The sequence below is a fragment of the Australozyma saopauloensis genome, chromosome 1 (assembly GCF_035610405.1).
Source record: "Australozyma saopauloensis chromosome 1, complete sequence".
Lineage (NCBI taxonomy): Eukaryota > Fungi > Ascomycota > Pichiomycetes > Serinales > Metschnikowiaceae > Australozyma > Australozyma saopauloensis.
In genome coordinates this window covers 877,014-1,953,012 of record NC_086131.1, presented here as the reverse complement: position 1 = coordinate 1,953,012, position 1,075,999 = coordinate 877,014, and the positions used below count along the sequence as shown (strand labels likewise).

At 44.5% G+C, this 1,075,999-nt stretch overlaps 444 protein-coding genes and 14 non-coding genes across 458 annotated transcripts in view, besides 1 other annotated feature; 231 read left to right on the top strand and 227 right to left on the bottom strand.

Moving 5' to 3' along the window:
• Positions 1–1,758, top strand: part of PUMCH_000863 (uncharacterized protein) — a gene marked incomplete at both ends in the record, with an annotated part of 2,250 nt that extends 492 nt beyond the window's left edge. Inside the window, one exon of the mRNA XM_063019937.1 lies at positions 1–1,758. This exon is cut by the window's left edge and continues 492 nt beyond it. Within this exon, the coding sequence (XP_062876007.1) occupies positions 1–1,758 (1,758 nt within the window).
• A 939-nt stretch (positions 1,759–2,697) lies between these two features.
• Positions 2,698–5,985, bottom strand: PUMCH_000862 (uncharacterized protein; the record flags this gene model as incomplete). The annotated part of the gene is made up of 1 exon (XM_063019936.1): positions 2,698–5,985. The coding sequence occupies one exon, from the start codon at positions 5,983–5,985 to the stop codon at positions 2,698–2,700; it is 3,288 nt and encodes a 1,095-aa protein (XP_062876006.1).
• Positions 5,986–7,698: 1,713 nt separating this feature from the next.
• On the bottom strand, positions 7,699–9,318 carry PUMCH_000861 (uncharacterized protein; the record flags this gene model as incomplete). The annotated part of the gene is made up of 1 exon (XM_063019935.1): positions 7,699–9,318. One exon carries the CDS (start codon positions 9,316–9,318, stop codon positions 7,699–7,701), a length of 1,620 nt encoding a protein of 539 aa, XP_062876005.1.
• Positions 9,319–9,837: 519 nt separating this feature from the next.
• PUMCH_000860 lies at positions 9,838–9,928 on the bottom strand. Its single transcript has one exon. It is a non-coding gene; the product is annotated as a tRNA-Ser (tRNA).
• An 893-nt stretch (positions 9,929–10,821) lies between these two features.
• PUMCH_000859 (uncharacterized protein) lies at positions 10,822–11,568 on the top strand (the record flags this gene model as incomplete). The annotated part of the gene is made up of 1 exon (XM_063019934.1): positions 10,822–11,568. One exon carries the CDS (start codon positions 10,822–10,824, stop codon positions 11,566–11,568), a length of 747 nt encoding a protein of 248 aa, XP_062876004.1.
• A 412-nt stretch (positions 11,569–11,980) lies between these two features.
• Positions 11,981–13,687, top strand: PUMCH_000858 (uncharacterized protein; the record flags this gene model as incomplete). Its single annotated transcript, XM_063019933.1, has 1 exon — positions 11,981–13,687. The coding sequence occupies one exon, from the start codon at positions 11,981–11,983 to the stop codon at positions 13,685–13,687; it is 1,707 nt and encodes a 568-aa protein (XP_062876003.1).
• Positions 13,688–27,231: 13,544 nt separating this feature from the next.
• On the top strand, positions 27,232–31,050 carry PUMCH_000857 (uncharacterized protein; the record flags this gene model as incomplete). Its single annotated transcript, XM_063019932.1, has 1 exon — positions 27,232–31,050. One exon carries the CDS (start codon positions 27,232–27,234, stop codon positions 31,048–31,050), a length of 3,819 nt encoding a protein of 1,272 aa, XP_062876002.1.
• Positions 31,051–31,282: 232 nt separating this feature from the next.
• On the bottom strand, positions 31,283–31,621 carry PUMCH_000856 (uncharacterized protein; the record flags this gene model as incomplete). The annotated part of the gene is made up of 1 exon (XM_063019931.1): positions 31,283–31,621. One exon carries the CDS (start codon positions 31,619–31,621, stop codon positions 31,283–31,285), a length of 339 nt encoding a protein of 112 aa, XP_062876001.1.
• Positions 31,622–32,245: 624 nt separating this feature from the next.
• PUMCH_000855 (uncharacterized protein) lies at positions 32,246–33,271 on the top strand (the record flags this gene model as incomplete). The annotated part of the gene is made up of 1 exon (XM_063019930.1): positions 32,246–33,271. The coding sequence occupies one exon, from the start codon at positions 32,246–32,248 to the stop codon at positions 33,269–33,271; it is 1,026 nt and encodes a 341-aa protein (XP_062876000.1).
• Positions 33,272–34,469: 1,198 nt separating this feature from the next.
• PUMCH_000854 (uncharacterized protein) lies at positions 34,470–36,926 on the bottom strand (the record flags this gene model as incomplete). The annotated part of the gene is made up of 1 exon (XM_063019929.1): positions 34,470–36,926. One exon carries the CDS (start codon positions 36,924–36,926, stop codon positions 34,470–34,472), a length of 2,457 nt encoding a protein of 818 aa, XP_062875999.1.
• Positions 36,927–38,030: 1,104 nt separating this feature from the next.
• PUMCH_000853 (uncharacterized protein) lies at positions 38,031–39,305 on the top strand (the record flags this gene model as incomplete). The annotated part of the gene is made up of 1 exon (XM_063019928.1): positions 38,031–39,305. One exon carries the CDS (start codon positions 38,031–38,033, stop codon positions 39,303–39,305), a length of 1,275 nt encoding a protein of 424 aa, XP_062875998.1.
• Positions 39,306–39,607: 302 nt separating this feature from the next.
• PUMCH_000852 (uncharacterized protein) lies at positions 39,608–40,714 on the top strand (the record flags this gene model as incomplete). Its single annotated transcript, XM_063019927.1, has 1 exon — positions 39,608–40,714. One exon carries the CDS (start codon positions 39,608–39,610, stop codon positions 40,712–40,714), a length of 1,107 nt encoding a protein of 368 aa, XP_062875997.1.
• Positions 40,715–40,988: 274 nt separating this feature from the next.
• Positions 40,989–41,765, bottom strand: PUMCH_000851 (uncharacterized protein; the record flags this gene model as incomplete). The annotated part of the gene is made up of 1 exon (XM_063019926.1): positions 40,989–41,765. The coding sequence occupies one exon, from the start codon at positions 41,763–41,765 to the stop codon at positions 40,989–40,991; it is 777 nt and encodes a 258-aa protein (XP_062875996.1).
• Positions 41,766–42,888: 1,123 nt separating this feature from the next.
• Positions 42,889–44,886, top strand: PUMCH_000850 (uncharacterized protein; the record flags this gene model as incomplete). The annotated part of the gene is made up of 1 exon (XM_063019925.1): positions 42,889–44,886. The coding sequence occupies one exon, from the start codon at positions 42,889–42,891 to the stop codon at positions 44,884–44,886; it is 1,998 nt and encodes a 665-aa protein (XP_062875995.1).
• A 1,474-nt stretch (positions 44,887–46,360) lies between these two features.
• Positions 46,361–46,957, bottom strand: PUMCH_000849 (uncharacterized protein; the record flags this gene model as incomplete). Its single annotated transcript, XM_063019924.1, has 1 exon — positions 46,361–46,957. One exon carries the CDS (start codon positions 46,955–46,957, stop codon positions 46,361–46,363), a length of 597 nt encoding a protein of 198 aa, XP_062875994.1.
• Positions 46,958–47,566: 609 nt separating this feature from the next.
• PUMCH_000848 (uncharacterized protein) lies at positions 47,567–48,031 on the top strand (the record flags this gene model as incomplete). Its single annotated transcript, XM_063019923.1, has 1 exon — positions 47,567–48,031. One exon carries the CDS (start codon positions 47,567–47,569, stop codon positions 48,029–48,031), a length of 465 nt encoding a protein of 154 aa, XP_062875993.1.
• Positions 48,032–48,779: 748 nt separating this feature from the next.
• On the top strand, positions 48,780–49,160 carry PUMCH_000847 (uncharacterized protein; the record flags this gene model as incomplete). Its single annotated transcript, XM_063019922.1, has 1 exon — positions 48,780–49,160. The coding sequence occupies one exon, from the start codon at positions 48,780–48,782 to the stop codon at positions 49,158–49,160; it is 381 nt and encodes a 126-aa protein (XP_062875992.1).
• A 64-nt stretch (positions 49,161–49,224) lies between these two features.
• On the bottom strand, positions 49,225–49,791 carry PUMCH_000846 (uncharacterized protein; the record flags this gene model as incomplete). The annotated part of the gene is made up of 1 exon (XM_063019921.1): positions 49,225–49,791. One exon carries the CDS (start codon positions 49,789–49,791, stop codon positions 49,225–49,227), a length of 567 nt encoding a protein of 188 aa, XP_062875991.1.
• Positions 49,792–50,400: 609 nt separating this feature from the next.
• On the top strand, positions 50,401–52,821 carry PUMCH_000845 (uncharacterized protein; the record flags this gene model as incomplete). The annotated part of the gene is made up of 1 exon (XM_063019920.1): positions 50,401–52,821. The coding sequence occupies one exon, from the start codon at positions 50,401–50,403 to the stop codon at positions 52,819–52,821; it is 2,421 nt and encodes an 806-aa protein (XP_062875990.1).
• Positions 52,822–53,250: 429 nt separating this feature from the next.
• On the top strand, positions 53,251–56,133 carry PUMCH_000844 (uncharacterized protein; the record flags this gene model as incomplete). The annotated part of the gene is made up of 1 exon (XM_063019919.1): positions 53,251–56,133. One exon carries the CDS (start codon positions 53,251–53,253, stop codon positions 56,131–56,133), a length of 2,883 nt encoding a protein of 960 aa, XP_062875989.1.
• An 86-nt stretch (positions 56,134–56,219) lies between these two features.
• On the top strand, positions 56,220–58,400 carry PUMCH_000843 (uncharacterized protein; the record flags this gene model as incomplete). The annotated part of the gene is made up of 1 exon (XM_063019918.1): positions 56,220–58,400. The coding sequence occupies one exon, from the start codon at positions 56,220–56,222 to the stop codon at positions 58,398–58,400; it is 2,181 nt and encodes a 726-aa protein (XP_062875988.1).
• Positions 58,401–62,378: 3,978 nt separating this feature from the next.
• On the top strand, positions 62,379–63,953 carry PUMCH_000842 (uncharacterized protein; the record flags this gene model as incomplete). Its single annotated transcript, XM_063019917.1, has 1 exon — positions 62,379–63,953. One exon carries the CDS (start codon positions 62,379–62,381, stop codon positions 63,951–63,953), a length of 1,575 nt encoding a protein of 524 aa, XP_062875987.1.
• Positions 63,954–64,602: 649 nt separating this feature from the next.
• PUMCH_000841 (uncharacterized protein) lies at positions 64,603–66,039 on the top strand (the record flags this gene model as incomplete). The annotated part of the gene is made up of 1 exon (XM_063019916.1): positions 64,603–66,039. The coding sequence occupies one exon, from the start codon at positions 64,603–64,605 to the stop codon at positions 66,037–66,039; it is 1,437 nt and encodes a 478-aa protein (XP_062875986.1).
• Positions 66,040–66,296: 257 nt separating this feature from the next.
• Positions 66,297–66,872, bottom strand: PUMCH_000840 (uncharacterized protein; the record flags this gene model as incomplete). The annotated part of the gene is made up of 1 exon (XM_063019915.1): positions 66,297–66,872. The coding sequence occupies one exon, from the start codon at positions 66,870–66,872 to the stop codon at positions 66,297–66,299; it is 576 nt and encodes a 191-aa protein (XP_062875985.1).
• A 204-nt stretch (positions 66,873–67,076) lies between these two features.
• Positions 67,077–69,815, bottom strand: PUMCH_000839 (uncharacterized protein; the record flags this gene model as incomplete). Its single annotated transcript, XM_063019914.1, has 1 exon — positions 67,077–69,815. One exon carries the CDS (start codon positions 69,813–69,815, stop codon positions 67,077–67,079), a length of 2,739 nt encoding a protein of 912 aa, XP_062875984.1.
• Positions 69,816–70,256: 441 nt separating this feature from the next.
• On the bottom strand, positions 70,257–72,410 carry PUMCH_000838 (uncharacterized protein; the record flags this gene model as incomplete). Its single annotated transcript, XM_063019913.1, has 1 exon — positions 70,257–72,410. The coding sequence occupies one exon, from the start codon at positions 72,408–72,410 to the stop codon at positions 70,257–70,259; it is 2,154 nt and encodes a 717-aa protein (XP_062875983.1).
• A 354-nt stretch (positions 72,411–72,764) lies between these two features.
• PUMCH_000837 (uncharacterized protein) lies at positions 72,765–73,862 on the top strand (the record flags this gene model as incomplete). Its single annotated transcript, XM_063019912.1, has 1 exon — positions 72,765–73,862. One exon carries the CDS (start codon positions 72,765–72,767, stop codon positions 73,860–73,862), a length of 1,098 nt encoding a protein of 365 aa, XP_062875982.1.
• Positions 73,863–74,013: 151 nt separating this feature from the next.
• PUMCH_000836 (uncharacterized protein) lies at positions 74,014–75,315 on the bottom strand (the record flags this gene model as incomplete). Its single annotated transcript, XM_063019911.1, has 1 exon — positions 74,014–75,315. The coding sequence occupies one exon, from the start codon at positions 75,313–75,315 to the stop codon at positions 74,014–74,016; it is 1,302 nt and encodes a 433-aa protein (XP_062875981.1).
• Positions 75,316–75,924: 609 nt separating this feature from the next.
• Positions 75,925–76,995, top strand: PUMCH_000835 (uncharacterized protein; the record flags this gene model as incomplete). Its single annotated transcript, XM_063019910.1, has 1 exon — positions 75,925–76,995. The coding sequence occupies one exon, from the start codon at positions 75,925–75,927 to the stop codon at positions 76,993–76,995; it is 1,071 nt and encodes a 356-aa protein (XP_062875980.1).
• A 216-nt stretch (positions 76,996–77,211) lies between these two features.
• On the bottom strand, positions 77,212–78,426 carry PUMCH_000834 (uncharacterized protein; the record flags this gene model as incomplete). Its single annotated transcript, XM_063019909.1, has 1 exon — positions 77,212–78,426. The coding sequence occupies one exon, from the start codon at positions 78,424–78,426 to the stop codon at positions 77,212–77,214; it is 1,215 nt and encodes a 404-aa protein (XP_062875979.1).
• Positions 78,427–80,861: 2,435 nt separating this feature from the next.
• PUMCH_000833 (uncharacterized protein) lies at positions 80,862–82,304 on the top strand (the record flags this gene model as incomplete). Its single annotated transcript, XM_063019908.1, has 1 exon — positions 80,862–82,304. The coding sequence occupies one exon, from the start codon at positions 80,862–80,864 to the stop codon at positions 82,302–82,304; it is 1,443 nt and encodes a 480-aa protein (XP_062875978.1).
• Positions 82,305–83,829: 1,525 nt separating this feature from the next.
• Positions 83,830–85,410, bottom strand: PUMCH_000832 (uncharacterized protein; the record flags this gene model as incomplete). The annotated part of the gene is made up of 1 exon (XM_063019907.1): positions 83,830–85,410. The coding sequence occupies one exon, from the start codon at positions 85,408–85,410 to the stop codon at positions 83,830–83,832; it is 1,581 nt and encodes a 526-aa protein (XP_062875977.1).
• Positions 85,411–85,876: 466 nt separating this feature from the next.
• PUMCH_000831 (uncharacterized protein) lies at positions 85,877–90,778 on the bottom strand (the record flags this gene model as incomplete). The annotated part of the gene is made up of 1 exon (XM_063019906.1): positions 85,877–90,778. One exon carries the CDS (start codon positions 90,776–90,778, stop codon positions 85,877–85,879), a length of 4,902 nt encoding a protein of 1,633 aa, XP_062875976.1.
• Positions 90,779–90,887: 109 nt separating this feature from the next.
• On the bottom strand, positions 90,888–91,340 carry PUMCH_000830 (uncharacterized protein; the record flags this gene model as incomplete). The annotated part of the gene is made up of 1 exon (XM_063019905.1): positions 90,888–91,340. One exon carries the CDS (start codon positions 91,338–91,340, stop codon positions 90,888–90,890), a length of 453 nt encoding a protein of 150 aa, XP_062875975.1.
• A 2,373-nt stretch (positions 91,341–93,713) lies between these two features.
• On the bottom strand, positions 93,714–94,748 carry PUMCH_000829 (uncharacterized protein; the record flags this gene model as incomplete). The annotated part of the gene is made up of 1 exon (XM_063019904.1): positions 93,714–94,748. The coding sequence occupies one exon, from the start codon at positions 94,746–94,748 to the stop codon at positions 93,714–93,716; it is 1,035 nt and encodes a 344-aa protein (XP_062875974.1).
• Positions 94,749–95,410: 662 nt separating this feature from the next.
• On the bottom strand, positions 95,411–95,980 carry PUMCH_000828 (uncharacterized protein; the record flags this gene model as incomplete). The annotated part of the gene is made up of 1 exon (XM_063019903.1): positions 95,411–95,980. The coding sequence occupies one exon, from the start codon at positions 95,978–95,980 to the stop codon at positions 95,411–95,413; it is 570 nt and encodes a 189-aa protein (XP_062875973.1).
• Positions 95,981–98,285: 2,305 nt separating this feature from the next.
• PUMCH_000827 (uncharacterized protein) lies at positions 98,286–99,071 on the bottom strand (the record flags this gene model as incomplete). Its single annotated transcript, XM_063019902.1, has 1 exon — positions 98,286–99,071. The coding sequence occupies one exon, from the start codon at positions 99,069–99,071 to the stop codon at positions 98,286–98,288; it is 786 nt and encodes a 261-aa protein (XP_062875972.1).
• A 1,109-nt stretch (positions 99,072–100,180) lies between these two features.
• Positions 100,181–101,488, bottom strand: PUMCH_000826 (uncharacterized protein; the record flags this gene model as incomplete). The annotated part of the gene is made up of 1 exon (XM_063019901.1): positions 100,181–101,488. One exon carries the CDS (start codon positions 101,486–101,488, stop codon positions 100,181–100,183), a length of 1,308 nt encoding a protein of 435 aa, XP_062875971.1.
• Positions 101,489–103,423: 1,935 nt separating this feature from the next.
• On the bottom strand, positions 103,424–105,268 carry PUMCH_000825 (uncharacterized protein; the record flags this gene model as incomplete). The annotated part of the gene is made up of 1 exon (XM_063019900.1): positions 103,424–105,268. The coding sequence occupies one exon, from the start codon at positions 105,266–105,268 to the stop codon at positions 103,424–103,426; it is 1,845 nt and encodes a 614-aa protein (XP_062875970.1).
• Positions 105,269–106,273: 1,005 nt separating this feature from the next.
• On the bottom strand, positions 106,274–107,263 carry PUMCH_000824 (uncharacterized protein; the record flags this gene model as incomplete). Its single annotated transcript, XM_063019899.1, has 1 exon — positions 106,274–107,263. The coding sequence occupies one exon, from the start codon at positions 107,261–107,263 to the stop codon at positions 106,274–106,276; it is 990 nt and encodes a 329-aa protein (XP_062875969.1).
• Positions 107,264–107,983: 720 nt separating this feature from the next.
• PUMCH_000823 (uncharacterized protein) lies at positions 107,984–110,734 on the bottom strand (the record flags this gene model as incomplete). Its single annotated transcript, XM_063019898.1, has 1 exon — positions 107,984–110,734. The coding sequence occupies one exon, from the start codon at positions 110,732–110,734 to the stop codon at positions 107,984–107,986; it is 2,751 nt and encodes a 916-aa protein (XP_062875968.1).
• Positions 110,735–111,481: 747 nt separating this feature from the next.
• PUMCH_000822 (uncharacterized protein) lies at positions 111,482–112,624 on the bottom strand (the record flags this gene model as incomplete). Its single annotated transcript, XM_063019897.1, has 1 exon — positions 111,482–112,624. One exon carries the CDS (start codon positions 112,622–112,624, stop codon positions 111,482–111,484), a length of 1,143 nt encoding a protein of 380 aa, XP_062875967.1.
• Positions 112,625–112,986: 362 nt separating this feature from the next.
• Positions 112,987–114,618, bottom strand: PUMCH_000821 (uncharacterized protein; the record flags this gene model as incomplete). Its single annotated transcript, XM_063019896.1, has 1 exon — positions 112,987–114,618. The coding sequence occupies one exon, from the start codon at positions 114,616–114,618 to the stop codon at positions 112,987–112,989; it is 1,632 nt and encodes a 543-aa protein (XP_062875966.1).
• Positions 114,619–116,559: 1,941 nt separating this feature from the next.
• On the top strand, positions 116,560–119,520 carry PUMCH_000820 (uncharacterized protein; the record flags this gene model as incomplete). Its single annotated transcript, XM_063019895.1, has 1 exon — positions 116,560–119,520. The coding sequence occupies one exon, from the start codon at positions 116,560–116,562 to the stop codon at positions 119,518–119,520; it is 2,961 nt and encodes a 986-aa protein (XP_062875965.1).
• A 1,286-nt stretch (positions 119,521–120,806) lies between these two features.
• Positions 120,807–121,997, bottom strand: PUMCH_000819 (uncharacterized protein; the record flags this gene model as incomplete). The annotated part of the gene is made up of 1 exon (XM_063019894.1): positions 120,807–121,997. One exon carries the CDS (start codon positions 121,995–121,997, stop codon positions 120,807–120,809), a length of 1,191 nt encoding a protein of 396 aa, XP_062875964.1.
• A 2,119-nt stretch (positions 121,998–124,116) lies between these two features.
• PUMCH_000818 (uncharacterized protein) lies at positions 124,117–125,808 on the top strand (the record flags this gene model as incomplete). Its single annotated transcript, XM_063019893.1, has 1 exon — positions 124,117–125,808. One exon carries the CDS (start codon positions 124,117–124,119, stop codon positions 125,806–125,808), a length of 1,692 nt encoding a protein of 563 aa, XP_062875963.1.
• A 91-nt stretch (positions 125,809–125,899) lies between these two features.
• On the bottom strand, positions 125,900–127,570 carry PUMCH_000817 (uncharacterized protein; the record flags this gene model as incomplete). The annotated part of the gene is made up of 1 exon (XM_063019892.1): positions 125,900–127,570. One exon carries the CDS (start codon positions 127,568–127,570, stop codon positions 125,900–125,902), a length of 1,671 nt encoding a protein of 556 aa, XP_062875962.1.
• Positions 127,571–130,290: 2,720 nt separating this feature from the next.
• Positions 130,291–131,673, top strand: PUMCH_000816 (uncharacterized protein; the record flags this gene model as incomplete). Its single annotated transcript, XM_063019891.1, has 1 exon — positions 130,291–131,673. The coding sequence occupies one exon, from the start codon at positions 130,291–130,293 to the stop codon at positions 131,671–131,673; it is 1,383 nt and encodes a 460-aa protein (XP_062875961.1).
• A 6,620-nt stretch (positions 131,674–138,293) lies between these two features.
• On the bottom strand, positions 138,294–139,637 carry PUMCH_000815 (uncharacterized protein; the record flags this gene model as incomplete). Its single annotated transcript, XM_063019890.1, has 1 exon — positions 138,294–139,637. One exon carries the CDS (start codon positions 139,635–139,637, stop codon positions 138,294–138,296), a length of 1,344 nt encoding a protein of 447 aa, XP_062875960.1.
• Positions 139,638–142,554: 2,917 nt separating this feature from the next.
• PUMCH_000814 (uncharacterized protein) lies at positions 142,555–143,907 on the bottom strand (the record flags this gene model as incomplete). Its single annotated transcript, XM_063019889.1, has 1 exon — positions 142,555–143,907. The coding sequence occupies one exon, from the start codon at positions 143,905–143,907 to the stop codon at positions 142,555–142,557; it is 1,353 nt and encodes a 450-aa protein (XP_062875959.1).
• Positions 143,908–144,810: 903 nt separating this feature from the next.
• On the bottom strand, positions 144,811–145,566 carry PUMCH_000813 (uncharacterized protein; the record flags this gene model as incomplete). The annotated part of the gene is made up of 1 exon (XM_063019888.1): positions 144,811–145,566. The coding sequence occupies one exon, from the start codon at positions 145,564–145,566 to the stop codon at positions 144,811–144,813; it is 756 nt and encodes a 251-aa protein (XP_062875958.1).
• Positions 145,567–145,868: 302 nt separating this feature from the next.
• PUMCH_000812 (uncharacterized protein) lies at positions 145,869–147,254 on the bottom strand (the record flags this gene model as incomplete). Its single annotated transcript, XM_063019887.1, has 1 exon — positions 145,869–147,254. The coding sequence occupies one exon, from the start codon at positions 147,252–147,254 to the stop codon at positions 145,869–145,871; it is 1,386 nt and encodes a 461-aa protein (XP_062875957.1).
• Positions 147,255–148,361: 1,107 nt separating this feature from the next.
• On the bottom strand, positions 148,362–152,621 carry PUMCH_000811 (uncharacterized protein; the record flags this gene model as incomplete). The annotated part of the gene is made up of 1 exon (XM_063019886.1): positions 148,362–152,621. The coding sequence occupies one exon, from the start codon at positions 152,619–152,621 to the stop codon at positions 148,362–148,364; it is 4,260 nt and encodes a 1,419-aa protein (XP_062875956.1).
• A 5,248-nt stretch (positions 152,622–157,869) lies between these two features.
• PUMCH_000810 (uncharacterized protein) lies at positions 157,870–159,735 on the top strand (the record flags this gene model as incomplete). Its single annotated transcript, XM_063019885.1, has 1 exon — positions 157,870–159,735. The coding sequence occupies one exon, from the start codon at positions 157,870–157,872 to the stop codon at positions 159,733–159,735; it is 1,866 nt and encodes a 621-aa protein (XP_062875955.1).
• Positions 159,736–160,170: 435 nt separating this feature from the next.
• Positions 160,171–163,755, top strand: PUMCH_000809 (uncharacterized protein; the record flags this gene model as incomplete). Its single annotated transcript, XM_063019884.1, has 1 exon — positions 160,171–163,755. The coding sequence occupies one exon, from the start codon at positions 160,171–160,173 to the stop codon at positions 163,753–163,755; it is 3,585 nt and encodes a 1,194-aa protein (XP_062875954.1).
• Positions 163,756–163,799: 44 nt separating this feature from the next.
• PUMCH_000808 (uncharacterized protein) lies at positions 163,800–164,768 on the bottom strand (the record flags this gene model as incomplete). Its single annotated transcript, XM_063019883.1, has 1 exon — positions 163,800–164,768. The coding sequence occupies one exon, from the start codon at positions 164,766–164,768 to the stop codon at positions 163,800–163,802; it is 969 nt and encodes a 322-aa protein (XP_062875953.1).
• Positions 164,769–165,515: 747 nt separating this feature from the next.
• PUMCH_000807 (uncharacterized protein) lies at positions 165,516–168,416 on the top strand (the record flags this gene model as incomplete). The annotated part of the gene is made up of 1 exon (XM_063019882.1): positions 165,516–168,416. The coding sequence occupies one exon, from the start codon at positions 165,516–165,518 to the stop codon at positions 168,414–168,416; it is 2,901 nt and encodes a 966-aa protein (XP_062875952.1).
• A 214-nt stretch (positions 168,417–168,630) lies between these two features.
• On the bottom strand, positions 168,631–169,512 carry PUMCH_000806 (uncharacterized protein; the record flags this gene model as incomplete). Its single annotated transcript, XM_063019881.1, has 1 exon — positions 168,631–169,512. The coding sequence occupies one exon, from the start codon at positions 169,510–169,512 to the stop codon at positions 168,631–168,633; it is 882 nt and encodes a 293-aa protein (XP_062875951.1).
• A 611-nt stretch (positions 169,513–170,123) lies between these two features.
• Positions 170,124–171,113, bottom strand: PUMCH_000805 (uncharacterized protein; the record flags this gene model as incomplete). Its single annotated transcript, XM_063019880.1, has 1 exon — positions 170,124–171,113. One exon carries the CDS (start codon positions 171,111–171,113, stop codon positions 170,124–170,126), a length of 990 nt encoding a protein of 329 aa, XP_062875950.1.
• A 1,095-nt stretch (positions 171,114–172,208) lies between these two features.
• Positions 172,209–174,683, top strand: PUMCH_000804 (uncharacterized protein; the record flags this gene model as incomplete). The annotated part of the gene is made up of 1 exon (XM_063019879.1): positions 172,209–174,683. The coding sequence occupies one exon, from the start codon at positions 172,209–172,211 to the stop codon at positions 174,681–174,683; it is 2,475 nt and encodes an 824-aa protein (XP_062875949.1).
• A 157-nt stretch (positions 174,684–174,840) lies between these two features.
• PUMCH_000803 (uncharacterized protein) lies at positions 174,841–176,007 on the top strand (the record flags this gene model as incomplete). The annotated part of the gene is made up of 1 exon (XM_063019878.1): positions 174,841–176,007. The coding sequence occupies one exon, from the start codon at positions 174,841–174,843 to the stop codon at positions 176,005–176,007; it is 1,167 nt and encodes a 388-aa protein (XP_062875948.1).
• A 557-nt stretch (positions 176,008–176,564) lies between these two features.
• PUMCH_000802 (uncharacterized protein) lies at positions 176,565–177,272 on the top strand (the record flags this gene model as incomplete). The annotated part of the gene is made up of 1 exon (XM_063019877.1): positions 176,565–177,272. The coding sequence occupies one exon, from the start codon at positions 176,565–176,567 to the stop codon at positions 177,270–177,272; it is 708 nt and encodes a 235-aa protein (XP_062875947.1).
• Positions 177,273–177,777: 505 nt separating this feature from the next.
• On the top strand, positions 177,778–178,755 carry PUMCH_000801 (uncharacterized protein; the record flags this gene model as incomplete). Its single annotated transcript, XM_063019876.1, has 1 exon — positions 177,778–178,755. One exon carries the CDS (start codon positions 177,778–177,780, stop codon positions 178,753–178,755), a length of 978 nt encoding a protein of 325 aa, XP_062875946.1.
• A 292-nt stretch (positions 178,756–179,047) lies between these two features.
• Positions 179,048–180,292, bottom strand: PUMCH_000800 (uncharacterized protein; the record flags this gene model as incomplete). The annotated part of the gene is made up of 1 exon (XM_063019875.1): positions 179,048–180,292. The coding sequence occupies one exon, from the start codon at positions 180,290–180,292 to the stop codon at positions 179,048–179,050; it is 1,245 nt and encodes a 414-aa protein (XP_062875945.1).
• A 489-nt stretch (positions 180,293–180,781) lies between these two features.
• PUMCH_000799 (uncharacterized protein) lies at positions 180,782–182,197 on the top strand (the record flags this gene model as incomplete). The annotated part of the gene is made up of 1 exon (XM_063019874.1): positions 180,782–182,197. The coding sequence occupies one exon, from the start codon at positions 180,782–180,784 to the stop codon at positions 182,195–182,197; it is 1,416 nt and encodes a 471-aa protein (XP_062875944.1).
• A 479-nt stretch (positions 182,198–182,676) lies between these two features.
• On the top strand, positions 182,677–184,020 carry PUMCH_000798 (uncharacterized protein; the record flags this gene model as incomplete). The annotated part of the gene is made up of 1 exon (XM_063019873.1): positions 182,677–184,020. One exon carries the CDS (start codon positions 182,677–182,679, stop codon positions 184,018–184,020), a length of 1,344 nt encoding a protein of 447 aa, XP_062875943.1.
• Positions 184,021–184,087: 67 nt separating this feature from the next.
• On the bottom strand, positions 184,088–185,308 carry PUMCH_000797 (uncharacterized protein; the record flags this gene model as incomplete). The annotated part of the gene is made up of 1 exon (XM_063019872.1): positions 184,088–185,308. The coding sequence occupies one exon, from the start codon at positions 185,306–185,308 to the stop codon at positions 184,088–184,090; it is 1,221 nt and encodes a 406-aa protein (XP_062875942.1).
• Positions 185,309–185,712: 404 nt separating this feature from the next.
• Positions 185,713–185,982, bottom strand: PUMCH_000796 (uncharacterized protein; the record flags this gene model as incomplete). The annotated part of the gene is made up of 1 exon (XM_063019871.1): positions 185,713–185,982. One exon carries the CDS (start codon positions 185,980–185,982, stop codon positions 185,713–185,715), a length of 270 nt encoding a protein of 89 aa, XP_062875941.1.
• Positions 185,983–186,525: 543 nt separating this feature from the next.
• Positions 186,526–188,289, bottom strand: PUMCH_000795 (uncharacterized protein; the record flags this gene model as incomplete). Its single annotated transcript, XM_063019870.1, has 1 exon — positions 186,526–188,289. The coding sequence occupies one exon, from the start codon at positions 188,287–188,289 to the stop codon at positions 186,526–186,528; it is 1,764 nt and encodes a 587-aa protein (XP_062875940.1).
• A 641-nt stretch (positions 188,290–188,930) lies between these two features.
• On the bottom strand, positions 188,931–190,022 carry PUMCH_000794 (uncharacterized protein; the record flags this gene model as incomplete). Its single annotated transcript, XM_063019869.1, has 1 exon — positions 188,931–190,022. One exon carries the CDS (start codon positions 190,020–190,022, stop codon positions 188,931–188,933), a length of 1,092 nt encoding a protein of 363 aa, XP_062875939.1.
• A 1,557-nt stretch (positions 190,023–191,579) lies between these two features.
• Positions 191,580–193,220, top strand: PUMCH_000793 (uncharacterized protein; the record flags this gene model as incomplete). The annotated part of the gene is made up of 1 exon (XM_063019868.1): positions 191,580–193,220. The coding sequence occupies one exon, from the start codon at positions 191,580–191,582 to the stop codon at positions 193,218–193,220; it is 1,641 nt and encodes a 546-aa protein (XP_062875938.1).
• A 181-nt stretch (positions 193,221–193,401) lies between these two features.
• On the top strand, positions 193,402–194,025 carry PUMCH_000792 (uncharacterized protein; the record flags this gene model as incomplete). The annotated part of the gene is made up of 1 exon (XM_063019867.1): positions 193,402–194,025. The coding sequence occupies one exon, from the start codon at positions 193,402–193,404 to the stop codon at positions 194,023–194,025; it is 624 nt and encodes a 207-aa protein (XP_062875937.1).
• On the bottom strand, positions 193,984–196,461 carry PUMCH_000791 (uncharacterized protein; the record flags this gene model as incomplete). Its single annotated transcript, XM_063019866.1, has 1 exon — positions 193,984–196,461. The coding sequence occupies one exon, from the start codon at positions 196,459–196,461 to the stop codon at positions 193,984–193,986; it is 2,478 nt and encodes an 825-aa protein (XP_062875936.1).
• Positions 196,462–197,005: 544 nt separating this feature from the next.
• Positions 197,006–198,388, top strand: PUMCH_000790 (uncharacterized protein; the record flags this gene model as incomplete). The annotated part of the gene is made up of 1 exon (XM_063019865.1): positions 197,006–198,388. The coding sequence occupies one exon, from the start codon at positions 197,006–197,008 to the stop codon at positions 198,386–198,388; it is 1,383 nt and encodes a 460-aa protein (XP_062875935.1).
• Positions 198,389–198,391: 3 nt separating this feature from the next.
• PUMCH_000789 (uncharacterized protein) lies at positions 198,392–199,318 on the bottom strand (the record flags this gene model as incomplete). The annotated part of the gene is made up of 1 exon (XM_063019864.1): positions 198,392–199,318. The coding sequence occupies one exon, from the start codon at positions 199,316–199,318 to the stop codon at positions 198,392–198,394; it is 927 nt and encodes a 308-aa protein (XP_062875934.1).
• A 711-nt stretch (positions 199,319–200,029) lies between these two features.
• Positions 200,030–200,554, top strand: PUMCH_000788 (uncharacterized protein; the record flags this gene model as incomplete). The annotated part of the gene is made up of 1 exon (XM_063019863.1): positions 200,030–200,554. One exon carries the CDS (start codon positions 200,030–200,032, stop codon positions 200,552–200,554), a length of 525 nt encoding a protein of 174 aa, XP_062875933.1.
• A 738-nt stretch (positions 200,555–201,292) lies between these two features.
• Positions 201,293–203,524, top strand: PUMCH_000787 (uncharacterized protein; the record flags this gene model as incomplete). Its single annotated transcript, XM_063019862.1, has 1 exon — positions 201,293–203,524. The coding sequence occupies one exon, from the start codon at positions 201,293–201,295 to the stop codon at positions 203,522–203,524; it is 2,232 nt and encodes a 743-aa protein (XP_062875932.1).
• A 450-nt stretch (positions 203,525–203,974) lies between these two features.
• Positions 203,975–205,252, top strand: PUMCH_000786 (uncharacterized protein; the record flags this gene model as incomplete). The annotated part of the gene is made up of 1 exon (XM_063019861.1): positions 203,975–205,252. The coding sequence occupies one exon, from the start codon at positions 203,975–203,977 to the stop codon at positions 205,250–205,252; it is 1,278 nt and encodes a 425-aa protein (XP_062875931.1).
• Positions 205,253–205,564: 312 nt separating this feature from the next.
• Positions 205,565–206,047, bottom strand: PUMCH_000785 (uncharacterized protein; the record flags this gene model as incomplete). Its single annotated transcript, XM_063019860.1, has 1 exon — positions 205,565–206,047. The coding sequence occupies one exon, from the start codon at positions 206,045–206,047 to the stop codon at positions 205,565–205,567; it is 483 nt and encodes a 160-aa protein (XP_062875930.1).
• Positions 206,048–206,321: 274 nt separating this feature from the next.
• PUMCH_000784 (uncharacterized protein) lies at positions 206,322–206,966 on the top strand (the record flags this gene model as incomplete). Its single annotated transcript, XM_063019859.1, has 1 exon — positions 206,322–206,966. The coding sequence occupies one exon, from the start codon at positions 206,322–206,324 to the stop codon at positions 206,964–206,966; it is 645 nt and encodes a 214-aa protein (XP_062875929.1).
• Positions 206,967–207,100: 134 nt separating this feature from the next.
• PUMCH_000783 (uncharacterized protein) lies at positions 207,101–207,736 on the top strand (the record flags this gene model as incomplete). Its single annotated transcript, XM_063019858.1, has 1 exon — positions 207,101–207,736. The coding sequence occupies one exon, from the start codon at positions 207,101–207,103 to the stop codon at positions 207,734–207,736; it is 636 nt and encodes a 211-aa protein (XP_062875928.1).
• A 232-nt stretch (positions 207,737–207,968) lies between these two features.
• On the top strand, positions 207,969–212,474 carry PUMCH_000782 (uncharacterized protein; the record flags this gene model as incomplete). The annotated part of the gene is made up of 1 exon (XM_063019857.1): positions 207,969–212,474. The coding sequence occupies one exon, from the start codon at positions 207,969–207,971 to the stop codon at positions 212,472–212,474; it is 4,506 nt and encodes a 1,501-aa protein (XP_062875927.1).
• A 1,258-nt stretch (positions 212,475–213,732) lies between these two features.
• PUMCH_000781 (uncharacterized protein) lies at positions 213,733–213,921 on the bottom strand (the record flags this gene model as incomplete). Its single annotated transcript, XM_063019856.1, has 1 exon — positions 213,733–213,921. One exon carries the CDS (start codon positions 213,919–213,921, stop codon positions 213,733–213,735), a length of 189 nt encoding a protein of 62 aa, XP_062875926.1.
• A 991-nt stretch (positions 213,922–214,912) lies between these two features.
• Positions 214,913–217,195, top strand: PUMCH_000780 (uncharacterized protein; the record flags this gene model as incomplete). Its single annotated transcript, XM_063019855.1, has 1 exon — positions 214,913–217,195. One exon carries the CDS (start codon positions 214,913–214,915, stop codon positions 217,193–217,195), a length of 2,283 nt encoding a protein of 760 aa, XP_062875925.1.
• Positions 217,196–217,285: 90 nt separating this feature from the next.
• Positions 217,286–219,376, bottom strand: PUMCH_000779 (uncharacterized protein; the record flags this gene model as incomplete). Its single annotated transcript, XM_063019854.1, has 1 exon — positions 217,286–219,376. The coding sequence occupies one exon, from the start codon at positions 219,374–219,376 to the stop codon at positions 217,286–217,288; it is 2,091 nt and encodes a 696-aa protein (XP_062875924.1).
• A 175-nt stretch (positions 219,377–219,551) lies between these two features.
• Positions 219,552–220,637, bottom strand: PUMCH_000778 (uncharacterized protein; the record flags this gene model as incomplete). The annotated part of the gene is made up of 1 exon (XM_063019853.1): positions 219,552–220,637. The coding sequence occupies one exon, from the start codon at positions 220,635–220,637 to the stop codon at positions 219,552–219,554; it is 1,086 nt and encodes a 361-aa protein (XP_062875923.1).
• Positions 220,638–227,615: 6,978 nt separating this feature from the next.
• PUMCH_000777 (uncharacterized protein) lies at positions 227,616–229,760 on the bottom strand (the record flags this gene model as incomplete). The annotated part of the gene is made up of 1 exon (XM_063019852.1): positions 227,616–229,760. One exon carries the CDS (start codon positions 229,758–229,760, stop codon positions 227,616–227,618), a length of 2,145 nt encoding a protein of 714 aa, XP_062875922.1.
• A 68-nt stretch (positions 229,761–229,828) lies between these two features.
• On the top strand, positions 229,829–230,992 carry PUMCH_000776 (uncharacterized protein; the record flags this gene model as incomplete). The annotated part of the gene is made up of 1 exon (XM_063019851.1): positions 229,829–230,992. One exon carries the CDS (start codon positions 229,829–229,831, stop codon positions 230,990–230,992), a length of 1,164 nt encoding a protein of 387 aa, XP_062875921.1.
• An 11-nt stretch (positions 230,993–231,003) lies between these two features.
• PUMCH_000775 (uncharacterized protein) lies at positions 231,004–233,520 on the bottom strand (the record flags this gene model as incomplete). Its single annotated transcript, XM_063019850.1, has 1 exon — positions 231,004–233,520. One exon carries the CDS (start codon positions 233,518–233,520, stop codon positions 231,004–231,006), a length of 2,517 nt encoding a protein of 838 aa, XP_062875920.1.
• Positions 233,521–233,742: 222 nt separating this feature from the next.
• Positions 233,743–235,359, bottom strand: PUMCH_000774 (uncharacterized protein; the record flags this gene model as incomplete). Its single annotated transcript, XM_063019849.1, has 1 exon — positions 233,743–235,359. One exon carries the CDS (start codon positions 235,357–235,359, stop codon positions 233,743–233,745), a length of 1,617 nt encoding a protein of 538 aa, XP_062875919.1.
• On the bottom strand, positions 235,322–238,303 carry PUMCH_000773 (uncharacterized protein; the record flags this gene model as incomplete). Its single annotated transcript, XM_063019848.1, has 1 exon — positions 235,322–238,303. The coding sequence occupies one exon, from the start codon at positions 238,301–238,303 to the stop codon at positions 235,322–235,324; it is 2,982 nt and encodes a 993-aa protein (XP_062875918.1).
• Positions 238,304–238,813: 510 nt separating this feature from the next.
• On the top strand, positions 238,814–240,475 carry PUMCH_000772 (uncharacterized protein; the record flags this gene model as incomplete). The annotated part of the gene is made up of 1 exon (XM_063019847.1): positions 238,814–240,475. One exon carries the CDS (start codon positions 238,814–238,816, stop codon positions 240,473–240,475), a length of 1,662 nt encoding a protein of 553 aa, XP_062875917.1.
• Positions 240,476–240,683: 208 nt separating this feature from the next.
• On the top strand, positions 240,684–241,154 carry PUMCH_000771 (uncharacterized protein; the record flags this gene model as incomplete). The annotated part of the gene is made up of 1 exon (XM_063019846.1): positions 240,684–241,154. The coding sequence occupies one exon, from the start codon at positions 240,684–240,686 to the stop codon at positions 241,152–241,154; it is 471 nt and encodes a 156-aa protein (XP_062875916.1).
• A 109-nt stretch (positions 241,155–241,263) lies between these two features.
• PUMCH_000770 (uncharacterized protein) lies at positions 241,264–242,985 on the top strand (the record flags this gene model as incomplete). Its single annotated transcript, XM_063019845.1, has 1 exon — positions 241,264–242,985. The coding sequence occupies one exon, from the start codon at positions 241,264–241,266 to the stop codon at positions 242,983–242,985; it is 1,722 nt and encodes a 573-aa protein (XP_062875915.1).
• Positions 242,986–243,096: 111 nt separating this feature from the next.
• PUMCH_000769 (uncharacterized protein) lies at positions 243,097–244,038 on the top strand (the record flags this gene model as incomplete). The annotated part of the gene is made up of 1 exon (XM_063019844.1): positions 243,097–244,038. The coding sequence occupies one exon, from the start codon at positions 243,097–243,099 to the stop codon at positions 244,036–244,038; it is 942 nt and encodes a 313-aa protein (XP_062875914.1).
• Positions 244,039–244,114: 76 nt separating this feature from the next.
• On the top strand, positions 244,115–244,897 carry PUMCH_000768 (uncharacterized protein; the record flags this gene model as incomplete). Its single annotated transcript, XM_063019843.1, has 1 exon — positions 244,115–244,897. The coding sequence occupies one exon, from the start codon at positions 244,115–244,117 to the stop codon at positions 244,895–244,897; it is 783 nt and encodes a 260-aa protein (XP_062875913.1).
• A 99-nt stretch (positions 244,898–244,996) lies between these two features.
• Positions 244,997–246,100, bottom strand: PUMCH_000767 (uncharacterized protein; the record flags this gene model as incomplete). Its single annotated transcript, XM_063019842.1, has 1 exon — positions 244,997–246,100. The coding sequence occupies one exon, from the start codon at positions 246,098–246,100 to the stop codon at positions 244,997–244,999; it is 1,104 nt and encodes a 367-aa protein (XP_062875912.1).
• A 513-nt stretch (positions 246,101–246,613) lies between these two features.
• Positions 246,614–247,822, top strand: PUMCH_000766 (uncharacterized protein; the record flags this gene model as incomplete). The annotated part of the gene is made up of 1 exon (XM_063019841.1): positions 246,614–247,822. One exon carries the CDS (start codon positions 246,614–246,616, stop codon positions 247,820–247,822), a length of 1,209 nt encoding a protein of 402 aa, XP_062875911.1.
• Positions 247,823–248,323: 501 nt separating this feature from the next.
• PUMCH_000765 (uncharacterized protein) lies at positions 248,324–250,684 on the top strand (the record flags this gene model as incomplete). Its single annotated transcript, XM_063019840.1, has 1 exon — positions 248,324–250,684. One exon carries the CDS (start codon positions 248,324–248,326, stop codon positions 250,682–250,684), a length of 2,361 nt encoding a protein of 786 aa, XP_062875910.1.
• A 2,024-nt stretch (positions 250,685–252,708) lies between these two features.
• Positions 252,709–253,731, top strand: PUMCH_000764 (uncharacterized protein; the record flags this gene model as incomplete). The annotated part of the gene is made up of 1 exon (XM_063019839.1): positions 252,709–253,731. The coding sequence occupies one exon, from the start codon at positions 252,709–252,711 to the stop codon at positions 253,729–253,731; it is 1,023 nt and encodes a 340-aa protein (XP_062875909.1).
• Positions 253,732–254,076: 345 nt separating this feature from the next.
• PUMCH_000763 (uncharacterized protein) lies at positions 254,077–255,042 on the bottom strand (the record flags this gene model as incomplete). Its single annotated transcript, XM_063019838.1, has 1 exon — positions 254,077–255,042. One exon carries the CDS (start codon positions 255,040–255,042, stop codon positions 254,077–254,079), a length of 966 nt encoding a protein of 321 aa, XP_062875908.1.
• An 855-nt stretch (positions 255,043–255,897) lies between these two features.
• On the top strand, positions 255,898–256,815 carry PUMCH_000762 (uncharacterized protein; the record flags this gene model as incomplete). The annotated part of the gene is made up of 1 exon (XM_063019837.1): positions 255,898–256,815. The coding sequence occupies one exon, from the start codon at positions 255,898–255,900 to the stop codon at positions 256,813–256,815; it is 918 nt and encodes a 305-aa protein (XP_062875907.1).
• A 14-nt stretch (positions 256,816–256,829) lies between these two features.
• On the bottom strand, positions 256,830–257,777 carry PUMCH_000761 (uncharacterized protein; the record flags this gene model as incomplete). The annotated part of the gene is made up of 1 exon (XM_063019836.1): positions 256,830–257,777. The coding sequence occupies one exon, from the start codon at positions 257,775–257,777 to the stop codon at positions 256,830–256,832; it is 948 nt and encodes a 315-aa protein (XP_062875906.1).
• Positions 257,778–258,036: 259 nt separating this feature from the next.
• Positions 258,037–259,887, bottom strand: PUMCH_000760 (uncharacterized protein; the record flags this gene model as incomplete). Its single annotated transcript, XM_063019835.1, has 1 exon — positions 258,037–259,887. The coding sequence occupies one exon, from the start codon at positions 259,885–259,887 to the stop codon at positions 258,037–258,039; it is 1,851 nt and encodes a 616-aa protein (XP_062875905.1).
• Positions 259,888–260,901: 1,014 nt separating this feature from the next.
• On the top strand, positions 260,902–263,748 carry PUMCH_000759 (uncharacterized protein; the record flags this gene model as incomplete). The annotated part of the gene is made up of 1 exon (XM_063019834.1): positions 260,902–263,748. The coding sequence occupies one exon, from the start codon at positions 260,902–260,904 to the stop codon at positions 263,746–263,748; it is 2,847 nt and encodes a 948-aa protein (XP_062875904.1).
• Positions 263,749–265,326: 1,578 nt separating this feature from the next.
• On the bottom strand, positions 265,327–265,923 carry PUMCH_000758 (uncharacterized protein; the record flags this gene model as incomplete). The annotated part of the gene is made up of 1 exon (XM_063019833.1): positions 265,327–265,923. The coding sequence occupies one exon, from the start codon at positions 265,921–265,923 to the stop codon at positions 265,327–265,329; it is 597 nt and encodes a 198-aa protein (XP_062875903.1).
• An 875-nt stretch (positions 265,924–266,798) lies between these two features.
• Positions 266,799–267,827, bottom strand: PUMCH_000757 (uncharacterized protein; the record flags this gene model as incomplete). Its single annotated transcript, XM_063019832.1, has 1 exon — positions 266,799–267,827. The coding sequence occupies one exon, from the start codon at positions 267,825–267,827 to the stop codon at positions 266,799–266,801; it is 1,029 nt and encodes a 342-aa protein (XP_062875902.1).
• A 226-nt stretch (positions 267,828–268,053) lies between these two features.
• PUMCH_000756 (uncharacterized protein) lies at positions 268,054–268,965 on the bottom strand (the record flags this gene model as incomplete). Its single annotated transcript, XM_063019831.1, has 1 exon — positions 268,054–268,965. One exon carries the CDS (start codon positions 268,963–268,965, stop codon positions 268,054–268,056), a length of 912 nt encoding a protein of 303 aa, XP_062875901.1.
• A 1,411-nt stretch (positions 268,966–270,376) lies between these two features.
• Positions 270,377–271,729, top strand: PUMCH_000755 (uncharacterized protein; the record flags this gene model as incomplete). Its single annotated transcript, XM_063019830.1, has 1 exon — positions 270,377–271,729. The coding sequence occupies one exon, from the start codon at positions 270,377–270,379 to the stop codon at positions 271,727–271,729; it is 1,353 nt and encodes a 450-aa protein (XP_062875900.1).
• Positions 271,730–271,795: 66 nt separating this feature from the next.
• Positions 271,796–272,653, bottom strand: PUMCH_000754 (uncharacterized protein; the record flags this gene model as incomplete). Its single annotated transcript, XM_063019829.1, has 1 exon — positions 271,796–272,653. The coding sequence occupies one exon, from the start codon at positions 272,651–272,653 to the stop codon at positions 271,796–271,798; it is 858 nt and encodes a 285-aa protein (XP_062875899.1).
• A 377-nt stretch (positions 272,654–273,030) lies between these two features.
• Positions 273,031–274,434, top strand: PUMCH_000753 (uncharacterized protein; the record flags this gene model as incomplete). Its single annotated transcript, XM_063019828.1, has 1 exon — positions 273,031–274,434. One exon carries the CDS (start codon positions 273,031–273,033, stop codon positions 274,432–274,434), a length of 1,404 nt encoding a protein of 467 aa, XP_062875898.1.
• Positions 274,435–274,829: 395 nt separating this feature from the next.
• On the top strand, positions 274,830–276,479 carry PUMCH_000752 (uncharacterized protein; the record flags this gene model as incomplete). Its single annotated transcript, XM_063019827.1, has 1 exon — positions 274,830–276,479. One exon carries the CDS (start codon positions 274,830–274,832, stop codon positions 276,477–276,479), a length of 1,650 nt encoding a protein of 549 aa, XP_062875897.1.
• An 821-nt stretch (positions 276,480–277,300) lies between these two features.
• PUMCH_000751 (uncharacterized protein) lies at positions 277,301–279,445 on the bottom strand (the record flags this gene model as incomplete). Its single annotated transcript, XM_063019826.1, has 1 exon — positions 277,301–279,445. One exon carries the CDS (start codon positions 279,443–279,445, stop codon positions 277,301–277,303), a length of 2,145 nt encoding a protein of 714 aa, XP_062875896.1.
• Positions 279,446–279,972: 527 nt separating this feature from the next.
• PUMCH_000750 (uncharacterized protein) lies at positions 279,973–281,145 on the bottom strand (the record flags this gene model as incomplete). The annotated part of the gene is made up of 1 exon (XM_063019825.1): positions 279,973–281,145. The coding sequence occupies one exon, from the start codon at positions 281,143–281,145 to the stop codon at positions 279,973–279,975; it is 1,173 nt and encodes a 390-aa protein (XP_062875895.1).
• Positions 281,146–281,443: 298 nt separating this feature from the next.
• On the bottom strand, positions 281,444–281,962 carry PUMCH_000749 (uncharacterized protein; the record flags this gene model as incomplete). Its single annotated transcript, XM_063019824.1, has 1 exon — positions 281,444–281,962. One exon carries the CDS (start codon positions 281,960–281,962, stop codon positions 281,444–281,446), a length of 519 nt encoding a protein of 172 aa, XP_062875894.1.
• Positions 281,963–283,294: 1,332 nt separating this feature from the next.
• On the top strand, positions 283,295–283,891 carry PUMCH_000748 (uncharacterized protein; the record flags this gene model as incomplete). Its single annotated transcript, XM_063019823.1, has 1 exon — positions 283,295–283,891. One exon carries the CDS (start codon positions 283,295–283,297, stop codon positions 283,889–283,891), a length of 597 nt encoding a protein of 198 aa, XP_062875893.1.
• A 1,051-nt stretch (positions 283,892–284,942) lies between these two features.
• PUMCH_000747 (uncharacterized protein) lies at positions 284,943–286,178 on the top strand (the record flags this gene model as incomplete). Its single annotated transcript, XM_063019822.1, has 1 exon — positions 284,943–286,178. The coding sequence occupies one exon, from the start codon at positions 284,943–284,945 to the stop codon at positions 286,176–286,178; it is 1,236 nt and encodes a 411-aa protein (XP_062875892.1).
• Positions 286,179–286,453: 275 nt separating this feature from the next.
• PUMCH_000746 (uncharacterized protein) lies at positions 286,454–287,416 on the top strand (the record flags this gene model as incomplete). The annotated part of the gene is made up of 1 exon (XM_063019821.1): positions 286,454–287,416. The coding sequence occupies one exon, from the start codon at positions 286,454–286,456 to the stop codon at positions 287,414–287,416; it is 963 nt and encodes a 320-aa protein (XP_062875891.1).
• A 1,713-nt stretch (positions 287,417–289,129) lies between these two features.
• Positions 289,130–290,959, top strand: PUMCH_000745 (uncharacterized protein; the record flags this gene model as incomplete). Its single annotated transcript, XM_063019820.1, has 1 exon — positions 289,130–290,959. The coding sequence occupies one exon, from the start codon at positions 289,130–289,132 to the stop codon at positions 290,957–290,959; it is 1,830 nt and encodes a 609-aa protein (XP_062875890.1).
• Positions 290,960–291,420: 461 nt separating this feature from the next.
• On the top strand, positions 291,421–294,366 carry PUMCH_000744 (uncharacterized protein; the record flags this gene model as incomplete). Its single annotated transcript, XM_063019819.1, has 1 exon — positions 291,421–294,366. The coding sequence occupies one exon, from the start codon at positions 291,421–291,423 to the stop codon at positions 294,364–294,366; it is 2,946 nt and encodes a 981-aa protein (XP_062875889.1).
• A 234-nt stretch (positions 294,367–294,600) lies between these two features.
• On the top strand, positions 294,601–296,136 carry PUMCH_000743 (uncharacterized protein; the record flags this gene model as incomplete). Its single annotated transcript, XM_063019818.1, has 1 exon — positions 294,601–296,136. The coding sequence occupies one exon, from the start codon at positions 294,601–294,603 to the stop codon at positions 296,134–296,136; it is 1,536 nt and encodes a 511-aa protein (XP_062875888.1).
• Positions 296,137–296,200: 64 nt separating this feature from the next.
• On the bottom strand, positions 296,201–297,646 carry PUMCH_000742 (uncharacterized protein; the record flags this gene model as incomplete). Its single annotated transcript, XM_063019817.1, has 1 exon — positions 296,201–297,646. The coding sequence occupies one exon, from the start codon at positions 297,644–297,646 to the stop codon at positions 296,201–296,203; it is 1,446 nt and encodes a 481-aa protein (XP_062875887.1).
• Positions 297,647–298,560: 914 nt separating this feature from the next.
• Positions 298,561–300,876, bottom strand: PUMCH_000741 (uncharacterized protein; the record flags this gene model as incomplete). The annotated part of the gene is made up of 1 exon (XM_063019816.1): positions 298,561–300,876. The coding sequence occupies one exon, from the start codon at positions 300,874–300,876 to the stop codon at positions 298,561–298,563; it is 2,316 nt and encodes a 771-aa protein (XP_062875886.1).
• Positions 300,877–301,824: 948 nt separating this feature from the next.
• Positions 301,825–303,663, top strand: PUMCH_000740 (uncharacterized protein; the record flags this gene model as incomplete). The annotated part of the gene is made up of 1 exon (XM_063019815.1): positions 301,825–303,663. One exon carries the CDS (start codon positions 301,825–301,827, stop codon positions 303,661–303,663), a length of 1,839 nt encoding a protein of 612 aa, XP_062875885.1.
• Positions 303,664–304,213: 550 nt separating this feature from the next.
• Positions 304,214–304,780, top strand: PUMCH_000739 (uncharacterized protein; the record flags this gene model as incomplete). Its single annotated transcript, XM_063019814.1, has 1 exon — positions 304,214–304,780. One exon carries the CDS (start codon positions 304,214–304,216, stop codon positions 304,778–304,780), a length of 567 nt encoding a protein of 188 aa, XP_062875884.1.
• Positions 304,781–305,621: 841 nt separating this feature from the next.
• Positions 305,622–307,124, top strand: PUMCH_000738 (uncharacterized protein; the record flags this gene model as incomplete). The annotated part of the gene is made up of 1 exon (XM_063019813.1): positions 305,622–307,124. One exon carries the CDS (start codon positions 305,622–305,624, stop codon positions 307,122–307,124), a length of 1,503 nt encoding a protein of 500 aa, XP_062875883.1.
• A 713-nt stretch (positions 307,125–307,837) lies between these two features.
• On the top strand, positions 307,838–308,890 carry PUMCH_000737 (uncharacterized protein; the record flags this gene model as incomplete). The annotated part of the gene is made up of 1 exon (XM_063019812.1): positions 307,838–308,890. The coding sequence occupies one exon, from the start codon at positions 307,838–307,840 to the stop codon at positions 308,888–308,890; it is 1,053 nt and encodes a 350-aa protein (XP_062875882.1).
• Positions 308,891–309,426: 536 nt separating this feature from the next.
• Positions 309,427–310,269, top strand: PUMCH_000736 (uncharacterized protein; the record flags this gene model as incomplete). The annotated part of the gene is made up of 1 exon (XM_063019811.1): positions 309,427–310,269. The coding sequence occupies one exon, from the start codon at positions 309,427–309,429 to the stop codon at positions 310,267–310,269; it is 843 nt and encodes a 280-aa protein (XP_062875881.1).
• Positions 310,270–310,607: 338 nt separating this feature from the next.
• PUMCH_000735 (uncharacterized protein) lies at positions 310,608–311,465 on the bottom strand (the record flags this gene model as incomplete). Its single annotated transcript, XM_063019810.1, has 1 exon — positions 310,608–311,465. One exon carries the CDS (start codon positions 311,463–311,465, stop codon positions 310,608–310,610), a length of 858 nt encoding a protein of 285 aa, XP_062875880.1.
• Positions 311,466–313,204: 1,739 nt separating this feature from the next.
• PUMCH_000734 (uncharacterized protein) lies at positions 313,205–313,882 on the top strand (the record flags this gene model as incomplete). The annotated part of the gene is made up of 1 exon (XM_063019809.1): positions 313,205–313,882. One exon carries the CDS (start codon positions 313,205–313,207, stop codon positions 313,880–313,882), a length of 678 nt encoding a protein of 225 aa, XP_062875879.1.
• Positions 313,883–313,966: 84 nt separating this feature from the next.
• Positions 313,967–314,830, top strand: PUMCH_000733 (uncharacterized protein; the record flags this gene model as incomplete). The annotated part of the gene is made up of 1 exon (XM_063019808.1): positions 313,967–314,830. One exon carries the CDS (start codon positions 313,967–313,969, stop codon positions 314,828–314,830), a length of 864 nt encoding a protein of 287 aa, XP_062875878.1.
• A 231-nt stretch (positions 314,831–315,061) lies between these two features.
• Positions 315,062–315,796, top strand: PUMCH_000732 (uncharacterized protein; the record flags this gene model as incomplete). The annotated part of the gene is made up of 1 exon (XM_063019807.1): positions 315,062–315,796. One exon carries the CDS (start codon positions 315,062–315,064, stop codon positions 315,794–315,796), a length of 735 nt encoding a protein of 244 aa, XP_062875877.1.
• A 327-nt stretch (positions 315,797–316,123) lies between these two features.
• Positions 316,124–319,531, top strand: PUMCH_000731 (uncharacterized protein; the record flags this gene model as incomplete). Its single annotated transcript, XM_063019806.1, has 1 exon — positions 316,124–319,531. The coding sequence occupies one exon, from the start codon at positions 316,124–316,126 to the stop codon at positions 319,529–319,531; it is 3,408 nt and encodes a 1,135-aa protein (XP_062875876.1).
• A 1,020-nt stretch (positions 319,532–320,551) lies between these two features.
• On the top strand, positions 320,552–321,649 carry PUMCH_000730 (uncharacterized protein; the record flags this gene model as incomplete). The annotated part of the gene is made up of 1 exon (XM_063019805.1): positions 320,552–321,649. One exon carries the CDS (start codon positions 320,552–320,554, stop codon positions 321,647–321,649), a length of 1,098 nt encoding a protein of 365 aa, XP_062875875.1.
• A 274-nt stretch (positions 321,650–321,923) lies between these two features.
• PUMCH_000729 (uncharacterized protein) lies at positions 321,924–323,708 on the bottom strand (the record flags this gene model as incomplete). The annotated part of the gene is made up of 1 exon (XM_063019804.1): positions 321,924–323,708. One exon carries the CDS (start codon positions 323,706–323,708, stop codon positions 321,924–321,926), a length of 1,785 nt encoding a protein of 594 aa, XP_062875874.1.
• Positions 323,709–324,835: 1,127 nt separating this feature from the next.
• Positions 324,836–327,202, top strand: PUMCH_000728 (uncharacterized protein; the record flags this gene model as incomplete). Its single annotated transcript, XM_063019803.1, has 1 exon — positions 324,836–327,202. One exon carries the CDS (start codon positions 324,836–324,838, stop codon positions 327,200–327,202), a length of 2,367 nt encoding a protein of 788 aa, XP_062875873.1.
• Positions 327,203–327,408: 206 nt separating this feature from the next.
• On the bottom strand, positions 327,409–329,154 carry PUMCH_000727 (uncharacterized protein; the record flags this gene model as incomplete). The annotated part of the gene is made up of 1 exon (XM_063019802.1): positions 327,409–329,154. The coding sequence occupies one exon, from the start codon at positions 329,152–329,154 to the stop codon at positions 327,409–327,411; it is 1,746 nt and encodes a 581-aa protein (XP_062875872.1).
• A 6,970-nt stretch (positions 329,155–336,124) lies between these two features.
• On the top strand, positions 336,125–337,960 carry PUMCH_000726 (uncharacterized protein; the record flags this gene model as incomplete). Its single annotated transcript, XM_063019801.1, has 1 exon — positions 336,125–337,960. One exon carries the CDS (start codon positions 336,125–336,127, stop codon positions 337,958–337,960), a length of 1,836 nt encoding a protein of 611 aa, XP_062875871.1.
• A 774-nt stretch (positions 337,961–338,734) lies between these two features.
• Positions 338,735–339,598, top strand: PUMCH_000725 (uncharacterized protein; the record flags this gene model as incomplete). Its single annotated transcript, XM_063019800.1, has 1 exon — positions 338,735–339,598. One exon carries the CDS (start codon positions 338,735–338,737, stop codon positions 339,596–339,598), a length of 864 nt encoding a protein of 287 aa, XP_062875870.1.
• A 910-nt stretch (positions 339,599–340,508) lies between these two features.
• Positions 340,509–340,778, top strand: PUMCH_000724 (uncharacterized protein; the record flags this gene model as incomplete). Its single annotated transcript, XM_063019799.1, has 1 exon — positions 340,509–340,778. The coding sequence occupies one exon, from the start codon at positions 340,509–340,511 to the stop codon at positions 340,776–340,778; it is 270 nt and encodes an 89-aa protein (XP_062875869.1).
• Positions 340,779–341,488: 710 nt separating this feature from the next.
• PUMCH_000723 (uncharacterized protein) lies at positions 341,489–343,822 on the top strand (the record flags this gene model as incomplete). Its single annotated transcript, XM_063019798.1, has 1 exon — positions 341,489–343,822. The coding sequence occupies one exon, from the start codon at positions 341,489–341,491 to the stop codon at positions 343,820–343,822; it is 2,334 nt and encodes a 777-aa protein (XP_062875868.1).
• Positions 343,823–343,867: 45 nt separating this feature from the next.
• Positions 343,868–344,422, bottom strand: PUMCH_000722 (uncharacterized protein; the record flags this gene model as incomplete). Its single annotated transcript, XM_063019797.1, has 1 exon — positions 343,868–344,422. The coding sequence occupies one exon, from the start codon at positions 344,420–344,422 to the stop codon at positions 343,868–343,870; it is 555 nt and encodes a 184-aa protein (XP_062875867.1).
• A 1,028-nt stretch (positions 344,423–345,450) lies between these two features.
• On the bottom strand, positions 345,451–346,557 carry PUMCH_000721 (uncharacterized protein; the record flags this gene model as incomplete). Its single annotated transcript, XM_063019796.1, has 1 exon — positions 345,451–346,557. The coding sequence occupies one exon, from the start codon at positions 346,555–346,557 to the stop codon at positions 345,451–345,453; it is 1,107 nt and encodes a 368-aa protein (XP_062875866.1).
• A 1,355-nt stretch (positions 346,558–347,912) lies between these two features.
• Positions 347,913–348,710, top strand: PUMCH_000720 (uncharacterized protein; the record flags this gene model as incomplete). The annotated part of the gene is made up of 1 exon (XM_063019795.1): positions 347,913–348,710. The coding sequence occupies one exon, from the start codon at positions 347,913–347,915 to the stop codon at positions 348,708–348,710; it is 798 nt and encodes a 265-aa protein (XP_062875865.1).
• Positions 348,711–349,941: 1,231 nt separating this feature from the next.
• Positions 349,942–351,876, bottom strand: PUMCH_000719 (uncharacterized protein; the record flags this gene model as incomplete). Its single annotated transcript, XM_063019794.1, has 1 exon — positions 349,942–351,876. The coding sequence occupies one exon, from the start codon at positions 351,874–351,876 to the stop codon at positions 349,942–349,944; it is 1,935 nt and encodes a 644-aa protein (XP_062875864.1).
• A 970-nt stretch (positions 351,877–352,846) lies between these two features.
• Positions 352,847–353,488, bottom strand: PUMCH_000718 (uncharacterized protein; the record flags this gene model as incomplete). The annotated part of the gene is made up of 1 exon (XM_063019793.1): positions 352,847–353,488. The coding sequence occupies one exon, from the start codon at positions 353,486–353,488 to the stop codon at positions 352,847–352,849; it is 642 nt and encodes a 213-aa protein (XP_062875863.1).
• An 862-nt stretch (positions 353,489–354,350) lies between these two features.
• Positions 354,351–355,193, top strand: PUMCH_000717 (uncharacterized protein; the record flags this gene model as incomplete). The annotated part of the gene is made up of 1 exon (XM_063019792.1): positions 354,351–355,193. One exon carries the CDS (start codon positions 354,351–354,353, stop codon positions 355,191–355,193), a length of 843 nt encoding a protein of 280 aa, XP_062875862.1.
• Positions 355,190–357,922, bottom strand: PUMCH_000716 (uncharacterized protein; the record flags this gene model as incomplete). The annotated part of the gene is made up of 1 exon (XM_063019791.1): positions 355,190–357,922. The coding sequence occupies one exon, from the start codon at positions 357,920–357,922 to the stop codon at positions 355,190–355,192; it is 2,733 nt and encodes a 910-aa protein (XP_062875861.1).
• Positions 357,923–359,188: 1,266 nt separating this feature from the next.
• Positions 359,189–361,819, top strand: PUMCH_000715 (uncharacterized protein; the record flags this gene model as incomplete). The annotated part of the gene is made up of 1 exon (XM_063019790.1): positions 359,189–361,819. The coding sequence occupies one exon, from the start codon at positions 359,189–359,191 to the stop codon at positions 361,817–361,819; it is 2,631 nt and encodes an 876-aa protein (XP_062875860.1).
• Positions 361,820–362,148: 329 nt separating this feature from the next.
• PUMCH_000714 (uncharacterized protein) lies at positions 362,149–362,790 on the top strand (the record flags this gene model as incomplete). The annotated part of the gene is made up of 1 exon (XM_063019789.1): positions 362,149–362,790. One exon carries the CDS (start codon positions 362,149–362,151, stop codon positions 362,788–362,790), a length of 642 nt encoding a protein of 213 aa, XP_062875859.1.
• A 337-nt stretch (positions 362,791–363,127) lies between these two features.
• On the top strand, positions 363,128–363,817 carry PUMCH_000713 (uncharacterized protein; the record flags this gene model as incomplete). The annotated part of the gene is made up of 1 exon (XM_063019788.1): positions 363,128–363,817. One exon carries the CDS (start codon positions 363,128–363,130, stop codon positions 363,815–363,817), a length of 690 nt encoding a protein of 229 aa, XP_062875858.1.
• A 137-nt stretch (positions 363,818–363,954) lies between these two features.
• On the bottom strand, positions 363,955–365,058 carry PUMCH_000712 (uncharacterized protein; the record flags this gene model as incomplete). The annotated part of the gene is made up of 1 exon (XM_063019787.1): positions 363,955–365,058. The coding sequence occupies one exon, from the start codon at positions 365,056–365,058 to the stop codon at positions 363,955–363,957; it is 1,104 nt and encodes a 367-aa protein (XP_062875857.1).
• Positions 365,059–365,975: 917 nt separating this feature from the next.
• Positions 365,976–366,593, top strand: PUMCH_000711 (uncharacterized protein; the record flags this gene model as incomplete). The annotated part of the gene is made up of 1 exon (XM_063019786.1): positions 365,976–366,593. The coding sequence occupies one exon, from the start codon at positions 365,976–365,978 to the stop codon at positions 366,591–366,593; it is 618 nt and encodes a 205-aa protein (XP_062875856.1).
• A 650-nt stretch (positions 366,594–367,243) lies between these two features.
• PUMCH_000710 (uncharacterized protein) lies at positions 367,244–368,668 on the top strand (the record flags this gene model as incomplete). The annotated part of the gene is made up of 1 exon (XM_063019785.1): positions 367,244–368,668. The coding sequence occupies one exon, from the start codon at positions 367,244–367,246 to the stop codon at positions 368,666–368,668; it is 1,425 nt and encodes a 474-aa protein (XP_062875855.1).
• A 221-nt stretch (positions 368,669–368,889) lies between these two features.
• PUMCH_000709 (uncharacterized protein) lies at positions 368,890–369,555 on the bottom strand (the record flags this gene model as incomplete). The annotated part of the gene is made up of 1 exon (XM_063019784.1): positions 368,890–369,555. One exon carries the CDS (start codon positions 369,553–369,555, stop codon positions 368,890–368,892), a length of 666 nt encoding a protein of 221 aa, XP_062875854.1.
• Positions 369,556–370,555: 1,000 nt separating this feature from the next.
• On the top strand, positions 370,556–372,265 carry PUMCH_000708 (uncharacterized protein; the record flags this gene model as incomplete). The annotated part of the gene is made up of 1 exon (XM_063019783.1): positions 370,556–372,265. The coding sequence occupies one exon, from the start codon at positions 370,556–370,558 to the stop codon at positions 372,263–372,265; it is 1,710 nt and encodes a 569-aa protein (XP_062875853.1).
• A 183-nt stretch (positions 372,266–372,448) lies between these two features.
• PUMCH_000707 (uncharacterized protein) lies at positions 372,449–373,615 on the bottom strand (the record flags this gene model as incomplete). The annotated part of the gene is made up of 2 exons (XM_063019782.1): positions 372,449–373,346; positions 373,605–373,615. 2 exons carry the CDS (start codon positions 373,613–373,615, stop codon positions 372,449–372,451), a joined length of 909 nt encoding a protein of 302 aa, XP_062875852.1.
• A 2,494-nt stretch (positions 373,616–376,109) lies between these two features.
• Positions 376,110–379,847, top strand: PUMCH_000706 (uncharacterized protein; the record flags this gene model as incomplete). Its single annotated transcript, XM_063019781.1, has 1 exon — positions 376,110–379,847. One exon carries the CDS (start codon positions 376,110–376,112, stop codon positions 379,845–379,847), a length of 3,738 nt encoding a protein of 1,245 aa, XP_062875851.1.
• Positions 379,848–379,974: 127 nt separating this feature from the next.
• On the bottom strand, positions 379,975–382,284 carry PUMCH_000705 (uncharacterized protein; the record flags this gene model as incomplete). The annotated part of the gene is made up of 1 exon (XM_063019780.1): positions 379,975–382,284. One exon carries the CDS (start codon positions 382,282–382,284, stop codon positions 379,975–379,977), a length of 2,310 nt encoding a protein of 769 aa, XP_062875850.1.
• Positions 382,285–384,040: 1,756 nt separating this feature from the next.
• On the top strand, positions 384,041–384,490 carry PUMCH_000704 (uncharacterized protein; the record flags this gene model as incomplete). The annotated part of the gene is made up of 1 exon (XM_063019779.1): positions 384,041–384,490. One exon carries the CDS (start codon positions 384,041–384,043, stop codon positions 384,488–384,490), a length of 450 nt encoding a protein of 149 aa, XP_062875849.1.
• Positions 384,491–384,704: 214 nt separating this feature from the next.
• PUMCH_000703 (uncharacterized protein) lies at positions 384,705–386,096 on the bottom strand (the record flags this gene model as incomplete). The annotated part of the gene is made up of 1 exon (XM_063019778.1): positions 384,705–386,096. One exon carries the CDS (start codon positions 386,094–386,096, stop codon positions 384,705–384,707), a length of 1,392 nt encoding a protein of 463 aa, XP_062875848.1.
• An 897-nt stretch (positions 386,097–386,993) lies between these two features.
• On the top strand, positions 386,994–387,194 carry PUMCH_000702 (uncharacterized protein; the record flags this gene model as incomplete). Its single annotated transcript, XM_063019777.1, has 1 exon — positions 386,994–387,194. One exon carries the CDS (start codon positions 386,994–386,996, stop codon positions 387,192–387,194), a length of 201 nt encoding a protein of 66 aa, XP_062875847.1.
• Positions 387,195–387,916: 722 nt separating this feature from the next.
• On the bottom strand, positions 387,917–388,279 carry PUMCH_000701 (uncharacterized protein; the record flags this gene model as incomplete). The annotated part of the gene is made up of 1 exon (XM_063019776.1): positions 387,917–388,279. The coding sequence occupies one exon, from the start codon at positions 388,277–388,279 to the stop codon at positions 387,917–387,919; it is 363 nt and encodes a 120-aa protein (XP_062875846.1).
• A 454-nt stretch (positions 388,280–388,733) lies between these two features.
• Positions 388,734–389,393, top strand: PUMCH_000700 (uncharacterized protein; the record flags this gene model as incomplete). The annotated part of the gene is made up of 1 exon (XM_063019775.1): positions 388,734–389,393. The coding sequence occupies one exon, from the start codon at positions 388,734–388,736 to the stop codon at positions 389,391–389,393; it is 660 nt and encodes a 219-aa protein (XP_062875845.1).
• Positions 389,394–389,820: 427 nt separating this feature from the next.
• Positions 389,821–390,162, bottom strand: PUMCH_000699 (uncharacterized protein; the record flags this gene model as incomplete). The annotated part of the gene is made up of 1 exon (XM_063019774.1): positions 389,821–390,162. One exon carries the CDS (start codon positions 390,160–390,162, stop codon positions 389,821–389,823), a length of 342 nt encoding a protein of 113 aa, XP_062875844.1.
• A 676-nt stretch (positions 390,163–390,838) lies between these two features.
• On the bottom strand, positions 390,839–391,198 carry PUMCH_000698 (uncharacterized protein; the record flags this gene model as incomplete). The annotated part of the gene is made up of 1 exon (XM_063019773.1): positions 390,839–391,198. The coding sequence occupies one exon, from the start codon at positions 391,196–391,198 to the stop codon at positions 390,839–390,841; it is 360 nt and encodes a 119-aa protein (XP_062875843.1).
• A 127-nt stretch (positions 391,199–391,325) lies between these two features.
• On the bottom strand, positions 391,326–391,787 carry PUMCH_000697 (uncharacterized protein; the record flags this gene model as incomplete). The annotated part of the gene is made up of 1 exon (XM_063019772.1): positions 391,326–391,787. One exon carries the CDS (start codon positions 391,785–391,787, stop codon positions 391,326–391,328), a length of 462 nt encoding a protein of 153 aa, XP_062875842.1.
• Positions 391,788–394,584: 2,797 nt separating this feature from the next.
• Positions 394,585–395,619, top strand: PUMCH_000696 (uncharacterized protein; the record flags this gene model as incomplete). Its single annotated transcript, XM_063019771.1, has 1 exon — positions 394,585–395,619. The coding sequence occupies one exon, from the start codon at positions 394,585–394,587 to the stop codon at positions 395,617–395,619; it is 1,035 nt and encodes a 344-aa protein (XP_062875841.1).
• Positions 395,620–395,693: 74 nt separating this feature from the next.
• Positions 395,694–397,139, bottom strand: PUMCH_000695 (uncharacterized protein; the record flags this gene model as incomplete). Its single annotated transcript, XM_063019770.1, has 1 exon — positions 395,694–397,139. One exon carries the CDS (start codon positions 397,137–397,139, stop codon positions 395,694–395,696), a length of 1,446 nt encoding a protein of 481 aa, XP_062875840.1.
• A 427-nt stretch (positions 397,140–397,566) lies between these two features.
• Positions 397,567–399,360, bottom strand: PUMCH_000694 (uncharacterized protein; the record flags this gene model as incomplete). Its single annotated transcript, XM_063019769.1, has 1 exon — positions 397,567–399,360. The coding sequence occupies one exon, from the start codon at positions 399,358–399,360 to the stop codon at positions 397,567–397,569; it is 1,794 nt and encodes a 597-aa protein (XP_062875839.1).
• Positions 399,361–400,072: 712 nt separating this feature from the next.
• On the bottom strand, positions 400,073–401,317 carry PUMCH_000693 (uncharacterized protein; the record flags this gene model as incomplete). Its single annotated transcript, XM_063019768.1, has 1 exon — positions 400,073–401,317. One exon carries the CDS (start codon positions 401,315–401,317, stop codon positions 400,073–400,075), a length of 1,245 nt encoding a protein of 414 aa, XP_062875838.1.
• A 1,125-nt stretch (positions 401,318–402,442) lies between these two features.
• Positions 402,443–403,822, top strand: PUMCH_000692 (uncharacterized protein; the record flags this gene model as incomplete). The annotated part of the gene is made up of 1 exon (XM_063019767.1): positions 402,443–403,822. The coding sequence occupies one exon, from the start codon at positions 402,443–402,445 to the stop codon at positions 403,820–403,822; it is 1,380 nt and encodes a 459-aa protein (XP_062875837.1).
• A 523-nt stretch (positions 403,823–404,345) lies between these two features.
• On the top strand, positions 404,346–406,373 carry PUMCH_000691 (uncharacterized protein; the record flags this gene model as incomplete). Its single annotated transcript, XM_063019766.1, has 1 exon — positions 404,346–406,373. One exon carries the CDS (start codon positions 404,346–404,348, stop codon positions 406,371–406,373), a length of 2,028 nt encoding a protein of 675 aa, XP_062875836.1.
• A 1,345-nt stretch (positions 406,374–407,718) lies between these two features.
• PUMCH_000690 (uncharacterized protein) lies at positions 407,719–409,260 on the bottom strand (the record flags this gene model as incomplete). Its single annotated transcript, XM_063019765.1, has 1 exon — positions 407,719–409,260. The coding sequence occupies one exon, from the start codon at positions 409,258–409,260 to the stop codon at positions 407,719–407,721; it is 1,542 nt and encodes a 513-aa protein (XP_062875835.1).
• A 6,431-nt stretch (positions 409,261–415,691) lies between these two features.
• PUMCH_000689 (uncharacterized protein) lies at positions 415,692–416,675 on the top strand (the record flags this gene model as incomplete). The annotated part of the gene is made up of 1 exon (XM_063019764.1): positions 415,692–416,675. The coding sequence occupies one exon, from the start codon at positions 415,692–415,694 to the stop codon at positions 416,673–416,675; it is 984 nt and encodes a 327-aa protein (XP_062875834.1).
• A 7-nt stretch (positions 416,676–416,682) lies between these two features.
• Positions 416,683–418,116, bottom strand: PUMCH_000688 (uncharacterized protein; the record flags this gene model as incomplete). The annotated part of the gene is made up of 1 exon (XM_063019763.1): positions 416,683–418,116. One exon carries the CDS (start codon positions 418,114–418,116, stop codon positions 416,683–416,685), a length of 1,434 nt encoding a protein of 477 aa, XP_062875833.1.
• Positions 418,117–418,367: 251 nt separating this feature from the next.
• On the bottom strand, positions 418,368–420,701 carry PUMCH_000687 (uncharacterized protein; the record flags this gene model as incomplete). The annotated part of the gene is made up of 1 exon (XM_063019762.1): positions 418,368–420,701. One exon carries the CDS (start codon positions 420,699–420,701, stop codon positions 418,368–418,370), a length of 2,334 nt encoding a protein of 777 aa, XP_062875832.1.
• A 1,403-nt stretch (positions 420,702–422,104) lies between these two features.
• Positions 422,105–422,560, top strand: PUMCH_000686 (uncharacterized protein; the record flags this gene model as incomplete). Its single annotated transcript, XM_063019761.1, has 1 exon — positions 422,105–422,560. The coding sequence occupies one exon, from the start codon at positions 422,105–422,107 to the stop codon at positions 422,558–422,560; it is 456 nt and encodes a 151-aa protein (XP_062875831.1).
• Positions 422,561–422,788: 228 nt separating this feature from the next.
• On the bottom strand, positions 422,789–423,337 carry PUMCH_000685 (uncharacterized protein; the record flags this gene model as incomplete). Its single annotated transcript, XM_063019760.1, has 1 exon — positions 422,789–423,337. One exon carries the CDS (start codon positions 423,335–423,337, stop codon positions 422,789–422,791), a length of 549 nt encoding a protein of 182 aa, XP_062875830.1.
• A 583-nt stretch (positions 423,338–423,920) lies between these two features.
• PUMCH_000684 (uncharacterized protein) lies at positions 423,921–425,282 on the bottom strand (the record flags this gene model as incomplete). Its single annotated transcript, XM_063019759.1, has 1 exon — positions 423,921–425,282. One exon carries the CDS (start codon positions 425,280–425,282, stop codon positions 423,921–423,923), a length of 1,362 nt encoding a protein of 453 aa, XP_062875829.1.
• A 1,758-nt stretch (positions 425,283–427,040) lies between these two features.
• On the top strand, positions 427,041–428,714 carry PUMCH_000683 (uncharacterized protein; the record flags this gene model as incomplete). Its single annotated transcript, XM_063019758.1, has 1 exon — positions 427,041–428,714. One exon carries the CDS (start codon positions 427,041–427,043, stop codon positions 428,712–428,714), a length of 1,674 nt encoding a protein of 557 aa, XP_062875828.1.
• Positions 428,715–428,962: 248 nt separating this feature from the next.
• On the bottom strand, positions 428,963–429,706 carry PUMCH_000682 (uncharacterized protein; the record flags this gene model as incomplete). Its single annotated transcript, XM_063019757.1, has 1 exon — positions 428,963–429,706. One exon carries the CDS (start codon positions 429,704–429,706, stop codon positions 428,963–428,965), a length of 744 nt encoding a protein of 247 aa, XP_062875827.1.
• A 993-nt stretch (positions 429,707–430,699) lies between these two features.
• Positions 430,700–431,287, top strand: PUMCH_000681 (uncharacterized protein; the record flags this gene model as incomplete). The annotated part of the gene is made up of 1 exon (XM_063019756.1): positions 430,700–431,287. One exon carries the CDS (start codon positions 430,700–430,702, stop codon positions 431,285–431,287), a length of 588 nt encoding a protein of 195 aa, XP_062875826.1.
• Positions 431,288–431,586: 299 nt separating this feature from the next.
• PUMCH_000680 (uncharacterized protein) lies at positions 431,587–431,898 on the bottom strand (the record flags this gene model as incomplete). The annotated part of the gene is made up of 1 exon (XM_063019755.1): positions 431,587–431,898. One exon carries the CDS (start codon positions 431,896–431,898, stop codon positions 431,587–431,589), a length of 312 nt encoding a protein of 103 aa, XP_062875825.1.
• A 496-nt stretch (positions 431,899–432,394) lies between these two features.
• Positions 432,395–432,805, top strand: PUMCH_000679 (uncharacterized protein; the record flags this gene model as incomplete). Its single annotated transcript, XM_063019754.1, has 1 exon — positions 432,395–432,805. One exon carries the CDS (start codon positions 432,395–432,397, stop codon positions 432,803–432,805), a length of 411 nt encoding a protein of 136 aa, XP_062875824.1.
• A 420-nt stretch (positions 432,806–433,225) lies between these two features.
• Positions 433,226–434,413, bottom strand: PUMCH_000678 (uncharacterized protein; the record flags this gene model as incomplete). Its single annotated transcript, XM_063019753.1, has 1 exon — positions 433,226–434,413. One exon carries the CDS (start codon positions 434,411–434,413, stop codon positions 433,226–433,228), a length of 1,188 nt encoding a protein of 395 aa, XP_062875823.1.
• Positions 434,414–434,644: 231 nt separating this feature from the next.
• PUMCH_000677 (uncharacterized protein) lies at positions 434,645–436,003 on the bottom strand (the record flags this gene model as incomplete). The annotated part of the gene is made up of 1 exon (XM_063019752.1): positions 434,645–436,003. The coding sequence occupies one exon, from the start codon at positions 436,001–436,003 to the stop codon at positions 434,645–434,647; it is 1,359 nt and encodes a 452-aa protein (XP_062875822.1).
• A 440-nt stretch (positions 436,004–436,443) lies between these two features.
• On the bottom strand, positions 436,444–438,591 carry PUMCH_000676 (uncharacterized protein; the record flags this gene model as incomplete). The annotated part of the gene is made up of 1 exon (XM_063019751.1): positions 436,444–438,591. The coding sequence occupies one exon, from the start codon at positions 438,589–438,591 to the stop codon at positions 436,444–436,446; it is 2,148 nt and encodes a 715-aa protein (XP_062875821.1).
• Positions 438,592–441,231: 2,640 nt separating this feature from the next.
• Positions 441,232–443,184, bottom strand: PUMCH_000675 (uncharacterized protein; the record flags this gene model as incomplete). Its single annotated transcript, XM_063019750.1, has 1 exon — positions 441,232–443,184. One exon carries the CDS (start codon positions 443,182–443,184, stop codon positions 441,232–441,234), a length of 1,953 nt encoding a protein of 650 aa, XP_062875820.1.
• A 708-nt stretch (positions 443,185–443,892) lies between these two features.
• PUMCH_000674 (uncharacterized protein) lies at positions 443,893–447,222 on the bottom strand (the record flags this gene model as incomplete). Its single annotated transcript, XM_063019749.1, has 1 exon — positions 443,893–447,222. The coding sequence occupies one exon, from the start codon at positions 447,220–447,222 to the stop codon at positions 443,893–443,895; it is 3,330 nt and encodes a 1,109-aa protein (XP_062875819.1).
• Positions 447,223–447,814: 592 nt separating this feature from the next.
• Positions 447,815–447,902, bottom strand: PUMCH_000673. Its single transcript has one exon. It is a non-coding gene; the product is annotated as a tRNA-Lys (tRNA).
• A 170-nt stretch (positions 447,903–448,072) lies between these two features.
• Positions 448,073–448,870, bottom strand: PUMCH_000672 (uncharacterized protein; the record flags this gene model as incomplete). Its single annotated transcript, XM_063019748.1, has 1 exon — positions 448,073–448,870. The coding sequence occupies one exon, from the start codon at positions 448,868–448,870 to the stop codon at positions 448,073–448,075; it is 798 nt and encodes a 265-aa protein (XP_062875818.1).
• Positions 448,871–449,902: 1,032 nt separating this feature from the next.
• On the bottom strand, positions 449,903–451,159 carry PUMCH_000671 (uncharacterized protein; the record flags this gene model as incomplete). Its single annotated transcript, XM_063019747.1, has 1 exon — positions 449,903–451,159. One exon carries the CDS (start codon positions 451,157–451,159, stop codon positions 449,903–449,905), a length of 1,257 nt encoding a protein of 418 aa, XP_062875817.1.
• Positions 451,160–452,140: 981 nt separating this feature from the next.
• Positions 452,141–452,668, bottom strand: PUMCH_000670 (uncharacterized protein; the record flags this gene model as incomplete). The annotated part of the gene is made up of 1 exon (XM_063019746.1): positions 452,141–452,668. One exon carries the CDS (start codon positions 452,666–452,668, stop codon positions 452,141–452,143), a length of 528 nt encoding a protein of 175 aa, XP_062875816.1.
• Positions 452,669–453,450: 782 nt separating this feature from the next.
• On the top strand, positions 453,451–453,942 carry PUMCH_000669 (uncharacterized protein; the record flags this gene model as incomplete). Its single annotated transcript, XM_063019745.1, has 1 exon — positions 453,451–453,942. The coding sequence occupies one exon, from the start codon at positions 453,451–453,453 to the stop codon at positions 453,940–453,942; it is 492 nt and encodes a 163-aa protein (XP_062875815.1).
• A 202-nt stretch (positions 453,943–454,144) lies between these two features.
• On the top strand, positions 454,145–454,363 carry PUMCH_000668 (uncharacterized protein; the record flags this gene model as incomplete). Its single annotated transcript, XM_063019744.1, has 1 exon — positions 454,145–454,363. One exon carries the CDS (start codon positions 454,145–454,147, stop codon positions 454,361–454,363), a length of 219 nt encoding a protein of 72 aa, XP_062875814.1.
• A 931-nt stretch (positions 454,364–455,294) lies between these two features.
• PUMCH_000667 (uncharacterized protein) lies at positions 455,295–459,146 on the top strand (the record flags this gene model as incomplete). Its single annotated transcript, XM_063019743.1, has 1 exon — positions 455,295–459,146. One exon carries the CDS (start codon positions 455,295–455,297, stop codon positions 459,144–459,146), a length of 3,852 nt encoding a protein of 1,283 aa, XP_062875813.1.
• Positions 459,147–459,374: 228 nt separating this feature from the next.
• On the bottom strand, positions 459,375–461,954 carry PUMCH_000666 (uncharacterized protein; the record flags this gene model as incomplete). The annotated part of the gene is made up of 1 exon (XM_063019742.1): positions 459,375–461,954. One exon carries the CDS (start codon positions 461,952–461,954, stop codon positions 459,375–459,377), a length of 2,580 nt encoding a protein of 859 aa, XP_062875812.1.
• Positions 461,955–464,140: 2,186 nt separating this feature from the next.
• Positions 464,141–473,521, top strand: PUMCH_000665 (uncharacterized protein; the record flags this gene model as incomplete). The annotated part of the gene is made up of 1 exon (XM_063019741.1): positions 464,141–473,521. The coding sequence occupies one exon, from the start codon at positions 464,141–464,143 to the stop codon at positions 473,519–473,521; it is 9,381 nt and encodes a 3,126-aa protein (XP_062875811.1).
• A 91-nt stretch (positions 473,522–473,612) lies between these two features.
• PUMCH_000664 (uncharacterized protein) lies at positions 473,613–474,671 on the bottom strand (the record flags this gene model as incomplete). The annotated part of the gene is made up of 1 exon (XM_063019740.1): positions 473,613–474,671. The coding sequence occupies one exon, from the start codon at positions 474,669–474,671 to the stop codon at positions 473,613–473,615; it is 1,059 nt and encodes a 352-aa protein (XP_062875810.1).
• A 1,405-nt stretch (positions 474,672–476,076) lies between these two features.
• Positions 476,077–477,501, top strand: PUMCH_000663 (uncharacterized protein; the record flags this gene model as incomplete). The annotated part of the gene is made up of 1 exon (XM_063019739.1): positions 476,077–477,501. The coding sequence occupies one exon, from the start codon at positions 476,077–476,079 to the stop codon at positions 477,499–477,501; it is 1,425 nt and encodes a 474-aa protein (XP_062875809.1).
• A 3,214-nt stretch (positions 477,502–480,715) lies between these two features.
• Positions 480,716–482,821, top strand: PUMCH_000662 (uncharacterized protein; the record flags this gene model as incomplete). Its single annotated transcript, XM_063019738.1, has 1 exon — positions 480,716–482,821. The coding sequence occupies one exon, from the start codon at positions 480,716–480,718 to the stop codon at positions 482,819–482,821; it is 2,106 nt and encodes a 701-aa protein (XP_062875808.1).
• A 100-nt stretch (positions 482,822–482,921) lies between these two features.
• On the bottom strand, positions 482,922–485,504 carry PUMCH_000661 (uncharacterized protein; the record flags this gene model as incomplete). Its single annotated transcript, XM_063019737.1, has 1 exon — positions 482,922–485,504. The coding sequence occupies one exon, from the start codon at positions 485,502–485,504 to the stop codon at positions 482,922–482,924; it is 2,583 nt and encodes an 860-aa protein (XP_062875807.1).
• Positions 485,505–486,633: 1,129 nt separating this feature from the next.
• On the top strand, positions 486,634–489,300 carry PUMCH_000660 (uncharacterized protein; the record flags this gene model as incomplete). Its single annotated transcript, XM_063019736.1, has 1 exon — positions 486,634–489,300. One exon carries the CDS (start codon positions 486,634–486,636, stop codon positions 489,298–489,300), a length of 2,667 nt encoding a protein of 888 aa, XP_062875806.1.
• Positions 489,301–489,944: 644 nt separating this feature from the next.
• PUMCH_000659 (uncharacterized protein) lies at positions 489,945–493,673 on the top strand (the record flags this gene model as incomplete). Its single annotated transcript, XM_063019735.1, has 1 exon — positions 489,945–493,673. The coding sequence occupies one exon, from the start codon at positions 489,945–489,947 to the stop codon at positions 493,671–493,673; it is 3,729 nt and encodes a 1,242-aa protein (XP_062875805.1).
• A 154-nt stretch (positions 493,674–493,827) lies between these two features.
• PUMCH_000658 (uncharacterized protein) lies at positions 493,828–494,304 on the bottom strand (the record flags this gene model as incomplete). The annotated part of the gene is made up of 1 exon (XM_063019734.1): positions 493,828–494,304. One exon carries the CDS (start codon positions 494,302–494,304, stop codon positions 493,828–493,830), a length of 477 nt encoding a protein of 158 aa, XP_062875804.1.
• Positions 494,305–494,985: 681 nt separating this feature from the next.
• PUMCH_000657 (uncharacterized protein) lies at positions 494,986–495,612 on the bottom strand (the record flags this gene model as incomplete). The annotated part of the gene is made up of 1 exon (XM_063019733.1): positions 494,986–495,612. The coding sequence occupies one exon, from the start codon at positions 495,610–495,612 to the stop codon at positions 494,986–494,988; it is 627 nt and encodes a 208-aa protein (XP_062875803.1).
• A 544-nt stretch (positions 495,613–496,156) lies between these two features.
• On the top strand, positions 496,157–497,062 carry PUMCH_000656 (uncharacterized protein; the record flags this gene model as incomplete). Its single annotated transcript, XM_063019732.1, has 1 exon — positions 496,157–497,062. The coding sequence occupies one exon, from the start codon at positions 496,157–496,159 to the stop codon at positions 497,060–497,062; it is 906 nt and encodes a 301-aa protein (XP_062875802.1).
• A 404-nt stretch (positions 497,063–497,466) lies between these two features.
• Positions 497,467–501,246, bottom strand: PUMCH_000655 (uncharacterized protein; the record flags this gene model as incomplete). Its single annotated transcript, XM_063019731.1, has 1 exon — positions 497,467–501,246. One exon carries the CDS (start codon positions 501,244–501,246, stop codon positions 497,467–497,469), a length of 3,780 nt encoding a protein of 1,259 aa, XP_062875801.1.
• A 2,323-nt stretch (positions 501,247–503,569) lies between these two features.
• On the top strand, positions 503,570–504,457 carry PUMCH_000654 (uncharacterized protein; the record flags this gene model as incomplete). Its single annotated transcript, XM_063019730.1, has 1 exon — positions 503,570–504,457. The coding sequence occupies one exon, from the start codon at positions 503,570–503,572 to the stop codon at positions 504,455–504,457; it is 888 nt and encodes a 295-aa protein (XP_062875800.1).
• Positions 504,458–505,450: 993 nt separating this feature from the next.
• On the top strand, positions 505,451–506,827 carry PUMCH_000653 (uncharacterized protein; the record flags this gene model as incomplete). Its single annotated transcript, XM_063019729.1, has 1 exon — positions 505,451–506,827. The coding sequence occupies one exon, from the start codon at positions 505,451–505,453 to the stop codon at positions 506,825–506,827; it is 1,377 nt and encodes a 458-aa protein (XP_062875799.1).
• A 788-nt stretch (positions 506,828–507,615) lies between these two features.
• On the top strand, positions 507,616–508,314 carry PUMCH_000652 (uncharacterized protein; the record flags this gene model as incomplete). Its single annotated transcript, XM_063019728.1, has 1 exon — positions 507,616–508,314. One exon carries the CDS (start codon positions 507,616–507,618, stop codon positions 508,312–508,314), a length of 699 nt encoding a protein of 232 aa, XP_062875798.1.
• A 104-nt stretch (positions 508,315–508,418) lies between these two features.
• Positions 508,419–508,516, top strand: PUMCH_000651. The gene has a single exon. It is a non-coding gene; the product is annotated as a tRNA-Pro (tRNA).
• A 2,121-nt stretch (positions 508,517–510,637) lies between these two features.
• On the bottom strand, positions 510,638–512,689 carry PUMCH_000650 (uncharacterized protein; the record flags this gene model as incomplete). The annotated part of the gene is made up of 1 exon (XM_063019727.1): positions 510,638–512,689. One exon carries the CDS (start codon positions 512,687–512,689, stop codon positions 510,638–510,640), a length of 2,052 nt encoding a protein of 683 aa, XP_062875797.1.
• Positions 512,690–514,423: 1,734 nt separating this feature from the next.
• Positions 514,424–515,074, top strand: PUMCH_000649 (uncharacterized protein; the record flags this gene model as incomplete). The annotated part of the gene is made up of 1 exon (XM_063019726.1): positions 514,424–515,074. One exon carries the CDS (start codon positions 514,424–514,426, stop codon positions 515,072–515,074), a length of 651 nt encoding a protein of 216 aa, XP_062875796.1.
• A 1,196-nt stretch (positions 515,075–516,270) lies between these two features.
• PUMCH_000648 (uncharacterized protein) lies at positions 516,271–516,786 on the top strand (the record flags this gene model as incomplete). Its single annotated transcript, XM_063019725.1, has 1 exon — positions 516,271–516,786. The coding sequence occupies one exon, from the start codon at positions 516,271–516,273 to the stop codon at positions 516,784–516,786; it is 516 nt and encodes a 171-aa protein (XP_062875795.1).
• A 670-nt stretch (positions 516,787–517,456) lies between these two features.
• On the top strand, positions 517,457–519,358 carry PUMCH_000647 (uncharacterized protein; the record flags this gene model as incomplete). The annotated part of the gene is made up of 1 exon (XM_063019724.1): positions 517,457–519,358. The coding sequence occupies one exon, from the start codon at positions 517,457–517,459 to the stop codon at positions 519,356–519,358; it is 1,902 nt and encodes a 633-aa protein (XP_062875794.1).
• A 115-nt stretch (positions 519,359–519,473) lies between these two features.
• On the bottom strand, positions 519,474–520,781 carry PUMCH_000646 (uncharacterized protein; the record flags this gene model as incomplete). The annotated part of the gene is made up of 1 exon (XM_063019723.1): positions 519,474–520,781. One exon carries the CDS (start codon positions 520,779–520,781, stop codon positions 519,474–519,476), a length of 1,308 nt encoding a protein of 435 aa, XP_062875793.1.
• Positions 520,782–521,544: 763 nt separating this feature from the next.
• On the bottom strand, positions 521,545–521,994 carry PUMCH_000645 (uncharacterized protein; the record flags this gene model as incomplete). Its single annotated transcript, XM_063019722.1, has 1 exon — positions 521,545–521,994. One exon carries the CDS (start codon positions 521,992–521,994, stop codon positions 521,545–521,547), a length of 450 nt encoding a protein of 149 aa, XP_062875792.1.
• Positions 521,995–526,472: 4,478 nt separating this feature from the next.
• Positions 526,473–526,556: a sequence feature (Short protein (PUMCH_000644, WPK23405.1) was converted to a misc_feature.).
• A 1,266-nt stretch (positions 526,557–527,822) lies between these two features.
• On the bottom strand, positions 527,823–528,791 carry PUMCH_000643 (uncharacterized protein; the record flags this gene model as incomplete). Its single annotated transcript, XM_063019721.1, has 1 exon — positions 527,823–528,791. One exon carries the CDS (start codon positions 528,789–528,791, stop codon positions 527,823–527,825), a length of 969 nt encoding a protein of 322 aa, XP_062875791.1.
• Positions 528,792–529,182: 391 nt separating this feature from the next.
• Positions 529,183–530,199, bottom strand: PUMCH_000642 (uncharacterized protein; the record flags this gene model as incomplete). Its single annotated transcript, XM_063019720.1, has 1 exon — positions 529,183–530,199. One exon carries the CDS (start codon positions 530,197–530,199, stop codon positions 529,183–529,185), a length of 1,017 nt encoding a protein of 338 aa, XP_062875790.1.
• Positions 530,200–532,131: 1,932 nt separating this feature from the next.
• Positions 532,132–534,498, top strand: PUMCH_000641 (uncharacterized protein; the record flags this gene model as incomplete). The annotated part of the gene is made up of 1 exon (XM_063019719.1): positions 532,132–534,498. One exon carries the CDS (start codon positions 532,132–532,134, stop codon positions 534,496–534,498), a length of 2,367 nt encoding a protein of 788 aa, XP_062875789.1.
• A 1,665-nt stretch (positions 534,499–536,163) lies between these two features.
• PUMCH_000640 (uncharacterized protein) lies at positions 536,164–537,918 on the bottom strand (the record flags this gene model as incomplete). The annotated part of the gene is made up of 1 exon (XM_063019718.1): positions 536,164–537,918. One exon carries the CDS (start codon positions 537,916–537,918, stop codon positions 536,164–536,166), a length of 1,755 nt encoding a protein of 584 aa, XP_062875788.1.
• Positions 537,919–538,366: 448 nt separating this feature from the next.
• Positions 538,367–538,504, bottom strand: PUMCH_000639 (uncharacterized protein; the record flags this gene model as incomplete). Its single annotated transcript, XM_063019717.1, has 1 exon — positions 538,367–538,504. The coding sequence occupies one exon, from the start codon at positions 538,502–538,504 to the stop codon at positions 538,367–538,369; it is 138 nt and encodes a 45-aa protein (XP_062875787.1).
• A 1,385-nt stretch (positions 538,505–539,889) lies between these two features.
• On the bottom strand, positions 539,890–540,699 carry PUMCH_000638 (uncharacterized protein; the record flags this gene model as incomplete). The annotated part of the gene is made up of 1 exon (XM_063019716.1): positions 539,890–540,699. One exon carries the CDS (start codon positions 540,697–540,699, stop codon positions 539,890–539,892), a length of 810 nt encoding a protein of 269 aa, XP_062875786.1.
• Positions 540,700–542,007: 1,308 nt separating this feature from the next.
• On the top strand, positions 542,008–544,779 carry PUMCH_000637 (uncharacterized protein; the record flags this gene model as incomplete). Its single annotated transcript, XM_063019715.1, has 1 exon — positions 542,008–544,779. The coding sequence occupies one exon, from the start codon at positions 542,008–542,010 to the stop codon at positions 544,777–544,779; it is 2,772 nt and encodes a 923-aa protein (XP_062875785.1).
• Positions 544,780–544,868: 89 nt separating this feature from the next.
• Positions 544,869–546,962, bottom strand: PUMCH_000636 (uncharacterized protein; the record flags this gene model as incomplete). The annotated part of the gene is made up of 1 exon (XM_063019714.1): positions 544,869–546,962. One exon carries the CDS (start codon positions 546,960–546,962, stop codon positions 544,869–544,871), a length of 2,094 nt encoding a protein of 697 aa, XP_062875784.1.
• Positions 546,963–548,038: 1,076 nt separating this feature from the next.
• PUMCH_000635 (uncharacterized protein) lies at positions 548,039–549,727 on the bottom strand (the record flags this gene model as incomplete). Its single annotated transcript, XM_063019713.1, has 1 exon — positions 548,039–549,727. The coding sequence occupies one exon, from the start codon at positions 549,725–549,727 to the stop codon at positions 548,039–548,041; it is 1,689 nt and encodes a 562-aa protein (XP_062875783.1).
• A 2,472-nt stretch (positions 549,728–552,199) lies between these two features.
• On the top strand, positions 552,200–552,961 carry PUMCH_000634 (uncharacterized protein; the record flags this gene model as incomplete). The annotated part of the gene is made up of 1 exon (XM_063019712.1): positions 552,200–552,961. The coding sequence occupies one exon, from the start codon at positions 552,200–552,202 to the stop codon at positions 552,959–552,961; it is 762 nt and encodes a 253-aa protein (XP_062875782.1).
• Positions 552,962–553,841: 880 nt separating this feature from the next.
• Positions 553,842–554,498, top strand: PUMCH_000633 (uncharacterized protein; the record flags this gene model as incomplete). The annotated part of the gene is made up of 1 exon (XM_063019711.1): positions 553,842–554,498. The coding sequence occupies one exon, from the start codon at positions 553,842–553,844 to the stop codon at positions 554,496–554,498; it is 657 nt and encodes a 218-aa protein (XP_062875781.1).
• Positions 554,499–554,895: 397 nt separating this feature from the next.
• PUMCH_000632 (uncharacterized protein) lies at positions 554,896–555,945 on the top strand (the record flags this gene model as incomplete). The annotated part of the gene is made up of 1 exon (XM_063019710.1): positions 554,896–555,945. The coding sequence occupies one exon, from the start codon at positions 554,896–554,898 to the stop codon at positions 555,943–555,945; it is 1,050 nt and encodes a 349-aa protein (XP_062875780.1).
• Positions 555,946–556,090: 145 nt separating this feature from the next.
• On the bottom strand, positions 556,091–557,779 carry PUMCH_000631 (uncharacterized protein; the record flags this gene model as incomplete). The annotated part of the gene is made up of 1 exon (XM_063019709.1): positions 556,091–557,779. One exon carries the CDS (start codon positions 557,777–557,779, stop codon positions 556,091–556,093), a length of 1,689 nt encoding a protein of 562 aa, XP_062875779.1.
• Positions 557,780–558,654: 875 nt separating this feature from the next.
• PUMCH_000630 (uncharacterized protein) lies at positions 558,655–565,509 on the bottom strand (the record flags this gene model as incomplete). The annotated part of the gene is made up of 1 exon (XM_063019708.1): positions 558,655–565,509. The coding sequence occupies one exon, from the start codon at positions 565,507–565,509 to the stop codon at positions 558,655–558,657; it is 6,855 nt and encodes a 2,284-aa protein (XP_062875778.1).
• Positions 565,510–566,380: 871 nt separating this feature from the next.
• PUMCH_000629 lies at positions 566,381–566,453 on the top strand. Its single transcript has one exon. It is a non-coding gene; the product is annotated as a tRNA-Ala (tRNA).
• An 800-nt stretch (positions 566,454–567,253) lies between these two features.
• Positions 567,254–568,252, top strand: PUMCH_000628 (uncharacterized protein; the record flags this gene model as incomplete). The annotated part of the gene is made up of 1 exon (XM_063019707.1): positions 567,254–568,252. One exon carries the CDS (start codon positions 567,254–567,256, stop codon positions 568,250–568,252), a length of 999 nt encoding a protein of 332 aa, XP_062875777.1.
• Positions 568,253–568,333: 81 nt separating this feature from the next.
• Positions 568,334–569,371, bottom strand: PUMCH_000627 (uncharacterized protein; the record flags this gene model as incomplete). Its single annotated transcript, XM_063019706.1, has 1 exon — positions 568,334–569,371. The coding sequence occupies one exon, from the start codon at positions 569,369–569,371 to the stop codon at positions 568,334–568,336; it is 1,038 nt and encodes a 345-aa protein (XP_062875776.1).
• Positions 569,372–570,454: 1,083 nt separating this feature from the next.
• Positions 570,455–572,833, top strand: PUMCH_000626 (uncharacterized protein; the record flags this gene model as incomplete). Its single annotated transcript, XM_063019705.1, has 1 exon — positions 570,455–572,833. The coding sequence occupies one exon, from the start codon at positions 570,455–570,457 to the stop codon at positions 572,831–572,833; it is 2,379 nt and encodes a 792-aa protein (XP_062875775.1).
• An 896-nt stretch (positions 572,834–573,729) lies between these two features.
• PUMCH_000625 (uncharacterized protein) lies at positions 573,730–574,536 on the top strand (the record flags this gene model as incomplete). Its single annotated transcript, XM_063019704.1, has 1 exon — positions 573,730–574,536. The coding sequence occupies one exon, from the start codon at positions 573,730–573,732 to the stop codon at positions 574,534–574,536; it is 807 nt and encodes a 268-aa protein (XP_062875774.1).
• A 120-nt stretch (positions 574,537–574,656) lies between these two features.
• On the bottom strand, positions 574,657–576,354 carry PUMCH_000624 (uncharacterized protein; the record flags this gene model as incomplete). Its single annotated transcript, XM_063019703.1, has 1 exon — positions 574,657–576,354. One exon carries the CDS (start codon positions 576,352–576,354, stop codon positions 574,657–574,659), a length of 1,698 nt encoding a protein of 565 aa, XP_062875773.1.
• Positions 576,355–576,956: 602 nt separating this feature from the next.
• On the bottom strand, positions 576,957–578,798 carry PUMCH_000623 (uncharacterized protein; the record flags this gene model as incomplete). Its single annotated transcript, XM_063019702.1, has 1 exon — positions 576,957–578,798. One exon carries the CDS (start codon positions 578,796–578,798, stop codon positions 576,957–576,959), a length of 1,842 nt encoding a protein of 613 aa, XP_062875772.1.
• A 1,472-nt stretch (positions 578,799–580,270) lies between these two features.
• Positions 580,271–581,818, bottom strand: PUMCH_000622 (uncharacterized protein; the record flags this gene model as incomplete). The annotated part of the gene is made up of 1 exon (XM_063019701.1): positions 580,271–581,818. The coding sequence occupies one exon, from the start codon at positions 581,816–581,818 to the stop codon at positions 580,271–580,273; it is 1,548 nt and encodes a 515-aa protein (XP_062875771.1).
• Positions 581,819–583,217: 1,399 nt separating this feature from the next.
• PUMCH_000621 (uncharacterized protein) lies at positions 583,218–584,564 on the bottom strand (the record flags this gene model as incomplete). Its single annotated transcript, XM_063019700.1, has 1 exon — positions 583,218–584,564. The coding sequence occupies one exon, from the start codon at positions 584,562–584,564 to the stop codon at positions 583,218–583,220; it is 1,347 nt and encodes a 448-aa protein (XP_062875770.1).
• Positions 584,565–585,467: 903 nt separating this feature from the next.
• Positions 585,468–586,367, bottom strand: PUMCH_000620 (uncharacterized protein; the record flags this gene model as incomplete). The annotated part of the gene is made up of 1 exon (XM_063019699.1): positions 585,468–586,367. The coding sequence occupies one exon, from the start codon at positions 586,365–586,367 to the stop codon at positions 585,468–585,470; it is 900 nt and encodes a 299-aa protein (XP_062875769.1).
• A 382-nt stretch (positions 586,368–586,749) lies between these two features.
• PUMCH_000619 (uncharacterized protein) lies at positions 586,750–589,980 on the bottom strand (the record flags this gene model as incomplete). The annotated part of the gene is made up of 1 exon (XM_063019698.1): positions 586,750–589,980. One exon carries the CDS (start codon positions 589,978–589,980, stop codon positions 586,750–586,752), a length of 3,231 nt encoding a protein of 1,076 aa, XP_062875768.1.
• Positions 589,981–590,575: 595 nt separating this feature from the next.
• On the bottom strand, positions 590,576–592,636 carry PUMCH_000618 (uncharacterized protein; the record flags this gene model as incomplete). The annotated part of the gene is made up of 1 exon (XM_063019697.1): positions 590,576–592,636. One exon carries the CDS (start codon positions 592,634–592,636, stop codon positions 590,576–590,578), a length of 2,061 nt encoding a protein of 686 aa, XP_062875767.1.
• An 805-nt stretch (positions 592,637–593,441) lies between these two features.
• PUMCH_000617 (uncharacterized protein) lies at positions 593,442–593,804 on the top strand (the record flags this gene model as incomplete). Its single annotated transcript, XM_063019696.1, has 1 exon — positions 593,442–593,804. One exon carries the CDS (start codon positions 593,442–593,444, stop codon positions 593,802–593,804), a length of 363 nt encoding a protein of 120 aa, XP_062875766.1.
• Positions 593,805–593,937: 133 nt separating this feature from the next.
• On the bottom strand, positions 593,938–597,834 carry PUMCH_000616 (uncharacterized protein; the record flags this gene model as incomplete). Its single annotated transcript, XM_063019695.1, has 1 exon — positions 593,938–597,834. The coding sequence occupies one exon, from the start codon at positions 597,832–597,834 to the stop codon at positions 593,938–593,940; it is 3,897 nt and encodes a 1,298-aa protein (XP_062875765.1).
• Positions 597,835–598,234: 400 nt separating this feature from the next.
• Positions 598,235–602,068, bottom strand: PUMCH_000615 (uncharacterized protein; the record flags this gene model as incomplete). Its single annotated transcript, XM_063019694.1, has 1 exon — positions 598,235–602,068. The coding sequence occupies one exon, from the start codon at positions 602,066–602,068 to the stop codon at positions 598,235–598,237; it is 3,834 nt and encodes a 1,277-aa protein (XP_062875764.1).
• Positions 602,069–603,288: 1,220 nt separating this feature from the next.
• PUMCH_000614 (uncharacterized protein) lies at positions 603,289–603,957 on the top strand (the record flags this gene model as incomplete). The annotated part of the gene is made up of 1 exon (XM_063019693.1): positions 603,289–603,957. One exon carries the CDS (start codon positions 603,289–603,291, stop codon positions 603,955–603,957), a length of 669 nt encoding a protein of 222 aa, XP_062875763.1.
• Positions 603,958–604,229: 272 nt separating this feature from the next.
• Positions 604,230–604,934, bottom strand: PUMCH_000613 (uncharacterized protein; the record flags this gene model as incomplete). The annotated part of the gene is made up of 1 exon (XM_063019692.1): positions 604,230–604,934. The coding sequence occupies one exon, from the start codon at positions 604,932–604,934 to the stop codon at positions 604,230–604,232; it is 705 nt and encodes a 234-aa protein (XP_062875762.1).
• A 907-nt stretch (positions 604,935–605,841) lies between these two features.
• Positions 605,842–607,014, top strand: PUMCH_000612 (uncharacterized protein; the record flags this gene model as incomplete). Its single annotated transcript, XM_063019691.1, has 1 exon — positions 605,842–607,014. The coding sequence occupies one exon, from the start codon at positions 605,842–605,844 to the stop codon at positions 607,012–607,014; it is 1,173 nt and encodes a 390-aa protein (XP_062875761.1).
• Positions 607,015–607,117: 103 nt separating this feature from the next.
• PUMCH_000611 (uncharacterized protein) lies at positions 607,118–610,669 on the top strand (the record flags this gene model as incomplete). The annotated part of the gene is made up of 1 exon (XM_063019690.1): positions 607,118–610,669. The coding sequence occupies one exon, from the start codon at positions 607,118–607,120 to the stop codon at positions 610,667–610,669; it is 3,552 nt and encodes a 1,183-aa protein (XP_062875760.1).
• Positions 610,670–611,525: 856 nt separating this feature from the next.
• Positions 611,526–612,695, top strand: PUMCH_000610 (uncharacterized protein; the record flags this gene model as incomplete). The annotated part of the gene is made up of 1 exon (XM_063019689.1): positions 611,526–612,695. One exon carries the CDS (start codon positions 611,526–611,528, stop codon positions 612,693–612,695), a length of 1,170 nt encoding a protein of 389 aa, XP_062875759.1.
• A 74-nt stretch (positions 612,696–612,769) lies between these two features.
• Positions 612,770–614,374, bottom strand: PUMCH_000609 (uncharacterized protein; the record flags this gene model as incomplete). Its single annotated transcript, XM_063019688.1, has 1 exon — positions 612,770–614,374. One exon carries the CDS (start codon positions 614,372–614,374, stop codon positions 612,770–612,772), a length of 1,605 nt encoding a protein of 534 aa, XP_062875758.1.
• Positions 614,375–615,789: 1,415 nt separating this feature from the next.
• On the bottom strand, positions 615,790–616,929 carry PUMCH_000608 (uncharacterized protein; the record flags this gene model as incomplete). Its single annotated transcript, XM_063019687.1, has 1 exon — positions 615,790–616,929. The coding sequence occupies one exon, from the start codon at positions 616,927–616,929 to the stop codon at positions 615,790–615,792; it is 1,140 nt and encodes a 379-aa protein (XP_062875757.1).
• Positions 616,750–617,412, top strand: PUMCH_000607 (uncharacterized protein; the record flags this gene model as incomplete). The annotated part of the gene is made up of 1 exon (XM_063019686.1): positions 616,750–617,412. The coding sequence occupies one exon, from the start codon at positions 616,750–616,752 to the stop codon at positions 617,410–617,412; it is 663 nt and encodes a 220-aa protein (XP_062875756.1).
• A 1,650-nt stretch (positions 617,413–619,062) lies between these two features.
• On the top strand, positions 619,063–620,769 carry PUMCH_000606 (uncharacterized protein; the record flags this gene model as incomplete). The annotated part of the gene is made up of 1 exon (XM_063019685.1): positions 619,063–620,769. The coding sequence occupies one exon, from the start codon at positions 619,063–619,065 to the stop codon at positions 620,767–620,769; it is 1,707 nt and encodes a 568-aa protein (XP_062875755.1).
• Positions 620,770–620,943: 174 nt separating this feature from the next.
• Positions 620,944–621,654, bottom strand: PUMCH_000605 (uncharacterized protein; the record flags this gene model as incomplete). The annotated part of the gene is made up of 1 exon (XM_063019684.1): positions 620,944–621,654. The coding sequence occupies one exon, from the start codon at positions 621,652–621,654 to the stop codon at positions 620,944–620,946; it is 711 nt and encodes a 236-aa protein (XP_062875754.1).
• A 3,427-nt stretch (positions 621,655–625,081) lies between these two features.
• On the top strand, positions 625,082–626,776 carry PUMCH_000604 (uncharacterized protein; the record flags this gene model as incomplete). Its single annotated transcript, XM_063019683.1, has 1 exon — positions 625,082–626,776. One exon carries the CDS (start codon positions 625,082–625,084, stop codon positions 626,774–626,776), a length of 1,695 nt encoding a protein of 564 aa, XP_062875753.1.
• Positions 626,777–627,474: 698 nt separating this feature from the next.
• PUMCH_000603 (uncharacterized protein) lies at positions 627,475–628,350 on the top strand (the record flags this gene model as incomplete). The annotated part of the gene is made up of 1 exon (XM_063019682.1): positions 627,475–628,350. The coding sequence occupies one exon, from the start codon at positions 627,475–627,477 to the stop codon at positions 628,348–628,350; it is 876 nt and encodes a 291-aa protein (XP_062875752.1).
• A 136-nt stretch (positions 628,351–628,486) lies between these two features.
• On the bottom strand, positions 628,487–629,653 carry PUMCH_000602 (uncharacterized protein; the record flags this gene model as incomplete). The annotated part of the gene is made up of 1 exon (XM_063019681.1): positions 628,487–629,653. One exon carries the CDS (start codon positions 629,651–629,653, stop codon positions 628,487–628,489), a length of 1,167 nt encoding a protein of 388 aa, XP_062875751.1.
• A 518-nt stretch (positions 629,654–630,171) lies between these two features.
• PUMCH_000601 (uncharacterized protein) lies at positions 630,172–631,395 on the top strand (the record flags this gene model as incomplete). Its single annotated transcript, XM_063019680.1, has 1 exon — positions 630,172–631,395. The coding sequence occupies one exon, from the start codon at positions 630,172–630,174 to the stop codon at positions 631,393–631,395; it is 1,224 nt and encodes a 407-aa protein (XP_062875750.1).
• Positions 631,396–631,625: 230 nt separating this feature from the next.
• PUMCH_000600 (uncharacterized protein) lies at positions 631,626–632,288 on the bottom strand (the record flags this gene model as incomplete). Its single annotated transcript, XM_063019679.1, has 1 exon — positions 631,626–632,288. One exon carries the CDS (start codon positions 632,286–632,288, stop codon positions 631,626–631,628), a length of 663 nt encoding a protein of 220 aa, XP_062875749.1.
• A 412-nt stretch (positions 632,289–632,700) lies between these two features.
• Positions 632,701–635,109, bottom strand: PUMCH_000599 (uncharacterized protein; the record flags this gene model as incomplete). Its single annotated transcript, XM_063019678.1, has 1 exon — positions 632,701–635,109. One exon carries the CDS (start codon positions 635,107–635,109, stop codon positions 632,701–632,703), a length of 2,409 nt encoding a protein of 802 aa, XP_062875748.1.
• A 1,003-nt stretch (positions 635,110–636,112) lies between these two features.
• Positions 636,113–636,421, top strand: PUMCH_000598 (uncharacterized protein; the record flags this gene model as incomplete). Its single annotated transcript, XM_063019677.1, has 1 exon — positions 636,113–636,421. One exon carries the CDS (start codon positions 636,113–636,115, stop codon positions 636,419–636,421), a length of 309 nt encoding a protein of 102 aa, XP_062875747.1.
• A 211-nt stretch (positions 636,422–636,632) lies between these two features.
• On the top strand, positions 636,633–638,924 carry PUMCH_000597 (uncharacterized protein; the record flags this gene model as incomplete). The annotated part of the gene is made up of 1 exon (XM_063019676.1): positions 636,633–638,924. One exon carries the CDS (start codon positions 636,633–636,635, stop codon positions 638,922–638,924), a length of 2,292 nt encoding a protein of 763 aa, XP_062875746.1.
• An 89-nt stretch (positions 638,925–639,013) lies between these two features.
• On the bottom strand, positions 639,014–640,153 carry PUMCH_000596 (uncharacterized protein; the record flags this gene model as incomplete). Its single annotated transcript, XM_063019675.1, has 1 exon — positions 639,014–640,153. One exon carries the CDS (start codon positions 640,151–640,153, stop codon positions 639,014–639,016), a length of 1,140 nt encoding a protein of 379 aa, XP_062875745.1.
• An 896-nt stretch (positions 640,154–641,049) lies between these two features.
• Positions 641,050–642,717, top strand: PUMCH_000595 (uncharacterized protein; the record flags this gene model as incomplete). Its single annotated transcript, XM_063019674.1, has 1 exon — positions 641,050–642,717. One exon carries the CDS (start codon positions 641,050–641,052, stop codon positions 642,715–642,717), a length of 1,668 nt encoding a protein of 555 aa, XP_062875744.1.
• A 202-nt stretch (positions 642,718–642,919) lies between these two features.
• On the bottom strand, positions 642,920–644,518 carry PUMCH_000594 (uncharacterized protein; the record flags this gene model as incomplete). Its single annotated transcript, XM_063019673.1, has 1 exon — positions 642,920–644,518. The coding sequence occupies one exon, from the start codon at positions 644,516–644,518 to the stop codon at positions 642,920–642,922; it is 1,599 nt and encodes a 532-aa protein (XP_062875743.1).
• An 812-nt stretch (positions 644,519–645,330) lies between these two features.
• On the bottom strand, positions 645,331–645,864 carry PUMCH_000593 (uncharacterized protein; the record flags this gene model as incomplete). The annotated part of the gene is made up of 1 exon (XM_063019672.1): positions 645,331–645,864. One exon carries the CDS (start codon positions 645,862–645,864, stop codon positions 645,331–645,333), a length of 534 nt encoding a protein of 177 aa, XP_062875742.1.
• A 4,804-nt stretch (positions 645,865–650,668) lies between these two features.
• Positions 650,669–652,189, bottom strand: PUMCH_000592 (uncharacterized protein; the record flags this gene model as incomplete). Its single annotated transcript, XM_063019671.1, has 1 exon — positions 650,669–652,189. One exon carries the CDS (start codon positions 652,187–652,189, stop codon positions 650,669–650,671), a length of 1,521 nt encoding a protein of 506 aa, XP_062875741.1.
• Positions 652,190–655,885: 3,696 nt separating this feature from the next.
• On the top strand, positions 655,886–656,878 carry PUMCH_000591 (uncharacterized protein; the record flags this gene model as incomplete). The annotated part of the gene is made up of 1 exon (XM_063019670.1): positions 655,886–656,878. The coding sequence occupies one exon, from the start codon at positions 655,886–655,888 to the stop codon at positions 656,876–656,878; it is 993 nt and encodes a 330-aa protein (XP_062875740.1).
• Positions 656,879–657,543: 665 nt separating this feature from the next.
• PUMCH_000590 (uncharacterized protein) lies at positions 657,544–658,287 on the top strand (the record flags this gene model as incomplete). Its single annotated transcript, XM_063019669.1, has 1 exon — positions 657,544–658,287. One exon carries the CDS (start codon positions 657,544–657,546, stop codon positions 658,285–658,287), a length of 744 nt encoding a protein of 247 aa, XP_062875739.1.
• A 68-nt stretch (positions 658,288–658,355) lies between these two features.
• Positions 658,356–658,862, bottom strand: PUMCH_000589 (uncharacterized protein; the record flags this gene model as incomplete). The annotated part of the gene is made up of 1 exon (XM_063019668.1): positions 658,356–658,862. The coding sequence occupies one exon, from the start codon at positions 658,860–658,862 to the stop codon at positions 658,356–658,358; it is 507 nt and encodes a 168-aa protein (XP_062875738.1).
• Positions 658,863–659,440: 578 nt separating this feature from the next.
• On the top strand, positions 659,441–660,418 carry PUMCH_000588 (uncharacterized protein; the record flags this gene model as incomplete). Its single annotated transcript, XM_063019667.1, has 1 exon — positions 659,441–660,418. One exon carries the CDS (start codon positions 659,441–659,443, stop codon positions 660,416–660,418), a length of 978 nt encoding a protein of 325 aa, XP_062875737.1.
• Positions 660,419–660,528: 110 nt separating this feature from the next.
• PUMCH_000587 (uncharacterized protein) lies at positions 660,529–662,091 on the bottom strand (the record flags this gene model as incomplete). The annotated part of the gene is made up of 1 exon (XM_063019666.1): positions 660,529–662,091. The coding sequence occupies one exon, from the start codon at positions 662,089–662,091 to the stop codon at positions 660,529–660,531; it is 1,563 nt and encodes a 520-aa protein (XP_062875736.1).
• A 1,120-nt stretch (positions 662,092–663,211) lies between these two features.
• On the bottom strand, positions 663,212–664,279 carry PUMCH_000586 (uncharacterized protein; the record flags this gene model as incomplete). Its single annotated transcript, XM_063019665.1, has 1 exon — positions 663,212–664,279. One exon carries the CDS (start codon positions 664,277–664,279, stop codon positions 663,212–663,214), a length of 1,068 nt encoding a protein of 355 aa, XP_062875735.1.
• A 230-nt stretch (positions 664,280–664,509) lies between these two features.
• On the bottom strand, positions 664,510–665,394 carry PUMCH_000585 (uncharacterized protein; the record flags this gene model as incomplete). Its single annotated transcript, XM_063019664.1, has 1 exon — positions 664,510–665,394. The coding sequence occupies one exon, from the start codon at positions 665,392–665,394 to the stop codon at positions 664,510–664,512; it is 885 nt and encodes a 294-aa protein (XP_062875734.1).
• Positions 665,395–666,072: 678 nt separating this feature from the next.
• On the top strand, positions 666,073–666,504 carry PUMCH_000584 (uncharacterized protein; the record flags this gene model as incomplete). The annotated part of the gene is made up of 1 exon (XM_063019663.1): positions 666,073–666,504. One exon carries the CDS (start codon positions 666,073–666,075, stop codon positions 666,502–666,504), a length of 432 nt encoding a protein of 143 aa, XP_062875733.1.
• Positions 666,505–666,636: 132 nt separating this feature from the next.
• PUMCH_000583 (uncharacterized protein) lies at positions 666,637–667,362 on the bottom strand (the record flags this gene model as incomplete). The annotated part of the gene is made up of 1 exon (XM_063019662.1): positions 666,637–667,362. The coding sequence occupies one exon, from the start codon at positions 667,360–667,362 to the stop codon at positions 666,637–666,639; it is 726 nt and encodes a 241-aa protein (XP_062875732.1).
• Positions 667,363–667,836: 474 nt separating this feature from the next.
• On the bottom strand, positions 667,837–668,796 carry PUMCH_000582 (uncharacterized protein; the record flags this gene model as incomplete). Its single annotated transcript, XM_063019661.1, has 1 exon — positions 667,837–668,796. One exon carries the CDS (start codon positions 668,794–668,796, stop codon positions 667,837–667,839), a length of 960 nt encoding a protein of 319 aa, XP_062875731.1.
• Positions 668,797–669,210: 414 nt separating this feature from the next.
• On the bottom strand, positions 669,211–671,550 carry PUMCH_000581 (uncharacterized protein; the record flags this gene model as incomplete). The annotated part of the gene is made up of 1 exon (XM_063019660.1): positions 669,211–671,550. The coding sequence occupies one exon, from the start codon at positions 671,548–671,550 to the stop codon at positions 669,211–669,213; it is 2,340 nt and encodes a 779-aa protein (XP_062875730.1).
• Positions 671,551–672,046: 496 nt separating this feature from the next.
• On the bottom strand, positions 672,047–672,874 carry PUMCH_000580 (uncharacterized protein; the record flags this gene model as incomplete). The annotated part of the gene is made up of 1 exon (XM_063019659.1): positions 672,047–672,874. The coding sequence occupies one exon, from the start codon at positions 672,872–672,874 to the stop codon at positions 672,047–672,049; it is 828 nt and encodes a 275-aa protein (XP_062875729.1).
• Positions 672,875–674,383: 1,509 nt separating this feature from the next.
• Positions 674,384–675,883, top strand: PUMCH_000579 (uncharacterized protein; the record flags this gene model as incomplete). The annotated part of the gene is made up of 1 exon (XM_063019658.1): positions 674,384–675,883. The coding sequence occupies one exon, from the start codon at positions 674,384–674,386 to the stop codon at positions 675,881–675,883; it is 1,500 nt and encodes a 499-aa protein (XP_062875728.1).
• Positions 675,884–676,929: 1,046 nt separating this feature from the next.
• On the top strand, positions 676,930–688,278 carry PUMCH_000578 (uncharacterized protein; the record flags this gene model as incomplete). The annotated part of the gene is made up of 1 exon (XM_063019657.1): positions 676,930–688,278. One exon carries the CDS (start codon positions 676,930–676,932, stop codon positions 688,276–688,278), a length of 11,349 nt encoding a protein of 3,782 aa, XP_062875727.1.
• A 108-nt stretch (positions 688,279–688,386) lies between these two features.
• PUMCH_000577 (uncharacterized protein) lies at positions 688,387–688,518 on the bottom strand (the record flags this gene model as incomplete). Its single annotated transcript, XM_063019656.1, has 1 exon — positions 688,387–688,518. One exon carries the CDS (start codon positions 688,516–688,518, stop codon positions 688,387–688,389), a length of 132 nt encoding a protein of 43 aa, XP_062875726.1.
• Positions 688,519–694,026: 5,508 nt separating this feature from the next.
• On the bottom strand, positions 694,027–695,568 carry PUMCH_000576 (uncharacterized protein; the record flags this gene model as incomplete). Its single annotated transcript, XM_063019655.1, has 1 exon — positions 694,027–695,568. One exon carries the CDS (start codon positions 695,566–695,568, stop codon positions 694,027–694,029), a length of 1,542 nt encoding a protein of 513 aa, XP_062875725.1.
• Positions 695,569–696,462: 894 nt separating this feature from the next.
• On the bottom strand, positions 696,463–696,663 carry PUMCH_000575 (uncharacterized protein; the record flags this gene model as incomplete). The annotated part of the gene is made up of 1 exon (XM_063019654.1): positions 696,463–696,663. The coding sequence occupies one exon, from the start codon at positions 696,661–696,663 to the stop codon at positions 696,463–696,465; it is 201 nt and encodes a 66-aa protein (XP_062875724.1).
• A 1,484-nt stretch (positions 696,664–698,147) lies between these two features.
• On the top strand, positions 698,148–699,443 carry PUMCH_000574 (uncharacterized protein; the record flags this gene model as incomplete). The annotated part of the gene is made up of 1 exon (XM_063019653.1): positions 698,148–699,443. One exon carries the CDS (start codon positions 698,148–698,150, stop codon positions 699,441–699,443), a length of 1,296 nt encoding a protein of 431 aa, XP_062875723.1.
• A 1,082-nt stretch (positions 699,444–700,525) lies between these two features.
• PUMCH_000573 (uncharacterized protein) lies at positions 700,526–704,182 on the top strand (the record flags this gene model as incomplete). Its single annotated transcript, XM_063019652.1, has 1 exon — positions 700,526–704,182. One exon carries the CDS (start codon positions 700,526–700,528, stop codon positions 704,180–704,182), a length of 3,657 nt encoding a protein of 1,218 aa, XP_062875722.1.
• A 174-nt stretch (positions 704,183–704,356) lies between these two features.
• PUMCH_000572 (uncharacterized protein) lies at positions 704,357–705,433 on the top strand (the record flags this gene model as incomplete). Its single annotated transcript, XM_063019651.1, has 1 exon — positions 704,357–705,433. The coding sequence occupies one exon, from the start codon at positions 704,357–704,359 to the stop codon at positions 705,431–705,433; it is 1,077 nt and encodes a 358-aa protein (XP_062875721.1).
• PUMCH_000571 (uncharacterized protein) lies at positions 705,430–706,797 on the bottom strand (the record flags this gene model as incomplete). The annotated part of the gene is made up of 1 exon (XM_063019650.1): positions 705,430–706,797. One exon carries the CDS (start codon positions 706,795–706,797, stop codon positions 705,430–705,432), a length of 1,368 nt encoding a protein of 455 aa, XP_062875720.1.
• An 831-nt stretch (positions 706,798–707,628) lies between these two features.
• PUMCH_000570 (uncharacterized protein) lies at positions 707,629–708,330 on the top strand (the record flags this gene model as incomplete). The annotated part of the gene is made up of 1 exon (XM_063019649.1): positions 707,629–708,330. The coding sequence occupies one exon, from the start codon at positions 707,629–707,631 to the stop codon at positions 708,328–708,330; it is 702 nt and encodes a 233-aa protein (XP_062875719.1).
• A 488-nt stretch (positions 708,331–708,818) lies between these two features.
• On the top strand, positions 708,819–709,511 carry PUMCH_000569 (uncharacterized protein; the record flags this gene model as incomplete). Its single annotated transcript, XM_063019648.1, has 1 exon — positions 708,819–709,511. One exon carries the CDS (start codon positions 708,819–708,821, stop codon positions 709,509–709,511), a length of 693 nt encoding a protein of 230 aa, XP_062875718.1.
• A 355-nt stretch (positions 709,512–709,866) lies between these two features.
• On the top strand, positions 709,867–710,946 carry PUMCH_000568 (uncharacterized protein; the record flags this gene model as incomplete). The annotated part of the gene is made up of 1 exon (XM_063019647.1): positions 709,867–710,946. One exon carries the CDS (start codon positions 709,867–709,869, stop codon positions 710,944–710,946), a length of 1,080 nt encoding a protein of 359 aa, XP_062875717.1.
• A 281-nt stretch (positions 710,947–711,227) lies between these two features.
• On the bottom strand, positions 711,228–711,488 carry PUMCH_000567 (uncharacterized protein; the record flags this gene model as incomplete). Its single annotated transcript, XM_063019646.1, has 1 exon — positions 711,228–711,488. One exon carries the CDS (start codon positions 711,486–711,488, stop codon positions 711,228–711,230), a length of 261 nt encoding a protein of 86 aa, XP_062875716.1.
• Positions 711,489–713,154: 1,666 nt separating this feature from the next.
• PUMCH_000566 (uncharacterized protein) lies at positions 713,155–714,591 on the top strand (the record flags this gene model as incomplete). The annotated part of the gene is made up of 1 exon (XM_063019645.1): positions 713,155–714,591. One exon carries the CDS (start codon positions 713,155–713,157, stop codon positions 714,589–714,591), a length of 1,437 nt encoding a protein of 478 aa, XP_062875715.1.
• A 370-nt stretch (positions 714,592–714,961) lies between these two features.
• Positions 714,962–715,933, top strand: PUMCH_000565 (uncharacterized protein; the record flags this gene model as incomplete). Its single annotated transcript, XM_063019644.1, has 1 exon — positions 714,962–715,933. The coding sequence occupies one exon, from the start codon at positions 714,962–714,964 to the stop codon at positions 715,931–715,933; it is 972 nt and encodes a 323-aa protein (XP_062875714.1).
• Positions 715,934–716,011: 78 nt separating this feature from the next.
• On the top strand, positions 716,012–716,084 carry PUMCH_000564. The gene has a single exon. It is a non-coding gene; the product is annotated as a tRNA-Arg (tRNA).
• An 83-nt stretch (positions 716,085–716,167) lies between these two features.
• Positions 716,168–720,271, bottom strand: PUMCH_000563 (uncharacterized protein; the record flags this gene model as incomplete). The annotated part of the gene is made up of 1 exon (XM_063019643.1): positions 716,168–720,271. One exon carries the CDS (start codon positions 720,269–720,271, stop codon positions 716,168–716,170), a length of 4,104 nt encoding a protein of 1,367 aa, XP_062875713.1.
• Positions 720,272–720,624: 353 nt separating this feature from the next.
• On the bottom strand, positions 720,625–722,145 carry PUMCH_000562 (uncharacterized protein; the record flags this gene model as incomplete). Its single annotated transcript, XM_063019642.1, has 1 exon — positions 720,625–722,145. One exon carries the CDS (start codon positions 722,143–722,145, stop codon positions 720,625–720,627), a length of 1,521 nt encoding a protein of 506 aa, XP_062875712.1.
• Positions 722,146–726,417: 4,272 nt separating this feature from the next.
• On the bottom strand, positions 726,418–726,618 carry PUMCH_000561 (uncharacterized protein; the record flags this gene model as incomplete). Its single annotated transcript, XM_063019641.1, has 1 exon — positions 726,418–726,618. One exon carries the CDS (start codon positions 726,616–726,618, stop codon positions 726,418–726,420), a length of 201 nt encoding a protein of 66 aa, XP_062875711.1.
• Positions 726,619–727,467: 849 nt separating this feature from the next.
• Positions 727,468–731,091, top strand: PUMCH_000560 (uncharacterized protein; the record flags this gene model as incomplete). Its single annotated transcript, XM_063019640.1, has 1 exon — positions 727,468–731,091. The coding sequence occupies one exon, from the start codon at positions 727,468–727,470 to the stop codon at positions 731,089–731,091; it is 3,624 nt and encodes a 1,207-aa protein (XP_062875710.1).
• Positions 731,092–731,206: 115 nt separating this feature from the next.
• Positions 731,207–733,192, bottom strand: PUMCH_000559 (uncharacterized protein; the record flags this gene model as incomplete). Its single annotated transcript, XM_063019639.1, has 1 exon — positions 731,207–733,192. The coding sequence occupies one exon, from the start codon at positions 733,190–733,192 to the stop codon at positions 731,207–731,209; it is 1,986 nt and encodes a 661-aa protein (XP_062875709.1).
• Positions 733,193–734,580: 1,388 nt separating this feature from the next.
• PUMCH_000558 (uncharacterized protein) lies at positions 734,581–736,161 on the bottom strand (the record flags this gene model as incomplete). The annotated part of the gene is made up of 1 exon (XM_063019638.1): positions 734,581–736,161. The coding sequence occupies one exon, from the start codon at positions 736,159–736,161 to the stop codon at positions 734,581–734,583; it is 1,581 nt and encodes a 526-aa protein (XP_062875708.1).
• Positions 736,162–736,309: 148 nt separating this feature from the next.
• On the bottom strand, positions 736,310–737,638 carry PUMCH_000557 (uncharacterized protein; the record flags this gene model as incomplete). Its single annotated transcript, XM_063019637.1, has 1 exon — positions 736,310–737,638. The coding sequence occupies one exon, from the start codon at positions 737,636–737,638 to the stop codon at positions 736,310–736,312; it is 1,329 nt and encodes a 442-aa protein (XP_062875707.1).
• A 598-nt stretch (positions 737,639–738,236) lies between these two features.
• Positions 738,237–742,307, top strand: PUMCH_000556 (uncharacterized protein; the record flags this gene model as incomplete). Its single annotated transcript, XM_063019636.1, has 1 exon — positions 738,237–742,307. One exon carries the CDS (start codon positions 738,237–738,239, stop codon positions 742,305–742,307), a length of 4,071 nt encoding a protein of 1,356 aa, XP_062875706.1.
• A 651-nt stretch (positions 742,308–742,958) lies between these two features.
• PUMCH_000555 (uncharacterized protein) lies at positions 742,959–745,952 on the top strand (the record flags this gene model as incomplete). Its single annotated transcript, XM_063019635.1, has 1 exon — positions 742,959–745,952. The coding sequence occupies one exon, from the start codon at positions 742,959–742,961 to the stop codon at positions 745,950–745,952; it is 2,994 nt and encodes a 997-aa protein (XP_062875705.1).
• A 4,546-nt stretch (positions 745,953–750,498) lies between these two features.
• PUMCH_000554 (uncharacterized protein) lies at positions 750,499–753,555 on the top strand (the record flags this gene model as incomplete). The annotated part of the gene is made up of 1 exon (XM_063019634.1): positions 750,499–753,555. One exon carries the CDS (start codon positions 750,499–750,501, stop codon positions 753,553–753,555), a length of 3,057 nt encoding a protein of 1,018 aa, XP_062875704.1.
• Positions 753,556–753,879: 324 nt separating this feature from the next.
• Positions 753,880–753,953, bottom strand: PUMCH_000553. The gene has a single exon. It is a non-coding gene; the product is annotated as a tRNA-Val (tRNA).
• A 1,572-nt stretch (positions 753,954–755,525) lies between these two features.
• On the top strand, positions 755,526–757,682 carry PUMCH_000552 (uncharacterized protein; the record flags this gene model as incomplete). The annotated part of the gene is made up of 1 exon (XM_063019633.1): positions 755,526–757,682. The coding sequence occupies one exon, from the start codon at positions 755,526–755,528 to the stop codon at positions 757,680–757,682; it is 2,157 nt and encodes a 718-aa protein (XP_062875703.1).
• Positions 757,683–758,258: 576 nt separating this feature from the next.
• Positions 758,259–760,559, top strand: PUMCH_000551 (uncharacterized protein; the record flags this gene model as incomplete). Its single annotated transcript, XM_063019632.1, has 1 exon — positions 758,259–760,559. The coding sequence occupies one exon, from the start codon at positions 758,259–758,261 to the stop codon at positions 760,557–760,559; it is 2,301 nt and encodes a 766-aa protein (XP_062875702.1).
• Positions 760,560–761,305: 746 nt separating this feature from the next.
• PUMCH_000550 (uncharacterized protein) lies at positions 761,306–762,718 on the top strand (the record flags this gene model as incomplete). Its single annotated transcript, XM_063019631.1, has 1 exon — positions 761,306–762,718. The coding sequence occupies one exon, from the start codon at positions 761,306–761,308 to the stop codon at positions 762,716–762,718; it is 1,413 nt and encodes a 470-aa protein (XP_062875701.1).
• A 199-nt stretch (positions 762,719–762,917) lies between these two features.
• PUMCH_000549 (uncharacterized protein) lies at positions 762,918–763,442 on the bottom strand (the record flags this gene model as incomplete). The annotated part of the gene is made up of 1 exon (XM_063019630.1): positions 762,918–763,442. The coding sequence occupies one exon, from the start codon at positions 763,440–763,442 to the stop codon at positions 762,918–762,920; it is 525 nt and encodes a 174-aa protein (XP_062875700.1).
• Positions 763,443–764,919: 1,477 nt separating this feature from the next.
• On the top strand, positions 764,920–766,269 carry PUMCH_000548 (uncharacterized protein; the record flags this gene model as incomplete). The annotated part of the gene is made up of 1 exon (XM_063019629.1): positions 764,920–766,269. The coding sequence occupies one exon, from the start codon at positions 764,920–764,922 to the stop codon at positions 766,267–766,269; it is 1,350 nt and encodes a 449-aa protein (XP_062875699.1).
• Positions 766,270–766,595: 326 nt separating this feature from the next.
• Positions 766,596–768,917, top strand: PUMCH_000547 (uncharacterized protein; the record flags this gene model as incomplete). The annotated part of the gene is made up of 1 exon (XM_063019628.1): positions 766,596–768,917. The coding sequence occupies one exon, from the start codon at positions 766,596–766,598 to the stop codon at positions 768,915–768,917; it is 2,322 nt and encodes a 773-aa protein (XP_062875698.1).
• Positions 768,918–770,832: 1,915 nt separating this feature from the next.
• Positions 770,833–772,305, top strand: PUMCH_000546 (uncharacterized protein; the record flags this gene model as incomplete). Its single annotated transcript, XM_063019627.1, has 1 exon — positions 770,833–772,305. One exon carries the CDS (start codon positions 770,833–770,835, stop codon positions 772,303–772,305), a length of 1,473 nt encoding a protein of 490 aa, XP_062875697.1.
• Positions 772,306–772,604: 299 nt separating this feature from the next.
• PUMCH_000545 (uncharacterized protein) lies at positions 772,605–775,313 on the bottom strand (the record flags this gene model as incomplete). The annotated part of the gene is made up of 1 exon (XM_063019626.1): positions 772,605–775,313. One exon carries the CDS (start codon positions 775,311–775,313, stop codon positions 772,605–772,607), a length of 2,709 nt encoding a protein of 902 aa, XP_062875696.1.
• Positions 775,314–777,406: 2,093 nt separating this feature from the next.
• On the top strand, positions 777,407–779,713 carry PUMCH_000544 (uncharacterized protein; the record flags this gene model as incomplete). The annotated part of the gene is made up of 1 exon (XM_063019625.1): positions 777,407–779,713. One exon carries the CDS (start codon positions 777,407–777,409, stop codon positions 779,711–779,713), a length of 2,307 nt encoding a protein of 768 aa, XP_062875695.1.
• Positions 779,714–779,787: 74 nt separating this feature from the next.
• PUMCH_000543 (uncharacterized protein) lies at positions 779,788–782,049 on the bottom strand (the record flags this gene model as incomplete). The annotated part of the gene is made up of 1 exon (XM_063019624.1): positions 779,788–782,049. The coding sequence occupies one exon, from the start codon at positions 782,047–782,049 to the stop codon at positions 779,788–779,790; it is 2,262 nt and encodes a 753-aa protein (XP_062875694.1).
• An 819-nt stretch (positions 782,050–782,868) lies between these two features.
• PUMCH_000542 (uncharacterized protein) lies at positions 782,869–784,239 on the top strand (the record flags this gene model as incomplete). The annotated part of the gene is made up of 1 exon (XM_063019623.1): positions 782,869–784,239. The coding sequence occupies one exon, from the start codon at positions 782,869–782,871 to the stop codon at positions 784,237–784,239; it is 1,371 nt and encodes a 456-aa protein (XP_062875693.1).
• A 2,807-nt stretch (positions 784,240–787,046) lies between these two features.
• Positions 787,047–788,384, bottom strand: PUMCH_000541 (uncharacterized protein; the record flags this gene model as incomplete). Its single annotated transcript, XM_063019622.1, has 1 exon — positions 787,047–788,384. One exon carries the CDS (start codon positions 788,382–788,384, stop codon positions 787,047–787,049), a length of 1,338 nt encoding a protein of 445 aa, XP_062875692.1.
• A 1,161-nt stretch (positions 788,385–789,545) lies between these two features.
• Positions 789,546–789,642, top strand: PUMCH_000540. Its single transcript has one exon. It is a non-coding gene; the product is annotated as a tRNA-Pro (tRNA).
• A 1,435-nt stretch (positions 789,643–791,077) lies between these two features.
• Positions 791,078–793,087, top strand: PUMCH_000539 (uncharacterized protein; the record flags this gene model as incomplete). The annotated part of the gene is made up of 1 exon (XM_063019621.1): positions 791,078–793,087. The coding sequence occupies one exon, from the start codon at positions 791,078–791,080 to the stop codon at positions 793,085–793,087; it is 2,010 nt and encodes a 669-aa protein (XP_062875691.1).
• A 791-nt stretch (positions 793,088–793,878) lies between these two features.
• Positions 793,879–794,367, top strand: PUMCH_000538 (uncharacterized protein; the record flags this gene model as incomplete). The annotated part of the gene is made up of 1 exon (XM_063019620.1): positions 793,879–794,367. One exon carries the CDS (start codon positions 793,879–793,881, stop codon positions 794,365–794,367), a length of 489 nt encoding a protein of 162 aa, XP_062875690.1.
• Positions 794,368–794,478: 111 nt separating this feature from the next.
• Positions 794,479–795,570, bottom strand: PUMCH_000537 (uncharacterized protein; the record flags this gene model as incomplete). The annotated part of the gene is made up of 1 exon (XM_063019619.1): positions 794,479–795,570. One exon carries the CDS (start codon positions 795,568–795,570, stop codon positions 794,479–794,481), a length of 1,092 nt encoding a protein of 363 aa, XP_062875689.1.
• Positions 795,571–795,933: 363 nt separating this feature from the next.
• Positions 795,934–797,214, bottom strand: PUMCH_000536 (uncharacterized protein; the record flags this gene model as incomplete). Its single annotated transcript, XM_063019618.1, has 1 exon — positions 795,934–797,214. One exon carries the CDS (start codon positions 797,212–797,214, stop codon positions 795,934–795,936), a length of 1,281 nt encoding a protein of 426 aa, XP_062875688.1.
• A 413-nt stretch (positions 797,215–797,627) lies between these two features.
• On the top strand, positions 797,628–799,727 carry PUMCH_000535 (uncharacterized protein; the record flags this gene model as incomplete). The annotated part of the gene is made up of 1 exon (XM_063019617.1): positions 797,628–799,727. The coding sequence occupies one exon, from the start codon at positions 797,628–797,630 to the stop codon at positions 799,725–799,727; it is 2,100 nt and encodes a 699-aa protein (XP_062875687.1).
• A 452-nt stretch (positions 799,728–800,179) lies between these two features.
• Positions 800,180–801,214, top strand: PUMCH_000534 (uncharacterized protein; the record flags this gene model as incomplete). Its single annotated transcript, XM_063019616.1, has 1 exon — positions 800,180–801,214. One exon carries the CDS (start codon positions 800,180–800,182, stop codon positions 801,212–801,214), a length of 1,035 nt encoding a protein of 344 aa, XP_062875686.1.
• Positions 801,215–801,477: 263 nt separating this feature from the next.
• PUMCH_000533 (uncharacterized protein) lies at positions 801,478–801,840 on the top strand (the record flags this gene model as incomplete). The annotated part of the gene is made up of 1 exon (XM_063019615.1): positions 801,478–801,840. One exon carries the CDS (start codon positions 801,478–801,480, stop codon positions 801,838–801,840), a length of 363 nt encoding a protein of 120 aa, XP_062875685.1.
• A 745-nt stretch (positions 801,841–802,585) lies between these two features.
• On the top strand, positions 802,586–805,228 carry PUMCH_000532 (uncharacterized protein; the record flags this gene model as incomplete). The annotated part of the gene is made up of 1 exon (XM_063019614.1): positions 802,586–805,228. One exon carries the CDS (start codon positions 802,586–802,588, stop codon positions 805,226–805,228), a length of 2,643 nt encoding a protein of 880 aa, XP_062875684.1.
• Positions 805,229–805,631: 403 nt separating this feature from the next.
• Positions 805,632–806,213, top strand: PUMCH_000531 (uncharacterized protein; the record flags this gene model as incomplete). The annotated part of the gene is made up of 1 exon (XM_063019613.1): positions 805,632–806,213. The coding sequence occupies one exon, from the start codon at positions 805,632–805,634 to the stop codon at positions 806,211–806,213; it is 582 nt and encodes a 193-aa protein (XP_062875683.1).
• Positions 806,214–808,618: 2,405 nt separating this feature from the next.
• PUMCH_000530 (uncharacterized protein) lies at positions 808,619–810,556 on the top strand (the record flags this gene model as incomplete). Its single annotated transcript, XM_063019612.1, has 1 exon — positions 808,619–810,556. The coding sequence occupies one exon, from the start codon at positions 808,619–808,621 to the stop codon at positions 810,554–810,556; it is 1,938 nt and encodes a 645-aa protein (XP_062875682.1).
• Positions 810,557–811,678: 1,122 nt separating this feature from the next.
• PUMCH_000529 (uncharacterized protein) lies at positions 811,679–813,112 on the top strand (the record flags this gene model as incomplete). The annotated part of the gene is made up of 1 exon (XM_063019611.1): positions 811,679–813,112. The coding sequence occupies one exon, from the start codon at positions 811,679–811,681 to the stop codon at positions 813,110–813,112; it is 1,434 nt and encodes a 477-aa protein (XP_062875681.1).
• Positions 813,113–813,253: 141 nt separating this feature from the next.
• On the bottom strand, positions 813,254–814,792 carry PUMCH_000528 (uncharacterized protein; the record flags this gene model as incomplete). Its single annotated transcript, XM_063019610.1, has 1 exon — positions 813,254–814,792. The coding sequence occupies one exon, from the start codon at positions 814,790–814,792 to the stop codon at positions 813,254–813,256; it is 1,539 nt and encodes a 512-aa protein (XP_062875680.1).
• Positions 814,793–814,870: 78 nt separating this feature from the next.
• PUMCH_000527 (uncharacterized protein) lies at positions 814,871–816,097 on the top strand (the record flags this gene model as incomplete). The annotated part of the gene is made up of 1 exon (XM_063019609.1): positions 814,871–816,097. The coding sequence occupies one exon, from the start codon at positions 814,871–814,873 to the stop codon at positions 816,095–816,097; it is 1,227 nt and encodes a 408-aa protein (XP_062875679.1).
• Positions 816,098–816,131: 34 nt separating this feature from the next.
• On the bottom strand, positions 816,132–818,387 carry PUMCH_000526 (uncharacterized protein; the record flags this gene model as incomplete). Its single annotated transcript, XM_063019608.1, has 1 exon — positions 816,132–818,387. The coding sequence occupies one exon, from the start codon at positions 818,385–818,387 to the stop codon at positions 816,132–816,134; it is 2,256 nt and encodes a 751-aa protein (XP_062875678.1).
• A 351-nt stretch (positions 818,388–818,738) lies between these two features.
• Positions 818,739–820,016, bottom strand: PUMCH_000525 (uncharacterized protein; the record flags this gene model as incomplete). The annotated part of the gene is made up of 1 exon (XM_063019607.1): positions 818,739–820,016. The coding sequence occupies one exon, from the start codon at positions 820,014–820,016 to the stop codon at positions 818,739–818,741; it is 1,278 nt and encodes a 425-aa protein (XP_062875677.1).
• Positions 820,017–821,253: 1,237 nt separating this feature from the next.
• Positions 821,254–822,579, top strand: PUMCH_000524 (uncharacterized protein; the record flags this gene model as incomplete). Its single annotated transcript, XM_063019606.1, has 1 exon — positions 821,254–822,579. The coding sequence occupies one exon, from the start codon at positions 821,254–821,256 to the stop codon at positions 822,577–822,579; it is 1,326 nt and encodes a 441-aa protein (XP_062875676.1).
• Positions 822,580–823,329: 750 nt separating this feature from the next.
• Positions 823,330–823,566, bottom strand: PUMCH_000523 (uncharacterized protein; the record flags this gene model as incomplete). Its single annotated transcript, XM_063019605.1, has 1 exon — positions 823,330–823,566. The coding sequence occupies one exon, from the start codon at positions 823,564–823,566 to the stop codon at positions 823,330–823,332; it is 237 nt and encodes a 78-aa protein (XP_062875675.1).
• A 307-nt stretch (positions 823,567–823,873) lies between these two features.
• PUMCH_000522 (uncharacterized protein) lies at positions 823,874–824,059 on the top strand (the record flags this gene model as incomplete). The annotated part of the gene is made up of 1 exon (XM_063019604.1): positions 823,874–824,059. The coding sequence occupies one exon, from the start codon at positions 823,874–823,876 to the stop codon at positions 824,057–824,059; it is 186 nt and encodes a 61-aa protein (XP_062875674.1).
• A 939-nt stretch (positions 824,060–824,998) lies between these two features.
• Positions 824,999–827,119, bottom strand: PUMCH_000521 (uncharacterized protein; the record flags this gene model as incomplete). Its single annotated transcript, XM_063019603.1, has 1 exon — positions 824,999–827,119. The coding sequence occupies one exon, from the start codon at positions 827,117–827,119 to the stop codon at positions 824,999–825,001; it is 2,121 nt and encodes a 706-aa protein (XP_062875673.1).
• A 529-nt stretch (positions 827,120–827,648) lies between these two features.
• PUMCH_000520 (uncharacterized protein) lies at positions 827,649–828,674 on the bottom strand (the record flags this gene model as incomplete). The annotated part of the gene is made up of 1 exon (XM_063019602.1): positions 827,649–828,674. The coding sequence occupies one exon, from the start codon at positions 828,672–828,674 to the stop codon at positions 827,649–827,651; it is 1,026 nt and encodes a 341-aa protein (XP_062875672.1).
• A 2,214-nt stretch (positions 828,675–830,888) lies between these two features.
• Positions 830,889–832,007, bottom strand: PUMCH_000519 (uncharacterized protein; the record flags this gene model as incomplete). The annotated part of the gene is made up of 1 exon (XM_063019601.1): positions 830,889–832,007. The coding sequence occupies one exon, from the start codon at positions 832,005–832,007 to the stop codon at positions 830,889–830,891; it is 1,119 nt and encodes a 372-aa protein (XP_062875671.1).
• Positions 832,008–832,068: 61 nt separating this feature from the next.
• On the bottom strand, positions 832,069–833,727 carry PUMCH_000518 (uncharacterized protein; the record flags this gene model as incomplete). The annotated part of the gene is made up of 1 exon (XM_063019600.1): positions 832,069–833,727. The coding sequence occupies one exon, from the start codon at positions 833,725–833,727 to the stop codon at positions 832,069–832,071; it is 1,659 nt and encodes a 552-aa protein (XP_062875670.1).
• A 1,239-nt stretch (positions 833,728–834,966) lies between these two features.
• On the bottom strand, positions 834,967–836,052 carry PUMCH_000517 (uncharacterized protein; the record flags this gene model as incomplete). Its single annotated transcript, XM_063019599.1, has 1 exon — positions 834,967–836,052. The coding sequence occupies one exon, from the start codon at positions 836,050–836,052 to the stop codon at positions 834,967–834,969; it is 1,086 nt and encodes a 361-aa protein (XP_062875669.1).
• Positions 836,053–837,025: 973 nt separating this feature from the next.
• On the top strand, positions 837,026–840,682 carry PUMCH_000516 (uncharacterized protein; the record flags this gene model as incomplete). Its single annotated transcript, XM_063019598.1, has 1 exon — positions 837,026–840,682. The coding sequence occupies one exon, from the start codon at positions 837,026–837,028 to the stop codon at positions 840,680–840,682; it is 3,657 nt and encodes a 1,218-aa protein (XP_062875668.1).
• Positions 840,683–840,713: 31 nt separating this feature from the next.
• Positions 840,714–841,790, bottom strand: PUMCH_000515 (uncharacterized protein; the record flags this gene model as incomplete). The annotated part of the gene is made up of 1 exon (XM_063019597.1): positions 840,714–841,790. The coding sequence occupies one exon, from the start codon at positions 841,788–841,790 to the stop codon at positions 840,714–840,716; it is 1,077 nt and encodes a 358-aa protein (XP_062875667.1).
• A 313-nt stretch (positions 841,791–842,103) lies between these two features.
• PUMCH_000514 (uncharacterized protein) lies at positions 842,104–845,421 on the bottom strand (the record flags this gene model as incomplete). Its single annotated transcript, XM_063019596.1, has 1 exon — positions 842,104–845,421. The coding sequence occupies one exon, from the start codon at positions 845,419–845,421 to the stop codon at positions 842,104–842,106; it is 3,318 nt and encodes a 1,105-aa protein (XP_062875666.1).
• Positions 845,422–845,628: 207 nt separating this feature from the next.
• On the bottom strand, positions 845,629–847,077 carry PUMCH_000513 (uncharacterized protein; the record flags this gene model as incomplete). Its single annotated transcript, XM_063019595.1, has 1 exon — positions 845,629–847,077. One exon carries the CDS (start codon positions 847,075–847,077, stop codon positions 845,629–845,631), a length of 1,449 nt encoding a protein of 482 aa, XP_062875665.1.
• A 211-nt stretch (positions 847,078–847,288) lies between these two features.
• PUMCH_000512 (uncharacterized protein) lies at positions 847,289–848,005 on the top strand (the record flags this gene model as incomplete). The annotated part of the gene is made up of 1 exon (XM_063019594.1): positions 847,289–848,005. One exon carries the CDS (start codon positions 847,289–847,291, stop codon positions 848,003–848,005), a length of 717 nt encoding a protein of 238 aa, XP_062875664.1.
• An 89-nt stretch (positions 848,006–848,094) lies between these two features.
• Positions 848,095–850,140, bottom strand: PUMCH_000511 (uncharacterized protein; the record flags this gene model as incomplete). The annotated part of the gene is made up of 1 exon (XM_063019593.1): positions 848,095–850,140. One exon carries the CDS (start codon positions 850,138–850,140, stop codon positions 848,095–848,097), a length of 2,046 nt encoding a protein of 681 aa, XP_062875663.1.
• A 657-nt stretch (positions 850,141–850,797) lies between these two features.
• Positions 850,798–851,685, top strand: PUMCH_000510 (uncharacterized protein; the record flags this gene model as incomplete). The annotated part of the gene is made up of 1 exon (XM_063019592.1): positions 850,798–851,685. The coding sequence occupies one exon, from the start codon at positions 850,798–850,800 to the stop codon at positions 851,683–851,685; it is 888 nt and encodes a 295-aa protein (XP_062875662.1).
• Positions 851,686–853,685: 2,000 nt separating this feature from the next.
• PUMCH_000509 (uncharacterized protein) lies at positions 853,686–854,486 on the top strand (the record flags this gene model as incomplete). The annotated part of the gene is made up of 1 exon (XM_063019591.1): positions 853,686–854,486. One exon carries the CDS (start codon positions 853,686–853,688, stop codon positions 854,484–854,486), a length of 801 nt encoding a protein of 266 aa, XP_062875661.1.
• A 488-nt stretch (positions 854,487–854,974) lies between these two features.
• PUMCH_000508 (uncharacterized protein) lies at positions 854,975–858,334 on the top strand (the record flags this gene model as incomplete). The annotated part of the gene is made up of 1 exon (XM_063019590.1): positions 854,975–858,334. The coding sequence occupies one exon, from the start codon at positions 854,975–854,977 to the stop codon at positions 858,332–858,334; it is 3,360 nt and encodes a 1,119-aa protein (XP_062875660.1).
• A 286-nt stretch (positions 858,335–858,620) lies between these two features.
• PUMCH_000507 (uncharacterized protein) lies at positions 858,621–859,496 on the top strand (the record flags this gene model as incomplete). The annotated part of the gene is made up of 1 exon (XM_063019589.1): positions 858,621–859,496. One exon carries the CDS (start codon positions 858,621–858,623, stop codon positions 859,494–859,496), a length of 876 nt encoding a protein of 291 aa, XP_062875659.1.
• Positions 859,497–861,591: 2,095 nt separating this feature from the next.
• PUMCH_000506 (uncharacterized protein) lies at positions 861,592–862,131 on the top strand (the record flags this gene model as incomplete). The annotated part of the gene is made up of 1 exon (XM_063019588.1): positions 861,592–862,131. One exon carries the CDS (start codon positions 861,592–861,594, stop codon positions 862,129–862,131), a length of 540 nt encoding a protein of 179 aa, XP_062875658.1.
• Positions 862,132–862,734: 603 nt separating this feature from the next.
• Positions 862,735–864,603, top strand: PUMCH_000505 (uncharacterized protein; the record flags this gene model as incomplete). The annotated part of the gene is made up of 1 exon (XM_063019587.1): positions 862,735–864,603. The coding sequence occupies one exon, from the start codon at positions 862,735–862,737 to the stop codon at positions 864,601–864,603; it is 1,869 nt and encodes a 622-aa protein (XP_062875657.1).
• A 2,798-nt stretch (positions 864,604–867,401) lies between these two features.
• Positions 867,402–868,877, top strand: PUMCH_000504 (uncharacterized protein; the record flags this gene model as incomplete). The annotated part of the gene is made up of 1 exon (XM_063019586.1): positions 867,402–868,877. One exon carries the CDS (start codon positions 867,402–867,404, stop codon positions 868,875–868,877), a length of 1,476 nt encoding a protein of 491 aa, XP_062875656.1.
• A 614-nt stretch (positions 868,878–869,491) lies between these two features.
• Positions 869,492–871,435, top strand: PUMCH_000503 (uncharacterized protein; the record flags this gene model as incomplete). Its single annotated transcript, XM_063019585.1, has 1 exon — positions 869,492–871,435. One exon carries the CDS (start codon positions 869,492–869,494, stop codon positions 871,433–871,435), a length of 1,944 nt encoding a protein of 647 aa, XP_062875655.1.
• Positions 871,436–871,701: 266 nt separating this feature from the next.
• Positions 871,702–873,957, top strand: PUMCH_000502 (uncharacterized protein; the record flags this gene model as incomplete). Its single annotated transcript, XM_063019584.1, has 1 exon — positions 871,702–873,957. The coding sequence occupies one exon, from the start codon at positions 871,702–871,704 to the stop codon at positions 873,955–873,957; it is 2,256 nt and encodes a 751-aa protein (XP_062875654.1).
• A 252-nt stretch (positions 873,958–874,209) lies between these two features.
• On the top strand, positions 874,210–875,547 carry PUMCH_000501 (uncharacterized protein; the record flags this gene model as incomplete). The annotated part of the gene is made up of 1 exon (XM_063019583.1): positions 874,210–875,547. One exon carries the CDS (start codon positions 874,210–874,212, stop codon positions 875,545–875,547), a length of 1,338 nt encoding a protein of 445 aa, XP_062875653.1.
• A 249-nt stretch (positions 875,548–875,796) lies between these two features.
• Positions 875,797–876,099, bottom strand: PUMCH_000500 (uncharacterized protein; the record flags this gene model as incomplete). Its single annotated transcript, XM_063019582.1, has 1 exon — positions 875,797–876,099. One exon carries the CDS (start codon positions 876,097–876,099, stop codon positions 875,797–875,799), a length of 303 nt encoding a protein of 100 aa, XP_062875652.1.
• Positions 876,100–876,501: 402 nt separating this feature from the next.
• PUMCH_000499 (uncharacterized protein) lies at positions 876,502–876,948 on the top strand (the record flags this gene model as incomplete). Its single annotated transcript, XM_063019581.1, has 1 exon — positions 876,502–876,948. One exon carries the CDS (start codon positions 876,502–876,504, stop codon positions 876,946–876,948), a length of 447 nt encoding a protein of 148 aa, XP_062875651.1.
• Positions 876,949–877,232: 284 nt separating this feature from the next.
• PUMCH_000498 (uncharacterized protein) lies at positions 877,233–878,663 on the bottom strand (the record flags this gene model as incomplete). Its single annotated transcript, XM_063019580.1, has 1 exon — positions 877,233–878,663. The coding sequence occupies one exon, from the start codon at positions 878,661–878,663 to the stop codon at positions 877,233–877,235; it is 1,431 nt and encodes a 476-aa protein (XP_062875650.1).
• A 547-nt stretch (positions 878,664–879,210) lies between these two features.
• PUMCH_000497 (uncharacterized protein) lies at positions 879,211–880,851 on the bottom strand (the record flags this gene model as incomplete). Its single annotated transcript, XM_063019579.1, has 1 exon — positions 879,211–880,851. One exon carries the CDS (start codon positions 880,849–880,851, stop codon positions 879,211–879,213), a length of 1,641 nt encoding a protein of 546 aa, XP_062875649.1.
• A 1,776-nt stretch (positions 880,852–882,627) lies between these two features.
• Positions 882,628–883,644, top strand: PUMCH_000496 (uncharacterized protein; the record flags this gene model as incomplete). The annotated part of the gene is made up of 1 exon (XM_063019578.1): positions 882,628–883,644. The coding sequence occupies one exon, from the start codon at positions 882,628–882,630 to the stop codon at positions 883,642–883,644; it is 1,017 nt and encodes a 338-aa protein (XP_062875648.1).
• Positions 883,645–884,096: 452 nt separating this feature from the next.
• Positions 884,097–885,179, top strand: PUMCH_000495 (uncharacterized protein; the record flags this gene model as incomplete). The annotated part of the gene is made up of 1 exon (XM_063019577.1): positions 884,097–885,179. The coding sequence occupies one exon, from the start codon at positions 884,097–884,099 to the stop codon at positions 885,177–885,179; it is 1,083 nt and encodes a 360-aa protein (XP_062875647.1).
• Positions 885,180–885,633: 454 nt separating this feature from the next.
• Positions 885,634–887,361, top strand: PUMCH_000494 (uncharacterized protein; the record flags this gene model as incomplete). Its single annotated transcript, XM_063019576.1, has 1 exon — positions 885,634–887,361. One exon carries the CDS (start codon positions 885,634–885,636, stop codon positions 887,359–887,361), a length of 1,728 nt encoding a protein of 575 aa, XP_062875646.1.
• Positions 887,362–887,479: 118 nt separating this feature from the next.
• PUMCH_000493 lies at positions 887,480–887,576 on the bottom strand. The gene has a single exon. It is a non-coding gene; the product is annotated as a tRNA-Pro (tRNA).
• Positions 887,577–889,302: 1,726 nt separating this feature from the next.
• Positions 889,303–889,374, top strand: PUMCH_000492. Its single transcript has one exon. It is a non-coding gene; the product is annotated as a tRNA-Gly (tRNA).
• Positions 889,375–889,638: 264 nt separating this feature from the next.
• PUMCH_000491 (uncharacterized protein) lies at positions 889,639–890,514 on the top strand (the record flags this gene model as incomplete). Its single annotated transcript, XM_063019575.1, has 1 exon — positions 889,639–890,514. The coding sequence occupies one exon, from the start codon at positions 889,639–889,641 to the stop codon at positions 890,512–890,514; it is 876 nt and encodes a 291-aa protein (XP_062875645.1).
• Positions 890,515–891,460: 946 nt separating this feature from the next.
• On the top strand, positions 891,461–892,249 carry PUMCH_000490 (uncharacterized protein; the record flags this gene model as incomplete). The annotated part of the gene is made up of 1 exon (XM_063019574.1): positions 891,461–892,249. One exon carries the CDS (start codon positions 891,461–891,463, stop codon positions 892,247–892,249), a length of 789 nt encoding a protein of 262 aa, XP_062875644.1.
• A 388-nt stretch (positions 892,250–892,637) lies between these two features.
• PUMCH_000489 (uncharacterized protein) lies at positions 892,638–893,534 on the top strand (the record flags this gene model as incomplete). Its single annotated transcript, XM_063019573.1, has 1 exon — positions 892,638–893,534. The coding sequence occupies one exon, from the start codon at positions 892,638–892,640 to the stop codon at positions 893,532–893,534; it is 897 nt and encodes a 298-aa protein (XP_062875643.1).
• A 1,203-nt stretch (positions 893,535–894,737) lies between these two features.
• PUMCH_000488 (uncharacterized protein) lies at positions 894,738–897,152 on the top strand (the record flags this gene model as incomplete). The annotated part of the gene is made up of 1 exon (XM_063019572.1): positions 894,738–897,152. One exon carries the CDS (start codon positions 894,738–894,740, stop codon positions 897,150–897,152), a length of 2,415 nt encoding a protein of 804 aa, XP_062875642.1.
• Positions 897,153–897,207: 55 nt separating this feature from the next.
• On the bottom strand, positions 897,208–900,630 carry PUMCH_000487 (uncharacterized protein; the record flags this gene model as incomplete). Its single annotated transcript, XM_063019571.1, has 1 exon — positions 897,208–900,630. One exon carries the CDS (start codon positions 900,628–900,630, stop codon positions 897,208–897,210), a length of 3,423 nt encoding a protein of 1,140 aa, XP_062875641.1.
• Positions 900,631–901,604: 974 nt separating this feature from the next.
• Positions 901,605–903,278, top strand: PUMCH_000486 (uncharacterized protein; the record flags this gene model as incomplete). The annotated part of the gene is made up of 1 exon (XM_063019570.1): positions 901,605–903,278. One exon carries the CDS (start codon positions 901,605–901,607, stop codon positions 903,276–903,278), a length of 1,674 nt encoding a protein of 557 aa, XP_062875640.1.
• A 1,659-nt stretch (positions 903,279–904,937) lies between these two features.
• PUMCH_000485 (uncharacterized protein) lies at positions 904,938–909,926 on the top strand (the record flags this gene model as incomplete). Its single annotated transcript, XM_063019569.1, has 1 exon — positions 904,938–909,926. One exon carries the CDS (start codon positions 904,938–904,940, stop codon positions 909,924–909,926), a length of 4,989 nt encoding a protein of 1,662 aa, XP_062875639.1.
• A 559-nt stretch (positions 909,927–910,485) lies between these two features.
• Positions 910,486–911,493, bottom strand: PUMCH_000484 (uncharacterized protein; the record flags this gene model as incomplete). Its single annotated transcript, XM_063019568.1, has 1 exon — positions 910,486–911,493. One exon carries the CDS (start codon positions 911,491–911,493, stop codon positions 910,486–910,488), a length of 1,008 nt encoding a protein of 335 aa, XP_062875638.1.
• A 413-nt stretch (positions 911,494–911,906) lies between these two features.
• PUMCH_000483 (uncharacterized protein) lies at positions 911,907–912,791 on the bottom strand (the record flags this gene model as incomplete). Its single annotated transcript, XM_063019567.1, has 1 exon — positions 911,907–912,791. The coding sequence occupies one exon, from the start codon at positions 912,789–912,791 to the stop codon at positions 911,907–911,909; it is 885 nt and encodes a 294-aa protein (XP_062875637.1).
• Positions 912,792–915,405: 2,614 nt separating this feature from the next.
• Positions 915,406–916,650, top strand: PUMCH_000482 (uncharacterized protein; the record flags this gene model as incomplete). Its single annotated transcript, XM_063019566.1, has 1 exon — positions 915,406–916,650. One exon carries the CDS (start codon positions 915,406–915,408, stop codon positions 916,648–916,650), a length of 1,245 nt encoding a protein of 414 aa, XP_062875636.1.
• Positions 916,651–916,834: 184 nt separating this feature from the next.
• On the bottom strand, positions 916,835–917,293 carry PUMCH_000481 (uncharacterized protein; the record flags this gene model as incomplete). The annotated part of the gene is made up of 1 exon (XM_063019565.1): positions 916,835–917,293. The coding sequence occupies one exon, from the start codon at positions 917,291–917,293 to the stop codon at positions 916,835–916,837; it is 459 nt and encodes a 152-aa protein (XP_062875635.1).
• Positions 917,294–918,059: 766 nt separating this feature from the next.
• Positions 918,060–918,142, top strand: PUMCH_000480. Its single transcript has one exon. It is a non-coding gene; the product is annotated as a tRNA-Tyr (tRNA).
• An 8-nt stretch (positions 918,143–918,150) lies between these two features.
• On the top strand, positions 918,151–918,223 carry PUMCH_000479. The gene has a single exon. It is a non-coding gene; the product is annotated as a tRNA-Thr (tRNA).
• A 1,773-nt stretch (positions 918,224–919,996) lies between these two features.
• On the top strand, positions 919,997–921,736 carry PUMCH_000478 (uncharacterized protein; the record flags this gene model as incomplete). The annotated part of the gene is made up of 1 exon (XM_063019564.1): positions 919,997–921,736. The coding sequence occupies one exon, from the start codon at positions 919,997–919,999 to the stop codon at positions 921,734–921,736; it is 1,740 nt and encodes a 579-aa protein (XP_062875634.1).
• Positions 921,737–921,989: 253 nt separating this feature from the next.
• Positions 921,990–923,249, bottom strand: PUMCH_000477 (uncharacterized protein; the record flags this gene model as incomplete). The annotated part of the gene is made up of 1 exon (XM_063019563.1): positions 921,990–923,249. The coding sequence occupies one exon, from the start codon at positions 923,247–923,249 to the stop codon at positions 921,990–921,992; it is 1,260 nt and encodes a 419-aa protein (XP_062875633.1).
• Positions 923,250–923,838: 589 nt separating this feature from the next.
• On the bottom strand, positions 923,839–924,870 carry PUMCH_000476 (uncharacterized protein; the record flags this gene model as incomplete). Its single annotated transcript, XM_063019562.1, has 1 exon — positions 923,839–924,870. One exon carries the CDS (start codon positions 924,868–924,870, stop codon positions 923,839–923,841), a length of 1,032 nt encoding a protein of 343 aa, XP_062875632.1.
• A 99-nt stretch (positions 924,871–924,969) lies between these two features.
• PUMCH_000475 lies at positions 924,970–925,043 on the top strand. The gene has a single exon. It is a non-coding gene; the product is annotated as a tRNA-Asn (tRNA).
• Positions 925,044–925,379: 336 nt separating this feature from the next.
• Positions 925,380–927,155, top strand: PUMCH_000474 (uncharacterized protein; the record flags this gene model as incomplete). Its single annotated transcript, XM_063019561.1, has 1 exon — positions 925,380–927,155. One exon carries the CDS (start codon positions 925,380–925,382, stop codon positions 927,153–927,155), a length of 1,776 nt encoding a protein of 591 aa, XP_062875631.1.
• A 375-nt stretch (positions 927,156–927,530) lies between these two features.
• Positions 927,531–929,816, top strand: PUMCH_000473 (uncharacterized protein; the record flags this gene model as incomplete). The annotated part of the gene is made up of 1 exon (XM_063019560.1): positions 927,531–929,816. One exon carries the CDS (start codon positions 927,531–927,533, stop codon positions 929,814–929,816), a length of 2,286 nt encoding a protein of 761 aa, XP_062875630.1.
• A 470-nt stretch (positions 929,817–930,286) lies between these two features.
• PUMCH_000472 (uncharacterized protein) lies at positions 930,287–931,534 on the top strand (the record flags this gene model as incomplete). Its single annotated transcript, XM_063019559.1, has 1 exon — positions 930,287–931,534. The coding sequence occupies one exon, from the start codon at positions 930,287–930,289 to the stop codon at positions 931,532–931,534; it is 1,248 nt and encodes a 415-aa protein (XP_062875629.1).
• Positions 931,535–931,626: 92 nt separating this feature from the next.
• PUMCH_000471 lies at positions 931,627–931,719 on the top strand. The gene has a single exon. It is a non-coding gene; the product is annotated as a tRNA-Arg (tRNA).
• Positions 931,720–931,944: 225 nt separating this feature from the next.
• On the top strand, positions 931,945–932,484 carry PUMCH_000470 (uncharacterized protein; the record flags this gene model as incomplete). The annotated part of the gene is made up of 1 exon (XM_063019558.1): positions 931,945–932,484. The coding sequence occupies one exon, from the start codon at positions 931,945–931,947 to the stop codon at positions 932,482–932,484; it is 540 nt and encodes a 179-aa protein (XP_062875628.1).
• Positions 932,485–932,959: 475 nt separating this feature from the next.
• PUMCH_000469 (uncharacterized protein) lies at positions 932,960–934,018 on the top strand (the record flags this gene model as incomplete). The annotated part of the gene is made up of 1 exon (XM_063019557.1): positions 932,960–934,018. One exon carries the CDS (start codon positions 932,960–932,962, stop codon positions 934,016–934,018), a length of 1,059 nt encoding a protein of 352 aa, XP_062875627.1.
• A 20-nt stretch (positions 934,019–934,038) lies between these two features.
• On the bottom strand, positions 934,039–934,839 carry PUMCH_000468 (uncharacterized protein; the record flags this gene model as incomplete). Its single annotated transcript, XM_063019556.1, has 1 exon — positions 934,039–934,839. One exon carries the CDS (start codon positions 934,837–934,839, stop codon positions 934,039–934,041), a length of 801 nt encoding a protein of 266 aa, XP_062875626.1.
• A 798-nt stretch (positions 934,840–935,637) lies between these two features.
• Positions 935,638–937,095, top strand: PUMCH_000467 (uncharacterized protein; the record flags this gene model as incomplete). Its single annotated transcript, XM_063019555.1, has 1 exon — positions 935,638–937,095. One exon carries the CDS (start codon positions 935,638–935,640, stop codon positions 937,093–937,095), a length of 1,458 nt encoding a protein of 485 aa, XP_062875625.1.
• Positions 937,096–937,314: 219 nt separating this feature from the next.
• Positions 937,315–938,037, bottom strand: PUMCH_000466 (uncharacterized protein; the record flags this gene model as incomplete). Its single annotated transcript, XM_063019554.1, has 1 exon — positions 937,315–938,037. The coding sequence occupies one exon, from the start codon at positions 938,035–938,037 to the stop codon at positions 937,315–937,317; it is 723 nt and encodes a 240-aa protein (XP_062875624.1).
• A 1,459-nt stretch (positions 938,038–939,496) lies between these two features.
• PUMCH_000465 (uncharacterized protein) lies at positions 939,497–941,257 on the top strand (the record flags this gene model as incomplete). The annotated part of the gene is made up of 1 exon (XM_063019553.1): positions 939,497–941,257. The coding sequence occupies one exon, from the start codon at positions 939,497–939,499 to the stop codon at positions 941,255–941,257; it is 1,761 nt and encodes a 586-aa protein (XP_062875623.1).
• A 791-nt stretch (positions 941,258–942,048) lies between these two features.
• Positions 942,049–944,649, top strand: PUMCH_000464 (uncharacterized protein; the record flags this gene model as incomplete). The annotated part of the gene is made up of 1 exon (XM_063019552.1): positions 942,049–944,649. One exon carries the CDS (start codon positions 942,049–942,051, stop codon positions 944,647–944,649), a length of 2,601 nt encoding a protein of 866 aa, XP_062875622.1.
• Positions 944,650–945,436: 787 nt separating this feature from the next.
• Positions 945,437–946,096, top strand: PUMCH_000463 (uncharacterized protein; the record flags this gene model as incomplete). The annotated part of the gene is made up of 1 exon (XM_063019551.1): positions 945,437–946,096. The coding sequence occupies one exon, from the start codon at positions 945,437–945,439 to the stop codon at positions 946,094–946,096; it is 660 nt and encodes a 219-aa protein (XP_062875621.1).
• An 872-nt stretch (positions 946,097–946,968) lies between these two features.
• PUMCH_000462 (uncharacterized protein) lies at positions 946,969–947,496 on the top strand (the record flags this gene model as incomplete). Its single annotated transcript, XM_063019550.1, has 1 exon — positions 946,969–947,496. The coding sequence occupies one exon, from the start codon at positions 946,969–946,971 to the stop codon at positions 947,494–947,496; it is 528 nt and encodes a 175-aa protein (XP_062875620.1).
• A 296-nt stretch (positions 947,497–947,792) lies between these two features.
• PUMCH_000461 (uncharacterized protein) lies at positions 947,793–948,833 on the bottom strand (the record flags this gene model as incomplete). Its single annotated transcript, XM_063019549.1, has 1 exon — positions 947,793–948,833. One exon carries the CDS (start codon positions 948,831–948,833, stop codon positions 947,793–947,795), a length of 1,041 nt encoding a protein of 346 aa, XP_062875619.1.
• A 358-nt stretch (positions 948,834–949,191) lies between these two features.
• On the bottom strand, positions 949,192–950,058 carry PUMCH_000460 (uncharacterized protein; the record flags this gene model as incomplete). Its single annotated transcript, XM_063019548.1, has 1 exon — positions 949,192–950,058. One exon carries the CDS (start codon positions 950,056–950,058, stop codon positions 949,192–949,194), a length of 867 nt encoding a protein of 288 aa, XP_062875618.1.
• A 349-nt stretch (positions 950,059–950,407) lies between these two features.
• Positions 950,408–952,954, bottom strand: PUMCH_000459 (uncharacterized protein; the record flags this gene model as incomplete). Its single annotated transcript, XM_063019547.1, has 1 exon — positions 950,408–952,954. The coding sequence occupies one exon, from the start codon at positions 952,952–952,954 to the stop codon at positions 950,408–950,410; it is 2,547 nt and encodes an 848-aa protein (XP_062875617.1).
• An 883-nt stretch (positions 952,955–953,837) lies between these two features.
• Positions 953,838–954,857, bottom strand: PUMCH_000458 (uncharacterized protein; the record flags this gene model as incomplete). The annotated part of the gene is made up of 1 exon (XM_063019546.1): positions 953,838–954,857. The coding sequence occupies one exon, from the start codon at positions 954,855–954,857 to the stop codon at positions 953,838–953,840; it is 1,020 nt and encodes a 339-aa protein (XP_062875616.1).
• Positions 954,858–954,895: 38 nt separating this feature from the next.
• PUMCH_000457 (uncharacterized protein) lies at positions 954,896–955,402 on the top strand (the record flags this gene model as incomplete). The annotated part of the gene is made up of 1 exon (XM_063019545.1): positions 954,896–955,402. The coding sequence occupies one exon, from the start codon at positions 954,896–954,898 to the stop codon at positions 955,400–955,402; it is 507 nt and encodes a 168-aa protein (XP_062875615.1).
• A 453-nt stretch (positions 955,403–955,855) lies between these two features.
• Positions 955,856–956,179, bottom strand: PUMCH_000456 (uncharacterized protein; the record flags this gene model as incomplete). Its single annotated transcript, XM_063019544.1, has 1 exon — positions 955,856–956,179. One exon carries the CDS (start codon positions 956,177–956,179, stop codon positions 955,856–955,858), a length of 324 nt encoding a protein of 107 aa, XP_062875614.1.
• A 380-nt stretch (positions 956,180–956,559) lies between these two features.
• Positions 956,560–958,191, bottom strand: PUMCH_000455 (uncharacterized protein; the record flags this gene model as incomplete). The annotated part of the gene is made up of 1 exon (XM_063019543.1): positions 956,560–958,191. The coding sequence occupies one exon, from the start codon at positions 958,189–958,191 to the stop codon at positions 956,560–956,562; it is 1,632 nt and encodes a 543-aa protein (XP_062875613.1).
• Positions 958,192–959,602: 1,411 nt separating this feature from the next.
• PUMCH_000454 (uncharacterized protein) lies at positions 959,603–960,150 on the bottom strand (the record flags this gene model as incomplete). The annotated part of the gene is made up of 2 exons (XM_063019542.1): positions 959,603–959,967; positions 960,132–960,150. 2 exons carry the CDS (start codon positions 960,148–960,150, stop codon positions 959,603–959,605), a joined length of 384 nt encoding a protein of 127 aa, XP_062875612.1.
• Positions 960,151–960,446: 296 nt separating this feature from the next.
• On the bottom strand, positions 960,447–960,520 carry PUMCH_000453. Its single transcript has one exon. It is a non-coding gene; the product is annotated as a tRNA-Arg (tRNA).
• A 203-nt stretch (positions 960,521–960,723) lies between these two features.
• PUMCH_000452 (uncharacterized protein) lies at positions 960,724–961,479 on the top strand (the record flags this gene model as incomplete). Its single annotated transcript, XM_063019541.1, has 1 exon — positions 960,724–961,479. The coding sequence occupies one exon, from the start codon at positions 960,724–960,726 to the stop codon at positions 961,477–961,479; it is 756 nt and encodes a 251-aa protein (XP_062875611.1).
• A 25-nt stretch (positions 961,480–961,504) lies between these two features.
• On the bottom strand, positions 961,505–963,247 carry PUMCH_000451 (uncharacterized protein; the record flags this gene model as incomplete). The annotated part of the gene is made up of 1 exon (XM_063019540.1): positions 961,505–963,247. One exon carries the CDS (start codon positions 963,245–963,247, stop codon positions 961,505–961,507), a length of 1,743 nt encoding a protein of 580 aa, XP_062875610.1.
• A 243-nt stretch (positions 963,248–963,490) lies between these two features.
• PUMCH_000450 (uncharacterized protein) lies at positions 963,491–966,235 on the bottom strand (the record flags this gene model as incomplete). Its single annotated transcript, XM_063019539.1, has 1 exon — positions 963,491–966,235. One exon carries the CDS (start codon positions 966,233–966,235, stop codon positions 963,491–963,493), a length of 2,745 nt encoding a protein of 914 aa, XP_062875609.1.
• Positions 966,236–969,090: 2,855 nt separating this feature from the next.
• On the bottom strand, positions 969,091–969,651 carry PUMCH_000449 (uncharacterized protein; the record flags this gene model as incomplete). The annotated part of the gene is made up of 1 exon (XM_063019538.1): positions 969,091–969,651. One exon carries the CDS (start codon positions 969,649–969,651, stop codon positions 969,091–969,093), a length of 561 nt encoding a protein of 186 aa, XP_062875608.1.
• A 134-nt stretch (positions 969,652–969,785) lies between these two features.
• On the top strand, positions 969,786–971,726 carry PUMCH_000448 (uncharacterized protein; the record flags this gene model as incomplete). The annotated part of the gene is made up of 1 exon (XM_063019537.1): positions 969,786–971,726. One exon carries the CDS (start codon positions 969,786–969,788, stop codon positions 971,724–971,726), a length of 1,941 nt encoding a protein of 646 aa, XP_062875607.1.
• A 104-nt stretch (positions 971,727–971,830) lies between these two features.
• Positions 971,831–972,793, top strand: PUMCH_000447 (uncharacterized protein; the record flags this gene model as incomplete). Its single annotated transcript, XM_063019536.1, has 1 exon — positions 971,831–972,793. One exon carries the CDS (start codon positions 971,831–971,833, stop codon positions 972,791–972,793), a length of 963 nt encoding a protein of 320 aa, XP_062875606.1.
• Positions 972,794–972,923: 130 nt separating this feature from the next.
• On the bottom strand, positions 972,924–974,642 carry PUMCH_000446 (uncharacterized protein; the record flags this gene model as incomplete). The annotated part of the gene is made up of 1 exon (XM_063019535.1): positions 972,924–974,642. The coding sequence occupies one exon, from the start codon at positions 974,640–974,642 to the stop codon at positions 972,924–972,926; it is 1,719 nt and encodes a 572-aa protein (XP_062875605.1).
• A 1,790-nt stretch (positions 974,643–976,432) lies between these two features.
• On the top strand, positions 976,433–977,695 carry PUMCH_000445 (uncharacterized protein; the record flags this gene model as incomplete). The annotated part of the gene is made up of 1 exon (XM_063019534.1): positions 976,433–977,695. One exon carries the CDS (start codon positions 976,433–976,435, stop codon positions 977,693–977,695), a length of 1,263 nt encoding a protein of 420 aa, XP_062875604.1.
• Positions 977,696–977,824: 129 nt separating this feature from the next.
• On the bottom strand, positions 977,825–983,467 carry PUMCH_000444 (uncharacterized protein; the record flags this gene model as incomplete). Its single annotated transcript, XM_063019533.1, has 1 exon — positions 977,825–983,467. The coding sequence occupies one exon, from the start codon at positions 983,465–983,467 to the stop codon at positions 977,825–977,827; it is 5,643 nt and encodes a 1,880-aa protein (XP_062875603.1).
• Positions 983,468–986,309: 2,842 nt separating this feature from the next.
• On the bottom strand, positions 986,310–987,728 carry PUMCH_000443 (uncharacterized protein; the record flags this gene model as incomplete). The annotated part of the gene is made up of 1 exon (XM_063019532.1): positions 986,310–987,728. One exon carries the CDS (start codon positions 987,726–987,728, stop codon positions 986,310–986,312), a length of 1,419 nt encoding a protein of 472 aa, XP_062875602.1.
• Positions 987,729–988,905: 1,177 nt separating this feature from the next.
• Positions 988,906–991,857, bottom strand: PUMCH_000442 (uncharacterized protein; the record flags this gene model as incomplete). The annotated part of the gene is made up of 1 exon (XM_063019531.1): positions 988,906–991,857. One exon carries the CDS (start codon positions 991,855–991,857, stop codon positions 988,906–988,908), a length of 2,952 nt encoding a protein of 983 aa, XP_062875601.1.
• A 1,566-nt stretch (positions 991,858–993,423) lies between these two features.
• Positions 993,424–994,809, bottom strand: PUMCH_000441 (uncharacterized protein; the record flags this gene model as incomplete). The annotated part of the gene is made up of 1 exon (XM_063019530.1): positions 993,424–994,809. The coding sequence occupies one exon, from the start codon at positions 994,807–994,809 to the stop codon at positions 993,424–993,426; it is 1,386 nt and encodes a 461-aa protein (XP_062875600.1).
• Positions 994,810–996,622: 1,813 nt separating this feature from the next.
• Positions 996,623–996,892, top strand: PUMCH_000440 (uncharacterized protein; the record flags this gene model as incomplete). Its single annotated transcript, XM_063019529.1, has 1 exon — positions 996,623–996,892. One exon carries the CDS (start codon positions 996,623–996,625, stop codon positions 996,890–996,892), a length of 270 nt encoding a protein of 89 aa, XP_062875599.1.
• Positions 996,893–996,917: 25 nt separating this feature from the next.
• Positions 996,918–998,783, bottom strand: PUMCH_000439 (uncharacterized protein; the record flags this gene model as incomplete). Its single annotated transcript, XM_063019528.1, has 1 exon — positions 996,918–998,783. One exon carries the CDS (start codon positions 998,781–998,783, stop codon positions 996,918–996,920), a length of 1,866 nt encoding a protein of 621 aa, XP_062875598.1.
• A 185-nt stretch (positions 998,784–998,968) lies between these two features.
• Positions 998,969–1,002,667, bottom strand: PUMCH_000438 (uncharacterized protein; the record flags this gene model as incomplete). The annotated part of the gene is made up of 1 exon (XM_063019527.1): positions 998,969–1,002,667. One exon carries the CDS (start codon positions 1,002,665–1,002,667, stop codon positions 998,969–998,971), a length of 3,699 nt encoding a protein of 1,232 aa, XP_062875597.1.
• A 1,343-nt stretch (positions 1,002,668–1,004,010) lies between these two features.
• On the top strand, positions 1,004,011–1,005,069 carry PUMCH_000437 (uncharacterized protein; the record flags this gene model as incomplete). The annotated part of the gene is made up of 1 exon (XM_063019526.1): positions 1,004,011–1,005,069. The coding sequence occupies one exon, from the start codon at positions 1,004,011–1,004,013 to the stop codon at positions 1,005,067–1,005,069; it is 1,059 nt and encodes a 352-aa protein (XP_062875596.1).
• A 105-nt stretch (positions 1,005,070–1,005,174) lies between these two features.
• On the bottom strand, positions 1,005,175–1,005,855 carry PUMCH_000436 (uncharacterized protein; the record flags this gene model as incomplete). The annotated part of the gene is made up of 1 exon (XM_063019525.1): positions 1,005,175–1,005,855. The coding sequence occupies one exon, from the start codon at positions 1,005,853–1,005,855 to the stop codon at positions 1,005,175–1,005,177; it is 681 nt and encodes a 226-aa protein (XP_062875595.1).
• A 136-nt stretch (positions 1,005,856–1,005,991) lies between these two features.
• PUMCH_000435 (uncharacterized protein) lies at positions 1,005,992–1,007,008 on the bottom strand (the record flags this gene model as incomplete). The annotated part of the gene is made up of 1 exon (XM_063019524.1): positions 1,005,992–1,007,008. The coding sequence occupies one exon, from the start codon at positions 1,007,006–1,007,008 to the stop codon at positions 1,005,992–1,005,994; it is 1,017 nt and encodes a 338-aa protein (XP_062875594.1).
• Positions 1,007,009–1,007,324: 316 nt separating this feature from the next.
• PUMCH_000434 (uncharacterized protein) lies at positions 1,007,325–1,008,821 on the bottom strand (the record flags this gene model as incomplete). Its single annotated transcript, XM_063019523.1, has 1 exon — positions 1,007,325–1,008,821. One exon carries the CDS (start codon positions 1,008,819–1,008,821, stop codon positions 1,007,325–1,007,327), a length of 1,497 nt encoding a protein of 498 aa, XP_062875593.1.
• A 1,359-nt stretch (positions 1,008,822–1,010,180) lies between these two features.
• Positions 1,010,181–1,010,348, top strand: PUMCH_000433 (uncharacterized protein; the record flags this gene model as incomplete). The annotated part of the gene is made up of 1 exon (XM_063019522.1): positions 1,010,181–1,010,348. The coding sequence occupies one exon, from the start codon at positions 1,010,181–1,010,183 to the stop codon at positions 1,010,346–1,010,348; it is 168 nt and encodes a 55-aa protein (XP_062875592.1).
• A 227-nt stretch (positions 1,010,349–1,010,575) lies between these two features.
• On the bottom strand, positions 1,010,576–1,012,030 carry PUMCH_000432 (uncharacterized protein; the record flags this gene model as incomplete). The annotated part of the gene is made up of 1 exon (XM_063019521.1): positions 1,010,576–1,012,030. The coding sequence occupies one exon, from the start codon at positions 1,012,028–1,012,030 to the stop codon at positions 1,010,576–1,010,578; it is 1,455 nt and encodes a 484-aa protein (XP_062875591.1).
• An 841-nt stretch (positions 1,012,031–1,012,871) lies between these two features.
• PUMCH_000431 (uncharacterized protein) lies at positions 1,012,872–1,013,840 on the bottom strand (the record flags this gene model as incomplete). Its single annotated transcript, XM_063019520.1, has 1 exon — positions 1,012,872–1,013,840. The coding sequence occupies one exon, from the start codon at positions 1,013,838–1,013,840 to the stop codon at positions 1,012,872–1,012,874; it is 969 nt and encodes a 322-aa protein (XP_062875590.1).
• A 304-nt stretch (positions 1,013,841–1,014,144) lies between these two features.
• On the bottom strand, positions 1,014,145–1,015,716 carry PUMCH_000430 (uncharacterized protein; the record flags this gene model as incomplete). Its single annotated transcript, XM_063019519.1, has 1 exon — positions 1,014,145–1,015,716. One exon carries the CDS (start codon positions 1,015,714–1,015,716, stop codon positions 1,014,145–1,014,147), a length of 1,572 nt encoding a protein of 523 aa, XP_062875589.1.
• An 837-nt stretch (positions 1,015,717–1,016,553) lies between these two features.
• On the bottom strand, positions 1,016,554–1,017,789 carry PUMCH_000429 (uncharacterized protein; the record flags this gene model as incomplete). Its single annotated transcript, XM_063019518.1, has 1 exon — positions 1,016,554–1,017,789. One exon carries the CDS (start codon positions 1,017,787–1,017,789, stop codon positions 1,016,554–1,016,556), a length of 1,236 nt encoding a protein of 411 aa, XP_062875588.1.
• An 815-nt stretch (positions 1,017,790–1,018,604) lies between these two features.
• On the bottom strand, positions 1,018,605–1,019,708 carry PUMCH_000428 (uncharacterized protein; the record flags this gene model as incomplete). The annotated part of the gene is made up of 1 exon (XM_063019517.1): positions 1,018,605–1,019,708. The coding sequence occupies one exon, from the start codon at positions 1,019,706–1,019,708 to the stop codon at positions 1,018,605–1,018,607; it is 1,104 nt and encodes a 367-aa protein (XP_062875587.1).
• A 2,485-nt stretch (positions 1,019,709–1,022,193) lies between these two features.
• PUMCH_000427 (uncharacterized protein) lies at positions 1,022,194–1,025,475 on the top strand (the record flags this gene model as incomplete). Its single annotated transcript, XM_063019516.1, has 1 exon — positions 1,022,194–1,025,475. The coding sequence occupies one exon, from the start codon at positions 1,022,194–1,022,196 to the stop codon at positions 1,025,473–1,025,475; it is 3,282 nt and encodes a 1,093-aa protein (XP_062875586.1).
• A 236-nt stretch (positions 1,025,476–1,025,711) lies between these two features.
• PUMCH_000426 (uncharacterized protein) lies at positions 1,025,712–1,027,367 on the bottom strand (the record flags this gene model as incomplete). Its single annotated transcript, XM_063019515.1, has 1 exon — positions 1,025,712–1,027,367. One exon carries the CDS (start codon positions 1,027,365–1,027,367, stop codon positions 1,025,712–1,025,714), a length of 1,656 nt encoding a protein of 551 aa, XP_062875585.1.
• A 4,167-nt stretch (positions 1,027,368–1,031,534) lies between these two features.
• On the bottom strand, positions 1,031,535–1,032,860 carry PUMCH_000425 (uncharacterized protein; the record flags this gene model as incomplete). Its single annotated transcript, XM_063019514.1, has 1 exon — positions 1,031,535–1,032,860. The coding sequence occupies one exon, from the start codon at positions 1,032,858–1,032,860 to the stop codon at positions 1,031,535–1,031,537; it is 1,326 nt and encodes a 441-aa protein (XP_062875584.1).
• A 738-nt stretch (positions 1,032,861–1,033,598) lies between these two features.
• On the top strand, positions 1,033,599–1,034,609 carry PUMCH_000424 (uncharacterized protein; the record flags this gene model as incomplete). The annotated part of the gene is made up of 1 exon (XM_063019513.1): positions 1,033,599–1,034,609. The coding sequence occupies one exon, from the start codon at positions 1,033,599–1,033,601 to the stop codon at positions 1,034,607–1,034,609; it is 1,011 nt and encodes a 336-aa protein (XP_062875583.1).
• Positions 1,034,610–1,035,139: 530 nt separating this feature from the next.
• PUMCH_000423 (uncharacterized protein) lies at positions 1,035,140–1,036,540 on the top strand (the record flags this gene model as incomplete). Its single annotated transcript, XM_063019512.1, has 1 exon — positions 1,035,140–1,036,540. One exon carries the CDS (start codon positions 1,035,140–1,035,142, stop codon positions 1,036,538–1,036,540), a length of 1,401 nt encoding a protein of 466 aa, XP_062875582.1.
• Positions 1,036,541–1,037,259: 719 nt separating this feature from the next.
• PUMCH_000422 (uncharacterized protein) lies at positions 1,037,260–1,039,221 on the top strand (the record flags this gene model as incomplete). The annotated part of the gene is made up of 1 exon (XM_063019511.1): positions 1,037,260–1,039,221. The coding sequence occupies one exon, from the start codon at positions 1,037,260–1,037,262 to the stop codon at positions 1,039,219–1,039,221; it is 1,962 nt and encodes a 653-aa protein (XP_062875581.1).
• Positions 1,039,222–1,039,288: 67 nt separating this feature from the next.
• PUMCH_000421 (uncharacterized protein) lies at positions 1,039,289–1,040,725 on the bottom strand (the record flags this gene model as incomplete). The annotated part of the gene is made up of 1 exon (XM_063019510.1): positions 1,039,289–1,040,725. One exon carries the CDS (start codon positions 1,040,723–1,040,725, stop codon positions 1,039,289–1,039,291), a length of 1,437 nt encoding a protein of 478 aa, XP_062875580.1.
• A 298-nt stretch (positions 1,040,726–1,041,023) lies between these two features.
• Positions 1,041,024–1,041,557, bottom strand: PUMCH_000420 (uncharacterized protein; the record flags this gene model as incomplete). The annotated part of the gene is made up of 1 exon (XM_063019509.1): positions 1,041,024–1,041,557. One exon carries the CDS (start codon positions 1,041,555–1,041,557, stop codon positions 1,041,024–1,041,026), a length of 534 nt encoding a protein of 177 aa, XP_062875579.1.
• Positions 1,041,558–1,041,636: 79 nt separating this feature from the next.
• PUMCH_000419 (uncharacterized protein) lies at positions 1,041,637–1,043,082 on the bottom strand (the record flags this gene model as incomplete). The annotated part of the gene is made up of 1 exon (XM_063019508.1): positions 1,041,637–1,043,082. The coding sequence occupies one exon, from the start codon at positions 1,043,080–1,043,082 to the stop codon at positions 1,041,637–1,041,639; it is 1,446 nt and encodes a 481-aa protein (XP_062875578.1).
• A 406-nt stretch (positions 1,043,083–1,043,488) lies between these two features.
• Positions 1,043,489–1,044,433, top strand: PUMCH_000418 (uncharacterized protein; the record flags this gene model as incomplete). The annotated part of the gene is made up of 1 exon (XM_063019507.1): positions 1,043,489–1,044,433. The coding sequence occupies one exon, from the start codon at positions 1,043,489–1,043,491 to the stop codon at positions 1,044,431–1,044,433; it is 945 nt and encodes a 314-aa protein (XP_062875577.1).
• Positions 1,044,434–1,044,476: 43 nt separating this feature from the next.
• Positions 1,044,477–1,046,525, bottom strand: PUMCH_000417 (uncharacterized protein; the record flags this gene model as incomplete). Its single annotated transcript, XM_063019506.1, has 1 exon — positions 1,044,477–1,046,525. The coding sequence occupies one exon, from the start codon at positions 1,046,523–1,046,525 to the stop codon at positions 1,044,477–1,044,479; it is 2,049 nt and encodes a 682-aa protein (XP_062875576.1).
• A 1,171-nt stretch (positions 1,046,526–1,047,696) lies between these two features.
• Positions 1,047,697–1,048,404, top strand: PUMCH_000416 (uncharacterized protein; the record flags this gene model as incomplete). The annotated part of the gene is made up of 1 exon (XM_063019505.1): positions 1,047,697–1,048,404. One exon carries the CDS (start codon positions 1,047,697–1,047,699, stop codon positions 1,048,402–1,048,404), a length of 708 nt encoding a protein of 235 aa, XP_062875575.1.
• A 50-nt stretch (positions 1,048,405–1,048,454) lies between these two features.
• On the bottom strand, positions 1,048,455–1,050,560 carry PUMCH_000415 (uncharacterized protein; the record flags this gene model as incomplete). The annotated part of the gene is made up of 1 exon (XM_063019504.1): positions 1,048,455–1,050,560. The coding sequence occupies one exon, from the start codon at positions 1,050,558–1,050,560 to the stop codon at positions 1,048,455–1,048,457; it is 2,106 nt and encodes a 701-aa protein (XP_062875574.1).
• A 133-nt stretch (positions 1,050,561–1,050,693) lies between these two features.
• Positions 1,050,694–1,052,583, bottom strand: PUMCH_000414 (uncharacterized protein; the record flags this gene model as incomplete). The annotated part of the gene is made up of 1 exon (XM_063019503.1): positions 1,050,694–1,052,583. The coding sequence occupies one exon, from the start codon at positions 1,052,581–1,052,583 to the stop codon at positions 1,050,694–1,050,696; it is 1,890 nt and encodes a 629-aa protein (XP_062875573.1).
• Positions 1,052,584–1,054,346: 1,763 nt separating this feature from the next.
• Positions 1,054,347–1,055,750, bottom strand: PUMCH_000413 (uncharacterized protein; the record flags this gene model as incomplete). Its single annotated transcript, XM_063019502.1, has 1 exon — positions 1,054,347–1,055,750. One exon carries the CDS (start codon positions 1,055,748–1,055,750, stop codon positions 1,054,347–1,054,349), a length of 1,404 nt encoding a protein of 467 aa, XP_062875572.1.
• Positions 1,055,751–1,056,520: 770 nt separating this feature from the next.
• Positions 1,056,521–1,058,407, top strand: PUMCH_000412 (uncharacterized protein; the record flags this gene model as incomplete). The annotated part of the gene is made up of 1 exon (XM_063019501.1): positions 1,056,521–1,058,407. The coding sequence occupies one exon, from the start codon at positions 1,056,521–1,056,523 to the stop codon at positions 1,058,405–1,058,407; it is 1,887 nt and encodes a 628-aa protein (XP_062875571.1).
• Positions 1,058,408–1,059,375: 968 nt separating this feature from the next.
• PUMCH_000411 (uncharacterized protein) lies at positions 1,059,376–1,060,476 on the top strand (the record flags this gene model as incomplete). Its single annotated transcript, XM_063019500.1, has 1 exon — positions 1,059,376–1,060,476. The coding sequence occupies one exon, from the start codon at positions 1,059,376–1,059,378 to the stop codon at positions 1,060,474–1,060,476; it is 1,101 nt and encodes a 366-aa protein (XP_062875570.1).
• Positions 1,060,477–1,060,870: 394 nt separating this feature from the next.
• PUMCH_000410 (uncharacterized protein) lies at positions 1,060,871–1,062,877 on the top strand (the record flags this gene model as incomplete). Its single annotated transcript, XM_063019499.1, has 1 exon — positions 1,060,871–1,062,877. One exon carries the CDS (start codon positions 1,060,871–1,060,873, stop codon positions 1,062,875–1,062,877), a length of 2,007 nt encoding a protein of 668 aa, XP_062875569.1.
• A 286-nt stretch (positions 1,062,878–1,063,163) lies between these two features.
• Positions 1,063,164–1,066,691, top strand: PUMCH_000409 (uncharacterized protein; the record flags this gene model as incomplete). The annotated part of the gene is made up of 1 exon (XM_063019498.1): positions 1,063,164–1,066,691. The coding sequence occupies one exon, from the start codon at positions 1,063,164–1,063,166 to the stop codon at positions 1,066,689–1,066,691; it is 3,528 nt and encodes a 1,175-aa protein (XP_062875568.1).
• Positions 1,066,692–1,066,842: 151 nt separating this feature from the next.
• PUMCH_000408 (uncharacterized protein) lies at positions 1,066,843–1,068,282 on the bottom strand (the record flags this gene model as incomplete). The annotated part of the gene is made up of 1 exon (XM_063019497.1): positions 1,066,843–1,068,282. One exon carries the CDS (start codon positions 1,068,280–1,068,282, stop codon positions 1,066,843–1,066,845), a length of 1,440 nt encoding a protein of 479 aa, XP_062875567.1.
• Positions 1,068,283–1,069,538: 1,256 nt separating this feature from the next.
• Positions 1,069,539–1,071,194, top strand: PUMCH_000407 (uncharacterized protein; the record flags this gene model as incomplete). The annotated part of the gene is made up of 1 exon (XM_063019496.1): positions 1,069,539–1,071,194. The coding sequence occupies one exon, from the start codon at positions 1,069,539–1,069,541 to the stop codon at positions 1,071,192–1,071,194; it is 1,656 nt and encodes a 551-aa protein (XP_062875566.1).
• Positions 1,071,195–1,071,319: 125 nt separating this feature from the next.
• PUMCH_000406 (uncharacterized protein) lies at positions 1,071,320–1,072,879 on the bottom strand (the record flags this gene model as incomplete). The annotated part of the gene is made up of 1 exon (XM_063019495.1): positions 1,071,320–1,072,879. One exon carries the CDS (start codon positions 1,072,877–1,072,879, stop codon positions 1,071,320–1,071,322), a length of 1,560 nt encoding a protein of 519 aa, XP_062875565.1.
• Positions 1,072,880–1,073,504: 625 nt separating this feature from the next.
• PUMCH_000405 (uncharacterized protein) lies at positions 1,073,505–1,075,445 on the bottom strand (the record flags this gene model as incomplete). Its single annotated transcript, XM_063019494.1, has 1 exon — positions 1,073,505–1,075,445. The coding sequence occupies one exon, from the start codon at positions 1,075,443–1,075,445 to the stop codon at positions 1,073,505–1,073,507; it is 1,941 nt and encodes a 646-aa protein (XP_062875564.1).
• Between the last annotated feature and the right edge of the window lie 554 nt (positions 1,075,446–1,075,999).

Sequence of the window (1,075,999 nt, the reverse complement as noted above, 5' to 3'; positions counted from 1 at the left end):
ACTCATGTCAAGAGCGGCTTTTTAGTCAAGAAGACCGACGAGAGCATTCTTCCTAAGGAGAACGAGAGAAACATCTTGATCACCTCTGCTTTGCCTTACGTTAACAACGTCCCCCACTTGGGTAACATCATCGGTTCCGTTTTGTCCGCCGACATCTATGCCAGATACGCCAAGAACAGAAACTACAATGCTTTGTTTGTCTGTGGTACTGACGAGTACGGTACCGCCACCGAAACCAAGGCTTTGGAGGAGAAAGTCACTCCACAACAATTGTGTGACAAGTACCACAAAGTGCATAAGGAGGTTTACGACTGGTTTGGCATCGGCTTTGACTACTTCGGCAGAACCACCACTCCATTGCAGACCGAGATTGCTCAGGACATCTTCATGAAGTTGCACGACAACGGCTACTTGGAGGAGAAAACGACCGAGCAATTGTACTGTGAGGTTCACAATGCCTTCCTTGCCGACAGATTCGTCGAGGGTACCTGTCCAAAGTGTGCTTACGAGGATGCCAGAGGTGACCAGTGTGACAAGTGTGGTAACTTGTTGAACCCATTGGAGTTGATCAATCCTCGCTGTAAGCTCGACAACGCTAAGCCCGTGCCAAAGAACTCTACCCACGTCTACCTCAAGTTGAACGACTTGGAGCCAGAGTTGAAGGAGTGGGTCTTGAAGGCTTCTGAGGAAGGTAACTGGTCTAAAAACTCCAAGACCATCACTAACTCGTGGTTGAAGCAGGGCTTGGAGCCAAGAGGTATCACCAGAGACCTCGTGTGGGGTACCCCAGTTCCTTTGGAGAAATTCAAGGACAAGGTGTTGTACGTGTGGTTCGATGCTACCATTGGATATGTTTCTATTACTGCTAACTACTTCAAGGAGAGAGGCATCACTGATGCCTGGACCAAGTGGTGGAAGAACCCAGAGAACGTTGACTTGTACCAGTTCATGGGTAAGGACAATGTTCCATTCCACACTGTTGTGTTCCCAGCCACTCAGATTGGTACCAGATACGACTGGACCAAGTTGCATCACTTGAACACCACCGAGTACTTGCAGTACGAGGATGGTAAGTTCTCTAAGTCCAGAGGTGTCGGTGTGTTCGGTAACAATGCCAAAGACACCGGTATCTCTTCTTCTGTGTGGAGATACTACTTGGCTTCGGTCAGACCAGAGACCTCCGACTCCCACTTCTCATGGAAGGAGTTTGTCACCAAGAACAACTCTGAGCTTTTAGCCAACTTGGGTAACTTCGTCAACCGTTTGGTCAAGTTTGCCATTGCCAAATACAACGGTGTCGTGCCACAATATGTTGCTTCCAACATCCCAGCCTACGAGAGCTTCGAGCAGGATGTCAACGCTTTGTTGAAGTCCTACATCGAGGCCATGGAGGCTGTCAACTTGAGAAAGGGTTTGGAGATCGCCATGGCTATTTCTTCCAGAGGTAACCAATTCTTGCAAGACAACAAGTTGGACAACTCTCTTTTCACCAACAGCCCAGACGTTTCCGATGCTGTTGTGGGTGTGGGTCTCAACTTGATCTACTTGGTTTCGGCCGTGATTTCTCCCTTCATGCCCGAGACCCGTGACCAGATCTCCGAGATCTTGAACGCTCCCGCCTTGTCTATCACTGACAAGTTTGAGCTTGTTTTGGAGCCCGGCCACAACATTGGCAAGGCACAATACTTGTTCAAGAGAATTGACGAGAAGAAGATCGATGAGTGGAAGGCATTGTACGGTGGTAAACAGCAAAAGTAGATAGAGTCTTTAGAAGCACAATAATATAGGCGTTTTAGGTTGTTAAAAGCGAATCCAATTACAAAAGCCCTAATTCCATGGAACAAAAGCGCAGTGCATATATCGATATATGTGCATTTCCGGGTTTTTTGATGTTTTGGACCTGTAGGACTGTAATTATGCCAGATTCCCGGGACACTTACAGTGCCGTACAATGCACACTGACCCAGGATATCCGCGGCAAAATGAGATATGAAAAAGATAGAACAAAAAAAGATACGTTTTAAAAAAGGCCGCTTTTCCAATAGTCCAACATCGCCGACAATTTTCATCCTTTTTGCTTTCCCCCCGCCATGTCACAGCCATCACACTTCCATTTTCAGGCATATAAGAGTGGCTGCAAATCACTCGGGGTCGGAGTGGCCTGCAGACACTTCCGTTCCCCTCCGGGGGAGGGGTCGTAGTAATAGGGTATAAAAAGGGTTGTTTTTTCTCCAAATTGTTGCGGTTGGTAATTTTTCAGTTCTTATCACTCATTCATCTTTAGCTGTAAAAAAAATGTCCGCTCCTAGAATCGCTCGTGGCTTCTTGTTGGGATTGACCCTTCCGCCTATAGTCACAATGGCAGTATTAAAGCCATACTTCGTTCCTTCGCACATTGGAGAAATCGATCTGATTAAGCAGGAGATGGAATTTGTGGGCTGGAACATTCGTGCATTGGAAGAGAGATTGGGCGTCGCTGCAGATGCTCTCTATGTTCCAACAGGACTCCACCAAACGTAGTCATAGCCATTGCTCTAAACAGTACCATGGCAATTTCAATTCGCATCCCAATAACATAGATTGTTGTTGGTCATTTAATAAAAGATTTTTAATCACGATATTTTGTAGATTGGTGGGCAACTCTTTTCATTAGTGGACTGCTAGTAGGTATATAGGTTCTGAGTTTACTCTCACATCTTAGGCATCTTCTTTTTTTGACTCCAGGGGAATGTCATCGATATCATCAGGGTCATTATCCTCCTCGGAATCGATTTCTGAGTCTCCCAAGGTGGCATTGTGAAGCAGATCAACATCATCCACAGTGATCTTGATGTTCTGGCTCTCCCAGGAACTGAGCTTGGTCTTTCCGTCGATATCTCCACCCGTAAGCACTCTGATCAACTTGAGTCTGAAATTCTTTGACTGATCGTCGAAATTGATCTTGGCTCGTTTAAGCTCTGCCACTTCAGGACTGTGGCCAATACTTTGTCCGACCCTAACCAAGGTCTCAACGCATTGTTTGGAATTACTAAGAAGGTCCGAGTCAAAAGAAAATTTGTCCTTCTGGAACAAGAGCAACACCGTTGAGCCGCCAAACTTGAAGTATCCCACTTCGTCTCCTCTCTTAACATGGTCTCCCTCCTTCACAGTAAGAATGGTAGATCCTACCATCATAGCTCCAATTCCTACGAATATCACTGTTCCAAACTCCTTGGTCTCGATCGGAACTATCACTCTCACGTTCTCACCGTAAACATCAAGATCGGACCTAATGGCCATTGGATTGACTGTATAATACTCTCCCTCAATATACTTGATGGGACCAATTGTGCCCGTTACAGGCGAATGGAATCTATGGTAGTCTTGAGGTGCTAAACGGAAGATACCAACACTGCACTTCTCAGCTTTGTAGAGGTCTGTCTTCTCCATGTTGTTGAAATTTCCGTTGAATAGCTTTGCAACAGAAAAATTTCTGCCTTTAATCCAAAGATTTGTCGCATCGTTCACCGTTGCAAATGTAGTGGTACGACAATCTGCGGGAGATACCACGACTCTATCATCATCCGGTGCCTCGATTGGACGCACTCCGGGTTTGAGCTTTCTGTAGAAAAAGTCATTGAAGGAAGTGAACTTTGTATAATCGTCAATAAGACATTCACTCAAGTCCAATTTGTGGAACTGAATGAACGATGCAATGTCTCTTGTCAGCTGAGGGTGGTCAAATTTAATACCCTGCTTCAAGCTTAGTTTTCGCAAAAGCGCCCGCACTCTCTTGGACTTTGCCTTATCTAGGCCCTTGTATAGAAGTCTTATGCCCAATCTCACAGTAACGCTCATCTTTTCCTCAAGCACGAGGCCTGTTGAACGATCCTGAACCAAGATATTGGCGGAGTTGCCTCCTAATTGATACTTACCGTAAGAAAGTTTGATCAAAACTTTTGAGAACCAGCGTCTGGCGGCAACTTGTGGTGACACGTAAGATGAGACAAGAAGTTTGTTGACAATACTCCAATCTTTGGAGGCGCAGATGGCAAAATGGGTGATTATGTCCAAATCGTACTTCTTCGAGAGTCTGCTCTTGGAGCAAATGGGACATTGTTCAATCTCGAAAATCTTCTCCTCGTGGTTTTTGTTCTCCTTGCTGACATGTTGTTCCAAAGAATCAACAATCTCATCGAAAGTCATCGTATCTCCTCCCCATGTTGAGCGTCCTAACGAGGTGTAAAACTCGCCCACGATTTCATCACTACTGGCACATCCAAGGGTGTCTAAGAACGAGATAATCTCGATGTAGTCCATTGATGTTTGTGACTCGTCGCCACTATATTGCTCTATCAAAGCTCTCCAGAAGTCCCTTCTTAGTCTTTCGTATGTAAGATACCTGGCCCGAACCTTGAGGGTAGAGCTGTGCTTTTCGCTCATCTTCTCATTTTTAAGTTTCAATTTAAGATTCAAAGTCCTAAAGTGAGATGTGTCAACATACAGAACATTTGTGTGTTTACGAATAAGACGCTTCCTCCGGGTTTTAACAAGATTCGAGTCTTCGGCAAAAGAGATAGACGGGTTGCTGTGAGTGTACTCAGAGCCCGATGCTATCGAGGATGATGATTGATTGGCTTCCTTTAGGAAGGGAAACTGCAAAGTGGAGTCTTCTGACTGTTCTCTTTGCATATCGGAGCCCTTATCTGGCATTTCCTTAGAAACGTCCATCATATCTCTGATTGGAATTTCTACATCACCGACTGGATCATGGAATGAGAAGTGCTCTTTATCCAAAACAGAGAAGTGGATGTTGTATTTGAGTTCGTGTTCCTGGATCTCGAAGGCTAATCTTTCGTTATAGATTGGATTGAGGTTGTGGCGTTTCCAACTTGTACGGAAAGTCGTTTTTCCGAAAGTTACCACTACAAAAGGATCCATATCAAAAGTAGTCCTTGAGAAGTTCTTTATGGGCGGGAGATCAGAACAGGAAACAATCTCTAAGAATAAAACACCTTCCACCTTTCTATTTCTGAATTCGTAACTCGATTCCGACTTGTGTTTGCGTCTAAACAAACGTCTTTTCTTCTTCCGTTCAGCCTTAGCAGCTATGGCCTCTGCTCCTGCTAAACCATCCATACCACTGGAAGACTCAATGGACAGCACTTCTGATGCGGATGTGTTGTCACTGCGCGTGAATTCAGAATCAGAGGCACCACTATATGAACCGTCGTAGATAAATTTCGCCTGCAGTGGCGCCAAAGACGAGAGATGTTGGAAATGCAGCTTCGATGGCTCCTCCACAGCTTCACCGACAGAGTCGAGATCTGAAACATCTGAAGTTCCAACGATATTTGCAGGCAACTCAGCATAGAAGCCTTGCTCATTTGCATCAACAGGTGTGTCCTCGGGCATGAGAAGCGAATCGAGCCAAGTCTTGTACTTTCCATGCAAAGAGGGACCGGAAAATGAAAGCTTCTCGAGCAAATCTTCAACCGGTTGAAGACGCAGTGGTACTTTTCCGGCATCTACGTTGGAGCTGGACGATGTTTCTTCAGCTGCCATTGAATCCATATTCTTCAGTCTATCGAAGATCTCAAACAGGACCAACACAGATCCTGTGATATACTCGTGACGCTGTGCACTCAGATAAAGTTTGTACCATTGCGCCTCCGTTTTCAAAGTTTCATTCTTTTGAAAAATCTCCGAGATCTTTAATCTGACTTCTCCCAAGTATACCCGATCTCTCTTACTCCAATTCCATACTGCCAACACGAGAAAGTCACTACAATCACCGTGCGACAATGGGAGGACAATTTCGTCATCCCAGCTGGGATTTGGAGTATTTAGCTTTCTTTTACATCTTTTTTTGTGTGAATTTAACAGAGCCACCAAACAGGCGCTAACGCTACGCAGACCGGCCTTTGAGTCAGGAAGAAAGAGATCTGCTGCTCTAAAGGCATTGATACGGAGATATATGGGAGCGGATTTTCTTTTTATGCGCATTGGGATGAGAAATAAGGGCTGTAGTTTAAGATATCTGGGGTAGAGAGTCCTGCAGAATGATGGCTGTTGGCTTGTGCAAGGACCAGAAATAGCAACAGAGGGCGCAGCAGAAGCGGATGATTTTTTTGTTATCACTTTAAATTTTTCATTTTCTTCAATTAAGTATCACTTTTTGTTCTCCCCGCCTTCTTCTAACATGCTGGCTTGTTGGACAAAAGAGCGGTCGTGGCTTAGAAGAGCAGACTCTCTGAGCTGCAAACTAATTAATGAGGTGAACTAAATGAAAAATTTTGGGTATTTGAATTGTTGTAATTGAGTATCCAGAGATAAGCCCATCAATTTGAAAAGCGCTCACAAACTCAATTGAGATTGTTCCTGGAGAGAAGGGTAGAACGTAATTCTCCTGAACAAAGGGAAGTGTCTTGAGGTTTGGCGGAAAAGGCTTCTTATTGTTATCATATCTCATTGATTTCTTCATATCGATTGTGAAAATTGAATTATTGTTATATGCCGAGGACAGATAGGCTCCAGCACCCGGATTGTCTCGAGAGAGTTAGCAAAGGGATTTGTCTCAAAAGATATGAGGTTATTGAAATTTTTTCATGTTGGCAAATTTTGCATTGATCTAGCATTGTTCGCCAAAGGTATGTCTATTTGGAAATTGCTATGATTTATCTGTTCACAACTCACATTGTGGTCAACCAACCAGCTCAGTGTCCCACCTGCTATATGTCTTCATCAAAGTGAAATAAAAACTGTAACTCCTTGTTAAAGACTTAGTCAAATGAAGCAGTTCTGTTGTGCAAAGACAAGAACTTCTAAACATGTACCTAATTCTCACCAGGCAATGTTAGCAGTTGCCAAATCACAAGTAAGGTGCCGCCGGAAATAGTTTAGAGCAAATGCCAACATCATTTTCTAAAAGTGACAATTGATATCAAGATTGCGTCTACCATTCCGATTGAACTCCTGTCGCACGTTGGTGTTTTTACTTTGACAAACTTCAGAGGACAGATTCAGCTGTATTTGAGTGATAAAGTAGGACATCAGAAGACACTAACGATGCAACTCATCGCAGATTCCCACCAAATCATTGTGCATGGATCATGGATATGCTCAATTCGTTTTCACTTTCGATGGTGCTATCACGCCATGAGTGCGCTCCTTTGAATCCACAAAAAATCTTGAGAAACATATTTTCTAGGAAGTTGCTTATGTCGTCATTAAATTGCTTACGATCTCACCGGAGTGATCTCAAGAGTGGCCTGCAGTTGGAATTGTCAAACTGCACCTCACCGTATTTATGCATAAAATACGAGATGCGTAATGTGTGCACTATCAATCCCTACAACAGAAAAAGTTCTAACAAACTAGGCAGAAAGGCTTAAATAACGTTTCTAGGTTCATTCAGTTTCTATTTTAATTCATTTGTGATTCTGCAAGTTTTAAGGAAAAATTTTTGAAAAGCGTTTCATCGCAACCCCCTCACAAATTATCTTCTTTGTCATCAGGTTCGACTGTTACAGAAGCATACAGCTAATTTTGACGTCGGAGGTTAGACGCATATATGACCTCACGTGTTGTAACCTCAAAATAATCTACTCAAAACTTGCAGAATACGGAAGCATTGTATTAATCAGGATGTATTAGGGAGTATTATAGTCAATTGATAAGAAGTCTCAGAGAGTAAAGTTTGAGATCCATTGTCTGCAATCATGACGTAAGCATATCAACAACTCTCTTCACACTTAATTTGTTAATATCAGTGTATGTCTGGCCAGTTCCAACAAAAAGGATTGGTACCTTAGTGGCCATGACCATGTTGATCATTGCACCAACTAGATCGCCCACGGTATCGACCTTCGAAATAATGAAGAAATCAAGGCCTCTGCGATTTCCAAAAGCATTGTCAAAATTAGTTGCTTGCTCTACAGAGTCAGTTCCAACAAGAGCCTCTCCCACCATAATGATCTTATCGGGATTAGCGGCATCACCAAACTTCTTAAGAGGAGCCATAAGCTTGGCGTTCGAATGAGTTCTTCCAGCAGTATCAATCAATACAATGTCATAGTTTTCAGCAGCTCCGTAGGCAATTGCCAGCTTGGCAGTATTGACGACGTGGTCACCTCCACCATAACCTTTCTCGAAAAGGTCAATGCGAGCAGAACCAGAATTAAGGTTTTTCAAGCTGTTGACATGAACTTTCAATTGCTCCACAGCTCCAGATCTGAAGGTGTCACAGGCGCAGATAAGCACACTCATGTTGTTCTGGAGGAACCAGTAAGCGAGCTTGGCCAAATTTGTTGACTTACCCACACCGTTAACACCAACAACAGAGATGACATAAGGCCTACCCAGTGGACGTTTTTTGATGTCATGAAGCAAGTCTGTAGATACATTAGGAGTCAAGATCTTAGTGAGTTCATCTGTGAGGGCCTGTTTAAAAACGGGAACAGTGACGGTTTTAGACGAGAGACGGGCCTTGATTTTTTCAATGATGGCAGCGGCAGTAGCAGGCGCAATGTTCTTAGAGATGAGTTGTTCGATAAACTTCTTTGACACCTCGTTGATGTCTACAGAGGCGCCAAAGTAAGACGAGATCTTGGAGAAGAAGCCGGAAGTTACCCCGGAGGCGGAGCCATCTTTATCACCTTCATCGTCCTCGTCATCCTCAGCATCGCCCAAGACATCGTTCAATTCTCTTAGAAGGACCAAATTGTCTTGTTTCTCGAATGCAGCTTGGTTAAGTTGAACCTTGGCAGCCCCAGTTCCCTCAGCTGCAGACAGCAGATCTGCAGCATTAGAGTAGTCAAGAGCACCATCATCGACTGCGTCTACAAGTTCACCGTTGACCCACTTACGCATTTTCTTCGAAGGTGTAGATTTCTTTCCCTTCACAGGTGTAGATGTTCCCAGATTTGGCACTGGAGTCGACGCTTTTGAAACTGGCCTCTCGCCCGAACCTTCCGCATCTGTAAGTGTAAGTCGAAGCTGGACCAAAGTCTGGAATTGGAACTCTATCAACTTCGCCATCTTTGCATGGTCATCTTCACATAACTTGGAATACGTTTTGAGAACTCCGTCAAGACACAGCCGCACCTTCTCACTATCTAGCGTCGAGACCACATCGAAGTACAATGCAGCATACAATGTGTCATTTTGAAGACAGTAAAATCTTTTTTGGGCAACAGCGGCCGTGGAGAAGGCACTATCGAGTTCTGTGCATGTTTGGTTGACGAGGGAGTAAATGAAGTCATTAAAGGGCGAGATCTTGTTGTTGAATTGGTAGATGACCTTTCCCGAAGGTTCGAAGATTATAAGGGATTGTGACATGGTTCACAACAATGTCTCCGGGAGTTTTAGTGTGGTTTGTAGAGGAGGTTGTTCGTTCTGGTAGTGGGTTGGGGTGAAAATGCGGAGGAAATGTCAAATGAATGAAATTGAGGTGCAGCTTTTGGAGAGCAAACTCAGAAAATGTTCAATTATAAATTCAAGGAATGGAGAGTGCCCCTTTTTTATTTTTGATTTTGTTCTTGTTTCTGGGGTCCCGAAATATGTTAGGTCATAGTTTTATGCCTTAGCACATATCATCGAAGATCTAAATTTCCAAAGGAGTTAAATCCGAGCTTTTGGAAAATATTCCCCAAAATACTGATCCTCTACTATTTTGTAGTCTCCTGCGGTTTGAGCTCATAAGGATGTGTGAACTTCTTGTAGGGACATCTGATTCCGATACGTACTACTTGCAATTAACGAAGAAAAATAGTGAAACTAATATTGAAATTGCAAAACTTATCATCAGAACAATGTATAAAAAATGAACCTGAGAAAAGAAAATAGGTCAAAAAATATCGTCACAGACAGGATTCGAACCTGCGCAGGCAATGCCCAACACCTGACCGCTAATAGCAGGGTGTCGCCTTAACCACTCGGCCACTGTAACGCGCTTAAGATTTAAAAAATTATAGACTAATATAACAAACAATATTTTGAGAAATTTGTGTTTGTTGATCTAATCCAAGTCATTGATATAAACAGTATGAACAAATTTTTGATTTTTCGGAATAGATCGCAATACACTGAAGTCTATTCTTATATGCAATTGTATTTACAAGGGAATTACAATTACTTAAATCCTGATTTGGCAAAAAGTATCGTTTCCACTACCATAAGATCGCATCAGTGAATTTGCAGTGATTTCGATTAGTTTTTGAGCAGAAAATTATTTAATTTTGGCGATTGGTTTTTTAATAATTGCCACTTTTTCACCGCTGCAATTATCACAATTTCTCCAGTTTGCCCTTTTCCCAAGAAACGAAAAAACAAAAAACTTCAGATAATAAAGGAAAGGGGAATTTGAAGATAATCCCAATCATAGTTCTTCGATTCAAGTATTGAGTAATCGCTTGTGTCAACAGCAACTAGATCCTGTAAGTAGCTCCTTGCTTTCGTTTGACAAAGCCTAAAAACCCGAATGAACTATCGTGAAACCAAAAACAACAACATCAAATGTTTCTTGAAATTTTAAATTTTATGTTTTGAAACGAATTGCAATCTTCATTATACTTCTGTCCACTCCACATACAGTTTCTTTCCAACAAACACAAGCACCTACACCACTGAGCACACAATGACACTCTTCGCAAATATATAAAAATCAGCCTGATAACGCCCCGATTTCTATTCTTTTAAATTCTCACCTATCTTCCTAGCTTTTCTTCTTCTGAATCACGTGAGTCTCCCCATATTCTGCCTTGCAGATACATACCACCCAAACCACTTCAACATAACACCAACTCAAATAACCAGTAGCCTCACGAATACAATTCCTTGGCAATGGCGTATGCTCAACAAGATCCCAGCATGCAGTTTTACTCTGCAAACTACGGCAACGCATACCAGCTGCCCGCAATGGACACGTCTAATCTTGGATCAATGAACACAGGTTTTGGAGCCAATTACGATGTATCGGGTGATATGGGCGGTGGAGAACTCACGCCTGGTATCATGGCTGCATTCGGCACATCTGGGTACCCACTGGAACCTCCTTTATTGCAGGAGTTGGGCATCAATTTCGAACATATCAAGGGTAAAACATTGACTGTCTTGAATCCGCTCAAGAGAGACGTAAATCCTGACATTATGAACGATCTGGATTTGGCTGGCCCCATAATTTTTGTGTTACTTTTCGGTACATTGCTACTATTGGCAGGAAAAGTCCAGTTTGGATATGTTTATGGTGTAGGACTCTTTGGAGTGATCAGCTTACATTATTTGTTCAAACTCATGAGCCATGAAATCCAAATTGATTTGACACGGTCTGCGCTGATCATCGGCTACTGCTTGTTGCCTCTCGTGCTTGTGTGTGCTTTGGGACTAGTGGTGTCATTGGATCTGATGTTCGGCTACATTTTGAGTGGATTAGCTGTGTCATGGTGTACGTACGCTGCATCTGGGTTGTTCGTGACTGTCTTGAAACTCCATAATGTTCGTCCGTTGATTGCATATCCGCTAGGACTATTCTACTTCGTGTTTGCCTTGATGGCCATTTTTGTGGAGAACAAGCCTCTAGTGAAGAAATAGAGGCAAAAAAATGGATCAACTGGATCGTTTTTGCTTTGGCTCAAACCTGATTGTCTCTAATTGGGTATGCAGATAAATTCCAGCCATACTTGGGTCACTGCTCTCATAAACTTGGGTGTTTCTAAAGTTCTCAACCGCAAAGATTGAGAAAATTGGGATGATACTTGTCGCGCAACATTGATTTTCATATGTAAATGATTAGTTTGTTAGCCTCCTCGAAGCCCCTGAGTCTAAGAATTAAACCTAGCCAAATAGACAGAGTAAATACGCAATAAAAGAGAGAAATGTCACATATTGAACATCACTATAAGTTAAGATATGTCTCATTTTTAAATGGTCGAAAAATCGTCTACCTCTTATACTCTCAAATCTAGTTCTTCATTTCCCCAGATTTCACATATACCACTCTCTAATGCTACGAACACAACAAAAACTCCTCTCATGCAGTGCAAGGTTACGGAAGCCAATCTATATCACCACTCCAATCTTTTATGTTAATGCGAAACCTCATTTGGGCCATATCTACTCTATGCTTTTGGCTGATACCAGGATCCGATGGGAGCAATTAACGCCAGGGAAAAAGACGTTTTTTCTTACGGGAACCGATGAACATGGGCTTAAAATACAGGGTGTTGCTGAAAAAGAGGGGATCTCTCCAAAGGAATTGGTCGATAGAGTTTCTCAGAACTTCAAAGTTTTGGCAGAAACATATAATGTGAAGGAAGACCGATTTATCCGAACTACTGATACGGATCACGTAGAAGCAGTACAGTATTTTTGGAAACTCATGGAATCCAAGAATTTAATCTACAAAAGTTCACATAGTGGCTGGTACAGTGTGAGCGATGAGGCTTTCTATCCGGAATCCCAAGTAAAAGAGATTGTTGACGAAAAAACAGGCTTGACCAAGCGAGTGAGTATTGAGACAAACAACGAGGTTTTTTTCCACGAGGAGGAGAATTATTTCTTTCGACTCTCTGCGTTCCAAGATCGGATTATCGAACATATCCTGCTGAACAAAGACTTTGTATTTCCACCACAGAAGTCATCAGAACTCTTGAGGCTGTTGAAGGATGAAAAACTCGATGACTTATCTGTTCTGCGTCCTTCTTCTCGACTCACTTGGGGAATCGAAGTTCCGAATGATCCCTCTCAAAAGATATATGTGTGGTTTGATGCATTAATCAATTACATTACTGCTGCAGGTTACCCAAGACTTCCAAAAAATCCCGAGTTAAACATTTGGCCCGCACTGACCCATATTGTCGGTAAGGATATCATCCGGTTTCACTGCATCTACTGGCCAGCATTCTTGATGGCTGCTGAACTACCTTTGCCTCAACAAATCCTAGTCCACTCTCATTGGCTTAGCAATGGTGTTAAAATGAGTAAGTCTTTGGGAAATGTTGTGGATCCAATAGACTTATCTACCCATTATGGAGCTGACCCATCCAGACTTTACCTCATGGAACAAGCAAACATCGCAACTGACTGTAGATTCAGCGAGGAGGCAATGTATCAGCGTAGAGCTCTTCTTTTGAATAAATGGGCGAACATTGGCTCAAGAATCCAGGGTGGTAAGTTCCTGCTTACGCGTGCACTTGAGAAGAAAAGGTTAGGTGTATTTGACAATTTCGAACTGCTCTACTCAGAACATGGAGTCCCAAAAAACAAAAAAGAAGTACTCCAGCTCGTGAATAAATTGACAGAAAGCGTCAACAATTTGCATTCGGATATGGATGCTCACATGGCTCGTTTTGGCCAGATGTATGCTACGCAACGTTGGTGGGAGACTGTGGAGCTTGGAAATTTGTTGTTTGCGGCAGCGGAGCCTTGGGTCTATAGTAAAACCTTGAATGATGATACTATTTCGGAGGTTGTTCGGCAAAAACATGAGGATATTATGGACTTTATAGTCTATGCGACAAGTGAGGTTGGCCGCGTCCTGTCAATTTGTATCTCTCCTTTCATGCCTGAACTTTCTAAGAATTTCTTAGACCACCTTGATGTTGAGCAAGACAAACGTGACTCCAGGTTCTGCAAGTTTGGCGAGGACTCATCCTATGGACGGGAACTTGTTCCCGGCAAGCTCATGGGTAAAGTAACAAAAAGACATTAAATTGAAAAAGCATGTACATAGAAGAAATAGAATTTGATGGCATTGACACATGAAGACTATTTGATATGATCTAATCAGACGTCAAAGAACAATTGGTAAACAGTTGGATACACATCTTCTTTTGTTACTCAGTTAAGCTCACTGACAGAAACAATCCAGCACGCTTGTAAATGGAGAACAAAGTATCAATTGGGGAATCAATTTTTTAACTCGTTGTCGCTCAACATGCATCATCAGTCATCTGGAATTTTGTAAAGAGCCATCTTCATATGTCGTACTCCATCAGGAGGGTATAGATGTCAACAAATCAACAATTTGTGTAGTTTAACATTCGGAACGAATACGAATACTCAAGAGGAAGGAAAGACACCATTATTTATGTTAGTGAATTGACTCAGACGAGTATCTTTTATCAGTCTGGATGAATATATCGGCTGCAATGCTAAAGTTCGATGAAAAGTATTTTAGACCATACTGAAAGATGATAAATATTTCTCAAAAATTGTTCCTGGTCAAAATGAAAGTTATGGTAGTGCTTTTCCTCATGTATGAATCTCTTCATGAGCTTGTATCAATGGAATTGCAATAAAACCGGTATGATTTTTATATCAATCGAAAGCTTATCAAATTTTAGGTCAAATTTGCTCTGAATTTAGGGGGGGTCAAAATGACCAGAAGGGCCTCAAATTCACCGATAAAGTTTGCCGGAGACAGAGGGATCATCATATAACCCGACCCCACATTCTCAACGAAAATTCTCTAAAAAGAAAAATTCAATGAAAAAAACAAAGATCTATTCAAACATACATCAATTTTAAATTGGCAGTTCAACCTCTGTAGCACAAGGTACGGAGCAACACGATCTGAAATGCATTCCTAACTTCTTAATACAAAAAACACAAACAAACGATGGAAATCTCTAAAATTGTTCATCTGTCTCATGATAAATTAAACTATGACCATTGTTCAATCTTCTATAATATCTGTTTTATACAATATGGGGAGGAAATGACAATTGTAGTGAATTGAATACCTCGAAATGATTGAGAAGAGAGCATCCATACCAAAACTGATAGGACTTAAAAATATAATTTCCACCAGTAAAATGTTCTTCACGAAGTTAAACATATATAACAGATGAAACAAGCACACCCGTACATCTCGGAGGCTCATGCCCAATGGTAGATATCCTGTGCTCGAATCTATAAACACGGCTTTCTTTTTTATAATTGTGGGCGAGTGAGCAGGCGGCAGGGGCCGGAAAGTATATTTTCCGAAGGCCAGAAAGCAGAGCTACAGCTTGCACCCTAAGGCGCCGCAGGAAGCCGTAATTTGAGAGGTCCGGCACTGTTTTTGTTGTTGACCATCTCGAGCACATTGGTGGATTTAGTCAAATAACTTGAAACGGCGCGCCACACTTGGGTGCGCGTATATAATCATACAAAACAAGTTGATGGTGCCCGTTTTTTCTACTCAAAGACGCCCTCCCAATTCCAGAATCCCAGCGGCTGCGCCCAAAAGAGCCGTTGGGTTCTAGGGGTGGGTCGCAGGGTCGCGGCGGCCTTTTTGGGCGCGCAGGTGCACACAGTGGTTGTATTGGAATGATTCTGGTATCAATTTAATCCTTGAAGAACCGCCCGTTTCGCACGCCCTAAGGCGCCGCAATATATGGATATCTGAATCTTCTGTTCTGTGTTGAGTTGAGGAGCGGCCTTTTAGGGCGCACAAGCTTCAGATTGGACTTTATGGGAATACCTCAAAGACAAATTAATAGCTTACTATGGTCATTTGTACATCCTGCTACATCGTGCTGTTAGGTATTTGCTTCTTCGGTGTGTCGGTCGCAAAGTTAATTTTCTGTTCGATGATGTAGCCACTGCCTGCCCCACTCAAATCTAGCCTAGAAACTTGATAATCTTCTCTCTCATGTATATAAATTCACTGCAATTCGTTGGCTAGAATTAAATTAATTTCAGCAATGCTGTCAATCGTTTCTTCATTGACAACATTCTGGTTATTATACACAGGACATTTTAGGTCCGAAACGGCCTTTTTTGATGTGTAGAGCGTAATTCGGGCAATAAAAAAGCAAGATTCACCGTAGATGAAAATAATGGGGTGAATTGTTCCATTGGTGCCTGAGGCGCCGCTCGAAGGTTTGAATCGAAAGAGTTTTTGAGTCTCCATTCATGCTGGATAAAACGTTGACGACAATTGCGCGCCAAGTTTGTGAGGGAAGAGGGTGCGCGGTCATAAATTTTGGAAACCTCACTCGAAGTTTCATGAAACTCTAGCTAATAATTAATAAAATATTGGTATGTGAAAGTGCTGCGCCCAAAAGAGCCGTTCGGTAGCAGAGGAGGTCAGGGGGTCACATCGGCCTTTTTTGGAATCAAGGCCTGCTTAGTGTGATTTCTGAGAAAACATTTGTTTTAGTTCAGTTATTGGATTCATGCCCGCCTCTTAGAACACAAGGCGCCATGAGATTCTCAATTCTCATAGAGCTTCTTTGGATTTTGTCAAAGGGGCCTTTTAGGGCGCAGGAGTCGAAATCGGACTTCAAATATATTGCCGTCACTAGAAAAACACGAAATAAGTCATCAGCTTTCTGTCAAATATAATGATAGTGATTGAAAACGGCATCTAGTCTCTAAGAGTCGAATTTTCTTCCCAGAAAATACGCATTCTTTTGTGACGTACAATATGACGGTGGAAAAGCATTGAATCCACAAAGAAAACAATTTTGGATACTTTGAGAGGATTTAATATATTTGGCTGTTCGAGTTAGATGTAAGCCTTTTGTGCATCCGGCAGGATGAGTTCTTCTATTTAGGTTAAAATAGAACGCACTGCAGAGCATCGATGAGGTATATTACGTGATGCTTTTCGAGACAAACTAGTTTCCTGAAAATGAAAAATTTCAGATTCACCAAGCCCAAGATATTATCTTGCCGTATCGGCTCGTAGCTTGCAACAAGGGTTTTTGACAATTGATTCAAACTCATGCAGACTCTCAGCAAAAAATCAGCAAAATTCAAAAGATAGCCTCATGTAAAAAGAATATTTTTCTCAGTCTTTGGAATACATTCTTTGGCCGTAATTGAAAAATAATTTACATTGAAATCGACCAATGTATGTAAAAAACGTAGATGTCACCGGATGCACGGGTGCGTTTATCGCCCAGTTGCTAACAAACTCTGAGTCGCCCCTAAGAAAGTGGTCCTGATAGGTGTAAATTCTGGTCTAGAAGATGTTGAAGGCGCCTGATTGCTATCAAAATGTCTTGTAAAAAATTTTCAAGTCTCAATGTAATGGGGAATATCGTTCTCCTATGATTGAATTCAAGTTTGGGTGCTTAAAGCTGAGCTTGGTTTTCAGCACTTATTATTGGCGCATATAACTGGCCCAGTTTTGGCATTCGATCTTAAAATTTTGTGTCTCATAGCTTTCTTCTCCGTAAGTTTCAACAGAACATACTTGCTTGTCAAAAATAAGGACTGATTCTGAGTTAAAGTGGCCTATGAGTTGTGTCTAAATGGGCCATTCTAACCTCCACAGGCGCGTAAAACCTTGCCAAAAATGTATATCAATAGTGCAATTCTAATCTTCATTGGTTTAGCCTCAATTTCAGCCAGTTCATTGGGACCTGAAGCCTTGTAATGACATCTGTTTAGACCCGGTAAACAAAAAGATACATTCCCGAACGAATAAAGCTCCAATTCTTTGTAGACTTGGGTACGTAGACAAAAATGCTGGGGTTTTTGGAAATAATCTGTCCGACAGTTAATATCTTCGAAATTGGACAAGCTTGATTTTCACAGGCAGAAAAAAAACGGATAAACCCGCGAAGAATGAGAGCTATTCGAACTCTAAGAAAGCGTAGACATGTTTCACTAGATAATTGAGCAGAAAATCATGGAAAATTGAGTTTTCCTTGTCTCTCGAATCAGCTTGTGTTCGCATTTTTTGCGGTTTTAGTTCATTCTTGCCTGTACCCCACTCGGCCGGATCTGACAATTTCGAGGATCATTCTCACTTTTTTGGTATGCAAGCCCCAAACTCACACGTACTCAGCAGAAAAATTGGAATTTCCACAATCTAACTGTTCGAATGAATTATTTGGGGTCTATTGTGTCATAAATTGAATCTTCCTTTAACAAATCTTGTTGGTTGGTTGCATATTCCACTGCATAAATGAGAGGTTCAACCAGTACTATGGCATTCACCTAGGATTTGAGCGGCCTCTTTTGGATTCACGCGCGCAGTCAGTAGAAATTATAAGATTTTATAATCCTCAATGTTTCTTGAGGGGTGCGGCTTCATTTTGCACCGCAAGGCGCCCAAGTTCAGACGCTAAGGCAGTCGTCACCTCACGTCCCTGTTTACCTTCTTCAGGTCAAAGTCACATCAGCTCCGAAAAGTAACGAAGATTCGTAAGCACTAGGGTGCGCGATAGGTTCAAAATTAACATACCGTGGTTTGCCCTAGTATTCCACCATAACGCGCCGCATCGATTTGAAAAATAGATTGGCTACGCCCAAAAGCGCCCTTGAGTTGTAGGGGCGCGTCGCTGGGTCGCATCGGCCTTTTTGGGCGCACAAGCTCAGGCATGCCGATTATTGGGGATATTCTGATATGATTCCATAACTGTCAACAAGGCTTGTGTCACATGCCCCTGGGCGGTTTAATATTCTATACTTGGAGGGTCACTCTTTGAGTTTTGTTTCTAAGCGGCCTTTTAGGGCGCACGACATTCAGTTTTGCATTTATCTCAATTTTTGAAGCCAATACTTTATGAAATCATCTTCTGTTTCGAGAATCCTGCGATAACATGCTCAAAACTCCATACTGTCTCGCTTTACAGGTTTTTTCTCAATTTCTGTTACGACCCAATTAAGCACTGAATCACTTATTTATCGCAACCAAGGAGCAGCGAGATTCAATATGACATAGTTTCGGATATTCTAGACTTATTTTTTCCATTATTGCAAGAACTTTGGTGATCTACAACTCTATCTTGTCTCTTGCCAGTCCAAATCGCTTATATACAGGATCATAAGAGTTCCAAACGGCCTTTTTTGTCTTACAGTCTTCAATAGGAGACTTTTTTAGAAAATCAAACTTCTAATCGGCTCAGTTTATACACTCAACTTCTAACGATACTAAGGAATTGAAATAAGATCGATTCTCGCTCAGTTTGGTGGTCTTCAATGAATTGCAACTTGGAGCTGAGCACAGCTTAAACGTAGTTTCCGGGACAATTTTGGCAGTGAGGTGGGCGCTCACAATCAATTTTTCAAAACTTTGGTTAAATCCCCATCCTCTTCACTCCAAGGCGCCGCTCAAAATTCAACTTGACGACTACTGCGCCCAAAAAAGCCGTTGGGTACTGGGGGTGGATCGCAGGGTCGCGGCGGCCTTTTTGGGCGCACATGTACGCTCAGAGACTTTATTGGAGGCACTTTGGTACCAAACGAATCTTCAAAGTGGCGCCAGTTTCGTGCGCCCTAAGGCACCTCCAGTTTTTGATGAAAGAATCTTCTGTCTTGTGTTTAGTTGTAGAGCGGCCTTTTAGGGCGCACAAGCTTCAGATGAGAACACATGAGAACAAATCAAACGAAAATCAATTTGAAACTCCAGTCTCTTGCACATCCGGCTCTATCGTGCTGTTTGGACTTTGCTTCCTCGGTGAGTCGGCCGCAAAGTGAATTCCCTGTTGGATGATGCAGCCACTGCCTGTCCCACCCAAATCTAGCTTAACAACTTGATGTTGCTCTATCTCATGGATATCAATTCACTGTGATTCTTTGGCTAGCAATAGATTACTTTTGGCTATGCTCTCAATCGATTCTTCATTGACAACGTTCGTGTTACTATACACAGGACATTTAAGGACCGAAACGGCCTTTTTTGTTATGTAGACCGGAATTCGGGCGTTAGTGGAGCCAAATTTGTCGCAATTGGATCAAATTGAGTAAAATATTCCACTGGTGCCGGAGGCGCCTCTCGAAGCTTCGATTCAAAAGAGTTTTTGAGTCTCCATTAATGCTGGATAAAACGTTGAGGACAATTGTGCACCAATTTTGTTGGGGAAGAGGGTTCGTGATCATACGCTTAGATAACTCCGGTTTGAAGTTCACTACATAATAGCTCGTTATCTATGATATATTGATATTTGAAAGCGCTGCGCCCAAAAGAGCCGTTTGGTCGGGGAGGGGGTCGCTGGGTCACATCGGCCTTTTTTGAATTTAAGGCCTACTTGCGGTGATTTCTAAGAAAGAAATTATAATTGTTAAATGATCGAATTCACGCCCACCTTCTTGATCACAAAGCGCCATGAGACACTCAATTCTGATGGAGCTTCATTTGATTTTGTCAATTCGGCCTTTTAGGGCACAGAAGTGGGAATCGGGCTCCAAATATATTGTCGTCACTGAAAAGAATACGGAAGCAATCATTGGAGTTCTATAGAATATAATTATCGTGATTTAAAACAGCTTCTTGTCTCATAGAGTCCTGTTTCTACTCAGCAAATATTCGTTATTTTGTGATGTATAGTATGACCGTGAGAGATTATTAAATCCACACAGAAACTAGCTTTTGATACTTCAAGTAGCAATAGACAATATTTACTGTTTGAATTACAAGTAAGCCTTCTGTGCATCCGGCAGGGCGAGTTCTTCTTAATAGGCCAAGATAGGAAACGCCGCAGAGCTTCGATGGGGTATATTGCGGGATGCGTATAGACATCAACTAGTTTTCTGAAATAAACTGTATTCATATTCACCAATCTCAACATAATTTCTCTTCGTATTTGCTCGTAACTTGCAGCAAAGGTTTTTGACAGGTGATTCAAACTCATGCAGACTCTCAGCAAAAAATCAGCAAAATTCTAAAGATAGCCTCATATAAATGAAACAGTTTTCTCAGTCTTTTGAATACATTTTTGGCCCTAAGATTAAAAGTGGTATTCATCGAAAATGATCAATGTGTGTAAAAATCGTGAATGTCACCGGATGCACGGGTGCATTAATCGCCCAGTTGCTAACAAACTCCGAGTTGCCCCTAACAAAGTGGCCCTGATGTGTGTAAATTCTGTGCTAAAAGATGTTGTAGGTGCCTGATTGCAATCAGAATAGTTCGAAAAAATTCTTAATAGCTTATTGTATCGAGAGATATTACTCCCGTATGATTTCATTCAAATCTGATTGCTTCAAACCGAGCATGGTTTTGAGCGCTTATTTGCGGCGCACATAACTGGCCCAGTTCTGGCATTCAATCTTATAAATTTGCATCTCATAGCTATTTTGTCTAAAATTTTCAACCGAACATACCCGCATGTTAAGAACATACACCAATTCTGAGTTATAGGGACCAGTGAGTTTCGTCCAAGTGGTCCATTACATACTCGACAAGCGTACAAAGCCTTACCGTAAATCTGTAGCAGTAATGTGATTGTGAATTCCAAAAGATCAGCCTCAATTTTAGCCAATTTTTTGGAACAACAAACCTCGTAATGGCATCAAACTAGGTGGTGCAAACCAAAAGATGCATTCCCAAACGAATAGAAATCCAAATCTTAGCAAACTTGCGTGCGTAAGCCAAAGTATAAGGATTGTTGAGATTAACCTAATTGGAAGTTGGTATCTTCAATATTGACCAAGTTCGTTTTTCACGGCCCAAAAAAAAACGGATAAAACCACGAAAAATGAAAGCTATTTGATCTCTGAGAAAGAGTGGTTGTGCTTTCTTAGATAAGTGAGCATATATTTATGGGAAAATGATCTTTTTTTGTCTCACATGTCATCTTGTGTTCGCATATTTTCAGGTTTAGCTCTTTCCAGCCAGTGCCCCAATTGGCCAGATCTGACAATTATGAGAATCATGTTCACTTTTCTGGTATGCTAGCTCCAAACTCACAAACACTCAACATGAAAGGAGGAATTTCCACAATTTGATTGTTCAAACGAAATATTTGAGATCTATTATGTCATAAATCGAATCTCTCTTCAATAAATCTTTCTTGCGTGTTTTGGTATTTCGCTGCAAATGAGAGATATGGCATTTACCTAGGATGTGAGCGGCCTCTTCTTAGTTCACGAGCGCGACAAGTGAAATATATTACATTCAATGGTTCCCATTATTTCTTTAGGATTGTGGCTATGTTTTGCACGTAAAGGCGCCCTCGTATAGACGCTTTGGCGGTCTTCACCTCATATGACTGCTTGGCTTCCCCAGGCCAAAGACACATCAGCACCGAGAACTGATGAAACTCCTAAAGCACTAGGGTGCGCGATAGGTTCAAAATTGATTTACTATACTTTGACCTACGTCTCCACCATAAGGCGCCGCATTAAATTGAAGAACAGATTGGCTACGCCCAAAAGCGCCCTTGACTTCTAGGGCGCGTCGCAGGGTCGCATCGGCCTTTTTGGGCGTGCAAGCTCAATCATGCCTGTTATTAAACATGTAACGTCATCTATTGATTACTGTGGACCACACTTGTGTCGCACACCCTAAGGCGCCACAATATTTCATATTTGAAGTGCCTTTATCTGAGTTTTAGAACTCAAGGCCTTTTTAGGCGCACAGCATTCTATTTTGCATTTAACCTAAAATTTAGAGTCAAAATTATTTGAAAAAATCTTCTATTTTTAGACTTCTGTGATATTATCCGAAATAAATACTGCTGTTCCATTTTACAGGCGTTCTTTGAGTTCCTATTCCAACTCTGTTAAACAGCTTAACACGTATGTAACGCGAGCAATGAAAAGCGATATAGAATTTGACGAATTTTTTAATAGATTTGATTTCCTTTTTTCCCGATTTGCAACAATTTTGGGTGATTTACAACTTGATTTTGTCCATGTCAGCTCAAATCGGTTATACGCAGGACCATTTGGGTCCCTAACGGCCTTTTTTCGCCTCCAGTCTTCATTTTGAGACCATTTTGCCTAAAACAAATTCTAATCGTCTCTATTTGTACTTTTCATTTTGATGAATACTAAGGCACTGCGTCAATGTGGATCACAATTCGGTTTAGTGACCTTCAATGAGCTGCGTCCTAGACCTTCGCATAGCTTGAACGAAGTTTACGAATCAATCTTGGTAGTGATGAGGATGTGCAAAATGAATTTTCAAGAATTTAGTCAAATCTTTATATTTGCCACTCATATATACCTTCTTAAACTCAACTAGACGAGTACTGCGCCCAAAAGAGCCGTTGGCTTCAGAGGGCGCCTCTGAGGGTCGCATCGGCGTTTTTGGGCGCAGTGGTATGATTAGCAATTAGTTTGAGAACTGGGTGGCAGATTTTGATTTATTCAATTCATGCGCATTTGGGAAGTCCAAATGCGCTATGGTAATCTCGCGTTCAAGGTTTACCTTTTTCGGTTTGCTAGGCAACGGCTCTTTTGGGCGCATAGGTCGGAGATTTACTATTAGCGAAAGAGCATTTAACAATTCTGAAATTTTGAGTTTTGACCTCGATGAAGGGTTCGTGAATTACCGATAAACCTATTCTCAATATAGTGATTTGATCTCCGATGTAATTCTGTTAAATACGAAAGGTGTCGCAAGAATAGACATCTGAGAATCATTAGAAGGCTGATTGAGTTCTTCAAAGCTACCTAAACTCTTTAATTATTTCTTACATCCAATTGATTAAGATTTGCTTCTTATGTACGTGATTCTATGTTGAGATTACTATACACAGGATCCACAGTGAAAAAATCAGCCTTTTTCTATCTCTGGGGTTGGAAGCCGGTATTAATGACGAAATTATGATATGAGTCGATTTAGTATGGTTACAGGAATGCTCTGGATTTATCATAGTCACGGAAAGTCAATCGTTCTATGCTTAGGTCTTGCGGTCAAAACCTCCACGAAACAAAATCAAATCCAAGCCTTGAGACTGGGATACAGTAGAAAGCGTCTCTATCATCATTCAAATTCTCTGGTTGTAAATCATCTTTTGAGTGCATTAGTGTCTCTTCATAAAATGATTGAAAGTGGCTGCACTCAAAAGTGCTGTTTGGCTTGAAGTTGCATGGGCTCCTTCTTGGGCACAACTGTATGCCCTGTGGGCAGGGTAAAACAAATGTACCGTCATTCCATTGCTTGAATTATGCTCGTGTAATAAACCCTAAGATACCACTAGATCTTCACATTTGGAGGTTTTATCTTGTTCCTTATTGAGGTCTGCCTTTTAGGGTACACATCCTTGACAAGAAGATTTATGACTAATCCAATGGGGGAAATGACATTCATGAAATTCGATATCATCTATAATTAGGGCTGTGCCCCAATACATTGCTTGCACTCTCTAGAATGAGCTAACTTCGTGTGGCATCTCGCCCGGGGTAACCTGCGCAAGCCTCCTATTTCTGGATTTTCTATAAAGTTGTGGTAAATATTAGAGCCTTTACAACATATTTGGAGACAAAACAATTTCATGCGCGTGTTCTCTGTTAAATTAAAGCTATCTTGTTTCCACGGAGCAGTTATTTTGACTATACACAGGAGATGACAGGTGCCAGGCGGCCCTTTTTGGCTTTAAGCCGTCGATACATATGACTTTGGTAAACAATTGCCTCCATCGAATTCTTCAGATGTGCAGGTACGTGAAACTTGTTTTCGTACTGCTTCCATTCGATATAGGATAAGTTCCATACAAAGTATGACTTGAGATTTGAAGCTCCACAACAGTATTCCGGAAACAGTGCCCCACTTTTTCTATAATAGAAGACTTTCGGTTGAAGCTTAGTATACTTCAGCAAATTATCCATCTTTTTTAGCATGCCATGTCGCATATCCTCCAATAGGTCGCCGGCGGCGCCTAAAAGAGCCGTTGATCTAGTGGGGTGTGTAGCAGAGTTGCATCTGTCTTTTTGGGTGCAGAGATCTTCACTTTCATTCTTTTGGGCAGAGAGTAGAATGCTACAAGTTAATGGCATCAGGGTTGTCTCCTGTGGTCTAATTTACACCAAAATATTGAATCCCTAACACTGGGTACTTAGTTTTGCAGAAACAAGCTTTTGTGGGCGCACAAGTCTCGGATTTTCCTTTCTCTTGACATTATTCTATGGAACTACCAGATTGTTTTAAAAATTTTTAAAAAATGACACAAGCTTCGGGTGGATTTTGCCACAAGTCTCGTAGTTGTCTGGTTCTTAAGTCACCACAAAACCGATTTTCGCATAAACTAGGCATCTACCTCACCAATTTGGATTTGTAGGATCATTCTTTATGACTCGTCATATCAATTTTGAATATTTCTTCCCATTTTCGCCTTGGTTTTGAATGCAAAGATGCAAAACTTCGTAAGATCTTGCGTTCGTGGTTATATGCAAGAATTCCGAGGGACTTAACGGCCTTTTTTAGTATCATGTCCTTACCACGAATCAATTTCCGTTGAAAGCGGCAGCAAGTGAGTCATTTCTAATATTTATCATTGCTTATATCATATTAGCCCTGATAGCTTACTTTTTTGCATCTAGTTCATTCCATACTTTGCTCAGGCTGTAACTCTTGCTGGTCGAGATTCTTCTCAAATGTGCGAACACAGGAACTTCACTAGAGCTTCTCAATCTAGCATTGGATTGAAACCCCTAGTTGTTATCCAAAGTTTGTTTAAGCTGGTAGGGTATAGTGTATTGAGCCTGAAGCTAAATAGAGCCATGCAGTAAGTTTAGGCGTATCGCAGGGTCTGCGCGGCCCATTCAGTATAGCATCGCATCCTGAATCTATGCCAGCAAGAGAAACCCAATCAATATTTTTTGAGTCGATGTATTCCTATGAGGCTCCTGACAAATCAGATTTGTCCCATGTAGTGTTTCATTTCTGCACCCGTAACATGATGTAGGTCACACTTCCTCTGTACTATCAATGATCTTCTATTGCAAACTCAAAAATATCATCTCCTCTTATTTCACATATATGTAAATTGATGTTTGCTACTCCGAACATTCAATCTCACTTCCATATCAAGGCAGCTTCGCAAAAAACATACAGAATGTGAGGTGCGAGTTGCTTGTAATCAATTATAATAATTGGAAGTATGTCTCTGTGTCATGAGCAATTTCTTTACAGATTATTCTGTTATTTGGATTTTTGCAGTAGTATTTAAGTTTCGCAAATGTTGTTCCTTGTTGCCAAGAAAGTTAAAACACAGATCATCAACGGATTATTCGAAATGAATGATATTTTGAAACCAAAAAAAAGTAGAATCTTTAGTTTGAAAATCTCTCATGAAAGCCTTCCAATCTGCTTTTGATGGTAGGTACTTGTTTCTACTCGATTGCGCCTCTCCACAAGGTGCCCCTTGCCTTCAAACCCTTAACAACCCGGCTTTCAAATTTAATCATTGGAAGGATGGGTGATTTGGAACACAAGTATTGAGATTTTCCATTTAGTGCATATTCAATGAGATTGTTCCCAACTGTCACATCTATCTCCTAAGAACTCTCTGAAGATAATGGGGATAGACATTTGGAGACACATTATTGTCACACAAAGAGAAAACTTTGCATCAAAAAGCAAAGAATTGAACAGGATTCTCATTCTTTAGTCTCATTCTCCGAATTTACGATCTCGTATGCATCGAAATCATACTTCCAGAACAATTGATGATAAGATAAATTTATGAAAAATAGTATTTTGAATTGTCAGAGGACAGGGAAGGAAAATAAAAGTAAGCCTATTATCTGAAGTTACTAGTGTACCTCCTCAAAGTCTTTCCCACTAGTAGACAAAGGAAAGCTCCAAACACAAATATTCAATTCCAAAAAAAGATTTCAATAGGCTATCGCACGAATAATCGACATAAAATTCCATGCTAAATAGTAATGATTTGTATTAAACGTGATTTTGCTGAAGTTGCGTACATCTACAGACCGAATGTTAAGCTGGCAAGTCTCAGCCTTTTAGGACACGATAAATACACCAAGATAGACTGCTTCCAAATCCAAGCAACCTGGATCAAAATGTCTATTCTATGGCACTGGTAGCAAAATCATCTTACTATGAGCCTCTTGACCAGTTCTGGGAGCATTTGGTAACGGCTCCGGCCAGAACATCCGTTTACAAATATGTCATTTCTCTGTCCCCATATAATTCCAAATCGGGTAATGACCTTTAATTTTGAATTATGTCGAAATCTTGCCTACGAGTGATAGAAGAGAGAATGAAAATAATACCAAAGCAACAAGAATAGCATGAAATATGAAGTTCTGTCCATTTGAATCAATTTGATGTTGCTGCACCGCTCATTCCGCGTCTTCTTGTCTCATGAAAAAATCCCTTGTGAAGCACAGAGAGACGAAGAAAATCAAATGAAAAGCCCATGAATTGCAAAACACATACATCAAATCCCCGACCAATACTTATTTTCTGCATTATCACGTATTCGAACACCGATTCCATACCACTGTCTTCTCCGTACCACGTCACGTGACACATCTTACCTATCTTCACCTACATACCAGCTAGTGGCTACAACCACTGCAACTTCCCATTAATACATCGCCATTCCCAATTGAAAAGCAATGGGTAGACGTTCCAGGAGCCCAGACAGTGGCGACGATCTGTTTTCACGCAGCGCGTCTAAACGTCGAGCCCGCGCCAAAGTCTCGTATGTTGAAGACTCAGACGACTACGATTCGAGCGGCGAGAAAAAGCCAAAAACAAATTTGGATGGCGTAGATACAATTCAACAGGATGGAGAATACGAATATGGTGAGTTTGTTCCGGAAAAACCAGCTGATATCGGAGGTTTGGACGACGAGTATACAGATTCTGAGCAACAACCCGTAAGACTGCAAAGAACAAGACAGAAGGAGAAGACACGCGCCGGCCGTTCAGATGACTCCGATTTTAAAGACGAGAGTCCACTGGAGCAAGAAGAGGAAGAACTTTCTGAAGAGTATGATGATCAAGGATACTTGGATAGACTACGAGAGAAACAGTTCATTGCTACAGATGACGAGAATGACGGTGACGACGTGTACTACAAGAAGAAAAAGCTGCGGCTGCGGAAAAAGTCGCGTTCCCGTTCTGCAGAGCCTCGGGCCCGTAAGAGAGCCATCGGAAGCGATAGTGAAGATGACTTCGGTGCCAATGACGACGTAGGCGACGATGCTATCCAACAAGAAATCCAAGATCTATACGATTCATCTCCAGAAGCCAGCCCAATGAAGCACAAGCTCCGGGAGAAGAAGAAACGTGTGGACTACACAATTCCATCCCTTCTAACTGTGGACAACGAGGCAGAATTGTACGCACAGGCACCTACACCACAGCCACTGTTCCTGAGTAGAAGCAAGCGGCCCATTGGTGCTAAGAATGCCTTCAGAAAGTTGTTGTATCCCACCGCTGGCCCATTTGGAGGTAGTGATGTTCAATCTATCTTGGGCCAGAATATACCACCTGGAGGTATTCCAATTGTCAGCAATGTACCCGGTGGTGCAACCACAGTTGCCTCAGATGGTGATTCTGACTCTTCCGATGAAGACTTGGTACACATGCCTCTGACTATTCCTGGCCTTACCAATTCCCTTAAGCCTGCGCCAATTGCTGCCGGGGGCTCTTCTACAGTCATTGGTCACACAAACGTAGTGGGTGCGCAAGCAGTCAACAAAACGAAAAATAATCTAAGCGATACAGATCCGCTCGGAGTTGACATGAACATCGATTTCTCCGCTGTTGGTGGTTTGGATAATTACATTGATCAGCTCAAAGAGATGGTGGCCCTTCCACTTTTATATCCAGAACTCTACCAGAATTTCCTGATCACTCCGCCTCGTGGAGTTTTGTTCCATGGTCCCCCAGGAACAGGTAAGACTTTGATGGCCAGAGCCTTGGCTGCCAGTTGTTCCACGCCAACACAGAAAATCACATTCTTCATGAGAAAAGGTGCTGATTGTTTGAGTAAATGGGTTGGTGAGGCCGAAAGACAGCTCAGGCTCTTGTTTGAAGAGGCTAAAAACCAACAGCCATCTATTATCTTCTTTGATGAAATTGACGGTTTGGCCCCTGTGAGATCTTCCAAGCAGGAACAAATTCATGCCAGTATAGTCTCCACTTTACTTGCCTTAATGGATGGTATGGATAACCGTGGACAAGTCATTGTTATTGGAGCCACGAATAGACCAGACTCTGTTGATCCTGCCCTTCGAAGACCCGGAAGATTTGACAGAGAATTCTACTTTCCTTTGCCTGATATGAATGCTCGTAAACAAATTCTCAAAATTCATACGAAAAAATGGACGCCTCCTCTCTCTCCAATATTTATCGATAAAATTGCTGCTTTGACAAAGGGTTATGGTGGTGCAGACTTGAGGGCACTTTGCACAGAAGCAGCCTTGAACTCCATCCAGCGAAAGTATCCACAAATCTACCTGTCGACTGACAAATTGATGGTAAATCCAAGTAAAGTGCACGTTGTTGCGAAGGACTTCATTCGAGCTGTGGAAAAGATCATTCCATCCAGTGCGAGATCCACATCCACAGGCTCGTCTCCACTTCCCCAAAGGCTTCAGCCACTTTTGCAAGACTCCCTTGATAAAATACAAAATAGACTCAGCGAGCTTCTACCCGGATCCGTTGGAATTAATGGCAGGGCTAAAATGACAAATCTCGAAGAAGCACTATATCTAGACCCCACCATTAATGATGAGGATGGTGGGTTCCACAAGCACGAACTCTTACGAAACCTTGAGAGTTCACGTGTTTGCAAGCCACATCTATTGATTTGTGGTGAACAGGGTGCGGGTCAACAATATTTGGGTGCTGCGATCCTCAACTTGCTTGAGGGATTCCAGGTTCAGAATCTCGATTTAGCCTCTGCATTCTCAGATACAACACGCACACCTGAGCTGTTCATAGTGCAGACTTTTATTGAGGCCAGACGTCACCAACCCTCCATCATTTTCATTTCTAATATTGATACGTGGTTTGAAGTTATGCCACACTCTGCGAAAGCAATTCTCGCTGGTCTTTTGAGAAACCTTCGGAGTAATGAGAAAATTTTACTTCTAGGCATTGCTGACCGCAATATCGATGAGCTAGACTCTGAAGTCAAAAGCGTTTTGGGTTACTCTGACGGGTTCAACAACATCAAGCTTGATAATCCAAGTAGACAATCCAGAGCAAAGTTTTTTGCGTCCGTCGAGAAAGCTTTGTTCATGAAGCCATACGAGTTCTTGAATGATTTGGAAAATAGGCCAAAGAGAAAGCTCAAGCAGTTGAAAATTGCTCCTAAGAAAGAAGATTCAGACGGCTCATTGACTAAGCGTCAAATTAAAGAACAAGAATACCAAGATAAAAAACTTAAGAACGTACTCAAGATCAAATTGGCTGGAATGTTGGATTTGTTCAAAAACAGATACAAGAGATTCAAGAAACCAATCATCGACGAAGGCCTTCTCTACCACTTGTTTGAGCCAGCTGTGCTTGAGAACCCTGTCATTACATACGAGGTATTCTACACCAAATCTACCGATCCGAGCCATCCAAATATGATACAGGAGCTCTCAACAGGAAACTTCTTCTATAACATGGATTTGGATACCATCGAGGAGCGCGTGTGGAATGGATATTACTCGGAAGCATCGCAGTTCCTCAAAGATCTCAATATGATTGTCAAGGACTCCAAGACTTCCGGAGATCGAGACCGTATTGTTAAGGCGAAAGAAATGTTGACCAACGCACAGTTTGCAATTGAAGAGATCAACAATCCAGACTTTGCCAAAGCATGCAGAGAGGTAAGACAGCGTGAGATCAAGAAGCAGGAGAAGTTGGTGGCCCAGTACAAAAAGCTCAAGGAACAGATGGAAGCAAATGCGGAGGCTGAATCTATCGTTGTTGAAGAAAACGGAATCGAAAAAAACCAAATTGCGGAAGTAGGTGATGCGGCAGATTCAAAAGAGAATGGCGCTTTGGTTGCAAATGGAGTTTCGGAGCCCAAAAACTCTGAAGTAACCACCGAAGTCGAACCTGTGGCTGCGCCGCAGCCAGAACCAGAAGCCATGGCAGTCGACACAAACCCAGTGGCTGATCCATCTCTATCTACCGAAGCTAGCGCAACACAGATCATTGAAATAGCACCTAAGGTTGATGAAGAGGACTCTGAATCAGAGGCAGAAGAGCCATTGGCTGTGGACACAGCCAGACAACTTGTTGTTCCCGAGGACGCATACACGCTATTCGAGAAGAGCATTGTCGATGCCACCGATGGATTCACTGTGGAAGCGCTCGAGCATGTCTCGGCCAAGCTCATGGAGGTGATCTGGGAGGACCGCAGCAAGTGGGATAAAACACAGACGGTCGAAAGAATTAGGCAAGTGGTTGCCGAAGCACGTTTATAGGTATTCTTAGGTATTGTTGATTAATATACACAGTGAAGAGAGAAACCGTAGGCCACCAGAAGAACCAGGAAAGCAGTCAGGTTGTGTGGATGAGGTAGATTCACTCTTCTATAATGTTTCTATTGAATTTACTGAGACACGCCTCTCAATTAGGCTCCCTATCTTCTCTTAATTCTTTTTCGATCCTCCTTCTTTCTACGCCTAGACTATACACACGGACCACGCAGCACGATCAGTCTTGCGCGCTTCCGTCTCTCGGCCTATAGCTAATATTCTGTTCCTCCAAGTCGCTGATGATCTGCGGAGGGAGTTTTCCGTTGACTTTGACCGCATAGAGCCCAGCCACGAAGGACTCAATACGGAGCCATCTGGCCACCCACGACGCCTTGTTATCGTCACCCAACGCGACCAAACCTTCGTACGAGGGCGACGTGCAGTTCTGGATCTGGCCATCTTCATTGTCGGCGTAATGGAGGACGGACTCACAGTTTGGACATCCAGCTTCGAGAAACATACGGTAGCTTTGAATTATGCCACAGAGCATGCATGCACGTTCGGTACGAGACGACATTGTTTATTTTGTGGATTGGGATGTGGTGGTGGTGTATGAAGTGAAATTAGTACCGGTGGTGGTAGACTGTGGAAGAAATAGTACAGTGGTGGTGGTAGTATGGTAGAGGTAGTAGGATCAGTGGTATAGAGGGATGTGGGGTAAGAAAAATGGGAACTGGGGCAATTTTTTTTGGAAAAGGAGAAGAGGGGTGATAAGCGGAACGTGTGAATTTTGTGAAATTGTGATTGGTGGAAATTGAATAATTCTCTGTGGTGGATTTTTCACTGCGGTTGTGTGTCTCATCTGGATCGCAGTAAGTCGGTGATTGTACCAGGTAATGATATAAATATATGAATTGAACAGAAAACCTTCATAATTTCATGTTTCCATTTTCGATTTGAGCCCATAAATTTTCTTCATCTCCATTAATCACATCAGAATTCACACCCACTAGCTCACCTGCTACTACCATATACTACCATATACTACCATATACTACTACATACTACCATATACTACTACATACTACTACATACTACTGTCATATACTACCACACATACACTACTAGATCCAATCCCCATTGCTCAATCCCATAATTACTCCACACAAACACCCCCTGGCCACAAATAGAACACAAAAAAATGCTACGTCTCAGTAGAAGCCCCCGTCTCATCGGCCGAAATCTCCGAAATCCCCTTCTCGCCTCCCAGAAACGATCCTTCGCCCTAGACCCAGCCTCCATCGTAGACACCCTCACAACATCGCTCCAGCTGCTCCATGCTGCCTCGGGCATCCCGTGGTGGGCGCTAATTCCCCTCACGACGTTCGGGCTCCGTGGCGTCTGGACGTTCCCGCTAGCGGTGCTCCAACGTCTTCGTGTGCAGAAACAGACGGCGTTGCGGCCGATCGTGTCGGCCACAGCACCCGTGGTGCGGCTCAATTTGGCGAAGAAAGCGCTGGAGGCTGCGCAGAAGATGGCGCTGGGGTCGGAGCCCGCCGTGACCCGCCTTCTTCTGCCGTTGAACCAGATGCGGTACGAGGAAATCATGGTGCTCTCTGCCAAGGAGGTGCGCAAGAGACAGAAGAAGTTGTTTCGCGACCATGGCGTGCAGCTCTACAAAAACATGTTTCTTCCGGCGGCGCAGATCCCGCTCTGGGTGTGTATGTCCATCACCTTCCGTAATTTGAGTGGGTGGTCTTCGTGGGACGTCTTGTCCAATAAACCGCTTGATCCGTCGTTGTATACCGAGGGTATTCTCTGGTTCGGCGATCTCACCGTGCTTGACTCGCTCCACATCTTTCCCCTTGCATTGGGCGCCGTAGCACTCATCAATGCCGAGTGGACGTTCAAGACCCTCGACTTGATGAAAGAATATACCCCGAAACGTGCCATCCGGACCACGTTCACCGACTCGCTTGCCAACGTGTCGCGAATGACCGTGGTGTTTCTCATGGCCATCTCGCTCCACGCACCCAGCGCGCTTACTTTGTACTGGCTCAGCTCGCAACTCTTCTCCTTGGTGCAGAACGTGTTCTTGGACCTTGTTTTTCCTGCTAGCTTCACGCCGAAGCGGAGATTGGATCTTCGCAAGCTGACATCGGTGGAGGCCAAAGACGTGATGTCCGAGAATGCGATGCCCAAGGAGCCCACTGTAAATAACCCATAGCCGCTGCGAATAGCCGGCAGTAGCTACATTCAATGAATAGAAACGAAAGACAAATACTTTCAATGAATAGAAACGAGAGACAAATGTACTTGGTCTGAGATCTTTCTTGCCTGTGGTTAACTAAATCTGTGTAGCACTTAGGCAACCTTGTAGCCCGTCTTAACAGCAAAATAATGGATTCATAAAATTCATTGAAGCACAATTTTTGATTAATTTGGAACACATAATTCATTTAATCATTGTTGAGCCCAATTATTCGTTATCTCTCAACTACACTCTATGACTGATAAACTAGACGGAGACGCCCTACTTGAGCAGGCAGGAAAGCAATTGTCTCCCTTGGTGTCACAAGAACTCCTATCTGCATCCACCAAAAAGTTCAACGACGAAAAATGGTCGCTTTTGGACCTCAACTCGTGGAAACAGAATGATCTTCCTCAACTACTCAAAAAACGCCATGACGAGGATCATGCGTATTTGACCAAAGACGAATTGGTGCTCTTGATGCAGTGGAAGCTTTCCGTGGGGAAATTTCGCCCAACTTTGCCGAAACTCATTGATTCAAACGATTCGGCCAAAGTCGAAGAGGCTACGATGGACGGATTCAAGTATTTCTTGGAATTTATCGATAAGAATACACCTCTGCTTCCAGAGTTTCAGGCAGTGCTTCGAGAAACCTTGAAAAAAATCTGTGTTCTTAGAGGAGTTGGTCCCGCTACTGCCAGTCTTATATTGAGTCTTTTGGTCGAAATAACTAACTATGCGCCGCCCTTTTTCAGCGACGAATGCTTCATGTATATGGTTCGTGACTCTTTGAGACCCGGAAGCCCCATAAAATACAACGTCAAGGAGTATGTTGACGAACTCATCCCTGTGCTATACCATGTCTCCGAAAGTATGAAAACTCCGATGGAAATCTTGCAAAGGGGTGCTTGGTCGCTCAAACAATATCAGATTTTTCGCATTAGCACGCTCGCGGATCTCAAATTGCCCTTTGAGGTTTCGGAGACTCAATTGGAGTGCTACAAAGATACCAAAGACATCTTAGAAAGTATTGCACCTACAACCGCGAAGAAAGCAGGGTCCGTTAAAAGAAAAGCAGAGTCTACAGATTTAAAGAAGGCTGCCAAGAAAGTATCGAAAAAGTAGACGGTGCATTATGTTCATTCAAGTCATGGTATACCTCAAGGCCAGGTAATTAATTGAGATACTCTCTGTCGAAATTCAACAATTTAAAAAAGTCGTCTTTCAGCTCGGCCAATTCGCTGATGTTCTTTCTGGTCTCGTTGACCATGGACTCTAAGCGTGGGTCTCTTTCCACTTTATCTTGGCCAAGAATCATACTGTTGATGAACTCGGCGAGCTTGAGAGCATCTTCTAGCCTGGTTTGCATGATTTTGGTATCTTCATCCCACGTAGCTTCGTCGCGTTGCTCAGCGAAAACCGCGCTTAAAAGAGTCTCGAGACTGTGCATTATGTGCGACGAGCACATCCTATCATTTTTCAAAGCACGGTACTCCTTGATAATAGCTATTTTATCAGGCTTTGGCTCTTCAGATGGTTGCGTTTGCGTAAATTTGGACACTGTTTCAAGAAAGGATAGTAGCGCAAGTTCGAAGCGGCACTCTTCAAAATGTGGAAGAGAACTGAAGCGCTCTTGCAATAGGGAGCATGCTCCATCATAGTCACCCTTGAGGATCTGGGATCTGATCTCGTAGTGCTGGTGTATCTGAGATCTCATCAGGACGTCGCTTTTAGTCTTGTGAAGCGGTCCTGCTCCGTTAGAGTCACCATTCTTGTACACATGCGACGCCAAGTCTGCGAGATCTAGCTTATATGCATCTAAAGTGTCGAGATACCCTTTTTGGGATAAATAGCTTTCTATCAAATACTGAAGAAATACATGTTCTTCTGCGCTCTCACCCATGAGCGATTTTGGGTTGGATATAGGTGAATCACTTGTGATTTGAGATTCAATAGCATCGCCAATACTTTGCTGATACTCCTTGTCTTGAGAAGCCTTGAAACTTTGCACATAGTTGTCGATGTCAAACTTGAAGTTGCGCTGGCCAAAGTTTGTGCGCACAGAGGTCTCAGAAAAGCCATGGTTCTTGTTCAGAATAAGAGAGCGAGATAGCTGGAAGCCAATTGTTGGATACAAGGATGTGGGGTCTGTACCATGCGAGAAGAGGGAGTCCTTGTATGGTGATCCAGATTTCATTTCTTCGTCAGTTATGACTTTCACAATAATACCATTCACAGTAATAAAGAGGGTCTTGGCGATGAAGTTGACTCCAAATCCCACCACGTCGGATGTGTATAGTTTATCTGTATCGGGCATGATTTTACAGGTCGTGCTGAATGGAATGTCAATCCCCAAGTCGCTGATCTCCGGCTCACCTGGATGATGGCGAGCACCGTGACTTAAGCGACGGCCCCATCCACCATTAGACAAGTCACGATTTTGTTTAATCGGAGCGTAGGAACATGAGTTGTTGAAACTAACAGCCACACTACCGTCTAAAGTAACACCAGGCTCCCCAGAGAGGAATTTGGCCAATTCAGGATCTAGAGGAGACGATCTAGAGGTACAATCATACTTCAGGAGTTTCTGCAGTATGTTTTGCAAGTCAATATATGGACACAGAGGTGTTGAAGTAGAGCTTTCTGGAGGAGTGAACCGAGTGGCGCGCTTGGAGTAGCCCGCAGAAAATACTATACATGAGCCGGAAGAAACAGACTCATCGTTAATTTGTATGATTGTAGTGTCTCCTATCGACTTGGTGGTCTTTTGCTCTACAGTGACCTCATAATAAAAAATACCCGTGCGCTCCTTGACTTCCTTATCCGAAATAAAGTTGAAGTATTGCCTTGCCTGCAAAGCCAGATGGGAGTCAAGTTCATCATCAAGTGGAGCTACTGTGCTGAAGTTGAGGACGGAGTATCCGTCTTCAAAGCCCACGGACATGTTGAGTTTTTTCTCCAATGTCCACTGACGCTCGCTCACAGATAGAGATGTCCAGTACATGGGAAGAGGCGAAAGAAACGATTTGTGGTTATCGATCATCAAGTATGGGAAGAAGAAGAACTTGTTCTCTTCCTGCTGGTTGGCGATAGCTAGAAGTTCCTCCAAAGGCCGGCGTTCTACCTCCGAATCTTCCTTTCCGAATCCCGGTTCGAAGCGGAATTCGCCAAGCCCCTTTTGGTTAAAGATGCTTTTCACAGGTACGCCTTTCGTGGCTTTCAGTGCCACCTCTAGGTCCTCAGCGTCGACGTACTCGGCACCAGAACCCACTTTGGCAGCCGCAGTATCGTATGCACCAATCAATCGTTTCCCGAGCTGTTCGTACAATTCATAGAGCTCCTTATTGGACAACTTTTGGCCCGGAGTTGAGCCCAACAACCCAAAAGCCGTGAAACGAGCATGGAGTTTCTCCATGATGATTCTGTTAATCTCCGGGTCCTCGCTGATAGCATACGGCGTACGGACGATGTCTGTGGGTGTTCTGAAGCGATACTTGGAGCTTTGGACCGGGAAAAAGTTGTACTGGGCCAAAGTTGGGTCTACCAACGCAAGCTCACGCTCCAATTCCAGCCCGAGGCACGTGTGGAGGAGATAGGGCGGGATGACATGGATGATGTCGGGCTCCAGCATTCTGGGGCGGGACAATTGGAAATAAGAGGTGTAGTATGGGGGATGGACTGTGGAGACATCAGGGGAGTCCTGTGTAGGACGATAAGAAAGAAGATAAGCGGAAAATACCTGCGGGGACAAAATTTATGAAATGGGGGAAATGGGCTCTATTTATATTTTTGCGGGATTTAATTTCAGCCCGGACTTGATCTTTCTGGGTGGTGGTTTGGTTGTCGATAGTGACTACAGAGTCAGAACATAGGTCTGGGGGAGTACATGTTGCAGAAAGGTACAATTATGTACGAGACGGAATTTTTATTCAATTGAGAAGAGAGGAGGATTATTTTAAGTGATAGATTGATTAGGGCTTTTCATTCTCAAAAGTGCTCTAATGGGTGACGAGGATGAACAGATTAGATATTCGAATTATTACGGAAAATAGACATCGTCCTTTTTGAACGTTTTCTGAATTGTTTGTTCTGACCGTGATTTTGTTGCTTGGAGCGAATTACGCTGGCTTGCTTTGAGGCAGTGCAGAATCACAGTCTAGCAACCAAAGAAAAGACAATCAATTGATGAGTTCGGCGATATTATCTCGTAATTTCTTTCAAAAATATCTGCAATTGGCGGACCGGAACAATTGTGGACAGTTCATCTCCTAGTAGATGTTCATCTCTTGGTAGATATGGCAGAAGAGAAGTTCTAGTAAAGTCCTCAATACACAATCAACAGAATAGTTAGCAGTACAAGAGTGACCAACTGAATAGATTGAAAAAATAGCCGACGAATTTTGACACCAAAATTGTTCCTTCCTTCCAGATCACCACCCACTACTCTAAACGACCACACTGAACCTACTCTCAACACTACACTCCAAAGCAGATGGAAACAGATTCAAAAGAGGCCAAAATTTAATCGAGCCACGCACCCGTGCACCAGGGATATATAAGGAGCAGCAAATCCGGGTCAATTTCCCCTACTTTTTTTTGCAGCCACTAATAATCGCACGTGACAGCCCGATCCACCCATTTTCCAATCCCCCTACGCTCACCACTCACACCTCCAAGAACCGCCGTTTCCACGCCGTTTCCCCCCAAAAAACACCGCTCAAACGGCAATTGCACCATGGCCAAGCCGTCTCTCACAGAGCTCCCCGAGGAAAAGCCGTCGGGCCTCCACAGAACGCTCTCGGTCGAAATGATCGGGCCAACCTTGACTCTGTTTTTCCGCAAACGAAAGAGAGAAGAGTCGCCGCTGGAGTCTGCCGACCAATCAGAGGACGCCAACGACGACGACTCCGCCGCCGAAAGCGGGCTGGACCCCCAAGGCAAGCGCCGCCGCATCAAGACGCAACAACAGGAAGAGTTCGATGCGCGCGAAAAGGAGCTAGATGCGGAGCTTCCCGAGGAGTACCGGAAGTTCCGGCCCAAGGGGTTCAAGTTCAACATTCCGCCCACAGACCGGCCGATCCGCATCTATGCCGACGGTGTGTTTGACTTGTTCCATTTGGGCCACATGCGGCAGTTGGAGCAGGCCAAGAAGTCGTTTCCCAACGTCGAGTTGGTGTGCGGTGTGCCGGCCGATACGGAAACGCAGGCACGCAAGGGTTTGACCGTTTTGTCCGATAAACAACGTGTGGAGACGCTTAAACATTGCAGATGGGTGGACGAGGTGATCCCCAATGCGCCGTGGTGCGTCACCACGGAGTTCTTGTTGGAGCACCGCATCGACTACGTGGCCCACGACGATTTGCCTTACGCCTCTGCTGGCTCAGATGACATCTACAAGCCCATCAAGGAGAATGGGATGTTTCTCACCACACAACGGACAGAGGGCATTTCCACGTCCGACATCATCACCAAGATCATTCGCGATTACGACAAGTACTTGATGCGCAACCTTGCGCGTGGTGCCACCCGGAAGGAGTTGAATGTCAGCTGGCTCAAGAAGAACGAGCTCGAGTTCAAGAAGCATATGAGCGGGTTCCGCGGCTACTGGATGAAAAACAGGAACAACTTCAACAACGTGTCCAAGGACTTGTACTTCGAGATCCGCGAATACTTGCGCGGCAAGAAGAACGAGCTCAATGCCAACAGCAGCAGTAACAGTAGTCTTGTCAACGATAGCGACACCGATGGAAGCTCCCGCGCGGCCAGTCCTTTGACGGACTTTGCGTCGCGGTATATCATCAACAAGAACGACCGGCCCAACAACCGGTCCATTTTCGGCAACTTCAAGGACTGGATAGGAATTGACGACTCACACGACGAAGAGTCTGCCAGCGAGGACGTGCTGAGCGTGCGTCTGGACTCTGGATTGCTGCTCAATTCCAAGGGATCCAGAGGCAAAGTGGAACTCAAGGCTCTGAGCGCCAAGAAGTCGAAGCGGAAGGCCGAGTAATGTGTAGTGAACAGAAGACATGAACCTCTCAACGTTTTGGGTGAGACAAAGATGGGGAATTGTGGCCGAGGGTCAAACTCAGGTACAGGCGATGTTCTCTAGTGGACGAGCACATCATATTCATTACATTATGTGGTCCTTTCGAGATCTCCCATCATCGTACCTCCATGGCCTGAATCCCCTAAGCTCTACATCCTTTTTTCACACTCTCTTTATCTCTTTCTCACTCATTTTTTTCACCATTCAATTTTTTCCACCCTCTTATGCATCTGTTTTAAATTCCTCTCCATTTTTTTAGCCTAATGTGTTTCATGGTTTACCCCGGATTTTACCTACTCCCATCTTATCTCCGCCACACACAACCAAACGCCGCCACCACCATGGCAGAACAACTAAACACAGAAAACATAATCCCCCAAGCTGGAAAATCATCACTAGAACCTATTTATGTGGCCTCTTCCCCTCAATCGGTCTGGAGCTTCACACAGGGCCTAATATGTGGGCAGCTCAGTGTGATCGCTGTTTTGATCGTGTTCATTAAATTTTTCGTATTCGCAGACTCGCCGCCTTCGTCTCTGCGTGCCGGCGGAAAAACGGCGAAAAAAGACGGTCTGGGGGTGATTGTCAAGCGGAAACAGACGTCCGAAACAGAAAAGGACGCTGCCGAGTCGGAAAACCCACAATTGGCCTCCATCTTGGAGAAAACATACTATGACGTCACGAACCACAAGCCGGAAACGTTGGACTGGTTCAATGTGCTCGTAGCGCAGACCATTCTGCAGTTTCGAGGCGAGGCATTAGTAGCAGATAACATATACCACTCACTTAATGAGTACTTGGAGAAACTGTCGCTTCCCGACTACTTGGGCGAGATCCGCTTGACCGAAATCGATGTAGGCGACGATTTCCCGATCTTCTCCAACTGTAGGATAATGCACAATGCGGATCTGGGCCGTCTCGAGGCCAAGATCGATGTGGATCTCTCCGATACGCTCACGCTCGGAATCGAGACAAAGCTTGTACTTAACCATCCTCGGCCCGCTTCTGCGGTGTTGCCAGTGCTGTTGACGGTGTCGATGGTGCGGTTTCTGAGCTGCCTAACGCTCTCCTTGGTCAACACCAACGATGAGATTTTCGGAGCTGCCAAAGATGAGCCGGGTGCAGCTCGCGGGACAGCGCTCATGTTCCTGTTTTCTCCTGATTTCAGGCTCGAATTCTCGATTAAGTCGCTTATCGGGTCTCGCGCCAAGCTCCAAGACGTGCCCAAATTGTCCGATCTAATCGAGAACAAGCTTCGGTCATGGTTCACGGACCGCTGCATCGAGCCCCGTTTCCAGATCGTGAAGTTGCCGTCGATATGGCCCAAGAAGGAGAACACAAGGGAACCTGGCAATGCTCCTGCGGAGTAAGCCAGCAGGTATATCAGAGACCTAAATTTGAGAACAATGGTCTACTTGTAGACATCTAGACGCCGCCTTGAAGCTTCGATTGTGAATCTCGAAGACTATGAGATGTACATCGATATACATTCATTGGTTGTAGTGAACTCTGTTTCACGGTAATAGTGCGGATGTTACAGACTGCTCCACTTCTTATTACTAGCCTCCTAGAGCTTCTATCTTATACATATCATCCTTGATCTTCTATCATATACATCATCCTTGATCTTCTATCTTATACATATCATCCTAACATGGACCGTTTACGGCCTCTCAACCGTACATCTTCTAGTTTCTTAAGCGTCTCGCTGTACTTCTTCTTGCCGCCCACCGAGGCATACGCACCACACTGTTCATCCTTATAACCCGCCAAGAGCCACCCGTTGTACTTCTCGGCATGCACCGAATGGGTGCTCAACACCGCTCTCTCCAACACATACAAGTCTACAGCCTTATCCTCGGCCAAAGCCGAATACGAAGAAAGCCCAAAGTCGATGAGGTACGCCTCGCCCTCCTGCAAGAGCATATTCGACGTAGTCAAGTCGCCATGCACCATATCGTTCATGTGAAGTTTGGCAATGACGGCGCCGGTGTGACGGCACGCCAGCTCGAGCTGCGACTGCACCAGCAGACCCGCGGCTTCGCTGCCTTGTTCCAAGTACCATAGTAGGTTCTTGAGCGAAGAAACGGCGCCGTTGGGCAAGATTTCGCCTACACTTTCCATCCAGATGAGTCCTCCGTTCGGATCCACCGACACGAGGTTCGGAGCCCTGATCCCGGCCCGCCGAAGCTTCGCCATGAACTTGGCCTCTCCCGCCGTGCGCGAGCGAGTGATTTGAGCGTCGATTTTCGGGTGCCGGTACGGTTTTGGCGGCCTATACTTTATGATGAACGTCCCACTCTTCTGCGCGTACGGATGCGTTTGCGTGCTGAGCACCAAGGCCTCTGCGCCCTGCGAGACCACCTGGAGCGGGATATTGGGCACCAAGCGGTCCAATTGGGCGAGAATGGCGTCGGTCATGGAGAAGAGAGTGGTCGATAAGGAGATGAGGTTGGGGTGGGGGAATGTGGGGGAAGATGGGACACAGAGATTTTTGTTAAGACGATTTAAAGAGTTTGAAATATTTAGAGAATGATTTTCGGTTCCTTTGTGTGATTTGGTTGATATTGATGGAGAACTGGTTGGGTTTGGTGACCGATGAGGTGACGCAAGATCTGGGATGGAAATTGGTGAGATGGGATGATTGGAGCGAAGAGATTGATAGAAAAAGAGCTGGAAAAATTTGAGTTTGTTTTTTGGTCTAAATGGTGGCCTTGTAAATGGCGTTTGTTGCGTTCTGGTATTCCATCTATGGTAGTGGGTCCATTGAACTGAGCGATTGAACGGAAATTCTTTTAAAATTTGGGCAATTGGACTTAATTGGAGTCAAATGAAATTATATGGAGTTGTTTGGAGTCAATTGAAGTCGGTTTAGCGACAATTGATCTGGCTGGAGTGAGCCAAAGCACGATCCGGCTTGACTACCTGAGCTCAATATGATATTGGGCCAATTTAGAGCCACAAATGATTAACCAGAAATTTTTCCAAATAAATTGACGCCATTTGGGAATTGGACATCCACAAATTCGATGCTTGACTATTAATAACTACACGCTGTAACCGCTCCAATGGGCGCCAGCACAACGGCCACCGAAAAAGAGAGCAAAATTTCCAAATTAAATTCACCCTTTCTTTCTTATTTCCAGCTTTTCCCGCCAAATTTCTGTTCCTGGCTGCAAAATAGAGCAATAAGCGCTAGCCAACGAGAAACGAACACACATGCACGCAACGAGCCGCCAAACGAAACCATTTTACAAAAATAACAATCCACAATAAAATCACAATTCCCAAAAATCACCCCCGCCCATTTTCCCCCAATTTTTCCACCACCCTCTGCCAAACCTCCTATCTCCCATTCCTGTACCCAGACCACCTATCAACACCTACCTACCACTCTTCCAAATACTATAAAAGGAGCAATTCCCCCCGGATCCTGTTACAGTTTTTTCCAATTCTCTGCCCAGTACCCGACCTCGCCCCACCCGGTACCGCCAACCAATTGCCGCCCTCCGAACCGCCGCCGTAGCCGCTCCAACCTCCGCCAATGACAACGTACGAGAAAATCGTCAAGGGCGCCACCAAAATCAAGGTGGCGGCGCCGAAACCAAAGTACATCGAGCCCATCTTGATGGCCACGCTGGCCTCGCACGAAGTTGCCGCCGAAAACCTCGCCACGATCATGAAGTGCTTGGACCGCCGTCTCCAGGATGCCCTGTGGCTGGTGGTGTACAAGGCGCTCATTGTGGTGCACATCATGATCCGCGAGGGCGACCGGGACGTGGCGTTGCGCTACTTGAGCGAAAAAGCGCCGGGCATGCTTAGTTTGGGCCATTCGCCCATTGTAAAGAACACAGGGTTCAACTCTGATGTGAGATATATCGTAAAGTACAGCCGCTATTTGCAGGCGCGCGTCAAGCATTTCGCAGACACGCATGTAGACTATGTTCGGGACGAGCGCCTCAACAACTCCGTGAGCCAGGGCGGCGGAAGACTACGCAACTTGGCTGTGGAGAAGGGCTTGCTTCGCGAGTGCGAGAGCGTGCAGAAACAGATCGACTCGCTCTTGAAAAACTCGTTTTTGGAGAGCGACATCAAGAACGACATCGTGTTGACCGCGTTCCGGCTCCTTGTCAACGATCTTTTGGCCTTGTTCCAGGAGTTGAACGAGGGCGTCATCAACCTTTTGGAGCACTACTTCGAGATGTTCCACGATGACGCGGCGCGCGCGTTGGACGTCTATAAGAAATTCGTGGACCAGACCAAGTACGTCATCGACTACTTGCGTGTAGCCAAGCACCTTGAGTATGCCACCAAATTGCATGTGCCCACCATCAAACACGCGCCTACTGCATTGACGTCGTCCTTGGAGGAGTACTTGAACGATCCCCAGTTTGAGCGTCATCGTGAGGAGTATTTGAGGAAGAAATCTTCTGGAAAGGGCTCGGATGCCAAACCGACTTTGCCTGTATCTTTGGCCCCTGCTGCTACACCCAATGCACAACAGCCTGATTTGAATCGCTCGAACACCCTTTTGGTATCGCAGAGTACCTACAATCCATGGGGCTCGGCCATTCCTGCGCCCGTAGTTCAAACGATGCCCCAACCTGGAGCCAGTGTGGTTCCAAGCTTCACTGGGGCTGGATTTGGTGGCTACGGCCAGCAATACCCCCAGGCTCAGGACCCAGCTCAACAGCAACAGCTTCTTCTCCAACAACAACAACAACAGCAGCTCCAACAACAACAGCTCCAACAACAGCAGCTTCAACAACAACAGATGCTCCAACAACAACAGACCTTTCAAGCTCAGCAGCAGCAACAACAACAACAACAACAACAACAACAGTTCTTCCAGCAACAGCAGCCGCAACAACAGCAGATTACGGCTTCGGCAACGGGCTCAAATCCATTCTTGTCGACACAGCCCACCTATACATCCAGTAGTACTCCATTCCAAGCACCAACGTACCCCGTGGGCTCGTTTAATTCTACTCCATCCACCCCTGGTGGCCCTCCTGCATTACAGAGAAACAACACCAATCCATTTGCCGGCTTACTGCCTTCTCGGACAGGAAGCGGTGTCAATGTAAACCCTTCCAATCCCTTTGGAGCGACTAGATTCGCCAACAGTGGCACTACTGCATTAACATTTTCCCAACCAAACGGCGTACAGAAATTGGATGTCACAGCTACTGGTAGCAATCCTTTTAAGGTATCGCAAACTACGACTGATGTTTTCAATTCCGTACAGCAGCCTACCACACAGCCTGCTCTTAAACTGCAGCCTACCGCAGGCGGGTTAGAGAATTTGCCAACAATCGCAGTGTTTCCACAGACACAGCAGGCACAAATCCACAACGCGTATGTTGCCAATGCCAATGCCAACTTGATAAGTCAAGCTACTGGCCAAATGCAACAACAACAGCAACAACAATACATGCAACAGCAGCAGCAGCAGCAGCAGCAGCAACAACAACAACAGCAGTACTTTCAACAGCAGCAACAGCCCCAATTTGCAGCATATAATGGTCCTAGTTTAATCTAAGGAGCCACCCAAGTGCAGTGACGGCATCGTGTGACTGGAGACTGAACTCCACAATTGCATTTATCCTCTTAAGATTTTCGATTGCATTTGTTTTTCTATCATTGTCGTTGAAAATTTATGTTGTGATTCATCTGATGGTTTAACTACGAGCAAAAGTACTAATACAGCGGTTGACCAGAAATGGATGAATGGACAAGGAGAAAAAAGAGAAAAATAAAAAAGTTGAAACAAATCAAAGAACAAAGAAATTCGCAAATTTGATCCAACTTTTTTTGATCACTTCCCCAGATTTCCTTATCGCATCTCATCTCGCGTCCAGACGCGCACCTATCTAATTACCACTCCGACAATTGACCACAAGAGTCACATTCAGACAGTCATTTTAGTTGAAAACCTTTCAATTCATACACCATATCATCGGTCCAATCGAGCTTGCCATTGCTGTCATGTACCTCCTGTCGGATCCTCCCAGCTCGCCATTCAATACGTCACTGCCCAATCAAAAACGAAGTAGAGACGAATATGAGCCCTGCTCGTCGCCCGTTAAAAGATCACAGTACCTGAGGATCTTTTCCGAGGCCCATATCTCGACGGTGGCCATGATGATGCTGGCGCTGCGGCAATTGAGTTCGGAAGATATGCACGGGAAAGCGGAAGTACAAGAAGACGTGCAGCAGGAACAAACGGCGGGGAAGATGCAAAAGCCTTTTTGGCCAGAGCTCAATCGTGTCCGAAGCTGAGTCTGCGGCTGATTCGGTAGCTGATTCGGTAACTGATTCAGCAGAATTGTCAGCAATCGTAGAATCGGTAGCTGCAACAGAATAGGCGATTCTCTTTGAACTGTTTTGGGATAAAAGAAAGAAGGGCTTTTATTCCCACTGTCAATTCAATGAATGCGATGACATTCTATTGCATCTAAGGTTAATGGTTGATACTAAGTTGTGCTCGGCGCCAGGTTTTGCTCAAACATTGGGGTTTTTTGCACGGAGATTGCTTCTAGTACATCCGTTAGATATTTGCGGGTTTAGCTACTCAGGAGGCCCGCGGGTACTAATTCAATTCTACGTCACATTGCTATTCAGGTTGAATCAGATTGACAGAGTCAGATAGGACTTCATAACGGGAGCCGCGGGTTCAAAAAACTCAAGACCGAATAGCCCCTCTCTTGCTGATCTACAGTTCGTAAGTCCCAATTCTGCAAAGTGATGACTTCTAGTTTATCGTTTGAAACAAACTGGACAACCAATCGACGAGATAGTTGACAAAGAGCAATAACCCCAGCCCACACATAACGTACATACTTTTCAATACATTCTGGAGTCATTATAATATACAAACAAACTCTTACACTTATAGTTCTACATCCACTCTCCCGTGAAGTATATATTGAATCCTATTCTCGGTCGACGACCGCAGATGCTATGATGCACGCCGGATGCTCCAGTCATCAGCATTATGACAGATATTGTACAAGTTAGGCGCGAGTCTTTCTTCTGGCCCTCAAGAGCACCTTCTGTTTGACCTTCTCGTCCTCGCTCTCGTCCTCGCTCTCGGACTCCACATCCATCTCGTCTTCGTCGTCCTCTTCCTCGGCAGCCTCCTCGCCCTCTCTGGCAGCCTTTCTGGCAGCACGCTCGGCGGCCTTTCTCAACTCGACGTCTCTCATTCTCAACAACTCTGGGTTCTCGTCCACCAACTTACGGTCAGCCTCAAGCTGTCTCTCCTTGTTGCCTCTCATTCTGTTCTTGTAGAATGCACGCTCTCTCTTGACTCTGATCTCCTCGATTCTGGACATGGCCTTCAACGTCGTGGCAACCAACTCTCTGTTGTATCTGACAGGGACGTTTCTTCTGGCGGCAAACGTCAAGGTGGAGTCAACGACCAACTCCTTACCAGCAGCCTTTCTGAAGGCCTTGGTCCATCTCAACTTTCTAGGGTTTCTTCTCTGTTTGAAGTTTTTGTGGCACTTGGAACGGCAGAAACGGAACTCTTTGGCGTCGTTTCTGACGAACATAATACCTTTACTCGGGTAAACCGGAGAGGAGCAGAAATGACACAGGTAGATCCGCATGGTGTGGTTTTATGTAGATGATGGAGATGAGAGATGGTCATCGGGATGTGCGATGAGATGGGCGATGAGCGGGATGAGCGTGGTGCACGGGTGCGGATATGGGATCGGAATTATGGAGGCAGAACAGTGGACTGTTATCGGGGTATGGTTGTGAAATGTTTGCAAATTGAGGTTTAATTTTGTCAATTGACTCTCGACAATAGTGGAACTTTGTTTGTCTGAGGTGTGTTCTTCGAAGTTGTACTTGTAGATAACGAGGCGAAAGTGTCATGATTGCCTTAGAATAGATCGGTCATCAAAGCTAGATGTAGAAAAATTTATAATATACAAAATGATTCAGAATAAAATCCGGTTCCCTTCTTTCTGAGGATAGTCTCTCAATCAGATCTCTCTGGAGACCCCAGCAAAAGAAGCAATGCCTTCGAAATCAGATACAAAAATGCCCCCTACACAAATACCCGCAATCAAAAAGAAAATACATAATTCTTTTATCCCCTTCTTCCCCTAACAAAATTGAGATTCGTTCATTTTTCACTTGTCACGTGACCCGTCACCCCCATATTCCGCCCAGATCATATTTTCCACCTCCCTCCAACACCAAACAAGAATATGGAAGCCCCCACGCTCAGTATCCCCGGAGAAACACCACAGCAGCAACAGCAGCAACAACAGAACCAATACACAGGCCATCTCCAGCGTCGTCTGGCGCCCGAAGGCTCCGCAGAGTGGTACTTTGACCAAGGCACAGAATGGATGTCCCAGCATCCGTGGATGACCGGATTTGGAGCCTTTGGAGTGGTGTACTTCCTCTCCGGGTTTGTGAAGACGCGCCAGCCAAACTTGAACGGAAAGGCGTTCGTGAAAGGTACATTTGGCGCCAAAATGAGTGCCCTGGAAGCATTGCAGATTTTGAGCTTGAAGGAGAGTACGCTTTCGAAGGCGCGGTTGAAGGAGCACCACAGAAAGCTCATGATGGCCAACCATCCGGATAAGGGCGGTTCGTCGTTCTTGGCCACCAAGGTGAATGAGGCAAAGGACTTTTTGGAGAAGAGAGGAGGAATGAAGGATAAGTAGGGATTTTAAATTTGAGGAAGTGATGTGAAGAGACGTTTCGCTTTCGAAATGAATTATATTGCGAGATGACCTATTGTGGAGTGCTTGAAGAGGTTTCAGGTGGCGGAGAAAGTGGCGAGAAGCGACGAGTGGACGGAACTTGGTGTTTAAACAAGTTTCGTTATAGGAAGTTTGGCAAGCGTAGAAATGTCTGAGATTAGCTCTGATTTGTCCGCATTTGCGGATCGATCCATGATGGAGATGTACGTGTATTCCGACGTATATGAAGTTGTATATAGTAAACAAGAGCGAATAATGAAGAGTTGCAGGTTTTGAATCTTAGAATTGAGTTGAGATTTAGTTAAGAGAAGGAGTTGCCTTTTTTGTTTGTATTGGTCGAAAATTTCACTAGCTTTGGTTCTAGAACAGAACATAAAATGACAAAAGGATTTAAGAAACATATCATGTGCAAAAGATAAAATATTTTGAATTTCGAATTTTTTTAGCTTTAGTTAACATCATCTGCAATCTCCACACTATAATTTTCAGTTCATATTGCCACTTGTGAAGCTCCCTACCATCAGGATCGCTTTTAAACGCACGATATTTCCAAGAGAGGCCATCGCCATCCTAAACACATCTCATCTCATCTCATCGCATCTCATCTCATCGCATCGCATCTCATCGCATCGCACCATATCGTATCGAATTGCCCCATTGAAACTCATCTCCTCAACTCCCATCCATTTCCCTCATTCACGGAGCCAAAATGCATCCCGATAGACCACTCCTTATCAAGTCTACAACACCGTTCATATCGGCACTTAAACATATCGACCGTAGCCTCGAAAAACTCGATCCTCTGCTTCGACGCATCACAAACCCTGCCAGACCTTCCTACAATGAATTCAAAGACTACAAATATGTCCTGGTGAAGGGAATGGGCAAGTGTATCCCCAAGACCATCTCCATAGCGCTCTACTATCGTACGAAAAGGGGATACAGAGTGGATATCTCGACAGGCACAGATCAAGTGCTAGACACTGTAGAAACAGGCGAAGTGATTGAGACTAGAGAGGGTCCTGAGAAACAGATGAAGCACCAGAAACGAGACGCAAGTTATGTCGTGGCGAAAATCTGGTTTAAATAGTGTGTTTATGTGTATAAATACTATAGAATATGTTAATATCCCCTCTATGTAATGAGGCTCGACACTACGAACTCTGCATTCGTTTTAAACAGGCTTCTTTGATGTGTAGAAGCTCAACCACATGCCGCTCAACTTTGCTGCTTTTCTTTGTTTTGCGGCCTGCGCTGGAAAAGCTCTGTTTGATGTCTTCATTGTCTGAAGCGTTGTCGAGATCCACACCGTAAAGTGTTTCTGCTCTTTTTATGTACTCAAGGCACTGCTCATAATTGCGTTCGAAATATGCCTTTTCACAGACATGTAGCATGTGCACACGGTCGAACTTCAAGCTGTTGTCCAAATTGTTTAGGATTTGATCTTGGAATAGCCAGTTCTGTGCGTTGATCTGAGGTCCAGCAGCCTCGAATTGGGATTTCTGTGCGAGGAACTCTTCTTCTGTTTGTGCTTTACGCTGTTTCGGCTTTTTTTCGATCGCTAGCAGTGCGACTGCTTCATTTACCTTATCAACGGCTTGATCTTGACTCATATGGGCAGAAAGAGAGTGTTTAATGGTTCTTGAAAAGGGAGCGGAGTATATGTATTTGTGTGAAGTGGAGATGTATCGGCTGAGGATGAGACTTCCACAAGGTTTCATAGGTTTTTCCAGATGATCCGATGAGATGCAATGGGATGCGATGAGGGTGAGATGAGGATGAGATGAGAATGAGATGAGGACGAGATGAGGACGAGATGAGGATTAGATGAGGGTTAAGTAACTGTTACAGACTCTAACCAACTACCAATTTCTAATGAATTTAAGCATGTGAACTCGCGTAAAATCAAAATTTAGTGTTTGGGTTATTTTGATATGGACCCACACAAAGAATCTCTTGACTTGATAGGAATAGACCAAAACTCATACAAAGAGACATCTAAAATTGAGAAAAAAAATTGCAACAGAATTGAATAAAAAGATGAACTTTTGAAACTCGTCATTCCATAGACCAAACTCCCGCCCTTATCTGTATCCTTATCGCTTATCAGTAAACTTCCCTCCACCAAAACCATCCATGCACAGTCCAGAATCAGACCCAGGACAAAAAGAAAAACCAGATCGATTTCCAAAATCCCCAAATCACTAAACTAGGCCAATTCCGGACCCCAATTTCCGAATCAACGTTTCTCATAACCACCACCGCCGCACATATATATGACCCATACGGTTACACCCCACTAATCTGAAATTTTCACATACTACAGCAAAATGTCTGCCAGCACTCCTCTTCTCGCACATTTGGAGAGTGAGCCAGATATCTCAAACGCACAGTATGTTGGCCGTACCACCTGTACCCGGAAAAATTGGCGCTGGCGCTTTCTATTGCTAGCTTTGTTCGGAACAGTAGTGACGGTGATTCTCGGCAGAAACATCTATGTGGCGACCACAAGCTATACGGCGCAGTACGTCCTCTTTGGCCGCACAAAACTGTCGCTCTCTTTGGCGGACGCGGAGGCGGTGGTGCACGATACGTTGGCAAAACTGAATTTGGCTCGGAACTGGTCGTACGAATATACACAAGATCTGCATCGCACAGGCGAAAGTCGTCGTTTGGTCGACTGGACGCTTGAAAAATTCAAGGAATATGGTTTGTCCGATACAAAAGTGGAAACTTACTACGTTTACACCAACAAACCGGTCGACAATGCGCTCAAACTCGTAGAGGATGGGAAGGTGACTTTTGAGGCCTCTCTCAAGGAAGACTCTATTGCAGAAGATCCTTCCACTTTAAATAATACTATTCCGGTGTACCACGCCTACTCTGCGAGCGGAAATGTGTCGTCGTCGTACTTCTACGCCAACTATGGCAGAAGAGAGGATTACCAGGCGCTTGTGGCCCGGGGATACAATTTGACGGGGAAAATTGCCATTGTTCGTTACCAAGGCTTGTTGCGTGGACTTAAAGTGAAATTCGCCGAGGAGGTGGGCGCTGCCGGCGTGGTTATGTACTCGGATCCCAGTGAGGATGGCGACCACACCACGCAGAATGGGTACAAAATGTACCCCGAAGGACCTGCAAAGCAGGATTCTAGTGTGCAACGGGGCTCGGTCATGTTTTTGACCGAGGGCGCTGGCGATCCCACCACACCGGGGTACGCCTCCAGAAAAAACGCTAAAAGAGAGGATCCCCTGAAGTTTATTCCTAAGATTCCTAGTCTCCCCGTCAGCCAACGTGATATTACGCCAATCTTGAAGAAATTGAATGGTATAGGCCCGAAAGCTTCTTCATTTGGTAAAGACTGGACTGGAAAATTGGAGGGCTATGACTACAGCATTGGTCTCACTTTGAAGGACAAGCACGTCTCGCCCGTATTGAATCTCTACAACGAGCAGAACTACGAGATCGTGCCAATCCACAATGTCTTGGGTACTATCCCTGGCCAAGTTTCCGAAGAAGTGATTGTTTTCGGAAACCACAGAGACGCATGGATCCGTGGTGGAGCAGGCGACCCCAACTCAGGCTCTGCAATCATGTTGGAGGTCATGAGAGCCTTACAGGTGGCGATAGCAAAGGGATACAAGCCATACAGAACCATTGTCTTCGCTTCTTGGGACGGTGAAGAGTATGGTTTGCTTGGCTCAACAGAATGGGCTGAAGACCATTCGGCTTGGATCCAGAAGAAGGTGGTTGCCTATGTTAATATCGATACTGGCGTTTCAGGCTCTTCTTTGTTGATGGGAGCCTCTCCCTTGGTAAAAGAAGTGATGCTCAATGCAACCAAACAAGTGAATTACCCTAAGGGCGGCACCATGTATGACCACTATGTCGACGGCCCATTGAAGGGCGAGGTTCCATACTTGGGAAGTGGCTCTGATTTCGCCGTGTTCGTGTCGCATTTGGGTGTTCCAGCCTTCGAAGCTGACTTCTTCAATGACCCTAGTACGGATCCAGTGTATCACTATCATTCCATCTATGATTCTTTCCACTGGATGGACAAGTACTGTGACCCTGGCTTCATTTACCACAACACCATGGCTCAATATTACAGTAAGAACCTACTCCAATTGAGTGGCCGCGAGTTCCTGCCACTTAGTCCAGATTTCTATGCCGACGAGATCGACCGGTACATTTCTGAATCTCTCAAGCAAGTGCCCACCGATTGGTATCACTATGAGAACGATGAATTCTCGTTTGAGATCGAAAACGGAAGAACGTTCCACGAGGCCATTTCCGACCATAGACCCGCCCACGACAAGCCCTTGAGACACCGCAAGCCTCCACACCGCAAAATCAAGGACTTCACCGATGCCGTCAAGGCCACAAAGGAAGCAGTCAAGTATTTGCAGCGCCAGGCTCGACTCGCCGTGGCCGAGAGAAACCAGTGTCAAACGAAGCTCAACGCGAAGCCCGGCCATTTGTGGGATCGAGTCAAGCTTATGTCCAGGCTCAGCGTCATCAATGCCAAGTTCAACTTGTTGGAGAGAGTCTTCTTGCACTCCGGAGGTCTCGATGACAGACCTTGGTTCAAACACATCATGTTTGCCAGTGGGCGCTATACTGGGTATGACGGACAGGCAATTCCCGGGTTCCAGGAGGCAGTCGAAGACAACGACAAGAAGAAAGGCCTCAAGTGGCTCAACATTCTCTGGACGAAGATCATGTTGGCTGGATTCATGCTTAGTGCATGATCACAGATAAGTTCACACCAACACCACGATACCATACTGGTGGATCTTTCAAAAGATTTTTGAAATATCCGAAGGTCTTAATCTTTCGGTTTGGCCGTATATATACGACACGCTACAATACGAGTTGTCGCTTCGTCTTTTCTATATTCTAATCAACTAACAAGTTCTTACCGAAATAGACGCCGATAAATAAAATATATCACAGAATAAATAACAAACTATTGCTTATTTTCATTTCAATTCCAATTTTCCTTAAATATCGCTACTTTTCACTCTACCCCATATTCCAGATAGTACCTGATAAGACAGGACTAAAAATAGTCTCCAGCCTTGTCAATTGCTATAAAAAGGCTCAAGTATATCAAGTCAACCTCGTACTACATACAAATTATCTCCAAAACTATATAAACCCCCTGTTTCCTCCCGAAAATGTTCAATTTCACTGGGTCGACCAATCGTAGAAATGTCAACCTCGGAGAGCGCAGAAGAAGCCGCGGCGGCTCTTTTTTGCAACAGACCCATCGCGAGCAACAGAAACGTGAAGAACTGCGGCTGAAAGAGCGTGCTTCGGCCGTTATTCAGGGATATGTGAGGCAGTTTCTTGCACTTCGGCAAATCGGCAACGGAATGGTCCGAGAATGGAACGAAATGGCAGGAGCCGATGTCAATTGGCTGCGGTGGTGCTCAATGTTTGCGTTTATTGCAAAAAATGCAGACAAAGAGGTCGTGGAGAAGCTTTTTCCTCGATTCACTGCCGGAATCGAACACCTGCAAAACCAGCTAGATGGCTATAGTGTGGCTGTTCTGGCCCGGGCTATACGTGATGCTTTTCAACGTCACATTGATCCTGTAGTGCTCTTGCGGTGTCTAGCGACACTTCTAGATCGATACACACTCCCTACAGAATACACCAAGGCGGTTGCGGGTCTTTCCAAGAGTGTTACTGCTTGTATGGATCCGGAAAACTATCGCGATGTGGTCCGGTTGATTTTCAAGATCAATGCAGTTGAATCCCCGCTGGAATTCCCTCTCTTTTTAGCATCTATACCGCCAGAATATGTATTCAGTGAACCTTCCATGGTCCATTTGGCCAGGGAGTGCCTCAGCACATCGAAGGCCATAACCGAAATAGTACAATTGAGCGCTGAGCAGAAAATCTCGCTCGTGGCAAACATAGTCCGGATTCTCGGTGCCTCTTTTGTGGCCGATGATTGCAGACCCTTGGGTTTGATCTTGGCTCAAATGGACTTCACAATCCGCTTCGCCGAAGATACCAAAAAAGCTCTTAAACACGGGGACAAGCAAGAATTCAGCGCGGGTGGAGCCATGGCTACTTCCTTGCGTCTACTTGGTGAGAATCCCCTTGTCTCTAAAGCCATTGACCAGCTTCTGATGAGAGATCCATCGCCGCTCTTACCCCATGTCATGCGAGTATTTCCTGATCTTAGGCTCAAGTTGTGTATGGTATGCACGATACGTTCTGGCTTATTGAGATCTGTCTACGACCAGTTGACCTCTTGTCCTGAATATGCCGCATTATTCCAATTTGAACTCGATTCCAACATAGCACTGTCCACAGGGATAACATTCTCGAATGATGAGAATTTCACCAATCTCCTCTTCTTTTACTGCAATCTTCTTTCATACTGGCTTACTGTAACGACTGATACTGAGAGCTTCGACCCATCAAGCTTCCTGGCTCAAGCCGCCGAAAATTTCACGCGATTTCTCAAGATCGAGGTGCTTCTCTTGGTTTTGAGACTGAATTTATTCCCATGGACACCCAGCACAATTCTGCAACAACGAGAAATATCTATAATGGTACTCAATCAGCTTTACATGAAGAACCTCCGAGTCAAATTTCTCCCTGAAAACTTCTGGATTGTGAAGAACCTCGGCTTGAATACAAAAACCATGATTGCCCTTTTGGAGGCCGAACAGAAACGTATTGAGGATGAAGAGGACCTACTGTCTGATGATGAGGGGGAAGCAAAGGAAAATGCGAAGCCAAGCCTCAAATTCAGGAAAATTTCGCCTACAAAAACAGCGCCTGTGGTAGAGATTCTAAAAACACTTCCATTTTTTGTTAATTTCACCGAGAGAGTGGAGGTTTTTCGAGGTCTTGTCGCCAATGAAAAGGAAAGAATCCAGCAGAATCCAGAAATGCCACTCTTCACACACGATCCACATTTCAATAACTTGAGTGCTGATATACGCCGTGAGTTTCTACTTGAAGATGCATTCGATGCATTCCATAACGTGGGAGATAAGTTCAAGCATCAGTTGAGAGTCACCTTTTTCAACGAATTTGGCGTGGAGGCGGGCATTGACGGAGGAGGAATCACAAAAGAGTTTTTGACTGCCCTTGTTATGAATGCGTTCGATCCTGAAAACGAATTGGCTCTTTTCAAACAGACCGACCAATACAATCTATACCCAAATCCAGACATCTACCTTAAGTTAATCAAGTCAATTGACAAGCAGGAACAGGCGAAGAGATTGGCATATATGCGGTTCATGGGCATGGCGATTGGGAAATGCTTGTTCGAGGGGATTTTGATCGAGTTTCGGTTCGCCCATTTTTTCTTATCCAAATGGCGTATAGCCCAAAGTGGGACCAAAAGCTCTGTTGATGACTTGGCATATCTCGACGGCAATTTTTCGCGAAACCTTATGAAGCTCATGGACATGAGTGCTGAGCAAATTTCGACTCTAGACCTCAACTTCGAGATCGACGAGAAAATCGATGGAGATGTGTACAAATTCCCATTGGGAACCCCGACGGAAGCTGAGCAAACAGTAACGGCTGGCAATAGACTTCGGTACATACACCAGGTGGCAAACTTCAAGCTCAATCAGTGTATCCAAGTCCAAACTGGTCAGTTTCTCAAAGGTCTCTTCCACCTAATCAAGCCGAACTGGCTCAATATGTTCGACCCCTTTGAACTTCAGATGCTTATCAGTGGCACTAGCGACATCAATCTCCAAGATTGGAAAGAGCACGTCAACTACGGAGGATACTGGGAAACAGACCTCACCATCCGGCTCTTCTGGGAGGTCGTGGAAGAAATGAGCGCCGAGGATCAACAAGCGCTAGTTAGATTTGTCACCTCTGCATCTAGAGCGCCGCTCTTGGGTTTTGCAGCTCTTGACCCCAAATTCGGCATTTCTCGAGTTCCAGACCACACACGTCTCCCCACCGCCTCCACCTGCGCCAATCTCCTCAAATTACCGCAATACCAGCTGAAATCCGAACTCCGCGAAAAATTGCTCTATTCAATTCACGCCAATAGTGGCTTCGACTTATCTTAGAGAAGGTACTGCAGACAAGGCCTCCTCCATAGATCATATAGATAACTCGATCTACTTCTCCTCAGTGGAAAATCTGAAACATCAGGATGTTTCAGCGCCGAATACTCGCGGAATTGCAATTCCGCGCATCGATCCGAAATCATCGGCACCCAAAATTCACATCCCCAGCGCGTGCCTTCCGCATTTCTGCCGTCAATCGCATAAATCCGTTATTTCCGTTTGACGTTGCGGAGGGATTGGAAAACGAAGAAGTCGAAGACAAAAACGAAAAACTCAAGAAACAGAAAAAGCAGCTCATACACGAGAAGAAGATCATGAAACGCAAACTAGAGCAGGAACGCGAGGGCCAGCCCGACGATCTGAATTCTGAAACACATCTGAAACAACCAATCAAGGAGAAAGTTACAACCGAGGTCCAGAACGTCGGGGTGATGGCCAATGCCGTCCAGGTCGAGTATCGGGGTGGCATTGATGGAAACGGAGGAGATGGTGGAAATGGAGAGGGCCCGCCGGGAGCAAAGGACGATTCCAGTAAAAGACGAGAAGAGAACGAGCCAATTGAGGAAGAAGAGCCCGAGCCCGAAGAAGAAGAGAAGACAAAATTTCAGGATCTCCTCGAAAAGTTCACCAAGTTCATCTTCAAATGCTTAGAAACCATAGGTATCACCCTCAGTTCTGTAGGAGTGCTAGGACTCTCCGGATTCTTGTATCACAAGTTCTACAACCAGCACGTATTGGACAAAATGGATCACGCGTTTCAAAAGGGCGATCCGGCGTACACTCTAGCAATACACAATAAAACTAATCGGCACAGCGACCTGCTGCTGGGAAAGGTATCTGGCGAAGATCTTTCCGAGCACTGGGTCACGCGCCCACAACAGAAGCTCCTTGATGACATTGTAAGCGGCAAGATTAGAGGGCGCTACTTCTTGTTGGTGGGTGAAAAGGGTACTGGAAAAACGACTTTGATCATGGAGGCCATGAAGAAGATTGAGGGAAGCAATGTGGCAATTTTCGATGCCCACGCAGACCCAGAAATCTTCCGGATCAGATTGGGCAAAGCCCTCAACTTTGCCTACAACGAGGACTACATCGGTTCTCTTTTTAGCATTCGTGGGCCTCGTGACACCACGGCGTTGTTAGATATCGAACGTGCATTCAATAAGCTCGAGGAACTCGCCGTGAAACGCCGCGTCTCTGGTATCAGCGACAGTCCTTTCATTATCATCATCAATCATTCGCATCTTATTAAGGAGAACGAGGAAGGAGTCAAATTGTTGGAGCTTTTGCAACAAAAGGCGGAAACGTTGAGCGGCAGTCTGTTGGTCACCATTATCTTTAACAGTGACGATTATTGGATCTATGAGAAGTTGAAGCGACTTGGAACCAGACTAGAACTCATCAATGTTAGAGACTTTAACCGGGGAGAAACCGTCAGTGTCTTGAAGTTTATTCGAGGCAAGTTTTACCCGCCTACCAAGAGACCAGATTTGGAGTTGGATGACAGCATGTGCAACAAAATTTACGACTTGATCGGTGGACGTCCTCAGCATATCAGCCAGGTTGCTCGACATGAAAATGTGATCAAGGCATGTCATGAGATCATCGACCGCGAGAAAACATGGTTCTTGAGTCAGTGCGGCTTATTAGGTGAAGAAATGGACGACGACGTGATGGAGTTTGGCAAATTTTCTCTGAGTGCGATGCTTTTGATGAGGGAATTTGTGGAAATGGACCGTGAGCATATGAACACCTTAATCTCTGCCGCTCCAGATGCCAAGGATCAATGCAAAGACCACCATCTACCAGAGTTGCCTTTATGGAGGTCGCGCCAAATAATGACTCGACCAGATTACATTCAGCAGTACGATAATCTTAACATTTTCACCGTGGACTCAGACTCAAGGGTGAGAGCGGACTCTGTCCCTATGATGCGGGCCTTCCACGAAATTGCCTCTCAGCCTCATTTTGATGAGTTGTTGAATGACACAGTGGAAAGAGTCAGCGCGATCGAGTCTCTAGGCAGAACAAGAGAATTAGTAATGAAAGATTTGACGAACGGCGCTACCTACGATGTCGATCCAAAAGATGGCCGCTTCGTGTTAGCCATGACGAAGAAAAAAGACGATGACGAGGAACACGAAGACGAATTATTGATGGAGGAACTCAGCAAATCCGAACAGAAGAAAAAATGGTGGACCAAGCGAATGGGCCGATTTGACCAATCCTACCTACCACCAAACACACCTGACGGAGTCAATAAGTAAACACGTACCATGAATGAATTTACGAAGACAATGCTGAAGCCAAACTTTCAGCCTATTGAGACGGAAAGATGCATCCATGCATGATTAGTCGAGGCACATCAAATCCCAAAAACAGTTCACGTCTAGCCGTTTCGGGAACAAATGGCCCCTAAGGGTGTCGCGCCCAGAGCTGGCGCCTGACGAAATCTCGCGTACGATGCAACAGTCTCGGCCAGGTTGTGTTTGAGGACCGAGGACAATGGGTTAGAGCTTCCACTTTTTGGAGTGTATTCTTTCAAAAAAAGAATCCGGAAAAGCGCACTGGCAAGACGTACTTGAAGCTCTGCTATTCCAAAAGTATCAGAGGTTTATATATCTTTCTTATCACGGAAACTCTTTCTCTTTTCTGTAACTTTTCTGTAGGGTTAGGAGGTTCTAACGGCCGAGACTGTATTTAAGCATAGCACATGTTTACTTGCAGGACCGATCGCTTATAATTGACCCATTATGTTGACAAATTATCTGAATGCGTATGAGTTGGAGGACTGCATATGAAGCACATATACAGGAGAGCCTGACGACCAAAAGCCTGCAGATATCAAAGGTGAAACTGGGGGTAGGTGAGCAAATCGATGATTGGAGCTAAAAGATTCGAAGTTGATTTCAACTATGGGTATTCTGAAACCTGAATCTTAATGCATAGACCTTTTTTCTGGAGAAAAGCCGGAATTTTGGATGGTTTATCGCTGAAAACAATCAAAAACTACTGTATCGCGGCTAAATGCGACGAAAAAGTAAACGTTTATCCGCTGCACACACTGTGCAGTACAAAGGATCTGGATTTCTCGTAATTCACAGGTCTGCCTTACCGAAAAGGTGCACAAATCCAATGGGGAAAAACCGGCAAACCCAAAATGAGATCTATGCAAGAGTCTGTTGTGTCGACCAATAACATCAAATCTGCTCATCCCCCGCCGCACGGCGGCTTAAACAGCTCCGCTCCAAATTAACTATCTGAATATGAAGTTTGATACATCTCACAACGCCAAGGGGTAGCCAAGGGTAGCCAAGAGACGCAATTTCATGACAGGCTCGAAACATTTGTCGTGGATGATGTATCTCTCATATAGAAAATATCGCTAGCAGGAAAAACAGGAATAGAGACGAAATCAGAAATGCAAAGATGAATACCGATTTCCATGCGACCCTACTTTCGGAATGAGAGAAATTCAAATTACTGTCCACTGTCGTGGGACCTTGCTATGGTCACCCAAACGGCTTTCGGCAAACAGGGCAGCATTCCAGCAAATAGAGAGAAAAAAATAGAGTGCACCATTTTCGATTGATCCACTCCGTACGTACATTTTTCGCTGGCTAGATGCGCTACAATTACGTTTTTGGTATCGCTAAGCGTTGGAATTGAGACATGGGAAATGCAGGTGACGAATCAGGGAGTCCAGGAAGTATACTAATGCCTGAAACAGGACTTCTCAAAGCCGCCTTGCATACCATGACCCTTCTGTTGGCGGGTTTGCGCCACGTTACAATATCGATGTGGTGACGGGAGGAGCTGTTTCGATGGAAATGAGGCAAATAAAAACAAGTCCTCGGCATAGGTACATGATGAGGCGTTCCTGTTCCGTCTCTATGTGAATTTCTCCCAATACAGACAAACGGAATTTATAGATAGAATGGAATTCTGGAAGGTCATTCTTTGGGTGGAGCGTGGCCGGAAATAGCCTAAATATAATATCTTATGTCCGGTATCTTCCATCAAGGATGAACACTGCCCCCACAAGGGTTCCATTCAAAGAAATCAATAATTTGTTGCAAAGATCAACAGATCTGGAGCCTGTTGAGTCAGATCTCCGTCTTTTTCGCATCATCTACCAATCTGAATAAATGGCATTTCCCCGAAAAGGTGGCGAGTATTTTAGGCAGCAATGCCGCTTTGGGCCCAAAGTGGCATATGCTATTCTGCACAACGAAATGGCGTGCACACACAAGGCGCATGGGCCATAGAATGGCTTTCCCTGCAGCGGTTATTGAGCACAGGGCTCCCAACAAAGAGTCTATTTGCAGGAAGAATGCTCAGTCCAGAGGTGGCGCATTTGCATTGTCCACAGGCTGTGCGCCTCATGGACGGCTGGACATAATTCCGCACTACATTCAGAAGGTCGTAAATTTCTTGGATGGTTTCGTATAAACCTTTCTGTTTCCCCAGTTCGGCTTTCGCCGCCAAGGATCAAATGCTGCTGTTTTTCTCTTGTCATTCCCGATGCCTCTGTTCTAGCCTGAAACATTTGTAGTTCACATCCTTAATGCATTTGTGAGAGCGGCAACTATGCTCCACCGAAGATAACATATTTCCAACCGCACCCTCTGCGTCGCTACATCCAGGCGGCAGTCGTATATTGACCAGCACACTGTATCAGAATGGCTCGGAGTAATTTGCGGCCAGGACAACCAAACAATTCTCAAATTTGCAGATCTTCTCGTGGCATTTGCCGCCATGCACAGCGGCTAAGTGGAGGAAGTGGGTCACAGCATTGCAGGGAACTTTGGGTGAATGACATCGATTCGGGCTTGGAAAGAGGTGGCAGATATCCTCGGGATCATGGATTCTGGCCAAGATTTCTTGTGTTCCTACAAGCGCTTTTGTGAGGCCTGGCAGAGATTATGGTTTTGGAGCAGGTCGTAATTGCGCGACAGGGCACTTGACGTGTGCAGTAAATGCGGCTTCTTTGAGAGCTTGGGCACGTATTTGCTGTGGCATTGGCCCAGGGCTCGTGGTATTCATAGCCGACTTCTGGCTAGATGGCTCGCAGCCAAGCCTGACAAGGAACCTGAGCAGAAGCCCAAACAGAATACTTCGGGTTCGTTTATGAATCGACCTTTAGTCTACATTCAACGTCCAAAATCAAACGTTGTCGAACACCGAGGATGAGGTCATGATAAGCTGAGTTAAATATATGCGCCTGCATAGAACCGCATCCCACCCGCACAATCATTCGCTTTTTGGTAGTATCCAGTGGGACCTCTGCAGGTGCGCTAAATATGCAGACGTCGCACAATAACAGAAAAGGGCCCACACGCAGTCCCCATCGGCCCGGCGCGGCGGCAATACCGCGGCGGATGCTCTGCACTACTAACCATAATCCATGCAACCTCCACGCTGCTTGCACCCATGTCTGACCTTGTGCATATGCGGCCGCTTAAATGAGTGTCTTGCAGGCATTCCTGCAGCTAATCCCCGTTCGATATAAAGCTATCCAGATATATATTTCAATTCCTCTCTCCCCTCGCCGCCGTTACTTTTCCAAAGAGGACCCTGGAACTTCCCGCCGACCTCTGGATCTCCTCCAATACCAAACCTCTCCGTTCGAAGCCCCCACAGCCCCAGGATCCTTCCACCGTTTGCCCTGGCGCCTCCACGCACACCTCGTATCTTGCTGCACCTGCCCTGTCTTTCTCGTATTGCGGCAGCCAAAAAAAAACACACTGTACACCTAGTCACGGCACTGGATCTCAGCTGACGGTGAGTGTTTTTCCACCATCTTTGTACTACCACTTTTTTTATTAGAGACCGCCTGTAGATCTACTTTCAGTTGCGCATCATCTTCTGAAGCCCCTCGCACGTCCTTCTTGCGTTTAGTTTCCTATTTCGGTTTCCTTTTGGTGCTGGAATCCGATACTCTTTTTCGTCACTTGTTCGGTGTTGCTATTGCTGACGTCGGCCCTTTTTTTTTGCCGTGGCCGTTCGTACCGCTGGAATTGTCCGCGTGTTCGGCTTTCTCCGTGTGTTCTGTGACCCTCGTGGCGTGTTCCCCGAGTTTCTGACGTTTCCGTACCTTTCAGTTTGAAAACCGGTAATCTAGCCCGCAAACAAGGCAGCGCGAACCGAATTTCAGGCTCTGCTCCGTTCAGCTCGAAGCCCTGCCAATTTCCATTCGATTTCCATCAATTTGCACCCAATCTTGGTCTATTCCAAGCGACAACATGCACGATAGCGGCTCCGCAACCTCCGAGACCCTGGTCTCACCCAGCACTCGCTCTCCCGGCACCGCTTCTGCTTCGACGCCGGCCGTCAAGCAGGAACCGTCCGATGTGTCTGTATCTGGATCGTCGCCCAAGCAAAACAAGTCCGAAGCGACACTGCCCTCCGAGCCGAACGAGGCCAAGAGCAGCGAGAAAGGCGCTTCCGCCGACGAAAACGGGCGCAAACGTAAAAACTTCCGCCGCAAACACCGCAACTCGCACTTGGGCTGCGGCACCTGTAAGAAACGTAGAATCAAGTGCGACGAGATGCTCCCGCAATGCTTCAACTGTGTCAAGGGCAAGCTCCATTGTGCGTACCTCAATCTCGATGCGCCCGCACGCAACGCGTTGCGCATGGCTCAGTTCAACCAGAATCTCCGCGGCGACGCTTCCGAAGAAGCCACCGCTTCCTACTACAAGGAGTTCCACAACGATCTGCAACAGCCGGCGGCCGCTGCTCCTATCCACTCCATTCCTCATGTAGCCATGCAGCAGCAGGTATCGCCTGTTGGCAGTGTTCTGAACGGTGCTGCTTCTGTGCCGATCCAGGTGCCTGTAGGTCAGCCTCAAGAATACTACTCAGCAGGATACATTCCATATCAGATCGTGCCGCAGATGGTAAATGGAGCTTCTCCTACCGCTGCTGCGCCCTCCGGCAGCATTGTTCCCTCTGTGTACCACCCCATGGTTCAGATACAGCAGCAGCTCTCGTCGTCTGGTAAACCAACGATGGTGTACTCGCAGGTGCCCCTTCAGGTGGTTCCAGCGGGCCAGATTCCTCATGTAGTCTACCAGCCGCAAGATCCGCAGTTGGCCATTCATGGCCCTCCTGGTCCTCGCAAATCAAGCCTTGTCCACATCGCGCCCTCCGGTTCCTCAATGGAGGGGCTGCCAGTGATGGTCCTAAATAACCATCCAGACAGCATCTATGAGAGCTCGCCCAACATGCAATCCAGCGGCATCCCCATGGGCGTGGCTCCAATATCTGCAGCGCAACACATCGCTGCACCGGCCGTGGCCCAAGTGCCTCGCTCATATCCACCAGGCGTCAGCATGATGTCCTTGGGAATGGCGCCCAGCCCGATTATCCACCAAGTGCCACAGCCCGGTCCTTATCAGCCGGTGGGCACACTCCAGCAACTCAGCCCAGTGCCTCAAATTGCTGCCACTCCTCAACTAACACAGCTCCATCAAATCCCACAGTCTGCACAAATGATCCCTCACCATGCAAGTGTCGCTGCTGCTGCTGGATCTCCGACTGCCAAACCCGTGATCTCGCCCTCTGGCGTGCTTTATACGTCGCCGCTTCCGCTGGCAGAGACATTGATCGGGAGATCCTCCCATGGTTCGATGGCCGCGCTTCGGCGTGACCTGAATCCTGTCAAGGTGAAAAGCGAGTTTGTCAAGAGCGAGTTCAGCAATGATTTTGAGAAGAGGGCGCAAGCGGGCTCCAACGAAAGAAAGTACTCTACCGAGTCTCCTCTGTCTTTGAACGAGACAGAGAAGATCCCCTCGATCAAAATGCTTCTTTCCTAGGACCACGCGGCACTATATATGATGGGACGGGTTGGTTGCAGTACAGGTTATGGTTTATTTTTGTCAACGGGGTACTCTTATTAATTTATTTCGACTGTTGGCATCCCTTGGGGGATGTTATGTATATTAGTTCTATTTTCATACGGGCCAGAGCTTTTTGAAGAATAAAGTGTTTCCTTTTTAATAAAGTGTAGGGCTATAGTTTGGTGCATTTCGATATGGTTTGAATGTGTGTTTTTGAACAGGACAACAAAGTGAAATCGCTCCAATTGAAGTTAGCGACCCAAGCCGCTCAAGAAATTTCCCTAAATAGCAAAAGTATTGCAGTATAACCTTTTTTTGAATTCATTAACTGATCACTAAAAATAGCATCACCTCATTCAAGAACCGAATACAAACAAGAACTGGACCTCCTCAGACAATTTCAGTTGCATCCAATTATGTCCAAAATTCTCCATCAAACTTTGAGTTTCCTTTAAAATCATATCGTTCATTTTTCATTCCGCATCCGATCTGTCATCCTGCAGACAGAGGGCCTACTTGATCCTACCAAAACTAAACCTGCCAAAAATACCCACCCCTCTTCCAGAAATATTCAATTCAACCCCGCCCATCTCCGGCAACGCTCTGACATGATCCTGTAGATACAATGAATAACCTGTCTCTGTACTATTCGAGCTCGCTTTTGAACGCTTATCTCACGGAGAATAGTGACTCTAACTTGGAATTGGATAAGCCGAGACGCGAAAATGCGGTGCCGGTGCTTATAACCACCGACGAGGCGTCGTTTGTTTCTGTTCCGACGGCGCTGCTGCTTCTGTCGGCTGCGCTAGGGCTGAAAAACGACCTGGGTGCAAACGTGCTTGATTTGGATGCAATCAGCGAGAAAAATCCGGCGGCAGACCGTCTGGTGGTGGCACTGCTTGCGCCGGGTTCCAGTAAAAGCGCTTCCGCGCGGCGCTCGGTGATGTCGGCGGCGTCCACGTACAATTCGTTGTATTCGTCCTTGACCGACGATCTGGCCGATTTGGACTTGGAAAGTGTGAAACTTCCGATCGACGAGATGTCGCTTGAGCAGCCGAAAACCTCGCGGCTTAAGCGCATGAAGCAGTTCTTGACGGGCGAGCAGCACAGACCCAAAGTCATGGATGAGAACGACAAGTATATTGCCTATGTAGACGCCAAAATGCGCACAGACTACTACTCATGCGAAAATTCGGCGACGCTCGATGTGAACTTTGTGGAGGCTGCGGAGGTGCTCTTCTTTGGTGAAACTTTGAGCAAGCTTTTCGCCTCCGAGCAGTCCATGTTGCACTATTTAATGTTGAGCTCGTATGAGCTCGGGGAAGTGCGCTTTTCGAACCTCAACCGGTTCCATGTCGAGGCCAGCTACGACGTCCAAAAGTTGTTGATGGATTTGCAGCCCCAGTTGGCCACTTTCAATGATATTCTCGACTTGTACGCCGTCTCCGACGAGAACATCAACCGGCAAGAACTCTTCGAAACGTTTTCGCAGTTTGCCAACGAGGCGCACGGGCTCTGTATCCCGCTCGCCATCTCGATGTTTGGCAACTGGCTCCTCACGTTCAATCGCGATAGCGCATTGGAGAGCAACTACCAGAACGACCTCATTCTTGACTACTTCCGCAAGTCCATCCGTCTTGCGCTCGTGATCCGACGCTTGGCGCCCTTTTTCGATGCCCATCTGCAGCAGCTCTCCAAGAAAGACCGCTTGGACGTGACTCGATACTGGAAAAAGGACAATACCAATGCCCTTTCCACGAGTTTGCATAGCTTGGGCGAGTACCATCAGTTCATTCACGAACACGACAAGGCAGTGACGATCTGGGAGATCAACTGCCATTTGACCGAAGATGCCGAGCTGGGCAACTTGGCGGTGTTGGGTCTCACCAACGGCTATGGGTTCGGGAACCTCGCCAAGAAGCAGAACCGTTTTGGCCACCATTCAAAGAAGCACAGGTACAACACCAAGCGGCGGATTGCACACATCTATCGGATTTTGATGAAGAAGCCTGGCTTTGACGAGTTTGGAGTATCCTGGGCTACCAAAGAGAAGTACGACTGAACAAAGTAAGATATTCATGTACAGAAAGAGCTATTTATATATTTGCATTTCAATTAGGAACAATTATTCAAAAACAGAACCAATTTTTCGTAGATCGTTACAAATCTCGATGTTTTCAAACTTGAAAAATAGATCAACTATCGATGTAGATCACAGAAGAAACAGACAAACAGAATACGTTTCGCTCTTTGGAATCAAATCTGGCGACAATTACACCATCCCTCTCACAATATCCATTATACATTCAATCCTAGTACTTACGCAGCAGGAGCATCGGCCTTCTTCTTCTTCTTCTCGTCGATCTGCTCCACCTTGACCTCGTTCAAACCCTGCTCCTCCAACAACTTCTCGATCAACACCCGTGCCTCGTCACTCACATCGCCCTGCACCAACACCTCGTCCTTCTTCTCGGCGTTCTTGGTCACCGAAGCGCCCGTCGCGAACTTCAGCGCAAACGTCTTGGCCAACTTCTTGATGTCTACGTTGAGCACCTCCAACCCGTTGATGGAAATGATGTGCTTTCTGCGGTTCCGCTCGATCCGCTTGATGACGATCTTGGACGCGAGCTTCTTCTGCAACTCTCGCTCCAACTTCTTCTCTTCTTTGGCCTGTTTTTTCTCCAAGTCCTTGTGGATCTGTTCCTCCTTTTCGATCGACAATGTCGAAGTTGCATTGGCTAGGGCCTCTTCCGAGTAGAGTTTGTCGAAGAGCTCTTGTTCGTTTTCGGCGAGCCATTCCTTGCATCTCTTGAGCGAAACACCAAATTCGCAGTATTCGGGCGGGAACGTGCACACGCCGCAGTAGGTGAGTTGTCTTGGAGCCACTTCTGCCATGTTGTGTGGGTTTTTGAGTGGTTGGAGTGAGTAGTCGATGCGAGTAGAGTGTGAAATTTGGGGTGTGGGGTGTGCGAAAAAAAAGCAGCGGAAAAAGGGAAGTTTGGGCGAAAAAAAGTTGGCCAATAGTGAGACGTCCCTATTTTAGTCCCAATCGTTCGTCAATATTTTTTTTTTTTGGCCCCGGGTGCGAGCAATGCTTCATCAGAACCGAAGACCCTCGCAGACGTCAAACGAACGAACAGGCCGCCAGTCCTCAAGCTCAACGCACCGCCAAAGCGCATCCTTGTACAAGATCTTGTCGTCGAACTTCTGGTAGAGCCCACTCAAGTAGTACCAGAGCTCCGAGTTGTTGTAGCCATATGGCCAACAGTGGCTGAACTCCTCCAAGTAGTTCTTCAACCGCACCAATCCCGCGTTGTGGTCCTTGCTGGAGATGAAGAGCGAGTTGCTCTTGTCGTCGTCCACGATGAAAAGCTTGCACAAGCCAAGAAGCGTGAGCGCGTAGCCGACTTTGTTGTATTGTTCTTCGGGCAAGTGGTACACCTCCAACGATCTCTCGAACTCCTGGAGCGCCAAGAACTTGCGGCTGCGCGACGTCAAGAGGCCAAGATACGTGAACGTGAGCACGTTGGGCTTGTCGGCCGTTTCGGCTTCCACGATGCACTGTTCTGCCTCTTCGGGCAAATCGAGCTTGAGGTAAATCGATGCCGTCCACAACCACAACTGCTGGAGAATGCGCAGCTCTTTCTCGTAGTGTTTGTCCTTGGGCTCTTTGCCCTCGTTTTGGACCTCCTCGATCTTGGCGGGCTTTTTGAGGCTATCCTTGGGCACCATGTTCAGTTTCCGCAGCGACATGGTCCGTTGAAGCGCTTGTGCTCTTTCCGAGGGATCAATCACGCTGGGACGATGCGACCACACCCCAACTGATCTGCTCTCAAATTTGCTGTGCATGTTGTCGGCCTCGTGGGAAAGGGTCAGGTCCAGGAAGAGTTCCTTGTAGAGTACAAAAACCTCTGAAACGTGATGGAGCATGTGCTCAATACCGCGGTTGCGCTCCAAAATTGCAAGCTGAGTCATTTTAAGTTGGAGAATGTCATAGCACGTTTCAATTGGAGTGGCGATTCCATTTTCCTGGTTCTTTGTGATGTAGAGACTGGCCACATTCAAGGCGTCGTCGGAAAACTTCTCCAGGTTGCTTTGCGACACACTTTGGACGTCCGAGAGAATGTCGTCCGATGGCGCGGTCTCGTCGTTTGATCTGTCCTTAGTCTCCAAGCCAGAGAGCGCCAAAATGAGCAAGTTCCAAGTCTTGAACAGCTCAGGGTGACCCTTCAAAATGAACTTACACAACCTTGCAGCTGACTGCAATTTTTGGGAATAGGCAAGCTTCAACGCGTACTCAAACAAGTGAGTCACGTTGCGTCTGCAATTCACGATAAGCCCTTTTTTGAATAGCTCAAGGATCTTCTCGTTGTTAGTTTTCATGTCTGCAATCGAGTTGGTCTCGTAGGTCGACAAGTAGGAATGGAACTGGCCAACAGCGTACCATCCATTGCAGAGAGATTTTGCCAAGGGAGATTTGTCACCAATAAACGAATTTGGATTGAAACGGAAGTATAAGAAGGCGAGATTCCGGTCGATAGACTCGTCTAGCTGACTGCTGACATACAGCAAGCCAGCAATAGTGGAGGCTCTTTCTAAGTATTGCACCAAGCACTCAGATTCTTTCTTGAGTCTCAGCACCACCTCGTCGGTGCATCTATACTTGAATCTAGGAGACGGCAGCTTAGCGTCGGGAATAAAGGAATTAGCAGGATTAAAGGCCGTGATACATGTGGTGTATACATCAATAACAGCAAGGATATCGTCCAAAGAGCCCTTGTTTCGAGTCTGCTGCTGTTGGATGTACTCAACGTAGGTAGCGAACGCAGCGAAGGCCTCGTCGTACTCCTTCATATCAATGAGCGTCTGGATGAGAAACATGAGCACCTTGTGATCCTGGAATGAGCGCTCGGCCATGTGAACGAGGTATCTCTTGGAGACCTTGCGTTTGAGAATGCTCGTGATGTATTCTCTACTGGAAGTGATATCGCTGACGCTGCTAAAGATGGCATCCATCAACAACAACTCCGGCGCTCTCAACTGAGTAGCATTGGGAAAGTCAGCCTTGGCTTTGGTGGCCTCTTCAAGCAAACCGGTAAGGTACTGGCTGAACTCAGCAGCGAAGGCAGGATGCAACTGGCTCGTGCCGCGGCTCTGGAGGCAGAAGCTGGCAAACAACACCACGGCACAAACATTGCCGCCAAATCTTTGCGTGTGTAAGTCCAGAAACTTGAGCGGTCTCGGAGCCTGAGCCAGGAATGTTCTAAATACGTTCTCTAAGATGGCACGGGTCCAGATACGGGCCGCGACCTCGCTTTTCGGCAATACCGTGCGCATTTCCGCCAAGTACATGATCCAGTGCGTAAACAGCTCCGCCAGAGTGGCTCCGATCAAGCAGCAGAGTCTTATCTTCAAGTATTCAAGGAACGAGTCCTCGGTCGCAGAGCTGGATTTCGCAATTCTGCCGCGCAGATGTTTTTCTAAAACGGTATAGGCACCATTTACATCGCCCTCCAAGAGCCGTAAGTGCCCCTGGAGCACGGCTTGGTAGAGAGCTTCTGTAGCACCAAAGTCGGCGCCAGACGACGAGTTTACGACCGATTCGAGCACTTTTTTCAACTCGTCCACATCGTCGCGCGCCTCGGCACCCAATTTCACCGTCTGATGTGCATAAAGCTCGCCCTGGAAGTGTTTCTGGAGCAAAAAGTGGATCTGGTAGTCAACAAAGATAAGTTGGCAGAAAACGTCCGGCGACGTCTCAAACGAAGCCACGCCGCGTGGGAACGAGCCCATGCAGAGCGTGGCCATGTTTTGAAGCGATGGATCTTCGATGGGCATCGCAATTGGTGTATACGCCGTTTCTATAAGTAGTTACTATGGGGAAGTGGAAATGTGGAGTCGGATCGACGAGACGGCGGGCTTTTTTCTTTCTGTAAAGCGGGAAATAATCTGCACTGAATAGGATGTACAAAAAAAAGTGGTCGCTTTTTTTTTCCGGGAAAATCCGACTGGTTTCGTTCCTAGTTCTTGTACCTCTCCTAAGTCCCAAAAGGGAAATTCTCGAAGTCACATGTACCTCGGACAGAATGAAGGAAGCGACACATGGAAGATGGGAAAGTGACATAATCTGTGGTTTCTTTTTCAACATAGGCCAATACCGGTGTCGCTGATTTTTGTTTCGGACGTCTTGTGAGCATCTCTTCTGTAGACCTAGACTAAATTCCACATGCTGTAGGATGTAGAAGTAGACTGTAAAAGTAATACACAAGGAAAGGTGTTTTAGCATCGCTCAAAGACTCGGTAGAGGCCGGGGAGATCGGCGACCTGGACTACATCGGGCACAAGCGCTTCTGGCGCAACAAAGTTTCGTCTCAAAGAAGGAAACACCGTGTGCTCGAGCGTCGCGTTGAGCTTGTTGCGTTCTTGTAGAGCCAACAGTTTATTTTCGTTTTCGTCGCCAGTTCCGCTGCTCTCAATGCGGTCGGGAACATATAGCAAGGCGATCTGACGGGATACATCTCGGAGACATTCTTTCTCACTACTGAAGTTCACCTTCGTTCCCAAACGGTAGAGAAAGAAGGGAAGTTTCATTTTGGAGGGCTCGACCTCCTTCATGAGCATCGGCAAAATGTGAAGCTTCTCGTTGGAAAAGTCGAGCTGGAAGTACTCTTTGAACATATCCTCCATGGCCATCAATCTCTCGACCACCACGTCCTCAGGCTCCAAGCCACTGTGTTGCTGATAGAGAGGACGCAAAATGTCTCGAAGCGCAAGCGGCTCTGGCAAGACGAGCTCTCCAAAGTTGGCGAATTCTGCTAATGCCACTTGATAGTAGAACTCGGCTAAAACAGCACCGTAGTCACAGAGGAAGAGCTTCACATCATACTGAAAACAGCAAAGACGCTTTTCGGCATCGACAATACCAACATAGATCAAGTTGTTGAACACGTTGGAGAGCGGTCTATTGATGGAGGCGGCTACCTCGTTCCGTAGTTCTGTAACACTATCAAGCTTCACCTCTTGCTTCTTTCTACTGCTTGTAGAGATCACAAGCGGCTGTGAGTAGACACTTTCTTTTCTTTGGGTAGGCCGCGGGTCTTCGATCTGTGACGATTCAACTGCAACCTCTTCCATGAAAGTACTGTCTGGGTTCTCGACCTGCCAGCCAGAACTTTGGCTGGAACTCGCAAGGATCTGTGATTGCTTAGGATCGGAAGGCTTGATGAAAGCGCTGATTTTCAGCTGATTGGCATCCACTCGCACCATTTTGTTCTCTTGGCGCGTCTTTTTAGTGGTGACGGTCAAGGAGTCCACGACCGAGTTTTCTCCGGTTCTTTTGAGGACACTCTGCTTGAATGTTCGTGAATTATCCCGCTCCGAGAGCACGTCGTGGATCTTGCCGCAGATCCATTCCAGAATCTCGTCTTCAAAGAGAAAGCGCACTTCTTGCTTCGTCGGATGGACGTTCACATCCACATTCTGTGGCTCAATGAGCAAACTCAAATATACAAATGGATGGTTACCCTTTGGGAGAAATACCTGGAATACGGAATTGATGGCTCTTTTGAGCGGATCGCACATCACAAGTCGATTATTGATGAATAGAACAGGCTGGATTTTCCGCTTATTGTTGTAGTTGAAGCCCGAAACGGCGCCCTTAATACTGCTTAATCCAAACTCCTCGCACGGGAAATCAAACTCGATGAGCTCGCTGGCGACAGAGGTTCCAAACACGGTTCTGATTCGTTCCTTCAACGAGGCGTTGGGCCTGGTAGAGATGCTGGGATGCGGCTCGCCCATTTTCTTACATGAAAAGCCTACCCCTTCGCTGTGAACGGCATATCTGCCCAAAACCTCCAATATTTTGATCCATTCGTCGTTCTTCGAGCGGAGAGAATGCAAACGCGACGGCAGGTTGTAAAAGAGATCCTCGACGGTGATTTGAGTGCCGCCATTGCCAGCGACGGGCTGTGGCTTACAATTGGGGTCCTGCTTAAACTTCAAGGTCGCTGTTTGTCCGTTTGTGTAGTAACATTTGTACGCCAACGGCGATTCTGCGATCTTGGACACCACAGAAAGACGCGCGATGTGCGAGATAGATGCGAGTGCTTCTCCTCGAAAGCCGTATGTTGAAATCAGCGACAAATCCTCGAACCTCAGTAGTTTAGAGGTAGTAAACCGCTCACAGAGTAAAGGCATATCCTCGCGAGCAATACCACATCCATTATCATTCAACTGCAACAATTTAAGCCCTCCGTCCTTTACCAATACATCAATCATTGTAGAACCTGCATCAATGGCATTTTCAAGAAGTTCTTTGAGTGCATTGGCAGGCTGAACAATGATTTCGCCAGCGGCGATCCTTTTCACGACCGTGGGATCCAATTTTCGGATCCGAGGGACATTCGGCTGTGAAGAATCCGTTTGTGACATTAGTTCTCGCGAAATTCCACGTTGAACAGCTATTCTGAGCCAAGTTTAACCAATACAGAACTTGACGCGTTGATCCTGGCGCAACAAGAACCAAAACAAAAAAATCAGTAGTGTAGCGTGTTAGATACAGCCAATTAGAATCCAATGAGACCAATTTTTCAGTCCAATTCGTCCGTTCGAGCGTTTTATCTTATTTGATCTTCAGAAAAAGACCCACTATAGTAAAGAGACAGTTCAGAAGCAACAAAACACCGCCCAAATCCTGGAAATGGAGCCTAAAGTAGCCAAAATGCCAAAATCCAAAATGAACAAATATTACTCTTCAACAAAAAATTCTTCCCGCCCTCAAAATACATGCCGCTACCCAGCTTTCTTTGTTTTTACCCCAGGTTTCTACTACAACAACAAAAACAACCGGGAAACCACATAATTTACGCCATGGAGGAGCTCTCGCAACAGGAAATCTCCCAGCGCATCGCGTCCATCAACTCGCACTACCAAAACTTCGGCATCCTGGGGCTTTCCCAGGCATACGAAGATTTCAAAAAAGAAGTCGAGCGTGCAGAGGCTGCAGCATACAAGGGAGAGGCCGGCAAAGTCGTTTTGCAGCGGATCAAGGACTTGGAGAATCTCTTCTCGACGGTCACGGGCAATGACGTCAAGGATCTATCGATGTTCATGAAGGATTCGGAAGCACTCCGGTCCACATCGCACTTTGCGTCGGTCAATGCGGAACATATCAAGTTCGGCGATCTCTCGGACGCGTTGACGGTGCTGGATTTCGTCAAATTTGCGCGGCAGTACATGAACCCGGACTTGGAGATGGTGGAAACACAACCCAAGGTTCCAGAAACACAGGACGAGGTCAATGAGACGTTTGCTGCGCACGACTGGCGCAAGCTCGGCGACGTTTTCTGGCTGTTGGGCGCGGCGCCGGTCCCGCTGACGTTTTTGAACGGCCCATTGGCGACCCAGAGACGCCGCGTAGCACCTAGAACTAGAACTGTAGACGATACTCTGTCGCGAGACAAGACGACGGCGCGGAACGTGTCTGCGGCGGAGCTTCAGGATAATCCAGAGAATAGCACTGCCAACATGGTGAAGCTTGTGTATGCGGTGCTTAGCCAGACCAGTCCCGAAGAGCCGGTGAACCTATACCGTTTTTTCATCAATCCGCAGCTGTTTTCGCAGTCCGTCGAGAATCTTTTCTACACCAGCTTCCTCGTGCGAGACGCCAAGTTGCAGCTCAGTTTGGGTGCCGACGGTGTTCCCTACATCCAGATTGCAAGCTCCGACGAGATTGACGAAAATGCCCATATAGCCCACCAGGTGGCCACGTTCACCTATCTGGCGTGGCAGAATCTCATCCAGCAGTACGAAATCGAAGAAAGCTACATTCCACATCGGACCACTGCCGAAGATAATGCAGTGGACTCTTCAGAAGAGAGCTAATCCTGGCTTTCTACCATTAGAAGAACTCTACTTATGCAAACTCTACTTATGCAAATGTTTTCAAGGCTTTGCTTGCTGAAGGTGATTTCTTAAACTGATTTGTTTTAGTTGTTCATGGGTATATTGGCTGGTTATTATTATGCCTCAATTACTACTTCCGCTGATACTTGGTAACTTCTCGATACTCTTTGTCGTCGACATCCTGCCACCCCCCGACAGACAACAAGTCGTTCATGGGCCACTTCTTTATGGCCAAGATCTCCAAGTCAGACTTGAGCCGAAGCTTCTCAAAGATCTCGATCCCGGCATTTCCTATCATGGAAGCATTGTCGGTACAAAGCGCCAAGTCTGGAAAATGGAATCTCAATGGCTGGCTACTCTTGAGCTCTGTCTGCAACTTGTGCCGTAAAACCTTATTGGCAGCCACACCGCCAGAGCATACAAAGTCCTTCACCCCCTCGAACTTGCCGCCCGAGCCCTGCGGTCCACCATACTTCGTGAAAGCTATGTTGATGCGATGGATAATGTGATCAAAAAGTACTTCCTGGATCTTGTAGGCTGTGAAGTCTTTGAGATCTGAATCCATCTCTCTGCTCTTAACAAACGAGTCCACGCAACTCGGAAACGACGAAAAGCTAAACTCAACCTTTTCGGGGATCCTCAAGTGCTTCGGCGATGTCATGGGTTTGGTTAATTTCATAGGATACCGACTATTCTTACCATCAGTCCTTATTGTCTTGTAAAGCGCCCTTCTCTCGGGAGCGATTTCTTCCACTAGACGCTCTAGTTCTGGCCCAATCATGTTTCCAGTCAACCCCAAGCAACGGGCGCTCTTATCAAGCGCGTCTCCCGCCGCGATGTCAATAGTATTGATGATCACCTCATGGTTCTCCAAAGACGTCAGAAGCACAATCATAGTATGTCCGCCGCTGCACAAAAGACTCAAAAATGGATACTCGGGCCTGCCGAATTCGTTCTGTGTTCTACTGGGATCTTTGGAAGGGAGTGTTGCCGCTAGAAGATGCCCCAACATATGATGTACCCCCACCAACGGCCTATCCCAAGCCACAGCCAAGCCCTTTGCAAATTGCAAAGTAGAGCTCAAACACCCAACCATGCCAGGTCCCCGAGTGGCACATATTAGGTCCGGAGGATTGGATGCGCCGAAATTGTGTTCTGCGCCAAGACGCCTCACCACGCCTGCAACGGTTTTTTGATGGAAATGGACCGCATCGAGCGGAATAACTCCTCCGGCGTTAGCCGAATTGAGCGTCTCTTTGATTTCTGCAATCACTCGCACCTCCGATTGTGGTGTTTCTTTTTCCAAAAGAGCTACACATGTATCATCACACGAAGACTCGAAAGCCAACACTCGGTATCGTCTAACGAAGGTTCCATATCTCCATGAGCACAATTTCGAGCTCCGGAGCGTTTTGCCTGCTGAAGCATACATGGCTGCAAATACTGAAAATCGGAAAACATAACCTGGGGTAAGATGTCGTCACGTGAGCCCAACCCCCTACACTATATTCCATAATTTTGAATTCGAAAAAAGTTGGCGGACATTATGCAGTTACGTATTTCGGGCTTTTTGAGCCAATCATTCCAGTTGTTTCAGACTGGACCCGGGGATCATCGGATGTGTTTCAGGTTTGGGTTCAGGCTGATTCGAGCCAGAATCGTGCAATTCCAAATGGGAAAATCGAGTTGACTATATTCGAGAGACTTTTTTCAAACCCGATATTACAAATTTCTACCAAATTTCTCCTCTTTTCTTCATTATCGCCGACAAATCGGTGGAAATTTCAGGAGGCACGGGTTTTTCACCCTGACTCCAACCGAAAATCTTCACTTTAGTGAATCTCTCAAGCCTACAACACCGTCTGGCAACGCCCACGCACAACCAACGGTGAATCTGACCCCATATTCTGATAGCTTGGCTTCTACACTACCGGCCCGTGAAAATCCGACGTTTCCTGAGCCACTAGAAGCATAGAAACAGTCAACCTCTTCATTTTGCAGAACAAAAGCAAACAATTATATCATAATTCGCCAAATTTGAATGTCGCAATCTTACACGGCATCGGCGATACCGACAGGGTTCCCTCCGCATCGAGATTCGCATCATGGTGATCCGCATGCCGCTTGCAGAAACCAAAACACGGCCAATGATGATACGACACTGGGCGCCTCTCCAATTCTAAGCTGTATGTTGGCCGGAGGGTTCGGAGGCTCTGTCGGAGACACGGCCATGCACTCGCTAGATACTGTCAAGACCAGACAGCAGGGTCTACTGTTCAATCCCAAGTACCAAAACATGGTTCGTGCGTATGCGACGATCTTTAGAGAAGAGGGCTTTTTCCGCGGTCTATATGGAGGGTATACGCCTGCGATTTTGGGCTCGTTCCCATCCACAGCTGCGTTTTTTGGTGCGTACGAGCTCAGTAAGCGTTTTATGATCAACGATTTGCACATGAACGACACCATTTCTTATCTTATTGCAGGAACCGTTGGTGACTTGGCACTGAGTGTCTTTTACGTCCCTTCGGAGGTTCTCAAAACGAGATTACAGCTCCAGGGCAGATACAATAATCCATACACAAAAGGGTGTGGATACAACTATAATGGTCTTCGAGATGCCGTCAGGTCTATTGCGGCCAAGGAGGGAATCTCGACTTTGACATATGGCTATAAAGAGACGCTTTTCAGAGACTTGCCCTTCAGCGCGTTACAGTTGGCCTTCTACGAGAAGTTTCGTCAACTTGCCATTCTCTACAACAAAAATTCCGATGACTTGGATCTCCCGACAGAACTCTTGACTGGTGCGGCTGCTGGTGGTCTTGCTGGTGTAATGACTACTCCTCTCGATGTCATCAAAACCAGAATTCAGACTGCCACCCTAGATACTGCCGGTTCTCACAAGAAAAGTGTCGCGGCCTCAACGCATTTCTTCAAAAGATTCTCCACTCTTAATGCATTGCACTCTATTTATAAACTTGAAGGTGTTGTGGGCATGTTCTCCGGTGTGGGACCACGGTTCATTTGGACAGGAGTGCAAAGCTCCATTATGTTGTTACTATACCAAGTCTCGTTGAAAAAGCTTGACGCAATGATGACCAACAAAGACTTCTAGATGAACTACTACTCTGTCATTTGGCACAAACAACATTGTTCAATTGAATATTATTTGAAGTGGAGAGAAACTCACTGTACTTTTCGGCGCACACACGCACGCACACGCAGACAAACTAACGCAAACACGCACACAAACTAACGCAAACACGCACACATACACACAAATTAGATCACATAGACTTCCCCAATCATTCATTTCAAAGTTTTCACGAGGTCACATGATGGGAAAAAGACCGGCCAGATTTTCAACGTCTAAGACCTCTTGCTCTTCGGGAGATATATCTGCCCACATATTTTCAAACCTCTCCAAAAATGGACCAAAATTGGTGAGGTCAGGCTTGAAGTCTGCCAAAACGATCTCTAGGAGACGAGCATCAAAATCGCATATAGGAAGCTCTCTGCTGGTGAACCACTGGATGTAATGAAGCCAGAGATTACTAGTTTTTATAAGAAAAAACCCCGAATACAAGCTGAGACTTGCAAAAGCTAAAAGAATCCGTAGAGCGAACTCATTGTGCTGGCGCGCCAATTGCACGAAGTTTTTGCTGACCGTGAACGGCCACTCGAAGATGGGAACAGGTATTCCGAGTCTTCTGGCTTCGGTGACGACGAATTCCAAATAATTTAGGTGCTCATCAAACACAGCGTATTCGTAGCAACTACGCGAGGTGATCTCGAGAAACGCGGTATCGCCGTAGTAGAATTTTGTGAGCTGATAGCGCAACTTCTGAACAAAGTTACTCTTCTTGGTCCGCCGCTCGAAATTCACAAACTGCTTTACTCTATAGTGCACCAACGGATCTCCCATATGCGGCAAAAGCGGATTATCTCGGATTGCACCGGCAAAGAGCTGGGTGTAGTTAACAGCATACTGCAAAAGATCCATGGGCGTCTCGGAGTACGGGTCAAAGAACGGCATGACGATGTTCGGATTGAGACCCACATACACATATGTCAAGCTACCGTTGTAAAATAGCGGGTTGACCTGCGTCGCAGTATAGAACGGCTGCAGGTGAATCTCCTGGATATGAGCCTGGGTACAAGTTAGGTTTTGATCGAAGTATCGCACCGTGGTCGCGAGCAAGTTCTCTTCTGGATGGTCGCCCTCGCCCACTGGCCGATAGACGTGCGCAAAGTCTTTTTTGTCATGTCTTTTTGACAAAAATGTCGGCGGCTTTTCCATCGTAAGCGATTTCTGCACATTCTGCCGCGGCCAGAGCATGAGGCATGCCACGGCGAAAACGCCATTTCGAACGCATCCAGACGATACAAAGTGCGGCCGAATCCCCACATCCCAGATCTCGTGCGATTCTTTGTCTACATTGAATGAAAAAAGTGGCACGCATGCTGCATGGAAAAAATTCAACAATTTCAACTCAAATGAATTGATTCGAAGATGAGTGGTGGCAGCGTTGATCAGCTGCGGCATTAGAGCCGAATCCAATTCTTCCGGTGAGCCACTGACCGAAGAGCTAGACGCCGAGTCGGCATAAATGCATTCTCTGTTTGTCGATACACAGTATTCACAACTTGGTTTTGCTTCGTTGCACTTTGTTGTTAGTAACGGGCGATTGTGGGGCTCCGAACGAGCGGAAAAAGAATTAGAGCAATCTTTTTGAGGATATGGATCGTACGTACCTTTATTTTGAGCTTTTTACAGCTCAAACAGCCATTCCGAGAGTATTTTCTTCTTGTCATAGGGGTTTGGAGATCTCTGCATGCAGGTCAGCGATATCTGAGGAAAGCAACAAAAAAACAAAGAATATGACAAATTTTGCGGAATTGGCTTTTTTCTGATTCAAGGTTTGTTTAGTGAGTGTTTTCTTTTTTTTTTCTCTCTTCTTTTGACGAAACGAGTGCCTCATAGTGTCACCAAACCAAAGATCGCTTGGAAACATTTTGATGATTTTTGACGGCAATTTCAAAAGCAAATTGTAGAGGGACAGATTTGGAAATGAATTGAATCATCTCTCTTATCAGTTGATATCAATCTCGTGGGCTTTCGATGATTTGAAATTTCCTATTTCCACCTGTAGCCGCCGTTCAGCCATTTAGGATCGGATTTTGAGGCTCCCAATACATACTCATTGATTTTTTCCAGCATCTCGTACTGCTCAAATTCAAAATCCTGCAAAGGGCTGCTTCATTTGCCACGGCGCACATTGGAGGTGAGAACCAGAACTCAACTAGGTTCCTCGACCCAAGCACTCACCAAGAACGCATCAATGCTTATGCATTCCATATACATATACTCACTCTAGACTTCTGTTGGTTATGCTATGCACGGACGGATGATCAATGCGGCTCAATCAAGTGGAATGGAAATGGCGCGATCCACCCGCAGCTAATGGAACTTGAGACCACATTTTGGAGACTTCGAGGTTTTGGAATCAAACCAAAATACTTAGACAAAATGACAATGAAACTTTCTTTGGCTCATTCAGTTGCTTTCATCAATGGAGCATAGCCTCTATTGTTTTGCAGCCAAGGCTAAAGAGGCCCCCACTCCCGATTATGAACTCCAACCCAGACTTACGGTCATCAAGCAGAGTCGCCAAAACTAGCGCTCTGCTGCATTGGCGCTAAAATCTACGTATCTGCGACCCTGGTGAGATCTTACATTGGACCGAGTCGCATCTAAACATAACCTCTGCACCCTTGATGCATTCAAACTTGACTCTTCCATATCTGCTCGAATGCAAAGATCGAAAGCTTCTAATTTGTTTCAAAGGTTTTCTAGAAATCGCACACGATAAGCCCATCTGGATGGCATTACAACTCTTCAATCCTATCGTATGCAACCGAATACATGCTCGATTCTTTATTTATTTTTGCGTCACCTATATCTTTTCACTTGCTGCAGAATCTTTGGAAGAAGCTTGTTTGGATGCAGCTTGATACCTTTTACGGCGTTTAAAAGACCTGATTGCCGCCTTCGAGCATGATTCAAAGCCCGGAACTTAACCCTGCTTCATGCAGCCTATACTTCCAGTTACGTCATCTTCTTTTTTGGGTAATGTGTGGCTCAAGTTCCATGCTGGTATCGAAATGTTTTGTACATAAGCGCGTTGCAGATACACGACGCATCTGTATCCTCATTCAACCTTAACGCCTCCCATTTCGGAGATACGCACAGCGGCTTTCCCTATGACGACAAAGCCTTATCCGCTTTTAAGGCTCGACGTAGATTTCTTGATGCAAAAAAGGGTATTTTTCTGTTGATGCTATGTCATACCTCATATTCGCAGCTTCTCAATATCACAAGAGAATTTTTGGACTGGGTTCGGGCACCTCGTAAGGCCTGATTGTCTGCAGGCCTATATCAGCATAAAACCTAAATTCTCGTAAACTTTAATGCATAATTCTGCGACTTAATTGGACTGGACAGAGTATCTCAGCTGCGCTCTAAGTATAGAAAGAAACTTTTGCAGGAAAAAGCGAACTTTAAACTTTCATTTTCAAGTTTGGAGCACTAGACTGTGAGTGTATTGTCGCCATCTTATGCCACCGACAGAAAAGGGCATCTTTTTCTCAAAGCCGCTCGGAACTTTAACGCGCATTGAGTGCATAACACTGTGATTCTTAGAATGAATTAAGTTTCTCATGGTTTTAGCCCCTCATGCTGCGATGTATGGTTACATGCGGGACGGGCTGAACAATACGAGAAAAAGGGTTTTGATTCCACAGATCCGGACAAACATCCGAAAGTCTAATTTTTTATGCTCTTCTAGAAGGGAGAATGTTGGGGTGATTATTTGGTGTTGCAAAGTTATGGCAGAGACTTTAGACTGTTGGCGCTGAGTCCAAACTACCTCACACATAAAGTAGCTATGATGGGACTTGAAGTTTGATCCATCATCAGTTATGCGGCTAAACTTATTTTTTGCTATTGTCTGGGTGCTTTTGTCACCAGTTTGCGGTTTTCCAGTGGAGCCAGAGCTTCCTTCGAATGATCCGTTCTACATTGTGCCTAAGGACATAGAAAAGTACTCTGAGGGCGAAATTATCCGCTCTAGACCAAGTCCAGCAAAACTACGGGGTGTGTTTCAGCCAATAAATATCCAAGACTCATGGCAGTATTTGGTTCGGACCACCAATTCCAGAGGTAAACCGACAGCCGTAGTGACGTCTGTATTAAAACCTTACAATGCAGATAAAACTAAGGTTTTGTCGTACCAATTCGCCCAGGACTCGCCGTCCATAGACTGCTCCCCTTCTTACTCTATTTTGCATGGTGCAAGCATGAATACCCTCATTTTGCAGCTTGAGATGTATGTCATTTCTTTAGCGCTAGCCCGAGGCTGGTATGTTGTCACTCCTGACCACGAAGGACCTAATTCGGCGTTTGCAATTGCAAAAATAGCAGGCAAAATCACTTTGGATTCGATTCGGGCAGTTTTGAAGACCGAGGATACTACTGGTATAGATCCAAAGGCCAAAGTAGCTCTATGGGGGTACTCTGGTGGTACAGTTCCCACCAGTTGGGCGGCTATTCTTCAACCAGAATATGCACCAGAACTCAGTCAGAACCTTGTTGGTGCTGCTTGTGGAGGCTGGCTCACCAATTTGACCAACGCCGCTTTGGCCATGGATGGGAAATATTCTGCGGGACTCATCCCGCTTGCTATCCATGGCTTGATGAACGAGTACCCCGAATTGTCCGAGAAAATCGCGTCAGTTATTACGAACGAGGACCAGCACAACGAGTTTCTACGTGCATCCAATTATTGTCTTCTTGAATCATTTCCAAAATTTGCGTTCAAGGAGTTTTTTAAAGGCAACAACCCAATCTTTTCCATTGGTACGCAGATTTTCGAAATTCCAGAGATCAAAAGAATCCTCACAGATAATGTGGTAGGTCTTAATGCCAGCAATGGCGTTCCAAAAATCCCATTGTTCGTGTACCAAGGAATGCAAGATGAAATCATTCCGTACGTTCAAGCAGAGCGAGGCTTCGAGAGACTTTGTGCTTTGGGAGTTGAATCCTTTGAGTTGGCATTGTCTAAAAACACCGGCCATATTGGTGAGATGCTCCAAGGTGTTGGCGCCGCTTTGAAGTGGGTGGAGGACCGATTCGCTGGACTTCCACCAAAGAAAGGATGTGTTAAAGAAATCCGAGAGACTAACCTTGCGTATGAAGGCGCAGACTTAAGCTTTTACAAGCTTTTCCGTGCTTCTTGGGAAAGTATCTTAGGTTGGGAGGTGGGACGATTCGCCTCTGTAGCCAAAATTCCGCTGGCTGCGCAATTTGTCTTCGACGCGTTGCGCGGTGTTTTGGAAGCCTTGGGGCCAGTTCCCATGCGTTGATATGAATTTTGTCATTTGGCATATTTAGAAATAGATAGATTGATTTAGAGATATACACTTTGTAAGAACACAACATACACAATTTGGAGCCAATCAACAATTACCCATATTTTCTTTAGCGTCTCATTTTCAGAATCCTCCACTAGTACATTTGTATTTGTTACTGTACCAAAAGGTATCTTCTTTATTTCGAATCCTTATCTCCTGCATGTGGCGATAACGATCTGATCTGATAAACACTACTTCAAATTCCTCAACCACTCGTAATTGCAATGGTTGAAACTGTAGAATTCTCGATCTCTCGTGCTTCGCTGCTCACTTGCCCCAATAAGGATTGGACCCATTTTCGGCTGGGCTTGAGGCTTCGTTGTACCAACAATAGTGCAGGAGTCGCTTTGAAAATACTTTCCCAGGGAAAACCAATAGTACGTGGTTTGCTTCGAAACGCCAATACATATATTTAAGGGTACTAATTTGCAGGACCAGGGATTCATCACTTCTGACAACGTGAGGTTTCTATGTAAAGAACCAATAGTTGGATTGAAAATCTTCAATGGAGACAGCTTGAAGAAGAGGTTGCAGATGACGTTTGTTTCGGAAGGCCATTATAATCTTTTCTGCAATAAGCTCTCGCAATGGCTTGGAATGGCAGTTAATTCCAAATATCCTATTGAATTGCAGGTTTCCGATAGTCAGACCGGCTTCAACCAGGCAATTTGTAGTTCGCAGTCGCAGAGCTCACAGGTTCAATTCTCGCAATTTCAGAGCTCGCAACTTCAATTTTCACAGCCTTTCAGGAGCGGCTCACAGGTGGTTCATGTGAACCCTAAGGATGACAGCCCAATCAGCACCCAGTATCAGACATCCCAGATGAGTGCGGTTGATGATAAAAGGGGATCACACGTGAAGCGAGAGAGCTGGGATGGGAGAAATGAAGTCATTTGCGCGTCACGGCCAAAGACTAATGCAAAGTATGGTGAAAGCTCCGTGGCTCCAGACGACTCGGTCTACACACACAATCCCCAGGTGAAACAAGAACCACTTTTTGGTGAGCCATCATTTGCTCACATCAACTCCGATTTCCAGGTTGCTTTGTCGCAAGCGGAAACACTGATCAACACCACCTACTTTGATTCATCAATACAACATGGCTCCCATAATCTGACAGCAAACACCGATGTGACAGAACAGAATGAGAAGACTCGTCCTACTACAATTACTCAAAAAGACATCGACGCTGTCCTCACGGGAAATAAGTCTTCCCGAAAGCTGAGAAGCCGCAAGAGGAGCATCAATGAACTGGATCCCCTCGAAGATGCTTTAGTGCAAACCGTTTCCCAAGTCTCACGTCGTGGTCTGGATTGTGTTGTAGACCTATCAGATGAGCAGTTGTGTCTCAAAATCGCTCGCAAGCTTAGCAGTAAGTCATTTTTACTGGTATTGAAAAGGGTAGAGGCGGTGATCGCTCCCGAATTTAACGAGTATAGAGCAAACTCATGAACGATTAGTCGTCTTGATTTTAAATTTACAAATGTCTATATACCTTGTACCAATGCTTCACCAGGAGTCCATCCGCTTGCTCCTTGATCTCCAACTGTAGGGTATAGTCTCCATAGTAAGGGCCAACAACAAACATGCATAGCCAATAGAGAAAACTTACAAATAATGTGAGAAGTCCCAAGTAAGTGTATGGGATCCAGTTTTGCATGCTTTTGGGGTTGGGGTTTCCTCCAACCAAAGGCAATATAATCAAATACCCTGTGATGGCCAATAGTAGGATGGTACCAAATAAAGAAGCTCTGACTGGCGCAACCACATCAGGATACTTGCGCCTGAGAATGAACACACCTATAGCACATAGGCCAATAAATATCTGCTGAGGGTAGCTTTCCAAACTCACCACATAGCTGTACATGTCTCCACCAGGGGATGCAACAATGACAATGGTTGATAGAAAGCAGCTAAGCAGTAAAGCGGGAAGTGGAGCGTTTGCTGGCCAGTTCGAGGCCATGAATTCGGAGTAGGGAAGAAATCCCTCGCGGAACACTTCCTGACTTACTCTGGAGATTGAGTAGAGAACAACAAACACATTACCTCCAGTGCAAAGCGCGGAGGATAAAGTAAGAAATTGTCTTCCGAAATGGTATCCGAAAACCTTTTCGAATAATACCGCGCCGATCAACTCGCCGCTCCCAGCAATTTCGTCGCTTGGAATGACCACCAAGTAGGTAACATTGATGGCTATGAATGTTACTGTGATGGCCGCCAACGACGCCAAACCAGCGACCTTAAGGGTACGGACCGGATCCTTAATCTCGTTGGTTACAGTAAGGGCAGAGTTCCAACCCGCATATGCGAACGTGCCCTTGATGACAGCGCCGGCAAAAGAGGCTAGGGTAAGTTGTGTTTTCACTGGGTAGAACAGGGCCCAATGCAAGTGCTTTTCGAGGCCCGTCACCAGTGTGGGCAAGAAAATCGACCAGAAACCTGTGAGGATGATGATTCCAGCAAGCGCCAACTTCAAAAGCCCCAAAAAGTCCTGGATCATTACTCCATGGCGCATGTTCACTCCATGGAAGAAGCACACCGTGAACAACAAAATGAGACCAACAAGCCGCGTACGGAACAAAGTGGGCTCTATGCTCAACGCATGCAAAAAATACTCGCCAAATACCAAAATGTTCAGGAGCGAAAACCCAAAGATCACCAGGTAGAGTGAGATGATCACACTGGTCATCATGTACGGCGAATCATAGATGAACTCTAGAAATACCTTGGTTCCACCAGACCGAGGTATCAACGACCCCAATTCCAAGTACACATAGAGCCCCGAGAACGCTAGCACCGATGCTATCGTCCACGATAACAAAAAGTAGAACGGTGACTGGCCACAGTCATTATACATCCCCGAGGAGATGGCTAGAAAGCCCGAACCCAAGATCCGGCTCACAAACATGATTATTGTGGAAAAGAGTCCCAAATGGCGTCCTTGCGGCGCATCTTCCGGCGGCTGAAGGTACTGATTCACAGAGGTTTCTGTGGACAGTGATTCTTCATCTAGCACTGTGAGACGGACGTCGTCGGACGCGATCTTGTGATAGGACATACGGACGGCCTTTCTTGACAGCTGAGGAGCGTTATTTGTCTACAAAACGGTATTTGTATTGGATATCTATAGAGTATGTAGTAATTCAGATGGAAAACTGTGGCTCACTGATAAGCGTGCATGATAATGCCATTGAAAAAAAAAATAGTGAATGTATTTTATTTGAAAGGTTGGGAATATTATGGGTTTATATTTTCATTTTGGAATACATGTGTTGTTTCTACACTTTTCAGAACTTTAAGTGATTCGATTAGTACAGCTAAAATTAGTGAAACTGGAATTCCGAATAAAACAGATAATTAAGCGCAAGATTTATAGAACATTAATCCAGAACAATGAGAGAGGCAAAATCTTACCTAACGCAGGGAATTTTTGAATTCATTCAAGGGAATTCTGATCTACTATAGGGAACCGATTCAAGTGTCAACAACTCTTTCAATAGTAGATTTACTCATCTAGTAGTAATCTAGCTAGATGCATTCTTCTTCTCCACAAAAGAAGCCTTAGCAAGCTTGGTGAGGGTGTCAAGTTCTCCACTATTTTCACACATACTGTGGAATAGACTATCCTTGTCGGCGATCAACACATATGGATCATCATATTCCACAACGCGACCAGCATCCATGACGAGAATTTTATCGTAGTCGATGATGGATCTCAATCTGTGCGCAATCGTCAAAATGGTGGAGTTAGAGAACTCACCACGAATGGTTTGCTGGATCAAGGCATCGGACTCGTAATCAATGGATGCGGTAGCCTCATCTAGCAAAATCACCTTTGGACTCTTAAGCAAAGACCGGGCAAGACACATGAGCTGTCTCTGACCCTGAGACAAGTTACTTCCACCCTCAGAGATAGAGGTCTCGATATCCAAGAACTTATTTTGGTTATCGGTGGTAGTGACTTGCTTGGAAGCCTCACGCTCACCACGAGCAATCAAGTTGACTCTGGTCAAAGCCTCAAAAATCTGCTCATCAGTGTATTGGTCGTATGGGTCCAAATTGCTGCGGATTGTTCCTGTGAACAAGGTTGGGTCTTGTGGGATGATCGTGATAGCTTGACGCAAGTCATCTAAACCAATCTTGGAGATATCGACACCGTCAATGGCAATTTTACCTGTTTCCAAGTCCATGAATCTGAAAAATGCAGTGATGATAGTAGATTTACCAGCTCCAGTACGGCCAACAATACCGATCTTGTTGCAAGGCTTCACATGGAACGAAACATTCTTGATGACTCTTGGCAACTCGGGTGCGTATCTCAAGGACACATCCTGGACGTGAATTTCACCCGCAGTTGGCCAACTGGCATCTGGCTTGGTGTCTGGAATCTCAGCTGGTGCCTCTTGGTCGACTCTTTCATATTCCTGTAATCTTTCCACTGAGTTCATGTTCATTTCAATGTTGGAGTAGAGTCTAACGATCCACAAAGCATCCTCGGAGAAAGCAATGGCATAAGACAAAGACAAACCAGCAAGACCGGCGTCGATGTGGCCAATGGAGAGCAAAACAAAAACACCAGCAAAAAACATAACCAAAGATCCCACGACATCCACACGGAGACACAACCATCTGTTAGCGACCCACATATAGAAAAATGGTCTGTTGTTGGTGTCAACGGCAGCCAAGTTTTGCTTCATGAAACGGTTTTCAACACCATAAGCTCTGATCGTGGCAACACCTGTCAAGGATTCAGAGAAGTGTTGATGAATTGGAGACTTTGTGATGGAGTCAAATCTCTTCAATTCTCTAGAAAGAGTGAGATAGAACAAACCCACAAAATAGTACAAATATGCGATGATGAAGGCAAAGATCAAAAAGCCTGGAGTGATACATGCGATGATGATCAAAGTAGAAAGACAACTGACGAGACATGCAAAAGTACCTTCGGCGTAAGGCATCAATTCTTGGTCAACGGACTCGATATCCTTGGAGAATCTGTTCATGATACGACCAAGGGGTGTTTTGTCAAAGAATCTCAATTTAGCTCTCAAAACCTTTGTCAAGACATGCATAAAGATGTTGTTGGAAGCCTTGACGGCGGAGAGGTAAACCCACAATGACTTCAAGCATGCGAATAGAGCATAGGTGACACCGATAACTGCATAGACAATGATATAGTAAATTGTTGAGTGAGCCTCTTTTTGAGCATTCAAAAGAGAATACATCTCACCGGATTTCTCAGATACGATATTGTACACGAGCATTGGAGCAGAGAACAATGGAATTGGAGACTTGCCGCTTTTAGAGCTAGCAGAGCTAACACCAAAGATAGAAGCAGCGGCGGCAGAGGCTTTCTGTGACCAATCTCTCAACCACCACGATTGAGCGAAGTGGATGATCTCAGGAACAATAAATACTGCAAGGAAAATAAGCCAGACAAAGAGACCACCAAACTCCTTAGAGAAATTGATGTAAACATCCAATCCGACAACACCTTCGGCCTTTCCTTCTTCCTCCACCAATTTACCGTCGGTATTAACGTTCTCGTCCTCTTCACCTTGAGCCTTCTTCAATTTAGCTTCGATGATAGCGGCTTTAGCCTTCATCTCGGAGTTCTTGGATTCAAGGGCTTTCAAGTTGGTAGAAGATTGGTTTCTCGAATTCATAGAGGAGGTCAAAATCATCTCGTCGCTTCCCAAGTCTCCGGTCTGAGCAAGGTCCTCTGGAAGACCTTGAGTCTTAACACGGCCATTGTTCATGACCACAACCCAGTCAGCATTAGTAATAGACAAGGCAACGTTATGAGAGACCAAAAGACAGGTTCTGTTGGCCATCAAAGGTCCAGTGATACAGTTGTCGTAAATCCATGCGGCAGTATGAGAGTCAACAGCAGACAAGCAGTCATCCAACAAGACATGTCTGGAATTGGAGTACAAAGCTCTGGCTAATGAGACACGCTGCTTTTGACCACCCGACAATGCAATACCCTTTTCACCGATTTCGGTCAGGTCACCAGCTGCCAAGATCTCAAAGTCTCTGGTCAAACTACAAGCCTCAACGACCTTGTCATATCTCTCTTGGTTGAATGGAGTTGCAAAAGTGATGTTGTTGCGAATGGAATCGTTCAACAACCAAGCAGACTGGGAGCAGTATGCCACAGACTCGGTCAAACCAGTTCTTGGATCAATGACCAAATCGTCCCTAGGAATGATACCCGGCAAGAAAACCTTACCAGAGTCAAGCTCCATTTCACCAAGAAGCGCCAAAAGAAGAGATGTCTTACCGGAACCAGTAGGACCAACAATGACGTTCAATTTTCCAGGGTGGAATTTAATGTCAATGTCTCTCAACTTGAAATCCTTGTCAGACTTAGAGTTCCAGGAAAAGTTAGCCTTCTCAAATCCGATCAAAGGAGAGTCAACAGTGCGCTCTTGCTCCAATTGTTCATACTTGGTGGTTTCATCTTCGGACAAGAATTTACTGATTCTATCCAACGAAACCTTAGACTGAATAACAATAGCAGTCATCTGAGTCAATTGGTCGAGAGGTGATCTTAATAAGGTGAACAATGACAAGGCAGTGAATGCAATTGGAGCAGTCAATGTCTTGCCCTCAACAATGGTAAAACAGTAGAATGAAATGACGGTGATAAGAGTTGGAACAACGTACCAGAGGAATCCTTGGGCTGCCCAGATAATGCATCTGAGTTTCAAATACTTCATTTCCTCGTTTCTGATGGTCATAATATCGTTGTAGAACTTGTTCTCCCAAGCGAAAAACTTGATGATTCTAATACTCGAAAATGTCTCGTTCATTTTCTGGATTCTGCGATCAGTGACCTTCAACATCTTCTCTTGTGCTTGTCCAATCCATTTCGAGAATTGGTAGTACAAAGGCAGCATGATAATAATGACACTTCCACCAGCCAAGGCACTCCAGCCCAACAAATTATACAACAACGCAATACAGACAAACAACATGATAAATGCGCTCACAAAAAAGTGAAGATATCCACAGATCTCGGAAACTTTGAATGCGTCGATGGACATAAGATTGATGATGGCACCCAACTCCAGAGACTTTTCCTCCTCCTTCGACTCGGCATTTGATTTGGAATCAGAGGGTTCTTCGGAGTTTTGCTTCTCGTCATCCTTTTCGGATTCGCTCTTTTCGGAAGAAGTGAGTCTTCTTCTCAAGGCCTTAGCGTATACCTCACCGATGATAATGGATCTCATACGCACACAGACTCTTCTGCCAAGGAACAAAGAGAATCCCGACGTCAAAGAGTCGGTGATTTTACTGAGAGACATCAAGATAACAAGACACCAAGCCACACTCTTTGTGGAGGTAGATGGGTCAGCCACATACTCCAAAACCTTCTTCAAGAGAATGGTGGGAACGAAAATGATTAAAGGTTGAATGATAGCCCACATACCTTGGAGCAAGAACAAGCCCTTGAAGTGAAGAAACAATCTGACGGTGAAGCTAGCAAGCAGCTTGTTCTTTTTGAACTCCTTCAAGACATGCAAGGAATGGTCATCCTCTCTCAAGCCCCAAATGTCGTCCATGGACAATGGTTTTTTGTAAGCATTCCAGATCATGCTGTCAATCCAGGAGTAAGTGGAGAAAGACCATAGACTGACGACATTCTCGGGAGACGGAGTGGCACCGTCGGAAGTCAAGTAGAGTTTACCGGGCTTGTCACCTACCTTCGCGGTCAAGTTCAAAAACACAAGAATGGCCACGATCGCAAAGTTTGCAATGTAGTACTTTGCTACCAAGTCATGCTTGATAGAACCAGTCAATGCTGACCGGAAAAACACCGTGGATGGAAAAATGTACAAAAGATACAACGCAGTCGAGTGGGCCCATAACGAGGGTAAACGTACATGCACGCGCGAGATATTGACGACTCGGATGGTTGACAAGACGAAGGCATACGCCCAGAATGCTACGAGGCCCCATGACACGGGGAGACCTTTCCACTCTTTGTAGAAAGAATGCAAGAACAACGTTGCTACCGCAGCAGCCAATTGTACAATTACTAGAAGATATTCCAACGCGACACGTGTGCTGTCTGCGATTCCTTTGGTCACCTCCTTGGTGATACCGTGGGGTGTACCATCTTCGTTGGTATCAGAAAGTTGAGTTAGGTCGAAATGACGGTCTTTCACGGAACGATATGGCTGGCTTGCCGGAAGCTCGGCGTTGTTTACGGCGCCGTACGCATCGGGAGAGGCCAATAGAGGTCTATTTTCTTCAGCCAATGAGAGCTCGCCCTCTTTCGGCTTGTGACTGTACGACTGTACTGTTTTCGCAAGAAGAACCAAAAGAGATGTTCCGCCAACGACTACAGGCACATAGAACATGATTCGTGTGCGGGCACAGTGTGTGATATCATCGAAATCCCACAATTGGCACGACATGGTGGTGTTACTACTAGGTGTCGATGACAATGGCAGAGTCGATGATTTGGGTAAATGATCCCTGGTCTATATAGAGACAATAAACGATTGGATAACGAGTTATGAGCGCTTACTCTGGGTCTGCACGAACAATGAGTTTTCGCTCTGGTTGGCTCGTTTTCCGAAGATTTATGGCTAAAGATTGAAAACCGGATTGATAACGGGAAACGATAGAACGGATCCGGGGCAGCGTCTGCAGTATGCTCCAAATATGAATATACGAAAGAATGTGTATACAGCAGGAAGTCACCGGCACGATATTCCGCAACGAAAACTTTTTTTTTTTTGCCAATAGTAGTGACAGTACAATTTCGATAGGAATTCGCGCAGGGTAATATATGAGAGCCCGGTTAGGAGCCCTGCGCGGAGGATGGGTTTTTCTGCAGGCTGCAATGAACGGCACCGAAAGACGATGAGCGAAGCGACCATAAACGGAGAGAAGAGATTTTCTGAAAACTTGTGATTGGATGTAATTGGCCCGAGTTTTATCCTGGCCCCCGAGTTTGTCGATTCCAGCGCTCATAACCTCACGTTTACTATGCCCTGGCTGGGATCTCAAACGCTACCTTGCAGGACTTGATAGGATATTTGCAGCCACACACTGTAGACGCCACCAAGCCCCACCAAACTGCGAGACGATGAGTCAGAACATAATTTTAATTCGAATCTGTGAACGCGATGATTGGCCGAATTGGTATAGGTGGCGACTGACGTTTTTGGAGGATGGTGGGGGGAATGGAAGCGATGAGCCGCACAGAAGAAATCACATTGATAAGGCTGCGTGATAGCGGGCGGTGTTCGCACAGAGAGAAATGAATCATGATTTGGTGGGAAAAGGGTTTTCTTTTAGTTTTGGACGAGCGGGAGGAAATTTCCGGTGGATTTGTATGGCAGAGAGGATTTAGTAGTGCCAGTTGGAACCGGTTAGAGATGCGTAGGGTGCAGTGAATGAAACGTGAAAGCGGTGATTGGGGAAGGAGTGAAGAAGCAAAAGGTTGGAATTGAAATTAGAGATTTGATTAAGAGCAGGACGTTGATTGAAAGAGAGCATTGTACATGTTTTCAGAGATATTGGGAGCATTGATGGAAAGGATTTACTAATAACAGGAATTAAGGCACGAGATGAGGAGAGGTATGCATTCAGAGCGAGAGTGCCAGTGTTTCTATAAGCACAATCAAACATAAAGGGTTGACTTAAAAGACTAAGACTGAGGACACAAGAGACTGAGATTAAGGACTTAAGAGACTGAAAGACTAAGAAGCATCTGTCTAGAAGAACAGTTTCAATCTTGTATGAAACAATATATCAATAAGTGGTAAGATCACAGAGTAAGAACCGAATAATGATAAACAGAAAATTCTAAAACAAACCAGCTTCACCAGATCTCTACAGTTTTCACGTATAAGTATGTATTAATGCATAACTAGTCAGAGGTCTTCTGGGTACCTCTCAACAAACCGGTTCTTCTGGCAGCAATCAAACCAGCCTTTTGACCAGGAACGGCACCTCTAGAAATGGTAGAAGCCTTACCAATATGTTGATGGTTACCACCACCATGAGGGTGATCAACTGGGTTCATGGCCACACCTCTGGTTCTTGGCCACGAGTTTCTCTTGACCTTGTACTTGTGGAAAGCTCTACCAGCCTTCAACAATGGCTTGTCGATTCTACCACCACCGGCAACGACACCGATGACACCTCTGGCGTTGGAAGAGATGACCTTCTTGGCACCAGATGGCAACTTGACTCTGGTCTTACCCTCGTCTGGGTTGTGTCCGATGATGATGACGTAGTTACCGGAGGTTCTACCCAAAGCACCCTTGTCACCAGCGTGCTCCTCGACGTTGGAGACGATGGTACCCTCAGGGCAGGCACCCAATGGCAAAACGTTACCGACGTTCAAGGAAGCCTTGGCACCACAGTAGATGAATTGGCCGGTGTAGACACCCTCGTTGGCAATGAAGGTCTCCTCTCTCATCTTGTACTTGTATGGGTCTCTGAAAGCGACCTTGGCCAAAGGAGCACCTCTACCTGGGTCGTGGATGATTTGCTTGACGACACCACGGATGTAACCGTTACGTTCAGCATAGTCCAAGGATCTCAACTTGGCAGCACCCTTTCTCAATCTGGTGTTGGCCGTGAAGATGGAGCCAGCACCCTTTCTTTGGTTACGAATGACTCTACCTGGTTGTTAGTATTGGTGAAGGGTAGGGGAGAGCTGTTTGCGTGATTTGTGGAGTATGGAATCTGTTGGCTTGATGAATCTAGACGTTTTTCATGTGTCTAGACGTATTTCATGGATGTATATGTTCTGTAAGGATACACATCTGCCGCCAAACTACGGGGCATTACAGGGGATTTTCTGTGTTGAAAAGTTGGTGCACACGCCGGCTATATAAGATTCATTTCATGTTTTCTGTTTTCTGGTCCGTTTCTGTGTCTTTTTCTGATTTGTGGCGGTTCATTCTTTTGATCTCTCAAAACTCGACCAGGAGATCGTTTGAGCACGCACAAAATTGGCCTTGAGGTGCTTCGGGGCCGCAGATTCCATTTTCCAACTTAAAAGCACGCTAACACACGTTGAACATACCCATTTTGTCTCGGTGTTAAAGGCAGTTTTTGGTATAGGAGAGAAATTTTCGCAGGCAGTAGGGGAGGTGCGGGTCACGTGACTTTAACTGTGGAAAAATATGTAGCGCACAATAGTGCGTACTGTACCTAGTCTGTGTCACGTGTGAGCGTCTAGGGCTACTAGGGCACCGCTACTGCTTTTTCTGCGCTCAGAATCCGGGGTAAGATGGGGATTATTACATTAATACATAATCTACAAATGCATGATGCATCAACTTTTTTTTGTTTTCGAGTCAGAATGCATATCCTGCTTTTCACCCACGCTTAGATCACACTGGCTGCAGCAGCGACGTCCGCAGGAACGTCTCCAGCAGCAGCAGTGACAGAGGCGGCAGAAGGCTCCTGAGCCTCTGGTTGATCCTGAGCCTCTGGTTGATCCTTGGCCTCTGCATCTGGTGTGGTGATGTGCTCCTTGTCAATCGCAACCTCGAGCACGATGTTCTTTCCATTGACCTCGTGGCCGTTGAACTCCTCAATGGCCTTCAATTGGACGCTCTCGTCTGCGAACTTGACAAATGCAATACCCTTGTTGTAGATGGGGGTCTTCTTAGCCTTGGCGAGCTTCAAGATATGATATGGAACCTTTCTGACAGGAACATGGACCCATACAGGCTTGAGATCCTTGAACAAGGCTGAAAGGGTTTTGGAGGTGGCGGTGTGGTCCAAGTTGGTGACAAAGACTGTTGTTTTAGACTTGACTCCCTCGGGGGCAACCTTCACGGCTGCGGTCTCGGAACCGTTTGTGTGGGCAACACCAGCATGCGCAGTCTTAGGAGCCTTGGAACCCTTTGGAGCTCTGGGCTTCTTTGCGGTCTTTTCCTTTGGCTCTGCCTGGATCAGATTTTGAGTAGCCTCTGTCGTAGAAGCCGTAGATGTAGCAGTAGGCGTATCTTCAGCACCAGCGGCAGTAGCGGCAGCCGCAGCAGCAACATTCTTTTGCTGTTTCTGCTGCTCCTTTTGTTTCTTCAACAACTTCTTCTTGGCAACAAACGCAGCAGACTTCTCCCGCTTCTCCTCCTCTGTGGCCGGAGGCAACGCCTTCTTGGCGTAAATCTGCCTCAGCTTGAACTCCAGGCCATTGAGCTTCTCGATGGCGTTGTCGGCGTCCGATTCCGATGCAAACTGCACGAAACCAAACCCTAGACGTTTATTGAACGATTTCTTGCCACGGGTGATGGTCTTGGCCGGGATCTCGACAGACTCCACGGCAAACTCGCTGAAGTAATCCTTGAGTTCATCTTCGGTGGCGTTGAAATTGATGTTTCCAACGTAGATACGGGAGGCGATTGGAGACGACATAATTGGATGCTTTTGGGTGGGAAAGACAGCTGGAAAAACGGAATCGATATCTAACGGATATGAGAAAGGCTGGTTGCGTTGATCTTCTTCGATCTTTTCGTTATTGATCTACAACAGAAGATTCCTTGGAGGATCAGAGGTAGGGGGGAAGTACACGTGATAAAGAGCCTTGCACGGGAGTAAACGGGCGTGCGGGGAACAACTATGGTGGAGATGCTAAATGCGCAGTGTTTGGAAGGTCAAAACCGGAAATTGTGTGGTTTTTGGTGGTGCGACGGTGGCGATATTTGTAGTTTCGAGGAGGCACTTCAGCAAAGTAATGTGGAGGGACGGAGGGGTGGTGTCATTCTGCAGGAGTGTGGTCACGTGCCGCGATCTCTTGTTTCAGAACACGAAAAGGGAAGAAATCTGGGGTCAATTTTGGGGAAATTAGAAAAAAACACTTGAGTTCGTTGCGGGGCAGATATGGCTGTTTATATATTTTTATGAGTTCCTTTCTGTATGGTGGTTTGGAGCACTGAGGTTAAACATGGTGTTCTACCACTGAGTTCTAACAACGGGCTCAGAACAGAACCAACCAATTGAATACAACTACATTCAATAATTCACAGAGGCTGGCTCTTTCTCGTAATATTCCAGTCTATATATAGATGACATGCAGTTTATTTTAATTTGTAGAACAACTTTGGTGCAACACAGTCGTTGATACAATGCTGCAAGTGGAAGAACTCCTCCACACAGTCCTCTTTGTACTCCTTGTCGTTGTAGCCTGGCTCCTCCATTTCCTGGGTGACTCTGTCAACACAGTCTTGGAAGTGGTGGGCGACGTGGGCGCAGGCTGGGGCCTTGGCGCACTCTTCTCTCAATTCCTCAAGAGGGTCTGACAATTCCTCCTCCTCTTCTTCCTCTTCCTCCTCTTCTTCAGCGTCCTCGGTCTCCTCTTCCTCGGCCTCCTCGGCCTCTTCGGTTACATCGACGGCGGCATCAACATCCTCGACCTCTTCGGGCTGTGGGTTAGTATTATATATAAAATGGAAAGAGAAAGTGTAGAGGATGAGTTCGAGTAGTGGTTGGGTTGACGTGAACGTTTTGGTAGGGTGTTGGGCAAAAGGTAGGGGCAATAAATGATATGATTTGATCTCGATTGGATCTATGGTGAGGTTCAACATGACACAGTAGGCGCACAGGATGCACAATTGAAGAATATTATTGAAGCTCACGAGAGTCATCATCCTTCAGTCAAAGTGTCTAGTGCCCGCTTCCAGTGACCACAGATTAGTAGATAGGCATGATTGCAGTAAAGCACAATGACTTAGTAAAGTCAGAAGAGCTGATTCAGATCACAACTGTTCATACATGAGCTTCATAAGGTAGTGCTTCTCGAGAGATGTCCAATATTCGAATCGCCATACTCTCACTCGAAATCAGAGTTTAAACAGCAGATATCCTTTCAATAACTGTAACAGATGAATAGAATTTCACACAGATTTCACAGTTTCCACGGAGTTCATAACTGTCGTTCATTCACCGTTCATCGTCTATCGTGTAACCGTTCATTCGAGTACAGGCTCTATTCTTTAATTCATCTCCAGTTCATATCTCATATTATGGCCTCACCATCCAATATCAAATACCTGGACTGATTCGCCTAGTATTATATACTCAGTCAAGTACAACTTTCTTTTCTAAAGCCTTTCTTTTCCACGATACCCCAGGTATTCCGATGGACTTTCGATATCCACTACAATTTCATATTTCTCTAACACACGGACGCTCCAACGTCGCATGGCTCGTAATACATACCTCTTCTGCATATGCGACAAAGGTCGACTCAATAAGATCTCTGAAGAAGGACATTGTGGGTAAATACAGAATATTTGATGTGGTGATAGTTGAAGGATAGTATCAATCGTGCGCTTGGTAATTGGTCGAGAGGCACGGGCCCAGGGTTACCCGGTGCAGGTCGGAGAAGAGACAGTTGGTGGGATGATCGAGAAAAGAAGTGGGAATTGGATTTATTTTTTTATGATTGTAATTATTTTAGAGTCTCTTTTACTGCTGTTTGGTTGTGGTTGGTTGTGGTTGGTTGTGGTTGGTTGTAGTTGGTGGTAGTTGCTTGTTGTTGGTGTTAGGCGGTGTGATGAGAGATCTATATGGATCAGTGTTTTTCAAGATTGGACTAAAGGAGAAAGATTATTTTCATTTTTGAATTTCGAATCTGTATCATTTGTTTTTTGAAACTTTTCAGTTTTGAGATGAACCTTAGTGCCGGTGCTAGGTGGAAATGCCTTGTATTAAATACGCTGAAAAGTTGGGCCCAGATATTCATCTCGTACAAAATTTAAGCACTTCATGGGAAATGCAGTATAGTAAACCACGCATTTTCATGGATTGGCGGTTCGCAGATACTATGATTGTGTTCTATGTCTGAAGTGCTATTCTAATTAGATATGCTATGTGTGTAACTCTCTGAGTTCACAGAGTCGTATAAGTAGTTAATCTGTCATATATTCAAGTGTTTGTCCGAAGAAAAGAGCCGATACCGAAAAGCTGGCTGTGAAAGAAGACTGAGTCGATGTTGGAGGTCTATTGATTCTTTCTCGGCGCTCACCTATTAAATTTGTGCATCGAAAGCCAAAAATTGTTTAAACAAACATTCACATTTGAAACGTCATGCAGACTCGTGTATGACAAAGACGATGTTCTCTCATTACAGAGAGTCATAATTTCAGGTTCTCTACAATGAGTATCGAGACAATTTTGTAAATTGACTGTGCAAAATGAGTGATTCCGGAACCCTCTGAAATTGATTTTGGAATTCAGTTAGCTGTTGTAAGTGTTTGCCATTAAAATATTGACTTAGTGTGTTTCATCAAAACCTTAACCAAACTCAAGATCTCGTAGGATACACAGCTAAGCGATGATAGCATTCGGATTCTTTTTCCTAAGCATCTTTAATATTAGTTATGATTCACCACATATATTTGTGCTCAATGGCTATAATCTTCTAAAGGCCCTCTACTATTCAGTCGAAGACTCAAAATATATATGAGGCGGTAAAAGCCAGTTCTCATTTTCGTGGCAGAACCTATCTACTGCTAGTTCAAAAGCTGTCTTAGTTTATTCAATTCACTTTTGAATCTTACTATTGATTCGTACATCGGAACATGTCCGATACCCAGTTCAACAATCGCATCCAAAACACACCATTTTTACAAAATATCACAAACAATACCGCAAATTGTGTAGCTTCACGACGCTTGTTTTGTAGAAGTCAAATGCATGTCTGAATTCAGTCTAGTGAGAAAATCCCTGTAGTCATCTAAAAATTGAGTTCTTCCCACAAATTTGTCTTTCAAGGAAATATCTATCTCTTGCATATCAACACCATGTCGAGTATATCAAAAGTTGTTACCTCTCATCACATCCAAATTACTTGAAACTCTCAGTAGCCTCCTGAATACTGAAAACCCATTCTTACACCGCTCTCTACAAATCTACAACTTCGACTCTTCCCGATAGCTTATATTAATACATTTAAGCGGAAACAACAGTGGCAGCAGCCAATTTCTTAGCTTGCTTGGCCTTCTTGTCGTTGTGTCTGGCGCTCATGATACCACCACCCCAGTGCTTTCTGTTCTCCTCGTACTTCTCAACGAAGTTAGCGTTGACAGTGGAAACCAAAGAGGCCAACTCAGCCTCGTCCTCAGCAGAAATGTCAACCAAAGCAGCGACAGAAGAGGTCTTCTTGTGAACCAAGGTACCCAATCTAGCCTTACCCTTGACAATGGCGTATGGAACACCCATCTTTCTGCACAAAGCTGGCAAGAAGATGACCAACTCAATTGGGTCAACATCGTTGGCAATCAAAACCAACTTTGGCTTCTTGTTCTCAATAAGAGAAACAACGTGGTTCAAACCGTACTTGACAACCAATGGCTTGGAAGAGACATCGAAAGCCTTCTTGCCCTCAGCGATGGCAGCAGCCTCCTTCTCCAATCTCTCCTTCTTTTGCTCAGCAGTCTCTGGTCTGTACTTGTTGAACAACTTGAAAGCTTGGGTAGCAGTGTTCTTGTCCAAGGTCTTCTGGAATTGGGCAATAGCAGGAGGAACCTTCAATCTCAAGTTCAAGATCTTCTTTTGTCTTTGCAATTGAATGTACTTTGGCCATTTGACGAAAGAGGTCAAGTCTCTCTTTGGTTGGACGGCTTGACCAATACCGAAGTTTCTCTTGGTCTTCTCGAACAATGGGTTAGCTGGGGCCTTGGTAGCAGTCTTGCTGGCCAATGGGGCTGGTGCGACCTTCTTTCCTTTTGGAGCCATTTTGTGTACGGGTAGGGAGGTGAAAACGGTTGGCGGTTTTTTTTTTTTCACTACCTCTCTGCGAATGGTAGGGGAGGTACGGGTGCGCGCTATGCGATGGCTCTCATATAGTAGGCCTCAATTGTATGAGGAGATACTAAAGCGGTTAGTCACGTGATGTAGTGACTGCTTTTAGCCATATTAGTTGGAATGTGATTAGGCAGTGTTTCGAGCTCAATTCAATCGGGGGATTTGCGTAAATGATTTAAATTTCGATTTATTTCATGTATTTGTGGTCTAGAGTGTTCCTTCCTTCAGCTTCAGGTATAAAGACCGGTGGGCATCTTCACCCAACGTAAGCAAAGAGATGGATACTGTTCTGGACTGGATCAGATGTGATTAGCATTTAATTTATAACTCAAAGTTATTTGACAATTATGGTTTTAACAAGTGAATGTGAAATCGATAATAGGCCAGTAGAGCTCAAACCTTCTCCAAACCACAATCTGCATTCTATGTAATTAGCTCAGTTAATATAGTTAGAAATGAAGTGAATTTAGGTGCTTGTATGTGAATGCGATGGTTCAATTGTAGTCATCGTGGATAGTGAACTTAGGAGACCCAACGTTCATCTCCGCCGATCACTCAATTGATAAGAATGTGACAGATTTCATATCTTTTTAGGCTGCAACCACCAGATACTGTCTTCCTGTTCGATTCTTGAAATTGAATGGTATGATGATCAGAACCTTTTTAATTGATGAATGTTACTCAGATGAGTCCATGGAGCACACTTGTACCTCTAAACTATTGAATTGATTATGGTGCTCTCATAATTGAAAATTAACCGCCATCATATCGCACATTATCAGATCAATCGCATTTCAACCAATTGCACTCAAGAAAGCAATATAGCCAACTCTTTCATATCTGAACATACCACCTAAAATTAATTCACTTCGCGTTCAAACACAAACCATATTTTTTTAATCTTCTAAAATAATTTCAATTAGTATTTATTAACTTGATGCTCTATGTATATGAACAGCCGTAACAAATAGAAGCCATTTCCCAAACAAAAAAAAGAAATAAATAGGTACTCTCCGGATGAGAGCTCACTCGATATAAAATCACTGGGCGCTAATATCACTCCAACGCTCGTTGCACCAGCCTTTAATGGTGTACTGGGCAACGGTTTTACCCAACGTGGGAGAACTGGTACTTCTGAGACTCTTGCTGCCACGGAGGACGCCTGCGGGCTTGAGACCTGTCTTGTGGGCAGCCCAAGGAATGTACTTGCCCTTTTTGACAACAATGCTCTTGTACCTGCTCTCAGCCTCGCCATCTAACACAAAGTTGTCGGAATCGATGCACTGCGCCGGAAAAGCGTCGCCACGAGGCAGCAACACCACCAGATTCCAGAGCTTCTCACGCGACATATCGGAGATCCGTGCTAAGCCGTACTTAGTATCAAATCGACTCAAGTTTCCCTTGTGAACCATGATGTCTACATCTTCAATAGTTGAAGGTAAGAGGAAGTTGGCGCGTGCGGAATAGTCGAGCGCGTAGCGCTTGAGAAAGTCGCAGTTAATACGATACTCTCTATTGCGTGCCCTACTGCCATTGTAAGAGGATACGTCAGGGCTGTCAGAGCTATATTCAGAGTAGGTAATGAGCTCCTCCTCCACGGTCAAGTTCTTAGAGGGCTCGTCAAAGAGGTCGTTGTGCACGCTTGGATCGGAGTGCTCGGGACCCACGGACGATAATGCCAGAAGGCCCAGCATGGAGTAATTCATGAAGAGGGCCAGGAACAGTTTCCGGGCCGAGAACAGCGAATTATCGCTGGAGCCATTGGTAGACCCATTGGCCGATCCATTCCGCAATAATTTCCAATGAAGCCATTTGGAGTTGGGTGAATTCCCTTCGCCAGACTCACTGGCCAGTGTGGCTGTATTAACAGAAGACGCTAATGAAGACAAGCTCCGCTTGAGCTCCGGGAGAGGGTCTGCCAGCAGACTCTCCTTCAGGCGAAACAACTTCAGAAGCTTACTTTGCGTGGGTCGCACACTCACTGCGTACGGGGTCGCCTTGGCATTTGCCAAAGTGGTAAACACCGATGGAGACGTAGTTGGCAGCCGTAGTGCCGTCTGCTTCAACAGCGAGCATGCCAGAAGCGACGTCGACATGAACGAATACTCAGTCAGCGCCGTCGACACTATGGACTCGTTATATGAGCTATCTACACTATTGTCCGAGTCGGAGCACACCGACATAGACTCTTCAACCGACGATTCCCCAAACGAGATCGAGGGCGACATTTCGAGGGGATGCGCAGTACACATGCATTCCTGTTTCTTCAAACATTTCCGGAACGAATTTATTCTAGGCCTCCGCGGCGTCAAGATGTGTAATGGCTCCGCTACTGCCATTGCCGCCATAGATAAGACGATAACGCGATAACGCTAGACAGAGAAAACCACGAGGCGAGAAATCAAAAGGGAGTTTTCCTCGTTTAGATGCAGCACCTGCAAACGATTATATGACCCGAAATTAAGTGGATCTGATGGATCGCCGGCTTCTCTGCAACAATTATGTTCTTCGGGTTTCACGCTTAGATAGGGTGTGCAAATCTTGGGTTGGCAACCACAACATATACTCGGAAGAAACGAAGCTCCGGTCCGGGAAAATTGAAAAGCGCTAGGCAGAGGGTTGTTTCGAGAAGAAAAGTGCTTGTAGTAGAAACGCTATACAAAAAGCGCCTGGGTTATATTTGTAGTTGGGTCAAGTACCGCAACGGCTCCCCCATATAGGGCGCCTATACGCAGTAAGCTCCGTAAGCAAAAAGAGAGCCGGGTGGAGACTGGGCAGTAACCGTGCGCCATGCGGGCGTGTACCGCAGAACGGGCTGTGTGTAGGGACGGGTGCTTGTGTGGCAGAATATCGTCTTTCTGCAGTAACACGCGCCATGCGTGAGGAGCCAAATGTCTTGTCTACAGGCCAGCATCGTCAACAGAGTGATCTTCATGTCACCAACATTTGGATGGTGGGTTGGTAGACCAAGCAAACGAGTGTGTTGAAGGTGAGCGACGCGACAGTTGCGCCGCAAGAGGAGATAGATGGCTTCGAAGTGAAGATTGTCGCGGCAAAATTGCGACGTAATTGCTGCTGTGTCGCTGTCCTGAAAAATGTAATGTAAAAATAGGCGATTGTTCCTTCCACCAGGACCATCTACTATAGTATTGGCGCCGGCAAGATCCATGGACATCTCCGATTCATAGGCTTTTTCTAGAAAAGTTAATTTTTTTTGGGAGGAGACCACTAAGAATTCTGGATTGTGTCGAACGCCGTCACTCGTTTTCAAAGAAGCTTCTTTTTGTCGGTGTCAATTACTGAACAGACCATGGTCGTGACTACTGTTTCGCCGCCGAAGACGCATTCGCGCCTATCCACCCAACCATACAACCTACCATGTTTATGCCCGAATGTGCGAAATAGCATAATTGGACTAACGCCCCAAGGCGTCCAGAAGCATGCAATGGAACATCGGATACTCACACGATAGCTTTAGGTAATCTTTGTTCATCTTTGTTAGTATTTGGTATTCTGAGGTGTTCATCGTTGTTAATTTCCCAAACAGCCTTCAAGGCTTGCTTGCAACCATTCGCCGGTTGTATGGTGGCATGTATTTGCCAGATTTCTTGATCGACGTAACGATGCCTCGGATACATTTACCCGTTTAGGGGCCAAATGCCCATTGGGTGTGCGTTCGATGGTCTGGGGAAGGAGCGCGGTCTAGACCGCGAGATAGCTTAATGGGTGGAGATATGGCGTAGGATGTCTCACCTCCAGCAGTGAATATAGAATTTTGAGAATTTGCGAATAGTCAATATTGTGCGGTCCAACTATTTTTTGATAATTTAGTCCCCGCATTTTCTCCCTATGCTGGCTTTTGCGTTTGTTTGGTGCTCTTGGTCCTTGCTCGGCAATTAACGAGACTAAGGCATTTTTTCGCCGAGCATACGCGCGGCTACTTGACATAATAACGGTGAGTGCGTGATGGGATTTCGCCAGCCAGAGGAGGTGGAAATCTCTTCCGCTTGTGTGCTCATCTGAAGATGCGCTAAATTTCTTTTGTTCTCCGAATCGGGCTCGAATTTTTTGGTGCCTGACTCCGATCGTTGTAGATGTCTCGCTGCTGGAAAACGGAGGATCGTAGATCTAACTGGAAACAATGAAGTGGCCGAAATCTGCATCATATGAGATTTTCCAGCTCGATCTTCTTTGCTAGTGCTTTTCTTTTTTTTTTGCATTGTTCCCATGTATTTGTTATCGTAGAGGGGCTCCGTGTAGGAGGATGGCCCTTTTGAATCGAATCACCGGCGCGGCCCGGGCTCAGGCTCCGTTTCCAAATCTTCTAGCTCAAAAGCTCCAAAATTGGAATTGGAATCATCGATTTTAGTGTACTTGCCATTTCTGCTCTCGAATAATCGGTCGATATCCTCAAGTTCCACTCCCATGGTTTCAGGGTAAATCCAATACACTGTAAATACAGAGAGAACGCAACTCGTTGCAGGAATCAAGTACATGGCCCAGCCAATACTTTCTTGCAAAATGGGGGTGAGTTGTCCCACAACGTAATTGGCAAACCAATTTGAAGCCGTTGATAGCGAAACACCTTTTGATCTCACCGCTAAGGGATAAACCTCTGGTGGAATCAAAAATCCAATAGGACCCCAACTGTAGCCAAACGAAGCATTGTAGATAATAACCAAGACTGCTACCAACAGTGGAGTGGCCGCAATATCTAGACGCATTACTCCAGCTATTGCAACGAGACATACGCCCATCGAAATGCCACCGCTGATCAAGATTGGTTTTCGACCCCAACGGTCTACCAAAAACCACGGTGGCACGGTACTGGCCAAATAGACTAGCCCATTGATGCCTGTCATCAAAAGAGCCTTGGAGTCGTTGAAGCCAGCTTGCTCGAAGACCATTGGCGCATAATATGAAATGATATTAATTCCATTGAACTGAGCGTAGGCCAAGGCCAGACACGCGATGAATACTCTTAGTCTGTAATTGCGGAATAAATGACCCCATGTACGTTGCAGCTTTGGTGTGGTGCGTCTTTCCTCCAAGATCGAATTCTTAATCAAGAAAAATTCATTGAGGGCTTTATTTGGGTCCGGATCGTCGCTATAGAGCAAGCACAATACATGGAAGCCCCGTGAGTCCATATCAACGTCCAAGAGCCATCTGGGACTTTCCACAATGAAAACTCCTCCGACCAAGAGAACTATCGCTAGAGCGACCTGTATAAATAATGGGAGTCTCCAGGAGACCTGAGCCCAGAAGGATTGCGGGTCGCTTCTTGCATCACCAATGTCTTGCAAGAAGTAAGAGAAGTAATCGACCCACACACTCAAACAATACCCAGCAATGTTTCCTGTGAATTCACCGCAAACAAGCTTTCCGCGCTCTTCTACAGGCGATATTTCACACTGGTACAGAGGAACCATTGTGGATAGAAACCCAACGCCAAACCCACTAAAAACTCTGCCTACGCCAAATATCCATAAATTGGGGGCAAAGGATTGGAGAGTACCTCCCACAATGAAAATCGCAGTTCCCAGAAGAATTGTCTTTTTTCTACCTATCTGATCTGACACTCGCGAAACGAGTAAAGAAGCAACCATGGCGCCAATTTCCAAGATTGAAATCACAAGTCCTATTTCGGTCGCCGTAGGATAATTGAAGTATTTGTTGAATGTCACAAAGGTAAGGATTCCCAGACAAACGCCCTGTTCATAGCCAAACAACGATACAAAAAGCGAAACAAATGCAGATGTGAAATACACCAATTTCTGTCCCTTGAACTTGCGAGACGCGGTATATTTTCCCAGGTCAAAGTCTACATGAGGATACGCGCTCAAGTCGTGATCATTTGCAGCTTTCAGCTCTTTTTTGACACTTGATACTGGTTCGATTTCGTGAATCGAGAATGAGTCACTTTCTTCCCATTGATCGGATGAATGATCAAAAGAGGACCGGGGTTTGTGTATCTCGTTCATAAGATTAAAGTTGTCAATGCTTTTACCGGTAGATCCGCCAATCTGAGGGCTCTGGGCCTTGTTCGATTCGACAGATTGTTCGATCTCGCTATTGATTGGCGCATCAAGCGGTTTATACAGATTCAGAGTGTTTTGATTGAACATTATGTGTTCAAAGATGAGGAAAAGACCAATTTCGTTGCTGAATTGCACGAAATAAGAAGATGGTGGTAATTATTAGATAAGTCTAGGGTCTGTAGTACATGCAAGCCGATAAAGGTCCTGCAGCCAGCGCTGGCTTCTGGGGTTCTTACGTCAGAGACACCCGAGAGGAAAGAATAAGATAAAGACGTGAATATGAGTGTAAATTGGTGTGGTAAGTTTGGTCGTTAAATTATAGTTCTTTGAATTTTTTGTCTTTTTTTTTTCGAGTGTTTAGTATCGACTATCATGAGATTCTTGGGCCTTTACCCCTGTTCAATAAAGCCAACTGCCGATTCAAACTGATCAAATTAAATCACGAGAATACAGTTTTGACGTGTTGGAATTGGAATTGGAGTTGAAGATATGTATCGGGTGTAGTTTAGAGAAGGTGGCTGAGAGTGGGAGTATTGCTGAACCCTCTTAGCCCTTGAAAAAATGAGATGGGACAGATTGCGTTTGCTCTATATTCTTCTTCACAGCCATTGTTTATTGTTTATTGTTTTAGTTTTGTATTCAAGATTTTGAGATCTGCCAAATTCCTCAATTATTGGCAAAACTCATGAGTTCCTACATTCTCATCAGTATGCTTGAAACTAAGCAAAAAACTCACATAATAGAAAAAAACGAGGAGCCCAAAGTTCAAGCATCAAACAAAACTCGGTTTCACTGAATAGAAGAGTAGCATACTTGTCCCTTGACTGGACCTGATATCCTCTTTTCATTTCTCTACTTGGTCGCTTCTCGTCCTAGAACAGACATTAAACAAAACATCGTCGATGGAATATAGTTTAGTTTTAAAAGAAAAACAAAACAAAATTCTTTAAACAAACGATAAGTTCTCAAGTACACACACACTATTTCTACAACGACCGTTCGTTTAAATATTGTCTAATGAATCTTGGCCTATATACCATATGCGGCCACGCATACTAAATGACTTATTTTTTGTCTAATAATTGTCTCAGTTTAGGCAGTCTTGCGCTTCAAATAGTTTTCAGCATAGAATGCAGCAAAGAGAGCAGTCAATGGCGCCAAGTAGACGACATTGATGATCAAGGGCAAAGCCTGAGCTGATGTGTCAATACATCTGATGCCACTTCCATTGTAGTCATACAACCAAATGAAGGCGTGGAGAATAGCCAAACTGCCACCCACAATGAACTGACAAATCTGCATGGAAGTCAAGACCCTCTTCAAGATGGCAGGAACCCGGATCTTCAAGCAGGCCAATGTGAAATAGAAGTACATTAACGAATGAATAAAGGAATTGAACACCACGAAAATCCAGATTGGCGGACTCTGGTAACGAATACCACTCCACATACACATCATAGCACCAGCATGATGGTAGCTCTGTAACAAACTGGATGGTCTACCACGAAGAATGATGATTACTGTGTCAAGCACCTCGTAGAACTTCGAAACATAAAACCACCATCCGAAAAAGGTCAAGGATAAATCCTTCACATCCTGCTGGAAAACACCACTCTCGACATCACACACAGCATGTACGAAATTGACCAAAGCACTCTCAGAGAGAGTCTTTGATTGCATCTGCACCAATGAATGAGAGAACACGCTCAACATACCAATGAACGTCCACACCGAGTACAAGCACAAGAAGATATTGTGCAAGAGCACGAACAATTTGAAAATGGATGTGCGAGCAATGGCAAACGGAGCCGGCTTCAACCGCTTCAACTCCTTCTCCGACAACTTCTCTGCCTGCTTTTCGGAGATCTGCGCCTGCTTCAATTGACGGCGAGTGATCATGGGATTGACGAAATGAACCGCAGAAAAGTACACCACGGCAATTGTCAAAGGTGTCGACACCTGAAGCGATTTTTCAAACACTTTGGTCAACCATGGCCATTCGAAAGGAGATGGTGGAGGAGTGGTTTCCAACAGGGAAAGGCTCCAGGACTGCCAGTCAAGAGAACCAAACGAAAAAGACATGATGGTATGGACAACAATTAAGAAGCTAGTGCAGAGGCTGAAAGAAAAGTAGTCGAATTTCAAGTTCCGAATGTTGGGTCGTGTGCATAAAGCTCATCATGTATACGGGGTTAATATGGGTCCTACCCCGGATAGTCTTTTCCACCTTTCTTCTCGAATAGGCAGGTATGGTGCAGGAAAACGAGAGTCATCTACAAGACGTCATATACACAGCGCCGATAGTCATCGTATTCAGGGGCTATGTGCAGAGTGAATCATCTACCGAATTAGGTATACCTTTCTGAGTACACCTTTTGAGTCCTAATGGATCTCAAAACTAAGGGGGTTCTGACCCTTTAGACTATGTGATTTTTTTTGGTGATATCGGTTATGTGGCTTCATTCAGGGGGATGCAAAGTGGCGGTACCTTGCGGAAGCGGAACTAAACATACGCCCGATAGCTCCGTGCCGATAACACCTAGAGTATACGTTAACAGTGTTTTGCCCGGAGATAACGAAGCAACCCTGAGTATTTATAGAATAAATCTTCCTATAGTAAAGAATTGTCTTTATGATTGGTATCAATGTATTAGTTTATTGGTATTTTAGTGCATTGGTGTACTAGGGTAATAAAGTGACGAGGTAACGAGGTAATTAATGTGTAGTCTATAATCATACTTACATAGAATATAGGGTACGTTAGAATTCAGAATTGTTTATGTAAAAGTGCTCGTTAAAAAGTTAGAACCTAGAGGCATTGGTCACGTACGGAAGCCCGTGCATTGGGACCATAGCATGCGGCTTTGCAGAGGTATTGAATAATGGTTGATTCGTAATAGGCTGAAGCGGTGGAGTGCTCGATTTGCGACCGAGATGTTTCCTTGGCGATGTATCGAAGGGCACTGGAACGAGGTTAAGTTCGTCCCTGCGGTTTGAAGAACTGAAGTTGGGTGAATAGCGGGGCTTCCCGTGCGACTTTTCTGGCGACAGATTTCTCGACGACGATTTGTGCGAGTATGAGTGCTTTCTTGGAGAGGTACATTCCTCAATGGAGAGAATAGGATTGAAGCTTACATCGATAGTCTCCACCAACGAGAGTCCGCAACTGGTAAGATATTGTGAGAGTTGGAGAGAACCATTCTCAAGATTTGCTCGAGAATAGGAGCTCAATCCTAATTTATGACATGGCCTCATCATATCGTTTGCTTCCCGGCTAATTACGATTTCTGAATCGAGAATAATCCGGAAAGGAATGATGATATTGCTTCTGAACTCATGGTTGTTTTCATTGATTAAATCATTGAATACTTTAGGATTGTACTCCACAATGAAGTCCTTCGTGTGAGGCAAGAGCCTTTGGAGATCATGCGCGCACAAACGGGCTTTCAGATCATTACCTTTAATCATAACAGAGAGACTAGCTTCTCCTTTGAAAGCTTCAATGGACTTCGGGAACGCAACATAAGTACCATGCTCTTTCTCTAAGTTGTTGATGAAGCTAAGATCATAGTCCTTGCTTCTTATAAGCAACTGGTAATGACTCCTGAGTAGTTTGAATTGGACCGTGTTATAGACCACAGAAGTTCCATACGTAGTCATGACGTTATTTTGGCAGCATTGTTCAACCAAAGTATCAATCTCGCACTTTGCTCTCTCGATATTGCTTTGATTCTTCATGGGACACTTGATAATAACATTCTCGCCTCTTTGAAGCGAATAAAGGTTTTTTCCGCGGTCGGTCTTAAGACCATCTGATTTTTTATTGTCTTGCGTGAAGCTGACAAATTTAATGAAGACATTGTACTTTTTCATGATAGACTGAATCACTTGTCCTCCGTTTCCAATTATGCTCTTATGGAACACCTCTGGAATGTTAAATTTACGCTCAGCGGGAAGCTCTAGCTCCAAAAGCTTGACAGTTTGAGACAACAAATTGAATTTGAAGGATGCTGACTTCTCTTCATTGGCACTGTGGAAGATGCTCAGTCGAATGATAAAATTGAGAGCACTGTGAGGCTCGAACAACACAGAGGGGATCTGATTAACTTGATTCAAAATCTTGATGATCTTACCATTTTTCTTGCCGCTTATGAAATCTTTTTGGTCATTTGCAAGTTCCATTGAAAGCAGCACTCTGAAGTCTGTCCCCATTATTAGCCGAGCAAAAAGAGAATTGCGATTTATGTCAGCTGTGAGTTCGTTAATCAAGGAGTGGATTTCTGCTTGGCCACCGACGAAACGCAATCCATTTCCATTGAATGATAAGATACAATTTCTCTTAAGACTTACAAGACTTATCAAGAAATACTCCAAATCAGCAGGGAAAGAAGAAATTTGCAGAAACGATAATTCGAGGGTGTAGAGTTTGGTGCATAGGGCAGCGAAATCCAGCACAGTGTCTTCGACCGCGTCAATGTTTGACCCTTGGATCACAGCAATATCGTCCTGAAGCTCTCCTAGTTCGGGAACCTGAATGAAAGTTCCGTGTTTGAACATTATCGCCAATATCTCGGGTCGGAAGTATAGCGACAAGAGATCCATCTTCTCCTTAGATATACGAATCTCTTGAGTGTACAATCTGACACTACTGTTGTGTCTCGGGTCAACACCATTGCGCAAGTCGCAAAGAATTTTCTTGCCCAAGATCACTTCGGATATTTGCTTCGACGAGAACCAAATAGCCATATCTTCCTTGCTTTTCAATAAGGTCTGTGCTTTCAATGAAGGAATCATATATGGAAGATACACATTGACATTAGATTCTCTGGTCAATTCAGCGAAATTGGCCATGTTGACTCCACCAAGTGTAGGTACCATTGAGAGGGGAATTGAAATCTTGTCTACGAAGAAACCAGCAAGGATTGTGTCGACCAATACTCGGACGTCTGTCTCAGCAAAGCACAATTTCTCTGTGCTACCAAGAATGTAGATGTAGTTGGATCTGCAAGGCTTTGCACTGCTTTTGAAGTCAGTGTCATAGGGTCCAATTACGATCTCTACTTCGTATCTGGCAGCAATGCAATTTAATGTCAGCATGAAATTGGGACCAATAGCTCTGAAGCTTGCGTCGCTCAAGGCAATCTTCTTGTAGTTCACATGGTCGTAGCTCCTCAAAATCTCCGACCTGCAGTTATTGATGAAGTTCTCGTTTCCGCTAATACTCACTGTGATGAGTTGATTGTTGAGTTGAGGCTCAATGAGCTTGATGTGGTTTGTCTCACTGACACCGTTGTAGTTCAAAGTTGACACAGTGTCTCGAAGGACACCAATGTTGTCAATGATCCTGATGCTATCCATTTGATGTCTGCTGAGCACCGCATATGGTACCAACGCCTTGGACCATTCAAATTGGCCCTGCCAGAGTCCAGTGTTCGTCTCATAGATCCATTGGGTTGACTCGATGAGAAATGAGTATGGAAGTGATAAGATCACCAAATGCAAGTCAGCTTGCAGCCCATTTGAGGCTAATTTTTGTGAAGACGTTTCCGACATTCACGATCAGAGAAGCAACGAAAACACAATTCACAGAGAATCCCCGGGCCAAGAGGAAATGTGACTGGATATGTATGGCATCTCTTCTCCGTTTGCACAATTCATAATATTTGCCCTGCGTTATCCGATTTCCCTTTTGGGACGATGTCATAACAAAGGGGTCAATTACCCTTCCCGATTAGGCCATGGCCTCATCAGGTCAACAAACCAGGAGAATCAAACCTTCACTGGGAATGAAATGTTTTTATTCTAAACGTCTCCTGTTTTTAGGTTCATCAAATGAAACATGTCTGATCGTGTCTATGGGTCAAGCATGGATTCTTACAAAAGGGTCGTTAACATTATGTGACATCACTCAGTAGTGTATCAAGTTGTTAAATGTCATTAATATGCAAGTTTGTCTAGTCATGGCATGTCCTAGATCTACATATAGGGGAAGACCAAATTTGTAGTCTGTTTCAGGGTCAGGAAAGACACATACAAGCAGGACAATATCCCCTTGAATCCGATGGATGCAGTTACCTCTAGACATCGATATGATGGAGAGGGGCCTTTTGCCGGAATAATGTAGAAAATCTGTAAAATCATACAGTGTTGAATGCTATATGAGACTCGCCAAGTGTAGAATTGTTGTAGATTGCGCTGTTCCTCAAACTTCGAGTTGGAGTTGATATGCCGCTAATGAATTCTTCTTGAATGTGGTCAAAAGCGCTCCTATGGCCAGCCAGAATAGGAGCGGATTCAATCTTAGCGCTGCAATCTCTTGCTATCCCACACATAGACCATCTCATCCCAACCTGTAGTTGCAGCCCAGCCGGGATCTCCCCAAAGACTATAATCACAACCAATCACAAACTCTCTGTGGTTTCTCATGACACCCCGGCAGCCACTGGTAGCATTGTTGAGAAATCTAGCTCTCTCATCAGACTGGTCGATCCATACCCTTGCAGTCATATCGTAAGAAACGCTCATGAGTTCCTTGCCGCTGTGTGGCGACCATGTGACCTTCCGCACAGCAAAGTCATGGCCCAAAAATTCATTTAACGGAGTCGGTCCTCTAGTATGATAGGCTGGCAGAAGTGAATTCGGCGTAGGCAGATCAATCAGAGCAATCATTCGCAAGTCCCAAACACGTACAGACTTATCTGTGCCACCTGTAGCAATAATTGTAGGTTTGTATTTGTTCCAGTCGCACGACAAGCACTCTAGACCGCCGTGGGCAACAAAATCGAGCTGAAGCGGCTTGGGAGCACGAATATCCCAGACATTCACATGCGAAGCACCCGAACAACTAATGATGGTCAGAGGAGAGTGCGGCGAAAACGAAGCATTGTATATGCAATGGGCGGTGCTGACTCCTGGCTGTTGGTTCTTGTGGGACATTGGAGGTGCCAGGTTTCGACCTCCAGCCGCAGCTACAGCATCAACACTCGAACTTGACTGTGCAGCATGATCTGGGCTCAAAGTCACCAATGAATCTTGACGATTGGGACTCCATACCTTTATGGTGCCATCCCACGACAGTGTGACGAAATTAACTTTATCTACAAGATTCCAGCTCACAGAAAAAACCTCTCTCTGATGCTCTTTGAAGTTCATTACAGGAAATTGACCCACCTTGAGATCAAACATTTTAACCAGACCATCTCCAGAGGCCACCACTACTTGGTTTTCGTTAAGTTCACTCCACGCAACGTCGAAAAGCCCGTCCTGCGTCTCCCAAGAGTTTTCTTGGTGGATATTTCCAGCATTGTCAATGCCCAATATAAATAATTTGCCGTTTCCGACCAATCCGTAGTTTGCAGCTGTAGCGACTGCCAATTTGTTGTCGAAAAAGGGCGAGTATTTGACGCCATAGCCGTTGTAGCCTCTTGTTCTGAATGAGAGCATATTCGGTAAGGGTTGCTTGCCGGTGGTGTATTTTATTTTTGCAGGCGAGTGTGTTTAGAAAAAGAAAGCTTACGATTTGATAGAGATCAGGTGTGCGGTCGATCTCCACAATAGGTCAATAGATCCGCACTGTGAAAAATGCTGTTTGGAATTGAGATATTTGAAAAATACAATTTTTTATGTTTAAAGGTTTGGAGAAAGATGACTACCGGTCTATATTTAATTATTGTTGAAAGAATTGTGGTGTGACAATTGAGACGTTTCTTCTAATCTTGTCACTGAGTGTAGAAGTAGCCATGCAGAAATGAAATTAGGGCTCTAAAACAGTTGAAGTTTTTGACTTCTTTTTTAATTTTGTCAGCTCAAATCTTGAACACTTGCGTATCCAAAAATTTGATCTTGTTGTGGTGGTTGGCGGGAACGTCAGAAATGCTGAGAAGGCCAAAGGAGATCATATCACCCACAATGAGTGCAGCCTTTTGCTGTGAATACTTCAAGTAGTCGAAATCATCATCTGTCGAGGTGATGAGATCTTCTTCGATGGCTGATTCGTTAGAAATCTTCAAGTTGTTCATTCCAGTAGAAAACTCGTACGTGCTTGAGACACCCCTAGACTCACTGGTGGAGCCGAGCGCATCAGCAGGATCCTGCTCAGGTTCGTGTTGGATGAGACCCCAAATCAACCAGAAAAATTGAACCGTTGACCGCCAGTAGATGATTTCATTGTACAATTTCTTGACCTCGAAGTCGATCAAGGCAGTAGGATCCTCTGGAGCCTTCGTCTCCGTTTTGAAATTGGATGAAGATACCTCAAACTTGTACTCCACATATGAACGAAGTAAGTTGAGTTGCTCCTGGTTCGTTGGGTACTTGTTGTCGTGAATGAAGTAGGGCTTATCTAAGTCATGGTAATCAGACATCCACTCTGAGAAATGGTCAGCGATGTCATAAGCAGGGAAGTTGGGGCCTGAGTACTCAAAATCAATGACCGCCAAGTTGCTATCACCCTTGTTGGAAGTAGTGATGGTGGATGATCCGGCGTCAGTCTGAATAACGGACAGGGGATCGAACAGATCTTTCAAAAGCAAATTTCCGTATTGGGTGTCATTGTGACAGAACTTGTAATTGTCACTGAGTCTTTCGGTATCATACTTGCCGAAAAGCCAGTCACGATAAGTGAACACCAAGTTTCTAAAGGTCTCGAAGGGCATCAAAAGAGTCTCCTCGATCTGAGCTTTCGAGAACGAGGGGAGATAGTCTTTCTCAAAAAGCAGAAGCCACTTCAAAATCTGCAACCATGCCACGGGAAACTCCAACCCACGCTCATTCTCGTCTAACTCCACTTGGTAGTGCAAGTCCTTCATTCTACGACCCAAGATCTGCGAAATGACCGTGTCTCTAATCTCTAGCTTCGACATGGTCACAAATCCCTCCAAAAACTGTTCAAAGCGGCCATTGGTGAAAATACCTAACAACTTTGGACCGATCCTTTTTGCAGAGAGCTTGATCAAAATGTTTAACTCCAGATCTCTGTCAATAAGATTATCTACGTTTTTACCATACACACGCAAAAGCAACAGTGGAGGTTGAACGAGCGTCAGCGGATCGTTGTACTCAATCTTGTAGATGGAGTTAGTCAAGGCACCCAGGATTCTGTTGACCTCCAAATTGTCGACTGTCAATTGGCGTTTGTGCCATTTTGAAATCTTCAAAGCCTTGATGAGGCCAAGAAGCTCCTGCTTGAAGAAGTCTCGGGGCAAAGAATTGTCTAAGTGAACATTGATACTGTTGATTGGTTTTTCACCTGAAAATTCCACTGACGGATTGATGTTCAATCTGCTCAACAGCGAGCTGGACAAAGATCTTCTGGATCCACTGAAAGAAGGTCTACGCGACGAAGAAGCGGACCGCGAGTTGGCAGCAGTGGATGTTCTTGTTTTCGACCTAGATCTAGATACCCTGTGGGAAGACGGGGTGATATCTGCGCTCAGCATGGTGTATAAAAGAGGCTCGCACTGTATATAAAGACCGCTTTTGCTCAAAACCGCTAAATTATAGGCGAATGATGTGTGTCCGCTTGTTTGTTGGTGTTTGAGTATCCACTTGGGTTAGCAGAGTGGACACTGGGGAGGGCTGCGGTCTTGTGACTTTTTACGATTGGGACTGCACATGGACTACAATAAGGGTGAATAAAAAAATGACAGAAACTTAATTTATCTCTGGATTGGCATTCCAGACCATGGAATCATTGTGGTGATAGATTTTTCACTTTTTTTCCACGCTTGTGTCTTGGACTATTATGTCTAGGTGAGAAACAAGTAGAGGCCACAAACAATAGGTCGAGGAAGCAAAGGAGAAAACATATTTGACAGTTCTATAGTATCAATAGTCTTGATCCTTGTGGGTTGATGTCGTCAAATGTAATGCAAGGACTCCCAGACCAAGCACCGACAGGGGTATAGTTGAAGAGTTGAAGAGCTCGGCAGTAGACACCTGGGAATTCTTCCAACGCAAACCAGGTACTTGGAATGAGACACAACCGCAGTGAGATTTGTGTATAACATAGGCGAAGTTGTTGTAGCAGGGAGACACACAGGCAGATGCTAGCACGAGAAACCTTGTCAAAACTGGACGCACTGCGTCCTTCTCTGAGCCTAATTGAGTTTCATACTTAATTATTCGGTAGTCTCGCTTAAAACTGGATCGTAAACGATCAGATTTCTCCCCCTCTCTCCCCCGAGTCACTCCAGAATAAAAACCAGCAGGAACATGTAGTAGCTCTCCATTCATCCTCTTCAAACTGAATAACTCAAGTTTCGAATACGACACCATTTTTAATGAGTCGATTTACCCAGAACTACATGAGTAGAATTCATTAACTGGGACTATCTACCTAGTGACCTTTATGTGGAATCCATAACTGAAGAAATTCAACACTAAATCGAGCTCTAACGAATATTCAACACAAACCAACACACCCCAGCACCAGCCAAACCATCCTTTACATTTTCATAAGTCATCTCCATCAAAACAGACCTTCTATGTGATCTCCTGAAACCCTCTTCGAAATTGTCTCATCTTCATGCACCAGCGGCTATCACACATACAGGACCGCATCTCTCTCTCGACTCTCTACATTCAACATACTCATCTAAAAAAAGCGTAATTGTTGTCTGAATTTGCTATCGTTCCGTCAATTGAGCATCTTGACCGCCAGCTAACTAAAAGTCACACATTCCACCGTCCAATTCCATCGCCAGCAGAAAATATCTCCCATTGCCCGATTCGGTCGCCAGGCAACCTATTCCCAATATGGCGCACATTTAGCCCTTCGTACATCGACTTTTGGTCTGGGTCCTGTGGAAGCTTTCGGCACTAATTCTTGCGGTGCTTGTAGGAACTACCGAACCCTAAATTCTTTTACTCTGGCCAGTGCTTCTCGGGTTTTGTGTATTACATTTTTACTCTTTCCGTTCTATTCTTAACTGAAACCACCTAGAAAATCTGCCGCTACTCACAGTAGTTCATACACTTTCCCCCCTCTACTATTCTATTCGAATCCTCGCTTATCTATTGTGTTCCTACTCTAAGGACATCGGCCTTCTGTCTACCAATTCTTCGAGAATCGTCGTTGTGTCTCACTTGCATTTGAAGTCAACGGCTAGTGGTTTCTGCTCAGACTTTCCTTCTTTGGTGTGGACATTTCTTTCCCCCCACGTTGTTCTTTCCTCTGTTTATGCCAATATCAATATAGAGTGCACCCACAAGAGTCCAGTGTTTCTCGGAGCTAGTTAATCCGTTTGTGTTTCCGTCGTTTTTCATTTTCAAGGTTCGCTCGTGGTGTTTTATTTGCGTGTCTTGCTGCTGTGTCTGTCGTTCCTTGGTCTGTTCACAATTGATGCATCACTCGTTATCGTATACTTGCAGCAGAAACTATGTCCAAGGTGTCTACAATAAAGCCGCAGTCATCGCTGGGTAGGTTTTATTTGGCTCTGGTTCCATCGCCTCCCCGGTCACCACCGCCGTCTGCTATGCCATCCTACAACAATGAAGAAACAGATGCTCTCGAGCACGAACGTTTGGTCAAGTCTCTCCTTAAACAATTTAAACGCCTAGAATTTGCTCTCGGCAAGTTCACTCTGAAACTGAACGGCATCATGAAGACAAATATGCTCCGCACGGTGGTGCTTCCCTTTTTGCGCCTGCTGCCGCCATTAGAGGCCATTTTCGATGGTAGTCCCTCCATATATTCCAGCTTCGTGAGTGTATCCATCACCATCTTGGGCCGCTGGTGGCGGCTGCTTCTCTCGGCCCTCTCGGCTCCGAATCCAGCTCAGCAGGTCTCTGCCACCGATCGTAACGCCTACTTAGAATGTATCTCACGCATCTTGTGTCGCCGTGAGTGGTTTCTGGCTGGCCCAGAAGCCATGCTCACGTATACGAGTTGTTTGTGTGAGACTCTTGAATACGCGGTAAACAAAATCTCCACCTTGAAGGTGATACCTGTATCCATGAGTGCATTCGTCGGCAAGATCTTTGCCTATGCATTTTTCTTCATCCCTGGCTTTGCAAATGCGCTTCTTTTCTTGCTCAATGTCAAGCAGGCCTCCATAGAGTCGTATCTCAACAAGATGCCTCCTCTCTCCGAGGGAGCCATCAAATCTGCTCGATTTGCATTCCCCTCTCATTTGAGTGGGTTGGTTGACTATAGAGGCTTTCCTGGCCTCGATTCCTATAAGAAAAAGGTCTTCAACTGTCTTCCGCCGCCCAAGCATCCAGTCCGAGGCATCTGTGACCCCAATGGTCCGTGGGTCCGATGTTGGAGCTCCTGCGATAGCGATATGCTCAATTCTTTTTTCCGTCATTATGTCAATGTTTCGGCCACTTTTGTTGAAAACGATCTTGGCATCCCTTTGGAAGCTTTCCCTGGTATTCATGTCATCATGGCAAGTTTCTATCAAATCTTTAGCATCTGTGTCAGCAGAATTCTGCTTGACACGGCCTCAAGTGGCTCTATCAAAAAACTATCTGCTACAAAGTCTGCTCCCAATACTTCTAACACCGGCACCTTCTCTGGCACGACTGTTCTCAAACCAATGGACATCAATTATGCGCCTTTGATCAAGTTATTCAAGACTGTGCGTGACATCGGCTACTCAGAAGTGATTTTTTCTCCGGAGATTGTTCGGTGCTTTGACAATATTTTGAGGAACTTAGCTGTCTCAACTAGCGTTTATGATTTTGGTCGTAGCGCTACGATTTTGAATTTGATTTGCGAGTACTCAAACTATGTCTCCGATGCCTCGGACATTGACTGGGAGTTCTGGCTTGGATGCACTTATTTAACTTTGAGCCATACGGATCTTATTCAGAGTATGATCATGGGATTTGCATTTCTCTTTAACGTCTGGAGAATAATTCCTAGTCAACTCCCAAACAGCCGTGGATATGAATCAGAGAGCAATTCTACCGAGTGGCTTACTAACTTCAGTGAGAGTTACAAGGAGAATTTCGCACGTTGGCTCTCTTCAAATGACACCTGGCTGTTTTACTTCACCCATTGGAATCCATTGGTTCGCTCATACTACATGCGTTTAATATCTTGGAGAATTGTTGGATTCAATAACTTTGATAGCTCGTTGTCTATCCTGACAACACGAAGAATAAAAGCCAAGGTAGATGCGATTCACGCATTCGTCAACACCACGGTAAAGTCTAGCAATCTGCCAGAAGGGTTCCAGCATCTTGATTTCTCTGCTGACCTGCCAATGGTGAATCGGAAGATGGGGATAGTTCCTGTAAATCCATTCAAGTCCTCTTCCGATAACATACCCTCATTGGCATCTGTCACAAACACAAACAAGTTTAGTGACTTGCGAAAATCCCACCCGTATGAGATATTAGACGAAGCAGTTTACACTTGTAATCTGTTGTCAAATCCAAGTATAAGCGATTCAAAAGGCGGAAGAAGTCACAAGTCATCAGGAAACCATTCGATCATTAGTTCCTTCGGGAAATTCTTCAAGCTTTTATCTGCCGACGACTCTGATGATAGCATCTTATCAATAGCGCCTCCCAGCATCGGTGGCGGCCCACAAAACTCCATTGCCAGTGGACGTAAATCAAAGTCGTTTAATTCGTTTCTTTCTGGCTCGTTCAGAATGAACAGTTCCTCGTGCTCCACTGCGAAGTCATCTCAACAATCCTGGAACGACAGTGCTGACTCGCCAGCGACCTCAGACTCAGAGACCTCGAGCACTATATCGAGCTATTTGGGCAGCTCATCCGCTTCCACACTTTCTTCGCAAACAAGTATGAACAAGCATCCTCCAGAGTTAGTAAAGCATACTCCAGACATTATTCGTCCTGACAACAAATTCGAAATAGTTCTTGACAAGGAGTTGATGCAGCGTAAAATGGACCAGATGCTGACAGCTAACTACAGGCCCGGATCAAAGTTCTTCGGAAGTAGAATCTGTCAAGGTGCTTCGTTGAGAACAATGCCGGTAGAGGCCAGGATTCCGAGTATCTCGATTGTCCCTTCCTCAAATAGATTCCACAAGTTTCAAATAACGAAGGAAGCATATGATTGCACAGAATCAACCTCGTATGATGACGAAGACTTGCTGTCAGGGTACGATTTGTCCATCGAAGCAACGAGCTCTGAAAGTTTGTTGGCAATGGGCCGCTCGCTTAACGAATGGAACAGAGTAGTGGACGAGTTCGACACTTTTTTGGTACGCTCTGTTGAATTGGAGCAAGCCTCAAATCTCGCTCAAAGTACAGAAATTTCAGGCATGCTAGACGACTACAACGAAGAGGACTATTTTAAAAGATTAGTTCCGTTCATGCCTATTGACAACTTCATCGAGCTGAAGCTCTTGAATGCGATGTAAGCTCACCCGATTTAGTTCATTTATTACCAGATATTTTCAATGCATTATTCTTTTTTGACTTTGACTGTCTGCTCTGGTGCAAAGTAAACCAGCGTGGCTATTGCTGTAAGAATACAGAACCACGAACTCATCACCCAGATACAGCCAGCACCTAGAATTAAGCTTGTCCAGTAGTACTTGACAAGATAGTAGCGAATTCCATCCCATTCTATCACGAAATCTAGAGACAGTTTTTTGGAGTCTAGTAGCACAACACGAGTATCCTCAAAGACTAAGGCAGAGTCATCAGAACGATTCTGAATTAACAGAATAAGATCTCTGCCGGGAAGAGTGACGATTTTCTCGTCTATCGTGACTAATTTAAGGATATCAACTAGAATTGGGGGAGTCCAGTATCGAAGATTATAAGGAATCCAATTGTTCTTAGCCACATAGATGTATCTAGAGTCGCAATTGACCAAAATCTCGTCACTGAAAGAATTCCCACTATCAAAATTCAACTGATATCGCAAAACTTGGAACAGCTTCTCTACCTTGCAAATAGCATGTAGGTTGAGTCTAACCGAGAACTCTAGATCCTGATTCTGGCGGAGAAATGGCAACACCAGATCAAAGCTAATTTGACTTTGGGTTTCCAGCGTCCCAGCAACACCCATAAATTTGGTGGGCACGCCAACACGTTCTGTAGGAATTATGTTTTTGTAAAAACTGAAGTACGTCAAAGTTGACGCCGGAAGGAGAACAAAAAAGATTGCCGTGAAGATGATTACTCCATACAAGGCCTGCCGTGTGAAGAAAAGTGGCAATTTAATTACCAAACCCGTTGGAATGAGCTTCATTCTAAGTAGAAAGCTGAGCTTCGGCGTGGGAGAGGCCAATTAAGCCCGGAAAAGACGTGGTATTGAAAGCTTTATCAGAGAAGCTTCACTATGGGCTGATGAACCCTTTTGAAATCAATACTGCTCGTCAATTGAGAGATTTGCCTAGGTACGATAAGAGAAGCTGGGGTAATTATCTCATGCAGAATAGAAATTGTGTTGAAAAAAGAATAGTGTCAAAATAAAACAAAAAAATAGGAGTTCTAGAACAAAGACAATTCATCAATGGCCTGAACCGATTATTGCAGGTGGCTTAATCAGCCTACAGATACGTTCCCAAAGGTCTGTTAGAGTATAAAAATGAAAAAACGATACAAAAAAAGCGAACAAGAAATGAGAGGCATAATCAATGATTGAAGCAACCACGGAGCAATGCCCAATGAGAGACTGATCTTACAACTAGTGTGCTCAGTGAGTGGTGTGACCTCTATGGTACTTCAAACCATTCAAATTCTTGTACCGCTTACCACAAACCTCACACCTGTAAGGCTTGTCCTTCTCCATGCCCGCGCCATCGAGGTACGGGGTGTTTGACTCGGGGTCTATGATGGAGAACGTTCCGTCGTCGTTCTCCTTTAATGTCTGATTCTGGTGTCCATGCAATCTATGATATTTCAAGCCATTCTGGTTCTTGTATGTCTTCTCACAACCGATGACTGGACACTTGAAAGGCTTGTACTCCTCATTCTCCACGTATAAGTGACGTGCAGGGTCATCGATGTACATTCTATCCTGATCATTAACGTTACCTTGATCGGCCTTGGCCCTGTTGAGGGCCAGCTGTCTATTCAGAGCCATCAGCGAGTTACTAGCACCACCGCCAGGCCTGCTCATGGACACTGCCTGTGCATCGCCATCCGCACCATGTGCTCCGCCCGCAAGAGTCAGGCTGGGCAGGATGGTTTGCGTCATGGACGTTTGAGAGATGGTCTGCTGTTGGATGTTGAAATGCGCTGGAGGTAGATGCAAAGTGCCGCCCATAGGCTGCTGTTGGTGGGCGTGGTTGTTGAGGAAGACGTCATTGGTAGAGACTGTCTCCATCACATTGTGGATATTGTTCATGTTGTTGCGCGAGCGGTGAGCCTCGAGCATGTGAGAATTCGTCTCATGTGCTGGAGGCGACGTGGAAATGTGCGCTTCCTCATAGTGTCGAAGCAAATCGTGTAGCGTCGGAAGAAGCTGTCCACAGCACGAGTAGTCTTTACAGTAGTCTGCTTCCAACCGAGGAAGGTAACTAGTGGTATTAGGAGGCAGCATCAGCATGTTATTATGCAGCGCCTGGGCCGTGCTGCCCAAACGGAGCGACCCGCGCCGCGGATTTATGAGGTTCAGATGATGGCCTCCATTGTGGCCAGTGCTATGTTGCATCATCACCTCATCCTTCAACCACAGGCCAATGGTGACAGAGCCCCACAGCACTCCGCCCATACCCTGCGAGTGGGCAATGGATTCTCTGCGAAAACGCAGGTTGTTGAAGATGGATGCTTGTCGCTGATAGGCGATGTCTATGGGTTGCGGAGCATTAAGGAAACCATCTCCGCCAGCGCCCGAGTCCTGCGCGGCAGCGTTATCAAAGATGCTGGTATTAAACATGTTCATGTAGAGACAGGAATGCTCGTTCGTTTCTTGCAGTTTTGTCTTACTAAGCTTCTAGTACTAGGGGAATTACTACGTCACAAGCAGGCAACCAGAAAGCAAATCAAGCAAAGAAAAAATTGCGAATCTCCAAAGCTTGGTGGTCCGCCTGGAATAGTATAGAAGCGAAATATCCGGATTCCAGGTCGGAAATGGCTCGTATGTCTACTGATTCAAGTCACTCAGAAAGTCACCCAAAGTTAGGAGCTGGAAAGGTCGTCTGCAGTCCGACGGTTTTTGGAGCAGCGATACACTTCAAAGTCAAAAAATTCCCAAGCACTGGCTTGCAATGTGAATCCTCCAGACGTAGTGTCAGATGGGAAATCAAGGGCGTGGGTGATAGGGTGGAGACTTGGGGGCGGAGGGAGGTACTGGTGTCGACGGTAGGTCTTATCTGCAGTACCAGCTAAAAAGGTATAAAAAAACACTTCTCCGGCGAGGTTGCAAACGTCGTTTCTGCTGTGAAAAGGGCCACAACTCTTGGGATCTGAAAGAGGGAAAGAGGTGTGAACTGAAGGACGGCGGTGCGGGTCCTGCAGGTAGGACCCCTCCCGATACGACTGCCGGAAATCCAGGAAGCCAGGGGATTTTGATTTTTAGCGGGCAGATGGCGAGATGTACGGATTTATTGAAGAAATTTTCATGCGTTGGTGTATGAGCTCTCTTGCCCTACTTGCAGCATTTCCCTGTCAATCTCTCCCAGCAGAATTGGTGTGTTTATGCGGCCCAATTCCTCCACAGCACTATCACCTACCATACCCAATTGGCAGCACCTGCAGATGCGCCGGTATTTTGGGCTCGGCACGCCTCCATCATGTAATGTGCATGTTAATAGGCTCGGACCACGGCCTGTAGGCAGTAGGCGGCACTGCAGGATGCCATCCTGACCGGTACAAGTGCTATACGCTAATGCCGGTTGCTTAAATGCAACAAGATAAAGATGAATGGAAAACGAGGGCATTTCTGGGATTAGGGTCGAAAATAAATGTTTGAGTATCCTGGAAGTTTGCATCTTGATTTTTGGAAACATTTTCTCTATCCTGATTGGCCAGATTGCCATTTAAACTATGCTGTCGGATGGTTAGGAACAGCGCTCCACGAGACCTACGCAACGAAGGGACAGGACAATGGAATTTTGATTTTTGTGTGAACTTTTGGCTATGGATACTGGCGAATTTTCTATGGTTTCTATTGCTTGCTTGAGGCTCTCTAGCAAAAATTAACTACAGCTCCTTTGAGGAATGCGGTGATAGTGGGCCACTAGGTTGACGGCTCCAATTTATCTTGCCGAATGCACTTTGGCGCCCAAAGTCGAATTCCCGGCGAAAGTCCTGGATTTGGGGTCATCATATGCGGTGTTTCACCTGTAGCTGGTGACGTCAATCGTTAGGTTTTCCGTCCAACAGAGCTTTATGGATCCTCTTGGTTGACATGAGTTTTGATTTTACACTTCGAGCTGCAGGGCGATCTTGTGTCTTTATTTGGATAGATAAGGCAAGGCGAGGCTTCAATCGAGTTCTCAGATATGAGATCACATGCAGTTAGGATACTGTCTGAGGCTGTACACATTCTTAGAGCATTGTTTGTGGAGATCTACTAACCTGTTGGTAAAATTTTTGACGTGTTACACTGCACAGTTTGCCAACTGTTGGTCGACGGTCAATTTGGCTCGTGTGTGATTCCACCGACTATCTCGAAGTCTGCCGTTTTCGCATGCCCGCCATTCCTAACTAATCAATTTTACTATTTTCTCCAAAATGAAAAATGTCCAATTATTTGTTCAATCAGTGTCGTTAACTCTTCAAAAGAGTATCAGTCAGCAAACCCGACCTCCGTGACTAACAGACAAAAGCGAGAATCCAAAAGCTTCCCAATCAATTTGGAGTCCCCTCCAAACCATCCGCAATATTAGATTCCGAAAAATATACTCCCTGGCGATGGTCTTTCAACCCCGATTCCCTACACATGTGAGACCTGCAGGCAACCGGCCGAACAACGGATTTGACACTGAATTTTGCAGCCAAGCTCCCCAAAATATAAACCCCCCTGTTCGCAGAGTTGCGATCCACACCTCATCTCGCAGATGTCGTTGCTGGATTTTCCCGATGAATTGTTGTTAAAGGTGGCTAGTCTTCTTCCTCAAAAATCGCTTTTGAACCTCAGTTTCACCTGCCGTTCGATCCATACAATCGTAACACCAGATCTCTATCTGAATGTTCTCATCAACTCGTCAAAGCGGGTCTTTGACGAAGAATTTGATATTAAAACTAAGAGCTTCGGTTGTGATCTCAGACCGCCCGTGGTGATCCGCTCGCTCTTTGCTCTCTCTCGTTTCTTTAAAAACCTAGCTTTGAACTCAAGATATGCTAGTGCCTTGCGGCGTTTGGAGGTCCAGGGATCATTTCCAGACGTGCCTCAACACGATCTTGACTGTTCTTTACAGGCCGTTTTTCCTTTGCTCGTTAACCTTGTGGTGTTGAGATGGTACTGCGAGAACTCTCCTTTGGATGCGTCTCTTTTGAACCTATTGCCAAGTGCTGAAAGCCTCCAGGTTCTTGGTGGTAATTTCATGTTCAATTCTTTTTCTTCAGTTCCCTCAGAGTCGCGCATTCGAATTCTTGATGTGTCAAATTTCGGAACCTCTGATGTTGTTGCTGGGATCCATCTTGCTCACTGTCCACGATTGACATCCTTAAAAATCGCTCGCCTACCTTCCAAACCAAACAACGCTTTGTCGGAAAAATCTTCTTCTCCGAATGTGGTGAATTTATCGGACTCTTATTCTGGTGGAAATAAGGGTTTGTCGTATGTTTCTGCCTTATTTCTGCCTAAACCTTCTTTTGCTCTACAATTAGAAGAGCTCACACTCGCTGACATATCGATCTCTGCGATGGATGCAGAGCTTTTATCCAACTCCATCAATCTTACACTCCTTAAAAGCTTCGCTATATATAATTGCGTTGAGATGGTAGACCTGGAACACCAAACTTCTCATCGTGTCATAAGACGGACGCTGCCAACGAACACATTTTTCAAGAAAATTGTATCCTATCTCGCAAACTTGAAGCTGTTGGTTTATGATGTGAAGAACAACTACTGCGAAGATTCCAGCATCTTCGGTTCAATTGCGCAGATCCATGCCTTAGAAGAATTGTCTATGAGAATGCATCTTTACCGCCAAAATGGAAAGGTGGATTTGACGCCATTCATCAATAAACTTCAGAAACATTCAGCTTCTTTGGAACGGCTTGAGTTGTTCTGTGACTTCTCGGAGATGCCAAACGGTCCCCTGTGTTCAGTGTTCAGTCAACCGGTGCACATTCGGTCCCTTGTATCATTATCAAATTTTACAAAGTTGCGAATTCTCGCCATTCCGATTGTTCAGGAACAGCTTCTGGTTTTGTTTGAGTCATTGCCTTGTGAGTCTGCCACCATTCTTCGACTCGCTGTCACTGATCAGCAGTCTTTCAGTTCCTTCAGTTCTTGTAATAGTTGCACCAATGGTGCTATGTACGAAGTTTACAACTCTGTTTGTCTCGTGTCCCAGGAATTCTTCTCGTGTCCCAGCACGTTCGGTAGCAAGATCGTAGAAACAGGCGAACAGATATACATGGATCATGCTAATCGTTACAAAGAAGTTGCGAAGCGGTTGGAATATGTCCGTTTTGATTTCAAATCGCAATCTTTGCTTTTTGATTGTCGCTTTCCTAACAAAGTTATAACCAAGGATGCCATATACCTAGACCACTACGATAACCTTACCCACAAATATTGAAATTATAGATCCATATAAAAGTACACAGAATTGATTTTAACATTGGCGAGATTTCATAAAGCTAAACTAGTTCCATTCTCCGTGAGAGCCCTCAAATTTCTTTTAAGAGCTCCTTTCCCTCTGCCATTGCGGCCTTATATCTTTCCAACGCTCTCTCGCGACACTTTTTATGGTCAACGATAGGCTTTGGATAATTGTTTTGCTCTGCAACTGCCGAAGAGTCTGGGTGCAGATATGGGTCATGGATTTGCTTGCCCTTTACATCCTTCAACTCAGGTACCCATTTTCTGATGAAGTTGCCTTCGGGATCGAATCTCTCGGACTGGGTGTATGGGTTAAAGATTCTGAAATATGGTTGTGGGTCGACGCCTGTGCTGGCAGCGAAACCCCATCCTCCATTGTTTGAAGCAAAATCACCGTCGATCAAACGCAGCATGAAGTAGCGCTCACCATTTCTCCAGTCTATAAGAAGATCCTTAGCGAAAAATGAGGCCACTATTAATCTACCCCTGTTGTTCATGTACCCAATCTCGTTAAGACTTCTCATACATGCATCGACGATAGGAAAGCCTGTCTTACCTTCGCACCAAGAGAGGAAAATGTGCCTGTCATACTCCCACTCGATATGAGAAAGCTCTAGGTGGAAAGGCTTGTGCATGCATATGTAAGGCCAGTTGCACATGATATGTTTATAGAAATCTCTCCAGGAGACCTGGCGTACCCACTCGGCTATACCTGGAGCTTCAGCCTTGTTGGCCTTTGATAATTTATTGGCAGCAAATAATTCCTCAAGAATAGTACGAGTAGAAATTGTACCAGACGAGATGTGAACACTCAAATGCGACACTGTATCGTCATCAAGAGAGTCACGAGTCTCATCGTAGTACTTTATTTTCGTGGACATGATGTACTGCTTCAAAGCCTCATCAGCGCCTTCTTCACCTATTAGCTTGTGATACTTGTGGAACCTTTTCTTGTCGACATCTCCTTCGGGGAAGTATGCCTTTTCATCAAGGTCTATCAGGTTTTCGACCTTTTGAGGAGTAGGGTACACTAGAGTCTTCTTTTGAGAACGCATGTCGTTGACGTATGCCACCCATGCCCTATACCACGGCGTGAACACGGCATACTGGGTACCCAGGCTCTTCGTTTTAAGTTCACCAGGTTGGACGATGCACAGGTCATGACATGGATAGAAGGCAATATCCTGCTCCACGGATTCCTCTAGGAGTTTGATGGCGATACGTAGTTCATCTACCTCATACTCCAAATTCGAGTATAAGTGTGCGATGTCATATTTCTTCAAAAACTTCAACACCAGTGGCACTATGTCTTTACGTTTAGGTGCATCGATGGTCACGATGGAGATATTGAGCTTCTCGAGCTTCTCCTGGAGTTTCTGCAAACTCAACATACGATAGTAATGTTTGAAGGGACTGTCTCCATGCGCCTCACGCTGTTCGGGACAATTGACCCAGAAACAAACCAACGGAAGATTATGCTCAGAACTTTTACCATATGCTCTGGATAACCCGAAGTTATCTTTGAGTCGGAAGTCACGAACAAGCCAATGTGCTACGGCCTTGCGAGGCTTCACGGCATCACGCTTCGTGCGTGTTTCTTCGTCCTTCTGTAGGAGAATGTTGAACGGCTTATTCTCATCCTTTTTGTAGATTTCTGCGGCCCGTTTGGTATCGATCTCCTCCGGATACTTCTCGCTGCGGAAACTCGCAAGCGAGTGCATTTTTTGTTTCTTGGTCATGATGGCAAAAGAATTCGGTCTCTGGAAGCAGAGAAGACGGATGGTCCGAAGTATTTTTTTAATGAACAGGGAATACGGGGTAGTTCAAATGGAATGAATGAACGGGAGAAATAGGCTCGAATACGGGGAGGAAATTGAAATGAGTTCGTACAAATCAAGAAAATGAGACCGGAATCAATTCGAATCTATTCGGTTTTTTTTGACGTTCTATGTTCTAATCACAATAGTGGCTGACGTTTTGGTATCCGCAGTGTTGTTCAATAGATGTCCAACAGGAACGGTATTCTCACAAAATAGTAGGGTGTGGCTAGTATGGACAATTCGCCGCTTTTCTGTTCAAATAATGACGGGCAATGTGGCGCTATATATCTAGTGATGGCGAAATTATCGATGTTCGTGGAGAATGGTAAATCTTGCTATGATGTCAGGTGAGAAGATGCACGGCCTGCATGTAGAGCATCGGGAAACAGGAGAGAAATCCATAGTGACGGAGTTGAGCGGAGGAACAGGAGGAATGAAAATAATCCAAAGCGAGTGTCTGGAAGCTGGAGATTGTGGGTATAATTTTGTGAGCTTTTCTTATTCAAATTCCTGTTTTTTGTCGCCAGCTCGTTCAAATTCCGCGTCTGGGGCGATAGCAATGCATTGCCTATGTGCCCTCGTACATGGACGCTTCTTTTGCTTGTCTGCAAGCGATGGGATTCATTTTTTTTTTTGCTGGTATTTTTTTTTTGGCTGATAGTTTGGGCATGCGCCACTAAGTTTTTAGGCGTGGCTAGGTTTTGCTTGTTGCTGTTGCCAGAATCGCAAGTTTGTTTGTGGCACATTTGCACCCATAGAAGCTTTGGTGTTGCTGGATGATGACATAGAACAATGTTGTGATAAAGAATTTGATCTGCAGCAGAGGTCGTTTCCTTTAGAATTTCTATCGGAATTCCGGCCTGGGTCGAATTTGAAACTGGAATTCTAGTTTTAGAGCACTGGCGTTTGTGCTAGATTAGCAGTGAGAAACATCCTGAGGCAGAAGTTTTCAAAAAGAGACGGTTTGCCGTGGATTTCTTTCTTTTTTTTTAATTTTGTTCTTGTCTTGTATTTGGTTCCGTATCCCTCGTTTTTTCAGAATGTTCTCCGAGTCTTAATTTTGTTCCGCTATTCTATGTTCTGTTCAAAGCATATATGGGCCTTGCAGTTTGTGATCCCTCGCTACTAATTCTTTAGCTACGTCATGAAATTCAGAGAAAAACTAAAGGACAGAATCTATTTTCTCGATCGCGTGGTTTCACGCCTTTGGGCTTTGAATAGAGTCCTGGACTTCCAACAACCCTTCCATGGCCCGGCTCCTGATTCAGCACTGGATACCCAGAGTATTAATAGTGACGAAAGTTTGTCACGAGTCTCGTCAAATCTAAGTCTTCTGAGCGTGTACGATGTTTATGAGTGCTTCAAGGCCGAGAATCAACAACTCTTTGTCCTGGAGAATATTGCACTAGGTAACATCCTAGCTCTACCATCGCCTAAGCAAAACGTGCAACAAATTTCGCACCAAGCTCAACCACGGGCGCATCTGACGTTCCAAGAGAGCGACAGTACCATAGTTGATCTGGCATTGATGAGTGTGTCTACTTCAGTTGCAAGTCGTCCTTTTGTGCCTCGTCAATTCCGGCTCAGACCTACTCTACAAACTCAAGATAGTGCCACACATCTACTCATAAAAGACCCTCATTTATGCTCTCTAGCTCCTACAGTTTCGATGGACCGATCCAGCATCCGAGAAGCTGTGATAGGAACCGTTGGAACGGACTCGGGAATCCCGGCTGTCACTGGAAATCTATCGCTTGTGGTCGAAATTCCGGTGCCGTCTTTTGGATTGAAATCTTCCTTTTGAGCCGTTTGCTTTTTGACAAGCGAGTTTGAATATCCCATTCCTCTCGGCTCCAGTCAACACAAAGTTTTGAGTTCTTCTATGAACTTTATGTATATTAAAATCCACATCTTTTAATTGAATTTATTCATAATGTTTCCAGTCCTTTCTCGATTTCCTGATTAACGTGCTTTGACGTCCTACGAAACAAATCCTAAATTACACCGGTCACGCATGCTATTCTCTTATCCACCACTGCCACAATTGTATTTCTATCAAAATTTTCCTCTTGAATGTCTAAGTATTGCACTGATAATACTCAAAATATAAGCATGAAGTACCATCACTCATTTAGCACCAACCATCACACAAGAGTAATTCAAAAACTAGGTTTTTACACAGAAGCATAGGTTTCGAAATCTCCGAACGAATGACTATAAAAAGGTTATTCAAATATCGTATAAGACTCATCTAGAAGTAGTCACAAATTGCAACAGTTGACTATGTGCAAGATAACTCATTAGAGTGATTCTACCCCGGATTTAATGCGCGGGGCGGCTATTTGTGTGAACCGAACCGAAGCCAACATAAAGCAAGTTCTTGTAGAGTGCGGTATCCAATTAAGTTTCCGCTTCTCAGTTTGAGATTTCTTCAAAAACGGAAGTATTTGCGAAGTTCGGACATTTCTTTTTCTGTTGCAATATTCCTCCAAGACCTTTTCGGCAAGGGTTCCTAATCTGGAAATTGATCCGGCACTGCCCCGCAAAACCATCACATATATAAACCTCCCATTCCCTTCAAAGACTTAGTACATCAGACTAAACTGCACTAAATATAAATGACTACTTCAATTCTTTCAATGGCGAAGATGACCACATGCGACGTCAGCGCTGCCAAAGCCAGGGCCGCCGGAGACATTTCCTCTGCATTCGGATCTTTTACGAAAAGTAATCCCAATTTGGATAAAATCTATACCGAAATCAAAAAATCGTTGGTCAAAGATCCCGTGGCTCTCCAAGAGTCTTGGGTGAGACTCAAAAAGGCGCTTTCTGCTGGCATTGACGAAATCAAAGAGAAGGGAAACGCCATCATACCCACAATCCAATTCTCCAACTTGGACAATATCACTCAGGAACAGCATGATGAAATCTTAAAAAGGGGCTGCGTTGTCATTAAAAACACTATGTCTCGTGCTGATGCTATAGCATTGAAAGAGGATGTGAAGTCCTACATCGCAAGAAATCCACAGACAAAGGGCTTCCCCAGTGATAAAAAGGTGGTGTATGAACTCTACTGGTCCAAAGCTCAAGTCAAGGCCCGGTCCAATGCGAACGTGCGCAAAACTCAATTGTTCATGAACCAGATGTGGCATGCTGATGCTACAGCTAGGGTGTCATTGAATCAGAATGTAATGTACGCCGACAGAATGAGGATTCGTGAACCAGGGGATAACTTGTTTTCTCTTGGTCCACACGCAGATAGTGGCTCTTTGGAAAGATGGGAGGACCCTGAATACAGCAAATGCTATCAACCGATCTTTGAAGGAAATTGGGAAGCATTTGACCCATACGATGCTACTCATAGACTAAATGTGGATATGACAAAGTACGATAGCAGCGGAACTTCCAATGTTTTCCGGTCGTTCCAAGGATGGTTGGCGCTCTCAGAAATAGCTCCCAAGGAAGGAACTATTTTATTTGCACCCTTAATTAAGGAGGTCACAGCGTATTGGATTTTGAGACCTTTTTTCGATAGCAATGACTCCTTCAAATTAGATCCCGACTTTCCCGGTGCATTTCCTGGAACAAGTCAAGAATTTTCCAACGAGTTGCACCCAGAATTGCAACTTGATTCTTTAATGACTCCAATTCCTACAGTTGAACCCGGAGACATGGTTTATTGGCATTGTGACTGTATCCACTCTGTAGATCCAGTGCATGAGGGCAAATGGGACTCTTCTGTATTTTATATTCCTGCTCTGCCATTGTGTGATATTAATTTGAAGTACGCATGGCTTCAGAGAGAGCTGTTTATAAAAGGTTTAGCACCACCTGACTTCCCTGGTTTTCCTTTTGGAGAAGCTGAAACAACGCATGTTGGCCGGGCAAGTCCAAATGATGTTGAAGACGAGGGAGGAAAAGAAGCTTTGCAAGCTTTTGGACTTCACCCATTTAACGCAACCTCTGTTGCACCGGGAGAGAAGGAAATAGTGGATGAAGCCAATAAGCTCTTGTTTGTATAAATTTCTTTGAAGCTACTGGTACGACAGTTTCTTGTATGTCAATCATATAATTTTGAAGGTACGTACAGTAAGTAAATAAACCAGCTCAGCTCTGATTGCTTCCCCCGTGATCTTTCTTTTCGGCTTTTTTGGCTAATTGAGTCAAATATTTCCAGTTTGATCTTGTAAGACCAAAGAAGTACCGCTTAGTGGACTTGTCGTCTGAATTCTCTCTTTTCTCGACAGGAGGACAGTACAAAAACTTCACATCATAGCCACACAGCTCCAAATACCCTTTGAAATTTTCCAAAGTTGTGTGTTGCATTTCATTAATTCTTTGCCTCTTAATTTCGTCTTCTGATTTGCCGCAATAGTATGCACCGATGTCAACTCCCGACCCCCTGAAAAATCTTTGAAACTTTCTTGTCTTGTCAAGCAATAATCGAACGCTTTCGAAATAGCGATTCGGGATTGGGGTATCAATACTTGAACTTGGAAATTCCAGACTCTCTACGTTCTTGAAGTCAATTTCACGTATCTTCAATCCTGAAGCAGGAAACTGAATAGCTAAACTGGATACAAGAGAGATAATGAACGCTAAATTGATGAATTTCATTGTTTTTTAATCGTGGCTCTAAATTTGGAGGATAAATCTGGTGTTTAAATATTGTAAAATTGATCGACGCTCTTTACCTACACACGCAACAACACAGCTGACGAAAGCATTTTCTCATTATTCAATCACTGAAAGCAAATCTTTTGCTGACGATGATGTATTGTAGTTGAAATATTCTGAAACACTCTCTCATCACTGTCAGGGGATTTGATCTTCGGAAAACCTTGTCCTTCGAAATACCATTTGATGAACGGGAAGCTTCTCTTCCATTCTTTTCTCAGTGGAAATCGGAAGATTTTGTTTTCTGCTTGTTCATGGTATGTCTACATGAGAAATACACCTATTAACGTACAACAATTGTTGACCTTGAAGATCATTGTTACTAATTGCAAACAATATATACCCTACCGTCAAAATCACGATATGTCTCAAGAATACTTCATGTAGATTACAACGCGAAGATTCCGGCTCAAGAAGTGGCATGTCATATCGATTACAGGAACAATGATTATCTATATCCGACTGCTAGTTTGTATCTAATGTATCAGAAAGTTAATGTATACATGCGTTGAAAAGTTTATAAAGGTGAATCATATTAGTCCGTTATTTGTCTAAAGAGCAGAAAGAGCAAAAAGCTAAAGGCACTTTTGAGGAGAGACAGTGCCTTGGAACCAGCGCTGGTAAGGTAGAGGCGGTTGGTCTCGAAGTGGCCTCACTAGCAACCGAGCTGAAGTAGATCACACCAATGCCATAACGAGCTGCAGCCATTGGAAATGTGGCGATGTTTGATTCAGCAGGGCGAGAAGGCGGGCGGGAACAGAAGACGGTCCAAAGGGAAGACGGTCTAAAGTAAGAGCCGGAACCTGGAGAAAACGGAGTACCTGAAGTGCCTGAAGTACCGGAGTTACAACCGGGCCCTGGAGCACCTGGAGTATCGGAGCTAGAAACGGAACCTGGAGTACCTGGATTATCTGGAGTGCCTGGAATACCTGAGGTGTTTGAAATTGAATAGCTAAGGTAGATGAGAGAAAGAAACTAAATGCTTAAATGGTGAATTTCATTGTTTCCCAGTCGTGAGTACTTGTTTCGAGGATACATCTCGTGTATAAATAATATAGAATTGATCGACGCTTTTTAGCTAGCCACTCAACAACACAGCTGATGAACGCAAATCTAATATTGCTCAGTCCCTTGAAGCAAATCTTTTGCTGAGAATAGTTCATTGTCTTGCAATACTTCCTTATTTCTGTCAGAAGATTTGATCTTTGGAAAATCCTGTGCTTCGAGATATCAATTGATGAACGAGAGGCTTCTCATCTATTTTCTTCCCAGTCAAAATCGTGAAGTTCTTTTTCCTCTTGTTCATGTGTATATAAAGAATAATATCACCTACTGACATTTACCATATTTGAGCTCAGATATCGTTGTTCCTAATCACAAACAATGATCAGAAACCTGTTGGATATTTCGTGGAGTATTATCACTAGATACCCAAGATCGAGATCGCCGTTGATGCTGGGATAAGGCCTATCGGATGAAAATCTCTGCATGACGACGATAGGACAGCATAGAAGCTTCAGGCCGCCACGACAGCCCTTAGGTGGCCCACTGCTTGCCCGTGATCTGACTAGTAGGAAATTTCGGGATACCAATAAGACTAGCTACAGTCTATTTTATGGATTAACGAATACAGGACTTCTAACGAGAATACTATCTAAGCAAACAGATCGACAAAGAAGATTGATCAACCAAATGAAAGCCTAGGGTTGAAACCACAAATCATCTCAAGAATGCTTTTTGTAGACTACATCGCGTAGAGTTCGACTCGGTGGCTAGTCAGAGTATTCACAGGAACAATAAATATCTATATTGAACTACTAGTTTGTATCTAATGTATCGTAAAATTAATGTATACTTGCGTCGAAAAGTCTATAAAGGGGGGAATCATATTAGTCTTTAATCAGCCTAAAGAGCCAAAAGAGCCAAAGGCAAAAGGTATTTCAAAGAAGAGACAGTAGCCTTGGAACCAGCGCCTGCAAGGGTAGAGGCAGTTGGTCTCGAAGTGGCCTCAGCAGCAACAGAGCTGGAGTAAACCATACCAGTGCTAGAAGGAGCTGCAGCACCTGGGATGTTAGTGATGTTGGACTCAGCAGGGCCGGCGGTGGAAGGCGATCCAGAGTTAGAACCAGAACCTGGAGCACCTGCAGCGCCAGACTCAGAACCAGCACCTGGAGCACCTGGAGCGCCAGACTCAGAACCAGCACCTGGAGCACCAGAGTTAGAACCAGCACCTGGGGCACCTGGAGCACCAGAGTTAGAACCAGAACCTGGGGCACCTGGAGCGCCAGACTCAGAACCAGCACCTGGGGCACCTGGAGCACCAGAGTTAGAACCAGCACCTGGAGCACCTGGAGCACCAGAGTTAGAACCAGAACCTGGAGCATCTGGAGCGCCAGACTCAGAACCAGCACCTGGAGCACCTGGAGTACCTGGAGTACCTGGAGTACCTGGAGTACCTGGAGTGCCTGGATTGCCTGGAGTACCTGGAGTACCTGGAGTACCTGGAGTACCTGGAGCAGTGGAGGATGGAACGTCGCTGGAAGCAACTGGGGTACCAGAGTTAGAAGCGGAGCCTGTAGCACCTGGAACAGTGGCGGATGGAACATCGCTGGAAGCAACTGGGGTACCAGAGTTAGAAGCGGAACCTGTAGCACCTGGAACAGTGGCGGATGGAACATCGTTGGAAGCAGCTGGGCTAGAAGCAGCTGGGCTGGAAGCAGCTGGGCTGGAAGCAGCTGGGCTGGAAGCAGCTGGGCTGGAAGCAGCTGGGCTGGAAGCAGCTGGGCTGGAAGCAGCTGGGCTGGAAGCAGCTGGGCTGGAAGCAGCTGGGCTGGAAGCAGCTGGGCTGGAAGCAGCTGGGCTGGAAGCAGCTGGGCTGGAAGCAGCTGGGCTAGAAGCAGCTGGGCTAGAAGCAGCTGGGCTGGAAGCAGCTGGGCTGGAAGCAGCTGGGCTGGAAGCAGCTGGGCTGGAAGCAGCTGGGCTGGAAGCAGCTGGGCTGGAAGCAGGACCAGTTGGGATTGGTGTAGAAGAAATCTCCATTGTAGAAGATTGGGTCGAAATGAGAGACAGGTTCCAGTTAGAGTGGAAGGACAAAGTTGAAGAGCTAGAAATAACAGGGAACGAAGTGTGGGCCATTGAGGATGAACCTGAGCCGGGAAGAGCTGATCAATGAAGATGCAGAAGCTGGCTTGGAAGAAGAAGCAACTGGCTTAGATGAAGAAGCAACTGGCTTGGAAGAAGAAGCAACTGGCTTAGAAGAAGAAGCGACTGGCTTGGAAGAAGCTGGCTTGGAAGAAGAAGCAACTGGCTTAGACGAAGAAGCAACTGGCTTGGAAGAAGAAGCAACTGGCTTAGAAGAAGAAGCGACTGGCTTGGAGAAGCTGGCTTGGAAGAAGAAGCAACTGGCTTAGACGAAGAAGCAACTGGCTTAGACGAAGAAGCGACTGGCTTAGAAGAAGAAGCGACTGGCTTAGACGAAGAGAACTGGCTTAGAAGAAGCTGGCTTAGAAGAAGAAGCAACTGGCTTAGAAGAAGAAGCGACTGGCTTAGACGAAGCTGGCTTAGACGAAGAAGCAACTGGCTTAGAAGAAGAAGCGACTGGCTTAGACGAAGCTGGCTTAGACGAAGATGCAACTGGCTTAGAAGAAGAAGCAACTGGCTTGGAAGAAGCTGGCTTGGAGAAGAAGCAATGGCTTGAAGAAGAAGCAACTGGCTTAGAAGAAGATGCGACTGGCTTAGACGAAGCTGGCTTAGACGAAGAAGCAACTGGCTTAGAAGAAGAAGCGACTGGCTTAGAAGAAGCTGGCTTAGAAAAGAAGCAACTGGCTTAGAAGAAGAAGCGACTGGCTTAGAAAGCTGGCTTAGACGAAGATGCAACTTAGAAGAAGATTGGCTTAGAAGAAGAAAGAAGAAGCAACTGGCTTAGAAGAAGCTGGCTTAGAAGAAGAAGAAGAACTGGCTTAGAAGAAGAAGCGACTGGCTTGGAAGAAGCTGGCTTGGAAGAAGAAGCAACTGCTGGCTTAGAAGAAGAACTGGCTTAGAAGAAGCTGGCTTAGAAGAAGAAGCAATGGCTTGGAAGAAGAAGCAACTGGCTTAGAAGAAGCGACTGGCTTAGAAAGAAACTGGCTTAGACGAAGAAGCAAACGGCTTAGAAGAAGAAGCAATGGCTTGGAAGAAGAAGCAACTGGCTTAGAAGAAGAAGAGACGAAGCTGGCTTAGAAGAAGCAACTGGCTTAGAAGAAGAAGCTGGCTTAGAAGAAGCTGGCTTAGAAGAAGAAGCAACTGGCTTAGAAAGAAGCGAAGGCTTAGACGAAGGCTTAGAAGAAGAAGCAACTGGCTTAGAAGAAGAAGCGACTGGCTTAGAAGAAGCTGGCTTAGAAGAAGAAGCAACTGGCTTAGAAGAAGAAGCGACTGGCTTAGAAGAAGATGCAACTGGCTTAAGAAGAAGCAACTGGCTTAGAAGAAGAAGCTGGCTTAGAAGAAGCTGGCTTAGAAGAAGAAGCTGGCTTAGAAGAAGAAGCAACTGGCTTAGAAGAAGAAGCGACTGGCTTGAAGAAGCTGGCTTGGAAGAAGAAGCTTAGAAGAAGCTGGCTTAGAAAGAAGCAACTGGCTAGAAGAAGATGCGACTGGCTTAGACGAAGCTGGCTTAGACGAATGCAACTGGCTTAGAAGAAGAAGCGACTGGCTTAGAAGAAGAAGCGACTGGCTTAGAAGAAGATGCAACTGGCTTAGAAGAAGTCTTAGGAACTTGAATCACAACGGTGTTAGTACCGTCAGTACCAGTGGTAACAGTGGTAGTGCGGTAGTTGGCTTCTCCCAGTAAGAGGTAATGGTCTTAGTTGGAGTTGGGACATCAATCTCAACAGTGTCAGTAGCGGAACCAGTCATGGTGGTGGTCTTAGTGAAACCGTTAGACCAAGTAGAAGTCTTGGTGGTAGTGGTCTTTGGAACCTGGATCACAACAGTGTTAGTACCGTCAGTACCAGTGGTAACAGTGGTAGTAGCGGTGGTTGGCTTCTCCCAGTAAGAGGTAATGGTCTTAGTTGGAGTTGGGACATCAATCTCAACAGTGTCAGTAGCGGAACCAGTCATGGTGGTGGTCTTGGTGAAACCGTTAGACCAGTAGAAGTCTTGGTGGTAGTGGTCTTTGGAACCTGGATCACAACAGTGTTAGTACCGTCAGTACCAGTGGTAACAGTGGTAGTGGCGGTAGTTGGCTTCCCCAGTAAGAAGGTCTTAGTTGGAGTTGGGACGTCAATCTCAACAGTGTCAGTAGCAGAACCAGTCATGGTGGTGGTCTTGGTGAAACCGTTAGACCAAGTGGAAGTCTTGGTAGTGGTGGTCTTTGGAACCTGGATCACAACAGTGTTAGTACCGTCAGTACCAGTGGTAACAGTGGTAGTAGCGGGTTGGCTTCTCCCAGTAAGAGGTAATGGTCTTAGTTGGAGTTGGGACGTCAATCTCAACAGTGTCAGTAGCGGAACCAGTCATGGTGGTGGTCTTGGTGAAACCGTTAGACCAAGTAGAAGTCTTGGTAGTGGTGGTCTTTGGAACCTGGATCACAACGGTGTTAGTACCGTCAGTACCAGTGGTAACAGTGGTAGTGGCGGTAGTTGGCTTCTCCCAGTAAGAGGTAATGGTCTTAGTTGGAGTTGGGACATCAATCTCAACAGTGTCAGTAGCAGAAACCAGTCATGGTGGTGGTCTTGGTGAAACCGTTAGACCAAGTGAAGTCTTGGTGGTAGTGGTCTTTGGAACCTGGATCACAACAGTGTTAGTACCGTCAGTACCAGTGGTAACAGTGGTAGTGGCGGTAGTTGGCTCTCCCAGTAAGAGGTAATGGTCTTAGTTGGAGTTGGGACATCAATCTCAACAGTGTCAGTAGCGGAACCAGTCATGGTGGTGGTCTTGGTGAAACCGTTAGACCAAGTAGAAGTCTTGGTGGTAGTGGTCTTTGGAACCTGGATCACAACAGTGTGTTAGTACCGTCAGTACCAGTGGTAACAGTGGTAGTAGCGGTGGTTGGCTTCTCCCAGTAAGAGGTAATGGTCTTAGTTGGAGTTGGGACATCAATCTCAACAGTGTCAGTAGCGGAACCAGTCACAGTGTTAGTACCGTCAGTACCAGTGGTGATCGTAGTTGCACCAGTAGTAGTTTGAGTCCAGTAAGAAGTGACAGTCTTGGTTGGAGATGGAACATCAACAATAACAGTGTCAGTGACGGATCCAACAGCGGTAGAAGTGGAAGAGAAGTTGTTGGTCCAAGTAGAGGTCTTGGTGACAGTGGTCTTAGGGACCTGGACAATGACAGTGTTGGTACCATCCTTACCAGTAGTGACAGTGGTCAGAGAGGTCATTGGCTTGTTCCAGTAAGTGGTAGTAGTAACGGTAGCAGAAGGAACCTCGACGACAATAGTGTCAGTGATGGAACCAGTCTTGGTCACAGAAGAGGTAAAAGAGTTGCCCCAAGTGGTAGTGGTAGTGGTAGTCAAATGAGGAAGCTCAACAACAACAGTGTTTGTGCTCTTGCCAGTTCTAGTGGTAGTGGAAGTGTACTTGTTAGTCCAGTACTCGGTGGTAGAGGTAATACAGACACCATTGTCGAATTGAAGCTGAGAGATCTTGTTGGCGAAGTTCTTGACGGTGGTACCCTTAGGGTCGACGTAAGAAAGGTCGAGACCTGCGTTGGTGACCCAGTTGAAGTACACAAGCTTGACTGGGTAGTATCTACCCTCTTGAAGGTCAAAAGAGGCAGTGTATCTGTTGGTGTTAGCGTCAACATCACCACCACCACCACGAGGGCCCAAGGTGAAGATGTTGAAACCACCGCCGACAGATCCACCAGCGTCGTCACAACAAGATTGACCGGCACCAAGTTGAAGAGAAGCACCGTTGTCAGCCTTCAATGTGAAAGTGTAAGTACCAGTGTAGTCAGCCTTGAAGAAACCACTCAATTCCATAGCGAAGTTGGAAATGTTGACCTCGGTATCGTAAACGGTACCTCTGACAACACCCCATGGCACAGTTTGGTTGGAGAAGTAGATATCTTGAACACCCTTCTTAGTAGCAGTAATAGCGTTGTTCTTGTATCCACCTTCGAACCAACCAGGTTGCCATCCGTCATCTCTGTAGTATGGGTAGTCGTAGAAGACAACGTTGAAACCGGATCCCAACACACGGCTAGGTTGACAGTTTGCAGCGACGACACCGGCTTTAGAAGTGTCCTTATTGGGCTGGGGTGGCTTATTGTGAGGAGCAGCCTGTGCATACACTGCGAAGAGTGCAACGGCGTAGTACGCAAGATTAAGCATATCTAGCGGAGTCGTGATTTTTATTTGGCTGGAGAATTGAAAAACCAGGGGCGAACCCAGGGGTCTTAATATACTCGGCGATTTTTCCCATGCCTCTTTTCCATCCCGGTGGTCTTCTGCTAGTCCTCATCCATGGTGCATCTCATAACGGGGGTTCCATGCATGCGTAACGCTTTTCTTGCATACAAACCTTCTGGGAGGTGCGCATATGCGCGGTGGGCTTTACATGCATCGTAAACCGAAACGCCCATGCATGACAATACTCATTACGGCGAAATACTTCCCCGAAAAGGATGAATTTCACCTTGAGGTCAACTAAAATTTCAGGTACGAGATCCCCTGAGGCTCACTCTTCGCTACAGGTTGTCCGCATAGTCTATTCTCAGTTTAGATGAGTTTACATTATTATGTCTATACTTAAAGCCATAAGGATATGGTGTGGATACTGAGTTAGGCCAAGCTCTCGACACTTCGTAATCTAAACCACGTATGAGCTCTTACGACATAGTGTGGCAATGATGCGTGTGGCCACTGTTGTTCCTCAGCTCTGACGACATGAATCCGTGCCTTACTCATCTGGTTTTACATCTAGTCAGTCCCAACGTAGTTGCATATTGACGCCTAACGTTGGATCACGGTGCGGGCAAGTACATCCGCAAGCCAAGCCCAGGTACCGTACTAGTCAAATTAAGGTTAAATCGCAATAGATGCGATTCCTGCTATACCATACTCATCTTTAGATATCCAAAATTATATAATCAATATTGCAGATGTTTCTTCTATTATTGAGCCGAATTGTAAATTCATTAACTCAATTTCCATAGCTTTATAGGGGTGTGAATCCCTCTTAAGTCCGAGCGGTTAATATTTAAGGCCCGCATTGCGGTTTAGAGTACTGCAGATAGTGATGATTACACATACTTACGAAGCTTCCAAAGTCTATCCGAGGCGTCTTCTTCCGTTTGATGTCATGTTGATTACTGAGCAACGGGAGCCGAGAAGCCCAAGAGCTTCCATATCTTGCATGGTGTGTGTCATGTGGCAATACCCATGTTACTACCCCTGGGATCCGTACGGATTAAAAAATGCATTCCCAGTTTTGCCCTACATGTGCTTGACAAATCATAATGCGGTTTCATGAACTAAAGAGGGGCATCTTATTATTGATAAAAACGTTCTATTTTAACCGCGGCACATATGCAAAAGTTGTCCTTCGACCAAAGCTGTAGGTACAGCAATAAAACGTGCCTTGAGAAGCACCATAACCTCGCAATACAGAAACTCTGTGTTCACTCTCGTTGCTAGTTGTTGCCTGTTTGTTTTCAATAGTTTACGTAAAAAAGCTTAAGTTCAATCTTGTCCACTATTCACGAACCTTATTGTGTGTATCTGCAGGTCTCCTGTCTACAAGTCTGAAACTTGCCCGAACTATAGCGAGTAAACCCAAATATATGCAGGCATTGGTGTCCCAGATGACTACATGTATGAAACCGTTAGGTTGCAAGTTGTGTCTATCTTGGCATAGTCCCCGGCGAAAGTGAGTATTTACGAAAAAAAATAATTTCTAAAAGCAATATGTCAACGACAGCTTGCTTTTTATGAATTGAGGCGACAATTGTATGTCTGATTTAAGATATTTGAGTAGGATGAGGAATTTAACTTTCCATAAACGGTATGTACCTGTGTATAATAAACCGTTTGATTCGTAATCGTCCTGTCTAAAATAATTAAGCGTCAGGGTCGAATCTATTGCAGGTTTTCCATTAAACGAAGACGTATTGACTTGGAGATGACATCGTCAGTTGAATCATCTAACATTGAAGCTAGTCGAAGTGGTCAATTTTGCTTTTCCAGATAAAGTCAGCTCAGTTGGAGAAAATCCACTTGTAAAGAGTCAGATCGAGTATCACGCTGGAACAATAGTACCATCAAAACTAAAAGATCAGGTTCGCGAGTATCCTTGGCTTTTTGTTTGTTGTTGCTTCTTAAGCATCTGTATAGGACAATGATCTCTAATAGTCTTACAGTTGGCCGAGTAGTACATATTTGAGATTTTGGATGTGCATATGGCCTCAACGGCGAAGAACTCGCAGATGTGCAACAGTTTCGTGGACCTTATAGAAAAACAAACACAGATCTGTCATTTCATTCAAAATTGCTTTTCTATTTTCCGGCACCCCGATACCTTGCTAAACAACTCAATTGGCCATGTGGCCATGTCTTTCTGGGTCTGCTTTCAACGAGAAAACATAAAGAACACCAGAACGTTAGCATTCATTACATGCACAAGCATTTTTCTTAAATCTGCAAGAGACGACCACTTCATATCATAACCTGTATTTCTTTTGCCGTTTTTCCTAGTGAGCGTCATCAACGCAGATGAAATGATGAAACCCTGCATCAAAGATGATTGGAACTGGTGTACTTTCGTTGTACACACTACCGGGCATCCCCAAGGCACTTCAAGAGTGAGAGATGGTTAATTAGACTGCATGGTGTCACTTCATGTATGGTTTCATGCAACAATTTAATAGAAATCAGTTGCAAGTTGCAACGATGAGATCAGATTCACAATCAGTATGCTAATTGTGGGGTTACGTAACGCATTGGATCGGAATAACCTTTGTTTATTTACATGACGCTAAGGAGCCAAGAAGATGAATTTAATCATAAGAAAAATGTTCCTATATACTTGATCATCAACGTTGTCATAATGAATAAATTCCTTTATCTGGTAGTATTTCCAGGATTGCCACATAAGCCGTATCAGGGGATTGGGTGCTTCCATTGAATGTTCTTTATTTTTTACGAGGAGAGCAACTTTACTCGATAGTAGCAATTTCGATTTCATATTTAATCATTTGCATACACGATTTTATTTGCATCAATGCAAATCGTGTTCGTGCATGGTCTGGACTCAGATTGAAATATGCACAAGCTCCCCGTTTCGATCCAAGACGCCTCGTTGGCGAATATATGGGTCAATTAAGACATAATTCTCTGCCATGGCTCTTGAAAGCTTAATTTTCTCATTGAGATGCTTTCGTGATTCCGTTGGGGAGGAGGCCTCAACCCACCGGATAGTTGACTCTAGATATTTGATTGTTAAGTTTTCACGTTGCTTTGCGATGCGATCTAGCATCTCATCTGGCTCTTTGCATCTGTAATTTCCTTCGTCGGGCTCAACATACGGAGTAAAATTCAAGCCATCGCCACCTAGGCTTCTAGGAATATATCTGTCATCGATGAATGGTCTTAAATCATCAGGACCAAAGGTAAATATAATTTTCTCTCGGACTTCAGCTTTAATCCATCGTTTGATAACATTCCACATAATTGTAAAAACTTTTGGTGCGTTATGAATGAAGATTAGCTCGACAGAGTCAGGGTAGGATGTTTGAAAAGCCTTGATTATGAACCGGATGCCATTATAGTCAGCGTTTCTGAACGAAAAATCACTGACATCAAATAAATGGTAGCATTGGTCGATGCCGTTTTTGAACTCCAGTAGTCTTAGTCGACTCCACTCAATTGTCATGAGAACCAAGGTTTGAAAATCTTCATCAGAGCAATGTCCCCGAATATGCTCTTTAACTCGGATAATAATTAAAGGTTTCCCGTTTTTGCCTTCACCATGCATAAACATAATGTTCTTCTTTAATGCTTGGACCAACTCCGGTTTGTCCTTACGGAAGAAATAGAATGCATCGCCTCGATTCACTAAATCTTCTGTCAGATATTTGTTAATTCTTTTGTCTAAGGTATCTAGTAACCATTTGAAAGATGTTTCTACATCACATTTACTCATTCGAATGAATTTAAGAATGAAGTTATCGAGACTGTCGTTTCTGCACAAGGACCACATGCTTCTATGGATTTCCTCCGGAAGATAACCCATATGAGTAGCACTTTCATCCCTCGTAGATACGGAAAATGCGTCAAACGTCTCGTTATTCAAGCCTCCTGATTTGAGGTATACGTAATTAGACCTCACTTTCTCATTTAAAAGCTTCACATTAAACAATTCTTGCCACGATTGAGTACTCCCTGATCGCAGATGTGTAGAAGAATTTGCCATTGTAGGACTTGATGCTTCAGAGTGTAGATTTGATGAAGAGCAGAAGGTTCGGGGTGACTTGATTTCGCCTAGACTAAACTGAAGCTCATACCCGTAAAACTTGAGGAGCATAGCCCAGACCCGTTTAAGCGAGATTTCTTGTTCATGGCTCATCGACCAGATTCTTCCCGCAAGATTCTCTTGCCCAGTCATGGTTCTTTGGAAGAATGGTGGTCTGGTCCCTGATGCTGATGTGATAAAAATAGGACAGGAACTGGGGTAGCGCTGATTGAGAAGAGTGCGGGTCCAGTTTCACAGGATCAGAAAATATCGAACACAATCTGTTTCTTCGGGAGGTTTGGACTGGATGGATTTCCTTATAACTGCTTGCTTCTGCGATAGAAGTTGTTTTTTTGGAGATGCGCAGTAAGTCGGATAATTAACACCGCCTAAGAAAACGACAACTTTTATTACTATGAAATTTTACAGACATTTTGTTGAAGCTAGATTGTTGATTTGAAGATTTATGTTAAACTCTACAAGCCATTGACCGAATTTGTTTCTATTCATTGACTCAATGGAGATTGCAAAATCCTGTTTTGTCCTGCAGATTCTAGCCTACCCAGATCATTAGAGATAACAGTTCATCAATGCATTGAGTAACAATGGTATTTGTTCTAGTAGAATCTTTATCTGTTAGACTGATTCTCCTCACAGAATTAACCCAATTTAAGAGAATCTCTTGAATATGGTGGATGGATCGATTCCTTGGAAATTTAAGATGAAACTATCCTGTACACAGTGTTGCCAATCGAGGAATTCTCCTTAAAGATGCAGAATTTACCCGTGATGTGCGTTCTATCAATGCATCAATTCCAAAGTGCGTTGAAACTCCGGATGGCAGTCTAAGCCGTTTTGTAGGCGGTGCTCCAGGTGACGCGTATGATGCACATACAATCGAAGGTTATGAATCGATCTAGATCAAACGTAGATAAAGAAAAAAAGAATGCACGAGTGGGTCGACTGGAGTTTCGTTTGCCGTTCAAAAAATTACCATGCACAAAACTTGGAAACCGCGTCCTGTTCTCAGAAAGCTTATTCATGTATTGGTCTAATTTAGAGGTACAAACCAGCGTCGACGCCGACAGTAGTTCCTGTGGAGCTCGAAATTTGACAAAGGAATACGAAATGGGCCGCGGTTTCATCGACATCAGCCACGGTCTTAATTGGTGAAGATTCAATTGCCAGATCAACCACTTCCTGCGAGAACTTCTGTCCCCACTCAGTCAAAAGGAGACCTGGACAGACAGAGTGAACTCTGATTTTTGGACCCTGTGACTTAGCCAAAATCTCAACAAGATGAATTAATGCAGCCTTGCTCACTGCGTATGGCATACTCAGACCATATGGACGACGACCAGCCAATGAGGCCGATACAATAAATGTACCGCCATCTGCGCTTGCCTCGAGGTACTTCTTGGCTGCTCTAAACAAGTAGAAGTGGGTCTTTACATTGGCATTAAGACATCCGTCCCAGATCTCGTCATCTAATTGGTCGATATCCTTGAAGGGTACAAATTTTGTCCACCCAGCATTAGAAATGACGATGTCCAATTGACCCAATAAGGAGACACTTTTCTCCACCAATTGCACTAACGCATCATTGCCACCAAACACATCAGCTTGAACAACATGGACTTGCACGCTATATTGATCGCGAAGCTCTTTAGCCAATACCTCGGCTCTTTCTTTGGAATTGCTATAGTTGATAACCAAGTTCACGCCTTTTTCAGCCAATTGGCGGGCAACAGATGCTCCCAAACCTGCGGATCCTCCCGTTACAAGAGCGCACTTATTTCTGAGTTCGATCATATTTGAAAAAACCTACCGTATGAATGGAAATGTTGGTACTGGATTGGAACTTGACGTGCCCAACTTCCAGTGGCATTGTGCAGGACTGGCGCCTTGCATATGGGGCTGTTTCAGGTTTTCGAGTCCCATGTGACCAACAATAATTGAACAAAAACCACGTTTGAGTAGAAAGAAGTTCCTGGACTCTCGTCAAGATTTTGAATTGGACTTTGATATTGTTTCCCATCCCGTTTAATTTTATCGTCTATAAATGTCTCTAATGTCTATTCTAATAGCCGGATATCGCATCCGAAATGCACTTGTTAAAGCTCACTTGCGGAAAGATCTTTTTTAATCATGAAAGGCTTTCCTCTCCAATTGATAGTATGACCGCACATTGCAGCCACCCAAATCGGAAGGGCAAAAATTTCTCGCATGAGCCATATCTGGAGCCATTTCGATTTGGACCTTTCGTTTGGAGCTATGTTTTGCAACCAGTGCGGTTTGCAGCCAGTGCGGTTTATATTCTCAATCCATCTGTAGTATTGGTCATAGTCAGCAATGAGCCAACAAGTCAAGTGCAATAGAAACAATTTCATGCTAAACGTGGTACCCCAAAAAGTGGTACACATGCCAAACGTTCCCATTAGTCCACATATGATTGACTCTGTAGTCGGCTCAACTAGCGTGGCTGCGAGAACCATGTATTTCCGGACACGAAGCCATCTGACTCTTCTATTACAGTACTCAAAAACTGAGTTTTGCTGGTCCTGTGCCTCGAGAGGCTGGATTACGACGTCACCCGTAAGAGCCGTCCGGCCATAGCAATATTCCCAAAGCGCGATGGCTATCATGTTATCCTCTCCGATATACTTCGCAAAAAACTCAATGGAGTGTCCGGGGCCCTTGAAGGAGATTCTAGCAGCATCGTCTACGACAGAGCTCTCCAGGAAGAACGGCGACTTTTTCACGGGGATTTGGGACACCGCATAATCAAGATCAGACTTTCTATACATGTTCGATTTTCCGTTGACACACGGAGCAATGGAAGCGTTATTCAAACTAACGTAAAACTTCAGATGGGAGGTGAAGAGAAACATCTCGTCTAGTAGACTACCTTTCCCGTATCGCAGATCATCAAGAGACAATGCAAGTGGGACATGGTGGACTAGTTTCACCCGCCGACCGCCATCTTTGACTGGCTCGTTACAATTCAAATTCTCGTTCATGGTTTGAACCGAGCTCAAGAGTATATCAGCCAGAGCCCACACGTTCAGATCCATTATCCATAGAAGATCATACTTAGCAGCGAGGAAGCCCTTGGCCAAATTGTTCACCTTCGGGTTTGGTCCGTAATGGTCTGTGTCAGGTTCCGAAATCAAGATCTGCGCGTCAATGTGTGGATACTTCTGAACAAGTTGTTGGAGAATGGGAATGGCAGGATCGTTTCTGTCAGCCACACAAAACAAGATCTGTAGACGCTCGACAGGGTATTTTTGTAGAAAAGACAGTTCCAAGCAGGTCGTAAGTTCTGGATCAACACCTTTTATAGGACGAATGATCGTCACTGGTTCTACATCGTAGGGTGTCTGTTTTGGAGCCAGCGGAACAGCGAAATTACTCCGAATGCTGAGAAACCCTAGCGTCGCTACTGTGACTATGACCATGTACCATACGAGGCAGATGGAGCCGAAAACCTCCTGGATCATCAGACAAGCCTACCGATGCAAGGTGCGATTGACAGTGTTTTTTTCAAATAGATTAGGTGCGCAGCATGCAGGAGTACCGGATGGTAAGAGACATTGTCAAGTAAAGTTGCCTCTTTTCTTGAAATCGATGAATATATTTTTGAAAGTAGTGATTATCCAAGTAAAGGTTTGTTGACTGAACTCCAGCTTCTGTCAGGTCTCTCCGATCGTACGTATTGAGGAGAACAGGTGAGAAGTTTGTGATGGCTTCTTCCGTGTACAATATCGGAGATGGCAATTTCAATATATTATGGCCTTAAAGTTGGCACTAGTGATTCATGGATTCTCTTCGCACCGCCTATGTTTCACTGCGGATGATATCTTGAATCAGGAAAACGGAGGAGCTTTGTAGAGAAGGCAACAAGAAAACAAAGACCCGAAAAAACTATTGTTTAGATAATTTGAGTAGGAGATTCCCCGTGTGCTCAATTTTCTTTTTCTTTCTGAAGAAATGAATTTTTGTTAATCAATTTTAATAAATCCATATTCTCACCCTCCCTCTCCAATTGTACCAATTCAAGACCCATTCTGACTTTCTATTCAAAATATACAACAAAAGTTAATTGTATTCATTATCTTCCACATGAATAGCACGTATCATTTCATCCCTCTCTTGGCCAAATTACTTAGAGTCACAATTTTTGAAGTATAAATGTCATTTCCTGCTTTCGAAAGATCGAACCTGAGTCCAGGATTTTTCTACCTGTGAACCTTCACACGGATCAATTGAATTAGTTGACAAAGAGAAAGATCGTCGAAAAATCAGACGAAAATACAACCTATTCTCTAATGGTCAATTCCACGGATTATGCGCCAAACAAAGTTAATTTTCCCACATACATAGGTGCGCGATACAATGACTCTTCGACTTTTTATTACACTGATGGAGACGAAAATACACGGAGTAGAACAATCTGCAAAAAAAAATATGTCAGGCGAAAAGATGTAATTGTTAAGAAAGCTCTCGCTTCAGAAGAAGTGAAAGAGGAGATTGTCTACAATGCAGCTTTTGGTATCAATGATTGAATTAAAGTCTATGTTATGTAAAATTAAGAGTCGAAAATTAGCTTAAAGAGCCAAGAGAGCCAAAGGAAAGAGAATGTTGAAAGTCGAAACGAAAGATCTAGAACCAGATGCAGCGTATGTGGTGATTGCTGGACTAGAAGTTGGCGAGCCAGCGAGAGAGCTGGAGGAACTCGAAGCGGGAGCACCAGAACCGGAGCCAGGAGCACCAGAGCCAGAGCCAGGAGCACCAGAGCCAGAGCCAGGAGCACCAGAGCCAGAGCCAGGAGCACCAGAGCCAGAGCCAGGAGCACCAGAGCCAGAGCCAGGAGCACCAGAGCCAGAGCCAGGAGCACCAGAACCAGAGCCAGGAGCACCAGAGCCAGAGCCAGGAGCACCAGAACCAGAGCCAGAGCCAGAACCAGAACCAGAACCAGAGCCAGAGCCAGAACCAGAACCAGAACCTGGAGTACCTGGAGTACCTGGAGTACCTGGAGTACCTGGAGTACCTGGAGTACCTGGAGTACCTGGAGTACCTGGAGTACCTGGAGTACCTGGAACGACAGTGGTTGGAGTGGCATTGGTACTACATGGAACAGTCACGGTGGTGGCAGTCTTAATCGTAAATGTGGAAGTAACTGGGGTACATTTCTTGTCAGCACAAGAAGTGAGAGTCACAACAGTGGTGAAAGAAGTGAAGGATGTCACAACAGTTGAAGATGGGGCTGGACCTTGGGTAGTTGGAACTGGACCTTGAGTAGTTGGAACTGGACCTTCGGTAGTTGGGAATGGAATCTGGGTAGATGAGTCGCCACTACCGGTTGGTACAATCGTGGAAGAAGTGTTGTGGTATCCAGTGAAACTCAGAGAAGACCGGAAAGTTGGCTCAAGAGACGAGGAAAAGACCTCTGAAGTCGAGGATGGAACGAAAGAAGATCCTTCAGAAGTGGAGGATGGAACGATAGAAGATTGAGATGAAACAGAAGAGGATCCAGATGGAACACTAGAAGATCCAGATGGAACACTAGAAGATCCAGATGGAGCACTAGAAGATCCAGATGGAACACTAGAAGATCCAGATGGAACACTAGAAGATCCAGATGGAACAGAAGAGGATCCAGATGGAACACTAGAAGATCCAGATGGAACACTTGAAGATCCAGATGGCTTCACAGAGCTGGAAGATGGAACACTAGAAGATCCAGATGGCTTCACAGAGCTGGAAGATGGAACACTAGAAGATCCAGATGGCTTAGCAGAGCTGGAAGATGGAACACTAGAAGATCCAGATGGCTTAGCAGAGCTAGAAGAAGGCTTGACAGAACTGGAAGATGGCTTAGCAGAGCTAGAAGAAGGCTTGACAGAACTGGAAGATGGCTTAGCAGAGCTAGAAGATGGCTTCACAGAGCTAGAAGAAGGCTTAGCAGAGCTAGAAGATGGCTTCACGGAACTTGAAGAAGGCTTAGCAGAGCTAGAAGATGGCTTCACAGAGCTGGAAGATGGCTTCACAGAGCTGGAAGAAGGCTTGACAGAACTGGAAGATGGCTTAGCAGAGCTAGAAGAAGGCTTGACAGAACTGGAAGATGGCTTCACAGAGCTAGAAGAAGGCTTAGCAGAGCTGGAAGAAGGCTTGACAGAACTGGAAGATGGCTTCACAGAGCTAGAAGATGGCTTAGCAGAGCTGGAAGATGGCTTCACAGAGCTAGAAGAAGGCTTAGCAGAGCTAGAAGATGGCTTCACGGAACTTGAAGAAGGCTTCACAGAGCTAGAAGATGGCTTCACAGAGCTAGAAGAAGGCTTCACGGAACTGGAAGATGGCTTCACGGAACTGGAAGATGGCTTGACAGAGCTAGAAGAAGGCTTCACGGAACTGGAAGATGGCTTCACAGAGCTAGAAGATGGCTTCGCAGAGCTGGAAGATGGCTTAGCAGAGCTAGAAGAAGGCTTGACAGAACTTGAAGAAGGCTTCACAGAGCTAGAAGATGGCTTCACAGAGCTAGAAGAAGGCTTAGCAGAGCTAGAAGAAGGCTTAGCAGAGCTAGAAGATGGCTTCACGGAACTTGAAGATGGCTTCACAGAGCTAGAAGATGGCTTGACAGAGCTAGAAGAAGGCTTCACGGAACTGGAAGATGGCTTAGCAGAACTGGAAGATGGCTTAGCAGAGCTGGAAGATGGCTTCACAGAGCTGGAAGATGGCTTCACAGAACTTGAAGAAGGCTTCACAGAGCTAGAAGATGGCTTCACAGAGCTGGAAGAAGGCTTAGCAGAGCTAGAAGATGGCTTCACGGAACTGGAAGAAGGCTTCACAGAGCTAGAAGATGGCTTCACAGAGCTAGAAGAAGGCTTAGCAGAGCTGGAAGAAGGCTTCACGGAACTGGAAGATGGCTTAGCAGAACTGGAAGATGGCTTAGCAGAGCTGGAAGATGGCTTCACAGAGCTGGAAGATGGCTTCACAGAGCTAGAAGAAGGCTTGACAGAACTGGAAGATGGCTTCACAGAGCTAGAAGATGGCTTAGCAGAGCTGGAAGATGGCTTCACAGAGCTGGAAGAAGGCTTAGCAGAGCTAGAAGATGGCTTCACGGAACTTGAAGAAGGCTTCACAGAGCTAGAAGATGGCTTCACAGAGCTAGAAGAAGGCTTAGCAGAGCTGGAAGAAGGCTTCACGGAACTGGAAGATGGCTTCACGGAACTGGAAGATGGCTTGACAGAACTTGAAGAAGGCTTCACAGAGCTAGAAGATGGCTTCACAGAGCTAGAAGAAGGCTTAGCAGAGCTAGAAGAAGGCTTAGCAGAGCTGGAAGATGGCTTCACGGAACTGGAAGATGGCTTGACAGAGCTGGAAGATGGCTTAGCAGATGAACTTGGCTTGGTAGAAGTTACGTCAATTTCCACTGTATCGGTGATAGAACCGGTAAAGGTACGTGTGCTATCATAGGACTTGTCCCAAGTAAAAGTGGTGGTGGTAGTATTCTTTGGGACCTCAATCACAAGGGTGTGAGTGCCGTCCTTTCCTGTAGTGACAGTAGTAGAGCCAGTGGTCTTCTCAGTCCAGTAAGAAGTGGTGGTGACAGTTGGATGAGGGACCTCGATAATGACAGTGTCGGTGATCGAACCAGTAGCAGTGGTCCTCGAGGAGAAAGAGTTACCCCAAGTAGTAGTGGTGGTGGTAGTGTTCTTTGGGACCTCAATCACAAGGGTGTGAGTGCCGTCCTTTCCTGTAGTGACAGTAGTAGAGCCAGTGGTCTTCTCAGTCCAGTAAGAAGTGGTGGTGACAGTTGGAGTTGGAACCTCAACCACAACAGTGTTGGTGGTCTTACCAGTGCGGACAGTGGTAGAGGTGTAAGAGTTACCCCAAGTAGTAGTAGTGGTGGTGGTCATATGAGGAACCTCGACAATCACAGTGTTGGTGCTAACACCAGTGGCAGTAGTGGTTGAAGTGAAGGAGCTGTCCCAGTAGCTGGTGACAGAAGTGACACAAACACTGTTGTCGAATTTAAGCTGATTAATCATGCCAGCAAAGTTAGTGACATTGTTGTTGTTAGGATCGAGGTAAGAAAGGTAAAGACCAGCATTGGTGTACCAGTTGAAGTAGACAATCTTGACTGGGTAGTATCTGTTGGCTTCAAGCTGGAAAGAGGCAACGTGCAAATTAGTTGGAGCATTGACATCACCTCCACCACCGTATGGTCCCAATGTGTAAATGTTGAAGTTTCCACCAACAGATCCACCTGCATCATTACAACAAGATTGTCCAGCACCAAGTTGAAGAGATGCACCATTGTCAGCCTTCAATTCGAAAGTATAAGTACCAGTGACGTTGGCTTTGAAGAAACCACTCAATTCCATGGCGAAGTTAGAAATGTTCACAGTTTGTCCATACACTGTGCCAGGAATAATACCAACGGGAACATTTTGGTCTGAAAAGTTGATGTTGGTGACTCCAGAGGCATGTCCAGTGACCGGAAGAAGCTTGTAGTCACCCTCAAACCATCCTGTTTGCCAACCTTGGTCGGAGTTAGGATAGTCCTTGTATGGGTAGTCATAGAATGTGACGTTAAAACCAGGTCCTAGAACCTTAGAGGGAGTACAGTTGGTTGCATCGGTACCTCCGCCTGGAGTTGGTTTACCACTTGGAGATGGACCACTTGGACTTGGACCATTTGGAGTTGGACCTCCATTTGGAGTTGGACCATTTGGAGTTGGACCTCCATTTGGAGTTGGACCATTTGGGGTTGGACCTCCATTTGGAGGTTGAACTGGGACTACGATGGGGCTAGCATGCACTACCGCAGCGGTGAGTGCCAAAACAAGTACTGAGAAACGCATCGAGAGTCTTGAGTTGTTGAGCTGATTAAAAAAATTTATGAAATTCGGGCGGCAAAAGGGCCCTTATTATACTCGCAAATTTTTACCGGGCTATCCCTGGCGTATCTCTTGTCTACGGTGACATTGGTTCCATGCGTGTGTGTCTATGGTGGCAGACCTCATGCATGCACGGACGCCTAAAGACGCCCCGTTTCGTAAACCTTCGTATGTGCGATAGCTTAACCTTGTTCTCTGTTTTGTCGGGGAAATATCTCCCCTCTGGAAGCTCATATTTGTTGTTCTAAGCCGCAAAAAGAAATGCGGCGGCATTCGAAGGATGGGAAATTTTCTTTGGCTTTTGGTGTCGTGGTCATTTCAGGGTAATTTTCTTCCCTTCAGTATTGAGATTCAATCTACCATAACTGGTGCATGATAAGTCCGAGTGCCATGGCCAAGAGCACTGCCCTTCCCCAGCGCAAAATTTACGCCATCATGCACAGCCCCAGTTTCCATGCTTCTGTTTTAAAACTTGGGCTCCTGGCCTTGCATAGACCTATTAGAAGGAGGGATGACCGGGCAACACCATCTACATTCCTGGACTTAGCACCGAAATTCCAATTATCTAGTCCTTGATTAGTGTGCGGCTCCTGCGACGTTTTTGCGCTCATCAATTTTTCGTCGTCTTGCTCCCTCATTCCTCGGTTCAATGAGTAAGATGGTTATTCCCACCAGGATATCTTGTAACCAGCTTACTAATATTCACTTTGCTAATGCTCCAAATACTTAGAGGTGTAGCTGAATTTTGGTAACAATGCGCTTAAAATTTTAAGTCGCATCTTCGCCCACGCGATGCAGGTAGCCGTATTCCATCATGGACTTAGACCTGCAGGATGAGCGGGCGTCTCACTTAAAAAATGTCACAGGTATTACCGAACGGTCTCAATTTGACCGCTGATAGGCCAAGATAGAAAATGATGGCATTTCAGTTTTGCATACAGCTTTTGTCATTCGGCAGAGTCATGTGCCAAAATCTTAAAGGAGTTGTCAAGAGAAATTACCGCCTTCAAACTACAACCTGTAGCTATCGTTAGTTCAATTTACCACATTCCATGTTTTCATACGTGTATATAACAATAATGACACCCGACCGTAACATGAACTAAGGAATGTGAGACACATGCCATCAATTTGAAACTACAATAGAGTATAAATCATCTGATATTGCTTGTGTTAACTCCAGTATTGTGATTCAGTAAGGCACGGTCTAAGCTTCCAATGACAAGGTTGGTCCAAATCGAAACTACGACCATTCACTAATGAGACTACATTTAAGACACAATAGTGCATACCTCCCGCCTTAAAATCATTTTAGGTTGATTATCTGCAGTTTTACTAACTATTTGCGAAGCGAGTACAGGAAACCGTTTCAATAAACTCGCCTCCCCTGCAACGAGGTTTACAAGTGAAAGAGCTATAGGAAATGATGGTTGGAAAGAGAAAAAAATTGAATGTTTATGTAGATCAAAAAATGCTCAATCTGCTTGAATTTTCAAATAGGCAATCCTACAGGTGAATCACTTTTTTGTAGAATACGGGAACTACTTCCATTTTGAGACTGGGTGTGCACACAAAAGCCGTTTCCTCGTATTGACCCGCCTCAAACTCTCGGCGCCTTCCATAGTCACTTTTTAGGGATCTCTAAAACTGGTCTGTCAAGATATACGACGGCCTTTTCTGCACCCCGGCTTCAATTTTTATTTCGGGCAACAGTTGATTGCCCGTCAGCAACACAACGCCCGAATAGAAAAACAGGAATGTTTCAGTTTTAAAAACAAAAACAAAGCTGATTTGATGATTGTCCCTGTTTGGGTTAATTTTTTTCGAGGTTGCATTTCTTTACTGTACCTTTGCTTTTTTGTTATATCCGAGGCCTCGGGTATAGGCGTTTAATGGTTCCGAGGCACAGAGAAAAAAATGTTCCCTTCCAAAAAAAAGATCTGTATAGACCTAGATTAGTGCTGTATAATGCAAAGACTACTGCTGATTAGCTCATTAGAGTGTTGTTAGGTATACCCTCTTTTCTGTATTGTGTACATAAGCGAAGTGGCAAGGAAGCACCTTCCAACGCCCTAGACTAAAACTAAGGCGGGGAGATGTTTAAGCGCTGTGGATCTCTTTCCGAAATCAGCCACATAATGTTAGGGTTTATATTCTAGAAGGGGTTCATTTACCTGGAATTCGTCGTCGAAAAAAGAGACCAATACAATTAGAAGATGCTCGTGAGCAGAACAATCTATTAATGCATTTACATAAACTGTCATCTGTCAAGACTCCCTGTCACAATGTGACTGTTTTATGCATCAAATCTTCCTCTTGGCAGAATAGGCGAATATCTGCCGACAGCCGTTGAAGGACTTCGGTTGCTAGCTGTATCCGTAGTCTAAATTTTAGAGCGCCTCTCCAGCCCGAGAAGGTAAGTTGTGTGCAGGTTTACGCACTTTAATTCAAATCAAATAGTCCAATGTGCATGAAGTCATTAATTAGTAATATTCTTTAAGCCCTCTTAGTTGCACTGTACAACCATATTACGAATTTGGTGCTAAATGGTCCGTATTCAGATTTTATTTGTTAAGCTTTTTCTGGGCTCTGTAAAAAGTCAGGCAATGCGAGATGGGCGAGGGAAGGGCTACTGAACCTAATAAGAGGCTATTCGAGAATCCCTAAATAACTCAGGAACTTCAGTATACTCGAAAAGTCAATTGAAAGCTAAATATGATTAAATTGCGAACTTCGATTGGAGTTACTCCGTCTTGGAACTTTGGTCACTTTAAGGCGCAAAAGGTCTTCTTTCTTTCTCTACAAAAATCCTAGTAGTCCTCAATCCTGCCGCGAAATCTGTACGACGACAAAATATGTGGAGAATTGCACAGTACTAGAAGCAGGATGTCCGAACCCTGCAACTCGGCTAGATCGAAATAGGAAGGTAGTCCCATAATAGTGACACATAAGTAAGAGCGCATACGCCGTACACAAGAAAATAGGGATCCAATACGATCTAAAACTGCTCGCCTTTTGTTCATGTCAAAAAGTGGCTTGGAAATTGTCCTGTGTGTCATTCTGGAACTGACAAATGAGGATAATCATGCCGGTGCGCGGGACTAAAGAGACTCGAGATAATAAATGGCGCAATTATACCATAATGATATCGAGTTTGGTTTGGGCATGTTGCATGAGAGGTGTCTAGAATCGAGCTGGCGCCAAAAGATGCGGGCAACAGTGGACGCAGGGCCAGGTCAACGAATACAGAAACACTTCTCTACTTGATTCAGTCAAAAGCCGCGCGATATTTTAAGGTTCTATGTTTTATACTCTTAGACGATTCATTGCGCCTAGGCCACGGGAGTATGACCACCACGAATCTTCAAGAGGTGATGCGTGAGATCTAGATTGGAGATAATGGCTCCAAACGTATAGACTTGTGTGTGCTTGGGTTGCATTAAAGAAATGAAGGCCCTCCTTTGAGTTTAGGCACTAGTAGACGCATTAAATGAAATAGACTTTCTCCATTTTTGCAGTGCCCAGTCTATAGGATCGATCTATAAACACTGCAAACAAGTCAGGAATTCACTACCATCCACTTGTAATGATACGATATCTGCTCATAAATTCCGAAGGTTTTGGAGTCCTGCATTATTTTCTCATTTTCTCTCAATCCTCTTGAGTGTATACGATTTGGCAAGAGTGCAGAGGTCGAATAGAAGAGACATAGGTATTCTCCAATCAAAGGTCGAAATTCTTTGAACTCCTTCAGCTATGAAATTTTTGAGCCATTCATTCTATAACCTGAAAGCTGTCGCTTCCGAAGAGGTTTGTGATTTATCGAGGCAGTTTTTATTTTCGTAGGACTGATTAAAAGGCTCTCAAAATCTACAAAGTGCAAACCAACACTGGCATTAAGAGACACAGATAGGAAATATTCCCAAAAGAAGTATTTCGAAAAGATGTCGGTTTTTTCAATATGGAGCCAGAATGCGATGACAACAACGAGCTTTCATAGTATGACAGGACGGAACCTATAGACCTCAAAGACACCAAAATGGTCTATAGTCCGAAAACCTTATGATAAGAAATCCTGCCATTTCCAGTTCTATGAATCACGAGAAAATAGGATTTCCTTGATGATTTATTTGGGACTTTTCTGTCTAGAACCAAGGAACTATTCAACAACTGCACAGCTAATTTTCATATATTGCAAATTGTCGCTTTGCAAAACTAACTTATAATGACACTTCAAAACAATCCAAAAAGCCAACACTGGCGAATCTTGCAAACTCATGAAACTCCCGGCTTCATCTGTCCATTCCATGAGCAGGAAGTTCCGAATACCAAGAATACCACTACAAACTGAGGATTAGCAAGATCCAAGGATGAAAGGACAAACGACAAAGGACAAACGACAAAGGACAAAAGAAAACATCTACCAGGTTATGACTACAGCGTTCATTGACGTTTAGTCTCCTCAAGTATGAAGGAGCCAATGAAATTGAGACGAACCTCAATCCAAAGGGTTCAGTCAAGAAACCCTCAAAAGTAATGGAATAGAAGACATTGAACAAAGCGAAAAGAAAAATAGGACTCGAAAAGAAACTAGAAAGGAAAAAGGAGAAAAAAGAAAGAACGAAAAACAAGAAAAATAGGAGAAATATGCCATTTCTTTTCGCGTTCTTGTGAAGGAGTCTCACTGAAAAATTCCCATCTCCGGTGCCCCACTACCATCTGCAGTGTAGTGTGTGGTGCAGATCCCGCTCCGAGAGTGTGTCTCCATTGAGCCGAGGAACTCCGATATTGTGGAGAAAACCAGCACATTTTTTTTTTTGAGTTCGAATTTGTTCACTCCAAGTTTTAAATTCTCCATTCCCTTCACTTTTCCGGAACTCTCCCGCCAAATTCCCCCTAGAAACTCCCCTTTTCCAACTCCTCGGTTTACCCCAGAAACATGTTCATCAGAGCCACAAGTCCGAGCGGTGGTCCTGCAGACAGCGCCCGGCCCTCAACACTATATAAAGTGACATTTCCCCAGACTTTCACATTCCACCTCTCTGACGTTTTTTTCCCTCCAACTGACCAATTCCTGGCCCGCTGGTATCAAAACAATCGGAACCTGCTCGACACACTAACACCCGTGCCTTCTCCTTCCTCATTGGCATAAATACACAGTCGGTTTGCTCAGTTTCAGTGGTTTCCTATCCCACCTCCTTTTCTCTCCCAAATGCTCAAACAAGCATTGAATATGACCAGAAGCTTCGCGTCATCCACCCGCAAAGGTGACTTGTTCAAGTACCAATCGCAGCTCCCCAAATTGCCCGTCCCGGCCTTGTCAGAGACCTGCACCAAGTACTTGAGATCCGTGGAGCCATTCCTTTCCCCAGCGCAGTTGGCGTCGACGACAGCCATCGTTGAGGAGTTTGCTCGTCCTGGCGGAAAGGGTGAGACCTTGCAGAAACGCTTGCAGGAGTTCGCCGAGGGCAAGGACAACTGGTTGGCCGAGTACTGGGATGACTATGCTTACATGTCGTACCGGGATCCTGTGGTGCCATACGTGTCTTACTTCTTTAGTCACAAAGATGTCAACAATGCCATTGGCAAGAACCAGTTGTATAAGGCATCTTTGCTCGCATACTACACCACGCAATTCTTGATCGAGGTGGAGAACGAGACGTTGGACCCAGAAGTCATCAAGGGAAACCCATACTGTATGAATGCCTTCCACTACATGTTCAACAACTCCCGTGTTCCTGCTCCTGGCAGCGACATCACCAAGAAGTACATTAGTGCTGAGCACCGCTACTTTGTAGTGGCCCTCAACAATAACTTCTACAAGGTTTACCATCACGGTAAGGATGGCCAGCCTTTGTCCAAGGGCGAGATCTACAAACAATTGCAGTATTTGGTAAACGTAGTCAACCCATCTGTTCCTCGCGGCGAAGGTGTAGGTATCCTCACCTCGTTGAACAGAGACGAGTATTTGTCTACATACGAGAACATGTTGAAGTCGCCAGTCAACGCTGCCTCGCTAGAGTCGATTTTCGCAAGTTCGTTCGTGATTTGTCTCGATGACAACGCTCCAGTCACCATCGAGGAGAAGTCCAAGAACTGCTGGCACGGAGATGGCGAGAACAGATTCTTTGACAAGCCTTTGGAGTTCTTCATTTCCAAGAACGGTAACTCTGGTTTCTTGGGTGAGCACTCTAGAATGGACGCCACCCCAACTGTCCAATTGAACAACACTATCTTGCAGAAGATCTCCAAGGAGAACACCTCCGAGTTCTTGGCCGAAGTCTCTGCCTCCGCTACCACCTCCGCTGATGCCTCTGTCCCTGAACTCCCAAGCGTCTTGAACTTTGATCTTTCCGCCCAAGCTAAGCAAGATATTGCTTCCGCCAAGGTGAAGTTCACCAACACAATTGGTGCCCTTGACCAGGAGGTCTTCCAGTACTACGGCTACGGAAAGAACTTGATCAAGCAGTTCAAGGTATCTCCTGACGCATACGTTCAGATGTTGATGCAATTGGCATACTACAAGCTCACTGGCAAGGTGCGTCCTACCTACGAGTCTGCTGCTACCAGAAAATACTTGAAGGGAAGAACTGAGACCGGTAGATCTGCCTCCGTCGAGTCGAAGAAATTTGTGGAGACCTGGTCCGACTACAATGCCTCTAACGAGGACAAAATCGCCGCCTTCAATGCTGCATGCAAGCAACACGTCAAGTACTTGACTGAGGCTGCCGACGGCAGAGGCGTTGATCGTCACTTGTTTGGTTTGCTGCAAATGTTGAAGGAGGGCGAGGAAGTTCCTGAGATCTTCAAGGACCCAATCTTCAAGTACTCGTCCACCTGGTACATTTCGTCGTCGCAAGTTCCCTCTGAATACTTCCAGAGTTGGGGATGGTCGCAGGTCATCGACGAAGGCTTCGGTTTGGCGTACTTGGTCAACAGCGACTGGTTGCACGTCCACATTTCCAGCAAGAAGGGCTTTGGTTTGAACTCCGCATACTTGAAGCAGTATTTGGTGGAGGCTGCCAACGAGATGAAGACCGTTTTGTCGACCCAATTGCCAGCCAAGGCTAAGCTCTAGACGCGGCCCTCTTTTATTTATTTCTACATGATCCATCGATGATTTATATTTATCCTTAAATAAGTTCAACACTGAAAGATTCAATACATCATTATTTATCCCAAAAAACATGCCAGTTTTGGTACCTAATCTTCTCTCCATTATGTCGGAAAAACCGTTATGGCGGCCTGCAGACAACACGAGCACTCTTTACCTTCCCCAGACTTCCCGGAGGTACGGATGCAGCATCTACTTATCTGCTACTCTTTACAACGCCACAGTAAAAACCACCATTGCGTTTTTTTCTAGCGCCACTAGCTCTATAGTAGGATTATAACACCATAACAGTTCGCAGCAATCGAAAAAACTGCACACAAATACCCCAATTCCGTCATATTTCACCGCTCCTAATCATTGCCACCAGAACCACCCCCGAAATCCAGCCAAACCGCCAAAATGACGGCTCCAATTGCGCAGATCCTGGTGTACAATGCTCACAACGGTGACTGTGTTGAAATCCCGAAGCCCGTGCGGTTTCACAGCTTGAGCGCGCTCCGAGATTATCTTCTGGAAGCATTCACACACAGTTCTAGGACCGCCAACGAGAGCATATTTCTTCTAACGCCGTTTGGAATCAAGCTCAACTTCCAGATGATCAACGAGATGTCTGAGATTTACTACTATGATCGGCGCTTCTTCGATAAGGCCACAGATAAGGCCGAGGCGCTACAGTATCTTAGCTCACACGATGAAATGCCAGTTCCGAAACCAGATAAGTATATATTTGTAGAGACAGACAACGAGAGAGAAATAGTGAAAACTTTTGAGAGCTACGAGCAGTGGGCTCGCAATCTATTGCTGCAGACGACACGGACTCAGATGGTGTGTGATTCACTTACCAGAAAGATCAATTACATCTTCAAGTCGTTGAACATCATCTTCCAGTTCGTGTCAAACTTCGTGAAGACCACGGAGAAAGCCTTCTCCGGGTTCCACGAATCTGTCAAGCTTCTATGGACGAAATCGTTGAGCAACTCGTGGCAGTCGCATTATGCGGCGCTCAAGAGCTTTCCACCAATCCACTTCAAGAATTCCAGCGCCATCTACTTGTATCGTTTCCTAGATGAAGACGAGTTCCGCGCCTCTGCCACTCTAATTAACAGACACCTACCCAAACTAGTTTCCCGCTTCAATGCTTTCTCCGATGAGATAGATACTATAAACGATGGAACCCTTGAAATCGACAAGATGATTGAGGCATTGCGCTCACAGTCGGCCAAAAATTTCAAGGGCTACGATACTGAAAAGAAGAGTATGGGCACAGAGATCGACTCGTTCAGCACGGCATTTTCGGAGGACTCGCGGGTGTTTCATTCGCTCTCACGGCGCGAGCAGCGAGTCTTATACCAACAACATAAATTATTGTCTGTGCTGTTTCATGAAGTAGCAGACAAAGCTTATTCAATTCTGAACCGGCTATCGGAGTTTCATCGCATGTTAGTCACCGAGTCCGTTCCCATATTCCAGGAGATTGCTCTTCTTCAGTTAAAAGCGGTGACTTTGAGGAACGATTCCAAAGCCTTGATGGTTAAACAGGATTCGAAGACCAAGAGCATTGATCAGCTGGCACTGAGCTCTCTCACTTTCGAAATCGTCGAGATGGTCAGGAATGCAGAAAATAATTTGTCTATGACGATCGATCTCCCGCTTTTATTTGGGTTCACCCTTGTTGAACAGAGGAGACAGTTCGAATGGCACGATTTCTTCCTGAAGGGTTTGGTAAACGGCGTGTCAGAACAGCTCTCGGTGATTATCGAACATGAAAGCACATTCCAGAATCTATGGATCAAAAAATTTGGACAGTACATTAAAAAAATTGACCCTCAAATCGATCTCCTGTCCAACATTCCCTCAATTGATGTCACGTTGGTCAATTCAAACGCTAATTCAAACGAACATAATGTTTTTGGCTGGAATCATTCAAAAGATTTTGACAGGGAAGACATCATTGGATACATCGCAATCTTGAAGAAACAAAAACTCGAGAAGTTTAGCAGCATCTTGGAGAAAAACTTCAAGGACATGGTGCACTCGACTGACCAAATGAATAAAATGAGTAAGACAGTGTCAGCATTAAGTGCTCATGTATATTTGGATGAACAAGCTATCAATAAGAGCCAAACCAAGTTGGATGGCATTGGCACCTCCCAGCTTGACCAAAATCTTGTTGAGGGACTTAAAATGCGGATAAAGAAGCTTGAAAATTTGTTGCATCAAAACCAGTTCAGGAACATCAATAACTGGCCTGTAGTCAGAGCCGACCAGATCACTTCGGCGAACCAGATGAGTCTAATTATGAATGGTCCTGCCACTACCAACACCATTAATCAGAACCCACTCAAGTTTCTTCAAAGAGTCAACTCAACTCCAGAAAAGAGAACTACACCTTCAATAATGCCTCAAAAAGTACTCGATGCTTCAACTACAATTGACAAACATCTTGATAACATCAGGTTGCGGAGAGAATCTACAGAGCTTGTCAACCATAACCAGGAGTTGTTAAGGACAAATAATCAATTTGAGACCAGGGTCTTGGAGCTAGAGAATCAGCTCAGAGAGATAACTTCTAAACATGATGCTCTTGAAAATCAACTCCAAGACAAGGCAACGCGCTGCGAGGTACTTGAGAAAGAGCTTGAAGAGATATCAAAAAGTTACCAGAGTCTTGCTACGAAAGCTACAGAGTCCGAGAATAAGCTAGATGAAGCTTATACTGAAATCGAGAGCCAGAAAGCTCAGTTCGCGCAAGAGAAGGAGCGTAGCTCGAAAGAAAAGGAGAAAGCAGACGCAGAAATTGATAGTCACAAGATCGAATTGGCAGCGCTCAAATCAGAAGTACAAGATCACGCAAAGACCAAATCAGACCTTTTGACGACCATGCTGGAGAAAGAACAGGATTTCGCAAGTGAAAGATCTGACCTTCAGCGGGAAATCAACGAACTACAGGAACAGCTTTCTCAAAAAACTGAATCTTTGGATAAAATCACAGAGGTGCTGCGCAATAAACAGAAGAGAGCGCAGGTATTGCTTGTCTCACTCAATCAGATGCTTCGGGCGCTGTTCCACGCCATTGAAGATCTCAGTTCACTTAGCATCAACTATTTTCACGAGTTCTGTCTTGTGACACAATCAATGGGTCTCCTCTTGGTACGCGAGCCACGTAAAGAGGATGGTAAAATGGAGTATCGGATTAAAAGAGTCAAGGGTCTTCGTGAGCGCAATAACGAGGATTCAGAACAGGATCATTTGCCTTCCATGAAAACCGCTGCCATAAACGATGTAGAAAAAGCATTCAAATGGTTGGAGGTCACTAAAAACAGCTTGAAGACTCTCGACAAAACTGCTGAGCCAAAGACGCAGAGAGATCCAGATCCAAGCTCACAGCATATACCAACCGAAGAGGAATCTGAAACGATACTTCGGATTTTCGGAGACTTTTTGTTGCCTCAAAATAGCGAACCTTCCCTGCTAAATGTAGCCGTGAAGGCTCTCTCGTTCAAGGAAGATATCCAGCTCCAGGGTCACGACAAAAAGAACTACGTGGACGAAGGGTTTTTCTACAACGGTATTGCAAAGAGGTTTAGTGATGTAGAAGGCTATGCCAAAAAGTTGACCAAGGAGAACAAGGTCAAGACCGCTGAAGTGGCGAGACTATGCAAAGAACGGAACGAGAAAATTGCTATCAACAATTTCCAAGTAGGCGACCTTGTATTGTTTTTACCAACAATCACCAACGATGAGACCGATAGCCAGGAACAAACACCATGGACCGCATTCAACATTGACGCACCGCACTATTTCCTTGACTTAGAATCACAACCTCAAAAGTCCAGCAAGGAGTGGATAGTAGCGTTCATCAGCAAGATAGAGGTACACGAGGTGACGGATAGTACGGTGACGGATCGGACGAAAAATCCCTATTCTTTATCGGCAGGTGACCGATGGTATTCGGTTCTGACGCAGGCCACAAAAAACGAGTAGGATATTTGTACATTAATATATGGCGACTATGCAGAAAGGACAATCTATGGGACATTGTCGAATAAGTAGGAGACACTCTCTCCATTGTGAAGACGTTTGATAGCCTCAGCGAGGGTAGGACTGATGTCGAGTAGTTCTAGCTTAGGACAAGCAGCCAACTTATCCTCAAGCGGAATGGAGTTGGTGCAGATAATTCTGGATAATTTAGAGTTGTTAAGTCTCTCAATGGCGTTTCCGGAGAAAATACCATGGGTCACAATTGCAATGACCTTCTGAGCGCCATTGGCCAAGAGGACATCTGCTGCCTTGCATAGCGTGCCACAAGTGTCAGCCATATCGTCGATCAACAAACAGACCTTATTTGAGACGTCACCAACCAAGACCATTTTGGAGACCTCGTTGGCCTTCTGGCGCTCTTTATGGATCAACGCAAACTGCACGTCAAGTTTATCGGCAATAGAAGCCACACGTTTCGCACCACCAGCATCAGGCGACACAATGATCATCTGCTCGTGGGAAAAGTTCTCTTTGATGTATCTCAACACCGAGGGTTCAGCATACAAGTTATCTACGGGGACACGGAAAAAGCCCTGGATCTGCGACGCATGCAAATCCAAGGTGATCACATGGTTACAACCAGCCGTCTGCAACAAATTGGCTATCAACTTCGCCGTCACAGGAGCCCTGGACCGATCTTTCTTATCTTGTCTTGCGTATGGAAAGTTGGGAATAACCGCCGTGATACGACGTGCACCACCCGATCTACAGGCATTGAGGATAAGCAACAATTCCATGAGGAAGTCATTGACTTCGTTTTCGCCACATCCCGTCTGGATTACGTAGACGTCTTCGTCTCTGACGGATTCGCCTATAGCAACGGCAGTTTCGTTGTTCTGGTACTGGAACGCACCCACTTTGGCCACAGGAATGCCCACCAAGGCAGATATTAGGTCTGCAAGGTGTCTGTGGGAATTTCCAGTCACGAGTTTGATGGAATTGGGGGCGTCTAGCATTTGGGGTAGTTGGTAGTAGATGAGCCACGTGAGCTGAGATGAGATGGAGATGGAGATGGAGATGGAGATGAGATGGGGATGAGCATCGCTTCGAGGAAAATGAGGGATAATTCGATTGAAGCTTTTATTTGATCGAGACTAAGAATCAAAAATTCTCAGATTCATGCGTTGGCTCCATTGCTGTAGTGTTGGTGGGTGTAGAGTTCTTTGATTGGATAGGATTTAGGTGGTGATGCACTCAAACGAGTCAATTTGCTCTATACTGCCATTAAAGCGTGAAATATTTGTAATTTATTTGTGGTTTTGCATGGGTATCGCCTGGGTACCCTTCGCTGCTAGAATATGGACTGAACAGCTTCAACTGAGGTCCAGATAAAAGATCGCCTCTCATGAGAGTGAATTGTACCAGATGAATTAAAGTTCCTCTCACAATCAAAAAAACATTTTCCCAAAACCTCAATGAGTGTAGTTAAAAAACCCAGTACCATCTTTGGCGTAACATATCTATCTGTAGCCATAACCACATCAGATCCTTCAATCCAGACCCACCAAAAAAAAAACCGACAAACATTCAAACAATTCGGAGAGCATAAAAAATCATACTTGATTTACCCGCAAACCAATTCCCCGGGCCACTTTTCTCCTACCCATCTCTTATCCTGACTCCACAATTCACCCCTCTGAGCCAAAAAAAGGCTACTCATTATCCACCCTTCCGCCATAAAACCCTCGCTACTCTCCCCGGAGATGAACGAAAACATTGACCTGGATGTCAAGCCGGAGTTATCGGCAATCTCCTCCAATGACGGCTCCTCCGAACTCATCGCAGACAGAACTGGTTCTGAACATGAAGGAATCGAAGGAAACGACGGACCCGATCTGGCCGCGGGCCAGAAACGAACAACACGGGCCTGCGTGCGGTGTCGCTTTCGGCACACAAGATGTCCTGGCGGCCATCCGTGTCTGAAATGTCAGATGGCTAAGACTAAGTGTGAGTATGTAACCTATGAAAAGAGACTTGTAGTTTCCCGGAAATATCTATATAAGTTGCAGGAGGATATCACGCGGCTCAAGAAGGAAAACGCACAACTCCGGATCAGCTTGAAGGAGGAACAGGCGAGAAAAATGGGTCCTGGCGACTCCATTCTGTCGGTGTTGAGTCCCAAAGTCGATCCTTCGCTGCTTCTGAACCTGCCGTATGCAACACTGGACTCGATCCAGCCTCCTCCCGATGAGAACGAGGTTATCCGGCCGTCGCTCGATAAGTATGGCCGCTTGATTCATTCTAGAACTGGAGAGAAGCTCTATGTGGGAAGCTCCAGCATGACCCTCTTTGGCCTCGAAATCCAGAACATGGCGCCAAGCTTGCCTTCCTCGAACCTTCTCAGTTTGAATTCAACGGTGACCAGTCCAGCAGATAGCCCTGGTGGCCAGCCTCAAAGATACAACTCGCTAGGGTTTGACACCCACAAGAAGCGTGAAACAAAGATCTTGGAAAAGGAGGGCAACGCCTACAACATTACGCTAGCAAAGACAAATACGCGACCGGGCCTCTCGGTCAACTTCACGCTTCCGTCGTATTCATATGCCATCCTTCTCGTGGACACTTTCATTAATTACCACGATGGCTGCTTCTACTTCTTCAACGAGGGCCTCGTGAAGCGCTTCCTTGTCAATTTGTACTCGGGAAACACTGCAGAGAACAAGAAGATCATTAAACGTAATATTATTCCTGATATCGGCCCTGCTGACGACGAGAACACCATCAAAAAGGATACAGATGATGATACCATCCTCGAAACAATCTGGTTCTGCAAAATCCTACTTATATTTGCCATTGGTGAGATGTACTTGGGAACAGAGTCAGATACACACCTCAAGAATAATAAGAACCAGACCATAATAGCATACGCGAAGAAATCAAGCAAACGAAGGGCAGAGGCAAAAAAGAACACCCTTCCAGGATCTGGCTTCTTCTACCAAGCCTCAGAACTATTCACTGGCCTTTTCGCCTCTGGCGCCATTGATAATATCACTAAAGATGGAGGTATCGAGGTAATGCTTCTTTATGCCTTCTATCTACAAGTAGCGGATTGTACAATCGCTTCGTACTTCTACTTTGGCCTAGCGCTACGGTCAGCATTGATTCTTGGCTGGCATGTTGACGCCGACATGGAGAACCAAAATAGGTTTGAGCTCGAGCACAGACGTCGTATCTGGTGGACAGTCTACATGTACGAGCGGATGTTATCGTCCAAGGCTGGTCTTCCGTTGAGTTTTGCCGATGATAGTGTTTCCACAGAACTTCCGTATGACTTCAACGTTGATTTGCAAGACTTCCCACGCGATGAAAATGACGTCAGAGGCTACTACATCTTCCCATCATCCGACTACATCAATAACTGCGTGACCATTACCCAAATTAATGCTGTTATCCTATCTTCACTCTACACAAAGCAGCCGACGGCGAACATTCTCCCAGTGGTCTCGGACTTGGTCCAGCGTCTTTTCAGATGGAAAAATGCTCTCCCAGAATTCTTGAGAGTCGACTTTTCCACTGACGAAGTCAAAATTTCTCGTTTGGTAGTGAACCTTTTGACTGAATATTTCCAAGGTATAAACTTAGCAGTCAGACCCTTATTGTTTCACTTTGCCACAAAGAAATTGAAGGAACTTCAAACTCAAAACAACATCAACAAGTATGTGGATCTCTCGCAGTATTCTAAGAACGTCTTGTCTCTCCTCAATGCCTCTTTCCAGGCATCCATCAACACAATCAAATGCATTTGGGCACTTCTACCACAGAACATGGTGGCTTTATTCGGATGGATGGACCGTGAATATCTTTTCACATCAGCATCAACTCTCATTTTGTTCAATGCCTCATTTGGTGTCCATGATGCCACCAGAACACATCTAGACCACGCACTCACCATCTTCACCCGCATGAAGAAGCTTGGCAATTATCCAGCTGCATTACGTAGGGCGCAGTTGCTTAAGCTCATCAAGATGCTTGATTTCAACGGATTGATGATCGATTTATTGCAAAAACACGATGAAGAAACCGTGTCTAATACTTCTCTGAACGAGCAAATGAACTTCGATACCAATCTCCTGCAAAGCATGGGCCATGAAAACACAACTTTCCGCCAACCATCGCCTGCTTTCAGCGGACAACCGCTTGTCGCTCCAGAACCTCTTCATACTGATCTCGACTTTCTTCAGTTTAACAGTCCAGTACCTTCTGCAATGAGGCCCAGCTCCTTGCGTCACACACCATTAATCCCAGCCTCGGAGAATCTCACCAATGAAACAGCAGAAATGCAAAGAACAAGCACAAAGAGGCCGCACGACAGCGATTTCTATCCGAACGAGGACTTGGCTGGTATTGAAGGTTTGACCTATCTAGATGAAGAGCTGAAACTTTGGAACGAAATCACCAACGACGCCGTATGGTTGCAGCCCTCAGGTGTACAACCAGGTGTACAACCAGGAGTTCAACCAAGCGGCGCCAGACAGGGCGGATTCGATGAAGAAGAAACATTGAACCGCCCAGATAGCCTGGCATATCCTTTCAATCCATTTTCCAACGTGACTGGAGCTTACAGTGATCTCATCAGTCTGGAGTTTCAAGATGATATGTTTTGAAGAATTATACCCCCTAAATGCTACCAGTGACACTGTTCTTAATTACTACTATAGATGTAGGAATGCACAACAACGAATAGCCAGCAGGCTTGAACTGTAGAATATTAATGAACAAACTCATAAATTAAAGTAGATGTTGATTAGGTACAGTATACATTATATAGTTTCAACACAAAAGTTGATCTATGAACGAAAAAATTAAAATTACAAAGAACTAACTTGAACCATTGAATGAAAACTCCTTTTGGATATGGCTCGGGTTGTACATCTTCCCCTGGTTGCCCATTTGGCCCCGGCCCAGCTGCAGCACACCCATCATCCCCGTATCAAACGCCTGCGGCGAGTTCATCTGGCTCATGTCATAGTTGTACGGAGACGCCTGCAGCGGATATGGTTGCGATGGCTTTGGTTGTGGATTGCCCAGAATAGGCATCTGTTGTTGGAGCTGTTGCGCCTTCGACATCGCCATTGGGGGCTGCCCTCCCGCCAGCATGCCGGAATCCTGCTGTTGTTTCATGTGTTGCATCTTCAGCTTCAAAAACTGAATCGCCTCCGGATAGAGGTCCTGGAGTTTCTTGTACAAGTGTCGAAGTTCAGGCATCTCCGGCGGCGTTGACAAAATCACAGGGAACTGGAACCGTCCCGCCTGCTGCGCAGCAGCCTTGTTATGATACAGATCGCTGATGTACAGCAACACGCCCAAGTTACACTGTAGTCTTCTGTTGACGTTGTTGAACTGTTCGAGAATGGCCTGGCGGTTCTGCGGCAGCATCAGATGGAACGTCTGCTGGTTGCTGAGCACGCCGGCATAGATGCTGTAAGCTTTTTTGATGAGCAGAGCGTTGATTAGAAGGAGGACTGTGACTCTGTCTCTGTCTAGGGATAATTGGCGTCGATCGGACATTATTGGGTGCGGAGAGGCGGGAAAAAAAGCGGCGGGTGTGTTTTCTACAGTATCAGCAATGTATTTTAGTGAAATTTGCGGTTTAGTTCCCGAAATTGGGGCGATTAGGGTGTGTTTTGGTGATGTTTCAAGGAAGAATATGTAGTAGTGCTTGTTGATGTGCGGGTGTGCAGGATACAGTATCTGAAACATGTTTCAGGTTTTAAGATTACTGAAAAGTGGAGTGAATGGGTGAGAATAATGATGAAGTGACTTTTGAAAAAATGAAGAAAAAAAATTGACTAGAGAAGCATTGTTTCTTACTTGGTTCTTACTGGTCTTTGCACATACTAAAAGAGCTTTCTTCATTTGTAGATCTGAATGTGAGAACATGAATTCTTGGATGGAATCTGGAATTTCGAATTTGTAAAATTGAAGGATTCTGTTTTGCTTCAAAACATTGACCATTTTTGTATCAATTTGCTGTGACATATGTGTTAGTTTCGTCATGTACTAAGCTCAAACAGATTGCTAAACACAACCTCTGCTTTGGATCTACAAATTTTTCTAACAGTACTGATTTATTTGCATTTATTTTTCTCTCTTAGTCTCTCTGTTTGTCAAAATCGGGCTCCATTTGACGGAAGACTGGGTTCTAAAACCAAACTAGAGCTTCGAAGTTCCAAAACTCCGTACTTTTCAAACGTCATCCAAGTTTTAAACCACCTGAACTCAAGATCTTCTACAGATTTCCATAAATAATACCTGAAATTGTGTGAAAAATGAATGAGAACGTATATACATCTGGACCCCCAAAAGCATCCCTACAACTTCTCGGTAAGCTCCGGAAGAGCCTCGTTGAGGTCTGCAACCAACCCAATGTCGGCAACGTTGAAAATGGCAGCCTCTGGGTCCTTGTTGATGGCCACAATGGTCTTGGCGTCCTTCATACCAGCAAGATGCTGGATAGCACCGGAGATACCCACGGCCACATACAACTCTGGAGCAACAATCTTACCCGTCTGACCGACCTGCAACGAGTTGTCACAGTAGCCAGCATCGACAGCAGCTCTGGAGGCACCGATGGCGGCGTTCAACTTGCCAGCCAAAGGCTCCATCAAAGCGTCGAAAGTCTCCTTGTTCTTCAAACCACGGCCACCAGCAACAACACGTGCAGCGGAGCCCAACTCGGGTCTCTCGGACTTGACAAGCTGTTCGGAGACGAAGGTGGTTCTGTTTCCAGAGTCTACGCCAGAAACCTCTTCAATTGGGGCAGCGCTGCTGGCGTCGCCAACAGCAGGGAATGCCGAGGCTCTCACAGAGGCCAAAACAAGCTTATCGCTGGTCTTGACGGTTGCAAGCGCATTACCAGCATAGATAGGTCTGACGAACGTATCCTCGCCCAACACCTTGACGATATCGGAAACAGGCTGAACATCGAGCAATGCACCGAGACGAGGAACCACCGACTTGCCCACCGCACTGGCAGGCGCAACAAAGTGCGTGTAGCCGTTACCCTCAATTACGTTCTTGAACAAAGGGGCCAATTCTTCCGCGAGCAAATGGCTATAGCGGCCATCCGAGGCCACCAACACCTTCAGAACACCGTCCTTTTTGGAAACTTCAGCAGCGTTCTCTGCAGCATCCGGGCCCGCGAGAATAGCAGTGACTGGTTTCCCGAACTCTTTGGCAGCCGACAAAGCGGACCACGCAGCCGGGGAAACGGCGCCGTTGGCGGTTTCGACAAACGCAAGGGTGTCGCGTCTGGCGATTGTGGAGGAAAATAGTCTTTTGGCGAAATGTGTGCGGAGCATGGCTGGAGAACAGAGGGAGGTGTAATTTCGGAGTGAATTTTTCAGTCGCACTCCGAGCCGGAGCGAGGTCTGGAGGGAACTCGGAGAAGAACGGGGAAATGGGGAAATGGGGGAGAATTGTGGGGACGACGGAGAATTCGGGGAGAATATGCAGAGGTTTTTATTTGTGAAAGTGAATGTTTTTGGGCTGGATTTGGTATTGGTTTGGGTTAAGGTGTATGCCCTTTCTATCTATTGAAGACCAGGAAAGGTGATTGATGTGACAATATGAGTTTTTGGGGAGGGAAGGTGAGGCTATCTGAAAGAGCCGAAATCATTTGGGATTTTATTATTAAGTTTTCGTGAGTTTCGTTCAAATTCTGAATTCTGCTCAGCTTTGAGTATAGGTGTTGAGCTATGTCCTATGCTCTACACTCGATCTAATGTCTTCTGGGTCTACACTCAAAGGCACTCTAAAGGTCGAAGAGAATTTCAATAGCTTTTTCGAATCAATTTGAGACTTGGTCTCTAGATACCGTGGGTGTAGAATTAGAGACCTGCTTCTGGGACCAGTTGACCCAAATGAGGCGCCGAGTCAGAGCTCAACTCAACCCATCAAAGAACAATTCAAACAGATTGCAAAGTTTCAGGATCTATCAATTCCTATCACTACACCTGTATCTTTCAAAACGTCCAAATACCGGGTTTTGTTGAGTGCCAGAACCTCACCTCTCTACTGAAAACTGCAACACACCCAACAAGTCCGATCCCTTTATTCTCACATAACAAACAAACAAAAACAAAAAGCCGTTTTTCAAATTTCAATACTCTCCGTCCACCCTACTCACACCAACTTCCCATACATTCAATCCCAACCAGACCAGAATACATCAAGCCCCTCGCCATATCCAAACATTTCCAACAAATCCCTTTATTTTTTTCTGTCACTTTCCGTCCATCCATCCTCCCATTTCTCACCCTCTCCACAGTCCTAGGCCACAATTCCACCTCACGTGCGGCTAGGACCATTACTATTACCTACCATTTATTGGCAGAATCCGTATGTTACGCTAATTCCACACACAATCCAAAAATAAAAAAACCTGCCTATTCAAAATGTCGTCAAGCGGAAGAGGCAGACAGCTTGCCAAAGAGGCCCGCCGGCAGGATGCCGTCAACAGTCCAGCTCCAAGTGTACGTCAGATTTCGGGCCGAAGAGTGAACAACGAACGGAATTTGGAAAGAGAGCCGCTCTTGGCCAATCAGGATAAAGAGGCGGCTCGCGGCCACGGCTCGAGAGACTCTCCCTTGGCCAGCATGCAAACGTCCGATTCAGATGTGGAATCGGTGGTGTACCATAACCAAAGTGGGAACATGGGCCATTCAGAGAGTGTCAATATAGTGCTGCCCCATCGGTCACATGCGTCGGGCCATATGCCTTCTATTTCGGAGTATGTTCCGGGCGGAAACGCTTCGTCTTTGACGTGGATGCAGCTCCTTCCATACTACTTGCCCATGTTTTCGTGGGTGCGGGAATACTGTTTTGAATTTTTCGTAGGCGACTTAATTGGAGGTGTGTCCTTGGCCACTTTCCAGATCCCCATGGCCATTTCTTATGCTACTTCCTTGGCAAAAGTGCCCATCAGCTGTGGGTTGTATGCGTTGGGCGTGGCTCCCATAATTTATTTGCTATTTGGCTCGGTGCCTCAAATGATCACGGGCCCCGAAGCGCCCATTTCCTTGATCGTGGGCCAGGCCGTCGAGCCTCTCTTACACCATATGAAGAAGAAACACCTAGATCCGCGCGACTTCGTAGTAGCCATCACGTTTGTGAGTGGTGCGGCTCTCCTCGGCTTTGGCTTGGGCCGTTTCGGCTTTTTGGACAATGTTCTCTGTGACTCGCTTCTCAAGGGCTTCATTTGTGGTGTAGGTATAGTCATGGTGATCAATTCGCTAGTGGCCCTGCTTGGGCTTGGCCAGAAGCTTCAGGACGTCATCAACGACAAAAACGACGTGGACATCCACTCGCCTTTTGACAAATTGTGCTTCATCTACGATCATATGAGCGAATACAATGCCTTGACCCTCAAGGTGAGTCTCTGCGCATTTGTGATCATCATGGTCGTCCGTCACATCAAGAGCCATGCGGCCACCTCTAAAAATGTCTATTTCCGCCGAGTGATCTACTTCCCGGAGCTTTTGCTTGTGGTGGCTTCCACAACGTTTCTCTCTTATAAATTGGATTGGCACGCCAAGGGACTCGCCATCGTTGGAGCTGTTGCGGACGATTCTAGCACCGCTCTTCTTTTCAATCCATTTTCATCTATTCATCTCAAATTGATGAGACGCCTTGTGTCCTCGGGCTTGGTGTGCGCAATGCTTGGATTCTTCGAATCGACAACTGCTCTGAAGTCGTTAGGTTCAAGATACGACTTGCCCATCTCTTCTAACAGAGAATTGGTTGCGCTTGGTGCAATTAATATCGCTTGCTCTGTCTTCGGAGCGTTGCCCTCGTTTGGAGGATACGGAAGGTCCAAAATCAACGCCATGTCGGCCAAAACCACTACTTCTGGTGCTATCATGGGCATTATATCATTGATCACTGTAAAAACTGTCTTGCCTTATTTGCAATACATTCCACTTTGTGTTCTCAGTGTCATCACTGCGGTCATCGGTATCTCATTGATTAGCGAAGGTCCTCCAAACCTTCGCTTCCACTGGGCCAGTAGAGGTTACGATGAGATTGTCACCTTCTTCATGACGGTTGTCACCACGATCTTCTTCTCCATGGAGGCTGGTATTGCGGTTGGACTCATCTACTCGTTGATTCGAGTCATCAAGAACTCTGCCGATTCATGTATCCAGATCTTGGGCAGAGTGCCTGGAACAAACACTTTCTTGGACGCTGATCTCGCCAATGAAACGATTGAGGACCAAACTGAGCCCAACCTGAAATTGGCACTGCTGGGACAAATGTCCGAGTTGAACCTCTTTACAGATAATTTCAGGCCTTTGAACTACCAGGCTCTAGAAGAGATCGAAGGATGTCTCATCATCAAAATTCCAGAGCCCTTGACCTTCACCAATACCAGTGATTTGCGGGCGAGACTCAAAAGATTGGAGATGTATGGCTCTGCCAAAGCGCACCCAGCACTCAAAAGAACCAGAGATGCATCCATGACCAAATACCTCATTTTCGACATGGAGGGTATGGCCTCCATAGATTCTTCTGCAGCTCAGATCTTGCACATGATCATATTGACCTACCACAATCAGGGTATCAAGGCGTTCTTCATTCGGGTGCACAAGAGTAGAGCGCTCCGGAGCAGGCTCAGTAATACTGGAATCACCGAGATTCTCCGGTCCAACTTGAAGGCCATGAGATACAGACACTTCTGCGCCGCTTCTGCTGGAGACGCTGAAACCAACAACGGACGGTCGACCCGAGACTTGACGCAGCTTGGGTTGCACGATGACCAGCCATTGCCAGTGACGGAGTCGCCCACCTCGCCATATTTCGAACACATTCGAAGCGCGCTCCGGGTAATAGACAATTACGAAAATTGCGAACAGCCAAATTTCGAAGTCTAAGGGTGTGTGACGTTCAGACATTCAAACTACACAATTATGTTGTGTATCTTTTTGCAGCCAGTCACGTGCGAACAGATCACGTGACCGTGTCTCACCTCAGAAGCGCCAAAGCCAAACCCCCACCACCAAACAACTAATTCAACATAAAACCACAAAAATGGCCTCCGACGAGTCCGAACTCAACATCAAGGAAGAGTACCAGTTATGGCGCAAGAACTGTAAGTACATGTACGAGTACGTCAGCGAAACGGCGCTCACGTGGCCTTCTCTAACCGTGCAATGGCTTCCAACTTGCACCGTCGACGAGGTTGTCAACGCCAAATTGCTCTTAGGAACACACACGTCCGGCAACGATCAAGAATACTTGAAGTTGGCCGCGACCAAGTTGCCCATAGCGGAAGAAACCGCCGCTCAAACCGAGGATGTTCCCAAAACAAAGGTCTCCTCAATTATCAAGATCGCCAAGAAATACGAGGTCGACAGCGAAATCAACCGTGCCAGATACATGCCGCAAGACGCAGACGTGGTGGCGGCGTTGCTCAATTCCGGTAAAGTGGACTTGTTCAACTTGAGTAGTGGTAGTAAGTACTCTACATTCGACACCGGAATGGAGAGCAGCTATTGTCTCTCATGGAACCCACAACAACAGGGCCATCTTCTCAGTTCCGGTGCGGAAAACAAGCTTTCCATTCGGGATATCAACAAAGAGTCGGCTGTTCTCGGAGAAACGTCCTCGCACGGGGACATCGTCAACGACGTCAGCTGGCACGCGTTTGACGCGAACGTGTTCGCGTCTGCTACCGAGGATGATAAGATGATGTTGTTTGACGCGCGGACGCCGACGCAGGCCGTTTCGTCGTACCATAGCGTCGGCAGCAGCGGCCTCAACACGTTGGCATTTTCGCCGTTCTCGCATAACTTGGTGGCCTTGGGAGGCTCCAACTCCAACATCAACTTGGTAGACCTACGCACCAACAAATTGCTACATACAATGATGGGACATGGCGACGCCATCACGTGCATGGACTTTTCGCCGCACCTAGACGGTGTTTTGGCTTCTGGTTCGCAGGACAGACGGGTGTTTATCTGGGACTTGAGCAGGATCGGCGAGGAGCAGGCACAGGAGGACGCGGAGGATGGGTCGCCGGAGATCTTCATGATGCATGCTGGCCATACTGGAGCTATCAATGACCTCAGTTGGTGTCCATTTGCAGACTGGACGTTGGCCACTGTTGCAGACGACAACATCGTGCATCTCTGGCAGGTCAGTAAGAGTTTGACCGAGGGCGAGCTGAAGGTCGGGGAGGATGTTGTGTTGGAGTAGACTTGCGAGTAGATCTCCGTGTGACCAAATGCTACGGTAAAACCGATCCCACTTTCAAAACTATTCTAAGCACAAGGGACTATACAAAGTGAAAAGGCGTATGGAGCTCTTTGTGCCTTCGATAACGGTGGGGCAAAATTAAAAGGCGCTCCGTGCGGTTTCAAGAACTCTAAAACATTGCACCAGTTCCTGACTGGATGCAACACTTCAAAATACAATTTATTTAATAAACTGCGAGAAACGAGGAAAAACAACTACAACTTCTTTAATCTAAAATAAACCTGCTGAAGTTATTTCTATCATACATTCTATGTCTCCACAGTGCAATACAACCGTCCACCATATCACCTTGACACGGACGTTAATCAAGAAAACTCACCAAAACAAAAAAACCCACCTCAAAAAATAAGCCCACCTTCTCTCTTTCTCCCCTTTTTTTCCAAATTTCCCTCTTTCCATTCCTCTCCATATTCTCCAGTGTGACCTGCACCCAACCCCTACACTCACCACTCCAAACTTCCCTAACCAACAACTACCCCCCTAAACCACATCCCCCAATGGCCGACTTCCCGCCCAATTTATCCATCCGCCCGCTCACCATCGAAGACATCGACCAGTGCGTCTCGCTCGAGTCACGTGGCTTCCCCGAGTCCGAACGGTGTCTGGAGGAAAAGTTCCAATACAGATTGACCGTCTGTCCCGAGCTATGTTCCGGCCTCTTTGTGCGCGAGTACGGCTACAAGTACAACGCCGTCAACTTGCCCGAGGTCGTCGAGAAGTTGGAAAACGAAAAGGCCAGCAGCGGCGACGCCAACGACGAGACCGAGGGTTCTGCCTCCAAAGACGACGAGCCCGACTACGAAGAGGTGCCCGTGAAGCTGTCTGTGGTCAAGGAGACGCTTATTGGCCACATCATTGCCACCAAGTCGTACCTGGACCGGATCACCGAGCAGTCGATGGCACTTCCCCAAGAAGGCGACCCCACCAGCGGCCATGTGGAGCAGTCCAGACACATTGGCGTGCACAGTGTGGTGGTGGACGAGAAGTGGCAGGGGAAGAACTTGGGCACGTTGTTGATGCACGACTATATTCAGAAGTTGTCCAACCAGGACTTGGGCTCCAAGGTGATCATCATCGCCAAGGAGAGCTTGATTTCGTTCTACGAGAAGATTGGCTTTGTGAATCTTGGCCAGAGCGAGTGCACGCACGGCGGAGCTGTGTGGTACGACTTGTCGATTGATTTGGTGCCACAAGACGATGAATAGAGGCTGTTGCGGTGAGTGGTGGCAGGTGTATCTAGAGCGACCGTATTTTGCGCATTTCTGTTGACTGTTGGCTAGCGTTATGGCCTGTGAAGCCCGACGGGCGAATATTGATAATTTTACCCACGAAGGGTGTGCAGAGCTTGGTTGAACCCAGCATTGTTCACGGTTACTGTATTGCCAGGGACCTCACCCTGGCAGAAGTCACACTGACTTAGTTAAATTGTACTGATATCTATGAACTCGCCCTGGTGTAGGCTTAGCCGTACGGAATCACGATTGTTTTGTTCAAATTCAAACTGTTTGAAATTCATTTCTCGTTCGTTGTGCGTCCATATGAAGCTTCTTTCAATTGCAACACTCCATATAAACCCCTAAGTCAAAGCGATCCAATGGATTTTTAAAGACGAAAATTACAAATCACAAAATATTCTTTCACTAATAAATCTCTTTTCCCTCATAAACTTTTTGTACCAAGTAGTATCCTTCCCCATACGTACTACCACCAATGAAAGTACCAAAGCCATTGGAAGCGCTCTTCGACACCTTTCCTCTCCAGACGTTCCCCGTCAAGGCTCGTGACTATCTGGATAGTCTAGAAAAATATCCTTTCCTCAGCACCAAGGACCTGGCGTCCTCCAATGTACGCTTTCTTCTAGCGGTACATAACGTCCGAGAAACCGAGCTCCGGCCGGGTTTTTCCAGGTTTTTGGCAACAGACCCTCTCGGGCTCGCCGACGCTTTGATTTTGTGTCGCCGCCACGACTTGCGCTTGGCCGGAGGTGCAGAAAAGCTGCAGATGGTGCAATCCCAGCATTGCATGGTCCCGTTATCGTACCTTGCATCGCCAGACAACACGCTCCCGATCTTGGTGGAGACGCAGCGGAACACCACCAAATGCGTGACCACTTGTGCGAAGATTTCTGCTGCGGTGGCGGCAAAATCGTTTGCAACCGGTGCTATCGACTCTACGGTAAACCACTTCCTTGATACTTTACAAACGCTCTGGGTATTCACGCTTCTACACGAGGTGTTTTTCTCCAGCAACGAGGTCTTGGAGCTCGTCTTTGCGGCCTCGCCGACGGATTACTTGGGCACTGTCCAGCTTATAGAGAACATCCAGGGTTGGGGCCACTTCCGCGAGAAATACGGCAACTTGTATTCGGACTATGCTGATGTGGCCAAGGCGCCGCTCGCTGCTGCCAAACGTTTGCTTTCTGGGCCGCGTCCCACGGTCACCGATGAGGCATTCAAGAAGGCGTACGCTGCCGAGATTGCCGAGTTCTTCAAGACCTTACCTTTGGTTGCCGAACACATCCGGGGGAAACTGGACTCGGAGGCGAAGGCTGTGCTTGAGATCAAGCTCGCGGCGTTTTTGGTGTGCTGTGTGAACTTCTTGCCCTCCAGCTCGGTGTTGAGCAGTCTTTTGGTGAAAGACCATCTGAAGTTGGTCGAGGAGAGCATTTCCGTGGTGTTGAAGTACTAAATATAAAAGTGAAGTGATGCCAGGTGAAGATTAGAAACATTGTAGGCCGGGTTTGTCTTCAAAAGACAACCAAACTCGTATTCAATACGCACTCAACTAGCTGCAAAACATGAACCATTCCATTTGAATGCACATCATAATGATATCAATTCTATTTGTACTATTTGATTCTTCACTTGTTCTATCCTTGGTTTTACGCCCATTACAAAGACTTCCACAGTCACTCCTTTTAACGCATGTACGATTACTCCATAATATACATCTATTTGCAACCTTCCGCTCACTAAGAGCCTCACTGGATGGCTAGAGCATTGATATTGCTGGTCAACAAGGAGGTCACATTGTCCTCGATGATGGTCTCGGATGTCTCCGATAAATGCTTCTTTGGGTCCTGCTTTCCAACATATCTTGTCTTTAACTGCTCCTCCAGCAACACCTTCTCCTCGGCCACGCGCTCGTTGTACAATTTGGAGATCTTGACCAAGCTCTGGATGTTGGTCAAGCTCTCGTGCTCCTGATGATTATAGTCAGCAACCTTCAAGCCGCTCTGCCACGAGGTCTTGTGCAAGTTCATGAGCATATTGGTTTCGTGCAGTGTCTTGTGGTAGTCGATATTCAACGAGTAGTATTGCCTGTTCAAGCCATGGATCAAGGCCTGGATGGAGGGCTTGTTCAAGTGGCCCACGTTGGACGTCGATTGTCTGGGTTCCTGACCCCGCATCAAAACGCCCGAGTCGATGGTCCGGAACGCATCGATCACCACCTTACCCTTGACCGACTGGATCGGATCTATAACCACCGCCACGGCTCTTTTGTTCAATTGTTCGAAACTCTGTTGTGTGTTCACATCCACCGACGAAAGCCAACACCCGAAACCCGGATGCGAGTGATACCAGCCCACGACCATCTGGTCACGGCCCGTTTGTCGCAACATGTCCATCATTTTGGTCTGGAACACATCATCCACTGCCTCCACAGAAACACCTGTTCCCGATTGCGGCATGGCAAACACGTCAATGACATGGATGGTGAAGTCGTCAACGAACTCGCCGAGCATCAATCCCATGACCTCCATGGGCACACCCGCACGTCCATGTTTGAGCATTTTCAAAAGCGCCAACGAGGAAATGTAGACGGTTTCGGCGTCGTCGATGGCGGGGGAGTCAGATTGTTGGGCGCCGGCGGCACCGCCCATGCCGAGACCTGCGCTTCCGCCAAGGAGTCTTTGTAATCTGTCCATATTTGGGGGAGTGGCGATTAGTAGTAGTAGTGGTAGCAGTAGTGAGTAGTGGGTGCTAGTGTGTAGGTACAGTGTGGAGAACATGAGTGAGAAAAGGGAGGATTTGGTTTTTTTTTTGATTGATAAAAGGGAAACTTGGAAATTGCTGTTTGTTTTGTAGTTGTTTTTCTTGTTTTTACTTGGCTTTGATTGTTTGTAGACTGTGTTGAGTAGTGTGTTCGTTGGGTATATTGGATACGGTACATATTGTTGTAGACTCTTGCACATTTCTGGCACATATGAGAAATGAAGGTTCATTCTTTGAATAATGAATTATTATTCTGTGATTTTTTTTTTTTGATTTTGGTGGGTTCGGGGCTTAGAGACTTGAACCAGTTCGATTCCAAATGGCTTGGAGTGGAGTAAGATCCGTCTCGATCCATCTACGATCTATTCTAAAACGAATATTTGTTGAGATTTTAGAATTTTTTTCAATGTTTACATGTTTGATAACACCAATGTCACTGACCAGTTTCTCTTCATATATTCCACCAGCTATATCCAATATTCCTTGAAATCATAAACTGACCTGAAAAAAAGGAACTGCCGCAAAAAAACACAAAATTTAATATTTACGAAATGTCAAGAAACCCTCTCGAAACTTATGTCATAAAATTGCCATTTCAAAGTTTCATCCCCATCTTCTATACAATGCCGCTTATCAGTGTGGCTCTTATCTATATTCGTGTTACTGCCTGAAAAACTTCAAATATATATTTCGTAGCCCATCAATTGAACAAATATAGTATGTCTGCCTTAGCTGCCATCCATGGAAAGAAGTATCCTGCAAAGGATCATGCCAGAAGAGTATTTCACCATTACTCAAAGAATCTAAACCACGAATGTGCATTCTTTATTAGCGGCGAAAACTTGGAACTATATGATTACTGTGACCAGACAAAGCCTTTGCGCCAGAACCGTTACTTCTATTACTTGTCGGGCTGTGATATTCCTGGAAGTCATGTATTGTATGTTCCCAAAACCGACCAATTGACGCTTTTTCTCCCCGATTTGGATGAGGAGGATGTGATGTGGAGCGGACTTCCCCTCTCTCGGGAGGATGCTCTCGCCAAATTCGATGTGGATGACGTGCAATTCGCTTCCGACTTGAAGGCTTCAATCGAGGAAGTTTCCAAGAAAGTCGAGGTGATTGAGACCACAGACATCAACAAATGGAACGAGGACGTGAGGCTGTTGATCCGTGAAAACAATCCGGTGTTTTTCGAGGCTTTGGACGAATGTAGAATGATCAAGGACGACTACGAGATCGCTTTGATGAAGCATGCCGCTCATATCACCGACAACTGCCATTTGGCCGTCATGCGCGCCGTCCCCATCGAACACAACGAAACTCATATTCATGCTGAGTTCATGTACCATGCGCTCAGACAGCACTCCAAGCAACAACTGTACGATCCAATCTGCTGCGCAGGCCCAAACTGTTCCACATTGCACTACGTAAAGAATGACGATGAAATTGATCCTACAAGACGGTCTATTCTCATTGATGCTGGCGCGGAATGGAGCTGTTACGCCTCAGACGTGACCAGATGCTTCCCCATCAATGGAGACTGGACTAAAGAGCACTTGGAGATCTACAACATCGTCTTGAAAATGCAGCAAGTGACCATGTCCATGATTCGGCCCGGTGCAAGCTGGGATGAGATCCATTTAGAAGCACATCGGGTGTTGATCCGGGAGTTCATAAAGCTAGGTATTTTCAAAGAGTTTTCCGAAAAAGAGCTTTTCGAACTGAATATCTCTGCCGGCTTCTTTCCTCATGGCCTTGGCCATCTTTTGGGAATGGATACACATGACGTGGGTGGAAGGCCCAACTACGAGGACCCAGACCCCAAGTTGAGATACTTGCGGTTGAGAAGAGATTTGCAAGAAGGCATGGTGTTGACTGATGAGCCCGGTGTCTATTTTTCTCCATTCTTGTTGAAGGACATTTTGAAGAATCCAGCAACATCCAAGTACATTGACACTGACGTTCTTGATAGGTACTATTATGTGGGAGGTGTCAGAATTGAGGACGATTTGCTCATCACTACAGATGGATTCGAGAATTTCACGAAGATTACGTCTGATCCTAAGGAAATCTCGAGGATAGTGAACGAGGCCCTGAAGAAGGATGCCAGTGATTTCCACAATGTTGTGTGAGCTCAAACACATTTCAATGTAGAAATAAGGTAACTCAATTCTCGATCCAGTCTTTTTCAGTCTATTTCAGAAATTGTTTCTGCCAAATTTCGTTTAAGCTTTTGCCAGTGCAGCAGAGAAAGGTCGGCGCCAAGAGAGAGGAGACGCCTAAATTTATTGTGCACGATTCTGAACGATAAAAAAAGCCATTCTCGTCAACATATCCAGCCATTGACCCAAGGCAGCGTCAATCAACCACAATTGCCCTCCAATTACGCCCTATCGCTACAATACAGATAAGACACGAGCAATGACCAAAAGCAAATACAAAGAAACAACAAATTAAAAATTCTTTTCTAAAATATAATTTATCCAAGTACCTACTATTTTCTCCCCCAAAAATTACATTTACTCCACTACCCATATTCCCCAGTTCTTACCTCAACCTCATACCCAATACTCCATCTATCAACCACCCAATTTCACCACCCACATCCAAAATGGACGAAGACTTCGACTACATCGTTCTCGGCACGGGCCTCACCGAATGTGTCATTTCCGGCATCTTATCGTCGGAGGGCAAAAAAGTGCTCCACATCGACAAGCAGAACTTCTACGGCGGAGAATCTGCGTCGTTGAATCTTACCCAATTGTACGCCAAGTTCCGTCCAACGACGGGCGCTCCGCCCGAGTTGAAAGGTCACGCACGTGACTACATGATTGATTTGATCCCCAAGTTTTTGATGGCCAACGGTGAGTTGAGCAACATTTTGGTCAGAACGGATGTGACCAGGTATGTAGAGTTCAAGCAGATTAGCGGTAGTTATGTGTATCGTGGAGGAAGAATCTCGAAGGTCCCCGCCAACGAGGTGGAGGCACTCAAGAGTTCCTTGATGGGGATCTTCGAGAAGCGTAGAATGAAGCGGTTCTTGGAGTTTGTAGCTGCCTACGACGACGACGTGGCATCCACCCATTTGGGCTTTGATTTGGACAAAAACACGATGGACGAGATCTATACATACCATGGCTTGGAGCGCGGCACCAAGGATTTCATTGGCCATGCTATGGCTTTATGGCCCAACGATGACTATTTGACCCAGCCAGCCAGACCCACCATCGACCGTATCATTCTTTATGTCCAATCGGTGGCCAAATACGGAAAGTCGCCCTACATCTATCCTATGTATGGTTTGGGCGAGTTGCCGCAGGGTTTTGCCAGATTGTCTGCAATCTACGGTGGCACATTCATGTTAGACACCCCCATCGACGAGTTCTTGTATACTGATGACAAGAAGTTCGCGGGCGTGATCACCAAGGAGGGTAAGGCTAGAGCTCCCGTGGTCATTGCTGATCCTACGTACTTCCCTGAGAGAGTCAAGTCGACTGGCCAGAAGGTGATTAGAGCGCTCTGTTTCTTGGACCACCCAGTTCCAAACACCCACGACTCGGACTCGTTGCAAATCGTCATCCCACAGAACCAGGTGGGCCGTAAGAACGACATCTACGTCGCTGTGTTGTCCGACGTGCATGCCGTTGTGCCTAAGGGCTACTACCTCGCTATCATCTCCACCATCATCGAGACCACCACCCCTCACGTGGAGTTGGAGCCTGCGTTCAAGTTGCTTGGTCCAAGAGTTGACACCTTGATGGGCATTGCCGAGTTGTACGAGCCTCTTGATGAGGGTCACGAGTCCAACATCTTCATTTCCAAGAGTTACGACGCCACATCGCATTTCGAATCCGCAACCGATGACGTCAAAGACTTATACTTCAGAATTACCGGTAAGCAGTTGGATTTGAGCAAGACTGGCGCAGACGTGTTCGGCAAAGCTGACGACGAGTAATTGCTCTGTTTTGATATCTACATATAATTTACATGAATGAGTTTTTGATTTTCTGCGTAACCTGAAACTACTGGAACAAGTATCCAGCAGCCAATTCTACATTGCCGTTGGAGATTTGTAGAGCTTCTACAGCCTCTTGGCGCGAGAACCCTAATGAACAGAGCTGGGTAATGCTGTCTTCAGGAACAGAGGGCAGCGGATTCTGACCATGAGCAGCGGATGATGATGTCGTTGCTGATGATGCGGTTGGTGCTCTTTCTGGTATTGAAGGAGCACTCTGCGCTGCCGGCTTCTGAGCAACTTCGTTCGTTGCTATATTTCCCACAGCTCCAGTAGCATTTTTTGGGTCTTCATGCATCGCCAAGGACAACTTCTCTACCTCATGCTCCGGCATGAACGGGATTTCATATTGGCCAACCACAAGTGCGTTTTTGCTCAAGTCAATGATGCATCTATGGGCTTTAAGCATATCCAAACCAAGAAGAACGGGGAAGCCTATCTCTAAAACCTGAAACGCACACGGCAAGGCCAAGTTTGTATCACCCAACACAACTGGAACGCTGTGAATACGGCCGGGCGACTGCTGTTGGCCAACGCCTCGAGACATGCCAGCAAAAGCAGTGTCTATCAAGTCATGAAGCCCGAAGGACTCGGCCACCGGGGCCAGGATGACCGATTTCTGTGCTCCAGAGTCTACAAGAGCATGGGTATCGTGGCCATTGATGTTCAACTTGATGAGCAAGAGCGTCGTATTGACGAACGCTTCTGGAGTGATTTCGTACGCCAACTGGAGGTTCTGCTGGATCCGTTCCCGCCGGATCATGTCCATGAGCTTTTTCTGGCCCTGCTCCAGGAACTGGTCGTTCTGCAATGCTCTCATTTCGTCGGCATACCGCTGCTGAGCGGCGGTTTCGTTCTTCAGCATTGCCGAGGCAAATTCCCTCGCGCTACGTAGCACGGACTTCACTTCGGGGGCCAATTGGGCGCGAACTTGCGGATTGACGAGCGCTTGTTGTCTCAACTGTTCAAACGCGGAGAATCGAGGGTCCAACTCGGACTCCTTTGGTTTCACATGTAGCACCAACGAATCGTGGTCTTTGAGGCCTAGCAGGCCCAACGAGTCACTGTCACGCAAGAGCAGAGCGGACTCGTGCTCCAACAACTGCAGAAGTGGTGGAATGCCTGTTTCTGCCTCGAGATACGATTTGAACTCCTCTAGAGATAAATCGTCGGGGACCTCGGCATCCACGAACCGATTTTGGTCAGGAAAAGCAATGTTCAATTTCATAGCGGCAGATGAGTTTAAGAAAACGTACGGCTTTTATATAGTTGGGGGCGGTGGCGCTGGATTAGTCAGATGAGGTTCAAGAATGGAAGTTGTAGGATGTGGAAAGGAAAGGAACGGGAGTTGGCCGAAAACGAAGAAAAGGCAAAAAAGAAACGAAATATGCCACAGAAAATCTATCAAAAATGAGGGGCCAGAAGCTCCAAAGTCTCTATCTCCGTTGGTGCACTCGATGTCTATGAGTATCGGTTACAATAGTCTATCCACTGTGAAAATCCAGAATTCCAAAACCAATTATACAATTTTATCATCTTCACCATCTTTGCCAACTCTTCTACTCGCTCGATCTACAACCGAGGCGCTCTCCGCCCCCTCTTGCTCTATTCTGTGCTCATTATACTATACACTTACATAAAAGGACTGATCATGGCGATCAAGGTGCCGTTCAACAACATCTTCTTGATCGGAGCAGACTCAGACCCATCGCTACTAACCTCCACAACGCTCTCCAACACCATGTTGACGAAATCATCGAAGCCCACTAGCTTTCCCACAAACTCCTTGTTGTTTGTGAGGAGGATGCGGACTTGCGTGCCGATGGACCGGTCTAGAACCTCCAACGGCATGACCGAGGCGACGGCGTCTTTGGTTTCGGCCGGGGCGTTTTCCAATGACATTATGTTGTAGATGTAAGATGGAGAGTTGGTTAGTATAGGTACAGGTTGAGTGGAGGTGGGGGATGGAAATTGGAGGTGCGATTTTTGGGAGGAAATTTGAACAATGATGTTTTTTTTTTTTGAAGAGTGATTCTATTTCTTGGGAGACTCTTTTTTTTCGGCTTGGAATAGCTTTGGTGTGGTTGATTCTATGTTCATTGTATGTTCCGGTGAAGTTCTGGAATTGCGACAATAGCAAATTATCGTTGAAAAGACATTGAAATTTTTTTGTTTAACAATTTGTTAGAGATATTCTCCTCGATTTTGAGTTCATTGTTCTTGTTTCGGCAGTAGACATAGAACGTTCAGTGAAGTTGAAAGAGCTTCAAAAACCTTTCTGAACTGTAACTCACTTCATTTATCCACCAATGCTCTTTCCGAGACTGAACTACGCCAAAAAAATTGATATTGGTATACCCAATCACCTTCATTTCTAAATTAAATTCCGTGTATTCTGTACATCGCCTTATTATCCAGTGGTTGGCCTGAACCACCCCCATTCACTTACTTCCCTGCCTTGACGTCCTTCCCAGAGGATCCAAGGGTCAGGGTCCGTTTATCCTTCCACCCATCGAAATCAATTAATGCTTGCATGCATCCCCACTCGGTGATCTTATTCTGAAGCCACACAAGATTTACAGGCTTGGTTAAGAAGTCATTGCAGCCTGCTGTCAAAGCATTCTTCTTATCCACAGACGAGTTGGAAGACGCAGTGAGCGCCACGATGATCACTGGCGATCTGAAGAGATCAAGGTCGAGCTTTTGGTCATCGGTAAGCTCCTCTTGACCCTGACCGCCGACTGCACCCACTAGTTCATGCTGTGCGAAAACTCCGATTCGGTTGATTTTCTCAAGATTTCTGATCTCCTTGGTGGCCTCAATACCTGACTTGACAGGCAATTGAATATCCATAAGGACCAAATGGAATCCTCCCTTGCGCCATTTGTCAACGGCCTCCTGTCCATTCTTGGCTATATGATAGTGAATCTTGTGTTTCCGCAAGAATGCACCCAAAATGGCTTGATTAATGGAGTTATCTTCCACCACCAATACGGAGATCAGCGGCAACACTTTCTCGAACGTGGAAAGTGGTGTTTTATTCTTCAATTTCGACGACTTGGCATCAAGCGAACGTGTCACGCTTCCAGTAACATGGTTCTTGCTACTAGATGCACTGAGTGGTATTGCCTTGAGCAGTTGATCTTGTGGATGGCCGTCTGCAGAGGAGTTGGTGGATCCATTGCCTTCCGAGATGCGCTTTGACATCAGGGTCGACTTCTCCAAATCGTGTGGATGGGGTTTATGAGAGGTTTCATGAGAACTGCTACGGCTCTGTTTTATCCCGACATTAGACACATTACTCTTGTGCTCATCGAACGGAGCAGGTTTCTGGCCGTTCTGGTCCCCTAGAGAGAAATTCTTAGGTAGAAGAAGCACCGGCTGTGACGTCAATAACTTGTTAGGCTGGTTGTATGGACCAGGAGAGCTAGAAGGAATTATGGTCGAGTGTTTCCCAGGAACAGTAGAAGTGGAGAACACCAGCAGACCCATGCGGGTACCGAAATTAGGCGACGCCAGGAGCGTCTTGTTTTTTAGATGATTGTTGCCGGCGGGGTATTGTGGTCTCGGATGATGGTAGAGCTGCTCCGGCGCGCTCGAGGGAGAACGGGCATCGGTAAGTCGCAGCTGCAGCAACGGCAACTTCTCGGCCAGCTTGTTGGCATCCTGCTCGAAATACGGCGGATACGGGTCTTCAAGACCGCGCCGGATGGGCGGAACCGGAGGCATGGTCTCGTTCGCATCGGCATCTACAATAAACGCATCTTCTATAGACATGGCTCCTCCCCAGTACTCATTAATTACGTCCCACACAATCTGGTCTGGAGCCAACGCCACCACCGAGTCCTGGTCCTGCCACTCCTGCGAGCTCTTAGCTACGTCCTCGCTACTCAGGGCCGGATTTCGCGCGGGCTTTTTCTTATTAGTTCGTCTTCCGGAAGTGGTATTCTCTCTGCCACTCACACGCACCAATATCTGGATTTCTGCCGGATCAAAGTGTCTCGCCAAAGAGTTCGGGAACTTGTTCACGACGGCCTGCTTCAAATCGTCTATCAATTGGTCGGGCCCGACCATTATGGTGGTGGGTGTTCCGGTCAGTCTTTTCACCCAAACACGACGGAGGGAGTTTTTGAGCGACCGGGACAGACCAGGACGCTCGTGGGAGCCGCCCACGTGATCCTGATCGTACAGGGTATAGTGTTTGCCCATTAGCGGAGACTTGGGTATGGAAAAGAAAGAGTAGTACCGTTCAGGGTTCAGCCACCCATGTGCAGGCAGATAGATAGAGGCAGAGATATACGGGGATACATATGGGTAGATGAGGTGATGGGAGAATTAGTGAGATTTGGGGTAGAAGTGAATTTGGATGAGAATATGTTGGGATATTTTTGTAGTTCTGTTTTTTTCTCTTTTTTTTTGGTGGAGAGAAGAGTCAGGTATGTGTATTCAGAAGAATAGAGTATAGGATTGTCAAGTGTGTGCGATTAGAAGGAAGGTTTCATGGAAATGTTTCGTATGTGTATTTAGAGGGTGATTAAGGAATACTTTGGAATATACGAAGTGTACAGAAAAGTCACTTATGTGTATTGAGAAGATTCCAATAAGAACCACAAACGGCGTAAAGAAAAGTCGGGTATGTGTATACGGAGTATTGTGCGAATCCACACAGTGACGAATTCGGACGGCACATCTCAGAGACTACGCCCCCAGCTTCACAGAGAGGAAATGGCTTTCAGATACAACACTCAGCTGACTTCACTGAGATCTTCTTTTCGTATTGACATCAGTTCGGGCGGATAAAAATTGGTAGCATTATTGTTTGAAATCGATAAGAAACGCCAGTCCCCCATCTACGCCTCATCTTCGTCGTCGTCCCACGTGAAATCGTCATCATCTTCGTCGTCTTCTTGGGTCACCAGCGGCTTGGAGTTGGCATCACCTTTGGGAGCCTCGCGTCCCGAGGAAAGAAGCGACTTGCGCGCCTCCTCTTGTTGCTTCAACAATTGTTCCTGCTTGAAATAACGGTACCAGAAGAGCGAGTATGAGATCTGTACGGGCACCAACAGGTTCATGAGCGATTCGAGAGTCGCAGAGTACTTGGACAATAGCGCGGCAATGTCATCGGTGCGGTCATTTACATCGAATGCAGCCAATTCCTTCTCGTTATCCAAATCGCTACTCAAGTAGTAACTCTCAGTGGTGTGAAGCTTCCGGAGCTCCGTGTCGAAACGACTGTTACCGTAAGATGCAGCGAGCAAGCTAGAAAACGAGCCCGGAACCTCTTTTGGCTCTTCCTTGGGCGCATCGACTACAACCATGCTGGAGAAGAATGACGTCAACAGAGACACAAACTTCAGCGCCTGCTGCTCGACAATCTCCAACTTGGAGTCAAGCGTATCAAGCGCCTTGTTGGCCTGTGTGGACACAGTCTCGAAATTTAAGCCTACGTCTGTATTCTTTACTTTGTCTGTGAGTTCCTTCAACTTCGACTCGGCGAAGTGCACATTGGACTGGAGCGCCTGGTTGGTCACAAGCGACTCTTTGGCAGAAGCAAGCTGCAGCAAAATATCCTGCTTCACTTCGGCGAGACTTTCCCGGTCTGTTTTCTGTGCTGCCATGGTCCAGAGAGACGACACCTTGGCTTCCAATTGGGAGAGAAGATCCTCATGTTCCGGGTTAGTTTCGGGCTTCAGCTCTTCTGAAACCGGTAACGTGACCTCGCTCTTCTCAATTGAAGCTTGCGTTTCTGGTTGCGGTTCTTTTTCGAGTATTGGTTGATCTTGGGAGGTTGATTCTTCGGTGATTGGCTCGGATTCAGAGACCAAAGGGGCAACAGGTTCAACAGCCGGAACGTCGGAATGTTTGGGAACCTCTGTTTCTGCTGGAGCAGCCATTTTTGTTTCCGGCAAAGACATTTTGGGGGTTGAATGTGGAGATTGCATTTTGGCAGATACGGTAAATGGTATGTCACGTGATGCAGACGGGTGATAGCGGCAATCAGTAGATAATACAATAGAGGAGAGGAATTTGAAAAAAAAGGGGCGTATTGGGAATTTATGAATATGGTGTTTTTAGTAAATGTGTATTCATTGATTTGTTGAGTTTCGGTGTGAGCTGCAGGGGTTACAGGTTCAAAATCGGTACGGTTGTCGTAGAGAATAGTCAGGTGTGGTATTATTTTACGACTGAGTTTTAAGCAGTGGGATAAAGATTTTGATACTGCAAAAATGTTTTTGATTTCCGCAACTCATTACGTTTTAGCGGTGTACTCCAATTGATAGCAGAGCTAGTGGATCTAAGACAATCTTCGTACAAATTGACAACAGGTATGGACAGATAAGAAGTCTTATTTGATTAGGTGCATTTAAGTACAGCCTTCATGTCCGACCCCGTATTGCCTTGCTGAAACAATTGTTGAATAGTTGAATCACTATCAGTTGCAGCATCTTCCAATGCAACAGCCGGAAGTCATAGATGAATTTAATGCGATATTCAGAATTACCCGCAATTATCCCGTCTCAAATCTGAATCATCCGAGGAGCCATGTATTAATTGTCAGTTCAGACACCTGGAACCTGATCGACTAATACCAAACAAAGTCAATTAGTTTCTCACCCGAAAAGTCGGCCGAATAATCCAACCCCATAAAAATTTCAATCACATGAAAGTTCCAATCCACGTCTCTTCCTAAGCCCGTATGTACACATTACTAACCCCTATACTAAACCACCAATACCCGGCCAGACCACAAAACAGACCTATGAAATCAGCCGCACCACACAAAACATACCTCAAAGGTCCCAAATACGGTATCAAAATTTCCGAGAAATGCACCGCTGCCCCCTTTCGTCTAATCTACCTCTTATGGTGGTGAGACCCTCGGCTGGCGCAGCCGGATATAGCACCTATCACCGAACACAATGAGACACGTAGATAAATGACAGAAAACGAATTTAAAAACGCCCAAATAATCCAATCCTCCCGGAACTAAAAAAAATTTATGTTTATTTTGGCCAAAAATCTCCCGAAACCAAATCCGGATTTAGCCAGCTCGAGCCAGCTCTAGCCAGCTCTAGCCAGCGGAACACCATTCTAAATCCCACAAACGAAGCAGAAAACAAACAACAGATTAAAATTTCGCATCCCGTCTACATTCACAAAAAAAATTCAACTCTAAATCCTCTCTCCCCTGTGAATGGTCTGACTGCCAGCTCTACCCGGTCGTGCGCTCCCCATTATTCACCTACATATTCTCAACCGTGTTACCGTAACCCACTGCCTTCACGCATTAGAAAGCACATCCTCTATCCAGGGCTATTTCCACCACGAACGGCGCTACGCAATTTGAAATAGAAGAAACCAATACACCCAACCACAGGCTGTATCCAATCAGCAGTCGCACGCGCTCATAACCACGGCCTGGCAGTGTCTGTTCACTCGTTTCTTTTGGTCAAATCTCAAAACCCGAAAAACCCCAATTTCCCGCTCCGACGCTTCGAATGTCTACTCTCATCCCCAATGCTCCTCCAGACAATCGGTCTGACGAGGCAAAAATAGAGCTGGAGTACGGTTCCTTGCAGTCTCCCGAGTTCTTATACGTATCCAAACATCCGGCTGGCCAGCCCCTTCCCACGCCTGTAGACGACGAGCCTCCGTACTATGTCAATGTGGCGACGCTTCTTAGTTTCTTGTTTTTGATTATCATCGGCCATATCCGAGACTTTTTCGGGAAAATCTTCAAGCCCTACGATTACGCGGACCTTATCGAGAAAGATGGCTATGCTCCGTGGTACGACGGCTTCGAGAACTTCTACGTGCGTCGGTTGAAAACGCGTCTAGATGATTGTTTTGCCCGGCCTACCCACGGTGTGCCCGGCCGCTACATCAATTGTTTCCTGCGCCAGAGAGCTCCGCAGTTGAAGTATACATACAATGGAGAGTCGACCAAGTGTCTCAACCTCTCGTCTTATAACTATTTAGGCTTTGCGCAGTCACACGGTGTGTGTACCGATTATGCTTTGAAGACCGTCGAGAAGTACGGCACGTCTGCTTGTTCTCCTCGTAGTGCAGCTGGTACTCTCGATAAGCACAAGGAGTGTGAACAGGTGATTGCGGACTTTGTAGGTAAGGAGGACTCGCTCATTGTGAGTCAGGGTTATGGTACCAATGCTAGTGTTTTCGCGCTGATGGTGGACTCGCAGTGTCTCGTCCTCAGTGACTCGCTCAACCATGCCTCCATTCGTTTCGGTATCAGACTCTCCGGCGCGGTGGTCAAGCCCTTTGAACACAACGACATGAGAATCCTCGAGAAGATCATCCGTAATGAAATTGCCCAGGGCCAGCCCAGAACCCATCGTCCCTGGAAGAAAATCATCATTGCCGTGGAGGGTTTGTATTCCATGGAAGGTAACTTGGTCAACCTTCCAGAAATCGTCGCTCTCAAGGACAAGTACAAGTGTTACCTCTTCTTGGACGAGGCCCACTCCATCGGTGCCATGGGCCCCAACGGCCGTGGTGTGTGTGATTTCTTCCTGGTAGACCCTAAAAAGATCGACATCATGATGGGAACCTTCACCAAATCGTTCGGTGCTACTGGTGGATACATTGCCGCAGACAAATGGATCATCGACCGCTTGAGAATCTCCTACTTCAACAGCCATTTCGGTGAGAGTGTGCCTCCCGCAGTGTTGGGCCAGATCATCTCTTCCTTGAGCGTTATCAAGGGTACAATGAACCCCGGCGAGGGTCAAGAAAGATTACAGAGAATCGCCTTCAACTCGCGTTACTTGCGTCTAGGACTCAAGAGACTTGGCTTCATTGTGTATGGCGCTGACGACTCGCCCGTGATTCCTCTCCTCCTCTACTTACCAGCCAAAATGCCAGCCATTTCTCGTAAACTTTATGCCAAAAAGATTGCCGTGGTGGTGGTAGGATATCCTGCTACACCCATCACCACGTCCCGTGTGAGATTATGTGTCAGTTCGGCCTTGACCAAGGACGACCTAGATTACGTTTTGGAGCAATTCAGCGAGGTGGGCGACGAACTATTCATGAAATACCGAAAGGATGCACCTAGAATGAAACTCGAGGACGTGTTGAAGACTAATGCAGAGGACTGCAAACGCCCCGGTTTTGTCTAATCCGACCACAATTCCCGTCACCACCTCACTGCTAAATTATTGCTTCTGTTTCTTCATTTTGGGACGATTCTTCTTTTTTGACTGAACTATTTAACCCCGAATCCTGCATCCAACCACGTGTACAGTTTCCTTACCCCAAATCTATATCTAATATACATTATACATATGCCTGTTTCTCAGAATGGATCAACTTAACGTGCTTGTTCCTCCGCTTCGATTTGGCTGTATCCAGGAGAATCTCTACCGAGGAGGATATCCTCGAAAAGTCAACTTTCCGTTCTTGGAGAGCCTAAACCTAAAGACGATCATCTCTTTGACTCCCGAGCCAATTGACTCGACCACAGACGCAAATCTCGATGCTTTCGCTAAAGAACACTCAATCCGATTGGTTCACATTGAATGTGCCCAATCAGGAAAGGGAAAGAAACGTGGAGTTCCAATGGGATACACTGCTGTTCTAACAGCACTAGACCTCGTAATACATAACAAACATGCACCGGTATACATTCATTGTTTGAACGGAGGTCAGGTGACGAGCTTGATTGTGGCCTGTCTCCGTAAAGTCCAGTTTTGGTCGTCAATTGCGATCTTCAACGAGTTCATCAATTACACCACCAGCATTACCATCAACGATAGATCGTTCGTGGATGGATTTGAGGGGGAGATCGAGGTTGACGAGGATGACAGAGTGTGCTGGCTCTGGCAGGGCTTGGGCCGGGGCATCGCGAGCAGCCATCCGTCTATTAAATTCAAGGGCAAGAGCCTAAATTCTCTGGAAGAACAAACAGTAGGCGTTGGCGTTTAAGACTTTGTCGGGGCGGCAATTGGGCGTGACCCTTGCGTCGTCAAAATAGTACCAGCCTCGCTGACCAGCGCCATTCTTCTTTTGGACATAGGAAGTGTAGTGGCCGGTGGTGAGGTTTCCGTAATGATTAACCACTCCGTAGAGCTTGTATTTGAAAGGAGCCTCTTGTCCACGCGGTGGTAACTTTTGCAAGTACTCTTTTTCGGCGTTCACAGGTATGTTACTGGTTGCTGCAGTACTGCCAAAGTGAGAGCCAACCTTTGGCCAGTAGGAGGTCATGTCAAGAGTCTCTTCGACGGGATAATCGATAAATGTGTCGAGTTTTTGGAAACGCGCCCCGTTCATGCTAAACCTTTTGAAGTGTATGATGAGAATCAGAGGTAATCTCGTAATGACGATTTCCTTGGTCAGGCGGGTAAATTTCTTGCACGAGGGACAATGCCATTTGTTATTTCCATCTAGGAGTTCCTTTTCGGTGAAGAAATTCAAGCAGTCAAACAAATTGATACGTTTGCTATTGCTCAAAGGCACAGGAATAGGAAGTGAAAGTATCGAAAACGAGTTGAACGTCGTAGATGTGTGTTTACACACCAAGCACTGCAAGCGCGACAAGTATTGACCCTGGAAAGAATCGACAATTACTGAGAAGTTGAGCTTAAGATACCTCTCCCATTCTATGGTGGATGCAAGACGAATGGGGAGCAATTCTCTCGTTTTCTCTTCCTCCGCCGATAATTCCAACAGCGCGGCACGTTCCTCTGGGCTTTTGGCTTGTATCATGTTCAAGTCTTCGTGCAACGAGTCCAATATAAAGTTGAGAAATTCAATGCAATCTTGTTGATCTTTTGTTGCGAACTGTAGACCTGGCGAATACCCGCCAACAATTTTCTTGAAGCTCGAAGGAGTAAAATACTTTCCTTGGTTGCAAAACATGTCTTCTATCAATTTGACAAATGTAATGGTGACAGCTCCCTTGGTCCCTAGCCTATTTTCTTTATTGATGCGCTTTTTGAACGACGACAATTCCTCAAGCTTTCCTTCCGATGTTATAGCGAAGAAAAACTCTGTGAGCTGCGGCGTTGCCACCAAACACTGTAGGACGCAGTTCATGTAGCAAGAATTGCCCAAGTTTGTAAGCCCGGTCACTAGTTTTCCAAATTGATCCGACACTTTTGCTGTTGCTGAAGATTTTGAAGTGGCCATTGTGTAAGGATCTGGAACGTCTGGCACATCGAGTGACCGTTCTGGCAACTTTTGGCCCGTATTTGTTTGCTTCAGCATTTCCGAAAGGCCCTTCAGCAACGCCAGTTCCCTCACCGGCGCTTGATATGACGTCGAGGGCCTAGAAGAAGTGAATAAATTGTTCGAGTTAGCGATCTGAGGCAGATAATTTAATTGATGCTCCTTTGATCGAGGGGCTGAAAAGAAATCAGCGAAGTTGCGCAAATAATTGTCTTTTTTGGAGTCTACCGCCTGATCTGTGTTTTTTGTGGCATTTTTCGTGCTCTCGGAAGCCGAACTAACAATCGATTTATCCCCAAGCTTGTGGTGCCATTGACTCATGCCTCCATCAAGAATCAACGGGTACATCTTCAATCTGGAACTGATGTATTGGTTCTTCCAGATCAAAATGTCTATAAGATTTTTGAAAGGACTGTTCTTGGGGAGGCTGCTCTTATCCTCCAAGTACTTTAACGACCTGAACTTATCTATGCTAGGAAGGCCGTACCGCAAATTATATAAAACAACCACAGAATAAGTATGCCTATTTTTGAAGAGCTGGGACATTTCGTAGGGAAGGGCTTGGCTCAATTTCTGCTCCAAATCTGCGTCCGTGGCTTCAGGATTCTTTTTTAGGAGCTGACTGAGAAGCATCGGCGGTATATTCACCACATTCAGGAAATTCAAATGACTATAAGCAAATTCGTTTGGCGTGCGAAAGTCTAGAAGAAGACATTCCAGCGGATGCTCACGTACAAGAGAGTCGAGTTGCTCAACAGAGATAAAGTCCGAGTAACGGAGACCTACAGACCAGTTCTCACGACCATCCAACGTGGAAGACACAGAGTTCTCCTTCATACTGGAGAGAGATGCTTTGATTCGGGCAAGGGTCTCCTTTACACCCCTCAACGTAGCCAAGAGCTGTTGTGCCATGGCGACAGCCATCGTCGAATCCGAAGATGTCTCCAAGCAATACTGGGCCGACATTCCGGATGCCCGATAGCAGACATAGGCCATTGAGTAGTCGCAGTAGCCCAATTTGTCTAGTTTTCGAGTCTGGTGCTTGTACATTTCTAGTAGCGAGATGGCCACATTGATGATGTTGACCGGCTTTTTGTAGTATTCTATGATTTCGCCGGCAACGGCCTCGGCGGTGTGGTTGAGCGTTGCTATGTCTAGAAGACTTTCGAAGGACAATTGGTCTTCTGTGGTCATGGGAAGAGTTGATGAATCTATGTGGCGGTTGAAACCGGATCAGATGGAGAATGATAATATTTATAATTACAGGTATTGGAGTATAATGATGGTTTAAAGGAAGCACGTGATTTGCAATCTTTTTCGTGACGGTGTTGGTGTTTTAATGGATGATCTGTGGAATATGGGGTAGTACTTACTTGAAGGATTAGTGATAAGAGTAGATCAATAGGGAACATCGAGAATGTGCGAAGAGAACGGGAAATTTGTAAGCAATTTCGAGATTCGAGAGAATTTTAAGATTTCTTGTTTTGATCTTCTTTTTGTATTGAAAAACAGTCATTGCTTGAACGGTATCTCTATACTTTACTGAGTAACCCATATATTCCTCTATCTTCTTCTAGAAACACACAAAAGAACACTAAAAAATACAGTATACACGCTCCAAACAAGACAATTGCGTTAGTAAACCCCTCTTCTTCGAACTATACACACTTCTGCATCTCAAAACCGTCCGCTCCTTCCTTCAGTTGTGCTTTCATCGCATTCCCCACATTTCATACTTATGGAGACCAGAATCGTCATTTTGAGCGGTGGAACGGCCACAAATGATCTAGTCAACACCTTCAACGCGCTCTCGACGCAGATAAACTACGTCTTGCCCATTTCCGACAACGGAGGCTCGACGTCGGAGATCATCAGAGTCATCGGCGGGCCAGCAATAGGTGATATCCGTTCTAGACTCACACGACTCATTCCCGAACACCAGCTGGGCTTAAAAGATCTTCTCTCGTTCCGTCTCGACGCAGATCCGAAAATCGCACGGCTTCAATGGAACGAGATTGTCGAAGGGACCCATCAGTTGTGGTCCAACATCCCGCTCTCTACAAAGGAGATAGTGCGGTCGTTTTTGGTGCATGTCCATGTAGAATTGTTGAAACGGACTCGTATTTCTGTAGCTGCATCGATTAACAAAAGTTTCCGCTTCGAGTTGGCCAACGTCGGGAACCTCTTCTTGACCGCTGTGCGGCTCTTCATTGGGTCCTTGGACTCGGCCATCGAACTCTTTACCAAGGTGACCGACATCGACCACAAAATCGGCGTTTTGCCGTGTATAAACACCAACTTCACATACCACATCGGCGCGCTTTTGACCAATGGCGCCATCATCACGGGCCAGTCGCAGATCTCCCATCCCTCCTCTGTGAGCGACATATATCCGCCTCCAATCCATGAGACTCATCCACTGACACCCACGGATGTGCTTTCTGTCAACTCGGGAATCATCCTGACGCATCCGGTGTCGGAGGAATGGATCGAAAGCGATCTCGACATGTCACTATCGTCTGAAGAGGAAGGCAATGTTCCTCTGTACACGCATCCAGAGCTTAAGAAGTCACAATTGCACTTCACCAAAGATGAGAAAATCGAGCCTCTCAATTCGCCGATCTCTAGAGTGTTCTATATCTCTCCCTACGGCGAGGAGATCTGTCCTTCGGCGCAGACGAGAGTCACTACGGCTATTGCGAATGCTGATGTCGTTATTTATTCTATTGGTTCGTTGATGACAAGCATTGTGCCAATCATCATTCTTAAGGGTGTTGGCCGTGCCATTGCGCATCAACATGTGGGTTCCAAGAAGCTGATTTTGTTCTTGAACGGGTGCGAGGATCGGGAAACGCACGGCTTGGTCGCGTATGACTATATCCGGATTATTTGCGAGCTGGCACAATACTCGTTGGCAAAATCAGGCCACAAGAGAATTAAGGAGTGGAACAGATTTGTGACGCATTTGTTCTACATGGAAGATCCCAGGATCGAGGTGGACGTGCACAAGATCCTGAGCTTGGGGATTGAGTGCGTTCGGATCAAACGCCAAGCAACGAATGTGGACCGTTTCGATGCGCAAGATCTCCAGGAACATCTCAGAAACGTAGCATGTGTGTAGTCTCTAATCGTACCACATCTTGATAAGTTCTTCCGAGACCGCAGACGGAGTCAAAACACCCAAGTCTGTGATCAAAGCGGTGATGTACTCATGCGGAGTGAAGTCAATTAGCTGGATGTTGAGGAGACTGGTGTCGATTCCCAAATTTGTCTCTTCGTTTCCGCTTTGGATTTCTCTGGGCAAGTCATTGGGAGCTAGAGGGAACAAACGGACGAACTTATGCAGCTCGGTCACCACATAGAAAGGTTTGTTGTTTGCCTTGGCCAAGCATCCGATCTGGTACGAGCCAATATGATTGATGATGCCGCCGCTCTCGACCACACCTTCGGCACCTACAAGAATCTTATCTACTTTGTGCAACACATAGCCCACCGAGCTATCCACGATGACCTCCACGGGAATATCTGCCTGCTGGAGAATCTTGGCCATGTGGTAGCCCTTATTTGTGGGTCTAGCCTCCGTGACTATGACCTTGAATCTTTTTAGGTCTTCCTTTCTGGCCTTCACAAGAAGCTGCGAAACCACACGCGAGTACGAGTGGACCAAGATGGTATCGTCGTCCTTGACAAACGCCGCACCAAACTCGGCGGACTTCTCTCTCGACTCCTTGGCTCTCTGCACAAAGAGCTCACCGTTCTCCACCAAGTTGCGTTTGCACGACTCCCAGTCGCTGTACAAGTTGGTGTTACGCAACACGAAGCGCATGAACAAGTCGCAGCCTGCAGAAAGCGAGATGGCGTTGGAAATGGACAGCTTGAGCGTCTCGATGTTGGATCGGACGAGCTTGATGAGTTCCGATGAGGTGGCTGGCTGCTTCACGCGCAACATCGTCACGAGCGACTCGATGGCGGCCACGGGCATGGTCATGTCTTCGTCATCCTTCAAGAATTTGAGGTATGTTTCCTTGATATCGAAGTTGTCGTCGGCCATTGGGGAAGAAATGAGTATTGGTGGGATGAGTGGGAGTGTATGGAGAAGGCCTGAAAGCGAACAAAGGAGAGAGAGAATTGGGAGTTGAGAAAGGTCTCTGGAAAACAAAATTGAAAAAATTGAAAAATTGAAAACTTGAATGTGAGATTTCTGGGATCTCTCTACCGCAAATGATACAATCGTTGGGTTTCCAGTGGATCAGTGGATTCTCACTGGGTTATATAGAAGTACTGAAGAATGGAAGCACCCCGAAAAATAGGCGTTCCCAGAATTTTGTCAAACAAACCATTCCAGCTAAATTGTAGAACATACCAAAAACATTCACTTTTCATGTTCCTTTTCCCACAAAAATTTCTCCGTCCCAACCATTTTCCAACTTCCAAATCCCCAGATCCAATCCAACATATACCACTCCATAATGTCCCCCGTAGAACTCCTCCTCGACCACCAATTGAAATGGTGGATGCTCGTGCCCATCTCCGTGGCCATGGTGTTGGTCGGGTTGCTCCGTGAAAACCTCACCTTCCTCATGGCTCTGAAAGCGAAGCTTCCTTCGTTTCAGCTCGCCAGAGAACAGTATGTACAATCTTAGTCAATTCCCACCCGCGCGGCACTAACGAAAACAGAGACTTCTACAAGCGTTCGCAGAAGTTTAGGGAGAACCAGGCGGTTCTTTCCGCGGCCGAGTTCGAGGCCAGAAAAGCGACGTTGATGGCCGATCTCCAGGGCGACAGTTACCTCTCCGAACAGAGCAAGGCCACGGGCCCTGCGAACCCGTTCACCGACCCGGGAACAAATGACGCGCTTCTCGGAATGGTCAAGGGTAATCTCATGAACTTTGTGCCGCAGACGTTGATCTTGGCGTGGGTGAACTTCTTCTTCTCGGACTCCATAGTGATGAAGCTTCCATTCCCCTTGACCAGCGGATTTAAGGCGATGTTGCAGAGCGGCGTCAACACGCCGGACTTGGATGTGCGGTACGTGTCTGCCATTTCGTGGTACTTTGTCAATTTGGTCGGTCTTCGTCCCGTGTACTCGTTCATCATGAGCGACCCAGACAAGGCGCTGCAGCTAGTCAATAGCCAGCAGCAACAGACGCCAGTCATTTCTGGACCAGGCGCTCCTAAAATGGATAAGCTCTTCAAGGCTGAAGCCGAGAGCGTCCAGATCGTGCTCCACGAGCCCGTGTACACCAACATCGCCTCGAGGATGTTGAAGAAGTACGAGCGCAATTAGGTCAATCGTGGGTCTACAATACTACAATTTTTTATCTTTACTGATACGTGCAACCTACGGATGTTCACTCTTCCAACGGCGCCAACGGCGCCAACGGCCTCCTCGACAAGGCTTTTGTATGTATCGGCCCGAACGGAACCTTTCAACACAACAACGGGGCAACTAGATGCGATGCGATGCGATGCGGGCCAAGGGCCCCAGTGCCATTGTTATCGGTTCCAAAAAAAAAAACAAATGAATTTGCCGAGGAACTGTACAATCGGGTAAAGTCGATGGCGGATCTCCCCTCTTTTAGCGTCGCTTGGTAGCCGCCGCCGCCTCTGGATCCAGAACCTACCGAATGCGGTGCCGAGCGCGGGAACCTAAACATGTTACAATTTTTTTTTCCACAACACGAGCCACCGCTCCAACAACCAGTTTTTTTTTCTCTCCAAATTGATCCGTTTCGGATCGGCTCGTTCCATATTCATCCCTCACCCTTTATCATTGTTCCTCCAACTTCCGTCCTGCAGGGATGGGCCCTGGCCCGAGCATAGCACTTTGAAACATCACTCCCCACAGGAAACCCCACAGTCGGCACTAATTTGCGGTTGCAAATTCGGGTATATAAATGATGACAGCATCGCTAGCCCAGTTGATAGGCGGCACGAATATTTGTTCGATAAGGGTTTTTCGTTGAAAAATCGACTTTGTTACTCTTTTCCTCTTAGACACACTTAAACTAAAAGAAAGAATATAATGCCTATGAGTGTTTTGGCTCCGCCTGACGCGGACTACGTTTTCAACGCTCCGGAAGAAACGGGCGTTTCGTTCAAGGAAACGCTTCTCAAGCATTTACCCTTGAAGAACGTGGAGTTTGCAAGGCCGCTTGCGGGATCAGACGAGCAGGGCTACTCGCAGGTGTTCCGTAATTCGGCCACCAATGTCTTGAAAAAGAACCTCATGCCGCATTTGGATACGTACTATGCCTTGTGGAAGAACGCTGCGAAGGTGTTCCTGGACGATCCTGCGTTGGCCGCGCGCCCATATGACTATAAAACCGGTGTTTCGGAGCCTCGCTACGTTTCCGAGTCCTTTGCCGAGGTGGAGGCGAAGAAGACCGCGTTGGGTTCTGGTCTCCTCTATGTTCTTCGAAACAACCGGTTCAAGGATCCTGCTTGCGAGGTGCACCGCAAGATCGACACCCATGTAGAGGATGCGAAGCTGCACGATCAGAATAATCTCTCCTTCATATTGACTCTTTATCTGGAAAATCGTCCGGAGTGGGTGATCGCCGACTTGGCGTGTGTCTCCTACTCGATTACTAATACCGTATTGTATGACACCCTCGGTCCCTCGGCCTCGGAGTACATTTTGGCCTTGACAAAGTCTCCGGCCGTGGTGGCTTCGCACAAGAACGTGAAAACCCTCATTGATTTGAAGAAGAAGAGCGCGGGGAAGTTGGATGCTCTTATCTGTTTGATCAGCATGGATCCCTTGGATTGCCATTCCAGTGAGGAAGCTGCAAATATGAGGGCCGAGGCTGAAGAAGCTCAAATTGCCCTCTATGACTTGAACCAGATCTACAAGATCGGAGGCCTCTTCCCTGTTCCAGAGATCCCTCCTAAACCTGAAACCATCTACACAATCAGTTTCACCTCGGGCACAACTGGAAACTCACCCAAGGGTGTTGTTCTAAGCCACGAGAACGCATCCCTGGGCGTCACATTTGTCATGTGCATGGCTCCAGCGCTAGAGCACGATCTGGAGTACGCGTTTTTGCCTCTCGCTCACATCTTCCAGCGCCAGACCATCGCCTTCAATTTGTCAAAAGGAGGTATGTCGGGATTCCCGCAAATGAATGGAACTCCATTGACTCTTTTCGAGGACTTGAAGATTTTGAAGCCGAAACACATGGCAAATGTGCCTAGAGTCTACACCAAGTTAGAAGCAGCGCTTAAGAATGCCACTCTCTATTCTGACCTGACCATCAAAAGGAGTCTCTTCACCAAAATCATCAACGAGAAGTTGAGGCTCCAGAGCATTGCCGATAACAATCCAGGAAACCACTTCTTGTACGATAAATTGTTCTTGTCGAAAGTGAGACTGATGACTGGTTTCGACAACATGCACTTTTGTATCACAGGCCTGGCCCCCATTTCAACACTGACCCAGAAGTTCTTGCGTGCAGCTTTGAACGTGGGTTTCTGTCAAGGATATGGATTGACCGAGCTGTTTGCCGGTATGTGTTTTGGAATTCCGTACGAGGCTAATCCTGGAAGCTGCGGCGCTCCAGGTGTATGTTCAGACATCAGAGTTCGCGAGTTACCTGAGCTTGGGTACACTTTGGATAATCCTAATGGTCCAATGGGAGAATTGGAACTCCGGGGCCACCAGATTTTCCACTACTACTACAAGAACCAGGAAGAGACCGACAAAGCACTTCATGACGGGTGGTTTTCTACCGGTGACGTTGCAAGAATTGACCCCAAGACCGGCCGTCTCTACATTATTGATCGTGTGAAGAACTTCTTCAAGCTAGCACAGGGAGAGTACGTGACACCAGAAAAGGTCGAGAATGCATATCTTTCGGCAAACTCGATCCTCACGCAGTGTTTCGTACATGGAGAGTCGGTGCAGAACCATCTCGTGGCGGTTGTAGGAGTTGACCCAGAGAAAATCGTCCACTTTTTAACCAGCCAATGCAAAGCCAAGCGCTCAGACTTGAAGCTGGAGGAGGCCATCTTGAAGGTTGCCAACCAGAGAGAAAACCGCGCCAAACTCTTAAAGAAGCTCAATGCCAACATGAAGGGCCTCGCCGGGTTCGAATTGGTGCAAAACCTCTACTTGGAGTTTGAGCCTTTGCGTCTTGACAGAGACGTCATCACCCCCACCGTGAAGATCCGGAGACCCATTGCCGCCAAGTTCTTTGCCGAGCAAATCAAGAACATGTACGACGAGTCGAGATTGTTGCCTTCAACCAAATTATAAGTCCACCCATTCGGAACTGATCTAGCACCCATACATACAAGGTGCAGCTTACATAATAAACCACCATTTACAAGAACACCTTAGTAAAAAATAAAACTCCACTAGCCTAATCTCCACTTTATTTTTCATTTATTTCCCAACCATGTCAATTTTCCTCTTCCTTTCCCCAGATTTCCCTCTGTCGTGCGCGGCATCTATCCCTCTACTAAATACACATCCTTCATGTAACCAGACCATTTTGCAAGAAGTAACTATCAGCACAAATGGTATGTACCAATCAAAACTCGATATTCCCCGCCATTCCCCACCATTACTAACCCCCAGAGTACTATAGCGACATCTTCCACGCAGTCGAAAGATGCACAGGACCTCTCGCTTATCGCATCTCATTCTCACATCTCCGGATTGGGTTTGGACGATAACGGCGTGCCGAAGGAGTGTGCGCAGGGCATGGTCGGCCAGCTCAAGGCCAGAAAAGCCGCCGGGCTCATTTTGAAGCTCGTCCAGGCGGGCCGTATTGCAGGAAGAGCCGTATTGATTGCAGGCCCTCCATCCACAGGTAAAACGGCCATTGCGATGGGTTTGTCGCAGAGTTTGGGCCAGGACGTGCCCTTCACCACCATCACAGGCTCCGAGATCTACTCGTTGGACTTGTCCAAGACCGAGTCCTTGACGCAAGCGTTCAGAAAGTCCATCGGCATCAAGATCAAGGAGGAGACAGAAATCATCGAGGGTGAAGTCGTAGAAATCCAGATCGACCGCTCCATCACCGGCGGCCACAAGCAGGGTAAGCTCACAATCAAGACCACCGACATGGAGACCATCTACGAGTTGGGTAACAAGATGATCGAGGGCTTGACCAAGGAGAAGGTGTTGGCCGGTGATGTCATTCTGATTGACAAAGCTTCTGGAAAGATCACCAAGTTGGGTAAGTCGTTCACGAGGGCCAGAGACTACGACGCCATGGGGCCAGAGACGAAATTTGTCCAGTGTCCAGAGGGCGAGTTGCAGACCAGAAAGGAGGTGGTCCACACGGTGTCCTTGCACGAGATCGATGTCATCAACTCCAGACAACAGGGCTTCTTGGCCTTGTTCTCGGGAGACACCGGTGAGATCAGATCTGAGGTCCGTGATCAAATCAATACCAAGGTGGCCGAGTGGAAAGAAGAGGGCAAAGCCGAGATTGTTCCCGGTGTGCTTTTCATCGATGAGGTGCACATGTTGGATGTCGAGTGTTTCTCTTTCATAAATCGTGCCTTGGAAGACGACTTCGCTCCAATTGTGGTGATGGCTACCAACAGAGGTGTGTCCCAGGCCCGTGGTACCAACTACAAGTCTCCACACGGAATCTCGTTGGATTTGTTGGACAGATCCGTGATCATACACACAGCTGCCTACTCGCAAGATGAGCTCAGAACCATCTTGTCCATCAGAGCATCCGAGGAAGAGGTCGACTTGTCAGCAGACGCATTGGCATTGTTGACCAAAATTGGACAAGAAACGAGTTTGAGATACGCATCCAACTTGATTTCCGTGTCTCAGCAGATTGCTTTGAAGAGAAGAGCCGAGGAGGTGGACTTGGCTGACGTCAAGAGAGCGTACTCTCTTTTCTTGGACTCTGGTCGCTCTGTCAAGTTTGTCACAGAGTACTCGGGTAAGTTTATGGACGAAAATGGAGCCATGAACCTTACGCTTGTTGAAAACGATGATAAGATGCAAACTGATTAGAACTAATTGCGGTGTAAAAGGGAGGATTCCCCAACTAGAATGGCGCCCCGAACCCTTCTCGACTTGAATAGCTATAGGCTGAAAAACTGACTACTTTCCTGAAACTTTTATTTGTAGATTCTTTGCTTTTTCTCTTACTCAACGGTACTATTTCATTTTCTCGTGTGTTTGCTACCTCTACTCCTACTCGTGAATTTGAGACTTCAACTCTTACTCGTAGCTTCGATACTTTCACTCTTACTCGTAGATTTCTGTATTTCTTTATATCTGTGTTTCTTTCTTTTACTCTTCTTGCTCGATTCTAGTGGTGGGCTAGGCTCCCTTGGTGTTCAAGATCAAGGCAATAATCAAACCATACAACCCCAACACCTCGGCGAAAATAAGAATCAACACAATTCCCACAAACAATCTGGGCTGGTGCATGTACTGTCTCACACCCTCATCTCCAACGATTCCAATAGCGTACCCGGAAGCCATACATGCAAAGCCGACCGACAAACCGCATGCCAAATGCATAATTCCCTTGAACAACGAGTACTCCTCGGCAGGATTCAATCCTCCCGCAATGAGCACAGACACCACAAGGCCGTAAACGGAAAGAATACCCGACAACACCACGGGAATTAACGATTTCATGATGAGTTCAGGCTTGAACGAACCAATACCGGCAATACCGATACCGGACTTGGCCGAGCCAATGGCGGCTCCAACACACGATAATATCATGGACGATGCGCATCCTGCAAGACCTAGGAAAGGGGCGAAGAAGGGCGCTAAGTCTGTGCTTTCACTCATGGTTGATGGATGGAGGGTTATCAATTTATTAACGTGAGTTTATCGAGCGGGGTCGTGCGGGCCTCAGAAAGGTTGATTTGGGGGTGGAAAACAAAAATGGGCGGGGTGAATGTTTGAATTTGGTCTATGAGTGAACTGTGATTTTGCACAATTGTTTCGATTTTGCAGAAGCTTTTTGTTCCGTGTCTTTATCTCTATCTCTATCTCTACAGTATAATGTATAGAGTCTGGTTCCTGCAGTACCTCCAACAACATAAACAATACACTTCCACAAATGATAGCCAAAAACCATTATAGCAAGATCCTGCTCTCCAAACAGGAACTCACCAAAGTGTACAAGACCCTCAAACAAGAGGCTGAAACGAAATTGCTCCTACATCTCCCGAACTGCAGCACCGATGACCCATACAGAATAGACGTAGAAAATGTCCTCCAGGAACACCTATCCGAGGTTCTTGAGAGCGCAAAACTTGCCCTTATTGTAGACGGAGTAGATCTCGAGAAGGAGAACGTCTCGATCGAGGACTTTTTGGCCGTGGAGCCCCATATAGGAACCGTGCCCTATGATCCAAGCATCAACTTGCAATTGCGGTTGATTCTACAGAAGGTCGAGGCCAAAACACATCAGGTCACTCGGCTCCGGCGCGAGCTTCCGTTCCAGGCCAGAGACGCCTATGAGCAATTGGTAGCTTCCGCTGACCGTGAGTACTCTGCCATACTTGAGAAGGCAGACCTTGGGGCCGCGGATGAGGTTGATATTGTAGACGAAGCGCTGATTTTGAAAGACTATAGTTCAGCAATCGATAATTTGTGCGAGGTGAGGAAACTACTTCCGATGCAGCAACAACGGGTCAGCTCATATAACCAGGTGATCGACTTTCTAGCCAATCTCTACGAAGCACAGAAGACCGAGGTATGAGACTTTCTGCACTAACTAATTAAAGCAATTTTCAGTGGACTGATTGGGAGAAAAAAAAATCATATGTTTTTATGTGAGTTTTATGGTTGGGGATCTTTACCTGTGTACACCCATCCACCACTATCTACAAGCGGATGTCACGAAACAAAGAAAAGGCGCAGTCAGCGCTCAATCGCTACTACGAGGATAAAATCAAGGACAATGATCTCGTTGTCGATGTCAATAACCGGCCCTCGCGCACACAAGCTGTCACACTGCTAAGAGCTGCAGAGGCATACCGAAAGGCAGTCATCGGCGAGTTTCTGGCGAAACTCTCGGAGATAAACAATCCCCTCGCCGATGAGGACGAAATCAGAGCTCTAAACGCCGCAATCACAAAGCTTGATAAGGAGAAGATGGCATGGGAATATAGGATAGCTCTGCTCGGTGGGAATGGCCGTAGACAACAAGACCGTAGAGTTGGAATTAATGTCAATGGAACATGGTTCTATGGACGCGGTAAGGAGCTACCCGAGGCGCAGATTTCCAGCACACAAAGCGCCAAAAAAGAGGAGTCTTCTACGCTATATCCAATCACCTACTACGGCAACCAACCTCTGATACCAAGAACAAGCGCATCAGAAGTACTCGAAGAGATAGAACTACATCTCAAAAACGGAGGAAAGACTGAGCTGGTCCAGAAGGACAAATTCACCAACGCTGATGTCGAGAAATGGCTAGTGGAGAAACGAAAGAAAGAGCTTCTTTCCAAACTCAAGGGCATGATGTAAATGAATGAATAATAATTTTACGATTAACAATCAAAAATAAAGAATTAACTTTATAAATTCCATTCCACATTTCTCGATTTCTCAGTGTCTAATATTGACCTCGTATTTACAATTCAGCCCAAAGCGGTAATAGACAAACAGACATGTTTACTCTTGTCTCTCAGATCAATACACACAAACTCACCCATATTCACCAATTCAACCGCCGTGGCCTCCAAACACTTCCATAAACATGAGCATTCATTTGCGGTCGCCATTGGCCAACACCAACAAGACAAATACAGACCTCAGTCCATACAAGGACAAGAAAGGGTCATCAGATTTGGACCAACTCGCATGGGAACTCAAAATCGCCGAGCTTTCTCCCAAAAAAAACGCATTCCGCCCAACGTTCGAGACGGAATCGGCAATCATCTCAAGCTTCAAAAGCCCGAACTCCAGAAGATCGCCTTTTGTTTCTGGACTGGATCACACAGACAAAAGCGCCTCATCTCCCATTAAAGCAGACAAGTCGGCCGGATACGAATACCTCTGTCGAGTGCAGGCCATCAAACAATGGCTCGAGACTGTGCTACAGATAGAAATCAAGCAGAGCCCGCTAGAACTCATCAGTTACATCCGCAATGGAATCTACCTAGCCATGTTGGCTAACAAGTACTTGCCAAGTAAACGTAGCATATATACCAACGATTCGAAGCTAGATTTCCGCCACACTGAGAACATAAATAGCTTTTTCCGCCTTCTCAAGTATTTGGATGTGCCTCAGTTATTCTTCTTCGAGCTCACGGATCTTTTCGATGGTAAGGATATTCCCAAGGTGTGGTACTGTCTTCATGCATTGAGCTACAAAATCCACATGGTGAGTCCAGAGAGCGCACTCATACAGAATCTTGTCGGTGCTGTCGAGTTCCTGGCATCTGATGTGGCCACTGCTAATCGCATACTAATGGGCCGCCAGCTTCCCGGTTTTTCCAGCATCGACATCAGTTGCTTCAGCTCGCCCGTCAAAAATAGCTTCATGAACAAGGCGCTCAATTTGCATTCTCCCACGAAACCTTCACTCACTCCAATTCCTAAGGCGGACGATACCTTAAAGTTCGACACTAAAAAATGGAACCTGAATTTCGATAAAGATTCCAATTCTATTGATACCCCATCGAAGCCATCAAATCAGAAAGTCGCTCGTAAGCTATTCGACGAATACAGTAGCCTGCCTTCGCAAAATATCACTGTGAAGCCCCAATCCACAAGTTTGCAAACACACTCCAGCGATGTGGTCTACTTGCAAGCCTTGTCCAGAGGATCTTTGCTTAGATACAAAATGTTTGTTGACAAGATTATGTTAAGATCTTTCGCTCCAGAGCTCGAACAGTTCGTGTCAATAGTGAGGGGATACCTAGCGAGAAAAAGAACAGTTCACAAACATCGTGGAGATGTGGAGCTTTTCAAAACCGACATCATTTACTTGCAGGCTATTGCGAGAGGAGTTTTGTTACGGTCATCCTCAAGGTTTGATGACAACTCTCTGCGCATGAACCAATTCAAAGCCATAATTCGCGGCCAAAATCTCCGCCATGAAGTGGGCAAAATCGCTGCAGTTTGCAAGGCTGAGGAAAAGCAGATAGTTCTCTTGCAGAGCATCATTCGTAGGAAAACAAAGGAGCGCTTGGTTTCCCTTACTCTCAATAACATAGATATTGTGAACCTGATGGCCATCTCACTCCAGAGTTTGGCGCGTGGTGTGATCTCTCGCAGAGGAACCAATTGCTTCAAGGCTTTCGATCATGATCAAGCGCCGCTTATTTTCTTGCAAGCCATTTCAAGAGGAGCTCTTGCAAGAAATAGGGTTCGGAACATTCTCAGACAATCATACCATTCTTTCCGTGAGATTGTTGACTTCCAGGCAGTAGCTCGTGGTGCTATCTTGAGAACAAAGCTTTGTAATTCTGTCCTAGTTTCTCTTATTGATGAAGACCCAAAAATGAATTTGTTGTTTGCTAAGGTCAGGGGAAACAATGCCCGCAAAGAATACAATCAAACTCAAGTGGAATTGCTCCAATCAACAGATTCTTTTATAAAGGTTCAGGCACAGTTTAGAGGTGTTTTGCTCAGATTTATTGTTGAGGAAAGACTAGAATATCTCTACAATCCAGATTGCATATTTTCCATCATGTCTTTGCAGTCGGCTATACGAGCCAGTAAAGTGCGTAGATCCGTCCGGGCCATGACTGATTATTACCATGAGAACGAAGAGAAAGTCAGGATTGCACAGCGTTTGTTGCAAAGAGCTTTTGCCCGTAATGCTTACAAATCGTTGGTGAATACTAAAAACCCGCCCATTTCTGTGATCAGAAGATTTTCGCATCTTCTCTTCAATCAAAACTTCGACTTGGCCGAAGATTTGCGCTTGAATCAAGCCAAAGATCAAATGATCGACCTCTGCAAACAAAATGAAGATTTGGAGCATCAAATTGACAACCTAGACATCAAATTGGGACTTCTAGACAAGAATTTGATTTCAGCTGACGAGTTTGTCAAACAGGAACCAAAATTTTCTGTAATTAAGCCAGTGAGCAAAGCTGTCTCTACTCCTTACAAGACAGCGTCTCTTACCAATTCCTCAAAGCAGAGATTGGAAATATATCAATCCCTCTTTTACATTTTGCAAACAAATCCAATTTACTTCTCGAGATATTTGAAATCAATGCGCCTTCATGATGAAGATTTGAGTTCTGATTTTGTGAATCTTATCATGTGCCTCTTTCCGTCCAGAAATGATGCAAAGTCCGAATCCGTGCGCGAAGAGTATTACTTTGTGAAATTTATTTGCGCGGTAATGAAGGTAGACTTCACTTTTTGCTCTCATAATATTGCTGATATTACAAAGATCAAGTGCTCATACTGGATTAAATTCTTTCTCAAATATAACAACCACACTAAGAATAGGAAGCTCTTAGTTGGTATATTTGGCAAGCTCCTCAAACTGTTGTGGGAAGACAATGAGGTGTCATTCGAATCTGATCCATCTGTCATCTATTCCCAAATTCGGGAGAGAGAACTCAAAGTGCATGGCTCCTCTGAGAAGCATGAGAAAATAGTTGCAAGCGATGCAATTGCTGAAGACGATGTGTCTGACAAATTTGTGCAGAACTTGATGCAATTACGAGATGCAACCTCCGACTTCCTTGGTCTTTTCCAGAGTAGTATCCCAAATATGCCAAACTTTGTCAGATTGATTGCAAAAAACGTCTACAACTCTTCGAGGATGAACTTCCCTGAGCATCCAGAGCAAATGCATCTATCAGTGGCAGGTGTAGTCGTGGTGAAACACTACATCTCAACAGTTTTGCACTCGCCGCAACTTTACGGATTTCAAAAAAATTCTCATGAATCTAGCTTTGGCTCGGAGAACTTCATTCACTTGAGCAGAGTCTTACTTCAAATGTTCTCCATGAAACCCTTCAAAGATAACTTTTTGAAGCCATTGAATGACTTTGTCGTCTCTCATCAAAATACTATCAAGATGATTATTCGAGAAATCATTGATATTAATGATGCGGATACAGTCTATGCGGTAAACGATTTCAAAGATCTTGTGTCGACTGAGAAGCCAATGCTTAAATTCAGTGTGAGAGATATGATTACGATTGATAGAACTGTGACAGATAATCTCTCTATTTTTGCACCCAATCTGGATGACTTGTTGCATGAAGTGGTCGCCCGATTGAATGAGGTTTTGAATAGTACCAAAGACTTCGTCCAACTCGCCGAGTTGGGAGAGTATCCACTTACTCTTGTCCCAGCAAGTAATGTGGATACAATTGATGAGAGCAAGAAGAAGATGCTTTTATCCCAAGCCAAGTATTATTTGCTTTTCTTGATAAGTGCGCAAGATGGAGATAATCTCCTTGAAATGCTCATTCAAGGAATCACGCCTTCTCATGAGAAGAGATTCGAGGCTATTTGGGCGTCAGAGGCTGAGACAAGGATTCAAGTGAATTCACTGCTTGACAATGGACCTCTTGCCAGTGTTCCGGCTGAAATGACCTTAAGCGAACTCAAGCAAAAGCTCCTACAAATTTTGATTCAGCTCGAAAACATGGGAGAGATTTCCCGCAGAAACTCGTATCAAGATCTTATAAATCTTTTGGTTCTCGATATGAAAACAAGAAACCTCCAGCGTGAATTCACCAAAAACCAGCTACACTTTGCTAATGATACAATTGCAAAGCTACAAAAGAAAAACAAAGCTTTGGAGAAACAATTGTCTGACTACAACAGCCACATCGATAGCATGCTTGAGTCTCTACAGCTGAGACCAAAAGAGAAGAAGTTTCTCAACATAATCCCAGTGTTCAGCAAGCAGTACTTCTATTATCGTCAGCTAAAGAAGAATAATTGTCTTCCAAAATTCGGCTCATACAAAATCTCAGCAAAGAAATTGTTGGACCAAACTGTCATCACAAAGATTAGTCCAGAATTCTACAAAAAAGTTGCAGGATCAACAAAGTTGGAATTCAAGTTCAGTTGCCACAAGGTGGGTATTTTCACACTTGAAGCTGCGGTTTCGTCTGTAAACATTCCCGGAGCTTGTCAGATTGTCACATTAGACAACATTCTCGATAGACAACAAGAAAAGATCAAGGACTGGCCGTTATTCGACAAAATGGTTACTTTCCATACAGACAATTTGGCGACAATGATCTTTAAGCATTTCTACGAGGTTGGCTTGAAGTAGGCACTGTTTATATGCATCTAGAAATAAATTTAGTATGAACTTCAATCACTTGACTTCGAAGAGCTCTCGCATTTGCAGATTCTCTCCTCTAAATTCTGAATTTTAGCGTCTTTTTTGTCATTAAGTTCGATTAAGCGAGAAATCTGGGACTCGAGATTTGACACAAGACCAGCAAGTTTATCAACGGTCTCACGCAAAGTTGCCGGTTGAGCAGAGACTGGCTTCTCCAGCTTTTCAGTCTTTGTAGCAGGTGGCAGTATCTCGTTTTTTTTCTCAGGGATCTCAGCGCTCTTGGCTACTGATTCTTGTTTCGAGCTTTCGACAGGCTTCGTTACTACTGGTTCTGGTGTTCTCGACTTCTGTGACAGAGGAACTTCTTTTTCTGTTGCCTTTATCACGGGCTTTTTGACCTCTGTCCATTCCGATTCATCGTCATCGGATGGTTCCTTTGCTTGTTCGTCAGCCTCGTTATTGACTTTCTCAAGAAGTGACTCAACCTTCTGGGAGCTTTTGAAGGCATCATCAATTGACTTAGGGGGTTGGTAAACCTCTTTCTGTACTTCTGGAGTGACACTTTTTTTAGCAACTTCAGTTTTTACCTCAGGAGTCTTTTGCTCCGGGGTTTGCTTAGTGACGGTCTCCTTGCTTACTGGTTTGACATCGCTAGGTTTAGTGTACTCAGAAGCACTTCCTTCGAATAATTGTCTCATTTTAATCAAAACAGGGCTTGTCACTGTTTTTCCGGCAAACCATTCCTCAGCGGTGAGCGCAGGCTTATCAGAGGGGGCGTCAGGGTAAATATCCTCCTGGAACAATTCAGACTTACGTGGAACAATAAAAGAAATTGGCTCAACCGAATGGTCGTTGACTGTTTTAAACGACCTCAAAATTTCGTTCTCTCTCATGTTCACATACATTTTAGGAGTCGCAGCAAATCCTCTTTGCGCGTCAGTGGATGCGTATTGAGACAACTCAAAGAGATTGTCGTTGCCAAATTCATAATAACGAATGTTTCCGTCACCTTTGCCAGCAAGGTACAAAATTGAGGTGGATTCGTCGAAAATAGGGATCAAGACACCGGAAGATGAATCAATCACCAAGAAACCATCGATTGGACCTTTAGCCAAGTCATTCACGTCCCAAATACCAACTTGTCTGTCGGACAATCTGGAAAATCCAGTGGTACAGATTCGATCTGAGTCACCAAGCCACACAACACGAGAAGGTTTGGCGCCAGTGTGACCGGCGGCTTCTGAGATCACTTCTCTCGTGGTGAGGTCCCATATTCTGATTTTCTTGTCTCTCGAAGTTGTTGCAAGGAGCTGACCGTTGTAATTGAATGCGAACGAGGTGACCAAATCGGGGTGTTGCAAAGTAAACTCAGCTTCTCCAGTCTGAACGTTCCAGAATTTGACAGAGTAGTCAATTGAGCTCGAAACAAGAACATCCTTGGCACATGGGTGGAAGGCTACGTGTCCCACTTTTCTGGAGTGGCCCGTAAGGGTCTTGACCGGCTCCAAGATATCTTTAATGTTGTCGTTGTCATCTCTGTAATTGTGGAAAGAGTAATCCTCAGGAATCTCCCAAACGAAAATGTTACCATCGTCAGAGCAACTGGCTATGATTTGTGGGTTAAATGGATCGAACGCAGTATCCAAGACAGGACCCTTGTGTCCACGGAAGAGGGATACAGTATCCGGTGCTTTACCCACCTCGGTCAATGGGATGACGGCAAAGGCACCGCCTCCCGAAGAGTCCCAGTTGACAGAGAGATACTTGCCGTTTGTCTGGATGATATTGGAATCCCAGGCGTTTTTTGTGATCTTGAGGTTCTCAAAACATAACTCTTTCTTGCTGGCTTGGCCAAACACATGTCTGTATTTCGACGCTCTGACAAATTTTCCACTTCCGGTTAGTTGCGCGGGTTGGTTTTTGATGCAATTGGCTGAACATACCTCATTGTTTCTGTGATACTACAAGAAGTTGTGGTTGTTGATAGGCAAGATCATGTATATAGTTGATGAACCAGCGCCTAAAAATCCATATACCTTACTTAGTCTAAGAATAAAGAGGCAGACGTGAAAAGACGCGACAAGGATATTTTTTGAAAATAGGCTGCATCCGGGCAAGAATTGTGGTTTTGGTTGAAATTTGTCAAAAATTCTTTGGTTTGTTTGATTAGTCAAGTGGTATCAGTCAGAGCTAAGCTGTAGGAGAAGAAATCAGAACAGAGCACCATTAGTTACAATCCGTAATTTTTTTTTTAGTCTTCCCAAATGAAATATTGAAGCTTATTGGTTCAAAACATATGCTCCATCATTGAGTGTGGATCCTTGACCTTTTATCGCGACCCTCACTTAGAGTTACTTCTAATAGAAACACATTCCTCCTGGCTTATTCCCCCTCTACCCAAAAGTCGACTTGTTCACACATCCACAATGTTCGACACCATGTTCAAAACAGGCATAAAAAGTGCCTACAGCATATCGGACTCGGGATCTTTCACGGCCGGTGGTTGGAAGGTCTATCAAGCCAAGCATAGACAGTCGGGCAAGAGGGTCTCTGCATTTATCTTCGACAAGGCCAAGTTCGAGTCGCAGATCCGAGCGTTGTGCTCTCAATCTTCATCTGCTGGTAATTCGAAGCTCATTATTGAAGATACTTATCGTATACTCAAGACAGAAGTCTCACAATTGACTAGACTAAAGCATCCTCAGCTCTTGGCCGTTGTTGAAGCACTAGAAGAATCCAAGCTGAAATTCACTTTTGTAACTGAGCAAGTGAGTTCGACTTTACTCCACTCCGCTGTCTCCCATGAGGAGAAGGCTTATTTCGTAAAAGGGCTCTATGAAATCAGCAAGGGATTGCAATTTCTCCATGTTAACTGTCTGACTGTACACTTGGATTTGCAGCCAGCCTCGGTATTCATTAATGATGAGGGTGATTGGAAATTGGGTGGCTTTAAGTTTTTGCAACAATTAGAAGCTGGTGCTCTGACTGCCAGTTTTTACATAAACGCTAGTTCTATTGTTCACTTCGCTAATTACAATTTCGACTTCGTCGCCCCTGAACTCATTCTTGAAGGATTCAGTCAAAAGCTCTCGTTGGCGAACGATATGTGGTCCTTGGGAATGCTTGTTTTTTGGATCTATAATGGAGGTGAACAACTATTCAATTGTCTCGACAAAGTTAGTATCTCTGATTACAAGGCTGAATACAGAAGTTTCGAGCGGAAATTTCGTGGCGCCCAGATTGACAGCCTACAGTATTTGTTCAAGGAGGTACCAAAGTCAATGTACCACAACCTAGCTTCGCTCCTAGCCCTTGATCCGCGAGAGCGTATGTCAATTGACTCCTTCCTTAACCTGGACATATTCCAAGGGAGCTTTTTGAAAGTCATGGTCTCTTTTGATGAGTTTTCGGCCAAGCTGATACTTGAGAAGAACACATTCATCACAGAACTCCTCAACGACAAAACTCTTATTGAGGTTCTCCCAAGTGCAATAATTAACACAAAATTGATTCCAATCATTGTCAACACCATTATCAGTGAATTGGGCATTTTAAAAGATGGTACTAACGATTCTGAGCGAATTCAATTGATTGCTAGTGCATTGAACCTTGTTCTCACCTTAGGAAAAGTCCTCTCGGCAAAATCATTCCTGGATCGAATTTACACCCCTTTGTTGAAGTCTTCTAAGGATTCGACTAAGGGGGTTTTCGCAAAATTGATCAGTTGTTCAGCATCTGTTCGCTTGTCACTTGTTTCAAACTTTGATACTCTAATCGAGAAATTACCTGAGAAAAATGTGACTGCTATCTTCAAACAAATTGCTGAAAATTGTTTAGATGTGCCTTCAAATCAAAGGGAAATAGATGATGACCAGGTGCTGTTACAGAACGAATTTTTGCTGAAAATTCCTCGTGTTGCGGGCAACTTTGACTACACCTACACCAAAGGCACTTTGATCCCACTCGTGTGTAAGGTGTTCAAGACCACAACAGTCCTCTCGACAAAATTGAGTTCCATTAGTACATTCGAGGCACTTGTCAAGCAGAGTGTATTGGATCGAGAATTATGCATAGAATTGGTTTTGCCTCTCTTCGCAAATCTTAAAAGTCGAAACAAAAGCATTATTGATGCCGTTCTCTCGTTTTTCCAGACTCTTGTATTTCTGTCGAAGGTGAATTTGGATGTTGAGGGAACCATCAATAATATTCTCTGCGAGGTATTGCGATTGGTTTTCAGTTGTAACGATTGTAATCAAGCCGAATTCAAGGCATTTCTCAAAACAATTGATAAAATCCAATCGCATACTGTGGAGCGTAAGTTGAGCAGTTTGAAGGCCGCTGATCACCTGGTTTCAACTTCCACTACCGCTGGCAAATCTCTGGTTTCACCAACTCAGACCTCATACATTACTCCTTCCCAAGGAGGTCAAGCTAATTTATCTGGCAGTTCACTCAAGCCCAGTTCTAGAAATGATCAGATATCAAAACCTGTTCTAACGACTTCAAATACGGCGGTCCAACCACAGCAACAAAACAAATCTGACACAAGTATTGATTGGACACTGGCCCAAAAACCGCGCGTGGCTATGAAACTAGGCACAGAGAAACATGTACTGAGCCCTAGCTTTGTACCTCTCCAACCTCAAACTCAAAAGAAGAATCCTCCAGGATTTTCCACATATCTGGTCTTGACTCCCAAGAGAAACTAAGCTTGTTTTCAGGAAAAAACGAGCACACTTTCATTACATCATAGCATTTGCATACATTCTTTAAATATAATTTATTTACTTACAACTAGTTTAGTAGACACGCTTGGCAGGTGGAACTGGCTTACAGTCGTTCTCGTCCAAAGTAGTCGAAATAACCTTTCTGTAGTCCAAGGTGACTGGAGCACCAAACTCCTTTTGGTATGACAAACTGTGCTTCATCCAGTTGACATCGTCTCTCTCTGGGTAGTCATCTCTAGCATGTGCTCCTCTAGACTCTGTACGGACAGCAGCAGAAGCAGCAGTTTGGGTAGCACAAGTCAACAAGTTCTGCAACTCAAGGGTCTCAACCAAATCAGAGTTCCAAATCATGGATCTGTCGGTGGTCTTAACGTCCTTGAAAGTCTTGTCAATGGCATTGATCTTGTCAACACACTCGTCCAAAGTCTCTTGAGTTCTGAAGACAGCACATCCCTTTTGCATGGTAGTTTGCATCTCCATTCTGATGTCAGCGGTGGTCTTGGAACCATCGGCGTTTCTCAATTTGTCGAGGTTAGCGATGGACTCCAAACCAAGGTCCTTGGAGACAGGCTTGAGTGGAGTACCTGGGGTCAAAGAGTCTCTAATGGTGTGAGAAACAGCTCTTCCGAAGACAACCAAATCCAACAAGGAGTTAGCTCCAAGTCTGTTGGCACCATGGACAGAAGCACATGCTACCTCACCACAAGCCAACAAACCGGGAACAACTTCATCCTCACCCTTCTCGTTCTTCTTGACAACCTCACCGGTCCACTTAGTAGGAACACCACCCATATTGTAATGAACAGTTGGCAAAATTGGAATTGGCTCCTTAGTAACATCAACACCAGCGAAAATGTGAGCGGTCTCGGAAATACCTGGAAGTCTCTCCTTAAGGACAGATGCTGGAATGTGAGACAATTGCAAGTGCATGTGGTCCTTCAAAGGTCCCACACCTCTACCCTCGTTGATCTCCATGGTAATAGCTCTAGAGACAACATCTCTAGAAGCCAAATCCTTGGCAGATGGGGCATATCTTTCCATGAAACGTTCACCCTCAGAGTTAAGCAAGTAACCACCTTCACCTCTGGCACCCTCAGTGATCAAACAACCAGATCCATAGATACCGGATGGGTGGAATTGCACGAACTCCAAGTCTTGCAATGGCAATCCAGCTCTGGAAACCATGGCGTAACCATCACCAGTACAGGTGTGGGCAGAGGTACATGAGAAATAAGCTCTTCCATATCCACCAGTGGCAAGAACAGTCTTGTGAGCGCGGAATCTGTGCAAGGTACCGTCTTCCTGGTTGTAAGCAACAACACCGACACACTCGCCGTCTTCCATCATCAAGTCCATGGCGAAGAACTCGATGAAAAAGTGGGTGTCATGTCTCAAAGATTGACCGTACAAAGAATGCAACAATGCGTGACCGGTTCTGTCGGCAACGGCACAAGTTCTGTATGCTTGGCCACCTTTACCGTATTCCTTAGATTGACCACCGAAAGCTCTTTGGTAGATTCTTCCTTCCTCGTTTCTACTGAAAGGCACACCATAGTTCTCCAACTCGTAAATAGATTGAGGAGCCTCCTTGGTCATGTAGTGAATAGCATCTTGGTCACCCAACCAATCGGAACCCTTCACAGTGTCGTACATGTGCCAGTGCCAGTCATCTTTATGCATGTTTCCCAAAGCAGCATTGATACCACCCTGAGCAGCAACAGTGTGCGATCTGGTAGGAAACAACTTGGAAATACAAGCAGTCTTGAAGCCAGCTTCAGCCAAACCGAAGGCGGCTCTAAGTCCAGCTCCACCAGCACCTACAACCACACAGTCGTACTCATGATCAATGACGTGATATTTTTGCCCTAGGTATTTGGACGAGTTTACGGTCTCACCTTTGGCAGCACCGATAACCTGCCTCGTGACTTGTGAAGTCGAAAACTTTCTTAAGCTTCTCAACATGTCAAAAGTTAATGGAAGTAAAACTTTTCGTGGGGATGAAAAGGATCCTCGCTTATTATGTACGTCTGGGGTACAGGTCAGTAATATGCAATTTCGAGACTTCCTATTTGCTGAGAAGAGCCGGCACACATACAGTAGCCGAATAACGCCGGGTTGCCCAAATCGAAATATAATTCTACTATGGATAAATAGATCAACCATAAGAGAGTTGAAATTTCCTTTAAATGAAACAATACTTATCAATCAATATAAGCATCAGAAATTTTCCCAAAAGATCATTGAAATCGGAACTGAATGATATTTGCTCAACTGGAGAGACAATAATTCACAAATCAATTTATTGAAATTGAAGCAGAGTAGATCAGGACTTCTTCATTTAAAATTGCTTTAGAACATTTTCTAAAATGTCTGGATACCAACGTTTTGCAACATCCTGGTGAGCCTTTATGCGATTAAGAAACACTGCTTGGCCTACAGGCTCCTTGTCAACTTGTGGTGCGAATTGAAAGCCTACATCAGCGCCCCATTCGTTGATTATGTTGTCTCTCTCTTCCTTCATTGCAATGGTCTTATTGGAGAACCCCGTGATAGTAGTCTTGTAGGAGTCCAAGTTGATAGTCAGGAAAAACGGGATTGAAATACGGGTTCCTGATCCAGGCTGGGGTGAATTCACGCGATGAATCGATGCTTTGCATACACCGCTTGATATTGCTTCCAATGTTTGACCAGCGTTGACTACTAAGCTTCCTTTCACATGGCCGACCGATATCCAATCCCCTTTGTAGCTCTGTACCTGTAGAGTGTTTTGGTGTTCAGTTGCCTGATAAATGTAGGTCAAAAAGTCCGAGTCCCTATGTGGTCCAACGCCCTGGCCAGATTCAGCTTCTTCCAGACTTGCTGAGCGCTCAGGGTAGGACACCAATTTCATTTTACATTGCTGATTCTTCTTAAATAAAAACTCAAAAGCATTTTCGTCTAGTCCTAGTGCACAAGCAACAAGCTTCCGAATTGTTTCACTGAGAACTGTCATCTTTCGAATGTAGTCTTCTACAATGTGTCTGAACTGAGGGAGTACCTTTGCATCAGGCCATAAGTTAGGACCTTCGATTTGCCTGTAAGTAGGAAGGTGTTTATCTGGAGCAGGAAGTTCTGTTGCCAAATCGATTTGCTCCCTCCAATCTTTCTGTTTTGCTGTGATTTCGTTACCTAACCGAGTATATCCCAAGAAGTGTGGCGAATTTATCATTTCAATCTCTTCCTTCACATTTTTTGGAGACGAGAAAAACTTTAACGCTTCATTTGTGATGGCATCAAAGTCTGCTTGAGATGGTCCATACTGAGAGAAATTTGTCAAAATAAAGAATCCCAGTTCGATGAGAGCTCCGCGTAAATCATCTAAAAACACTTGTCTATGTTCCAGCTCAAATGCGTCCAGTAAATCTAAGGAGCGAATGAGAGCCATTGCCTATTTTAAAGATTATTCATTGAGCAGGCCACTGATATTACTGATAAGCCACACCTATCAGGTAATGGCACATGACTCAGCTACACTAACTCAGAAATGAGATATTTATTCATCAAATTTCGATATTTAACAGAATTTCATACAGTTAAGCCTCAAGAAATACATTCAATCGTGAATAGAGTGCTTGTTGATGTTAGCCGTCCGAACTTGAGATTCCAATGCTGAAGGGTTGTCATTATCTATGGGCAAACTATGCTGGATTGAAAACAAAAATTAGAACTCAATATGTTTTAGCTTAAGTCTGTTACTTATCTAACATTGTAATAGCAGCCTCATTTTGTATGTTTGCCTGTATTTTTGCAAAAGATTGCAAAATCGGGAACTAAAGTGGGAAATTAACTTAAACGGGATTTCAAACACAAAAATATTTAAAAAATAACATGTCCAGAAAGAATAATGAGTGCCATCTTACTCTCATGAGCATATGTGACTGCTTTTGCTCATACTTTGTCATATGTGCTTCCTGATATTGTGGTACACTACAAACAGAACATACACTGCGCATGGTGTTTTCTCCCTTTGAGGTTTGTCACAGAAATTCTAAAGATTAACAACAAATTCGCTAAACGGAATTAATGAAGTCGACATAGGCCATGTCTGACCTCTGAAAAGGTGCTTGATTCTGAATGTCTAAGTGTTAGGTAACTTATAAATTGCTACGACTAGATTACCAAATTAAGAATATCCAGATGAATTTTGACGCTAAGATAAGAGACATCAAATGAGAAACTTTGGATAACGATGATTTGGCATTACAGAAGCGTCGGGCCGCTAGAGGCCCATCGAAAAGCGTTAGATGAACCAATGATGCCCTGGGATATCCAGACCTGGCGTTCATTGGCTTGGACAAGATATGACTTACTGGCCAGATCTGGATATAAGTATGGCTAGCTATGGTCGATTACATAGAGCAACCAATACAGGTTTTCTAACTAAAGTAATAAATGAGTAAACAAATCATTCGACATGAATGATCGACCTAATGCTAAAAGAAATATACCACTTTCGCACGAAGAGATCATAAGAACATACAACGGGAAATACCAAACTTAAAATGAACAGTTCTTCCCAAAATTCAATTGATTCTCTAGAAAAGCTCTACCCTATCCTTCCGTTCAGGGAAAATTTGTGTTTGTTGAAAATCAAAAAAAAAGGTTCGAATAAATGTAGCTTTAACTTGAACTGAATTCCAGCAAGTCCCTACTTGAAGCGTCACAAGGACTTGAGTCTTCAAAGAGTCTTTCGTAATCAACTTTGGCTGGAGGGCAAGTTGCTAACAACGAGACATACCTATACCGAAAATTGAAGTCACTCAATAAAAAAAAGCTTCTGCTCTTCGAAATATTGTGATGAAAATCCATTACCGACTGTGATTATTCAAACCGCATGATCGACAAGAATTAGACTTTGAGAAAAACAAAAACAAACGCATAATTCATACGACGTGGATAAGAGTACCACTCAAAAAATAAGTTTAAACTCTTTTGTAAGAATGGCTGTATTTTATGTTTGTTTTCCTGAGTTCTCTCTGTATGTAATTAATTATTTTCGAATTCAATTGTATTAACGAGCAAATTACTTCCCTGAATTTAACACGCAATTTGAATTGAAATCTAATTAGGATAAAAGAAAAACGAATCTAGGTGAACATATTTCCTTTTCAACAAAAAGACAAAACAACAACCTTTTTTACGCTACGCTTTACTACAATTCATTGTAATTGCATCTTAATTCTGAGAATTTACATTTTACGCAATAGGGAATATCAGAAGTATGTAATTGCATTCCGCAATTGTTTACATACATACTGAAGAGCCGTTTCCCTGTAATAGAAGAACAAATGCGCGTTTTCTCCAAAACTATTTTAAACATAGGAAATAGATTTGTTTTGCAAAAACGTCTGAAAAAAACTATAGTCACCCAATACACAACACCGTCCAAACCAAAGCAATTTGGTGCTTACTCTCCGCAATTACATTAATTGTAGTATATTTCATTACTTAAAGTGTAAATATCAAATAGGATTGTATTTCTCTCTCCCGGCTGACGTTATCATCAGTCAAATGCAACTAACACTCCTGAGTCCACCATGGGTGAACAGGTTAGGAATTAATGAGCCAACCGAGGACAGCCTAAAACAACTTTGAGAAGAGTAATGGTTAAATCATAACCATACAACTATACCTAAAAGTAAATGGATAAGATCAATTGGCTCGCTCCCAAAAGGGAACTAAAAAGACAAAAACGTTTATAAAATATATAATAAATGCCATACTAACATAATAATTTATGCAAAATTAATTCTCTTTATGAGATTCAAACTCAAGTAATAAAATAAAATAATCATTTGTGAAAACAATGTCTAGATCGTATAAATCATTGTAATCCTTGTATATTTTAGTTCACTATTTCGAATTTATCCATAAAAGAATTATGAAAACTTGTGCAAGTCTTGAAAATATTACTAGAAAAATGCAGACACATCATAAATTCCAAGTCGATGAACAAAAATGATGGAGAAGATTGACGCTATACCATTACAAAGATGATCCAATAACCTACGTTAATTTCAAAACAATTAACCCACGGTCGCAAAAACGAAGAATTGATCAAACATGAATTTTACATCATCTGTCTATCTCTCATGTTTATTTACTCTCCCTAGTTGGACTTTCGAGCAACTCTATCTGTCTGATATAGAGCACAATTGAAATTGACAGAACAACACCATACATAGCATATCAATTATATAACAAAACTGAGACTACAAATCCTTTAAACAAATTGAATTTTATCAGCGTTGTATGTTCCATCAAAAGAAATGCAGAAGGGACAACGATAACAAATTCAAAGCGGGAAAGCATAATTTTGAGTAGAGGATTATAAGAATTTTGAACATTTCGGTGTTAGAGTGTACTTATATTGTTTAATAAACTGCACCATCAAGGTTCCTGAAAGATGAAATATGCAAATTTAAGCAAAGAAGACAGAAAATTCCGGATAAGGATCTTGAAAATAAACAAGTATTTCGGGACCCATTTTATGTTTTGGTATGTTTAAAAATTTGTACCCTGAATATTTAAAGACAATACCGAAGATGAATATTGCAAATATTTATTGTCCTGATAAAGCCTAGAGTATAAATTCCAGTTCATTAAAAGGACTACAGAGTGTGTCTTTGAATTAATTACATATATTTGTAAGAAGCAAAATAAAAATTAATCTCGCCAATACTAACTCGAAGTATTTTTATACTGCGGGTTTGGGGACCCCTGAATAAATTTTAATATTCAATTATTTTGATATAATACTGTTATATTATTGATTATTGGAAGGCAACGTGAGACGTTTTTAATTTTTTGTTTTCTACATGCTGATAGTTTGATGAACTAGATTGAAAAGACTTCCCAGATATTATTAAATATCACCTAGCTCTAGGTTACATATCCTGAGAGAATATCACTTGACACTACTTCGCGGTAGTATTCATTTTGAAATTTTAATACTGAAATTAATTTTATCATTCTCCATCTAACCATCGAAACTGGTCATCATGCCAGCGAAAAATTCACGAATATGTTTTGAAAATTCTTGATTTTGTAATGAAATTGAATTTGGTTGTTGTACTCAATTACTCACGGATGGCCATAAAACCTAGTGCTAAGAATGGAGATTGAATAGTAAATTAACATGTTCAAGCTAAAATGACCTCCTGCAATATTTATATTGTAATTCAACATGTCCCTCATTTAGAACTCAACACTTCAAGAATAAAATACCAAAAGATTGTCGATGTGAGTGAAGATTTGCTGGACTATGTTTTACGAAACAACAATCTATGATATCGAAGTTTTATAACGTATATCTTATTTGAAAGAATTCCTTTTTTATGCGAAATAGACATGCAGTTATCCGGACTAGTTGGTAAAGAATTGTTTTTTGGTTTTGTTTTAGGTATTGAAGAGGTTTTCTGTAGTTTACGGTTTTCCTTTTTTTAATGATTTCATAGGTATTGTGGCTTTGATAGAAAATGCTGTGAGACACTTCAGGCGTTTATGAAAATAGAAGCAGAATATTGAACATAGCTAAAGAACAGCTTTCTTGCAATTTTCTCTGATTTCTGACGAGAATATTTCAGTTTCATTTAAAACATTTATCCCATGAATTCGCAATACAATCTTACCTATTTCCAAGGAGGTTGCCTAGAACACGTATAGCAAGGATTATTAACAGCATTTCAGTGTGATTATTTACATGGTTAAAGAACAAATTTATCTGTGTCATGACTGAATTATTATACCACTTCTCGAAGCACCATCTTATTTGGATTTTATCTATTTAATTTTACATTCTTGATATAAAAGGTGTATCTGGAAAGGTAAAAAATGGGTACAGTTATAGGCCTTATTTTTGCTGTTCCTCTTGCCTGCTTTTGTTTTTATAAATTAATGAAAACAGTCATTTATCAGTTGAGTCATTAAGGTGTTTCGGGAAGCATGCAGAGGATAGGTGTGGGATTCGGAAAGATGTATTAAGTCAAAGTCACAAGACTTATAATGTAGGTGGTAGCTTAAATTCATACCTTGAAAACCATTTGCATCGTCTTTTGTTAAGCTAATGATATTTGGTAATTACTCTCTCTGTTATTCTTCACATCGACTACAGTAAATTAATCAATTTTGATTAATGAATCATGAACGAATTTTGTTCAATTGACATGTACTTGTTTATTGCAAAGTCATGAATATATTTGCTCCAATAACAAATTTCGAATTCATTTGATTAAATTGTTGTTCTTAAAAAATACATGATCTTTGGAAAGTATTTCTAATAATTCGCTTTAATTCCAGGCAATTGATAAATCAAAGTTGTCTTCGATAGTTTAAATGCCAGAGCTGGTTTTGTTTAATTTGGGTTTACTTGAATTAATACTTGGTAATTTTATCGGTTTGAAGTCAATCAATTCAATCTATTGAGCAAACACATTTTCAGTAGCCCAAAATTTGATGATTTATTTCCTGTCCCAGAGTTTTGTGATAGATTTTGAGCTTAGATGGTGATTTACACCACCCAAGCTGTGTAGTTTGCTCGTTTTCTGAGGATCTATTTTGCGAGAGCAAATTGTATAATATTAAATTTACTGATACTTATCAACTATAATTGAAAGATGTATTTGCAGAAGTATAACGCGGCCGAATCTCGTGTTTAGTAGTTGCTAATGGGTGTTTTGTAATACAAATTCTTCACTATCTTGCCAAGAAACCCTTTCTTCACCTTGCATATTAATGGAGCTCAAAATGCAATTCATGACTGTATTCGTTTATTTTAAATGGCGTTGGGAGTGTGTCTGACTGGCGCTAGGTGATGAAGTTGGCCATGATCTATTTCTGTCACTTTTTTAATTGATTCGCACAAGAACTATAGTCATTGGCACACACCTTCATTGATTATTTTTTTTGGCTAGTTTTAACAGATCCGTAATGATCGAGATATTTATTGTTCACTGTTACTCTGTTCATTTAAAACTTTTTCTCTCTTCTAAATTTAAGTCTTAATATCACTATTGAGTTTTGTTCAAATTAAGAACTTCAGTTGCCATTCAAGAGGTGCAATGATGAGACAAAACCTACAGAGGACCCTTTGATTCGAATCCGAGGTGAATATAGCTTCATTTAGTGATATTGTGAATTGACTCCCAAAAATAGAAACTACGCGACCATGTTAGCAGACAGACTCAAAAGGAGGATACTTAATGATTTGCCAATAAGCGGCATGATGAGCCTGGGGATTGAAATTTGAGGAGCGGAGGATTACTTAAGTGCTTGAGTGTCGTGAGGACACTGATGAGTGCTTTCAATACTCATAAAGAATTCAAACCGATATTCGCTGTCGTTCAAGAGTACTGCTACGCGATACACCAGGTTGGACTAATTGTAGATCTTCGGCAACGGGGGCGAATACTGCCTCTTGAATGAGAATATGAGCCTCCTCGTAGTCTCCACTTCAGAAATCACTATGTTATTGATTTTTGAAGTCATCCTTGTATACTTTTCTCCCAGTTTGGGAGACCAAACACTCATTTAACTTGATTTCTCACATTTGGGTTACCAGCGGATGATCGATATTTTCTGCTTTTCGCTACTCGGTTGACAAGGTGGTTTGTCTGAGATACAGTTCGAAATATACTTTAAATTCTTATGTTGTGAGGTCATGTTTCTGAGTTCCTTCCTCTTTGACAGAATGCATCAGAATTTGCGAACACTAACAACAAAAATAAAAGGACTAATTAACGACAAAATTTGTTTAACTATACGACACAACGTGATTGCATCCTTTCTTGATCTATCTTTAGTGTTATAGGGACGACTGAGTTCACACTCCATTGTCGAAGAGTAAAATCAGCCATATGCCTGTGTGATTTCAGATCATGCACAAGAAAAGCCAATCCGAAGCGACATTTTGTCATTGTCGTGAGCTTTTATTGCCTCTTGTCATAAAATCAGTCGCAACATTCCCAGATTGCCAAATGATACTATGATCCAGAAGGCTTAGACATGGTCTGAATCAAGAATTCTAGCTCTGAACAATGAATATCCGCAACGGCTAAGCGTTTGAGTTCTTGTGACTAACAATAAACTATTGAGCATTACCTGGTACAGATAGAAAGTAGACGGTAGCCTCTAGATTCTCAACTTGAGTCGGTATAATGATCAGAACATGGGAAAAGATTTGCAGAGACAATTGCAGTCCCAACAACCTTCCCACAAACTAATTTTGACGAAATTCTTTTCTTGAATAGTGTATATGATGCTATGTAAAACAATTGAATGGAGTGACTAAATGACTAAAAGCACGCAAAGAGGTAAACAGATGATTTCAAACTAAGAAATTTCGATTGTCGCAATCTTGTTTTTCTCATCTCTTACGGGAAAATGACGCAGACTTACCATTCTGAATAGCCTTTCTTCCTTTCGGTTTTGGCCCTGAAGTGGCTGCTTTGCTGAATGTATCGTAAGACTTTTGTTTTTTAGGCATATCATCTGGTTTGAGAATCGAATCTTGATTTTGTTCGTAGTTAAATACCGCTTCATCCTCGGTCGAGGCCTTTTTTTGTCGGTTGGTGTTGACCAAGCGTCGTTTAAGTGGGCGGATTGAATCGTTTGAACCATTTCTTTCGCCGAGATTAGATTCTTCTACCAACTCTCGCTTTCTAGAATTTTCCTCCAATTGCTTGTGTTGTTTAGGAGGATCGACAACCTCAGGCCGAGCTGCGAATTCTTCAAACGCGACAGCTATTGTTTGCTGATGAGAAACGATTGCATCAATATTTAAGTCTGGAACGATTTTTGAGCTTTCTACTAACAAGCTTTTGGATACTTGAACCAACGGAGAAGTACTCTCAATCTTGGAAAACAATTCGGCATAGTGGCGTGCTGTTGAAATCAGTGATCCGAGGGTCAACTTGGGAGAAGTGTCAACATCCTTAAGAGGGGTGTTGAGAATATTGAGAACCAAGTCAATTTTGTCTCCAAAGTTGTCGTATGACTTTCCAAGAACAAGCTTGAGAGATTCGAGAGTGACGGGTTGTTGCAATGAGCACAAGTTGACTAATGACATGTTTGACATGATGAACCTGGTAGACTCATCCTTTTCTCTGGCAAGCGTGTCTCTCAAGTCTAAAAGCTCTTTTGCCATAACCTTTCTATTTTCGGGGATATTATTTTGAGCAATGAGTCTGGAATCTGAATCACGATCCTCGAAGAAAGACAATTCTTCTTTTTGAATCCGATGCAGTTTGTACTCAAATTTTCTACAAGCAACCAACCTTGACAGATGTAAAACGTCCTGTAATTTCTCGGCACCTTTTTCAATAAGTAGATTGATCAACTTATCAAAAATACTCAAAAGAAAGTGAGTATCAGCCCTAGCATAGTCGACAAGGACCTCTGGCAAAGGACGAATTCTCCAGTCTGCCAACTGATATTTCTTCGAAGTCTTGAATTTAGCAAAAGTCTCCAAAAGATATGCCAACGAAAACTTTGGGAATCCAAGAACTTTGGATGCATGGTATGTGTCGAATAAGGAAACGACGTATAGACCCAAATCTCTTTGTAGCCAAATGATATCCATGTTAGCACCATGGAAAACCTTCACGATCTTTGGGTCTGCGAAAATTTCATTCAATGCAACGAGCTCGTCTCTCAAAGCAATTGTGTCGACAAGCCAGTCAGTGGATCGATTAGAGATCTGCATTAAACAAGTGATACCATAGTAGGAATGGAAATCATGGTGCTCCAAATCAACGGCGATTTCAGACAGTCCTTTCAATGCTGAGATCATCGATCGTAGTTGAGGTACCAGGTCAACCCAAACCGCTTTGGCCGAATCCCATTGGACTGGATCAGTGACGTCTCTCGACTTGGAAATTGAGTCAGGATACGGGCTTTCCATGATTTCTTGTTCGTATGGTTGTCTACAATGACCTTTGGGGAGGTTGTCTGATTGGAGTGAAGCATTCAAAGGCAGAATAGCGTGAGGTTTATGGGTCAACTTAGGTTGGAAAGGCCTGCTATCGCTATTGTCCACTTTTTCCTTGAAATACTTTTGCGGCTTTTCTATCTTTCCAAAATTCAAAGTTTCGCTGTGGTTCTGCTCCAAATATGTGAATTGGTTTGATTGACGACCCTTCTTCATCTTGTCAATAATGTACTCCACTTGTTCGAATGATGCATCCAAGGTACTCTCAATCTGTTTCCACGAGGCCAGAGATTCAATGAAGTCTTCATATTTTATTTCTTCAAAATCTCTGTTGCAGTGCCGAAGTAATCTGTTGGCTAGCAGGAGTAAGGAAGCAGAGGATGCTTTAAATCTTCGATTGAGATCCTGATCAACCGAGGAATGAAAAGAAACATCCTGACTAGCAAGGACTGCTGAGGCTTTGACGGTACTGACAGCCTTAGGGATAATTCCTTCTGTCAGACTCATTATTCGTGATTTACTTTTTTTCTGGTTGTGCTTCAGAGTAAACCATGGGGTGCAATATGCAAGATCGGGAGGCATCGCAGAGATGAGCCAAATCGAAGACCTTACAGGAAGTTCAGCAAAGACACCAATTTAAAATAAGAAAAATGTACACATGCGTAACTTGCGGCCTACAGTTTGATGGTCTGGAATCCCAGAAGAGCCATATGAAATCAGACTGGCACAGATACAATTTGAAGCGTAGAGTGGCCCAGTTGCCTGCCATCGATGAGGAGACATTCGTCAGCAAAATCGCAGCCTTGACCGCCAATAATACAGACACCGCCAGCAAGGCTTCAGACTCATCCCAAACAAACAAAAGAGAATTAAGACGTCAAAAAAAAGACGCTTTGGAAGCTCGCAAGAGAGAGCTTCTTGCAGCCAGAGATGCGCTCCAAGCAAAAGCAGCCTCATCTCAAGCTGTCTCTGAAGCAGCATCTGAACAAAGCACAGATGCCGAATCGCAGAAACCATCCGAAGAATCCCAAGTGGAGGAGGAGGAGCTGGAGGAAGCTTTGATTGCCAAGAGAATCGCCAATAAGACAGAAATTCCATCAACAACATGCTTGTTCTGCCCAATGAAAGCCAACAAGAGCTTTGAAACAGTAGAAGAAAATGTTGAGCATATGTTTAAACTGCACGGCCTCTACATACCTGAGAGAAAGTACCTCACAAGTTTAGACGGCCTTATAGGCTATCTCGGTGAGAAGATAGGACTCGGAAATTGCTGTCTTGTGTGCTCTTACCAAGGAAGAAATGTGGAAGCTGTCAGAGAGCATATGCTTCGTAAAAGACATATGAGAATTCCATATGAGCTTGAGGCTGAAAAGCTCGAAATCTCAGACTTTTATGACTTCACCACTACCTATGATAATGTCAATTCAAATGCTGAGGTTGATGGTGATGAATGGGAAGACGTTAGTGGAGAGGATGACGACGGAAATGACGAAGAGGAAGATTTCGAAGAAGATAATGGACATTACATGGAATCGGAGACTTCTTTGCATCTAGCCTCCGGCGCCGTTATCGGTCACAGACTGTTAGCAAAGTACTACCGTCAAAATATGAAACCCGAGAGAGTCTTGACCGAGGGCCAGGGTACTGTGACCGCAGCAGAGACAAGACACTTCATTTCAGCTACAAACAAGTTGTCTTTGGCAGAATCGAAGAGAGTATGGCTGCAAGAGAAGAAACATGAGGACAGAGATGATCGTCGTGCCGCTAAGTTCATCAACAACCAGCCACATTTCAGAGACCCACTTTTGCAATAGAGTCTATTTTCTTATATAATTACTAATAGAAGACTCGTGCACAACAATTCGGTGAGAACGTTCACAAAAATCGCCCACACGAAGAAATACAACAATTTTGGACTGAAAACGGACCATATGAATAAGTGATACCGCAAATTTATGCAAGACGCCACAAGACTGCCCATGGACAAAGCATAAAATGCAACTTTAAGACAGCTGAGCTCTAGAAACTTCCCGAGTCTAATTTTTTTGGAGCTAAGACAAATCAGTTGCGCTTGAGAAAGCAGCCAATAAATAACACCTGCAAAATTAGAAATGAACGTAAGGAGAGAAACATTCAAGATATCATATTCAGAAACACCATTGTAAGCATTGGACAAGTCAACAGTTGCCAACAGATTGGTGTTTCCCATAGAAAAGAATGTCAAATGTTGGAAACAGATGGTTATAAGCATTTGATTGAGTGTGTCATTTGCGGTGGCCATCTGAGACAAAGAAGAATTTGCGACAGCCAAAATCATGAAAATTGGAATACTTTCTGGTCTTGATTGATGGAGCAAGAACAAGGTTAAGACATTGAATATCGACCGTCTGGAAATGCTAGCACCCAACTTACTTGATACAGACGCCACGACAATATACCCTAAAGAGCCGTAAAAGAATTGTTTCGAAAGATCGATACTAATATCCTGATAAATCTTCTTGTCAAATGGCTGCTCCGAGTCGTGGTATAGATTGAACACTACGCTTAGCCATTCTGGCAAATTCCGCCCATCAACACGGAACTGAACCACTTTGAAAGTAAGAGAAAGCAAAGCTAGAATTAAAATCCACAATTGCAGGCTTGCACCCACGAATTGGAATGAAGACCCTGTGTTCATCAGGTCGTTTTCTCTGCGAGGCCAGAGCGTGACAATATATGTGACGATAATCAAAAGCCAATTAAGGCCCTCGTGTTCCAATAAATACGAAGAAAGGGTAAAAGGAGTTGAAAACTTTTGCCCAGAGTTGCTCCACGAGCGAATAACCCGAGCGGAAATCAATAGAAGAGCAAATTGAGCCACCGTGTATGCTCCATTGAAGTATTGGATGGCGAGGACGCAAATAGTTAAAAGCCACCACAATTGATACTCTTCTTCAATCAATGAAGATCCATGAAAATGTATAGCATACACGATTCCGAATGTAGCATATGCAAGCAACTGCTTGTATGATTTGTTCTTCAATGCTCCAAGGACTAGGTATCCTGAGAAAACCAAGCTCATGGCAATAAGGACAAAACCTGACCAAATTTCCCGATACAGATAGTTGGTGGAATTTTCAGCAAGTAGTCTTTGGGAGTTTTTTAAGAAAGATATGTATGAATCACAATTGTTCAATGAAGGATGTACCAACTTCGCAAAATCTTCATTGATGGCTTTGAGCTCAGATTGCTTGATGGTCGATTGAGTTTCCAAAAGAGACATGAATTGTCGGCAGTTTTCCAATAAAATGCTTTTGCGCTGCAACTCGTCAGGCCATAACTTCAAGATGTCAGGAATGACTACCCCTAGATTGTTGATAGGAATTGCGAAATTGAAGAGCGCAGATAAAGTTGGGACAAGATCAATCTGTGAAATTTGCGAGAAGTATTTGTAGTCTGGCGTGGGTTCCTGAGGACAAGTCAATTTGCGGCTCATGCCTTTAAATTTTGGAGATGCCAAAACAAGACCAGGACTGGTCTCACCATCTGAAGAGCCACCATGATTTCCTAGCTCATTCATTCCGTGATCGCCCATAATGACGAGCAAAGTGGAATTTGACGAGGCTACCCTCGATTCATAGAGATCTTTTAGAATAGAGTCCATTTCTACCTGCTTCGAACCCATGTAAACCGAATTTGGACCGCTTTTATGGCCGATATGGTCTAGTCCAAGGTAATGCAATATAAGACCATCCCAAGATTGATCCTTAATTTCTGAATTTAGATGACGCGTGACATTGTTGTCAACCTCTGTGAAGTCACTGACGAAGAAGGAATCAGTTCCCTCCGACTTAGCAAAGAATTCTTCTTCAGGGAAAAGCTTTAACCAAGTATCGTCGCCATAAAAATGTAATGTCTTATTCTTTGACTTGGTGAATTGAGAGAGCCACGAGTCTTGCTTACTGAGTCCTTGAGATGAATCATTGTCATCAGCAACATTGAACACAGCATCTATAAAACTGGGAGTTCCACCTGTAGTAATTCCTTTTAGTCTTGGTAAAGTGACTGTTGGTGGGTGAGCATGGGCTGTAAATGGAAGAGCAGCTCCATCGCGTATAAGAGAATGAAGGAAATGCATCAGCGAGGAATTGGAATACATGAAATCAGCCCGCAACGCGTCGACAACAATAAAAATTAATTTGTCAAATGCTGCGCCATCTCCATTTATGAATGGTGAGACACCTTCAGGGAGCGAATTGAACCCTGGCAAAACATTTTTTTGTGGAAAGAAACCCACAGCAAAAAGCACAAAGCCTACCACTTGCAAGAATAAGCAAACAAAGTACTTCAGCCAAAGGAACATGGTGTTCAATCGGTCAATTGGCTTTGGACCACTTCATAGATTACTTGTATCACGTGATACAAGGGAGTGGTTATTAGCAAAACGTTTAAGTAAGTAAGCATCGAATGGTGGAAAACTAATAAGCGCTAAAATAGTACATTGAATTGTTAGGTCGGTTGCTTTGTAGATGCAGCTTTATGCAATTTTTTTTTCATTCACTCAGTGATCTTCTAATACTAGATCCTAAACACCCATGTCCTCGTACTTATCGTTTCTGTCTTCTGCTTCGTCTTCATCCATTTTTTTACCAGCGCTGACAGAAAATTGTCCACCGGCTCCAATAATTTTGATGTCCTCGTATTTTGTTGCAGTGTTGAAGATACGCGTTGGCACATCAACGTCACCATCCAATGGCCCAAGACCGGGAGCGTAGGTATCTCCAAAACCCCAAGAGAATACAACACCATCTGTGGTTACAGCGAAAGAATGATGCGAGCCCGTTCCAATAGTTTTAAACTTAACAGAGTCGCTTCCGATAGTAAGCTTGGTTGGTACTGGAACAGATCTTGGTTTACCATGCGCATCCTTGAAAGTGCTCTCTGGTAATTTATCTTCTGGAATGCCGACCTCTTTCATGTCAAAACGTCCCCAAGAGTAAACATCGCCGCTTTCTGTCAAAGCCAACGAGTGGTGCTCACCTCCAACAATTTCTTTCACCTTCATGGCGCTGAGAGCAACAACCTCTTCTGGCTTTGAAATAACAGAGCCATCTTCGAGCTCTCCATGCTCATTAGTAACTCCACATTGTCCGTACTGGTTGAGACCCCACGTGAACACACGGTCGTTGTTGTCGATTGCGAAACAGTGGAAGTCACCACTTGCAATATATTTGATGTCATAGAGACCAAACTGTTGGGGCTCTAATGCTGAAAACTTATGTCTTTCTAAAATCTTGCGACCCAACTGAAATTGTTGGCCGTTACCCCAAGCGTACACAATTCCTTTGGCATCCAATGCTAACATATGATCTTTACCAGCGGCCAATTGCACGATATTTTTTAAGTTCTTCTGTTTAAGAGGTTTCTCTTGATACTCTGTTGTCTTGGAGAAGCCGAGCAAACCCTCATTACTTCTAAATGTACCCCATGTGTAGACATCACCATTTTGGTATAAAATGGCACTCAAGTTATCGGTAGCAGCCAATTGAACGATCTTGGAGTCGGTTTTAGGCAAGTTTTCTACACGACCTGGCGTGGACTCGAGTTCATTCAAGTCTCCATCTTCATCATCAGATGCAGCGCCATCATCAATAGCCTTGAGATTCTCCTTGGCCTTGCTAGTATTACGGCCAAGAACCTTGGAGTCGTTTGTTCCCCACGACCACACACTGTTATTAGAATCAAGAGAGAGAACATGCATACCTCCTACAGCAAAATCAACTATTCCCTCTGCTTTGATGACCTCCGGAGTCAAGAGAGGATTCAAACGAGGACGCTTAACTTCTTTTGTGTTAGCCTTTGGGCCCAAGCCCAACTCACACATCGAGCCCGTTCCCCAGACAAATAAATCTAAAGGTTCAGTTCTTCCTTGTGGTACTGCATTTATGTTTGGTAATTTGGAGTAGCGATGCAAAATGGAAGACGAAGTAAGTCTCGCCTTTTTTGGAGTCAGAGTGACGGAATCAGCGGATCTTTTTCTTGTGTCCTTGATTTCACTCATTGTGTTTGGTGTTGTTGTTTGTCTTGTCGCATTAGTCAAGATGATCTCAATGGCCTCACTGTATGCATTACTAGATAACAAACAAATTAATGTATTAGGAAAATTAATTAAGCGAATTGACTGCCGCAGCGGCATATCCATTTCTTTTGTGGGAAAACTTGCTGCTCGTTTCGACAATTTTCCGGGCCAAGTTTTGCAAGAGATATGCCATGGAACCAAGCGCTCTGATCAAAGCTAAGATGGCCACCAACCACAAAATGAACACCAAATAGTAGTTTCTGCTGGTTTCGCCGGGTTCGTAGACTTGTAACATTGTCATGATGAATACCAAGTTACTCAAGAGCCAAATGAACACGACCTTTGTTCTGACATTCTTTGCGTAGTCCTCTCCATCAAGGACTTGAGGAGCAGACTCTGTGGCTTTGACCTTTTTGTTTGACCTCTTTGCCCGAATGCTGTAGAGTGTCTCTAAGTAAACCTCGTCAATATTGTAGTCCATGACGATGGCCTCGAACTCACCCTCTTCATTCTTTTCAATGATGTACTGGTTGGTCTTATCTTCTTTGGGGTTGTTGTCACCCTTGGTACCCCAAGAAACATCGTGGGTATTACAGAATGCAAAAATTTGAAGAGTGCAGGTGTATGATGGGATCATCAAAAAGTATTGAATGGAGCATGTGATCATATGCCAGGGATCAAGATAGAGCACCGACATGAGAACGTAAAGCCCATATGTGGCAAGCAACGATACAACAATGCTCACAAACACATAAGTTGACACCTCGCTCTTACCAAAATCTTTAATAGCGTTGATGACGAAATAGAATCCTACCACCATAGCATACAAAGCACAGGCAGTAAGTAAGATCATTAGAGTCTTGAAAATGTTCTTAGACGCTTGTGGACGATTGCCAATAGATGCAACAAAAACAGAAGTCAAGACACATATGCATAGGTAGTTGAAGATTGTGAATATCCAGAATCCTCCGGCTCCAATATGTTTGTCACTGACCAAGGACCCGGTAAGGAAGTAGAACGTTAAATAGAAATGACTCAATGAGAAAAAGGAAAACACCAAATTGATGAACTGATAGAAGAACTCGAGACAGAAGAACATCTTTCGGGTGTATGAATGGTCTGTGTACCAAATTTTGTTGGCATGTCTCAAGGAGTACAATGCAGCAAAGAAGGCACCATTCATCCATCTTCTTCTCTGAGACAAAAACTCAGGAACAGACTCGGGAACATCAGTCTCACCCGTTGCCAGTTTGACAAATTTCAAAACCCAACTCTCGTTTTTCTTTGCAACTAACTCCCAGCACAAGATTCTATCTTCCGCCAAGTACATATTCGCTTCGAAGAAGTTTGTTTTGCAATTACGTTCGTGATGGTTTGTCAACAAGTCTTCACCCTTGAAGTATGAATTGAGCGGCCCCGTGCCATCATCATGATCCTTCAATGCGATGTATCTGTAAGCTGAAAGGGCACCGGGAAGCACTGAAATGTACCCAAACGCGGACTCCAACGGCTTATCCAAAATGTTAGACATTTTATATTCGAAATTTTGGGAGGCAACCAATGGGTTGATCAAATTAACCCATCCCTTACCCTTCATTGCAACAATTTCACCAGCAACTCCTGCAACGTTGGAATCTCTATCGAAGGCTTTCCACATGTTGTAAATGGCATGGTTGTCAGGCTTTGTTCCAACATCCAAAAGAACAACAACATTGGGGTCCAAGACAGGACAGAACGCATTGAAGAGCCATCTGTGCGAGTTGATCTTCTTTTGATTCAGCTCCTTCAAACAGAACATCACCTGAACTGGTGTCAAGTTCTTCTCATCACCTTTGAACTTGAGGTTTTCGTCAATGGAGATTTGTGTTGTATACTCGAAGATATGAGCCCGCACTTTCTTGTTGTTAACGTAAGGTCTTGTTAAATTGTCTTGGTAACATCCCGTCGCCGTCAATAGTTGAAGCACAGAGGCATTGACTTTGTTGCGTCCATCAGAGATGATTATAACTTGAACCTTTTTCCATGAGTCTTTACCCCAAGTAGACGATTTGGATCTGGAACATAAGTGGGAAATATTTTTCATAATTCCATGCATTGTACGAGCAAATGAGTTTTCATCTTCGTTGTACATTGTGACACAGATGATGAGTTCTGTTTCTCTGCCATACTTTGCGGCTCTCAAGGTAAAACCGTCTTTCACAAACTCATCCGGTTCCGAAGTACAAGCGGTATAGGTCATGTTGGTGAATTCGCCAAAGGGGGATTCCGTACGTGTAAGCACTTTCTTCAATTCATCTGGAATTCTATTTTCGAGAACAAGATTACCTGACTGGCCAACCACACGCACTTTCCGCTTGTGTAGTTCTTTTTGAAGTGGAGGCACATAGCCATTCTTCAAGTTCTTCATCATGTCATGGTCAATCGAAGCTCCGAAATACTCACTCTCAGGATTGCCAGAGTGACGCGATTCTCCAGAACGTATGGTCTCTTCGTCAGAGAAGCCCTCCATAGCCTCGAACTCTTTTTGGTATAATTTATGTGCATAGTTGTTGTTATTGTCTGAGTTCAAAGTACTCATATCAGATCCATCGTTCGTGTTGGAGTTAGCTTCATCGAACGTTTCTCGAGTAAAAATAGGTTTTGGTGGTTCCAAGATTCTCCCGCTTCTATGAGAGCTCCGTGCGGAAATTTCAAGTCGTGAAGGAGAAACTTGCTCCTCAGGATAATCATCAATGGTTATTCCTCTATGTGCGCCTCTTTTCGGACTTTCCCGAGATGTGTATTTTGCCCTTGGCGTCTTGGAATGTTCATATGGTAAGTGAGGAACTTCCGTTTCTGCGAATAGAGCAGGTCCTTGAGGAATATGGGCATTGCTTCTTGTGAATACATCAGGCGAGCGCCTCGAATACGGACTGTCAGTACCGTAATATGTCTTTTTTGGAGTTTGAAGTGGGGTTGGAGATGCTGACAATGGTTCTTCCTCAAAGGGACTCTGGGTATCATTTTTTTTCCTTTGAGGGTCGGCGCTCTCAAGAAATGGATTGAACTCCTCAAAAGGATTTACCATCTTGAGCAATGTTATTTAGAGAAGTTAATGTGTGAAAGTTGTATCAATATATCTTCCTGGGCTCCAACTTTATCGCAGGATTAGTGTTTGTTATTGTCTTTCCTAATCAGGCAAGGTCTGTGATCTACTCAACCACATACCAAATACATGTATTAATTGAGCTAGATTTTTGAATTCGATGAAAAATGAACATACAGAATTCTTAACTACATGATTGGAAAAAATGAGTACCCAAATAAATTCCTGGCTCGTGGCTACTTCTTGGAGTATTCTATTACATTCCTATCATATCATTTTCATGCATGAGGGGCAAAAGGTTGGGAGGAGATTCGAATAATTAAAGAATACAAATATCATCGAGCATGGAAGCGAGTAGTCATTGAAAAAACCTTTCATTGTAGGTAAATATGACTATCTATACGAATTGTGCCGTTATCACTATCGTGCAGCAGTGCATATAGTGCCCCATACTAGTATTAAGAACAGTAATACTAAAGGGAAAAAAAGCACATGGCCCAAGAGGAGGAGGCCGTGAAAGTCCTTGAAAGGACAGATAGTCTTGTCTCAAGCGTAGGGTTTCACACATTGAACAAGCAAATCAGCAGGGCTTCGAGCAATTCCTCAGACTCCTCAAGGTCCACATTTGGCAGACTATTCACTACCAAAGATCAGAATCAGTTATTGATTCATGACAATGGAAATGGCGGAAATGAAGATAAGAGTGTGAAGGGGTTATCTTCAAAGAGCCGATTTTTTTCGCCTCGTGGATTCTTGAAATCGAGACATAGACGAAACTCTGCCACTAGCTCCATCAGTTCGTCGCAATCGCTGGCAATTACAAACCTAACAATTGATCTGAAGCAGAGCAGGAAATTGGAGAGAAATGATAGCAATCTATTGCTGCCACAGCTTTCAGCACCTTTTCATCCCAGGTTTTCTGGGTTGGACAATGAGACTATGCCCGAAATGAAAAGCGCCCATCATAAAAGCGGGAAACAAACGGCGCTTAGTCTTTCATCTCAAAAGTCAAACTCTGTTGTTGTGGATGCACGTTTAGCGTCCATTTTTTACTGCGCTCAAGCCGAAGTTCCGGATGAAGTCTTGAGCCCGATACTGGATACTGGCAGGTTTCTGGAATTCCACAGAAAGTATCTGGAATCCACGGATCATTACATGCAAAGTAAGCTCCAGAGATCCATTTCGGATGAAGAGGGCAATAGGGTGAATTCAAAAGAGCTCTCGCACAAAGTAGACCTAGATCAGGTTTCACGGGAGTACGAGCTCATCTTCAATAGACTATTTGAAATTATCAGGCCGGTTCTCCTACCTTCGAAACAGGTTTCGTTATCAAATGGACTGAAGCATCCCGCTTTGAATCAAAGTATGGACCGTGTAATGCGATTCGTGCACGATGAAATCAGTAAGTCAGGAGTATTTCAATACTCCACGACAAAAGAACCGGACATACGTAAGACAATTAACAATAATGAGACCCGGACTGTCTCGCTCTTTTTCCCGCGCTCCAACTCAGAATCCACCCGGAAAGATGCAAGGGTTGAGGTACTACTCAAAAGCATCCTTGTCTTTTATCAAAAATCGGTCGAAGTGCTTGCAAACGAATTCATACCTTCTGCCGATCTCTCCGCCGGACTGTCCATCAAAGGACAAGCCATTTTTACGTCTCTGCCGGGGAACTTCGACAAACAGATCACTAAATATCTCCAACAATGGACGAAAATCGACAGCGCCTGGCGGTATTTCAACGAGAAAGTAAGATATTCCTTGTTGAACGCGTTGTTCTACGTGCAAAAGAGCCTCTACGATGTCCAGAAGCGCAGTTCCAAAAGCTACCACACCCTCGACTTTAACCTCGACAAACAGCTAAATACGATCTTCAGAAACGTATTTATAGTTTCACAATTGAAGCAAAGATACATATTTATCGAGAAGCAAAAAAAGGGTCAATTTCCAGACATAGTCGAGGCAGAGGCAAGATACCTCCAGAAAGATTCGTTCCTCATGGGCGACAAACTCACAAAATTGTTCGGGATTATCACCAATCGAACTCGAATAGATATTAATATTCTGGACGAATTACTTCCGAACGATTCTCTATTTTGTGACTATCAAACTTGGCTTAATCAATTAACGCGACTGAGACCTACATACTGATGTTTCACATACATCTACTCATTTCCAATGGTGCTTCCAGCCACGTTAAAAGAACGTCTAACGCCGTCGGAAATCCAATTTTTATGCGAAAATGAAAATGTTTCAATTCTCCCGAGATACTCAATGTCAAAAGTGGAGCTAGTAGGGGTATGTCCAGTCTTGAGCCACCTATCGACTTAAACAGCTACTAACTCAGGTTCAGAAATCCATGCCGTCACTCAAGCCGCTCAAAAGAACAGAGGTGCCTCTTTGGACAGCAATCATCTTGAAGGGCCAAGGAAAATGTAATATAATCGCTCCGGCTTGGTTGAGCTACAGCTATCTCAAGAAGATGTACGACCAAGAGAAGAAAAACCCGGAGATGTTTTCCAATCTACCCTGGAATTGGCTCGAACTATCCAAAATTCTCATTACAAAGGCTGCAGATGACCTTGCAGACTCAAGCACCCAGCTCTGTTCTATTATCAAAGACCTCAGAGAAATACGTCAGCTGAAATCCAAAAGAGGCCTACGAGAATTGAACGAGTCCAACATTCAATTGAACGGACTCTCGTTGATGGAGCTTAACGAACTCAGACCATTTGTTCTTCTGGTAATGGGCAAAATGCGTCAGCTCCACGACAGTGTCTCTACAACCGATGATAAGGCCAGTGACGATGAGTCTGACCACGAGTGGTAGGGTCACGAGCAGGGCAGTCACGTGACGTGATCCACTGGATAATTATGTATCTGAGATAGGGATTCCACCCCAAAATCTCCCCCTGACATAGATATTGCTATATTAATACATGACGACTTTCACTAATCTCAGTAAAAAGTTCGTTTCCAATTTGACCGTGAACCAGCTGATCACCAAGGCCAAGCGTGATTTAATCCTCTCTATTCTCAAGTCCACCACCACCAAACGTGAGGCTAGAGAGTATTTGAACAAATACCAGAGTCAATTCAACCCTGGTCAGTCGTATCTTCGAGGAACACTCGACAATGAGTCACTTTCACTCAAGGACAACCAGCTGAACCTATTCATCAACCGTTTTCTTGATGGCGAAAATCCATTCTTGAGAATCTACGAGGATGAAGACGAGAAAATCGCAAAAATTCCATTGAGACTAGCCATCTTCAAGCTATATATCCATGAAGCTTCCCCAGAGATTTTGAAAGGAACGGCTGAGACGTTTCGGAGACTAGTCAACTTGGGAATCTCTCCCGTCATTGTGTTGGATCCAGGCAATATATCTGGAAATTCATATAAACAAAGTTCTCTATATGTAAACGATCAGATTCAAACTCTCCTCAAGCATGTGTTTTCTCCAACGGGCGATGGCCTGCAACTCTTGGACTCGACCATTTTACGTTGTCCCTATTCACTCCATAAGGGAACCGTCAAATCTGTGCCGCTAGAACAGATCATGATTCCGTTATACCAGGGTATTATTCCAATTATACTTCCGGCCATATATGATACAGAAAATGGGTTCCAGCATTTTATCAATGCCGACAGCGCCGTCAAGTATCTCTGCGCAGATTTATTGAACACTTCGGAATTACTCACACTCGAAAAGGTCATCTTTGTCGACAAGCATGGAGGAGTTCCGTCGGTGGAGCGTAATCAAACCAGTCATGTATTCATCAACTTGTCACAGGAGTTTTCTGACATCTTATCGGAGCTATACATTGGATACTTGGACCCAAAGATTCGCGACATTCACATCGACAATTTGGTCCTGATGAATGACATATTGAACGATGCCACGTCAAAAGCTCATCATGAGACGACTGGAATCATCACCACTCCCGCAATGTTAGCTCTCAATGATGACCAACTTAATCCTATCATTTACAATGTTCTCACCGACCGCCCTGTTATTCTGTCTTCGCTTCCTTCCTCAACAAAAAGAACACCCCAATTATCTACCTCCATCATCAAACGCGGCTTCCCGGTCAGTGTTTTAGAAGAACATACCTACAATGGCGAGTTTACATTTAAAAATCTTGTACGTGACAAATTGGTCGACCAAGATAGACTTTTTAGTTTGCTTGAGGACTCTTTCGGCCGAAAATTGGCCGCAGAGGAGTTTTTGGAGCGGATCAACCTGTCAATAGCCACAATAATCATCGTGGGAGATTATGATGGTGCGGCAATAATCACCTGGGAGACGTTGAGCAGCGGCGAGAAAATTGCCTATCTCGACAAATTTGCCATTGCTAAAAAAAATCAAGGTCTTCCCAGTTTGGCCGATATCATCTTCAAGCTTATCTCCCAAGCCCATCAATCAGAACTCATTTGGAGGTCCAGAAACAATAATCCTGTCAATAAATGGTACTTTGAACGAAGCCGAGGCTCAGCCAACGTCCCAGATTCACAGTGGAAGCTCTACTTTACTGGTGAAATATATGACAAACGAATGGGCACCAAACTCGATGGAACAGAAAATGAATCGGTTGATATCACCCAAAAATTGAAAATATACTCCGAGGTTGTGTTGAGCATCCCTCCTTCATTCAAGTGATTCGACCCAACTTTTTTTTTCCAACTCGCACTACACATGTAAGTGCATGTTTAATTACCACATTCGGAGATAACAACAGCCTCCTTACAGAAGATACTCTTTACACCAACAATGACTATGAAAAATCGTGGTTCTAAACAGAGCCAAACGTCTGAACGAATTCCTTTACTAGCTACCCCAGATACCGATGGGCTCTATTTTTATAGTCAGCTTGACCCCTGGCAACAGGATAATCACTATATCCGATCCGGATATGTGAAAGAAACAAACAGCTACGCTGGAAGCATAAGGTCATTGCTATATCTACACAACGAAAGTGTTAACATATACACACACTTGGTGCCTGCCTTCTTTGCGTTCATCTTTTTCACAATCTTCATAGACAATGTGGTATTGCAGAATGAAGACCATTGGTGGGTGCGTCCCACATTCATGCTATTCGGCGTAGGACTCTCAGTATGTCTCTCACTGTCAGCGCTGTTCCATTTATTCAAGTCACACTCGCATCTGGTATGCAAGTTTGGCAATCAATGTGACTACTTTGGCATTGTGGTGATGATCACCTGCTCGCTTATTTCAGTGATGTCGTTTATTTTCTACGAGGAGCCCAAGTATAAGATCGGCTTCATTATTTTGTTTCTTATCCTCGGATCCATCTGCACTGTGGTGACCTTTGATTCGAAGTTCTCTACTCCACATTACAGACCATTCAGATCGGCGATGTTTATTTTATTTGGATTGTCTGGTATTCTTCCTGTTATTGGGGCCGTTCATCTTTACGGATATCAAAATGCTGTACAGAGATCTGGGGCTTACTGGCTTATCGGCGAGGGCTTCTTCTATATATTTGGAGCTTGTCTATATGCACTTAGAATTCCTGAGAAATGGGTCTACGAAGAAACGGACGGCGACTTCAAGAAGGGAAAATTCGATATTTTCGGCAGCCTGCACCAGATCTTCCATGTGATGGTCGTTATCGCAGCATACTGCCACTGGCGTGGGCTTTATGACAGTTATATTGACTGGACTGTACGCACCAGTGTTGTCTTTTAAGTACCTCTATTATAGAATTTTAAAACTACATTTCGTGCGTCATTAAGTACCTTATAGATAGAATTTTTCTTGGTTAATGAAGGGCTCAAATCATTTAGTCATACTACCTTGTCATTCGATTTGGAAAGGCGGTTCATCTTTGGGATTGGATCAGGACGAGTGGTGGTTGGCACCTTTCCAGTACGAAGGCCAAGACCACCTCTGTTTTCGCGAGCATATCGAAGAATGTGTTCGTCAATTGAAATCTAATCTGAACGCTATTTTGGTGTTATCAGGTGGCCGCACGAAGAAAGAAGCTGGCCCCATATCGGAGTCAGAATCATACTACAACCTTCTTAAATTACTAGCAGCTGATGATTTAGAGCTGATTGGAGATCGGATTGTTCTTGAAGAATATGCCAGAGACTCGTTCGAGAATGTCCTCTTCTCGCTATGTCGATTCAATGACCTTACCGAATCGTATCCACAGTACATATCAGTGGTAGGCTTCGAGTTTAAAAGAACACGATTTGTCGAACATCATTTATCAGAGGCACTCGGGTTTCCTAAGGAACGAGTATTCTACATCGGCAATGCACCATATCCTGGAAAAGAGAGTGATCATACCCAGTACTTCGAAGACTTAGACCAGGCAGAGAAAAAGCACGCCTTAGACCATTTCAAGAAAGACTTTTATGGGGTTCGCCATCCGCTTTCAACGAAGAAGAACGGACGCAATCCCTTTAACTCTACCCATCAGTATGCGTTGTCAAACCCGCAATTGGAAGTAGTACTTCGAGAAATCATCAAGTCCGAATCTACAATGGAAAACGACGATTTGCGCGAGTCAATTAGCTCATCATGGTACATCAGTCATTAAAAAATAAAGAAGAAAGGGAAGAATAACACACACTTTTTTATTCCAGTTTCAATTTTCAAATCTATATATAATTTTTAGGTCTCGACATGAATGTCTTGCTTAGTTGCCAGCGTTCTTGGCTCTTCTGGCTTGAACAGCCTTCGACAACTTGGTCAACATGTCAACGGTAGACTCCCAGGACACACAGCCGTCAGTGATGGAAACACCATACTTCAAGCTCTCCTTGCCCAGACCATCGGCTGGCATGCTCTGCTTGCCCTCGTTGATGTTGGACTCAATCATAACACCGATAAGAGTGTTCTCACCAGCAGAGATTTGCTGAGCAACAGAGTCCAACACAACAGGCTGGTTTCTGTAGTCCTTGCGGGAGTTGTCGTGGGAGCAATCAATCATCAACTTGATGCTTGGGTCAGTGCTCTTCTGGATGCTCTCCTTGGCAGCCTTAACAGCCTCCTCGTCGTAGTTGGTCAATTTCTTACCACCTCTCAAGATGATGAAACAGTTGTCGTTACCCTTGGTGGTGGTGATAGCAGCCAAACCGTCCTTGGTGACACCCAAGAAGTGGTGGCCCTTGGAGGAAGCCTGAACAGCATCCAAAGCAACGCCAATGTTACCGTCGGTACCGTTCTTGAAACCAATTGGGAAAGACAAACCAGAGGCCAACTCTCTGTGCAACTGGGACTCGGTGGTTCTGGCACCAACAGCACCGAAACTCAACAAGTCGGAAAAGTATTGTGGGGAGATGGTGTCCAACATCTCAGAACCAATAGGAACACCAATCTTACCGGTCAAGTCGCTGTACAATTGTCTGGAAACTCTCAAACCCTTGTTGATATCGTGGGTGTTGTCCACGTTAGGGTCATTGATGAGACCCTTCCAGCCAACGGTGGTTCTTGGCTTCTCCAAGTATGCTCTCATAACGATGAGAAGGTCGTCCTTCAATTCGTCAGACAACTTCTTCAAGCGGGCAGCGTACTCCAAAGCGGCCTCTGGGTCATGGATGGAACATGGGCCAACAATGACCAAACAACGGTCGGACTTTCCGGAGAAAATGTCGGCGGACTCTCTTCTGGCCTTAATAACCACATCCAAAGCTTCACGGGAAGCTCTGATGTCGGACTGCAACATGGCAGGTGACACCAATGGGTTGTAGCCCAAAATACGGGTATCGTCGTATTGTTCAACTTCTGGGGTTTGGCTCATGATAGTATTGGAAAAGGTTCCGTATGTAGATCCTCTTTCTAGTGGAGTATTCAGGCATCATATAGGTGTGCACAATAGTGAGTCAGCGCAAATTTTATGCGTGCTGCAATCAATTTTCACTCTGGACCGTGGTAAATTACATAAGATGTTTTCGCCAAGAAATGGGCGTGTATACTGCCGGGGCGAGGAATGGTGCGAAAATGCAGCCGAATTTTATGGATGTTCGTTTTCCGTTTTGGATAGACTCATCTGGGTGTTTAGGAATGGTGAGTGGTGTCAGCCGTGCTATTCCCTTACACTAGGCTTGCACATCCAATAAACATGATGCCGATTGTCTCTGCGTTGAGAAACGACAATTTTCTCGAATTCCTAATTTTTTTATTTTTATTTTTTCCCCTTTCCGGTTTCTTTCTTCTTAATCGTTTTTTTTTGCCTCTCGAGTAGTTCCTCAAAATGGATCATTATCTCTAACTTACCGGGCCTGTACTCAGAGATAACCCTACAATACCTACAATGAGGGTGATCTTCACAGATCCACAAAAGGTATTCGTAGCGTTTCTCATCTTCGGCCTCGTCAACAACGTCCTCTATGTAGTGATTTTGTCGGCGGCCATTGACTTGGTGGGGGCTGCAACCCCCAAGGCAATCGTATTGTTGGCAGATATAGTTCCTGCGCTCACAATTAAACTGGCATCGCCATTATTCATTCATTTGATTCCTTACACTCGGCGGATTCTTGCGTTGGTGGCACTTTCATCTGTAGGAATGCTTATCATCAGTTTGTCTGGCGCCAATGCCATAGGAACGAAAGTCATGGGAATAGCGTTTGCATCGTTGTCGTCTGGACTCGGCGAGGTATCTTTTCTTCAGCTCACGCATTATTACGACGAAAAGGATGCAATTGGAGGATTTTCGATGGGCACAGGTGCAGCAGGCATCCTAGGCAGCTTTGCGTTCTTGGTGTTGACCAGTTTGTTGGGAATATCTACAAGAACACTGCTTTTGGTGTTTGCCGTGGTTCCACTTTTGTTCCTTGTCTCGTTTTATATCATCCTTCCGGAGCTGGCCTCTGAAATTCAGTATGGTGCGCTTCCCACGGTCGACGGAGAGATCGTCCACACTGAAGCACCGCAAGATCTCAAGAAACACATACTCAACACCATTCTGAGAATAGTACCACTTATTCGGCCGTATATGTTGCCATTGTGCTCTGTGTACATTGCAGAGTATACCATCAACCAGGGAGTATCGCCTACCCTTCTATTCCCACTAGAACAAATGCCACAATGGCTAATCAAAACCTACAGAGATATCTACGTTGTATATGGATTTATGTATCAGCTCGGAGTGTTTGTTTCGCGGTCTTCCTCAACGTTCGGGTTTCGCTGTCGGGGGCTCTACAAGCTAAGCGTACTACAAGTTGCGAATGTTGCCATTGCAATAATTCAGTCCATGTACACCATCCCGTTTCCCGGATTGTGGCTGTTGTTAATTTTTGCCCTATATGAAGGCTTATTGGGAGGGCTTCTGTATGTCAACACGTTTCTTTCCGTGAGCGAAGAGGTACCTCGGAGCGAGAGGGAGTTTTCGATGGGATGCGTCGGAATCAGCGACTCGTTTGGAATCATGATAGCGGGCTGTATCAATTGGTGGTTGGAACAGCGGCTCTGCCAATTTCAAGTGGACCGCGGACGCAACTGGTGCAAGAACCCAAATCTATAGATCACATTGTGGGCACATGCACGGACTCTTAAGCTTGAAGGGACCAACAGGGCCACATGCGAGATGCATTCTTGATGGATGCGCGGCGATAGAAGGCATAATGCGAAGTCAAATGAGATCTGTTTCCATGTGATGTCTACCTTTAGCTCCTAATCTCCTAACCTTGACTTCATTATACACTGAAAAGATCAAAGGAGCGCGAAAAAAAAACGAATGTGCCAGGAGAATTTAATTCAAATCTACAGAAAGATTTTAAACATTAGAAAGATTAAAAAAAAGAAAACGATATCCCACAGACAATGGTCATAGATATGTCTCGCATCTAATCCGTTTCCCCGTGCACACCTTTGCAGCCTCTTTACCGAATCCGGTAGGAACGAGGATCCATGCATAAGGTGGGGTGCAGATTGTTGGGAACAAAGCACGAACACATATAAGAATAAGCACAAGTCCATCCTTTAGCCAGAAAAGTTCATTTTGTTACAGTGCAAGCATTCTACCATGGCCACCGCAGCGCTCACCAACTCGGACTTTGACATCAATATCCTCGAAAATGCTTTAACAAACCCCAACATCGAACTCACCTTCCCCTTGCCCACCGACAAGGAAACCTACATCCCATTGGAGACCAATGAACAGACGTCCAACAGTTTCCAGCTTTTGGAGCACTTCATCAACTTCTTTTCCAGCACCAATGTCTTTGAAATCTACAACAATGCCGAGTACAGGTACTCGGTCAAGAAAACATCAGCCAAGTTCAACCAGGCAGGAAATGAATACATGAAGAATCGCCTAGAGAATACCGACGAGTACTTGGATGAAATTGTGTACAAGTTGGTGGACCTGGAGTTGAAAATGAACCTCATCAAGGCTAAAGACTTCCCTACTAGACACAAGGAGGTCAAGGACTTCATGGTCAAATACTACATGGAGGAGAACAAAAAGAATCTTCCTGTTTTTGGCGACCAAAAGTTTGTGCGATTGTGCTACATTACCGTTATCAAAACCATCTCCAAGATGTTTCCCCTGGGAGTATGGGTCAACCGTGTTCAATTCAGTAACCTTTACCAGAAGTATTTGGAGGATCCAATGTCTATTGTGCTTCTCCCCAACCATCAGTCGCATATTGATTATGTGATTTTGCACTTAATTATGATCCGCTTCCAGATGTCTATCCCCATTGTCATTGCAGGTGACAACCTCAACGTCGCTGTCTTTGGATCCATTTTGAAGGGTCTTGGTGCAATCTTCATCAAACGTTCTTTTAACAATGAGCTCTATACCGAAAGAAATCTTAACAACTACATCGAGTTTGTCTTTGCAAACAAAATCCATTTCGAAGTGTTTATTGAGGGAACAAGATCGCGAGACGGAAAGCTTTTACTACCAAAGTATGGTATCTTGAAGAGCTTGGCATCTATTTACTTGAAACAGAGAAACCAGGAAAAGAAATCCGACTTTGACTTGTTGATCCAACCCATCTCCATCACATATGAGAGGGTCTACGAGGCAGATGGATACCTCAATGAATTAAATGGAATGGACAAGACTCAAGAAAGTTTCGTCAATATCCTTACAAACGGTCTTTCGAACATGTTTTCTTCTGCCGATAAAAGTGGCCTCAAGAAGCTGAAAGACGGATACGTGGACAACGCCGAAAAATCATTGAACGGCAAGATCTACGTCAAGTTGGCTGAAAACTTCAAGTTCTCTTCTTATGTCAATGATCCCGACAATTCTCTCGACATTAGCGATGACAAGGAGCAAATTGCCTCGGAGCAGAACTTGAATTTGAAGAAGCTCGGTTTCAAAATCCTCCATTCCGTCAACGAGGCTTCTTACCTTCCAGAAAGTGCATTGGTAGGAATGACAATTCAAACGTTCAACTATCACTACAGAAAGAAGGAATTTGCAACCGCAGAGCTTCTCCCCATGTTCAATTTTCTATTGAAGGTGTTGCTGCAGGGCGATCTAACGAAATCTAACGCAAAGATCATCAGCGACATTCAGTCCTTGAATGATGCGGAAAAAATCGATTTGATCCAGATGCAAATTGTCAAGTTCCTCAAATACACGAAGGTGAACCTCGAAAAGCAGCGCATCAAGATCATCAATTCGTTCGAGCTCCTCTACTACAAGAATCTTTGCATACACCTCATCATTCATCGGTGTCTCGTTTCGTTTATTTTGATGCGCACGCTGAACTTGTACAAGATCAACCGGCTCTACTACATCTTCACCGGATTTTTGAAGAATGAGTTCCTTTTCGATTACGACTACAATCCAGAACATAGCATTTCGAACATTTTGAGAAAGTACCAGGAGCTTGGAGTGATTGACGACTCGTACCTGATTGTGGATGAGGAGTACCACAGTATCTTGGCTACTATCATAGAACCCTTCATTCAGTCATACTTGGTATGCGTGGATCATATCAATGATGATGCTCGTCAATCTCGCGCCGAGGGCAGAAAGGAACTCACGGAACAACAACTCATTGATGACTCTGTTCTTCTGAAGGAGTATCCTACTACGAAGTCGCTCTTAAAGACCATCCAAAAGGACAACTCCAAGAATTTCAAGAACGAGTCTAGCAGTTACCGCATTGAGACGTACAACAAGCAATATTTGCTTTCATTTTTATTTTACCTTAACAATCTCAAGCTCATCAAGATCTTCAAGAACAAGGCCAAGACAAAGGCGTATGTGATTATCCGGAAGCCCAAGGATCTTCAATTCACGCTGAAGTTTTTCTCTGAGTTACTTGATAGGAAGGAGATTAGCGATTTTGATGTTGCGTACATGATCGATATTGTTGACAAGAACTTTGAAAGAAGTCAACAGATCACAAGCAAGCTTTAGTTTAGTTCATTCATGTATTATCGGATATCAGGACAATAGATTATACAGCGAAAGGAGATTGTAGGATTATTCACCTCTAACAACAGACATGAACGAAAAAAAAAAAAAAATTGAAGCTTGAACGTAATAGAAAAATATTTGCAAAATGAAAAGTAGGAAGGCTCTTATTGTGGGATCTTCTTCCACTGCCACAGTTAGCCAATGTATTCATACAAAGATCATGAACTCCACACAATTTGACGATCATCGCGCATAAAACGACGCACATGCCACAACACGCCCACTTACAACACGCCGCGAACACAACACTCGCATCTCAACACCAACATCAACATAAACACAGTCGGTCGATGTTCATAGCCGGCCCATTACGCAGGAGATAAGCGGCTTCCGGACATAAGGCGCCAGAAACCGAACCGGAGTCAAATATTCTTGAGGTCCACCGAGCGTGACGGGACGGGACATAAGAAAAAAAATTCGCCCCCCTAAACCACACCCATTTCCGATCATATTCAGTTATTAATAGGCGAGTGTGTATAGCTCGCAGTCAGTGCCAATGGTTTGTAAGCGAGGGTAGGGCTGGAGCTGGACAGGGGTCATAATGATACAAATATAGGGGCCTGTAAACAAAGAGAAACAATAAAGGACCAAAAGACCAAGAACAAAATCCGAAAACCCGAAAACAAACAAAACTAAATGATGCCAATTAGCTCGAATTATTAATAGCTACCGACAATCGGCCACTTTCCATCAATGTGTCTCATGTCCTACTAAAAACTATGGTGAGTGGTGCGGCTTAGGTACCCCTATTATGTCCGCACCGGCACTGCAGAAACTGCACAGAATATATCATTTCGGTAGGGTGCCACCAACCAGTGCCGAATCAGGCTAGCAAGAGAGTTAGATAGCTGTGAAACGTTCAGCAACAAGTGCAATATGAGCACTGTGAATAGGAGCTACACATCCAATTTACATATAGAATGAATGAATATTCAAGATGCAAGTACAAATAGAAATACATATTCCAGTACAATTGCAAGTAAAGTTCTCCCATGCTTCAATTTGTCATCTTATTTGTCACTGCGAGTGGCCGGAGAATCTTCGGCCCGCGAATGTGCCAGTCTCCTACGACATGGCTCCAAATAGGATATCAATGAATAGGGGACACTCAAAAACTGATATACCGTTACACATTCCGTCTCCTAAAATACCTGCCCAGTTCCTAACCGAGTGTGTAATCTCTCCCAATGTGTCTTTGTCTGATTCTTCTGGTACAATGACCTCACACTTTGGGATTAAGCTTTTTGCCTAGAGGAACAAGTGCAGGTTAGAGGACCACCAGCAGCATTCTTGCGTGTTTTCGGTCATGAGCCCGGTCTGGATTCTGCAGCCGTCCTGCAGCCGTCTTGCAGCCGTCCTGGAGGTGTAGCTGTGAAATGGTGGCAGGAATCTGACGATTAGACGATTGGCCGGAGGACTATCTCATGCGGGCCCTAACCATGTGGAGGGAAAGACCCGACAACGAACGAACATACAAAATGGACGCAACAGAATAAACAAAACAAAACTCAATCAAAGTTGCCAAAAACATGAATGCAAAACTCCTCTCTCCCCTTGCTTTTCCCCCTTTGCTTTCCCCCAATTGCTCACCTTCCACGTTTGGCCCGCCGGCGCCGTCTCAAATGCTTAGCCCCCAAACGGAGAGTGACGGCACGGACGAAATGTTGCTTAGTTCCGCGCTCGCATCTGCTGCAACCCGCGCACTGCCTGCAGGACATGCGTTCTACATCTGCTTGTCTTTTTTTCCCTGCTTCTTTCTTCCCTTATATACTACTGCGGTCCTTCATCCTTCCCGCCATCTTTTATCTATTGTAGTTGCCTCGTTGTGTTTGTTTTCCGTGCACCTCTCCACTCCTTGCCAAATAATATACAACAGCATTGTGCTTGCGGCTCAGACCTGACTGCTTATTTCTAGAAATTTATTTGTTTGATCTTTGATTGCCTTCTCTCGCCTTATAGCCGCCATGAGAAAGGAACTCAAATATATCCTCTGGGGCCACTTGGCCATCATTGCGTTTTTGACATACTGCAGCTTGGACTTGATCTGTCTTTTGTTCGATAGTCCCACTGCGGCTGCCTTTACTCCCGCCGAATTGGCTCAACCGGACTCGCCTACGTCTTCCCCTAGCGCCCAGCCCCTCATCCCTAAAATCATCCATCAAACATATAAGGACGAGAACATCCCAGAGAAGTGGCGCGCAGGCCAGCAGGCTTGCATCGACTTGCATCCAGACTACGAGTACATCTTATGGACCGACGACACTGCGCGCGACTTCATCGCCAAGGAGTATTCGTGGTTCCTTGAAACCTGGGACTCGTACCCTTATCCTATCGAGCGTGCGGACGCCATTCGTTACTTTGTGTTGGCTCATTATGGTGGTATCTACATCGACTTGGACGATGGCTGTAAGAGAAAGCTCGACCCCCTTTTGGTGGCCCCTGCCTTTGTTCGTGAGACTGTGCCAACAGGAGTTCTGAACGATGTCATGGGCTCCGTGCCAGGCCATCCATTCTTCGTCAAAGTCTTGGAGAGCTTGGAATGCTACAACCGCAATTGGTTGGTTCCATACATCACCATCATGTTCTCCACAGGCCCATTGTTTGTCTCCGTGATGCTCGTACAATACAAGAGACAAGTTTTGGCCCAGATGGACCAGGTCCGTGTCCTTCTCTCGAATGACTACAAGACCGCATCTTCTGCATTCTTCAGCATTGCTCCTGGCTCTTCGTGGCACTTGGACGACGCCAAGTTCATCAAGTCTTTGGCCAACCACATTGGCTTGGCCGTGTTCTGCGGCTTTGCTATTGCTGGTTTGGTATTCTTGTTGGAGTGGTATTTCTACCAATGGTGTATCCACACCAACTTTTCTGGCCTTGCCGAGAGATTGCTCCACAAGTTAAACTGGACAAGCTACCAAAGAAGAAGAACCAGAAAGGACTCCAACTTGCCATTTGCTTGTGACTATGAGAAGATTGAGGAGGCTTGAGCGTCAACCTGTCGTACACTGCCCCCTTCCCTTTCGCCCCTGATGATCCCATTCTAATTGCTCACTGTCAATCCTTTCCAACGTATTCAATTCGAGCTTTTAGTCATGACTCGAGATGTGCGCCTTCGCGTACATCTCCTAAGATTTTACCCGCATTTTCCATATAACGCGCTGGCTCTATCGTGCATTAATCACCTACGCTAATAGTTGCCACACTTTCATGTATCCTTGTATAATAATTAATATTTCTGAGTATTACTTACTGCTGCTTTATCTACAATGTGCCTTGGTCCTTTATACACATTTTTACTCTTATTTACAAGACAAAGTTATTCTGTTTTGGTTTTACTTCTTCTCGGCATCCACAGAAGCTTCAGTAGCAGACTTGCTGTTGTTCATTGACTTGAAAATACCCATACCAGCGGCCATCATGCTGCTCATGTCGCCCAAGTTGGACGGAAGCACAATGGTGTTGGTTTCCTTGGCAATATTTCCAAACTCCTTGATGTATTCTTGAGCGATCTGAAGGTTGATGGCATCCTTTCCTCCAGGGGTTTTCGAAATTGAATTGGCAATCTTCTCAATACTCATTGCTGTTGCCTCTGCCTTCAAAATCAATGACTGCTTCTCACCCTCCGCAATATTGATCTTGGATTGGCGAACACCCTCTGATTCCAAGATCTCGGCACGCTTCGATCTCTCTGCGCTGACTTGTCTGTGCATGGCCTCCAAGACGTTTTGTGGTGGGTGGATGTCTCTGATCTCATAACGCAAACATTCGACACCCCAATGTTCCTGGGCTGCATCGTTGATGATACGGTTGATGTTGGTGTTCAAGAGCTGTCTCTCCTTCAACACCGAGTCCAAAGTCATGGAACCAATCTCCGATCTCATGGTCGTCTGTGCCAATTGACTGATGGCAAACTTGAAGTCCTCCACACCATACGAAGCCTTATAAGGATCATGCACCTTGACGTAAAGTATACCGTCAAGCTCCAAAGAAACGTTGTCGGCGGTGATTGCATTCTGAGAGGGGATCTCAATAGCGTTTTCCTTCAAGGACTGAACATACGTGATCTTGTCAAGAACAGGGAGCAAAATGGCAATTCCGGGTTTCAAGATAGAATGGAACTTTCCCATTCTCTCAACCACGTATGCCGTTTGTTGAGGAACAAACTTGATGATGGTGTTTGCTGGCAAGCGTTCTTTCTGAAAGAAGTTCATGGCTCCTGGCGCCAGACGGCCGAAGTTGAGCGAAGAGTATCTTTTGGCAAGAACCTGTCCGACACGGGGCTTGGCTAGTGTGAGCATTGTTATTGGTAATGTAATTGGGAGGTGGTAGAGGCTAGGTGGTTGAATGAGGATTGCCTTCAGATACAGTGGAGTAGGTAGTGTGAGTAGAGACTATGGGGAAAAAATGGAGCTCGATTTTTACAGGAGGCAAAGGAATCGATTGACGACTTTATCTTTGTTCGTTTGATTTTTTTTCGTAAATTAAATTGATTTAGATCTGTTGTGGAATTGTTGTAATCTCGTACGTTTTGTGTGAATTGGAAAATGTCACTGGAAACCGCGTGAAAAGATAATCGGCTAATTTTTGAAATTAATACCTTTGAGTATCTTAATAAAACCAATGTATACTCGAGTTGCATTTCTTATAAATTAAACACTTCTTAAAGTTCCAGACGAAACAGCCTCCGTTTAATAGGTTTCAGTGACGAAGGTACTCAAGAAATTCCATAAATCTAACAATCATTAACTTGATACCGAAACATTGAAATTAATCGTTTCTTAGTCTTTTATTCTTTATCACCAGCTATGTGAAAGGAGCGACTAGTAACTGACTTGATACAGCGGCACCACCTCAACCAAAACTTCAGAAAGTGTCATAAAAGCGATGGAATTCTCGAAGGTTTCTGTGACTATCATTTCCTTTCCTCCAATTTCTTGTTGATAGCAGACGAAGATCCCTGGCCCTCTTGCAGCCTCCAAAACAAAGCGGCCCCCAAAAAAACACCTACGCGAATAAAAACAACAATAAACCAATCTTAATTCCATAATCACTTAAAAAGTCTCATCCTTCTTCACCCACAAGTGTCATTTTATTCCACGTGACCATCACCTTCTCCAGACCTGAACCATCTCAAGTTCCATACCGGCTCTAAAATGGGAAAGGACGCTGAAATCTCTCTCAATGAGCGCAATTTCGTGAAAGAAGGTCTCAAAAATGGGTTCCGTCTTAATGGACGCTCGCTTGACGAAATGCGCCGTCCAATCATCAACATCGACAAGAACGAGTATGGCTTTGTAGAGGTTGAGTTTGGCAAAACGAAGCTTGCAGTCAGGGTCAGTTGTGAAATCGTCAAACCTTACGAAGACCGTCCGTTCGAAGGTATCTTCACTATTTCCACAGAAATCAGTCCTATGGCTTCGCCCATGTTCGAGAACGGCAAGAACTCAGACGATGAGGTGCTCATCTCGAGATTCATCGAGAAGGCAGTCAGCAGATCCAACGCTTTGGATCTTGAGAGTTTATGTATAATCGCCGGAGAAAAAGTGTGGCATATTCGTGCGGATGTGAATTATCTCAGCTACGATGGTGGACTCATCGACGCTACTTGCATTGGAGTGATGACTGCGCTTCAACACTTCAAGAAACCAGATGTTACAATGAAGGGAACTGATATTATAGTACACGATTTTGACCAGCGACAGCCAGTTCCATTGATCATCCTTCATGTTCCCATTTGCATTACATACTCATTTTTCAACCCTGTGGACCGGGAAGAAAACATCAAAGGCGATGCCAACCTAGAAATAGCAATCATGGACGCCGACAGATCCGAAGAGCTTGTGAGAGATGGATTCCTTGTACTTACATTGAATAAGAACCGCGAGCTCATACAGATCTCCAAGAACGGTGGGCTTCCTATTGATGGTTTGGCCCTCATCGAATTAACACAAAGGGCACACGATAGATGTCAAGAGTTGACCGAACACATCAAGGCCTTGCTACAGGCAGATGAAAAAGAACGCTACAAGAACATGAACCTCCATCTTTTGGAAGTTGGCGCTTCTCGTTAAAATTACATGTACTTCTATTTTTTCCCAAAAAAACTGTCCAATGCACCTTTGCCAACAGCTACTTTGACGGCCTTTTTCTTTGAAGGCTTTGACTTGTCGCTCGCTTTGTTTGCGGTTCTCTTGTTCCCAGTGATGGCAGCCCTGTTCTCTTCCACTGCGACACGAGCCTTCTCTCGCAGGTTTCTCTCAGAGATGAACTTGTCGAGTTGGTCAAAATTGACCGTGCACGTCTCATAATACATATTTTTTAGATCCTGCGATAGATACGAATCAAAAACGTAGTCTATGCTGAACCGTAGAGTTTGTAATTCGACAATGTCTCTCGGAGCTATTGCCTCTACACCACCGAGACTCTCTTCTATAAACGCACCTAGTGCTGGTGCTTTGCCGGTCAGTAGAAGTGTCAGTAGAGCTTTCACTTTCTGATCTAGAACTGCCATGATTTTAGCTTGGCTTACACGATAGTACTTTTCGCCATTCTCGTCCAAAGTCTCGCAAATCTTGGCCAATGCTTGTACTATAGACGTTTGAATGGCGATGTGAAGCGACTCGCCACCCAAGCTTGCGGAAACATCGTCTAGAAGATCCTCCTCGGTCTTGAATCGCTCAGATTTGTTTGTCGAATGTGCTTCCAACGACAAAATGGTCGGGAATATGATGTCAAATTTGGAGAGCGTCAACACATTTGCACTCTGCTTAACAAAACCAGGCGAGCCGTCAGAAGATTCAAAGATAAATGATTTCACTGGCTCTCCAGATGGAAATTTCACCTCTGGTCTTGCATCAAAGGAACTGGACGGACCAACCTCACGGATTTCGAACAAGTCAGCGCCCGAAACGACAATTGTTTTCCTGGCGCCTCTGAAATTCAAATTGAAGAATTCATACTCGGTTTTGTCTGCCGGAAGAACGAAGATCTTCGATTCAGCCTCGATGGTCATGGGTGAAAAAGCCAAGGTCATAACGCGTCTGCCGGAAAGTAATCAAAAAGATAATGTGAGAAATTGTTTCTAGTTGGGGCTCTTCCAATTTCTCGCGAATAAATTAAAAGTTCTAATTTTCGGTTTAGTAGAGCTTCTTGTGACGAACTTCTTTTATTAGGTTATCTCTTATGCTTTCTGTCAATTTTGGAGACAACCTGAATACTTGAATTCACAGATTAACAAGAAAATAAATATATTAGAGTTTAATAAATAATCGCCAGAGAGTCTTTTATCCTTTTTACATTCCAACCCATCCCTGGATAAGCCCTTTGACGGCTCCTATGCTTGACATGATAACCATAATAGTACCGAAAACACTAAAACTCAACGAACTCATCGATGCGGCACGTGGATCAATATTCAAAAGATGTGCAGTGGCAATGGCACCGCAATTGATTCCTAGCGTTACACCTCTAGTGATGAAATCGTTTTCTGGAATGCGAAGGAGCTTGAAAAACAGATCTCCAATGAGCACGCCGCAGATTCCACTCAAAATGGTACAAACAGCCATGAGCGAAACTGAACCACCCAATGACGTGATAAGGGGTGTTCCCAATGCAAGTGTAACCAGTCTTCCAATGAATCCAATGGACCTCTCGGAGCTAATTCCAATCTTATAACACACAACAGGGTATGTGAAGAAAGTGGCTGCAATTGAAACCAAGAGCGGTGGCATTAAAACCCAGAAGTTTTTGATGAAATCCTTGCGATGGGTGAACATTGGCAATGAAAGTGAGACAATAGATACATCCATGAGAGAGGACAAGAAGTCACCACATCCCGGCCATTGCGGATGAGCAGTGAATTTCTGGGCCAAAACATTTTGCGGCACAACCATTCCATTATTGTAGTAGGCAACACCACTAAAGAGATTGAGATAGTTCTTTCCTGTTTTGTAGTACTTCAAGTCATCAAGAAATCCTACCGGCTGGCCCTTGTGATACATGAGAGACCCGATAAAGCACACAAACAAAATCAAAAAAGTCAGAATCAAAATTGGATGTGCGAATTTCTTGGTCTGAGGGAATGTCATGGGAATGAGCAAGGCAATGTAGTAACAAAACACTGTCAAGCCAAGGTGATAAGGGAGCATGACATGAATGGAGCTAATGTAATAGAATGGAAGCGAAATGAGAAAAAGAGCCAAGTACATGAACCAGTCGATGTAATTGGACACAAATATAGCAACGGTCTTTGTTGTTCCTGTGAGTTGTGTATACTTATCGGGCTTCTCCTCCACCTTGGCTGTTGTAGCACTAACTTGCAGGGCCAGATCATTGACCGAAGTTTCCGAGTTACTTTTCTGTATCTGAATTGAGTCTTCAGGAGTACCTCTGACTCGCAGGTCATCGAAGGGGTCAGATGATGAGGTACCCTCCCGAGACCTTCTAAGCTCAGCCAAATCGATGGTAGTGATATCTTCAGAGGTGGATAACCGTGTTTTGCTTATTGTTTGCAACTCAATTTCTGAGTGCTCTTCCTCGGTGTAGTCATTTTCCGCATCAGTTTCGTTGTCTTCACTTCCTGAAAAGGTTCCTTCTTCAGCCTTAGTGACGCCGTAGCCCAACAACAGAAGGACGTATTTGAGTCCGAGAAGCATGTAAACATCAAGAACCATCAATAATAGTCCTCCAATAACAAAAACTGCAGCAATCTTCATGCATTCCACAAACGAGATAGGCTCACTCAAAGGAAGTATAATGAAAGAAGGTATGAAGAACACATTGATCCACTTCAAGCAGAAGTTCATCGATGGCTTCACTATGCGAAGATAATGTTCAAGCAACCATGCAAACACAGCACTAACCTTCCCCTTCCAAGTCTTCTTGTGTTTCGGAGAACTCCACACATTTCCCATAGCATTGAGCACACACAACACCACAAGATTTATAAGCATTCCTAGCACCGAGCAGGGGAATCGAATCTTGATAACATTGACCAATAATTGATTGAAGCCATATAAAATCGTAAGGATCACTAATAGTCCAAATGGGATCACCACGAAGGACTGAAAAATGTACCACCGGGAGTACCAAAGCGCCTTTACTATACCTGTTGACACCTGTGCGGGGAGCAGGCTTTCTCCCATGTTTTTTATGTGTTAATCGTTTTACAGGTTTGCGTTTTAATTTTGGTAGTAGGTTGCTTTTATAATTTTAACGGGATGTGATCCGGGGTACAGATCGCACCAAAGGAAGAGATAAGCGTAATAGGTATAAGAATCCGGGGTTACGGAGATAACTTGAGACGTGATCAATCATAGAAAATTGAGGTCTATGGGTGGAAAAGTGTATTTAAATTGTGTATATTATGCCACGAGGGAATTGTTGTGAAATTTTCTTTTGCTGGTTTCGGGTTGTTTTTGCTTAATTGTATATGGTCAGTTTGGGAACTGGTGCATGTGGTAGGGGGTTTGAATTGGAAGGAAATTTGAAAGCGGGAGATATGAATTCCACTGGGCTTAAAAACTTCTCCAGTTCTTTTTTGAAAAAATCTTGCCTTGGATTGCAAAGTATGTGAGGTGAGATATTGTAGAGATTGCAGTGAAACATAGATAAGTTGAAAAAAACCTAATGCAATTGTTCGTGTTCGAGATATTCGAAAAAATAAAAGAGCTTTTGGATGAAACACCGCTTTTAAGGGTTCAGGAGCAATAGATATTAACTAATATTGGCGCTTCTTGTCCTAGAGTCCCAATTGAAAACTTCTGAGAATTAGCTTATCACAAGAGTGATCCGCGCAACTGTGACTTCTGTGACTTCTGTGACTTCTAAAATGAGTCTAAAATGAGTGTTCGAAACAGCCGATGCCTGAGCCAATGAGTTTATAGATCATGTCAGGACTCAAAGAAGGGGAAAACGAAGTTTGAAGGGATAAAACTCTCAAACAGTTGTTACTTCCCCGCAACCAACAAAACATTAAATTTGTACAATAAGTACAAAGGTTTTCGTGTATTAATTCTCGCGGCCGGAAGTTGTTTCATCGTTGCAGCACTCGAAACTTGGCACAATCAAAGACTTCATCCACGAATCGCAACTAACCAGGACCCTTACAGCACTATACCCCTAAATTAAGAAACAAGTAATAATTTAACACAAGCTCAATGGATCAAATGGCTGAGGTTGCCTCGGTGAACAGACCATTTGCATGGTTTCGTAAAAAAGCTAACAACCCGGAGGTCAACCTTGAAGAGCCCAAACTCGAAGTGAATTTTGAAGAAGAGTGTTATGAAAATATTGATTTTGCAAATGAAGCAATTTCTACCCGATTTAGACCTACGACCATGGATTGTGAACAAAGAATTTGTTCTCGAGAGGACAAACCTCAACATAACTCCCTCAAAGTTACTACAGTTGAACGAAATGATCAGTTTTCAGAGGTAATTGATGAAGAAAGCTTCATTTCGTCCACCATCTCGCTGTTTTCCTGTGACTCAATTCGTGGCGCTGCTCTTCAAAGTTCTATGTCCTCTTCCAAACACTTTCCACTGGAACAACTTTCCATACGCCCCGTTGAGAAAGGAGTTATCAGCAGAAATTCAAATGATGATAGAAAAAAAACAGAAAAAGAAGCTAAACCACAGGGAGCAATGGAAAGCATTGGTTCTGTTCACGTTGAGGAGCAGACTCCGAAGAACATATACACTGCACTAGAAGGGAAGACTCAATGGATCTCAAAGAAAGTGATCACAGGAACATGGATAGGCAATGGTCTTGTTGTCCGCCGATCCCTGAGTGGACGCAGATTTGGTTTCTTCGAAAGAGTAACAGGCGAAAAATTGGAAGTAAGACAAAACAAGTCAATAACAAGGATCTTGTATCTGAGAAGAGGTGATTTCGAAATAGAGTTTGTCATTCAGAGCGACGGACAAATTAAGGCAATAGTTCTGGGGCAATCCATTAGCACCCACAGAAATAGAGAGGGAGTTGGAGCAATAAGCAATAAGCGCTCAAAATTCCAGGAATTGCTGGTAACATACGGAACTCAGTCCGATATTGTACAGCTCCTGGCGCCTCAGTATGACCACTATTGTATCTTCACATCCAACTCAACCCGGCGATTTGACATCCAGAAGCAAAAGAGATCGAGCTGTATCATTGTATCATCCACAAAGACCGGTAGTAGATTGAAGCTCGTGTTTAAGGATAGCCATGAACAGATGAAAGCGTTAGCATCTAAGATGGATGCGGAGGACGGGGAACGATTAGCCAAAGGACAGAAGTCCGCTCATTCAGTATCGCCTTTAACAAGAAATCTCAAAACGAAACATGATAATATGTCCTCTTTTGATACTGAATTCCGGACCTCAGAAGCGAAGACGCTCAGGAAGGACCACATCTCCAAAACTGATACTGACACGAAGACCAAGCTCGACAATACTTTATCCAACCAGACATATGAAAGCAAAAGATCTAAAGATGAATCAAAGGCCCGTGGTTATGATAATGACGAAATAGTATCTATCAAGGAGCCCAAGGGTATTCTTAAAGCTAATTCCATTTCAATGCCTGCAAAGACACACGCACCAGCATTTTCAATTCTAGAATCAGAGGAAGAATTGAAACAAACTGTCCAATTTGTCAACGGAAGCTGGAGCTGTGGAACGCTTCAGGCTCTGGCTAAATATGGTGGACTAGCATATGGGATCCAGGAAGACTCATCAAATGAAACAGTCGAGGTGTTGCACACCTCACAAGGATCAATTGTCCTATACTACTTTGATTATGAAGCCGAAGATGGATATCGCTTTGTCATCCTGCTTACAGGAGAAATTAAAGTAATGACAAGTCTGGGAAAGTATCTATCCGAAACAAGAGACGAACATGGTCAAAGGGCGCTTCCGTACGAGGTTGCTGATATCAAAGGAGTTGTTGTTCTGTCTTATGAATCACCGAATGCAGCTCGATTTCTAGCTTTTCTGCCGGCGAATTACCAACTCACTACAACCAAGTCGGGTCGTCGACGATTTGATTTGGGACTACTTGATTTGGAAACTGGTGAGCCTTCGTCTTCAATTACCATTGAAAACAAGGACAACGGAAATCTGATTCTGTTTATTTTCCCCATAGTCAATTCAACTACTCGGAGATATTACAAAAGAGCTTCAGTAGTGTTTGAAGAAACGACTCGCCAACGAGGCACTGAAGCTCACAGGTCACAAAAAAGTCCTTCGTCTACGTCAGAAAAGCAAATGGAAAATTTGAAAGACAGTTGCAACACAAACGATACGCAAATAAGTCGGGACGTATTGGGACAAGACTCCTTGAACAGGGCATGTAAAAGCGTCAAATTTCGGCCTGATCAGCTCAAGCATTCCCAAAAGTCACAAATTCAAAGTTTAAGTGGAAAATCTAAGCATTCAAAAGCAAAGAACAGCAAAAATTTGTTATCTGGCCATGTCAAACATGAAGATCAAGCGAACACATCATTATCATCGAAAAATCAATGCATCACCAACAATATCAAAGGAATTCTCAAGGTTGATAATTCCAAAGCCATCGATTTTGAATCAAAATTACGGGAGACGCGACGAGGATATTCTTCGAAACTTTTGAATGTTCGCTTTTCGCCAAACATTGAGATCCAGCAGTTATCAAATCAGTTCCGAGACATCCAGGGAAGCGAAGATGAGACCAAGGAAGAACTTTGGGAGGCTGCATCGAATCCGCTCCTGGACTTTAGTCTTTTGGTGAATAAAACACTTACAGAAAGTGGAGAACCTACTCACCGGCTCGGATTTCTACGGAAACTCGAGGAAGCATATCCCAAAGAATTAATCGAACTTCAATCACCAACGCCCTACATTTCAAGTTCCGACTTGGGAGCCGAAATCCATCGTAAAAGCCAAAAGATGATTCGAAAGTCTCGATTCGAATCGGATTTGCCTATGATGATTATCACTTCGCTGCTTTCCAATTCTGGTGTAAGTTTATCGAAGGAGAAAGACTGACTTCTGACAACTCGAAAGAAATCATTTGAGAAATACCTAATATAGAATAACTGTGTATAGAATTGGTAATGAACCACATTGTCTGACAACTTCTACAGGAATTGCTTATAAGCATTCATTGAGGTCCAATTAAAAATAAAATGCATAGAACCATGCTTGAAACGAGGCAAGCCTCATGTGCGCCTAGGGCGCTGTGAATATCCATCAAATGTTCTCTGCCAATGTCGAAACAACATAAGCAAAGCTTGAGAAAAGGATAGGGGACGAGATAAGGACAGATTTAGCAAGAAAATATCGCGAAAAACAGCAATGGACAAGGCAATGAGCCCGAAAATCAACGAAGATCCGTAATCAAACACCAAGAAGCGATAGAAGAATAGTCGTCAACTTCCTCCACGTATGAATACCCCAGACCACAAAGTCACTGCCCATTCAAGATAAATTCTGGCAAAAATCTACCCAGTCTCCACCTTAAACCATGATCTCAGTCTAAACTCCCCGAAAATCTTACAACTCCTGACTCTCTATGAGCTCCTTGTTCTCCTTCTTGGCATATCTCAAGCCACAATATCCACAAGTGGAAGCCTTTGGCTGATCCAAGTTAATGTACACCTTAGGGTGACCTTGCAAGGTCAGGCCCTTGTTTCCGTCACATACAGCCACGTTGGTGTCCAAGTATCTGACTGGTTCCTTTGCAATCAACTCAATAGCAGCATATGGTTGTGGCTGGAGCGCCAAATCTTTTTGCGTGAAACGAACAGCATTTTTTGAAATAACATCGATTCTGCTGGCCTGTGTTGGAGACCAAGTGGCCGCGTTATTTGGTGCTTGCAATGCGTTCTTGTTGTTGGCCAAGTCTTCCTTGGTGAGACCGGTAGCAGAGGCTTTGGCGGCATGCACAGCGGTCGATTGGAGACGCACAAGACGGGGAAGGAGAGATCTCGTCAACATGATTGCAGTTTGTTGTGTTAGGAGTCTGTGGAGATGACAGTGGGATAGAGGTAATTGGAAATTGGTAGTCGCAATTGGTCAGAGGGGAGGTCACGTGAGCGAAGATGTTGGAAAATGATTTAGATAGATTAGGAGGAGGGAATTAGTGGACTATTAGACTTATGTTTCTTGTTGAGAATTCTTTAGAACCGGCGGGTTTTCAGTATTTGTGAGGGTTGTTGTTGTTATTGTGGTTTTGAAGTGAGATGCCATACCGTGTAATGGTAGGGGTCGCTTTGAATTGGATTGAACAGGGAATGTTTTTTTGGCGATTGAGATTTCATAGTAACAAATAAAATATCGTTTGAGAGACGAGTTTTTTGGTTCTGGTCTTCCGCAAGAAAGTCGCCTCAACTGTCAAAAGAAGCGTTCTTCCAGAGACCTTGCTGAAAACAAAAACTATAAACTAGCAACTCAGCATACAAAATGATTCAAGTAATTGCAAAAGTCTCAATGACTATCACTACAAGTTTCAGATAAAGTCGTGCATGAATAACATATGTAAGCAACAATAATTAACGATTAAATGCGGAAGAGCGACACAGTGCAGCGGTCTCACCAGGAATCCTCAGAAACGTCACGCTGGGTTTACAAAACCACACACTTCTTCTTCTTTTCCTTCTTCTCCTTGGTCACCAAGGAGGCTCTAGTAGCAGTCTCAAACACCTCTCTGACACCTTGGCCAGTTCTGGCAGAACACTCCAAGTAGTGCTTGGCACTGATCTTGTTGGCAACTTCTTGACCCTCGGCAGTAGACACAGGAGATTGTTGGTCAGCTTGCAAGTTCTTGATGGTGACTGGGTCGGATCTCAAGTCGACCTTACAACCGACCAAGATGACAGGAACACCTTGACAGAAGTGCAAGACCTCGGAAATCCACTTCTCCAAGACGTTGTCCAACGAGTCTGGGGAGTCGATGGAGAAACAGATCAAAATCACGTTGGAGTCGGGGTAAGACAAAGGTCTCAATCTGTCGTAATCTTCCTGACCGGCAGTATCCCAAAGGGCCAATTCGACTTTTCTTCCATCCACTTCGACATCGGCAACGTAGTTCTCGAAGACAGTAGGGACGTACACCTCGGGGAATGTACCTTTGGAGAAGACAATCAAGAGACAGGTCTTACCACAGGCACCGTCTCCGACAATGACCAATTTTCTGCGAATTTCTGCTGGAGGAGGAACCATTCTGAATGTTAGTACACATATTGAAATGAACAGATTTTCATCACCGGCACGGCTGTAGTTTACATGGAGTGGTAAAAAAAGAAACAAAAAGGGGGACTGTAGCACACAACTCAACAAGACAATAAATCAGGCGATAAAGAAAATGAATGCGTCACTGTACAGAATTGCCAATCCGCAACACGATCGAAGACCTTTCAAGTCCGTTTGAGTCCCAGATCCTTTTCAAATTCGTTCTTTTCCCCTGATTACAAACAAACAAAACCAGACGGGCGGGCGATAGGAATTTGGACAAAAAAACCACACTGCGTGAAAGAGCCGCGCGCAGAGAATACATACTTATCAAACAAATATACACTGACTTCCAAAAGCTTCTGAATCTGGAGGGGATTCGAAAAGACAGGTGGATATGGACAATGTTTTTTTCCTGTTTTTGGTACAGGCTGTGGGAAGGCACGGGTGCGTGATCTAGGGTGGTGGGTGGAGTGAGATCTCTGAGGAGCCAAAATTGATGATTATTTTTTGTAATTTGGACAAAGAAGAATAAAAATGTTTCCCAGGCTTATATTTTTGGGAGCTGCAATGGAATTGGGATGAGTTTTCTTTGAATTCGTCTTTGGAAAGTGGCAGGTCACGTGACCGCCTTCCGATTCTGGACCCTTCTGGATCTAAGGTATTGTTTAGTTGGAGATAAGAAAAAAAAGAAGATTGGAAAATCATGAGATATTAATTTAATTAGAATACGGGCTGGTTCGCAATTTCTGTTGATGATTGTGACGAGTTTCCTATGATAGGTGTTTGGATTGGCTGCAAAAAGTAGTGGACGTGTGTTTTCAAGCATTCACATTAAATCTATTTGTATCTTCTTCTCGGAACTACTAATTCGTTTCTGAAGTTTTTGGTTCAGATTCGCTTTCGCCATTTTCTCCCTCGGCATCTGACGCAGAGCTGTCTTCTCCCTTCTTATCTTCAGGCTCCACAGACTCGGTAGAACCACCATCGCTTTTTTCCTTGGGCTCTTCAATACCCGCACGGAGTTTTCGAGGCGGGAGAACAGAATTGAATGCCTTCTCCCAGTCATGATTTAACTCAAAACACATACACATGATCTCATACACATGGGAGGTGGCCAAAACATGCCGACTGTTCATCTGGATATATTTGCCGATAGGCAACCGTGCCACCTTCAACCCCAACTTCTTGGCCTTGTTCAAACACAACTGTTTGTGTCTGTTCTTGTCCACAATACCGCCCATGATGTAGGTGTAGCCTTCTTGTAGCGTATCGATTTCTTCCTCGGTATCAGCCGTTAAGTAGACAAATTTTGACAATTCTTCGGCATCTTTTGGCAAAAGCTCCTCAAGAGTGTCGTTCTCCTTGATGGTCAAGTTCTGCCAGAGCTTGTAATCTGGTAAAGACTTCTCGAAACGAGCCTTCAAGCGCTTGTTGAAAGTCGAAATCACAAGATCCACCTCGTGTGTCGAGTGCCGTTTGGCAGAGTAGCACCGGGTGATTTGGTTGCTCAAGGAGACGATTTCCTTATCGCTCATCAACTCATCGAACTCACAATCCATGATTACCGAGACTCCCGAGGGGATTTGCGATTGTGGCTTTTCACGCTTCGCTTGCAGATGATAATTTTCGTCATTTTTCTCTGCTTCGCTTCTCAGTTTTTTGTTTACGCGGGCAATCTTCTTCTTCTCTCTTCTTTTCTGACGGTACTCATCCTTCTGCTCATCCCAGCGCTTCTGCTTTTGCAACTTCTTCCAGGCGTTCTTCGACATACCTGGAGGAAGTTCGACCTTTTGCCTCTTGGCGTCATTGACCTGGACAGGTTCCGGCAGCTGTTCTGGATCTGACATTGAGTACGTAGAAGTAGGTGAAATTTGGGGTAGAATGCGAAACATAAGAGTCTCAAATTGGAAAGAGGAGATATGGAATATTTGTGATGTATTATTTCGAGATCTTGTTTAAATTTGTCGTTACGTGTTTTCTGGCGTTTACCTACTGAACTGGAGAATATGTCGTTTCTACTTCTATACCAATACAGATTAATATTCCTATGCATGATTGTATGATGTTTTTGCAGGCTGCTGATGAGATGAGCTACAGAAACAGTCGGGAGTCGGGGAATTAGTTGGTGGAGGCATAGGTATCGCTTTGTTCAACGAACAAAGCCTCTGTATCTCTCGTTTTGGTGGAGGACAGAGAGTCGTCACTGTTCTCGTTGTAGAGGAAAAACTGCACAAAAATAGCCAAGTCCAAGGCCAAAGTACCCAAGGAGCCAGCCAACCATGAGGAGTTGATCCAGATGTAGTGCCAACTCATATCAATTGCCAAGATAGAGATGACATATGTCAAGTTACCGATGCATGCAAACAAGAAAAACATAAATGAAACACCCTCGCACGACTTTCTCTGATAGTTGAGAAGCATCTGAGGAATACGCGACCCCAAGTACAACGCAGCGCACAACCAGCCAAAGATCTGTCCCAAAAGATCGAATTCAAGATCCGTGGGGGCCTTTTTCTTGCCGTCGCTTCTCAAGTATGAAATGTACCAACTGATCAAACCAGCAGAGATCACAAGGAGGACCATGAGCAGCTTGTAGAAGAAGTTGACGAGAGGGCTGTTCTTGCGGTTCTCGGAAGTTTCCTCCTCAACATGATTATAGTCTCCAGACAAAACTGTCTCGAGGACATCCTCACCAATTGGATTGGCAGGTGACAAGTGCACATAGTCTGGTTGCAGCCCGTTTCCGTATAATAGACATTGGTACAAAAGAACAATATCTGCCAAGGTATAGTAGACGGCAAGAATGATCATGGTGGGCAAAACGCCTTGCATTACAGCACCCAACACGTTGAACACATCACCGGCCAACCATAAAATGACAAATGCTAACGAGAGGCCATCGGACGATTTGCGTCTGAAGTTTTCATGGATCTGTGGGGCGAAAACGATGATCCAACAGGCCAAAGAAATGGAGCCCGTGATGCCGGACACGACGTCTGCGTCGATGATGATTGGAGGAGGAGGAGCCATCGACGAGAGGGGAGGTTAGAGTTACGGAAGGTTAGATGACCTGGGGAAAAAGTACCCTGGAAAAAATCTGGTCACGTGAGCGATAAGCGTCATCGAAGCAGGACTCTAGAAGCTTTTTTGGAAAGGAACAGCGGACAGTGCGGCGCGAGATTTTTTGCCAGGAGCAGTTTTTTGCAAAGGCAGAAAAAGAATTTTTCGGTGGATGCTTTTTTTGGTGATTTGTTTCTGATTCACTGTGTGGTGAATGGTCAAGGGATGTAAGACAAAATGCCTGATAGATAGTCTATTCGACGAGACGTAAGAGAGTGAGCCAGAAAAATTCGAGTGGGTAGAAACACACCATTAAACACATCAGATTTAGAAACAATATTGTGGAATCCATCAAAGTCAGCCATTTGCCGCATGTAAGAGACATAAAGTCAGTTCTGTAGGTCAAAATCTGTCAGAATGCGCCAAGTGATTTCTAATTCAAGGGGTATTCGGCCTCTAGAATTCATTGCAAATACTTCAATAGGCCTCAGTGTGACGGCATTGACATTCTTTGTGTAAATTTGAGTTCTTTCGTAGAGCTGTATCGACCTCTTTCTCCTTCAATTAAAACAACTAATCTGCAAATCAATGCTTTGAACTTTCATTGTTTCCCTCCCGAAGTCCACGGAATATACAGTAATCATTTGTATCTTCCGATTCGTTTGATTCACAACCATGATACTCTCTTTAGTTGCTTCAATTTAACCCATCGTTGGAACTACTTCCGATCCAAGTCGATCCAAGTCCAATCATTGAATTTTGGGAGCCTTTCTTTCAAGAGTTTCAATACTATCTCAAAGCTCAGCGATTATTCCACTTCATCGTTTCCCGTCATCCGCTCATCTCCGGTCCCGCTCCAAACACTTGTTGATATGCTGAGCAAATCGACTCCCCGCTATTTTCCGGCTACAATTACCACACTCGAAGTATCGTGACGCTTCAGACGTCTTGAGTTTCACCTTATCCTGCCCATAAATATCCCTCGTTGCGGTGTTCACGTCTGGACTCACTATGTTCCCCTTTGATGAATCCGACTCGAGATTATGGCCGGAAAGCGCACTAAGCGACACCTGACGGACTATATTGGTGATGAGATCATCGAACAACGATTGTGCCTTTTGTTAGAATGTGTTCTTGAGATGTGATTGGTTGGTTATTATACTTACGAGTGTTTCTATCGTCACAGAAGAGGTCATTGTGCAGGTGGATGGATATTGCAAAAGATTCAAGTATTTGTTTCGAGCTTAGACTATATGATTTCTAGTTTCTGAAGCGTTCCTTTCGTGGTGCGACTTTTTTCTCCCTCAATTTCCCCAGATCAGTGCTATTTACCTGTATACCTTTCATACAGGCTTTTTGAAAACTAATACTACTTGCAGAGATGGCAGAAAATGAAGACGTGGTGGTCTTGGAAAATGATACCTTGGCCGAGGACGATGTACAGGACTGGAGTGCGCTCAATGCGGGCGTCTTGAAAATCGCCGATGAGGCACTTCCGAAGAGAGAAGGGAAGTTTTTTGATCAGGATGGGTCAAATACCCAGATGGAGCGATTATCTGATGCGCGCAACCAGATGTATTTTGCCCTTCTGCATATCAGAGGCCACCACGTGAAACTGACCTTGCGGGCGGTGTGGTGTCCGTCTCGAATGATGGCTTTGGTGCCTCATGCCAAGGGAAGTTTTTTCAAGGACGTGGGTGTTGCGCATACGTATAAGCGGAAAAAGAAAGCTCAAGGTATGTGGTTGTCACCATTTGAAGTGGTTTATTTGGTCGAGAGGGGTTCTCTTGTAGTTTATTTGGGAGATGATTCTGTCGAAACATTCCTCGAAAACGAGGATCTGGCCCTCGACTATGAACCTTTGAAGAAACTACCTTTGAGCCATTTGTACGCTTTAGCTCTAGCGCTGGATCTAGATCTCGTGGACCAGTATGAGACATATGCTTTGTTGAAGCGACTAGGGTATCTTATTCTAGAACGGAAGGTTGAAGTGAAACATGAAGTTGTGCCTACTGCAAAACCAAAAGCTAGCCTTTGGGAACGGATCTATTTATCGTTGACTCTGACGGCTACTCTGTTGTTCTCTCGACTCTACAGTGCATTATATTTTGGTAGAGTGCATTTCTTTAGTTTCACACTGGTATACCAACTGCTCCGGCTCATCTCGACATACACGCCTGGTCCTCAAGAAATGAGTATGCTGCCGCCATTGGATCACCGGTATCGCATTATGTTTGACGTCTGGAAACCATCGCCAGGCTTCAGCAAAAAAAACCCACCGGTTCCTGATTTCCAAGTGAGCGTTGTCAATGTGAGTCGAGTTCCTTTCCCTTCAATCTCAGTCATCAAAGCCATGTGGGGCCAGGTAAAACGCAGGCCGACTAATGTGGATACGTCTAAGTCTAGCATCAAACCCAAGCAGAGCAGCAAGTTCGTATCGAAGCGGGACGAACGTTTGAAACGGAAAGCTGAAAGAGATTCAAAACTTGATCCTGCCATCAGAAGCCGGAACGACTACCTTGCCAAAAAAGAGAAGTTGCTCAAGGGCGGATCTACTGGCACCCAGGTTGTCCTCGCGGCGGTGGATACGGGCGTCATCAATTTCAGCATATTTAACGAGACTGAGTTCTCTCTCAAATCGGACGCAACAATTGCCGATTTGAATTGCTTGGAATCGCGAGCTGACCATGGTATCGTCTGGAACGAGAAAGTGGTACCATTGAATAAGTCATAGAACAATTGCATTAACATCGAGTACGTCTAAGAATACTGTAGCATTCCATAGAGCAGAGCGGTACATCTACTTCTCAGAGTCAGTTCTCTCAGCGGGTGCCTTTTTTGGCTTTCTTTTACGAACTCGTTTCGGTTTGGCTGCAGCGTCTTGCGCCGTTGAAGCAGCTGCTGGAGCTTGAGCTTCTTGTGGTTTGGTTGTAGGTTCAACAGTCCCCAGAGTATTCTTCTTCTTCCTAGTTCTGGTTTTCTTTTTTGTAGCATCTATTGAAGGCACAGGTTTAGTTTCAGAATTAAGAGAGGCACTGTCTTTGGACTTCTCGGGGCCCTTTTTCTGTTTCGGTTTTTTGTTGTTTGTAGACGCAGACTCACTCGACGCTGCTACCGACAGATCCCCATCCAGAGGAGCTTTCTTTTTCTTCTTCCCCTGTTTTTTCTGTTTTTCAATACTCTTTAAAAGCTCGAGCACCAGCACTCTATCTGACTCCTCGCGAAGTTTACAGAATGCGTCGAAGATGGCTCCATGGTCTATCTTCTCGGTGTCCGGAGCTGGCGCAACAGGAATCACACCAACAATAGGTTTCACACAAACACACGCCATATTATCGTCTGTTTCGGGCTCATGAAAGACCTTCCCATGCAATTGTTCCCGCACTTTGGCGGCCACCACCGGCGACCCAAACTCATACTGAGCCACGGAAAACGCCGGCTTTTCGAATGCCTTCACATCCCGGGTTCCCTTCTGATAATAAAGTTCCCGAAATCCAGCTCTTAGCGTTTCTGCATGTTCTTCAGCCTGTTTATGGAACTCATCTTGAGACAAACTGGGCGGTAGAAGCCTCACAGTGACACATACGTCTGGATTGCCGTACTCAAGAAAAGCCTGGTCCTTCTTCTGTTTATTTCTGCTTCGTAGTCTTTTCGACATCGCTTCTTGTGTGCAGATGCCACTACTATTGTAACTTTACTGTTTCAGGTTGGAGTACTGACCTGTACCGAAGCCTTGTCTGCTACCTAGCGATTGGAAATTTGAAACACTCTTGAAACGACTATACACCGGTCCTACGAAACCTCGAATAGGTCCCAATTTCTATTACAAATTTGGATACAGTCCTCGAGGCGATTTTTCATTGGCTGGAACCACTCGGATCTGGGTCATATTCCTCTCTACATACTCCATTTCAATCCGATATCCTCTAATTCATGGAGAATAATATAGACAAAGTACAAGAAAAGAGGCTACTTTGATCGAAATAGAAAAACATTTCCAGAAAACAATACCAGTGAGTCGTTTCTACTGCTTAAATGGACGTCTTAGAGGATTTCCTTCACCACATCAATGGATGTCTCCGAACACCTGCTAAAGTGCAGCCGGAAAAATTGGCTCTCGCCCTTTCTGTGAATCCGGCAATCAATCCATTTGTAGTTCGGATCAACAATTTGGGGAATCTCAACTACGATCAGGTCGCGTTGGCTATCGAACGAAGAAACTGGAATAATGGCGATTGGTCCGCTTTCGAAACAGTGGTGAAATCATACGTGCGATTGTGTAATCAGATGAACCCATGGTCTCGCTTGGAATCCTTTGATCTCTTCTCTACGTATCTTAATGACATCTCAGTAGCCTTCTCCAATAAAACCAGGGGGCACCTTCTTGCGCCTCTCTTCCGCGATATCGTCGAAACAATCGTGCCAATGGCTAAACAGTTGGATATGCAAATGCTCATAATTGAGCTGCACCGCAAACTCAGACTCACATATGTGGCTGCCATCATTCTCAAAGGCTTCAATCATATCCGATCGCTGCTTGGTGCCAACGACCACATTGAGGCGCGAAAGAAAAGCATCATGCTATTTTTGGGCGGAAAGTTGTGCCTGATATACTTCATCATCTCGAATCCATTGCTTTGCCAAAATGTGTTTTCCAACATGAACAACGCAAACCTACACATCTCTGCATTCCCAAAAAATGAGCAAATGTTCTACCGCTACTATCTAGCCAAGTTCTACATGGTCAAGTACCAGTTTGTCGATGCATACCAGCACTTGACCTGGTGTCTACATAATCTTCCATCAAACTACGTGAAAGACCAAAAAAATACCACCATAATTCTCCGGGATTTGATCCCACTCGGCATTATTTTGGGGAAAAGACCCAATCTCCAATCGTTTCAGCAAAGATACTATTCGCTGGCTGCGCATACTCCGCTGTTTTTCTCCCTTTACGCACAGCTATTAGGCGCTATCAAGAGCGGCTCATTCCAGCGCCTTCACGCGATTTTAAACGACTCGGCCAATTTCCAGTTCTTGAAGCAAAACAGCCTCCAAATAATCGTTGCCTCCAAATCTTTTGTGCTCACTCTCAGAAACTTAGTACGTCTGGTATGGCGTCTCGGCGGCAGAGTTAACAGGCTTAATTACGACCAAATAGCGCAAGCGCTTGAATTTTCGCTCGGAGGTCTTGACATCGCGTCCGTGACATCGCAAATGGCCACTTCGTTCCCTGTTTCCTCAAATAATCTCATTGTGGAGAATTGCCTTGTCACCCTCATAGACCAAAACCTTCTCCGAGGGAAAGTGTTCCCGCGTCTCCGAGTAGCATCGCTAGCCAAAACGGACGTATTTCCTGCAGTTGACAAGATCAATTTCTTGAAATTTGGCAACGGTGCCGAAGGGACAATGGCGTATGCGGATAAATGGATGGAGTAAGGTTCCTCTTCTCCGTAAGGCGTTTTTCGCAGCCACACTCCGAATTCGGATCCAGACTGATCCCAACCAACACAGCCACCACCACATGATGGGAATAATTTTGACCGAAATTTTGAGGCCATCAATTTCCGAGAACTCCGACGAGCTTTTAGGTGGATAAAAAATTGTCTGTTTCTATTTCTGACATTTCTGGTTATGTGGGGTAATTATGGCATTTTGTTGTGATGTCCTGCAGGAAGCGCACCCTGTGGTCCCTATATAAAACTGGGGTCTCTTGGCAGGTGTGAGTCTTCACCCATAAATACTCTATTAAAGCAGCCATTGCCAATATTTTTTTTTCCACATTGCCACTTTTCTTCCTTTTTAATTAGCTACACATAATCACATCAGGGCTCATGTTCCCAGTCAACGTCATCGACAATATTGTCCGCTTTGCTCTGGCTAATGACCTAGTCACCCTAGCGCAAGTGGACAATTGGTTCAAGCATAGTGTGTACTCCAAGCTTTACCTGACCATTATAGTGATTGATTCCTGCGACGAATCCGTCGAAATCGAGGCACCGCAAAATTGCACTGTGCTTTTTTCGCACCAGTTGCATCAATTTGCAGCCAATCTCACAGAAAGCAATTTAGTCTATTTGCGGGAAATCGTGGTCAACACCCATCGGTCCGGGCCCTCGGTGGCTCTTTTGGAGTTGTATGAAAAATTGGCGTCTCTCTGGACTGTTTGCTCCCACCAAATCCGTTTTGTCACCTACGACATCGTGGCACTTCGTGCGACCGGATCGCTCAACAACTACTTGGAACATAACCTGCTTCTGCACTTCGAGGGCGAAGATGATGTTTTGACGAGCAAAAATGGTAAAATCGTGCGGTTGAAGAACTGGCTCATGGCAGACATGTCTCAGTTTCTTCGAGCACCACTCAATCCAGACCTTGCCCAGTTGAGCTTCTTTGTGGAAAATAACTTCCATCAGGATAGACTCCACTCGAATGAGGTTCAGGAACCTGTCGATCTTTCTGTTCCCCGTGAAAACTTGCGTGCTCTCTCAACCTTATATCTTCACACCCCACTCTCGTTTTTGAAGTTCATGCAGATGTTGCAGGACATCAATGCTCCCCAAATGAAGTTGCGCACACTTTCTTTAACCAGTTCGCACAGACTTGTCAACGATGCTCAACTCGACTTCCAGAAGATCATGCTGCATTTCGATCTCAATGAGGTTGAAGAGCTTGAGCTCCGTATCAATTGCGCCCGTCGCCATGAATGTGCAGACTCTTGCATGATTCAATTTTTCGAGCAATGGAAGCGCTACAACAGTCTCGGGGACAAACACACTCGTTTGCGCAAGCTCGCCATTGTTCACCATAAATCCATGGCCGAACTGTCACAATTCAAGGCCATCTTGGAGAACTATGTATTTAGTCCACTCTTTGCAGAAATGCTGGAGCTCTATGTCAATTTCTCCAATAGCTCACGTCCAACTCAGACTTGCTCTATTGACTATAATAAGGTCATCGCAAACCTTCATCATGTCCCCAATCTTAGCATCATCCACTTGTCCAGCTTCTTCTGCGAGTGGATATCAGGCGTTGCATCCCTTTTGAAGGAGCAGAACCTGTCATTTTACCATGCATTGACTAATAGGTGTGCATGCCAGCAATGTAATGGCACCCGAGGCGCTTTCACCAAGCTAGCTGAGCTTGATCGTAGTAATAATTACAACCACAAAATCAAAATGAGCGATGTCTCCAAGGATGCTGTCCAAGAATCGTGGATTGACTTCAGCAACGAAGCCAACATTAAGTTCTTGCACTATATTGGCAATGAGCTCCGCAAAGAAGAAGCGACCATGGAGCAAAATCTTGCCAGCACCGGCACTATGCTCGACATGAAGCATATGCCTGTTTTGCATCATCGTTCTGTCGAACCATTCAAGGAGTTGCTTGTTCACTCATGTTTGTCGGAAATCTACAACAAGATGGCAGCGGGCTTGGTCCATCTTCAAAAAATTAACTTCGGGGGTATCACTTTGGGCCACTAATGTTGGATTTGGTGATGGCCATGGATTTCCCTCTGGAGGTGATTATTCATATTAAAAATGTATCATAATGAGTATTTATTTTACACAAATCAATCTTAATTATTATATCAAAAATTTGCCTTGAACTTTTGTTTCCTGTTTAGTTCCATACTGCCTCTTAGTAATAGACATCTTTCTAGATCTTATCGCCATATGTACTACCACTTATAACCGGACTACTTTTCACATCAAAGCCAATTGCTCATCAACCATTGTTTCTCAACCAATTATATTCTTCAGAAACTCATAACCGTCATGAAACATGTCTCTCCGCTCAATTCCAAAACGATGGAGTCGATCAATGATCAGATGCTTAGTGCTGGAGCAATCGGTTTTGCCCAGGGATGTCTAGTAGCATTGACGTCGGGGATGTGGCTCAATTATAGGTATAACCGGGGCTATAATACCGCGTACTTCAGAACTCCTTACAAAGTGTGGTATGTAGTTGTGTGGGGGATCATTGGTATATCGTTTGCTACTGAAAATGCCAAAAAAGACATAACTCGAAATCTTGCCATAGAGGAGGGAATCCGTAGAAACCAATACGTCAAGGATCATCTTGACGAGTAAAACAAGCCAGACATTCAATTCCAACAACTTCTTTATATTCATATCCAATTCCATATTCAGTACATAGTCAACGAGAGACGAAATCGAATTACATACTTGCGTCTAGATACAATTGCTTTGTTAGGGTAAATAGTATTTCTGATGTAAATGCTGGAAGATATTCTTGTTTCTTTGTTGTTTCAGCACAAATGCATTGTCTTCATGGTATATGCTTAGACATAAAAAGCTTCTTCGTGATACTTGAGTCCATTTTCATTGGCCCACAATCTGGTGTTTTTAACTAAAGATTTCGGCCCAGCCGAAATCACCCACACTTTTGCTAAATCTGCTGGCTTTAGTTCCGCACTAATCATGTGCTGTCTCTCAGGAAGGTCTTTGCAACAGACAAGATTGCTTTCCTCGTCCATCACTGGGCCCGAACATTGTGTGAATGTATCATTTGCTGCCTGACACCAGTTAAGATATCTGAAGTTCAACACTGGACGACCTTTGTAAATGCGGTGCTCCAAGTGGAGATCTTGCACTGTGCGTATATAGTCGTTGTCGCGAGGATTGCTGGAGTCCAAGTTAGGCGTGAATTGCTCGTTAAAACCGGACGTGCTGGACTTTCGTGACATCGAGGTGGCTCGGTCCATCTGAGGAAGGAAATCGTCGAAACCATGCGCTTGAACCTCATGTGAATCGCTTGAGTTTATAGAAGAGGTTTCGAGTTGTGTATTGTCCGCATTGAATGTGTTCTGACACTCCTCTTGATATGCGTCCTCTTCTGTTTCGATGAAATCAACATCGACATTTTCAAACTCCTGAATAGGCACCTCATCCCTTGCATCTGGATTGAGGAAAGAACTTTCATTTTGTTCCAAGTCCAGCCCAAGCTGCTTCGACGAAAGTTTGAAAGTACCGTAGCTTGGCTGCCTTGTAGCGGCTTTTGTACTATCGGCGACTCCAGAGCCGCCGGTAACAAAGATTTCAAATTCATCTCCATGCACAAATCCTTCAAAGCACTTGAGAACAGCAAGATCTCTGTAATCACGAAGAATCCAAACAACCTTGATGGGGATTCCATGATAGTTAGCTACCCGCAAAATTGGAATAGCGAACGAGATAGCAGAACCTCCCACAACAATCAACATTTTCTTAGCCTTAACCGTCAATTTCGAAATTGAAAACTTCAGATCAGTGGTGTTGGTTGAGTCAATAAATAGAAGCTTTGGATCAAATGTACCATAACTAATGTAACGTCGGTTTGTATCCCACTTAAATGCACCCTTTCGAACAATTAATCGCTGGAATCTGTCCAGAGGTAAGGTAACCAATGTATATGGGTGGAAATTTGGAATGAGGAATTTGAATAGCCGCACAATAATGTTGGGATGCCAATTGGTGATGCGAAGATGAGCACCTGGGTTGTTCGCGCGGGTTTTGAGCCACGCATTTGGAAATTCGATGACAGCCATGTTTGGGGAGACATCCATGACTCGGAAATCACCTCTTTGCGAGACCAGCAGGGTCATGCGAACACGGACAAAGGCCTGATATAGTAACAAGGCCACATTGGCAGTGTTGGCATATGTAGTGTTCACTGGACGCACATGAAATGGAAGACATAAGACAATGACCCAACTCCAAAAGTAATGGTTAAAGAAAAATACCTTGTAGGCTCTGTCCCTCACACGCAGTAGAGAAGTGAGGGCCAAGAAGAAGAAGCCCAAGACAGCGGCCCAACCGTACAAATTGGCAGGCTTCCACGCCTTGAAAAGCGTCTTGTTATGGACAAAATACATGCAGTAGATGACGGTGTGGCCGAGCGCCAGGAGAACCACTGCTCGAGATAGCCACTTATGAATGGGGAGTAATGAAAGATACAATGTACGGGGGAGCGGCGAGGGTCGGAGGGTCAAGAAAAACACCGTGGGCAAAGAAACTACACACAATCGGCCCAATCTCTTCCCAAGAAACATAATGTCGCCTCCACAAAGGTTGACTGAACAAAGCCCAATGAACACAGTGACCCAGAGCCCGATCTGGAACGCAGTGCCGTGGTTCAGGTATACCGTACTGGCCAAATTACGAAAGCGCATAGCCAGACGATCTGAAAGAACCGATCTTTTGGTGAGCCAATCCAAGATATGGTTGGTAGACCGTAGAACATGGATATGGTTGAATACCCAGTAACCATTGGCACGCAACGTATTCACCACCGGAATGGACACAACAACCGCCACCAATATCCATGCCAACAAGTTGCTATACTGAATGGTGATGTCTTGCCTTCTCAGAACATATGGTTCAGATTTGGCGTACTTCTTATCTGGGAAATGGAAGTTAATTCCCAAGAAAGAGATATCTGTCGGCATAATGACTACACAGATGGGTTTTCCTCTTACGGTCCAGGACACGCTCGAGGTTTATGTTTTGGAGAGAACTCTTTCTAAGCAAGAAAGGTGTTATATATGAAAGGAAAGATGGGATAGGACTATATATTGGGGAATCATGGTCCTGTACGAGAGGGTGTTATTCTGCAGGAGCGCATATTCGAAGGAGTTCGAAAAGTGGGGGAAAATAGATTCAAGTTGGTAATTTTGTTGTTGAAGGAGTATATGAAGGTCTTTACTGAGCCACTGCTTTGGTCCTCATCGAGTTTTATTGCGTTCTGATTGACCACTTGGTAGATGAGTCGCGTTAGATGCACTACTCCGACTCGGAGATGCCAAATACAAAGTTTCAAATTTGCAGCCACACAGACTGCGGCCGTGCACTAGTGAGGAACTGTGTATTTGTCAATGCGGATTCAGAAACAAAAGGTATGCTTTTGTACAGCTATTAATATTTATGTGGTTGTCCTTGTGTTATCTGATAAGTCTATAATGGTCCCTGTTGTAGATTAGTACAATTGCTGGTAGTTCTTCTTTTGCTTCTTGGAGACCACTCCGCTTCGGTTGGGTTGCACGTCTGAAGCACTGTAATTGCGCTTTGATTGGGGTTTAAGCGAAATAAATCCGGATCTGGAAGGCTGTACCAGGTCACCACCATTTGGTTTGGGCGATGACCGGTTGGAGTCGTTTTTCTTTAATCTCTTGAATTCGCGGCCATTATTGTTGGAGTCATTGCTTTTGTCGTTTGCTAGATTCTTCCGCTGCTCTTTTTTCTTCTGTTTTTTAGACTGTTTTCTGTCCTTTTCGAGTGTATCCTTGCTCTTGTAGTCCTTGCTCTTGTTCTTTGTTTTATTTTTCTCCTTATTCTTGCTGTCCTTAGAGCTCTTAGCCTGACCGTTCTGATTACGGTCAATATTCTGAGTAGGTCTCTGGCTTCTTCCATCCAAGTAGGCAAAGTACTTGTCTCGAAGATACAGCGGTAAGTTGATCCCACTGAATGCACTTCCATTCAAATTTGGAATTCTTGAGCCACGTTCCTGTGGACAATCATCTCCATAATGCTCCGAAGAAGCACAGTTATAGCAGAACATGATGGGAAGTTCCAGCTTTCCATCATTTCCAGGAATGGTAAGATAGGATCTCCAGATTCCAGGACAAGTCTCGTCGCTATGACGAAGAGAGTCGCATGTCTTACAGTATTGTCTTTTTCGAGTTCTGCTCGTACATTGGCTTACAATATGGCCTTTTTCTCCACATCTGCCACACAATACAGTCGTAGGACATTGTGTTTCGTAGTGATCTCCAACGACACCACACTTGTGACACACCACAGTTTTACATTTGCTACGCATATGGCCTCTTTTGTGGCAATTATCGCAGAGAGGACCCATTTCCTTTTGATTGGCAATGGCATCGCCTGTAGATGGGTCTAAAACGCCAAAGTAACGGCCCTCACCGCGAAGTTCCACCAATTCATCCGCATTGTCATTCACTTGATCATATGAGAGAGAGATGATGCCTTCTTTTTGGGGCTGGTCTTCTTTTTTCTGTGCCTTTTTGGCTTTCTCCAAGTTTGAGGGCTCAGGCGTGGCCAGACGTAGTTTAGGAAGCGCGTTTTTCCACTGCACTTTGTTATCAACCGTAGACGGCGCCGTGTCTTCTGTGAACTGTAGTAGAGACATTTGGAGGGAGTTATGGGGAAAGAAGAGTATCTATTAGTGTCTGAAAAGTGTCAAACAGATGAGGTGTCTATGCAGGCTCTGATGGAAGTACTTCAAGGATAGAAGCAAAGAGAAAATGAGAACTACAATTATTAAGAATCCAATTTGAAGAAGTTTTTACTAAGGTTGGCTATTTTAATCGAGTGAGTTCCTTTTATTGGCCGAGAAATGTATATTAAGTTCAGTAAAGTGGAAGAAGCAGCATGAGAAGTAGCAGCAGCAGCAGAAGCAAAGAAGTAGAGTCAAAAATCACGCCATTCTACAAAACATTCCGCACAACATGGCCCGCAGCCTGGCTCTCAAGATCGGTTCCCAGACCAGCGACATCAAAAGAACTCTTAAGATATTCCTGATGTTTAAGTGCAGCCATAAGATAACAACCACTAGACAAAAGGAAAAGAACAGCCACGGCAAGCAAAGATGTGGCCATACAGAGCAAACTCAACCATTGAATAACACTCATAAGCAAGTAAAATCCACAACGTGGCCAATTGTCGTCGAACTTGCGTACGAAATTGGTGAAAGTGTCAGTCAACGGACAGATTCTCAACAAAAATGGAATCTCCACAAATAAGACGACCAACGCTTGCACAAGACAGATGATGGAGAAAATAATCACCAAGTTGACGTGGAAAATGTTGGCCACACCAAGCGCAATACAGACGAAGATGGTGAAGATGGAGATCCATTGGCCGTACACGGAGAAGTTCTTTTTTCGGAAATCTGCCGAGAGGCCATTGAAGATATTGGATGATATGGTTTGAAAATTGAATGCCATTGGGGATGGAGTATAAAGAATGGGAGTACGTTTTGGTTTTAATGGAAGTTAGGGTAGGTGCAGGTGACAAGGCTATGGTAGTATGGGGGAGGTGGAGGAGGTACGGGGCAGAGATGGAAAGTTGTGGTTTGGGATGATATTTGGGCAAACTTATGTGAAGTGGGTACTGAATTTTCGAACTCTTTTTTCTATTTTTTTTTTGTTTGAACTGGCTTTTGAAACTGGACTCGTCTATGTGAGAGATTGTTCTGTTCAAGGACGTATATATCGGGCGGGACGATAGAAAGAAATTGAAACTTTTGAACATAATTCAGAATTTTTCTTAAGCTGCGTTTGTCTTCGATATCCTTGTTGGGGCTCTCAGAATCTGTTCAGCTTTCCAGAGCGTCTCACTAGTTTCCAGTTCTCTGTATCATCATTCAGGAAAGAACTCCCGACTCATTTGCTGTGAAAGTTCAGAAGCTTAAATTAGCCTGTTCTGGGGTGTTCTTGTTTATTTCTCCCACCATTCAGTAGGACCAAGGTGAAGGTCTGACTTAACAGAATCCCACATGAATGGGGTGCCAGATATCAGAAAACCAGAATTCACACTTAAATAGGATCAAATTACCCCAGATACCTCCATAGAGCCTTCGAATGCTCTGATGAGTCAAGAAAGACTAATCTTTCATCGGCCAAATACAATCCTGAGGTGAGTAATCCCGATCAAGGTTGCTCAAATCCTGATCAGGATCTTGGTGCAAATCACTATAAGATCTTGCTCTCAAGAAAGTTGAGCTCAACTCTTAGTCGAGAAATCATTGTTACTCACTTCCTACATCTTCAATTAAACCGAACTGTTTAGATCTACGTAAATAAACAAACTTGTATCGATCTGGTTGCAAGTCAAGCATATTATTCAATAAAAAAAAACATCCCAACTCCCAATCGGAATTGAAAGTATACATATGATCTACGCTCTTATGGAAGATCGAAGCGATCAACTTAGCTTCTAAACTCATCACATAAATCTAATGGGGATAATAGTGAAACACAAAAAATGCCAAGACCTTTGTAAATAACAGAGACAGAGGGGCGTAGATCCATTGACTCACATACTTTGTAAGAGGATCTACCATCATTTTTCAAGAGTACATTATATAAGAACCCTCAGTATGTGAAAGACAAAGGGATACCTAAAAGTCTAGGGAGGAATTAAGGAGGCGTCTTTACTTATCTTGCTCAGAAAGCTATTGTGAATCATTAGGACAAAGATCGGTGTATTTCCTTTGGCTTGTCCGACGCCCAGAACTAGTTCGGATTCATCTCACCCAGTTCATACAGACCACGAAAATGACAGAAGAGCCCGAGCCTATTTTCTCGAAAGAGCCCATCTATTTGAAGAACTCTAGAGAATCTGAGGTTTTATCTGCTCAAATCAGTATCGTTCGGATCGTGCTATCTCAGAATTCTCTTTCAAATAACCTCCAAAAGCTTTTGAGACGTTTTGCTGGTGAAGCTGAAGGTGCTAGAGAGCTCATTGATAATTTTATTGAAGATTATGTGACCCAATGTCTTGTAATTGAACAGCACGCTACTAAGGGCAAATTGACAAATAAAGAAACAATCCGAAACAGAGTTATCTTCGAACAATTTGAAACTGCCATAACAGAAGCTCATTTGCGATTGAAAAGATGGGCTACAATATTGATTGCAATGCATGAGCTCATTGCCGAGATTTGCAAAGGCATTGCGCAGTTTATACGAAGAAGATCGGAGCTTGGAAAAGTTACTCTCTCAACTTGCAGGGCTGTTGAATTTCTGGACTTGCAAGTGAAGTTCAAGAATATGATGGGAAAAGCAAGAAGTTTGGTGGCTATAGCCAGAAAAACCATGACCTCTGTTGAATTATATTCAAATCAGATTAAGGCTTTTTCTGATGACAAGTAATCCACAGAGAATAGAGCTGTCTTATATCAATCAGTTTTGCAAATGAGACTGTAGAATAATTAGTCGACAATTCCTGTTGATTGAAACAATAAAATGTTGAAGACCAATTGAGAGTACACAGTGAACTACCTAGGGATAGAGAATAGGCAGTTTGAAAGTTCAAAGCTTGAATGAAGATCAAGCTTATTTCGGTGCTACAATATTGGTTAGTTTTCTTTGCACTGTAACATTTCTGGAATTGAAGCTGTTTCTGAAGAACAACTTATCACTGCGTGCGGCGACGTTCGAAAAGCCAAACTGTATTTGAGGCAAGTCTATATGAACTTTCACCTTCTTGTATCTAGATCGAAGTATCTTTTCATGAGAATGTTTCTCTTACAATAAATCTAGTTTGATACATACATGTACTATCGGCATTTCATCTGGCTCGATAGCAAGATTTTACTTCATTCAATACCTGATATTCTACACTGATCAATTTCATGAGTTATTTTGGAATAGTCTTGTGATTTACTGTGAATTAGGATCAAATTTGCTCGGCTCGATCGAACATAGAAAATCTCATTGCTCGACTAAACAATACTAAATCAGATCATTGAAATCATATTGCAGTTCAAATACCAAACGAAGAATCCAAATAGATATAGTGCAGTAAATGGTCACTCAGGTGTTCAGATAGACCTCCACCATATCCAAAGAAAACACCGCCATATCTCGCTCGAAGAAAAATCAACAAATTTTGCGAGATCTCTTCAACAAAAAAACAAAAGAGATAGTGTCAACTTTTGTACTTCCTTGCCACATGAATTCACTATGCCTCCTACCATATGTCCCATAGACAATTGATACTCAATAAAACTCCAGCCAGACGACAAAAATACTTCCGGTACCATCAAAGATCCAATCTTATGTTTAATTTTTCAATGAGACCTAAAACCATTTTGTTTTTCCCCTAAAATCACCTTATCATGCACCTATTCAACTCCCTCACTAAACTGTACATTAAACCTCATCAACCCATCTCTTCACCCACATTCCACACTCGTTAATTATGGGAAGAGATACAGTAATTGGTCTCGTTGGAAAGCCCAGTAGTGGTAAATCTACGACTCTCAATGCGTTGACGGATGCAAACGCCAAAGTGCGTTCTTTTCCCTTCACAACCATCGATCCGAACAAAGCATCTGGATATCTAGAAGTGGAGTGTGCATGTTCACGATTTGGAAAGCAGGAACTCTGTAAACCAAACTACGGATATTGCCGGAACGGAACTCGTGGTGTGCCAATCATTCTTTTGGATGTGGCAGGGTTGGTGCCCAATGCACATTTGGGTAGAGGTCTAGGAAACAAGTTTCTTAGCGATTTGACGGAAGCAGACTGCCTTATACATATTGTCGATGTAAGCGGAACCACTGATGCGGACGGAAAGGAGACCCGTGGTTATGATCCTCTACAAGATATCGAATGGTTCCAGGATGAGATTTTCCGGTGGATTCTAGGGAACTTGACTGAGAAATGGCCTTCAGTGGTCCGTCGTCATGTGGCCACCAAATCTACTACCTTGGAGACTCTTCTTCTGCAGCTTGGTGGATACTATGCCAATAAGGAGCTCGTGGGTAAGGCGCTTGATCGTATGCCCAACCTACCTCCCCTTCAAGAATGGGACACTGAGATGGTGGAGGCAGTCGTGAAGTCCTTTATGGCTGTCAAGTTTCCTACCATCTTGGCGCTCAACAAAATGGACCATCCGGATGCGGACAAGAACGTTTCCAAAATTATGTTGAAATTCCCAGAGATGAAGTGTGTACTTACCTCGTCACTCACAGAAGTATTCCTACGGAAACTCGCGGCACTGAACTACATCAAATATGAGCTGGGAACAGAGTTCATCGATACCGCGGAAGATCTTCCTGATGCTGGACTCCGTCCTCTTGATGAGAAGTTGGCTGAGAAGATTGAGGAGATTAGAGACTTGGTCCTCTACCGATTCGGTTCCACTGGATTGGTTAACCTACTCCAAACCGCAGCAGAAATGATGCAACTCGTGCCGGTTTATCCTGTGCGGAATATCAGTACCTTTGGAGGGCTGTCAGGTCAACATGTGTTTCGGGATTGCGTTCTAGTGAAGAAGCATTCACCAGTGATCTCTGTTGCGCGCAAAATCATGGGTGATGTGACTATTGCAGCAATTGAAGGTGTAGACAAGAAGAGAGTCGGTGAAGAAGATACCGTTGATGTGAAGAAAAATGACATTTTGTCTTTTAGATTGGTTCCTGGAAACCACTAGGTTCAAGAGTAGATGGTGTTTGAAACGAGATAAATACATAGAAGCAGCTCGATTTAAGAACCAAAATTTTCTACAAAAACACAAACATAAAATATGATTAGCCAAATCAAAAAGAATCAAAAACCCACCCGCTTTCATTCTTGTTAGCCCTTGCTGCATACTCATCTGATCCGACTCGGCACATAGTATGCATAATCTGAAACACCACCGTACACACCTAATATCTCCAACAAGCATTCCTTTGTACTCCACTGAATTCACCTCCTTTCGGCACAATGGCGCTCGTATCCTCCACAGAGCTCACGGCTGACCAATCAGAGAAGCTTCAGCTGCTCATTGATGCGCTTCCAACCATCTTGACCGAGTTAGACAAGCCCACCTACGATGAGATTTTTGGCCACAGAATAGGAATTGAAGGTACGCCATATGTCGAGGTGGCAATTCGTAACGAGATTCTTCTTAAATTTCTTGTTGCGAGCGAATACGACCTTGCGTTGGCCAAAGAAAAATTGGTGCTGACCATGAACTGGCGTGGGAAATTCAACGTGTTGAGCGCTGCGTACGTCGAGGATTTCGATGCAGAATTGGAGAAGATGGGTATTGTCACGGAATTTCCCGGAAACAAGGACAACTTCAGAGTGGTGACCTGGAACTTCTACAACAATGTCAAGCTCACCAAAAGCTGGTTTGTCGGATTCAAAGCCGAGGAAGCAGCTGGAACCCAGCAAGAGCCAAATGGGTCGCCGGGCCTGCAGTTCTTGAGATGGAGAATTGGTCTTATGGAACGCTCATTGGCTCTTTTGGAATTCTCTGATAGTGACAATACCAAAATGGCACAAGTCCACGACTACAAGGGTGCATCAATTTTTAGAATTGATTCCGACATGAAAGCAGCCACAAAGGAAATTATTAAGCTCTTTAGTGATCACTATCCGGAGCTTCTCTCAAAAAAGTTTTTCATTAACGTTCCATTGATCATGGGATGGGTGTTTGGCTTCTTCAGAGCAATGGGTATTATAAGTGCATCCACTTTGAAGAGATTCGAAGTGATGCACCATGGAGATGTCAGTGGTCTGTTTGGTGAGGATAATCTTCCTGCTGTGTATAATGGTGGTCTTGAGAACCGTAAAGTTCCTGACATTTTTAGTAAAACTGTGAAGAAAGAGGCGATTGCGTTGCCAACTTATGCCAAAGTGTTGTTGCAGCAACAGGGAAAGATTGAGGGCGCTGCTGTTTAGAATTAAATGGCCGATTTTGACATGAGTGGCGTTTGCTGCTCTTAGGTATAGAGTGGATTTAATATGTGTAGATGTTCGCAATGTGCATTGGTTATGGTTAATGTTGGTATTTGTAATAGTCTATAATTGTTTGAGATTGTTATCGCCATTTCTGTATTTTTTTATAGATAAATCATCTTCAATCACTGTAAATAACTAAGTTACTCAATTCAAACATTGTTTGGTTTGATGTAAGCTAGAATCATTTTGGGGAATTTTGTCCACATGTCGCTTAACAAGCGATTTTTTTAGACCAAAACCACAAATAGGATTTATAGGGTCGCAAAGTTATTCTGTCATTAATGAGGGGCGGTTTGAAGGCCTCTATAGGTAGTTTAAGTCGATTTTAAGATTACTGATAGGCTGGCTAGTTTCAAACAGATATTACGTGCAGTGACAGATATAGTCTAGTGGTCTTGCATCCTGATATTTTGAGTCCGCTAACTTGATGGCACACGTTCGATTCCTTCAAGCTAAGTCATACTATTATATCTAATAGTGTTTTTTCCCTCAACATATTGTTTTGATATTAGACATATCCATTGTCTTGCTTTTTCTCGGCTCTTATTTTGTATTGCTTTTAACATAAAGTTCACATCTGAAATAATGTCTTAACGGCCGCCAGAACATGCAAAGCTCTCAAATACTTATTTCAGAATTTTATTTCAAGAAATTGAGTCTTACTGTTGATGTGCAAATATTCCCTATACGTTCATTTATGATACTACGAATACAAGATCTGGCCTTTAGTTTGAAGGTGCAACGCCAACCCATTGGTTAAAAAGATCCCTGCAATTTAAAAATGAATTTCTTTCATTAAATTAAACTCCTTCCTTGATTATTTAGTTTGTTAGGGGTCCGTGTCTAGCTACGTCAAAACTGTACCATTTTTTGAATCACTACTACAGCGAATGATCGATTAGTCTCACGAGGACCAAAGCGATGGATTAATCAGTCTATTGGATTCATGTCATTAAGTATGTTATTGAAATTTTTCAACCCTACATTCTCGATTCTGCACTAGCGTGGGATAGACCGCAACGTGTTGTGCTTGTTTAATCGTATCATGCCGACTCGTTTTGTTGAAAAAGATCATTTTCATGTAATACAATATTTCAATACACTTGCTTCTACGGCAATTTTGGCCGTTTTGGGGTTCACTAAGCCCTTAACCACATCTTGATTGAACTGAGCAACGGGAGTGTCCAACGATAAATGGATAAGCGGACATCGAAAGTCATTGTAATGTTCCACTATATTATTCATAAATTGCGAGGACCAATTAATGGCATTCCGATTGAGTCAGCACTTACTCCCATCTCTTAGGCACCTATAGCGACTATGGACACTTTCGAATCAACCATTCTTTTTCAACTCCACCATTAGGGAAGAAAAAGCATCAATTTGCGCATCGAAATTCATCCACTATATGATTATCACTTCTCATTGCAGAATAACCTCACTGTCATTCACCTGAAACATTCGAATCTTACCTCAACTCAGAACGGATTATCCGCCTGGAACCTTACGAATTCATTTATCTTGTTCTTTGTAAAATTAAATCAAAACTTTAAAATCCTATTTGCAACTATTATCTAATCCTACTGTGTTCTTATCTTTCACGTGACTTCCCTATATTAGACCTCCAACTACTATTTATTTACCGCCACAAACATGGCCACCGATTGTTACGAGACTCTTGGGGTTCCTCGGACAGCTTCATCGGATGAAATCAAAAAGCAATACAAAAAACTAGCGGTCAAGTTCCATCCAGACAAGAACCAGGCGCCAGAAGCACATGATAGATTTCTTCGAATAAATGAAGCGTACGAGACGCTAAAAGACGCGGCGCTGCGACGTGCTTATGATGAGAAAAACGGCATCAGCATGCGCCCAGCGCAACAACCGCAAAATTTCAGTGGGTTCCCGGACCCATTCAACGTGAACTTTGCAGGGTTCAGTCGGCAAAGCACGCGCAAATATCGAAGCGGGACTTCGTATTTCGAGAGCTATTTCACCACTGGATCCGATGGTTTTGGTGATCCATTTGCTCGCGCTCGTAGACAAACGGCCGAGGAACGTGAACGTAAAATGGCAGAGACGGCTGCTCATGCAAAGATGGCCCTCGATGAGCACAATAAGAGAGTTCGCGAGGAGTACATGCGCCGGGCGCAACAGCAACGTGAACAGGAAGAATTAGAAAGAAGACGTTTCGAAAAGGAAAAGGAAGCAAGAAGAATGGAGGATATGCTTCGGCAACATATGCAAAAGAATCAAACGGACCCAGTGAAACGAGAGCGTTTCAGTGCACAGTCAAACTTGTGGGACCTTGATACGGATGAGCCCCCACGACCCAAGGATGAGCCACCACGGTCTAAGGATGGTCTTGGCCAGAACTCGGCCGAACCTATAGTTGTAGAGGATGATACCGAAGTGGAGGAGGTGTCCCGGCAAGAACAGCAGACATTCGAGCTGAATGGAGACGGGGTTGAAGAAGAGGATGACAGCGAGGATGAAGAACCTCTCTATGCTGACGCTACCGAAAACTCATTTTCTACACATTATAGAGATGAGTTCTCAGGCCAATCTGAGACTAGTGAAGAAGAGGAAGAGGAAGGAGAAGAAGGAGAAGAGCAGCAGAAGAATGCCTTTTTTGGCCATGACCGAGCTTCCAACCCTCCCTCTGAAGGAATTCTCGGAGACGAAGATATCTCGTTTGCTTCTGAAGGACACGAGCTCCCGAAGACGCCAGTAAGCGAGCCCGATATAGTAGAGATCGATGGTCCAGATGATACAGTTCCAGACATATTGGACCCTACGCCATCTAAAGAACGCATAAAGTCGCCTCGTAGGGCTCCATCAATGCAGCAACGTCCAGATGAATTTCGCAAGGGTGCCAAAAAGGCACGTCTCTCTAATTTTGACGAGATGAAGTCATCTTTGGGCGTTGATATCGGTGACGTTGACTTCTCAGACATTCGCGCGACGCTCCCTGGAGGTGCGAAAGTGAGAAAACTGAGCTCCAGTAACAAGACACATTCTGCAAAACGGGCCAAAATAGCTGAGTTTGTGGATGGGCTGACGAGAGCGCTGACATTGTTCACTCCCGTCAACAAGCTCAACCAGCGGAATTCTTCACAGACACTCTCGGCCAAGGACCTTCAACCCAACGTGGATCCCGCCAGTCTCAAGTTCAGCCATGAGCCGCCACGAATCCATTTGCCATCAGCCACCAAAAGAGAATGGGAGATTTACGTTGCACGAATGCATGTTTATCAACAACAGTTTGCAGTGTATCGAAAGAATATTTTGGAATACCAGGTGGCCAGATTCGAGATTGATGAACGGAGCCAGAACACCATCTATTCCGACGCAGACTGTCTTTCTGCATACCAGGCATGTTTAGCTGAGGAGCAGGAGATTGTTCAAGGATACAACGCAGCGTTTCAAGAGTTTCAGCAGGCGCTCCGAGTATTCCGAGCCAACTGTGCAATCATGATGTAGGGAGGTACTGACAGCACCAATGACTAATCAAAGTAGGAAAATGTACATTAACGGGCGAGCCTTCATAAATGCATATACATATAATATAAAAACTTAAAATACATACAATATAAACACATAAAATACACATATTTACATTTACATTAACATATTTATACACATATAAGCATGTATACATGAGTAACCACCTGCGATGGTGTTGTCTGACACGGGTCCACCTAAAATTTGCAGCCAACAAAAGAGAACATTTCGCAGTCAACAATAAAGAATACAAACAGTCACAACATTTCTATAAATAATGTCTTGTCCGCGCCGAAAATACCGCCACCCACCTTAACCACCACGGCACCTATACCAATTAATTAGTGCACCCTCAGTGTACACACAGTGTACATATAGTAGTACGTAGACGCGCTTAATATTTCTCCAAAACTACATCTATTCCAACCAACCAGCCTAAAATGTTGTCGCTTCGCCAGGCCTTTATCGCCGTCGGTGTCGTCTTCCACTTCTACTATCTCTGGCTGATTTTCGATATCTATTTTGTATCTCCATTGGTCCACGGGATGGACCAACACAAATCGACTCAGGAACCGCCCGCTAAGAGACTCTTTTTGATTGTGGGCGATGGCTTGCGCGCAGACAAGACCTTCAAGAAGCTTCTTCATCCCACATCGAAAAAGGAGCAGTATTTGGCGCCGTATCTTCGCCAATTGGTTCGCGAAGAGGCAACCTGGGGTATTTCCAACACTAGAATGCCTACTGAGTCCAGGCCGGGACATGTGGCGATGATTGCTGGTTTCTATGAGGATGTTAGTGCTGTAACCAAGGGCTGGAAGGAAAATCCGGTCGACTTCGACTCGTTTTTCAACCAGTCTACCCATACCTACTCTTTTGGCTCCCCCGATATTTTACCCATGTTCGCCTACGGCGACAACGTAGTCCCCGGTAGAATTGATGTTTGTATGTATGGTCATGAGTTTGAAGATTTCACGCAGAGCAGCATCGAGTTGGATGCCTTTGTATTTAGACACTTCAACGAACTCATGGATGATTCAAAGACAAATGCAACTTTGCACGAAGAATTGCATCGTGAGGGTAATGTTTTCTTTTTGCACTTGCTTGGTCCTGATACCGCTGGCCATGCCTATAGACCTTATTCGGCTGAGTACTACGATAACATTAACTACATTGACCGTCAATTGTCTCAGTTGGTTCCTCAGATTCATGAGTTTTTCGGCGATGAAGATACTGCATTTGTCTTTACTGCTGACCATGGTATGTCCGATTTCGGCTCCCATGGTGATGGTCATCCAGATAACACTAGAACTCCCTTGATTGCCTGGGGTGCTGGTGTCAACAAGCCTAAGCATGCTTCTGAAGAACAATTGAAACTCCAGGATCCTGTAGTTAGTGGGTATGAAGAAGATTACTTCGACACTTGGGGTTTCGATGACTTGGAGAGACATGATGTGAAGCAAGCCGACATTGCGCCTCTTATGGCCTACTTGATTGGCGCAAATTATCCTGCGAACTCTGTGGGTGAGTTGCCTTTACCATATATTCAGGGTTCTGCACTCAACAAGATCAAAGCCTTGTACGAAAATGCCTTGGCTGTTACTGAACAGTACATAATCAAGGAGAGTGAGGTGTACAATCACCAGTTCAGGTACAAGCCTTTTGATCCATTTGTGAACAAGCCAATCGCTGCTTATAAACAAGAAATCGAGGCCCTTATTCACCATTTAGAAACCCTTCCCGAAGCTAGTGATTCTACTGACATCGAAGCGACTGCCATTCAGTTGGCTAAGGAGTTGACGAAATGCTCCTTGGACGGTTTGAACTATCTTCAGACCTATAACTGGCTTTTGTTGCGCTCGATCGTTACATTGGGATTCTTCGGATGGATTATCTACTCCTTCAACATTTTCTTGAAGCTTTTCATTGTGGACGATTTTGCTCAGCCCAAGCATTCAAAACCACTCCTTGCGTTTTTTGGTGTTATTGCGGTTTCAATGAACTACTTGTTGTTTTACCAGCGCTCGCCTTTCAACTACTATATGTACTTGGCATTCCCACTATTCTTCTGGTACTCTATACTCAACGAAAGATCAATTTTCTTCATTGGTTTAGAAACATTCATGCACGGCATTTCCACACCCACAAAGTTTTTTGTTTTGGCTTGTTTCTTGGGAATGTACGAAGGTATCACATACGGATTCTTCAACCGGATTATGTTCTCGGTCATCTTCATTTTAATCGGTTTGTATCCCCACTTCCTCGGCTCCAAGTTATCTGTTGGAACCAAATTAATGTGGTTGTTGAGTTGTGCTGGTATGTGCATCTTCACTAACCTTGACGCCGTTAAAACGGAGAGTTTGTCTCAAATCAACATCAGTTCGGCATTTGCATTTACTGTTGGAACAATTGGCTATGGAAAGGTTACAAAGAGAGGTATTGCTAGCAAGGTCTCTAAGATTCTTGTCTTGCAATTGGTATGCATTGTTGCCATGGCTGTGATCACCAACATATCTGTTTTGTCATTGCAGTCACGTTCTGGCCTTCCATTTGCCTCCCAAGCGCTGGGCTGGCTTGTGTTTATTTTCTCGCTCATTGTGTTGCCACTCTTGCATTCTTCTAGTCCATCTCCAGACTATCAACTCAGAATTTTGATTATTTATTTGACTTTTGTGCCCACATTCATTATTTTGACTATTTCATTTGAGCTTTTCTTCTATGTTGGATACTCCTTGGTGTTGTTACAATGGCTCAACATTGAGACACAATTGAAGGCTCCTAGCAGTCACAAACCCGGCTTTGAGGGCAAAAAGATCAGAAAACCTCCGGGATATTGGTTGCAAACAATTAGAATCTCAATCATTGGCTTCTTTTTCTTACAGTATGCATTCTTTGGAACTGGCAACATCTCGTCAATCTCAACCTTTTCACTTGACTCTGTGTACCGTTTGATTCCGGTTTTCGATCCGTTTGCCATGGGCGCCTTGCTTATGCTTAAGTTAATTATTCCATATGTGTTGTTGTCGACCTGTTTTGGTATTATGAACTACCGATTAGAGATCCGCAAGTTTACCATTTCAACGCTCATCATTTCTACATCTGATTTCCTCTCGCTCAATTTCTTCTACTTAGTCAAGACCGAAGGTTCGTGGCTTGACATTGGTCTCACCATTTCGAACTATGTTCTTGCCATTCTCTCGTCATTGTTCATGCTAATTTTAGAGTTGGTGAGCACGGTGATTCTTCGCGGAGTCGCCTTCACTGCTACCGAAAACATTGCCAAGGAAACCGAGCGTCAAAAAATTGTCGAATCTATTCTCGAAGACTCTTCATCCATTAGTGAGCGCGTCAGACAGAGAAAGGGAACCTCGATCAAGGTCGATGAGTAATCGCCGAAAAAGAAAATCTCATATCAAAAAGAAATCAAGAGAGAGACAGGAATTCTGATTGAATCTTTTTATCTAATTTTTGTCTTCCTCTCTGCTGATTTTTGTCTCCCTCCAGGGCTCTTACTCATTTTTGCAGCCAAGATGGCTCCTGCAGGACCCACTGAGTCAGTAACCTCAACTCTCGAACACTACCCATAACTACTCCATCCAACTACATTTACACCACAACATACCATGGCTCCGTCCAAGTTGCTGAAAAAGCACGTGCTTCTAATTGACAACTACGATTCCTTCACATGGAACCTCTACCAGTACCTCTGTCAATCTCCACTTTGCGCCAAAGTTGATGTTTTCCGTAACGACGAGATCGACATCGAAACCATCGAAAATAAGATCAAACCCGATCTTCTATTCATCTCTCCAGGGCCCGGACATCCTCTGACAGATGCAGGAGTGTCTAAGGCTGCCATTGACTACTTTAAAGGTAAGATCCCCATTTTTGGTGTGTGTATGGGACAACAATGTATTGTAGAGGTTTTCGGTGGTGAGGTCACATACGCAGGCGAGATTGTTCATGGAAAAACTTCCAATATCAAGCATGATGGCAAAGGTGTTTTTGCTGGTGTTCCACAAGGCGCAGCTGCCACCAGATATCACTCATTGGCTGGTTTGAGAGGAACTCTCCCCGACTGTTTGGAAATCACTGCCACTACTTCGGGTACTCCTGAGGTTATTATGGGTGTCAGACATAAGGAATTTGTAGTTGAAGGTGTCCAGTTCCATCCAGAGTCCATTTTGACTGAGGCTGGCCGTATCCTCATTGACAACGTGTTGAAGATGACAGGCGGCACCTGGGCCGAAAATAACGCGGCCCCAGTCGGAAAAGAAACCAACATCTTGACTACTATTTACAAAAAACGTGTTCTGGATTACGAAGTCATTGAGGCCTTGCCTGGCAAATCCTTCTCTGAGTTGCAGACGTCATTTGAACTCGGCTTGGCTCCTCCATTGATCAACTTCTACGAACGTATCATGCATGTCAACAATAACAATGGAACCGCTATTTTGGGTGAGTTCAAGCGTGCCTCTCCTTCCAAGGGCGACATCAACATCAAGGCGCACCCTGCCAAACAAGCATTGTCCTACGCCAATGGTGGTTGCGCTGCCATCTCGGTTTTGACCGAGCCAAACTGGTTCAAAGGATCGCTTGATGATTTGGCCTTGATTCGTAAAGTCATAGATGTCGGTGAAAAGCCTGCTGGTTACCTCCGGCCCGCCGTGTTGAGAAAAGAGTTTGTTTTCAGCAAGTATCAAATCTTGGAAGCTCGTTTAGCCGGTGCTGACACTGTGCTTTTAATTGTCAAGATGCTTAACGATAGAGAACTCTTGGCGGCTTTGTACGAATACTCTTTGTCGCTTGGCATGGTCCCACTTGTGGAAGTCAATGACAAGGCTGAGATGGAGGTTGCACTTTCCTTGACCAACAACGGCAACACCAAAGACCCGCTTGTTATCGGTGTAAACAACAGAAATCTTGTGACCTTCGAGGTGGATTTGAATACCACCTCGTCTTTGGTTGCCATGACTCAAACCAGCGCCCGTGACGGAGATGTCATTGTGTTGGCTTTATCTGGTATCAGTAGCAAAGAGGAAATTAGAAAGTACAAGCATGAAGACCAAGTTGCTGGCTTCTTGATCGGAGAAAGTTTAATGAGGGCTGAGGAGAAGGGTGAGGCTGCCAGCTTTTTACAAGAACTCACATCTATCTAGATAATAACAAAACAAAATCGGTAATATTTAATGTACATTCATTATAGAAGAATCAAAGCAGTTCCTACGCGTGCAAATTGAAAAAGAGCAGAGCCGTGGTACGAGAACGGTGTTTCAGTTTGAAGTGTCGTAAGTAATTGGAAAATGGATTTTTCTCGACTTTTGTGGACCAACACCGAACCTCAACGACCTCGTAACAAACCGGACAAACGACTCCCTCGCGTTCGCGTTTTCTCAGCGCGGTTTTTCTCTTCTCGTTCTGTGCTTTCTGAACAAAGTACTTGCCTAGTAAGAGTGGCTCTGGTGTGAGGTAATTGTCTGGATAAATACCATGATTATGGCACATATGTTGAGAGTAATTTGAATTCTTGAGTTCAAAAAAGAGAATGTCCCGACAATAAAGACACAAGGCGCATCTGGAAGATCCTATCTTCTCCTTAGTAATTGGACAGAGCTCAATCCGGGTGAATTCTTGTTGGTAAGGATTTCTAAGCCCAAACAGGGGATTCCGTTCAAAGACATAGTTTTTGTAAAGGCTCTTCAATCCATCAAGTGAGACTCTTTCGTGGCGGACTCTTTGTAGAGTGCATTCGCTTTGGTCCAGAAGCACTATCAAGGCCCGTTTGTATGCATCTGTCGTGGGGGTCAACTTGGCTTTGTTAATTAAAAGTCCCTTTGTGCCTATATGAGGAGCATTTGAGAGTATTAACGAGTTCTCTTGTTTACCACGTGAAGAAACTAGTTTGGCTGTTTTCCGGCGTTTTGAAAGCGGCTCACAATCTAAACTCTTAAAATTCGAAGGAACAACTTCTGACGAAATCGATTGAGCCAGAATGTTTGTAGATTCAGCTGCAATTCTATACTCTCTGGTCAAATTATCCCTTTCTTGTAGTTCGGCGAATACAGATCGTGTTTGAGTAGTCATACCGCCGCTCAAGTCGAAATGATTGGTGTCATCTGGTGATTCAGGCGTCGCTTCTCTTGAAAATGGAGGCTTGAGAATTTCATGCCGATTCTCCAGTTCCAATTCTTTGGGTAAAAGCCGGGGAATCTCCCATTGAGGAAATGGTTCATTCAACATGTGGTTAGAAACACCGCAAACGGTGTTATTGGAACACAGATTGACAATTCTGGGATCCACAAAAGCGTTGAAGGGGGGTTTGCACCTTTTGATGTCATTGTTCGCACAATTCCGCAACAACTCTCTCACATTCGGAAGGCAGATCAGGTCTGATGCTTGAAACTCAGTCTTTCCTGCTTTTTTGAAGCAAAAGCCTCTAGAAATAGAACGCGAACTGGTCAATTTAAAATTACCATTAACTTGCTCTCCAAGTGAGCTAATTGATCCAAGAGAGTATATCCGTAAGCCTCTGGATCGTTTTTGTGGTAAATATGACATCAATGGAGTAGACATTGAACAGGCAGAAGAATTTCTGCTGTTTACTTCGTCTAGCCAACAGTCTTCATTTGATTTTATTTCCAGATTTTGAAATTGCGAGTAGTATCCCATTTTTGTGAAATGAATGTAGAGTGGATAGTAGATTGTGTAGACCTTGACGAGTTACAATCAGATACAAGGATGAAGATGCGGTTTGAAAGGTATGAAATTTGAACGAATTATTTTGTGAATGATTGAATTGTACTGTAGCTTGAATATTTTTGGCTGCTCATTAATTTTTGGGTTTGATTAATTGGCTGCAAAAAATGGCTAGAATAGAGTACACTACACTCCATTTAGTGAAATCTGATTTTTTAGTTTCATAGTTTCATTTGAGTTGGGTATATGTAAAGAATTTGATTTGAATGAGATCAAATTTACACCACCGTAAACGAAAAAAACTCTTCTACTGTAGCCACCATTCAAACCAAACACAGAACAAAGCAAAGTGGCACTCAAAAAATGGTAGAAAAATAGAAGAAAGCCCAACTCTGAAATTGACACTAAATTATAACGACATCTACGTAAGTTCGATATTACCTCGAATCTTTTATTCTAGGTATACCCCATATTTTAACGCGCCTCCATACTTCCCTACTACGCGTAATGGATGCTGCAAGTATAAGAGTAACTGCCCTGACGCTACAGGAATTCCCCGGCAAAGTTGTCAGGATCATTGGTAAGGTCACCACCGTGGATCCAAGTACCGATCTGGCCACTATCGATGCTGGTGGCTCGGTCACAGTTTCCACCCACGGAAATGAACAACTCGAAATCGGCAAGATCTATGAGGTCATTGGAAAGTTGAGTGTTTCGGATCTTTCCATCAACACTTACTCAATCTTGGAGCTCTCTGACAACGTCAACCTCGAGATTGCTCAGAAGTTTGCCAAGATGGTACCCAAGGTGCCAGAATTGTTCTATGGACAAGCTTAGGCGGTGTTGGTAATCTTGGGTAACCTCAGGTATTTTTATAGGGAAATGTATCACTTCAATAAGACTTCAATGTCCTTGTAGATTTCTAAGAACCTGTTGGTGGCGTAGGTGGTCTGCGCTGTCTTATACCATGGAGGTAAATCTTTCACTAGGCCAGCCGCGACAAGATTTCCCAAAGTGACGCACAATCTATAAGCGCTCTCTTCTCCCGCATCAATTAAGTCAACTCCTAGTTCCTCGGCTCCAAACCAGAGCGCTTGCAAGGAACTACGCTCGGCACCTAAGGTACGATTGGTGAACACATATGCCAGCAAGTTGTACAAGAACGATGCAATGGAAGACATGGCAGTTTCGTAATGCTTGAGGGTATGGCTTCCCTCGATTGTTGCGAATACCTTCACAGTGACAATGAGGTTTTGATTGAGATCCTCAAAGTACTCATTGAGAGTGACTTTGCCATTGTCGCCTACTGTCAAGAACATCTGGGCAAAAAGGGGACTGGTGACTAAGTTGCAAAGCACTTTAGCCATCATCATCACTACTGGAAGGTCTGTTTCGTCAACTTCCTTTAGTGAGACAAGAATCGGGTTAAGAAGAGCTTCTCCGCATTCGGTTGATTTAATAATATCAGCGATCGTAATTCTTGGAATGCAGATCCGGAGGAAATCGTAGCCGATAAGCTTTGAGGACTTATTCCATTTGCTGAGAATTTGTGGAATCACAGATGTAATCAAGAATGAAGCCTTTGCAGAAGTCAAGTTCTTTAAAGCAGCTTCTACATCATTGATAACTGATTCTTTAAAGGCAACTTCCTCCAGCTGGTTAGAGTTGAGTTTCTGGAACCCCTTGAAAAGTACTTCGGCCTTGAAGTCGACGAATTTGATGAACATCTTTTGCGGGAACATGGTTGCAGATGTATCGATGTTTGGCTGGTCCTCTAAAAATTGCTCATCATCCATCGCAATAGAATCAGCAGCGCCAGCATCTTGTTGCTCGATATTAAACCCTTTTGTGTGCTCCAGCAAGAAACGAACAACTTCATCTGCATAGGAGGAAGGAAGCTCATTTGCGGCCAAGAATCTCTCTGCAGCTGCGTAAGGGTTTTCATTGGCGTTGTAGGGCAATTTGAGCGGTGGTTTACCGTCCTCAATGTCTACATCAAAAACGTAGTCGTAACTTTGTCCACCGTACTCCTTCTTGTCGGAAGAGCCACCAGCAGATCCCACGACGTCTCCAATCTTCATCCACTCGCCGCCAGACCATTGATGTGCTTCAATCACACCAGCTGGGCTTTTTACCATGATCACGGCACCCTCTTCCTTTCCTGGAGAAGACAAAGCTTCATAGCTAGGAAGGTCCGTCTTTTTTAAATTATCTATGGATTGCTCCGAGATGGTTGACAGCTTCACAAGCTCGGCAAATTCTTGAAGACCCTGTTGGGTGGCGAACCTTTTGGTAGCGGTGGTGAATACATAAACCTCTTTGCCCGAACCACCAACAGCAAGATCGTCATTGGGAAGCACAGTAACACACCAAGCAGATAGACATGGAAGGGTGATGACCTGGGCTATGGCGCCATTGCGCCAGATACGGACAGAGCGGTCCTCTGCTGTGGAGATAATGTCGCCCGAGGAATTGTATGCGAGATCGTAGACAAAAGAGGTGTGGCCCTCCAAGGTTTGCAAGACCTTCCCAGATGCAAGGTCCCAGACTTTCAAGGTTCCATCGTTGGAAGCTGAGACAAATTGCAGAGCGCCAGGCAACACCAAGAGCTTCCTCACCACGTCATTGTGGCCACGGAAGCATGCCGTCTCTACGCCTTTTACCCATTTACGAATCGTTTTATCGGCCGAGCACGTGAGATAAATCTCATCAGAGCTACTGACGATCTTGGCGTCCCACACTGCTGCCGTATGGCCCACCAAATCATACTTGGTAGTAAAGGAGGTCAAATCCCATACTTTAGCGGTACAGTCCCAAGATCCGGACACCAATTGCTTTCCCAAAGCATGCAAAGAGCACACGTTTCCCGTATGGCCGATCAATTGGTACAAACCCAGATCGTCGCCTGGTTTAGAGAAGCTCTCGACTGGAGGACATAAATGTACGATCTGATCTTTTCCGCCGAAAGCTACGAGCGGCTGTTCAGTTTCCGAAACATATGCCACGGAATTGATGAACGAACCATCGGGAGAGTTGTAGCAAAAGACACTATCAGTGGTGGCGTCTGGCTGATAGCTAAGATCCCAGAGCCTTCCCGAGCCATCGCGAGACGCAGTTGCCAATTGGTTGTCGGAGATGACGGCGACACCACGGACATCCAGCTCGTGGCCCCGGAGAATTGTTCTGAGCTTGTATGGTGGCATTTGTAGTAGTAGTCGTTGGAGAATCTGGGGTAGGTATAGTGGAAGGTCGGTAATGTGGATCAGGGATTCGAGTTTATATTTTTTAACGGGTACACTTTAGAATAATTTAGTGCGTTTAGTTTGATATTGCTACGTTTTTTCTTTTTGGTGAGTATTGTATGTTTCTGGTTCGGATGTAGTGATTCATTCTGGTGAAAGTAGTGGAACGTGATGAATTTTTACAATGCTTGTCAATTCAACTTTAGCGAACATTTTGACATGGTTATGTTTGATTTCTTTGCAATTTCGAACAAAAGAGTTGTATCATTGGACGCCTGGTAAGTAAATGTTTATGATTTGCAGCCAGTTTCCAAATCTGGAAGAATAAACAAAATTCCTAGAAAACTGCTACCGGTCTCATCTAATGGCAACTTTTTGAAAAAAAGTAAAGACTAGAAATTTTGCGATGTTTCCGTTCTGAAAAAGGAAATACATTTTGGTCTGAAGCTGGAAATCATCGTTGTGTTCGAAGATGGATAAAGAAGGGCTCATGATCCTTGGTGCAAGGCCAACTTTGAAGAAAAAAATTTACCAAAATCCATGGACCTATAATGAATTTTTTAACGGCTACCAAATTCGTGAAACCAAAAGTAACACCAGAAAATCCAGCAAAAGCGTTTACCTCCCTAACACTGTACAATCCCCTAAAGTATCGAAACGACCAACAAGCAACAACCAACAACAATCAATAACAAAAAACAAAAACACCAGGCCAAAAAACTCTCACCCAATAATCTAAACCCTCTTTTCCATTGCCCGCCAAAATTCTCGCGCATTATCACCTGCTTCGGTCCCCACTGTCACAGGCCCATTACCTCGCTCAGTACCGATTCTCTAGGCCGCAATTCCCTCTGCACACTCACACCTTCAACCACCAATTTAAACCACCACTTATACAACATCCGCAAAATGGCCCTCCACCATTCGGTTTCCAGCGACGGATCCCACACCTTCTACTCCCCCGTCGCCGCAAAATACCTCCACGTGTCGCTGTCGGCCACAACGGTGTTAGATACCGAGCCCAGCGGAAACGTCCAAAACCAATCGGCTGCCGTTTCTTGCATTCTTGGAGTCATCAAGCTTAAGTACAGCAAGTATGTCATCACGGTCGATGAACACGAAGTGACTGGCCGCATCAATGGCGCAGAAATTGCCCGTGTCAAGCGGTTCAGCGTCACCGCTGTGGGTTCCCACACTGTGTCCGGTAAAGATGCCGAAGAACAGCAGTACCTTCGGTTGTTGAACAGCCAATTGGAAAAGGCTACGCTCTATTTTTCTATTGGCAACGCCTATGATCTCACAAACTCGTTGCAGCGGCAATTGGGCACTGAAAGCGTCCCTCAGCCAGACGATAGGTTCTGGTGGAATAAGTACATTTGCGAGGAGTTGCTTGCTGCCGGTGCTGCTGCAGACTGTTTCGTCACCCCTGTCATTTACGGCTACGCCAAATCTCATTCGGCCCAGTTCCGCGGCTCCAATAAGTTGGACTTTGCTTTGATCACCCGTAGATCCCGCTTGCGAGCCGGTACCAGATACTTCCGTAGAGGCATTGACGAAGACGGCTCGGTGGCCAACTTCAACGAGACAGAACAGATCTTCACCACTTTCGATGGCCATCTCTTTTCTTACTTGCAAACAAGAGGCTCTGTGCCCGTCTACTGGACCGAAATCAACAACCTCAAGTACAAGCCTAATTTGGTGGTCAGCACCCGTTCCTCGGTAGAGGCAACTGCCAAGCATTTCCGCGAGCAGATCGATTTGTACAACGATAATTACTTGGTCAATTTGGTCAACCAGAAGGGCTACGAGAAGCCCGTCAAAGATGCCTACGAGAGCGCTGTGCTGAGCTTGCCAGGCCCCATTGCCGCTCATGTCAAATACATTTACTTTGACTTCCATCATGAGTGCCGTAAGATGCGTTGGGATAGAGTTCGTCTTCTCATCGAGCATCTCAAGGAGTTGGGCTACTCCAATGACAATTACTTCATGTACGATTTGAACTCGAAGACAGTCAAACGCAGACAAAATAAGGTGCTCAGAACAAACTGTATGGACTGCTTAGATAGAACCAATGTCGTGCAGTCTATGTTGGGTAGATGGGTGTTGCAAGACCAACTAGAGAAGGCTCACTATTTGCCCGACCCTAATGCCACCGCATGGGAGGTTGCTGACCCGCTGTTTAACCTTTTCTTCCAAGGCTTCTGGGCAGACAATGCTGATGCCGTCTCATGCGCCTACTCTGGCACTGGTGCTTTGAAGACTGACTACACTAGAACAGGCCAAAGAACTAAGATGGGTGCCCTTAGCGACTTGAACAACTCCATCACCAGATACTACTTGAATAATTACCGTGATGGCCACAGACAGGATTCGTACGACTTGTTCTTGGGTAAGTACCGTCCATTCCGAGACTCGCTTCACAATCCGTTCATTGACAGAAGACCACCATTCAATCAATTGGTGCCTTACTTGATCGGCGCCTCGTTTGTGGTGCTTTTGGCTCTCTTGACATACCCCAAGGGACCATTGACCAGTTGGAAGAACATGGCAATCATTGCCGGCTGTTTGGCTTTTGGCTTCAACAACACCTCATACGTGCTCAAAAATGGATACCAATTTGTAGACTGGCCACAATTGTCACCTTTGGACTTCTTGAAGAAGGCCGAGGTGCACGACGCCGACGGCAAGTTTGTGGGCATCAGCTATCAAGAAAACGACCATTTCAAGACGGGCAAGAAGCGGAACTAATTGACGTTTGTATATTATAACATTTCTTAAATGGAACAATTCAATCTGAAAACGAGTAAAATTTTTTGGTACAAGATCTACTTCTTTGCTGACTTTGGCACTGAGAATGTGTCCTGTACCTATTCTTCCCAACCTCCCCACCAAATATCAGCTCCACCAACTACAACAAAACCACAAACCAAAATGTCCAGCTCTCTAGAACAATCTTTGGACAATATCATCGATGACCAATCAGGACAGCGTACCAGGGAAACTCGTGCGCCTTCCACAAGACGCGATAGGAGACCAAGAGGTAGAGGAGGTGCCAGACCACAAGTATGTTAACTTTTTCGTCGAATTCGGACGGAGTATTGAAGAATTACTGAAATTCAGCAAAAGAAGACTTCAAAAATCATCCTTTTGAAGTCTGAAGTGTCTGCAATGCGATCTTTGCCGATTTTTCACTCATTGATTCGTTTGTACTAACCGAAAGCAGCAAAGATCAAGGCCGTCGAGTAATGCAGGCAGTGGCGTCCCTGGCCAAATTGCTACCGCCGCCGAGGGCAGACCAATGTTGAGATTGAGAAACATTCACCCGGAATTGAACGGGATGGACTTGTCTAACTTACTATCCACCGTTGCGCCAGTGGACTTCGTTAAGTTCGATCCTCGCAACGAAACCATCGCGTACGTTTGTTTCCAGCAACAGTACACGGAGAACAATAACCTTGCCATCCAGAGATTTGACGGCAAAAAGGCCATGGGCAACACATTGACGGTGGAGAATGCTACTTCATTGGCTGACAGAATCGCGCCAGCACAAAACCGGTCAAGGAGAGAGTTTGACAGACCCGAGGCCCCTCGTTCTAGAGAACAACCCCGTGTAAGAGCAAAGGCTAAGGCCAAGGTAGAGAGAGCTAAGAAGATCAGACCTGTCAAGAAAACCGCTGAGGATTTGGACAACGAGTTGTCTGCCTACATGAATGCTGCTAGCGGAAACAGCAACGACAATGGCACTTCAGAAACTGCTATGCAAGATGTATCGCAGCCCATCCAACAAGATGCTTCTCAACAGGGTGGAGTGGAAGCGTCTGCTCCATTTGCAGCCCAAAACAATGGCGAGGCCATGATGGATTAAAAATTGCATCTTAATTGTAACATTTGTCAGTGAGAACCACTTGTATTATACTTATGTTAGTCTCAAAAATTATTATAGCTATCTGGATTTGGAGATGGAGTAGGTATTGGGGACTAGGGATCGGAGAATCTTTGGTTCTTTGACCCTTTTGACGAGTAGAAAACCAAGAATTGCACAACTCAAGTGCTTTTGTAATTTGGCCGCACGAAATTTATTTTTGCATTCATTAGTGATGGAGTCTCTATCAGGGCAACAAAGCTGGTGTGATTTGATGTGAGTTCTAAATGCAAGTTACGAACAACTTCTTTGTGTGTTTGGAAAAATTATCACTCATGACCTAAGTAGCTGAGTTGCGTTTCACATCTCGACTCCTCATTTCGTGTCTTCAACCACAAATTAAACCTAGCTCGAGAATAGAATCTGCAAACCCATTCGTGGAATAAGAAACTATAAAAAGAACTTAACACTCCAAGAAATTTTTTGGTTTTGAGCCTCCTTCCGCAAAACACACCACGACTAAGACTGTAGATCCCTACACAGAAAATGAACATTCTTATCAATCGAATGCTCAAAACAAAATTACTCAGAGATATATTAACCCTAAAATTATTCATTTTCATTCATTGATTTGTTGTTCCAAAAACCCACCATTTTTCCCAATATCTACCACATTCATTCTTTTCCCCATATTTAACCCTACTTACTACTACTACTATACTCCTTTCATCTCCCGGTTCGTAACTTCGTCGCACACCCCAGTCACAACTTCTTATTCGTAGGCCGTGCAGCACAAGTGTTTTCTTGCGCAGCACATACCATCTTTCTGTTTATTCTTTAAGTAATGCTGGACCTGGAAAGCCTTCTAACTTGGTGTGACGACCTACATCAAGTCAGAGGCAATGTATCGCAGCTCCAGGCGACTCTCAACCAGATTCTTGCCAAGGCGCCCACTGTTCCGCAATATTTGGAGCTTGTTCTGAAGTATGGCGACCAGGACACCACTCTGGCGTCTCCCATTCAAGAAAAGGTGCGGGCGTCGCTTCATCTGCCGCAATTGAAGGTTGCGGTGCGGCTCAAGAATCTCTTCGACAAGGGCTTGTTACCGTTTTTGCTTGGGATGAGCAGAATCAACTTCAAGTCGCCAAAATGCGATCGCTTCGTAGGCTACTTACTCGACTATTGTCCTCCAAAACAGGACGTGGCCAACATCTCTGTGGATCTTGAAAGTAAACAGGTGAAAAGCGCGTTTTCTGTGGATACCGCATTGTATCCTCCTCTGCTTCCGCCTATCGAGAATAAAGCCTTGTTGCGGTTGGTGTTCACAGACAAATCCATGAGACTGCCAATGGAATTCATTGAAATGCGCAAGAGCATGGGCACCAATAGCTTCAACAACACCCACAATAGGAAACTCGCGTTGAAAGGGCGCTACTTATTGGACCAGGCTCTCATAGACATCCTAGACGACTTGCTACCTGATTTGCATGAAGACGACATCGAAGCGCTCAGGTACCAACTCACTTCCACCGCAATTCTTGCTAAACTTGCATATATTTACAACTTCCCCGAGGCCTTGTGTCAGAATGTACCTATGGAAGCAGACACTCAGACCAAATTGGAGATCTTGAAAACCGTCTTCCTTGCATATATAGGCGCCTTGCCTCAAGACAACTATCGCCACAGACAAATCATCGATTGGCTCTGGCCGCTTTTCAAGCCGCTCGTGAAACCTTTGTTGGAGAAAGGACGCTCAGAAGGCGGCTTGAAAAGTAGGGTAGCCGTGGCTTGGGCTGAATTCCAATTCTTGATGGGCCGTCTGAACAACTATTTCATGCATTCAATCAAACGCATCCCCTATGAGTTTGTGATTCATGACGAGAATCCATATGTTGGACAGTTGATGGTTGGAGGCCTAGCGTATTGTTTCGGAACAGGAGATACGCTCCTCGAGGCAAAGCAATGGGCTGCATTCAAAACGCTCAACGACACAAACTTCAAAGAAAGGCTTTTCACATACTTGTGCGAGCAAATGCAGTTGCACAGCGATAAGCGCACACCAAAGCATCGTCAAGATCTGGAAGCTGATAAGATTACGGTTCCAAGAACGCCTGCAGAGCTTGAGCCTCAAGAACTTAAATCCACTACGAGTGGAGCAGCAGATGGAGCACAAGAAAAGGGAATGGAAGAGACTGGACATGTTAGGCCTTTTAATCCTCCGCTGGGGCCAAAGATGCACACTGCAATCAATTTAGCAAAAGCGCCACTCGCACCGCTGAATCAACCACGGATGCCTTTGCAATACGGAATGATCCCTCCTCCGTTACCTAATCCCAAGCGAAAATGATGATGAATATTATACGAGAGTCTACAAGAACCTCGATGGCTACTCTACACAAACTTAATCTGACGGATATTCAAGCATAAGAAGAAATTTGAATGTCTCAGGAGAATAGCTTAATTTGATATTGTCCTAGAATTCATGATCTTGGTTAATTAGCCGCTCAGACGACGGCATATGTATTTAATTGCCACGCATAATTTCCGACCACAATTTCTTTTCTGGAAACTTGAATTTCTTTTTACCCGTAATACATGTTTCGGCTGGACAGACACCGGCACCCGGAGATTCTCGTGTAAAGCTTCGTAGAAATGCAGCGCGGTAATTCCGCGTCTTTATCTGCAGAGGTCTAATTTGCTGTTTCGATCTAAACAATTCCCATTTTCGATGATGGAGAGACTTTTGTGCCCCAAAACATGACGAGATACTACATATGATACGTTTAATGAGGCCTGATTCTTCCAGTTGTAAACTTCTGGAGGTTGAGGGAGAAATCGCGTGTTTCACTTCTTGATGAGCTTGATGGGTCCTGCAAATAAGACGCCGCCACAGAATCTGCTAAATCCAACAAACGCATTCACAAAATTCTACTTTTGGAGTGCGATTCTTCTTAAACACCATAAAAACAATATAAATCATATCCTATGATTTATTTACCTCCGTAAGTCCTTCCAAAAAACGCCCCGGTCTCAAACAGTCCCTGCAGACACCCCTACCACATGGCATCCATACGCACACCATGCATAGACCAATCAGAAGCTATCGTGCAGCGCACGCACCTGTCCACATATATACCTTGGCCCCCATCCCGGAAACTTTTTCCAACCACTCTTGCTACATATATTCACAACATGGCCACCAAGCAAAAGACTCTCCCCACCTTCACCATTAAGGACTACGGTTCGTTCGCCCTTGCCGGTGCTATGGGTTGCGGTATCACCCACGGTGCCATGACCCCAATTGATGTCATTAAGACCAGAATTCAATTGGAGCCTACCGTGTACAACACCGGTATGGTTGGATCCTTGAGAAAGATCGTCGCTTCCGAGGGTGCTGGTGCTTTGTTGACCGGTTTGGGTCCTACCATCTTGGGTTACTCTTTGCAAGGTGCCTTCAAGTTCGGTGGTTACGAGTTGTTCAAGAAGACCTTCATTGAGCAATTGGGTTACGACACTGCTTCTAACTACAAGAACTCCATCTACATCGGATCTGCTGCTTTGGCTGAGTTCTTCGCTGACATTGCTTTGTGTCCATTGGAGGCTACCAGAATTAGATTGGTTTCTCAACCATCTTTCGCTGACGGTTTGATCGGTGGTTTCGGTAGAATCTTGAAGGAGGAGGGTGTTGGTTCTTTCTACAACGGTTTCACTCCAATTTTGTTCAAGCAAATTCCTTACAACATTGCCAAGTTCTTGGTTTTCGAGAGAGCTGCTGAGGCCATCTACTCTACCATCCCAACTCCAAAGACCGAGGTTTCTTCCACCACTGCCACTGTTGTTAACTTGGGTGCCGGTATCATTGCCGGTTGTTCCGCTGCTATTGTTTCTCAACCTGCTGACACCTTGTTGTCCAAGGTCAACAAGACCAAGAAGGCTCCAGGTCAATCTACCATCGGTTTGTTGGCTCAGTTGGCCGGTCAATTGGGTGTCCGCGGATCTTTCGCTGGTTTGCCAACCAGATTGATCATGGTCGGTACCTTGACCTCTTTGCAGTTCACCATCTATGGTTCTTTGAAGAAGGCCTTGAACTGTCCTCCTGGTGTTGAGTTGTAAGTTGGAAATTATACATAGACCCCCATATTTATTTCTCACTACACGTAATCCTGTTGAATAGAAATTGTAGCTCTTATTCTTAACGCTGTTAAATGTGACCGGATGTGACCTATTGCTCTGTTTATTCATTGATCTAGCCTCTATAATTTGATGATCTTGTCGACTCAATTTTTGGAGTCAACACGACCAGATCTCTTATCTTCTCCCCTCTTACTTTTTCCAATGCATTCCTGATCTGGCCGGAATCCTTCGAAATGACGCAACTTATTGGCAAACACTGTGCTGGTTGCAATTCTGCGAGCTATTAATATCTGATGTTACCGCAATCGTCATGGCGCGACCAGAGTACTGCAGATGGCCCCGTATATGCACTTAATTATTGACTAAATAGGAAGGCCACCGGAAGAGGTCCAGGGTCAAGTATCCAACGACTCAATGAAAAAAGTCCAAAATTTCTCCAATAAATGACATTCTTCCAATAATGAGAGCCTTTTCATTTATTTCATTTTGTTTCACCACCGTTGCAGCCGCTGGCAATGCTTGTTGCTTGTCGAACCAGCCACCCACTGACCATTGACGTAACCATGCATACTGGGTCGCAGATGCATGGAATTGTGCTGGCTAAGCGACTGCAAACAGAAATCTATATAAGAATTGACATCTGCTGGTTGATCTGCCAGATTCAGCCAATTTTGATCCCAATGAATTTGCTTTCGCTCGTGATTTCCCTATACGTTATTTGTCTTGCACAGGCTGTGCCTCTTCCTTCATTTTTTAAACGGTTGTACAGCCCTTCGTCACCGGTTTTCTCGGTGATCGCACATCATCAAGGAGCTGTTTTCCAGTATAACCTATTAAAATGGGACGGGAAGGATTTGGTGCTTAATGCCGACGAACAGGCTTTCTTCGGAAGAGTGCGTGCTTCCGAGGGTTATATCTTGAACTTGCCTGGAAGTAATAAGACTGCAAACGCAACTCAAGGAATCGCAAACACATATAATGTTCATGTTAACCCCAAGACCAATAAGTTGAGCACCACCCTCGAGGCTGCCAACTCCACGCAAGGCTTTGGAATCATTCAGCAAAAGTTGAGCTACAAGAATTCCACCGAGTTTTTGGCATGCCCTGATGGATCTTATAGAGACGTCTACCACGTTTACTGGGGAAACAACAACAAGACCGTGTGTCCTCGCAGAGCCAATGGGTACAACATCGAGCTCATTGTGCAAGTGGACGCTACCGTCAACTACACCCCTCAGACTAATGTGCAAAATAATACCACAATTGCCAACGGCACTATTCTGACCAACACCACAACATCCGCACCACTTGGTCTCCCGCCAATCCAGAACAAAAAGAGAAGATTCATTCTCTTTTAATATAGATTCCCAATAATGACCGGCATGATTTAATATATATATTTATGATAAAGATTGAAAATGTAAGACTTTTAAGGTTGTTAATAAGTTAGCTCAACCGAACGACGCATAAAGAACAATGGTCCTTGCGATGTTAATGCGAATGAATAAGTGACGTTGAATTGTGTTTCTAACAACGAATGATCGTTTGATTGAAAAATTTGACTACAATTTCAAAATGCCTTTAGCTTCCACTCGCTCAATTTAACTTCTGAATTTTCCTGCGACTACTATTCAAATACGTAAATTGTACAAAATTAACTAAGTAGATCTATGAAAGTGGTCTCTTTCTCGGTTCCTCAAGCATCGTATTTCTCGTCGCCAGAGTCTCTGTTTGATTCGCTAGTATTGTGAGCGTGAACAGTAGTCAAGAAGGCAGCTGTCATAAGCAAACATATGATGAATTCCATAAGAGTGGACATGACACTCTCAGAGAGAACAAGGGTTCTGTTATCCGAGCCCAGGTAGTTCTCGAAGTTAAAAAAGTTCATGTGAGTGACAAAAATGGCAAGGAAATTGTAAACACAACGAACCAAGAAGAAGGGCGCAGCGACATTGACGAGCTTCAATGGAACAGTTCTAATGTGCTCTTGAGTAAATGCAAAGATCGCCAAGAAAATCAGTATCAAAGTACCAACCAAAAGCAAAACAGAGCCCGCAATACGAAGATCTCTCGACAATTTCACCTCACCGCTGAAGTTTGGGTCAGTTGGGCTAGCACCTGCCATTTCCACACCACCAACAATTGCGACAATGGATCCAGCAAGCAAGATCAAACGAGTGAGAGCAAATGCAGAGCTAAGGAACTTGAAGCGGACGCCTTGGATGAGTTCACGAGTGTCGAACCAAGACACGCCAAACTTCAATCTCTGCTCATGAACAGTAGCACGGAAGGATGCGTAGATCAAGGTCAAAAAACCTTGTGTGTTAAGAACCATATAGGCAATAAGCAAGTTTGTCAGGTTTGGAGTATGAGCAAACGCTATACCACAGGCTTGACTTGCAATACGGATCATAGAGTACACCCACAAATAGGTGAACATTGTCCTGAAACCTCTCTTGAAGACAAGAGCGGTTGCAAATATAAAGAAGATAGCGTAGGCAGACAAGAACACTGCGGCGGAGATACCAGTGCTTTGCAATTCGAAGAAAGACATTTTTGGGAGATTAGGTTTGGGATGCTGTTGAAAGTGAGAAGTGAATAATAACAAACATTGAGCCTTGGGGACCGAATAGTGGGATTTTATACTTTTTGGACTCACGAGATACGCTCAAGGTTAAGAGGCCCTGCATCGCATGTGGCCGATTACATAAGCGGAAGAAAGTGCTAAAGGTACAGGATCGGACCATTCGAGTAACGTAATCGGCTTTCGTCAAAGTATCGTATTGCAAGAAAAAAAAAGACGATGATGCCTTCATTCAACAAAACCTAATCTAAACTTGACCGATCGATATTATTGTTGTTTGTTCATTGATATGCCTACAATTGCTGCCTCTGATGTTAGAATCTCTTTCCAGGTACCAAGATCTTAGATGTAGTCCTATGTTCGAGACACGGAGAAATTGGACACTAACGTTGTAGGTAGATCTGTGACATCGTGAAAATGAGTTACAATTCAGCCGCATTGCCACTGTTACACGGCACTAACGAGAAATTCATCGCACAAGTTCAAACCCCGCTTATCTAACACTTTCTTTTCCAGCACGTCTAAGCTCCAGACCAGAGCTTGCAGTGTGAGCGAGTGGAAATGTGGCTACAGGCGCGCAGCGGCTGAAAGGGAGGTTCCTAAAAGGCTAAGCCGCTCCGTGATCCCTTCGCCTCCCAACGGGGTGGAAAAGGAACAATTAAAAAAATTAAAAAAAGGCGAACATGAAATATTCGACTAACATTATTTCGAACAAATTGTAGTGGTGCCACTGCATTCAAGTGTCAACGTCAAACTAAAAGTCTTGGCCCTGGAGCGCGCGGCATTATTGCTGCTCGTAAATCCGACCTTATTTTTGGTCATCTCCGCGCACAGTGAACATGACGCATGTCATTATGCAACCAATGGATAAGTTCAAAAAGAAATGAGTTATCAACAGGGAAAAATTGGAAGATGAGGCGCGGCGAGCGAAGATGTGACACTCTGGTTCGCGCGATTATCGGGGCGACTCTTGTATGTTGGTTTGAGTATGGAGGATTGAAGAAACAGGACTTAATTAGATTCTAGAGTAAACGGAAGCGTTGTCGCATTTTTCAAAATTTGATTAAATCGCCAAAAAATGTCTTGAGTGGAAAGGTTGTGACGTCATGCTCCTAACACTGATAAGGCTCCACTATGGGCATATTCACAACCAAGAAATTAACTCTACTGGGATTCATGCTCTTTGAGATTTCGTACCAGTCAGTTTTATTGAAGGAGATCTTTAAATAGTGATGGACCGATAGATTTGGCTCCGCGATTTCCTATACAGAAGGTGTTTTAGTAGAACTCTAATGCAAGTACCCGCTTATTCTTCAATTGAGTCTTTATAATGTCACTTCAAACGTGGTAAGTCACTTATGTCTCGTCACACCAATCAAAGTCTGCACAGACAGTAGTTCTTTCCATTGTTTTTTGAAGCTTCGATTCAAACGGATTCCGCATCTATCAAATCAGAATCAGTAATTTTATCCTGGTTTGCCTTACCAAATATTACCTATAAACACTCCCAGGGCCAGACCCATAAGCAAACAGCAAAGAACAAAGGCCCGCACGAAACAAGATTCAAAAAATTTAACAAGTAAAAATAATTTGCTCTCAATGTCATTTGTTTCTGATAACACCTCATTTCGTATTCTATCTTCCATCACATCCTACACATAGGCCAGTTTTTTCCAGAGATGAGCATCTCCTTATACTAAAACCACACAATGAAGATAGACAAGTCTGAAGAGTTCGTCTACGACTCCGAAAGTGGATCTGAATACGAGCATGAGCAGTATCAACCACCCAAGCATTTTGAAAAAGCAACTCTTCCAGCTTCCTCTGCTTCTGTCGAAGGAAAAGAGATCTGGTTGATCAAAACACCTAAGGGTTTCCCAATTTCCAAGCTCAAAACGCTTCCTGTATCATTCACCGCCTCGAAGGTCAGTAATGAGGGTATTGCCAAGGTCGATGTCGAAGGCCACCAATTCCAGGTAAACGAAGACCTCTTTGCGTCAGAAACGGCCAAATACACCGTTCTCCGAAAGGATTTGATCAACAAACGCTTCGACAGATTCTACACCATCCGGGAGGTGGTGGACCTCCCTGCCATTGATTACAAAGTTGCAATCAAGGAGCGTGAGGATGTAGAGAAGATCCCAAACCTTCGTATGAGACACTTCCCTTCTGGATACTCTGCTCGTGATTATGACGAAGCTAAGGTTTTGGAGTCTCGCCTTGACGAAGATGGCAAAGTCATCAAGAAGGTAAAGGTGGAGATGGACAAGAAGGACAAGAAGGACAAGAAAGACAAGAAGGAGAAGAAGGAAAAGAAGGACAAAAAGGATAAGAAAGATAAGAAAGAGAAGAAGGAAAAGAAGGAGAAAAAATCGAAGAAAGACTAAGTAATCTTGTCTCTCTTCTCCCTCACTGCATATGTACCATAGACTCAATAATCAAGCATTAGATGAAAAATATCGTATGATGGTATGCACAAACTAGAAAAACACTTCCAAGGCAAATGCCAAATTGACTCATTTATAAAATTCGAAGGGAGAAAAACTTCATTTTCAGTTCCCCTCAGTACCTCCAACTTGATCCTCCTTCTATCTGACATCTACAACAGAATGGGAAATAAAGTCTCGAAACCTGCAAGAAAATTGGCCGGATCAGCGACTGGCTTGAAGCCCTTGTCACCGGTCTCCCGTGAGAGAGTCCAGCTTCCTTCTGCAGAGCTCAAGGCTCGCCAAGAGCATGGTTTTGTTCCAACAGAAGAAGTGCCAAAACATAACGGTGATGCACCGGTACCTACTGAGATCAATGGCACTTCGAGAGAATTTGCAACAGAAAAGATTCCCGAAGGAAAAGATGGCATGGACCCTCAGGCAGACCAGAAATATATTGATCTCATCACCAATTTGGGACGCCAGATACACTCTAAGAACGTCAGAAATGACGGACCACAAGCCAATGTGATTGCGCTCAAACAACTACTTAACAGAAAAAGACTACACGCAGCAGGTCAATCGGAGGCCCAAGCCCATAAGGACTCCGTTGGCGGAGATCGGACGGTTATCAATCCCAAGACGCTTACAGCCATCATAGATGCCATGAATGATCCAAGAGGAAGAAATGAGGATGTTTTGAAAGATTTTCAGCTCCAGAAAAACTTTTTATCTGGATTAGAGCGTTTCAAAGTGGCTCATAATGTGGTCATGATAGAAGAACATGCTGGAGAGGATCAAATCGGACCAATCAAAGGGCGCCGCCAGACCAAACAGAAAGAACATGATGTCGACCAAACCGAGGAAAACTCGGAGAGAGTCAAGGAGTTGAAGAAGCGGTTGGAGTAGGCTCATGACGGCAATTTCATCTCTGGTTCGACAAGACCATCTCCCAAGTCTTTAAAAAAAACGAAAAAAATCAGAGATAGAAATTAGTCACCTTTGAACGTGTCACTAACCATCACGAACGCTATATTCTATTCTTCCGTATCTTTTTTCGTCTCCGGTTCCCCGATAAGTGCTCCGAGATGGTACCCCCACATTCCACTACTGACACCAACAACTACTCCTTTTCTGACGATGCTGGTGCGCTCAATTCTTTCGCGGTACACTCCGTGCGACGTTTCAGATGCTCTCGTGCAATTTGGCGTCAAAAACGGCGGATACTTGCCAAATTTGATCAAGCGCTCGGCTTTAAGTACCACACAATCTACTGTGGGTCAAGCATATACTGTGTTGTATGCGCCTATTGATGATCCAAGACCCGCGATCAAGCAATCCTATATTGATGAAGTTCCAAGCTCTAGTGTGGTAGTCGTTGCGTTGCCTGAACTGCAACAGATGGTGTCGGCTCCGTATGTGACCGTGAACAATGCATTGTATGGTGGACTCATGCTGACAAGAGCTAGTTATAAAAAGGCTTCAGGCACAGTTGTTTTTGGTCGTATTCGCGATCTTTCCGAGCATCGCGAGCTCAATTTTCCAGTGTGGCTGTATGGCGTAGGATCAACTGCACCAGGGCCTGTTGTGAAAGTTGTCGGAATTAATGTTCCAGTGCTGGTAAAAGTTGCAGATATTAGCGGTACTGGATTTCAGTCGATTCTTATCAACCCTGGTGATTTCATGGTCGCTGACGAGAATGGTGTCGTTAGATTGCCAATAGGACATACAGAGGGGCCAGAAGCACAAATTGACCTCGATAAAGTGCTCGAATATATTCCAAAGCGAGTCAATGCAGACACAAAAGTCAGCGAGGATATCAAGAACGGTGTTCCTGCCGCTGAGGCACAGAAGTATTGGCGGAGTAAGATCTAACCAATCTTATACTGGATTAGCGCGTCCCATAAGTTACATCGCAGTATATGTATAACTCCGAGCCTCTTAAGGTATCCATCTATTCGAACTCTGATCTGTTTGTGTGTTCTGCAGTGGTCTAACGTTCCTTGTACATTGGTACTGCTTACCGAAAGGCTTTTCTACTATTAAAATAACTGTAAATATTTCGAATAAAATTTATGTATTCTCGTTTTTATCCTTCGTACTTCCCATGCTCTGTTCCTTTTTTGACCCGAAATTGTCTATTCTTGCCTCTTATCCTTATCTTCCCCAGATTCTACACACCAACAGCAAGTAGCCCACACAATGCCACTTCAAACAGACCAAATACAAACGAAACAACTGGAAACAGACTTCGATGCCATCGGTATACAAGAGCTTCGGTTTTCTTTGATCGGAAATTCGGAATTGAAGCTTCAACTTCGCCAAAGCCTTCAGTTCCTCCGATGGCTCCAAGACCAGCTTCAGACCTCAGCCAGTAGATTTTGTGGATGTGCTGAAATCAGAGAAAATGACATTGTGGGTATGCATGACTTGGTGGTAGTATTATGGCTTGTTTCGCTGGTCGAGGGTAAAAGTGACGTCAATGGAAACGTCCATGCATTGGGAGATTGTGTTGGCATTTTGGCAAGGGTGGTGGACTTCACGCTTGGATCAGGAAGCGGCGCTTTCGATAAATATCTTACATCTCTGGAGTCTCTGCTGGCAAGGGCTTTGAAGGACTGTATTACTTATCTGCTCAACATTATGCTCTCATTTCAGAATTATCTGGGTCAACTTACCAAGTATGTGAGCGCGGCTCAGCTTTGGAGCTTTCTTTCTAGGCTAGTGGGTCGTCTAGAACGGTACGGTAATTCGGGCTGTGAGTCTTGTATGATCGCATCATTAAAGCTAGTCCCGCTTCTTCTCGAACAGAACAATGCCGTTTCTGAAATTCTGGAGCCCGATCTCGTGGAGACGATGCTATTTTCTGTTTTTAATCGCCTCAAGATCAAGCTTGAACATTCGTGCTCGGAAAAGTTCTCAGCGTTGTTTCAAACATGCCAGGCTGCATCTCCGGAGGTAAATCTATTGGGTTCATCCACTAAGTTTATGCTTGGAGGCAATTTGGATCTTAATTCTATTACAGCTCTTTTAGTAGCTGCCGCTCAGATTCTGAACTTTTTGGAGAATAGCCTCGACCACGGGATCAACCTGTTATCTAGAGCCTACAATTACAAGTCTCTGTTGTTTTTTGACAGTCTTCTTGCCCTATACGGTCCTACTAATACTGAACTTCTCAATATTGCTCTACTAAACGTTAGCCGCATCTATCTGAGCTGCCTCGCCAAGGAAAAGCTCAGTGATGAACTGACCATCACACAAAACTTCGAGTACTTGTTTCCTCGCATCAACTGGATTCTCAAGAATAACGCAAGCTCTCATGTTCATCTTCCAAAGTATGTTCGTCGTCCAATCTCAGTACTCTCGGACCTTTGCCTTAGCTATCCTGAGGCATGTTTGCGCATAAAAAATTCGAATACCGATATTAGGGTCTTGACCGATTTGAAGAAGCTGTTTTCATCACTGAAAGGCTTCAAGTATCTCCACAATCTTAAAATCCAGTCCGACCATGAGAAAAAGATTGTGGACTTTGTAGGTGCCCAAAAACTAATTTCGGCTGCATATCAGGTCGCAGAAGATACTCAAATGGAAGACATTTCAAGTTGCATTCTTTTGCTAAGCGTCTACACCAGCTCAAATGAAGAGTGCCGGCGTCGCGTGACAGATTTTGGTGCAAAGGTAGCTGGCTCTTCCGCACCAAACTTCTTGTGTCTCTTGGTCTGCGAGGTCGTTGAAAATTTTGAATTCCTCACTCTGCAACTATTCTTAAATGTCGCTTTCTTCAGAGAACTCCAATCAATGCCTGATAACGAAAATTCGCTGCAGAAGTGGAATTGGTTTAGTCAAAACTTGAGCTGTTTGATGTATTTGATCCAACATCCTATCTACACCAACACATTTTATCTCTTGAGGACATTGTCTAGATCAGTCTCTACCGTGAAGACCTTCTTTGTGGACTGCAATTCTATCAAGAGTACTTATGAGTTCTTCTCGACACCTACCCCTCTTAACCTCAGCGAAAAGCCAAATGCATCATTTTACAACACCATTGCTCAAAAATATGACGCTAGCTCTCGTTTAGATAGCTGTGAGACATTTCTCTCGTGTCTCATGTCGTTCATATCCCACCATAAATCACTCGGATACGCACTCTCGTTATTCTCAATGGCTGATGGTGGTAGTGACGCTCTGTGGGACAGAATTCGCAAAGAACTCTATAATCTTACGACAGGGATTTTTGGCTGCCTCGCTAATCTCTGCTTGGACTTCGGTCCTTACAGAAAGGCTATATTAGAGAGCGAAAAATTTCTCAAAGACTTGTCCAGATTGTTTAATAGGTCGCTCCGTGATAATAGTGTTCATACTATGGCTGGAACACAGAGCCTCGCTGAATCTTCTTTGCAGGAGATTTCGTACGAGCGAATCCAGGCACAGATCGGTGTCTTTCAAATCATTCACAATCTATTGTACAACGAAACGGAGACGAATCGTAAACTAGTTTGGGAACACATACCTCTCTCAATTGTCTTTGAGAAGTCCTTGTATGGTATCTCTGTTCCAAGAAATCAGGATCTTGAGCTTCACAAGTTACTTCTTAAGCTCAAACTTATCTCATTTGGGATTATGCGCAATCTGACATTAAATTCTACTGAGTTCAGTAATTCTATTAGTTATCATTACAAACAATATGTTTTGTTGCAAGACAATGCTCACCTACACATCCCAGCTAATTGGGGAGAATACTTACTTGAGAGTCTTTTGGCATTCGATTTGTACCTCGATATTAATTGGAGCTACAACATTGAAATGGCACTCACTAGAGATGACAGTTTTTACCTTCAGTTGTTGAATGTTCCCGAGTATAACGACTTATTTGTCGCAATCACATATCTCGAGGATAATCGACACATCAACATCACGGATTTTAAGGCATCGGACTTCCCAAGTAATGAGCTTCTCAGTTTTTGGAAAAGAATCCTTCAAGTACGAATGCTGCCAGAGTTCGAATCAGCAGTCGATGCTGGTGAGAAGTGCAATTTTTCGGTGAAACTCGTAGACGCTAAGCTTGCGATAGTTTGGAATCTCATAAATCTTCTGTTTGAGGAGGGAAACCGAAGAATGCACCGGTGGCCTGCGACTGATGGTAGGGGAGGTTCGAACAGTGACCCTCAAACAACACATGACAGTGAAGCTGCAGAAATGACTCCTAGAGATAAGGCGCAACGGCTCTTAGAGTTTGGTTTTAGAGAATTGCTAGCGGATCTCATCTATCAGATGTCAATCCCATACAAAAAGTATCTCAACACGGGCAAATTTGGGCTGCTCCGTCGTTTCGACAACATCAATTCGAACGATCTCTTGGACAAGCTAAAAACAGCATATAGGCAAATCATGGCATGTGGTAACGGGATCCTGCTTGAGCAAGTGAATATGGATTTCAATGGCTCTCATCTGTCGGAAACGTTAGACGACGAACCGTCATTAGACGCTATTGTTGAAGGAGCCAGTGCGTCTGGTAGTACCGCATGCGAGCAGCCATTTGAAGATACACGTAGCGCAGATTATGAGGACGAAAGCGATGAAGATATTGCAGAGCCTTGGATAAGCTAAAGGTCCTTACTATTTGCAGCCAACACTGCAGGAAGAGCATGATGGAAAATAGCTTCTTGGCTTTCCTTGATGAAGACGTCAATTTTATTTTTCATGACAAATTTTTAGAAGAACAAATGTATATTTCAAGTTCTGGAATTATTAATAGGTTCACTTCCCTGCGTTCTTCAATAGTACGTACCCTACTTCTTTACCAAAAGCAAATCTTCTACTTGCTGAATGTTCCGAATTTAGCACATGATAAACGAAATATTCTCTGTTTCTTTCTGAGTATTCACCAACAATCTAAAAATGGTACAGTTTTGATTCTGGCGTTGAAACAAAAACGGCGATTCTGAACGGCTGGCCGGGCCTGCACGGCGGCTAAATGCGAACAATTGACAGGGTCGCTTAATTTTAAACTAGGTCTCGCTCATCTATAGAGACATATTTCAATAAAAATTTTTCATACCACAAAAGTCCACATCACATCTGAAACCTCGATCTACTCCACTTCTAGCGATCCCGGATTATGTCACTCTATGACCGGGAGTATCTGCAGTACTTCCGGAATATGTCCAGGGGAGAGTACACCCTTGGTGGTCGTGTGCGAATCACAGTATTTGAAGTCTGATAAAACGGCCCAACCTGGCCTGGAATATTTATTGATGTGGTTTACATTTGTTGCACTGAATTCTCCTTATAGCCATCTTCTTTTTGCTATTTTCTCTCGATTTTTCGTCCAAATTTCCATCCCTTTCTTCTCCCCTCTTCGGTTATCATATCTGTACGGGTGCACCACGCTGTCTGCACGTATATGGCAGTGCACTACTTCTTTTTTCTATCTTAGATCCTCGACTAGAACGGGAATAGGTCTGCCAAAAAAGTCCCCCATTGCGCGATATTGTCAGCGCAACACTAGCCACGTCTTCTCCGTGCCCACAGCGCTGCTCACCAATTTCTTGCGTTCTCTTATCTCATCTGGTCGTCGAGTTATTTTGATTTCTATCTTCTCCCAAAACACATCCCCTCTAAAGCGCCATGAATGCTACTGTGCAACGCAACCACATGGATAATGGCAACTCCAGCCTCGCATCATCTGCTACGGAGCCACACGCTGCCGTACAGACAGATTCCCGCACTTCCAGATTGACTGATCGAGATACCACCACAAAAGGCAAGTATTCGCTAAATGACTTCCAGATCTTGCGCACGTTGGGTACGGGCTCTTTTGGCCGTGTTCATTTGTCACGGTCGATCCACAACGGCCGCTTCTACGCCATGAAAACGCTAAAAAAGGAGAGGGTGGTTCAGATGAAGCAGGTCGAGCACACCAACGACGAGCGCCGCATGTTGAAGCTTGCGCAACATCCATTTATCATCCGCATGTGGGGAACTTTTCAAGACTGTCATAATTTGTTCATGATCATGGATTACATCGAGGGTGGTGAGCTTTTCTCATTGCTTAGAAAATCCCAACGGTTTCCTACTCCTGTGGCCAAGTTCTACGCAGCTGAGGTATTTTTAGCAATCGAGTATCTTCACAGTTTTGATATCATTTATCGTGATTTGAAACCCGAGAACATTTTGTTGGACAAGAATGGTCACGTCAAGCTTACCGACTTTGGTTTCGCGAAAGAGGTCACCGATGTAACATATACTTTGTGTGGAACACCCGACTATATTGCACCCGAAGTTGTGGCCACAAAGCCATACAATAAATCTGTGGACTGGTGGTCGTTCGGCATCCTCATATTCGAGATGCTTACAGGCTACACTCCCTTCTATGACCCCACGCCGATGAAGACTTATGAGAATATTCTCAACGGTACAATCACATATCCAGATTATTTACCTCCTGATATTCTTGATTTGCTACAGAAACTTATTGTAAAGGACTTGACTCAGCGACTCGGCAATTTGCAAAATGGCTCAGAAGACGTCAAATCTCATCCATGGTTTAAAGAAGTTATCTGGGAAAGACTACTCTCAAGAGACATTGAGACCCCTTATGAGCCTCCGATCACTGCAGGCGTGGGTGATACATCCCAGTTCGATCGATACCCTGAGGACGACGAGTTGGACTATGGAATCACAGGCGTTGACGACCCCTACGCAGATAAGTTCTTGGATTTCTAGACTCATGTTTCTTTTTTCTTGTGCATCAATTCTCACCTTTCATCAGCCTTGCGGTGCCGCTATTCCACTTGAACAGGGCTACTTGGCTTTGCCTTCATATGCTTTCTGTCATCATATCTTTAATTTCATGGCTAGACGCTCTGCTTTAAAGACCGCTCTCTTTTTGTACTATATTCGTCCAGTCAAAAGCAAAAAAATAGACGATCTCATTGATAAAATGTAGTTGTTTCTGTTAATCCTTTTATTATACACTTCTCTTCATTTAATCATTATTTCAGCTCCCGCAACTCTCAACAGTACCAAGCCAATCGCCTTTCAAGAGGTCATCGACCGTTACTCTAGTAGAGGGGTTGACATCAAGCAATTTATATACAAAAAACTTCCTGATGGCATGTTCTCCTTCCTCAAAATCAGCGTCCTGTTCGTACAAGTCCATGAATTTGGGATCGATTTGTGAATCGTTCAAATCAAATATAGTTTCTATTGGCGCGAAAGTCCCTTTGGTATGAACAGTCCACTCGCGGGAGCTGGCCTCATAGTCGGCCTTCATGCAATGCTTGGTGTACTCTTCGAAGACCGGATCCTTGTATTTCCTCAGGCGCATGACGCGGTGGCCTGTGGAGTGCCAGAGGTATACCGAATTGTAACTTTTAGAATCTAATTCCCCAGATTCGCTATCCAAGAACTGAAGCAGACAGCTGTGGCCGCCACTTCTATGAAACAAAGAACGCCTCATGTTAAATAACACAAGCGTGATAATTCCCAATGCCCAACAATCTTTCTTCATTAACGAGAATCCATTTTTGGATCCGAGAAACTCCTCGGGCGCCATGTACGGCTCACTTCCCAAAGGTCCTGATGTGTATAACTGCTCTTTTGTATCCCATTTTGTCCTAAAGACATTTGCTTTGCCAAAATCGGAGATCTTTACGTTCATACGTGTTCGTAAGCCGTCGGGTGTGCTTTGTTTGTTGTGACGATCGAAGATGATGAGAATGTTCTCGAGCTTCAAGTCGCAATGGGCAACACCATGATTGTGCATGTACCATAGTCCTTTTGCAACCTGCTTAATAATGCAATCCAATTCGTCAATCGTAAAATATTGTTTAGTTTCAATGATCTTTTTGCAGTATGTGAATAGGTCGCCACCAGGAGTACATTCCATGACTTGACTGATTTTAATCTCGTCCTCAAAACAACTGCTTTTCCCGCCCTTGCCAGAAGGAACGGTGATCATGAGGTCTAGTGTCCGAACAAGATGTTTGTTATTTAGAGTGCACGAAACGATGAATTCAGAAGTGACCCTCTCTATGAACGTCTCTCGGGCTTCTTTGTGTTTCAGGTCTGTGGCAGGACGTTTCAGAAGTTCTTTCACAGCGTAAATTCCATTCTTTTTTGTGTATTCGGTTTCATTTTCGCCGGAGACAATCACTTTTATGACTCCATAGCTGCCTCGGCCAATGACCTTGCTGATCCGACCATACCGGTCCAAAAGTGTCTTATTGCCTGCCAAATACTTTTGTTGCAGATTGGGATCATGCATATCAAGTACATGATTCAACTTTTTAGTTATCCCCTCGATAAGATGGATTTGATCATCGTCAATGACACTCTTATACAAAAGCGGGTCTCCCCGATGCATTGTGGGCGACAAACGTCTAATTTTTAGATCCAGGGATAACAAAGAGTATGTCCGCGCCAGCTCTTCGTTCGCCAATGCTGTTAAACTTTCTACAGTGCTAGTATTGCTCAACCCACATAATCCCATCAAAGTAGACAATTGCGATACCGATTGTGCCATATTGCGCTCAAGGAAGCGGTGCTTGTGCTCCTCATACTCCTCGAGCTCGCTTTCATCGCTATCACGGTCCTCGGGAGCCAGATCATCTTCATAATCGTCATTTTCAAAGTCATCGTATTGAACGTCATCTAGAATGGTGCTGATGCGTTTTTTTTGCAACGGAGTTTCTTCTGGAGGTTCCGGAGTAACGGAAGGCGCCTTGGATACAGCCGGTTGCTCCGTTTTGGCGCTGGCCTTGTTTCTGGAGAAGAACCCCATGTGTTTAGTAATCCAACTTGAAGGTTGTGTAAAGGAAGTAGGGGGCAAGTTTTGGTCTTGACGTCAAAATCGAGCAAGGAATTTAGGGATCTATTTTCAATACTTCCGCGGATTTTGAAATTACATCCTGATGGAAGCAGGTGTGATTGCCTTTGGTTGATACAAGATGTAGCAATACAAGAGGCCACTGAAGGACAAAAACGAGAAAAGATAATTTTAAGCCGGAACATAATTGCATTTTATTCAATTGGACATGCCATTGACACTTGATAGATATTCAGTATCCCATGAGTGTAATTATACTGTCCCAGTAGTGATTCTCCAGAAGTGAAGGTGATGAACGGAAATTTACAGTCAGAAAAACTATACACAATGATTGAGCAATTTAAGTGGTTAGAATGATTTAAAAATATGATGAAATTTAAGTTTGAAGAGTCCATTTGGCAATCTAAGGAAGGGGCCCTATTTATGCCATCAGATCTGAAGTTCACCCCCTATGCCAAAAACTTGCGACTATTCAAAACCGAAAAGAGATCGACTTTTTACAAAAAATACTTACAAATTAAAAGAAAATCTCCAACCCGAGAATTCTAACGATTCTGTCAATTTCCAAAGCTCCCACCACGCATCTACCCTCATCTACTTCTACCAACCTTACACGCAATTGTCAACCCAACGACCTTAAAAAAAGACAAAATTACAAAATTTTAATTTTTTTGCGCTTTCAATTTCCATCGATCTCTCCTGGGCTCGCAACCCTGCTGCGCCGGTCCGAATTCCATTCTTTCTTGCCCGAACCATCGCGTATCGGCCTGAATTTACACCTGCGTCTCCTTCTCATTTGGCTACTCCCATCAATTTGTATAATACTCTGGGATCCTCTTAACACACTGGTGTTGCATAAAATCAGACGGGTTCTGAAATCGAGTTCTTTCTCAAGACCAGCTGTTGTACATTCGCAGTGTCTTTGTTGCTTTGGTTAGTTTTACTTGTGACTGGAAACACTTAAGTGTCATCGATCTCGGCGAACAAAAAGGAACTTTGTAGCGATCCGCCGTAATTATATATCCGAAGAGTCCCTCCATCCATTCCGAACACCTTACGCGCCTGAAAACGAGCGTTGTGCCATGTCTTCCATCTACAATGCAGACCTCAAAAGCCATCGAAGGGCGCCGCCGCCGCCAGATTCGTCCACAGACCCCGATCGTATGCGGCTCGGGCTTCTGAGTAAGCACCGTGGTTGGGTGTATCTCAAGGACGATGGAATGTTCACGTCTTTCCGGTGGAACAAGCGGTACATGGCATTTGGCGACCGAGCTGTCAATTTCTTTAAGAACGAGCCCGTAGACTTTGGCCGTGATGTGGAATTGCAGTATCCGCTCAATCTCATTAGTGCGATCAATATCAAACCGAATTCGGGCTATAACAAGACCTCGCAGACGCTTGAGATCGTGCCTAAGAACGGAACTAAACCGCTCTTGATCTCTGTGAAAACCAACAACGAGCTTCACGATTGGCTCGATGCATTTGCCTCCAAATGTCCCTTGGCCTCCATCAATCTGTATGGACTCGGCGCCATGGGTTCTGCCGGCGTCTCACTGCCAATAAACTTCACACATAAGATCCATGTGGGTTTCGATCCTGCCAGTGGAAATTTCACCGGCTTGCCAGAGGCCTGGAAGAGCATGCTTCAGCATTCTAAAATTACGAATGAGGATTGGAAAAAAGATCCCGTGGCTGTCATTGAAGTTCTTGAATTCTACTCTGATATCAATGGCTCAAATAATAACACGCCTATCAATTCTCCTGCGCTCAACACTTCAAAGGCTGAGATGAATTTACATGACTGGACAAAGGCTCCTTCTGCTCGTCCTGTGGCTGACGAGCTAAAGCCTATTCGAGCCGCTCCGAAGGTACCTGTACCATATCACCTTACACAACAACACCTGCTGCTGCTGTTGCCGCAACTACTGCAGCCAGAGCAGAGCTCTCCACTCAGTAGGCTCATGAATGCGGGTGTCAACAATCAAAGCACCCAAAGCCGGGGAGACTTGATTCCTGCGCGTCGTGCCCCTCCTCCTCCAGGATCAAATGCTGGAGCCACTCATAAGCATCCACCTCAGATCCAAGATTCTCTTGGTTCTGGTCCATACAACAATTATCCTGCCAATGCTCATAATCAGACACGGCCATTGACTAAGCCACCTCTCTCGCAAAACTCTGTGCCTCGTGCTGCACCTCCATCTCTACCCTATGATGTCCCTCAAAATTTGAAAATTCAGCCCCAAAACATCAAAAACACGCTTGCTGCAAAACCTGAGTATGGAGCCGGCAATATGCAACCAGCCCCAGTCTACAATAATTACCCATCTATACCTAAAACTCCCCACGTTAACAACAACGTTAGTGAGGGCCAGTCTAATCAATTTTCTCATCTGGATTTGCCATCCTTGAAGCCCTTAACGTTGAAACCAGCAGCAGTGGCTGTGCCTAAACCCGTTCAACAGCAACCCCCTGCCCAACCTGTGTCGAAACCTGCCCCAAAACCAGCCAAAACTGCAAAACAAATCAAAAAGGAGAAGGAGAAGCTTAATGACAAACAGGTCCTTGATAAATTGAGGACAGTCGTCAATAACAATGATCCGTCATCATTATTCCGTATCATTTCTAAAGCAGGCCAGGGTGCATCTGGAGAAGTTTACTTGGCCGAGTCTCTCATTCCTGGCGAAAAGAGACGCAAGGTTGCCATCAAGCAAATGGATCTTCAGGCACAGGCTAGCAAAGAGCTGATTTTTAACGAAATTCTAGTCATGAAAGATTCTAAGCATGAAAACATCGTAAACTTCCTTGACTCATACTTGAGAGGAAACAATGATCTCTTGGTCATTATGGAATACATGGAGGGCGGATCGTTAACCGAAGTGATTGAAAATAATGAGTCAAAGATCAACGAGAGACAGATCGCTACTATTTGTTTCGAAACTTTGAAGGGCTTACAATTTTTACATCAAAGGAATATCATTCATAGAGATATCAAATCAGACAATGTCTTGCTCAGTGCTGAGGGACATGTCAAAATCATCGATTTTGGCTTCTGTGCGAAGTTAACAGACCAGAGGTCGAAGCGTGCCACAATGGTTGGAACGCCTTACTGGATGGCACCAGAGGTGGTTAAACAGAAAGAGTATGATGAAAAAATTGATGTTTGGTCGCTAGGAATTATGACAATTGAAATGATTGAAGGAGAGCCTCCATATTTGAATGAAGAGCCCTTGAAGGCATTGTTTCTCATTGCGACGAATGGTACTCCAAAGTTGAAAAAGCCTGAACTTTTGAGTAACTCAATCAAGAAATTTTTGTCAATTTGTCTCTGTGTGGACGTGCAGTACAGAGCTTCTACCGATGAGTTGCTTCAACATTCTTTCATTCAGTACAAGAGCGGTGATGTTTCAGAGTTGGCGCCTTTGTTGCAATGGAAGAAAGAACAGTCATAGATTGAATTCAATCAATATTAGCATGTTTGTATTTTTTTTAATAGATATGAACAATTCGAAAGAGGGATGCGATATGCAAGTACAATTATTGTTGTAATTAACGAGCGTGTGATATTAATGATTTAAAAAAAAAAAGAGCAGGCCAGCATAAATGATAATGATTGGGATGACTACAACGAAGGTGCCGGTCATTTAAGATCGGACATTCAATGGAAGTTTTCCTCGAATCCGTGACCTGCTTCCATGTCTTCCTGTTTACTTCTGGGACGATGAAGATAGGCAGGAAACTCAAAACCTAAAGGAGATTCTATGCGGCTATTGAAAGCAAGCATCATGTCCGGGCGTTGCATTGGCTCCTGGAAATGGTCTGATTGCTCATGGGTGAACGAATGAAATACTCCATTACCAGTCGAAAACGGCTGGTCGTACCCGAATGCATACGTTGGGTTCACAGGTACGTTTGGAGCATGAATGTTAGGCATATGATAGTCGGGATAGTAGCGTCTCAGCTGGGCAAGTAATTGCGGATCGAGATCTACTCGCCCACCAAAAGAAGTTTGATATGGGCTAGGGAAGCCGCTTTGCAGGGTCGTGTGATGAAATGCATTCTGAAAGTTACTGGGGAGGGTAGGCTGCGGCGAGGGCTGCTCACCAAACAGAAACAGGGGCAGAGTGTAGATTCGCTGAGGAACAACAACTCCTTGCTTGAGTATGGGCACCGGCATGGCCGGTTGGGTTTTCCCTGCCAGTATACTTATGGATGGTTTCTCAAGGGAAAGAACCGGAGGCCTATTTTCATTGCTAAGTTTTGGGGCTTGGGTAGGTGGAGCGACGGACCTGTTTGAAACTGGAGGCTTACTGAGATTAATTTGAGGTCTTGGCCTATACTCCTGGCTATGAATATACGCCGAGTTAGTAGAACTTCCAGAACCTACGCCTCCACCTGAGCCTGGCTCGGCAGTTTGGCCACTGAGAGTACTAATGCCATTGAGTCCAGGGATGCTATTGAATGGGTTAACGAATTGAGTGCCTTGCATACGAGCAGGTGCAATAGGTGGGAAATGCTCTAATTTAGGAGGAGCCTCGCTGCTAGAAGCCTCGTGTTTAGTCTCTGCAGCAGCGTTATCGCTGGAAGTCTGGCTGTCGGCACCTGCCAGGTCGTAGCGCATGATTGGCAAGCGTCTGCTGGCAGTAGAAAATTTCAGAAGTTGATACTTCGAATCCAAAAAGAAGTTCTCCTGATCAACAGGTGAAGGCTTCATGTTTTGAAGTGACTTGTCTACTGCAGTTCGTAGCAGGGGTGAAACGGATGACTCTGCCAACACTGACGCCGAAGGACGCACTAATGTCTGATTAACGATATCTTGAGGAGCAAAATACGAGATGAGATGAATTGTACGCTTTGTCTCCTTTCCATCTTCATCGTCATCAATGACTGTGAAAGAAATTGTCTTTTTGTTAAGTCCGGGATCATGTTTTGGAGGCCATGGGATGTAGCCACTTCTGTAGTCCATAATCTCAGAACCTCGGCGAAGACCCATTTCGGACGCTCTGCGAGCCATTTTTACTTCTGAGCGCGATGAAGACATCAGAGAGTCTGTTTCTGTTGAGGTAGCTGCCTCGTCGGCCACGACAGAAGCACTACGCTTTTTCCGCTTCCCGCGGAGGGATTTGTCGACCAAGTTGTCTTTGTCGACTTCACGGTAGACTAAAAATCGACCCAAAATTCGAGAAGCAGACCAGGTGATACCGTCGGTCCATCTTTTGATGTTGGAAGAGTCTTCTAAAAAGACAAATACATTGCCCAGTAGGATGACTTCACTTCTCTCGGTCGGGTTGACCCTTCGAGAGATTGCAGGAAGTTTTTTATCAAGAACTGCCTGCATCACAAGTACGGCGTCTTCGGTGTTTCCAATGTATCCATGGTAGGTAGGCTGTAAAATGTCGTCCATTGCATAGAATTGGATAGTTCAAGAACAGATAGTGTCACGTTTCTAAAAAGTTCGAGAAGAACAACAATGAGATATGCTTTTTTGCAAGTGGTTGAAATGAGTTCCGATAAGAAACTAACTACCTACCTTCAAAACAAAGGTGAAAGAAACAAAGTCAATTTGCAAATCTGATTGCTTCACCTCCAAAATTGTGTTGCAAAACAGTTCAACTAATGTATGTCCACTAACGATCAAGTCCAGTCTGAAGATAATATCCAGGTGTATGTCCAAAATGGTCGGTTTGTACTATATATATGAAAGAAGTAACCCGATCTATGCTAGCTAAGAGGCAGGATTGATAGTGGTAAATGGAAGCAGTATTGGAAAAGAAGCAAGTAATGGACTATTTGGCCCGGCAAATAGAAACTGCAGAAGAAGAAAAAGAGAATATGGAACGAATGCGACTTTTCGACAGGATGTGGTCGCCATTTTATGACAGCAGCCTCTAACGCGTTCATGCACCGTCAAGGAAACAAGATTTTTAGGTTAGGACCAACAGGGACTCGCCGGTAAGACAGGACAGAAACATGCATGCGTTATGTGCCCTGCGGATGCATGCGCGTTTAAGCGCGTGCTGGATTTTTGAGTTAATTGAGAGCGAGCGGAGTATCGTTCCAGAAGGGGTGGGGGTGCTCAACTGTATCGATAAAGGTATCCAAGATAGACTTTACGGAGAGTTTAAATTACGAGTCTTGTTTGTGGAGTATCAAAGATATGCGTTCGAGTGTGAGAAAGATGGATCTTGCCCGGATGAGTTTTTCCGGGAATGCCACGTTTGTGAGCCCTTTTCTTGGTCGGGTATTTCTTTTTTCAATTTTTCATGGGTGTGTTCTTCTTCACTCTCAGAAATCAATTAGCAATGTGCGCATCAGGTCACATGTGCATCGAGTTGTTCCGAAATAACAAAAAAAAAATGCAGGCAGTGGCGCCTTAACCATCTGACTGCAGATGGAAGCTCATCTGCCTTTTCTAGACCTGCAGACAATTGCTTGTGCTCCGATTGATAGACCCTTGTGGAAGCACATCCTGCCGATAGTAAACGCCCGAGGCGATTTGATGTGCAGACAAGATTCTTCCTGCGGCGTTCGTTGGCCGCGATGCAGGTCGATGCGCTGCGATGCAGGCTCTATACAATTTTGATCATGTTGACTTGTCTGCAGGTGCAGCGTTGAAGTTGCCCAACCAATTGGTAACTTGAATAACGGATTCTCTATCTTCCGCGCTTTTAATCCATCAATCGCCCGGATGGAATTGCATGCGGCGTTGCAATATCTCTTTGGTGTTCATTTGACGCCTGTATGGAATGATCCTGCGGGCTGTAATACCTCGACCGTTTCTACTAAACCTGGAAGAATTTGGTATATCCGTTGATTGACGAACAAATATGAATCATCCTCATGAGGTCTTCACTTTATGTAAAGTACTGGAGTTTCGATAATAATTTTTACCTTTCTTCACGGATTGTTTCGAAAGCTTCTAGCCTGGCATTTGCACCGTAAAAAAACCGCGATGAGCCAAGTAAGACACCAATATTGCAGATAAACCTATCAATATTTTCAGGTCATCCATCACAGCAAAAAAAAATGCTTGGATCAATCATTATTCTGCAATCTAACCAGCTGAAATTTTCGTAGTTTCATCTTTTACGGATGATAGGTTTCGTTTCGAGAAGTCTGCAGCACAACCGAAAGCTAAATTAATAGTAGCTAATTCGAAGCCCATAAAGGATCTCCCTTCATGTCAGTATTGCGCATTGGCTCTGGCTGCAACTGCCTTGTGCGGCCTGGCCGTTGATTAGATCATTGCGCCAGCATCTTTAATCGTTTTGATGCCGATGTCATCGCAAGCCTTCCATTGTATCTTCAGGATTGTTTTAAGCAGCAGTGCATACTGTGGCATTTGAGTGTTCATGCACGTGTATTGAATCGAGAAAGTATTTGGCAGCACCTAACCATCTATCATTTCACGCCCAATCATCACACCACGCATTGGCTTGGTTTACAAGCCGACATTCAAAGTCTTTCTTGTTTTAGTTTTTGAAATTATTTGTATTGAATTGAGCCATGTAACATGTGATTCACCACTATTACTCGAGCGGCGTTTTACTTGTGTATGTTGGTTCTACCGAAGTTAAATGTCCCCGGAACATTCTTGTTTGTTGGTGGAATATGTGGGAAGTGTACCTTTTGCCCGTAAACTTATCAGTTGCCCCGTTAACGGCAAATAACTGGGTTCTGCGCAATCGCTTCCCTCTAGGTAGCAGGAAGTCCATAGGCTGACTACGGACCTGCTTCATGCACAGTCCTTTCATTTATTAGTAGAATTTGTTTTTCCCTTAGAACTCAATCAATGCTTCATCGACGTTTTTTTTCGTACTTCCTCCTCTTCTGAGTTCAACCTAATACGTGAGACTTGCGTGTGACATATTTCACGATGACGGACCAGGGGTACATGGACAAAAAAGTTATGCATAGTTTACGAAGCGAGCTGCTTTCAATCCCCACTCCTGCGCTTCCACGATAATACTGCAAAGACAGTCATATAGACAGTCCCTGTGAAACCGAGAGTAGCACACAAAAGACCCGTACGATATATTCTGCTTGGGGCATTCTTTCAAACACCACTCATTAAAATTAGTTCACTTCAACACACAAAACTATTAAATCTTAGTTCCTGAAACTCGTAAAAAGACGATCAACACTCTCGTTGGTAGGTGCTGGCTGCCCTCTAAGATCATAGATCGATGCTTAAAAACACGCAAGCGTTTGAAGCCCGACCAAGTGGAGCTCCACTTCAAAAACATTGGTGTGCATGCTCACGGAAGATAAGAGTATGAATGACTTCTGATCCTTCTGTCATAAGAGGCACCACGAAAAAACATCAGATCCATTTCGACTGTCAAGCCGTCAGCTCCTAATATTCCTTTCATTTTTGTGAAGATTTCTCTAATTGTCTTACCCAAGAATCCTAACATAACGTATTTCGAATCAAGGAATCACATAGTCAACAAATGTCGGACCTAATTTCTGCAGGACAGCCAAATTCTTCGCCGACATCAAGCCACAAAGTGCGCTATAAAGATTTCCCAATTGGGTCTCTGCTTAGAGTGTATCCTTAAAACTGGCGTCAACTTGCATCAATGGCCGCTACAAATAGCATTGAATCTGCTATCATCGCCTGAAATGGAACTGGCACTAGAAAGCAAATTAGACTTCATTGCCCCTGCAGTCCGTACATCTCTGCCAAATGCATAGCGGGTAAACTCTAAATTGATACTCGTACAATATTCAAGTTTTCTCGAGGGCTTCGAACCTCTTCCTTTCTTTTCAACCAAGTGATGTTTCATATTGTGGTTTGAGCATTGTCAGGATATGGCCGCCCGCAGCAAGACGGCTACTTGGCTAGCCCGAATAAGCCGTTGTATCACTGAAAGAATTGCCCGACTTGTATGACCGCTTTCTCATTCCATTTGAATATGGACTGTGGCTCTATCAATTATTTGGCTGCACAAGATGCAAATAAAGTCCAGTTGGTGCAGAGTCCGAGACTGTGCCGCTTGCATTCTCGAATGATGAATTTGTTTGTGTAAGTGCGCTCAAGAGGTGAAATCTTGTGGCTCATTTCAAGTTGGAAGGGGCATCCACGTAAACTATTCAACATACGTTAAAAAAAATATTCTAAAACTAATTACTGTGCTGAAGTTGGTGGTCAGCTGCAGCACGGTTATAGATACCCATCATCTTCTCTCAAACTGCACGTAATGGTGACGCAATGCATTGTGCTTCCATCCGACGTCTTGCGAGAAGAGGCAAAATCAAGAAGAGCTTGGCTTCCGATGGGAAGTGGTATGAATCTCTGCATTTTTAATGAGCACAATCGGAGAAACGTAGAAAAAGCTCACGAGATTTACCGAGTGAGGCAACTCCAATTTGCCTACTTGCATTTAGTAGGAACAAGCTCTTAATGCAAGAGCAACAGGTGAACGGCAGCTATTGCCCCCACATCTTGCCAGAAGCTTAATTGAAGATTTTGGATATTGCCTGGTCGCAGAGCTCGAATTAGCATTGCACACAAGAGATGCAGACACCGTTTTTAGGAGACGTGCTTTCACTATTATCCCATGTACATTAATAGCCCATGTACGTCCGACAACGCAGACGTCATCCCAGGGTGCTGTCTTCAGACAGGTATTTAGAATGAACAGGCAGGTTTACGACCCAGAAATGGAAGATTCAGTCCCATCAATTTTACATGTAGCGGCCCAGTCGTAGGTCATACGAATAATACAAATCTCTACCGGAGCTTATCTAAGTATCATGCATGAAAATCATTTCAGTATATCCGATTAGGACATGTTTGCAGATTCTTGTCTGGAATAGATTCAGCATGGTAGTGGGGGTTAAAGGCATTTACAAGTATTGTGAAAGAGTCGCATGAACTACTATGGAAATGTGCCTTGCGGCTGTATCTCCTGTCTTGTGCTATTAGTTCGTTTACGGTTCCCTTACAACCTGTACTTTTGTGGAAATGTTGCCGCCAAGGTTACAAATGAAAGTGCTAAGAGAAGCGGATAGCGTAACAGCAAGCTCATCGAATATGAATTTTCAAACGGCGCTTGATATTGTGTGACTGGTTTTCCATTTTTTTCAGGGCAGAAGTTATTCTGGTTTCTCATCTGTTCTTCTCCCGCAAGCAACAGAGATGTGTTTCTTTTAACGACCAACAGTGACTCCCAATCCTTACACTGCCTACTCCAATACATAAGTAGAAACGAACTACATAGATGCTTTCAAATTATTCCAGACTCGTTATTGGTTAACATATTACTCCAACACATGATTCATTGAGCTTCGTCTAAATTGTGAGAACCCTTGGAAAGCTCGATAAACCTGTCGCCACACACAGCAATAAGTTGTCTTTATATGGGTAGTCGTTGTTTTTGGATTTTCTCCTTCTTCATTCAAAATATGGTGATACACATCGGTATGTTTTGAGTATCTTCAGGTGAACACGTTGACCAGCTTTTGACATCATAGAATCTGTTAAAGACACTATACTCGATCACTAGAATATCCCAACTTCCACGACATTTCGGAAAACAGACGAGGCTCTTCAATTGTTTGGAATTGATTGTCGGTAGTTGATCAAGCTAAATGCTCTCGAGATTTTTCCATCGTCGGCGTCTTCACAACAAAGAGCAAAAATGACTAAAACGTTATTACGAAAACCTTCTATATGGTTGAAGAATTGGTGTTTATTTATTCAAAATCCCCGGTTCAGATAGGTGTTTGATTTAGCCAATAAGAAGGGCGTAAATTAATCTTGTCCAGACATGCGTTCGAGAGGCAAAGCTAAAGTGGAACTCTACAGCATGATGGTCCAAAGGTCATATATGCTACATCTTATATTCATCTATTTGAAGTAATCTGGAGAATGTCTTCAAACGAAAAGATTCAAGCTGAAACGAAGTTCATTCAATAACAAAAATCTTGGATCAGTTTGTCCATTTTGTAGCCTCCCGGAGCACTCTGGGTTTCCACATGATCGCGAATTCATCGAATCCACTGTCTGGTGGGATCAGGCTAGTCTGACTGTGACGAAGGGCAGCATGCGGTGGCATTTACAAAACTCATTGAAGTATCATTCTGTATCTGCTCCAATCATCATCTGTTTCGTATACCTAACTGGCACAGATTTCGGTGGTTTCCAAGTTGTGCTCATTTTTCAAGTTGAGTGAAATCAGTTTCGGCGAGATCAGACGCAAATTAAGTACTATACGTTTTGGTATGTTCCGACATTTGCCAAAACGCCGAATTAAACAGTACCCTGTCATTTTGTTTATGAAATTCTGTTACTCGATGGTAATGATTCTTGAACGGGGGCGAATATTCTTTGTTTAAAAACAACGAAGGGACGAAAATGAAGTTTTGTAGAATTCAGATATCCCACGCGTCATTTTTTTTTTTTTTTGTAACTCGTGAAGATATTGCAAACTAAAGTTGACACATAACGAGCATCAAGCTCTCTCAATAGCCTACAGTACAGAGAGCAGCATGGTCTTGAAAAAAAGAGGAAAAAATTGCCAGGATCGCCGGCGACCACCAGAAAAATATTAGGTCTTTTATTACCAAACACGATTTTTTGTGTGTTTTTTATCTTCCCCAGATATTTAGGGATAGATAACATGGCAACTGCATGTAATTAGATTCGGACTTGCAGCATCGTCTAGCTGCAGTCGGCCCCCTTTTCGGGCAATGCCAAAGTCACCAGACCATCACCCTCATTCTAGAGGACCGAATTGAATAACAACAAAATGACCAATGCGGCTGAGAAAACAAACAAATCTCAAGCATCAAAACTTCTCAGTCCTAGATGTCATTGGAAATCCTCTGTCTCTGTTTTTTTTCTAAGCCCGGACCAATCGCGAGAGAATAGGAGTAGCACCGTTTGTGCACAAATTGGCAACAACGGCGCTCCTAACCGGGGCTATTTGCAGTCCCCACAATTGTGTGTTATTCTGTTGCGGGAATCGGTGTTAACCCAGGGAAGCTCGCCCCACACTTTGAGAAAAAAAAAGACAACACGTCTTGGTATATCTCCAAACTTAGGTTTGTTTGAACATCCAATTTAGACGCAACAATTGCGCACATCTATTTATACTCCCGGTTAGCACGTCACAGCCCTGTCACAAGACGGTTGCCATCTCCACCACGAAAACACAGATTTTGCTGTTTGCCATTTGAAACAGAAAAGAACCGCCTTTGTATTTTCAAGGCAGTGTACAAATCACCTGAAAACATATTCACGCCCCGGTGTGTGATTGATACCACTCACCTGAAACCTGAAACCTGAAACATTTAAGGTTATCCGCCTGCAAGCTGAAACAAGATAAGGGTCGGGTGCTACAAGTCATCGCTGCAAATTTGGCAAAATGACTGAAATAGTTGAATATAACAAATATCTCCCTTCGTACCGTTCGCTCTTGAGTCCCAATGCTCGGTATGACTATAAGACGCATCTGCTTGTTCCATTGACTCAACTGGAGATCAATAGCATTGTGGCGCGGTTCCAGAAAATCCAGCAAGCTAGCAAAAAGAAGACGTCTTTCAAAATGAAATATCGCAGTCTTCTTACAGACGTTCTGCTTAAGGCGCTGCGCATCTACCTGCTGACGAAACGGCCTCAGCTGCCCCAGACCTTGGCTGCAACACGCACTTTGTGGAACAGATGCGTCTCTTTTACGCAGTTTCCGGTCGAAATACAGGCTCTTATCCTTGGCTATGTAGACGATCGCCTGGCGTATCTCAATTGCATGTGCACAAGCCGTGGCATGTATCAGACGGTGAAGCCCTACTTGTATCGCAATGTGCTGTTTACATCCACTTACCGGTTTGCTCAATTCATCTCCTGCCTTCGTCTTAATTCATCACTTGGACTCTATGTGGTGAATGTAGACTTGTCTACTGTTAAGTCTGGCTACACTGAGCTCGCCGAAGAGGATCCGGAGAGAGAAGACGCAGATGAGGCTGAGGATAGCATTTCTGATCTCTTATGTAAGACCCTTGCGGGTTGGCGTGACTGGAAGTATAAGAATAATCCACTTTATGCATTGCATCCTGCTCCAGCTGTACCTCTCACAAAAGTGCATTCTGCTGTATCGCTCCATTCGCAGAGCGAACTGAAACGTTTGAAATTGAGCAAATACTTTAAGCGGAAGCGCTCTCATTCTGAAGTCTCTCTTGCCGCTGCTGCTGCTGCTGCAAATGCTTCTGGTGGCACAGCTGCCGCATTTAACCATCACATGTTGCCAGCCAGTCTAGCAGGAGGAAATTCACTCTCGCACCCCAAGATAAACAAGTTTCTCTTGAATTATGCGCAGTCAAAGGATGTTCCTACAGGATATGTCATCCATTTGATTAATATGTGCCCCAACATGGAATCTTTAAATCTCGCCAACTTGACTTTCTCGACTGATTACCGAATTAAGCCGGCTGTTCTTAGGCAATATCAACGATACGATCTCATGAACAATTATCCGAAGGATATGAGACACACCATTGACGAGATTGGGCCTGTGCAAGCCCAAAACATCTCATCGCCGTTCTGGGCGCCTACTATTCCCAAAAGCTCCGATTTGGCTTCTTCTGCGTCGTCTGTCTTTTCACTTAGTACCTTGACTAAGCCGATGTTGAAGTATAACAGTCTCTTGCCGCCATTGGGTCCGCCAGTGGCAGAACTTACCTATTTGTCTAAGGGAGATAAAATGGTATTTCTTAGTGACTTAAACTTACGTGCGATTAATGCTCATCATCTTGAAAGTATTCTGTCTGATGAGATCTTTGCACGACTTGGTAGATGCAGCTATGCCTTGCGCGATCTTAATATGTCTTCAATGATTTGGGTGAACTTGAAGTTTGTTCGCAAATTCTTGCTCGACATTCTCGCTGATAGTTTGCTGACAAGCATCGTGGATGGAAAGGAGCGTATTCTCTACAACGGGAACTCATTTGAGATCTCAGGAGACGAAGAACCTCATCCCACAATGTATCATAACCCAAATGAATTATCTAAGCTTCGCAAACTTGATCTCAGCAATTCGGGAATGTACAAGAGCTTGGGATGGGCTCGCAAGATTGACTTGTGCACCTACGAAGGCCAAAAGGCATTATACCGTATACTTAATGAAGAGGTCATCACCGACTTCGAGGAGTACGTTGTGCGACAGAGAATAAGAAGGGGCCGTCCTGGCGAAAACTACTTTGCTTGATACTACGAGAAGGAAATGTTCCAGCTATCAGGTCATCACCATTTCATGGATCAGCTGAAACTCCGAGGAGCCAGCGACCTCGAACGGCGATGGTTTTAGAAGTGGATTTACTCTAAGATCCACCCACACGCACCGTGCCTGGGCGCATAATTAATGCCGAAGGCGGCACGGCGGTATGGGAGAGACCTGTGAATAGTTGAAAAATTTGGCTGAGAAGGAGCGTATTTATACCTGGGGGAGTTGTGCTGGGCACGACCTTATAGAACCTGGGATATTCTCGATAGAGAATGGAATTTTTATTAGGATGAGAGTAATCGAAAACGATTTTCTGTTTGAATTTTGTAAAGTTTGAATTTTGTGAGGGTAACGTTGCTTTTCAATTTCCATCTCTTAGGGCATTCGCTCAGAACAGAGACCAACAAGTGAGATATAAGACGAATAGGATAAGGCTTGGAAAAAACAAAAAATTTCGACTCTCCTTCTTTGATAAGATCCTTAATGATAATTATGATCTTGCTGTTGTATTTGCTTCACATATAATACAGACACCTATTGTAAGATCGCTCAACAAGTGAGAGAAACGATTGAAATAAATTAATTGAAAAAAAAAAGTAAATGGCCACAACAATAAGACTTAATCAAAATAAACCACACGCTTCAAACACTACATAAAGAGTGGTCTTTTCCCCCACTTCCCCATTGTCTATCCTCCCCCTGTACTGCACCACACTCATTCCCATATTTCCATACCTCTTCCTTGAGTCGTCGCCATCCATGTCAGGCTTGTCTTCCCAACTTTCGGCATTCAAGAATCGCATTCGGAACGGCCCCTCGGTAGCCGTGCGCAGAGCTGTTACGCCTCGGCCTGTCGCTGCTCAAGAAGAGGACGAATCACATTTCCGCAAGGAAGAACCCTTGGACGGTCTGGGTGTCGCTAATGGTGGAAGTGGTGTCCCCGGAACACCATCCTCGGGTGTGAAACGTCAAAAGTTCGATAATGGGCTGTTTTCAGGCGCTCATCTCTCCACAAGGCTACATATGGCAGTTGAGTATGTCAAGCAACAGGATAAGCCTGTGACGGTAGCCAATGTGGAAGGATATCTCTCATTTGATATCTCGAATACCCTTCTCTCGCTTCTCAAAGAGATCGATAGAATTAAGTACGATGAGGCTACGAACACGTTGGAATACATGTCGCTTCACAATATCCGGTCGGCAGAGGATTTGCTCAATTTCTTGCGGCTGCAGCCCACATTCAAAGGCACATCTGTCAAGGAGCTTCGCGACGGCTGGTCCGGATGTTTTGAAGCGATTGAGGCTTTGGAGGAGGAGAGTAAGATCATCGTGTTGAGGGCAAAGAAAGACAATCTGCCAAGGTCAGTTTGGGCTAATTTCGGCGGTGAATTGGGCCACGTGGATGACGAGTTTGTGGAGCTGTGGAAGCATATTCGTATTCCGGACAAGGATAGTTTGTACCAGGCTTTGGTGAGCAATTCGTTGAAACCTACTGGTGCCGACCCTCATGACTTAAAGAAAAAGCCACAGCAACAGGAGCGGAAGCAAAAGAAAGCACGTAGAGGAAAGATTACTAACACGCATATGAAGGGTATTTTGAAAGACTACTCGCAATTGGTGTGAGGCAATTACAATGATATGAAGGTTCGACTCAATCTGGCTTCATTTGTGAATCAAACGCAATCTCATCGTTTTTGCACCATTGAGGAGAAGCAAACTATTCTATTGTGAGTGTTGATAACATGAATAATTCTCGCCACCTTTATGACTCTTTTCGATAGAAGAGAGTCTCCGTTCGGGGAGTATCATTGCCTTATGGTTATAACTTAACAGGAGTTTTGAATGGATCATTTTTATTTCATTTTTGACGATTGCATTTGATGAAAATATAGAAAACTACATATTTGGCGTACCCGCATACAGATGAGAAGGATAAAATTCATCCTTTACTGTGTTGGTGTACCAGACATAATAAAATCATAAAAGACTAAATGTCGAAAAGATTGAATTAGGGGAATAAATCTTTGAAAAATGAGTATACAACTATTTTCGTAAGTTCTGGTTTCAATTCTCAGTCTGTTCTCACAATAAATACCATTCCTACCTATAACCCCATCATCCAACTACTTCATCAAATCTATCTACAATGTCTGGTATGTACCCAACCAAAGATTCTAATGAGCTGAGTTGGGATTCTTGTGAAAGCGCCATGTTGAAAGGCCGTATCTCCTTTTTCCTGCGTTTCCAAAACCCATCTTGACAAGACTTATTTCCAATAGAAACATACATGCTTTCCATTTAATCAAATCACCAATAGAATTCGAAATCACTCCGATTTTGAGGTTCTTGCTATTGAAAAATGAAAACAGTTTCACAAGGTTTCCTCTTCTCTATCTCCAAAGCTCCTTTCGTGGAATCTCATCACTAACCTCTAGTTGACTTCAACACCGTCGCCACCGAGTTCTGCAACTTCTACTATCAGCAGTTCGACTCCGACAGAACTCAATTGGGTAACTTGTACCGTGAGCAATCCATGTTGACCTTCGAGACCTCGCAGCTTCAAGGCGCCAAGGCCATCGTTGAGAAGTTGGTAGACTTGCCCTTCCAAAAGGTTGCCCACCGTATCTCCACTTTGGACGCACAGCCAGCTTCCCCTAATGGTGACATTTTGGCTATGGTTACTGGAGAGTTGTTGATTGACGAGGAGCAAAACGCTCAACGTTACTCCCAGGTGTTCCACTTGATCCCAGACGGAAACTCGTACTATGTGTTCAACGATATTTTCAGATTGAACTACTCGTAATCGTATGCAGAAATATTGAATACATGCTAGATATAAATAATGGTGTTCGTGCTCAGTTTTGAGTACATGCTACAAATCATGATAGATGTAAGTTTTGATGAGATAGTAAGCGGTAATGGCGAAACAAATAGGTGAAAAATATCGAATGAATGTAATTCGATTTATTCTAGGTCAAATACACACTGAACATTCTTCTCAATGGCACATTTGTTAGGGTAGAAGCACACCTGTGCCTTGTAAAATAATAAACTCAAGCACCCCCATCATCGATTCCAAAAACAAAGAAACAACAAAGTTGTCTTCAAATACAGTGTAGTTGTCCTTCTGGAGGTATGGAGTGGTTGACAGAAATGATCCATGTCTTTTCAGAATAACCTCAACTCTGGAAAATCCACCACGATCTGATCTTAAATAAAATCAATGGCAAAGCGATTTCATCGAAGCCTAAAGGAACTATTAAGAATTTCACAAGCCACATCAAGCATGGTCTTTGGGGTGTGCTTCATGACACCTAATGTTTAATAACCAACAACTCGTCACATAACGATTAATTCCCAATCTCAACCAATTCATTGTCAAAACGCTACCAATCGATATTTCGATTGTTCAAACTGTCCTCTCATGTATCTCCTGTCCCTTCCTTACTGTGCACTACCTTTCTACACCAGATAAGACTCAAACAACTTACTAACTCTTCTGTACAATTGGTAATGGAGGATATAATTCCGCAAATTCCAGAAAGGCCTAAGTCAAAGGTGGTTTCAGAAGATGTCTCAGCTGCCATTGAGCCTCTGACCACCTCGGAATCGGTGACACCAGTAATTCCGCCCAGACCACAGAAAGCAAGTAAATCTGAGCCATTGGAGCCACCAATGGATGTCAAAGAAAGCTCTCCAATTAAGAATGATCTTCTTGAAAGCCTGAATCCGTTAAGTGCAGAATCCAACGATGAAGAAGCCACAACTCCGCATATACCACCCAGACCTCAGAAATCTACCTCTGTCCCCGACCATGTGGAGCTTGAAATTAATCCTGTTATACCTCCAAGACCCGTGAGACCTTCTGCAGCTCAAGATAACAAAATTGATCCGGTTGTGCCTGCCAGACCTATATTATCAAAAGCCAGTGATCTGACCGAGGAGCAGAAGACACCAGCCGCCCTCGAGAGTTCTGTCTCTTTAAGTCGCGATGTAGTTGAAACTGAGCAGAATCTGGTTGGTGAACAGGCTTCCAAACAAGAGACAGCTAGTATTCCAGTATCGAGTTCAGAGAAATCAACTGCTTCGATGTTTGAGAAGGATGAAAATTGCGCCGATAAGAACTCGAGCACAGTAAAAAAGCTGGATGTTGTTGGTGTAGCCAACGACTCCGTCACGCAACCAATAATTGCTCCCGAAGATTCCAAAGGAAGCGGCGCTGCTGTAATTACATCGGAGAACGCAGATATAGATGATACGATCCCTACTAAAGAACCACTTACAGTACAGCAACTGACTTCTTTAGCAGACAGTTCCGTGCCTGGAGATACTGTTGTACCTGAGGATTCTTCTGTACCAAGGAAATCTTCTGTGCCTAAGGATGCGTCTGTACTTGAGGACGCTTCTGTACTTGAGGACGCTTCTGTACTTGAGGACGCTTCTGTACTTGAGGACGCTTCTGTACCTGAGGATGCTTCTGTACCTGAGGATGCTTTTGTACCTGAGGATGCTTCTGTACCTGAGGATGCTTCTGCACTTAAGGACGCTTCTGTTTCTGCAGACGCTACAAAAGCAAAGGAATCGAACTTTCGCGAAGAGGTGTCTTCCACAGAAGACGCTTTTGTCACGCAAAAGGCCCTCAATGATGAATCAGACCTCTCTACCAATCCTGTTGAGGACAAGGACACTTCCAAGGCAACTATATCCGAACCAACTATCCCCGACACGACAGCTACCCTCAACTCTGAGTCCTCTGAGCTGGCTGAGAAATCAAATGAAATTTCCGAAACTCCAATTATTCCAGAGCGTCCAACGAACACTCGTAAGTCATCTTCTCCAAGTACTCTAGACAAAAGTACGCAACCAATCGTTCCCCCTCGACCAGTGAAACCATCTGTTTCCGGGAACGATACCAAATTCGTTCCACCCAAACCGAAGAAATTGTCATCAAAAATCGCTGCTTTCCAGCAAATGTTCAATCAACCAGAGCCTCAAATCGAGCATAAAAGACCTCCTCCTCCTGCAAAAAAGTGGAGCGGTGACAGGTCAGGCATTGCCAACAACTTGCAAAACATTATGGGAAGGGGCATCCCTTTGCCTGGAATGGTAGCACCCGGTCAACTCAAGTCTGCACTGAGCTCTCCAACTAAGGAAGAACCAGAGGAAAATGTTGATGAACCTGAATCGTTGGCACCTGTTGCACGCAGAGCTAAAGGTCCAAGAGGCAAAAAGCTTCCCAAGTCTGTGCAAGAATCAAGCATCGTTGTTGAGCCAAGATTTCAATTGGTAACTGCAGACTTGTGGGAACTCAAATTATCAAAATCTGTCAAAACATCGGATCTGGCGCAAGTTGATGATGATGGTGGTGATAGCGTTACTGTTGAGGATATTCAAGAGTGTGATCAATTACCCCCGGCCGCAACTGAGGAATCAGATGTCGTAGCGCCTGTGTCCTCAGTCATAGCTCATGATGCTGAGATAGAAGAGCAGAGTGCGGAATTGTCCGCGAAGACATCTGTCAACCTTCCTAGCGACACTGCTTCGACAGGTGACTCGACGGAATTCTTTGAAGCATCTCCTTCCACAGATGGTATCGAGAAAGTCAGCGCCCCTGCTTTATCAGAGGCGCTTGAAAGAAGCGAAGAATCTTCGAATAATCTCACAATAGCAGAAGAATCCGGTTCCATGAAGCATGGTGAACTTAAAGTAGAACAAAGCCCTGTTGAGGTTGAGCCCCTTTCGGTGGAGGGTTCGGAAAAGGCTGCAGATTCAGCCATCGTCGACGAGATTATCAATACAGTTGATCAGTTACCAGAGCCGATGCCAATTGTCGAACATTCCCTGTAAAGTTCCCTTGAAAATGAAAAATAAATATGTAATAAACGAAACAATCTATCTAGCACCGTATCGTGGGACGTACTTCGGGGATTGAGGCTTAACAGGGGAAACATCTTTTCTCTTCTGAACAGACAGGTCCGTCTCTGCGTCTTTTTCTTTGCCTGCACTGGTAGCGGCATCATCTTTATTCTTCAGAGAAATGATACTCTTCGCTTTGTCCAGGTTTTCAACCAATTCCCTTCTACTGATACTTTGTGGTTCAGCTGGCGAATCCTCTTCTTTGGCTGGTTTTAGCAATAAGGCCTGACGTAGCTGATCGACCTGCTTTGTAATTTCTTTTTCATCCACGTCCTCATCCTCCAACTTGTCTCTTAGTTCCATGCACTGTACTTCTATCCACCGCTTGTCGAGATGCTCTTTGACTTCTGAGCCAGCAGAACGGCGTGCCTCATGCATGCGGGTCTTAACCTCTCTTCTTTCTTTCTCTGCGTCTTCACGCATACGTTTCTGGCGAAGGCCCTCCCGGCTTTTCGAAGCCACATTCTTTTGAATGTATCCAGAAGTTCCTGTGCCTCGTGGTGTCTGAAGTCCCACTCCGTTGTACGACATTTGTAAAGGTCAAAGTAAATTCAAAATAGGGTTGAAGGCAATACTGTGAGACTGTTTATTGCAATGTAGTTTTGTTTGAAACTGTCGCAGATGATACTTGGACCTTGGCTAATACTGTGAGCAGAATTTCGTCTTGTTCTTTAATAGCTTTGGGATAAGTGTTCTTCGAGTAAATTATTCACTCAATGTAGCCCGTGAATGATGATTGAAGGTTTTGCAAGATCTAGAAAGATAGTGATTTTCTCTGGTTCTGAGGGTTTATAGTGTTTAGCTTGGCAGAAGCTGGCTAGTTGCGAGGTTGTGTTATCTATATAATTACCGAATTGAAGTGACGAGATGAGATGGATCATTGAATACGGGGGAGCTTTCGGTCGAAACTGAGAGATGGAAAATTTGTGTTATCTTGTTTGTTCTGATTCTCTTTTTAATTTGAATATTTTTTTGTCACAGGTATCTTACATTGCTCACAATTTTTTATTTTACAATTTTGACCTCTTTATCCTATTGCGTGCACTTTTTGTGGGGTACTACAAAACACAATCAATAATATAGAATTCAGGAGTTGCAACAACTCTAACTTCCGGCGCATTCTTCTCCCGAAACACTGGCTAAAAATACGTCCGATAAACATCTACAATCTGTCTTAATCAAGCACGATACTACTACTCTAATCCAAAGCATCAAACATCCTTAGACCATATGCTGAAGTGGCTTCGAAAAGTACGGGCGCTCCCGTCAGAATCTTCATCTGATGATCATCTCAAGATTGAGTATGTTGAGGTCAACTTGAACAACTCAAGAAAGCTAATTGGGCTGCTTTCTAAAGTCGCCGTAGAAGCAAAGACCGTCTCAACACAACAACAAGAATTGGTTGCTAGTCTTCTACCCATACGTAGTATGCGCAACGAACTAGCGTGGCTAGACTCGGTTGGCCAGGAAAATTAGGATCGAAGCTAATAAAATGTATTTGAAAGGAATATATCTCTTGTAAGAAGAACAAAATAAGGTCTATGAATTGGTTGATATGATTAAAGAGACTCGTCATCACTGAAAACAAAGTCCTCCAAGTCAATATCAGAGGGTTTCTTGTACCCATCTTTGGTAGCATCGCCGCCAAGACTCTCAGGAGTCGAGGGTTTAAGCTTGATGATGAGGTATGCGTTGATGACAATAATAGCCGTGCCCAAGAAGCTAAGGAGGCCTGGAATATGGTTCCAGATAACAAAGTCCCAGAACAAGGCAAACACCATATTGGAGTAGATGAGAAGCGCTGAACGACCTGCTTTTTCCCTCTGAAGTCCCGCGGCAAGACAAAATTGCATAAAAAATCCAGAGAGGCCAATGAGCATGAATAGGAACCACTGTTTGAAGGTCTTTGGTGCCTGGAAAGAGAGCCCAGGAATCAAGATGGTGCTCAAAAAACAAATAATACACGTCAGAAGAGCAAAGTAGCTCACAGAAATCAACGGGTGTGCTGCTTTTCCAATTTTACGGAGCACCACGTACACACTGGAAGCGCCACAGACTCCTACAAGGGCAACTGCTGTTGCAAGAACTCGAAGCTCACTGGATGCTGACTCTGCAGCGTCATCACCGGTCTCCAGCTTGGAAGCCGAGCCGAAAATAAAGTCTGGTTTCGCAATTAGAAGAATTCCTCCAAAAGAGAGCACAGCGCAAACAGCCTCGAGCACCGAGTAGCGTTCGCCCAACGCAATCCAGGCAAAGAACGGCGTCACCAAGGGAATGAGGAAAGTAATGGCGACCGCATCGGACAAACTCAAGTACTGCAATGAGAAGTAGAGCCCAAAAACTCCCAAGAATCCTAGCACTCCTCGAGCCACCAAGATTGGGCGCAACGGTTTTGGTCCGAACGGAGCATCCTCAACACTTCTAGTGATGACCATATAGAGCACACAGCACACATATGTGATGAACATACGGGCGAATAGAATCTGGATAGGTGTGATGGGTTCATCCCAGTCCTTATCAGTTTCTAGGAGCTTGCATGTCAAAATCATCACAGAGTTAAGACATTGTGAGGTAAGTAGAAGTGAAATGCCCAAGTTTGGCTCGACCACTTTGGCATAGAAATCCGTGGCGGCTGCTTTAGCGGAACGGAAGACACCAAGGCTCATCACAGTAGATAAGGTGCGGAATCAATTTAGAAGTTTTGAGAGTGAATCCGAAGGGTTGAGCAGTATCAGATATATGCGGGAATATGTTTCAAAGGATATAAAGCCGGAACGGACGAAAATGATTATTTGCTTCGCAAGTTTATAGCAATGCCTCGCATCATTTCTGCGAAAGGTGTAGTATGCGATACCCAACGGCGTGACCTGCAGATACTCGGTTTTAAGATGGCAGATACGAGATAGAGTCATGATCTGGGGAGATTAGTAAAGATCGGGTACTGTGAGTATTTGTGTGAGTGTTGGAATTCAAGCGGGTACATTAAGTGGTGCTTTTTGTACATTGAAGCTCATTTTTTTTCGGGGTAACAGGAAGTTTGAGCCTAAGTTGGATGATACTGATGATACAGGGATGAATAATTACGTGATTAGAGAAAGGGAAATCTTTATCAGAAAGCACTGATTTTTTATCGTCATTCCAACACAGAATCATCATTTTTGGCATCCTATTGAGACAATGACGGAGTGCAAGTATTCAGTGATGTAAGGCAAGATGAAGCGTATCTATGGAATCAGAAAAAAAGGAGTGATAGACTTGAAAACCACAAGCAACAGAATTTGATAATTCAAACTGTAGATTTTTTTGATGCGCTTGATGGAGTATAGGCGGCTTCGGAATTTTGAAGATATCTCCGAAGGACGCTATCGGCCATTTTGCGCCCAGATATTATTCATGTTATATTAAATATCTCTGTGGCAGATAATGAAAGCCATTTTTCATGCTTAGAATAGCATTCGATTTAAATGTTTAGTTGCAGATCTCCGAAATCATCAGAAACACGAATTCATGATTGAGAGAAAAATTAGTCAATACATGGATCAATCGTCTCATGAAAAAACACGCTTTTTTTTTTTTGACAAAACTAATCAAAAATTTTCGATGTCACATCGATGACATTCCTTCGCTTACAAATAGCAAGGGTACATCCACTCCCAAGTCACATCTGGCCCTAGTTCTCGCTTATAATAATTACACCGCAACTATAAATATCCATATATTCAGTGCAATTTCTTCCAGAACATATATCCCCAACACTCAATTGCTATACGAACTTAAATTCAGCTAGTGATAGAAAGCGCTTCGATTGTTCAATTGAAGATTCTATAAGCGTACATTTACTCCAACAATATAATTACGAGTAAAGACAGAACTCGTATTCATTCGATACGTCTGATCGTTAGCAAAGCTTCAAAAGTGCCACAATTGCACCTTTGACTTCAAGCACTGACAAAACCGAAACTTTTGCCTCTTACTGGTGCCATTATTACTATACATATCAAGATTAATCCAATTGAAAATCATGGGATACCCTAATCCATTGAAGGTGCTTTCCAGAAAGCTCACAGATAACATTGTTGTTGCCAGCAGTGGTTTCAAAAGAGTCGACCGTATCAATTTCGGTGCAAGAATGGCACTCTTCAACTACAATGGGTCTGTGGTTGTGTGGTCCGCTATTCCTTACAACGACGATGTCGCTAAGGCATTGCAGCTCGTAGCTGGCTCCTCTGACTTCAATGTGTCACATCTCATTATCCCAGACAAGGAGCACACTATGGCCGCCTGTTCTTTCAAAGAACAATATCCTCAGATGAAGATCATCGCCATGGAAGGTGTAGACTTGGGCGAGAAAACTCCTATAGATTACCCATTCTCTGCTGAGCATGCTGGTAAGATTATTGGCTCAGATGCCCTCCGAGGAATTGGTATCACTGATCCAGTAATCCTTTCCAACTTCGAGTTCGTGTATGTTCCAAAACATGCCAACCAGGAGCTAGTCATGTATGAAAAGCAGTCTAAAACGGTCTTCGAAGCTGACTTAATCTTTAATTTACGTGACGACGTGCCAATGGAGCAGTTTCCAGATAATCCACACCCATTTACGGGCTGGTCTTACATTGCAAAGTACATGAATCCAGATAGCAAAATTGGATGTACTTTGTTCCGCAAGGTTGCCAATCCTAGCGCCTCTGCTGATAGTCTTCGGGCCATTTATTCGTGGGACTTCGACCGATTGGTGATGTGTCATGGTAACATTATCGATACCAATGGAAAGCAGGCATTCAAGAAAGTATTCGGCAGCGTTTTGACTAAAGAGTAATGTATTGAAATATTTTAATTGACGCGATAACAAATATATTCCATAAGCAACGTTTCGTACTTAATCAGGCCCTTGCTTCCAAGATCCGCAGAGAACCAAGAGACGGGCTGCAAGAAAATAAAATAAAATAAGGAAACGCAAAACTCAATATTTTTAACGTAATTATACCCATTCGTACTAAAAAAAACAGGCCCACTACACTTTCTTTATTTTAGCTATCTAATCTCCATATTCCTATCCATATATCCGTAAATAGCCGTGGTCTAATTACCCCGATCCCCTTCTCGAGCAATTGCGCCCACATCTTCGCGATTGCGCACAAATCCCCAAAATCTCACAAAAATCCACCCACAAAATGTCAACCGAAGAGAAATTATACTCCCACCCTGTCTACGACCACTATTCTAAAGTCCACCAGGCTCATGCTGCCGAGAATCCACTTTGTGCAAAAGTGGAGGACCCTGTAGAGACAGAACTTACAACGCTGTCTTTGGCTGGTGATGGCAAAATTGCCTTGCGGTCGCAAACGTTGTTTGTCATCAGTGACAAGTTCTTAGAGCAGTTCGGAGATATTGGTCAGTTGTTGGACCACGACAAGAACCACAGTTACACGTTCTTCCACTTGGGTGATAAGTTGGCTGGCCACCCAAAGATTGTCCATGGTGGGTTTGTCGCCACGTTGTTGGACGAATTGACATGTGGTCTTGGAATCCAGAACTTCGAGTCCAGAAAGGCCGTCACAGCCAATTTGAACGTCAACTACCGTCAACCTTGCTACACGAATCTGTATGTGGTGGTCAAGTGTCTGTTGGTGGAGAAGACGGGCCGCAAGTGTATTGTTCGAGGTGAGGTGTACCTGTTGGATTTGGAGCTGGGTGTCTTTGATCCTAACGACGTTGAGAACCAGAAACACTTGATTAGCGACTGTCAGACAGTGGTCGTGGAACCTAAGTATCTGATTGAGGCCAAATAGACCACATGCCTCTGAATGTAGACTCAAGACTGGAGATCATCCACACCCTTGACCCAAGATTTAGATCAATAAAATGTGATAGTATCAGGTATAGAGCATTCATTGCATGCGGAAATAAAGCCAGAGACTTTGTACGCTCGTTAGTTATTCTGGAACAGTGCCAAACGTAAGTAAAATTTTGAATCTATGATATCTCTTTGCAGCCGAAAAGCCGGACCTAAAGATCAAAACAACATCAGCATTGCCATCATCATCAGATCAACTGGATTGCAAAGAATCGGTGCCTTTGGCCTTGCTCAGTCCGATCTCCATCTTTGCTGTCTTGGCGCCAAATTGAATCGCTCTCTTTGGTTCCTCAGCTGCAATTTTGAGTCCTAATGTCCGTGCAAGTTGTCGCAAAATAAACTTCCGCTCAAAAACTTTAACTCTCTTGGTGCCTTTCTTGGTAGTAACATCCTTCCACTCAAACTTCACTTTGAGATTTGGTACAATCTCCCCAAACGCGAATTCGATCACCAGCTGATCAAGATAGGGATAACGGAGCTCTTTGCCCCAATTCGTCATGGCACGGTCATCGCGTCCAAGGTTTCTTTCGTAGATAATATCGAGATCATTGGCTAGCTCAGAATTCAATTCCATGTAGAGGTCTGAAAGTTCAATTCCATTCTCTTCAACATTATTGAAGACGCCTTCATGTCTAGAATATCCACCAAACAATTCATCTGCGCCCAAGCCAGAAAATAAAACAATGGCTTGGGAAGTGTAGTCGCCTATTTCGGTCTCCATATATTGCTCACTGAGTTCAATGGCTTTGCAATTGCGAGAGCGACAAGCGAAGTAAAAGGCAATGGCGATAGAGAGATCCATCTCTGTACTCGTAGGGTGTATAAGATCTGTTACCACAGGCTTATGGCATAGCCACTCCTCGTAGCTCACATCCACTTGGACGAAACGAAACGAGACACAAGTTCCCGCGAACAAGTGAGAGAGTTCTCTCCAGGAAGAGACTCCGAGCTTTCTATCCGGCAGATCTGCTGGAGTCATTTCCGTGCGTGGATTCTCGAATCCAACACTGAGAAGATCGATCTCAACACGTTTGTTCTCGTTGATGTAATTTTGAGCCAAAAGAGCAGCTACAACAGTACAATCAAGACCTCCACTAAATAAAACACCAATGTTTATGGTACCTGTATGATGGAATATGGGATCAATGGTATCTTGTCGCACGAGACAGGCGTAAGAGAGCTTTGAGTGAAGCGCCAGCACTTTTAAAGATATCTCTTCCGCCGTGATATTGCCATTGAAATTGATACCCTCGAGGTCAATTCGGGATGACTGAAATTCCTCGAGTTTGAAGTCCTTTAAGTTCAAACAGTAAGTAATGCCACCTTTACACTCTAGAAGGTCTCCTGTCTTGTTTGGTAAAACAGACGCAATTAAAATTTCATCCAGTTCTTTACAAAGAAGAAGCGAGCGTTTGCCAACAACGTCCTTACCGAAATATACCTTCATTGCTTTCAAGTCTGTCAATACAAATGCATATTCACCATCGAGTCCAGATAGAGCCAGAAGAATGGCATCGTTTCTGCGGTCGCCATGCACCAGGCTTAAAGCATCAGAAACACGCTTAAACAAGAACAGAGTATCATTCCCAGTCAAGCAGTTCTGGCCGTATAATTCGCCATTGTACTGAAGAACTATTTCTTCATTTGCCATAGGTTGTTCCGTGTAAGGTTGTCGGAGCGACAAAACTGAAGATAAAAGAAGGAAATGAGTTTCATTCAGTTCAAATGAGAGTACTGACGAGAAATCTGGTCCACGAGCCATCACAGCCTTCAATGTTTGTTCGGCTGAATATTCTGCATCCGGGCTCAATTCGAGATTCTGTAAGTTCTCTAGCTCAGACTGTAGATCTGCGGTAAGAGGTACATTTTTGGCGTTTTTTGCCCGCACAAGCTCCAATTGTAATCTTCGAAGCTCGGGCAACTGATCGAGTTTCCGTTTATCCGACTTGGTCAATTTTGTACGCAGCTTTCTGTCGTTTTCTACTACCTCATCGACCTCATCGCCATTCAAACACACGCAAGTCTGGTTTGGTCCAAGAAAAGAAAACTTCTGAACGGCCAAGAATTTCTGGAAGAATTGAGGAATATTCTGCGCCTTTTGGCTGGCAGAAAAATAAATCCCACACATGTCTCTGTTTCTTTTGTAGTGAGATGAATTGTGGGGTGTAGTAACTACCTCATTGTTACGATTATTACAACTTTGTGAAATACAATAGAGACACCATTTGGCTATACCAATTTTGGAAAAAATTCTGAAATACAAGAGCGGTATAAGTTTAGTCAGAACCCAGTTCGAAGTATTAATTAAGCGAGAGGTTTCTAATCGAAGAAACAATAAAGATCAGATCTAATCAGGTGTATCTATAGTTTGAGATATAATCGAAACTAGAATTATAACCATCACTAGAGGTATAGCAATAGCGAGAAGCATTGTTGCAGTAATAGATCATTTTCTGCGTGTTTCACTTTTACAGAATCCCAAGATTCAAACCACACAAAACTAACAGACATCACATCATTGTCCGAGCATGCTTAAACGGCCAGCAACTACAATTACTCTCACGCCGGAGGATATCCTCAAGTATGATGAGTCGGTCCAAGAACGTAGTACTTTCCATCAAATCGACAGACTCCAAGAACAAGGACTGCGGCCCATCATCGCCAAAGATAATGTCAATGATTCTGGCAGAAATGAAGATGATAATGGGCGCTAGAGCTGGAATATCGGGATTCACGCTAAACAATGGGGCCCTGGAGGCATCGTTACCGCCAAAGCTGGCTAGAACCTGAATTGAATGTTCTTACTTACATATTAAAATGAAATAGATAATGGCGAATTGAGTTTGTGATTCAACTTTGTATTGGAATTATAGATTGTGCCTGACCCGTTCATGTTCATAGGTCTCTACCATATCATTTTGATCATTATGACTGATTGCCGAGCCAGAATGGTAATGCAAATGTTCTGCTCTTTAATTGATTAGAGCAATCCGTAACTTTGTGGATTCCGGTTCGTGTTCTCCCATCATGAGCTAGGTTTAACTCTGGACCAACGATCTCGGTATAAGAGAAAGTCATGCAATTGAGTCTTAGAACCCTTATTTTTTGCCCAAAGATGCACGTTGCAACCAGCTGTGCTTCGTTTCGAGTACACTAGCCTCGGCACGAGGCACCGTCCGCTTAGACAGCCCGAACGCTTGGACCTGAACATGCACCGGACCTTTTTTCAATGCCTGTTTTCGAAGTTCCTTGATTTGACGCAACTTATCTAGCTTAGCCCTCTTGCGACTCTCTGCGTGCTCCCGTTCTAGCTCTTCCAGCCGTATGTGTTTTCCTTGAGTCTCAGGTTCCGGCGCAAGCACCTCTTCCGGCAATAAATCCGGAAGCTCCTCAGCAGCAGCCAACTCACGGATTCTTTCTCTACGTGCCTCCAGCTGCTCTCTTAGTTGGGCGTCTCTCTGTTTCCGTTTCTTACGTTCTTGTTGGCGTAATTCCTGTTGTCTTTGTTTATCCTTTTTGAGTTTGTCCATCATTTGATCTTTGGCAACCGATGTCGATTCTTCCTCAGGTGCGTCTGAGTCTGAGTCTGAGTCCGATTCTTCTTGGTCTTCGTCATTGAGGGTTTCTGGCTCGAGAGTTGGCTCGCGGGAGCTTACAGCGATTATCTCTGCATCGACTATATCTTCATCCAGGAACTTTTTGCTTTTTCCAGCATATTGTGATCTGGTAATGCGTGCCATTATGTGGAGTTATTGGGACACAATATGGTATCTCATCGGCTTCAACTTGGAGATGAGGGTACTGCAGACACCAAACACAATCGGGAGTAATCTGAAATGGAAATCATACAGAATATGTAAATTTTCTTCTTTGGAGATTTAGGATAAGCCCAATAAATTTTGATTTGCGGTTTTGATTATTGAAATTCGAAACGATAGGGTGGTTTTGGTGGATGGCCGAAGTGTACAACTATCCAGATTGATCTATGTTGGAGTATGAAGTTTTCACCTGAAAAATCTATGTTAAAATACTTTCAAACTTTAGCTTCAAATACCAAGCTGGATTCTGGAATCCCACAATTGGCGAGCCCATAACCTTCTCTAGCCCAGGTTCATACTATCCAATTAGCTTGGAATTCAGGAATAATAGCAAGTTGATCACAAGCAAAATCCAATTCTTATAGATATTTCCATGATGCGATCGTAAACCTTTGGTTTCGACGACTAGTAGGGGTCTCCAGTCTAGCTTCCTCAAGTTCAGTAATAAAAGAATTGCAGCAATGAATCTAGATTTACAAAAATAAGCATCCATTACGAAACTGCAACAAATTTCTAAGAATCATTTTTGTATCTAGTTTCACAAAAGTAGCAAAGGTTCGTAGTGGTACTGTGTACTTTCGCTCATACACCATCTTATATCTCACATGGACTACTTATTCAGATTAAAGACAATCATACATCTACCTACTTGAGAGACCGCCACTCAATTAACACAAACAATTCAACAGTATCAAAGACAATTATATTATCACGCTTCTTTAATTCTTATCACGGACTATTCACTTCATTTTGAACACCCTTACTCAATCACTATAAAAGGATCATGGCAGGTTTCCTTTCGCTCGTATTTCTTGGAACTTTCATGTTTGTTGCATGTATGGCAGTTCAATTGTTTCCTCTCAAAACCCAGTTGTCCCCTAAAATGTTACAGAAAGCACTGGCTTTGAGTATAGGCATGCTAGTTGGTACAGCAATAGCAGTAGTGGTACCGGAGGGCGTGGAACTTCTCGTTGAGGGTAAGGACCTGCTGCTGTGGCGAGTCCCAGTGCTGTTCGTTATTGGGTGCTCTATTCTTATGGGGTTCATGGTTATGTACCTAGTAGACCACCACCAGGTGATCAAGAATCGGTTCTTCCCTGAACTGATGCTGTCGAAAGTAAATGACACTTCTTTCGGATCAATTGTTCAATGCCCTCTCACATTGAGTCTCATCTTGCATTCTACAACAGACGGATTCGCCTTGGGAGTGACCAGTGTAGATGAACTCCTGTCGATGCACTACATCTTCTACTCAATGATCATCTTGCACAAATTACCAACTGCTTTCAGTCTCAGTACAGTCCTCGTGCAGAAGGGTCTTTCCGAGCGCCTCTGTTACGCCCATTTTCTCGCCTTTGCAGCAGCAACTCCAATAGCCCTGATCTTGGCATACCCACTCGCTAGAATATCTCTGACAGATCACAGCATGTTGGCGGTTCTTCTTCTCTTTAGCTCTGGAACATTTTTGTACAGTGTAGTCCACCTAGTGCTGGATCAGCCTCCTAAAGATGACCCCGAATCTATCTCAGTTAACATTCCTGAACAAAATGATGACTTCCTGAACTTGGTATTAACCATGTGTGGTACACTAGTGCCATTATTGTTTTCTCTTGCTGGAGTGGACTAGTCTGTTTTGACAGAAGAACCTCTCCTATCACCCTGTTCGCTTTCGTCATCTGTTAGCCCAACCTCTTTGAGCTTTGGTGACTCTGCAAAACCTTTTGAGTTTAAATCCTGTTCGGTATCGTGATGAGTTTTTGGTGTTGAAGTTCCAATCGGTTCATTAGAAGCCCTGTCACTCTTGCTTGGTGTTTTGCCCCCGTACTTGAAATTCTTGAAGAACACAGAAGTGGAGTCTTGCTCAATATTTGGTGTCTTGGATTGACGTCGCTGCTCCAGTAAGCTAAGATTCTTCGCATTGTAAAGTTCTTTAAGGTTCTGGGAGGATCCTTGTGCTGAATTAGCGCCTGAGTTCACACCAGACTTGGCTCCGTCCTTCAATCTATCAAGACCGATGAAAGAACCATGTCTTGATCCCAGTTTCGAAAGTCTCGGCAAGTTTGGCTTCTCTCGTAACATTCGCTGAGTTCGTGGCAGTTCTGGCTTACTATCGGGGCCGAATGCTTTCGCAGCGATTTCACCATAGTCGAGAGCGTATCGAACAAATTTCTCAGGCTTGAAGCTGCTTCTGGCGTCTTCTTTTTCTTCAGACGACCCGAAGTTACCCGAACTGCGAGCTTTCCGTATTGACTTAAATTTTAAAGTGGGGCTACCACTATCCTTTTCCTCTCTATTGGTACCATGTATCTTGCTTGGCTTCTCTTCTCCAGCGAGAGAGAAGAACCGGTCTGTTTGATCTCTTGGATTTCCAAAAACTTTACTACTCAATGACAACAGAGAATTGTAGCTACCACGGAGACCAGCACTTCGAGCAAGGTCGGATGAGGAAGGACTGCTTATTGCTGATCGTTTTTTTCTGAGATCAGCATAGCCAATTGAATTATGACGTCTTATGGCTGTGCGAGACGGTGCATCAGCATCTGCATTTGGGGTAAAGACCTGATTAAAATCACCTGGACCTAAAATTGGCGCATTGATGAGGAAAGCATTAGAGTCTGACGTTGCCATATTTATTGCGGAGTTAAAATTTGGCCCATAGGTGACTCGTTTAGTAGAGTTAGAGATGATTCTACCGCGCAATACAGAGATCTCTTTATCAAGTGCAAATTCCACACCGCAATGATTGTTGATAATTGTAATTTTAGGCCAAGCAGCTCTGGCGCCTTTAAGAATGAAGTCCATCATGAACGCTGGGCTCGGGTTGCTGAAGAGTGACAAGAAGTCAATCGTTGCAAGCTCGGGGAGAATTGTGATATTTCCTGAATATCTTTGAGTCAATATGGAAATCATTTTCAGTGTGAAGTTTTTTTGAATGTTCAACTCATGGCAAACTTGAAGATAATGAATAATTTCGCTTGAGATGAAGTCGTAGCAATTGTTCATAGTATTTCGGAGAGTGTTAGCAAAATCGGAATCTAGTTTGCCGCCAACACTTCCTACCGACACTTTGAGAACAGGTAGCACATGTGGATTTACTTGCACGGCTATAATGTGGTCAACATTGAACATTTCTGAGAGTCTAGTGATCGGTAGATCGCCATCAACAGAGCCATCAACAAATTTAGAAGATTGATCATTATTCCACTCGCGAATAGTGCCCGTTTTGGGGTCTTTTTCATAGATTGAATTGGAGGAGAAAATTCCTGGCACCGAACATGATGCACATACGGCAGACCATATAAGGCAATGAGGACCCGTTAGATAATTCAACAAGCGAGTTTGTTCATGAGTTGAAGCAGGAGACACTGTTATGTTTAGAATCTTACCCGTCCTGTTGTAAGCCTCCCTGAATGTCAAGTCACCAACAAAGCCATATACCGTATCACGGATTCCTCCGATGTCAAATACCGTTCCATATTTGAGTAGATGACCAAGACGCTGCAAGAGTGCTCTTAGCCTTCCCTCTGCGTCGGTATCGAGTGGTGGCCCGAAAAAATTGAATTCTCTAGTCAAAATGCTTTTCAAAAGCTCAAAAGTTTCGTCATTAGTGTGGGTGCATAAGATGCTGGCAATAATTGAACCTGCTGAGGACCCACTGATAACACGAGGAAGAAGGTTGTTCTCTAGAAGCGCTATGAGCACACCGATATGTGACACTCCAAACGTGGAACCACCTGAGAGCACCAACGCTGTACGGCCTATATTTTTCCGGGTTTGTATTAGCATTCCCAAAAGGTATCTATCCTCCAAGTTGACGCCAGCGTCATTCACCAAATAGTGGAGGGATTGTTGGCATTCTTCAATGTATTCCTCTATCAACCTTTTTGTTCCAACATGGGAATGACGGTAAAGGTTGAGGTCACCCATATTTCCAACATTACGAGACCATTTTGTGCGTACAAGAAAAAGCAAGAGTTTGTAATCTTTGTTCAATCGAGCATTGCGCATTTCGTTAAGCTGGCGATACACTATGTTGAAGTCGTACTCGGTTGACTCCGGATTGAGTTTCCATAGGTTGCTTCCCGTCAACTCATCAAGCTGAGCAGACAATTGGTACCATTTCTTGTAAGTTGTAGCGTGTCTCTGCTCGAAGAGGAGTCGCTGAATGAGCTCATGTTTTTCATCCACCGAGGGCACAATTCTATTCACCAACGGTATATTCAGAAGAGCTTTTAGGAGCCATGTACGTGTTCCAGGCTCATACTTTTGATGGAAGTCTCGTGGGAGTAATGATGGGTTTTGCTGCACGATGGACTCGATGATTTCTGCATGGGAGATCCGTATGAGTTCAGACATTAGATCAATTATTTTTTTGTAAATAACACCACAAGGACTCTAGTGATGTTTGCAATTGCAGAAACAAAAGTCTTGTATTGTGGCGCTGGTCGTTCCTCGGTCTTGGTTTCTATGAAAGCGGGATATCAAGAAATGGACAGTCGATGCCAATAAAATATCTGAAAATCCTTCTAGAAGACCCGATAGTCCAATAATTATTCGTGAGCGACCCGCCCTTCCTAACTGAAAATCCTCTGGTCTGATTGAAATAGAATTGGTTGTGCTGGTGATTTCCTATATGCCAAAATCACAGGACAGATAAAGGATTAGCGACAATTGGGAACAACAAAAGGACGTCGAGGTTACAAAAAGCTTATTCTAGCTTTAGATAGCAGTCCTAGTTAGAATGAATTCGATTGAGGGTCTCCAGGCGTTGTGGTTCGATGTATAAATTAATGGTAAGTGGTAAATGATCAATTAGGTGTATAGGTATACAGTGACAGGTAAGCTGTACGATAAGGGGATTAAAATAGCATTTCCACTTCGTAAGATAAACAGCCTCTAAAATTTCGGTTAGCTTTTCATTTTTGATTCTGGGGCTAACATTTTTTTTCTGACACGGAATCATGCAATCTTCGGTTCCTTGTGTTTGAATCGTGCACCAAACGAACGTCAGTACCTTGAGAGCTTGCCAAAGCTATACATCGAAAGAAAAATAAGTGAAATTAGTTTTAAACTCGAGCTGAATTCTCAGTCCGAAATCAATCGATTCATTTGGAGTGGCACCGGGGCTTCAAGCTTGACTTTACAGTTGAACTTGCAGCCAAACTATAAAATTAAAACATCACACCAGAGGTTGTTGACGAAATAAAGGATTCAATTCTAGATTTATTCACTAAACCACTCGTCTCCTCTTTTTGACACCCTCATCTCATCACCCTCATCGCTCCTCATCGCACTCATTACACTCATCGCATTTCCCCAGATTTCAACTCTTCAACAACTCGGTTCAACCCAGCGTCCCCACCAACGCTGATTGTTCCGTTCTTCAAAGTGTCTTCGTCGGTGAATTGCTTGCCACGGACCTTGCTATCATTTCGCCGGGTCTCAACCGTTGCCAGAAAGAGGAAAGCCGCAGTTGGTAAGAAAGCTCGAGGAAAAGTCTCTAATCCCGACCCAGTTGATCAAAAACGGGCAGCAACAGAGCTGCCGCGTGTATTCAGAGATCTTTCCGATCACAACCGGTTCTTCCTGCGCTTTTCCAGCGCCAATCTGGTCTCGTCTGTCATGTTTTCTGTAACGACGGTATGTCACCGTACAAGCGACACAAAGCATCCATTGCTCATGATTACCAATCGCGAAGGAAACAGATTCTTTTTCGGGAAAGTTCCTGAGGGTGCACAGCGAGTTCTCAACGAAAACGGTTTCCGCATGAGCAAGGTTAGGAGTATATTCATGACTGGTATTATTTCTCTGTGGAGTGAAATTGGAGGCTTGCCCGGTCTATTTCTCACTGTCAGTGATGCTGTAAGCCGAGGCTTGGATGTTTATGTGTCATCCAGTTCCGTAATGAAGTATGTCGTCGCCACATGGCGGTACTTTGTTTTCAGAAGGGACAGCCCGTTGAACGTAGTGGCCGCAAATGAAGATGCGGTAATTGCTGATGCTAGCGCAGCTTTCTTTCCTGTTCAAATCGCACCTTCACTGCTGCCACATGTTCTGCAGAGTAGTCAAGCCGAAACTCAAAGTGACCCATCAATGAAAGCAAAAGTAATGGCTCAAATTGACAAGCTAACCTCATTGATGTTTCCATCATCCACACCAAGCACAGAAAATGGGAACGGCAATACTGAGATGCAGTATGTTGGAATCCAATCATTTGTTCGTCTTCCTGAACTCTGCCAAGTCACGGGAAGCCAACCTCAGAAGTCTCTTAACTTTATCATCAGATTTTTGCCTACAAGGGGGAAATTCAATCCAAAACGTGCAAAAGAATTAGGTATTCTGCCTGGTCATGATTTCAAACGACTTACTAGTGGTGAACTGGTCAACAACAGTAACGGAGATGTAGTACATCCACATCAAGTAATGGGTGACGCTAAAACTTTCCCCAAGATAGCTGTAATTGATATTCCAAATCAAAAGTACTTGGAAAACACCATAAAAAGCCCGGAGTGGTTTAAGATCACTGAAGATAGGGGTGATGAACAGTATGGTTTGGTGTACCATTTCTTAGGTGATGATATTGACTTCCAGCTGGAAGAGTATCTATCTTTTATCAACCGATTCCCAGCAGATTGTACTCATGTGATGAGTCACTGTTCAATTGCTGACGATACACTCGTTTTCAAGACTTCCAGCATCCATATTCTTAAACTCAAAAGCATCATGAACAACAATTTCAACCTTCCATTCTTTGAAGATGTTCAAAAACAAGCGCCTGCGTCGCTCATAAAATTACAATCCCTTCAAACCTTCAAGATTGAGTCCAATGGAGTGACCTCCGACAATTCCTTGGTTCAGAGTGAATCCTGGCCCACGTTGTTTGAGAAACATGTGAAATCCACATGCCCCAATGCAGAATTCAGCGATAGTGTCGTTCCTTTAGGGCCATTGTCAAATGCTGTATCATTAAAAGATCATGTGCAAATCGTTACCCTAGGCACTGGGTCGGCGCTTCCATCTATACATAGAAACGTTCTTTCGAACCTTATACGTGTTCCATTTTTGGACCCAGAGACTAATCAAATACGTTTTCGGGGGTTCATGCTCGACGGAGGAGAGAATACCATTGGAATGCTTCTCCGGAACTATGGCCATGAGCAACGAGCCCAATTAAATCAGATTCTTGACGAGTTATGTCTCATCTTTTTGAGTCATCTTCATGCTGATCACAACCTCGGCATCATCACCGTCATTACCGCTTGGCTTGAACACAACTCAAACAATCTGAAGAAATTGTACCTTGTGGTACCATTTCAATATCGGGATTTTCTTCGTGAATGGTTCCAGCTTGAAGATTCTAAGTTCAAGAATGAATTAAATAGAATTCGTTTCATTACCTGTGCTCAATTAATGCGCCAGCGTGGTTTCGAAGTGGAACCTCTTGACCCGGAAACCTTTCAGAGTCGCTTAGAGAAGGGTGATACAAGCAAACCCAACCCAAAGAACGCAACTCCCCCGCTTTCGCCTGAATTGTGGACCCGTCTTCAGGCCGACACCGGATTATTGCAGTTTGAGACATGCCCTGCTATTCATTGTAATTGGGCGTACAGTGTTAGCATGACGTTTAATTTAGGAGAGAATGAGAAGTTTAAGATTTCATTCTCTGGTGATACCCGTCCAAACCCCAAGTTTGTCGAGATCGGTGTTGATAGTGATGTTCTCATACACGAGGCTTCTTTGGATGATGTCAATATCGAGGAGGCTATCGAGAAAAAGCATACTACCTTGGTGGAAGCTGTCCGAGTGTCGCAATTGATGCGTTGCCGGAAATTAGTTCTCACCCATTTCAGCACTCGTTTCTCGGAAGAGTTCAATTTCATCATGAGTTCCGCCGAATACAATGCACTGGTTGCACGGCTTCACGAATATCTTGGCAAATCTCCCACGAACATCTTTGCACAACAAGTTGCAAACATGCCTCTGTTTGAAGACCTTGATATTTGCTACGCATACGACTTGATGTCGGTTCGTTTGAATGAAATTGGGCTACAAAAACCGCACTTCAAAGCCATTCAGGCCCTTTCATTGGCAGAAAATACCGAAATGCAGATGAAGAAGGACGAGAAGAAGGAGCGCCGTCAAATGAAGCTGTTCGAGAAACGAGATGCCAAAAGGCAGCAGAGACTCGGCGCCGGCCAGAATCAAAGTCTGAACCAAAGCCGAAGATCTCCAATTGAGGGTAAAGGTCAATAATTGTGTTCCGCATTATTTATTGTTCTGTTTAAAAGTCATTTTAGGTTCATATTCGTGAACCTTGTTGGTGTCACAACTAGGAGACACACGAACAGTCATCAAACTACTAAATGAGAAAAGATTAACAAGTACATAGACAATTAAGTGGGTTATGATTTTCAAATCAGAACAAACATTTCAAATTTTCATTTCTATTTAGTTGGCCCCCAGATTGACGCGCTTTTTCAGATCTACATACAAATCCCGATTAGGAAACTACCTTCAATTCTTGTGACTTCTGGTCTAAGCACCAGAGCCACGCCCAAAAACAGATTTAGAGATCAAATGCGATGTCATATCCTGTTCCCATACTTGTCCCATGGATAATTTCCGGTCTTTTAGATTTCACTCACGCTCAATCGGCGTACTCTAATCCTATTTTGAAAAAGCGATTTGTCGCCTACACCAACGGCAAATGTCTCCTACCATGGACACCATTGATCCGAATACTTTCATTTGTTTCAACCACATCCACTGGCGAAATATTGGTGATTGTTCATGACGCTACGCACAAGATTCTTGCTCGTCTCTCACGAAAAGCGATTCTCAAGTTTGAACAAGTCTATGGACAAAGAATAACATTTGAAACAATCAATCGATTGATGATTTTTCGTCAGGCAGATTTGAGATTTGTTGGAGATGCAGAGAGCCCAGAGTTTGGACGCGCTTTGAGCTATCTTGGTGTCAAATACTCCCAAGGGTCCAGCTTGGCCCTAGTGTTTCTAGATGTGCAAGAAATCGATTTTTTTGTGCGAGATCTGATATCTGTATCTGGTGCAGCCGATAATCTTCTAGTTCTGGTTTATAGAGACAGAGAGTACGTCTCACGATTTTGCCTGAAGAATGCAACAAAAGTGGCAGATAAAGATGACATAGTCTCTGATTTAGACGACTACGAAGAGGATTCTTTTAATCAGAGCTGGCTCTGGTAGTCTTGTGTGGTGGTATTTGATGGTAGTGAGTATTCTGTTGAGAGACACCACGGACACTAATTATTGATTTTTCTTTCTTTTTTTTCTCGTTTTCAAACTTCTTAAGTAGAGTGCTTCTTGCATTTTTAGGAGACATTCCTTGCTCTTCATTTACACTGCTGAGTTGATTTTTGCAAACTAAAGAGGAACAGAACTACTCTTAGAGTTTTTTTCTGAATCAAACAGCACTTCGATTTCGACAAATCAAATTTGTGATAATAAAAGCTTTGAGTCTATCCTTTGGCATTAAACTCTGAGAGTATCTCGCTGTTTCTCTACAATCATCTCTCTTACTACTATGAGCTTTAAGCATAGATTTGAGACGCTTCACAATCACAAAGGAAGCCCACCGAGCTCTTTCGGCAAAAGTGCAATGGCGGTTCTGCAAAAATCTGGTCCTTTTTTGAAGGAAGCCTCGCCTGATTTTGAGATGTTACTGACTCCCTACCACCAGGGAGCATCCTCGGCCGAATCAGCTCCACTTCCCCACGGCCACATGGGCCCAATCATGTCTACGCCAGCTATTTGGATTAATTCCGGTAATCGCCGAGATGGCGCTTTTGCGGATTCAAATTTAGGTGTCCATCGAGCCTCGGCGCCTTCTGAACAATCTCCCTTGATGCAGCACTGCCATCATCTGTCCATCAATATATCCATTAGCGTTCCTGGCTCACCAAACTCCAATTCCTTTCAACCTGGCTCACCTGTTCTGCAAATGTCGTCTTCAGCGCCAATTTCTGTGATTCCACTCCGACAGGAACCGGATCATAACCTGAGCAGGGTAGCGAACGTCATTCCCACGACGATACAGACATTCATGCAGACGCAAATGTCTGTCTCGCGTTTTGTCTTGGCGATTATATTGGTATTTATTATCTGTTTGACAATTCTGGGAAACTTGGGCATGTACATGTTTCCCTTGTTGTGCTTGATGGAAAGAGTCCTTTGGCAGGATGATCTGATGGGATTCTGCGTGCGAATCCTATAATTATAGAGTAAATAAAATGAATATGTTTAGAGCGTAAACTTCAAGACTAGCTCTTGGCTAGTTCCGTGATGGCATTCTCTCACGCTGCAAATTTCCAGACTATTTAATTTATTTGCGTTGCAGCAGACTATGTACGGTTACTTCTTAGGAGGACGTCTAGCTCTATCCTTAATCTTCATCTTGTTAATGTTCTTACCCTTTCTCGTCTTAACAAACTTCTTAAGACCCCATGCAGACTGGGTCAACTTGTTGGACTTGGACTTACCACGACCACCACCATGAGGATGGTCCTTAGCGTTCATGGCCACACCTCTTGTTTGTGGACGGAAGCCTCTGTGACGACTACGACCAGCTTTACCCCAACTGATGGCCAGGTGCTCTGGGTTAGATACCATACCCAAGGTAGCATGACAGTTCTCATGAACGTAACGATGCTCACCAGAGCCCAAACTAATGGTCACAAGCTTCTTCTCTGGATGTTTGGAGAGTAAACGGGCAAAGGTACCAGCGGCACGGACCATTCTTCCTGGACCACCGGGAGTCAATCCAATGTTGTGAATGATCGAGCCAGGAGGCAACATGCGCAATGGCACACAATTACCTCTTTGCAAAACACGGGTGTTAAGTAAGGCCTCATCAATGAGACCCTGGTTGGTGGCATCCATCTCGGCCAAAAAGTCCTTGGGCAAACCCAAACGGAACGACTCCACTACGTCACCCGCACGCAAACCGGAACAAGCCAAAATGTACAGCAAATTGCCGGTTTCCTCGTGTTGCACCAAGGCAATGTGACCAGACCGGTTAGGATCGTATTCAATTCTCAACACCTTCTGACGGCCAGCAACAAGTCTATTGCTGTCCACCAAACGAACACGTCTTTTGTGACCTCCACCACGACCACGCACGGTGATTTTACCGGTGGCATTACGACCAGCGGTCTTTTTCTTGGGAACAGTCAATTCCTTAACTGGACCACCTCTATGGAGATGGTCGTGGATTGGCTTCTTGAAATGGGTCGAACCTGGTTGCAAATGTCCGTTTGCGTAAAGTTTCATTTTGATATTACCGATCGCTAGCTTCTTTTGTCTTTTGTAGGTCTGATCTTTGATTTCCAACTCGCTTAGCGTTGCCTCTTCCTGGACGAGTTTGGCAGCAGGGCTGGCCACGGTCCTCTGGAGTGTGCTTTGGAAGCGACATCCACGCCACGCGAGCGATTTCCATGTTCGGTTGAGGGTGAACATGGTATGAAGAGGTGAAGGTTTTAGAGGTTTGGTTGGGGATAATTTTTCAGTGCGGTGGTGCACGGGTGGTGTGGAGGAAGTTGGTAGTGAACGGAGGATAAGATATGGTGGGATAGTTGTGGAAGAGTGAAATGTTGCATTTAGAGGACAAATACTACTAAGAATTATTTATTTTTCATGGGTTCGGTCGGCGGAAACTTTTCCTCGGTTATGTTGATCTTGAGATCAGATCATTGTATGGTAAAATACCCCGGCAAAGATACATAGAAAAGGCAAAAGCAGAAAATCATTAAATAGCTTAATTGTGATAATTTGAAGAAATTGTCTTTCAGTTCTGCAGTCTGTGAGTATAAGTTTGTGTGGGTAGTGTCTGAGATTTTCGATCTCGGGCACAACCAATAATTTCAGCAACAGTAAATGCTAGCTGGATCTCTTCACTTTCATGATATTTTTCTCTATTTTAATTCATTCACTGACTTCAATTATTTTGAATGGTCTCTTGACCCAGCTCGTGTCTGACTCTCTGTCTTTGCAGCCAACGGGGCCAGCTCTCTATATTCAAGAAAAGCCTGCCAAATAAAACAAAAAATCTAGATAAATAATAACATCAATTGCGATCTATTCAAATTCCAAATGCTCTAAAACTCGCCACGGCATTCAAATCTCTCTTGTCCTTCAGTGCTAATCTACTGACAGCTTAAGCCAATCACTTCGCCCAAAACATCCACAACCACTCAAAAAAAATACTAAAAATCCAAACTGACCGTTACTAAAATCTAGCGCCTAAAAAAATTCACCAACTTCTCCTTCTCCGTACCGTCGGCCCGAAAGTGGATCGTATTGAGCCCCGCACTACCCACTCGCCCAATCATCAACCCTCACCTCTCAAAATTTATCCACCCCTACCTACTCCAACAATGGCTTCCCGTATCTTTGCCCGTTCCATGGCCTCTGCTGCCAAATCTGTCAAGCCCCCAATTCAGTTGTTCGGTGTAGATGGCACTTACGCTAACGCCCTCTACCTGGCCTCCGTCAAGGACTCTTCAGTCGGTGCTTCTTTCGAGGGTTTGACCAAGATCTCCAACTTGATCAAGGAGGACGAGAAGGTCAACGAGTTTTTGACCAACCCAGCTTTGTCCAAGGCTGACCGTAAGACCGTCATTGACACTCTTGCCTCTGGCTTGAAGTTGGACTCCACCGTGACCAACTTCTTGTTCGTATTGAGCGAGAACAACCGTTTGGGTGAGTTCAACGGAATCTACAAGAACTTCGGCTTGTTGTTCGATGCCCACCAAGGTGTTGTGGACGCCACCATTACTTCTGCCAAGCCATTGGACTCCAAGATCTTGAAGAGATTGCAGACTGCTATCCAGAAGTCCAGCTTTGTGGGCGACAACAAGACCTTGAAGATCTCCAACACCGTCAACCCAGACCTTTTGGGTGGCTTGGTTGTTGAGGTTGGTGACAAGACTGTTGACTTGTCTGTCAGTGCTCGTATGGCCAAGTTGAACCTGGTCTTGAGCGAGGCCGTTTAGAGTGGGGTTGAGATACTACCGCCTGGGATGTATATTAAACAAACAAAATAAGAATTGAGTGTTTACGCGCAATAGAATATTCGATGAGAATGCTGGAGGCTGAGATGTAGTGGTCGTTGCATGTTAGTGCAGATGTAGTGCTTTAAGAGATTTAAGTGATCCTAGAAAAAAGATGTGAGGGCACAATAGACTTTGCGAATTTAAAACAACCCGCGATAATCAAATTGAAAATTCCTCCGGTCGCTAGTAGCTCAAGAACCTCTCGTTCAATTATATTGCGTTCTATGCAAACATAGAATACGGTTTGGCGTGATAATTCCATAATCCAACTTATCTCCATGAAATTAACTTCAATCACATTTTTTCTCATTTTTTTGACATCATAATTTCCTGTCCGTAATCTCAAAATCACAAATTATGTATTTTTGTCTGCCCATAATTCATAACTTACTACCACTAGTACTACTACTATTACTACTAGCACTACTACTACTAAAAGAGTCTTCATTACTGAACACAACAGCAATTATCACGACAACAATCAATAGATAGTTTACTTTATTGGTGCTCATAACTTGGCTTGGAATATAAATACTCCTTGATCCTCCTTTCCTTTTCTTTGAAAGTTCATCTTAGCCACGGATAAGAGAATGGCCTCGCCTCTCCGGCTAGCCCGTTACATCGTCACGGCGCTTGCGCTCGTGGTCAATTTCGTTGTCTACTTCTACCCAGACCTTTTCAATGCAGCTGGGCAGTGTCAATGGCACAATACTGCCGTTCAATGGAAATACCCCGTCTTTGAGAAATTGGCTCCAGCAGACCAAAGCTGGGTGCAGACGCTTCTTCTTAATTTACCATTCTTGCAATCTTCAGTTCTGGAGAACGATGGAGTGAAAGATATTCATATGCTCGCGTTTGGTGACCCCCAGATCAATGGAAATTGGGCAATCACTCCGTACGTGAAAAGACTTGACAATTTCGGAAACGATCACTATTTGGGCCACATCTATAGTACCATGAAGCGCCGTTTGCGTCCTAGTCATGTGGCAGTGATGGGCGACCAATTCTCTTCCCAATGGATTCCTGATTCAGAGTTCTACAATAGAACGCTCCGCTTCGTAGAGCGTCTTTTCCCCCGTAGTCCACAACACAAACAAACTGTGCTTGACACGTGGAGAAAGCATGAGGATTATGAGTGGTGGAATTGGCTGCAGAAAGAAGAGGCTCTTTCCGATACTGAGAGGTACGAATCAAGGGTCTACAACGACGTATGGGACTGGTACAACCAAGAAGACGCGACGCCTAACACTGAAGATCCTCTTTTTATGAATTTGACTGGTAATCACGACATTGGCTATAGCGGCGATGCTACTTGGCAACACATGGCACGTTTCCACCTTCTATTCGGCCAGAATAACTACGTCTTGAATTACAACCGCGGCAAACCTACCGAGTGGCGCCTTGTGGTTCTAGACTCTCTAACACTCGAGGGACCAGCGCTTCAAGAAGAGTTCCGCTCTTATACGTGGTCCTTCTTGGAGAATTTGAAAAAGTCAAACGAAGATTTCCATGGATCCACCATTCTTATGACACACATTCCGTTCTTCAAACGGGAAGGCTTATGCGCAGATGGCCCAGAACATATTTACTATGTGGATCATGCAACTGAACCATACAAAAATGGCCTTCTCCGTTCCCATAACCATTTGCTCAATGAGACATCCCAGACCGTTTTAGATATTATTTTCCCCAATGCAGACAAAGAGGGCCTCATCTTGACGGGTCACGACCATGTTGGGTGTGATTCGTGGTACAGTTTCGTTGACAACCATTGGGTGGCAGACAAGAAGAAGCAACCAAGCGGTCGTAAACATATACATGAAGTGGTGGTTCGTGCCATGATGGGAGACTTTGGCGGACAAACTGGCTTGGTCACAGGCCATTTCGACAACTCTTCATCCTCGTGGAATTTCTCCTTCACTTATTGCTCCTTTACCATCCAACATTTATGGTGGGCATCAAAGCTCTTGCTTCTAGTTGCGTTGCTCATGAATTCTGCGGCAGTCGTGTTTTAGACCGATCAACACAGACAAAGGTTCTGAGCTTCTATAGTACGACTCCATCTCTGAGATTGCGCCCAATTGGACAAAAAAAGGATCATCACAGTCAAAATTACACTAAAACTAAATCTAGATGTTCATTCCACAGCTCTCTAAGCTTGGCTGATCAGTGTAAAATCATGAATGATGTGCAAGAGAAAAATAAAAGCCAATATTATGTAAAAGCAAAAATAGATTTACTTCTTCTCTTCGCGAAGATCTTCTACATCCTTCAAGGCGCTGGTGACACTGACCTCTGGACTGATCTGAATCTTCTTAATCTTGAGTTTGCCATCCTCGAAGACCCAGTGAGACCGTTTGATTCCAGCTGGTGCCTTTTTGGCTCCCAAAAGCGTGATCAAGGTTTTCTTGGGATCGGATAAAAGATGATACTTCAACCCCTGCTTGGTCACAAAGTTGAGTTGTGCTTTGGTGGAGTCTGACGACAAACCAAACACCTGAGTGTCAAGTTTTTGGAAGTCTGCGTAGTTTCTTTGAAATCCACATGCTTGTCTCGTACAGCCGGGAGTAGACGCTCTAGGATAAGCAAAAATGACCAAATACTTGCTTTCAGCAGCAACCTTCTTCAAATAGACAGGTTCATCTTTTTCATCGACCAAAAGAATGTCAGGGATTTCATCGCCCACTTCTAATTCTTTTTTTTGGTTTTTCGATTGAGGCTTCTCGTCCAGTTCCTCCTCTTTTGCCTGTTCGGATTCCGATTCATCTTTAGATGCCGTTTTCTTCGTCAGCTTTGCCTTTTTAGGAGCTTTTTTTGTGACTTTGGATTTCTCGACCTTTGGTTTGTGCTCTGCAGGTGCCTCAGCGGCAGCTCTTCTTGTGGATCGACGCAATTCCGGCATTGCTTCGTTTGATTTAAGTAGTAGTGGAATGTGTGGGGTACATCCTTGGAGAAATTAGATAAAGGAGGAAGTGTCCCGGAAAAATTGGTCGAAATATTGTGGATTCAGATTTGCTTTGAAACTATCTGAATGCCTTCACGTTTCCTATTTCCTAATTCCTTCACAATTTTTAGATTTGCTGCATCGTTTTGAACAGGGATATTCCAGAGGTCAGAATTTTGTTAAAATTATAAAGATTGGGAGAAAATCATTCAAGAAACTTAAGATAATTCGATTGGACCTACTATTGTTGTATTTGCACTTCGGAATCTGGCAAGACCTTTGGTTGGAAAATCATTTGCTCGAAAGAAGTGTCACTTTCCGTACTTTGAGCTCGTGGCGCCTCATCCAAGTCCTTCTGAGAATTGATTTTATAGAATGAAGCACCTTATTCTAAGGTTTTATAAGTTTTGGTGGCATGGAAGCTTCCTCTGGATTTCACTCACATTCCAGCCAGAAAGGTAAGACTTAAAAGGGTCAAATTTGTATCAACATCAGAATACACTCATACAAAATCAACAGAATTTCCGAGTCTCGAGGAGACCATCATAGCGGTAATGAGTCTAGAGTGGTAGCTCATTAGACCCTGCGACAGACTGAGCAACAAACGAACAAAGCCAGTTATGATATGATCTTTTTTCTACATACGTGGACACTATGACTACTATATTAAATAAAATTTTCTCCATTCGCATTCTTCCCGAATTCACTTTCACACAATCTAGGTCTTTCTCTCAAATCTCAATATTATGAAATCTTTCCTAAAGCCAACGAAACCTACACAAATTTTCCAAGACCATCTATTTTTCGCATCCCATCTCTAATAATTTCACATCTATTATCTTTTCAAATATGAACACTTTCCTCTTTCGATCTAGAAGCCACATTCTTCTTTATCTTCCCCACAGTCTTCAGCCGTACCCTTCGATCTTCCCAGATTCTTCCCCCATTGACCATTGCAATGCGGAAATTGCTTCGGAAGATCGACCGTTCTCTGTCTTTTTCGCACGAATCAAAACCCGCGGTACAAAGAAGGCTGAGTCTTCCTCTGTGCGTCGAAACGTCACTTCTTTATTCTTGTGAACGGAATGGCCAGGAACAGGTACAAAATGGGCCAAATGGAGCCAATGGCATTCCGCAGAACGGTTTGGACTCAAATTATGACGTTGATGGTGCCTCGATACGATCTGTAGCCCTTTCGGAGTCAGATACTCTCGCACTAGCCGAACCTCGGCATTTCGAACTCCAGCACGCATACCAAGATAATTATACCGCATATTTGCCTTTTTTGCTTCGACGCTTACGTGTAGAGCAAGGATTAGCGGCTTCAAACGATATCGCTGTAGTAAATGCGGAAGTCAGTGAAGACTCGGAAGAACTGAAGAATGATGACCTGGACGAGGAGAAAACAGTAGCTTCGGAGGTAGAAGACGTCAGTTATATAATGGGACGGCCTATGACTACCTACAATGCCAAGAGATCGCTTGTGGTTGTGTCAGAATTCATCAAGGGTGTGACATATGTGTTTCCCTGCGCTGAATCGTATGATCTTTTTAAGGAACTCAAGCTGGGCAAGCAAAAGCTGCGGCGAAAGAACTCTGTGATTGTCTATGATAATAATCACAACATTTCTCGTGTTACCGGTGCAAATCCTGAGTCTTTGCCTGTTGACGGTTCTTCTGACACAGTGGTGGATCGTAGACAGCATATTGTGCCAGTGGAGAACAAGATCAAGGGGGCTGGACTTCCTCTTTTCAAAATAACTGTACCTTACATGTCGACATTTCGCCGAAAGGCTCCTTTCATGGTTTTTCGTAAATACAAAGAAATACCTGAGAAACCTGAACTCGGCCCTGGCGCAGAATCGGACGATAGCTTCGAAACGTACAGTTATTGTCATATACACACAAAGATGGTCCAATCATGTAAAAGATACGCTTTCCTGTTCACTCCAGAAGGTTGTGAGCCTTTTACTGTTTTTGCCTTTCAGAACAACAATCGACCCTTTACAGATTTCAACTACAAAGACACTCGTTTCCGGGTTCTTGGAACACTGCTCCTGTTAGCTTACGCGGCTGCTTACAATCCAGAACTCAAGCTTTTTATCTTGGATGAAGGGCAGGCGCTGTTGGCTGACGACACTGTAGAGAAAGAGTCCCGCCCGGACATTTTCACGAGGGTTAGACTGGGATCCTTGAGCCACTCGACTTCGCGTAACGGTGCTGAGATACTTGTGCCCCCTGAGTTTCCTTCTCAACGTACATCGCTACCAGTCAATCCTGTTCCTAGAAGTGACAACCCTATTATTCTAGACAATGAGAGCCACTCAAGAGCCAGTGGCCAGACTTTTATTCCAAACAACTCTCCACCCTTCTCAAGATTTGTCGACTCCCTCGTCTACCAAAAATCAGCTCTGTTTCTTCCAAAGAGGTATTCTGAGGAAGGTAAGGTCGAGGTGTATCAAGACCCAGATCTGCTTGGACTGGTGGATCCTTTGACCACATATGCTGTGGATACAGATTCCTTGGTGATCACAACAATTTTATTGGCTCTACGAGAAGCCAATATTCGAATGGCGAAACGACAGCATAATTTAAGCAGTCGTATTTCTGTCTTTAATTCATACCCTTCTCTGGGCGGTAGTCTTTTCTTCGGAGCTGCTATGATGTGAGAATTAGTATCAGGTATACTGAGCAATCCGAAGACCTCAGAGAGACCAATTTGTTTAGAAATGGCTATCTTGTGTGCATTTGAAGAATCATTTGAACAACACCGCTTGGCCCCTTATCCATTTTTTATAATTCATGTCTACAATTAGAAAGTATCTCTTCTTCGTTAATTATCCATGTTATACTCATCTGCTAGGGGAACGGGAGCGAGGTCTGTCACTTGGCGAGTCTGCACGAGGGTAACGGCCTCTATCGTACTCAGCATCTTCATTTCTGGTTACAGGTGCACTGCTAGACGATTCTTGCACCAGGTCAGCCGGCGCGCCAGAACCTCTTGATTCTGGAATGTGAGAGTCGTGCTCAGATCTCTCCAATCTGTCTTCTCTATCTCCTCTATCTCCTCTATTATCTCTATCATTTCTGTCATTTCTGTGCTCTCTATCTCTGTCACCTCTACCTCCTCTATCTCTACGATCCCCACGATATTCTCTGTCGCCGTAATCTCCACGCTCTGACTGATATCTATCTCTGGGCTCGCGGCTTCTGTAGTCATCGTACAGTCCCCGATAGCTGTAGCTATCATAATCGCGAGGATATGGCATTGGGGCGCCCATGTATGCACCAGGAGGAGCACCATATTGCATGTAAGGACGATCTCTTCCACCGCCGTCTCTTCCTCCATACGATGGGTATGTGTGGTAAGGCTCGGGGCCATATCCGTCTTGATCGTATCCATAGCCATACGAGCCTCTGCCGCCACGGCCAGAATCGTAGCCACGACCAGAATCATAACCAGGGCCACCATATCCATTATATCCATACCCACCACTACGCCCATATGGGGCGTCTCTGCCACCTCCACGTTCATAACCTCCACGGTAATTACGAGCTCTATTCTTTCTCAGCATAGGGTCCAGGCGGGCCATTTGAACGGTCAAGCCATTTTCGATGCTGAATGGAAGGGTTTTACCGTCAAGTTCGAGAGCTTTTTCACAGTCTTCTACGTTCTTATACTCTACAAACGCATATTTTTGAGCGTCTTCTCTAGCGGGCGGAATATCAAGACGAACAAGATCACCATACCTGGAGTTAGTCACAGTAAATATAAAGAAATATAGACACGATTTAACACAGGATCATCCCTTTCTTCGATTTATCAATTATTTATCAAGAAACACTTCGAATCTTGAGTACAATTGCAAGAATGATCTCCTCTTGTAAAAACACCTATTCGAGAACTGAAACCAGTAACGTAAATAGCTGAAAAAAAGCAGCAATGCGATTTCGAAAATCCTCCATGTATGCAACTCTGAAACAGTCCTCAAAACATTATCTACATACGGATTTTGCATCCAATTGGCCTCTCGTACCAAAGTCCAGGCGAAATGTGAAACGACTTGGGGCTTGATGTATAAGACAGGGTGGAAACTTGTTGTCTTGGAGGTGAGGGAATTGATTGTGCGAATTTTCATTGGTTCTTTGGGAGAAATGAGTGCTCGGTTCTTTTGTGTAAGAATCGATGGTAGGAATGTACTGGATTAATTGCTTGAGCAGGCAAAATGGGTATCATTGCAATGCTTGTGGAGCGTAGAATACAATGGGATGAATTTCGTGGTCTAAATCGGGCTCTTTGGGTGGTCAAGGGAGAGTGAAGGGAAGGCGAGTGCTGGACAGCACTATAGGCCACTTTCAGGGCCATGCGGTGCGGAAAAATCAAACATACTTTTCGAACTCGGGAGCCAAATCGGCAGCCTTTGTATCCCGCGTGAAGCCGGTCACGTAAAGGGTACTTTTGGGCATTTTAAAAGGGAATAGTGCTTTAACTAGTCCGATTGGAGAACAGGTAGTGTGAAGGATCACGAGAGTCGTCACGTGAGTAAGATGAGATAAAGCATGTTTAAGCGGCATCACGTGACATGCCCAACAACCTAATTTGCGTCTCACATTTGCAGCCAAAAAGTGCTTGACTCTCAGTCATGCGGATCTTTTTTTTTGAGTCAGGTCATATAAAGCGGACAATGCGGCACTGTATATAGAGCGGCCAGGGCTCATGATTCACCACCTTTATTTGCACTACTGAGAACCTAATCAGGACGTTTTGTGCAACCAGTGTGAATGTAGTCTCAACAGGGCACACAATGGTTTAGAAATTGAAATAAGATCATGTTGTAAACAGACAGATCGAAATGATTGGCCCTTCCTGTAAATGTGTACAATCACTAAGTCGTGCTGGAACTCCAAAAATCCATGATCACAAATCGAAATTTAGATTGCAAGCTTTCACTAATTGCGGTTTCTTCGAAAATGATGGGCCTGGGCCTCGGTTCCAACAGACTAAGTGGCTAGGTCTTTGGGGTGGACCCGAGGTGTGGGTGTATTGGGTAAATTTAGGTTACGTTCTGCCCAACATCCTCCGGCAGCCATGGTATGTCCAGTATTATCTAGTTCTGTCTTTTATTCGGCATACTCACACAGTTTGCGAGTGTACGAGGCTTGCTCAGAACTGTAAGGTTTTTATTGAATGGGTATACGATCAATGTAGAGTATAAGTAGGAACATGAGAAGGCGCGATGGAAGGATCGGGGTGCTTTACAGAACGATAGAATTTTGCATCAATAACGTTGCATAAATTTTCTTGTATGTTTAATTAATCAATCGTAGTCCTCTGGTCTACAAGAACAGAAGTAGGGTCCCATATAACCACGTCAAATATGCAAATGAATATCTAAAAGATCAACAAGCAATGTTTACATAGAATTGCGAAACGATCGTCACTTATTCATCAACATCGGCTTATCAGGGCAGCCAAGTATCACACCCTTGAGTATATTTCCAAAACCCAAATGGAAAGACGCCTGGTTTCGAAGAACAAATAAAAATTGTACGAAGAAACTTCACTACCGCTCATTGCCTTGGCAAAATTCGCCATTACATTCGAGTAAGCCATTGCGGCCACCTGGCGCCTCTGTATTATTTTGAGAAGTTCCCAAACGGTGACATCGCACTACGCTCGCACAATTTAGGCCCAAAAAGCAGATCGGAGTATCAGTGTTGACACCTGAAAAGAATTTGAATCTTCCAGAATAAGAAATTAACACCGGTTGGGTGTCAGCTCCGGAGTTATCGTCGCCCTAACCGGCCCAACTCTTCTCTCGGAAGCCAGGGCACGCAACCCAAATACGGTCATTGCGCGCAAAACTCCATAAAAATTTTTTTTTAACTCCTAGAAATATTAAATTTTTTTCGCCTCCGATTCCGATCTGTTGAGAAGACATGTGCAACCTGCATAGACGCAAAATGGTTTTTGGGAAAAAAGCTCCCCATATTCTGTGCAGGCACAAACCCCCCTCTTAGTACCACCTCAGCCCAAATAATGAACCACTGTATCTAATTCTTTTACAACGCTCCTAAATCATCTCCAACTCGAAATTCAAGTGTTACCGGTGTATTGTGCTAGCTTCGACGTGACACGTGTTCTTTTCCGCTTTAAAATAGCCTGAATTTCCGTGATATCTGGCTCGATCAAGTGTTTTGAACAACCATAGGAGAAACGACGCTCAGAATCACTTTTTTCGTCAGAACAACTCGTTGGATTTGAACTCTCCGACTATTAGTCACTGTGAATTTCTTTTTTCTGAGATTTGTGACTGTTTTTCTGACGGATCTACATTTAAAGAGGCAATAGACTTACACATTGCAAACAGCGGAAAACTTCTGGTCTCAGGTCGGAAACCATAGCGTTTTTGCGAATATTTGTTATCCTTGATTCCCAAGATTTGTTTTTTCTTTCTCTGACCCGAGTATCTGATTGTCTAATCTTAATTATACCCCACCTCAAACTTGAAAATGGATGAACCTATTCCCGCAGATAAAGACTACTTGGTCGAGTTTCTTGACCCTCGCGTATACGACTCTTCGGGTGCAAGAACGCCCGTGTCTACCCCTAATGGAACCGGCTTTGCAACTACTTGTCGTGGCTGCAGCACCGGCAACTATTCTCAATGTAATAACTGTGCTGGAAGTACGCTAGGTGGCTCTTTTCACAATGAGATGTTTCTGCGCGTAAAGGAGGAAATCAATCAGGCAGATCTCATTTCCGATGACATTCTGCACTTTGGTCCTGTGCTGGACCTTCCCTTGGATGCGCCAGTCGATGGGGTTGACCCATTTCTTCGCTTTGACGATAATTCTGATTACTTGTACACTCATCAGCCTGATATGGACGTTTCCGAGAGTGGAAGTCCCAGCGAAACTATGATAACTAGAGCTACTAGCACGAACAGCTTAAGCTTTGCACTTGGTGGTCTCAGTAGTGAGGGCCACCGTCCAATGGTCAAGACCGAGTCTGGCGATCTAGATGTTTTCACCGGCGGCCTGTCATGTAACACTCTGCCACTGTCTATCTTGGATGACCATGAAGAAACACGAAAAGAGCTTGCCAAAGTCAAGTTCGGCAATCCAAACATGAATCCATGCCCACCCACCATTGACGTCATGGATGCCTCGTCTGTCCTCGACTTCCTGCCAGAAACAATGGCCAAGATGCAATACCAGCTAGAAGTTCTCGATCTTCCTCTGCATTCCAGAGTTGAGACACAGATTAAACTCAAGTTCAAGTTCAGCCCAGCACCCAGAGAATTACTTTTGCATGTTCCCCAAGACCTCATTTCGAAAAATAAGTTTTGTTTGGCCGATCCTGTGGAGACACTTTCAGATACCTTGAGAAGCAATATGTTATTCATGGACACCTATGTCATGACCTCTGATTTGCTGCAATCTTGTAGAGTGTGTTCCAGATGTATCAAAAGAGAACAGAAGCGTGCGCTGAGACTGAAAGGTAGCGAGAACAATAATGATGAAGAACAAGTTGTCAAACAGTCGGCATCCTCCACGCGTATCTCTGCCTTGGCAAACAACGCTTGTGTGGCAAACCCATGGGATAACGAGCAAATGGTCAAAAAGGCCATTATTTACAATTGTAAAGAAATTGTCAGTTTCCTGCCTCCAAGTGGTCTACCAGATGACCAGTCCAAATTGTTGAACTTTTCTGCTAGACTTATCTGCTACTGTAGACATCACAAAGAGGCTAAGGGCTTCAAGCTTTTAGTCGTTGTTCGTGATTACTTGGGCAATATTAAGGGTAAATGTGTCTCGGGTCCAATAATGATTATGGACCGCAAGAAGACCCTGTCTGCCTCGAGCAGATCTGGTGTCCCAACTCAGAATGGAACCATAGGGTCCATGACTCCTGGCGCTCGTCCCGCAAGCTCAAATGGTGCAACTCCTGCTTCTCAGCGTCCCTTGGGTATGTGTACTGATGCACCTCTCAATCCGTCCGACTTGACCAGCTTGCATCCTTTGTCACCAAACTCCATTGATGATCTGACGTCAGATCTGGCGGCACGTGGACTTAAGCGTAAGAAGATGAGCTACGACGATCTGTATAACTCATTCTCGCCAGTGAGCAATTCCGATACTAATGCATCTGTGCATGCTGCTTCAATTGGTGGAAATCTCTCAGGATATAATATGAACGGTAAAGGCGGTGTTCTGCACATCGCCCCCTCGACCCTTCCCAGAGTTCACCTGCAACAACAGCTTCTGTCTCAACTGCAACTTCTGCCTAACGATACCTCACCATGCATCCAGAAGATTATACCCGCACAGGGACCTTGTCGTGGTGGTATCGAAGTGACTCTTTTGGGATACAACTTCCGCCCTGGTCTTATTGTCAAGTTTGGTGCTAAGAACGCCTTGGCCACACATTGCTGGTCTGAGTCAACGATAGTGACATACTTGCCACCTTCCGCACATGCTGGTCAAGTGTTGGTTAGTTTTGAGAATGAAGTTATTGATCAAGCAGCAATTGCGCAAAACCAGCATACGGTTTTTACTTACACAGATGACACCGATCGTCAACTCATTGAGCTAGCTCTTCAGATTGTTGGCTTGAAGATGAACGGTAAGTTGGAGGATGCAAAGAACATTGCCAAAAGAATTGTCGGGCTGGATAAGAACACCGATGGTTCAAATCAAGGCCTGCCTCAACAAGCAAATGGAGGTAGTCACAACGCAAGTCCAATGGACCAACAAGAACACCAAATGTGGTACGACAATGCTCACCGTGCAGTTCAGACGCTAACCCGCTCAGATCTCTCAACTGAGGAGATTTTGATCAACTTCATGTCCCTCGTTGACTTGCCAAATTGTCCAATTATCATCCCTAACTGGAACTTGGCCAATCTGCAAGGACAAACCTTGGCTCATCTTGCATGTCTCAAAAATTACTCGAAGTTAGTGAGATTTTTGATAAGCCATGGCACAAAACTTAATGTGAAGGATAACCTTGGCCTCACCCCATTCTTTATGGCGCTGACCGGTGGATACAGAAGTTTGATGGAATTATTGCTCGCCTACAGACCAACTTGGAACCTCAAATTGTCAAATGACAAGTACTTGAAGGACTATTGTGACATGAACGTGTTAGATATCTTCGAAAGACTTGAAGCAGGCGATAACGGAGGTGCTGGCGCTCGTTCCGCTTCGAGTGCTGCTGCTGCTGACAGACGCAACAGTGGATCTCAACACCAATACTCTTCTTCAAATGGTTCACAGCGCCGTCGGAAGTCGAGTTCCGTCGACGAACCACTCAACCGTTCGCTCAGTCTTGATTCTTTGAACTCTATCAATATGAACAGCTATGGACGTCATGTTTCACGGATGATTACTGAATCTGTCAGTGAGGAGAAAGGCGGCGACTCGTTCATGGCTCATAATGAGAGTGCTGTTGATGATTACGACTCTGGAATCCATTCAGGCCCCGCTCAATTGAACTCTGCGTCGTCTTTCGGAAACGAGTCTGACTTTGCTGACTCAGAACTAGACTCAGATGATGACTTGTACATACACCACTCAGAGTCTGACTACGAAGATTACGACTACGAAGATGATATTGACACCAGCGATGATGGCGAAGAGAGCGCTGAGCGTGCTCAAAATCCGGAGTTTAAGAATTTGACGGATGCGCAAGGCTTGGCTACTCTGAGCGCGGAGGATAGCGACATCACTGACGGTTCTCCCCGTTCCAAACTCAAGAAAAGAGGGTTCTGGAACAAAATGAAGCGTACAATCTTCTCATTAGCGCCAGACGAGACGACAAACTTGCCATCCTACGACGATTTGTTCCCCGGTGGTAGTGGAGAGATGAGACCAAAGCTGGAAATGGAGCGGGCTCTTAATCAAGCATCTTCGGCTCAAGAATTGAGTGCTTCGCCTTCTAGCCAAATGGCAATGAAGGTCGATGACGACGCAGGAATCGCTCTGGATCTGTCAGAGGACATAGCGCTTTCCTACATCAACCGCCCTCGCACTACAGTGCGTAATGACAAAATGTTGCTCTTCTTCTGGATCCCGGTCTTAATTCTTATCAGCAGTCTTTTCATCTATGTTTCCATTACTGGATATAAAGTTCAAGTCATTGAACACTTCAAAGAGAAAGCAAGAAACACCTTGGGTAATGTCATGGTTGGAAATGAGCGTCTCGCGCGTGTTTTCCGCAAAAACCAAATTGGGCAGCTAATATAATGCAATGTTTATTATGAATGTGATTTAATTATTTATGAGTTCAAGTCTGTAAGGCCGCATGCCCTCTTTTACAATGATACATCCTTCCATTAATAAATACTTCGTGATAAATAAGGTTACACAGAATCTAAAAAGAAGACCAGCTCCAGTTGGCAGGAACTGATCCCACAACAGTGTCTTTGCTATTCTCGTCTGGGCTCGTAACAAAGCTATCTTGTCTGTGCTCCAGCGCAGTCGCTCTATAAGCTCCGGGCTCATTTTGGCTGCTCGAGTTGGATAGGTTCTGGGCGCTCGCATTCTGGCGGGGATCTCCCAATCTTTCTTGCCCATCATGAGTTCCGTATTCGCGTTTTGCAAACTCGCGATACTCTGCAATACAGCGAGCGCATACGCGAGACAATGTACCTCTACCGCCAGTGGTAAATTGTGCCAAATGATTGATGTACAAGTAATGCAGAGTGTGCTCTTTACAGAAGATTCCTCCACACTTTCTGCAATGATGGCGGCGCTCGAAAAAGTTGAATTTCTTTTTGCATGATAAGATCCCACACTCAGCAACAGATTCATCTTTGAGCCAGTGGTGACGGGTTGGTGGCGCATTGACGATGTGCAGATGATACTGAACGTAGCGTGCGCCTTTGTTGTGAATATTGGCATTATGACTAAGAGGAAATGGCCCAGTGCTGCTTGAAGATGTCTTTGGTGCGCTGCCATTTGGAATTCTGTAAGTGGAATAGTCATTATCAGTTGTACCATTGTTTCCTGTCTGTGACGATGCCAGGTCATTGCTTCGTATCAGGACATTGCTAGAGTTGTTAGCGGTGGTAGCTACTGAAATTGGGGCTGACGACGGTGAATGATGGGGGTGTGCTCCATGATATGCGCCAATACGAGGATCGTGAGAAAACAAGTATGTGTCTCCATTTGTTGCATCATCATCATCTACAGCGGTTTCAGTCTTCCGGAGAACGGCTGGTATATACATTGGGCTTCTGAATCCGTTGATTTGCTGGAGCTTTTTGAGTGGGAGCGCACGGTTGGGAATGTTAGGTGCGTTCATTGAGCTTTTTTCACTCATGTTGTTGTTTGTGCGTCCCACATATAATTCTGTCAGTGGGTTAGGCGCCCGCAAATTTTGATTCGCATGAGATGATGCTTGGTTTCGTTTTGGCGAAGTAGAATTTGCTTGGACGTCAAAGCTGTCCTGAAGACGGGTCATGTTGAGCTTCAACTCAGGCTTTTCACGGCCATTGTTCAATTGATCATTAATGCGCTGGTTCTCAGAGAGGGGTAGATTCACAAAAGGTTGAAGCTGTTCTGGAATTGTGGAGGCAGGAGCGTTGTCGGGGAAAAGGACACGGCCGGAAGGCTCTGTGGCGCTGACTGGACTCGAAATTTCATTTGTTGAAATTGGAGACTTTACCAGCGGCTCGCGTTCCGGACGGTTACTGAAGCGCCCTTGCCGGGTCAAACTAGAAAATTGCGAGAGGTCCACCTCTGCTGGGAGATAAGGTTTAGAAACTCGGTCTGAAGCAGCCTTAGATGATTCGTGAGATACTTTGGTGCCAGAGTTTGCTGCCGATTCAGGGTGTGCAGCAGTCATGGTTAACATATTTGAGGCAGAGGCCGAGACAGAGTTGCGGGAAGTATTGTTGGTATTAGGTGAGTTAAGCAGCTTGCTGCTGATGCGCAGTGTGCTTGCAACACGGTGCGTCGAGCCATTGGCTTCCTCTTCCTCCTCGGGCCTAATTATTGGAGCTAGTGAAAGAGACAACTTTTTTAGGGCGTTGAGAGTTAACTTCTGCTGCTGAAGAATAGTTTCTTCCTTGTATATGTCATCGTCGGAAGCGCCAGCATCCGCAGCAGGATGTGTACTGGGGCGCCGCTCATTCAAATTCAGCGAGTTCTTGGAGGCGACTTTCCCTTCGGCATCAAAAGGTAGTCTTTGACCAATGGCTACGTTGTCGTCGGAACGAGGATTCGTCACCAGCAGCAAAACAGGGGCCTGGATGTACGACTGGAAGTTCTTGATGCCTTGCTGCAGGAGATTAGATGTGTTCCGCTCCAATGCCGGTTTTGGAGTGGTGTATTGATGTTTAAGCGACTTAAGCGATACAGACGATAACACTGACTGGAACAGTAGGGTGCGCGACCTCTGGTAATCTTTTTTCTTGAACTGCAAATCCGAAGAGCTTTCCAATTTATCGTTGAGCGGCGACAGCGGGCGCGATTGGGAGGCTTCGGTATTGGTATCCGGATGGGGCATCGTTTCGCCGCCCTGTTGACCTATCAGGGCAGCCGGATTGGCCATTTCTACAGACTCGTATATCGTATTTTGTTTCCGTATCTCATTATCGCCATTTGCTGACTGTGGCGGCTCTACTTCTCCCCCTTTTAGGGTCGTCTCTTGATGGTGCACCGACGTACCGGGATGCATGGTGCTGAAGTGAATAAATTAAGGAGTCTGGCCAATTATAGGATGGGCCAATGAAATTGATAGGAACGAGCTAGCAGATGAATGTGTGTAGCAGCGTTGAGGTTGGTGCTATAGTTTTGGGCCGGGTTTCCGTTCGAAGTTGCTCAAAAACGGCCAATTTGCGTCGGAGGAAGAAAGCGCTGGTATGAGTTCAGACACAGGGCTCAGAACTCACTTCAGATCTGTGAATAGCAGGGTGCTTTTGACTCCGAGGTGCCTATTTGTGTGTGTGGTATGCGCGATATCATCTGAAAGGTGGAGATGAGTGGAACGGCACCCGTGCCTCCGCCAACGAAACGAAAGGAGGTCAGAAACGTACGAGAAATTGCTGGAAAAATGGAATTTTTTGGTAAAACAGAATTACGATTTATTCTTCTGCTTGATTTTTGCAATTTGGCTGTAGTGGCCTTGTCGTGTCCTGATGAATGACCATGTAAGAGCATACTAACGGTTGTTCGGCGATTTGGAGCATGAACCAATAAGGGATGAGGATGGCGTGTTTTGGGGTGATTTGGATGGACTCCGTTAAGCATTTTTCCTTCTCATTGTAATTTCACAAGTTCTGGTGCCGTGATTGGGATGAGTATCATCAGGCTGGCTATTGGCTGCAATTGGCTGCAAATCAGACCAGGAGCTATTGCAACACTGGTGAAATGTAGTTGACGACGTCAAAACTCGCCTTTTCGTAATTAATACATTGAGACTTTAAAGAAAGATTTGGCCTGGTCGTCAAATCTATATATTTTCTTGCTCTGCAGAACGAGTCCTTCAACTTCGGTCAAATCACTGTTCTCTTCCCACATCTAGGATCTACAAAAAAAACATGGATGCTATAGAAGGATTATCAGTTCGAGCACCAGGTTCTGTAAAATTTACGTTGAATTCATTGGTTTTGGCAATTGATTACTGGTTCGCCAATGCTAATATTACCCCTAAAACAATTCTCCCCACCTTTCCAAAAACTAGATTGATATTCCGCCAAATTCGAATGATTTCTACAATAATTATATTCCACAATTCTCTACATAATTTCTCCTTTTGCTCTTAAAAACCCACCTCCGAATACTAAACTCTACCCCCATATCTATCACGTGATCTTTCCCCGGGTTTTCAAATGCGATTCTTTTCATTGGCCCGAACCCCAGCTGTTAGCACCACCACCTTCTTTGCCAACGGTCCGTTTTTGAAACAAAACTCTCATAAAATGCTTTCTCGTGTTGGTATCAGACGTATGTATCTTTTTTTCGCGTGAAGAACGGCTTGTTTTCGTGGTTTGAGCTCCGGGACCTGGTTTTGAGGATTCCAGCTTCAAGCGCCCTGAAAAGATCTAAATGTGAAAATAATCAGAACGAGTGTGATAAGAATCGCTATGTGTGTTTGTCATCTCATTCTGTGGCAAGGATCTACTACTTTCATGGCTGTTTACATGTCATCATCAACCCCGATTAGCCGAGGATGACCATTTCGGGCTTAATAGACCTGAAAAGCCTGAAAATACTCTTGAAATAGTAAAAAATGAAAAAAGAGCCTTTTTTGTTTTTGTTAGAAGAACCGCTATATCCAGAGACTGGTTTCTTTTACCCATGTCCCTTCTTGGATAGTCCGACAAAACAATACCAGTCCCAAAGAATTATGGACTTCCTTCTGAATACGCTGAATTACTTCTCATTACTTTGTACTAACCTCAGCTCTTGCTCGTGTCTCTAGACTCCCTGTGATGGCTAGCAGATTCACCTCCACCGTCAAAGCTTCTCACCAAGAAGAGGAGGAACTTCTCAAGCAACAACGTTCTAGACGTCCTGTCCTGCCTCATCTTACCATCTACCAGCCTCAGCTCACAGCTATTTTGTCCTCTTTCCACAGAATCACTGGTGTGGCTATGGGAGGTGCTTTCTATGCGCTTACAATTTCCTACGCTGCCACCTCTCTTTTAAGCATTCCATTTGACTCTGCTGCCATTGTTTCCACTGTTGCTGCTCTTCCTGTTGCTGTTAAGGTTCTTGGAAAGGCTGCTATGGCTTATCCTTTCGTGTTCCACGCTGCCAACGGTGTCAGACATCTTATCTGGGACTTTGGTAAGGAATTGACCATTCCTGGTGTGTACAGAACTGGTTACGCTGTTTTGGCCGCTACTGCCGTTGTTGGCTCTTACTTCTTGTTGTGGTAAATTATAAGCTAGGGTAACTATATATAAGAATGATGTTTATTGGAATTTTGTAGATTTCTCGTGGTGTTCTGGAGGCGCATTGATGTCCTCGGAAAAAGTCTTAGTTCTCCGTCATATTTTCACATCGCTTTATTCGAATAACTTTATGAAACGCCCATATGCAGTGCTGGTGTTCCAGATTTTACAGTTCCCAATTAATCAAATCATAAGTCGTTTATTTTTCTCCAAAGATATTGTCTGCATCAAAACATAGGCATGGTGTGTCTCCACTGCAAAACCCACACCCCATTTTTTTTCTTCCCTGAGCTGTCGCTTGCTTCAAGATGGGTGCAAACTCCAACTCAGAATCGTCAATGCTCTTCAACTTGTCGAAGATATCATTCTCCACCGTCTCCACTCCAATGACGTCATGCTCTTCAAACAAGTCTATGTCTAGAGGACGAAGTAGACTTGGCGTGAACGTTGCAGGTTTTGAGACGGCTGCTAAAAGATTGGCATCAGAATTTATATCCAAATCTGATATTAGCGGCTCGGCACCGAGGGTAGTTATGTCTGAGCTTGGATGTGGTATTGATCTACTGCTAGCGCTGTGTTTTGAAGGCGCACGAGCGCAAGACTTATCCTGATGTAGCTTTCGAAGTTGTAAGTAGTGCTCGATTTGCAGCCTCACCGGGTTGCGGGATCCTGTTCCCTCGTCAATGTACTTTTTAGTGACACTGTGTATAATGTTACTTTGAGTCGTCAGGTGGGCAAGGAACTTATCTAGATCCCTCACATTGCTAATATGGTCCAACTGGTCTGGTGACCGCAGTGAGCTTGTTTTTTTTTCGTCGCTGTTATTTATGGAATTGAGCGCGTCGGCTGTAATCATTCCACTTTGCACAAAGCGAAACTCTTTAATTTGGTTCAGAAGCGTCTCTATGTAGTTCTGAATGAGCTCCTGTTCTTTAAGTTTGGCCAAGTATGCTTCTTGTAACGCAGTTACCTGCTTAGACGCTGGTTTTATTGTAGTATCCATAGAAGTTGACTTTGCTAGTAGTTCATCAACACCAGGGGTATTGGTACCATTGTAGCTAGAAATTGTAGCTCTACTAGTATTGACCGAAGTGTTAGAATAGCTTGGGCTCATGGCCACCGATCCCGGCGAACCTGCACCGGTTGAAGAAGGCAGCGAAATGATGTCGGGGACCTGTCCATTCTTTGGACCTTTGAAGCGTTTCTTAGCCAATCCACAGTGGTCTTCCACAGCTAGTGCTGCCGCTGATGCGGCTGCTGGGGGCGTACTGCTTACTGGCTTTCGTCCTGGTCTTGGTCTGGCGGGCAATACCCATTTACGCAGAACGTTGATATTCGAGCCCGGGTCATCTGAAAAAAACGCTGACGCGGATGTCTGAGGGTCATACTGTGGGTTGAACGAGGATTTGTGTATACTGGTGACGCCGGAAGGCTTTGGTTTAATAGCAACAGCTGGCTGAATCTTAGCATACTTTGTGAGTATTGGCAGCGCCGCCACTAAACCGTCCCCACGGTGATTTGTACCAGCAGTAGCTTTTGATGTTGACAGCAGCATCGCCGTCAGTTTAAGTTGGTTGTGCGTAGCAGACATTGTTGCACATCTGACTTGACTAAAGGTAAAAGTTCAGAGAGTCAACAGGGTTTTTCTAAAACCTCTAAGGAGAGAACTATTTTTGTGGAGGTTCTTGACTGTTTCAATGATATATCTGGGATAAATTACAGTAAATCAGGCTTCTTAGCTGGGTGGTATGGTAGACTGAAAAACTCCAAGAAATCAAGTTGGAAGACGTATTTTCGATCGTCAAAAGGTGAAAATAGGGTAAATAAACACCAAAGATAAATATCAGATGGTCAAACCTCACGTAGATTTCAAGTTTAGCTGGATCTATAATGAGATCGTATATCGTATCTTGAACTTTAGAGTCCGAAATAAGCAATATCACGAGCCCTGGGTTGATTTCGGGGTACAGGACAGTATTATAAATATCTCAGGATTTCCGTTAGGCAGATTTTGTATTTTGGGCAACTTATGTGTCCTTCTGAGTGAAGAAACCTGGGGTAGAGCTAGAGACATCTTGATTCTATCCGAACATTCCCGTGGTGTACGGGTGTGGTGCTTAAGGCCGGGTATATTGAAAAAGACAAGAAAAAGAGCGAGAACACGCTAAGTCCGGGGCCATGAGAGACTCTCCGGGACAAAGCATTGGATTTTGTCGATAAAGATTTTGCAGTTACACTAGGCAATTTTACTCAAATAATTTCTCATGGATGTGACCGAACATCCGAAGATGAGAGACTGGGGGAGCTACATTGATTCTGATGTGCTTGTCTGCAGTACGCGCCTATCTGATGTTTAATGTTTTGAGATTCACTCTAGTTAATAACAGTCCGTAGTATACCATACAAAAGGCGATTCAGGCTTTACTCCCCTTTGGCCCAAAAGAAACATCTTTCCAAGTGCTCATAACCCATAATTTATATAAGCGACATGTCAGCTTCCCAGATGGCACAACTCAACGAACAATTTGCCATTCTACAAGCTAATTTGGCGGAGTTTGATGGTCTCATTAAGGATGTCTCGGTGCAATATCAATCACTCCAGGACCTAGCGATCATGCATGGATCGATGTTTATGGCCAGCCAGACTGTGTTTGGGAACAATTACAACATGGAAGAGGAACGGCCATGAATAATGAGGTTAGAATCATTGAACATGTCAATGTAAAGGTTGTGTAAACATCACGCTGAATTGTATGTGATTATCCCTGTTGAACCAGTGCTTTGCTTCATTATGTAATGACTACAGCAGATCATGTGAAGTGAGAGACTCTTCTCTGAAGGGTTGGAAATCAATTCATAACTGTGGCCATTATGCGTATGATCTTATTGTCAGATTTTATGACTCTCAGAATTTTCGCATCTGTGAAAGTAGCTATGTTGCAAATCACTTAAAAGTCAGAAGCGACCCAGATCTTTTTAAAATGGCTCCGATTAGTTACAAAAGCCACATAACAATCGTTCATCGCGAAGTATCTAGTGACGCATCAGAACGAGACACCTGGAGATCAATCATCAACACTCGGTAACGTAAAGATCATACTGTGATCGAGAGTTATTCTCATCTATCGTTTTGAACTTCAATTGACTATCTATATACATACATTGGTGTATCGAAAGAACATCTACAGCGGCCATTAAGAAGTGCGTCATCAGTGGGCAGCAAGAATATCTCCAGCGATTTACTCCAATAATTCTTAGTCAATGAACCTGATTCCCATGAACATCGTATCTTTCCTTCCTGCTCATGTTTCGCCCCAGTTGTCCTGTTTTATCTGTCTTTTCTGTCTTTTCTGTGTGTTGGTTCTCTGGTCTGTTCGGAACCACTCTGTCACTTCTCCAGTCCGCTAGTTCTTAGCTCTTCTCCTCGCTCTTCTTCTCCATCTGAGCCTTTAAACGATCCAAGTAAATCTGTCGCTTCAACTTCTTATCGGCAATCAAGATATCTCTCTCATCATCTAGATACTTCAACTTCTGATACTCAGCCACACATCCAAGAGACCGATCGTTGGCTTCCTTGCACATTTTGATTCCCTCGACTGGATTGTCGTACAGGTTTGAACACTCGATGTATGCTCTGATCAAAGCGTCACACTTCTGGAACGCCTTTTTTCTCCATCTCTCAAACACAACCTGTTCCTCCTTGGGCGTAAGCACCCACAGAGGAAGTGTAGGGTGGGTTGGGAGCTCTGCTCCATCATATGGTTTCTTACTCATCTTGTCTACACTACTTCACTATTGATCAAGGTGAACTAATTCGAAGTTGGTGGGTTATACGTTAGTAAGGCGTAGAGTGGTGCGATGGTAGTATGGAGAAATGTAAAAAGAGAAGAAAAGGGCACATAACCGGGAGAAGACGGGATATAAATGGTGGGGATTATTCCTATAGAAATGTGCTTTTTTTAAAATTATTATTTTCTCTCTTTTATTCGTCGAATCCGCATTGCCTCTTTGATTTATAAAATACATCGAAGTGCTTCTTCCTGCATCTCCACATACTTTAGATACTACTATCAGAAACAATAACATACAACCTTTGAGCATTAAACCCATACATACACTCATTTATATAGAGACGGGTTTTTTTGCAGATACAGATAAGACAATAATTGCCAAAACTAATCAAAATTTGCCAAAATTGCGCACAAATACATCAGATAATCTACCATTCATGAACAACGAATCTCCAGCAGAACTAATACGCATGACCGCCGGCGGCTTCGCCATAAAACCAGACACGTTGGCGCTAGAGCAGATCGCGCGACTGCTCGATGAAACGGCACAGTTGCGACACCAGAAAGAGGAAGCGTTGCGCCAGGAATTGGAGTCAGAACAAGCAGAACTCCAAAGACTAAGCGCAGAAATGGCTGAAACCCAAAGACCAGGCGCGGACTTGTATGAGCTTTTGGGTGTGGAGGAGAACAGGCGCGATCCGGAAAACGATGATATCATGCGGCTATTTAGAGCGAGGCTGCTGGAACTAGATAACGATAAGATCGCATTGGCGAAGCAGCTAACAGAACTCCAAAGCGTGGTCAATCAGCTCAAGCAAACACGACTCCAATTGCAAAAGCGCCAAGAGGAATTGCAACGGTTGAAGGAGGATGCTGTGCAGAGTAATGTAGCCGAACACTACAATTCTACCTCTATGAAGATCGCATTATACAAGAAATTGGGAGTACATGTTGAGAGTACGTCAGAGGGCGACAAGATCTTGGTGATTGATAAGTTGACCAATCAGGCCAGTGTGTTGGAAGTTGATCCCAAGTACTCGGACTATTTTATAAGCAATTGGGTGTGGGACAAAATTGCCAGCCCCGCCAAGGAATGAACCATACCAGCTTGAAGAACAGACATTTTATGAACTTCGACAACAAAGGGTTTAGGATGATGTATTATAGGAGACAGAACAATAAGGAAATATTGAATCATTAATGGACATCGAAGCGAGACGATTTGTGTTTTTACAATCATTCATATGTACGCTATATTTCTATTCCTCAAATGCATTCGATACAGCTTTCGTCACGGATCAGTGATTAAGATTGAAGGACAAAGGACCGATACTTGAGAGTAACGTTTGAACCTGTTCCAAACATTTTCGCCCATATACATGAGCGACTCATAAGATTGTCTAATTTTTCATGTGTTCATTAAATATACAAGCCACAGTCCTACTATATACGTATCTGGGAGTTACAAATCTCCAGACATATCCAAATAACCCTTCCACAAAATCTTTTCCCAAATACAAAGACCTAGAAGTACTTAGGATTGACACGGAACGATCTCTTGGTCCATTTAGGCTCAAGATGCAAGCTTCTTCTATAATCCTTGGCCTTTCTGTTGAAGGTGGAGTACTTGTCTCTAGGCTCCATTTCCGACTCTTTGGGAAAATCGAATTTGAGGTAGTCGATTTTCTTGTATCCAGTCAGGTCCTGACCTGTCAATTTGAGCGACTGGTACAAGACCTCGATGTTTCTGTCAACAAGCTTCATTCTCTGTCTCAAGCGGTACTTTTGGGGAGGCGAAAGACGAGGTGCCTTCTTCCAGAGATAACCTCCGCAGGCAGCTAGCGTCGATCTAAAGGGGCCGAACATGGTGGAGGAAAGACGGAGGTGGTTGTAGTTGAAGTGGTGAAATTTTATGGTGATGTGCAGGGGTGACTACGATTAATCTTGAAAAAAGAGGTTTGGATGAAGGAGGGGTGGGAGATTTGTGAGATAGTGTTAGAATGTGCTTTAGTTTTTTGCGCAGAAATTCATGGCTTTTTTGAAGGGCTCCATGTGTATTGGGGTGGTGGTTTTGTTTCGTTTTATTGAGGTAGGTTCCTAAACTCAGAACAGGATCTGGGATATGGGCGGAGCATTAATTTATATATTGTTGTCAATTTTTTGTTTTTTTTCTTTTGAGCATGACTCGTAAATCTGAGCTTCTTATTTTACTTGTTGTGGGACAAACAAGCAACTCTTCAGAAAACCAAAAGGCAACATAGTACTTGTTCAAGGCGAAATAAAGAGGACTGGAAGACTATTCTTGAAACAGAAGTCCTGTCATTCTTAACTTGGTCAGCGCCAAAAATGAAATATACTCACGTGTCGACATTGGTGAACTCTTAAGCTCTAAACAACTTAATCTACACAACTCAATCTTAATCGACCTGACTACTCACAAATTATAACCAATTCCCTTTATTATAATATATATATATGCGCGCTGCACCCGGCAGCCTATGCTTTATGCTGAATTTTTTGAATGTTGGCAAGCAATAAATACCTACAAGACCCCCGTCAACCAGAGCCTATAGTTGACCAGGGTGGCAGAACCCACCTTGGCTTGCTCCTTGATGGGCTGGCTCACAGAATAATTTAGCGAGAAATCACGCACGTCCTCGTCTTGAATGCTGTCGGGTAACAACAAAGGCAGACCAATGACGCCGCCCTCTGGCAAGTGTTGAGTCTGATACAATGAAGGCGTAAGGAGAGGAGACACCATGGCGCCGTTGCATGCCTGGAGAACAGACACCAGCTGGCTCTCGTCCTTTTCCCTACATTGAGACGAGCAGTAGACGAAGTTCTGACCCACGAGTTTATCGCATGTGATACAGTAGTTGTTAAATGCGGTGGACAAGTCCATGATGATTTTTGCGGAATGTGAAAATGTGTGGTGTTGAAAAGGGTTGATGAGTGGAGTAGTATGTGAAACTTGTGAAGTCAGTGAGACTTTTATGTAGTCAGTGAAACGTATAGAGTCAGTGAAACTTCTATAGATATATGTTCTGGTGTAAACTTTCGGAGGATCCAAGAAGTTTTGTAGATAAATGTTTTTCCAGCAGAGAGAAAAAAAAAAGTGAGAGAATGCAGAGGCTTCTTAAAGAAGAAAGAACGTGGTACAAAATTCTCAGAGGGGTGGGCCAGCCTGGTGTCATATATGTATTGCTGCACGTTTTTGGGGAGCAATGGCCTGTATCCAGCATGCGCTGGGTATTATGCTGCGACCCACGACATACCCTCGGATTGTGTCTGCAGGAAGTGACACGCCCCGGCCACCCTAATGCAATTCTTTCAGAAATGCCGATGGACATCGAAGACGATGAGTTTGGGGAGATGAGGATTTTGCATGATGTGGAGAGGGGTTTGTGAATGTTATTGGTCAATTTTGATTTAGCATTTGTGTATGAATCTCTTGCGTTCAGCAAGTTGGTCTTAGGTGACCACACAACCATACAAACCGTAAACCGTTCCCCACTGGTGCAATGATGACACCCTTAGGCCGAACAAGTCATCACTGTAAACCGTGTTTGATGCGGGGACCATTTACTGCCTATAAATTTTATCGTATCTCGTAATTCTTATCTTGAGATGTTGACATTTGGGGAGTTTTGTGTTTACGATGTGTGTATTCGGTATGAGGATCTGTGAACCCAACTTGGATCTGTTTTAATGGACTCGAAGCAGTGTGCTGTAAGCGCATAGGCCGCTTTGAGAAGAATTAAGTGTCGGGGTAATTTTCAAATATTTTTTTCTTTCTTCTTAAATTCTTGAACTATGAGATCTGTTTGGTTGTGACAGAGAATTGCTGAAACGTTCTGAGTTTTGTGCTGTGTGTTTGTATGAGTGCTTCTTTCGATCTATTGGCTTACTCAATTTCGGTTATTATAAGATGTTCTGAAAATAAGTATTTTTTCTTGGGAATGCCCTTTGTAAATTCGAAGTTTCTCTGGAATTAATATCATTTACTGTATATGTTCTTTCGATTTCTGCCATCTACTGTTCCACCAACTCTGCGACTTCCCTTCTACTTAACCCCAATCTTAGCATCTTAGGGGCCACAACGAATTCCCATTTCTCTCTTTTTCAATTTTTTACAAGTTATTTTTTCGTCTCGAACTTGATATCTCGTTGTTTCCTTTTTTAGCAACAGTAGGTCTCACATTGATGCGTCTGCCGTAATTGCGCTTCACATTCTAGAATCTAACCCCTACCAAGCTTCTAGATCGAAGGTCACTCCTTCAAATGCAACATGCGTTTGGTTGTCTTTCAATGAATCTTTCTTCCTCATCCATTCCGCTGGTCCAAATCAGATTTTCCTCTTTCCCCTTCTAGTTCCCATTCTTGCTCCAGACATGGCTTCCATACGTCCACTGTATTGTCTCACCTCCCCGCCGTTTTGCTGCCTTCCGCATTGGGATGGTGTGCACGGCGGGTACATGCACCCCCGGAATGGCTACCCCAACTCACAGCGCGTATCTTGATCCTTGTCGGAGCCATAGTTCCTAGCTTTCGACAGAAATTCTTATATTTCAGAAGATATTCTAATATAATTACCGTTGCCGAACAATATAACGCGGTTTTCTGAGGCCAGTATCCTTATTTTTGCCCGTGATAAAGGGATTATGTAATAGGGGACCCTCGGAAGTGCACGGCGAACTTCTCCACAATTTGGCGGCGCAATTCGGGGGTGCATTACTCCGAGTCTTCGGCGCTCCTCTGCAGGTTGCTCTCCGCGATGGATTGAATTTTCACCATGACTCTTAGCAAGGGAAGAGATGGAGTTAAGTCTTGGAAATATTGCTCAGAGTATCTACTAGCCGAGCTGCTACGGATTATTATTGAAGATTCTTCCCATTTGAAGCATTGTAGTTTTTTATCGATTTTGCCTCTGGGTTTCTTTTAAAAGTGGTCTCACGTTGTTGCAGCCTCGTGGTGGCATTGTCTATAATTACTTTTTAAGATTATGCATATTCTTGCCTGATAGGGGGTCACCGATAGATCTAGCCAAGGGGTCCTCCTTTCAATCTATTAGTATTATTGTTTTTTGCCAATGTCTCTAGATTTCTTTTTTTGTCTGTTGTATTTTTGACTGCTTTCGTATGGTATTGCATTATGTCCTCGTATACTATGTTTCACCTATTAGCCACATGGCTGAGGAGTTGAACTGCACCGAAAAGATTTTTCTGATCTCGGGAGAAGGCGTTTTAGTGCATTCGAATGGTGAATTTTCTGCTTTGGGCATAATTGATACCATCGAGGCTAACTGTGAGTGTCCTGTCTCTTTAGCGTGGCGTCGAATATTTCTTTCAATTTTATGTCCTGTAATGATACTTAGTGCTTTCTTTTTGCGTACCTTAATTGGGTTGTCCTATTTTTGTTCTAGTCTAAGACTGTGACCTACATCGTGAGAATGTCCGATTCATTGAATTGCATTTTGTAACGCTTGTGGTATAATCCTTACATTGCTCATAATTAAGAAGAGTAGACCTCCCTTCATTTCTTTATATTGATTTGTATCGTTTCTGGCTAAAGACATTTACCGATGATGTTCCTCATACTGATATCTTAGAAGTAGAATGTACACTCTTTGAAATCTGAATTGATTATTATTTTCTTTTTAATTCGCTATCGGATAATTCTGCAATTGGAATTTTTGGACTTTCTCGATATAAATTTAAACCTGTCTGTTGCGATTCAATTTGTAATTTTTACGGGCAGGTAGCTTGATTGTGAAAAGTTCAAACACCTTTCCAAAATCGAAGCTCTATTCGAAACGTCAAGACACAATTTGGAATAGCTTCTTTAGCGCCTTAGTATCAATAGAAGAACTTTTCATCTAATTCATTTTTGTGATTTAATCGACGACACCATCCCTCTACTTCCACGATGTGAAAGACAACGTTCACAAAATGCTCAACTGGAAACTGAGGAAGTGACACGAATCACAGAATTTGCAAATTAATAGCACATTTCCCATAAATGTGACTATAAACACAGGCTCCCTGATCTCATCTTCTTCAAACGAGAACCGTAAACTTGTGTACTTCAGCATCACACATAATAATCAAAGGAACGAAGAATACCTCGTCAACCGAATCCTCAACCCATTCATCCGAAACAGATCAACAGTCATCTTCAGCGACTCACATTTCTGAAATATCCTTCCCCATGTTTCAGATCGCACGTGACCACCCACTTACTTATCTAGATCCAAAGACAACTCGATCCAACAAAACGTAGGAAGCCGCAATGCCAAATACTAAAAACTACCATACGTCTCAGCCAGATTACGAAACTGCTATAGACAGGAACGTCCCTGACTTCCCTGTGGCAGAGGTCTTGGATGAAGACAAATACTTTCAAAATCACGAACCTCCATCGTATCTTCCAGAAATCGAGGCACAAATTGACAAGTTTGTAGATTTTCATTGTCAACAGACTCAGAAAAAAGTCGTTTTGGTGACCAGTGGTGGAACTACCGTTCCGTTGGAGAACAACACCGTGAGATTCATTGACAATTTCTCAGCCGGAACCAGAGGAGCCACTTCTGCTGAGTATTTCTTGGAGAATGGATATGCGGTGATTTTTTTGCATCGTGAGTTTTCGCTTTTGCCATACTCGCGCCATTACAGCCATACCACCAACTGCTTTCTTGATTACATGGTCGAGAAGGACAATAAGGTGGAAATCAACCCGGAATTTGCTGACAGCATGCTTGTGGTGTTGAGAAAATACATGGCGGCACAAAAGGCTAACTCTTTGCTTTTGGTGCCATTCACAACCGTAAACCAATATTTGTACACTTTGAGACTGGCCTCGCAACTGCTCCAGAAGGCTCAATCAGACGCCTTGTTCTATCTCGCTGCCGCAGTATCTGATTTTTTCTTGCCATCTTCGCGGATGCCAAATCATAAGATTCAGGCACAACCCAGTGGGAAATTGGTGGTGGATTTGGAACAGGTCCCCAAGTTTTTGAGGAGATTAGTAGACTCCTGGGCGCCACAAGCCATGATCGTGTCATTCAAACTTGAAACAGATAGCTCGATATTGATTAAAAAGTCCGTTCAAGCACTCAATCGGTACCATCATCAACTAGTCATTGGAAACCTCTTGCAGACCAGAAAGAACGAGGTTGTGCTTGTGACACCAGACGAGGCTCAGAATTGGATTCGTTTGGATGATACACAAAAGCACCAAAATGTTGAAATTGAAAGTTTGATAATCCCAGCTGTTATACAAGAACACGAGAACTGGGTAAAAAACTGGACCGCCAAAAATAAGTAAAAGCTAGTCTACAAGACTGCTACTCGACCCATGATAAAATCTATTACTGACAAAGTGACTATATAATTAATGCATCACAAGAATGAGACCCCGACACCATATTGTAAGCCCTTGTGGAGAGCATCAGTCGAGTTGGCGGAAATGGGAAGTACGAAATTAAGCTCGAATCGAGCCATGGGATGATTGTACAAGATTCCGCTTCCAATTCCAATCGAATAATTTTTTGCAAAAGACTCACTGAGTTCCTGCTTGTTTCTGAAGAGCTTTCCTATGTTCACGAACTGATGAAGCTTAAAGTTTGAGTCTGAAGCCACGCGCGGAATCTTGCTAATGAGAGATAAACCTCCGCTCACAAAATAATCGCCGCCTAAGCTCGAATTATTATCTTTGGGACCTATACCATGCAAGAAGAATGAACGGACGTCGTTTGGACCACCCACATTGAAACGGTCTAGGATATTGCTACCATGTCCACGGGTGTTGAATAAAGCACCAGCGCGGGTTGAAAACATCACCGAGTGGTTTTCGTTGAGCTTGTGAGCCAGTTGACTCTCCCAAACCAATTTGGAATACGCAATGTTGTTGAATTTGAACAATCCACTGTGCTCTAATCCCAAGCGAGCAAAACTGCCAACAGTCGGCAAGACTCGATTATCACGGGTATCATACTCGGCATTGAGCAAAAGAGATGACTTGTATGTATTGGCCAGTTGGCTCATGACCTCAAGCGAGCGCAGGCCATGGTTTGTCAAACTGCGCCAGCAGTTCTCAAAGGCTACACTGAAATTCGTTCGACGATCCAATCGAGTCAGTATTTTACTTGTGATGCCCTTGGTGTCGACACTGCTTTGGATCGCCTCAAGCTTACGGGTATTAACAAAAAGCAGCGTGTTCCACAAGAAGCGTGCGTCCAGCAACAAGGGCTGCGAGTAGTCACAGAGGTACGACGCCGGCGTCTTTGTTCCCGTGACAGCGTCAAAGACCAAGTTCTCTGCACCACCAAAGACGTTTCGCAACTGGAATTGGATGTATCCATCTCCCTCTCCATTGCCTACATTGGTACCTGTTTTAGCATAGAAACGTTTCTGCGGAAGCAAATTAAACACAGGAACCACCTCGACTGTACTAGATCGTGTCTGCCATGGTTTCCGCGGAAGCGGATGGAGCAGAACCAAGCAATTCTGGAGCACTTGGTGCTTTTGCAATCGCTCATACGAGGCATCTATGGCCTTGAAGAAGTCTGCCAACGTGAGCAAGTCCCGCAGAAGCAATGGCTGGAACTGCCTCTCCAAGAACGTATCGCGGAACAGACCGCCATTGGTCACCTGGACATTTTTCACTCTGATCGGGAGCGTTGAGTTTTCTGAGAATAGCAGCTCCATGAATGCTCGGGACTGCTCGGCCATGAGGTTTTGGCGCAGCAGCAACAACCGCGCCAATTCTTTTTCGTCCACTGAGAGATCGGCTCCATCGCCTCCGTTTTGCGTCAACTTCTCTGCCAATTCGTCTTGGAGATCCATGGTATAGTGGTGGTTCTACATATAACTGAACGTTTTGAAGGGTAAAATGGAGACGAAAAATGGAGAAATGTGTTTTGAGAGGAATGAGATTTGAGAAATACGGGTATGGATATGCGGATGGCATGGAAAGAAATTGTTATTTTTTTTATGGAGATAAGAGTTGGTATGAGATGGCGTTGACTGCAAAATCCAGTGTACTATTGAAGACATATGGGTCATCATAAACTTCGGAAACTTCGTTTTTTTTGATTTGTCTGTGAGTTCAATTAAGATTTATGGATTGGAAGAATCGAGTTCGAAATGCGATTTTACATTGTCCTTACCCTTCTCCTCTTGTTTATGTACTTAAAATTTGACTATAAGCACCATGGTATAATACATCACGAAATCGTGGATACAAATCTATAAATCATGAATTCATTCGGCCCTACTCAGGTGGCACGATGGAAACTGTGGGAACAGGCATTTCAGGCTGTAACGGGTTCATAAACTTACCACTCGGAAGTTGGATTCCAGACAGAAGTTCACCATCTTGCTCTCTCTCGTCTTCCTCCACTAGACGCTTGATACACATTTTGCCCAGCTCAGTTTGGAAATGCCTTCGCAACGCATCCGCACGAGCAAAACGCTTCCCACAACCGATGGCCGTCCCATCTCGCAACAAACCTTTGCAAACATACTTCTTTTCTCCCAGGTGCAAGTCTTCATGCCGCTTCCTATCATGTTGTCGGGCAAACGCCTTGCCGCACACCTTGCAGAGAAACGGTCTTTCGTCAGTGTGAGTTCGGAGATGCGATTTGAGATTATATGGTCGGGTAAATCTCTTGTCACACAATGTACATGCAAACAATGAAGGGTGTTTTTGCTTGCGTTTTGAAACATGCGTGTTGGCTAAATCCAACATTCTTTGGCGAGAGGTGATGGCAGATGCGTCATCTTCGTCGTCAGACATTTCGTCATTAACATCCAGACCAGAAGGTGAACGAGAACGAGAACTTGAGCGAGAGTTATTGTAGGAATTGGACCTAGAAAGAGAACGAGAACGAGAACGATTTCCACTATCTGACCCAAGAGATGCACGACTGCGGCGAATGTTAATCAAATCATCTGGATTTAAGTGCAACGACGTGACGCCATTTTCATCTGGCAGAACGTCTGCAGATCGGTAATTATCGGGGTTCGGAACATCGCCTCTATCATTCGCACCATCTCCGAAGCCCTGTCGCTGCGGCGCAGACTGTGCATTCAGCAGTTCTGCCAAATCAAGCTGAGACGAATTGCGCGATGAGTTACTAAAAAGCGAAGGCGTGCGCGCAGCAACAATCTCTGGAGGCTGTTCGATCGATATAAACACCGGATTTTGCGTCGAAACGCCATTTTCCATCACGACATGAGGGACTGCACTGCCCCCTTGATAAAATGGCTGAGCAGCGCCAGAGGATGGAAAATCGCCGTGAGCAAGTTGAGCATCATTTTGGGTGTCATGGTTATAAGTCACAGAACCGATGTCAGTGTAGTTAATATTGTAATTGAACAAATTATTCTCGGTAAGTTGTTGCTGGGATGTTGGCTCCTCCTGGATGTAAAGTCTTTTGGCTAGCTCTGCAGCATTAAACTCGTAATTTGGCTGCACATCCTGTGTCTGAGGCAAACTAAGATGCGCAAGATTAGTTGTAGAAATAGATTCTCCTAGCGAAATCTCCTGGTCGAAGTTATTGTTAGGCATCTCGCCATGCTGTCCTGGCGATAGAAGCAGATCTGCGCCAGCATTTGAATTACCGCCTGCAGCACCCACAACACTTCCCGAGTGGCTTAGATAGCCGAACGGTTCCTGGAATGGCAGCCCTGGGTTCAGAGTTGCGTCAGAGTAAAGAGAGTGCGTGGAGTGGGTGTCAGACGCCGCAGAACCTGAATTGAAACCATTGAAGTGCGGCGACAAAAACTCTCCGCGCTGAATATTCTGCAGAGGATGAGGGAACACAAGGCCCGTGGAAAATTGCTCGGGTGCTCCAAAAATATGGTTTGAAGTGTTAGAGGCAGTGCCTACATTATCGGTCATATCCTGTACTAGAATCTGTGTATCTGGGGAGAAGAATCCCGAACTCGCATCCGAAATTGCCGAGAGCGGTTCCGCAGTAGCACTGGCTGAGCTCAGATGCCGCAAGAACTGCTGGTCGAAGCCGTACTCGTCCTCTTGATGTTCGATTCGGTCGTTATTCATTAGAAACAGGGGGTTTGGGCTCTCGACGATGAAATGGTGATGCTGTGATTAACAGCTACTGTGAAGAATATACGTTTTTGGCTCGAGAATATGATATTTCACCGTTCGTAGATGGGTATGGTCTGCTTGAAGGATTTTGCTTCAAGATCAGATATATCGACCAGTTGGAGTCACAGCGCCGCAGAATTGAAACCAGTAGTGAACCGGGATATGGGGATTTTGCCGAAGCAACGGGAGTTGGTGGGTTCGAGGTGAAAGGTGAGAAATGGGAATAGTTATAAGCCTTTAGTCGTAAATATGCATCAGACCAAATATGGGGAGGCTGTGTGCAGCACCAGTCATTCAGTGCTTTTTTTCTTCAAACAAGATATCAGGAGACACGAAAAATGGGGAGAACGGAGATTTCGCGAGCTTCTTGTTTGTGAATTTGTTTTTGAATTTGTTTTTTTTTGTCTTAGAGGGCTTGTTATTACCTAATTCGGAAATGGTCCAGCAATCAGTCGAGAAATGGAAATTGAGAGAAATAATACCAGACGAGTATGAGTCTCTGCTAATTGCAAAATAGCAAACCCCAATAACTTCTTTAATTTCCCCCGGTTGGATTTGCTGGTGTTTGTGCTCAGTGAGCTGAGATGGTGTGATCCTGACCCAAAAAAGAAAGTCAAAATATGATCTCGTCCCCAAATCAAAGATGTATCTTTATGATTTGATTTCAATTGTTTCCGCATGTAGTTTCCACATCAACTACCACATGCCACACGTCTGGCGCAAAAGTCTTGACTTTCTCCAAATGAGACGATCCGTCGAAATAGGCGGAAACCTCATTGGTGAGGGCATCAAACTCCTGAACGTGTATGTTTTCATGAACATGAACTTTTGTATTGCACGCACTTTTTTGGGCTAGGCGTCTGGCAATAGGCCATGAGGGCTTCAGTGTGGGTAGAAGCCCTAGATTGATGTGTGACAACGGGATTCTGGAAAGACACTCTAATCTCTCAAACGCATATTCGTTACTTTCGAAGAATACAAATGCACGTACCCCATTCTTCATATCTTGAAGGATCATATCCTCCGAAATTGATTCGCTTCTGCTGATCAAGCGGTATTTGTGCTTATTCTTGGACAAACCACGCACAAGGCCTTCTATAGACCATCTGTTTATTTCCCAACAGAAGAGAGTGGCTCCGTTGGCTAGGTATGAGAGTGTGAAGTAACCTATGCCAGCGTATAGATCGACCACCATAGTAGACTGCAAATCCGGGTACTCCTGCAAAAGTCTTTTCTTTTCACGGATGTTTCCCCGGCTGAACATTGTATATCTAGGAGCCCATGTTTGGTAGATTCTGTTCTGTATGGTGTGGCACCAGAAGCCCTGCTCAAGGTCGTTTTGAGTGGGAGAGCTATAACTTTGGTGGCACGGCTTGGGTCCAAAATCGCCATACAAGGGGATTAGATTGAATGGACGTCTCATTATGTCCTCCTCTACTATTGGCCGGTTGATAGCAAAATGAGTGATTTGGCCTTGGAATAGAGGTGCAATGGCTTCAAAATAGGCCAGAGAGTCCACCTGAGCAAAAAGAGCCTGCCAATTTTTCAGATCATAGCTTCCTGTTCCGAAAAGCACCATTGGGGCGTAGACAGACCATTTTTTCGGGAGCTGGGAACAAAGGTCAGCAATCTGTGCAGCGGAGAGCAGCGTTTTCGCCTGTAAGAACTGCCGTGTCACAAATTCCAAAGTCACAGTTGGCTTTTCTTCAGCGGTCCATTTCTCTATCACAATGCTTTCAGAATAGTCCAGTAAATGTTCATTTAACGTGTGAGTATTCACCGAGGTCAACACTGTAAAACAGTCCTCAGTTTTCTTGACCTGGACAGAATGGCTCTCTTTCTGTAGACATGCCACCACATCCTTAATTTTCTTCACAAGCTGTGCTTCCTTAATGGAGATCCGGCTCATCGTACAGTGGTGAGGTATCCGATGAGGCGGGGTAGATAAGATATGATGCCCGAAGCACAAAGTGTTGAAGCAAATTTGAAGCAATTATTTGAAGAACAATTACGAATAGATCAGCGGATGAAGCCTTGCTTCAGTTGTGTGGTGAGTCTCTACAGATACAAGTTTGAGTGCAGATTGAAAACTGAGATCGTAAAGGCGAAAGCCGTTAAAATTCCTGATAAGATTTATTTGAAGACCACTTTTTAGGGAATTTTGACATGTTTCTGGCCGGGAGATACCCAAAAGAGTGACAAAGAACCAATTAAAGTAGCGACATATGCTCCAAGACCGAACAAAAATACATCTTCCGAAAAGCAAAAACTCGATTCAATTTCTGAAGCATAATTCCACATGACATGTCATTTTATGTGTCAACCATACATATGACACATTGGACAAACAAGGAGCCAAAGTATACAATCACGAGGGAAAATAAAACAAAAAAAAAGAAAACAAAAAACAAAACAAAAATAGAAACTCAATTAACAGAAGCATAAATTCAATTCTCCCTCCCGATAACAGAACTCCATAGAGCCAAACTCCTTCCCCCCCGTCCAAAACCCATCACCAGAACCAAACAAACACGCCCAAACAAATCGCGCAAAATCCCAGAATATAAATAGAGGCCAAAATCCCCCCAATTTGCCGTTCACTGTTGGCCTGCATGTTTATCCCGGATCGTCTCCCAGACCCAATCCCTCACCTGAAAACCCGTGGCTCATAATTCTCTCACCTACCACTCTCCTTTCCAACACCCTGGGCCATTTCGCCAACATCTGCCACCGCTCGTTCGTTTTTTTGTATCGGCTGGCGATTCTAATCCTTGTTCGTTTTTAGTTCTCGGTTTTTTTCCGCATCGCGTCCATTTTCGGCGTCGCAATTGACTCTGTTGGTTTAGTATCAGCCAGTAGTTTATAAACAAACACCCCGGACCAGTATAAGCTTCGGATTCGCCTGTGTGCCGCTATAATCTGTTTAATTTCACTTCTGTCTGTTTGTGTCTTGGCTCTCTTCCTGTCTGTTGTTGGCCATATTCGTCCAATTCCGTCTGTTTGACTTCACTTCTCCAGAATCCCTCCCACGACAATGACTCTGTCTGTCGCCCCCATTTCCCAGCAGCTGTCGTCCAGCGATGTCAATGCTGCTAGCGCCACTTCTGGCGGCAGAGAAACGTCGAAAACCATTTTGTATGTCGGCAACTTGGCAAAAACCATTGCCGAAGACCAACTCAAAGACATCATACAGGCCGCGGGCCCGGTCGTCTCGGTGAAGATCTTGCAGGACAAAAATAAGTTCGATTTCAACTACGCGTTTGTGGAGTTTGAGACCGAATCCGGCGCAGCTGACGCTTTGCAGGCCTTCAACAACACCATAATCAACGGACACGAGGTCAAGCTCAATTACGCGTACCAATCGCTGACTTTCTTCTCGGCTCAGAACGCAGATGCCAATTTGTTTAGTGTCTTTGTTGGTGACTTATCGCCAGAGGTTGACGATGAGGCATTGCGTACTTTCTTCTCCGAGTTCCCCTCCTTGAAACAGGCCCATGTTATGTGGGACATGCAGACATCGCGCTCGCGTGGTTATGGTTTCGCAACTTTCAAAGATAGTGCAGATGCCCAGACAGTGATCCACACAATGAATGGCCGCATGCTTCTTGGACGCGCTGTGCGCTTGAACTGGGCCTCTCATAAACTGTCAGCTCAGAAATCTGGCGGTGGAGGTGGCAGAGGCTACAAAAAGCCATTTCGTCAACAAATGCAGAGTGCCAATGGGTTTGATTATGCGTATGGTGCACCAGCACAAGATCTTCCTTATGACAATACCTACGGCTTCTCGCCTTCTTTTGGAAATGCCATGAATGACAGCTACAATAACGTTTACGGTGCAATGTACAATGGTACTTTCTCACCGGAAAACGGTGCTCCTCTTGGGTTTAATGGTACATTTACTCCTGAATCTGCCACTTACCCTGCCAAATACGGCGACATTCCGGTCGTTGGCTATAACTCCTCATTTTCGAGTGCTGAGGGCTACTCCGACATGAGCGGCCTGGCTCCTACTAGTGATCCAAATATTGGTGGCTCCGCGGGAGGCCTTGAACAAGTACAGCCAATGCCTGAACCTATGATGGCTCCACAATTCGATGCAGCAGCCCGCCAGGCGCCCAGCTGGCAAACAACGGTGTACGTGGGAAATATCGCGTACTTCACGCAAGAGAGCGACTTGATTCCATTGTTGCAGAACTTTGGATACATTTTGGACCTCAAGTTTTACCCCGAGAAAGGGTGCGCCTTTGTCAAGTTTGACTCACACGAACGCGCCGCATTGGCAATTGTCCAACTAGCAGGGTTCAACTTAAATGGACGACCCTTGAAGTGTGGATGGGGCAAGTCAAGACCACCCCAGAATATGTATGGCGGGTTTGTAGCCAGTGCACCGCAGATGTTCTCTGGAAGACAATAGATGAATCAGCGCTAATTGCTGAGGACCGTGACTTTGATAGCCAGAGAAAGAACTCTCACCAGATGAGAATTGAGAACATAGAATAGACAGTTTGAATGAAGATTAATTCGAGAGAGTTGTAGAATGAACTTGTCAGAAACAGAAGATACAAATGGAAAAGCCATCAATTCGAATTTGAAAAAGAACAAAAATGAGAAAAAGAACAAAAAGAGAAAAATAACTTCATAACGTTAAAAAGCTAAAAACGAAATTATAAGAAAGATATCCCATTTCTGTTTCCTACCCTCCACCATTTTCACCTACCTCGATCCTGCGTTTACCCATTAGATCCTTCTAAGTTCACCATCTCACCCGAACCACTTACTTCTTCACCGGTAAGCAAAAACACGCCAGAAAAAGGGCTCAAAACCACCCAAATAGCAGCACATCCAGCCTATCACGACGCTGCTCTTGTTGACCCCTGCATCGATCCCCCTCCCCACCGCCTGGCATACTATATAAGCCCTCTATCCGCCATCTTCTTATGTATGGAGGAACCCTCTCCTTCCTTCTACCCTCGCTTGTATTCTTTTTCTTGTTTCACCTCTCGGGCCTTCTAGACCCATACGTTCAACTTCCCCACGTAGTCGCTTTGCCCGAATCCAGTCTTTCGGTGCGTATCACGGCGGTCCTAGTAGTCGGTGCCCTTTCTCTCACATTCCTAGCTCCAGACGTCTTCAACGGGCGACGTTTGCTCCATTATATGACCCATCCCCGCCATATACTATCGGGAGGCCGTTTTGCGAAGTCGGCGCTGTCACGCGAGGCCCGAATCGCCCGCCGCAATGGCGGTGAAGTGGGTGGCCTCAGCAATGAGGGCAACACATGCTTCATGAACTCGGTAATCCAGGCATTGGCGCTGTCGCATGAACTCTTGCAGTTTATGAACTCCCATATCTATGAGGTTGTCAGTGCGCCCGATGGGTCCACAGTGCAGACGAATACATTGAAACGGAACATGCTGTTCACCGTAGCTTTAAAACAGTTGTTGGACGAGCTCAATGGCGCCTACGGACTGCGCGGTAAAGAATTTTCGACTCGCTATCTCATGAAGAAAATGTCCGATGGCCCCAAGCAGAATTTCTTTATGGGCTATAACCAAGAAGATGCACAGGAATTCTATCAGCTTGTGATGCGGAAGGTCGAGAAGGAACTCAAAAAGTCCACCGAGTCTGAAACCTCTGGTAGCGAATCTGCGCCTAGCTCGCCCTCTACCTTTTCTCTGAATGACACAGAAAAAAGCTCCTCAGATAAGTATGTCAACATAGACTCTGTTCCAGGTTACATCACTGGATGTCAGGACATCGGCCACTTGGGCAAAGTTTACGTGCCTGCCCATCAGATAGATCCCAACATTGCCGATAGCACACGCCAGCTCTACGGTATGGATTTGGTGACTCCCGTAGATGGAATAGCTGCGGAACGTATCGGCTGCATCAATTGTGGAGAAACGGGTGGCATTCGCTACTCAGTCATCAGTGGCTTAAGTTTGAATCTACCATACGAGCAGGGCTTTGGTGCCCGTTACGACTTGGTCAACCTATTACAACAATGGGAGAAGCCCGAGATAATCGATGAGGTGAACTGCAACCGCTGTGGTTTAGAACAAACCAAACAGTTCTTGCTCAAAAATTCAGATAACAACCCCATCGAGCAAGTCGTAGCCAACTTTGAGAAGCGCATTGCTGCCATCGATGAAGAGCTTCTGAAGGACAGTATTTCTGATGAGGTATTTGAGAAATTGGCAACGAAGAAAAACACACAGAAGACACTGAAATCGAAGCAAATCTTGCTAAGTCGTCCGCCTCCGTTGTTAGCCATCCATATCAACCGGTCTGTTATTGATCCACGGACATTCATGATCGTGAAAAATCCCAAGAAGCTCACATTTCCAGCAGTCTTGGATCTCAACCCTTTCGTTGCCATTCCTGATGATATAAACATGGATGCCAGACTCCCTTTCAAAAAAAGAGACCAAAATGAGGTACAGGACAATGAAGCCGAAGAGGATGATGATTTAAAGACAGAGCAGGATTTTGAAGACAGCTCTGATGAGGACGAATCTGGGAAAGCAAATGAGCTCAGTGAGGATATGGGTTCCTTGAACATAGAAGAAAAGTCAAAAAGCCCTGCCATTGCACTCAACAAAGATCTTCTATACAACCTCAATGCCGTCATCACTCACATGGGAACTCATCATTACGGACACTACATTTGTTTCCGGAAGTGGCGTGGAACTTGGTGGAAAGTAAATGATGAGATTGTCTCTGCAACCACCGAAGACGAAGTTCTCAGATCTCCAGGAACGTTTATGTTATTCTACGAGCACGCAAATAAGGGCGCAGATGCTTTGTCTCATGAGACAGAGGCAGACGAAGAAGAGGCACTGCTGCTGTCATCTGAGGAAATTGAGAAAAGTGATGAAGAGATCTTCAGAGGAAATTCTGAATCTGCCGACACACTTTTTCCTCGCGCCACTTTTCAGGTCGAAGAAGAACGAGCTTTAATGTGAACACGCCGAAAATTGCATCCCGCTTACATTGTGTAAGGCATGCAAACAATCGCATTTATCAATTTAGTGTTATGGGATAATCAAAACTTGTACATTCATTGCCCAATGAAACACGATTTTGAAACAAATTGGATCTATTCCATCATTAATAGTAAAATTCATCAGAATAATTTACAAAAACAATTATTAGTTGTAGAAGTTTACCCCATGTTGGATACTGTATAAAATATTCAGTACCAGGTTTAGGAGGTCCGGGAGTCTTGAGCCTCACGTACCAAAAATAAGCATTTCTTCCGCTCGTACGGACTATGAACTAACATGATGATGTTAGATCACGTGTAATTTCATAATTACCATTACTATATAATTATGACCTAGTCCTCCTATTTTAGAGGACAGAGAAGTGTCTTTCCCTGAACATAAGACACACCTATAGTTTGATATCCTGACTATTACTCTGATCAATCCTGGCATGCAGGCTGCGCGAGCAGGCGATGTTATAATATAGTCCAACAAATCCAACACGGGGCTGGTATCCTAAGCAAATCATACTAAAAAAAATACAGTGTGAATTTTTTTTTCAAATTTATTTGCATCAGTTTATTATATGAAGCATCGAACACCTAATTGACGTCAGTAGATCCTTGTCAGGTAACTCATAGAGTACTACGACTAGATTACCGGATTGAGGATATCGAGATGGCTTTTTGACGCTAGGATAAGAGACATCAAATGAGATGCTCTGGGTAACGATGATAAGGCAATACAGAAGCGTTGGGATGAGCTTTAGATGAACCAATGACGAACCTTGGATAACCATAGGAGCGTTCATTGGTTCAGCCAAGATCTGACCAGTGGGTCAGATCTGGCTATACGTATGGCTAGGTTTAATCGATAATACAGAGCAACTAATACAGGTTTTTCTAACTCAAGTAATAACTGAGTAAACAGATCATTCAGGATGAATGATCAACCTAACATTAGCCGGTACACTTCATTATGAATGAGGACCAACAGATTGGCAATATCGTAAACGGGCTTTCCATAATGGTGATGGTAAATGATGAGCCCTAATTCAAAAGAGAATTAGTTTAATAAATATGTCAATATGACGCATAAAAAAAGCCCTTTTGATAAACAATCGATAGCTATTCCTTTTCCTATGCAACGCCCGAGAACACCCAAGCAAACATGATTTGTGTGTATATTCATTAAAATTAATTCTTTTAAATCTTCCAAAAGAAAATGCAGACGTCAGTTGCATTGTTAACCACCTTGCACAGAGGTAAACCATACTGCTGATCGCTTAGCGAAAGGAAGTTGCCGAAAAACAAATTGTAATCTCTTACAAGAATCGGAACATCTTGGATGTGGGAAAATAGGAATGCCACCAACGAGAGAAACGTTTCGATGTGGTGAATGGCGAACACCCTTCCAGCGCGAAAGTCGCTTCCCACGCTTTGGGCACTGAGTTTCGATGCGCGGCCAAAAGCATAAAAGATAGACCCACTCGGCTCCATAATGTGTCAAACAAGAATTCCAATAGATCCGGGTTATACTTCTCATCATAGGCAATAACTTTGAACGTGACTCTTGCCTCGTCCTTTTTGCCCAGGAGAAAAGGATCTATAAATTTTTTGTAACGAATTTCCAGGAAGAAAAGGAGAAGACGCCCTAGCAAACAGCCACCTTTAAATGATACAGAGTATCGCACAAACTCTCGGGCCTCATGCCGACGATCAAAGTAATTTTCGACTTCATACAGTGAAGCACTCAAAAATTCACAGGCTACCACGATAATGTCAAGAGCATCCTTCTTAGCAGGTTGATTGAAGGCTTTCAAGAATGCTTTGAGAAACAATTGACCTTCACGTGTTTTCAATTCGTCAAGAAGTATTGAAGCATCAGCATCTGTAGGAACCCGGCCTGGTCTCATGATGAGTTGTTTGATCAAAGTCAAAGCCTCTTTTCGATGAAATTCAGGCAATGGTAGTCCTTCAGTCTTCAACTCAGTGGATTTGAGATGGGAGCAGAGACTGCGCATCTTACTTGCAAACTGGGCTGTTGTAATTGACGAAAGGAATAATGTGCCGTTCTTTTTCACCAAAACATCGACAAGTGGAGAAAAGTCCATCAAGTGATTGGGCCATCTTCGTTTTGTACAGAGAGAATTCAATGATTGTTCAACAATTCGTTCCAAGCTGAGTCTTTCGTCTTCAGAAATTAACAAAGAGCTAGCTTGCCTTGATTCCATATCAGGATCTGTGGTTGCACAATTTGACTCAACGAACGACGCTTCATGAGAGTCAAAAGTCACATGTGGCACTCGGGCCACTTGCAAAGCTGTCAATTGACATGGTTGGGCGGCATGTTCAAGAGTCGGCGGAGAAGGTTGGACATTTTGCTGAACAGCCGGAGAATTGCAACGGTGTTCCTTTCCCTTTTTACCCTTTTTCCCTTTTCTCTTTTTCAGTAATGGAGTAGTCAATAGAGTTGTTTGAGCCTCTTCTTGACCGGTCGAATTAGAATTTGGATGTTTTCCGCCCCAACTCCTCGCATATTCTCGTTCAGAAGACGAAGTTGGCTGTTCGACCTGATTACCAGTTGATGAGTTGTGACGATGTTTTGTTCCCTTTTTCCTTCCCCTTCTTTTCTTTGCTGATGGAGGTGGCTGAACATTACCAGGAGTAGTCAATGTATTTGGTTGGACAGCAAGTGGAGAAGCAGATGAATTGTCCGCCTTTTGTCCTCCTCTTCTTCTTTTTTGTTTCCTTCTTTTTTGAATGAAGACTGGGGCTGACTGTGCAATCTGCAAAGGAGAATCCATGAGTGGCACAGCTACCAGAATCAGATTTTTGGAATCTTGAATAAGTTGCAGAGAGCTCATTTGATTCTTAAGGATCGCTCTAGTTTCACGTTGAGAACTGATGTCTACTAAAAAGTGGTAAATACACCTTGACTGGGGTCGACCAATGCGGCTTTTTTAAATAGTTTGCTTCAGGTATGGAGAGCGTTTTTTAGATCCGCAGAGTATTTAGATCCGCGTGACTCTGTTTCGAAATCGTGGAGATTAGGCGCCGCACATTAAGTTGACACTATTACCTGCAGGAGATAAGAACGCTTGGTCCTGTCTATATACAAAAGATAGGCCAGGCGAAAGAGCTGGTGTCTCAATCTGTGAGACATAGTATCTCATTCGGATAGAGAGCATTTGATTCACAACGGCTTAGAATTTGACTAACAAAGTATTTGCGTGCAATGCCCTGTAATAGGATTATGACGGACTACTGTTGTTTCCAAGAGCGCCCTGCCTCTTAGGTAGAGGGGGGCTCATAGTTGAGTCAAATTGTAGATGTGTCTTATTTTGATAGAAAGACACTTCTCTGACTTCTAAAGACACTTCTCTGGCTTCTTGAAAATAGGAAAAATGCCGTAGTTGTACGGTACTAGTAATTAGATAATAAAACGCGACTTGATGGGATTTTAGGTGTCAAGAGCATTAAGAGCGAATAGGATGCCTTATCTTTGGTATGTGTGTCTGAAAAACCCATACCTCGGATACTGGTACGTTAGTACAGTTCCACAGATTACTTGAGAATCTTGTACCAAAACCCGCCAATATAAATTGACTCTGATGCATTTGTCAAACCACCTAGAAACTAAATTTACCTATATGCGTTCATTCATTAAGTTCTCAAATATTGTTCGATCGTCATATCCTCATTCTAGAGGGCATCGCCTCTACCAATTTCCCAACATCAAGTAACGTCGGACTCTCGATCGAAGAACAAATAAGATTACAAACCGCCAATTCTGGTCTATAAATGGCATCCATTCCTCATTCTAAATCCATTCTTCATTCTAAAAATGTCAAGTGCAAATACATCTGTTTTGGATAATAGAGTGTCTATGGCGTCTTACACAAGCCAATAATATTACTTCGAGCTCTTTTCTGGTACTATCAACCGCCCCGTGGTATCTCGGAACGAATCTGAAATACAATTATCGTTGAGTAAGTAATGGAAGATTTTGACTGGGTCTATTTCAAAGGCAATACACTCAACTCTTGAATAGTCACTATGAAACAATTATGACGATAGGACCGTATTGTTTCATGAGAACATCCAAACAACAGAATCAGTAAGTTGCAATTCCTTCTGGTAGGGTTATAGTTCAACTTAGAAGCATACAACACGAGAGTATCTTCTAGTTTATGGAAGATTCCATCGCGTGAGCCCAATAGATGAACATACTTGTTAGGAAGACGTTGGAATGCTTATGTCAGCTGACCGGATTAGTAACTTTTGATCTGGGGCATGGTTGTTAGATGTATCAGGAATGGGTAAACCGACCTGTGACGCCTAGCTGAAGGGGCACAGGCTGGGATGCTAGGAATTCTCGTATATAAAAGGTAGGCTTTGCCCGCCCGTTTGTGCTAGAAGGTAAATCACTTTCTACTCTTTTTCAAGCAATCATTCAGTTCAAAATCTGTAATCTAACAATTGCATCATGCAAATTCGTACATTACTAGTAGCTGAAACTTCTTAGGGGTTTGAGTGAACCTCTCCCGCTGTATATGCAACTTCCATTGCTTAAATCTACATCGATCGCAAATTCAACTTTATTCTCATTTAATGGATTCCAATACTGTAACCTAATTGGTTGTTCTAGGAGCGGCTCCTCGAATTAGACTTGTTGACCATGCCATTAAAAATTCATCGATGTACGTATCATCAAATTCCTTGAAGCCCAACTTGACGAGGGAAGACTTGTATGTCTTTAAGAGTATCCTCTTGTTTTCTATCAATGATTTAGCAGCACCTTGAATTGATCCAGTAGAGACGGCATCCGCTACAAGTTTTCCAAGTTTTCCAACCAAAGACTACATTGCATGCTCCTTTTCGAGCTTGAAATACCGATGTCCTCCCTCGAGAAGATATGCCGTCTTAGAACTCTGACTGATGAATTGAAAGAAGTTATCTTTAGAGCATAAGTGGTAATTTGTCAATCTAGAATATGCAAATTCGTAGATTTCTTCCAATCCCTCATAGTGATTATGTGCATCTGTGAGAGATGCTTTGTCAGCTTCACGTTGCTTTAAGAAATCGTTCCACAAGTTTTGAACAAGCTCAGTAAAATTGACGAGTTTGAAGGAAGCTTCCTTACCATTTTTGAAAGCCACGAGGGATTCGCAAGCATCTTCAATGGACTTCTCAATTGTTGCGTATTTCTCTGCAAGGTTTTCCGCGTCCTTGTCAATCACGTCGAGGATGTCATGCAAAGCCTTGACAGTGACCATTCGTACATGGCGGTCGAGCAGTTGAGCGTCAGAGAGTAGCCCAACAATAAAAAAGGAGTAGCAGTTCTTGGTCCTAGAGATTACCTCAATATTCACTTCGAATCTCTGCTTCCTGAAATCAGGGGAGAGTGGTGAAACTCGTGGCAACTCGTGGTGACTGACCTTGACAATTGCATACGGTTTATCCGAAAAATGCACAAGCTCTCTCTTAATACATCCAGAGTGATTGGTCGACCGGTTTGCCTCAGGGCATTTGGGCTTCCATGGTTTCGACAGGTCGGGTTGAACGACCTGCTCAGCAGGTGAAGGAGGTGATTGAGCGACTTGCTCAGCAGAAGATGGCTGGGCCTTTTGCAAAATAGTTACCACGGGTTTCATGTCTTAGATGTCTGGTGAATAGTAGTAGATATATTTTGAGAGATCTGTGCGAGTGAGCCTCCTTTTATATTTGTGTTTCAGGTACGCTAAGTATTTCTTAAACCGCGGCGTATTTTTGAAACCGCTTATTACTTAGAAGGTTAGGCGCCGGACCTGTTGTTGACGCTTCTACCTGCAGGAGATAAGGGCGGGGTTTGCATACTCATAATTGTGAATGGTCTTCATTCAATATGAAGAGATCCTTGCCGTGAAATTGTTCTTGGATACAGCATCACAGTGAGTTTAGAGAAGAATCCGTCTGCAAAATTAGACCAAACTGTCGTATACTGGTGTGCGTCAGCCGTTTGAGCATTGTGTTGTAAAGGCGAGATCACATTGTGCAGGGGCATTCAGTGCACATTTGATCATAACAAAAAACGCTTATTCGAAAACAGACGCAGGTGTATCCTTGCGAATAAATTTATTCTGGGTTATGATTTGGTTATTTTGGATCCAATAAGCTTTTGAATCTGATTTTCGGTGTGGAATTGATGAACTCAGATGGGTTGACAGAAGCACGAATTGAGTCAAGCTGAGAAATGACGGACCCGTGGGCATGGGAGACAAATGAGCTCATGGCCACACTTGAACTGGGCTCCTCTTTCTTGACGTATCTATCCCACTTTCGTGGGCTTACTGAAGAAGCTTTGTCAGTTTAACTAAACCGAGAGCCTTTTCGATCAAAATTCATATAATTGTAGTGAACACGCCATTCATTCAGTCTCAGAGACGGAAAACAACTTTAGGTAGCATCTAGAGCATTCATGCTAAATAACCGAATTGAGATTCTCGAGTTGCAAGCTACTCAAGCGATGCTCTGACAATACACCGGATGATGGTTTAGCTAGGAGGCCAGATCGAGGTATGAATGGAGATGCCCAAGTTAAATTAGAGATCAAATAACACATGATTCATCACCAAAGTAGTCACGAAGCAGATCAATCATCAATCAAGTATGAAACATAGGAGATCCTGACAAATCTCACTTCTTCGATTACATGGGCTTGAAAACAATCTATTTTATGGATCTTTTCGGAAAGATAATTTGGTGAAAAATTGTTCATGGACAGTTTTGAACTTCGTTTGAGGAATTCCGGGCGTGAGAGGGAATGGGGAGTGATAACAATTTGTTTTACCAAGAGAAGCAACTTTTTCTAGTGTAACATTAATATGACCTTTGATTCCGTCTTTCGAAATTGTCTTTTGAAATGGTATTGATTAAGGATCCTTGTATAGTTTTTGACTAACATTGATCTCTCAATCCTTACCATCGTGAGGTGTTCAATAATACTCCCGTCATCAAATTCTGTTTTAATTGGGCGCTTAGTATTCTAGCGCTCCGTCAATTTTCTAATCGACTACTTTCTCAAATACTATAAATGCTCGGAGATGATTTGTCTAAGGTGAGTAGTGGAATCATTGGACGGATGACCGAGAACAGGCGCGTGTAAGGGGATTGGCGGAGCCAGAATATCGAAGACGATAACATTGTGCCCTATTAGGGAAGATTGGAGATGTTTACTAGTGCAATGAGATCAGTTCAAAGCAGAAAGTAGGATCATAAAGACGGATTCCGATGAGATTGATTCATCCGCCACGAGGAACCGAAACTATACATAGAGTCTTTTATGGTAGCTTAGAAGAATAAGCAAATCTCAGGTTATGCTTCCAGAGTACTCGTATAAATTGATACTCCTCTTGGTGAATGATCTCAATTTGTATTAACCTACAATCCCGGTTTACTCTAGCGACTATGTAATATTTTCAGGAAGTGACTCTAAAAAGTGTCATGGGCAATACATCGCGTAATTCAATTCGAAATCAGACCAATGTTGGTTGAAGCAGCATTTACCTGTGGGCTCGCAAGGGCTTAGACCATGTTAATGAATCCCATTTGCGCTGGAGTCTGTCACCAATATCATGAATAAAGGAGCCACACCTAGAAAGGATGCGGTGTAATAACGGAGGTAGTGAATACACTAGATTCCCCAAACAATGTTGATCCCCCGAACAATTTGGACTCTCGGCACTTTTTTTGCACTCGAAGTGCTCCCACGCCTTCGGCACATGGTCTAAATGTTGTGAAGCGAGAACGAAGTAAAGGCCTGTTGAACACCACAATGCTTTGAAAATGTCATCTATTTGAGAGCATGATGTCTGATTGTGGTCAGCCCATGTCTGGAAAAAGTGTCTTGCCAGCTCATTACGCTGAAGAAATCGTGCAAGGAATTCGTCATAAAGAGTACTCAGCTCCCAATTGAGCATGTGTTCGAGGATGTAGAGTCCATCTTGTGATGCAAAGCATTTCACGATTTGTCGGGCCTCATATCGACAATTCATAGAATTGTAAATCAGTTTAAACAGCGAAGCATTCAAGAATTCACATGCCACCACGATCATGTCGAAAAAAATGCTCTTTGTAGGTTTTTCCAATGCCTTTTTGAATGCTTTGAGAGACTTTTGGCCCTCGCGCGTCTTTAACAGATCAAGAAGTGTTGAAGCATCGGAATCTGAAGGAGTTTGGCCGGGTCTCGTAATAAGCTGTTTGATCAATTTCACTGCTTGCCTATTATGATTTTCGGACAACGGTAGTCCCGCAGTCTTCAACTTGGTATGTTTGAGATGTGAGCAAAGCCTGTTCAACTCCGACCGATAGTGTCTACTTTGGATCGACTGAAGGAGTTGTAAGCCCTTGGTTTCAGACCAAACATGAATAAGTGACTGGAAATTCAATTCTTCTCGGCTCCATTCTCGTTTTGGTAAACTTGCTTTGAGGCATAATTCCACAATCTCTCTCAAATAGCTTTTGTCTTCTTCGGACATCTTGTCAGGCTGTACCACATTTGGTATGGATGAATTTGTCAAACCAGACTGCGTAGATGGATTCAAGTGAGCAAATTTATCATAGAATCTTGTGGGCTGCGTACCGAAATCCGGATTGAACTTGTTCCTATTGCCACCAGAAGAGTACCGTTGAGCAGCAGTTTGACCAGTTGACTTACATGAGCCCTCGAGGTTCGTGCGATAAAACTTCAGGGCTTTAATGCAATCCTCGCGCGAGATTTCAACAATATGCATGATTCGGATCTATAGTATGGTATGCTTTTGAATCACGAGAGAAGAACGTGAAGATATGCAAAAGGATGTGATCTGTACTGATCACGGAATCGACTCTAGTGATGTGAGTACAATTGAGTTGGAAAAAAGGGTGTGGTTGTTTCTTACAGGCCGCTCTCTGCGTTTATGTATGTAAAATGGCTGCAAATTGTCTGGCGGAATGTTATGCTGCATAATAATATGCTGGCCTCACATACCTAAAATAAGCAATCCTTCCGCTAGTGTGGCACTTGTGCTCATTAATATTACATGAGCACACGTGTACTTACATAATTACCATTACTATATAATTATGACCTAGTCCTCCTATTTTAGAGGACAGAGAAGTGTCTTTCCCTGAACATAAGACACCTATAGTTTGATATCCTGACTATTACTCTGATCAATCCTGGCATGCAGGCTGCGCGAGCAGGCGATGTATATAACAATCCAACAACCCCATACTTCATATATGCACTCGCGATGAGATCAGTTCAATAGACAAGATGGCAAGGAAGCTCAAAGGACGTCAATTGACCGGAAAGGGCCTCAAAGGTGCGCTTCAGAAACATCAGATCATCGAAAATGACAAAGCAAAACATTCAAAAACACTCGTGACCGAGCAGCAGCGTCAGAAAGATAAGGCTGCGTCAATGAAAAGTGGTGGAAAACAAAAGAAGTCTTCAAAGAACCAGAATGTGCAAAAGAAAGCGTTCATTCCATTTGAACCAAAAGATACTGTTTTGCTTGTAGGCGAGGGCGACTTCACGTTTGCCCGCTCGTTGATCACGCAGAGTTATATAGAGCCAGAGAACCTCATTGCAACAAGTTTCGACTCTCATCAGGAGCTCATAGATAAGTATCCTGACGTACAAGCTGTATTAGATGAGCTCAAGGATTATGGGGTCACTGTTCTTCATGAAATTGACTGCACGAAGCTCCCAGCATCATTGAACTTAACGAAGAAACAAAGGACTCCGCTCTTCAGACCCGCAAAGCGACTCAACTACATTATGTTCAACTTCCCCCATACCGGGCGCGGAATGAAGGACATGGATAGAAATGTTCGCGATCACCAGAAACTTGTCTTGAGCTACTTCGAGAACTGCAAAGAATTATTCAAGATTGTAAACGCAGACATGGTTCCAAGTAGCAAACAAGACTTTTCAGGGTATGATAGTCTCGCCAATAACGAGAACTCAAAACAAAAAATTATTTTATCCCTTTTCGAAGGAGAGCCATACATTTCATGGGGCGTGAAAGCTCTTGCCAGAAACGTTGGGTACAGAGTGGAACGCTCAGGAGCTATGGATTGGACTGCTTTTGAAGGATATCACCACAAGAGAACTAACGGAATTCGCGATACTACCAAACCTGCGGCAGAACGTGACGCACGAATCTATGTCTTCGACAAATCTTTAAGCAAGGAAGAGTATGAGAAACTAGCGACAAAGAAGAAAGCCAAGGCTGATGACAGCGATAGCGAGTAGGGCATTCTCAAGCAGGAAACACGCGTAAACAATCCAAGCGTCCAAACAATTCATTTGTTAATGGATCGAGAATTTTTGAGTCAGAACCATACTTCTTGCTATGAGCGTTCAATTTGTCATACGGATAGATATTTCCGTTGGGTAGAAGAATAGGTTTGTTGAAGATACTGGTAATGAACAGGCCGTATGGCAAGCTGCTACTCAATGCAAATAATTCGGGAGAGCAGACAGGACACTGGTTGATCTTTCCTAGGCAGTCATAGTAGACATTCGGTCCACGCAACCTAGGATCATCATTAGAATACTTGGCCATGTGTTTCTTTTGCCTATTAGTGCCAAAAATAGTGTTTGAACCATAGCAAAAGCACGATTTCGTTTTCAAACATGATAGTCCTGCCGAGAGATACACTAAGAGCGGATATGTGTGAGATATTCCATAGATTTGAGTGTAGTCCTGGGTGAAGCATTCAGCGAGACGAGCCCACCATTTCTCGGCTTGGATCCGGCTATCCAACGTAGGAACTACACTCAAACCATTTGAGGGTTGGTTTTGGCCATACAAGATAGCAGATATTGGAGTCTTTGGGGTGCAAATAGCCTTGAGGTATCCATCGCATGTAAACGGGCTGCCAACTTCTGAAAGGCGTTCTGTGTTGGAAGCAAAGTTGACTTGCTCTTCCGGAGAGTAGAACTGGGACTGAGCATATGGCGCTAGGTTCTCCTTACTATATAAAATGGCTTCATACATCTGTCCCGTACTTATTAGATGAAGATATCGACAGTAGTGGATTTCAAACTGTAGGTTCAGCCCGATCTTTTTGAGAGCGTTTCTGTTGTCTGTGTACCAAGTGGTGATAAGATCTAGATCGTGATTCTGAGTGATCGACAAAAAGACCTTATTGTAGGTTTCATACACATCGATATCGATTAGATCCTGGAGTGGCAATTCCAGTTTCTGTGATAGCTTTGAAGCCACCATCGACCCTACATTCGTGGAGCCCACCACATTTGACTTGAGCAAATAATCTATAATTAGTAGGTTGGCCTCGTCGCGGAGCCATGTCATGAAGTCCTCGTTATGGAAGTCTAGTGGTGGATCATCAATATCTTTGTTAGATTTCACAACGAACAGTTGCAACTGCGCCAATCTGTTTACTCGTGCAGCCAATCGGCGCCGATACTCAGCATCTTTATCTACAAGCACGCGGAGTTTCTTTTGGAATTGCTCGAACGATCGGATCAATTTGCGCACTACTGTGAGCTTCTCTTGTGGAGTCAAATGTGGTGACTTCTGAGTTTTGACAATTTCGTCTAGGAGCAGTTTCCGCACCTTTTCGATAAGCTTCTGCACGGCCTTGAGATTTTTCTTGAGAAGCTCGTTGGGGACTGCAAACTGGACTTGTCTGGTTTGAATGAAGAAATTGAGTGTCGGCTCACTCATCTGGGCCGATTCAATTGTTTCACGTGATAGAGAATTGTGGATACGAAACCGATATTGTCGATTGGATAGGTCAATTAGCCGTGTGGTCTACACAGACGAAAAATGAGTTGTACCTAGTATACTGTTTAACGATAAGAGATGTACGCTATGCCGGATCTGGGGTAAGAACGAGAAATATATGGGGAAATATTAAAAGTGAGCACCAAATTTTTTAATAAAGCGTCGTAATTGTAATCAATTTTCAATTTGCGTTATGCGGTTTCGGTATCGCTCGAAATTACGAATTCTCCTTCATCTTCATAGGAAGCCATGTTGGCCAATTCCACACTTTGACCCAGAAGGGACGTATATCCTCTGGCCTGCTTGACAGCTCGTGTGACTCCTTCATAAAATCCCACCATTTGTTTTAGCCCACCACGATAGAGAACCACCATTGCGGCAAAGAGGGCACAGAGCAACAGGAATTGGACCCATGGCCTCGGGATGACACTGTAGTTGGCCTCATAGTCGTAGTACTTGTAGGATATTTTGGCGTTTGGCTGCACGAATTCTGGTCTCATAATATTGTTGCTCTCTGCTCCGTAAACATAGGCCTTTTGAGGGGAAGTGTATCCCAGACGTTCGACAGTATCACCATTGTCTAGTTTGAGACTGAAATTACGATAGGCTTGTGTATACTCGTCATTTGCATAGAGCACAGCACGCCCCAACGTCCATGAGAATTTTTGCCCATTGATTTTTTCTTCTAGTAGTAAATTGGGTTCCTTTTGCTCGGTGTTGGGAAAGCCAAAGCCAACATGTAACATGTTTAGGATCCATGACGACTGGAAACAAAAGTCGCGGAGCTCCTCAACTTGGAAACTGTGTTTCTTGTCTTGCTTGACAAGTTGCAGGTAATCTTCAGCACAGATTTTTTTCGTTGCTGCGTGAAATTTCTCAAAATCGTAGCTCTTATCCTTCTTCTTGCCGTTTAGATAGCCAAGTTCCTCGAGCTGATCCATAATTTTTTTGTACTTACTGACACCAACGAATTTATCGTGGTCAAAATCAAAAGCAGGACGATTCTTATTCACAAGACAAGAACTGATATGGTCTTCTGACTGTATGTTGTGGCAATCGATTTCGCTGTTCTCCTCTGCTGGCTGTGTATACTCAGAAAAGACGCCAAAGATCGACACAATACATTTGTCGAAGTCGCTTGTACCAGTATACTCGACCATGATATCGCCCACTTTTCGTTTGTGATTGTAACCCTTTGGCGCACATGGATTGTTAACCTTGGGCAAGACGTCACCTTCAGAATGGGCTAGGTTATCAAGAAATTTCTGTTGTGCACCACTTTCTCCTAGACCCAAGAAAGATTGTGTGAATATGTCATAAGTTGAAGATTCTGTCAAGGAGTAGTTGACTTCATCTCTGTTGACTTTAGATGAAGGTAGTCCCGCTAAACTGATGCGATACAAACTATCGGGATGCTTTTCAGCTTCGCCTGAGGTGGGTTGAAAAACTACTTGGGTAGACATTCCACCCATGTCGAGCATGCCGTATGTGGGGCTGGTCTCTAAGTTATCAACCTTTCCTAAAGTCTCCTTCAAATAATTAAGAGCCGTCCATGCGTACAATCCCTCAGTCTCTCCATCAATAATGTTGATATGAGAAGCACAGTCAGGTATGAAAAAATCGGAAGACTGGGTGAGAACATTGCACACTCGTTCCAAAATGAGTTTCTGCTTGTTCTCAGGAATTGCTCTCATTCCCGCAGTAGCATGAACAAAGATTGGCGTTCTGTAGTGTTGAGATTTTGGAACAACATCGCTTGCACGGCGAAGCAACTTCTTGATGTGTTGATCGATTTTTTTGGGGCTGTCCATTAATGTCGATAAACCAACATGTTCAGCCAAGTGCCAATGCTTGAGATTAAAAACGGCCGGGATTTTCTTTATTGCAGACTTCTTTGACTTGGATCTTATTCTGTTCAGGTCTGATTTGTCTGTATGATCCTTTTCTTTCGAGCCTTTTTCCTGATTTTTATCTTTATCTGTATCTTTTTGCTTGTCTACATCTTTATCTTTTTCCTGATTTCTATCAGTTTCCTTCTCTTCCTCTTTCTCCTTCTCTTTCTCCTTCTCTTCCTGTTTCTCTTCCTGTTTCTCTTCCTGTTTCTCTTTCTCCTTCTCTTCCTCCTTCTCTTCCTGTTTCTCTTTCTCCTTCTCTTTCTCTTTCTCCTTCTCTTTCTCCTTCTCTTTCTCCTTCTCTTTCTCCTTCTCTTTCTCCTTCTCCTTCTCTTTCTCCTTTTCTTTCTCTTTCTCTTTCTCCGAGTCACTATCTGCCTCATCTGACTTCTCTCCATCCTCATCATCAATAACATTCATTTTAGAGAACGCACGAGCGTGAAAATCAATCAGTTTCTCCATTCCTATAAATGGATTCACCCAGCTGTACACCCAGAGTCTCGATCCATGCAGCCCCGCATCAACGACAACAAAGTAGTCATAGGGAACCCCCTCTTGGGCGAAAGTGGGCTCAATTGGCTGTGCCAGAGCCTTATTGTGCAACATTGATCTGGTTGATAAGGAATGAGGCATGCATATAGAACTGTATAGTGGGACAGATCAAAAAGCAAGGAGAATTCAGGTACTTTTCTTGCGTTTTTTTTTTCAATGAAGTTCTTTTAACAAACTGAAACGATTCTCTTTTGTTCGTGAGGTTGGCTTTTAATTTTTGTTCTTCCGATGTGTGTGGCTACAGACAACACTCGAAATTGTCAAGTCCTATCTTACTACCAGGGAATTCACTTCAAAAAGAAGCAAAGTAAGTTTTTATTTTGGAATCTGGGTACAAGGTCTTGTCAGAATTCTACATAAACTGTAAATATTCAAATCAATTTGAATTGAAAGATTCGATAAATTTTGGAAGAGTTGACGCCAGTAAAATAACCTATGGCCTCTCAGTGATTGAGGTATTCAGACTAGTTCCGTTTCTCGCAGAGCGATACTTCCATCGCAACTGAATTGAAGCATAAAATCCGGAGTTTCATTATCCATTCTGCCCAAACATTATTGATATCACTTCGTTATCTTTGAAATGCGAAACCATTCTTGCAACAGAGAAAAGTCTGGCTCTGTGGAAATACACAAAAAATCAAACAAACTGTGCATTAACCTTTATGAAAATACATTTTGCAGCCCAACTGGACCGACCTGAAGGTCTTTCTGTTGACCCCACACCCATCTATTGATCCTGCACAATTGAGATAAGACCCAATAGTTTCCACTACTACTTATTTCATCCAATGCCCCGTTACGTAGTTCTAGGGTAAGTAATTTTGTTTTTGAGTATCAGGATAGGTGTTGGCAAAATCTAGATCGTTGTCATAATTCCTCAAACTGACTGGTTTTTGTGATTTGAGACTAACCGCAGATCGGGCATAATCGGCCTCTACACTGGCTTGCAACTCTTAAAAAAAGGTGTTTGGGGTTCAAACATTGAGATTTTGGCTGAGTTTTTTCCTGGAGACGAGTCTATTCGCTATACCTCTCCATATGCTGGAGGAAACTTCTCTTGCATAACTGGAAATGATCCAGAAACACTTGCATTTGACAAATATACATACACAAATCTTCAATTTGTGTTGAAGGCACTTGGAGGCCCAGAGGCAGGGTTGCAGAGAACCGTTTCGACTGAGTATTGGGACACAAAGCCTCCAAGAGCGAAGATTAATTCACTTAGAAGTTACTTGGATGAATACTCGGAGATTCCTGAATCGGAATTGCCTCTGGGGACCGAATTTGGCATTCGGTTTTTGTCTTGGAGCTTCAATTGCCCTAAATTCTTGCTCTCTTTGAAGACATTTTTGGAAGAAAACGGCGTCATCTTCACGCGCAGAAAATTGACACACATCTCCCAGGCTTTCCTTCCAGACACCAAGGTGGTGTTCAATTGTACTGGATTGGGCGCGCGTTCACTTGGCGGCGTTGAAGATACCAAAATGTACCCTACGAGAGGACAAGTTTTGGTCATCAAAGCTCCTCATATCACTGAGAATGTGATGCGTTGGGGAGACGATTATGCAACGTATATCATCAAACGTCCTCATTCAAACGACCAGTTGATTTTGGGCGGGTTCATGCAGAAGGATGACTGGCGTGCTGACACGTTCAGCGACCAGACGAGGGACATTTTGTCTAGAACGACCGCATTGCTTCCAGACATCCTTTTGAATAATCCTGGCGGCGCCAAAATTGAAGACTTGGAGATTGTGAGATCTGCAGCTGGACTCAGACCAAGTCGCCATGGTGGTGTAAGGATCGAACGCGAAAGCATCGACGAGGGCAAAGTCGTAGTCCACAACTATGGCGCCAGTGGATATGGATACCAGGCTGGCTTGGGCATGGCCGAGAAGAGTGTGCAATTGGCCATGGAAGGCCGGGCCTCCAAATTGTGAGTCTATTCTGAAATGTGAAATATATTATATAATATCCTAAACTTGATTATCTCATCACTAGTATTATGGAAGCCCAATGTAAAGCCCAATGAGTATTCTGGTTGAGTGCATCTTCAAGAGCAGAGGGGCACAGTTTCCACTGCAACAACGTCTGAAATCTCCACCATATGCCAATAAAAACAAACAAAAATTCCTCAAAATCTATTGTGTGTTTATGCATGCACCAATCTACATCACCACACACTTCTCCTCCTTTACCACCTCCGGATTCTGGATCTTCTCGATTGCATCCACCAACGAAACAAACGACTTGTGAATGTTCACGTTGTCCCGAACCGACGTCTCCAAGAATGGACAGTTGAACTTGCGCGCCAAGGCCTCGCCCTCGGCGGTCTCCACCTGTCTCTGGAACGTCAAGTCACACTTGTTCCCGACCAACACTACCGGCACCGAATCCGCACCGATCAGATTCAAAATCTTATCACGGATCACCTCCACCAACTCGAAGGATTGCCGTGACGTCACCAGGTACACAAGAACGTATCCATGGATGCCGATGAGATGTTTCTCAGTCATGATGGAGAACTCGTCCTGGCCCGCAGTGTCCAAGATCTCGATGGCATACTCCTGGTTCTTGTATGAGATGATCTTGGAAAACTGGTTCTCAATCGTTGGATAGTAGGACTCGACGAAATGGTCCTCGACAAACCGAACGGTCATCGACAGTTTGCCGACGGACCTCAGGCCGACCATAGCAATTTTTCTAGCTTTGACCATGGGGGCGGAGAGGGTGCTTATATAGTTTTGTGGTTGCTGTCACGTGGAAGAGGATCTGGCAAAAGCTCAGCTTGTCTGTGTTCCTTTTTGTGTGGGTTACTGCGAGGAAGAGTGGAGTAGATAAGTCCTATGGCATCACTTATCGCATCGATCTGGGGAAGGATATTTTGGGGTCCGGGGCTTCGGGGCGAGGAGTAGACGGGAAATTTTTTGTATTTTACTTTGATTTTATTCTGATATGTTATTGTTCTTGTGATTTTCATCGACTGTTTTTGTATATTTGTTTTTGCTTTGGGAAGTTTGTTCTCCTTGGCTTCTTGTATTCATGGTTAAGGTATAGGCATGGTGCGGCTTAATGTCTGGAGTGTTTTCTTTTCTTTTTTTTTCTAGATGTGGGACTTTTACTATCTTTTATCTTTGTATTCTATTTGAGCTTGCATTGTATTATAATCTTCAACTTCTATCACTTCTATAACTCATAACTATGCATGGCATGTTACGGATGCATTCAATAAAAGACTATTCACAAATCAGGCGGGTATGTGGCAACACTCACAATCAATCGATCAATCATTCAGCCATCTCAAATGGCCCATTTGAGCACCTCAAGACTGGCCACGACAATAAGGATGGTGGTGGGCAACGTCAACACCACGTATCCCCAGAACAACACACCAGCCATCTCTGTCTCATAAATGCTGTTCAACTGCGTGATTTGCGAAAGTTGAATGGCAGGAGGAGACACAGTAAGAATGAACGCCACAAGGAGGAAGATGGGGTCATCCAAGATCGAGATGTTGATATATTTCACGCACGCAGCAATGAGCGGAAGCAAGATCATCGATGGTATGATCATCCGCGATACCAAGGAGGCAAAGATGATGCGGTTGTAATGCTTCGAGGGTGGGAGATGCTCGTCGGAGGGGTTCAAGTTGGATCCCAAAACCACCAAAATCAATGGAATCGACACAGATCCAAGCAGCAGTACCGCTTGCGTGACCGTGTTATTAACAAAGGTATCTTTCTCAAAAAATAGGTTTTGGAGCAGTGGCACAGAACCCACCACCAAAGAAAGAAGCATTGCGTACAATGGTGGGTTCATGAATGACAAAAAGCTCTTGACTGGACCCCACGAAGCAAAGGCTATCCAAACAGATCTAATACGAGCAGCCATGGAGCCAAGGGTGGAGGTTGAGCTTTTGGCGTCCAAGGGCGCGTCCTCTTCCAGAGATTCCAGATTACGGTCTGAGACAACAGACTCTGCCTGTTGTAGTTGCTGTGGCGTGTTGATGTACAAAGCATCGCCACTTTCAATGCGTCTGTAAGTGACGGGCTCGTCGTTGTATTGAGACAACTCCTCAATGGAGCGCTTTCTCAACAAGTGGTTGAAACCCCACGACCAACGAAGAATCTGGCCCAATTGTTGAAAAAGCAAAAGGTACAAGATACCACGGGAGGCAACTCTGTCGGAGTTATCGTCATCAATCTGGTCCCACAACAAGTCGGGCAATGTGTATGCAAGAGTGACGGTCAACGATACCGGGAGCGAGTTGGAGTTACCAAACACACCCATGGCGGTGACAAAGTCGGTTTCAGGGCCATTGAGGCTCAACATTTTGGAGGTGACTCTCGCGCTCACGTACGATGTGAAAGTGGCTATGCAGAAAAAAATAGGGATGACGATAAGGTCTGCCATCTTGTTCAACGACAACAGCGGCGCGAGCTTGATGAACACCAAGCATGGCGTGAACAAGTCCACGTTAATCAGCGAGATGACTTTCTGGCCAGCTTTGGTGAGAATGCCCGACCGTGCTGCAACAAATCCGGCTAGACAGATCAAAACCACTTGGATGACTGCTTCCAACGTCAATAGCGAGATGTCCATGAAGGAGAGGTCTGGGTTGAGCGGTTTTTCGACCATATGGGCCGATAGAATTGAGATCATTTTGAAGAGTGAGAAGTTCCGTATGTATCAGTACTTCTTGTGTGGGTATGTTTTTTTAGGGGCGATGTTGTGGTCAGTTATAGCAATTCCAGAGGGGCACAGTGTGGCAAAGCGGAAAGTCGTGATCTAGGAAATGCGGACGCACGGGTATGTTCTAGGCCCTTGAATGGATGAGTTTCACCGAATACACTGGAGAAAAAGACGTCGAGGTGGCAAGGAAAAAGAAGCAGAACGGAGCGGACTGAAAAGTATTAGTAGGCGAAGCCGAAGCCCTCGTGCGCGATAGATAAGCACTCTGCAGGACACAGGGCACAAACGGCTGGTATGGAAGATCTGGTAGGTTAATTAGTCGGAGGGGAAAGGGGAAATGGAGGGGTATTTATAAGTTTGTGGTTGGGAACCCTTGTTTGCGGGAGGTGTTTATTTTTGAAGGGTTTTGTGATTGCACTCTGAATTTATAGGGGGTGGAGATTACTGTGGCTATACCAGACCACTGGGGTGATCATTGACGTGCTCCGGTATCTATCCGGCCGGGTACGGTATTTTTTTCCTTTTTGATATGGGATGATTTTCTATTTTTTTTGGTCAATGTGTTGAATGCATTTCTCTTTGTAATTTCTCTATTGATTTTGCTTTTTCTGTTTGATTCAGTCTTTTAGTTCAGGTTATTGTTAGTCTAGTGGATTGTAGGATCGGCATTGGAGTGGCTCCACTGACAGGACAAAACTCAAAAGTACCAAGCCGACAAATTTGGAGAACTCACTTCTAGAGTAAAACTTTACTAGGTTCAGTGGTTATGTGTATTGTTCGGACGACGGATTTATGTATAAATGGTGTTTTGTGAAGATGTCAAACCATCAGGGCTAAGACAATTAAAGCGATATACTGAGATATTTATAGTCAAATTGGTGTACTTTTAAAGAATTGGATATCGTTTACCAGAGTGATAACGGAAAGAAGTGGTCGTTCCTATAGCGGGAGACTAGATGACAACCCGTAAATCAATGATTCGATTTCGCGTTTCTATAGAGAGAACTTCTACTTGATCAGGATCTCGGAATCAGGATTTCTACTCCGTTTCCATGAAAAATATATAGGGGTTGTGAACGTACAGACGGAGACCTAGCACCACATTCTGCTTTGGACAATCTTTGAGTTGCTATAATAAAAGACACTACAATCAAGCATACTCCAATTAGGATTACTGAACTCGGAAAACAAATATCAATTGTTGTATTGTCGTGTTTGGCGTATTGGTCTCTTGTAACTTGACTGATCATACTTGACACCGCCAAATCTACCAACTACTGGTAGAACAAAACAGTCACCATAATTCAATACCAAATAATTTTTACCTAGGATGCATGATTGCAAGTGAGATATTCGCATTTCCTCCCATTTCTTTCATTGTTCACACCTCACAGTCTAACTCTTCGTATTCAATCTTTACAAGCCTCCAATTGCAATTTCATCATGAAATACAAAACATAAAAACAAACAACAAACTTCGTATTTCATTTCAAAAACCCAATTCACAATTAAATAATTCAAGGGTTCTCGCCTAATCACAGCTAGCCCATTCGCGCCTGCACCTTAGGCGGGTTACTATACTTATTACAATAACAAACACATACAACTCAATTTTCTCTACACCATACCGTTTTTGAGTCTTATGACACCAGCTTATCTTGAAGCTGAAACCACTGTATCGCCAATCAATTGAATTTACTGCTCCACACCATTGACTCCGTAGGCGAAATGTCTCGCCAGGTATTCTCCACCATAAAAGAAGAAAAACCGCCCCGATCACCGCTCTGGTACAATGGGGCAATGGAAGATTCGGACCCCGAAGATTCGCCGTCTCATTTTGACCTTCTAGCCGCCGCGCTGACGCCGCTACGCGTCTGTACCGATAAGAACTCGGTATTTGCTTCTCCAACCAAAAGATTAGATAATTTGAGATTGTCACCACATAAGCAGAGTGGCCTACGGCAGCAAAAGCCCATCGAGATATTTCAGGATAGCATTGAGCTTCTGCAGAAGCACCAGGACCTAGATGGGACTGATATCAATGGAACAGCGCTCGATGCCGATACAGAAGTTTCTCGTGAGGATACAGAAGAATTTGATATTCGAATTGCTCCTGAAGATTCGGGGCTGGAAGGCCTGTCACCAGCAGACTTGGCAGACCAAACCATTGTAGAAGAGTCTAGTTCAGGTGATGACGAACCGCAACAATTGTTCTCGCACCATCGTCTGCTGCCCATCTTCATTCGCAAACGTAAACATACAGAGTCACCCATGGTGATCACACCTCAGGCGCAGGCTCGCCATCCTTTGTCTCAAAGCTCGTTCACGTGTGATATGTCTGGGGTAGTCACAGCAGAGTCCGCTAACAACACCACGTTTAGTGTCCTGAAACTAAGTTTTTCTGCATCCGACTCCACGCCGTGTCCACCGCAACCTCGAAAACGACTCAAGTTCAAACTGCTGCTGCTGCTGCTGGTACTTCTACACAATAATCTGGAAGATACTCCATCGCAACCGTCTAGGGTTGGAAAACCGGTCCTAGACCTCTCTGCCTCTAAAAAACTTGCCGCATCGTCTGTTCCTCTACTCACTAAACTAAACCATGCGAGCGCAAGCGATCAAGATAGCGATGAACATGTCGAGAGCACGGAGACTGGATCTTCGATGCACTCGTCAAGGCTTGAGCCGTCTTCAACACCAATTAGCCAGTCGACTCCAGCGAACTCTCGCGCCAACTCACCTAGCCCGTATGAGGAAATGTCTGATACCGAAGTTGATGGGTATAAGTTTGTGCGTCCCAGTACACAATCCAATTTTCAGACACCAATCAATCGATATCCTGTGGCATCGGCACCCACTCCAAAGTCACAGCAGCTTCTCAATTCGTACAATTCCAGCAACTTCTCTGCTGGAAGTGGCTCTTGTAGGTACAAGATCATCGGAAACGTACCGGTTTCTGCTGCTGGATTGATGGATGAAAACAGTGATGATGTCCATATTGGCGATAAGCGCATCAACGATCCATATGTATCAGCGCCCGCTTCCAGTCCTTCACCTGGACATCTGCTTCTGTCTGCGGCATTGTTGGAGAAGTATAGCACGTCACGGGACAAGCTACCTCTTTTAGAACATTTCCAGCGAGACTTGCACCCTTCAGAGATGGATGATCTCATTAATGATGGCAAGTCAGTTTGGGCATTCTACAAGATGATCCTTCTGGCGCGCTTAACAGATCTACACATGATATCTTTTCTCAAGAAGGAGAGGCTTCGGTGGCATCCTGACAAGTGGGTGCATCGAATCCAAGGGTCGGGGTTTGAGAAGAGTAACATTGACAACCTCAGCAAGGTGATCAATGCGTTCATCGAGGAGATCAACAACGGGTTTCGAGATGCAGTCTGAAAATTCGAGATATCTTAATATGTTAATTACTTAGGGAAGAAATGGAAATATAATGACGGAATACCTATCCGTGTAGGCCGCTGCAAGGGCGGCATAGTTCTAATACAAAGTTTTGATTTGCCGCTGTGGGAGTAATGGGGGTACAAGTGACAAAAAGACTGAGGGAGATGCAATGAGAGGAAGCCAGTTATAAGCATAAAGAAGGAGGGCAAGGCCATCCATAGGAACAGAACAGAACAGAGACTGTTCTAACTTTCCAGCGCCTTATCTCTAGGAGTTGCAGCGCCCAGACCACTGCCTTCTTCAATGTTGGCCTGCGACACATCCTCGCCTTCGCCCTCCAAGTCCTCCTCCATATCTTCGTCGTTGAGGTCTTCCTCTTCTTCAACCTCTTCGCCCTCCTCATCCTCATCCTCCAACTCTTCCTCGTTCTCTTCTTCCTCTTCCTCCTCTTCTTCTTCTTCTTCCTCCTCATCCTCCTCGTCTACCTGTTGCTGAGGAGGATACTGGTCAGCGGTGCCATCTTCATTATCCCAAACAATATTGAAGCGGGTCACACGTGGCTTCTCGGCCAAGATGTTTCTGGTGACATGCTCCACCTGCACCTTTGTAGGAGGGTTTTCGCGCAACTCCTCCAGGTCGTATTCGTTGTTCACATAGTAGCCCACTCTAACAAATTCACGATTAGCGTAGGAACAGGACAACAATATCACCGTCACACTGACCAATTCGCTCGCAGGAATCAATTCAGGGGAAGGAGGATCGGCCTGGAAAAGAAATTTGTTGATTCCCACCGGAACAGGACCCACCAATATGGAATCAAGTTCCTGGTCGTGATCTAGCGATCTCAGACTACCAACGTAGGTCAATTTCCATTCCAAATCGCCTTTCAAAGGCTCCAAGCATTCAAATGTGATCTCGAATTCGTACGCGTCGGTGAAACGCGCGGGATTGTTGAGGACCTCGATGCCGAGGAGAGATACAATGGACATTGGGTCTGTAGTAGAGACGCGATCTGGGGGAAATATGGGATGAAAAATGCGTCTATAATGGGATTGAAATTGTAGGGGTCTGGGGGCCGCGAAAGGGTGGACTTTTTGTTAACTTAGGTTTTTGGATGTTTGAAAGTTTGGAAGTTTTTATTCTGTTTTGTTTTTTTGCTTTGTTGGTTTTGCTGTGATGGGTTCTGTAGTTGAGCTTGTTTTTGGTTCTGCCGTGTCTTTGCCAGTATGTTGAGATTGGGTAGAGAGAGAGCATGTAAAGTGGACTCGATAAACTTTCCTTTTTACTTAAAAATTGCGTAAGTTCAAAATTGTATGCATCAATTCACGTGTCTTGGCTATTCATTCTGTTTGGTGGGAAGTGTGGTATGTGAAGTGGATCTAAAGAAATTCCGTGAAACACTTATTTATCATCTAATCAAATCTTCGTTTTCTATTTAGTTTTTCCTATTTCAATTTAATTTGAATTTTATTCAGGTGCTAAGCGTTGTAGAATCAGGACAATCTGAAACACTTATCTACAGTACCCAACTAATGTATTAGACACATCATACGTCAAAAAATGTGCAATAATAAAAAATGACTTGTACTCGAGTCTTTTCGAAGTCTCCAAAACGTATAAACGTCAGTTTCTGGCCTGGTATGAATCGGTTCGTTGGTCATTGATCAACGGAACGCATTCGAAACAGCTAAGGCACGGAACTAATTTTATCGTTTCGAGCAATGAACTTGACCCAGTCGATTCTACCAATACTGCTGATGATTCACGTTTTCATTCCGAAAGCCTTTCATGACTCTCAATACATAGCCCAAACCAACCTCACCTCGTTGCACCAACAAAAGCTGTCACGGATAAAAATTCTTCAGAGGATCCCGAGCGTAAATAAAACAAAAACATTTTCTGTAGCGTTTCTAAAAATACTTTGTCCCACCTGATCAGCGTCACACTTACTCCTCTACTATATCTATCACAGAATCTAACAAATGACGGCATCCAAATACGCCGACCATGAGTTCACATGGCCAGAGATCCAGCATATCATCCGCACCAATCAATTAGAGGTGTTTGCACGGTCCAAGGCGCAAATTGAAAAGTACCACTCGTTCAAAGACACGCTAAACTCCAAAGGAACAACGGTGTTCAAGCATTTGGTGGTCAATTCTTTGCACTGGTGTACTGCGGAGGAAGTGGCCGGAATTCCCGACTCACAGGTGACCATAGCTCAGAGTGGCGCCGGGCTCTTCCAGTGTGCTTCCGACTTAAAGATCATTCGGAACGATTTCCCGTACTATTTCGCAGACAACATCACCCATTTGTGTGTGTGGAGCAAACGGCCAATTGAGTCGGACCCCGAGAGTGATATTGGTGATATTTCGGAGGAAACTCGTGCCGTGGTGGAGACGTATATTCGTGATAAGTTTGTAGATCAGTTGGGGATTCCACGGGAACGATTGGCATGGTTTCGGAATTGGGAGTCGTTACAGAGTGTAAAGGAGATTAGCCATATCCATGTTTTGATCAAGGATATGAGTTCAGAACAGCTTGAACAGGCATTAGCTTCACCAATGTAGAGCCACTGGAAAGCGAGGCGAAATGGATCAAGGCGAAATAGATTAAAGCGGAATAGATTAAAGCGGAATAGATTAAAGCGGAATAGAATAAAGCGAAATAGAATAAAGCAAAAGAACAGCACAATCACATCTCATGAAACAATAATCTCGATCACGAACTACTACAATCCCATGTAAGAGGTTCAGTGTAGCTGACTAAACAACTACGCAATAAACTCACAATGATTTCACAAAGATCTTTGAAATATCCTACAGCCAAATTACCAATATCCTAAATTACTATACATCCCGAATTAAATTTAACCACCGAAACCATACAAGGTTCTACCTTGTCTCTTCAATGCATACACAACATCAAGAGAGGTGACGGTCTTTCTCTTGGCGTGCTCAGTGTATGTGACGGCATCTCTGATGACGTTCTCCAAGAAGGTCTTCAAGACGGCTCTGACTTCCTCGTAGATCAAAGCGGAAATACGCTTGACACCACCTCTTCTGGCCAATCTTCTGATAGCTGGCTTAGTAATACCTTGGATGTTGTCTCTCAAAATCTTTCTGTGACGCTTGGCACCACCCTTTCCGAGACCTTTTCCACCTTTTCCTCTACCGGACATTGTTGATTTGTGTTGATGTGTTGTTGTTGTAAGTTACTTAGAAAAGTATGGTTCTAGAAATGTGGAGGGGGCGAGTCGCAGTATTTATAGGGCGGCCGGGTTGCGCGCAGAATAGGTGTGGGTCAGGGATCACTGTGGGGGGAGGTGCAGTGGGAATCCGCAGCGTTTTTCTCGCAGTGCGAAAAGTCGCTTAACTGAGGCAATGTAGAAAACGGGTCGCTTTTCGCGGCCCGTGAGGTACGGGGGTGCGACTACAAGTGGTGCGGTTGCCGTGCTGCAATGTGCAGCGGACGGTCGTATATCGCAGCACCGCATCCAGACCACTTTCTGGCGCGAAAAGCCATGCTGATGTTTCTGCAGGCCAGATTCTTGAACTTCTATCTCTTTGTCTGGCACCTCTATCTGCAGGCCGCGCCTCTCCCGAATCTGGGTAATATAAAGAGGCCCTGATTTCCTCCCCACAGTTATTCTTTCATTAGTTCATCACATATCAAACATGGCTAGAACCAAACAAACAGCTAGAAAGTCTACTGGTGGTAAGGCACCAAGAAAGCAATTGGCCTCCAAGGCTGCCAGAAAATCCGCCCCATCTACCGGTGGTGTCAAGAAGCCTCACAGATATAAGCCAGGTACCGTTGCCTTGAGAGAAATCAGAAGATTCCAAAAGTCTACTGAGCTTTTGATCAGAAAGTTGCCATTCCAAAGATTGGTCAGAGAGATTGCCCAGGACTTCAAGACCGACTTGAGATTCCAATCCTCTGCCATCGGTGCTTTGCAGGAATCCGTTGAGGCTTACTTGGTTTCCTTGTTCGAGGACACCAACTTGTGTGCCATCCACGCCAAGAGAGTCACTATCCAAAAGAAGGACATCCAATTGGCCAGAAGATTGAGAGGCGAGAGATCGTAGGTGTGCCTGCGGCGGTTTACTTCGCACTTGTATTATTATTGTATATTAGCTAAATCCGAACGGAGTATCATTACTACTTGTAGAGATGGTTTAAAAGAAACATTCATTGTTTAGGTTGCTTGTGGTTGTTTTATTAGTGTGGCTCTAAGGATATTTATGGACTACAAGCAGTACTGATAAGTAGTAGAGAGGCATGAGTAAACATACTATTAGTAATAGAATACACCAATCATATATGGGCAAAAAACTAGGTTTTTAACACTTCCTCTTGTGAATGTTGATTGTGCCCTCTCTACTCCTATCAATTGACCAACATCAATGACTTCACCTGAATAACGTCCGATCTAGTACAAAAATGAGAATGGCTTCAACAGTTCTGCTGTATGATTAAATAATTATTAATGAATTCGCTTCCATAACTTAGAATGGATACACACTGGGTTCTTTCTCCTCGATAATCCCCCGTTTCTCCTGCTCTTCCGCCTTCTCCTTCAAGTATGGCAAAAGTGCATCCTTGAACTTGTAGTAGCCACGGTACTCCTTGACATCCTCCGACCAACTCTCTACAGCATTGAACAATCTGCGTGGGATGTGTGGCTCCTCGCACAACTCGCTGATAGGGCAGAAGTACGTACGGATGGTGAACACAATGGCGCCTGTCTTGGGGAGTCGACGCAAACTTTGTCTTTCGCTTCGGAAATATAATTGCTGTGCGGATTTCGCAGCATCAGCGGTGTACCAGCCTACCACATCTTCCTTCTCGTCACCAATGGAAGACGACCATGCCAATTCGTCGTCTGTCTGGATGAAGTAATTGTTTCTAACAACAGGCTTGTCGCATGTGAGACGTGTAAAAAACTTGGCCATTCCTGAATGAAGTTTTTCGTTGTATTTAGGAACATCTCCACTGGTATGGATCTCATGGAGTGGCATGCCCTTTTTGTCCTTGAACCGCCAAAATCCAGGCAAGATAATTGCACCTGCTTTCAAATAATAAATGCCATCGCTGCCTTCGATCATGATCGCCAAATCATCCTGTACCATCTTAGCGGCCATAAGCATAGGATCCTCGGTGATATCATCAGGGTTGCAGTTTTTGAACTTGAATACCTCGCCAGTGACAAGATTCTCCATTCCGGTAGGAAGCTGCTTGAACAAGCTTGGATACCGCGCTGGAAGATAGTTCCAAAATTCGTCTAAAAGCTCAAAGGCTGCTGCGCGGGCTTCGGGGTATGTTCCGTACACATCATTGCCCAAAGTTTGAGCCCGCATCACCTTATCATTATGATACTTGTGCCATTCGTTGTCTAACTCAATCCACAGATCCAATTCCATGTTTCTGATTCCCATGGTGATGGTATACTTGTGCTTGAAAGCTCTGTAGGGAAGTGGACGAGTTTTCTCAATGTCCCAATTAAGGAAGGGAGGAGGGATAGGGAATTGGTAACTTTCTGGCATCCATTGGCCTGGCTTTCGATCCTTGTTCAGAATCTCTCTACTGGGAGCCTGTTTGACATTAGACTTTTTGAGCAGTTTCAGGACAAATGCGCCTGCTGCCACTGCCAACATCACCAAGTAGAGGTAATGCTTGAATTCGAGTTCTATCATGGAGTGCTTAATCTTTGGTCTTCTCCTTCTCTTTGATTATTAGTAGTATTGTTCAGATGAAATGCAATTTGAGGCTTGCTTCTGTAGAGTCGATAAATAGAAAAATATTCAAGTTTAAAAGGATATTTCCATGAATTCCATTTCTTCTCTCACCCCTCCATTTATAACCAATTCTCTTTATCATTTGCGGCACCGTTCTCCCGAATAGGCGAAGATATCCTGAAACACTTTCTATGCAGGAGGTAGAAACGCACCGAATAAGGATACTTGAAGCACACTCCAAATTACAAAATAGCCCATGCAAACTTGGCCCCATCTTCTGTGCTTAAAATTAGGTTGTGTCAAAAGTCCCGCCACAAACCAGTAGACTATAGGCAAAAACAGGTGAATCCGAGTGACGATCTGCACATGCCACAACAAGAGTAAAAGGACTGTAAAAATAGTGTTCACACAAATAATTGGAAATATGCGTGCAACTGGATAGACTTCTCGGAAATACCTGACGCTAAGAAGCGAGAGAATTATAGTGGGGGCGCCGAAAATGAAGTTGGGAATGTTGTTGGGAGTCCAATACTTCAAGAATCCATTGTTCCAATAGTGGCCTTGTGCGTACGTGAATAGCAGCGGAAGCTTAGAATTGCACCATTCTCCGCGTTCAGAGCCGACACATATCGAGGCATAATTAGAGTACTGTGTAATGACAAAACTTAATCCTAGAAGCAGTCCTGCAATAAGTGGGCTAGGAGACGGGAAAGGTTTCACTGTGAACAAGTCATAAACATAGAGTATTCCCAACAATAGACAATTGGCACGGAAGCCGTATGCAACGGCTGCAAATGCGCCACTCAAAATGTATAACCCCACATAGAAAGCGTCTGGTGCCCGGTTATGAGTAGTTTCATTGCCAGATTTTTCGTTGCTTTGTGCGTCAACAGACTTCGTTTCATCTTTGTGCCGTGCGTCTAAGATCACGTACGGACTAGAGTCCAAGCCTAGTTGTCTCAAGTAGAGGCAAGAGAACGAAAGAAAAGCGGCCACTGGCTCCGAATAAGGCGCTGTCATGAAAGCAGCAGCTGGTGTCATCACATACAAAATCAGCAGGCATAATGCCATTCTCTTTGGCGAAAAAATGCGAGCATTCTTGAATATAGCCAATGTTAGTTTGTACAACACCAACGTCGCAGCCAAATGGGCCAAGTTAGCTACAAAAGTGGCCATTAAAAGACGAGGATAAAACACAGCTCCTTTTATCCCGGGAAACGATTTTATAAGTCTCCACCAAACTGGACAGAAGACGAATTGGTGCTCGTATTGGGGTCCTTTGACGAAAAGATCGGCAAAGTAAACGGCGTCCCATACAACAAGTTTATCAATAGTATTGTTTAGCAACAGTAGACAGACTTTTGATAATTCCGAATCGATGAACTCCGAACTGGTGGAAAGTTGACATAAGATCTGTTTCTCAAAAGAGTAGTCTTCTAGAAGCAACGAAGAGGAGACATCGAACAGGGTCGGCAGTAAGTGTAGAATTGCAAGTTGCACGCACTTCACGATGCCAAAAACGGCTATAATCTGCGCTGTAGGGCCCATTGACGATAATGTAGTTTCTATGTTCAAGATGATCTGGGAGACTATACACACACCTAGGTAAACAAAGAGGAACTTCGATCATTTCGAAATAAAAAGAACTTGAATGATTCTCAATCGCTTTCGAGATACGGAAGAACGAATTCATGTCATGTTTTTATGTATTGTTATATTTTGTATGTCACCATGGGCAAAGAATTCTTACTCAGTATCCAAGGCTCAAGAAGGGCCATAAAGATTTATGTACTTGTTGCACGTACTGTAGAAATTGAATTTAGTTCCATTCTCAGCATAGAATAATTACAGTTTCGACCAAACCGACAGCCGTTTTAAATCCCCGAGGGCTCAATGAAAGAACAGAAAGGTAATTAGTATTAGTGTATTGCCTGAAGCAGATATAAATAATCCGTCAATTTCTATGGAATGAATGTTCTCCTAATTCGTTACTTCTTGCCGAATTGAGCACCGAAGGCGTCAATGATACCTGCCACAGATTGTGGGTTAGACAAGGTGGTGATGTCACCCAATTGGTCGGCCTCGTTAGAAGAAATCTTTCTCAAGATTCTTCTCATGATCTTACCAGAACGGGTCTTTGGCAAGTCTTGGACAATAATGACCGACTTAGGAGCGGCAAATGGACCAATGTGCTTTCTGACAACCATCACCAAGTCCTTTCTGAGGGCAAAGGCAGCGTCGCTGGTCTCATGACCGTCGATGGTGGCAGCAAACTCGTCCTTCAAGGCGACGTAAGCAATGACGGCTTGTCCAGTCAAGTCATCGTTGATACCAACAACGGCAGCCTCAGAGACACCGTGGTGCTCAATCAAGGCAGCCTCGATTTCAGCGGTCGACAAACGATGGCCAGAAACGTTCACAACATCGTCGACTCTGCCTCTAATCCAGTAGAAACCGTCGTGGTCTCTGGCAGCACCGTCTCCGGTGAAGTAGTAACCTGGGTATGGGCGCAAGTAGGTGTCCATGTACTTCTCGTGGTTCTTGTACACGGTACGGGCCATGGATGGCCAGGTGTTCTTGACAGCCAAGACACCCTCGACATCGTTGCCCAGGATCTCGGTACCGTTGACAGGGTCAATCAAACAAGTTTGTATACCGAAGAATGGCAAAGAAGCAGAACCAGGCTTGTTAGGAGTGACACCGGCAATAGGAGCAATGAAATGCGAGCCGGACTCTGTTTGCCAGTAGGTGTCAGAGATGTGACATTGGCCCTTTCCGATGTGCTCGTTGTACCACTCCCAAATGTCTGGAGAGATAGGTTCACCAACAGAACCCAAAGTACGCAAGGAAGACAAGTCGTACTTAGGGATCTCGGCCTCACCAGCCTTACGCAAAAGACGCAAAGCAGTAGGAGCTATGTAGAAGTGAGTAGCCTTGTGCTTCTCAATGATTTGGAACAAACGGCCGTAGTCTGGGTAAGCAGGAGTACCCTCAAAGACCACAGTTGGAACACCCAAAAGCAAAGGACCGTAAAGAGCATAGGTGTGACCGGTAATCCAACCGACATCTCCAGCAGTGAACAACACATCCTCAGAGTGAACGTCAAAGATGTACTTGGTGGTCATGGCGGCACCAAGCAAGTATCCACCAGTAGTGTGGACAACACCCTTAGGAGTACCAGTGGAACCAGAGGTGTACAACAAGAAAAGAGGGTCCTCGGAGTTGACAGGAACTGGAGGACAGTAACCAGGGAAGTTCTTGGTCTCCTCGTCCCACCAGTAGTCTCTACCCTCAGCCATTTCGATGGTGGCAGAACCGGTTCTACGGTGAACCAAGACCTTCTGCACAGATGGGCAAGAGACCAAAGCCTCATCAACCAATTTCTTGATGTTGATGGTCTTACCACCACGACGACCCTCGTCACAGGTGATAAGGGCCTTACATTGAGCATCGTTAACTCTGTCTCTGATAGAACCTGCAGAGAAGCCAGCGAAGATCACAGAGTGCACTGCACCCAAACGAGCGACAGCCAACATGGCAACAATAGCCGAGGCATTCATTGGCAAGTAAATGGCGACATTGTCACCCTTGGCGACACCCCAGCTCTTCAAAACACCGGCGACCTTGGAAACCTCACGCAAAAGCTCGGCGTAGGTCAAAGTAGAAGAGTCAGCCTCGTCGTCAGCCTCGTAGATGACGGCGGTCTTGTTAGGGTGTGTATATGCCCAACGGTCCACACAGTTGTATGCAGCGTTCAACTCACCTCCAATAAACCATTGTGCGTCACCGTTGACCAAGTCACCAGACTTGACCTTGGTGAAGTCTCTGTCCCAGTGCAAGAGGTCGCGGGCCATTGGGCCAAAGAAGGCCTCGGGGTCCTCGATGGATTGTTGGTACATCTCATGGTATTGGTCCAAAGAGGCAATGTGACCCTTTTGGGGTTGTCTTTCGAAGAATTCCTTTGGGGTATGACGCATTTGCACGTCGTTAGCCTCGTGGACTACGGAGTGTGAAGCAGTGGTCATTCTGTTGTTAGTAATGTGGGTAATGGGAAAGAAAGAGCCATATGGGAGACTGACAAGAGAGGGACTAGTGACTGCTGAACAGATCCTGCTGGCATAGGGCATAGGGTTCATATAGAGGAATTCAAGATATCATTGAGTAGGAGTTTCTACATTCTTCCGAACTTTCTAGGATGTATGATTGATACAGAGACTCACTTGTCAACTGTATTTGTATATCACCAAAAGATGCAGTTCCATTTATCGAGTGTCATATCGCTCAAGATCAATGCAATTGAAGAATATAGATCAGTCCACTCAGATCGTAAACACCTAGCCCCATATCTGTTCAGCCAGGGCCAACTTCTGTCCTGAGAGACATTCACGCCGAAGAACTCCCACCCAGGAGACAATTTGAAATACTTTGAGTCTTCGCGCATAAGTGTCTAATTCCCAAAATTGATGCGGACCCAAGCCCAACAGATTCAACCGTTCTTGACGAATACACTTGATTGAAGGACGAACGGCATTAGCCTCGGATGAAAGGAATGATCCCAATGTTGAAGATGGGCAAAAACCCAATAATTGGCCTCGAGATTTTCTTACATACTTTCGCAGGCGTGGAAGAAAGTGGTTGTCCGATTTTTTTTGGGCTGTAGTCCGTACACTACTGTAGAGGTGGTTGGGTATATTAGCGTATATACAAGTATCGGGATGTACAACACGCACAGAAAGGAATTGATGAAAATTTACAATCAGACGAGATGCAACTGGCCAGGAATCAATTCCTATTTATCTAATTTTTATTGTACGATCCGCATAGACGGACTATCGGACGCTAGGGAAGGATAGCGGCCGTCCGACAACGTCGGCTATCTGCAGGCCCACAAAAACATAAATTTTGGGATCGTGTACACGTCGTGTGCGCGTTTTTCGAGTGGAAAAGCGCTGGACGTGAAGTATAGGTGCTACACTTTGTTTTTATGTTATTTGTGAAATCGAATCATCATTTCTCAATCTCGAATTCTCGCCCCTAATCCTGAAACAAGGTGGTCGGATGAGTGGACCCAAAAGGATCTTGTGCAGGATTTTCGCAGCCATTGGGTAAATTTTCGCTAACCCCATTGTCCCGCCGGTGATTGGCCATTTTTGATCTCTTAAGCCTGGGAATATTTATGCGTTTAGTGGGAATGGTAATAATGGCTCCTATCGTCAAGCTTTTTCCATTTAGCTAACTTCTAAGGATCATCGATGGCTGAATCAGGTAAAGAGGGGTGGAATCATTCTCAAACAGGCAAAACGAGGCCCAAATTTCTTCTTTTCGGCCCCTCCAACTCCGATAACCCCTCCCCCTCTCTAATTGCTCGTAGTAGGAAACCTTCATCTGTAGCGTTATTGTGTTATTTAGTTGTTTTTTTTTTTGTAGTCTTTTCCTGCTCAGTTCTACTCAGTTTGTCTCAGGATGAAATTGTCTTCGTTTCTGATCGCTGAAATCAGTCCAATGATTGGTGCTTTGCTCAGAGACCGAAATTTTGTCCTCACACTTGCAAATTGTCCTTAAAATATTAGAGTTCTTTTAGTCTTGACCATGTTTTTTCGTTTCCGAAGTATATCGGCTCGGAGTAGTGGCTCCGTCGGTGTTAGCTTATCAGTACTCACGGCGATAAGACATGCCCGGGGTTGAACATCAACCTATTTGTAATTTATATCCGAGGATATGATTATCGAATTTTTGACCTTTTACTATCACATTCCGGTCGTCATTGATTGGTGCCCACGGAACTAGATCCCAGCGCTGGCAACATGCTGTACACTGAAGGAGCATGGAAGTATACATGCTAATTCCTTGACAATGATTGGGACAACTCCAGCTGCGTAATTAACTTCGATCTTTGAATTATCGAGCTAAATTGCATTGTGAACTTCGATATTTGTCTGGATCACCGTATTCTACTTTCTTGTTCATTCTTAAAGTGCAGTCTGAAACGTTGTAGGTACAGTATCAACAGAGCAATTTGCAGCCAACTAAATGCTTTTTTTATATGTTGCTCCCAGATGGGTGATTCTTTCAACTTCAAAAACAAAGAAGAATTCACTTTCTTGCATCTGCAAAGCGGGTGTCAAATAGTTCAGTTGTGGCCAAGTACAAGAAAGCACAGTCGATGAAGAGTCTCACAGTGAAAAATGCATTTCCCTCCTAGATATAATTTCTTCAGAATTCAAGATTGACGTACCAATCTACACTGCTTGATTTCATTAAAGTCTTACTTGGAACAGACTGATGGTCTCAATACACTTTGTTGTATGTGATGGTAAGATAGCATAGTAAAGGAGCTATACGTTTACAGCTCTTCTTTGACTCATGTGCCAGGTTCATGCAACTCGAGTAACTAAGTAAGAGCCGAGAGAACAACCGGTTCATTGTCACATCTACCATATTTTGCTTTATGAAGCAACCCGCTTACCACTTGTAAGCTCCGACTCACGAATGAATAAGTAAATGACGACAATGAAAACACATTTATCCTCAATAAACGATAGTGATGAAATGAGCTGATTAAAATAGGCATTGATTTTCAACCGGGAGCACCGTAGCTAGTCATTGGTAGGTTTCAATGGACCACTGATACAATACCCATATAAAGAAGTAGAGAACAAGAGAGGACAATTCATTCTTGTTCAAATTCTTCTACAATTGTTACATCTCATTATAAACCTTTACCATTAATCTATTTCATCAGACTATATATAATTCAATCAGTCAAACTAAGAAGTTTAGTCGACCTCCTCGACAGTTGGACCATCGTTGGATGGAGCAGCACCACCAGCACCTGGGAAACCACCTGGGGCTCCACCTGGGAAACCACCAGCAGCAGCACCACCTGGGGCAGCACCAGCTTGGTAAGCCTTGGCCATGATTGGGTTAGCAACACCCTCCAACTCCTTTTGCTTGTCAGCAAACTCGTCGGTGGTGGCAGTTTGGTTGTCGTCCAACCAAGCAATAGCCTCCTCAGCGGCCTTGGTGACCTTCTCGACATCGTCGGACTCCAACTTGGACTTGAACTCGTCCTCAGCAAGAGTAGTCTTAAGAGAGTATGCGTAAGACTCCAAACCGTTCTTGGCTTGGACACGAGAAGCCTCCTTCTCGTCCTCCTCCTTGTACTTCTCAGCCTCGGAGACCATTCTCTCAATGTCCTCCTTGGACAATCTACCCTTGTCGTTGGTGATGGTAATTTGTTGAGTCTTACCAGTACCCTTCTCCAAAGCGGAAACGTTCAAGATACCGTTAGCGTCAATGTCGAAAGTGACCTCAATTTGTGGGACACCTCTTGGAGCTGGTGGGATACCAGACAACTCGAACTTACCCAACAAGTTGTTGTCCTTAGTCTTGGCTCTCTCACCCTCGAAGACTTGAATCAAGACACCTGGCTGGTTGTCAGCGTAAGTGGAGAAAGTCTCAGACTTCTTGGTTGGGATAGTAGAGTTACGAGGAATCAACTTGGTCATGATACCACCAGCGGTCTCAATACCCAAGGACAATGGGGCAACATCCAACAACAACAAGTCTTGGGTCTTAGAAGAAGTGTCACCAGACAAGATAGCGGCTTGGACAGCGGCACCGTATGCAACAGCCTCATCAGGGTTGATGGACTTGTTTGGCTCCTTACCGTTGAAGAAGTCAGAGACCAACTTTTGGACCTTTGGAATTCTGGTGGAACCACCGACAAGGACGATCTCGTCAACTTGGGACTTGTCGACCTTGGCGTCTCTCAAGACCTTCTCGACAGGGTCCAAGGTGGATCTGAACAAGTCTTGACACAACTCCTCGAAACGAGCTCTGGTGATGGAAGTGTAGAAGTCAATACCCTCGTACAAGGAGTCGATCTCGATGGAGGTTTGAGCAGAAGAGGACAAGGTTCTCTTAGCACGCTCACAGGCAGTTCTCAAACGTCTCAAGGCACGTTGGTTGGTGGACAAGTCCTTCTTGTGCTTACGCTTGAACTCGTTGACGAAGTGGTTGACCAATCTGTGGTCGAAGTCCTCACCACCCAAGTGAGTGTCACCAGCGGTGGCCTTGACCTCGAAGATACCGTCCTCAATGGACAACAAGGAGACATCGAAAGTACCTCCACCCAAGTCGAAGATCAAAACATTCTTCTCCTGCTCGGTCTTCTTGTCCAAACCGTAAGCGATAGCAGCGGCGGTTGGCTCGTTGATGATTCTCTTAACGTTCAAACCAGCAATCAAACCAGCATCCTTGGTGGCTTGTCTTTGGGAGTCGTTGAAGTAAGCTGGGACAGTGACAACAGCGTCAGTGACAGAGCCACCCAAGAAAGACTCGGCGGTCTCTCTCATCTTGGTCAAGATCATGGAAGAGATCTCCTCAGGAGTGAAGACCTTGGTCTCACCCTTGAACTCGACCTGGATTTGTGGCTTTCCACCCTTGTCAACGACCTTGAATGGGAAGTGCTTGATGTCACCTTGGACCTCGGCGTCCTCGAACTTTCTACCGATCAAACGCTTGGCGTCGAAAACAGTGTTGGCAGGGTTCATGGCGGCCTGGTTCTTGGCAGCATCACCGATCAATCTCTCGGAGTCAGTGAAGGCAACGAAAGATGGAGTGGTTCTGTTACCTTGGTCGTTGGCGATAATCTCAACACGGTCGTTGGAAAAGTGGGCCACACAGGAGTAGGTAGTACCTAAATCAATACCGACGGATCTCGACATATTGTATTGTGATATGTATATGTATTAAGTGAAGAAGAAAATTTCCATGGTGGGGGGGACACCACAGCCTTATATAGTAGGTGGGCTACTGCGTGGAACGACTGGAAGATTCCACAAAGTTCCACATAAAGGGCGTGTCACGTGACCTTGGGGAGTTGCTGGAACCGTCTAGGTCTTACTGGCCTGTGTGAGGTAGACGGGTGATGTCAGATTGATTAATTATGTTCTGGATATGGGTATAATTAGTGCTTGTTGATTGTGTTTGGTGTGCGTATAATTGTTTTTGATGTTTCAGATTTCTGTAGTTTGGTCTTCTGTGCCCACCTGAAACTCGTGTATGTTAATCCGCGGATAGACACTGGAGGTGGTATTGCTTTTTCTTGATTAATTATTCGGATGTGGGCTATGGTAAATTGAATTGATTTTGGCATTGTTATCTGGCAGAATCAACTATCTAGCGGCTAATTCGGGTGCAAGTGGCTGCAAAGCATGTATTAATGAAGGGCCTACTTATAGAACCAATTTCCAATGGTCTTATGGTCTTACTTTTACGAGCTCTTTTCAAATTCTAGATCTGAGACCAAATGTAATTTCGTTGCGATGGTTGAGAGTGTGCGGTTAGGTTGGTCTGTATGCTTCGACATTCAATTCACTAGCACAAATAAATAATGTATAATCCTTTCGATGAATTCTATAGCAAACTATCACCTAATGGCCATATTCGAAATTGGGAGATTTCAATATGGAGCCCTTCTCCTCCAAATGGTCGAGATACTCCTTCCAGAGATGATCTCCCTCTCGTAAACAGTTTGTATCTCCGATCAAAATCAAACCGTATTTAGCTCTTGTGAGAGCCACATTCATTCTTCTCGCATCACTCAAGAATCCGATCTTGTTTTCCGTGTTGGATCTCACACAGCTCATGACCAAGAAATTCTTTTCACGGCCCTGGAACGCATCAACAGACGCAATCATGATGTCTGCAACAGTGTGAATAGTGACAGGCTTCGACTCGTTGAAAAAGTCATCTCGGTCAATCTCAATGTGAACCTCATCCTTTTCTGGGTTAATAAGGTCGTTCTTCACAAGTGTAGACGAAATCAAATCCCTCTGTCCCCTATATGGGGTGATAACACCAATCTGATCTCTAGGAATTCCCTTATCGTAAATGAGGAGTCCCAAAACTTTCTCAAGCATCGTAATTTCTCCAGTGTTGGCATACGTTCTGCCACCATCTTCCCAAAACCGGGAGTTGACAACCTTTTCAGGACATTTTCCAGCCGTGTCCCAAAACACCACTGGGTTAGATGGAATGTTCTCCATGACTCGGTCGGCCAGCGTCAAGCCATCTTTAAGCAAGCCGTCGTAGAATCTATGACGTGGAAACTCACTGATTGCAGGGTGCATACGGTATTGGGTATCAAGCATATGTGGCGTCTTGTAAATTCCGTTGAGAAGAATTCTCTCGAATAAAGAGAGTGATAGGTTAGGCACTTGAGAGAAACTACTCAACTGCTTTTGATCTCCCACAAAAACGAACTTCTCCACTCCAGGAATGGACAACGGAATAAGTGTTGTTGGCTCGGAAGACTGTGTGGCTTCGTCCATGATGATTACAGGAATCTTTGGGCACAGCTTCAATTGGTTACCTCCAGCCACAACGGTGGTGGTGAAAATGACACGAGCCAGCGCAATAAGCTTGTCGGAGTAGTCGATCTGTGTAGTCATAAGCTTTTTGTACTGATTTTGACTGACAGTAGAGTTTGGCCGTCTCATTTCCTTGATCGTCTCTTGAGCTTGTAAAGGAAGGCCATCAAAGACTTTATGGTGTAAGCAAATTGACGCCAACGGATGTTCTCTGTTGTACTCTGGCTCTTTTTCGAGAGACACAATACGCAAAATGCTATTCTTGTGTGTCTCGAGCAATTTTTCTGCGATATTATCAATAGCGATGTTGGAGGCAGCCACAACCAAAATAGGATAGGTGTTGAGATTTCCTAAGAGCTGCAAAATAATCTCATAAATCGTCGATGTTTTACCCGTTCCTGGAGGTCCCTGTAGCACGGTAATGGAGTTGTTAAGTACTGATTGGATAGCCACCTTCTGAGAGTCATTGAACGTGTCCCTTGTAAACTTCAAGTAGTTCTTGAACACAATCTGCTTCACTGGTTTCTTTCCAAGAAGGAGATCCACAAATCTTGGGTTCAGAATCCTGGACATTGCCGTAAACACTCGACTCACAGGTACTGACACAGGAAGAATTTTGAGATGATTGACATTGACACCAGTTGGCAATGGCATTTGATTCCAAGGGTACAACTCGATAATAAGCTCCAAATTTTTTGGCCCTGCTGGAGTTCTAGATGGTTTTCTGCCTCTTACAGGTTTTTTGGATTTCCCATGCTTTCCAGAGGCAGCATTTTTACTTTCGCTGAGACCGATAGATCCGTACCAAGCAATATCGTCACCCAACGTCAAAATTAATGATTGGCCTGCAGCAAATGGCACTTTTTTGAGTGCTTGCATTTTCTTCGAGACGAAACGATCCAAGAATTGAGGAGTCATCAAAATCTCGAGTTTAAACTGCTTGTTCTTCTTATCCTGGTCCGCGTACCATTCCAATACAAAGTCCTCAGAAGTCAAAAAAGCATTGTCACTGGTTTTCAATCCAGCTTTTTCCTCCAAAAATAAATTGTAACACATCTCGTTGAAGTACTCAGTCATAGAGTCATAAGTCAATTTAGGCTTGGGCGAAGGCTCGTACTTCTGTATTCCAGGAGGCACAGGAATAACGGGTTTTTTGGCCTCAGCCGCCTCAATTTGATTGTCGTCTCCTTTTTTGGTAGCTGGCTTTTCAATTTGCTTGACATTACCTTTTTTAGAGGTAGACACTGCTGGGCTAGTACCATTCATTTTGCCAGCAGTGGAATCACCATTGGATTTCCTAGAGCCTTTGGGTTCTTTTTTGTCAGATATTTTCTTTTCATTTCCAGCCGGGGCCAAATCTGCTGGCTTCTGTTTCGATTTAGGATTTGGTATTACGGCACCAGTTTTGGGTGCCTTGTCTTTTTTCTTAGCCGAAGCTTTTTCTGCCTTCGGCGCACTTGATTTGGTGTTATTTGCATCGTCTTTCCCCTTAGATTTCGATTTTGAACCCTCTGATTTGGGTGCTTTGGCAGCATTTGGTCCAGTTGACGTCTCTTTTTTCATAGAATGGATGGAACTATTTTTCTCCGTTTTCGGTAATGGCTTTTGTGGCACCTTTGCCTTCGTTGTGTTCGGCTTCAGCGGCTCATTCTTCGGAAGTGCTTTAGCAGTCTTCGTGGGCTTCAGGTTTTTCGAGCTAGACGGTACTGGAGTAGACAGACGAGAAATGACTGGTGTCGTGCCAGAAGAGCCAACAGCTTTCACTGTCTTTCCTGTCTTCAAGGCTGCGCTAGTGGCCTTCATGCTCTCGTAATGGGCCTTTCTTTTCAATGCCTCGGGATCCACAGGCCGTGGTTTTTTCGTTCTACCACCCATGCGGCCCATTTTTCTTCTTGAACCACTGCTTTTTGCATTTGCCTTTGGAATGAACTCTTTGAGCCCAAGCAAAGCGTAAAGAAAGCCAGGAGAACCCTCTCCAACAAACTCCATGCCGGGCATTTCGACTGCGTCCAAACATTTTTTACACAAAATATTTTGGCCCGATTTAGTATTGGCCACATGCAACTTTTTGTCATCATTGCATACGTCACATTGTATGTCTCTAAGTTTGTAGTAGAGAGGAAGCTTTCCAAAAAGCGATCCATTCGACAAAGTGTACTCTGCGGTTGCCTCTGTTCCCAGCAGCAGATAGCAATCTGTACATAGAAGTGCAAGATCAGTCAATTCATATCGCAACATCTTCAATAAATGAACGTTGGTGTCACCACAATCCTCACACTCAAGAACCTCTCCAATTGCATCATATTGAACTGTTTTGTGTCTAGACTGGGAAAGATGCTTGCCTATTTCATCCAGAGTTAGCAGACAGGTCTTGCAGGTGAAAGAAGACATTGAGCGAAGGTAGTCTGTTGAAGGTTGATTGATGTGAGATGAGATGAGATGAGATGAGGTGGGATGAGATTTAGATATTCCAAGCGAAGTGGGGATTAGGAAGGTTGATTTGAATGATAGAAGTAACGATTAAGTGGAAAGTAGTTTTTGGGTGTTTTTGATAATTCCTGACCTTACACACTCTTTGAGTATTAGTTCAATAGACACTGGTGTCTGAGCAATAATGTGTGGATGATCTAATAACAATAGTCGTGAAATTTCGTTTGCTCGATTCTACAGAAACAATTCTTACAATTTGTAATAAAGAAACTTTTTATCACACACACATGGTGAGTTTGGTGTAAACCAAGGTTGACACAAAATGAGTGAAATGAGTCTAAGATCCAAGATCCCGAATTCTGCAAGACTCTAGAAGTCAACGTTAGATGGTCAGCGTTTGAAGACATGGCAATGTTCTTGCTTGTATCATGATGTCATACCGAACATAACTATATGTGTGGTGATACACAACCTAAGCGCGCTGGAATTTCATTTCAAAAATAGACACTATCTGAATATAAATAGAGAAAGTGTATTGAAAAAGAAAAAAGAAAGCCCGATGCGGGGCTCGAACCCGCAACCTTTTGATTGACCTTATGATACTTAAGAGTCAAATGCTCTACCGATTGAGCTAACCAGGCGCTCGATGTCAATAAACATTTGCAGAATTATATGATAGCTTGTAGTTTCACTTGACAGAAATAAACAAGATTATCTTAATCAATTTACTACATAAATGGGAATATACAATGATTTATTCTCGGTATTTGGGTATTTGATTGCAGACAACTATCCGCCCAAACTCAGAAACCTAGGTAGACTTCTGAGCTGGCTCACCACCGGTCAAGGAGAAAGCACCAATGCGATAGAACACGCCCTTGATGGAGACCCAAGCATCCTTGGCAACAGGCTGCCCACTAGCATTGACAGCATCATCGATCTTGACCTCCATGGACTTGAATGCATTGCGGGTGAACTGCGACTTCTCGAAGCGCAACTTAAGGAACACAGCGTAGGCCACAAAAGGAACCAACGAGTTGGCTCTGAAGGTGACCAAGCGCACAAACAACCACACGCCAGTGTAGACCTCCAACACGGACGCCAAGGCAATGGAACGGTTGTTGTTGGCAGCGATGAACTCGCCAATCTTCACCGAAACAGGATGGGTATCAGGAATGGCAAGCGCAGGGAACAAGTTGTGTTTCACGTAGGACAAGACGTGGAACGTGGAGAACAAGAGAAACGTGGCCAAGGTCAAGGCCACATACGGACTATACACGAAAAGCGCCAATGCCAACGCCAAATATTGCACGTTGCTGTCGCGCAACAACTGCATCACGGCGAAGCCATTCTTGGACACGGACTGATAGATGAGCACCCCAAAGCTCTCAATGACACCAAAGAGCGCAGCCTTGTACCAGAAACCGTACGCAGAAGGGAACACTCTCACGTACGTCAAGTAGAAAAACACAGACGATATCAATGTAAGCGCGTGGCCCACAAACCACGCAAACTGTAGCGTCTGGACAGTGGCCACGAGGTCTGGAGCGGCGGTTCTGGCAGCAGAAGGTTTGGAGGGTGTACCCTGATTACTGTTGGCGGTGGACATGCTGATCTGGAATGAGTAGCCAATAGGAATTGAGTGTTAGGTGGCAATTGCAATACTCCACAGACAATCGACAAAAGACAACGGCGGTGCAATTGGAAGAAGAAGTGATTGGAGTGGTTGCTGGTTGCGCAGATGAGGTCTCGCGACCAGAAATGGCTGGGTGTGTACACTGGCAGATATGAGGTAATGGCATAGGAATGGGACGTTGTGAGACAGGACTGGGAAGTTTATTCCAGTGGAAAAAACTGGGGGCGTATGGGGGAGTTTTTTTTTCGGGATGGGTTCTGTGGGGGAGTTTTGACTAAGGGAGATGGTATTTTTTTTGACGTTTTTTTTTGAATTGGTAGGGTACCGTTTGGGGTGTAGCTGTGTGATAGTGGTGATGGGTGGCCAGGTGTAGATTTTGTTTGTTTATCATTTAGGTGATTGAATTCTTTTTTTTTTGAAGTCTTTAAGATTTGCATGACACAGAAAGTTTTTTCCGGGAATTCATTGAATAGGTCTCTCTGCTCCAGTTTGGGTATAGCTTCTCTGGACCTCATAAGAGGCCATGTTCACTCTACATGAGGCTGAATCATTTTGAGATGGAGATATATCTATTGAACATTTGATCTTGTTGTTCAATTGTTCTGTTTTCTTAAGATCGAATTGTGCATTTTGGTCAAAATCAGGAACTTCAAGATGGTTTGTAATTTAAATCACACACTCAACAATCTTCTCGAAATCCAAAACAGAAGAGAAAAATCGAATATACATTACTTCACTCCATTCTTACCTTAAGAAGCTCTCTTACTTCAAAAAGAACATTTTGATACCAAATTCCAGTACTATATACCACATCATACCTCAATATTACCTTTTATCTGATTTGGACAACAACAACTCACCCAAACAACCGGGGACCGCTCTCAAAATTATCTTCAAAATGACCTTCACAAGAGCACCACACTCCAAACCTTCGAATACTCTAAAACTTTATAACTTTTATCACTTTTATATCACTAATACTAAATAAATCGAGAATAGATCCCACTAACGCAAGAATCCCTTACGGGCCTTCTGCTGAGTGGCTGGAGCAGGCTGCACAGGCAAACTCTTTTGCTTCTCTAATTGAGCCTTCTTCTCCTCCAACAATTGGATCTGCTTCTCCAACTTGGTCTTCATCTCACCATGACGGTTGAACAAGTCGGCCTCCGATCTCTGTAGCTTCTTCTCCTTTTCGCTAACCTTGTGCTGGAATACAGCCTTCATCTCGGCTTCCATCTTGGCCAATTTGGCCTCGTGCAAGGCGCGCTCCTCCTCCTGTTTCGTCAAGGGGTCGAACTCCTTGAAGACAGTGTTATCCTGCTCGATACCCATCTTCTCCAACTTCTCGGAACGGTACTTCTCGTATAACACGTCCGAGGTTGTCTCCTTCAACTCCTCCAAGTTATTACGCACCAACAACTGACGCAACTTGACGAAGTCATTCTGGCTCTCATTGTCGACCTCAATGACACCCCATGGGTAAGCACGGCCACGCACAGTTCTGCCATCAGGGGTTTGAACCTCCGAGGTGGAGCCAACGACGGCAAAGGGGAACGAAGCAATGAGTGCCTTGCAGTTGGCTGTGACCTCCTCGTCATCGTTCTCATAAATTTGAGGAGTGAAGATCTTGATCTTCTGGTACTTGATGTCGTTCATCACACGGGTCTTGAACTCCTCAACCTCCTCATCGACCAAAGTGTCAGACTTAGCAATGACTGGGATCAAGTTGACCTTCTCATGAACCAGCTTCATCAACTGCACATCCAACGCACGAAGCGAGTGGCCAGTAGGCTCAATGAAGTACAAGAGCGCATGAATACGGTTGTCGGTGATGGCAGAACGGTTGATTCTACTCTCTGCCTCCAAGTAGTGGTCGAAGCGAGAGTTGATCTCATCCACAATAGGCTTCCATGAGTCTGTGTTGTTGATAGCCTCGCCAAAACCTGGAGCAGTGACGACGTTCAATTTCAACTTGACGCCGTCTTCCTCGATCTCGGCGCTGGTGGTCTCGATCTTGAGAACTGGCTCAACACCCTCATTCTCGTCCTCGACGGTCAGCTCCTCTACGGGTTTGGGTGCAATGATCTCCCTGTTAAATAATGTGTTCACAAGCGTGGCCTTACCCAAGCCGCCTTCTCCGACGACCATACAGTTGAAGGTGAAGCCTCTTCTCACAGACTTTCTGTGCCACTGTTTTGGCAAGTTGGCGAATCCGACAAAGCCGGAGACTTTGCGCTTGATGATTTTGATTTCCTGATCCATATTGGAAGATGCTCTTACTCTGGTGTTTGGGATCTTCTCTTTTTTTCTATTTAATTACGAATTCTGGGTACTTGATTCGGTAGACTGTGAATCTGAAGGTTAGTAACGGTCAACACCAAGCGCCAGGACGGAATTGGGCCAATAAACGGTCGCGGAGGTACGGGTGTTCGAGTACTGGTTATGAGCACTTGTTTCCATTGCTTTTGTCGGCAGAACGGCGTACATACGGGTCTGTTGATAGATACCTATGGGTTAGATCTGAGGGAAGTTACAGGTGTGTATTTGTGAGAAGGAGTGTCGGGGAGCGGTCACGTGACGCGATGTAAACAGTAGTGGAAAATCTAGTTTTCGGAGAAAAAAAAATGAGGGGGTTGTCTTAAGTGAGTATGAGTTTATTTCAAATTGTTGGCTGGGGAAGTACGGCTATTTATATTTGTGTTTTGGCCTCTGTTGTCGGCATAGAAGGGTTTAGTACAGGGTATTTTTGGAATGTGTAGACGCGACTGACAGAAACGGAAAAAAATCAGAAAGGTCAGACGATCTATTCGATATAATTTTTCTGATATTCAAGACGGCCTGTGTTTGCGGTATTTCATGCGATTTGTCCAGTGATTGTACCATGAAGAGTTATCTTCACCATGTGAACATCAAGGAGATGACAAAAACACTATTGGATTTGTAATTGAAGAAGACGCACAATCGCAATTCCAGGAGTCAAGCAGAACAGTCAAGTCAAGTTTTTAAATGTGCCCTGGCAACTTGCAGCCCAGTGATGTGCTCTTTCTAGGTAAAGATCATCCCCATTGAAGCTGCAAATATTAGACCTCATCGACCTGTAATTGTACAGTATCCAGCTTTAACAGAACTAAAACTAGAAACATGGCCCATGGCAAATGGGTTTTGGCGCCCTGAAGTCTCCATACTACACATTGGAAGTGAAGGCCATCAATTGATATTTAGACCAACTGAATCATATCAATACTAGGTCTGCAGCCTCAAGTGATCCAAGAAAAACTCAAGTCCCCTCTTGGCAAACGCCTCCATGTTCTCAGACCGGACAACATTTCCAGTAGCCCACGACATGGATTTCTCGCCCTCGGGACCACTAATGCCCAAGTAAACCGTCCCCACCGGCACAGAAACAGAGTCGTTATCGCGCCGAAGATGCAAGTCTGTGGTGGGTCCTGCAAAGCCGGTTTCGGAAAGCACATATGTAGAACCTAATTCGTACTTGGCCGTACGAGCCAACCGGAGCACAACCTGCTCCAGAGGCCCCATATATGAGCTTATTTCTGAGTCCAGTAAGCCCGAAAGTTTAAGTCTCTGTTTCATCAGATATACCAATTTACCACCAATGTAGAAGTCCAGTGCTCCGTTGACCGAGACAATGTATGCCGACAAAAGGCCTCCGCAGGCAGCTTCCGAGATCGCAAGCGTCTGGTTGCGATTTCTGAGAATGGCTGCGATTTCTGCCACGAGCTGTTGGATTTCGAGCGGAGGAAATGCCATTGCGAGTGGACACTGCGAGTTTGTGGAAGTTTAAGAAGTCACAAAGGAGTCAAAGCGTTTTGGCTGTGATGGATATGTGCAATTGAGTCTCGTGATCTGGAATCCAAGCTCAATTGGTGCTTTTTACGAGGCGATTGAAGTTTAGGGCTAGAGGTAGAATTTCAACCAATTGGAACAGAAGCCAATTTCTTTTTATGGAGCCAAGGTGTACAATTTACCGCTATGATACCAGAAAGTACTATAGGTTGACTGCAACAGTTCTATTGGCGGTGCTGCCTGATTTATTAAGAATGTACTAGTAGTAATTACTGGGTGAGCTGAGGTGGGTGTATAAGACCATACTTTTAGTGTTAGAGTATGAGAATAGAAGAACAATTTTTGCAATTGAATGCTGACAATTGAATAATTGAGTCATGACACAAAGTGAATTGTGAAGATCTGCAAATTTTTAATTTATTTTCCAAGTTCGCTATTTCCAGTTTCATCGTATACCTATTTTTCACCTGTTCTCTTGCTATCAGTTGCCAGTTCTACCAATGGCCATAAGTCCATCGTCCAACAATAAATCTACATAATGGTTATGAGCAATTGCCCCCCCAAAAAAAGAAATTCAGAAAACTATATAAACCCCACGATTCCCCCGCCTGAAGAAAAAAAATAATGCACATATTCCTTCTCTCTATCAATCCTCCTCCCATACACACACCCTCCCACAATACACCTCATACCTCACTAATATTTCATCCTCCTTTGCCATACACCAACAACCCCTCACAACAACAATGGTAAGCTTCTCCTTCAATGCCGGTCACGTCTTATACGACGAAGACACCCACAAGTGCACCCCATTGCCCCACAAAGGCCAGATCACCATCCAACCGTCAGCAGAAGAGGAGGGGTTTTTCGACTTCATCTGGGCTCCTAAAACCAATTCGGGCGCCCGCCGCCACGAGCTCGTGCTTATTCCGGGCGATTTCTCCTTCAAACCCGTCAAGTCGTGCACCACCGGCCGTGTGGTGGCGTTGACGTTCTCCTCGGGCCAAAGAAGCTTGTACTGGTTGCAAGATTTGGGCGATGAAGACGATCTTGATACGTTCACGAAAAAGGACGAGGAGATTTTGGCCAAATTTCACGCCGTGGTCGACGCTGAGTCTGAAGCAGAAGCCGAGGACGCTGCAGCAGCAGCTCCAGCAGCAGCAGCACCCGCCTCAATTGCACTGGAAACCGTCGCCTCTGCAGCCGAACCATCAGAGCCTTCGGCCGAACAACAGTAAGTATTCGCGAGGCGCTTGCAAGTACGTATTTGCTGAGCATTGTCAGAACCCATGCTCTAGATCGTAGTTCCGTATTAACACCAGACCCAATCCCTCAGATAGATATCCGGTCGGGCTGATTTCTGACCTCTTGACAGATGACCTTCTCTCTCAGCACATCGACTCCTTGCTGCCCGAGGAGCTCCGCAGCACGTATGGTGATATGCTCCCGGAGGGCGTGGAGCCTACGAGGCTGGAAGTGATGAGGGTCTTGCGCAGCTCGTTTTTCCGCAATGCCAACGACGAGCTCAGCCATACCATCAACACCAATGCTGTGGGGCTGATGTTGGCGCATAGTTTTGGCTTCGAGTACCGGGGCGAGGGCATTGAGGCGTTTTTATCTGGTCTTAGAGACTTGGCAAAGAAGGACGAGAAAAAATGATTTTCTTTTAAATACTATTGAGCGTCACCTCGAGTCCATCAAATTTCCAGAGAGGCACCCGCCGGACCACTACTGGTCATACATAGTCACAGAGTCATCAATGGAGACAGAAAATGAACATCAGATAATACCTCAAAAACTGAATCACCCGTACGAGCTGAATTCTACGGTGCATTCGTATTCTCCACTTTGTAGTCTGTATAGCCTAACATAATCCATCCACCACTGGCCCAAAAAAACTAACCACCGCCAACCGTCCCATCCCCCAAAAAACTAAATAAAATTCAAACAATTAATCGCATTGCAAAAACCCACCCCAAATCTCCCGCTCCCCAAATTCTCTCCTCCTCTCTTGCATTCCCCCAGTCTCCCGTATGCTGGCTCCATACAGGCTACCTATCTTGTGACCATCTTTTGCTACCTACACCAACCAGTCAAACCTCGTCGTCCGGCCACAAAAAGGAGCCGATATTTCCGTGGCGGATCACTCTAATATATACCTTTTGCGTTTTGAGCCCTGGCCTGTCCCTGGCGCTCCTCGCTAGCCCACCCCACCACATTATTCAGGCTCTCTGTCAAAGCACATTCCAGCAGATCCCCTCCAGAACCTGCCAATCGATCAGTATTTCCCAAGCCGGCCTCTTTGGTTACGAGCTCTTTCCCGAATCTATTTGTGTGCAACCTCTCCCATCCGTAGAGGTTTTTTTCGTAGCCAGTGTTCTTCGATAAACCGATTCGAAGCATCTATAGACATCAGCGCAGGCCGCCGCAATACCCCAAACCATCCACTTGTGCGACTCTTGCAGCTTGCTCCAAAGTCTCTCTCTTTCCGTATCCAAATCTCTGGTCGCTGTGCTGACCTGTCCCCTCTTTTTCACTTATATGGTAGTATATAGTAGCCGTCCATAGCCAACCGTCATCCCCGTACCAGATGACAGAAATACCCGAGCCCATCAGACGGAGCTCCGTGCTTGTGCCCACAAAACTGCTGCCTGCAAAGCCGTCCTCGATCCCGGTGTCTGTCCATTCGCCAATCGAGTCCGATGTAGTGAACAACGACGAGAAATTGCAGCGCGGGCTACTAGGGAAAGTGGCTGGCATTCTACAGAAGTCGCTCGGCGTGCTGTCACACTCACATGACCTGGTTCTGTGTTCCGCCGATGTAAGCTCGTGTGAGCGTCTCCAGTCTGCCGATCTGCAGCTACAGAATGGTGCCACTTCCAGTGTCCCCTATTTGTCGGTGCCCATGTCTGAAAAACCCAGCACCTCCAGCACAATAGTGTTTTCGCCCCGCCAACACCTCTACTCGCCAACACAGACCCCGAGACTGCGCGTGAAAGAGACGAAACACGTGTCGCTTGAGTACGACCCGAAAACCCGCCGCAAGGTCCTCAATACGTACGAAATCATCCGCGAGATCGGCCGTGGTGAGCATGGAAAAGTGAAGCTCGCGCGCGATTTGGTTCACGATGAATTGGTGGCGATTAAAATCGTCAGCAGAAAGCTGAAGCACGACCGTAGACTCAGAATGCGCCGTCCCTCCAACGCGCCGGCCAACTACCGCTCCAAGAGCGACTACGAGATGAAAATCCGCCGTGAAATCGCCATCATGAAGCGCTGCGACCACAAGTATATCGTCAAGCTCAAAGAGGTGCTAGATGACCTCAGTCTGTTCAAGATTTACTTGGTGTTAGAGCACATGGACCGTGGTGAAATTAAATGGAAGCGGAAGAATCCAATCGATGCCCCAAGACCATTGTCAAAAAGTAGCAATGGCTGTGGAGATGAAAGCGACAGAATCCCGTGTCGAGTAAGCAGCAAGCGCTCCAGCATAGTGGGAATGGGCTCAGCCACAGAGGACAATGATCTTCTATCGAACGAGTTCTCGCCAAATCTTACTTTCCGCCAATCGCGCCGTATTTTCCGCGATGTGCTCTTGGGTTTGGAATATTTGCATTTGCAAGGCATAGTCCATCGAGATATAAAGCCTGCCAATCTTTTGGTCAGCTCTGAGTACATAGTCAAGATCTCCGATTTTGGTGTGTCTTTTGCATCTTCTTTGGGATCCTCTGATGATGGAGAGTACTTCAACGACATGGAGTTAGCAAAAACAGTTGGAACACCAGCATTTTTCGCTCCTGAACTTTGTCAGACATCGTCATCTCTGGTCCCTCTGAGCGCTAACTTGGCCGAAAATCAAAGAACAAGTCAGTCTTCTGACAATGCTTGCCCTCTCGCAAAATCCCTGTCTGCGCTGTCCACAATACCCAAGGTTGACCATAAAATAGATATCTGGGCCTTTGGTGTCACTCTATACTGTCTTTTGTTTGGCCGGGTGCCCTTCAATGCCGACAACGAGTTTGCTCTATTTGATGTGATTGTGAACCAGCCTCTCCAATTCCCAGAATCAATTGAAGAATTCCATTCTCCTCAAGTGGTTACTGAAGAGGAATTCGAATTAGCGAAAGACCTTCTATCCAAAATGTTAGAGAAAAACAGGGCCTCCAGAATTGACATTGCCGATATCAAGCAGCACCCTTTTGTACTCATGGACCTCGAGAATGATTTGGACAAATTACACGAATTGTTCTTCTTAAACGACGAGTACATTGATGAAACTAGTTATCCTAATGGTGCCTTTGGAGCACAAGAACCCACGTCAGAGGAACTAAATAGCTCTGTTGTTGGTATAGGGCGGAGAATCAAAAGTGACCTTCTTCGAGTCCTCACAAACTCTGATACCGACATAGGCAAGAGGCTTGCCTTTCGACTAGATCATAGTTCGAGTATCGCGTCATCTAGCGCTGGGTCTTCCCGCATTGGGATGCAACACGACGATGAATCTGAACGCAGCCACACTATTTTGCTTCTGGAAGCAATGTCATGTCTGCAGAGTCGCGATACTAATAACGGATCACCATTGTCAACTCGTTCCCCCGGATCGCCTAAAGCTTTGCCTTACACACCACAGTCTGGAACTGGTTTGGGGCCTTCTTCGAGATTACCTCAAAATCCGATCTTGACGAATTTTGGTTCCATTGCACCAGCCTACCTGGATTCACCACTGTCCAACGTTTCGCCACTTATGTCGCAACCAAGTCTAGCAACATCAGGAGTAATGCTGCCCCAATTTGTCGGCCTGCTGCAGTTTGTGAATCTGCCACTTCATCTGCTGCTGCAAGTCTCGGGCACGCCGTTGTCTGGATCAACGGTGCAGCTGCTGAGTACTTCTGTTCAACACCATAGACACCAGCTGGTGGTTCTCTCAAACCTTTTCTTGCACGATGTAATGGAGGGCGAGGCAACCATCAGACGTGACAGTATCGGTGGCTCGACAGAAGCTCCTCAGATTGAGACAAAGCGTAATGTTGGAGGTGATTTATATCTTAAGAACCAATCCGCCTTGGAGACATTTAAGGACATTCAAAAAAGTGACCAGCGCCGCAGAGGCTCGAGTATTTTCCTGTCTCTTAGTAGATCCTCAAGCATATCCACTGGTCGCAAGAACTCGCGCGTGTTGGAAGACCTGTTGGCATCTACTCATAACACGCCTCAATCACTACCTCGACCAATTCCTGCCCTTCTTGCTGAGCCTGAGACTGAATCTTTGGCAAACAGCAAGATCAAAATTGGCCCAATTAGTATCGAACGCAATCGCAGACCATCTTCAGTTATATCGCTTCCACTTACAGAGAGCTTCGCATCTTTAGACAGTGACAACGATGATTACCTTAGCAAAAAGTATCACGAATTCCGCAAACAAAGACGAGCAAAGAAAAACACCGAGCCATCCGTCATGTCGGACAGTGCCATTGCTCAAAACAATGACGCTCTCCTTGATTCCATTGACAATAAGTTCAAGAACTTTGATCTCATGTCACTGATGACTAAGAAAAAAGAGAACAACACCGCTGCAACCGGCGAGGAACATGACACTGACAGTCATGACAAAGGACCCAAATCTGGAGAGCGCAAACGCGGCATTTTTCCAGCTTTATCTCCATCTCTACTGTCATCAGAAGAGCTGGACTCATCGGCATCTTCTTCAACGTCAGGAAATAGCAGCGAGAGCGACGGGGAGGCTGGAAACTTGACGCTCAAGTTTTCTTCGAAACTTGGACCAGGAACCAGGCCTCCCTTCCTTCTGTTAAGCAATCGAGCTATATCGCATGACTCGAGACTTCCAGATTTGGGTAATTCAGTGATTTCACCTTCAAGCCACTTGCAATATGAAGTGCCTTTTGTTTTTAATAGTGCATCCGTCGAATTCGAAGATGTTCCAGAAAGCCTCATGGGCAAAGCGCTGGAAGGAGTACTGGCCGCACTCACCCCGACTGCAAGTCCTCCCTCTGCTACCACACAAGGAAGAATGAATTATCCTCCTATAAGCTCTCCTTCTTCGCCTACTTGTGGAGGTACTTCGCCTCGGTCTCCAATAAAGGAGGAAGATCCTCGGTTCCGTAATGCCAAGAAGCAAGCGGTTCAGAGTTCGCCCTTGCGTTGGGAAATCGGCCGCTCGGAAGAAGCAGCCCCCGTTGAGGTTCCAGAGCGATTATCAAAACAAGGAAGTAGGGACTCGTCTAGTGGACGTTTACAAGCTACGCCAGGTTATTTCAACAACCACTACAAAAAAGAGCGAACAACTGCACCCTTTCCCTTCTCAAAACATTTACAAGATGAACTTTGCGATGGAGAGCGGCCGCAGGATAAGGAACGCCCTGCCTATTTGCGATCCAATTCTGTAACTGTGGCCATTCTTCAGAATGAACGATCTGAGAAGTAATACCCCTAAAATAACCTAATAAAGAAATGTGTCTGTTTCTTGATAAAGTAGCTTCCTGAATAAACTGTTGATTGTATAATGTATTAATGTAAATGAACCGCCAATCCCATCTGTGTTTCCCGAGCCTATATAAAAATGGAAACACGACGGTTAAACAAACTAGAAATAAAAGCAATGGAGAATAAAATCCAGGGAACGGATTTGGGAAAACTCTATTAGGCCCGGCCATCACATTAAGTCAAGCTTCCGCTTGAGAACGGACAACCGATTGCCGATACCGAGAATAAATTTTTCCACCGTAACTTTATCCTCGCCATCAAGCTTACCGTCCTCGGTACCTTCTACGTCCAAAAGTGCTTCCAACATCCAAATCGCCGTACTGTAAGCGAGCTCGCAGCCCTTGAGATCCTCCTTGACAAGCTCGTTCACAGCAGCAGTTCGGGAGATCTCCAATGCACGATCAAAGATCAACTTTTCTGCAACGATCACTCCACGACCACCATTGGCGTTGGATGCGGATGTTGAAGCGCCCACATAAACCTTACTTTCTTTGTACGAAGACGAATCATGATAAGGTCCTGACTTGGAAATGCTGAGGGTTGCCTCCTCCAAGCGAAGCTTGATAAACTCAGCCTTTTCCAAACATTCGTTGAATTTCTCACGAATCCACTGAACAAGTTCATTGATTTTCATCGAAGTCTGCATGTTCAATGATCTGACGAGATTTTGCTCACCCGAAATCTCGTCTTTATCGTAATGCAAGCTCCACCAATCGCTGGCAAGCTTCATACCCTTTGCAAACAAAGACAAAGTCTTGACATACAAAACCACTCCTTCCTCGCTGATAGTCTTCACCATTTTTGGTGGCAACAAGTCTGTGTTCTGCAAGAATTCCTCATTGGCATCAGATGATGGAGGCGAAGGAATCAATTGACTGAACTTCACATCTGCAAAGAGATTGACCGCATGGGCTTTTGTTGCGATAGATTCCAATTCTCTGAGAATTCTCTCGTCATCCTTCATTAACGCATCCTCATTACTGGACGTCTGCAGCGGAGACTCAGAGAGGGTGGCAGGAACAGGCAAATTCCACTTGTTGAGCAACAAGTTGTTTTCGAAATTTGGATCGAAATAGTTGCTGCCGGGGTACTTCAAATGTCTGTCCGAATCGAGTTGCGAGTTTCCCTCCTCTGGTATCACAGGAGCAGTATTGCCACTTCCGAAGAGACGATTTGAGGCCAAAGTTATGGCTTTGCCCAAAGCATTCGTAGGAGAAATTGAGATTGAGACACGTCTATCACCTGCAAATGTTGGGATGCTGGTACTGTCCGCTGAATTCGATCTTTGTGAATTTCTGCGAGAAATAAGAGCATCTCGCTCGCTACTAGCGCCGCTCAGACGCCTACGGTTGAAAGCTCCATTTCCAACGCGAGCAAGCTCGTCAGCTATTGCATTGACTTCCACCGCGCGTTTCTCGACAACGACATAATCCCTTTCCAAGATTATATCGTCACGATTCTTGCCCAGGGAGGCTTGCTTCGAATCACCACCAGTGTACTTCGGCTGAATAGAATGGACGGAAATATTGGCAGGATCAGGGCTGTTTCTGTCTATTATCAGCTTGATTTGGTCGTCTCTTGAAGTCAGAGAGGTGGCGTGAATATCAACGTGAGGCGTAGCACCGGTGGATGAATGGTCACTACGCTCTGCAACGGGAGCTTTAGAGGGCTCATCAGAAGTAAGAGTTTCAGCAGGCACCATTGGGGCGACTGGGCTCATGAGCTTTGCACGATCCGATGGCTTAATTGGTGAAATATACTCACTGATGAACAAGTTCTCATCCATGTTGGAGGTCTCTAGAGGCGTATCATTACTTTGCAATTCCTCTACGAGAAGCGAGTCACCGAAGAAGTCTGAGAAAGAGATTCTTTCAGTGGGGCTGTATCTCAACAACAGGCGTATCAAGGCCTTCAAGGGGTCCGAGACCTGAGCTGACGAAGGGAATTTGATACGGTCTTGAGCCTTCTCAATATTCTTCAACAACTCTATATGATTAGCGGCACGGAACGGAGGCTTGCCTACGGTCATTTCATACAAAACCGCGCCCACGGACCAGAGATCTGCCTTGGCATTGTACTTTTCGTAGCGCAAGATCTCGGGAGCCATGTACAACGGCAGGCCACATAAGGTCTCAGCCATGGAGGTGGATGGCAAGAAGCGCGCAAAGCCAAAGTCAGCAATTTTCAAAATGGGCAATTCCCACAAACCCACGTAGTGCCCGTCGATGAACTCCTGTCTGGAGTGCACCGGAGGACAGAGAAGCAAGTTTTGCGGCTTGATGTCTCGATGCACCAAGCTTTTGGAGCGCAAGAACTGTAGAGCGGACGCCAACTGCTTCAAGAAATGGACCACCAATGTGTTATTCAAACCATGGGAACCCTCAGGCGAGGGGTAGCGCTCAAGTAGGGACAGGATGACCGGATGCGTTTTCATCAACTGGTCCCGCCGGCGGATGAAATACGACAAGTCTCCCATGGAACAGTAATCTATGACTAGATGGAAGTGGGTGGAGGTCTGGGAGTAGTCGAGCAAACCGACAATATGGGGATGCTTCATGGACTTGAGGATGGAGATTTCGATTTCCAAGTTCTCGATGAGTTTCTTGGACTTGAGCTTCGACCGAACTACGCTTTTGATGGCCACGGCCCGGTTGGTGCGTGTGTCGAAGCACTTGTAGACGGTGGCAAAGGAGCCCTTGCCTATTTCGGGGCCAAGGGTGTACACTTCACCGATCAAAGTCTCTGACATGGCGAAACTCGGCGAAGCTGGAGATTGTGGAATAGTTGTAAATCGCGAGTTTCTCACGCAGATGTAAAAGTGGAAAAGGGATGGACTTTAAGCACACAGAGTGAGTCAGTCAGTGCTTTCAGAGTCGAACAGAACCAGAACCGAATGGAACCGAGAACAAATCTGAAAAGACGAAATGCGCTCTCGACCAATAGCGTTCGAGCCGACTAAGAATATACTATATATATATATAAATGGGCGTTTTTTCCCCGTTTCGCCACGGTTCCTATGTTTAGTATGGAAGACCGCACAAGAACAGTACAAGGACCCAAGCCCAGAATCAAACCAGAAAAAAAAAGATTCAAGCTTCAGTGACCGAGACTAGTATTATCCAATGCAACCGCGGTTTTTTTTTTTCGTTGTCTGTGCTCGCTGCTGAGGTAATGACACACGCTATACGAGATCAGAAAAAACAGAGAAATTCGAACAACAGAAAGGCACCGACAGAAGAGACGGTACACAAGAGAAACGGCGCTTCGTGATTGGTCAGGATCAGGGTCTCTAACGCATGTAAACCCAGGAAGAGTGAAGGGTTTGCTTGAGGATGTGGATTAGCGTGATTGACATACAGATAAGATAACGTCACGTGATGCGCAGGGTGTGGAGAGGGGGGGGGAGAGGAAAAGAGTACAAGAAACAGTGGCGCCGATGAGTCAGCCACAAAAAAAACGGGGAGTGGAAAAAAGAGAACTAGGAGAAAAAGTAAGGAATTACGGGAAATACAATTAAAAATTTTATTGAAACACAAATACGTAGTAACGTGCTTGTGCTATATACCTGTTTTGTGGTGGTCATTGCTGTGGCTGGCCCATCTTGCTATTTTTTCTCGAAATTTGTCGCTTTTTTCTTTACATAGCCGCATTAAAAATACCGGGGAAACAATACCACTGCCAGAATTTCTGGACTGATGCTGTTTTCTCCCCATTGGGAACTGTCTGACGGAAGAAAACCGTTGAGCGACCGGGGCTGTCTGCAGTCCGAGCGATGACGGACACCCGTGCACCAGACAATGTCGGCTCATTACACCCCTACGCAAAACGTGGTTTTTGCCCCGATTTCCGTGCCGAAAATGGTGTGGTGCTCTGGAAGGATACTGTGAAAGTGATGGTGCGCTTTTCGGAATCCCGTCACTTCACTAGACCCGGGAATCGGGACGCCTCTTTGTTTCGAGCCCTGCCCCCTTCCGGCATACACCTCGTATATTAGGGAGGGGAGCATGACAAGTCATGATGGTTGCAAAATATGCTCTCTCTCTCATGCAGACATCTGCTGAGTACTGATTAGAGGTGATATGGATTTTTTGGACTGGAGGGTTTATTCGGGAATACGAAACATTTTTGGTGTTGCAAAGCGTCAGGTGGATCAAGCGTAGCAATCAACGTATCAATGTACAGTGTAGTGTACATGGCCTGCTAGGAATAAGATCCAAGTGTAGATTCTCAATTCCGGCGATTTAATTTCTTGGAATCTTCTGTTTTGTATTTTAGCGCCCACCTTTAAAAATGATATCTCTCCAAGCTGCCTTGATGTTCCTGTCTCCATCTACATCTACAGTCTGTAGGTGCATGAATAGTCAACCAACAATCCTGATTGTATAGAACCTAAAAGAAAAAAATAAAAGATTCAATACATTGAAGAAAAAGAACAAAAAAAAAACATACATCAACTCTTCAGTCGTCAGTCGACAATCATACCGATGTACCCTAACTGTAGTACTGCCAAACCCAACTTGGGCCACCAATCCATCCTTCTCTCCCCCTACATCCTCCCTCAAACTAAAATCATAAAACAAAAAAAGAAGAACAATAAAAAAAAAACGTCTTCCAACCTCTCTCCCATTCATACCCCCCATCCTTCCCTGTTATCGCATTTTGCACCCATAGCAATACTCTCCACAGGTCAACACCTACTTTATCAGTGCAAGAATCCGAACAAGCGGCACTCAGTGCTCCTGGCGAGAATATAGAATCATAGACATCGCTCGCTCATAACCGTTTATCTTGCGACGAGTTTCCTCTGCGTCCAATTGGTCTAGAAATCGGAATCGTTGTTGGTTCCTCATTGAAGACTCAATTTCCGCCAATTGTCGCCCCATTTCCGCTGGAACTTCTCCAAATAGGTAATTAGCCGCTGAGACTTACCTCACCATGTTTGAATCAATCGTCGCGACGTTGCTCAATCGTCTTTTGGGGGCATACATCGAGAATTTCGACTCCAAGCAGTTGAACATAGGCATCTGGAGCGGAGACGTGCGACTTAAGAACTTGAAGCTCAAGAAGGAATCGCTTGACAAGTTCAAGTTGCCCTTGGATGTGAAATTTGGCCACTTGGGTGAGCTTACGCTCCAGATCCCCTGGTCTAACTTGAAAGGTAAACCCGTTAAAGTAATCGTAGAAGATGTATATCTTTTGGCCGCGCCCATAATTTTGACCGAGTACGATGCCGACGACGACGAGCGCCGTGAACAGCAGCTCAAACAAGACCGGTTGCGTGACTTGGAGGCTGTTCAAAGCACCTTGAACTCCAATCCAGGTCTCGCGCTGGATCTTTCCGGAAACGAGAGCTTCACCGAATCCTTGATCACGAAGATCGTCGACAATGTCCAGGTGACCATCAAAAACATCCATATTAGATACGAGGACGAGGGCGTCCTCACTGAGAACCCCTATGCCGTAGGTGCCACCTTGCTGGAGCTCTCGGCGCTGTCCACGGACGAGAACTGGGAACCAAGCTTCATTGCAATCACACAGAGCTTCACTCGTAAATTGCTTCTTTTGAAAGAGTTTGCCTTGTACATGGAGTCCGACGCTTCGTCCATCTACACCAGTGACCACGTGGAGCTCTTGCAGAGACTTCAGTGCTGTTTCCTGAATCACGATGGTTCCTACGAGTACCTCTTGAAGCCCGTTTCAGGAGAGGGCCACCTTGTAGTGCATAAGGCTGGAGCCACCAGCTCACACCCTCACATCCGTGCTGAATTGTTTTTCGACGAATTTGGTATTGACTTCAACAGCCTCCAATATAGAGACATCTTGTGGACAGCGCTGAAACTTCAGTGGTACGAAAAAACGTGGAAGTTCCGCAAGCTCCGCCCGAAGAAGCTGGTTGAGGAAGCCCCTCGTGAATGGTTTGTCTACGCCGCAAAGCTGGTTCTCAACGAAATCCACACTAAAAATTACAAGTGGAGCTGGGAATACTTCAAAACCCGCCGTGACCAGAGAAAACTGTACATCGACCTTTGGAAGCAAAAGCTTGTTAAGGGCTACTTGTTGCCAGAGCAAGAAATTGAGTTTGAGAACCTCGAAAAGATTTTGTCTTACGAAGATATCAAGTTCTACCGCTCGCTCACACGACTGGAAATCAGACTGCAAAATCTCGTCACAAAGCAAGAGCAAGCCTCTGCACAGGCTCAAGCATCCAAGGGATGGTTTTCATGGTGGTCAGGCGCTCCTGCTCAAGTCGAGGAGCACCCAGACCAGGCTCCCGCGGATGAGGGTGGCCTCAATCTTACTCTCACTGATGAGCAGAGACAAGCTTTGTATGAAACAATTGATTACGACGAAAACCAGACTTCGGAGGCTGCGATCAATGTGCCCAAGGATAGAGTTCTCACCGAAGTCTTTGTCAATTTGAAGAAGGCAGGCTTTTCCTTGAGAGCCAATAAGAACTCGTCATCGTTGGCAGAATTGACCGCCGAGGGATGCAGAACCCAATTCTATCAAAGGTCTGACTCCTTCTTAGCCAACTTCCAACTAGAAGAGTTCAAAATCGAAGACGGAACACCCAAACCACTATACAAACACATCGTCAGTGTGAAACAGGCACACACACATGGAGCAGCTAGCATCACTTCTGGTGATAGCGATCTTGAACAAAATGAACCATTTTTCCGCTTCTCGTTCGAGAACAATCCACTCGATGGAAGCGCAGACTCTAAGCTATTGGCAGAGTTGAAGTCGATGACTATTTTCTACAACTACATCTTCGCTGACGAAGTGATGAAGTTCTTCCGTCCACCCAAAATGCATCTAGACACTGTTGGCGCAATCATGAATGCCGCAGAGGCTACCATGGAAGGATTAACAGCCCAAACTAGAATCGGACTACAGTATGCTTTAGAGGAACACAAGACCATTAACGTAAAATTGGACTTGCAGGCACCATTGATCATTGTTCCTCTTGATCCCACCAACTGGAAATCACCGGTTGCTATCCTTGATGCTGGTCACATTAACGTTCACAGCGACTTAGTTGACAAGCTGACAATTGAGGAGATAAAATCTAAAGAGAGTTACACACTGCAGGATTGGGAAAGACTCAATACTTTGATGTACGACCAGTTCAACTTACATCTCCAAGATGCCCAATTTCTTGTCGGTCCATCGATCAAGACCACAATGGAACAGTTGCACACGAAAAACCCAGACCTGTCTGCCGTGGTTCTTGACGACTTGGACATAAAGCTTTCGCTTGGAGTCTCGATTCTTCCAGAATCCGTGAGTCTCGCTCGCTTTAAAGTTAACGGAGAAGTCCCTGACATCCACGTTTCCCTTAATGACTTCCAATACAAGACCATCATGCAGCTCCTTGATGTTGTTATCCCCGCAAGCGAGGGCAGTGAATCAGAGGAGTCGACCGTTTTTCATACATTTGGTGACAATTCTGCCAACAAAGAAATAGAGCATAGTGATACCGAGTCGGCCTCATCGATTACGTATCAAGGAACCACACAGCGCATGATGGAGGCAAACTTTACCGTGACTCGGATTTTCTTATCTTTTTCACGTTGCTTAGATGCAACAAGCTTGAAAACTGAGCATATTGTCGATATCGTCGGTGATTCTTTGGCATTTTTGTTCTACCGTACCGAGCTCAACATGCATGTTGATTTATCGCTTCAGGACATCAATGTCGTAGATCATATAGAACGCTCTGGAATTCCAGAATTCGAGAAGCTCGTATCCTCTAATAACTTTTTGAAAGAAGACGGTGTCGTCAGAAAGAATGAGGAGTTGTTCAAAGTCAAGTATGACAGAAAACTGCGCATTGTTGAATTCAAGGGCAAAGATATCGAAGTCTTCGACCAAGATGTCGACCTAGAGATGTCTGCTTTGAAGTTTGTTCTCTCGCGGAAATCATTTCTTAGCATATTGAATTTTGTTTTGAACACATTTACTGATCCAAATGCTGAAGCTACCCCAGCAGACGAGATAAAGCATGATGTTGATGACTCAGCTTCTCCTCAAAAGATCAACGTCTCGGTCAATTTGGACAGTATCTTGGTTGTGTTAAACGAAGATGGTATCAAATTAGCCACTCTTCAGCTCAGCACTGCACTGATCACAGTGTTTTTGCTCCCCGAAGAGATGGATGTACGAGGTAAACTCGGTGCTTTGTCTCTTTTTGATGACTCGAATCAAGGTTCTCCCCGTGACTCTGTATTCCGTAGCTTGATGAGCATCGAGGGTGATAATTTGGCTGAATTTACCTACAAAACGTACGACCCAGCTACCAACTCTGAGTTGTATCAAAGTTCGATCGACTTTGTGACAGCTGCTACCAACATCAATTTCGTTGAGGATGCCTTCTTCAAAATTTTCTCGTTCTTGAGTAAGTTCCAGAGAATGAAGGCAATCTATGATAGCGCTAGAGAAGCAGCTATCAACCAGGCCACACAGATCGAAACTGCAAACCAGATCAAGATGAATTTCTTAGTCAAAGCTCCTATCATTCATTTCCCAAGATTAGTCGACCCAGAGTCGGATGAACTGTGTGATGATTTAGTGGTGGAGCTTGGAGACATGTATCTCACGAACGAGTTCAAAAAAGAGAAAGAAGTCTTACACAATGTTATCTCCAGTGGCATCAAGAATGTCAATGTGGCCTCCAAACTAAATTTTGATGACAACGTTGTTCAGGAGGGCAAGATTATCAATCACTTAGATATCAATTTCGAGATTGATTACGTAGAGGAAATGGTTCCAGATGTGACGACTTGCAAAGTTAAAGGTACAATGCCTGAAGTTGATATGGAATTGACCGAAATGCAATTGCGGTACATTTACAATCTCCAAAACCTGATCACATCGGTCATGAACTTTGACGACGACAATGATCTGTTGGATGACATTGAAGAAGATGCCGAGAATGCCAATGCCGCCATGAAGTCTCACAACAAAACTAACAATGGCCCCAGATCGCAGCGGTCAGCCAGTATTCTGGAGATTGCCAGGCAAATTACAAGCCGTAAAGAAGACGAGAGTGACTCGTTGGTCGAGATTTATCCAAAGCACAAGAAATTCGAGGTAAGCTTCGAGATTCCACGTATATCCATGACTCTTTACAATAACACTTGTGGAATTAGTGACTACAACAGCAAAAAATTGACTACTCTCGCTGCAAACAAATTGCTCTTGGACTTCACAATGACTGAAGACACCCATTTCAACTCTCAACTTTCTGTCTTCTCTTTCGATCTTAAAGATGCTCGAGATGGTACAGCCAATTGCTTCACAGAGATTATTCCTCAAGTTCTCTCCGGAAAAGATCAATTGCTGGTCCAATTTTCTAGCTCTGGCGAAGGATCAAGTCGAAGCAACTTAGCCATTTTAGGCGTGGAAGAGCCACAAACTGTTTTGGCTTTGGACTTCATTTTTGAATTGCAAGCCTTCGTGAACAAGGGTCTTGATCTTGATGTACCCATGAGCGTTGAACCAAACGACCAAAAACAGGATTTAGAGGAGTCTGATAGCGACGAAAGCCTGACTATTAGCGAGACCAAGACAGAAAACGTCCCAATGGCAATTTCTTTGAATGTTTTGAAGCCATCCATTATACTCTTGGCCGATTCTACCAAACCAGATACCGAAGCATTGGTCTTCAAAGTCGAAGAAGTACTGCTTTCCAGCCAGAACATTATCTCACTTGCTATCAACAAGGTCGGAATGTTTGTTGTGACAATGGACAAGTTCGAGGACCAACGCATGCGAATCATTGACGATTTTTCGATTTCGTTTGCTCTTGATGGCCGTGGGTCGACAGCACAGGAGCTTCTCACTAGCATACAGTTGTCTGTCGATCCTTTGCTTTTACGTATCTCATTCAGAGATATCCGATTGGCAATGAAAATACTTGATAGAGCCAACGCCTACTACGAAAAATTACAGAATGGTTCGAAGGTCGCGATAGAAAGTGGGGCACAAGATCCTGCCCCTCATGGATTCACCGACGAATTTAAACGGAGATTATCTGCTTATGCGCCCAGCTCGATTTCGAGCTTCGTGTCCCAGAAGACTGCCAGTAAATCAGTGAAGAAAATTCAAGACCCACAGATTCTAGTCAAGGCCGAGGAGCTTGAAGCATCTTTTGGTGGAGCTCGCTTGGTATTGATTGGTGATGTCTATGAGTTGCCAGTTGTAGACGTGGGCGTGAAGCCATTTGAGGCCAAAGTTCAAAATTGGTCAACAGAGCTTAACGCGGAAGTCCATTTCGAATCGTATGTTAACATTTATAACTACGCCAAATCCGTTTGGGAGCCTCTTTTGGAGCCATGGCCAGTGGCAGTGTACGCGTCCAAGACAACTACACCTAAACCAAGCATGATGGTAGAGGTAGTATCTCGTGAATTGGCCCAGTTCACTTTCTCCTCGCGTTCCATTGCCCTTCTCTCTCAGATCTCAGAGTCCTTGAGTAGAGAAAGCACCTCTAAGGCGCGCGAAGAAATTACGCCATATATCATTAAAAACGAGACAGGATATGACATCGAAGTTTGGATTGACAGAAATGATGGTAGCAAGGACAAGCAAAAGGTAGTGTCGAACAACGGCTCCATCAATTGGGAATTCGAAGACTGGCGCACGATTCGTGAGAACTTGGATACCCGGAACGATCAAGACTATTTGGGGATCCGCCTTGTTGGCTCAAATTACGCCAATCTAGAGCGCGTGGTGGCGAGCGGCGAAGGAGAAGAGATTTACATGCTTGAGCCTCCGATCGATGGCATTCACAACCGTCTTGTATGTGAAATTACTCTCAGAAGTGACAACATTAAGGTTATCTGTATCCGCTCGACCGTTACAATTCTCAACAATGCAGAAAGTGCTATTGCTGTCGAGCTTGTCAAAAATGAGCAATCGATCGCTGACGCAGAATTTACTATTGAGCCAGGTCAGAGAAGAGCCTTGCCAATCGATATGGTCTATCGAGACACATTCAAGATTAAACCTTCCATGCGCACACAATTCAATTGGTCAACGGAAAATTTTGATTGGAGAAGACTTATGAAGAGTGGTCTTGCTCTTAGTTGTTCCACAATTGGTGAAGGAGAGCTGTCCTACTACTACTTCCAGGCTGAGGCTCACTATGACAAATCTGAACCTTTAACAACGGTGTATCCCCACTTGGAGGTAGTCATTTCTGCCCCAATCGAGATTGAGAACTTGTTACCATACGATCTCGATTTCAGATTGTATGACAAAACAGCCAAGAAAGATTGGAGCGGAAGCATTTCAAAGGGACAAAACACTTTTGTGCAAGTAGCTACATTGAAGAGTCTCTTGCTTTTGAGTGTGGAGCCAAAAACTCCAGGCTTCGGAAAGTCAGAATTCGCAATTATCAACGCTCCAAAAGAGAGCAATTTCCAAAAAGAGGGATACACGAATGTCAAACATCAAGATGGCCAAGTTGTGGAACTCAAAATCACATACCCAACTCATAAATCACTGAAGACGAGTATCAAGGTCGTTATTTCTTCACCCTACCTTGTGCTCAATCGTACTGGACAAAACCTCGTCATTTGTGACCGCGCCAAGCCGAACTCATCGATTACAGTTGGTGCAAATGATGCTGAAAGCAACAAGCCTCACATGTTCTCCTTCATTGATTCAAGCAACACTCACAGTCGTGCGTTGGCTCGTGTTGGTGGTCTGGCTTGGTCAAGCCCCATAAGTTTTGATGCGATCGGTAAATTCACAGGCATGAGTGCCGCTCTTGCGCTGAACCGCCATCATGAGATGAATTTTGGTGTCTCAGTCGCTGAGGGCGAGGGCAAATACAAACTTACTCGTGTTGTCACCTTTGCCCCTCGCTATATTATTCGTAATAACCTCTCAGAGGCAATCATTGTTGCAGAGAGTGGAAGCACTAAGCAACAGGAGCTCGCTTCAAATGAGTCTCTTCCGCTTTATGATTTGAGAGTGGGCGCTGCAAAGGCTGCAATCATCAAGTTTGCTCATGAGGGCCGGTCGTGGTCTTCCCCATTTGCAATTGATGATATTGGCCAAGTCTTTGTCAAGATTCAGAAAGAAAACTCCGGTCAAGTTCTCGTTAAGGTCAATATTGCAACAGAAGGCGCAACTATATTTATCCAGATTATGGATGCCAACAGTGAGTGGCCTTATCTGATCAAGAATTACACCGAGACTGACTTCTACATCTACCAATCGAACCCCAATGTTAACGCAAACAATGAAGTGATCAAAAATGATGTTGACTACAAACCAATCTACTATAAGGTTCCTGCGAAAAGTGTTATGCCTTACGCGTATGATTATCCTAATGCTGTAATTAAAAGCATGGTGGTTCGCTCTCGTGGACGTGAGCGGGTCGTGAACTTGGCAGAAATAGGAAACCTCCGGCCCTTCCGTCTTCCAGCTAACCAGGACCAGGAACAAGTCATTGTGGATCTCAATGTGTGTGTAGACGGGCCAACCCAATCTTTAGTGATCACAAAGTATGATCCTGCCTTGAGCTTGTACAAGTTGCAAGATGAGACAACGTCCAACAACAATGTCTCGCAAACTCAGTTTGCCTCTGTCGAGCAGGATGACAATTATCACACCAAGATCGTCACCAGGCTTGAAGGTTTGGGCATTTCTCTTATCAATGCTAGATTCCAAGAGCTCTGTTATGCTTCGTTCCGTGGTGTTGAAGTGAGGTACAACGAGTCAGAATTGTATCAAAATTTGAGCATGAAACTCAAATGGATTCAGCTCGATAACCAACTATATGGTGGTATTTTCCCGATCATCATATACCCAACTGTTGTTCCAAAATCAGGTAAAGAAATGAACAGCCACCCATCATTCAGTGCGTCTGTCTGCCGTGTCAAGGATGACACTCACGGTGTCTTGTTTATCAAGTATGCAACTTTGTTGTTGCAGGAGATGTCCATTGAGGTGGATGAGGACTTCTTGTTTGCACTCATCGATTTTGCAAAGTTCCCTGGTGCAAGCTGGAACGTGGAAACAGAGGACAAACTTTGTGACGATTCTTTGACAATTCCAGAGCCCCTCAGTTCATATGAAACGAGTGACATTTACTTTGAAGCTCTCCATTTGCAACCAACCTTGGTAAATCTTTCCTTTGTTAGAACTGAACGTGTGAATGCTGAGGACCGTCCAACGCTGCAGCAGAATCCTCTCATGTTCTTTGTTAACATGCTTACGATGGCCATCGGCAATATTAATGAAGCTCCTTTGACTTTGAACGCTTTGTTCATTGAGAATATCCGTGTGCCACTCCCCATACTTCTAGAGTCAATTCAGACTCATTATGGCCAATCATTCATCTATCAATTGCACAAGATTCTTGGCTCTGCTGACTTCTTGGGTAACCCAGTTGGATTGTTTAACAACATTTCCTCTGGTGTTCTTGACATATTCTATGAGCCATACAATGGTCTTGTGATGAATGATCGTCCCCAAGAAATTGGTATTGGTCTCGCGAAAGGTGGTCTTAGTTTCGTGAAGAAATCTGTCTTTGGTTTCTCTGACTCGTTCGCAAAAGTGACAGGCTCTTTGGCTAAGGGTCTTGCGGTTGCCACTATGGACAAACAGTTCCAAGAAAGGAGGAGACTCAACCAGCGCAGAAACCGACCAAAGCATGCATTGTATGGTTTCAAGAGTGGCGCTGATTCATTCTTCGATTCTATTTCATCTGGTGTTACAGGAATTGCTTCCGCACCCATCGAAGGTGCTGCCAAAGACGGAGCAGGAGGATTCTTTAAGGGTCTTGGTAAGGGTTTTATTGGACTTCCTACAAAGACCGCAATTGGTTTCTTCGATCTTGCTAGCAATGTCAGTGAAGGTATCAGAAACACAACTACAGTCTTTGACACGGATGGTCTTGAGAAAGTACGTCTTCCTAGAACAATCGCCTATGATCATGTCATAAGATCCTTTTCTTCCAGAGAAGCACAGGGTCAGTTCTGGCTCAAGTCTCTTGATGGTGGAAAGTTCTTAGATCAAACATATTTGGCACACCTTGTTCTTCCAGGAGAAGAAAAAGCGGTTCTTGTGACGTTCGAATTTATTCTTTTGTTCCAAATCAATTCGATGGAAATTTCATGGACTGTCACTTTTGACAGGGTGAAGACTATTTCCTTGGAGTCTACTGGTCTCAGCATTATTTTGAAGCGCACCGAGGGTCCTTTCATTCCAATTCCAGAGAAGAAGAGCAAAATGTTCCTCTATGAGAAGATACGCATTGCTGTCGATCAATACAATAAGCACTGCCAGGTAGCGCTTTAAGGCGATTCGAATGTGGTACTCCTTTAATTTGTTATGTATAATTAATAGATGTATGTGATGATATATGCAAGATGATTTTGGATAGCGTAACTTAATTCAGGCCAGATTTGCCAGTTCTAAGGGCCAGCATTTTGGGTGAAGCTTGAAAAGAGTGACTTGTAGGTCCTGCTCGCAGCTTGAGGTGAACCATAAATGTTTTCGGATCCTCATAGCCACAGCATTGATACTTTAATTTTCCAATGGAGACAAAAGAATTGACAGTTTTCACGACAAATTTGTCCTCAAGTAGAGAGAAGTCGCCCGGGTTGTGGAGGGGCAGCTCACCTTGATACGACTCCAATTCCAGGAACTCATCTAGAATGACCTTTGCCGGCTCAACGATCGATTTCTTCTTTTTCACAATATCAACAGCTTTGTAGGAGAAGAGAGGACCAAGCGCGTCTGCAAGACGACAAATCTGCCTACTCGTCATCGTCGTCCAGTCTATTTCTGAAAGACTTGCCGGAATTTTTGGAGCAAGCGAATAGGTTTCCGGCGATGAAATTACAGACGGATGTACTAGATCGCCGCTATCAAGAACACTCTGTAAGAGATCTGCGCCGACCACCGCTAGCCTATCTCTGAGTTCGGAAAATGGTTCATGAGGGCCGATTTCGATCGCGGACGACTGCCGAAGGATATCGCCATGATCGAATTTTGTAGGATGCAACGTTTGCACCGTGACACCAGTGCTTTTACAATCCTTCATCAAGGCATACTGAATGGGAGAAGAACCACTAAATTTAGGAAGTAGAGACGGATGGACATTGAGACCACCATAGCGGAGCGAGGAGAGAAACGAGCCCGGAATGAGTTTCCCAAAAGAAACCGCCACGGCCACATCGTACTTTCTATCACAGAACTGCGTAATCTGTTGCGCCGAGTCCACACGAAAGAGCGGAAGGCCAGCCTTCTGCGCAAAATCACCAATCGGAACATCAACATACGTCTTTAAGCTCCGTCCAGTCGGTTTAATTGACCGTGTAAACACATCAATCGACGAAATTACAGGAGACTGTTGATGCATCAGCACGAGACGTTTCAATGATACTAAACTGAAGTGGTCTGACCCGAAAAATGCTACGCGAAGGTTCAGAGGCTTCGGGATCATTGTGTAGTGAGTTCTTTTTGTGGTTTTTCAGATTCCGACTTTGAAGAATGATAGAATGATCGGTATTCCACAACCAACAAGAAACTCAGCACCAGAAGCAACTTTTATACCACGACGGTGTCCACCTACTGCCAATTTCCAAACCGCAAACTCAATTTTTGCTCAGTTTATGTGGAAATTATAAGTACATTCCTGGAAAGTCCTGGCTGCGAAATCCGGGGTAGACATAAGAATTGCTGTGAAAGAAAATAGGTGCAGAAATTGGAACAAAAATTATTTCGTTTTATTTGATCTGAAATTTGAAGTGATTTTCTTGGCTGCGATGAGATGGCCTGGCGATTCCGTCTTTTGGGAAGAACAGTTTTTGGGACGAGGGGAAAATGAAAAGAAGGCAAAAAGGAAAACATATCTACGATTGATCAGTGCGATACTTGATAGAATTAAGAGTGAAAGGACTTGTCTTGGTCCAATGGTTATAAGAAATTGATTGGTGAACACCGCTACCATTGATTATACTGAAGACACATTCAATTTAGCTGACAGCGAATTTTAATCTAGAGTAGTTTAATTTCAATTGGCCGCTATTTTATCAAAATTGTGAGATGTGAAAATAAGAACAGCTGGACTGATCTGTTGATCGTCTACCATTTTCCGACTAGAAACAAATCCCAAGTAGGTGCTTCTCAGGTGTAAGCGAACAAAAAACCGGCGCCGACTCAACAAAAAAAAGAAAATTATTCTAATTGTATGATGTCAAAAGGTGACAGATTATGCGGCCCGAAGGATCTGTGAACCCAAATTGACACTGGTTCACACTTCACCATCAAGAACAACCTGCACTGGACTCAGAAACAAAGAGCAGGAATTTTTTTGAAACCGCTGGGTCCATTAATCGATTCACTTTTTCTTTTCAATTTTCGAAAACCTTGGATTTGACCTCATAACACAAACGCAACAATGTCAGCCAAAGATGAAAAAAAACAAAAAAAAAAAAAGAAACCAAAGAACGTAGGGACTTAAATTGAATTTCACCCAAAAATCCAAACTTTTTCCCATTCATAAAATCACATACCAGAATGCCCCTCCCCCTCTGAAACCATATGCCTGTGTGCTTCTCTTCTAGTCAGGTACACAATTTTAGTCACCTACCCTAACAGTACAGAAACACTACCAGGCCATCTCCAAAAGCCGCCACGCAGGACCAAACACAAACCCAGCAATATATAAAGAGCACTTCCGCCGCCCCACTTTCGTTAATTTCTCTGTTCTTTTTTCCTGTTCTTTTGCGCTTGGCCGGTTACACTTCTGCTTCCTATCTAATACAATAACACACAACAGCCGTAGAATCGTCTCTTGCATTAAATTTAACCACACCATATCCATATAAATCCATTGATGCTCTGACATGGTCCTTTCTCGAAAACTAGGGGTGCTTGTTTCATCCACATTGATGGGTCTTATCTGTGGTACCCTCTATGTCTATTCGTCGTATAGTCCACAGTTGGCGCAGCGTTTGGGCTATTCGGCGACGAACGCGTCGGTGGTGGCGCTTGCTGGAAATCTTGCCGTAGCTTTGACGGGCCCGTTTGCGGGCGTGGTGGTCGATAAGAGGGGGTATAGTATCCCGCTATTCATGGGTGCAGCAGGACTCTTGGTGGGCTATTTGGGTCTCCGTGCCCAATACATCGCACTGCACGGAGTCGTGTTTGTGCTGGCAGCCTGCTTGTTTTTGGCTGGCTGCGGCCTGACATGTTTGTTTCTGGTCTGTCTCAAATGCTGCGCGGTGACGTTCCCGCAACAGCGCGGGATGGCCACGGCGCTTCCTTCAGCCATGTATGGTCTCCTGGCCATGTTCTACTCGGTGGTGGCTTCGTCGTACTACGCGGGAGACACACAGGGATTTTTGCTTTTTCTTCCGGTGTCGGTAGCGGTCATCTTCACCGTTTGCGCACCGTTGATCATCATGAGCGAGCCCAGAAGACTTGCTGCTACTCCCCGCGTAGTGCTGGTGTTGCAGCCAATAGAGTTGAAACCAATGGGAAGCCCTGTCGTACCTCCAGGGCGTAATAGTGCCTACGATACCGTAGGACACACTCATGAGCCACAGCTTCTATTGTCCCCTCGGTTTTGGCTTCTTTTCGTTATTACAGGGGCCATGGCATCCATTGGCCAAATGTACATTTACTCAGTAGGCTACATGGTCAAGGCGCTCATCGCATCCCAATACGATGTCGCCGGCGATCTCGAACGCTTTCCGGAAATCGAGCCATTTCTTCAGAATGAGCAGCTGTTCCAGGTAGCCATTCTATCGTTTGCGAACTGTAGCGGAAGACTCATCGCCGGGTTCCTTGGCGACTTTGTGCGCCAGAAGCTCCGCAAACCACGGAGCTGGCTTCTCTTTATTCCTGGAGTTGGATTTACCATTGCCCAATTCATGGCCCACTCTATTTCCGACTATCACAAATTGAAGTACGTCTCCGTTCTCTCCGGTTCCATGTACGGGTTCACCTTTTGTATTCTACCGATCATAGTTGGTGATGTATTTGGCATTGAAGATTTTTCTAGGAACTGGGGACTTTTAGGGTTGGCGCCGTTGATACCCAGTAATCTTTTCACCACCTTGTTTGGTGTCATATACGATTTCAATTCATTCACGACGGAGTTCGGGCTGCATCTATGTTTGTTGGGTAAGCACTGCTACGAGCTGGTGTTCAGAATGAGCCTGGCAGTGGCCATAGTGGCTCTTGTTGTGGTCTTTATATTCAACTTCGCGGACTCGTATCTTTCCAGCAGAACCATTTTCGGCCAAAGACTGCTGGTGCATGCGTGAGTTGGCCATTCTTTCTGCATTATTAGATTCTAATCATTTAATCAACAATTCGACTACAGTTTTGTTCCCGCGGCGCCTCGTGAGCGGATTGTAATTGTCCCATCTTTCTCAGTCCATTTCACGGCGTACAGCTCCTTAAAGTCATTCCATGAGATGCCTCGTGGAATCGTGTCTTTGATGCTTGCCCTGGGATAGGTGAAGTATGAGCTAGACATGCATTCGATCATGTGTTTCATCATTTTTTCGACCCCAAGAGACATGACCGCATAGATCGCGGGGTCATTCTCGTTGTTGTAGATTCGTAGCCAAGTGTAGTAGTCTTGGTTGACCCAAGCGAGGAGCACTTTGTACAAGAGCATATCCTGGGACGGGCTCAAGTTCTCGTGGAACAATCGAAGAGCGCGGCTATTATCGTGATTGCAATGCGAAACATGCAATATCAAGAGCCCGACAATTTCCAGCTTTTCAGATTCAGTGAGTAGGTCAGAGGCAGTATTGAGTAGATACATTATGCTAGCCACATACGTTTGATAGTGGCCCACGGTTGCACCGACACGGATAGAAAATAGAAAAACGCCTTTCGTGAAATTATCCGGTTTATGTTTAAGAAGCGCCTCTCTCAACGTGCGGAGCTTTCTTAACGTTTGAGTAATCTCCGGCGAAATCTGCGCCGACGAAGACTCAATTGCATCTACGGAGGCCGGTTTAAAGGACGAGATGATCTCGTCAAAATACTGCGCCCGAGCCTCTGCGCTTTTCTGGAGCGCAGTGTCTCCTCTGCTAACAAGACCAAAAGTGTTCAGATTATGAGGCTTAGTTTTGAAGCGAGACCATCGCAGCTGGAGTTTATTCGATTGATTATCGTGATCTGCGTGATGTTCCAGAGGCGATTTTGGCGGCATTATAGAATTCCGAGATATTGACGATTAGAATGGATATAGTATGTACTATTCTACAAGTTCTAGAGAGCTAACGTGAGTAGAAGAGATTCTTTTTAAAGAAAGAGGAGTTGGAGGAGAAGGTTACGAACTCGGCCCGGATTGTTAACGATCTGGCAGCAGAAAGTATTCTAGATTCAGAATGGATATATGTGTGGAGCAGATCAGAGAGTGTATGTAGGTTTTGTAAAGGTGAACCGATAACATATTGGAATAAAAGATGGTGAGTTTTTTTTTTTGAATTTATATTAATGGAGTAAATGACTTTTTCCAATTTTGGTTTTATTGATTTGTGGTTTCGTTTTAGATTGATTGATATATTCTACTATTTTTCACTCCTACTGCTCTACTTCCAGTACTACTACTATTACTACCAGTACTACTACTACTACTACCACTATCACTATTACTACTACTACTACTACTATCACTATTACTACTACTATCACTACTAGTACAACTAATCCGACCAATACTATTGCTACTACTTATACCACTACTACCCCGTCAAAGATTACCACTGTTGCTTGACTTCTGCTACAATCAGTTCTATTCTTCTATCGTTACTACAAATCTTAGATTACAACTTAGGACACTACATCAACTAAGGAACCCAGTACCATTGACACTACTCATTCTTCACCCACGTGTATTTGCATACATTTTCACGACAAAGCCTCGTCCACTATTAACATACCACAATTCTAGCTTACAAACCTAGGCTCCACAAACTAAACTAAATCACACCCACTTCCAGCTAATATGGAATCCACAGACACCGCATACAAAATCGACGACATCACGCTGGGCCGCGTGGCGCCAGAAACACTCTACAACGAGATCGACCACCTCAAGACGGAAATCAACCTTCTCCGAAACGGAATGGCGCTGTTTCTCAAGGCGCTTGCCTCGATCGGCGAAAACCAGAGCCAGCACGAGTACTACGCGGCGCTCGCAGACGAAACATCCAACGTTAAACAGGCCATTAAGGAATACTGTGTCAAGTACAATAGGCTCGTGGCCATTATCAACTTGGCACAGATTAAGTTGGGTCAGGATCCAGACCCTGGGCGTAGTCAGGCGTCGCCCAAGCGTAAACGGAGCAGTGTAGCGAAGTAGAGGCGGTGCTAGTTCTTATAGGACGATTAACGCTTCCGATGGTACATGAGGTGACAAGGCCAAGTATATAGAATTTAGAAAGGCCTAGGGCGCATTTGTTGGGGTTTTTTTGGGGTTTTCTTTGGGCGCTTCTTGATTGCTTCTTGATTGCTTCTTGATTGCTGCTTGTTCGCTCTACTCTTTGAAGCTTAGTCTACTGTTCTACTGGATTTGATAGCTTCACAAGGATAAGACTATATGCAACTTGCTCCTGAATAGTCTGACACATCTAGTTCAAAGGGCAACTATTTGTCGTCACATCTAGCCAAAAATGATTGACCCAGCTCTATCACTGTAACAGCTACAGAGGCCAACTTGGTTGTCTTAATTCAGATACCGATCGAGGTTCAGCATTCCAAACAAAATCCCTAGTTGGCATAATGTTTATTGCGAACTTTTTTCATTGTCTACTCGTTGGTCACTTGAAGCCACCAGATTGCATAAATCATACCTTCCGACGTGGACTTCTAGACGTTTTCGATAAAAAATTGATCATTAATGACAATCGGTGCATTTGGAATCGGAAAATTCCAAGAAAACTGAAGAAATTCCAACTGAACATTCTACCGAATTTCTCCTCAATATCCTTTGGGTCCTAATCCACACCATCAGACTATCTAGCAAAAAAACAATCGAAAGGGGAATTAATCAAAATCTCTCTCTTTACTACCATTAATGCTTATGTAAATTTAAACCCCTCCACCTTCTTGTACACCAACCCCACTTATTCCCAAACTCGCCCCGCCATCACTCCACAACCTCTTATCAGAGACACGGCTGTGCACACCGATAAGAAACAACAAGTCCACCTCCAATACAGCAGTAATCATTTTTCACTTCAAAATCGTCTAGTTTTGCTCCCCATTACATTCTCCATTTTTCGGAATTTCTTTTTCGGCCGGGAATCCGTGGGGTTACCCTGAACTGACTCATAGCATGTAGGCTATATATGCGCGATGAAAATTTCCAGATCGGCCATTTTGAGTACCTACCACTGTTCTTTATCCACCTTCCCCAAAATCGAAGTCTAGAACATCAGCACTCTAAAACACAACAGAACCAGTGCTCATAACCCAAAAACTATATAAACCCCCCTCCCTCCCCCCTTATCTCCCACGATGTCCCAATTATTGAAGGACACCTTCCAAAGATGCAAGGACGAAAATAGAAGAGCCCTTGTCAATTTCGTCACCGCCGGCTACCCCACCATCGAGGACACCGTCCCCATCTTGCTCGGTATGCAAGAAGGTGGTGTTGATGTCATTGAGTTGGGTATTCCCTTCTCTGACCCTATGGCCGAAGGTCCCACCATTCAGGTGGCTTCCACCGTTGCTTTGGACAACGGCGTGACTGTTTCCAAGTGTTTGGACCTTGTGAGACAGGCCAGAGCCGCCGGCGTGAGCGTGCCCATCATTTTCATGGGATACTACAACCCACTCTTGAAGTACGGCGAGGAGAGATTGATCGCCGAGTCTGCTGAGGCTGGCGCCAGTGGTTTCATCATCGTCGACTTGCCTCCTGAAGAAGCCATCAAGTTCCGTTCCACTTGCACCAAGTACGGTCTTTCGTACGTTCCGCTCGTGACTCCTGCTACCACCGACGCCCGTTTGGAGGTCTTGTCTAAAATTGCCGACTCGTTCATTTATGTCGTTTCTCGTATGGGTACCACCGGCTCTTTGGCCGAGGTCTCCAGCGGAATCGCCGAGTTGTGTGACCGTGTCCGTAAGTTCTCCGGCGACACGCCTTTGGCTGTAGGTTTTGGTATTTCCAACAGAGACCACTTCTTGACCGTGAGTGAGGCCGCCGATGGTGTCGTCATTGGCTCGAAGGTCATCACCGTTTTGGGTGAATCTCAGCCCGGCACCAGAGGCGAGTGCGCTCGCGATTTCGCCAAGTCCATTTTGGGCGCCGACTACAAGCCCATTGCTCCTCCAGCTTTCGTTGCCCACACCGCTAGCGGCTTGGCTGCCGACTCCAAGGTCACTTTGGAGGAGGAGCGCAAATACAACCCTCGTTTCGGAGACTTTGGTGGCCAGTACGTCCCAGAGGCTTTGCACACCTGTTTGGCCGAGTTGGAGAGAGGCTTTGAGAGCGCTGTTGCTGACCCAGAGTTCTGGAGCGACTTCAGAAGCTTATACTCCTACATTGGAAGACCTTCCAGTTTGCACAAGGCTGAGAGATTGACCGAGCACGCTGGCGGTGCCCAGATCTGGTTGAAGAGAGAAGACTTGAACCACACCGGTTCCCACAAGATCAACAATGCCTTGGCCCAAGTCTTGATTGCTCGCAGATTGGGCAAGAAGAGAATCATTGCCGAGACCGGTGCCGGCCAGCACGGTGTGGCCACTGCCACTGCTTGTGCCAAATTCGGTTTGGAATGTTGTGTCTTCATGGGCGCTGAGGATGTCAAGCGTCAAGCCTTGAACGTTTTCAGAATGCGAATTTTGGGCGCCAAGGTTGTTGCCGTCACAAACGGTACCCAAACTTTGCGTGATGCCACTTCGGAGGCTTTCAGATACTGGGTGTCGCACTTGGAGACCACTCACTACGTCGTTGGTTCCGCCATCGGTCCTCACCCATACCCAACCTTGGTGAGAACCTTCCAGTGTGTCATTGGCTCTGAGGCCAAGGAGCAATTCAAGGAGTTGAACGGCGGCCGTTTGCCTGACGCCGTTGTTGCCTGTGTTGGTGGTGGCTCCAACTCTACCGGTTTGTTCTCTCCTTTCGAGAAGGACTTGTCCGTCAAGATGTTGGGTGTCGAGGCCGGTGGTGATGGCATCGATACCGAGAAGCACTCTGCTACTTTGACCGCTGGTGTGCCTGGTGTTTTCCACGGTGTCAAGACCTACGTTTTGCAAGACTCTGACGGTCAAATCCACGACACCCACTCTGTTTCTGCTGGTTTGGACTACCCAGGTGTCGGACCCGAGCTTGCTTACTGGAAGAGCACTGGCCGTGCTGAGTTCATTGCTGCTACCGACGCACAAGCTCTTGAAGGCTTCAGATTGTTGTCGCAATTGGAAGGTATCATTCCTGCTTTGGAGTCTTCTCATGCCATTCATGGAGCTGTCGAGCTCGCAAAGACGATGTCTGCCGACCAACACATTATCGTAAACGTTTCTGGTAGAGGTGACAAGGATGTCCAATCTGTCGCCAAGATCTTGCCCAAGTTGGGTGACCAAATTGGCTGGGACTTGCGTTTCGAGGAAGACCCTTCCAAGTAAATAGATACATGACTTGCTTAAAGTCGGAATAAACTACACGTACAATTATCGAATGAATTTTAAGATCACAATGTGAACAATATGTAAACAAGAATGTCGTTTATGCAAAGCCGCCCTTCTTTTTCTTCTTCCTTTTAGGTCCTTCTCTGGCAAGTGTCTGAGACTGTGAAGAATTCTGAGAAGACATGGGCTGAGATCCACCAAGGCTTTCCTGTGAAGAATCGAATTGAGACAAAAATAGGATTTCGGAATTCTGGCTTGACTCGCGATTATCGGGAGCTTTATCCTTTTCTACAGAGGGCAGCGAAGAAGATTTGAGCTTGAGCGCTTGGGAATTCTGGGTGAGTGCCTGGTGGAGAAGTCCCTTCTTTGCAGATTTCTGGGATTTCACTGGTAATTGAGAGGATTGGGTGGCCAGCGGTGTTGAAGTCATCTCGGCTTGACTAATACTCATCTGTTCAGGAGACGAATGGACCTGCCATTCGTCGAATATTTCTTTGAGGTCTTCGGAACATCCTCTGAGCTCCTCCTCGATTAGTTGCTCGTGTTGACTTTCAATTTTCATGGTCTGTGCTTTCACTAGACACAGAACGAGGATCACGGCGGCTCGCCACCTCGACTCGGTATTTGAATCCTTCATGACACTTGCTAAATATTCGCAGCTCAAAGAAGTCGGGCTCAATTCAGATTCTGGGACTAGAAGGCCAGTGCTACTGAAATCAAGGCGCCCTCCCTGGTCTTCGCAGTATTCGCTTAACTGTTGTAGCATTGAATCGAACTCTCTGAGATCCGTGACATCCATTGGAATGCGTTCGGCAACAGAGGCAAGTGTATGGTATTGTGGATAATCGAGGTCTTCAAGGTCTATGTCCAAGACGCTTTTCAATTCAGAGCCGAGCTCAAAGGCAAAGTTTTGGACAACATCGATCTGTTCGTTGATCGATTTGTTTTGCGGCAAAGCTTCCTCGCTAGATGGCGCTTCGACTTGTGAGTCAGGGATTACCACCCCTACATTATTACTATCCGACTTTTGTCTTTCGGCTGTATCCGTAGAACGCTGACTTTCCGATTGATCTCTGTCAGTTCTTCCAAAAAAGAGCGAGTATATACGCGCCAATTCTTTTTCGGTGAAGACTTTGGGCCAAGCGGCGGGTTTTGTGGAAGTGGGAGCGGCTGGCGAACTTGCTTCGACTGTGGATACGACCAGACGAAACCCTCTTTTTTCTGACCCGCAGAAACTCACGAAATTGACTCCCGAGTCGGTGGTGATCTCGAAACCATTCGCAAATGGTCCTTCGTTTCCACCACCGATGGTCGACTCTAGAAGAGCAAAATGTGCAATGCCCTCGCCTTGTGAGGTGTAGAGTACGTAAGGATCATAGACACTGCATGGTTTTTCATCAACGAATCCAAATGTGTATGTCACTACGAAAGGAACCTCCTTTGTGTAGACTGATAATGCAAATGTGGTGGCGCCGAGTGGACTGACATTGAATCGTGTTGAGGGATCAGCATCATCGAGAAAATGTTTCCACGAGAGCAACCGTTTCATTGGCTCCCTCTCGGTTGATTGTAGCCAAATGAGTTCCTTAGATGTGAGAAGAAAGATATTCGAACCAACCATGGCCACATCCTGAAAATAAGACCAAGAATGAGTCGAGACCAACTTGGTAGCTGTCGATTCGCCATTAGCTGTTTTTTCCAAGGAGACATAGTAGGCTGCTCTGCGGCGGAACAAAAGCATATAGGTGCTATCAGTGGGCCAAATAATACGAAGCCAGTGGGACCAGTCCAGCGGGTCATAAAGCGTCGGCTCGATTTGACGAGTGTGTTCATACTTCCAGTTTCCTCCAACGCAATCGAAGTCGTAGATTGAGATCTTCCCTGAAATATCGACCATGGCAAAGCGCCAGCTGCTAAAGATAAGATCAGCCCAGCCAGCGCCCTCATTGAGGATCTCGAAAGCGAATTTGAGTTGAACACCTTTTTGGCCCGGATCGTTATTCCATTCTACATATAGAAAACAGCAGCGTGTTTGGCCACGCACGGCAATGAGACGGCTTTCGGAGCAAGTTGCAATCTGAAGAATCGGCCACAGAACTTGGTATGTGGCCAGGAGATCTTCGTTGAGGGTATCTACGATGCATTTTTTCAGGAGGTCGGGGTTTTCGAGATGTAGAAGGTTCTTTTTCTTCGGTATGAGCGGTGTTACCTTCACTGCTCCTTCACTTGTGCCACGCACCAATGCCTTCACATCGACCACATTATTCTTCGCCTTCGGACGCAATTTTTTGCCATTGACCACTACTGGCTCAGCGTAGGCGCCTGTTCCCAACATAATCTCCCCCACTAGCGTGCCAATTGTAGGATCTTGGCCCACCTTCTTTCGGAAAGGTTCAGCTTCCAACGCTAGGCCAACCAACACATCGTCCGAGGCGCCAACCTCACCCAAGGGTCTATGGGCCGCATTGTACACGCTGATATCATCGTTTTCGCATGAAGCGGGCTGTGGCTCCGCCAAAACTCGCGATGAGTTTGCGATGAGGTGAAGTCTGGGGCCATGGTCTCTCAATCTGGGGAAATCGAGCACTTTCAGTGAAGCATTGTCATTCAGCAGGGCGACACCGTTCCCAAAGACACCATATGTCAATTGGGGGCCGATTTTCGGGTCGGCGGGCCACATATTGTGGGAAGTGTAGTTTGATAGATGGAGTAGGAGTGCAGAGAAGACGCTGAAAGAATAACAGTGGGAACGGGTACGGAATGGTTTTTTTTCTGGTTCTTGTTCTTGGAGAAGTTATTTTTCTGAAGTTTTGTTTGTATGCGAATGAAATTCCAATTTGGCAGTTTGTGCATGTGTTTGGGTAGTGGTGTTTTCAATGGTGTTTGGTGTCAATTGTCAAAATGAGCAAAACAGAGAGTGGGCGAAGTCGAACGAAAGCGGGTGTAATAGAAGGAAAATTGGAAAAATTATAGAAAACGTGAAAGGAACATTGGAAGAAAGTCGAAACTGTTCTTGAAAATGGATGTATTCGTGTATCTGAGCACGAGTTCGCCAAGGACTCGAACGGAGCCAGGCAAGAGACCTAGAAAAAGAATGAACACTAGTTAGTGAGATGAATATGTCCAATGATTCATAGAAAATAAACATTTCCATACTTTGTATAAGTTGAATGTAGTCAGCCAGAGTACATGTACAGCAGCGAGTTCGGATCCACCGTGTCTCCCAATTAATTAAATGAACTAAACCTTATTCTTGTAGTTTGGGCGATTTGGAACCGAAACTTATTTTCAATCTCTTCCTATTCCCAAGTCCACATACGGTACCTATAAGTGAAGTCCCCGGGCTCCCAGGATTCCTGAAAAAAGCGAAGACGCAAAAGTTCAACAAACAAATCACTCTCCAAAATTCCAATCTTGCACCGTTTTCACCTCAAATATCTACTCAAGTACCTACTCTCCGAAACCTCCGCCAAAGCTCTATATTGGCTGCAAATTGTAGCCAGTATACACTACGCTCACCCCCATACCTACCACCAATAACAACACCAACAACAACCCAGCAAGAAACAAAAACAATAACAAAACAAAAACAGAAATAATAAAATACCGAACAGAATAACAATGAAAACTTTCAAAAAGAACAAAAGTGCCAAATCTCCCTCACAATATAATAAATCACCGTCTTAACACATCCCTCCTACCAAATCTCCAAAACGCGCCTCCTGCACACAGCCACGCACAACCACGCTAACACGTAACTTCTTTCCACTCCACCAACCCCCAAATCCTCCTCCCCAACTCCTCCGCCAATGGCCAAAAAGACAAAGCCGGGCGTCTCTCCCGCCAAAGACAAGCCCCACTTTTTCGACTCGGACGTCGTGGCCGAACCGGTCTTCGAAACGGGCCCCCAGAACAGACCCTACCTCGTAACCGCCGTTCCGCCAAAAGTCACTGCGGCCCGCAGATTGGGCAAAGGCGATTGGCCGTTGTTGTTTTTGTTGGCGCTCGGATGTATGTACTTGCGGATGAGCGACTTGGCGCACCCCAACTCGGTCGTATTTGACGAGGTCCACTTTGGAAAGTTCGCTAAGAAGTACGTGGTGGGCACCTTTTTCATGGACGTGCATCCGCCGCTCGCCAAGATGCTCTTTGCGGCTGTGTCGAGCCTCGGCGGTTTCACGGGCAACTTCGATTTCGAGAACATTGGCGACGTGTATCCCGCGGACGTGCCCTATGTGTTGATGCGGTTGTTCCCCGCGGTGTTGGGCTCCTTGACCGTGCTTTTGTGCTACTTGACGTTGCGTCTGTCGGGCATCCGCCCCACCATTGCGTTCCTCACCTCCGCGTGTCTTTTGGTGGAGAACTCGTTTGTAACTATCAGTAGATATATATTGTTGGATGCGCCCTTGATCTTCTTCATTGCCGCCGCCGTGTACGCGTTCAAGAAGTTCGAGGCCCAGCAGGAGTTCTCCGTAGACTGGTTCCGCTCGCTTCTCTCGTGTGCCATCTCCTTGGGGTTGGCCTTGTCCTCGAAATGGGTCGGTCTTTTCACCGTGGCCTGGGTCGGCGCGTTGTGTTTGCTCCACATGTGGTTGCAGATCGGTAACTTGAAGGCCAAGGCCAGCAACATCGTCAAGAACGCTTTTTTCAGAGCCTCTTTCCTCTTGGTGGTCCCTGCTGTGTTGTACATGGTCATGTTCTACATCCACTTCCTTCTCCTCTCTCAAGACACCCCAGACTCCAGTTTCTTCTCCAGCGCTTTCAAGGCTGGCTTGGAGGGCTCGCCTATCCCTACTGACACCGAGGCTCCTATCGGTTACGGCTCCATCATCTCTATTCGTCACATGCAAACTAGAGGCGGCTACTTGCACTCTCACGAGCACTTCTACCCTGAGGGCTCCAAGCAGCAACAAATCACCTTGTACCCTCACTTGGACGCTAACAACGATTGGATTGTTGAGCCATACAACTTCTCGATCCCTGACCACTTCGTTCCAATTACCCACGACACCAAGATCAGATTGAGACACGTAGGCACCGACAGAAGATTGCACTCCCACGACGAGAAGGCTCCTGTCTCTGACCGTGACTGGCAAAAGGAAGTGACCTGTTACGGACACGAAGGTTTCGAGGGTGACGCCAACGACGATTGGATCGTCGAGGTTGTCAAACACAAAACCCCTAAACATGCCCAAGAGGAGGTCAGAGCCATCGAGACCGTTTTCAGATTGAGACACGCCATGAGCGGTCTCTACTTGTTCTCCAGTGAGGTCAAGTTGCCTGAGTGGGGTTTTGAACAACAAGAAGTCACTGCTGCCTCTCAAGGTACTAGATCGTACACCCACTGGTACATCGAGAGCAGCCGTAACTCCATGTACAACGGTACTGAACGCGTCAGCTACCCTAAGCTCACCTTCTTCCAGAAATTCTTGGAGTCTCACAAGGTCATGTGGGAGGTCAACCAAGGCTTGACTTCTCACCACAACTGGCAATCGCTGCCTTACGAATGGCCTCTTTTGATGCGCGGTATTAACTACTGGCACAAACACCACACTCAGATTTACTTCCTTGGTAACCCTGTGGTTTGGTGGACCGCCACTGCTGCTTTGTTGGGATTCATGGTTCACATTGCCATCAGCTTGCTCAAATGGCAATCCGGCCGCGAGATCCGCACCACAAAAGGTGCTTTCAACTTCAACTACCAGATGTTCTCCTACTTCCTCGGTTGGGCTGCCCACTACTTCCCATTCTTCATCATGGGCCGTCAATTGTTCTTGCACCACTACTTGCCATCGCAGTATTTCGCTATCTTGGGTCTTGGCCACGTTTTCGAACTTTTGGTGGGCAGCTGTGCCAGATTCAGAAGACAAGCGTTTGTTGCTGTTGCCGCCTTCACGGCGTTGTCGTGTTTTGCCTACAGCTACTATGCCCCATTGGTTGCTGGAACTCAATGGACAAAGTCGCAATGTCTTACTAGCAAGTTGGTCAACGGTTGGGACTACGACTGCAACAACTTCTTTGACAAGCTCCTGGAGTACGAGTTCTACGAGCCTTCGGACTTCAGCTCTGCTGAGGCTGCCTCCGCTGCAGACACCAGCGTCATTGTTGAGGCTGCTTCTTCGGTACAACCGGTTGATCTCAAACCACAAAAGGATGCTCCACACAGCCAAGACGAGGTTTTGGAAAGCCCACCTCCAGCCGAGACTCACGCCGGCCAATTTGACGTCGATGAGAACGGAAATGTAGTCGTTCCAGAGGTGATTCCTCTGGGCGAGATGTACGACGAGGCCACCGGCTCCTCTGAAGAACCTGCTGTTGACGGTGCTGACGCCGACGCTGCCGCCGCTTCTGCTGAGGTTCCACAGGGCCAAGAGGTTGTCGTTGAGGATGTCTTGGTGGATGACATTGTTGTTGAGGATTTCGTGGTGAAGGATGCACCAGAGTCTTCTATCGATTTGAGAATCGAACAATCGTAAGCGTTTTAAAATAAAAGATATTTGATGTGTATACTGTAGAAACAAAAGTCCATACTAATTGATCTTGTTTCTGGAAAGATTTTAAAGCACTGCTTCAGATCTCGAATTAATAAGACAATGGAACGACTTCCCATCGAATTACAACAAATTTTCGATCCTTATAAAATTAAAAAGCCCAAAATAATTACACTCTTCGTTTATTTTCCATTTTCCGAAATTTCGGTTCATGCTCTAACATGCCCAACACACAACAATTTACCCCATATTATCGCTCACTAGAACCACTAGTTCTTCTATAGTTCGCCACTGCGCAGCCACGAGGCACTTTCTTTACACAAAAACGTTACCGCCGTGTTCCCCACTGAAAACCGGACCTGCTCGTTTTTGAAGCGGCTGAATTGGACCTGTTTTGGCCTGTTTGTTTCGGCGTTTACATCTTTCGAAATATCGCCTGATTTCCGTTCATATCGGGAGTTCTGTGACAGAAAACTGTGAGATACTTTTCGTTTCTTTTGGTAAATTTACTTTGAGCGCTTTTCTCCGGTTCAAACCTCTTTATTCGTCGTTCTGTTCGGATTTCTAATCCCACAAACATACACATCCACATACCCGGCTGATAGTTAAACTTATATAGATACAACGTCATGACCGACGAAAACACATGCAGAATCTGCCGTGGTGAGAGCACGCCCAGCCAGCCGTTGCTCCATCCGTGCAAATGTCGGGGTTCTATTAAATACATCCACCAAGACTGTTTGATGGAGTGGCTCAGCCACCAGAGCAAAAAAGACAAAAAGTGTGATATTTGCGACACGCCCTACCGTTTCCGGGTCATTTACGATGCCAATATGCCATCACAGATGCCGCTAGGAGAAGTTGTTCATAGAATCGTGGCACTGGTCGGGAAGACCTGTTTCCGCACCCTTTCGTTCATTTTCTTTGCTCTATGTGTGGCACAGATTCCTCTTTTCTGGAAGTTTATGGGCCGCTTGTTCACGTATGCCGTCGATGGGAAAATGCCGGTGCCGAAGTTCACTGCAAGACACGTTCTTCTATATGGAGCGTACACAACACACGCTCGCAGCGGCGCCGACCTATCGACTGAAAACGCCACCTTGTATGACAAAGTCGAGACCTTTTTCTATGATACGTATCTTCCTGGCCTGTTCCAGGTATTGGTCTTCGTTCTTGTGCTTTTTGTAGTATTCATTGAGCACGAGTGGGTGGTCCGTGAGGAGGGCTACACAAAGCTGCTTTTGCGCCAGATCGGCCGTGAGCCTCGTACAAAGTTGGCTGATTTGCTTGGGCTGATGCGCGAGAACCATCTTCCTCGTCAAGCCGGTGCTGGTGATGATACCAACACGAACGTAGAAAATCCACAAGCGGCCAATAATAATGCTGCTGCTGCCGCCGCTGCCGCAAATCCTGCTCCCAATCCTAGGCCTGATGAGTCTTCGCTTAACAGAGCAATTGAGGATCTACGCCAGTTCCAGGCGAATCATCGCGCCAACGACTCGCCCCTTCATCGAGCATTGGAGCGGAACGAGTATGGCGATTTGATTAACGCTGCTTTCTATGATCGTGGGAATATTGAGACTATGAACAGAGATCCGTACGAGACCGAAAACACCCTCAATTTGACCCAAGAAGCACCTGAACAACTACAGACCATTGCCCTGAATAATCTTCCCGAGGATGATGAAGCCGACCAGGACTATGTTCACGAAGAGGGCAGCGAAAGCGAGAGTGAAATTGACTCCGATACTGACGGAGAGGAACTCAACCTACATGATGAGCCTGGCCGCCGTCCTCACCAGCAGGACCATCGTCACAACAATGATGTACATCCTATTGAAGACGTTCCTCAGCCACGAAACTTTCGATTGCCAGATGCGATCAATCCTGATGTGTTGGAGGATGAAACAGCAGAGGAGCTTGAAAGGCGTCAAAACCTTGTCGAAGATGAAATGATGGCCGCTGAGGCCGCCAATGAGAACATCTTCGAGTTGCTTGGTTTCCGCTTCAACTTGATCACCCCGATCCAGCTCATGATTCTCGCAGACTTTATCATTGTTCTCTTTTTGTTCAGTGCCTATCTTGTTCCTCATACTATCGGAAACATGTTCTTCTACATCTACGTATTCGCAGCCAAGAGCTTCCGCGCCATTTTCACCTCTTTGGTTCCTTTGATCCCCTTATTGGAGTATATGCGCGACAAGTTTGAAGCTTTGGGTTCCGCATTGGGTGCAAAATTCCCCTTCTTGGCTCTGGTTAGCAATTTGGCGAACGCAGTCATTTTCAAGCCTCTTTTTGATGCAGTTCTCAACGCAACAAGCACAAGCCGCACAAGCCCCCCATCTCTGACTGAAAGATGCGTTTACTTGGGGATTGGGTGGGTCTTCATTTGTAATGCTGTGAATGGCTATATGAAAAACTTAGTAAGCCGCGAAAAGCCTGTGGTCGGCACATCTCGGAAGATTTACAAGGTTCTTTTCAGAATTGTGGCCACTGCTAAGGTGTTTGCTATTTTCGGAATTGAAATAGTGCTTTTCCCAATTTATTGTGGATTTCTCCTCGATATCTGTCTCGCGCCATTATTTATTGATCAGTTCATTGTTCAAAACGGCGCTCAGAAGGATTATTACTTGCTACTCACCACGTCGAAGGAGCTTGGGTTCAATAACTACTTCAGAGTTCTTCTGTACTGGCTTGCAGGAACATGCTACATGTTCTTCATAGCTTTGTTCGTGAGCATGATAAGAAGCAAGATCTTAAGACCTGGTGTACTTTACTTCATCAAAAGCCCCGAGGATCCAAACGCACGTTTGATCCATGATGCTGTCGTGAAGCCAATGAAGCTTCAGATCCTGCGCATTCTTCTCAGCGCCAGAGTGTATCTGACATTGATTCTTGGAGGAATTGGAGCAGTCACCTGGTCGCTTAGATTCTTGGTGAACTCTCCTACTGCAGCCGAACAGGGCGCCTTGTTCCCAATCCAGTTCCCTGGTGTTATAGGTGTTTTGGCTCTGAAAGCAATTCTTTATAGTATCATTCATGACCGTGAGGTGATCGTGGGGCCCTGCCAAAGATTTTGGAAAAGATCTTTTGCTGTTTTATCTCACAAACTTCGCTTGTCTCACTTCATTCTCGACACTCCTGTGCCTCAAGAAAGAGGATATGTGGTCTACCGGAACTTGTTCTATAGAATTTTGGAGCTCGGGGTTCCTGATTACACCAAGCCTATGAGCTATTCAGAGGCACAAGCGACTTTCAAGGCTGATCCAACAGTGATTGCATGTTTCGTGCCTGATGGAACTTACATTAGGGCCCCAAGCAGTGATGACAATTCGCGTTCATTCCTCAAACTGATGTTTCTTCCAGTGACGAAATCAGACCATCCTATTGCCGTTGAGGGTTCAAATAAGCTGAAAGCAGAGAACGACGACGAAGACCAAGATTGGTGGGATGCAGACATCACCTACGAAGATTCATACGCCGTGGTATACAGTCCGCCAAATCTCAGGCTCCGCTGCTTCTATTTAATTTGCGGAGTGTGTTTGTTTGCTGCTCTTCTTGCTGTTTGCGTGTTCATAGCTGCTGTAATCTTGGGAGCCATCATTGACTTGACAGTATTCAAGGCCATTAAGATGCTGCCCATACCCATCGAAGAACATGACTTCCGATTTGCAAACATGAGATCTGTGCTTTTCGGTCTTCGTATCTTGCTTTCTATTGTTGCATATTACGAGAGACCTCCTACACCCAACAATAACGGGCCTGGCGGGATTGCAGCCATTGTTGCACCACTTCGCGCCCCACCAGCGGAACTCTTAGCAGTTTGGTCCTATTTGGGCAGTGCTTTTGTCCTCTTCACGTCAAACGCTGCCATTTTCATGATTCTTCATGTCTTTTTCATTCCTCAGCTAGAGCAGTATTTCTTCGGGCTGAGATTCTGGCTGCTTGCCACCAAAGATGCACCCGCACAGATCAATCCAACATGGATTGGACTAGCACTCCAGGTGGCTGCGCTTCCCGGAACGTTTTTCCCGTTTGTGTTTTCCTTCAGAATGATTCCAAATGTGATCAATCAGCAGGAAAACGTCTTCAAGTACAGGCCATTTTACATACAGAATGAGTGTTTGATTTATCTTGTGTTATTGATGGCACTCGAGGGATTTGCCAGATACAAACGTGTGGAAATTCCTGAAACCACGTTCATCTATACTCGAGTCTTTGTAACGGTGGCTATTGTCGCAGTGCGTTCGTATGCCATGTTGCAAGTGCTGTTGACTAAAATCACAGAGCAGATTAAGAAGGAAAAGTATGTACGTGGAACCGCTGTGGAAAACATTCCGGGTGAGGATGAGCATTGATATATAAGAGTACTTCTGGTGAGAGTTGAAATAGACTCTCATATCCTACCTATATGGGAAGGACAATTAATTAAATAAGCAATTACATGGATTACAGTAATTTGATTTAAATCATAATCATGAAGGAATACATTATCATCATTGTATTGGTTGTCTACTCGCTGCCGGAATCGTCAAAAGACACTATACCCTTCTTCGGCTTCTTCTTCTTTGGCTTCTTCGCCGTCTTTTTCGCACGCTCTTCTCCATCCTCGTCGTCACCTTCATCGTCGTCATCCGCAAAAAGCTCCTTTTCATTGACGTTATTTGTATCGTACATCTTCTTGGCCTTTTCAATCTTAATGAGTTGGTCACGCATGTAATTCATCCGGCCCAACTTCATGGGGTCGTGGCGCAACGCAAACGGAAGATCGTCGATCTTTACACGCGACCTGCCCTGAGATTTGGCGTATCGAAGTGCTTCATGTGCTAGGTCTGTCAAGTAGTCCACCAAACAGTCTTCCAAACAGGCAACGGTGGATTCTAGAGAAACAGGGCCGTCACCCATGGCATAGAGGAGGTTTTCTATGTCTTTGTTGAAGAGCTGTCTTTTTCGGCGGCGGGGTTGTATTTGGTTTCTGTATGGGTACATTTTGAGGAACTGAACAATGGGAGAGAGAGGATTTTCGGTGGGATTTGCAAAGTGGGATCGTGGGTTCTTTTATATTTCAAGGATTATGAGCCCGGACCTGTGGATGGTGGTGTTGTGGTCTTTCTTAGGAGTAGTTTACTCGATGGAATTGTAGATGGTACTGTGTGCTGGATCTAGAATCCGGGGAAGGCAGATTGTACAAATGAACAAGAGTGAATTTCAGGAGAATTACAAAAATAGATATTTTGCAGGAGTTCCTCGAATTGTTATGTTGCTGCTTTTTTTGTGTGACAATTTCTTGGGTATTCGTTCGTTTTCTTTAGTCTGGTTGATGTTAGGGTAAATAAGAGATGGAACAATATTCGTCAACTCCATCGTATGCCAGTAAAATCAGGAATTCTTTTCTGTGGATTTTTTACCATCAGTCTGTCCATGATGAATGGTATAGACTTAACGATGGGCCTGTGGCAGTCTGTCTTCTTATGATTATTCAACCTCAGCACGAAAGCTGTCTGAGTCCACTGTCTTTGTAACACAACCTTTCGAATGCTTATTTTTTCGTTTTGATTCTCTGAAGTAAAGTGAAGTGTTGTTTGAGGATACCGACCAGTAAACGGTTCCAGATCTGAGCGCTGTTGAATAAGATATACCAATCGCCATTAAACTTCAACAATTGGGATATCAGGCTGTTAGTTCGTTCACGATTTCCTGCAAGACACCCTTTGGAGGCTCTGGAAGCTCGGTGAACTTCAACTTTCCCTGTACAAACAACTTGATCAACTCTTCCAACGTGCCTCCTGGAAGCTGTCTGTTCGACAAGGCCCGCAAGTGGCCCTCGTGCTCCAACTGGCCTGCGATCTCCTTTTGATGGTCCTCCATGAGCAGATCATTGGTGACCACCAAGAGAGGTTTTTTGAGTCTCAACGCATCCATAATCGAGCCTGTGCCGCCATGCGACACAACAAGATCCGCTCTACGAATATGGCCGTTGATATCGTCGGAAAAACCAAATGCTTCGATCTTCAACGAGAGATTACCTAGCGTAGTGATGGACTTATCGTTGGTTTCGTTCAACACGTCCAAATCCAACGTTTCCATGACATTGTGCTCGGCCAACAATTGACTGAAATAGTGCTTGCTGGTACTGTTCCCTTCCGCATCCTTTTCGTTTCCGTACTGAATTATTATCCTGGAGAAGCCCTCGACCTTGAGGAACCGGAGAAACTTGGGCGTGACTACGTGGTTTAGGAGTGGCTTGAAGGTGACGGTGGCGCCTGTCAAGAAGAGGATTGTCTTTCGTTCGTCCATTGGAGTGTTGTAAAGTGAGGGTTGGTGAAATTGATAACGCGGGGGAAGAGGGGATTATATACTTTTCGAGTTATGAGCCCTGGTCAATGATAATTATGAGCCCTGGTTCAGGTAAATGACGAGCCCTTACAATATATATAGCCTATATAGTGCACTATGCAACCGAATGGTGGGTGGTGTTACTACTGACCGAACTGACCGAACTGGACTGACCGAAGTATGGGGTAAGGTCCTGTATGTGGAGCCACAATTGGGAGATGGGCAGGGTCTACCAGTCGACGAAAATTGCGGGAAAAGCGCCCAAAAAAAAAGAAACAAAAATTCCAAATCCACAATTGACCCCAATTTCCCAAAATTTTCTCCTTTCTTTTCAAATTCTCGCCAACCCCCATCGGTAGCGTCTTATCTTCCGATACCCGTACCCCCACACTATTCTCACTACTCACTACTATTCACTACTCACAGTAAAATCCACAGTTTTCGTACTACTGTTTCTTTCTGAAATTTCCCACTAACAAAACAGAAAAAGCACAAATACACCACAATGCCGGAGACAGAAATCCCCTACAAAGCCATCGGGTCGCCGATCGTCGAGCTGGTTCCCTACGACAACCTCAACTTCAAAACCGTCACCTGGAAAGTTCCCGCCAACGTCACCAGAAAAGGCACAATTGTGTATGTGCACGGGTTCTTCGAACACTCGTCCATCTACACGGAGTTTTTCGACCGTCTCAGCCAGCACGGGTACGAGATCTTCTTCTTTGACCAGCGTGGAGCAGGCGCCACTTCTCCGGGCAAGTTGGTGGGCAAAACAGACGAGTTCCACACGTTCGACGATTTGGACTTCATGCTCCTGCGGATCTTGGCCGCGCGCGAGAACAAGGCCGAGAAAATCTTCTTGGCGGGCCACTCCATGGGCGGTGGTATTGTTCTCAACTATGCCATCCATGGAAAGTACAGAGACGATATCAGAGGCGCCTTTGTGCTGGGCCCGCTTGTGGAGTTGCATCCAAAAACGCGCCCTAATGTTGTGGTGATGAAGCTTCAACCTTTGATCAATGCAATCGCGCCAGGTTTGAAGGTCGACTCCAAGCTCAACTACGACTACATCACCTCCAACGAGCGCTGGCGGAACTACATCCGTGCTACGGACAAGAAGTTGATCGGTACGATCAGACAGTTTAACGATATGTTCAACCGTGGCTGGAAGTTGTTGGAGCCTGCGCATGTGCGCCAGTTCAGTCCCTCCATCCCTTTGTTGGTGTTCCATGGTAAGGATGATAACATCAACCATATCGAGGGCACTGAGAAGTTTTTGAAGTTGTTGCCCTCGAGTGTCGAGAGTGAGTTTGTAGCTGTCCCCGAAGCCAGACACTCCGTGTTTCTTGAGAAGGACGAGATTGTTTCCACTGTCATCGATAAGGTTGTGGAGTTTCTTGACAAGCATTAGGTGTGCCTGCAAGATTGGTTTGATTTATTTTTGGGCCTTTTTATTTAAATCGGATGCTCGCCCGTTTCGTCCATTTTGCGTTAGTTATTGCTTCACAGACCTCTATTATGAATCCTCCTATGACTTCAGATCATATATTTATACTAATTGATAATTTAAACTCCAAAAGCTTCAGTTGTAAACAAAAGACCTCTTTCAACAAATCAAATTAGTAACAGTACAAACGCTTATTTACATGTAGATCAAAATACATTCAGACTGTATTGCAATTAAATAGGAATTAATAAATATTTTTAAAATAAATAAGTCTTGTGGGGTCCAGCCTTGCTGGAAAAGATACAAAGATAATGTCGTGAAAAAGAAGCCTTTCTATAGTGTAATAGAAACATTTAGAACATGTCTGGTCACTTCTTATCGTCGTTAAATTGCGTGGCCATGTTTTTGAGTGCTTCAGCAAATCCCATGGCTAGCGGCCAGAGGGGAGCATCTGCTAGAATCCGCACTCCGAGACTGAGCGATTGGATCGAAAGCTTGCATTTGCGAATTGTGTCCGCTGAACCTTCGCCCAGATTCAATTGCTTGACTGTCTCCTCCTTGTTCTTCTTGAACTCATCGCTCCAAGCGTAGTCAAAGACACCGTGTGACTGTTCACACAAGAACTCAGAGTATGACGACTCTTCTTTTGGACTCAATGCCGTCTCAATGCCGTTGAGAACTTTCACGCAAGTGAGCCAGAAGGCACGGTCGTAGACAGAGGGATTTTCAGCGCTTTCAATTACCTTCAACACCTTACTCAAGATCACAACAGAGATAAAGATACATGTGACGAAGAATACTGGAGTACGCACAGATGTCTGCTTAGCATCGTTAAGCATCGATATGTTGTGAATCCACAAATTGAGCACCTCAATCGAGTATTGTGCGGCCTCTTTCAAGGCATCGACATCGAGATCAAGCTTCTTGAGCATGGCCTCCATTCCGGGCCAGTCTTTATACAAAACCTGGGTCATTACAGGGGTGAAATTGATACAAAGACGCATTTTGGCCAACAAAGACATTGGAATGATCAATTTGAGTTCGGAGCGCGTGTTAAGAAGATGGTGGTTGTGGTTGTTAATCAAGGAAAATCCACCACTTCTAATGAAATGACTCTCCCACGATGTAAACAAATTTTCGAGATTTGGACGGTGGCTTGTGCGCCACTCCAAAGGCTCTATATCGGTTTTACTTTCATTATACTCGTTCAGAATTTGCTCGTGAACATGCATGATCAAAGCAAAAGACTTACTGAAAGAGATCTTCCCTTCAGGCAAGAATCCACTTCCGAGTTGCTCAAACAAGCGACCCATACTTTCGTTGTTGCTGACTTCGACTAATGACTTTGCTGGTGAATTTTGGAGGTGAAGGTACCATTCTTCAGCAGATGACAGACGCCACAAGTTCTCATCGCTGCAAAGAGTTCCGCACTTTACCTCAGAACCGCTCATAGGAAGTGGGCAGCCCAAAAGAGCGCTGCGCAAGACCTCAAGTTGGTAAAAGGTATGAATTGTACGGATTCTAGTCTGAGACATGACGAAATAATCGAAATTGGCCTGGATACCGGCATGATCAAGAGGCCCCGTGATTGGTTTGGGTGGCACTATGAATTGCTCGAGTGGGCGATGGAAGTTAGTGGACTTAATAAGCCCCACCATAGAATTCATTTGACGTGAAGTAATCTCAACCATGTTGGGCTCGTTGAGGAACATCGAAATGAAGATGTGGAGAACAAGACATTGGTGTGCCATAATTGGAACCTTCTTAAATTGAAGTTTGTCAACTGTTACCTCTTTCTCGAAGAAATTGTGAATATGGAACTTCGACAAGTTGAACAACAAGAGGGTGTTCGAATCATGGTACAGATACAAAGCACCGATGGCGCACATGGATAAAATCAATGGCACGTTCTCCGTGTTATTCGTAGTAGGGCTCTTGAGCGTTGGCATGTGAATGAAAGAGTAGTAGGTATTAAACTCCTTCTCATACAAATTCAAGTAGGCATTTAAGTCCTCGCAAGGTGGAAATTGAGCATCGGTCAATTTGCTCTCCAGAATGATTTTGGCACGGAACTCTTCAGTAATTACTTCATTTGTGTCACCAATGATGAACTTAACTTTAGACAGGGCACGCTCCATGCTGTGACTATGCTCTGTGGAAGTCACAGAGTAATTGTCATCATTTGCGGCAGCGGCTGCATTTACAGTACTGCGCTGTTTCACCAAGTCTTCTTGTCTCAGTTTGAATAAGCCGTACACTTCGTCCAGGTCGAATTGGTCATGGATGTAAGGAAATCCTTCAAAACCGGTAGTTCTAGTGGCCAGAGGAAACTCATTAGGAACTGGAATACCGCGAATCTGCTCAACCCATGCCAAATCTTCTGCATCAGTGAAGGTGCCCATTTGAGATCCTTGGCTCATTTTGGGTGTGGTCCCCAAATTTGCACGTTTGAAGTCATGATTCATAATGGTCAGCGCTTGGCGGCGCAAACCACTCGAAGGAGGTTTGGTTCCACTTCTGGATCCTGCGCTTGGTGGGACACTATCTCTTCCTGACATGGAGCCAGGAGTAGTGACAGAAACGCTGCCGGTGCCGCTAGACTTGCGGCGAGGTTCCTTCAAGTCGAGGGCATCGTGTGCTAAATGTGCAAAACCTGTTCCCACATGAATATTCCTGCTGTCTGAACCAAGCGCACTAGCAACATCTGTGAAAGAAGAGTAGCCAAACTCAATAGGAGTGGTGCCCTTAATATGGTGAGGGTGACTGGGATCCAGGAATTGGTGGCCGGCTACAATATTGCTGGCGAAATACTCATGATCTCCGGCTTGAGCTAGCTGTGACTCCGAAGGAATTGTGTTTAGCTTAATTTTGAAGCCATTGGCAGAGGAATCGGTACGGTTGGGTCTTCTATTGGAATTGTGCTGGGGTAAAGAATCCTTTTGAGGAGGATGAGATCCGTAATCAAGAGAGTACCAATCCAAGTCCAACAGGCCGAAATCTTCGCCAGAGAAGCTCTTTACCTCCATTTCCTCAGCAGTCATTTGAGGGGTGGCAAAGCCAACCTGTGCTGGAACATCGGTAAATTGATTGTTACGGATGATCATCGCATCCTGGAGGTTCGTGTAGGAAATACCCGAGACGGCCGAGAATGAGGCATGGCGGTGGCCAGCAACACCAGAGTTGGTACGTGACAAAGCCGAGGCACTCGTGAAACGGTCCAAGATCTTTGAAGGGCGGATACCTGCATTTGCAGGAGTGCTCAGGTGGTTTGAGTCACCAGAACCCATGCGCTTCTTCTCTCTCAATTCGGGAGAGTCGCCTGTGAGAGGAGATGGCTGTTGTGTCATATCTGGATTGATCAAGCCGCCAACTACCAGGAGAGGGTCAGCATCCATGAAGCCCGAGGTATAGTGATGGTTCAGAACGTTGAACGAGGGGGTATTGTGGCTCGAGTTGGTGCTGGGAGAGGGCATAGTCAAGGAGTCTTGGCCATTGCCGCCCAGCGACAGGAAGCCATTACTACCTGAAAGACTACTGTTGGTGATGCTGTTGGTATTAATACTGCCGTTTTGAGCACTAGCCCCGCTGCTGGGTGGCCTATTTTGGTAGAAAGGAGCAGACAATTGAGAGAACTCGTTGGGCAGTCCTCCGACGTTCATTGGCAGCAGCATCCCCAGGCCAGCCATGTGTATGTTGTTAGGCGACTGCATTTCCAGCTCGTTCGGAAGAGGCGCTTTGGCACTGGTGTTGTTCTGCAAAATGATGATGTTGTCGCCCGTAGGGGTCAGAGTGGTCGACTCGGGAATGGCTGGCGTCTGAGACGCAAGCGTTGTGGGCAACAGACCACGACGGACCACCAGGAAGATGTTCAGATGGAGCTTCTGCTGATGGCGGAGAACCAAGTCTCGGCGAGCAAAACAGCGACCGCACGCAGCACACTGAAACGGCTTCTCGTTAGTGTGCGAGCGCTCATGACGTTTCAAGTGTTCCAACCGAGCAAAAGCACGGGTGCAGATGGAACAGACATGGGGACGGGGTTTGTCTGTTCTGATCTGGAGCGACTTTTTCGGTATGGGCTGCGTAGGGCCTGCGTAGGACGCTCTAGTGGGAGAGGTCTTGTTCTTTGGAGAGGTGGGACCTGCAAGCATGGAGGGCGACGACGAGCGAGACAAAAGAGGGAGAAGAGAAAAGGGCGGACGATTAAAAGAGGGAAGCGGTGAAGAAAAAAATGCTGCCCCGATGTTTGAGTTTTAGAAATTGCAAGTGACGGCGTGCAGTGGGTTGTCACCTGGTTTGTCAATAGATGTGTGACTGGATGTGTGCACACTAATTCCCCAGAAATGGGCTTGATTGGGAGCCAAGCAAGGGGGTAGAATTCGAGGACGAGCGAAACGAGAAAACCAAAAAAAAATGTACGGCGCAACACTAGACGCAGACTTACGCACGCCAGTGTGTTTTTTATTTTTTGTTAGTGCCGCGAACCGAAACAGGCTCTCTTACCTAGAGGGACGTGGTGAGTGGGCTTGACACAAGGGTTCCTAATCTGGCAACGCAAAGCCAAAGAAAAGAGAGAAAAACCGTCGGCGAGAAGAGTGGATCCGGGGGTCCTTATATACTTCAAGGGTTACGAGCCCTTATGTTCTGATGCTGTGTTCCCACTGGAAGGTGGATGGACAAATTAAGGGAGCGAAAAAAAAAACACTCCAGAGAAAGAGTAGATCTGCGGCTTTTTGCGAGAGCGAAACGGCAGCTATAAATATGAGAGGGGACGCTGCGTGACAGACCCGCAGTATAAAAAAAACCGATTCTTTGCAATGGCACCGGTGAAGTGTACCTGAGAGAAAGAAAAAAAGGGAGAATTCTACGGAGCAGTTTGGGTAGAGTCCGGGGACGAATATCTGGGGCAGGCTGGGTTGGCTGCAGGACGCGAGGCCACTTTTTCTCTGCTTGTCTGCAGGACGTCCGGTTTACATGATTGCCGGTTGTGTGCACGTCGGCTCTGGCCGCGAAAGTGAGATTTGAGAAAAGAAATCCAAAAGCATGGAGCGATGGTGGTGGGGCATGGTTATTTTTTTTTCTGGGAAGTGAGTTTTGATTCGATAATGGGTGTGGTGCACGGGTGTCTTTTTTTTAACCCCCAGCAGTTGCCATGCAATAGTCCAGTTGGTGGTTAGCGTTCTTTGTGCCGCCGTTATACAGCTCCAGGTATTGGCTACTACACTTCGGTGCAGTCGGCTTTGGGTTGGTGAGGTTCAGCTATGGTTGGAATGATGTCATAGGAAATTCGCGGCGGGAGGTTTTTTTTATTTTGGTGGTGGGGTATATTCTGATTTTGTTCCATTTTCCATTCTTCTATCTTTTGGAGTATTGGAATGGTCTGGGTGGTGCTGGATGCTGGCTGTTGGTGAGGAATGCGTCTGGAACAAAGTTTAGAAGGAGGAATGTAGCGCTGGTATTGGGGTGAATGAGTTGAGGCCTTGGTTGTTTTATTGTTTGCTGACTGTTTTTCTGGTTCGTCTTTTCTTTAATGGTTTTTTTCGTTTTTGGCTTCGGTTTTCTGCTCTCGTGGGTTTCATTGCCGCTCCAGCTTCCTTCTAGTGCTGTGCGGCTTGAGGGAGGAATTACGAGATCGTCTTGCTCAAACTTCGCAGTATTTGATTCATATTAAGTTACCCAATTTCTTTTGTATACTTGGTTTTTTTTTATTAAGGCCCAGCTATTCTCGAAATAATCATTTCCTCCCAGGATCTATTCTCGAATTACCCACTTCCTCTTAGAATCTATATCTTCTCTCCATCTGAAGATCTTCGATAAAGAGCGAGGATCTGAGCTCTGTTTGCCACTCACACATGACCACTAAAATCAGCTAATTTTTACTTCTCGTAGCTCGGCCAGCCAAAACGTGCCGTTGTTCGTCCCAATTCTCAGAATTCTCTCCCAGTACTCACTACCACAGTCACCAGTAGCATCACTTCTACGGGCAAACCGAAACCCGTGACCTTCTCCAAATTGCAGCAATCACAATCGCCTCTCCTCAAACATTTCTTGCTGATTTATCTCCAGACTCCCGAAAAAATCTCTTTGCTCAGTCAGAGACGTTTCCGCCCCGAATCTGCACTACCCATGTCTCACTAACTTGGACCTCACACAATCAATAATGAACACCCATCATCCCAAATTCTCGAGTCACATTATCTCGACCAACAATTTCTAATGTCCCAAAAAAGAACATTCCCCAATTAAGTCGTTCGGTCTTACCTTTAAGGTTCCTTCTCCATGCAGCACTGCGGCTGGCAGCACCACCAGATATTAACTATTCGCAAGCGTTTTGGGCCATCTTGACAGGGCGGGATGTGTCAAGGAGCCCTGTCAAAAGAACAAAAATAGTGTATAAATACGTGGGTGACGTCCCCTCAACCCTCAAAAATCAATACCCGTTATTTGACTTTGTAGACGTTTTTCGCAGCAATTATGACTTCCTTCAAATTGAAAAGCACAGGCATAGCGGCCTCTGTGTTCCTCGCAGTGTACGCCATCTATTTCGGATTTGCAACATGGGTGGTCTGGAAAAAAGGCTTCAGAACCATGTTCACTGCCTTGTGGGTCTTTGCTATTCTCAGAGTTGCAGGCCAGGCCTGTGGTGTGGCCTATGCTTCTCTAGGCTTATCGCACTATCAATTGCTTATCGCATATATGGTACTTGGCGCACAGGGCTTTTTGGCCTTGATTTATGCGTCTTTGCGCGCGGTGATGCATGAGCAAAGATTGAAGTACGGAAAGTCCTGGTTCGACACCTATCCTATCTTGGGGCGCTTGGGCCCGGTCCTCAAACGGTTCCACATCTACTTCTTCCAGACCTGTTTTTCGGTCACTCACTGCATTTTGGCAGCAGGCTCGATCGTTTTTATTGTGGGAGGCGCCGAAATGGCAGGAATCGATGTCACCAACCCATCCACCTATTCCGACTACCGCACATCCAGAAACCTTCGTATTGCCGGCGCTCTGTTGTACTTGGTGGGTATGATAATTCTGGTAGCTTTGGCAATACGGGCATACACCCATGAAAAAGTCAAGACGTTGTCGATGAAATACATTTTGTTGGCTGTCCCCTTTTTTTTGATCCACATAGTGTACAACTTCCTCGCTATTTTTGTGTCCAGAATGGACTTGTTCCGCATTTCAAACTACGGATTTGGCGGAGGAAACTCATCTCTCGTGGTTTCTGAAAGCATCATGTCCACTGCTATGGATGTCTTCATTTGCGTGTTTCTTACGGCTGCATTCTTGAATACTGTTCACGACGCAAAGCATTTGCAGAGTCAGCCATATGAGACTACATCAGAGAAAACCTCTGTTTAATAATATTTACTAATAGTTCAATTGATTCTTTTTGTTACACATTTGTTCGAATATTTTAACACACAACCAACTATGTAGAGGTGCAGACGATATTGCACATACTGCTTATCTGTTATTGATTAGCTGAAACATTTGGCCACTTGCTAATTCCAAATCGGGAGGTGCATTGTCCCCATTCAGGAACGATGTATGTATCGATTATGTGCCCTTTCTATCCTGCGGGGACCAAGCAAAGCATGGACCGATAATACTAAAGTCGAGTTTTCGATTTAGTTTGAATGGAATTTCGTAACTTTCATTGCGCGTTTCTATTAGTCAGAACCTGCTTTCTAATCGTCTTTTCGTGACTTAGAAAGTATTTCCTTGCGCCAAGTCGGCACCTCCGAACTCCGACGCCGACGCCAATGCCAACGCCAACACCGTCTCAACCTGCATCAAAACTTTGAAAGCCCTCGACCGAATTTAAAATTGGAAGTTTCAATTTGCGTAATCTCGCCGACCTTCATGCGCCGTATTAGGCTCAATTGCCGAGATTAATATTATTCGCAGTGCATACCCCTCGGCTTCTACTAAATTCCCAACTTTTTTCTTACTCTTTCAAATTTTTACAGGTGGTTGGGATACTACGCCAAATCTGTTTGGCTGAGAGTTCCGCAGTTTACAAACCCAGCAGAATTTGGTCTAGAGCATTGGAGCATTCACAGTGACCCAGATTGTGGGAAACAAATGGTTTGAACGATTCTACAAGAAAAGCTAGCTTCATCAATACGTTTCTTACGAGGCCCTATCTGACATGATGTGTACTGATTTTCTGCAAGAACCACATCTCCCACGACCATTTACCCTTTAAAAAATCAGAACCTTTGACTAATTCAAAAACTCAACGAAATTAAACAAAAAAATGTTCCCAATTTTTCATTTTTCTCTTCCCTCTCATTCCCATCTCCTTGTTTCTTTTTCTTCCCCAGGTCAACCCCAGATTCGCACCAGTGTATGTACTCCATCTCATCTCATCTCATCGCCTATAGAACACATCTAAACCGCTATTTCTCGTCTGTCACGCCAATAATTCCCATAAAAATGACTTCAGAGAAACTTGCTGGTCGTGCACTCTACAATGCCATTGGAAAACCAAAGACCATCGTCGCTCCAATGGTCGACCAGTCTGAACTAGCATGGCGTATTCTTCTGAGAAGATACGGTGCTGATCTCTGTTACACGCCTATGTTCCATGCCAAACTCTTTGCTACAGACGAACGTTACCGTGCAAAGATGTGGTCCGAGTGGGACGGACGTGCAGACATCGACAGACCCTTGGTGGTTCAGTTCTGTGCTAATGATCCAGAGTATCTACTCCAGGCAGCACAACATATAGAAGATAAGTGTGACGCTGTGGATCTCAATTTGGGCTGTCCTCAAGGTATTGCACGTAAAGGAAACTATGGTGCCTTCTTGATGGACGACTGGCCTTTGGTGGAGAAATTGATCCGTAAATTGCATGAGAACTTGAAATGCGCCGTCACTGCAAAGATTCGGGTTTATGATGATTGGGAGAAGAGTTTGGAATACGCTAAGATGGTTCTCAATGCGGGTGCACAGTTTATTACCATCCATGGCAGAACCCGTGATATGAAGGGTCAAGCCACCGGTTTGGCCAACTGGAAGATCTTGCGTTATCTTCGAGACAACTTGCCCAGTGACCAGGTCTTTTTTGCCAATGGTAACATCTTGTATCCTACAGACTTGAGTCGGTGCACTGACGCTGTCGCGTGCGATGCTGTCATGTCTGCTGAGGGCAACCTCTACAATCCTGGTGTGTTTTGGACCAAAGACACTAACCCAGACAAACAGCATGCTCGCGTGGACAAGATGCTTCGGGAGTATTTCGAGATTGTTAAAACATGTCCTGGCTCCGCTTCTAGAACAGCCATGAAGGCCCACTTTTTCAAATTATTGCATGAGTTCCTCAATGTCCACAAGGAGCTCCGCCCAGTTATCGGAAGCACTAGCGTCCATGCCGATTTCGATGCATGGGAGTCGATCGTGAAGCAAGTGGAAGAGCTTGTCGAAAAGATTTACGAACAGCCAAACATCGACGAATTGGATGTTATAGTAGAAGGCGAGATGCAACCATGGGGAGGAAAGTATAGAACGGTTCCATACTGGAGATGCCAGCCATATTTCCGCAAGGTCGACGGAGAAAAGCAGAACACCAGAACACTCAAGATCGCCGCCAGTAATGAGACCTGTGCGAACAATGGTAAGAGAGAAAGAGAGGCAGACAGCGAGGTAGCTGAAAGTGGCACAGAAGCTAAGGAACCAAAGAAGCTCAAGGAGAGCGCTCAAGAGGATGTTCCTGTCAAAGCTTAGCGTTGTATCATTTATTTCTGTGCATTTCATGTTTATAGTCTAGGTCAGGTATCTTTATAAATAAGAAGACTATGGGAAAAATGACTGTAGTTTTGACAGAATTCACATTACAAAGGTGATTGTCTATATTTCAAATAAAGTGATTGTCTATACTTGGAACCAATTTTGTGGCTTGCAAAGCGAGATGTTTACTCAATCAAACGGTATTTATTTGAAAACTCTTCTTTTGCATGGATTTTGGGTAGCATTAATATTGTGGGTATATTCAAAGTTGAGTTCGTGTTCTCGCAATGACAAACAATTATGTGAGTGTCCATGCAAGGCAATGTATTGAGCCTCGACCGATTACTCAAATGATTCTTTTAATTGTATTAGATAAAATTTAGTGAATCAATCTCCTTGATTACAGCCTTGCCATCATTCTTGAGAGTATTGGCCGTGAAATGCAAAAGTCACTTTACCACCCAACCCAGCGACCCACGCAATTATATATTGAACCAAAAAAAAGAATTTAGAAAAAGTACATCAAAGAGAGGTATGTTCTTTTGGATTACGGTCATTCTCATTCTAATTATTATTACCCTCTTTTCAATTAACCTTGACCAGGTGGAAGTACTACACATTGACGGCCTAATATACTTCTAGATCTAGGCAAAGTTTTAACCTTACTACTTCAAAGAAGCTTTCTGCGTATATTTAACGCATTAGGGATATTATTCAGGAAGAGCCGAATTCATTGAAGCCATTTTCATACCCTCTCCCATTCAATACACTCTCATAACTCCCCGATGTCTTGTGTCAAAGTGTCTGCCACCAAAACCGCCAATGCCGCCGTGATTTTCATCCACGGTCTTGGCGACTCGGGCCATGGCTGGTCTTGGTTCCCCCAAATTGTTCGCCAAACTGGCTTGGTCAAGAACTGCGACGAAATCAACTACGTCTTTCCCAACGCTCCAACTATCAGTGTCACAGCCAACGGAGGAATGAGAATGCCCGGGTGGTTCGACATTTATGAGTTCGGAAACCCAGAGGCCAAACAAGATGTCGCTGGATTCTTTAAGACTTGTGAGCACATCACATCATTCATTAAGACACAAGTGGACGAGTACAAAATAGACCCTGAGAGAATCATTCTAGGTGGATTTTCACAGGGCTCGGCCATCAGTATGGCGGTTTTGTCGTTGTTGGAGTTCAAAATCGGCGGTCTCGTTGCGCTTTCAGGTTTCTGTCCCGTCTCTCAGAATATCCTTGAAAAGTATGAGACTTTGTCAAACAAGGGCGCCAACTTCGACACTCCAGTTTTCCAGGGTCATGGAACAGACGATCCAATCATTGCTCTCAAATATGGTGAGCATGCCAGTGACTTCTACAAGAACCTTGGCTTTAAGAAATGGGACTTCCGTTCCTATGCTGGAGTTCCTCACAGTACCAACGATGAAGAGTTAGTCGATGCGATCAAGTTCATGGCAAACATCTTGAACAAGTAAATAATTAGAGATTATGTTTATAGCTAAACAATTAGAATGGGACCACTCATTATATTGCACAACTATGTTTATAGTAATCAGTGATATTAAACAGACATCGATTCGGGCGTGTGGTCTAGTGGTATGATTCTCGCTTTGGGTGATAGTTGATTCAACTGAACAAATCTGCGAGAGGCCCTGGGTTCAATTCCCAGCTCGCCCCTTCTTTTTTGCCTTTTTTAATCTCATTTTTTTTCTATCGGTATTGCTACTTTTGGTGCTTTGCCCGATTGATTGGACTAAATCTTCAATTTATGTTCTGTTTGGGTGATTTCGGCACCCCAACGAAGTCGACTCTTTTGAGATAGCTGGTGCAAGAACGCTTTCCAAAGATCGCGGAATCGACGATTATCATTAAAAGAGTTTACTTTTGAGTTCAGGAATTGTTTAATATCATCGTTTCATTTTACTATTTTTTGCCGATTCCAACTCAAATTGATCCACTGTAATTCATTTGCAAAGTACCACCAGTAATGCAAGCATATATGAAAAGTGAAAAATGAAGATTAAAAATTCAAAATTGATCGGATTCATATCAAAGAATTGACATCGGCAATAAAGTTTGGAAAGAAACTGCGGACTTCAACGTTTATTGCCGATACTTGTCATTACCGTTTGTCGGTTCTCATATCAATTTGTTTTGCGTAAACGAAGAAGCTAAGTTAAATGAGCCCATAGTAAACAAATGCTTAACAAAAATAGTTTGGAAATGAATAATTTATTTCATCAGCTCACTTACTACTGTTATCATGGTCGGACGGCTTCAAATATCCGCTGCGACAACGAAATGAGACAAATGTGGCACCCCTATTAACACTCACATAAAAAAAGCAAGCTGAATTTGGATGTGGAATCAAACTAAATGCCGCAGAAATCGATGCTACAAACTAGTTCATTGGTCCTTCAACAACGATAAGGCAAAAGAAATAGAACGCCTTGTTTCAGCAGATCCGGATCGGGCCTCAGAAGAGTTTCGTATTGCATAAAGATAAAAATTCCCTCAAAATTCAGTTTGTAAATGTTTCTTTTAGGTCTGTGTATCGGCTTGATCCACGAAACAACTCTTGTGAAGCCCAAATAGGCAGTCACCAGACCATCTGAAACATTTAGGTACAGTCTAAGATATGGCGGCACCACAATCTACCGGAGGACAAGGTCCTGGAACAATATAAAAAGCCTGCTGTTTTCTCGCAGTTCTTATTTTCTCATCAACAAAACATCAGAAACAATGGCCGCTCAAACTACTTCCTCTTCTTCCAACAAGCCTTCAAAGAAGGTCAACACTGACAACTGGGACTACGACCGCAACTGCGGTTGGGTTGCCTCTTGTGTAATTGTTTGATTTAGTTTAATACATTTCAAATTTTCCTTAAGATATTGTAATTTTGATCAGCGTAGTACAAGCATAGTCTGCGTTTAGCCTTGTGTGCTTAAATGAGCTAGTTACAATGGGAGTTGGGAATAAAGAAGATTATTCAGTGGAAAAATCCCGAATGATTATGCCCTTTTTTAATTTTTACCAGAAATTTCCGAAAGACAGATTGCGATGTCTGGATAGATGAGCGTTTTTGTGAGACTTCTTACTTCTAACTTTCAGTTGACAATGGGTTGGGAATCGGATTCAATGGCAGAGTGATATGACACCAGTAATGAGGGCAATAAAATTCATGCTTTGGCCAGTGCTGGGAAGCTTTCACATAATGTATTCACACGCATACATCAAACTCTGGAGCAGTTATCAGAGCTTGCTCCAAATAGAACACCCGCGAAAAAATCGAACTAGATTGAATTCATATAAGCTTGAGATGATAAGTTTTGATCTCTAGAGAAATAAATGTAATCTTCACCGAGTTTTGTCACTTGCATTGCAGTACTACATTGCATCTTTGAGATACCACATAAACTTCTAGATCTTGAATCTAAATAGACCCGGATGGTTAATTCATTCGAGGATTTCATGGGAACCTAGTTTCTTAGGATCTGTAAATCCACAATGTTGAACTTTCGGTTGCGGCCATATCAAGTGGAAAATACTGTTTCCCGTCCGATCAACGTTAGTCAAGCCACTTAGAGCCACACTGAGTAATGCAGTGGGAGACCATGTGTGAAATTGTGGTGCTGCAATCTTTTTTTTTCAATTGTATTATCTTGAACTCTTTATTCATATCTATCTTTGAGAATCTAATGAATTCCTTGTTGCTGTTGTTTCACCATACTTAGTAAGTTTCTTTCAATTCACTTCAATTAACGAAAATATATTAGTATGTATAATGGATCTAAATGCTTAATTTTTCCCTTCAGCAAGCTCGGCCTTAACCCAGCCTTCCAAACCTCCCTTGACGATAATATCTTGCAAGTTGGTTCCCAACTCACCAACCTTTTGTTGCAAAACGACTTCACCCTCAGCATTTGTAACAGTGACCAAGGCCTTGGTAACGTCGTACTTCAAGAACCATCCGGTACGAATTGTCAATTCCTTGGAACCGGCGTACTTTTCACGGAGAGAGTCAATCAATGCCGGGATCTCAAGAGTAAGAAGGGCATTGTTAATGGAGTTTCTGGAGAAAATGTTACCAAAGGAGCCAGCAACGACCATTCTCATTCCCTTAGCCAAGATAGCGGTGGCAGCCTGCTCTCTAGAAGAACCGGTTCCGAAGTTGTAACCAGACACAATGATGTCGCTGGACTTAGTCTTCTCCTTGAAGTCAGCGTCGTAGTTCTCCATACAAACCTCGGCCATTTGCTCCTTGGTAATATCATCTTGATAGGTATACTTACCTGGATAGATTCCGTCAGTATTAATGTTGTCTGCGTCACAAAGGATCAATTCACCCTCAATAGACTTAGGGAATCCATCCAAGACCTCAACAGCAGCCTCAGCATCAGAGCTTGGCGAGGAGCTGGTGATCTCAATCGACTTGACAATTTCTGTGTTTGGCTTGACGGCATTGCCGTCTAATTCTTCTGGTCCACCAATTCTGCCCAAAACAGCAGAGGCAGCTACAACTTCAGGAGAAGCCAAATAAGCCAAAGCATCCTTGGAACCCATTCTTCCCTTGAAGTTTCTGTTAGTAGCAGAGATTCCAACCTCTCCGTCTTCCAACAAACCAGCACCCAAACCGATACATGGTCCACATCCAGCAGGAAGAGGCTTGGCGCCAGCCTCGAGGATATCGTTCCAGTAACCAGCAGCCTCAGCGTCCTTTTGGACATTTGAGGAAGCAGCAGCAACGTAAAACTCGACACCAGGAGCGACCTTGTGGCCTCTGATGATGTCAGCAGCAGCCTTGATGTCACTCAAACGGGAATTAGTACAGGAAACGAGGTATGCCTTGTTAATAGGAACGTTCTCTTGAACCAAGTCGTAAAGAGACTTGGAGACCTTGACAGAGTTTGGTCCAGAGATGTAAGGGGAAAGAGATGACAAGTCAATACGCAAGTGCTTAGCGTAGACAGCGTCGGAATCGGAGGAAAGCTTGTTGGTCTCCAAAGCAGCAACAGTCTGTTCGTTAACACGAGGGTGAGGTTGAGGCAACTTGGCCAATCTCTCTTTGTAGAATTGAATTAACACATCGTCAATTGGAAACAAACCAGACAATGCGCCCCACTCAGTGGTCATATTAGCGATGGTGAGACGGTAGTCCACAGGCAACTTACTAACTCCGTCGCCTACAAATTCAATGGCATGGTTCAAGACCTCATCGTTGTTGAATGCACCACAAAGTGCAACAATGACGTCTTTTCCACTAGTTCCCTTGGGCAACTCACCAACAAGCTCGACCTTTGCGACGGGAGGAATTTGCCACCAGGTTTGGCCCGTAGCCCAGATGGAGGCTGCATCTGTACGCACAATGGGTGTTCCCAATGCTCCAACACCTCCATATGTGTTTGAGTGAGAGTCAGAAGCGACACTCAAGTTGGAAGGGAATGCGTAACCCTCCTCGATCATGATCTGGTGACCAATACCACGACCAGCGGGGTAGAAATCTATCCCTTGCTCGGCAGCAAACTTCTCGATATTTCTGTATTTCTCCAAGTTCTTATCGGACTTGTTTTGCACATCATGATCCAAGGTACACACAATCTGGCGATTGTCCTTCACGTTCTTTGCCCCCAAACCCATGAATTTGGTTGCAACAGGCCACGAGTTGTCGTGAGACATACAGTGGGCTGGTTTGATGGAGACGTAGTCTCCACTGTAGACATTCTTGTCCTTTGGAAGACCTACAGCGTACTTTTGGACGATTTTTTCGGTCAAATTCTGTCCCCGGAGAATGGCGGGAGTGGTGGAGAACCCACGGATCCGCGAGATGGTTGCCAGCGATCGAAGTGCCATTTTGGTAGTAGTAGTAGGAATTCTATAGTACTTAGATTTAGGCAGTATGGTATGTGGAGTGAAAAATTCATCTGCAGGCCGATAAGCGATTCGCCGCGCTATGAGTCAGAGTAATCGAGGTTGGTTTCATTGGATCCGAGGAAATGTGAGAATGAACTTTTTTTTAAATAAGTATAGAGCTTGGGCATTGAAAATATCCGAAGACTTCTCTTTAATGCGGTTTCTCATTTTTTTTTTTGATTCTTGACGGTGCCGGGACTAGAGTGACTTTGACGGGAACAGTATAAGCCCATGGATCTGCGGAGGTAGCGGAATACAGAACTCAACTTTGCCGAAGGACATTGAAATGTTCCGTTCCGTCTCGATTGATTCGAGCGCGCAATTGCTGGTGGTGACTTAAGCGAGGTGAACAGGGAACTTAGATTCTATCATCTTAGCAGAGAGACCTGTAATTTACCGATACCTGAACAAATCTTTTCTTGAGAATTGCACAAAATCTACGAAAAACAATCGAAGAATGCCGTGTTTGTGGAATACGGGCATGTTGTACGCCGTAACATTAGAATGGCCTAATCATTTCCCATTCACAAGTATCTCAACCGGCAGCGCAAAAGGTACCATACCAAATTATTTTGGAATGTCCGACACGATCACGATTCTCTAGGGCTAAGTCAGTATCTTGACCATTGAAGTGATGTAGATTCAGTGGTCGCCCATTGTCCGACATTCTGACACTCTCTTTGGTCTCAGAGTACAGGAAGTGTCTCAAAATTATCAATACTCTAAAAGAAATATGAGAAGAAAAAATGGTCGCCATGCTGCCGATACCTTTTAAAGGTTGGAGAGATCAGCTTTGGTCGATCATAAGCTATGATGACCTAGAAGAATTGAAACAATGATGTGATAGAAAAGGCCATTTCAGATCAAGTAATTTGCACCATTTTTTTTCACTACAGGACCAATAGTCATTCATAAATTGATATTTAAACTGCTAAGTATGACTCGTTATGAAGTGGACTTTACCTATCAGTATGCGAATTCCCTTCCTTTTACTTACTACCTTCGCCATAACTTCTATTGCTGCTCCTGTTGCCAATCCGGAATCTGATGTGAAGTCAAGCACCAAAAATAGACACCCAGGCTATTTCTGCATGGGTGGATTTTGCTTTCCAAGTATTTATACCAAGTGCCCCTACTCCGGATAACTGTGGAAGTCTATTGGGAAATCTGTGCCAAGCAACATCTTGATATGTATAATACTCGAAAATAAATTATCTTCTTCCCAAGAGAAAAAGTTGCAGTTTTGATAGATGTAAGAGAGTTCTTGTCCTTTGTTGGTAATTGTTGCCCATATGGTAGCAACGTCTGGTGCAACAAATAATAAATTAATACTGAAAATCACTTCATAGGTTCTGATAGTTGGAATTAAAAAGTCTTTACAGTCGATACACCCAAACGTCCAAGTCTAAAATTAAAATGTTCGATTTTTTGCAGCCATTGATCACGTGACAGACCCGATCACACTTATCCTACTGTGCCTCCGAACTAGATACGCAACTAACAACCAAGTCAATTGCCAAAAGCGCTTCTTCACTAGATCTACAATCCAAACAGCCACTACAAATTCTTGGCAGGAATCTTCACGTCCAATCAGAATTCCCGCAGCTTTAATTATCGTAGAATTACTAGCGTACATACCGCCATTCCATACAACACAAATACTTCACACTAAACATGGCTGACCTTTTCTCCACCTACGAACAAGACTTCAAGCTTGCCCTCCAAGAGGCAGAGTCGAAATTCAGTTCCGTTTCGACCAATTCTGGACTGAGAACACAGACTATTCGAGCCATTGAAAGTGCAACAGACGAAGCGCTCGAGATCTTAGACCAAATGAATATTGAGGTGCAGAATGTGCCTGCGAGTTCCAGATCCACATTCAATACTAAAATTCGCCAGTACCGCCGCGATGTAGACACCATCAAGACCAAGTTGAAGGGCTTGACTGACGAGGACAGCAGGGCGCAGCTATTCGGCCTGAGATACACGGATGAAGAGGCAGGTGTTCACGATGATCAGCGGAAACAATTGTTGAGCAACAATGCTTCGTTGGAGCGCAGCACAGACCGCCTCCGAGAGAGTCAGAGAATCGCATTGGAGACTGAGAACATCGGAGGCAACATTTTGAACGATCTCAGAGCTCAGCGTGAGCAAATCACCAATCTGCGCAACACGTTGCTGGCTGCAGATCTGTATGTGGACAAATCGATTCTGACTCTTAAGTCCATGACTAGACGCATTACAGCCAACAAGTTCATCAGTTATGCGATCATTGGAGTTCTTATTTTGCTAATATTCTTGGTACTCGCAAGTAAGTTCATGTGATTATTTATTTGAGTCTTTTGCCATTCTTGTCTTGTCCTACTTACATCTTATCAGAGCTATATCTATTACAATGTCTGCAATGACTATGATCTTCTACACAATTATCAGTATGTTGTCAATAATTTATTGAAAGTTTTATGGATTAAACTTAACAGTTGCACTTGGAACAGTTGCATGTTGACGTTTTAGTTTGACCACACTTGCACTCAGAACAGGAGCATTGAGCACATTGGCAAGTGTTACATTTGCAAGGAGAACAGGAGCAGGCCATGATTGATGATATTGAAGATTTCTTGATTTTTGTTTGTTGATGAGAAATAAATTTGATGGGAGATGCTGGCTGCCTTTATACCTTTTCGCGATTTGTGCGGTGCGCTCTTTTAGCGTCAAGTTGCGAGAATTGTGCGAGTGGCAAGATAAGCCCCGCTATTAATTCAGCGAGAGATAGTTGAAGCATCAATTTTAAGATGCGTGATTAGAAATCATTATCTCGATGATTCAATGTTTGTCCTGGAGCATGACACAAATGGTTCTGTATGAGCTTTTGCAAACGACATGACAAGAGGGGAACAGGCGAGAACGCAAGATAGCAAAAGTATCGCAATTGCCACAGAATATGTGCATCATTTCATTCTCGTCGTCAACAGTTTTCGGAAGTGGTTCCTCACGGTAGCCATGAAGCACTGTAGAGGCACGAGATCTTTAGTAGTTTCATCTTGAATAATGACTGAAACAGCGTTAAAAGCCAAGTAGCGAAGAATTGCAGATACTCTCCCATAATTCACATTAAAAAGATCTAAGTTTCCAGAGCCGACATGAATCATCCTCTTGACTCATAGTCATCGCTATCAGAGCTAGAGGCAAACCACAGATCCACCGACGATCTTGAAACCAAAAGACCAAAAAATCAAGAAAAAGTATCGAATCCACAAAGAGTCATTCTTCCGAAATCTAAATATTAAATCATTTCCTCAATTCGTTCAAGAGATGAGTCTCGTTGTTCCTGCACACCTACACCTCTCCCTCCAGTCCTCTCTACTTAATTTCCAATACCTTGAATCTTGTTCCTAGAAGCCTATCTTCACATCCGACACGCCCGACACAGTCTTCTTATAGAAAGTGTATAAAATCACACAAAGACATATATAACACAACCGTTGTATTTAATAGCCCGTCGTCTTTTATAGTGTTTCGTCATGTTCAGACTTCTTTCTAGAAATAGAGGCATCACCTCTATTACTCAGCAGTTCGCCAGATCGGCCATTCCAAAATCACAAACTGTAAACTCTACGGCTTTGACAACTCTGAGGATGTTTTCTGGTACTGCCGCAAACCTCCATGGCCATGTGCACAAGCCAAAACCTGGTGAAGAGTTGAAGGTCACATTTATTTCAAAGGACGGTCTGCTAAAGACGTTCGAGGTCGCCGCTGGCGACAACCTTTTGGACATTGCGCAGGCTAACAATTTGGATATGGAAGGTGCATGTGGCGGTTCGTGTGCGTGCTCCACCTGCCATGTCATTGTAGACCCGGAGTATTATGACGAGATTCCAGAGCCAGATGATGATGAGAATGACATGTTGGACTTGGCGTTTGGCTTGACTGAGACATCGCGTTTGGGCTGCCAGGTGATTATGACCAAGGAACTTGACGGCCTCCGTGTTGCCTTGCCTGCCATGACCAGAAACTTGCAGTCCAAGGACTTCAGCTAGGTTGCAGGGGCTGAGCTGTTTGATGGTGGTATTTCATAGATTGTCTTGTACATAGGAACTGGCTGCACTGCAATTCGACTAATTATTCTCCGAATCGGTGGTTTCTCGAGATTGAGAGAGCTAAGGAGATACGGAAATTTATGGATTCCGGCGCGCTCAAGGCCAATTGATCAATAAAGACAGTATAATAAAAAGAGCTCGTGAAAAAGCTCATGAAATTGTGAAATCTCAATTATCATTTAGTTGAATATCCTTGATTGTGAGGGCTACTCTCTACTCAACTTATCAATAGTGTTGTTGATTCATCAGAAGGATCGTGATCGAGACAAAAGAAAGTACAAAGTGAGATTTAGAGTGAAAATATTTGAATTTATCCAGTTTGTTTATCAGGTTTTCGTCCCAATTAGTGGCCTTCTACGATTCCCTCTGAAATGTAAATACTGACCCTACATATTACAACCAGATCTGTAAACACTATACTACAACTAGAGGACCAGCCAGCTACACCAATAGGGTCATAAGATTGTTGATAAAGGGCTCATAATCCTCCAGAAAGCTATACTTTCACCAACAATTTAATTCTCTCTCCCGAGGTCTATTTCCCTTTCCCGCAACCATCATATCCACACTCAAAACAAACGTGAAACAAACGTGAGACAAATTCACGAAAATGGACCGAACAGTTTCACCTCTGCAACATGACTCGACTAAAAGAAGGCGTATACTTAGCGATATCGCAAACAGGTCAGTCCAGCCCATAGAAAGCCATACACGGAGAAAAACACTAGGGTTTGATCTAGTCAGAATCGACATCTCAAATCAGGACAAATCCGAATCACTCGCGCCAAAAAGTCAATTAGATATGAAACAGAGAGGATCTGGCATTCCCACTCTTCGTGGGCCTGATAGATACGAAAAGCTCTTGAATATAAGCGAGAGCTTGAATAGAAAGTGCAAAGTGAACACAACCCATTACAATTACTCATCGACGAATATGAACGAATCAAGTAGACAGCTTATAGAAAAGCTCACACAGGAACTTGAGGACTTGGACAGTGAAATACGACAGGCTTCTGAGGACTTGGCTTTGGTCGATGACGAGTATTCGCACCAAAATATGCTACATCGTGCTCTAAAAACAGAAATGACTGAACTCAACAATGTTTTGCGAGATCACGAAGCGAAATTCGAGTATTTGCTGAGCCAAGCGACGTCGAAGGTTGAGCTTAAGCAGAAAAAGATTGATGTGGCACTCAGAGAGTACAGAACAAAAGCAGATGATTCTTACAATAATGCTAAATTTGATTTGGAAAATGAATTGCTAAATGTCTCTGTCTTTGACGATACAGAGGACTTGTTGCAGATTGAAGAGCTCAAGCGAAAAAAGCAAACCCTACAGAACGAGCTTGACGACCAACTAGAATTGAACCGGAAACTGCTTGAGAAAGCAGAGGCTACACATGAGACATCATCAAAGACACTTGAGATGAAATTGAAAGAATCAATGGATACCGAGTTCTCGAAGTTGACCGAACAAGAAAACTTACTCAAAAGTCTAGATGACGAACTAGTCAAACTCCAAGAGTCTATTAATAGTCAGAGACATTTGGAGAGTGATCTCCAAACGCAGATTATTGCAAAAGAAGAGCTTATCCATAATTATTCGGCCGTGAGAGGAGACTGGCAGGCACAGCTCCACGATCTCAATGGCGAGCTTCGGAACTATAACCAGAGTGAATCTGACTGGTCGCAAGAAGTGCAAAAGGCCAAAGCTGATCACGATCGCGAACAAAAGAAATTAAAGAACTACACGAAAACCAGGCGGGCGCTTGAATACGCACTATTTCAATATGGAAAGAGTCGTAAGTCATTCTTGATCATACCAAAAATGTCACCGGAATCGCAAACTTTTCAAGAGTTTGATAAGATCATAGAAACAGCACAATTATCCGAGAAAGCTAGCATGGAGTGGCAATTGCACACTCAAGAATCCTTGCGAAAGTCAATGACCGCAATGATATTCTCCGGCTCAACTCAAACAAGCTGTCTCGAATTCATAAAAGATGCCTTGACCCATTTGCTCGAAGGTTCCCAATCGAAGCGTTTTAGTGGGTACACATACGAATTCTTCATCCAAAGTGTTCGCATCACTAACAAACGATTGGTAGACCTCTTTAATCGATCTTCTGAGATAGTATTGAACTTGAAAGGAGATCACATGAATCTTGTCAGTCAAAAAATGTCAGTCTCGGGGCCTCATGATATCGACACAGCCTTCCAGAATATTACTCTCGACGAACACCCTAGCCTTCATCTATTCACAATCATCGGAACACAGAAAGCAGGTGAGCCAGAGTGTTTTAGATCCTCTTTATGTTTGGTGGATATTTCGAAAGCTTCTTTGGCAGAGCAGTCCGTCATGTTAACCGGGACGAGTGGTAATATCGAGCTTCAAGTCCTCCTCAAACATATATTGAAATATCAAAAATGCCTTAGCATTTGTGAGCTCGACGACATCGATAGTCTTGATGCAAAAAACCTTGCGCAGGCTATTCAACATTTCAATTCATAGATTATTTTCGAGATTGTAAGGTTCGCTTTTCTACTTGCTAGAATACCGTCACAATAGCGAGAGACGAATATAAATAGAAGCATTAATTATCGTTATCTAATACATTGTTTACCATTCACAGCGAAGTAATCAAATCATGCAATACCCATTTGAGTTCATCGGTGGTGCCAAAGTTGTTCTCCGAAGAGTTTGCGGAGGGCTTCGCAGCATTTTGAGCGGTTTTTGCAACAGAAGAATCTGGCTCTTTTTTTAGATCCTCTTCCAATTTGGGAACCTTTGCTGCTGGCTCCTCTCCAGCCTTTATTGTACCATTCGTACTGGAAGCAAATGAGCTCTTGAGAGTATCTGGAACATAAAGAGAGGCTGGTTTTGGAGGGAGAGTATAATCCGGCGAGTTGTAATCTATCATGTCATCATTTTGAAGCAACGAACTTGCCAATTTATACTTTGGACCACATGGCTCGATAAGGTGTGGAAACATCTCGAACGTGTTGAACAAATCTTCAGAAGACATAATTATGTTGGGATTGGTGCTGACTGTTTCATCATGCTTCCGTTTCCTCGGCAGCATAGAGAGGCCGTTCAATGACTTGAGATTATCAGACAAGAGGTCGCCATTTTGAATGGAGAGAAGGGTGTTGTTGGCGCCATACTTGTTTTTACGATACCGAACGGTGTCAATGGCAGATTCCAAAATATTCTTGAGGTGAATTTCCAATCCCAAAGAAATCACATCCAAAACTCGAGAATTGAGACCACCAGTGAGACCATTTTCTCTCATCGTCATAAGAACTCGTCTCGACAAACCCTCTAGGTCGGGAAGCTCATAAGATGACAGAGAAAGTGGAGTATTGATTCCAGTGACGACATCTTGCTGCCACTGCACCAAATTATTGACCTGGAGTTGTTGTTCTTCACGATCCAGAATGAATGGAATCTTGGGAAGTAATGCCTGACGGGTTAAAGTCAAATATGCGTTGATTTTGTTTCTCTTCCCGCTGTCTCTAGTAATCAGGCGGATTCTTCTTCTTTCTTTTAGGGGTAACCCCATGATATTCTGTTTGAATTTCTCGTACTGTGTGGATTTGACGTTCTTCGTTTTTGCGTTTTTCTTACTCCAAAAGGAAGCCAAATCACTACAAAATTCGGCCGGACTATCCTGAAGGGAATTGGCGAAGTTGAGTATTAGAAGCTTGTTGTGCAATTTGAGTAATCCATTCTTCAAGAGAGGAGACACAGTATCAACCAACTCCGCACGCGAAAGCTTTCCTATCAAAAAAAACGTGAGCGCTTCGTGATAAACATCCCATTTTGGTCCTAATTTCGTCTGGAATTCGCGAATGAGCAGCTCAAGCTGTAGTTTCTTACTTGCCCTGTGATTCTGCGGCGATGGTACCACAGGAGCTGGGTCAGCAGCTGACATTTCTCAAGAATTTTCTGAAGTCAATTGATTTGTCTAAAAAAGCGACGAGGACTACCGAAAATTCGGAGTTTTGAGTGTCTATTCCGACCGCAAACAAGAAGAGTCAATTCCAAATTTGTCCGGAGAAAAAAAGACAAGTAATCAGTAACCAGATACAAGAGCCGCTGGGAGTATGGCCTTTATCAATTTACTTCTTTTGATTGATTCCGTGTGATATATTATCAATTGTTATGTAGGTTCGTATACTGGTAAAATCTCCACGAAACCGTAATATTTTTGGTAAAAAAAAGTCCCCAGGATAACCAGAATTACTCAAAGTGAGTGTGAGTGTCGATGGAGGGGGATGATGGCCTGTTGGGGCGGATATGTACGTATATTTCTATGGATATGGTTATTTGGGGGTATTTCATCAACGGAAAGCGGGCGCTGGATGCAGGACAACGAGATCAAAGCGACAGTAACCAAGTATGGAACATCCACTGATATGGAAAAGACGTGGCAAAATTTGAGATGGAGACACGCGAGTAATGACTTGTGTTTGTTTGCGATTTAGCAGTTGCCGGGTGTTGATCAACGTACAAAGGGTGAAAAAATGGACGCGCCATGGTCAACCATAAAGAGAAACGACCACTTTTTTTTGATCTGTCTAACATGAAAATCGACTCAAGCCGATGTCAATACTAGGGGTTCTTTTTGCGTAATTAAGTTCAGTTGTACATCCCGAAGTACGTAGCCCACTTCGACAAGTCTAGGTACAGAAGGCCTACTCGAACACAGGCAACAGACGCAAAAAATTGTCTGCCAGTCGCACAAAGCTGTCATTTGTAATCTTTGCGGAACCAAACTCCACTGGGGAGAGCGCGTTCATTATTACGTTGTTCACGAAGACAACTCCATATAGCTGTTGGAGCTGTGTCTGAAGTGTTTCCACCGCCAAGTCCGTGATCAACACAAACTTGAAATTTGATAGCGATTCGAAAAAATGCACCCGGTATGCACCAGTACTGAAAGATCGAAGACTATTCAGCGACTGCGAGTCGTCCAACTTCAGAGATAGCGTTTTAAGCGAGTAGAGAGTGCCGAAGAGCAACTTGGCCACATCACTCTCGTTATTAACATTTGTTCTTCCGTTCCCGGGCGTTGTGTGTGTATATTCTCGTGAATAGATACAGCTACAATGTCTATCAAAGATGTAGAATGAGTAGATGGTCATTATGCAAGGGAGAGGGCAAAACAAAAATGTGGTTCCGCTTATATAGCAACAGATACAATGGCAGAGAAAGTAAGATGAACAATGAGCCGAATGGGCAATGTGACGTTTGTTTGATCGGTTTGAAATTAGCTTTGATCTAAAACAATACCGAATGGAATGTTGCGAAAAACGTTTAAGTATGCGGAGTGAGAACGATTGGGGACAAGAATTATGTTCTAGAATTCGTCTTTATCAAATTCCCGATATGCTTTAAGATTTGTGGAAGAGACCCCGATTGAGAGTACTAAGTAGTGGATTCAGGAGAGGTGTATATACTCATGTCAATACACACATAAATCGAATAATGTGTACGAGCAAAATTATTGATCTCTAACTAAAAAAGTCTTTTGCTAGACCAAAGATGACTCGGTGCAAATTAATTGATTGCTTCATATTCTCAAGAGGTTATTGGATGTTTAGTAGATGGATCACTGTATTGACGAACCTTGTAGGTATTATGAGCTTTATGGCTGAGATTCGGGAATGACGCACTTCGGCGGTTGTGCAAAAATAATTATCTAAAGATAGGTAGGATTCATGCTAGTCTCGCACAACAGGTACATTGCATCTGATCTAGAACCGTTCTACCGAAGTAGTTACAGGACTGAATTAGAAAAGGTAAGAAAGAAACAAAGCAAGTCATCTTGCTACGAGACATTTGTCATTCGACTTCCGTACGCCCCTTTTTCACGGAGGTCTAGCGACACTTGATCAGATAGAATCATGAGATTTCACAATTTGGAAGCACCTCCTGCAACACTCGGAGGGAACATAATACGATAAATTCAGCTTCACCATGAAACCGAAATAATACTTTTTAAATAACGCTGGAAACCACAGATAACTGTTTTCCAACACCTCCAAATGTACCGTTTCACACAAGAAGCCTCATTCCAAGCATACCAAAATACCTCACTCCATAATCATACCCATACCAAATACGTCACTTGTATGCTCTCTTATCTTGAATATTCATGAAATACCGCAGTGTGACCCAAGTTGAGCCTCACGAGCATAGCCTCTGACAATACGAACTTGCAACAGATCATAAAAATGGCTCACTACAAATTTATTGGAGAAAGCGATACGAAGCTGTTTTGAGGCATTTGCGAAAAAGCTCGATTCCCGAAATCGTGGAATAGTCACTCAAAGCAGTAGCCGCAAGAAGCGTTAGACCAGCTACGAGAAAAAGCACCTAAGCACCTATAGCACGATTGAAATAAAAATACAACATAACAGCAAAAGGAAAAAAAAAAAAAAGAAAGACGCGACGAGAAAAAAGGTACGAAATTTACAAATATAGTCACAAAGACCATTTCCCCGAGATACGCATTCTCGTACCTAGCGGTGATCCGGAATACTCACCAAATACATTTCTCCCCTCAACTCTCCCCTCTGTACAAACAAGGCAATTTCATATGGGGTAATGCTCAAAAAAAAAAAACCACGGAAAATCGCGAGCCCCTGGCTGACACTACAGCGGATATACCGGAAACATCGGAAACACACAATTTCGCGTCAGTGAAGATAATGACTCCTAAAATCAATCGAATACTTGGTTGGGTAGCTCATAAGACTCAAGCGACTCATGAGCATTTGAGTCAAGTCAGACTGAGTCAGTGACAGGCATTCTGCGACACGGAGATGGTGGGGATGCACGTGCGGTAGCGCGAAAAAAAACGGTTATCAGAGACAGTGGAATATCAGAGAATGCGAGAGCGGTGCAGAAATCAGAAGAGAATTGAGAAAAGTTAGTTGGGAGATTTTTTACTCATGTTATTTTTGGTGGAGAAGATTCATTAAACTCCAGAAATGTGCCATGTTCGCTCTGTCTCACTAAAATGTGACATGAAACACAGTGTGTATGTAGGTATTAATTGGCTGCAATTTTTTTCGGAGAATGTTGAGTCTTCTGCTGGTACATACCCACGCTTGACATTAATGCAGTGCAGGGAATTAAATGACGGCATAAGTAAATCAAAATGACTGTTAGTGTGCGTTAAGCCATATTTGCTCGGATTTTCGGACCGAACAATGGACAGCCAAGACCTCTTACTGCACACTTTGAGAGCAGTCAAGCAAGAGCTAGAGCAGGGAAGCAAGAACGAACAGAAAGGCAGGACAGCAAGAAGTAGAACTGAAGCAGATTGAAATAGGAATAGAAACAGAATAGAATTAGACAATAAAAACGTAGCCCGTAATTCCAACGTCTCCTATCCCACTTTCCTACATATTCCATGTCTGGAACACTACGGTGATGGCTGGAGTTTCTTCACAGTGTCTAGAATTGGTATAGGGGATATCGCCCAAAGCTACATTCACATAACCCAATAGCACCCACGCACTAGACACTGGTCTCAACAATGAGCACAAACAATTGATTTGGTCGCAGCTGCTAATTTCGGAGAGTAATTTATTCCTGGAGTGGCAACGCGAAACGCAGCCCTAAACAATGCATGTACGTCACCTAAGAGCACACAGAGACTGAGTCAGCATCTGGCGGCCACTGCAAAGATAAGAGAATTTCACCAAAAACCGAAGCCCATTTACAGACACTTAGCGAGAAAGCGACAAATACACCACGTTTTCCACAAATACAAAATACAAAATCCCCCAAAGCCCCGGATCGAACGATGCTAATGTCCAAATCAGTCCAGAATCTCAACCCTCTAGTGGTCTCATTTGACGTGGCCGACTTCGCACAGAAGAACGTGTGCAGGGTGCGTGGTACCGCAGTGGTGGTACAGTAGAATGCCAAAGAAAATCAGTAAATCCCACCGGCCACGCTGCTGCCTAATTTCTCACGCCAGCCTCTCCACTTATTGCGCGAAAACAATCAACAAAAAAAGTTTTCATCCCCCCTCCTCCCTGAAATTACACACCCCTTGGCCCAAAGTTTACATTTGGAGCCCTTTAGTCGCACCCTCCCACCACCACCACCACACTACTCCGATGTGGGATATATGTGGTGGCCCCCGTTCCATACACTCCATGCGTCGTCCGCGCCCGCACTAAGTGTGCATCTACTGTGGCCCAGACACAATTACGCACCTTTATGGCTCATACCCAGAGCCCCATCTTTTGGGTGAAATATATAAGGTGTGGGTTCGCTCACCCCTCCATTTCTTGTATCATCACATCAGCCTTTCTATTTATCGCAAGAACGTCCTTCGCCGACCATTTCTTTTATTGCGCCGTCTTTGATTATTGATTAATTAATTGTGTGCATCTGTTCTCGCTCCTGAGTTATTGTGTCACCGCCGCTCCCACCACGTTAAATTAGCCCTACTTATTAGTCACCGTGGTACATTTTATTGCAGCCCTATTGTTATATATACACATATATAACCACTACTGTTAGCACGTCAACCCTAATAGTTACATCTCATCGGACAGAAGTTTTTTCTTCTTCTAGACTATTTCTTCAGTTTCTTTTCTTTTGGAACTGCAACTTTCTTTTGACTGTCTCGACTGTGGCTTTCTGTGTACTTGCCTCATTCAGTCGCACCTCGATTTCTCTGCTGGTCTTCATTACTTGTCGCTCCAGCCTCCACACATCACAACCTAGAGAAATGTATTCTTTCTCCGAGCCTCGTCACTTCGTTGACAACACCGACTTGGACAACATCGACTCCGAGTGGAACCCCCACTACGAAGACTCCGCCGACTACCTGTCGCCAGAAACTGTTCCTGAGAGCCCTTCGTTGGCTTTGATGTACGAATGCCCACATTGTTTGGCTAACCACTCGCTAGATGCTCCATGCTCCGAGCTGAGCTACACTTTTGCCCTTCCCCAAAGCGCATTCTACACCTACGACACCCCTGTGTATGTCGAGGACCGCTCGCTGAAGAGCAACACCATCATTGAGGCCAACTACAGAAAATGGCTTGTTTCAGTGAACCCACACTGAGTGATTGGGTTTGATGGAGTTGGCTCTGGTAGTTGCTTCACATTTAGGGAAGGAAGGATTTTTATACGGTATTCAATATAGATTATAATATTTGCTTCTACTGTAGAATGTGTTTGATTGTTTTTACTTTTTATTTTTACGTTTTTGGGATCGCTTTGGTGTGGAGAATTGGTATGGTGATTAGTATTAGTGCAGAACTGTGGTAAATTACTGTGGCTCAAATGAATTAGAATCCTGTCACTGCTGAGAATCAAATTTGGCAATGACAAGAAAGTTGCGATTAAGAATATACCAGTGAAATTCTCCAATTCTTGTCAGTTTCTTTATGCACGATTGAATGAATTCAATCTCAAACGACTTCTAATACTACACTATTACAATTGCTAGTACCTCTAAAATACAAAGTTTATTGTAGTGAGGGTATTATTTCACATGAGAATATCATTTATTGCACTGACTATCTAATGGCCTGCGGCCGGTGTCGGAAAGTCGTTTTTATTTCGCTATGGGATCATAATCTTTGACGACTTACTTCAGCAAGTCGATGAACTTACCACCCTCCTTGAATCTTGGGTGTCTTGGGTCGTTGATGAACTCGTCAGAGTCAGTCATGGCGTATTGGATCTTGGCGACAATAGGGGTCAAGATCACGACTGAGGTTAGTATAAATCTGTAGAGAAAGGATGTGAAGGATTGAATTTGTCTGGAAAGGTCCTGGGAATATCGAGAGCAGATATGATAAACAGTAATGCCATGGAATATGGAATCTCCAAGTGTCTTTATGCGGGTCTAAAAGACGCCAATATTAGTGTTTTTCAGGCCAGAGAAACGCGCTGAATCTAATACATATGCTGCGCCCCACCTCTAATGGTGCAATAGAGTAGCATATACCGAAAGCTTTCGTTAAACGAGTCTCCCTTAACTTCACCTGTGTATTCTAACACTTTACACCACAGGAACACCAGGAAGATGGCGGAATTAGCACAGAAGAGTTTACATCAACCCATCATGGTATAAGATGCATATAACACTGGAGTTTATCTTTTCCGGCTCCTTTAACAGCAGAATTCAATGGTTGAAAACACACACATAAACCAAGCCATTCTCCCCGAAAAATGGTCAAAAAAAGCACGGAAAACGTCGAAAAGAAATAACTCTCCAATCAGACAATACTACCAATGCACAAATGAGCATTGCTATCACTTAACCGCGTGAATAGACACACTGGGCTTAGAGCGAAAATTCCAAGAAAAGCTCAACCAACACACACATAATCAATATACATACAGCCAGCAAAGAAAGGCCACAAAGGCTTCACAACAGGGGTAGGGAAAAAACGAACTCCGGACATTACTGAAGAAGAAGTGGTGGTGACTGTCGATGGAGGGTCGGTCGCACATGAGTTGGCCAATGAACGGATGGACATGTTCTGTGCAGGTATACTAGCTATGAGTAGTAGTAATAGGTGGATTTGAACAGTAGGTTGGGTTGAAAATATGTAATTTTGATAATTTAATCTCTGTTGAATTCTACGACATGAATCAGTTTTATTTGGATTCAGTTTCATGCAAGCGTTTATGAGGGATGTTGGCTCTATTAAGGATACTTGTACAGAGAAAGAAGTTGTAAAAATTCATGGGGGACACAGATTTCTTGAAAGTGGCCTCTGCAAATGATTTGGTGAGTTCTCAAAGTGTCATTTCCCAATACACTTCTTTGAGTGTTTGTAGAAACGTCACAACAGAGATGCCACTGGCAGTAAAAAATTACGAGTTTGATCCCAGAAAATGATCCCCAAGGAATTGATATCCTTGGTTCTATAATTCCATCGAAATGACCGAGTTTACTGATATTTTGTCGAGTCCTTGGTGTAGACAACTAGATTAACCCAGTTATCTCATAAATCCGAATCTCGGGAGTCCCCTTTCGAAACCAAATTGGCATCGCACTATTGTGTGGATCCTGCAAAGTCTCACGGATCCTCCAAGTAAACATTTCTTTAAGTTGTTCTTCCCAAACCCGGATGGTTTCGAGATTTCTGACCGTTGCCGCAATCAACACCAACTGGGTGCCTCGTTCTAAGAAATCCCGAATAGTCTCACATAGTAATGGAACGACCATATAATCGTAAGTCACATCAGCTCCTAGAACAATATCGGCTTCTGGCAAGAACTGCGCCGCATCAGGCTCTAAGTCTGTGCTGGAGCCCCAAACCAATTGCTCCGAATAAACGCCCACCGAGTCTAGATCGTTCAATTCGAGAGCTTTTCCGAAACTTTCCATTAGTGCCGCATTGCCGTCGGTAGCCACCAAACTTCTGAAGTCAAGGACGTCCCGGTTTTTGAGAAGAGCTAGAGAAACCAAGCCAGTCCCAGCGCCCAACTCCAAGACTCTTTTACCATTGAAATCAATATTCGAGGTTCCATTGTTGAGGTAGTTCAGTAGATACAATGCGGCCTCCCATGTTCGGAGTCCAGTTGTTCCAGCGCCTGAAATAATCCTAGGATTCTCCACAATTTTCACCAGTAAAGACTCACCCACAGAGTATTCCAATAAATCGTAGAAAGTTGGCAGCTCCTCCTGTGCTCCCAATATGACTGGATCACAGTATATCTCGTAGAAACCACTATCGACCTCTCCAGATGTCTCCAATATGCGGATATATTTAGAGAGGAATTTTTTCACATAGAATGGGTTGGACAGCATCACATCACTCAATGTTTCTAGTAGCGCTTGTTGTGCTTCTTCGGTGTGGAGTTCTGGGTTAGATTCGACTATGTCCATGTAGTCAACCGTAGGAACGCGCATGTTGATACACGATCTAAGAGATTTGAGAGTTAACGACATCTCTGTTTCATTACTTTCTTGGTTTTCGGCAAGGTGTCTAGATGCTCTAATGATATTCTAGGATGGAAGAGATGTGGGGCTTTAAGGAAATTAAGATGATAAATGAAACAACTAGCGATTCTCACTGCAAGAATAGATCGCAAATATTTGGAAATAGTATTGGTTTTCTTTTATTTTTTGCTCAATTATCAATAGACTTCCGTTGACAAGGTTTACGTTGGCGCTGAAAGCAGTACTCTCATTGGAAATACAGTAGTTGATGCATAATATTTATTTCTAGAATATTTGGTACTCTTTATGATCTTCTCTCGATATGTTGTTCACTCAATAGAAGATATTAGTAGATGTCTGAACATAATCCGCTTGGATTGAATTAGAATCTCTTGCAGAATCAAACCACAATAGTTCCAAAAACGCGAACACGCTTAACACCTCCATCTGGAATGATGGTCACGAGAACGTGAGTGAATGCAGCTGAGTTGGTGATCTCATATTCGTGCTCCTTGTCAGGACCGGTCTTGCTATCACCAACCAACTCTTGCCACAGGCTAGAGTCGTGAGCAGGAGCAGTATCACCGTTGAAACCCTTAATGTTCACCTTTTGTGGGAAGTTACCTCTGAAATGAGCAGTGTCGATAACAATGCGCTGAATGCTAGTGGCAGCACCCAACTTGACAACAACCCAGTCAACATGGCCGGGGGTTCTGGATCTCTTGGTCTCCCAACCGTCAGACATATCGTGGCCACGGCCGGGCAAAAGCAAGTTGTCGGCACTACCGAAATGCTGGTCAGAGACACGGACAGCCACACCACCGTTCTTCACAGAAGCCATGTCGAGCACAGTAGAGACATCCTTCGGGAGCACAGGCACCACAGTACCGTACAAGCGGAAACGGGCAATACCTCCATCTGGGTACATCTTCAAACGGAAATGGGTGTAGCTCTCGTCGGTGAGACCCTCGTCACGCACGAAAAAGTGTCTTTGCAGAGGTCCACACTCAGTCTTGGCGATCACTGTGGTCCACTTCAACAGAGCGCTGGATAATTCAGCCTCGTCAGAAACATTGACACCCTCAACAGAGATGTGTGGAGCATGGTTTCCGTTGAAAAAAGCCGTGTCCACCTCACATCCGATGATTCTGGCGGAAGCCACACCTCCACGGAAGACGACCCAGTCTGCCTCTTCAGTGTTGTGTCTTCTGGTCTCCCAGCCATCGTACCAGGCACCAGCATGGGTGAATCTGGTGGCATCTCTAATTGGAGGCTTTGGTTTGATGAGGTTTTCTGCAGCAGCGAACCATTCGTCTGAGCATGAGAGAACAGCACCGCCAAGTTTCTCACCTACAACATCGGTGTACTTAAGGACGATGTCCAGGGTAAATTGGTCGAGATTCAAGATTTTAGTCATGATTAAGAGAAATGTGTTTTGCTATCTGGGTGGTGGTAGCTGTTTATCAGTGCTTGTAGATAAAGTGAAAATTATGTGACTCTGAGTCAAGTAACAAGTCAAGCAAATATAGTGTGGTCAAGAACGAACGACACAAAAAGATAAGATATACAAATAAATGTGCAAATCTAGTCACGAGATCTTATTTTGCTAGGAATCCCGGTGCCTTATAACTGTTTCTGAGTGCAAAGCCCGAGACCTTTGATTCGGCATTCACCGATTGATAACAGATAGCCTGCTTATAGTGCGGCGCCGCTACGGGCCGGGAAGCAGGAAAACCGTTGGGGATGGTTGAGCAAGAGGTGACGTAAAATGCTGGGGAATTTAGACATGATACGCGAAATTAAGGCTTTCTTGGCTCATTTCATTGGGTATTTGTAAATTTGGTCCAAGATTTTTGGTATCTTTTTACTTAATGAACTACTGTGGTAGATGTGAAGAAAGGGGATAATGAAGACTAGCCGCCAAAATGGTTAAAAGTATTAACCCTATGATGTAGGAAGTGTGTAAATTTAAGACAGATTTTTCTCTGTGGCGATGAAATAGGACTTAGATGTTGTGACAAGAGATTTTGGTGAAGAGCCATGGTATGCTGTAAATGGTGTTTCTTTGAAAAAGGCTGAGGAAGTCGAAGTTCATTCTGCTAGTATCAACATCGAGTTTTATTAAGTTTTGTTTTTTTTCAAACTTTTTTTGGCGTGTATTCGGAGAATTTAAAGAAGTCCCGATGTATAGGAGATCACATAGACAAAGTACACTCAATATCGCGAGAGGTGAAAAAAGCGGAAACTTCACTGGCGACATAAATCCAGAAAACCGGGGCCATGATTTCTCTCTTTTTTTTTTTTCTTTTTTTTTTCCGCCCATTTCCAGTCCCCAATTCATCTCTTTAATGACCATCTTCACTCATCAAAACCAATAACCAACCAGCACCAAAGTCCTCACAATCCCATCCCCTCCTAACTAAACTCTAAATCATTATCCCCAAACGAATTAAATTCTCATAATCAATGAATCAGATCAGCCTCCAATAGTCCTTCTCTCTGCACCTCACCTCACCCAACGGCCTCTTGCCTAATCCGCATAAAACAATAACAGCCCATTTGGGTGCAAAACAGACCCACGCCAGATCCACAAAGTGCAGAAAGGGCCCCTCATGCAGAACACAGCCAATCAGCTTGCGCCCTGAGCCCCGTCTTCCTGCAACGTTCATCTGTTTTCCTGTCCCTAGCATTTCACCAGAGCCTTCATCTCTGTAATCTGTCCCAGGGTAACTTCGTTAACCTTTTGCTCTTCAGGAGGTCACCACACTCGCTATAATTACTGCTTACCCTTAGTGCTGACGGACCGAATTTCACGCTCTTTTCAAGTGAATCTGTCCACTAACTTATCCAACTACACGTGGATTGATCCTTCCACATTCCCTCGTTACTTACCCTTGGTGACTGGTTCAAAGTCCCCTTCATAAACAGCTTTTCAGAAAGGAAAATAGAATACGGAAAAGAATATTTAGATTTTTGTCATCGATACATTTTCGTCTCTAAATTAACACTCCTTCCTCTTCCACACTCGTTATTCCCTCACCCAGTGTTACTGTATTGCCTCATCTGTGGATCCTCCATACTACAGTGGTCTTTGTATACACACAGCAGACCCAAAAACAACTACACTCTTTTTCCCTACGCCTCCCCGCCATTCCTTTTCCATAACCCATTCGGCTACCACTTATTGTCTGCAATTGTTGCGCCAGTCTCCTATTCCATTGATCTCCTTTTCTGCGCCTGGTTTTGTCCCCTACACCCTTCCTAGTACAGAACACCAAAACAAACGGTCTAGCACAGAAACACGCCATATACGGACTCACACACTCTCTTCCTATTCTAATTCCCCATCATGGACAATGACTTCGCGCCAGTAAACATGCTAGCACTGTCAATTCTCACCCAAGGCAACTCCAGTCCCAGATCTCCCTTAAAAACGTCCACCATGTCCAATTCCAGCCCCCTTCGGGCCAAGCATGCCAAGCTGGCCGGTGCTCTGCTCTGGCCTACGTCTTCACCCACTAAGTCTGTCGATGACGCTGAGAATCCACCTTTTCAGACTCAGTATGTAGATCTCTACGACAAGTACACTGCATTGTCTCTCGAAAACAAACAGATGCAAGAGGAGCTAACAAAAAGAAGCGAGACCATAGATGATCTCAACCTGCGGCTCGGCCATACTGAACGTGCCTTCCGTCAATTGGAAGCCGATCATCAACAATCCCTCGTCAACCATGAGGAAGATATCGTGTGCTATCGCCGCTCGCTAGAAGAACTCCAGCGCCTGACTCAGCGCCGTCTTGAACAGGCCACCAAGGATATTTTGCATTCTCTGTCCATGTACCAGAGCTTAGACGAGAAATACGGAAAGCTACTGCGTAGTTACAAGGCGCTTCAGAGCAATCTAGAACTAGAGCAGAATCTGCGAGCACTTCTTATTGATCAAATTGAGCATCTCACAAAGGAGCGCGATTTCCTTTTGAGCCAGGTGGACTCCAATTTGTCTTGTGCTTCTGAGTCGGATCATGAAAGTCTTATCTACTCCAACAAACGTCAGCTGCGGGTCTTCGGTCCCAGCAGCTCCCAATCTGGTCTGTTGGGTATTATGCACGAGGGTCCTGCTGGTTCGGCATCTTCAAAGCCTGCATTGTCAGCTCGCGGTTCCCATTCAGATTCTGACGGAAGCGTCCATGCTAGCCATAATTTGAGCTCCTTTGTAGAACTCCCAGATGAGCAAAACTTCGCTGCCTCCTCGCCTATCAAGGATGCCTCTCTGAACAGCATTGAGGTCTCTCAAAACTACCAGTTTCCTCCGACATCGGACGAAAGCATTGGGCTCACATCAAATCCACATTCGACTATTCATCCATCTTTGACTAAGCCTAGATCAAGACAATCATTGCCCCCAAGAATTGAGACTCTGGTCGGACTCAATGAAGATAATTTTGTTCCATCACCCCTCAAACTCACAAGACCAAATTCAACCTGTTTGGATGGAGACCTATCGCTTTCTAACTCAGCCAGTGATCATCTTGGAAGAAAGCGGTCCTCATACCCAAAACATCATTCTCGTATGAACTCACTTGATATTCTTCCAATCAAGGTTGAGTTTGAGCTTGCACATGAGCAACCAAGATCGTCCTCCTCACCAGATAGGAACTATTTCCGGAATCTTGACAGTGTAGCAGAAGGTGAGATTGTCGACAACAGTCGAGATCTTGCATTCATGAAGCTCAATGGATTCACGGAGCCTAATAAGAGAGATTCAATCTTGACCACCTCATCGAAGAGATCCAGTTTGCTCACAGACTTCAATATACTGAGCAGTGACATAACTAAACTGGAGATCACTAAGCTCAAATTCGAACTACAGCTGTTGAAATTGCACAACGAGAAGCTTTTGTCGTACATTGGTTTTGAGTTGCAGAAGCAGAAAAAGAACATCAAAAAACTATCCAGCAAACAAAGACTCCGGCCTACTTCTGTTGAATACTCTGATGCCAAGCTCATTGAAAGACTGAAGGATATGCTTATTCATAAGAAGAGAGTATTAAGACTGGTATCAATCAACCCTATCTTGTCTACAAAGTATGATAGTTCTGGACAGTTGTTCCAGAGCGGAGTTGGTATTGGTCTTCTGAACATGTCGCCTCAAATTGATGATAACGATGAGTTTATGTTCCGAAGTCTGTTTATAGGCTCCCTTAAAAACGACTGCGATGACTATGGCTTTATGAACCATCAAAGCAAGCATAATCTGCGGATCTTATCTAACAAAGACCAGGACTATTTACATGAGACTGACGAAAAGCTTCTCAAGAAATACAAGTCTCAAACATTTCGCCGAGATCGCCAAGACACCGATGAAGACTCCTCAGATCTGCTTGACGAAGAAGACTTCATCGAAGATGATTGCGAGGGAGAGGTGGAAAAGTTTGATTGTGACATCGACAACTGGGAGACTAACAGTGAGCTAGGAAGCGAGAACAGCAGCGGGTCAGAAGTAAGCTATTCGCAGCTCAACCGATTCAATCAAATGAAGTATATTGTTCTAGGCAAAGAGCATATGAAGAATTTGAAAAGAGAAAGCAAGCGAAACAAGGAAGAGACGATGGTCGACGAGCATCTCAAGTATAAATTTCTCACGCTTGTTCTAGGGATCGTAGTTGTTGGATTCAGATTCACTTCACACACTCAACAGCAATTGCAAGGTGCCTGAGACTGAGAATTTATTAGAGTTAAATGAAGGGCAGAGCCACAGCCCTTGAATTTCACGACATTTGTATTATTATAACAGAAATAGAATCTTATTGTGTGTAAGCGATCCTCATTAATTGGAAGTCAGGTTAGACATTAATACTAGCGTACTAGCTTAGTGTTGCATATTCATCTGGAAAGATTGAATTGCTCTGAAATTAATCAAAACTCCTTTTTTCATTCGCAATGTTAAGTGGTACCGTGTATGCTTTTTGGCGACCTGAGCAGGGCCAGCCAATGATGCCGTACCACAGATCCAAACCTTAACAGAGAACCGAGAAGAACAATGGACCGACAATCTCCGAAATCATTTTCAGGGTGTCGGAACCGCGACTAGTAGAGCATTCGCTAATGAATCGCCGTTATATTCCTGTATGTCCAAGCCCAAATTATTCTAAGCGAGCTATCTCTTGCATACCCTTGCTGCCTCTGTCCGTGTTCGGCCTCCCAAAGTGGCAGAAAGACAAAAGAAAGACATTTTGAAAAAGTTACAAAGCTCGTTGGAATTTTAGTGGGAAAACCCGTATCTGCCAGTTTTTTTGCGGAATTCAATCTTCATTTCCTTCAACTTTTCTCCCCACCATCGCCGGCCCGTCGCTCCTTTCTCTCTTTGCCGCATTATCTCTCGCCTCAGTGGGACCACCCTGTCGCACCACTATGCAACCGTCCAAGGCGAAGGCATGGTAACGTTATCAGATGCGAAAAATATATAACGGGCGAGCATTACTGATAGTATTTTTTTCTTTCATTCTTTTCGCTGAAACTATATCCATATTTTCTGTGACTGCTTTCTGTTCATTGCTCTAGATTAAACAAGTCTTCTCTGTATAACTTGTACAACCTTCCATAGATCATATCACTGAACCTTCAAGATCTACAAAATCGATCCTGCCAGAACTTTTCAACAACCCTATAGAAAAGTTTTTGAGCTCAATTTGGAAACAAGTTTTGAGCCATCATCGTCAACCCTTTCTGCTAAATTTCGGCTGAGTTTCTCACAGGTCCGTTTCGGTGCGAGGAACGGTCTTATCTGTGTGCGGCGGTGCGCCTTAGAACCTTAATTCGGCCTGCCAAATATTTTGACATAGCAACCCCGGTTGATTATAAGTTTGGCCAGATTCCTTCTCAGAAGAAAAAAAAAATCAGATCCTATTCTACACCATGGCTCTTCGCAATTATTTGTACGCAAAGCATCTGGACCCTCACCAGGCGGCTCTCATAAGCACAGACACAATGCTAAAAAACTTACCTGCTGTCCCTCGTGGCGCCTGTTCATCTGGAAAGGAGTTGGTTATGGAGGATGGCTCGCGTGTTTGTCGGAACTGCTCTGACTGTCCAAAAAAAGCTGTTTCTGCCGTCGATAAACCAGCTGTCGAGGTCCATGTTGAGAAGGAGGTGTGCTACAATTGAGAGGGCCAACATGCATCTGGGCCGGTCCCATTATATCATGGTCACGGCTTTCTACCTCTTCTCCTTACTTTTTTTTTCTTCATTTTATCGAGCGCCTCAACTTTCAGGGTTTTGGTTGCCTCTTTTTATCCTACTACAATTTATACTATTGTCGTCAACTGACAAGCTCTCTCTTAATGAATATCATGTTATAATTATTGTAAATACGGTCCAAGCTCTATGATAAAAGAATCTTGTTCTGTTCCCACATCCTTCGCAGCTCCGATTTGTCCGTCCATTGACGTTCCTCGTTATACGAAGGGGTCTTGCTGGTGCCAGGACGAACAAATATTTCATCTAATCCGGATCTCTCATCTCGAGAGTTCGAGAACGGAGCTGCAATCGATAAAGCTGCCGGCAGCCCTGGGGAACTGATAGCTCGTCCTGCCACGGGAGAAGTGCCATTCTCTGCAACTGCAAGACGTGGAAGTTTGTGGATTCCTAGACGGGGAGGAGCTTCTCGCGGAAGATGCCGAGGCCCTCTTTGGCCGCGTTGAACACGATGAGGTGCCTGGGTGTGTGGTTGCCGATGGTTTTCATAAACCTGTTGTTGGAGAAGAAGTTGTTCTTCGCGGTTTCTTTGCTCAAGTAGCTCCTGTTGCTGGGTGAGAAGAGCCTGCTCTTCATAAACCTTCTGTGTGTGGTCTGCCAGATGACCCATATGTCTATGTTGCCTGGAAACAGCCAACGCGCGCGTCAAATCTCTGTTCTCGTTGTGTCGTCTAGAGTAATTCTCGTCTCTCTGGGAAATGAGAGTCATATCATTTCCTGTCTGCTGTGCCAATTCAATTGGCACGCCTCCATTGAAACGATGAGGAGCTGGTGAATGATCCGAACTGGAAAAGGATCCACTGTTTAAGTCCTGTTGCGAAAGGGCCGCCATGGAACGGTCAAGAATCTCCGATTCTCCAATTGCAATATTTTTATGATGGTGATGAGCAACAGAAGAGCGGCGTTGAAGGTCTTGTGCCTTGATGTAGTTTTCCTGACCCGACCGAAGAGATATGAGGCGCTCGCTCAAAAAGGAGTTCTTAAAGTCCTGGTACAATTTCATCGTCTGGGGGTAATCATACTGGTTTTTTATGAAAAATGGCTCAGCCACGTTCTCGATGAAACGCTCCATGTCAGCCAGCGTAAATGGATTTGCGCCAAGCTTGTTTCCGGCTTGCGTTTCGTACAAGCCCAGCGACAATTGACCGCTATCATTAGTCGGCGTTTCTGAAACTGAAACAGTGGAGTCCTCCAACAAGCGAGGGTATGGCAGGGCAAAGTTAAGGGACAGCTGCGGTTTGAACAGTCCTACAGGCTCAGGCGCATACTTCGTCCCCATATCAGCCGGATTAGAAGCGGAAGAAACTGCCGTGGTAGCAGAAGCAGCAGCGGGAGAAGCGGCAGTTGGGTCAGCCACTGCACCAGTTAGGAGCTTCTTGTTAAAGTTTAGAGTTGAGTTGACAGCCGCATCCGCCTCTTCGGGATCATTACCGATCTTTTTCAGCTTACAGATTCCATGGCGTTTCTTGAAATGGTTTAGCCAACCATGACTGAACAGGCAAAGTCGCTTCGGATTATCTACGCCAAATTGATGCGCGTACACTTGCCAGTAGTCTCGTAGAATAGGTTCTGTAACAGGCTCGCCTCGTTCCAAACGCTGCTTCACTAGTAGGTCCATAGCGCGGTTGATTTTCTCATACTTGAACTTTGTCTTACGTCTAGAGTTCTTCTGGAATTCGCCATCCAGCGCCTGGTACTGTTTTCTATACTCGTCTTCTCTTTTGACCCACTCATTGAAGGTCAGGGTGGAAATGGCCACCTGGTCTCTGAAGGCCTCGACAGTTTCCAGCTGAGGTTTATCCGATTGGTGGTAGAAGTCAAGGATCTTGATTTTCTGTTCTAGGGTTGCTCGTGGGAGTTTTGTTGGTTTTGGTTTTGACATGGTTCAACGGCATCAGATGTGCTAAGAGGTATCTATTATGTGTATACTGCGATATTATTGGTGGGTGTATTGGATAGGATTGAGCTGGAATGTCAATGTTGGTGTTTAGATGTCAAATTGCACTGTTCTGATGGAGTTTTGGTGGCAGTATAGATAGTAATTCTGAAACAGATAAGAGACACCACAATGCGAAATCAAAAACATAAACGACAAAGGGCCGAAATTGTCGTACAGTGAAAAAGTAGAAAACTTAACAATAGAAACTTGATCTGTTTCTTTTTTTTTTTTCGTTCGAGCTCATTCTTTTGTTTGACCTCTGGTTGAGTTCTGTCACTTCCTACCCATTCATACGTACTACTGATGTGAGTAAAACTCGTTCTACAATGAAATAATGGCGGCTTGTATTCGCAGAATGCATTCGCAATCGTTACAATGGTCTACTCAGCGATTAGTGGGAACCAGCACCTCTGCTGACTCTCTCCAAAACAGACTCGTAGGCGACCTCGGAGAAGTCGGTACCTTGAATGTCGGCAGCAACACCATTCAATGCTCTTCTCAAAGCATCCTTGGAGGAGGCGTACACCATCTTGGATCTGACTGGAGCAGTGTCTGGAGACCAGGTGAAGAAGACGATCTTGGATCTCTTACCCTCGCCTCCACCAATCTCGTACTCGAAGTCGTAAATGGCGTACTTACATTCGTTCTCAGGCAATTTCTCCAAGAAGGTGTCGTAGGAGTCGTCCGAGGAGGTCTCCTCAACAACAATCTCGGTCTTCTTGTCGTTCAAACTGAAGATGATAAACTTGTGCTTCTTGCCGAGCTTCAAGTCGTTAAAGGCACTCAAGGATTCGTCGGCGACGGCAACACTGCGGTTAGTAACGGGATCATCGGGTAAGAGGTTTGGAGCGAGGAATCGAGGACTCAAATAGTTTTCAGACACACAAAATGGAGCAAAGAAACGAGACAATCTCTAAAAGGACAGTTCTTGTCAATTGTAATTCCCGTTCTTTATAGCAGTCGCCAATGTTTTATTGGTTGCTAGTCTTGATAGATACTGTGGGTTAAGACAGAGTTCGTCAAACCAAATTCCTGAAATTGACGTCGGCAGCCTTTCATTGCGAGAGTTTTTTCCTATCATCACTTCGTCCTCCATTTCTAATTGTGTATATCCATCAATTCGAAACAGCCATACGTTCCAAACCTCTTAACGATACAAAATACACTCAATGCACGGCACATACCCAGATCTAGACTGTTCGGTTAGTAACCCTGGTTTTGGAGAGGATCCCAATTGGCCAATTGTATGGCAGGACACATACCATTTTGTTTTATGTTAGTTTTGTTAGAAAGGAAATGTTAGGTGCGGAGGTGGTAGTATTCGACAAAGGGACAAGGTCGCGTACTGCAGCTAAGACGGGTGGGCAGTTTCGGAAATCGATTCTAGAATAAAGAGTCGGGAAGAGATTTTGATGAAATAGTGGGCAATAATGGATCTTGATTTGAGTTATTATGTATTTCTTTTCCGGAACAATTTCTTCTTTTTTTTATTACTGCGTAAAACCATTTAGGGAAGACTTGGTAGCAGGAAAGCAGTTCTTTACCAAGAAGTGACGGTTTAAATACCTCCAAAGAATATTGTTTAATCTAAAAACAAATCTCCAATGTTATTTATGTCAATCTCGCGGATGTTGTCGCTTGCAAGCAAAATGTGTAGTCTGTTGAGTGTTCTTACCCTACGATTTCCGTATCAGATGCTGCTTCGACCGAAAGAAATGATTCCCGATTACAGAGAATGATTATTATAATTCAATTAACTAATTAACGGGAAGTAATGGCTAGCAGAAGGGATCAAGGTATTAATTAGCCTCCGCAAGAATACATAAAAAGATTAAGACAACATGGCTCTTAACATGTAGCCATAGTGAGCTTCGGATCAATTTAAAAGAGCACTCACAGCACTCAAAAATCCATCTACTCAGCTTCGGCTGTCTGAAGTGGAGTTGAATCGGTGGCCACGACAAGCTCAGAAGCATCGTCGGCTACCTCAGCAGAGCTCTCAGCTGCATCTGCGGCAGCAGCCTTTTTGGCAGTGACCGGAGCTTTGGCGGCTTCCTCATTCTTGTCTTCGGTTGGAGAAGGTGTTCCCTTGGCCTTAGCCCAAAATCTTTTGAAGACATCTGGTTTTCTGACCTCCTTTGCTTCAGTGCGCTTCACTTCAGTTTTGATGTTTTCGCCCTTCTCCTTCATCTCCTCTGCAGCTTTCTTGGTAGACTTTTTCAAGTCGTTGACTCTCTTTCTAGCAGCCTCGAGTCTCTTCTGAGCCTCTTCGGCTTGTTTCTCGGCATCCTCAAGTTGTTTGTTGGCTTTCAGAATCTTGGCCTCGTTTTCCTTCTGGACTTTGGCAGCTTTCTTTTGAGCTACCTTGGCCTCCTCGGCAGCCTTGGCAGCTTTGGCGTCCTCAGCAGCTTTGGCCTTTTCAGCAGCCTTCTTTTCAGCAGCCTTCTTTTGAGCAGCATCAGAATCGTCACTGTCATCTTCGTCAGTGGCACGAGTTTTACGCTCTTTTGCAGTACCGTTAGTAACAGTTGGTTGCACATCCTGAGTAGATTGGGCGTCGGTCCCGTCCAACACATTAGCTGAAGCGTTCACCTCGTCATCATCGAAGGCGGCAGATTGATCATCAGCAGAGCTAGGAGCAGACGCAGCGGAGTCTGGAGCGGCATTCTTTTTGCCCTTGAAAATTCTAGACGATCTCTTTGTGAAGTTTTTTAAAGTCGTCATGGTTAATGGTTGCAAATGGGTGGTTCACTAAATAAAGCGAAGGTAGAGGCGGCGAACAGTTTAGAAAAAAACAAGGAGACGAAAATTCGACCACTAAGCACAAATCTAAACTAAAAGAAAACCAGGGAGTAGAAAAAATCCCAGATGAAACAGCATCTGCAAAGGTATTTATATCTTTGGCGCTCGTCTGCAGGCTGAGTTATGGCCTGAAACACTGATGTGCCATTATGCACGCGGCTGTATTTTAGGTGCGACAGAATGATGTACACAACACTCAGCAGAATTTGCCCCGATTATGTTCTGTTTTTGGCTCAAAGAGAGACAAGCTGACTGAATCGTTTGTTCTCAGCTGATTTTCCCGCTCTGATCAAGATCACGAACTCTAAATGTGGCAGATAAGCTGGTTGCAAGCTGTGCTACACGGTACTGTGCCGCGTGCAAGTGGAGTGCATCTCACACGATTTGTTTCAGGTTTGGAAATCTGTATGTGTCAGCGATTTTTGACACACAGTTCAGTATCGGACAAAAAAAATCAAGAATTCAGAAGTCATCTGTTACTCGGAACAATCGTCTGCATTTTTGGGCAAAATCCGGTTTTCTCGAGGGAACTTCGGGATCTTGCAGAGTTAACTAGCCCTAAGTGGGATCCACGGATGCAGGGCGAACGGGCGAGAGGATGTTGAAAATCATGCAAGAGGCAACGGCGAAAGGCAGCGGCAGAAAAGTCACTGGAAGCGGTGATAAAAAATTTCGCCACGCCAGTAGATTGTGCTTGACTCTGTTTGGATCTAGATCAAGCCGCAGAGTGAGTATACAGACAGATTTCTGAGGCGAAAAAAGATGCTAGATATCGATTAAAATTTTAGGTCGTATTCATCATCTTGAACGCAGCTCAAGAAATGTGTATGTGACAGAATGATTTTTGGGTAAACAATATCATTGTGGCTGACAGCTATAGATCTACGGGCAGAAGCCACAAGAGAAGCTGATCATGCAAGAGATAAACAAAGAATATCAACATATTTCCAAACCTTCAAACCTTTTTTGGCTCGATCTTTGTTATTTTTATTATTTAATCACTTTCTGTTGCTTCGCTATTGTATTATTCAGGCGCGGTGAACTCAAACACAACCGAAATGGCAAATCCACATCCTTCTACACCAGCATCCCACCGTAGTCATGAATACCATGATATTTTGAAATTATTTCGCTCGTGCCAGTAAATCTAATTTCCGCCTTTCCTGAATGAAACTATTTTCTCCATTCGTATACCATTAGAGGTGCAGAGGGATAATTTTCACCCCCAGTATGTCTGAACCTTCTCTTCTTCTACGGAGCAAATACGTTCCAGCGTCCTACTCCTTGCGTTTGGGAATCGACAATGCCAAACCAAACTACTCAGGACTTCTCCGGGTCGATGTTTCGCAAAATGCTCTCTACAATGGTGATGTGAAAGGCTTCTCCATGTATTTGCATGCTCATAGGCTAATTATCACAAAAGCCGAGTTGAACTTGCAATCGGGAGATGCGATTAAGTTGCTGGTGAAAACAGACCGTGAGAAGCAAACAATTGAATTATCTGCTGAAACGGAAGAGCCGCCAGTGTCGGTCACCATCACGTACTTAGGATCTATTGCAACCATCAGAACATATCATGATGAGACCTACGGAGTTTTCAAAACAAACTATTCCGACTCGGTCTCGGGAAAAAGCGACAACTACATCATTGCTACGCATGCTCAACCGTATGGAAGTCGGTGCATCTTTCCGGTGTTGGACGAGTTGGTACTTAAGGTCCAGATCTCGCTCACCATCCAGACCAAGTCTCTGTTTAAAGTGGTTTCAAATGCGGCTTTGAAGTCGTCTCATATCATTGATATGACCGAGGATTCCTTATATGAGTTTGAGCCTACTCCACCCATCCTGCCTGCTCATTTTGGATTCGCTTTGGGTGACTTTGAAGTCCTCGAGGACTCCTCTGCTCGAGTGCCAATCCGCGTATTGACCACGAAAGGCGACTCATCGCAAGCTCGCTATGCTCTTGATGTTTCTGTTGCCCTCTTCCCGGTTTTTGAAGACCTCTTGGGCCAATACCCATTGACCAAATTCGATATCGTGGCGCTTCCTTTCCTTGCGGATGTAGTGATGGAGAACTGGGGAATGGTGACCGTTATCCGTGACAAGATTCTCATTGATCCTTACAATGCCTCCTCTGATGCCAAATACACTATAAGGCAACTTATTGCTCATCAGTTGACCCATCAATGGTTCGCTAATTCCGTTTCTCTTGACGATTGGAGGTGTCTTTGGTTTATCGAGTCTTTCGCTACTTTTGTTGGTAATTACGCTCTCTCTGTTAAGGGGATTGAAGCTTCCGATACTACTCTGTTTGAAGAACAGAAACTGTTTGCAATTCAAGACTTTATGGATATTGACTGTTTCATCGACCTGCCTCTTCCAAGTCCTCAAGAATACATGAACGGCCTCGATGTGTCAGCAGCCATCAAAACCAACAACATTTTTGAACAACAGGTGTATGATAAGGGTCTCATTCTTTTGAACATGATTGCAACTCTATTTCAATTGGAGAATAAAAGTTCAGATTACACTCACTTCTTCAAGGCATTCCGTGAAGTTACAAAGGAGTATGAGTATAAGATTATTAAAATCTTTGATATCTGGAATATCCTCAACCGTCACACTTCATATGAATTGTTGAGTTTTGCTCACTCCTGGTTTAGACATGTGGGGTACCCTATTTTGGAAGTGAAGGTGAAGAACAATGCAATTACAGTGTGTCAGAATCGATTCTTGTACAACAATGACGCTCAATCGCTCAATCTCGAAAACTCGCCTTTCCATGTCCCATTAGCCACAAAAGTCCGCACCGACAAAGGTGACATACAAATAGCAAACTTGATGTTGTCTGATAGATCTATGGATCTTGAGATTCCCCCTTCGCAATTGATTTGTTTAAACTCGGGAAATCAATTTTACTACAAAACAGTTTATTCTCTGGAGATCTTGGACGTGCTTTTGAAGAATGTTGCGGAGAATATTTTGAGATCATCAGATCTATTGGCCATTATTAGAGATTATGGTAAGATTCTCGGTCAACATACTTTCCACAGCGATGCGGATTTGTATGGCTCGAGCCAGCTCAACTTCTTCATCAAATTGGCGAAAGTTCTTTCCTCGGAATCATGGAGTATCGATTTCGAAGTGTTGAAAGCATGTTTATCCTACTTGGAAATTATAAACTCCATTTTTCTCCATTTCACTGAGTATACTCGGTTCCAAATTTGGCTTGATGGAGTGTATTTCGACTTATACAACAAGATTGATGGGTGGAACGCCGTATTAGATCTCAAGACAGGTGATTATGATCCTACCGAGTATGAAGTTCGCAACATGATCTTGCAGGGAGCTAGTAGTCACAAGGAAGTTCAGTCAGTTTGCAAAAAGCTTTATAAGAATATGGTGAGCTCCGGTGTCTCACAAAGATTTACAGCTAAAGAATTGTTTCCGCTGATTTTCAATGTCACAGCAGCAAATGCCAACATGAATGAATATAAACAAATCATGGCATTAGCAAAGAACAGTGATGTGTCGCTTTTGAAACATTCTAATGGCCTGGTTCAAGACCTTCAAACTGCTGCGGTCTCATCCCTCGCCTTCTGCAAAAAGCCTGATTTGCTTTCGAAAACTTTGCACTTCGTCAACAACAACATCGACTCGAAGCTTATCGAATTGTGTTTACTCGGATACAAGTTTCATCATTCAACACAAGCTAAGGAACAACTTTGGGCGTGGTACACTGTCAATTACGATCTGTGGGTAAAGAGGTCCTTGCGGAAAGGCTCAGATTGGTCGAAACAAATTGGCATTGCTACCGGCAACATCTCGAATTTAGTCTTGGGCGAGGTAATGCAGTATAGAATTGACGACGTGAAAGCCTTTGTGGATGCAAAGGAGAAGTCGCTTCCCCCTCACAAACTTCAAGAAAGATTTGAGAGATTAGAAGCCGAAAATGAGGAGAAAAGAGCCATTGCTGATCTCTACAAAGATCTTTGTATATAACCTGAGCTCGCTGTATCCTGCCACATATAATCCAACAAAGTGCAAAATGTTCATTATTATTAAATCATCTCATCTCGTATCTAGAATATTTATGTTTGTTCTGGAGCCGCCTTGATTTCTTCAAGTTCCTCCTCGATGTCTAGATTCTCTTGTATGTTCCATAATTCTGAGTACAAGGAATCTTGAATGGCTAGGAGACTTTGATGTGTTCCTTCTTCTTTGACCTGGCCCTTATTCAAAACAATAATTTTATCACTATCAGCAATGGTCCGGAGTCTATGTGCAATCGATACATTGGTAGATTTGACCTCTCTGAATACGGTACGTAGAGTTCTCAAAAGCGCTTGCTCTGTGTGGGTGTCAAGAGCGCTTGTGGCTTCGTCAAAGAATGTGATGGGCGCTTTCTTCAAAAGCAATCTTGCGATTGCAAGTCTTTGCTTTTCTCCACCGGAGATCATGAGACCTCTTTCTCCCACAACTGTATTCAAACCATCAGGAAGATCTTTTATAAGTGCGCTTATCTGCACTTTGTCGATGGCGCTTTCCACCTCGGCATCTGTTGCATCGAGTCTTCCGTAACGAATATTCTCGAGAATAGACTCATTGAATAATGGAGTTTCCTGTGGAACTACTCCAACAGCTCTACGGAGAGACTCAAGGTCCACCTTGGAAATGTCCTGGCCATCAATCAAGATGCGACCTTCGGTGACGTCGTAAAATCTGAAGATGAGTCTCAAAATAGTTGATTTACCCAGGCCTGATGGGCCAACAATGGCAACTTTTTCTCCAGCGGGGATGGTGAAAGATGCATTGCGCAAAATGGGTCTGTCTGGATGATAGCCGAAAGTAACATTCTCAAAAACAATTGTACCAGGGTTTTTAGAGTTGAGAACTAACTTAGGGGCGTCGGGAACATTTTTGACGTTGATATCGTAGTTTTGCAATTGAAAGAGGTTCTCCATATCCAAAAGAGACTGTTTAAGCTCTCTATACACTGACCCCAAAAAGTTGAGGGGAACCAGTAGCTGGAAAACGAGCTGGTTAATTAAAACCAAGTCACCGACAGTTAAAGAGCCAGAAGCCACACCACTACAACCCATGTACATCATAGCTGTCAAAGCCAGTGTGAAGATTAAATTCTGACCCGCATTGAGGTATGCCAAAGAAGTGGCAACTTTAATCGAAGCGTTTTGGTATTTGGTGAGAGCTTTCCCGTACTGCTCGCATTGGAAGTTCTCGTTGTTGAAGTATTTGACAGACTCGTAGTTCATCAACGAGTCGAGCGCCACAGACGCGGCCTGGTTGTCAGCATTATTTGCCTGACGACGGAACTTTGTTCTCCATGCAGTAGTTTTGATGGTAAACACAGAATAAATGGCCATGGTCAAAAAGGTCACTGCTGCAAATTGTACACCATAGTTGTAGGTCAAGATGCTACACACGACACTGATCTCGAACGAAATGGGGATTATGTGAAACACCATTGCAGTCAAAACATAACTGATACCCTTAGTACCCCTCTCTATAGCCCTCGTGAGACCACCTGTTTGACTCAGCAAGTGGAATTGTAGATCCATGTTTAGAAGGTGTCTGAAAGTATCCTTGGCGACACGGCGAATGGCCAGTTGAGCCACCAGTGCAAATACAGCATTACGGAGCTCACCGAATAAAACTGCACCGAACCTGGCGCCTCCATAGGCCAAGATCATTGATCCAATTACAGTGCCTACAGTACCCAATTGGGTAGCCCAATCGACATTCATCTCATCCACAATGCCTTTGAAGAAGAACGGGACCTGGACATTGAGAACCTTAGACCCTATCAAGAGAAGAAGGGCCAATATGACTCTGAACCGGAAGCTGGGCTTGTTTTTGGGCCAAAGCGTCACGAGAAGCGACTTTAACATGTTCGTCTCGGAGGTCAGGATATCCCTGCCGAACAATTTCGAAGCCAGAGACAGTGCTTCATTTTCTTTCTTTTCTTTTGTTGTGGATGCGAATCTTCTGGCTACGAACGTGAGTGACCGGAGTTCTGTTCCGACAAGTGAAGATGGTCCACGGGGAGTCACTCGGTGCTGAATCACGGGCGAGCGGGTCCATGAGGAAAACCTGGATCGAAAATTTATTATTCCAGGCCATTTCCCTGGCCCCACTTTTTTGCAGCGTAGAAGAACAGGAAGCATGGATGTAAAACTGTGGCTCTGATTGCGAGCTTGGGGTAGATAAGGTAGGCCTGGTGAGGTTACCGATTCTCGGCGAAAAAAAAGTATGAGGTTTATAAAAGGATTGGGGCTATCTCAAATAGAGGGGACTTTTATTAGTTTTGGATTTATATGATTTATTTCCTTGGTTCATTGTCGCATGTATCGTGTAGTCATTCGGTCTGAATACTCTGAGTGTAATTCTGAGAGTCCGCAATAGTGAAGGGTGGGATAAGAGTTGGATAACCGGAATTGGTGATTGTATTTAAATGGGGCCTTTGTGACTTTTTCTCATCTAACTATATCATTTCAACCGCTTCATTCTTCCTCGAGTAGAAGATCACTTCAGCACCATGACTACAGTATCCTCGCGTGACTTTACTAAAATACCCACCAAAAGATCTACCCTGTATCTAGATGTATGGGGTCTAGAAATAATCCGGATTATTTCAGGAACCTTTGTTTTCCAAGTTTCCGAGATTAAGGTTCCTTCTGTTGACCCATTGTAGTAAGATTAAAAGATGTGAGCTTAGAGTGGCAGGGAAAAATGATGGGCTCAAAAATGCTCTATGTGTAAATTTTGCCACAGAAATTAACAATAGAATGTGCTTGGTCTTTATTTCTGCAGTCACTTGTATTTTTTTGTTAAAATTTGAAGTTTCGTACATCTTCTGTTCCTCGCTGGAAATGTGATAAACCACATAAGTATCTCGCAAACTGAACCAATCTCAATTTGATAAATCGGCAAAGAACGTTGAATGAGAATGAAACAGCAGTCCTGATATTTTATCTCACCTCATTAAACATATTTCTTCGCGCCAAAAGATAAACACAACATTTCGACAACTAAGATGTTCGGTGTCCTGACATTCAACTCGCTGATTCCCTTAGTACAGAAAAACGCTTAAAGATATACGAGTGAATGAATCAGGCGAAATCAACATAATATCTATAAGCTGAAACCATTGCAGATACTATACAAAGCTACAAAACAATTTTCTTTATCTTAACTCATTTTCATTAAATATGTATGCGTAATTATACTCCTAGAAAAACAATTAGTTCTCGGAGTTGGCCTTGGAGGAGAACTCAGCTTGCTTAACCAAGTTAAGAGGAGCGTCCATCTTTGGCAACATGACCTCAACCATTCTGATTCTGGAGTTCTCGTTGAAAGCAGGGTCTTGGAACAATTGCTCGACCTCACCAACAGTGGAGACACGGACGGTCTCTGGGTTCTTGGCGTTGAACAAGTCCAACAATTGCAAGTTCTTCCATGGTTGAATGTCGTTGTAAGAAGCAGTCTCACCGTGAATCAATCTCTCAATGGTGTAACCGTCGTTGTTCAAGACGAACAAGTATGGAGTGTTCTCCCACTTACACATGGTAGAGATCTCTTGGACAGTCAATTGCAAGGAACCGTCACCGACGAACAAGATGACTCTCTTCTTAGGGTCGATCTCTTGAGCAGCCATGACAGCACCCAAAGTGGCACCAACGGTGAAACCAATGGAACCCCACAAGACTTGGGAAATACCCACACAGTTGTCTGGGAATCTGGATTGGACAATACCGAAAGCAGAGGTACCGGTCTCAGTGATGATGACATCACCCTCTCTGAACCAAGAGGAGACTCTAGACCACAACCACTCTTGAGAGATGGCAGAGTTTGGACCGTCAGCCTCGACCTTCTTGAAGGTTGGGACAGGGTGGGCCTTGTAGTTTCCGACGTAGTTGGAGACGACGCTCAACAAGTTCTTCAAGGCCTCCTTCATCTGGACACCTGGGAAGGTAGCTTGCTTGATCTTGGTGTAGTCAGAGTGGAACTCAACGATGTTCTTGGTCTTGTAAGAGTAAGAGAAGGAACCAGTGTTGAAGTCAGACAACAAAGCACCGATAGACAAAATCAAGTCAGAAGACTCAACAGCCTCCTTGACAGCAGGCTCGGAAAGGGTACCGACGTAGACACCACCGAATCTTGGGTGGGACTCGTTGACACCAGACTTACCCATTGGGGTGACGAAGACTGGGAAGTTGGTAGCGTCGATCAATTGTCTGACCTCCTCCTTACAGTCGTGTCTGGAGGCACAGGCGTCAACCAAGATAACTGGGTTGGTGGCCTTGGCGATCATCTCAGTGACGGTCTCAATGACCTCCTCTTGAGCATCTGGGTCGTTCTTCTTCAAGGACAAGTCAATTGGGGTGTCCAACAAGGAAGCTGGGACGTTCAAGTCGACGAAGTTAGATGGCAAACCCAAGTAGACTGGTCTTTGGTTGACGTAAGCCTCTCTGATACATCTGTCGATCTCAGCAGGAGCAGAGTTCAACTCAGAGATGAAGGCGGTGGTGTGGGAAATGTTGTTGGACATTCTGTGGAAAACAGTGAAGTCACCGTTACCCAAGGTGTGGTGCAACAACAATTGCTTGGCTTGAGAAGAGATGGATGGAACACCAACGACGTGCAACATACCAACGTGCTCAGCGTAAGCACCACCGACACCGTTAAGGGCGGACAACTCACCGACACCGAAGGTGGTGACGAGACAGGCCAAACCCTTCAATCTGGAGTAACCGTCAGCAGCGTAGGCGGCGTTCAACTCGTTGGCGTTACCAGCCCATCTCATACCGTCGACCTCGTAGATCTTGTCAAGAAGAGCCAAGTTGAAGTCACCGGGAAGACCGAAGATGGTTTGGACAGATAATTGGTTCAATCTCTCGAAGAGGTATCTACCTAAAGTGATTTCGGCCATTGTTGATTAGTGATTGTGTTTTTGTTTTCAGTTGTGTTTCAGAGTATGAAAACTGTGATGATAAAATTGGATAGTGGTGGAGGATTTGGGAGCCAATTTATACCAGGGTCTGTGGTGGAGCTGGGTTCCGTAAGTGCATACACTTCAGCAAGGGTGGGCCACATCGCACCACTGTAGACGCATGGGGGTGGTGGAATATGCGCTTGGAGCGGAGCGACGTCAGGAAATGGGGGCAAAAACGGCATATATCGGACAGCGCGGAGTGTAGAGAAGTGAATACATCCTGCAGAAACCGCCCTGTGCCTGCACCCAGCACCCTCTGTCCTTCGTGGTTCCAATTGGAACACTATTAATTAGAACTGCGTGGTTTGATCATCCGAAACGGAAACGGAAAGGAGAAATGTTGGGAGGGAATGGAATAATGGTCACTGTGGGATTCAATTAGCGAGTGCTGACGTGGCGGCAAAAATAGAGGTAAGAGCATAGTCTTAGAATTATTCAGAAAGTATTCATTCTCTATCTTCCATTGGGGACCTTTCCTCAATCAAAGTGGGTGCTCTGATAGTGGGTCGTTTCCAGATGGGGTCATTTTTGTGATTGTGACGGACGGCTATAGCGGGGTCTGCAAGTGGATCTACGCGGAAGATCCATGTCCGAAGAGACGGATAAATGTGGTTAATTGTTTCACAAATTACAAAAAAAAGCGCATTGGTGGTTTGATGTGGTTTGGTGTGGTTTGGTAGAGGCCGTTAACTGAAGACGTTTAAGGTGCGGAATTATACTGGATGCGTTAGAGAAGCGGTACATAATTGTGAGATAATTATCATTGTCGCCGAGTTTCTTTTTTTGCAGCGCTCTTTTTTTTGTGATTTGACTATCTAAGTGTGGTGTGGTTTCTCGCACAGCTCCTGGTTGCAGGTCTGGATTGATCCGTAGTTTTTCAAGTTTCTTATCGCTGTTCGGGCAGTGTTCCTTTCGTTTGTTATTCCGTACTTTTCAATGTATTCAGCACCTTCGAATCTAATGGTAGCATGTTGCCAAGAAGAACTGGATCGATCAAGTTAAACAATGTGGGATTTCAATTGCTTGTTTTTTTATGAAATATGATATCGATTCGGTATGTTGACTTTTTAGCCGTGCCTCTGATCTATGCTCTACCGTAGACTGCTTTTCAGCCTTCCACCGTCAATCAGGGTATCTGCGTGTAGAGCGTTGTTTTATGTGTATGACTCTGTATATCTTAATTTGCTTATATTTTGACAGATAATTCTGTCACTGGCCAAGAAAAAGCATAGAAGTCCGATCCGGCCTTATCACCTTAGCTTCAATAGTACCATTATACCTGCCTCTTCCAGCAGGAACAAAGCCAAATCCATGAAAGTTCAGATTACAAATTGTATTTGATGAATACCAGATGAATTTAGTGGTGTTGACCTCAATTTTATTAGTTACAACATAAACACGCAAAAAAATCAACTTTCGGTTGCGGCCATATCAAGTGGAAAATACTGTTTCCCGTCCGATCAACGTTAGTCAAGCCACTTAGAGCCACACTGAGTAATGCAGTGGGAGACCATGTGTGAAATTGTGGTGCTGCAATCTTTTTTCCAATTTTGAATTAAGCTTAAAAGACCGGTACTCATTTGAATTAGGATTTTGAGGTAGTTTTTCTTTTTTGTTTATTCTGATTTGCAATTGATTGGGCTGAGCTTACACAGAGATAGAGCACATAATCCTGCCGATTTCATCATAATCAGAAGAAGTTGCGTGCTTTGAATTGTTTGATACATCATCTTCAAGCTTTGCGAGTTCTCGTAATTTTGGAGTCCACTCAAGCATTGTTCTTGTGCTCGATCTATGCACACACTGCAAATTGTACAACGATCTGGCGTGGCCCGTACAAAATTACGATAATTTAAAATAGAAAGAATGAATCAAACAGTAAAAAAATTTTTTTCGCGTCTTTTTGGTCTCCAAATATTTCCTTTTCAGGCCTTCTATAGTTACCAACACGATTAGATGCCTCAATGAGCAAAAGCCATAACGTTAACAACAACAGCGACTACGCCTAATTAACCATGAACAAATTTTAAAGAAGAGTCAATAACATAATGTAACAAAATTCGATTCACATACACTTTGATTTTTAAACTATGAACTTGGCCTGAGTCCGGGTAACCAAGACACCCGTGCCTCCAATGGTTGGACGCACCAGCTGACCACTTTTTCCTACTCAAATCACGTTGTGATAATCACGTTTCAAACAAACAACACCAGTGTAGACACTAGTGGTCAATAAAGAATAGTGATTCCAGATCCAGTAACGGTCAAGAGCCCTTTCAAATCCATTTGACTCCAATAGCAGTGCAACAGAGTCAACGCAAAAAAATACTAAAAATTTAAATACACCCTATTCGAACCTTCCCAGGTCCCAAATAACAAAGTGGAGCATCCGTTATCAACCACGTGACTATGGTAAACATTAAAAGAGATGGTCAAGCATACGACCACAAAAACAAAGACAAGGATATAGCCATTGACTCGGAATTGTTGGGAGACCAACTGTCCTATGGTGGTTCTGGAAATGGCCAGGATACAGGCCACCAACACAAGGAAGACGACGACGACGATGTTGCAGCAGCAGCAGCAGCATCTTTGGTATCTGACTCTGACACGGCCAATGCCGCCGCCGCCGCGTTAAGTCATCAGCAGCCTCACCATCATCACCATCATATGCACCAGCATCAACACCAACAGCAGATGCATCAGCAGATGGCTTACGAAAACCATTACGGTCAGCTGTTACATGCAGCAGCTGCCACGGCAGTAGCGCGTCATAGGGTCGACAACACGATTTTGCAGCCCACCACATTGCCACAAACGGGAGGAAACAAACCCCAACATGGTACCGAGGCGTGGCACAGATTGCGTCGCGAGAACCACAAAGAGGTGGAGCGCAGAAGACGTGAGCTGATCAATTCTGGAATCAAAGACTTGGCTGCATTGATTCCTACTCCAGACACAAATAAGGCACAGATCTTGCAGAGAGCCGTGGAGTTCATCAGAAGATTGAAGGAAAACGAGAACAATAACATCGAGAAGTGGACCTTGGAGAAGTTGTTGACGGAGCAAGCGGTGAGCGAATTGAATGCCTCCAATGAGAAGTTGAAGGCCGAGTTGGAGCGGGCGTACCGTGAGATTGAGCAGTTGCGTAGAACGCTCAATGAGAAGTAGGCGTGTTGAGTGCTTGTTTTTGTATTTTAGTGTATTTTAGTGTATAATGAACAGAGAATTTGAGACATCAAGAAAGTCTTTGAGTGTGTAGTGAACTAAGGGTTTAGCACCTTTAAAGCCAGAGTCTCACATAGGGCTGGTGGTTTGAGTAGCATTTAATAATTTAGCCATTCGCTCAAAAGAAATTAAATCTAAGGCTACTATTTCTGGTACTTTTACTTGTTTTGTGCTACAGAATTGCCTAAGGCTCTCTGCGTTTCGTTTGAGCGAAATCAATTCTCCAAATTGAACTGGACTGGCGAGAGCCCGATTTGCAAATCACATGAAAACCAAAAAATGAGTTCTGATGCTTGTGCAAATTTGCTACTAGAAGAATTTGAGCAACCCAGCCATCGAAGCAACATCTATCCACACTTGCTTTCTAGAAGATTAGCGATGATCCACATAATCGCAACGCTAATGCGGCGTTGAAACCGCACTTATGCGAAATTGAAACTTTTAAAAATTGGATACCTTTTCAATTTGCACTTGTTCGATTTAATTTTACAATTCATCATTGTTTAAATCCCACTAATGAGTACATACTCACTACGCAACACACCCCAATTCCAGTGTTTTATCTAAAAAGCAATAAACGACAACCTAGTAAACCAAGCTCCAATGATTTAAATCCACTCCAGAAACGAAAACAAAATTCTCACCTTATCACAATAATCCTCAATTCCCCAATAATCGTATCTTATCTCTTCTACACGGCTGCAAACGTCAAACCTGCACCAACCACACTCATTCTACACTCCCAGACCTCTCATCTCTAATTCAGATAAGCAACTACTACTTCTTTTTCTTTAAACACTCGTAGAAGCGCCAATTAAACATCATGAAGATCATCGACAAACACGAAAGAGACGCCCACGCCATGCACGTGGCCACCGAGGGTCTCAAGGGACTCTTTTACGGTGGTGTTCTTTCATTGGGTATCTACAACTTCTTGAAGTACCGCCAACCAGCCCGTTTTGCCAGATTCAACACTTCCATTAAAGCCTGTATTATCATCATGCCTACCATTTCGCTCGGAGCTTTCTATGCTGACGAGGGTTCGGTGGAGTTTGACCGTAAGATGTACTCGTCTGGATATGCAGACAAGAAGATGTTAGAGCAATATTCCAAGTGGAAGGAGATGCCATTTTCCGATAAGTTGGTGCATTCATTGAGCACACACAAGTACAAGATCATCTTGACGTCATGGATTGCTTCCATGTGGGGTTCATGGGTGTACGTTAACCGTGACAAGGTCATGACAGGCCCACAAAAAATCGTTCAGGCTAGAATGTACGCACAGGCTATCACCATTGTTCTTCTTTTGAGTACCATCGTGTTGGCAATGAAGGAGGAGGAACTTAACAAGGACAAGCCAGCACCAATTCCTGAATGGAAGCGGGTGTTGAAGGAGAGAGAAGACGCCGAAAAGGAGTTGTCTTCGCGTGTGACCGAGATGCGTCAACAGGCCGCTCCAATCGAGATGGAGGAGAAGTAATTCAGTTGTGGTTGCAGCTGGAATGTTTAAATGCTGCCACCTGTGTTATTGTATATATTGAGGCACTTCCATCCATCAGTTCATTTGAACAGTGAACTCCATAAATGATCTATTCAGATAATTGCGTGTAGAGATTGTGTTCTTTTGTGGCTGTAAATGCCACCAATTCCAAGAAGTTAAGATCAAGTAACATAAGAACAAGGAGATCCAAAAAACAAAAGGAGGTACATAAAGCTCAAAATCTACACCAATTCTTAGACACAAACACGCATCTTCAATTTGTCTACCCCATATTCTACCACAAAGCCTCACCTCCATTTCTGGATCCTTCCTTCCTGCCTACAACTACTACATTTATCATAAGCGATTCCACAAACCCCCATCAATCTGCCCCAAAATGTTCAGAGACCGAACAAATCTCTTTCTTTCCTACAGAAGAACCATCCCTCGACCCCCCAAAATTTCCCATGACCGCACAATCACCCTAGCCGAGGAGGAAGAGGGACTCATGTCCAATCGCCCAAAAAGCAACAGAAATAGAGCCAAAGGCGAGGATCCGGACTCAATCGAGTTGAAGCCGCTTGCGCCTTCCATTTTCGACATATCGCAGTCATTGGACGAGACCTTGGCTTCCATCAAGCTACGTACAAACGACCTAAGTTCACTTTACAAGAAGCTACTTATCACTCGTGATAGCGAGAAGGCTGCGTTGGAAAAAGCAATCGAGGACCTCAATTATACCATCACCAAGATGTTTGAAGCGTGCTATGTGCCCATCAAGAAGTTGGAGTTTCTTCAGAAGAATTACCAGCGATTGAAGCTCGACTATAGCACAGATGAATTGGCAATCATAGAGAACTACAAGAAGTCATACGCGGTTCGGATCCAGGAGAGTCTGCTCGTGTTCCGCAATTTACAAAACAATTACATCAAATTCTTGCGCGATGATGACGAAACCAACGACGACGATACCCGCCAGCTATTAGCCGGCTCGTCTGCAAATAAGGTGGCACTTCTCGAAGAGGATACCAGTAACATCGAGTCTTACTCAAAGCATGCTCTCCAGCAGGCACAACAGCAGATCCAAAACAACCCCAATTCGCTGATCCTAGCCTCGCGTGAACGTGAGATCTCCAAGCTTGCAATGGGAATTTTGGAGATATCTACCATTTTCAGAGAAATGGAGACTTTGGTGGTGGACCAGGGAAGCATGCTCGACAGAATAGACTACAATTTGGCGCAGGCGGTCGAAGACTTGAGACAGTCGGATAGAGAGCTCATAAAGGCCCAGGGGTATCAGAAACGCACCACCAAATGCAAAATTATCTTTTTGATGAGCTTGGTGGTACTTGCATTGTTCATAATTGTTTTGTTGAGGCCACATAGCACAACGAAGATCGTTGAGAAGCCCGTGGAGAGTAAGCCCAATCCTGATCAGCTGCTGTGATGAAAAGCGCGAGAATCACTCTTCCTGCTCTGGAGCATGGCCTAAAGAGAGTCACACAAACGTTTTATTAATGGCGGAAGCACACGCATCCTATCTATTGTACTATACAAAATAAAAATCCACGGGAATAGACCTAAACTACCACTTAGTACCCGGCACCAGGAAATTGTCCATTACGTGGTCCACCGGCCATACGACTAGCAGGAGGCATAGCACGAGCTCCAGTCTTTCTTTTATTTCCAAAACCAATTGCAAAGTCAGGATTGCTGTTCAATGCATTTTCAGAAACTGTGGGTCTGTTGTTGGCTGGTCTGGCAGGGCCTCCGTAAGCCCCTGGTGGTGGGCCTTGGGAGAAGTTTTGCAGACTAGGTGGGCCCTGTGGTACAAACTGTTGCTGGGGTTGAAACTGAGGTTGGAAAGGTGGCTGTTGCTGGAACTGTTGCTGGAAAGAACTGTACGATGTAGCGTTCTGCAACTGTGGAGGAGCACCATTGGAAGTTGGAATCTTGTTCATTGAACCTGGATTGCTGGAATTTACAGGGCGCTTAGAGACCATGTTCAGTTGCAGTGCTGATGGTTGATAATTGGCAGCACTTCCCTGATAGTATCCTTGTTGCTGATTTTGATTGATATAGTTGGAATTGTACGTCTCGTTAGGTGGTCTTTGCGAAACACTAGTGAAGTGAGACTCTTCGTCAGATTCGAGCACACGGTCTTGATCCTCATTTACGGAGATTCTCTCTGGCAGATCGTTGTCCCCCAATTCAGTAAATGGCTGGTGACCCTCAACATTAGGATGGTGGTCAAAGACACCATATTGCTGATGATTGTACAAAACCAGACCTCTATCGGATTGTGGGTATGGCGCCGAATTTTTCGTGTTTCCAGTGTAAACAGGACTAGGCATGTAGTTTGGCGCCATTTGTCTGTGAGCTGACACAGGCGTGCTGGGACCATTATTAAGGTTCACGGGAGTATAAAAATTAGATGGATTGTTGCTGGAAGGTTTTGAGATGCTCGAGTTTGCCTTTGTGACATCGCTGGCGATGTTAGGCTTGGACTCCAAGAGACTATCCACCGAGGAGCTCAGCTTGACAACATATCCGCTTTGTTTGCTCTCACCATAGTCTGAAGTCGCGTTGTCGTAGGTTCTGGCGACAGGAGAAAATGTGGAGTTGGTGAAGTTGGTGTTCTTGTTGTTGAGGTCAGAGCGTCCATAATCATCAGACTTTTCTCCGACATAAAACCCATTTCCTCTTATCTGCTCAACATCATGTTCGTCATCATCCTCATCATCGTCATTACGGCCATGGACTCCTACAGAAAAGAACAAGAGTGGGAAAGAGACAAGCGTCAAGAAGGCAGCAGCGACAGTAAGCCACCCGAGCCATCCCACGTGAGGCAGAAACACCAACACAATCATGACACAGGCCACGGCCGAGGCCAAAAACGTGAAGACGTTGAATATAAGTGCAATGGTCTTGAGCGCACTGGTGTCAAAGCAGATGGATACCACAGAGCAAAGAAGCGTAATCAACGTGAACCCAGCAGCAATAGGACAAACCACAAACGCGCGTGCCAACATGTCTCTGGTCAGCGCACCAAACAACCAGGACGCAGAGTCACCAGCTGCGCTGAATTTTACGGGGTAGGTTGCTTTAGTACAGTTCAGCAGTGTCGAATCACAGTATCCAAACAAGCCATACTGGAACTCATCGGTGAGGCCGAGCTTGAAAACAGACGCCACCGGCACAGACACAGTGGCCAAGACAAGAAAGACAAGGGCCACCAAGAGGGCCAATGACGAAAACACGGCGAAAATAGGTGTTCTCATTGTGTTCGAGCGAGGTATTGGTAGAGGTGACGATATACGTTTAAATAGACGAATTAAAGGGAAAAAGAGATTTTTATCAGAATGAGATCAGCAAGAACTAGCTTGCGGCAGCACTTTCGGCGATGCTTAGACGTATATCTGGAGTCTGTTTTTGTTGTTCTTCAGTTGGGAAACGGCTGAAACAAAAACACAATGGATCGGTGCAGGGGAGAGGTGTCCAAACTGGGAAATGCTTCCGGGATATACAAGAGAACCCAAATATTAAAAGTAGACCTTTCACAGATCAGGAATGGCGATTGAAGGTAGGATCTATCACTAGGTAGTGGGATTGTTAGTAGGATGTGTGGATGGGAAATGGTAGACATCGGCCTGCACAGGAATAGGAGAGCTACGGCTTTAAAGCGGCTGAGCGCGTTTGGGTGGGATATGACGGGGGGTGGTTGGTGAGAGAGCAGCGGCGTGGTCACGTGACAAAAGGAATTACAATTACTTACCTTTTTAGTAGTCATTTTGAATTGATTTCGGGGTTTTGTCTCTGTTGGAGGTTTTGTTGACTTACTGTGGTCCACTAAGTATAGCCACAAACGAACTGCAGCCAATGGTGATAGTGGTGCACACAGAACATTTACATACAGGCACTTATCTTTGTTTGCAAATACTACTATTAATATTCAGGTCGTGGACGGAAATAAGGTTGAAAGTGCAGCAGAGATCAAGATGAGTTTGGAATGGTTTGAGAATTACTTTGACGAGAGATTATGTTTTAGTCTTACAATTTTTTGCATTCTTTTTAATTTTAACTGGAGAATTGGGTACCTAGTTGGTGTTTGAATTTACGAACCTTGCATTGATTAAGACCACTGTAGAATAGGTGCTCAATCATGGGTGGCTCCCTCATACCAAATGTCGGGCACTTCAAGAATATACCGATCCATGGCCTCTCTAAACCTAGTACGGTATTGCTTGGGCGTGACAATGGTGGGGTCCTTGCCCTTCTTACCCACCAAGCTCTTACCTTTCACCCAGTTCTCAACCTTTTTGTCCCATGTGAAGGTACGGAGCCAGTCAATGATTCCCACGTAAAGCTTGCCCGATGAATCGTCGAGACCAATCACTAACGAATAGTCCATCACGTCCATCTCAGAGAGGAAGGCCGTGTCATTGAACAAGGAGCCCTTCAATAGTTTTTTCAGCTGCTCTTTGACGAAAACAGGACTCTCAAATATGTACTCGATCATGTTTTCGTCGAGCAACACCTCATTTTCTCGGCCTGTCTGCTTCACGTGTCTGTTTCGCATGGAACCCTTCAAGTCAAAAATTCGTGTAGTCGTTCTGTTATAGAATAGATTCTCCATAATCAAGAAATCCATCTTGAACACCTTGCCGTTCATGGAGTTGCGTACTTCAACTTGGTAGAATCCAAATATCTTTGCTAACGCTGTTGTCAAAGTGTTGAAAGAGGACTGGGCAATATATTTGAAGTAGAAGGGCGCAATAGAAACAAATGACTCGAGTTCCGACTTGGAAAGCTCCTTCACAATGTAACGGTTGTCCAAAGTTTTGAGAAAACTGGACCCACTTTTACCTCCCTTCGAGTGCCACTTAATGCTTCGTGACAAACTCTGAATAAACAGGTCATTTACTCCACAAGCTACTCTGAAGGCCTCAAATTGTTCACTGTAGAAGATCTTGCATGACATGTCGGAGTTTCCATCAAGGAAGCGGTACCGCAAGTGATTGGACTTTGTTTTTGTCATTATTGATTCCAAAGGCGTGGTCTCATCGTTTGCGGCATCAATTCTTTTCTTGAATTTTCTTTCGATCTTCATGAACAGATGAAGCTTCTTTTGGAACTGCTCACTTGATTCCAAGCCATCTACGCCTTGATCCTCAGCTTGACTAGCAGGATTGGTAGCCATATCAAGAATTTTCTGCTTGTAATCATTTGAGGACAAGCAAAACGCAACCAAAGAACTGGGCTCGTCTTCGCGAACAATCACATCAGAGTCTGCGAAGGTGTGCTCTGTAGAATCTAAAGGATACTCTAATGGATCCCACAAAGTGGCCGAACGGTCAGCCCAGAAGTTTGTCAAAGACTTCAATAACGAATTGCGCTCAGGTTGAGGAATCTCTACTCGTGAATTTCTTCTAGGAGCATCAGATGACACAGAGTTCACGGTTTTTGAACCATCCAGCGAGACGACCTGCGCCTGCGATTTGTTCAAAGTCTGCTGAATTGCTTTACTATCTGAGTTTTGATCGCCAAATGGACTAACCGGGCGGCGCTGATGCTGCTTGAGTGAACGCCGTTCGTTCTCTGAATCAACCACGTCTTCAATGTTGTCATATATATCCACAATTGGCAGCGAATTAACAATGGGGATAGCCTTGAAATTGTTTGACTTGTTCTCCAACACCTTTTCACGTTGTTTCTGGAACTCCAACGTCATTTGATTGAAATAATTCGTAAGATCTTGAACCTTGTTTGGCGTTTGAGGTGATGAATTATCCAGTAGATTCAAGTCTAGTATTGTTTCAGGTCTCGGCTTTCCGTTGAGCATATGCTTATTTTGATCATTCTCTAAGGATTGCTTGAACTGCATGATTTTGTCTTCTATTGCAGTCAGTGGCACCCGCAATTTAGCTCCAACCTGGCTCCAATCCTTCGAATCAGCCCCGTTGTCTTGCATAGGCCCGATCTCATCATTTTTCTCGCCTTCACTGGCCTTGTCCACACTGGAATGTTCATCATCGAGAGACTTATCAGCTCCTTCAGCTCCATCTTTCAATTCAGTATCAAACTTGTCAATGAGGAAGTTTTGAAGATGAAATTGGGTAATTTTCGTAATTTCGTTTTCAGAAGGAAGGAAGTTCTTTTCAAATTCGTTGAATTCCTTGTCCCACGCAACTCCGAGCTCTTGCATATCCCTTTGAATAACATTGAGAGAAAGGTAATTGGTAGGAGGAGTTGACTTATAAATGCTAAGAGTTTTTGTCTTGATGAATTGTTGTTGCGTGACTAGCCTATCCTTAAGCTCCACCACCTTTTTACTTCCTGCTTCAGCATGCTCAGAAGTATCTACCTTCACTCTATTAAGTCTTTTGGATATACTCTGGAAGAATTTGACTGCAGAGGTTTGAATTCGCTTGAGAGCATCAAGCTTTAGGCCAATATCAATTTCAGCAATGAACTCCAATTTTTTGCGTGGTACCACAACCTCATAGGTATCTATTGGGCTGTACTCCATTCTGATAACATAGTCGTTGAATCCAAAATATTTCACGTGCTCCTTGAAGAAATCATGACGACACTCCTTGTGATAGAATGTGTTTTTCGACCAGAAATTCAACTCGAAGAATTTACCGAGAGAAAGATAATAAGTCTCATCACTGATAGCCTTGATAGGGGTCGAAAAATTGCAAACCGGACAATATGACCACATTATTCTCTCATCTTTACCTTTGAAATGTTCGTGGGGCAAATCAGAGATCTTCTCGACAATCATATCGATTTTGGCATTTCCATGTGCGTATGTTTTATAGTGATCGAGAAACAATTCTCCACACTCCGTGCAAATCTTGCTAGACTCTTGCATGAGTTGATCCAAAAATTGACCAAGAGGTTTGTCATTATCCGAGTAATAGTCGACCACTACGACTATAGGGCCATAACATGGTGTCGCATTCTTGATAGAAACACGAGAGTGTAAGAATCGGATGCTTTTGTGAAAAATAGGATATAATTGGTAAGTAGTATACTTCATACTGTTGGACCATAATCTGCTTCTAAAGCTGAAATTATGTAAAAGGCTTTTTAGTTTTTCCTCGCTGACAAATTTGAGTATCTGCACAACATCCTCTTTGCCAGTAAACCTTTCAAGGTTGAAGTCGAAATGTAATTTCTCGAGCCATGCTCCCTCAATTTCATCCTCTTCAGTAATTTGCTGAAGCTCGCAATTGAATTGATAAAATTCTATCGCACGTTGCAATGAATTGATGACATTTGCAAGTGGGACAGGCAACGGAAAATGCACGGAGGGCGAGAAGCTTAGAATTCTCTGCGCAAACAACTCGACATAATTTGAAACTCCGAAATGTTCAATGGATTTCAAACACAAAAGCTTCGAATCACCAGAATGCTCCAATGCTATGGCCAAACATTCTTTGAGTAAAGCCAGACCAGTTATACCAGGGTTAGGTGGCGGGGCTTCTACACATAGTGCAAAATCCAGGAAGAAACCTTTCTCAAATCTTGCGTTGAAGACAGCAGGAATCAGTGATTCTGCAGCATATTTGAAGCTACTCAAAAATTCTTCGTCACCGCCACGAAGACAGAGTGTGAATCCTGCTTCTTTTTGAGTACCTGTGAAGAATGCATATGTCTTGACTGTGTCTCGGAATATAAATCTTTTAATCTCGAATATATCACATGTTCCCAATACACCTTTCTTGAAGAACAATTCATTGACAGATTGAAATATTCCAGCTTTGATATATCTTGAAAGTCGTTCAATAACTTGAGGTTTGACATTTGATAAAACAGTGATATTTGCTTCCTCAAGTTGTTTTAGAGCAAGACCACATACTGTATCGCCAACAATTACGATGTCGGGTTCAAGAGACACGAGACGCGAAACAAGATTGCTGATGTACACCGATTGCTGAGAATGAACGATTCTCAAACTGATGAATTGCTCTTTTTGTTTCAAGTACTCTAAAGGAAACATGAGGAGAGCAATCTTTGGAGCTTTAATAGAACCCTGCATTCGTTTCGAGTCTATATCTTTGGTGATGAACATTCCTTCTAGAACATGAGTATCTTCAATTGACCCACCGTAAATCTTTTTTATCTTGATGTATTGTTTCACATCCAAGGTATCAATAATTTTCAAGTTTTCAATGTGAGCGAAGGCTTTGTGCAATGCATTTGAGCATCGTTTCTGTTCCCCTGGATCCTTCATATCGCAATCCTCCCAACATTGGTTCATAAGCGCTTTCACGTGTGAAGACAACTGCTTTTTGAATGTCAGGCCCTCCTGGGGGTCCAGATCTAGATTTAATCGCCCAAGTGTTCTGTTTTCATCAATGGAATCATCTAAGTGATACAGATTGAAATGATGCAAGTGTCCTTGCATACTTGAAAAACCAGGAGTAGAGCTTCCAGACTGTTCCTCGTTCTGGTATTGGATTCCGAGAGTAGAGCTAGCATTACCGGAATCAGAATTATTCTCACTTCCTAAGCGAAGTACCAGAGACCTAGGAGTTGGAGAAACTGGCGTGGACGTAGTGCTTGCAGCAATTGTGCTTGTAATTTGGTAGTTTGTGTCAATGGGAGGCAATTTGAGAGTACTTCCGTGAGATTTTCTGCCGGATTTATGCATTCTACGGTCCTTGATTCTGCGAAGCGAGGCCCTTGCTCTTTCGTTTGATCTTAAATCTGATCTTTGCTTAGTCTCATTAATCGTTGCATTATGAAGGGAGTCAATAGGTTTGAATTCGAAACGTTTCATAGCATCCGTCTGGCCAGAATTGACTGGATTATATTTATCATCCACAAACATTGTCGGAAATTCTCGTAGTGTTGGAACGCGAGAGAGAGACGAAGCGAGTGAGTTGTGAGGACGAATTGAGCCAACTGGATCACTCTGGATCAATGATGTGTATAATGACATGGCTTGCTCATCCTCATTCTCACTTTCTCCATCTTCTTCCCGATCGAGTTTTGCTTTATCCTCCAAGAGGTATTGTTTTGGGGATCCAAATTTGAGATCAGAACCCGAGGGAAGTCGAACATATCTGTTGTTTACAACAGCCTTGTATAAATTACCTAGATTCTCCAAGCTTCCCGAATGCATAATATCTTGGGCCAAGGGCCCATGCTTGTGATTGTTGAACCACAGTTTTGGCTCTGAGAAATCTTTTTCGTTGATACTACCAGAGTATAAATTGGTGGAGCTGGTTACTGCAGAGCTGTGAGACTGCAGAGGTGTCAAATAGCTGAAACTTTTTTTAGGAGCCGGAATTTCCACAGCCTCGCCTGTTCTTGTAGTAGGAATAGCCATCTGTGTCGGGAATCTACGTGACAAGCCTTCAGGGCTCCGTTGAGTGGCATCGAGTCCAGATGGAGATGCCGACATTAATGAAGACAGATGATCGAGTTCGCTTCTATCCATACGATCATGCTTGAACGTGCGATTCGCAATTGTCATCGACAGATCATAAATTGCACTATTTCTGCGCGAATTCATCGATTGGGACCGAAGACGCGACAAAGGATGCTCACTCGTAGTTGCAGAAGAGGGAGCTTCATGATCGTTGAACAAAAGACTACCAGCGTCTTCGCCAAAAGAAACCTCGGGTACAATATCCAGTTCAGCATCGCTTTCGGAGGAACTCAGCGAGTCATCACTCAAGTAAACAATGACATCGCTGTAACACGGCTTGCATACCCTCAACTTATCTGAGTAGGCTTGCAAGTCCTTGGAAGGCAAGTCTTTCAGACGCTGATCTTTGTATTGCCTGTAAGAAATAAATATCGTGCAATCAGAGCAGAAAATTTGTCCACAAAAGCGACAGTGGTGTTTTCTTCTGAACGCAGAAAATGACTTGAAGCAATTAAGACATTCCGAAACAAAGGAGTCATTCATCCAGTATTTTTTAGGTATACCGCCATTCTTCAATGGGTTATTCGACGATGTATTTGGCTTGACCCGTTTTTTCTTTTTGCTTGGGATCGATCCTATGATCGATGATGCTGAGTTAGCCACACCTCCCAAATTATTGGTGATGATATGTTTTGCGCCGTCTAGAATTCCAGTCGGAAAGTGAGCAGAAGACTTCCTTGGCGGAAGTTTCGCAATTTTAGATGGTGAGGGCGATTTATTCCCAACTTTGGACAGTGCCAGCGGGGCAGACTCCGCCAGTTTTTTGAGAGAAGTGCCACGAAACAGAATATCTATAGTATCGTTATCAATTGTGTCCATATCGGAGGCCAGGTCATCTGAGAGCTCGATGTCGTTTGGAAGATTATTAAAGATAGAGGATATACGGCTCTGGAGCGTTTTCTTTGCCAAAGTCGGCATCTTTGCGGCGGCGGTCGCCAAAGGCAGTTTTTTCGGGTCGGATAGAATGGTTTTTTCGGCTGCTTTGAGCAGCTCCACATCCTCCGTCTTGTTCGGAAACGGATCCTTCGTTATGGTGACACCTCGGGTATCGATCAGAGACAATGCATGTTTATTTGTCATCGTGGATAGACGTAAGGAGTGATGATCCGAGGTGACGCGAGGTAGTATTTCTGGTATCGAGGGCGGGAGAATCAGAACAGAGGTTCGATCTAGCCCCACCTCACTTTTGGCGGCAGCAGGAAGCGGCATGATGCCAGTTTTGACCAGCGAAACATCCTTACTCACGCCCTCATGTGAAATCGACAGTGCGCGATCGATGGACTCGTCTGCCACTGTACGGTTGGGAGATATAAGGGACAGAGAGTCAATAGCTTCAGTGTTGGCATCAGCGCCAGCAGCAACAGGCAGGATTCCATGCACCAAATTGGAAGCATTGTTTGTGACCTTGCGCAATGTTTTGGACAAAATGGCCGAGAAATGGTGTTCTGATACCACCTCTGGATCTGGAAGTGTGGGAAACGATACAAAGTCCTCTGGCGAGGCAGCGACCGCACTTGCTGGTAGCGACGGCACACTCATATCGTCTTGAGTGACCCGTGCAACCATGATCTGCAGTGGGACCGATGTTTTAATTGGTTAGGGACAGGATGGATCTATTGGGGAGACTGAGGGGTGTTTAAATAGTTCTACAAGAGACTCGGTGAGGGATTTTTTTGAAATGTATCAAAACAATTGCGTTGTGTGCATGAAAATGTACCGATAGGTATGATTAAATTGGGATACCAGGGTATGGTGGCTACACAATGGACAGTGTTTTGGCTAAGTAGTGATTATCGTGGAGGAACAATAGGTGTGTGGTAGTAGTACATGATTTTGAGTGAATGAGATGAAAAAAATTGAAAGATTAAGATTATTTTATGATGAAGAGAAGGAGTGCGAGATTTTTTTAGACTTTGTGTATGAATGTTGTGTTGGAGGTGAATTGAGTTTGGAGCTTCTTGTTCCATATTGACTACGTGTGTGATATTGGAGAATCTGCGGACTTCTTTGACATATGATGAAACGAAAAGAAAAAATTGAAGACTCAAATGGAAGTCTGTTAATTAGATATATGAAAGTTCTTTCTAATTGTGGCAAGCTTAGGTAATATCAGCGCCGTGTAGGGTGGTACATGTTTGTCTATCGCTGCCATAGAAAAGAAGATTATGGTGCAAGTATGTTCGAAAAGTGGCAAATTTCTAGGGATTTGATCCTGGCACTTTATCGTGTTTTTTAATACAGTGTCCTTCTTGTAGTGTTTAATTGTGGTGCTTGATTGTAGTGTTTGATTATAGTGTAGCCCTTCAACCAGAGTACCGTGGCACAAAAACAAGAATTTTTTATCAAGCATATATAAATTACACCCAGACGATTGGAAATAGCATAGCTAGGGATTTAGATGGTCCAGTTAAATCGTAAGATAAATACAACAATAACAGGGCGTGTGGCGTAGTTGGTAGCGCGTTCGCTTAGCATGCGAAAGGTCTCCGGTTCGACTCCGGACTCGTCCATTCTTTTTAATTTTTGAATCTGATTCTTTTTTTCGTTGAAGAATCGAAAGACCCGGAGTCAATTCTTTTTGGTTTCGGGAACAAGAATTCTATAGCTTTGAGGGATGTGGGTCATCATCTGAATGGGTCCATCTAGCACTGTTTAGACGACCAACCCGATAAATTGACTGGAAAGAAGCACTTTCTCATTATGATCGTCATGAAGAATATTTAATAATGACTAGAAATTCGCCATTAAGAGCCCTAGATCCAATCATCCAATTGCATCTCGTAGACACTTTCCGCTGGATGCCTCCATCCCAGCAACTCCCAGCCATGGTAGCTCGGCGCTATCAACCATTTTTGTTGGCAAAACCCGCCATGTCTTGAAATTCACACTAATAATTAATTCCGAAATAAACAATTCTTTCAACCTTCGATTGTGTCACGAAGTTGCAGCGGCAATTGCAGTCTCTAATATGGCCTAAAGGGACCAAAATCGAACAGACGACAACCACAGACACAAACGTCACACTCAAACAAAATCTGAGCTCAATTTCCTTTCTTTTCAAAAAATCCAATCTCAAACGCAATATTCTCAACTCTCAACCCCCAACACACCTCCTCCGTTCTTATCACATTCCTCTCTACCTACACCCTCCTCCATCCACGCGCTTTTCTCACAGCCATATCCACTCCCATACTACAACCCGTTTTCCACTCCCATTCAAAGTCGCCTTTCTTTCCCGAAAGCACAACATTGCATCTACCCACACATCCCGCACAAATCATATCCGGACACACACACGATCCAATTCCAGATGTCCCAGGTGCTCCAAAAACGTCGTGGTGGACGCACTGTCCAGGTAACCAACAATGCTAGTGATGATGAAGATTACAGTAATGATTCGCACAAAGTCGGAGTCGACCGGCGCGACATTGTCGACAATAAAACCTTGAAGGTGCCCTTTTTGACCTTGATGGAGGAGGTGTTGTTGGTGGGGTTGAAGGATAAAGAGGGCTATCTCCTGTTCTGGAATGACAACATTTCGTACGCTCTTCGGGGGTGCGTTTTGTTGGAGTTGGCATTTAGAGGCAAGATTTCATTGGTCAACGACCCTGCGCGCCGGCGGTTTGACTTGTGTGACCGGTTGGTGGAGGTCATTGACGCGGAGCCCACCGGGGAGCATTTGCTCGATGAAGCGTTGAAAACAATGAAAAACGACGAGGGCCATTTGTCGATCTCCAATTGGATCGACTTGCTCTCGGGAGAAACCTGGAACTTGATGAAGATCAGCTACCAGATGAAACAGGTGCGTGAGCGTTTGGCTAAGGGTCTTGTAGACAAGGGAATATTGCGCACAGAAAGAAAGAACTTCTTCTTGTTCGACATGGCCACGCACCCAATTGCAGACAAGATCCTGAAGGAATATGTCAAGAACCGCGTGTTGAGCGTGTTGACCCAAAAAACCTGCGACTTAGATCCTTTGAGCAACGACCAGTTCCCTGCTGACACATCCTTTAGATACTTGCGTACTGTGGCATTGGTGTGTGGTCTGTGTGCTGCCAATGTGTTGGAGAATGTCTTGTTACTGTTGACATTTGAGAAGCGCGACCAGGCGTTTTTGCGCGCTGATGAACTATTGGGCACTTACTCCCAATTTCCCTTCGATCTGCTGGCCAAGAATGCGCTGGGCATGGGTACAAACTTAGCACAGGAGATTGCCGACGAAATCGTGCTGAGCGGTGCTTCTGAGTTGCAACTCGAGTTGATCGCTGGTGTGATCAGCGTGTTCTCAAGAATGGATTCGATTTTGTAAAACTAGCGCTTCGGGCTGCGCACCAAATCTGATGTATAATTGAATATAAATAGGAAGACGAGTTTTGTTTTGTATTATCCACTACGATCTGAGTGTGTCTGCAAACGAGTTTATCAAGCCATAGTTGGGTGCATCTCCCTTTGAGTCCCACCAGAATCCACCAGCCAACCCGTTGTCCCGGACATACATGGCCTTGATAGATGCGCTCTGCTCGTTGTCATACGTGACAATGATATTCTGTTGGTGATCATATGCGATAGCAGCTACGCGCTCGCCATCGAAGATCTCGGTGCTTCTATCTATGCGATTGAAGTCAACAGTGTCTTTACCCTCAGGGAATTTTGCGTTGAATACGCTTCCAACTTCTGGCAGCTGAGGCTGCAAGAAACACCGCCCGTAAGCTGGCATGCCTAAGAGTAATTTGTGGGTGGAAGCTCCACGCAGCGCATACAAACGAAGCGCCAGGTCCGCATTGAGCGCATTGGAGCCGTTGAAACCGTACAAGTTGGAATGATACCCGACTGTATTAGACCATTTGTCTCCGACGAAATCGTAACACATGATATTCCAGAAAGTCAAGTACTGATCCATGGCAGGAATATTAAGCACATCCACGGTATCCTGGCCCGCAGGTACCGCCACCGAGAGAGTAAGAGCTTCGTTGATGTAGCTCAAAGTTGTGCGGAGCAGCTTCAACAATTCGACTAATTGGTGTGCTTCTGTTGTGTTGGCAGGAAACTCCCAATCAATATCGACTCCATCGAACCCAAACCGACGCACAAGATCAATTGTCGAATTGACAAAATTGCTGCGTTTCTCGGTGTTGGCAGTGACTTCCTGAAATTCGGCATTGGTCCCCCAGCCCCCAATTGAGGCTATCACCTTCAATTCTGGGTTTCTCGATTTGAGCAGCATCAGCGCTGCAATTGCACCTGCAGCACCGCCAACAGACATCTGTGTATCTGCCCATTCATCTGTTAGTTTGACATTTCCAGTTTTGATGTCGGGTTTGAGAAAAGCGTAGAAAACATGATTAATTGATGGCAGTAAGTCCTGAGGATTGTGTTTGCTGTCGTAAACAGACCAATTGGAATAGTAGACACCAACCACGTGACTCATATTAATTCAATTTCTTTGTTTTTGTGATTATATGTTTTCAGCAGCAAAAGTTAGCTAATACCTAGATGGTTTGGTGGGTGGTGTGTGGAGTACCGTGGGTGCAAAAAATAGATGCTGTGCGATGAAATACACTTACAAATAGACGGACTCGGCGCGAAGTCAAGGAAAAAATACTAGAAAAAACCGAGGTTTGGGAATTGGAATTTATTTACGGGGTCTCTTTTTTGAGCTCAGTTGATTTGAGATTTGAACCCGAAGAGATGTGTCATGGCTGGACCAAATATTATGGCTCATGTGTACCCCTGTCCGGAGTTAAGCCCGAAAAAGGTACCGTAATTACTAAACTTTAATGAATTACTTTGGTTGAGACATCAAGATACATTGCTCCTGAGAAACTTATCTCGCATTTGTTTGAATCATTAATGAGGAGAATTTTGGTTTGGCACTGTTTGTAGGGACATTTATTGTGGCACAGGCATACGGCGGCGAAGAGATGATAATCTTAATCGGAGGTGGATCTTAAAGCTTTGAAGAAACACAAGAAGTGCAAAGCTCTGAAATAAATTTGGAGAAAGTGTTTTCACTAGTTTGTAAAGGTCTCTTCTCTGAGGAGTTCAGCCGAAACCAATCCACCCAAAGAAAGCTATTCTGTACAGAAATACCGAAGCAAATACACTAAATATCACTTGATTCTTCCATACACACATTCTTGTCTTATCATCTCTTCCCGATAAATCATCCATTTCCTTGTATGACCACTAAGCGCCAAGTTGGAGGTAAAAGACACCTACTGAAAATAACATGAATCGATAATTTCAGTGGAATTCAAAGTTGAAAATTCTTTTAGTTATCAGAAATTGTCATCGGAAACATTGACTCAACGTCATTGGCAGTCCCCTTCTGAAATGAATCAACGGAACATAAAAATCAATTTGTCACATATTACCTAGATTTTGAAGCAAGCGATTAAAATCAAATACCAATCGAAACTGAAATTTCGATTAATTTCCAAACTTTACCCACAATTCATCTGCTCCACCTGCTCTTATCACACCCTCTACTACTTCTCCACAATTACTAACCATGTCTCTTTCAGAATACATTGAAACCGCCACCACGGGCCTTCCTACCTCAATCCCCTCCTCCAGCAAAGTGTATAAGGATGAGTGTATGTACACATTCGACAATGCCGAAAATACGCCCCGGGGACTTGACGTTTGCATGTCTTGTTTCCAGGCATTTTCGAGAACTGAACATCGCAACTGGACATCGGAACACTACCAGAAGAAGAGACATCTGCTCTTTTTGAACATAAAGAAATCTTTAAAACCTGAGTCGGATCGGCCCTCTCCCTTCCTGCTGGACCTGGCCGATACTAGACTGCCGAAAGCTCCCAAATTGGAAATCGTGCAACAAACGGACCTGGACTTGTATCTGACAACATATGCGGTATATGTATCACCTTTAGATGCAGAGCTTGACTTGGAGAGCTGTCCGGATGCTACGAGAAACTTGGTAGACCAGATTTTACTGGCCAACTCGGCAAATACAGATAATGACATACAAGCATGGGAACATGAGGTTTTTGCATGTGAGCACTCTTCGAGCCTTGACCCAACTCACGAGAGCGGAAGTAATGCTGACGTGTCTATTTGTTCAGCCTGTGAATTGACCCTGAACTTGTGGGTCTGCTTGTCCTGTGGATCAGTAAGCTGTGGCCGCGCCCAATTCGGAACTGACATCAAGGGCAACTCTCATGCATTGGCTCATTATGAACAGACGGGCCATGCAGTTGCTGCTAAACTTGGTTCGCTTTCTGCAGAAGAGGATAAATGCGACTGCTACTGCTACAAGTGTAACGATGAAGTAAAAGTTCCTGGGCTTGCATCTATATTAGACTCTTACGGCATCAACTTGAATGATGCCGTCAAATCAGAGAAAACTCTTATTGAGTTGAATCTAGAAACAAACAAAAACTGGCAATTCAATCTCGATGGAAGCGATGGTGAACTACTTTCCCCAGTATTTGGACCTGGCTTGACAGGCATGAAGAACCTCGGCAATTCTTGTTACATAAATTCGGTTATCCAAGCGCTCTTCAACCTTCCAGCTTATAGGGAATTTTTCCAGACCCGTGCATTTGATGATACAGTCGAGAATCCGGCCATGGACTTGAATTCGCAGCTTATCAAACTCTATGATGGCTTAAACTCCGGCAGATACTCAAAGCCTAGTGGCTTAAAGGGTGATCTGTACCAGGAGGGAATTAGACCAGACTCTTTCAAGAACCTCATCGGTGAAAATCATACAGAGTTCCGAACCAACAAGCAGCAAGATGCAAACGAATTTTTTCTCTATTTGTTCGACAAACTTGACAAAGAGTATGGTTTGAACCTAAACAGGGATTTGAAGTTTGTACTTGCCAGCAAGCTAGTCTGTAATAGCTGTCATAATGGACTGATGACTCGCGAGCTCGTCGATACAGTATCTGTTCCGGTAGACTTGAAGGTAGCAAGTGTTGATGAAAATGGAAAAAAGATTTACGAGCCAACGACCTTTGAAAGGGGTCTCGAGCTTTTGACAGGCCTTGAAACTATCGAGGGATACTCATGCGAGTCATGTGGTCAACGGACTGAGGCAACAAAGCAGACAGGATTCGAAACGTTCCCCAGATATCTCATGACAAGCTTGCAAAGAATCCAATTGGACAATTGGCAGCCCGTGAAAGTTGATGTTCCTGTTCATTTGCCAGAAATACTCAATCTTGCAACCTTCAAGGCGCCCGTTTTCGGGCCAAACGAAAATGAAATTCTGAAGGATTCACCTGGATCCGCGAAGCCATCTTTCGCGCCAAATGATGAAGCATTGATGACGCTCCAAAGCATGGGTTTCGGCGAGCAACGCTGCATCCGTGCCCTTTACAATACGGATAACAAAGGTGCAGAAGAAGCAATGAACTGGATCTTTGCTCACATGGATGATGCTGATATCGACACTCCGTTTACCGTTCCATCTAACGACGGAACCAGCTCCACTGAGGCTGAAGTACCTCAAGACGCCATCGACAATTTGGTATCCATGGGATTTGGAGCCCAGCTTGCGCGCAAAGCGTTGTATCTCCATCTGAATGATCCAAATGCCGCTGTAGAGTGGCTTTTCAGCAATCCAGACGATGATGGTGTGATTGAAAACACATCCCCTAAGGTCAATGTTGCAGAACAAACGAAAAACCTTCTTGAGGAACTATTGGAAAAGGCAAAATCTCAAAATCAAACTGCTGACTACAAAGTGAAGGCCGTGATCTGCCACAAGGGCAGCTCGCCTCACACAGGCCACTATGTTGTATTTATCCGGATTGACGACAAATGGGTGCTCTTTAACGATGAAAAGGTCGTTGACTGCGGCGAGAAGACAGATGAAATCGAAACATGTGGATACTTGTACCTTTTCGAAAAAATCTAAATTGACCTGATCGTGTTCGCTTTCAGCTTCCGAAAGATAAGGCATTCTCAATCGTCCTTCCTAGGAATGCACTACTGCAGACAAGCCCAGGCGATATAACTCCGAAATCTGCTTGACTAGTACTGACAAGCCCTTGAATGTGGACTCAATCATGAAAGATTTCAAAATATGGGGAACTTCAAGGTACATAAAACTCAGCCCGCCCCAGCGAAAATTCCAAAAATTCTGAAAAGCCTATCCTTATCGTGTTATTAATTCACGTGGGGCGATTGGACTTAGAGTTCGCAGCAGTCCTGCACGCAACGCTGGCTCTGAAAAAATCGAGTTACTACCGACCGAACCACTCACCTATTCCCCCACCAACTACCTAATTTACAACAACCTCCGCAAATTTTGCGCCAACCTACCAAAACACAAAATCTAATTTAAAATGTTCATCACTAACGAAAACGTGGGCGACCGTTCCCGTATGGAGGACTGGAGAAGTATGTATCAAGTGACTCATGAGTCATTGTCCAACCCATAATGGATTCCATGATTCTGGACGCACCAGCATGGATATTTCCAATTTGTGCCTTCTATTCGGTAGAGAATATCAACATCCGGATTCTGGTAACCGCAATCTACTGAAATTTTCGATTTACTAACCCTTAGTCCGTGGTTACGACCCTTTGACCTCCCCCGACTTGTTACAACACGAATACCCTCTTACTGAACAATGTAAGGACACCATCAGAGCTGGTCGTGATCAGGTTGTTGAGATCTTGGACGGTAAGGACGACCGTCTTGTCGTCGTCATTGGTCCATGTTCCATCCACGACCCAGCTGCTGCTCTTGACTATGCTGATAAATTGAAGGCCGAGGCCGAGAAGCACAAGGGTGAGCTTCATATCGTCATGAGAGCTTACCTCGAGAAGCCAAGAACCACTGTTGGCTGGAAGGGTTTGATCAATGACCCAGATATCGATGGTTCTTTCGACATCAACAAGGGTCTCCGTATCTCCCGTAAATTGTTCGTGCAATTGACCGAGAAGCTTCCTATTGCAGGTGAGATGTTGGACACCATTTCCCCACAATTCTTGTCTGACTTGTTCAGTGTTGGTGCCATCGGTGCTAGAACCACTGAGTCTCAATTGCACAGAGAATTGTCCTCTGGTCTCTCTTTCCCTGTTGGTTTCAAGAACGGTACTGACGGTACCTTGGGCGTTGCTGTCGACGCTTTGAGAGCTGCTGCTCACCCACACCACTTCTTGTCCGTCACCAAGCCAGGTATCGTTGCCATTGTTGGTACCGACGGTAACGAGGACTGTTTCGTCATCTTGAGAGGTGGTAAGCAGGGCACCAACTACGATGCCAAGTCTATCGCCGAGACCAAGGAGTCTTTGAAGAAGGCCAACGTCCGTGAGGGACGTAGAATCATGGTGGACTGCTCTCATGGTAACTCCAACAAGGACCACAGAAACCAGCCTTTGGTTGCCGCTGAAATTGCCAAGCAAATTTCCGAGGGTGAGCAATCCATTTGTGGTTTGATGATCGAGTCCAACATTGAAGAGGGCAGACAAGACGTTCCTCCTGCCGAGAAAGGCGGTAAGGACGCTTTGAAATACGGTTGCTCCATCACCGATGCTTGTATCGGCTTCAACGACACTATCTCTGTTTTGCAAACTTTGGCTGACAGTGTCAAGGCCAGAAGAGCTCTCTAGGGATCAAATTTTATGCTCTAGTAAAAAATTAAGTGTGTACAAAATGTATTTTTTAGCATATCTATAAACAGTGAGAATATACTCATTTTGTAGCATTTATCTTATTAACAGGACAAGATCCTAAACAGCCTTGAAGCCCAGAGCAGAGACAATGGTCTCTAACTTTTCCACTTCATTTGAAAGCTGGGCGGTCAACTCGTTTGCATCCTTTTCTCTCTCTTCTTCAGTTCTAAACTGCTTCTTGCCACGAGCAAACCAGTAGACAACACAGTAGATGAAGAACACGGCAATGACCACAGAAACATAATTCATGTTGCCCGCGGTAACTGGCATCACTGCTGGGAAACTATAGAAAATAGTGGTGAAGACGGCCCAAAAGATCAAAACCACATTGCAGACCAAACCAAGCTTGCCCATCCAGAAGGGTCCATGCTCAATATTATCTCTACCCTTTATGAGTAAGAACACCACTGGAACCAAGTATGACAATAAAAGGAAGAGAATACATCCGATGACCAATGAGTTGTAGGCTGTAGTCGATCCCATGTAGATGCATCCAATGATAGCGCACCAAACACACGACATTATGTGAGCATTGACGGGCGCTCCAGTTCGAGGGTTGATTTTAGACCAGTACCTAGATCCTGGCAAACCTCTGTCTCTAGCAAAGGACCAACACAAGCGGGCCTGCCAGGTGTGAGAGGCAATATTGCAGCCAATAGCTGTGAACAAAATTAAACAACTCAAACCAGTTGCGCCTGCCTTACTGTTAAGAGCCTGGCGGTAGATATCCATAATTGGAGAACCAGTAGTTGACTTCAAAATCTCGTCTAAGTTTCGAATACAGAAGAACATGGCGATAGAGTACACGAGAGAGGTCACGAGTCCAATGATGACGGTTCCAATGATGGCCTTAGGGATATCTGTTTGTGGACTGAGTGTTTCCTCGGCCAAATGCGTGGCTGCGTCCAAACAACTGAACGACCAGTTAGGATTGATTAAACCCACAATGAACGCAATTCCAGCAGAAGACCAACCAGTACCATTTGAGAATTCCACAAAGACAAAATGTGCTGTCTGGTAGTGGCCCGAGCTTTTAGCCAAAACCACAATTGTAATTATCACGAACGACGCCAAGGAGATATAGAGCGACGCCAGCGAGATGTGAGGCAAAGGCTTCTCCCAGATATTGAAGAACAAAAGGAAAATATTCACGAGCTGGTATGTCACAAACACCTGCCATGTCTTATACGTAGCATCTGGATCGCTGCTGTTCATGACGTACATTCCCACCAAAGTGGATGCAATTGAAATGGTCACCGAAGCACTGGTGAAAACCGCTCCCGCCCATGCAAAAGCTCCACAGAGGTACGAGGCAAAAGGCGCATATTTGGGAGGAGCCAACTTCATCGTCCAGTAATACTGTCCGCCAGCATTGGGCATGGCGCTAGCCAACTCCGAAAGCGTCACTGCAATGCACATCGAGATAGTCGCAATTATCAAAATACCATAAATAATCATCATGGGGCCTCCACTCGAGATACTTGTGATGAGCGAAGCAGAAATACCAAACCATGAATTGGTCAAACCGAAGCCTACACCCAACAACGCAAATATAGAGAAGTTTCTACGCAACTCGGGCACGTAACCAGTTCCAGCGGTGAAGATCAAATTGGCCTGTGCTTCTTTGAGAAGCTTTGCAGCGTTCTTTCCATCTGTCATTTCCAAGTTATTGTTAGTTCTGTAGGTATTTACCTCGTGTATCTCACCTGTAGCGGCAGATTGCACTTGGTGGATCACTTCTTCTTTTTTACCCATTTTCACTATTTGCGATGAGTAGAAACCGAAGACAAAAAATTGTATCGAGTTTTGGAAGTGGGTGATTGAGGCCTTTATATCTTGGGTGGTTAATCAATGATGTCTCTTTACAGTATTTCTTTGCGCCCAAACCGTTTGATAATGCACAGCTCTTATCTGCCTTTACATTGCAGAATCGGGACGGGCGGTAAGTACAGGAGAACGCGGGGGAAAAAGACTTGTGAAAAAAAGAACCTGCGTTGATTTTTTACCCTCATTTGCTACAAGTCTCGTACTTTTCTCAAATAGACTTCATTGTTGATTTAATTTGACTGATGCCCGAAAAAATATCCTGCAGAATACACTCTTTCAAGATAAGAGCCCCAGATATATCCTGCAGTACAACACCGTTCTGTACATGAATAGTCCAATTGAAGTAGTATGAAGAATAGAATACGGCTTGATTTACGAGGCAGGAAACGTATTTATCCGCTACTATAGATGCTTGGGGAAATTAAGTCCACTCTTGGCAGGTTATCTATGCCGGCCAAGCTTTCGATTTGGTGGATAATAACGTGCGACAAGTTGGCGAATCAGTGAAAATCAAAGTTAATTATTCATGATCAAAGCTCATCTTCGCTTGCCGAATTCTCAAATTCCATGAGAAGCCCCGCGCGAACTAGGACCGCATCCCAGTCACAATTTATGATGATTAAACTCTCGATAACAGCGATCATAATCATTCCTGTGCCGACTCCAAGCCACAAACCACGCAATTTCAAATCTGTCGTTCTGGTGAGGACGAATGCGAGAGGCATAGCCACAGCATAATATGCCACGAAATTGACAATGCCTCCGAGTTTTTGCAGTCCCTGAGCCCTGAGAATACCATTAGAAACACAGGCAAGACCATCAAAGAGTTGAAGACAAGCGACAAGTGGCGTGAACAAGGAGACAATGAGATCAATGACTTCTGGATCGTTGGTGAATAAGCCACCAATTTGACGACTGAACAAAAGCAAAACAATGCAATTGACGGAGGCTAAACCAACGCCAAAAACCATACCAGTAAGAGTCGCTTTTCTTGCCGAGTGTAGGTTGCCGGCGCCTACAAAATTTGCGACTCTTGTGGATACGGCGATGCTAACAGCAAATGGGACCATATAGGTCAAGGATGCAATTGAACCCACAGCACTTTGTGCCGCAAGCTCCACTGTACCAAAGTACAGCGCAAAAAGGGTCATGATCTCGTAAGCAACGTACTCCGATTCCAACATGATAATTCCCGGGATAGCCAAATGAGAAAGCTGGCCCCAGTTTTGGAACAAGTTCTTGAGTTTGGACAAGCCAAACCAGCACTTTGACCCATCAACGAACATTACATACAATACTAACAAAAGACTCATGACCCAAAAGTTGATTACCACCGCGATTGGTGCACCAATGTAGCCCAAACCATAAGTCTCGTTCCACACAAGGTACCAAGAAAGGAAGATATTGATCGGAGCACTGATGAATAGAATACCAGTTCCAGCCTCAAAGATACCCTGTGCCTGGAGAAACCGCTTTCCGTTCTCGAAAAAAATGTACGCGGGCCCGCCCGCCACGAGAACACGCAAAAATTTGGTTGTGAGCTCCAAAACTTTCTCAGAATCAATCACATATTTGAGGAGCGAGCCACTGTACCACCAGAAAAGTGCGCAGGGAACATAGACACACAATGAAAAGACTACACACCGCTGAACATGCACACTGACCAACTCATGGTTGCCAGCGCCGTAAGCCTGCGGACAGAGAGTATCGAGGGAAGTAGCGATTCCCTCAAAAATAGCGAGTGTAATGGTCGATGTCATGGAGGCAAGAGAGACCGCAGCCAATTCGTTTTTACCAAGATGACCCACTACCAACAAACACACGATCGAAAACAAGTGCTCTAATATGAAAGTGATGATAAGCGGGAACGAGTACCTAAACAACATACGGGTCTCCAACGCAAACGTCGTACGCAAATTGGCAAAATCCTCGTGGTCTAGGAGAAGGACACTGGACTTGACGTCTGAAAGAGTCAGTCCCCTCGACTTCCCAGAAGCATAAGATCTACGGTCACCTTCCGGAGATCCGGCGCCCGGAGTCCCGGTCCAGTCGGCATTTTCATCGTTGTATTGACGTCGTTGATGTTCCTCTACAAGCCAACTGTGGAACGATTCTTGGTCATCATTGGTGTGAGCAGAGCTCAATGTCGACGGGAGAGATCGTGACAGCGCCACACTGACAGCATCGCTCACATCATCACGACCAGTGAGAAGTGAGGTGGTTTCATCTAATGAAAGAAAGGACCTTTGGTCATCGTCTGCCCCATATTTGAAAAGAGGGAAGTTTGTCGACGGAGGGATGAAGAGACGACGACGGCGATTGACAGCACCGTTTGGATTCAGAAGTTGATTAAAAACATGGGACAAAACCATTTTGTGATGGAATTGTGCGGAAATAGACTAACTCGAAGTAGAGATAAGAAAGCTAGTGGTACTAATAGTGTAGATAGTAGTGTGTAGAGAGCAGGTAGTGGTTGGTGATGACAAAAGGGTTCATTGACCTCGAGATGAGCAGAGATGATAATGCACTATTTTTTTAGTTGACACTTGAGGTCATGCAATTTTCTTTTTCTTGAACTACTCCGGCTTTTTTGAAAGTGTGATTGTTAGAGGATGGTGATATAACTATTTTTGGTAAGTGAATAAATTGGCCTCATATATATCTTGAGTTCTATATTTGAGTATTGGAAGAGTTTAATTCTTTTATTTGACGAACTTGCAAAACTGTTTATGTTCATGAAACGGTTGTTGATTGGATTTTGAGGCAATGACGCACTCCACCCCATGAGTTACAAACAGGTGACATCAATCAAAGAAGGATAGAAATCTTTACGGAAATTAGGAGAAACCTTATTGTCCTCTAAACAATCCTGAAGCAAAGAAAGTATAAGATTCAGTCACAAGGACGGGTGAATATCATTGAATCAAACGCTTCAGTAGTTACATTTTACTTAGCCTCAAAATCATGCCGACAACTAATATCATACACATAATTTAGTATCATGGACTACAAATTTGATGAATGTATTAAGACCCCGGCATGAATCTTAGTAAAGAATTTCAATCAACAGATCGAGAAAGAATGCAATGGAGTACCCTAACTGGTTGATTGAGACTCATGGGCCGTAGCTGGAGTAGGAGTCTTACTGGCAGTCAGAGATATTTAAGAGGAGGTATTGGTAGCTGCCGTCCAGCCAGTTGGGTATAGGACCAACACAATATCTTCAGCGGAACCCGTTATAGTTACTGTTGTGTCAAAAGTGCCCGAGGTGACAGTCATAGTCACTGTTATTTCAGCATAGCCTGACGCGACTGTTGTAGTAGTGATTGGACTTGTAGACCTAAGCAGAGTAGGTACGTATACGATCACTGTGTTGGTCGAGGGATTGCAACAACGACACAAGATCTGTGCCTAAAGCTGGCCCAAGACTGGTTCTGCTATCTGTAGCCATGCCTGCCCAATATCTAGTGATAGCCGGCGGGCTGAGATAGATTTGAATTAAATTCTCGGTCAAAATTTGCGTAGAAAGTTTTGTCTTGGACATTTTGTCTCCTTACATTCGTGATCTGGGTGTCATTACAACTGTTCTAGTGATTGAGACGTTATCAATAGTTCTACACCATGTCATTGAAATTCTAAAAATCGAAGGTTGTCCGTAATATTTGTAATTCTCCATAAACCCGAAAATACCCTAAAAGGCCTCTAATTCAAGAAGCAACCACTACAAGACTATAATAAATCTAGGGCGATATAGCGGGGCAGCCCGATTTTAATTTCTACCATTTAAGTATAGCATGGGATGCTTGTACACGTAGGCAGCCAAAGCTTCGGTACCTCGATACAATTAGATCCCGAGTAGCAGGAGGAGAAGCATAACTAAAGAAGCTGTGGATTTGTCGGCCCCAGATTTCCGAGAAGAAGTGGAACTAACAGTGCTAAAGCTAGAATTAGAATTTGAAGTAGAAGTAGAAGTCGAAGTCGAACTAGAAGTCGAACTAGAAACAGAACCAGACGAGCCAATATTTCCGCCAGTGTTTGACCCTGATGATGTAATCACAGAACTGACACCTGTGTTAGATGCCCCGCCACTAGAAGTTGTAGTTGCACTCGAAGTACCTGTCGTGGATGTGACTGTACTTACAGGGATCGGAACTTCAACCACGACCGTCACTGTAGAAGGACCGGCAACTGTAGTAGTGGTAGTGGCAGTGAGAGATGTCACAGTTGTAGTGATGGTGGTAGTAGGACTAGGTTCTTCAACAAGCACAGTGTTTTGTGTAAGCCCTGTGATGGTGGTTGTGATAGCCCCTGTAATATTAAATACTGTGGTGGAAACAGTGGTGGTAGGCACGGGAACTTGAACATTAACAAAATCTGTTGCAAGAGTAGCCCCGGTACTGGTTGCAGTTTCTGTTACTGATCCCGTCCAGAACACGGTCGTGGTTACTACAACATTTGGAGATAAAGGAATGGAACTAGGACATGAGCAAGTCGATGGGACGGTAAATGAGGGGGGAATCCCCCAAAAAATTAGGCTACTGCCTCGAATAGTAAATGGACCTTGATATACTCCAAGAAGCGAGAAAGTACAAGAAAGAGAACTGGTAGATACAGTCAAGACTGTGGCGAAGTTATAAGGCTGAACAAAAACTACTGGGTTGTTTCCCTGAATATAAATGGAGTTGGTCCCGGTAAAGCCTCCAATAGAGAACTTGCATGCGTTGGAAGTTGGAGTAATTGAAACAACAGAGGTTCTGTCAGACATGTAGATGGTTTGAGTGAACAAACTTCCATCGTCAATGTTGAGCTGTCCCCCAGCTCCTACATTGATGCAGCCACCGCCATTCACGTTCACCAGTCCTGGGTAGAAGACTGCGTTATTTAAACAGATCGCTCCAGAGTTTTCTGCGAAAGGTGAAGCTGCGACAACAAAAGTTGACTGCACAACAGTGGATGAACCCGAGACAACAATTGTTCCGGAATTTTGCCAATTTCCAGTTGATCCGATCGAGTAGGCATGAGTTCCTGGAGCGGAAGTGTCGGCGACCATAAACATGAATCCAGAGTTCAGAAACAGGGCAGAATTGACAGCAATAGCAATCGGCTTCGAGTTTGCAAGGTTGTTGAAAACAGTGGTACCTGTGTTCGATAAAGATCCAAGCTGGAACAAGAAGCCCTGACCAGCGTATGTCAGTCCCGCGGCCACGAAAAAGAGCTCTCCTGCGATGTTCAATGATCCAGTAAATTGACCAACTGGATTGATGATAGTATAGAATACACCCAGATTTACCGTAATATCTGCTGTGGGATAATCGGCAGACACAATGGTGTTGGAATTAATGACGACAGCGCTAACTGCTTCTGCAAGGAGAAGGATGGCAGAGAATCTCATGAAGCTTATTTGATAATAAATACGAAACTAAAAGATAAACGGACAGTCTAAGGTGGCCTCAACTACTCTATTTATAGGAATTCAGGTTCCATTCTGTTCACTGATGTACCGGATACGTTTAGCGGTAAATTGCCTATTGCAGGAACTTGGGCAAGTGAAACCGCCAGATTCACTCAAAAGTCACGCGAATTGAAGTCAAGCAGCAATTTTTTGATTTCGTAGCCTATCATATCTCTGAAAGTGCGCGATTTAGACACTTGATCTAAGGAAGTTAACACCCGCATCTTTAATTGACGTGTGCCCCTGCAGGTCTGGTCTGGTCAGGATGCTGTCAAATCCATCCAAAACAGGTGTGATCTCAACGGGTATGATACCAAAAATCGGCAATTCGCCGTGGGTTTCAGTCGGTGGCATGTGTCTTTGCAATTGATACTATAAATCAACTTTATATGATGCCGATTTGTCGATTCGATTTGTGGTTATGTGCATAGGACCCTGGATTTGTTGAAACAGGATCGAAGATTCGGGATGCAGGTTTGGTTTGGTCCCAATTTGTCTCGGTACAAGTAGGGAATGGAAAATCTTAGTGAAGGGACAGTACTTAAGAAACATAAGAGTCGAACTTTTTTTTCTTTTTTTTGATTCACATTGGATGTGTTTCTCCTGTTTGCTTCAGGTGGGTGGTTCTCCCGATTATGAACATGAAGTTTTGGATGACTTAGCAAGAAAAAGAGTTAAAATAAAGTGAATTTGGAGAGATGAAGGAAAAACAGCCAAGGAAGATCCTTTCAATCGAACAATCAAACAGTCACGTCATCTCACCTCGAAGCCATTCCCACATGTTTTGTCAGTGGGGCAGTGAACGTGTTAGATAACTCTTGGAAAAATACGACTAGAAAACCAAATCAAAAATATGGAGATAGTTGTCGACGTTAGGATAAGAGACATCGAATGAGATGCCGTGGATATCGACGGTAGGACAGCACAGAAGCTTTGAGCCTCTACGATGGCCCGTCGATAAGCCTTAAATGTCCCAATGATGGTCTTCGAATAACCAGAGGTGGGGCCATCGACTTGGCTAAGGCCGGATCTACTACTCAGATTTGGCTTCAATTATGGCTAGCTATGGTCGATTATATAGGTGACTAAAACAGGTTTTCTAACTAAAGTATTAACTGAATAAATAGATCATCAGACATGGCGATTTAACAGGACGGGCTTTACAAACAGCTCAGCCTTTATTGTCGAGAATCTAAGTAATAGGTGGAACATAGCAAATGGAAGCGAAAAGCCTCAGCTCATTCTTCTCTCTCCAGTATTAGTACTGACTTAGTCCAAATAAAACAAAAAATAGATTGAAATAATACATTTATATTGTACTCACACGGACACCGGGTGGTTAAAACAACATCCAGATGGCACATCCAAGAACCACACTCAATACCACAGCAGTAAGAATTGCAGCACCAGTGGTGTCACCCTTAGTGACATTGATCTTGTTTTCATTGATACCAGTGATAGTGGTGTTTCCGGCACTGACATCACCACCTTCAGTGGAACCACCAGTCTTTGGAGTCAATGGGTCCTTTTGGGTAGTGAGCATCGACATGATAACCTCCATGGCAGACATTTGCTCACCTAAACCGTACATACCATCCCAAGAGCCCAAAGACCAATCTTGACCACAAGTGTTGTGGCCGTCACCAGAACAAGAGGCGGCAGCACCCTTGGCACTAGGCTGAAGCCAGCCGGTGACAATCTGGTCGTATGTGGAAGGAACCAAAGTTGCAGTCAAACCAAGACAACGAGAGAAAAGAGAACGGAACGACCGCTGATCATTATTACACACTTTGTATGGTTGACAAGACGACTCTTGCATGATCGAGTTGTTGAAGAAGAAACTAGAGGCGTTCAAAATAGTGTTCACAGAGGTCAACCACTTCTGGTCGCCTGTAGCATTGTATAAGTACGCAGAACCAGCGAGGAAAATACCATAAGTATAAGACCACTTGTGAATAGTCAACGAAGTACAGTTGTTGGTATCCTCAGCACCATCATAAATGATGAACTCCGGAGTGTTACTAAAGAAACCAACGGACCACATCCAGTTGAAGACTCTGTTGGCAGCATCCAAGTAAACCTGTTGCTCGGTGTATCTATACAAACGAGCAGCGATGTGGAAAAGACATCCGTTGGCGATACTATTCTTGTAATTGTAACCCGAGTTCCAGGTGAAAATCTGCCATCTCAAGCCTCCCTGACACGTGCTAGGGTCCCAACGGTTGTTCATGGTGTTGAAGACGGCTTGGATCATGTAAAGCCAAGACTTATCTCCATTGGTGAAGTTTCTCTCCACAGCTTGCATGATGGCCATACCCCAAACACCCTGATCATCATTACCCTCGGTCATACTCTGGTTGGAAGGCATGTAGTCATTGTTGGCACCTCTCTGGTCGTACATCGCATTGAAAAGAAGTTGGGTGAATGTATCATTGTCCTTTTGGCAGAAGTACCAGTAGTCAACCCAACCTCCGAAAACCTCACCGGCGTGCCACCAGTAGTAAGGAGGGGAGAACATACCGACGGTACCTCCATATCTAGTACCCATGTAGTAGTCCATTTCACCGGCCAAAATGGCAGATGCGGCTGAACAGACCGAGTCTTTCGATGTGATGTCGAGTGTCACTGCAAAAGTGGAAGCCACGCACATAAACGTGGCAGCCACCGAAGATAGAGAGAGTCTCATTGTTGTTGGTCAGAAGCGTTGCAGCAAGCCCGGTCTAAAACTGTTGTTTCGAATAGAATGAAGAATTCACACCTGGAATTTGAGAGAACTTTGACAATAGTTATACAAGGAAATTGAGCTGGTTATATATGCCAAAGCGACGTGCACGAACCAGAACCAGATAGATGTACAAAAACCGCTTTCCACAGACTTTTAGGAGGATTAACGGGTGGTTAAATAAAAACCAAGAGAAGCCAGAAATGAGTAGGTCAGACCCGCAGGCCTGGATGCAGTCCTGACGTTGTTTTTGGGGAAGGAGAAATGAAGATCATCGCTCCGGGAGGACAGGATTGTCAAATACTCTTAATTTTTGGTGGAATATCTCGAGAGGAATTGGAGAAAATTGTCTCATACTCTTTTTTTTTCTTTTTGATTGCGGGAATACTACGGTTTCTACGCTTATCTGGGGCTGATATAAATAGACAAGGCGCGGTGGACACAGGACGTTTTTGCAGCCAAGACCATACCTTCACAGGTACACGGAAAGAAGTGCAACTCAAGAAAACACGAAGAGATTGAATAATGAAAAGAGATTCTACGGTTGATTGTATTAACTCGCGTGCTTAGTTTTGTGTTTTGATGTTTGTGGTTTTGGCAAAGACTTAGGATAGGGTCAGGCTGTTGGTGTGAAGTGATCGACGAATTGAAACAGAGTGACTCGAAGTATTCTACGCTTTTTCTTTTGGTTTCATTTGGTTTGATTTGTATTGTTTGGTTTGCGAAAATTATGGACAATCTTACCTGCAATCATGTCCATTATACCTGCGCTTTCCTTTCTGTATCGTATACCAACTCAATTCCTGCTTCGCCGTAGATTTTGAACGTGTTCACCTGAAGTGATATCACTGGGAAATTGACCAAGGATTAAAGATCAAAGAGACGAAGAAGCGGCTGAAGGCCACTGACGCAGACCCTGTTGTTAGCCAACATCACCAAGTCGTCACCCTCAGCGGTATTTCCAGTGTGGCCCTCAAAGCAATCATTTGAAACAGCTTTGCAGTTTTGAGCATTTTGGAAAAACACGCTGCTCTGCAGCCTGTCCAAATATACTCCGTTACATCCCGCACGAACAGCCCCTACGAAATCCTTATCGTAGTCATCACCAACATGCCATGTGCGCTCCAAAAATTGAGTCATTGTGAGCGAAGGATCAGCCGCGTTGGCGGCGGCGAAATGCTGAGAAAAGTAACTGCTGTAGAAGCGTCTGTCTGGTTTGGCGTATCCAACATCGTAGGAAAGATTGATGTCGTTGTCCGAGAAGTAGTGACCAATGCCTAAACTGTCTAAGATATTACGCGCACGATCATCGGAGTTTGTTGCTGCTACAAAAGGGACCTTGTTCTCGGTCAATGCTTCCAAAACCGGCTTTACATCGGAGTATAATTCGTAGGCTTCGGCGCTTTCAAAGTGAGACATCAATCTCTCATACAATTTGACAGTTTGCACATCTTCCAAAGGAAGCTGATACAAGCGAGCCACCAATATGTGCCACCAGTCGTCGGACGATTTGATGTTCTCAGTGTATTTGCCATAATTAGGGAATTCCTTGCTCATCTCAGAGAAAACGGTCGGGAATTCGGCAGCTATACTTTCTGCCAGCTTCTTAATCCCAAATTCATTGTGCGAAATGTCATAATACTGTTCTGGAACAGGTTTCTTGGGGGTATATAAGGTACCCCATAAGTCGAACGAAACGAGCATTGGAAGTGGGAAATTGCTTTCCGCTTGTGACTTTCCGATGCGCTCCTTACGAAGAGGATCCATAACGAGTGAAAATCTTCTTGTCAACAGCAAAGCTTGTGGTCTTACTGATCTAAGCATTATTAGTGATACTGTGGGGTAGAAACATCCGAAGTCCGGTAAGCGCATACTCTCATGTCCGAAATGGATAATTACGTTCAAGTGGATCGAAATGAAGACAGTTTCTAGTTCTAAATTCTATTGGATATCTATAAATTGTCGAGGCCTAAATGGCTTCTTAAATGACTATCCTTGACATTCAAGCCAGAACACAAGTATGATCTCAGAAACAAAACAGTAGTTTTGACTAAATGTAAAGCAGAGAAACAGGAGCTTTCAATGAAATTTCAAAAAGTGCACTCGCTGCAAGAATCTATGAAACTTGTACCGATTTGCCACCAGTAGATTAGGCAAGAAGCACCTCCCAGCCCCATTCCCTCATAATCGTGCTCCAATGTGTTTTGCTGACGATTCCTTTGTCGTCGGCGACCTTATTCTTGTTAATTGAGGACATGAGACCATGTAAGTGGACAGAAAAGTCCCGGGGATCATTAAGATCCAACTTCTCTTGAATAGCAGTATCACTTGACTTTTGCATTTGCTCATCCTTCCGCCTCCAAACCTCCTTGACAACCTCAAAAGCGCGATCTATATTTCCGATCCAGAGCTTCGTTGAAAGCGACGCCCAACGTGACAGACACCACTCACGCTCTTCGCCGGGTTCTGCCTCACAGGAACTCACAAGTAAAGGAAAAATGTGAACAATGAATAAATTGGAGTTGCTTGGAATTGATGCAAGCAACACAAATATCTTCTCGGCAAGTTGATGAGACAGTATCAGAGGAACCTCTGGGACCGCCTCATGCAAATACAACAACGTAGCATACCTGTACGCTTCGGCGGTAGAAATGCATGAGTAGAAGTCCCAACTAGAGTCTTTCGACTCTTTGCTTCCTAGCTCTGCCATTTGAGCAGAGATGTTCGGGCGCCAGTCAACTAGCTGCTGCTTCAACTCTGACGCAAGAGAAATATTCGTCAAACTGTTTCGAACCTGTTTGGGATCCTTTTCTCTGGATAATCGCACCTTGGAAATGAGATTCGCAACTCGTCCCATGATCAGGAATAAGGATTGAGCACACCCTAAAAGTGGATCCACGTAGTCCACATTTTTGAGCATTGCATCAAACTTCTCCAAAAAGAATTGATCCGCACTCAAAGCACCGTTGACACTATTCCCATGCAGATCTTGAGAGCCCAATGGGGATGTTGTGTTTTCAGCAGATCTAGTCTCCTCGTCACGTTTCTTTTCAGTCTTCTGGATGATTTTTGTGATGGTTGCCACTAAGTCTATTCCTTTTATATCTTGGCCGTTGTAGCATGTCATTTGTGACAACACCTCGAAGTAAATCCATTGATTGAAGAGAAGTTGAAGGTTCCTAGGCACATACATGTCAGTCAGGACCGACGAGTCCTTGTGCTCAAGGTCGAAATTTTCAATTTTCTTCCACTCTTCATTGTTTACGAAGACCAACTTCTTTCTCAACATTGCACGGCTCGCTCCACCAGCATTTCCTTTGCGTCCTGCCGCAAGGTACTGTTTAATAACACTGAGAACCTTCTGAATCATACTATTTGCACCTTTCAAATGAGCGATTCCACTTGATATATGCGTATCCCATGACTCACTCACAGCTAAATTAAGACATGTTGCTAGAGCCACGTCTGCGGGAAACATGTAGTCACAATTCAGATTGTTCTCCATCTTCGAAAGTCCACTCGCCAACTCTAAAATACAACTTTTCATGTAGGCATAGCCCTTAGAACGCAAAAGAGCACTATTCTCGCTGACATTACTGTTGCAAGCGAGATGAAACAATGTCATCGAGGCTATCGAATTGAAGAGATATGGATAGTCTGAGCAAACTGGAAGATATAAGTTTTTCCAAGGATTTTCAGCAACTCCCGACTTGATGGACATAATGCCACAAGTGTATGTAGAATAAAGAAACAAGATTTGCTCATGCTCCGAAGACCGCAACAAACTGTCGTGAGAAACACCCCGTATTATCGAAGGTGATGGACATGCATGACGCATGAGCTGGCAACCCACCTCGTAGAGAAGCTCACTGCTGTCCTGTGGAGTGTTTTCCTGGGCAAAATGTACATTTGGTGTGACAACTTTACCCAAACTGGAAGCTATGCTTGGGCGCCGTGGATCGACTGGACTGCCAACCTCTAGCTGGTGAGCGAGATTCAAATCCAAAGGACTTGGCGCCCCGCCTTCCGGCCCTCCTAGGAGCTTCGTTGAGTAATGTTCAGGGTGTCTCTGACCATCCTCTGTAAATGCATAATTGATGATCGCAGAGAGAGATGGTGTTATGTTGATCTCAGGTAGTATATCCTTTGCACCGTGCATCGTGTCACCATGTATAGTATTAAACAACCAAGGCTTCGGTGTTGGAACAGCTGAAGAGATTCTCGGAGTCTTGTCGGGACCATAGTAATGAGAGAGAGGTAAGCTCTCAGGCGTCACACCCGCAGAATGTGGAAAGTGTGGAAGAGACGGCGTCGAGGCTGGAGAGCGGACTCTCATCTCATCCACTGCAGCTTCAGCCAACGAATGAAGACCGATTGAGGAATGAGCAGCCCGGAAAGTTTGCACCTCTGTTGGAACATTATAAGTCGACAAAGACCGGGAGCGTTGAAGCGCCGTGGGAGATGGCGTATCGACAGGTACATTCTCCGAGCTGTAGCTTCTTTGCATTTTGTGTCTCATCCCTCGTTGAGGCTGATCATGGGCATTTGGACCAAAATCTCCAATGGAATCATGACGATATGACTGAGGATTGAGGCCTTTTGCCAATAGATTTTGTTCGATCTCTATTTCCTTGGACGACTTGCCCACGACGGAAAGAGCGGCCAACTCCAAATGTTCATTGAGCAGTAGCGGCTTCAATTCGCCCTGATTTCCTGACACCAGGCCACGCGGCAGACGAGCTTCATTTATTTGAACCCTCTTATTCGTAGTGCCTGTGTTTGGAGAGGCAAGCAACATTGCATTGCCGGGCCCAGATTTCCCTTGCAAGATTCCACCATCTCCCAATGGCCCTAAATGCATCAAATTTGCAGAGCTTTCAGATTTTAAGATCGTGGTCCCGCCTTGAGAGCTTTCCTTTCGACCTGCGAAAGGCTCAGTTTGAAGCGGTTCTTCCTTGCCCTCATTGAACACTCTCCATTTGTATCGAGTAGCATAGCCGCCACACGCAATATTTCTTTTCGTGCAATTGTTACAGGCTGGTTTAGTCTCATCGCACTTGAGCCGCTTCTTTTTACAAGTATTACAGCCATTCCGGGACTTCGACAGCGATTTCGCCCTTTTAGCTGGAGGTTGACCAGATGAAGACAGATCCGGCTGGATTGACCGAGCGTTGTTCTTTTGTGGCCGAGCCTGAGTAGGAGCCTGCAGCTTTTGACTCTGTGCTTGCAGTTCTTGCTGAAACGACACAGATGTCGGCTCCGTTTTCACAGATACACCCGATGCAACTCTCGATTTCGAGATCTTAGGCTTCGACAGATCTTGCAACAGAGCGGAATTGACCGGGATCAACGTCGATTGTGGGCTATCCAAGGACTCCATCAATGGGCCGGGACGCTTTGAAAGAAGTGGAGCAGACAAGATGTAGATTTAGAATGGAGATCTTGACAGAGAAGTAGAAAAAAACAGCGAGTGGAAAATATCTGGACTTAATTTCCTATAAGAAACACACAAAAGCATCGGAGGATAGAAGCCTCTGAAGTAGGTCACATAGATCGGGACACTAGATAACAAGATAAAGCATACCTAATCGGGTAAAGATATCCCGTGCCCCATTGGATGAAACGTTTACCTGCAGTACGGCAGACTGGAGAGTTGACCCCCTAGAGATTTGGTTTAGCGAGATCCACTCACGTGCCGTAACAAACGGAAGCGAGAAACGGATTTGCTGAAGTTGAGATTATCTATTTTACTCTGGTCGGATTTCTGAGGGTTTATTTTCGTTCGAAGAGGTGTTTGAGGCCATACTTATTGGTATCTGCAACCGCCATGATACAGCTTCGAGAATTTGGATTAGCGGAAAATTTCAATAATGCATTATTCTATAAAATCATTTGTTCGAAAATCCGGACTATGCTTTGATGATTCGATATTGTGGTAGTTCTGTTGCTTCAAAAGAAGTATTTAGTGAATGTGTTTAAGTAGTCTTGAAATTAGACGGACCTAGACGGAACCGGTAACGCCCCAGATTGGTAGTTCCGGTTGGATCCGAATTGGCTTGTGTAAGATACCGAACCCAGGGAAAACAAGTATATTTCATCGATTCCTCATCCACACGGATATATGTCACCCGAAGCCCCGAGTATGTAAGCATTGGAATTTCGAAATCGACCATGATGTCGCTGAATGAATTTCCATCAACCTGCCGCTGAAGACGGGCAAACAGCGAAGAAGATGCTCCATTGACGTGATACAATTTGTCCAATTCTGCCAACGCTTCATCATCTGAATCTATGGTTGCTTCCGGTGTGAATTGTGGATCAGGAAGAGTTTCATTGATCGTTTCATCGGGCTTCGAGGATTCACTGCGATGAATATTGCCAAGATCAGATAAATCCAATTCGTCGTTTTCCGTATCAGTTCTTCTTTTTGCACTCTCACTTGCACTTCTGAAGTATTTGCTTATTGCCATTGTACTGTGCTTTGTGTCGCCAAGGTGGAGCTCAGCCATCATCCTCACGGTCTTCTTAGATCCCGGCAAATCTACAATCAGCCAAAGCACTTCTGAAGTATCAACACGATAGCGAACTTCTCCAAGTTCGGCCCGGAAGCGGAAGCTGTCCTTGTCGGAATTAGAAAGTGGGAAAAGACTTGGGTGAAGGGGAACGCGGACCATTAATTTGCGGCAATGAAGTTTCTTCTTGAAGTTAGTTGTGATTGTGCACATGATTTGAAGACGATTTTGCTCGGCAACAATACGATACACTGGGTCTATCAACAAGAGAGGCGCTTTTGCTTTGCGCCGCTGTTGTTCAACACGGAAAGAGAAGAGTTGGAACTGGTCATCCGGTGGTGTAAATCGTATGAGGTTGTTCTTGTAAATTTTTGCGAGCTCAACGCACAGATGAAATTGAACATTTGTAAGTGGGACTTTGAGCTTTTTCTTTAATTTTGGTTCGGGCTCCTGTTCAGAGTCTTGACTAAGAGGGACTTCAGCCTCGATATCCTCGCCATCCTCTTCGTCAATGTCTTCTTCTTGAAGCTGGTTGCCATGATCACTATCACTCTGCGAATCACCATCATACTCGACCTGCGAGAGTCGTTCTTCGTTGAGGCCAAGCTTAACAACAGGCATTCCAGACAAGTACGAACGAACCATACAAACACCCAGGATTTCGTTGGACTTGATTGTTGCAGATTCAAGATCATAGGTGAAGTTGCACGTCTCGATGATGTCAATGTAGATCTCGTTTTTAGAATAGAAAATACCTTTAAGACGCCAACTGACAGGCAGGACTTGGGTCCGCACAATGGAGCTATTCACGAGTTTCTCGACAGCTTGACTATCTACATCGGCTCGCACTGCCTTATTGTGTGTCGACTTAATCGATTGCATTTTGGAGTGGCTGTTCTTTTTCTTCTTCATGCTTCGTAGACTTTGGCGCATGTAGTCTGTGTCAAGATCGGAATCAGAGGACAGCTCAATATTCTCAGTTCCGCCACCAGAAATGTCTCCAGCGCCCACGTTCATCTCCATCTTGATGTACTCCTTTAGTATATTATAGTCTGTGATCTGGATGACACCAAAGTCTACACACTCGTCCAACAACTCGTAGATAAGCGCGTTATTATCTAGAACGGCTTCGCGCGTAAACACAGGTTCTGTATTATTTTGCGGCCTATCGCCGCGTGCTTCCCTTTCGCGAAGTTGTTTGTGTTGATGCAAGAAAAACTGTTCCATGATCAGATGCATCTGTTGCAACAACGTCACCGCCAGCATGGCATTGACATTGCTACGAGATACAGACAATAGGAAGATATCATCTGCGCCCCAATAGGTTGTGTATGTGATACCCAGATCTTCTAGAAATGGTGTCCGTTTATCTTTCGGAAGCTCAAGAAATAGTTTCGCAAATCGGGCTACCAGCCAGTGAGCGTCCGGAATATCATTGTGGTAGTTTCGGTGAACGAGTAGCTCGCACAACAGGTAAGCAGCATCGATATCTGGCCAATGGCAGATATAGATGGCAGATACCATTAGGTATGTGGGGGTGAAAAATTGGCCAGGAAAGGGTGGGAAGGGTGGAAAGGCTGTATTTATATATGATTTGGTTTTGAGCAATGATCCACAGATAGATTATAAAGGAATGGATAATCTGGTCGTTGTGGTGGGTACGTATTGTTTGACAGATAGTGTTGACGTATAGTCTCAGAGGGGAGTAGATTGAAATATTCGTAATTGGGATGAATATTCTGAAAAAGGGACGAGACTCGTAGAAGAGGGGAACGAGATTCGAAAGAAGCTTTTAAGAATATTGTAAAATTTACCGATGTCCTGATTTGAGGACTTTGTGTGCTTTCTTGAGTACGACTCTAATCGTCCTATTGATACCAATGTCTCATAGCAAAGCGAGAATTTATGTATCGTGGCTGTCTTACATGGATATCAGTATGAATCCAAATTTGAAAATGAATATGAGTAATTATATCTGAATCTGGTTAACTCTCAGTCTCTTGTGTTTTGAAGCAGAGTTGCAAGAAGTACGAATGAAGCAGTCAAAGTTTCGCAGAGGTTACCTCATTTTTTAATAATGTAAAGAATTCATTTTTTAAGGCAGAATTGTATACTCCAATTTGTTTCTCCATTTTAGATACAACATACGTTCCAGCCATGAACCAGCTGTAACCTGAATACCTATACTATAGATAGAGAATCCACCAATTCTCAACTGTAAAATGAAGTAAATCGATATAATTGAACTTCTGTTTTGCCCGAATTTTCTTCTTTTCTCCATCTTTTCTCCCATCTTCAGGTCTCATATTTCTGTACTACTGAAGATATCATGAAAGCATTCTCCACTGCAAATGTAGCCCGGTTGTCTCTGGAGGCATTAAAACTGAGGCTAGCTACAATTAACAGTAAAGCTACCAAGACGTTCTGGTCGGTAAATAGCACAGACTCGTCTTCTGATCTACAAGTCGACTATAAACTAAGAAACTTCACAAAAACATGGCAATTCTTGAATGAAGTGGCTGGCCTAGCCCACGAAATGAGACACCATCCAACTATAACCACCACGTACAACAAGGTCCACATTTTGCTAACGACACATGATGTAGGAAACCATATCACCGAAAGTGATACTAGTTTGGCAGACAAAATCCACGAAATCTACGGATCCAAATATGAAGTTGATAAAAATTGATAGCTTGAGTGAAATTTGACCCACGTTCCCGTTGTAATTATAGTTTGGCAGTAGATATACGTAAACATAGATATAATAGTACTTTACAATGTCATATAACTTCTAGGATGTAATATTCGTTGGATTTTTATAATCACTCATGCAAAATCTCGGCGATGGAACGCTCTGCCTTACAGTTGGCGTCGCTTATCATTATCGCGTCGTATGTTCCCTCCAAACTCACAGTCTCAGTATGCTCATAGTCCCATATGTTTTCGAGGGTCTTCGTCTCCACAACCTTGCGGTTTGATTTCTCTCTCTTCTGAGTCTTGTGCCTCTTAGTTGACTTGTCGCCAATTGTACGCACATAGGTGACCAGGAATGGTGGAGTTCCAGTAAATTTGAAGGTGATGCCGGTCTGGTCTCCTTCATGCAAGTTCTTGATGATATCGTCTCCATGACTGATCTCGACCGATGGAATCTCGTGAACCTCTATTTCTAAATCAGATTGCTCAAGAGGACTGCTCGTGAAGTTGACCAAGCACAGACCAGCTGAAGAATCTTGAAGCGCAGAGATTGACAACCTACCGGGCTTCAGTGCCAACCGCACAAACTTAGCACCTGATTCAGCTCTGCGGTGCTTGCCGTTGAAGTTGTAGAATACTTTAAAAGGTGCAATACCGGTCATGTCATATGCAATGTGCTCGCCAACACAAATAGAGCCTTTGCCAAGTCTACGAATCAGTGGAATAGGTGTAACTGAAAGCTTGACCGAGCTGTCGTCTCCCAATTCCGAGCGCTCACAACCATTAGCATCAACAATTTTGTCTAGTTGAATTAATTGCTCGCCAACAGAGAGAAGCTCTTTAAATGCTTTCGAGGCCTTGCTATTGGTGAGACTAAGCTGGTTGCCATGGACACTCTCGAAAATGAGCTGTTCTGATTTATCAGATGATTCATGAACAATGTGAGCTTCGATTCTAAATGGTGCAACCCCACTAATCGTGACTGGTATTTTCAAGAGTGACTCATCATCCACTTGGGTTTCACAAATCTGTAGGTACTTTTTGTCCACAGAAATTTCAGGCAAAGCCCGGATTTTGTAGTACACTTGCTGAGGTTGCACATGATGGGATAATCTGTCAAGCTTCTCACGGCTATACAAAGAGTCATACACATTTGTGAATTTAATGGAGTAGTCTCCACTCTGGGATGATGGAAGCGGGATCTCTAGTTCATCATTATCAATCGAAACCAAGGGGTTCTTGACTCTTCCATTTGGAAAATTGATAACATATTGTAAACTGAACGGTTTCTGGCCAACGAGTTTGACTTTCAACAGTGAAGGAGTGCTCTGGCAACGGGATTGCAACTCAAAGGAGAGATCTTGTTGTGACAAAATTTGATCAGATCTAGGAGCCAACACAAGACTAGGCTTTGCATGAAAACGGACCTTGATCTGTTTTGATTTCTCACCAATTTTTCCAAAACAACCGCTGTTGCTGAAGGACTCCAAAGTGTATAAACCCTCAGCCTTGAGGTTCAATTCCGAAGAAGCAGGAACCGTAAATGTTTTGATTGCATGTTCGTCATGTAAATCTGTGACCTTATATGTAATTTTGTCATTAGAAGTGAACCCCTGCGAAGACTTGAGGGTCAATGGGATGCGGACAGAATCGCCCTCCACAATAACGTGCTCTTGCGAGTCTGAAAAGCTCAATTCAGGTACATCATCCCTGGCAACAATCTTGATCTGCTCCAGGGCCGGACAAGAAGCAGGGCATCCAAGACTGTCTGTGACATCTTTGACTTGAAGCTTGTAATCACCTCCTTGTTTGAACTCTGGGATCTGCACAGTGTATGTATCTTCAGTGTAGTTTTCCACAAGTTGTGATTCAACAACCTTGCCTGTGTTTGCGTCCGTGACTTCATAGCGGAACGAGAAAGGAAAGTTTCCATTCAAGTAGAATGGAATTTTGGCAGAACTGGCTTTGCACAATCTTATTGTCTTTTGGAGTGCGTGGGTGTTTCTGAAGAAAGAAAAACTGGAACGCTTGGAGATATACATGGAGTACTGCTCAGTTCCTTCTGGGACTGGAATTAATTCGTCTGAGTAGTAAGTATCTTTAATTCCCTTGAAGACGAGCATGTAATTGCCTTCTTGATTAGGCAAATATTGAAAGTTGAGATTCGGAGTTTGGCTTTTACGCTTGTGTTGCTTTAAGCCACGCTCACTCAATACTGGCTTTATTACATTGGAAACATTTTTGTAAACCTCATAGTAAACCTCGAAGGGCTGGTTGCCTGTGAACGAGAGATCGAACTCATAACCAATTGTACCAACACATTTATCTTTAATCGGGTTTTCATTGATGACTACGGTTGGAGGTAGTGGTTTGGTTAATTGGACTGGAGTTGACTTAGCGTCAATCTGGCATGGGCAGAAATATTCGTCGCCGCTGACTAACTGATAAGACCCGGCATCGGAGACCTGAATTCCAGATTTAAATTCTTCTGCATTGCGGAAAGTGAAGCTCAAATTCTGTGGCAGTGATGCATTGGTGGTCGAATGTTGAACAATAACATTCAAAGGATAAGTTACTTGCAGATCAGACACTAACTGTAATCTCTTTGAGCGTTTATGTGTGAGAGGAACCGCAGGATTAGGATCAACAAGGCGGATGCTAGGAGAATTTTTGAGCTGTAAATCAAAATTCACGTCTTTGTCTTTTGATGCAGGGTTGTAGTACTTGGAAATGCCAGCACCATCAACGATCGAGTTAACATGAAAACGGAGGGAACCAGGGCGCAAATTGAATTGAGAGCGCAAAGCTTCTTGTTCCAACGTGTTTCGGAAAATGGAGTGTTCTTTAAGCCATTCCAAGCCGAACTTCGTAGGGGCCGGTTCCTGGAGAGTGGTGTTGAATGTTGAGATACATTTTTCATTCAAGAATGCAGATATTTCGACGCTAAGAGGCATTACACCAGTAGCATGTACAAGCGGAAGCGTCCAGTTGAGCAGTGAAATGTCTTTGGCCAAACAGACATGCTTCATGTAGGACTGCTCTGGGCCAGGGTATGCAAATTTTCCGACCGGGCAGGCACCGATGGTAAATTCACTTCTATAAGAACGGATGGTTAAGCCATCAACATCCATAACTCTGTGGATTTTATATTTTCCAGGGTTCTTAATCTCGACCTCGGCGTAGAACACCCGATCATCATCATGAACATAGCTAGGGTATTTGGAATAGCGAGAGAAGTCACCTTTGGATAGACGTTTAACGTCACTTCTAGTGTAATTAAGGAGTGTTCTTGTATTGGAAGGAGAGATCCATTCAAGTTGCATGTGTCCAACATCGTTTGTTGTATTGAATTCAATAGGGAGTTTAATGGCCGAAGCGAGAGAAGAGCTATTGTCTTCAAGACACATACCAGCGAGTCCAAAAGGATTAAGTGCTACAGAGGACTCTGGAAGGTATTGGATGGTATATCTTCCCTTGAAGTGAGCGTTTGGTTCGATCACACTTGCAGGCAAAACAGTGTCACCGGATATTGTAAGTTCGCGTTGACGGAACACCATATTCCAAATAGGAACAAAGACTCCCGAAAGAAGAGGAACCGCACTCTGACTAGTGAGGAGCACATTAGCTGCATTGAGCACTACCGTAAGTAGCAAAGTGAATGCTGGCAGAAAGCTCAAAAGCGGGACATTCAACACCGGAAGAAGCCATAGAAACACTCCTTCGACAAAGGCGTACTTGAGAATAAATGTGAAGTTGTTTAACTGCAGAAGACTGCTTTTGAGTGCGCTTCCCGCTAGACTGCTACTGACCGCATACGCATCAGCCTTGATTAGTAGAATATCGTAGATCTTCCAAGCTTGAATTGCAAAAAAGATTGACACCACCGCTAGTCTCTGTGAAGCGTGATCTACAATGTGTTCTGGAATTAGAGATGAGGTATCGGGAGACACAGAATTTGAGTTTTCGGATTCATGCCGCTCGGTAGCGGATCCGCTCTTTTCACCAATGCGACTTCGATGCTCCATTGGTGAGATTTGAGAGTTGGATGGGGTAGAATTATGGAGAATCGGCCGAAATGAGTGTGGATGTTTGAGTCGGATCTGGATTCTGAGAAAACATAAACAGTGAGATGTGGAGTGGCATACATATTTTTTGTTGAGCGTAGGAAGTGGAGAATCTCATATTTATGAATATGCGATACTAGAGTGGCTGTTCCATATTTTTTCTTGTGTTTGCTTTTTGAGTTTGCGAGGCTTCTTGAAGTGTTGTATTGACTTCAAGCGCAAGTATATCAAAGTAGTCATGCAAACTAAGAACAAAACATATCTTAGTTAGTCGAAACGGCGATATATATATGCAAAAATGTATTAAAAATACTCAAAGTTCCTATATTCCTATTTAAGACCCAGTTCACAGTACCTATCACTACTCTTCAATAACCCACAGCCCATGCTTTTTCACCTGAACCACTTTTTGTACTGGCAAATCCCAGCCTAGACCTCCATCGCCAAGAGCAGCTCCATATCTTGGAATGACGTAACATTCTCTTTTTGTGGGCGAAAGGTTCTTCGGCGCGTATGGATGACCCAAAGGTTTGGAGTAGGTGAGCAAAAGCGAGCTTTTGGCTATATTTGCCAATTGACGACCCGAGAGATCTACCAATGGCTTCAATTTCAATCGAACAGGCTGGTTTGGCTGTTGGTTAGAGCTCTTATTCAAAGCTTGATACACCAAGTACTGTGGTGGTGTAGCACCAGAAGCACAGATCAATGACCCGGGGTGAATATATACATGCGGGTCACTGTCTTCCAAATACGATGATGTGGGGCGAATAGTTGAGTATGGGACCGTTGCGATGCTGGCTCTCTTGGAGAGTTTGATGTCCGAGTCTATAACGTCACTTCGTATAGCAACCTGGTCGACGAATCCAGAAGCAACAATCTGTTTCATAGCAGAGAGCTGAGCTTTCGAGGGTAATCCTAATTTTCCTTCTTGCTTGAAGGCACTTGAAAGGGTGTCGTTGCTCACATTTGCAACAACGATATGTCTGATTTGCACCCTCAACTTCTGAATTTCCTCTAGCATTTTAACACGAAGGAAGTTGTCTTTCATGAACTTATGCTGTTTTCCAGAAGGCACATGGTCAAGTGCACATACAACTGAAAGAAGACGGAAACTATCAGAACTAGGGTCAAGCCTAGAAAAGATAGCCCTGGACTTATGAAACTGGGCGCGCATCTTTCGTTTTTTCTCCAAGTCTCCTTGGTAATAGTCATCCTCTTCGTCAGCAGACCCCTCGCTGTCAGAATCCGATTCCGACTTCTTAGGCTCTGAAATGCCGGCCTCATTTTCGTCCAAAAATGGGTCACCTACAGACAAAGCAGAGACAATGGCAATAACATACGGCAAACATTCGAGTTGATTACCAACAATGAGAATTTTGGCATATCTAGGACTCAATGGGAAGTGGGCCATTGTACGTCCTAGATCAGTCACTTGCTTGTTTTCTTTGTCAAGAGCACCCAAGGTGATGAGCAATTTCTCAGAGCGAGCCAACGAATATCTATCTGGTGGAGTTGGGAATGGGAAGTTCACAATCTGGTCAATGCCCATGCTTTTCATCGTGAGAACAGTACTCTCCACTGGCATACGAAGAATTTCTGGAACACTGAATTGGGGAAAGTACTCCTCATAAATGGCCGACGAAAACAATCTGTAGCAGTGGCCAGGACCAGTACGACCAGCTCTACCAGATCTCTGATCAGCTGAAGCTTTAGAGATCCAGTCAACCTCGAAAGACTGAACTCCAGTCTCCTCGTCAAATTTACGTTCTTTCGAACGACCACAATCAATCACATACCGGATTCCAGGGATGGTCAACGAAGTTTCAGCAACATTGGTGGCAACAATGCACATTCTGCTTCCTGCGGGCGCGTTCTCGAAAACCTTCATCTGCTGCTTCGTAGGAAGCATCGAATAGAGCGGCAACACATAGAGTGGGTCGTCAGCGGATTGCTCAGGCTCTAGCGTTTCTTCGAAACCTTCTTCTTCATCGCTGTCTTCGTCGTCATCGCTGTCCAGCTCCTCTATTTGCTCTTTTTTCTCGCGGAGCGCAATGTCGAGATCGACATCCTCTGCTTCCAAGGCAACGTTGTTTGACCGACGATACTCTACATCATCCTTATCGTAGTGCTCATTGACATTGCGACTTTTGAATGGGAACTCATCTCTGAGTCTTTTCACTACCTGAGTGATTTCATTCTGTCCCGTCAAAAAAATCAAGATACCTCCAGGTGGAAGTCTTTTGTGAATCTTGCATGCTTTGTTGAAAGCCTCATCCAAATACTCGAACTTCGTCTTTTTGTTGAAATGAACAGAGACAGGGAACTGTCTGGCCTCAACCTTGAGCACGGGGGGTGGAACAGGGAAGAGCTGTTTGTTTTCTGAGAAGTCAGAGACACGTAATGTGGCAGACATAATGATAAGTTTAAGGGGCTTGCCCTTTTGGCGACGAAGACGCACGATACGGCTCAACATACCGATGAGAATATCAGTATTGACATTTCTCTCGTGGGCCTCATCAATGATAAGTGCAGAGTATTTAGTAAGAAGGAAATCCTTCATCATCTCTCGAAGAAGAACACCATCTGTCATGAACTTGAGAGCAGTTCCGTTTGGCTGGCCCTCGTTTTTAATTGTAGTATCGAATCGGATCTGGTATCCGACTCTGTTACCATGATCACCAAGCTCCAGACCAACTCTGTTTGCCATAGAGACGGCGGCAACTCTTCTAGGCTGGGTGACACCAATCATGCCAGGGTATAAATCAGAATTCGTGTTTCCAAATCCTGCTTCATAGAGGAATTGTGGAACTTGTGTAGTTTTACCAGAACCTGTTTCACCACAAAGGACAACACAGTCGTGATGGTGAATGGCTTCCATGATGCGGTGTTCTTCGCCAAATACGGGGAGTTGCATACGTTGTTCTTGGATCTGTTCAGGTCTTGTGACTTCGACGAAAAAAGCTTTTCTCTCGAGATTGGGGTTGATAGGAACAGCGTCCTCATCTTCGGAGACCACTTTATCTTCGTGAACACCACTAGCATACTTGCTCTTGATATCTTCGCCGAGCTCTGGAAGAACCATTTCTGTGCGGCCCTCAAGCTTGGCAACTTGTTGTTCTGCCCATTCCTTGAACAGCTCAGCTGCAGATGAATGCTTTGGTTTGTTTTGGAGAAGTCTAGGAAGATCGTCATCGACATCGTCTTCGCTTTCCTCCTCACTTTCCTCTTCGCTCTCTTCTTCGCTATCTTCGTCGCCTTCTACCTCTTCTTCTTCTTCTTCTTCTTCTTCTTCTTCGTCTTCGCCTTCCGCTTCGGAGTCATCAGTAGCATCAATACCCTCATGATTAGAATTTGCCTTAGAATCAATCATACTATCAGAATGATCATCATCAGATTCGCTTGCATCAGATTTCATCTCCTCTTCATCCTCTTCATCAGATTCACTCAGTACGAAATCGTTCTCGTCCTCGATTTTGTTGCGCTTCTTCTCCTCTTGCTCTACTCGTAAGCGCCAAGTGTATTTTTTCTTTGGCTTGGATTTCTCCACTTTCTGAACGTTTGCAAACCCAAATCCTGAACCCATACCGCCGAATTTTTGCGGTCTGAAGTCAACGAATGTTGATTTAGGTGCATCCACAGTTTCAGTTGTACCGTCGCCGCCATCGAAATCGCTCTCGCTCTCATCCCAATCTTTAACTTCTCTCTCCTCGTACAAGATATCCTGGGTGCGCTCGTCGCCGCGGCCCTGCCGCTCGAGCTCAAGGGCTTCGACCATTTCCTCTTTGCGGGTCTGCTTTCCCTTACCCAAAAGCTTAGAGGGCGCTAGAAGATTGGTGTCGACACGTGTTTTGGAGAGTTTCTCCATCAAAGACTTCTTTTCTTCTCTTTTGAGTTGATGCTCGATATACTTGTCTAGTCTCTTCTTCTTCGCTCGAGACATCTTGGATTCTTTGGAGTTTTCATTGTAAAGCGAATCTTCCAATGCACGTTTCCGCTCTTCGCGTTCTGCTTCCGTCACTGGAGCCAAAATGTCTGCATTCGAGTCTTGTTTCTGTGTGTCTGGGGCTGGATTGGCAGCTTCTTCAGTTTCAACCTCACGATTGAACTGTTTGTGTCTGGCTTTTTTGAGCGCCGCTTGTTTTGCAAGCATACCACTACGGGCCTTGGCGTTAAAACGCTCTCTGTACTTACCCATCTTCGGTCAATTGTGTTGAGATGGGAAATTATGTGGAGAGAGATGAGGTTAGCGATGAGCTCGATGAGATGTGCATAGAGAAGGCATGGATCATGGGAAAGACAATGAGGGTGGTAGATTACGAGGGCGATTTTTTGTCGATGATTCGAAGTCAAATTCTGTTCGATTTATGATGCGATTTTTTCGTTTGATTCGAATTCATATAGTCATTGTGGTTTTCCGTGATTTGTGTGGTGGGTTGTATTGTGGGTTGTGTGGGCCAGAGATCAGTAAAGCCTTAGTATCTATTTCGTGGGAAGGAACGAGCCATAGCACCAAATATCCTAATCCTAATTTAGAATTCAATTAATTAGATGTTATTCTATGGGTGTTAGTGGGATCAATGAGCAATTGTATCAATTTAAACACCCCAAAAATGACTTGTTAGCTCCACCTTAATCGCTAGGGAAAAAAGAATGCCGCAAATAGTTGTCGTATATGTTATCTGCCTCATATGAATGATTGTTCTTCCATCACACATTCCACTACTTGAAACAGGTCTTTGTAGGACCTCAAATGTACCAAACAATCTCAAAAGAAAAACAATCAATTACACAAAAACCCAGCAAGTTAACGTATATCATTCCTAATATTCGCCATTTTCTCTGATACCTCTATCATTTCCGCCATGTCTAATCTCGCCTCACCTTATCTTGGTGCAGGCTCCTCAGTAGCTACTGAAACTTTAGCGTCACACTTCATTTATTCTTTGTTCTCTGCCACATAAAACACAAGCGCCCACTCGTCATTGAGATTCAACATCGTATATATCATAGATCCTTAATCCTGTTCAGTTTCCAATTCTTCAAAAGTTCATTCCTTCATATTCCAGTGCACAATGGCAACCCCAGACATTAACAAACAACGTATGTGAAAGAGATAGTTGAAACAATTACTTTTTAACGAAACTCAAATTTGCTCTAGCAGCTCTGTTTACTATATGATACTCTATCTGTCGCCACATCATACTAACATTAGTCATCTATACTACACTCACCCTAAACTCAACAACACTCTACATCACAGAAAATGCTAAGTTGGCGCATCAGATTCCAAACCTCAATTGCCTGGAACTAGTTTCTCAGGAGCTAGGGATTATCAATTCCAGCAAAACCCTCATAGGACTGCTTCCCATCTTTTCAGATCCAAAGGTCATTAAAGCTACGCTTTTGCTATATTTTATGAAAAAGACTTTGCATGGTGCCGATGGAGGCACAGATTTGGTCACGGTGGTGACACTTGCCCACCAGAATGTCAATCGGACACTTATACTCTCCACTCTCAAGAAGATTATGGACAAGTATTTTGAGTTCAGAGAAGATCTCGGTAGAACAGCCACGGCTAGTGCTCTTGATGCTGGTGATGCAGCTCCGGGCTCACCCCAGACGCTGCACGAGGAGTCAAATCTGGGGAAGTTAGGCGAGTTCAAGCTTTACATGACCCAGATCATCAAATTCGAGGAATTGCAATACGACACGAATAGAAGGATGTATAGTTTTGGGGCCGCGGGCCTGGGAGATCGGTACTCTGATCAGGAGCCGGGAGAGATAATCACTCCCAACAGCTTAGTTTCTGCAACTGAAGAAGTGGATGAGGTGCGCTCGTTGATGCTTGAAAACATCAACAAAATTTTGGGAAGAGGCGACAAGATCAGCTCTCTAGTGGATCAGACCGAGCGGTTACAATCATCCTCAGTGATGTTTCAGAAGAATGCGCTGGCGATCAAGCGGCAGATGTGGTGGTCAAACATCAAGTTCTTTGGCATTTTGGGGGGCATCGGGTTGGTTCTCTTGTACCTATTTATTGGAGTTGAGTGCGGATACCCATTTTTCAGCGAATGTATCCATTGATATGGGAACGCTTGATCATTAGCACACATTGCATGTATCGCATACGCATATACTAATGCTCTACTGAGTACGGACCGAGACATAAATATACTCCGTGTAAATAAACTGAGCATTTCCTGAATCTGCTGTATTCAGTATCCTATATTTATACTCCTGTCTAAATTGATGACCATGGATATACATTGCATATACTAATATGTGTACAAGGTATCTATGCCAACACTGTTCCGGTAACAATTCGAGAAAGTATTTCTTCATCAATTGAACTTTTCTCACGACGACTCATCTTCGCTATCAGCCTCCTGTTGCGGCTCTTCTGGCTCGACACCCTCCAACTCCTTCTCTTCCTTATTGAGAAGAGCAATCGGATTCTTCTTCGTAGCATCTTCCTCATCCTCATCGTCGCCCTCGTCCTCTTCATCGTTCTCATCTACGACCATAGCCTCGGCATCCTCAACGACCTCTACAACCTCATCGTCGTCATCTGACTCGTCCACAATCTCATCCAAAATGTCCTCCAGAGGCTCTTCGGCAGGATCAACCTTGGCCTTTTTGGCCACAGGCTCTGGCTCCAGCTTGACCCCCGACTCCTTCTCGACGGCCTTCTTTCTTCGCGTAGCAGACACGTCTTCCTCGTAGGTGGCAAGAAGCTGCTTGACCCTTGGAACAAATCCAGCAAATCCAGCATACTCCATTCCCGCTAGTATATCGGACGCGTAGACATTCTTTCTATTGTTGTGTTTGGCTATCAGCCGTGCATGAAACTGCAAGTGTGAAACAAACACCGTGGCAGCACGCTGGATGGCTATGAGTGAATCCTTGGAGAGAGTCATTTTCTCGTCTTCTGTATCTAAAATTGACTTGATTGACTTTGCAATTGTGGCTCTGGGGAAGAGAATATCGTCGATTGAGACAAGTTCGACTTCTTCGTGGAGCAGCGAAGGCTCGAGGCTTTTTTTCCATCCTTTAGGCGGCATGCTGTGATGTGTGTTTGTGTCGGGTTGTTTTGATATGATTTACTGGGTTCTGATGTGTCTCAGTAAGGGTAAGAATGGGGTTTGTAGTAGATTATATAGTGAAAAGTAGTACTATATAGGGAGTGTAGTATATGGTACATAAGTATGGGTTGAGTTGTGGAGCGGTAATTAATTCGGGGTGGTATATTCAACTTTTATAGAGGAATTCCGATTTTACGTATGGCGGCGGGTTTTCTCTCATTAAGTTGTAGTTCAGACTTGTTATCTTTAACTGATAGGTTGTACTAGTGATTGATGAACAATGTACAGAGAACGAACTATGCACTTGGATTCTAAAAAACGAAAGAGTTGATGTATTCAATATGAATGAAATTCCTTCAGATTTTCTTCACCATTCTACTAGTGACACAGGCTCATGTACTTGCATTGTTCCTAAATCAGACAAGAGAACAAACGGCATTAGTATACTTGAGGTCAACTCAAGAGTATCAGTTTATTTTCAAAAGCATTTTCAAATCCAATTTCTCTTCTCCACTAGCTCCAATCTCACATGCATCCCATTTTCTTCTCTAGGTTGATGGTTCTTCGCTAGCATTTATACATCATACTTCTACTATCTAAATCACGACCACACGAGGAATATTCGTGGTTTGCGTGAGCCGTCTATAAAACACGCATTTCTGCTATATATTCGTACGCGTCACTCTCCAAATTTCACTGATCCGGACTGTGTTTCCATCACTTTACTACTTCCAGAAGACATACAGAAAGCCATTCGGCTGAGAGCATTTTGGCCGTTCGAGCCAGTGGTTCACATTATTTATAAACTGGTGCTTTGACCACATTGAATAAACTTCTATATTCTGGGCCACATCGCCCGTAATCTACATATTCTCTCTGACAGAACATGAGCTCAGCTACGCCTCCATGTACTCCAGCCGAGAACGAGTACGGAGTGCTCCATTCAAGAAATATAAAACATGTCGAGTTTGGTCAATTTACAATCGACACATGGTACGGTAACGGGGCGTATTTCGCCAGTGCAAGGAACGGTCAGCTCGGAACAGAAACCACCTCAGTTCCTCGCAAAAAAGACGGCCTGCCGTCTGTATCTGGGTTTTGGCTTGATACTCTTTACGTTTGCGATTTCTGCTTCAAGTATACCTCGGACAAAAGCAAGTTGTCGCTCCATATGTCGAGCTGTCCGCTAAATCAAGAATTCCCGCCAATAGGCACATTAGTATACGCAGATGTGAAGGGTAAACGACTCATAAAGAAGGTGCGAGGTTTCCGCCACGAACTATTTTGTCAAAACTTATCCCTTTTCGGAAAACTCTTCTTGGACGATAAGTCTGTGTACTACAACGTCGAGTCCTACGACTTCTACATTGTTTACGGCGCCAGCAAGATGCACGCAGCCGAGAACAAGCTAGATGACCGAACAGTCTATCGCCCAATGGGATTTTTCAGCAAGGAAATCACCGCATGGGAGCCCGACAACAACCTAGCATGCATCTGCATTTTTCCTCCATACCAGCGTCTACATCTTGGCTCTCTACTAATAGAATTTCTGTACGCAGCCGCGGAAGCTGCAGGACAACAACCCCTGGGTCCAGAGTTTCCACTCTCGCCCTACGGGAAACAATTGTATCTACGGTATTGGGGTAAACGTATTGCCTTTGAGCTCTTCAATTCGTTTGAGAACTGTGATCTAATCACTCTTGGAGACCTAGCTGTTCTAACCGGCTTCCGCCGTGAAGATCTTTTTTTTGCACTTGAACATATGGGGGTTCTTTACACAGCAGACACCTCTGGGTCGCCGCCGGCAGAAGCCGTTGGTGAACAGAACCCCACAGATGAACCAGAGAAAGTTGCCAGCAGATCCAAAGGCAAATTTTTCTATCTCCCCTTTTCGCGACTACAAAGACTCGATAATCGAGCCCTGAGATCTAAGTCTTTGACTACGCCAGAGTTCACGTATCGAATTCTGCTTCGTGCTCTCATGGACTGGTGCGAGAAAAATAAAGTAAGCACTGAAATACTTTCCACGATGCTTGATCCTTCGTGTCTTCTCGTTTGAGTGCGAATTATTCCCGGATTTTTTTATTGTGGAGTCGCTCTCATTAGTCCCAAGATGGAAATTCTTGAATTACGCCTCCAAACGTCTAGACACTCCACAAAACATGGTTCAAAAGCGACGATTTTTCCGAGTTGAGCCTATTGTTGCTCCACAACTCAAAGAACTTGAAAACGATATACCGACTCTACCGAAGAGCGATTCGAAAGACGCGTCCTCGGATGTCCGAGAGTCTGACCAATTATTTGTCATTGATGATGACAGTGACGACCAAAATTACGAAGACGAAGGTGTGGTGCAAGAAATTTCGCCCGCTCCTCAGCCCAATCGTCAAAATTCCAGAGTTCCAGGCACAAATGGCGTCAACATGGCCGCGTCAAATGGAAGCTCTGAATCCCAGGCAGAGGCCTCCCAGAATATTCCTGCTGAATTACCAAATGAACCTGAAGCTTCTTTATCTCAGATTGGCCAGGACTTATTTCATAGTCAGATCACTACCATTATAGGCGATGTACCTGACCTGGTGGTGAAGTATTTGCATACAAAGTACTTCAATCAGCCAAACTATCTCCAATTGGCTTCGAACGAATACTTCAATGGAATTGACGTAGCAAAACTAGAACGAGAGAGCAAATCAGGCGAAGAGCAAACGGAAGAAGAGAGAGAAGAGGCTCGAAGATCTGCCGAGTTCGATCTGATCATGAACCGAATGCGCAAACAGTCTCAAATAGAGGTGGCCGAAAAGCAGAGTCGTTTCTGGAAACGATACATTGGAACTCTTGATGTGGTAGCATGGGCCACTCGCCCTTTCATGGGAAAGCTACAGTACAAAGAGGAACTAGAGGTAAAACGATTGATACCCAATAAGATCAAGAAACTGTCTTTTGTGGCCTCCAAATTCGGTGATTCTTCAATAATCCGCCTTTATACTAAGGCTCAGAATAGAGAGATTGGAAGAATTCCCGAGGATATCACTAGAATCCTTGCGCCTCTTATTGATCTTGACCTCGCCATTTTTGAAGCCACTGTAGTCATGGAAACAACCAAGCGCTTGTCCACTGGTGACACCTTCTACATTCAAATCCGTTGTTATCTCAATAATAATACCTTTGCGGACCCTACACAATTAACAGAGTCATCCAGTCAAGACGAGAATTCGTTAAAGAAACGGAAACTTGCCAAGTCAGGGTTGTCTTCCTTCTCAACGGAGACAGAAGGCGAAACGGCGTTACGACTCAAGCAGAAGTCAATACTGCGTTTGTTTGAAAAATTGCACTTGGTTCCTGGCAATAAACCCGTAGAGCCATCTCTCAATGTTTTGGATGACGATACGCCGCCCACCACTCCAGCACCAGAGCAACAGTCTGCTACCGATGAGCTTGACCTCGAGCAGATCAAGGATTTCTATACCACAAATCAACTGTCGGACATTTATGAAAACCTTCCTGATACAACGTCGCCCCCTGCCTCAAATTTTACTATGCAGCTTCGCCAATACCAGAAGCAAGGTTTGTCTTGGATGCTCTCGCGCGAGAAAGAGTCTGATCTCTTGGAAGAGCTCTCAACACCTGCTGATGAAATTTGTCCCACGCAAAAGCGTGCTGCAATTCGAAGACTGGATGACGACGTGATGAATCCTTTGTGGAGTATCTTTTGCTGGCCGACAGATCCCAACAATGAACCATCCGCGAACACTGCGGACTATTTTTACGCCAATTTGTACAATGGAGAGTTTTCCACCGAGAAACCACTTGTCAAGAATTTCTTGAAAGGTGGAATCTTAGCAGACGAAATGGGTTTGGGTAAAACAATTCTGACTCTTGCTTTAATTCACTCTGTTCCATATGAGCTGGGAAGTTTGACGGAGGGATACCGAAGGTTTGCGGACAAGAGTACTCTTATTGTGGTTCCTATGTCTCTATTGTCCCAATGGAAGAATGAATTTAACCGGAGTAACAACAACAGTAATCACTCGTGTTACGTTTACTACGGTGATCTGGTGCAAGCTGATTTAGTGAGCTTATTGTGTAACAGAAAGAACAATATCCCCATTGTTGTTCTCACCACGTATGGTACAGTTCAGAATGAATGGGCAAGAATAAATAAACTCAGAGATGAGAATGGCCGTTTGCCTCTCATTGGATTATTTTCTGTTGAGTTCTTCCGTGTTGTGTTAGATGAGGGTCACACCATCAGGAACAGAACTACAAAGACGGCAAAGGCTATTCACGAGCTAGAGCTGAGGCGTAGATGGGTGCTTAGTGGAACTCCCGTGATAAACCGTTTAGATGATATATTCTCGTTGGTCAAGTTCCTTCGGTTAGAACCTTGGAGCAATTTTTCCTATTGGAAGACGTTTGTCACTCTCCCATTTGAACAAAAGAAATTCAACCAAACCCTTGATGTGGTCAAATCGATCTTGCAACCTATATTTTTGCGCCGTACAAAGAGTATGAAGCAAGCAGATGGTACACCCCTCGTTTCCTTACCCGAGAAAGAGGTCGTCATTGAAGATGTTGAGCTCTCTAAACGCGAGAGATTCTTGTATGAGCTTTACAAATCAAGAGCGTACAATTCTTTTAAGGAGGGACTAAATAGTGGCGAACTATTGAGAAATTACACTCAGATTCTCACGCATATATTACGACTCCGTCAAATTTGTTGCCATTCAGAATTAGTCTCGACTAGCTCTGAGATGGAAGAGACCTGGGGAGAAGAACTCACTGAGTTCAACAAGACTTTTGAGAAGGAAAAATTCCTGCTGGAAACCTACATGAAGCAAGTAATGTTTGGTCTATACAATAAGGTAGATATTCCAGGATCAGAATGTTCTATATGTACACAGGCGCCTATTGCCATTGGAGACCTCACAATCACTGAGTGTGGTCACCAATACTGCTACCATTGTTTGATGGAGCATATTCAGTTCCAAACGAACACCAATAATACCGATCCCTTGTGTCCTGACTGCCGCCATCCAATATCTCAGTATCGTTTGTTCAAGGTCAGGGGAGTAGCCACAAGTAAAAAAGAGGTACGATTTCATACAAAGGAGGATATTGATGATCCTCAAAATCTGTACCCATTCCAGATCTATCACCATAATCCTGACGAGTCGTCTGCAAAAATTCAAGCACTTCTACGTCATCTACGCGAACTCAAGGAAAATAATCCCGGGCAGCAAGCGGTGGTGTTCTCACAATTCTCAACATACTTGGACATTATCGAGAATGAGCTCCGCCTGTGTGGTCTGGATGACTTCATTGTGTACAAATTTGATGGGCGCTTGAACTTAGTAGAACGAGAGAAGGTTCTTAAACTGTTTACGACGGGAGAAAAGGTTGGAAATAAGTTAGTTATCCTTCTTCTTTCTTTGAAGGCCGGTGGTGTTGGTCTCAACTTGACATGCGCCAATCGCGCCTTCATGATGGATCCCTGGTGGTCGCCTAGTGTTGAGGATCAGGCTATTGATCGTGTCCATCGTATCGGGCAGAACCTGAATGTTAAGGTTGTACGATTCATCGTAGCAAACTCTATTGAAAATAAAATGTTGCGGATTCAAGAGAGGAAACGAATGATGGGAGAAGCTGTTGAGGTTGAAGAGGAGGAGAGAAGAAAACAGCGTATCGAGGAAATCAAGTTGTTGTTTGATGAGTAATGAGATGTACATAGAATCACTTATAGACGAAATGATCATTTTAAATTGTGTTTACTGAGCTTCTTTATTATCGTAACAAGTAGAAACCAGAATACGTTCATTAGCTAGATCGGAAACAAATATTCTAAAGAAAATTATATTCAGTATTTGCTCTTCTATTTTGTATTTATTCTCTATTAATGATTCATTTCTTCGCGGTTTTTATTCAAATCGTCAATACTGTTCTTCTCACATTTCGTGCGTAGTATCTGTTCCTGCAGAGACCATCCCTCAACTGTGAATTATGGAGATCCTGAAAACACCACTGACAAGAACTAATGAAACACAACAAAGGTATGTTCTGAATCCATCTAATACTTTTAATTGATTGGACAAGTCCAGGGCTACATAACGCCTCACATATATAAAGGCTTTCTATTTCCCACTCGGCATTTTAAAATTCAACCATTTACTAACAGAACTAGTCTTTGAATCGCTACTACAGACATTAGAGCCGCTATTCACCGCGGAAGACGCGTATGGTCTTCTACTGAAGAAAGTCATTCCTGAAAAGTTTCACGAGGCAGACCCAGAACAGATTGTCATCGCCTACAAAAAGTACATTGAGAACAACCCAAAAGTCGCCAAATCGTCTGTAGCGTCGAAGCTTGCTAGCCAGTCGTATCACACTCCCTACGAGCTCTTTCATGATATTAAGTTGGTCTGCGGTGTTGAGATCGTAAACTACCATTTTGGGTCCGAACCGTATCGTAACATCGACTTGTATTTCCACTATGTAGTCGATCTTTTGGTCCAGGAGGTTGAGCGTATTGGATACACCTTATTCCAAGAGAAAGAGCGTGAAGACGAAGAGGACATGTTGGATAGCTACCGTGAGGACTTCAGGCGTATATCTAAACACAAGCTAGAGCTGAACAAGGAAATGGTCACCTATCTTTACAAACACGAGGAGCCTCTGACATTGCCATACAACAATTTGCATGGTCATTCGCCTCCTCCGCCTAAGATTATCACCCAGCCACTCTTCTCAGGATTGGTTGGTCGTTCTGTCCTTGATACTCGTTGCACCACCGTGCCTGAGCCATATCTGTTGGCTAAAGTTGTAGGATCTGCTCCTACGAGCGATCTGAGCCTAATGAAGTCTTTCAACTACGGAGCCACCCGTATCCCTGCGCCAAACTCCTCGGCGCAAGTCCTCGAGAGCTTCTTCCATCCTAATTGGTATACGGTCGAGACTTCGAAGTGGTTGACATACAAGCAAAAGAGTCTTAATCCTCCTTTGGATTCCAAATTGGTGAAGCATCCAAAAGCAGATGATTTGAGAGCTTTCGAGAAGAATAGCAACATTGTTTCCTTTGCACCAAGCGCCGATCTGAGAAAAGCTGTCATGAGCAAAGACACAAAGCTGGCCGTTTGGTTTTCAGACATAGGTTATGACAAGTTGTCTTCAATTCATAAGAAGATTGGTGCTGATGTTGTCCAACCTGAGGTCTCCACAAGTAGCTTGACAGCTGCGATCGAAGAAAAGCCACAAGAGAATGGTGTTAAATCTGAAAAGACCGAAGCTGCGGCGTCAGAAATCATTGAAAAGCCAAAGTCAAATGAAATAAAACTAAAGAACCTAGCGCTCTTCGTTCCTGAAGCAAAGCCTGTAATCGAGGAATTGAGAAAGGAGAACGCATCAGTGGAATCTGCACGCGGGGTGCAGCGTGTAATTTCTCTCAATTTGTTGAAGTTGCAAAAGTTGAGACAAAAGAGATTCTTGCAAAGCGCGAACGGCAGTGCACCTTCCCCGATAGAAATTGCTACCTACCAAAAGATTTTGAAACTCCTCACGCTTTTGGTTGACCTGAAAGCTGGCGAAGAGCAAAGAATTGATTCAATGCTTAGCAAAAAGCTTCCAGTGTTGCTCAATGATTATTCGGGCACGTTGCCTGGCTCTGTTTCATCAAAGCCAGCTTTAGGCGGAAAGACTGGTCGTCTTGCTAGCATTCGTGCCTCTTACAAAAAGAAGTCTAGATTTTAAGTGTACAATATCTAATACAAAGAGTAGTTAATTAGAAGAACGGTTTTGAGAAGAAAAAAATTATGTAAAGTCAGCTACACTTGGATTCCAATAGAGAAGAGGTAAACCAAGTAGATGTTCAAGAATGTGATGATGAGCCATGTAGTAATAGCAACAACATTGAGCCAGTGGCTATTTTCAAATGAAATAGCCCTTCCCTTCATGTTTGCGAACTCACGGTCATAATCTCTAGCCTGGTTTCTTGACAGGCGACGGGTGAGCAAAGTTGAAGATTCATCGACTTCCTCATCCGGAGATGCACGAGCATCATAGACAGTCATGTATTTCTTGGATGCTGTGAAGTAAATCAATGGAGCGCTAGCGACTGGAAGGATGAAACTAAGAACCACCTGAGACAAATTCATGATGGTTGCAACTCCCTCGCGTCCAAGAACAGTGATGAAAAGAATAACCGGAATAATGGCCAATCCACGAGTCACTATACGACGGACCCATGGAGTAAATGACCAGTTGATGAAACCTTCAGAAATGATCTGACCAGCCATGGTGCAAACAATACCAGCACTTTGACCGGAGAAAAGCATAGACAAGGCGAAAATCATTCCAGCAGCTGGAGAAATGTAGTGCGACAACATTTGATAGATAGAGAGAAGGTCAGCGTCTTCAGCATCGGGTTTTCCGTACAATGTGGAGCCAGCAACAATCAAGATGGCGGAGTTGACAAACACAGCAATGAGAAACAAGGATAAGATGAGTTCCAAGTAGGAGTATGTCAAGCAGTGTTTAATTGCAGCATAAGAGGGACGGTACTTGCGAGCCAAGTGGGTTGCGTCAGAGAAGGCCAAAAATTTGCTTCTTGGAACCTCTTCGTGGACCAAAGTGTCGTCCTCAGTTGAGTCCAGCGAGCAGTATTCGCCGTCGGAATTGAGTTGGCCCTCTATAAGTCCATTTTTCAAATCGTAGTCTTTCAAACGAGACTGAACAATGGATGAGCCCAAATACAAGGAGTGTGGCATCACGGTGCTTCCAACAATACCACAAGAAATAAACAAGGCTCTAGATTCTTTGAAGATCACCGGATGGATTGGCAAAAAGCCCTTGAAAATATCACCCACGGCGCCGGGGCCAAATGGACACTTAAAGAGCTCCACCACGAAGCATATGCAAGTAGCTGCAACCAAAATGGACACCACTATTTCGAACACTCGAGTCTGGCGCATATTTCCGTCTTTGTGGTAGGCCAAGAGCACGAAAAGCACATCGAGAACGGTAATGAACGTTCCAATGATCAACGGAATGCCAAAGAGGATCTCCAATGCAATGGCGGTACCTACAACCTCCGCCAAATCGGTGGCTACAATGGCAAGTTCGGCGCATACGTACAAAAAGAGATTGAGCCAAGGAGGAAGCACCATACGGCACATTTCAGCCAAATCGAGTCCTGTGATGGTTCCAAGTTTCACGCAGAGACACTGTAGAATGACGGCAGAGACATTACTGAGGAAACAAATCACCAAGAGTTTATACTGGTAGTCTGCGCCGGCACTCACGGCCGTTGAGTAGTTTCCAGGGTCCATGTATGCGACCGAAACCATGACTCCCGGGCCTATAAACGACCCATACTTCTTGAGAGCTGAGATCATGTATGACAGGCGAGATTTGGTGGGTTCTAGAGACATGATGGAGGCAGATGCTATGGTAGTATTCTGTTTTTTTGAGTCGTCTATTTGACGGTTTTAGATTTGCTTTTGGAGAATTAAGACTCTTGTTCTTATGCCCTTATAGGAAACCCAAGCAAACAGTGAGGGCAGTGCTAATTTTTCAGCCAGCAACGAAAAAAAATATCGTTCTACAGGTTTTGTATCGTAACCCAATCAATCCGCGACTATTAGGGAATGTGGTGATTTTAGGAGTGAAAAATGTGGTACGAAATGTGGAGGTATAGTGACAGCCTATTTATGCGTGTGAGAGCTGCCCCGGAGAAAAACGGTGAGATACGGCCAAGGGGAAAAGGAAGCAGGATTTCAGTGGTCATCAGTAAAGAAGAAATTTGAGGAAAAAATGATTCACTCTTGGATTTGAAAACGTATAGAATGAAGTTTACCTTTTAAATATTGGGCAAAGACGATTTGGTTATATTCTTGTATTGCTCTTGTAACATGTACATTGAGGTAGTCGGGATGGTCCACACCAGCATTCATTCTTTGGTATTCGTCGCTAGAAAAATATTCACTTTCGAACAGGAAACGTTTTCATTGTCTCCAAATAGGAAAATTTGTGCTCGCTGGCTACATTTGAGTAATTTTGACATGACTATCTGAGTAACATTCTCAGGCCGTGTAACATTAATCATTAATCGTCATACATGGACGACTAGCCCCAAATAGTCATGAACACAATGAACGAAGTGAGGTGACGAAATCAGACCTCATTGTATCCAATGAATCAAATGACAGTAACTTGTTGTTCTTTTTCACCTCACATTTCAAAAACTCAAAGATTCGTCGTTTCGCGTCCCATTCACGATTGGCCGTGTAACATTATTCAGGCCAGGTAACATTACTCAGAACAAGTAACATTATTCAAGACAGTCACCCATTTTCGAGCCAACAAAAACATAGAAGTTCAGAAACAAGAAAAACGCAAATATCTAGCACTCAAGGAATGAACTTTGTCAATCTTACCCAATTTTGGACTACAACACTTCATCAGAGCCGTAACCCGAACTGTCCTTCAATGGATGTAACCAATACCCGTCAGACTCATATCCAGTTTCTTTTGCTCTGAATTAATTTTTCTTGAAAAAAGGGGAGTTGTACTTTTACTAAAATATATACCTTCTATTGTTGAACAACTTCTTCTATGCTATATCTAGTGGCGTGCCACACACAATTCTCACACACACCGAGTCCTGCTACTCATTTTCGGTCACCCACTCCTTTGTCTCAGAATGAACCGCTAACGCGAGATATGAAGCCTACAACTAGTATGAATGAAATGAATTGAAAAATAGAAACGGCTAGTACAGCAGACCAGCTGCTGATTTGATGACTAAAAGTGACGGATTGCCTCAACGACATCCCGATGTCTGAGTTTAAGCTGCCCGTCGTTCCTCTTGTTGTAACCTCCGGCCTATAGCAACAACCGGAGGATCCCTAATAATACGTTCGACGGGTATCTTGACTATGCAGCGGGTGACCCGCTTGTTTACAGCTTCCCTTTCGAAGGCCTTTCTTTCATCGGACCAATGTTGATACATGTCCGGATTAACATTGACGATGGTCTTCCGGTCAAAAGTTTCTTTACAGAGGTCTGATGGCCAAGCATCCCCGATAGACTTTTCTAGCTCTCTGTACCTCTTCAAAGCTCTCCGTTTCTCGCGATCGAAGCAGTTCCTGAGCCACCGGCATGAGTCAGGTCTGACAAGGAGGAAAATGAACCAGATGAGGAATATCAATGCGCAAGCTGAGGCAAAGCACACGAGAATCTTCAGTTTAAGGTTCCAATCCTTCCATGGAACAAAGACGCGCAACTCTAATATGATTTCCCTTGAATCATCGATTTGCGCTATTGATTCTGTTTCGTCCAGGAGTAATGCATAACCCAAAGCCATCACAAAGCCCAAGAACGCGCTCAAGGCTCCTGTCTTTTGGCCATTGAGCCCCATAGTCAAAACTCGTGCCTTATCAGCCATTTCCCATATGAGTGGTAAAAGCTCGAGGTAGCGCACAAGCAGTTGAGTATTTTCGTTGAACTCTGCGAGAATCTTGTCCCTTACGTCGTTGCAGCTTTTTCCCCACGGAGTATCGCCCCAATCCTCAGCCAAGAATCTGTTGATGCTTTCCTGAACTGAGAGATACTCACTTTTCAAATCTTGCGGCCGCGAGCTAGTTGCTGGCTTTCCTTCTGCCATATCCGAGGCTTCCAACATTGTCAATCTGTGCACATTTACAAGCCATTTCATGCCATCAAACACCACAGTATGGAAATGCTCGGTGCTAAAGAAGAATTTTTGTTGGTCCTCAATACTCAAACGGCTTACCGAGGAGTCTAAATGAGATTCCCAAATAAATTGCATACGTTTGTACTTGAACTCAAGTATTTCTGTATGAATCTCCACTCTCACTTCCCGAAGACCTGCTTCTTCATCATCAGCATTACCATCAGCGTTTTCTTGTGGGCGCACATGTTGAAAAGGCCGTGGGCGCACATGTTGAAAAGGCCGTGGGCGCATATGTTGAAAAGGCCGTGGCCACTCCGGAGCTACTGCTGCAGGCTGCCTTGCATTGGCGTTCCCTTGGTAGGCGTCTCCTTGAACGTTCTGCCTTGCATCAGCATTCCATTGACCGCCATTCCCTTGACCGCCATTCCATCGACCGCCATTCCCTTGACCGCCATTCCATCGACCGCCATTCCCTTGACCGCCATTCCATCGACCGCCATTCCCTTGACCGCCATTCCATCGACCGCCATTCCCTTGACCGCCATTCCATCGACCGCCATTCCCTTGACCGCCATTCCATCGACCGCCATTCCCTTGACCGCCATGGCCTTGACCGCCATTCCATCGACCGCCATGGCCTTGACCGTCATTCCCTTGACCGTCATTCCCTTGACCGCCATTCCCTTGACCGCCATTCCCTTGACCGGCGTTTCCTCGAGCGTCCTGCCTTTCTGGGGCATACTCTTGAGCGACGAATGGTGGCAAGTCTTGTAATTCATAGCCTTGTTCGCTCATGGTTTAATCAAGTCTGATTTAAGAGAAGTATGTATGGTTACAAACACAAAGCCAAAGCGCCACGTATTTATACTCAAGAAAAAGCTTCGAAATAAAATAAATTTTGAGAATCTTTAGAAGACTAGAATGCCGAGTAAAATTGCTCTGACCTGCTCATTCATATTTGTTCCTCGTTTAATTATTTCGAATCGATTTCAGAAGATGGTTTCACGTTGTGATAGACATCATTGAGTCTAAGCCAACATGAATACTATAGCTAGCTATTTTTAGTCAAATTTCACATCGGATATTTCAATACACCTGAAAATCGTTCATGTAACATACATTTGTGTCTGTGTGAAGAGTGTATATATTGAAGTTGAAAGAATGAACGAGTCTGTCTTCTCCTAGAATGCTCATAGTTCATTAGAGTAGCTCTCTGTGGTGATCCTATCCTTCACACGAGATATTGCTATTCGGGCGGTTCAAATATCATTGCAGAGAACCTTCAATCGTTCGGAAGTGTTTGATAATGTCTACGATCGTTTTCTCAAGCTGCTAATGCCGCTCTAGTCTCAAAGTTTCTTAGCAATTGAGGGAATGCAACGAAGATATCTATCGGTAGGATATAAAAGGACGTGACTTTTTGACGCCTACAAGAGGTTTCCGCCGATCTTCCATAGAGAACGCAGTCATGATCAATTTTTCGCGTATAACACGCCAGAAAATCAAAAAGACGTTTTGAATCAAGACGTCAGTGTGCACCAAAACCTGATCCATTCACATTTGTCGTTGTTGGAGAAGGACCATGCCCTGAATCACACCAGCAAGATACATAAAGCTAAAGCTCTTGTTCTGAATTAGCGATGGGAAGAATCAAGATTCTCCTCTCAGCCAAGGATTTTTTAGCGGTTTAAACTCAAAACGGTGAGATATTGTCCTGGGTTGAAGTTGAGAATTGTCTGCTTTCTCTTTGTTTTTTGAAGAGATTGACTCGATTTTGCACGAACAGTCGATGCTATAGGCGCACCAGGCATGAAACTTAAACCTATCTCCAACCTTTTGCCACTTTTAGGCAGGCAAGTGAATGAAGTTGGGTTTCTCCATTTGACAATAAGTGCTTGTTTCGGCTGGACTGGTTCAAAGCTAGTACAATACACCCGTCGTTTCGAAAATTTTAAGAATAATTAAGAGTCAATTTCTTGGATAGTATTGTTGTTCTATAAAATTGCTTCTCAATAAATCCACCGTAATTATCTTCGAGATCTGCCGTGCTATCATATACCGAAAAGGAATACGTTTGAAGCCGGATAATCATCATTAACTTCTTTCGCCCTGGTATTTATATTATTTCTAGTTTTCACGATTTATCTTATTTTCTTTTTTCAAATTTATTTCCGTGTTGGCGTCTTGAATCCTGCTTAAAACAACCAGTTCGCAAATGTCCACAGATGTTTGCAGCCAATTGTAAAACTCCATCAACCACTACTTACTTATCGAACAAAGACATCTTGCCCACATTGCTCAGATTATATTCTGCAATACAGGTCAATCGAAAATCTCAATACCTAATTGCTCCTTTCTCGAACCTCAGTTTCTCTATTGGCTGATTTTTACCCACATTCAACATCCACAACTAAACACATTACAATGCCTCAATTCGGCAAGCTCTTCAAGGGCCTAAGTAGTCGGCGCTTCTCAAGACCTTCGTTTCATCAGATTTCTAGATTTAATTCGATGATCGCGACAAAAGCAGATCCTAAACACTCTTTATCTTCAGCTCAGTCCACGAGTGCCCTCATCCAAGAGAACCTAAAGAAGTATATCCGATGGTATCCCGAGGATGATATTACTGGCTCCAACATCGAAAACTTTTTCTCGCTCTCTCGTGATGCTTCTAGACGGCTGGATCTCTTGGTAGGTATTGTCTATGAAAATGAATCCATTCAGAAGTCGTCTAAGTTTTTGCAGGTGTTGCTTGCAGATCCGTTGTCAGACAATAGTCAGCAGTGGTATCAGGAACTCAAGACAAGGCCTCATGTTCAAAACAACTTGGTATGCCCAGTCTTTGACGAGGAGTCTCGATTACTGTTCCCAGAGTCGTTCAGAAGAAGCATCAAACAATACAAAGTACCCTCCCCAATTCTACTAGGTGACAGAAGATCTTCATATGCTGATGCTCTTTGTGAGCTGAACTCAACACCCAATAATGTGCTGTTTCTTGAGATCAACAAGCCAGAAGAAGTGTCCAAATTGATCGAGATCTGTCATTTCTATATCTATGTTACTGCAGATCTCTCTAACTCGAAAGAAGCCCTTCCAAAACAAATTCAAAAGAAGATTTTGTTGACAGTTGTTGACAACTCCGAATTCACACCTAGGTCGACCGAAGACACAGCTGTCACATTCCGGAATGAGCTCGCACATCACGTCGTCAAAATTAATAGTCTGGCTCTTGAAGAGGGCGTCGAATACTTTTATAAGTATGATGTTCAGGGCGCTTCCACCTACTTTGACCTGCTTCAGAATAGTAACATCCTAGAGGTTAGCAAGTACATGCTGTGGTATCTAAGAACGGAGAACTTGCGTGAATGGTTGTTGTCAATCATTAAAAATGAAATTGCTACCAACAAGATTCTGGAGGCTAGGATTGAAACTGTTTACAACGAATTGAAATTGCAATCGTTGGTGCAATGTAGTAATGCGATGCACTCCGAACTACAGAACGATTTTATTCCAAAAACCAATGCATTCTTCGGAAAACAACTCAATTGGTGGAAGCTCTACTTGAAGAATGATAACGTCGAGTATGCCATTAAAGACTACCTTAATGTTAACTTCATGCCAAAAAGTCTAGACAGCTACAACTACTTGAAGGGCCAACTTGTTGCCAGATTGCAAGAGCAAAAATTTGCTCACTATTCTGAAACGGACAAAACACAACTCAACAATCCGCTTCAACAATACAAGTCCAACTTGATTAACATAAGAGTGCCTCAGGAAGTACAGCTGGCTGTTTATGCTGCGCTCGTCTCTGCGCTTGTATACTATCAGCTTCCCCTAGGTGCTATTTCATTGCTTGGATATCTATTCTTTGGTTTGGAAGCCCAGACTGCAGGAGCCATAGCTTCATTGGGTCTAGTCCTCGGCTTCAATAAAGTCTCCAAAGACTGGCTGACCTTTTCAGCGGCATGGTTGAGTGAGATGTATGAGGAAGTCCGTGTTATTATATCAAACGACTGTATCAACAAGGGGTTGTTGAAGGAGCTCAATTTGAGATACGAAGCTGCCAAAGATCTTTCTAGGATCAAACAACAAGTGCTAGAGGAGCTTGAGGCAGCAGAGGAACAAAAATAGATAGACGAAGGTAGCACTTGCATATATTCACAACAATAGTTGAACATCACGAAGAAGTTTAAAGAAACTACAAGGCTTGTAAATCCGAGCTATGCATGAATTAAAAGATATAACTAGTGAGTTCCGCTCGAGAACCTTAATTTGAATGCAATTTGAAATAGAATGAGTTTGTGATTAGAGAGATGGGGGAGGAGAACCACTTTTGTTCTTCAATTTCTGCTCCAATCTCTCAAATTCTCGGTTGGCAATCTCCTCCTCAGGATCCAATATCTGAACCACTTCCTTGACTTCTTCAATATAATGTTTAAGCATGGACTCAATTCCACCCTTGAGTGTATCCTCACTAAGAGAACAGGATTTACAAGCACCCTGAAGCTTCAAGAACACTGTTCCCGTCTCTTCATCAAAAGCTTTGAAATCGATATCTCCACCATCATCTTGTATAGCTGGTCTAATTCTCGTATCTATGAGTTCTTTAATCATGGATACAATTTCAGTGTCCTCCGCAGATGCAGCCAACGAATCACCCTGGCTCAATAATTCTTTGGTCACCACCGGCTCGTCCTCCGAAGTGAGAAATTGATCCAAAAGTTCGACGACTTCCGGTCTCAAGTTAGCCCAGTTGATATGGTCTTGTTTGTTCACTGTGAGAAAGTCATGGCCAATCATTACGGACTTTACGCCTGGAAGCTTAAATAATTTCAATGCTAACGGAGAATGAACAGCTTGAAGCGACAGGCCAAACTCAAAAGTGGAATTTTCCAGCGGAGAAATAGTCTTTTCTGGGGAAACAAAGCGAAGTGCATTTGGATTGGGAGTAGGGTACGTTTTGAAGGCCAAAGCACGGCTGAAATTGCAGCTGCGATGTGAAAGACGACTCAACATTGTGGATGTGTTATATTATGTGCTAGTGGGACTTGAAGTGAGAGCTGTTGAAAGTGTTTGTAGCGCTTATTAAGTAGTAGAAGGTAGACTCCGGAGCTCGCTTCCGAGATTGGTGCCCCACATCACGTGGAAGATAGGATGAGTGTTAGTAATAGAGTGTATTCATTGGCCGAAAGATTTATACAATTAGAGATTTCGGTTTCTTGTTTTTTAGATGTCCACTTTTTAAAAGATTTTAGGTTCAATAATTTGGCACTTAATCTTCTGGGTATTTCACTCAATTAATTCTGTTTAGCTTTAACTTCAATGGAGAACGCAGGGTGTAGAAAGAAGCTCTGTAATTCATTTTGAGCGAGATGATTGAGAAATTCTTTTTTTTTCGGTATTTTGATTTGATATTTAGACATAGTGATATCTGTAGTCGACGATTCAAAATCAGCGTCTGTAGTCATACAAAAGTAATGAGACCCGGTTTAAACCACCTCGTTTCTTTTCGAAATATTCTGATGATTAATTTCTCAAATTGGGTACTGAAAGTATCTTCCCATATCAAACGCTTCAGCCATGATGATGCCTATCATCATCTCAACCAACTCAACGTCGTATGACCTCAAGTTTTTAGTAACTACTGGTATAAAAAATTTGAACAACCAATTAATGAGCTGATTATTTTTCAAAAGGTTAAGTTTGGCTTCAAATTTAAGACGTGGTTCTGTTTGCGAAGAGAAACCCCTCGACCCGAAATTTCACTTCACTTAGAATAGGCCTTGCAGTCCTTTTTCGATCTTTGAACTGTCTAATGGGTAGAAATTGAGATTCATAATTTACCAACTTCAAATAACTCCTTTATACCTAGTTATTGACTCTCGACAACTTATCGAATCGTGAAGGAGAAAATGCTTGATGATCATGAAATTTAACAAAATGATTTCTCTTCATGACTATTTTGCCAAGACTGTCTGTCAATTTTGGCAACATATCGTATCAAATCCGCCCACTGTAGGTAAACCAGCTAATTCTCCACTCAATGCGTTGGCCCAGAGCTTTTATGCGATTTGAGAAAACGTTGAAGCTCTTAAAATTGATGTGCGAAAACTTTGATTGTGATTCAGCTTGTTCAGAGACGATAGTTTTGCTAAGAAGTTCTTGTTTTTGTTGCAGAAAACATGTTTAATTAGGTACTCCAATCAAAGGAGCCTCGAGGACCACATGATAGAGCATTCTCGATTCAGAATGGTTTCTTACTCCAAAAACGATTTAAGTATGAATTCGACTTCATGTATCGAGGTGAAAGTACCTGTAAATTGTCAAACTCATCGATCATCAAGAGATTTTAAGTCATTGAAGATGGTTCTGGTGAAGAGGACAATGCATTCGTATTCAACTGCAACAAACGAAGTTCCCGCAAAGCCATCTATATCAGATCTAAGTCAGTTGGAAGAGTCAATTTGCAAAATTCGTGGTGAAATCAACCATTAGATAGTGCTTGGTTCAAGGCAAAGAAATAAGCTTCTCAATTCATAAACGTGGCACACCTATTTACTACTTTCCACTATTTAATGAAATCGTTAAAATGTCGTTGCAGATGAGGTTTATCCATTTTGACAATCGATGCCAAGCCTAATAACTCACATCGGCCACGAGTGTCAATTTCCGAAATTTTGCTGCGTATGGGCATTACATCGACACTGATTTGGATACGGTATCGAAAAATCTTGTCGCGATTCGAAAACTCTTTTCCAGCTTGTGTAACACTGTTAAATGTAGTTGTATAATTTCACTCCGTGGTTTTAGTTGATACTGAGACATATTTCAACAGAAGATTTGGATGGCAAAAACAAAGCAAAAACAACAAAATTGTAGATCATTTAAGAAATAATTTGCAAAATATCACATCGGCTTGTGATTATTGCTCAGATATGGATGGGCGTTAAACTCCGTCTGACACTTTATTTCCACACTTGGGCAAGCGCAATACTCCTCTACGTTTCGCTTGCAAGAATAAGACTAGACACCACATTTCTTAAAGCAGCAATTTAACGCAATACGACAAAATGGCGAGAACAAACCGCAATAGCACTACTTTAGAAGTAGACTTTGTCAGTCATAATTTTACAATCCTCCGAATTCTTGCCAATCGAGGGGATTAGATCCGCTTTCGAAATCCAAAAGCGCGAAGTCTCCGCTTATGCGCCGCCAGCAACTGGTGCAAAATTAGTAGGCACATTTATGGTCACCCGACGCCAATAAGTGCACTACGTCAACTGCCTAATTACCGAGATCAACCACGAGAAAGAAACGGGGTAGCGGACTCCATTGCGCACAGCTGGGCAAAGGAGAAAAACCCGCAAAATAATTCCCGATGCAAGATTCTGAAGCCAGTTACAAAAACGTTGCAGCTGTCTTCACCACCGTTGCAATTAGAATTGACGTTCCTATACTCAAGCCACATGCACAGAAGGGACGAATAGGCCCACGATAAGCCACCACGTGGGAATCTTTCATTTATTAGGAAGCCATAGAGATGGCATAGTGGTCCAAAAAAGCATTGGCATTCCGGTGCATTAGAAGTCCGCTCGTAAATTAAGCTCGCTTCAGCCTTATGGGGGAGCCAGTAAGGGACTGTCTGCAGGCCGAACAGCTTCCTGTCCCAAAACAGGCATCTAGTCTTATGTCAGGAGCATTTGCCTTAGTGGCAGGAATTTCACTCTTTTAACGCAGTAAAAATTTGTGCATCTGATGACTTATTATGTTTCAATAGAAATTTTGTAAAAAATTTTAGAAATCAACTTCCAATTGCCAGAACAAGGCCTTCTTAACGTCGCACGTGAGGAACATCAACTGCAGATAAACCAACCGCACAGAGCCTCTGATCTGCAGACCTGCACTCGTCATCCGCGATGCGTCGAATTAGCCGCCCCACACCATCTAATTTATCTGATTATTACTCTCATCTCTTCTGGAAGCGAGGCTACATGCCTGACACAGGAACCTCAGGGGGCCACTGAAACATACGAAAACGCTACAACAGAGGCCCAAAGAGCCACAATTTTGCAATAGTAAAAAAAAGGACAACTCCTCCGTCTCTTCCAATTTCTTTCAAGAATGAGACTCGATCTTAATCGCGAGAAACGTGGTGCTCGCCAAGAGATCCCTACATGCCAAGGCAGGTGGTGTACCTGAAATTTGCACCCATTTACAGGCCGTTCGCACAGAACCAAGAAAAAAGGTTATGTCTTGCAACTGTTAATTTATTTCAGTGAGGCGGGATGCAAAAAGAGAAAATCCAATGTATTGACGGCGTATATAAGACGGCCAGTCTGTCCTACCCAATGGTTTTTCCTTTCCATCGATAACAAGATCTGCAATTGTTTCTCTAGAGATAAAAACTCCATTGCATAACTAGTACGAAGTAATAAACGTCACAATGGCTTACTTCCACCAGTTCGACTATATCTTCGCTATTGCGATGATCTTCGCATTCTTGGATGCCTTCAACATCGGTGCTAACGATGTATCCAACTCTTTCTCTTCTTCGGTGTCTTCCCGTTCTTTGAAGTACTGGCAAGCCATGGTTTTGGCTGCCATTATGGAGTTCACTGGTGCCCTTTTGGTTGGTAACAGAGTTTCCGACACCATCAGAAAAAAGATTATCCACCCTGATACTTTCAACAATGAGCCAACCGTTCTTATGTTGGCCATGGCTATGGCCCTTGTTGGTTCTTCTATCTGGCTTTCTATCGCTACCACTATTGGTTTGCCTGTCTCTACCACCCACTCCATTGTCGGTGCCGTTATCGGTGTTGGTATTGCTACCAAGGGTGCTGACCACGTTATTTGGGGCTGGAAGGGTTTCGCACAAATCGCTGCTTCCTGGTTCATTGCTCCAGCCATTGCTGGTTGTTTCGCTTCCCTCGTTTTCTTGATTGTCAAGTTCACCGTTTTGGAGATCAAGGACGTCAAGAAAGGTATCAGAAACGGTTTGTACGTCATCCCAATCTTGGTTTTCGTCACCTTCTCCGTTTTGACCATGTTGATCGTCTGGAAGGGTTCTCCAAAGTTGAAGTTGAACAACTTGTCCACCGGTACCACTGTTGGTGCTATTTTCGGTGTTGGTGCTGTTGCCACTGCTCTTTACATGCTCTTCGTTTTCCCAGTTGTCAAGAGAAAGGTTTACTACGAGGACTGGACTATCAGATGGTACGATGTCTTCAGAGGCCCAATCTACTGGTTCAAGTCTGTCGACTCCATTCCACCAATGCCTGAGGGACATCAATTGACCATTGACTTCTATGAGGGCCGTCGTGAAACTGACAACCTTAACACCAAGTCCGAGAAGGAAATCCACGAGGAGGAGAAGCTTGCCGTCTCTTCTGACAGCGAGTCTGAGGTTCCTCAAAAGCCAAAGCAGACCACCAGACAATACTGGTGGACTCTTCTCAAGGCCGGTCCAAAGAAGTGGCCTCTTCTTTTGTGGTTGATTGTTTCCCACGGTTTTACTGTTGATGTCATTTCCGCTCAAGTTAACGAGGGTGGTGTTTTGGGCCATGGTGTCAAGGAGATGCACGCTAAGTCCAAGTTCTACGACAACAGAATCGAGTACTTGTTCTCTTTGTTGCAAGCAATTACCGCCTGTACCATGTCTTTCGCCCACGGTGCCAACGATATCTCTAACGCTTCTGGTCCTTTGTCTACTGTCTACCTTGTGTGGTCCAACCAAAAGTTGAGTGCTACTCCTCCATTGTGGATTCTTGCATACACTGGTGGTGCTTTGGTCATTGGTATCTGGACTTTCGGTTACAAGATTATGGGATGTCTCGGTAACAAGATGATCTTGCAATCTCCATCCAGAGGTTTCGCTATTGAGTTCGGTGCTGCTATCACTGTCGTTATGGCCACCCAATTGGCCATTCCAGTCTCCACCACCCAGTGTGCTGTCGGTGCCACTGTCTTTGTTGGATTCTGTAACTTGGACTTCAAGTCCGTCAACTGGAGAATGGTCTCCTGGTGTTACATGGGCTGGATCTTCACCTTGCCAATCGCTGGTCTCATTTCCGGTCTTATCACCGCCGTCATCATCAACGCTCCACGTATCGGTGTTGTGTACACCCCAACCGCTTGATCTCATCTACTTCATCATTAAGTTTAATTTTTTCTAATACATGTATTTTAGCTTCTGACTTTTGGTCTGTATGGAATTGTAAATAATTTCGGATTCGTAAAAGGTTGTCTTGGTTCAGACTTTTAGGGTTCTATAAGTGAATCTTCTATTAAGTTCCTGGATCGAGATGCCATTAGTCGAATGATATGAAGTCAAAAAAAGACAATTTGAAATAATGGTCGAGAAACAAATGCTGATAATAGTATCATTCTTGAGTACTGATGCTCAATGGATATTGTCTCTGAGCCGAACAATGTGATTCAGGCGAAGACTTGTCCCAATTGTTGACTGAAAAAAATCCATATCAAAATGTCGTGTAAGATGCTATAACTTGTCCAAAAGACGCATTTCAGTACATCTATCGTTTCTAATAGTGTGCCTGTGCTGTTCTTCTAGCTCACCAAGACAAAGAAATAGACACAACAACGCTCCGAAATTATATCACTCCCAATAAGTAGCTCCAAAATTATTGTATAACTCAAATTCACCGATTCATTTTTCTCCTCACTGTACTGGCTGCAAATACTCTTCCCAAATACTGCCCACACTATATGTACCACTACACATAATACCCTCTCACTTATCCCATATCAACCACTAATTCTCTAAGCCTTGCCTCCAAATACCCACTCAACACATCCTGGAACCTCAATTTCAAAATGCTGAGTGAAGACAAATTTGACGCATCCCTTGATCTCTTGCGCAGACTCAGTCCCCGTCATGTGGCCGAGAATCTTTCGGCCGTTTGTTCACTTCTTCAACACGAGAACGAAACAGAGGGCGAGGAATTGGCACAGGATCTCCTCTCAGCGGTTGACAAACCATTGGAAGTTGTCAGATGCGCAGGATCGGGAAAGTCGTTTCTTTGTTGCGATTACAACCGAGATGGCGACTCGTACCGGTCTCCATACTCCAATCAATACTATCCCGCAACCGGCGATGAAGATTCGCCATTCCCATCTCCTGCGTTGCGTAAATTGGAAATAAAGGCCAACGAGAGTTTTGATATCTACAGAGACTTGTACTACGAGGGTGCTGGCTTATCTTCGGTGTACTTGTGGGATACCGCAGAGGACGACACAAACAGTATCCAGGAGGGTTTCGCCGGCGTTGTTTTGTTCAAGAAGGAAACCGAAGACAAAATGGGAAGATGGAACTCCGTACACGTGTTTGAGGTGGAGCCCGAGCTGGCTCTGCTGGCTGTCTACAAGTTGACTACTTCGGTAATTTTGGACTTGCTGAACTCCTCGCTGGCCCTGAACTCATTGTCTTTGGCAGGCACAATGACTAGACAAACAGAGATTACACAATCGCTTTCAACAGAAGGCGAGTCGTTGGAATGGGCACACTTGACCAACTTGGGTCAACTTGTAGAAAAGTCCGAGTCCAACATCAGAAACTTGTTGCAAGACGTCTATTTTGACAAGCTTAAGGATATCATGTTGAAGGATTTACGCACATTAGGGGATGTTTCAGAAAAGAAAGCCGAGGAGCTTAAACAATTGGAGTTGATCAACGGCTTACAAGGTTTGTAGAGAGGCATGACCTCAACGAGGTATGCGGCATTAGAAGTAATAAAATGCCTTGATGTATGCTTATGCTTATGTAAATTTCCGAGTTCCCATCAATGAAGACTGGAATACGAGAGTAAATGATCTACGTGGCAATGACTTATGAGCCAGCTCGAGAGCGTCGAGAGCTTGCGTAGATGGATAAATCCACAACATCCTCTTCATCGCTGTAGCAGTCAGACACATTATCGATCTCGTTTTTGAGGTGTTCGGAAGCTAGGTTAGGCGCCAAAACGTTTTGCTTGACTTCATTTACAAACGACCAGAGAGAGCTCGAAACGGTTTGTAGCATGACTTCCGGGTCTCGGAATGGGATCGTTTCAAGAGTTTCCTTGAGTGTCTCCAACGACTGTGTGGTGGGGTATAATGATGCTAGGGCACCAAGCTCAGCCTTCGGTTTGTCGTACGCAGAGGCCTGCTTTGGCACGTGCAGCGAAGTATGGTGTCGGGGTTGGTTTTCCATTTCGGACTGGATCATTCCCTCCAAGTTTTGTATAAATGTCATGGGCTTTGATATATTTGACCAAAGAGTCGACGACGTCGAGTCCTCTGGCGGTAATGTGGATATTAAGTCATCAGTTCCAGTATTTTCTTTGTCTTCACTCAAATGATCGGTCTTATTGCGGCGTGGAGGGTCTGCGTCGCTCTTAGCTTTGGATGATTTTCGATTGGAACTGGGTGACCTAGGTTTACGAGCGGAACCGCCCCCAGAGACACTTCCATTTGACTGAACATTACGTTTTTTGAGAGCAGTACTATCAACAGCCGCGATCTGCATTTCTCGAAATAGATTCCTCTGGATCATCTGCCTGAAGCGTTGTAGTTCCTTCTCAGACAGTCGTAACTGCGCATTTAGAGTCGCGATGGAATCTTTGAGCTCTACCAAAGACATCTCTTTTAGAGCTAGTAGTCGTAACTGGTCATCTATGCTTAGTTTGTCGAGCTGCTTGGCTGTGACGTTGGCCGCTTCTTTCTTTTGGTCGCGTGACATGGCGCCTGGAACTAGAGGGGGCTGCAAAGGTTTTTCCGGTACGTGTTCCCGATTTTGCGAAGCCGAGATGCCTTGTGAACTGTTTACAGTGGTGTAAAGAGGCAGATCAGCCCGTGTTTTGACGGATTTCTGTGTAGGTTGCAGGGACAAAGCCTTCACTGCTTTGATGTTGATGCCGCGTGTTCGGGAATTCGACCGCAGTAGGTGAGACTTGCTCATCTCTGCAGTTTTGAACCCAGTGGTTGCCATGTTTCCCGGGTCGCTATGTAGAGACATGACATAGGATGGAGATGAGTTTTGTAGAAATGTGGGGGAAAGATAAACAGACGCGATGGGATCTCTGTTTTTGAAAAAAAGTTCAAGAAGTCAGAAGGAAATTTAGGAAGCGGATTCTAAAGACCTTTTATATCCGTCTCGAGTTTACGTGATGAGAACTTGCTTGGTTTAGGTCTAGTTTGCCATACACTAGTAAATCATCTATAGTGTGATCCAGTGTGTATGCCAATGGTTTATATGATGCCATGTTCTGAAATTCAATCAATTAAATATCAAAGAAAAGAGTTACAAGAGATTGATCCATTCACACGTACGCTTTCTGGTTCATTTTATGGTATCTTCCATTAACCATCTAGAGAGAAAACTCAATTCTGTGCAGCAGGAACTGAACCAATTGAAAATTGAAAATTGCTCCATCATACGAATTTCACCTTATTCTCCTCTCCATTTTGCATCGCATATATTCTACACGTCTTCCCCTCTTCCTTATCTCCCGTGTAGGTACTACTATCTTATCTATGGACGAGCTGTATCTCCAAGATAAACTGCCAAAGCTAGGAAAGCCATTGGCGGTACTTGTCATATTCAAGCTCCTCAAGATCAAAAATGCCGCTGCTTTGGCTGCATTTTTCACTCTTCATCCTCATATTAGAAGACTACTTCGGAATCATGTCCAAGCTGCCCAAAAAGACCCTGCCACAGTAGAACGGCGCATCAATAAAAGCTCGAACTTGATATCGGCCATTCTTTTATACGCGGGCGTGTCGCTGAACCCAAAAATCCCCAAGGATTACATTGTTCTTTACCTAATTGAACTATACTATGGGTCGCTCAATACTCCTCGGTCTCCATTCCTGGTTTCGCCTACAACGGCCCGTAGATTTAAATTGAGCAATTACAGTGAAAATGGATGGGTGCACTGGTTGTATCGCAATAAGCACTATGTTTTATTTCCGCTCATTTACGCGCAGTTGTTGTCGAACTACTTGACGCCCACTCAGTACAAATTGAATCAGCGCTATCTTTCCAGCACCATCAAAAATTGGATGTTAAATCCAATTTGGAGAAACTTCCATATGGGCCGTACCAGCAAATCGATTCTGTGGCTTGGCCTCGGGGGCGCTTTTCTTAAACATTGTGCCCTTTTAATGGCATACTTTCTGTTGTCTGAAGTGAAGAGTAAGATCTTGGTCAAATACTTCCAAAAGAGCGACATGAAGCAGGCGTTCAAAGATTATGTCTTGCTGTGCGTTAAAAAGACTAAGTCTATTGCTTTGTTCGTATATGGAATAAGTCTTACGTCTATGGCTCTCTTGGCTGTAACCCTGCCTCTTCTCACTGCTGGAGGCATAATCCATAAACTATACACTGCAAATCCAAAATTGTTCATTAAGAATTACATCAAATTTGTGGGTGCGGGGTCGGCTCTTTTGGCGATGTTGGTTGCGGTACCTCGCTCCGAACATCTCTCGGCAGCATTTTTCAATGGCATCAACGGATATCTCTTGAACCTCATTGTTCTATCAAAATGGCGAATTCTCAAGGAAAACCATCCTTGGTTCACAATTCTTCGTGTTGGAACCTGGGAAAGAATAGAATCACTCCTCTTGTCTTATGTAGTGTGGGAGACCATGAACCTCAATGATACTATACGCGACAATGATGATGCTGACAAAATGGCTGAGTGCAGACGCCTTCAGGATGACCGTTTGATCCGTGTCGTTGACAGAATCATGACATAAGCCATCCTTTGAATTGTGACATGACAAACCAGTTTAAAAGCCGTGTCTGTCATAACGATAGCGCGATACTCGTAACAATACTATATGAATATTTACGTTTATGATGAGAATTGAAAAGTGTCGCGTTCATCTAAGCTTAGTAGCAGTCTAATGGGACCGTTTACATGGTTACTCAAACCTCATTCATTCTAAAACTGTATTTTATTTTTCATCTTCTCATACCCAGGCTATCAGCTAGTGTAACCTCCAGCACCGGGAACATTCTCCTTTCCCTTCAACTTGGTCAACAAGCCTTTGAAGCGGGATTTGTCACGGCCCTCAAGCTCCAAGTCACCCACTTCGTCTATTATTTCGTTCACGCGATCCCACAAAGTACCACGCGACAAGAAGCCATCGCGCTTCTCCAAGAACTCCGTCTGCTCCTTCAACACTTGCTCGGCCAGTTGTTCCTTTTTACTGTTGTAGTTGTCATAGAAGTCATCAATACTCTGCTCAGCGGCAGCGATAATCTCCTTCTTTTTCTTGGCACTGACATTGTCGCGCTCCTCGATCTCCAATTGACGACGTTGCGCCCACTCTTTCAATGGCTGTGACTCCTCGGCATTGTTGGAAGATGCTGGTTGTGACAGGAAACCTTCGAATTCATCGTCTTCATCATCCTCTTCACCATTTGCTACAATCTGGTTGGCACCATCGGCACCCTCGCCAACTTCCGGAAAGTTCTCTTTGAATTCCTGGATTTCGTTGTCTTCTGGCTCGCTTTCTGCCAAAACAGCTTTATCTTCGTCGGTTTTGAACTCATCGCCTACAAGTTCAGCCTCTCTGCTGAAAAAGTCGCCTTCCAATTCCTGGGGCTCGGACGCGACGTCAATCTCAGGGAATTTGTCTGCCATTGTGTAGTAGGAATAGTTAATATGTGGAGGTGAGGTGGAGGTAGTCCAAACAGTGTTTGGGGTGAGGGTCGTGTGGGCCTCATATCGATAAAGCAATATTTATAGAACGGGGTGGGAAAACTCGAGCGAGATTTTTTGATCATTTTATTTTTCTTCGACTTTGGGTCAAATTGGTTATTTCTTGCTTGTGATTTGGGGCTGCTGGATCTTCTCTTTATTGTGTTGGTTCATCCTACCACTACTAAATAGAACAGATGGGTATTTGAAGTATTGATATAATTTGGTAGTTGAAGGCTGTTTGCGAGGTGTTCAAGTAAATAGCATGTTAGTTTTTGTATCGTATGCAAGTACGGAGACTGAGTTTTAGCAAGTTTCTTCTATGATTTATTCGTCTATTGTACACATTATCTGACTAAATGGAAAGCTGAAATACTCTCACCGAAGAGTCCGTGCTTCCAACAGCCAATTGCAAACGACCGGAAACAGTTTTAGGGCTGAACGAAAGCTTGCTGATACGTGTGGCAGGAAGCCAAGCTGCTGGAATATCGTATACCTTAGTAAATGTCTCATCTGAAGCAGAATTAGCCTTATAGATACTGATTTGACCCTCTTCATTTCCAACAGCAACAATTGCTGAGCCATCTTGAAGGATTTGGCAGTGGGTCGAGACCGAAGTGACTGGTGTCTCGGTTTTGAGTGCCCCTTGAAGTACCACAGAGTTTCCTTGCACTTCCCACAATTTGATGCTCTTATCACGAGATCCAGTAACAAACTGATAGCGCCCTTGCGGGAGCCAAGAGGCATCCCAAATAATTCTTGTGTGTGCTTTTTGGTTCAATTCCACGAGGTCAAACAAGCCCTCTGCTTCATCTCTAACAGACCAGAGCGACAATTGACGATCTCTGGAGACTACAAGAAGGTATTTGCCATCAGGTGAGAATTCCATACTCGTGATGGTTAAATTGTGACCTTGCAAAACCTCATTTACTAATTGGTAGTTCTTGGCGGCATTGAACACTCGCACCACTGCATGTTTCGCAGAGTTGGAACGGCAAGCCGTGGCTATAAGGTTTCCATTTGGAGAGCTGGCACAACACGTAATCTCATAACCATGACCATAAAGCTTGTCGATTTCTGGGAATAAGGAAAAACGTTGCAAGTGGTCTTCTAAAGGCGGCGTAGACAAGCCTGCAAGAACATCGACTTTACCGGGTTGTTCTTCATTCGTATCATTTTCAAAATCCTCTTCTCTCTGCTGTGCTTCACCAGCTTCGAGCTGGTCATTATCGGCCTTATTTGAAAGTCCCAAGACTGGCAAGGAAGCTGCCTCTGGCAAAACAGATGTCAGCGCCGAGTCATCTGAAACATCACAGAAGTTCTTTAGAAGTTTGTGCACCGACTGTGTCATCTCAAAAACTCTCAAGATTTTCTCTTCACCTGCAGAAACAAACTTGGTTCCACTAAGGTTATCCAAACAAACCATATCGTAGCCATGGATTTGGGGTCTGGCAAACTCATGCCATGTAGCTTTAGATTCTATACTTGAGTTGTTTTTGGTCCATGGAGCAAACAAACGAGTGGTTTGATCGAGAGAAGTGGTGTAGAAATACGTTCCCTCTGGCAGCCATACAACGTCAGTCACATCACGGATGGGACCAGTCACACCCATGACAGCATCCCAGTTTCTGTTTTCAGGATCGCTACTCCGATACATACGAACAGCGCCGGTTTTACCTGTGGCTAGAATGCACTGTTCACTGGTATTGGGATCGACAAACCAGAGACAAGACCAAAATCCACCAGACGAACCGGTCGCAGTGGAAGCACCTTTGATGGATAATTCACCTAAGCGACTAACACTTACCCAAACTCCCGAATCTGAGTCCATTTGCCATATCATCAAGGCGGTGTCAGCGCTCAGAGACAATAGCTGTAGCTTTCCTTCGGCCGCGGAAGGATGCCATTGTAAGCCTGTCACCCAGTCGTCATGACCCATAATCAAAGCCTCAAAACTGAATGCAGCATGGCCTTCGGGCAATGCGAATTTGTATTGCTTGTTTGCGAGGAGCTGTAATTTCAGCTCGTCCTCATCAGAAGAGTCTATGGCCTCATTCAAGCGCAAGCGCCATAATCTGATATATCTATCTTGCGATCCCGAAGCCAAGATGTAATTGAGCCCTGGAGTTTCACATACAAATGCAAAACACTTAATCCAATCCTCGTGACCTGGGAGAATAGCACATAGGGAGGGGGGATTAGACAGAAGAGTCGTTGTCGTGAAGGAATAAACGTATACATTGGATGATGTGCCACCAACTGCCAATAATAGTGACAGGTCTATGGTTTGAATTGCCAAAGTCGTGGGCAAGAAGTTCTTCTGTACCACGAAACGCAGAAGCTCCTCCAATTGACCATTTTCAGACAAATTCCAAATGCATATATTTCCAGTGGAAGATCCGGTAACGATAGTCCCATTGTCAGCAACAGCAATGGCCGTGACAGAGCCATCATCCTGCTGTGTGAATCCACTCAAGGCATAGTCTGCAGTTTGTGAGCCAAATTGCAGCGACCAGACGGAAAGACGGCCATCTTCTCCTCCAGAAATAAAAAACAGACTCTCTGGGACAAACTTCACAGCAGTTACGTTTTTCTCGTGATTGTTTAAGGTGAGTTTAACACCAGCACTAGTAGTTCTGGGGCACCATAATGCAACCGATTTTCCAGCTCCAAACGCAACTAGACCATCTTTATAGTCACAGACATTACTGTATCTGTTTACACCCACGAAAATAGCGTCTTGTGAGATGTTTTGGGGGGCCATTGTATGAGTTGATCAAGCGATGATCATCGAGATTGGGTGCAAAACGGTGGGTGCAGGTAAACATGGAGAGATGTCAGAGAAGGTGTATTGAGTGTGGGAACGAGATAATAAAGGTTCGAAATCTCGTGAATTTAGGTCTAATTCATCTTGCGAGGGTTTTTGATTTTGCGATGAGTATTTTGGTTTAGTGATTTATCGATGGGGGATAGGTCGAAAGAAAGAGCTAGAGAAGGTCAACCTAGGATATAAGAACGATCATTGAGAAGAAGATTTCCTCATAGACTTGAATTTTAAAAAGGTTGTGGAAGGATACGAGAGTTTCGAAATTCTTGCTATCTTAAAAGCACAGTGTTGACTCTTGAACTCAACTACGGTACACTATGTCTATTCGTATAAACTTATCCATGACAAGAGCATTTTTTATTCTCAAGTTATCAATAATTTGATCTTCTTCGGTTTCATTTTACCCAAACACAAATTTCTTCTTTTCCATGTTTTGCAACCTTGTATATGTACTCATTCTCCACACATACTTCAGTACTCAATTAGATATCCCATTCAATGGTCTCAGCGTACGTTCTGTCAAGCCCAAAACAACTCAAAATGTTGCAATTATACTAACTACAGCGTTCTTTTAGTTCACGGCGCTACCCCGCAGACAATTCTTCAATTTCATGATGAATTATCAAATCAACTTCCAAACTTGAAAGGAAAGTGGAACTTCACCTTCAAGGTGTTCCGTAACAACATCTACTCGATACCTCCAGAATTGGCCGAGGCTCAGAATGTAGCTCCAGAGAACAAGTTTCTCTACACTTGGATTCCTAGTTATCTTCACGATTCGTGTGTCACCTTAATCAACAAAAGAACAGCTGGCGTCATCAGCCATGTCGTGCAAGAAGAATTACAGGAACCGCACGACTTTGCCATCCATAATGATCATCTTCATAATGGTGCCACCCTCGGTATTAATGACCTGTGGGATAACGTTGTGGCACAGAGAATGCAGAGTCTCTGGACGCAAAGACAGGTTATCAAGGGAGACGGTGGCGAGATTTACGAGCTTGAAAACGGAAATTTGATTATTCGAACAGCAAACGTTTCTCTTCATGGAAACTTTCGCGGTCTTCTCATACAGTTAGAGGTCGATCACACTAAACTCGCTACCAGCGATCCAGAACAAATTTTCCAAGACCTTCTTGCCAAATATAATATTCCCAAGGGTAATTTGTGCTACAAAGTCATTGATTCAAACAACTACGATGAATTCTCTGATTTGGCGCTCCAGTACGCTGAAATTCTATCCTTCTAAAACGCCTCATAATTCGGGAGCCAGAAGATTGATAAAAAGTGAAAATTAAAGTTATTACTATTCTTTCGCACAAAGAAATTGTCAAAACCCCTGAAGAATCCTTCATTTTTTTATTTTTGTTCTCCGTGTTTCAAATGTCCTTCCTGCAGGACCGCTCATCTGTGCACTTTTACCCGATGCTCTTCGCATCTATTCATTCAACTATCCAAAAATGGCCAAGAAGGATAAGGGAAAGAGAAAGCTCGACAGAAAAGCCAAAAAGGTTCAAGAGGAAGAGGAACTCCAATCCCTCGAAAAACGGATCCAGGAATTCGATCCTGCCGTTGACGGAGCCTCCATCTCCGATTTTGCCAACCTTCCCATCTCAAAAGCTACCCTTCAGGGCCTTAAAGAAGCCAACTTTGTCACAATGACTGATATTCAAAAAAAAACTATTTGCGTTTCTTTGAAAGGTGATGATGTTATGGGAACTGCCAAAACCGGGTCTGGTAAGACTTTGGCTTTCTTGGTGCCAGTAATTGAAGCATTGACTAGAGCGCAGATCACCGAATTTGATGGATTGGCAGCCTTGGTTATCTCGCCAACGCGTGAATTAGCTGTGCAAATTTTCGAGGTGCTCACAAAGATTGGTAAATACAATTCTTTCTCTGCTGGTTTGGTTACTGGTGGAAAAGAGGTTCAATTCGAGAAGGAGAGAGTGGCTCGTATGAACATCTTGGTAGGTACTCCCGGTCGTATCTCGCAACATTTAAATGAGACAGTGGGTATGGATACCTCCAATTTGCAAGTTTTGGTTCTAGATGAGGCAGACCGTTGTCTTGATATGGGATTCAAAAAGCAAATTGATAGTATTGTCGGCCACTTGCCTCCCACTAGACAAACGCTTTTATTTTCCGCCACCCAGTCTGACAACGTCAGTGATTTGGCCCGTTTGTCGCTCACTAATCCCAAGAGAATTGGTGTCTCTGCTGACAACTCCGTTTCTGCCACTCCAGAGTCTTTGGAGCAATTTTATGTTCGTATCCCTCTCGGTGAGAAGCTTGATATGTTGTGGTCTTTCATTAAATCGCATCTTAAGGCTAAAATCTTAGTGTTCTTCTCTTCGCTGAAACAGGTTCAATATGCATATGAATCGTTCCGTACCTTACAGCCAGGTATCTCTTTGTTGAAACTTTATGGCCGTCACAAGCAAGTGACACGTCTAGAAACTACTACGAAGTTCTCGCACGCACAGTACGCTTGTTTGTTCGCAACCGATATTGTTGCTAGAGGTTTAGATTTTCCTGCTATTGACTGGGTGATCCAGGTTGATTGTCCAGAAGATCCAGCCACATATGTGCATCGTGCAGGCCGTTGTGCTCGTTTTGGTCGTCCTGGTAAATCTTTACTCATGTTGCTTCCTTCAGAGGAAGAAGCTATGTTGACAAGACTTAAGGCGAACGGAATTGAGCCCAAATTTATGAATATAAAGCAAAAGAACAAAAAGACAATCAGACCACAATTACAGTCTTTGTGTTTTAAAGACCCAAAAATGAAGAATTTGGGTCAAAGAGCTTTCATCTCTTACTATAGATCTATTTACGTCCAAAAGGACAAGGAGGTTTTCAAGGTTGATGAACTACCCGCTGAAAAATATGCTGCATCTTTGGGTTTGCCTGGTGCCCCGAAGATTAAAATTAAGGGAGGAGAGGCTTCCAAGGAGAGAAAGAATATGTCAAAGGCTCTCTTGAATCTAGAAAAGGCCAACGCGGAGGGTGAGGATGCAGACAATGGACAGAAAAAGGTAAGAACAAAATACGACAGAATGTTTGAAAGGCAGAATCAAACGGTCCTTTCAGAGCAATATCTTAATATGACTGGCACCAAAATCCGCAAGAATGGCGATGATGAAGAAGAAGATGACGAAGATGATTTCATGAAAGTCAAGAGAAAGGACCATGAGATTGTTGATGAAGAGCTTCCAGATTTGACACTCCCTGCCTCTAAAAGGGCAGCAAAGAAGGCTCTTTCGAAAAAGTTGTCCCTTGCCAACCATGGTTTACCAACAAAGCTTAAGTTTGATGATGATGGTGAAGCGCATCCACTTTATGAGCTCGAAGATGAAGAGTCTTTTAAGAGTAAGGGTGATGCAGCTACTCAAAAGGAACAATATGTTGAGAAGGAGACAATGGCTATGAACGAGGCCGATGTGGAGGATAAAGAAACGGCCCGCGCGAAGAGACAAGAGAAGAAGAGAAAGCGGAAGGAGGCTGAGAGAAGACTCCGTGATGAAGACGACAGCGAGGATGATGAAGAAACTATCGTTACATTAGGCACTGCAGACTTGGATAGAGACCTCGAATCTTCTGATGAATCTGACGACGAGCCCTCTCAAAAGAAGCCTAAGTGGTTCCACAAATCGAACAGAGCAGATGACAATGAAGATGATGGTATCGTTGAGCTCGATGAGCCTCAGACATTGGAAGATCTCGAAGCCTTGACGTCTCGTTTGATCAACAACTAATCACATACTCAATGCATAATATAGACATTTTATTGACAGGCGGAACATTCCGGAGTTTATATATTTAGGTCCACAGATCTACGTGAAATTTAGATTCTTGGCATTGCCACAACCTTTCCCACAACTTGACCAAGGCGGAAAATGCTTCCTCCAACCTTGACGTTGTTAGCATTGAAGACATCACCATCAGTTTCTAGTTCCTCGGGAGTTTTTTGTGCAGCAAGTGAATCTAGCATGTAGACCTCTTGAAGGAAAGAAGGATTGGTACCTTTCGTACATTCCAAAATAGAACCATCGTTCATCGTAATGGAAATTTTCCCTGATTTGTGGAAATTCAAATTTCCCACACTGCCATCAAATACAAGTGCTTCTCCGCTGGCAAATGATGACTTGGACTCGATAGGTTTGTAGTCTGTAGGCTGGATTTGAGGCATTTGGAATACCAAGTATTTATTTTCTGGCGTAGTGGCATCTTCTGTTTTGATATCACCAACTTTGGAGGTAATGAGGTCCATGATTGACCGTTGATCGTCAATCAAACGATCATGCTCTGCACGGGCTAAGTCACCGGCAACATCCGCAATAGGCGGAAGCTCAGGAGCAACGCCATCTGTAGCTTCGCTTTTCACAGAATCGACGGTTAGAGCTCTGGATTGAGCTCTCGATTGAGGAGCAGACAGAACAGCCAGAACAGACTCCAGAGCCAAAGCAATCGCATCAGGAGTGGCCTCTGCATCTTTCTCCGGTCTGACTGGGAAGAGAATAGTTTCGGACTCTTCGTAAGCGTACTCTTTATTCATGTTGATTCGCGAAGCTTTGTGGTCTTCCTCATCAGAATCCACATTAGTAGTGGGGACATTACTACGAGTTTTAAGGGTCATCTTCGACAAGAAAGCCGTGCTTCCCAGATCACTGGAAGCATTGAAAGTACCTTGACTATGGTAAGACATCTTGGTAGCCTTCAGTTCTGTCAATGCAACCGAACCCATCGATAACGGACCCGCCGACACCATATGTGTGCCCGCAAGTGCACCTCCACGGCCTCCACGGCCTCCACGGGCACCGCCACGACCACGAGTCGGTGGACCGCGTGGAGTTGGTTGTTCAGCTTTGATCTCCTTAGCTTCTTTCTCACGGTCCTCCTTACTTTTACGGGCCACAACCTTTGGCTTGAACTTTAAGGCAGGCTTGCTTGCCTTAGAGTTGAGAGATTCTAGTCTGTTTGACATGTTGCTTTCGATTGATATGCTTGATTAGGAAGAGTGACTATGAATATTCACCTGTTGACTTCGATGGGGAGAATTTGAAGATCTGTTGTACAATTGACAAATGCTGTTTGGAACTATATCAGATCGGCACGTTTCTATGTTCTGGTATTGGCTGATTTTGTTGCTCGAGACAATTGGTCGCTCAATCAGTGATACAAATAGTATATAGATGAGATGCTCATCTCATCTGAGTATACATATGGGGTAGGTAAAGAGGAGACTAATGCAAAATGGATGTATACTTTGGGAATTAGTTTCTCTTATGAGTAAATATTCACATAAATTTTATTATATACTTGTAATGTAACTAGGTTTTGGATTTCTTTGCGTCGACTGAAGGGCCTCAGTTCAGAAGACATGGTGTATCAAACCCACGCAACAGAATATTCATCGTAAACTCTTCAAACCTGTTTCAATAAATTGTTATTTTACATGTTTTCGATCCGTGATTACCGAATTAACTACCTAGAATGCCTATGGCCAGAAGTGCTAATTGACACGATGGTAACTTGTTTTTTTAGATGATCTCTGAAATCTCCGAACTTTCTGCAAACAATCAGTGTATACTCTTGTCTTCACCAGATTTTCAATCATTTACTCTACGTGTCTGGCTTTGCTATTGACCAACACAAGCATATTATCGAATTTTGACAACAACAGAAGCTGAAAAAAATTAAAAGGCCCTACCAAGAATTCTGCAAAATATTTGATTGCATCAATTACATTCTCTCACATCATCTCTATTCGGCGTCCTCATACCTTTCCCCCATCTCTGTACCTCATCTCTTCCCCATCGTACTCCGGCACATACTACTTTACCAGTCTCATCTCCAAAACCCATCAACTCCAGAATCACAATGGATCCCGAGGACTTATCGGATAATGAGCTCGATCAATTCGACTCTCGTCGTGAGAAGGTCATGCTTGATGCCGCAGGTGATTATCTCAATGACAGTGACTCAGATGAGGTGGCCTCCGATGAAGAAGTCATGACATTGAAACATGCGCAGAAGGAAAGCGATGATGAGAGTGAAGATGAAGAATTAGACGAGGATGAAGAAGAGGATGAGGATGAAGAAGATGAGAAAAGTGGCTGGGGCTCCAAGCGCAACTATTATGGAGGTGATGATGCCAGTGATGACGAAGATGCTCGACAGATGGTAGAAGAAGCTCTCCGGCAACAGAAAAAACACTTGCAAGATCTTCAAATGGATGATTTTGTAGATGAGGACATGATCTCGGACTGGAAAAAGGCCGAGAAGGCCGATATGATGGAGGATCAAAGCGCACAGACAGAGGCCCAAGAGGTCGACTTCGAAGCGATGGATGAGGATGACAAACTCAAACATTTAAATGGTCAATTTCCCGAGTTCATCCCTCTTCTCAAAGAATTGAACTCTTTGCTGCCGACTCTCAGTGCTCTCAGGGCCCAGGAAACCAATGATGTGATTTCTGCAAAGATTTCCGCGTTGTCCGCATACCTTAGTTGTATATCGTCATATCTCGCCCTTTTTGTGGAAAACCTAAAATCACAGGAGTCTGTCTCCATGAAAGATCACCCGGTGATGGAGTCTATCCTCAGCTCAAGGGAGCTTTGGAGACAAGCTAGCGAATTGAACTCAAAGGCTAGACCCTCATCAGCTGTTGAAACCGCATTATCTGAGGAGTCAGAGACAGCTGAAACCCACGAAGCCATGGAGGAGTCTGAAGAAGAAGAGGAAGGAGAAGGAAGACTCGAGACTGACTCTGAGGAGGAAGAAGAGATGGAGGAACAGATTGCTGAAGAGGACTCTGATAAGGAGCTCAACATTGATGTCACTGCCAGAAGAAACATCAAGAAGGTTAAGAATGTTCCAGCAGTTGGTGACTACACTGAGACTGCCCTTCCTGACAAGATCGACAGAGAAGAGAAAGAACGTAGAAAGAAGTCCTTGCGGTTCTACACCTCTAAGATTGACCAGGCTGCACAAAAGGGTGCCAGGCATGAGAAGTTTACAGGCGACCTCGATTTGCCTTATAGAGAACGTCTCTTCGAAAGACAACAGCGTCTTCTGGAAGAAGCTAGAAAGAGAGGTTTGGGCTTGGACAAAGATTCTGCTGGCGCTGACTTGGACGGTGAAGATTTTGGCCTCGATGATGACAAAATGGCCCAAGATATTAATGCAGATGCCGCTGACTACTACGACTCTGTGAGAATGGCCAAGCAGAACAAAAAGGAGGCCCGTGTTGCAGCACATGAGAGCGCCAAGAGAGCTGCTAGAGATGGCAAGCTAGCCGAATTGCAGGAGTCTGTTGGCGCTGATGGAAAGAGAGCCTTGAACTTCCAGATTGCGAAGAACAAAGGTCTTACACCTCACCGCAAGAACGAGAACAGAAATGCAAGAGTCAAGAAGAGAAAGAAGTACGAACAAGCCAAAAAGAAGCTCAAGTCTGTCAGACAAGTTTACGAGGGCTCGCAAGGTCCATATGGAGGAGAAAAGACTGGTATCAAGAAGGGTCTTTCACGTTCCATCAAATTCACTTAGTGTGGCCACAACATTTCCTGATTACGCATGTATTTCTTTTCTATCATTTTTCCGTGTATATTTCTAAGGCATAGAGCGACAAGATTCTGAATCTATCGTTCACAATTCTAATTGGCAAATTTTATGTTCTGTAGCTTAACACACCTTTAAATTAATTTACATGACGGTACAAAAATCGCAGACATTAGTTCACCCAATTTGATCAACGACTGAATGTGATATCGTCGATACGCAAGATCGATTTGACAGTCTCAGCAGCCAATGTAATCGCGCTGGTACTGACTAAAGTTGGTTGCAAGACGTTTTCGGCAAATGTGTTGGTTGCACCAGATCTTCTGACAGAAATACCAGCGTTCTTTTCGCCCATCTCATGTCTGTTGCGCAAGTCGGTGACGACCTGAATTGGATTCAAACCAGCGTTCTCTGCCAAAGTTGTAGGAATCACTTCCAAGGCTTCGGCGAATTCTTTGAAGACAAAGTGCTCGATGCCCTCCAATCTGTTGGCCTCCTTGGACAACACACGCAGAGCCTCAACCTCTGGAGCACCACCACCAGCGATGAGAGCCTTCTCCTTAACCAAACATCTGATGACACAAAGAGCATCATGAATAGATCTCTCAGCCTCGTCAAGAACAAGCGTGTTGGCACCTCTAACAACTATGGACACGGTGGGTTTAGTGCCACGCGAGCTAATGCCCTGGATCTTGACAATCTTGCTTCCAGAGGACTCGATTTCCTCTATCAAGTCTGCAGAACCCAAGCGGTCCTCTGTGAAGTTGTCGATGTCAGCAATTGGCTTACATCCAGTAGCCTTGGTCAAAAATTCAACCTCATCACGATCGATGTCCTTAACGACCAAGATGTTTAGTTTGGCCAAAAAGTGCAAGGCCAAGTCAGAGACAGCATCTCGAAGGATGGATTTTTGGATCAACAAAACGTTACAACGAGCCTTTTTGATCTTCTTACACATGTTAAGTAAGTATGCACGCTCCTCTTTAAGAATCTTGTCCATCTGTCTGTAGTCGCTGACCACCACGTTATTCTCCATGTCTGGCTTAGGAGGCGAGAGTTGGAACTGAATGAAACCAATACGTGCCTTCTCAACACGGGTGGGTCCACCAGCAGATTTCAAGACATTCTGTGTAAGTACAACACCATCTACCATCTCAGTATCCTCAATAGTACCACCAACCTTCTTGATGAGTCTGATATCATTCAAGTCCACGTTGTTCTGAGATTCGTTGACCACGCGAAGAACCGCATCGACAGACAATGGCGACAAAAGTTGCGAGTGCTGCGACACAATCTTGGACGAAAGCGACGTCGTGGCAGCCTTGATGAGCACCTCTCTGTCACTCAAAGACACCTTATGCGACATCTCCAAAAACACCTCACATGCACGCTGAGCGGCACGTTGAAAAGACTCACCAATAAGATTTGGATGGATTCCCATGTTGAGTAACTTCTCAGCAGCTCCAAGAAAAGATCCAGTCAAAATAGCCACACTGGTTGTACCATCACCAGCCTCTACATCTTGCGCAGCACTAACGTCCACAAGCATACGAGCAGCAGGATGCAAAATCGCCATGTGTTTAAGGATGGTGGCACCGTCGTTGGAAATGATCACCTCTCCGTTTTTGGTCTTGATCATCTTGTCCATTCCTTTGGGACCTAAAGAGGTCCGAATAGCGTCCGAGACGGCACGTGCAGCAAGAATGTTGGCACGGCGCACTTCTTGTGGCTTATCCTTGTCACGGAACGTAGCGTTCAGCGGCAACTGGGCGGGTTTAGCCGGTGCCATTGTGTAATTGATGCTTTGTAGTTGGACTAAGGAATAGGTGGAAAATGAGGTATGGAGGGAGTGGTCACGTGAGCAACTAGGTTCGAAGTTGAGGATCGAGGATTCGAATCGAATTATGTAACTTTTTTAGATTTGAAAGATTGGGGCTTTCTTCTGTTTGAATTTACAGTTCTCGTGGTATGAGCTTTGTTGTTTGCTTGTTGTGTAGTGTGTAGCCTGGTCAATACTTGAAAGGGAGAAATGAGAGCAAATGACTTTGAAGAATATTTTCGGTTATGATTATCGCGCAGGCATAATTCCAAATGGTATGCCCTGAAGCTAATTAAATATTTCATTCAGCTAACAGGCAAGTGCCTATGAATGTTTCTAATGAAGTTCCCTGTATCTCTTCGTAGGAGTGTTTTGTCCCAGAGTTTCAATTCTATAGGTATTAAGTACTAACTCAATAATTCATTGGAAGAAAACCTTGCTCACATTAAGATCAGTTGAGGATGTTTTGTCCCTTTTTTGTCTTTTTTGGAGGTGCTGTATCTCTTGATGCTCTCAAATTTTACATAGAAATGACTGTCTCTGCCGACGGGGTGTACAAAACCAGAAATTGTTCGAACTTAATCTTGGCTATTAATTACATTGTGTTCTTAGCAGGGTCTATATTCTAACTTGTATTATCTATTTATTGGCGCTTGTTTCAGAGAACAACACGGACAAAGTCATCAATGATACATTGAAGCATTACTGAATGATTTATAGATGCTGGCCTCTAAAATTCCAAATCAAATCCAGCGAGTTGAATGTTTGGTCTAGATAAAAAATCACAAAGGCAACATGTCTGGAACTGGGCCAAGAGGTGTGATTCCATGTGGGTTAAGCTCCCTGTTGGATGCGTAAAACTTCTTGATATGATCGAAATGTGTTGTCTCTTTGAATCCAGGAACATTCCAGTACAAGTTCTGCAACCACTTCTGAATGTGCGGATAATCATGTCTCAACATTTTCAAGTTGCACTTGAAGTGCTGATGGTACACAACATCAAATCTAACAATAGTTGGAAACAACCAAATATCCAGCTCTGCCAATTGAGCACCAGTCAAAAATACATTATCAGGGCTACCCTGTAGATTTGATTGAAGAACACCCTCGAGCATGTCCAAGTGAGAAAACACATCTTGGACGTGTTCTTCGTAGACTTTTTGTTCCTTGGCAAGTCCAGCATTGTAAACACCATCATTGAGGTGCCCTTTAATACACTGGTTGAAGCCATTGATTTGTTCACGCAATCCTTCTGGGTACAAATCCACCTTCGCAAAAGGCTCTTCAAGAAGTCCGTTGAACTCGGAGTTCAACATGCGGACAATATCTGCACTTTGGTTGCTAACAATTGTCTTTTCTTTAGAGTCCCAGAGAAGTGGAACGGAAAACTTGCCTTTGTAATTGGGCTCTGCTTTCAAGTAAAGCTCACTAAGACGCTGAGAACCATACAAATGGTCTTCTGTGCCCACAGAAGTACCATACTCTGCAATTTCACTGGAGGTTGGAAATCTCCATCCTTTTTCGGCCAATTGCCAGTGCACCACAGAAACATCCAAGTATGACTGTAATCCCTTGAGTTCTCTAACCAATAAGACACGTTGGGCCCATGGACAGCCGTAACAAACGTACAAGTGGTATCTTTTTTTTTCAGGTGGGAAGCGGGCTCCAGGCTCCGAGGAAATCCAATTCTTGATTTCTGAGACACCTTCGTTAGCGCCGGTTTCTACTGCAAGTTTTGAGGTTTCGTTGTTCTAAAACGTTGTTAGTACAATGATCTAAGGGTGAGGCAACAATGAACGTACTTGAGCCATTTTGATTTCTGTTTGATGTGCTTTTAAAAATATTGATGAGGTTTGATAGAATATTTATAGTTTCGACTCACGAAGCTCCACGTGGGGAAATTAAAATGAAGGATATTTGTTTTGATCTAGCCATAATACTTAGTCAATACATTGGCAAAGCCTTTTGTCATGATATTGTACTAGGCTCGCATTCTCAGAATGTAGAATGTCCTTCCTGGAAGGTGTTTGTAAGCTAGAGTGGCTGGACTCAACAAAAAAATATCTCATTAAAATGCGTGTCGGCTTAAATTATATTTAGAAAAATACTCCAATTTCGACGCTATGTATGTGTCTACATGTCAAGTATTTACTAAACGGAATTCATCTGATACTTAAATTAACGGTAACTCAAGACTCAGCATTGAACGCATGAGATAGGAGAGGAGGAGAAATTCCCATGACTCAAAAGCTCCTGCTCTTTGATGAGAAAGGCATTTTTATTCAAATACAAATCGTTCTTCTCAAAGATTGCCTCATGAAGGTGTGGCACGATTCAAATCTATGCCCACCTGTGCTATGTTCTCTCGGGAAGTTGAATTTAATTTCAAAGAAAAACCTCATGCATGCTGAGAAATTACAAAGTGCTAGATCATCTGAGCCTGCTAGTTCGCACTTCTTTAATAGAATGAAATTACCTAGACAAAGCACAGTGCCACTTGGAAACTAATACAGGCCGGTTCACAACAATAAATTTCTTTATGAAGTTTTTAAGGTCAATATGAGTCGTAAATTGAAAGAAAAATACGGGAGTCAGGGTGATCAACCAATAGCTCAACCATCAATCCTTCTCATGTATCATATTAGTACAAGATTGTTCAGCATCATAAGAACGAACATCTGTATCAAAACCGCCTCTTCGCTGCTCAAATTTTGTTCCGGTGACGTTTCATACTCTTGGTACTAATTTTAAATCATCCTGGAATCGAATTTGTTTCAGCTTGAATGAAACTTAAAATTGCACGAATTGGGTAGCTCCGATCACGATATCTTCCTTTTACCTATCACAAATTCTTGCTAGAATGCCGCCCATTTTAATACTTTATGCTGCAGGCTTTTGTAATGGCAGAACACATGCAAAAAGACATTTCTGATAGCACCAGGGCTGGCCAAGACTTTTGTATAGCTCTCAAACTTAAATTAAAAAATGGATACACTTTATCTAGAGGAATCCGGGGAGCGGTTGCTCGATTTAGAAAAGAAAGTACTTTCTGCGCTTTTCAATCCAAAAGAAGCAGACATTGAAGGCATCATTGACTTAGGATCTATATTACTTGGCGATTTGAAGGAATCGAATGCGCAAGGTATCAGTGGTGCAGAAGAATTTGCGCTTTGGATGATTGGATTTATGGATCGGCGGCTGCAGGATGAATTATTTGCCTACAGAGATGCCTTAGAGGAAGCTTTGGAAAGTGGGAAAAGACTGTATGATATCAAAGAGCTCAAGGTCAATTTGATAAAGGCCCTAGATAATATGACGCCTGGGACACGGAAGCTTGCGGATGATCTTGCCAAAATCCAGAGCACGGCGAAAGCCACATACGCGAAAATAAACGATACGGGTCAAGGGGATGAACCAGAGTCTTTTACGGTACAGGCTGAATTGAGAAAAGCTTGTATAGAAGTGCAGTCCAAGATTCAGGCTCACTATCTTTTCTTAAAATTCACAAAGTTCTACCTTCATCGCGTAAAAGAAGCGAATTACAGTTTCAAACGTGTTAACGAGATCTTACTGAGCTATTTAGATCAAAGACGTGAAAAGAATGATGAAAAATCCTCCAATTGAGAAGCTTCCTTACAGTACACCTGTCGAGGTCTACGCCTCAGAACAACATGTTATGATGACCTCTGTTGACAACAACAGGGCTTGGTGAAGTTTCATGAAGTAGTACTCTCGTTATATATTCAAGTCATCGGATTGACCACAGAGTTGCGTAATTGTTTCTATATGCTCTACATTAATCAAAACATTTAACTCATAGAGTATTACGGCTAGATTACTGAATCAAGAATATCGAAATAGCTGTCGACCCTAGGATAAGAAGCGATCGAATAAGATGCTCTAGATAATGAGATGCTCTAGATAATGAACGTAAGATAAGAGACATCGAATAAGAAGCTCTGGACAACGACGTTAGGCCAAGACAGAAGCGTCGGGCCGCTACGACGGCTCGTCAATATGTCTCAGATGACCCAATGATTGTCCTCAGGTAACAAGAGGAGGGGTCATAAGCTTGCCGAAGATCTGACCCTTAGGTCAGATCTGGCTATAAGTATGGCTAGCTATGGTCGATTGTAGAGAGCAACTAATACAAGTTTTCTAACTGAAGTAATAATCGAGTAAACAGATTATTCGCCATGAATGATCGCCCTAACAAATACAGGTCTTCTAACCAAAGTAGTAACCGAGTAAATAGATCATTAGACTTGAATGATCGTCCTAACAATTCCGGCCGGGTAAAACTGGAAGCTATGAACGAAATCCTCGGTACAAATGAATTTTACACTACCTGAAAGGCGAGTCGCACTTCTTTTGGACTCACTCACATATTGGCTCTTGTTAGTACCCGCTGATTTTTTTTCTGTGGGAGCAGATCAATTCTTGTAAGCATGAAAATTCGAAGTGACATGAGTTTTCAGCATATCAAATACTTTAATTCACCGAGTAACTTAATTTTTGTACGGTGTCCGAGACACAGTGTCTCAAAGTTGTTTCAATTCTCTCAAAATGAGTTGGCGGGACGATCTTTTTGTAGATTTTCAGGACCCTGACAGACGTTGGTTCTTAAGTTCTTTACAAATCATCATGAAACGTCGATTCGACGAGCACGATCAACAACAAATACCGAAAATACCACTCAATGGAAATAGCGTACAGTGTGTAAATGCAATCGAAGACGCAGTGAGTATAGGACACAGACTATTAGAAGAAATCGATGAGGTCATGAATAAATACAAAGAGACAACTGCCGAGTTTCTTGAAAACTACGAGGCCAGTGTGGAATCGTTGCGACTTTTGAACTTACAGGGGTATTTCTTAAATATCCACCAGCAGGTACTTGGAACTTGCCTGACAGATTTTAAGCGCGACGCAAAGACTTTCGATACTGCTACGAAAGCTCAAACGAAAAGATTGAAGCGGCACGAACGGGAGTTTGAGAAACTCTCTACCGAGCTTCGTCAGTCATTCAGTGCTAGAATGAGTGGTGACACGAAGAAAAGAAGAGAAACCTTGAAAGAATTCCGTCAGCTATGCACTGATATCAAGGATGATTACTATAATCTGTACATCAAGTTTTTTCACTTTTTTGAAGTCCCTCTCTTTGTTCTCTCAGATCCTTCATTTCAAGCAATACGTGAAACAGTCGAGAAGGACTTTTTGAATCATCAAGACGGCAGTGTGCGACAATACCTGGTCCATAAATCTTTAGGTTTGGAGTTGGACAAGGCCCTTAGGCTGAAAAACAGCAGCAAAATCTGGAAAGCCATGAAGCCGCCGTTCTGAACTTGCCATAAAAAGAATCATGCTCAACCTATTAGCCAAGTTTCGGTTCAAAAACGCTTAGAAATTGCCCTCATTTGAAATTAATAATTGTCCGCTTCTTGTTAGGTTGACCAATCATTTCTGTTGATCTAGTTACCCAATTATTACCTCGGACAAAAGACCTGTAATAGTTGCCCTATATAAACAGCGGTAGCTAGCCCTGTTTATATCCCTTGATGAACCACTAGTCCGATCACGGGGAAGCGGTGGGGCATCACAGCGGCCCGAAGCTTCTGTGCTGTCATATTGTTGTTATCCAGAGCTTTTCAAACAATGAGTCTTATCCTAGCGTTGAAATCTAGCTCAATATTCTTAATTCGGCAATCTAGTGGAAGTACTCTATGAGTTGCCTAGCAAGTAGCGATAAACCCTGAACAATACTTCAATGCATGTAATCAATACACGTCAGGCTCATAAATGTTTTTTTTTTTTCTCGTCTCCATTTTTTTTCAGATTTTATACTTGCTGTGAAAAAGTATACATGTTCCATGATTGATTATCCTGTTCTATGCTATACCCAAGGGCGTGCAACACGCAATCCTCTCACAACCCGACCTGCTCCTCATTTTCGGTCATCCACTCCTTTTTCTCAGAATGAACCTCTAACACGAGATATGAAGCCTACAACTCGTATGAATGAAATGAATTGAAATATAGAAATGGCTAAATCAGCAGACCAGCTGCTGATTTGATGACTAAAAGTGACGGACTGCCTCAACGACATCCCGATGTCTGAGTTTAAGCTGCCTGTCGTTCCTCTTGTTGTAACCTCCGGCCTATAGCAACAACCGGAGGATCCACAATAATATGTTCGACGGGTATCTTGACTGTGCAAATGTTGATTTGTTTTTTTGCAGCTCTCCTTTCGAAGACTTCTTCTTCATCCGACCCATGTTCAAGTTTGGGCAGCTCGTCATCGACAGTTGAAACTCGCTTAAAATCATTTTCGGAGATGTCGGATGGCCAAGCGACCCCAATAGTTTTTCTAATTTCTCCCCGCCTTTTGAAAGCTCTCCGTTTTCCCCTATAGGGGGAATTGTTGAGCCACCGAAAATAGTTGGGTATGACGAAAATTGAAACTAACCAGATTATGAGCATCAATATGCAAACTGAGCAGAAGCATAACTTAAATTTCAGCAGAGATGACCAAAGCTCCCATGGAACGACAAAGTGTTTCTGAAAAGTGGGGTCCTGGGCAATGTATTGCAAGCTTTGAAATATGGGTGTCGCAGAAACAACGGTTGGAGCTGCTAATTCTTTCACCTCTATTGCGTCAACAAGTGGTGGCACAAAGGCTAAGAGCCCGAGAAAAGCTCCCGTTATCTGGAAGGCAAGCCCCAAATACAACGTTCGTGCCTGTTTAGCCATTTCCCACATGAGCGGTACAAGCTCGAGATAGTACACAAGCAGTTGAGTATCTTCGTTGAACTCTGCGAGAATCTTATCCCTTACCTTGTTGCAACTATCCTTCAATGACGCGTCGGGCGAATCAAATTCAATAGTCCCGAAAAAGTTAATTCTATTCCTGACTTCGAAATAATTATCGATCAAACTTTCTGGCCGCAAATCTAAGTCTGGTTCTCCCTTTGCCATAGCCTGAGCTCCGTTCATGATAGTTTTGTGGTCTGATACAAGCTTTCCAACGCTATCAAACACCGTAGTATGGAAGTCCTTGGTCATGATCAAAAAGTTTTCTTTAAATTTCGAATTCTTGGTCAACATGGAGTTTAAATGAGAGTTCCAGATAATTTGCATACGTTTGTACTTGAAGTCAAGTATCTCTCCATGGATTTTAACTTCCACATCCACAAAAGCTGCTTCTTCATCATTGGCATTACCATTAGCGTTTCTTTGTGGACGCCCACGAACCCAGTCGAAGAAACGCTTTATCCAAGATTTCCGAGCTGCTACAGGCTGCTGTGCATTGGCATTTCCATTTTGATTATTTTCTGCATCATTGGCATTACCATTAGCGTTTCTTTGTGGACGCCCACGAACCCAGTCGAAGAAACGCTTTATCCAAGATTTCTGAGCTGCTACAGGCTGCTGTGCATTGGCATTTCCATTTTGATTATTTTCTGCATCATTGGCATTACCATTAGCGTTTCTTTGTGGACGCCCACGAACCCAGTCGAAGAAACGCTTTATCCAAGACCTCCGAACTTCATTGGCATCCCCTTGATCGACATCTGCTACAACGGGATTTCCATCAGCGTTGACTGGTCTCATGTGTTGTAATTCTCTCCCTTCTTGATTCATGGTCAAATCAAGTCTGATTTAGAAGAAGTATGTATGGTACAAACACAAAGTCAAAGCGCCGCGCATGTATCACAAAAGGAAGCTTTGAAATATAATAAGAAACCAAAAATCTTTTGAAGACTGGGGTGCCGAATAGTGAAAATTATTTGACCTGCTCACTTTTTTTTGCTTCTCTTTCGATTATTCCAAATCAATTTCCTAAGATGATTTCGTGCTGAAAGAGACACATTATCGAGTCTCAAACCAACATGAACACTACAGCTAGCTATTAACAGTTGAGCTTGCCTATCGGATAAATCACCTAATCGTTGATATAAACCAAATTTTTCTCGTTTGGAGAGTGTCGCTCGAAGGACATAAAAGGGCATGGCTTTTTGACGCCTACAAGAGGTAGGCATTTCTGCTGATTTTCTATAGCGAATACGGTTATGATCGAATTTTCGCTTGGTTTAGTTTATCATTCATCTGGCAATTTTTGGGCCATATAATGCAATCGAAACCAAATTCTTTGTCTTTGGGAAGCTAAGCTGTTGCACAAATTATCAAATCCTCTTCTGCTGCAAAACCTATAGCTCCTTTTCGCGCATATCTGAGTTTCGGCAAGAAGTAATGGTCTAAATGGTGGTGTTGAATGACATCTTTGCAAGTCTGAAGTTTGCAACGGCAGAAATGTGTGACGGCATGAGCACTCATATAATCGAAATCCATAATTGCTCGATTTGGGCGAACCTGGTCATAATATCTTCCTCGAATCGCTCATGAACTCGTGCTAGAACAACACTGCCTCTCGCTATGAGTCCTTTCTGTTGCAAGTTTTGTAATGGCAGAACATATGCAAAAAAACATTTCTGATAGCACCAGAGCTGGCCAAGACTTTTGTTTAGCTCTCAAACTTAGTTTGAAAATGGATACACTTTATCTAGAGGAAACAGGGAAGCGGTTGCTCAATTTAGAAAATAAAGTACTTTTTGCACTTTTCAATCCAAAAGAAGCGGACTTTGAAGGCATCATTAAGTTGGGATCCGATCTACACAAAAACTTGAAGTGGCTTAATGCGATAAATGTTAATTATACAGAGAAAAAAAGGTATCTGCTAATCAGAAGCATGGATTGGCGGCTGCGGGATGAATCTTTCGCCTACAGAGATGCTTACGAGGAAATATTCCAAGCTAGGAATAGACTTTATGATATCAAGGAGCTCAAGGTCAATTTAATAAATACCCTTAATAATTTGACACCAGGGACACGGAGGCTTGCGGATGATCTTGCCAAAATCCAGAGCACGGCAATAGCCACATACGCGAAAATAAAGGATACGGGCCAAGAAGATGAACCAGAAGCTCTAACGATACAGGATGAATTGAGAAAAGCTTGTAAAGAAGCGCAGTCCAAGGTTCAGGGTCTCTATCTATTGCTAGAATTCACAAAATTCTACCTATATCGCGTAAAAGAAGCTAATTCCAATTTCAAACGTGTGAACGAGGTCTTACTGAGCTATTTGAATCAAAAACACGAAAAGGGTGATAAAAAATCCACTCAATGAATGCTTTTTTACAGTGCATTTGTTGAGATCGACGCCCCAGAACAACATTCTACAAGGGCCTTCGTTGGCAGCAACAAGGCCTGGTGAAGTTTCAGTAAGTAATACTCTCGTTGTATATTGAAGCCCACTAGTTGACCACAGAGCTGCGTAACTGTCTCGCTAGACTCTACATTAAACAAAACAATCTGGCCAAGTGTAAATGAATGCTATAAATGAAATTCTCGACACAAATGAACTCTACACCACCTGAAAGGCGAGTCGCACTTCTCTTGGATCCACTTATAGGCTCTTGGTAGAACGCACTGGGTATTCTTACCGTGGGAGCAGATCAATTCTTGAAGCATTAAAAATCGAAGTGGTTCTGACATGCGTGTTCAGCATATCAAATACTTTGATCCAACGAAGAGCTCAATTTTTGTACGGTGAACGAGATACAGTGTCTCAAATTTGTAACAATTGTTTCAAAATGAGTTGGTGGGACGATCTCTGTGTAATATTTCAGGGCTCAAACAAGAATTGCATCTTTGGTTCTTTACAAGTCATCATGAAACGTCGATTTGACGAGCATGATCAGCAACAAATACCGAAGATACAGCTTGATGGAAATAGCGTACAGTGTGTAAATGCAATCAAGGAAGCTGTTAGTATAGGAAGCAGACTATCAGAAGAAATGAATGAGGTCATGAACAAATACGAGGAGACAACTGCTGAGTTTCTTGGAAACTACGAGGCCAGTGAGGAATCGTTGCGCCTTTTGAACTTACAGGGGTATTTCTTTAATATCCACCAGCAGGTACTTGAAACTTGCGTGACAGATTTTAAGCGAGACTCTAAGCCCTTAGATATTGCTACCAAAACTCAGAAAAAAAGATTGAAGCGGTACGGAAGGGAGTTAGAGAAACTCTCTACAGAGCTTCGTCAGTCATTCAGAATTGAAAGTAGTGGTGACATAAAGAAGGGAAGAAAGTCTTTGAAAGAATTCCGTCAGCTATGTTTCGATATACAAGATGATTACTATGATCTGTACATCAAGAACTTCCACTTTTTTCAAGTCCCTCTCTTTGCTATCTCAAATCCTTCATACCAAGCAATACGCAAAACAGTGGAGAAAGACTTTTTGAATCAAGACGGGAGTGTGCGACAATACCTGGTCCATAAATCTTTGGCATTGGAGTTGAGTAAGGCCCGTAGGCTGAAGAACACTAGCAAGATCTGGAAAGCCATGAAGCTACCGTTCTGAACTAGCCATAAAGAGAATCATGCTCAACCTATTAGCCAAGTTCCAATTCAAAAACACTGAGATTCTGCCTTTATTTGAAATTGGTAATTGTCTGCTTTTTGTTAGGTTGACTATTCATCTCTGTTGATCTAGTTATCCAAGTTTTACCTTGAACAAACGACCTGTCATGGTTGCCCCATGTAAACTGCGGTAGCTAGCCCTGTTTATATCCCGAGACGACCTACTAGTCAGATCACGAGGAGGCGGCGGCCCATCATAGCGGCCCGAAGCTTCTGCGCTGTCATATCAACCTAATCCAGAACTTTCCAGTCAATGAGTCTTATCCTCGCGTTGAAATCTAGCTCAATATCCTTAATTCGGTATTCTTGTCGTAGTACCCTATGCGTCACCTAACACTCGACCACGTGAATTATTTCTCGCCTTCCCGTCGTTGATGAAGCACTATGATCACACTGAGTGGTGCAGTAAAAAACAGGTGCTCAATTGTGGTGCTGCAATTTTTGTTTTACTGATATCGCAGCTCCTTTCCAATTCTCGTGAGTACCAAGACTTTGCTTAGATATGCTAAACCAGACTTTTGAAGGACTTAAATCCATCTCCGTAAATATTTTTTGAAGTAAACGACGAAATTTGCACAGTATTTTCAATCGTTCCTTTCATCAGTAGCTTTCATCAGTATGGCCACTTGATTTCTACTCCACAACCTCATTTCACATTGTCTACAACACTAGCTTACATACAACCGATCATTAGTGACTAAGCGATAACTAATCCATCTCAATTAATTACTTGCACACAGAAAGTACAATCCTTATTGTATCTTGGAGCATCTTTCATCACTCATTTCATACTTCATTTTTCAGTTCAACGCTTCTCATCTTATCATATCTCATCTCATCGCCTCTTGATTATCATGACCGCCCACATTTTCGAGGAAACTCCCGTGACATGTGCTCAAATCAATGCCTGTGCATATTCACATTGGAGTAAATACTTCGAGGATCATATTCCTGCTGCGAAAATATTCAAAGACGTTCCACAAGCCTTTTTAGAGTATCTCAGAAGTGAAAGTATCAGGCTTCCGAATTCAGCCATAATTGATAGAGTGGAGGCAAATAGCGATAATGATTATAGTGATTGGGAAGATGAAGAATCGTCTAGCATTGACCCCGTTGCTCCTTTCATGGACTTTCATCAGGAACTTCAGTCTTTAGTTTCGAAATGGAGAAAAGTAGTCGTTAAACTCAACTGGTCTGCTCCAAAAGATGCCAAATGGATCTTGATTAATAACTCGCTCGAGTGCACATGTGTGAATGATATTTATCTTCTTCTTAATGCATCAGACCATATCACGCATGACTTAAACGGACATATCTACGACGAGTGCGAAGACAAAGATACTGGCGAGAGTTTGGAGCCAGAGTTGGTGATCAAAAAACATATCAGTGAACTAAATCCTGCTCTAGAATTTCGCTTGTTCGTTCGTGGCGGCGAAATCATAGCTGCGTCCCAGAGAGACTTGAATCATTACCAGTTTCTAGAGGGACTCAAAGAGAAAATTCATAGCACAATTTCGAAATTCCATCGGAACGTGCTTTCGCAATCTAAGTTTCCCTTGCGTGACTACATCATGGACGTCTATATTGCCAGCCCTTACGACACGGTGACTATCATCGACATAAATCCTTTCACTAGAAAATGGGATGGGCTATTATTCACATGGATGGAACTCTTGGAAAAAGACGTGGATGGTATATTCGAGCTACGCTTGATTACAGAGACCAACATGGGCGCGATGGGCAGAAAAGAACACAGTGAAAGCCAAGTTCCTATTGAAGTGGTAGATGCGCTGCTCAATAGTGAAGCAATGGCTGAGCTTGCGCGCGAATGGCAAAAACTTCAGTAGAACGGTCAAGGATCATATAGAAATTTACTGAATCGAAGACCATTTCTTTGCTACAAATTAGTACAAACACAAGCAAAGGATTACATAATAGTATTCACAAAATCAATTTGGTTTCTTGACAAACAAGTCAGCATCCAAGTTGATTCTTCCATATTCGTTCTGTTCTTACTAGCAAATAAAATCTAGCACGCACCACAAATTGAATACTCTCAAGAATCGCTCCTCCACTATAGATTTATAATAATTAATACCGTAATAGTCAGCTCGGTTTTTTCTCCGGGAATCATTATCTCACCTTTTTTCCCCTCCCCCACTTTTCACCTGTGGGACCCCCACTCATAACTCCAAACTACATCTTGTTCCCAAATGACGACGACCCTCACAGCTTCAAACGTATGAATTGACTCCTCTTTACTCAATTGCACCCAATTGATACTATGGACTAACATTAGATTCTTTTTCCCTCGTATAGAGGTAGACTTTTGGAGGGTATCACGTATAACCCCACCAACAACACCCTTTTATGGGTCGATATCATTCTTGCTGAAGTGCACAGAATTTCATTGGACAATGACAATTTCGAAGAAACTCATGAATGCGTCACTCTTGACGTACCAGGCGAGTCAATTGGTGCACTCTTTTTGACCAAAGATCCCAATGTAGTTATGGTTTGCGCCAAATTTGGGTTGGCCAAAGCCGATTTCCGATTGAAACAAATTGAATATGTCTTGAGGTTCCCGAGCGATGATGCCACTTCGCTGAGAATGCGTTCTAATGACGGTATTATTGACCCTTGGGGCAACTTATGGATTGGAACCATGAATGACTTCCCAATCACGAAAAAGGAAGGAGTTTTGCCAGAGGGAACCTTGTATCGTATTGATGCCAGCGATATGTCTGTGAAGATTATGCTAGAGAACACTCAGATCTCAAATGGGTTAGCCTTCAACAAGGATGGGTCAAAGTTCTACTGGACAGACTCTTTGACATTCACAGTTTGGCAGTTTGACTACAATAATGAAACAAAAGAATTATCGGACCGCAAACCCCTCATTGACATGCGAAACGTGTTTCCTGAACAGGATAGTCCAGAGCCGGATGGACTCTCTCGCTCAAATGACGGTGTGTTCTATCATGCTGTCTTTGGAACATCTCTGGTAATCAGATACAACTCTGATGCAGAGGTACTTCACAAATACGTGTTGCCGGCTTGTAGAATTACCTCGACTGCCCTCGGTGGTGCGAACGACGATAAGTTGTTCATCACGACTGCTCACTTGCACCTCGACGAATTTGACGTCAGTATCGACCCAGAGGATCGTGCTGGCGACTTGGGCGGATTCTTGTATCGCTGCGACTTACCTGATAAGGTGAACAGCAGTGCCAAGGCCTTGTGGGCCGGCAAATAGGTGATGCAGCATTACACGAGCTTTGTACTTGAAACATGCTTGCTGGATACCATGCGTAATCTGTATAATTAATTATAATCTTCACGATCGTTTTCGTTGTACACATGTAGTATACGCTGCACGAATTCTTCAACCAATACATTCTGGCTAGCTCCACCCATTCTTAATTCGCAAAGGCGCATATTTGCAATTTCTCTTCGATTTTCAGACATAGGCTCATTTGTCAACAGTGAATCTTCAAGAAGCTTCACGATAACGGCTAGATGCACTTGTAGGGACTTGCAAGAAAGCATGCTTTTGATCTGTGGATCCTGTGCAATTCTTTCAAAAAGTTTCTCTTTTGGACTGCTAATAGCTTTGTCATCTTTGGGGCTTTCTGTATGTTCTGTCTCTTGTTTTGCAGTCTCCTGAAGTTCAGATTCTACCGCCGTTGGCTCTCCTTTTGCGGCTAGTTCTTTCTGTTCATGAGAATGTGAAGGGTCTTTGTAACACACGAGCGAGCAGTAGCCGATGAGGCATTTTGGACATTTGTAGTTTGCCTTCTTTTGGTTGCAAATGGAGCAATTCCCAGCCATTTCCACAGTCGATACACGGAGAATTTGTAAAATATGAAGAATGCTTCTGAGTTCCTGTCAAATAAGAGTTGATTAATTTAAATCCTATGGTATATCGTGCTTCGCAGTTTGTAAATTAATTAGTTCAAGTCTGCTCATCACGAATCTGGGGTAGATGAGATGCCCTTGCCTCAGCTTCAGAACCGCAAAAAAAAAAACAGTATGAAACGTATAAATAGACGTCTGAATGCTGTTTTCACAATCATGGAAATTTTATTATACTATTTTTCTTTTAATTTTTGCTCCTCAAGTCCGAAGTACCAATAGAACACGGATAATCATTTCCGAATTGACGATCCATTGGAATTTGGAATTGTATCATTTCAACAATTTTCAACTCATTTGACCTTATGAGCACAGTAAACGTTCGATTTCTGGGTAGTCGGTGCTCTTTTCCGAATGCGGTAATCGTTCCGAAATCCCTTGTAATCGCCTAATCTATCGCGAAATAGAATACATCTATATATATAGATCCCTTATGCCACACCCTCAAAATTCCCAACTTGAATCTCCTTCGCACTCCCGCTCACCAAAATACAATGTCATTGCTCATTCCCAGCGAATGTGATTTCGAAGATGCTCACGAAAATCCACAAACTGAAATTCTATACCGGGAAGCCTTAGAACAATTACGTCAAAATAATCCACATGAGTTCAAATGGGACTTTGAAACTGTTCCAGGGTTCTTTGTGCAAGCAGACGAAGCAACCGACGATTTGGCGTTCAGGTACACGGATAGCCAAATGGGACGGAAATTGGAATGGAACCAGATCAGCGCAAAATTGGCAGAATTGAATGAGAACGCTGAACCAAACGTCAGCTACAAATTGATCATCTGCGCGCGTCACGGTCAGGGCTTCCACAATTACATAGTAGATAAATACGGCGTGCCGGCTTGGAACGAGAAATGGAGAACGTTGACCACAGATGGTGAGGTGACTTATGCACCAGATCCAATGTTAACGGACATAGGTTTAAAACAGGCACAAGAAAACCACATGGCGTGGGAGAAAGAAGTGCTCCAGCACAGTGCTCCTTTGCCCTCCAAGTACTACGCTTCACCGCTCCAGAGATCGTGCTGGACCCATAAGATCACCTGGGATGGGCTCAAGCCTGCTGAAAAGAAGACAGTGATTGTGGAAAATCTCCGTGAGACTATTGGTGGTAATTTGTGCGATAAGCGGTCCACTCGAACTGAGATTGAGCAACGGTTCGGACCACATGGGTTCCAGTGTGAGCCTAGCTTTGCAGAGGAAGATTCACTCTTCAGTCCGCGCCGAGAGACAGATGTAGAACATGCTGTGAGAATCAATCGTTTTTGTCAGCAGCTCTTCGCAGACGATTGGGATGTCTCTACTGGAGTGGTCGACAAGGCTAAGGCTGTGGAGCACTCGTTCATATCCACTACTACTCACGCCGGGTCAATCCGACTGTTCATTGTCGTTTTTGGACATAGAAGATTCACCATATCTACAGGCGGAATGATTCCTATTGTCGTCAAGGGCACTAGACTTTAAGCAAATTGTTCAGCACAATATATTAAATGTAAGTGAAAGAACCAAAAGTGGTCGTGACTAGTCGCGACATCGAGAACTAGATGCTATATAGAGAAGAAAGGAAACAAAAATTACTTTGCCACAATAGTGGAAGTCTGGACATGGTCATTCTTGTCCATGTCCTCAGATTGGTCGCTCTCGACATCTCTCACATCGACGTCACCCAAGAGAGTGACATCATAACCGTTATCTCTCAAGTAGTTGACAAATGCGTCATCCTCCTTCTCGATGGCGTCCTGGCCGAGAGATGGCAAGAAGAACAAGGCAAGGAAGGCAGAGAAGAAACACAAAGCGGAAGAAACGTAGAACGCAGTTTGGATACCAGTGTCGCTCTTGAAGCCTCCATGTTGTCTGATGATAACTGGGAAGATGTAGGCACCAACAAAGGCACCAACCTTACCAGTGGCAGCAGCGATACCGTAGTATTGACCTCTAATTGGAGTGGCAGCAGTCTTGGAAGCTAAGCATCCGACGTTGTTACCAGCACCGAACTCACCAAGAGTGGTGAAAATACCAAAGACAACGACGAAACCAGCAATGTGCTCTTTCAAGTATGGGTAGCCAGCGGTCATACCGAAGCCAATGGCACCTTGGAGCACAAGACCAGTCACAAGAGTGAGTCTAGGACCAATGTAGTCACTAAAGAAACCACCCAAAATGGCACCAGGCATGTAGAACAAGTTGAAGACAACATTCCAGCCCCAGGCCTTGTAGATGTTGTCACCTGGCAAGATGACCGAGAGAATGAAAGACGAGTAGAGACCAAATGAGTAGGCAGAGAAGTCGTAGATGAACCACAAGATGGACACGATACTCAATCTAAACCAGTAGAATTTAACAATAAGCCAGACTGGGTATTTCTTGACCTTCTTCATGTTGAGCTTGCGGAAGGCATCTGAGTCAGTGATCTTCATACGCATGAAGAACAACATGAAGGGAGGGATACAGCCCAAACCCAAGGTGAGTCTCCAGATAACATTCAAGTGGCGCTCGGAGAAAATCCACAACAAAACCAATGGCACAAAGGCAGAGACAATGAAGCCGAAGTCGATTGCGAAGTTGGTAAACCAACAGAAGTATCTGTTTCTATGTCCGGGAGGCAACTGGTTAGCGAACTCAGCAGCAATGACCGACGAAGTAGGATATTCAGCACCGATGGAAATACCCAAGAAAAATCTGAATACAGTGATGGCAGTGAACAAGCCCTCTGGAGTTTTGCCCCAAGTGGCTACAGCACAGAGAAGAGTAAAGAAGATAAGCATCACGTTAGCGATGAGCATACCCGATCTACGAGCAAAGTGGTCAGAAATATAACCAAAACCCAACTGGCCGATCACCGTACCTGCAAATGCAATGGCAGAAATGTTAGAGATGGCATTGGAGTCTTTATACTTTGATCCATAAATAAGCGACAAGCATGTGGTGACAGTAGAGATGGAGTTGTTCACATAACCGTCGGAAAACAAACCAGCGCCCGACACAAATGCTGGCCACAACTTACTGCCGGTGACCTTTTTCTCTTCTCCATGTTCGTCGTATTCTTTTGGGGGCTTGTAGGCGATTTCCTCAGGAAGTCTCTTGACCCAGCCAAAAAGGCCCTCGCTGAAGGAGTGTGGTAAATCTCTGGATGCCATGAGTGCTAGTGGTTGCAGAGGATTAGTATGTGTTAGAATTGGGTAGAAAATGTGTTTAGTGAGGGAACTGGCGTCTTTTTATAGTGGAAGCTTGTGAACGGCGCGTGAAAACTTCCTATCATCGATACGAAGCTCGTGCGTACAAGCTGCACTTAATTTTACCTTCGTGCGGCACTGATGGTGATCGCTGCAGGATCTAGGTACCACGTTGAGCAGCCGTTATAGAGAATTAGAAGACAGGAATGGATTCCGGGGTCAGAATTTTTCTGATTTAGTATGACTTCTGATTTGCCGAGCGGAAATTTGCCTTTTTTTTTTGCGTTACGTGGCAATTACCATACATGTCGGTCAGTAGATAAGTTTGGATCTCAATTGTACGGAGTGCACTATCGCTGACGCACTCCGGCTAAACTATTGTATTGACACGCACATTGGTCCATTGCTCGAAAGAAAACCGTTTGACATTTGCAGCCGGTAATGTGCCGTTCCAGTATCCTCGTGGGTTAATTTAGACATCATAGAGTAAGTCCAGCTCTCGCAACGTGGTTGGCTGTTTCCGTCTCTTCCACAGGACTGATTTCGGAATCCATTACATGCAGAGCAATATCTGGAAGACACAGTCAAACGACAACAAGCCTTCCGTATATCTTCGCTTATATTTCTTGGCAATCTCACCGAAGTTCATGTTTTATGGGATCCGGCGCATTGCTTCTTAAATCCGATCTTTCTTTTTCACTTCTTTCCGCGGCCTCTTCGTCTCTATCGTCAAGAGTGGCGATGTGTATCCGCGGACAAATATGAAATACATGACATCCACACGGAATCATGGATTGGCTCCTGTGGTACCTGTATGACATTTCAAGACCAATTTATGTAAATTATTGTAACGCGTTAATAGAGTTCGGTCTGACACGTTCACAGTGCAGTTGTCTGCAGTACGCGGCTGCAAGTAATATTAATCGCATCTCCTAACCACTGCCATAGGCGCTTCAAGTTTGTGCAAACGCCGCCCATTTCTCTTGGTAAAAAGTCCAACTTGAGAGATCTGAAACATATTATGTGAAGGACGGTTTGGTTAGTAGAGGTTCTTTTATGTGTGTTATAAAGTATATTTACATTGTTAGCTTCTCCATTCAACAGCGTAACGTAATTTTTCACCTGCTCTGAATGGAACAACTTTGAGGGTGTCGTTGCCGATGATCTCCGGAACGTAATTCTCACGTTCCACGAGAACAACGGTATCTTTGCTGATCACATCATCAGATGAAAGTCCGTAGAAGGCAACTCCGTTGTCCGACACGAATTTCTTAATGTTCTCCAATTTTCCGGCAGCATGGAAGATCTCAGCCACATAGGCAATGGCATGCGATTGAGTGAAAACACCAGCACAGACGCCAACATGTCTAGCCTTAGACTCAATTGGGTGTGGAGCAGAGTCTGACCCAAAGAAGAAGTATGGCTCTCCACTGGTGGCAGCATCCACTAAAGCACGAAGATCCTCAGGCAATTTAGCAACAGGCTTGCAGAAATTGATAGGATTTCCGGCCCAAGAGTCGATTGTCAAGTAGAGATGGTGGGCGGTGATAGTAGCTGCCACCTTACAGTTAGGGTTCTCCTTGTGAAGAGAGCGAACAGTATCAATAGCAGCCTTAGTTGTGCAGTGCTCTAAAATAATCTTAAGGTTGGGGAAGTCCTGAGAGAGCTTGATGAGCGCTGGGAGGAATTTGGGCTCGGCGTTGAGAACATGGATATCTTCATCTTTGGAAGGTGGTCTCTCACCATGAAGATTCAACACCAAGTTGTTCTCCTCCATGGCTTTGAAGATTCCGTAGAAGGACGAGAAATCATTTGGATCAACTCCAGCAGCAGAATTGGTTGTCACTCCAGCAGGATAGCATTTCACACCTTGGATAGCTCCAAGCTTTGCAGCCTCATTAATGAGTTCTGGCGTGAGCTCCTTGCACAAATAGAAACTCATAAGGAATGTAGTTTTTGGGGCCAATGCTTGGAGCAGCTTTTTGTACTCAACTACCCTGTCAATAGTGGTTACTGGTGGAACCAAGTTGGGCATGATGTATGCGATGGACACACCACCTTCTCTGACGGTTGGAGCTACAAGTTCCATCATTTTTCCATCACGAAGATGGACGTGCATGTCGGCAGTGATGCCAAGTTCGATTTCGGCCATTTTTTGGAAGTTGGATGGGTTGTGGAGATGATTTGTGGAGATTACATTCAACAGATGAGATCACGTGAATTTGGGGTCTGTCTGATTAGATAGAACAATGGATGATTTACGATTGGGTGGAAATTTCATTTCAAATTAAATTTGGTTTTTTTATTAAATGGTTTTTTTCAGGCCATTTTGTTTTACTTTGTTTTCGTAGCCTTGAATGTTTTGAGTAGTGAGGGGCTTGACTATTTGAGAGACGTGTTTTCTTCAATATCTAAAAAAGCGGCACTTTTGATTCCCAATTGAAAGAGGTCGCTTCTTTCGAAATTGACGGCCTTCATTATATCTTCTAGGATCCTATGAGTATCGTTATCGTTATTTTTAGGTAATCCTCCAAGGTAGACTCGTTGTATCGATGCATCACCAACATGTAAAAGAGCTAGTCCAACTATTGGAATAGAAGAGGAACTTGCATTGTTTTGCGAAACTGTTTCTAAGGCTATCGATGACTCTGCTCCGAATGACTGTTCGTTGTGAGCAACAAAGGTAGCTAGAGCCATAAATATCTCGTTCTCCAACATTCGATCTACTTGTAGCACAAGCATAGGAATGTCACCTTCTTTTTCTACTAACATTCGTAGAAGGTATATAGCTGAGAAATCAGGATCGCTTGTTATTTGAAGCGCCTGGCGCATTTTCTCGGTGTCAAATATCGATTCACAGGTAGGTGAATTAACCCCCAAAGTTACATTGATCGACCATGGAAAGTAAAATCTACCTGATTTCGAGAAATTTGTTCGGTTGGCCAAGTACCTACACATGTTGAATTCCTCATGTGTAGATATAGAACCTTGAATCAGTGGGCGCTGGAGGAGCGCTAATTTTTCGTGGGCACATAATTGACTTGAATCAAATTGAATTTGTCGCGTTGATTTTCCATTGCTGAAGTAGCCAAAAAAACTGCCCCACCCGTGGTATGTTTTGGCGCTGTCTGCTGTATCAGGTCGTGAAGAACTACTGGGTCGAACATTAAAGACACTTTCCTGCAGCGGTATTTTGTGATATTTGCCATCTCTTTTATGCCAGCCACCTCGAGAATGAGAGTGATTGCTCCTCAGATACAGTGGCATCTAGTGAGAAGAAAGCGTAGCGAATTGCAACCACAAAGTCAGAGACATATGAGGCTCACTTTAGGTGATTATCGTCGCCGCTGATTTTAATTCCATTGATATGGATAAGAGCCATAGCCCAAAGAATTTGAATTGTGAAGGGGAACTTTTATTTTTCGGCAATTCCCTTCGATTGTTCTTTTACATTTGCACACGTCAGACACTGCCCTTCTTGAGATATTATGAAATTGAAGTGTGAATAAAAAAGCGTTTCCTTGCTTTCATGCGCCCATCAGTCAATTCATTGTTCTTCTTATGTAAATTCCATTTAGTGGTCTCATTCATTCACTTAAAAGATACCAATGTACGGGAATTTTTTTTTGGTTCCTGGCAGAATCAACTCGTCAAATAGCTGTCCTTCCTAATATATGTGCAACATATTAATTTATCTGAAATGATTTTCTGATAAATGTGAGAAATGAGTTCAGTTGTACCAAAACATAAAACTCGAGTGCTTCAAACTAAAGCTGCAAGAGCACAAATTAATTTTTCACAACAAGAACCAAAATTGTAACAAGAGTCAATTTTTTTAATCACTTTCTCATCTATCATAAATGTTACACCAATGTTACTTTCGCACACGTCTCACATATACACCTTCAATCCAACTACTAACTACTAACTGCAACCTACGAAATCATGAGTTCAATCTTTCTAACTCACCTCCGTACAGGGTGGCACGTAGACCAGGCCATTCTATCCGAGGACCAGCGACTCGTCATAATCCGCTTTGGCAGAGATCACGATCGAACGTGTATGATTATGGATGAGGTTCTCTATGGAATAGCAGAGAAGGTGAAGAATTTTGCAGCCATCTATGTTTGTGACATCGAGCAGGTACCAGACTTCAACGAAATGTATGAGCTCTATGATCCATGCACGGTGATGTTCTTTTTCCGTAATAAGCACATGATGTGTGACTTTGGAACAGGAAACAACAACAAGCTCAATTTCACAATAGATAACAAACAGGAAATGATCGATATTATAGAGACTATTTATAGAGGAGCTACCAAGGGTAAGGGTTTGGTGGCCAGCCCGAAGGATTATAGTTCGGCAAGGGCTAGGTGAGAGTCCACAAGCAAAGACTCTAATTGAGAAAGTGCCGACGAGTGACTACGTCTATGAACGCTAATTCCGCTTTTTGAAATCAGATTTCATTCATCGATGCTACAAAAATATATGATACATGGGACGCTGAGTTTACTCCTGGACCTCGTTCTGTGCGTAGAAGAAGTTCACTCCAAGAAGTTGAGACTTTCCTCCAACAGACTTGATCCATTCCGCCACGCCCAGCCCCGGAGTGTCCGTACCCCAAGTAGGTCTATCCTTTGGGGGCTCGTACTTCACGCTTGGATCCTGCTTGTACAACAAAAACACATAGCGATGCTTGCCAGTCTTTTCTGGAGGTGCTGGACCCTCATACGGAACGATGTGTGTGGCTTTGCTGAGGTCTAACACAGTCGACAAGCTATCTTCTTGGGCATTATTGGTGTTCAAAGTGAGATCCTTAGCAATCCAGTGACAATACTCTGACCACTTATGGTCTGAGTTAGATGGCGCATCTGGATCCGTAAGAACCAACAAGAATCGATCCTCTTGCTCCACCTGCAATTCTTCCTCCTGGTTGGGTGAATTGAGTGTGAACTGAATCTTGGGACTCTTCTGGGTGTCTTTCACCTTTAAGGTGTTGCCCAATGTGACCAATGACTCTGGAGAATACTCAATTGTTAACAAGCCATGGGTATCGAACTTGTCGACCACGTCTGGCACAATTTTGTGCTTGTTGTAGGCCTCCTCAAGCAGCTGAGAGATAGTCATCAAGTTCATTCTGGAGATGTGTAACAGTGTCCGATATCGAAGCAAAGGACTTGTCGATGCACAATTGATAATCCGCAGCCGCCGCAATACACTGGCGAATTTATACATGGCCCAGAGTGGCGAGATTGCTGTGGGGAGCGAAGCAAATTAGTTGGCTCCAGGTGAAGTGCTGTGAGTGCATGCAACTAGTGGGAGTGCGTTATTGGAGTAGAGCTATGTGGGGGGACATTGGAGCAGGTTTAGACGGCAGAGGAGATTTATTTCGGGTTTTTGGATCGGATCAGAGCGAACTGCGAAGGAAAGTCAGCTTTGTATTTACGGTTTATTCTGTATGGCCGATTCCATGGCAAACTTTGGGTTTTGCTGTCACCGAAGTCCGGGTCGGTCTTTGGGCAGTTCTGCACAGTGTATGCACCTCATGAGACAATCGATTTGATCTGATCCACTCTTTCACAAACTACACATTCCATCACGCAGTCATTTATAACAATTATTAGATAGTAGCCAAAATAGTAGGGTCGGGGTCAGCAATAGGTTCTAGCGTGCAGCCCCCTAATATGAAAGCCTAGAAGTAAAAGAGTCCTAGTAGTTTCCTTCGTAGTGTGAGTAGTTCCCATACATCTCCAGTTTCTCGTCTCCTGCTCGCTGCGGAGGCGACATGTGTGTTCCGTTGTGTGACGACGGCTGCCCGTCTGGCGACTGCGTACCCTTCATGCCCGGCATGGCCTGTTGCAGAAGCTCGGTTTTGATAAGACCAACATCCGATTCTCTCTTGTCGCCCACAATACCCGCAATCGGAGCTCCACCAGGCTGCTGTAGATGGCCAGGGGCACCTGGGGGTCCTGGAGGAACGTTGCCTCGCATGTGTTGCATGTGCGGTTGGTTGAGCATGTTGAGTTGCAGCGGTGTATGGCCGTAACTGGGACGATGTTGTGGATACGACTTCTTGGGTTTCTCCTCCTCACGTGGAACGACATCGATGAGGAAGTCAAACATGTCACTTTTAGTGAGTGCAGCGGCAATGTCGGACTTCTGGAGGGTTCTGCGCTTGTTTTCCTCAGCATGAATCCACGCTCGCATAGACAATTCCGTGATAAAAACATCACACCCTTTGGCAAACAAAATTGGAGCCTCTGCACTGATCATCTTCACATCTTCGTCTGTCTTCATCACCTTCTTGATCCGTGCCAAGGGCAACTGGTGGTTCTTGAAATCGTGGTCATCATGTTCGATCGAATTGATTGTTTCCTGCCAATACTGCATCATCGTGTCTCTGTTCTTGCCGACCAATCCTTGGGCCACATTGGCGAAAACACCTCCAGGAATACCGTGTTGTTGTTGCTGAGCTACTGCTGCATCAGCTGCTGCTTGAGCAGCCAAAAGCTCTTCCTCATCTACAACTTGACGAGGGTCTGGGGGCAGACCGTTTCCATTCAAACCTGTATCATGTATGTATTGTTGTTGCTCAACGGCTCCAGAGTTGTGGTCTTGGTCGAGCTGGGGTAGTTCTTCCTCGTCGAGGTACGCTGGATTGTATTCCATGGTGATGGGAGTATGAGCTATGAGAGGACTTAGTTGCGGGTTAGCAGCACTGAGTTAATTCTAAGAATGTTTTGGGTATGAATAGCCGGCTAATTATTGTGTTTTGGCGTCCGTACGTTGAATATGAGAGGGACTTATCTGACGGTGTTATTTTCCAACTTCAAATGTGTGCTGGATGCAGGTCAATCTCCGAGAAAAGGGCTTTCGGTACTAAACGGGAATCTCAATAAAAAAGAGGGGATGATAATAGACAACATTCACGAATTTTTTCGTCAAATTGGAGAATTCTTCTTATTGGGCATTCTTGAGTTGTCTTTCTTTGTTGAAGAAACTTCTGGGAGTGGTTAAGATGGCAACGTATCTCAGATCTGTTAGTGAAATATCGTCGTGTCGCATTTTGAAAAGTTTTTTCTCTTAACCAAGGGTCCATGTGCTCAAAAGTTGAAGATAGTGGTAGTCTTCTAAAGGTCCACGCATGCCCATGGCAAGTGGGTGCAAATACCAAAAACCGCCAACAAGGCAAATGTACATGATTGAGAACACGGTGAATTTCACTGTAGCGGGACTATTCCGAGATACAAAATACTCGAGTAAGTAACCATAAATGAAGATGCCAAAATATTGCGCAGGCACGTAGTGGTGAAGATATGTCACACGGGCCATGATGACGAATGGAAGGTAATGCAAAACCCAACCTAGTATAGGGAGAATGCCCGCCGATAAATGAAAGTTCCAATCAGCTCCCATTACGTTCAAGTCTAGAGATTGTCTCTGTCCTCTCAAAAGAGTAGCAAAAACAACAATAATCGCAATTGGAATACAAATCGTGGAGAGATATGTGATGAAAACATGCCCCATGAGGAAGTAGCGCACGGAATACGCGTGCCACGCGGCCATACGCAAGCCTGTTCTTAAAATTGGCCACTCCCACCAAGAAGAAGCGAGCGGATCGAAGTGATCGTTGTCTGGCACTAAGGCGTTGTTTGAAGCCATCATTCCATAATTCAACAAAATAAACTCCTTCCAGAAGTTAGGATTAGGAGGCACATAACTGACATTTGGCATCGCAAGCTTGTCATTCACGTGGTCTTCAATGTTCCACCATGTGCTCTTGTCCAGAGCAAAAATTGCATGTTTGCAGACCACCTCTCCTTGTTGGAATCCCCAAGCAGGGTAAGAGTAGCCAGTCGTAGCCAAATAACAGCCCAAAACTTTGTGTCTCAATCTGAAATTTGTGGAAACTGGATGAAGCTCTTCAGGGTCTTCGTTTTGAAAATCTGGAGAAGGAGATTGTGATTGTGTTTGGATCTCAATGACCCAATCGTCTTTTTCGTCTTCGAGATGAAGTCCACCATAGCAGGTAGCTTCGTACTGAGACTTCAGCACCGCGGCTGCAATTGAGTGGGAGTGGATGAATGCACCAGTCGATTTGTGTTGAATACGGACAGTGTCACCGTCTTTGATGATAGTATTATAGTCTAAAATCGTATCTGGCGACTCAGGATCATATTGAAGTGTAGCAAATCTATTTTGCAGCTTCGAGGTTTCTAAGCCAAACTCAAAGATGAATTCATTGTTATCGTCCTTGTACCCATACGTGGTGAGCTGTTGCTGGCGGGAGCCCTCAGGGTAGAAATGGCCGTGGGAGTGAAGAATATTTGGAGATAGGCCCTGGGATCTGATTGTCACCAAGGATCCATAGGCGACCGATCTAGGACCATACTTCAAAGAGTTACCTTCAAGAGTACCTTGCAATAGAGTAGATATGGAGCCATCACCAGTACCTGATTTTGAAAGGACCTTGAAGTGAACTACAAATGACAACACGTAGACCGCAATGGGTATAGCGATCAAACCTACCACACGGAACACCCAGTGCGAAAAATATTTAAAGTAGGAGATCTTGAATTTCGCGTTCTTCTCGTCTGTGATTTGCGTTTGGCAGAGTTTGACCAAGAGGTCGTACACCGTGTAAAGGCCTACCAAGGTAGTGACGAAGAGACCCACCAACTTGACAGAACAAACGCAGCCGATAGACAATCCGAGCAAAGCCGTCCAGAGAGCACCACGGAAAGAGATCAATTGCTGGGAGAAACTCAAGGTGTGCACCTTTGTGAGGCAGAAGAACGTGGCAGCAGTGAAGAACATAAGCATCGAGTCTAGAAGAATGAATCGCGAAAGAATGAGCGAGAGCATCTCAAGGGCAACAGAAAGCCCCACTGTCCAGCTACTCCACATACTGAAGTTCAATTCCACCGCAGAATAATACGCCAATGGGGTACAGAGAATGCCAAACGCACTATTGAACACCCTCATATATGTAAAGTGCGAGCCCTTTGGAAACGACATTCCGCTATCAAATTTGAAGACACCATCAAAGCCAGCCAACCATCCAGAGAGGCCAACCAACAATTTGCCCAATGGAGGATGCACATCGAAGTAGAATTCGTGTTGGATGTAGTATGATCCAAACTTTCCAAAGTGAGCCTCGTCCCAGATCACGCTCTGATTATCTCCAATACCGTAGAGTCTAACAAAAGCAGCGATTGCAGTTAAGATGAGCGGAGACACGAAGTATTTCCAGAGCCATAATTGCAGCAGCTGAGGAGTTTGTTCTTTGAGCGAAAGCGTGGATGTCTTTTCGATGAGTTCTTCCACGTACTCCTCGGTCCCGAGATACGGTTTTGTTTTCTCGTGTCCGGTACGCTGCCTTAGCTGCGATTTGCCATTGGAGTAGCCTGTCGCTGAAGACATGGTGTGTTGTAGTATTAGTTGGGTGGAAAGAGGTACATGAGATCGCGAAGTACTAGTAGAGTTTGAAAAGGGAACGTGGGATTGGAGCGTAAGAAATTGGATATTTGGAGCGTGAAATTTAAAAATGGAAATTGGTGGGACCGAATTTTGCTCGAATCGATTTTTATAGGCCCAAGTTGTTGGCTTGTTGAGGTCTGACGGTTGTATTTATTAGCCTTTACGAAAGGTGATGTCAGTGTTCAGTTCATAGTATTGACGCGAGATAATTGTGAAATTTAGGATTAGACGACTTTTAAAAAGAAATAGAAAATTGAAACAGGGATATATCCAATTGATGCTGCAGCCAATTGCTCATATAAGATAGAAGGATTCAACACATGGCTTGCATAAGGACAAAGATGCTGAACGAAAGCTCATGTTTTCCATTTGAAAAAGTTCTACTTGCGAAATTCCTCGATGCCATTTCGCGTCTTCACGTTGGATTCGCTACCAATCCCTAGTATGTACCCTCGATGACAGTGACAGCATTACCGCCGACAGATATCTTTTCAGCAATATGGAGATCTATTTTTGCATCTCGGCCAATAGAAATACCTTGACTTAAGCTGAACCCTCCGGCCTTGCCATGGAATTCACGAAGGTGAGCACCCGTGGCGCCAGCGCCCGAACCACAAGCTGGATCCTCTACAAGACCAATTGCAGGAGCAAATGTTCTCACCTGGTAGGAAGCCTCTTCTGCGCATGGACCAATCACCTGAACTCCACATACTCCGAGTTTCTTGCTCACTACAGAAAGATCTTGGGAGTCTGGCTTGAGAGACACAACATCCGCACCAGAGGCCAACTCAGCTGTAAGCCAAACAGGCCCCACGTCATAGATGGCCAGATTCAATATAGCTGGGCCTTTCAATGCCTTCTCCACTTCATTTTGACTCTCTACAGAGAGCTCTTGACGCTTAGCATATGGCAATTTAAACGAGTACTTGCCATCTTTTACAGAGATTTCCACAAGTCCCGCGTCACACTGCTGATAAATCTTGCCGTCTTTTGGAGTGACGACTCCTGACTCTACTAGGGCATGGCACGTCCCAAGAGTAGGATGTCCAGCGAATGGCAATTCCTCATCCAATGAGAAAATTCTGACTTTGTAGTCCGCGCCTTCGACCGTTGGCTTATGAACAAAGGTTGCTTCCGATAAATTTGTCCACGTCGACATGCGCTTCATTTCTTCGGTGGTGAGATTCTCAGCGTCGAAGAACACAGCCACAGGGTTGCCCATATATTTCTGCGCCGTGAAGACGTCTACTTGCATGAAACGAGGCATTGTGTATTTCTGTAGTCAATTAAGTTTGAGGAAGTGATACGAGCCAGATGAGCCTCTATGTGATACTGGCGGGGGGTATATATAGTGGGAAGCCATGAGTCACCTACAAACAGATGGCGCGAAATGTTGCGCGCAAATAATTGAGCGCAAACATTTATGGAATTATATCTAGAAGGTTCTGGAAAGTCAATTGTCATTTTAAGGTTTGATGTGCAATTGTTTTGTGCTTGTTGAACAATTTGCAGCCAGTGATGTTAGTAAGCAGGATGGGCTTCCACAGATACAGCAAAAACGCCTGGAAACACATACGAACATAATCACTGGAACCCTCTTTTGGTTTGAATGAAATTACATTCTTTTTTTTTTTCAATTCGCTAGGATTTTTCATGCTCTCACGTTGTTTATCGGGGTATATTGCCCTAAGAAACGATAGAGACGATTGAAGTTTGAGGCAGGTCTCGTTTGACAATTTGGGAATGGAGTACTTTTGGAAACTTCAAGAGGGTATTCCATTACGCGTCTTTCCGCATCTTCGTTGTCCTAAGACTTCGATGTTCTATCCGATTTTTTCTCAAAGATAAATTGGCTTAGCAATGTAGGATAGATCAATTCAGAAATATAAAGGACAATAATTTTTTAACCGGACTTCTCACTATTAATTGTTCATCAATGATTACCATGGAACGATTGGCTCGCAACCATTACTAAACACATTAACTTCAGAATGTATGACCACAAACCTTTTTGGAAAAAATACAAGGTCCCATGAAGATATTAATAATCTTGAACTCAATAGCCGCGTAAAAGCATTTTCAAAATTACGACTGCAAGGCTCCTTTCTTCCACTTCGGAATCCTGTCATTTTTACCGAAATACTGCAGGTAGCTCCGGGCTTCCAACTGTGGTTGGTTTCGTCCGCCGTCTTATATCCGTCACCGATCCTGCAACTGACAGATCGGGCCGACATCTATACGCAAGAGATCTATGTTGCCTACAACAGTATTCCCTGGAACTATGCATAAAAAGATGGAAAGTTTTCCAAAAAAATGGCGCAATCTAGATGTGCTATCTAAAATTGAAAGAAAATAAAATTTTCACGTCGGTTGCTCTCAGAATTTCACAATTCTAGTGGTTTTCGTTCATATCGGTATATCCTGCAGAAAAGCTGAAGTCTCGGTCTCGGAAGGTTCCTGATTCTAATCAGGGCTTACGTAACACTTTCAGATTAATAATCTTCGGCAGTGCACTGTTCGGGTAGTTTCGCCGCTGCTGCCAAGTACACAGACGCAGTGCGGCATTAGACATATACCGCTCATAACCGCTATATCTATATAAGTTGGTCTATTTCCCTTCATTTCTCAGTGACTGAAATTCAGAACACCGCAATTGTCGCATCTGCCTCATCCGAGAATTAGACTACCACCACTAAGATCATCCCTCATCTCGCCCACTGATACTATATAGATCTTCTCGATTACATAACTTCTCCACCTAATATAATCTGTGACAATGGATTTATCTAAAGAAAGTCTCCCATCTAACGCATCAGACAACAGCGCCGAGGTGCAACAATTCCGTGGAACGGAAGTAGAGCTGCAAAGTCTCAAACGTACAGAGACACTTCTTCTGCGCGTGCAAAGCAAGTTGTCTTTCTTCAATGAGCAATTGCGGGAGGGCAGAAAAGGCATCTACCTTGAAACACTTCGCATCTACCTCATCATGGCTGTTTTTGTGTTGGCAGTGTTTTCCATCTACTGGGGTTCATATTTCGACAGAAGTCTGCGTTACAAGAATCTTCGAATGCTTGTGGTCATCGAGGATGATCAGATCGTCGATGGCATGGAGCCATTTATTGGAAACTCGGTGCGCCAAATTTTGAACACGTCTCAGGCTCATTTCTTGGGTGACTGGAAAATATACAACTCCTCTGAATTTTCTGCTTTGGCCGCAAAGGATGGCCTCAGTATCTTTGACGAGGTAAAGAAACAGGTCCACCATCAACACTACTGGTCTTCCATTTATGTCAAGCCCAATGCTACCGCTAACTTACTCAATGCTATAGAGGCGGGAAACACAGCTTACAATGTCTCTTACAACTCTGTTGTATCCTATTACGAAACCGGAAGAGACTATTTGGCCATGAACTCATATGTCACTCCAAACGTGGCAAGAATCAACGACATGTTTCTTCGCATGCAGGGATCTATCATAGACAACATGATGACCGGAAAGAACACCTCGGATATTTTCGCCGATATTAACGCTGTTAAAGTGGCAGCTTCGTCGCTAGAATTCTTCAAGATTGACGGTATTCCCTTCACCGATGCAGTGATCACTGCTCCAGCACAGGTGGGTCTCATTTACATGGTCATTCTTACATTTTTCTCTTTCAACTTCTTCTCCACTGTCTATCCAAAAGTTGCTAAGATGAACGTAAAGCCAGTGCAGTTTTTGCTCTATCGTGTTGGCTCTACAATTATCAGTTTCCTTGTTTTGAGTTTCTTCTTTTCCATGGTCTCACTTGCGTTTCAGGTCGACTTCACCAAGGCTTTTGGCAAAGGTGGCTGGCCAGTATACTGGGCCACCAACTTCTTGACCATGTGGGCTGTGGGCGGTATCAACGAGGTAGCTGGAATGTTGATCATTATGGTCTATCCACCCATGATTGGTTTCTGGTTGTTGTTTTGGGTTGTCGCAAACATTTCCGCTACCTTCTCTCCAATTGCGCTTACCCCTGCCTTCTACCGTTACTCGTACGCAATGCCTATTCATGCCTCATACGAGATTACCAAAGTCATCATTTTCGACACTTACAAGGGCGCCTTGGGACGTAACTACGGAATTCTTGTAGCCTGGGTATGTATTGCAACTGTGCTGTTGACTGTGACATCGGTGTTCTTCGGAAAGAAAATGGCTGCCCGCGCTATAGCAGAGAAACAACGCCAAGAAGAGGAGTTCCTCGAGAAATTCCGCCATGAAGATGGCGAGGCCATCAATTTGGAGCCATGAGGATCGGCGCAAGCTCCGATCCAGTGATCACTCCTTGAATTCCGGGCTCTCAACCTGAAGAAGGTGTTGCCTAACTAATTTTTTCGTCATTTTATCGTTCGAATTGTTTCGAAGATCACTAATCTATTGCACAATGTACGTTTGAATAGTTGAGATAGTATTCCTTTGTAAGCTTGTAAGGATATGACTGATGCGATCGCCGCGCATCAAGGCGATCTCTCCAGGTTCGAATTGATCATTACTTCCAAATGGTATATAATGAGAGACGATTTGATGCGTTCTGCAAGTATCCACTTTTTGACCATGAAGCTCTTGTACGTCCTCGTCGCCCTTGCAACCGCCGCCAGTGCCTACGCTGAGGAGTTCATGAACTCCTATCCTCCCCCATACGACATGTCTGAACGCAAGCCTCCTGAGAAGGATCAAGTTGTCAAGCTTGTAGACATTCCAAATAAAGGTCGCTACAGATTTGTCTGTAAAGGAAACAACGGCCCCTGCCGCGCCAAAAAAATTCGAAAATTCGTCTAATGCTGAGACAGATAGCTATATAGTGTAAAGATGTTTCTGCTTTCTGAAATTACAGTAGCTATAAAGATTCGGAGTAATTGTGACAAATACTAGTAATGATCCCTCATTGGACACAAACAGAAACAATTAATCAATTTGAGACATATTTTTCATAGTAGATTTTATTGCTACTACAACCTTCCCTCACGCCGTGTTGTAGGACCCTGAATCAATTAGACCAATACCAAAACCAAAGGCCAGAAACAGAAAAAAAGACGAAAAATATCTGCTCAGGAATATCTCTCCATGATTTCAAAATCCACATTCCTATCACCAAATCTAATCGTTGACTTTCACCTTTTCTCGACTTCTGGTCTTCCTCCACCATTACCACTCCAGATCTGCTAATAACCGATCCTGCAGTCTGTTTATGTACTTGAAATATCACCCCAACCACATATTTTCTACCTTGTACATATAAATACGCGACTTCCCCCCTGTGATATAGTCAGATTATTTTTTAAGGTCCTCTTCTTCTAATGTCCCTGCATCCGCCGTCCAAGGACGATCTCCGGGGCCAGCTTCTGGAGATCCAGAAGAAACTCTTTGGAGCAAAGAAACCGGGGCAAACTCCGCCTGTCGTAGATAAAAAACTGCCCCTCCAGAATCTCACCGCGTCGAATTCATCTCTGGCTCAAACTTCTCGCCGAAACTTGCCGACTCCAGGTCTGTCGAGGTCAGACAATGTAAGTGGAAATACCACCGTGATCCCGCTGCCTCGGCCACACTTGCGGCCTGAATCCAAGGGCCAGGATATGAATTTTGTAGTTGGACTCAGTGAAAATTTGCTCAGCGAATGTAGACGTTTGGCAGCTGAGAACCTGAAGTTAAAATCGAAATTGAAAGGACAAACGGATGAGCTAGCCGAGTTCAAACTGCACGTGAACACCCTCTCCAAGTCATCACGGTCGGCTGCCGATACCGAAGTCCAGCTCAAGGATAAGAATTGGGAGTTGGAGACGATGTTGTCGAAGGTAAACGAGGAGATGGGTGCGCTTAAGTCCGCTAACGAGCGGTTGGTCAAAACGCACAACGAAACAACGCTTCGCGTGTCTTCTTTGCAGCGAGATAACGAGGAGCTCAATCTCAAAACTGCGACTTTGAGCTCCGAAATAAGACAGGTTTCTGACGCTTATCGTAACGAGGTCGCAGAATTGCAAGATCGTATTGAAAACCTCAACGATGAAAATGATAATCTTCTTCTCCAGGTCTCGGCGCTGAAAAACGTCAAAATTACTGAGACTGTTACGAAAGGCTCCGCAGCAGAGAAGCTCTTGGTAGCACTGGTTCCTGACCTTGAAGATCCCACTGACCTTGACAAAATCATCGACGAGTTCAGTGCTCTTCCAATATCAATTCCTGCCTCTGACCCAAGCAATAAAGACCTCGAGCTTGAGACACTCAAGGCCAATATTGTAAATTCTAACAAAACTATTCTTCGCTTACAGTCCTCTTTGCTTAAATTGAGAAATGCTCCTTCCGCATCCTCGCATAATACCCCTAAGAGTTCAAAGAAATTCAACCGCAAGGATTTCACACAGCCCCCATCAGCCACCAGAGCCAGCCACTTTCTTTCTCCCGCTAAGCGTGCTTCAAATTTCATCGTACTCAATGATCTGGAGAGTGAATCAGAGTCTGCTCAGCAACCCAAATGGGCTAATGATGAGGACTGGGAGCTGTTACCCCCCAATACTCCTTCCAAGCCTTCGAAATCTGGTCTTCCCAAAGAAAATGCAAAAGCTGATCTCAGCAGTATCATCGCCAGTAGTGACACTCCTGAGCTCGAGAGAGCCGTACTTCATGACTCAGACAGCTCTGAACTAGATTTTGAATCTCCATCTCACATCTCGCGCAACCGTGTTCTTTCTAAGGAGCTCACAAGCGCTATGGGCACTATCACTGAAGAGCAAGTGCAAAAATTTGCTAAAGACAACGGTTTGGTTTTACTTTCGCTGGCCGACTACGCTAAACTCGAACATAATAATGTTGAGGACATGTCCTCCGACAGACTCTCAGCTTTGCTTAAAGACAAGGGTTCGGTTCTTTTGACACAAGAGGAATATTCAGACCTCTTGGATGAGCAAGAAATGAAAAATAAATTAGAGGCCAGCGGTCTTGTCACCATTCCATCTGACGAGCTTTCACAACTAAGAGACATTCAGACTCAATTTGTTTCACCACCATTTGAATATCTATCTGAGAAATTACAGTCTGTGGGATTCGAAACTATTACAAAAGATCACCTCAAAAGTCTTGAGAAATCTCAGGCTATGGTTGAGTCTCCAACCGAAAGTTTCCTCTCTTCAAAAGCTCAGTCTCTCGGTTTGCAAACGATAAACAACGAAGAGTATGCAAGACTTAAACATGTTGAGATCAACTTCGATCGACCATCCAAAGAGTACCTCACTGAAAAAGCCAATGAAATGGGCTTGTTGCTCTCATCGATCCAGCTCTACGATGAGATCAAGAAAAAAGCAGAGGAACCTTCTATAGATCACTTGAAAGAAAAGGCAGAACGACTTGGGTACTCGGTTATCCAGGAATCTGACCACTTGTCGCTCTTGAAGCCATCAATCGAGCTGATTAGAGCAAATGCTGAGTCATTAGAGCACGTCGTTGTTGCGAAAGAGGTCATGGATAATCTCAATGATTCGGTGAACTCACCTCTGCTTGAATATTTGGGCAAAAAAGCCTCATTGTTCAACAGCCAAGTAATCTCTAATGATGATCATCAGAAGCTTACCTGTCCTGATTTGCCTTCGTTGGAATTAAGAGCAGGGGAGCTTGGTCATAAGGTAATCACGAGCGATAAGCTCTCAGAACTTGAGACATTGGCTTACAATCCAGATCTTGATACTGTAACAAACAGAGCTTCAAAGCTTGGCCATAGTATATTGAAGAACGATAGATTGCTCGAGTTGGAAAATCTTGCTTTCCAACCAAGTCTTGATCATATCCGGGAAAAGGCTGCTGGCCATCTGGTTATCGAGACATCATACTTCGAGGAATTGAAGAGAAAAGTGGAGAATCCATCAATTGATGAAATCAATCTGTTGGCAGATGGTCATGGAATGAAAACTATCCACAGTGATGATCTCGCTAAATTGACTCAGGCTGCCAATGAGCCAACTATTGAAGAAGTCATTGCAAATGCCAAGCCTTTTGATTATAGTGTCATACCGAATGATGAATTGAATGCCTTGAAGACGCTGTTAGATAGCCCAAGTCTAGAGTATTTGAATACTAAGGCTGCTGCTAATTCTAGGGTTTTAATACCTGAAGACGAGTTCATTACATTTAAACGCATAACCCTGCTCTCTGCTGAAGACTACTTGAAGGAAAAGGCGGTTTTAGAAGATTTGGTAGTTACTGACAAACTGAAATATGATATGATGGTGCACACCATTGATACCCCTTCAAATGAACACTTGGAGGAGAAGGCTGCTGCTAGATCTTTGATTTTGTTACAAAAAGCTGAATATGAAAAAATGACCGAATCGATCGAGTCGCCTTCCCTAGAGTACTTGCAGGCTAAGTCTGAGCCAAGAGGTATGCTTCTTGTGGAGAAGAGTCAATTTGACGCGATGTCAGCCTCTATTGACTCGCCCTCCGTTGAGTATTTGAAGACACAAGCAGAAAAGAGTGAGATGGTAGTGACAGACAAAGCAAAATATGATGAGATGGTTGAATCGCTTGAAACACCCTCTCTTGACTACTTGAATGCGAAAGCAGAGACGAAGGGAATGCTCTTAGTTGAGAAATCGAATTATGACGCAATTACCGCATCTCTTGAATCTCCTTCCACCGAGTATTTGGTAGAAAAGGCAGCCTCTCACTCCCTTATTGTTACCGACAAAGATGAATATGCCCGGATGGTACAGTCTATGGAAACACCAGGCGTGGAGTACTTGCAAGAAAAGGCGGCATTGCATCAATCTATTGTTTTGGACCAATTAACCTATGACTCTATGAAAAAATCTATTGAAAGCCCGTCTGTTGAATACTTGCTGGAAAAGGCGGACAGTGTCGGCATGAAAGTCCTTGAAAAGCCAGCTTATGAAGATCTTATGCGTTCTATAGAATCTCCTTCCATCGATTACTTGAGCGGAAAGGCAGATTTGCTGGGACATTGTTTGGTCGATGCAGATAAATTTGCAACCATGGAAAAATCCATTCAATCTCCGTCCACCACATACTTGAGGGAAAAAGCTGAATTTTCTGGCATGGTTTTGTTGAGCAAACAGGATCATGAGAAACTTGAACTGCTCATCGAATCTCCTAGCATTGAAGACTTGAAAGAAAAGGCTTCCAAGCAAAATTATATTCTCCTCCCTGTAGAGGAGTATGAAAAGCCAAACTATCACTATTTGGAGGAAAAGGCTGCCTTGTACGACCTGCTTGTCGTTGAGAAAGAAGATTTTGAAGAAGTTCAAAATTTTGTCAAGCAACCACCTTTGGAATTCTTAGTCGAAAAAGCTTCTGCTTTGGATCATACTATAGTTCCAATGGCTGACTACAGTTCCCTCGAGCTTCGTGCTAATTCTCCTGCAATCGAACACATCAAGACGAAAGCTTCAGATTTGAACCACGAGGTCATTGAATCCTCCGAGTTTGCCAAATTAAAGCATGACCTTGAATCACCTTCTCACGAATTCATTTCTGCAAAAGCTCTGCAAATGGGACACACTGTTCTCTTAAAGACTGACTATGAACTCTTGGAGCAAACCGCTAATCACCCTCTGATTGAAAGAGTACGTGAGCTTGCTGAAAGGAATGATCATGTTCTTTTGGAGAGAGAGGCTCATAATACCCTTGTGGAACAAGCTGAGAAACCCACGAAGGACAAAATCCTCGAAACTTGTGGCCTCTACGAACTCAGCGCCATCCCTCACAACGAGATTGCTGAACTTCGAGATGCTGCCAGCGACGATAGTTACGAAAAATTTAAAAGGCTCGCAGATTTGCACCATCATGCCATTATCTCAGTCTACGATCTTCAAGAATTGAGACGCGTTGCAGAGACCCCAAATCCAAATGAGTTGAAGTCAATGGCAGAGCGCCTCAATTATGTGGCTTTAGAGAGACAAGAATTCGAAAACCTCGAGTCATTGGCGCACTCGCCTGACTTGAGTCATCTCCAGACCCACGCAAAGTCCATCGAGTATTCTGTTGTACCCTCAGCAGAGCTAAACGAGCTTAGGCAAATCTCAACCTCTCCAGACATGGCCAAAGTGCGCGAATTTGCTGCTCTTCACAATCAGCACGTTCTTGATAAAGATGAACTTACCAGATTGCAAAAACTCGCATACGAGCCAGATATTGTGCATCTTCAGGATGTAGCTTCTAAATTAGACCACATTGTCATTGATCAAAAGTCTTACAATGCTCTTAATGACTTGGCCCACAGTCCATCAATGGAGCATATTAAGGAATTAGTGACAAAGAACCATTTTGTCTTGTTATCTGAACAGGAACATTGCGCCCTTGTAGAGCCAAGCATTCCAAAAATTAAAGAGCTTTGTGAGTCGCACTCGCATGCTTGTGTACCACAAAAAGAATTTGATGAGCTCAAAAAGCTCGCAAACGAATTTTCTATTCCACGTCTAGAGAAGCTTGCAAAGGAACAGCACTATTGTGTCATTTCCGAAGCTCAATTGGACGGTTTCAAACATCCAAGTCTTGATGAGATTAAGGAACTCGCCCTCCTTCACAATTATGTGGCTGTTGATGAGAATAAGTACGACGAAGTGTGCGCTCTTGCCGATACGCCACCTCTCGATCACGTCAAAAAATTGGCTGAAGGATTTTCTTATACCTTGGTTGCGAATGAGGCTTACAATGCTCTCGTTGAACCTTCAAAGGAAGATTTGGAGACATCTGCTCAGAAGCATGGAGCAACTGTCATCGGAGTTACGCAGTTGAATAATCTCAAATCACTTGCTTCATCACCTCCTACAGCACATGTTGAAAAAGTTGCAGGATTATTAGGTCTTGCAACAATGTCAACCGCAGCTTTAGCAGCCTTGAAAAAATCCGCAAATAATCCGTCCTTTGACGAGATCGTAACTAGTGCGAAGAAGCAAGGATACGAGCTTGTAGACCAAAAGGAATTGGAGCAATTAAAACAGAAAACCGAGCTGCCAGACTTAGAATTCATTAAATCGTCTGCAGCATCTCATAAATACTCTGTGATTCCAGACGCACAATATAGTGAGTTAAATCAGCTCGCGCATACTCCATCAATCGCCCATTTACAGCAAAAGGCAAGGGATGTGGAAGCAGTTGTATTGCCTCAAACCGAGCATTACAAGATTCTCCAGCTTGCCAATGAACCAGACTCGGGACATTTGAAAAAGTGTGCTCAACGTCTCGACTTGGAGATCATTGAGGCGGATGAGCTTAAAGACTTAAGATCCTTGGCAGAGAATCCGGAAAAAGAATTTTTGATATCTTCTCTATCGAAACATGGCTATGTACTGGTACCAAATGAAGAATTTGAAAAACACCTTGAGGACAAGGAGAGGGCGAAAACAATGAAACTTGTTCCAAATGAGCAATATCAGATTTGGAAGTCCACATATGAATCACCTACAACAGACTTCCTTAAAGAGAAAGCAAGAAACCTAGACCTTGCTTTAGTGAATCGTGAGCAATATAAGAATTTGTTGGAACGTGATTTACATCCAACCAGGGAGCTTTTGAGCCAGAAGGCAAGCTCTCTAGGTTGTGTCCTCACTGAAAGTGACGAAATGGATAAGTTAATTGAGCTCCGCAAAAAAGATGCCAATCCATCAAGAGATATACTCTCGGAGAAAGCAGAGACGTTGGGCCTTTTGGTGATTGAGAAGAGCGCTCTTGATGCTCTCAATCAGAAGGTCGATAGCCCATCAATGCAATATTTGGAAGAAAAAGCTGCACTTCTTGATACTGTCGTTATTAAGAAGAGTGAATTGGAAGCCCTCCACGAAGCTGTCAACTCTCCATCTTTGCAATTTTTGCAAGAAAAATCAGAGGGATTGGACTATGCACTCGTTAAGAGGGATGTTTTTGATGAGCTCAAGGGAAAGATTGAGTCCCCATCTATTGAGTACTTGAGAGAAAAGTCTAAGGTAGTCGAATTGGAGCTCGTGGGCATTAGTGACTACAAAAATCTTAAGAACGAACTTGCAGAACTTCAAGGCCAAGTAAGCAACCCCTCTATTGACTACTTGAAAGAGAAGGCTCAAAGTTTCAATCTAATTGTTATGAAAGAGAGTGATCATACGGTTCTCAAAGACAGCATTGAGCACCCTACCCTTGAATATATCCAGGATAAGGCTGGAGCCAACGATCACCAGATTATCTCGATTTCTAAGCTCAGTGACCTTGAGGAGAGACTTTCGAACCCAACCTTGGATTATTTGGATGAAAAGATCAAGGGTTACCGATCTCTTATTGTGAATCAAGATGAGTATGATGCCCTTGTTGAACAACTAAAAGAACCAAAGACAGAATACTTGCAAGAACAAGCTGTAAGACATAACCTACAACTTGTTGATACCAAGACCTTTGCAACGCTCCAAGAAATTGCCGAGCGCCCAAGTGTGGCATTCTTGGAAGACAAAGCGAAGGTTCACAACATGCTCATACTTCCAGAAGCCGAAGTTCTTAGCATGAAGAGCAATATTGAACTGCCAACTCTTGATTACCTTCAATCGCACTCAAAGAGTCTCGGATACGAGACTGTTTTGAGCGCGGATCTTGATGAAATGAAACGCCAAATTGATGCTCCACCACTCTCGCTTCTTTCCGCTAAGTCTGAGGCTCTTGGCTACAAGACGATAGCTATGACTGAATTTGATAGCTTGGTAGGCATTCAAAGTGCTTACAACAATCCTGATCTTGAGTATTTACAAAACAAAGCACAGGAAAAAGACCATGCTATCTTGGAAACAACGACATTAAACGAGTTAAAGAACATCCAGTCACAATTTGGACAACCATCGCTCGAATATTTGACTGAAAATTTGAGCAATCATGGCTACGTTGCTTCATCAAATGAAAAGTACGCTCAATTGGTCTCTGCGGATGCCCAGTACAATGAACCAAGTTTAGATTACTTGAAGGAAAAGGCCTGCTCAAAGGGTCATGTATTACTTCCTAACACCGAATTGAGTATGTTTGAAAGTACTAAAGCCAAATTTGAGAGTCCTTCTTTGGAATACTTGAAAGAACAAGCTACCTCTCAGAACCATGTTCTCTTGACTCGTGAGGACTCTGCTATGTTGAGTGATACTGCCTTACGGTACGAGAGTCCAACTCTAGAGTATTTGCAGGAAAAAGCAAAAGCTTTAGATTATTCTGTCTTAGAATCTCGCCAGGAGCAAGAATTCGATGAACTCAAGCAAAATTATAATGAGCCAAGCTATGAATATCTTGAGTCTAAGGTAGCCAACTATGACCATTTGATGTTGAGTAAGGACAGATTGGAGAGCCTCGAGCAAACAGAGAAGCAATACAAAGAGCCTAGTCTTGAGTACTTAGAATCCCATGTGCAAAAGCTTGATAGACAGGTCCTTACCTCGCAACGTGTCTCAGAACTCACCGAGAAGGAGAAAATCCTTCTAGCTCCTCCTTTCGAGTTTTTGCAAGATCATCTTCTGGTGCATCAGCATGTTGCTTTACCCAACGACAGATATGAAGAGCTTGTGAGTAGAGAAAAGCAACTTCAGTCGCCTACATTGGATATTCTTGCAATGGGTGCTTTGCTGCTCGGATCTGTCGTGCTTGGTTCTGACAGACTCAAGAGTCTTGAAAACACCGAAAAGTCACACAAGTCACCTCTGTTTGAGTACTTGGAAGAAGAATCGAAGAAGAAGAATCACATGCTAGTGCCAGTAGAAAGGCTTGAGGAATTCAAGTCCACTGAATCCCTGTTCAACCAGCCATCAGTTGATTACTTGGAGAAACACGCGCAAATCAACAGCCGTATTGTATTATCGAATCAAGAGCATCAAAAGCTTCGCGATATCCTGGAAGCACACGAAACTCCATCTCTCGAGTACTTGGAATCCAAGGCTTCTGTATTTGGATCAAGTATTGTCACAGCTGCGGCTTTAGCTGAATTGATGAATATAAAGGAAAGCTTCGCATCGCCATCGTCTGAATATTTGGAACAGAACGCCAAATTGTTGAATAAAGAAATTGTTGATCTGCAAGAAGTTGAAGATTTGAGATCATATAAAAAATTGCCATTGTCTGACTTAGCGGCCAAACAAGACTCAATTGTTCTTGGAATGCAGGAATTTTCGGAATTGAAAGCTTCTTCTGACCAAACTCTAGATGAGAAGGCAGCTTCTGTCGGCATGTTTGCAGTTAAATCTGATGATCTCGAGTCGTTGAACAAGCAAGTGACTCAGTATAAGGAGTTACGTGAACAGGTCGATCAGCCAACCACAGAATTTGTGAATGGTCTCGTTCTGCAAATTGATTCAATACTATTGAGTAATGCGGATTTTGAATCGCTCAAACATCCCTCTTTTGAAAAGTTGCTCGAATGGAGTGACGAACGTGAGTTTTGTCTTATTAACAAAAACGAGTTGGCTGACTTGAAGTCTTCTGTTGCCGAACCTCTAGAGAACAAGGCTACCAGAAATGGTTTCAAATTGTTAGCTATTTCGGATCACGAGGTCATGATCAACCAGTTAAACGCCCCATCCCTAAGCCTTCTCTCCGATAAAGCTCGTGGATATAACAAGGAGCTAATTGCAGTCGACGAACTTGCAGAATTGCGCAAGGAGGTGGCGCTTTCCTTGGAGGAACGGGCAACACGTGATGGCTTGGTAGTCGTATCTGTTGGTGAGTTCAGCGACATGTATCAGAAAGCTCGTGAACCGACAATTGACGATCTTGAGTCTGCTGCTGCCGCTAAAGAGCACAGCATCATATCTACATTTACTCTCGAGGAACTTAGACGTGAGGCGAACAAATCGTTGGAAGACCGTGCAGCAGGAAGTGAGTTCAAACTCATTTCTAACGATGAGTTTGAGAATTTCTCATCGATGGCCATGGAATTTGCGGAGCTCAAGGAGACTAATCAGCAGGCCATTCTCGAAAGAGATGAATTTTCCGCGAAGTTGAAAGAGCTAGAGCTGAAAGAAGATGTGTACCTGGTTCCCCTTCTCCGCGAGCAAGCTGGAGTTTTCGGATTTTCACTCATTTCAGATGAGGAATTGAATAATCTTCAGACAGAAATCAAGAATCAAAAGGCGCTTCTCGATGAAAATCCACAAGACTCTGATGTTGCGATCAACAAATATTTCTCAGATCCCGAGTCTTTGCCCGATATAAGATCTCGCATTGAAGGGCTCGGATTTAGCCTTATGGGCAAGGACGAGAATCTTACAAAGAATCTGGAAGAGTTCAAGTCCATGGCACCCGATTATGGATTAGTTGCAATTGGGCTTGACGAATATGAGAGACTCCAAAAGCCACACACCGTGGAAACACTTCTGGCACTTGCAGCAGGACTCTCGATGTCCTTGATTCCAGCGGTCGAGGTCACTAAGTTGAAGCAAACTCTCGCAGAACGTGACTCCACAATCCACGAGCTTCGTCTGTCAAACCAAACTCCAAACACGGAAGAACTTGTACAAAAGTTGCGTAACTTGGATATGGTGGTATTGAGTAAGGACGAATACCAGGAGATTAAAACGCCTTTGCCACAACAAAAGGAATTTGCAACGGAGGAGAGTCTCAAGAAGGATGCTGAGGAGTTGGGTCTCAACGTTGTTCCAGACTCGGAGTTACAAGAAATGAAACGTGCTTCTGCCACTATAAATGACCAAACAATGTTCCGGGACTTGGCAAAGAAATGGAACATGCTTTGCATTCCTGAGACCGCTTTTGTTGCTACGGATTCTCAGCAGACTCCTGAATTGAATCAAGTTAAGGTTATTCCAACACCATATTTCAATAGGCTCACTCATAGCGAGTCTATGAACATTGAAACCATCGATGAGGACACCTTCAAACAGTTTGCGGAGAAGAAGGGTTTCTTTGAAGTGGGATCTTCTACCCTTCAGAAGGTGCCATCGATAGGCGCGGACACAATCGCGTCCAATTTGTCAGGAACAGGAATGGTAAGATCCAAATCTGCGAGGTCTAACCTCAGCATTCACTCGCATAACAGTATTCCACATTCCATCACTGCTCTCTCGATAGCCACCAATATCTCATTTACCGACAAGTCCATGATCCCAGCCATTACTCAAGTGGTGATTGGTGAATACTTGTTCAAGTACTACCGAAAGCTTGGACCTTTGAGCGTCATCTCTGCCTCGCGTCATGAGCGGTACTTCTGGGTTCATCCATACTCTTTGACGCTCTACTGGTCGTCTTCAAACCCAGTGTTGACCAACCCTTCAGAGGTGAAGACAAAGGCCATGGCCATCATCAAAGTTGAAGATGTGGAAGACCCTAACCCATTGCCGCCAGGACTTCATCACAAGTCTATCGTGGTGCACTCCCAAACCGGCTCGATTAAGATTACTTGTCCTACAAGACAGAGACACAATATTTGGCTCAACGCATTGAGATACCTTGTCAATAGAAATCTTGACGAGGGAATAGGCCTGAGGCCGATGACAGCAGCGCAAAGCGTTCGTCTGCCAGTTCGCAACACCGCAGGCCCTGATGAGATTGAAAGTTTGTATGATGCGAATGTTGACGTGGAGAATTCGACCAGACATGCATTCCCAAGGTCATCAACGATGCCTAGATCATCTACGATGCCACGGATGCGGTCAATTGGGCAATTCCAGAGTATTCGAGGCAATTCTGCGAAGTAAAGTATATAAAAAAGTATGAATTAGTGACACTTGTTGCTACAGAAGGCTACTGTAGGCTATAGTGAAATATAGCAGAATAAAATAAATTACAGTAGACTACAGCTGAATTCACTTTCCGATAGATACACTCGAGGGACCTATTAATGAAATAAACAGCAATATATATAATCTACAGACGTGAAGAGAACTCCTACTTGGAAGCCAACAATTGGGTAAACTCCTGGATGTCAATCTCGCCATCGTTGTTAGTGTCAGCCTCACGGATCATCTGATCAACATCCTCGTCAGACAACTTCTCGCCAATGGATGTCAATACATGTCTCAACTCAGCGGCGCTGATCTTGCCGTCTCCGTTACGGTCAAACACCTTGAAAGCCTCAGCAATCTCGGCCTCGGAGTCTGTGTCCTTCATTTTCTTAGCCATCATTGTTAAAAACTCTGGGAAGTCGATAGAGCCGTCGCTGTTGGCGTCAACCTCATTAATCATGTCAGCCAACTCAGATTCGGAAGGATTCTGGCCCAAGGATCTCATGACGGTACCCAACTCTTTGGTGGTGACCTTTCCATCGCTGTCCTTGTCAAAAAGGGCGAAAGCCTCTTTGAATTCTGCGATTTGTTCTTCAGATAATTTCTCAGCCTGCGGTGTTAGTATGAGCGGAAAAGAAGAATTGAGATGTTCAGCACGACCAGCAGCATGTGGCTAGGGGGCCAAGACACGTCAATTGCGTCCAGAACGGGCGTCTCACGTACCATGATGTTGGATTAAGAAGCAGCAAAATATGTGTTGTCGCATGAACTTGGGGTGTATGGGGACTGCAGGCAGACCCAAGGAACAAGGAGATAGAAGGCATAAAGAAGCTCGGGAATTATGAGAAGGAGAAGTTTTTTTATTTCTGAATTTATTTCAATGTATTGATACGGCTCCGGTGATGCTCTCTACTGAAAATTGTGTGCGCGTGTTTGCTAAGATCGACTGTCGAGTATTGAATTATTTGGTCTCTGCTTGGGAACTCATATATTGTTACCGCTAGATTACCGAATTAAAAATATCGAGTTAGATGTTGACGGTCGAAAAAGACTCATCGATTGAAGCGCTCTGAATTTCAACGAAAGGACAGCACAGCACCTTCGGGCTATCATGGCGACCCGAAGATGGGTCTCTGATGGCCCGCCGCTTCCTCACGATATGCCAGTAGATCATCTTGGAATAAAAATGGGGCTAGCTAGCTACAGCTGCTTTCAAAGGTAAACTAGTTCAGGTCTTTTGTCCGAGGCAACAACTGGGTAACTATATCAACAGAGATGAACAGACAACCTCACAAAAAGCAGACAGTTTCCAAATTCAAGTAGAGTCAAATCTCAGCGTTTTTGGACTGGAACTTAGCTGATAGGTTGAGCATGATTCTTTCTGGGGCAAGTTCAGAACGGTGGCTTCATGGCTTTCCAGATTTTGCTGCTGTTCTTCAGCCTACGTGCCTTATCCAACTCCAAAGCCAAGGATTTATGGACCTGGTATCGCACACTGCCGTCTTGATGATTCAAAAAGTCCATCTCGACTGTTTCTCGTATTGCTTGGTATGAAGGATCTGACTGAACAAGGAAGGGGACTTGAAACAAGTGAAAAAGCTTGATGTACAGATTATAGTAATCATCCTTCATATCAGTACATAGCTGACGGAATTCTTTCAAGGTTTCTCTTCTTTTCTTCGTGTCACCACTCATTCTAACACTGAATGACTGACGAAGCTCGTTGGAGAGTTTATCAAAATCCCTTTCGTACCGCTTTAATCTATTTTTTTGAGCTTTTGTAGCAACATTGAAAGTCTTTGACTCTCGCTTAAAATTCGTCACGCAAGATTCAAATACCTGCTGGTGGACATTGGAGAAATACCCCTGTAAGTTCAAAAGTCGCAATGATTCCTCACTTGCCTCGTAGTTTCTAAGAAACTCGGCAGTTGTCTCTTTGTATTTATTCATGACCTCATCCATTTCTTCTAATAGTCTGTGTCCTATACTAACAGCATCTTCGATTGCATTTACACACTGTACGCTATTCCCATTAAGTGGTATTTTCGGTATTTGTTGCTGATCGTGCCCGTCGAGTCGACGTTTCATGATGATTTGTAAAGAACTTAAGAACCATTGTCTGTCAGAGTCCTGAAGATCTACATAGAGATCGTCCCACCAACTCATTTTGAGAGAATTGCAACAACTTTGAGACACTGTGTCCCGGACACCGTACAAAAATTAAGTTACTCAGTGGATTGAAGTATTTGATATGCGGAAAACTCATGTCACTTCGACTCTTTATGCTTACAAGAATTGATCTGCTCCCACAGAAAAAAAATCAGCAGGTACTAACAAGAGCCAATAAGTGAGTGAGTCCAAAAGAAGTGCGACTCGCCTTTCAGGTAGTGTAAAATTCATTTGTACCGAGAATTTCGTTCATAGCTTCCAGTTTTACCCGGCCGGAATTGTTAGGACGATCATTCATTTTCAATGATCTGTTTACTCGGTTGTTTCTTAAGTCATAAAACCTGTACTAGTGGCTCTCAAAACTGACCATAGTTAGTCATACTTATAGCCGGATCTAACCTACTGGTCAGATCTTCGGGCAAGCTTACGAACCCCACCTCTTGTTATCAAAGAACCATCATTGGGCCGTCTAAGGCTTATCGACGGGCCGTCCTAGCGGCCCGACGCTTCTGTCTTGCCCTATCGTCGTTGTCCAGAGCTTCTCATTCGATGTCTCTTATCTTACGTTCATTATCTAGAGCACCTTATTCGATCGCTTTTTATCCTAGGGTCGACAGCTATCTCGATATTCTTGATTCAGTTATCTAGCCGTAATACTCTATGAGTTAAATTTATTGATTAATGTAGAGCATATAGAAACAATAACGCAACTCTGTGGTCAATCAGATGACTTGAATATATAACGAGAATACTACTATACGAAACTTCACCAAGCCCTGTTGTTGCCAACAGAGGTCCTCATAAAATGTTGTTCTGAGGCGTCAACCTATACAACTGTACTGTTACAAAGCTTTTCGTCTAGTGGATTTCTCATCACTCCTTTCGTGATTTTGATCCAAATAGCTCAGTAAGACCTCGTTAACACGTTTGAAACTGTAATTCGCTTCTTTTGCGCGATGAAGGTAGAACTTTGTGAATTCTAAGAAAACATAGTGACCCTGAATCTTGGACTGCACTTCTATACAAGCTTTTCTTAATTCAGCCTGTACCGTAAAAGACTCAGGTTCATCCCCTTGACCCGTATCGTTTATTTTCGCGTATGTGGCTTTCGCCGTGCTCTGGATTTTGGCAAGATCATCCGCAAGCTTCCGTGTCCCAGGTGTCAAATTATCAAGGGCCTTTATCAAATTGACCTTGAGCTCCTTGATATCATACAGTCTTTTCCCACTTTCCATAGCTTCCTCAAAGGCATCTCTGTAGGCGAATAATTCATCCCGTAGCCGCCGATTCATAAATCCAAGTATCCAAAGCGCATCTTCTTCTATATTTCTGACATTTTGCGCATTCGATTCCTTCAAATCGGCAAGGAATTCGGACCCTAAGTCGATGATGCCTTCAATGTCCGCATCTTTTGGATTGAAAAGTGCAGAGAGTACTTTCTTTTCTAAATCGAGCAACCGCTCCCCGGTTTTCTCTAGATAAAGTGTATCCATTCTTCGAACTAAGTTTGAGAGCTAAACAAATGTCTTGGCCAGCTCTGGTGCTATCAGAAATGTCTATTTGCATGTGTTCTGCCACTACAAAAGCCTGCAGCATAAAGTATTAAAATGGGCGGTATTTAATTCTAGTACGAATCCATGAACGTTACAAGGATTATTGTGATCAGGGTCACCCAGATCGCGCAACTATGAGTTTCATTTATCCACATGCTCATTTCCACACACATTTCGGCCATTGCAAATCTGGACTTGAATTGTTAGGGAGACGTTAGAATGCTTACGTCAGCTGACCAGATAGGGAAGTCTCGATCTGGAGCACAGTTGTTAGGTGTACCAGGAAGGTGTAAACCGATCTGCGACGCCTAGCTGAAGGGTCACAGATTGGGATGCTAGTAATTCTCGTATACAAAAGGGAGGCTCCGCCCGCCCATTTGTGTTAGAAGGTCAATCACTATCTACTTATTTCTAAGTCATAAATCACTCAAACTATCAGTAACCTAACATGAATTATGTCATTTAATACCGCCATCTAAACTAATCCTTCTTGTTAAGACTCAGATATGCTCAATATGAAGCTAATGTTTTAGCAACAAAAGAGAACTTGATAATTTGTGCAACAGCTTAACTTCCCTAAGACAAATCATTTGGTTTTTATTGGAGTATATGGCCCAAGAATTGGCAGATGAATGATAAACTAAGTCACGCGAGAATTCGATCATGACTGTGTTCTCTATAAAAGATATGCGTAAATGCCTACTTCTTCTGGGCGTGAAAGCGACACGTCCTCTCTCTTGATAATTGCTGTTGTGGTGTTTTCGATGTTAAATGACTCTTGCATGACAAGAAATTCCGGTGAGCAAAGAGCAGAATTACCTGCAATTGTAATTCCGAGATAAGAGATTATATAAAGTATGGTTGTGATTCGGAGGTACGGAGAGTTTGACGTAGGTATCAAACAATTTTACTGCAAGAGAGTATGAGTAGGACCTGAACCGGTGCAGATATAATAGCCCTCAGCAAATAGGATATAGCCACAATTGGGATTAAATCACCTGTTGATCCAATTTGGAAGAATTCGTTAAGACTTCGTAATTTCAACATGGCGTTACGTAGACCAATACATACCCCTTGACAAAACCAGAGCATAAAAGGAGACAAAATCTTCCCCATTCATGATATGAGGCAATTCAGAAAGATAATAGTTCCAAGATAAAGGATTCACAAAGCTAAATTACAGATTCTACTTCCATATAAGATGCTGCTCACTGAAATGCTTGAACTTGCAATCATCTGAACTCAAATACTTCTTCATGTATTGAAGATATTCTAATATCCACGAGAAGAAAAACAATTTTGGAAGAATATTTGAGTGAAGCGAGTACTTAATTTGAGACCAGACCTGATTCGAGGACTCATTGAAAATAACTGAGCTGGAACTTCCCCAGAACACTGTGAAGAATATACTTTGAGCTGGTATCAGCCAATCAATCAAAATTCATAATGAAGGAGTGATATTCATCTCTATTCATTAGTAGACATCAAGTTGTGCTTTGCCTTGCAGGGCGAGGGAAGAGAAATGATAAAAAATGACCATAAATGAGGAATTTATATGAATGGCTAATAACAGAATCTTTTGAACCTGAATTTTCTTCATATATATTCCTAGGTTTGCTGTGAAGACTTCCAGAGCTCAATAACTAGGAAAGGACGATGTTTATACAGTGAATGCTGAAAGACGGCCTGGGATGTCTTTGAATCACAATTTCGTTTAAAAATCGTGAAGAATGATTCGTTTTGGACCTTTTTTTCTACTCAAGTTCATGATCCGGTGCCACTACAACTGTGCTCTTGGTTGACGTAAGAATGAATTCAAACCATACCATCAAAATGACAATAATCGAAGGTTAGCTTCCACTTTATAAAGCTATAACTACTCGACCATAATAACCCTAGGGTGATATAGTGAGGCAGCCCGAGTTTAATTTCTAATAATTATGTATAGCAAGGGATACTTGCACACGTAGGCTGCCAAAGCTTCAGCACCTCGATACAACTATACTCCAAGTAGCAGAAGGAGAAGCATAACTAAAGAAGCTGTGGATTTGTCGGCCCCAGATTTCCGAGAAGAAGTGGAACTGACAGTGCTAAAGCTAGAACTAGAACCTGAACTAGAAGTTGAAGTTGAAGTCGAAGTAGAAGTAGAAACAGAACCAGACGAGCCAATATTTCCGCTAGTGTTTGACCCTGATGATGTAGTCACAGAACTGACAACTGTGTTAGATGCCCCGCCACTTGAAGTTGTAGTTGCACTCGAACTACCTGTCGTGGATGTGACTGTACTTACAGGGATTGGAACTTCAACCACGACCGTCACTGTAGAAGAACCGGCAACTGTAGTAGTGGTAGTGGCAGTGAGAGATGTCACAGTTGTAATGATGGTGGTAGTAGGACTAGGTTCTTCAACAAGCACAGTGTTTTGTGTAAGCCCTGTGATGGTGGTTGTGATAGCCCCAGTAATATTAAATACTGTGGTGGTAACAGTGGTGGTAGGCACGGGAACTTGAACAAGAACTAAATCTGTTGCAAGAGTAGCCCCGGTACTGGTTGCAGTTTCTGTTACTGATCCCGTCCAGAACACGGTCGTGGTTACTACAACATTTGGAGACAAGGGAATGGAACCAGGGCACGAACAAGTCGATGGAGCGTTGAGGGTGGGAACAGTTCCCAGATAAGTTAGTCTACTGCCCAGAAAACCGAAATTTCCTGGATAATATCCAAGAAGCGAGAAAGAACAAGTATAACCACCGACAGTAACATATAATGCTGTGATGAGGTTAGAAGTCCGAGCCAAAACTGTTGGGCTGGTTCCGAAAACAATGATTTTGTTGGACCCAGTGAAGCCTCCAATAGAGAACATGCATGGGTTGGCGGTCACACTCACTGAAACAGTAGAGGTTGTGTCAGACATGTAGATGGTTTGATCGAGCAAAAATCCATCAGAAATAGTGATTGATCCCCCGGCTCCTAAATTGATGCAGCCACCACTATTCACGTTCATGTTGCCTGGGAAAAAGCTTGCGTTCCTAAAGCAGATCGCTCCTGAGTTTTCTGCGGCAACTGAAGCTGCGACAAAAAGAGTTGGCGTAGATGCCAAGGACGAACCTACAACAAGAATTGTTCCTGTGTTTTGCCAAGTTCCAGCGGATCCGAGTGAATAGCTGTATCCGCCAAAGGTTGAAGTGTCGGCGGCCATAAACATGGTTCCAGAGTTTGAAAACAGATTAGACTTGATGTTAATGGTAACAGGATTGAGTTTTACAAGATTCTCAAAAACAATGGTTCCTGTGTTAGAAAAAGAGCTAAGCTGGAGCAGGACGCCCGGGGGAGATGATATCTGACCCGAGGCCACGAAAAAGAGCTCTCCTGCGATGTTCAATGATCCAGTAAATTGACCCGCTGGATTGATAATGGTATAGAATACACCCAGATTTACCGTGATATCTGCTGTGGGATAATTTGCAGACACAATGGTGTTGGAACTAATGACGACAGTGCTAACTGCTTCTGCAAGGAGAAATATGGCAGAGAATCTCATGCTTTTCTTTAATAAGGAATACAAAATTAAAGGACAAATAAAATGTTGAAGGTGCCCTCAACCACCCTATTTATAGGGATTTGGGTTCCATTCTGTTCACTGATGTACCGGATACATCTAGCGGTAAATTGCCTATTGCAGGAACTTGGGCAAGTGAAACCGCCAGATTCACTCAAAAGTCACGCGAATTGAAGTCAAGCAGCAATATTTTGATTTCGTAGCCTATCATATCTCTGAAAATGCGCGATTTAGACACTTGATCTAAGGAAGTTAACACCCGCATCTTTAATTGACGTGTGGCCCTGCAGGTCTGGTCTGGTCAGGATGCTGTCAAATCCATCCAAAACAGGTGTGATCTCAACGGATATGATACCAAAATTTGGCAACTTACCATGGAATCTAGCCTGCTGGATGTAACTTCGCAATTGATACTATAAATCAACTGTATATGATGCCGATTTGTCGATTCATTTTGTGGTTATGTGCATGGGACCCTGGAATTGTTGAAACAGGATCGAAGATTCGGGATGCAGGTTGGTTTGGTTCCAATTGGTCTCTGTACAAGTAGGGAATGGAATATCTTGGTGAAGGGACAGTATTTAAGGAACATGAAACTCGAACTTTTTTCTCTTCTTTTTTATTTGTTTTCTAAGGGTTGCTCTTGTTTGCTACAGCTAGGTCGTTCTCCTGGTTATGAACATGAAGTTTTGGATGGATTAGTAAGAAGAAGCATTTATATGAAGTTTTACGGAAAAACGAGTGTAGAAGCTCTTCTTGTCTGTAATGAGAGCATAGATAGTACCTCTATATAGGAACCTTTTAATAAATATGGGTGGAGAACATCTGAGTTCATGAACTGCATTATACGCACAAGACTCATTAACAAAACTGGAATCAACAGAGAAATGAGAAAACTTTGGAACTTTGAATTCTATAGATTGTTATCACGGGGACAGTTGCTGATATCCTCAGCACCATCATAGATGATGAACTCCAGGGTGTTACCAAAGAAGCCAACGGACCACATGCAGTTGAAGACATTGTTGACATTATCCAAGTAAACCTGTTGCTCGGTGTATCTATACGAATGAGCATCGATGTGGTAAAGACATTCGTTGGCGATACTGTTCTTGCAATTATATCCCAAGTTCCAGGTGAAAATTTGCCATCTCAAGCCTCCCTGACACATGCTAGGATCCCAACGATTGTTCATGGTGATAGAAACGGCTTGGGTCAATTAAAGCCACGACTTATCTCCATTGGTGAAGTTTCTCTCCACAGCTTGCATGATGGTCATACTCCAAACACCCTGACCATCATTAACCTCGCTCATACTCAGGTCGGAAGGCACGCAGTCATTGTTGGCGCCTCTCTGCTCGCACATTGCATTGAAAAGAAGATTGGTGAATCTAGCATTGTCCTTCTGGCAGAATACCAATAGTCAACCCATCCTCCGAAAACCTCATTGGCGTGCCACCAGTAGTAATCAGAAACGAAAACCCAAACACTCGCAAACTTTACTGCAGCCACTAGTGGCTGAGTAAGCTCTGCATCCGTTCTTCAATTTGCCAGTAGGCAATTTCTCGCCTTTCTTGATATGGATTGGTGTCCATTGCTTAACGGCAACACCATCAACCTCCACTGGGACTTGGCCAACAATACCATCGTGATACAGAAAGAGAGTTAGACGGCTAAAGGTAATCTCCAAAGCTGGAGACTTCTTGTGGTTACCCACACGGCTGTTTGCAATTCTAGAGGCATACTCATCCATACAACCAGAAGGAGGTACACCAACGTGCCACAATCCCTTTCTATTAGAAAAATTTTGTACAGTGGTGCAAGTGCCAGAAACAACCACCTCGAAAGCGTTTGGATTGCAAGCGTACAATTCGAATACCTTGGTTGCAATCTTAGCCTGTTCAAACATCGCAGAATTTGCGAGAGAACGCAAGTAGTCGATGTTGGTAATACAGCCAGAAACAGCCATCTTTCTTTTTTGCGATGATAAACTCTTTCCTTCAAGGCAATAGCCTTACCGTTACCATCACCGAACGTTTGGATCTCAGCGTGACGAGCGTTCTCCACAAATCTCTCCAAGAACACACCAGAGTCACCGGAGTAAGATTGACCTTGATGCTGAACCGGTTGGAACACACGCTCAATGTCGCACTCAAAGTCGATCTTTTGCAAACCAATACCAACACAACCACCAGCAGTAGACACACTCCACCACAAAGGGAAAATTTGTGTTCTATCAACGGCTTCCAGCTTATGTGAATTATGCGATAGGCAAATTCGACCGAAAAACGCTAGTCTTATTATTCATTTTTGCCTGAGATCCAATGATGTCTATCACAACACGATATCATCTACAGAACTCGATTTGCAATAATCAAAAGAGAAACAAAAATGAATGTCTAATAATTTGTATAATTTGACAATCCAGTTTTCGAAAGACTTTTTATTTTTTATTTCATTTGGATTTTATTTTTTTTTGTCGATATAAATGCGCGGCGCTTTGGCTTTGTGTTTGTAATCATACATACTTCTTCGAGATCAAACTTAATTTCACCCAAGCCATGAACAGAAAAAGCATTGAATTGGTATATGTGAAGAGAGGCCAAGAAGGAGGCATTCAGATTGAGAAGCAGCCTATTCAGGAGAGTGCCGCTGTAGGGCAGCCTGAAGCAGCTCAGAAGTCTTGGATAAAGCGTATCGTCGGCTGGTTTCTGAAGAGTCCCACTCAAGAAAGTGCTGATGGCAATGCTGATGATGAAGAAGCAGGTCTCCAGGAAGTGGATGTGAACATCCATGGAGAGATACTTGACTTCAAGTACACACGTATGAATGTTATCTGGAACTCTAATTTGCTCTCCGTAATAAGCCGTTTAAGTATTGGGGAGCAGGCCGAATTCTTCTCTAGTACCAGTTTTTTCCATACTACGGTGTTTGGAGGTGTTGGAAGACTTGTGTCAGATCACAAAACGATCATGAAAGACGCCCAGGCTATGGCACAAGGACAACCCTCAGTCTTGGAACTGCAGCCAGATAGGTTAATTGAGGATTATTCCGAAGTCAGAAAAAATGTCAATTCTTTCGTGGATTGGAAATTTCCCGAGGAGAATCTGTGGGGGAAAAGTACCAACGCCGTGAAGGACGAGATTCTCGCAGAGTTCAACGAAGATACTCAACTGCTTGTGTACTACCTCGGGCTTGTACCACTCATGTGGGGAATGGCTAAAGAGACACAAAGATTGGATTTGGGGCTTGGCAATCAGAAATTCGGAGTCTTTCTCGCAATCTTGTGCTTCTCGTTTTTGATTCCTATATTTTTACCCGTTCAGGAAATAGCATCAGCAGTGCAAACCGTTGCTTCAACGACAGTATTTCAAAACTTGAAATACTTTGCCCAGGACCCCACCTTTCGGGAACACGTTGTTGTTTCATGGCAGAGTTGGACTTCCATAGAGAAGTTTCGGGTATGCTTTGCCTCAGCTTGCACATTGATGTTAGGAATCTGGTTGATTTTGCTGTTTACCAAACCTGACTCTTGCCGGCGGCTCAACAATTCGGTCGATCTGGAGAGACGGGAAGCTTTCGCAGGTCGGAGAAAGATAAGAAAGACTATTGGGGACGCTTGGCCATCCGATATCTCAGAGGAAGATTTCAGGCAGGTCAGAACTGTCAAGAACGGAGAACGCCAAATTATGCACTTGAAAGAACTCGGGCCAAATGAAAAATCGTTCTTTGAAAAGAGAGCTGAGCAAAAGCAGGTCAACCGCTGCAGAGTCAAGATACCCATAGAATGTATTATTCACGATCTTGGTATCGTTGCTGAAGTGCGGAATCGTCAGGCACAACAACACGCAGCATAAACTCAGACATCGGGATGTCGTTGAGGCAATCTTTCACTTTTAGTCAACATATCAGCAGCTGGTCTGATGATTTAACCATCTCTATAATAATCTATTTCATTCTTACTGGCTGTAGGCTTTATATCTCGCGTAAGCAGTCCATTTCGAGAAAAAAGTGGGTGGTGGAGTATGAGGAGCAGGTCTCCTCAGTATGTGAGAGGAAATTGTGTATTGCACGCCCAGCATAGGAGAAGAAAATCAATAATATAAAGTATAGATTTTTGAAGGTAATTACAACTCCAGATTTATTGAGAAGTATAAATTGAGAACAAAAGAAACTGGATATGAGCCGGACATTTGAATACATGCACTGAAGAATAATTTGGGCCATGGTCCCTGTTGGACAGATAAGTCATAAAGTACCACCAGATTACCGTATTGAAAATATCAAGTGACGTTGGCGCTATGCTGGTTCAAAGCGTGATTTAAATAAGTCTAGCTATAGTTGGGTATATAGGGCAACAAATACCGCTCTGCTAGCTATAGTAGTTAAAGAGCAAATAAGGCAGAATCATCAACCCAACAGTCTCGGCAATATACAGAGATAGAAAACAGCTCAAAATATTTCAGATTCGTTCATGTATCAGAAAGCGAGACTTTTTTTGAGTATCTTCTATGAATTCTCTTGTCCAATTTGGAATTTGGTCGACGAGGCTATCCAATGTGTACTGGAAATGCGATACTAATTTCACGAGGACAATCAGTCTGCTCCGAGAAACTCTCATTCAAATATTCCTAATAAATGATATTATCAACTTTCAAACATTTTACTATATCTACCATGGCAACATTTGAACAATGTTCAGTAGCACTCGCACCACTACTAGTACCTCTACTAGTACCTCTACTACATCCACTCTACTACTACTACTATCACTACTTCTACTACTAGTAACTGTAGTATATCTTATATCGTAACACTAAATTCTAAAAAAAAAAACAATACTGTATGCTAGGCCATACCGCATGCCAATACCCTAACCTTCATAGTTTACATTATCCTATCTTATACATCTTGTTTCTCCACATTTGACCTATGATCCATGGAAAATGAAGACTCAATCGATCTGTTCTTCCACCTGCTCGATGACTCGCAACTAGTAGCACACATAAATAATATTGGCCACGCAAGCCAGAAGGAAAAAGCGCACGCTGGCCGTATTCCGTCTGTTCTTTCGTCCTTTGGCTCGGACCCATTCAATGATGACCTCGATTCGGTGTTGATGAAATTGAACAATTCAGTGCCCAAACAGAGATCCCAGAACTCTTTTCACTCTGCGTCTACGCTGTCGTTCGAGATTTGTGCCAATCAATTGGCTGCTGTAGTTACGGATGATGATGCAGACTCAGACAGGGGAGAAGTAGGTGCAGAAGGCAACAAAGGAGATGAAAAATCAGGTGCTCAATTCGCACAAGATGCAGCAAGTGACATAGAATTTGAGGTTGGTAACCTGCAAGAAGGCCCCATCTCAAATGTCATGCGCTCTAGCTTCACCTTTGGAACTCAAACGGACCAAAATCGCCAATTGACAAATTCGAACGAACTACGACAAGCTAGCGGCTTATCCATTTCGACAGATGTCCTTGTCGATCCCATTAACCCAATACCAGATGTCGTCTCGAAAGAACTGCTGGACAGCGACGATGAGGCGGATGTGTCTAACTTTGGCCACGTGGGCGACCAGCACAAATTTGGCGATTTTGAAACATATTTTGATAACAAGCACCGTAAGCAGCAGCTAGCGGATCAATACTTCGTTCAGTGGGAGAAACGTCGTCGTAGGGCCAACGGCGAAAGCTCCCAAATCCCAACCATTTTTGCTAACTGCACCATATTCGTCAACGGAAACACTGTTCCTTCCCTTCCTGTGATCCATAAATTGGTTATACTTCATGGCGGCGTCTTTCTCCAGTACTTGAACAATAAGTCCGCGGCCACACATATTGTTTGCGACAAATTGACTCCTCGGAAGCGGATTGAATTTCGCAATTATAAAGTTGTGAGAGCTGCTTGGATAGCCGATTCTGTAGAGAAACAAGTCTTACAAGATTGGAGGAATTACAGACTCATTGACGATGTGGATTACGATCAGAAAAGACTAGGATTTGAAAAAGTCAAGTCAACAATAGACGATACTTCCGCTCCTGCAACATCGCCAACACCTGAGTCTCTTAGCGTCAATGCACTTGAGAATTTGATTGACGACAACGAAATCCTCGACTCTGAGATACTAGATGATGACGAGTTATTGCTCGGTTTAGGAGCAGAAGAATCGACGAATCTTGATGGTGATTTAGAAGGTATCCGAGTGAATTCTGTTGTAGATGATTTCAGAGAGATTGCAGAGGACCCTAGTAAAACTGCCTCGGGAACGACCCTTGATAAGCAAACTGAACCTAAGTTTTCCCAATTCCAAATTGCTCGCCCTCGAAATGCTTTTGGGCAAATGGATGCGAAACATCCTGACTTTTTAGCGCATTTCTTTGCCAACTCTCGTTTGCATCATTTGAGTACCTGGAAAGCGGATTTGCGATCCAAATTCATTCGACTTGTGGCAAATCATCCTGATTTTCTGGCTAAGAAACCTGATGTGCCTCATGTGGTCCTTCACATAGATTTTGATTGTTTCTTTGCCGCTGTTTCTGCCTTACTGCACCCCAATTTAGACATCAACAGAGATCCAATTGCTGTATCTCATGGAGGCAAATCTTCTGATGTAGCCAGTTGCAATTATGTCGCTAGACTGAAAGGAATCAGAAATGGACTGTGGCTAGGCAATGCAATGCAGTTGTGTCCAGACCTTAAAGTCATTGACTATGATTTCAATGCTTATGAGAAAGCGTCGCATGCATTTTATACATACTTGATTTCATCAAATTTCTTTGATTCAATCTTTCCTGTCCTGATTGACGAAGTATTGGTGGACGCTTCAACTCATTGTTCAAAACCAGAAGTGAATGTGGATTCATTCTGCAAGCAAATTCGCGATGACGTGTTAAAACTATCGGGATGCACTATTAGTATTGGAGCATCTAAGAATATTCTTTTAGCTAAACTAGCTACAAGACAAGCAAAACCGAACGGGCAATTTTACTTGCACAAGGATATTGAGTCATTTCTTGACGGTACCAACCTACGCGACATGCCGGGTATGGGCTACGGTCTTTGCAGAAAGTTGTGTGATGAGACCGACTTGAATGACAGTTCAATGATTTTTGTTAGGGATGTCAAACATTTCTCTCTTCAAAAGCTTATGAGAATTCTCGGAGAGGCTACTGGACAGAAATTGTTCAACTTTTGCCGAGGAATCGACCAAACTCTGATAAAATTAGACACTTCAAGTAGCGAAGCGTTGCTAGGCAGAAAAAGCGTTTCTGTAGAGGTCAACTTTGGTATAAGATTCGACACCTTCAATCAAGTGGAGACCTTTCTCGTAAATGTGGCCAAGGAGTTGCAAACAAGAATGATTAATATCGGTGTCTGTGGCTCGCGTTTGCTGCTCAAATTGGCGAGAAGACAACCCAACAGTCCTGTGAATCCCCCAAAATACATGGGAATGGGAAAAGTCGACTTTTTTAGCCGAACTTCGAGCATGGGTATACCTACAAATGACTGGGGACTTGTGGGATCTGAATTGAAAGCTCTTTGCCGCTCACTCAATATACCACCTGAAGAGCTTCGAGGAGTTGGAGTGACCATGGCGAAACTAGTTGATATTGAAGTTGCTAAAAAGACACATCAACAAAAGTTGCAATTTAGCAAGAACACTCGATTGAAGCCAGTATCAGCAGTTCAATCTTCCCAAATGTTCCCTTATGCCGAACGAGTGGTCAATAGCGAATCCATTGATTGGGAAGTCTTCAATCAACTCCCAGACGCCATAAGATTGGAATTCAAGAAGGAATTACTTCGGCGAGGAATCCCAGTTTCGTCGAAAGAGAAGAGTCCAACAAAACAACCCGGACAAAAGGTGTTTATGCAACAATTGTTCCCATCTCAACCCTTCGGAAGCTACAAATCTGTTCGGGTCTTAGAATCACCCACAAAGAAAAAGCGTAAGATACGGGAATCTCCTACAAAGGTGCAGAATGTGATCTTCAAAGAGGAGTCACCCACGCCTTACAATGATGAAACGATGGTGTATGATGAAGATGTGTTGAACGAGATTCCGTCGTCGATTCGGAATGAGTTCATCGCTGAGTGCGAGAAACAACAACGAAATAAAAAACTAGCGTTTGTTTCGATCCGTGAGAAACTAGAATTAAAGGATCAGCAACGAAAACACATGGAAGAGAACACTATTGACGAGGAATGGCTCAAGTCACAGCCCAGGCTTGTCAGGCAACCAACTATGCCAGGGCTAGCGTCTGAGTACTCTCAATTGGTTGTGCAATTGGGTGAATGGATACATCTGTCACTGGCTGAAGGAGGACCCCATCCAGATGACGTATCATTATTCGTGGAGTATTTGCGAGAATTGGCTGTCGGTGGAATATTCAACAGAGCCATTACCTTAGTCAAGTTTTTGACGCTGAGAATTGAAATGGAATCGACCAAAGCGAAACTATGCTACACAGATCGTCATCAATTGGCCGTCCAACATGGGTTGGGTGAATGGATTTCTGTTGTCAATGAAGCGCAGAATGTTTTAGTGCAATTGGGCCAAGATAAAGGGATCGAGATTGATTTTGATCCTTAATTCGTAACCTGCTAGTATCACTTGCTTAGAACTCGACACTAGAACCAAAGAATTTCGTTTACCATGGGCATTGCAGATGTATTGCAGTCTTCTAGTATATTGTCCACCTTTTTTTGTTTTGACATCTAAATTATTTGGGTTTTATGTCTCTTCCCCCACATTCAGCTGATTTCCATGAAGGTCTATCTAGCTTCTTGCGACGAAACATCCAGATTGGCCAACTTGCTCCCATCAAATGAAGGAAGACAGATTTTGGTTGATTCATTGATAGAGGCCTTTGGTCTCCATGAAATTTGCGAAGTATTTGACGTCGAGCCGGCTGACGAGTTCGAATTACAAAAGTTCCACAGTAATGAGTTTGTTGAAGAGTTACTAAGAGAAAGGGAGATTGGTGGTGCTGCAACTGCTCAATTGGATACGTCGTATGGTTTGAGTTACGATTGTCCTATCTTTCCTGAGCTAAAAGGTTACGTAGAGAGAATCGCAGGGTCCAGTATTTGTGCAGCTGAAAAATTGCTAGAATGCAAGAGAAATCCACAATCGGAACGGACCGCAGTGATCAATTGGTATGGAGGAAGACATCATTGCCTGAAAGAGAAGGCCGCTGGGTTTTGTTATGTGAATGATGTAGTGTTGGCAATTCTAAAGCTACGGACTCGATACAGACGAATTTTCTACTTGGATCTTGATTTACATCACGGCGATGGGGTGGAGAATGCATTCAGGTTTTCTAAAAATGTGACAACATGCTCAATCCATCGCTTTGATGTTGGGTTTTTCCCTGGATCGGGTGCACTGTCAGACACAGGGACGTACAATTTTCCTACAAAGAGGGGGCTCAGTGATGCAAGTTTTAGGCAGATTGTAGAAAATAAGATTATTCCTCTTCTTGAGCAGGAACAACCTGAAGTTTTGGTTATACAGTGCGGCGCAGACGGATTGGCCTCTGACCCGCATGGTGAGTGGAACTTAACCATCAAGGGGTATACAGACGCATTGTTGACGGCTCTAAATTCTGTCACTTCAGCGCATATAATGCTCCTTGGTGGTGGCGGGTACAATCACAGAGATACAGCGCGTTTGTGGTGTTACATTACAGGTCAAATGGCTAATGTATCAGAAGAATGGACAACCATTCCGTCGCACCCAAGTTTGGAGCATTTCCACGAGGACAGATTTGAATTTTGGACTGACGATGTCTGCCGTGCAAAACCTGGGAGGAGAGATGAAAATTCCCTGGATGTCCATTAGTTGCAGAGAGCTGGGTGTAATATGCGGTCCCAATTCTCGTCCCATCTCTTTTCAGACTCTGCCAAAGCACCGTCTTTCAATTTATTGAGAATTTCAGAGTCATTGAGAACTCTGGTCAAGCCGTCGTACATTTCCTGATCTTCCAGCTTGATACCTGGAAGAATTAATCCGTTCTTACCATCTTGAACCAACTCCCCAATAGCTGGAAATCTTAACGTAAGTACGGGCACACCAACGCCGAAGAAGTCGACGATTTTCATAGGAAGGTCAATTCCACTCAGTGAGGTGTGAAGCGAGACTGCCACATCAGCGCAAGCTAAAACAAGTGGATAGTCTTCTGCTGATAGCCACGCGTTGCGAATGATGACCTTTTTTGTAAAGTTGAGACTCGACACGCTCTCCAAGAACTGCTTTTGCATGGGGCCCTTACCGGTGATGATTGCGAAGATAGGTGTCTTTTCGTTTTTGTTGTCGTCATAGAGCTTGAGTGCATTGAGAAGAATGCTAAAGTCTTCATCGGGTGTGAATGAGGTAGCGCTGACAAGAATCTTGTAGTCAGCGATGTTGTCGATCTCAGAGAATAGATCACGAGTGGCGAGGATTTCTGATTTGGTGATGGTTGAATCGCGTAGAGGGCGGAATTGTGGCCCTGGCCGGTCATGAAAAGGAATGATCGAATCTTCTCTTAGCAGAAACTCTTTTATTAAAAACTCCTTCATTTGATGAGTCACTGTGATGTTGATTGCAGCAAATTGGGCTAAAATCCTCTCGTATGCTCTAAGAACCCGTACGAGCGGGTGTTTGAGATTGTTGAACTTTAAGTTCAAAATTGTATAGTTCAAATTGTGCCAGTCAATGATGAGCTTTGAACGCGGACTAAAAATACGTATGAACACCACAAGAACCAATAGAAGTGGCATCGAGGGTGGGTTCTGAAGCATGTAGTATTTGCTTCCCTGAACCTGTAACAAGAGCGCAAATAATTGGTAGAGTTGCATGGCCACCTTGTAAGCTGCAAAAGCAATGAATGGCAACTTTCGCGTGTTCTTTATCACTTTAATCGGATACACATCGATCATTACCTCCTCCTGAATACTCTCAGGAAGATCCATATCCATGTATCCACAGAGATTAACCAGCATATCAGCTCTAGCCAAGGAAAGTGCATGATAGCACATTCTTGGAGAATGGCCCAAGTCACCAAGCACCAAAATGGTCACCTCGTTCTTGTTTTTTCGGAGTCTTAAGCTCAAAAGAGGAAAGACGTAATAGATAGCGGTAATCATGGATAATATGTACAACAAGATCCCCAAGGCCCACGATCTGGGTAGATTGGCGTGCCAGATTTTCTCTAAGCTGTACATTTTGAATGTTTAAGTGAAGATCAGTGAGATAAGATCTTGCAAGTGAATTGGGATCAGTAAGATAACGAGTACAATTGAGAGATCAATTCCATTGAGAGCCGTCCGTGCACTTTTTTGTATAATACAGGCACTCGAATTGGAAAATAGCTTTGATTGGAGCTTTTTTCAAGTGCTTTTGGAAAGAACTAGTATCGTCTATATATAGTAAGTGTGGAGAGCAGAAAATATAGTATAGTGTGGAGAGCAGAAAACTCAGTTGAGGGCGAGGATTAGAATGGTACGAGATTTTAGGGCAATTTCGATTGAATTATTTATGGTCTCATTTGCTTCGCGTTTTTTTGAAATTATGGTGGTGATCGTTTTGACAGATTGCTTGACTTTTTGATGTGATTGTGAAGAATTGAGTGAATGAGTTCATCGGCGTTTTTAGACTGAACGAAATGTTTCTATTTGATTGATTAGAAGAGACTTCTGATATTGCATTCAATCCTATAGCTTCTCGGTGTTTGTTCATTCTCTCTTTGGAAAGCTCGGAAATTAGGAATGCAACTGAATCTAAAACTTCAGAGGAATCGTTCTTGATCTCCATTCACTCGTCATCGGGTTCATTTCATATGAACCCTCATTTGTCACCTGTTTTGAACAAAAAGATGCCTACGAGAGACCGAATAAACGTACGAAACGAACATAGACGAGCGATTCCCAACTACTCTCAAATATCAAAAAAAAAAAAAAAATTGACGTTCAAATTATTGTACGTTACCTGGTGTACAAATATTTGGTCTCATCGCTCATCGTTACCCCAGATTCCACACCATCTCCTAAAAACACATGTTCAAGAAAAGAACAATAAACCGCGAGCAGAAAAGAAAGCAGATCGAATTGTCCGAAGAATCCGCTGCTGTAGAAGTGTCTGAATTTGGCAGCACTCCCAAAAAGGCAAGATCAGAGCCAGTACTCGTCAATCAGAACTCATCAACCAGCGCTGTGAACGCCACCGAACTTGATAAATCAAATAGATCGAACGACAATTCAGAAATACAGAATAAATTGGAAGGAGATAGAGACCAGAACGATAAAAATGCCACAAGTGCGCTAAACAAAGAAGAACTACAACAACCCACTGGCAAACCAGTCAAAGCTGTTGGTCCAAAAGCCCCTCCCAAAAATATCCGAGTCACCACCTTGACAGATTTCCAGCCAGATGTGTGTAAAGACTTCCAGCAGACTGGCTATTGTGGATACGGCGATACTTGTAAGTTTCTCCATATTCGAGACGAACTGCGACAGAAAAAGGTGATTGCCAAGGAGTGGGAGACCGTAGCAGGGACTGGCACGGAGAAAAAAGAAAAAGAGATCCCGTTCAAGTGTCCAATTTGCAAGAACGACTACAAAAACCCTGTTGAGACGCTATGTGGGCATCAGTTCTGCCGTGATTGTTTCATGAAACGATACAAGGAAAAAAAGAAAGCCAAATGTTTTATTTGCAAGACCGATACTGGTGGAGTGGTGCAGCCGGTCAAGATCAAATGATCTAGGTAATCAGTGCTGGGTGATGCAACCCCAGCTTTACTGATTTGACCAGAAACCGATTAGATTCAATTATTTGAAATTAGGCCACACTTAAGTTCAATCTTCATGAGATGAAGAAGTATCTGATTTCGTCGGCTTTTCCCGTGGATCCGGCTATTCGAAGTGGTCTTCGGCCCCAGATCGCACCTGCATCCAACTGTTTCAGTTTTAGTCAGTTTATCTGTGCAATTAGAGCAATCAACTCACATTGAACCGTTGTTCTGCCCTCGAGTATAAAACAAATTTTAAGAAACGACTGCTTTAGTAGCTTTCTTGGGGAAGAAGGATCAATTGAGAAAGCAATTGACTTTCAACAGTTCTTGGCTATCACAACAAGTCTATTGTTCGCAGTATCGAAGATCCAGAAGTCTCACAGGCCAATTCTAATTGGCTAATTCCATTTTAGCTGGCTGCAAATTCCAGAGACTCTCTAATTATATCACCTCACAATGGCAGATATCCAGAATCAGCTTGAGAGCATACCCGGATGGGGTCTAATCATGGACGCTTTCAACGATTATGCAGAGGAACATTTCAATAACACAAATCCATATGAAGACAAAGAGGGCAACTGGCGGCGCTTGGGAGATGGCAGCACCCCTGATGAAAAAAGGGCCTGGAAAGCGATCCAGCGCCAGGCATGGATCCATGACAAGTGCTTTCTCGGCCTGTGTGGCATTGGGTTGGACTTTGGCTTAGGTTTGGTGCCCCTCGCTGTGTTTTTGCTACCAATTGCTGGACCTTTGGTAATGTATGCTGTTCATTGTCGGCTATTAACTATAGCCAGTGAACATATGTATATTCCACCCAAGATGGAGGCGAAAATCCACGGCAATATCCTCTTTGACTTGCTTATTTCTCTTCCGCCTGTCATCGGCGCGTTTCTCTCCTGGCTACACGGTTGCCTGACCAGAAATGCGGGAATGATTTTTGTATATCTCGAGTTTTTGTCGAAGAAAAGAGCACTGGGTGAACTACCTACTTACATAGGACGAGAGTCGGAGGGACACACCAAGGCCAACCAGCCTGTCATCATGAAGCCTTTGAATTATTCTGAGCCCAAGGAGAAGAAATTTTTTGGCAAGAAAAAGCAAGAGCCCATTCAAGTTGGACAACAACAGCTGGGGACGGTCCAAGTGTAGTTGCTGATATCAGAACTGACCATCAAATCGATAAGAAAAAAAGTAATAAATCGATTTCGAGTTATTGATTTTAAGAAGAATATCAAGAGAAAGAAAGCCTTTGTCATTTTCAAAGTCCGATTATTTTCTCGGTTCTGGTCAAATATTCGCAACCACGTAATTACCCCAGATCCCACATCAACCACCTTTCCTATCTACCACATGTACGAAAAACCACACGGAATTGAACATTGTCGCATCTGGGTGGATGGATGTTTTGACTTTGCCCACCATGGTATGATTTTCCCACAGTTTTCCGATTGAAAGCCCTATTTCTGGTCCAATTCCATACTAACATCTAGGCCACGCCGGTGCCATGCTACAGGCTCGCCAGCTAGGCAAAGAGCTCTATGTTGGTGTCCATTCCGATGAGGAAATCCTAGAAAATAAAGGCCCTGTCGTGATGAAGCTAGATGAGCGCATGACTGCGGTCAATGCTTGTAAATGGTCGACAGAAGCAATAGCACGTGCACCGTACGTCACCGATCCCAAATTCATGGAGGAACACGGTTGCAAATATGTTGTCCATGGAGATGATATCACCACTGATGCCAATGGTGAAGATTGCTATAAAACAGTCAAGGATATGGGCCTCTTTGTGGTGGTGAAAAGAACTCCAAACATCTCTACGACGGACTTGGTAGGACGTATGCTCTTGATGAGTAAGACCCATCACTTCCGTCCGATTGTAGATGCTGCGTTGGTCTTGGACCATGCCCTTTTTGCAGAAGATGCACTCACACGTTTTGGCAACTATGCCCTGGACGAGACCGGCAGAGCAAGCCATTCTGCGGTGTATGTAAATGTCGACGCTGCACCTGCGCTCACGTGTGTAATTGAGGGCAGCGAGAAAGTAAAGACGATGTTGCAGCGCTCTATTGTGTATGTGGATGGAGGTTTTGATCTCTTCAACCCGGGTCAGATTGAAGCTTTGAGACTTGTTAGAGAGGAGGCCAATCGCACCGGGTCTGCTGTTGTTGTTGGTCTTCACGATGACAAGACGGTCAACCAGTACAAAGGATTAAACTATCCGATTATGAATCTTTTCGAGAGATCGCTCTGTGTGTTGCAATGCAAGTATGTGGACTCTGTAGTAATTGGCGCTCCATACGAGCCTTCGAAGCAATTTTTAAACAAGCTTCCCGGACCGGTGGTGACTATATTCCATGGGCCAACGCCTGTGGATGAGGGGGTTTACGATGAAGTGCTGGATCTCTTGAAGCAGTTGCCGGCGCACAAGTTTGACGACATGAACACCGAGTTCATTGTCAATCGTGTGCTCGAGAACAAAGCAGCTTATGAGGAGAGACAGAGAAAGAAGGGCTGGAAGGGAGAGATTGAGAAAAAGATTCGGGATGAGGAGCTTCTTCGTGCTGCCAAACTCAAGAAACAGTGATACGTCTGATTAGACGGTGCAGCTGAATTGGGGATTATAGATACCATATGCTACATGCAAATACACAAACGAGAGTAATTGAGTAAAAAAGAATCTTGTATCTTATTACACAAAATACTGCCATAAGTAGTGCCTACACATTATGTTCTTACACAGAGGGGATAACCATGGGGCTTGTACCTACACGTTATATCGTTTTCATTCATGTATTTGTTAATGCTAATTCGTTATTCATTATTCGTTAAATCAGTATATGTAATGCAAGCTGCGAATGCGAAAGTCTAACTGGTGACCAACTTGTCACACTTCTCCATTGTCTTCTTGATCTCGGCCTCGTTGGCGTCGTGGTTGGAGTTCCTACGGCCCATAGTGTTGTTTTGGGGCTCTTCATCCATCATTTCGTCTCCGGCCTTACCCCAATTGAACTTTCCAGAGCCATGCTTACAGACCTTATTTGGGTCGGATTTGTAGTGGCCATTGTGGGTGAAGAATCTTGGTTCTGAGGCTTTCTCATGAACTGTCCATTTGTTAGTTCTTGTCATGATGTATTGATGGTAGCTAATAAGTAATTGTCAATTGGTAACTGTTAAATGTGAATGGTTTTTGGTAGTTTGTCAATTGATTCTCGCTGTTTGTCAATTGATATCGGTATTTGTCAATTGATTAGTGTTGTTTGCTAATTGTCGATTGTGTTGAAATGTAAAATCAAATTTCTGATGAGAAAAGAAAAAAGGGGGGAAAGCCTCATATTTATAGACTTTTGGAAGAGTAGGGTAAGTGTAGCATGACCATAGTGTGGGGAGACAATCTGGAGAAACGACGCAGGGAGTGTATGTAGGACGGATCATCTGGGCTTTTCTGCAGTACTGCCTATGACAGATCCCAAGGAACCGGGCAGAACGCAGTGGATTTTCCAGAAACAATCGTTTTGTGGGTTGTTCTTGCTTTTGTATTTGGCAATGCTTTTCGCTTTTGCAATTTCTTCCTCTGATTGGTCCAAGATATACGAGGCGGGGTGGAGTGACTGGTGACACTATCTAGGCCCAGAGTGTGCGAGGGAGAAAAGCTAAATATACGAATGGAGGAGGGGTCATGCTGAATATGAAGAAATGAGTCAAAGAATTCTCAATGGATTGGAGTTCCAATAATATTTTGCTTCTACTTGTAGGGTTATGTTGGCACTGTGGTGGTAATGTAAGAACTGTAAGAATCATGAATTGTAAGAACATAGATATAAAAGATTCCATGATACATACAATCAAATATTACCATCAGAGATAACTATCAAAAAATAGAAAAAAGATTGCAGCACCACAATTTCACACATGGTCTCCCACTGCATTACTCAGTGTGGCTCTAAGTGGCTTGACTAACGTTGATCGGACGGGAAACAGTATTTTCCACTTGATATGGCCGCAACCGAAAGTTGATTTTTTTGAATCTATATGACAGCTAGTTTTTATGGACATGTTTATCTTCGGATTTTACAATGCTATTATTCTCCATATTAGTTTCTGTGGGTCAAATTGTTAGTCTACACGAATCTCTCTCGATACGGTGTAAATGAGCACAACCACAAACGGCTTTTTAATCATATATTATTCTTTAAAACATTTGATTTTAATCTAAAATTAGTCAGCTTCAATATTCCCTGTTCGTATAATTTCTGTGTCCAATTCCGATTTTGCTTACTCTCTTCCTACACCCTAACTCATATCTCAGAACTGGACTACTCTGAGTCATTTGAATTGTCATCTTGCCTTGCGTTCGCAATATTCCGCTTTGTTTGAGCCCTGGCCTATCATCTCACATGAATCTTCATCGCTAGTTCTATTTCACATCTGTGTGATTGTGGTTCTGGGTTGATTTTGCTTCGTGTATTCCTATCTAAGCAATAAGGAATAGCATACATACGGTTTTTGCTTTGGTAGAAAGGAAACCACTGCGACTTCTGGTTTTTCTTTCATACGTGTTGCAATATTGAAAAAATAGGTGTGGCCACTCGATCGCTTGTACGATATCTGTTCAGTTTGAGTTCACAAGACGAACTCAACGGTGTTTGTGGCCTGATAGACTCAATTGCTAATTGATCGTTATAAGAAGAACATCGTCAATCGAGTATCGAACTTCTGCACCTGAAGAATTTTTATAGATTAGCTTGTCTTATTGAAACAATCCGTTCACATATTAAAGCTAGGGTGTGACAAGATGAGCGAAGATCCGAGATCTGAAGAACTCGAAACCCTCAAGGCTATATTTGACGAAACGATAGAGATCCGCGACGCGGAATTTTGTGGCCGGTTTCGGATCCATTTCCCTCTTCCTCATGAGATCGAGGTAAGACTACTAGATGTAGAAGGGCTGGTATTGCGTGTGGGCTCGATTTCTCACCTACCGCCTTTGGTACTTGCATTTCGTCTTCCTGAAAACTATCCTAGCGACTCACCGCCGCTGTTGGTACTTGAGTCGCCGATCTTGCAAGACCTCCAACGTTCACAACTCATCTCTGAGCTCAATGAGAAATGGGAAGAAGTAAGGGACTTCGTCATGTACACCGTCGTTGATGTGCTACAGGAGAAGGCTGCTGCATTAGCACCTCTGCAATTTTTCGGGCATCTGGTGGACACATTCACCGACCCAATGCTATTCGATACAATCATAGATTCCGACGCCCTACGTAAAAGAGAACTATTTGAAATGAACACGTTCACTTGTGATATTTGCCAAGCTGAGCTCAAGGGGGACCGCTGTACTGAATTCGACCAATGTGGCCACGTCTTCTGTCAGCAGTGTGTCTACGAATTCTTCAGCTCGCTCATCTTGAGGGGTGAGGTTGAGAAAATCCATTGTCCGAACTTCGAGTGCACCAAGAAGATCTTCGAGGAGAGGGAAAAGACCTTGGCAGTGCAGAACATATACCTGGACAAACATGATTTCAACCATTTCCGCGCCCAGTTGATGGCATATCCAATTAAGCTTGGAGTTCTACAGCAGATCTTGAATAAAGAGAAAGATGGAAATCAGCTATTTGAGAGGTACTTGCAGCTCTATGTGGACCGTCAACATGCCCTTATTGCTAAGCTCTTTCCTCAACGACTTGTCTCGTGCCCAAGAAAAGGGTGCACGTCAATGATATTCCGAGAAAATACTGCTCAACGTCTCGTTATTTGCAAAAAGTGTGACTATGCCTTCTGTAATCTCTGTTGTAAATCTTACCACAACGAGTATATAGACTGCTACAGGGCCAAAGCCAGTAAACAGTACATGGGCATTCCAGTCGAGGCTCTTGAAAAGTGGCTTGATTGTGAAGACTACAACCAGCGTACAGAGCTTCGGTTCAGATACGGCCTGGACCTCCTCAAGAGGATGTCAGACGAATACCTCATGGATAAACTATTCAATGAGTTGATCCTGAGCAAAGACGAAGACTTTGTCAAGTGCCCTGTATGTGCGGTGGTAACTCAAAGAATGGAGGGTTGCAACAAAATGCGGTGTGTCTCATGTTTTGCTCTCTTCTGCAATATTTGTGGCTTGGCGCTAGACTGGAATGATCCCTACGAACACTACAGAGAAAAGTCCAGTCCTTGTTACGGCAAGCTATTCGACGGGATGCCCGGAATGGAGGATATGGAATTTCAGGTGTGATGTACCAATAAGGCTCCGGTCAGGCATAGACTCAACAGAGAAAAGATTGTAGGTAGTCTCGAAGGGCATCTAAGGCAGGAGCGGGAACTCAACTTAGATAGTGGTAATTTATTCTTCAATTATGTCTTCTTGGCGGAACCAAACAATGCGCGAAATAGCATTCTAAACACAGACTAATGTTCTGTTCAAGAATCTCCTTTCAGTTTGACCCTTAACTAATCGATTCAGTAGATGCAGCCTTTAATCAGACTATAAAGGCAAATTCCAACTATTACAAGTATAAAATTTTGTCAGTATTTAAATTTTCCAATCTCCACGTTCATTCACATTACCTAGTCATCATTTTTCACCTACTCTTCTTCCTACCACAATGCCAAAACTAAGAATAGCTGGTATTCAGTTCAATCCGGTACTTGGCCAAGTGGAACAAAACGTTGCCAAGATCCGCTCGCTTGCTGCTACTCTCACAAAACCAATTGATTTGTTGGTTCTTCCGGAATTGGCAGTCACAGGCTACAACTTCAAAAACGCCGCCGAGATCCAGCCCTTTTTGGAGGGAAGAACGGGGCCCACTTATTCTTTGGCAAGGGACTTATCTACGCTCTACAAATGTACAACCATCGTTGGCTATCCTGAGAATTACGAGGGTACAACGTATAACCTGGCAATGGTGGTGAATGAAGAGGGGGATTTGGTGCATAATTATCGGAAAACACACTTGTATGAGACCGATGAGGCGTGGGGTTGTGTTGAGAATCCAGAGAAGGACTTTGCGGCGGTAGATTTGGTGCTTGGGAAGGGTTCTGAGCGTCAGACCATAAGAACCAGCATAGGCATTTGCATGGATCTCAATCCGTACAAGTTCACTGCGCCCTTCAACGAATTCGAATTCTCTATGAGTGCGTATGCGAATCTGGCGCGGCTTGTGGTTGTTCCAACCGCCTGGCTCGACTCTGAGTCTCCAGATATCCAAGAAGACTGCTCCGACAAAGAGAAGCTGGAGCTTGCAGCCAAAATCAAGAAGCAGCTTGAGACCGAGACGTATCCTGATGCCAAGGATCTGCTGACTCTGTTGATAGACTACTGGATTGTGCGTCTATTTCCATTTTTGAGCCATCCAATGAACGGCTTGCCCAAACAGCCTCAAAAGACAACCGCTGTGATCTGCAATCGTACTGGTATTGAGGACCAAACTTTCTATGGAGGCTCTCTGTGCATTTTGCAGTTTGATCGTTCGATTCCGGAGACTCTTGATACTGATTCTAACAATCCTAGCGTATCTGTGATCAACTCTGCGGGCAGGGCGACGGAAGAGGTAATTTATCTGGAGGTTGATGTATAGAAATGAACAGCAAAGCCAAGCATCATCTTTTTAATTGACACTACATATTTATCCGCACCTCTCTTTTCAATTGTCTAGGCCCTTCTGGCCAAATGGTTAAGGCATCCGCCTCCTAAGCGGAAGACTCCGGGTTCGAGTCCCGGGTGGGGTTGATTTTTGTAACGGCCACGGGGAATTCAATTTTTTGTTTACAATTAATCTTTTAATATGAATTGAAAACTTTTATTAACTCGCCTAAAATCCAAATGAAAATGAGCTCATGTCTGGTTCCACGAACGTAGTCGGAGTAGCCTCTTTTTGCTCCGAAAAGCCGTTCCCATTTCCACCTCCAAACAGGTCCATCTTAAAATCCAGGAAAATGTCCTTGGCTTCAGGCGTGGGTTCTATATTCTTCTTCGTTTGCCTGGCTGCGAACTTCCAGTTTCGCAAAAACATCAAGGCAAGATAGTCACATCCCATGCGAGCATAGATGCTTGCGACTCGGACAACAAAATCAAACTCTTCCTCGGGCAGAACCGCTTTGGAACCTTTGTAGTAACTCTCTCTGGTTCCACGCAACTTCTCGTACAATGTGGCAAGCACTGGATCATCACGAAGGAAACTCCGGCTGTGCGCATCAAGCAGCGCCTTTTTCATTTCTTTTTGGAAAGCGTCCAGAAATTGGCTTGCGTTTTGATTGACAACCCTCCGGGGCGACTTCACAAGTGCTTGAATAGCTATCTCTGCCATTCCAAGCTCCCAGAATACCCAACTGGTGTACCAACGGTCACCTTTGGCGACCGCCAGAGGCAAAATAAAGCGCTCAATAATCAGCATTGTGGCTTCTTTGTCTGAATTCACTTTTGCGACTGCAAGTGCCAATTCTATCTCGTCCAATTTGCTGCATAACGTGAGACAACAATCTTTCACTTTGCCAGCAAGCAAAAAGAAATAGGCGGCATCGAGATACCTATGTTTTCCTAGCAATACGAAGGCATTTTTCAATGCTGCAGATTGCCATCGCGGTTCTGCGAAATTGTTGCTCAAGAACTTGAGGACCTTGTCTTTCTCTGTGTGTGAAGTGGTTTTCCATAATCCAATGAGAAGTTGTTTCTTTTTTATTGCCAAGTATAGGACAGAGACACGTCCAGACGCATCTCTTTCGTCCGCAAACTCGCATTTGGCGACGCTCTCAACCAACTCCTTGAGCTTGATCTCGTCTAGCCAGTATACCAAACCGCACTTTTTCACAACCTCCCAATCCATCCGCTTGTACGCATGCTTTACAGCAGAGAAAAGAACTTCCTTTTGGTCACTGTGTAATGCCCAACTTATGTCACGAATCGACAATCTCTTTTGCTTTTTGGAAGCTCTGAGCAACTCAAAACTGAACAAAAACTTGAAGCCATCTTCATCCAAGGATGCTCTCTGGGGTTTCAATTTGTTAAGAATCACTACGATGTTGCGGAGAGTTCCTTGTTGGTGCCTTGTGAGTAATGGCATCGATGTGGTTGCTAGTTTTTCAGTAAGAAGATCCGCTGTATGCGTATTGAATGCATCGAAAATATTGCCATTTCGTTCCAAGCCGCTAATGATTGAGCTTCTTCTTCGCGACGCTGGGGTACTCTCAGAGCCAGCAAGATCTTTGAAATCAATTTTAAGATCCCATGGTATGTCGTCGCTTCCACGGAGAAATTGGAGCATACGTACTAGAACTGCTTCCACTGCATCAATTTCATCATTCAATAAAGCTTGTATGAGGAACTGGGGATGATACACTGGAATTGGACCATTCAAGACTTTGACTAGATCTGAAACCTCATAAATTGCATCTTGAGATTGGTTCACTGGCAAAAGCTGTCTTACTGTTGAGTCAATTGCACCGGTCGTAAGCACACCATGGTTGTTCTCGCCTAATTCCACGAATTTATCGTCAACAAAGAATTGGTTTCCGCTGCCTATAATGAGATTGGAGTCATCGAGCCAGATCAGATCGGCAACTGGGATGGTTGAGAAATGCGAAATGTCAATTTTCTTTAACACTGCAAAAGTAGGTACTTTATTGGTGTAGTCGTAACGCAACTGGGCGTAGATGTAGACAAAGTCGCGGAAGCCAACGGAAAGAAGCGCGTTGGCTGCATAACCCTTGGAGCTGATGAAAGTCCAGTCGATATCTTTTATGGGACCGTGGCTTTCGGGGAACTTTTCTTCGAATTCAAGATTGGAGAACTTGGTATCCCAGATAGACAACGAGCTTCCCGTTTGGTCCACAATGGCAACCTTATTGATGAGAGAAGCTCCTCTGATGTATTGCGCATTTTTTACTGAGGTCGGAAACTTGGCAATTTTAGACCATGACATTGTGTTGTTCTTCGAATCAAATGAACCAGACAAGAGTGACAAGCGGCCATCTTCATCAATCACAGATACGTCTTTCTCAAGGAATGTATCGACAGTAGATATCTTGAGGTTTGACGAATATTCACCAGGGAAGGGTTGAGACTCAATAGTCTGACAACTAGTGTTACTGCCATCTACATTCAATCTCCAAGCACAATGATCTGAGGGTCCATAGACGGCCACCACCACGTACACCAGCTCACCTGTTTTCTGTAGAAGTAACGTACTTGGATCATCGGTTCTATTGTTGCCGGACTTGTCGTTGATTCGAAGTCGCTCGATCAATTTCACATCGTTGTCGTCCATTGTCACACCATCACAGTCCCAAATACTCAAATATCCAGTCTTTTCGACGGCTGCGATCAAATGATGACGAAGGTTCTTTGAGGGCGGCGTGATATCGTTTATAATTACAGCGTCAACGACGCCCTGAGGATCTGAATCGGGTCGGGATACATTGAGACGGAATCTTTTCGTGATGGACATTGACTTGTTATAGTAGTCCAAATGCAATGGCTCCCAGATGTAGTTGTACTCTGGAAAGTCCAGAATTGAAAGCATGATGTTATTTTCGTGTGAGGAAGATGAGGCAATGAGTTTGCGTACTGGTTTGGAATGACCCTGGAATTTTTCGAGGAGCAGGAGCTTCACATTGGGTTTCTCCAGAAATGTAGAATCGAGATTTACCTTTATGCAACGAATGTTGTTCTTCACCTTGTCATGCATGAGAAAGGCAAGATCTGTGGCCGAAGGGAGCACCACAAGACTGCCGTTGCCGATTGGATTTTGACGTTTTCTGAACTCGTAGAGTGGTGTATCCTCATCGCAAGATAAAATCTTGGCTCGATAGTGCGGAATGCATCGTAAATCTGTATCAAAAGTGCAAATCTGTTCGAACTCAATTGAGCTAGGCGGATTCGTTGATATGTTCAGTATAGAGTATAAGCTCGACATAGTTTTTCCAGCGACTATTAGGAGGTCAAATTTGCCGAGATCGTTATTTTGAAGGAAAGAAGACTCGATTTCTGTTCCTTTGTATGTAGAAGCCGCTAGTAGCTCGCTCACATAGGCACTTTCGATTATGATTGAGGCCATGTAATTCCCCGAAACTAGGCTCTGGAGGTCCTGAGAGTGCCACTGCTTTAAGTAGCTATGGCCATTAAACTCGCAGGTAGCCCAAACATGTAATTTGTGATCGTTGGTGACCGTGTAAAGAATATCATTGTCGTCATTAGGAAGCTTGGTCATCACCGTACGCATGTTCTTAATATGTAGCATCAGAGCCAAGGCGTCGGCGTTATTTTCTTCCTCATGCTGGCGTGCCTTCTTTCGCCATTGCAAATCTACAATGTATGAGGATGCTTCGTGGTCAGCATATACTAGGTCGAAAAGAGTAGACTCATCACCATAAGCGATGCGGAGCCACACCTTTGCAAAGCTGTCGAAATTAGAGTTACAGTATGTCACTATTTTGCTTCCATCATTGGTAATAGCAACCGTCTCGACCGCACTGGGCTGGTTCTTGGTCCAGCGTCTGGTCCACTTTATATCGCCGTATTCTATCCATAAATGATACAAAGAAAGGGAATTCTGGGATCCTACAACCAATTCGTCCTCCTCTAAGGCCCACTGTAGACAATTGACGGCCGAATCATCATTATCAAGGCGAACTTTCTCTGTCCATCTGAGAACAGAAGAATACTCATCAACTAGGCCAAAAACAGCGATCTGAGAGCCAATGGAAGCACAGATTAATCCGTTGGTCTCGTTTATCACAACAGACACCACGTCTTTTTCCAATGTCACTGTTTGGATGTTTTGCGGTTGGTTTTTGGTGACGGTATAGATAATCAAGTTATTACCCGAAGAATATGCTACGATGTGTGTTTTGCGCCAAACTACCTGGTGCAGACAGTCAGGCGAGGGGTTGGGGTCGCCCGGGACGAAGTGAATCGTCATTTTTGTTGGCGATGTGGGAAATTACGCTGATCTATAGAATACTGTGGAGTAGTAGTGGAGAGACTATTAACAAGGTCTGAAAATTAAATTAATGAGAAGAAACAAGTGTCTATAAGTAATTTTCAGTTTTCGTTTTATGATTATTTCCGAAGGTTGCTTACCTTATTTTCAAGTTCGTTTTGGCGAGGAAGTGTTCTTTGTTCAGTTGAGGAAATAGATGATCCAAGGACACAGAGACCTTAGGGAGAAGGATTGTTGGACTTTTGATTTAAGAATATCTCTTTCTCATCTCAAGGATAAAAAAGCTCTTGCCTTTGGTATGTTTAAAGTCTGGGGGCCAATCCAGAATGGACCTATGATTTCAACTTCGAATCCTGTTCTGTCTTTCCTTCGATAGATGGTGCGGTAGTCACTTCATCGTCGAGTGAGATTTGCAGAATTTCTTCTGTTTCTGGGGCTGTTGTCTCGGTAATTTTGAACAAAATTAGAGGAGCCGCTAACAATAAAGATCCCTGGATTAAAGCCCAGGAACTGATGAACATTGCCAAAAATGAATGCTCCGTCGCATCGAGGCGCCATGATATAGCCGCAAATGCACTCTGCAATGATTTGTAAAATGAAGCATACAAAGCCACCTTTTTGGGATTGTTCGAAAAGGTACCTAGAACCCAGAAAATGAACGACTGAAACATCGCATCAAATGCACCATAGCAGATATATAGGAACATGGGCCCAATATATCTGCTTTCCGTAAAGTCGATTGGTGGAATACTCTTCACGTTTTGACGAGTGACCCCCATTTGAAACTTGAGCCCACCGCCCCAAATCGCCAAGCCAGATAAAAAGATTATTGCAAAGCCTATTCTGGCCCGTACCGGACGGGTGTATCGGCGCCAGTCGAGAACGAAGCCCACTAGAATGGATCCGATCATCTGAAAGAGCCAGTAAAGCAAAGAGTTGAGGGAACGGGTGCGCACATTGAACCGCACCGCGTTGACGTCGTTGAATTGATATGTGTAGAACCAATTTGATGCAGCAAACATGGGAAACATGGCGTATATGCGAGGCTCGTGCTTCAAGACCCGGAACATTCCACGAATCTCGTCCGAAATGCGGGGATACTTCTTCTCGATAACCTGCGAACCGTCTGAGCGATACACTTTGTCCATCGGGAGTAAGAACGCAGCCACAACAATGCCTGCAGCCATGAGAACAATGAAACCAACGTACGTACCAGCGTTTACGTTGGAGGCGCCCAGCTCGAGGTTCTGCACGAGTGGAATGAGCGAGCCCAAAACAGCACCGAAATTGAAGATCACCCAAAATACCATGATTGCATGGGCTTTGTTGTTCTCTAGAGTATATGACATCACCACCAGACCTTGTGCAGCCCAAGTCAAGGAAGCACAGAACCCTAGGTAAGCGCCTGCAAAAATGCAGAAGGCAGCATTTTGCTTATAGTGATACACGAGCAACGATAGCGTATACATGACGTACCCCGTTCCACCTATCATCAAGCACCATCTTATACCTATAACATTACACACCACACCGCCAATAGCGCCAATGGTCGCAAACGTGGAGTACAAGGCCACGTTCGCGTTGTCAGACACCTTCGGGTCCGAAATTCCGGAATTTCCAATGCCGGTGATGGCGTTGAAACACCCAGGCGTTAAAAATAGCACAAACGACATCACCACTATCTGCACCATCGAGTTCGAGTACGGCGGAAGCCACGAAACATAGCGGCGGTTGTACCATGACGTTGGATCGTGCATATCTGAGCGTAGTTTGTCCGGAATTCTCACCAGATCATCTTCTTGGGAATCTCTGACTACCATATCAGTAGTGACCAGAGAGCTATTTTTACTCATTCGACCGGAGAAACGGGGCCACAGAGAAGTGCAAAGACGGGTCGGCTACGCGTGTCGCTATCCTACACTTGGCAGTCCCTGGTCCTACTTAGTAATGAGTTTGGCCAGACCTGGACCATAAAAGTACGATGTGAAAATATGTCATGGATCTGCGGCTGCACTGTGGTGTGTCTGCAGGCGGGAGCAGATAAGAGGGCTGGCGAAGACTATGGTCCGGGCATATGAGAGAGGGGAAAAGGAAGAAAAATGCGCGATTAATATCGGGCGGGAATCTGGTCCTATTTATATTTTTTGCGTATGAATTGCTTTTTTGCCCCTGCTGTGTTTGGAAGACGACTTGGCCCTGTGAGAAGTGGTACGAACGGCTGAGACTGAGACTGAGACTGAGACTGAGACTGAGACTGAGACTGAGACTGAGACTGAGACATTGGCTGCAAAAGGGGACTATGATGGACGGGCCAGGGAAAAAAAGGAAACTGACGGGTTGTGTTAGAATTTTAACTTTCAGTCGAGAAGTTTTTGGAGATTTGATGGGTTTCACCTCTTTTCTATCTTCTTATCTGATTCTTCTTATCTTGTCTTAGGCGCCTTGGTAGATGGCTCGCTGGTGACTCAATTCTGAAACTGCAACCGTATTTATTGACATTTTATCATAGAACATACATATATACAAACCAAAACCCGCTCAAATAAATATCCTCAACTCTCCCAAGACTGTCCCTCTGCGGCATCAACTATCGTCGCAACCAAGTCATCCACGATCTTATCAGTAATGATAGGCAGGTTGAAGACAACTCGGAAAAACTCTCCCTTTTGTGCATTCAATGGGTTGGTGCTAAAATCAACCAAATATTTGGCCCTTTTGTGGAGCTCGCGCGAGACAAAACGAGTCACAGGCGTGAAATCCTCATCCTTGAAATTCTTTGGGCGGTAGTAGAAGCAAACTTGAAGGCATTGGGGGCTGTCGGTCACCAATTCGAATTGGGGGTGCTTCTTCAAGGTGTCCACAAAGTAGGCCACGATGTCGTAGGCATGGTCAACACGTTCCTGGAATCCATCGTAGCCATAGTAAAGCCATGCTAGGTAGAATTTGAATGAGTCTGCTCTTCTGCCACAGCCCATAGTGCCGTCGGCTAAGTCCACGTTATCTTCGCCTTCCTCTCTGGAGTGGAAGAGATATGATGCTTCTAAAGAATTGGCCTCGGTGAACCAGTTCACGTCAGCCACCAACAAAAACGAGCATGTGTTGGGTACACCGAGCATTTTGTGTGGATTGGTGGTGATGGAATCGGCGGCCTCTATTCCTTTGAGATACCCCCGTCTCTTCTCGGAAAACACCACGTTTCCGCCCCAAGAGCCATCGACATGGAACCAGGCATTGTACTTTTTGGCCAAGGCGCCTACTCCCACCAAATCGTCGTACAGGCCGAACACGGTGGTTCCGGCAGTGGCATTGATAAGAAGGGGAGTGAAGCCGTTCTCAATGGACTCGACTATAACTTTCTGGAGAGCATCAATGTTCATGGTGCCATCGCTATTGATGGGGATCTTGAAAACGTTATTCTTGCCCAAGCCCAAGAGGATTGCCGACTTGACCACCGAGTAGTGGCAGTTGCTGGAGGTGTAAATGGCAAATTTATAGGAGCCGTTACCCAAAGCCTTCGTTTCGGGAAATTTGAGAGACCGCGCCATGTGCATGGCGGTGATGTTGGAGTACAGACCTCCAGAGAACGTCAAGCCTCCACAGCGGTCCAGATCGTTGAAAAACAACTTGGCGTATTTTTTCCCGATGAAATTTTCCAATACCGTGAGCACGGGAGACACCGTGTACACATGCGAGTTGGTATTGAGCATGGAAAGAAGAATATCACTCACCACACCGATTGGATTATTAGACGCATACAACTTATCCAAGAAGCCCGGGTTCCATGTGTTGACGGAATACTTCAACACATCGTCAATAATCTTGAAAAGCTCCGAATGGTTGCTCTGCAACCCGCCTTGTAGAAGGGCCTCGTTTGCGGTGAATTTTTTCTTAAGCCATTGTGGGTCATGGTAGGTGCCCAAATCCGACTTTTTCAGGTCCACGGCGGCCACGTACAGCACCAATTTCGGCTGGAGAACCGCCAAAAGCTCTTCGAGTTCTTGCGCACGGTTGGCTTCTAGCGATGTTTCAATTGTCATTTGTCTTTGGGGGTGAACAGAGCACTTGCAATTTGGTCTATGAATTTGGGTAGGTTGCAAAATTTCCCGCCTGCCTGCAGGAGCAGTGTTTCGTAATTGGGTAGCCACAGTAGCGAATCATGGCTGTGAGGGCGGGTGGGAATTTTCGGAGGGAGAAAGCTTGCGTGTATCGGTGTTCAGTGTCAAGTCAATTTCCGTCAATTTGTATTCTTTGAATTTTCTGTCTCGTGGGGTTACTCTGAGTTATTGGTTTACGAGAGTGAGACATGACTGACTCACTGTGCATGTGAGAGTCTAGATGGTAGAGATGCAAAAACGTGGATGATGGAAAATTGAAGCTGGACTTCTCTATCGTAGCATGTTTTCATTGTGATTTTAATGAAGATCAATGGAATTTCCCTCGATTTTCGCCGAAGATACCTGCTCTGAACTCATCGTTCGTGTCCATGTGTGATACGCTCACTGGACATAGAGAGGTCAAGGTTTGAGACAGTGTTTGCATAATTTGCATTGGCTTCACCTTCATTTCTAATAATGTTGTCCCTTCATCTCAAATCGCCTTTTTGAAAACCATCTTTTACAGTTCTGTTGTTCTTGCTCCCTTCTTTTTGCACCCAACTGATGTACAGGCAAAATGTGTCACCCAGTTTTAGAGATGGTGCGTGCAGTATTTTGCAGCCAAACTAAAGAAAAAACCAAATCGTCCCCATTGTGAACAATCGGAACTTGCGGGCTCCGATCTATTACGTCACAGAATGGTTATTGTCGTTTCAGCCGTGGGGGTGGTGACAATCTACATATCGAGGCCGTGCTACTCATAACCCCGTCCCGGCTGCGATTATGTAAGCGAAAGCTATCAGCGGTATATAAGGACGACAAAATGGACCCTCCCAATCTCAGATCTCCATTATCTACATTCCATTGTTAAAGAAAAATGGGCCGTTTAATTGCTAGCCTTCTTGATGTTGCCACGGGCCAGGAGCCCAACCCTAATCGTCGCCATAACAACGGTCTTTTGAGCGGAATAGTGGACTCTCTTAACAGAAACGGGAAAGACAATTCCGGCCGCAGATACAGCCCCAATGATTACAGTATCAATGACAGGAGAGGATATGTCGATGGTGTCCATACATATTCCAATTTGGATTCGCATCAGAACCAGCAGTATTCCAATTACAGCCAGGGCACGGGCAGAATGAACCATACACATTATACATATGAGGATCATTCTAGATTTATGCCAAGTAATCATGGCTACAATGAAGCGTACAGTCAGAATTTCTTTCAGAACAACCCAAACTATGGTCGCAATAGTCACTGTGACAACGACTACAGTCACTGTGATAACCAGTGCAGCAGCAAACATCACCGCCGACACTGCAGAAACGGCTCATGTCATCGTAAAAAATGCGACAGAAAGAGGAAGGAGAAGTACAGCTCCAGCTCTCTAGATGCGCCTGTTCTCGGCGGCGGCCTCATCGGAAATGTCTTGCTTGCAGGCGAAACCATTCTCACCAAAGCCAAAAATCACAATTCTGGAGGCCGCACATACTCTCAAGTTTACACCGCTGAGCTGCGCAGCCAAGGTACCCAGATACGTCTGGAATCGGAGACCACAACCGGCTTCTATGGCGCCAGCGCTGCCCCAAGAGTTGAAGAGATTCCTGGATCTTATTCTGATGCCCCTCCCGTTTATGAGAGTATAGGTTCCGCATCCTGCGGTGTCGTTCTGACTGGCAAACGTTAGACAGCTGATTCGGGAAGGGTTGTCTTTCGCCGGCAGCCAGCGTCATTTCGATACATTAACGGGACTTTCTGAACTTTCTTGGCCTTTTTATAATTCTTTTCTGGCCGCGTATTCATACTTACTTTTATTCTTTCACTGTACCTAAATACAAATTTCTTAACCGTACTTACTCGACATTAAGGTAGTCACAATTTCTTCTCGAGATTGATTGAATTAATTGTGAGATCTTCCACTACGTGGGCTCAGTGTGTCCTCCACTTAAGCTAGATGCCTCCATAATCGAATCGTGGAGCACTCTCCAGCCACATATATATACATGAATAATATCAAAGTCCACCGTTCTATTTTGCGTTTTTCTCCTCGTTGATCTCCCGTTGTTTGGCCAAGTTCAGGTTCAACATCTCGAGCTTCTGCATCTCCTCATGTGCGTTGAAGTTTCCAGACGACAAAGCTTCGTAAGTCTCGTCATACTTACCTGTAGACAATGGAGCGTTTCCTCTCATCCGCTTGCGCATATCAAAAAAGCCTCTTTTGCATTCCATGAACGCACGGAAGGTGTGGACACATAGTTCAGGCAACTCTTTCTTCAACTCAGGATCCGTGAGACACTCTTTTGGGGTGTGACGCTCTATTAGCACGCAGGGCGATCTCTGGAGACAGATGGCCAAGGCCTTTTTCTGGTCTTTGCAACTGGAGGTCAGTACATGATCTGTAGATTAGGATTGAAAAGGAAACGTACCTGGCACCCATATTTATAGTTCAGCAGCAAGGGTTATGAGCGTTGGGATGTAGAGTATGTGAGGGGTAATAGACGAAGTTCTATTTGTGAAAAGCCGTATGTTGGAGGCAATCTATAGTGCTATAAGCTAGTAGTGTAGAGTGGTATAGGCGGTGGTGTGAGAGTATACAGAAGATACAATAATTATGAGTAAAACTATACATTACGGAAACGTGTATTTTTTTATTTATTTTTTTGCTATTTCATTTATCGAATGACGAATATCAAAACCTCTTCCGTCGGCATGGATCTTGATTATCTCTTCAGATCTGGAACCATGGTTTGAACAATACAATCGAACAGATCCGTAACTTAACAACAAACTTTCTCCCGTTATATGAGGAAAACGTTTTAATTCGGTGATTTTTCCTATTATCAAATCAAAAATCCCAGTCCTTCTCACCTGCCTACGTCATTCACTCTCCCACCTACTCATCTCATCTACTCCACATATCGCTAAGAGTATTCCACTGACAATTACATTCGTTACAAGGCCACATACCGGAGCCAGGAAAAGTACTTAAAGGGAGCCAATTCCGCCTTCCTGTCGCATTCAAATTTCCAATTTACCACTTCCTTCTCTTCTTCTCTTCTCCCGTAGACTACACTCACTATGCTCCATCATCCAGATTCACTCTGGCTCTACCATCTCACGCTTCGGCTGCCGTCCAATAGCTTTGCCTCGATCGTGGGGAATTTCTCTGGCGATAAGAAAGTTCAGGAATTAGTTTTGGCCTCGAACACCACTCTTGAAGTATATAGACTAAACACAGACACAGGGAAGTTGGATCGATTTCTGTGCCAGCGAGCATTTGCCTTGATCCAAAGGATAGATAAAATCCGGCTTGTTGGCACCACCAAGGACCTTCTCGTAGTGACCGCAGACTCGGGTATACTTACCGTTTTGCAACTTGAACCAACGTCGATGCGATTCGTGCCCATTGTGCAAGAACCACACTCCAAAAATGCACTTCGAAGACTCACGCCGGGTGAGTATTTATGTGTTGAGCCCCGTGGGCGCGCAATTCTCGTCGGCGCCATCGAAAGAGACGGCTTAGCGTACAAGGTCCAGATGGACGACAGCAAAGGGTCTTTGGCTCTTTCATCTCCGCTCACAGTTTCAACAAAGGGCATCTTGACGCTCTCTCTTTGCTCGTTGGATACGGGATTTGAGAATCCCATGTGGGCCGCCATCGAAATCGACCATCTGGCCTACGAAAATAGATCCTACGATGCGGAATCGACTCCTCTCCAGCTCGCATACTACGAATTTGACCAGGGTTTGAACCATGTAGTGCGGCGCAAATCTAAACACCTCATTCCAAGCTCGGCGTCCTCACTCGTAGCCATGCCTGGCCATGTTGGTGGCTTGGTAATCTGTTGTGGGACATATTTGATATACGAGGATGGACCTGTAAACTCCAGCCGTCTATACGTCCCCCTTCCAATTAGAGAGGACTCCGAAGAGTCGACAATTGTGTGTTCCTTGCTGCATACCCTCAAAAAAACTGACTTCTTCCTTCTTCTCCAGACATCGTTGGGTGACTTGATTAAAGTGACAGTCGACTATGACAATGAGAAGGATATGATACGGTCTATATCTGCTACCTACTTCGACACTATTCCCATCTGCAACAGCATAAATGTTTTCAAGGCTGGATACTTGTTTGCAAACTGCTCGGACAGAAACAAGGTCATGTATCAATTTGAGCTGCTCGGAGAAGACAACGAGACAACTCAAACTTCGGTGGCACTGAAAGACGAACTTCCCGAAAAAACGAAATATCAACCAAAAACACTCCGACACCTAGCTCGTATCGATGAAATTGAGTCCTTGGGGCCATTGACAGATAGTATGCTTGTTGAGACTCTTTCGAAAGAGTCACTGGACCCGCTCAAGCGTCTTGTAACCACCTCTTCGAAATCTTCACTCAAGACTTTGGACTACGGTCTCTCGGTCTCTGAGTTAGTGTCTTCGCCACTTCCCATCAATCCTACCGATATTTACACCGCAAAACTTCTGCAAGGGGCTATAAATGACCAGTACTTGGTACTTTCGTCTTCTTTGAGTCAAAAGACGATGGTTTTATCGATTGGAGAGGTTGTGGAAGAAGTCAGTGACTCTGGCCTAGAAATTGATCAACACACATTGATGGTGCAACAAATTGGTACAAATTCACTTGTCCAGATTCACACTAACGGTATTCGTAACATTCATCACACATTTGACGAGGAACTTAATGTCACCGGTCGAAAAGTCACAGACTGGTTTCCTCCTGCTGGAATTCAAGTGCTTCAAGCTTCGTGCAACAGCGAGCAAGTCGTGGTGGGCTTGTCCAATAGAGAAATCGTTTATTTTGAGATTGACAAGGCAGATGATCAGCTTTTAGAGTATCAAGAGAGATTCGAAGTCTCTGAAGGCTCGATCACCGCCATTGCCATAGCCACGAGTCTATTGAACGAACGCCGAAGCTCATTTTTAGTCGTTGGTGTTTCTGATGAGAGCATCCAAGTTCTCTCGTTGCAACCACATAATTGCTTGGAAGTTTTAACCCTTCAGGCGCTTTCGTCTAATTGTCGCTCCTTACTTTTGCTCCCCGTTGACAAGGATACCTTGTATGTGCATATCGGAATGGACAATGGTATTTATGTTCGTGTCAGCATTGACCCAATTTCTGGTAAATTGTCAGATTCGAGACTTAAGTACCTAGGAACTAAGCCAGTTCAATTGCGGAGTTTGTCACTCCCAAATATGGAGAGCGCTGCGATATTGGCCTTCAGCTCACGACCCTGGTTGGGTTACTTCAATTTTGACAAAAATCTCAAGTTGTTCCCGCTTCTAAACTCCAAGATCTCTAGTGGTGCTTCATTTTACTCAGAGGATATTGGTGTTGAGAGCGTGGTTGGCATTTACAATGATAACATGAGTATATTCACCATTGGCAAGGAAGATGGTGGTGGTTTAGACTACAGTTCGGACTTTGTCACCAGTGAAGTGAAGCTTCGGTATACTCCCCGTAGATTGCTCAAGTCCACAAAAAAGAACATCTACTACGTACTTCAAGCCGAACCAAACATCAAGTCGCCGTTCAAGGACAGTGAGACTGCTGACGAGGAACAATTTGAAACTTTTGGGTATCCTAGACACGCTAATTCTTGGGCCTCTTGCATTCAGGTAGTTGACCATAATCAAGAGGAGATTCTCCAAACATACGAGTTTCTTGATAACAAGTACGCTGTATGTATGGCATTCGCCAAATTTGGCTCTGGAGTTCACCTTGTTGTGAGTGCAACACAATGCGGCACGAACCAATCATACTCGATGTTTACCTTCAAAGTTGATTCAGATCACAAGCTCCAATTGCTTTATGAGACCAAAACAGATGGCCCAGTGACTGCTCTCGAAGAATTTGAAGACAAACTCGTGGCAGTTGTTGGAAATAGTATTCGAATCTACGAGAAGGGAATGAAACATCTATTGAGGAAATCCTCCACCACGATAGAATGTTTGAGTAGGGTGAACAAAATAGAGCATTTGGAGTCTGGACTCTTCATTGTCGCCGATGCCTCCTCTTCAGTGATCTACGTCAGCTACGACGCTACAACAAATCACTTCGTACCCATCATCAGTGACACGGTCAGTCGTGCTGTGACAGCTTTCACAACTCTCGACACTCGTACTGTGGTAGCAGGCGACAAGTTTGGCAACATATTCGTGAACAGAGTTCCGCAAGAGGCTGCATCTCAGATTTCTAATAATGTTTTGACTCAATTTCAAGATGAGTATCTCAACGGACCCAACTACCGTCTCTCGAAACTTTGTGATTTTTACATAGCTGATGTTCCTACATCATTTCACAAAGGTTCGTTCGTCGTGGGTGGCACAGAGAGTTTGGTCTACACTGGTATACAAGGTACAATCGGCATTATGTTGCCGGTCGGCACCTATCAGGAGGTAGAATTTCTACTTAATTTCGAGAAAGCAATCAGAAAGTTCTATGAAAGAGAATTGGATGACATTGAGAAGCCAAGTCAGCGAATCAATCTTGTGGGTAGAGAACATCTCAAGTTCAGGGGCTACTACAACCCAGTGAAAAACGTTATAGACGGAGATTTGTTGGAAAAATATTTCGAATTGGACTCTGGCACAAAAATAAAGATAGGCAGTGAATTGGGGCGGGTTCCGCGCGAGGTTGAACGGAAGTTGTATGACTTACGTAATAGAGCAGCATTCTAAAGAAATAAACATTTGTCTTTGCATTAATACATCATCATGAGAGGAAAATCCTAAACAACTTGCAGCTTCAAACAGAATGGTTGAACTGAATAATCTTTGGTGGGCTTCGGACTAGTCAAGCTGACCCGTTTAACTGCGCGTCTTCTACTTTACCGTTCGTACGGCGAGCCAACGTGGGACTTATTTGCACGTTACTCTCTTCACTGTCTTTTCGGCCAGGGGTTTGACCGTTGGGGGTGCTGAATTGGACAAAGTTCCAAAATGCTGGAGACGATTGGTTGGTGCCTGAGGCATTTTTGGAATTGATAGCTTTAGAACCTCGCTCGGGTGTAAATGCTTCGAGGGGAGCAATTTTCTTGGGGGAAGTAAATCCGAGTCCGAGTTCTGTGGTGTTGGAAGTTGTTGGAGCCGTGGAATTTTGCACAGACTCGCTTGTATTTGGCACAGATGAGTTTGCAAACGAACTCTGTCCTGGATTTTCGTTAACAGGAAGCTCATAGTTTGGTCCTGGTTGACTATGTGGAGGCTTGTAGGCAAATCCTCCCATATATGAGGGGTTTTCACCTGGGTTCATGCTATTTGGGTTTGGTAAATATAACGTTCCATTCTCTCCTGGCTTGGTATTTTTGAGAGAGTTTGGATCAGCGCCAGGCATCTGGCGTATTCCTGCGGCTTCGAGTTGATTGTCTGGTGGTGGAGGTAGCATGCCTGCGGGGTTGCCTGGTTGACCGTACATCATAACTCGCTGTGGTGGGTATCCGGGATTGCCATAAGGAGCTTGATATCCCATCTGAGGGGGCATAGACTGTGGCATGTATCCTGATTGCATCACCATATTAGGAGGTTGGTTTCTCGCGTATTGTTGGCCAGTGTTGTGTTTGTTTGCATCCATTGACATTGAAGGTCCTGGAGTAGTCTGGTAGTTTGCATGGTCGATTTGAGGAATGTTGCCATTCTGTTCTTGTTTGGGGTATAGCTTCGATTCAGGGAGGCCCTGGTGAGTTGCCAAATGTATCTGGAGGGTTCTAGACACAGACGAACCGCGCCTCGACTTCAGAAGGGTTCCGTTTTGAATCTTTTTCATGAACTCACTTCGGTAAGATTCACTGATCTGCCACTTCATACCCTTACCAGGTTCGTTTGGTCTTCTGGGCACTTTCTCGAAAGCCTTGTTGAGAGACAAGTTATGACGAATGGAGTTCTGCCATCCAGTTTTGGAGTATTTATAGTATGCGTAGTGAGATGCAATCCAGTTGTAGATCTCGGAGAGAGACATGACGCCATCCGGATTGGACAAGATCGCCTGAGTGATCATGGTGGCATATGAATAAGGAGGCTTGATGTCCTTGGAGTCCTCCTTAGAAAGATCCTGATCCAAATTGTTTTGTAAAGATACAGCAGATACAGCGGAGGGAGATTGGCCGAGCGAGCCCTTCTCGAACATCTGAAAGCTAGAGACACGGTAGGGACCCTGGGGGGCAAAGATGTTTTGTCCATCAGGAACAGAGCTCATTGGGCCCAGCCCAGATGCAATGCGAGGGAACTTGTTCTTTTCGGGACGGTAACGAGCCATACACTCGTTGAGCATTTTCTGCAGCACGCTTGGAGGCGCGTCGGGCAAGATGAACATCATCTGAGTGCCGCCAACGTCCAAAATGGCTCCGGAATGCAAGGGCGTCGCGTGCTCAGCACCGACGGACATTTTCACGCCATCCATGCGTGCACCGTTCCGTCCAAGCACCTTGAGTTCCCAACACCGTAACTCGATGTTATACGTTATCACCGCGTGTTTGCGGCTCACCACCTTGGCCAGACCTAAATCAATGTCGACCGGCTGGGGAAGGCTCGTGGACGCACCCGCGGCTGCGTCTGTGTTCCTGCCAATGACAAGCAGTAGTGTTTTGACGTAGTAGGTCCAATCACAACCGGCAATCTTGGCGTACGCCTGGACCTCGGTGGCGACGTTTTTGTCGTTGGAATAGGTGATGGCGACGTTGGTTCGGTCCTGCGGAGCATTGAGCGTGGAAATCACGGCGTTGACCATGTCCATGGGGTCCTCAAAAGAAGGCCCCTCGTCACGCGGCCTCTTGTTATCAGACATGGCAGGAGCGGCGGCTTTTGTGGGAATCTGTGGCTATAAAAGGGACTACAGTAGCTGGAGACCACCGCAATAGGCAATTGTTGGCGAGTGCTCCTTCCTGAAGGGTCTATTATGGTCGGTCCAGATATGTAAATAGAGCAACCTCACCGGATATAGGCACTTTTCTACGGGAAAAAAAGCTATACAGGTATATATACGGGACGTGGGGGCAGTTCCGTGGGTCTTGGGACGGACACTAGTTCGCGTGGAGGCAGGCCCGGACGTGTAACGTGGGAGATGTTTGGTGTTGTAGGGTGAGAAAGTTTTCTGTTCTTAATGGAGAAAACAAACGACCTGCAGGCAGCGCCAGGGTGGTTGACCCTGGCTCAGTCACGGGGATGAAAGGAGGAGAAGAGGTGGGGGAGGGGGGAAATTTTTGGAGGGAAATGTGGGTTCCTTTTATAGTTTTCCGGGTTTCTTTTTTCGTGTCGCAGGGGGGTTCATTGGGTGTGGGTGTAGTGATAGATGTATTAGTATATAATTTGACACAAGGGTCTTTTCTGCAGGAGCAAATATGTTTCTAGATCAGACAATTAACAATTCCGGGGAGAGGATGATTTTTGGAGTAGATAGTTTTTTGTTAATGTTTGGGATTTGGGTGGTGGAAAAATGGTGTTTTGATTTTTTGCCGCTCTATTAGTCTCGTTGATTGTGGTGTTTTGGTTACAGACTAGTCCCATTGAAGATTCTAGGTAATGGAGGAAATTGTTGAGGGATTCTTCTTTGAATTCGGTCTCTCATTTGAGTGAATGTAGATTGCGTGAAAATTTGGCGATGACAGTTGTTGTAGATATTTGATGATTGACGAAAGTGACGGTATTATGTCCAAGATGTAGTCACAATGTCGGTCAGAAAGAAAAGTAAAGATAAATCACTTTGGTCTCCTTTTTTTTTGACAGAGTTTTTCGTCTTGGGACTGGTTTTCGCTACTGGTGTCTACGATAGTGTGATATCTCTGACTGAAAGCGATCAATCGATACAGAAGTTCTCAAATCGGAGTAAAATTTTGTTCATAGAGTTTTGTGGCCCTTTGGATCCTGGTCTTTATTTTTTTGGTCTTAAAATACTTCGATGGACATTTATTGTGTGTTTTTCATTTTATGACACATACTCTTCTGGACCAAAAAATCTACAAACCCAATCGTTCACCTTGGACTTCTGATCAAACCAGCAAATTATTTTCAAGAATACTACAATTAATTCTAATAAAGATATTAATTGAAGGTAAATTCCGTAATGAAGCTCATAAATTACCTTTGATCCATTTATATCTGCCTCCAGTCTATCAACATCTAAAGTTCAACACAATGAAGCTGTCTAATCTATTTCTGCTCTATGTCCTTTATAAATCACTCTTTGACCACTCTATACATCTCGTAGCTCCTTTCTTTGTCACCAACAAGCTTCAAAACTCTGTCGTGAAATGGCGTTTCCCACTCAATATGACCGATAGCCAAAACTGTCGACTCTGGCATGGCCTCCTCGATGAACGTGTGGCACTTCATCACAAGTGCCTCATCATCCATGCACGAAAACGCCTCGTCCAACAAGAGAATACTTGGATACTTGATGGCTGCCCTCAAGAACAAGGCCAATTTCTGCAAAGATGTCGAGAGCTCTCCGAACGGAACGTCTGCATTTGGATCGACATATTCGGCAAATGCACCCAATACTTTTTCTGCAAATAAAGGCACCTCACTCTCTTTGTACTTCGTGGCGAAGTTCATGTTGCCAATGCCCGGAACCAATCCATTTAAAATTACCTGCTTCATGGTCATTCTAAACGGCACTACGGCATGAAGCTCCGGAGATGTCATGCCAATCTGATTGTTGACTCCAAAATACGTTTGTCCGCTGCCGGTTTTGCGGAGATGTCCATTGACCAGCACAACAGATCTCCATGACTGTGGATGGTCAGCGGTGATGAGCGAGAACACAGTGGTCTTCCCGGAGCCGTTTTCACCCAAAACACGCCAACGCGAGCCTTTGGGGACTTTCCAGGTAAAGTCCCGCAAGATGTGATGGCCCTTGTAAGCCACATATGCATTGTTGAATTCAATGACAGGGTCTGTCACACACTCGTCCTCAAGGGGCTCATACCGGCCGCGACTGTGCAAAACTTCGTTGCGCTGATGAGCATTGAGGGCAGACTTATTTGCACTTTTAATTTTATCGAGAACTGCGTCCTTCTCTCCACTAATTGTGATGCCCTGTTGATCTACATGTACCAAATGGGTGATGTACAGCGGAACATCATCCTGGATCCGGAGACCCATGGCAATCACAACATCGAGTTCTTTCATGACCAGATGCAAGCCCTCGGATACGGTCGCTGTGGCCTGAGGATCGAGACCCAAGAACGGATCGTCGATTACCAATAGTTCCGGGCGCGGATATAGAGCCTTCGCAATTCTAGCTCTGCGCCTTTGGCCATTACTAAGACTATTGATCCAGTTATTTCTACGATGATTAAGATTGAAAAGCGTCAAGAGCCTCTCAGTGAGGGCCACATCAGTTTTGTCTTCCATACGATTGTAGTTGTTTGCCCCGGTAATGTAATTGAACACAGAGTTGACGTCGTCGGACATCTCAAGCACGCCCTTGAAGGAAAAACTCTCGTATCTTGCCGATACGTGCGCATGATCCAAGCCCGAGTTATCTCTGAAGTTGAGATATTGGATCCGCCTACTGCCATGCGAGTCGGTCAATCCCGGGTAGGACCTCGCTTTTCCGGGAGTGGCCACATACTTGCCGGCAATTACGTTCAAAAATTCTCCTTTTGCTGGTCCTAGCACACCCCATGCGGTGTTGTTGGTGATGGTGAAGTCTTTGATTGGGTTCTGGAACACGAGTTCCGGCGCACGTGACCTCCGCAACGTCTTGGCGAAAACTGCATTCTTGATACTCAAGATTGTTTTATCGAGTTTCATCAATTCTTGATTTTCAGAGACGTTTGTTGGAAACTGTGAGTCAGTGAAAAATTGTGGGGGAAGACGACCTACGTAATGTCTCTCGTTTCTGCAGGATTTACATCACAATACCTGCACACGATCCGGCTCTGACGCAGGGCCGCTTATCTTAAACCACTGCCAGTTCGTAATTTACGGGAATTACGAACGAACGGATTTGCGTATCGAAGCCTCGAACATCAGTAGCGTCCATCGTGGCAATGTCCACTTGTGTATCTTCTTCCTCCAAGCGGCGCTTCATCAAGTCTGTTTCGTCAATGATGTCAAACTCGTCTTCCTTCTCCTCGTACTCTTCGTTTTCCTCAATTTCGACGAAATCCGGCGCCAAAGCACTCCATTTCAGAGGGAATTGGACCAGCCAGAGGTAGATGGAGCCCGAGTCGAGTCCTGTAGAGCCGATCATGCACTTGTTGTAGTTCCATTTCACGTCGATGAGCTCCTCATGGCTTCCTTCTAGAATTTTAATAAGCGTGCCCATGGAAGTTTCCCATAAGTAGAGGTCCTGTGAGCTCTGGCCGAAGGTCGATGCAACCAAGAATTCCGAGTTGTGACTGAACGCTACGGTGTTCCATTGTAATCTGTTGACCACATCCTGGTACCGGTGCTCGACCTCGAATTCCCACAAGTCAGGGTTCTGCTCTTCGACCATGTCGGGAAGGTTAATTTGGCGGATGATTCTGTCAGAGGAGTTGACAGCCAACTTGCGCCCATCTGGAGAGAACACTAACGTCTTCATGTTGGCAGACGTTACACGCACCAGGTGCACTGTCTGCAACGTATTCGCGTCGATGATGTTGAGCCAGCCTCGACTGGTGCCCGAGAAAATGTAGTCGCCGGAGGTCGTGAACTGCGTGACAAGAGTCATGTGTTTGTAGTTGGTTTTCTTGACAGGCTCTGCGTCTGCATCTGCGTCATTTTCATTCTCATCGTCAGAAGTCCTCTTTTCAACCGGCTCAGTTGCAAGTGTGCGTATTTCAGTTTCGTTCTCCATATTTACATACACTGGATCATTCTCGAAAAGCGACGCAGTGAATACACGGGGTTTCTTCGGATGGATACATGCCTGCCAGATGGGTCCATCAAACTGCACGCGCCGCACTATGGCCTTGTTGCTGCCGTCGTTGGTGTCGGTATTGGCATACTGCAAGTCCCACAATATACATGCCCAATCTTGCGACGACGATAGAAGATAGCGGCCGCAATGGGACCAGGAGATGGAGGTGATCGGACGCACATGTCCTTCTCGGCTTAAAACACACACAATCGTGTTTGTGCTGAGATCGTAGATGACAATGGCTCCGTTCGAAAGTCCGGACGCTAGGTAGTCTCCCTTGCGATTAAACTGGATGTACACGGAATGTCCGTACTGAAGCGTGTGGACGAGCGTATCTGGGAACTCTTTGGCCACTGTGAAGGGGTCCTGGAGGGCTAAGTTCATTTCTGGTTTAGGGAGTGAAAAATCGACAAAAGCGCGAGAATTTCGGGAAATAAAGGGAATAGTGCGACTATTTATACCCGAGAGATTGCGAATTACTAGCAGAATATGTCACGGCGGGGGCGTGGCGCGAGATCACTGACAGTTTGTGTTTTGTATAGTAGTATATGGAGAAAAAGAAGTAGGTGATACACGGTCGAGAAAATGTGCGAGACACCGAAAAGAAAAAGAATTGGAGAATGTCGAATTTCGTCTTACTTTGTCCCTTTTTATATTCCGAATGTGCTCAAAAGTACCGGTTCATCTTTACCCCAGATTTTGTTCCGTGCTAATACATTGAAATTCAGATATTTGCAGTTCAGCCGGGAATTTTTAGGCGAAAACCACTCAAATATACAAAAGTTAGCTCTAAGGTTCATTCTGCTGCTTTGAACGCTTCAAATTATCTCCGACAGTCCCTCAATTCCTAATATTAGTGATCCTGGTAAATCACCGAACCAACACCAGAATACCTAGTTTGAACATCGATTGAAACTCGAATTTCAGTCTTCTACACTGTATTGTTTCTAAACCATTGAATTTCAACACTCTAAACTCTCCAATGGCGCAAAATGAGCTGTTTCAGCTTCTACCGTCTTCGGCAAGCACTTCCACAGTCCCAACTGTGTCATCGATGCGACTGGGGGCACGAAAAAGATTTGACGACCGCTCGCAGACGGCAATTGCGCTCCTGCTTCGATCCCGGGTGCCAGGAACCGCTATAGGGCTGGATAACTATGCTCAACTTGCAAGCGAGTGCAATCGCCTCACAAATATACTACGATGGACAGAAACGGCTAGGATTTCACGGACGCTAAACTCTGCCCCTTTTATATCCCAATTTGGCAGCGCTTCGGTCTTCGCGCTCTCACCGTCGCATATACTTGTAGGAACCTCGAAAGGAGCAGTGGCTGCGTTTGATTACTCTCAGCGGCTCAGTTATATGCTCTTCGTCGAGAGCGTAGTTGACTCAAATGTAAACTCTGCGCATGAAGCGGGTCCCCGGAATGTCTCTGACCATGCTGCAACCAATCGAGCTCTGCCAATAACCTGCGTTGCGTATTCATCCGATGGCCTTTTCGTGGCGGCGGGCCAAAACGACGGCACAATAGTTTTATGGGACATATCGAAGGCCACGCTGCCTTTGGAGCGGTCTGAAACAACTCCAATGGTACCACCTTACAATATGATCTATCCCAGAAATCCCCGTGTCACTCTCCAAGAGGAGAGAATCGGCCATACTTCGGGGGTACCCATCACTAATGTGATGTTTCTTGACGATCTGCACCAATATCTCCTATCGTCCGACTGCTCAGGCCTCGTGCTCTACCATCATGGCTTTAAGAAGTTTCTACGGAAACACCTCTTCTCCGAGAAGATATTGGGTCCCAATGACATTCACGAAAGTGAAGTCTCTACGAAAACCACGATTTTCGACTGTCAGTTGCTTCCCCACGGCACTTCGCCTCAGGTGACAGATCTCATTGGGTTAACAGCAGTGATAACTAGTAACATATTGAAGGTGGTTTCGGTGCGATCACTCAACAATACCAGCTCTACTCGTGTGTTAACACATTTTAAGGTGTTCAGATCGAAAAAGGTGGACATGTCCCCACATCTACCGACTCACGGCTGCTTGGCCTGGTATCCCTGCCTCAATAAAGATGGCGGGATCGTAAATGCAAAGCTTGCATATTCCTGGAACAATGTAGTGACAATACTCGAGGTCAATAATAATGGAATCCCATCGAATATCCTCTCCACTCTCGCAGACGTAAAGGATAAAGACAAGGCTATTCCAATCATTCCGCTTTTCAAGACTGCCAAATGGCACACACCAGAGCCCACAGATAGAATTGTTGCTCTCAAGTGGCTTAACTCAGAAATCTTGACAGTAATTGCCCAGAATACCACTTCCACAGAGTTCAAGTTGCATGTGTTGTACTACACATCATTTGAATTGAACGCCGAATTCCACTCAATAGGGCTGGACAACTTAGAGTCTCAGATCATCAGTGACTGTAAGATGAGCTCAACATCAAAATACTTCCAGTACCAATCATACCAGTCATCTTTCCAGATATTCCGACATAGACCCGTTTTGCTAGCCCAATCCCGCTCGATCTCAGGCAAAGCGATTTTCACGGGAACAAATTTGAAATGGGGAGATAGAATTATGCAGCTGCTTGTGAGAAAAGATTTCATGGCTGCTTTGCTTTCCGCCTATGACTTCTACCATTCTACAGAATCAGGAAAGCTCATTCTATGCGGATTACCACATACAGAGCTCGAACGGCAAGCTGTTGTAGAGCCCTTCCTTGTGAAACTCATGAAAGAAGCAGTCGAACCTCTTTTCAAGGTGTCCGCAAATCTTAGCGTCGAATATGAGTCTCCGAGAATGTCAAACAGCGATCTTTTGCGATTCTACTTCCACCTCGTATCTCTTTTGACTCAAAATAGAGGTGGCAGCATTGGAGACGATCTTCTCAATATCTTGGAGCTCATTCGTGAAACTCTTGACGATGACACCGAGTTTTTCTCCCTACTCGAAGAGTTCATCATTGGACAAGCCATTCCTAATTTGTCGCCAATTCTTTTCGAAAAACTCATTCAGTATCTTGTATCTACAGGAAAGGAGTCAACTCTTACAGAAACAGTTTGCCTACTTGAAACTTCAACGTTGAACATCGATGCAACATTGAAGTTATGCGAAGAGAATAAACTACGCGAGTGTAGCACGTACATCTGGAACAAACTACTTCACGACTATTTGACGCCTTTAATTACTTTGATATCCGACTTTTGCGATGAGAGTCTTTCTCAAGAACAGAAAATGTTGGTGTTTAGCTATTTGTCCTATGTTTTGTCAGGAAGGCAATTTCCAACAGACGACTACCTAAGTGACTCCGATGAAGAACGGTCGCGGCGAGAAATTTGTGCAACAATCTTCAGCTACTCCTCAGATCTGCTTCTTCATGGAGAAAGTAAGACGGTTTTGGGCACCAACACTAACAGCGTCTTTCCATTTCTCACTCATCTTTTGAAGTTCAGTGTGCGGGAGACTTTGATGACAATGAATGAGTTTTTCGAGAATCCTTGTCTCAACGATGGAGAAATCGGCTATGATAGACAAGACATTATTGAGGCTCTACTTGACATCTTTGAAATCCAGGAGTTTACGGACGAGGAGCATGTATACTTGGCAATATTTATTGCTAGAAACTATCCAAAGTTTATTCAGTTCATTAGGCTCTCAGACTCAGTATTGCAGGACTCAATGCAGAGGCTTTGCAACAACAAAGATATTGAGCTTCACGACGAATGCGAACTTGCATTGCAGAGCTTGATACAAGCATACAATGTTGGCGACGAGTCGTTTTTCTACGATCAACTAAAGGCAGCAAAATTCCACAACGTTCTCTTTTCCATCTACAAACAAAAGGGTGAGTTTTCGCAAGCTATTGAGGTGTGGCTGAAGACGTCGCAAAACGTTGAGGACGGCATCAATTTTTCGATTTTGGCGGAAATACTAGAGTCAACGTTTCTCCGGAGCGTTGTTTCACCAAAACAGAAAAAGGAGGTGCTCAATGCCATTCAAAAAAACTTTTCCCAGCTAGCTACAGCAGGACCCGCTGACTTAGCGGCGCTTGCGAACGCTTACAACCCGGAAATCCATCTCATGGCGGTTGGTTGCGATGATCCGTCTTTACAATACAAATACCTCAAGGAGCTCTTTGACGGGACTTCAAAAGTTGACTTTGGAACCCATCGAGAAGAACTTCTTATCACTTATCTCAAGGTTCTTTGTCAGTGCGAGCCGGCGCAGGTCATGGCAACTGTCAGAGAATATTCAGGCACCATCCAGAAATACTTGAAACAAGATGATAGCCTTTTATCAGTATTCAGGAACTTTGATCAGGTTGAGGCTTTGTGTCACTTTTTGGTACTCGAGAATAAAACCGGTGAGGCCCTCGAGCTTTTGCTCGAAAAAATTGACAATGAATCATCCAAAAAGCACTGCGATAATTTGGAAAAGTACATCGATGCGGCTGTGCAAGTATGTGAAGCAAGTGATGGCACTCTTTGGAACAAAATGATACAGCGCTTAGTGCAATTGACCAGTTCCACCTCTACGGCGGCAATGGAAATGCTCGACCATGGTATTTATAGGCTGTTCCGGCGACTCTTGGACACCAACCCTGAGCCGGAAATGTTTCAAGGTATCTTACATGACATCATGGATAGCGCACAGGTATCGAATATCCGTGAAACTCTCCAGGACCTCCTCACATCGTACTTTTTTGAGATTGAGATGCTTAGTATCTCGCTTAAAAAAATCAACACCGGTGTTTTGAAGTACATGCATACTGTCCGAAACGAGATTCTACAAGGATGGGGAATCGAGAAGAAGCTGTGCGCAAGTTGCGGCTTGCCGATATGTGGAAAAGATATATCCGTCCGCCAATTTATGGCGTGGGAGGACCGCCAGCGGAGCCGAGTTGTTTTGGCCAAATTTGACAAAGACGACTATTTGGACTGCGAGATTGTTTTGTTCAAGTGCCACCACGGGTACCACAGCAAGTGCCTCCGCAATTTGGGCAGCTGGGGCCATTGTGTTCTTTGTGAAGCATGAAGCGACAAAAAATCAGAGAAATAAAATTGTTTCGAAGTCCATACTACATGGTTTTTCGGTATTAATTAGCGATTTCCGGCGCTAAGGAGATGTAAACTTGCACCTACCAATTACAAAAGCACAGCGCCAAAAACATAAAACCAACACAAAAACAGAACCACCAAACACACCCACAACAAAAAATAAAATGGCCCACCAATCACCTCTGAAGAAGCCCTCAGATTCCAGACTGCAATCGCATCTTCGATATCCCTGCAGACAGCCGCTATTTAAAGCGCACCAGGGTGCCATTACTTCCCAATCGGGACAGAAGAAAAATATCCCACAAAGAAATCAAAAAGACAGACCCTAGCCCGTTTGGAGGTCCTGCCTTGCACAGCTACACAAAGCAAACAATCGAAAACCACAGGATTTTTTAGTCGTCCGCCGATATCCTGTTCCAGCCAAATCCCAGTCGTCCATTCTTTTCCTGACTGAATTTTTCACCGGCTTCTCCTATCTACTACCACTGATCTTGCTTCTTCGGATACAGAAGCGCTTCGGATCTGGACACTGGACGTTTGAACAGATATTCTGGAATATTTTGCCGCCAACAAGTTTTACTTTTTAGTGCCTCCTCGACGATTGTGACCAGTGACATCTGCTACCACAATGGAGAAGCGGAACACCCAAACCTACTACGAGGACGATCTTTTTGACGGCTCCGACGATGAACGAACGGCAGCAGCCCCGTTCCTGGCTCCCTACCCTTCTCCGGGCATGATGCCGTCGCTGCGAACACCATTATCGGCGCTGCTGTATGGCGGGTCGCCCCGGCCACACCACCGACGCATCGTGTCGCTTCTGAGCGAGAAAAACTCGTCCAACACGGCTGTCAGCGACGAGAACGACGACGACTTCTATGAGAAGTTGGGAGAGAGCGTCTACGGCCGTTCTAGAGACAGTGCCATCGGGATGAACAACCTCTCGCGCTACTCGGCGCAGAACATCACCACATTTGCCGAGGAGCCGGCGCAGCTGCCCTACGGGCTCGAGTATCCGCAGTCGGCGTATAACCGTCCAGATAAGTTCTTTGAGGGGGTCACTGCGTACCCGAGTCTGGACCCCAATGCCATGGGGCCTGGGATGCGCCAGTCGATGGTCATGCCGCTCCAGACCAATAATTACAACGTCAACCTTTTGGAGGACGCCGACCAGGATCCGTTTGGCGACGATGACTCGTTGTTCTCGGACATCGGCGAAGAGCCCATCAGACGTGGAACCACGATCGGACGCAGTTCGGGCAACAACGCCCATTTCGCCGACGACGAGGACTTCAAGCCAAGACTCAACTACACAAAAACCATCAAGCGCGCGAAATTGGTGCATGGTAACTATGTCATTGATGCCCCTGTTCCGCAGAGACTATTGCAGGACTTCACAAGCAAACAGTTCGGAAAGAGTAACGAAACCTCGTTCGTCAGATATTCTGGTGTCACCTGTGGGCCTTCTAATTTTGTCAAGTTCAACTACAACATCCGTCAGAACATATACAGCCCGCCCAGAGAAACGGAGATCATGGTCTGTATCACCATGTATAACGAAGACGAAATTCTTTTGGGCAGGACCCTCAAGGGTGTCTTCGATAACATCAAAAACCTCACCAACCGTAACAATGCCACCTGGGGTGACGGATCGTGGAAAAAGGTCACCGTAGTCATCGTGAACGATGGTCGTCTCCAGCTCAATGAGAGAACCCAAAGTCTTCTCACAGCATTGGGTCTCTTTCAAGAAGGTTATGCAAAGTCTAAGGTCAACAACAGCGATGTGAAAGCGCATGTTTATGAGTATACAACCACCGTGGGCATCGAGAAGGTGACAAAGGATAGAGTCCATCTCAACGTGAACGCTACCCCCGTCCAGTTGATTTTCTGTTTGAAAGAAAAGAACGCCCGTAAAATCAACTCGCACAGATGGTGTTTCCAAGCTTTTGCACCTCTTCTCAACCCCAAAGTCATCATGCTTTTGGACTGTGGTACCAAACCTTCTAAGGATGCATTCTATCATTTGTGGAGTGCTTTCAGAGATCCAAATGTTGCTGGTGCTTGTGGTGAGATGAGAGTTGGATTGGGTCCCGGAAAGGGACTTCTAGCCAATCCATTGGTGGCTGCGCAAAACTTCGAGTACAAGATCTCGAACGTTCTTGACAAACCCATGGAGTCTGTCTTCGGCTTCATTTCAGTGTTGCCTGGTGCGTTCTCAGCATACAGATGGGACGCTCTTCTAAATGTTGATGGTCAAGGCCCACTAGAAAAGTACTTCAAGGGTGAGTTCTTGCATCAAACATCGAAGATTGACGAGGAAGACGACGAGTTCGAGCTTATGGAAAGAAACTACCAAGAATCCGGTATTTTTACATCCAATATGTATCTTGCAGAGGACAGAATCTTGTGTTTTGAGCTTGTGGCCAAGAGAAATAAGAACTATGTGTTGAGATTCGTCAGCGGAGCTAAAGCCGAAACAGATGTTCCAGAAAAGATCGACGACTTTGTTTTGCAACGTCGTAGATGGCTTAATGGTTCTTTGTTCGCCGCTATGTATGCCATTTTCCACTGGACTCAAATCTGGCGCTCCAATCATTCTCTTTTCAGAAAGATTTGGCTTCAACTCGAGTTCTACTACCACTTGATGACTGTCTTGGTGTCTTGGTTCTCTTTGTCTTCTTTCTTTTTGGTTTTCCGGATTTTGACTAGAAATTTAGGATCGCCAGACGTTGGTTTCGCCTTAGGAAAGTATATCTCGACTGCATTCCTATGGATCTACATTGGGTGTGTTGTGTGTACTTTCGTTCTTGCTTTTGGTAATACGCCAAGAGGTACAAGAAGATTTTACTACGGTATTACGATTTTCTTTGCAGTTCTAATGGCTTACTTGTTGTTTGCAGCAGTCTATTTGGCGATCTCGACGGTCAAATTGGTGTTGAAGAGTACGGATGGACATTTCGATGCCAAAATGCTTATTACAAACGAGAAGTTCCGTGACTTGGTGGTGTCGATGCTCAGTACCTACTTGTTGTATGCCATCGGTGCCGTTCTTCATGGAGAGCCATCATTCATGGTAACATCTTTCTTGCAATACCTTCTTCTTTCACCATCGTACGTCAATGTGCTTAACATTTACTCCTTCTGTAACATTCATGACGTCTCCTGGGGAAACAGAGATACACCACAAGCCAAAGACTTGGGAGCTGCTAAAGTCAGTGACGTCGACGGAGAATTGGTTATGATGGTTGTGCCCGGCTCACAAGGGGAGCTCGAAGACGCCTACAAGAATACATTGGAGGAGCTTAAAATCCCTGCTGTGCCTGTTCCAAGGGTCAAGAGCCAGAAGGAAAAAGATGATTCTTACTACGCTTTGGTCCGTACTGTGACTGTTTTGGTGTGGATGCTCACAAATGCTATTCTCATTGCCATTGTTTTGGCAGCTGGCGGTAACAAGGACAACATCTGGAATGACTACAGAAACTCCACCATCTTCTTGACTGTGATTCTTTGGGTGGTGTGCGCCTTGGCTGCGTTCCGTCTTATTGGAAGCGTTTTGTATGTGCTACAGAAAATGGGTAGGCCCGTCAAGTGGTGGATGCAGAAGAGGAAGAGTGTTGAATGAGCGAAATAAACTTAATAAATTCATACGATAATTGCCCAAAGCAGAGATATTATCCCTTATGGAAGACTACCAAATGCTTCCAATGTAGCATTTCTTCTAACCAAGGATTCTAGAATCTCGCTGGGGTCCCACAATTTAGACTTTTTAAACTTCAAACTACATATAACACAGCCACTACAGACCAAGGCTCTTCAAACCGCAATTCCACTGATAATTTCAAGTGCGTTTTTCCGGACCTCATCTCGTATATCGGAGATTGATGAGCGGCTGACAAAAAAAGAAATTCACAAGAGCTTTTCTCCAGGAACACAACCCCCAGTTCCATGATTGGATCAACAGAGATTAAGTCGATAAGCATGAGCGATTAAGAACCAATGATCTGAGCCAAAGCTTGATAAGACCTGGGCGCTGGTTATGAAAACGGTTTTTGCGGTGGCAGTTAGGACCGAAGCGCAGCGCAAAACCTTAAATGGGCCTGTCTGCAGGCCGTGCATCTGCCAGCGTGTATACAATTAGCTATCTACGATTTGGGAGACAGGCAGAAAACCGACCTAAGGGCAAACTTTGGCCCAAACTACAGCGGAGCGAGTTGCACAAACAAACAACAAGGCTATGAAAAATCATGTGATCGAAAAAAACAAGGAAAACCGCACGACTTCCCCTCGGCGAATAAACATTCACACCTAATTTAGGGTTGACCGCAGTCCTGCAGAGTGGGTGCAGCAACTGGGGCTATTGTTCTTACCCCCGCCAACGATTTGAGTCATCAAGTGCCCCTCCGATGGCCTGAAAAAAGACGACAAAACTTGTGAAAATGAAGTAATTCAATCATCGCACACACAGACACACCTCGCGACAACAAAACGCCGGTCTGTGCCAAGTCGCGCCGCCAATCCCCAACCACACCAATGTCGCCGGGCGGATTTCGCTTCTCCTCCCCCACGTCACTGAAAAATTTTGCAGCCAGTGCCTAACCAATACCAAAGGATCGCCTATTGGCACTTGCCAATCACAAATCACCCACGAACAAAACACTAACCGCCAGCGTCCGCCAAAATTACGGCGCCCCTGCGCCAAGACGTCAAGGATGGGGCAGCTTGTGGGGTTCTTGGTGAGGTTTTAAATTCTGACGCAGATTTCCCGGCCTTGTGTGTGCCACGGCGTCAACGCAACGGCATCTGTTCAGGGCGGCGACATTTTTTCGGTGGGAATGTTCCGATCGTCGCTGCTAATTGGGGAGAGGGATTTGTTGACGTTCGACGGGATTGCGACTAGAGACATTTTAGTCTGTGGAGGGACATTTTCTGAGTTGGCGGAAAAACTCTGGAGTGGGCTAATTGGGGCATCGAGTGTCTACTGGAGCCATTGAAACAGACAAAAGTGGCACTATTGAGTTTTTACGTATTGCAGTCCTTTAATTATTACGTTAATACATTAATAAGCTTTTGCAAATTTGCGATTACGCTGCGAACAGACAATCTTCGCGGAGATAAATCATTTTGCATTTGAGTTATTTCCGCAAGATGCCTCATTGCAATAGCGACATTAAACCGACGGACGACTGCAAATCGGGAGTGCACACAGTGGCGGCGGTTGTTTTTACTCTACTCTTACTTTTTTTGCTAATCGAAGTCTGTCTTGACTAGAAGCGCTCTCTCTACAGTGGTGCCGATGTTTGTTTAGGAACCGATTCCAAGCTTTGTTTTGGAGAGATCCTGTTTGGGAATGGACATTCAGTTAAACTTCATTGCGATCCGGCTGCAGGAACAAATGCACCAGACTGTTTTCTTTTAGCCGATACCGATCCATTTTGGGATAGTGGACGTTGTCCAATCGGATGCAGACAGGTGCGACATTTGTTTGGGAATTGACGATGTCGGGGTCAAGGGTATTGGCGCCATGCGCACAAGCGGTTTTGGACACACTGGTGCGACATTTAGTTTGGAGACAAGCGACATTGCGACATTGCGACATTGCCAGCACACACCACCCAGTCAGGGTCTGCATCCCGCCTGCGACATCCTGCAACCAGGCACTTCCATGCATAGCAGCACTGCAGAAGATAGTGGATTTCGTATGGATGATAGGGCCTGTTGAGGGACTGAACTAAAAGAGTTTTGAAGAGTTTTGTTGCAAGAACAGCTCTACTCTCATGGTCTGTGCTGCAGGACGATTCCCGATGCTGGCTTGTTCCGGGAAGGTCGTGGAAAATAGCCGAAGCCAGCCGCGGAGATCCAACCAGAAGTAGACTTTCTCTGACGTCGACGGAAGTGCATGGCCGGCAGATAAGCAGCGTGGCTCCGAACCTGTGCATGAGCGACTTTGGGAACGATAGGAATGGATAGAGTCGTTTAGGATGGACATACTAAAAGACGGATGTGGGCTAATTAAGACGACATTGGACATCCGACATGGGACATTCGACATTTGACGTTCGACACTGGACATTCGATGGTTGCTGCTGGAAGCTCTCAGCGAACCAGACTGCCGCGACATTGATTACTCGATTGAGATAATTAATACCTTTGCGACATTTTGACGGAAGAACAACCAAAAAGAAAGCACAAATGATCTTCCGGAAAAACAAAACGCCATTGTTGCCTGTAGGCTGTAGCCCTGAATTGATTGTCCGTAGACTTTTTCGTTGTCAATTGCGTTCCACCAAATTAAACAACGCTGACAATAGGATGTAGCTTAATCAGCGATAATGTTCCAACTCGGCCCCGGTGCTCGGCTCGGTAACTCGGCAGACGTACGCTCTAAAATCGAAAAATGGACTCAAACGCAACGTTAGCCTCACGGACTGTTCCGACACGGACAGAGGGCCCAAATGGGTGTGGCTTCTGTTATGAAAGGCGGCTGCAAAACAGAGATCGGTAATGAAGATCAACTTTCCGAAAACCGGGCGCAAAAGAAAGCAAGGATTTTCTTCTGAACCACAGAACCTACCACAGAATCAAACACAAAACCAACCACAGAACGAACCACGTCTAGATCTTGACACGGCGGTGGTTGCTCAGTCCAGTCAAATCCAGGTGCACTTTCAAGACTTTCGGAGTGCACTGGAAAGCATAATGGGACGGAGCTGTATGCCGGTGTCAGGAACAGCTGAATAATGTGATCTGAGTGTTGTGAGTGTTTGCCGATCTACGGGATGGGAAATCCAGGAAGTCGGAAAGCAACGAGGGCTAAAACTTCGGCACAAGACAGAACGAAAATACACACGGAGGCATTCCAGGCATCGGTTGGCCCGCAGCCGGGATGAGGTCGCAATGAGGTCGCAGTGAGGGATTTGGATATAGTCTGAGCCGCTTATAGGGCCGCTTATCTGAATCCGAGCCGTACATCGGATCGTGACGTATTGACAGCGCTGGAAGAGCATACGAGGTTACGGGAAATGGCTGCAAAATGTGCTTGAAAAATAGGAAGAGAAAGAGGTTGAGGAGGCCGTGTGGTGATTGGGAACATGTATTGAAATTTTTGAGAAATGGAGGAGTTGGGGGAGTGGGAAAGATTGGGAGATGTGCGGCTCAAACAGAGTCGGTTTAAAAATAATTGGAATTTGAAAGAGATGTATGCAAGAAAGATTTCAGAAAGTCTAGTATGGGAGATTACGAGGATAGAGGAAAGGGTGAAGAAACGGCAACGACTGTAAAGGGGATAGGACGAGAGGGAGAGAGTCACTTTCAGATGGAGACATTGGACAGCTACTCTCAAAGCAATGAATATGACCGCCCTCCTCTAGTTAAAGCAATTGTCAATGTAGAGCTACTATCGGAAGCATTGTAGGCCAGGCTCGAATTATACTGCTTGTCATTCAAGTTCTTATTTCAAAATAGTCTCCACTGAACAAATCGTTCACCTTAGAGTGTAGCCACTACCAAATAAACCAGGATCAAATGACTACTATTGTAAAGCCTACCGAACTGGAACAACGCAGCACAGAATTTCTACGAGCCACTCTCCAGCCCAAACAATTCCAAATATACAATCCGAAACACTCCCAAATCTTTCCAACGATTACCAGATCACCATGCCCTATAGCTGCTCTACTGAATCTACATCAATAATAACCACTCAAACCGGTAAGCTGGCTGCAAAAGAAGATCCACCGCAGTTCCGCTCCACAGTGTTTAGATGTCGACATCTACAATCAATCTGCCGGCACGACCAACGTTGCTGAGCCAATTCCTCGGGGTTCAGTTCTATATCCGGCTAACCCGAGCTTTTAGACGCATGGTAGATACAGACATGACAAAGCGGCCGAAACAACGCAGAGGCAATTAATTACAACAGAACAGACAAAAGAACAACGCAAAACGCTGGATGCGGAAAAATGTACCCCTCCGCCAATCTCTTATCATCAATAGCTTAAGTTTCTGGCTGGAGCTGTGCGCCAGTAAGGTGGAAGAAGCGAGGCCGAAACGTGCACACAGACCCCCCATCCACTGGACATGGACAACGAGCCCGGCAGCGGCTACACTAATAAGCGTACATGAGAGCGTCCAGCGATTAGGCGGGCGTGCGTTCGAATGAACCATGAACCATGAACCACCAAGCTCAGAGTGAGGTGCGACATTTTGTCCTGCAGGAAGTCGGAATACACTACCCACCAACCAACCTACCAGCCATCTCTTCGCTCTTCCCTCATCCCCAATCCAGCACCTGCACACAAGCCGCCGCATCCCTATGCACGTCCCTGCACTCCCGCGACATCCTTGCCCAATCGGTCCCGCTCTGTTTATGCCAAATTAAATTCCCTCAGCCTGCACTAGAGACCCATGCCCTATTGCCCGCCAGGGTATTTTTCCCATATAAATCCCACGCCTGCCCACTTTCTGCCCTTCTCTTTTTTTTTCCTCGCATCTCTTTTGACTCCAGTTGTCTCTCGCCCGCATTCACCATGAGCGCAACTGAACCAACTGTAGAAAAGATCGACAAGGCTGCCGCCGACGAGGAGGATGACATCGACATCGACCAATTGGTGCTCGACCTTCAATCCAACCACGCCGTCGGCGCCGAGGAAGACGAAGAGGAGGAGGACGAAGGAGCTTCTTTCGTCCAAGTCCCTGAAGAACTCTTGCAAACTGACCCTGCCACCGGTTTATCCGAGGACGAGGTTTTGAGAAGAAGAAAGAAGTACGGTCTCAACCAGATGGCCGAGGAGCAGGAGAACTTGATTGTCAAGTTCATCATGTTCTTTGTTGGTCCTATCCAATTCGTTATGGAGGCCGCTGCTGTCTTGGCTGCTGGTTTGGAGGACTGGGTCGATTTCGGTGTGATCTGTGCTCTTTTGTTGTTGAACGCTTCGGTCGGTTTCATCCAGGAATACCAGGCCGGCTCCATTGTTGATGAGTTGAAGAAGACCTTGGCCAACACCGCCAACGTCATCAGAAACGGTGCTCTTGTTGAGGTCGAGGCTAACCAGATTGTCCCTGGTGACATTTTGCAGTTGGAGGACGGTACCGTCATCCCAGCCGATGGTAGAATCGTTACCGAGAACTGTTTGTTGCAAGTTGACCAGTCCGCCATCACCGGTGAGTCCTTGGCTGTTGACAAGAGACACGGTGACTCCACCTACTCTTCCTCCACCGTCAAGACCGGTGAGGCTTTCATGGTTGTTTGTGCTACCGGTGACAACACCTTCGTCGGCCGTGCTGCTGCTTTGGTCAACAAGGCTGCTCAAGGCCAAGGTCACTTCACCGAGGTCTTGAACGGTATCGGTACGATTTTGTTGGTTTTGGTCATTGTCACTTTGCTCGTTGTCTGGGTCGCTTGTTTCTACAGATCCGTTAAGATTGTCCCTATCTTGAGACACACTCTTGCTATCACCATCATTGGTGTCCCTGTCGGTTTGCCAGCTGTCGTCACCACCACCATGGCTGTCGGTGCTGCTTACTTGGCTAAGAAGCAAGCCATTGTCCAAAAGTTGTCTGCTATTGAGTCCCTTGCTGGTGTCGAGATCTTGTGTTCCGACAAGACCGGTACCTTGACCAAGAACAAGTTGTCCTTGCACGAGCCATACACCGTTGAGGGTGTTGAGGCCGACGACTTGATGTTGACCGCCTGTCTCGCTGCTTCCAGAAAGAAGAAGGGTTTGGACGCTATTGACAAGGCTTTCTTGAAGTCCTTGATTAACTACCCAAGAGCCAAGGCTGCTTTGCCAAAGTACAAGGTCCTTGAGTTCCAGCCATTCGACCCTGTTTCCAAGAAGGTTACCGCTATTGTCGAGTCCCCAGAGGGCGAGAGAATTATCTGTGTTAAGGGTGCTCCTTTGTTCGTCTTGAAGACTGTTGAGGATGACCACCCAATCCCTGAGGACATCCACGAGAACTACCAAAACACTGTTGCTGAGTTTGCTTCCAGAGGTTTCAGATCTCTTGGTGTTGCCAGAAAGAGAGGTGAGGGCCACTGGGAAATCTTGGGTATTATGCCATGTATGGACCCTCCAAGAGATGACACTGCTGCTACTGTTAACGAGGCCAGAAGATTGGGTCTTAGAGTTAAGATGTTAACTGGTGATGCCGTCGGTATCGCTAAGGAGACCTGTAGACAATTGGGACTTGGTACTAACATTTACGACGCCGAGAAGTTGGGTCTTTCCGGTGGTGGTGACCTTGCTGGTTCCGAGATTGCTGACTTTGTTGAGAACGCCGATGGTTTCGCTGAGGTTTTCCCTCAACACAAGTACAACGCCGTTGAGATTTTGCAAAACAGAGGTTACTTGGTTGCTATGACTGGTGACGGTGTCAACGACGCCCCATCTTTGAAGAAGGCTGACACTGGTATTGCCGTCGAGGGTGCCACTGACGCCGCCAGATCCGCTGCTGACATTGTTTTCCTTGCCCCAGGTTTGTCTGCTATCATTGATGCCATCAAGACTTCCAGACAAATTTTCCACAGAATGTATGCCTACGTTGTCTACCGTATCGCTTTGTCCTTGCACTTGGAGATCTTCTTGGGTCTTTGGATCGCTATCTTGAACCAATCCTTGAACATTGACTTGGTTGTTTTCATTGCCATTTTCGCTGATGTTGCTACCTTGGCCATTGCTTACGACAATGCTCCATACGACCCAGAGCCAGTTAAGTGGAACCTTCCAAGATTGTGGGGTATGTCCATTGTCTTGGGTGTCATTTTGGCTGTTGGTACTTGGATCACCTTGACCACTATGTTCATGTCCAAGGGTGGTATCATCCAGAACTTCGGTTCCATTGACGGTATCTTGTTCTTGGAGATCTCCTTGACTGAGAACTGGTTGATTTTCATCACCAGAGCCAACGGTCCATTCTGGTCCTCCTTGCCATCTTGGCAATTGTCTGGTGCCGTCTTGATTGTCGACATCATCGCCACCTGTTTCACTTTGTTCGGCTGGTGGTCCCAAAACTGGACTGACATTGTCTCTGTTGTCAGAACCTGGATTCTTTCCTTCGGTGTCTTCTGTGTCATGGGTGGTGCTTACTACTTGATGTCCACCTCTGAGGCCTTTGACGACTTGTGCAATGGCAGAAAGCAGAAGAAGCCTGAGCAAGACAGAAGATCTGTCGAGGACTTCTTGGTCTCCATGGCCAGAGTTTCCACCCAGCACGAGAAGTCTTCTTAGACGCTCTCCCCTTATTTTTGTCTGATTCCCCATTCCCGTCATTTAAATTCGTTACATAATAGATAATGATCTAGAAGCAACTGTAGACATAGAAAGTGTTCGAAAGATTTGTTATGAGAGGAGAGTTTCCACTTTCAACGAGTCAATTCTGTGAGTTAAAAACTTTCATGAAGTCTAATTCTTTCTTGTTTATGGGAAAAGACTCTCTGATGAAAAGTTCTGTGATCTGAGATCACAATACCACCAAGAGTATACGGAATTGTCGACGAATAGAATAAAACTATCAAAAAAATGAGGTTTTACAAAAACGAAAAAATATAATCGTGATTTCGCCCAGGATCGAACTGGGGACGTTCTGCGTGTTAAGCAGATGCCATGACCAACTAGACCACGAAACCGGATTATACTTATGGAAAGTGACTGTTTGATATGACCAAAGTGTTTGAATCGGAGATTTGCTTTTAATAAATACCACTTTGTTAACAAAGAAACTAGTAAGATCGACTTGAAGCTCAGAACTGTATTTGGATATAAGACTCATCATTCAACAAAAGCCATGGAATACCCTTGGTCGTGGCACACTGTCAAATAAGATAAAAAAGTCCGTTCGGAAAGGTTTAAATAGGTCGAGTGGAATTGGAATTGTTCCCAATAACCTGTCAAATTTGGTCTTGGGCGAGGTAATGCAGTATAGAATTGACGACGTGAAATCGCATTCTCGTCACAATCTTCAGGAAAGATTTGAGAATTTAAAAGCCGAAGATTGAAAGGCTTTGAACTCACTTTAGAAGAAGTCAAAATTTGTCTCTGATTCCGCTACTTTACAGTCTGATGTGTAGTCCATGAACTACTTAAAAGTACAAAGTGTGGCACTAGGTCAATACACACGGAACAATACTTTGATCGAACTAAATTCACAAAAACGTGAAAGTATGTTTTGAATGATACTTGTCCAATTTTAGTTTCAATCTCTTGTTGGAGTACAGATAGGATCCCATTCAGTAGTATTACAGAAACAGTCAGCCAATGCAACAATATTCACGACTCACCGCAACTTCTACCCAAATTCCCATTAATTAAACCGAAACAGCTCAACTGTGTATTCAGATCAATCATTTGTTCAGCTAAATCTACTGTCTTCTGTACTGGCTGCAAATCCATAGAAACGACCCGTAACTCCACCAATTCCAGCCCAAATTACACCAAAATGACCGCAATAAATACAGAACCAAAGAGTGCATCGCCGCCAAGACTTTCGAAACTGATTTTCCACAGTCCCGTCAATTCTTCTCCTAGCCCTTACTTAGTACACTTCGCTCAATGTATTACCGTCAAAATGGCCGCCACGCAAAAAAAAGAAAAACCAATCACACCGCAAAAATCCGGGCTCTCCGAATTTCCCAAAACCAACCTCCGTTTCCCAAAAAAAAATCCCCGTCCCTCAAACACCATTCCTCATGTCTCAGATCCTACCCTCATATTACCTGCAGAGCACACCTGCTATTTTTTTTTCTGTGTCACTCTACCACATATCCCTAGGGCTCCTCCTGGCCACGCCACGCCCCGAATCTGTACCCACAAACGCGCCCATCGTCTGCAGCGTCTGAATCTGCACCGATTGCTGTTTTCGCCGTTCCCGTAGCCCTTCTGGATCCCGCTGGAACTGGATATCAGTGGAAACTGAAGAAACCACTGATTCTGCCGCAGAAAAGCCGGAAAAGTTCGAGAAAAAGCAGACTACTTGCATCGGCCCCACTTCCTATCACAGAAAGTGTGTCTTTTCCCGCCTTTTTCCCGTCCGAAACTGCGATTATCGCCGCCTATAGGCATCGCCAAACCAACCCTCTTGTACCATAGTTGCCCTGCGCTCCAAGGGTGTACGATTTCACTTTCTTCGTGACGAGCCGCTCGTCTTTACCCCGTGTACATTACTTTTTTCCTCTCTTAGCATCTGTGTCTGCCTCTGCATCATGTCCAACGACCAAACCAGAGCAGCGTCCATTTCGCACGCGCCCGCGCCCGCCGGCGAGCCGTTGCGCTCCGCGTCGTTCGGGTCGCTGCAATTCTTCAAGAAATCCGACCCGGCGCCGTTTTTCGCCGCCGACGAGCCCCCATTGGACATTGTCGATGCCTTGGGCACGCTCAACATCGACGACGTGCCGGAATCCTCGTCGCAGCTCGGCTTGGAAGACACGTCTGTTTCGTCCGACCTGGCCAACGTTTCTGCGAACTCCAAGATACCGGGCTCGGTGCTTGAGCCGCACGAGTCGTTGACACCCCATCCTCCACAGATGGGCGCTTTCCGGGTCGCCGAATCCGACGCCACGCCGCTGTCGAAGTGGGGCAACACGTTTGTCCCGTTCTCGGCGCCTCCCTTTGCATACCCGGTCGCAGACCCGCTCTTGACGTCTCAGATGGCAATGCTGATTGCGCCCTTTGCATTGCCCGACGAGACGCTTCTGCTGAACGCAGGCACGCCTGGCCTCAACGGCTCGCACGCGGTGTCGCCCTCGCCACAGCCTGGGCCTCAGTTTGGCGGCATCTTGAACCTGCGCATCCCATTCGATGCGTACGCTCAAACGCCTGAGTTCAGTGAATACAACCGGTTTGGCCCCAAGAACGCCAGCCCGGTGGGAAGCGACTCCTCCGCAGACAAGTCCGTCGACAAGTCGGCCACTCCTGGCGGACAGGAGTTTTCCAACATGTCGTTCTACCCGCACTTGGACTCGCTGTTGGACGTCTTCTCTTCGCCTCCCATTTTGTCCGGAATGAACCTCTGGAACCAGAAACAATTGTATCCGATGCAACATGGAAACCCGCAGCCCGCTAATTCCCATTATGGCAATTCCGGCGCTCAGCAGATGGAACCTAGAGGTGCCATGCAAGGAAACTTCCACGGATACAACCGCGGGAACATGGCCGCCGGAAACAACGCTGGCCATGCTCACCACCCCAACTCTGGCGAAAACGACAGCGGAGTTGGAGGTCCCGGCGGATACCCCTACAATAGGCGTCAAAACGACCATTTCAACGGCATGAACAGCCGGGTCAATATCCATCGCAAGATGCATAATTCCAACCGTAAAAAGGGAGACATGGCTACCAAGTATGCAAACGCTACTTTGGATGACTTCACCGGCGACATCTACTCTCTCTGTAAGGACCAACATGGCTGTCGGTTTTTGCAGCGCCAGTTGGACTTGAGCAAGGAACAAAGCTCCGAAAAAAGCACCGGTTCTGACTCCAGCAACAATGGCGACAGAGCCGCCACAATGATCTTCAACGAGATCCATCCAAAGATCGTTGAGCTCATGGTCGACCCCTTTGGAAACTACTTGGTGCAGAAGTTGTTCGAGAACGTCACACCCTCTCAACGCCTCATCTTGGTGAGAAACGCCGCGCCAGAATTCATCCGTATTGCTCTTGATCCGCACGGCACCAGAGCGTTGCAGAAGCTCATGGAGCAGATCTCCTCTCCCGAGGAAGCTCGCTACATCATCGATAGCTTGTCACCCCATGTAGTAGCCTTATCTCGCGACTTGAACGGTAACCACGTCGTCCAAAAGTGCTTGCAAAGGCTCAGTCCGGAGGACAACCAGTTTGTGTTTGATGCCGCGGCCCAGCACTGCGTGGAAATCGCGACCCACAGACACGGATGTTGTGTTTTGCAGCGGTGCTTGGACCACGGCAACAACAAGCAGCGCGAGCAGCTCTCGTTGCGCGTGGCCGAGATCGCGACCACGCTCTCGTTGGACCCCTACGGCAACTACGTGGTGCAGTATGTTCTCTCGCGTGGCGACGAGAAGTCCATCGCCATCATCTTGGACCACATCCGCGCCAACATCATCTCGTTGTCGCTCCACAAGTTCGGCTCCAACGTCATCGAGAAGACGTTGCGCACGCGCAAGTTGAGCGAGGAGGTCATCGAGGTGTTGTTGAAAAACAGCAGCCACCTTCTGGTGTTGTTGAATGACCCCTACGGCAACTACGTGCTCCAGACCGGGTTGGACGTCGCTAGCCCCACCAACTTGCCCAAGCTCGCGCAGAGCTTGCAGCCGCTCTTGCCCAACATCAAGAATACTCCCCACGGAAGAAGAATTTTCACGAAAATCCAGCATATCCTTTAGTCTCATGTATTTTAGGTGTACATTAAATATTTAATTCTAGGAAACAAAAAGCACCACTGAAAACGGCCCCAATTTATAGAAGAGTAAACTCTCACCTCATTAAGAACCATTTTTGAGATTCCCGATTTACCCCAGATTCGATTTCCCAATCCGGAGTTTTCGCATCATCACCGATCGACACAAATCAGATACAAACGCATTCGTCTGAGAATGTACTAGATGGTGCGGCCACAGCCAAAAACTCAGGAACACACTTATAACTAACGCAGTGTCTTTGTGTCGATTGTCGTTTGTCCAGGGCTAGAAAAGAGTGATTTCCTATTCTGGTCTTATTGCCGTGAATACGAGGCTAGCGTCGTATTTAAGGTTCGTAAACATTTGCCGCGGAGCGCCGGCGACCTTTTTGGGACGATATCCGCTTCAATTGGCGTCTGTGTTGCGTCTAGAGCGGACTATTTCGTGTTGAGATAGAAACACAATCTACAGACTTTGAGGGTACAGGTACCAAAATTCAGGACTGAAAAATCACGTGCCCAATCCTGAGGCTCAAAAAACACTCCCGATTGAAATATAAAAATGCTGGAACTGGCGCTTGACAGCTCCAAACGGATCCGAAAGAGAAAGTACTCTCGAAACGGATGCAAGGAGTGCAAACGGCGCAAAATCAAATGCGACGAAACAGTGCCGGAATGCAACAACTGCACGCGCTTGAAAAAAGCGTGCGAGTACGACCATTCCATGAATCTGGCGAAGAAAACAGACCTACAGCAAAAGGGCCCGGGAACCCTCCGCGTGAAGATGTATCGGTCGAGCTTCGAGACGAGTCCTCCGGAAAACGCCGTAGAACCTTCTCCTGTGCCTGTAGCCGCTGTAGATAGCAAGCCGTCGCCGAAACATACAATCACATTTGTACTGAACAATGGGGTCGAACTCGAGCCACAGGCGTCACCAGAAGAGAAGCCGCCGGCAACCGGCAATGGCGGCGAAGGGTTGACCATTGATATCCCTGCTGCTGAGTCTTTTGAGACGCAAGACTTGCTTGGGCTCTTCAATAGGGCCAGTGACCTTGTTCACGATATGAGCGAGTTTTTGGTACCCATGGATGCGGATAACGCATCCAACAACTCGGCAGGTGTCACTCCTCACGGCCATTACACGCCTCTGGTCCCTCAGAGCGGCGAAATGTCCGAAAGCAGCTCGTCGTATCGAGTGGACATGTCGGAGTACGAGCTCTATATGGAGCCGCGGGCGTTTCCGAGCCCCAACGGCGTCACGGAAAGACTTCTTCTCTCCAACTCGGAGCTCATCAAGAACTGCGTGGCAGAACATACGCTCACAGAGCCCCATGTGGAATATCTCAAGACACTTACAACTACAGATCTTTCATACCATATCTTCCCCTATGCTTCGCTGATTGAGTCGAACCAGGGTGTGAAACTTTTGTTGATTTACCTGGCAAAATGTCCGTATCTTCTATCTTCTCTCTTGGCTATTTCGGCTACATTTCAGTTCAACCAGACAGGCAAACTGCGCCATGATAGAGCTCGTCAAACTTATACCGCCAGGTGCTTGAAAGCATTGAGTGGTGCTTTTGCCGAGTATTCCAGCTTTTCGGACCCTTCAATGCTTGCAAGCAATATCGAGCTGTTGTTGTTGACCATTTTGGTCTTGAGTTCCTGTTTCACAGCCACTAAATACACTGTCTCTGATAACTACCTCAACCAATGGCAGACACATCTTAAAGGCGCTCGTGATTTGCTCATTGATTACTCCCAAAAAACCAAATTCTCAGGTGGTCCCCTGTCGTTGTACATGACTAGCGGTCTTGCCTTCGCAAAGTCCTGGTTTTTCGCCATCGAAAGTTCTGCTGTGCTACATACAACCGTAGGAAGACCCTTTCTGCAAGCAGTCAGTGGGCCAGAGTTGGAGCAGGCACAGGGAACTGACTTTTTCGACGCCGCTCCCTCAATAGAGGCAAATCCAGACTATGAGGCCTGGCTAGATACTGGAACTACCGAGGCAAAAGCCAATGCAAACTATCACAACGCATTGGAACGCGCTGGCCTCATTTGCCAGACCCAAAGTGGCGCTGATTTCAATCTATTTTGGGGATATACATCCTCTACAGTGAGAATGATTGTAACCCTAGATTGCATTAACCATTCAATTCAGCAGAGGAACTTGAAGATTGTGCCTGCAAGATGGACCATCCACCTCATTGCATTAATTGACGGGCTTTTAGCAGATACGATCGTGCCTGGTGTCACGTTTCCAACATTTGAAGTAAATGTACCTAAGACCGAGCCAAGCGTGCCAGCGTTTGCAGCCCGCTGTGGTATCTCAGAAGCATGCTTCTCTACCGAGAGTCTGGAGGATGGTGTTCAGAGAACCTATTCATGGTTTGACGCCTCTGCCCACAATGTTTGCAACAACATGTACATGAGAGTGCTTACCTCGAAGTACTTTCTCGGATTGCCTCGAACACATCCTCAGGTACAATCTGTTTTGCAAAACATAACGGACGGTTTCTTCTTCATTAAGAAGAAATCAGCGCCATATCAACTTGACGAGTCACAGGTAATTCTACAAAGTGAACATTTCTACCTCAGCCCCAGTACATTTGACTATCACTGTATCATGCATCAATCTATATTCCGTATGATTTCCGGTGTGGTCGTTGACGAGGTCGATTTCGAGAGAATCGAGCTATTCTTCATGGGGTTGGTCAAGCTCGGAAACGGGAGTGCGCTTTCCTTCCTCGATCACGTCATAAAGTTCAAGGAGCTTAGGCGCATCTATCGTGAGAGCCATCCAAATGAGATAGATGACGAGGTCTACGATTCATTCTCAGTTCTGACCGACATCCCGTTTGCCTAAGCCGAACATACAATTTGTTTAATTCTTCCCAGCCACTGAAAAATTTCAGGGAGAATTTAAGAACTACAAGGCAAGAATTGGGTGGATAACCATCATATTCCGTGTCAATTCTGATGTACGAGAAATCGTTGATATCTCAAAAAAAAGGCGAAACTTGAGTCCGAAGAGGCAACGAACAATATAAAAAGTCCGTCTATCTCCAACTAACACTTAATCGATTGCAACCGCTTATAACAAAATTTTCTAAGTGTGACAGCTCTTTTCCATGCATGTGCTAAACGGCTATTATGGATATGTAGGGAGAGCCAAAAATAAGCATCCTGGATCTGATGCATCGGCAAATGCACGTCGCGTTTCCGACACAACCGGAACGATTTTCTGCACAAAGTCTCTACAAAGACCTGGGTCCAATAACTGTTAAGTTTGGTGTAAAACACCCTTCAATCATAACCTCATCGCCTCATCATCTCATCGCTTCATCATCTCATCGCCCGAGCATCTCATCGCCTCATCTCATCATCGGTCCTTCGTTCAACCCAAGCAAAAGGTCGCTGAATACTAAAGCTGCATCGCACAGGGCCCATAACCAACTATCCAATCCCTGGTCTCTTTATGCGCGCACTGTGATCTCGCACACACGTTTGTGTCGTATCCTCGTTTAAGCAAAACGAACCTTGTGTACAGTCCTGCATCCAGACGTTTCACATATATACTTTTGAAAACACCAATTCTTGCTTCCCAAATCAATGTCTCGGACCGCAGTGCAAGGAGAGCCAAATGAGACCACCTCATTGGTGGAAAGCGCCCAACCTGCTGATCCAAAATACCTTCCCAAAGATCAAATTGAGTGGGAGTTTGGTGGACCAGCCGGTGCGTTAGGAATGATGATCGGATTCCCTCTTTTGATGGTATACATGTGGCTTTCGGCTCGTTTTTACAATGGATTGCCTGCGTGGCCAACAGAGGAACAGACATGGTCCGTTTTCGGCTTGGAGTTGTGGCAATTATTCGTCGAGAACGCCATTCCATCGCCAATGGTAGTATTGGTATTCACCACATTCTTCGTCGTCCAGGGTCTCTTTTATTTGACTTTGCCTGGTATCTGGAGTAAGGGTTTGCCATTGGACCATTTGAACGGCCGCCAATTGCCATACTACTGTAATGCGGTGTGGTCTTTCTATGTGACAAACGTCATCTTGCTCGGCATGCACTTCTACGGAATTAAATTGTACTACATCTTGGACCATTTTGGTGAGATGATGATTACCGCCATTGCCTACGGTTTCATTTTCTCCATTGGCTTGTACTTGTACACTCTCTATGTCTCCAAGGATTACCATCGCATGACTGGAAACCCCATCTACGACTGTTTCATGGGCGCACCATTGAACCCACGTGTGGGCAAATATTTGGACATCAAGATGTTCTTCGAGGTCCGTCTTCCTTGGTACTTCCTTCATTTCTTGGCCGTTGCAGCTGCTTTGAAGCAGTACGACACCTACGGCTACGTTTCTCCTCAGATGGCATTTGTGGTGTACGCCTTCTGGTTGTATGCCAACGCTTGTTCCAAGGGTGAGGAGTTGATCGTTCCAACCTGGGACATGGCCTACGAGAAGTTCGGCTTCATGCTTTGTTTCTGGAACATCGCCGGTGTTCCTTTCACCTACTGTCACTGTACCTTGTTCTTGCTGTACCACGATCCTCTGGAGTACCAATGGTCTTGGCAATACAACACCGCCTTGTTTGTGGTGTTGACCATTGCCTACTACTTCTTTGACACTGGAAACAGACAAAAGAACAGTTTCCGTAGAGTTATGGGCGGCAACAACACCATCCGTAAAACGTTCCCATACTTGCCATACTCGGACTTGGTCAACCCGACCTACATTAAGTGCAAGAACGGTTCTGTCTTGTTGACTGATGGATGGTACAAGTACGCGCGTAAGGCTCATTACACCGCCGATTACACTCAAGCGCTCACCTGGGGCCTTATCTGTGGCTTCCAGTCGCCATTTCCATGGTTTTTCCCAGTATTCTTCTTTATTGTCTTGGTTCACAGAGCCTACAGAGACCAAAGAAAGTGTGCTCGTAAGTACGGTGAGGACTGGGACCGCTATCTTGAGGCTTGTCCTTACATGTTCATTCCTTACGTTTGGTAAGAACTGGGGAACTGATTTAGAAAAGCTTACTTAGTTAAGCACGTATAGATTCCATATAGGTATATCACATATCCAGCTAAAACAATCGTAGTCCTGTCTCTACAGATAATATACTAATTCATTACAAAGCTTCGTCGTATCGTTGCGATGCTATTTACAGCACTGTTTGGCCTGCTCAAGTGCCTGTAGGGGGGTAAGTCTAATCGAGTTCAGCAATGGCAACCAATCTTTCGTCAATCTCGTCGGCAGTCAAGATGCGGAACTCGCCTTGCGTAGCCACACCGATCTCGATGTCGTTCTTGCGGAAATCTGTGCCGAGCACCGAGCTCAAGGAGGTGATGGCGAACTCGACCGTCTGCTGCCAGTCGCCATCCACACAGTCCATTTTCTTGAATTTTTTCTCCAAATACGTGGTGGCCTCCTGCTGCTTGGGGCCCGTCGACACGGCCTTGACGCCTGTGAAGTAGCCTGCGGGGTCACACTTGAAGATCTGAGGACCTCTGCCCTCATCCTCGAAGTCGACCTGACAGAAGGTCAACGCCACGCCGAGCGGACGCATGTATGCACGCTGGGTATACAACTGAGAGATGTTGGCCATACGCTTGGCAATGCTCTGCACGGGCATCTCGTACCCGTTCTGGTAGCGGAACTCGGCTGCTTCTGCTCTGGCACGCAACGCCAACGAACGGGCATCGGCAATGGAGCCCGTAGCTAGCATGCCCATCGAAGGCGTGATTTTAAAGAGATACGACACCGTGGCGGGATCCAACAACTTATCGGGGATCTTCTTCTGCGAAATGAGCACGGCCGAGTCCTTACCAGTAACACCGATCGACGTGATGCTGGCGGAGTTGATGGCCTTGAACGAATACTCGACCTGGTACAATCTTCCCTCGGGGGAGAAGATGGTGATGTGTCTGTCGAAGCCTGCGGAGCCTAGGGGGAGGTGTTAGTAGGAGAGAAGGGTTGATTTAGAAGGAACGAACATTGAATCAAAAAACGAAACAGGAGGAGGCAAGAGGTGGGAAGGGGGGTTATTTATGTTTTTTAGTGGGTGCGGGGAAGTGGGGCGGTGGTCGGGGTTCAATGTTCGGCGGTCAATTGGAACGTACTTGACATTGTTGAAGAAGAGTTGGTGGTGGCAATAGGTATGTGAGTGTGGAGTGTGGAGATAGAGTGAGAGAAAGTGGGAGAGAAAGAGGGAGAAATTAGGAGGGACGATTTGGGGAGATAATTGTGGGAAATTAGAAACAAATTCTGTTGATTTTTTTTATTGACAATATTTCTTGAATTTAGTTTATCTATTTTGGCGAGTTGGGGTCTTTGATCGTGGGTTCTTCTGTAGTGTTAGGTATGGAATTGTTCTCACTAAAGAGTCACTATCTTTGATGACAGTTGTTGGTGAACTGCGCGAATTTGCAGATAATTCGGGTGAAAATAAATCAGAGAGAATTCTGTTGGTTTTGGTGACTAGAGTTCTCGTTTTGGCGGTGGTTGACGGTATATTTGAGCTGGTAACTCCATCAGACGTTGGAATCCAGCCTACAAATATATCCTGGAGTTCACGCCAAAATAATTTTGTCCCTTTATATCCCAAAAATACTTTACAGATTGCCATTTGGTCGAATCTGTGTGAATTCTCTCTTGGCGCCTGTTCCACTAGTCACCTCATCAAACACACCCCTCAACCGATTGACACCCCGCAAATCACTACTAAATGAGAAAATCTTCTAATTTTAAATTTCCCAATTTCTCAAATCTTAATCAATATTGTGAATGTCCTCATCGATAGGCAAGAGTATGGACTAGTGTGCAAAGAGGACCATAGCAGTTTCATCGTCTCAGCACAGTGCATGCTACACCAAATTCACAAAAAGGTTTCTCTATAAGATAAGAAATAATATTGAGCGCTGTCAATTTCTACGCAAAAACCTCCAGCTCATTCATCACCCGACCTACCACCAACTCCATCAAACTGTAACCACCATCAAAACAGCCACCCAATTTCCACTAAACCCACACTGACAAAAACACAAATATATCCAAAACATCAAATCCACCCAAATCCCACAAAACTTTAGAAAAAATCTCAAAATCCTCAAAATCCTCAACCCCAATCCATCTCCATCACCTACACACTACACACTACACTACACACTACACTACACTATATAACCAGCACAACTCCAAAACACATTCAAATGGCGACGTTCTCCACAGACGCGGCCACAACGAAACACACCCCGCACTACTTCCCGGAGCACCTGCTGCCGCTCAAAAACGTCCTGTACCACTACAACTCCGACGTATCCCACTACCACTATGGACCACACCACCCAATGAAGCCGTTCAGGTTGATGTTGACCGACCACTTGGTGTCGCTGTACCGTCTCTATGAGAAAATGGACTTGTACGAAACACGTGAGGCTACGCGCGATGAGCTTTTGGACTTCCATGCTGAGGAATATGTAGACTTCTTACAATCCATCACGCCCGAAATGGCGCTCAAGATGGACGAGGATAAGATTGCGCAGTTCAACATTGGAGACGACTGTCCCATTTTCGACGGCATGTATACGTATCTGCGGCTCTATACGGGCGCGACGTTGGATGCGCTGCGGAAACTCATCAGTGGGATGAGCGACATTGCCATCAACTGGTCGGGCGGGCTCCACCACGCGAAGAAGTTTGAACCTAGCGGGTTTTGCTACATCAACGATATTGTGTTGGCCATCCTTAATTTGCTCCGCGTGCATGCGCGGGTTATGTATATTGATATAGACTTACACCATGGAGACGGCGTCCAGGAAGCGTTCAACATGACCGACCGCGTGATGACGGTGTCGTTCCACAAGTACAACGGCGAGTTTTTCCCTGGCACGGGCGCCATCGACGAGGCCGGAATCGGCCGCGGGCTCAACTATAGCGTCAACGTGCCGCTCAAGGATGGCATCGACGACGACTCGTACCTCCGGTTGTTCAAGCTGATCATGGAGCCGCTCATCACCAAGTTCCAGCCCACGGTCATCGTGCAGCAGTGCGGTGCGGACTCGCTCGGCTACGACCGTCTCGGCTGCTTCAACCTCAACATCCGTGCCCACGGCGCCTGCGTCAAGTTCATCAAGACGTTTGGCATCCCGATGCTTGTGCTTGGCGGCGGCGGGTACACGCCGCGCAACGTGTCGCGGTTGTGGTGCTACGAGACCGCCATTCTCAACGACGTGACGCTCGACCTGAAGATCCCGTCGTCGATCCCGACGTACGACTGGTTTGGCCCCGACCACTCGCTCCACCCGGCGTTGGAGGGGCCGCTCGACAACAAAAACTCCAAGAAGTACCTCGAGAGCGTCAAGCAACGGGTGCTCGAGCAGCTCCGCTTCATCGACCACGCGCCGTCGGTCAGAATGGACGACATCCCGCCCGACTTCTCGGCGCTTACCGAGGAGGAAGACCAGCTCATCAAGGAGATCAACGACGAGACCGAGGACGAGGGCACGCGCCTCGCGCAGAAGGTCAAGGATGAGGCGCGCCCGATGGAGACCTTTGCATAGACCATCTTTTTCTTTTTTCTTTTTTCTTTCCACCCCTGTTTTATTACCATCCATCATGGGCCATTCCAAGGAACCACCCAACTATTTATTAATGAGAAACCACGACCACAGCCACAGTAAATATCAAAATCGAAAAAGTAGCCAAAGCCGAATTTTGAACGCTCTCAAAAAATTTCACTTTCTTACCCCAGATTTGCCATATCTTGCATCTACTGTTCTACTTAAAAAGGCAATTGCTCCGTCAGGAACGCGAAAATTAATAGAAAAAGAGCTCTGGCCTATTTCTGCAGTCAGTCTAGACCATACCCCCGCTTTCCGGGCAGAAAATGGATCTCCTGACGCTATCTATCGACGTCGATAAGTCTTCAGGACACAAGGTGGTTAATCTGCGGTATGAGCTTCTTCTGAGCATCGGGCAGGGCCAGTTCGGCAAGGTCATTCTTGCGCGAGACAAAAGCGTCGATCCGGCGAAGTACTATGCGATCAAAACGATCAATAGAATCGATACTTCACGTTTGATCACGAAAACGTACCTAAGTCATACCACAAAGATCAAGCGTGAGATCCGCATCATGAAGCAGTGCGACCATCCCAACGTCGTCAAGTTGTACCAGGTCATCGACGATATGAAGTTCGATAAGATCCTCTTGGTGCTAGAGTATTGTCAGTATGGAGAGATCGACTGGAAGAAATACAACCATTATCACGAAAAGTACTTCAAAGACGCCGGCAAGTCGCTCCCGCTCAATAAGATCTTGCGCGATGTGCTCAATGGGCTCGAGTACTTGCACACGTTCAAACACATAATCCATAGAGACCTTAAGCCGTCCAACCTCCTAATAAGCCGCGACCGCACGATCAAAATCTCCGACTTTGGCGTGTCGCTCATTCTAGAAAATAATGCCAATGACGATAAGGAGCTCGGGAAAACCATGGGCACGCCTGCGTTCTTTGCGCCCGAACTATGTCAGTTTGTGAACAAGCGCTTGCTGATGCTCAACGATAACGACTTGATCCAGAGCAAAATCGACGCTCGCATTGACATCTGGTCGTTGGGCGTGATTCTTTTCTGCTTGTTTTTCCACCAGTTGCCGTTTGAGGGACACAACGAGTTCAGTCTCTTCAAGAACATCGTCAACGGACCGCTTCGTTTCCCGCGCACAATCGAAAGCGCAAAGGCTCGCGAGCAGGATTCAAAGGAGGCCGAGTTGCTAAAAAATCTAATCGAAAAGCTCTTGTCTAAGGACCCCAACCAACGACCGACCATCCAGGAGATCAAGGCGCACCCGTTCACGACGTTTGGGCTCAGCAGACAAGAAATCGACAAATACAACAAAATCAACCAACAGATATTTAAGGCGCAGGGCGGAGTTGAAATCGATAACAGTCTCACGGGAAGGCTACGGCGCTTATTTATTGGTAAAACTTACGAAAATGCATGGGGTGCACCCCCACCACTGGCGTCCGTTCCTCAAGCTGAACTCGAGGTAGAGCAGGACCCAGAATTAGTTTACAAAGATCTCGAGAAAGTGGACGATCTACTAGACTCCTATCTAGACGATTCCAGCTCGATGGGCTCTCTTGAAGATGAGGTCACAACGCAACCAGTGGATACGTCAAACTTACTTTCCTCAATTGACAAAATGTCCATTGGAGAAGAGTCTTCAGCCAGCAAGCACCTGGAACTCGTCGTTGGCTCGTTCGACTCCAGACAAGGGTCCTCTAAACCTGAGTCTAGTGAGCCATACAAACTCGTCGAATCCGGCTCCAAACGGTCGTTCAAGAGCTCGCTTAGTCCTCGGAAGCAGGACGCCAACTCCATTAAAAGCGTCAGTCCAACGAAGTTGCGTAGCAATGCTCTTGGCGGAACAAGATCCAAGTCCAGTTCGGTTTCCTCGAAGCTCAACGTTCCACCTCCACTACAGCTCAGCGAATCCAATTTGTACTCGTCCAAACGAGGCTCGTTCTCGTCAGATACACGCAAAAATTCTAGCTCAGGGTTTCACACACCAATTAGTGGTGGTGCGGCTGTGACCATTGGCGCTGGGTCTCCTCTGTCCATCAAGTCGATGTTCAGTCCGTCAAGGAGGTTCTTCTCCAGACTCAAGAAGGAGAAAAAGCCAACGATAGGATCTTTGGCATCGGTTAATCACAGCGAAGGGTATGGCGACTTCGAACCTCCGCCAGGGGTAGGCGGCGTCCCACGAACTACGCTCAGCCGCCGCGGACTGACAACCAGTGTCGACTCTGGCCCAATCAAGGGAAGAAAGAACTCCATGAGCTCAATGGGTCTGAACATGCTCCTGAAACTCTCCAGCTCCAGCTCATCTCTCAATCTACACGCATACCTAATGGACGATAGTGGAGGACTAGCAGGAGCAAGCACACCCACCGGATCAGCGCATTCTAGCGAAAGAATCAACTTTGGCGAGGACGTGTTTGACCGGAAGTTCATACTGACTACTGTGGGCACGAATCCCGTTGCTGGCAACACGAGCCTGAGCCTAGACTACCGCCGGAACGAAGCGGAGGCCTTCAGTTTCAACGACACATATACACACACAAACACCTCCAGTGACTACAACGAGGATGCAGATCGGACCTTCTCCATGGACGAGTATCTCGAGCAGCTCTCGGCTCGACGGTGACGAAGCATAGTTCCTAACGCAAGAATGCATAGCCCCAATTGCGAGATTCCATGTGTGGAAAGGCTCCTACCCAGCGGAACGCGGTATTTCTATCTACAAGCAGAAGGCTACAGTGGATCTTGATACATGTAACACAAACAACGCGGCATATTGGATATCTTGTGTGAAGCTAAGGTATCTTGACTCGCGATGGATTGGTTCTCTCATCGGCAATCTTGCAACGGTATTAGGGCCTCGGAGATAGCCCGCAGTGCAGACCATGCAGAAAATGAAGAAACATGCACGGAAATTAGTGGAGAAGGACGAGATGAATGATCAGCGCCATTGCATGATTTTGCAAGGGATTCTGTTCCTCATCTCGGCCGATGCTGGCCCCAAGCCAGAGAGCAAGAGACAAAAAAAGACGCAAAACTAACGAACGATCCGAATCATAACAAGCAAACATTGGCGTATGGAAAAAGCGAATGCTCCCGTTTTACGGTGATACCGGATGGAAATATCCTTCCTCAGCTCATGCAAGTGAAGCTAGGCGGTTAATATTTCCTCGCGAGTGAGACACATTGAGCTGTTGCGTGTATATAGCACGCGTCCACGTACACAAACAGCTAAATGGTCCTGCAGAAAGTGCCGACCGACGCACTATTGCATGTTCCAAAACAGAATAATTGCAACCGGGCACCGAAAAGGCAGAGGTGTGACTTGTTGAGGCAGTTGCACCGTGATACTGAGATCGGGGGTGTTAATTAAGGAAACGAGGGGGGGTGGGGGGACAGGGCTCAAGAGCACTAGCGAGACTATTCTATTCTATTCTCCGCGTTCTCACTGGGCGATGGCTTGAGGCAAGATGACATAATGGCAGTGAACAAGCGAACAAATGAACAAGCCCGGGAGAAATAGGGACGCGGGAGCACGCGAACAGAAGAACTGAAAGAAGCACGACCACCAAAAAAAAAATAACGGCTTTTTCGAGCAAACAACACTTAGATTAGAAACATCAGATGGGGTTCAGACGGCGCACAACCACCTAAATGCATGCAGGGTTCGCGGCGTGCGTCGACTACACAGCTAAACCGGGTTATATGCAGTACCGTGACTACTCATACACAGGCCGCGCGCCCATCTGCACGTCTTCTATTTGGCATTGGACCCTTTCGGGTCAAGTTGCAATTCTGCCACTCTATGACCACCGCTTCGCACCTCCCACCGTGACTTCGTTGCGGCCCCATTCCACCGCACAAACACTTGCTCCTTCCACATTGGGTGCCGCAGAGGACCCTTTTTCGCGTGGCCGCCTGTCTGGCGCGACCTAACCCTGTGTGCGGCCGTCGGGCTTCCTCATCGGGGCTGGTGTCCACACTTGGGGGTGCAAGCGACCAGGGTTTATCTTGAGCGCGAATCCGCAACCGGTGGGCTATTTTTTTTTTTACAGTATGTCTTTGATTTCAGTTCCAGGTTGTTTTTCATTGTATCTTTAATTTATCTTTTCCTTCTTGTCTTTGTGCGGTGCCTTGTTCCCATTTCCGTCTGGTCGCGCACATCTCCTACTACTGCCTACTCACTACAACTTATACTAGTGACTACTGCCTGACCCTAGGCAATATTACTGCTACTGTCTGCCCTTAGCTACGGATTGTTAATTCTGTGTGTGCCTTCCGTACTGGCGACCCCGGGCTCATAATTCGGCTTCCCCTCCTTTTGGAAAAAAAAAACTATATAAGGACCTGCCGCCGCCCTTCTTTCTGTTCCCTGATTCACCCTATAGTTCTATCTATAGCGGTGCCCTCTAGTCCGCCACCGCCGTCCGCTCCAGCTCTGTCTGGACGTACAAGTGACCCGGCGCTCCGTTCCTGTTTCTTCTCCTATTTCTGTTCCCGCCTCGTTCCTCTTGCGGACCCATTCCTTGTCTGGTACCAGAATGGCCCTGAAGGATACCTTCTTTGGCGAGAGACGGCTGTCGCTCGATACGTTCGTGGGCTCGTTGGGCCTCTCCGGCGTGTCGGCCAAGCTTGCGCGCTCGGTGCGTCTCCCCATGTTCTGCCACGATGAGACCGAGTCCGACTGCAGCGACAACGACACCACACTCAACGATGAGGATGCAGATGCCGCGGCGTGGCTCAGCTCGCCGACGCAGAAACGCAAGCTCCTGCCGCCGCTGTTCCGTGGCGCGGCAGACCTCCATCCGTTCCCGCAGATGCTGTTCACCGCCAACGACCACCTTCCCAACACAAGCTTGCGGTCGTTTTCGGTACCGCACGATCTGATTCCTCGCGTAGACCCGGAGGAGTTCCATAAGATCGTCACGGGCGCCTATGCCAACCGGTTCGACGAACACATCATTGTAGACTGCCGCTTTCCCTACGAGTACGAGGGCGGCCACATCGAGAATGCGCTCAATATATCCCTGCAACAGCATCTAGAAAAGGAGTTTGTGGTCAACCGGCCGCCGGCCTTGCATCAGCCCAAGAAGACGCTTCTAGTGTTCCACTGCGAGTACTCCTTACTTCGTGGTCCCACAATGGCCGCTCATCTTCGAAAACTCGACCGTCTTCATAACGCAGACAGATATCCATATCTCACATACCCGGATATTGTCGTGCTCGAGGGTGGATACAAGAGCTTCTTCGACAAGTACATCCATCTCTGTGAACCACAGGGATACGTGGAAATGAAGGACACCAAACATAAACGTGTCTGCGAGGTTGAAATGAACAAGGTGATCCAAGCGTCCAAACTCATACGCGCCAAATCCTTCAACATTGCCAAGCCACGCCCTCCTATCACCCACACTCGCTCTGCATCGCTCACAACAACTCTTTCTTCCTCCGACCTGCTGTTAGCCGTAATGAACCCGCCAGCGCTCCGCAGAAGCCGCTCCACTAAGGTCCAGAAGCGCAGAGACAGTCGTCCCCTGTTCACCCAATCTTTATACAATCTCTCCCAAGAACCACATGAACCTAGCATCAACCCATTTTCAGCGTCCGATCATCTCGACGAGTTTGCACCTCCTCCGGCATTGTTCAGAGGCCATGGCAAGAGCCTGTCGATGCTGCTGCTCTCAGCACAACTGCCTCTGGAGTCTGTGTACTCGGTCGCAACAGCCTATTCTTCCACTGATTCCTTGATGGACGCTCCCTCTCCATTCACTGACTCGCTCGACGAATATGACTTCGTTTCTCCCTCCGTCCCTGCAGCAAAAGGCAGCCAGTGTGCTTCGGCCAAAGTTGTGAGACCTAGGTTATCCTTGACGCGCTCCAACACTCGGGCTAGCTACGCGCCTCTGCTCGTATCTCCAACCATTGCGTCTCCTTTGTTTTCAGGCATGGGAGGCCTCGGAGGTATTGACGACTTGTCGGAGGACGATGCGTTTCTGTCAACCGACCCTTTCTGAGTGCGAATGTGAATGCGCATTCCAATAGCTTCTCAAAGCACCCTCATTTTGCATTTTCTTGTATAAGAATCCTCATCATCATTATCATCATCGAATCTTCGTCGTTTTGTCGTGTACTCATTATTGTAGCGGTAGTTTAAGAAAGTAGTCTATACGGGATTGAAGCTCGTATGAGATTGAATTCACTTACGAACATAAACCCTATCAGTGCTATAATCCTATTGGTACATAGTCGTGTTCTTAACTGAAACTTTCATTATTTGCGTCACTATACATAAAATTTAAATAAAAAACTCCACTTACAACTTGCTCTTGTCAGAAACCAACTTGATCGCAGCATTGTTGATGGCAATGGTCTTTCTGTCAACAACGTGGGTTTGGAAGGTGACAACGTCGCCCTCCTTCCAAGCAAAGACTCTCAAAGTCTCACCTGGGAAGACGATGCCTGTGAATCTACCCTTGATCTCGTTAAATGGTCCGAATTGGTCCAACAAGACCTTAGCAGTCAAACCATATGTACACATTCCGTGCAAAATTGGCTTGTCGAAGTTGGCGCCTGCGGCAAAGTCGGGATCAATGTGCAAAGGATTTCTGTCACCAGTCAATCTGTACAAAGCCGCCTGATCATCGGAGGTGATGATATCCTTGGTGAAGATTGGCTCGGACTTTGGTGCGTTGAATGGCTGAGTGGCAAAGGTTCTTCTCTCTGCGTACTTCTTGGTGTCACCCTCACACTTTCTAATGAACAAAGTAGCCTCGTTCTCAAACAACTCTTCTCCAGTAGCTTTGTCTACAGACTTTGAGCCTTGGACAACAATGGTGTTAGTTCCCTTCTGGACAACAGCCAATGGTTGGTAGGATGTAACCACTGTGCTTTCGATAGGAATTGGGAACTTGTTGATCTTGAGGTAATGCTCACCATGCAACAAGAGCATTGGGTTGAAGTTTCTCAACAAGGCAGCAAATGTAGCTTGTGACTTGACGGAATTGAAGGTAGGCAAGTGGCAGAAGGTTGGCACCACTTGGAAGTCGCTGTCATTCTCGTAGACGTATCTCAACTCCTTACGCTTGGCGCCAACACCAAGGTTGTACAAAATGACATCCCTGTCGTTCCAAGAAAATTCTGGGTCTGGCATTTTCGATGGGTCGTCATCGTCATCTTCCTCGTCTTCATCCTCCTCGTCATCCTCATCGTCATCATCACCGACGGCGCTCAAAATAGCCATAGAGGATTCAGTGGTGGTCTTAGGGTTGGCAGTTCCAGATGTGAAGTCGGTAATCTCCTCCAAATGGTCAGCAACAAACTCGGGAGTAGTTTGCTCATCCTTGGAAACAGCACCCTTGGCTCTTTGCCATCTGGTGTTACCAATCCATCCACCACCAGCCTCGAACAACTCACCAGTAACTGGAACATCGTCAGAAGCCAAGAAGATCAACAATGGAGCTACCAACTTTGGTGGGTATAAGTTCTTGTCCTCCTCTCTGAAAATAGTAAGAGTCATAGCAGTCTCGGCATGTGGAGCAACAACGTTTGCCTTGATGTTAGCACGGGCACCCTCAATGGCAATAGTTCTAGTAAGACCAATGATAGCACTCTTAGCAGCAGCGTAGTTGGCCTGGCCAAAGTTACCGTAGATACCAGAAGTGGAGGAGATGTTGACAACTCTACCAAACTTCTTTTCCAAGAAGTGTGGCCAAGCCAATTTGGTCAATTGGTAAGTACCAATCAAGTGGACCTTTTGGACTTGAATCCATTCGTCGTATGTCATTTTGGCGAAGGAACGGTCACGCAAGATTCCGGCATTGTTGACCAAAATGTCAATTGTGCCGTACTTGTTGATGACGTTGTCAATGATATCCTTGGCTTGAGTAGCAACATCGTGCTTGTCGCCATGGGCCTCGCCTCCAGCAGCCTTGATCTCGTCAACGACCTTAGAAGGATCCTTAAAGTCATTGACAACGACCTTAGCACCAGCCTTGGCGAAGGCCAAGGCGTAGTCACGGCCCAAACCAGCACCAGCACCGGTAATAACCACAACTCTGCCCTTGACACTGACAGCAGGAGCGCCCGAGTTGTCGTTCTCCGGCAACTTGTGGGCAGCGTCCACGAGCGAAGTGTAGTCATTGAGCATCTTTGGATGTTGGTTCTTCAACAAGTCGGGCTTCGAGGAGTCGTCGAAGTTCATGATCTCATCGAATCTCTTTGCGACAGACTCAGGGGTGAAGGTGTCGTCGGGCTTGAACAAAGCACCGCCAGATCTTTCCCAGCGGATTTGCGCGTAGAAGCCCGCGGCAACCTCGAAGATCTCACCGTTGAGCTCGGTGTTGTTTTCGGAGGACAAGTAGAGCACCATTGGGGCTACCTTCTCTGGGCCGAGCTGCTCCAAGATTGGAGGCGGCAAGATGGACTCGGTCATTCTGGACCGCGCAAGAGGCGCGATGACGTTGGCCTTGATGTTGTGGTTCTCGCCCTCCTTGGCCAAGGTCTCTGCAAAGCCGATCAACCCCATCTTGGCTGCCGAGTAGTTGGCCTGGCCGAAGTTACCATACAAGCCGGCCGGAGAGGCGGTGTTCACGATACGGCCATAGTTTTGTTTACGGAAATATGGCCATGCGGCCTTGGTGACCTTGAACGCACCGTTGGTGTGCACATCGGTGACCAACTGGAAGTCCAGATCGGACATCTTCTTGAACTGGGCATCGCGCAAGATTCCGGCGTTGTTGACCACCACATGGACCGTTCCAAACGCCTTGACGGCGGTCTCGATGATCTTCTCGCCGTCCAACACGTTGTTGTAGTCGGCAACGGCCTGTCCGCCCAACTTGCGGATCTCCTCGACCACCAAGTCGGCCGCTTTGGAGTCTCCGCCCTGGCCACCGAGAGTGCCGCCCAAGTCGTTCACCACCACCTTGGCGCCTCGCTTGGCGTATTCGAGACAGTAGTGTTTGCCCAAGCCGCCACCTGCGCCGGTGACGACCACGACCTTGTCTTTGAAGGAAATGGTCATGTTGGAAGACTGGAGTGTTCGGAGTGTGCTCAATTAGCTATAGTGTAATGTATGTACCGTTAAATATATATAGAGGTGTATATATATGATTGTACCGATAGATATATATAGGGGTGTATATATATAAATATCTGGGAGAGAAAGGGGTGTTGAAAACGCCTATGCTTTCAAAAACAGAATTGTGTTACGAGAAGAAAAATTTCGGATTGCTGGATTGTCCGTGGAAAATCCAGGCCTTATATACTACACCGTTTTGCGGGGTGGGCTTGTGAGAGCTTCCCCGGACCGAGTCCTGCAGCCAGCGCGGCATGGGTTCTGATGGTAGACTGTGACAGAGAAAGACAATGGGAGTGTGAGAGTTGGGTCTAGAGTTCGTCAATTTTTTGTTTGTACTTTTTTGTGTTGGATTTGGTCACGGGACGACGATTGGATGAAAAGTGTTGGTGGACAAGTTGGGTCTGCCGCAGAACAGACGTTATGTCTCAAATGCATGTATGTATTGAGCATGTACTGGCATGTATTAGGTAGTAGTAGGTAGTTGTAGGAATAAGGGTCAAGTTGAACGAATTGTTTGAGTCTTTTTGGTTGTTAGACGGTGTTTAATTTGGACTGAATTTAACGTTAATATGGCAGACAATTTAGAGAGATTTGGTGTGTTCCGGTGTGCCGCGTTGTGATTTGTTCAGCTTTTGTGGCTCTTTGGTTGTCTCTCTAGGTGGAGCTCCTCGGTCCAGGGAACCTCGGCAGATGCCTGCACTGAACGAGAACTCCGACCCCGAAGTGGTAGATGAATTGGAACTAGTCTATGTATGTGATTATTTGTCATTGTTGTTGTATTTTTTTTTGATTTACTTAAAAGTTGGTCATGGTGGTTGCTCAAGGTCATTTTCTATTTTTTTTGTGTTTGACGGGACTGACGTAGTGGTATCAATAGTGTAGGCCGAGCCACCAGCGGTTCTAAAGTGCGCACGGGCCCTTTGAATTCTATTAATGGTTTGAGGTTTTCAAAATGTGCATGTTTTGTACTGTCGCGGTCGCTCACTCTGGCCTTGCTAACATACACTGGGGATTGGGACAATCCAACAGAAGTGACCAGCACTCAGAAACTTTCAAGTATCAAAAACTTGATTCCTCAGCAAATTAATTTCAGGAAGACGTTAAATTTCTCACGTCAGCTGACGGAATCCGTAAGTCCCGATCTGGGGCACGGTTGTTAAGTGTACCAGGAAGGTGTTAAGCGAACTGCGTCACCTAGCTCATTGGTCACAGGTTGTAATGGTAGAACTTGTCGTATATAAAAGGAAGGCTTCGCCCGTCCGTTTCTGTTAGAAGGTCAATCACCATTGCTCTGATCCAAGTAATAAATCAGATAAACAATCAATAATCTAACAGCTACTTTTTCCAGTGGCAGAGAATTTCGGGCTTCTATCGGAATTGCACCCGCCAGTACCACAGCTTCCCACCAACCTTCACATCCACCATTTTCTTAATTTCCTCATCCAGCCACTACGAAAATGCAGCTTGGACCTCCTTCAAAACTTCAATCCCCTCGAAGCACAAAAATAGAACCTCCCCCGAAATTCACCACTCGAACCATCTAAAAACCACCTCCCAAATTTAGTCCTGTAGGACCACAAAAACCCATTGTTTCGATCGCACTAAGAATTCTCAATTAGGAAACCATCTCGAACGGGCTGCAGGACGACGTCTCTATCTGCACGACACTGTCAATGCCAGTGTTCTATTGAGTCCATCAAAAGCACCAAAAATTCTCTTTCATAAAAAATAAGAGAAATCCTCAAAATCCTCATCCTCTCTTGTTTCCAAATACACCCCGCAATGTTTTCCCCAATGCCATCCGCCGCCCCCAAGCCATCCTGTCACACCACAAACCAACCAATCTGTCCACCAACCACGCCGCCAAAATTACCGGCCAAATTAAAACCACGCCCAAATTCACTTTTCCACCCTCCAAACCCATTCCCCCACTTCCCCAAACATTTTCATATCCGCGCCTGCCATTGGCTACCATTCCTCACTGCACCCCCACCAACTACATATTCTCTTCCAGTCACTTATCTAAGAACACGACAATGTCTCACCACGCCGCCAACCCGGGCAGCAGCAATGAAAGCTCCGGGAGTGCCGACTCGAACAAGACGCTGCGTCGTTCGCTGGGCTCGCAGCCCCTCCAGTATCGGCCCTTTAGTGCCCGCCAGATGTGGTTGTACGATTTCATCATGTGGATGTTTCTGGTGATCTTCGACTGCTTTTTTCGAGAGATCCGCCCGCGTGGTGCGTTCCGGCTCCCCAAAAAGGGCGCGGTGATCTTTGTGGCGGCGCCGCACGCCAACCAATTCGTAGATCCGATGATTCTCATGAACCAGGTCAAACGAGAGGCTGGCCGCAGAGTCTCGTTTTTAATCGCCCAGAAGTCGTATAAGCACTCTGTAATTGGGCCGTTGTCGCGCGCGCAGCTCTCGATCCCGGTGCAAAGAGCCCAGGATATGCTCCAAGCTGGAACTGGTAAAATCTACTTGGACTTCGAGAAGAACCCATTGTTGGTCACCGGCGAGGGAACCAAGTTCACCCACGAGTGCATGCACCGTGGCTTGCTTGCCTTGCCGAAATCGCTCGGTGCAGTGGAGATTGATGAGATCATTTCCGACACTAAGCTCACGCTTCGTAAAGAGTTCACTCGCTCAGACACCATCGTTAAGCTCTTGAGTAAGGGCACGCCATTCAAGGTCGCCGATAAAATCGACCAGAAACAGGTTTATCAGTACGTGTTTGACCATTTGAGCGCTGGCAACTGTGTAGGTATATTCCCCGAGGGCGGCTCCCACGACAGAACGGACTTGCTTCCGTTGAAGGCGGGTGTTGCGATCATGGCGCTTGGTGCCATGACAAACGACCCCGATTGTAATGTCAAGATCGTTCCGTGCGGTATGAACTACTTCAATGCCCATAAATTCCGCTCCAGAGCCGTGGTGGAGTTTGGCCATCCTATTGAGTTCCTGCGTGACTTGGTCGACAAGTACAACGACCCTGCAACCCACAAACAGAGTATTTCCGAGTGTCTCGAAATCATCACCAATGGTTTGCGTGCTGTGACTGTCAATTGTCAGGACTATGAGACGTTGATGGTGGTCCAGGCTGCCAGAAGACTCTATGCTGGTAACTTTGCTCAGTATTTACCCTTGCCGATGGTGGTTGAAATGAACCGTCGTTTGGTGCTTGGCTATGAAACTTTCAAGGATCAACCCGACTTGAAGAGATTGAAGAGCAAGATCTTGCATTACAATGAGCTTTTAAAGATCAACCATCTCCCCGATCACCACGTTGAGGATTGTGATGTAAGTCATAAGCTTAACTTGATTCCCATTCTCGTTTTCCGCATCATGAAATTGATATTTTTTGTAATTCTTGCCCTTCCTGGTGCGATCTTGTTTTCGCCTGTCTTTGCCATTTCAAAACATGTCTCCAAGAAGAAAGCCGAAACTGCTTTGGCTAATTCCACCGTGAAGGTCAAAGCTAATGATGTTGTTGCAACTTGGAAGATTCTCATCAGTATGGGTGCTGCTCCCGTCTTGTACAGTTTCTATGCTTCTATTGGTACGTGGTACTGTAAGAGAAAGAGTTACCTCTCTTCTTACGGCTTGATCAGTATCTGGTTTATTCTTTACATGCTTGGTGTTCTTGTTACTTACTCTGCATTGATTACTGGTGAGCAAGGCTTGGATTTGTTGAAGTCGATTCGCCCTGTCTACCTTTCGATTTTCTCTGGTGCCTCCATTACCAAGCTCAAAGAGTTGAGAAGAGAATTGAGTGAGGAGATTACAGATTTCGTGAATAGATACGGCCTCGAACTCTTCCCTGATGACTTCAACTTGTTGGAGATTAAGGATTATAAGGAGCCAGTCCAGAAGGAGATGGATTCCGATGAGGAAGAGGAGTTCAAGACACAACAAATGCGCAACAGACGTACTGCCGTTAAGAAAGAGCGCGCAGCACGGAAAGCCGCTCTTCAATCTGTCGCTGAGTCGGCTAAAGCTTCGGACAGTGACTCCTCCTCCATTGTGGAGAGTGTGCCTCTCAGAAACACCCAGTCCTATACCAACATTCCAATGTTCTCAGATTACGACTTGCATATGAACGAAAAGAACAGTCAGGTCGACTTGAAGTCTGTTGGCTCTTCAGCACTACCCTCCGCCCTACAATCCGCTTTGCCCTCTAGCTCTTCCATCATCGATGACTTTGATCACCAGAAGTCTCTGTCTGGACACGAGCTGTCACAGGAGAGCTCAGACTTCGAGTTGAACTTTGGCGCACTCAAAGATGAAAAAAACATTAGCAGCAAAATCCAGTCCAAGATTCGCCAATCTCGTGGTTCTCAATAAACCTTCTACTTCTTCTCTTCTGAATTATATATTCCGTCAGCACGTTAATAATATACATAATTAATTTCGTTGCGCTACTTGGTAACATTTGCCTGCCTTTCGTAAAACTCCGAGATTTGTGTTGATGTTGTGGCATCCTCGATTCCTTTATCTTCCCTTGTTCTTATGAACCTTGGGAATCGAAGAGATACACCTTTACCGTACTCTGAATGAGCGGCCTTGTAAATTGGACTCAAAGAAAGATCGGCAATCAAAATCTCAAACACGGTAGTTGGTTCAAGCCAAACATCAGGAGCAGAGTTTGAGTTTTTGGTGTCGTAGACGTAAAATGGTTTTGGCTGCGCAATCTCACTTGGTTTGAGTTTGTTATATAGCAGTACCAAATCTTCGTCCGAGAAACCAGTTCCAATTTTGCAAGTAGTCTCATATTCACCAGTGTCATCGTTGTACGCAGCCAAGAGGAACCCACCGTAGGAACCTGTTCTTTTACCCTTGCCAACGTAAGCACCAACCACGACCAAATCAAGAGAGTCTCCCACTCCGGCCAAATAATCCTTCTTCAATTTCAACCAGTTCCGGGAACGCTTCGATGGCTCGTAGAAAGATTCTGGGCCATGAAGCATCTTGACCATCAAGCCCTCGCAAGAATCCTTCACAGACTGATCAAGAAATGCTTGCAATTCGTTGAGATCGGAGGAATCCTTAGATGTGGCGTATTGGAATTTGCCTTCCATGGGAGTAAAGTTTTCCATCAAACACTTTCTTCTTTCGCCGAATGAGCGCGTAATGAAGGATTCGCCATTGTAACAAAGAACATCGAAAGCAAAGAGGCAAATATGGACTTTGATGTCCTTTTCATTAACATCTTTCCGTTTTCTAGTTGAAAGAACCTGGAATGGAAGAATCTTTTTGGCCTCTCTATCCCAGGCCACAGCCTCACAATCCAAAATCATAGACTTGGGCTTGTCTTTTGTCTCATCAGTGACTCTGACAAAATCTTTCACAATTGACAAGAGATCAGGATAGCGCTCTGACATATCTTCTGAATTACGAGAGTAAACTCTGACCTCTCCCGACTCCAAAAGATGCACTTGTGCACGCTCACCGTCATATTTGTATTCACAGGTAAATTCTTCGCCTTGAAATCTATCAAGAACCTCTCCAATAGACTTTGTTGGCTTTGCCAACATTGGCTTCAAGGGCACACCTGGAGTCAAATGACAGTGCTCCAATAAATTAGCTACGCCATACGTCAAGGCCGATTTGATGATAATTTCGTAGTTTGGGATCAAGGAGAAAGCTTCACGCATGATGTCCTCTGTTTTGCTCAAAGTTTCAGGCAGAATGCGCTTGGAGGATTTGTTTTCGAAGTTCAATAATGCCTGAGCCAAGCCGACTAGGACAGTTTTCTCAGCCAACCCAATACGTAGCTTTCCCTCCAAAGAACGAATCAAGAACTTTGCCTCGTTACTTTTGAGGTTGCAGGAAGTGAGCATCTGTTTGATGATGCCGATTTTACGAGCCTGGGAATCCTTTCCTGTGGCTCTGGCAATTTTGGTCAAATTCTCAAATACGAGATCAACATCTAATGGAGCAGGCTTGAACATCGTAGGCTGCGCCGAACGAGACTTTTGGGCCACCAAGCCCAAGTCTCCAACCTCCTTGTAGTCTTCCTTGATCTTAGATACACCTCTACCGTAACATTCACTGATGGCTTTGATGAGAAGAGTTTCACCCAAGCCTAGCTCCAAATCGGGCTCGTAGTCCGGCCCGAGTCTATTGATGAATAAGTACACTACATGGGTAATTTTCTCTGGCCCAGGGAACTGTTCCAAGACCTCTAGGAAGAACTCAGAAACCATCGCAGTCATCTTCAACCGGCCCGGTTCCTGTTCAATGCGTTCAAGAACATCTGTGAGTCTGGCATAGGGAATCTTGCTTGACGCAGGCAACGGTTCTTGGTGCTTATGTTCCTTTTCGGAGAGTTTAATGAGCTTTGAAGCATCTTCTTCGGTGATGGCAGGCGCGCCGGCTAATTCCTCACCGTCCGATTTGAGAACAGACGTTTTTTCATCGCGAGTATCGTTCAACTTCTCACTGCTGACCACTTCAGTTTCTTTGGTTCCAGTCTCGGTTGCAACTGGAGTATTCACATCTTTCGCACCATTCACTCCCTTTTGGAGCTTGGAAGGCTGTTCGCTTTTAGAAGCGCTTGCCCGTTTCGGGCTCGGCTTTGCTTGGCCGCCGAAAAAATTGAGGATCAGCTGTTGAGCCATGGGGTTTCTGAAGAGAAAGGGTTGGGATCTAAGACAAGTGCGTGCTGCTCGAAGGAACATCCACAAATAGAGTGATTGGTGAAGTAAAGAATTGAACAGGCTTTTGAGTTTCTTTTTTTGCGCTCAATTGGTGTTGAAGTATTAGAATACAATTATTCCTTAGTAGACGCGTAATGGAGATTAGTGCGAGTTATGGAAATGGTGAGAAAGGAAGAAGTAGTGAAGTTTTGAGATTGCGTGATTGATACTTTTTCCTCCTTTTTATGTATTTGATAAATGTGCTTCTGAGTCTTATTTATGGGCAATGATACCATTGTTTGGTTTTTTTTTGCTCATTCATGGATTTGGGAGTAATTGTGTGTAGCTGTGGAAATTTAGATAGACATTTCAGGCAGTTGATTCTTGCACCAGAAAAAGATCAAAGTCGGGAAGAGACAATTTCGAATATAATTTATAATATTTTATGTTCCATTGAAAAGGAATTTGTTTGACGTGAATGTAATTTTCACACTAACAGGTTTGATTGTGTTGAGAGTGGATCGATAAAGAACACAGATTCTCAATTAAGAGAGAGTACAAAAGCCGACAAAAGATTGATTTGGAAATTCCACCCCCTCTTTATGAACTCTAAAGATATGGTCCTTTAATCTACACTCTACTACGCACATACACATAACTACTTGCACTTGCAGAACCAGTATCCACACAAACACCAGTTTAAAAACAAAGCAAAACAAACAAAACAAATACAAATACACCAATAAAAACACACCAATTCTCATTTATTCTCACTAGTTTTCCCCCGTCTCCATCATCTACCCCACGGAATTTCCACCCTCTGCAGGGCTACTATCAACAACACCTTCTTCCTCCATCACAATGCCTCTCTACAGAGAAGAATACTTCCTCATTGTGCACGCCGGCTCGGAGGACACCGTGTTCCTATTCGGGTTGCGTGACTCGTTAACGCCTCCCCAGTATAAGATCCCCACGTTGGTCTACTTGGACACCACAACGAATGAGTACCATTTGACGAACCCAGCCGGCAGTTACCAGGAAATACGGCCCATTCGGGGCTCCCGGATCGTCGACATCGGCGCGTTCCAGGCTCTTTTGAAGATCATCATGCAGACCATCATCGAGAAACATCCGGTCGTCACCATCAATCTGGTGCCATTGTTACTTGTAGCTCCATCGCTCTCGTACTCGCGCGAGGCTGTGGAGGCCATCACTAAATATGTATTTGAGGTTTTGGAGCTCACTGCTTTTAACATTGCCGACTTGTCCACCGCTAGCGCGTTTGGCTTGGGCATTACGTCTTCGTCTGTAGTGGTCAATATCGGCCACGAGTCCTCGCAAATCATGCCTGTAGTCAACGGAACCACATTGAAGTATGCTGGAAAAAGATTGAGCATTGGAGGTAAAACCATCGACGATGAGCTCCAGACGTTGTTGCCTCATTTGAATGGCCGCCAGATCAATGCGTTGAAGAAGTCCCGTATATTCGAGGTGTTGAACGATCACCAAGACTCCTTCTACTCGATGGCCGACTTGAACGAATCCACAAACAACGTTCCCGACGAGTTGGACGTGGCAAAGATCATCACGGCCGAGGACCAACAGAACCAGGAGAAGAGCGACGAGGAGGAGAAACCCAACAGCGAGTTGCAAACAAACTCGTTTGTAGACCACGACGGAAAGCTGATTTCGGTAGGTAAAGAGCGTTTCCAGGGTACCTCCAAGTTGATTGCAGCCCTCACAGAACAAATCTATGAATGTATCGAGCGTGTGCCCGAATTAGATAAGAGACAGGAATGCTACGATAACATTGTTTTCACGGGACACACCTGTGATATTTCTGGCTTCAAGCAGGCCATCATAATAAAACTCATCGAGGATTACTTGGCCAAGCCCCAGGTCACAAAAAAGAAGTCAAAGACTGATTCTGGCGTGAATTCTGCCATCGCAGCTTACCAACTGACAGAGGAAACCCTGGAGGGTCCTGTAGAGCACAACAAACTCTTGCAGGTTCCTTCCACGATCAAAATGGCCAAGATCCCAGACTACTTCCCCGAATGGAAAGTGCCAAAGGAAACAGGCGGGGCCTGGGCAGATGTCTACATTTTGGGCGCTCAAATTTATGCCAAGCAGATTTACGGCACAAACTCGAACCATGGAGGCGATTCGTTCATTGATACGGAAATCTACGAAGAGCTGGGTCCTCTGGCTATCTGGGACATCATTCTTTAGAACTAATATAACATTGTATAGTATAATTTTCACATGAATACCACAAAACTTGAGTTAGTTGTTGCAAGCAAATTAAAAGAGTGCTATCATTGTGCAGCATTGATCTATACAATATTGTTTAGAAGCTGGCTTTATTCTGCCAAATAGTTATTGCAAGAGACACACAATTTTGAGCTTCCAAAAATGATCAAGAGTTCTCAACGGAAAATCAACTGAGTTCGAAAAATATTTTGCTGATCCGTTAAGTGAAGGTTTACGGTCCTTAGAACTCTCAATTGTGCTAAGATACAGCTTTCATCTCGGGTAAAATCCTCTCCTATGAAATTCTTCCCAAGAGGTCAATATCACACGTCCAATATTATTATTCACTTGCGACTGCGCTCAATGCTTTCGACTGGGTTTTACATGTTTGAGTGATCTTTCGAAGCCACTGGCATATACGTCACTGCACCGGGCAAATATTCCTACGACATGCCAAATTTGAGCGATTAAATATATTTTCAGACCAAGCGACAATCTTCATGCACAACTCAAAAATACGGCACAATCTGATTCATTGTTTGACGTATTTAGTATTCAAGAACCACAAGCCAGGCCCATGAAAGAAAATGAAAATTGTCAAGGAAATGGCGAGGCCAAAAGACCGAAGAGGCGAGAATACTCCTAAACCTTCGAATAATCGATTTATAAGAAACGCATGATAGTTAGAGCCAAAAAGGGTTGGATAACTAAAAAACCGTTACGACGAGTGTCCTGCATGGCGGCAACATATGAAACTGAACTGTAGATGTGTCTTTTATTAAAAGACGTGAATGTCTGCCTTCTTAAAAGTAAGGAAATGTTCACTACTATAAACTACTAGTAATTATGTGAATAAACGTGACGATTTACAATATAATATGCTGTGAGCACTTCGAGTGGATAGAATGCATATTTTGGTACTATGTTCTTGAGACTCCCGTACCTCGTAAAACTGGTATGCTCTCGTATTCATTCACTCACTCACTATACAGTTTCACAAAAAGTACAACAAGACTAATTACTGCAGATCTATGAATAATTTTTTTTAAGACTCTCGTAAATGACTCTTTGTATCGGCCCAATTCCCCGTGTCATTCTAGACTTTCCCATCCCCACTAGTTTCCTATTTGGTCATAAACCTGACTTATACAGTCGGACATGAACGGCGCATTATCGAAATTAGGAGAAAGTTCTCCCAAGTGGAAAATCCTGGCCAGGTGGAACTGAATTATGAGAATATATAAAGGAGTTGGGAAGGACGAGCGTAACTAAAAGCTTTTTGGAATGCGCTTTAAACACCAGTGAGCATTGTATACCTCTTTTGTTAAGCGCTCTGTAGTTGTACTTCCCTACATAATCAACCTCCATTCAAGAAGGAATTGACTAGAAAGCATAGATTATTTCTGTCTGTTTCTCTAAAAGAAAACTAGTTCAAACGAAAAATGCCGTATTATGCTGTCATTCGGGGAAGAAACCCCGGTCTCTACGACTCCAGCGTTGAATGCCAAAAACAAGTGAAGAACTATCGTAATAATAAGTTTAGGAAATTTGAAAGGCACTGTGATGCTGCGAATCTATTGAACCAAGAGCTCGGAGACAACTGGAGAGCATACAGTTCAGTCAAATTCTTGGACTATCCTGAAGAGAAACCGGTCCGTACAATACTCATTCCAAGTATTCGAATTGTCCAATCGACGAGGAAATCGCCTCAAAACGGCTATGAAGAACAATCCGATGACCATGATTCAGAACAGTATGATAACAATGATTCAGAACAGTATGATAATTATGATTCAGAACAGTATGATAATTATGATTCAGAACAATATGATAATTATGATTCAGAACAATATGATGATTATGATTCAGAACAGTATGATGACCATGATTCAGAGCGGTTTGATGATTATGATTCAGAGCGGTTTGATGATTATGATTCAGAGCGCTATGATGATGATGATGATGATTCAGATCAGGATATTGAGCCGTACATTTCAGAAGAGCTGGACAATCCTGAAGATTCATATAATTGCGACGGAATTTACGAAGATACTCATAGGATCTACGCGAAAGGAATTTGCAGACGAAGCCCTCACGATGAAAGATCTATGAGTGGGTATGGTTTATGGTTTGAACCAAATCACCCAGAGAATAATTGTGTGCCTCTCATCTATGTTGATGATCCTTGGATCCCACCTTCAAGCCATAGGGCTGAGCTTCATGCTGTCAAACATATATTGGACTATATCGAGCACCGCTCTTCCAAGTTTGATTATTGCAATTATTGCATCTGTCTCAATACAGTATATTCTTTCATTAGTATCGAGATTCGTGGGAAAGCGTGGGAGAAGAATAGCTGGAGAAATGCTTATAACAAACAACCAAAGAACTTGGACTTGATTATTGAAGTCTACGAGCTTTTTCGGAAATTGAATGATCGGTATCCAAACAAAGTTTATTTCACAGTGGACGGTGATCCAGATAAAGTAGGTATTTTGTCTGCTACTAGGCTTGCTCACATGGGAGCCGATCTCATGGAGAAACACTTACTTGATGAGGCGACACACCTATCTAAGAGAAGAAAAATATAGCCTACGATAACAATATAAAGTCTGGCTCAGACCATGTTTTGAAAGAATCAAATGTTAATTTGTCTGTTGTATATAGTATTTCAATTCGGATAGAACGGTTTCCGGGTGGTATGTTTAGAATTAGTCGGAAAGATTGGGCGCTCTATTTTAATGTCTGAATGGAATGTATACAGAAAATCATTAAGTTCATTAGAGCTACTCGTCGAAATTGGCGATAAACTTGGCGTAGTTGGCTCTGGTGCCAAGCACAGATTTTTGACTCATGTAGGTACCGCTTCTCTTCAAGTCAGCTCTGGGAGGATTGTCATAACCGCTGCCTTCAGTCTTGGGTCTAAGCTTCATCTCGCAAATGAAAGGAAGTTCCGAGTCGGGGTTGGGCTGGGTCGTAGGCACAATTTGGGGAAGGGGCTTGCGCAGCCTTGGGTCTTTGTCCAAAGGAAGCGATGATGAGGAATGTCTACGGTCAGAGCGACCACCACTGTGGACAGGGCTAGAAGACTGAGGTCTCTTGTAAGTCTTTTGGATAAAAGCAAGTCTTGGTGACCCCGTGTCCGAGTGCTTTCTACTATCACGAGTATGATTAGACCTAGGATCGTCTGTGTTTGCTCTACGGAACGTTTCTCTTTTCGGTGCCTTGAAAGGCATCACGTTTACGACCGAAGTGGGCAGCAATTGGTCTTCATGCGATTCCTTCTTTGGAAGAGAGGGTGCTTTTGCGATGACTTGATCGGCATCTGGATGTGCCTCTGCTTGGGAAAAAACTTCGGCACGCGAGGGTGTGTGCGGCGTGGCACCGCCCTTTTGGTTGAAAACTACAGGAAGTTGACCCATGAGAGCCTGTGCCTTTTGGACATACTCAGAACCAGCGGGAAGACTCAAAACACCAAAATACCAACACACAGATCCTGTGAACACAAGCCACACAATGAAGAGTTTCAACAAATGTGCAACGATGACTCCGTAATACATCAACAAGGGTTGCATCTGCTGGAGCACGTATGTTGTGATCATGCCAAGCACGAACGGAGGAGCCCATGCCTTCACTTTGTCCAACCCAGCATCACCGAATTTTTGTCTGTAAGCTTCAAAACCTTCCATAAAAGTCTTGGCAGCAGGCTCACCGTCACAATTAGCTTCCGAAGTCAACTTGTCAGGGACACATTCCAGCACGTCAGCCGAGGCATGACTGTAGCAGGTCACAGGAGAGCCGGAACGGGGCAGAATCGTCGCCAGCGACAAATCTGTATTGAGACGTGGGAGAGGACGCAAGTTAGGCGCCGAGCGAAGCTGGTTCTGTTTCCCCTGCAATGCACCCGGATCCGGTCTCTTTGGATCCATGAGTCCCGATAGATCCTGGGGTTTCTCTTTTTTCGAAGCAGTGTCTGGTTCAGGGGCAACACGGAAGCCACATTCCATGAGTTCGTTGATGAATGTGTCGACCTGAGTCTTTGTCACGTTGCCATCCTCCGACTTCCGCCGAAACACGTCGTCTGGACCACGCACATACACGGCCTTATTGGCCAATGCAGTCATTGCTTCTACTGTTTTGTTTCTGTTTTGTTTCTGCTTTGTGTGGTTAGCCAGGTCCCCCTATATAATTGAAAGGGGAAGCTGAAACAGACCTGAAACTTTCCACTTGAAATACTCTGGTGAAACTGTGCCAGACAACCAGAGGGTCAAAATGGTGAAATATCGGGCAATAATGCGCGGGCAATTTGGGAGTAGGAATGGAGGCAGATGAGAGAAGAAAAAAGAAGTAGTACTAGCGAATAATTGTCACGAGAGGGGAGCCGATAGTGAATGGGGGAACGGCTGCACGATCTGGTATTCTGCAGGAGGAATGCAGGGTTGCCTAAAGTGGAAAACGTCAAATTGAGAGATGTGATGTTGGTCGTTTGGAGGGAGGTAGAGAAGTTTAGATTGGAAAAGTAGTTCTCTTTTTTTAAGGGTACAATATCATGCTACCTACACTTTTGTTTTGAAATTTATGTGGCTACAGAGTGAATGGGCGGGTGTATGTTCCTGGATGTGAATTAGTGGTAGTAGACTGTGGCTTATCTGCCGTCCGATCCGATTTAAGCGTAAATATTGTGCTGGCTGGCTGCAAATGAATGATCTATCCCTTGATATTTGAAATTGTCGTGTCGGTGGGGGATGACAGCAATGTCAACCTTATTTCGAAGTAAACACAGTCACTTGTTTATGTTGTGATTGTTTCGTATAGATTGGGTAGTTGTTGGCCATTCCTGCTGGTCAGATGGAATTCTGGCTCAGAATTTGGAATGTTCATTGTTTCACATGAATAAAGATATGCATATTTCGGGCGTCAGCGGCAGGATCTAATCGGGCCAGTAATTTCATTTATGGCGCCCGCGGACAACGCACGGAGCTTCTGCGAGCAAGATTATTGGCCCGCAGCTTGAACCAGAATCCGAGATTCTTCTGCGGCGCTCCGAGGCGGGTTTGAGAAATTTAAGATGTTTTTGGAACCGTTTTTCTGGACGAGGCTCCACGAGATTTACTAGACTGAGCTGGAATTTGATACTTCTGTGCAAGATTTTGAGGATCAATTTCGAAGGTATGGGAGAAACAACTATATTCCGAAAGGAACATTGAAACTTGATAAACAAAAAATTAGTTTGAAGCTTGAATGTTTTGTACATATCAAACACGTATTTTTCATTGAACAGATAAGGGCGTGTGGTCTAGTGGTATGATTCTCGCTTTGGGCGACGGTTGTTTCAACTGACAAATATGCGAGAGGCCCTGGGTTCAATTCCCAGCTCGCCCCTTTCTTTTTGCAATTTTTTCGGACTCAATGACCGCTTTAAATCTTTTTGACGCTCTATACTTTCGGTAATAAAGGCTGTTGTTTACTAATAGAGTTCATTATGTCTTGCATGGCATAAAAGTCAAAGAAGAAGACTTCCTAAGCAGAATTGAGAACTGATTCTATATGTTTCATTCACTACAATTCAAGTCCACTGAAAAAAAGCAGATCGCCAATAAAAGGGTCGCCCCATACTATTCCAATAGTACTGCCCATTCAAATCATGAGAGCAGCCAAACTCGGAAATTTCCAGTAGCTCCGTAAAACAAACTCAGGCAGGAGCCTCACATTTTATTATCGAACATAGCAATAGTGAGTCTAGCGCCAAAAGTCCCAGAAGAAACTCCCTCAGACTTCAGTACACCCTTGCAAATCTCAAACACCCAAAAGTGAAACATTTTGCAATATATCCGGCTCCATATTGTTAACCACTCTCCAAATAAATTTCACCTGTTAAATCCGGTTAAAACGCAACGAGCAGTTCACAACAAGCAGACGACCACTAACGATAAAACCTTAAAACTAATTAAACACAGAAAAAAAACCTCGACAAAACAAAGTTTCAATCAATTGATCAAACGTATCAGCTAATCTCCTTCTCTCCCCCAACATTCCTGCCGCGTTTCTTCTTGCCCATCTCGCATAATCCCACATAAACCTTAACCACAGTGCCGCTACTACCTACCTCACTTACGTCCAGTGCCGCAGGACCAGTAGGTGGAACATGGACTACGAAATGGGCTCCCAACCAATAGCCGCCGCAGGGCTCCCAACCGTCGCTCTATGTAAACGACCACAATTTCGCCGACGCCGCAACCTTCTCTCAATTCTTTATTTTTTCTTCGCATCTCTCCTAAATATAGCCCCAGTTCACTACGCAATATTCTACGCCGGTTGCTGCTTCCATCCTGCAGACAAGCACAGGCAGGTCCCACTCTTCACCCGCATGTCGTCACTTCCGAGCAATCCCCCTTCTTCCAATATATAGCCCTGTGCATCCCACTTTTCCCGTCCATTTTCGATCAATTGCAGTGGAAACCGCTCCCTTTGATCTTTGCTGAGAATTGCCTATTTGGATCTGTCAGCTGTTGATATTCGTCCCATCGTCCTCGGTGATTAGTCCATAGAGAAACCCGATTGTTCTCGTGTCGAATTGTGCGGTGTTCGTTTGTTTTACGACCTCAATTTGTTGATTTCCACATTCTCCGTGTCAATTGCAACAGATCGGTACCGGTTTCGTCCACATTTGTTGTCAGTTAGTCTATTTGCGTTCCCTTAGCTGAAAACACAAAAAGCACACATTCCTGTTGCTTCTGCGAAACTAGCTTGCCTTTCACCACTTGTTCAATTCCCATTGGTGCGATTTAGCCCGTGTAATAAAGCCAATTAGCCTAATATGTCCGTCTACCAAAACAACGGGAAGCCTTTGTCCCAGCAAGCATTGTACCAACAAAAGTTGCGCCAGGGTGTCTATGACAGCCCCGGTAAGCCATCGGTCGGTGTCAGTTCCAACGCTTCTGACACCGCTGCCTTGTTGGCTGCGTCCTCTGATCTCACTGTGAAGCCATCCTACGAGAGAACCAAGGCTGCTCCGGAGGCCCACACCGCCGCTTTGGCTGCGAAGAAGTCCGAGACCAAGGCATGGTCGCGTACCTCAACTGACCCCCACGCTGATGCCGCTGCTGCCAGCGCCAAGATCGCTCCAACATCTTCTGTTGCTCCAGAGTTGGGTCTTCCAGCCGCTTACAACAAGACATCTGTTTACAACCAAGCCATGACCAATTCCACCAATTCAATGACATCTAGATCGACCCCAGATAAGTTGGTCTCGAAGCATGGTTTGGCTGGTAAGCCAGCTGCGCCTGCAGCCCCACTCAACATCGGTAAGATCTCCCAATTGGCTGATCAAAACTCTTCTCTGTTGATCAACAAGCGTTTCAACCCTGAGAATGACTACCGTTCGGGCATTAACTCCTCGAAAGTGGACCCTTCTGCTGCAACTGCTGCTGCCACAGCTCCAAACTTGATGAGACATGGCTCCGGCCACACCGATGCAGTCTCTTCGCAAAGACGTACTCAAACTTTCCAAGCCTCCGATGTTGTTGACGCTGCTTTGTTGGCTGCCGCTAGCGCCAAGGCCTCTGAAAGACTCAACTCTATCAGCCTGGCATCCGACCTGGACATCAAACAACGCGCGCAAGTTTATAGCAAGGCGTTGGCTGCTGCTCAGAGAGATTCTGAAGCTAGAATGAAGGACCACAAATCTGGTATGGTTGACTTGGGTGGAGGCTTATCTTTGCCCATCAGCGAGGTTGATAAGTTGGCCAACTTGATCGTTCAACCTGTTTTGGATGATCTTGGAACCAAGGCAGATGCTCAAAGAGACACTGACGCTAAGCAAAAGCGTAAGAAGTTTGAGTTGCTCCAATTGCACCAGAAATCCAAGAAAGAAGACGAAGAACGTAAGGTCGCCGAGAAGGCTGAAAGAGAGCAGGCCAAGCAAGAGAGACTTGCTGGTCACGAACAAGACAAGCTCGAAGAAGACGAAAAAGTCAAACAATTTGAAGCTGAGAAGCTTGCCATTGTTGGTGAGAAAGAGAAGGAGTTGGAGGAGTTGAAGGCTACTCATGCTGCTGAGCAAGAAGAGCTTCTCAAGACCAAGACTGAGAACGAGGCGCGTATTGAAGAAGAGGAGTCGAAGCTTATCGCCGACCGCAAGGAGGAATTGGAGAATATGCAAGCCGAAAAGGATGAAATTCTTCGTCCTGTTAATGAGGAATTAGAGGTTGAGACAGGCAAACTCAATGAATTGACTGAGCAGAGAGACAGTGTCAAGGCAGAGTATGAGGAGACCCAAAAACTCAATGACGAGCGCGCTGCCAAGGTCGCTGAGATGAAGAAGAAGCTCGAGTCTCTTGCCGAGAGCATAGAGCAGCACAATACCTTGCTCCTGGAGATTATTCCAAAGCGCGAGGCACTTGATACTGAGGTTGGCGAGTTGGAGGAAAAGTCAGCTGCGCAATTGCTCAATGCTGGTCAAAGCAAGACTGAGCTTGACAAAGACGTCTCAGATTTGGAGAAGCAAAAAGAAGAGTACACTTCTGCAAAGGCTACTACAAAGAAGGATATTTTGGCAGCACACGAGGAGCGTGTCATTGATGCACACAAGATTAACAACGAGTTGCCAGAGCACTTGAAGGAAACCATCCACGAAGACAAGCTTCTCGACACTGGTTCCTTATTCTCTGTTGAGAAGAAGAAGCATGTTGCTGAAGTTCCTGAGGTGAAGCCAGTCAAGGCTGAGCGTGACACTGCCAAGCACAGAAAGAGCTTCCGTGAGAAGTTGTCTGGAATGAAGCACTCATTCCTTCCTTCATCTAAATCCAGTGAAAACTCTGGTCAATAAGACCAAAGAAGCTATTCAGCGCCATTAATGTTTCGTAAAGGCGCCATTTATGTATCAACAGCTGTATAACATTATAAGAATGCATTCATTCAGAGAACTTTTAGTTGTCAATCCGTTGCGATAGGCTTAATACGTGGGATTTGTGTAACCATGTATCGCAAATTATGGTACTCTCACAGATTTCAAGGAATGTATACATGCAAGGTTCACTTTCGATCATTGAGAATGGGTTGTTTCGCTAAGTCTCTCGATTCGGCAGAAGGAGGCTGATTTTGTCGCTGAATTATATACCTTTGAGTTTTCAATTAGATTTGACTCACAACATACAGCATTAGAATGGAATTTTGACTTATACGATGACCTCCAATAGTCGGCATACTAGCGACTAAAGGAGGTAGCAAACCCATGGGGTATAAGGGCCGTAATCCAGCCAAATGTACAAAATCGCTACGAGAAAAGTGCCCGGAATATTGACCTTAATAAAGTCTGGAGTAATCCCGATACTTCGAACGCATGAAACGTTCGTTTTGTCGAAACAGAACCGAACTTCCACAGCATCAGATAAATACCTGAACTATATTAAAATCCATATCTTCTATTTCTAAATCTAGTTTTATAGTAAATCGTAAATCCTAAATATGAACCTGCTTTCCAGTCTCACTACCACATTTACTCATTTCTCCTACATACATAGATCTCATATACTCAGACCTTCATCAACCAGTTCAGTTACACCATTAATTTACAACTAGCCCTGCTTCTATCCCCATACCAATTCAACGCCGCACAACATGGAACCTGCCACAACACCTTCACCTAACCCCACGCTCAAAAAACTCAACTTCGCTCTCGCAGACGCATCCCCAGAATACATCCAAAGAAGAAAGAAACAAGCGGTGTTCTTCTTGGCTGCTGCCGCCGCCTCGATCTTCACCTCCAGATTTGCCTACAAGTCCACCATCACAAGACAATATATTCCCACGCTTTTCCAGGGAAACCACCTGCCTCCGTTGAGTTACAACTTCACCTCGGACGCCGCTGTGGCCGTAGGCACAGGAACGATGCTTTGTGCGTCCGTGTCGTCCATGCTTATATTCGGAACATGCTGGGTGACCGATGTGCTGAGTTTCAAGGAGTTTGGCTGGAGAATGAAGGCGTTGATGGGTGGAGACAAGAAGGAGAAGGAGGTGGCTGCAGCTCCAATGGACGAGGAGAGTGCGTACATTCAGGATACATTGAACGATATTTTGGACGGAAAATACGACATGGACGAGGAATAGACGGGGCCCGAGGTTTCGGAGGCATCGACAGCGTCTGCTTGCATGTACATAGAATCTACAACAGACACGATGCATGAGAATTGTAAAGGAGAACATTACGTTTGATTATACTTAGAAAAGATCGCTTGAAGCATAGAACCATGTTTGCTGGTGGATGGACTGGGGGATCTTGGATCTCTCCACACGTCCTCTCATGGCGTGTGAACGAAGGTGCATTGCCAAGTTATCTGACCGGGAGAAATCCCGACCGCACTGAGGACATTTGTAGGGCCGAACCATTGCATGCGCCGACCGAAAATGGCGCCTCCGGTTATCGTTTCGGACAAATACCTTGCCGCAACGAGGACAGGGATATCCTAGATCATTGGCGTTCATGAAGCGACATTCTCGATCGAGCTGCAGGTCGTAGCTGTCCCATACCTGTTTTGTGTATTTCCTGGCACTGAGTTGCTTAGTTCTCTCGTCGTGTGCTCTGTGCTTTCCACCCGCGCATGTTGTGTCATTGAGAGCATTCTTGTCTACCTCTGCAACGTCACTGGAATTGGTATAATTCTCATGTCCAGAATTTTCGGAGACTGGGTCGGAACTGAAAAAAAGAATCTGATTCTTACCTTCCAACGGGACGTTCTCAGTCTCTTCTCCAAACGAGGTCTTTACTTCGCTCACTTCTCCATAGCTGAAGACTGAGAGTCCGTTCTGATAGGAAGAGGAGCTCAGCTCAGACTCGCTGTCCGGTCCTGGTGCAATAAGTGTTGCCATATCCAATATTCTCTTCGCACGAACAGTCTTTGGTGGCAGTTCTGGACAGTTTGAGCTTTCTGGACCATATATTTCTGTCGCAACGTCTCGCGACTCTCCTTCGCACAAAGAATCTTCCTGTTGGTTGATCTCAGACTCTAGATCATCGTTCGACGCTACGTCCGGCTCGTAACGTACAACTTGTTGCTCCGGTGGTGGACTCGAGTCGGGCCTCCCAAACGATTCGCCTGTTGATTCCTCCAGTGGCGAATCTGTGTCAGGAAACATCGTCATGAAGGGTATGTATTGCCCATCCACCATATCATCTGTTGGCCATATGTTAGTGCATAAATCTGCACTGTAAGTCATTGCGGGTATCTCGAATTCATTCTGTCTCGGCGCAGATTGATTGAAAAGTTCCTCGAGTTTATTTCCGGGAAAACTTTTCAAATCGTAGCTATCCATTGTAAATACCTATAATAATCAAAGACTCAAGACAAAACAAACAGTAAAGCGGTTGTTTATTCGACCTGGAGAATAAAGTTTAGCGAGAAATGATGACAAAAATTCCTATTTATATATATTCCTCCTGTTTCAAGATTATGCATGATACTGTAAGCGCTGAAACAAGCTGTACCTGATACTTGTTTCAGAACTGTAGCCACAAAGTAGCCAATAATACAGAAGGTAGCAAAGAAGTAAATGAGTCGATAAATAAAGGCAGTGCTAATAAACAAATCGATGAACAAAAAATGAGATTCTAGTCCATAAAAAGCATTAATGATGGAATGCGAAAGCGTCAATGTGTAGAATGGATGTGAGAGGACATTATTTTGGGCCCTGAACTTGAACAGTTGGTGCCGAGTCGTAACTTTCATGGCCCGGGTCGTTTTCCGAGCTTTCGATGAGAGACCCTGTTTCAGGGTCCTCCTTTGGGTCTTCTGCATGGATCCATTTTTTCATGAATCTGACCAAAATTTGAGCAGTAAACACCTGCTCGGCCTGGTACAAAACCAATGGGACAAGAAGAATACCCAACTTTGGGTTGTCGGAGCCATATTGAGAAGAGACAAGAGAAACACCCAATGCAGCAGTCTTCGAGGGACCACACAACATGATGGCCACTGTATCTCTACGGTCGTAGTAAAAAGGACGGAAGATTTTGTAGCTCCATGTGTAGAGCTTGGTGTCTTCTGCGGTAGGTTCACGAGGGAAGATGCGGAGAAGGAAACGGGGCCTCAGGTATAAGTATGTGATGATGGTGAAGAATAAATAGATGCCAATATTGAAAAACACAAGGAAAATGATGGATGCATGACTGACAGAGGTAAACGCATTTTGAGCAAACGCAGTGGAAAATGACTGGAACATAATCAAGATCAACATGAACGAACCCACCTTGGCCAACTTGAAGGTGGTGAGACACCACTTGGTCTTAGCAGGGAAGATGTTCTGCACCACTTGGCCCACAAAGAGAGGAAGGAATACAGAGAGACTGATCTGTTTCATGACGTTTCCATACAACTGTCCTACAGAAATGTGAGTTGACTGATGCGAAGGGTTTCCGAAATCCCATGGACCGGTGAGGTACATCTGCACAAGAGCAGGGGTGATGAACGCACCCAAGACGTTTCCGATCACCACCTCGCTCACAGTGAGAACATCGTTTCCATCAGCAGCCTTGGTCATGACAACGTTCGAAGAAACAGTGGTGGGACATGACTGCGCAACTATAAGTCCAACCAAAAGCCAGTCGTCAATGAGCGAATCGTGAGCAGCACGAATTCCGCAACAAATTCCGTACACGATAGAGGAAGTGATAAGAAATGACATGGTAAGAACGGTGGTGTGCGCTCTCCAGTGAGTCAAGTTATTGAAAAGTGTCTTGGAGGAGATCAGTAGGCCCGAAACCAAGAAAATAATTGCAACCGCACCATAACTGATCAGATATTCCGATCTAATCATTCCGCCCTGTTTAGCAAAGTTCGGGAACAGATGTGCTAGTGCAATGGCCACCGCCAAAAAGACGAAGAACCAGTTGGTGAGGAGAAAGTTCCATACCCAAAGGAGCCACCGATATAGGCGGTTGTTCTTGATAGCCTCGTTCATGAAGAAAAAGTTGTAGGGTGTAGATTAGTCACAACCCCGGACAAAATCGATGGAGGGATGGAGGTGACAAGTGGTCACGTGACAAAGCCACATCTGGGGTGCGGGCCGTTTTTCAATGTCGCCGGGAAGGTAATTGTGGGGAAAATTTGTTCTGGAGATTTGGAGCCCTGGCCAGGGGTCGTCGTGTGCTTGACTGCCATCTCATGATCTTTCGATTAAAGTGTTTCCCCGACATGTAGCACGAACAGTTTGTGACAGGGTCTCGGAGACAATGGGCAAGTCCGAAAAATACCTGCAGATAAGTCGCCAAATGTCCTAGAACGGTACGCGATACTGTGGGTTCTGTTTTAGGCACTAATGGATCCGATGTGCAGTACCCGCATTTATAGTTGACGCACGGCCTGCAGATCAACATGGCCAGCCCAATCCGGCAATACAACAACAAACGCTCCATACTACCACATTCTTCAGCTCTTCTTGTGCTGAAAACAATACAACACAACGTTAATACCGTCCAAATGGCATCCTCGGAACAGGCGTTCGTCAACTCGTTCTGGGGCCTCCAGGATGCGGGCTTTGCAGCCATACAGCTGCGCATCAAAACGTCTCAAGCTACCCTCACAGAACTTCTTCATTTCTACAAAGAACGACTCGCAATTGAGCGCGAATACAACAGAAAACTCGAAAAGCTTTCGGGCTCGTCTAAATATGGGAACGGCGAGACGGGCACGTTGAAGATAGCTCTAGATAAGTTCCGGCTCGAGCTGGACCGGATGGTACAGCAACACAGCAAGTTTGTTCGATCGGTGTCGCTTCACAACTATGAGAAGTTGCATAATTTCTGCCAGATCTACGACCGGAATATCGCCAAAATCGAGACCCACATGCACAAAGTTTTGGCAAGGAAGCATGATTTGAAGCAGACTGTAAGTGCAGCAAAGGAGAAGTACAGACTTGCATGTGCACAAGAGAAAACATTGTCGCTACAATGTCAAACAACCTGGGGTAAGGAGCTTGATAATCACACTGTGAAGCTCAACAAAGTGAGACTGACGTTGGCGACACTCTCGCAGAACTACCAACTGGCGGTCGAGAGATACAGGGAGATTCATGAAATTTGGGTGAGGGACTGGTCCATCGCCTTGCTGAGCATCTACTCCTTGGAGGTGGAGCGGATCCAAATCTGCAAACTCAATTGTTTCAGTTTCTGCAACCATGTCGCTTCTTTGTGTGTCGACTGGGACCAGGCAGTAGATACCACCAGGTCTTCTTTTGCTAACGTGGCAGCTCCTAAAGATGCAACTGACTTCGTAGTCACTTACGGCACAGGCAGCCAGATTCCTTCCCCACCAGAATTTGTGAACTTTGCTGGAGGTTGCGACGACACCTCGGAGGATAAATACACTGTTGCCAACTTCAAGGACCCAGACTACACTCAGATCTTGTCACGGACATTCTCGACACATTCTGGAATGACAGCAACGACCGGAAGTGCTAGATCACCCTCAACGTCTCCTCCAAAAAGTCAACCAGCGCCAGTGGCCAGAACCCCTTCGCCCCAGAAAACGCTACCGCCAATCCGCAAGTCTCTTGACCTTTCACCAGACACCGGCATCAAATCAAAGCCTGTTTTGCTACCTGAGAGCCATACAACTTTGCTCAAACAGCCATCACAGTATAGTAATGTAACTGGAGACAGCAACGACATCTTCGACGACAAACAACACCATGCATCCACGCATCTGTCTGTTTATTCGCATCCATCGAGTTATTCCAACGACACTAAGAGAAGCTGGGCTTCTCCAAGAAGAAAGCTGAGACAGGAGCTCCAACAGGAAATCAATCGCCGCCTGCAAGATTTGAGCTACATGTTCCCCAAATCGCCAGAAAAGGACAAAGAGGCCAGCAAGCCGGTGCATATTACCAAAGATTTCTCCATTGATTTCATCGCCAAAGCGCTCGATGACCTCAACGCAGGCGGAAACGGAGACGTCAACAAGTTCAGACGCTCTGTGCGGTCAACGCAGCAAAACTCCAGTCCACCACGACCTGCGTCTGATTTTGTGGACGATTCCCAAGAAAAGGCCACCAGAAAAGATTCAATCCTGTTCAGGGCTCCTGAGACAAACTTCAGCAAGTCCTACTCTGGTGTCGACAATGGTGGTAGCCCTCAACGAAGACTGCCAGGTCTGGCTCAAGATCTGCCCGTCAGAACACACAGACGGTCTTTGCTGCAGTCTCCAACGAAATCCTTCAAGAATCTCAATTCTTTTGTGGAAGGCATCACACCAATTACCAAGGCTCATTTTGTCACGAAGGCGGTTGCAAAGTATGGATACAAGGCCCGCGAGGACGGAGAACTTGCCTTCAAGAAGGGCTGGCATATGTATGTGATCCACAAACAAGAGGACAATTGGTATGTTTGTGAGTTGGGCGAAAATTGTGGATCCGAAAGGGGATCTGTTGGATTGGTGCCATATAATTATGTCATTGAAGGTGACGATGTATTTTAGATAACAATGGGACTGGATTCAAGTTCGAACCGTAAGAATATTTGTTTGGCAAATCCATTTTATTTGCAACCACAATAAAAAGAAATTCTTTCAAAACAACCTGTGTAAGTTTGCCAGAGTACTATTCAATACCACCCTATATGAAGTGTGGTTGTCTCAGATCGGCAAGGGCCACAAACCAAAACAAGAATCAAATTAGTTGACAGTTCTAGAATTTTTTTTTTAAAACCAATCGTGAAATTACAGGTCTACAAACACTTTTACAATATATCTACGCTGCCTCTCCTGCTTATTAATTTTCTAACCCCCAACCTTGCTACCACTATTAACCATTGCTAATAGAGTCTCTCGGAATCCCACAAATCGCAACATAGACAAACTTAGATCTGGTAGAACTATATAAAAGAGACCACCGTCTTTGTAGCTGAACATCTTTAAAATTTTCCATCCTCATGTCTCAATCTTCTTCCAGCAATTACACTTTAGACGAGCTTCCACCACTTATCATTGGTGGAGCCGTCTGCAACACCATATATTCAAAGGATCCATCGAAGCTTCCGCTAGCTGATATTTTCAGGGAAGCATTTTCGAAGGGCAATACCGCTTTGGATACCTCGCCGTACTATGGTAAATCGGAGGAGCTTATGGGCGCCGCTTTGGACTCAATTAAGGAGGAATGGCCACGTGAGAAGTATTTTATTTTCACTAAAGCCGGAAGAATCCAAGAGGACGAATTTGACTATAGTAGACAACATGTGCGGAAATCGGTGTTGAGATCTTTACAGAGACTCAAGACCACATACTTGGATGCGGTATACATGCATGATGTTGAATTTGTTACTGCCGACGAGGCATTTGAGGCACTTCGTGAGCTCGTGCAGCTCAAAAAGGAGGGGATTATTAAGTACATCGGTATTTCCGGATATCCCGTCGAGTACTTGTACAAGCTCGCTTACGAATGTAGCACCACCCATAGTAACGAAATCGGGGCCTTGGACGTAATTCTTTCCTACAGTCATGGATGTTTACAGAACAACAAGCTTTTTGACATTTACGAGGACTTCCTCACCAAGGCTCACGTCAAAAAGCTCATGAACGGGTCCATTTTGAGTATGTCGTTGCTTCGATCCGGACCAACACACGATTTCCATCCTGCGTCGAAAGAGCTCAGAGATGCCGTGCAAGATTCCGCCGACAAGCTCTTGAAGGAAGATAATGTTGAGCTAGCCGAGCTCGCCACGAGATACGCAATCAAGAAGTGGCTGTTTCTTCCCGGAGAGAAGGACTCTGAGGGTAAGTTGAAGATAAATCCTAAGGTGAGCACTGTCTTGGGCGTGTCTTCCATTGCGGAATTGGAGTCGGCGCTCAAGGGTTTCGAAGATGTCAGAAGTGATTTGGATAATGGAGATGAGGCGCTTTTCGAAAAGTTCCAGTTTCTGTTGGGCTCCCATTTCAACGAGACCTGGCCCAGTGGCATCGAGCACTGATCAGTCAATTGTCCAAGTTCTTTGAAGATAAGCACGTTTTATAGATTTTATCAATTGAACATTCACCCATGTTGCCTTTAGAATTCAAATTACTGTACTTGTTATAAAGAACTAGCACAGGAAGCAAATTGGTCATTATTGAGTAAAGCTTCAGTTTCTAGTGAACGAATCGTTCAAAAGCAATTGATAATTTTTCACATTTTGTAAGACCTTGTATTGGCTGCAAATACACGTGATCACTCTCCAACAACATACTTCTTCCAATGCCACCGAAAAGAACCTTTGACGACCTGCAAAATGAGACGGCAGCCACAATTGAGTTGGATACCAAAAAGAGAGTAAGTGTTCGCCTGTTCAATGGAATGAAGTTGGTGGATATCAGGGAGTTCTACGAAGACAAGAAAACCAACACCATGAAGCCCGGATCCAAAGGAATTTCACTCAACGAGGAGACATGGAAGAAGCTACTTGAATCTGCAGACGAAATTTCAGCTGCTTTAAAGCGTCTTGGAGACAAAAAGGCCAAGACAGAGTCTTCTGATGAGAAAGTGAAGAAGAACAAGGCAGAGGCACCGAAAAAGGAGAAATCAGAGGAATTGGTAGAAGACAGCGAAGACTCTGAATAGAGCATGTTCCTTATTGTTTGATGATTGCTAAGTTACAGTACTTTCTAAGCCTCAACAAGGATGTGCAACTCAGAAGATGGTGTCACCAAAAAGCATCCGAATCATGTCAAGGCACTTCAGAATCAAGAAAGAGGTCGTAAATGTCTTGATCGATTTTCCAATGGCTTGTGAAATAATTGCGAAAGCGAAGTGAGCCTATAAGATCCAGCAAATACGATCAGTTTAGAAATCTACGCGATCCGAAGTCGAACAGTAAGAACAGAAAGCCGAGCTCAACGTTGAGTGCCCAAATTATTCTTCTCCTCATGTTTTGCATCAGAAAGTCTTATCGACGGAGAAACCCGAGCTTCTCTAAGTAGAACGATAGCTAAAATTGCAACCAATTATGCGAATAGCAGGCAACAATCCAGAAATCGGGACAAGAGAAAGAGAAAATGAAAGAGTCCAAGAAAACTCAAAACATCCGTATCTTTTACTCTGATTATCTTTTTTACTTTATATATCCTCCATTCACCTCAGCGGCTATTGCGTGTGTTTCACGCCCGGCTGAGAAGCTGTTGATCCTGCAGACAGAAGGCGCTTATTCGATGCAGCAATGATTCAGACCCTGAATATTCCTAGCCCGAAATCATCAGCACCACTCTTTTTCCGTCTAGTCCATCGGATATATGCGACCGCAGAAATCCCCACAAACACAAATTTCTATCCCTTAATATACCATATTCTCATAACCTAATCCCACATCATGGCGAAGAAAAGCAGATCAAAGAACAAGAGGAAGCCACATAGACCCCTGTTGAAATCGGCCCACGGCAGCCTGGTTCTGGATGGCAGACGCCATAACGCGACCGATCAACCATCTCCATTTAGTGGACCGGCCATTCCTTCCGTCACAGAGCTGTACTTTCCAGGATCCGTCAACGGCCAAGGATCAGAACATCAATACAATTCACAGGCGCCACTCACGAACAGAAATTTACAGACGCTCCTTGAACAGAGCGGACAGAACGGCGGGCGCGATAGACCGATTGCGTTGGATGTAGACCACTACACGCGCGATGTGAATGAGTTTGGCGTGCAGCACGAACATGATAACTATAGTGAGTTTTCGGGCCAATCCAACAAGCTGCTGCTTGAATTCGGCGAGCTGAACCCTTCACTGGACCATCTGAGTGACCTGACGTCATTGGACGATGTGTGTTTCCCTGATTACTACGACCACAGGATAGATGATGATAGCTCCGATAGACCCTATGTATGGCCCGATTTGCTGGTTTTGCAGGAGTACATCGCCGAGGAGATCGAAGACTTGCAAGCCGAAATGAAGGAAGATGCCGAAACGTTTCAGGCTGTAAATTTCAGAGTCCCAGTGGCGCGCCATGTAGGCTCATCTCAGATACCAGTGCAGAGTGTGGATCCTACCCAAGTTCTGCCAGTATCCGAGGGCACTCCACTCTTACAACTGATTCGTGTCGACGAAGAAAGCCTGTTGCGGCTGGGATCACTGTCGCTTCGCTTCCGTCCGAAACAGATCCACCCATGGCAAAAGAGCCAGGAACAGGTCACTACCATCCTCAACAACCCCAACCAGCGCAAATCGGAGCGCTTGTGTCGTTTCACATATTTCCGTGAAGACTTCGAAGGCACCATCCACTCACCAACCCTTTCTGGTTTGGTAAGTTCCGATCTACAACAAGTTGATCGGGAGCAATTACTGTCATCTTTGAATCATCTTTTCGGTCAGTACCATACCAAAACTGGCTTAGCATCTAGGAGCTCATCGGCAGACCTCAGTGGCCAGAGTAAAAAGGTTAATACAGCTCAGACTGCTGCTTCATCTAATACTCATTTGCAACCACCCACGCCCTCAGCCATCAAACTCTCTCCCCCCAATGCCAATACTTCATCCACAGCACCTTCCACAAGCAATGGGCATCATGGTCATAGATCTCCTTTCTGGTTAGATATCCTTGACCCGCTGGAGGAAGAAATGAAGGTCATTTCGAAGACATTTGGTCTTCACCCGCTCACAACCGAGGATATTTTCTTGAGTGAGGCAAGAGAAAAAGTCGAGCTATTCAAACTGTACTATCTCCTTTGTTTCACCTCTTTCGATGTGGTTTACGAAAGACGGAAACAACGAGCCATGGAGCATGAGAAGAAGATCAACAAAATCCTGGAATATTCTAAAGATGAGAACCACGAACTGCGCTTCAATTACTTAAGAAAACTTTTCGGTAAACTGAGCGATAACTCATCAAAGAAATCATCTAAAAATTCCAAGAGTCTGTCGACAATTTCTAAGAGGGGAAAAGTTCGTAGCGGCGAGCTTTGCCCATTGAACATGTACATGATTGTCTTCAAACATGGTGTCTTGACCTTTCACTTTAGTGCCACTCCTCATCCTATCAATGTGCGTCGTAGAATTCGGATGCTTAAGGATCACTTGACTGTTTCATCAGACTGGATCTGTTATGGCTTAATTGACGACATCACCGACTCTTTCGCACCATTGGTTGATAGCATTGAGCAAGAGGTATATTTGATTGAAGATCAAATTATGAAGCTCAACTCGAGCCATGATTCTGATTCTGATACCGATTCTGATCCCGATACCGACTCAGAAGTTAGTCTGATCGATCACCGTAGAGCAAAACAGGGTGCAAATAATGTGTTCTATCGTCGACAGAGATCCAAGTCTATCGTGGAAGTTCCAGGAGAGAGCAAGATCTCATGGCGTCCTACTCATCGTGGTTCCCGGTCAGATTATGCGATGAGCGACTCTAAAAGAAGCCATGGAACCAAGTCCAATACAACTACTACTACAAGGTCTACTCTGTCAGGTATTGTTGCCTGGAAGAGAAAGGGAGACATGTTGCGGAGAATTGGTGAGTGTAGGAAGAGAGTTATGTCTGTCATGAGACTCTTGGGTACCAAGGCGGACGTCATCAAAGGATTCAGTAAACGTTTTTCTGAGAACGAGTCCTTGGTGAGTCTTCCAGCAGACTCGCGCAGTTTCCCAGTGAGACAGTCTCTGAGACAGGAGATCTTGATGTACTTGGGAGACATTCAGGATCACATTGTCACCATGGTGCAATCGCTCAATCACTATGAGAAACTACTTGCGCGGTCGCATTCCAACTACTTGGCTATCATCAACATCGATATGACCAAGATTAATAATGATACTAACGACATCTTGGGTAAGGTGACTATTTTGGGTACTATTCTTCTTCCTATCAATGTTGTGACCGGTTTATGGGGTATGAACTGTATCGTTCCTGGCCAAGAGCATCCTGGCCTCGTGTGGTTCTACGGTATTTTGTTGGGTATCACGGTGTTCAGTATCATCTCGTACATCTACGCCAGAAGAGTCACAGGCTTGTAAGACAAAGAACAAACAAAACAGAAGATGAATCAAAAAGTGAGTTGATAGGAAGCCTATCAAATTCTCTTAAGTATTCTGCAATTTATGTCGCAGTTGCAAAGTCGAGACCTTGTTCTTTAATACTTGGGCTGCGAATTTTCAGCAGTCAACCTTTAAGTAATGAATACCCATGCCAAGATATTTTTTTATAAAACCCAAAACATTTTCCTGATAGCCTATTCTCTCGCAACACTCAATTTATCTTCAATCCTAATTATAACTTTTCCGCACACTTAGTCCACGTAGCTTGCCACTGAACCATATTTCACACCCCTTACTTACTTCTGAAGCACACAAAACCAGAAGCTCCACACACTCGCATAACTTCTCCACACCTGATAGTTTCAATATCTCCATTGCCATCATGAGTATTCAAATGTCTATAGTCTTCGCAGTGCTAGTCACAGAAATGGTGGTTTTGTTCATCTACCTCTTGCCAATGCCATTTGTGATCCGTCGCAATTTGGTCAACGGCGCAGCTGCGTTGCGTCAGAACGCAAACTTCAAGGTGGGTTTGGTATTCTCGTCAATTCTCATGGCGCTTCAGTTCACCGATTGTGTGAAGAAACTCCAGAGATATGCTCACACCGACAATCCCTACTATGCGCAGATGGCCAACGCTGCCAGGGGTGGTGATATGCTGTACGATCAGCTCGCCCTGAAGTTCTATGCGCAGAGAAACTTGTACATCACAGGTGCGGTCTTGTACTTGGCCTTGTCCATCAACACAGTAGTGTCTATCTTGCGCAACCTAGTCACCAAGGAAGCTGCGCTTCGCAAGTTGCAGCAGGAGCCTAAACATGATGATAGTGAGGTGGTGGCTGAGTTGAAGAAGCAGCTCAAACAGAAGGAGACTGACCTTGAAACAATGAAGAAGCAGCTCAAGAGCGCACAGACGGCTTACGATGCCTTGACCCCACTGGAGGAGAGAAGCAAGGATGATTAGGAGGCCTGAGCCGGCGTTTTGGAAAACTAGGGGCTCATAGTGTCGCGATAGAGATTTAAGGGTTGAGACTATGTAGCATGAACCTAGACTCAGCCGTGGTTTTGATAAAATATGGTTTATTTATAGATCTTCGGATTGATTTTGTAATTCTTTGGTTAAAAAAGAGGGTTTTGGTTACTTGTCTCCATTCCAAACGGCCCATTTTTGCGTTGTTTGAGAAAAACAGAGCCCTTCTTTTAAGTTCATCTACTGTAATGAAGTACTGGCTACAAGACACACGATAGTTCTGGGCAAAGGTAGCACTTTGCACCGTGATGTTGGATAGTGCTTTCGGTATACCGACCGGTTTGAACGAATAGCCAATGCGACTGTCTAGAATCATTTGTGATCTTTGAATGAGCTGCATTGTCAATAAAGTAGTGATCGCTCTGAAACTACAAAAATTAATAAAAAGAAAAGCGGTATCTTCGAGTACTTTTCATAGTGTTTGTTCAATTTTGAAGAGGCTAAAAATTAATACAAGTCGTTGTTTTCTGATGCGAGAAGAGTCAAAGACTCCAGTTTCGCCTGTGAAATTGGCTTAAATTGGTTATGTGAAACCTTAATCCGAGTGATGAATCTCATTCTACATGCAATGACCCATACGAAAAGTATTAACAGGGAAGGATATCGCTTGTTTGTCGACGACCTTGATTCTAAAGAAAAATATGCGGAAGTATCCAAAAAATGGTGAATGTATATACAGGTCGGTACAGGATGACGTCCCAATGTGTAGTATAGAACAATGCATGAAACCAGGTGAATCAAGACGCAGATAGGATTGACCCGTTACTGACCGGGAAACAGAGTAACATAAATAAAGTTTGAAAAAGGAGGAGATTGAATTGCCAGGAAGAACACTATACCCGGAGTATGAACATTCTTTTCGCAGGCATTCTGAGCTAACAATGAGGGGAGAATGGTACCCAGTGTTGTCACTCATTCCGCAGAGCCCTTCAATGACATTCATGAATATCAAGTTATGCTGGGAAACCCTGACATAAGTTGTTGCGCATGTGATCTCGTTCCAAAGCATGAATTGGCTGCAAACCGTTGAGACTATGCCCGAGGTACGGGTGTTGATACCAGAATAGGTACTATACACCTAGGCGCACAGCGAGTACCCTCGGCGTTGCATCCTAACATACTATATAAATACGTCTTTGTGTCTTCTTTGAAAGGACAGTGAATCTAGACTAACAAACCAAGTTACTAGTAAATCAAGTACAGCCTCACGATGGATAATAATAAGGTAGATGCCCCTCAGGACATCTAGCACTTCTCTCGTATGCGTAGGTAAGAGCAGCTTATGAGCCCTGATACATCAAGAACATCAACTTGGGACTCAAACTTGAGTCGGACAAGTACTTGAATTTATGGGGTCATCTCTTCTCGTGGATCTAGGCCACGCTCAATGCTGACTCTTTTGGCTACTATCATGGAGGAAAAGAGTATCTTAAAATAATCTTCCCCATTGAAACTTCTGAAGAAGTGCCCAGATACATTGTTGATTTCTTTGACAAAGCTCGATCATGACTGAACTAATCCCACAAGGATACTTCATTCCCATCACATAACAACACAGCTGAAGGAGCACTCATCGAAAACGGAAATTTTGCAGTTGTACAATTTCATTCCTGCTTTGGGTTCAATGCATATGTTTCTGCGCACCCAGAATCAATGGTGGATACCTAGAGTTTTTAAAAAATAGAGCCAGCCAAGAATGATTAGTTTCAGTTCTTTCCACAAAGCAATGATCTTGGTGGATATTTTTGACGACGATTCCGAACTGGATCTTCTCGATAGAAAATCTACCGGACCAGATACCATTGTAAGAAAAGCTATAGAGCAAAATCGCCAAAGGTCGATGTCTCAATTATTCGGGGCAACCTATATCAACATCAAAAAATCTCTTCTGCAAATTTTTGAGGCAAAAAAAATCATTTGAGACGCTTACCCTTAAGGACCAAAAATCTCTATCATTATGTGAATTGGATAGCTCTCGGGGTGATTACAACACAGCCGAAATGAGCCGGAAGGAATGCATCCTTAAGAATTCCTTTTGAACAGAAGCACACTTTCTTTCCAAATGCAAATAATACAAGGATATGGATCATACATTGCAGTCAAGTGCTTATCAGTCACTCATCACCTGAATTTAGAGATAACATGAGCCATTTAAAAGCTACACAGACAAAAATAATCCATAATAAATAACCTTCCATCTAAATCCCAGAGTAAAAATTTGAAATATTGACATTTCCAGGGTTTCTTGAGAGCATTTAATTTCCGCGACTTCCCATTTTTTGGTCACTAGCACAATCGCTGTGGCTGCTACCAAGGTGTTCCCCACAGTACAACATTCGATGGCAAGTGGAACCGGATTTTCGGATATTCCGCTCAATGAAACGGATGTTGTAGATCCGTTGGACGTGAAGACTCCAATTGACCAAAGTTCTCATCAAAAGGAGGCCAAAATGCTTCCCGCAATACCCGGATCAGACAGTCTGGTCCTCGGATCAGCTACTACATTTTCCGAAGAGGAAGAGAAAGACTCTCCTGAAATGAACAAATCAGAAGAAAATAAAATCCCTTCAAAACAACCGAAACAACGTAAATCGGTAGGTTTTGCTCCTGAGCCGGAGGAAGATCTACAGGAACATCATCGGTACCTTGAAATGAGAAAGAGGGAGAAGCTCAAGGACAATCCGTTTTGGAAATTGCCTTCGGAACTCGCATATTTAGATCGCAAAGATGGCCAGCATGCTGTCGATACGTTGCCGGCAGTAAAGACTAGTAAGACACTCAAACTTAAGGATATTCCAGACCGTCCGACCCGGGCCATCAAAGAGATATCTACTGTGAACAAAAGCACGGCAATCAATTTTCATTATTCTGAGTTCAAGTTTCCCTTGCCTGCCAATCGGATGATGGTTGACATTCAGTATGCATCTGTGTCCACTTTGGATATGACTAAGCTCAGTTCATACACTTACAACATATCGGACGAGAAGGTTGGCTTGGGCTACAACTTTGTTGGTGTAGTTTCGAAGATCGGTTCGGATTACAAAGGATCCCAATTTCTGGTGGGAACAAGAGTGTTTGGCTGCACAGACCCAGCCCAGAAAAAAGGTGCATTACAGACGTGCATAGTCTTGAGCCCCTCCGACTCTGTTATACCCATAAACGATGATGATTTCTTGAAGGTCGAGAGTTTGGATGTTCGTCTTTCTCTCAAACCATCATCGTTTTTTGCAATTGAAGACGGTTCTCAGGAGACCGAGGAGCCACAGAAGCCGAAAGAGCCAGTGAAGCAGTCAAAGTTGAAATTGCCTCCAAAAGAGTCTTATGAAATCGAAGACGTGCTTACGCCGATGGCAAAATTCGCGACTTTTGGTGCCCTTTACTGTAGAGCGAAACAGTCAATCTCTGCTGTGGAAGATGTTCTCAGGGCCAGAAATACTGCGAACGTCCTCATAAATGGAGCTGACACTTGCTTGGGATATACGATTGCACAAATTCTTGCTTCTAGCCTCTACAGCAATTTTCTCTACAATTTAAATGTTTACCTAGTTGTCAAGCATCAGAGCATTCCTCAAATGGAAGCACTTCTCAGTCTCCTAGGGAAATCAGATACTCGCCGATTTGAAATAATCCCATTTGATCAGCCCAACAAGGATCTTTATCTTAAGGGTGAGACTGTACCAATTAAATACAGGGAATACAACCTGTTTTGCTTAGAGTTATTTGAAGCGGTGCTTGCAGGCAAGAACCCGCTTAAGATTCCATCAAAGGAGGATCCTAGACTTGACTTATTCGTTGATATAATTGGCAGCAAGAAAATGTTCCAAGCACCAGTCCGAATGGAGAAGCTTTTGGTTTCACGTGCCAAGCAGAAGGGACTCAGTCATCTTTTTGGAGAGAATCCGGAACCATTATTCTTGAAATTAATGCAACCAAAATCCAGTGGCTGTATGTATGTGTCGTATCGTGACTTCGACACCCCAGAGCCTACATACCTGGTTGACGTGCTGGGCACCTCGAACAAGTCAGTATTTAGTCCTTGGTCCATGGGCTGGACGCTGGCCATTGCCAATCTGTTTGTTAATGGCTACACATACAGTGAAAAGCTTGAACTAGAGATTAGGAAGGAATGGCTTGAAGAAGGTCTTCAAGTATTCAAAGCAGGCGAGCTTCTCATGAAGGTCGATAAGGTAGTTGATTGGAGAAACAATTTCAGAAGAGACATCCAAAACATTCAAAACTATGATGCAGAAATCGTGTTTAAAGTCGAACCATTTTAAGTCATTGCATTTTCCTTGTTCCCTATTTGTTTGTAGATACGTGCGGCCAAACAAAGCAAATCAGCCAGATGTAAGAAGTGCATGTAGGGTCATAAAGTTCGTAAAATTTTGCTGGTTAGGATAAAAACCTTAGCAAAAGGGACAGGATACTTTAATTTACGAGAAGATTTATCGGTTTATTCTGGTGGTGCCTTGGACAAACGGTCTAGGTCCTGATCACTCATGTACTCAATATGTACAAGCGACTAACTTTAAATTTGGCGTTTTTCAAGGAGTCAGACACTACAAACAGAGACAGTTTGACTTATTTAGAGAACAAATCACAGTGCCAAATGTGTTGTGTCCCAAAAGAGCAGAGTTATTCATTTTTTTGGCTCCCGATTGGTAAACACACCTAAAACACCAAAATCAGTCAAGTGAATCGGCAACAGCCAACCGTCAACCTTAAATTGACTAAAATGGTCAATACAGGAGGCACATCCGGCACACAACTCAAAGCGGCACGTAAAAAAAGGTATGTTCTGCAGGCACGAAGCTGAGCGGGCGACTATAGACAAGAGCTCGTAACAAGGCAATGCTTGTAGTTGGCCGAAAGTAAGCCAAATGGGCGTTTTAGACACGTCTCGACGCGATTTTGACAGCAACTTTTTCCCAATAGGGCGTGCTGGCACCCATAACTGTTAGGCACGTACAAATAGGCATGGCCAGGGCTCGCACGCGGTCGGCACATAGCCACAGTTACGGGCAATTACATTGCCTAAACTGGTCGGATTAAAATTATGAGCCGTTTCAAACCCGAAAATAGAATCTTCGCTCCTCCATATCTTCAACTGACTGTGGGTACCATCTCTGCTTGGCAACTGGTGCTTCTTTTCTTCTTTTGACGGACTTTCCTTCCCTCTGACTCTTATTTTTTTCGCTGTCAAGCTTTCGTCCCCCGAATTGCCCCTCCTGTGGTCATTTCTTTGTATTTTGGTTTTTTTTCGCACTTGCCTTTCTTATCAAGCTCCTTGTTTTGTCCCTGTCTTTGGCACAGCCCATCAACAAGCCTTCAGATTCCAATCCCTACAGGTTCCCTCCATCAAAGCACTTGATCACATCGATTCCACACATGCCGGGCCCATGAGTTCAATGAACGTCAAAAATCTCATCGACCCACAGCTGTCGCTGTCAGAGAAAGACAAGCGAAATGCGGAGTCCTTGCCTCCACGTTTGGATCCACCACATTCTGTTGGATTGGCACCGGCTCCACAGCTACTCATTCTGAGAAATCCAGATAGAGTCGATTATAAAGAACATGATAATCTTCTGCCGCAAATCGGCACTTCTAATCCTGTTGTGCCAACAGCAACCGTGGCGTCTCTCTTGGGACCCGATGCTGCCATATTTCCTATGACAGAATCCACATTCAGAGAGGCAATAAAGCTACGAACTGAACAAGAAAAAACGAGACAAGAGCAGATTCGTCTAGAAGTTGCTTCTCGAAATCTAGCTATCATGGAGCACGCGACTAGGAATGAGGTTCCACCGCATTTGATACCATACTTGGTGGTCGGAGATCCGTCGGACCCTCGGCAGATAATGTCACCGCAAAAGTCTTCGGCTGTACCAATGGTTCCTGTGCGAGCAGTGTCAGTTTCAGGATCCACTCCCTTGGTTGCTCCTGAAAGTGTGACTCTTCCGTCTGCAGCAGCCATGCCGCCAGTCTTTGCACCTTACTACCCACAAGCTTCGCCATACGCTGGTTCGGGCCAATCTCCTGCGGGCAGGGCGTACGAAAATCCCGACAATGCTAGTCTCGTGGCTCCAATGAATTTCCGCTTTGGAATGGGCGCTAAATTTGCCCCCGAATCTCCTCAGAGAACACAATCTCCAGCAAAAATAGGTGCAGCTGCAGTAGCAAACCTCACCAATCCCGTCACTCCATATCGACAAACTTATCGCACTCTTCCGAGCCATCAACGGCATTTCTCCATGCCCGCCGATCCAGGGTTGCTGACCCTGAGGCCCGGAGACCGCACGAAGCCAAAGGTTCCGCAACCCTCGCGACTCAGATCGCCTCAAGGCTCCACTTCGGCAATTCAGGTCAAGCCGTCGCCTGCGCAGCCACTTAATAAGCAGACTAAAAATAGTCAGATCCCATCCCAGGAGTCGATGACTTCTTTCCAGCATATCATTCAGTTCCACCACTGGAAACCACAAAACCCAGGTGATCCGCCTATGCCAGACAAGCCGCCAGGTCCAGCGCCCGACGTTCCTTTGGGGCAGTATACGACTGAGCCCTTGGGTCATTCACGAAGCAGTAGCCGTGCTGCAATGACCCACAAACGGCATAAATCTAGTGACATGTCTGTGGACCTTCTGTCCCAAGCTAACCCTTACTTTTCGGCCCCGATTTATGGAGTTGCTCCTGGCGGACCATCTTACAGACTCAACGAGGCACCTGAAGAAGATGTGTCGATGGAGATAAGCGATGTGAGCAATAGTGACATGAAGCTGCTTGAGGAAAGATGGCCTAAGAAGAAACCTGGGCGCCCTCGAAGGAATAGAGAATAATTCGATCATTTAGATGAAATCAAATGGACATGATTTCATGAGGTTGAGTAATCCTCAAGTCCTACACTAATAATACCCATTAGCATGATTTATGCAATCTATACATTTGCATTTGTTTTTCAGTAGCTGTAAATGAATGTCTCAGTTTTGTGCGAGATACTCGGCATAAGATTGGTCAGCAAAGGCTTCAATCTCTTCGATGTCTAGAACCATCATAGCGTCGCCGGATTGGGTATCGTCTATCTTCTCAAACGTGATCTCCGTCTTCTGGAGAGCATCTATCTCCTTCTTCAAGTCATGTGCTACTTGTCTGAGACTTCCTTCGGAGACCGAGTCACTCAAGACCCACAGACACAAGTCTTCCAACCATATCTTATCGTAGACGTAGTAGACATCATGGTACCGGAAAAGCTCTCGGGCTTCGAGCAAGCACTTCATAACCACACGCTTTCCACTTCGAAGAGTATAATATACATCATTCCAGGCCTTTATAGCTATCGAGTACTGTCTGTAGAGTGGATAACAGAGCGCTCGTCTGATACCTGTGATGACAGCTGACTTCAAGATGGAATTGTGACTCTCTCCCGGCACGAAGAGCTGAGAATCGAGAAAAGCAAATTGGGGAATCAACTTTCCAACCGTCCAAACGCTTTCTATGTTGTGTTCGCCCTGGTTTTCACGCATGTCGTAGTTGTACGCGAACAATACAGACAAAATGAGGACAAAGAGCTGAGGCTTGTAGGATTCATCGATGAGATATGATTTCCTTGGAAGTTGGAGCATTCGCTGTTGCTCTTGTTCGGTGAATGAGAGGGGAACGACCTGTTGTTTAGACTCAGCGCTTGCTTGACTCTGTTCCTTATACCAAGCCATGAATTGGCGCGTAACTGGCGACTTCCAGACAAGAGCAGCCGCAAAGTCTTTATCGTCATCTTCGGATGGATGCTTGTGCATAATGTAGTCGGCTGCATAGAACTCCGGATCGAACTTGATGTTCTCTTTGATAAGACGCTCCACAATACGATCGTTGGGCAACGCAGCTTCTGGATTGCCCAATTCATTTATGTCGTTTCCGTTACTAAGTGACACACCCACTATGGTATTGTAAGTGTTGTTGAAGCCATATCTGATTGTGGTTTGAGGCTCCTCGGCGACCGCCTGTGGAAGCTCCCAGTCATGAGATTCTCCCTCTTGAGCCAAGTCGGCGGTGACATTTTGAAACTTATCTTCGACATTCTGAGAAATCTCGAGCTCCTCGATAAGTGGTTTGGATGCGGTTTGGGGACCGGGCTCTTCCTTCCTAGCTAGAAGTTTGGCGGCAAGATCCAAGTCCGGGAACTCCTGCCCACGGTTCTCCTTGGGCAACTTCACGTCCACACAACTCTCTTTCGAATTGAATGTCGCCGTCGCCCTCTCATCATCTATAAGTGGGTAGGGAAAGCGGAGTCTCAAATAGTATGGATTGAGTGAGAATATGAATAGCTCAGAGTCAACGACCATCTCGATGGCAGACGCCGAGAATCGAACATGCGAGACTTTGACGGACACATAGAGAAACTCGTCGTCCTGCGTGACGGTGAATAATGGCGTAATCATTATCTGGCCCTGCTGTTTTGGAGTATCTTTATCGCATCTACCCCAGGGATCACTTTCCTGCAGTAAGACCGGTGCGATGCTCATCTCGTCTTTAAATCCACTAGATACTCGATTGCATTAAATTGGCGAACTCAAACATAGAAATTTGAAGCTAACTTTCAAATGTCGTCAAGTGAAGTCTCTGAAAAGCCAAGACGATTTGTCGGACGCAAAGCGCCCACGGGTGATGCAAAAAGTGCGTTGGTTCAAACTCAAAAGCGCCCAATTCGTAGAGCATTGAATCAGATCCCTCAGGAAATCTTAGAGGACAAGGATCTCAATGAGGCTATCAAACTTCTACCTTCCAACTACAACTTTGAGATCCACAAGTGCATATGGAATATCCGCAAGAACAATGCTACCAGAGTGGCACTTCAGATGCCTGAGGGACTTCTCATATACTCCATGATTGTTGCCGATATTTTGGAGCAATTTGGGAATGTTGAGACGGTGGTAATGGGCGATGTTTCATATGGTGCATGTTGCATTGATGACTACACCGCAAGGGCACTAGATTGTGATTTCATTATTCACTATGCTCACCTGTGTCTCGTGCCAATTGATGTTACAAAAATCAAGGTTTTGTATGTTTTTGTCACTATTGCCATTGATGAGACCCATTTGGTCAACACCATCAAGCTCAATTTCGCTCACGGTGATCGCATTGCCTGTTTCGGAACAATCCAATTCAATCCTGCTATTCATGGTATTGTTGATAAGCTAGCGTCTGATCCCGAGAAAACCATATATATCATTCCTCCTCAAACAATGCCACTTTCCAAAGGTGAGGTCCTAGGCTGTACTTCAGCTAGACTCGACAAAACTCTCAATGCCATGATATACATTGGAGACGGAAGATTTCATCTTGAAAGTGCTATGATCCACAATCCCGAGATCCCTGCCTTCCGCTACGACCCATACTCTCGGAAATTAACGAGAGAGCGGTACGATCAGCAGCAGATGGTGAACGTGCGTCAGGACGCCATTCAGACAGCCAGAAACGCAAAGAAAATTGGTCTTATCCTAGGCGCATTGGGTCGCCAGGGTAACCCACAAACCCTTGACAGATTGGAACAGGCTTTCAGCAAGGTTGGTATCAGTGTGGTAAAAATCATTTTAAGTGAAATTTTCCCTCAGAAACTTGCAATGTTCGATGACATCGATGCATTTGTTCAAGTTGCTTGTCCTCGATTGTCGATTGATTGGGGTTACGCATTTGAAAAGCCTTTACTCACCCCGTACGAAGCTATGGTAATGTTAAATGAAGATACTTGGGTAAAGGATTATTATCCTATGGACTACTACAAAAAGGATGGTTATGGAAGAGGCCAAATTCCCGAGAGAACTTAATAGATGGCATCAGTTCTACACTGATTCAATTGTATTATTCTAATATCAGGTAGGAGTCAGAATCGTCAATACCAAGCATGGTTCCAACATCATCTGAAGACCATGACAAGAGCGGCTCCTGTAAATACTCTGTCACTATAGCCGAAAATAACGTGTAGAAGACTTGAAATTGTTCGAAGGAAGATGTAACAATCTCCTTGACATCAATGGGATTGTTAAGTTTTATGAGCGTTGATTGGGAGTCCATTAAAGCAGTTGGAAGTACTGCTTGAATGTCCTCATTTGCAGCAGCAATCGCTTCCTTGTTGAAGAGCTTGTTTTCTGTGATAGCCTGGTATATTGATGGATCCAAAAGCTCCTTGTCAATAGGGAAAATCATGTTTGTGACATTGTAGAAATCAGTGAGTGAACAGCTTCGAAGCAATTCTTGGAGCTGAATTTCTTGTGCTTCTTGTCGAAGAGACTTTGTCTTCAATACTAATTCTGCAACTTTCAGTGATAGCAAGACAATTGGTGTAACTTTAGATGTTATAAGATCTAGGAAGTTGAGCTTGAAAATGACGAGGTCGCGCCTATCAAATGCAGAAGATTCAAAATTCAAGTGCTCCTCGAAAACTGAGATAGGCTGATCGACAATAAGCTCAAGGAATTTTTTGTGTTCAGCTTCAGGCATGTCAAAAACAGTAGCTGAAGTCATTGTGTCTAACACCGGAAGAATGTCCGAATAGAAATCAATAATCCATTCTGGTGGCTGTAAATCTGAAGAGAGATCCAATCTTGCCAGGTTGGATGTTTTTGCAGCTGCCAAACGGTTTGACAATATAAGTTCTACCTTTTCTTTGGCTAGTAACATTGCAGCGGCAATGGATTCATTGATTCCAATTGCATCGGAAATCTTATTGAACATCAAATGATAGAGTTCTAGATGGGTCATGATTTGACAAGTAGTTTGAAGCCTCGTTTCTGCTGAAACGACGCGGTCAATTTCGGCTTTGATTGGTTTTGCAAGCGAACCTAAAGTTTGCTCCAAGATTTTACTGGCTGTTTGAGAAAGATCCTGCTCTCCCTCGAATAAGTTTTTGACTGTCTCTGCCTCGTTGGCAACGATAGAATGAACATAGGCTAGCAAGTCTGCAATATATCTTACGGGATCGTGAGACGAAAAATAAACCGGGCGAGAGTCGGATATGCTGCTCTTTCCATCTGACAGATTATTTCCGTTAATTTGAGAGCTGAATTCGTCTAAGAGAGACGCCGAGCGTGTTTTCACGAATGATTCTAGAACAGAATTCAACTTTTCTGGGGATCGAGAGAGATAGTCAAGGCACATATGTAAAGTGTTTAGTCTTTCACGATTATTGAGCGAATAGATATTGGAAAGCGAGCGGGTACAAAATGTAGTAATCTTCTGGTTTGCTTTCGAAACCAAATCGTTGTTCTTAGCCAAGAGGCTACGACCCTGCTTGGGGTTATCAACAGCAAGAAGAATCAGACAATCCTCATTAATTTTCTCCGCACGCAGAAGGGCATCGAAAAACTCCTGGTTGATGTCATTGTATTCCAAGACGTACTGTTCGTACTCATTGAGGGTGAACTTCTGGCGGAATGCCACCAAAAGACTCTTCTTCAAATCAATTGATTTTTTCTCAGAATTCAAGGCGTCTATTTCGCTCATTAGATCAGACGTAGCTGCGACGTCCTTTTCTAGTAGATCTTTAGTTTCATTAATAGAGACCACAAGAGCAGACACTCTTTCGCCCAACGTCTTCAATACTTTCACCGGCTTCGCATAATCGGCAAGAATAGATGCATAATTTTTGATAAGCTCCGCTTCTACCTGCGATCTCAAATTTTTACGAGCTATCGATCCTTCTATGCCTGCGTCTACCAAATGATCCATGCTTTCTTCGTAGGACTTCGATTCTAACCGAGTGAAAAGCTCACGCATAGAAGCATCTCCAAAAGTCGGATTGAGTCCCCTTGACAATCGCGTGGACAAAGCTTCTGATCGGGCCAATGGGTCTTGTGAGGACGAACTATCAGAGGGTTTCTGATCTTTCGTCAACTGCTCAAGTGATAAAAGTGCATACTTCTCGGCCAACTTCGAGTCTTCGACCTTTTCCTCGATGTTGTCAGCTGCGTTCAGCTGTAAGAACTGTTTCAAGTTATTGAACTGGGATAGTTTGGCACCCAAATTTTCAATGTTCGACTTGAGGGGGATTGAAAGCGACGGTTGAGGTGAGGGAAGCGCGTCATTTTCCGGAAAGGGCTCAAATGCAATGTAGTCCATTTTTGTGAGAGACTACGACTCAGAGACTGCTTCTAGATGTATTTAGATGGATGGTAGTTGAAGTCTTGTGGAGCCTATGTGGAGGGTATGCAGGTAACCACGATAGTAATGTGGATCGGAAAAGATACTAAGAAATATTTAAGATTTTTACGAAAATTAAACTTAGAGTTCCAACTGAAAGATGTCGTGTAATTCTGACAAGTTCAGTTTGTGTAAATTCGCGTTGAAACACCAGTTGTTCAATTTGCAACCATTCCACACTCAAAGGGAGCTGTCCGCCAGTCGATCACCGTTACATTTCATACACACATCAAAAATCCTTTTCAACGTCTATTCAAATTATTAATTGTTTTAGAAAGATCCCTTCAACTTGTCAGAAACAGCATCCAAGAATTCAGTGGTGGTGACATAAGAGTCACGGCTGGTCTTGCCACAGGCCAAGGCCAAGTCCTTGGTCATGATACCGTCATCCTGGACGGTGGCCACGGTGGCTTGCTCCAAGGTGTTGGCAAAGTCAACAACATCCTGAGTGCCGTCCAATCTACCTCTTTGGGCAATACCTCTGGACCATGCGAAGATGGAAGCAATGGAGTTGGTGGAGGTCTCCTTGCCCTGTTGATGTTGTCTGTAATGTCTGGTGACAGTACCGTGAGCAGCCTCAGACTCGTATGCCTTTCCGTCAGGAGTCATCAAGGCAGAGGTCATAAGACCCAAGGAACCGAAACCTTGAGCGACAATGTCGGATTGCACGTCACCATCGTAGTTCTTCAAGGCCATGACGAAACCACCCTTGGACTTGATCATTTGAGCGACCATGTCATCGATCAATCTGTGCTCGTACCAGATACCAGCGGCATCGAACTCCAGCTTGTAGCTCTCCTCGAAGATAGCTTGGAAGATATCCTTGAAACGACCGTCGTACTTCTTCAAGATGGTGTTCTTGGTGGACAAGTACAATGGCAACTTTTGGGCAAGAGCCATCTTGAACGAAGAGTGAGCGAACCCAATGATGGACTCGTCGGTGTTGTACATGGCCAAGCCGACACCTCTGCTCTTGTAGTCGTAGATAGTCTTGGTGATGGTCTCTCCGCCGTTGGCAGGAGTGAAAACCATCTCCAACTTACCAGGCTCCTCGATCACCAAATCGGTAGCCTTGTACTGGTCACCGTGAGCATGTCTACCAATGACAATTGGCTTCTCCCAGCCAGGAATCAAACGAGGAATTCTTGGGATGATAATGGACTCACGGAAAACAGTACCGCCCAAAATGTTTCTGATGGTACCGTTTGGAGACAACCACATCTTCTTCAAGTTGAACTCGGCCACTCTAGCTTCATCTGGGGTAATGGTAGCACACTTGACACCAACACCGAACTCCTTGATGGCATTGGCAGCGTCGATGGTGATCTGGTCGTTGGTCTTGTCTCTGGCCTCGATACCCAAGTCGTAGTACTTCAAGTCGACGTCCAAGTATGGGTTGATCAACTTGTCCTTGATTCTGGCCCAAATGATACGAGTCATCTCGTCACCGTCCATCTCGACAATGGGGTTTTTGACCTGGATTTTGCTGGCCGTGGCAGCAGAAGAGCTGAACGTGCGCGTGGCACTTCTGTAGGATGTTCTCAACATGGGTGGTGGGGGAGTGAGTGGGAAGAAGGGAGGTGGTTTAAGTAGGTGAAAAAATCCGATTCCGCGCGGACTCACCCCGATAACGGAACTGAGTCAGAATATGGTGCACAGGACGGATATATCGGGGACAAAGGGGAAATGGATTCGGAGTTGTTTGTGAATGAGATGGAAATTGGTTTTTTTATTGTTTCTGTGTTTTTTGAGTGTAGTTGTTTTTATGTATGGTTTGTTGGAGAAGGTAGGTTCAAGATTGTAAGTAGGAAATCAGTGGGATATCGAGAACGAAAGTGTGGACGTTTTTTTCCACATTTTTTGTTTTCCAATTTTGCCGGCATATTTGGTCGTAAGTTGGTATTTTCTACATTAAACACTTTTAATGTTTTGCAGAGATTGTAGTCCCGACATAAACAACCTCAAACTGTGAGTTTTTGGCAACGGGGAGTCCATACCAAAATTCTAGCTAAATCTGAAAACCGGTTTGAAATTGTTTTACGCAAATTGTGTTACTGGATTATTGTGACTTTAGTTATGTCTGTTGGATATGTCTCTTCACGCATGCTTGTCTTGTAACCCGAGTTACAAAAGTCAAGAACTCCCCTAGGAAATAGAACCACATCAAAGGCCAGCAAGAGTTTCTAAAGCCGAATTTCGAAAATTGAAATCGTAGCACTCCCCAGCCTAGTTCAGTTAGAATCAATGTACAGTCAAGCACCGTAGAGTGTAGCTCAATATCCACCTCGGAACCTACCTCAATTGAACCGTCATTATTCATCAATACAACTTAATACGTCAAAGAATAGACACACATAAATACCTATCTCATGACAACCAAATCTATCATCCTCACCCACCACGATCACTATATTCACCGACAACTCCAAATCCATCAATTGACACAAGCATATCCACGACAATCAAACACCAGAAGACAAAAACTAATCAAAATATTCCGCGAAAATCCGTTGCACTCGAACCCAACCACATAAAGTATCCCGCCTCCCAACAATCTCACTGTTCCCAAATCTTGATCTGCGCCTACACATTACCCAGTGTGCACTGCTAGTACCTCTCATTTCATCTCTTCTTTCTTGATACAAGTACCACAATCGCATCAATTCACTTCCTGGTACGAACTACTTCTTCTGTCTCACTAACTGACAGGGCTTATTCCTCGGCCTCATATTCACCTCGGCCTCAATCTGCTCCATCCCCGTAACATCGTAGTTTGTAGATTCCAATGACAAATCCAGACGAGCCCTTTAGTGCAGAGTACTATCAGCACATGCTCCTGTCGCTCACACTCAATTCCAAGGCCCTTATAACTGAACTCACAGCATTGGCAGAAATTTACGTGGACAATGCGCCTGAGATTGTCCGATTGATCGAGGACAGAATCACCAAGATCCTCCCGAAGTACAAGCTTTTCTCGTTTTATCTATTAGACTCTGTAATTAAGAACATAGGCAACCCATATAATCTCTTGTTTGCCAAAAATCTATACAAGACATTCACAGAGTCCTATCTAATAGTTGAAGACACCCACACCCGCCAAGATCTTATCAACTTGTTCCAAACATGGATGACTGGACAGAGCAGCAATGGCCTTGAAATCTTCCCTAAAGAGGTCTTGCAGAAGATCGAAACATTCATCATAAAGGCAACGTCGTTGGCTGGTGGATCCGCCCAAGGAGCACCAAAAGTGAATAGAGACGCAATTCTCAGAGAGGGCAATGTTCTTCTACAGCATATAATTGCAATGGATGATGAGCTTGAAAGATTTGAAGATCTGACGCCCGACTATACAGAGCAAATCCAACAATGGAGACGTTTTAGAAACGATTTGGTGTTTGAGATCAATACAATCTGTGAAAGTACCATGACAAAAGCCAAAGATGCGTTTGAGAGATTGAAAGACGGCTATGCTGAAGATCTACGTCGTATACGAAAGGATTTGGATGGGCAAGCTGTACAACAACAGAATCTTATCAAAGAAGCAGCGCAAGCTCCAACAACGACAGATGCAGCCGCATGGTATCCGGAACTCAACAATGTTTACAAAAGAGTAAGAGTCCTTATGATCCTCGATCCAAAGGATGAGAAATTCATGAACAGTGTGAAATGCTGGGGACAACCAAAGGAGAATGTGATTAATCTGGCATCAAAACAAGATGAATCTAGCCAAGCGGCAGCTACACAGCTGCCGAAGAGTCAGATCGCTGAACCCATTGCATTTACAGAAGAACTTGCGGCAACAGCCCCTCTTCCGTCTCTGACCAAACCCAATGAGATATCACTCGCTCAAAGTCTAGGGTTGGATTTCGCCTCTATTGATTTCCCGGATTTCGGGAAGGATAAGATCCGTCATGGGTCTTTCGATGAATGCGAGGACGCAGAGGATGGAGATGGAGATGGATACGATCCCGAACATGCAATAGCTCTTGATCATGAACCTCAATTTATACCCAAAGAGCCACGGAAAGACATCGTGGTACAAAAGCTGAGCTTGAAGCGTGCTAGAGATTCCGAGGAGCGGGTCGTCAAGCGTGTACGTTTCGACGACTGAAAGGGATAAGTAAGGACAATCATAGAACAATTGTTAAATTTGAGATGTGCATTGAGGACCGTCGTGTTTTCTGCGAAAAGTATTTACTCAATGTACTCTGTTGTTGGATTCTACAATGAGCTGAGACACGATCGGATTGCAATAATTGGGAGCCAATTATTTGTGTATGTCAGAGCCTTTGGTTTGGTACATAATTTCGATTTAAACTTGAAAAATGTTGCCGCATGCCTTTAAGTCACACCTATCAAGTGAATGATAGCGTCCAATTGCATCAACATGAGCCTTTATGTCAGATGGTCTTTCAGCGAACAAATTTATATAAGTTTAAACAATGCATTTGACAATGCATGTCGTCATTTCCTAATGATAAGAGCCATCGAAGTTTTTGCCATAGCTTCAAACTAGCATGTAGCCCCTCAACACCACACGAATGAGATGCTAACCCTCCCCATCGTAACAAGACAATTGAATTTAATCATTCGCTTGAAACGGCGATCCAAAATCCACGAGAGAGTCACAACCAATAGCTCCAACTATGAACCATCTCACACTCTATTCTCACCCACAAGATCCCCACGAACAGCATCCTTACAATTCCATTATCCGCAACGGCCTACTCTCACAAAATCTACATCTACATCATCCGCAACTCGCTACGCTCGCAGCTCATCACGCATCCCCTGAATATGATTGTATTCTACACTATACATGGCCTACAACAGAAGCACCAGCTCCCATCCATAACGCTCCTTAGATGTTACCAGCCTTCTTCATGTGCCAGTAAGCAGTGATGAATGGGAAGGCAAAGAAGAAACCAAAAGTGCCGTACCACACAAGAGCAAAAGGAACTCTCTTGGTCTTAACTGGGAAAGGGATGTTGGAGTAGGTACCGGTCTTTGGGGTACCGAACACAGAGTTCATAGACTTGGCGGAAACCTGGAAGTTTCTGGTGGCACGTGGGGCTCTCAATCCGACTCTGGAGATCATTTTTGCGTTGTTTGAATGAAGGGGTGAATGACACTATATGTTTTCAGACCAAGGTGTAAAGTGAGGTGAGGTGAGGTGAGGATTGCACCCGTGCACCCAGGCATTGCGGGAGGGAGATCCACAGAGGTCTTCCCTCCCATCTAGATAACGGCGCGCGTTTATTGGCTACACTCCATTTACATATGAGACGACGCAAAAAAAAGTCAGTCCATGGCGCCTGCACACAGACGGCCTCCCCTACCTACAACACCCACATACCAGTTCTAACAACCTCTCTTACCCCCGTTATTTCCATAAGATATTCACCATGGCCATCGCTCCTATCACCGGCACCTTGAGAAGAAAAATCATCACCGACATATCGTTGGCCTTCGGCTGCGGCTTCATTTTCGCCGGTCTTTACTGGGAGTTTGAGCACAAACCGCTCGTTCAGAAGAGAGAGGCCTTCTACGCCCAGTTGAAGGCTCAAAAGGAGGCCGAAGACTCCGTGTAATACGCTGGACCGTTTCAAGCACCTCGCATAAGTCAATATATATCACGTTACTAGAACCGTGTAGATGTAGGTAGTAGAGAGTAGAGTGTGGAGTGGGTTGGGGGAGACAGGATGTGGGCTGTTGATTGGATGCCCCTAGAGCACAATGAGGGAGTAAGTGATGTTGAACATGGCATTGTTTGTGTCATTGTTGTTCTTGGAATCGAAGTTGGTGTTGTTTGAGCATAGCTTCGGTGGGGAGGTTAGGAGATGCATACGCTAGAGTACTTCTCGCTCTGCACTTTATCCTTCTGCAAAAACGTTGAAGCCATTGTCGAGCCAATTTAGTTTCTGGAACTGATTTTGGCGGAATTCTAATAGAGGGTGGACGGTGAATGGTAATTGGACTGTGCTCATCTGCACCTACTAGTCACCAAATATACACTTTTCTCTTCAATTGACTCAAAACGAGTTCGAAATGTGGTTGAAGCTCTTCCGTGTTAAAAGACGCTGGCATGATGTTTGATTTTTGCTCCAGAATTCAATCAGTCAAGAAGAAGCTAAGCTCAGAAAGGATAGGCTGCATACGTTGGACAAGATGAATATCTTGTTTGAACTTACTTAATTGTGTAGTCGAAAGTCCCTTGGCTACTCAATTGGACTCCATCTCCTATGCCAAATTTGGCTAGATCACAAGTAGATAAGATACTTAACCTGTTGGTTGCGCCCAAATTGACTCATCCCAAAAAACATGCTTCTGAGCCGTTTCGAAAAAACTTCAGAACTATGTGTTGACTTTCAAGCACTAGTCTGAGGGATATGTTAGATCACGTATTAGCCATGTCCCAATGCTCTGCATTGGGACATGCTTAAAACGTAAATCGTTAATTCCAAAAGAAGAGCAGAAGCCTCGAAATAGCATGGTAAATGATGTTTATCTATTATATCTATTGATGCGGTCTACGACAACGAGTTAATAAGCTTCTTCGTGGTCACCAAGCCGCTTGTAACAACGAGAATTTTCTTATTGATCTTACTCTGTAGGTACACGAGAGCGCTTATCTCGCTCCTTGTAATTCCTCCTATTATAACAACAACCACATACTCTTGGCGTGTGCTTCCCTTGGCTGGACTTTTCCTGTTATCCAGCTCGTCACAGAGATTTTTGTCCACAGTTTGCCCCTTGAACATAGTCTCTAGATTGAGAAAAGCCCAGTTTGGCCTCTTGGAGACACTGTTGACAGGCTTATACTTGAGGAACTCCCTTGAATAAAGTGACTCCACCAATCGTGAAAGAAGTGGGACCGTGGCTCCTGTAAGGGCAAAAGAGGGTTGTGCGTAGTCGCTAGCAGACTCTATCGGTCCACCAGCATCTTCATCATCCTCTAAAGGATGGAGGTTCCAAAATTTGCTAATGAGTGTGTAGGTACTTTTATAAATATCTTGGCCACCACTGACCCCGACCAAACTGATATCTTCGTAGTTGACTTCTGGAGAGCTATCGGGGTTCCCGCCGTTTGTTGGTGGAGATTGCGTTCCGCCTCCAGACCTCGTTGTCGCCGTAGTTGTAGTAGTTGTAGCCATAGTGTCAAGCTCCGTTTTACCAAAAGTAAATGCTCCAAAGAAATCATTTCCCTTGTTGTTGACCTTCACAAGTTTTCTTTCGATCATATTGAGAAGGATTAATAAGGGCACTGAACCATAATTTAGACCGAGCTCACGCTCAATGTTGTCGAGATCTTTCTTCCGAATACCATCATTGATGATTGATACTGCAATTACCAAACATAGGACAAGCTCAAAGGGCACACTGATCTCCATAATATCGGAAATCTTTTGAATCTGCAGACGGTATTCTAGATCAAAGATTTCGTTTTGCAACTCAAGCCATTGCTCTCTATAATTGTAAACGTAATCTCCTTCAACATCGGACTTGATTTTTGTCAAAATCCCTTCACTTAGAGTGGTATGCTTCCGCACTAATTCGTGCTTGGTCGTTAAATTACCGAGATTTTGGACTAATTGCTTGATTTCTCGTAGGTCAGTGAGTTTGTCGGAGTTACTGTATTCCAGTTGTAAATACTTCGCGAGCTTATTTAACTTGGCTCCAATGGAGGCAAAATTCAAGTCTTTGAGGTTCTCGTAAAGTTCATCGTGAAGATTTTCTTTATTCTCAAGTATACCGTTGAATTCATCGAACGTTCCATATATGTCATCTAGAAGCCCCAGATAATTCATATGACTGAGAATCAATGGAAAATAATCTAAATTACGCTCTAGAATGACAAGGTCGGTATTTCCAGTGAGTTTCTTTTGGTAGAACTCGGCCTCATTGGCAGAGAACAGAGTCGACACAAGTTCCGGGAGCTTTGTGCCCATCAATATGCTTAGTAGAAGCGACGAGTGATCTCCCTTTGCAAACACATTTTTCAACTTGATGATATCCTTGCGACTGGTGGATTTTGAGATAAGCTCGGTCACAGCGTCGGCTAAACCAGATACCAATTCAATGGGATCATTGAAGTACGAGTCGAGGCCACCGTTCGCCATATCTAGTGTGAGTACAAAATCTTCAATGCAAATTGGGTAGGTTTTCCAATTCAGGAGACGGCAGTTGGAGGACATGCGAATATTTGGTAGGTTTAGGTCTACATCCACCACTGAATCCAAAAGAGTCGACTTGTCACGCCCAAAGACCTTTGAACAGAGCTCATAGTAGAATGATTGAGACAAGTTGCGCACAATGAGGTTAATTTTCTGACGAGAAGTGCCCAAGTTGGCCCACAACTCTCGAAGTAGTTCTAGATCTACAGAACTACTTTCGACAACAACAATCAACGTCCCATAGCTGGAAAGAGACAGCTGCAACACCGAATCATTGACAAATTTTTCTAGCCAAGTCAGCTCTTGGAATTTCCCTCTGGCTCGTACTTCCAGAAATGGAGAAAGGCAATTGACAACCTTGGACAACCTCTGAGGAATAAGGAAGAGGTTATCGTTAGTGTAGACACGATCTAGACACAGAAGTAGATTGTCGCGAGACGATTGGTTTAAATCCTCTTGGATTGAGGTTGTACTCATGATTTGATTTCAGGTGGTGTTGAATCTGGGGTAGAAGAGTAAATACTTGTGAGAGGCTGATAAGGGTGCTTTCTAGAAGTGTTTCGTGAATTTTTCTATATATCTATATATTGAGAGGAATTATATTCTATATTTAAAATGATGGGCCTATAGGTGAAAGGGAATTGTATTGAGTGCGTACTATTGTTCTAGAATGCTATCGTTTGGTGTTCTACAACAAGTAATGTAAATACTCAATTTGCATGAATTGAAATTTAATAGTAGCAAAGAGTTTGAGTTTTATTTAGCATGAATTTCGTCGCAAAGCAATACAATACTAAATGTGCCTCTAAAGCGATACCTTAATTTGGTGTGAATCTCAAAGAGCTAACAGAAACGCTTTGCACTATTTGAATAAGAAAAGGTGTATATTTCGGGACTTCATTAAACGGCCAGATTTGAGAAATTTGGCTCCGGCTGTATTTTATCTAGTTTTGATCGTGTAATTGTCATAACTCATAGCAGATTTCCTCTGGTTCGACTGACGGAATCAAAGCTTGTACGAACCGTGCTTGCTCTGCAGAGCCAACTTCAAAGGAAACAAAGCCATGGCTTCTTGCAGAACTGAAGCCACCAAGCGGCGGTCCAAAGTAAAGTACAGACTGGTGACAAGCACACGGTCATTACTCAAACGCACAAACTTATAGTCTATGAACATCCACTCTGTTGGGTCAAAATTCGTGTCATGGAAGTGGATGGTGTGATCAAGTGAAACACGGAAGAAATCCTTTTTGTAGTCCAACAATGGGAACACGGCACGCATCACTGTACTCAAATAGAATGAATCAGAGGCAAAGGCGAAGTCAACCATATTGGCTTTACGAGGCTCCTCGGCCAATTTGGTATTGTCGATCACTTTAAAGAAGATTCCGAATTCCCTTCTTCCCGGATCGATCAGTTTCTCCTTATCGGTAGCTTTCCAAACCTCTGGAGTAATTATGTGCATTAAATTGCCGTTCGTATGTTCCAACTGGGGCAATTTATCGAGCTTATGCTTGTACTTGTCAAAAGTGTAGAATGGCTCTCGCAGGAACTCGAACGGAACCTTGGTTCTGGGATGGTTCATCTTCTCTTCGTCTAAAGCGCCGAAAGATTCCTGACGTTGCTGAATGCTATTTGCGCGGGTAAAAGAAGCCATGAGTATAAAACAAAGTTCGTTGCTATGTATTTGATAGCACTTCACCAAGCGGTTACAGTAGTTTCTGCCTTCAGACGTAATTGTCACCTCATACCGCATGTTGGAGTCCATCAGGCCGGCCTTGAGGAAGTAGGAATGAAGCGAATGGACGTCGAAATCCTTATCCTCTATGGAGTCGTAGGCAGCGACCAATGCTTGGGCAACGAACTCTCCGCCATAAGTTCCTCTGGTTCCTTCCCTGAATGGCTCCAATGGGTATTTTCCCTCGAACAGAAACGTTTTGGGATCGGCGCCAGGTGTATTTTCACTCTTCACAACGGAGAATTTCTCCTCTAGCTTGCATATTTGAGTATTGTCATACACTGTTTGTAGACTCATGGTTGTGGAATTGAGATCAGCAAACGATTAATTAATAAAGATAAGAACAAGGAAGACTTGAAGAGCGCCGAATTGCGAAAGCCCTAATAAATAAACTTCTGAAATAAGTATTGGAGTTTGATGACTTGCTTGTGGAAGATGCCGCGTTTATATACCCTCCGGTCGAACGTTCTAACCTCGGCACATGCATCTGCCGAGGCAGGCATGAGAGCACGAACGGTCCGCAATAGGAAATGACAAAAAGGTGAAAATTTCAGAAGCAGATTCATTACAGGAGTTTTAAGTTGCCATTGAAATTTCACTTCGAGCGTGACACTTTTACATGGGGTTCTAACTCGGTTAAATCTAAGACATAAATCTAAAACATTTATCTGCAGGCCGATAAGCGATTGTGGAAGACGGAGTTAAGGAGCATAATAAATGAGATTCATTTGGCTAACAGTTTCTATTTGATTCTATAAGTGAGTTGTTTTCATAAGGTCTCTTTGGTCTATGAGATCTATTCAATTTGATTCGTGAGTTGTATTCATAAAATTCTAGTTTTCGAATATTGCCTCCCTGCTTCGCCTAAAGCTTCAGAGTATCTTGATCCTTGACCACACCAGCATGCAGAATGGTCAAACCTTCTTGGACAAAGGTCGCAATGCATCGGTCATTTTTGTCGAAAAAATAGCCACGCAGTAAGGACCGGTGGTTTTTCGAGATTTTGAATTGATATGCCAATGACGTCCAATCTCCAATGACGTTGAATGCATCAAAGTCGTCACAATGAAAGTATATGTGGTGATCGAGCGACATGGCTTGGTAATGGAATAAATGTAGACCATTGAGCGACATGTGCATGAGCTGCCTTGCATCCTTGCCTTCGTCGTATTCCTCAAATGGATTATCGACGGTTGGATTCCAATCCAAATGCATCACTCTGGCTAGAGTGGTTAGAATCACAGCGTCTGACAAATCCGCCAACCCGACGAAATTAAACTTGCTATCGGAAACATGACTTTTGTGAGGCTGGTGTAATCTGCTCCAAAGTGAGATCCACCGCTCACTGGCGTCTTGTGCCTTCTCCTCTGGACACAATTCGTGCTCTACGAACTCATCCGAGTATGCGTTTCGGATGAAATCTGTATGGAAACTCTGATGGAGCAGCTCCGGGTCTCTGTACTTTTTCGTAAGTGCTGGCGGCGGCACCTGCAATAAATCTCTACGGTATCCACTGCCCTTCTTGACTAGCGTACACAGTGCCAGATACATCACCTGTCCCTTTTGGATCAAATGGATCTGCCGAACGCAAATGTCTACATCGTCTCGTATGTTCTCAACATTGTAACGCGCGACCACCCTTGGATTACCCGGTTTAATGAAATGTGAGTGGAACAGAAGCGGCACATACCCTGGCGCAGATTCAATGGCTACTAAAAGAGTTTGCGCACACATATGTCCACCATAAACACCTCTTGCTCCTTGAATCGGGAGTCTGAGCGGATGGACTCCCTCCCAAGTATTGGTATCTATTTGGTGGACTCTGAGTGCTTCTTCAAAATCGTCCGTGTTATCTGGTGCTTGGATCATGATAAATAAATACGCAATTGGTTAGGAAAGCTTGAATTTAGTAAGAAGCACAAAGAATGGAAATATCTACGTTCTACATAGGATTGTGGTGGACCTTTATGGCCGGATTTACGTGGGGTACATGTTTATATCCGGGGTGCCCCGCTGTGAATGTGAGAGTGTGATTATGTGCCAGTGACAAGTGCGAGTAGAAGAGTTTATGTTCGGGAAAAAAAAATTGAGCGATTTAGCAGATGGGTTTAATTTTTTAAAGAGACTAAAGTAATTGATTGCATCTTCTAGTGTGAATTAACTTCTATTTGCGTGTTGTGCCTGTAAGAATAGGTGGTCCTTAAACCAATATTGTTTTACACTACGAAATTGAATATCGCCGTAATTAGATTTCTTGACTTATGTTCTCGTTGGTCAATAGCGGAGTAGAAAGGTGTGACACATCAGAAGCTCAATTGAACTATACCGAAGTACCATCAATTCCTTGAATAGAGGAGGCGTATCTTTGGAATCTACAGGAAGAACTCAGCAGTTCAGAATATGCTGAAATTGAGAAATGAGCACAAAAAACCTGCAATGTCACTTTTATTATACATAACTCGACCATCGAGGCTATGTACTCAATGCAATTGAGAGATACAAACATCACTCTTATGATCTGCGAAGTTTGCGCGCAGGGAGTAGATCCTTCAAAGCGATGGCAACCTCAGTGTCATCGGTCCGGTTTGGCCTGACAATACCACTCAATTCGTTTTCTTGGGTATATTTGGGGACCAGAAGTGGAGCAGAGGTGGTAGCTTTGAACAATCTTTGCTTAACGATGAGATTTGAATCCACGCCTTCCACCTCACCATTCTCCTCCAATGGCTTCAATCCAATCAACGATCTCTGGTGGTTGGTCAAAGGCAAGTCTTTACATTGGTCCTGCGGTATGAAAAGACGAATGATGCTGGTGAATATGAGTGCAACGAGAATCCATTGTAGGTCTCTCACATGGTGGTATGCAGATAAAATGTAGGGAAAACAGCTCTGGAAACCTTTCAGAGAATAGAAGCGTGTCCACATCGTATTACGGTACATTTGGTTTTCGTCGTGATATGTGATCTCGTACAAGAAATAGAGATATTCAGCAAGCAGAAGAGTCATGTGGAAACAGAAAAGACTTGCAACTCTTCTCCAAAGAGTCTTGAACTGTTGCTCTTTGTTGACCTGTCTCCGGAGAGCTTCCTGAATTACAGGACTCGTCCACTCGCCTGAAGGTGCCTCGAACTCATCTTCATCATCGTTACCATTTCCAAATGGTCTATATTGTGGAGCTACTACAATAGGGTTTTTGTTTCTTGGTGTGATTCTAGGCGGGAGAAAGTCTTTCAGAACGATTGGACCACCTCTTGATAAAGACGAATATAGCTGTACATCAGGCGCAGGCGTGTGCGCTTGATTGCCCGTTTCAAATAGCAGATCGGCATTTGATTTCAATTGATCTCGCTGCATCTGAAGTTGAAATGCTGTCTTCCCTAGAGGCACGAGTCCCGACTCTTCTGGAGCTCTTTGCATGTTGGGGCTTGGAGCTTCAAACATTTTGTACTTCATAGCTCTACTGTTTTCTGTTTGATTGTGTAGTTGCGATACGTTCTGCCTCGCATCATTGACACTGGTGTTGGCTAATCTTCGGAGCGGTGTTGTAAGTTCCGCAATAGAGGTATCTATGCCGGTGACAAAGGTATCATCCTCAGTATACAAATGGTCGTTCATCGAGGCCCTGAACATGATATGTGGAAAAGAAGTGATAAGTTGAATCAAAAACAGTGGGAGGTAGGTGCAGGAACCATTATAGCTGCAAATCATCATTGAAGCTGCCCAAATCAGTTGATGTCATCGGTATAATTGTCGGGCGGCCATGAGCACACTGAAATGGTAGACGGCATTGTCTCAAGTTTTGCACCAAATATTCCTGCTCTTGTGTGTTGAGAATCTGGCCAAACTTGACGCTCAGACGACAAGCAGACAGTGCAAGCGCATCATAAATGCAAGATGGAATTTCCCTCACTTGACTAAACCAGTCGCTATACTTTTTGATGGGATGTGATGAAAATTTTGTTGCATGTGTAAGTAGTGACGCTCCAATCAGCAGTCCATCCTGTGGTGAACAGCTCTTCATGCAAAAAGGAAGGTGCGTTATCTGGCAAAAACCTGCCTCAAACTTGTATGAAATTCCGAAGCAAAAGAAAAGAATCCGGTATTCCTCCAAAATCTCTTGGTTGTCGTCGCTGATTGCGAAGGGAATGGGATGTTCGAGCTTGACTCCCACATCAACCGATTCATTACCTACCAATTCGAGGAAACGAGATAAAAATTGTTCGAATTGGTAGCGCTCATCACAGGCATGTTGGTCTATGAAGTAAATGCCGTCATTTATATGTGCGAGTAATATTTGATTTGCGATCTGTGAAAGCACTACTGCCTCACCGAGCGCCTGAGTATCGAGAACAGTGCAATTGAAATGCTCTGATTTATTCTGGACTTGAGCAGAAAATTGCGGGTTTCGTAGTTCATTTTGACTGTTCTGGGGTTTATGAGTATGAGGTGATATTAACTGCAATAGTTCGGGCATGGGAATGTCCACTAAAGACGACTGGTCTGTGCACAGACGAGCTTCTAGATAAAACGAAAGTCTAGATCTATTGCAGTTTAAATTGTTTAAGGTATCTCGAGAAGACAATTTGTCATTTAAAGCGTTTCGTTCGGCAGCTGTAAGTTGGACATAGGAATCAGACCATTTAATTAATTGGAACGAACATCCGACAACCGCAGCTACGAATCCAACAACATGAATTTTGGCATCTTCAAGATCAATCGATAGTGTGGGTGCGTTATAGAGGGACTGGAAAAGGTCTTCTACGGTGTTAGAAGACTTTATAGATAGCCATGGGTTTTCACCTACAAATTGAATTGAGACCAGAGTACCAGGATTCTGTAGCAAGCTTAGAAATACAATTTTTCGGAGTTGTCTCTTCAACTTTTTCCGTGGTATGGCCCTACTAATTCTTGCTCTGATAGGGAGGTGACTAAACAATCTACATGCCATCACAATTGAGCGGAATCCTGACTCGGCGACTTGAAAATGTTTCATATAAGTGCTTAGAACCCTCTGGTCCATATCTTGTCCCAATGATGTCGAATTTATCTCAGGCCCATTCTTAGCCACGAGGAACAAATATGCGCATGAGCTAGAAATGCACTCCAACCCGGGGTTCAGACCAGAATCAAGTGGCGCCTTATTATCTTGCATTAGCTCTGGAAATCCGTTTCCATTGTCTAGAACTGCTATGCTCAATGAACTAAGATCGAGTATTACCGATATCTCGGTTGCCTCTGCCGCGAGTGATAGACATAGAAGTTCCAGAAAAACGGTGAAAATAGAGTCTACCACACTGTAAGCATGAATGCGCCGCGAGAGTTCGCTCGGTAGCTTATGAACTCGGGCCATAGGAGAGCCTATGGTTTGTGGAAAATCGAATTGTGGAGAGAGTACAGATCTCCAATCCTGCAGGATGCTTATCGGTACGGAATTCACAGCACTTCATTCGACTTTCGGTAACAGCATCAAAATGAGTTCGCAATTTCCGAAATATTTCTTTCAATAATTGGATTTGGAGATTTCAAAGTTCTTTTTTCCCGAATTGCCTCGCTTCCCCTGAACGATTAGCCCCACTCTGTTATTGTGTGGACTGCAGATAACACATGACTAGTCTTCGCTTCATCCCTACGACTGTTCCAATGTCCAATGCCCAAATCCGGAGAAGATCATCTCCGCAAGGATTCTGATGTTTCCGCACTCGAATCGCTCATTGCTGGCTCCGTCTCCGGCGCAGTAGCGCGGTATGTTTCCTAAAATGGCAATCTTGCGGTCAATTTACTAATTTTTAGGGCCATCACTGCCCCGCTCGATACCATCAAGATAAGATTGCAACTCGAACAAGTCAAACCAAATCCTGCGCCCGGTTTAAAAGTCATAAAAGATATCCTTCGACAGGAAGGTGTGCGCGCTCTCTGGAAAGGAAATGTTCCAGCCGAGTACTTGTACATTTTGTACGGAGGAGCTCAGTTCACATCATACTCGGAATTAAACCATCGGTTTAATGAATTCCAGGAGAAACATGGGTTTAATTTATCGCAGCTGACCCATTCATTCATTGTAGGATGTGGAGCCGGGGTTGTCAGCACTGCAGTGACGTATCCGTTCGATCTTTTGCGTACGCGTTTAGTGGCACACGAGTCTAAACAATTCTTGTCCATGTCCAAGACGATTGGGATTATTTACCGCGAACATGGATTGTCGGGATTTTATGTGGGTCTCCAGCCATCTTTGTTGTCGATTGTTGCAACTTCTGGCTTTTTTTTCTGGTCTTACGCACTTGCTCGTTCTGCAACTGAACGTCTTCCAGTAGAACATCTTTGGGGTGTGGAAGCCCTTTGTGGCTTAGTCGCGGGAACCACGGCAAAGGCATTATCATTTCCTTTAGACACAATTCGTAAGCGTGTGCAAGTGTCTCCTCCAAAATCGGTGTTGGCTATGTTAGTGAAACACTGGCGTGGTCATGGAATCCTAGGATTCTACGGTGGCTTCATGGTGAGCCTCCTTAAAACGGCACCCACGAGCGCCATTTCGATGGCTGTTTACGAATATGCAATTCAAGCTGAACGGAAATTAAAATTTTGATTCCGTTCAGCGGAACAAATAGTCATCCTCATCGTCTTCATCATCGTCGTCGTCTTCGTCATCATCATCATCATCAAGTTCAAAACCATCCGTCTCGTCTCCCATATGACCATAGGCCGTGCTGTGGCCATAATCTTCGGATCTGGCAAACAGACTAGGCAGAATATATTCCTTGTCGGCTTCTGACACACTCGATGTATCGCCGACGCTGATGTTGGGCTCATGGTCATCATTGTAGTAGAAAGAGAGAGAATTCGCGAGAAGATTGTTGATTCTAGCATTTTCTGTTTTACCACTAGGGTTGGCAGACGAGGTAGATGCTGCTTGCAGTTGCGCCTGTGGTGTTCCCTTCTTAGAGGTCACAGCTTGAAGATTACCGGTTCCTGGCAGTATCGGAGTTACCGAAGTGGGTTCTGGCAGTCCCGCCTGACTTATTGTAGGCGTAGGCACGAGCTGGTCGCGGATATACAGTGGGAGGTGTTTAGTGACTAGAGACATTCTTCTTGCCGCTTTGATGGCGTCAGATGTGGTCAGAGCAGTATCTACGGTGGGACTTGCCGGCTCAGTACTTGCTTCTTCTGGACTTTCAGAGCTTTTCCTTCTCATTTTGAGCGGATCCCACCGTTCTCTTTGGAACGCTAGTCTGTAATGTAGCCCCTTGGTTCTCGGGTCTTTCTGTGTGTATAGAGGTTTATAGTCTCCATTTTCGAGCTCGGTGACTTTCGTGACCACACTGACTGTGGAAACTGCCGTTTCCGCCGCTTTACTTAGGGATGGTCTACGGATAGGTGGAACTGCTGCAGCTTTCAGCATCAAATCAATCGACACCCTTCTCTGCATATCTACTGCTTCGGATACCCGGGCTGGGACAGGATCAGGTGCAGCCTTCAGTAGCTCATGTTCCTGCTCCTCTACCGGTTCTGTCTTGTATGGTTGGAGATCTAGGCTATCTATGATACAATTGACGGCGATCCATTGGCTGGAATTCTCAGTGTACGCTTCCAGAAGACGTGTTTTGAGGGCATTGTTGGTTTTGAGCCATGGCACCGATTCCGTGAGCTCTGTGAATAGAGGTGGATTGATTAGTGACATGGTATATGTGCTGGTAGATAAGTGAGGGGCAGATAACGATAAGGTACTAGGGGCACGGAAATGGAGAATTTATATTTTTGTGAAATCAAATTTTAATTATTGGAAATGGGTTTATAGTTGGCTTTTTTGTGATAGAAGAATTACATTTGGGATGGATAAGTTGTGTTTGTCTACCAGTCTGTGCTACAGAAAGTCTGTCTTGTTTGGAGAAGACAGGAACAATTAGAAACGAACCAAAAAAGAAAATTTGTTGAATTTGAGAGAAAGCGAATGGTAGAGAATTTTCTTGAATGGTCCAAATTTTATTAGTGTGTTCAGATTGTGGGATCAAGGACAGACCGAAGAGCTAGTGGGACAGCATTCTTTTCCAGTAAAGAAATAATCTGCACAAAAGAAGGAAAAACTATATTTTCTCACATAAACCTGCTATTCTAGCATATTTCTGTATTTCCATTTACGTACTATTGTCGACGACTACGAATCAGTAACTTAAGGTAGGTCATCTAAATTGGCTGCAAATTCAGACGAGACTGACTCTCCAACACCAACAATACCTGAAAACTAAATGAACTTACAAACATTCTCCGCAAACTTTTTATAATTCTCAAAATCCTCTCAATTAACGCCCAGAAAAAAAATCGTCTCGCTGAAATTGCCACCATTCATCGACCACGTCACATTTACTACGCACAAGTGCATTAGTAACCAGACACAACCACAGCAGACCAGAGAACCCACTGATCAAAGAAACAAGAAAAAAGTAGAAAAACTCCAACGTCAACAAAAAAATCCCAAACTCCCCTTTTCTCTCCCTCCACCAAATTCCATCGCCCTACCTCCACGTCTACCATCCCAACTCTCCCAATCCTTCACCTACACCTTTATCCGCACCCATACATTTTTCAGCCACTCACCTCCAAAAACTATATAAACCCCCCCCCCCCCCCTCCCCCCATCTTTGTCCCACCACACAATGTCTCTCGTCCACAACCCCGCTGTGGCCGCGGCAGACTTGTTGGTGCCCAAACCGGCGTTTGCCCGCGTCTACGTGTGGCCGTTTGGTATCGTCTACTCGGCTTTTCTCCACGTCTACCTCAACCACTACGACAAGTACATTGGCGGCTCCGAGTGGACGTTCGTGTACTTGATGGCGCTCTGCTCCGTCAACATGTTGCTCTGGTTGATGCCCCACTGGAACTTGAACATCGACGCCAAGTTCAACTACAACGTGGTGTCTCTGATGGCCCAGGCCTCGCACATCAAGATCACTCCCGCGCCCAACTCGGGCGTGGGCGAGATCTGTGTCATCCAGCGTGAGACCTTCCAGGATGGCGAGAAACAGACCTCGTTCTTGTACCAAAAGAGACGGCACTTGTATGTGCCCTCCAAGGGCTACTTCTCTCCACCACACTTCGAGGTGGACGAGTTGCCAGCGTTGTCGTTCTTCCAGAACAACCGCGGTTTGAACGGCGACTTGGAGAAGACTACTAGAAACTATGGCTTGAACAGGTTCGACATCCCAATCCCTACCTTTTTGGAGTTGTTCAAGGAACACGCCGTCGCTCCCTTCTTTGTATTCCAGATCTTCTGTGTGGCCTTGTGGTGCATGGATGAACAATGGTACTTTTCTCTTTTCTCGTTGTTCATGTTGGTCTCCTTTGAGATGTCTACCGTGTTCCAACGTAGAACTACCATGAACGAATTCCAAAGCATGGGTATCAAGCCGTATGAGATTTATGCATACAGAGATAGCACATGGGTGGAGTTGACTACTGACCAATTGTTACCTGGTGATATTGTTTCTGTTACCAGAACGAAGGATGAAAGCGCAATTCCTTGTGACTTGATTCTTCTTGACGGTTCCGCTATCATGAACGAGGCCATGTTGTCTGGTGAATCCACCCCGTTGTTGAAGGAGTCGATCAAATTGAGACCCTCTGAGGAATTTTTCCAGCCAGATGGTTTCGACAAGAACTCTTTGCTTCATGGTGGTACTGTTGCATTACAAGTGACCGCTCCTGTTAATCCTGCCCTTCCTGTGGCTCCCGACCATGGAGCTTTGGCCTACGTCACAAAGACCGGTTTCGAGACTTCTCAAGGTTCTTTGGTCAGAATGATGATCTTTTCTAGTGAAAGAGTGTCGGTCGACAACAAGGAGGCTTTCTTCTTTATCTTGTTCTTGTTGATTTTCGCTATTGCCGCCTCTTGGTATGTTTGGGTTGAGGGCTCCAGAATGGGCCGTATTCAATCTAAATTGATCTTGGACTGTATCATTGTCATTACTTCCGTCGTGCCTCCTGAATTGCCAATGGAGTTGACCTTGGCCGTCAATTCTTCCTTGTCCTCCTTGCAAAAGCACTTCATCTACTGTACTGAACCTTTCCGTATTCCTATTGCTGGTAGAATCGACGTCTGTTGTTTCGACAAGACCGGTACTCTCACAGCTGAGGATTTGGTCTTCGAGGGTCTTGCTGGTTTTAACTCCCTGGACAACACTGAACTTATTACTTGTGACAAAGCACCCCTCGCAACTGCTCACGTTTTGGGTTCTGCCCATGCTCTTGTTAAATTGGATGACGGCGATATTGTTGGTGACCCAATGGAACAAGCCACTCTCAAGGCAGCTGATTGGACCGTTGGCTGGAAGGACTCTGTTGAGAGAACCATTCACAGTGAAGAAAAGGAGAAGACCGAAAAAATCAACATTTTGCGTCGTTTCCAGTTTTCTTCGAGCTTGAAGCGTTCTTCTACTATCACATCGATTAACACCGTTAAAGGTAAGAATTTTGTTGCTGTCAAAGGTGCACCAGAAACAATTAAAACTATGTTGACTGATGCTCCAGCTCACTACGAAGAGTGTTACAAGCTGTTCACCAGAGCTGGCTCACGTGTGTTGGCTTTGGCCTACAAGTACATCGATTCTTCTCAAAATGTGACTAAGCTTGATAGAAAAAAGGTTGAATCCGACCTTTTGTTCGCTGGTTTCATTGTTTTCCATTGTCCATTGAAAGATGATGCAATCAAGACTATCGAGATGTTGAACGAATCTTCTCACCGCTCTGTTATGATCACTGGTGACAACCCTTTGACTGCCTGTCATGTGGCCAAAGAGGTTGCTATCACATCTAAGGAAGTTTTGATCTTGGATGCTCCAGAAGATCATCATGCTGTTGATGAGGAGCATAATTTGGTTTGGAGAAACGTCGACGAATCAAAGGTCATTCCATTCAACAGCAGTAAGTCTATTGATGTGGATATGTTCAAGAACTATGACATTTGTATTACTGGTTATGCTTTGGGATACTTGACTGAGCATCCTCAAATTTTGGATCTTTTGAAGCACACTTGGGTTTACGCTAGAGTTTCTCCAGCTCAGAAGGAGTTCTTGTTGGCTTCCTTCAAGGATGCTGGATACAACACTTTGATGTGTGGTGATGGAACAAACGACGTCGGTGCCTTGAAGCAAGCCCACATTGGAGTGGCTTTGTTGAACGGTACGGAGGAAGGAATGAAGAAGATCGCTGAGAACAGAAAGATCGAAACCATGAAGAACGTGTACTACAAACAAGCTCAAATCATGGCAAACTGGCTGAGACCTCCTCCACCAGTCCCTGCTGTTATCGCTCACTTGTATCCACCTGGTAAGTATAACCCTCACTATATTGATTCCTTGGAGAAGAAGGGTGTAGAGATCACCCCAGAAATCCGCCAAAACGTTGAGAAGGCCATTCGTGATGAGACTCTTCCAATCACTTTCGTGAAGGACGAAGCCGGAAAGATCACTGCCTCAAGTTTTGCCGACTCTTTTATGACCCAAATGGGCAATATCGAAGAGGAGGACGAAGTTCCTACCTTGAAACTTGGTGATGCCTCTGTGGCCGCTCCATTCACTTCCAAGTTGTCAAATGTCTCTGCTGTTACCAACATTATTCGTCAAGGTCGGTGCGCTTTGGTTTCCACAATTCAAATGTACAAGATCTTGGCTTTGAACTGTTTGATTTCGGCTTACTCCTTGTCTGTTTTGTATTTGGCAGGAATCAAATTTGGAGACGGTCAGTCGACCGTTTCTGGAGTTTTATTGTCTGTTTGTTTCTTTTCCATCTCCCGTGGTAAGCCTCTCGAGAAATTAAGTAAAGAGAGACCATCTGCTGGAATTTTCAACATTTACATCATGGGATCTATTTTGGGCCAGTTTGCCATTCACATCATCACTTTGATTTACATTACTCGGGAGATCTACATTTTGGAACCAAGAGTGGCTCAAGTCGACTTGGAGAAGAAGTTTGTGCCTTCTTTGTTGAACACGGGTATGTTCTTGCTCCAATTGGCGCAGCAAGTTTCCACTTTTGCTGTCAACTACATTGGTTTGCCATTTAAGGAAGGTATCAAGGATAACAAGGGTATGTACTATGGGCTCTTGGGTGTTGCTGGTTTGGCTCTTATCGGATCGACCGAATTTATGCCTGAGTTGAACGAGGCAATGCAATTTGTTCCAATGACTACCGAGTTCAAGGTCAAGTTGACTTCGAGTATCCTTATAGATTTGTCTTTCACCTGGATGATCGAGGTCGTTTTGAAGCACTTCTTCATGAACTCAGGTGCCTCTGACATTGCTGACCGCGACTACTAGGACAGGGTTTTATAGAAAGAGTATATAGCTATTAGTTAATCTTTATTGATTCGTTGATATTTACTAAGTCTTCCTCGCGGTTCAACTTGTGCACTTTGATTGCCAGAATGCTGCCCTGCTCTATTATCTCGATACGACTAGGGATTGCTTTAGTGAGCTCGCTGATGGTATCCTTCACCTCTTGTTCGCTAATCGTGAGTGTAAATGAGTCTTGGACCATGGAAATTATCTTCGGGATCGAAAAGCACTTGAACTGCGGCAGCAGATCCTCGTCGGAGCTCGAAAGCTCATAAATGACGTCGTATAGCTGAGGCATTTTACTTAGTATCCTTTCCCGGTAGGCCTTCTCGGGCGAATGCAACTCTTTTTCCTCATTTCGGAGCTTCTCCTTCAATTTGATTCGCTCAAGAAGAGACATGCTTCCTTTCTCTACAGGCATTTGCTTAAGGACAAACTTTTTAGGGCTGTTGGATAGAAGCTCCGATAACTTAGTGACTTTGGATGGCGAAGTACGGTATCTTGATTTGGTCGGCGAGTCAGGCATGTCTGTGGGCGAATCTAAGTCATAGTCCAAACCAGCACCGCCTTTTTTCGTCGGCGTGACCGGCAACAAGTCTAGATTACTTGCCAATCGTTTAGTTGGCGACAGAGATGCACTTCCGAAGCCTCCTCGATCTTTACTGGGAGAGGACGATACAGACAAACTGTGGCGGTGGAATTTGGACGGCGATTCCACGAAAACCGGTTTCTGCAGTCGAACAAGCGACGCCAACTTCGCAGGAGGATAACTCGTGCTCGTGTCACGCACTTTCTCCTCTAGTCTAGTCTTTCTATGAGGAATCGATGCTCCAAACTTAGCCAAAGACACTCCCGACGGAATCGACAAGCCATAGTCATTACATGATGTGCCCGTGTATACTACATTGTAGAGGGTAGGGTCGTAGCCTACGATTTGTTCTACTACTGATTGGTCTACTCGTCTTTTCGTGAGATGAGTAGCTTTTGTACATATTTCAAAGAGAGTTGGGATTGTGGTGCTCGAAGCGAAATGTAGACATAGAAGTGTGTCTATCGAGGACAAAATACCCGGGAGACTTTCATTTTCCATTCTTCGATCCAAGAGATATGTAGTACGGAGTTTACAAGATACGCGATGCAATTCTGTAAATGGACCAAATACATCAAACTCCAAAAAGTTTTTTTAATGATAAGGAAATGAGTAGCTCAATACAGATTTACTCTCAATACTATATTGTGGTTGGTAAAAAAAATTAGTGGTCTCACTGGATCTGTTTTATCAACTGATGGTTCAGAAACACTACATTCGACTGACACTCCTAAAACGTACAGTGACAATCCAGGTCAGGTTCACCCAGGTCAATTTCCTAAACTCCTCTAGATTAATTCGTATTCCTATATACTTAAAGCTTCAACTTCTCCAAAATGGCAATGGTCTGGTTGTAACCCTCGGCCTCGGCGTTCAAGTTCTCTGCTCTCTTGAAAGCAGCCTCCTTGGCCTCTGGCTTGGTCTTCTCGGTGAACTTGGAGATGGAGTCGGCGGTCTTGGCTTGCATCTCCTTAAGGTTGGCCAACTTCTTCTCAACCTTGGCGATTTCGGCGTCAATGTCAATTTGACCCTTGACCATCACATGAACATTAGTGGTGGCACTGATACCGTTCAAAGCACATCCACTTGGAACTGGCTCACCGCTTTCGAGAACGTGGATGTCCTCAACACCCTTCATCAAGGAGATGATCGACTCCTTCTGGTTCTTGCACACCTCTCTGACAGTAGCATCAGTAGACTCAACGTAGACCTGGCCATTCTTCAAGATGTTGTATTGCGACAACAAAGATCTGGCGCCCTTGGTGATGTTCAACACCAACTCGTAGCCCTCGTAAGAGGCAACGTCGTCAAACCCAGCATCGTAGGTTGGGTAAGGAGCGATTGTGATAGATGGAACAGTCTCGCCTGCTCTACGTGGCAATCTTTGCCACATCTCCTCGGTAAGGAATGGCATGAATGGGTGGATCATTCTCAAGGCAGAGTCAATACAGGTGTACAAGGTGTCTTGAGCAGACTTGCTCTGGGTCTCATTGCCGTTTTGGATCAAGGACTTCGAGTTCTCGATGTAGACATCACACAAGTCGTACCAGAAGTTGTACACGGCGGTAGTGGCCTCGGAGAACTCACGCTTGTCCAAGTGCTCGTTGACCTCGCGAGAGGCAACAGTCAACTTGTGCAAAATCCATTTCTCGACCAAGCTCTCGTTGCCAGACTTTTGAGAAGAGACTGGTGGTTGGTAGCCCTCGCCCAACTTACCCAAAACGAATTTGGTGGCTTGGTAAATCTTGTTACAGAACTTTCTGTAACCTTCGACACGCAAGATGTCCAAGTTGATGTCTCTACCACCGGTGGTGTAAGCACACAAAGCGAATCTCAAAGCATCAGTACCACACTCAGGAATACCGTTAGGGTAGGAAGCCTTTTGGCCGGCGGAAGCCTTCTCGATCTCCTTAGGGTCCAAGTTACCGATCTTCAATTTGTCGTGCAAGGACAGCAAAGAGATACCGTTGATGACATCCAATGGGTCGATAACATTACCCAAAGACTTGGACATCTTACGACCTTGAGCGTCTCTGACCAAGGAGTGGCAGAAGACCTCCTTGAAAGGAACCTTACCGGTCAATTTCAAGGTCAACAAGATCATACGAGACACCCAGAAGAACAAGATATCCCATCCAGTCTCCAACATGGAGAATGGAGCGTAAAGCTTCAAGTCTTGAGTGTTGTTTGGCCAGCCCAAAGTAGAGATGGACCACAAACCAGACGAAAACCAGGTGTCCAAGACATCCTCATCTTGCTCCAAAGTGAACTTGACATCTGGGAACTTGGCATTGGCCTTAGTCAAAGCCTCCTCATAAGTTCTACCGGAGACCCAGTAGTTGTTGTCCAATCTGTCGTTCTCTTGGTTCTCAATGACAACGAAGTAGACAGGGCATCTGTGACCCCACCACAATTGTCTGGAAATACACCAATCTTGGATGTTCTCCATCCAGTGGAAGTACTCTCTCTCAGAAGTCTTAGGAGTAATGGTGACCTCTCCGCTCTTGACAGCCTTGATGGCCTCTTGAGCCATCTCATCTTGTCTAACCCACCATTGAGGCTTCAACAAAGGCTCAATGATATCACCAGATCTGGAACAGGTTGGGATAGTCATTTCGTTGTCCTTTTGGTCAACATACAAGTCAAGCTCCTTCAACTTCTCGATGACCTTGGCTCTGGCATCGAATCTCTTGACACCCTGCCACTCAGGACCACAGTTCTCGTTCAACAAACCGTCATCAGTGAAGATGTTGATGAACTCCAAGTTGTGTCTCTTACCGGTGTTGTAATCGTTGTTGTCGTGAGCTGGGGTAATCTTAACAGCACCAGTACCGAAGGTCATGTCGACGGCCTCTTTGTCCAAGACAATTGGAATTTGACGATCCAAGAATGGGTGCTGCACAAACTTGCCGTGCAAGTGGGTGTAACGAGAGTCGTCTGGGTGGACGGCAACACCGGTGTCACCGAAGACAGTCTCAGGTCTAGTAGTAGCAACAGTGACCTTTTCGTCGGAGCCAACGACCCTGTAGGAGTAAGAGGTCAACAAACCAAACTCAATCTTCTCGTCGTAGTCAGGCACACTGAGAAGGGTACGGCCGGAGACGTTCTTGTTGTCAACCTCCAAGTTGGAAATGGCGGTGTTCAATTTGGTGGACCAGTTGACCAATCTGCTGGCTCTGTAAATGGTACCGTCCTCGTGCAATCTAACGAAAGCCTCGGTGACGGCAGCAGAAAGCTCTGGGTTCAAAGTGAAGGCCTCCTTGCTCCAGTCGAACGAGGCACCCATTCTCTTGACCTGGGACTTGATACGTCCGTGGTAGTCTTCCTTCCACTCCCAAACCTTCTCCAAGAACTTCTCTCTGCCAAAGTCGTGTCTGGTCTTCTTCTCGGCCTTCCAGATTTGCTTCTCGACAACAGACTGGGTGGAGATACCGGCGTGGTCGAAGCCAGGAACGTACAACGTAGTCTTACCCTTCATACGGTTATAACGAATTAAACTATCTTGGATGGCAAACGTCAATGCATGTCCAATGTGAAGCACACCGGTCACATTAGGAGGAGGAGCAGGGATGGTGAAAGCGCCCTCTTTACTAATCTCGCCATTCTCCAACTTAGGCTCGAAAAACTTTTGTTGTTCCCACCACGAGTACCACGAGCTCTCGACATTCTTAGGGTTGTAGGCCTTGAAAGCAGGATCTTCCAAAGAAGCAAGAATCTTCTTCTCTCCAGGTTTGGTCTCGTCAACCCATTCAGGAACAGGCTCAGCGACCTTCTTCTCCTTCTTTGGCTTGGGCTCGGCGGGCTTTTTGTTCTTGGCGTCGGCGTCTTGCTTTTGCTTCTTGGCCAAGAATTTGGCCATCTTCTCTGCCTTTTTCTTCTCTTTCTCGATTTCTTTGGCGGTTTTCTCCTTTGGAGGTGCGTCTACGGCGGCGGCGGCAGCGGCCTGAGACTCGGCTTTCAAATCAGACATTGCGCGTGTTATGAAGGTATTGATAACGGGGCGGAATGTGTAACTTGGTCTTAATCTAGGAAGAAGGAGCCTGGTAGATACCATAGTCACATTGAAAATTTGACGCTCAGACCTGTACCTCGCCAGATTTGCAGCCAACAGTGCAGGTTCAAGTTTGGCCATAAAGTGGTTGGCTGGAGGAACGCACTTGGGATTTATACGAGAGATACGTGAGAGAGTTTTGTTATTTTTGATGGAATTATTGTTTGGGTTGTGTATTGTTGCCGAATTATTGTTTGGGTTGAGATGCAATTGGGTCTATGATGCATCTAGGACTTGTCTGACCTCCAGAAGTTGAGAAATGAATGGGTGATACAGACAATTGTTGTTCTAGATAATGCGAGGTCTTTTTGTAGGTTGATTGGAACCAGTGCTGGTGCCGCCACGCTTGGCTGCTGCGAAAACACCCTCCATTGTGTCCGTCTCTTTCTGCTTCTGCAATCGACTAATCATGGCCTTGGACAAGCGAGCATCTGTGTTTCGATTGGCTCTGGCGGCATCGAGGTCGCGAGACATACCCAAGCCCACTTCCTCGCCGAAACTGTCGGTGATCGTGCGCTCTTCCTTGCCAAACTCCATTTTGTTCTGTGCCTTGCGGAGCTCAGACATGTTGAAGCGCTCCTTCATCTTCCGCAATCTTCTACCGGCTCTTTTCTTCGATTTCCGTTCCTGCGGTACCGGAAGAGCTTTGGGGCCAGATTGGTCGGGCGGAATAAGAAGCTTGTCCAACTTCTCTTGGATCTCACGGCGGAACTTGGCGCCTAGCTCCCCACCCGGGCTACTGCGTGAAACATCAATTCGGGCGGCAAGAATCACTTTACCAGAAACAATTCTGAGCGCCTGTTTCACATTCTCGGGCGGCATTCCGCACACTAGCAGGCAATGGTATAGATATCCGGTGGACCGAATGTGCGTGGTTCGTGTGCTTTGCTGTGACAGAAGATCCCTCACGCCAAACGAGGGAAGATTACAAGATGGAGTCAGCGCTAGCTGCGCCAATGATCCGGTACTGATTAAAAGTTGGGAAGCGACTTTCTCTCCTACAATGGCCGACACGTTGGGAGCATACTTCGATAGTTTATCAGCCACGAAGTCTGTGACTTCCTTCAAAAAGGCGCCCAAGTCCACTGCTGCCTGGCAGGCTTCTTTGACACTTGTCCATTCCAAAGGTCTGAGCTCTCTGCTTTTCGGCGCCTGTTGAATGGCTGCCATGACTATGGCAAGCACCTTCTCGCCCGAAAAGATCAGTTTCAAGAACTCCTGGTGGGTCCTCACTTCATCGAGATCTTGTCCAATAGTGGCAACTATACGACAATAATCAACCGAATTTTTGGCAAGAGTCTCTAATTCGGGGAATACAGCTTTATATCTAGAAGAGACATACTTGTGTAGCACCTCAATTTCATCAGATATGAGGTCAGGAAGTGCACTCAACCTCATCAAAAACATATACTCATCGCTCTGTGTAGACCCCGTTACACCGGCAACCAACTCCATATTTTCCACGTTAAATTTGTCTGCATACTTCTCGAGTTCCTGTCTGATCAATCCCATGTTGGAGCTAATTTGGCTCAATTCGGCCACAGAAAACATCGTTTTGGGGTCGATCTGCTGAAGTTTGTGTTTGAGATCGACTTTTTTAGTCGCCTGCAAAACCTGCTCCAAATTCTGCGGCGCGCTTGTGTCTTTTTCTATAGATTCTGTGTGTTCAATCTGTTCCTCTGAGTCTGAGTCGTCGCTGCCAAAGTCGGCCGCTAGAGCATCTGCATAGTCTGTCATGATTAGATCGTGTAAGCAGAATGTATTCGATTTATAGGTTTTCCGGGAAATGAATCAGAATTCGGTACTGTGGTTCTTCTGTCTCTATTTAGATCTCATAGTATAGTGTCACGTGACTGACATCTCATCTCCCCCAGGTATCTGGAATCAGAGCTAATACAATAAGGAGTCCGTCAATTCCGAGCAGTTCTCCAATTCCATACGATACAATATGTCTAAACTACAGGTAACTCTAGGCGAACTCAACAACGTTGACGGAAGCGCCCGTTTGTCCGTGGGAAGCACAAAAGTCGTGGTTTCTGTCACCGGACCAATCGAGCCAAAAATCCGCCAGGAACTCCCCACCCAGGCCAGCTTGGAAATAATAGTGAGACCCAGTCGAGGTCTTTCTGGCACACGAGAAAAAACGCTAGAAGACTTGTTGCGTCTGGTGTTGCAGGCCGTGATTGTGCGTTTCAAATACCCAAGACAGCTAATCCAAATTGTGGTGCAGTTTTTGGCCAGCGATCTAGATAAAGATGAGTCTTCCAGTGAAACCGGTGGCCGCTTCAACACCGGTGCCAGTTATATGACCAACGAGTTGAGTGCAGCCATCAATTGCTGTTACTTTGCCCTCGCCGATGCGAACGTAGCCTTGCACACGTCATTTGCTGCCACGTCGATTGCCATCGATGAAAATAATGCTCCGGTGTTCAACGCGGAATTGCCCGTCTTGAAGAAGTCTTTGAGTCATCATACGGTGTGTTTTGACATTCAGGAGAAGAAGGCATCCAAGATTCTTTTGGTCGAAAGTAATGGTGCGTTCTCCGAGGAGCAGCTTCTTTCCACGATTCAAAGTGCGAGCGTAGAGTGCGAGCGTATTCATTCGGAGGTTCAAAGACTGGTTTTGGAGAAGAAAATCGATGCAGACTACATCTGGAGCAAATAGTCACATACCTATAAGCATACAAAATACGTGTACCATAGAATATTACAGAGACAACCGAAATTCGCTTCCAAACCAATCAAAATGTGTATTTAATAAAGAGTAGCCAACGGGTCCAAGTAGTTGCTTCTGGTGGGTCCTTGTGGTCTCCTGCCAAATCCTCCGGCTGCACCACCCAAAAGATTGATCTCCCCGTTTTGAAATTTGTTGTTGGGATCAGACTTATGTTTGAATGTGAAGCCGATGAAATTGCTGGCCCCCTTCCGGTCTAGCCCGCCAGCGCCGCCTAGAAGCGATTCATTTTGCTCTTGTCTGGCAAAGACATCCTTGTATTTCATCATACTTTGCTCGTCCTCGAAGTCGTCAAAATAGCCAGCATCTTCTTCGTTGTCGAGCTGCGGTGTGAAAGGAGGCGAACGTGTGCGCAAGGTGTCCCAGTTGTCAATGTCGCTGAAATAAGGCTGCTGTTGAACCTGCTTGAAGTTGCGCAATCTGGTCGACGAGGAGGCAATAAGACGAATTATGAGTTGCCATGTGCGGTCACTGAAAACATATCTACCATCTCTGGTCTGTGGTCTCCGCAATGCCGTCTTCCAGTGTTTGAGATTGTGATATGTCTCGTCTTGTTTAGATCCACTGAAAGGTGGATATCCACACAAAGCCTCAAAAAGCATACAGCCTAAGGACCAATAGTCTATAGTAAAGTCATAGCTCTTTCCTTCAAGCACCTCTAAAGCCATGTAGTCGGGCGATCCAACAATGGAGTTGGCTAAGTTGTGGTGACCCTGGGATTGCTTGAAGAGTTTTTGACGCTCAGACATTAACTTTGAAGGCACCTGATAGTCCTCTATATCCTGCAAATTGGCCAATTTCAACCGCATGGACTCGATTCTATCTTTGGAAACGGTACCAGCCGCAAGCCCAAAGTCCGTGAGCTTGATGTGGCCCTTTGAGTCGATCAAAAAGTTTTCTGGTTTCAAATCACGGTGTGTGAAACCCAAGTCGTGAAGCGAGTTGACCGCTGCAAACATCTCAGCGATGTAGAACCGAGCATGAGGAGGAATCAAGTATCCAGTGTTGTTAAGAAGCGTTCTGAAGTCACCACCGGGGACAAACTCCATTGCCAAGTATACCTTCTCTGCGTCTTGGAACGCGTATAATAATTTGACCAACCATTCCAGTCGAGTGTTGGTAAGAATGTCTCTTTCGGTCAAAACGTGTCTTGTCTCATCTAGCTTGAGCAAAAGAGACTTGTTCAAGATTTTGAGAGCACAGACCTCACGGGTGTCTTTCTTGCGGGCAAGAAATACCTGGCCATATCCACCCTGACCAACTTGGGTGATCATCTCGAAGTCCTTGTGTTTGGGTTTTAGTCTGCGTTTACGCAAAAACGCTCTTTCACGGCCGACGTAATTCTTCCACTCCATTTGTTGGCGGCGCGGATTGGCCGCGTATTGCGGGTCGTTGCTGAGACGATCTTCGACCATTCTGCACCTTTCCTGTCTCAGAATGACATAGTCGAACATGTCGCAATAGTAGTCCAAGAAGTAGAGCTGAGCCACGGATGTGAGACGCTTCGTCTTTGCAGAGTTGGCCTTGGTCCGGAAATCGGGTCCGAGGTATGCATTTGGTGGTTGAAGCTCCGAGATGTGGTTGTGAAGTTTCATGTTCTGTGCATGTGTGTTGGCGCCTAGCGATTTGCGCCTCAACGGAGATTTGTGCACAATCAGCTTTGTTGGCGAGTTTCCGGGAGTGATGTTTTCTTTATCGTTCTGCGGTTTGCGTGGTGTGTGAGCATTGGTATAGGAAGAATCGACATCCATCATATTCGATGAGAAAGAGATGTTCTCCAATGAGTGGGAGATATCTGCCACCTCGTAGTCTGCCTTGCGAGGCGACCTAGGCGAGCGGAAAAACGACATGTTGAGAAGAGCGTCGTACACACGTTGTAGTTTCTGATTCTTGCTAGAATAGAATTTATGAGTAGGTGAGGGATCTGTGTTTACAAACTGGCCGGATGCGGAAGTAATTACGTGCATGGACGTCGAGACGGGCAAGGCAGAAGCTTCGGCGTGAGGAAGAAAGGCGCGACGAGGGCCGTTTTGGGATAGATGAAAATTCTCTGTGTATGTGTACATATATTTGATCCTAATTTTTTTGTGTGTTGATGGTCTTTGGAATCATTCTTGCTGCGAACAGGAGATACTAGTCATCTGTGGACAGACATGGTTGGACAAAAAAGCAATGCCATTTTAATAAACAGTTTAGTTCCAGCCAACCCATTCATTCGAAAAATCTTCTTTAACTTCTTTTTAGTGCTTGCCTTCCCAATTATCATGGTACTTCTTTCACACCCATCTATCTCCGAAAGATCCTTCATGCAGCCTCACCTGTCGTCCTTCAAGTAGTTGCCCACTACGGTATTGCATGTGTAACGGATCCCAACAATATACCCCGCCATCAACAGACCAAACATATCCACTGATGCGAGCTTTGACTAAATAATTGAAACAAAGTCTTCAAGCAAGAATACACATCAAGTAGCATATTTCTTTACCCACTTTTCTTTCCTATCTCCCTGCATCGAATGCAATAATTGAGGTTCGCGCCGTACTTTAGCCGCAGGTTGCACGGCTGCAAAATCTGTCACAGGACCATTTTCTCACTCAACATTCATATATAAATACAGACAGGAGGAGCAATGCTTTCACAGACAAAACCAGTTTTTTTTCTTTCGAACATTATCTCACGGGACACTTTCACAACTCACAATTCAATCATAAACCTTGCAGAAGATGCCTAAATACGCTCTAATTACTGGTGCATCATCAGGAATCGGCTACTCAATGGCCATTGCACTCCACAAACGTGGATATAGAATCATTGGCATTGCGCCTGAACAATTCCTCTGGGAAATGAAACCGTTGGAACAGCAGATCGGCCTCATCCCGGTGGCTTGCGATATCAGTGATTTGGACCAGGTCAAAACCGCAGCCGCAAAAGTCAAGGAGATAACTGGCAACAGATTGGATATCTTATACAACAACGCTGGAATCTGTCCAGTTGGTGGGCCTGCAATTGATGCTGATGATCTTGCAGTCAAAAAAATTATGGACGTGAACGTCGTGGGTCACATGTACATGACCAAATACTGTTCTGAAATGGTCATTGAGGCTGCTGGAACAATCATATTTACATCTTCTGTTGCCGCTCGTGTTCCCCTTTCTTGGATTTCCGTTTATTGTGCTACCAAGGCGGCAATAGATCAGTATGCGCTTGTTTTGAGGAGCGAAATGAAGCCTTTCGGTGTGAAGGTTCATAGTGTTATTACTGGAGGCGTAAACACCGGTATTGGTGATAGTGCGCTGAGCTCCGGTCTTAGACTGCCATACTTTGATGTGGATGCGGTTCGTGACAGTATGTCTTGTGCAGCCGATATGAGTCGAAACCCTAGGACAACTATCACCCCTGACCAATATGCCGAGGGAGTTGCCAATAAGATTTGCAAACGTCGCGATGTTGGCTTCAATATATATGCTGGTTGGGGTGCGTACCTTTTGCATTATCTCCGGTGGTATTGTCCAGTGTGGTTGATGACATTGTTTATACAAATCCATTTCAAACAAAGGCGAGCACTATCACAAGTACGCCAGCTGTTCTTGCAAAGGAAGAAAATGAACTAGTTTCATTGCTGACCTCTAGGAAAGCTAGAGGTTGGTGTTTAGTGTGTGGTATGTAATAAAACAATAGCACGACTCAACACTTTAGCATTAGGGTGTAGTCTGGTTCAAGAAACATTTTTTCTGACAAATGCAATTCTTCCGCAGAACAAGTTTGCATATCCCAGTAGAATTATGTCTTTGAATTCTCATGGCTCAATAGATGATAGCTCAAACTTTGAATTAAAGAGGTGTTTGAATTGAGGATTGAAGATTAAGCTTTGCTGTCCATTATCCTCTCAAAACAACAAACGTTGATATTAGCATACCCCAAAGTATCATCCATTATTTCTAAGCTTCTTGAAAGATAGTTGGAACTATTTCTTTCAATTTTTTTGACTTTGCAAACTGATCCATTTGCGTATGAATTTCAATGGTAATTGGTCGAGTGAGAGGCAAAAGAATGAATTTCAAACTTGGGCATTCGTATAGAAGTGGGCGCCATACACGGGTCAGCGATTTCAAGAGAGATTCAATGCTCAAGTGTACTCCAAAAGGTAGTACATTTGCATTTAGATCAAACTCACTTTTCCATTCAACAAGAGCTGCAGGATTCCTCAATCACGGAAAAAGCCAAATTTACTTTTTGTTCTTCGGAGTTCCAGTTAAGAAAGGCCTTTCACAGATCAAATCATCAACGTTTCTTTCCGGGTTTGCCATAAATACAACTATAATTCGTAGGTGAGAACCCATGCATTGCCAACCAAAATTGAATTATTTCAAACTTCCATCATACAGGGCATGTCAAAAATATTTTTTGAGATTCAGTTCCGCTATCTGGACTCTTAGGCCCCACAGGCCCCACAAATTACGTAATCTCGGAGTTGGCTCCGAGAAGAACCCGCAAAACAAGAATTCCGTCTCCGGGAAATACTCTAGACCAAAAAATTCTGCGATTTAACAACGGGGAAACTAAATAAAAAAACATAGATTTCAAATACATTTCACACACATTCTACTCCTCTTTTTCGCGAATTGCCTAGCTCGGTCTTAACATGAATTGCAGCCACTATACGTCAACATCCCCATTTCTGAAACACACCCAGAAATTTACACCCGGTGCATTTTGTGCACCCAAGTAATTCCCTTCGGTGCGCCGATGTCTCCACTCCAATGCCAGTGTGGGTGTTTCGTAAAGAAGTGCTTGCTGCAGGAACTGGTGTCAGGATGACAACTCTGTAGTTGCACAACACTTATCTCAATTTCCTCGATTTTTCGAATTTCTTGAAATTCTTGACACTTTGAACATTTCTAAAACGCGTATTGGCTGCATCGTATAGTGAAAACTGTATTTTTGATGGCTTCTCCTCGTGGGTGCATTATCGCCGCTTGCAGCAATCCCCGAGACAGTGCTATGGGGGAGGCTTTCCTGCAGGAAGGCCTACCACTTCCCCACAAAACACCGTTTCGGCGTCTCGGACTTTTGGCGGCGACACCGGCCGTTGTTTTAATTCTGGAGATTCGAAGTGGCGGCCTTCAAGCACCCGAATTTTTCGCAGAATTTTCCTCGACACCCCATAGGCATGATATTGATACGTTTATGGGGTGGTGGATCACGTGGCGGTGGCCGCCAATGCGGTTAACAAGACAGGCCATAGGGTGAGAATAAAGCCGAGAATGAGGCCAGTGTAGTGCACACAGCGTATGAACCGATGCGACGTACGGTACATAGATCAAAGTTGGCTCGGTCCCTATGCAGCGCCTCACCATTACTGTGGGTTGACCCGCTCCAAGTAAACCCCACTGGCTATAACGTATATAAGGCCAATCTTCCGCTGCTCTACATTTCAATCCCCCAGTTTAATTTTGAGTTACTTTCCTACAGTTCCAACTCAACTCTATCCTACTCCGTTGCACTCAGTCGCACTTAAGCATACTCCATAGTAGTCTGCAGCTAGTACTATTTTCTTATAGGTACTACTTATTTCACCCTAATACAACTTCTACTTAACTAACTCATCACAATGGTCGACTTGGAGAACCAAACCGCCGAGGACCACACCTTCATCTTGGGCAACGAAAACAATGCTGCTACCACCAGCAAAGTCAGCCGTGTTGTGCACGATGAGGACTACATCCAATTTGGAAATGAAAAATACTTGAAGAGCGACCTTATGACCGCTTTCGGTGGTACCCTTAACCCAGGTTTGGCTCCACCTCCCAAGAATGACTTGGCCAACCCAGCTCCTTTGGGATTGTCTGCTTTCGCCTTGACCACTTTTGTTTTGTCTTTGATTAACGCCGAGGTGCGTGGTGTCAAGATCCCCAACGTCGTTGTGGGTTTGGCCTTCTTCTACGGAGGTGCTGCCCAATTTGTTGCTGGTATGTTTGAGTTGGCTGTGGCCAACACTTTTGGTGGTGTCGCTTTGTCTTCTTACGCTGCTTTCTGGTGCGCTTGGGGTGCCATTCAGGTTGACTCTTTTGGTATTGTTTCTGCTTACGGTGATGACAAAACTGAGTTGAGATATGCCTTAGGTATCTTCTTGGTCGGCTGGTTTATTTTTACATTTTTCATGTGTGTGATGACGTTGAAGTCTACGGTTGGTTTCTTCCTCTTGTTCTTCTGCTTGAGTATCACATTCTTATTGTTGGCTATTTCTGAGTTCAAGGGTTCTGTGCCAGTCAAGAAGGCCGGTGGTATCTTTGGTATTATTACTGCGTTCCTAGCATGGTATAACGCATACGCCGGTATTGCCAACTCTCAAAACACCTACTTGACTGTGAAGGCTATTCCTTTGCCCAACTTGCAGGACAAGAGGGACTAAATTATTGGGTTCTGACCCGTATTTATTATGTCGAGCGGAACGCTATGAGAAATGAACACCAAATAAACGATTTGAATGACGTATGTGTATTGGATACTTCTCGGCGTTAACGACACAGTCAAATATAATCTTAAATGAACATTAAAATTATTCAGTATTTACTTAACATAATCATAATCGATCGGAATTTAATAGTTCTTCCGATTTTATGGAATTTCCAAGACATCTGGTTGATTTTTGCTGTTCGTAGTTTTATTGGCAATTTGCACTTGGTCTGGAAATCCCACCTGTAGATAACTAAACGTAAATTCCGTGTGAAAGTTCAGATTAACAGAAAATCAATTCATGCACAAAAGTCATGTACTAAGATAAAAAAACCACTCACGTTCAATTCCCTACGTCTCAATCAATTTTCGAATCGAATTGCTACAAGCTCCTCAATCACTATCTTTGGCTTCATTTTAGCAATCTAACTAGACATCACCCTTATGGATACCTCCGACCAAGAGCTTGATCAGCCCCAAATAGAGCTCGTCGACCAATCGGAGCTAGAGTCCAAGATCACGAGAAAGGCCAATGCTGCTCTTCTTGCGAAAGAATCGGAAATAGACGAGAAACGACTTCAAAAGGCAAAAGCAGAGCTAGATAAGGCATCACGCAAGGTGAAAGCTCTACGAAGCAGACTCAACAATCCCAGAACCAAGATCTCACAGAGAAAAACCCTTCAGGATGAAATTACTTGGTTTGAAGACAATGAATTGGCACCACTTCAACAGGATGTAAACGATATAGAACAACGGTTGAAAGACAACAAGAAACAACTTAACATCGGGGAAAACACAGCAGCAGAGGGCGAGTCACAGCGTGACTTTTTAATCCGTACTGGTAAAATCACCGCTTTTGGTAGCAATAATGCATTCAAGGCTGGGAGTGACGAGACCTTCAAGTCTCATACACATCTTCGAGCTCCAGGCTTCATAGACGAACCATCCGCAGCGGTAAAATCTGAACCAGTCGAAGAATCAAATGTTGACCACAATGATGGCGAGGGCTCTCCACCTTCGGAACAAGACAATGGTGATCGTGATGTATCTGACGATGCCTACAGCCCAGAAGAACTTTCTGAAGGACAATCAGAAGGCGAAATAATAGATAGTGCCGAAGTTGAGGATTTGCAAGATAATACTGAGGTTCAGAGCACTGGCGCGGTCGCGCAGCGGAATGTCGACGATGGTGATGAATTGTACTACCAAGCTAGACTCAAAGAATGGGTGGAGCAAAGGTCAAAGCTCCGAAGAGACAAATTAGGGGCCGATGCTCAGGATGATACAATTCCAGAGTGGCTCAGGCCCCACCCTTCAATTGACGATGCCGTGCTCAACGCGCAATTCAAACTACCTGGCGACGTGTATCCCTCTTTATTCGAATACCAAAAAACTTGCGTGCAATGGCTCTGGGAGCTATATTCACAAAAGACAGGAGGTATCATTGGTGATGAAATGGGTCTTGGAAAAACTATTCAAGTGATTGCCTTCTTAGCCGGCCTTCACTATTCTGGTTTACTAGATAAACCTGTTTTGTTGGTAGTACCTGCAACAGTCCTTAATCAATGGGTGAACGAATTTCACCGATGGTGGCCACCTCTTCGATGTGTAATTCTACACAGCATTGGTTCTGGAATGAATAAAAATCTGATTCGATCAGAGGAGCAGCTAGAGGCTTTAATGGAGACTGAAGATGCAGACGCAAGTCAGGACATCAGTATAAAAATGGCTAACAACCAAATCAATGCGCGTGAGATTGTTGGGCGGGTACTAGAGAAAGGTCACGTATTGATCACCACATATGTTGGACTCCGCATCTATTCAAAGCAAATATTACCTCATGAATGGGGATATGTAGTCCTTGATGAAGGACACAAAATTCGTAATCCAAATTCAGAGATCTCGCTAGCATGCAAGCGGGTGAAGACATATAATAGAATTATTTTGTCCGGAACACCTATTCAGAACAATCTCATCGAGCTTTGGTCTCTATTTGACTTTGTCTTTCCAGGAAGACTCGGGACACTTCCAGTTTTTGAGCAACAGTTTGCTGTGCCAATCAACATGGGTGGCTATGCAAACGCAACTAATGTCCAAGTTCAAGCAGGATACAAATGCGCAGTCATACTCAGGGATCTAATATCTCCTTATCTTTTAAGACGACTCAAGGTGGACGTAGCGCAAGACCTCCCAAAAAAGAATGAAATGGTCGTGTTCGTGAAGCTCACTAAGTTTCAACAAGATCTATACGAAAAGTTTTTGGGGAGTGAAGATGTAAATGCTATAATGAGAGGAAAGAGAAACGTTTTGATGGGTGTGGATATGCTTCGAAAGATCTGCAATCATCCCGATCTCATAGATCGAGAGATATTGTCCAAAAGAAGCTCTTATAATTACGGTCTGCCCGCAAAATCAGGTAAAATGCAAGTCGTCAAAAATCTTCTTCAGTTATGGCAGAGCCAAGGCCACCGGACACTTCTCTTTTGCCAAACCAAGCAGATGCTTGACATTCTTGAAAAATTTGTCGCCAATTTGGAACAAAAGCTGATCGAGCCTGAAGAAAACCCAGACTACTTCCACTACTTACGAATGGATGGATCTACGCCAATTATACGGAGACAACAATTAGTGGATACATTCAACACCAACCATTATTACCATGTTTTTCTATTAACCACTAAGGTTGGTGGTCTCGGCGTGAACCTTACAGGTGCTGATCGTGTCATTATATTCGATCCGGATTGGAATCCGTCAACAGACATGCAAGCTCGAGAGAGAGCTTGGAGACTCGGCCAAACTAAAGATATTACAATCTATCGTCTCATGACTGCTGGAACCATTGAGGAGAAAATTTATCATCGTCAAATTTTCAAAACGTTCTTGACAAACAAAATTTTGAAGGATCCGAAACAGCGTCGGTTCTTCAAGCTTAACGACTTGCATGATTTGTTCTCTTTGGGTGACCCCGAAGAGGCAGGAACCGAAACAGGCGATTTGTTTCACGGGTCCGAAAAGACATTTAGCGAAGGCAAGGAGAGAAAATCAACCAAACTTCTGAGTTCTGGAGCCAGCAACAAGGATGATTTTTACAACGTAGCCAGCATGCAAGGAGTCTCTAAATTAGACAAATTCGTCGACGCAGATGAAGATGCGGACGACAGAAACAAGGATGATAACCGTATCATGGACGGCCTTTTTTCGAACTCAGGGGTGGTGCAAAGTACATTGCAACACGATGATATTGTGAATCTGTCTCACCACGACGTGAGTATCATTGAACGTGAGGCAAACCAAGTGGCTAAAGAAGCTGCAGAAGCATTAAAGAAGTCACGTCTTGTGGCTAGAAGAACAGCTGTGGGAACTCCGACGTGGACGGGTAAGTTTGGCTCCGCCGGACGTTTTGGACCAAAAAGTAAGGGAACAAAAAGGGCGCTAACTGTTCTGAGACTGACAACTCCTGACACTGAGGCGACGCCCAATCCATTAAGCTCAGTGTCTATATTAAGTGAAGTCAGAAGCAAAAAGGCTACTTCATCGGCAGACTCGCCATTCGCTAAGAAAAGTAAAACAAGCAGCGATATTACAGCCACAAATCACGATTCTTTAGCCAAGCATCTCACTGACTATCTTTCGAAGCAGCCCGATTTTTTCAGCCTGTCCAATTCAATTTTATCGTCATTACCCAAGACATTTGATTCAAAAAGCGAGAAACAAGTTGTGTTGATCCGCTCTTTACTCCGCGAAGTCGCCACATGGGATTCCGCTAGAAAAGGGTGGAAACTTAAGGATTCATATGCTCCATAGATATTCAAGTATTCCTGAACCTTCATCTACCAGTTACTACCCATGAAATTAAATACATGCTCACGATCTTTGCCAATTGCAGTATCAACGCATCATTATTTAAAATTATTGCTTTTTTCGAAATAACTATTTTCAATGAACTATGCTCCTTTTAAAGCGATGCAAAGCGATGTAAAGCGACAGTCCTTCTGTGTGAAGTCGTACATGCGTACCCTGTACATAATTTGCTCCAAAATTGAGCTTTGCTTTGTCATCATGGATTTTAAAGGCTGCACGATCGTTTGAGATGTTTGGCGTTCGAATTATACGAGCTGCACGTTATATATCTCGTATAGTTGACAATTGTCCAAAACCGCTTTACGATACGGGCTGCACGTACTGCGGAATACCTGAATTCCCTGAAGATAAAGGAATCGACTTCGAGAAGAATTTGAACCAAACAGCCTCTCAGCCATGGAAACATGTACTCGTTACACTGCATGGTTTTGGTGATTTTGCCGAAATGCCGTCCAAAATCAATCTCGTTCCAGGATCATTGGCTAATGAGTTTGAGTCTTTGAAGAAATCAAAACTCAGTCCAACCCACCCAGTGTTACTTTCTAATATTATAACAAATGATCTGCGGACAAATTCCGTGGACGCTTCTTTGCATGAAGTAATCGTTTATCCCGAGGGTAAACTAGTTAGGTTCAAGAAAGAGCATCTTCTGCAATTCGTTGAACATTACTTGCTCCCAGACGAGAGATCTTCTATGGAGACATACAATCCATTTACAAGTGACGACAAAGAAGAGCATGTCAGTGTGAAACGACCGGATTTATTCGAAGAACAGGATTTTGGAAAGGACCTTGTTTTAGTTTGTGGACACACTCAGAGAGATATTCGCTGTGGAACATTGGGCCCTATTATTGAAAATGAATTTACAGAAGTATTGGAGCGAGAAGGATTGGCTCTTTCTGTGGATGTGGGCCTCATATCTCATATAGGTGGTCACGCCTATGCTGGTAATGTTATTTACTTTCCAGCTGATACAGTGCTGTGCCCTGTTGTATGGTATGGTAGAGTCTTTCCAGAGAAAGTTCAGGGGATAGTCAGAGAAACTGTGATTGGAAAAAAAATCATCAAAGAATTGTACAGAGGCGATTTGAGACAGATCCAGTAGTGTCGGATGAATCAGCACCCAGTCAACTATTCAAGATCGACATTGGAAAATTGATTTAGCAACAGTCTCAGAAAAATCATTAAGAGAGGCATTTATTGAGAGAACATGTATTAAACGTCCTCAAGCAAGCGCATCAGATCACGATACACACGCACGTATCTGCCAATTAAGACATGAGTTTTTTGTCAAGGTCTGCAAATGATCCATGCATGACAGAAAATAGCTACAGCCAGATCACTAGTTTCAAAATGACAGAGAGCTCTTCGTTCGTACTCGTTATCACCGTATTGAAACTGATCTACATTCAACTACCTGCATGCATCACCATGCATGGGAGATCGAACCTCTGCAAGAAAAGCGCCCTGCGTTAAAATGCTCTTCAGATTATGGAAAGGACAAGATCGGGATTAAGTATGGAATATTTCTTAATTTGAGGCGAGATCTCCGACGCATCACCGGCGAAACATCTCTAATTCGGCCAAAATGCGCTTGGTTTAGGACCCATGGGATGGGGTTAGAAGGATGTCAAAGAACCCGATTGACACTCGAAATCAGTCTCGCTTGACACTGGCAGCTATCGGAGAAGAAAACTCTGACGAAAAGAAACAAACTTCTCGCTAGTATTGCCAACCTGCTCCATCCCCGCTTCATCTGTTTCACACCTTGTACCAACATAAGGTATGGTCATCCTTGAATCAAGCATCGTAATTTACGCAATCTGCGCATAGTATTTGATGCAGAAAACGGCTTTCAAACAGTATTGGTACACATATTCTTGTCGTTGTGCACAAACGGACCACTGAAGGGTAGCTGCCGCGACGCCTCGAATGCTGACATCATTCGTATATCTCCACAAAGCTACAAACCGGCCTTGTGACATCCGACAAATGTGATCTGTAATGCGGAGAGAACCACAAGTGGATCCAAATTAACCGATGTCCAATAGACATCTTCATTGAAATTACCCCTACCAAAGGCTCCTTCTCTCCGTTGCAACTCGAAACTACAAAAAAAGTGGTCCCTTGCCCCTGACTGGCTTAACTGCACCATGTCGCTGCCGCATTCCATGCACATCAGAAGAATATAACGCCGACTCATATGCAAAATGCCCAGTGCAAGCAGTTGACATTCAGCCCTCATCGACCTTGAGTAGAATATTACTAGAACTTAGAATTTTCACCACCCACTCTTTTCTCCTTTACAACCTGTGGATCATACTTTTCACTTACCCCTAAGTCAGGCTAGAATATGTGGCCCTGGGATAGGAGACCATTGCTGTGGGTGACCCAAGGAGAGAAATTGGGTTCTCGTTTCGGAGTTTACGCAGCATATTAGCCTTTCAGCAATTTTGCGATCTTGCCTTCCAGCATTGCCTATATGCGCGCCAATCAGATCAATAAATTAAACTTTTGGCCACAAAATTCCGCTTGCGACGGATCTCAGTCCACCCGGCCAAACCAGGGCTCGTAAACGGTTGCAGATATCCGAGACATAAGCTCTGAACTTCTAGAAAGATATCGGGTTAGATGAGTGTATTGTAATTGAATAGAATCAAGTAGAGCCTTTTAATCTATACTCTCTAAAGAAGCACTAACACCGGCGTGAAAATGCCTAACTGCAGGCCCGCTTTGCCGCTCCGCATACACTGCATACTCCAAACCTTAAAACGCACAAGTTGGCACGCATCCTGTAGAACCTGCAGAGTACCGGCATTCGATTTTAGTGTGTTTCCGGCATGACGCCCAAAATGATCGACAATGGAGTCCGTTGGCTTAGAGTATAATCCTAGCGGACACCCAGAATCTTCCGGATGTACGTAGCCTTTTTCGCGAGATTTTACACTCTCCACACCCTCAAAAGAGCGAATTATCTACCGTTCATACTCTCTCACCAAAACAACCACGTACTGCAGGAAATTCAGATCAAGGTAGCAGCCTTGTAAGACTCAGCTGCACAAATTAGATTATACACCGGCTGCATCCTTGGCAGAGGTCGTTCTCGCCCCCCCTTTGGCAATGTGTACACACCATGCTGATAGAGATGGTTGAACGAGGGTTATGTATTGGTAAACCACAAAAGCGTTACTTGCCCAAAAATGACCGAAAGTTTTCACAGTTTTTCGTCATCTTTTCGATCAAACGTGCTAACAGACTATACTCCAGGTTTCGCCTCTCTTTCCGGAAAAGCGTTCCAGCGGCACGCATTCCCCCGCTTCCAACCCAAAGCTGCAGAGCTTGCACAAGGTGCCGCAAGGCGGCCAATAAAACCCGGGCGCATATGCTCTCCTGCAGAAGCACAAAACCCTACACACGCCTCTGCAAATCATATGCATTGCCCTGCATCCGAGGCCACAGTTTGGCACCGGCACACACCCACAGGTAGGCGCATCATGTATGCCTTCCTGTTCATGCGGCAGATTTTTTCTATGTTGTGTCTGTTTCCTACTGGTATTCTTTTCTTCCAATCCGAATATCTACGTTTCGTTGACTTTTTTCTCGAAACCACCGGTGTCAATTCCTCCCACCTTCCTAAGCTCGAACCCGTCGCTCCTCCCCCGATTCAATTACTCTGTTGCAGTTTCCTCTCTTATCGAAGTTACTCCAGTTTCCTATTGATCCATTGTCACACCCGCTGATTGCTTGATCTGAAATCTGTAAACACATTTCTCTATTCCAGAGTCCTCAGAGTCCATCGGTTGCTTCCTGCTTGTTTCGAGATCGCCGTCTATCGACTACAATTTATCAGAAACACAACACAGCCCACAGATCAGACTAGTCAACATCGAGCTAGCCAAAGTCGAAGAGCCTAACACGAAAGTTTTGAAAAAGACTTTGCCTCATCGGAATTGCTAGTTGTTTCATCGATACGATCCCGTTCCTGGTCAACTATTAGCGACGTTTGTTTTTGACAGAACTCTGATAGCAACACGCGTTGGCATTTTTCGAGATAACTGCCAATCGTTCGTCAATCAATTGATTTGTTGTACCTACCAAAGGATCTCTAGTGATCGATTTGCGTAAGTTGTCGAACCCAAGTCGTGAGAATCAACGCTTGTTTTTTTGATTTGCACAAGGACAACACATTGGCGCGTTTTCTAACCAGAAGTCACAAAATATTCTGTTAGTATTCCCCGATATTTTGGTATCTGTTATCCCATCCACACTCATCTTAGCATCAATCCCTTTACAAACGGACTCTCCAGATTCATATATCTAGAGCCCCACCATCAAAGCCAAAAATGTCTACCAAACAGTTCCAACAATATCCTGGGTACTACCCAGAACAGTACCCTTATCAGTACCAGGGTCAACAGGGCCAAACCCAACTGCAACAGGGCCAGCAGATGCAACAACAGCCTCAACAGCCCATGAGTGGTCAACAATTGCAGAATCAAGCCGGTCAATACGGCCTGCAATCCTATAATCAATACTACATGATGAACAACCAACAGGTTGCAGCTCAGGGTCAACAACAACAGCTGCAATCCCAGCTGCAACAGCATCAACCGCAACAACTGCAACTGCAATCTCTGCAACAACAACAACCGGGGCACCAATCCCAACAACAAAATGGCCAGCAGTCGCAATACTCGCAATATCAACAACCTCAATTGGCCCAAGGCTCTCAACAAGGTAATGCCAGTGCTATCGGTGGTAACGGTAATGTCGAGTATTCCCATCATTTCCCTGCATACAACGCGGGTCAAAACTCGTATGCACAATATCCTATGTACCAGAACGTCCCTGGTGGTCCTCAGATCTCTGCAACGGCCGGCACGGGAGCCAACTCAGCTGCCCCCCAGCCGCAACTCTACGAAGGGGCTTCAAACCAGAGACAAGACTACCGCACTGCGTCTGGCTCAAATCTGACTGGTGCCTCCTCGGCTCAACAGCAGAAGGCCACCTTGGCCACCCCCACTGGACCAACTACTGGTGTTCCTGCCTCTTCTTCTAGTACCCTGGCCACCCAGGCTAGCAACGCCACCTCGCAATCTGGTCGTCCACAAAGCACTGTGTCCAACGCAGCATCTGTGCCAGGCACAGGAGCGCGGACTGCAGGAAGTGTGAGTTCCGACGCAGCTGCGGTTAAAGCTAAGAGGGAAGAGTTGGAGACCCCTTCCTCGAACTCAACTTTGGGTCAACTCCAACCTCCTGGAATTCGTCCAAGAGTCACCACCACCATGTGGGAGGATGAGAAGACTCTTTGTTACCAGGTTGATGCCAACAATGTTTCTGTGGTGCGCCGTGCTGACAACAATATGATAAACGGTACTAAGCTCTTGAATGTCGCTCAGATGACCCGTGGTCGTCGTGACGGTATTTTGAAACTGGAAAAGATGCGTCACGTAGTAAAGATTGGTTCCATGCATTTGAAGGGTGTATGGATTCCTTTTGAACGTGCGCTTGCAATGGCTCAACGTGAAGGTATCGTGGACATGTTGTACCCATTGTTCGTACGTGATATCAAGAGAATGATTCAAACCGGTGTCACTCCAGCATCGCATCTGAATACTGCTTCCAATGCCGCTGCATCGTCTGCTGCTGCCGGAAAAGCGGTTTCTCTTGCTACTGCTGGCAGCTATCCAGGCGCTTCTGCCGGTGGTGCTTCAGCTGCATCTAATAGTAACTTCTTCCAACAACAGTACGCCGGACAGTATCCTCAGGCTGGTGCTTCTTCTTCCAACCCAGCAGCTTCTGCTGCCGAGCCCGGCAATACCGCATCTCAGCACGTTCAACAACAACAACAGCAACAACAACAGCATCAAGCTAATCAACAAGCTCAACAAACTCAACAACAACAACAGGCTCCTCAACAAGTCTATGGCTACTCTCAGCCATATTATAATCAATACTATGGCCAGTATAACCAGGGCGGAGCTGTTGGCAATGGAGCTGGTGGAGCCGCCAACTATTCATCTTACTCACAAGAGCAATACTCCTCATATCCTGGATATCCTCAAAGCAATATGTCGAGTGCTGCCCAGGCTGTAGGCCAGAAGTCTTCTTTCGACCAAGGTCTGAAAGCAAGCAAAGCCAGCCTTCCAAAACAACAGGGCTCTCCTGGTCAAAAGGATTCCAAGGACAACGAGAAAAAAGCAAAGGCTTAATTTGCTTTAAGCCGTGTATCAGTAGTGTACCATATTCATCAAATGGCCGGAGAGTTCATTTGAAATGGTGTTATATAAACATGTAAACAAATAAAAAGATTGTGTTCTATTGACAAACAAAACAAAACAAAACAAAAATACAAGCATGTACCACTAATTGATCATTACTTAAAAGTCAATTCTGTTCTCGCTAAAACTCGACGACCAGTACACAATAAGGCAGGAATAAAGTTCCAGGTCAGCCCGTTGGACGGTTCCTAGAAAGGCTGAACACAACCACAAGAATTCTGTTCCTGAATCCGCATGGAAAATAAACTCTTCACTTGCAAGCGCTATGCCGAATCAGTCGATTTATTTGCTCAACCTAGCAGAAATGGTCCAATGACAGAAGTGTACCAAATACTTGCAGACATGTTGATGGAAGCGAACTGCAGAGATCCGCCAACAAGACGCGCGTATATGGGCCATTCTGCACTGCGGCTAAATTAAGCTCTTAAACGCAACCTCTGCGTCTATCGGGCTGCAAAACGGCCAATGCACGATTCTGGAGATCGGAAAGGAGTCTATATGTCTGACGGAAGTCAACTTTAGGCGTATGCTCTTGGCACCAGCATGTTCTTCAAGCTTTCTGCAACAATTTTCTTCCGTTTCTATCATAATGATTTTAGTTTCTCTAATTTTGTGTCTGTTGCTCCTGGCAACGTAGTGTTGAAGCATGTTACGAATTTTAGAAAGGAGGTGCCCTGATTTTTGAATGAGAGACAATGGGTCGTGACAGGAGAGGAGCAACGGATGGAAAAGCGAAAATGGAGAAGTGTTGATCTTGACAAGACAAAATGATTTTGAATTGTTTAATCTCCGATTTACAGTAATCATTATTGACACAGATTTTTAGAGAGTTCCGAAACTTCTCAAGGTCTGTCTATCTCTTAACTTCAATCGCGCCACAGATTTAGTGCCCTTGATCTTTTTCTCCCAGTTAGACGTAGCATTTCAGCATAACGATATGAAGCTGTTCCTGGAATTAGATCTTTGCGTTTTCCTTGTAGTGAGTTGAAATTGGGGTGATTGCGAGGTTTTCACATATAATTGGCGATTGGAGACCTTAAGACATGAGTGTTTGCAAACAGAGATAAGCCTCTGGAGTGTTTTTTCACTTGAGACAGTAGAATCTACCCATGTAAAGGAGAGTCATTGAATAGATAGAAACATGCTGAGTAGTCATTTCACTGATTCCTGCCCGGTATGAACTCCTATTAGAACTAAGGTGATGCTAGGCCCTTTGAAAATTCCGTCAATATTCGTGCAGTCAATCATGTGTTGGTAGTACACGTTCCAGTTTGTTCTGGAAAATGCAACAAATCACTAAAATTTGTGCCAAAAAAGAAGAAAATTTTTAAGCTTCTCAAATATTCGATCCTCATACAGTTCCGTGCAACGAAGCTACGACTTTTCTCTATGATTCCTGTCTTAACGCTAGAAACTGACGATAGTATGAGGAGGTGATCCTGGAGCAGACACACAGTTAAAGTACATTGAGTAACCAGAAAGTTATTCAAAAGGTTGTCACGAATGTGGTGCAATCAATGAAACCCTCGCATGGAAAGCGCAATTGATGAAATTGAAACGACAGTTGTCGTAGGCTACTTAAACACATAACGCTACTATAATCAACGAAGCATTGAATTCTAGCACGTTTGTTTACTCCAGACAACAGAATTGTCAGCTTTTTTTTGCTCGGACAGGTTTGGTTCTGAAATTCAAATTAGACCTCGGGACTGATCGTTGAAAGAGAAGTATCGCCAAGGGCAGAGGTGGAAGGTCCAAGCTTTGATTGGCACAGAGCACCAGATTGTCACACACACTGTCTCGCATGTAAATGGGGTAGAACAGAAGCTCTCTCTCGTAATTTACGAAGAGTCTCGAAGCTACCCTCAATACCTATTTCGGATCGTACAACAAAAGAATGACCCATCGCGATCGAGACTCTGGTCTCCCCCTTAAGACTTGAAAGGATATGTACATGTCTAATGTACACCTGATGATGTGGGCGTGTGTTGGATCAAAGGACCTTTCAGGCGATCAAGTTTTGCCCGTCAAACAATTCGATTTTCTGTTTTTACCCTAGGTGTATAATTTTCATACGGTACTTTTTGAGTTTTCAACTCATGAGTGGGGTTCCATTGACTTGATTGTATTGAATAATTAGGCCCTCCGCGTCTGATATGAAACATTTTTTGCAGCCAATCGGGACCCCTCATAACCCCCTTCTATTTGTTCTCCCCACACTCTCGATCATTCTCCGCGTATCTATTCGATCAATGATCGGGGGAATTTTTCTTGTCTTAATTAATTTCTATACCGGAAATCTGGTCAGCCCATTTTTAGCACCTTCTATCTTCCATGGCTTTGTTCCATGCTTGTCGTGGTAGTACATGTGAACTGACCGTCTCTATACATTGAGATCAATAATTGGACTGGCAATGAGAGCAGGACTCAAAGTCATGAAAAACGAGATTGGGATCGCGAAAAGACGAAAAAATATACATAAAATTGGAGAAATCTCCATCACAATGACAAGAAAATTGGATGGCTGATTGCAGGACATGGGCGTCGAGAAAAAGTGACTTCGTAAATATTTAATCCTTCGCGCAGATGCAAATGCATTATCAGATTGCCCCTCCAGATCTACCTGCAGATTCGACATTTGCAGCCAATATTTAAGAGGTTCAGTCTCCTACCTTTTCGTGAATTCTTCATCAAAGAAAATTAACTAAAGCATACAACCTATTTTAAGAATGCAGGATCCTATTAACATCTCGGAAAACATATCTGACAAATCCTTTGTTCAGTACAGAACGAACTTTGGTGTCAACTTAGGCGGTTGTTTTGTCCGTGAAAAATGGATGTTCGAAAATTCAATGATGGGTGATGAATGGAATCATAAGACTGAGCTCCAGGCTCTCAAGCTAGAAGTAGGAGCACGGAACCATGATGGCGCTCGTGATTTCTTGGAGAACTTCTGGCGCGGCTTCATGAACGATGGTGACTGGGATTGGATTCGATCCAAGGGAATGAACAGCGTCAGAGTGCCAATCGGATACTGGAATATTGATGGAGGAAATTTTACTGGAGGCACCAAGTTCGCTCCATATGCTGATATTTATAGGAACTCATGGCAGATCTTCAAGTCTCACTTTATCGAGGCAGCAGCAAGATTCAATATCTCTGTTCTAGTGGACGTACATGCTTTACCTGGAGGTGCGAACGCAGACAGCCACAGCGGAGAAGAGCACACTGCTGATTTCTGGTGGGATGAAGGGAAGCAGGGCCTAATGGTGGACGCAGTCCGCTTCATTGCCCGTGACTTGAGAGGCTACAACAACATCAGTGGAATTCAAATTGTGAACGAAGCTATGGACGTCAAACCTAAAGACAGTCTGTACAGATATTACGAGAGGGCTATGAGGGCAATTAGAGAGGAGGACAACTCGGTTCCGGTTGTAATCTCAGATGGTTGGTGGACCCCGAATTTTACTGGTTGGATCAAAAACCTCCAGGGAGATGACCAAAACTTTGGCTTTATCTTGGATGCACATTGCTACCGGATGGTCACTGGAGAAGATAAAGGCAAGAGCGCCCAGCAAATCACTGATGATCTTGAAGGAGACTTTGTGAACGGCTCTAAATTTATTACTGATGAGGAGAAGAAGGTAGTTGATCTCATGCTTGGTGAGTTTACTTGCGTTCTTAGTGGAGAAAGTTGGAGTCACTCAGGCGTGAATCCTGGTGAACGAAATGATCCAGGCAGAAGAGAATTGGCAGCTAGATTTGGTCGTAAGCAGATTGAACTTGCATTGAAAAGAACTCCTGCAGCCATCTATTTTTGGAGCTACAAATTTCCATACGATTGGGGCGAATGGGATGCCAGAGAGGTATTCAATGGATATATTGGGGCACCCTCAGTCTCAATGCCACCGGGTGGTCTTTTCGAAGAACTTCGTGACGGAGAATACAATGGGCATATCAAATATTGGACTGACAAAGGCCTCAACTATGATTTTGACAGATACAAGCTAGGCTTCGAAGCTGGATGGTCAGACGCCTATGCATTTGCAGAGCGCGGTGCTATGGTTGGGCGTAAACAAGCCCTCAAATTTGCAAGAAAACAACAACACATTCGAGAGAGAGGAAATCTGGGTGATATCTGGCAGTTTGAACAAGGCTACGACAAGGCTTTGGAACATTTTGCAAACAGGTGCTACCGGACCTAAACATTGTATTGTTTTTCTTTTATTTTCCTCTACTGAAGACAAAGTCTCACATCTCTCATCATTGGGAGATTACCAAACATTTATGAATTAACGAAAACCTTTTTGTACTCTTCGTCTTATTCTGTAGCTGATCTCATGCAATTATAGGAAAGAGTCAATATGCTTCCAACAGAATGCAACCGAATTTCGTATTTTGCCTATTTCTCTTGATCTCCCAATAGTATTTCCTCTTTTGAAGGGTTCATTATCCACAAGAAATGTTTGAGATCAGGCATCATGTAAAACTGAATTTTTAAGATTATCGTATCATATTTTGAATGGTTTCATTAATTTAGGTTCTTGAATATTGAGGATTGAAATGGTAGGTCTGGTCTGTCGTCTCTTGTTATTTCCTTAAATAGAGTATCATATCAAAACGAATTCAGATAAAAATCTTTCCAAAAACAACACTAAATACAAAATTCATATTGAATTCCAAGCTTTGTATTTGGAAAACTACGTTTTCTTCTTTGCGCTTTCTTTTCCGTGTCTTATCTCCTCTACAACCCCAGATTTCAAAAGCTACCTTTCAGATCTAAACCCTACAACTATACACGATCTTCATACCATTGGCAATGTTAGCACTAATTGCATGCCATCTAGCGGCTCTAGCCGGATCACTTGCGTTTTTCTTTACCCACATCAACCTCCGAAAGTACCCGTTGTACTATCTGATCCCGTTGGTTTTGGCAGTGTATATTCCACTTTCAGTGACGTTTCTCTTACCAATTGACTACATTTCACATCACTCGGGGCTGGTCCCTGGCCTTTCGCTTTCGGATAAAGCGACCCTCTTTTCCTGGAAGTCTGCTTATTGGTCCACGTTCGTGTTGACATGGTTATTTCTCCCAGTACTTCAAGACTTCTATAGAACAGGACACCATCTGAAGCTCAATCGGCTCAAAGAGTCCATGCGTCTGAATTTGCGCTTTCAACTTATTGTCTTGGGTGTTTCTGTGATTGCCGCTGTGTATTTGATATTGGAAGTAGGCCTTTCCTTTAGTAATATGAAATTGATGATCATTGCGCTATCGCATATTTATGCGCTTGTGCTTGCTCTTTGGTTGATGGCTCATGGATTGGTGTCTGTAGCTAGAAATCGGTGGCAGGAGGGCAATTTGGTGGAAAATCTAAATCATTACTACTTGAAAGTGTCTCACCTAGTAGACGCTCTTGAGGACACTAAGGTGGATCTAAAAGAGGAAATCCTTACAGTAATTCTTCTCAAAGAGAATTTCACCAACGCACAGTACGCTGAACGTTTCGTGTACCATAATTGGATCATGGATCTTCATCTGCAAATCCCAGATTCGCTCAAAGATCTGGTCCGCCGCAACTACATACACGATAGTTCTCGCACAATCACCGCCGAGCAGGTGACAGAAAAATTCATGGCGAATCTCGCTACAAAATTTCAGAAAAACTTGTACAATTTCAGGGCTTATGAATCTGACTACGACATTCTCTTGGCTAGAATTGTCAGACTACAGACCCTTATAGAGGCAAAAACAACCCAGGGAACTTCCAACAAAGAAAGCATCATGTCATCTCTACCCGGAATCTTACCACCTCGCTTAAATTATTACTACCAATGCTATTTGAAGCTCTATGCTGCCAGGTTCATTGCCGTTTGTTTGTACGGAGTCTGTTTTATCATACTCCAATCGGAATTTTTCCACTCGACGAAAATATCCTTACTCAATGTCTTAATTTTTGATACTGGCGTGAAGAATAGTGCTTATTTACAGGTGATTATCTCGTTCTGTTTCTTTCTGTACATGCTCTTTTGTTCGCTCAACTCCTTGACAAGATTAAAACTCTTCAACATGTACCACTTGGTTCCACGCAACTCCGATCCGGTATCTGCGTGTTTTTATGCATCATACATTGCTCGTATGACTGTTCCGCTTTCGTATAATTTCATCACATTGTTTACAAGTCGAGACTCAGTTTTCGAGGAGTGGTATGGTAAGTCAATTCACTTGACTGGTCTTTTCAACATGATGAACAATTGGATTCCACGCCTTTGCCTAATTCCCGTCATTCTCACGACTTTCAATGTGTATGATAAACTCAAAACGAAATTAGGGTTCTCCTCTGATTTCTATGGTTGGGCTGACTTTGACGACGAGGAGGCTGCCGGTGGTGACAGCAACCCGGAAAGATCTCAAGCAAAACGAAAAGACCTCCTCATAGTTGAAGGCAAACGTATTGTGACAATGGAATTATCACGTCGTGGCAACGCGGGCTCAAACCCACTGAGACCATACGAGGCACGCAACGAAACGGACACGTACAGAGATAGTATACAGCTAGAGAGCACGCCAAACACAATGAGCAACAGAATAGAGTCTTATCATGACGACGCAGATGATTCTGATAGCCCACATCTGTCTATATGGGGACGTTTGGGAGGTGTCATTGGAGGACTCAAAACTGCCGTCGGGAGCAGATTGCCCACCAACGGCCGATACCAAGATGAACGGGACGACGAAGAAAATGACCGTTTATTTTTGTAAAAGCTTTGACATCGGGGTTTTTATAGATATTAATGCAAGGCTGTCCTGGCACTCTAGATGAGATCAATTTAGTCCACCATCTGAACTATACCAGCACGACGATATAAATCAAAAGACTGTGACTATTTCTACTCAAAATAACCTTATACTACAGAATTTTACATCTCCCTCTTCGTATCATTTATTCTGCCTCAACTCCAAATCTATACCTCCGTGCACCACCAAAGACTGAAATTTTCAGATAGCACCTACTTCTTCAATACACCATGTCTAACGTCAGTCTTCAGATCAGACGTGCTGTTCCGTCGATTGACCCAATCGTGGCAGACTATGCTGTTGGATATATCCAGCATGTATCCCATGCCACTGAAGATTCTGTCTCAGCTCAACAACTAGACATCCCTAAAGAATTGACCTTCATTGAAGAGATCTTGATCCAAGCAGGCGGTAACGTTGAAAAAGTGCACGGCTTGGTTTCCGGAATCTCCGCCCAGCTTACCGAGAAATTGGACAAGAACATGGCCAAGTTGGCTATTACAGGTGATAAGTCCAAGAGACTTTTGGACGTCAACGTCTTAAAAAACAGCTCCAAAAGAGATATCAACTCTTCTTTGGCACTTCTTGGAACCTCAAGAGATATTGCTCATGCTGGTAGACAAGTAGAGAGTCGTGTTGACAAGAAGAAGTTGGAGAAACAGGAGCGGAAGATTGCCAAAAAGGTGGCCAAGAGAAATAATCAATTTGTCAAGTACGAAGCATCCAAATTGCTTAACGAGAAAAAGAAGGAAGATTACGACTCGTTCTACTTGGAGATCAACCCTCTTGACTTCGGTTCCAGTGCAGGTAAGTCTAAGGATATCAAGGTGGATAACTTCGATTTGTATGTTGGTGAAGGTAGACGTATTCTTAGCGACGCTAGTTTGACGTTGGCACATCAAAGAAGATATGGTTTGGTGGGTCAGAACGGTATTGGTAAGTCTACATTGTTGAGAGCATTGTCGAGAAGAGAGTTGAACATTCCTAAGCACATCACGATTCTTCACGTGGAGCAAGAACTTCGAGGAGATGACACGCCAGCCATCCAGGCTGTTTTGGATGCCGATGTTTGGCGTAAGTCGCTCTTGCAAGAAGAGCAGAAGATCACCGAGAGAATTGAAGAAATTGAAGAATTGAGAAAACAGTTCGACGAAGAGTCCGGTGAAGTGATGAAGCTCGATAATGAACGTGGTGACTTGGACAAACATCTTCAAGAAATCAGTGAGAAGCTATATGAGATGGAGTCTGATAAAGCTGAGAGTAGAGCTGCTTCTATCTTGTTCGGTTTGGGTTTCTCCAAGGAATCGCAAAGTAATCCAACCAACTCGTTCTCTGGTGGTTGGAGAATGAGATTGTCCTTGGCCCGTGCGTTATTCTGTGAACCCGATTTGTTGTTGCTAGACGAACCCTCCAATATGTTGGATGTTCCATCTATCACTTACTTGGCCAAATATCTTCAAGGATACAAGGGTACCGTGTTAGTCGTGTCGCACGATCGTTCGTTCTTGAACGAGGTGGCTACCGATATTATTCATCAACACTCTGAGCGTTTGGACTACTACCGTGGCTCGAACTTCGACTCTTTCCACGCTACAAGAGAAGAGAGAATCAAGAACCAGCGTAGAGAGTACGACAATCAAATGGCATACAGAGAACATTTGCAAGCATTTATTGACAAGTTCAGATACAATGCCGCCAAATCCTCCGAGGCACAATCGCGTATCAAGAAATTGGAGAAATTGCCTCTCTTGGAACCACCTGAGGATGATAAAGTCATTACATTCAAGTTTCCAGATCCAGATGGACTTTCGCCACCTATTTTGCAAATGCACGATGTTGCATTTGGCTACACTCCAGAGAAGATTTTGTTGAAGAACGTTGACATGGATGTGCAAATGGACTCCCGTATTGCCTTCTGTGGTGGTAACGGTACTGGTAAGACTACACTCTTAAAACTTCTTCTAGATCAATTGCGTCCTCTAGAAGGTGTTATCAACAAGAACGGGCGTCTCAGAGTCGGCTACTTTGCCCAGCATCACGTTGACGCTATGGACTTGACTCTTTCTGCCGTCTCTTGGATGGCTAAGGCTTATCCTGGTAAATCCGACGAGGAATACAGAAGACATTTGGGATCCTTTGGTATCACCGGTTCTTTGGGTTTGCAGAAGATGGAGTTGTTGTCAGGAGGTCAGAAATCCAGAGTGGCATTCGCGGCGCTCTGTCTCAACAACCCACATATCCTCATTCTAGACGAGCCTTCCAATCACTTGGATACGCAAGGTTTGGATGCACTTGCAGATGCCTTGATCAATTTCAAGGGAGGTGTTCTTATGGTTTCGCACGATGTTGCAACTATTGAGCGTGTTTGTAATGAGATCTGGGTTTGTGAAGATTACACAGTCAAGAAGTTCCCTGGAAACATTCACGACTACAAGAAGCATATTTTGAAGTTGGCCGGCGCCAGTGGTGTTGTGGCAAAGCATTAATCAATATAGGTTTGGGATTCAAACGGCCATTGTGCAAATCGTAGTCTATAAATCTTAAATTTAATTGTAATCTATAGATTCGAGATCTGAGAGTCAAGAAAAAAAATTCAATCAGGAAATTTTCAAGAATTGAATGTTTTTAATCTCTCATGATCGATATTTCATTTCTTTCCAACTATTTTCTACCATCTCTCTTATCGCGTATATACTCATCTGGTCCCCCACATTATAGAAGCAATTGCAAGTTCTAACATGAATTTCCTCCGACGGCTTTCCACCAAGGCCAAGGTTGGAACTGGGTTTCTTCTTTCATACTCCTCATTCGAACTATACATGCATTTACGTACAAAGCGTCTCATAAACGATAGAAGTGAGGGTATTGTAACAGAACTGGATATCGAAACAAGGTTCAAATCTGCCAATATAAATAACTTTTTCGTGAATCCGTTCGAGGAATACCGGCCACAAACCGCTTTTGAATTTCTCCTTGTGCGAGTCATTGAATTCGCTGAGAGCTTCTACGCTAACAAAATCGAGATTCATGATAAGTATCCCACCGCAGACGGCGAATTCGCCGAGGTGGGAGATTTGCTCAAAACCTTCAGACCCAATTATGAGCTCATGCGTGAAAACAGCCTTATTCTTCGTCTGTGTATGGCATCCGGGAACTACAAGTCTATGGCACGTTCAGCAAGAGGGAAACCACCAGTAAGAGACCAGATGCTCTTTACCTGGCTAGGACAGTCATGTTGCTTGGTCCAGATTGGAGGCTTGAACATTTTGACAGATCCGATCTTCAGTGACCATCTCTTATCCAAAAATGTAGGTCCAAAGCGATTGGTGAAATCGCCCATGTCCGTAGAAGATATCAAGCAGGCAACCGGTGGCCACTTAGATTTGGTTCTTGTGTCACACAATCATCCGGATCATCTTGATCTTGATGCAGCCAAGGAGATCGGCAACCTGGCGACTTGGATCGTTCCCTTGGGACTTAAACTGACTCTCGGCCGCAAAGGTATATATAATGTGATTGAGATGGACTGGTGGGAGACTCTTCCAGTGAACGATTGTCTTTCTGGTGGTGACGGTGCCTCGTTGCCTGATAAGTACGAGGTTCTGTGTGTTCCGTCCATGCACTGGTCAGGGCGGCATGTGGTTGATGCCAATCTCTCGCTTTGGGGTTCATTCATTCTTCGTCGAAACGGCGAATCTCTTCTATACCATGTCGGTGATACTGGCTACTGCAAGGACTTGTTTGACACGATTGGAAAACAATTTGGTCCAATCAAACTACTGCTTCTTCCTATTGGACAGTACTGTCCGTCGTGGCATCAGAGTCCCAGACACATTTCTCCCAGCGAGAGTGTTGAGGTTGCGTCGCAGGTGGGATCAACCAAGATTTTTGGCATACATTTTGGAACATACAAGTTGAGCTCAGAACCCATTCTCGAGCCAAAGAACAAGTTGTTGCAACTTGCAGAGGAGCTCGGAACCGACGAGTACAAGGTGCCCGAGTTTGGGCTCACATACGTGTATGATTTGAGCAAAATCAAGGCTCCAGACGGCTTCAGTGCTTCCAGAAAGAACTAGACAAACGACCTGAAATGAAAATATAAAAGACTATTGAAACAGAAATGCATCACATTGGCTAAATGAATTAGCATAGACTCTCAAAAAAAAACCCAGATGTGACCAGATAATTCCAAAATATAAGTGTACCTGATCACCCTCTACCATCCCAATGATCGAACTACAAAAAGCTACACAGATGCCAAAATCTCTACACACGCTCTCATAATGGTTCATTCAATATATACACGCAGACAGAGCCATCCTCGCCTACTCCATTCCGTAGATCTGTCTCAATCTCTCCTTCTGGCTCTGCACCATGGCTCTCTGGTAGGTGAGGTACTGAGAGTCCGAACGGATAACAGAACCGATCGACATGAACAACGTGAATGTGGCAGCAGATCCCATAATGTAGTTGCCCAACGTTCTCATCACACCGTTTGGACCAGCACCATGTTGGAAGATGGCAAAGCCTCCGAAAAGAACTCCCACGCAAACACCGACGGTTCCGCCCATGAGGGCTCCCATCTTGAACTTGTCAAAGTTAGAAGGTTGTTGGTAGTGCACAGCCATAGTGAATAGTAGAGTGAAGGTATGTACTAAATACTAGTGAGAGGAATGGAGATGTGGTTCGCAGTGGGGAGTATACACACCGGTGACAGATGTGGAGGACCGAGAGAGAAGGAACGAGAAGAAACGTCAGATGGAGAGCGCAAATGGAATTAGCACATAACGAGAATAGAATTGGTTTCCCCGCATTGAAGGTTAAAAAAAAAAACTATAAATACAGCCCAATTTCCCTCCAGTCTCCCCTCCCGCTCTTTTTTCATCTGTCGCTCTGATCTACTACTCCATTCCTGAACATACACATTTGCAGTCGCACCAACCACACACACCCGCACTCTCACCCATTCACACACTACTACCGTAGGTGCTTCCAGTCATACACTCGTCCACTTCCACGCGTATATAAAGATGGGATCTGCTGCCTCTAAACCAGAAGCCAAGGTATTTACTCCCTCGGCGCCCGTCGACTTGTCGGCCTCGTTCTTGGCCCACTTGGAAAACTCCCAGGAATCAGACTACACCCGCTCCCAATATACCGAAAGCTACATCCAGGAGCGTGTGGCCAAGGAGTTGACTCGCTTGGAGGCCGAGGCTATTGGCAAGTTCAAGAAGACCGCCTCCGACGCCGTTTCGAAGGACAATGGAAGTAAGGTTTCGGTGGCCTCCACCAACGATAAGATCGAGGCGCTCACCAAGTCTTTGCGCGAGAGCTCGGAGCTGGTGCGTCTTGAGCTTTCGGAGAACGTCCAGAAACTGAAGCTGGCTGTGCTCCAGTGTTTGAAGGATAACCAGGGCAAGCCCTTGAACTGTTGGGATGAGGTGACTGAGTTTAAGAAGTTGGTGCACGGCCTCTAGGGGAGGGAGATTTTCAAAATAGTATATTCGAGCGATTTGATCCATGTATAGAAATAGATTCATGACATTACGTTGGCCCGCTGGCTCCGCACCTCCGAGACACATCTCGTAGTGCAATTGAACTCAGTTGGCATAAAATTGTAGCTTTAGCTTTACACGCAAGTGATCTGCTATTTTACATTCTGTTTTACAATTTCTTAATTTCAGATATGTATGGTAGTCGTGTATCAAGTTTCATATCCATGTTCTAGTCTCCTGGTCCCCACTTTTCTGAGGCTTCATCACTACAAGCCCTTGGCTTTATATATAAGAATCAATGCTGAGTCCGACTCTCCTCCTCCGGCAAGCATCTCCACCTTCTCTCTGTTCACGGTGCTTACCTTGTTGTCGTTGAACTTCCACCAGACATCGTCATCCAAAGACTTATCATCTTTAACAAAGGCCTGGTAATGGCCCAGATCGGCAGAAATACCTTGGTGGGTGATGACTGCCGTCAACTCGTAGACGGACGATGGGTTCTCTGTCGCAGTCGCAAGAGGAAAATCGGCAGGGAGAATATCGTTATAGTCATCCTTAAATTTAGACTGGATGGATGCCACCTTGAGCTCGTCTTCCTCTTGCTGTTGCTGAGGCGTCAATGCAGAATCCTTTTTGGCCTTCTTGAAGTCGCGTATAAGCTCTTCGTTGTCCTTCTCGATCTTGTGCAATTTGTCTCTAATGGCGATTTTATCCTTTTTGATGGACTCGTCGAGCATCTCGGCCAAGTCCAACTCGAACGGAAACTGCACCTTACGCAAGATCTTGGACTTCAACTTGGTGTCGTCACGCCAGAAGAAACGCATGAAGTGTACCGTCAAGTATTTGGGCAAGCGAGTGATTGTGCGTGTGGTTTCATAGGTGGCATTGCCGCCCAATGTGTCGTTGTGCTTCTCGAAAGTATCCTTCATGCTGTTCAAGAGGCCGTCACGCAAGAAGTTGGTGCTGATGTCAATGTGGCAGTTCAACTTGAGCGCCTCCTCGGAGCCTTCTTTCACCTCTTCCTCTGGCGCAGCCAAACATTTGGTTTTGGTCTTGTATCCTACAGTAAACAACTCGCCCACTTGGAGCTCTTCAGTCAATACTCGAAGCAACTGCGAGTAAGCCTCCTCGGCATCTTGCTGCAGATACATCCCGTGTGACTGTTCAGCAAATTGCGGAAACCTATTTCTAAGCTGGAGAAGCAACATTGCCGGGTTGATGTTCTCCTGTTTCTGGTCCATGTTTCCGAACACATTACTCATGGCTCTCACCAACGAATCCTGCGACTGTTTGGCCTCGCCGACCTTCAGAGAAAGATCCTTGATCTGATACAACGCTTGCAACGACGAATTGAGATAACAGGTGTTTCCCAAGTTCAACAATCCCGACGGTTCGTGGGAAACCTGCGTGAGTGAATCCTGATTCAAGTCCTCAATGAACACAGGACGGGGCACCGCCGAAACCGCTCCTTCTTCGGGAGTGCCCAACACCATCACGGGAATCTTCGGATTGATTTTGAACGAGGACATCGTGGCGTCGTCGGTCAATTTGCCACCCTTCATGACGACCTTTTGTCTGTGGGGCGGGATTTGCGTCTGTTCGAAGATTTTTTGTTTGAATTCGGCGCCGGTGGCGTTGTCGACGACCTCGATGTCGTAGATCTTGCCGGCGTTTTTTATTTTCACGGTGATTGGCATTTTGGCGAGTGTAGTAGTGGAGTAGGTGGGATTAGTACTAGGGGAATTTGGTGCGGTATGTAGTATTGATGGTTCAGATATGGGGTAGACATGTTTGAGAAATAGGGCAATTTTCGATTTCTGGAAATTTGTGCAAGGGGAAATTTTGAGATTTTATAGTTGATGCAAATTTAAAATTTTATTTGTTGGTTTGTTTATAGCTTTAACGTTAACCTTGTATTGATAATCGTGATCTAAAATGGCACAGGAAATTACGAGAATTATTATCACAAAGAGTAAAGGACTTACAAAAGTGATTTGATATTTAGTAGACTCAGTCATTAAATTTTAATGAGAATTATTTCCGTTTCTCCTCTTCTTGACTTGCGTAAATTGTCATGAGACACACCGGTTCACTTTGAATAATGATCGACATTACATGAGACTTAAATACTAATTTGCAAGGAACTAAGAGCATCTCTACCTCTAGACGCACTAAATATTTCAATACAACAAAGACACTTCAATAAATCATATTCTTTCACAATCCATATACAATAAGCTGCAATTACAAAGACCCCAAAACATTGGACACCAATCTACCCAATCCAACAGTCGTATGCCAGGCACTCCACAACAAGCCTGGACCTCCAACAGCAACGTTGCCGGTGCGCGAGAACCAAACAGCTCCGTTGTACGCTTCCTGGGCGGACTGGACCACTGCGTCCTTTCTGTCATTTGCTGGAGGGTATCTGACTTGCGAAACAAAGTCCATGGCAAGACTCAGCTCGATTGTGGTCCGCTCATGTGTAAAAGCACGGTATGAGTAGAAGCCGTGGTACGCGCCCTGGCCAGAGTATCCAATGCCTCCAAAAGGTGCGTTGTGAAGACCGACCTGCAAAATAGAGTCGTTCACAATAGTTCCACCCGAGCGGATGGATCTACGGATCAATTCAACTTGAGGGTTCTTCTCTCTCAGCAAACTGCCAGAAGTGAAGATGTACAGCGCTAAAGGTGTATCGTGGCGCTTCACCACTTGTGAGACAGCCTCTTCAAGATTAGTGTACGTGATAACAGGCAACACAGGACCAAAAATCTCCTGGCGCATTGTTGAGTCGTCCCAGCCAACGTTGTCAATAAGGGTAGGAGATACGTAGTTAGATTTTTCGTCAGTTTCTCCGCCCACGACAACGGTACCTCCGGTCGTCTCGATCATTTTCTTGACACCCTCGTAAGCTCTCCTGTGAATCATGTGTGTGTAGCCGGTACTTCTTGGGGTCAAATCCTCGTAAAATTCCTCCTTCATTACCTTGGCAATGGTATCGACCAACTTAGCCTTGACCTTTTCATGCACTAAGACATAGTCGATGGCCACGCACGTCTGGCCGGCGTTTGTGTAGCGGCCCCATACAATTCTTCTGGCAATAACCTTCAAGTCCGAGTCTTTGACATCCTCGAGAACGAAACCCGGAGATTTTCCACCCAACTCCAACAAGACAGGAGTGAGAGTTTCTGCTGCCTTCTTTGCGATAATGGTACCTACTTGTGTGGAGCCAGTGTACATGATCTTGTCGAACTTCTGATCCAAGAGCACAGTGGTCTCTTCGATCGCACCATTGATCATAGCGAAAGTATCTGGATCCATAGCTTTGGTGAGAATATCTGTGAGGAGTTGAGAAAAGTGAGGCGTTGATTCGGCAGGCTTCAACACAACACAGTTTCCCGCGGCAATGGCTGCAGCAATGGACTCGACAGCAAGAACCAAAGGGTAATTGAAGGGCGAAATGACCAACACAGTACCTAATGGGATTCTTTCGATGTAAACTGGGTTCGTGCGCATATTGATGGGCACGTCAGAAACTTTCTCTGGAGCAGCCCACTTGTGCAAGTGCGACATGGTGTGGATCAAGTGACCCATCACAACCGCATACTCCATGTTCATGGTCTCGGAAGGCGACCGATTGAAGTCCTTGAACAACGCATCACAGATCTGTTCCTTGTTGTCCCTGATAGCAAAGTAGAGGTTTCTCAATTGGTTCAAACGGTACTGCAACTTGTGCGTCTTCCCATCCTCGTGAAATGAACGGTTTAACCGGGAAATAATCTCCGGGATCTCCTTTGTGGGAGTGTACTTCAATACGTTATCCAATAACTTTGGTTTCTTGATGCTCTTCTCGTAAGGAGCCGATTCGGTTTTGGCGGGAGGCATGGTGGATTCTATTGTGTAGGATCAAACACAGAAGAGAAGGCTCAATATCTTGGTATTGTCCGTTTCGTAATATGTGGGCTGTGTTCAGATTCAGGAACAATCGAGATGGTAGATATATAGAAGTAATCTGGGGTAGTTCCTGTATGCGGGTGGCGATCTAGCATGTGAATCGCTTTGGGTGCAGGACATGTAGCAGCCTGTGAAGAGTATAAATTTCTGTCTCGGGAAGTAGACTTAGTATGGGTATTTTCAGCAGAAAGTCGGAGAGTTGAGTTCTTCGGTTGAGAATGAAGTAGTTTTTGATACAATAAAATTATAAAATGCTTTATTTTGAACGCTTTGGTCAGGCCACAACGCAGAGTGTGGACCGAGGGAAGTATAAATTCTCGGAGATAAAGAGGAGATGAAAATTAAATGGGTGGTGGGGTGAGTATCTTAAAGAGGAGAGGAGTGGCGGATATTTGGTCCGATTGGTGAGGTACTCCATTGCCTGAGCTTCCAATTGTACCATGCGTAATCTATTTTATTGTTGGGAAGAGAACAGATTGCATTTTTCTGTAATGATAGACGTACAATGTTTGAAGTCTTTGTCAACTAGAATGTATCTGGATTAGTGAAGATCAACGGTGGACTCAATCAACAAGTCTCAAACATGCTTATAAGTAGTACACAGACCACGACCACGAGTGGATTAATAGTTGGAGAAAACCATCAATGAATAGATGTATACAAGGCGGGTCATTCTTTGCTGTCATCAAGAGAAATTTCTATCAAATTTGTTATTATGAGTATGCTCATGAAAGCTTGACAAGGTAGCAGCAGATACATCATGTATAAACGGAAAACAACTCATCTTATGGCTTGGTTCAGTTAAACCGCCTACGAGCGCAGCCCTTTTTCTGATATACTTTTCTGGAGAAGTTTTCTCCTTCCATACTTTCAGCGCAATTCAACTGAACTTGGCCGCTTTTAATATGATAATGAGCCCCAACACAAACACAGCTTGTTCTACAAATTCGCAGCCAGCAACATGTATTCTCTAGCGAGTCATAACTAATTTACTTAACAAACCTCTTTGTGAGTGCCCCCAATTTCTGCTGCGCAAAGTCTCGTCCAAGAGACCAAGTAGCGCTCAACTCGGTCTCAGCGGTTCTCTTGATATTCTCGAAATCATAACCGGCTACGGTTTCTTTGACAGTGTTTGTCATCTCCAGCAACAGGAGCCACTTTTTGCCTCTATCTGACATTGTGTTTTTGATGGATGGAAAGCTGGTGAGTTTTGTACTAGGTACAAGCAGAAAATACGAATTGCGACCCGCCAGATAACATTTACAGCAGAAAACAGAAGGGAGCAAATCAAATTCACTTGAAATTAGTGTAACATACTATGGAGAAAAATTATGATCGCCTCGTTCGTTCATTAGCAATCTCTTACAATTTGGTTGCAATTTCATGATTTACACCTGCACAATGGACTCAACCACCAAACCCAAGGACTACTCTTTTGGGTAAATTTATGATCTTTTAGATATATATTGTAGGCATATCTTGCCGAGCTTTGTGACATTTCGAGAATTGTTTATGCTCGATTTCCTCTTATCACCTCCTAAGAATTGCAGACTTATCATTTTGATCGCTTGAAGTAAAGAACCAAGACGTTAAAACGATTCTAAAATCACAAACTTTCGCAAATAACCCAATACTCAATATTCTCCACTCAAAATAAACAATCCAAAAAAATTCGGGTGTGTAAAAGAAAAATCTTTGGCCCCATGGATGAACATATATTTTTCACCTCCACGCCAATCCTACCCCACGTTTCACATCTCTTTATCAATGCTAAAGCTCGAATACTCAAACACAATCAGCAAAAAGGAATTCTTCATCGGAAGTATCAAGGTGTACGTATACAATGCCGACATTCTTCCCGCATACGTGGAACTGTTCAAACAAGAGCACAAATGCTTGAACATTCCCGTCAATGTGCTATACCTAGTCCACCACAGACAGGGCGACTATTCGTACACCGAGGCAGTGGCGGAGAGAGTCGTAGCTGAGTACTCCAAAGATGCCAAGGTTCCAATGATTGCCGTCACTTTTGATATCGCCAACCATGGAGAACGGAAGGTTAGTGAATTGGCCAATGAGGATTGGAGATCGGGTAATGAGACGCACGCTTTGGATATGATCAGTTGCATTGACCTGACCATCCATGATTTGAAGCTAATCATGGACTTCTTGCCGGGATATCTCGATCTTGATGCACATGTAAACGCATCTTTGAAGGAAGAGAATGTGGGACTCAAGTTCCACAACATTCTCGCCGGCTACTCAATTGGTGGACATGTAGTGATCCGTTTCGCCAGCCGGTATCCCGAGCTTGTTTCTGCCATCAATCCTAACGTTGGCTGCTCTGACTTGACCAGTCTTCTCTACAACCGCTTGAAGAGAAGCAAGAACTTCGACAAGAAGTTCTTTTATAGCACTTACGGCGAGTTAGAATTAGATGCCACCGAGAGAAAAAGATATCCGGAGGCATTGCACAAGTACCTCAGTCAAGAGGACATGCAGATCTTCGAACGGTTCCCAGTAAACCAGGTCTTGATGTACGCTACATTCTACGATGATGATCCTTTGGTGCCTCCACGTATCTCCAAGTTATGGGTGGATACTTGTTTGAACAGCAATACTGATTCTGCTGTGTACTACGAGAAGGGACGTATTCATGATATCACCCTTGAGATGGTCGATGGATTCATCAGTTGGTTGAGAGCCAAGGCCGACTTGATCTAGAAAATACGGTGCAAAGACTTGATCTTGATCGAGCCAGTACTAAAAAAATTACCCATTATTGGTCAGACAGATAGTGGGTTTGAAGAGCGTAAATAACTACAACAGAGAAACAATACAACAAAAACAATACGATAACTTCTTTTTTTTTAATTTTGAATTGATAAATCTTATCTCTCGATCATCTTTTCGGTCTCGTGTTTCACACTTTGTGTATCTATGTACCACTCGCTGCTAATAATTTAAGCTACGACTAAGGCACAATACAATAGATGGCAGAGAACAATTTTCACATGCAAATCACTTCTCTTGTCAAACAATTCCACTCTCAATTTCCACAATGTTTTGGCCCACCCACCAAATTTCCATCCCATCTCAACTCATTACGTAATCGGACTCCATTGCTACCAACTACAGATACTAATACTTGCTAATTACCCACACACCACAATAAGATGCCACTCTACACCCACCGTCGTTTGGCCATTGCGCTCCCGGTGATAGTCACATCGCTCTGGAATCCATATAAAAAGCACCATGCCACTCTCACGGACGAAATTGCACCTCTAGCCAAACCAGAGGACCTAAAGCTAATCAAAGACAAATACTTCCATCTCCGAGATGACTACAAGCCGCCCAAATACCCGATCGTATTGTGTCATGGGCTTTCTGGGTTCGATACCCTCATTCTCTTGCAATTGCCTCAATTCAAGGCCAGCGTCAAAAAAGGATCGGAGAATCCAGAAGAGAACCTCAAGAAAATGCCGAGCGAGGTCACTGAACAGGTCAAGTCCTCATCTGTCATGGTGAATTACTGGTACGGGATCGAAGACGCTCTAGCTAAAGTGGGCGCCGATGTAATTACTGCCAAGGTACCTCCCTTTGACTCCATTTCGGATCGGGCCAAGCTGTTGGATATGCTTCTATCGGAGAAATGTCGGGATTTCCCGGGGAAGAAACCAGGAGAGAGAATAAAAGTTAACTTGGTGGGACATTCCATGGGTGGTCTTGATGCAAGGTATCTCATATCAAAGATCCAAAACCGGGACTCGCCTTATGAAGTAGTTAGTCTAACCACAATTGGTACTCCGCACCAGGGGTCTGAGGTTGCAGATTTTGTCATGAGTGTTGTGGAGAAGGACGACCTCCTCTCTGCGGCTACACCGGTTGCTATCTCGCAGCTAACCACAGGCTACCTAAAGGGCTTCAACAGAGAGGTTCGTAACGATCCGAAGGTGGGATACTTCTCTTTTGGGGCACTGATGGATCCAAGTGGATTCAAGTTGTTCCGCGCCACGTACGAAATCATCAAGCTGGCAATTGAGCAGTCGGGCGGTACGTTTGTGGAGAACGACGGAATGGTGAGCGTCTCGCTGGCGAGATGGGGCGATTACAAGGGTACTTTAGATAATGTTGACCATTTGGATTTGATCAATTGGACCAACACATTGAAGATTCCGTTTGTGGAGCAAGAGTCGTTTAACCCTATAGCCTTGTACTTGGACATAGCCGACAATTTGAGCCAGAACGGATTTTAGAAAGAGAAAAAAAAATACCTAAAAGAATTGTCAGGAGGCCAATGATGATGGTGAAAAGTTTAAATGGTTAGACCAAGAGGTTCACATATCCTACAGCTTATGAATTGTGAACAACTTCTCAATTGCAAAGAAAAAGATTCCAATTCTATTGAAGAGAGATTCAAGCGCACTGACGCATTATTTAGAAAGCTTTCCAGCCCCCATCTGTTGTTCTTTGTGGGTGTGGTCTCTTCTCGACTCAAACTGAACAAAACTAAATCTATCAGCAGGACAAAAAAATCGCCATCCCCTAGATCCAATTAGAAACCATCCAATCATATACGCCCACTATTTTTTTCCGTCAAATCAAGTATCAATTACCACGCCGTTTTCTCCCCACTATCTCCCACCGTTCGTTCCTCTATCTAAGGCCCGCACACATCCCTAATATCTACTACATACTACTCTATCTGAAATGTTAAAAACACAAATCGGAAGCGCCTCCTACATGTCGCATCTATCCGAAAACGGGTCCGATACGGAATTTGTCGACGGCCCAACATCGACCTCCGGCGATTCCGTCAATTACATCACCTTTAACCAGGATGCCACATGTGTGGCTTTGGGTGTGAATAATGGCTACAGAATATACTCCTGTAAGCCCGAAATTAGCAAGCGGTTTTATCTGGATCGTGCCGAGGCTGTAGGAATTGTAGAAATGTTATATACGACCTCGCTTTTGGCAGTGGTGGCCTTGGGAGACGAGCCAGGCTCGCTGCCCCGCAAATTGAAGATTATAAATACCCGCCGTTCGGCCACCATATGTGACTTGATTTTCCCCTCCACAATCCTCCTGGTGAGGCTTGGAGTGCGCCGCATGGTGGTGTTGTTGGAGCTGCAGATCTACATCTACGACGTGGCGACCATGACGCTACTTCATACCATTGAGACATCTCCCAACGTCAACAGATTGTGTGCGCTTAGCAACAATACCGATGAGGATGGGGCTAGTCTTTTAGCATATCCGTCGCCGCCGAAAACGGTCACTCACGAGTCGCTCTTGGTGAACGGAATCAATACCAATGGTGGGCTGAACCTGGCACAAAATAACATCCTGTCTGTGAGCAATGCTCCCAATCGCGTTGGCGATGCCATTATCTTCGATCTCATCTCGCTTCAGCCGCTTGCGGTCATCGAAGCTCATAAGGCTGCCTTGTCAGCCATGTGCTTGTCCAACGATGGCACTCTTCTTGCGACAGCCTCAGACAAGGGCACAATTGTGCGTGTCTTCAATGTACAAACTGGAGTGAAGCTCTATCAATTCCGTCGTGGAACATATCCAACCAAGATCTATTCGTTGATCATTAGTCTGGATAATAGATATGTGGTGGCCACTAGTTCCAGTGGAACTGTGCACATCTTTCGCTTGGGCGAGGAGGAGCTTCTCGCCAACAAGCAGCGCCAAAAGAGAGAGGCCAAGGAAGAAAAACCTCGGAGCTATGAAACCATTGTCGAGGAGACTGATAAGGCTGTGGCCGAAAGCATAAATGAAGAGATAGACAACGACGATGATGACATGGCTGATGACGGTGACGACAGTGATAATGACAATGATGGCGATGGCGATGGTGACAGTGACGACGGCAGTAGCAATGTCCCTATGAAGCAACGTAAATTATCTCAAAGCTCCGTGGCCTCCAATAACAGCGCTGCCTCCGGAATGTCTGGTATCAGCAACTCAGACGAGCTTCGGGAGCGCACAGAACCTATAGTTGATCAAACGAGATTATCGGTGGCCCGAATCATACGCCGATCTTCACAAACTTTAGGCCGTAAGGCTGCGCAGAGGATGGGGGATCTCTTACCCTCTCGATTTTCCTCAATTTTGGAGCCAACACGCCATTTCGCTTCATTGAAAATACAGAGCGTGGGCAAAGACGTCAAATCAATTGCAATGCTTGACATTGAACTTCGCACAGAGCATGTATCGTTGGCCCATTTGGCCACCAAAGACTCGCAGGACTCAGGACTCAGGCCAGTCACGTCTTCGGGATCTTCCACTTCTTCAAAAGATAACCTCCCATTAAATTTGCTCCATATCAACGTGGTCACTTCTGAGGGCTACTTCTATACATACGGGTTAGACCCAGAGAGGGGAGGCGATTGCATTCTACTTCATCAATACTCGCTTCTCGACGATTAAAGTCAATTGCACATACTTCAAAAATCTTAAAACAATAATTAGTTTAATGTAAAGAATAAATGAGATCTTATAGGTACATCACCAGGTAGGTAACTCTAAGAAAAATGGAAAAAAGAAAGGGGCGAGCTGGGAATTGAACCCAGGGCCTCTCGCATATTTGTCAGTTGAAACAACTGTCGCCCAAAGCGAGAATCATACCACTAGACCACACGCCCGTTTGTTGACGATGAATATTTGGTGATTTATATGTCGCATCTTGTTATTTTGACCATTCTTCTTTTCAAATATCGTTTGCAAAAGAATATGGGCTAGATATCAGCCATCATCATTTACCCTATACAAAACCTAAGTCAAATAGATTCTGCTCTTGAATTAGCCAGACTTTCCTCTTGTTTTTGTCATTTGTCTTGTATGATTATATTGTACGCTCTGATTATTGAACTCACCGCAGAAAGTCATGTCCAATGATATAGTAGATCAATCGAGCTAGGTGTTCTTGGTATGGATAGACTGGAAAAATTTTGCTGTCTAGGTTTGTTAAATGGATTGTCATGAATGTGGATTCAAAGCTCCTCGGTCGACTATGAAGATCTTCTCGTGGGAATGCGCATATTTGTTTTCTTTGAGACATTCACAATTGAAGAGGTACTGGATAAAGAGATGAAAAATGCAATTGGAAATTTGATATTTTGGAAGTTTGAGTAGCACAGATCTGAAACCTAATTCAGAAATGAATGTGCTTCTTAGTCATATCCACCCAGGTGTAGACATTGGCTCTAATTTTGACGATTGTGTTAAATACTACCATTTGTTTTGGCGGCAGTGTTGTTGATAGACCGCTGGTGTTTGTTTTGTTGATAGGGCTGTAGCCTTGTAATCACTTCTTCCGTTTGTTTTGAGTAGAGCATTGGTTCCCTCAATATTATTTCATTGAGCTACTTGCTCACGCCGAGCGAAGGGATTATGAAGTTCGCTTTAGTCCTAAGAATACTAAGCACTTTCCGGAAAATCGTGATCGAAGTCTTAGGAGTACGCAAGTCAAGATGAAATCCGGCATAAGCACGAATCCTCATTATTATTTCTTCATTATCAGTGTTCTGCTTGAGTTCCATACTGTCAAGATCTGTCATTTTAGCAATGATCTGAGGCAGTCAGTTTCGAAGATCTACCTGATATCTAGCATGACTACACTAGATTGGTCCGGTGTTAACGGCTCAATGATATCATATCAATAGTGAATTCTTGAAGTTGGGTACGACAAGTATGATTTGACAATATCAGAATAGTAGATAAGACAAATTACCTGGGCAATTCAGGAGAGAAAATCAGCCCCATTATTTACCATATACTTAGCGGATATCATTGAGATTGTAATTGTAATGAATTGGTTCTTGAGGTATTTCACGGAAGGGTCTGAGTGTGCGTTGTATGTTGGACTAGAGACTTCGTGAGCCAGGATGCAACATCAGAAAAAGGCAAGAGCAGGTACCAAAAGAGGATCAGTGACATCAACTTAACTCCATTTAGCTATTTTATAATCAATTTGATGCGTCGTTAGAAGTTAGATTTGAACCATTGTCTGCTACTTGAAAGGCTGGGATACAAATAAACCTTCGATTTACATCATCTGATCACCGATATTTAACAAGCCGTTCTCAATTTTGTCGATTCCTCCTAGAGTCTGATATTTGCCAGGCGCGGGCGACGAGTTGGGAAAGCTGACAGAATCGAAGGTGTTCTTTTAAGAGTATTAGTACTTCTCCTCATGTACTATAGAATGTACCAGGCATATTTGTGCATCAATGGTTTGAAGATTCCATCTAGGGATCCTCATTGGACATACCCCGGTCTTCGTAACTGATTTTTTTAGAAGCTGGCACAAGCCTTGCAATCGCAAAGCCCACAGTCTTATCTAACCGCTTTCTTTAAATTTTCAGAATTGGGTGGTTGGTGTAATGGTTAGCATTGCTGCCTTCCAAGCAGCAGACATGGGTTCGATTCCCGTACCACTCATTCTATTTTTTTGGCCCCTAGATCTATAAAAAGAAGATCAAGTGGACCCAAAAGGCAATCTCTCTCAAAAGAGTCCGCCGTTCATCACATTCCACACCCATTCCCATCTGTACCCCATCTCATCGCGTCCCCTGCCACATTAGACCAAAACCCTCACATTTATTAGTCGTGTCCCTACCACGCAGCCCGTTCCTGTAGGCCACCCCATCTCAATGCCTCTTCCCCCAAATTTTGTCAACCATCACTTCTTTTTTCCCATAAATCATGTCTGACAACGTCACACCCCCAGCTGAGGAGTACGACAACGCTCCAGCTCAAACCACCGAGGCCGGTGAGTCCCAACCTTCTAAACTTTTTGTCAGACCAATTGCTTTCGACGTTACCAGAGAACATGTTGAGGACCACTTCTCCCCATGTGGCAATGTCGCCGACATCCAGTTGATGCGCGGTTACGCTTTCGTCACCTTTGAGAACCCAGAGGACGCCCAACGTGCTTTCGAGACCTTGGCCAACTCCGACCTTGCCGGTAACGCTTTGCAGCTCGAGTTCGCCAAGCCAAAGAAGGAGGACACCCGTGGTAAGTACCGTGTGCGTGTCACCAAGTTGCCAGACGGAACTGCTTGGCAAGACTTCAAGGACTTTGTCAGAGAGAAGTCCGGCCACTCCCCAACCTTCGCCAAGGTCTTCCGTGAGGAGGAGTCTGGTGAGACCATCGGTCAGCTCGAGTTCGGTTCTTCCGAGGAGCTCCAAGATGCTGTTTCTGCTTTGAACGAGGCTGAGTACCAGGACGTCGTCTTGGCTGCTGAGGAGGACACCACTCCATTTGTTCCCCCACCAAGAAGAGACGGTGGTTTCCGTGGTGGTAGAGGCGGTGGATTCCGTGGCGGCCGTGGTGGCCGTGGTGGCTTCAGAGACGGTGGCTTCCGTGGTGGCAGAGGCGGCCGTGGTGGCTACAGAGATGACTTCAGAGGCAGAGATGACTTCAGAGGTGGATTCCGTGGTGGCAGAGGTGGCGACAGAGGTGGATTCCGTGGTGGCCGTGGTGGCCGTGGCGGCCGTGGCGGTTTCGACCGTGGCGACCGTGGCGACAGCTACGAGAGAGACTCTTACGTGCGTGACAGATCCCCAACCCGTTACTAGTTTTGTGGATCCCTATTGTTTTTAAAAAATTTGTACGCATTCTCCGAGGCTCGATGTCTTTTCTGGCGACCTAGTTTTCTCTTCCCCAAATTTGTATCCGAAATCCGAAATCCGAAACTCCATTGAATACCTAGAAGTAGCGCATATGTGGCCATGAAGCGCACAGAATCATTCCCATACTAGAGAAACAAGTGACAACTGAAATGAATCAAAAAAGAATAACTATTGGCTTCCTGAAATTTAAACACTCTAGAATGATTTACTTTCCGCATCTTATTACCCAATGTGTGAACATTACGACACTTAGACTTAACTCCCTTCGTTTCTTCATTGAATCATAAAAAGGGATCATCAAGTTGGCGATGATATCATTCACCATACTACGGCACCTTGTGCTGCACAATGTTCCTTTTTTGTTGATGATACCACTTCCATTGCATATCATTCACTTCTTATTCACTGTTAATGCTATCATTACTTACATTTTCAATTCTAATGCATCACACCATTAAACTAAGCATTGCATAGAAAGTCTACCTCAATTGTAGTGTAATAATTTGCTCGTATTTAAAACCGTTCGCATATTTCTACAAGTGCTTGATTCATCGTACGACACAATTAAAGAGTCGATATGACCTGGGTGTGAAGAGGTTTTGCTAAGGTCTATCCAGCTTTCGGAGAGTTTTGCGGAAGCTGGAATAAGGAAGAGTTTAAAAATAATATTCTATATTGCCGATTATTCGATTGAAAGCTGGCCTTCCACTTGGGTTGGACATCGGACAGAGTAATAATACTTAATACAATTGTCCTAAGGTAATTTTTGAATACGCAATGATCCCAGAATATCGCTAAAATTGCTAGCAACTCATCAATCAAAATCAGTAGCACTGATTATTTAATCCTGTAACCCCATAATTCGACCCCAACTCGTATAGACAAAGGTAACATGATCACGACTGGGAGCATCATCAACTACGGCGATCATGCCCTTCAGCAAATCAAATTCTTTCGTTATCTGCCCAAGAACAGTCGAGCAATAGTACTTATCCATGGCGGGGCTTGGAGAGACCCCAACAACACATACGACGATTTCCAGGAACTAAACCAACACTTCAACCAACACAGTGTCAATGACGTCAACATAATCGGAATCAATTACCGTCTATCTCCAGAATTCATCCATCCCACCCATCTATATGATGTGTTCCTGGCACTACAGTTCATAGACAAAACCGTCTCACCAACATCTATTCTGATGGTAGGCCACTCTGTGGGAGCTACATTAATGTTACAGCTACTCAATTACGTGCAAATCATGAAATTAGGCGGAAAAGATATTGCCGCGGATTTTTCGGGGGTGCTTGATAAAATCGACACAATGTACTTTGTGGACGGAATCTACGATATTTCAGCTCTCATTGAAGAGTATGGTGAGGGCTATAAAGAATTCGTGACTATGGCGTTTGGAGAGGAGCACACATTGGAGGGTGCGACACAAATGGGTCTCGCGGACTTTGAGGGTTTTGCGCATTTTCCAAAGAAATTTGTGGTGGTTCACTCTCAACAAGACGAGTTACTCTCGATGCACCAGCCAGACATCTTTGTAGAGTTTCTCCAACGGAATGGGATACAGGCTACTGTGGTGAAGGGTGCATGGGGGAAGCACGAAGAGGTGTATCGCCGCGTAGAGTTGGCGCAATTGATTTCGAGGGAGGAGGCGGCTTGTGGCAATTGATTTCTGAAACTTTCAATATACTACCTCTTCAATCGGACGATATTACATAATGTGTGTTGAGGAGACACCGAAATTCGTCATGTTGAACTTTTTTCGACTTTTTTCGAATTATATATAGACGACCATGGTCAGTTATATATTCCCATGACAGTAAATAGTAAAAATTAATAGAAAATCACTATTCTTCGTTCATTCACCGCAGCGACCCTTGGCTGCAAATTTCCACCCTCACACCTCAGTCGTCCAGAGTCTCACCAAATATACACAGCCCACCACACACCCAAGCATTCTATTCGAATCAAAATAAAAAAAACCCCACAAACGGGAATTCTCACATTCCTTTTAATTAAATCACCGCCCAAAATCCACCCCACCACCGCACCGATTCATGTGTTCCCTCCAAATTATTTCCCCAGTGCGCAGAGTAGTGTACGCACACCAAGCACAAAATTTTCCAGGACCAACACTCTACTCACTTCTCCAAACACAGCCATCCGCAAATATGTTTCAGTCGTGGGCCGATGCCGAGGACGATATCCCCGTGCCAGAGATCACCACAAACGCCGACGGCACCAAGACGGTCGTCAGCTTCCGTCTCAACGCCAAGGGCCAGAAAGTGAAAATCACCCAGAAAATCAAAGAAGTCAAGGTCAAAGAAAGAGTGCATCCTTCCATAGCCGTGCGCCGAGGATGGGCCAAGTACGGAAAGGAAAAACACACCTCTCCGGGCCCCGATACCAGAACCACCCAACTAGGTGAAAAGGTCGAGTTGAAGTTGGCTGCTTCCTGGAAGGAGATGGAGAAGAAGGAGGAGGACGAGAGAGCCGAGGAGAAGGCCAACTTGGTCGGTACCAAGAGACTTAAGTGTAGAATCTGTGGTTCCGGTCTGCACTTGACCTTCCAGTGTCCATTCAAGGACACCTTGGGAGGAGAGGCCGTGGCCGAGGCTGCCGGCGAGGCCCTGGAGTCGACCAAATACGTTCCAGCACACTTGCGTGCGGGTGCTCCATCCAAGGAGGAGAGAGACGACTCGTGTACGTTACGTGTGTCGCAATTGAACACCATGGTCAACGAGGACATGATCCGTGGCGAGTTGTTCGGCAAGTACGGTCCATTGCAGAGAGTCACTCTTATTACTCACAGAGACACAGGCGAGTCCAAGGGATTTGCTTACGTGACCTTCCACAGCGAGTCGATGGCCGAGCGTGCTTTGAACGAGTTGAACGGCAAGGGTTTCTACTCGTTGATTTTGAGATTGGAGTGGTCGAAAAAGAAGAAGACCTAGGTTTGCATGGACGGCGGCATTTGATGTCGCTGCGAGGATTACAGGGTAATTGTCGGCGGCCTAGACCGCCGCACACGAGGTTGTTGGTGAGGGTTGGTTCCATGGGTCTTGCGATTCTAGCTATGCTTGTGGAGTATCTTTGCCAATGGCGGCTTGTAAAATAGGAGCTTTCTATAGCCAAATACATTGAAATTGCTATTTTTTGTGGTTTGAGGTTGGACACTCGTCCTACCAGGGCCGATTCCCACATGAGTTGAGGTTCTATCTTTATTGTGAGATTTAAGTATTTCCCTTTGATTCACTCCACTTTTTTTTTCAGTAGTTGAACACTTTTTTTTTAGATGTTTCAGTGCATTATGGCCGGCAACCAAATTAAGGTTTCTACAAGGTAGACAATTGACATTGAGCCATTGGCGACAGGAAATCCTCCAGAGCAACCGTAATTTTAAAAAAAAAACTTTTCATTCCATCAAGACTGTAAATACAATTCAAAGAGAAAAAAAAAAAACCTCTCTCGTCCATACCTCAGCTGAACATTTTCCGCACCCCCAATGGCCATGTCCTCCTGGCTGCAAACCCTGTCAGGCACAAGATGCAAGCTCCCATAGCAAAACAGAAGATGGATGTAGCACTTCATAACCAGTGCATAGCGATTGGAGCAAAATTCTCGGCGTGCCTAAATCTGAAAAAAATACCCATCTATAAATACAACCCTTTGCCCCCCGCCAATTCTCCCGCCGTATTTTCACGTCTATCCATCTCCTCTCGGTTGTTACCGGCTACCGTGAGACTACACTACTACTACCGGAGTTAATATCGGCCCCAGGTTTTGTCGAACAGACCATTCACATATTCCTTCCAAACAACAACAGGCTCTTTAGGTCCGTAGCGATTTTCTGCGGTTTCTGTTACCCAATTCTGCGCTCAATTGGATCTTCCCTCTATCTTTTCCGCATAGACTTGCCCCTTGTGTCTTGGTTAGTAAGTCTTCCTTCGGAGATAGCCCTGCAACAGCCAACAGCAAGCAGAAATATATTCAATCTTACTCAATTGAGTCGGAGAGTCTGTAAACCGTTTGTCTCCGCCAAACTCCGCTCGAGTCTCTCTCCTGTTTGCTTAATTTAGAACACCTCTAGTCATAAAGGTGATTTGGAATTACAGGCGACTTGAATTGCTATTTTGGATGCACCAGCAATTATCGCCATGTCGTCGCCCCTTTCTTCCGTGAAAATCAAGCCGGAACAGCCCAAAAGGGCCTTCTTCAGGAAGATCTTACGCAGACGGCATTCCCAATCCCTGATGAATACCAGTCTGTCCACTGCCGAGAGCGACGATACGAAATTGTCCCATTCGGTCGATTCGACTTCGAATGTGCGCGGGCCGCACGATTCGCTGAGCCAAACGTATATAGACAACTGTCTGCTTCTCTATGACCATGAGGGCGATAACCTCGATATCATGCTGAACCCAGACCCGGACATTTTCTCTGCTTCCGAATCGATGGCTGTAAATGACAAATCTTTTCATACACCAAACTCGCCTCTTTTCCAGGAGAACGAGACCACGGAGCTTACCGCTCCCTGGGCAAACTTAACCTACGAAGCCCTTGAACAACCCAAATACTTCAAGCCGCTTCGAAAGGGAAAGAAAAGTCCCAAGATTCTCAACAATATCTTCTTGGCTCAGGAATTGCGCTGCTCGGTGACAGAGTCCTCTGATACGGAGTCTGAAATAGAGCGTCCACTGCTAAAGGAGCCCAAAGGCAGCAGTCACACTCAGACCCTTGCATCCATGAACCCGGACGAAATCTTGGTCATGCAATTCTCCCGCGACGGAAAGTATCTTGCGGTAGCTGGTAGAGACGCACGTATCACTGTGTGGCAAGTCATCTCGTCCCCGCTCAGTCGGCTCGAGTACAAGAACCAGGAGGATACAGCCAAAGCATTCAAAAAGCCCAATTCGAAGCTGAAACTATTTCAAAATGCTCCTGTCTTCCTCCAAGAGCCAGTTCGTGTGTTTGAGGGCCATACAAATACTATCTTATGTCTTGACTGGAGCAAGAACAATTTTCTTGCCTCGGGCAGTATGGACAAGACAGTTAAATTGTGGAACGTTGATCGTGCCGAATGTCTTGAGACGTTTAATCATAACGACTTCGTCACAAGCGTGAGATTCCATCCTAACGACGACAGATTCTTCGTCAGTGGAGCATTAGATGACTCTGTGCAATTATGGTCCATTTTAGAGAGCTCCGTAGCATATTCCAAAAACTTTGGCGAGAATGTTCTCATTACAGCCTTACAATTTACTCCGCTGGGAGACCATTGCATTGTGGGAGCCTTTGACGGCTCTCTTTTCATATTGGAGACAAAAGATTTGCACCTTTCTTACAGAGTGGACGTAAAAGAACGTTCTGTCCACAATCCATTCCACAGCAAAGACGATCGCAAAATTACTGGTATAATGGTATTTGAGAATCCACATGCATCAGAGAAGCTTGACTCCGATCTAGGCAAGTACCATATACTTGTTACCACTAATGACTCAAACGTCAGACTCATAGACTTGAATCTGAACAAACTCATGACTAGATTTAAAGGTAGCCATAACGATGGCTTATCCGTGGTTGCAACGGTCACAGATGATTCGAATTACATTATCAGTGGCTCGGAAGACCATTACTTCTATGTCTGGAAAAACGATCATTCAATCATAAACAATAAAATCAAAGCATCTCTCAAAGAAATCTTTGAAGATGGCAAGAGTACTTTGGCACAAAACTCGAAGCTCAAGAAGATTGCCCCTGATGGTCGCTGGAAGAAGCTTCTCTCGCTTGATGAACACGGTGACAAGCCTTTCATTTCGAATGAAAACCACACCTACACTTCGATCCATGCGCATCATACTCGCTGTAATGTCGCCATTTTTGCTCCAGAGAGCACGAAACGCCTCTTAGCATTTTCTGATGATTTGATTTACGATTTGGTCAGAAGACGGAAGATGATGGGCAATACGGCTGTCAAGGAAAGTGCTCAAGCGGACGAGTTGGAGCGAGGCGAGATTATCGTTACTAGTGACAGTACTGGCCTAATCAGGGTCTTCCGTCAAGATTCAGCTTACTATGCTAGAAAGTTCATTACTGAAGAGTACAAATCCTTAAAACTTGAGGAAAAAAACGATCATTCTGACACCGGCTCTCTCACTCCAAGTTGCTCCGGTTACCGAGCTGAGTTGGGAAAACTCCTGTCAAACACTCGAAGCTCTAGTCCAACACAGGACCTTGGCGCATCGCTCAAAATGAAACTTCAATCCAAGCTCAACACTGCGCCCTCGAGAAAATCTGTCAACTCTTTCCTGTCAATGCTTCCATTTCCGAGTTTAGAGAGCTCCTCTGAAATGCGCAAGTCTGAGTCCAAAGCCTCAAATTGCGCTGATGCCATTTCTGGCACCGCATCAAATTTGCAGCCCGCAAGGTATCATTCGGGTCATATAGATAGTCGCTTGCGAAGTATTTCCGCTTCTGAATTCACTCGTGGGCGCGCCTCGTCATTTTTGCTGTCCAGCACGGCAATGTCCTCTACTGACAGTCTTTTGATAAAGAATCTGTATCAGCACTAGATCAATATAGGAGTTACAAAGCATAATTAAGTAGATGAAATTAACGATGTATAAATCACGATTCGGTTGGGTCTTCGTTAGATGCAGAAGCAGGAACTTCAGGCATTGTGCCCAGTCTCAAGACTTCAGGGTATAAACTTCCAAAACGACGTTGGTTGAGGCGCAATCTTTCGGATACGGTCTGTGAAAGTGCGCCTGTCTTTTCCAAAAGAATCAATTTTAGTGCGTAGACACAGAGTTCTTTCTCAGAAATCCATTTCTTCTCCGTAGCTTTGGCAAGAATTCTATCAGCTGCAGTCTCAATGTCAGATTCTTGCACAATCTCAGATTCTTCACTGGGCTGAACTTCCTCCATTGACTTTTCATGTGATTGGATATCAATCACGAAATCGCCTATATTGACATCTTCCTCGGCCGCACGCTCCAAAGTTACTTCCAGTATTGTAGCGCAGGATGTTTCCTTCACCAAAAATATGTTTAGCAAAGCTGCTTGCAATTCACGTGGAAGTACGTCTATGACTAGACTCAGCAAAGAACTCAGAGATTCAAAAAACTGCTCAAAATTCTTGAAATTATCTGCCCCTTTGAACCTCGAATAGAAAGTTCTTACCGCTACGAGTAAGTCACATACATCTGCTGCGAAAAAGGAACTGAGCCTCATGAGAGCGCCTATGTATTCGCGAATCTGCTGGTCATTGCCTGGAAGCGAATCATTCAATTGTTTCATAGAGTTTTGGATTGAAACAAGTATTTTGCATAGACTCGGTATGACTTGAGTGTAATCTGCCATGAATACGTTTATGTCAATAGACGCAGTGTTGTCACCGCTGGCATAAGTCAAATCCTCTAAACTCCAGCAAAAGGTTAACAGGAGTAAATGTACAAGAGACTTCCAGGATTCTGAGATGCCAATAGCCTGCCTTGCACAAGTATATGGAAGTCTTAGAATCATACCAGACATGTCGATCTTCGAAAGTAATTTAACTTGCACAATCTCCATGAGACTGTTGGGTGATTCCAAAATTGGCTCAGTAATGAATCGGTTGATGTTTGTCGATTTCGCAATTTGAGCTAGTTTGTTCAGTGCCTCCAGGACCTTGAGGAGACATGACATTAGAAGAAGCTGCTCCTTAGATAGCTCATCATTGTCATCTACATCCTCAGGTGCACTGGCAACTATTATTTCCTCATTTAGTATTGCATCTGTCACCTCTGCAACCAAAGTCGCTACTAGGTCTTCGAATCTAATTGTGATGTTTGTGGTCAGGAGTCTTTCTGCCAGAGTTGCCAGGTCTATCGATCCTCTGCCATCATGGCTCCGCGACATGATAGAGAAGTATGTTTCAAAGGACGATTTCATTTCCTCATCCTGACTATCCATCTCAATGAAATAGGACATTATGTTTGCGTGAATACTGTTGTACATGTCGATGGACGTATGAAGAGAAAACAACTTCATAATAGATGTTGGCAAGGTGACTAGTAGAGAGTTCCAAATGTTTAAGAAAACGGCGTATAGACTCTCAGAGGAATTCAGGAACTTTTCAATCCTGGGAATGAATCCAACGAGAATCGGAAGGGCTACATCAAGCTCATCAATATTTTTTTCCCCAATTGCCTTTTTTGGAGCAGTGCTCGTCAAGATTCTCAATAGCATGCCCGAGAATATACTCATAGCAGAATATCGCAAGTCTTTGGATGACAACGCCAATAAGTCTTTGAGTTCAGTCTCTTCCAATTCGTCACTTCCGGATATGGTCTCATTCTTCTCAGAGAATTGTACCAATGAGATATCGAGGAGAATGTATTTCAAAAATTGAAGCCATTTGCCATGAAATACCGGTTGTGCGTACATACTGTTCAAGAGACGCTCAAGCATTGTTCGAAGGGACAATTTCATAGAGTCGACAGTAAACTTCGGCCTCTCAATTTTGCAGTAGTGTTTGTAAGAAGCTGCGAACAATTCGGCCAAGTGTTTAAATTTTAGACAAGTTAGTACATCGAGCTGATCTTCACCATCACCAAAAAACAGCGATTCGTGGGTAGAGAGAAAATGAGAGTATTTTTCCATGTTTGACTCAGCGGCGATATCACAGAGTGTTGTCACATAATTGCAATACTCGTGCAAGAGAGAGGCCAGAGGGGGGGACAGAGCTGAGGTCTCAATGAGGTAGAATCCGTACAGGCAAATTTGGCGAACCTCCGTCTCTTCATTGAGAAAGCCAAGTTTAGTGAGCTCGATGTAGACTCCTATAAGCATTGGTCCCAAAATGGCCGAGTCTGTCCAAATCATGTTTAAGAGCTGAGCCTTAAAACTTTCTGTAAATTGACGTAGACTAATGGGCATTATTTCTCCTTTTGTACTGACATTCTTGTACAATTTTTGAAGCGCTTTGAGTGCTTCTCTTTTCACCTGATCTACAGGATCTGAGAGCATCCAACCGAAGTAGCGGAGGTAATTCGCTTGCAAAAACATATCAGGATAAGCAGCCGCCCACAGAGCCAATGCCTTCAAGCTCTCAACTCGTATGGAACTGTCAATATCTCTATATCTGCTGTTAAAGACATTTTGGGAGATATCTCCCAAGTTTTCGAGAATGGCCTCTCTCTGTCTTTTCGAGATGGCGATGTTGTTCGAGATGAGATCAATTTTACGCTGGTTTGCTGTTCTGTTGCGCACGCTTGTGCCGTTCTGTGCGCCTGCGAGCTGGCGCTGCTGTTTCTCTACCGTCAAGGTCAGAGAAGCGGCAAGTCTACACAATTGCTCTTGCACCGAATAGAGCAAGCAGACCGAAACGTACCGAAATGGTCGGTATTCAGAGCTGCTGAATGCGAAAAGCCACGCAAGGATGGCATTAATCATAGGCGAAGACATCGAAGAGTCGTCCGAGGAAGCAGTATCCTTGAACAAAAGGCCCTTTTCGTGCGAGAGATCAATGATGTTCACAAAAAACTCCGTCACGTTGCGGCGGAAATGTTTTGTGTTTTTACTTTTAGATACAAACGGATATTCGTGAGACTTCTGGCGCTTGAAGAAGTGGCCAACCTCGGCCACAGTGGCAGCGGCAGAGTCATACGAAGCCAAATCATGCGGCTGTGCCAAGTGCACGCATCCACAGCACCGGAGGATCAAATTGAACATCTCAGCGAGCGCCTCGACCGAGACGTTCTCTGGTGCATCTTCCATCTTTTCCACCCAATCAAGTGCCAAATCTGTCACTGCAACTCCATCGTGAGAGAGCGCTCTGAACAAGTGAACGTCTTCCGATGGTTCTGAATCAATTGTGCGGGTTGGCGCCACTGCCGCACGCGCTTTTTTCCTGCTTTTCAGTTGTTTGGGAGCTTCTTCCTCCTCTTCGACTGCATCGTCGGAAACGGCGTCCGATTCCTCGCTTTTGGAGAGGTAGTCTGATCCTGACGAATCAGAGTCTGACACGTAGCTTCTTTTCCGATGCTTTCTTAGCGCAGCCGGAGCCATAATGGGTGATTTGGTGCTAATGTATGGAGTAGACGCGTGATAATTAGTGTTTACAGATAGATATCGATAATATAAGAATTGGAGTAGGGAGAGAAGAAATTGGTGGAATTTTGTATGTAAATTATTTTGGTAAAGTTTACTATGTGTTAATTAGTAAGGGGCTGTGTTTGCAATTAGTCTTGTCATGTTCTGGATTGGAGCATTATGGGTGATGGTGGCTGGAGAGATTGACGCGTGCGAGACATTTTGATTGTAGTTTTGGGCGTGAGAAAATTCTGGAATAAATTTAGAAGCGGGATTTATCTGACCTTGGATTGTGCTTTTTCTGAAGCCTACTCAAGCAGGTGAATGATACGGGACCCAATGAGTCGTTTTCATAAATGCGAAAGAAGGCAAACGTATAAAACAAAGCAATTATTCTTTTCTATTTGAACTAGACTTTTTAAAAGTCTTCGAGTTGAACATTGCAACAGCATGTCAGGGTCTAGACATCACTATGTCTGGAAGCTGTCTTGAATGCGCATTCTCTTGCAAGATGTCAAATCTCAATGCAATGTCTCTCATTTTAAGTACGCTTCTGTGACAGTGGGCAGTCACTACTGAACCAAGTGCACAAACCATGCAGCAAAATTGTCTGTAATGACAAAAAACTTTCAGAAATTTAGAAATCTGCGAATCATTCACAAAACGTTACCATTCATCTTTTTCCACTTGTAAATATATATCACTTTCCTCATTCATCTATGGTACAAGAAAACACACTCAATCACCACTTAACCCACACCAAATCTCTACTTAAAAGTGAAAAATAATTCCAATATTAATTTCAAATCAACGTATATAAATCTCCCTTTTTCTCTATTCACCATCGACAACTTTTCCCAATACTCCTACCTCTTCTTCTCAGATCTCGCGTCGTGCACTACCACTATCAACTACACCACAACCACCTACTCAAAACCCACCCCGCCGCCATGTCCACGCCGCAGGAACCCGTCAAGCCGGAAACACCCGCCGCACACGACTCTCCGGCGCCCGCCGCCGCCGACGAGCAAAAAACCGAGTCGCAGGAGTCCGTGGACGTGGAGAAATTGAAGGAAGACTTCCAGGAAAAGGCTCGCATGTACTTGATCGAGCAGTCGCGACATGTCATCATTCCGTCGTTCGCCAAGTGGTTTGACATGAACGACATCCACGCCATCGAGAAAAAACTGTTCCCCGATTACTTTGCCGCAGAGAACGGCGCCCTGTTTGTGTCCTCCTATAAGTCTGCCCAAACATACAAGCACATGAGAGATTTCATGATCAACACGTACCGCATAAACCCGATCGAGTACTTGACGGTCACGGCGGTCAGAAGAAACTTGGCCGGCGACGTGGGCTCTGTCATTCGCATCCATCGCTTCTTGGAGAAATGGGGCTTGATCAACTACCAGATCGATCCAAACACGAAACCGTCCTTGGTGGGGCCCCAGTACACCGGCCACTTCCAGATTACGCTAGACACGCCCAAGGGTTTGACGCCGTTTGTGCCGGAGTCTGTTTCGGGCGCTACCCCCAAAAACGAAGCTGAGGATGCGATGGATGTCACCAGCGACAACAACACCGCCGTTCCGAAGGTGGCTGTCAAGGAGGAGGAGGATGAAAACGCCGCCATCCCGCTCAACATGGAAATCACCAGAAACATCTTCGACAACTCCAAGTCTCAGAAGACCCTCTCGTCGGTGTCTTTCTACTGTAGTGAGACTGCCAACGACATCTCGGATGTCAGATACCACAACTTGAAGAGCAAGGTTTCGATTGGCGGCTCGCTTGGCCCCTCGGTCATCAGCAAAGACTGCTATGAGCAAGGCTTGTTCCCTCTGAATTTCACAGCTTCCGACTTCATCAAGTTGGACCGCGCAACGGCTGGCTCTGAGTGGACGCAGCAGGAGACGTTGTTGCTTTTGGAAGGTGTGGAGATGTACGGCAGCTGCGAATCTAACCCCCAGTCTCTCTTCATCAATTCAAACGGACAGTGGGACAAGATCAGCGAACACGTCGCCACCAAGACAAGATCAGAGTGTTTGACCCGCTTCTTGCAGTTGCCTATCGAAGACAAGTATCTCCAGAACGTCGCCAAGCCCGAGAAAACGGGTGTTGTCGGTGAGGGAATACCCAGGGACACCATCATCCTGGAAGTTGTTTCCAAATTGATCGAGACAAACCAGGGCCGGGATATCTTGAAACAAAACGGTAAGGAGAAGCTTGAAGAGAGCATTCAGAGCCAATCTAATTTGATCAACCAAGTGATTGAGTTGACGCTAGAGAAATTCGAAGCCAAAATGAAGGTGCTTGATCGGTTGGAGGCTGACTTGGTAAAAACAGAGAACTTGTTGAATTTGCAGAGAAAGCAGGTTTTGGTCGAGAGATGGTTGAACTTTGAGAAGTTGAGCAAATTCAAGAAGCAGACAAACAACCCGGACTTGGAAGAATTGTTGGACGACCTATTGACGCCGATCAACATCAAAGAGGTGAATGAGAACTTCAACAAAACCAACTTGGAGGATGCTTCGGAGGTAAGTGCCGTGCAGAAGAAGGACCAGATAGCGGAAGATATGCCGATCAGTGTGGTGGAGCCCAAGGCGTACCTGTCGTGGTCTGTTTAAAGGAATTCAAAGACTCGTGTATTTTTAGAGAAAAAGGAAAATAGGAGCCATTGTAGCTCGCTAATCGAAAGCCTATGTATTAGCCTATGTATTAGAACCTGAATAGAGATAGTGCTTCCACTCAACGTATGAGTGTCTTTTGAGTCATTAAGCGGAGAAATAGCCATTCGAAATCAAAAAAAACTATCAAGTTCCATTTAATTTTGTGAATAGGAACAATCTTTTTTTGATTTAGGACTACAGTTTGGATTTGTGATTAGAACGTCTCGGTGACGAACGTATACGAACAGTACTAGGGCTGATGTAGTTTGAAGGCTGTCGCCTGTGCCGATTTTTTGAGAGTTTGATGGACTGAATTGGGACTGAATTGGCTGACATCTTTTGTGCACTTTTGCCTCGATGGACTACACTATAGACTGGAAAGCTATCGACCACCAGTCGGGAAAATGAAAGGATGAAAATTGCCGAAGAAGAAACATGAAATTTCTGAGACTATACAGTTTTGTTGTCTCGTGGATCAACGTTGGCTCTTCTCACAAGTGTCAACGTTGAGTACGAACAAAGCTACGATAGCCAGACCACCAAACACCAGCCGATACTTATTCAATATTTTGAGTGCATTTTCGAATCTCCTCTTTCAATCCTTTGGAACCAATTCCTCCTGTTTGTCTGACAAAGCACATGTAGTGAGAATAGACACTCGACTGAGAGAGACTTCAAATCGATTTCAAACCTGCTGATAATAATCCGGAAGGAAAAATGAATGCACTGAACAACGGAGGCCTGTCGCTCAATTCGCCAGTGGCTCTCTCAACAGACATTAGGAAGTGAAGGATATCCCATTGGAATTAGAGCCAGAACGAGAAGTATTGATATAATTATTTCATACTATATTATTTAGATTATCTTGTACAGCCCAATATCACAATAATTATGATCGAATGGAATAGTTATTTATCCTACGGTAAATCCATCGAGCCAACTGCTACATCCACAAACTCTTAACTATCATTCACAAAATCTACGTAAACACAAAATACAAACACACAAAATACATGACAAAATAAATACAGAAATATAAAACAAACTCAATATTGCCGACTTTTCAAAGATCTCCTGCCATCTATTCCAGAGCAACAAATGGCAAACAAAACCAATACCCACAACGAAAAAGAAAAAAAAAAGAGAAATTTCCTCATTCTTAAAATAATCAAAAGAAGAGAATTCGAAAATAAAAAAATTCTAGCCCAATTCCACCACAGATAACCCCATTAATAGATCTCCCCAGCTATATTTGTACCTCCCACAAATGCCCACCCGCACCCCTGCCTCCCAGTCCTGCCTATACCGGCCAACAACTTGTCCTCCACAACTACCACCGGATACAACCTCCACCAGTGAACATAAACCCCAGTCCTGCGCCAATCAGCCCCCGCCGCAGTTCCCCGCCTGTTCGCCTAGTGTAATTGCATCCTATCCCAACCTCCAATTGCGGCTCGCATCCACATCCGAGGCTATCCGCTCCCTAGCTCCCACCGCCAGCAGTCAGACGTGAACCTGACCAGTGACTGCTCCCCAAAAGAGACAGAGTCAATTATCCGCCTCTGCAATATATAAAGACACTCCCCCCTCGCACTTTTTCGTAGACGATCTTGGAAAATGTCCGACATCCCCATCAACTTCACCCAGTTGACAGAGTTGACGCAGTTGGGCATTCTGCCCCAGTCGCTAGACTTCAAGTCCACCACCTTGGAGTCCGACAGCTATGTGTGTGTGAGAGAAAGCGGCCCGCAGGGCAACACCGTGGCCATTGTAGAGTTGAAGAACAACTTCAACGTGGTCAGAAAGAACATGAGCGCCGACAATGCCATCATGCACCCCACGCAGAACGTCATTGCGTTGCGAGCCAACGGCACCACGTTGCAGATTTTCAACTTGGGCACCAAGCAGAGATTGAAGTCCTTCACGCTCGACACTCCCGTGGTGTTGTGGAAGTGGTTGGACGAGCAGGTGTTGGGTCTTGTCACTGCTTCCACCATCTACACGTGGAACGTCTTTGATGGCACTAACGACGGCCCCCAGAAGTTGTCCGATAGACACCACTGCTTGAACAACTGCCAGATCATCAACATGGTTGCAGAGCCAGCCTTGAACTGGTTCGCCGTGACCGGTATCGCCCAGGAGGACGGCCGTATTGCCGGCCACACCCAATTGTACTGCAAGTCCAGAGGTGTCTCCCAGGCCATCGAGGGCCATGTTGCCAAGTTCGCCCAAGTCAAGTTGAACGGTGCTGCTCAGCCAACCAAGGTCTTCTGTATCGGTAACAAAACTGCCCTGGGCCAAGGAACCTTGCACATCATTGAAATCGACCACGCCGACGGCAACCCGCCTTTCGCCAAGAAGAGTGTGGACATCTTCTTCCCTCCAGATGCTAGCAACGACTTCCCCGTCAGTTTGCAAGCTTCCGACAAGTACGGTATCATCTACATCTTGACCAAGTACGGTTTCATTCACTTGTACGACATTGAGTCTGGTTCCAACTTGTTCGTCAACAGAATCACCGTTGACCCTGTGTTTACGGCATCTCCTTACAACGATGGAACTGGTATCTTGACTATCAACAAGCAGGGTCAGGTCCTCGCCGTGGAAATTGCTCAAGACCAAATTATCCCTTACTTGTTGGAGAAGTTGTCTGATGTTCCTTTGGCCTTGGCTATTGCCTCCAGAGGTGGTTTCCCAGGCGCCGAAAACTTGTTTAGACAACAGTTCCAAAATTGTTTGAACCAAGGAGATTACGCCAATGCTGCTAAAGTCGCTGCCTCTTCCGAACAGTTGAGAACCCAAGACACTATTGACAAATTGAAGCACATCACCCCTCAACCCGGTCAAATCTCTCCAATTTTGCAGTACTTCTCAACTTTGTTAGACAGTGGCTCGTTGAACCAATATGAGTCAATTGAACTTGCAAAGCCTGTCTTGCAGCAAGATCGTAAGCCTCTCTTTGAGAAATGGTTGAAGGAGGACAAATTGACTTGCTCTGAAGAGTTGGGTGATATTGTCAAGTCTTACAATGACCCTGCTCTCGCTTTGGCTGTGTACATCAGAGCCAACGTTAGTATCAAGGTTGTTTCTTGTTTGGCCGAGTTGGGTCAGTTCGACAAAATTTTGCCTTATTGTCAAAAGGTCGGCTATCAACCAGACTACACCAACTTGATTCAAAATTTGGTTCGTGTGAACCCTGACAAGGCCAGTGAGTTCGCTACTTCCCTTCTTGCCAACGGTGAGGCACAATTGAATGTGGAGTCTGTTGCTGACTTGTTCTTCTCTCAAAATTATATTCAACAAGGAACTGCATTCTTATTGGATGCTTTGAAGAGCGATTCCCCAGCTGAAGGACAATTGCAAACCAAACTTTTGGAAATCAACTTGATGCATGCTCCACAAGTTGCTGATGCTATTTTGGGTAACCAGATGTTCTCCCACTATGACAAGCCTACCATCGGTAAATTGTGCGAGAAGTCCGGATTGTTCCAAAGAGCTTTGGAACACTACGACGACATTAAGGACATTAAGCGTGTGATTGTGCACACCAATGTGTTGCCACATGACTGGTTGGTCTCGTACTTCGGTCAGTTGAATGTTCAACAATCTATGGCCGCCTTGAACGAGTTGATGACTTCAAACATGCAACAAAACTTGCAAGTCGTGATCCAAGTTGCCACCAAGTACTCTGACTTGCTTGGCCCATTGAACTTGATCAAGTTTTTCGAATCTTACAAGTGCAATGAGGGTAAGTACTACTACTTGTCGCTGATTGTAAACTTCACGCAAGAACCAGATGTAGTGTTCAAGTACATTGAGGCTGCTGCTAAGGTTAACCAAATCAAGGAGATTGAGCGTGTTGTTCGTGACAACAATGTTTACAATGGTGAGAAGGTCAAGAACTTCTTGAAGGAAGCACAATTAGAAGACCAACTTCCTTTGATTATTGTCTGTGACCGTTTCAACTTCGTTCATGACTTGATCCTCTACTTGTACAAGAACCAATACTACAAGTTTATTGAGGTCTACGTTCAGCAAGTCAACCCATCAAACACTCCTCAAGTTATTGCTGGTTTGTTGGATGTCGATTGTGATGAGAACATCATCAAGGGTTTGTTGATGTCTGTATTGGGACGTGTTCCTCTCAAGGAATTGGTTGCTGAGGTTGAGAAGCGTAATCGCTTGAAGCTCTTGTTACCATTTTTGGAGAAGACTTTGGAGGGTGGTTCCACTGACCAAGAGGTCTATAACACCTTGGCCAAGATCTACATCGATTCCAACAATAGCCCAGAGAAGTTCTTGGAAGAGAACAACAACTACGACACTTTGTCCGTCGGTCGCTACTGTGAGAAGCGTGATCCTTACTTAGCCTACATTGCTTACTCCAAGGGTGGCAATGACGATGAGTTGATTAACATCACCAATGAGAACAAGATGTACAAGTACCAAGCTCGTTACTTGTTGGCTAAGTCTGACTTTGGTCTCTGGGACAAGGTCTTGACCCCAGAGAATCCACACCGTCGCCAATTGGTTGATCATGTCATTGCTACCGGCATTTCTGAGTTGAGTGATCCTGAGCCTGTTTCCATCACTGTTAAAGCCTTGATGGAGAACGATATGCCACAAGAATTGATCGAATTGTTGGAGAAGATTATTCTCGAGCCATCCCCATTCAATGACAACACCTCTTTGCAAGGTCTTATGATTTTGACTGCTATCAAGGCAGACCCAAGTCGTGTGGCTAACTACATCGAGAAGTTGGACAAGTATGATCCTAACGAGATCGCACCTTTGTGTATTGACAATGAGTTGCTTGAGGAAGCATTCGAAGTGTATGATAAATTTGAGTTGAGAAATGAGGCTATGAAGGTGTTGGTTGACGACATCATGTCTCTTGACAGAGGTGAGCAATATGCTGAGAAGTATGATACCTCCGACTTGTGGTTCCAATTGGGTAATGCTCAATTGAACGGTTTGAGAATTCCAGAGGCTATTAAGTCATATGTCAAGTCCAAGAACGCCTCTAACTTCGAGCAAGTTATCGAAATTTCTGAGCGTGCCGGAAAGGAAGAAGAGTTGATTCAATACCTTGATATGGCTAGAGAGTCCCTCCGTGAGCCAGCTATCGACAATGCTCTTATCAATTGTTATGCCGTATTGGGAAGACTTTCCGATATCGAGCGCTTTGTTGCTGGCCCTAATGTTGCAGTTTTGAATGATATTGGTGACAAGTTGTTTGAATCTCAAAATTACAAGGCTGCCAAAATCTTGTACTCTAGCGTTTCTAACTACTCCAAGTTGGCTACCACCTTGGTTTACTTGGAAGACTACCAGAGCGCTGTTGATTGTGCTCGTAAAGCTTCCAACACCTCTGTCTGGAAGCAAGTTAACAATGCTTGTATCGAAAACAAGGAGTTCCGTTTGGCTCAAATCTGTGGTTTGAACTTGATCATTGATGCTGAGGAATTACCGGAGCTTGTTCGTACTTACGAGCACAACGGCTATTTCAACGAGGTTATTGCTCTTTTCGAGAATGGTTTGGGTTTGGAGAGAGCTCATATGGGAATGTTCACCGAGCTTGCCATTCTTTACTGTAAATACAGTCCTGAAAAGGTCATGGAGCACTTGAAATTGTTCTGGTCTCGTATCAATATCCCCAAGGTGTTGAGCGCCTGTGAAAAGGCACACTTGTACCCAGAATTGATTTTCTTGTACTGTCACTACGAAGAATGGGACAATGCTGCTTTGACAATGATTGAGAAATCCGAATTTGCCTTCGACCACTCATCGTTCAAAGAGATCATTATCAAGGTCTCAAACTTGGAGATTTACTACAAGGCTATCAACTTCTATGTTTCGGAGAACCCTAACCTTTTGGTTGATCTTCTTTCCGTTTTGACTCCAAAGATCGATTTGCCCAGAGTCGTGAGAATGTTCATCAAGTCAAACAACTTGCCATTGATTAAACCTTTCTTGATCTCTGTCTTGGACAAGAACAATTCCGTGGTAAATGGTGCATACCATGACATCTTGATCGAAGAGGAGGACTACAAGTCTATGCGCTCTGTCATTGAGAACGAGTCTAATAACAGATTCAACTCTCTTGATTTGGCCGAAAGATTGGAGAACCACGATTTGATCTTTTTCAGACAAATCTCTGCAACTTTGTACACAAAGAACAAGAAGTACATCAAGGCTATTTCCATCTTGAAAAACGACAAATTGTGGCCTGATCTCATCAAGACTATTGCCATTTCTCAATCGACAAAGTTGGCTCATGAGACTCTTGACTACTTTGTTGAAACTGGAAACCACGAGTGCTTTGTTGCCCTTTTGTATGCTGCATATGGTTTGGTGGAGTATGACTACGTCCTAGAGTTGTCATGGTTGCATGACTTGGGCAACTTTATCAAACCCTACGAGATCTCCAACATTTATGAGAACAAAAAGAAACTTGATGAGGTTTACGAGGATTTGCAAAAGAGAAAGGCGGAGAAGACTGACGATTCTGAGCCTGTAGCTGGCCAACCATTGATGATCACAAATGGCCCAATGATGGGTTTGGGATACCAGCCCACCGGCACTGGCTTTGGAAACTCTTATTAGACAACTGTAAACATCTCTACCAAAAACCACCATTTGGCTGATTGGGGTGTTTTTGGAGATATGAATTCAGTATGGAAATGTTGATGAGTCACGTAAAACAAGTATTATAATGTATTTAAACATAATATGGCTTCGATTCGATTCGAACAAGAGAACTTCTAGGTATATGTAAAAACACACGGCCACACACAAGCCAGAGCTTTATTGGTAATACTTAAATGGCTTTTATGCGTGCTAATCCAATTGACTTCTGCTCTCTTCCAAATTGGCATGAAGCTCCATTTTATTTCATTGGAGTTTTCGCAGATTCTCTAACATTCATTTTTAGAAACTCGCACTAATTACTAGCGATTCTAACGAATACTTTGATTTTCGAAACGCAACTTGCATCGATGATTCTGAAGATATTGTATCTCCAAGAACATGGCTCAACATGAGATTCTATGGAAATTCCCTTTACTGTGGCAATTTTGCTTTATCTTGTACGGTCAAAGCATATCAGATCTTGGAAATTTCAAATCTAAATTCTATGATTAGAACGTGATACCTTATCACAAAATCATGGTCGTATCAATCCTTTCGAGCGGAGAAACGTGAACACACGCTCCATTGCAGAGACCAATTGTGAGATATCAGATATAGTCGCAATACCACGTATATGTGAATCATACTCTTGTAGACTTGAGGAAGACTTGATATCACGAATATTTTCATCGTTGCAAACAAGCTCTATGTGAGTGTCCTTTGAGAAACTCAATAGGACGTGCGAATAGGATTCATCCGGTTCAATGATTACAATTGGATTATTTGAAGCTTCCTTGAACAAACTCGAATATGTCATCTGGCTGACACGACTAAACAAGCCCTTCTTTCTCTGCACAAATACCAATCGGTGATGAACACTATTGGCAAAACTACGAAGGCCCTCTTCTCTATCCTTGTTGTTGAGGAGGGCACTGTACCGATCGAGGGCTACATACAGAGGTGTTGTGTAGCGAAAGACCTGCCAGGGAGCTGTATCTTCGGCTTCTGGGTCGTGAAGGTATCGTTTCCGACGCAATATAATATAGAATGGCTTGACATACAGCCGCGTAATATGGTCCATCACGTCGTACCTCAACCCCAATAGAAAACAATCTTCTGCATCATATAGACGGTCGTTTATAGGAAACGCAGTGACACCTCCAAACCTCATGATATTCTCAACCAAAAGATGATTCTTGTTTGCAGTCCACTGCTCGATCTCAGCCAAGATCTGTTGCGAACATATCTTACTCTTTATGCTTCTACTATGGGAACTATCCTTTACATCCTTCTTCTCAAAGTATTTCAAAATAGACTCATCGAAGAAGTTGTAATGGTAAACTGGCGGCACTTCGTCTTGTTCGTCTACAGGAACTAGATCTTTCTCAACAAAGAGATTTTTCGTGGGAATATTGGGAGCATGACTAGGCGCTTCGTTCTGCGCAACTTGACGAAGAAGCGAATGGTATTCTGTCTGGAGAGGGGCAATGTCTGCTTGAAGCGAACGGATATCGTTCTCGAGTTCTAGAAGCTCATTTTCCATAGGTCGAGTACAATGTCTACGTAGCGAACGTGTCAAAAATGGGGGGTGTACAGAAGTGTTTCTGGATCGAAATCAAGTGATGGGGTACATCTGGATCACAAAACGATGCAAATTGAATTACTATAATTAGCGCTCAGAATATTAATGAAAAATTGAAATGTCAATTGGTCAAAAATGGCGTGTTCATTTTTGCAGAGCGCACTTTGTAGAATTCTCCGATGTGTACGTTTCAGCTTGACAAAAGTTCGATTTGACATGACGTTTTTCTCGGCGACTAAATTTTAAATGTTCCTTGTTATTCGTTGTTAGAATATTCTAATGTAAATCTAGTTCGTGATGGTTTCTATGGATCACCTACAACAAAACGGAGACTAAACCAATGTCTATTTTATAATCCTATTAAGAGAACAATTTTAAAATTTCTCCCACTTCCACAATGACTCGCCTGGGTTAACGAGCTCATTGTCATTCTTATCTGTGACGAGGCCATCCTGAGAAATGATCACATTGAGGTAGTAGAAGAACTTCTGAGGCTGGAAGCCGTTCTTGGTCCAGTCCTCCTGTGCATCCTTCAATGCTTGCTCCTTAGAAATGACAGCCTTAACCTCAATCTTGGAACCGTGTCTTGACTCCCACAGCTCAACCACTTGCTTTGGTGTCACAACACCAGATTGAACCTCAATTTTATCTGGAAGTTGGGCTGGGTCTGCGGTAGCAACGGCGGCCACGGTGCGACCGACATCAATTAAATGGGTAAACGCAACTCTTTGCTCAGGCGAGCCCAAGAAGGTGACAGACTTGTGTTCTTGGTCGACACCGAAATGGAAGTTGATTTCATACAACCAGGCGTCACCGGCGAAACAACTGGTGCTGATATCAACCACCTTGATTCCCTTTGATCTCAAAGCATCACTGTGTTGCTTTTTGCCCAACAAGAACCCGGGGAACACCGATTGGACCGAGGAAACGTCTACACCGAATTGAGAAGGAATGTAGAGTTTTGGTTTTACAATCGAGACCAACTTCTCAGCGGCCTGAGAAACTTCAGGGGTGAAACCCAACAAAGAAATCACCACATCAACACCCTTGATGGTTTCGGCAACTCCCTCTGGATCAGCGACAAGGTCGCCGCTTCTGTATTCCACAGCGTCGGTGTTTTTCTTGTCAGCAGCGTTTCTGGTGATGAGGATGGCTGGCTTTTGGAAGCTGTCTCTAAAAGTAGAACTTTCCAATGCGGCCAAAACAGGTGCGCCCAAGGCACCATTTGCACCCAAGATTGCAATAGAGTGTTTAGCCATGATGTTGAAGATGATTTAGATAGATTTATGAGATAGAGCTATGAGAAGCAGATACAATTGATGGATACAATTGGAAGATTAAGATGATGAATTGAACCACTCAAGCCTAAAACTACGGATTTATATATGTTGCATCTACAGACACTTAGTGAGACGGCTGAACCACACTTCACACTAATTTACTAAGATTACAAACTACTCTCAACCGTTCTCCTGCAGGCTGGGTGGAATGGGGTATCTGCAGGCCCGCCTTCCACGGACATTGAATGGAGCCGATCCGCATCGGGGGGTATGATTAATAAGGTTAGGTGAGTGTCAAAACATGGCTGACAAATGGCGCTATGTGCTGAAACATGTTTTGAAGATTTTTGTTTTCGAAAGCGAGTCTTCATAGGCAATGCTCTTTACTCAATACTTGGTTAATGACACCACTTCATAAAATTTTTGTAGGCTCTTCACTCGATTGAAAAATTGATAACTGTGTTTAAAAATCAAAATGAATTTTGCAGACGGGACGAAGTACAGAACCGGAGTTGCTTTGACCGGCATAATTATGTTCTGTGTTTTTTGAGCCACCTTTTTGAGGTGAGTATCTCCAATTGTGGTTCATAGAGAAGTGTGTATCACCGTTCAAATATGTGATGAGAACAGGAACTAACCTCGAGGTGTAATATCCAAGAAAAGAAAAGAAAAAAATTTTTTTTTACAAGAACACAAAAAAGGAAATGGTAACTTCCAATGCGCAAACCGAGAACATGTCATTCTTAGGTTCAGCTCCGCATCCTTCCAACCTTGTCACCTACCAAGCTACAGACCAGAAACCGTTTGTTGTCCCATTTTCTGCGGCCCGCTCTGCAGTTTTACGGTGTAGGTCAGTTTCAAGTGCGTTGACAATAATCCCGTTTGGGCAATTTGCCAGGGCCAGATGTGTCGCTCCACAAAAATGCACCAAACCAAAACAAACACGCCTGCAGAGACCCGCCAATATACGGGGACTAGAAACTATAGCCCGACACAGGTCTTCACGAACACAGGGCATAGAGTCGGCCTTTGGAGCAACAGATTTTGTTGAACTGTCGGTCCAGGCGTAATGAACAATACTTGCCTCCGGGATTGTGTGATCTCTTTTTTACTGTTCTGGGTACTGGGGTGTCTCACATGTCCTGTTTTCGGCAAGGAAGATTGCTCTCTAGGCGCATGGCGATGGCCGTCGCGATTTGCCGAACTTTGGCACCCGAATGATATGTTTTGCATTTTAGCCACATTAGGGAGGTGTCAAGTGTATCACGGTTGACATTTATTGTGATATTCACCGAACCTGGTGTGTTATCTTGGACACTTCCCCCATGCGGTCCGAACCTAGAATTCGAAGCAGCCTGTATCATCTGATTCTATGTACACCACCCGCATTCCACGGGCCTGCAGGCAGGACGCTGCGTTTGGGCGGGAGGCAACTGATGGCTTGTATTGGTATGTAAATAGAAAAAGTTCTTCACCCAAACACTAATTTGTGCCGATAGAGGAAAAGGGTTTCTGCATGAAGGCCTAATTAAGGTTGGACACACAGGATTGTATATTAAGCGCATGAATGAATTAATGGTTGCAGAATTAGAGAGCCAGCCTGCGATTCCAGAAATATTTGGTCAAGCTCGATATTTGGTCAGGTTCGCAAATTTGGTCTCGTTGTTGTTTGGTCTTCCCTGTCTCCGTGCGTTAAATAAGTAGAGCCATGATGCCTCATCTAAGCATCTGTGTGTCTGCAGGAGCACCACATTCTCAATGTAAGGTGCAAAAAAAAGGAATGTTTCAGCAGCTTGCAAAATGCAGCCATAGCTTTACTTCGGCGAACTATGCTTTCATGTCGGAGTCGGCAACAGAACAGAAAGAGGGCGTACAATTATAGATAAGCCCATCTAGAGCATGGTACAACAGGGCACCTAATGACCACCACCAATATACCGCGCTAATTATTGTAATTATAACCATCTGTGTATGTGCGTGGAAACTCATTCCAAAAGCGAGATCATACAATTTATCAGAAACATAGGCCAATCTCCAAACTCTCGTTCGCATTCGCAAATTCTCTCCAGCCGCCATCCACCACTCTAAATATCCTCCATTCCCTGAGTTCTTTCCCCTGGTCCAACCTGTACCCCCATCTCTTGCAGTGTCTCACTGTGCATGCATTCCTGCAGCCGAGACCAGCACCGGGCACAGTAACCCACGCACACTTGAAGATTAGCTAGTTAAGACAGGATAGCATCAGGACGCACTAAAAAGACCCATTGGCACCTTTTTCTTCCACTCACACGCTGGATTTTTCAAGCACCGCCGGAAACGCAGCCTATTCTCTCCTCGCTGCTAATCTCCACTGTTCTTCCACCTATTATATTTCTCTGTGGGTCCACCCTTGTTTTTGTATCGCCTGGTTTGGTGCGTCGTCCCTCCGTGCTATTTCTGGCCTTCCTCTTCTCCTTGAGGACTCTCTTCCATTCCAATTTCTTCAAGTCCCCTTCTGCTGGAGCTGCCAAAACCCCAATTTCCTCTGGTCAGCCCGGCTTTGACTCTCGTATAGTTGTATTTAAATCTGCTTTGTTTCTTTCTGAGGGCTGCCATGTTGGGTGTTGTCCCCTTCCTCATCTTTTTCCACACATGCCTAGCTGCGGTGCTGATCCAGCTATGTTCCTCGAGTAACTTGGGCACAAACTTTGCCCTGGACACGTACATGTCGAATGGGTGGTGCTCGGACCACTGCCGCTCTGCTGGGTATGGTGCGGCCATCACTCAGGGCTACAGCTGTTGGTGTTCCAACACGGTGCCTGCTGACACTGTCTCCCTAAGTTCGTGCAACAGCAAGTGTCCTGGCTATGACGAGGTTTGTGGCGGCAATGGCGTGTATGGGTATGTTATCATTGGCAGCGTGAGCACGCTGTCGTCGTCTCTGAGTAGAAGTTCCGCAGCACTGAGTCTGGGCCTGGGCCTGAGCTCGAGCGCATCTTCTTCTCCATCTACAAGTTCGAGTTCGAGCTCAAGCTCGAGTTCTTCGTCCTCTTCTTCTTCGTCTTCTTCGTCTTCGCTGTTGTCTCTGCTGCTGCAAGGGTCGTCTCTGAGCCTGGTATCACTGCAAACTCTGGCTTCCACATCTGGCCGTTCGAGCCAAGCTCCACAAACAACATCTTCGCCTCTGGTATCTACAGCGGTGTATTCGACCACGATCATATCTATTCAAACGGTGGATGGATCGTCCTCTGCCATAGTATCGACGAGGTACATCACACAATTGGCTACCCCTACCCCTACTGCGACTGCGGCCGCATCGTCGCAAAAATCGTCTTTCTTCGACTCTACCGCGAAAGTAGCCGGTACCTTTACAGCTGTTGGTGTGGTGGCCTTGGCTTTCATTGGCACTTTGCTCTACTGCTGCTGCTTTGCAGGAGGACGTCACAACGATGACTACTCAGACGAAGAAGCCCAATACTCTTCGGATGAGTCGTATGTGGCTCCTGAAAAGCGTCCTCCCCCACGCGGGTCTGCTGATCACTCTAAAACTTCTCTGGTAGCGTCTAACACAAATATCAAACGTAACAGCTCGTCAAAGTCAGTGCTTTCGCTACTCAACGCAATGACTGCTGGTGCAGGCGGGGCCGGCTCCGCCAGTGTTAGCCGAAGCTTGTCTAAGAAGAAACTTAATCCTAGAGTTGATCCCCAGGACACGGGAGGACCCATAATGTTCCCCATTTCGGAATTCGATAATGTTTTGGACCCCAGCAAAATTTTCACCAACCCAAACCACTCGCGGCCTTCATTTGCTGACGAGAACGACTACTCAAGAAGAATACTTCATGTGGCGAACCCATGATTGAGTAGTCACAACAACATGCATTGCGAAGACTGCGCAAGAGCAAAATGTCTCTCAGCATTCCTAATAATTCGCCTATTTGATGATTTCTATGTCTACTAGGGCATGTGCCATGCCGTGTTTAATATCAATTCTTCTTGTATCAGGAGCGTCACGCAGCTCCGGCGCATGCTCTTTCTTTCTTCTATATAGCATTTTCAGGTAATACACTCTGATTCTTGTAATTCGGTTGTCTCTCGTATGCATTCGGCGATGATGCCTTCTTATTGTTACAACAATTGCCATGCTTTTTCTTCTTCTTCTTGTCAGAGTTTCCTCCCCCAGTCCCTACTGCCTTGCCTTCAGTCCCTTCGTTGCCTGATTCATCACTGGAGTCACTAGAGCTGTCCAGTGACTCATCAGAGCTCTCGCCAAATTCTCTCTGTGGATGGAATATGCAGCAAATCTTTGACTTCTTCTTGTCCATGTGTTCGTTATCGACCACATCCTCAGTCCAACGAACTCTGGGACGGCCCTGCAGTATTGGAGCCTCTTGTGAATTATCGGAGGCTCGCAAATGTAGCACCGGTCTATGTTCCTGTGGTGCAGTTTGTGTCTGTGTCTGTGTCTGGGAGGCAGTTGAGCTGGTGCCTCTTTGAGTCATGTTTGAATGTATTGAAAGTTCAAGGACTATGTCTGTGTTGTTGTGTGGTGCAAAATTGGTATATGTTTGCGATGATTAAAATGTCTGGAGAGGTCATGTACTATTAACCTTTGAGCCGTTGTAGAGTGACTTTGTGGGGGATCACCTGAGCAACCGGAGTATTGCCGCATGGAAAAACCAATCAGTAAAAGCTACATATTCTTAATTAGATCTAGGAATATTGTTAGTATTTTAATTTTCTTTAATTGAATGCACATTACTTTTTTTTTGTGACCATGTTTGACTCACTATTGATAGAAATGATAGAGTTGGAGCAGAATGAATGGTGAATGCAGAGTGAACTACAACAAATGATATCCTCGAGTGACATACAATTAACAAGAAGGAAACTTCTACTACATGAGCAACATAAAATAAATATTGTATAGAAATTGAATCTGCTCGCGTTATGCCAGAATAATCGTAGCCTTGTTCTATCGGATGCATGACAAGAAACATAACAAAGAACATATCCTATTTGTTCGGATGTAGCTCCAATGACTGGCATAGCTTATCACAACGGCGCAGGTTTCATGTTCTTCATGGCAGATGATCTGCCCGCGATGTTAGGGCATATCATAAGTCAAAAGGTACATAAATAAGGCCCGTAATCCGCCCAGAGAGTTTTTTGCTACATGTTTGACGAATCCTTGCTATAAATACCTGGTTGAAACAAATGCACACTTTTGTAATGATATCAAAGCACAAATTCCCAAACATCAGAAATCTCTCGGTGGCCAAGCTGGCTAAGGCGCGAGACTGTAATGTATTGTAATCTTGAGATCGGGTGTTCGACTCACCCCCGGGAGAGAATTTCTGCCTTTATGGCCAAGTTGGTAAGGCACCTCACTAGTAATGAGGAGATCGTCAGTTCGAATCTGGCTGAAGGCATCATTTTTTTTGTTTGGGCTTTGCTTTTTTATCGTTTGGTATTGTTTCAACCCCCTATTGTCTAGTCGTAGAGTATATAGTCGTGCCTCAGGATGGTGGTCGCGAATAGGCATGTCAAGATGCATTGTCAGCAGTGACGTACAAGATCGAGGGGACGAGACAGAGCTGTGAGGTGGGAAGGAAGCCCTGGGACGAGCATATTAAATTGACCATGGAAATCGAGTCAAAATACAATCCCGGGTGTGAGAATCTCTTGTCGGCCTACTCCAGAAACTGCTTGGTATTCACAAACAATACGTAATACCCCAAGTCTTGGGTCCTGCGGATTAATTCGATAAGAATCTTGTACCGTGGAAGTGTGGCGGCCCGTAACCCTTTGCGCGGGACACCTCGAGCTCCATAATGCACTCGCTGATCTGATATGGCAATCAGATCGGGATACTTATTTAGACATATTTTCTCTTTTCGCGTCAACTGTTCTCCACTCTGGTGCATACGATATAACGTTACCGTTGATCCTTCAGGTGGCCCGCATATGCATGCCATGGTATATGCATAGTTGCTATATACACATGATGCACCATATACGAAGGGGTAAAGGACAAGACATGACGCTGTAATATTCAACCAAGGGTCTTGTGTCGGACATAATTGACAACGATCGGAGATCGTACAATTGATTCGTTTTGTACTGGGCCTCATGAAGGGGAGGGGGTAGACATGGCACAGTAGGGTAGCAAGTTGTGTAGTTGTCCTAATAACAATAGGCGCACAACCATAGACTGAAGCAGGCTCTGAACGAAAAAACGGAGGGAATTCTGTGAGGCAGCACACTTCATTCAATGAAATATTCAGTCTCACACAAACATGAAAACAAAACACACTTACTTGAGTCACTTTGTAGTCACCAGGCTAGGAGATAATGGGAGTTAACCACCAGTCATGGTTGCAAATTCCGGTCTGAAACAACATTCCCCCGAGCTCCACCATGCAACCACAACAAAGGGTAAGAAAATTAAAAATAAAAATAGACACTCGACTACAATCAAACTGGTCTGATTTGTCTCGTGCCACTGATGTGACGTTTTTCTCTATTCTAATCCGGCCCATTGAGGACTTTTCACTTGGCCGATTGAGTACCCACTGAGACTCTTGAACCTTCCTATTGTCAAACTTCTTCTGGGGCAGGGTTCCGCGGCTGGGAGATAATGCAGATCCTCCCCCAGACAAGTCCCACATTCTCTCAACGTTGCACCCCTCTTGTCGTAAACAGAAGAATTGCGCCTTTCAGGTCCGCCCGGGATACCATTAAACTACCCAATCATACTATTTTTACTCATATCCCACCAGTCACTGCCTCAATTTTTTTTTCTTTGCATTTTGCCTGGGCATCCTGCACCCACGCCCGCATCCTCCCCAGCTGTTATATTACCGTGGGCCTTGTGCGGCCTGCACCGTATGCTTCTTGGCACACCTGACCAATGTTCGCCAACTGCCGATGACTGTTACATAAAGACACCACTTTCTTCTTGTGCCCGTTGTGTCCCAAACTGCTTTTTTATTGCTCAACTCGTCTATCGGTTATCGGAAAAGTGCACCTAACGCCCGTCCACACCCTGCTCCGTTCCATCTGTAGATCTTATCTGAGCACATTCCAAGATACAACAAATCACTAGAATCTGAGTTTACGATCCAATATCTCCAACGATTACCTCGAGATCCTTCCCAGCTTGCCATTAAACTATTATTCCTGAATATTTGTGTTGATTCATCATGAATTCTAACTACAACTTGCACCCAGTCACATACTTAAATGCCACCACCGAGAAGGCACCGGGCGAGTTCGACTTCGACATCGATGCTGTTTCCGATGCAGTGTCTTCGAACTCCCCTGCCACCCACTCGGAGAACTCGCCTCTGGCCTCATTCTCGTCTCAGTCCTCGGCAAACTCGCCCCTCCAGAGGGAGGCCACCATGAAGCTCATGACTCCTGCTTCGGACTTTTTGGGCAACCCAGTTAAGCAAATCGTTCCTCAATACCCATCCTTGCTCACAGACACTACTCTCAACTCGGTTTCCGTCCTGCCAACAGCAGAGACCGAGAAGAAGCCAAAGAAGACATACAAGAAGATCAAGGAGTCCGACTTGAAGGGCCCCTTTAAATGTTCTTGGGGCGACTGCTCCATTGTCTTCGAGACACCAGAGGTGTTGTACGACCACTTGTGTGATGACCATGTAGGCAGAAAGTCTAGCAACAACTTGTCTTTGGTCTGTTGCTGGGACAACTGTGGTACTCGCACAGTCAAGAGAGACCATATCACCTCCCATTTGAGAGTCCATGTTCCTTTGAAGCCATTCCACTGTGACTTGTGTCCAAAGAGTTTCAAGAGACCCCAGGACTTGAAGAAGCACTCTAAAGTCCACGAAGACACTCATCAAAAGAGCTTGAAGAAGGCTCAGAAGAAAATCAAGCAAGAAGATGAACATAGATTTCCAGCTTACTCGCTTTACCCTGGCCATCCAACTCAAGACATCCAATATCCAACTCTTGGCAACGAGATGACCCACCGCTCTGAGCTTTTCGATTCCAGCTCTGTCCTCCACCCTAGCGCTGGCAATGACTCCAAGAAAAGAGGCATGGATAGCTTTGGTCAATCCAACATGCACGTTGTGAACGGAATTTTGAGTGACTTCAACTTCTATGGCATGCAACAGGATTCTTCCAAGAGAGTCAAGATGGAGCCTCTGTACAACATGGACATGTACAACCGTCTAGTTAATGTTGAGGAGAATTTGGGAAGTGCTAATCCTGCTCCTCAATTCCCAATTTTTGGTTCTCAAGTTCCTGTGAACAACTACGGTAGCGCTCCGGGCTACCAAATCTCGCACAGCTTTAACCAAAGCAACATCAGTGAGGCCGAAAAGTTCTTCAACAATTTGTCCGCTTCCGTTGACATGCAATACCAGACTTTGAGCGGTCCTCAGCAAGCACACCCTGCCCAACCTCTCAACCAGTCTTACTCGTACAGCCAACAACCAATGTACCCAGTCTTGCCTCAATTCCTGGCTAGACCTGCTGAGAGCCAAGACCATTTTGTCAACAACCACAACTCGGGCTTTACTTCAAGTTACCCTCAAGTGAACAGACAATTGGGTGCGATGTACCCTGGAAACGGCTTCCCACTCTCATCAGACTTCAGTGGCATCAGCAGCTCCCAAAAGTCTGGCAAGAAGCTCGGAGCTGAAGAAGCCAAGGAACCAGAGACAGAGAAGAAGCAATCCACCGAAGACGATGTTGTTGCTGCTTTGGGTTCTTTGTCTTTGGACAACAAGAAGCAATATGACATTGAGACAGTCAAGAAGCATCGTGATATGTTGAAGATGGTTTGTGAGTACTTGAGCAATGTCTCTAAGGAATTGAAGGAACAGAAATCTGATACAGCAAATGCCGAGGATATTCAAAATCAAAAAGAAGAGAAAGAGTCCTTGTACCCTACGATAGCTGCTTTCTAAAGGAAACAGAGATATTTGGGGTTTTTTCTTCTTGATTGATTTATTCTTGGTGTCAGGTTTGGTTTGTTTCTTCAGTTCATGTATTTTTTAGTTTTACTTTATACTTTGATTCACTTAAGTGATTGATTTATTTATGAATACAACGTATTTCGAATCAATATTGTATTTAGCTCGGAATCTGTAAGCCCAGTCCCTTGAGCTACGTCAATGTTTCAATTTGCGGTTTCAGTATCTATCCTGTCATACTTTCTATTTACAAGTCTGAGTTGTATGCTCTAGTTAATACTCCTGACCCCATGATCTGATTTCCTTTGTAAAGAACGACATTCTGCCCTGGCGCCATCGCACGTTGTTTAGAGTCCAAATTGAAGCGCAATTTGTTATCTCTTAAGAGTTCACATGATTGCACGGGAATTGGAGTCTGCAACGAGCGATATTGAATTTGAAATTCCAGAGGAGGGAATGAGTTGGGCTGATCGCCAAACCACTGCCATTCCAGGGCATCTAGGCTATCCTTAAATAAGGCCTCGTTGTTGCCTCCTTTAACAATGACAATTTCGTTGGATTCGACTCGCTTCTCGCTCACAAACCAAATGCCTTTGAAATTGGGGTCGCCTTGTGGCATTGAAATGCCCAGTTTCTGGCCTATTGTAGCGTGCCATAAGCCTTGGTGAGTCCCCCATACACGGCCATCCTCTGTCACAATGTTTCCTGGGTTAGGAGGGATGTATTCATCAAGGAAATGCCGGAATTTAGTATGATCTGGACTCACAAAACATAAACCTACTGAGTCGGGTTTCTCGGCCGTACAAATTCCTCTTGAGCGGGCCATTTCTCGCACCTGTGGTTTTGTGAAATGCCCAAGTGGCATGAGAACATTTGACAATACTCCTTGAGCTATGCTGGCCAAGTAATATGACTGATCCTTGTTTCCGTCAAATCCTCTTATGAGATTACAATTACCATCTGGCCTATGTTCAACTCGAGCATAGTGACCTGTAGCCAACCACCAATTTGTCTTTCCACTTCCAGACCGTCGCTTCAAGTGCTCAACCATCTTCCCAAATTTTATATATTTATTACAGCCCAAATCCGGATTCGGAGTCATGCCCTGCTCGTACATCTCAATCATGGGACTAAAGACATCTGACCAATATTCCTTTTCGAAGTTGACTCTTTCACATGGAATTTCAAGCTGCGCGCACACTTTCTGAACATCGTTCCATTCTCCTTCAGTACATTTTGCTGTTTGAGACCAATTTGCCATGTATATGCCTCGAACCCTTCCAGCACCAAACTTTTCAGTGAGAAGTGCCGCAGTCACTGAAGAGTCGACTCCAGAACTCATAGCTACGACAATTTCGTCATTCTCCTGGGGCTGTGATTGAGGATAAGCAAATGGTTCTGGCAATGTTGGGTGAGGGAACGTTTTTTGAAAGATACTCAGATAGAAGCGCTGAGTGGCGCGTCGTAGTATTCTGGGATTTAACATATTGGATGCATTTTTCAACATGAGAGAGGTTGTTTTACTGAAAAACGATAATATCGACCAGATCAAGGTGTAGACGATGGAATATGGGGTACGATGAGATAAGCGATGAGCAAGTAAGGATTGATAATTTACTCTATCATTTCCAAAAATGATTTTGGATCATTATATGATATGATCTGAATTGTCGATTTTTTTTCTTCCTTTTGGGTCTAGGATTTTGATCTTGATGTGAACACGTTTAGTAGCATGAGATGATCTTCAAGGACTACGACTTGTTTTTATAATTTGTTTTGAAAGAACTCATATTTAAGGACCTGGAAAAAGCTCTTGTTCAAGCTTCTTTGTCAGATTCCCAATATTCGAATTTTGAGATTGATTCTACATTTTGCATTCTACACCCTGTTCCATGTAAAAAATGATAATTGAGATGACAGAGTGATCCTTCGACAATTGCGTAACCAAGAATTTCGAATTATAAGATGATAGCAAACACATCTTACAAATGTATCATCTGATGACTCATGTAATTTGATTAGAAGCTACGGTTAGAATTTAGTCAAGGTTTTGAGAAATATGAATGCAAATTAAATGATACAAACTTGATAACAAGCTATAAGGGAGGCAGTACAGAATCAAGGACATCTTCAACGATCTTATTTTGAAAGCCCGTAGTTGTTTTAAAATCCTTGTGAGACTCGTTCTCCTTCAAATAGCTCTTGACACTCTGCCATTCACTTCCATACCAATCACCAGTGAGTATGGAAATTTGCATGCGTCTGTCATGCTCAGTTTGATTGCTTTTGCTGATGAAAGTCGGATTTGTTTCCCAGTCTACTAACCAGTAGCACACTTTTCGATAGGCAACCTTCACGTAGTCTGGAGTGACATACAATCTATCGAAGTTTAGCCTGTTGTTCCAAACCACCAAAGCTTTCGCTAGTTCCACAATCGATAGAGTTCCTTTGTATGTGGGTCTCGATGTGAGTGGAGCTAGAGATGTGAGTCTATGGGAACGAGTGAACACCATGAGAGAACTGACATATTCTCGTACTTCAGGATCGAAATAAACATCCGCAAGCCTGTTGCGGCATTCTTCGAGATCCCAATCCCACTCAGAAGATTCAGCTCTTTTGTCAATTCTTTTAAAGAAGACGCTCTGGCAAAACCAGAAGCGTTCTTTGATTTGGGGATTGATCTTTGGAATCGTATTGCCCAACTTCATCACAGGAATTATAATGAAAATGTCTGGAACAATGACTTCTTGGTTCTGAATTATTACTGGTTTCTTATGGTCTTCTTTGCGCGAATCAATGGCGTTGTGCATCTCGAGTTGGTCGAATGTCCTCAAAAGATCGTTCTTCGTGGCCAAGTCCATCGAATAAGACTCGAGGTGATTCCAAATAACGATATTATGTAGTTTTAATGCTTGTGAATCGTCGCCACTTTTTTCTTCTCGGCACATTTTCGATATGAGGTCTTGACTTCCCTTCAGGATGTCTACCTCTGTCCACGATAAAGAGGCATCGAATTGAGTGAGCCGCGTAATAATTTCGTGAACACAGTGCTCATAGTGGTCTGTAACACATGTGAAATTGCGCCGAGCAATGAGGGCTAACGAGAGCGAAGTTCGTAGGTTTTTCATTAGGAGTAGTTAGTATGTGAGGTAGAGTGAGGGACCTGTATAATAGCTTTGTAAAAAATATAGGAGCTGTTCGACAGTCGCTCCTCATTTTGCAAGCAAGACTTCGTGGCCAAGCTGGTTAAGGCGTAAGACTGTTAATCTTGAGATCGTGAGTTCGATCCTCACCGAGGTCGCTTCTTTTTTTTATTCTGTGAACTTCTCAGTAGAATTTTTTTCTCTTTCACTTTCGATAATTGTTGACAAGTTCTTTTTCTCTCATCAAATGAGGTAATTTCATAAGTTTCGGGCCAGATGAGGTACGGTAGTCGTTGTTGAAGTGGATAGGGATGTAGACAATATAGCAACTATTCTATAAAGGCAAAAGTATGGAAAGAAAATGATTCGCATTACTGAAAATTCAAATTCAATATTCAACTATATTTGAATGTTTCAAAGCCATCGCTCACACCTCATCCCAATATGGTCTTCTAATAGAATCTGGGGTACATCTCATTGAATCCAGGCCCAGAATGGCTCCTCCAATTTACGTCAAAGGCGGGGCATGGACCAATGCCGAAGATCAAATTCTTCGCGCTGCCGTTTCCAAATATGGCTTAACACAATGGGCGCGTGTCTCGTCGCTTCTACCAAAGAAAACAGCCAAACAGGCTAAGGCAAGATGGAACGAGTACCTCAACCCTACCATTAATCGCACAGAGTGGTCTCTGCAAGATGATGAGAAACTTCTTAATCTTGCGAAGCTTCTTCCAAATCAATGGCGCAGTATAGCTTCTGTCATGGGTAGAACCGCTACACATTGTCTAGAGAGATATCAAAAGCTACTAAGCGATGCGCTGCAGGTGAAGGATGAAGAGGAGGAAGGTGCCATAGATACGAGTCTTACTGGCCCCGGAATCGAGGCCCTTCCGGCGTTGGGAAATGCATTTGAGAGTCTTCCTCTGAGACCCGACATGGAGGACATGGACGAAGATGAGGCTGAGATGTTGTCTGAAGCCAAGGCGAGACTTGCCAACACACAGGGAAAGAAGGCCAAGAGAAAAGAGCGCGAGCGTCTTTTGGAGGAGAGCAGACGTATAGCATTGCTTCAGAAACGTAGAGAACTCAAGGCTGCGGGCATCAATATTAGCTTGATTCTGAAAAACAAAAAACGAAGAAAAGAGTTTGATTATAATGGCGACATTCCGCACGAACGAAAACCGCCTCCTGGACTCTACGATACAACCATCGAGGATTCACAGAATACACTGGATCAAACTAGCTTTCAGAAAAGTGTCAAATTTAAGGGACTAGAAGATTTGGATAAGAAGCCTAAGGGAAAGGCAGAAGATGACGAGAAGAGTGCTAAGAGAGCGAAAAAAAGTATTGCAGATGCTGCTGGGGCAGTCTCAGAAGTGGCAGAATATCAACTTTCGAAACGTCGTGGTCTCATATTGCCTGAGCCAGGGGCGCATGATACCGAGGAGGAAACGAAGAAAAGAATATTGCAAAAAACACAGGCTTTGGTTTCAAACAGTACCAATCAAGAAGTACTAGAGCCTTCAAAGCAGCATACCTCAGACTCCAGGAAGAAGTACTCATCTTTTCTCAAGGATCATCTCGCCAAAATTTCGGCCCCAAAGAATACCAATCCTCCTCTCATGCCCCCAATAAGCCTAAAAGAACCTGTTCTGACTGATAGTGCAGTCTTGAGCTCTCTGGACATTGCCGTTGACAAACAAACTATTGTCGTTGAAAAGGGGTATCCAATTCCAAAACCGACACTTTTGAATGTCTCAAATGGCGAATCGGAGATCGAGAAGCAGATCAATGACCAATTTATTGGCCTTGTCACTTCAGACTATATCCAATTTGTGAATCCAATCTTTCCAGGCAAAGTGATTCCTGGCATATCTGAGAAATCTTGGTTAGCCGTCGAAAAACAAATCGAGGAAGAATTAAAAGAACAAAAAAGTGTCAAGGAATTCGACGCAAGGATGAGTGATCTCCCAATTGGAGAGGAGATGTACGAGAAGGTCGTCGAACAACTAGTACAACTAGACTCGAAAGCAACAGCAGCCGAGAATGCCGTACAATTTGGCAAAGAGTCAGAGATTCCAGACAGTGAGTCAATTGCGGCAGATTTACATGCGAATTTTCTAGAATTTGCGGGCCTATGCGCAGATGAACAGCTTCACAAACAAATTTTGCAGGACGAAAATGTGGCAGTTTCTGTGCGGTCAGCAAGACTCCATGAGCTAGTAGATGACATACGTGCTGCTGAGCGCAGAGCCCAACTAGGTATCTAAATGGTGTTTGGTGAGCCACTAGAGTACTCTAGCATCGTTCAGCTATCCACCAGACATGATAGAGGGCCAACGATCATATAATCTCACCGTTCATATTCATAAAATTGTTACTTATAGAGACAAATTTGTTTGGTGGGCCTTAATTGTCTTCTCTTTCCTTTGTCTAGGGTGGTGCACTGGTGCAATTTCTCTCCAGACTGACTTATCTACTTATCAAGACAAACGCTACTATCGGGCACTTGGCTTAATTCTAGCCCATTGATCCATACTCGGACTCAATTCAAGCAAACAATTCCCATAGACAATTATTTACTTTTTAGGATTACTCCCACAAGACGTCTCCATCAGTTCTTTGCATACACCTAAACACTGATAATGATAGGCAATTTCCTAAGCATTCCGTTATTTCATGTTGGAATATCCCCAATTAAGGAAAACTTGGCCCAAATCATAAAGAAAGATTTCTTTCAGCCGGTTTCAACGTTTTCTGATGACTTAAACAGAATCCAGCAGCTTCAAGACTTGCTAGCGTCGAAATCTACGTCAGAGACACTAGATTTGGTGCAATATCAAAAAGTTATAGCAGCATTTTATTGCATGATACGTGATGTTTCTCGTAGATTTCCAGATGATGTCACTTCGTTTGAATGGTTTTCAACTCTCAGATACCAACCAGTTAGTCGTCTTGTGACGAGCTGGAAGGAGGAACAAGCATATTTGGTGTATCAGTTGGGTGCCTTGTATTGCACTAAGGCACACGAAGAAAACATTTTCCATGAGGAGGGGGTGAAGAAGGCATGCTTGTTCTTTAAGCAGTCAGCAGGATGCTTCGAGTATCTCATATCAATGCTACAAGAGGGAGCCACTGGAAAACAACCATTGGACTTCGATCTACATACTGTTTCAACCTTGAAACTCATCATGCTAGCACAAGCCCAAGAGGTTATCTGGCTAAAAGCTGTGAGTAATCCATCAATGAAAAACACATTAATAGCTCGTTTGTCTAAGAAGGTTGCAGAATACTATGAGGAGGCATTCGAGCAAGCGCAGAAGTCAAATACTATCATATTGGATTGGAAAAACCATATGCGTATGAAAATGCACCACTTTTTGGCTGCAACGTATTATAGAATGTCGATCGTGGCTCTTGATAACTTTGAGTACGGTAAGCAAGTAGCATACTTGAAAGCGGCTTCTGAGCTGTGTTCAGAAGCATTGAAGCATAAAAGGTATGTTGTCTCCGAAGTTATAGAAGACTTGCGTGGGCTCACAGACACTGTCGAGTCGATTTTGAAAACAGCAGAAAAAGAGAACGATTTGGTCTTCTTGAAACCGGTGCCAATGTTTCAAGATCTCCCGCGTATTGATGCAGTTTCAATGGTGCTTCCTGAAGTTCCCACAGAATTGGATACTACTGATCATAATTCCGCCTTTGCTTCTCTTGTTCCATTCACTATTATCCAAATTGCGCAAGCGTTTAAAGAGAGAGAAGAAAGCTATATTCAACAAGTCCTTACAGAGCCATTGCTGGCGCTCGGAAGAATGCTTCGACAATTCCTTGCAGAAAGGGATCTACCTGCAACTATAGATACAATACAAAAGCCGGAGAATGTCCCCGAATCTATTTTGAGCCATCTGGCCGAAATAAAATCTTTGGGCGGCATAAGTATACTATCAGATTCCATGGCAGAGATCTCGGAGCTAGCAATCAAGTCCAAGAATCTCATATTCGAATGTGAAGAGAGACTCAGGATGGAAAATTATGAAGATGAGCTCTTACGCAAACGAGCCGGCGATATCAACTGGAACAGAGCTCCTTCTCTGACGGTGACTACTAACTTGACTGCCAAAATAGAGAAAATGCAGAGCTACCTAGATCAAGGCCATCAAAGTGACCTCCTAATTGGTGATGCATTCGAGAACATACGGCCGGCACTTGTTGTGTATTGCGGTGGAAAAGATGCACTCCAGAAGAAGATCCCAAGCTCTGTTTATGTTAAGTTGAATCCAGAGATGGGAAAGCTAGTCAACGATTTAAAAGAGTTACTTTCGGAGGCGAATAAGCTTGAGATAACTAGGCAACGATTTATACATGGTGTCGACGGAAAGGTGCGTAACCACAGCATTTTGCCCTTGGTATTGAGTGAGTATAGAAAAAGGCCATCATACTTTCAAGAATCGAACGGAGTCGTGGATCCAGCGAAATTCGAAGTGATTTACGAGAAGCAGCTTCAACTCTACACAGAGGACTTATCGTTTGTTGAAAGTCTGAAGCAGAAACAAACACAATTAGAAGGACAGATTGAGGAGACAAACTTGCGCTTTGCGCGTTGCAAGGAAATTCTCAACAATGCGGCACAGCAAGAGCGCCTTAAGGCGCTCCAATACTTCGAACATGCATACGTTCAATATCTCGAATTGATCGCAAACTTGAACCGGGCCTCGTCATTCTATAGTGACTTCTTAGAAAAAGGAAATGGTGTCCTCAGAGAGCTCGATGACTTCTTGTATTCTAGACGAGATGAAGCACGAAGATTGAGCATCGAGCTTCAAAACCAGCAAAAGTTCAATCAAATAGAACATTCTATGTCTCTGTCTTTGGCCACGCCACAGAGTGTTAGACCTAACCCACTAAACCGCCTTTCTGACGATAGTCAGTGATTATTTAGTGATAATTCAATTTGAACATTCGGATCCGAATTTAACGGTAAGTCATAATTATATGAGCTGTAGCTGTGCACCCATGCAACATGAATACCTATTTAAAACGGACTAGCATATAATATTTCGTAGAAAACTAAACATTAAATGAAATATAAGCTCCTTGCCTAGGGCCTGTCCTTTTAATTTTCGTCTCCAACAGAAATGGTTGAATTCGATTTAAGCGATGCGCATCGCCCTCACTATTTATATGGTTGATGCTTCGGCTGTATCTACGATACGCCAAAAATTACATCATGACGCAGCCAAAGAAAAATGTTATCACCATTGTCGGTACCACTGGTGTCGGGAAATCACAGGTATGTGTTTTTGTTGTCTGCCAACCCTCTTCTGACCCGAATCTCTCTAACAATTAGTATAGCATCGAGCTAGCGAAAGCACTCAACGGTGAAATCATCAATGCGGATTCTATGCAAGTATACAAGCGTGTTCCGATTATCACCAACAAGCACCCGATTGCTGAGCGTGAGGGCGTCCCGCACCATGTAATGGATCATGTCAACTGGGATGAAGAGTATTTCATTCATAGATACAGTGACGAAGCCAATGCGGCCATTGAGAGGATTCACGCGGAAAACAAGACTCCAATTATCATCGGTGGCACCCACTATTATCTTCAAAATCTTTTGTTCAAGAACAAGACTGTGGGAGAGATGGAACAAACCTATGGGAAGAGGGATGTGACCACTGAAGAACTTCAAATCCTTGATGGGCCCGTGGAACAGCTTTTTTCTACGCTTGAGAAAGTCGATCCTCTTATAAGCCATAAATTTCACCCAAAAGATCAGAGGAAGTTGCGTCGTGCGCTCGAAATATACTATACGACTGGCCAGAAACCTAGTGACATGTATCAAGAACAAAAGCTCGAAGAGTTGGAAGATACCTCTCTCAAATTCAACACACTCTTTTATTGGATATACTGCGACCCTGATACTCTACGTGATAGACTCGACAAGCGTGTAGATGCAATGATGACCAGCGGAGCATTGGATGAGATAAAAGAAATGAACGCAGTGTATCAAGCCAGCGAGCCGAAACCAGATATTACCACCGGAATCTGGCAGGTCATCGGCTTCAAGGAGTTTCTTCCTTGGCTCGAGAATGGGCAATCTGACCAGAAATTGTTTGACGAGGGAGTCGACAGAATGAAGATCAGGACACGCCAGTATGCCAAATACCAGGTCAAGTGGATTAAAAAATTGCTAGGAGTTGAATTATTCAAGGAGAGCCGGTTTAACTACAAGTACGGTGGAAAACTATATCTTCTAGATGCAACAGACCTCTCTAAGTGGAAAGAGAATGTTTCGGATAGGGGCCTCGCTATTGCAGAGGAGTTCATTAATAAGGGCCCATTGGGTGTTTCACAAGAACAGGCGCCAGAAAATCTCACTTCACTTCTTCCACTGACAGACTTCTTTGAGACTTTCAACAGCAACAAGACCCTTCAAGCGTCCAATAATTGGAAACACTATGAATGCTCTGTGTGTGTGGATGCAAAAGGCGAACCATTAGTAGCTGTCGGAGAGCAGAGCTGGGAGATACATCAGAATAGTCGGCGCCATAAGAAGAAGCTACAGTCTAAAGAAAAAAGGAAGAGAACGGAGGAGTTTCTTCGCCAGTACAAAAAAGCAAAGGATACGGAACAAACAGATACATAGTATATAAATCATATAAAGGAAGATATAACTGACACAACAAAGAAAATATTTACTTGTCATAGTGATGTCAAAAATTCAACTCACAAGCTTCGTTCCTCATGGCCCAATGGTCAAGGCGTCTGGCTACGAAAGTAACCACTTCTGTTGGAACCAGAAGATTCCAGGTTCGACTCCTGGTGGGGAAGCTTACTTTTTTGCATTTTTTTGCTTCTATCCAGTCTCGCATAGATTCGCGCTCCTATACCGCACCATAAACCATTCACCTCCACAATTCAGAATAACGTCTTGTCCTCAACTAGAAGAACTAATACAATTTAGCTTTACAAACGCATTGGCTCTACATACACCTTTCATCGCCTGCTTCGCTTCCTTCGCAACCACATTTTTGAATTCTCCCAATACTTATCTATATGCGTATCTTCAGTCTCTATATCCTCAATAAGGCAGGCGGTCTAGTTTTCCAAAAGGATGTCAATCCTGGAATTGCCAAACTCACAGCGAACGATTATCTTGTCTTAGCAGGAACGCTACATTCTGTCCATGCCATTGCCACGAATCTAAAACCTGCTGAATGTCGTAGTCTCAACGAAACCGCACAAACTGTCAATGGACAAATCTTGAGTTCAGGCAAGGCCTCCACACCAAACGTTAACAATCTGGGGCTCCAACATGTAGACACTGACTACTTCAGTTTGTATGTATTTCAAACTCTCACGGGTATTAAGTTTGTGCTAGTGACTAGTCCGGTGGCTAAACAAGACCATTCTCATGAGAGTCCTCTCTCGACCAAGGGCGAGCTTCGAAAGCAATACGAGTTGGTGGAGGAGTATTTCAAGCAATTGTATGTGTTGTACTGTGATTATGTGATGAAGGATCCTTTCTATTCTACGGATATGCCCATCAAAAGCACACTTTTCGAGGCGAAAATAAAGTCAGTTTGTGAAGCATAGGTTGAAAGCTGAGGATAAAAACCTTTTTGGATCTTGCATCTGGTAAAAAGGCAATTACAGATGGAGTAGATGTCGAGTTGGTGATCCTGACGATCTCGGAGAATGATTTATCTGGATTGTCTTAGGCATTTTCATCTCTCGAAAGTAATAATTCCGTGCACTGTTGAAGTTGCGTATTGAAACGATATGATCTGATGGGTTTGATTGATACAATTGGAGCTACTGAGGATAGAAGTCAATTTTTTGTAGAACTCGAAAAATTGAACACCATCATTATTACGATACTGAGAAAATCGAGTTCCACTCAAATGAAGCATGTATGCAATTATGACATGGAGCGGTCAAGAATCAAGCATGCTAGCAGTGGACACTACTACACTTGGTTGATACCCTGACTTCATTCAAACAAAACGCGCAAAACTCCCAAACAAATGAATAAGCTCAAATAGAAAATGTCATTAAAAAAAACTACAGCATGATTTCCATCAATGAACGCCCATTTTTGTGGTCCTCTCTTGAATTATATCTTATCAATCTCATCCTGCAGACCTCATCTCCAAATTTCATACATCAAATGGAAAACACAGAACAGCCCGTCGAGCAAAAGCCTCCATTGGAGTCCAGAATTGGCAAAGACAAACCGTTTACTTTTGGTCAAAGATTCCTTACGGATGAAGACCAGGTTTTCAGCCACAACGCCTGGGATCATGTCGAATGGGGACAAGAACAAATAGACGATGCTGAAAAACTCATAGCAAAGCAATATGAACAGCCCGTAAACGAGTTCAACAAAAAGCTATATAACTCCAACCCAGCAAAATACTGGGATATATTCTATCGTCATAACCAAGAAAACTTCTTCAAGGACCGTAAATGGTTGCAGATTGAATTTCCATCCTTGTACGAGATGACTTCTGAGACATATGACAAACCAGTCACCATCTTGGAGGTTGGATGCGGTGCAGGTAACACATTTTACCCTATCTTGAACCAAAACAAGAACCCAAATTTGAAGATCTTCGGCTGCGACTACCTGAAGGTGGCAGTAGATATCGTCAAGAAAAATGAAAACTTTGAGCCAGAGCATGAAAAGGGTATTGCCTACTCATCTGTATGGGACTTGGCAAACCCAGAACAGACCATTCCCGAGGACATGGAACCAAACTCAGTGGATATTGTGATTATGGTCTTTGTCTTCTCAGCATTGAGCCCCGAGCAATGGAAGCATGCCATTTGCAACCTTAACAAGGTTCTTAAACCTGGCGGCCAGATCCTCTTCAGAGATTATGGTAGATATGACTTGGCTCAGGTTAGATTCAAGAAGGACCGGTTGTTAGAGGACAACTTCTATATCAGAGGTGATGGTACCAGAGTCTACTTCTTCACCGAGGAGGAGTTGAGGACTATTTTCTGCACCGATGGTCCATTTGAAGAGGGAAATATTGCAACTGACAGACGACTTCTCGTCAATCGTAAAAAGCAATTGAAGATGTACCGGATTTGGCTCCAAGCTGTTTTCCGCAAGCCAGAGTAAGACCATATTTAATAATATTTTTAGAATGCGACAATGTATAGAAAATTGTCCAAGTGGCGGAATTGGCGCCACACCTGGAGGACCTCCATAGATAGCATATCATCGATTGCAATTCCTTGTATGTATAACTTATCCGAATTGAATTCTTGAAGAGTATCTCCCAAAATTGTTGGCTCGTCGTTTTCTGTTTTGGGAGATAGAGACAATTGGGTATAGGACCGCAAAGGAACGCTAAAAACCTTCACAGGCAACCTGCGGACAGTCTCAATGTCGAAGTTTTCGCGCATGGTTGTCAGATACATATCGTAATCATGTGTTTGGATTGCTTTCCACAATGCCTTGGTGTCGTGCTCGCTCATGCTCAAGATGGCACGCGAGTTGCCTCGTAGGACATAGCATGACTGTTTGAGCAGATTGATTATTACTTGGAAAACCGTGTCTCGATAGTTAACCACTTCACCCATTACAGGAGAAGGAAAAGGAATTATTGTGTCTCTTGGATACTGGCCTTCCCCAGAAACACACAACGTAAGTGTCCAGGGTTCGATTCCATTTCTTCGATGTAGCCAATGCAAATCATAGAGAACACCGATGGGCAAGTTCCATTTGAGCGGGGTGTCTCCGTCCTGAAGCCAAATCGGGCTTGATTCTAGTTGTGGAGAAAGAGAAAGCACAGAGAAGAACAGGGCGATTTCCGTGTAGTAGAGCGGCAAATAGGCTGAGCGATGGAACCGGGCGAGATACTCATGACGGCCATATTTGATGCGAACATTGACTGCTGCCTCCCAGAGCAGTTCTCGCAATGCTAAGAGTGGATCCATACTATTAGTACTATACACGATAAGAGTGGGTAGATGGGTAAGAGAACTAGGACAAAAACGGTTTAAACAAGAACTGACAAGCGTATCTGGAAAATTGCAAAGTCGAATTAATTTGAATTGAACAAATGTATCTGTATTTATATAGATATGTGTAAATATGTATGTAATGGATTATAGTGACTCTTGTTCTTATCGGCACCACACACCTTGAGGGATTGTGACAGGTGCTATCTCAAAAACGGTTATGGCCAAAAACGGTGAACACCAGAAATGATACTTGCCACCGCCGTTTCTGCGCAAATCGACGGATTCGGTTATGGAGCTATGTTTCACGAATATCGTTACGAGCTTAATATAGATCTACCCTTAGCTGGCTCTATTAAACGCTTCTGCCAGCTTAATTTAGAGCAGGCCGGACTGCAGACAACTGATTCACGGCGGCTATATATACCTCTTGTGCATCAGAAGAGATATGAGAATTCCGAGGAGAACGACGAAGTAGAAGCTAAAACAAAGAAAAAAACAACTCGAACAAAGTATGGTATAGCTACAATGTCATTGCACAGAAAAATGGGATAACCCCCTGTCCCGATCGCGTTTGCGCTTGACTTGCCCCCTACATCCTCCTCTGTCATCTGTACTGCACTTTTTGCACCCACTACTCTGTAAAGAAACCACCAGCCACCCCGTGCATATCCGGACCCGTCTTTATATATTGAGCAGTTCCGCACTGGCAATGACGTCTGGACCCTTACTTTATTTGACACCTTTGTGAGATCCAAGCTGAATACCCGGCCCATGCCCTCCTTCTTCCCTAGCTTCCATCTACCCAAAACCCGCTCCAAAAATGGAGCTCCAGCAGTGGATTTCGAGACTCCAAGAGATGTGGTCCATGATTTGGACGATTTGATGGATGTTCAGTCGCGCGTGACCCGCCAATACTCCGTGAGACATATGCCTACGATGCCTGTCTACGATCATAAGACTGGCCAGCTCTTGGATGGAAAGAGAGTGATGTCGACGCCGCACACAGGGAGAAACGATACGAGGAAGTTTGCGTATCAGGATGTTCCGTTGCCAGAATTGCCTCCACCGGTTCCAAAAAAGGAGAAGACTTATAGTTCTCATGGCGGCTTCCGTCTGAGTAGTTATGGCCCATACACACTGGCACCGCTTGTAGTGCAAGAGCAGCTGCGGCCGCTACAAAGCGAAATTGGTCAGCCCGGTGATATGGAGGAATTAGACGAGTTCCAGTCGGGGTTCTCGGATCTGCCGGTATCTCATCAACCGTTGGATACGGCAATAGACTGTACAACAATCAGCACTACCCTGAAACAAAGCTCGACATTTGACAACGCAACACCATACAATGCAGCACCATACCACTCTAGCAGTACGATAGGCTCCCAAGTATACCAACTTGCCGATAATCCCAGCTATATCAGCTCGCTTCTTCATGTCTATCTCAAGGACGATGTTGAAAGCGTCGCCTCTCAATCCAGCTCAGTATATGATGAGCCGTTGACACCTCCTCCAGCATCCAACGAGGGAAGTTTTATTCGCGCCACGGAACAAGCGACCTTTAAGTACCCCAGCGTGGCAACAAACACGAACCCCGTAGCATCCCATTACCACAGCCGTTCCATGCCCATGAACTCAGATTCGAGGAGCGAATCTCAGCATATGATTCACAATCAAAGACGAATCAAGAGTGAATCACCAAGATCAAGTATCACGAAAGCATCTTTTGCCAATACCGACTTTCGCCTTGATGCCGGCGCGGATTACGACAAATCAAGATTCATGATCCCAGTCGATCAGAGAATCCAAAGCAAGAGATATTCATCATCACAGATTCCAATGAGTGTCGTTCAGAAGATGCTGTCGTCTTCTGCGTCGAGCTCGTCCCTAGACAAACCCAAAACCAAATCAGCAGCTTGGAAGCGTTGGTCACATGTACCTACTAAACACTTCAGTGTGCCTGAAAGTATACCAGCAAAAGAAGAGACTTCGACTCTGCATAAGAGTGTGCCACATTATGATGTATTGGCAAAAGAGTTACCTAAAGTGAGAGCGGTGCCACAGCATCGTCATTCGACAGATGTTTCTTCTTTCAACTACAAAGCGAAAATGATGCAAACCCTTCAAGATCCTAACAGCCAGAAAAGACAATCTATGTATGTGAATCCATCGCAACGGGCTGTCTCTAATTCAATAATGGAGATCAAGAGAATACTCCGAGGGTCGGGAAATTGAGAGATTAAGGCTTACATAGACCCGTTATTTTTCAATGAATGATAATGATAATGATATCAATCGAATTGTGTTGTAGTGTCGTCATACCCACACATTTTTTTACATAACATCGTTGAAGCAAGCTTTGATGATACGAGAGTTTTTAAATTTACTTTGAAAAAATCACAGAGATTCAAAGAGACGTTTTTGTAGCCCGCTAACACATTGAACGCTTCACAGTTAGCTAAGTTTGGCTATCAAAGAATCATCCTTGTACAATTTGATGTAGTCCTCAATGCCATATCTCAGAGCAACGTCATCATTGATGAAACGACCACCAAGATAGTGTGCCTTTCCTTTGGCCATGAATTTCTCAGAGCAGGGTTTTGGGGCTGTCAAACTGACGAGCATTGATGCGCCGATGTCACACTCACCAGGTCCCTCATCTACATCCCAACCAGAGGGGATATCAACAGATACAATAGGAGGAAGCTCAGCATTATTATCGCTCAAGTATTTCAAAAGATCATTGAACGGATCTCTGATTGGAGGATGGAAAGAAAAACCAAAGAGGGCATCTACAATAACCTTGACAGAAGTACCCTTCAAAAGCGACTGGACCTGTCCCAAGTCATGCAATTGTTCGACGCCCATATCGGAAAGTTGTTTTGTCAAGTTCATGTAAAGCTCATTCTGGGGTCTTTTCGGATAGTAGATGACGGGTTGAGCATAATTCCAAACCTTCAAGTGGCGAGCACACACTAATCCATCACCACCATTGTTTCCAGGTCCGACCAAAACCAAAACTTTTTGATTTTTATCTGTTGGTGGGTACTCCTTGTAGATGGCTTTGGCTACCGCCTGTCCAGCCAATTCCATCAATTGATCGATGGAAAAAGCACCGGTAGACATAAGCTCTTTATCAAGCAAAGCCGCTGTTTTTGCCGAAATCGCCTTGAACATTTTGTGCTTAATTCTTTCCCAATTGCTATCCGTCTTCCGAAGTGACAATCAGCCCACTTCCCAAAACTTAATGAATACAACCTTTATACCTTCAATTCAAGAAGTGTTAGGTGTGTAAGTCTTATGTTCGAAGAAAACTTCAAAAAAATTCCTATTTTCTTGCTTTCACAGATGCTACAAACAGGAACGATCGTACTAAAATTGAAATACCAGTCGGTATGGAGGAGTGTCAAGTATCCGCCATGCAGGCAGGCGGCTGTCTACTGATAAGAACAAGGTATAAATACGACCAGGATTCCAATGCTCGCGCTCTCAGTCTATTTGCACTCCGATCGTTTTATCTATTTATTCATCGCTCTTTTTTTCGCTGAACACTACATTGTCTGGAACAACACACAGCACATTCAAAGGACCCCAATACGAAACAACCAAAATACTGATAGCGGTGATGGAGATAGATACAGTGAAGAATTGGCTAGATATCATCGAGTTTGGAAAGAGTTTCCAATTCGCGAGCAGCTACGTCAAAGTGCCACACATCCAAATTTCTCCGTCCGTTTCAGCCGCAGTTCTTTTCCTATTTGCAGCCCATTGGTGTATGATCCATGTGCTATTTGACCTTCGATAGAGACGCCATGGGTGATGTATATTTAATAGAAATAAGATCAAAATTTTGATGATTAAGAGTAGATAAACCATATGTATGGATTTGGTAGAGGCTATATCCGAATGGGCTTGTGTGGATAGACAAAGGGGTACATAAAACAGATTCTGCCCAAGAATTTTCTCAAATGAAATAAAAATATAGAACCAGAGGATGGAATAAATTCAAGGATAAGAATTTTTGTTTTGAGTATTTTTTGCTCATCTTTAGACTTACGTACAGCTGCCTAGGCCTCTGCACCAGAAGTGCCTGAAAAATAGTTACGCGTATGCTGGTAGTGACATATAAATAGAAACCTAAAAGAACTGGAAGAAAGCACTTGACACACACACAAGTACTAAGGTAATTCGAAAAACTTCATCTAACAGAAAATAATTCACAATTATCCTTGGAAAATTATCTACTCAAAAAAACCATTAACTATCACCCCGTCGTGGTCTTTCTCCCTAAGCACCACCCCAACCTCCCATGAAATTTAGCTTAGCTAACAACACGCAGTGCAATTCCAACTCTCCAAATTCCTTTACATATTTTAACTCGACAGTATATAAATAGACCCAATCCCCCCCCTGACCCGCAGGCCTCAAATTTCCCTTTTTCTGCCATGTACATTCCCCGATCCAGACCGGTGGTGCAGACAACAGGCGCACTGGAAATCAAATCAACCTGTTTTCATACTTCTCGAGGTAAACACTTGGCCCCAATTGACAACACGTAGCCCACGCTTCCTGCTAGGATCACACATCCCTAAAAACCTCTGCCACTCTACACACGGGACGCACATTGACTGCTACAATGAACTACAGCTTTTCGCTGCAAGGCGCTAATGCCGGAGGTTCTCCGATGATCAACTACAGAAAAGACGCTAAGAAGGCCATCAAGTTCACCATCATGGTGTCCGGTGAGCTGGGAACAGGCAAGTCCACCTTTGTCAACTGTTTGTTGGACCGTAATATCATGCCTCACGCGTACGAAGGAACACCCGTCGCCCAGAAGACATTGACGTTCACACTGGCTGCCACCGTGGCGTTGCCCAACACATCTGTATTGCCGCTGTCTCAGTTCGATGCTTCCACTGCCAACGAGGAGCCGGGTATTGCATTGACTGAGACCTCGGTCGAGGTACTGGACGAGGATAGTGTTCGCTTACACTTAAACATAATAGACACGCCTGGTTTTGGAGATAACTTGAACAACGAGTTGTGTTTCGTGGAGATCGAGAACTACTTGAAGCAGCAATTCGACTTGGTTTTGGCCGAGGAGACACGTATCCGTAGAAACCCCCGTTTTGTGGACACCAGAGTGCACGTCTTGTTGTACTTCATCACCCCCACGGGCCACGGGTTGCGTGAGCTCGATGTGCTGTGTATGAAGAGGTTGGCCAAATACGTAAACATCATTCCTGTCATTGGAAGAGCCGACACTTTCACCGAGGCAGAATTGAAGCACTTCAAGAACCAAATTAAAATCGATATCGAGCGGTTCAACGTCCCAGTGTTCCAGTTCGACAACTTCATGGACGAATATGACGCTGACGAGGATTATGATTTGATCCAAGAGTGCAAGTTCTTGACCAAATTGCAACCATTTGCAGTTGTCGCATCAGAGCAAAACTTCGAGATCAGAGACATCAACACCGGTGAGTCCAAGACAATCAAGGCGAGACAATATCCATGGGGCTTGGTTGACATCAACAATCCAAAATACAGTGACTTTCCTATCTTGAAGTCCGTCCTCTTAGGATCCCATTTGCAAGACTTGAAGGATTTGACCCACGACTTCTTGTATGAAACCTATAGAACAGAGAGATTGAGTAAAGTTACTGGTAAGAGTGATGATGCTCTTGAAGATGACTCCCAATATGAAGGCTCCGATAACCAACAAATTCTGGCTGCTGTTCCCTCTTTGTCGAATTTGGCCCAATTGACCAAGAACGGGGAGGTCTCCATGCTCATGAATGAAACCCAGGATGAGACACAAGTTGACGAATCATTCGTTGTTAAGTCTTCGCCAAAACCAAAATCCATGCTATTTTCCGAGGAAGAATCACAGAAGTTGTCTCCTCAGATTAATGATAGTGCTTCTTTCGTGTCGTCTTCATCTGCACAGTCTGGAACTTCCGCTAGAACTGGTCTTGACTCCACCAATCAATCATTCAAGAGAATGTCCATTGCACCTCAAAGACACCAGTTACGACAAATTTCCGAGACGGTGCCATATGTCATTAGACACGAACGTATCTTGGAGAGACAGCAGAAGCTCGAAGAGATTGAAATGGCCAGTGCTCGTGAATTAGCCAATAGAGCTGCATTGTTGGAGCAAAAAGCAGCCGAATTGAAGGCTAAGGAGAAAATACTCTTGCAAAGACTCGAGGCAGCTAAGAAAGCCGAAAGCCAAAGGAACAGTGTTGAAACAAAAAGACCAGAGGATGATCAAAGTGTTCTAGAATTGAAGGACAATGAAAAGGAGGACTCTCAAAACTATACCGAAATTCATGACGATGAGGATGGAGATGATGTCACAGAAGTTGAAGAGGAGATACACGAGCAACACTAGATTTACATTCTTATAAATTATATCCCATAAAATATAGACCATTAGCGAGGTATTGAACTTGAGAAGAACCCACAACATTGTCAGGTTACTAGTCGTAGCATTGATCACGATACTCCTCCACGCTATACCGAATGTGATTGCAATTTAAGGAATTTAAAATTGTCAACTATACACAAATATGTGTTCTCTCTTTAGGACCAGTGAAGACTTCTTTAAGGCCATTCCAAGATTTAGCCATGAGAGTAATACTCAAAAGGCCGCTCATCTTCAAGTTTAGTTGCCTATAAAAAATTTGACTGTAATTAGCATTGATTTTTTTTTCCGTTTTTTACACGTAGCATTCTTACATGAATATTGTCATCTTCTACTCCAGAGAACTCGTCTTTCCCATCAAAGAAAAGCAAATGAAGAATCAAAAAAAAAAAAAACAACAAAGAACATAAGCTCACGGAAAAGTTTTTTCTCACCTACATTTTCCACCCCAGTAGCTTGTTTGACTAAATTCTCCACCAAAAGTGGTGCACACACGCCCGAGTATTTTTTTGATCTTGTCGCTAACTGCAAAGACACACTTAGACTACAGAAACTCCCGCCCAAGCGCCGTTGTTCTAACCCCCCGACTTTTCTGTAGCCAATTGAATTCCCCTCCTGTGATTCTGTTTCAAGAATTGCAATTCCCAACTCTGGCAACCGCGTGTCGTTTTTTTCCCGTTGATTTAGCTTTCTCAGCTACCGAGTATTCACCGCAAGCAACCTAGAATCCACAAAAACCCGCAGTCAGCTCGCCCAGAATGGATATCGCCCAGCTCTTGGAGACGGCTTTGATGGCCAGCGATGCTGCGTCCAGAAACAACGCCGAGCAGCAGCTCTCGCAGCTTGCTGAACAGCACTACGACGAGTACATGAAGCAGTTTTCGGATGTGTTGTTGAACGGCAGCACGCCCCAGGTGCGCATTTTGGCCGCGCTCGGTATGAAGAACCAGTTGACGTCCAAGTTGGCCAACAAGAGAGCCGAGCAACTGAACAGATGGGTCAACACCAACCCTCAATTGAAGGCCTCCGTTAAGGACGCTGCCGTCAAAGTGTTGTTGAGCGATAACAGAGACATGACCACCTCCATTTCACAGCTTGTGTCTGCCATTGCCCTCATTGAACTTCCACGCAACGAGTGGCCCGAGTTGATTCCAACCATCACCGAACACACCAAGGTCGAGAGCCCATTGAATGTGAAAAGATCATGTTTGTTGGCTATTGGCTATATCTGTGAGAGCGCCGATGCCAACGATCCTCAAATTATTGCTCAATCAAATGGTATTCTTATTGCCATTGCTCAAGGTGTCCAATCCACCGAGCCCCTGACCCTAGTTAGATTGACTGCCCTCAATGCCTTGATTTACTCCTTACAATTCATCAAGAACAACTTCCAAAGGGAGGGCGAACGTAACTATATTATGCAAGTCGTCTGCGAAGCTACTCAGTCTAGCGATGTTGAATTGCAGGCTGCCGCTTTCGGATGTCTAGCCCGTATCGTCCAATTGTACTACCATTACATGTCTCTTTACATGGAGAAGGCTTTGTATGTCTTGTCCATGAATGGTATGCTGAGCCCCAACGACAGAGTTGCGTGCATGGCCATCGAGTTCTGGTCCACCATCTGCGAGGAAGAGTTCGAGATTGCTTATCAATTGCACGAGCAAAATGAGCGCGGCGAGCCTGCTTCTGCCGAGCTCACCTCTTACAATTTTGCTCTTCTCGCTTGCAGAGAGGTTTTGCCAAGATTGTTGACTTTGCTCACCAAACAAAACGAAGACCCTGAAGATGATGACTGGTCTGTTGCCATGGCTGCTGGTTCTTGTTTGCAATTATTGGCCACAACAACCGGAATTTATGTTGTGGAGCCAACCTTGTCATTCTTTGTTGCCAACATCGAACTGCCAGATTGGAGAAACCGTGAGGCCTCAGTGATGGCATTCGGTTCCATTCTCGAAGGCCCAGACATCGAGCAGCTCAAGCCGGCTATTCAAGAAGCAATTAAACCAATCGAGAGCTTGATTCACGATAACAGTATCCAAGTGAAGGAAACTGTTACTTGGTGCTTGGGAAAAATCACAGAAGTCGCCTTGAGTGCACTTGAATTGAATAAGGATTTGGAGCCATTGTTATTGGCACTTTTAGACGGATTGAGAGATCACCCTAAGGTTTCGGTCAACTCTTGTTGGGCCTTGATTAATCTCTTGGAACAACTTTGTGCTGACACTCAACATGACCAAAGTAACTTGATGTCCAAGTATTACGAGAATTTCGTACAGGCCTTGATTTTGCTCTCAAATAAGGCTGACAATGACTTCAACTCCCGTGCGTCTGCTTACGAGGCTTTGTCCGCTTTTGTATCCTACAGTGCAATGGACACCATGCCCATTATTCAGAGCATTGCCAATGAAGTTTTGACCAGAATCCAATCCACAATCTCCATGCAACAGCAGGGCCTCAGCATAGAAAACAGAGCTGCTTTGGAAGAATTGCAGATAAACATCTTGTCCTTGTTGACCAACATCATCCGTAGATTGAGTGGTGAGGTTGCCTCCGCTGCCCCAGACTTGATGAACATGTTCATCAAGTTGCTAGAGGCACAAGAGCCTAACGCATTAATCGAAGAAGATGTTTTCATTGCTATTTCTGCCGTTGCAAGTGCCTTGGGTGAACAATTCTTGCCTTTCATGGACTCGTTCGTCCCATACTTGAGTCAAGCTTTGCGCAATGTTCAATCTCAAACCTGTGTTACCGCTGTAGGATTGGTGGCGGACTTGGCCCAGTCTTTAGGCGCCAAAATTGCCCCATACTTAGGCGGCTTGATGGACATTTTGGGTCTCGCCATTTTGAACAACGACATTAAGCGCGAATTGAAGCCTGCGATCATTTCTTGTTTCGGAGACATCGCTGGTGTCATGGGGGCAGATTTTATGCAATACATGGAACCAGTCATGCAAGTTTGCGCCAACCTCACACACATGGTACCAGAAGACAGTTCATACGACTCGATGGACTACGTTACATCTGTCAAGGAGGCAGTATTGGACTGCTACGTGGGAATTGTGAGTGGGTTGAGCTCGAAGCCCGAAGTGTTGGTCCGTTATCTTGACCCAATTTTCCAGCTTATCCAGCAAGTTGCCGGTGATATCGAGTTGTCCATGAACGAGTCAGCTGCCAGATCAGCCGTCGGATTATTGGGTGATATTGCAGCAATGTACAACGATGGCCAACTCAGAAACTATTACGCTCCAGACTGGGTGACAAACTTCATCAAGAAAACTCGTGGCAACATTGTTTTCTCTCAGCAAACCAAGGATGCTGCTAGATGGGCTCGCGACCGTCAAAAGAGACAAGTCGCCTAATTAGCAACACCTGGACTGGCTGTCAATGATTTGTGGTGCTCTCTTGGCTCCCTTCCAACATTCTCTCATTGTTGATTCAACTCTGACCTCTCAACTCTTATATACTTTCATCTCTACACATCTCTTCACTCTCCACTCTCCACTCTCCTCTCCACTCTCCACTCTACAGTCTCCATGATTCATGCTCCACTCTCCTCTACACTCTTATCTCTTCCCTCTCCATTTGCACCTCTCATGTCTCTTCAAATATCATACCCTCTCACATTTCTTCGTTGCTTGTTTGAAATTTGTTTTCTATTCAATGCAATCATCCTCATCTTCTCTTACCTCTGCATCTCTACACACTCTCATTATCTCTCATTATCTCTCATAACCTCTCATTATCTCTCATAACCTCTCATCATCTCATTTGACTCTAATATCTGTATGAATAAACACATGCATCTCTAAAATCAACACCTTCATATCACAATATATTTCTCGCGTGACCCGGGCATCTGAACTCGCACCTACTGAAATTCAACTCAAAAATTTATACCATAATTTCATTTACTCGAAAAATGGCCTGTGTTAAGTCTAGTTCTGCAACAAGAAAAGGAATACTCGAAACAGAAGCTAACCTCAACAGAAAAAAGAAACACAAACTTTGACTAAAATATTTTCTGATCAATAACTTTCACTGTGTAGCACAAATTCCACAAACCATTTTCATGTTATCCTCCACTTTTCCGACCCTCCAACACTGCTACACTACCTGAACCAATTCGAAGTGTGGTTGTCTCGCCAGATGTCTCAATACATATCCTTTGATGATACACATATTGTGTACGACTCAAACGATCCTTTTGGACTATTGGCAGTCCACTTCTCCTTACTACCGATCTATTTGATGGTGTTCTATGCTTCATGGTTCATCATTACTAGAGAGATTGAGCCAGTGGTTGCAGTCGGTGGGCAGCTTGTGAGCGAAGGTATCAACAAGATCCTTAAACGAATTTTTAGACAAGCTCGGCCGGACTTTCATATAGGGTTTGGAGGTGGTAAAGCGTTGTCCTACGGAATGCCCTCTGCTCACTCACAGTTCATGGGGTTTTTTGCGGCATACTACACTGTCATGGCTTGTACATCGACTCCGCTTCTGCGCAATTGTAAGGTTCTTGTAGGCTTGGGGTTGCTCACAGCTTGTTCTGGCGTGGCTTGTTCTCGATGGTACTTGATGTACCATTCAGTGGAACAGGTTTTTGCCGGTATGTTTTTTGGAATGACAGTGGGGTCTGTTTACGGTGCTATAGTAGTGGTTTTGAGAGACATCGGGCTTGTAGATTGGGTGCTTCTGTGGAGAATTGTTCGTCTCTTCTGGATCAAGGACTCGTACTACCACAATTACAAGCTGTTCGAGACCGAGTACAAAGAAGTGGAGGCAGCGAAACAAAAAAAGTGCAATTAAGAATCGAGTAATTGTTTTAGAGGGGAATGGCGATTCCAGTAGATGTTAGAGCAGGGGAAAAACGTTTATGGAACTACAGTACTAATAGAATGTTTATAGAAAAGTATCTGAAGTTGAATGAATACAAATTGAATTGGATATGAATATGAAAATCGATTGTTGTTGCTTTTGAAGAGAAGCATCAGTGTATTGTAACTTTAAGGCTTATACTTACCGTTTAGAATTTAAAAGAGAGCTGGTGTAACGATACTTTAAGATACACAAAAATCTAGTATTTCGAGACAAATATTATATCTTAGACCATGACGAAGATGTATTCGAGTAATTTTTTCTTGGCAAACTCTTATTCTTTCGCTTGTTTCGATCTACTCATGGCCTAACCTACGCATGCTAGAAAGTTAAGACTCATGTGAGAATAAAGTGGTTCAAGTGAGCCATGCACTTCGAAATTATGGGCCTGGAAATTTGTAGCATTATTTCTACTCGATATCTCCAGCCTAGTCATGTTTGTAAGCAGGTTATCGACATTGTTGGAATCGAAAATTAAATCTGTAGGCTTTAATGAAGTTGACTCTTTGAACATAAGGAGCATGCTGGTTTTATTTATCTAAACATATGCATCTTTCCTGTTCATATTGTGCACTCGGTTGACGTTGGCAAAATTTTATCTGCCTCGGGACTATATTCCTTTCTGGCTCATTGTCTATGCTAGATCCATCTCACTTTCAATGGCATACCATACCAAAGTTGGAATTTTTCACCGCGTCGATACTATAATTAACCATTTTTTTCAATGGCATAGAAAGAAGATACATTAATAAATATCAAATTAGGCTGAGCGCCCTTTGCAAGAAGCTCATTTTTGTAACACGATGTTTTCAAACTCCAATAACGCAAAACAAAGATTGGCTAAAGAGTACAAAATACTACTCCAAAACCCAACGCCATTTATCATCGCAAGGCCAAACGAACGAAACCTCCTACAATGGCACTACATCATCACCGGTCCACCTGAAACTCCCTACGAAAACGGCCAATACCACGGAATTCTTACTTTCACTGATAAATATCCATTCGCAGGTCCATCGATTTCTATTTGTACGCCCAATGGTCGTTTTCTGTGTGGACAACGTATTTGTTTGAGTATGAGCGACTATCATCCAGAAGAGTGGAACCCAACATGGGGCGTGCTGACCATTTTGAATGGATTCTTGAGCTTTTTCACGGGAACTGAAAATGCCTTGGGCTGCACGGCATCAACTGAAGATTATAAGAAACGATGCGCAAGAGGAAGCAGGGCATTCAATAATAACGACAAGGAATTTCAAGCAGTTTTTCCTGAAATCTACGCTAGCAACCAAATAGAAATTCAACAGAACCCACAATGCACCTCAATGTGACTGTACTCCAATGGACCGAAGTGAGTTTCGACTGAGCGAATATGTGGTTGATTCCAGTGCTCATGTGGACAAGCACAATCGAGGTTGATTTGAAAGCAGTACAATTTGGCAAGAGATTCTTCTGTGAAGAGATGACTATAGTAGTAAGAATATATGTTCAGAGATTAAGAATGTGTTTTCAGAAAGAGCATAACGGTAGGAGCGAACGCGCTTTCTGAATGAATTTACATATTTTAGATAAAAAACGTCTAGATTTGCTTTCCCGCGGTATTAATCTTCATTTATGAAGGAAAAATCTAAAAATCATCCCAATCATCATCATCCTTCTTCTTGTTGTTAGCTGTGCTACTCATAGAGCCCAAGGTTGATTTGCTTTGCGGCTTCTCCAAGCCAAAGGCACTATCAACTTGTGGCCCCGAGGCGCGCCCGCCAAAGAAGTTTCCCATGGTATTGTTGAGACCCTTACTCTGCACATCTTTCGTGAAAGTATTGAAGGTTTCTTGACCATACTTGCCAGTCTCCTGCATTTTCTGGCCAAATTGGGCCATGGCTCTTTTAGCCTCGCTTCCCAAATCACTCTCTTGCAACTGGTTGATTCCTGGTTTGATCACGGACTCGTGGACTTCACTCACAGAATGAGCCACAGTCGAGGAGAAAAGACTCCATCCCTTGGACAAGGTGCCCAATGGGTCGCTCTGCAATGCATTTATGGACAAACCGGCTGCGGCGCCGCCACGAGAGGCCTCTGGCGGAGGAGATGGATCGTTGCCAAATCCACCGTATCTACCGCCCTGGGAAGGAGGCAAGTTTGCCGACCTGGTCTGGTTGGCAGACCCGAGTCTGTTGAAGTATGCCTCGTTCAGAGCTTTCTGCGAGAAGTTCTCGGAGCTGAGGTTGGAATGAGTGGAGGAAGCAAGCAGCGACTCGCCGGTGGGGAGTGTCTGGCCCGATCTGTCAGGAGCAACAAACGGTCTTCCCTCAACAATGCACGTCAATTTCTCCTTGTAGTCCTCTGCCACAAAGTTGTCGAACTTCACTTTGGCCAGTGCAGACATGTCTACACCATGATCCTCGAAGTACTCTTTACAGTTGGCGTTGCCGCCCTTCTCCATACGCAAGACCTCTTCCGGCTTAAACTGGTCCATGGTGATGGAGCGAACAAACGAAATGTGGACACCTAGACCACGATGAACACCAGCACATTCAAGACAGATGAAGATACCGAACTTGGGCAGGGCCCACTGGGGATTGAAGGCGTCACAGTCGAAGCAGCGCTTGTTCTCGGGCTGTTTCTGCAAGAGCAAGAGCTTGCGGCGTGTTTCCGGGTCTATTGACATGGATGGTGTCTGGAGTAGTAGATAGTGGAAATGGGTGTGGCAGATAATGTGTAGGAGATACGCGGCGGAGAAGGAATGGGAGTGACAGGATCAATTGTTTATAAGACTCATAAGAGGTAGATGTGGATATTGAATTAATATTGAATACTTTTTTTTGTGTTAGATAGCCATCTTTTCTTTGTTTTATAAGGATTACTTGTTGTCATTTATTCGTAGCATATCACTTCATTTCTGGTGGTGTCTTTCGAGCACAATGTCAGAGATCACAAAGAGAAAGTTTCAGTCGCACAGAGTCAGATTCGTAAATTCAACATGGAAAACGCGTGATCCCTTGCAATCAAAACATCTGGCTAAAAACCTAAAGTTTGGTCAAAATCTCGCTGTTCCTCTTGGTAAGCTCCACTGGATACATGTTACCGCCAGTCAACAGCCCTATATGCCACGATCCACCGTCAACTACATGCACAGTGCCGGTGACGTAGTCAGCAGCAGGAGAGAATAAATATACTGTCGCCTCAGCAATGTCACGCGTCGAGCCCATCCGCTGAAGGGGTACCTTACGCATGCACTCATCCTTATTCTTCACCAACCGTTCGAGCCCCTCGGTGCCTGCAATTGGCCCGGGAGCGATACAATTGCTGCGGATCCCCAATGGTCCCAACTCGACAGCCAATGCGTTCGATAACGCATCCACACCTGCCTTGGCTGCTCCTACATGGATCTGGAATGGAACACCGTAATAGTGCAATGTTGCACTGACGAAAAGAACGGCTCCCTTATTCTTGCGAAGCTCATTGAAGGTCGCTTTTACAGTGTTGTACGAGCCGAGCAAATCGATGTTCACCACACTGGAGAACGCATTGCTGGACAAATGATTGAAGTCGGCCAAAAAGTTGCCCGCGGCTCCCGCTATTACATAATCGATGCGGCCAAGCTTCTCAACGGTGAGTTCTACAGCTTTGGCAATGGAATTGACATCTCTGACGTCAGTATTGGCACAACTGACAACTACGGCGCCCAGACGCAAAGCGGCGATTTCCCGCGCTACAGAATCCGTCTTCTCCTTGTTTCTTCCAACAATTGCAGCGTTGGCTCCTAGAAGAACCATTGCTTCTGTTTGAACACGGCAGATTGTGCCTGCACCGCCGGTGACAAACACAACTTTCCCTTTGAAGATGTCTGGTTTCCAGACGCACGTGTCGAGGAAGGTGCTGTCTAAAACCATTTATGAAATTATATTGTGGAAGAATATGGGAAATGGACTGCTTTTATATTCCATGTGACCTGGTCTGGGGTAGATCCTGTGCAGTTTGTTTGTGGGGAACTTTACCGAGTGCCGAGTGACGATAAGCGAAGAACTGAAAATAGAAATGTGTAGAAAAATGACAGGGGAAAGAGAGACAGAAAAAAAGATAGAATTAATAAACTGGGATCGTTTTTTTTTTTTGTAGAATGCTTTGTACTTGTTATGTTGTATTAAACCTATCTGGCGAGAATAAGACTAATGATTCAGCGCTATAGACTTTTGCAGAATATACTACTGAACAAAAGCCAAAGGTATTCCATGTAAAAATTTATGAACAGGTTTCCTCTTCAAGATTGGGTTTGTCTGCCCAAAGCACTGGCGCCTTCCGTTTTGCCTCGGAAGCAGAAGAACAATCTCCGTTTCGCAAAGAACCTTCTGTCACGTCGTCTCTTTGTCTTTTATGAGCTCCATTTTGAACTTTGACACCTTGAAATAGGTCTCGAGATTGCACCCCATTCTCGACGGGCTCCGAGGGTTCTTCATCGCCTTCTAAACGCTCGTCCAGAATGGGAGACGACAATTGGTCGCTCGAAACTTGCGACCGCCTGGTGTACTTTTTGCCATTGAAACTGGATGCTCTCTCATTTTCTGCAGCTTCATATGTCTTCAAAAACGTTCTACCAATAGAGACATACTCAAGCTTTGTTTCTAAGAAATCGCGGTATTTTTTCGAGATGTCTGCAGCCAAAATAAAGCCAGCATCACTAAAAGCCCGCTTTTCTATGACTGAGAGTAGATCTAGACACAGAGAGTTTGCACAAGAATTGTGCATGGAAACCTTCTCAAAATAGGAGAAGAAATGACGCATCAAATCATGATCAACAATAAATTGTGAGACTCTAGTGTTCTTCACGAGAACGATACTTTTCAAAGCTCGTATGACGGCAAGCTTGAGAAGAGCACTAGATCGCAGACTCAAGGATACGAACAACCCTTTAAGTAAACCAGTTTCGAGTAGAAAAGAGCAACAATTGTCTTGACCATGTTCTCTGCAGCAGAAGGAGATAATATCACACAAATGCTGATACAAACCTGGCTGTCCTTTTAGATTCTCTTGTGCTTTGTCCTTGATAATTGGGTCATCTGATAGTAGATTGAAGAAGTCTTCGAATAGAATCGGTGCCACAGAAGTGTAAAATTGGTGATAATGCTTCTCAGCAATTTCAGCTGACTTTTTCGGATCAGCCTTTTTGATACATTCGCCCTCAGAGGTTTGATCTTCGTTCACAGCTGAGATCTCAGCAGATGCAGCATACAAGACAGACTTGAGAGCTTCGAAAGCTTGCATTTGGAGTCCCGGAATACGTGATTCTAGCAACACTCGACTCAAAGACACTATGAGATTAACATCAAAAATGAGATTGAGCCTCAAAGGATGTGGGCCTTGTTCTCCAGAAAGAGCAGAATTGCTGGCATGCTCCTCGAGATCTTCCATTTCATCCACATGTTGCTCTTCATTTGATACCGAATTCGAAAAGGTAACATCCTGGTCGAGAACGGTAACAACCAACTCGGTTCCCAAGGATCGAATGGCTGGATCCTCGTCATTTAAAGCACAAGGAATCATTTTGGAGAACCCTGATTTAATCAAAGTTCCAAAAAACTCCGGTTTCACTGCAGCCACATGGCATTTGGCCACCATTGCGAAATTATGAATCATGCGGATTCCGTCTCGCTTTTGTTCAGAGTTCAAATTGTTGGAAGCGTACAGCAGGAAGAGCAGCTCGAGAAAATTGCCGTTCGCCAGCGAACGTCGGAGGTAATTAAGGAGCTCGAGCTGGCACTTGTAAATCATGGAGGACAAGGTGCCAATTACATGATCATCAAAAAATAGAGAAACAAAAACAGAACGAAAGTAAACAAGGACGTGCTCCATGCGTAGAATAGAGAGCTTCGTATCGGGAAAAGTCGGTATGTTCTTAAGTTGTTTCAAACACTCAAATTTGAATTCTTTTGCAAGGGCATCTCTATGGCCAGCCTTATGGTTCGGGTATTCGCGGTCGTACTCAAGCATTGCCGCAAGAGCTATAATTGACTCGTCCCGGGCGAAAAATTCGTTGAGTAGTAGGGTTTCGTTGTAAATGAGGAGTGTTTTCATGATATCGTTGAGTAAATGCAAGCTCTTGAGATCGTGCTTTTTCTCACAAGTTAGAAATAGAGCGTAAAGACGGGCCAAGTAGTTGTGTTCGATTACGAAGCTCAGAATCTTGAACCGCGAGTATAGAGAATTGGAACCTTGAGCGAAAATTTCCAGCATCTCCGCAAGTCCCTCGCTCACAGGTGAAGTAGGAGGATATGTAATCGGGCCTGCTATAAGCTCTGTGATTTCACGAGGGCCATCATTGTTGATCCCTTCTTGACCCAGCGAGGTAATGACGTAGTACAAAGATATCATGGGACTCAAGTTTTCCTGCTGCACTTTTACAATGAAATCACACAAATCAGCGCAGCCTTCGTTCTCCTGGAACGAAAGCGCCAAGTCCTTGCCAGACGAGTCCGACCACACTATTAAGGTCTCTTGCTGGCGCTGGTACTGGATGGAGCCCTCCAAATACGATCGAAGAATGATGTCTTCGGAATCGAGCTCATTTCTCACTATAAAATACGGCTTTTGTGTCTTGACGTCGACTTTGCCCATACAGTAGCCTGTTCCGTTATCAAGCCAGTCGTCACCCTGTAGAAGGTATACCTTGACGCGTCGGGGCGACTTGCTCTGGATATGCATGCGCTCGTCTACATCGCCGGACGGCGTATCGGTGGAATCGGCGCCCGACGACAACGATGGTTGCGCGTCGCCGGTTTGTTCTTGTATCATTCAAACAGACTACACTGAATGGCTGGAATGGAGAAGCAATAATAGGCTTTCGGGTGCGATCTTGGAAAGCGATCTCTCCAATAGTGTGAAATGTCTATTGGGATATGGATGTATGTGTGGCTTGAGATCCCTATGGAAAATATAGTCGGTGCTCTTGATTTAAGGTCTGTCTACAGTGGTGGTGCCAGAAGAGGGAAAGAACGCGTAGACAGAAGGAAGGAGCGTGTGGATGTTGGAAAACTGCGCGCTTACACGTCTCTTACGCTGAAAATGGCTTGCGTTGGTGGATTGGGAGAAGGTCAGTGGTAGGTGTAAGTATGGCTGGTCTGGTTGATGTACAGGTTCACACATATATTGCGGAGGTGCTCATAGACAGATGGATCTGGTATTCAATCAGTAGAAATTTCTGGGGAATGGGGCAGCGTGCGGATATTTTTAAAACGGAGAGAGATTTTTGTGATTGGTCTTGTTGGAATTTATGTTTATTTTTAATTTTGATTTGTTTGCGTGTTCCATTACCCTGTAGCGCCGTTATGTATTTAAGAGTCGTATTTCTGCATCTCCTGCGTCGCGTGACGGTTTGACAGCATGGAAGAATATAAAGAAAACGGTCGGCGAAAAAGAAATTTATTTTGCGAAGGTGGAATTAAGATGAATTTTACGATGATTGTTCGGGACAGTTTCATCTGACAGACCGATTCAGGTTTCGCAGAGAGTTCGAGTTCCGTTCGAAAGATCTCAGATGATCTTAGTAGGCCATCATACCATTTTCATTCAATTTGTCGAAGAATAGAGTGGAGAATGGAAATCCATCAATTGCTATGTTTATTTACAAATACCGAAGCCTTCATTGGTTCGGTCTTTCTGTTCCTTCCTGGCGGCACTAATGACATACAAGTGCACTAGAAGACAAGTTTCTCAACCAATCAGCGTTGTCAACATCATGGGTATCTTCGACTTCACCCCACTCACCGGTTTGAAAAATGGTCTCAAGATTGCCCAACTCCATGATCTCATCGACGGACTTGTAGAAGTAGTCGGAGACGTCTGACTTGTTCACCTGATACAAGTTCTTCTGGGCGTCTTCGTCGCCAACATTGGACCGAAGGATAGAAGCACCACAGAGGAAAGATTTGGAAGACAAAATGGCTTTCTCCAAAGCCACAAGGTCATAGATCGGCAACAGATCCAACCACTTCAAAACTACATTCTGCGTGGTGATGGACTGGCTTTTACCACAGAGACCATCAGTCTCACAATCTAAAACTTCCAAGTGAATTCTGGCGTTCTCATCCGGCAAGAGATTGTGCTTTTTGCCGTAGGCAGTGAAGAAGTCCTCGTACTCGGCTATCAATGGGCGATACAACTCCTCCTGTTTGGCTCTCAACCGACCCTCGTATTCCTCGGCAACAGTGAAGATCAAACACGTGTCTGTGTCCAAGTATCTCAACATGTTGTATTTGATATCATTCAAGTCGCCAATCTTGGCTACCATGTTTGCATCTACTTCCTCGGCGAAATGAACCGTTTGCAAGTCTACAGCACGCGAAACCATCGACGTCAACGGCAAAGAGTTGGGCTTGATTTTCAAGTCATTCAATGTGTCCCACTCGTGCTCCACCAAATGCGCCAACTGCTTCTTCTCAGCAGGTATAGCCAACGTGTGTCCTAGTGGGGTCTTGAGGGGCTTGTCATCTAGGCAAACCTCGTAGAGTTTTGTTTGTGGGTTTTCCTTCGTTTGAGCGTTTTTCCAGAAACGGTTCAACGTTTTCTCCAAGCGGTTGGTTTGAGTTCTGGCATCGCCAGAGGAAACCTGGCTCAATTTATACGACACAGAGAAGCTACGACACGCCAACGGCAAGAACCGGGTGGCTTTTCCCAACGGAAGTACAGACGCGAGCATATTGTGAAATGTAACCTCCTGTTGCTGGAAATGTGTGGATGGTGGTAGAAGTACTATTCTTCAGTGGTCCTGTACCCTATGATTCCCCAGACACCTCCAACCAATATTACCAGTACTACCCTTCTTCACGAGCTGTTAGATTTAGAAATCAGCACTCCCTGAATTCCAACACATATACTGTAAAGATGTCGCTAGATCCCCAGGCACTCCAGAAATTGCTTCTTGAAATGGACAGTCAGCTCAATAAATCGAGAGCAGAGTTGTCCATGTGCAACGTTCAGCTCAACAGAGTGGAAACCAATATCAGCATTGTGGAGAACACCAGCAGCAAATTGAAAGAACTTACCAAACCCGAGGACTCGGTCTGGAAGGGTGTTGGCCGTGCCTTTTTGAAAACAGACACCACGCAGTACTTGGACCAAATCAACAAAGACAAGAAGGAGTTTTTGGAGACGCAGAAGGGCTTGAAAACGAAACAGCACTATCTAGAAACAACCTTGGAAAACACGATCAAGAGCATGACCGATATCGTCGGACGGAAGTAGGCCAGAGGGGTGGTTTACACGATTTGGCTCGTGCCGGATGTATTTTAATTTGCATTGCAAGAAATTAATGATATGAAAAATTTGCGGCCGAGAAGTATTTATTACTTAGGCTGATTATGTAGACCAATTGCGTCAGGAAGTTGCTGTCGTTCATGGCACCAGAGCCATGGAGACGATCTGGTCTATCATTCAATTCCATAAGATGTCGTCAATATTGTCTGTCTTTATTGGCCAGCCAGTTTATCGTCAATATTCTATACCTTAAATGGCCAGTCAGTTCATCGTCAAATAGTTGTCATACATAGTACACTCCATCAATACCGGCCAAGCCCATTGACTACCTGATAAAACCACTATCTAAACTTAAGCAAATATCCTATTTCCCAGTAAGTATTAAAGAGGTTCCGGCCACTTTGAAAATGCCAGCTATTAATGTTACACTATGCTAGACCCTCAATCACTATCTTCATCAACACCGTCATCCAAGATCCGTCTCTCGATATCGTCATCCTCCAATTTCCTTTTGTTCAGCATTTTCTGAGTCAAGAACTCATTGAGTTTGTCCTGAAGCGTCGTGAGTTGTGCTCTAAGGTTCCCAAGAGGGGTGTCTTTGGCCGCACTGGGTTTATCTCTATCTTCTCCGCCAGCCTTGAGAACAATCTCTGAAATTTGCGTTGTCTTTCCGTCAGTAGAATGGGGGCCAACGCCAGGTATAAGTTTCACCTCAATGGGTTCAGTGGGCGAGGTGTAGATAGCAGTGGGAACTAAGGTAGTCATTATAAGGGGTAGGGTCGATAAAACAGAAAGAGTCTTCCTAGTATGAGGTATGGAATGAGGTAGTATTGATTACTGTACAAAGAACAGAGTTTGATCTGGTTTGATACCAAAAATATCGAAGGTATAGATAAGTGGTGAGTACTTGGAGTGAGATGTGGGACCAGTCTAAGACCAGTGACTTGTTACCATCGATCATGGAGGGAGTAAACACAAAATTCACGGGAAATTAAGCAATTTAGTAAATTAAAATAATTGATCACTTTCGATATTGTTTTTCCATTCAGAATATATACTAGTCTGTCTACCTAGATATCTAAGTAAATCTTTAATTCATTAGTTGATCGTAATTAACAAATACAAGTCACAAGTGACACCACATTCTAATCACTCAGATTTTCGATCGGAATACGTCTGGCGGTGTTGGAGTAAGCATTGAACTTGACCTCGACAATCTCGTCAGTACAGAACTCCAACCATGGAATGTCGTAGCACGAACAGGCCATAAGATAGCCATGCAAAACTCTAAGCACAGTCTCGTCGGCAATAATTAAAATGTCTCCGCTCATGCGCTCCATCTCAAGAATCAACGGCTCAATCTTGATGGCCAAGTCATGGTACAGCTCCGCCCGGGAGAACCGGTGATGGTATGGGTCTGCTAAGAACAGTTCATATTCGGTAGGAAAGTTATCACGAATCTCTTCCTCGGTCATGGCGCCAACGACTCCTGGGTTTTTCTGGGACAATTGAATCCGGTGACGGATATTGACGCCTCTCTCTTTGAAAAATTGCGTGGTCTGTTTGGTTCTCTTCTTCACAGATGTCCAAACCACAAAAGAGTCGTCTTCTACACCATCAGCACCCGTTGGCGGGTGCTTCTCATCAATAGATAAAGTGGTCTTGAGCTTTGTAGCAAGGAATCCAGACTCTCCGTCATCTTCGAACACTCTGCCCTTGGACTTCAAGTGCTTGATCATTGTCTTTGTGAGGTTCTTGGCGTAATTTATTCCGCCCTCATCTAATGGCGGATCTTTGGAGTAGTCCCATTCGTTTTTGTAGCATCTGGCAAAATAGACCGAGCCCAGCTTGATCCGAGAGTTCATAAGGAAAAACACGACTTTGTTGATTAAGTAGCCATAGTTGGAATTGTGCAATTCGATTCTCTGACCAAAATTAATCATCTTGATGTATGCCAATGTTTTATCCTCCGAGTCCTGTGACATCTCCTTGTAGTAAGGAGAAAGTGCATTGATACGTGCTGAGTAGTCCTTGTAAGCGTCTTCATAGTTCCAGTTCTCGTAGTCAGGCAGCGAGCGAGCGGCCAGCTCCATATTTTTTTTCAACATATTTTCGTCGGTGACAGTCAGCTCAATGAAGATACACTGGATATTAACGTCTTGGAACCGCTTGTTAAGTTGTCTACGATACTCCGGTGTGGCATTGACAGCGTCGTAAATAGCAACCTGACCCTTGTCGGTCTCGAAAAAGTTCAAAATGTCGTTCAAACAGTTCTCTACAGTCTTGTCCCTGAACATCGCCTCCTGAGAATCATGTGGGTACATCACGAACGACGCATGATCCAAGTCATCTGCGGGTGCCGCAGCACGTCGATAGTTGCTCAAGTGGAAACTGTGTGTCTTGACACCTAACCAACGCAAGTAACGTGTGAGAGAAACAGACAAATGGGTTTTTCCTCTCCCGGGCAAACCCGCTAAAGCAATACAGATCTTTCCAGCGTGGAAGAGCCTTCCGGACTCCGTGGAATAGAGCTGCGCCGGGGAGATATGATGAGGATCGATCTGTTTGTGCACCGCGTCGATTCCCGTGACATCGCTTAGTCTTCTGCGAACAGGAACATTGGGGGAACGGTCAATCAAGTTCGGTTTGGAGTTGAGATGGAAAGACCATCTTTTCTTGGTTCTTCTTCCCAGCGAGAGGTTACGCAGTAAGGGCGAGGAGCCAAACCCGTTGAAGATCTCCAAGTCATACTCGGGATCCAGTTCTATGGCCGACATGTGGGCAGAATTTGGGTTGTGATCGGTAGTTGGTGGATACTTTCCCCAGACATTAAGGCGGTGCAGGAATATGGGGGTTGGCCCAGATAAGGTGAAAGGGGAAGGTGGCGAGATCTGGTCGGGAAAATATGAAAAAAAGAATACGAGAGAGACGATTAATCTACTTGTATTTTGATTTGATCAAATTTAGTGAAGAATTTATTCAAGGAACACCATAGGTGGAGGCTTCGTTGTTGAGAAAGAAATAGGGTTCAACGAGAAGGTTTGAAATTTGAGAGAACGAAGCAGTTGCCAATGAATTTTTGAAGTGCTACTAAAGAATCTCCAAATTTGTTTGTCTTCGGTGTTATCCTATAGTTAGCAATATGTAGACGTTATTGGAGTTTTGTCACTTTTATTGATGCAGTGCTTCCGCAAAAAGAGCCGAATAATTACTCTATTTCAGGTTTAAATTTCGTTATGCCCATTCTGTTGAACTTATACACTGCAAAGTATTACTCTTTACAAGATTCATAGCTCTAGATTGTGGCTCTGCATCCGCTGCCCCGGTGTATAATTAGAGATAGACACAATAGTCATCTAAGTGGCAAAGAGTAAAAATCTGCTAATACTCTCGAGTCAGGTGCATCAAAATGATATCGGTCGCGTTTTTTTATTGGAATAGAAATAAATCGATTCGAAGACACAAATCAGGCTATTGACTTTAGCTCCACTACCATGTGCAGGTTTTTGCAACCAAAATCCAGTTCATAGGAATTCTTGTAAGATACCTATGGCCAGTTGAATTGATTAAAGAGGTATTGATCCGATTTAGTTAAAATAGTAGTTCATTTGTTTCGTTCGATGAGATGTTTATTGTATGCATGCTCTTCTTGAACTAAGATAAATGCCACAGATCGACAAAACGTCAATGTTCCCAGATATCAATTTACCAACTCTTCCATAACATGGTAGCTAATTAATCAGGAGAATAATTTACAGAGAAGTTCTGAACCTTTCGTACTTACACGGGTATTGCTCTCGTCAAATTGAGTAGATATTCATACACCCATAAAAACTACGAACACAGCGCTAATTTGTGGAAATACTGAAACTACGAAATCAAGAACAAACAGCATCTCAATGGACAGAACAGAGCAAAGCTTGAAATTGACTGTAGATCGGAACCAAAAAATTCCTATCTTTAAGATAGTTCACTCTCAACGCCAATATATCACGTACTGTTCCCTTGATATGCACGAAAAACGTTAAAAACCAAACAAACAACAACAATGCTCAAGAAAATCAAATCTCATTAAACTAGCACCAATAGTCCTCTTAGATTTACGCTATTCTGTGTCGTCTCGTGTACACCTACACTACTATTGAAGGATCGCCCCAAATGTGTATTATTCAAATAAAATTACAGAATTTACTCGGCCTTACCGCCCTTCTTGACAATGTAAGCCTTTCTCTTGTCGTCCAAGTACAACTTGGTGATGACAACCTTGGATGGGTGGATGTTGATTGGGATAGAAGCACCAGAAGACTTCTCCTTTTGCAACTTGTCGATCTGAACAGAGAACTTCAATCTGTAGACGGTGGAGATCTTACCCTCGGAACCCTTCTTAGAACCTCTGACAACAGTGACCTCGTCCTCCTTTCTGATTGGGAGAGATCTGATGTTGTATTGAGCTCTCAACTCCTTGGACAAAGGAGCGGACATCAACACTCTTCTTTGAGCAGAGCCAGCAGAGAAGTGAGCCTTTCTGGACTTGGAACGGGAGGAAGAAACGTCTAAGAGTTAGTAGGGTTCATGGTGGAGAGGCGCAAAGTTTGATTGTACGACTTTTCGTAATGACATCGGATAAAGAAGGTAAAGAACGACCAATTTCGGCACAGAACCAAAACTAGGGATCTAAACAGGCACCCGGAGCCATAAAGCATCTCAGTTTACATACCTTGACTGATCTTGGCCATTTTGTTAGTGATGAGAAGTGAGTGCTAATCGAGAAGAGTGCGTTCTCTATGTGTAGTTGGAAAATTTTCGATGCGATACTATGTACAGGATGTCAGGGCTTGTGCCCTAAGTGCACTTTTGTCAATACACTGTAGCACTTGACACCACGCAAAATAAAAGATCAGAACATGAAAAACACTTCAACAAATCAAATTTGCCTTTCTTCAAAATAGACTGAAACAGATCGAATCAGATTCTCGAAAAAAAAAAAGTACGGAACATTTCACAATAATCTATGGCTGACATGCAAAAAGGAAACCCACCGCGGGACTCGAACCCGCAATCGCCGTCTCCGGAGGACGGTACCTTAACCAATTAGGCCAGGCGGGCTTCTTGTGGGGAAAACCGTTAGCGATTGACATGACCTCTTAAATGAGCGTCTAAGCTCAATGCTCAAACAAATTTCCAAGGGATACTCTCAAATTCCTTTTGCTCCTAATATGGATAATTCCCTTACTCTTCATATGCGGCGACTACCTAATGATTGGTGACTTCGAAATTTCACGCTCTCCACATTTTCACTCCACTGTAACATGTTCTTTCTGAAAACTCCAGTGTCAGCAATTGGCATGAGAACTTTGCTTCTCCCCAGTGCCAGGCTAGCTCCTCGTCATGTGGGAATTTCCTGCTTTTCGGCAATTCGCCCTATTGGAATCAGATCTATTCATCTGTACCAACACAAGAAATACTCTACTGCATCAGCACCACCACCCCCACCACCACCCAAAAATGCCAAAGGTATGAAGATCTTGTCCACAATCTCCAGATTTGCGACCTTTTCCATCTCGTCTCTCTTAGTGGTCGGAGCCTTGGGTGTTTCGGGAATGGTCATATACTTGATGTTCTCAGAGCTCTTTTTGCCGTCTGGAGAGACAAAAACTTTCAACAAGGCACTTAAAGTCATTGAGTCTAGTGAAGTTGCCCAAAAATCCCTTAATTTTGCACCTGGCGAGCGTTTGAAGGCTTACGGTGATGTTCCAGGTGACAAATGGGTCAGAAACAGACCAATTCAAAGCGCTCGCAAGAAGAGCGCAGATGGTAAGGACATAATGGTGGTGAAGTTTCATGTGGAGACCAAGTCGGGTAAACATGCTACTGTTTTGGTGGAGCAGATAGATACTTCCTTCTGGACTTCGGAGTTTTCTTATATTGCATTGGACATATATGGTGGAAAAAGGGTTTACGTGGTCGAGCCAAAATTCTCTTCCAAAAACTTGGTTCCCAGAGGCTCAGGATTAGGCTCTGGCAGCGGATTTCTTGGACTCAATTGGGGACCGAAGAAGGACTAGTTCGAATGCTACCCACATATATTCATCAAATAGCCAAATAGTACAATGATATCAAAGAAATAATGAACAAGAGCTGCCATACGTGATCCCATGAATGTGCGTTGCACCCAGTACTCTTGACACCATAGGCATTGAATCGGATCATGCCATCCTTGAGTTTATCACTCAATAGGTGTAGGCGCTCTTCGGGTGTAAACGCCTGTAATTTGAGCATATCTATCAATGTTTCTGCACATGATCTGCTGTCGGCGGCTTGCAAATTGGCTAGGTCACCGATTTCGGCGTTGCTGATAAGCACAGCTCTCTTACCGAAATCACATACTTCTGGATCACGATTGCTTTCAAGCCAATACCTATTGAGCGCAAATGATATTTTTTGCCTGAGTCCGCAGCTGGAAAAGGCTCCATACTGTGCGGAAGTCCCGTTGGCCAAAATCTCAGAGCAATCTGTCAAGGCGCATAGTTCACTCAAGAAGCTCAGCTCATGAACTTTTCGGTAAGGAGTTAAGATGCATGAAAGCGTGGCTTGTAGACATTCGCACATTGCCTCATCAGGTGTTGGTGGAAGAGCGGGCAGAGCCCGCCAAGATGTGGTCACCGGTGGACATGGTGTTTGAAACAGAGACCCAGCAACGGCTCCTTTCTTATCTCTTTGTGGCTTGTTCTCTGTCAACCTGAGCCGGACTGTGTTAAATTCATTCGTTTTCGTTATCCTCCCGTTGGCATTCTCTTCCACCAACCCAAAATGGTTGCTTCCTTGAAACAATTCATAAACAATACCTCCGGACCATACTTGACACATTGCAGGCCCATATATTTGCTCGATTTCCGTAAAAGGCCTAGGACTTATGACATTGCATCCATACTCGCTGAAAAAGACTGGAACTGGCATCATGCTAAATTCGGCTGTACGATCTCGATAGCCAGAAGCATCGTACGTAGAATAGCCACACCACTCAAACATGTTCAAGGCATAAAAGTCGGCCCTGTCGTCTTTATCGTCGTGTTCGGCGCATACGAAATAGCTGGCGCTCGCCAATCTCGTTGTGCTCTCATCGCTGCTTGCGTATCCAATTGGAATGGAACGATATTTCTTTTGTATTATGTAACGCTTCATATCGCGGATAGAAGCTTTGACAAATGGAGCAGCGTTGGAAGTTTCAACTGAGTTCACGACTTCGTTTCCTGCAATGAAGCCAATGACATTCGAGTATCGATGCATCGTATCGATCACAGAAGTGTATCGCTCATACAAATCTGTATCCCAAGAAGGATTCTCGCGATTGATAGACATTTTCGGCTCTGATAGGTCTACAAAGACATATATCCCATTGGCTGCAAATGCATCCATACACAAGTCATGGTCTGCCGCTGGATCGATTTGGTACACACGCACGGTATTGACACCCAATTCATTCAAAAGAAAAAGATCTTTGAGGCAATGAGAGGGCAGTGCCAAAGAGTCAACGAAGCCAAGCTCAGAAACTAGTGGCCGCGGCCTTTGGTAAGCAATTCCTCTAACAAAAAACTGAGAATGGTCCAAGGAGTTGAAAAACTTATTGCCACTAATCTCAATCGCCGGCGCTGATTGAATTTGGATAGCTCCCAGTACATTTGTTATCAAACTAATGAACGTTAGGAGATTCAAGAGCTTCATTAGATTGGAGGTAGCATGGTTCTGAATCTCATCCCAATACCATATAAAAAGAATCTGGTGCAAATTCCAAACAGACTCTTCTTGTGGATTTGCAATAACGTTCGAAATCATTGAGTTATTTTCGGCTCAAATTTTTGTGAGAACTGTTTTCTGGTTCTGGGTGGTAGAGATAATACATGCTTGCAAAACCCCCAATTGAAGCAAATAATGAATGGATTTCATCACATGAAAAATTGTATAAATTTTGTCTTTTGTAGAGAATTAGAGTTAAACAACATTTGATGAGAGTGAACTGTAGTCAATACCTATTTTGAGTTGGGGGATGAATGGCTTATAATACATTTATAGAGTTATTTAGAAGGTCGACAAAAGACGTTTGAGCTCTTTGCCACCTTTACATTCGAGCATATAGATTTGGCTGGAGTCAGCTTTGACCAAAAGACCAGCTTTGCCTATTTTCTCCACATGTTTCTCGATGGAGTTAGCGCTGAATGTCCACTCGAGTTCCTGTTGATTATCCTCACCGCATCGTTTGTTGTATAAATTGAAATGGAAGAAAGATGCCCCGAATTCATCTACCGAATGGAACAAACTAAGTGAATACATCGAGATGGCTTTCCATGCGGACAGTTGGTGAATGTGGTCATATGACTCCAACTGCTTGTGGACCTTCACCGTCATACGCTCAAGCAAAACTTTTTCGCCCCCAGATGCATCTATTTCAGGGATTGACTTTTGATCAACGGAAGTGTAAAGGCTTGCTAAGGTAGAAGTGGTACTTGGGCGACTCATTAATGAAGAGGTGAGAGTTCCACTTGATCCGTAATTGGAAGATTTTTGAAGAGGGCCAGGGGATTTTAAAGACTCGAAACAGTTGCTCAAGCTATTGTAGAAGGAGTCGAATACCTCTCCCTTGTAACATCTTGTGATAATGAGCATCTTTTCTCTGGTAACAGCATTCACTGCTCCAATTTCAATGTCGGTAGCAGAGGACCTTCTGAAATTGCTTTGGGTCGTCAACTCAAGAATCAAAAGCGGGACATCAACAACTTCTTCTCCACTGGCGTCTTCCTTGAACACTAACATCCACCGCTTGTCAAGAATGTAGTTTACCACAATCTTTACGAAAACATCGTCACTGGCTGTAAGCATTTCCCATTTTCCAGCGCGCGCCTTCCATTTCGAGACTTTTAATGTTTTGGTTGTAGATGGAGAAATGAAAAAGTCTAGCGAATCTTCGGAGTTGATTTCATCTTTTAAACCTTGTGGGATTTGCAATACAGGAAGCTGTTCAAGAGCACTCAAGTCAACGGCGGAACCATTTTCGCTAGCCAGGTTAGGGTTTTCCAGTACATAATGTTTGAAGAAATAAGTAGAAGTGGAAGAGGGAAGAGCAAATGGCAGCGGGAGAGCACTTGAAGGAGAAAACAGAGTGGATTTCAGAGACAGGAACGCGGGCTGAGGAGCATCTAGAGACTTAGGAATAGAGATCTTGAGGTCGGGTTTAACACGCTCTTTCTTGGTGGAAGGCTTCGCAGAAGCTGTCTTGATGTCTTGTTCACTCTTGAGAACATCAGATTTCTTTTCCAAATTCACCTGAGATTTCAGGTCTTGCACTTCTTTTTCATTCGTTACTTTCTTCGATGTTGAGCTTTTGGTTTTTTCTCCTCCAGCGGCAACACCAGCCCTGAGCTTATCTTCTGCCGACAAACTCCCCTGCCTTTTGCGGAATAATCCGAAGAACGATTTCTTTTCTTGGACTTTGAGATCAGGCGTGAATGTTGGCTTGTGGGATTTTCCAAAGTTGGAGATGTCAATAGCAGAACCAGCTGTATTTTGGAACACCTTCCGGGGCTTTGATGCTTGAATGTTCGGAAGCGACTGAGCAGCTTCGTTGTTGGCAAAGACCTTAACTTGATTTTTTGTGACGATTTCAAATCCGTCACTGTCCACAGAACATGCGTCTGATTGAGAAGACGTATCCTTGCGTAAAGATTGACGACTGAGCGAAGAGTTGTCAAGTTTTGAAGTGCTTGCAGTTGAATATTCAAAGGCAGCAGAATCATCTTGACGAATTTGTCTATGGCTCAGAAGTGGCAGTGATACTGAGTTGGAGTCATTGAAGGAGTATGTTCTTTCGAAGCGATAACTTTCCAGCATGGTATTAATCCCGAGGCCCTCTAACAGAATAGTTTCACTAGACAAGACCTCATCAGAGGCAGGAAACAATAACTTGAGTTTCTCATACCACTCCTGAATAATCAGTTCAGAACCGGTAAGAGCAAATGAAGCGCCTTCAGAGTCGCTGGCGTAGGATACGCTAGAAAAATTTATGCAATTATTTGAGAGAGACATCGAGAGGTCATTAATTCGGAAAGGGGGATACACCACGGTCCTAGCACCCTTCCCAACAGGAAACTTAAGAATGGCAAGCGCGTTGAAATCACGCATGGTGTACATGGAACTCTCCTTATCAAGATTTAGGAGGGCGAGCTCAACTTTTTTGTCTCCCATGAAGATGGTTGCATCCTCCGTACGTTCAATGATTTGGCTCACAGTAAAGAAACAGGATACAGTTGAACCACCGAAGCTCTGGACATGCTCGAAAGAAATATTGTCGAGATGAGAGCGGCGCATGAGGTCGCGTTTCGTAGCCACAAGCGCATCGATCTTCATGTGCGCCTCCTTGAGTTTATCTACGACGAACGGATTGCGAAGAGAGGCCAAGGCCACATCGATGAAGGCCAAGTAGTGTTCATAATGCACGAGTGGTTTTTGGAATACCGAATCCTGATCAAACGCGCTTGGAGGTAAGCAATGTAAGTACTTGTCGAAGATGACACTGCTGCCTGAAAACCAAAGAATGAACTCGTTCACAAAGTTCTTGTATGCCTCCACTCCCTGGGATTCGGCATCAGCGATGCAGATGTTTATTGACGAGATGATCTTCTGATTTATCGTGCAGAGCCCTCTCGCGATGGACTGAACATTGTTCAGTGCGTTTTTGTTTCTTGGTGCTGAGACCGCGCCCAAGACCTCGATGAGGTTTTCTTGTTGGACCAATTCGAAGCCTCGAAGAGCGTCGATGGCACTTTGCATGACGGGTGAAATGGGGGTATAATGTGCGAAACGTGAAGAAGAAAAGTCTGTTGAAAAAAACGAATTGAGCGAGTTTGTGTGAACTCGATGATACCTGCTATTGTGTGTTCAGGGGAAGAGATGTGGATGTATGAGAGATGAGAAGAAGTGTCTAGCTATGCGTTGCTTTGTGCAATTACTTGCAATGAAAGTGTTCTTGATTGTGAGGAAAACAGAGGTCGACAAAGTGTGCCTTATATCAATGTCCGCAACAAATTATCCCATCACGAGGCGGTTGGTGTCTGGTGTCTTTATATACGGAACACGCGACGGGTTAAACGCGGTGGTCCCAAAGGCGCGCTTGGAAGTCCTGCAAGAAAACGTCAAAGAATAAACTTAAAATATTGGCGAGAACGCTGAGACAGGCCGGGAGATGCGAGATTTTGGAGAAAGCGTTCGGGGGAAAACTTTAAGCATGTTCTGAACAAAGTAATGTCTCTTTTCCTTTAAAAAAGAACGCGCTTCTCCAAGTGATGCATTATCTTGGGACCTTCTTTGGCCTCTCGATTCTGCAGGAGGTACGACATAGATGCCAGTGCAACGAACGGGTATTTTGGTGATCCTGCAGACAGCGCAGCAGGAGTCGACCTCGATGCACTATATCACGAGAAAGGAACTCATATGGCCAATTTGGGACGCATCAGGAAGTCAATCTGTGCTAGCCGCGGCGCATACTGTAGATGCACACTGCTAATGTTGCGGAGCCAGGTCTTGGCCAAAATGTCACGGCATACGGGCGCTAATATTGTTTCACCTTTGCAACCGAAACAAAGAAAGGGGACGCGGTGTGAGCAAAACGGCCTTGACCTTTGGGTCCAATTTAGCGGGAATGTGATCGGATCTCACAATTGGTTGGCTACTTTTTAGACTCCGCAGGAGACTTGTATTTGGACCAATATCCATGGTCTGCTCCGTAAACAGTTTCGGCCTGTGCCATCTGAGTGGAGTTGTCAACTGTGCCGTGGTGACTGATCCAATACATATAATGATTGGTGAGGAGTATAAACTTGTGCTTAATTTATTTTCTTCAATTAGAAGAAGACTAAGAATTGTGGAACATGGCGAAGAAGACAAAACGCTTCTCAGAAGGAACAGCTAATAATCAATGCAGACAGAGTATTAGAATTTTTTGTCAGTTTAAAATCAAACATTTCGTTATAACTTCAGGTTCATGGCTCATTGAATTCGTTTGACTTCCTATAAAAGGCCCATTTGTGTTTGTGTTCCATTTGTACAACCACTTTTTCTACAAAAGCACTCAATAGCCGACATAGAAAACGAAAAGAACAAAATCTTTAAAACTAGAAACATGGGCTGGAAAGAATTCTTTGGATTCCGCTCAAGACAACCGGTTTGTGACATTGAACTGATGCCACTGACACAATCAGCTCTGAGCCTCGACAAGGCCGACCCATATTCAGGTCCTGCTGAATACGAGGTCACTGAAATTACTGTAAACGATGTGTTCGATTTGTATACTTGGCTCCTCGGGTACAAGGTTGAACCAGAGATCAGAAACATGGATATTGACCAGGCGCTCATGGACAACTACATCAACTGTCTCACCATGGCATTGCGGAATCTCTGTACACCTCTTCATCAGCTTCAAAGAAATGAAAATGGATCCCTTGTCAAACTGGACTCTTTTGGAAATGATGGGTGCAAGATTCCGGATCAATTGAAACCTCAGTGGAATGTCTATGCTATGGAATTTGAGCCTGGATTGGTTCAAACTTGCACTGAACTTGGATCTGAATTGAACTCGTTACCTGATGGAAGAGCTAAATACCTCTGTGAGTGTTTCCGCGAGAATTTCTTCCGGCAGCTTGCTCGCATTTGTCCTTCCTTTGAGTGGTATCACAAAGCTGAATTGCAAGGTGAGAAGTTGTACTACTCGCGAAAACGCTGCGCATGGATTGAGCAAATTAAAAGCAAGAGGTCACGCCTCTGGTTCTTGAGCATAGTTTTCGGAGCTGTAAACTTATTGTATCTTCCATTCATGGTTCTTTCCGGTGCCAATCTTTTTGCCATATTGTGTACCTTGCCATCATTCGTAGTCTTCATCGTATCGACACTAACTCTTGTTGTTTCCTATACGGATGGCTACGTTGTCGCATGGATTTCTAGTCGTTGGAGTAAAGCCGCTCGGGCGCTGTTCATTGAAGAAGACCAAATGATAAGAGCCGCCAAGAGAGACCATCCTAATGCGACGTTTGCTGGGCCTCCTAGTATGTTAAGCTGGCCACCACACGCTAACAGTTTGCCACTTCTAGTGCTCTCACACAGAAGCAGCGAGGACCTCAGGATAACTATTCCTCTGAGATTCAGTAAATTGTTCATTGAAAACCAAACTGGAGCTGGAGGTAAGACAGAGTTTCGAACTTCCTTTGTCTTTTGAGGGAAATTCAAGGCGCCACTGAAATTTCTCATTCTAAGTAGCCATCTCTATAATTGAACATTGCCGCGATTGATCCCAGTTTTCTTTGTATTCCAACTAAAGCCAAAAGACTCCAACTACTATTGAACCACAATCTTCCATTGCAGAGTTCCTTTCGATTAGCAAAGAAATCTTCGAGAGTTGTGTGACTTGATCACCTACGCTAAACAGCCCTCCATACACATATCCGTGTGCTTGAAGAAATGCAACCATTTCCGTAGGCGGAAGAAATTATCTTCAGCGTGAATGGGTACTGTAAACACTATTGTACCCGCGAAATCACAACTGATCTCTTGTTTTGTTTGCTATCAGAGATAGTATCTCAAATCTCGTTCAATTTTGGTCAAGTTCAACTTGAGGCTCTCCAAACTTCCGATCTTCACAGTAAATTCCCGCAATTTTCGACGATCCAATCCATTGCTCCCGGCAATCCTTCCCCAGTATATCCCAGAACTGCCCGTATGGTGTACCTTGTAGCCGATAATTCGTGTTCTAGCAGAAGAGCCTTCTTTATTTCCGAAGCGACAGCATCCCGGTCATTTTCTGACACCAAATCAATTTTATTTACCAAAACAACAAAACATGTCCCTTGTAGCTGGTCTTGCTTTATTACTTTCTCCCTCAACTCCAGATACAGCTCCTCCAACTTCAGAGTGCTGACTGCGTCTACAACCCAAACAACTACATCCAGCCGATCAAAGTAATTGCCCCAGAAACTACGTAGCGAAGACTGGCCTCCGATGTCCCATATGTTTAGACTATAGCCTTTCCAGGGCAAAGTGTTGATTTGGAACCCCATCGTTGGAGATACTTTCATTGGATCTTTGCCCATCAAGTTATTGATGATGGTGGTTTTTCCAGCGCTATCTAGACCGAGAAGCAACACCCGCACCTCCTGGTCCTTCATTTTCTGTTTTCGAATAATTGCCAAAAGTCCCATCTCCGCCTATGTATATCCTTGATTCGCTTCAGCTCAATGTAGCGGAACCCCATATACACCCCCAGGTCTACCAAACTGTGCTTGAATTTCACATTGCCGCCGTGATTTTTTTCAACAACAAGGAACCATGAGCCATGTCCAAAAAGGATAAAAAGCAGCAGTCCTTGTTCGACTTTCCTGCGCTCAAGAAGCACTCGTCAGTGGCCTCTTCCTATAGTCTGGTCATAGTCATAGAAGATGAAGACAAAGTCGAGCAAACAGATGTCAAATTTGAGCGTCAAGATGACTCTTCTGTCACATGTCCCGTTTGTTCAACCAAATTGGGCTTGATCTCGCTAGATCTCCGCGTGAGACATGTTGAACAGTGCTTAACTGGCAGCCATGAACAGAAACCACATAGTACAGAACCCGAGTCCAACTCCGAAAAGCCAAAAAGCCCTGATATTTCGGTTAAGAAACCATTGGGACAGGTCCAAGTTCATAGGGCCAAGTATGTGAATAGCGTATCGGAGGCTCGAAAGAAAAGAAGAATTGTGGTGTCTGAAACCGCTGAAGATTCAACAGAGAAAATCCGCGAGCTCTTACCATCGTCGAAAAAGTATGAAATTCCCGAGCTCAAAGTCCTCCGCTTTTACGCATCGCCATCTCAGGAGTACTGTGTGTCAGTAGATGCTTTCAACTATAAGCCCCATGAACTGATTCGTCAATACTTTCTCTCTCATTTCCATTCTGACCACTATGGTGGAATCACCAAGAGATGGTCTTTAGAGCGTACAATTGACTCCAAGATTATTTATTGCTCTTCAATTACTGCAAGACTACTCACCATTCGCTTCAATATAGACCCAAAATTCATCTTTGACATGGAGAACGATAAACGATACATAGTGCAGTGTTACACGGACGGAGATATAGAACATGGCGGGAAACTCTCAGAAGATACTCTGCCCGGCCTTTACGTAACACTCATTGACGCCAATCATTGTCCAGGCGCGGTTATTTTTCTATTTGAGAGTGTCCCTTTTCGCGGCGAACCTACATTCTATCTTCATTGCGGCGATTTTAGGATAAATGCTACGATGCTTAACCATCCATTACTTACCCAGTTCCACCTCAATGGCTCTCGAAAACTCGCAAAGGTCTACTTGGACACAACCTACATGAACCCGAGCTATAACTTTCCGAAACAGGAGCAAGTCTGCTCTTCAATTGCAAATCTTGTCAGTGATATTGTTGAAAATAAGGAAATGACCAAGGATTCGTTTGGCAAAAGCTTGCAATCACGTATCACGCAATTCCTCTCCTCCAGCGCCCCACGAAAGAAAAAGAAGTGTTTGGTGCTCGTTGGCACCTACCTCATTGGGAAGGAACGTATAGCAATGTCGATCCTGAAACAACTAGGTGGCTGTCCTATTTACGTCTCAAACATCAATAGTAGAGGAGATAAATTGGACATCGTGAAAGCATTCCAGCATGAGTATCTAGATTCAGTACTCACAGATGATCCACTTGGTAATTCCGACCATCCGGTGGTTGTACATCTTGTGCCCATGAAAATTGTGGGCACTTTGAAAGAGTTAACTAGCTACTTCAATTTCAACAAATATCATGATTCATTTGAGAGGTGCGTTGGACTACGGCCCACTGGATGGACATTTCAAAATGGATCTAAAGATAATTCGGAGACCCCAGAAAATACACCCGAATCCAGCGTTGGACCAACTCAGGACACTATCCAATTACTCAAGACTTCCCAGAGTTTTACTTCCCAGGACATCTTGAGACAGAATCCATACACGGCCAAAAAATACGCCAAATTCGATCCTTCTACATACAGAGTGCTCTCGCTACCATATAGTGAGCATCTGTCATTTCGCGAACTCTGTTACTTTGTGGTTTTTTTACGCATTGGCCAGGTCATTCCCACTGTCAACACACACAATCCAGAGTCGGCCAAACGGATGGCTGACATAATCGCCAGTTGGGAGGAATTACGTCGACAACTTTCCAGTAACAAAAATACTGATATAAATGCACCAGCTCTTTCTCTGGCAGTTTCTCTATCCGATTTTTGACATGTACTGCACAAGACCTCCGCACATACATTCTCATTCAGATACACCCAAACATTAGATATTCCACTTAGCTAAGCGGTGGCAAAGAATTGACTAGATTCACGATGATTCGAGCAGTGCTGTTGGGACTGTTGTCACGCTCTACCCAGATTGTTGTTGGTCTCTTGGTTTTGATCTCAGGGGCCCTTGTAGTATTGAAGATTGGACTTGAACCCGGATCCTCTATTCCGTATCTCCAGCTTCTCCCCAAATATGCTATTTTCTATCCGTGGGTGTTTGCTACCGCAATTTTTGCCGAAATCTCGCTTCTAGGATTCATCACGTCGCTCAGTGTGCTAATATTATCTACCAAGTACGTGGAGAAGTTCTGGGGCTATAAAGAGGTGCTCAAATTCATCTTCCTTGTTGGTACCGTCACCAATTTTTCAACGGTCATTGTTGTGATCATCATAAATGTTTTGAGAAATGATGTGCTAGGAATGAATCTGCCTTTGGGTGGAGGTATATCCTACTACATGGGGTTCTTGGTTGTTCTCAAACAAGTCATCCCTGAACATAATGTTGTTTTATTCAAGGGCCTTGTGAACTTCCGCGTGAAGCATTTCCCATTTATTGCATTGGTCTCTGCGACATTGTGGTCTGTGATTTTCAAGTCGTTCTATCCTTTGCTTCCATCATTCTTTGCATTCACGGTGTCGTATAATTATCTACGCTTTTTCCAGTCATTTTATGCGGACTCACTTTTGCCCACTACCAATACCGCCACCACTGGAAGTAGGGATCTGACGATCATCCGCGGCGACGCTTCTGATGCGTTCCAATTTGTCAAGTTCTTTCCGGAAATCATGAGACCTCCATTGCTGATCGTCATTGACAGGATCTACGATATCAGTGTTCTCTTGAGTCTCATAGCACCATTCGATGATGACGCGATCGAGCTGAGTAACTTGAGGCTCCAGTCTATGAGTAAGCAAGCAGAGAAAATGACGCAAAAGGGCACTTCTGATGCAGATCGGAGAAGGCAGATTGCGCTACAAGTAATCGAGGAAAGGGCAAATCAGCAGTAGGTATCATGATAATATATATCGCACTCAATTTAGAGAACAAAAGCCTGTTATTATGTTTATTGTATGCTTGTTCCGTCAATTTTATAAATTCATACTATACTTCTCTGAGAATGATCTCCAAAATTGTCGATCAATGTTCACAAAGAGAGAAAGTTCTGTGGAAGGCTGAAAAGTCATCTTCTAACTCGGCGGCGACCGCTGCACTTCTCTCAGCCATTAATTTCTCCCTGTACTCCAAGGCTTCTGCACGAGTCATGGTACTTTGGCCATTGATTCCAGGGAAAAATTTATTCATAAGCTCGCTGTCATTGGCCCAGTCTTCTTGTTGGGGGAGTATTGTCTCCGAGCTCTTCACAAGCTTGTTATATGGGTCCACCACAAAGAAACACAAGATTTTTCTGTGCCCAGGTTTGCTTTTATCAGCCAACTCGAATGCGTCAACATGATGCTGGAACACATTAGGGAAAATGAGAACTCTGTCTTGCTTTGTAACCTCAGAACCGCGCGATCTGACCATAATATCGCCATCCAGCAATCCATAGTAGTGTTGGCAGAAGAATTCGTCGCCTTGTTCATAGCGTGGATCGGCCATTGACTCTCTAAATGACAATTTCGAGTCGTCAATGTTCTCGACATCATAGTAGTACAATATAGTGGCAACGATATCTTCATTAATTGTACCTTCGACGTGCCATGAACCGCCATTGTACTTTGGATTCTCAGGTGTTAATTCTATGTTGGCAAGCTTGACAATCACATTCAAGTTTCCGAAGTAGGAAAAATCGAAAGGCTTGAGTGTAGGGCCTCCCTCCCAAACGGGAGAGATCTTCTTCACGAGAGAGGCCTTCTTTTTCTCGAGCTCTTCCTCAAGATTGGACTCTTCCTCTGCCGACAAGTCATCGGCATCGTATAATTTGTCCCTGAGATCGTAGAATTCTTGTTCATAGGCCTCTTCGCCCTCTGGAATATCGATTCTCGTGTATGGCTCCGATTGGGCGTGTGACAAGCAACGCTTCAAGCCTGGCAAACTCTGATTGAACACGTCGGAGATTTGGGTGTAGAGCTCGGCGAATTGAATTGGATGAAGGTTGTTGATGTAGGAAACGAATGTGAAACTCTGTGAGTCTTTGTCGAAGGTCATCTTTGCGGGAAGCCACTGGAAGGTTTTGGATGCTCCGGTATCAGGAACAAATTTCTTCACCTTTTTAATTTCGTCCAGGTACTCGACTGTTTGGACTTCCCCATTAACGAGTTCTTGAGTTCTGCCATATACGATTGGATACAACGATGGATGTACCACGTCCACGACCATATTGTGAGAGTTAGGGTGATAATCCTTCTCAATTGAGGCCTCGAATTTCTGCTCCTGTTCCTTCAAGCTATTTTTCGTGGCCTCAGAAATGGCCGTGTCACTATAGAGGACCTGCTCATTCACAGAATACTTGAACCCACTCTGCGCAAGCTCACCCTCCTCCTGTTCCTTGTACCATTGCAATTCCTTGAGAGCATACTCGTAGATTGCATTGAAGTCCAGACAATTGGTCGCCTGCTGCTCGAGCTCGTCCTTCCACTTGGCAACAATCTCCGGGTTCTGGAACTTTGTCACCCAGTCGGGCTTTTTTCTGATCTCACTACTGATGGTAATGAGTATGTCTTCATCTACACCTTTAGGCGCGGCCTGGCCCCAGAAATCGTCACTCCATGGGTGCGTAAAGGGCGATTCTTCAATTTTAGGAGCTTTGGGGGGTCTGGTCGCGGTGGGCATCTTGCGTGGACAGCTTGTAGAGAAACTACGAAGTCTTATATACTTTATGCCAAGATATCTACGGAGAGGGGTTAGGGAATCCATTTCCCTCTCTGATCGTCCTATGTAGAGGATTACAGCTTACTGGATCGGGATCTCAGATGGTGGTTCTGGGGATCGGATATAGGGTAGTTTTTGGGGGATATGGTCCAATTTTAGAAATTGAATTTTGAACCTCTATACCTCAAAGCACAAATTGATTAACAAGCCGCAATTGGAAAACAAACACTAGGTTTCTGCCTGAGAATGCACTCGGACTTAGCTGTGCTTCGCTGCTCATATACCGGCCCGCATGATCCATAATAGACAAATGGTGCGTTAGCCCGAATCGGAAAACGTGCAATCCTGCAATCTGTGCATGAATGAATGTGTATTTGTAAAGTCGATGTGAAGAATTCAGTGAATCTTGAATCAGGAAAGAAAAATGTATTTTCTTTTGTTTCTTTAATGGATCCAGGTTCGAGATGCGTGTATATTACCTGGAAATTAGAACCGGGGGAGAATGCGCTTTTCGATTGTTGGAAGCGAAATCGGAACACCAACCCTTCCGAAGTCTTTTTCGGCGCAAATTCATCAATTATTTTTATCAATTGCGCTCCATTTGAATAGTCACTCAAGCTATTATGTACTAACCTGTGAATAGTGATTGGGATCATCTTGCTGAACTTGAATCTAGTCACAGAAAGAAAGGAACAAAAGCCTCAAATTGCAGTGTGATTTCTTGATTCATATAACTAGATTTTCAGTGTATGGTCTCGTTTTACAAAGATTTCTCCTAACCACTTAAATGACATGAATGTCTTAGAACTACGGCTAAGCTAGTATTGTAGACAGAAGCTTGAATCTAAAATGTTCACATACGTGGTGTTATTCAAGCTTCTGTGAGACTCTCACACTGTACGATGCAAATTACAATTAATTCGTTTCAAATCTTGAACTGTTACTGCCAAATCACGGCGACTCAGAAACTACTTTTGGCAGGATCAATTGCAGATGTGTACTGATTGTATTTGCTTGAAATCACACATTGACTTTATTCCACAATTATCTCGGAGTCGAATTCAGATAAAAATTCAATCAAGAATAGTAATGAATATTTAAGTAGGTTCCAACAAAAGGTTCATGTATCTTCGAGTACAGCGTTCCAACTGGACTGAGTATGGCATTCTCTAGCATCGAACACGACCTGACCCAGTCCTTTTCTCTTAAGAATGAGATGGACTAAATTCATTCATATTTTACAAGTCTATGATACAAGACTTAAAATTTGGTATTCCAGCGGAACAGCTTCACCATCGAGATGGACTTAGAATCCTCCTTGCGAAGCTGTTAACTATATGAATTAATACTCGTACCTATACATTTTCCTCGTGAAGTTTACGCAAAATAAAAACTAAAATTATAAGCTGCCGCTCCGAAAGTCACCGTTGAGGCCTTGAATTCATGCATGCTTCCCGTATAGCGCCCTCTGGACGCCATCTCCTTTTGATCTGTCATTGATCCGAACCTGCAGGGATGCCACCTCCAACAACACTGACAGAACACGATCCTGGCGCCTAAACTTCCAAAAAGAACATCAAAACACATAAATCATAATTTCCCTCCAAAAACAGCCTTTTCCAATGACAATTATCGACCCCCATCGGCACGTTGCATCCAAATTCCGATCTTGTTCCTCTCCTGCAGCCACCGCATTCAGACACGTACTGCCTGCAGTTGCGCAGACACTCACAACTCAACCATCAATACTCCCTATCCTCCAAAGTGTACTCTTCTCCGCCAACCGTCTGCGCTTCGCTTGTACACTGACCTCCTGAAAGCGCGTACACATAAAGATGCGGTTCCGGGCTAAAACTTCCATGGTGCCCCCGGGCGAAGGCGGGCTTTTATCCACTCCTCCGTCCCGCTCCGTCCGCAGCAAATCCTGGTACTCCAAACGGATTCTGTTGGTTGCAGTGGTGCTCTTTGTCTTCTGGTTCTTCAAGCCTACTGGTCCATCGATCCAGTGGTCGGCCAGCAGCCATCAGTACCCGGCGGCACACCCTCAGGGCGCACATGAGATCATCAAAACCTCGCTGCGATTCATCTATCCGGCCATCGAAGATGTGCCTGCGTTGCAGGGGCTTGGCATCTACACGTTGTTCAGTCGTGTGGGCGCCGATCTTGTCTCTTTGAACCACTTCGATGAGAAAGACCCCGTGGAACAAAAGACAAAGGAAGAGACGCAGAACGCGGCTCTGCCTGACAACAAGATCAAAAACGATTTCAAGAACCGCCGCAAGTACGTCTATGACTCCACCAGTAGCTCCAACAGTCCACGCGTGGTGATCGTGTCGGCCATCAACTATGAGAAATACAAGCTTCAGTCACTTGTCAATCTCATCCAGAACAGAGTCGACTATGCTATCAAGTACGACTACGGTGTGTATGTCCGTTGGACTCAAGAATTCGTTGCTGAGATGAACGACTATGAGTTCTATACCGATCAGGAGAAATCAAAGTGGGCTCGTTTGTTCTGTTTGAGAGCAGCCATGTTTGCATTCCCACACGCCGAGTGGTTTTGGTTCCTTGACGAGGACTCTTTGATCATGAACAGGGATGTTGACATCGCCGAATATCTTTTGAACCCGGCTTCTTTGGATGGTGCCATGATGAGAAGCCACCCATTGATTCCGCCAACTGGAATCATTAAGTCCTACGAGTCCACCAAAGCAGAAGATGTTGAACTCGTCCTTACACAGTCGAGGCAAAAGATCGAGACCGGCTCATTCGTGCTAAAAAACACCCTCATTGCGAAAGGTATTCTTGACACTTGGCTGGACAAGTTGTTTTTGCAATACAATAATTTTCCGTTTGGCCCCGATTCTGCAATCACACATATTTTGCAATGGCACCCATACTTCCTTTCAAAGTTGGCCTTGGTCCCTGCAAGAATGATCAGTTCTCTGCACAATCCCTTGGTTCCTGAGGAAGAGAGAGAAACTGATCCAATTAGTTACTTCTCTGGAGACCTAGTTGCACAATGGATCGAGTGTAATTCTCCGGATAGCTGTGAGTCTATTTTGGCTAACTACGTCAGTCTCTTGCAGGAACCCTAGTCTAGCAAGTATAGAGCTATTAATGGGTGATCCGTAATATCAAAGATGAAGTAGTATTGTCTATATTATTAATAAATCAAAAATTTCTATTCTCTTATCTATGTAACTAACAATACAGTAAGACATCGTCTAGAATGCCTTGGATGTGTAGGTCCGGGTCACACTAGGAGTGAAAGACCAGAAGGTGATCGAGACACCGTCACTACTCCACCAAGACGAAACGGCACCAGTGTCGTTCTGGTTGACTCCTCTTGGTTGGAAGATACCTTGGAACACACCGCTCAAGCTGATTCCGAGGTCGTCAGGAATATGAGATGCAGCAACGGCAGGAGCAGCAATGACAATAACGAAAAGAATGAGCACAGCGAAACACAAAACACAGTACTTGCGAACCATTCTCTTTCTCAACTTGGCCTGGTGCAAAGAGTAGATTGGTGGTCTGATCAATCTAGAAGGCTTCAACCAGAACAACATGGTTGAGTGCCATCTGTCAATCAAAGGAACAAACAAAATTGGCAATTGGATGAAAAGAATAAGATGAGCCAAGATAAAGTCACCTGCGAAGTCAGACATCTCAATAGTCTTGGCACAGAATTCTCTAGCAGGCTGGGTGAAAGCCATGTAACCCATTCCGGTTCCGTACCATTTACCAGTCCAGAAGGCAGTGTTGGCTTTGTCATTCTTAAACTCTCTTGTCAAGAACAAAAGAGTCATGAGCTTGAACAAAGTTCTTTGGATGTAAATCATGGTCACAATTCCCAACAACATGCGGGCAAAGTTGAATCCCTCGAGGACCCACATGACAATGAAGAAGACCAAGTGAACAATCACAGCCACACCATGAGCAACACCTGCAATGACAGCACCAGTCTTCTTGCAACACATGCCCAACATAGGACCAGCACAACAAGCCATGGCAAGACAAACACCCAAGCATCCCATATCAATCACAACAGGAGCCAAAGCACAGACAAGGACTCTAACAGTGGAGTTGACAGTGATAGGGTCAGTCGATGATCTTCCGGTCACCTCCCATTGAGTAACACCTGTTTGAGCATTGATGAAAGTGTAAGCCACAAACAAAGCAGCTGTGTAGAACACACATGGAAGGAAGTCAGCAAACAAGACGTTGGTTCTGTGAGCACGAGTTGTGTCAGCGGCGCCCTTCTCAGAGACATCGTTTGTCAACTTTCTCTTGAAACCAGTAATACGCGAACGGGAAAGTTTGATATAACCGATCCAAGAGTTTCTGTGCCATTTGGTGTTACCACGCGACAACCATCTGATGAAGTCACGGTAATCAATGAAGAAGTCTTCCCAAGCGAACTGATGTGGGTTGAAAATAAATGGAGAGAACATAAGAGCAGACAAGGAAGCCCAGAACCACAAAAGTGGGGCTTGCCAGTGTGCCACTGATCCAAACAAAATGATCAACATACAACGGGCACCCATGTAGATGGATGAGTCGGCGAAACGAGAATACAAAATGGAAAATGGAATACGCGAAGTAGCGAAACCACGACCAGTAGAGATATATCTTGCACCACCAAAAGTCATGTCAGTCAGCAACGAAGTCGAGTAAACTTGAGCAATGAAGACCTCGAAGAGTGGAGACAAAGAGATAAAATGTCTGCAGAATCTTTGAGTAGCCTTCCACAAACCACGCTCAATCAATTCCTGAACAGCTAATGGAATAAACGAAATGAAGAACACAATGAAGATGGACAAAGTATAACGTCTGATCCAATCAACAGAGGTAGCCAAGTTGTAACAACCGTAAGGTCTAAGGAGATCAGTGATTGGAAGGTTTCTGTTGTAAGAGCAAATAATCGTCTCATGAGCCAAAGAGTTCAAGTTAGCCAAAACAAGCATGAAAGTCTGGAGAGACAATTGAATGAACAAGTTATTGATGTGGAAACCTGGGTGACCATAGTAGAAAGACAAGAATCTGTCCAATGGAAGCTGAGTCGACAAGTAGTAGTACTCACGAGACAACATTTGTTCTCCCATACCAGCACCAATCTTTGTTGTAAAGTTACAGATAGAACCGAAACCCATATCTCTACCCTTACCACACTGGTAGTACTCACAGTGCTTAATTCTACCACCTCTCAACATAGCAGTCATACCAGCGTAAATATCCTCGTTAAGATGCAAACCCTTCTGGGCTTTAGAAACACCACCACGGGTCAACATGAAAGTAGCATTCAAGAAATCAGGGTGACCATAATGCAATTTACCACCAATCTGGGCCAATGTACGGGCAAACAAAGTACCGAAAGTTTGTTCCTTACCGGCAGCAACATCACCCAAAACACCAGAGTTCTCAGAGAAAATGTACTCACGGGCACCAAGAATAGCAACAGGAGCTGGGGTGTCATCTTGAGTCTTCTTAAGGTTACGTGCGTATGGGTTGACATGTTCCACGTTCAATTCTTCGAACTCAGCCAAAACAGAACGGATCTTCAAACATTCCTCCAAGTAGTTATCTTGATTGGCATCAATCAATTGGATATACTCACCACGGTGGAAAATGACAGCATGGTTTTGGTTATCAGACTTACCGTCACCCAAAATTGGGTTACCGGACAATTGAACTCTGAACTTTGGTCTACGACGACCATTCTCCAAAACCTCACAGTGACCATCAATCAAAGCAGAGAAAACACGAGGCTGGCCACCCTCTTCGAGTGGTGGCTCCTCATCCAAGAAAGCAATTTGCAAGTCAGGGTATGCTCTCAACAAAAACTCAGCATTCTCCATCTCGTCGTCTTTGAACTTAGCCATTCTTTGCATAGAAACAACAAATTTGAATTTTCTGCGAGCCATTTTCTCCAAAGCCATTTCCAATCCGAGATCATCACCGCCATAGTATTGGACCAATTCAGGGTTCTCGACTCTGTACAACAATTTAATAGCACGAGCATAGTTCATGAAACCAGAAACGGTACGGTAAAGGGTTTGAGAGCGCAAAGAAGCCCAAATACGAGTACGCAAAGTGTACTCTGGTGCAGCACTCTTGAAACCAATACAGTAAAAAGGCAAGTCGTCAATCTTTGATTTCAAAACGTCCTCATTCAGACGCTCCTCATCAGCAACATTGTCATCATCAGCAGTCTCCTCAGCGAGAATCTTCGTGTCCTTAACGAAACAGTCCCACTCGACTGGGTGCAATTGTTTCAAGTATTCCAACAAAGTCACACGTGCAAACTCATCGTCCTCCCTGATAATCTCACGCAAAGACAACAAGATCTTTTCGGAGTAGTGAGGAGTGAAAACAGTGAAGGTTGGCATGTTGTCAACAGGTAAAGGCTCCAAGATAGGAGTTGCCAAAGATTGAGCAAAGAAAGAAATACGTCTCTCTGCCTCAGAGTTACGTGGGAAGTACTCGTTGTCATAACTGTTGTCATCTTGGGATACGAAGAAAGTTGGAGCACGCAAGGTTCTCTTACCCTCATCCTCCAGAGGAACTTGGTGGTACAACAAACGTTGGACGTGATCGATGGCCAACAAATGCTCTCTGTACATAGAAATAACAATGGCATTCCAGACTTGGGAAATAAGAACCTTTGGTTTGTACTTGATTTCCATCTCGGTAGTAGCTAAGATCTTGGAGTAAATTCTCTTTGGAAGACGGGTGAAGATGTTTCTCCATGGGGTCAAGATAGAAATACCCAAGTAGAAAGAACGACCGATCGAGAAGACACAGTTACAGACAATGTACCACATGTAAGTATCCAAGAAGAACAACAACAAATCAACCAAAATCATCAAACCCAAGACAATACGTCCTTGTTGTTGACACAATTTGTTTCCAAACCAATAGTCACCGTTACAACGAACGACCATTGTTGACAAACTTCTGATTGGATCACGCAAGGAAAGAGTCAAGAAGAAATAAGATTCAGCCAACTTAGCAGCGAAAACAAGACACCAAAGCAAGTAAGACATCCACATGTCCAATCCCTTCAACTTGTAAAAGTTGGCGGTGAATTGTTGCGAAGCCATGTATCTTCTAGATTTCTTGTTCAAGTATGGGGTGAAAAGACCACCAAGAGGCATGACAGAGAAGAACAAAAGAGTGGCAACGGAGACAAAGAATCCGACGATGGAAAGAATATGAGCTGTCTTGGAAATGGACAGCAATCCAGCCCAGTAGAAGGAAAACACTGGTGGAGCCAAGTTCACAATGAAAATTAGAATGAGGAACATCAAACGACGTGTAAGATGCTGAGCACCGGCCCACTCACGTGGGACGAATGTCCACTCGAAAAGGGTAGCAAAAATCTGGATGAGCGAAACAACAGCACCACCAATTGCAGGTGCGGACCACTTGGACAGCGCGGTAGGTTGGTTATTAACAGTTTGAACGTAGTTCTTGGTGTAGAGTGTAGGGGAGTTGTAGGCAGTGTACATCCAGTACATACCCACGTGAATGACCCAGATACGGTTGAAGTTAGTGATGAAATGAAGCCAAGTACGTGTCTCCTTGTAGGTTTTGAAAAACACGTTATCCCAATCGGCATCTCCTAACGACAAGTAACGAGTCTCCTTTGGCATATCCACGAGACGGTCGCCGTTGGAAGTTATAATACGGGAGATACCCTCTGGGTACCAGAAGAGCTGATTGACGTCATCGTATCCAATGATCTTGTTGTGGTCTTTCTCACGCTTCACGAAACGACCTTCGTGGACTTCGTACACTTGCGACTTCAAGAAAGTGTAAAGTGGAGTGATGACTCTGTTCAAGTAGTCACCCTCTTGCATAGGAGGTTGTTGCTCGCTGGCTGGCGACAACAAGTAGTCCTTGGCACACTTGTAGATGTAACAGAGGGTTTCAGGAGTGAAACGGACCTGGTTGGCCTCACCCCACAACAACAAGTAAAGAGCAATGTCACGAACACGCTCCTCTGGAGTAAGACTGTTCATCTTGGCTTTCCACTGGATCTCAGCAGCTTCCAAAGAGTAGTCGCCCTCGAGCTCGGTTGCCAAAGCGTCAACGTCTTGGCCAACCTCATCACTGATTGCCAGAGCCTTCTTGGACTTCTTGGTAGCCTTACGGGCCTTCTTACCGATCTTACCAAGACTCATGTTGCTGAATCCAATCGAGTCATCCAAGTCTTGCTGAGAGGCAAAGAACCACTTTCTGTAGTTAGCATTCTCACCACCGATGTAGTCGGCGTGCAAGGACAACAAGGCTTGCAGCGGAGCCATACGAGAAGCACGCGAGTCTAACAAGGTCAAGAAGTAGTCGAACATGTTACGCATGGAGTCTCTTTGGAATCCAAACTTATTGGTCAAGTCGATGAAAATGTCCTCGATGTGCTCCACCTTGATGGGAACGGTCACATCAGCAGACCAGGCAGGGTAAGGCAAGCTGGAGGTGGCCTGGAACTGCAGTGGGTCGTAGTTGCCAGCACCACCGTAGATGGGAGTGGAGGTGCCCGAGGTGTTTCCACCGCCGTAACTCATCTGGGATGGAGTGTATTGTGCACCATACTGGTCGTAGCCTGTACCACCCTGGCCAGAGAACTCGGAGAAGGTCTCTGGGGGACCGTTGTAGCCCATACCGTTGTTGCCGTAGTTCTGGTAGTTCTCATCGTACGGCTGCTGTTGTTGGTATTGTTGGTCGTAGTACTCTCCACCCTGGTTGTAGTTCATGGGCTGACCCATGTCGTTGTACGAGCCCTGAGCGTAGTAAGGGTCACCCTCACCCATCGGCTGCTGGGGCTCGTAGTAATTCTGATTGTTGTGATTGTTGTCGTAAGACATCTGTGAAGGTTAGTTTTCCGGAACGGACTTGTAAAGGATAGTAGTGTAATGTTCAGATGTGATCCACGGGAAGTAAGAATATTAGCGAATTAGACGTGAGAGATCGAAGAGGTTGCACGATGGTTCTGGTGTGATTTGCCGGAGTGTGCTTATCTTGACCTGGTCGATTCTAGATTTCGAAGTTTCAGAGTTCACTTTGTGCGAAGAGCGCAAAAGAGAGAAGCGAAAGACAGTGGCGAGGCCGAGGCGAGATACTGAAGGGAGTGGCTCCAGAATGTCTAGAGTAAGAAGACTGGTACACGGGGAGACAGTGCGAGTTATAACCGGGAGCGTAAAAAAAAAAAAAGAAAAGGCACGATAAGACCACGCAGGAATTTTGTGCACAAAAATAGCACGATGCCTCGAACATCCAAATAGGAGTGGGCGGAACATATACGCGCTTGTTTGCAGTCCCTGCAGCAGGAGTAGACTGCGCCTAAATGCATCTGGTGCTAAAGTTCGAGCGGTGGTGTAAGGGGAATTTTTTTTGCGGAAAGGCTTCTCGGGGGCACGCGAAAGTATTTCTTTGAAACTGGGGAGTTTTGGAATGAAATGCTTTTCGTTTGACGCGAGAACACCGGCGCGTTTGTTCCTGGGATCGTACACGCGATGGTATAGGCACCTCGGGAAGAGCTTGGAGCGTCCCTGTAGGATCTGCGCACGTGACCGCAATTAACCACGCTAGAGACCTGCAACTGGAGGGCTCCTTGGACCACCGCCTACAGGTAGCAGTGCAGGATGCCGGCCCGACGATTCTTCCTTACAGACGTCACGTGAACCTGGATCAAAAGAAATTCGTGGCAAACCGCCAGAGCCAGAGAGGGAGAGTAGAGTATGAGGACATTGAAGGTGATGAAGAATGTGAAAGACTCGGAAGAATTGGGCATCGGATATCGGACATTGGGAAATCATGATGAATTTTTAATCAGAATTCACCTGCCGCGATTTCTCAGAGCCTTGGTTCGACTTTTCCCTAGATGCTGTAGCCGATTGAAGTAGCACTAACCTTAGGTACGGTCAAGATGTAAGAACCAATTCCAGAGTCACTTGAACAGATCCATCTCGAAATCAATTAGTAGATCTTTGTCTAATGTAGGCGATTCACATGTCCGGGTCGTAGTACTTTATCGGTGGACAGTTTCTGAAATGGCCAAGGATCACCTAGGAAAAGAATAAAGTCACAAATAATCTATGCCTCACCATCTGTTGTCTAGCTTCCTCGGCTTCTGTTGTGCAAGGAAAGGATGTGTGTTCATTCTCCATGGGATCACCTCAAGCACAGAATCCATCACTCACAGCATCTATCATCCACTGCTTCAATGTTCACACAGCGTCTATGTTCACACTCTCACTGGTTTCTCAAAATTCTTTTCGACTGGTCAAATCATGAAAGTTCACTCTCTTCACTCTTGTGGTGCTCGTCTCATATACTCGTGCTCGTCTCATATACTCGTTGTCTCTGTCAACTCACTATACAATAGGGTACTCTTCGCTCACTAGTAGGCAAAAGGCCGCGTGGTCATTCGTTCACATCTAAATCTTGTCATATTCGCCAACGGTCAAATACTTCTCAAAAAAAACTCAATAAAAACAGGTCTACACTGTGTTTGAGTCTCTGAAACAGTTACAAGCTGGATCCTCCAGAATCTAAACAGGGGCGATATCCGCAGAAATGGGGCGAGGCTCAATTCTGCTGGAATCCCTGCTTTGTTTCATGGATCGGTGTTTTGTACATACCTTTCTTCAACGATCAGTGATGATAGAGTGATGGATACGATAGTAGAAAATGTCCCAGAGGTGGCAGAAACTTCGCGAGGTGGGCACGACCAGGGGTTCCCAGGGTCCAAGACGTGGGAGCCAAGGAAGGAGAAAAGATGCGGGCGGGATGATTTTCGGATATCGGGATTTCAAGCATTGATGTCTTTTTGTATTTTTGTCTTTTTGGTTTTCTTTTTTTCTGGATTCTGGTGTCTTGCATTGATATCTCCGGAAACTAGTGGCTGCAAACCATCACAAACACACTTGGTGTTATGGTGGAATTTCGAGACATCCTTTTGACACGTATTATTGTGACATGGTAAAACTGAAACGTTTTATTGTTTATTTTTATTGTGATCGATATGTTTGTTACCAAACAACTCAACTTTTCTTTTTTGCTTACAAATGTTAGACCTACGAGTCGATCAATTGACCTAAGGGAGTGTAAAACTTGATGTTTACAAGAATGGAATCTCAAGTTAAGTATTTTCATGAAATTAGGATTGTAAAAGAGAACTACTAATTACAAGCTAAAACTATGCGATTTTGTTTCATCAATTCTTTCAAATTCACTATTTGCAACCGATCAGCATTTTATCCAGAGATTGTCAATTCTTACAAATAATGTATAAGCACGCAATTTTCAATGCTCACAAGATTCCTCAAAATTAAGTAATTAGATACGAAGCAATTGAATAGATACTCATAAAAGACAATTTGCGCCCACGACCGTTCAATCACGGCCAACAGACCACTTCCCTTTTGTCTAAACTCCACTGTTGCACAAGCTCTGGGATGAAGTTCTCGTTTTTTTCAATCATTCATCTGAGAAACACAATTTCAGTCGAATTGTCAAGAAAATATTATTGACTGAAAAAGTTACCTCATTAATGTAGAACCGATGAATGTTTTTGTTCGAAGGATTGTTTTCGGCTTACCAGACCAAATAGCATACCGAATCAAATTTTTCTAATCCTCATAGGTACAAAGTGAATATGTAGATTAAGGTATGTGCAATTTTATTTCTATAGAATAGTATCAAGAATCACTCGGTCCACCCCAAACTGCTCAACTCACGTCTGAGCTCATCCTCCTTATTAATCTTGCTAACCTGTGTGTCTTCTAAAGGCTCTCCTTGTGCCTGTTTCATCTTCAAGGTCTCTATAGCCCGAAGCTTTTTCAACAACGATCTGATTTTCTTCTCCTCCAACGAGACAACACCACCAACAACGCTTCCAACAGCGGAAGCTGACCCAGCGGAGGCAGGAACAGGAGCAGGCTCAGGCGTAGCTTCATCTGTAGCCTTTTTGGCTTCTCTCTTTTTTCTGTTCTTTGCTGCAGCCTTCGACTCCTTTGCCACAGGTGGAGGGGCTGCGCCTGGAACCACTCTCTTGGCCGCAAATCCCGGCACGTATGGTTCAGATGCAACGTTCTTTTGCATCTCCTTCTGATACAAAGTAGTAGCAGGAGCAGCAACACCAGCAACTCTGGCATGGGGTGGTCTATAAGCGCCTGCCTTCTTGACTACGTTACCTCCACTTGCAGCAGCCTTCTTGGCAAGAAATTCTTTAGCGGAGGCATCTGGCTCAGGACAAGCCTCTAATTGTCTCAATGCAGGGAATCTGTCGATCTTTTGAGGTCTCCAGGATATGGAGAACAACTCTGGGTATTCTTTCAAGTAAATCAATTTACCACTGGCATGCCACACCTTCAATCCGTTGTCCACTCTCAATCTAGGGGAGGTGGTTGCAGTCAAGATGAATCTACCACAAGGAGACCATTCACACACGGAGGTATTGTCAGCCTCAAATGTGCATACCTTGGAAAACTTATCTTGGCGATCGTAGACATCGACCTTACCTTGCAAGTTTCCGAATCCAGCAACCAACACGTATCTTCCATGTGGAGAGTACAAGATGGTGTTCCTTGGAGCTGTTGGCAAAGAGTGAATGGAGTTACCTCTGGAGTCAAAGAACGTGGTCTCCGATGGCATGTAACCGTAAGAGACAGCAAATTCTCTGGCCAGAGGCGACCAAGTGATGTCGTGGATAGGACCCTCTCTCTTCAAGTCGATTCTTTCGTAGGAGCCAGCAATGCCCAATAAATACAAGTTGGTTTCTCCATAGTAGGACTTGTTGCTTGTGTCATGGTCCGTGGAGGCAAGAGCTAGCAAAGCAGTTCCCAATGCATTCCACACCAATTGACACTTCTCGGCCTTGAAGAAGTTCTTCGAGCAGATGGGTTGGTTGAAGCTGGGGATGTTATAAATGACCACTTCGGCAGGCTTGCCTCCCTTTTCTGGAATAAACACAGCAACGGACGGATTGAGACCGGGACTGAGCTTGAATGTCTGGAAAGATGCGTTTTTGTCCTGGACGCGGTACTTGTGGGTGGGCTTCTTGATGTCCAATGCAGAGTTCAACTCGTAGAAGTGGATTTCCTTGTTGTTGTAGTTTTTGGCCATGATCTTGCCGTCATGGGTGAACTGTGGCTGCCATCCGGCTTGGTGTTTGTTGGACCATTGAGTGAGGACTTGTTGGGCCTCCACATCATACAACAAGACGTTGTCGGACCAGACACCGCTTTCCTTATTGAGCACCACTGGCTTTGTCCAGAGGGTCAAGTACTTCCCGTCCGGAGAAAAAATCAAGTCGAAGGTGTCTTTCACGTCAATGTTGGCTGCAATCTGGTTGGAAGGCAGGCCCTCCTTGGTGTTGACCACAACGACACCCGTGGGTTGTGTATATGCCAAGTAGTCACCGTTGGCACTGTAGGACGTACATCTCACCTCCAGAGTTGGTTTGGGGAAACCCTCGATCTCCTTGTAGTCTTGGATCAAGTCTATCGACTTGGGTTGGCGGCCTGGAGTTAGTACATGAGTCTATGAATTACTTTGAGGGGTGAGGGCCACAGATTGCACAAAGAGGTGAATTTAGAAGGAGCTCAACTGAAAGGCTCAAGTGAGAGGCACTCTACTGAATCCCGATGGGGGACAGATGAATACTGCCAAAAGACAAGTTTGACAAGAGAAAGACGCGCCCATCTTTACAAATAAAGCATAAGTCGAGGGCATACAATAGGAAAGTATAAAATGTACTCTTTCAACTGAAATACTCAAAGGACGAATGGAACGTAAATGCTTCAACTCGTATTCACTCTTGGTCAATCGTTGGCCTGAGATGGATCATCCCAATTTCCACGCGGGCAAACGATACATACAGAAAAATTGTGTGTTTGCAGACATGACGGACGCAATTCGAGGGACACTGCTCTTTTGTACCGGGTTGGAAAAGAGTCGAGTCTGTGGAGTAGACGAAATTTGGGGTCCGCAGTAAAACGCTGGCAGTGGTACAGCGGGACTGCAGGGTGCAGAGATTTTTCAGGACCAGACGAAACCAAATGGATGTGTTTTTTTGGGGTCATGTCATACATAATTAGTAAATTTACATTAAAAATTTGCGCCATTTCAACATATCTTAATATTTGCGCCATTTCAACATATCTTTAATCGTCTTTGATTTTGATCTTTACTGTTTACGCTGCCCAGTATGAATTGGGACCCTACAATGTGCCCTTCACGTCTTGGTGATTTCGAATTAAATTGTTCATTATTATGTTTCAAATGCTGAGATGAAGTTTTGTTATGTGTGCAATCTGGCTTGTGCCTCGGCATGTCCATGTTGAGCCGCCTCGGCGAACCACTCATATGCGTCTCCTTTCACGAAATCCCCTTCAACCAAGAGGCCCATTTGATAGTATGCCTCTGGATACTTGAACTCCTTGCAGGCTCTTTCACACCATGTGATGGCCGTCTCGGGGTTTGGATATGGAATATGTTTACTGGTGCCATCTGAGCCCTTGAGGAACCATCTGCTGACTCCCAACATGGCCTCAGGGTGACGCTTAAACTTGAGAGGAGAGGTCGACGCCTTAATGTACCATTGGATGGACTTTCCAGCATTTGGCTTTCTGTTCAATTCTCCAAATTCATAGATACGACCCAAACGAACTTGTGCTTCAAGGCAGTGCACTTTGGCTGCCCTATTGTAAAACGAAAGACTTTTTGCGTAGTCCACTTTTGCGATAGACGTTGCTTCGGTGACAAACTCGTCTTCAAGGGTCAAATCTCCAGGATAGATACCCTCGTGCACTTTGCCGAGCTGAAACAGAGCCAGTCCAACAACCTCTTCCAACTCTTCGCGGTCAGGGCCCTCAAGCTGTATATCAGTTGACTCCATATCAATGCTGGCCAAATCTTTCAAATACCGATAGAACTTAATCAGACGAACCTTGGGGACAAACAAGAAGATCAAGGCAACTTTGTAGATGGCTTTGTTGTAGCCCATTTTAGCAGACTCTTTGTAATGTTCCAATGCCATGTCAAATTTCTCTTCTGTTTCGTGAGATTCGTAAAGTTCTCCTAACTTATAGTAAGCCCGGAAGCAAGCTGGGTCCAATTCCAAGCAATGCTGGAAGAAGCGCTCAGCTTCACCGTCATGGCGCTCGAACCCAAAGTCTTGACTATATTTCTCGATGAAGTCATTCATATAGAGACAGCCCTGAACGTAGCATACCTCTGCAAACATCTTGTTTTTTCTTGGATCTTTGTTGGAATCAAGCTCTCGAAGCAATTTTTGCAAATGGGTGACAAATGACTTGATGAACAAGTGTTTGTTGGCCATTACCTGATCAGGTGCTACAGCGCTGCCCCTCACGTTGATGTAAGAAAAGAGCTTGTAGTTCACCGCAATGAGCAACATTTTCATCCACTTCAATCGGTATTCGAGAGTCTTGTTACCAGAAGCAATAATGCTGCGCAATTGAATAAATTCCTCGATGCGCTGATTTATGACGGGATCTGTGGAATAGGTTGGCGCGGAGGCTTGTGGAGCCATCATTTGTTGAAGCTGAGGTTGGTACATCAGATAAGGTCTCATTGGCAGTATCTGCGATTGGTAATGCTGTTGAGGTACTGCTTGCATGTACATTTGTGTGGGAGGCGCGTTGAGATTAATCATGCTGTGTCTATGAAGTTCCGTACCCGTACCTGGGTTGTAGGCTGTCATTGGTTCTGGAACCTCACGTGGGGTGTTCGTAAAAATTGGTGGCGGTGGGCCGGCCATTGGAGGCACAAATGTTGGGCCACTATTCTGAACTTTAGCAATACGAGCCAGGGATTGAGAAGTTATGGTAGAAACCCTGTGCGGAGTTTTGCTGACGAAGAAGTTCTTTTCACTCTGCAAAGAGTTATATGAGGTTGTAGAAGCGGACGAATTCTGTCTGTTCAAATCGTCGCCTGGAATCGTGGGCGGTTCAAAGCCAACACTTTTTTTGGGAGATTCGGGGGGCAATGAGTAGACCTCTAAGTCGTGAAGGATATCATCCTCTGAACCCGGCAGACTGACAGTAGATAACTTAGAGGGCTCAGGATTACGAGGCTGGGGCTCAGGAGAGGACAGACGTGAATCATCATCACTCTGCAAGAACGCGCCGTAATCAGAGATTTGACGAGTGCCCCGAGGCTCGCTCAACATCTCATGCAAATTGTGGGAAGCGCGCTTGGAAGGAGATGCCACTAGCACACTCTGTGTTGGTTTGTCGTCGATGATTTCTGGTGAATTGTCATCCAAAGTCTGGATGGGAGCCGAGACGTCGACAGACACTGACCGAGTGTTACTCCTTTCAACGGTGCCATTCTGGTACAACAGCGGAACAGAGGCGGACCTATTGGATTTCATTGTACATTTTCTGCTGTTTCTGAGCAAGTTATTGTCAGACACGTTCATAGTAGCGTCGAAGTTATTTGCAGCAGACGCCGATCTAGAATGCAACAGAAGCGCGGAAGGAATTCGCGATGAAGGTAAAGCTCCTGGAAACATCGAGTTTCTGGCCGAAACGTTACCCCCGCCTTGCTTCTGCGCCATGAGCGCTTGATACAGCGCCATCGCCTGGTAGTACTGCTTCCACTGATTATAGTATGGATGATTCTGGGCAGCAGAGAATTCCAGATCGTCGTCGCACTCAGTGCCCGAATTGATGTCCGAGCTGGAGTAGTCCGTTTCCGACAAACTGAGATCGGAAACGCCCCTCGAGAGTCCGGATGGAGGATGCATCTGTGGAGATGGATAGTCCTGGTTATAGACCTGGTTCACGCGTGTCTTGGGCAAATTAAACGAGGACTGCGGTCTCCCGCCGTTGTGTTGGTAACTATGTTGTGCCTGTGGAGCTTGCTGATATTGTTGTTGTGGATGGTGTTGCGAATGAGAGCTTGGTTCTGGCTCATTCGGGCTGCGTCTCATCGGACCTTTGTTGGCCCCATTATATTGCCCCGGCATTGGATGCATCTGCAGCGGCGTGTCCATGCCTCTTTTCGGAAGCTCAATGGCCGCTGGCGGGGGCTTTCTGGTGCTCTGGTCCTTGTGGTTCTCTACAAGTTTTGGAGAGTCTACAGATGAGTGGGACGAAAAGGACGTGGCCAGGAACTCACTGGCGGACGACGAGCCCGACGTGAGACCTCTTTTATGCCCGTTGCCCCGTTTTGTTTGTGGTTTGGGGCTGTTTTCGTGCGACCGAAGTCTGGAAAGAAGACCCATTTCTTGCTCCTATACAATGAAATTGAGACAAAGATGCTGTGAGAACTGATGCTATAACAGATCAGAGTTGGCTTTCTTTTCCTCAAGTTTATGCTGTTGTATGTTGATCACACAGGGGGTTTGGAGAAAGATAGAGAGAGGAGCAGATGCACTATACTGATGAATAATCGGGTAGGTGGAAAGAGACCGTGCAATTTGTAGATGTTGTTATTGGAACAAAAACGGAGACAGTGCAGGCCCCACGTTGCAAACGCAAAAAAATGGAATATGTGCGACAGTGTTCTGTTCTGCAACAAACCGGGCTTTGGAAAGGAACACTACCTTTTTTGCAAAGACGTCCAATTTGAAGGGATAGGCTAAGAATAACTAGTGTCCCGGAAAGGTAGAAGAGGTAAATAGGTGTGTATGCACCGCTCGTATACAGGGCTTCACCTAGCTTCTCGGAGAGCCTCACGGATGCCGTTGTCTCAGAAGAATATAGTTAGAGCTTGATCGATCAACTGATAGATTCTTCTGAGAATGGACTTTTGTTTGTCATGAAATCTCCGGTTGATTTTGTCCAGGTGACGTCGATGTAGCGGCCGTTCTCGTCCCGCCACTATGTGGGCAATTTAAGCGCTGCACAGCTGCGCCTGCAGATCGCCTTTTTCGATCGGCCAAATTGAAACAGTCAATCCGAAGGGGATGCCCTAAGTCAAGGATTGACGCTAAAAAAAGAGAACTGGTAACAGCGCCCCAAACGTCTGGTGACGAAACTCCGATTCCCAATGAATTTCAGAGCTCATCTATTCTGGTTAGAATCCTCATGGAAGGAGCTTAAACCTGTTTAGTGTAGAGGTAAGAGGGTACCGCAAACTAATCCAGCGCCTTTGTTATAGATTTCCAGATACAGAGTAACTATGACAGCATGTTTTTTCCTCTACTCCCACCTCTTCCGTCATGTTTCTCCGAAAAATTGGAATTCTGCAAGGCAAATCAGTGACTGCATCGAGAAAGCAAGGGCGTTTGCAGAAAAAAGAAATAAGTGGCCTAGAAGAACGGAGACAGTAGAATTGCACACTAGTGTAAGACAACAGATACTCAAGTCACAATTCAATTTGGTTCGCAAAAAGTCATTGAAGACTAATTGGACTTCTTCCTCATAGATGCTTGACAGAAACTAATGGACTGAAAAATTGAGTATCGTTGCATGCAGGCAGATGCATGTAATTACTTCCTTGTTTGGAATTGAATTAATCTGCACATAAACTATATTTTTCGCTGAGTATGGATCTTGCCATTTAGTATTCTGAGAGAAGCATCTATGGGTCGCTTGACGTCCGGAATGCTTTAAATTTAATTCATCGTACAAAAAGGTCTACTTCATTTTATGTAGATTTTGAATATTCATTCGCATACACACGACAATTAGGTTCAACCATAATACTAGGCAAGTATCGAATAGTTTTCAATAACTACAGAACCCCAATTCTGACAGCATTATGATCAAAGTTTGAGAATCTCTTGCTGACATTGCTTTTGACTTGTCTCAGTATAATTAATAATCCATGATAAGCTGCAGGTGAATTACATATCACCGCTCGTAGTTGAATTGAAGTCTAACCAGTTCCACGAGTTTGAACTTGGTTGCCTCTTGTCTATGAGTATCTCGTCTGTTGCACCGTCACCAAATGTAAATGCATCAATGTCCACGTCAGTCTTGTGCTTATCTGAACCAATAACGAAGGTATCCAGTTGAAACAAGTTCACATTAAGCAATTTATCAATCTCATCAGCGCCATTCGAAGTAGAATTTTGATTGTTGTTCATGTTGAAATCTAAAGATGACTGGGGCTCACCATACTGAGAATGCAAAAATGAATTAACATCATCTGGGACATTATCTAGTTGCGAGTAGTTTGGAGCACTGGATGAATATAGTTGGTCTTTGAAGCTGTTTTGACGGCCGTGAAAACCGGAGGGCCTGGTAGATTGTGAAAGCTCGTTGTATTGCCCCATTTGAGATCTGCTTGGGTTCATATTGATGGAGTTAGGTGTTTTCACAGGGTAGCCTGTTTGATTTGGAAGAGTTCCCTGGTTCTGACCTAAACTGCTTGGAGCAAAAGTCTGATTGCTAGAATTCTGAGCCGTATTGACGGGGCGTAAGATTCCGTGCAATTTATAAAACAAACCACAGGCGTTACACAAGACGTCTCCATGATTAGTTTTACGCCACAACGGAGTCGTCTTGGTTTTACAGTTCGAGCACTGGAGAGTTCTTTTGGATGCGCTAGCATCGGTTAAACTGGCAACTGATGGCGAAGCTTGCAGGTTGCTGGAGCTTGGAGACATCTTGTAATCATTTTTTAGTGTTGATTCAAGCAGATTAATGTAAGAGCTGAGAAAAGTGCTAGGAGCATTAGGCTTGGTTGTTTTCAGCTGAGAAATGGATTTTCGTAGTGGTGCCCGTGATGGTGTTTTTGCGAACACAGACACCGGGTTTATACTCAGAGGGACCAGCATGGACGTAGCCATAGGCGTAGAACCAAGCATGTCCAAGGCGCCATCAACCTTTGAATGATGGAATTTCCCATCTCGAGGATTGAAATTCGAACCGGAATACGAGCTTGTCGTTGACATGGTGGACGAAGATTTCAGAGATTTATTGGCATCCAGGCCATATTCCTCTTGGGATATTCTACGTATATGAGCCACGTAATCGAACTCTTCTGCGTCTGCAGTGAATGACGACGACGATCGTTTTTGCCGCACAGGCGTTTGTTTCTTCACCACACGAGTGCTGGCCTGTTTCATGGCCTTCTGATTCTGGATTCTCCATGCAATATTCTGCACTCGCTCATTATGAGGCAAGTACGACTTATTCTGATACATGGAGAATATCTTGAGCGACGCATCGTCAAGATCCTGGATCAATTCAGCTGCACTTGGCTGGCTTGGTTTTCGAGATGACATGTTTGAATCTATAGAACGGGTACGATGGTGGGTGCGACTTGCGGCACTTGAGACGAGATCCAGCCAGAAAGGTCTCTTCTATAAAACTTGCGTTCGGAATGCGATAGCGCTACTTAAAAAAAAGGTTCGGTCAGATTGACAGACCCCTGGGAATAGATAAGGGCAAGGAGGATTCTATGGACGAGATCCCGCACGAAATTAAATAGGTTCAGTCCCGGAGTATAAGGAAGACTAGAAATGAAGAATTACGGGCACTTTTGGAGTGCTGGGTTGTGTATCACCACCTTGAGGAGGAATTATATGGGTATTTGTGGAGAAGGTAGGATCGGGGAGGATTAAATAAACGGCATCTGTGCAGGGCCTGGTCTCGCAAATACCACTCACGACAGTGGCTACAACAGAATTTCAGTTCAAATTTTTGATAGAGCTACAAAGGGATTAAAGATGATTTTACCGGAAAATGTTTTGTGACCCTGAAAGTATTCCTGACCAGTACCTTTTTCTTCGAAGGTGAAAGTATAGGGCACAGTCATCCGTGAGGGAGGGGCGGGTATGCCTGTCCGCAGGAATTCCGAGAAGGTCCACTTTGAAAGTTTTGGAGAGGGGAATAGAGTAATCGTTGGGTAATAGAATTGTTGCAAAAAAAATACAATGTCTCTCAAGCGCTATAGCTCCATACACTTATCCAATCACCTACGCTACGTATGGATGACTAACACTGTGCTGCATATCTGGATTGGTTGCAGAACCGTTGAAGTCGCTGCAGTCTCTGCAGTCTTGATAGAGGAGGGCGCTTCCGCAGTTTGAATTGCCCATTCCGTTATTGTAGATAGTACTCGGGCGGCGCTCTTGATAAGAATTAAGCGAATAGAAGGATTTTACAAAAGTTTCTTAGGAATTTGGTATTTGTGTGGGCTTTCTCACATATGGCTACTAGCTTCGATATAGTTTTGAACAAGGTTCTCAGCCTACACCATAAAACAGTTTTGTTCAGTTTGTAAGTTGGAGTCATGGAAAAAAGACTCAGGTTGCATCAAATGAGAGCTTCTATCACAATAGGATGAGTGGATCCTGAAGAGGCACTGCGATGCACTGGAGAGTGAAACTGATTCAAACCAAATGCAGAATAGTGGTGAGTATAACTATTCTTCATCTCCCAGCCATATACGAATTCATGACAAAGGCTAATTTTGTCAATAAAATTGTTCGATGTATTGTCCCGATGCAAAAGGAAATCGATAACTTTGGCCAGAGTAACTTAGAGTTCGTAAATTTTGACAAGATGCATATATCCTGCACATAACACAGAGAAACACCGGCCCAAAAGAAACTTAGCAGAAGTTTAAGATCATCACAGATCCTCGGACTGTAAAGGCTATTTCTCAAACTGAGAATTTTCTCACTCTATAATTGTACTGGTACATTTCTCAAACGATATTTGCCACAGTTATGCAATTCTACAATAGAACAGGTGATTAAATAGAATACACGAATATAGCCAAATGTTCACCAGACTCGTTTTATGAATCCGAAAATCTTGTATTTGCGATCACTCGCCGCATGCATCTATAAATTTCTCAAAGTCGCCAGTAAGGTTAGAGCCCTTTAATCATTTCAAAAAAATACCCGATCCCAACACCACGAACGCCGGTGCAAAGAAATTGAAGACCTTTGTGAAAAATTCGCGAACAAAACTCTATAAACGATGTCGCTGATTGTTTCTTTGTTTCGCGTTTTTACTTGAATTTCTTCGACCATTCTAGTTCCCGTATTTAGTGCAGTACCACTTCTACTTTCAACACTTGACCCCATCATGGCTGACAAAGTTCGTGAAAATCAGCAGTACTTGCGCCACAAGGCAAAGTATATCGGACTCGGCAATCCCGAAACTACTCGTGAAGAATTTGCGACACAAATTCACCGCGACACCCTAGCATCAATTGCGATGCACAAAGATATACTCATGTACAACTCAACTGCAACAAACACTCATCCAGAATTGTATCGTCAGAGTCTAATAAAGAAAATGGTACAGCCATTGAAACGGGAAGGACCAAAAACACCAGGCTCCGAGAAGAGCTGATGGTTTTAGATACACCATGATACAGTTAGAACATATCGTTTTCGTAAGGACATTCTAAACTGCCGTGTCCTTCTCTCTCGCATAAACCACACCAATTGTCTCTTCCAGCACTTGCGTCTGTTGTGCGTGAAGGCACATACACTTCAAGTGGCTTTGGCAAGGATGCTGAGCTGCTTTCGATGGTAGGTTGAGGAGCTTTTATCAGAGCTTCTGCTGGAGGATCCACTTCTGTAGGCTTGAGACTTTTCGCGCCAATTTCCAACTCTTCACATCTCTTTTGAAGTTGGGCGATTTTGTCATCTTTGAAATCCAATTGCAGTTTATGCAAGGTTTCCACTTCATCCATGGCCACTTGAAGTTCGGTGAGCTCCTGAAAAGATGGTCTCAATTCTAATTGGTATTTCAATTCTTTGATCTGTTCTTGAGCCTCTGACAATTCTCGTGTGTCTTTGTGTGCTTCTGAAGCCACCGTATGACCAGCTTCGAAGGTTCTGAGCTTGTTCGTCAATTCTGATATTAGATCTGCACTGCTAGTCGCTTGTGCTTCCAATTCCTTGATTCTTGCTTCGTATTCAAGCTGCATTTTCTCATTTGTTTCGGCAATTGTGTGCTTCAGTGAAGCATTTTCTGCTATTGCGAGAGCTCCCTCCAACTTTTCGATCTTAGCCTCAAACTCAGATTTTTGCAGCTCCCAGTCTTGAACTGATAGAGTCTTCATATTCTCAACCAAGTCATCGCGATCGCTGGAGACAGCCAGTTTCCGATCTTTCAATTCGGAAATAATCATTTTGCTTGCGCTGATTTCACTGCCAGCAGACTCAAGAGAGTCTCTGGTCGACGCGAGGTCTCTCATTGTTCTCTCAAGCTCTACCTCTAGATCCTCAATACGGTGTATATATGAAGTCACGTCTCCGGATTTTCCGTCTCCATCTTGGACCGCTTGTACTTGTGATAGTAGGATTTCGTTCTCTCTCTTTAACTGACGTACCTGGTTTGCCAATTCAGTCTCATGAGCTCTGCTTCGCAGAGGACTGCTTCTGCTCGTAACTAGCTTCTTCATTTCTTCTTTCAAATCAGCAAGCTCCAGTTCATAAAGCAGCTCGGTTTCTTGCTGAGCATTGAGCATCAACTCCAAGCTCTGGCGCCATTCTTCTCTTGCAGCCTCGTATTCATGTTTCTGTTTCTGCATTTTCTTATCCTTCTCAGCAAGAGACGCCTCGTACTCTCGTAGAAGTGGGTTGATTTCGTTGACAGTGGCCTGGAGGTCCTCAAGAACAGCATTTTTCTTCATGAGAGCATCTTGTTTGCTTTCTAGTAGCAGTTTCGTGGCATCGAGTTCTTTCCTGAGGCCCTCAATGGCACTTTCAAGTCCATTTTCAGGTAGCGCACTGATCAACCCACCAGTGGAAGTGGCTCGTGTGCCTTGTGTTGGAGGTCTTTGGTGGTCTCTAGAGGATACTCTACGTTTAGGTATATTTAGCTTTGGCGCAGCCATGAGTGGGCTTTCTCTGCCAAATACAATTCTATCATCTGTCCCCGCAGAGCTCGATACGCGCAGATGTATTGCTCGAGACGTGGGAGAAGGCGTGCTTAGCTTTTCGTGAGTACTGGCACTTCTACTTATTGGCCGTATATTAGGTGGTAGGTGCGAATTCACCGACCGGAGCCGCTCCCAAGGCAAGAACAAGCCTGAGCCTTGTAGAGAGACCTCGAAATATTGCACTCCTTCAACATCACCGTTGTTTCTGCCTCTTGTAGCTGCTATTGTTGGGTCAACTTCTATTCCTGCGAATGTTCCCAGTTTCCCACGGATGGGGCCTATGTACTTGATAATTCCGGATCCGGTTTCAGACCCTGGAACGTTCACTTGTATATCTAGTAAAGTCAGCATGTCATTATTTACCTGACGGCTAGGTAAGAGATATCAGATCAGTGTTTATTCTATCATGTATATATACACATTCAGGCTCAGTCTGCAGGAAAACGGTATTCAAGTTTAGGTCAAAAATCAGAAGATTTCGAATCGTGCTTTATTAATAAATGCCAAAAAAAAAGGGTGGGAGGGAGAAGTCATATCTATTTAAAGTTCACTTCGCGCAGAGCTACGCTTTTGAACCTGGAAGCACAGGCCAAGCGAGTTTGTAGAATCCCACCGCGACGAGAAAGAGGTGAAGAAGCCAGTTGCAAATCTTCATTCCCCTGAGTAAGAAGCTTTACTTGAGGTATGTCACTCAATTGCCTCTCCAATGCGTGTATGTCGTCCATGTAGACCCGCACTTTAGCTGTAATTTGACGCACCACCGCTTCAACCTTCTCCAATTGATCGTTTGCGTTGTTGCTGAAATCATGTTTGATTCCGAATGGAACGAGTTTGTGAAGAAGCTCTTCGTGAAGGCTATCTATACGCGCGAGACCTCTTCTAAGTTTCAATTTGAGACGCTCGGCCTGGAGACTCATAGGCCTCTCCCGCACCTTAGGTGAGTGCATCGTTTGTTCAAACGAGCGGATTTGCTCGACAAATTTTTGTAGAACTTGCCTATGCTCGTCTGTTGCTGCAAATTGTGAGACTAGATTTGAAACTTCCAGGTTTCTGTCTTTCACAAATTGAAGAGCATGGTCCATGCGCTCAATTTGCTCGTTCGTAGAAGCTTGCAAGTCGTTGATTTTAGCTAAAGTCCATTCACCATCTTCTTGCAAGTCGGCCTCTTCATTTAAAGGTTCATCCCGTTCGTAAGCAGTGAATAACTCATACATTGACTCCTCATTCTGTAAGAACACGTCCAACTGTGCCTGAGCTGATTGAATCAGTTGTAACATCAAACCATGGATATCCTCACCTGTAGAGTGGGCACCTTCGAAACCGTTGAACTTCACAAACTCCACGCTGGAGACAACTTCATTTAACAGTTTTGGTGGCGGAGGCGGCGAAGGAGAAGGGGATGGAGGGGGAGAGGGAGATGAAGGAGGTGTTTCCTCTTCCAGCGCTTGCGGCTTCTGAATCTCCGGTGACCGTTGTTGGGGAATGACATTATGCACCAAATTTTCTTCTTCTTCTTCTTCCTCTTCTTCTTCTTCTTCTTCCTCTTCTTCAACATCTTGTTTTTCCTCTTCTTCGACTTTTTGCTTTTTCTCTTCTTCCTCGAGATTCTTTTCCTCAAGCTTCTTTTCCTCGAGCTTCTTTTCTTGGAGCTTCTTTCCCTCGAGCTTCTCTTCAACCTCTTGCTCTTGCTCTTGCTCTTGCTCTTCTTCCTCGGGCTTCTCTTCCTGTTTGGTCATGGTTACTTCCTCAATGTCTTCCTTCTCGCTTTCAAGACCGTTGTCATGTTCTTCTTCAGTACCATTTCCGTGTGGTTCTTCCTCAGCCTCACTCTCGCTAAGATTTTGCTTGATCTCCGCAGATTTTCTGGAAGGACTTTGATTCCCCGAGACATCAGGGCTCGGAATTGTTTGCCAGCTAGATTCAACACTTTTGTCAGAAAAAGGCAAAGGTTTATCAACATCAACAGAGCTCAAGTCTTGTTTTGAATCGGGCGCTTCAGATAAGTCTAAACTTTCTATGAGCTTATCATTCGTGTGCAAATCTTCAGAAGCGTCGTCGCCTTCCTCGGACTCATCACCTGAAGACTTGTCAAAGTCGTCGCTTTCATCCGACGAGGCCTCGTCCTTCATGTCTGAACTATCCGCATTAAGATTTTCACCCGAGCCTATGGCCTCCTGAAGCGCGATCGAGTCCGAAGATGCACCGATTGTTGGACCAGATTTTTCATTTGGTTGGAAAATGTTTGTATTAGAGTGCGCGGTCGTTGACCCTGCTGGCATCAAACTAGCAAATGGAGAGGATGACGCACCACCTCCAAATATGTCTTTAGAGGAATTCGTCATATTTGCGAAAGGCGAAGCGGAGTTTGATGAACCAAAGGCAGTGTTACTGCCGAAGGTTGAACCTCCCTTTGAATTGTTCTGCAGAGAGGTACCAAAACCCGACTTTCCGAAGCTTGTGCTGTTGCTGTTGCCAAAGCTAGATTGCCCAAACGCTGTTTTGCCGAAGCTGGACTTGCCAAAATTGGACTGACCAAAGCTGGACTGACCAAAGCTGGACTGACCAAAGCTGGACTGACCAGAGTTTGGTTGGCCAAATGAAGTTTGGCCGAATGCCGATTGTGTAGCAGGTGCTTGAGAGGTAGTTGCACCGGTTGCATTTTGATCCAGGGCAGTTGTTGCTCCAAATTGGGCCGGCTGTGCACTCGAGGCGAATGAATTAAAAGCGCCCGCCTTAGAACTACTGGATCCAAACAGGCTGGTACCGAAAGCTGGAGCACCAGAGCTCTTGACATTCTCAACCTCGAGAATGCTTGGGGTGGAGAAGATATTTTTTGAACCAGAGGCACTGCTGTCCTTCTTAGAATCTTTCGACATGAGGTTCGAGAAAGGATTCTCGAGCGATTGCTCACCCGAAAAAACATTTGACCCGAAAGGACTTGGTGTTGGTTTCGTGTCTTTGGCGACTTCTATGCTGGGCGCAGAGTCTTTTGACTCCTCAGATTTATTCAAGCTAGTGGAGGCAGCGCTTGAAGTAGACTTACCCTTTGGATTGACGAGCTCTTCCAAAGGTCTCTCTAGAGAGGCCAATCCTTTGTTTACACCATCAGCATCAAACGCATGCCACATCAAGAGATAGCCATCGTTGTTCAAGCACAATAGTCTGGGAAGCACGCCCTTGGCTTCTTCAATGGAAGTGGAGGGCGCTTCAACAACAGTGTCTTTTCCAGAAAGATCAACGGCAAATCCAACTGGTAGCGTGTCGTCACTGGTTTCCTCGTTCATTGGTAATTCGGCGCGATCTGTATCGTTCACGGGGTTAAGGAGCAGGGAGTCTTCTCCGAGCTGAACAACGTTGATCTCTGTGGAGAGGCCATATGTAATGAACGAAAATGTTGATCCTTTGATCCAGTCCACGATGCTTGCAACATACACAGCCTCTGATCTTTCTGCAAAACCTACGGGCAGCAATAGAGGAACAGTACACCACTCACGAACGGAGTTGTCCAGTAGTGTCACCACTGTATATATTGGGTCTTCATCATTCTCATCGGTTACAGACTTTCCTACAGTCAACCAGTGGTCTTTGTCAAGAGATGTCAATGAGAAGATATCGCCCCAGTTATCATCGTTGAATTGTGTCGTCAGGTTGCCTGATAATTTGAAGGAGCCGTTTTGGATGTAGCCAAGTTCGCCAGTCTGAATGTTAAACGATGCACTTTTCACAGAATCATAAGCCGTTTCTTTTCCATCTTGGACCATATATAGTGTTTGCTCCTTGGTGATGTAGAAGTATGAGGAGGGCCCTGAAAAATGGGGCTGAAACTGAGCGACATCGCCTTTTGTATCAATTTTAGCGAACGGACTCTCTTTCCGGGCAAATAGCTCGTCTACCGTGGCTTTGTATAGAATGCCATCTGCCAAAGCGTATAAAGTGTCATTGGTGCAATTGAAACGAATTGAGCTGACACCTTCCAAATCGGTGGCGTGAAATTTGTCGCTAGCGGTAGCCTGATCATCGAGGTCTCTAAGCTTACCCACGCCTACCGACTCAGTGTTTGCAGCAGCGTAGATTTCTCTTTTATAGCCAATGTCCAACAAATGCAAGGGTATACCGTCTTCGGCGGACGGGGAAAAATCGATTGGGGCATCGAATAAGCGAACGCCCATCTTTGAGCCCAGAAGCCTGAACCCAAAGGATTCAGAGGCCACCTCCGGGAGTTCATTTTCACTCATAGTGTGAATTAGATGGAGAATAGTGCTGTGTGTATGTGTAGGTACTAGATGCTATTAAGAGTCTGATACTATTACACACAATTAATTATACGGAATGTGAGCGTAAGATTATATGAGGAATTTAAATCTCTATTACAGTAATTATTTGTTTGCCCAAATTTTTTGGGTTCAAACTGCCTCTTGATTTCGGGGTTGTGATTCCATTTAGTTAAACTGTGCATATCTGTAACGAATACCTAGGTGATGAACAAAGGTCTTATTTTTTCTCAAAAGTGAATTTGTATTTCCTGTTTTCTTGGTGGCCCTAAAGTGTACAAAATTAAAGATATCCGAGGTTTGATGGCTTGAAGGGGGCTATCTTACCAACACCAAAATCAAAGTTGGTCCAAAAGAATTTTTCCGATTCATTAAGTAGATTCAATTGAATGTGAAAATCATGTCGTTCGAAACTTAGCGACTTCAGTGACATGGCGGCAGTTTACCCGTAATGGTACTACCAAAGTTGTTCCTACTCAACACGTACATCTCGGAAAACTGTAAAGATCAGAAAGAAAAACAAATTAAAATTTCGACTTCAAATAAACTGTTTGATTATAAGAGTTTTTAGGCTCAGCTCAGGAATCAAAATCCGTCTTCTTTAGCCACCGCTTCCAAAGAAAGTAGTGACTCCAGAAGATTTGATGAGCTCTGTGAGATGGTCAACATAAAATTTTGCAACAGAAGACGATCCTAAATCCAAACAATATCTAAAACCTTCTCAAAACCTTCTAAACTGGAAAATTCTTTGCAAATACACTATCCAACAAGGCGCACTGTTCAACAGGCTTCTACACCTTTTCCACCTATTCGTCCACAACACACGCTCCACGCTCCTCTATCTCTATTTTTTTTTTTAATCCTTGGGGCATTACAAAAAACTCCACGCAATTTTCCAAAAACAGATTTTTTTCTTTGTCTCAAAAATATGCCCCGGACTTGTCATACCCCATACCGCTTATCAGCCGTTCAAAGTGACGTCCAAGACAGAAAAAGAAATGCAAGACATCGAGACTTCACGGCTCAATAGTTGAACAAAAGCGTAATCTAATAGGAAAAAAAAAGCCAACAAGAAAAAAACAAAATTAAGTTGCGAAAAATCATCCGCCAAATATCTTTCTCACCCCCTCACAGCCAATTCTCTTCGCTTCTGTTTTTCCGGCCCCCATATTTTTCCGACCTCCTCCCCAGTATTCGGCTCGCACACTATCTACATTTTTCCTACTTGTCACTCGATCGATCACACACACACATAATTCACCACCATCTAGTCGAGAAATCATACCTATACAACTACCCGCTTAGCCATGTTCGGATACCCAGGTGCCAGAAATAACCTGCAAAGTCTCCTGCTGCCCCCAACCCATTTCCGGGATTCGGCCAGAAATGCCATCTACCAGCAGTTGCCTGCGCTGTTGATCCAGTCTTCAGCAACGTCTGTGCGGTCGGCGCCCACACAGGTGAAACATTTCAACCACTCGCAAAGACTGCGCCGTTCGCTGGCGTCAAGCGTCTTTTCTTGGGGAAAACGGAGCGTCAGATCCGCACCCTCGATCTACTCATCTTCCACCACAACTATTCCCGAAGATAGCGAGCCTCTTACTACAACCATCGAGCAACTCATTAATGACATCGCGCTACATGAGAATTACTTCAAGGAACAGCTCTACCAGCATAAACGAGAGACGATGGGCGATGATATTCTGTCGCAAAAGTCTCTAATAGTGGACGACGATGAATGTGAAGAGTATAAAATCTCATTGGGAAGTGATCTCCAGTACCAGAATGTGCCCGAGTCTTTGGTTGACTGGAACTTGAATGTGACAAGATGTAAGCTTATGATTACGGGAATGCCCATGGTTTCGTCTTCGCCCGACGGAATTGTATCTGGCCAGTCGTTGCCGCTTTTGGTCGGCGATCTCGCTCAAATTTGTCACATTATTCTCTTGCAGCCACACATCACTGACAAGGAGCTCATACATACTCTCTACACATCCAACCTCTACGTGGAGCACAATCTCGATCCCCACTTCAAAAAATCTGTGGCAGAAGTTTCTGTCAAACAATCTCGTCTTCTACAGATAAGTCAACCGAAAAAGCATCTCCCATCTCCTCCAATCACGCCCGCGGAGCAATCCTATCTCACATTCCGCCATAAGGAAATAGCCCTACGGAACTACATGGTGAACTTAGCTGCCGCCGCCACCACGGCCTACGAGTATAAAATCAGAAGTGATGCAGCCAAGAGACAATTGAAGAAACAGTTAGCTGAGGGAGAGAAGAGGAAACTCACAAGAGAAGAGAAGAAGGAACTATGGGACAGCGTGCGTCTGGACGTCTTTAAAAGAGCTGGTCTTGAAGAGTGATATGAACTGTATCTCTGCTTAACGTCTGATCATAGCGATACTCCGCGAACTCAGAGTCAATTGATTTACGATTTTGCCCCTGTAATATATATTCAAATTAATAGACTAATGACCCTGTCTCTTAGACTTGATTTTTTTGTAACGCAGTTGACTTCCACTGCTATTTTTCTTTTGAATCTCGCCATACTTTCTCTTGAAGTAAGTGTTAGCAGCACTATCTTGCAATATTTCGTCTGCCAAGGTTCTTCCACGGTCCTTTTTGTTCATGCGAGCAGAATAGAATTCAGTATTACCTTCCACAACAGTACCTGTCTCAAAGAATTTGGGAACTTCCCACTTCTCCTTTTTGTAATGTCTCTTCGGATCTAAAACACTTCTATTCTTGAGAACAAGAAGGTCACGTTTCAATGCATCAGTCATCTCGGGCTTTTTCATGCCAAACCATTTGGAGCCAGCATCAGTTGGCTCTTCTTTGCTCTTCTTGCGCACAACCATGATTGGATCGTTCACGTTCACCACGAAAGATTTAGTCTGTGGCTTGATAGCCTTGGGATCTGATTTGAGCTCAAGTTCACACTCGATTTTCGGGAGTGTTGAGACCTCTTTCTGTAATTTTTCGAATTCGTTTTCGGGGTCTTGTGTGGCCTCATCGCTGCCCTTGGTCTCTTTTGCAAGTTCCTTGAAAAGCTGGTCCAATGACATCTGCTCAACAGAATTTGCTTGGGCATCGCTGGCAACGATCAGCTCATCCTTCTCATTTATCTTTTTTAGAGTTCGTTTTCCCATTGTGGCTCTTGTAGAATTGTGGTGTAGTGACTACTGATGAGATGCCATCTCTGCATGTAGGACAATTCACCTTGATAAGTAACCAACGGAAGAAAAAACCGTCTCACAGAAAAAAAAAAAAAAGGGAGAACGTGAATTATTCCTTGGCGATTCCTTCTCTCATAACAAATTCGTCGATTTCGTCAGTCTCGGGCGCATCATCATTTTTTGGGAGTGTCTTCTGAACATTGGCCTCTAGGAGAATACGATTCAATACCCACAACCGCCTGCGTTCCTTCACAGCACTATTGAGTTGAGCGCGGACAATTTTGTTGACCTTTGTAGCAGTGGCTAAAACTGAGCGTAGACGCTCGCAATCCTCCGCGGTCTCATCAAACTCATGTCGCAGGGTATAATCGATAGGTTTAGTGTAGCTCGTAGTCACCGATTTGATATCATCAGCCAAGTTCTTTAAGACGGGGTTTTGCTCAGTGTCACGAGCAGTTATGAGCTCCTCGTCGGGATATGTAAGGAACTTCTTGTATCTAAGATTGGCCAAGTCATTCTGCCGAGTCTCGATTTCCTGATCGTAGATAGTCTGTAAGGTCGACGACTGCTCTTGTAGTCCATCCGTAAACCTCTGAGAATACCACCAAGGAACACGAAGCTCGTAGTCCCGCGCCAACAATTCACGGTACTGATCGTCTGTAAGTCTATTTAAATCTACTCGTGGACCCAAGTCGAGGTCCCGCTTGTCGGAACGGGTACGCATCAACCCAATTGCATCTCGAATGGGATGGAGATCATGGACACCTTTCACGTGTTTAGCCAAGGCATCAGATCTGGTGAAATGCTTCTCACATTCTGGAAGCGGACAGAAGTACGGTTTCTCACCAGTGTGGGTACGACAGTGTGAAATGAGCGCAAATTTCGAGGGTTGCTCCACTTCATAGCGTGAACAGCCCTCCCAGAGACAAACATAGCGCGGTGGAGCCAGGGATCCGACGAATACGAAGTTTTGGAGGTGATTATTGGTGACATGATCCACCAAAGATGTGAGCACAGGAAAGCATCCGGCCGTGCAATTTGCCCATTTGCATGTGTATTCCTCGCCCTTTTCTCTGTTAGCTTTCTTTTTTACTGAAGCTCCACCAGTAGCGGCTTTCTGTGACATTGTTCGGCTCGAGTTGTTCGTATCTGAAGAACGTTAGTGTGGGGGTGAGATTATAATGTATGGAACTGGTAAAATCTAGAATCAACCAACTTTGAAGGATCATTCGAAAGAATCAAGTCAAATTTTTAATGAAAATAGTCATAGACAATGATCTGTTCATCTATCCTGTCTCATTGGATATCGTGGCTTGTTCTGAAGCACCTCAAAGAATAGTCTTTTGTCTAAGGAAAATACCAACATAGAATCCAACAAAGTCCACCAAAACCCTACAAGAACACTCAAATTTTCTGTTCTATCTATTGTATTCAGCGATTAATTATGTACTACCGACCATGTCATCATCAAGTCTGGCGGCAGGGTTGGTTTCAATGAAGTCCAAAGAAACCTTGTGTCCCAACAACTCTCTGATGTTGGAGACACCGTATTTGATCATGGTTGGTCTCTCCAACGAAAGACCCCAACCCAAAACTCTCAAGTTCTTTGGCAAGCCCATTGGTTCCAACATCTCTGGTCTGAACATACCGGAGTTACCAATCTCGACCCACTTGCCCAAACCCTTGTGGTATGCAAAAATCTCCATCGAAGGCTCGGTGTAAGGGTTGTAAGCAGCTTTGAATCTCAAACCGTCGACACCCATCTTGGAGAAGAAATCCTCCATGAAGCCAATCAAGTCGCCAAGAGTGATGTCGTAACCAGCAAGAACACCCTCAACCTGGTGAAACTCAGCCAAGTGGGTAGCGTCAACAGCCTCGTTACGGAAAACTCTGTCGATGGAGAACAATCTTGTAGGCTTAGGGTCCTCGGCCAATTTCTTCAACATGGCGGAAGAAATGGCAGTTGTGTGTGTTCTCAAGACCATCCGGAGAGACTCGTCCTCCTTCCATGGGTATCTGTAACCAATCGAGCCGAACTTACCTTCCTCGTGCACGGCCTTGATGTCGTTCCAATATTGCTCATCCTCGGGCTTCTTGGCGGCAACAGGGTCCTTCAAGTAGAATGTATCCTGCAAGTCTCTAGCAGGGTGCTGTTGAGGAACGAACAAGGTATCGAAGTTCCAGAAACCGGTCTCGACGTATTGGTTGGCGGGCATCTCGGTGAAACCCATGGAGAAGAAAATCTGTCTGAACTCCTCTCTGACCTTCATCAAAGGATGCAAAGCACCGGAGCTTGGGTACAAACCCTCGGAGTTGAAGTTGTATGGCTTGAACGTAGCATCCTTCCAGCTACCAGTGGCCACCATGTCGGAAGTAATGTCTGTCTCATACTCCTTGATGGTCAAGGAGAAGTTCTTGGCCTTCTCGATCTTGAAGCCCACAATCTTAGTCAAAGTGATAAGCTTTCTCTTCTTCAAGTCGGACAATTCGTTCTTGTCAGACAACGAGCCAGTCTCTTTAATGGTCTTCAACTGCTCAACGACAGTGTCGGAGGGCAAGTCGGCAACCTTTGGAACCAACTTGTCGCCATCCTTGGAGATCCAGCCATTCTTGAAGGCCTTACCCTGACCCAATTTACCAACCTGACCCAACTTCGAGTTGACGTCGGAGATCTTCAATCCTTCAATAGCCAGCAAGACCTCTTTCAACAAACGGATTTCGTGAGAACCGGAAACCAAGAACTCCTCGGCCTCTTTGCTCAAGATCCAATTGTCGGTCTCGATCTTTTTGAAGGTGATCATTTCTTTGGCCCACAACGAAGTCAAAGAAGACTGCAAAGTGTTGGCGTCCACATTTTTGAACTCCGGAGTGTCCAAGGTGTTTTCGACACCGTTGTTCTTGTCGACAACCTGCAAGATTTGGAGGGACAAGTCGGCCATGATGAAGATATGGAGGAGCTTCTGTTTGGTTAGAAGAAGTTTTTCGTGTGTGCTACGAGTTACGCAGGAGATCTGGGGGATGCTCACAGTGAGTGTGTAAATCAGGGTATGAATTATGGCCACGGAGTGTTATGTATGAGTGTTGATGTGAAAGTTTACTGGACTGTAGAATTAAGATTGGAGTGATATTTTTGCGTCAATTGAATTGTGGATGATCCTTACAACTGCGCTGGTTTTGGGGTCGCAGATGGCCGGTGGTTCTAAAGCTGAAGACAAAAAGTATGAAGTTCTGAAGATTTCAGTTTTTAGGATTTACAAGTGAGATAAATTCTGGAAATCTTTTTCATTGTCGATGGTTTCTTGCATAGGATCAGTGCACGGATTGGTTTTGTGACTGGTCTTTACAGAACACATTCGACTTTTGGAAGTGAGTCCAGCTAAAAAATTGCTCAAGGAGTTCTAACTCCCGAAGTATTTATAGCTTTGATATATTTTGGACGTCTATCGTTTCATAATCACATTCATTTTCATAGATTGATTCCCTCTTCGTTGGCCTCTCAATAAGCCTTGGGCTCTCATTACTGTTTCAAATATTTGTACTACTCGCAATCTCCTGCTCTAACAGCTATAACCCAGTAATAAAAGTGTGACTATGTAAATGATCTTAGACTCCATACTTGATCTGAGTATCCACTCCACAAGTGATGGTTTCATAGCCTACAACTCGACTCAATTCTACGAAATTCAATATCCCTTACACAGATCTATACACCTTTTTAGAAAATTTCCGTCTGTCCCTCAGACTAAAAGTGTATCTGAGTACATCCATGCCCCCCTCAGATATCTAGTGGCCTAGTAGTCACTTGCGTCACTGATACATCTTAGGTTTGGCCAGCCAAGGCCAACCCCACACTGAACAAGAATTTATCCGCGAGCTCCTACCCGTTCAGGCACGATAGTTTATCTACCACCATTGTTATTTTTGGAGACTTGTCTCAATTGCCCAGTGATTACCCTTGTACGCAGGAATTTGCAACCATCACGATGCGGCACAGCCATGGTAAATGTCCATCCACGAAGAACAAATAGACGATTCGGTTCAAAAAATGGGAACCAAACCATCGTCATGGCTTCTGAGAAATTTGGCTGTGTCAAAATTCGACTTTCTTGAGTATGTATTGCCGGCCCATTGAAGCTCTCCTAACCTCTCCTGTACAAGTGGGTAGCAAACGGTAGATGCCAAAGCAACCAGGGTTGACCAGATCAGATCATGGATAGTGAAACCGGCGGCTATAAAAGAACGCGAATCGGTCACCAAAATCAATTCTCTAATATTTTTACAACACATATTCCTACACTATGACTTGCGGAGACATCATTAAAATCATCATTGCCATCATCCTTCCACCATTGGGAGTGTTCCTAGAGACCGGATGTTCCGGCGCATTCTTGTTGAACATCCTTTTGACAATTTTGGGATACATTCCAGGTATAATCCATGCTGTTTACATCATCACGACTCGGTAGTAGTGCCCCTTAAATCCATTGAGGTCTGACGAGGGGCTCAATGGCTAGTTCCTGTCACAGTGCACCACAGTCAATTGCTGGTAATAAGCTCGAAGCTTGACCCGACTCTTACAGGAGACACTAGCACTATATTTTATGTATTTTAATCCACGGCTAAAAAAAATTGATACTTGAATAGCTTCATGCTTAGATTTGTAGATGTGACTTCACGGAGATAAGAACTGACCTTAGAAGTTAATTGGCTTGTCGAAAGTGGCCAAAGCAGCCTCCTTGAAGGCCTCAGCCAAAGTTGGGTGAGCGTGGCAAGTTCTGGCAACGTCCTCGGTGGAAGCACCATACTCGATGGCCAAAACACCCTCAGCGATCATCTCACCGGCGTTAGGACCAATGATGTGGACACCCAAGATTCTTTGGGTCTCGGAGTCAGCAAGGAACTTGACGAAACCATCGGTGTCGAGGTTGGTCTTAGCTCTGGAGTTGGCGATGAATGGGAACTTACCAACGTTGTACTTGATACCGTCAGCCTTCAATTGTTGCTCGGAAGCACCAACCCAAGCGACCTCAGGGTGGGTGTACATGACAGATGGAATGTTACCGTAGTTGACGTGACCGTGGCCGTGCTTCATGTACTCGGCGGCAGCGATACCCTCCTCCTCGGCCTTGTGAGCCAACATGGCACCGAAAGTAACATCACCAATAACTCTGATGTGAGGCTTGGCGGTTCTGAATTGGGAGTCGATGACCAATCTTCCTCTGTCATCTTGCTCCAAACCAACAGCCTCGTGGTTCAAGCCCTTGGTGTATGGTCTTCTACCGATGGCGACCAACAAAACGTCAGCCTCGATGTCGGAGGTCTTACCGGACTTAACATCCTCAAGACCGACCTTGACGATGTCACCCTCTCTGACACCGCTGGTGACCTTGGTGCCACACTTGAACTTCAAGCCTTGCTTGGCCAACAACTTTTGGGTGGTCTTAGCAACCTCGGCGTCCATACCGGCACCAATGGCGTCGGAGAACTCGAGAATAGTGACCTCAGAGCCCAATCTGGACCAGACAGAGGCCATCTCCAAACCGATGATACCACCACCAATGATGGCCATCTTCTTTGGAACCTCCTTCAAGGCCAAGGCACCGGTGGAAGAGACAATTCTCTCCTCGTCGATTTCAATACCTGGGAATGGGGTTGGCTCGGAACCAGTGGCAATGGTGATGTTGTCGGCGGTGACCTGGTAGTCGGAGCCATCAAGGCCCTCAACCTTAAGGGTCTTGTCATCGACAAAAGAACCCTTACCCTTCAAGTAGGTGACACCGTTCTTCTTGAAAAGCATCTCGATACCGGAAGTCAATCCAACGACGGCCTTCTCCTTGGCGGCCTGCAACTTGGACACGTTGATGTTCACGTCTCCACCGATCTCGATACCTCTTTGAGCAGAGTCGTGCTTGATTTGATGGTACAAGTGGGTGTTGTTCAACAAAGCCTTGGATGGGATACATCCGACGTTAAGACAGGTACCACCCAAAGAGCCACGGGACTCGATACATGCAACCTTGTAGTTGAGTTGGGCCAACTTGATGGCATGGACGTAACCACCGGGACCACCACCGATGACGACGGCGTCGTAGTGGCCGGCCTTGGAGGAGTTGAATCTGAGGAATTGTCTGACGTTGGCTCTCAACATGACGACTAGAGATGTTTCTTTTGCAGAAGTAGCTGGGAAGTACTGCTTACTTGACTGGTACAGATGAGGGTTGGGTATACAGACGCCGCGCCGATTGACTCCGGGCACCCCTAGGAGTGTGTCTACCGGGGCTGCCTGCTCCGGCTAACAAAGCGGTATCCCGGGAAGTGGGAAATATATAAATAATTCTTGGTTTGGACGTTGCGTTTGGACGTTTCCATTTTGGTGGCGTCAATGTGTGTTGACAGTGTCTAGACGTGGGTTTCTGTAGTGCGAGGGCCGGTGGTGGTTATTGACTGGCTGCAAAATATGTGACCTTGTTGAGGTTGCCGTGGTTGAGAAACTTTTTGGAAATTAGGCGCTTATCAATGAATGTAGAAAATCGTATTTGTTTGTTTGCCAAAATTCAATTTTTGTTTCTTTATGGGGGGATTGTGGGTGGTGGGATGGAAGTCCGTCTAGTACTCCGTGCCATAGGGAGATTTTTATTTTTTGGCTTGAAATAGTTGTAAGGACTGATGATAGACTTTTGTTTGTATACTCACTGTTTTTAATTTTTGATTTTCAGTTTTATTGAATGTGAATGGTACTACATCAGTTCTTATGGCTCATTGAAAACTCATGTATCGGAATGGAAATGGTTGGGACAAATAAATATTTATGTGTCTCAGAGATGTCAGATTGAAGGGTTTTGCGCAGTTACACCAAGTGATTCTTTGTATTACTCAAAAAAGGTTGTCCCTCGTTTATGAGACTTCTGGCATCTATTGATCTCAATAGTTAAAAGACATGATACAATCCATGATCCTGATGTTTGTCCATTTCAATATAGTAAAAATACCTACCCACTCTTGCGGCCACATTCATCGAGTTTGTAAATTCCCATAAGATACGCCATCCGGGTCACCACCAAGTCAATGGCCATCTGGATCAGGTCCCTGGCCAAGTCCACCTTGGAGCCATCAATCTCCTGCCAATTCACAGGGACCTCTCTAATTGTGATATTTTGAAGTCCTCCCAACAACAAAACTTCAACGTCGAAAATCCATCTCTCTGTATGCATGTGAGGAAATATCATCCGGGCGGCCTCTTGGTTGAACATCTTGAACCCACACTGAGTGTCCTGAATATTTCTAATACCAAAGGTATACACCAAGGCATGAAGACCGTACATCAAAAAGTTCCGGATCAACAGCCTCTTCACCACTGCGTCTGTATTCACCATGTGAGCACGAGACCCGATCGCTACCACAGGGCCTTTCTCCAGTTTCACAAACAGTAGCAATTTCTCCATGTCGCTGAAACGCGTAGCACCATCAGCATCAGCAAAAAGAAGATACTTGCCGCTTCCATGTAGAATGCCATGGGTGACAGCCCCACCTTTACCTCTATTCTTAGAGAGCAGAACTACCTTCACCACATGGGGTGGGAGGCCCAACCGAGTAGCCTCCAGCAATGCAAACTCATCAGTGTGATCTTTGCTGCCATCATCTACAATGAGAATCTCGTAGTCACCTTTGTGATGATCTTCCAAGTATGCTACAGACTCTTCAAGCATTTTACCTAAGCGACCAGTCTCGTTATAAGAAGGCACCACTACGGTCAATTCAAGAGAAGAGTCGTCTGCTTTGCTTTTTCTAGAGGAGCCTCGAGGTGGTAGATCGTTCACAGCACCTTCACCATTGTTAGTTTTATACTTCCCCTCAGATGGAGTGGGCACTCGTGGTAGATGAGAAAATATAAGAACTGTTCCATACAATAACGCTAGAAGCGTACTGAGGATTGATGCAGCAATCACAGGCCACGACATGCAATTGGGTATGATAGAAGGACAGTTGGTTAATTAACACTTGTGCGTGAGCGCGTAGTATTCAAGGACGTGAAAAATTACATCAGCCTAAATAGTCAATGACGCGGGGATTTGCAGCGTCCAGACAAGAAAAAAGAATTCATTTTTCTCCGATTTAAGATCAAGAAATAACTTAGGGCATTTTGTGTCTCTCTTAGTTTAGAAGATTGGTGTCTCATTCAGTTGTCTCTGTATACCAAAAGACACACAAATACAATTAATAGAATTCAATGATAAGGCGCAAGAATTACGAGACGTATATTGACTATTTTGATGCAAATTTCGTTACCCGATTATTGCAACAACGGGCATTATTCAAGAACACCTCCACAAGCTCTTCAAAGCGGATGGAGTCCAGCCCATCCCTGACCTTGTCAAAGCCACGGAAAATCAGAAAAGTATCGAGTTCTAATTCAAGCTCATATGACGTCTCGTTTGATGCTACCGCTTTGCCTGCCTTGTTCCTTGAAGGCTTTGGGACAAATACCTCTGTGAAATCAAATCTGGTCACCGTCGATGAATGAGTGAAGGAGGTACGCTTTTTACCTCTTTGGAGAGCTATTTTGTTGTTTTTCATGGTGGGTTCAACACTTCCCTCTGGAATTGGCATTTCTAGGTTGAGCGAAAGACGGAAGTCAAACATACTGGAGGGATTGAATATGTGGATGTCAGAGAGACGCTTCTTCTCAATTCCAGTATAGCGTGGTGGAGTAAGAAGTTGATCTTTCGTAATACGGATTTTCTGAGGTTTTTCATTACGCTCTCCACAACTGTAGAAGTAGTCGATATTGTCTGTTTCCGTTACTGCGAACTTTTTCCGGGGCTTCGTTGGGTCACGACGATTCTCTTCCTGGTACTGTTTTTCTAGTTCATCCATGAACGTCTTTATTTCTTTCCATCCAGCCTCGTGAACGCTCAGTTCAAAGTTAATGGCAGATGTATCGGTAAAAATGCACTCCGAGGACACACCTATCGCAAGACGGCGCCCAGAAGTTTTATCCATCAATGTTCCGAATTTCAATTCGAGCTCAACATACTGGCGGTTTTCCACCGAGATTTCTACAAAGTTGGCGTAGATCCACTCTGCTATTGTTCTCACCGTGGATTGTGGCGGAATCACCCCCGTTATCAGACACTCGAGATCACCAGATTGCATAGATCCACGATCAAATACAGGCTTGACATTTCCCAGTGAGCTTACTGGTCTCTGACTGCTGAAGGGTAGCTTTTCCTGTTGCGACGGAGACATGTACTGCTGGGCCCAAATGGGAGGTTCAGAGTATCTCTTGGGTTTCCATTTTGTCTTCTTGAGCTCATTCAAGCGATTGATTTCGCTCAGAACCAAGCTTGCTTTAGACTCATTCTGAGAGTGAGACTTGTTTCGAGGCGAGTGTGGTTTCTCTCGTTTGACATTGTTCGATTTGGAGCTACCATTCTTAGGCAGCGGTGGTTTTTGAGACTTGGGCAGAAGACTCTTTCTACTTTTCGGAAGCAGATTCTCACCAGCAACTGGTTGCTTTGTTTCTGATGCCTTGGACTCTGCCGTCGCTATCTTCTTATCTTGTTGTTCCTTTTCCATCTGTGACTGAATTTCCAATTCCCGGTCAATCATCTCAGCTGCACTGTCGACATCTTCGTCATCATCCTGGAAAGATTTGTCTTCGTCCGATTCTTGTTTTCCCAGACCTTCAGCAGTTGCGGGGGAGTCGTTTAGTAAGTTGGTGATTGAATGCTTTTGTACCATGGGTGGGGGAACGGGTCTGATTGAGTCCCCCTGGTTTTCAAATTTGGTGTCTTCGGAAGGCGAGTCGCCATTGAGAATCGAGCCAACATTCATTATATGGGGAAGATGTGTTGGAAGAGATTGTCGATTGTGTAGTTGAAATTTGAGCCTGCATTTTGATCCTCAAGAGAATGGAGACAAGATATGTATGAATTGGGAAATAATAGACTCTGCTTCGCGCCGTATAGAATTTATTTAAAACTTTGAATTTCTGCTGAAATTTATTCATTTCGAATTGCTAATGCAAGCATGGTGCAGTGGCATTGTGAGGCCAGTATTGCATTGACCAGGAATGATTTAGACTTGGGAACACAACAACCTTTATACGCATTTATTTAGAATGAAAATGACTTATCTCCAAGGTCTAATTTCATTCACAATGTTGAATGTGTCTGCTGAAAAGGAAAGGCCTTGAAGGTAATATTGCAAGTACCGTATCAACTCGAAACCTAATATAGACTTAGGTACGTCTGTTCCTCTCCAATTTTGATCAGGATTCCAATGAGTTGTTCGAGGGGAAATACTTGTTCAGCTATTTTCTACACCATTTCTCGATTAACTTCTGAATAGAGAATTGTTGGACTATTCTCTTCTAACTCTCGCAGATTTGCATTGTTCACATTCGGGCCTGTTGAGTTGATCGTTTTTTATGGCGCACCTCAATGCAAATCTAAATTTACGGCTACACACAATTCATAGGAATATGTTTTCTATAAGTAATAACTCACTATCTCGGCATAGTCGACTAAAATCAGACCGTCAATTGCAAGCCTATTTACCTGGACAAGATCCAAATAAATAAGAACTAAAGTGGATATTGAGGCCATGAAACCTTCTTGGCAGGATCCTGTTTTTTTTTACACCTGTGTATCGTAGTTATCTGGGATCAGCTTACCAGTTCAAGTTCTTGTTCAAACGGGCTTGAATTGCGTCAATGAATTCCTCGGTGGTGACATACGATGCTCTGTCAGTACGTCCTTGTGCCAATGCCAAATCCTTGGTCATGATGCTGTCCTTGGAAACGGTGTCAATGACGGCGGTTTCCAAAGCTTCACCGAACTGAACAACCTCTGGGGTGTTATCCAACTTACCTCTTTGGATGATACCTCTGGTCCATGCGAAAATAGATGCAATGGAGTTTGTTGAGGTCTCCTTACCCTGTTGATGTTGTCTGTAATGTCTGGTGACGGTACCGTGGGCGGCTTCGGCTTCGAAAGCTTTTCCGTCAGGAGTCATGAGAACAGAAGTCATAAGACCCAAGGAACCGAAACCTTGAGCGACGATATCAGACTGCACGTCACCGTCGTAGTTCTTCATTGCGATGATGTAACCACCTTTAGACTTCAACATCTGAGCGACCATGTCGTCGATCAAACGATGCTCGTACCAGATACCTGCTGCATCGAACTTGGCCTTGAATTTGGTCTCGTAAAGATCTTCGAAGATGTCCTTGAATCTTCCGTCGTACTTCTTCAAGATGGTGTTTTTGGTAGAAGAGAACAAGTTCATCTTTCTGTCCAAGGCCATGTTGAACGAGGACTCGGCGAAAGCCGTGATGGACTCGTCTGTGTTGTACATGGCCAATGCAACACCAGGGGCATCGTAGTGGTAGACAGGGAACTCTTGAGCGGCAGAACCATCATCTGGTTGGAAAACAAGCGACAACTTACCGGCCAGAGGAACAACAAGATCGGTAGCCTTGTATTGGTCTCCAAAAGCATGTCTTCCAATGATAATAGGCTTCTCCCATTGAGGCACAATTCTAGGGATGTTGTCGATGACAATAGGCTCACGGAACACAGTACCACCCAAGATGTTTCTCAAGGTTCCATTTGGAGACAACCACATCTTCTTCAAGTTGAACTCCTTGACTCTGGCCTCATCTGGAGTGATGGTAGCGCATTTAACACCAACACCGTACTTCAAAATGGCCTCGGCAGCATCAGTGGTGACCTTATCGTCGGTCTGGTCTCTGTACTCCATTCCCAAGTCATAGTATTTCAAGTCAATGTTAAGGTATGGGAAGATGAGCTTGTCCTTGATGAATTGCCAAATAATTCTGGTCATCTCGTCACCATCCATCTCGACGATGGGAGATTTGACAGTGATTTTTTCAGGCATGGTCATGTAATGTGTCTAGGTTATAGTGAGACAGTCTGCTCAAGATATTGGGCACCTAGTGGAAATTCAAGCCTTTATATATATGGCCCCTCCGGGGTAATGACGGGACTGGGGTAGTGCCTGTGTGCAGGTGCTTCGTTAGTAAATCATCGGAGCCGTGAACGTAAGCCGGGGTAGGAACGTTAGGGGTATTAGCGGATTCTGCAAATTAACAAAAAGAATACGCGTTGCGGTTTTTGGCGATAGAAGATTTACCGAGGCCAAAACATCGATTTTATTTATTTTTTTCTCTGTAGTCGGTTTCAAAGATATGGTAGCGAATCAGAAGAATCTTGTTTATGACAACTCCTTGAACATTGACTGGAATAATATCCATGGAGAATTGAATAGGACTGCAAATTCTATGGCGGCATATATCTGTTGACTCCGAGACCAAATTTGGTGAATATGTCCTGAGGGCACCCGTGAAATGCCGGGCGGAGCTTGAGGGTTACCCGACCCGAGAAAGCGAATATTACAGTGAAAAATTGTGCTCGATTGAGTACCACTACACTTTTGTATATCAGATTCTATCTGCTTTGCAATTCTAAGAGTATGTTTAAACATGTGTATCTGATGATAAACTAACTCAGCTCACTCAGAGAAAATGATGCTGATAACTTACCTATATCCAACTTTATATCTGAAACCACATTTTGCATTCAATACTAACATTCAGTGTTTCGTCTTCACTTGTGATATTTATGTTAAAACCTTTTATTGTAGTTTGTATTATCAATTTGTGCTCTTGTTTATCTGATTCTCTGTGTCGACACTGGCACTTAGTTGGGACTTTTGGGTCTCAAGGTTTCGATTTCGGATGTCTGCGCAACCAAGTACTGAGGAACCAGCTTTTGGTGCCCATTCATTGAGGTGTTCCGAAATTTGACATAGGACTTGGAGTGAAGTTCTTGCTCATACGCCTCAATGTCGAAATTATCAAGTATAACATCAGGCAGCATGACTACCCATCCAGGACGCACTCTAACCGGGTGTTTGTAGCCAGTGTGACAAGGCACGATATGTAATCTCCTGGTCGAATTAGAGAAATTCTCGACAACTTTGTAGAACGTTTCTGGAACAGCATCGTTATGATTTACCCGAGCTCCACCCTGTGGCTCAATTTGCAAGTCTGTATCTACATTGCAGTGAATGAGATCGGTATCTGTGCTTCTACGCGCCGTTCCGGTGATGCACATCCAACAATGCCACTGTTTTCTGCCCAAGAGTGACTCGTTGTTGCCGTTACCTTCACCTCTGTGAGACCCGTCATTGACTCCTGGTTTAAAATACTCGCTGGTGTCATCAACGGGTACGAAGACCAACTCTTCAGAGCGACGGAACTTCTTGTTCCATCTCTCGCCGTTAAGCAACGTAGTCAACTGCTTGATGTTGGCAGTCGTAGCCCAAATGAAGACAAAGCCTGGCTTAGCGCACAATTTGAACAAAGGCAACAGGTTGAGAATCTCGACTATAAATTGATTTTCCACTAACGCGCCGATCATAATCACATCAAATTGAAGTCCTTGAGAAGCCCACTTGTTAAGTACAGAAATCATCTGGTCAGTCTGTACTTTTGCGCCAAATGGTTTCGTAGCATGACGTTCCACTTGAGCCTCCTTCAAATCTTTCAATTTTTGTAATTTAGGATAGCCATCAGTCTGAAAATTTACATTTCTAATCACCTGGGTCGGATAATGCCCTGTGTGAATATAGTGATTCGAATAGTCCATTTCATATGAGGAAGCTTTACGAAATGGTGCCCCTGGATCCTCTGTCTTGACAACTACTTGAGGAGCAACCTTTCTCTCTCTGGACTTTTGAGCCCCAGTAGAGCCAGAACTGGAGCTTGTACCTTTACTACCGTACTTAGGATATGAATACATTTGATGTCTACGGATACAACTACAGCAAAAATCACCAATGATTGAAAATCAATCAGATAAACAAACAATAATATGAGATCCTGAGAGGAAAAAAAAACGTCGACCGTGCAAAGGTGCATCTTTAAATACATTTGCACCCAGGTTTCAGAAGTAACTACATGCAGCCCAGTTGGCCAAACTGAAACAAGCCTCAAACTGTCGCCATCCAATGATAATGTCGATTAGCTTCATCAATTTAAATATAGATGTGATTTATCATGTGCGATACGCGTCATTCGTTCCAATGTATGTCATATACAATTGACAGAGAGCCTAGAATAAATCATAACGGTGAAGTATATTTAGACTGTATGTATGTTGTTTAGGCCTTGTAAGTTCTAATACCGTGATCGGCTCTAAAGATGGCATCACCCTCGGAGTAACCTCTGCCCAAGCCGAAGCCAACGCCAATCCAGACTGGGAAGGCTCTTCTTTTGAAAAACAAGATGGAGGCAAGAACACCACCACCCAAACCCAAACCGGTCTTGATCAAGGTGTTTGACAAAACGACGTCCCACTGTGAGTTAGTATATCAATTGTTGTGTTCTCTTTCGAACATGAGTTTGCAACTAAATGATGAGGGGGCAGTGTATGAAATAGCTAGGAGTGAAGATCCCCAGGAGAAGTGAAAGCGCGCATCACTTTTGATGAGATTTTTTTTTGTTCAGGTCACTTTCATGTAAGAAAGGGTGAGTCTCTAACTGCTAGTTCAACAGTACAAGGTCACACCAAGAGAAAAAAAGCCACAAAAGATAGAAACTCATACATCTCATCAATATAAAGCATTTTTGTCATACTAGCCTTTACATAGACTTGTGCACCTAACATTCGAGCAGACTACAAGTCCAAGCTCAATCGAAAGAATCTCTATTCAACATGAACAAGATTAAAACAATCCACCAGATCAGAGGGAGGTACATACCTTGTCGTTCAACAAGCTGTGAGATGGGGTAACTACTTGTTTTTGATCAGCCATTATGGTATCTGTGGTTAGTGAAAATTCGGGATGAAGGGAGAAGGATCATTGAAGCGCGTACAGAGGAAAGCCGTGAAGCAATACGCGATGTTATCCTAATAAATCAATGTCAAACATACGAATATTATGTATAGAAGTCTCGGTTCCGTTTGGATGTGTTCACTGGAATTTAGAGGTCGCAATTGGCCGGGAGGGCTAGTGTGCCGGCTTGTCAATAAAATCTGGTGAAAAGGAAAATTGAGTAAACCAATGAATGTGAATGATAGATAAAAAAGTTTGAACAATTTGATTCAATGCAGCGATTTGAATTTCTCTGTGTTCAAGTTAGGAATAGTGAGTTTGACAATCCTTGATCGGTGCAACTAAGGTTCTCCAGACACACTCAGAGATCAAAACCACAAAAAGGATCCCACAAAAATATCAATTACAAAAAAGATTGCAGCACCACAATTTCACACATGGTCTCCCACTGCATTACTCAGTGTGGCTCTAAGTGGCTTGACTAACGTTGATCGGACGGGAAACAGTATTTTCCACTTGATATGGCCGCAACCGTAAGATGATTTGAAGTACATGTCTCTGTCTTATTTCTTGGTTGAGAATTAGCTTGATGAACTGTTCGCAAGGTGGAATACAGTGAGGCAAAACGGAGCATTTAAGAAATTTAATTTTCAATCAACGCACCACAAAGTCACAGAATTTCTCATAGGAGTCGTTGGCGCTTAAACCATATAGCTCTTAAAGCCACGACTTACTCTGAGGTGGTTGGCCGAGACCACTTAATTCCTGGTCAAATCAAAGCGAATGCTAATCGCAACACAAGAATAAACATAGAATGAAATAAAAAAAGCGAAACGCAAAAAACAAAAAATAAATAACATCAAATTCTTGAACCAACGCCGAAGATATTCACGGAACAACTTTTAGCGGTCGTTGACACTCCAACGCTTTCATCATGCAACAATTTCCACTAACCTGCCTATTCTTCTGCGTTTAGGTTTTTTTCGAACCCCCGTGATAGGAGGCCTCCTGCAGGAAAGAAAAAGCTTCTTTGAAGGAAACGTCAACAGAGTGCCATAACGCTGTCAACCGTCCTCCAAACTTTCGAGCAAAATCAAGAACCACGAAACCCTCGCCAAATCCCATCCTCTTTTCCTTTTCGTTTGTCCGGGGCTCAGGATCAGCTATTGCATATAACGGTCGGGATCGGCTATGTGCAGAACTTCTGCTGCACTCCCAAGTCCAATACCAACAGGTGCCCGAGTGCGTGTGGGTTTTCTTTAACACTATCCTATTCTACAACACACCCTTCGAAGGCTCTTCCTGGCGGCCACTACTTCCTCTCGTGCGGCTCAATTCAAACAGTACCATTGTGCTCCGCTTGCGCGTTTTCCGCGTCCTCAACATCCGTTTAAACCATATCCGTTCCTTACCTTTTTTCCAATATCAACCCCTCTACTTTTTTGAGCCATGTCAATTCCTGATACATCTCCCGTCGTGGAGAACGTGACGAAGCTGGTGGACACGTCAAAAACTCCTGCTGACGTAGCCCTTGAAGTCGAGCCAACTTCCTCTCAAAATGATGAGGTAACCAAGAAGAAACCCACTCTCGCTGATATGAAGCCCGACCCGGCCTTGTCTCCTCATCTGCCTGTGTTCACCCTCGAAAAGGCCTTCGAAAATGCGTTCGAGAATCCTGCGTTTGACCCGATTCTCCATTCGCCTAAGATCGATATCGATCCACAGCTAAACAGTTCTGCCAGTCCTCTCCCCAGGATGCCAGGCACATATAATTTCACCGAGTTGGCCGAAGAGAGTCCTGCTCACGTCGCTGGCGAGGACGCCCCCTCTTCTCCTCCTCTTTCTTCTTCTTCTCCTTCTCCCCCTGCCTCAGTTCCCGAAAAGGATGTTGTAAAGATTCAATCACACGACTCAGATGATGGCGTTGTCGAAGTGTCTTTGTCTACATTCAAATCGGATGTCGAACTTCCCGCTAAGCCTACGCAAGGTGAAACCCATCCTGTTGAAGATACTCATCTCTCATCTGACGAAACAGAGGTAACGGCAAAGGCCAAAGTATTGAGTTCTGATGTACCTTCTAGTACATCTTCAAAAAGCCTTTTGCAGGAAGTTGAGGTGCCATATGGGCAGTCTGACCTTCCCTCACCCACTGATCCAGAATCGTTTGAGGTGCCTGTGCGAGGTGACCTTCTAAACGGAAAAGTGGCGCTTTCGAATAGTCCCTATCTCACAACTCCTGAAATTGCGTCATACAAGCCGGTCCTAGACCCTGGTAAGCCTCTTGCCGAGACACATAACTCTATCGAGCTAGATCAATATCTCAATTCAAATGAGCGTGGATCTGCTTTCCTGGTATCATCAGCAAGTCCTTCTGAGCTCAGTAAAAGAAATGAACAAACAGATTCAGAAAAAGGCCGTACCAATGACGATCTTAGTGCCGATTTCAACAGGGACATGGACATAAGCCATTCTACCGCTTTGGAAGCTCCGCTAGGTGGTTTGAGCATCCATAATTTGGATCCGTCATTTGGTGGTTTTGAAGGAAGGCGTGCAGCTTCTACTCTGACTGTAGTTCGAAATCCCACAAGGCCTTTCGTTGCCACGTCTGCTACTGAAGACATATTTCTGCCTCCGAGACCTCAGATGGCCGCGGTGACCCCAACGTCGCAGCAAAGAAACGTCTTTCAAATGAGTCCCTCTTCAAATATGAATACCGGAAAATTCTCTCCAATTTTGAAGTCGTCGAATGGCAAGAAAAGCAGCCGAGTTAAAGGCGTTTTCACCTCGATGTTCGGTAAATCCAAGAGCTCCTCGAGTTCTGGAAATCCTGCCTCTCCAGAACTCAATATGAAAATCAGTACTCCATTTAATGCCAAGCACGTTGCACACGTTGGCGTTGATCTGGACGGCCTTTACACTGGTTTACCTATTGAATGGGAAAGACTATTGAGTGCAAGCGGTATTTCCAGAAAAGAGCAAGAACAACACCCTCAAGCCGTGATGGACATCGTTGCTTTCTATCAAGATTCTAATGAAAATGCTGATGACAATGCATTCAAAAAATTCAAGCAAACACAATATCAACAACAAGGTAATTCTGCCCAGACAGCTAGTCGCTTTAATACTTCAGCCAGCTCGCTTCCGCATTCTACTCCTCCTTCAACTCCAACTATTTCAGGCAGCTTTGAACTAAATGATAGCGGATCTCCTCTTTCAACACCAATCTCGCATCCTCCGATGACTCCTTCCCTTCATGGCGGACAAACAGTGAGCACTCCAAAAACTGGACCCACAGTCGAAAAACAGTACATTCCTAGTAGGCCAGCTCCTAAACCCCCAAGCACACCTGGTTTGGATAGATCATCTTCAAGAAATGCGGATGATGGTCATTCCATCAAAGTAAAGAAGAACTCAATCAAAAGGGAGGATAGAAATGGTCCAAGCCACTCGTTATTTAGACCTAGCGGCCCACCTCCAACGGCCAGCATTCCTAAATCGCGCTCCCACAGCAGTTCTCTTACAACAAAGGCTCACAAACAACCCAAGGGTGCAACTACTGCTCCCATCAGTGGAGTTGCTAAATTCAGTAGCAGCGAGTTCAAGTCTCACAGACCTCCTCCCCCTCCTCCACCTTCTTCCAATAACGCGCAGAGTTCCCTGGTTCAATCTTCGCCTCTAATTGATTCTAAGACAAAGCAAGACATAGATAAACAGAAGCAGCCCGAAGAATCGACGCACAAGTCTGTTGACCCAAAGAATCAACCAACTAGAGATCCAAAAGTCGCAGCTCTTCTCGCACAGAAAAAGCGTGAAGACAAGAAACGCAAGCACCTTCAAATCGTGGCAAAATTACAGCTGATTTGTACTCCAGGCAATCCTAAGGAATATTACACCAATCTTCAAAAAATTGGTCAAGGTGCTTCGGGAGGTGTCTACATCGCTAGATCTGTCCTTACCGATGGAGTTGTGGCTATCAAACAAATGAATCTCGAGGAGCAACCCAAGAAAGAGTTAATCATTAACGAGATTTTGGTTATGAAGGACAGTAAACATCCTAACATTGTCAATTTTATCGATTCTTATCTCTTGAAAGGGGAGTTATGGGTTGTTATGGAGTACATGGAAGGTGGCTCATTGACAGAGATTGTAACACACAGTGTTATGACAGAAGGCCAAATTGGAGCCGTTTGTCGCGAAACTCTCAAGGGTTTGCAGTTCTTGCATAGCAAGGGTGTGATTCACAGGGATATAAAGTCTGACAATATCTTGCTCAACACTGAGGGAAATATTAAGATGACAGATTTCGGCTTCTGTGCCCAAATTAATGAGTTGAATTTGAAAAGAACTACCATGGTGGGAACACCATACTGGATGGCTCCAGAAGTCGTTTCTAGGAAGGAGTACGGCCCTAAGGTCGACATATGGTCCCTTGGTATCATGGCTATTGAAATGATTGAAGGCGAACCTCCTTATCTCAATGAAACTCCTCTCAGAGCCCTTTATTTAATTGCCACAAACGGAACCCCAACTTTGAAAGAACCTCAAGCTCTCAGTTACGAGATGAAGAAATTTTTGGCTCTCTGTTTACAAGTGGAACCACAAAAGAGAGCAAACGCTCTGCAGTTATTGCAAGATCGATTCATCTTAGAAAGCGATAACGTTGCCTCTTTGGCGCCATTGGTTAAGATTGCCACGATGAAGAAAGCAAACGAGATGAACGAAGGTAATTAATGTACATTAACAAGGCTTTTTGGTCTACAAATTCTTTCTTTCTATATACTGTCTTATTGAATGTATTCGTTATTTTTATCTTTATTCCAATTCTGTCTTGTCCTGATAATGGAGGAAAAAGTGTATAAACTAAATTGGAAACAGTGGCCTCGGGAATCATATCGTTGATGCACAATAGCTTCAATGAAATTGAACTAGATTCATGAACCCCTTGCAAAACCAGCGTGCAAGGTGGATTAAAAGCCTCCTGTTAGATCACGAATTTTATCGACTTCTTCTTGTAAAGCTTTCAAGTCATCTAAAATATTGGTTGTACTTGAGTTTTCTGAGTTTTGATAGAATTCATCGTTAGGAATCTTGGCAGGTAGTGGAGGTGGAACTTGCTGAAGCGTAGAAAGAGAAGTTTTTCTTGATCTGGGAGGTGGAGGAACAGGCCTGCCTTGCAAACTTGGGGAAGCTCTCGGAGGAACTGGAGGGGCTGGAGACAGGGAGGCTGATCTAAATTCACCAGTACGAGCACCGGTGCTAATTGGGTCTGGCGATAAAAATCTGCCCGTATGCTCACTTGCAGGAGGACTGAAATGCATTGGACTTGGTTGAGACATGGAACGCATCCTTGTTACAGTTGGAGAATTCATATTTTGGGGTTGATTTCCTGTCATCTGAGATGTGAATGATTCGAGAGACACTTTCGGAGTCTGATCCTGATCAGGAGCAAATAATCGGGCCATTCTTTGCGCCCCCTCAAGGGTAGGGTCATTGTACTTGTAGTCTGCGTCACCAAGTTTGACTCCATTGTAGAATCCCATTTGTGCCATCTGGGCAGGTCCGGTCATATTCGGTTTAAGTAGGGGCGGTTGCGGCAGCATGTTTCGTGGCAGACAGAAGTCTGAATTTGCCTGTAAATGGATGTTGGAGGGCACACCATCAACCAGGATAGTATCAACGGAATGTAGATTCTGGAAATGATTCATTTGTGGCTCCATATCTTGAAGAATTTGTTTCTCTTCGGGGTCTGGCGATGAAAGTGGCCTATTGCTTGTTTCCGGAACCGCGAGGTTGTTGGAAGATTTGTTCGAGTTCATGCGAGACAATAGTTGATCCATAGATAGTGAGTAGTCAAGTTCTCCAGGATTCTGGGGTGCTGGCGAGGGAACATACTCCTCTGTATAGTTAGTCTCCACTTCATCGGAGAACTTTACAGTCTTGAGCTTCTTCAGTCTCTTCTTCTTTTGTGGTTTGTCGCCTGGTCTCTGACCTGTTAGCATGAATTGGGTGAACAGATCAATATCCAATGGATCATTAGATTCCTGGACCTGAGGTTCATGTTGTACCGGCACGTCATCTTCGGAGTCATTGTCGTCCTTCTGACGTTTCTTCCATAGAATAGACGGAGGAACTGGAACAGCAGTCTGAACTCTAATCAATGCTCTGGACGGGCTTTGTCCCTGTAGCGAATGGGAGATGACACGAAGAAGGGCAAAGAACTCCCCAATGTTGATCAGATGTGTGATTTTGTAGAATATACGATTGATGGCCTCTTTGATTGCATGACTAATCTTGAAATTGCTGAGAAACTGATACACATCGTTGAGGGTAATCGTCCGCAGGTTCGTCCTTGCTAAGATATCCAGATACCATCTCATATAAGTCTTCAGCTCTTGAAGCGTCAAATCTTTCGCTGTGAGCGAAAGAGAAATCCCCTGGTGTTCGTCCAGCAATAGGGATAGATTGCCAGTAGACGAATTGCCTGAAATACCCCTATTGTCCGACGCCTTGGGCGATGTAGTGGTTGAGTTGAAGCCAAATGACACAGGCGGGGGCGCTAGATCGGGTCTTTGAGGTAGAGGCTCGTTGGCCATGGGTTGGAACCAATTGAATTGCGTTTCCATTGTTTCTATGCTGACAGGGGCTAGGGTATACGAATGGCCGAAATGCAGTAATCCACCAATTAGACGAAGCGGATGTTTGCTAATTGATGATTGTAATTGTCTTGAAAATGCAAGCACGATTGACCCACCAAACTACACTACGTCTAGGCTATTTATGGAGAATAGGTAGTAGGAGTCTCATGTTGAATCTCTTGATGCAGGTCCACTGTGTAGTTTTACCTCATAGAATGAACCCTGGAACAGGAACTTCAGAATGAATAATTATTGATGGATTCGGGTTGAGTGTTCTTAATCTTTTGTCACAATTGATGTGACCAGATTTTATTCATATAAATTAAAATCGGGTAGGCAGGATTGACTGCAACGAAGACAAGTCCCTACTAGTTGAATCTAGATTCGGTATAAATTCGATCAAATTAATGAATATCAGTTTAAAGTCAAACGCATTCTGATTTCAAAATGGTTAGGTTCAATCGAAGGTCTGCTTCTGTTTTGTGGTGTTTGGGTTTCAGTATTTGCCAATAGGATAACATCACTTTGCAAGTTCATGCGGTTTGTTTCGATTATTTGGCAGCCAAATAGAACACAGTGTTTGTTATTCTTTTATGCAGATTTCAGCAATATTGAGTCCTATTTTCCTGAATTAATTGTGCCATGTGGTTCACTCCCAGACTCCCCAGGAGGATACATAGAAACTGCATTCTACCTTTAAGACTAGAATTGCACGTTTATAAAACTTCGCTGCAATTATTCCTAGCGAGCTGATGACTATCCCAAATGTGCCTTGTGTATGTATGCTATTCATGGCTTTTCGCCTGCTATCAACTCTAGCCTGAATACAAGTCGTTCTCTATACAGAGCCCTCAATTAGCAAGGGTTCAGGATTTATTGTACTTGCAACAAGAATAATGAATTCAGCATATCTCTGCTATCAAAATATTTCTGTACTAAACGTAATAGTCCAATAATTGGATTTGAATTTCTAGTATAATTTATCAAGAAATCTATTAGTTCGAATGCCAGATGTGCCCTTAAAAATTACTAGTAATTCCCAAATTTACATACTCTTTGGGAAAGTAGACAAATTTACAGCTACTTAAAACAACTTATTAGATAAAGTATCTCTATTCACTTGATCTAGCTATCTCACATTATTAATGGGGTGTTTATTTGGGGCCATTGCAAGAAAACTACTAAAAGACTCAAGCCATAAGGAGACCTCTGGCGTCGTGCCAGGACTCAGTCGTCACATTAAATATAGTAGAATTCAAGAATACACATGAGCTCCCGCATTTCTGGACTCATTTCAAGAGAGACACGAGCTGGACGGAGCTGAAGAATCAAACAGGACGCAATTTTGGCAACCCCAGCATATCAATGATTCTGGCGTAGAACCGCATCTTGGCTCAAGCAGATTTCATCTGAGTATACACCATGCCTCGTTGACAGCTTGGGGTAGAGGCATACTTTAAGCAATACTCTTACGATCGTATTCAAGCCCTGGCGCAGTTTTTGACGAATTTTTCGATACTTACGCGGAAACCTTAATCTCTGTCTACCACTTTTCCTTTTAATTGTATACTTTATATCGGCTCAGTTTAAAGAGCGACTAATCCGGAACAATACGAGTCAACGGCACGGCCTTCCTGTTTAACCAATCCTAAGTTAATCGACCAGCTATTCTGCGGAAATTTTGATAGATTGAATTTCCAATTCTGTATACTGGTGACTCGTATGCTAAAAGAATGCTCCAAGCGGCCCGTGCTAATTTGAAAGAAGGCCACATTCAATCTTACAGGCAACAGCTCAGGTATAACACAGCGTGCATGCTGTACGTGTGCTTAATATTCCCAATTGTTCTTTCAAAGCTCTCAGAACTAGTAGAGAAATCGGAATGTTTTGACTTATTGTTTTGAATCTTTCTGGCAATCTCGTTTATCCCTCCGCTCTTGAGCCAGCGCCCCCCCCATTCAAAATTTTCAGGCGCTGACAATCTCCTTCAACGTTGTCCTGCCACTTCAGTTGGGCTTTGCTCAATGATCGAAAGAAGATAAGTTTCAAGAACAATGGTTGTTTACGCCGTCAAAGATGGAATCAGCGCGCTTATTGGAGGATTTCAGAAATTTGAAGCCAAGCAAAACTACACATGAAAGATATGAGTAACAATGAATTGAATGTAAAAATCTGGACCCATGAGGACTAAGAGAGATACTAGCACACCATTTTGGAAAAGTTTCATGCAATTGGGTGTGTCCATTACTTCTTACTCGGCCTGACCTTGAACTTAAAGCCTCCGAGGTACCTCAGCGATCGAAACACATCAAATTGCTTGTCGATGGCACAGCTTCACGACAACAATCAAAAGCGGACTGCAAATTCCATGACGAAGTGTTTCTAGTCATCAAGTTACACTGAGCGATAGTGTTTATGGAACTCATTCATCCTATTCCATGAAAGCCATCTTCATCTAAAGACTAATTCCTGACGTTCATTGCATCCACACTATAGAAGACCTTACTCTGTTGATACAATGGGTGCTGGGAATTTGAGTTTCGTCTTGCGCCACACATATGTTTATTGAAAATTCGTAAAAATGTCAAGCTGATTCACCAGAGTGCTCCATTGTATTGGAATTGAATGGAGTGTGGGTGAATCGCGACGGTAATTGAGATAGGAATACTTGAGTCGACGTGATAAGGTGTATGGTCTTTGAGGATAATAAGTTAGGTGAAGACTCATAAACGAAAATGAAACTTCATAGATTGATCCATGAATTGGAATCAAAATAAACCAGGGCATTCAAACCTAGTCTCTGAGAGCCTCTTGCATCAGAAAGTGCTCTTGAATCTTACGTTGGTTTTCATCAGGAACAGCGTGCTCCTCCTCAATTGTGGAGGGACGAGCTCCAGAATTTTGATTAGGACCCCGTGAATGGACAATCTTCTCAATAGAATCAGCACTTGGCATGAAAATAACCTTTGTGCCAGAGTTTCTACTCATGGCTTGTAAAGCTTCCAAGTATCTGATTTGCAAAGCAGCAGGAGAAGATAAGATGTCAGAGGCCTTTCTCATCTGTTTAGCACTCTCAACTTCAGCCTTGGCGTTGATAATCTTAGCCTCACCAATTCTCTTGGCTTCAGCAGCCTTGGCGAAAGAATCTTGCACACTGACTGGCAACGTCAAATCCTTGATCAAGATTGCTTCCACGTTGACACCCCACTCAGCTGCAGTCTTCAGGATAATATTCTCGATTCCTCTGGCAATCTCATCTCTCTTTTCCACCACATCTTGTAAGACACGGCCACCAATAACGTCACGCATAGTGTTTTGTGTTCTCTCAATGATAGCACGATCAATGTCAGAGATCGAAAAGATGGCCTTTTGGGGATCAATGATATTGTAGTAAACGACAGAGGTAATCAGAACAGATAAGTTGTCTCTGGTAAAGCACGACTGAGGAGGAAGCTCTCTGGTATTGACTTTGACGTTGACCTTAGTCAAGTCTTCAGACAAAATGTTCACGTACGCAATTCCAGGCTCAACTGTTCTAGATAAGGCACCAAAAGTTTGAATCAAGCCAACCTCACCCTGGCTGACGGTGCTGTATGGGTTCTTACAACAGCAACATGGGATCATACCACAGAGACCAAAAAACTCACCAAAACAAGATACTAAACTCTGGTAGGTGTTGTGAGGAGGTGTAGGGTAGGTCTTAGCGAAGTTTTTGAAAACCAACTCAGGCTTTGCAATCAACGGTGGCTCCTTAGTGATGGAATAATTGTCTTCAGCGAATTCTTCAGACATGATGGTAAGTGACTTTAAAAATTCTTTTTGTTCAATTGTATTGGGAGAGTATTGATCAAGATTGTTCGACAGTGATTAGAATATCTTTGTGTGTGTTGCGAGATTTGGTTAGTTTGTAGTCCTGACCAAGCAATTCGAGCACTTATATATTACTTTCAGAAAGATTCCGGGGAAACAAGACCAGTCACGCTGTGCAATGACTCAAGTTTCAAAAACGTGGTTTCAAACGTGGCTTCAAACGTGGCTTGAGAGAAATGTGACGCTCTTAAAGGTTTGCGTGATCTAAGCAATGGGGAACCGCGAATTCCAGTCCTGCACAATGAAAACCGACCCACAATAATGACGTAACAATGCTTTTCGGTCCTAACCGACATAGAGATGCCAACTCTTATCTCTGACAAGATCAGCCCAATCAAGACAAGTATTTCCCTCGGGGCTCAATTGCCATGCTTCAAGAACTGTCTCTTCGATTCGTTGTAAGTTGCCAATTTCGTATTGTTTCAGATGCATTCGAAACATTGTGGTCATTCGCAGCCGGTCCCTTTCATTGCAACATAGGACCCCACAAACTAATATCAGTAGTGAAAGCGCTACCTTGACTGGGGTAACCAATAGCATGTCTAGTAGTTTAAATGACTGCAAAAGTAGGTGCTGCTGACTGAGTGCACATTGTGGCAACTTCTGAATAGAAGTGCCTAATTGGATTCTGCTTGCAAAAATGTAGAGCTGAAAGAGAGCTGTATGGATTTCGCGGGCTTTCGGATCATTTCCTAACAATTCCAAGTGAGTATCTGAAGGGTGACAGGTATCAATTTTACCCTTTATCTCTGCTGTCACTCTTTCAACCTCCTCGTAGTACTGCTCCCGCAAAATATCACCTTGTGGGTCATTATTAGCTACCTTTTCAGTCACCACTTCCCAAAGACTCCCTAATCTGGCTTTACTGTTGCCAATGTGGCCGAAAATGAGATATACAGGACTTACAATTCCATGTAGCGGATCTATGCCGTAGGACAGGTTGGGGGACACTACTGTCTCATATTCTGACATTGGAAATGTTGTCCCAACTGTAAGAGTGTGCGATGATAAAATATCATGGAAGCAGAAATTTGAGAGGAGCCATTTAATATCGTTGCTATCTTCAAAAGCATGGCTTAACGAAATCGGGCCTCCATAGGAGTGTATTAGATCTTTGCACTGATTCATGAGACCACGCCAATTCCGGATGTCCCCAGTGCACACCTCAATACCAATGAAAATGAGATAGAAACCGAATAGAGAAAGAAGTTGCTCTTTGCTGCTTGGTTTCAATTCTGAGCCCATTTCGTCACACATTGCCTTGGCCGCCTTCTGCATGTATGTCCATGGGCGAGTGAAATCACACCTGGGCTTCTGTAATTCCAAATAGAACCCTCCCCAAGCTGTTACTGCATAGGCAACACCTGTGCATACATTTGCGAGTCCAATAAATGTTTTGTTGAAGTAATTCAGTGACTTCAAGCCAATAGAGACGAAATTACAGTAGGTTGTCCTGTAGTATTCGAAAAAGACGATACCCTCGGCATCGAGATCGGCAACGCAACGCAATCCCATGTTTTGGTCAAGATTCAGTGGCATTAAGAATTCCTGTAGTTCATCGTTTTCCAGCAAATTGTTTGGTTGGTCTGGTCTCTGCTCATCCAATTCCATTTGAAATAGAGCAAGGTCATCCTTGAAGCCTTGGAGATCCTCTACGACAGGCCCATTGAAATCGAAAACGAAGTCCGAATCATTGCATGCATCAATATTGGTCTCATTTTCAGTATTCTTCTCCTCGATCTCTTGATCTTGCGTCACTACAGCTACAGTTTCATTTGGTTCGCACAGACTATCTGCGTGACCCAGAACTACCTCCAGTTTTATTTCATGCTTGCCTTTGAATTTTGACTTGTTTTTCTTCTTATCGGGCCATTTACATGCCTCACCGGTACGTTTACATCTTGTACAAGAAGGATGGACCTCGTCGCATTTCTTTCTGTATGTTAGTCACAGATATTTCATAGAGCCGATTTTAAATAAAACGCGGAACATACCTTTTCGATCTACAAGATAAACACCCGTCGGACGATCTCGCTCTCGCACCATGGAATTTGGTTAAGCGCAGAATCGGAACCTGAACTTGCATAGGCCGCAGGTCCAGCTCCACCGTTTGGAACGTAGCGACATTGATCGTGCGGAACATGGGATCGGAATTAGGCGTCTTGAGTGCCACAGAAATCTCCTGCTGTTTTGAGTTGTTCCCGACGTTTGTACTTGGTGACTAGCGGATCACGCGTTAACTTCCTAATCGGGGAGCTGTATGCTGTGCAGGTGGGTACTTATACTAGTAGTAATCTGGAATACTGTTGAAGAGGTATACTCAAGTTTACTTCTGCAATTGATTTACAAATGTACAAAATTCTTATCGTTGGTTCTGGAGGCGTCGGCGTTATGGCTGCATATGCATTGGACCTCAGCCCGCTGGCCGAAGTAACGGTGGTAGTAAGATCTGACTATGATATTGTTCAAGAGAGGGGATACAAGATCGAATCCGTTGACTATGGAAAAATCGAGAAGTATACTCCGTCTCATGTGGTAAAAACAGTGAGCGAAGCAGCTAAATTTGGACCGTTTGATTATGTGGTGGTCTCGACAAAGAACACGCCAGATATCTTTAAAACTGAGGACTTGGTGGATGCTGTTGTGACTCCTGAAAAGACAACCATTGTGCTTCTACAAAACGGTATACATATTGGTGAGCCTTTCATTGAAAAATACCCCGGTAACATCGTATTGAGCGGTGTCTCCATGATTTCATCCACAAATTACAATGCAGATATCACGCATACCAGTCAAGATTCTTTGGCCATTGGCTATTTTAACAATGAAAACATTGCAACACAAGCTCAGAAGGATTCTGCCATGAGTTTCATAGAGTGTTACCATAATGGCAAAAATCACTGCTACTATGATGAGAACGTCAATTTCACCCGTTGGAGAAAGTTGGTTTACAACGCAACATTGAACCCTATTTGTGCCTTAACTGGTGTGGATGTGGGTCGCTTAGAAATCTTTGGAGGCAATGATACTCTTGTTAGGGCAGCCATGAAGGAGGTGTATGCGGTAGCTGCATCTGATGGGGTAGACTTACCAACCGAAGTGGCAGATATCATGTTAGCCTCAGATGACGGCGTCTATTATGCGCCATCAATGCTCGTTGATATAATAAAAGGGAACTACATTGAAGTCGAGGTCATTGTTGGAAACACTGTTCGTGTCGCACAGAAGAATGGTGTGGAGGCGCCTATGCTCTCGTTGATCTATCATTTACTACAGGTGGTTCAAAAGAAAACTATGGAGCTGAAGGGACGTATTGTTCTTCCAGAGCAACGTCCAGATCACTCATTTAAGCTTGAATAATTGCTCACTCCTTTAATCGTATAATTCTAATCTACAATGCACTTTAGATCGTTTTTGTCGTACATATCTTGTCGAGTACTTGATCATCTGGCGCAGCCACAATCAATTTGCGCTATTCTTATTTTTTTTCCAAGTTCATGGAGGTTCGTTCCTCGTTCGATTTTATCTTGTATGAGTCAATATTAGACAATTATTCCGCATCGCGTGAGGTTGTTCCACCCAGGTACCCGCGCCAAACGGTTGACACCTGCCTATTTGGTAATCGTTATCGGTTGCAAAATCGCGATCTTCCTAATTGATCCACAGAAGGCCCATTCACTATCATCTGATAACGGAACGAGTATCCCGAGACGGGCTATTCTACCCAGAAACTAATAACCGCCGACTATAAAGCTGAGAATCTGCGCCCATTTTATTTTGCAGATCTGACAATCCTTACTTTTAGTTCTGGCGATAGTTGAGATACACCAACCAGAATCTACCACAAACATAAGTGCCTACTAAAAGTTCATACTTCAAACGAATCCTTCATGACAGTAAAAACAAACTCAGTTCTTTTCAGTGGAGCAGTGGACAACCACGCTCCAATGGCTGTTTCCAGTAAGGGAAACTACATCACCATCGAGGATGCTATTACTGGCACAAGAAGAGAAATCTTCGACGCTATGGGCGGCGCTGCAGTAGTTGCCCTTGGACATTGTGATGAAGATATCGTGGAGGCTATTGCGGCCGCTGCTAAGACGTCTACCTACACCTTTCCAGCACTGATCACCAACTACCACGCCGAGAAGTTGGCTAAGTTCTTGATCGAGAAGTCCCCTGAGGGTGCTTTTTCCGCCGCATTATTTACATGCTCGGGCTCTGAAACCAATGAGAATGGTATGAAGACTGTCTATCAATATTGGTTGGAGAAGAACCAACCTCAAAGAACCGTGTTTTTGTCGAGAAAGCAGTCCTATCACGGATACACAATTGGTTGCGTTGGTCTCAGTGAGTCTACCAGAGCCATGCCTTTCAAGGCTATCTCCGTGCCAGCCGAGATCACTCCAAAAGTGTCTCCGTGTTACCCTTACAGATATCAGAAGGAGGGCCAATCAGATGAAGAGTATTTGGCAGAGTTGTTACAGGAAATCGAAGACGCCATTCTCAAAGCTGGTCCTGACCGTGTTGGTGCCTTCTTGTTAGAGACTCAATCTGGCTCTTCCTTGGGTACCGTCCCAGCTGTCCCAGGATACTTGGCTGGAGTCCGCAAGATCTGCGACAAATACGGAGTCTTGATGTGGTTGGACGAGGTTATGTGTGGTACTGGCCGTGCCAGCGCTACAGGAGGCTTGCACTGTTGGGAGAGCTACCCAGACTTCTCGGGCCCAGACTTACAATCCATCGGCAAGACCTTGGGTGGAGGCTTTGTCACCATTGCCGGGCTCCTCATTTCACCCAAAGTCAGAGATGTTTTTGTCAATGGATCTAACATGGTCTATGGAGCCCAGACCTACCACCAACACTCTTTCAATTGTCAGGTTGCTTTGGCCGTGCAACAGAAAATTGACAAATTGGGCTTGAGACAGAACATGTATGATATGGGAATGCTCATTGGTGAGAAGCTCACTCAGTTGGCTTCTGAAACTAAAATCATCGGTGATGTTAGAGGACTCGGTGGCTTCTGGTCGATCGAGCTTGTGAAGAACAAAGCCACCAAGGAGCCTTTTGCAGCCAGCATGAAAATGGGATTGAGAGTAACTGCCAAAACGCTCGAGAATGGCATGACATCTATGGGCCTCGGTGGTACCATAGATGGCGTAGTTGGCGATCACGTCTCCATCGCTCCGACTTTTATCATTACCGAGGAAGACGCAAATTTCATTGCGACAACTTTGATCAAGAGCGTCAAGGAAGTTGAAGCAGAGCTTTTGGCGTCAGGTGATCTTTAGTTTCTATTTCTCCGATTCATCTTGCTATAATTATTAATTCTATTTCATCTGTCAAGCCCGTATTTGGCTCATCTGCATACTGAGTACATTTTTACTAAAGAATCACAACTCTCAGCTTTCTTATCCACACTACTACCAGAAAATAGTTGTCAACGCTCATAATAAAGACCGGCCAAACGCGGATTTCGTCATATATTGCCTGTGCCTTTTAACGATTTCCGTGCAACAGGCCTGCACGTAGAACGGCATTTAGTCCCGCAGTTTGCAGCCTTGGCGCATTATGGCCGACTCGGAGATGAAACAGCTAATCACAGAATTTTTCACTTATGTCACATTGAGAAAACTCCAAGGGCTTAGCAAAGCAGAAGACTTTTTCTATGGTTTGAAAATCTGGGCGTCAGAAAGAAAAGGGTGGAAAATGAAACTTTAGAAGGTATCTCCTGCTACCAATCGCCCTATTTGATTCAATATTCAAGGCCCATCTTCGCTTCTTCAAAGGGTTTTTTGTGGGGTTTGAACGGGTTCCTGAGTAGTACTCTATGTACCTCTGCCGTTATTCATGCATGTAGGGCTAACCCTGGTTTGATCGTTTAGATTATGCACACCTGGCTGCGGCACTCCAGCTTTATCTTTTTCATCAAGAATATATAAGATGCGGAGATTTCCACGGACAAACAAGGTGTTCGAATTCTTTATCTGCTCAACCAAAGCTATTAATAATGAACGGTGGAGTTGAAATTGTCCAACGGGCCGAAAGACTTTCCCTCGATGGAGAAAATAAAGGTCAACATTCTTCCTCAGAGGAGTCTCAATTAGACCACAAGAGTGAAAGAAACCTCTCCGTTGATGGCCACCCCAATGGTGAGACTCCGTTTAAATCTACTGCTAGATCTTTTGGTGTTCGGAAGGCTGAGTTGATGACAGCCCAATATAAAAGTGGATGGTTGAAGGCCCTCTTCTATTTCTCCACCTTTCTCTGCGCATACTGTTACGGTTTGGATGGTACAATTAGATACACTTTTCAAACTTACGCTACAAATTCTTACTCGCAACACTCCTTGTTCACCACTGTGGGTGTGATCAGATCTGTGGTTGCTGCTGCATCGCAACCCGCATACGCCAGATTGTCTGACCAGTTTGGTAGACTTGAGCTTTTCATTGTCTCCATTATCTTCTATGCTGTGGGAACTGTTATTGAGTCTCAAGCTTACGATGTCCAACGTTTCGCTGGTGGTGCTGTGCTTTACCAAATCGGTTACTCTGGTGTAATGCTTTTGCTTGAAGTTGCTTTGTCTGATATGTCCCAATTGAACTGGCGTTTGTTTGCTTCTTTTGTTCCAGCACTTCCTTTCATTATTAACACCTGGGTGTCTGGTGATGTGGCCCAATCATTGTTAACTTCTCACTCTTGGAATTATGCTATCGGAATCTTTGCTTTCATTTTCCCATTGGCATGTGTTCCTCTCCTTGGTTGTTTCATTCACATGAGAATCGCTGCTGGCAGAACGCCTGAGTGGAAGCTCATTTGTGAAGAGGAGAAGGCCGAAAAGAAGGGAAAAAATGTCTTCGTCGATCTCTTCTGGAAGTTGGATATTGTTGGTATTCTTCTCATTGTTTGTGTTTTTGGTTTCATTTTAGTCCCATTCACCTTAGCGGGAAACAAGACCACAATTTTTGTTAGCGCTAAAGAGACTTGGAAGAAGGCTTACGTCATTGCTCCTCTTGTGGTCGGATTTTGTTTGATTCCCGCTCTCATTTTCTGGGAAGCTCGCTTTGCTAAGTTCCCTGTGATTCCATTTCCTCTTCTCAAGGACAGAGGTGTGTGGTCTGCTCTTGCCATTGCTTGTCTCATTAACTTCATCTGGTACATGCCAAATGACTTCATCTATACCGTTTTGGTTGTTGGTATGAACGCCTCCATCAAAGCTGCTACTCGTATTTCCTCGTTGTACTCTTTTGTTTCAGTCATTACAGGCCCAATTTTGGGTCTCGTTATTGTCAGAGTCAGAAGAACGAAATATTTCATTGTTGCTGGTTGCGCATTTTGGTTCATTGCCATGGGTATTCTTTTGCACTTCAGAGGTTCAAATGACGGTTTGGAGTACAAAAAGTTCCAAGACGGTGTCATTGGCGGATTGTGTTTGTTTGGTTTTGGTGCTGGTTTCTTTACTTACACAACTCAGCTTTCGATTCAAACCTGTACTAACCACGAGTACATGTCCATTGTTCTCTCCTTGTACTTGGCTTCATACAACATTGGTTCCGCTTTTGGTGTCGCAGTTTCGGGTGCTGTCTGGACTCAGCTCATGCCTGCAGAAATTGTTAAGCAGATGAGTGCTTTGGGCGTCGATACCTCCCTCGCTGGAACTGCCTACCAAGCTCCATTTACCTTCATCATTACTCATCCATGGGGCTCCCCAGGAAGAATAGCTGTTGCATTGGCGTATGCTCATATTCAAAGGAAGTTGTGTATTGTTGGTATCTGTCTTTGTGTGCCATTGTTGTGTATGACCATTTTCTTGAGAAATCACAAATTGACAAACGCCCAATCTTTGGATGAAGAACACCATGGTGAGGGAATCACTGGCAGCAAAGCAGCCAATAAGGACATCATTGTTGTCAATAACTTTGACAAGGACCCTATCTTCGACTTCTTCAGAGGATTGTTCAAGAGAAAATAGATGATGTGGAATTTTGTAATTTAAAGTTTAATGCTAATGATCTTTCTATAACTATACAACCAATGTATTAATTTATATTAGACTCTGCCTCTTCAAACATCTTAAACGTCCTCGAAACATCCTGTTTCATTTCCTTTGCCATATCCACAATTGGCGTGGAAGACTTATTAAACATGACACAGTTGGCGAACATGAGCATAATGTCGCGCTCGAGTTCCTTGAGTGTTTCATACTTAGGTGGTTCTTGCTTCAGTTTGAGCGCCTTCATGATTGTTTTAAGATCAGTTGGCTCAAACACAGTATTACCATAGTTTGGCGCAGAGACAGGTAATAAAAATGGCGATGAGAACCTGTGTCCTTCGATACTTCGAATCAAATTAACAGCAATGTTTTGGAATCTTTTATGTTTATGCGGTGAGAGGTTTCCCAGAGGAGAAGCAGACCTCTTGTTTGCTAAGTGCGTTTTTGTTCTAGTTCTCTTGGACATGTCATCACCATCATCTTGATCAGAATTCTCCAATTCTTTTTCATTTGTGAGTTCGACCTTGTCTTGAATCTCATTTATAGGCGTTGTTCTAAGAAGGTCTTCTTCTTTGAGTTCTGGCTCTTCTTTGTCGACGTTTGTGAGCGAGGTTTCGGATGGGTCAAGATTGAGCTTTGATTCTGATGGAGACAGAGATGAACTCTGAATGAGCGTTATCTCATCCGAAGGATCCTCTGATTTGATGTTTTCTAAGTCACCGAATTCGGCAATCGTGATTTGGGCCGTTGCATCATTGAGGGATGTATTCGCTGGTACAGTAGACAATTCCAAATCTGTAACAAGGCTTGTTGCAGACAGCTCCGAGTTAGCAGAGATGTTTAGTTCATTATTCGCTGTCTCTTCTATTGTCTTTGTTTCGTCTTTAGATGATATCGGCTCCAAGTCTAACGGACCCGGAATCAGATCGACGGCGTCTACCATTTCAACATCCTCCAGTAGTTGTACCTGTGCGCTGCTGTTGAGTGGCGTAGCTGCTGGTGTGTCTTCTGCAACAGGAGTATCAGTATTTACAAGAAGGGCAGTCCGGTCAGATTCTTGAGGTAGAGGCTCCTCGCTTTTGAACGGCTCAGAAGAAGCAGTAGTGTATCGGGTGCGGAGCAGATCAATATCAGCTATTAGCGTTCGACTTCGATTCACAGAAGCATCTACGATGATTCCAGTTAAAAGAGCCTGGAACTTTTGTGGAACTATTTCAATCTGTATGACATCATCTTTAATAGAAGAGAAATTGTTGAAGCCGCTGTTTTTGATGGAATCCTCGAGGAACTCTAGGTCAAAGAGCTCATACGATTCCGAGTATTGGAATAAGTCTTTGTAAGAATGTGCCAAATTGTTGAGATCGGCTAAAAATCGCAGTAGAGGAATCTCTACCAGATCACTCTTCGGACGGAGCCGTATTAATGCATTATTAATCACCTGCGCCATTAGTAAATAGCATACATCTTTGTTAGGTAGTGTCATTTGTTGGTAATTCGATTGTCAATAAGAATGAGTAGGTTCTTTGATATAGCTGTCTTATTGTGCGGCCTTTATTGTCCCTCGGTGAATTGATTTAGTTAACAGATGCTTTTTGCTCGAGCTGTTGTGACCTCTGATTGTTGATAGTGTGTTTATGGTCAAGAGTGAACATGCAGTAGGGAAAAGGAACTTGGGATGGAGATTTCAACTTTGAAATGGAGACACCAAACGATCCATGGCAGCTTACAGGTTTCATGATGTATTTTAGTATGATTTTATATTGTTATCTTTGCAGTTAATTTTACGATAGATACAACTGTCGGCTTGAACGCCTCTTAAGAAGATCACTGATTGGCTTGGCAAGAACGCTTCTGCGTTTAATTTTTATTCTTATGTACATAATGAGCCTCACATGCTCGTTTACTTCTTTATGTTTTGCATCAAAAGGGCACTGACAGTTAGTATATGTGATGGCTATGGGTTGCTTCATAGAAGGTGGCAATACATACTTTTGCTCTTGGAATCTTTGACCAACTCTCTCGCTGTGTTTCAAAAACTTCTCGGAACATTTGTTGATACAGTTGTTCTCCTTGGTGGTCAAGTTGGCGGAGGTAAAGTCGTTGACACAGTCCTCGAAACATCTGGAGACCAAGTTCGAGTACAATCTCATGAAGTCTTTCATCTGCTTTTGTTCAACAACTTGTTGAAACTCTTGTTGTTCTTTGACGTTTAATTGATCCATTGTAGTGTGTGTGCTTGATTTGTTCTCAGCTCCTTCTACCTTGGCCCTCAAAACTTTTTCAGCAATGCTTACCCCGAGACCCGTACACCGCATGGTTGCAAAAAAAAAGAAGGCAAACTCTCAAATAAGAGTGAGTAAGCAAACCTATCTTCAAAATAGAATACATGCAAAATTAGCATGCTAAAATCCCAGGGGCCCTTGGAAATGCGCTTACATCCTTGATGTTGTCAATACCTCCCAAGTAAGCCACAAATCGTTCGAAACCCAATCCGAATCCACCATGAGGGATGGACCCATTCTCGCGAGTAGAAACATACCAGTCCATAGCCTCAATATTCATCCCGCGTTCCTTCATTTCTTTCACTAATAGGTCATAATTATGCTCTCTCAAGGAACCTCCGACAAGCTCACCAATTTCAGGAAAAATGAGATCGAAGCATGCCACGGTGGGTTTCTCAGCATCATAAATCTCCGTGCTCAGATTTGGCATGTAAAATGGCTTTTGTGCTTTCGGGTAGTCGGTAACAAATACTGGTGATTTGAAATGATCACCTGCAAGCCATTTCTCGTGTTCGGTCAGAATATCATCGCCCCAACGCAAGGTTTCTTTAGAATTGTATTTGTGTAAATTGATAAGATTTATAGCTTCTGTGTATGTAACAGATGGCCATTTTTCTCTCGATAGCATTGTGTCCCAGCGTTCTGTAAGCTTCTGGCGGTCTTCCTTCGAGTATCTTGATTGCTCTAAATCTTTAAACAGGCCCGCATCGTTCTCTTGGTTATCAGTTTTCAAGCTTTGAGCAACATTTCTGATCATGTCTTCCACGAAACTCGTAAGCTGTTCGATTTTCGTTACGTATGAAAGCTCACCCTCTAACATCCAGAACTCACAGAGGTGTCTGTTTGTATTTGAGTCTTCTGCCCGAAAACAAGGACTGAGGCACCAGACTCTGTTGAGAGACTGAGATAACACCTCGAGATGGAGTTGAGCTGAGACTGTCAAGTAGGCAGCTTTTGAGAAGAACTCTTCTTTTGGTCTATTCCCTTGCCCGACTATGAATTGTTGACCGCCACCTTCGCAATCTGAAGCAGTAAGAAGAGGTGGACCAACTTTTACGCAGCTGTTTTTTTGGAAAAAAGTTGCCAACTCTGTCTCTATCTTAGACCTTAGGCGCATCACCGATGCTAGGGTACTTGTTCTGTGACGTAGAGTTGGATGACCACGAAGGAATTGTAGAGTCAGAGTCTTTTTCTGTATAGGGTATGAGTCTGGAACTTGGCCCAAAATGGTCACTCCATGTTTTGGATCATCACTGACAATCCTCACTTCATTTGCCTGGGTGCCCCTTGATTCGACCCATTTACCTTTGACTTCCACACTCTGGCCCACAGCAAAATTAGAAGCGCTTTCTGCAGAATTGTTATCCATGACCACGTTAAGAGATCTGTGGCTGGATCCGTCTGAGATATCTACAAATGTCAACTTTTTGAAGCTCCTGATGCTTTTGATATGACCATAGCAGGTAATTTCAGAATTTATGGGCAATGGGTTGAGAAAGACATCTCGGATGGTTGGCGCCAAGGTCGAATAGGCACGGAATTGTCGGAGCCTGAACATCTGTTAGTCGGTGAAATCCGGAGAAGTCGCACATGAATCTGTGAGTGGTTGCAAATTAAGAGTAACAAGACTTGGTTCTCACCTACCCTAACAAATTCTTAAAATCAACCAACATTTGTTTTCATTCCATTTAGGAAAGTTTCTTGAACCATACTTTCATTGAATAATTTAGAATTGGTCAACTTGTTAGTTGGAAGGGTGCTTTCAAAGTCATAGTAAGAAGAGAATGTGTAGAAGAGACAAATGAATCTAAATCAAAAAGATAACTTGAATTTAGATCCTACTGAACTTCACCAAACAATTTAGTCTCTCTCATTCTTGTGCCTACTGGGTTGTGGACTTGACAGGTTATAGCCTGCATAACCTATCTTCTAATAATTCACTGGCACTTGTATCCTTGTCCTCAATGCATTCTCATCATTCCCATAGCGGAGACTACATCTCTCATGCAGAAGGCCAATTGGAGGAAATGGTCCTCACTGCAAAGAAGAACGGCTTCACACACTTCTGTTTAACCGAGCATATGCCTAGATTGGATGATATGTACTTGTATCCTGAGGAAATCGATAAGAAATACACCAAACTTGATCTCGGCGAGAATTTCGAGAGGTACTTGGCTCATGCGCGCAAAATCCAGGCTCGAGAAAATGCGTTGGGTGATATCAAAATATTGGTAGGATATGAAGTTGAAGGCATAGATGATGCACATATAGAAGCTGCAAATCTCATATCGGAAAGAACAGATATGTGCGTGGGCTCGGTACACTATGTCAACCACATTCCAATTGACTTCAATGCCGATCTCTGGTTAAAGGCACGTGAGAGTGTTGGTGGAACCTCACGGGAGCTTTATAAGGAATACTTTGAATTGCAATACAGGGTGTTGAAGACATTAAAACCTGCAGTTGTTGGTCATTTCGATCTCATTAGATTATTCGATGTGAAAGACCATGATCCTACTACTGGTAAAGACTTCCACGCGAGAACGATACAGCAAGATTGGCCCGACGTTTGGTCTCTCATTGTCAGGAACGTTAACTTTGTTGTTGAGTACGGCGGGCTATTTGAAATTAATGGAGCTGCAATCAGAAAAGGCTGGGAAACCCCTTATCCGCAAACCGATATTGCTCAGGAGATTATCAGACAGGGAGGAAAGTTCTCTTTATCTGATGACTCGCACACATATGCTCAAATTGGACTAAATTATCATAAGGTATGGGACTACATTGTCAATACTTTGCATTTGGAAACAATCTACCATCTAGATTTCGATCCTACTGGAGCAGTTACCGTTGTTGAAGACAAAACTTCAGAACTATCTTTGCTGTCTTTCTGGGCCCAATACAAGTAGATATCATACCACTTTATACATTATTTATAAACATCATCCCCAATTAGTAAGATCTACCAAACATACAGTATTGAATGGCAGGCTTGTCACATCTAACACACTTCTGTCCCTCCTTCAACGTTGGTTGGTCGTTTGGAATACACAACGACTTAGCACCCATGGATGGAGCTCTCTCATCTTGTTCAGCTTCCTCACCATCATCCTTAGTTGCAGAAGAATCCTTAATGTCGTCCTCACACTCTGGAACACCACACCATGGAGACAAGATGACATTCTTGGCATTCAAAGTTGGGACAAAGTCCTTCCACTCGTCGACAACAATTCTGTGCTTGTCGAAATCAGCACGAGCATTCTCCAACATCTCAACCTGCATTTCCTCCAAAATCTCAGGGATTCTAGTAGCCAATTCAGTCAAGCCGACCTCGTACTTCTTGCTGTTGTCTCTTCTAACAGCAGTGACTCTGCCGGCAGCCAAGTCCTTAGGACCAAATTCAACACGCAATGGCACACCCTTCAATTCAGCATCGGCAAACTTCCAACCAGGAGAGTAGTTGTCTCTGTAGTCAGCAATAACTCTGAGGCCAGCATCGCGCAAGCTTTGCTCAACGGACTTAGCACCAGAGTTGATAGCCTCTCTCTCTTCCTTGGTGGTCTTGGCAGTCAAACCAACAGGAACGATAGTCACCTGGGTTTGAGCAACTCTTGGAGGCAAAACCAAACCCTTGTTGTCCGAGTGAGTCATGATCATGACACCCAAGGAACGAGTGGACAAACCCCAAGAGTTTTGGAAAGCATGCACTCTGGAACCCTCTGGTCCGTCTGGGTTCTCAACAGAGATGTTGAACATCTTAGAGAAGTTGGTTCCCAAGTGGTGGGAAGTGGCACCTTGGATACCTCTACCGGTGGCGGCAATGAAACCCTCACAGGTAGTGGTGTAGGCAGCTCCGGCAAACTTCTCGTTCTCGGTCTTCTTACCCTTGATGACTGGGACAGCTAACAATTCTTCGTAGATACGCTTGTAGAGCTCCAAAATTTGGTCAACCTCCTCCATAGCACCTTCTTGAGACAAGTGTGCAGTGTGGCCCTCTTGCCACAAGAACTCTCTGGTTCTCAAGAATGGTTGAGGGTGCTTGAACTCCCATCTGACGACAGAGTTCCATTGGTTCAATCTCAATGGCAAGTCACGGTGAGATCTGATCCACTTGGCATAGTATGGGTACATGACGGTTTCAGATGTTGGTCTAATGGCAATGTGCTCCTCCAATTCGGAAGAGCCAGCACGAGTGACCCAAGCGACCTCTGGAGCGAAACCCTCAATGTGGTCCTTCTCCTTCTCCAAGACTCTTTGAGAGACGAACATTGGGAAGTAAGAGTTCTGGACACCCAACTTCTTGATTTCGATGTTGAACCAGTTCTGAATTTCCTCCCAAACGAAGTAAGAGTTTGGTCTCAAGATGTAACAACCAGAGACATCATAGTAGTCCAACATCTCACCCTTGGTAACGATTTGAGAGTACCAAGAGGAGAAATCCTTTACCTTGTCAACAGTAATACCAATCAACTTGGCATCTTCGATCTTACCGGCAGACTTGTCTTTCTTTGCAACCTCAGCCTTTTGAGTTGGGGCAGCAGCAGGAGCGGCGGAAGCCTCAGCGGCGAAGTCAACAGATGTCACCTCAATACCGGTGGAGTTGATGAAGTCTACAAGGGTCTTTGCTGGCAACTGGGCCTTGGCCAGCTCTGTGGACAACTCCAAGATGGAATCTTCAGCGGCCAAGACAGCAGAGTCGACCAAAAGCTTGATTTTGCCTGCCAAAGAAGCGTTCAAGTTGGCAATAGAGACCTCCTTAGAAGAAGTGGAGAAAAACTCTTGGATCAAGTCATCACGAGCCAATCTTGGCTCCTTCACACCAGCAGCGGAAGCGATCACCTTCGATGGAGTTTCAGTTGAAGCCAAAGCGAAGACCAACACTGGAACAGGAACAGCGTTTTTGGCGGTTTTAGGCTTGAAAATCAAAGTCTTGGTGGCAAGAGCGTCTGGGCTAGAGACGGTAGCCAAAGAGAGGGCTGCCAAAGATTGTTCAAGAGCCATGATGTGAACTGGAGACTATGTGGTGGAGAAATTTTTGGAAGTGCACGGCGTGGAAAGGTGAGCGAGGAAAACTCAAATAGCGTTACGTAGAAACAATCATAAATTAGACAAGAAATTTGTGCTCAAATTTCAGCCATATCCAGTTCCATTGACCTTGTTGCATGACAAAAATGCTTCCTTGAGTGGGTCTGGAATGATTGACCTGTGTCAAATATCACTGGTAGGAGGAATGGACTCTTGAGAACTCAATTGGAATGAGCGGCTTTGATCAGCTAAGTGACTAAATTCAACTTTTTCATATCTTCTAATGGTTTTGTTTTATCAGGTACATGGCTATGTGTTGTTTTGCATTAGTAGAAACCCTAATTGTCGTACATTGATAATCAAGCTTCGTATTCCCAGTTATTATTCTTCAGCTTTTCGAAGAAGAAATTTTATCGTCGAATTTTATTTGACTTATCGTTTGGCACGACAAAATTGACTTGCGTAATCTCGTGTATTACCCCCCTTTGTGAAATTGGGGGGATCCTCAAATTGAGTTGGAAAATGGAATACGATTAAAATTTGCAAGGAAATCGAATTTTCGTAAATATCAAATTTCTTTCAACCATGTATGCTTTTTTGTAATACTACTTGGTAAGGACGGACCATCTGCATTTCCTTCCATTGCCAGTGAAAAGACTTCTATATCTACCGAATCTCGACCCACGCTTTACTCAAAAAATGCTCCGATTTCTCATGTATACGCCTGAAAATGTTTTCTTGAGACACCAGAATTTTTACGTTTTGAACATCCAGGCTATGCGAAATGTGCAGCATCGTCTCATGAACATAAACCTTAGACTTCAAAACAAACAAAACAGACTGAAGCAAAAAATTACGCCTGGATTAAGTCATCTCTAAATGTCCAAGTTCATATTGTTGTTAGGACTGAAAATACTTCAACATCCATTGTTATTCCAAAATTTCCCCTAATGTTGTCCCCGCGCTGTAATGCTGCCCTGAAGCTAGAAGCCCTTGCATATACCGGCTGAGGAGTACCTGGTCTTTGATCTAGAGCAACAAGTTGCGCACATTTCGTAATATCTCAACACTTTTTTCTTCATTTCGGTTTCAATCGCGATAATCGATCCATTCGGAATAAAAGGTCCGTTTTGCCTTGCAATTGACTATGTTGAAAGTTGCTTTGCTCATAATTGATATCCAAGAAGACTTTCTTCCTCCTAATGGCACATTGGTTGTTCCAAACGGAAGAGAAGTAATCGAACAGATAACAAAATTGTGTGACCTATCTAAGTACCCTTGGCTGGCCGTGGCAGTGACTCAGGATTGGCATCCACCAAATCACACCTCGTTTGCATCCCAGCATGGTGTGGAGCCCTTTACAGATGTTGAGTTCGAACATCCATTGGAAGAGAAGAACGCATGCACTGGAAAAGTGAAAACTAAGGTACAGACGGTTTGGCCCGATCACTGCGTGCAAGGAACGTTTGGTGCTTCTATCGAGAAGAGCATAATGGAGACATACTACAAGCTACCTGAGGAACTTCCCAAAATTGTCGTTCAGAAGGGATGCTTGCATGATCGCGAGTACTATCTGTGCTTCAGTGATGTGTGGAAGTTGCACAAAACCGATCTTGAAGATTTCCTACTCAAGAATGACATCAATCATGTCGTTTGCGTGGGATTAGCGTACGATTTCTGCGTCTTGAACTCCGCAATAGACAGCCAGATGTCTGGATTCTCGACCGCAGTCCTCAAGAATTGTTGCAGAAGTGTTTATCAAGACAAGATAGCAGAGACAGAAAAGTTGTATGGCGACGCAGGCGTCGCATTGTTTGAGAGTATTGACGAGTACTTGACCTCGTTGAAGAAATAGTTAGCCCAGTCATAAATCTACAATTGATTAATCCTATTAACAGATACCCATTACATACCCCTGAATTTGTTTTTAGAGGCACTTCTACGGCCAGCAAAGCGCTGCTTTGTTCTACCATTGTTGCCCTCATCTCCACGATCTTCACCGTCCTCATCGTCATTGCGCTTGTCAGAGCGGAACTTGACCTTCTTCTCTTGCTTCTTTGGATTGAATGTGAGCTCCATTTCTCCCTTACCATGATGACGCGTTCTCGAGTTTTGTCTGTCAGCAGCTTGTTGCTTGGCAATTTTGTTGATTCTGGAGGCTTGTTTGCCGAGACTCTCGTTGTTTCTGGCTTCTGTCTCATTTTCAGTGACAGCCGTCATCTCATTCATGAAGCGCTTCTCCTCTTCTTGCCTCTTCTTCTTCTCGCGTAGCTTCTTCAACTCTTTTTGTACCTTCTCTTTCTGTTTCTCTGTCATCTCCTCCGGTTCACTTTCCGATTCCGATTCCGATTCCGAGTTTTGCTTTTCGTCGCCGCTAGCATTATTCATTCGTTCCTCATCAGATTCCTCAGCGGCAGTTAGAGCACGAGATCTCTCGGTCTTCGTAATATCCTTTGTGGATTGCACAGGGTTCATTTGCTTGTACTCGTGCGATTCCTGGTCAATCATGAAATCTGGATTCTCAAACAATTCTGCGAAACGATCGTCAACAGCCTCACTACCTTGAGTCAACTTATCAGCCAATTCCTTGTTAACCTTGATCTTAGAAGCCTTAGCAGCAGCGGCACCAGTCGTTCTGATTCTAGACTCACGCTCCTTCTCAATCTTCTTTCTGATTTCTCTTTCTCTTTGGTCTCTGTAGGAGTTAGGGTTGGCGATAAGGTTAACCTTATCATACAAGTCGGTGTTGATGAAGAAACCATGCATATAAGAACGCAACACATTGGATCCAATCAAATGGGAGAGATTCAATTTGGCAACATCGTCTCTAGTAATGAATCTGTAATTCGAGTAAATAGTGTCGGAAGGTTTCTCCTCGAGCTCCTCAGTGATATTGTCCAAGAAGGAACACCATTTAGGAGCGGGGCCCAAATTTGGAATATAGTATGAGTGCATTGGCATACCTTCATTAGCAAAGAAGAACATACCACTGTCCTTGACATATTCAACGTCGTTAATATCAACATTAGGCTCCATGGAAGTGAATGGCTTACCGTCTAGACGATTCCATACCTTTGCAATTCGCTTGTCAGCGGTCATGATTTTGCTAGAGTCTTGACTGTTTTCATCGATCCAAATGATCTTTTTGATGTCGAAACCGTAACCTTGGTCCTTGATCACAGATGGGGTTGGTGCTCTGAGGTCATAAAGGAGAGTCTTACCGGAAGAGGTACCGCATGCAAAGTTCAAGCCATCATTCCTGAATACTGAAGCTGTGATTTGTGTTTGCTCACCGAGAGTGTCTGCTACATGTAGTTTTGCTGCTCTCAGCCTACTTCTTGGGTCCCAAAACTCGACGGTACCATCTTCTAGACCAGCAGAGATCAAGCCATGCACGGAATTGATATCCAAACAATTTACACCTTCCTCAGTATCTAACACAAGGGGACTAAGGAATCGGCCTTGCTCGAGATTTAGTCTGTAAATCTCATTTCCTGAGGCGCCAACTAGTAAGTCACAGCTTGAGGGGTTATATGACAAACTTCTTCCAAACTTGGGGATCCTAGTCTTGTAATGTATACCTCCCTTGGTATGAAATTCAATGGTTCTGTCATTTTGCAAGTGAACGGACTTGGTCCAATCATTGGAGAGGATTGTGAAGTCAACATTTTCACTGTCAGTGTGTCTGTCAAACTTAAGAGACAAGTTGGACAAGTCGTAAACGTGGATTTGTGGCTTGTATGTACCTGTAGCCATTACAAATTGACCATCTGGAGTACATCTGATTTTGTTGGATGCTTCACTAAATTCAAAGTCTTGAATCAACTCCACTCTATTCATGTAATCGGCATCCTTCTTCAATTCCTTCCGTCTTTTTCTTGCGATCCAGTCTGGCAAAGAACGAGACAGATTGGAACCCGCGACTTGATAGACGGAAACATCTCCAGCGGAGGTAGATTTCAAAACCATCTTCAATACGGTATGATGGAGGGATGTCAATGAGATGATCATCTCGCACCTTGCACCTAAAGATTTCGATGATCACGTGATCTCAGAAGAATCGCTTCCAATCCAATCTTAAAATACGGAGCATTGAGTGATTGTTTAATACAAAAAATTTTCAATTACTATTAAATGAATTTAGCTAAACTTTGCCAATTCTACCCTCATTGTAGAGAAAGGCATATTCAGACTTTGGAATGGTGACGTTCTTGAACGATTTGGGCAGACCGTCGACAGGTGTCCCAAATGTTGCCTCAAATAAGCTAATAGCGCTATCAACTAGAGATTGATGCTCACTCAAGTCATTGCTGTTGATGACGATATTGAGCAATTCAATCAGTGAGTTGATAGCTGTTGTGTGAAGATGACACACATCATTCACAAAGTTGAACAAGGTGACCAGCAAGACCGCAGTGTAGTCACGGCAGGTCTCAAATATAGTCACAGAGATCAGCGAGATGATTTGCTTGTATTCAACTGTGCCACTGCCAGGCTCACCAATTTCAGAATTGGTAAGAAGGATCGAAAGCATCAGAGCAAGAAAATATTCAAAGTTTCTTGAAACAACCTTCTCCCTGAGCTTCTGATCTAAAGTAACATTCATAATTTGTTCAAATTCCTTTTGAGCCGTCGAATTGATACATTGCAAAACCAAGCGAGTACTGATGTTCAAATCTCCAATAAAAGAAGCCGTGTCAACCGCATTGGAATTTGAAGGACTGTTTGAGGTGTTCTCGTCAATGAAGAAGTAATTAGGCTTCGCAAAGGGTGGAAGAGAAGAACCGAACTCTTCCTCCAAATGAACAAGAATGGCGCCCGCCGAACTGTCGCCAATCAACTGAGCCCTAAACTTCGAGATCGCAATCTCAAATGAACTCAACACAACAAAAAGAGAACGTACTCTTGACTGCTTGTTAAAATTCTCGTACACCGCCAAATGGCTTGGCTCACAGTTGAGCATTGAGACCTTTTGACTCAGGATAAAGACATAAGTCAAAACAGTGGCAACCTTCAAGTCATTTGATTCACTCGATTGGTCAAAAAGGTCAAGAATGAACTTGAAAGGATGCTTGGCGACGAGTTCAAAAGCTGGTTTCTGCTTCTGGAAGAATAAACTGAGCATACGCTGAGCGCCGGGCAAATTATGCAATGTCGCCAAGACTGACACAGTAGTTTGGCGATTGCAAACAACTTCCATGATGAGATTGGACTGTTTCTTCATCGGCCCAGAACCGTTCAGAGTTGCCAAAGAGTAAATTTGCTCAACAGCTTCCTTTCTCTGAGAAAGAACCAAAATGACTGCATCCTTCTGAGCTTTGCTTCCAAGTGTAAGTTGAAGAATCGAATTGAGTGCTGCCGTAGTAGTGTTGGCAGCACGGGCGTCTAATACCTGCAATTGAGATGACACCGAATAAAACACCTTCATGAGCAAGTAAACTTGGACGGGAGAATTCACATCCATGTGGGAAGCATACTCCATCGGGTTTTGCATCTGAATCTGTTTGGCCACCAACGACTCTTGGAGCTGTGGCCACCATTCAGGCAACGTAGAAGCATATTCTTTCGAAGAACTTCCATCAGAGGATACTGGGTGGATCAACTCTTTGCACAAAATTGAGTACAATATAGGATCAAAGAAATGCAACAACACTGTTTTCACAAAAATAGTTTGCATTTGCACCGAGTCTGGCCTCAAAGAGAACAAGCGTGCGAACACAGGCAAGAAAGAGGGAACATTTACTTCATACGTAATATTCTCGGAATTTCTAGCTTGACTGCCCTGCGATTGACTTGTTTCCGCATACTTGCTAACAATCGACTGTGCCAATGTGGCGGCGATGGTTTTGGCGCCAGAAGGTTCATTCTGCAGCTTTGAACCCTTCCAATTAGCTTTGATATTGGTACTATTTAATTCTAAGAGGGAGAAAGCTCTATCCGACAAGTTTGTTGCATTTTTGAGCCATTCATCGTCGCCTGCATTACTTGAAGCAGTCACTTCAAGTAACTCTTGATGGACAGCCTTAAGTGACATTTACTGAATACAGTGATTATATCTACAGAAAATATTGCTACAAGGAAGCTTAGAAGATACTTGGACTGAAAATGGCCTCACTCGGAAGATTGATATATCCACTCACTCTCAATGAGTTCTAGTGAGAAGACAAACAACCAAAGGAGGTGAGAAAGATAAAATAAAAATCAGTGATATAAAAAAAAGGTGAAGTACAGTTGCTCTCCTTAAATATTGTCCCCGTGTTTCATGTTCGCCTCCGGAATGTTTCAAGATGAGTTTCACATTCCAGACCACAAAAACAACTCAACCCAAAAACAACTCAACCCAAAACAGTCCGAAGACGGATACCGTTGTCGGTATCTCATGATCATGAAGTACCCGCCCATGACAAATTAAGCTTAAACCAAAAGCTCGAATGTGTACACCTGAGGTGTAAACTTGAGCCGGATATGGACTGTACCTGCAGACAACTCGTGTAGGCGGGGGCTGCTATACTTTGGCAGCTTCAGACTGCAGGCAAAAGAGCACTTCTAGTTCAAGACCTTCGGGTACTGCAGAGAATGGAGAACTGATGGGACCCCCAGTGAGCCAGACAGGGGTTATGAAGAATGAGTACTCTGTTGCCCGGCAGTCGGATTTGCATTCATTCGAAAATGTATTCCAGACACGAATTCGACCCATTCGAAAAAACGACACCTTGATTGTCCGCATGTTGAACAACTGCTTCAAATGGTCCAGCCGCCTAAAAACCTGTATTGCATATCTTGACAGCCACTTTTCCGAACCCAATTTCTTTCCTGTACCCAAACTGCTCTCGTAAGTGGGATGGCTAATACAGGTGTGGGGCTCGATTGGTTGCACTGAGTCGGTTGCAGAGTCAATCAAAGGTCTTGTCGAAACGGATGGGATCAAAGCCCCTCAAACAACCATAGATCCAGAACCGAGAAACTGTTGCAACTGTTTTTTGCGTGAGCATCAAGTGACCTGTTCCGATGTTACCCTCACGTTTCACTTGGGCCACATATGCAATAGAAGCAGTGTTCCGGACCACAATGTGACAGAACAAGGCTACGGTGCAGGCTGTTCCCCGACTAGGCTACACGATGCATGGGCTGGGTCAGGGTTCTGCGCAGGTCGCCTGTGGTTTGCAACCTTTCTTCAAAATAGTATTAAAGAAGAGGGTTCACCTCATTTTCGGGGCGTAAAATTTTGTTCAATCGGTCCGTGATGGAATCATACAGTGCATTATCTTCGCCTTCTACTTCTGATTCCACTAGCAACTTCAGCGACGACTCACTTGGGTATACCATGACTGACTTGAACGAGGTCACCAGACAATATGGCCTTTATAAGGAGAAACTTCGACTTCAACGTCAAGACGATATAAAAAAGGTGTTGCAGATCTCCTACTTTGAAGATGACGCTAGTGCTATTTCAAACATTCCAACGGAGATGCTCTTGCCTCAAACCTCCATCAACATGCTTCACATGTATCGCAAGAAATGAAGTATATAGACTACTCGACTTCTCGTTGGCACTTTAAAAGTTGTACCAACCCCACATTCTTTTGTTTTCGATTCTTCAGCCGACATTTCGGCTCCATAATTTGACTTTTTAAGCATGCGATTTTCTAAAAAACATCGCAAGAAGGATCTGGAATTGTGATTCTTCTTATCTGTACTGGTACATTATAATACATGTTTTATTCTCTTTTAATCAATAAAGTAATTTCTTATGCACCATTCCATCACGAGGGCTTGAAATAGTATGCCAATGCCCATTTAATTAAGCTGATCAGTCAACTTTTTAAGTTGCTTCAAGACGGCTGACTTTGCAGTTCCACCAGTTGCAGTACGTCTTTCGACGCTAACTTCGAAATCAAATACATCCATGACATCTTTCTCAAAACGAGAATCGATGCTTTGAAATTGTTCAAAGCTCAATTGATCAATACCTGTGAGTTTTTCCTCCTCGGCTTTACGAACACACTCTCCAGAGATGTGGTGAGTCTCTCTGAATGGAACACCTCTTCTAACCAAATAGTCAGCCAAATCAGTTGCCAACATGTCCATGGTCAAGGCGCCCTCCATTTTCTCTTTTTTGATAGACAAAGTAGAGATCACACCTGTGGCAATGAGAATGGAATGCTCCACAGTTGTCATAGCGTCAAACAAAGGCTCCTTGTCCTCTTGCATGTCTTTGTTGTAAGTAGATGGGATAGATTTCAAAGACATCAAGAAGCCAGCCAAGGAGCCGAAGACACGACCGGACTTACCTCTCAACAACTCGAGCGAGTCTGGGTTCTTCTTTTGTGGCATCAAGGATGAGCCCGTGGAGTATGCATCGGCAAGCTGAATGAATCCAAACTCAGCAGTAGAATAAATGATCAAATCCTCAGAGAATCTAGAGATATGGTTCATGAACAACGAGGACCAGAACAAGGTCTCCACAACAAAATCTCTGTCACTAACAGCAGTCAAAGAGTTTCCAATCACATCGTTGAAGCCCAAGCCTGCAGCCAAAAACTCACGGTCAATACCGTATGGATGGCCAGCCAAAGCGCCTGCTCCAAGAGGAGATTGGTTAACTCTCTCCAAAATCTGTTGCAAACGCTTGTAGTCCTCTGTGAAGTAGGTGGCATAGGAGCTCAACCAGTGCGCCCATCTAATTGGTTGTGCTCTTTGCAAATGAGTGTAGCCAGGCATCAACACGTCGATTTCAGACTCAGCTCTCTTGATGATGCTGCCAATGAAGGTGGCCAAGAAATCCAAAAGCTTTGTCAAGGTTTCTCTGACGAAAATACGCATGTCTGTGGCCACCTGATCGTTTCTGGATCTACCAGTGTGAACCTTACCAGCGATGTGCTTTCCAATAATTTCACCCAATCTTCTCTCGTTAGCAGTGTGGATATCTTCGTCTCCAGGCTTCTCGACGAAAGTGCCATTTTGCCATTCCTTTCTGATTTCCTCTAAGCCCTCGTGGATCTTAGCGAGCTCATCGTCAGTAATCAATTGAAGCTTGTTCAATCCTTGAGTGTACACTTTGGTTCCAGTCAAATCAGCATCGAACATGATCTTGTCATAAGGCAACGATGCATTGTAGAGGTCCATCAATGGATCAGAGGCTCCTGTGAATCTTCCACCCCATAATCTGGCTTCAGAAGGCTTTTCGGCTGTGTTGGACATGGTTGCAATGGAATAAAGTAGTATAGATAGGAACTGATTCGTCACCGCGGTTAAGAAGAATTTTCCTTTTTGGGCCCATGACTCAGGGTGTCACGTGAACTGGGTGCAACTATCCAACCTTTGTGAAGCTGTGTTCTTCCTGAATAATATTGTTTCCAAGAAGCAATGAAAATACGATATGAGATCTCGAATCCTCGACTAATTCTTGTTTGCAGATTCAACGGAAATGTTTGTGAGAGAATATAGGTCACTCCCATGTATGATCAATCACCCATCCAATTCGATACAGGAAGGCCTGTGGATTCTGAAACAGAGAGATATAAATTGATTCCCAATTTGATAACTTAGAATATAGAAATAGTGACAAATGTCGCTATTAAATAACAAAAATCACTTATATTTGCAAAATTCCACCTAGGCCCTAATCACACGTATATCCTTGGTCCTTCGCTAAAAGTAGCACGCGGACGGATCCACCAATTTTTGGACCATCCCATCGCATCACACAAAGGGCCATAAATGATTTCTCAAGACACGACTCCAGCCAGAAAAACGAGAGTAAGACTTAAAAAATCCAGTACAATTCAAAAATACTGCTCACGGTCAAATATCCGTCTCGCAAAAAAATCATACCCTCCATTTCCTCCAAACATTTCTTTTACAAGGCTGGCACCTCAGCGTGTCACGTGACCCTCACCACCGCGAAGAGTAAAAAAAATTTCCCCTAAAAAATAGGTCCTACAGCTTATTTTCAGAGAAACAGCAACAACATGACTGACTTATCTCAACAAATGAACAACCTTTCGGTGTCGGGCAACGGCGAGTCCTCTCGCTCCCAGTACGTCCCTCCTCATCTCAGAGGCAGAAAGGGTGGCGCTGGTGGCTCTAGCAACTCCGACTCCGGTGAGGGCAGAAGCAACGGCGGCTACAACAACAACTCCCGTCGCGACTTTGGTGGCTCTGGTTTCGGAGGCAACAACCGTAGTGGCTTCGGAGGCTCCGGCTTCGGAGGTGGATACAACAGAGACCGTAACGGTGGCGGTGCTCGTGCTGGTGTTGGTAGATGGGCCGACGGAAAGCACCAACCTGCTCCTAAGAACGAGCGCATGGAGCTCGAGCTCTTCGGTGTTGCCGAGGACTCTTCTTTCCAATCTTCCGGTATCAACTTCGACAACTACGACGATATTCCTGTTGAGGCTACCGGTGACGATGTCCCAGAGCCCATCACCTCTTTCGAGACTCCTCCATTGGCTGACTTGTTGGTGGAGAACATTGTCTTGTCCAGATTCACCAAGCCAACCCCAGTCCAGAAGTACTCCGTTCCTATTGTCGCTGGTGGCAGAGACTTGATGGCTTGTGCCCAGACTGGTTCCGGTAAGACTGGTGGTTTCTTGTTCCCAGTCTTGTCTGAGTGTTACATCAATGGCCCAGCCCCAAGACCTCAAACTGGTCACTTCACTGCCAACATGGTGTTCCCAACTGTCTTGATCATGGCTCCAACCAGAGAGTTGGTGTCCCAAATCTACGACGAGGCCAGAAAGTTCTGTTACAGATCTTGGGTCCGCCCTGGTGTCGCCTACGGTGGTGTTGACATCGGACAACAAATCAGAACCTTGCAAAGAGGATGCGATTTGTTGGTCGCCGCTCCAGGTCGTTTGACTGACTTGTTGGAGAGAGGCAAGGTCTCCTTGCAAAACGTCAAATACTTGGTCTTGGACGAAGCCGACAGAATGTTGGATATGGGTTTCGAGCCTCAAATCAGACACATTGTCCAGGAGTGTGACATGCCAGATGTTCAAGACAGACAAACCTTGATGTTCTCGGCCACCTTCCCAAGAAACATCCAAATGTTGGCCAGAGACTTCTTGAAGGACTACATCTTCTTGTCCGTCGGTAGAGTTGGTTCTACTTCTTCTAACATTACTCAAAAGATTTTGTTGGTTGAGGACGACGAGAAGAGATCCGTCATCTTGGACTTGTTAAATGCTGGTGACAAGGAGCTTACGATTGTTTTCACTGAAACCAAGAGAATGGCCGACTACTTGGCCGACTTCTTGTATGATCAAGGCTTCCCAGCTACCGCCATCCACGGTAACAGAACCCAATACGAGAGAGAGAAGGCTCTTGCCGCTTTCAAGAATGGTTCTGCTCCTATCTTGGTGGCTACTGCCGTCGCTGCCAGAGGTTTGGATATTCCTAACGTTCAGCACGTCATCAACTATGACTTGCCAAATGACATCGACGACTACGTTCACAGAATTGGTCGTACAGGACGTGCTGGTAATGTCGGTGTCGCCACCTCTTTCTTTAACAGAAACAACAGAAACATTGTTAAGGACATGATCTCTTTGTTGGCCGAGGCTGACCAAGAGGTTCCAGACTTCTTGGCCAAGATTTCCAGAGAGTCTTCTTTCGGCCGTGGCGGCATGGGTGGCCGTGGTCGCGCCGGTGGAATGGGCAGCCGTATGGGCGGTGGTGGCGCCTCCAAGGACTTCAGAAGACAAGGTGGCGGCGGATTCGGTGCCTCTTCTCAAAGCTCTTGGGGCTCCAGCAACGGTGCTAGTGCCGGTGGCAGAAGCGATTTTGGTGGTAGCTCCAGAAGTGGAGGCTACTCCCAGGATTACGGTAACCAATCCCAAAGTGCCTCGTGGTGGTAAGTCTTAGGACAATCCCGCCTCGATCTTTGGTCACATCATGTGGTGCGATTGCAGATTGATTTTTCTATCTTTTACCGTTTGTCCTTCTTTTTTCTTTTAATGTGTCGTTATGAGGGCTAGCCGCCTTCTTGGCGCACACACTGTTATTGTTTTTACAGCATTGTGTTACAATAATTTATTCAGTTGGTTCGCGGGTCGAGTTCGCAAAACTCTCCTTAAAGCCACGACCCGACTTGCTCCTAAGGTCCAAATCTAAATTTGGAGAAAACTGGTGGTCCGAAGTTCTGATCGAAAGATCTTGCATTTTTTTTATTATGATCCTTCATTTTCGTGCTGTTGCAATGAACATCAATGGTGTTTGTTTTTTTGGTTTTTTTGTCTTCATTCTTTTGTTTGATATTTGAGTTTTGGGATAGTCGTTACGTTTGACTCTGTCTCGATGTCATTTAATTGATTCATGGCTCGAGTAGACGAAAGATATTGGGATAAGGAAATGGTTTAGCGAAAAGAAAAGGTAATGGGAAATGGGATAAGGAAGAACTTCACTCTTCTACGAAACCCGCAAAGGGCGATTATTTATTTATCTACCTTTTGGTTTTTATAATCATTGGTTTTTTGATACACTGATTTAGACGTGGGCATATATAGACATGTGTTATTTTAATGGAATGCTTTTAGTATGATTTGAATATTATGAGTGAGTAAATTCAATTCTAGTAAATTTTTTAAGAGAGGCTAATTGATCCGGCTGTTTACACCTCTCACGTTCTTCCTCTATATAGTACTTGAAGGATTCTGGAATTGTTCTTTGAGGTAGTTGTGAGTATTCTACTTTTTTCCGTGGTTGCGCCAAATTGTCGAAGCTGAACAGCAAGACACACCTCGAACCCTTGTGATTATACAAGCAGTTCTTTCGCACATACAAATTTATATAGCTGGACAGTACTTTTCACTATAGAGACACGCAAATGATCAGAATCCCAAGATCGCGATATTCCCTAGCGATTATCACTGGTTTGATATTTCTAATCATTCTATTAAGATCCGATGGCCTGGCGGGTCCTCTGAGACGTGTTGTCCCCAATAGTGTCAGATTGCAACGAGATCTTGAACGAACCAAAGACTGGAAAGAGACTGGACTAAATTTCCAGAGTATTAAGGAATCTCGAGACCCGGTATTATCGAAGGTGAAGTCTCAGTTGGCGGCAGAGTTTCCTTATGCCCCAGAGAAGGGATTTGCAAAGAACGTTTGGCAGACTTGGAAAGTAGGTCTCGATGATGGAAGTTTTCCCCACGCATATATGTCATTCCAGGAAAGTTGGGATGAGATCAACCCGGGATATAAGCATCATGTGATATCTGACCCTCAGTGTGATGTCATGGTGAAACGTCTATTCAAAAACATACCTGATGTTGTTGAGGCCTGGAATTCGATGCCAAAGAGCATTCTCAAAGCTGACTTCTTTAGATACCTCATCCTATATGCCAAGGGCGGTGTTTACTCAGATATTGATACTGTTTCCTTGAAACCCATTTCACTGTGGCTCTCAGCTCAAAGTAGTATCTACAAGAAACCTAATACAGCTGGCCTAGTGGTGGGCATAGAGGCTGACCCAGACAGACCAGACTGGGCTGAGTGGTACGCCAGAAGAATTCAGTTCTGTCAATGGACCATCCAGGCGAAGAAGGGACATCCCATGTTACGTGACTTGATTGCCAAAATCGCTGAAATTACACTCGATCGTAAACGCAAAGGTGAACTCACAAAAGTGTTGGGTAAAGATGGGGGTGGTGATATCATGAACTGGACCGGTCCAGGAATCTTTACGGATATGGTTTTCGAATACTTGAACGGTCCATTTGGTGGCTCTGCTATCGTTAAGGGCAAGACCGCCCAGCCTGTTTCATGGGAGATTTTCACCGGTATGCGTGTTCCAATCTTGATTGACGACGTTCTAGTATTGCCGATAACCTCATTCTCTCCTAATGTGGGTCAAATGGGAGCAGGCGATATCAACGATGAATGGGCCTATGTTCATCATATGTTTTCAGGCTCATGGAAGGGCTAACGAAATTGCGGTTCTTGGGTAATGAAATATTGCTTAAAAGAGCAATAACATATTCTGTAGATTGAGAGAAAGATTTTCATAATTAAGGAACTGATAGATTTTCTGGATCATTCAATAATTTGTGTTCTTCTCAGTACTCAACCTGTCTTCCAGTATGGATGGCCTACGTCCCAATCAAACACAATTGTAAAATTAATTTTTAAATAAGTTCAAACTCTTCATTGTACAACGAGATCTTTTTATTTTTTCATGTAAAGCTTACTTTCCATTTTCATTACTTTTACTTAAACCTCTACTCCACACATTACTGCTCGTGTGCGCACACTGACACTTACTATCAACTAATCTCATCTTCAACCCTAAATCGTATCGGTCCATCAAATTCGAGTTCATCATGGAAGAACCAAGGCGCTCGGCTAGAGCCAACAAAGGAGTCCACTCTGGGCGCGATCTCCTGGACGTTTATTATGTGAATCTGGCGGATGAACCTGCTCACAAGAGAATTAAAGTGGATGAATCAAACGACCAAGATTCCATTTTTGAAATACCAGCGCCATCTGAAGTCGTCAAATGTCTCCCTTGCGGCACCACAGATGCCAATTATAACGAAGAGACTGATCAAGGTGGCTTGATGATTGAATGTGAACGATGTACCACATGGCAACATGCAAAGTGCATGGGATACAAATCCGAGCGGGCTATTCCTAAAGTCTATTTGTGCAATGTATGCAAAGACAAAGATGATCCAACGTTTGAGACCAGTAAATCCATTCAAGGTATCACGACACCAGATTCGACTACTGCCCCATCTCTGATCAAGACAACGAGTGCCAAGCCAAAGGTGCATAGCGCAGCGGCAGCAAAAAAAGCGGCAGTTGTTGCAGCTGCCCAAAAGACTAGAGATAGTGTCTCTAAAGCATTGCTAAATGTCATAGTAAAATGTAACTCAGAATTGAATGACGCTCATGATTGGAGTGTTAAAATCGAGAATGCCATCTTTGAATGGGCTCAATGCACTGACAAGAAATACATAGAAAAGAGCAGGGCTATCATGGCTTTGGTGAAGAAGCCCATAGTATTAAATAGACTTATCAACGGAGAAATTAGTGCTACACAACTAACTACTTTACCGGTGGAAGAAATCGACCCTGACTTGAAACATTACGCCGAGAAAGTCAGACAAGAGCTGATCAGAAGGTCTGTGTTAGTGGTAGAGGATGACCAGAGTCAACGAGTTCGTCGCACACATAAAGGTGAAGAGATTGTCGAGTCCGCCAAAGACGAAGTTGATGACCATACCGTCTCTGTTGTTGCGAAGAACGTATCACTGAAAAAATCTGCTGAGATGCAAGAGTCTTCCCGGAAGAAGATTATCCCTGGAAATTCATCTCAGACAAGCTATCACTATGAAGACGACGACGATTACTCTACACCTGCTACAGTACAAGACTCAAAATCTGAATCAAATAATGCGGACGCATCCGACAGTGAAGATGATATGGATCTCATTTTAGAGAGAAAGTCAAAAAGCCCAGAGCCAAAGGCTACAGATTCCATCCAAATCCCAAAGAAGCCTAAGCTCCCACCGACTATTCCTACTAAATTCTGGTCGGGAGAAGTAGAACTCCCGGATGTCGCGAGTGCAATAATGAGTGCAGAGTTTATCTCCTGCTCCAAATATGAAGAGCCCAAGGATAACATTACAGTTAGCTTCCATAATAAAGCGATGCGTATTTGCAAGGAGCTTATAGAAAACTCCAAAATTCTAATACAGGGTCGCTTGGATCGTTCTCGTGCGGACCCCTACGTTGACAAGATCAGATCATCTCGGGATTTATTCATAGTAAAGCTCACCAGCAAATCCACTGAATCAAATTTCGACAAGTTGTACCAATACTTCTTAAAGAGATCCAAGGTCGGTGTCATTTCATGCCGAGCTTCATTCGTTAAAGACGCATACTTGTACGCTTTAAGCGGCACTCCTCCTCCATTTTTCGAGTCTGCAACATTAAGTGGCGATGGATTGTACATTGTTTATGTAGTGAAGAAAGACTATGTGCCCGTTGGGAAGAGTATATTGAAGAAGCCCACTACGCCCCATGCTGCCAAAAAAGCTCCTCCAAGTCTTGACTCTATTCTTTCTAAATTGGGAGGCCCGACAACTAATCAAGCCCCCGTAAGTCAGCTTCCCGGTCATTTACCTGCAAAACCAGTAATCTCAGCTCATCCACTGGCTCCTGCCTCAAGCATGCCTCACGGGCAGTATCAAGCGGGCCCTCAGCAAGCAACTTCCGGTCTCACTCAAGAACAACTAATGTTTCTTACAGATCTTGTCAGCCAAAATGGCCAAAACAACAACAATCAGCCTGCTATGCTGACATCACTACACAATAATCATTAAATTGAGCTACCTAGTATTTCAAACACCAGCTCTGCGCCCTTATTGCTTAATCAAATCACCGCTACATAAGCAGATGAATAAATTTAAATTTAATAAAGTAGATTAATTCAACATAAAAACATAATAACATAATAACATCTCTTGAGATATCCGTTCATTAATTATTGTACAATACACATCACTCGATTTAGACGTCTCCGCGAATTGAGTTTTGCAGCCACAGTCAATTGAACTCCGCAATTCATTCGTACAATATAGGTGTATAGACTTCAGGCAAGTAGCCAAAATGCTGCGATCTACGCAAGACGATAGCCTTGTTTTTGCGACAGAATCTCACTGGCCCGATAAAAAGTGGAGTGAGCCAGATCTTGCGAATACGTCTGATATCTTTGGCTCACCGAAACAAGACTTCGAGACTACGCAGGCAGATCCGAGTAGCGAATTGCACACGGGCTTTCCTTCTGGATCTGGAGATGGTGAGCAAGATATTTTGTTCCATACATTTTCACCGGGAGTTGCCACCAGCCCTGACGCGAGTGCTATTGGTAAGGGTGCATCGACCAGCGGCCTGAGCCCGAGTTTTTCCCGCAAGATAGATGCCAGTGATGCTGACAAGAATCCTACAAATCCGCTCCACATACATTTTGCCAGTAGTCCACTTGTAACGAACAAATTTGATCTACGACAGAGCACACTGCTGACTGTTCCTCACACAGATCAACTGCAAGAGAATGCAACTCAAATTATACCCAATGAACGGGCGACTCAAGTTATACATAACGATGGGGCGACTCAAGTTATACATGATGACGGGGCGACTCAAGTTATACATGATGACGGGGCGACTCAAGTTCTACCCAGTGAACAAGCCACTCAATTGATCGGCACCACAATTCCATCCGTGCATCAACCTAACTTGAGTACAATCGCGACGCAGGTCATTGGCGACTCTCAACAGAGTGAAAATCACTGCGCAGAAACACAAGTAATTCCTTGCGACATAGATTCGACTAGCAACTCGCTTCAGTATCCTGGTGCCGAGACACAAAAAATCGACAATGATTGCCTCTCTCAAACACAAATTCTTCATTTGAATGGTCGGAGCACGACTGTACCTTCGTTCTCAGTTGATGCAAAGTCCCATCCCAATGGCGAGACGTCTTCTAGTCAAAAAGGAATATCTGACGACCAAAGTATGTTATCTGATTCTACGCACAAAGAGCTAACTGCAAATTCTGCAGACGAACACCCAAGTTACTCAACTAAAACGCCGTTGCCAAACAGCTCTCCAAGTCAACCTTCTCGTTTCGAACACTCCACGAGTGTCAATCATTTTACATCAAACAATCATGTACTGTTGGACAACACTTGCTCTGGAGAAACGCAAATTATCAATGACGTATACACAGACAATGTAAATATTGGCAGGGTAACCCAAGTAATAGATCCTGGTGTCAAACAACTCTCTCGGAAGTCATCTTCAACCCATACGCCGTCACAATCACACTATGTTGAAGCGGAGTTGAATCCAAAATCGAACATGAAGTCACTGAAAGAAAGAAACACAGAATTGGATAGTGCCTTCGAATTTCCGAAGGACATGGACAAAGGGCCACTTGAGGTTTCTGCCGCAAACAATCATTCAGAGGGCCAAAATGGGGCTGCAACCCTTCTGGCTAAATTTCCTTTTGGATCCGCCGAGAAAGAAATTTTTAGTTCACCAAATGAAGCAATCCCCTCCCATGACAATAAGATAGAACACATCCAAAAGACGAGAGGCTCCATTAACCATGGGCCAGAGACAGATGACAATGATTATGATATATCCATTAATGACACAACCTTTGACTGTCAACATCAAGGTCTAGCTGGTGAAGCTACCACTCAAGTTCTCAACACACAAGAAGAGATTTATGATGATGCGTCTTTGAAGCTTGTTGATCTAGGAACTAAGCCTGTTTCCTCCAGTAGTCAAAACGACTTGAAACGTGAATTGTCTTCTTTGAGTATATCTGATGTTGAAGAAGGTGTACACTCTGATTTTGAAGATTCGACATTCGTATGTGAAGATAGCATATTTAATCTCAAGAAGAGAAAGTTGACAAGTCGTATTTTGCGCACGGGTATTACGCACAATTCCCAATCGGATGTTCTGGAAAAGCTTTCGCAAGTAGACTCACTTGATGCCACCCAGACGGAAGGAAGGGATCAATGCAACCTGCTGTCTCTAGTGACTACCGGCGCACTATCGACATCGTCACTGCCGCATAGACTGAATGATTCAAATTGGAGCACATCGTCCTCTGATCTTGAGGATATCAGTCAAGATCCCAGTGAGACTCTTCTCTTAGATCAACCAACGGATTCTTTTCATTTGACAGCAGAAGAGCCGTCTCAAGAAATAAAATTCGCCAAACCTCGGAGAGACAACGGTGTTCCCGATGAGCAAAACGAAACACAGGAGACAATTCTTCGGCAAGAAAAAAATGATTCACTTGATGTTGCTTCGGTGTGTAATGCTCAAGCAGTTTGGGTTTTTTCGCTGTTTCGCAATTTCCCTGCCATTGTTTTAACTGTAGGAGAAGAATCCTCTTTGGTCTTGATGCACAACCTCAAAGAAATAACTATAAGGAATTCAGACCTCAATATTTTGGATCTTCGTATTGGCGATTCTGTTCTGGTTTCTCTGAAATTCGGCCAGTATCTCGTGACTGGCCTCACCTTTGAACTGGGCGGGTCTCGGTTCAATTGTCTTAGAGGGCACAATACCGTGTTTCTATTGAAAAAGGGTCGCCACAGCAATGTCGAATTCAAGGTGCCTTTGCATGAAGTTTGTATGGAGGCTGACCAGTTGGCTGCACATCATGTAAAGTTTCGATTGATGTCTGACACTACAAACTTGCTACAATTAACATATCTTGAGGCGAACCATATAATCAAAGCAAAGGCGTCTCTCAATAGCTCGCAAGGTAAATTAATGAATCAAAATGCGAATTCAGTTCAACTGTCGCTATTAACACCTCAAGAGAACACTGGGATATTTTCGGGTATGTTTTTCTTCGTTACATCAATTGAAGGCGAAAGAAAAGATCAGCTCAATAAATTAGTTACTTCCAATGGTGGGTTGTTCATTGATGATGAGATTGATCTGATACTCGAAAAGACTCACACCTCTCTTCATAACTGCGCCCTTTCGCTGCAAACTTTAGAACACTTCAAGTTTGGGGCTTTGTTATCCGATGGATTTTCTAGAAGTGCCAAGTATCTACAGGCTTTGGCTTTGGGCTGGCCCATTTTAGCTGATGCTTTTGTCGAGAAAGCACTAGACAATCCGAGCCTTCTATTTAACTGGCCGGCATTTCTTCTACCGGCTGGTGTATCATTGTATTTTAAGGGCACTAAAAGCCATGATGTTTTTCAGTTTCGCAACAAGTATGAGGCCGGGATGGACATGAGTTTGCAACTCAATAATAACAGCAGCCTCATGACGTCGAGAAATATCTTAATTTTAGAGAGAAACCAGGATCAAAAAGTCCTCAGTATGTGTGGCTTCATTTTTCATGCATTCGGGTCAAGATCTATCACTTCATTCAAGGATATTTCTTCAATCGAGAACTATATCAGGAAAAATGGTGGAGACTCGTTTACTGTCTACGACAACAGCGATCACGAGTTCCGGAACAAGTTTGCAAGAAAAGACAAAAGGAAGCCCAGCAGATCTAACTTGAAAGTGGACGTCGTAGATTGGGAATGGGTTGTTCAATGTGTCATTAGCAATCTTGTTTGGGAACCCGGAACCCTGATCTTTTTCTAACTATATAATCCATAACGGACAATAGACACGAACTTTACGGAGTTTTTCACATCTGTACTACAAAGCGAACTGTGGTGTACTCGGAGTTGTTGCTACATCAAATTTAAGTTCTAAATATACTTTACTCTATACAATTCCGGATTGATATAAATTAGGCAAAAATTCTGGACATCAAGGTGGTGAAAGCAGCCTTGACTAAGGGCAAACCATTGTCGTTCTTCACTGCGTCTCCGTTCTCCTCCAATCTTCTCAACAAGTATTCTTTGGTCTCCAATGGAGGACCCCAAGGCACGTACTTGATCACATTTTCGACATTGTCCTTCTTGATGAGATCGTATGTGATGGAATCAGCCATTCCGAGAAGTTGACCCAAGCAAACGTTTGCTCTGCTTGAGTTTTCAGGGCTTGACTTGTTGACAAGATCAGTTGCGAGTTTCAAAGAGTCGGCGTTGTGTGAAGCTACAACCAAATGACCAATAGGGCTTTTGTTGAGCTGGTCATCCAAAATTGACTTGATGCAGTAAGTGATACCGGAGTTGTAGTTGTTGTCAGTATCCGTCTTGGTCTTGTGAATAACGTTGGCTCTATCCTTTTCTGAATGAATGTAAGCACCTCTAACCAACTTCATTCCAACTCTGTAGTTTTGATCTTTAGCAAGCTGCTCTTCCTTGGTCAACAAGTCAGCAGAGCCCGATAAGTACATTTGCAAAGTTCCAACGACAGAAACAGGTGAGTTGACTGGGTTGAATTGTTTGTAAAGACGTCTTTGCAATTCGTAAACACCAGGCTGGAGATCATATTTCTCGGCATCGATGACACCAACAACAAATGGAGCAGTTCTTTCTGGGTATTGCTTGGCCAAGTTCTTGTTGGCATCAAAAATGGTCTTGCAAATAGCGGAAGCATTGGCAACGAGCTCGTCAAAGGAGTCCTTGTACTCTGGCGAGTCGAAATTCTTCAACACGGCGGCGGCGTTCTTAGTGAAGCCAGTTGGTTTCAAAGCCACATATCCGGCAGGAATGGAGTTGATGCTCTTACCCGAATTTTCAATGATAGAAAGAGTGTGAGGAATCAAGATCTCTTCAACAGACTTCTGTGTTTCGCTAACAATGTATTGTGGGTCAATGTTGTCATTACCGTTGCAGGCCTCAATGGTCAAGGAAATCATCATGTTGTTGATGCCTCTTTCGGTCAAACGCTCGCCAGTAGTCTTGACCTCCTCGATGGTCTCGCCACCACAGTAGATTTTGTATACCAAAGCCTTGATCACTGGCATAGGAACATATGGGAAAAGCTTGATACACAAGTTCAAGATTGGCTTGTTTAAAGTGCAGATGCCAATGAGCATGAACGAGACAAGCTCGCTGGTTTTGAACTGCTTCAAGAATGTGGAGTCGAACTTGGTAGCATCGTTCATGGGAGCCAAGGTTGCTGGGCCAGCGTTGTTGGCAATATACGAGTTTCTTTTTTTCGTCGAGATGTTGAACTGACGCGAAAATGTAATTGGGCCAAGTCGGCTGCTGGCTTGCAAGCTTTGCTTCAAGTTTGCTTTAAGAAGTGGTGCAAGTGGAATCAGGCGCACAGATAACATTAATTAGGTGGATAATAGAGAAGGAAGCTTGGGATGAAACTGGGATGGAAGTCTAAATAAATAGAAATGGTGGTGATAACTGATGTGTAATTAAGTGAAGAGTGAGGGAAAAAGTGTTCTGCTGAACTCATCTGGGAGCCATGACCCAGGCATTTATATTCTTTCCTTTTGTGATAAGTGACCGCAGATAGACACAATCAGGCAAGTGTGCGCGACAATCGCACCAGCGAAACAGGTGTGGGCGTGCACCTAATGGCAGGCGTGTGCGAAATAGTGTACTGTTGGCGAGCGCTGCGACTACCGAAGAGCCTCACCGTTATTGCGGGGGGAGGGTACGTTCCACCTAATGGCAGGATGAAGCGACTAGGCATTGGAACATAGAGTTGATAATGCAAGATATGGATGCACTTGGCGTTTAGACTATTGGAGGAGAAATGGGGTCAGATTTTTTTCGTTGTTTTTGTCGCGGAAATGGTCAACGAGATCTGAAACAGGGCCGGAGTCGGCATCTGTTCCAGAGGGTACTCTCTGCTTTGGTATGGATGCCTTCAAAGGGAATGGCTCTTACTGTAACATGTAGCAGCCGGAATAGTTTCGGCTATGGATAACCCCTATAAAGCAATTTTATTTTGCATTTTGCATCACGAAAGGAACGCGTGGCATTTTTTGTTGTTATGTGATTGGTTCTGACCTTGTATAACTATTACCGCCTTTTGTCTCTCCTTGTATTCATTGTGGTTTGGTGAAACGGACTGTACTGTAGTTCCAATCTATGGGTAAGACAAGCACAAAATGTAAGCGATAATTGAAGATGAAACCAGAAGGTTTAACTTTTTTGATTTATGTCAACTCTAAAAAAGTTTTCTTGTCCTGGTTTTTGACGATTTACCTTTCAGCCTGTTTGGGCGCCGAAATCACATTCACAAGATTAAAAAAATTAGATCTTGATTGACATTCATATATTCACGAACTACGTCTGTGATGGGGCCTCTCAATTTATTCATTTTCTAAGTTGTGCAACGGCTCATCCCAATCAAACCCCTACGAATCGAACTCGACTACAAGCCTAACCTACTTTACACCAAATAAATTCTACAAAATACTGTTTCATCAATTCGGAAGATAAGCCGATACGCCTGCTCTTCTTATCACCTCTTTCATGAGTCGTAGATTCACTGTGACTAATCTTGATCTCCCCGCCTGCAGGATTTGACTACACTTATAGCTTGTCAAAAGTCAAACCCTAAAACACCATCATGGTTTCCGTATACGTTAACGAAAAAGCTGGCGAGGACGCCGCCGGCTGTGGCTCGCAAGAGAAGCCATACCAAACTGCTGCCTACGCACAATTTGTCGCACCCGAAAGCTCGATTCTCGTTCACAAGGAGAACGATGAGACCAAGGAGTTTGAGTATGTCGAGATCTCCGCCTCTGCCTTGAAAAAAGCCAAGAAGGGTGCCGAAGGTTTGAAGAAAAAGCAAGAGAAACAGGCCAAGCAAGAGCAAGATGCTGCTAAGAAGGCTGCTGACGCCGCTAAGAAATTGGCTGAGTTGGACTTGGTGGAGATCACCGAGGACACTTCTCTTCCAGCTGCCGACAAGATCAAGTTGAAGTCCATTGGTGACTTCATTGGTAAGAGAGTTGCTGTCAGAGGTTGGGTTCATCGTTTCAGATTGCAGAAGGGTCTTGGTTTCGTTACCTTGAGAGACGGTACGGGATTCCTCCAGTCTGTCTTGACCGGTGACTTGGCCAAATCCCGTGTTGCCAACGAATTGACCATCGAGTCCACCATCCTCATCAAGGGTGTTGTCGAGAAGTTGCCAGAGGGTAAGTCTGCCCCAGGAGGTGTTGAGTTGAAGGCTGATTACTTTGAGGTCATTGGTTTGGCTCCATCTGGTGATGACGCATTCACTAACAAGGTCCAAGAAAAGGCTGACCCATCTTTGTTGTTGGACCAACGTCACTTGGCCATGAGAGGTGAGACCTTGTCTTCTGTTTTCAAGGTTAGAGCTGTTTTGTTGTCTGCCATGAGACGTTTCTTCGCCGAGGAGGGTTTGACCGAGGTCACTCCTCCATGCATGGTGCAAACCCAAGTCGAGGGTGGTTCCACTTTGTTCAAGTTAGACTACTACGGTGAGGAGGCTTACTTGACTCAATCATCCCAATTGTACTTGGAGACCTGTTTGCCAGCCCTTGGTGACGTGTTCTGTGTCCAGGAGTCTTTCCGTGCTGAGAAGTCTCACACCAGAAGACACTTGTCTGAGTACACTCACGTTGAGAGTGAATTGGCTTTCTTGACCTTCGACGAGATGTTGGACCACTTGGAGAGACTTTTCACTACTGTCATCAAGTATGTTCTTGAAGACCCAATTGCTGGTCCTTTGGTGGAGAAGTTGAACCCAGGTTTCAAGGTCCCAGAGATGCCTTTTAAGAGAATGGCCTACGTCGATGCCTTGGAATGGTTGAACGAACACGGTATTCCAAACGAGGATGGTGAAAAATTCAAGTTCGGTGACGACATTGCTGAGGCTGCCGAGAGAAGAATGACAGATGAATTGAACGTTCCAATCTTGTTGACCCGTTTCCCTGTGGAGATCAAGTCTTTCTATATGAAGAAGTGTTCTGACGACCCTCGTGTTACCGAGTCTGTTGATGTCTTGATGCCTAACGTTGGTGAGGTTACTGGTGGCTCCATGAGAATTGATGACTACGATGAGTTGGCTGCTGCCCTCAAACGTGAGAACTTGAGTGCTGAAGATTACTACTGGTTCATGGACTTGAGAAAGTACGGTACTTGTCCTCACGGTGGTTATGGTTTGGGAACTGAGAGAATCTTGGCTTGGTTGTGTCACAGAGAAACTGTTAGAGAGTGCTCTTTATACCCAAGATTTACTGGCAGATGTAAGCCATAATTTACTTACGTACATAGTATTAGAAGGAGTCTATTAATATTACACCAGGCTGCAAGAAATCCGAAGCTAAAATACAATGAACAATTTCATAATTCGGGGCATGCATATCCGCAGGATGAACTTAATCAAAATTGTAAGTTTGACAGGTCCAGGTCATTGATGCTAGCTTTGCCCAAAGAATCTTCGATAAGCAGAATCGTCGCGTTTGGGTGAGCGTAGCATGTTCTATTATCGACACTTGAAGGGCTATGGATCCCATTTATACCGCGTTTCAACAGTGCATAGTATTCGGCAGTGTCCAAATCATGATCAAGCTCGCCAACCGGAGAATTAGATACGCTGCTTGAGCTAATGTCATCACCATCACTGTATTCAATGTCAAATATCTCATCGCTCAAATTGCTATTCATTTCCAAAAAGTCGTTCTTCTCATTCGACTTCTCGAACGCTGATTTGGTGTTGCCGGTTAAGTAATGAGAAAATGCTTTTTGCTGTTCACGCACATTCCAGTTTAAGTTTTGACTCACAGAATCAATGAACTCGGTTTTAGATGATTTGACCGTTGGGAACGGGAAGGGGCTCGCCTGGATAGTTACATAATCGCCTCGTCTCATTTCTGTCCTCACTTTACCATCGAAAGATGCCCAAGCTGTCGATCTGCTACTGGAGGGCACTTTGACCTTAAGACACATTCCGTCGGGTAGAAGAATAGGTCTGAATGAAAGTGTATGTGGACAGATTGGTGTGACGCTGATTGCACTTACGCCAGGGTGAACCAAAGAACCTCCTGCTGATAGAGAGTATGCAGTTGAGCCCGTGGGGGTAGCGATGATGACACCATCTGCCTGTGCAATGGTGAGAAGTGAACCGTCTCCAAAAATTTCTAAGTTAGTGACATATGGGCTTGGACCACGATCAACGACCAACTCATTTAGGACTTGCTGCTCTCGTTTTAAAACGCCTTCGGAGTCATAGACACGGCATGTGAATCTCATGCGTAGATATGCACTAACACCATCATCTAGGACTGTCGTGAGGACTTTTCGGAATTGCTCAAATCTGAAGTTGGTGAGAAACCCAAGGGAGCCGAGTGCAAACGACAAGACAGGGGGAACGATTTGCTGAAAAAGACTCAGGACATACAACACAGTTCCGTCGCCTCCTAATGCAATACATAAATCTATCTTTTGGGGTTGCTTTGCAACTGAGTGTTTTGTCCAAAACTTTAACATGGATGAAGCCTTCGGGTAAGCCCGCATGAGTCCAGTAGCATCGAATCTGCGCAGATCCTTGAGATTGGAGTCAACGTAAACCACAATGTCATCCTTACGATTTAGAAGCCATTCTGCTATTTCTCGGGTGAGATATATCAAGGAGTTGTCCCGAGCCTTGGTCACAATCATTATTGCTTGCACGTGGAGTTGGATATTAGCCTTAGCCAAATTTTTCGTCAACATGCGAACACCATTTGCGGTCTGGGCTAGTTCTGTGTGTGACCGAACCAGCTTGAGATCATCGGGCGCAAAGTCCTTCAACATTTTGTTACAGGGACTATTCTCCAGGCCCAACTTAGACCAAGAAGAAGACCTTGTCTCCAGAACCCGGCGGATCGGTATGACTGATGAATCCAGTTGGGAATGCGGACTGTCTCCCAGCCCATTGATCGTGAATTTCGTTGCTCCCATCTCTTGATCAATTCTTCTGTAGGTGGCGGGGAACAAGAGGGGCAACGGAAACTATAGAGGGTCAATGACTTTTTAGAAGTGAATCTCGATGTAGGGAAGAGAAATCGTGACTGAAGACCGTCTTGAATGAAATGAAAAAGGGTTTGTTATCTTATTGATGCGCAGACCGAAGCACTTTATTAGCCGAGACTGACGGAATATTCCGAGGAAATCAGTCTGAATAATTCCAGGGTTGAATCTGGGGTAGAGTAGTTTTATTTTCGCTTAAATTTTGGAAAATGATTGATTTGGGATACTAATGAATTAATTTTTGCTTTTGTCTGCAGCAGTGGCTTGTGCAAAGTTTGCAGATGACGCCTATTCATGTTTCGTTTCCCGAGATCGGACTTCTAAAAAGGGGAGACAAGCTGGGATTTGCAGTACAAAGCGGCTTTTCACAGTCATTTGAATTGAAATTTAGCGCATGATAGTAATTTAAATGCTTTTGCACACAGTTCAGAAGATATTGATCGATGATCTAGAGTTGTAGCAATGGAACCATTCAATGTTGTTCGATGTTGTTCAATACATATCAAGCTGTGAAGAAACTAATTAAGAACTCGAGAATTAATTCAATACAATCTACTTAAATATTAGGAGACACCTTCTTCACTTTGCACTTCCATCCACCCTCCTTTGGATCTAACAAAGGCAAAGAAGCTCCAAGACACCAGCCAAGCTCGTTGTTTGCGATGGTCTTAGCGGTTCTCAACTCACGATGCAAAGGAATATTGTATCCAGTGTGGAGCATTGCGGTAATGAATGACAAGTCAAGACACCAGTGAGGCTCCTCCTGTAAAGCTTTAACAGAGTCACCCAACAAAATGTCCTTCCACATGGTCTCACCAGCACAAACGTGCTTAGTCAAGTCCTTCAACTCTTCCACGGAGAAAGAGTTAGGGAAGCCCAATGGGTTGGTACGGTCGTAGAAGTATGAGAAAACCCACATCTCGGAGTTTTGGTGGAAGGCCTTGGTCAAAGATGGTTGGTAAACACCGTTGAAAGAGCAGGGCTTGGAGGTACATTCGGTCTCAAGGTTCAACACCTTCTCAGCCAAGTATCTACATTGGGCACCAGAAGCCTCAGAAGGACCCTGGAAGTTCACAACGTAGAATTCGTTCTCACTGATTTCAACAACAACATCCGAAGCCTTGACTCCTGGGGGCATACATGGGTTCTTGACTGTAACTTCAGCTTTAGCAGTCTTAGTTTCGGCCTTTGTGATGATTTTCAGCAAGGCTTGGCCATCTTTAATGGCACTTTGGACTACTAAAGAGTTAATCTTGTTTCTACCTTGCATCAAACCGTAGCCCAAGTGACTGAACTGGTACAAAGTAAATTTACGGCCACCGAAAGTAAAATCGTAGACGTGACTTCCCTTGGTCATTTGTGCAGTGTCACCCATGTCTGGCTCGAAAACAATTTGAGTGGAACCACCACCCAAATCAAAAACAGCAGCGGTGTCGGTCTTTTCAGCAGTACCAATGTTACCCAAGAGGTAGTTCGTTGTGATCCAAGCGAACACACCCTCATCTGAACCGTCCATGATGGAAATTCCGTCACCTTCCACAACTGCGAATGGATAGTCGGTCTCCAAGTGTTGACGGACCTCCTTCAAAATGGCATCAGACTTAGTCTTTCCAAGCAATCTCAAACCAGCAGTAGCCTTGACTGCAATAGGGGTACATGATTGCTTATCTTCAGGAACGGTATCCAAGGCGAGCTTCAAAAGAGGGTCCAATGACTTAGCAGCACCGGCGGTATCAGTGTCGAAAGAAGACAAACCGGGCTTCAACATCTTGAATTCTTCCTTCAACAATACTGGAGGTGAGACACAGGTGTCAAATGCATACACGTGAACACGAGAACCAGTGGAACCGGCGTCAATCATCACAACATAATCAGTCTTTTTACAGGCACCATTTGCACCAGCAACTTTTCCAGCACCAGGCTTACCGTTAGCGTTTTCAGGAGCCTTCTCGAGTGGCTTCTTCTCGAGTGGCTTCTTGTCGGTAGGCTTCTTGGCGGGAAATCCATCGGGAGCTTTACCAGGTGCATTCTTATCCTGACCTTCAGCCTCCCAACCAGCTGGCTTCTCAGCAGCGGGAGCGGCAGGAGGAGGAACAGCCTTACCAGGTTGTGTGTCGACACCACTGTCACCAGAGAGCGAGCCTTCGTTATCCTTGTTAGACTTCTCCTTGTCGGCCAGGTCACCAATTCCGCTCAAGGATCCCATCTTGGGCTTGGCATGGTTGTCCTTATCTTCACCGGTAACAGCAATATTGTTTTTATTTGGTTTAGGGATCTCACCAGCAGCCGGTTGTGCCTGAGCTGGGTTATTAATTTTGACTGGTGGCTCGGCATCCTTAGGCGTGTCTTGAGACTCCAGACCCGACTTGAAGGAAGCAGGGACTTTGATCTCAGTCTCATGGAACGATCTTGCAGAGAAGGCAAGATAGCTTGTTAACGAGAGGAGTATGAGCGCGCCTACAACGACACGTATGTTACGGGTGCTCAACATCGTCATAAGTAGCAGACTTAATGGTAAGTGATTTATCAACTTTTAGAGACGCAGACACATCGTCGCTGGATGCAGGTGCGGCTGCTTTCTTTTTTCAGGTTTGGAATTCATGGAATGCAAAACTCAGATTATGATGTGTCAATGTGCAAAAACGCGTATTATTTTGGCGGAATGGGGCTCGATGAGATGAATCAGCACTATATCTATGATTTCCTGGCGACATTCCAGCCTTAATGATGATTTCCGTCCACTCCTGCAGTACACATATCTTTTGACAGACAGGTAAGTGATATCAGGAGGGGGTAGAAAAGTGGTAGATCAAAAGTACCGAAATTGAAGAAACGATTTAAATTTTATATTCTGAGCGATCAAGTTTCTAATTTCCAACAATGCCTTTGAGAATGTTTTTATCAGTAGATTTGTCAATTATTTCAGATTCTGGCGATCCGTGTTTTCATGGATAAGGCGTGATACACCGTAAAAATGGAAAATCTTTTCCATAATGACATTCGTCACAACATAAAAAATTAGGAAAATGAGATAGAAAAGAGATTATGAGA